Genomic DNA, 1153433 nt, shown 5'->3' with positions numbered 1-1153433 from the left:
CGCAATAACATTAATTAAAAATATTCACCTCATTACCTTCTAGCATTCTCTCACATTCTTAGGTTATCAGGAAGTTCTTGCCTGGGTAGAGGGCTGGCATGAAAAATATGTCATCTTATAAATAGGGATACAGGTGGACCCACTGCAACAATGAGATGTACAAGTCCTTATGTCAAAAAACGAAGTTTACAACTTTGGGGGGGGGGTGATGGAAAGGGAAGGAAAGGGAAGGGGAAACAATGGTAGAGGCAACAATGCTTGATAAGGAATGTACTCATTACCTTGCCCATGTAATTGTAACCCCTCTGTATGGTATTTTCACAATTAAAAAAATATGTCATCTTGAAACCTTGTTAAGATCATGATGTCTAAAGGTGCTTATTGATTAGGAAGGTGTCTCTCTTCTGGGCATCTCTAGTCACCACCCTTGATAATCTTCCTTGAGATACTTTTTTTTTTTTTTTGTGGGTCCAGTCGTGGGGCCTGAACTCTGGGCCTGGGCGCTGTCCCTCAGCTCTTCAGCTCAAGGCTAGCGCTCTACCACTTGAGCCACAGCGCCACTTCCGGCTTTTTTCTTTTTGCTTATGTGGTGCTGGGAATCGAACCCAGGGCCTCAGGCATGCAAGGCAAGCGCTCTACCACTGAGCCACCTTCCCAGCCCCTTCCTTGAGATTCTTTAATGGACATTACTTACTATTTTTACCCTTATTTTATCCAAAGAAAGAGTCTGCTAAGGAGAATTAGTTCTCATTTTTCTCTTTCAGGTAAGATGTGGTACACACAATATATCACAAATAGACCCTACAGCTGGATGTAGGGATACAGGTCTGTGATCCCTGCTACTCTAGTTCTGGAAGCAGAGACAAGAGAATCTCAGTCCAAGATCACTGACAACATTACAAAAAAACCCCCTATCTTAAGATAATCTAACAGATCAAGAATTGAGAGAGGCTCAAGTGGTCTGAGCTTGAAGCCTTGAGTTAGTCCCCAGCCCTCTTCAACCCAAATAACAACAATAACAAAGTCTTAACTAATTTAGGTCTTCTCTGTTCCCTTTCAGATAGGGGTGGGGAAACCTCTTCTTTGCCAAGGGCCATTTGGATATTTATCACCTTTGTAGGTCTTACAAAATTATTAATGCATGCAGACAGGTTGGGGGCAGCTGACAGAAATATGTCTGCCCTGTCATGTTCCAAATGATTCAAGTGGAATTACATGGCCTGTAGGCTAGATGTTCACTACTCTTGGAATTCTTTAGGGAACTTAGCTTTCAAAAACTATATTCAGAAAAATTAATAAATGTTGTCCAAGTGTCAAATAGCTCTTGGAGAGACAGTCCAAAAGGAAAGTGTTGGACTATACCCCACCCAATATTTCCATGTTGGCCCTGTCTCTTTGAATTGAGTTGAAGATTAGGATTCTGATAATAGGTACTTTTTAGATTACCTTTTCTTTTGTTTTGCAACTATCCTGGACTTGCTTTGAAAGCTCTGTACAACATAATTCATTTGTACAGCTCTTTTCTTGGGTTATTGTTCATGCCTGTAATCCTGCCAAAAAGCACATAGGCTTCAAATTAATATTTTCCTACGCATACTATTTTGTATGTGTTCTGTCTTTATTTTTGGTTCAGAGGTCACCAATTTTGTTTTCTCTTTGGTGTCCAATATTCTTGGACAATTTTCTCTAGCCTCGGAGAGACTCAGAGGGGAACACATATTGTATAAACCATTTTCCCCACATTTTCCCACTTATATTTTTTGAAAGGGAAAAAAATGAAAACCAAGAGAGGCATGAAAGTTTTCTTAGAATGTTCACAAACTCTTAAATCTATCATGGAAGAGAATGTTCCCTTTTGAATGAAATGACCAGTGTATTGCCCCAGATGCTCAAACAAGTTAAGGGACATTTTCTATGAACATCTACCTCTGTAGGTAGCATGTATAAGCTGATTTACTTGTTTCTTTTTTTAAACCTCTTATGTGGAACCTTTCAAATTTATATATATATATATATATATGTATATATATGTATATATATGTATATATATACATATATATATGTATATAAAGTTCTAGAAAAGGTCGTCTAAGACCATATGTCTACATTTCAGCAGATATTTACCACCTTATTTAGTGGAAGACAAAGATAATTTCTGTATCTGTAAGCTTTAACATCTGGGTATTATTTCCAAGGGCAGGTTTCAATTTGCCAAGCTGAGTGAGAACTTTGCATTGCAGTTCTCTCTCCTCCTTCCTCTCTGTGTAAATGCTGTGTCCCCCTCCCCTGCAAATGTTTGAAATAAGCTGAATAAACAGAGCACAGTGGGCAACCCAGGGAGTGTTCTAATCAGAAATATTTTCACTCATGGGGTAAGGCTTTATATAACCCACAAAGAGCTGTGATTTGAACCACCCATCGTAAGAAATAAAGCGCTGAAATGAGTTTTAGTCAGGTCTCCAAATTCATGTTTATTTGTTTGTTTTTAAACCTCTATTGCTCATGTAAGAGTTCATCACAAATTGTACCAAATGCATGTCTCTGTCTATTGGACAATACATTTCAAAGGTCAATTTGTGTTCTCAGTTAATCTTTTCAATGATTTTTTTTTTTTGGTCTGCTGTTTTTCAAGTATCAGAAGATAATATAAAACTGGAAATGCACTAAGGAGACAAATACAAAATGAAATCTGCTTCTGTGCATCATGAATTTCAATCTAGGTAGCTAACTTCAGCACAAGAGTGCAAATAACAGCCCAGAATCTTCTAAACAATAATTTGTGGTCTACAGAATCAACACAATGAGACACAGGCAAAAAGCTTATTGTACTTTCTGAAGACACGTTTTTCTATTAAATGTAACTTATAAGTGTTGGATAAAATAGAGTGTTACACATATGTACAGTTTAGAGTAAGAAGGTGAAAACTTGTATATTTATGAACCATTTTACAAAGCAGATTTTTAATACCTTTTCAGCTCATTAAGTGCCTTTCCCAAGCACTATACCTGCCTGCCTACTCAGAAACTATTATTTCTCTGGAAGGTGTAACCATTTCTTGTTTTTCTTCAAGGACTTAGGTGTTTCCAGAAGTAATTCTATAGCATAAAACATTTGGACTTTATGTAATTATGTCAGAGTTTGCTTGTATTATTCAATATATTTTTCAATATCCATCCAGGTTAATGTCACTTTCACTAATGAAAAATATTCTATTATATGATAAAAACTCTTCACGTTTGATTAACCATCTTCTTGTGAAGGGACATTTTAGGTTAATCTTGACATTTTCCTATTGCAAATGTTTTTATGAGAGATTCTGTATCCATGTCTTTTGATGGTTATAAATAAGTTACACACACATATAAATACACACACATATTCATAGCATATCTGCATTTTAAATTTTTCTTAGTGTAACTTGGTATTTAGATTTTATTTAATTTTAAATTTTATTTAATTTTTAATCAGAAAAATCAAATTTTGAATAAACACTTTGTGTGTGTGTGTGTGTGTGTGTGTGTGTGTTTTCTCTGAGCCTTGAACTCCTGTCTTTTTTCCATCCTTCAGCTTTTCCTTTTGACTAGAGCGCTACCACTTGAGCCATGTCTCCAGCCCAGCATTTTTCTGATTAATTGGAGATAAGAGTCTCACAAACTTCCCCTTGGGCTGACTTGGAATTATCTTCAGATCCCTGCCTCTTGAGTAGCTAGGATCACAGACTCAAACAAGCTACTGGTACCCAGCTTTCTGTTTTTGTTTGTTCATTTTCTTTCTCCCCACAACATGCTAAAGCAAAAGTCCCAACTTAAAAGTTGCAGCTCATATATGTTTATACTTGAAGCAGTTGTTAATAGCTTTGGTGTTTCTCCCTTTCCTTTCTGCTCTGAGCCCTGAGTTCAAGCAAGCTCCAGGATTCTGAGTTGCTTTGCTCAAGGCTAGCATTTTACCACTGGAGCAACAGCTCCACTTCCAGCTTTTCAGTGATTAATTAGAGATAAGAATCTTATGGACTTTTCTGCCTGAGTTAGCTTTGAACTACAACCCTCAGATCTCAGGTTCTAGAGTAGCTAGGGTTACAGGCTACTGGTGCCTGGCTTTCTCTAGTTCTTTCCTCAAATTAAAAAAAAATTATCTTTTTATTGTGGTAAACAAACATAGTATAAAATGTATCTCCTTAGCCATTTTAAAAGTCCTTATGTGACTCTCTTGTTTAACTTAACATAATGTGATCCTGGTTCAACATGTACTATAGCACAGGCCAAAACTTCCTCCTTAAAGCTAAATCAGACAGGTTTGCAATTTCTTTAGAATCTCATGGCTCAGTAGACACTTGGTACCCAGTGGCTGTGGTGAATGAACATTGCTGTTATGAAGGTAGATGTACAACTGTCTCTTTCAAACCCTGTTTCCAATTCTTTTTGGCATAAACCCAGAGATTGCTGGAAAATATCCTCTCAGGACTACTCCAGTTCTGTCCAGACTAAGTGGTTATGATGAGAGTTGCCACTTTATACCCTGTGCTTTTCTCTTGCTGTGTGGGGGCTGACAGCTGATTCAAGAGAAGTAGCTCAGATTTGTCCCCTAGGAGTTTCAGAGTGGATCTGGGGATGACAATCCAGTCCTCTGTAAGGTGGAAGTTGTGAGGTGTAGGAGTTATCAGTGATGATGGGTTTTCTAAACTGGAAATGATTGGATGGGGGTTTTACAATGTAACTTGCCCACTCATGAATAGAGTGCTTTTGGGTCTCCCTTCCATAATTCTCTTACATATCATCTACCCCTGTCACCAGATTTCCGATTTCTCACTTCCTTTATCACATAGGTACATTGAGTATTCTGTCTGTCCTATTCCTTTTTTAAAAAATTCAACTATTCCTCTTCCACTAGCCACCCCTTCGCGAACCTGTTTCAGCTTCATGATACTAATTTTATTAAATTTTCTATAAATTTTTCACAAGATTTACTCTTCAGAGGTTCACTCCTGCATATACTAGTCACCATGTATATGTCATGCATAATATATAATCACGTATAACTATGCACAAGATATAATCATAAATAATATGCACAAGACGTATAAGATACATATGTCACAGTATGTATTTATGAAAGGTTGTATTTTGAGTTTGAAATCTACATATGAGAGAAAGCATATGTGCTTTGTCTTTTTAAAAAATTTTATTGTCAAGGTGATGTACAGAGGTGTTACAGTTACATAAATAAGATAATAAGTACATTTCTTGTTGAACTTGTTACCCCCTCCCTCATTTTTCTCCTTCTTGCCCTACCCTCAACCCCCCGCCCCAAGTTGCACAGATCATTTCCAACATATTGTCTAGTGAGTATCGCTGTGGCATTGGTTCCCCCTTTGTCCTTTGTCTCACCATTTTGTTGCTCCCCTTCCCTTTCCTTTCTCTAATTCAGATAAATTATATACAATACCAGGGAACCAAAATCAAGTACAGTGACAACAGGGGATAAACCATAGGGGGAAAACACAAAAGAAACAAGAAATCACCGACCCAGTTCCCCCCTCAGTAGATGAATGGGTTAAGAAAATGTTTATATATATTATATATATATGAATTATGCTTCCAGCAGAAAGAATGACACTGCCCCCATTTGTTATGAAATGGAAAGACTTGGAAAAATCATATTAAGTGAAGTAAGCTGGACCCAAAGAAACATAGGCTCCGTGGTTCCCCTTATTTGCAAGGATTCGTATATGTCTAGGATAATCTTAGCAGAAGAGCAGAACAGCTCAATAGCTATGTACATATGACCATATAAGATGATGCTAAGTGAAATGAACTCCAACACATGGACATGGTTTTTTTTAATGTTGTATGGCTTTGTTTTTCTTTTCTTTTCTTTATTTTTATTGTGAAAATACTGTACAGAGGGGTTACAATTACATGGGCAAGATAATGAGTACATTTCTTATCAAGCATTGTTGCCTCCTCCTTTGTTTCCCCTTCTAGACCTGGCTTTCTTCACTCTGTATGATATTTTTAAGACCCATCTGTTTTCCTGCAAATGGCATAATTTTATTCTTTCTGATGACTTCATAAAATTCCACTGTGTATATGTGTGTGTAGTGTGTATGTATATAATATGCATATGTATATATGCATATAATATACATATATGTGTATGTTCATATACATTCACACACATTTAGAGCGAGACCAAGAAGTGGGGGAGAGAGAGAGAGAGAGAAGAGAGAGAGAGAATGAGTTCCTTTTAGGGCACCTGGGCTATTTCCATAACTTGTAGTGAGTTACCCCGTTGATTTCATCTGTATTTCCTTGATGATTCAGGAAGTTGACTAGGTTTTTACATGTTGTTTGGAAATTTGGATAAATCTCTTGTGAAGTAGCCTTAAAAAAATAACTTGGTAATTATGGACTTTTTTGGTTTCAATAAACATGAGTCTGCAGGTGCCTTGGTTATATCTTGTCATGCAGTTTTTTCAGATAAATGCCGAGGAGTGGTTATCACTATTCATAGGGTAGCGCTATGCTTTGATTTTTGAAGAATCTTCATGTTTAGTTTTATAGCAGTTCTATTAATTTCTCCTCTGACCAACAACATGAATGACTCATTTTTTTTGAAAAACAAGAGTACCCTAAGGTATGAGTATAACAGTGTCACTTTATTCATTTGCACTCTAAAATTTTTGTAATGAGAAAAGGTTGGGTGGAGTTAAGGAATAATAATAATAATTGTGAGAATCGTCTATAGTTTTGAAGTCAAATCTAAACATGCCTTAGCTGCCATGTGTGGGTATTGTGGACAATATACAATTTCTAGATTCTGTGAAGCAAGACCTGTGTTTTCCTCACTGCTTATTATAAGCCTAACAGATAACTCACCATTTTTTTTTCCTTCCAGAAAATAAATAACCAGGACCAACTATCTCCCTTTGTTTAGGGGAAAATCATGATGCTCATGGTATTTGTGACTGGTTTAGAGAATTAGGCACAGTTTTAAGTTGTTTTTGAGTTTTTATTGATGGATTTGAATACAGAGACATCTGTGTAATATAAAACCTCTAGTTATTATGTCTGCTGAGCCATGAGAGATTTGTTTGATGCCTTAAAGAAAATGACTGAAAAAATAAACCTCATGCAGAAGATGAAAAACTTAAACCTTTCTGAAGTAACTAAAAGGTAATCCTTTGTCTTAAAGAAAAATAAAATCAGAAAGAAAGGCTTAAAACTATCCTGACAAAGACAGTGGGGAAGGAATTTGAATTTCTCTAAGAAATGAGTTGTAGAAAACGCGGATCTACTCCAGGATCAGAAATGAGCTGGTGGGCTATCATCTGTTACTTTGGTTTTCAAATATTATACCTTTTTTTTTTTAAGTTGGTAACAAGGAGTGAAGTGATTTCCTATGGTGTGGCAGCATGGGTGTTGGGAAAGAACAATTGCTCCTTTGACGGACCTTGTTGGGTGTTTGCCTCCTGCAGATAGATTTTTTTCTATGTGCGAGAGCCATCTGCTTCATTAAACTTTCCAAGATCAGGAATTATCTACAGGGAGTTCCACAGCATCTTAAAATGGAGAACTGCACTGAGGTTTTAAGTGAATGCCAGAAAACCAGATGTGAACCAGGTTGTCAAGTTCTGTTTCCCCCTCCAGAGCCAAAGATTTCCAGCGAGGCTGAGCTGGTGCAAGTGTTGGGCAACCTTTGGGTCAGATCGATGTTGGAGCCAACGTTGATCTCTTGCGGTGCGTGTTCACCGAGCGCCTCTAGAAATCAGTCAGGGTAGCCGTGTTTATGGTTCTAAAAACAAACAAGCAAAAAACCACAGAAGGAATTAGAGGGAAGAAATTCTGGCCTTCCACTCTCCTTGTTCATGTTCTTCACTGAAAATATTACACAAACTAAACGCAGGGGAAGGCAGTAGATTTCTCCAGTGCCATTCCCTCATCCAGCAAACATTTATTTACATGTTGGAAAAGTTTGTATTTCTGATTACACCCTGCACATGGCCTGCTCATCTCAAGAAAAGTGGAGTGCAGGAAATCTTGTGCAACAGAAACTAAAAATGAAAATAGCTCTTTTCTGCATCCCCAAAGAGCTGATATTTGAATATCTAAATTTTAATTTGGGTGAAGGCTCTCAGGAGAGATTTAGAACACAAGGATAGAGCTGCCATTTCTAGAAAGAAGTGTGGAAAAGAGGCTAGTCACAAAAGCCCCATCGCCAAGGGCCTAGGACCATAAATAATGAAGTATATCAAAATGAACTCCAATTGGAAACAAGAGGTCCTTACTATGTCCTGTATGCAGTTATTTCTATTTTTTTCATTCTGTTTTAGTGTTCTGTACCCTGTGTCTTATATATAAGTTTATCTGATCTGTGGAAGAGAAAGGGAATCACAGAAACAGCAGGACAAAGGATGAACCAATTGGATAATGATACTTACTCACTAGACACTATGTTGGAAATGAACAACTTGGGAGGGGAAGGGGAGTAGGGAGAGGTAATCAGGAGAAAATGAGGGAGGGGATAATGTAACTATAACCGCTCTGTTCAGTATTTTTACAATAAAAATATATATGGAAAAAAGAAATGTATTCATTACCCTACTTATGTAACTATAACCCCCGTTTATCACTTTACAATAAATAGAGGAAAATAAGCAGAATAACCAGGGTGCGGGGAACAAGAAAGAGTAATGGGGGTGGAGTGGTTATGATCACAATACATTGTATGTGTGGGGGAATATCAGGGACTGTTTAATCCATGCCAATAGAAAAGTCAGATTTTAAAAAGTTTTGTTTGTAGAAGAACGATTTTTTCTTTAAAAAAAATCAAGTGTGTTGAGTTTATGAGTACAATCTATGTGAGTGTAAAGAAATAAACAGAAAAGGGGCTTGTGGTCAAGTGCTCCAGGGAAGACCATAGTTTCCATTTTTGTTTTGATAAATGCTCACTTCTTTCCTGGGCCTGGGACAGGGATTTCCCTGTGTCGATCAAACAAAGCAACACTCAGTGTTATGAAGGATTCAGAACTGCTATGGATTTATGCTTTCTGTTGTCCAAGGAAGGGTGTCTCATGCCATTTGCCCATTACTTCCAATGGGATTATAACTATTTCCAGTGAAATAGTATTGTCATCATCTCAATAAAAAAGAAGCAACAGGCTTAAAATGCCCCATAAATTGGGCATAATCCATTCCTCACCATCTTGTGTTTTATAAATTTTTTTAACATTTTAATTATTAATTAGCACATAGTATTTTATTTTAATACAATGATTGGATCAGGGAAATTAGCATATGCATCAGCTGAAATATTTACCATTTCTTTGTATAGGGAACATCCACATAATCTCAAATGCTTATGATGCACCATAATTTATTCTGAGCTATAGAGTGACAAAATTGATTCTTCCTATCCAACTGTATTCCTGTGTATATTAACCATTTTCAACCCATCCCCCTGGAATCTACACCTTTGCCAGCCTTTGTAATAACCACCACTGTGCCCTCTACTTCTAAGAGGAGAGCTCTTAGCTTCTTTCTTATTATGTCTCTGGGCTGACTTTTCATCTATATCATACTCATCTTCCTTGAAAACCTTGAGATTGAATTGCATAACATAGATTCTTTATTGCTAAGGGAATAAAGGCAATCATTCCTAGAGCTCAGCTTTTATGGATGAGGGTTTCCTTTGCTGCTTCTTTTTCTTCAACAGAAGTTTCGGACTCATGTTTATGAGCTCAGAAGATATAAATTGCCATGCCAATATTACCTCTGCTGTGGGATTCTCTCCAGCTGCTTTTGTGATCAGCTATCATATTTTAGCAAATATTATTGGATCAGATCAAATGGCTATCTGCAGCATTACTTAGTGGTAGTTGCAGAGCAAACATCCCTTGCAATAGCTTTAGTTATGTGTAGGCTCACTGGCATGTGAATCTGGCAAGCAGAAAGTTCCTCATGCAAGTTGTGTTGCTCTTTCTCCCAACTGTATTTCCATCTCACAAAGTAGCAACTGTCTTATCCTAGTTTTCCCTAGAAATCCTTGGGGTTTGGAAAGTGTAACACAGAAAAGCTATAGAGAGCTTTCTTATCAAATAAACCATGGTTTCAAAAAAATGCAATTCAATACCAATTAACATAAAGTTTCAGGTGAAGAATGAGACTATTGTTTAAAGAGCATTGTTTAAAAGCAAAATGTAGTCATTTCTTTACAAAAATATTGGCATTATAAGCCCTTTCAGGGACTCTCTGTATCCTCGAGTTTGCAAATCATGTGCACCACACTTTCTTTATATATATATATATATGCGTGATTTCTTAAACTGTCTTTGGGTCTTTGCAAGCTGGAGAAAAACTCCTTGGTTTTTTACCTGAGTTCTGCAGCTTCCACATTAGTATAAGTTTGTACCAATCTGATGCCATGGCTGATATAAGAAGAGAATCATGCAGATCTGAGCAGTGTGGTGACCACTTTGGACCCTTCAAAGGCTAAATAAAACCCAAGACTAAGTTGCTTTTGGCTTTTTGCTTTCTTTGTGTCTTTCTAATTCTGTCAAAAAATAGAGGGACTCAATAAATACTAGGAATAATTGACCTTTTTCCATTTGAAGAAGCAAACTTGTTCAGCAACTTTAAAACAAATCGAAGAAGAAGAAAAAATCCTGTCAAGTCCTCCCAATCCAGATGCAGTATAGTTAGGGTTCAATAAATGTGGACGTTAAGAACGTTTGAAGTAAGACCTCTGCTGATTAATCTTTCAGTTCATTAGTCCAACACACGCCTTATTCTCTATAGCCCTAAAAATAGTCTTAAATACCATCATGTCTGGAAAATTTCCCATCTGCCTCACCCACAATCATAGCTGGCAGAATGAATGTGTCACGTTTCTCCTATTACACTCCTCGTTCAGGGTAGAAGAGGGAATTGAGTAATATGGAGACAGCCAATATCATCTTCCTCCCTTCACCCATCTATTTACCTTCAGTAAACTCCACAAGTAAATGTTCAGGTCTCACTATGGATCTAGCTACTATGTTGTATTCTGAGAAAGCAATGGTGAACAAGATAGACTTGGATACTTTCTTGTACTAGAGCTTGCAGTCTGGAGGGAAAGAAAGGTAATACACTGCATGCAAGAAAGTGAATCAATGTGGGAATATGAGAAACCTGGGAAGTTGAGAGGGATAGGAAAAGAAGACCAAATGTTTACACAGCCAAATGCCTTTTTTTTTCCATTTGGCATTTTGCCACTGAACCCTAACTTAAACAAGGGTGGTTTGAAGAAAAGTACTGTCAAGAGAATTCTGCCTCATAGTTAGATGGACTTGTAGTTAGTAAGGTATAAAAACCTAACTCTAAAACCAAGCAAATACAATAAGCTGCATTAAATTGTATGTAGCTTGATTTACATAAAGTGTTTTAGAGACAAGGGGTGATACAGAGAAATAAAAGGTTGCTCAGTGCATGAAACTAAATGTAACTGAAGTGTACACATGTGTAAATAGAAAGAAATAGAGCTACGACATGCCCTTAAAGGTGATTAAGGTTTTTCCCCATAATAGATATGTAATTACTTAATTTTTTGAGTAAATGGAATCATGACCAGAAAGAATGTGAAATTAGAATAGCTTTATTTTTTTCTTTAATTGTGTGCACGAAAAGGGTATTTTTAACATTAGGCAGACGCTTTCAAATTATCTGAAGAAAAATCATGAAAAAAGTTGTTCTGGTCTCCTTTTGCCTACATATGAACAGTGTGATCTGCTGTTTACTAACATCTTTGAATCTCAGTTTGTCTTACAACAAGGTGAGACAAATCCTGCTTCACAGTTTTATTAAAGATATTCTGTGAAAAACTATATATGGAATTTTATACCCACAGCCTGGCATTTAATAGACATTCAATAAATATAAGCACTTTCATTCATTATGTATGATGGCACAAACTTGTGCATTATTCAGTATGTGAATTCTAGGAAGAATCTGAAAGGTTCACTTTCCGCTTGCATACCACAATGTCTTTTTCTAAAATGGATGCTACATGACTCTTGAAAGTTAACAGCTTATATCAATACCATTCAGAGATGTAAATCCCATAGACCAACGAAAATATAGTAACATAGTAATAGCAGTACATTAGAAAACAGGCACAGCTAAAATGGACTAAGAGCTCATTAATGTTTATAAAATACTACAACTATTATTATTATTCCCAGTTTATGGATGTGGATTCTGAAGCACAGAAAGCTTAGTCCAGTTGTCCCAAGGCCACAAACAGAGTTAAGTAGAAGATCCAGGGCTGAAAATATTTCTGTCTTACTCCAAAGCCCAACGCATTTCGTTGGGCTTTTCTCGCCTTATACCCACACTTAGATTTGTTCCTCCTCTACCTGTTTCCTTTCCCAAGAAGCTGAGAAGCTAAGAGCCTGTGAGTTCTTATGGATCAAGATTGGAATATCCAGAGCCTTGGGATTTCTTTTAATTATTATTTCTGATATTAAGTCTATTGTTATTAACACTTTAAATTTTTAAAACTTTCTTGTAACGGTGATGTACAGGGGGGTTATAGTTAGGTAACTAAGATAATGAGTACATTTCTAGTCGAACATTCTTACCCCTCCCTCATTTTCTATGACTCCCCCACCTGACTCCCCTCTCCCCGCAAGTTGTAAAGTTCATTTCCAATGTAGTGTCTTATGAGTATCGCTGTTGCATCCGTTTTTCCTTTGTCTCACTACTTTGTTGTTCCCCTTCCCTTCCGCAAATGAGATAAACATATATACAAGACAGGGTATCAAAATCAAAAACAGTGACAACAGAGGATAAACCAAAGGGGGGAAATACAAAGGAAAAAATAAATAACGTCACACAGTACATTAAAAAACAAAAACAAAACAAAATCCTCTTGTTTGCATATCTTGGAGTTCACTTCAATTAGCATCATCTTTATACCCTCATATGTACAGTTATTGAGCTAGTCCTTTGCTAGGACTACCCTAGACATATCCTAATTACTATTCATATATTATTAGACATGTATTAATGAGGGAAACCATGGAGCCTATGTTTCTTTGAATCTGGCTTACATCACTTAATATGATTGTTATCCAAGTCTTTCTATTTCCTTAGGAATGGGGCAAAGTCATTCTTTCTGATGGAAGCATAGAATTCCATTTTGTGTGTGTATGCATGTGTGTATAAAAATCACATTTTCTTGATCCATTCACCTACTGAGGGGAATCTGGGTTGGTTCCATATCTTAACTATGGTAAATAATACAATGAACATAGCTGTGCTGTTAGCTTTAGTGTGGCCTTGTTTATGATCATTTGGATAAATGCCCAGGAGTGAGATTTCTGGGTCATAGGGTAGCTCTATGTTTAGTCTTTTGGGGAACCTCCAGAGTGCTTTCCAGAGTGGTCAAACCAGTTTACATACCTACCAACAGTGTAGTAGCATTTCCTTGGTCAATTAACCCATAAAGATCAGTAGCTTTTCTGTATGTCAACAATGAGAAGAATGAGTCTGAAATCAGAAAAGCAACTCTTTTTGTAATAGTCACAAAAATAACTAGGAATTAACCAAAGAGGTGAAATACCTCTATGATGAAAACTTTAAAAACTTGAAAAAGGAAATTAAAGCAGATTTAAGGAAGTGGGGAAAACTCCCATGCTCCTGGAGAATTAAAAAGAGGCGTCTCTGGAGAGGAAATAAGAATAGCCAATAGACACATGAAGAAATGTTCCACAAAGAAAACCACATTGAGATTCCATCTCACCCAGTTAGAATGGTCATTATCAAGAAAACAACTAACAGTAGATGCCTAGGGGTTTCTTGCATTAAAGGACACCCAGCCAGCCTCCCAGACTCATATAGACCTCTTTTCAAAGTATACTCCTACACTGAACCTTGCATAGTGTTTTCCAGTTTCATCTATGTTGTTGCAAATAACAGGATTTCCTTCTTTGGGGAGAAATAGTATTTTGTTGTGTAGTGTACCATATTTATCCATTCATCCATTGTTAGTTATTTAGGTTGATTCCATAGCTTGGTTGTTACAAACAGTGCAGTAACACATCTCTTTAACACATTGATTTCATATTCTTCGGATTAAATGCCTATTAACAAGATTATTAGATTTTTATGATAGCTACACTTATAATTTTTTGGAAGAAGTTCCATGCTCTGTTTCGCAATAGCTTAATTGACATTCATTCCGAAAGAACTCAGTTCTCTTTCAAGAACTCTAAATCTATATACAAGATGCAGGGTACCGGAATCAAGTACAGTGAATACAGGGGTTATACCACGGGGGAAAAACATAGAAAAGAAACAAACAAAATCACATAGTACATTATAAACAAGTACGTTAAAAACAATAGCAAGCAAGAAAAAAACCACTTGTGTCCCTATCTTGGGGTTCATTTCACTTAACATCATCTTACATGGTCATATGTACAAAAAGCTTTTGACCTTTTCTGCTTGTCCTAGACATATACTAGTTTTTGCAAATAAGAGAAACCATGGGACCTGTGTTTCTTTGGGCCTGGCTTACTTCACTTAATATAATTTTCCCAAGTCTTTCCATTTCCTAATAAATTGGGTGATATCATTCTTTCTGATTGGGGCATAGAATTCCATTGTATATATAAACTACTTTTTCTTGATTCATTCATCTACTGAGGGGCATTTGGGTTGGTTCCATATCTTAGCTGCGGTAAATAATGCTTCAATAAACATAGTTATGCTGGTAGCTTTAGTATGGCCTTGGTTGTGATCTTGTATATATATTTTTCTAATTTGGGGAGGGGAAGGGAAATAACAAAATGCTGAAATAAGGATACAGGTTGACCCCTTGTAACAATGAGATGTACAAGACACTATGTTGAAAATGAACTTTACAACTTTGACAGGAGTGGGGGGAGGGGGAGAAGGGAGGAAAGGATGGTAAGGGAAAAACAAAGGAGGAGGTAACAATGCTGGATAGGAAATGTACTCGTTACCTTACTCATGTAACTGTAACCCCTCTGTACAGTATTTTTACAATAAAAAAATATCAAAATGGCCTAAGTAAAAAAAAAAAAAGAGCTCTAAGTCTAATCTTTCAGATCATTGTGAAGGCAATTTCCTGAAGGCAAGAGATACGGCAAATTTTATTTAGTTGTTAATTGATTTGTAACTTTTAAATATTTAGTCTTTGAGATAGGTGTAAGAGCTGTTTTAACATCCCCTTTGCTAAATTTGAAAGTTGCATTATTTAGATACTAGTATCTAGTGATTACTTTTTCCTTTGATTATGGGGTGACATTCTTCTGATGATCTACTGCATGCTGTGATTACTTACTATAGTAACTGCATTCTGTTATGCTTCTCTCCAACACCCGTCTTCTTTCCCATCTTGCTATACCATACAGGAAAGCACATTGAATTCAAGCCTCCAATTCTATCTCTCCTGCAAGGAGAGAAGGTAAACTTGAGGACAAGTTTATGAGCCTTAGCCGAGCTATGTGAACCTGTCCAAGTTTTTCAAGTTAGCTAGAGATTTGGGTCGAGTCTCTCCCCAGATATGAGAACGGTTGTTTTCTACTTTGTGGCAAATGTTCATTCTTCACGTCGTATTTGCAATCAGGAGATTGCCCTGCCATCCATCTGCCTTCTTTATCAAACCAGTAAAACCGTAAGTTTACTGATAGAAGGGGCTGAGTTTTAGACAAGTGACCCCCAAGATTCAGGGAATCCAGTGATGCTTTTTTCTTCTTCCCAGTGTTCATCCTCCACTATGTCCCATGACCCACCTTCTTTTGGTCATATATAGATGATGACAATTGTGTTTTTTGTCAATAGATTTGTATTGTTGATTATTTTAGTATGCCATTTTTATTCTTCGACATGAATACTGACCAATTTTAAATAATCATGTCAAATTTCCTTCCCTTCCCTTCCCTTCCCTTCCTTTCCTTTCTAGACACAGTCTGGCTATGTAATTGAGGCTGACTTTGAACTCTCCATTTAGTTCAGGCTGGGCAAACAAATACACCTCTGGCCTCCACCTCCTCAGTACTAGAATTGTAGGTACCTACCACTAGACTCAGCTTAAAAATTGAAGTAACATGAGAAAAAATAAGAAATAATAAAGTTTTGTTTTTGGAGGGTACACTATTTTTTTTCCAGAGTACTTATGTACAAAATGATAGCTCCATCTCCAATTAGATTATCCAGTTTAGATGTTCCAAGTATATGTTTTATCAATAGTGAATGAGTGAAAGTCACTGTCAATCTGTACATTATTTAAAGAAAATATAATTTTTAAAATAAAACAAGTATCTATTTGTGAATAGCAAGATTGTCACCTTTTTCCCATTTTGGCCTACAGCATACCATTTTCTCATTGGCACTTGATGTGAAATGACTCAGAGCCTGTCCATTTGCCTTACTATTTTAATCTATTAAAATATAGTAGCACATCTGTTTTCAGATTGTGTCACTTCTCTGATCAATTCTACCAGTTTTCTTTTAATTGGAGGAAATCGAAACAGTAAAAACAAAATATACTAAAAGCTAGTAATAGAGACTCAGTATATGTGGTTTGTGTTAATAAAATGCAGTCCAAAGAGGGTAGTAATAAAAATATTATTTTCCAGTTATACATGCTGCTTTTAAATCTCATAAACCAAGCTCATGTTTGAATAGGGGATGGCTGAGCACCTTTGAAAATTAAGAGTTTTTCATTTCAAAGGGAAGTTTTGAATGAGTACAATCCTTTATACCAAAATATATCAATATTGAATAATGAATGAAAGGGACTCAACTCTGGAGACACTGCTGCTGGCTTTAATGAGCCAGTGTATCAGAACATATGACTGCGCTGCACCCTGGTCTGGTCTGCAGGGGCCAAAGCCCCCCAGCATTTGCCTAAACAGGCAGGATTTGCAACTTTGGCTTGTGTGAGAGTCAGCTTGCTCTACTTCCTGTAACCAAGGTGATGATTCAAGACATTAACAAAGAGAGGCACTTAGGAAAAAATGAGCTGTTTTTCTTACTCATCCCATTTTCTTACGACTCTAAACTAGAGTTTATTAGTTAATGCGAGATTCTGCGCATAGCAATTTCTCTGTACTAATTCCTCTTAATCTTCAAAAGATTTTATGACGCTCTGCCAATCAAATACCTTGATTAGCAGAACATATATTACTCTGTTTTAGTGAATCCAGAAATAATTCAGAATCTAAGTACCTTTGAGTCATTACTGCTTTCATTTATATATTGAATTACACGTTACTTTTTCCAATGGTTGAGTTCTCAATGTGTTTTATAAATGTTTTATAAATATGGACAGAAATGTTCTTTAATCGTCAGTTAATTTATGTGAAATTAGTAATTGATTGCTAATTATTTCAAATAAGGCTCTTGTTTGCCAGATTACATGTTGTTAATTCCCAGTGTTCAGCCTGAAACCTGAGGAATGAATGAATAACTGTCAGAAATCAGATGGGAAATAAAACATAAATATATCCACTTAAATTAAAGAATGTGAGTCACACTCCTTTTTTGTTTTTCTTATTCTTTTTTTTTTATAAAATGGCAAACAAAAGCAAAGATAGCAGGGTGCAGCTGCTCATACCTGTAATCCTATCTTCTCAGAACGTGATATCTGAGAATGGAGAATTATTCACAAATTACTCAGTTGATTAAAAATATACCTCTAAGATCCATCCACAGTACTGTTCATAGCTTTATTTTTATTTTTCATTGTTCTTTAATAATTGATGCTGCTATGAGTTTTCTCATACAAGTCTCTACCTCACTCAGCAAAGATCATGTCAGGAAGTATTTTGGCAGGTACTTCTTGGTAGCAAGGCATATGAATTTTCAACTTTACAAGATTAGTTTCTCAAGAAGACTAACCAGTTTATATTCCCACCAACAATGTGAAAGAATTTACTAATCTTTACTAATATCCTGAGTTGCTTGTTGAATGGCTATAAAATTGGATCTGATTATAATGTTATATTGTATCACTATGGTTATAAATAGGTCTTGGCAATATTTTTTAAATTTTTAATTATTATGTCCCTTCTAAGAAATTTTATGTTAGATTCCATGCAAATAACATACTCAATTTAGAATTGTTCATTATTGATTTCTGAGAGTGTTCATGTTGATATTACTTCTTTGTTGCATGAATGTCTGTATTGCAAATGCTTTTCTCCATTTTTTTTCACTTACTGGTAGTTCTGTGTGTGTGTGTGTGTGTGTGTGTGTGTGTGTGTGTGTGTGTGTGTGTGTGTGTGTGTGTGTGTATGTTTTAGTATTGAGGTTTGAACTCATGACACTGTTCTTTTTCCCTTGTTAAATTTTCAGATTAAAGTCTCATATTGTTTTTGGTCCAGGCAAGCATGGCTCTTAATATTCAATCATAGCTATTTGGTTTAAAGTTGATTTTTAATAGACTCATGATCTAGTTGTACAAGAATAAATCTGGCATAGTGAGTTATAATGAATTTTTGGCAAAATGTGCAAGGTCTGATCTCAACTGGCTTCACATGGGATCAGCAAGTTGGCAGTAACAAGAGAATTAATGATTGGTAAGAGTACCATATAATTTTTAAATATCGTTCCTAATCTTTCCATTAGCTACAAATGCACTAAATGTTACTAGACTAGATTCAACTTTGTTTTAACATTTTACCTTTTCCTTTTAACTAATGTTTGTGTTTCTGTGAGCAAATAAACATTTTTTCTCACTTATGTTATCTAAATGCCAAATGAAAATGAACACATAATTAGCGTAAACACTTAGATCTTGGTAGGCTGTCTCAGTCGATAAATTCTAATTTCAAAAATTTATTGACCTTATAAAACAAGTGAGACAAAAGCATTTGGTTTGTCTATAATAATACCAGACTATTAATGAATGCCTTTGGAACTAATTTGATGTGGCCTCATTCAAATAAACTATGAGCATAGTTCCCAGAGCAAATACTTTTGGTAAAAGGCAAAACACTGGCAGGTGTTCTATGCCTGTAGATGATAGAAAGGGCAATGCTCTAGAAAGGAACTTGGCACTCTCTTGAATGTTTTGTTTGTAAACATAAAAGCACTCTTTAATGACAGGTTAGACAATGAGGAATTGTGGTTTTATAAGCAGACATGGAGCCAACCAACCCTCAGAGTTTTACTAATACTGTAACACTAGTTGGAAAAAAATCAAACCCTTAAAAGTTGGAGGAATTTCATGATACTGGGATGATAACTCAAGGCAAGACATGACTAATCCTCCAAGTTCAAATTTAAATTTAAAACTTTGTCTAGGACACGTTAATAGAACATGGGGGCTTTTCTATATTTCACTGTGTCTCTAGCTTGAATACTAATACATGTATTCAAGGTTGATAACTAAAAGGTTCTGTTGCCAAATTTCTGATTCAACGTATAATGGATGAGCCTGAAAACTTACATCTTCAAATAAATACTTTAGGGAGCTCTTTAAACACGATCAATGGGATTCACTGTGACATTTCCATACATATCACACATTGATCATGTTCATTCACCTTTATACCTTTGGCACTCTCCACCGGGCTCTTTTCTTAGTCCAGGGGAGTTTTTTTTTTTCTTTCTTTTTTGTGTGTCATTCTTGTGGCTTGAACCCAGGGTCTGGGTGCTGTCCCTGAGCTCTTTTGCTCAAGGCTAGTGCTCTACCACTTTGAGCCACAGTGCCGCTTCTGGTTTTCTGGTGGTTGGTTGTAGTCTCATGGACTTTCCTGAGCAGGCTGGCTTTGGACTGCAATCTTCAGATTTCCACCTTCTGAATAATTAGGACTACAGGCATGAGCTACCAGCAGCACCTGGTTCAGGGGAAAATTTTGAAGATAGACATGACCCCAGACAGTGCTGTAAATTTTAATGGATTCTTGTGCTAAGGGAACTGAGAGATAAAGGAGAATATGTCTCAGCATCATTATTCTGCCTCATTAAACAAAAATCTGATGTAGGACTTCTTAAGACAATCATATCTCTAAAAGAACATCTTAAAAATAAAGCAACAGCTGGGTGCTTCATACCCGTAATCCCAGCCACTCAGGAGGCTGAACTCGGAGGATCCTGGTTCAAAACAGGAAAGTACGTGAGACTTCTATCTCAAAGTAAGCAAAAAAAAAAAAAAAAAAAAAGCCAGCCAGAAGTGGAGCTGTGACTCAAGTTGTAGTGTTAGCCTTGAGCAAAAAAACTCAGTGAAAGCCTTGAGTTAAAGCTCTGGACATGCATGCACACACACACACACACACACACACACACACACACACACACACACACACACACACAATGTTAAAAAAAACAAAGCTATTCAAGTAAAAGAAGGGAACAAATTTCAAGCTAAAACCTCTTATTTGTAATAATTAAATAGTAAGTCTGTTCAAAAATTTGAGACACCCTAAACAATAAGATAATATAGTTCTTCTGTCCTTATCATCGAAATCAATGAAATTACAGTTATTAATACATTAATAATAATAAAATAGGAATGTCTTTGTCTTACAGGAAGCAGATGTGTTTTGCTTGTTTGCACAGAAGGGTATTAAGTATAAGGCAGCAATGTCTGCAGAGGCATTTTACCTTCTACCCTCTCTGCCCCCCACCCGTGGAAAATGAGGTGTTTGTGTGTGCCAGTGTGGGTATAGGAAGCATTCATTGGTTATATGTGCCCAGATATTTCTGGAATGTGAATATCCACATGTAAAGAGCTCTTCTTTGACCTGTAGTCTTACTCCCTCTGTAACTAGAGACAATTCCTCAGAAACAATCTACTCTTGTGTCATAGAATGTTCTAGCTATTAGGGTCTTTGCATCTGTGCTACCTTTTCCAGGCCTTCCAGCCAGATATTGGTGGTTTCCTGGATTATGCCAAATACATTCAAAAAGGGATACACTTTACTCTTGGCAGGTGTTAGAAAACATGGCCTCCTAGCCAGTCTTTGATCACAGGCAGATTTTAGGCACAGACGGGGCAAAATGGGACTGATTATGCTTTGAGGTTGTTTTTCTTTTGCTATTGAATTTAGTAGTATGAGAAGAATTCTAAAAAGTATTGTTCTTATCTGGGAAACCTGAATGCATTGTGGAACCACGACTAGTTTTATAGAGAGGAGTCATTTAGATGGTGTAATTTAATTAATTAATTTTTGTCAGTTGTGGGGCCTGACCTCTGGGCCTGGGCGCTGTCCCTTAGCTCTTCAGCTCAAGGCTAGCGCTCTACCACTTGAGCCATAGCACCACTTCCAGCTTTTTCTGCTTTTGTGGTGCTGAGGAATTGAACCCAGGGCCTCATGCATGTGAGGCAAGCACTCTACCACTGAGCCACCTTCCCAGCCCAGATGGTATAATTTAACGGTCAAAAACAAAATCTACATCTGAAAAGAATCTGTTCCCAAAATGCACAGTTTAGATTTGAAATTCCACCATTGGGTTCATGACTATGTATTTGAAAGTTTCACTTCTATATGGGCCTATTCCAAACTATACATAATGATTCAATGTGAGTATAATTACCAGTTAGTTCATTATTACATCAGAAAGATCAGGATTAATTGAGACCCCTGAGATTCTGGATTAGAAAGGTCACTGGAATGCAGATGTATAAAAACAGCAGAAGTTTAAAATGTGCATCATTGGGTAGTTTTGCCAATACCGTGCGAAGGAAATGAAGTTGTCCATTTTATCAGTGAGGTACTATCGTCTAATATTAGAGTAAGAGACATCTAGAAGCATAAAAATTCTTTAATGGTAATGAATAGTTTTAGTAAAATTCACAATGTTATAATGACATATTTAAAAGAAGTCATTGGACTTTATAATTAATAACTGAAGCATAGAGCATGCAGGATTTCAAAGGAAGTTGATGTGAATGGCACAATGGGTAGCCTGCACCAGTTCTGGATGATGATCTTGTTTGTGCATGGTTGGTAAGATCTATTCTGGGAGGAACTGCAAATCTGGAGTAGATCTCCTTCATAGCATACAGTAAGTGACATGTTAAAGGAACACTTTACGATTAGTTCCCATTTAATATATCAACATTTGTGTTATGGCTCCTGGAGGACCCAATGCCTAATATCCTGACAAAATTTGTGCCAAATGGAAATGTCAGTCCACCTGAAATGGGATTTTTGCTATTACCTCTTTGCTTCATAGAGCATGTCCAAAAAGCACAGTAAGAAGTAATTGTCATTGTACATAAAATAGGCCAAGCTGCCCCAAGATTTACCTGAATGGTCCTAACTAGAAAAAGACACTGTCCAAAGAAATGAGTGGTATTTAAACATCTCAACCGAATATCAGACAGGAAAATTACATTGGGAAATGGAAGGAAGGCATTTTCTTCTACTTGTTCCTTTTTTGCTTTCTTCATACGTGTGGATACACATTTTTTTTTGAAAAGGATTTTATTGTGGTAAGGCACAGTGTTTATGGCATTTTTAAAATTGTCTAGAAGATCTCTGCACAATCATCTCTCTAAAGTTATTTGTAGGCTAGTGTCCAGTTTTCCTGATGAAGCATTTTATAGTGCTTCTGTTATTGTTTGAACAGTTGCACTATTATTTCAGTTTTCATAGACATGCATTTTTAAAAAAGACTTGACTTTTTCTCTCAGGCAGTATTTGGCTCATGGGATAACTGGGACACATGTATGGTCATTTCTCATAATATACTTCCTGTCCTCACACTTGCCTAGCTTTCCTCGTTATCAACATTCTCCACCAGAGGGTTGCACTCATTATGATTCGTTGACCTACCATGCAAAGCCCAAAGTTTAAATCAGGGTTCACTGCTGGTGTGCTTTGGATGCTATAGTACTGCATAGAGTGAGTTCATTGTCTCCAGTTCACTGTCTTCTGCTTTTCATACCTCCTATATCCTCCAAACCCTTAGAAACTCTAACCCCTTTACTATCACTATGGTTTTGCATTTATCAGACTTGTTTATCTGCATTCATTTTTTGTAAGTGATTAATATTCCAAGTTTGAGTGTAGTATAAGTTATTGATGCACATATGTTAGGACATGCTTCTGTATTTTAGCAATTTGGAATAATCTATAAACATACCTATGAAAGTTTTTTCTTTGTGAGGTCCTATTTTTTTGATTTTTTTTATTGTAAAAATACAGTACAGAGGGGTTACAATTACATGGGCAAGGTAATGAATACATTTCTTATCAAGCATTGTTGCCTCCTCCTTTGTTTCCTCTTCCCATCCTTTCCCTTCATTTTTCAACATAATGACTTGTACATCTCATTGTTGCAATGGGTCCACCTGTATCCCTATTTAAACAATTTTTTTAAAATCCTTTCCCTCCACAAATTATACAAATATCAAATACAGTGAAAACAAAGGTTATACTGTGGGGGAGGGACATACAAAGATAATTTCTTAACAAAGAAACAATCACAAGAAAGAAAAATCATTTGAGTCCTTATCTTGGGGTTCATTTCGCCTAACATTAACTTATCTGATCATTGCTGCTTGTCTCAGACATATACTAGTTATTGCAAATAAGGGAAACCATGAGACCTATGTTTCTTTAGGCCTGGCTTACTTAATATAATTTTTTCCAAGTCTTTCCATTTCCTAACAAATGGGGCAATGCCATTCTTTCTGATGGAGGCATAGAATTCCATTGTGTATATATACCACATTTTTTTTATCCATTCATCTACTGAGGCTTCTGGGTTGGTTCCATATCTTAGTTATGGTAAATAATGCTGCAATAAACATAGTTGTGCTGGTAGCTTTAGTATGGTCTTGTTTGTGATCATTTGGGTGAATGCCCAAAAGTGGGATGCTGGTCATAGGGGAGCTCTATGTGGAGTCTTTTGAGGAACCTGTGAGGTCCTATTTTTTTATTTGAAAGTTTATATTGCTTGTTAATTTTTATTTTTTTGTAATTCTATTGTTATTATAAAGGTGTTGTACAGAAGGGTTACAGTTATGTAATGGACATTGCATTCTGGGTAAATTCTTTGGAGTGCAATTGTTTGATTGTATCAGATTCTGCGTGTAGTTTTCTAAGATATTGCATATGGCTTTCCAAAGCAGCTATGCTGTTTTCCGTGTTCATAAATAAGAGTTCCTGTTGCTTCACACTTTTGTCCATATTTGGAGTTGTCAAAAATTCTTTGGATTTTGGTCATTCTAATGGGTGTGTAGTGGTAAATACACAGAATTACTTTAACTTGCATTGGTGATAAATGATAAGGCATATCCTTGTCTTTTGTTTACTGGGCATCTGTTTATTTATTTTCATTGGTAAGGTGTTAACACAAAGTTCTTGTCCATTTTTATCATTTTCTTATTGCAGATTATTTTTTCATCAGCAGTACTGAGGTTTCAACACAAAGTTCTGTGCTTGCTAGGCAATTGCTTTACCACAGGAGCTATGCCTCTAGTTGACTTACTGATGAATTGCAAAAGTGCTTATTTTAAATATCAGTTCTTTGGTTTTTTGTTGGTGTTTGTTTGTTTTGTGTGCCTATTATAAGGCTTGAATGCAGGGGTAGGGTGCTATTCTTGAGCTTTTAAGATCAAGGCTAGTGCTAGTGGAGCCACAGCTCCACTTCTGGCTTTTTGATGCTTAATTGGAGATAAAAGACTTCCCTGTCCAGCTGGCTTCAAACCGTATCCTCCTTAGTAACTAGGATTACAGGCATGATCCACTGGTGCCTGGTTAAATAGCAGTTTTTAATCAGATATGTCTCTGGACATAATGGCTGATTTTCTCATTCTCTTGATAGTCATTGTCTTTCATGAAGTGGAAAGATTTTGATTTGAAAGATATCCAAATTACGCATTATTTCTGCCATGGATTATGCCCTTGGTAATTCAAGTTACAAAGCTGTTGCCATACAAAAAGCCATTCATATTTTCCTCTGCATTAACTCCCGTGAGTTCTGTGCTTGCATTTTATACTTAGGACTATAATTAATTTTGAGTTAATTATGAGGACGGGTGTCAAGTTTGTGCTTAGATTATTTTTTTATTCTACATGTAGCTGCGGGGTTGTCCCAGCACTAATTTTGAAAGGACTATTTTTCCAGCATTGTACTGCTTTTGCTTCTGTGACAAAAATTACTCAACCATATGTATGTGGATTTCCTCTCTGAGCTGTTTATTCTACTGCTTTGGTTTCTTTATCTATCCTTTGGACAATACCAAACTGGCTAAACTGTTGTTGATTTATAGTACATCTTAAAGTCAGGCAGTGTCAGAACTTCCTAGGTTTGTTCTCATCTAATATTGAGGTGGATATTCTGAATCTTTTGCTTCTCCATGTGAATTTTAGATCAATTGTGAAATATCAACCAAAAAATTCTTGCTATAATTTTGGTTGGGATTTGTTGAAGCTATAGGTCAAGTTGGATTGAACAATAGCTACACAATATTTATCTAGCTATGAACATGGATCCCAAAATATTAATATTTACTTTATTAAACTTTTATAGCATTCCTCATCATAGACTTTATACATTATTAGATTACATCTAAGTTTAATTTGGGGGCTGCTACTATACATGTGTGTTTAAATTCAAACTTATTCAATTACTGTTATATAAGAAAGCTATTGATTTGTAATGTATTATCTTTATATTCTGCAGCCTTACTGAAATTATTTATTCATTAGAACTGTTTTTGTTTAATTCTTTCACATTTTCTATATAAATAATCACATCATCACCAAACTAAACTAGTTTGATTTCTTTCTTACCAATTAACATACATATATTATTCATTTTCTTTATCATTTGGCTAGAATTTCAAATACGATGTTAAAAAGAAATAGTAAGAAAAGACATTTTTTATTTTGTTTCTGATTTTAGTAGTAAGATTTTGAGTTGTTACTAATGTGATTCAAGTGTAGGGATTTTTTAAAAATTGTATTGCTTATTCAGCTTAATTTTAATTTCTCTTCTTTAGTTCATTAGATTGTTTTTGTTTCTTTAGTTTTTCCACCAGTCTTTGCCTTTTTAGGTTTTAGAGTATGTATGCAGTATGTATTATTGACTTGAGATGTTCCCTACTTTTATTTAATGCTACAATTATTAAGCATTTTCAATATGTTCCACAAATTTTGATAAATAGTATCTTCAATTTAGCTTATATATTTTAAATTTTTCTTTAAACTTAGTATGACTAAAAACAAATACAAGCTTTTTTCTTTTCCCCTTTTTATTATTGCTAACATTTTTATTCATGAGCCTATCTTAGCTTGTACATAAAATATAAGCATACATAATCAAATATGTTATTTTTGTTTCAGTCTGATAGTGTCTTATAAAGTACCACAGGATGACTTTGGAGTCATGAAATCAATATTTACTGCTAAAACAAAAGTAGCAAAAGCTTCAGAGGGGTTAGGACTGGTTCATTCCTCCTACACATAAGCTCAGTTAAGGACAGAACTCTTTCATTTCAACGTGGTTCCTTTTCCCCTTCTTCCTACTCAAAGAATAAGGAGATTTTTCCCCCACCAGAGAGTTGCCTTGAGAATCTAGTTCAGCTCATGCAAGTAAAACTCAAAATAAGACAGGTCCCCTACCCATAACTTGTTCTTCCTGGAATTAAAAAAAAAATAGTTTTATTGTAAAGTTGATATGCAGAGGAGTAACAGTTACATCGATCAGGTAATGAGTACATTTATTTTTGAAAGTGTCAAATTCAATACCCATCAAAATCCCAACAACATTCTTACATGATATAGAGGAAGCAATCCAAAAATTCATATGCAATAATAGAGGACTTCGAATAGCAAAAACAATCCTTAGCGGGAAGGACATAGCTGGAGGAATATCAATTCCAAACTTCAAACCCTGTTACAAAGCCATTGTTATAAAAACAGCTTGGTACAAAGCCATTGTTATAAAAACAGCTTGGTACTGGCACATGAACTGGTCTGGGGACCCATGGAATAGAACAGAAGACTCAGAAATAAACCCACAGACCTATAGCCACGTAATATTTGATAAGGAAGCCAATAAACACAGGGTGGAAGAAAGACAGCCTCTTCAACAAATGATGCTGGCAGAATTGCTTATAAGCAAACAGAAGTTAGATCCTTACATATCACCCTGTATCAGAAACAATTCCAAATGGATCAAAGCCTTCGAGCTAAGACTAGATATTCTGAAAATATTACAGGAAGGGATAGAGGAAACACTAGGGCTCCTGGGCACAAGTTGGAACTTCCTAAGTAAAGTTCCAGAAACAACAAATCAAAGAAAGTCTAGATAAATGGGACTGTGTTAAACTGCAGAGTTTCTGCATGGCAAAGGACATTGCTCCCAGGTTCAGTAGAAAGCCCACACATTGAGAGAAGCTCTTTACTAGCTATGCATCAGACAGGGACCTCATATCTAAAATATATTTAGAGGCCAATTCACTACCACCAACCCCCCCCAAAGCCACAATTCCTGGGATTTTTTTTTGGTGGGGGGTCCTGTCATGGGGCCTGAACTCTGGGCCTGGGCACTGTCTCTCAACTCTTCAGCTCAAGGCGAGCACTCTACCACTTGAGCCACAGCGCCACTTCTGGCTTTTTTCTTTTTGCTTATGTGGTGTTGAGGAATCGAACCCAGGGCCTCAGGCATGCAAGGCAAGTGCTCTACCACTGAGCCACCTTCCCAGCCCAATTCCTGGGATTTTTAACTCTAAAAGAGGTTGCTAGTGCATTGAGCCTCTGGAATGTTCCTACTGAAATGCTGGTTTTCCTACCCCTTCCCCCATGGTTTTATCTTTCTCCTTGGATCTCTTCCTTATCTAAACCCTGAACTGTTCAATCCTGACTTCACATGGGTTCCTGGAACTATGGCTTTCTAGTCTTTCTGGAACAGGGGTGTTGTTGTAGCAAATAGAGACATGACAGTGAGAGGTATACATAGAAGAGAAAAGAAAGAGCTGTCACTCCATTAACGGATTCTATGGTCAGACTTGGGAAAGATTCTCCTGTCATCCTCAAGATCACTGTGAGTATCTATAGCTCTCAAGATCTCATTTTGAGCAATATCTTTATCTGTGTAAGTGGGAGAAAAACTTGTTAGATTTTTCATATTTCCCATGAAGTAAACCAACAAAATTCGTTTTAGATCTTTTCTTCTAGTGGCTCATCAGTTTGGGGGAGAGAATTGCTTCAAAGTGAATTCGAAACACAATCTTGCTTTGAGAAGTTTGACTCACAGCCAGCAGCAAATGGATGTTACAGATAAAAGAGATCACAATTCACAACATGGCAAGAAGTATGCAGTTACCTAGGCAATCTCTTCTGAGTCCATCTATCTGAGTTCATCCTTCTTGCAAATGCAATGGATTATGTGAAATATCAGCTGTAAGAATTGCAGTGCTGAAAACACACAACTAACACATTAATAACACTGAAATTGTTTTTGTTACACAAATGACATAAAATAAGTTGTCTCACCTATTTCCTCAAAGCAATTAGTGGATAAGCTCAAAAGCATTAGAATGGAGACATTCATTCCCTAAGGTTACGTTTGTAACCTCAAGTGGATGTGGCATCAAACCCAGAGGGGTTCGCACCTCTCTCATGGTTGCATAGTGAGAGGCAAGGCTGGTGTTGGATAAGAATGTAGGGTTCCAATGATTGGCAAGATTTCCCTCTTTTTATTTTTATTTTTTTTGGCTACAAACTCCGCAACTAGATCAGTGAGTCTTAGCCAGACAATGTTGCCTCCCAGATATCTTTGTAAATGACTAGGGATACATGTTGCCTCTTCACTGGATTGGAAGTGGCAACCAATATTTTGAATGTAGAAACTAGGAATGAGCTAAGCTTCATGCACTGCTCAGGACAGCCCCTCAGAGAATTCTTTAGCCCCAAATGTCAAATAATGTGGCAGGTGAGAAAGATAGTTGCTGAACTGTAGTGATTAACCTTATGCTATCTGTCCAAGCCAACAGAGTATAGAATGATCTCTATGTAAAGAAATGCAGATAATTTACAAAAGATTCACCAAAGGGTTTTATTTTAATGGGCGATTCTGAACTAACTTTCCAGTCACAATAAAAAGATATATATTAAAAGCAAATTCATCCACATAAAAGCTAACAATCTTGAATTAACAAAAAATGTAGGAAGTGAACATAATATTACTGTTATGTCTAATATTCTATAAGCTATGGAAGCAGTTTAATTGGCTTCTACTCAATATTAAGACTTTGTAACTATCAAGTGAAATGGGAATGGACAATATTCCCATGGATAAAACCAAAGCTCAAATATTTATCTCTGTCAAACAATGCTGAAGTTGGCACTCAAACTCGAAATTTCTTTCTCCAATGACAATGCTCATCTCTTTTTATATGATGTCCATATAATACGTAGAAATACTTGCATGTGGACATATGAATGTATAGAAAAGACATGTGTTATAGAACACATGCACTTCAAAACGACTTGCTTTTCAGATATGATGTAGATAAAACATTCTTTAATCTTCCATGATTCTTTCACAAGGAACCTGAAATGAAAAATAGCAATAATAGGTTACAAGATATCTCTAGCTTGAAGATTAATTTAAAAAGTCATGCCTTGTCTAAAGCCACTTTCTTAGGCCTGTGTTAAGATTAGGCAGAGAAGGCCATGGCTGAAGGCCATGGCTAAAACCCATGGAAGGCTCTAGATAAATGTCATAGTGGATGCCCTCAGCTAGTTTCTTAACTCATTTTTTAACATGGTTTTGCTGCTCCCTGCCTTTGATGCAGAATGATGTAAAAGGTAAAAGGACGTCACCATTATCTTTCACCTCCACAGCCACCAGGATCGCAAGAACTAAAGTGTTTATTCAAAAAAAATCCCTCTTCATCTGAGTTTCTACCATTGCCTTTTCTGAAAACTTTTTGCAAGAAATAGTATCTCTAACCACTTCAGTAACATGACTTTGGCTATGAACAGGGTATTTCTGATATAGTGTAGAATTTTACTATATGGGTGGAAAGAATCAAGGCAGTTATTTCTTTTGAGTTAAAAATATTTTATGTTTATCTTTGGTGGCACAAAAGATTGGCGAGTTAACAAGATGATATGCGAACACCATGAATCTTTAATCATCTTGAATCATACCCCCATTCCTTCCAACCTATGCCTTCCCTCAGTTTTCTAAATTCTGTAGAATTTTATGACTGCATTTCCCCCACCTCCTCTCTTTATTTGTTTATTTCTTCCTTTTTAAAGTATTGGTTATTTGAGACCTTTTAATTGGTGAATTTTAGCACAGGCATGTCTATAACACATAAATATTGGTTTCTATTCCAAGAACAAGATATAGATTTGTATTGGAATTCATTGCAGTGTTACTTCCTTGGTTTGTCTGTGGTTCAATTCTGAGTGCTTTTCTATAGTCTTTTCTTAGGAGCCTCCAAGGTAAAAAGGTTTATTTGCACTCGTTTTTTTTTTTGGTCATCAAAAGAAAAATCTGTCTGCACCGTGGCAAAACGGAAGAAGTTTTGTTTCCTTCTTTCACAGTCTCCTAAGCCTTTTTCCACCAAACATCTCATTTGAAGTCAATGTTTTTTTTTTCTTTGAATGTACCAATCCCTCCTGAAGAAGATGCACATGCCTGGCTTGTCTTAGGCACCCTGGGGCTCAGAGACAGGAATCTGGTTTGCTCTGCATTCAACCCCCATGGAAAGCTTTTCACCTCCTTTCTCACTTCATGTCTGTGTCTACTTTTAAGAGGGCTGACAGGAAGAGTCACTGCTATGGGGGTGAGGGCCACAGAGCAGCTGTACCTGGGGGACCCGTGGGTGACTATCACAGAGCAGGGAAAGACAAGGAAATAAACTGTGCGGAATATTGTCCAGAGGTGCTCCTGCCGAAGCCAGGCATTCTGCTGTCAGCATTTCAAGCATTTATGCCTAGTCCTAATTCATTCACTTAGCATTTTGTTCAACCAAACATACATTCCTAGTCCTATATTCCAGGGCAATTAACCATTGAGAATTCTCAGGACAAAGCATCCTTTGTATATGAGTATACCTGTGACCTGATTTCTCCAAAGTGCAGGAAAAGAACTATGTTCTGTGACTTTCAGTTCTTACAGAAAACTCCTGAATTGAACCCATCTAAGGATAGCCTGTTGGTCAAGCCCATGTGCGTACGTGTGCACACACAAATACACACACACACACACACACACACACACACACACACACACACAAGAAGGATCCCATAGATGCTTGTATAAATTGATGTACAGAATCATACAGGTGTGTCTGTAGGAGCTGTGGCAAAATGAGGTACAAAAGCTAAGTTTACACTGAAGCATAATACCTGATGTCTTTGCGTGGAAACATGCTATAAAGATTGGGCTAGAATCTGAGAAAAAGTGAAATAGTTGGGAGCTGGGAGCATAAAAAAAGAATGCATCTAAACATCCCAGAAGTGAGTTGAGTTGAATTTGATGCCCAGCAGTAACACTTCATGCAACTAATATTTTTGTGAGCTAAAGATAATACTTGTATCTCTGTAGCATTAGAGATATAAAGAAAGACTCTGATCCATAGTTTCCCAACATCCTACCATTCCCTACCTTCCCTATTTATTGGAGAAATAAAGTATCTTTTCCCTAGCAAAATATTTATCATAACATAACTATTACAGGTCAGAAAGGACTTCACATGGGAAAAGTAGCTGAGTAAACAAGTGGAGAAGAACTTAGGAAAGAGAATTACTTTTGGGTGTGTGTATGGAGGAGTTAATCAGATTGGGGCAACTTCGTGTTGGCCAGATCTGAGAGTCTGGATTGATGATTATAGCTTCAGATCCCCCCAACTGAGCCAGCTTTACGTTTATTAAATGTGGAATGTAAGGTGAGACAATAAAGCCCAGATTCAGCCCAGCAAGGCGCCCACAGGGGACAGATACACATGTAAGAAGCATCAGGAGAAGTCCATTTAGCAACAGGAAGCTAATTGCTTCATTTTTATTCCACAGCAAAATCTAAACCAGGTGGCTGGCAGGCAGCCCACACACATGAAGATATTTCTTAGAATTCCTCCATCGTGGGCTATGGTGGCTGTCAGATAATGTGGAAAGGCTAAAACAGCCATCTGGTGGCCAGATTGTTCAACTCAGTGGTCTGGACTCTGTCATGAGGTACTAGCTACATCATCTCCTGGTGGTCAACATATCTTCTATTTAAAAAAAAAAAAGACAGGCTCTACCAGGAATCAGGCAGATAAAGTGCATGATCTCCATAGTTCTTGTTAAGGTTGCTTCTCGGTTCTTTATGAACGTGGACCTCCTAAGGAGGTGACTCCTAGCAGCAGGATTCTCTGGAGAGGGTTTGTGTCAGTCCCCAGAGGGTCTAATCTGGGAGGTGTGTATTAGGGCTCTAACAATCTGCATTGCTAACAAATTTCCAGATGATGCTGTTGTTCTTGTCTGCTATCCTGGTTTTATTTTTGTTTGTTTTTGGTGGTTAATTGGAGATAACAGTCTCATGGACTTCACTTGCCAGGGCTGGCTTCAAATTGTGATCCTCTGATCTCAGCCTCCTGTGTAGGATTATAGGTGTGAGCCACTAACACCTTGCTAAGAAGGGACTTAATGTGTTAATTATAAACATGAACACCACATGATAATATATTTTTCTCTCATCATATTTGACTCAACATCCCTAATTTTTAATCACTGACAAAGTTACCCAGCAGGGTTACCTCTAGTAACCTTTTCATATAAAGTATTCCTAATCATTGTGTCTAGGTGATATACCTATTGTCACTCTCAGAGATACAGATAAACGAATGCTCTAATTTAGAAAATGACTCATTACTTGGTCAGAAAGTAAATTGACATCCAATGGGGGCTGACTAGATCTGCAGACTTGTTCCACAAAAAAAAAAAGTAAGAAAAGAAAATCAAATCTATTGTGTTTTCAGACTAGCAAGCAGGTAATAAGAAGCAAGATTTCTTTTTCTTTGCTTTTCTTTTTGGAGAACTACCCTGACCTCTACCTGGTACTCTGTTCAATGAATGTTTTCCAGAGATTACTGTGCTGGAAAAATGGAGCCAGGCTGGACTACAGAGATACAGAGAGGTTAAAGAGGTGATTTGCTGGCGATGTTGTTCACTAGTTTTTAAAATAAAAACAACAAAGACAGGCTCTACATGTATACTATAATAGGAGTTGGCAAGGTATAGCAAAAGAGAGAAAGATCATTATGAATTATGAATCTTGAAAAAAAGTGGAACATGTAATTTATCAGCACAGGCAAAATGGAGATATAATTATTTAGAAGCAGTGTTTTAGTGAATCCACGTTAACAGCTAAGATGGTTCCCACTTTCTCTCTTTCCTTTTGTCTTTCTTTGCTTTCCTTTTCATTAGCCACTGGATTTTTATTTGGCTCTAATATTTACAGTGTTCACAATTGTAGGGGAGAAAATGGCTCAGACACAGAGGCTATTATCAAGTAAGTCGGGTTGATGATGCCACACTATTGATTTTTTCTTTCTTGGTTGGTCATAGGGTATGAACTTCAGGCCCTGTCTGAGCTTTTAGCTCAAGGCTTGTGCTCTAGTGGTAACTTGGAGCCACAGCTCCCCTTCTGGTTTTGGGGTGCTTAATTAGAGAAAAGAGACTCAGGAATTTTCCTGCCCAGGCTGGTTTCAAACTGTGATGCTTAGATCTCAGCCTCCGGAGTAGCTGGTATTTCTGGCGTGAGCTACCAGTGACCAGGTGATGCCTCCATATTTAAGTTTACTTGTGTAGTCAACCCTCCATATTTGGAGATTCCACATCCCTGCATCCAAACCAGTCAGGATCAGAAACATTAAAAAAATTTCATCTATTCCAAATATGTAATGACATTTTTCTTATCATCATTCCCTATGTGATACAGTTATACCAGCTATTTCCATAGCACAGACATTGTATTAGATCTTATAGGTAATCTATAGGTGATTCAAAGTGCAGGAAAAAAATATATCCATTGTGAGCAAATCCTCTGTCATTTTATGTAAGAAACTTGAGTCTTGCATAAGACTCAAGATTTTTTTTTAATACTTGTAGTGGAGATGAATATCCTAGAGTCAATCTCTGAGGGATGGCTATAATAATTTATTTCCAGATCCTGAATATATTGTTATATTATGACAGATTCCTTTGAGGAATGACATCCTTGCCTCCCACTCTCCATCACAATTTCATTCACCCTGGATAACTCATTTCATCTTAGGTCCTCTTAGCAGCCTCTGTCCTTTGATTTGATTTGTGGCTGTTTCTTAGTAGGTTTAAATATGTACCAATTAGCCTGAATGGGGCTGAATAGTTAGCCCTCATATCAATTGGACATTCAGGATTAAAAAGTCTCTTACAGCTGTTGACGTATGTTCATATGGCCCAAAAGACAGGAAATACCGGATGCCTAGACATCAAACAGTACTTAAAGTGATGGGTAATGCTCAATTATATTGGGTCACTTAATGGTTTAACTTCTGGTCACCAGGTTAAATGATTTGCATTGTAGGCATGTGTGTTGGCATTTTTTTTTTGAGGAGTTGGGTTTTGCTTGCAGGCTCTTTACTAGTTCTTGCTCTATGCCCAAGTTAATGTGAACTTTGATTCTTCTACTTATGATTTCCCATACTGCTGGGATAATTGGAGCTTGCTACTATACTGAGCCATTGTTGAAATGAAATCTGACAGACTTTTTTGCCTGGGCTGGCCTTGAACCATAATCCTTTAATCCTTTCTTCCTAAATAACTAGGATTATAGATTGGAGGGCCATTTTAGTTTGTGGGACATTTTATTGATCTGGAAGTCCTGAAGAGTAGAGATTGTAACAGCGTGGGCAGGTTTTAATAGTCATACTGAGGACAGAAGGAATAGGCAAGTGAGTAGAATTTGTGAACTTCTTTTGGGTTCTCCTGCACTGACCAACAAAGATCTGCTCAATTGTAATAAACAAAAAAGTAGAAGTATAGTTGTAGCGAGGCGCTGCTGGCTCATGCCTGTACTCCTAGCTGCTCAGGAGGCTAAGATGTGACTGAGGATCATGGTTGGAAGCCAGCCTGGGAAGAAAAGTCCCCATAAGACTCTTATCTCCAATTAACCACTCAAGATCCAGAAGTGGCACTGTGGCTTAAAGTGGTAGAGTGCTAGCCTTGAGCAAAAGAGCTCAGGGACAGTGCTCAGGCCCTGAGCAAAATCCCTAGGACTACAAAAACAAAAGTATAGTTGTGATGAAAGTGAAATCTGAGGAGAATCAGCTCAACTGTCTGCTATCTGCTATCAAGTATGCCAAAATATATATTAACATCCATATTAGAGGGTTGTGAGGTCTAAGTAAGAGATGTCATGTATTTGGAACAATACATTCAATATTAGGCCTTTCTTTTCTTCCCTTCCTTTCTTCCTCTCTGTCGCTGTCTCTCTTTCTCTCTCTTTCCTCAAATATAAGTCACACACATGCAGGCATTTTTCTATCTTTAAGTGTCTACTGTTGTATGGTCCTCAGATCAACACCATTTGAAATCTTGTAAGAAATGCAAAGCCTTAAGCCTTACTCAGACCTACTGAGTCAGAAACATGGTGTGTGTGTGTGGAGAAATAGGTCCAGGAATCTGTGATTTCACAAGTCCTTTAGGTGATGCAAATACACACAGCAGGGTAGGGACCATTGCACTTGAGGGATATAATGAGACACCCTTAATAAAGAAGGGATACTTAGAGCACCGCTGATTACACTGTGCTTCCAGGACTTGGTAAATACAGTAGAGGCTGCCATCTATCAAATTGAATGGGATGGATGAGGTCCAGGGCCCCCAGAAAAGAAGGCTGGGGAAAGAGCAGGGCAGTATAACAGGATCCACTCTTGGTACAGCTTCCTTGAGGGAGTGTGAGCATTTGAGCAAGATAATCAGAGAGCAACGAAGACCTTTCATTCTATGGGTACGTAGGTAACCAGAGATCACACCTGTGGAAGCCAAAGTTAGTCCCAACTGGGTATGGGCAGGTTGTGGAATTCATTGACCAAAGGCTAGAGATGAAACCTCTTCAGACTTCCGGTTTAAAAAGTGTGTTTGGTGGTTCTGTGACAAGTCCCTCGCTGACAAGTTCACAGACATCTTGGAAAGATATTTTCTAGCTTGCTTTAGCGTTTCCTTTGAAAGGCCAGCAACAGGTCGTGGCCATGCTATTTGTCTGGTGGCAGCTGCCTGAGCCCCCTGGGATTGCTCACTTGCTCACAGACTGTATGAGAGCACTGGACTGGAACTCAGAAATGTGCTTGTGTGCAGCCGTCTCCAGTAGTCAAGGCTGATGCATGGCAGAATGCTGCTGGTCGAAACTTGAGGGGAGGAAATCAGTGAATAATACAACTGGGAAGACCTCGTTTGGCCTGACCTCCTGTGGAGAACTCAGGACAGAGAGAACAAGAAGGAAACCAAGCCCTGATGCTTTTTCTTCTCGATGACATATGGTATCATCTCGGGGCTTCTCTCCATGTCAGCAGAGAAGTGAGGATCAGATGGTCCATTAGCCACTCCCCCCTTCCCTACCCTCTGTCATCTGAGCTTTCCCAGTGTGATACTCAACAGCTTGAAAGTGTTAGAGACTCAACCCGCAAGTTTGGGCTTGAAATGAAGCCTCACAATTATGATTAGTGTGAAATCAAGTTAAACATCTGGGTGTCATTTTGTTACTGAAAAGAAATTAGAACCGAAAAATGACAATGATTTCACAAATATGTATTCAGCTCTTATTAGGGGAGTTCTCGAATGTGAAGTAGAAGAATCCGTGCAAACGGCTAATTGAACATCAAACTTTCAGGATCTCATCTCTAGGATTTCTAACTCCCTCTGTGAATAAAGAGAAATAGATGAGACTATGTATGTTCAAAGTACATGATATGCATGTATGGAAGTATTAGGGTGAAATTCCCCCTACTAGTTTTTGTGTATGTCCTGGGGCTTGAACTCTAGGCCTGAGCACTGTGGCTGAGCTCTTTTTGCTCAAGTCCAACACTCTACCCCTTGGGCTAGAACTCCATTTCTGGCTTTTTGGTAGTTTATTGAAGATAAGAGTCTCATGGACTTTTCTGTCCAGGTTGGCTTTGATCTTCAGATCTCAGTCTCCTGAGTAGGTAGGATTACAGGCATGAGCCACTGCCTAGACTAAACCCTCTACTATTTACAACATACTATGTGTCAAAAAAAAAACCACACTGAAGCTCAGACATCTATATTTTTAATCATTATCTGCAAATGATGCTAATGAAAGCGCTCTACAAAAGCATAGGATGAATGACAGTGTTTCAGGAAAAAGAAAAAGTGACTATTGCTGTTCTGTCCCTAAACAGCCAGTGTCATATCATAGAAACCCAGGCATTTATCACCAGATAATTCGGTCTTGTATTTTTTTAATGCTATCTGTCTGCTTCAAACTTCAAATCTGGGTCCTGAGCCCAGCCAAACCGCTCCTAACCAGAAACACATACCCACTTTCTATCCCCATTCAGATCTCAAGGAGACAGCTTACGCTTACCATATTGGAACAAGACTTCTACATTCTTCTAAACTCATTCTATATTCAATAGTACCTATGCCAAACAGGTCCCTCCAATCTTGAAATAAAAAGACCTTGAGGAATCTGAGTCATCTCTTTCTCTCTTATTCCTCATCCAATCTGTTCGGAGATCTTGTTACTTGTGTTTTTAAAGTCTATCTAGAATCTGTTCATCTCCATTCTTACAGCTATCATCATCTCTCTTGAACTATACCTAGTGGCCTCCTAATTGTTCTCCGTGAGTATGCTCCTCCTCAAATATATATTTAATGTAGCAGCCAGAGATGATCCTGTTCAAGTATCTGTTAGGTGATAGGACGCTTTGATTTGGATAGTTCTTGTATTGCCCCATTTTACTCAGCCCCTAACAGGCTACCACACACTGCCTCTCCAGCTCCATTTTGCCACTCCCCTCCCTGCTTGCTTTGTCACATTCCTATGAACCTCCTGGCTTCTCCTGCAATACCTTTATCATCTCTGTACTTACCCCTATGAAGTCAGCCACTTTTCCTGGAACACTCTCACCATATAGCTTACTCCCTCTCCTTCATCTTTTCGAGTCTTTGTATAAATGCTACCTTCTCAGCAACATCTTCTTGGCTGCCATATTTAATATTGTAAGGGATGATTACACATTCTACTCACTCTGGCATTTCTGAACCTCGTCTTCTCAAAGTCTGTGCTAGTTTTTTTTTCTTTTTTTCTTTTTTTTTTTTTTAACCAGGACTGGGGCTTGGACTCAGGGCATATATGCTGTCCCTGAGCTTTTTTTTTTTTTTTTACCCCCAAAAGCTAATGCCCAAGGCTACAGGCCATAGCTCCCATTCAGGATTTTAGTACTTAATTGGATATAAGAGTCTCATGGACTTTCCTGCCTGGCCTGGCTTTGAACCATGATCCTCAGATCTCAGCCTCCTGAGTAGCTAGGATTACAGGCATGAGTCACTGGCACCTGATTCCTCTATGCAATATTTAATAACATTTATCTCCTGCTAACATGCAACGAAACTTACCACTTTAGTATTTATATGATCTCTCTTTCCCAGATCATTGTCTGTTTTGTTCATTTACATATAAGAACTCAGAACAGCACCGGCCACATGTTGGAATTTTCGCTAGAGTTTGCTGAATGAAGGAATGTTTGACATATGGAAATTTGTAATATATTTTGAATGAGATAAAGTTGAGAAATATTATTTAATTTAAAGAGCTCATCCTCTCTTTTTTAAACTAATGACAAATATTTAGCTGAGAATAACAAATAACATGATCAAGACCAGTCATTGAATTGGAAATGGAGTAAAACATAGATCAAATTTCCCTGACTGACGCACATTCCCTTTCTCCTCTTTCCCTATCTATAAACAATATCTTAAGTACTATGGCTATTTAAAGGATACAAATGAAAGACTTAATTTCTCATTTGTTAGAGAAGATAGACATACAGAAAAAATATAGGTAGAAAATTTAACTATCCTACAAGCCATTTACAGAAAATGTATTAACAAGCACTATAGTCAAGAACAGAATATTAGCATATATTATCAGAAATATGCTGTCATAGGAAAGAGCCACTGTATGATGAGTTTCCATTTGTAGAAGGAAGCACTAATTACTGAAAATGTGAGTAGATCTTGTGGTCAGTTAAAATGTACTGGATAGGAATTTAACAAGCAGAGATGGAGAAGATTAGTATCTCAGAATGAGAAAGGAAATAGGCAGGAAAGTGAAAATCAGAAGCAGAACACATGGTATTTTCTAGAAACAAAAAGCATGAAGATATTAGAAAAGATTTATGGAGAAAGTTCCATTTGGGGCCAGACTTGAGGGAAATGCACACTACTAATGGAAACCAAGAGGATGAAGAATATACAGGCAAGGGAGTGACAGGTGAGTAGATACAGAAAGCGCCAATACCTTTCATGGTTCTTTCCAGGACTCAAAGCTCAGTGCACCTGGGGAATTAAATAAAAAAAGAGAGGGTTGGAAGGAGCGGTGTTGAAATCAGTCCCAGAAGTACCATATAGACTTTATCAGAAGGGAAAGGGATTGCCACAATGTGTTGCAAGCCAGGAAATTATATGTTCTCCTTTGCATTCTTGAAACTTCATGTGGCTGCAATGAATAACATGAGTAGAAGGCATCCAGACTAGAAGGAAAGAGATCTGTTTGGTAGCTGTTGCAATAATTGAGTCAGACATGGCTGGATGAAACTGAATTTCCCAAAAACTTGGGGATTGACAGGAGGAACTAGGTGGAGAAAAGGAGGAGTTCAAAGATGACCTTCAGGGTTCTAACTGATGCAAATGGGGTATGACAGTCTATGATGGACATGTGACCGGATAGAAAATGTGTTGCTTGGGTGAATATAGACAGGTGTAAGTGTATACATGTGTAGGTGTGATCAGTTAGGGAATTCTTTCTGTAGACTAGATTCCTAACATAATAGTAACAACTTCCATTGTTACACCACTGCAAACCTCTTTGTATATATATCCATGACCTCATATTGAACTTATAATCATTGTGATTTTTTTCCCATACAATCATAAGATGTACTTTGGTCATTTTTATTCCCTGCATTATCTTTCTTATAATATCTGTCTTTCATTGCTTTCTTCCCAAGTGCATCCTCTTGTTTGGGTGTCTAATGCCTTTCACTTTCCAAAATCTCCTAGAAATACATCTATAATTTGGTAGAACTAGAAAACCATTTATTATTCTCCCAGTGGCTCTTACCTTTTAAGGTTTAATTCTCAAAGTAAAGAAAAAAAACTGTAACTTGATGAAAGTGTTGCATTTTTCGGTATTTAGAAAATGCTGGTGGGCATGTGGGGAAAAGGAATGTAGAACACTGTGGGAGGAATGTAAGCTAGTGTAGCCACTATGAAAGGCATTTTATAGATATACCCTACCCCAAATAAACAGAGAATTATCTCATAATCCAGTGATACCACTGCTGGACATTTATCCAAATGATTACAAGTCAGGATACAGTAAAGACACATGCACACCCAGGTTCCTTGCTGCACTACTCACCATAGCCAAAATATAGAAGCAGTCTAGGTGCCCTACAATAGATAAATGAAAGAAAATGTGATATATGTGTGTGTGCATGTATATAGATATAAATATATATTATATATATATTTTACTCATCCATCAGGAAGAATAACATTATGTCATTTGTGGAAAATGGATGGACCTGGAATAAACAATGTAAGTGAAATAAGTCAGGCTCAAACACAAAAGGCACATCTTTTCTCTCATGTGTGGATGTTAGACCTAAATTATAAATATATATGCAAGCAGATGTGAGGTCATGTGTATATATACTAAGAGGTTTGCAATGGTGTAACTCCTTCAAAGAATGAACTCATAGTTGAATAAAACTAATACCAGGAAGCTGAGACATGTTTCACTGGGAAGGAGGAGCCCAATGGGAGGGACATAGATGAATGAAGAGAGGGAAGGTGGGTGGAAATAGTCAGCATATTATGTGAAAATGGAACCGGGAAGGGCTAGAACTTGAAGGGATGCATGCCTTTGGAAGAGATGGAGGAGAACAGTAGGAAAGGTGACATTGATCAAGATGTACTGTATTCATAACTCAACATGTTCATTGGGAACTTCTTTGTGAGCTACTTAAAGATAATTTAAAAAAACAATTTAATGGAGGAGTTGTAGAATAGTAGAAAACTCTTCACAATCTCTATTGTCTCTAATATAATCACTGCCCTTGGCTTGTACAAGATTAGGTTGCTCTGAATAAACATTTGAAATCTGTATATTTGTGCGGTGGGTCATATGATCTATGAAGTTCTTGAGGCTCATGGGGCAAAATAGAGTTATGAAGTGGTTGATACTGACTCAGATGTACAAAGCATGCACTATGTAAAAAGGAAATAATCAACAGAGTGGTTGAAAGAAATGAGAAAATTTGACTCAGAAAGAATAGGCACTACTATGGATAGAAACTGACTTCTAATGACCGAGGCTTGAGCCATATATGACTATATATGACTATAGAATAATACAATACATATTTACTCACTTAGAATGGGAGATTTAGGAAAACATACTGGAAAATATTTTAAAGCTCCAAATGAAAAAGAACCTATTAAGAAGCAAGGGAATGCCACATACTCTTTTCTTCACTTACATTGTAGCTTTGCAACACACAAATCCCAGCTTAACTTCTATGCTGTTTTCTCTTCTCTATAACATCTTTTTTGGTGTTGCCCTGTGTGCACTGTTTTGTTTGTTTGATTCCCATTTCCAACGTATGAATTTCATGAGAGTGTGTCTCATTTTTTTTCAGAAGGGAGTGGCTGAATTTATGTCAGCTACCATTTAACCCATCCATCAGTGTCTACCCAAAGCTAGGCCAGGAGTAAGTTTTTTCCTTTCTCTAACATGTGTGTGACATTACAAGTATCAAGATACAAATCCAATTCACACCTTTTGTATGTTCTTCCCTTTATGGTATACCTCCTGTTGTCACTGTATTTGATTTTGGTAACCTGGTATTATATATACGTTTATTTGAAAGAGGGAAGGGAAAGGGAATGACAGAATGGTGAGACAAAGAACCAATATACACAAGACAATATGTTAGAAATGATTGGGCGGCGGGTTCCCAAACTTGTGAATTCTACTTCTCTGTTCTAAGGTTCCAGTGAAAGTACCACTTGCTTACATACTCTTCTTAGGATTAAATAAGAGCATACTTGCCTATCAATATTGACCTGTAAAGCAAGATATAAATATTTAAGATATAAAATTTAAAAACAGCATAGTCCTTAACAATATGAATAATTGAAGCTCAGAGATTGTTTCTAAATTATACAATTTAATCACTCCTTTAAAAATCATATACTTTTCCTCTAAAGTTCTCATCATTCAGGACAGTCTTTTTTTCCCTCAAAGCTGGTCAAATTACTGCTGTATCATCCAATAAATAATAGGGCAAATGGCCAGGGGTACATCTATTTCTTTCACTTTCCCTCCTCCTACCCGTGATTATTTGTGGCATAGATAAATTCACAATGTGCTTTATGAGCTTCAGATGCAAGGTGTTAAAGGCAATTTAGTAACAACATGTTCTCTGGCATTGTTTTAAATCTTGAGGTGTGCAGCCACAAATTGCACAATGCAAAGCGCTTCTTACTTTACTACTTATGCCTGTAGTTATATGTCTTTTTTTAATTCTATGCAGATTTTCCCAACATATGTCTAAACAAAGGCCGCCCCCCCAAAGAAATTTTCTTTTAATTCTTCTCATCTAGGAGCTTCTTTTTTTTTCTTTAAAAATGCATTTTTTTCAAATTAAATAGGAACACAGACTTGCTTAAGAAGAGATAATTAGCATTGGAAGCAGTTTTTCTTCTTCTAGGTTTCTCTGTTGAAGTAGCAGGCATGCTAAATACCAAGACAGCATTAACCCCAAGAACATACTAGCTTTTTATTGGATACTTAGAGCTCCATGGTAACAATTATTTGCAGAATTCACAGATATACTTTTGGAATTAAAAGATGTCTATCTCATTGTAGGAAAAATAACCTGCATAGATGAAAGAATAGGGGAAGATAAAAACCAGATGTTCCCTCCCCTCCCCCCAGGAACAAATTAACTATAATGAAGCCTTTCCCATGGATATATTTAGGTCCTTTTGCTTTCTCTTTTATATATCTTTATTTTGCTTTTCCTTGTCATTTTGCTCATCTTCTTTCATATTGTAAAAGGGTAGGCTATGTCCTGCAGATGAGGGATTGCATGTATGGTTATGAGGTAGAGAATTCATTGCATTTCACCTCATAAAGTTGATTATGTCCTCAGGGCACGCATAAAAAGGAAATTTCCTTAATTTGTTTGCTTTGGGGTAAGAGTCTTGGATAAACTCTTTGTCTTAATTTTAATTAGCTTGATGACCAGATCATCTTCCTTCCTAATATTCTCCTTCTGTCTTTGTACCTGGAGCAAAAAGTTGTTTTCATAAACAGAAACAGGAATCTGGGTGTCGCCATCCACTGACATGATGCTCATGATCACAGAGATCACCATATCTCAGCACCCCTGGGAGGAATGATTATTTCAAGCATAGACAGAGGGGCTCTTTGCAATTATAGAGGATTCAAGGCGATGGGAAATGAGTATTACCATTGATTCCTCTCAGTCATAGGAGCAATGAAGTTTGTCAAAATAATTGACCAAATAATAGCTTAATTTTCACCTCTGATTGTGGTCCTAAAGTCTTTTTTTACCCCCATCTAACTATAAAACACACACACACATACCACATGTAGGGTCTGTTCATGAGATTATATATATTATATTTTATAGTATATATTTAACACATAAGGTCTATTCATGAGATTTTATTTTAATTTCTAAATGTCAAATCTAATGATTAAATTATTAATAAGCTATAATGAACAATATGCATCTAGTGTAAAGAAAAATGTGATCCCTTCGACTTGCTGGAGAGACCAACTAAATGAAACTTTCAGGGAGAATTCACTTGGGTAGCGCTTCATTTTCAGACCTTGAGATTTCATTATTAAAATATAGATTCCCAGTGTAGGAATGCTAGAAGCTATTAATTCTTGTCTGACTCAGAGAAAGCAAAATATTAAGTTATCCAGAAAATGGTAGTTTTATTTTGTTAGTAAACAGATGTTTACTGAACTAAGATATAATAGATGTACTCTGTCCTATTTCTCCTGTTAAATACAGTCAAATCCCTCTCTTTGCCTCATATAACCAAGACTAAGTGCTGGACAGGCCGGAAACCCAGAAGAAAAGGGGGAAAAGGTAGTCATGAATCTAATCTATCTCTTACAAAAATTAAGAAGGCAGCGATTGGGTAGGGAAAGGCTGGGGAAGAATATTGCAAGGGGTGACTTTGATCAAGATACCTTGTTTTATCTAAACTGCTTAGTTAAATGTCAACTCCTTTATACAGCTACTTAAAGATAACAATAACAGTTTTTAAAAGAAAAGAAAAGAAAAATATCAAGAAAAGCTCACTATTAGTTAGCCAAAGGACCTAGAAGGGGAGAAAGCATGCAAGACAGAAAACGTTTAAACAATGACAGTTTACTTTAGCCGAATATCATGGGGCACAAAACCACACACATAATAACCTGGCTGCCACTCATGTCAGCCACGGCGGAGATGAATGTTTAGACTTTCAGCCTTGCTGAGCTGTAATGAGGCTTCCTTCCTCTCTTTTGCCCATGGAAGACTAATTGGGAGTCAGAGCTTTCATCCCCCCCTAGAACACGCTTAGTGGGGAATCTAGACTTCCACTCTCACCTGGCAGTATTGAGACTGCGTCCTATACAAGAAGACTAGAGGTTTATACAATTCTCAGAATCTAAAAACATGAGGTGTCCAGGATGCTACGATGAAATTAAATACTATATAGAAGTTCCCCCTAAAAGTAAAAATAGCCCTTCTCTAACACATGTCTTCAAAGGGCAGTAAATCAATACAGAAAAAAAGACACCTGCATATTCATGTGTATTGAAGCTCTGTTCACAATTAGCAAACAGGAGGATCGGCCTACGAATCCAATAGCCCAGGAATAGCTAAAGAGCATGTGGTAAACATCTACCATGGAATGTTATTACTCAAGAATAATGAAAAATAAAATTATGTCACTTGCAGGAAAATGGGTGAAATAGAAGATATAATGTTAAATGAGATAATCCAACCTTAGAAAGCCAAATATTATGTATTCTCACTTATTTGTGGCGGGTAAACCTAAAATGACAACAACGATGACGATGAGTATGATAGTGATGATAGGAATGATGAAGAGATGGTCAAAAGACTGACTCACTGGGTGCTCTGGTGTCTTTCACCTGTAATCCTAGCTACTCAGGAGGCTTGAAAGCTGAGGATTGAGGTTCAAAGCCAGCCCAGGCAGAAAAGTCCCTGTGAAACTCTTATCTACACTTAAACCACTCAAGTGGTAGAGTGCTAGCCTTAGCCACGAAGATGGTAAGAGACAGTGTCCATGCCCTGAGTTCAAGCCCTATAACTGACAAAAAGAAGGAGACTGACTAGGAGATCATGAGGAAAAATAGGCCATGATGAGAGGTGCAGAAGATCAAAGGATATCACACACGAGACACACAGAGAAACACACTCACGAAGAATCACACATGAAATATCACAAGGAAATCCCCCCCATTACAAATACATGGGACTGGAATAATAGAAAAACTAAAAAAGGATATATACTATATTTTACAAAAATCGGAAGCTGCAAGATGGTGAAATCAGAAGCTTTCTCTATTGGATTCATGAGTAAGAAGTCTCAGTAACAAAGGAAAGATTTTTGACAAATGTAGCTTTAATTTTTCAAATCTCTTTTACTCATAACTTGACATCCTGTTTGCTCAGGCACAAGTAGAAATCCTTACAACCAGCTGAACACTGGTGGTTTATGGGTTTAACCCTAGTTTCTCAGGAAACTATGTCTTGGAGGATCACAGGTTAAGGCTAGTCTGGGTAGCAAAGTCCATGAATCTCTAACCAGCAAATAGCTAGCTAGAGGTTTGGCTAAAGTAATAGAGTACCAGTTGTGAGCAGGTAAGTCAAGTAAGAATGCAAAATCCAGAGCTCAAGCTCTAGCAACAGTTAAATAAACAAGAATAAGATAAAATTAGAGATGAGAAAGAGAATACCAATTTTAACAAATTCCAATGAAATTCAGTAAGCCGTAAAGGAATAGTGTGAGAACTTATATTCTAATAAACTAGAAAATCTAGGAGAAATGGATGAAGTACTAAACTCATATGACTTGTCTCACTTAACTCAAGAGGATATCAATCACTTAAGCAGAACTGGGAGCAATGAGATTGAAGCAATAAGAAAGTCTCCCAAATAAAGAAGCAAACAGGACTAAAAGGATTCACTGTCAAATTTGCAGCTGTGTTTTTTAAACCATGTAGACAAGCATATCAATGTTCATCACATTATTTCATAAAATAGGAAAGAAAGAAACTTTCATATTCATTCTATGAATGAATATCTTGAGGCCCAAAGTAGAGAAAGATACAGCAACACATAAAAAAAGTTATAGATCAATTTCCTTGTTTTACAAAGATGAAAAAATTCTCAGTAAAAAACTTTCAAACTGAATTCAGCGAACACGTTAAAAAGATGACAAATCTTAACCAACTTGGCTTCAGTCCTGGGAAACATGGCCCTACAAATAGGATCAAGGACAAAAATCATATGCTCATCTTAATAGATCCGGAAAAGCTGTTGATAAAGTTCAACATCCCTCCATGGTAAAAGCCTGGAAGGAACTAGTTGTAGAGAGAGTATTCTGCAGTCTAGTAAAGGCCAAATATGACAAACTATAGCCAACATTGAAAATGGGGAAAAATTGAAATGATTTCCTAACATCAGAAATGGTACACAAATGTCTGCTCTGTTTACTCTTATTCAATATAGTTCTGGTATTCCTAGCCAGAGCAATAAGAACGAAGGGATCCACTGAGATAAATAGAAGGGGGAAAATGGAAAGGAAGAAATCAAATTACTCTCATTTACCAATCATATGATCCTATACTTAAAGAATTATACAATTTCTTTTTGTGATTAAAATCAGAGCTAGTAAAGTATAGGAACATCCTCAAACTAATAAAAGGCTATCTTTGAAAAATACACATTATTAGCCCTATTAAATAGCATCATTGTCAGCAGTGGAAGACTAAAAACGTTTCCCCAAGATGAGAAAAAATACGAATATAAAATTCTACCACTTTACTCAACATTTGTTGGAGAGAGTAAGCAGAGCCATTAGCCAAGAAAATGAGATAAAAGACACCAGACCAGAAAGAAAACAATGGACTGTCTTTATTTACAAATGATACCTGGTAGATAGAAAATTCTAAGAAATAAATAAAAATATTAGAGCTAATGAATCTATTCACATGACTAAAGTACATTATGTGTATGTCTACGTATGCATGTAAATTGCTTAATGAGAGTCACTAGAAAGTATAAAATCAAGGAAGGAGAGAAGAGAGAGGATAAGAAATAACAATTAAGGGGATGAATTTAATCAAAGTGCATTTAATGCATGAAGCCCTTGGTACAATTGTATATGCTAATAAAGGCTCTTATGATTCTTTTTATTGTTGTTATAAAGGTGATGTACAGATAGGTTACAATTACGTGTTAGGTAAAGTGTACATTTCTTTATGAACAATGTCATCCCAGTTTTTCCTCCCAACCCCACCTCTAATAAAGTTAAAAAAATATATATCACAGCCTTTATTGCTTCATTCCCTCAAATATCCTTATGTACAACACAAACAACCCTAAATGTCTATAGGGTTGATAAGTAGTCATTACTTTTGAAATTTAGTTTTAAATAATAGTAGATTTATTGAAAGTTAGAAGTACACAATAGAAGAACAGTCCAACAGACCTTCTACCCCAATGGTGACATTTGTGTAATTATGGTAAAATATCAAAGTCAGCAAGTGACATTAATAAATATATGCTCAACACTCTGTGACACTTTACTAATACATAGATTTTAATAATTAGCCCAAACATTGGCCTACAAAGTTATTCCATATTACAGCATTATATAAAAAAATCTGCTGAAGTTGACACTTTACCAGAGTACAAACTTTGTTTCTTTCAATGCCTTTACTCTTTCCCACCTACTAGGTTTCAATAAAATTATTTAAAAAGTTGAATGAACCCCAAACAAATGGGATTTTAGCCAACACAAAAATGTCAACATATAGCATAGTTAAACTTCAGAAAACTGAAGGCAAAGAAAAATCTTAAAAGCAGTAAGAAGAAATAAGATCTTTTAAATGAACAATTCAGGTTGCATTAGGTTTGTCATCTGAATTCATGGAAGCCACACAGGGTACAACCTCTTATCAAATCTGAAAGAAAAGAATCATAACCTGTATCCTGTGCCCTGCAAAAAAATGGTCAGGAATGAAGTAAGAAATTGTAAGTCATAGGAAAAAGAAAAATAATTTTCACTGAGACCCATCTTTAAAATATGGACAATGGAAATTTCTGAAAGAAAAAAGATGGGTTGGAATATCACAAAAGAAAAAAGAATAATGGGAAGAGTCAAAGTATATATAAACTATTACCTTTGCTGAAAGGTTTCAAATATATTTGATTGCCTAAGCAAAATAATATAACTTTGCCCGATAGGGAAGAAATGTGTGTAAAGGAAATATTTAAGATGATACAATAATTAAAGCATTATGTGGGTTCCTTCTATCTTAAGAACTTTCCCTTCACCCATGATCCCTTCTTCTCAGAGTACATGTTCAAGTCTTGTCACATTTGTGTCTCTCTTTGGTGTTTTAGATATGAATTTGCAACCTTTAGGACTAAGCTATTAAAAGACCAGATAAACAATAAGCATGTATTTGCTAAATACAGTCTGTGAGAAAAATAGAGTAAACTTAAAGGAAGAGTTTTTGAGGGAACAAAGTAATTGTTGTATCATATATCAAAAAACTTTATTAGTGGACATTAATTGCACAAAAGGTTTCATGCGTTAAATGAACTTTGATCGAATTCACCTCCTTGATTACTATTTCTTACCTACCACTTCCATTCTCCCTTGATTTTATACTTTCTAGTGATTATCATTAAGCTATTTACTACATAGATAGATACACACATTCATATGTTATACTTTACTTATGTTCACCCTCTCCCCTGCCTTTTCTCCTTCCCCTTTCCCACACATATCTTTATGTACTCATGTCCTCCACCTCTAGTTCCCTTCCCTCTTTTTACCCATCCCCTTTTCTTCTTCCCTTCTCCTTTTCCATCTTCTTACTCCTTTTGTATTAGTTGCTGTTAAGCTTACTTTGCAGCAATTTTAATCTGTTAGTAGAGACTAAACTAGAAATATTTAATACAATAACCTTTCCCCAAACAGAAGCTAATTATAGTTAAATCTGACAGAAGGTGGAATCTCTTGCTGACAAAATGGGAAAACAAAAGCAATGATTAGGATAGTGTGAAGAGTTGACATGGAAAACAAATCCACTGATGAATAAGAAGTCCTTTCTTCACAAAAAGTTACTAAAAACTTTACTTTTTAGTCCCTTAGGAAACATAACTTTAAAGCTCATTACAGTCAATAAAGACCCACCTGTGCTGATGAATGGCAAATGCCTCCTTGAGTTCTGCATCTTTGAACAAAGTGGCAGATGGATACATGTGAGGGGAGCAAGTGGGTGGGAAGAGGAAAAAATAGAAAGTGTCATAGATTTGAGCTGCATGTCTTTTAATAAGTAGATAAAGCTAGTATGTAGAGGAGGAATTGAACATCATACCAGATTAAAGGGTTTGCTTCTCATCTCAGTGAATATATATGAGGTCCTGAATATTGTTCTGAATCTCAAAAGGCAAATTAAGGGTTTACAACCATCCTTTGGAATTAACTACAGTATTATGGTGTAGAAGCAATATATTTTGTAGTATGCCTTCCTCTAGCAGAATATAAGTATCTGCTTTCGGATTATGAGGCTAGAAAGTTAGGGCTTTTGGAATTTTCTAGGAACATAAGGAACAGGGACCAATTATCTCCATTCATTCTCGCTGTCCCTTTTCTACAATATTAGACTATTTTTTAAAATAATTCCAAATGAATTTTTAAAACAAGCGATGGATCCATGGCTTGGTTATCGTGGAGGAAAGGAAACGGGAGGTAGAAGGTACAATACGAGGCCTTTGTTATTTTATAACATAAGCATTGGAGGGTGGAGCGTTCTCCTAGGAACCAACTGCTTGCCTGACTCATTGCTGGTCTCTAGCATTCCTGGGGAGAATTGGGATGAAGGTGGCTGTGTGATAGGCCTTATGCAGGATTCCATCAGTAGCAGAAATATTTGCTTGAAATCTGCCTGCTGGGAACTGGTACCTTTGGCCCTCAAGGACTTAATGACATAATGCTGGATTAGGCCAAAACAGTGTATAAATGATTGTACTGTATTTGGGAAGTATAGAATTTATGCAAGTTGGTGTATCACTCTCATTCATAATTCCCTGAGCCATCACCACATCATACAGGTGATCAGAAATCAAGAAATGGGTGACTTTTCTCTAGTAACAACTAAAAAAAAATCCTGCCTTTCCCATAGAACACTCTAATACGTTTATTTTGCCTATCATGAAGTTTTGTCTTGCAGTTCTTACAAGGATATTGGGAAACCCAAAACTGATTGTGTAAGTAAATCAGGAAACAAGGCACAAGTGTTAAATATTCTTTTTATTATTTCAAGTGTGCATTAGTCATATATTTTTTTCAATTTGTTTTACAAATAATTGCCACACTCAGTGATGGTCTTTTCATTTCATGCAATGGGTAACAGATTTTGAGGTTCAATAATATTGTGTTTGGTCATTCTTCAATTAAAAACAACATATACGCAATGACTATATAAGGCAAAATAGGAATTTTAAGGCTATCAATAAGAGAAACTTCTCTCTTTTTCTGAAAGGAAAAACTAACACTATATTTTTACAAAAAAGCTGACTTGTTTAGATAGATAGCAAATAGGATATTTTACAAGTTTTTCTTTTGAAATAATTGTAGGCTTCCAGGAATTGAAGAGCTTTTCCAGTATTAAGCTATATAACACAATATCAAAACCACAGAGCTGAGTTGGTTCAGGCCTTATACATTGCTTAGATTTCACTACTGCTATATGCACGTGTGTGTGTGTGTGTGTGTGTGTGTGTGTGTGTGTGTGTGTGTGTGTGTGTCTTTGTGGCTCTCTGCAAGTCTGATATGTGTGTGCTGTGTAACTACTAGCACATTCCAACTTACTGACAGTTCTGTCACCATAATTCTCTTGTGATAAGGGTTTTGTTCATAAATTATATGTGCTTTGACATTATACAAATACAGAGAAATATGAAAACTGACCTAAATAAGAGAAAATAATTTCCCTAGAAAATTTCTATATATTGAACTGTCACATTGAAATGTTACTAGGAAAATGTATTCATATATTATTGTATATAGATTGGTAGATAAGTAGGTGGATAGGTAGGTAGGTAGGTAGGTAGGTAGATAGATAGATAGATAGATAGATAGATAGATAGATAGATAGATAGATAGATAGATAGGTAGAATAACAGTCTATATAACCCTACTGGCAGGTCAATTGAACAGCAGCAGTTCAATTAACTAAGTAAACATTACTGAAAAAAATCAATAATATAATGATTACATATTGAACAAATAATAAGAATCAAGTATATGTCTAGGATAATCTTACCAGACAAGCAGAAAAGGTCAAAAGCTATGTACATATGACCATATAAGATGATGCTAAGGGAAATGAACCCCAAGATAGGGACACAAGAGGTTTTATCTTTGTTGCTGTTGTTTTTAATGTACTGTGTGATTTTTTTTGTTTCTTTTGTATGTTCTTCCCCCTATGGTATAACCCCTGTTTTCACTGTATTTGATTCTAGTGTCCTGCATCTTGTATATACATTTTTCTAATCTGGGGAGGGGAAGGGAAATAACAAAATGTTGAAACAAGGATACAGGCTGACCCATTGTAACAATGAAGATATACAAAACACTATGGGGCGGGGAGGGGGGAGTTGGAGAGGTAGCTAGGGAAAGGATAGTAGGGGAAAACAAAGGTGGTAACAATACTCTATAGGAAATGTACTCATTACCTTACTCATGTAACTGTAACCCCTCTGTACAATTAAAAAAAAAACTTAAAAAAAAAGAATCAAAGCTATCAGACACAAAAACTTATTTGGGGCAAAAGGTCTTGAAGGATTTTCATGTTCCCTCTAACTTCCTTTTTTGATAGTACTGGGGATTGAATTCACAGCTGTGCACTTGCTAGACAGGTGCTCTATCACTTGGGCCACAGCTCCAGCCCTTTTTGCTCTATTTTTGAGATGGGGTCTCATTTTTTTTTGTCTGGGATGGCCTGCGCCATGATCCTCCTATTTACACTTTCTGCTGGAGTTAGAAGTGGAATGACAGATGCTGGTTACCACCACGCCATGCTATTGATTAAGACATGGGAGCTGGCCTCATGATGGTGTTGAACCATCATCCTCCAGATCTCTCCTTCCTGAATAGCTGGGAATACAGACATGATCTACCAGCACCCACTTTTGTATTTTACACATAAATTTAAGACATTAAGGAACCCTAAGAGACTTTCAAATCACTACCCTGGATAAAACCACATCATTCTCTCAGTGATGTTCTCAATCAGTAATTCAGTATCTCAGAGAAATTGCCAAACAGCTCTCCCTTTATTTTTTTCTTTTGGAAAGAGAATATTTTTTTCCCTTTTGCATGATGCTAATGTGTTTCACGCTATTCTCCATTTCAAAGAGAAACCTGACTTTTGCTATTTCTTTCTGTGGGGAAATTTTATAGGACACATAGCAGAGTCAAAGGCTTTGCTTCTTTGATGAGCAAGCCAGAACTCACTGAGGAGAAAATCCCAGGTGTCTCCTTGGTGGAGGGGAAGCTGTGAATGCTTTTGGAAGGTAGCTGGAGGAGGAAGAAAACCGGGGCGGGGGTGGGGGGGGTAGAGGGAGGGGGGAGGAGGGGGAAGGGGAGGTTTCTAGAAGTCAAGGGCATGGGGTTCTGGGACAGTGGAGACCTGAATATTAACTTGGCAGAATCTGTTTGGTGACAGGCCTACCAGGAAATGAATTTACCAACTCTCTAAATACATACAACTCTCTAAATTGCTATAGAGCAGGATTTGAGCTGGAAACAACAAAGGAGGGTTACCTCGACATGCCGTATGAACACATTTGTGCAATTGGTGGAAGTAAAAGAAATCAAAATTGAGCTTCCTGATGGATTTCTGTTAGGCATCTGATGCAGTCAACGTAAGAAAAATAGAGAAAAAATAGTTGCTGGCTTTTATTTTGTGTATAATTGTGGATAGAGATTAAGACATACACTTAGTATTCTAGGTGCTCCTCCTAAATTACTCTCCCCTCCCCTAGCCATGTAAGGCATAAATCTAGCAGAAATATGGTTGCCTTTGAATCTCCATACTGGAAGGTTGCCTGCATACAGTGGATACCCCTTAACGATTGGTCTGAAAGTCTGGGCACCTGGGCTGCAAAGACAGCCATTCATTATTGGCTTACCCTTTCTTTAGTGTGACTATATTGTTTTATAACTGGGTCAGACTTATATTCAAACTCTTGCTACAGAGAGTGATTAACAAATCATCAAAAGGGTTTTTTTTTTTCCTAGTCCTGGGGCTTGAACTTGGGGTCTGAATACTGTCCCTGAGCCTCTTTGTGCTCAAGGCTAATGCTCTACCACTTGAGTCACAGTGCCATTTCTGGCTTTTAGAGTCTCATGGACTTCATTGCCCAGGCTGGCTTTGAATGGCAGTCCTTACATCTTAGCCTCCTGAGTAGTCATTGGCACCTGGCTTCATCAAAAGTTTTTAGATGGATACAATCTCGGAATTCCATCACAGTAAAAGCCGAGCTTAGCTAAAAATCGAATTATATATTAAAATAAATCTCGTTATTTGGAAGATTGGACACTAATGTAATTTCTCATAACATAATTACTATGGTATACTCTTTCTACGAGAAGATGATATTCTGGTAGATATGGAGAAGGCCCTGTTTTCCTTCCTTCCTTCCTCCCTTCCTCCCTTCCTCCCTCCCTCCCTCCCTCCCTCCCTCCCTCCCTCCCTCCCTCTCTCTCTCTCTCTCTCTCTCTCTCTCTCTCTCTCTCTCTCTCTCTCTCTCTCTCTCTCTCTCTCTCTCTCTCTCTCTCTCTCTCTCTCTCTCTCTCTCTCTCTTTCTTGTTTTGGGTCCAGTCGTGGGGCCTGAACTCTGGGCCTGGGCGCTGTCCCTCAGCTCTTCAGCTCTACCACTTGAGCCACAGCGCCACTTCCAGCTTTTTTCTTTTTTCTTAGGTGGTGCTGAGGAATCAAACGCAGGGCGTCAGGCATGTAAGGCAAGCGCTCTACCACTGAGCCACCTTCCCAGCACCAAGGCCCTGCTTTTCATGGAGGCCATAATGTGGGGAGTTAAGAGCCATTTTCTATTCCTTCCCCACCTTTTTCCATTATCTCCATGGCATGTTTTTGTGCACAGAACATTCCATTCCCATTTGAAACTGAAGGTAAGTTTCATAAATACACAGGAAATGGGGGATGTCTCTGGGATCAATGTATTTGCAGTTTGTTCTTGTGCACTGGTCCTGGGGCTTGAGCTCAGGGCCTGGGTGCTGTCCCAGAGCTTCTTTAGCTCAAGGCTAGTGCTCTACCACTTAAGCCACAGATCCACTTCTGGATTTGTTGGGAGGAGGAGAGTAGGCATTTCATTGGAGATACAAGTCTCTGGACTTTCCTGCCCAGACTGGCTTTCAACAGAGATCCTCAGATCTCAGCCTCCTGAGTAGCTAGGACTACAGGTGTGAGCCACCTTGTCAGAGTTTGAGACCTACCTCTGACATTCTTGTGATATGTGACCAAATGCAAGTGATGTGACCTCCTGTTACTTTCTTCCTTTTCATACGGGGAGGAAGACTGTGTCTACATCAGGGCTGTGGTGAGGCTTCAATGAGTTCATAGAAATGGGCACTTTCAAATAGTGTCTAGCAGACAAAAATGCTCTTCAAGCATTAAGTCTTACCACTGTCTGTGTTTAATATTAATTATATACAGTATAGTCATTAAAGAGTGAAGAGCAGCTCCTAATTTGTAGTAAGTTCTGAGTATATGTTATTATTTATTACCATTTCACTGATGAGAACTGTCTCTTCCAACTAGAACTATGTTTAAAAATATAGTTTTCACCTGGGCAAAGTTACAGTTTCTTTTTAATCTTTTGTTATTGTAAAGGTGATCTACAGAGGGGATTAGAGTTACAGAAGTCAGATAATGAGTACATTTCTTTTTGAACAATGTTACCCCTTCCCTTCTTTTCTCCCAGTTTTTCCCTCCTGTCCCCTGTCCAAACGAGTTGTGTGGTTCATTTTTGACATAGTTTCTAGTGAGTACATTTCTTATCAAGCATTGTAGCCTCCTCCTTTGTTTCCCCTTCCCATCCTCCCCCTGCCCCCTCACCCTATCCTCCCTGCTCCCCCCCCCCTGCACCACAGTTGTAAAGTTCGTTTTCGACATAACGACTTGTACATCTCATTGTTGCAGTGGGTCCACCTGCATCCCTATTTAAACGATTTGTTTTTACCCTTCCCCTCCACAAATTATGTCTAGTGAGTATCACTGCGGCAGTTTTTCATCCTTTGTCCCACCATTTCTATGCTTCTCCACTACCCTCCCCAAAACAGAGAAACTTACAAACAAGACAAAAGGTACAGAAAACAAAAACAACAAAGAAAAAAAAACATGTCTTTCATTCCCATTTCTTGGAATTCATTTCAATAAATATTTTGAATGATCATATGCGTATAGCTATTGTGCCTTTGTGATCCTCTCCTAAGAACATCCCCTATGCTCTCGCTGTGTGAATATCTAGAGTCCTGTATAATTTGTCATGTCCAAATGTATTTTTTTTTTACCAATTAGTGTGTTTATTTGTAGACTTGTAGTCATAGTCTAGTTATGACAAATGAGGGAAACTGTGAAAACTATGTTTCTTTGGGTCTGGTTTATTTTGCTTAATATGATTTTTCCAAATCTTTCCATTTCCTTACAAATGGCACAATATCATTCTTTCTGATGGAGGAGTAGTATTCCATTGTGTATACAGGCCACATTTTCTTGATCCATTCGTCCACTGAGCAACATCTAGTTTACATATGGCTGCTCCTATATTCGGAGCAACGTGAACATATCCTTTTCAGACAAGACAGTTAAGTGAAGCCACTGCTAAGCAAGTTCAGTTCAGAATGTCATAAAGAGAATGTAGTCAAGAATCCAATGTAAACCAGGCACCAGTGGCCAAGCCTGTAATCCTAGCTACTCAGGAGGCTGAGATCAGAGAATCACAGTTCAAAGCCAGCCCAGGTAGAAAATTCCTTGTGATTAACCACCCAAAAATCAAAGTGGTGCTATAGCTTAAGTGGTAGAGCACTAGCCTTGAGCACAAAGAGGTTCAGGACAGTGCCTAGTCCCCAAATTCAAGGCCCACAGCTGACAAAAGAAAAACCTCCAATGTATATTTACAAAATTAAGAAGACTGAGGGGTGTGTAGGGGAGGGATGAGTGAGAATATTAACAGGGGTGACATTGATCAAGATTCACTGTATTCATGAAATGCTTTGTTAAAAAGCCAATACCTTAGTACAACTACTTAAAATAATACTCCTTTGAAAGAAAAATATAAACAACAACAAAAATTTGTCATAGAATAGCATTTGTTTGCTGAGTTCTGTGTGAAGTTAGGCAAAGAGAATCATTCCCTAAACTCGTGAAACAAGGGTGAAAATGTGCAGCAGCGGAACTTACTGGGCACTGATGAAAGTGAACTGTACAACTCGTGGGTGGAGACAGAAGGAGGGACTGGGAGCGAATGAGGGAACAGACCACATTATGAAAGGAAATGTACTCATTACCTGACTCACATAATTGTAATCCCTCTGTACATCACCTCTGTAATAACAATTAAGTAAAATTTTAAAGAAGTGACACTTCATTGTTACACAGAGAAATGCATAAGTTGATAACGTTGGGAGAAGCCACTATTTGTCATTCAATGGTGTCAATATATCCATTTCCTTCCCTCTTCCCTGAGGCAGGAAGGTACAGGCTTTATACAGAACTAAGGTACTTCCAGTGGGAAACATGGGACCCTGTTTTACTAATCTGCACATGGGTATATTCGGGGAATCCTCTGGGCATGAATGCTCTGACTTGCAAGATATAGAAAAAGGTGGAGAAATGGACAGGGAGAGAATTCACTGGACTGTCAACTTGAAGTTTTCTTAATGTATTAGTTCTTTTTAACAGTTCTCTTGTGATTAAAGCCATGCTTTGTCGGCATTTTATTCCCTCCTCATGAAATATCTAAGAATCTAAATCTTTTCCTCTAACAGAGACTTGAAATATACTTTATTTAAAACTTCTACCAATATCCACCAGCCTTCAAGTTTTATGTTACTATGCTTCTCTCATACATGATGTTGAAATGGTATTTGGTGATTTTCTTTTTCTTATTCTCCAAAGTTTTCATTTATGTATATCTCATTGGCATTTGGGTTTTCTGTGGTTGCTTTAATAAGCAGGTTGAACTACTTTTCCATTTGCTGTGAATAGTGTGTGTGTGTGTGTGTGTGTGTGTGTGTGTGTGTGTGTGTGTGTGTGTGTTGATGTAGCTATGCTCTGTATGTTTTTTCCTTCACTTTTAAATAAAGCCAGTTTTGTGATAACAACCAGAATCATAGTAAAACCTCTTTTATGAAGCAATGTAGGAAAGCAATTTTGTGACCATGAAGCCATACAGTGCATTGATTTGTGAAAAAAAGATGCTTTCAATTACATGTACTCTGAATCTATAAACTTTTCAGACCACAAGTCACAAGCAAATGCATGTATTACTAAAATAGATCTTTTTAAAGGGCTTTGTTAGTTTGAGGAGAAGGAAATTATCATGCAGTGAAATGACAGAGTCACTTCTCAACAAGCTAAAAAAGAAAACGCACAACACTTTGGCAAATTATACCTTCAATAAGCAACTATTATAACATACAGGATGTATCTCCCAGACTACTCCATCTGTTATCCAGGTATAACACTCTGTATCTTAATAACTGTAATGTTCCTATTAGGATGGATTTATGATGCCACCTTGCATCGTGCTGCATACTGAACACGCTATTGTTTGTCCCAATCACTTAAGCTGGTCAGAAGTGGAATTTGTACCCAGATTTGTCTGACCCCTCCAATCATGCTCTCTGCACTAATATCTTTTATTTTCTAGTGTACATTATTCTTTTCTTCCCCCCAAACAAGATTGATAGGAAGGTGAAACTCTTTTTGTTTCTCTGGATCACAAGATGTAGCTTCACATAAAGCATGTCCTTCTGGAGGGAAAAAAATGTGGTAGACAGAGAACTGAGTTTATAAAAGAAAACCTCATTCATTACAGTGCCACATCCTCAAGGCTCATGGTGGGAAAATTTCCTCAGGACTCTTTCTGAATTTAAGACAAGGTTGTAGATAAACCATGGTCTATAAAGATTGGTGTAATATGGTTTTTGAAATGTAAATTAAAACATCGAAACAACTATCCTCCATTATCTTTTGCAAGGAAAAGAAACAGCTTTTCAGTGGCAGGCAGAATACATGTGTGTGGTGGGATGAAATAATAGATTATTTTGTCCTCCAGAGACCTTCACTGGGTAGTAGATCAGCACTGCTATCCTGGGGTCAGAGACCCTGGTATAGTAACTATGAGCGGAGCTTGCTAGCATCATCAGCATGTCACTAGCTTATTGAGAAAGGAGGAGTATCTGGAACATCCCCAAGTATAAAGTCCAGACAGAAGGGGCCCAAACATAGCAGAACTGAAAGGTCTCATGATTTCTTGGGATGATTCAGAGCAGGGGCCAAGGTAATGGCTCACTCTAGTAAAACACAAGACTATACCTAAAGGGTTAGGAATTCCGGGGTTGTCTTGGCTCTGTTTTCCCCATGACTTGTTTGAATCTGGTGTCAAATCTGTTTTGTTTTGGTGACACAGATCAAGATACATCATACCTATTAGCTGCTTTGTCAAAGAAAATAAATACCTAAAATTAAGATAAGCAAGGGAAGAGATGGGTTGGGAGGGGTGGGTGAGAATGTGGAAAGGGGTGACATTGGTCAAGATGCACTGGATTCATAAACTGTGTCAGTGAATGGCAACTCCTTTGTACTTAAAGATAATGAAAATATTGAAAAAACCAGAGATAGACGGAAAATGTCTGAGGTCTAAGGTATCATCCTTAACCAAGCATTTCAGTGGATTGTTGGGCTTTGGAATGGGAACCTTCCCATACTCACACACCTCTCTCACACACTGTGACAGCCACACATCTCAATTCAACCTTTCTAACAGCACAGCAACTCTAGTTTATTAAGATCATGGTTCTTATTTTTAAGAGGTCGATATAAGGGTTTAGCTGTGGACTTGTACAGCCAGGAGGCATCATGGAATAAAGAGAATTCAAGCCAGAGGAGGGAAAAAAGAAACAGGAAAAACAGTAAATGAAATGCTTGGCTTTTAAGAGAAAAAAACTGGAGCGTTTTCTAATCTTTTAAAGACAAAGATATCAGTTTTAAGTCTATGTGTAAATATTTTACTTCTCCTTCTCTCCTTCTCCTTCTCCTCTCCTCTTTTCTCCTCCCTTCTCCTCTCCTTTCCAATTCACTCCACTTCTCCCCTCCCTTCTCCCCCCTCTCTCTTTTTGGGGGAGTCTTAACAACCTAAATCAGAAAGGAATAGGAGTCAAATATTCTTTCTCTCCAAAGTAATAAACCCTGAGTTGTATTCTCATTAAATCACTGAGAAATGCGCCACCACATTCAACGCAAAGTTCTTTGTAAACAAGGGAAATCTCAGAGGTTCCTCCACACTTTGAAACAATCATCTGCTCTGTGGAATTAATACAAAACTGACAGAAGACAGATGATACTAAGGATAAGAAAATATTTGATAGCTAGTTAGATAAATAGAATGCAATCACACACTGTATACCTATCATTTAAAAAGCCAAAGGATTCAAAGTATTTTGAAAGTATTTTGAAAGTGTTAAATGCTTAATTCCCAAACTAATGATTGAGACCAAATGATTTTGTCGGTGTTTGAAACTAAGCTCAAGTTGAACCAACTTACCAATATTGGGATGTCTAGTCAAGTCATGTATATATGCATCCTAAAACTCTAACCAGATCTCTTCTGCCCCAAAGAGTAAATAGTGAAATAAACTTTCTCCAGTTTGCAGGATGTGGTGATATGCAGTGTTGAAATGTCCCTAGGTCTTCTGGGCTTTCTTCCTTCTGTCTTAGTGATAACATAGGTTTCTATGGTGAGTTTTACTTCTGTCCAGCTGGATGCACTGAGCCTGAGGATGAGCTTTCTGCTCTGTTTGCCACTGAAACTGCAAAGCCAGGAGTTACAAGATGTGGATGGGTATCTCTGTCATTCTCTAGGGGTGATTCAATTGGGAAGAGTCTCCCCCAAAGTTATGTGTGGTCTATTCTTTCCTTTGGGACTGTAAATCTTATAAAGTTCTATGCAAAGGTCAAGAAGAAAAATGTATTTTTCTTCTAGTGTAAGAAGCCATAGCTTACCCCTCCCCTGCCATATTTAGATACAACACACACACACACACACACACACACACACACACACGCACGCACACGCACACACACACACAACACATTTTTCTCTAACGCCTTCTAGAAAAGAAGGGTTTTTGAAGACTATGGGTCTCTCCTTTGTCTTTCTTATTTTAGTGAGATTCTATTTTAACTAGCTTGAGTCTTTTCAATACCAACTGGGTCATAGAACGGTACTACCTCCTTTATCTTAGTACAGCTTGTATATTTCAGGAAAGGGGATGTACTTTCTTCGCACCTAAGGAATTGTCAGACCTCTATATAATTTGGTATAATGTATTATGTTATTGCCCAACTAAATGTAAACCATGATTTAATCCCAAATGTCACAGCAAGTATTAGAATGTCTACTGATCATCCCAAGATTCCAGTTATTCTCAAAAAACACACAGTGTGCTAATAATAATTTTGTATATATTTTTACTGCAAAATACTGTACAGAGGGGTTACATGAGTAAGGTAATGAGTACATTTCCTATCGAGCAGTGTTACCCCCCTTTTTTCCCCCCTACCATCCCTTCTCTCCCCACCTCCCCACCTCCTCCCTCCCCCTACCACCAATGTTGTAAAGTTCATTTTCAACATAGTGTCTTGTACATCTCATTGTTACAATGGGCCCACCTATATCCTTATTTCAGCATTTTTTAAATTTCCTCTCCCATCCCTAGATTAGAAAAATGTATATACAAGATTCAGGGCACCGGAATCAAATACAATGAAAACAGGGGTTATATCATGGGAGAAGAACATACAAAAGACACAAAATATCAGATGGTTCATTATAAGTACATTAGAAACAACAGCAAGAAAGGTAAAACCACTTGTGAACTTACCTTATTTTAAAGCATGTTGTGGGGAAGTACTTGAATATTTTAGTTAGTTTATGAGCTTCTGCCATCAGAGTCTTTTAAGGTTCCAAGAATGTCTTTGTAAGAGTTGCAGGAAGATATATTTTGAAAAATACATCAAAGATGAAAAGGCGACTAAGCTGCTATGTCTGGTTTGCTAATTGCTTTCAGTCCATTCACCTTTGTCTTTCCAGGGGAAAAATACACAAATATGTTCTGCTTTGAGCAGTGAGAAATACTTATCAGGATTCTAATTAATATGCTCAGCTTCAATTGCATTTAATTGTTTTTTCAAGATGAATAGAGATTGTGACTAAGAAATACATGTTTTGTGTGGTAACTTCCACACTCACTTTTAACTCTTTTGTGGTAGCCCGCATAATCTACTTGCACTTCTGTACAAAACAATTATACAAACAGACAATTTAAAATTTTAGTTTGCCAAGATGCTGCGATGCACATATCTTTAGGAAATTAAACATGTCGAACCACTGCACATACCTGTTTAATATGGATTGACTAAAACTATGTGGTCTTTCAATAAATTTATCCTTTCTTAAAAAGAAAAAAAGAAAAAGCAATGACTTCTCTCCTGGCCCTGAGACTGTGTGAGTTTTAAAGATGATCTTTGATGTTTTTCTTCCAGTTTTACTGTAAAACTGAAGTAATTGGACTTTAGCACAAATGATTACCTTGTGTTTCGGTGTCATTTCTGCTGAGCAGGAAGCAAATCCCTGCAGCTCTGGATTCTGCATTCCTTCTTGCTCCATCTGGGCTGTGTATCTGTCTCCATCCATCTCTCATGGTTCTAAATACACATCTAAAACATTCTGACTGCAGGCAAATGCTAATGAATAATAACAGTGCAAAGATTATTTACTGAACGAGTTGTATTTTGTTTTTATCTACCCAGTCCTGAGGCTTGAACTCAGGGCCTGAACTTTTTTTTTTTTTTTTGCTCAAAGCTAGTGCTTTACCACTTGAGCCACAACACCAAGTTGTCTCTGAGTAGTTTATTGCAGTTAAGAGTTTCATGGAGGACTTTCCTGCTCTAGGTGGCTTTGAACCACAATCCTTAGGCTTCAGCCTCCTGAGTAGTTAGAATTACAGGCCTGAGCTACCAGCATCCAGGAGGAGTTGAATTTTTTTAAGATGAAATTTGTGAAATGATAAAGGTAGACATTCTGCTGTCTATAATGTTAGAGACGCAGTTAGTTGGGAAGTTAGCTCTACTATAGTGAATGTCTTTGGTTGCTAATAAGTCCATTTCCTCCTAGGGATAGCTAAGAAGTATACTCATTGAAAAGCTTATCTGCTTAAAAGTTTTATTTTACTTAAAAGAGATTATATTTACCACGTTTGCTACAAGGATGGATTTTTTATTATGTTATTAAACCTCTGATGTATTATTTTTGCATAAACCACATCCATCATCTAGGATCTATAATTCCCAGTTTTATGTTTTTACAATAAAGACACATCATAATGATAACTGTAGTCAACTCTGAAGGAATCAACTTCTGGATGTTTCATTCCTCCTCTTCTACTTTCTTCATTTCATTCTTCCTCTTTTCTTCCTCCTTTTCCTTCTGTTTACAATAGTCCTGCCTATAGCATTTTATAGCATTTTATTTTATATATATTTAAATCTGGGAGTGGTGTCTTTTTCTTTCCAGAACATTTTATTTGGTTTTCACGGAAAATATAATTTCTGTTCTCATGTTGAATTGGGGTGTGTGTGTGTGTGTGTGTGTGTGTGTGTGTGTGTGCATGGATGTGTGTGTGTGTGTGCCAGTCCTGGTGCTTGAACTCAGGTCCTAGGTTTTTGAGCTTTTGTGGCTTCCACTTGAGCCACATTTCCACTTCTGGCTTTTTGTTCTTGTTGTTAATTGGAGACAAGAGTCTCATGACTTTCCTGCCCATGCTGGCTTCACACCACCGTCCTCAGATCTCAGCCTCCTGAGTAGTAGCATTCTAGGCATGAGCCACCAGTACCAGGCTCTTGTTTAGTTTTTGTACATTTTAGTGAAATCATGCAATTACAAAAAGCACCACTCATATAAGTTAGCTTAAGAAATACATCAGATCCCTGGAAAAATAGATAATTTCAGTGAGGCAAGCCAAACAGATATGGGTATCATTAGGGAATAGCTGATTAGTTATTCACATTCCAAATATAGGGAAAAGATCCTTTTTCATGACAGTTGGGTGGGGCTGGTTGAAAGGCTTCCTTCTTTCTGTTAAAGCTTTAGCTCAGCTACTCAAGATTCTAATGATGGAGTTCTACATGGCACTTTTCCAAATGTGCTCTTTTCTTCCACGTTTTCCATGGAGGTTTCTCCAGTAGTTCCAAGTTTCCTTAAACATTTCTAAATTGTAAGACAAAGCGAAGTGAGTATGTGCTGCCGCGAGTATCTTTGGTTTGAGTGGCCTATTTTTCTCAGACACACATTTGTTGTTTAACAATGCCCCAAATCATATGCACATCTAAGTATATGTTATGTATTTGTTAGAAAATTTTGCATAAATCATACATATATCTCACAAATCTATACTACCTAATGACGGATACAACATAGACAAAAGACAACTTGAATTGCAAGTTAGCCGTCTGTAGTTGATGGTTCAGACTAGCTTGAAAACAGTATTCTGAAGAGCATAGGGATTTTTAGATTTAGACATGAGATTATTTTGACACTTTTAAATGCCATGCTTATGTAATAACGATAATAATAATATATCATAATTATATCCAAATTTAAAGGCAATTTATGTCAAATGATTCTAACAACAGGAAACATTTAAGTAGGTTTTTCCTTCCTTTGATACTTTTTTCCTGATGAACTTATTTTGTCGGAGCTAGAGTCTGAACTCAGAGCTTTGAGGCAATCACTCTACAACTATGCCTTAAGCCCCAGGTTTTGCTGGCTAATTGGAGAGAGAGTCCATCAAACTTTTTTTCCTGAGCTTGGCTTTAACTTGTGATCTTCTAGTGCCTGCCTTGGTAAACATTGTACTCAAGTAATACACAGACCCCCAAAGTACATTATTTACAACGGAGTCTTTAGTGAACTTTCCCAAGCAACTATGTCCTCATTACTACCACCTGGATGGAGAAACAGCTCCTGTTTGACCTTCCAGCGGCCCTGCTCATTCTACCTTCCATTCTCTACAAAAATGCCTCTTGACTTAGAATAGTTTTGATGAGTTTTGGCTAATTTTGGACTATCATTAATGGAATTCTCCCATAGTTTGTCTTCTGTTGCTCAATATTGTTCTATCACCAACGCTTCACATGTAATAGTAATTTAGTCTTCCAAACAACTGTATAGAATTTCGTCATCTCAACAACTGTAATCCATTCCTTCTGCTGTGATGGAAAATATATAGTTCCCAGGTTGGTGCTTTTGCAGTGAGTGCTGCTATGTACATTCTAATAGTCTCTTATGAATTATCTACATGCATTTCTGTTGCTTATTTCTTCCACCAATGCATCACGATGATTTCACATCCCTGAGCTTGTCCACTTCAATTTCTGTCATCATAATTTTTGTCATTCTGTTGTGTTATATCAAAATTTATATATTTTAGACTTTGACAATAGAGGGGAATTTTATCACCCTCTTTTATTCCTTTTTCCTTCCCTAATTTTAATAGTTATAAAATTAATTTTAATATTATTGAAGGGAAAAAAGGAAGGAAGGGCAGTCAACTAGCCATCTCTTGGCCTGACCTGCCTTCTGGAAGGCCATGAGGGGATGTTTAGCCATTGGAAAGGTTGCCATTAGGTAAAGCAAGGGAGATAGGCAATCGTTTTTTTCCTAAGAAAGAGAGTAACTTTTCAAGACCCATTGCTCAGTGAATTTTATCCACATAGCAGGCCAATTTACATAAACCAAAATAGCCTTCTGCTTCTTTTCTTGATTAATAGTCATGTGCTTTGGAGATTCTTTTGCTTGAGTTACAGTGATAATTATTTCAACTTTCACATATGTGTAACAGTCAGCCCTGAGGGTCTCCTGAAAGGAATCCAATCATCACTAAAGACAAATTCTACATCTTGTCTCTTGTTTTGTGGGTACTGACTAATCCCGTCTCACTGACAGTCTAGTCGTAGTGATTAAGCTTTTCCTGAACTCCCAAGACATTTTCCTCCAATTCATTTAACACGATCCCTAAATTTCCCTTTGCATGTGAAAATGCTTACCATGACTTTGTTCTTCTATGTGTCAAAGGCAGTGACAAAAGAAACTGAAAACTACTTGGTTAGGAGAAGAAAACTTATGGGAGGTGTATAAAGATAATCTTCAAATACTTGATGATTATCATAAGGAAGTGAACATTTGCTAAGTAAGTGTGACGCCAGAATTTAAAATAAGCATACAAAGCAGGATTTCAACTTAATATCTAAGGATGGGTTTCCTAATGCTTAAAGCTGTTTAATAAAAAAAAAACTGTTCTGCTTATGAGATAAAAGTAGTTAATGCAGGAAGCTGTGTGTTTAGGCAGAGGGTGAGTGATAGCTTGTCAGATTTTCTAAAGTCAGACCTCTTAGCATCTACCTTATTCTGAGCTGCTGTGAATCAATACACTGCATCACACTGGCTTTGAGCTGCTATTTATTATCCAAAGCATCCTGATTTCAGAGAGGCTAAAAATGTGAAAATATGAGTGTATTAAAATTGATGAACTGGAAAAGCCTTCTAACCCTGGTGTCAGAATGCACGGATGACTTTCAACATACTCTTATTTTCACATTTTGCGAGGAGAGTTTTTGGATTAAACATGACTTTGTAATTTTTATCATTTTCTCTGCATTTGACCTTCCTGCTCACACTTTGCTTGGTCTACTTAGTCCCTGAGGTATGCCTGTGGGTTTGCACCACTGGAGAATAGCAAAAGAAATAGCAGGAAAGTGCATGAGCATGTAACCTAAGGTAAATGGATTTTGGAAAAAGTTTCTTCTATTATAGACTCAATACAAGTTGGGATCTGAGAGGTCCTGGGACTAATGGAGAGCTGTTTGTTTTTGATATTTTCTAGGGATTTTGTTTTGTTTTTGTTTATGTGAGACTGCGTCATCTTGCTCTCGAGGTCAGGCTGGCCTAGAACTTGTGATTCCTTTGCCACCTCCTAGAATGTAACTCCCAAGTGTTAGGAGGGAATTAAAAAAACTACTTAAAGTCCACATTCTATAATATTGTTAAGTTAATGTATTTATTTATGTATACCATACCGGGTCTTGATCTCAGAGCTTCTAACTATTACTTGGATTTTACCCTCACAGCTGATATTCTACCACTTGAGCCATACATCTAGTCTAGTTTTTTTTCCGGTTAACTGTAGATAATAGTCTAGCACACTTTTCTGCCTAGGATAAGTTGAACTGTAATTCCTCAGATCTCAGCTCTCTGAGTGGCTAGAATTACAGGTATGGGCCATCAACCAAAATGTTACTCTTTGGTTGGTATATACAAAAAAGTTGTACATTTACATTCCACTTATATAGCTATCTAATATTTGGTCTTCATCTTAGTTTATTAATCTGTATATTCTTTACTGTCTAGAAATAACAGGAGAAAGCTGTTTGTGTCATAATTTTCCTTTGCATCTTAATATTCGTTGACATTCCCTTTTTATGATAACAATAGCTCTTGCTTGAAAGCTAGACTACTCTGAAAGTGTCTCCTCACCCTGGTGTCAGAATGCACTGACGGCTTTCAACATATTCTTAATTTTGGCATTCACATTTTCTGCTAATTTCTTAACAAAAATAATAGGATTCCACTGTAATTTTCTAGCTTCTGGCTTTTAGGAACTTTGCAAAGACAAATGAACCTCAGAAGAGGAAAGCTTCCACTACTACTTGACTAGAGTCACGTTTGATATAGCTTCTTGTTCAGTTCCCAGACATTTCTGGGTACTTGTCAAGTGCAAAAGAAATGCAAAGATCATCTTCAAATAAGCTTTAAAGACAGTGCTCTATGATAGAGGTGATTGAAAGCTCATTTTTACTTTTAGTTTTTAGAGAAAACAGCTAAAAAATGGCATCTACAATCAGTATTCATCATTAAATTTTTCTCCAAGTGTATTTTTAAAAACCTTATAGCTGCTCTCAGTGCTTGTTGAGGTGCTGATATGATCTTTTATGAGAGCTATCCTGGCTAGCAGGGCCAGATTCCCCTTGACTAGCTGCTGTGGATGAACCAGGGGTTTGGGTTCTGAGAGACATGTGTTCTGGGATGGTCCCTCTTAGTTCCTCTTCAGGGGTGTTAGTAATTTATAAACTTGTGAAGTATCCAGGTTAGCACATGGGTTTTTCATATTGTCGGAAGCCGTATTGATTTGCCCCTTTTAAATGACTAAAAGAAAAAATAAGTAATTACAATGTCTTAAGTTGCTGACTTTTATTTTACCTCCCCATTGGTATTTAGTTCCCATACCTATGTACTCTGCAAATTATTCATGACCATGTTGTATTAGTTTCATAAGAAGGAGGAATTTGGAATGAATGAGTCTCCTTTTTCTGTTTTTTTTTTCTTCCTGTCTTCCTTTCCCTCCTGTTCTGGGATTTGAACTTGAGTTTTATAATATGCTAGGAATATGCACCATCATGTGTGCTATGTGCACAGCTGTTTTGTTTCCTTTAATCTTTTTTAAAGTTAGTAAAGCTTTAAATTGTTATTATAAAGGTGCTCTACAGGGGGGTTACAGTCACACAGTCAGGTAATGGTACATTTCTTTTTGGATAGTGTCTCCCCTTCCCTCACTCTCTCCCAAGTTTCCCTCCCATCCCCACATACAAGTTGTAGAGTTCACCTTCAATATAGCCTCTAATGAGTACCAATGCTGCATTTGTTCATCCTTTGTCCTTCCATTCCTGTGTACCCCCCTTTCCCCTCCCAAAGACAGATACATGAATAAGCAAGACAGAAGGAAAGAAAAACAAAACAACCACCAAGGGAAAAAAACTCATTTCCATATCCTGGAGTTTATTTTAATACGATTTTTAAAAGAAAAGGTCTTACTGCTAATTTAGTTCTGGCTTGCCTCAAACTTGTGACCTTCCTGAATAGCTGAGATCACAGATATGTATCACCATCCTTGGCTTAAAGGCTATAATTTCATGACATTTCTCTAATAATTTCAGCCCCATGAACCAAGCTACGGAATGAGAAAATGCAAAATGGAGTCCCTGGTCTTCTCAGTAAATGTCATTGGTCATGCCAACAGTGTTTACAGTCTCATTTGGTCTCATATGAACATGTAGTTTTTTGATATAAAAGGTCATAGAGAAAGGCAGACATAAGTCTTGTGAGTCCCTTTGCTTAAATGAAGAGGATTGATATGAATACAGCGCCACACACAGGAGAAGAGCCTTGGGATTTTAGAGCTGTGTATTCTATTCCTGTAAGCTAGCTCTTTCCCAAACCTTTGCTTCAGCACACTGACCCCTGACAACTCAGATTATGGTTTTGACCACTAGTGACATGACAGCAAATTTTTTCTGACAGCATTTCACACCCTCTTAACCTCTCTTCACCTTTCCCTCTGAAGAGGACCGAACAAAATTCAAATAGGAGGAAGAACATTTGATTTCAGAAAGGAGAAAGGCTGTCTTCAACAGGGAGGATGGAATTTGGCCTTCACTCCCTTTGATGGTAACTAGGGTCATGGTTTCAGTCTTCCTAAATCTGCAATGTTCCTCCCCATTTGCCCTCTCTCATCTGATCAAGACAGCTTTGCCCATGAGGACAGCTCAGCCTGATCAAATATCAGATACAACCCTCCCACCCCCTCATTTCCCATGAAGCAAATGCAAATACCTAAAAGGATGACAAAGTGGATGATATAGAATATAAACTGAACATCCATCCCAACCCCTGAGAGAGAAAATTACCAGATGTTTGGAGAGTTAATCTTCTCCCTCCGAACTGTCCTCAGCTCCACCATATTACAGGCCCTTGGGCAGTAATGATGAGGGAAGGAAAGAGCATATCCTGGCAAGGTTGGTTTGTTACATTGTCTTGGTGCTGGGGATTAATCCTAGAGCCTCACATATGCCAGCCAACTACTCTACCAGCGAGCTACATCCCTGTCCTCCAGGATCTTTCAAATATCCTGATTTCCAGGCCACAGTCAAGTCGATGAAATGAAACTCTATGGAATAGGAGCTTGTACCTCTTTAACTACTTGTACCAAGAAACTGCCATTTAACAAAGCAGTTTTTAAAATACAGAGTCTCTTGATCAATGTCACCCTTTTTAACATTCTTACCCATCCCTCCAACCTACGTCTACCCTCACTTTTCTGAATTTTGGAGATACACATTGAATTCTTGACTGAATTCTTCCCTCTTCTCTTTCAAGTATGTGTGTGTATGCATATATATATATATATATATATATACATACATACATATACACACAGAGAAATATATTTTCTCATTATATATTAGATGTTATTTGATTATATATTATTTAAAGATATCTGTTTATATATTCTCTCCTTCTGTGTGTGTATATAATGAGAAACCATTCGGGTAACTTTAGTGTACACTCAAGTCTGAGACGAAGTGGGCTCCGGTGGGGAACAGAAACTACCATGGCTTCTGCAAAGAGCTTCAGCTGGGCTGAAGAGCATCCCTCCCTCCCCAAACACACTTGAAGATCGGTGTTGCAAAGCAAAAGGAAGGAGTGGGGGACGGAGAGAAGAGGAAAGGGACGAGGCTGCCCGCTTCGCTTCCTTCCTGTCTTTGTCTAAGTCCGAGAGAGCCTCCATCCACCCACTGTGGCTGACCCCGACTTCCACCCGCGCCTCCGCGGCTCTCCAGGTCCAGGCGCGCCGGCAGCGCGAGTGACTGTGCGCGGTTACCCGGCGGTGCGTCCGTCGCCCCCGGGCGTGGGCCGTGCGCCCCCGGGGGTGGGGCGGGAGCGGAGGCAGTGGCAATCCGGGGCTCCCCGGGAAGCCGGCCGGAGCGCAGGTGGCGCTCTCAGCCCCAGCCCCGCCGTTCAGCCAATCGCGGGCGCAAGCGCAGCCTGCTGGCGGCGAGCGAGCGCCGGGGCTCCGGCAGGCACCGGGCAGGCGACGGCGAGCCGCGCACGGCTGCGGAGTGAGCCCCGGGCTGAAGAGCGCGTGGTGGGGTCGCTTCGAGGGGGTTCCCCACCCCTCCCCAGCCCACCCCGGGCCCGGCCCGGCCGCCTTAGCATGGGGAAGAAGTGGAGGGACGCTGCCGAGCTGGAGCGGGGCTGCGCCGAGCGCGAGGACGGCGCCGAGAGCCGCCGGCGCAGCCGGAGCGCCAGCCGGGGCAGGTTCGCCGAGTCGTGGAAAAGGTTAAGTTCCAAGCAGGGGTCCACCAAGCGCCCGGGGCTGCCCTCGCAGCAGACGCCGGTGAGTGTCGCGGCCGGCCCGGGGCGGACGCACGGGTCTCCCCGGCTCCCCCGCCGCGCGCGCGCCTCCAGCCCTGTCCATGGTGCTGAACTTGACGCCGTGGGCGCTGAGGCCGGGCGGGGAACTTGTAGAGCTGCTCCTAAAGGCCGAGCCAGGGGGGGGACAGCCACCTTCCCCTTTCTCCTTAGGCTGGGGAGAGTCTCTCCACGTCTCTGGTGTCTTTGGCAGAAAAGGACGGGGCGGGGGGGGGGAACAACATGTTGGAGAGGCGAGGGACGCACTTCGTTAGAGTTTAGAAAGAACAGAGGCTGTGCCTTGTGGCGATTGCTGTCGGCCCCCAGGATCTTTCTGGGACCCCCCTCCCCCGTCCCCACCCCGTGTTGGAAGATGCCTGGTATCCGCTGGGCGGTGAGGGCGGAATGGGAAGATGGTGCCGTTTTTTTGCCCCACCCCACCCCTCTCTTAACGCTTTCCGTCTCCCACCCGCACTGCTTTAATGGGGGTGGGTTCAATTGTTTGCAGAATGGCATTTGCATTCAGAGAAGAGCAAGAACCTCCCAGGTGCTTATAATCTACTACTTAACACAGACAGCGTTCAAAAAACAGCCCCCCCCCCCAATGTGTCAGTTCCTCTTCCACGTCTGATGAGTGCAATAAAATCACTCAAGTGACATTAATATAGGCGCCGTATGTGCAGGCAGAAGTGCAGTTGATTTTTCAAGAAAAAAACTTCACTGCATTTGCAATTTTAGTATTTAAATATTAAGTGTTTTTTTCTTTCATCTGAGAGGGATAGATCACTGTTCTAGACAGCAGTGATATAGGCCTCCTGTTGCTCATGGGGAACGAGAATGTAGCACTTGTAACTTCTGGAACATCATTAATTCGAGCTGTGTGTGTGTGTGTGTGTGCACGTGTGCGTGTGTGTGTGTGTGTGCGCTCTAGTGCACCCAGAAGAACGGATGCAGACATTGTATAGTGAAGAAACTATGAATTTCTAAAAGAAGAATGGTATATAAGTCTTACAGACCATAATAGCATGAATGCTGTCTTTACCCGGCTCTGTTTTTATGGGGTTCTTGATGAAGGATAAATAAAATGTCTCCTGGAAAGTATGATGTTTAAACATTACTTTGACAGAATACAACATAAACACTTAAAAATTGTAAGCATATTTAGTTTGCTCACTTACAAATTGTAGTAGTGAGGGAATGTTATTATATTGGAGAGTTTCTCACAAATATTTAATGTATTTCCTAGACAAGTTATTTTTATGTGGAAATAGGGGCATATAACACTGAAATACAACTAATTTTATTTGGGGTATAGAAATAGTATTTTTTGTAGAAATGCAGACTTGAGAGTATCTAAGTAAAAAGATTATTGATTTGCACATAGGCTTCTAAAATATAAAATCAATTACATTTGGCTTTTGTCAATTATGGAAACTAAGAATTAATTTTGCCTCCTTAAAAAAGTCCAAGCGTTATTCTAAGGAACTTCTTTCTGCTGCTACTTTGATTCTGTTCAACAGGTGTTCTAACTGTCTAGATCAAGAACATATAAAAATTTCCCTGAATTATGTTATAAGTTATACTTAATAGCTTGTAGGTTTGTTACCTAGAATAACAATTTGTGATCCAGAGGGCATAAGAGGATGCCATGGCAACCAGAAACATCTGGAAAAGTGACTGTTTCCTCCTGTTTCCCGACAGGTTTCCCAACACGATGCTTCAGTCTTTGTAGTACTTGTAAATTAAAACATTAGTAAGTCAGTTAAACACCCATTATAACAAAAGCCTGCTCATATTCTCACACACTACCACATATTTGATATTGAGTTGATTCTGGAAATCCAGAAGTCGTGGTTTTAATGATCTGATTGAAAAAAATAAACCAAAGATAAGGAGGATTTGTGGATCTTTGATCCGGGGTCTTTGGTTTTTAGATAAGGTTTGATTGCAAAGACTTCTGGTATTACTAGTGAGATGCCTAACTTACTTATACAAACAGGAGGAAGGTAGCAATAATCCTTATAGCAGAAATAGTTTTTACAAAGTTAGTATTATTCAGAATAGAAATTTCTCTCTCATTGAAGGTGAGTTGATATGGTCTTCAACTTTCACGGTGTTCTACATCAGAAAAAAAATTGCTTAGAAAGGTTAAAGCTGTTTAATGACCAATGCTAGTTTTCAATCATCCTTCTGAACCAATATGCTATTCTGTGATGTAGGTGTGGTTCTTATGCACTGCTTCTTATACTCAGACATGTGGCATCCATCCTGATAAGACCCATCTGAGGATTTTTACTGTTTTCTTAGAAAATGACACAAGTAAACAGAGAGGATGTGGTTAAGAAATATAGGGGTTTTCTCTTCCCCTTTTGAGGATATAAAATTCTATATAGTGGGTTTATAAAAGTAATTTTTGTGACTCACCTCTGTGTTTTAGGTACAGTCTTTGAAATCGCTTCCAGTTAAAGTTATTCTCTAGGAAAGATACAGCCCATATCTCTGCTCCCCCAATGGGACTGATTGCATTACTGTTTCATTTTCACTCATGATAAAACAGGCATGCTGCATGGAAAATGGATGCCATTTACTCCAACAAGGAGAGTTCTGCCACAGTCTTGGCTATGAAGAGGATTTTTTTTCCCTGTATGATTTGAGTTCGGGTGTTTCTGTCTGTGAAATGTAGGGCAGGTTTGTTGGACTTTACTTTTGCAATTAGCTTTCCTACCTACTTAGATCTGAAAACAAAGGAATTTCCATAGAGGATGGGTGACTCCAGGATTTTGCTGTCATTATTACTATCTCTTTTGCATAGGGAAAGTGGTTTCCACGTGTTCTTTATTCAATGTAGCAGGCCCACAGAAGGAGAATATGAGCTTTCCATGACCACAGCACTCCAGAATCTGCTTCTGTTCTGGCACCAGAAAGAAACAGTACTGTTCTTCGCAATGGCTGGTGGAAAGGGCAGCTGGCTGAGACTTTATACAGATATTAGATATAAAGGGCAGGTTTTCAAGTGGCCCTGCCTAGTGAACCCATCTTTGTTGATTAGAAAAGACTTTCCCTCCATTTTTGTAATTCAAGAAACTTTTCTCTTTTAGTCTTCATGATTTGGAATGCAAGTTTTATGAATGTATGTTGCTTTGGTAGTCAAATCATAAAATTCCGATATGGTAAAGTAAGAGTTAGTAATATTTCTTCCTTAGAAACTGTTTCTCTCTGAAATAGGGTCACACATTATTTTTCAGATCTGCAGATCTGCTTTTAAAAAGCAAACACATGAATTTTAGGTAAATTTGTCATGTTATCATACAAGTTGTGCATTTGAATTTTGGATATTAAGTTGCAGGACATTAGTATTTTAAATAATATTTTTGTTGAATTGGTTGATAGACGTGAAAGTAATTTAAGACTTCTTTGTGTTCATTCTGTAAGATCTAGACTTCATAGTTTTCTTTGAAGCAATGCATTTATTATTTCTGTTATTTATTTTGATCCAGCTGCACAGAAATGCCGAAATGTGATTCAGCAGGTGTTGTGTAGTGTTAACAAATATCAAATTCTCATCTCAGCATGTATGTATTTTTAATTTCAAAAGGTGATTTCCTGTAGTCCCACAACTCTTTAACGACTTGTTTTCAAATAGATGCAGATTTAATTCAGTCGCTGAGTAAGCTCTGTGTAAAAGGAAAAATAAACAGTTCTGAGGGAGTGACGTGACAGAGTAGTTGTAATTAGAGTTGTTTTTTAACCTCAAAGAGTATACTTGTTCCCATAATGCTATAATTACCCTTATCAGCAGGTGTCAACCACAGACTATCTCACCTTGTGCAGTCAAGTGGACAACTTAGAGCATATAAAAACAGCACCACGTATACAAAACCAGCAGTTTTCCATAGCAGGAAAGTCCATTTTAGCTGGGTACCTCCGCTTTCTCCACTCACGTTGGAGATGCTGTGTGTGCAGGAGAGAGTCCAGGAATAAGCCTGGCTCCATTTTTGATACCTGCTCCCACCTTTTTAGCCTAGTAGGTGTCTTAAAGTCCTTCTTCTCAAAGGGCTGATTCGTTAAGTTCTTAAAAGAAATAGGGAAAAGCAAAGTCAAGTGAAAGGCTAAAATCAGAAAACATTCATCTCAGCCAACTGCCCTTTGAGGGTTGTGTGGATGGTAGATCCATTGGTGGTTATGGTAGAAACAAATACAAAAGAATTCTCATTTCCCTTTTCAGTGGCTAATATGCTAGTGCAGTATCATTAAACCCTTAATAGTTTGTTCTTGTTGTACAAAAGGCTCTCTTGGTGAAACAGAAGAAATCTCCTGCAGTGCTAGTCCATTACTGAATAAACCATTTCTTGACAGGTTGATTTTTGTCTACTGCCTTTTACTCACTGAGTTGAAAAAAAAAATAGAAAGGGAACAATATTGTATGGCTTGGGAATATACTTGTCTTTTTTTGTTATTGTGATTTGTTTTGATGATAATGGTCCATTTGTTTAAGCATTTCTGAAATACTAATATAATAACTTAACATGTTTTTTTCTCATCATCATCATTGTACAAGAAAATGATTAAGAAACTAGCAATTCAAATCAGTTTGAGGGAGTGAAATAATCCTTGCAATGTGATGATTTTGTTTCCAGTTATCCCCAAATACATCAGAATGATTCTTTCTACTGTTATTTGTCTAAAAAAACAATTGAGTCATTAAAAATAGTTATAAATAGTAACCAAACATTATATTCAGTTGGTTAGACCAGCTGTGATGGTCTATGTGTTGGTTTACTTTTTGTTTATTTCATTTGCAAAGCCAAATGAAAGTTTGTAGAACAGAATGAAAGGATTATGGAGAAAGATGCTAACATTTGTGGACTACTGGAGAATGTTAGGTTCCAAGCGAGGCACTGGACAGCTTTTCTATAGAAGTAAGAGTTAAACACAAGAGAGGTGCAAAGCAACATGACACACAGTTCAGCTTTTATAAACAGAATGCATTGGAACAAAGATTAAAGTTAGCAATTACCACCCCCCCCATAAAGTAGGGTGGGGATGTTAGGCAGTTAGAATAAAAGCTTCTTAGACAAGGTCCCTGATTCTCAAAGAAGCAGCAAAAGTTGCTTGATTTGGGGCCATTTCATTGAAAGGATTTGGCAACTTGGAAATCGAGAAACAGCATATTTCTAAGAGTAATTATAACTGAATCAAAACTGTAGATACCTCCTGGAGATGTGACTCAAATGGAAGATTACCTGCCAAACAAGTCCAAGGTCCTGAATTCAAACTGCAGTTTTCCCCAAGAAGGTAGATGTCTAAATGCAGTGAATGGGAGGCAAAGGAGATGGGAAAGAGAATGTTAACAAAAGCCAAACTCCTGTGTAGCTCTTGTCATCTGGTGGCACTCTCTCAGCAGATGACAGGAGTAAAATGTTTATTTCCTGGCTTCCCAGGGTAGGATTTGCCATATTGCAGTTAGAATGTAAGCTCCCTGAAGACAAACATTGTGAATTTATTCACAGCTAGACCCAAACCCTTGAACAGAATCCACATGTGGTAAATACTCCATGCGATGAATACATTACTCATTGAAATAATCAGTAACACACATATCGATAAAAATACTTTTTAACAATCAATATAAGGTATATTTGAATTCTTGTCTATGCAGGGGTAAATAGAAGCAATTTTTTTTTTGCAACAGAGGAGAGAATTGAGCAGAGTGAATTTGCTGAAGGAAGAACTTAACAAAGAACAGCTGAAATAAAGTAGGGGAAAAGAATAGCAGTTATGGGGCTGGGAAGGTGGCTCAGTGGTAGAGCGCTTGCCTTGCATACCTGAGGCCCTGGGTTCGATTCCTCAGCACCACATAAGCAAAATGAAAAAAGCCGGAAGTGGCACTGTGGCTCAAGTGGTAGGGCTCTAGCCTTGAGCTGAAGAGCTGAGGGACAGCACCCAGGCCCAGAGTTCAGGCCCCACAACCGGACCAAAAAAAAAAAAAGAATAGCAGTTATGCTAGACAACAAACTTAAGTGGGATTTGTTTTATGGGAAGGTTGAAGACTTGTTTTTCCCTTTGATACATTCCAGCTTTAATATCTATGTCTTTATATGTTTGCCTGGTGGATATTAGACCTGAATTATCAATTCTTTTACAGGTTTTATTTAATAGGTAGTCAAGCATGCTAATGAGCTAATTCACAAGTTGTCATATAATAAAAGATGTGTCTTATGGAAACTTTGTTGATGCAAATTTTGTTTATAATTATCTATATCTTCCCCTGACTTCTCCAAATAATCAATGTGGGAAATTTCCTAAACTTTAATTAGGTGGGAACCATGTTGGATTTTCTGAAGATATTACAGTTCAGAGCTGATAATGCCAAGATAGGCTGCCAATTTTAGGAACTCAGTGTCATAAGATTGCATATTCATTAAAAAAAAGGCCTCTCTAGGGCTAGGGGGTGGTGGCTCATGCCTGTAATCCCAGCTACTCAGGAGGTTGAGATCTGAGTGGTTCAAAGCCATCCTGGGCAAGAATGCCTGTGAGACTCTTATCCCCAATTAGCTACCAAGAAGCTGGGAGTAGAGCTGTGGCTCAAGTGGTAGAGCTCTAGATTTGAGCAAAAAAGTCTCAGGGACAGCACTGAGACCCTGAGTTAAAGCCCCAAGACATTCCCGCCCCCACCTCCACATCCCCACACACAGAAAAAAATAAAAGCCTCTTTAGAACACCAGAATTTCAACCAAAAAGTAATGTACAAAAAGAAAACTATCCTTCTAGGACTTCAGTTGAACAGCATTCTCCGTTACATAAAAAACGCTCCCTATGGGGGCTGGGAAGATGGCTCAGTGGTAGAGTACTTGCCTTGCATACATGAGGCCCTGGGTTCAATTCCTCAGCACCACATACGCAGGAAAAACTGGAAGTGGCACTGTGGCTCAAGTGGTAGAGTGCTAGCCTTGAGCTGAAGAGCTGAGGGACGGCACCCAGGCCCACTACCAACAAAAAAATATAAATAAATAAAAATTTAAAAAAATGTTCCCTGTAGAGCTAGTTTGAATACAAGTCATTGCTAAATTAGCAGTTCTATTGAAAATTAGAATTTACTTTAGAAAACAGCATGATCAGTTTGGAATCAAGAAGACTGAGATAGGAATCTTGGTCTGTCAGTTATTATCTACATTGCCTTAAGCAAATTATAGTTTCCTGGAGCTTCTTACCAATTCTAGTAAGAGAGGTTACCCTCTCTTCCCTTTCTACTGAGTTTATGTTTCGCTGAAGTGTTGCATTTTTTATAAAGGAACTTTATGTTTTTCGTTACTTAAAATATGAATGTTCTATTCTCATTTATTATAAATACCCTCCACTATATATCTATATACTCATGTGTATCCTGACTCTGGTTTTAAATTCTTACATGATTTGTACTGTACTGTATATGTTCTGCAGTTTGCTTTTCCATTCAAAACTATGTATTTTGGTATGGACATGTTACAAGAAGATGTTGCACAATTTTCAGTATATGTTTAAATCATAAATAGTTTATTCCATTCTGCTAAATTCTTTTAAAAAATTAATGAGCTGATGAATTCTGCAACTACTAACCATATTCAATGGAAATCATTTTACTTGTCTTTTTGACTTTTAACTTGTAAATATTTTAGAAATTTGATTTACTGAGACTTTTGTTTCATATATATATATGTGTATGTACATATGTGTGTATATGTATGTATATATATGTATATATACACACACTTGAACTGACTTCCTGTCCTCATTCAGCCACTTGCTCAAATCCTTTTTATGGTTCCCCCATCATTTTTGTATCTAGATTTTGTATTATTTGGTATATCAACCATTTCAACACATTTTGATCTAGTTATTGAGAAGTTATGAACTTTTCAAGGAATCATTGAAATTGGAGTTTTTAGACCCCAGTCCTGGACTCCAAGAATTGCACATATTTAGATCTGGCTACCTGCCCGTTGTACCAAATAAAAAGACAGGAGGGAAAACAAGGGAGAGTTAGTCCATGACACTGGCATCCATGGGGAAAGGAAACTAAGCATTTCCATCAATCCTCAGCCACTTTTAGAGTATGTAGGTGAGTATAGGTTTAAATAGATAGAGAACAGGGGCAGAAGGAAGTATGCAGAGGTATTTAACATTTCTGCTCCAGGTATTGTTTTGTTGATAACTATTTCAGTTACTGGAGGGTTTTCTATAAAAGTTGTTAGCAGTCACTGAGGGGAGTGAAGAGACTGTTCCCTGGTTGGGTAGTCTGTGCCCAATGAGGCTTTATTGTTTCTTACAGGGTAGTTTCCAACCCTTGTTATAATAAACTTAGGGATCTTGATCAGTGGAGTCCTTCCCTGATTCCAAGATGATTGCAAAGGGACTTGCAGAGAGATTGGTTTAAAGCAAAGACAGAAAACAGTGGTAGGGATGCCAAAGTTTCCTCCTACTTTTAGCTTTAATGTATGAGCTCAAGTAAGTAAGAAGTACTTTTCAGAAAATCAGGATTTTTTAAATTGTAAAGATGATGTACAGAGGGGTTACAGTCATGTAAGTACATTTCTTTTTTTTAATTTAATTTAATTTTATTTGTGAACATACTGTACAGAGGAGTTACAATTACATGGGCAGGATAATGCGTACATTTCTTACCAAGCATTGCAGCCTCCTCCTTTGTTTACGCTTCACATCCCTTCCCAGCCTCCTCCCTCCCCCCCAATCCCAATCCTTCTCCTCCCCCCCCTTTCCCCCCCCCACCGACATTGTAAAGCTCGTTTTGGACATGACAACTTGTACTTCTCATTGTTGCAACAGGTCCACCTGTATCCTTAAACAACTGGTTTTTCCCCATCTCCTCCACAAGTTATACTGACATCAAATATAGTGAAAGCAGGGGTTATACTGTGGGGGAGGGACATACAAAGCAACAAAGAGATAATCTTATAAATGCATTAGAAACACATGCATGAAAGAAAAAAAACATTAAAATACATATCTAAGGGTTCATTTTCCTGACATCACATTATCTGACTTTTTCCGCTTGACTCATACATATACTAGATATTGCAAATAAGGGAAACCATGGGACCTATGTTTCTTTGGGCCTGGCTTACTTCACTTAATATAATTTTTTCCAAGTTTTTCCATTTCCTAACAAATGGGGAAATGTCATTCTTTCTGATGGAGGCATAGAATTCCATTGTGTATATATACCGCATTTTCTTGATCCATTCATCTACTGAGGGGCATCTGGGTTGGTTCCATATCTTAGCTATGGTAAATAATGCTGCAATAAACATAGTTGTGCTGGTAGCTTTAGTGTGGTCTTGTTTGTAAACATTTGGGTAAATGCCCAAAAGTGGGATTGCTGGGTCATAGGGGAGTTCTATGTGAAGTCTTTTGAGGAACCTCCATACTGCTTTCCAAAGTGGTTGAACAAGTTTACATTCCTTTCTTGTTCCACATCCCCTGCAGCATCTGTTGTTGTTAGAGTTCTTGATTTTTGCCATTCTAACTGGAGTGAGGTGATATCTCAATGTTGTTTTGATTTGCTTTTCTTTTATGGCTAGGGAGGTTGAGCATTTCTTCATGTGTCTATTGGTCATCCTTCTTTCTTCTTCAGAGAAGTTTCTCTTTAAGTCTTTAGCCCACTTATTTATTGGGCAGTTGTTTCTTTGAGGATTTGTTGTTGGGGGGTTTAATTTTTTGAGTTCCAAGTATATTTTAGATATGAGACCCTTGTCCGTTGTATGGATGAGTACATTTCTTATTGAACAGTTTCACCCCTCCCTCATTCTCTCCCAGCTTTTCCCCTCCTGACTTCCTCATTTCTGGTTATTAACATCAGTTAATTTCCAGTTATAAAATCAGTTATTAAGCACTTACTAAAATACTGCCTTGCTTTTTTATTTCCTACATTTTTATACTTAGATTTGCTCATCTGAGAGGATGGATATCACTTCCAGCTTGTTGTTGTTTCCTTTGATTTCAAGGGATCTTGAAATTAACAACTCAAACATAGATATTTAATGTAGAAAGAAGTAATTGGAAACTACACCCATAATAAGGTCAGGAAAGAATGGAACAGGGAAAGAGAATAAACTAGGAAAATTTAAAATTAAGTAATAAAAAGGAGATAGGGAAAAGGAACAAGATTAACATTCATGATTTCTGGATTGACTCAGTTCATTCATTCATTTGGCAACTCAGTCTTTCAGTGTCTCAGTTCATTTATCATAAATTGAGGGCAGAGAATGCTACCCACTCCCAGGTTGAAGTATAAGCATAAAGGGCAAGTGTATTGATGTGTACAGTAAGCTTTGCCTGGTCACAGTTACTCACTAAAGGGTAAGAGTTACCTAACTAATTCTTGGGGATTATCAGAAGCTTCACCAAAAAAAATTACTAGAAACAGTAATTGCTTTTCTGTGGGTGGGAAAATGTTGTTTATGGTTATTAATTCTTCAGAAATTATAATGTTGTTGGATATTGCCAAGGTGTAAAGTAACACTAATGATTTTATTGGGCTTCTGGTTTTGAAAGTGTTTTACAAAATAAAATGTTTGTCTTCTCCAAGAGGAGTGCTTTCCACATTCTTTTTCCTTCAAATGTCTATTCTTTTATATTTTTCCCTTGAATTCATCCATGAAAACCTTTAATGATGAATTCCCAGTGAGCTGATTCAGAGGATATTGAAAATTCAATGGCTTTTGGTTGGTTTAAGACAATTTAGTGTGGTCTTGTTTGTGAACATTTGGTAAATGCCCAAAAGTGGGATTGCTGGGTCATAGGGGAGCTCTATGTGGAGTCTTTTGAGGAACCTCCATACTAATTTCCAAAGTGGTTGAACAAGTTTTACACTCCCACCAACAACACAGTAAGGTTCCCTTCTGTCCACATCCCCTCCAGCATCTGTTGTTATTAGAGTTCTTGATTTTAGCCATTCTAACTGGAGTGAGGTTGTATCTCACTATAGCTAAGATATGGAACCAACCCAGATGCCCCTCAGTAGGTGAATGGATCAAGAAAATGTGGTATATATACACAATGGAATTGTATGACTCCATCAGAAAGAATGACATTGCCCCATGTGTTAGGAAATGGAAAGGTGTGGAAAAATTATATTAAGTGAAGTAAGCCAGGCCCAAAGAAACATAGGTCCCATGGTTTCCCTTATTTGCAATATCTAGTATATGTCTGAGTCAAGCAGAAAAGGTCAGATAAGTTGATGTTAGGGAAATGAACCCTAAGATATGTATTCAAATGGTTTGTCTTTCATGCGATTGTTTCTAACACATTTATAAGATTATTTCTTTGTTGCTTTGTATGTCCCTCCCCCACAGTATAACCCCTGCTTTCACTGTATTTGATGTCGGTATAATTTGTGGAGGGGAAGGGGAAAAACAAATCGTTTAAATAGGGATACAGGTGGACCCATTGCAACAATGAGACGTACAAGTTGTTATGTTGAAAACGAACTTTACAACTTTGGTGGGTAGGGTGAGGATTTTGTGAGGGGGCGGGTGGGGGAGGATGGGATGGGAAGGGGAAACAAAGGAGGAGGCTACAGTGCTTGATAAGAAATGTACTCATTATCTTGCAAATGTAATTGTAACCCCTCTGTACAGTATTTTCACACAAAAAAGGCAATCTAGAAGGTTGAATTCAAAAGTGACCAGGAGTTAACATGCATACATATGATACAGATTGCTCCACAGTCATCCTTAGTATTGCTCATTTCATTGATGGTTTTGTAACTACAATGTGAAATCAATACTACATTGAAATATAGCACACAGTTTGCTTTTGGTAATTTTTTTTGTTATTCTTTGTGCTTTGAGATAAATTGGAGTTATACAATTATTATCTTCATGATGGTCAGTGCCTTTAGGAAGGAATGATTCCCCAAATATTCTTACTTTGGAATACTTGAAACACATGAAAAGTAGACCCATCACTTAGCCTCAAACCAAACTCTTACTTTTCATTTTCCCTTCCTACCTTCACTCAATCTCAAAATATCTGAAAGATATATAATATATAATATTAATATATAAGATAAGTAATATATGTTATAATTATGTAATATATAAAATATAATTATATCTTATATGATATATCATTATGATATAGATGTATATAATTGTATAAAATGTATTTATAATATATGTATATAATATACTTATAATATATTATAGAATTATACTATATTACATTATAGATAATATTGATTGCCTTATTTGGGTTCTGGGATGAAATCCAGGGCTTTCTTTGCAAATATTAAGCAGGTGCTCTATTATACCACTGAGCCTTCCTGCAGCTTTCTAAGGGGTCCTTATTAAAACAAAATTGTAACATCTTGAGAAATTTCAATTTTTTCTTACTAGCCACGACTATGTTTTTTTGGTTATCATACAATTCTGTTTTATTATAATCTCATTTTGTTTGTTTGAATGAGAACTCAACTGTCATTAACTATACTTGCAATTATCCATTTTAGCCTCATAGGTTCCCCTCCTGCTCTCTTGCATGTTCTCCTGGTTGTTGTATATCCTAGGAACTGCTATCCTGACAGACAGCCTTCACCAATTTTAATTTGAATTATTTGCAAGAATCCTTTACAAGTTTTTTGGTTGCCTATCATTTTTTATATTAGTTACTACTGGCAATTATTGCTCAGACATGGAGTGAGCAAAGATTTTGCACAGGGCCAACTAGTAAATATTTTAGATTTCATATAACACTGAGCTCTTAAAATTACTCAATTCTATGGTTAGAGGCTTTCGACAGTATGGAAATAAATGTACCTGGCTGTCATTTGATAAAAGATTGTTGGCAAACACTGAAGTCTAGACTCTCTATTGAAATATTAGTTTTTTTTGATATTCAAAAAAAATTTAAAAATATAATGACTCAATTTCCAGCAAAAGAAAACCAGTAACAAACTGTCTGATTTTTTGGTAAGGTTTGCTGATTCTTGGTCTAAATCTATTTTATCAAGGCAGTGAAAGGGATGTTATAATATTATCTTCTGTTTTTTCAATTATTAACTAGAATAATTACTTTTACTTTTTTGTTTTTTCCCTGAGGTTCTAGGGATTTAAACTCATGGCCTCAGGCTTGCTAGATCAACATTTTACTGCAGAACCTCTATCCCTTCTTTCTGCACTGGTTATGTCTGAGATAGGGTCATATTTCCTGGCTGACATATTCCCACACTATGATTGCCGACCTTAGGTTTCCCATCATAAGCTGGGATAACAGGCATCTGCCACCACATCCTGCTTCTTCCCATTGACATGGAGCATTATGGACTTTTTTTTTGCTCAGGCTGGCCTAGAACCTTTGTCCTTCCAATTTCAGCCTCACATGCAGCTGTAATGAAAGGCATGTACCACCATGACTATAACTTCCCTCATTATCTGTGTGTTTCACTTTATAAATGAAGTTAAGATACATTCTTGAAAGAAGTGTTTTTTTTAAAACAATAATAGGATCTCTGTGGTCTCATTGATATCATACTATTGTCAGGCCTTAGATTTTAATTAGGTCATGGTATTCTGTTTAGCTGACAGAAAAATATTTGGCCTATTAATTGTGGAGTCCAGTTAAACTGTCATTAATGAATGGACTATGCAAAAGTATATTGTCAAACTATTTTTGTGCCAAAGTGTTTGGCATTGTCGTAGATTTCAATAGCTTTTCAAACTTTGTGACTTAATGCAACATTATTTTCTCACAGTTTGTGGCCCACAAGTCTGACATAGGTTTCATTGAACTAAAAAGCAAGATGTCAGCAAGGTCTTTTCCTTCCTGTAGTCTAGAACACTCGTTGACTTGCCTTGCCTAGCTTTTAAAATTCATTCACATCCCTGGGCTTGTGGCCCTCTTTGTTTTCAATCTTCCAAGGCAGGAAAGTTGCAATTTCTCTAATTCCTATTACATTGTTTTCTCTGACCCTTTCTTTCACATTTAAAACTGTTTGCAAATACCAGGTAGTATATTATCAGCCCAGGAATCTACCTTAATTCCATCTGAATCCTTAATTCCCCTTTGCCTGTAAAGAAACATCACAGCTGGGTGCTGATGGCTCACACCTGAAATCCTAGTTACTCAGGAGGCTGAGATCTAAGGATCTCAATTTGAAGCCCACATGGACAGGAAAGTCCATAAGACTCTTATCTTCAATTAATATAAGAGAACTGGAAGTGGTGGTGTGGCTCAAAGTGGTAGAGAACTAGTCTTGAGCAAAAGAGCTCAGGAACAATGCCCAGGCCCTGAGTTCAAGGCCCACAAACAACAAAAAGAAAGGAAAGAAAGAAAGGAAGGAAGGAAGGAAGAAAGAAAGAAAAGAAAGAAAAGAAAGAGGGAAAGAAAGGAAAGAAGGAAAGAAAGAAGGAAAGAAAGAAGGAAAGAAAGAAAGAAAGAAAGAAGGAAAGAAAGAAAGAAAGAAAGAAAGAAAGGAAGAAAGAAAGAAAGAAAGAAAGAAAGAAAGAAAGAAAGAAAGAAAGAAGAAAGAAAGAAAGGAAACATATTCACAAGTTCTAGGAAGTAGAACACAGACCTCTTTGAGAGTTTACTGTTGTATTAGAAGATTATGCTATTACTGTTTGGTTTGCTACCCTGTTACTATTACATTATGGAGATGGTAGTGAGAAATTTTCTGAAGTTGACTTTAATTCCATGGTCAATGCTCACCTCTTTAGAATGAGCAGACCAAAGAATAGAATAGATGAGGGCACATTCATTGTGCTCTTTATTTGCTGTTGGGTTTATAGTGTTAATGATGGAAATTACTTCCACTGCAACTGAGTAGATTAAGGTATAGAGTATAGGGTTTTGTTTTGACATATATCTCAATGAGCACACAGTTTTACAATGGAAATCCTTAAATGCTACAGGAGAGAGAACTGTGAAAAAGAGTTCTGGAAGACTTATTGTAGAGAGAGAAATGCATAAGATGTGATTTAATACAAACTATTTGACAGCAAATGTACATACATTATACATTATGACTATATTATTTATAAATGCACTCAACATATTATGTTATGCCTTTGTTAAAGATTTTGTTAAGACTGGGCAAATGAAGGGGAAATTTAGTTGATTGGACTCATTAAACAAAGGATATGCTTTTCAGGTTTTTTGTTGTTGTTTTTTGTCAGTCATGGGGCTTGAACTCTGGGCTTGGGTGCTGTCCCTGTGCTCTTCAGCTCAAGGCGAGCACTCTACCGTTTGAGCCACAGCGCCACTTGCGGTTTTCTAGTGATTTATTGGAGATAAGAGTCTCATGGACTTTCCTGCCCAGGCTGGCTTTGAACCGAGATCTTCAGATCTCAGCCTCCTGAGTAGCTAGGATTACAGGCGTGAGCCACCGGCGCCTGGCTGCTTTTCAGGTTTGTTCTATTAAATTTAAAATTCTACTTTTTCAGGGATATTCTTATTATTTTTGTATAGTGTAAATTTTTATTTTTGGTCATGGGGCTTGAACTCAGGGTCTGGGTACTATTCCTGAGCTTTTCTACTCAAGCCTACCATTTTGAGCCACAGCTCCATGTCTGGTTTTCTAGTGGTTAATTGGAGGTAAGAAACTCACAGACTTTCTTGCTGGGGCTGGTTTTGAAGGACCATCTTTAGATCTCAACCTCCTGAGTAGCTAGGATTACAGGTGTGAGCCACCAGTTCCCAGATTGCAAATACAATTTTATAAATTGGTAAATATTTTGACTTTTTCTTCTTAATAAATGAATTTGACGTGAAAATTTGAACCCAAACTTCTTTTTAAATGGAATTCTTACCAATTTTTCTTGTTATTTCCAGACATGTGATTTTTCCTAAAAATACTGTCTCTTTATAAAACATACTCTGTTCATAGCAATTGATAATTTCTACTATAAATCATCATGAAAAGGAAATAAGGAATGGTACAAAATTACCAATAAATGAGGACACAGCCCCAGACTTTTTAAAAAATGCTGGGCTTAAATCAAATGCGATGAGGAATGTTCCTTTCTTTGAAAACCATACTTTCATCTCAAGTATGGTTTTATGAAGAAGTCTAGGAAATTCTGACTTGAAAAAGCCATGTTAGTGGAAATAAAAATGAAGAAATATATACCCCAAAGGAAATGTTACATCTTTTAAAGAATAGAGGATAATAATGTTGCTAAATTGCGTGTGATTGTTTCAACTTTTTCACCTTGGACAATGAAGTTAAACTATAAAGTGACAGGAAAGCAGCAAGTACCATGGTTTTCTTAGAAAGTCTGTCATGGCAGACAGCATTTGTATCAGACATGGTTATGTCTCTCCAACAATTGTGCATCTGGGAATCATTTTGAGCTTGAAATCTTTGCAGTTGCTAAGAATTTGGGAAAAATAAGCATATGTATTTGTAAATACGTAGATGATTAAAAAACAAGCAACCTCTATACAGGTGGTTCCGTACGAAGGCCCAAAATACCCTGTAGTTGGTTACTAAGTGCCAGTGATATGAGGATCAGGATCTAGAGAAAACTAGAAATCAGATTCATAGCAGAGCCAAAGAACTAGGAATAAAACAGAAGACTTGGACCTTGCCCCAAGAAAGACATATCTCCCTTTATCATTCCTGATGAGGCATTTTGCTTGCTTAAAGTAATGTATTTATTAATATTACAACTCATAGAGATGATTAAGTATAAGGTAATTGGTGAGTAAACTCTATATACTATTTCTTAATCATCTTTGTGGTTGTCTGTATACCAACTTATGCAATAAAAGACCTTCCAGATTTACTGAGAGGAAGTAGCAGAACTGGACCCTATATTTGCTGTCACTTATTCCATTACCTAGGGTGGATACTAGTGTTAGAAAAGGGTCTATTCTTACTTATTTTGGCTTCAGATCACAAAGTCATCCCTCCCATAGTTCAAACTAAAAAGATAACCTTTGAAATGATTGTCTTTTGTTATGTATGGTGGTAGCCATTTTGTGGGATAAAAAAATATGAGCTCTTAAGCACTGAAAAATATTTGCTAGCCCAGCACTAAATGAAATTAGTTTTCCTTAAACGATAAGCAGCAACGACTCACATTTCCAGAGCCTATCAAGCAGTGGGGATTATTTGTGTTACAGATGCAGAAAGAGCTCATTGTTCAGAAGGTTCATCAAGTTATTGGATGTAACTATAGAATGCAGTGGTAACAGTAACTAAAACAAGAGCTTAATTCATGTTATTAAGGCAAAACTCTTCAAATGAATGAGACTATGAAAAATAAACATAGGAAGATACATTATCCTGCCCATGTAATTGTAACCCCTCTGTACAGTATGTTCACAAATAAAATAAAATAAATAAATAAATAAAAAAGTTAAAAAAAAAGCCATGGCTAGGTCTTCCTTTTGTCCCATTATTCATTAAATATAGCAGTGGGAGGAAAACCACTTTACAATAATACCATACCTTTCATAACTGGTGCCTTTGGGTTCCTGGATGGAGACAGACTACTGGCTGGTAGGATAATATCTTGGTCCTGTATTGATCTGAGCAGTGAGGTAATCTTGCAGCCTATTGTATTACTGCATAGTTTGTAAATCATACACATTGTAGAAGGCTGGGCATTATATCTTCTTCCTGGAGAGAATGTTTGATTGTCAAACATAACCTTATGGGTGCCTAGAATATAATCTAGTCCTTTGGTTTAAGATCAGTTTTAAGATAAAGATCACATTCTCCTTAACAGAATATTCCCCAAACATGCTCAGAACCTGGCATGCATGTGTGAAGAAAGTGACAGAGAACAGTGGGAAAAAAAAATGATCTAGACTGAGATGTTTCATATCCCGGATAGGAAAATCCAGGATCATTTTCAATGATCTCTTATGTAATATTGATATCATTTAGGGGTAGGTTTTATTTTGGATTCCTAAATTACAATTTAAGGAACCAAGTTTCAAAGAAGTGATTTCTAACTAAGATTGGCTGGGAAATGGTAGAGGTGTTATTCAAACTTAACCAGACTTTAATTGTTCTTCAATATTCTCCTCACTTGTGAGTTAGGGGTAATAGTATCAAGTCTATTTATTTCTTTGACCCCACAAAGTTGATTTGTTATTGAATGTGACTTAAAGATTCTTCTTTACTGGGGGCCAAGTTATAACAAAGACAATAACTTAACAATGACAATGCAAGTATACCAGTCTATGAACAAGCTTAGTTTCAGGAAAAAAAATAATTGATAGGAGATAAGGCATGTCAATTTATTATTGACCACACTTCATTAATATCATTGGATGAGAATGGAGCAACAAAATTGTACTTAGGCCAGGTGCCGGTGGCTCATGCCTGTAAGCCTAGCTACTCAGGAGACTGAGATCTGAGGACTGCGGTTCAAAGCCAGACTGGGCAGGAAAGCCTGTGAGACTCTTATCTCCAGTTAACCACCAGAAAACCAGAAATGACATTGTGGCTCAAGTGGTAGAGCACTCTCCTTGACCTGAAGAGCTCAGGAACAGCACCCAGGCCCAGAGTTCAAGCCCCATGACTGACAAAAAAAAGTACTTATGTGATCTTATATCTTTCTTCCTTTTATTTTTTTTGATATGCAGTAGTTTACACATCAAGTTTTTAAAAGAAATTTCTGGCTATTTCTTTAGCTGATGTCAAAACCACACCTAGAAAACTTTAAATCCATGAAGTAAAATTTAATATAAAGAACTCTTGTTAAATAGGGTTTAACAACGGTTAACCCTTGTTAAACCCTTGTGTTTGTATGCATGTATTGTGTATCTGATATCTACTATGAAAATCTGTGACAAATAAAAGAACATTTACTGGGACTTTATGAAAGTAACTACTTTCACATTTGGTTTGTCTTGAGGTTAAAATAAGCTAAACCAGGTGATAGGAAATAGTCATTGGTATCTGTGACAATGAGCCTTTCCTACCATGATACTCTACTCGTAATCACAAGAGAATATGAATTTGTGTCCCATGCTTCTAACTGACTAAGACAAGAAACTACATTGAGATCAGGAAAAGAGAGGAGCAAAGGATAGGTTGGGAGGGATGGGGAGAAAATGAAAGGGGTGATATAAATCAAGATGCACTGTACTTATAATCTGACATGTTGAATGGTGACACCCTTGTGCACCTTCTTAAACATAATAGTAATAATAATAATAATAATAGTAGAAAGACAAGGAAGAAAGATGTTCAACAACAATGGGTTAAAAAATAAGCTGGCAATTAAATGGGGGGAAAAAGTCAACTAATCAAAATGATCTCTTGCCGAAGCATTCTTGTTTCAGTTCTGGCTCTGTCTTCACATGAAGGATATTTCTACAGTTTTACAACCCTGTGACTTTTGCTGTAAATCGAAATTGTTTACCCCAAGTTGAACATATTTGATTCACGCTTCTTGGATTTCTGGGACACTGATGGTGGGGGTGTCACTTGTGACAAAGGTCTAGCAAAAGCAAAACCCTTTTTCTGATGAGAAAAGAGAAGAGCATTTGCTGTGTGTTGAGGATGGTCTGAAGCTATTTTATATTTGCAATGGTTTCATTATTTTATACATGCTACTTCATGTATAGCATGGCATGTCCAACAGTCTGAGTAAGTGTCATGTCCACTGTATTTTCATGAAGACACACTGACCTGGGGGCTATCGTGTGACTACAAATGCTACAGAGGAAAATGAAGCAAAGCAAGAAGTAGGGCATCTCTACTTAGCTGAAGGGACTCTCTGGTTCAGTTAGGCTAATGTCAGGCCGAAGTAAATGCTAACTTTCTCTTTTCTCATCAGAAAGAGGATTTTGCTTTTTCTAGACCTTTGTCACAAGTGACACCCCCACCATCAGTGTCCCAGAAATCCAAGAAGCATGAATCAAATCTGTTCAACTTGGGGGACACAATTTAGTATGGGGAAAACCAGCCACACTAACCAAGAGAAGAACAGTCTAGAGTAAAAGGCAAGTGCAAATGGCCAATGGCAGAAGAGTGCTTGGGGGTGTTTGAAAAAGCAAGAAGAGGTCCTAGGGGAGAAGAATGGGTTGTAAAGATTTGAATTCAGATTTCTTTGACTCTAAGACTGTCTTGAGTTTGAGGCTGTATAGCAACCAGAGAATGACACAGGGTAATAAAAGCCTGACTGGAAGTATTGTAGAAAAATAGAAAAAATAGGAACACAAATGTTTTATTGGAAGCAGGATAACATGGTTCAGGTGCTAGAATCCTGAAACCTGTGTATTTGCTGATTTAAACGGCAAAGAGCTAATTCAACAGAAAAGAAGTGACTCATGGATGTAATTACAGTCACACTGGTTGAAGACCAGTCTCTGAAACTTTCTGTAAGGCATATATGTATTGAATTATGTATTTTCATGTAACAACCCCCCTCATATGCAATTTACAGAGAAGGAAACCAAGGCAGAGAGATATTAAGTTACCTTCCCTGAGTTACGGAGTATAGGATATGGCAAAACTGTTTGCCAAACTATGTAACTGACCTTAAACACAGCAATTTTACTGGAGAAAGACTTCCAGATGTCCTAACTCTTTGAGCCACCTGGAGACTTGTTTAACAATTCAGACTCCTGAATGGACCATAATATACATGTGGATTTTAAAATTTTTGTGGCAGACTTGAAGAAACAAATTAAACACCCTTTTTCAATAAAATAAATGTCTAGGAGATTGAGAGTCTAATCCAAATTTGGATGTTGATACTTTAATGTCTGTCATCTTTCATGGTGGTTTACAGTGTGAGCAATTATCTGGAATCCTCTGGAAGGCTTATTAACTAGGTGCTGGGCATTGTTCTTTGGCATTTCTAAGTAAACAAACCCAGGGGTGGTCTGAAAGTTTGCATTTTTAACTAGCTCTTCCATGAGACTGGGCATTACAGGGATCCACTGCGGTAAGAAGTGAAGTGTCAGATTTGGGTGGCTGCTGGACAAATGAAGATCATTAAAAAGTGGTGGGGAAGATTTTGTGGGATGGGCTGGAATCATTGATCACAGAAGAACAAACCTTATACGAAGTCCCCATTATTTCTCATGATGGTTCATGTTTTTTAGTGAGCAATACTATAATGTCCAAAGCCTTTTAAAAAATTGATATCCCTGAACTTTCAAAATCTTGTTTCATGGGATTGGAAGAAAGTAGAGGTAGGAAGGGAATATTTAATTCAAGGATGAGATCAGATTTAATGACCAGACATATAACGGAGATACCCAGACATTTCTCAAGACAGAGGAAAGAGATAGCAAATTACCTCTAGGATTAGGGCTGGAATTTTTTTTCTTACTTAATTGCAAGGCAAGTGTGAATATGATGGCAGATCACTCCATGTATTTACATTTTAAAATTCTTCCAAGAAGGAAAATGCCACGTTAAATAGGAATAAAGTTTAGGAAGCTCTTCTTGACAAAAATCTGTTAAACAGCTACAAAATTTGTGGGACAGAGTACAAAATGAAAATGCAAGGCCCATGTTCAGAAATAATTAAGAATTTCAAGCTGTCAGCTGCAAAGCAGTAAACAAAGCCTGGAGACTGCCACCAAATCGCTCTCACGCCCAAGAAACCAGTCCTGAGTAAAATCAAAGGGGTTCAAAAGATGGACAGTTAGAGCTAGATTCGAATTCATCCCTGAGGTTCTGTATCGTGATCTGTCTACTTTGTCTCTCTGCTCCTTAGTTTCTTGACATGCACATTAAAGAGAATATATTCCTTGCCAACAAAATTTATAGAGAAGCAATGGTAAATAATGCCTGGTCACTCTAATAGCAATGTCTGACATGAAGATGCTAAAATACTTTAAAAAACAGTAAATTAAGGAGAATTATTAGGGCTGAAGAGATGATTGATTCCATAGGGCAAGAGTTACATGTTTCATATTCTTAGAAAACTGCTCAATTGATTAAGCAAATGCGTTTTTAAAGTGTATAAGGTGCTAGCCAGATGCTGGGTCACTGCTGATTTTGTGCAAATGCATCTAGTGAGAGTTTAGGCAGTAAGCAAGTAGATGAAAAGGTAAGTGTAATACCAGTGTAATACAAAGTGCCATGGAACCTAAACTACTGGTAGACTTTCTGAAGACTGAGATATTACAACCTTAGGATGGAGGAAACTCCATGCTCAATCTCATCAACACGTCATTCATTGAAGAAGCAAGAGAAGACCTGTAGGCTGCAACCAGGAGATGAGGTAGAGTGGTAGGGGATTATTTTGAGGAGTATAGGGTTAGATTATGTTGCCCTTTGTAAAAGTTCATTTCCAACCTGATTCCTGAGTGAAGAAATCCCCGAGGTCAAAATGAAAGGTCTAACTGGGCGCCGGTGACTCATGCCTATAAATGTAGCTTCTCAAATGTCTGAGATTTGAGAATTGTAGTTTGAAGCAGACAAACTTAAGAGATTCTTTTATCTTTAGTTAATCAGAAGGAAGCTAGAAGTGGAGGCATGGCTCAAGTAGTACAATGCCACACACACACACATACACACACACACACACACACACACACACACACACACACACACACACACACATTGATTTGTTCATTTTCAGCATGGTGGCCAGCAATTGAGTTTTAAATGAGGGAAAAAGGTGCAAGCAGTTTGATATTGCTAAAAAAGAAAAATCTCTCCAACTACTTTGTGATCAGTAGATAGAAGAGGGGTCAATAAAGGAACTAAGAAGTTACTGTGTGGGGGGAAAGATGAGATTGTAAGATGAGAAGTAATAGAATAGTTGCTCTAATGTTGTTTGGCTATGCAATTAGAATGTATGTGGGTACTAAGAGAAATGGATGAATGAAGAGGAGATTGCAAGTACCCCTTTCCTGGTATGTATTTTGTTGGGCTTTGACTTACTCTTTAAAAATTTTTTTTATTGTGAAAATACCGTACAGAGGGGTGACAATTACATGGGCAAGATAATGAGTACATTTCTTATCAAGCATTGTAGCCTCCTCCTTTGTTTCCCCTATCCCTTCCTCTCTACTCTCCCCTGCCCCCCCACCAAAGTTGTAAAGTTCATTTTTTGACATAACATCATCTCATTGTTGCAATGGGTCCACCGGTGACTTAGTCTTTTTAAAGAATTATAGTATACTGTTTGTGCTCTCCATCGAGCACTATTACATCTCAGTTAATTCATTTGCAAGAGGATAGGGTGAGACCGAAAGGGGAGAGGTAAAAGAATGAAGAGGAAGAGGGGAAATGTAGACAAGAATTGTGTATAGCACAGCATTGAGAAATGTAAGGGATGGGGTGGGCTGAAGAAGGTTTTTGTGACGATGTTGAAGTGGTGGCTCAGCTCAAGATGCACTGTACACCTAAACTGTTAAATGGCCAAAAAATTCAGTACAAGATTAAGATCAGTAAGGGAGGGGGAGGGTTGGGAGGTGTGGGTGAGGATGTTGAAAGGGGCAATATGAATCAAGATATACTATCTTCATAAACAGCTTCAGTGAATGGCAGCCGGTTTGTACAAGTACTGAAAGATAATGAAATATTTTGAATAAATGAATATTTTTTTAAAACAAAGAATATATCGCTGTTTCAGAGCCTATGAGTAGGTGGCGATATTTAGGGAAACTATGAAGACCTGGGGACAGTTGGACTTTGGAGGCAAGTTAAAAGCGTGAGGTTTTAAGATGGCGGAATCAAGTTGGTAAGTAGAATGTACATGACTGGAGGCCCCAGGAGATGTCAGAGGTAGGAAGCATCTGAGTGTCATCAGTATGTAGATGGTACAGAAGAGACTGATTTGGTTGACATTACATACAGAGATGCTTATTGGGTCTAGAAGAACAACTATTAGTCTGTTGGGTAGAGGAGCCAGCCATCTGAGGAAACAGTTATGACACAGATCAAGAAAGGAGGAACTTTCAGAAAAGGAAAACTGATCAAGAAAGTTGAATGTTGCTGAAATAAATCAAGAAAGAATATTATTTCGAAACTCACTCATTTCACAGTTTTTTGTTGTCGTGTATGTGTGTATGTGTATGTGTGTGTGTGTGTGTGTGTGTGTGTGTGTGTGTGTGTGTGTGTGTGTGTGTGTGTATGTGTCTGTGTTTCTTTATTATAATGGTAACAGGGCCTGAAATCAGATTGGAATAGACTGAAGAATGGCCGATGGGGGAAGAGGTAGAGACAGTGAGCACATTCAGTATTTTGTCAATACACCAGAGAACAGACAAATGAGCTGGACAATAGGAGGGCCTGGGTAGTTGGTAATTTTTTCTTTGATAAGCAATAGCAGGACACATTTGTGAGCTGAAATGATGACAGAGAAATGGAGAAAATATTGATGGAAATGAGAGGGGTGTCATAGGCCATGAGTCCTCTGTAAAATCAGAGCAACAAGCAAAATGTCTCACTGCAAAGGGGAGAGAACCCCAGTAAGCATGTCAGTCAGTAATATCTACAGCTAAGTACCTTCTGTCTGTATGGTTGTGTGTATTTAGATGATTTAACCTACTCCTTTGACTGTTTACCTTTGACTCACTAGAGGGAAAGAACATGTCAAATACATCTGCGTATCACTCTGGACATTCAGCAGCAGGCTGGATTGGTTACATGTGTGGTTAATAAGAATTCATTGAAACGTCATGAGAAAAAAAATAAGAATATGAACCCAGATTTCTTAAGAGAAGGCTATGTGACAGAAGGTAACAGCTGATAGTTTAACCAATGTGTGACTATAAATGCAAATAAAACTCAAGATTGCTGAATTGGGGTATAAGAAGTAAGGTCCTGGTCTTCACCCAAGGCTGGCTGAGTCTTGTCCATAGGGAGCCCTCTGATGGCAGAGTTGAAGGCAGGCTGTAAGAGGTCCTTGAGAACCTGGGAAACATGGGCTTTGAATGGGTTTCTAAGGATGGAACTTACACTGTTGGTAAACGGTTGGACAGTTCTGCTGTAGTTAGGAGCAGTCAAGAGCTATAAACTCAGCTGTCCTGATTTCCCTCAGCCACTGTTGATCAACTCATCCGTGATGAAGCTGAACCATAAGTGGATTTGGAAGAAAAACCAATGAAGGAAGTCGGTTAGTTTATACCAAGGCTTGGTATGATATATGAACAATTTAGCTTCATTAAGAAATGATTGATTCTCTGTGCTATTGATAAGGATCCATGTTACGAAATTAGGAAGAAATAAACTGTTAGAAATTCTCTTAAAGGGATTAGGCAAAACTGTTACTTATCTACTATGCTAGAATCCTGGACTGCCTTTTGAGATTTCTTTAAATTGTATGTACTGTTCTTTCGGCAGTATGAGGGATTGCACTCAGGGCCTTTTGCTTGCAAGGCTGATGCTCTCCCACTTAAGCCACGGCCCCGCCATTTTTACTTAAGTTGGTTCTCATAGAGCCTTACTTTTTTTTTGTTTTCCGTGGGTCATGGGGCCTGAACTCTGGGCCTGGGCGCTGTCCCTCAGCTCCTCAGCTCAAGGCTAGCTTTCTACCACTTGAGCCACAGTGCCACTTCTGGCTTTTTCTGCTTATGTGGTGCTGAGGAATCGAACCCAGGGCCTCATGCATGCAACACAAGCACTCTACCATTGAGCCACCTTCCCAGCCCATGGGTCTCACTTTTTTTAAACTGTTATTTATTTATGTATTTATTTACTTATTTGTGGGGTCTGGAGCACACCCTCCTGGGATGACAGTCATAAGCTGCCATGCACAGCTTTTGATTGAGATGAGAATCTTCTGAACTGTTTTGGCTGGCCTTCCACTGTGATGCTCCCAAACTCAGCCTCCTGGGTCACTAAGATTATATGCTTGAACCATTCGCCAGCCTTGTGTATACTTTTTAAGTTTCACAACCCGAACATGGCTAACATACATCGGTTTTTTATTTCTTAAAAATGTAGAAAATGGGGCTGGGAAGGTGGCTCAGTGGTAGAGCGCTTGCCTTGCATGCATGAGGCCCTGGGTTCAATTCCTCAGCATCACAAAAGTAGAAAAGGCCAGAAGTGGCACTGTGGCTCAAGTGGTAGAGTGCTAGCCTTGAGCTGAAGAGCTGAGGGATAGTGCCCAGGCCCAGAGTTCAGGCCCCACAACCGACAAAAACAACAACAAAAAAGTAGAAAATGTCATGTTCACAAAGCTGCAGTAATAGCAATAAAATATTAAAGGAAAAGAAATCTGCTCATGTAAAACAGGCTGTAGTTCTGGAAGACTGTTTTGTAGGATATGATGACAATAACTTATTCTCAGAAAATGCCAGCTTTCTCAGTTGCTTAGAAGGTGTGTTTGCTTCCCCTCCCTGCAGTTCAGATTCCAAAATAATCTCCAAAAGGATGGCTCTCAAAACAAAAAAAGATAAAAATTTTGATTTTTTTTCAGAGTAGTTTATTAAAAAAATTCCTGTTTGGGGGTTTTCTGGTCTTCCACGTATCTTCTTCTGGTTAGTATACATTTTTTCAGTCTAAAGCTATCTTCCAAAAACAAAAGTGAGTCTGCTACAAATTTTAAGAAGTGAATTTAATGTTAATGAAACCAAAGCCATTTGCTTAGGGCAGGAAATGGAGTTTCACTGCAGGATTTTTGCTTTGGGGAATAAGTAATGTTAGATTGAAATACAAGTGTTGGAGACTGGGCAAAAGTCTTAATTATCAGCTATACAAAAGGTTTTCATACAATACACTTTTCAGGTTCAGGGGCTGAGGTTTTAACAAAACAGTTTTTTGCTTCATGTCCATTGCATTTTAATGTGATAATATAAGTGTGTGGAACTTGCAAAGGTTACCTGTCTTACAGGTATGGGTAGTAGGCTGACGGAGACTTACAAATTCTTCTTTTTCTAATACATTTTTTCTTGTGAAAGTCCTGTATAGAGGGGTTACACTTACATGAGCAAGGTAATGAGTACACTTCTTATCAAGCATTGTTGCCTCCTCCTTTGTTTTCCCTTCCCATCCCTGCCCTCCCACCTCAACTACACTCGCTGCTCTCCCCTCCACCCCCCATTCTCCCCACCTAAATTGTAAAGTTCGTTTTTCTACATAATGTCTTGTACATCGCATTGTTGCAATGAGTCCACCTGTATCCCTATTTAAACATTTTGTTTTTTTTCTCTTCCCCTCCCCATATTATACCAACAACATCAAATACAGTGAAAACAGGGGTTATACCGTGGGAGAGGAGCATACAAAGCAACAAAAAACACATGGTACCTTATAAATATGTTAGAAACAATAGCAAGAAGGAAAAAACCACTTGTGTCCCTATTCTTTTTAAGTCTGCCTTGTGGGTTGTGATAACATAGTTATAACAAATGGTGAACATATAGTTGCCTCGAAGCTTCAGAGATCAAGTCAGGTGTGTATTTTAATTACTAGCTGAATAATTTTCAGTGGCAATATGACAGAGGTTCAGTCTAATGTGTCTTATTTGGTGTTCTTTTGAAACTTCAGTGATCCTGGAATTAAAAAAACCCCAAAATCTCTCATTTGTCAATATTTAAATGTACTCTATGAAATTCATCAAATAACATTATCGTCAAAGTATAAGGAGTCAGGGATTTTTTCAAACCATACTTAGTGAAACCCTAGGTTTTTGTTGTTGTTGCTTGCTTTTTGTGCAGGTGGTGGGGCTTGAGTTAAAATCTTGAGTTCTCCCTTAGGTTTTTCACCCAAGACTGATGCTCTACTACGTAAGCTGTACTTACAGTTGTTTTTTTTCTGGCTCATTGGAGCTAAGACTGTCCACAGACTTTTCTGCCTGAGCTGGCTTTGAATGTTAATCTTCAGATCTCAGCCTCTTAAGTATCTAGAGTTACAGGCATGGGTTTCCAGGGCTCAGCTGGAATTCCAAGTTTTGTTTTGCTTTTTAATTTATTGTAAAACTGCTGAACGGGGGAGGGGTGGTTATAGCTATATAAGTAAGGTAATAAATACATTTCTTTTTGAACAGTGTTGCTTTTCCCTCATTTTCACCTGCTTACCACTCCCCACTTCCTTCCACTGAAGTTGTAAAGTTCATTTCCAACATAATGTCTACCGAGTCTCATTGTTGCATTAGATCATCCTTTGACCTACTGTTTCTGTGATTCCCTTTCTCTCAGTTATTTCTATTCTTTTTTGTTTTCTGTTTTAGTTTTCTATGCCCTTTGTCTTTATATAACCTTAACTGATCCATGAAGGGGAAAGGAAATGCCAAGTTTTGATAAAATACCTCTGGAGATTCTGTGGGTCATGAGATGTTTGGTTAAAGGGATTGAATACAATTTGCTATAAGGCCTTCACTAAGCGGGGAATGAACACAGAGGTTGCAAAGGAAGAGACCCTTGAATGTTAGTGACTCACTCTTCTAGTCCTAGCTACTTAGTTGGCTGAGGATCGTGTTTGGAAGCCAGCCTGGGTAGGAAAGTTTGCAATACTTATCTTCAAATAATCACCCCAAAGCAGAAAATGCAACTATGGCTTAAGGGTTGAGTGACAGCCTTGAAGACAAAAAGTCTGGGGAGAGCACCCAGGCCCTGAATTCAAGCCCCAATACTGGCACATGTGGGCGGGCACGCATGAACACACCACACACACACACACACACACACACAATACTGGCACATGTGGGTGGGCACACATGAACACACCACACACACACACACACACACACACACACACACACACACACACACACACACACACACACACACACACACACACACCTGAATAATATGTTGCCTTTCATTGAATAAACCTCAGAAGCTTGAAAGTTTAGATTGTTGGCATTTGTGAATTTGTATCTGAACCAATGTAAGCACATACTTACAGGTCAGATATTTAATAAATCCTAGAAATCATTGGTCTCTTATATTATAAGAAGTATACTGTATTGAAATAATGTATACCAGAATGGTTTTTGTAATATATTTCATTTGTATTACAAAATACATGTAGCATGAAATTTACCATTTTAAGGGGTATTAAGTCCTGTGGTATTAAGTACATGCACAATACTGTGAGAGTATAACCTCTCTCTCTCTCTCTTCCTCTCTCTTCAAGTTACAATATCACAGCATTGAGAGTGTATTAGAGAGAGAGACTTGTAGCTCTGTTTATAAATGTTTATTACAAATGTTTTGTTTTCCTATCTTGCTATTACCAAGCTATACAAATTAAGAGAATTCAAGATTTATGGCTCAATAAAATTAAGTGACTAGGACCTGACTTTGTTTTCAACTTGCTCAGGAATAAATTATCTCAGAACTCTTATTCCTCAGGCAAAGACAAACCTAATGCTTTGCAAATTCACAAAGTAGCAAAAATGCTAATAGAAAATATGATATCTTCAACATATTTGCATAAATTTCTCATTCCGGAAGCATCTGACCTGCCATTGTTTTCTTGATCCCTTTTGGAAAAATCTTGCTGTTTATGCTCCAAGAGGATGTTGAAGAAAAACACATTACTCATACGCTACTACTGGGAGAGTTTTCATACTGCATTAAATCTTCTCAGGTGTTTTCTGCTTACAAGTTCTTAAGTAATCATAGAAAAATTTCCCTAGGAAGTAGATGCTATATTAGATTGGGGAAAACCAATAAGGCTTCCATGTTTTATATTTTACTCTGGAGTTTTAGTTTTCTTCATCCTTCACCTTGCATCCTCAAAGGTGTTTCCATATTTAACCTTCAAGTTCATATAATTGTTGAGAAAGAAAGAAAAGAGTTTAGCTGAGTGCCAGTAGGTAACATCTGTAAGTCTAGCTCGTGTGTGTGTGTGTGTGTGTGTGTGTGTGTGTGTGTGTGTGTGTGTGTGTGTGTGTGTGTGTTTGTGCTAGTCCTGGAGCTTAGAAACTCAAGGCCTAAGCACTGTCCCTGAGCTTTTTTGCTCAAGGCTAGCTCTATTCTACTTGAACCATAGCTCTGCTTCCAACTTTTCTGGTGCTTACTTAGAGATAAGAGTCTCACAAACTTTTCCTGCCCAAGTTGGCTTTGAAATGTAGTCTTTAGATTTCAGCCTCTTGAATATCTAGGATTGCAGCCATAAGCTGCTCATGCTTGACTAATTGCTCATTGCTTTCTGTCTTCTCTCCTGTTCTTTCTCTTTCTTTCAAAGATTTTCCTTTACTATAATATTGATTATAACTTTCTAAAATATACCCATGAGTATAAGGCCTTAGTTTTCTTAAAAACTTAAAGAATCAAGTTCAAAATTTTACTTTTATCAGGTGTTTTTTTTTAATGGAAAAGCATGATGAACAGGTGTGTCTCAAGGACAAATCATTTAAGAGGAAATAAACAGCTTTTGTGATGTTGGTAGCAATTAGGTCAAGATGAATGTGAACTTGATATTTGACTTTGAGAGTGATCATATCTCCTCCCATGTTATAAAATCATTTTTCTCAGAAATACTGTATTTATGTGGGGGGAGGTGGTACTGGGGTTTGAACTTAGGGCCTTGTGTCTGCTGGTAAGTGTTCTGCCTCTGACATTTGAGCCATGCATGCCTCCAACACCAGAAGTACAATATTTCTAATATATGAGTGTGAGAGAGAGAGAGAGAAAGAGAGAGAGAGGAAGAAAAGGAAGGAAGAAGGGAGACAGAAAGGAGAGAGAAAGAAAGAAAGAAAGAAAGAAAGAAAGAAAGAAAGAAAGAAAGAAAGAAAGAAAGAAAGAAAGAAAGAAAGAAAAGAAAGAAAGAAAGAAAAAGAAAGAAAGAAAGAGGAAGGAAGGAATAAAGGAAGGAAAAGAAAAGAAAGAGTTTAGCTGTGTGCCAGTAGACAACATCTGTAATCCTAGCTACTCAGGAGGCTGAGATCTGAGAATTACAATTCAAAGCCACCTCAGGAGCTAGGATTACAGGAGTGAGCCCTCAGCACCCAACAACACATTTCTTAAGAAAATTTCTCAGACTTACTGTCCATTATAATTGTAACTAAACCATTCATTGGAATTGTACCACATGATTATTTTTGAAGTGAATTTCCCCCAAACTTCAGGCAATAATATGTAAAAAAGCATTTTTTCTCAGATTAAAGATTTTTAATTAAAATAATCTTAACTTTTTCTTTTCTGGTTACTGTTTCACTCTGTGTTACAATTTGGGAAATAACTTCTTTTTCTTTTCTGATACTGTTTTCATTCTGTGTTGCATTTTTTTTTTTGGGGGGGGTCTAGTCGTGGGGCCTGAACTCTGGGCCTGGGCACTATCCCTCAGCTCTTCAGCTCAAGGCTAGCACTCTACCACTTGAGCCACAGCGCCACTTCCAGCTTTTTTCTTTTTGCTGATGTGGTGCTGAGGAATCGAACCCAGGGCCTCATGCATGCAAGGCAAGTGCTCTACCACTGAGCCACTTTCCCAGCCCCTCAGTGTTGCATTTTGGGAAAATCCTGGCACCATGGTTCTAGAATGACTTTAGTGATAGAATTCTCACTTAGGGCTGCTGTAGAAAATTTCCTTATTGAGGAGGTGAAGCATTTTGTAAGTTGGGATTAATAGGCTTTCGTCATTAATATTTCAATGGCCATACATAGCGGCTGAGCTTTACAATTTCATGAAAAGTCTTTTCGTAACTGATTATAGTTATGAAACATATTGGAGGTTTTATTTTCTTGGTGTGTATTTCAGTGTTACTCTGAGTACTTTTCTCTTTATGGTTCATGAAAAACAAAGACTTATTTTTATACAGTAATGCTATTAAACTATATTTGAATCTAAATGCTGTATCATTTTTCTATGGCTAATAAAACAAAGAACCATGAACTAGGTATGCAGAAGACAATAGAAGAATATATTCTTGTGCATTTCTGCAGTCCAGAACCCTGAAGTTAGAATCACAGGCTGAAATCTAGGTATCAGGAAGCATCAGCTTCCCAGAGAATATCTTGAGAGGCTGTATCTTGGGTTTCCCATTGTCTGGTGGACTGTCAGCATTCCTTTGCTCATAATCATGTATCACTATAGTCACAGTGGCCACTGCATTCTCTTCTACCTGGAGTTAGAGCTTTCTTTGCCTGTTTCTTACAAGAACACTGGAATTGCATTTGAGACCGACCCCAATATACAATATTAAGACAATATTTCCATCTCAAGATTATTATTTTAATCATGCCTTATACACTTTCTCCAAACTCCTACCCCCATGTACTATTTACAGGTAGGTTCCTTATTCAGGCTACTATAATGAGGCTTGCCTTTTCTAATTTCATTGTCTGTCACTCCAAAGCACATATACTCTTTCTTACACAGAGTGTTGTTATACTGTTTTATGGATATAAATATAGATATATCTATATATATAATTAAAAAAACTGAGTTTGCTATGCATATGTATACCACTGTATGTTGTCATTTACAGCAATAATAAGTCTTGAGCTTTCTTTACTTCACAAGTTAGTATTTTGTCTTTCCAGTAAGATTGGGCTTGGGTTCAAAATCTTTATATCCTATAACATGCAATCTGAGAAATTGCCTGAAGGTACCAATTTAAAATATATAGTCCTGTGACTAACCAGTATGTCCACTACATATTGTATCTTTTCACCGAGCAAATGTGATTTCCATATATAGATCATTGGACAATATAGGCCTTTTCACAGTATCTGTTCAAGAGAATCATGACATTTTATTATTTTTTAAGCTAGTTTAGTATATCTCACTTTCTGTATTTTCCCTTTGTAGAAGGAAATTAAGTAATCAATGAGTAAGCTATTAAGAGAGTGGCAATATCAAGACTGTTTTACAACGTCGAATTATGACAACCTATTATTGTTATGATGGACTGATTCTTGTAATAAGGCACTGATGTAGTAGAAACAAGATCCATCATATTAAAATTTCATCTCTATGGTCTCACTTAGTTGCTGGCTTCTGCCCTCAAATGGTATAATCTTTTTCATCTTAATAGTTTTTCTTGCAGACCCTGGAGCCTGGAGCCTGCTGCCTGGAGAGAGGTTTAAGTTTCCACATATGCTACAAAGAATGCCACTATGATAAATGCAATACAATGGTATATATTGAAATTTGGTTTGCCGTTATAGTTCGATCAGATTGTTCATTTTGGATTTGTGGATATTATAAAGAATCAGGTCATGCTTGGCAGGCATTTTGGATTAGTGCTAATAGCTGTGATAAGAGTCAGTCAGGGGTTAGAGACATGTGCTGCCAGCAGAGTATTCGATATTAGTGATTTATGAAGAACAGAAGTTTATTTTTCCTAGTCCTACAGGTTAGGAAGCCCAGGATTAAGACCTTGGTAGGTTGAGTCTCTGCTTCTTTACTTCTACAAGGCATCTTGAGAGCTGAAGGAGAAACACCATGCTCTTATTTGTCAGTGAAGGTGAACACACCACGCGGTCCTTTCTAACCAGAACCTCAGTCCATTCATAAAGATGGAGCCCTTATGATCTAAACTCCTCCCCAGAATTATACCTCCCAAAATTATTGCAGTGGGGATTTGGTTTCCAATGCACGAGTTCTGCAAGATACATCTCTCTTTTTTAAAAAGTTTTGTAAATGTGATGTTCAGAGGGGGTACAGTTACATAAGTCAGGTAATGAATACATTTCTTTTTGAACAGGTGCCCCCTTTTTCCTAGTTTTATCCCAGTTTTTTTCTCTCCTGGCTCCTCTCAAGTTGTATAGTTCATTTTCAATATAGTGTCTATTGAGTGTCATTGCTGAATTAGTTCATCCTTGGTCCCACCATTTCTGTCCTCCCTTTCTCCTCCCCAAATCGAGATACATTTACATACAAGACACAAAGTATAGAAATCAAGGACAGCAACAAAAGGGGGAAAATAGGGAAAATAAAACAGAAAAAGTAGCATAAAAGTAAAATAAAAATAGTGTTTCTATTTTTTGGAGTTCATTTTGATCAGCATCATTTTATATGACCATATTCACATAGCTATTGAGCCTTTGGGAGCCTCTCCTAAGAAGATCCTCTTAACTCTTCATTCATTGAATACAGAGGGAGTCAGTGTAGTAGAAGAGAGTTGTTAAGGATGGAGTTTGGTTAAATCAGCTTTATTTATATAAACAAGATAATAATAGAGACTGATAATGTTATAGGCTAAATTAATTGCAGTGTATAAAGTACTTTGGACTGACACTTATGACTAACAACTCAATAATTGAGTTGTTAAGTGTTTTTTTCAGATAGAAAATGTAAGATAGACACAAGACATGAAAGCCAAACAGGAGAAAATGGTTTGACGTATCTAAGCCACACTGTCCATCCAAATTAATAAATGAGTCATATTCAATGCATATACGCAATAACTTTTTTTCTTTGCTATAGAGTTTATTTGGACCATCAAAACTGGCCCTTAAGTGCCCATATTGATCTGAATCATTGCTCTAAATTTGCTTTGATACCTCTAAACTTCATAGTTCAAACCTTGATTTCTCCATCAATATCATAATTCCCACAAAGAATCAACACACCCAAGGAAATGCTCCTATGTCAATTTATTTTAATTTTTTTTTGTCTTTTCTTTTTTTGGTACTGGGGATCGAACCCAGGACGTTGCACTTGCTAGGCAAGTGCTTTGCCACTGAGCTACATCCCAGCCCAATTTATTTTAATTTTTAAAAATTATCTTGAAGTAGTTATACAAAGGAGTTGCCATTTAACAAATGAATACAAAATATCCTATGGCAGTTTAATCTGCTTTTATAGTTCATAAGGGTGACACAGATGACATAATTACAAAACAAGTGGCTGAACAAAGCAAAGAGATATTACCAGATCAATTTCCAGTAACTCAAAATCTTTGGAGAAATTTTGTTCACACCACTTTCACCCTGTGTAGGATTTCCATTTTCCCTATTGCTGAAAAGAATTTGTAAGACTCATTTGTAATGTGAGAGTGAGTGTACATGTCTGTCTGTCGTAGGTAAACAGACACAATTGGTCACCATGTTTAAGAGGTGAGTGCTAGCTGAGGAGTAAGGTTAGCGAAGATAATCTAAGTTAGGTGTAAGGCTTTCTTCTCACTGAAAAAGTTATTCTCCCCAGCATGTCTTCCTGTCTCCTTATTCATTCAGGATCATTTTGTATAACTTTTTACTGATATTTTTCTTTGCTATAGGTTATGTTTCCAAGGATACCATATTGTGGTTCTTTTAGCCTTGCTCTTCATTTATCTCGTTACTTATCCAACAATATTAATTAAACAGGTTTCAGAGCTAAGTTCTGTGTTTGGCACCAGTAATAAAGCTAAAAACAAAAGTCAGTTTGGGATCTTTTAATCCTTTCCATTTACCAATTTCTTACAGATTAAAAAGACCACTATAGTCAATGGTAGAAAGCTTTATATTTATTCTTCTTGTTTGATGTTCTTTGATATTTCTTCACTGAGATGTGAAGCAATGAAGAATATGTACATGAATGGCTTCTTTGCCTTTGGCATCTTGAAAAATATACTTTTGTCTTGAGTATGTGCTAGTTGTCATCTGCCAAATATTAATTACTGTTCTTTGAAGTAGGCTTGGTACAGAAAACAAAGACAAATACAAATAGAGTTGGTAATTTTACACAGCACTGTGAAAATAGAACCATCAAGAGGAGGCAAAATACACAGATGATGATGTTTTATTATAAAATGGTTATAATTGAGGCTGAGTATGTAAAAACACAAATACAATGTTCAAACAGGACTCTTTCAACTCATGTGAGAAAGGTAGACTAAGCTTATTTTTGTCTTATATTCCTAAAAGAAAAAAAATAACCATCACATTAATACGACATTAGAAGAAAGGGAAAGAAACTTGTAACGTTTCAGGGTGAGCTCTTGTTTACAGGTGAAGATAAACCTCGCAATTATCTATTAGTGTTGCAATACCTTAGGGAGAGGTGGGGGAGGATGTGGGCAGCTGGTTTGCATTTCTACCTGATCAAAACACAGTGTTTAATGAGCATTTGTGCCTTTTCCCAAGTTCCTGGAAAAATTATCTGTTTGGCTCTTTTTATATCCCATATATATGTGTAAGTATATATATACACGCATGTACACATATGTATATGTGTATATTTATGTGTATGTACATATATACACATATCTGTACATATAGGTATACACAGTTATGTGTATATATATGGATATCTGTATATGCATATATATCTATATATACATGCACAGGACATACAGTAACTGTGGAAGTGAAAATTTTGAGTTAGAATATAGTTGTATATGATAGTAGAATCTGTGAAGACAGATCATAGATAATTGCATACATTTACCAGTTGCACTTTTACTGAAGATTAACATGAGAAAAAATATACCAGGTGTAATGAGGATACAAGGGCAAGTAAGACAGAAGCTATGATTGTGGCACCCTTGTTTTAGACATGATGCTGTATGCTATTTATAGAACAATGTAGGAATACCAAAATGTGGTGATTATGTACAAGGCTCTGCAGGAGCTGGAGGAGTCATGGCCAATGTTTCAAGTTCAAAAAGAGGTGTACGAAGTATGGTGGGTATTTGGTTTTGATCCAATATGTTAAGCAAGATATGGCCATAGTAGGAGGAGAGAGTAGTTTATGCAGATGCACCAACGGATCTGGTTGGTAAAGAGCCAGGACATGAGCCATGAGCATAGAGAAGGATGAGTCTTGTGTGTTGTGTGAAGTTCAGATTTTGCTCTGCATGCAACAGTGACTGCTGGCAGTTGTAAGCAGATCGATTATAAAAGGTCTTAAGGTGTCACCAGCAAGTTTTGAGAATGAGACTGAGGGAGGGGAGCAATTTTGAAGGCAGGAGAAGCAGTCCAAGAGGATAATATTAGTCCAACCAAGAGAATACCAGGAGCTACTTGAAAGAAGACAGGAACAAGATGGAAGGGGAGAAACTGAAGAGGTTTTCCTTTGTTTCTTTTATTTCTTTGCTTTGGCAGTACTTGGGACTGAATTGCTGCTTTTGTGATTGCTAGGCAAACGCTCTGCCACTTAAGCCATACCCCTAGTCCTTTTAGCTCTTTGATTATTTATTTATTTTCAGCTAGTGTCTTTGTGGACCACCATATTTGGATTGGTTTTGAGGCAGGGTCTCTGGCTAACTTTTCCTGGGCTGGTGTTGAACTTTGATTCTGTTGTCCCTGCCTCCCAAGTTGAGATTGCAGGCTAGGATTATACAACCATGCCCTACTGTTAGAGTTGAAAGAGCTGATGTACTAAATGTAACCGGGGGCGGGGGACATAAAGATGAGTAGAGGAGGAAGGCAGAGCTTGGAAAGATTCCTAGTTACAGGTTGTTCTCAAGCAGAAATGTATTTGATTATTATTGATATCAACTGAATTTATTTCTTAACAACAATTTGTTAGTGCAATAAGCAGTTGGTGAACACCTCTTCCCTTATGAGTTGAATGCTTTTCTCCCTTTCCCTTTCACCCTAACCTCTTAAGTAGTCCCATGCTCTTTGTCTTTGACCTTGTTCTTACTGCTTTCACTGAACTGTTTTCAGACAATGGACAGTCTTGTACCAAAAACCTGCCAGGCACTACTTGGTTTAACTGGATCCTTGACAATATGACTCATGAGACAGAATTATAGTCTCAGTACAACGTACTTATACTACATCCACCTCCATGTATGTAAGTTTCTCTATCTTTCCCCATTTTGACTTTTCCAAATCCCAATTCAGGTCCCAGAAAGCCAGTCTTCTCCAAGATACCCCTGATATCTGTCTGGACTCCTAAGTGCCCAACACTAATTCTTTGTATGGTCTATTCTTAGGCACTTACCATTTTACTTATATACCCCACACAGTAACTGAGCTCCTTCTAAGAGCCATTCATTGCACTACACAATGGGGATAGGAAAGAGAATAAAACAAAATCTTCTTACATACTCAAAGACAATAGGTTGATTATTGAGCTGCTACTTTGTGTTAAACATGGAAACTGAGGACATAGACATCTTAGCATCCTCAAAATCACACTGGCTCATGCAATTCCTCATTGTTTTGTCTTTTTAAAAATATAATTTTATTGTTATTATTAAGGTATAGAACAGAGGGGTTACTATTTCATAAGTCAGGTAATGAGTACATTTCTTTTTTGGATAATGTTACTCTTTTTATGCAATTTTGTTGTGATTGTAAAGGTGAAGTCCAGAGGGGTTACCATTATCTAAGTTAGATAAAGAGTACATTTTCTTTTTGGACAGTGGTACCCTTTCTTTTGCTCTCTTCCAGCTTTTCCCTCCCATCCCCACCCACAAGTTGTAAAGTTAATTATTCAGCATGGAGTCCAGTGGGTATCACTGCTGCATTTGTTCACCCTTTGTCCCACCATTTCTGTGTCTCCTTTACCCTCCCAAAGACAGAAATGTGAACAAACAAGACAAAAGGAAAAGTAGACAAAAACAACAAAAAAAACTCTCTTGTTTCCATTTCCTGGAGTTCATTTCAATAAATACTATTTTAAATGACCACATGTACATAGCTATTGCACCTTTGTGATCCTCTCCTAAGAATATCCTCCCTTGGTCTCACTCTGGGTGAATGCCTAAAGGCCTGTATAATTTACCATGTCCCTGTGTATTTTTTTTTTTACCATCCAATGTGTTTATTTCTATGTGATTCCTCTTTTTAACTCATTCCACACATAAGCTGCTGAACTTTGTAATAGGTTTCATTAGTAAGACAAAATTGAACATTTCTGATGTTAAAATTCTGCTATTTTTCACTAGCTTATTTTACCTCTCTGTATGTTTTATATACTTTGTGGTTCCAGGAATTTGAAAGGAGAAACATACTTAATTGGCCATTAGAATATACCAAGTTGTTGACATCCTCTGAATTACTTTAATTTAAGTTTGATTTCGGCAGATCCTTAATTCTCCTGAGGGAGATGCATGTATTCTTGATCTTGCCTCCAATCTGTGGGATTTTCTGGTCTCTCGCTCTTTTGACCACTCTTTCCTACAGACTTTCTGTATGAGAACAGCTTCATCTGACTTTAGAAGTGGTGTGGAACCTGGGAGTCACATTTCCAAGGTTTGAATGCCTCCTTATGAACTATGTAACCTCATTTCCATTCTCTCTCTGTCTGTATGTTCACTCATCAAGTGGTATTAACAGTTTTCTTTTACAGTTGTGAGGAGGCATTTATATGAGATGGTTAGCCTAAGATACCTGACAAACATTCAAAAATATTCAAAATTATGTTCTTACTTATGTAAGCATGAAGTGCTGGTACATAGTTATTTCTGCAGCCACATTCTTCCATACTTTGGGTCATAAACAGTTCCCAGAAACAACTTTTTTTCTGTGTCTTACCTTTGTACATACTTGCCTAGATGAAAGGTGTAACCCTGGCAAAATCCTCAGCTACCTCTTTCCCTAGAAGAGTAACTGGAAGACTTTTCCTGTAGAAGGTGAGACAGTAAGGTTCTTGGCTTTGAGGAGCACATACTGTTATTACTCAATGCTGCCATTGTAACATGTAAAGCATTGTAGCATGAAAGCAGTCTTATAAAGAAATCACTGTTCTATGTTCCAATAAAACTTGTATTATAATAAACAAATGTCTCACTGGATATGACTCACAGGCTTAATTTACCCCCATTTTTTTCTAGAAAGTGTCTTTGAGGGTCTTAGTCTTGATGGGTCAGATTTAGGAAGGCCTTTAACTAAACTCCTCATTTACCTGTAATAGATTGCTCTGTATCTCAGGAAATGGTTTTTGTCTTTCAGGAGATGGAGAACTTTGAGAACAGAGATAATCTCGTCTTTTAATCTATAAATTTTCTCAGGGTAGAGAAGGTTTGTTAAAGTTTCTTGAGTGGATGGATGGATTTCATTAATGGAATAGTGTGCAGTAACTCTGCGATTCAATTGTTCTTTAGAAAAGATCTGGTTGAAACTGATAAGCTTAGTAGAAGGTTCAAACTGAGGCCAAATCAGCATGGATCACACACAGCCTCCCTTCCTTAACGGATAATTCAAAATAGACACATCTCATTGATTTAAAGTAATTATTTTCCCTTCCAAGGAGTATAGTGTGTAATGTTACTATTAAAGTGAAACGATTCAGTATAAACTATTTTTTATCGTCTTAGAGAAGGGCTGAAATAGTTAAACTCAGTTTTAAATCAAGTAGAGTGGGAAGAAATACTGATTAATTGCAAGCTTTAGAATTGCCTGCCAAGAGATGATTATATAAGAGAAATTCTATAGACCTTTGATAGAGCCACAACAAGACTTTGTGCATTTTTAACATAGCAGAGCAGCAAGCAAGCTTAAGATAAGGGTTAGCAAAGCTCAAAGAAGAATTGATCTGGGGCAAACCAGATGATACAGATTTAATTAAATTTAAGATATCTTTTCTCCAATTTTTCTTATTGTGCTTACTATACTTCCTAATGCTGATTACTAAAGCAGCAATGTTTTATGCCATCTTATTTTTTTGTACATTATATTGACTTCACCAATAAAAGTGCATATGATACATAAAATAGCTTTAGATTTCCTCTTCCCTCCCCTCCCTTCTCTCCCTCCCTCCCTCCCTCCCTCCCTCCCTCCCTCCCTCCCTTCCTTCCTTCTTTCCTTCTTTCCTTCCTTCCTTCCTTCCTTCCTTCCTTCCTTCCTTCCTTCCTTCCTTCCTTCCTTCCTTCCTTCCTTCCTTCCTTCCTTCCTCCCCCCCCTCTCTTCCTGGCATAAGGGACAAAGTACCAGGCTGATAGACTTGCAGGCTGATTCCAATTTGTAGTAATTAATGACAATTTGTTTTATTGATTTATTTTTATTTTTGATTGATCATGGGGCTAGAACTTAGGGACTGGACACTGTCCTTGAGCTCTTTTGCTCAAGACTAGCACTCTTCCATTTTGAGCCACACCACCACTTCCAGTTTTCTGGTAGTTAATTGGAGATAAGAATCTTGTGGACTTTCCTGCCCGGGCTGGCTTCGAACCACTATCCTTGGATCTCAGCTGCCTGAGTAGCTAGGATTACAGGTGTGAGCCATCAGTGCCTGGCTCTTGTTTAAATTTTTGCTTTCGTGTGTGTACATTATCTCAGTCTTGGTGACTGAGAATTGGCAGAAACTATTCTGACAGGAAGATCTTCCCTTACTGCTTGCCTACTGGTCATGTGACCTGCTTCACAGAGCTCTTTCCCTTGTAACTTTTAACAGCCATGTGAAAAGAGAATATTAACAGTTGAAATGTCCATTTTTGCCTCGAATGGAAGGCTGATCAGTTGGATAAATCATTCATATTGAAAGAATTCCTCAATTATTGAATAGTCCTTGGTCACATCTGAAGCTAGACTTATTTTGACATAGCCTTAGAAACCTCAAAAGATAATGTCTTTTGAAAGGGCAAAGTGCCCTTCAAGTCCCCACTGTTCAGTTCAGCCTCATAGTTCATTTTCCATTCTAGTTACTCTCTTTTCTAACTGCCATGCATATTAGTTTTCTTTAAACCACACTATAAGAAAGGCATCCTTTTTTTCTTCCTTCACATACAATGAATCCTTGCTAGCCAGCCCACCAATAAGCAAATGCTCCCGTTGGTCTTTTTTAGAGTTCTAATGTTTAGTCTCAATAATGTGTTTGCACAAACCTCGATTTTCACTCTTTTTTTAATGTTTGGGTATGCTCAGGACCTTATGCTTGGGATGAAGGGCTATAACTAAGTCCTGCCTTCAGTCCTGACTTTCTGTTGATTCTTTTTGAGATGGGCTATTGCTTCCTGCCTAGGCATGCATCTGAACTGGGATTAACTTCCTTTAGGTTGTGATAGTTCCAGGATAAGAGTGGTATGGCACCCATTCTAGTTTTCAGCTATGGAGATGGGGTCTTGACATCCTGGAAGCTTGATCCTTGGAGTCTCAGCCTCCTAAATAGCTTGGTTGATGCGTAGGAGCCACGGGGGCATTGCCAACACTTGAGTTTTGTTTTGAACTAAGTCTTCCAAAGGTTTGTTAATTTCATCCCTTTCCCACCTCAAGGTCTGAGGAAACAAAACCAAAACCAAAACCAAAACCAAAACAACAATGAAAAGCAACAGCCATGCCCCTCCTCCACTTGTACTTTCTGTGATTCCTCAGTTGGACACTGGCCAATCTTTAAGACCTGAGCTCTGGCTCCAAATATCCTCTGACTACCTCATCTGTTTCCGATTGACCCTTTGTTTATCCTTCTGTACCACCACTGGTTGTTTGAGATACAAAACACTCTAAATGTCTTGAAAGCTGAAGTTATAAGCCACATCACTGATTCTTTGTCTTACCAATGAAAATTGAAATGCCTTTCTAAAATTGTGTCTGTTATCTTTAGATAGTTGTACAAAGGAGTTAGCACTCAACAGTTTATGAACATAATGCATCTTGATCAATGTCAGCATAAAGTGTATTTTTATTTTTTGCCAGTCCTGGCGCTTGTACTCAGGGCCTAGGCACTGTCCCTAGCTTCTTTTTCTCAAGACTAGCACTCTACCACTTGAACCATAGCACCACTTCTGGCTTTTTCTGTTTATGTGGTACTGAGGAATCGAACCCAGGGCTTCATGCATGCTAGGCAAGCATTCTACCAGTAAGCCACATTCCCAGTCCATAAAACGAATTTTTGAAAAAGTATTTTTTCCCATTTTATTGAAGCTTCTGAATTCTGGACAATGATTAAAACAAGAACCAGCAAAATATTTTGCTACATACTAAAAAATAGGACCAAACCCTGTATTTTTTGGGGGCAAAATATTAACATTTAACACTAGATGATAATTTTTTTTACTAGCAAGAATAAAGTATGGCCAATGATGGTAAAAACAGTTTTTGAAGTTGAAAAGCTTAAAAAGTTAAAATTTGAAAAATTAAAGAGTAAAAATGCCTGAAATTATTCATCTTAAGAAATGTTAAGATTTCTCTTTGAACTTATGCTAGTGCTTTTCTACCTAGTTGAGGAGAGAACAGGATTCCATATTTTCAACAATAAAAAATAAATACAGACATAATGGGTAACAGACTGTATAAAACATCAATCTTATTTTGATGAGACAGCCAAAAAGTTATGCTAGCTCTAATATACATATGTGTATATAGTTATATTACATATATATGGTTTCTATATCATATATATAGATTATATATAGTATATATGCATATATACTATATATACTAAAGCATTTGAGTAATTATATATAATTACATATTAGATATGGTATCTATATCATATATAGTATATATATATATGTGGTATATATGTATATACTATGCAAGTATATATAGTATATATGGTATAGATACCATATCTAATATGTAATTACATACATAATTACTCAAATGCTTTAGAGAGGTTGTAACCATAATGTAAGCATCGTAAAATCCCCCAAACAATTTCATTTACACAATTCTATAACGGTCATTGATGTTCACAATGATAAGCAAGAAGCACTGTGCACTGTGTAAGACTTCGATTTAGTGCTACAGTGATGGTTGGAAGTGACTTTAATAGCTGCCCAATACAATTTTCAGAACTTCAGGCTGGGAAAGGTTAAATAACTTGGCCAGGACCACTCAGGCCTGAGATCAATGTAAACTAATGTACTGACCTCTAAGCTAGGATTTTATTTCAAACTTTTCTGATCACATCCAACAAATAGTAAAAATTACTAGAAAAATAAGAAAGTATAAGATGTAAAATTTTACCCTCATCTATTATTTCAGTCATCTAAAGGTAACTGGTTCCTACTTTACAGAGCAGGTTCTAAGACTCTTTTCTCTTTTTCTGTAAATATATATTTAATAGGTAATGTAACAATCATAACCACTGTGACCAGACATAAGGTACCGTATTGTTTTTTTTTTATCAGAACATCACATAAGTTTATTTCATATGTAGCAGCAAATGTTAAAATTGACAAGTTTAATTCTTAATTGCATCAAGTGAACTTAGCCATTTATTTTTTTGTTGCTTTGTTGCTGTAGTTTTTAATGTACTTATAATGCACTATGTTATTTTGTGTTTCTTTTTTTTAATTGTGAAAATACCATACAGAAGGGTTACAATTACATGGGCAAGATAATGAATACATTTCTTTTTTTTTATTTTTTATTTTTTAAAGTTCACTTGGCCTTTATTTGATACATTTTGATTTTAAAACATGAGAGTTTTTCACAAAGGGGTTTAAACGTGTACATTTAAGCATAGCACATTGGTGTTTCCATTTTGACCATCTGCCATGAAGAGTGAGAATGAAAATGAGTACATCAATGAATACATTTCTTATCAAGCATTGTTGCCTCCTCCTTTGTTTCCCTTTCCCATCCCTTCCCATCTCTCCCCCCCTTCCATTTGTACATCTCATTGTTGCAATGGGTCCACCTGTATCTCTATTTAAATGAGTTGTTTATTCCCTTCCCCTCCACTAAGGTTTTTAAAGTTATTCCCTCCAAAAACTGAAGGATCTTTTCTTCTCCACCACCACACACCATAGTTTCCCAACAGTTTTCTGCTTGGAGGATTTTCAGTTGGCGAGTAAAAACTGCTTTAGAGAGACTTCAGACCTCCTTTCCCTAAATGAAAACTAATCTGGACAAATTATATACTGCATAGACTTCTCTACAGATTCTTTTCTTTTCTTTCTTTCTTTTTTTTTTTTTTTTTTTTTGGGTCCTGTCATGGGGCCTGAACTCTGGGCCTGGGCGCTGTCCCTCAGCTCTTCAGCTCAAGGCTAGCGCTCTACCACTTGAGCCACAGCGCCACTTCCGGCTTTTTTCTTTTTGCTGATGTGGTGCTGAGGAATTGAACCCAGGGCCTCAGGCATGCAAGGCAAGCGCTCTACCACTGAGCCACCTTCCCAGGCCCAGATTCTTTTCTTTAGAACCCAAATGTGTCACCATTCCCTCTTGTGCTCCAAGCCTCTGGGAAGCAGGTGTTTGTCTATTCCCTCTTCTCTTCCCTGCTCACGTCCTAACTATTCCTGACCCGCACTGGGCATTGCGCCCAGCCACCTGTGCTCACCCTCCCGTTCATCTTCCAGGTAATTCTTGTTCATGGCTTTATTATATTTCATTTTATAATTACCCCAGGATTATCTAGGTGTTCTTTTAACTTTGGGCCTTTTTGTTGCTGTTCCATTTTGTTCCCCATAAATAATCTGCTTTTAAAATTACTATTTGGCTTTGGAAATATTATGTGTTGGTGATATTGGTGTTGAAACTTCAGTGCGCGTACTTCCCACACAGGTACTCTACCCCTGGAGCCATATGCTCTACTCCCCTCCCCTGTTTTGTTTAGTTATTTTTCAATTAGGGCCATAAGTGTTTTTTTCCCATCTCAGGACCATGCTTAGGCTTTGCTTGCTTACCTATAGACTCTTATTGTTGTTGTTTTGTTTTAGTTTTCATCAGTCATGGGGCTTGAAGTCAGGGCCTAGGCACTGTCCCTGGACTCTGTTGCTCATAGTGCTCTACCACTTTGAACCATAGCTCCACTTATTGGTGTTACTTGGAGATAAGCGTGTCACAGGGACTTTTCTGCCTGGGTTGGCTTCAAACTTCGATCCTCAGATCTCAGCCTCCTGAGTAGCTAGGATTATAGGCATGAGCCATCTGTACCTGGCTCCTACAGGTTCTTGAACAGAGAAAATTACAGATGAGATGAGAGATAGCAACTATGTCTTTTTTTGTTGAGATCTTGACAACTTTTTGTCTCAGCTAGCTTGGAACTGCAGTCCTCCAGATCTCCACCTCTTGAGTAGCTGTGATTACAGGCATGAGCCATCATGCCAGAACAAATAATGCCACTAAGCTTTTTGGACATAATTCTTCAGTAAATATTTCACTGGTTTCATTTTTAAAGCTGCATATTGCCAATTTAGAATTGTTGAAGCAAAGGGCAAGGCCAAAGTTACTCTCTCTAAAGTGGTTTATTTGTTGCAATAACCTTGTGAGAGAAATACTATACTATATGAAGTCTGTTTTTATACGAGTAGAAACTTTAGACGTTGTTCCCTGCCCATGGTAGTTGTTTAACATGCATAGAAGTAGGACTAGAACTGGGCTTAAAAAAAACCTACTACCCTCAAGGTTCCAATATAGCTTGAAGAAAATGAAACTGTTATTGTTTCTTGGTATTGGTCATCCTAATGAATCTCAGTGTTATTTTGGTTTGCATTTCCTTTATGACCAGCGATGTTGAGCATTTCTTCATGTGTCTATTGGCCAATTTTACTTCTTCTTCTGAGAAGACTCTGTTTAGCTCATTAGCTCATTTATTAATTAGGTTGTATACAAATGTATTAGCTGAAGTACAGTTCTCAAGGGAGAACTCAAATAGTATAATTCCTTAGAAAGGCAAAGTCAAAGTTCAACAAAATAAAAACCAGGAAACGGATATTTGACAGGGAGTCAAGTGGGGCTAAAGGGCGGAAACAGAAGGATGAAGAGGAAAATGGGGTGGGCAATGTAGCCAAATATTCAATGTCTAGCTGACAAATTTAAGCCAAGTAATGGAAGGGGTGGGTTGGGGAGGGATGAGTGAGAGTAATGGAAGGGGCGACATTGATCAAGACGCATTCTATTCATAAAGTGCGTTGTTACATGACAACTCCTTTGCACAACTAACTTAGATAATGATTTTTAAAAAGAGAGAAGTGAGATGAGATACACTTGAAATAGTAAGATAAAGGAAAAACTAAATTACACGAGACTACAGGACAAAATATGGATTTTATCAATAGTGCAAACCAGAGTTCATCAGATTGTCAGTGCATATATTAGTCCAGTTTTTTATTCCTTTACCAACATACCTGGAGCTGGGAAATGTATAAAGAAAAGAGATTTTACAGCTCAGTTCTGGAGAGTGAAAGTCCAAGTTCGGATGGCTCCGTCCATTTAGTCTCTGTTGAGGTCTCATGACAGACAGATAGCGAATCAGTGATTGCACCTGGTGAAAGAGAGCACATGGTAAGACAGGAAGTAAGTCGGGTTTAGGAGCCAAGCTTTCACTCTTTCTATAATACTTGCTCTTTGCCAGAACCAATCAGGGCCCCAAGAGAAATACTTGAATCCTTTCTGAGGAATCTGTCCCCTGTGATCTAATTCCCTTGCCTGAGATTCAGCTTTTCAAAGCCTTTCAGAGACACACTGTGGACCAAGCTACCAGCACCTGAGCCTTCCTGGCAAATAATCAAACAGAACTGTACCCATGCTAATCTGACACAGGCTAGGTGCAGCATGGGATTGTTAAGTAAATAGTTACATAGAAGTAATCTAAGCGGAATAAAGTTCCTGGGAAGGTGCACACTATGGTTGACATTGCAAACATATATTTAGCTGTCAAGGTGGCTTGTAGGAGTCTCTTCTATTCATCCAGCAAGATTCAGAGCTGCACTTCAAAGTGATTTCTTCCAGTCTGCATCTCGAATACAGAGTTAATGAGGGTTGAACAAATATACTCAATATTTAGGGATTATATATTGCCCATCTCCCTGACATATTAATTATTATTTACTTATTTCAAGTTTGTCTGTCTTAGGTGGTCATAGTATTAGAGCCAGTGTTTATTTTCCTTATGCCTTCTGCAAGGAAAGCCTGTGTGTATGTGTTGTTGAAGAGAGTTACTATTCTCTTTCCTGCTGAGATTTGCATTATTGTAGAATTAGTGAAACAAACATTTTTACTATAGTATTATGTATAGTATTTACAGATTGTAGTATATCAGGAATCATACTATGAGATATGGGTCAAAAGAAAATCTAATTTCATAAAGACATTCTATCCTTTAAGGAAAATTGAGAAGCAAAGTTTGAGAAGTGTGATTCCATTTAAAGATCTTTTAAAATAACTTACCTATTAGAATAGTATTAGGAAATACATGCTTTCTAAACAAAATCTATTATTCTTGGTTAATACTCTCCAGAGAAAGTTTATTGTGCTGGCTCTAAAGGAGTACAGTATTAACTTCAAAATGGTTCTTGTCTAAATGGAGATACATTTTGTTGTTGAACGGACTTGGTTTTATCCTGATTGCCAACTGTGCTATTTCTGTTTAAAAGTATTGTGTCCCACTGCATTAATGTTGCTAAATTAAATCTCTACATTTTCTTTTTATTTGTGACATGAGACTTTTTTTTCTCTGTTTATCCAATTAGGATACTTAGGTGTAAATATAAACATTAACTACGACACTGCCCAAAAAGCTTATGCATGTTTTCCTTTAACTTAGAGAAGGTTTAATTTTTCCCTGTAGTGGAATGTAATTACAAAGTTTGGCTTTAAGGCCCAAAGAAACATAGGTCCCATGGTTTCCCTTATTTTCAATTACTCGTATATGTCTGAGACAAGCAGAAACGGTCAGTAAGTTGATGTTAGGGGAAATGAACCCCAAGATAAGGACTCAAATGTTTTTTTCTTTCTTGCAATTGTTTCTAACATATTTATAAGATGATTTCTTTGTTGCTTTGTATGTCCCTCCCCCACAGTATAACCCCTGCTTTCACTGTATTTGATGTTGGAGGGGAAGGGAAAAAAACCCAAATTGTTTAAATAGGGATACAGGTGGACCCATTGCCACAATGAGATGTACAAGACATTATGTTGAAAAGTGAACTTTAAAACGTTGGCGGTGTGGGGCGGGGGGAGAAGAGAGTGGGGGGCAGGGAAGATGGGAAGGGATGGGAAGGGGAAACAAAGGAGGAGGCAACAATGCTTGATAAGAAATGTGCTCATTACCTTGCCCATGTAATTGTAACCCCTCTGTACGTTATTTTCATACACACAAAAAATGAATAACATGCTTGAAAAAAAGAAAAAAAAACAAAGTTTGGCTTTAGTTTTCTAGACTCGGTTCATGGGAACATTATTCTCACAAGGATGTAGTCTGGGATTGGAATTTCTCAAGATACGCCCCCTCCACCATATCTGCCAAATTTTTTTTCAAGGTGATTCTGTCATTTCTATTAATTTTTTCCTGGTGTTATTTATTTCTACTTCGGCTTTTCTACATGGTTTTCCTGAACAATGTCATCTCTTGATTTTTGTCTCCAGCCTTCCTGTTTCATTTTCCAAATTTAAATCCAATGCCTTCCCGGTTTTAGATTATTAACTTCTAAAACCCAGTTTCTGCCTATAATACTATGTCATTGGCCAAATCTGATTGGCACTGTTGAAGAAGGAAAGAGTACTTTTCCCTGTAGCCATAACCTTTTCAAAACGTTCTGTTTCTTCTCCATTCCTTCCTTTGTTTCCGCCTCTTCTCCCTCAGATCTCTTTACTTCCAACCTCCAGAAAATGCAATCCTTGGTTTCCACACATGATAAAATTTCACTGTCCTTTATAATTTTGGTAAGAACTACTAATAGATAAATTTCAGGTCAGTTTGGAATTGACATGAAAGTTTTGTAAAACACATGCCCCATGTAAGCATTTTTGATCATGATGATAAAGAATTAACTAAATGTTGACCTTAGTCAACATTTTAGAATCTAATCAAAACCTTGACGAACACTTTCCTTGAATTCTTTACAGCTAGAAAAGTCACAAAGGAAAATAGTTCATGATGTTTTATCCTTTAATTTGTGCCATTGTTTCTTGAACACAACACTCCTGCTCTTACACCAACTTAAAGTTTATTGCATAGATCATATGTGTTGCCCCCACCCCCCAATCATTCTGTTTAGGAAATTTAAAGCTCTTAGCATTTGCATCATTTTCCCACCCATACTATCTATTCTGATTCATTTGGATAGTCCATAGAATTTGCTAGATGACAGTACTGATCATTTTCTTAGAGGCTTTGGGATTTCAGAATTCGATTGAGGTAAAGCATTGACTGATAGATGATGATGTCATTTTTAAATAGGAAACCGAGAATTCAAAGGATAGAAATATAGACCAGGGACACTGAGGCATTTAGGAGAAAGCGATGTTGAGAAGGCAGAAGTCCTGCAGGAGAGGCAAAGTGGAAAGCATGCTGGTAAAGTGAGGCTCAGTGCTTCCTAGGAGAGGTGCTCTTGACTTGGTAGGAGCATGGCTCTTTCCTTTGAGGAGTTGCTCTGGTCATTGCAGGAAGGTTGGCATCTTCATCCTGTATTGTTGATGGACATAGTGCTCTCCAATTGCAATGGCAGTCACCACACAGCTCTGAAACACTTGTCCGGCCTGCCTGTGATTGTGGATGGCACTGCTGACAACATGTACTCTTTCTCGGAAGGTCCTGATTCTGGTCTTCCCAGGCAGAGTTCACAAAGCCAAATAGTAGAAGTGAGGAGGTATTTATCAACTGGGGTATGTAGGCATGTGTGCATGCATTTCATATTTATTTTTATGTGGTACTGGGGTCTGAACTCAGGGCCTCCTGCTTGCTACACAGTATTCTACTTGAGACACATCCTCAGCCCTTTTTTGCATTAGTTGATTTCAGTTAGTTTTTTGTTAATTTTACTCATTAATTTTGTTACTTTCAATTAGTTAGTTTTATTAGTTTTAATTTCATTAGTTAATTTCATTTTTTTTTAAATTTTAGCTAACCTCAGACTTTCATTCTCCTACCTATGTTCCTGGGTAGCTTGGCACACATCCCTACACCCAGTTTATTTATTAATATGGAATCTTATTAACATTGTGCTCATGAATCTTCCTATTACTGTGTCTTGAGCAGCTGGCTTTCTAGGTACCTGATCTAGTCTAACATTTCAAATAGTATGTTGGCCCATGTACTTTTAAAGGACAGGTTGGATTTTTCTCTTGAGATTGTGTCTTTGAGTCAACCAGGAAAAAATTTACTGAAGATTAGGGGGGTAGGACTCTGAATAGCCAGGTTTTTTTAAAAGCTGGGCTATATTAGGCAAACATTGATACGTCTATAGAAAAATCTAAAATTGGATCATGTTTGGCTTATAGAGACACTCATACAAGGAGAAGAATCTTTGTGATCAGTCTTAGAAGCCAATAATTATAAACACTTTTAACACTAAACAAATGTGTATCATTTATGAAAAAGTAGAGAAAATTAAATATTTGGAAAAAGGAACTAAAAATTATCTAAAAAACTAAGGACCCAAAGTAAGTTTCTAGAAGTGAATTCATACTATGTATACAATTATGTTGCCTGATTTTTTTCATTTCAAATTGTGATAGCTCTTTACATATAAGTTGAAAACTCAATGTACAATGCATTGGATCAATGTCATTCCATTTTGAGAGTCTACAGAGATCTAAAGATATCTTGTAGGAAAAAAGTCATAGCTGCCACATGCACAAAATGTGTGCTCTTTATTATAAGGCAGTGTCAAGACCACTTAGAGACTATTAAGGAATATGGGTCTTGAATTATGACTTACTATTTTCAGCATATTTTTTCCAGTATAGGAAAATTCTGGAGAAGAATGAATCCTAGTGCTGAAATGTCTGTCATCTTTTAGTTTCTGTGGAACTTAATGATGTGAGTATGGAGCCTGATATGTTCTATTGCCACCTGGTAGGGCTCTAAGGCCATCTTTAGAACTTGTTTACCCCAGGTCATTGTACCATAACCTTGTTACTGATGGAATTGGCCATGAAGTAGGAAGGGTGTGAAAAGTGTTACATTATTAACTTGAGCATAATATATTCAAGGTATGGAGAGAAGTCTTTGTGTAGATATTGTTGGCTTGGCTTATAATTGTAAAGTAGCCAAAGATTTTCTTTGGTAATTTCTTAGTTTGAGGTGTTTCCTTTTTTTTTTTTATTTGATGTTATACCTGAAGAAGTAAGTTTTACCACATTATGAGGTTACACTTATGAGCCTTACCTTGCCTCTCCTCTCCTCTCCTCTCCTCTTCTCTCCTCTTCCTTTCCTTTCCTTTTTTCTTTTTCCTTTCCTTTCCTTTTTTCTTTTTCCTTTCCTTTCCTTTCCTTTCCTTTCCTTTCCTTTCCTTTCCTTTCCTTTCCTTTCCTTTCCTTTCCTTTCCTTTCCTTTCCTTTCCTTTCCTTTCCTTTCCTTTCCTTTCCTTTCCTTTCCTTTCCTTTCCTTTCCTTTCCTTTCCTTTCCTTTCCTTTGCTTTCCTTCCCTTCTCTTCCCTTTCCTTCCCTTTCCTTCCCTTCCCTTCCCTTCCCTTTCCTCTTTCTGTCTCATCTTTCTATTCTTCTCAGCCTAGTCTAGGTACTGTTCTGAGACATGAAATAGAAATCCATGTTTTCTCAATACATGGAGCCTTTTACCTCATTTTAATCTGTGGAAGCACCTTAAAGAGGTATTATTTTTTCCTCAGCCTTTAATTCTGGGCATTAAATTGCAATAGAAACCTCAACTGATCTAAAAGTTAATTCCCTCGTCTCACTTTCTTGGCCTGAATCAGTCTTCCCTTTTCTTTATTTTTTTAAAATTACTCAAACTCTCAAAATGCATAACCACCAAGTGCTCATTGGTATGTTCATTATACTGACCAATGAGAACCTCAGTATTTAATTCTTCTGAGAAAGTAAATTTTATATTATTCATTTCTTCTTTGTAATTCATATTGTTTCATGACAATTATAACTGAGACTTATTCTTTCCTTTGTTCCAAATTCCTCTGAGATGCGTTTCTAAGACATTACTTGAATCACAATATACATGAACTTAAAACCACTTAATAGTTCCCATTTCCTAGAGAGTGAATTGCTCTCAGATGTGTAATTATTCAACTAAAATATTGTAAAAGCCATTCTACATGCTGTGAAAGGTTCAGATATGATTTAGACATGATCTCTCAAGAAACCCACAGTATCATGGGAAAATCAAGATGCACAAAGTTAACTACAATGCCAAATAAAAGGTGACACAAGTTCTTTCTGACTTTGAGAGGAGACAGAGATGGTATTCTCTCTCTCTCTCTCTCTCTCTCTCTCTCTCTCTGTGATTGAGAGAAACAGAGAGGCTTGTTAAAAGATCTTATTTTAAGTTCAGATATCAAAGAATAAGCAGAATTTAGATAATAGGAAAAATAAAGCAATAAGCTTTTTTAAAATAGAGAAATTAATCTGACCAAAGTTTAATATAAAGCCATAGCATAATTGGGAAACTTTAAGGTGCTCAGTTTAAACTGCCAGCCCCATGTTCCAGTCCTTCTAGACTATGGCCAACTAATTTTGTGGACTTCACTCTTTCTCTGTTCTTTGATTTCTCTTTCTCCGTGACTTACTTTCAATTTTCTGCTAGTGAACTCTTTAATTTTCACTCTAACCAAATTTCATGAATTTAGTCTGATGTCCTAATCTTCTAATTCACTTTTTTTTTCAGTCATGGGGGTTGAACTCAAGGCCTGGGTGCTGTCCTTGTTTTTTTCACTAAAGGCTAGTGCTGTACGACTTTGAGCCAATAGCATCACTTCAGTTTTTCTGGAGGTTAATTGGAGCTAAGAGTCTCATGGGCTTTTCTGCCACTGCTGGCTTCAAACCACAATCCCCAGATCTCAGCCTCCTGAGTAGCTAGGCTTAGAGGCGTGAGCCACTGGCACCCAGCTTAACAATTCATCTACATTAGAAGAATTTTCTCAGTCTGCAAAATGATAGCTTTACTAGTCATTATGATGAACTGTTTTTGTTCAAATTTGCTATGGTTTAACTGTCCCCACCAAAATTCATGTTGAAATTTAATACTCACTATGATGCATACAGAGGGTAGAAACATGACCTAGCTATGGTATGAGATTTTTGAATCTCAGCTTCTTGGATTATAGGCATGAGCCACGAGTGCCCAGCTCCTAATTCACTTCTGAAATGAGTTTTTTCCTTCATATGTCCAATATTTGTTTTTAAATTGAATTTTAATGCTTCAACTGGACATAAATTTATCTAGTTCGCTATAAACACTCTAATTTCTGCTGTTGAACTCTTTCCCACCCAAACCTTATCAGTGTCTGAGTTTTAAATATGCATATTGTCATTCAAATGTTGCTGCACTTTTATTTTTTTAATTTTATTTTATTGTAAAGATGCTGTACAGAGGGAATATAGTTACATGAGTAAGGAAATGAGTACATTTCTTGTCGAGAATTGTTACTCCCTCCCTTATTGTTCTCCCACTATCCCTTCATCCCTTTCCTCCCCCACCTCTTCACTCCTCCCCACCCCCACCCCGAAGTTGTAAAGTTCATTTCCAGTGGGTATTACATCTTGGGGGTATCGTTGTTGCAATGGGTCATCCTGTGTCCTTGTTTCAGCATTTTATTATTCCCTTTCCCCTCCCTGAATTGGACAAATGTATGTACAAGATGCAGGGTACCACTATCAAGTAGAATGATAACAGGAGATATACCATGGGGCGAAGAACATACAAATGAAACAAAACCATTTCATTGTACATTAAAAACAACAACAAAGAAGAACTGTTTGTGCCCATATCCCCAGGTTCATTTCCCTTAGCATTTTCTTTAATCTAGATGGTTCAGTTCTCTCTGGGCCATGGAAATGAGTTGTACCTGCAAATTCTTCCTTTTCTGATCATACTGTTCCATGGACTTCTGCTTACAAGAATGATTTACATTCAGCAGGGGTACAATACATATTAGGGTGAACTATAAGAGATGATTGCTGTTGTTTTGGTCTAAATGATTCAGTTATGAATAATTTCAAATGGCTTGATATAAGGGCCAAAGCTCATTTTTTAGATTTTCAAATCTATGAAATTTCCTGAGATGGATTTTTTTAATTCCATGATTCGTGGTTCATATACTTAGCATCCTTTATGTAGCAAATTTCAGTAATTTAATAAAGCTTGATCATTATATCTATAAATCAGAATTATAAAAAGCAATTTTAATCTGAGTGTCTGAACAAAAACATTAACTACAATTAAAATAAGAAAAGTAACTTATTTTGAGCAGAGGTAATATCTTAGGAGAATTGTTTCATATCTTTTCTCAATAACACAAAGAGAAGTAGATAGTTGAATATCATTGTGGTGTCAATTAGATGAACTAGAATTCTAGTTCTAGCCAACTTAGTTCATTTTTGTAGTTACAGTTTTCTCTTGTGGAAAGAAGAAATAATGACTATACCCTTCTCAAAGGTTTCCTGGGAGGATCAAATTAGATTTACACATGGAAAGAGTCCAAAGATGGTATCTAGTTAAGGCAGGTCTTATGATGAGAGAATTTGTCATCATTAAAGCTGTAGAGGATATGCTATTTATTTGATCCACCCATTAAATATCTCGGCCTCAGTGTCTTAACACTTTTACCTCTTCATTCTCTGGCTTCCTTTGTTCCAGCCAAATACAAGTCTCCTTTCATCTTTGCTTCAACTATGATTTATACACACTGCCTAGGACACATCTGTCAGTACCATGTACATCTTTCGCCTTTAGAGTGCTTACCAGAGAAGATGCGTCATGTAGTTTCATGTTTCATAACTCTCCTTTGCTAGATTTAAAACTCTTACACAGCCTTCATACTGACTTTGTCCTACGCTGACACATGGAACCAAGTCTAGTGTCTGATCTCTAGTATAGTGTGTAATGAGCGTTTGAGAATTAGTAACTGATTGGTGGGAGCTTTGATTATGGATTTCTAGACTGAGGCCTAAAGGTGGGGCACCAACCATCAGAGTAAAATAGAAATTGATTAAATTGTCTTCTAGATAATTTTCTTACCTATAAACTGTGGCCAAATAAGGTTAGTTATTTTATTCAGGGAGTTGGTAAAAAGGAATATCCTGTCTTTAACCTGGAGACATAGCTCTTCATTTAGGATTATCAGAACACAAAGATTTTCAAGGGACATTAAAGTGACCATCAGAGAACTTTGGAAATGCAGTGCTACCTTATGTATGTAACTGTAACCCCTCTGTACATCACCTTGACAATAAAATTAAATTAAAAAAAGAAATACACATATGCAGTTTGTAAGGGCTAAGTTGTAAGTTCAATTGTTGATTCAAATAAGGAAAACCACAGCTATAGCTACTGTACTGTCTGTTATTGATGTTCCTTTATTTAATAGTGTTTTAATTTGAATAACACACTTGACACACTAAATTTATTCCTTCTTTTCCCTCTTTTCTTTTTTTTTTAATTGTGAAAATACTGTACAGAGGGGTTACAATTACATGGGCAAGATAATGAGTACATTTCTTATCAAGCATTGCAGCCTCCTCCTTTGTTTACCCTTCACATCCCATCTTCCCCCCCCCCCACACACACACCCAATCCTCTTTCCCCTACCACCAAAGTTGTAAAGTTCGTTTTCGACATAACAACTTGTACATCTCATTGTTGCAATGGGTCCACCTGTATCCCTATTTAAATGATTTGTTTTTTCCCTTCCCCTCCACAAATTTTAACACCATCAAATACAGTGAAAGCAGGGGTTATACTGTGGGCGAGGGACATACAAAGTAACAAAGAAATCATCTTATAAATGTGTTAGAAACAATCACATGAAAGAAAAAAACATTTGAATACATATCTTAGGGTTCATTTCCCTAACATCAACTTATCTGACCTTTTCTGCTTGACTCAGACATATACTAGTTATTGCAAATAAGGGAAACCATCGGACCTGTGTTTCTTTGGGCCTGGCTTACTTCACTTAATATAATTTCCTCTTTTCTTTCTTTAACTAAATGGATTCCTAAGAGTTCTCTGTCCCTTGCGTTTTTCTATGAGCTAATGAGATTGATCGATTACTTTTGTTACTTGTGTCTATGTGTGTATCTATAGTGGGTATATGCATATGTATGTATGGGAATATGCAGTGATATATATATATATAAAGATATATGTATGCATGTATGTATTTTCTCAAAGTTTTATCAAAGCATTTTATTACGTTTTCTAGATGGCTTATATTCAAATTCTTATCACATAACATTTTGTTCTTTCCTCTCTCTCTCTCTTTTTCCCCTGACAAGAAGCTGTACTTTGCTGTGATTCTGACAGCAGGATCTGATACTTTTCAAGTGACCAAATCCAGTCAACATTAGACAAATCCCCAGATTTCTCATTTTTATTTCTCTGCAAGACAGTGTGCTGTTGATCCCAGGGCTCTGGACTTTAAATGTGCATTTGGGCAAATGGTTAGAGTAATCTCTCCTGGGGCCTTGAAGCCACTAAGGGGAAATTGAAGACAAAATGTTTTTTTATTGTCCCATTTTAAATGATTTTGCTCTGAAGTAGAAGTCTCTTGGTTCGTATTTATAATACCACTAAAGAATTTAGAGGACAGTCAAAATGTACTATAGACCCAAACATACATTAAGTATTCACGAGGCTGAAATAGGTAGACATGGTAGGAGCCTGGATTAATCTCTGCTTCCGTGTTGATGATTTGCCTTTCTCATCAGGGATTTTCCACACTGTCAGTGGCTTGCCCTTGAGCATCCCATACTATGAGGATGAGTTCCTTGCAGGCACTCCAAGGATTTAATCTCAGAAGTTATGAAGAAGGATTTCTTGTAAAAATTTTCTTTCCATATTTTCAATTTTCCTCATAGTCTGGGTTTAATTTTATTTTTCGGAGATGGAAAGGGCTTGAGTTTTGTAATTTCCTTAGGAAAAGAACAGATGCTATTTGACTTCTGTTTTTCTCTAAACTTTATGCATCAGCATGTGCCTCCATAAGAAACTGTTAAAATAAGAGAGAAAGAAAGATGGAAGGCAAGGTGTCTTGTTTCCCGGCTCCTCTATCAACTAACGGGTTATGCCTCTTTTTTCTTGTTGCTGCCAAGGTCTTCCTAACAGTGGTACAGAAATCCCACACTGACAAGTCTTTGATTACTGTGGTTTCTTTGAAGACACGAAAGCAACCCTTCAACTTCTGAGAAACACAGCTGTCCAATGAATATTATTTGGCAGTGGAAAAGCTTTTGGAGAATGTAGATGAATATACATCTGATGTAGAAATACATTTATTGTGTATGCTTGAGTAGGGGACAGAGAGAGAAAGAGAGAAGGGGACAGAGAGAGAAAGAGAGAGGGAGAGAGAAAAAGGGAGAGCAAGAGAAGGAGGGAAGAAGGGAGGGATGGTGGAAATATACACATATATAAGTATATGCATGTGCAATATACATGTTTATGTGTATATACATATATGTACACATATATACATGTACACATATATGTGCATGTGTATATAGTGTATATTTCCATGTATATAGTATATATTTCCATATATGTATTGCAGTATACATGTTTACGTGCATGCATATATGTATACATACATGTACATGTGTATATGGTGCATATTTCCATGTATATGTTCCTGAGTTAATGAGTTTTGAAAAATATACATTTTGATGCTAATATTGCTTATCTCTGGAGATGGTAGTTTGATTTTTGAGGTTATTTTTGCTACTAGAAAAAATTACAGTGAAAGTAACTACCAATGTAGATACCTTTTATTTAGGGCTTGCTATTAGGCATTGTGAAGATCTTCTTTGAATTACTCTACTTCTCATATTATTTAATATTACCCATATTTTAATAGGAAATAGGCAATGTTTAATTGAAATGATAAAGACTATTGATGTTTCAAAAGAGTTTTTCTTTTTTAAAATGATAGTAACTGAAGTAATCCAGACCAAAAGAAACATAGATTGCACTGTTTCCCTCATTTGTGGTGGCTGGAATGTGCCTGTAAATCTGCACATAAGCACACTGGATGCTAAAAAAATAATACAATGGGACATGATAAATTATACAGGTCTCTAAGCTATTGTAGACAGTGAGACTGAAGGAGGATATTCTTAGGAGAGAAACACAAAGATGCAATAGTTATGTGCATCTGATCATATAAAATAATATCCAAATGAACTCCAACAAATGGAAACAAGGGGTTTTCTTCTTCCCTTTGTTGCTGTTTTTGTTTTCCTTTTGTTTTGTTCGTTTATCTGTCTTTGGGAGGGCAAAGGGAGAGGTCACCGAAATGGTGGGACAGAGGGTGAAAAAATGCTGTGTGGTATTCACTAGACACTGTGTTGAAAATGACCTAAACAACTTGTGGGTGGGGATGGGGGTGAAAAACTGAGAGTGTGAAGTCTTTATCTGACATATAACTGTAACCCTTCTTTACCATAGCAATACAAATCCATTAGAACGTAAAAAAGATTATCTTTCAATAGTTGTACAAAGAAGATTCCAAAGGAATCTATTTATGTATTTATTTTTTTATTGTGAAAACACCATACAGAGGGGTTACAATTACATGGGCAAGATAATGAGTACATTTCTTATCAAGCATTGTAGCCTCCTCCTTTGTTTCCCCTTCCCATCCTTTCCCAACCCCCCTCCCCCAAACAAAGGAATCTTAACAAAGCAGTTCATGAATATAATCCATCTGGATCATGCCACACCTTCAACATTCTCACCCCCCCCCCTTTGACCCACTCCTTCCCTTACTTTTCTTAATGTTGTGGTATTTACAATGAATTCTTTTTTTTTTTTTATTGTCAGAATACCATACAGAGGAGTTACAATTACATAGGTGGACCCATTGCAACAAAGAGATGTACAAGTTGTTATGTCGAAAAATGAATTTTACAACTTTGGTGGGGGGTGGGGGGAGGATTGGGAAGGGATGGGAAGGGGAAACAGAGGAGGCAACAATGCTCGATAAGAAATGTACTCGTTATCTTACAATGAATTCTTGACTGCAGTCTTCCTCCTTTCCCCTTTCATTTATGTATCCCTCTCTCCTTGTTCCTACCCCTCCTCTTTCATGTAACTATTTCCTGGTGCTGATTTTGTTGGGCTTTGGGTTAGTCTTTCTAAAAGACTTGAGCTCTCTATTTGAGCTCTTGATAGAGCAATTGGACTTCAGTTAATTCATTTGTAACCACTTGCATACCACCCAATGTGTCTACTTAGAGATTTATAGGTATATTCTGTCTGACACATATAAGGAAAACCATGCAATCTTTATTTAAGTCTGGCTTACTTCACTTAATATAAAATTTTCCAAGTCTTTTTATTTACTTATGCATGGTACAATATCATTCTTCCTAGTAGTGGGTGAGTAAGTTTCATTGTGTATATACATCATACTTTCTCAATCCATTTGTCCACAGAGAGGCATCTGGGATGATTCCATATTCTGGGTATGGTTTATAGTACTGCAATGAACATGGTTGTGCGGGTGGCTTTACTGTAACCTGGTTTATGTTCTATTGGATGAAGAGAGTAAGATTTTCTTTATCTCACTGATTATCTGATTATCTCTTTTCCTAGAGATAGTTCACAGATAATTTTCAGTTGGCAAATTGAAAATTGAGTGGTGATAGCTGGTTCTAGGTAGCTATTAGGATGTAGAACTCAGAAACCATTGTTTGACAATCAGAATCTTTGATGGTCTGTGGTCTCAAACACAAAGGTGCCTGAAGCTGTTGAGGAAACTTCAAACCTGGATTACTTTGCATCCATGATGAGAAAAAATTGCCATCCTGTGTAATCTACATTTTAAACTACTTTTTTCCTTATCTACTCATAGGTCATTGATAACTTTGTACTGTTTTCCTCTCAAAAGAATTTGACCCACTTCATTCTATGATGGGAGATAACTTTAGAGTGCAAGAATCATCAGTACAGCAGGCAGTGTCTATGGAAAAAGCAGCACCCAAATGTATTTCTCAGTATCCTGACTCTCACCATATGCTGTCTACCACTGGAAGAAAATCTCATTCTCTGGCTAGGCAATGATATGTATTTGTATCTGTGTACATGTCTGTCAGCTACATGGTAAAGCAAGAATCAAAGTTACTTTTTTAAATAAAGCATTGTTATTTTCTTTAGAAATTTTGTAATGCATTCCTTGATTTGGGAATGTTAAGGTTATGACTATAAATTAATATTTTGAGGCTTTACCAATGGGTTGAGACATAGAACAAGAATGTAGTGATGAATGCAGTATTATATAGTAAGCAACATTCTATAGTGTCAATTTTGTGGGGGTTAATATTATTAATTAATGCAGGGAAACATGGGAATCAATTCCAGTTATATACATAACTCTAATATCCAATAAACACAAGTGTTAGTATTTTGATATTACATAGATACTACAAAGGCAACTTTTCTAAATTTATTCTAATTAATTTTACCTCAGCTTCTCTGAATGTGTTTCATTCCTGTGCTTTTTATTTTAAGGAAAACCCATGTGTTTCTGCCCCTTTTCTCAACAAGCCAGAAATCTTTTCATTCTTAATTCTATTCATCCTATTGCAAATTGCATGTATGACTAGTGACTATTTGTTACTGACTTCATGCACAGCTCCCCCAAGAATCACTGGAAAAGCACAGATAATTTGTGGGTGTGGTTATACTTGCTGGTGTATTGTAGTGTCTGGTCTGGGTATTTGTGTGTGTCATGATCCATGTGATTGGGAATATGGATGAATGAAGAATATCCATGTACAAGTTCAGGCTTGAGCTTTCAGACCTTCCTGAATTTGTGAGAAGTTGCAAACTCCAGATCTGATTGAACTCCTAACTTTGAAGTGTAAGCTTCTAATTCAACAATGTATTTAAAAAATTATATACATCAAATTTACCCCAGGATTTATTATTATGAGATGACTGCAAATAGATCATAATGACTGCCAAGTTTTATATAAATTGTAATTCTGTTAGTAGTTGTTAAAGAAGTGATAATTTCTGAGAAATAACTTTCTAGATTGTTATTTTGACTACAGTGAAGAGATATAGGTGGAAATTTTATTCTACTTCTTTGTAATCTATGAACTTTCTTTTTTCTTTTTGGTGTTGGTCCTGGGGCTTGAACTCAGGGCCTGGGCACCATTACTGAGCTTTTCTTTACTCAAGGCTAGTGCTCTCCCAGTTGAATCACAGCTCCACTTCTGGTTTTTATTTTTCCTGTGTGGTTAATTGGAAATAAAAGTCTCATGGACTTTTTTTTTGTCTGAGCTGACTTTGAACCACTGTCCTTAGATCTCAGCTTCCTGCATAGCAAGGATTACAAGTGTAATCTTATAAACAGTCGTTTAACCTAAATTTAGGGCTATATAGGTGCCACTCAATGCTCTGGAGCTTTTTTATTTTATCATTTCTCTGTCCATCCTTTTTCAATGGATGAGTTTGTTTTTCTTTCCCAAATGGGATGTACTATAACCATCCCCATTGAATTATCTCAGAAAATGTATTACTTTGTAATTTCTAGGTTGCATTCTGCCAGAAAGGATAAAATTCAAAATCTGTTGCTCTCACTATTTCTTCTTTTATTTGGAAGATTTTCATTAACAGTAGAATTAATGCCTTTTATGACTTGATTTTTAATGACATTAAAAGTCCTTTATTTTATGCTCTTATGCCTGCCTATAAACCATTTTGACTCTCACCTGAGATTCTGTAAAAATAAATTATCCCTATCATTGTGTTCCCTACACACAATTTGATGACTGAGATGAATTTTTACATTTAGGTTCCAGGTGTTTTCTTGTGTGTTCTTTCTGGCATTGCCCCATAATCCTAAGATTGTTGAAGACTAGGAAAATCAGAGCTGAAATTTCAATAGTATCTATGGGACCATCAAGAAATAGAAAGGCTAGTGACTGGAAGTTTCCATGACAACAACGGAATTTTCGGGCTAGAGAGATGTGTAGGTTACACTATCAAATGTGTCAGAGATTGGTCTCCATGACAACAGCAGTGTGAATGGGGAAATGTATACTCATGAGATTTTGTTTTAAAACCTATTGGGTTCATTTGTCCTTCCTTCCTTCTTTCCTTCCTTCCTTCCTTCCTTCCTTCCTTCCTTCCTTCCTTCCTTCCTTCCTTTTTCCTTCCTTCCTTCCTTCCTTCCTTCCTTCTTTCTTTCCTTCCTTTAAAAGTCCCTTTTCTATTATGTTTCCCTAAGAAATACATAGTTAAAATAGAAAATTCCATTTGTTCTGGTGTTTTAGAGAAATTGACATCCTTACATATTTGTATAACCCACAGAAGTAATGGGTTACAGATACTCCTTTGGCTGCATTTCTGAAATAGCATGAGAAATGCAAATTTTTTTCAGTATTTCCTTCAAAATTTCAATATTTATTTCAGGGAGCAAGGCCTCTAAATGCCAAAACAACTAAAAGGTTATTTAAACCTCCGAATGTTTCTGAACATATCAGAACTACTAAAATGCATAATATATTACGTTTATTTTGTTGCTTCAAAAGACAGATTTTAGTAAAATAGTCATGGATGAGAAGACTATTTAAAACAAATTCACACAAAAAATTCTTTGGTTCACTTTGTAACAGATTTTGGTGAATTCTCAATGTTGCTATGCTTTGAAGAACTTTCACTTAATTTATGAAAATGAATCTGCTTTTTAGTGTGCTATCTCCATAATTAAAGATGCATAGACTATGATAATAATGGGTTGACTTAATTATAGAAGTAGACACTGGCCTTTGCATACTGTGTGAACACATTTTGTTTTTGTTTCATAGGCAAGATGTCTATGAAATCAATTTTTCATGTTATCATTTTTTGAGACCTACTTGGTAAGACCTGTTTGTTTTTGTTACTTGGGGAAATGCACAGTACTTGGAACTGTGTTCAGAAAAAAGAAAAGGGTCAGCTCAGGGCTAGCATTAGCTAGGATAGTTGGAATTCCTTGCTTAGGTGGGACAAGAAAAAGAAGGCATGCCAAAAGGATGTGGAAAGAGTTACTCTGGGAGGGAGCCACCTGCTAGAAACTGCCACTCTGCTGAGTGATTCAGAAGCTAACTTGGAGCAGGCACAGAAGGAGAACTTGGTCTGCCACTTGGTCTGCTCTCTGAGTGTCTGTTTGGTGTTTCTAATAGTCTAAATCTAACTGAAGCCATAGGTCAAAAAACCAAATAGATGCAGTCCCTACAGGTTGATCTAAAAAGACACAGGAAGAGAAAGGGTGGAGACTGTATTTGAAAAAACAAACAAAAGGTGTATAATACTTTAGAAAAGAGACATCTTTCAAAGGATCAAGAACAAGACTATCACACAATATACATGTATACTTGCATATATATATTGCTGTGATTTAAAAATTGTTGTATGGTGTTAGAGAAATGATTCCTTTTATACTCCGTGAAGAAAACAAAACTGAATGCAACTAATGTAGAATATTGATGAAAGATTTTCATTTAAGTAATGAGCTTCACTTGTTACCTATAATCACTTACTTAACACCCACTTAGCATAGACAATAATATTCTGGTTTATGTCAAAGAAAGTGAGTAAAAAAACAGTATTTTTGGAAGTGTGGTTCAATGGTAAATGCTTGCCAAAAGAAAAGGAATACGAGAATCACAATAAAGATTGTTCTGCCTTTAGACAAGGTATTATATCAACCATCTCAGTGAGTAAGTAGGTAGTGTTTACAGCACTAGCATTATCAACTAAGGGTAAAGAAGACAATACTAAGCATTATACTGGCCTTTTTTTTTTTTTTGTCAGTCGTGGGGACTGAACTCTGGTTCTGTCCCTCAGCTCTTTAGCTCAAGGCTAGCGCCCTACCACTTGAGCCACAGCACCACTTCTGGCTTTTTTCTGCTTATGTGGTGCTGAGGAATTGAACCCAGGGACTCATGCATGTGAGGCAAACACTCTACCACTGAGCTACCTTCCCAGCCCTATACTGGCCTTTTATAACTGAAAATTTAATTAAGAAAACATCTCTATGCAAGAGATTAGTAGAAAAATAGTATGAAATCAAGTACAAAATGACTTCACTCATTAATTTTCAATAGCTGTTTATTTTTAATAGTTTTCTGTGAAACCTGTATAAGGCAAGAATTTCTTATTAGTTCATTCCTTTATAGCTTTATGTGTCTAGTTTTTCTGGTTTTTCTTTGGTTGGTTAATCTGAATTGTAAACAGTGGTATACTTAAGGTAAAAAGTCTTGAATTCATTCTAGTTTTTAAATTGTGTTATTCTGGCTTTAACTTTTAGTGACTCCATTTCTTTTTTTGTTAGACCTGAACTTAGAATGAAATGATGAATGGAAAACTTCTTCACATGTGCAGGAATACAACAAAATTGTGAATAAAGTGGATATTATCTTTTTATTCATCTTTTTTTGAGATTTAGAGAAGTAAATGTTTCAAAATTTTAATAAGCTAAAATTTCCATTTTATATATGAGTAAAATGGCACTTTGATGATTAAATTGTATCTACAAAGTCATATAGATAATGCCTGATGTGGATCTAAAGTCTAATATTAAAGCCATGTTCTTAACCAACCTACAGTTTTTATTATATTGTATTATGATTTACTCATTCATTTTTCTGGAACTGAGGCTTGAACTCAGGGCCTCATGTTCTTACTTGGCTTTTTTGCTCATGACTGGCACCCTGCCAGTTGAGCCCCAGCTCCACTTCTGGCTTTTTGCTGGTTAATTGGAGAAAAAAGTCACAAGGACGTTTTTTCTGGGCTAGCTTTGAACCATGATTCTCAGATCTCAGCTTCCAGAGTAGCTAGGATTACAGATGTGAGTCTCCAGTACCCACCTCAGTTTTAAATATCGATCCATCAATCATAAAACTGTGGTACATGTCACAATATATCATAATTGTTTTTCTTCTTTTCTGCAAGCCTGTCAGCACTGAGATCCCAACTAAGCCAGGAGGAGGTGCTTAAAAAATGTAATCACTCACTAGTTATGGAACCTAAGCCCTATTCTGAGCTCTAGAGACAAATAAGAAGGATGAGGAACTTGGAGAGAATTCCAATCCTAGAGAAAGCAGTATAGTACAATGCATTTACAGATTCTGAGGTAGAACCTGGGCACAGTGGCTCATGCCTATAATCCTAGCTACTTAAGAGGCTGAGCTCCAAGGATCACAGTTCAAAGTCAGCCCAGGCAGGAAAGTCTGATAAACTCTGACCTCCAAGTAATCACCAGAAAAGTGGAAGTGGCTCTGTGTCTCGAAGTGATAGAGCACTAACCTTGAGCAAAAGAGCTCGGGTACAGTGCCTAGGTCCCGAGTTCAAGCCCAAGCACCAACACCTGCCCCCCCCCCCCAAAAAAAAAACAAACCTCTGAGGTAGACAAGCTCATATCCACATAGCAAGTTTCATGTTCACTGGGAGGAATTAACTTCTCTGGATTTCACTTTCCTGTATTTGTAACTAGTAGCAGAAATACTGTTCTATTGTTGTAAGAATGACACATTGGGTTATTATTTTCCGATTAAAGGGAGTCCCATTTTCCTATGCAAAGGTACCCAGAAACACAATACTTAATTCTGAGTGTACTGAATTTCCTAAAAACCATTATGATCTTACTATACTGCATATCATTAGGAAAGGAGAATTTGGGAAGCATGAAAATTCAAAGAAAACTTTGGTATTGTGAATCTTAGAAAGTTATAGTAAGGAATCTAGCAGTTTTGTAGTTCTTTTTCCTCTTTTTGTTTCAGGGGTACTGGGGTTTGAAGTTATGGCTTTACATTTGCCAGCAAGTATGCCACCTCTCAGGAAATACCTCTAGCTCTGTTGTTGTCATTATTATGATTATTTTTATTGTTTTGGATGGAAACTTTTTTTTGGGGGGGGGACAATACTGGGGTCGACCTCAGACCCTCTTGCTTGTCAATTTAGCTGGGCACAGATACACCACACGTCTAGCCCCATCTCTCACTGGTTAATTTTATAAATAAGGTTTGGCATCCTGTGGAGCTACTGCCTATGCTTAGTCTTGTGTTGTCTCTGAGATTACAGGTTGTGGTCATTGTATCCAGTTTCCCTTCAATGGAGACAGAGTCTCCAAGACTTTTCTACGTGGGCTGACATGATCCTCCCAATGCCAGCTTCTGTGTAGTTTGGGATGACAGGTGCGTGTCGTAGTGCCCAGGGATGAGAAGGGCTGAGAAAGGGGTCTGGTGAAATTTTCTGTCAGGGCTGGGCTCAAACTGTGATTTCTCCCATTCTCAGCCTCTGATGTAGCTAGGATTATAGTTATAAACCCCAACATCCAGCATTATTTTGGTTTTAGCTCGGTGCCTTGCAATTGATAGGCAAGTGCACTACCCATGTGGGATATTATTGTAGCTCTATTAATATTGGTTTTGATGCTATTTGGGTTTTGATGTTAGGGTCTGTGTGCTAGACGGGTGTTCTACCACGTGAGCTATGCCCATGGGCCATAGTTTAGTAATTTTTTTAAAATGTAGAGGTACACAATATCATTAAACCTAAGTAAACACACTATGTTAAACTAATTTAATTGGTTAATATTTTATGAACAGGGATTCTTGCTGTTAAAATCTGTTTGAGAGAGAAAGCAAGGGAAGGAGAGACATTATCCAAAAAGAAATGCGCTCATTGTCTGACTTATATAACTACAACTTCTCTGTACATCACCTTTATAAGAACAATGAAAATCTATTCGAGCAAGAGTCTGCCACAGTGTATTTCATTTACTAATTCTTTACTCTTTCTGCCTCAGCTCTGCATATTGCAGTAGTAGTAGGGGAGAAATAAAACATGGGAAGTGGTTCTTTTCACATATAAAAGTTGGCCTTTTACACTTTAAAATTTGGTTAAAGTTTTATATGTTTCAACTGTTAGAAAAGCTTATCAGGGAAAATAACAATATTCTAAGCAGTGTTTCATGTGTGTTATCAAGTTGTATCCATTCATGTGTTTATTTAGAATAAATACTACATTGCACAGGATTTACTGAATCATCATTCTACATGGTTCGTTCTGAATTTTTTTCTCATAGGAAAATAACTTAGAGAACAATTTTGAGCATGAGTAACAAGTTCAGTATGGAATAGCAAAGAAGAATATTGAATAGACAGTCATGGAACCCAGAACTTCTTGTCTTCTGGCTGATTTCCATTAGTTACAATTATCTGTGATAGTTTGATATTGTGGACAGGTATGATCATCAATGCTAATTCTTTTCACTATACAATTATTGTCAGATACACAGCAGATAATAAAATACTATATCTAAGTGCATAATTTAAAATAGATGTTAACCTTGCAAGTGTTTTTGGTGAGAGAAGAGAATGCAGATAAATGCTACCTAGTTGCTTGACTGTCGAAGGATTGTAAAGCAATAAAAATGAATGTATGCTTTCACAATCCTAAGAAACCATTATCTTGGTCTATAAAAAACTGATATGATTTAAAGGACTGTCCCAATGCTCTTACATTAAGAAGGTCTTACCCGTGTAAGACCTTCTTGAACACTAAAAATCCATTCCATCAAGCATCATAAAGATATAATTAAGCTCTTATGTTTTCTTAAATTATTAATTTTCCACTTGATGTTTTACACTTGCCTGAAGTTGAAGTGGGATTATTGAATACTGTACAATGAGGAAATGATATACAGTCTTATTTTCAGTCAGGTTAGCTATAGTTACAAATTTCTATAATGTATTATATTGTACCTAAAATAGAAACAACTACTTAAAATTTTGTGGATTTTAATAGTTAATTTCAAACTCATAAACATAACTACTCTAATTTTATTGTTAGACTTTAAGGAAAATACAAATCTAAATGATGTCACTAACCATGTTTCAGTGATGATACACACTATAGGCTATTAAACAGTGTTGTTTAAGTATACCATAATGTACAGTGTTGTAATGTATCTAATATAAATAAATGCTGGACCTTCCAGCCTCCTCCCAGAGGAGAGTTTCTATTTGTTATGAATTTCTTTTTTGCTTCATATTTTTATTTGGTGAATTTAAGAAGATTCCAAATCTATTATTTGTTATGTTGTTCGGTGTACTTGTTATTCTTTGTCATTTATATAAGTTGAGTAGTTTATTTACTATCATCTGTCTAGTTATTCTGTTATGGGTCACAAAGACGTTTTAATGAACTTAAAGATATATTATTTATGATGAAAGTATGAGAGCAAACGCACCAGAACTGTAAGTCACCCAAACCACCACGTGCCAAGAATACGTATAAATGTAACAAAAGTATTATAAGTGATATAATATATTAAGCATTATCCTATATTGAATTGTTATTTGTTTTAAGAACTTCATAACCCAAGGCCATCTAATAACTGATTAACTTCAGTTTAGTCTAACCCTACAACTTGTCCATATTTGGAAGTCAAGTAAAATTTAGAGGAGACAAGGAAGGAGTTTGTGTTCAGTATACTGAGGTTATGAGGGACTTTGGTAAAATCAATAGAGATGGGACTTTACATTTTCTACTTTAGTTTCACTAAAGTTTATTGACTGCAAGAGGCAAAAAATAATGAAGGTTATACGGAATATTCCAGGAACAACCATGGCAATCATTGCTAAGTCATAATCTTGTATATCTACATAGCATAGCAAAGGATTGTTTAGCAGTTTTGAAAGGGATAGCGAACTATTGTTTAACAATTTTGAAAGGCACTAGAATTAATCCATTATTTTAACAAGTAAGAAAGTCTTATTAGAGTAATTAAAGGAAATCTAGAATTTTGAATCAAAATCAGATACCATTATATATTTTGACAGAAGGCACATAGAACCTATAATCATAATTAACTTCATTATTAAGCAGGAAAATTATTGTTTCCTTGTAACAGAGCCAAGTGGTGAGAATTTAAAAATAGATAAATCTGGGTATTCACATAACTACATGTGGCAAATTATATATTCTGAAAAGTTGATGTTTTCAAGGCAATACTATACCTAAAGGAGACAACATAGAATAAGGCACAGTTTTAAAGTTATCATGTGAATAAGTTCAACCCCTCATTTAAAACCGTGTGACTGCTGTTTATTTGTACTACAATACCAAATGAAATCTGTCATGCCCTTATTTTCTTTCCTCTGCTTGAAATTATATGAGCAACTTTTGGATACATAAGGCTTTGTGTGTGTGTGTGTGTGTGTGTGTGTGTGTGTGTGTGTGTGTGTGTGTGTGTGTGTGTCTTGGTCATGAGGCTTGACTTCATGGTCTGGGATGCTGTCCCTTAGCTTCTTTTGCTCAAAGCTAGCACTGTACAATTCGAGCCACAGCTCCACTTCTGGCTTTTGTGTTTGTGCTTTAGTGGAGATGAGAGTCCCACACACTTCCTGCTTGGCATGGCTTCTAGCCACAATCCTCAGATCTCAGCCTCCCAAGCAGCTAGGTAACAGGTGTGAGCCACTGGCACCTGGAGAGATCTACTAATAAATGTGTCCAGTGAACAAAACTTTGGCCTCACTTTAGCACCTGGATAGTGACCTAAGACCTCTTACACCATGACACTGTGCCCAAATGCTTTTCACTTGTGACTAGCGCTGTGATTTTCCTCTGAGGCGGGGTGGCAGGTTGGCTTCTTCCTGATGAAATGACTTTGGTCAGTGAGCAAGTCGACTTGTGCTTCTGAAGTCGCTTTAGCTTTTCAAATTTTCCTCATTCTAAGATCCTGGGAATTAGAAGATAAAAAGCACCTGTTCTCATCATCTTATTTCCTTTCGTAAGGGAACACCATATAAGCTTGCAAATATACTTTTTTAAAAAAGAACTTGATTTAGGTGAGGATATGATGATTGTTACGATTATACACAAGCACTGACTCACAAGCTAAAAAGACATAACCAGTGAATTTAGCTATTGAAATAATTCTTTTTCCTTCACAAAGCAAGAAAAAGAAAAGTGAAGAGAAGAAGAAAATTAATGAAATAACCTAGTTGGATTACGAAGGTCACAATGTGCTAGCCCTTCTCCCTGCTGATAAAATAGGATTCAGGGCTGGAGTGGCCTAGTGATAGAGTGCTTTCCTAGCATGCATGAAGCCCTGGGTTCGAGTCTTTAGTACCAATAAACAGAAAAAGCAGGAAGTGGTGCTGTGACTCAAGTAGTGGAGTGCTAGCCTTGTCAAAAGAAGCTCAGGGACAGCGCCCAGGCCCTGACTGAGTTCAAGCCCCAGGACTGGCAAAAAAAAAAAAGGATTTAACACGATGTTTTCTCAAAGGCTTTCCTTCTACTGAATAAGAAAAAGAAACTATTACAACAACAATGGAGTGGGTCACAATGTTGAATGAGAACTGTACCTTATTCATGTAAATGTAACCCCCATGTACAGCATCTTTCAAATAATCTTTTAAAGAACTTATTAAAAAAGAGCAAAGAATATTTCCCATTGTTTCCCAGGAAAAATCTATTGTTGGCAGAAGGATTTTCATGGATGTTTAGGCCTAGAATTTAGCTGGCTACTAGGGAATTCTGCCACTCAATTTGCCAGCAAAAGACTCAGAGTAGCCATAGCTCCCTAGAGCTAAAAGATAAACTCTGAAGCTGCAAAACAAGTAATCAGATGGTCCAGACAATCCCCTCCAATTGTCTCTCAATCAGAGGAAATCACACCATTGGGATCTTGGAACATTTTATGAAAGAAATAATTAATTTTAAGATCACTATGGCACATCTCAAATCATGATCTTTTCTTCATAAGTTTAGGTGCAACACAACTCTAGTTACTGATAACTCTTCAGAATGTTGTGTGCATGTGTGTGTACGTGCATTTATGTATGTGTGTGTGTGTGTGTGTGTGTGTGTGTGTGTGTGTGTGGTGTATTTTCTCCTAGCATGATACTAGGATAGCAAGTTGGAAGAACAACTATGTAAGACTTTTCAAGTAGGAGAAAACATGTATTGGAAGATGACAAACAAACAGACCAAACAAAACTACTCAACTATCCTAAAAGCCCCTGAACATTTGCTCAGGAGCTGTGGCAACACTAACTGCATATATTCCTAAAGGAAATACTTTCCCAGGGAAACTCTGCCTGTCACTTAGCAACAGGAGGAAACTGTTAATTCCTCAGGTTTGTTCTCTTTTGTCTATCAAGTGTTTTGCCTTTATTCTGTTCTTCTGTGGTTTTGGTAAGCTTGGATCTTGATTAGAACTTTGGGGATGAGAAAACAGGTTTGGAGACACTGGTTTGAAGTGGTGAAAATATAGAACACAGAGCTATTTTTCCACTCACAATAACTATTCATACTACACAGCATTGTGCCAAATCAAAAGAGAACAGACATGATGAAGATATTGACAATACTTCACCCCAGGCTAAGAGAATATTTTAAGAAGAATATTCATGAACAATCAAAATGAGATCTGAGCATACCGCGTTTGGAGAAGAGTCAAATAGCTGAGTAGCGTGGAATTCCAGCTTCTGTCCCAGATGCTGGGGGCAAGGCCTTTAATCCTCAGGAGAACTTGAGCAAGATTTTATTAGTTTTTCCTATAAAGTGGGAAATGGAGATTTGCCAGAGTTCACAATGCTGAAAATCACAGGTAAAAGGTAACTGTCAGTAGAATGTTTTGTGCACTTTTTTTCTGGTTAATTCTCTTCTGAGATTTGCTTTTCATCTGGGGTAAAGCTTTGTCAGTATCTCCATATTGTCCAAACTGTTGTTTTAAGGAGGGAAATTAGATTTTGAGATGGCATTAAATGCCCCCCTACCCCAGGATCATTTTGTTTTGTTTATTTTCTTTTGGAAGAAGCTCCAAACCAAAAAAAAAACCAACCACACAAAACTCTAAGAGATTTCTTATTAATTCTATTCATCACTCACAAGTTATTTCCTCTGTCTACTTGATATTTTAAGACAATCAATTAGAGGCTCATTTTCCCTATAAAGCTCTTCAATATTTTTTCATTTGTTATATTCTAATCTATAAGAAACCTACTCAAATTTGTTATGATCTTTGAAGTTTGTGAATTTACTGGTTTATCACTGACAGATTGTTTCGATTACAGAGTAACCAACATTAAAATTACTGAATTCATTCTGAGGACTCTCATATAATAATTTAAAAGATGAGTAAAATTCCTTTGTATATATATGTATATATATATCACATCATATATATATATATATATATCATTTTCTTGATCCATTTGTCCATTGAGGGCTATGGTGAATATGCAATGAACGTGGTTGTGCATGTGGCTTTACTGTATCCTGATTTCTAATCTCTTGGATAAATGTCCAGGAGTTGAATTGCTGGGTCATAGGGTAGTTCTGTGTTTAATTCTTTTTTATTGTGAAAATACCATACAGAGGGGTTACAATTACATGGGCAAAGAAATGTGTACATTTCTTATCAAGCATTGTTGCCTCCTCCTTTGTTTCCCCTTCCCATCCCTTCCCAGCCTCCCCACCTCACCCACTCCTCCCTCTTCCACCCCCAGCCAAAATTGTAGTTTGTTTTTCAACATAACGTCTTGTACATCTCATTGTTGCAATGGGTCCACCTGTACCCTATTTAAACAATTTGTTTTTTCCCTTCCGCCCACAAATTATACCAACCTCAAATTAATTTTTTGAGGAACCTCCATACTGCTTTCCAGAGTGGTTAAACAACTATATTGAGGTTCTCTTTTGGCCACATTCTCACCATCATCTGTTATTATTTGTTTTCTTGAAATGGTCATTAGAAAGAGTGATACTGTGCCATTTATAAAGAAATGGAAGGACCTGGAAAAATTATGCTAAGTGAAGCAAGTCAGGCCTGGAGAGAGACAAAGGATCCATGTTTCACCCTTGTATGTGAAAGTGAGGCTTAGCTTATAAACTTATACGTAAATATGTTGGGTGGTATTCGAGTGTATACAGATGTACTCACTGAAATATGATAGATCAAGGGGGAAGTCAAATAGTGTAATTCATTACAAAGGCCAAGTTCAACAAGTATCCAGGAAATGGATACTTGAAAGGCATTAGACAAATGAAGAGGGGGAGAATGCAGTCAAGAATTATATCCTTAAAAAATACACACACAGAAACATGAGACCCATCTAGTACACCACTGATTCATGCGGTCTGAGAATTTGCATGTCCAGTAAGTTCCCAGGTAATGTTTATGCAGATGCTTAGGGATCACACTTGGAACTAACTGACATAGATACAGAAGAAAGGAAGGAGAAAATATGTCATGAAATATAAATGGGCTTTTTAAAACTAAATATCATTAGAGTGGGCATGAAAGTACACAAAAAGGAAAACATGAAGCAATAAGTCATAGGACATGCTGTTTGGACTGAGGGTCATGGTAAGGGCTCAGAAACAATTAGATAAAACTGATACTAGATTGTTCTCCAGTTGTTCCAGTTGGAGATGTAAATCTGGCCTATATTCAAGCTTTTAAATTATCATGTAAAGACACAGACATGTATACACAAGTAACATGCCTGTGTGCTCTTAAGCTTACTTGAAAAATAAAGGTTGTGCCTTAAAAAAAAAGAATTATATCCTTGGGTAGATAGGGGAGAGATGGATGAGAATGTTTAAAGGGATGGCATTGGTCAAGATGCATTATATTTATAAACTGCTTTGTTAAATGGCAGCTCCTTTGTACAATGATTAAGTCAAACCCCAACAAAAGAAGAACTAGGAAGTGGATACTTAAAAGAGCGGAGGATAGAGCCAAGGGTACAGGAGCAGAAGAATGAAGGGGAGAAGAAGGAGAAGACAGGCAAGATTTCATAGTATATACCACAGAATTGAGACATAGAAGGTTTTCCCTTCTATGGTGAGTTGAAGCAGGGTGAAGATGTTGAACTGAAGACACAGATCAAGAGGCTTTCTGCAGCTAAACTGCTTTGTTCAGTGGCAAAAAGTTCAATACCTAACCTTAAATTAAGATACAGCAAGGGGTGGTTGGGGAGGAGTGGGTGAGAATGTTGAACAGAACGACACTGATCAAGATGCACTATGTTCTTAAACTGCTTGGTGAATGGCAACTCTTTTGTACAACTACATAAGATAATAAAAATATTCACAACAGGGCCTGGCACCCGTAGCTCACGCCTGTAATCCTAGCTACTCAGGAGGCTGAGATCTGAGGAGCGCAGTTCAAAACCAGCCTGGGAATGAAAGTCTGTGAGATTTTATCTCCAATAAACCATCAGAAAACCAGAAGTGGCGCTGTGGCTCAAGTGGTAGAGTGCTCGCCTTGAGCTGAAGAGCTGAGGGACAGTGTCCAGGCCCAGAGTTCAAGCCCCACAATCGACAAAAAAAAATAAAATGCAAAGCAAAATTGTAAATGGAAAAAAAGATAACAAAAATATTTAAAAAGTGTAAAGGAATTCTCTGAATGGCTAAACAAAAACAAAACCCTGTTCCTCACCATCTCTTGCCCCAGCAAATGACAGGAGAGTCTTCTGTTGGGGAGATTTTTAAAGACAGCAACTGAATGCATCTTCAATAGATGGAGGCAATTGTCCTGGGTCTCCAAATCAGGTCAGTTTATCACATCTTTCCGTGTAGATCATGTTTTCCCCTCTTTTCTCCCCACCCCACCTTGACCTCTTTACACCCGTGTATTGACACCCTGGCTCTCTACAGGGAGGCTGAGAGCTGGGCCTGCCTCCTCCCGGTCTCAGCTGATGCCCTTGCTGCGTTCCCTGCACCTGCTGCTTCGCTCCCTGGGTCATCAGCCCTTCCTCCACACACTCCAAATCCACTTCTCTTTTGTTCCAAGGCAACGGTCACAGGTGAAAGCCATGTAAATTCAGCTGCTTGAGGGATACTCTTGTACACAATACCATACCTTTCATTTGAAGATAGTGGCTCTCATGAGAGCAAAGAAAGGAACCCAAATGTTTACATTATCACCCTACTCTTGAGTGATTGCGAGGTGCTAAGCCGTTATCATTTCAGATTCTTTATAAATTTCTTAGAAGGACTAATCTTTAGAAATCCTTTTCAGCAGACTTCTCTATATTTGGTTCAAATTTCAGCCCAAGCAGCCCCCTCAGAAGGGTCTTTTTGTTTCACATTGTTCTCATCCCTTTCTATGCTCCCTATCATTTCATTTAGTTTCATTTTATTTATCACAGTGGCAGTGCATCAAATATTTATCAATATATGTGCATATTTTCTCTTGCATTGACTTAAATGGTAGTCCTCATGGGATCATAAACTCCATTTTATTTGCCACTGTATTCTCCATAATTAAATGATAGGTGCCACATACTTATTTGTCAATCAGAGTGTTCCCACAATCAAGGAAACAGATCTGAAGTTAAATGTGTTTGGCTTCAAATCCTCCCATCTCTGAGTAGATTGTGCTATACCTTTCCCACTCCCAGTACCAAAAGGAAACACTGAATTAAATAAAAGGCCTATGATATCACTCTTTGAACCATTTTGCTAAGTCTCGTGTTGTAGAATCCCTAAAATAATTTTCTATAGGTTTCAATCTATTCTGCAAGTGTAACTATTCCAGCTATGTTTCTGTGAGGGGCATTTTCATAATCTAAAATAAAATGAAGTCTTGAAGGACATGAAGTTAAAAGGAACATTACCAGGTGGTGAGAAAAATAATGTGAAGATCAATGTGATGCATGAGTTGGATCTTAGGAAATGTTTAAAATGTGGAGAAATAATTCTTGATCACGACCTTTATATGGGCCTAGATATTTCTTAGTAAGGAAAACATTTACTCCAAACATGCTATTATGTCATTTGATGTAAGAAATTAACTCATTATGAATCACCAGGTTGCTGATAGGTAGACTCTGTTCATTGATTGTCCAGACCAGAGTCAGAATGGCAGAGGGTAGAAGAAGGAAGGGGATTTCTTTACCTGTTAGAATTCCTTTAGCTAACTGAGAAATGAGTTGTGCTACTCTTTTTTTTTTTTGCTATGCTTTTTATTGCACAGAGGGGGTACAGTTACATGAGCAAGGTCATGAGTACATTTCCTGTTGAGCATTGTTGCCTCCTCCTTTGTTTCCCCCCTACCAAGTTGTGCTACTCTTAAGACCCTTGTTAACTTCTTTCCTTCTGCACTTTTTGTTCCTTTCTTTTGACTCTTGTTTGTCCTTTCTGACCTGGTGTCACACCAACTCAAAACCTTTATTTTTGTCTGAATACACTGCTAAAATGAACAGATTCTAGGAGAGACAAGACTGTTATTATTTTATCTCCTTTCTGAAAAAGAATAGAATCTTCTCTCCCAGAAGAATACTTATGAACATTTATGTGATTACTCAGTTAAAAGGGGGATGTGTTTTTTGTCTGTGTAAATCATTAGTAATTTACACTTAGTGCTTTGCTTAATTGTGGCTGTTTCTGTTGTCATGGGTCAGTAATTTTCCAGGAATGTTAGGAGATGTTTTATTTAATGAGACATAACCCTTTCATGCTGTTAAGCATAAATATTCCTTTACTGTCTTGTCTATGGACTCCTTACTAGTTCTGTCTCTTGGGGTTGAAGATTTAACGTTACTTTTTTGCCCCTGTTTAGCTCTGAACATCACATTAAACTCTTAAGAGGATTTATAATCCTTTAAGTCATTTGAAATAACCAGTTGGCTTTGGTGATAAGCAAACAAATTAGCCAACTTTGTTCTAATGACCCTTTTTCTCCCTGAGCCTGCTGAAGGCAGATGTGTAAGATAATCTTCCCAGCACACACATATTTTACCCTGACCAATTAGTGGTTGCAGTGTGCAGAAGACTATCTTACTTAATTAGGCATAGACAATGACTGTGTTTATTTCATGCTCACTGTGAAAGTTCAAGTGCCCTTGAATGGACCAAGATTCCATTTGCAGTATTGTTTTGTAACTGATACATCCTAATAGGAGTGAAATATTAAGGCCACCCCAGGAATAATGATGTTAGCTTTGTTTTGTTTTTGTAGATGGGTACTTAGCTCCTTCCTTCTTTTTGTTGTTGCTGTCATCATATTTTCTATGTGTTATTATTTTCTTTCCTGCTGTTTTGCTTTTTGATTTAAGCAGAGATGTCTCATCTTATGATGAGACAGCCCTACATTTTTTCCTACTCTTATTTGTCCTAGTGGGTAATAATTAACAGCTTTCAGAAACCAACTGAATGTGAATACCACATTTATCATATTATTTCATCATTTATTGTCTTAATGATGAACAATAAGTCTGTGCTAGGCTTGGGGACATAGTAGGATATAAGCCAGGATCAGATAGGCTGATGGAACTTACAGAGCAGTGAACTGATACGCTTTAATAAGCTCTTAAAGCTAGAAGGATGTATTATGGTAGCTTCAGGGATCTATGGGAGCCAGGCATCAGCCACTCTTGCCTAGGGGACAGGAAAAATTGTCAGAGGAGAGGCAATGACGGGTGACAATGAGTTAGCTTCAGAAAAGAATTTACGAACCAAATTTTGTATAGATGTCTAGGGACAAACAAGATACTCAAAAAACTCATTGAGTTGAACATGCAACAATAGATAAGTCAAACTGTATGGGATGATATTGCATGTAAATGGAATTCTGTTGGAATGATTAATTTCCTCTTTTTCACTGAAAGTGTGTTTAGATTTTGTATATATATCATAGTATGTATATATAATATATATACTTAAAATTATATATAATATGCCTAAATACTATCATTAGTTACTGATTCAGACTCTTAGTACCTGAATCCATCTATCGTGTTATACATTCACAGCCCCGTGAGCAAGTTAACCTGCTGAAAGACATTAGAATTGAGTAATGGGCTCCCTTATTTGCAACCTGACATCTGTACCTTTTTCAGCATATGACCCATACAAGCAATGGTTTTGGCAATTAGCAGTGATAGCAAATGATATCACCATTATGAATACAATGAATCTTACTTTTTTTTTTCATGGACGTAATCAGGGCAAACTTGAGTCAGTATGCTCTGTCTCTATGTAGTTTTTTGGATCACACATTTGGAGGTCAGTTTTATTCCTTTGTGTGAAAAAAATAATGAATTTGCTGGAACTAATAGTGTGTCTTTAATGATCTCTCACACTGATTGTGGCAAATAGAATTCTGCAACACAGGAAGTAGTGGCAGTCCCTGAACAGAGTGGGAATTTAGATCTCAGACTGGGTCCTGGATCTGCCACAGACCAGCTGGAAGAAGTGGTTTTCAAGCTTATATTTCCTCATCTCTATTATGGCAATAATAATAGTCAAACAGCAACCATTTGGGGGTCAGTTGAGATAATGTATCCTAATAAAAAACATAAAACATAGGGAATATAAAACAAATACTAATAACAGATGAAAACTAATGTCTCATTTAGCTTGGAAAAAATGTGCAACTCCAGGTCCCTCGGAAGGCTGACTACTTAATTCACTAGTATAGGCAGGACTTAAGACCACAAATTCACATGGTCATTAGAATGACCCTCAGTTGTAATAGTGATCTTTTGGATGGTAGCACAGAGGGCTGGCGCATGTCAAAATAGGAGCATCTTTGTTAATCTGAGATTTGTTTAGTGTTAAAACATCTGCGTTTTACAAAGTGAATTTTATTGTCTTTAAGTAGTTGTATTAAGGAGTTACCATTCAACAGGTCAGTTTGTGTGTACAGTGTATGACTTCTTGGTTGATGTCAGCCCTTTCTTCCTTCTCCCTCAGCCTGACAACCTAACTCTTCCCCTCAGTTTTCATAATTTCATAAGATATACTTTGAATATTACAGTATTTTCCACCTTTCTTTCCGGGGGTCTTATTTTTTTGAGCTGCCCAACTGATACGCCCTAAGGTGGTTAATAGTAAACTGGTTTTACAGGGAAGAAAAGTGAGTTGTTTTAAATATCGTAAACACATATGATCCCTCTAAGCTTTAGGTGCTTTTTGGTGTTTGTTGGTTGGTTTTGGTGATTAAAGTGAGAACTCAAACATGTTATAGAAAAGTTCTCTACCATTTGAAATATATTCTAATGCTTCTGCTTTAATTTTGTTTATTTTTTTTGTAAAATAATGTTATGTTATTGTTAAGGTGTTGTACAGAAGGGCTACCATTTCATAAGTCAGGCAATGGGTACATTTCTCTTTTTTGGACAGTGTTACCCCTTTCTTCACTTTCCCTAATTCCCCTCTCCCCATCCCTGCCCTCAAGTCATACAGATCGTTTTCTACATAATATAGACTGAATAGCATGATTGCATTTGTTCACCCTCCCTCCCTCCCTTTCTATGCCCCTCATTTTATTCCCCCTAGAAGAGAAAAAGACCCAAAGCAAAAACAAACACCAACTCTACCACCACCACCACCACCAATTACGAACCACAAAATCAAAAACAAACCATGTTTCCATTTCCTGGAGTTTGTTTCAATAAAAAGTACTTTGAATGTTCAGAGAAGTTACACCTTGTGTTCCTCCTCTAAGTATCCTCCTTTAGCTTGATGGTGTGTGAATGCCTAGAGTGCTGTACAAGTTATTGTGTCCAGTTATAATTAAGATCTAACAACCACATATCAGAGAAAGCATGTGGCACTTGTCTCTCTGAGCTTGGGTTACCTCATTTAGCGTTATTTTTGTTTTTAAGGAAAGGTCTCACTAACTTTGGCTGGCTGGCCTCAAATGCTACCCTATTGCCTGTTTTCCTGTTTCCTGAGTATTTAGGATTACAGATATGTCCTACCATATCTGGTTAATTTTATTTCCTAAAAGAACTTCCTATGGGAGGAAAGCAATGGGATAGAGTTTAACATATTCTTATTACTGAGTGACCCAGAGTATGTTTGAGTGTAAGGTATATAGGTACCTGCCAAATAAATGGTCGAATATAGTCAGAAACAACTTAGAAACACCAAAATATGTTGTTTTTTACACCAAAGGCTGTATTTTCAGATATCCTGTAAGAAACAGGCCAACAGATCAGATGTTTGAGTCCAAAAGTTAAAACAAAGCCATTTTGAATCTTCTTCCAGAGACCTCCTAGAGAGTCAACCTACTAAACCTCCACAGTATAAGCTGGTAAATGTGAGGATTAAGAGTATTATAAAATTGGGTCTCAAAGGTTCCAAGTTGTGAGGTCTTTGGAAGGATTAATCTGTAGAAAAAGCACAAAGAACTCTGAGCACAGGAAGTCATTGTAGGCATTTGTTTTGTGACGGGTGTCTAGACTGACGCTTGATTAGATGCCTTAGGCACAATCAAAAACCATTTTGGCAAATTTGCCGGAGACCAAGAAATACCACCGTGTGACCCTTTCCTTAGTCTGAGTCAGGAAAAGTAATGAAATTTGTTGCTTAACCCTTAACTCTCAGGACATCTTGAAATCCTAGAGGAAGCCTGGTCCTGGTGGCTCACACCTGTAATCCTAGCTACTCAGAAGCCTGAGATCTGAGGATTGCAGTTCAAAGCTGCCAGTCCAGACAAGCAAGTCTGTGACATTCTTATCTCCAATTAAGCAGACACACACACACACACACACACACACACACACACACACACACACACACACACACACTCACAAGCCAGAAGTGGAGGTGTGGCTCAAGTGGTAGCATACTAGCCTTGAGCACAGAGACAGTGCCCAGGCCCTGAGTTCAAGCCCTAAACCCAACCAAAAAATATAAAAGAATAAATCTTAGATGAAAACATGATCACAAGGAGAAATTTTAAAACATGGGTCTCATAAAAGCTATGGGAGGTTAACCATAATATTTATCACTAGCAACTAAACTGAGAAAATGTATGCCCTGGAGTTTAAGTTATTTGTGTTTTAAAGTAAAAGCAGTAGTGTTTAGTAACATGCATTTTAAGTAAGATATGGGTGAGTTAAATCAATTCAAGGCATTTATGTTTAAATTGTGTCTATCAAGACTTCAGTGACTTCTCAAAAATAATTTCTTTCCCAAATGACTTTCTCTGGCTTTTTAAACTTCTAGGACTTAAAAAAAATACCATCTTTTAGCAATTACACAAAAGGGTTTCAGTTCAGTGTGTCAGGTTTATTTATGTTGCGGATCCTTTTTGGAGGTAGTTGATTGTGAACTCATTCTCAAACTTACTAGGCAGATGCTCTGCCACTTGAGTCATACCTCCAGCCCTTTTGGCTTTATTGTTTTAGATAGAGCCTGGGGCTGGCTTTCAAGACCAATCTTCCTACCTCAGCATCTTGCATACCTGAGACTACAGGGGTATATCTTATTTATCCTTATGCAACAGCACTCATTTTCTAAAAGCTTGTTTAGAGATTATCTTTAATAAGTTTTTTTCTTGTGAAAATACTGTACAGAAGGGTTACAGTTACATGGGCAAGGTAATGAGTACATTTCTTATCAAGCATTGTTGCCTCCTCCTTTGTTTTTCCCCTATCATCCCTTCCCTCCCACCTCCACAACTACATCCCTCCTCGCCTAAATTATAAAGTTCGTTTTGCAACATAATTTCTTGTACATCTCATTGTTGCAATGGGTCCCCCTGTATCCCTACTTAAACATTTTGTTTTTTTTTCCCTTCCCCTCCCCAAATTATACCAACATCAAATACAGTGACAACAAGGGTTATACCATAAGTCAGTCATTCCTACATTGATGAGTTGGCAATACACGTGTAAACGAATCCTTTAAACTTGGCCTTGTTAAAACCTATCAATACATTATTGACACATAAAGACAAAAAGAGAGAAGTCAAACAGCAAGAAGCTTCTATTGAGGACAATTTCTTTCTTTCCCTGAAATTCATTTTGATCAATATTATTTTATATGATCAGACTCACAGAGGCACTGCACCTTTGGGTAACAATTTTTTGATATAACAGGGAAGCTTGGTATTGTGGTAGTTGGTAAACTTTCAGACTATTGTGCATAACATGAAGGTTGAACCTGAGCTTATTAAATCGATTGAAGACAAAACTATTGTTATCTGTTTTCTAGTCAGTATAAGTAGGTACTGTCAGGAAATGTTTTTTTTAATATAATAAAAATATTTTATGGGGACAGAAAAGTAAAGTGAGTAATATAGCCCATCTCAACAAAGTTGTTTGCAGCCTGGAGTTTCATCTTTCATATTGCTTTACAATTGCTTTTTACAATCAGTGTTCTTTCTAACAGACCCATGGGAAAAGCTATAGAATGGGATTGTGAGATGGCTTAGCTCTCTCTCTAAAGTGATTATGATAAAGAGAAAAGTAAGAAATATAAAGGTTGCATTTCTTTTTGTACGTTTTTTATTGTGAAAGTACTGTTCAGAGAGATTACAGTTACATGAGCAAGGTAATGAGTACATTTCCTATTGAGCATTGTTGCCTCCTCCTTTGTTTTTCCCCTACCCTCCCTACCCTCCCACCTCCACAATGACTAAGGTGGCATTTCTTTTGTGGGCGACAGAGTGTGAAGCCCTGGGGTCTGCTCAGAGCATCATGTTAGTGAGCTGAGGACATGATCAGCAGGGCCAAGGCCAGTTCGGTTTTGCAAGTGACGTGACTACAGACAGTGTTCTCAATGCCGGCAAAGTATCTGACACATGCATACTGTCGTGAATTGAGATGCTGGGCCAGAAAAATGAAGATGGATGCAGATTCAGGCCAAAATGAAGAAATCCTAGTACTGTCTTTGTATTCGATCAAGAGGATTTAGTACAATGTGCTGTGTTTGTTATTTAGGAAGAACAAACTACACAGGGCAAATTGATGATACAGCAGGAAGGAAGCTTACAATTTTAGAAAAAGGAGTCAGAAATAAATTGTAGCCAAGCATTGTGTTCAGTGTTGGGGAGTTATTTTCTCCCCTACTGGAGGCATATATAATTAGGGATGGTCCTGAGCCATTCTCCTGTTTTACTGATGGCAGCTTTGTCTTTTTTTTCTATTTTATTTTTCATGGATCTCATCAAGCTACCAAATTCACTGCTTGCCAAGAGCTGTCCTGAGAGAATTTTCATATTTCTATTTTCTCTAGTCATATTGTAGTCTCTGCTTTCTGACAGACCTCTCTTTGGGGCTGAGAGACAGAGAGTAAGAGAAAATCAGAGGGAGAGAAACAGATTCAGAGCTGACTATGTATAATGAAAAAAGAAAATGGTAGAAGTCTCTCTCTCTTATGCTCCTAGGTCACAAAGTTACCTTGCTCCTAATAATAATCACCAGCATTTGTTGAACTTCTTGTGTGCTGAGTCCCAACCTAAATCGTTCCCAGGGAGCCTCTCATTTCTCTTCTTCAGAAACCTAATGAAATGATTAGTCCTTGTTAGAGCTGTGGAAACTGAGGCTCCGGCAAGTGAAGTACCATACCAATAAAGGTAGGAAGGAACTGAGATTTGGATTTGAATTCCTTCTCCTGTCTACTTCTGTGTTTTGTCATCTCCTGGTATAAAGGCGTCAGCCTGTGGATCACTGGTTCAGTTAAAAGCACAGGCCATCTTCATGTAGCTTGTTCTTTTGGCTGAAAGCTATCACCTCTTTGGCTTGAATTCTCCCCCTTGTTATAGCCTGAAATGTCATGAGCAGTAATTTTCTTTAGAAATGAAAATGCAATGAAGTCGAATCAGCCACTAGCAAAATGATTGATTTTTCATAAACTGTTTTTTTCCCCTCTAAATGTAATAGTTTAGATTATTTGTACTGGAATATAAGTTTTAGTTGTCCACTTAATAGTCTTAAAACTTCTAGCTCATTTTATACTTTTAGGAGATATAGCGGTTATATAACCTCTGAAAATATAAAAGCTAGTATTTGTGTGTGTGTGTGTGTGTGTGTGTGTGTGTGTGTGTGTGTGTGTGTGTGTGTGTGTGTGTGTGTGTGTGTGTGTGTGTGTGTGTGTGTGTGTGTGGGCTTGAGCTCAGGGCCAGGGTGCTGTCCTTGAGCTTTTTTTATTCAAGGCTAGCATTCTACCACTATGAGCTATAGCTCCAGTTCTGGCTTTTTATTTTTTTGGTGATTAATTGGAGGTAAAAGTCTCACAAAAGTTTCTGCCAAGACTGGATTTGAACCACCAACCTCAGATCTCAGCTCCTAAGTAGCTAGGATTACAGGAGTGAGTTACAGGTGCGTGGCTCACCTCTAAAAATATAGAATAGCCTGTTTTGGCAAGGTAAAAACATCTGATTATCAGTGGCTTATCATAATAAAAGTTTCATTCTAACTCAGGCTCTCTCTGGGACCATTGTAGGTTGCTAGAACCCAAGCCATGGGATCTATTTCCCAAAGTGTCCATGAGTTTAAGGAAGGTTAGCAGCTCAAAGAACAAAGATGTCACTATGACTATGAATATAATAATCTGACATGCAAAGAATGTTTGATTAATAAACACCAAAGCATATTTATTGTCTCAGTGAGTTAAGACTTCTACTTATTTTTACAACATTATGCAAAAATTAAATAGAATTTTTATGTCTACAAGAACACAAGCCAAACCAAGTCCTTTAATGTAATCAGAGGAAGAATTTTGTAAATGATACAAGTAACTTCTTTGTGGTAACTGCGAGAGTCTATCTCAGAAATTAGTAGAAGACACTTTTATGCCAGAGCTATCTGGAAACTTTTGACATTAATACCAGAAATATCATCATCTGATCATTGTGACTATGTAAGTTGATGATTAAAAATGAGGCTGAATGGAAAAGTTGACAAGCTATGTCTCTGATGAACACTTACTCAGATATCTTTTGAAATAAAATTACTTTGTTTTAACTTTCTGCTGTTTAAAGATAAAATATATTTGGATAAACAAGCTTGAGAAAATACATGATGCTAAATAACTTTGAGTGTATAAGCAGACAGCATCAGAAACTTGTTTGGAGTGTTCACAGAGAACTTTGAATCACAAATTCCATGTGAATGATGGCTCTGAACTCCTAAATCAAAGTGACAGCAATGTCACAAAAATCTGGTGTCCTGTCCTAAAAAGTATGTGGGTAGCTGGTATGAGGGGAGGGTGATTCGTGTCCCATTGTGGGAAAACCATCATTAAGATGGTGGCATCTGAAAACAATCTTTATCTAGTGCCCTCTCGAGTTACAGGATAGGTTTTCTATTCTATGTGGTCTATTCAAGTTGAATATGCTGGGAGAATGAGGGAGAGTTGTGTGCATTAACATCTCAATTGTCAGCAAAAAGCAGAGAAATATTTCAGTAATTTAGATAGTAAAGTATAGAGAACCATAAAAAAGTAATATATAATAGATACCTATCAAGTATAATAAAGAACACTGTTCCCTATTGACAGATTATTATTTTGTTATCTTAAGTATTTGGTTTTGTTCTGTGTCTTTTAACGTATTTATTTTTATGTTATCTTTGTATGTCGGTGTGGGTGGGTGTGCACGTGTGTGTTCCTATGTGTGTGCCAGTCATGAGGCTTGAACTCAGGGCCTAAGCTTTGTCCTTGAGGTCATTTTGTTCATGATTAGCACTCTACCACTTGAACCATAACTCCACTTCTGGCTTTCTGGTGGTTAACTGGAGTTAAGAGTTTCTGGGAATTCCTGCTTGGAGTGGCTTCCCATCAATTGCGATCCTCAGATCTCAGCCTCCTGAGTAGCCAGGATTATAGGTGTCAGCTACAGGTGCCCAGCTTTCTTATCTTTATTTGTTCAACATATCAGTATATAATTACAATTGATCTTGATTAATATCACCCCTTTGATCTTTATCCAGTTCCAGTAGAGGCAGTAAATAAATGCCAGACAGTTCTGGATCAAGAGAAGTCCAGGTCCTGTCTTCACGATGTTTGCAGTAATGAATAGCATTTGGCACATGCTGAGATAGGCCAGTGATAGCCAGAACATTATAAGAACACGTGTGTAGGGTGGGGTGTATAGTAGTAGTGCCGAAGCTATAACTTGAAAGATTAATGTACTGTGAAAGGCATGGGTCAAGGAAGAAGATCATATCTAGCAGGGAAAGCACGTAGTAAGAATCTTGAGGCTGTTGTTACCTTCTGCAAAGCTTTCCAACTGGCTACTTAGGAATCAGAGGAGAGTTTGCTTTGATAGTTGAGGAATGGGACCTAGATAATAAAGTGGTGTGGCTCTCAAACCACAGGATTGTGGGCTGCAAAATGCTGATTGGATTAAGAATTGTGATTGTATTGTGATTCCAACTGCTGTAAAATTCACCCTGAATTTTACCCCAAATTTACTTTGGATTTTAAGTTGACTTGATTCTAGGATGCCTGTAGGGGAAAGCAAATAATTATGAGCTCCAACTGTAAGTTCTGATTCCTATATACTATAGAAGCATTGTTCCAGAAAGAAGACTTAAGTGTAATTTCATAGTAGGAATCAGATGGTTGTATTCAAGGATAGCCACACAGTCTCTGGAGATAGGTTTGCTCTCACTGGAGGATGCATACACTAAGCATCCAGACTACTGAAATTTTGGAAGTAGTATTGTGGAAGGAAGGATTTTGTGAAAACTAATTTCCTTGTCATTACCCACAATCATGCTGTTAGTACATCCATCAATGCTTGACAAAGAATACATGTAACAGAGTCAATTAAAACTGTGCATCATGGTTTTCCTTTTCATGGATTATACAAACTACTTGGGTAATTTATGGTTATAGCTTATGTAGCTTTCCCCCAATAAGAGATACCATAAATAGGAAGAGTTAAGAGAACAAATCAATTTGATAAATTCTCCAGCCTGTTGATAGAATAGATGGTTAGTAGAAGTAAAGTTTTAGCTTCCATGAAAGTTTATTTGTGAGGCTCACATTGTTGTTTTACAATGTGAGTGTGGTTAGAATATGCTAATAGACCACAGGGCCCCATGTTTCCCCCACTCTCCTGTAGCAGTGTGAGAAACACAAGAAGACTCCACAATATAGATAGCAGCAGATAGCAGCTAAGACCCCCTCCATACAATTCTGACATATATAATCATATATATAATATAATATAATACATAATCATATATATAATCATATGTTTAAATGGACTCTCAAAAGAATATTATTAACCTTAAATATAAGGTTGAATTTGTATTGTTTTGTTTATGGAAAATTTGTAAAGCCTATATATATATATATATATATATATATATATATATATATATATATTCTGTCAGTTGTGAGGACTTGGGTGTTGTCCCAGATTAGAACTCTACTACTTAAAGTCATAGCTCCACTTCCAGTTTTCTAGTGATTAATGAGAGATAAGACTCTTACATTGTATACACACACCCACACACACCCACACACCCACACCCACCCCCCCCCCCCCACACACACACATACACACACAAGACATTTTCTCCATTCATCCACTGAGGGGCATCTGGGTTATTTCCATATCTTAGCTATGGTGAATAATGCAACGATAAACATGGTTTTGCTGGTAACTTTGGTATGACCTTGTTTGTGATCGTTTGGGTAAATGCCCAAAAGTGGGATGGCTGGGTCATCGGGGAGCTCTATGTAGAGTCTTTGAGGAACCTCCATACTACTTTCCAAAGTGGTTGAACAAGTTTATACTCCCACCAACAATGCAGTAGGGTTCCCTTCTGTCCACATCCCCTCCAGCATCTGTTGTTGTTAGAGTTCTTGATTTTTGCCATTCTAATTGGAGTGAGGTGGAATCTCAATGTTGTTTTGATTTGCCTTTCTTTTATGGCTAGAGAAGTTGAGCATTTCTTCATGTGTCTATTGGCCATTCTTGTTTCCTCTTCAGAGAAATCTCTAAGCCTTTAGCCCACTTATTAATCAGGCAGTTGTTTCTTTGAGGATTTGTTGTTGGGGGATTTAAGTTTATTTAGGTTTAAGTATATTTTAGATATGAGACCCTTATCCATTGTATGGCTAGTGAAGATCTTCTCCCAATCCGTGGGCTTTCTATTGATCTTGCTGGAATTCTATGCTTCCATAAAAAAGAATGACATCACCCCATTTGTTAGGAAATGGAAAGACTTAGAAAAAATTATATTAAGTGAAGTAACACAGGCCCCCCCAAAATTGGTCCTATGGTTTCCCTTATTTGTAATAACTAGTACATGTCTAGGATAAGCAGAAAAGGTCAGAAGCTATGTACATATGACCATTTAAGATGATGTTAAATGAAATGAACCCCAAGAAAGGGTCCCAACTGTTTTTTTCTTTCTGCTATTGTTTTTTAACATACTTATATAATGCAATATATGATTCCTTTGTACGTTTTTCCCCCATGGTATAACCCCTATTTTCACTGTATCTGATTCCGGTGCCCTGCATCTTGTATATACATTTTTATAACTTGGGGAGGGGAAGGGATATAACAAAATGGTTAAATAAGGATACAGGTTGACCCATTATAACAATGAGATGTACAAGACACTATGTTGAAAATGAACTTCACAATTTCGGGGGCGGGGGCAGAGGGAGGAGTTGGGGAAGAGGGGAGGGAAGGGATGGTAGGGGAATAATAAAGGAAGTAGCAATCTTGATAGGATATGTACTTGTTACCTTACTCATATAACTGTAACCCCTCTATACAGTATTGTTACAATAAAAAAAATATATGGAAGAAAAAAAAAAGAATCTTACAGACTTCCCTGCTGGGGCTGGTTTCAAATAGTGATCCTCAGACTTTAGCCTCCTGAATAGCTAGGATTACAGGTGTGAGCCACCATTACCTGGATAATACCTTAGGATTTAAAACCGAAAGTTAGTCTCCATTAATATTGAGTATTACACTCAAGTTTCGGTAATGTAATTCTAATTTACTCATTTTCTGGACTATGGGTCATTCTGAATTTTAAACTACTGAAGATTGGCAAAGCCTGTAGAAATGTCCGTTCTAATTGTGTTCATGGTGGAGGGGGCCCCTATCTCCCTACCAAAGAACATTAATCTCACAAACCTTCAAAAAATACAAGGTTCTAGTATTGAAAACATAGTTTTATAACTTTTCAGAGTTAGAAATACTTGTATGAACTTCATTTGGTATTCATCAAAAATAATGTAATTTCAGAGCCATCTTAACACTGATATGTTTGTTTTTCTAAATTTACATTGCTTTCACCTCTAGCTTTTTTGTCATTGTTAACTTTATTATATGTGTACATATGCACATATATATATAACTATATTTTATTAATTTTTATTTTATCTTTAAGGAGTTATAATTGAATATGTCATTTTATGAATATAAAACACTTTTTAATCTGAAGCACTGTTTAGACTTGAAAGAAAATGCTTTCTAAAGTATTTATCCTCAATTATAACATATCTGTGGAGCTCAGAAATGTGGGGTTTTTATTTGTGTGTTGGCTAACCTATTATCCAACAACCTTATTTAGGAAATAGTACAAAAAAGAGTCAGTAGCCATTCCCAGAATAACTTATATTCTTATTATTCTGTCAGAAATAATGACTGATTTCAGGAAAGTTAACTATCAAAAATAACAACAAAATGGCTACCTAAACTGGAGAAATTTTGAATAAAAATGCTTTTTCTATTGAAAATAGAAAAGGTAATCCTTTTTTTCTGGGTTATTTAGAGGATGAGATAAGTTTTAATGTTTGTGAAATTAGATAACACGGAAAAACTACCTGAGAGAATGTGGGAACGATGCTATGAGATATATTCAATAGACAGAGAGAAGGTTAATAGAATATAGCAATGATTTGCAAATGAACAACGTTTGCAAACAGTTACATGAGTAAGGTAATGAGTACATTTCCTATAGAGCACTGTTACCCCTGCCTTTGTTTTTCCCCTACCATCCCTTCCCTCCCCATCTCCCCAACTCCTCCCCCCCAACCCAAGTTGTAAAGTTTGTTTTCAACGTAGTGTCTTGTACATCTCATTGTTACAGGGGGCAATGACAGTTTTTTTAAAATTACTTGTTTCTTGAAATCATGTGACACTTTCGCACAAACTGTGTTCTTTAAGGCTCACAAAGGTCAATCATTTCAACATTTTTCTCAATCATATGGGAACATGGTATTTCTTAGTAAAAATGCTTATTAGTCATCTCTATTTACTGAGAATATTTCAAACTTTGCAAGAAATAAGTGGTCAGGAACAATATTATCTTTAATGTAACCTGATAAAAGTTAAAATTTATTTAAAATTCTTTTAGTCTTATTAATTACTTTTAAGTTTATGATTCAGATGATGAACTTACAGTCTAGAAGGCAAAAAAATTAAGCAGTTTAATCCGAAATATGCATCTTGTGAATTTTAAGTTGTTTATCAAAGTATCCATAAGAAAGTTTAATTTTTTTTAAAAATGACATTTCCTTCTATAGTATAATAATAGCATGTTGCAGTAATGATAAATATATTAAATAGAATGAACATATCTAGGCAAAAATCTGTGGACAAAGAACTTTTCAGTATATTGGCGGAAAACAAATACTCTGGAAAGAAAATGAAGAGGCTTATGAGCATTAATGATGAAAAAGAGAAATTCCAACAGAGTTACGCAAGCATCGGATGCTAACTGAATGCATATGGTAAGTCAGACATTTCTTCGTCCTTCATGCTTTATTTTAGTGTCACTTCCTTCATCCAAAAGATGGATCCTTTCTAGTGCCTCTTAACTTTACTCAGCCTTCAATCCCTCCAAAGCACTTGAAACATAGTTCCTTAGAATTCTTCATTGTTATTGGCAGGAAGTTTACTGTGCCTGTATGTTTATCCAAAAGGCCAGGACAAATATTAATCTCTGTGGGATTGATTTCAGTGTGTTAGCTCTTTCCATGGTAGCTCACTGCTCTCTATTCTCTGGCAACTGCTAGGTTGCCATTTTAAAGCTCAGTTGCCAGGAAATCGATGGTTGTCTTTAACAAGCTAATAGTTTGATTATTTTGAATGACTTGACTGATAGTTGTTGGAGCAATTACTTGGACTATTTCCTTCTGAACAGAGAAGTCTTAGCAGACCCCATGATGCTTTCTCTGGCTATTTATTGTACAACCTGTCTGTTGCTTATTTGTAGCTTTTACACAGGTGCAGGTTTTCTGTGCAGTTTGCTTGTTACCATTGTCTTGGTTCTGTAGAAACACATAAGCAAAAATCTTATGCAGATTTAATAGGATAACTTTAATTGATTCAAGGCCTTTCTCTAGTGAATTGCTCTTAGTTTATTATGCCACAGAGCATAAGCTTTCACTTCTAAAAGAGCTCAAGTTATTTAATATTGATACCCCAAACTGTTTTTAAGTGTAATGGATTCTATTTGATATTAGACCTCATCTGACAATTTCTATTCACAACATTAGTTTCAACATTTGAAAAATACATACTAAATCTGTAGGAAAAAGTTCATTTTCTTTTTTAAAAAAGCTAACTTGATTATTCTTTCAAAAAAAACCTAGCTACATGAGGAAGATAATGAGTATATATCCTATCGATCATTGTTTCTTCTCCTTTGTTTTTCTCTACCATCCCTTCCCTCCCTTCTCCCTCCCCCCCAAGTTATATAGTTTGTTTTCAACATAGTGTCTTGTACATCTCATTGTTACAATGGGTCAGCCTGTGTCCTTATTTCAGCATTTTGTTATTTCCCTTCCCCTCCCCAAATTAGAAAAATATACAGTATTTTTACAATAAAAATATAAAAAACTCCATAAACACTTGCTGATTAAATTAATAAATGATTTTTTTAAAAACCTAGCTCACTGGTCTTAGAAGAACAGTGTTGAACTTATTTATGATTTCTTTTATACTATTTCAGATGGAAAAATGGTGAACTTAATTTGGGCAATTGCCTTTAGAAGTATCCCTATCAGTGAAGCAGAGATTCTTTTGCACCATCAAGTTAGAGAGTGTTCAGTATGAGTCATATAATAGGAAGATAACAAAGTCCTGTTCTAGTTTGCGTTTACTCAGTATATGAGAATTAAATGACGAGTACTTGGGTTCAGGGAGAGCTAGTCACCTGATGAAGTATTTTGTCTCTAACATTGGCTTTGTTTAAGTGGTCTTTGGATATTTTGAAATAAAATTTAATCTAAAACATTTGACATGCCAAGTTAGAGCTTTACAGCAATGTATAATAGTCAGCATTATTAAATAGCACATTACTAACCAGCAAATCTTACTAAGGATGGGGCCAGACCCTCTTGTCAGCAAACTGATACACTTTCAGTTCATGTACCTATAATTCATAAAATTGGTCATAGTTGCTAATATCCATAGTTTCTTTTAACTACCTGCAATCTTCCTTCTAACTTTCATTCCATAGTTTATTTCATACTCTATGACAGTTCAAATTTAATGGGCAACTAAATTTTGTAATGTGAGACAAAACTCTATTATAGGTAATCACCAATTATACATATTTCTGGAGTGGTATTTTCAAGAGATCTGTGCAAGTTAGAATAATAATGTAGTATAGTCTAAAAGATGGAGGAAAAAATAAAAAACATGGTAATTGTGTGTTAGTAGGCAATGCTTTGAAACTGTGTCATTCTTGTAGAACTATAAAGGAAATAATATTTAAGATAATAAAATAAAAGCCTATATAATCAGGTTTGGTAAGTGGATGAAAATGGCTGTGGTGGGATGGTGCAGGAAGAGGCCACTTGGGGAGAAAGATGGTTGTTGAGTCAAAAGTAAGATAGCGAAGAGAAAATACAATTTGAGACAGTAGATGGTAGTTTAGGGGTATGGGCAGGGATCGAAATGACTCTTTGGGATTTCATTCTCTTCGAAGTGATAGATGGATTGTTGAAAGCAGGCAAGACAGGATTAGCCATCATCTGTAATGGAGCCGATGATGTTATGGTAATTCTGTGGCACAAATTCACAGCAAGACTTTGCCTTAAAATATTTTAGTGTGACATATATCCCTGAATGCACTTCGAGATTAGCCTCTTTGCCTGAGCAGTTTGCAGCTCATGTATATTAACCAAAATATAGCCTTGCAAATGTGAAAAGGGGAAGGGAGGGAAATCATCCCTTGGGATTTCTCTCCTGCTCGCTTCTTGTCCTTCTGTAGTGAGCAAAATGTTAAGCAGGTTACATAGGAGAGCTGTGACTGATTCCCAGGCCCCTCTCGGGGAATTGCTCTGTTGGTTTATGTTTTCTTTGTCCATTTCCTGACTCACTGTCATGCTACATGCAACAGGATCGTCTTACCTTTCAATACGTTATCTCCTCTTGTATTTACATTTTATGACTGCGTGAGAAAATAATTTGTTGTTCTTTTTCATTTCGCATGTTTACCAGTGAACTCTCACTCTGGATCATTACCCCTGGCATCTCTTTCTCAGAGTACCAAGTAGGAAACTGGGAACTTTACCACCTACTTCACCTTTCAGATGTGTTATTATCCTCTCTGTTAGAGATGAAATGAAATTGGTTTTCATTTAAGAACCCGGTTTTCTTTCCTGTAAGAAAGAATTCTGGACCATAGGGAGTCAGCGTAGTAGACATCTAAAAGGAAGTAGACTTAGTATGGGCCAGCTGTTTAACACGGCCATGTAAAACAAAGTACTTTAGGAATTCTCTGAATTTTGACTCAAATTTTATTAGCATGGACACTCCACTATTTTTTAATTCTATTTTCAGCATTTATTTTGGGTTTGTTTTTTATTGCTATATTGAAAAGGGCAAATTGCCAACAGTATGTACAGTATGACCTTATATTTAAAAAGACAGATTCAGGGCTGGAAAGGTGGCTCAGTGGTAGTGATTGCCTTGTATGCATGAGGCCCTGCGTTCAATTCCTCGGCAACACATAAGCAGTAAAAGCCGGAAGTGGCGCTGTGGCTCAACTGGTAGAGCACTTGCCTTGAGCTGAAGAGCTGAGGGACAGCACCCAGGCCCAGAGTTCAGCTCCCACCACTGAGAAAAAAAAAAAAAAAAAGACGGATTCATCAGTCTCTATCGATAGATACAGACCAATCCATTTCACCTACACACAGTGTAAAGTACAGAAACACCAAAGTTATTTTGTATTTACAATACTTACGAATAAATGAACATATTCATGAATGATTCTTGTTTCTCCTCTTTATTTATTTAATTAATTTTGTTTTTGTAAAAGTGATGTACAGAGGGGCTACAGAAGTCAGGAAAAAGTGCATTTCTTTGTGAATAAAGTCATTCTTTCCCTTGCTTTCTCCCAGTTTTTCCCTCCCAACCCTCCCTCTCCCTTACCCAATCCTCTCCTCTCTCCCCCCCCCGCCTCCCCCCCCGCCACTCCCACAGGGGCTTTTTAAAAAATTCTTTAAGAAATCTGCTAGACTATATTACATGAAAGTTGTCCTCTTTGGATTCCAGCAAAGCTTTATTTGTGCTTTTCTGGCTTAGCATCTACTTTTCACTTATATCTCTTCTAAACCATTTGTTAAGTAGGACCTTTTATCATTATAGCTGTCTTTCAAAAATTATAAAGTTTTCTTTGATTTGGGAGGATGAGATTAGAAAGTCCAGGCCAATCTACAAAGAAAGTTCACAAAACAATCATTTTAACAGATAAGCTGTTCATGGTGGCTCTTGCCTGTGATCTCAGCTCCTGAGAGACTATAGGTAAAAGAATTGTAGTCTGAAGGTCTTCCTGAGAGAGGTAAAGCTAAAAAGGATGGAGAATGTTCAAGTGGTGGAGTACCTTTCTAGCAAATGTTAAGTTCTGAATTCAAACACTGGTGTCTAGCAAATGTGAGGCACAATATGATGATATTTAATAGCATAAAATATGATCTTGATATTTATTTATATATTATAATGATATATACATGATATTATTTATATATTTATATAATAATCATACCATTATGTGTTATATGTAAATATCTAAGCATCATACTCATATATGTGCATATAATGCTTAACGGTATGAAGCAAGGTCTTCATGGCATGAATGAAACTAGAATTAAATGTATGGTAATGAAACAGGTATGACTTTTTCATATATTTCTTGAGTCTACATTGTGCAACAGGTATATGTTCTCATTGACTGGTTTAAAGAATGTGACTTTATTCTAAGAAAAATGCTAATTTTAGTTAATTTGGCCTATTATTTAAGACTTTATTAGTGCAGAGATGTTTGTTGTTAACAAATATCAAAAATCATCGGTCTAGATCAGTTTTCCTATGAGTTAAATAGAAAGATTTTAACAAAAGAAAGCTCTAAGCCAAGTGTGGTGGCTCATGCTATAATACCAGTCACTTAGGCGTCAGAGGAGGAGGATCTAGATGTCTAGTCTAGCCCATCAAAACGTATCAATCCCTTGTTTCAAAGACAAAGTTAAAACTAAAGGACTAGGGGTGAAACTCAAGTGGTAGGCTTCTTGCTAGTATACACAAGGCCCTGGGGTCAATTCCAAAGAGAGCATGTATAAAAGAATAAATGAACCAATATATAGTCAGGAAAGGTGAATTAAAATAAAAGTTTGCTCTTCTATAATAGCTACAAATAAAATCTAAAGTTAAAGCTGCTATATACTACAAGATTATGAAGTATCTTACATACCTAAGATTTAAAGATGTATAGTAATTTTTGGAGTAATCACTATCATTAACCAGAAATCTTCTATTCCCTGACTCTGCTATTCTGTAGACACATTTTCATCAACACTGTGTTTGCACAAATATTTATATGCTACATTTGTCATGACTGATTTTTACAATTTTAGGAAATAAAATTTTACAATTTTAGGAAATAACATTTTACAATTTTAGTAAAAGTAGTTGGGTTCTTCCTATTATAATATAGTAGAATGTAGACTATATTAAAGAGTAATGGCAGTTCTATATGGTGCCTCTGGTAGGAAATCACATTTCATTTAGCTTTTTGACATTTTTTAAAAGATGTGAATCTACATTATAACCTAGATCAATAAGGAGTACATTTATTTTTGAGACAAAATTAATATGTGGCTATCTAGTTTGAACAGAAATGAAAATTTTCTTGTACTTTCAAACAAATTAAAAGTTCACAAGGTAACTTTTTTGAGATGAGTTCTTATCATAGAATATTTGTTTCCACAAGCACCCTTATAAATTTATCTGAAAAATTCCCTAATCTAGAAATATTTTATTGTATAATTAGCATACACTACGAATTATTTTAAGGGACCTTTTAGATGACTTCTTTGTATTCTATAAGGTCAGATTATAGCAAGTTATATAAACTGCTTTAGAGTTGTAACTTGTCCTGTTAGTTTTTGGCCTGGGCCCCAGGCTAGTCTTTTAGGAAGAAATAGAAACTTATCCAGGCTGCATTAATATATCCATTAAATCCTGTCATACCCTATTATAAGCTACAGGAAAGACTGTGACCCTGACTGTAGGAACTTAGAAGGCTCTACCTCTCATCATTTGTTGGAATTCTCTTCATTTATCTGGTATGCTTACATGTTACCCTGCTGTCATACACTCGGATTCCAATGTTATCGTCCAGTGCCACGCTCAGCAGTATGGGCTATCGTATGCATCCCTCCTGGCCGATTGTTCTCACAGACACTGCAATGGAAAGGATATCCTCAGCAATGCATTGTGTGCATCCTGGACAGCTACACAGTGTCTGTTAGGATAGGTGGACGATTGTTGAGATAGTTTATATCTTTTCCATGTCTCTCCACATTGCAACCTTTAGCCCCACACATTAACCGTCAAGACACCATCACCTTATTTTGGCTCTCTGAAAATGAGTCAAGATGGTAGTCTATGCTTTCTGTATTACACCATACTGAAAATGTATTCCTTTTTATTAGAAAAATAATGACAGTAATAAGTGCTAAATCTTTGGAGATATTATGATCATTAGAAACATAATAACTAGTAGGTGGCTGGCATTCAATAAATGATACTCATTATCCTTCATTTAGTCCAAACAATTAGTGTAAGATTCTGAATTTTAGCAATAACATTCATGGATGAATCTATATAATGATTATAAGGTTTTTCTCTCACTAAAAGAGTCCCCCCCTCAACACACAAAGGTTTTGTTAGTCTAATTGAGTTACTGTGTGTTCTTGAAAGTAATTAAACTGTATAACCTTTAAAAAATCTGCAATTTAGAGTTTTACTTGAAACTAGACTTCAGGTTCTGCTCTAATTAGTAAAGATGAGTAAACTGTTGCTGTGTGTGGTCTGACAGGCCCTGGGGTTGCCTGCATGGGGCTGTAGTAGGCCGGAGTCTCAGGAGGATGCTTTATGAATGCTATGTTTGGAATATTCTACAGCTGCTCCCAGACTGAGATTGCTAGTGGGTTGGCTTCTTCTATTGTCTTGCTAAATTTGGTCCCTTTTTTTCCTCTCACTTATTTTTTTTCTACTCTGCCAACTTACATCCCACAATTGCTTCAAATTATAACTCTGAATATGATGCTTTGAAGAGATTTTCTATATTTATTTTTACAATGGTTCACGAATATTTAAGTTGGCATTATTGGATTTTTCTGCACCTACAAGGTGCATGGCAATAGTTGTAGGAACTGTAAACATATTTTCCCACTTTGTTATAGGGAGAGGATATCCTGAAATCTGGGGACCATCCATATATCTCTTTTCCTTGGGATAAAGAATGTTGGAAGGGTTGTAGAAAAAGCCAGGCTAGAATCTGGAATCTTGGTTTGATGAAAGATTCTTTAGACATATGTACTTATGGTAATGGATTATGTTGATTACTCCCAGCAGTAGTTTTCAACCCATCTTTTAACTCTTTCCATCTTTATGCAAATTCATTCAGGTATCCAAATGATAAGCCATATCCAGTGAACTCCTTTCATTGAAGTGGCCTTTTGGAGACTTTTGCTTTATCAACAAGCCTTATTAGATGTGGCTCAAGTGTAAAGCACCTGCCTAGCAAATGTAAAGCCCTGAGTTCATTTCACAGTACTTCAAAAGACAGACCGAGAGACTGAGTGAGAGAGACAAAGAGAGAGAGAGAGAAAATACAATTAAAGAATCATCAGGTACTTGAAACAATTTTATTCTGATACCCACAAAATGCTTGTTAGTTGCATTAGATGCTGAATAAAATGGACAAAGAACGAATCACTTCTCTCCAGGTGCCAGTTTCAGAGGCAAAATAAACAAACGTGAAGTAAGAGTGAACAATGGAGCATGTGGATAATTCAGTAAAACTTCCTTGATGTTTGCGGCAGGGAGGATGGTGGCTGTTATTAATGCCTGTGCGCACATGCAAAGCTAGCAAGTGTCGGCTGTGTGCCCAATACAGACGCCCCACTTCTCCACCAGAAAGATCCCAAGAACCCAGCTGACGCTGAGACCACAGATAGTACAGAACACTATGCAGACTTTATTTTTCCTCAGACATACAAACCCCAGACAGTGTTTCTATGTTAGGCGTATCAGGGATTCACAACAATAACAGATAATAAAGTAGACCAGTCAGAACAATATGCTACAGTAAGAGTTATAGATGTGATATCTTACTTTCTCTCAGCATCTTTCTGCACTCTACCCACAATCGCTGACTGCAGCTCCCTGATACTGGAGAAGGGATGACTTATGTCACCATTTTTCTATGCTTGATCCCAGTTATTATCTCAATCGTGCTATTGCCCATCCACTTCTTTAGAAAAGAAAACAGAGGTTCAGAGACCCTATGTCAAGAAGAGCAGAGCTAGGTTTTGAATTGCGTAAATCCTCCCTGGATCATTACACTTTACTGGCCTTTAGCTTTATATCCATGTTTGATCATGGAAGGTATTCGTAGTTCAGACATGCCAATAGGAATGCACTGCTTTCTGTGACAGCGTCAAAGACTGGTTAAAATACAAACGAACCTGTAGTGCAGTGTAAGACACACTGAAAATAACAAGTTGGTTGAATGAAACTTTGTGTTTGGAAAGCAACGTTATAACTATTACTACTGATCAACATTTATTGTGAAAGATAATGTTGTTAGTTTACTGTGCCCATTAGAAAGGATGAAGAAATCTACCAAAGGACACTAAATGAATGGTTCTGTGCTCAGAACAGATCTGGAAATAAAACTCAGTCTGTAAGGCTCCATTCTATCAAGATGGGTTTTTTTTGGTTATTGTTTGTTTGTTATTGTTTTCAAAATTACTTTATCTGATTATATTTGTGAAGGGAAATTTAAAAATCCATAATAATGATCCATGTTTAACAAGGGAATGTTGGGTGAGAATTCTAACACTAATTACTATGGAGACCTGATTCATAGTTACGTTTTACTTTCTATGATATGTAAATGGAATTCAACTTCGACCTTTTAATTGGTCATTATATTCTGCTCAAATAATATTTCGTGGAGGAATTCAAACTTGTTTGTATGACACCTGGTGGCGGTTATGTATTTATAGTGAGAGGCAGCCTTTAGATCACTGGGGCCAGTTCATTCTTGTGTATGAGCTAATTAGCTGAAAACACACTCTACTACTGCTTGAAATTGCAGAGACCATACCACAGTGACACTATTACCTTCTGGTCAATATGCTGTGGCCTGAAGAGAGGGAAGGAGTCAGTGAGGAAAAGATCAGGAAGAAACATGGTGGCGTAGAAGGACTGCTTCGAGACAAACATGGGAAGGCTTTTTGCCTCAGAAACCTGATCTGCTATGTCTTTGGCTGATGCCATCCGTCGTCATTTTCGGTCTTTTTGATGTGCAGAAGGCAGTCCATCTCCACAGTCCAGCAATACTGCAGAGGAGCCTGTAGAGCCCCGAGGCAGCCAGCCAGCCAGCCTGTGTGCAAGGTTAGCAATTCCCCGGAGTTACTTCATGTTAAACGCCACACAAGGCAGACGCTCAGGAAGCGATCCCTCTTGCATCTTTTTTGGAAGCAGGCAAGGTGTAATAATTAATACATCACAACATTTTTTTGAAGCGATGACATTGGCTTTCAGGGAGACATGAGTAGGCACAGATTGCCTTGGGAGGCAAAGCCGATTTCTGAAGGAAGTTCAGAGGATATTGGAGAGACCAAAAGAAGGATTGAGGGAACTAAAGACAGGTGTGTGTCTTGTTCTAGATACACAGAGTTAAGAGAAAAAAAAACCAAGCTACGTCATTAAAACCCTTTGAAAGACTTGTGCATTTGCTGTATGAATTTTGGGGTTGAAACCCACCGCATACCTCGTATTCTGCTGCCTTTATCTTTTCCTAGTGCTTATCTTGTGTTTTCCATCTATTTACCTTGTGGATTTTCTTCAGTGGGTCATGTCCTACCTCTTCTCTGAAGGGAATATTGCCCCAGTATGTAACATGGCTAATTAATCAGCATAAAAGTTCTTAGACATACTCAGCAATAATTAGTAATTGGTACAGTTGCTTATTGTTCTCCACAGCATGCCTCTTTTCAATGATTTGCTGGTATTTATGTCTGAACAACATTCTAAATTGACATCAGATCTTTAACATTTTTTTTTTTTTTGCCAGTGTTAGGGCTTAAACTCTGAACCTGGGTGCTGAACTTCCTTTGGCTCAAGGAGAGCACTGTACCACTTGAGCCACAGTGTTGCTTCTGTCTTTTTTTGATCACCCTTTATTTCTTTTTTTTTAATTTTAAATTTATTGTCAAAGCGCTATACAGAGGGGTTATATAAGGAAGGAAGGAAGTATATTTCTTGTCTCATTTTTCTCCTTTTTGCCCTTCCCTTCAATTCCACCCCCCCCAAGTTGTACAGATCATTTCCAACCTATTGTGAGTATCGCTGTTGCATAGATTCCCCCTTTGTCCTTTGTCTCACCATTCTGTTATTCCCCTTCCCTTCCCTAGTTCAGCTAAACATAGGTTTCTCTTATTTGTAATAATTAGTATATATTTAGGATAATCGTAGCAGATGAGCAGAGTAGCTCTGTACATAGGACCATATAAGACAATGCTAAGCGAAATGAACTCCAAGACATGGACACAAGAGCTTTTTCTTTGTGGATGGTTGTTTTTAATGTACAATGTAATTTCTTTTTTTCTTTTGTGTTCCCCCCCCCCATGGTTTATCCCCTGTTGTCTCTGTATTTGCTTTTGGTACCCTGGCTATTATATATACTTCTTTTTGAGTAGTTTATTGGAGATAAGTATCTCATGGAGCTTCCTACCCAGGCTGGCTTCAAACTGCTCGGAGCTCAGCCTTCTGAGTAGCTAGGATTACAGGCATGAGCCACTGGCTTTCACGCCTTTTTAATAGAAGCTAAGACTTTAAGAGCCTCAAGACCAACAAGAAGGCAGATGCAATGGTCCCAGGAGGATGGTCCAAGGAAGAATCCACAGATTCTAATTAGCCTTATTGATTTTATTACTAGTCTCCAATTAACCAGCAAAAAGCTGGAAGTAGAGATGTGGTTCAAGTGGCAGAACAATAGCTTTGAGAAAAATGCGAAGGGACAGCACCCAGGCACTGCACAAGCACAAAAAGAAGTGTGTGTTTGGGGGGATGGTAAAGCCCTAACATAAAAATTATTACCAAATTCCCATTCCATTTTTTTTCTGGTTGTTGGGCTTGTACTCTGAGCCTGGGCGCTGTCCCTCAGCTCTTCAGCTCAAGGCTAGTGCTCTACCACTTGAGCCACAGCACCACTTGCAGCTTTTTCGGCTTATGTGGTGCCAAGGAATTGAACCCAGGGCCTCATGCATGCAAGGCAAGCGCTCTACCACTGAGCCACCTTCCCAGCCCACTCCCATTCCAACTTAATAATGTATGTTAGCGGTGGCAGGAAGACAAATGTTAGGGAGGGGAGGGAAAATATGCTCAGCATCTTTGAGAAAATACAAGAGAAATTGAAGTTTGTAGATAACGTTATCATCACTCTTTACCTGTCTGCCTAAAAGTTTATTCCTTTATCTAGCAACTTTATTTACCTATAAAGTGAATAACTGTTTTTTAAAAATATTTTCCTGTCTTCTCTTGCCTCTGAGTAGAAGTAGATTTTAAACTTTTGATCTATTTGACCATAGATGTAGTACATATTGTCTGAACCACAATTTCCTCACTGGTGAAATGCAGTAGCACTGTCTGCACTGATTTTCATGAGGGTTCAATAAGCATGACTGTACAAAAGGTCACACGTATGCCAGCTGCCTTCAGAGATAGCTGAAGTTTGAAGCCATGTTGGCACCTTTTCTTGCATATCACATTGGTTCAAAACATCACATAGTTTCTGTTACATTTGTCCTGTTTCACAGTACTGTGGAAGTCTGTTTCCAGGTTGTGTGCTAGACAAGGTTTGCTTTTTCGGTGTGAGAGAAAAAGATATTGAAAAACATGAATCAGTGACTCAAGTGACCTGTGATAATTTTAACACTTGGTTGTATTTATTCTCGAGTTACTGCTTTACAATTATTCTTTCCAGTAGTTATTTTTCTAATAATAATCATTTATCAATTTGTTATCAAAACAGCAGTCTTAGTGCACATATTAATGACACAGCAATGCCTATATCTAATTTATCTCTCTACAGATTGGTTAGAAACACATACCACATGAGCACATTCTGATCCCCACTTCCTAGAGGGAATGTATTCTATAAAAAAGAAAAAGCTCTCAATTTGGTACATGGAAATGAGCACTGGGAATAAAACCAAGAGCTTGATGATGCAAACAAAGTCTCCCTGAAGTTCCTTTGGTCAGAGAGTGTCCCTAGCATAAGCTCAAGATTTAATGAGAGCCTTCTGTAGTCAATTCCCTGATCTTCCAAAATCAGGAACTATAGTTTAGCCAGCCTTTCTGGGATATGAATAGAAAGCCAAGAGTGAGGTCTTTATCTTTCTCCTCTCTAGACTGTACATGTCCCTATATGCAGTATTTATCTTCATACTGGTTGTTTAAAATGTTTTAGAAACCACACTCAGCCTATATCAAGAATGAGCAGTGCGTGTATTTTAATAATAGTAGAGGTGTGCCTAATGTTTGAGCACACAGGAAATAATAGTTTCCAGGCAAGAATTTTTGCCTTGTGAATACCTAGACTTACTTCTCAATCTGTTAGTATCCATTTTAAATCACTAACATTAACCTAATTGATGCAGCATGCTACACAAAAACAGCAATTATTTTTTTTAGCTTTGGTTAAGTGTTAGAAGCACCTGACCCTGGGGCTGCAGGTAAAAATACAGAGTGTATATTGTGTGGATTTTGCTTCGCACAAATAGTAATTTAACTTGCTCACAGACAGATTAAATTTATGGGCTCACTTATCAATTATTCTTGCAAGAACTGTAGAAACGAAACTTTCCAAACTTAATTACTGTAATCTTAAAAGCCAATTTCTAAAAAAGCTTAGATATTCCTTCAAGGACTGCTTATGTAAACATGATCCGAAAAGACTTGATATGTGTGCTGAACAACCATGACAACCAACTAACTACCAGAGAAAGAGATGGCAGGGATATTATATAGGACATCTTAGAAAATTTCAGATAAAATTAGGTAAAACCTAAAAAAAAATCTCTCCCCACCATGTACTAGTACTATTTGTTTTTGAACTAACATTCTGTTTTCTTAAAGTTTCTCTTGCTTAATTGTACTGAATATGATATAACAAAGTCATTTATTAGTCCCTCAAACTATAAGGTAGCCTTTCATTTCCAATGATTATGTCCAGCTGACTCTAGTCTCTCCTTAGATGTGTTTTTATTCAAATTCTTAAGTCAATCAAATTTGGTGATGATTGATTTGAAGTCAAACCTCCCTGAGTGATCAATTTAGCAGTTTTAAGGAAGGTATAGACAACAGCCTTGTTTGATATAACCCTTCTTTTACCGAAAAAAAAATGCAGATAGCAACACTTTGTTAAGAGCAAATTGTGAAGAGTATGTGATGTTGTTGGGCGAAGTTGAAGTTTGGAAACATGAAAAAAGCTATCCTTGGGGAGAGTGGTACGGAACAAGTGGAAACATGTAGCAACTTAGATTCTTGTGGCTGGAAGTATTACCTTCTAAATTCAACCCAGTTGAAAGACTTTACCCCAATCATGCTGTAAGATATGAAGGCTGAATAAATGTCATTGTTGGAGACTGAACAGAGACAACATTGTTGAAATTACCAGAATGGGGAAACGGGTGAATTAGTGAACAGGGGAAAATGGAGCTGTTTGTGTTCCCAAATGTTGAAATATTTGATATATCTCCCCATTTTGACATTTACAATGTATCACCAATTTTATTGTAAAGGGCAAAAAGACTTAGAAATATTGCAACAGCGTGAGTGAAAGTGGCTGATATTTTGTGAGCAAACATTCTTTCTAGATGAAGGACTTGAGTTAATTGTTACCTGAAAAAACTACTTTTTTTTATCAAGACAGTATACTAAAGTTATGGTTTGCCTCTATGGAAAAACTAAACTCATTTTTTGGCTTTGCAAATGCTAATATCTGGGGAGAATTGCTTAGTTGTGTGATGCATCAATTTGAAAATGAAATTAAAAATTTAGAGATTAAGAAATAAAATAACCAGTCATTGTGATGTTTTTATTAAGTGGTGCACTGAACTTTTATTCAATATAGTTTTTTTTAATTATCTAGACTGACACAATGAGATATACATTGGAACAAGACATCTGACTCATGCTTGCTCCTAAAATGTTGTTCATGGGACTGAATCTGAAATTTTTCTCACGGCTCCTTCACTCTCTCAGAGCATGCTGGCATGATCTCTGGTTTAACCTGAGGCAGTATGAAGGGTTCATATGTCATTTCTGGGGTTATATATAAGCTTAGACTGCTAATTGCATATGAAGATGCTTAATGAATTCTCATTTAAGAGAATTTATCAAAATCTTAGGTAACAAATGTTCTTAACAATATCTTATGGCATCATCATTAGACTGAATAGACCATTTGAGTGATTTGTCCTAAGCCACTCAATTATATTAGACTACCATTGGATTACCTTAGCCAATCTAATGATGATGCCATTGATTTATCTATACAAAACTCAGTTATCATTTATCTAATAGCCCAGTGAAGTCTCTTTTGGTGTCTGTAGTCAAATGAATAGAAGATTATAGTGATCTAAAATCTTTAGAGAATTAAGTCCAGTACTGTACTTATGATGGGAATTCTTACTCATCATTTCCCCCCTCAAAAAGAAAATCAAAGCTGTCTATCCAACTAAAATGTTTGATAAAAGCTTCCAATAAATCAATCTATAGGCTACTTCAGCTAGAACTTTTTTTTTTTTTGGTCTGTCATGGGGCTTGAACTCTGGGTTTGGGTGCTGTCCCTGTGCTCTTCAGCTCAAGGCGAGTGCTCTACCACTTGAACCACAGTGCCACTTCTGATTTTCTAGTGGTTTATTGGAGATAAGGGTCTCATGGAATTTCCTGCCTGGGCTGGCTTTGAACTGCAGTCCTCAGATCTCAGCCTCCTGAGTAGCTAGGATTACAGGCGTGAGCCACTGCCGCCTGGCTTTCAGCTAGAAGTTTTTAATGACATTTAGCTCTCCTACCTATTTCCAACACGCAAAGCTTTTGTGTACCTATGAATCTTCTACTGTGGTAATATCCTTAGCTGCTGGCTTTCTTACATATACTTTCTGTCTTCTTTACTACATTGTAAGCATTTGTAGGATAGAAACCATTTCTAACTCTTTATATGCTGAAATTTATCACTGAATCAATATGCATATATATGCTGCTAAATTATTGCTTACTGGATGGTTAGGTTTTTTTCTCTTTAATTATCTCTTTGATAATCCCAGTTTGTTTACCCTAAGGAGCTCGTAGGTACTTTTTATACCCTTTATCTAGTCAGAGACATTTATGGGAGGTTCTTTTCATGGAAATTTTGTCATTAGTTCATCAATGAAACAGTTCCATAATACACTTTGCATCCTTTTTAAACAAAAATTGGACAGTTTTTAATCCTGTGTGTACTTCTGTCTCTCAAACCTCAGGACAATTTCTAGAAATAGGAAGTCACGTTTGTACAATAAAAGTTGACTTTTATGTAGTGTCATAATTTCATGTAATAGATTCCTCTCTTTGACTTGAAGTAAGCTTGAGGGAGGGAGACACGGAACCTTTTGCCTTAGAATGATCACTTTGTCTTCATGTATAAAATGAATCGGTGAGCAAAGACTGAAGGTATGGAGACCAATTTTGAAGTAGTTGCGTCATGAAAGCAAGAGAGGATGATTTTGTTCAAGGTCTAGTTTAATGGCTTTGCAAAAAGAAGAAAAATAGATTCAACATATATTCAAAAGGTAGTATTTTTTGGGGGGGGGAGTTCGGTCGTTTGGCCTGAACTCTGGTCCTGGGCGCTGTCCCTCAGCTCTTCAGCTCAAGGCTAGCGGTCTACCACTTGAGCCACGGCGCCACTTCCGGCTTTTTTCTTTTTGCTTATGTGGTGCTGAGGAATCGAACCCAGGGCCTCAAGCATGCAAGGCAAGCACTCTACCACTGAGCCACCTTCCCAGCCCTAAAAGGTAGTATTTTTTAAGTGATTGAATTCCAGATTTTCTTAAGCACAAGGACGAATATGTATTGAATGATCCTTCTGGCTACATTTCAGAGAATAAATAGAAGAAGCAGAAGAGTCTTGTTAAGGAGTCCTTACAGTTATCTGTGACTAGAATAAAAGCAAAAGAAATGGATGGATATAGAGTGGGTGAGAGAATAGTGTGTCCAGATAGTAGAGACAACAAGAAGTAATGAAGACTTTGGTATATAAGCAGTTGAGAAGAAACAGAGAAGAAAAGAGGGCTGTCTTAGTCTAGATAAATGTTAGTATTCACACAGTGAGTGAAGGAAGTTAAAGCTACAGAGATTGAGGAGTGACTAAACTGACTTCTACTGAAAAGTAGTAATAAAAATATGAGTGGTCTGTTGTATGGCTAGTGAAGACCTTCTCCCAATCTGCGGGCTTTCTATTGATCTTGCTAGCTATGTCCTTTGCCTTGCAGAAGCTCTGCAATTTTATGCAATTCCATCTAAAATATACCTGGAACTCAAAAAATTAAATCTCCCAACAACAAATCCTCAAAGAAACAACTGCCCAATAAATAAGTGGGCTAAAGACTTTAAGAGAAACTTCTCTGAAGAGGAAAGAAGGATGGCCAGTAGACACATGAAGATATGCTCAACCTCCCTAACCATAAAAGAAATGCAAATCAAAACAACACTGAGATACCACCTCACCCCAGTTAGAATGGTTATAATCAAGAACTCTAATTAAAACAGATGCTGGAGGGGATGTGGACAGAAGGGAACCTTACTGTGTTGTTGGTGGGAGTGTAAACTTATTCAACCACTTTGGAAAGTAGCATGGAGGTTCCTCAAAAGACTCCACATAGAGCTCCCCTATGACCCAGCAATCCCACTTTTGGGCATTTACCCAAATGATCACAAACAAGACCATACTAAAGCTACCAGCACAACTATGTTTATTGCAGCATTATTTACCATAGCTAAGACATGGAACCAACCCAGATGCCCCTCAGTAGATGAATGGATCAAGAAAATGTGGTATATATACACAATGGAATTCTATGCCTCCATCAGAAAGAATGACATTGCTCCATTTGTTAGGAAATAGATAGACTTGGAAAAATTATATTAAATGAAGTAAGCCAGGCCCAAAGAAACATAGGTCCCATGGTTTCCCTTATTTGCAATAACTAGTATATGTCTGAGACAAAGCAGAAAAGGTCAGATAAGTTGATGTTAGGTGAAATGAACCTCAAGATAAGTTTTAAAGGTTTTTTCTTTCCTGCGATTGTTTCTAACATATTTATAAGATGATGTCTTTGTTGCTTTGTATGTCCCTCCCCCACAGTATAACCCCGGCTTTCACTGTATTTGATGTTGGTATAATTTGTGGAAGGGAAGGGAAAAAACAAATTGTTTAAATAGGGATACATGTGGACCCATTGCAACAATGAGATGTACAAGTCGTTATGTTGAAAATTAACTTTACAACTTTGGCGTGGTGGCAGGGGTGGGGGGAGAGATGGGAGGAGGCAACAATGCTTGATAAGAAACGTACTCATTATCTTGCCCATGTAACCCCTCTGTTTGGTATTTTCACGATAAAACAATATATGAGTGGTCATGATCATGACTCTGATGAAAGGGTTTTCTGGATGTATCTCACTCACAAACTAATATTCCTATTTCCACACTCATTGATGTTAGACTAGTCCCTCCCTGTGAAGCAAAGAACTCAGTTACTCTCTTTAGACCACAGAATGTATGTTTGTGTTTTTCCTTATAATTAACATTGCTAATATGTTAGCAACATCAGAATTCCAGGAAGGGTAATTCTAAAATTAGTTTTATTCTCTCTTGCTGCTCTTTCTAATAGGCCTTTCATTTGTTAAGGAAAACAAATCATATCTTCCTAGATGGCTATACCCCAGAAGACACCCCTACCTCTTAATTAAATTCCTCGCCTTTTTATTTAGCACTTTTTTTTTATTAGAAATGATGTTGTTAACTACTTCCTGACCATCAGAACTAATTAGAGTTGAGTTCAGACCTTAAAATATAAGCTCTGAAATATCTAAAGTCTTTCCATATTTGACATTTCTAAAAATAATCTCTGCTTTGAGAGCATCTTAGACATCAAAAATAATGTCAGGAAAGTTTTTGTTCTTCCCTCTAAAGGTATTTTTCGTGTTTTATACAGGAATAGTCGTGACTACATTATCTTGTAAAGCATAATTAATTCTATGTGTCAACCTGACTGGGCTGAGAGGTAAGAGGTAGCCAGAGAGCAGGGTAAGACCTTATTTTCTGGATGTGCTCGAAAGCATTTCCAGAAGATTAGCACTGGAATAAGTAGCCTGAAGAAAGATGTTGTGGGTGGGTACCTGCATGAAAACAAACAGCAGAGGATGAGTGAATTTATTTTGGAATCTCCATGTTCATGTTCTCTTGACCCTGGGCCCTGATGCTTGCAGTTTGTATGCCTTTACATTTGATGTGGGATGTACCCCACTGATTCTATGGGTCTTTCAGTCTTCAAGTTTAGACTAGAACTATGCCAGTGGCTTTCCTGGACCACAGGTTATGGGACTTTTCAGTGTTCACAACCCATTTCAGCCAGTCCCTCACATCCCAACTCTTTCAATGTAGATACTGATATCCATCCGATTGCTTCCATTTTTCTGGAGATCCACTAATAAAGCATCTGTCCACGGAGGTAGCTGCAAATCCTGAATCATTAATTCCCCATTGTGGGGCCTAGTGCAGATTAAAAAAATAACATTAGGAATCTTATGAAACGAAGAGAAAGTAACTAAATAACTACTGATGTATACAGCAAAAGTTGAATCTCAAAAAAAAAATCTTTATTCTGAGCGAGAGACCAAAAAAAAGAGTATGTCCAACACAAATTCATTTATGTGAAGTTTTAGAAAATATTTACCTGTAGGATTAGTATTTTCTTGGTAGCTTGGAGCTCGGGATTGGGCCCAGGGAAAACTACCAAGGGACACAAGGGCAATTTTGATGTGAGTGAAAACATTGACTATCTTGAAAATAGTGATTATTTCAAATTCCAAAATGAATCACACTAAAAAACTTTATGAAAAAAATGTTCGAAGCATATGCTTTTTTATTTTTTTTAATTTAATTTAATTTTATTTGTGAACATACTGTACAGAGGAGTTACAATTACATGGGCAGGATAATGCGTACATTTTTTTTAGATCCAAGAAGAAAAGAAAATTTGAAAGTCCGTTTTAGTGTCCACATCTTGTGATTCTTTTATTCTAGTTATATGGGAACTCAAGGCAAAGACCAGAGCGTTTCTTCCTTTGTAGAACCTTATCTAATAAGAGAATATGCTTCTCCAAAATGTTCCTGCTTAGTAGTATGCATTATAGATATAATGAATGGAAAACAAAGTAATTTTCCATTAGATGTCTCCCAATTATAAAACCTTTTTGTCAATATACAATTCTGGAAATTCTGTCCAAATGTGGAATTTTAAAGAAAATTCTACTATAGTGACATACTGATGGCGCATGATTATACAGGATGTTAACCCTGTATTATATATATATATATATATATATATATATATATATATATATATATTCCCCATATTATAATATCTCTTATTTTAAAATCCCTGATATGGATGCCTTTTGATGACCTAAAATTCAATAGTGATAAAGTATGTCATCTAAGTCATCCCAAACTCTGCACTAATAGATACTAACTTTGTACTAATTGAAGCTCTGCAGAGCTTCCTATTTTTCCCAGTAGTTTTAAATGTTGTAGCCCATTGTCCTACCCACACGTTTCCTGAAATGTATGTAAAATATATTTTCATTTGTGTTTCAAACATTTGGTCACAGATGGGCTAAAATTTAATGAACACAGATAATGGTATTTTTTGGTAAATTCTGATTACTTTCTTATGAAAAACAGTATTTTTGTCAGATAAAAGAATGGAAATAATAGCAGTTAAAATATTAATAAAGTGACAAGAACTTTTGTTGCTCCATACTTTGAACAGTTTTCTCTCATGGGTTTCCATTTATCATCCCACAGTTTTTATTTAGCAAATCAATGTTTCATGCTGGCCAAAATATATATGATTCCTTTTCCACTAGAAGTAATTGCTTTCTCTCTTTCCCACACATTCATTTTGTGGAGCCTTTTATCTTAGCACTCACAATGTACACTACTATATGAATGTAATATAGTAGGTCAGAATTACATCCTACTGTGAGAGCACATTCTTCCCATCTTTCAGAAAAGATGCCAACATAGAATGACTGAGGCCAGAATATATCAACCGGACTATGGCATAGGTATATAACATCATTGAGAAGTTGCGGGGCATCGGTGGCTCACACCTGTAATCCTAGTTACTCAGGAAGCTGAGATCTGAGGATTGTACTTCAAAGCCAGCCTGGGCAGGAAAGTCCGTGAGACTCTTATCTCCAATGAACCACCAGAAAACCAGAAGTGGTGCTGTGGCTCAAGCAGTAGAGTGCTCACCTTGAGCTGAAGAGCTGAGGGACAGTGCCCAGGCCCAGAGTTCAAGCCCCATGACCGACTAAAAAAAAAAAGTTGAGAAGTCAATGTGTATAAATTACCTTAATAAAAAAGAAATTAAAATGGTTTTGGAGCTGGGCACTGGTGACTCAATGCCTGTAATCCTAACTACTCAGGACGCTCAGTCTGAGGACTGTGGTTCAAAGCCAGCCCAGGCAGGAAAGTCCATGAGATTCTTATCTCTAATTAACCCCCAGAAAACCAGAAGTGGTGTTGTGGCTCAAAGTGGTAGAGCACTAGACTTGAGTAAAAGAGCTCAGGGAAGCACCTACGCTCTGAGTTCTAGTCCCATCACCAATTAAAAAAATAAATAAAAATGGTGGTATTGGAGAGCTGTGAATAACATTACCCCTCTGAAAACATGGTAGATTGCTGGCCTATAGAGTTTTTATTTTCTTTTATGATGAAACTAATTCTTGAGGTTTGGGGTTAGGGTATCTTAAATACTTCACACCATTTTGGTGGTTTAAACAATGAAAATATATTATCTCAAAGTACTACAGGCCAGAAATCTGCTATAGATCTCATGCTGCTAAACTTAAGGCAGCATTGATGTTCCTTTTGAAGGTTCTAGGGATAAAGCCTTTTTTTTAACCTTTTAGATGCATCCTGCATTTCTTGGCTCCTTCATTCCTCCATCTTCAAATAGAGAGCAAGGCTGTGACCTCTCTGATGAGGTTGAGCCCTTGAACATTTCAGGATTATCAGCCAGTCTCAAAGTCCTTAACCTTTTCCATACTGCTGAGTCCCCTTTGCAAGTCAAGGTAACATTGTCACAGGCTCCAGGGATTAAGACTGGTCAGGCAGTGATGGCTCATACTTGTACTCCTAGCTACTCAGGAGGCTGAGATCTGAGGATTGAAGTTCAAAGTCAGTGTGAACAGAAACATCCCTGAAACTCATTTCCAACTAACCAGCAAAGAGCCAGAACTGGAAGTATGGTTCAAGTAACAGGGTACCAGTCTTGAGCAAAATCAAGGAAGAATTCAAGGGCTTGAATTTAGGTCCCAATATTAGCGCACACGCGCGCACACACACTCACACACACACACACACACACACACACACACACACACACACACACACTGGCATCTTTGGAAGATCATTATTCTACTATATGAGTAAGGTACTAGAGCAAGGATGGGGACTGAATAGCTAGACAGGTTTTGAGGAATATCTGTTGGCATGGTTTTCGACAGAAGGATCAATACATGAAAGAGAAAATTAGCAAAAAGAAAAGCATGCATTCTGATAACAGTTACCATTTGCCCCACTGCACACACAGTGATCCTCTCTGTTCATTCACTATTTAAATAAACTAATTACAGGAATGAGCCTGTTCTCTCATCTGCTTCTCAATCTGGGTAGCAGATGGAACTCCATCCTTTAGGTACTTGAAGTTCTGTAGCAAATATCTAAGTGAATTTGTTAGAAATTGTCAAGGTAAAAAGCTGAACAGATTTTAAATCTAGAGTTTCTCTTTAGGGTATATAAGGCAAGATAAAACAATGATTATATACCAAATTATAAAACAAATTTTGTCTCCTAAGAAAAGGTGCTTGAAGCTTAATTTTTTTTAAAAAAGTATTATGTACATGTATCAAAAAAGGGCAAGATTTAGTCCTATTTTTTTAATTGTCCAAAGTGAGGATTCTAAGCTTCAGAAAACATAATTTGTAAGGAAAAAGGTGGATTACAGTTAAAAATCCTTTCAAATAATACTGCATCTTATGTTCTTTGAGTTAATAAAGTGCTTTCCTTACCTCACAGAATCCTTTTAAACTGAATTTTCCTACTGAAATTGATTTTAATAAGTGAGCTTGAGAAACTTAATGGGCTTGCTAATTTAATTGATAGCTATAATGCAGCTGGATTTGATGAATTTAAAGTGATGGTTTGAAATTCAGAACTTGAGTTATAAAATCAGTCACAGTTGAGTGAAACAGATCCAGTCAGGGTAGAAAAGACTTTTTGTATGTCATGGAAATATTTTCAAAGTTAGCAGGTGCTAGTGGCTCATACCTGTAATCCTAGCTACTCAGTAGGCTGAGCTCTGAAGATCAGAGTTCAAAGCCAGCCCAGGCAAAAAGTCCCTGTGAGATTCTTACCTCCAATAAACTACTCAAAAAAGCCAGAAGTGGCACTTTGGCTCAAGTGGGAGAGCACTATCCTTGAGCACAAAGAGGCTTAGTGACAGCACTCAGAGCCCTGCATTCAAGCCCAGGACCAGCAAAAAAAATATCTCTCCCTCTCCCTCTCCCTCTCTCTCTCCTTCTCTCTCCCTCTTTCTGTCTCTGTCTCTGTCTCTCTCTCTCTCTCTCTCTCACATACATACACACACACACACACACACACACACACACACACACACACACACACACACACACACTCCCTCCACTCTTTTTTTCTCTCTTCTTCAATATTGTTGCTGTAGCTTATACCAGAGAACAAAATAAAACACCACACAGGCTGAGGCACTGAAAGGTAGGCAGAGTTGGAAAATATATTGTATAAAAATGATAAATACAGTCAGGGTGCGTGCGTGCGTGCGTGCGTGTGTGTGTGTGTGTGTGTGTGTGCGTGTGTGTGCGCGCGCTGTAACTGGAGCTTGAACTCTGAGCCTCACCTAGCGTTTTTGCTGTGTGTTAGTCACAATGCCACTTCCAGCCTTTTCCTTGCTCATTGGGGTAATAGTCTCATAGGCTATTCTGCCCAGGCTGTCTTCAAACTTTGATCCTCAGATCTTAGCTTCCTGAGAAGCTAGGATTACAGGTGTGAGCTCAGCGGTGTTATGCAATTTTTATTTGATAAAAATAATATGAGAATTCTGCTCATGATGCAATTATCACAATTACATGTGAATTATCTTTAAGGCTAATAGAGGATCAATTTGAAAAACTCCTGTAAGGCATATTACAAATGTAGTCATTGAGAATTACTGCTGTGAAGAAGTATTTACTGCAACATTATAATGCCTAATGGTAAGAAAATAATCCAACAAAATTTTTACTTCTAAGTTGACATCCTCAGCTTTTGATAGTGATGTTTATAAAAGCTTTATAGTGTTTTATAATGATCTTAATTTATGATGTACAGGTATAGTGATATGGAAAAACTTTAGAATAATGTTCTTAAGTGAATAGTTAAGAATATGATATTTTGTAATCATGAAAATTTCTAAAACATGGTAAACAAATTTAGTGAAATGCTAAGAGTATTTGCCTGGGGAATATTGATTTATTTCTGATTTTTATGCATCATCATATTCTTTCCAATATATTCAACTAGGAAAACAAAAACTTTTTTTAAACAGAAGAGTTTATGAGTATATTAAATTGGCCAAGGAGGGAACAAATAGCTTTCTAGACAGATGGAACTTACTTCTACTAGTTAAATCATTTTTATGATTTTTCTATTCAAAGCCACCAGAGATCAAGCAAAATGACTATAGACCAAAGCATCATGTTATATAAGCAAAAGGAAGCAATAACTAGAAATATTATGTTATAAAAATATCCTCCACTGTGATAAATCAAATGAAGAGGTATCTGGAGTTTTATAAGGCATATGTTTTAGATATTAAAATATGCCATGATTTGCTCAGGCCAAAATATGAAGTTAATGATATAATCTTGATATGAATCTGAGTAGATTCTCCATGCTTCCTTTTTATGATTCCTATAAGGTGATATCACATCTGTCTACAAAGCCCAAGCAGATCAGCTAGACATTTACAAACTAGCTATCTGATTTTGGTTAAATCAGTTGTGAAAGTACTAGATTTGAGTATCCCTATCAGTGAGCAATGCCTTTGATTATGTAAATGTATAAGGATAATTCTTTAAAATTTTTGGCATTGTGGTTTTCTTAAATAGATTTTTATGAGTTTTAGATTCACCGTAAAACTGAGAAGTAAATTGAGAGTTTCTATTGCTCCCATATTTCCTATCTCCCCAACCTTTCCAAATATCAGTGTCCTTCACTAGAAGCGGGTACCCTGGCTATAACTGATGAACCTACATTGACTACATGGTCTCTAGAATCCTATTTTCATTTAACACATTGTGAGTTTTGACACATAGAAAATGATATACCTATCATCATAGTCCTTTGCAGGATAGTGAACTTTCTCTCTACACATCTTCTGTCCTCTTCCTGCATTTTTCTTCTCCTTCCATCCCTTAACCATCAATGCTCTTTGATTCCTCAGTTTTTATTTCTTTCACAGTGTCCTGGGATTGGACTCTTGTAGTGTAAAGCCTTTTTCTATTGGTTACTCTTATTTAGTGCAGATTTAAGTTTCCTTTATGTCTTTTCATGGTTGAATGGCTCAGTTCTTTTTAGCACTGAATATGTGCTACAATGTATTGTCCATTCACCCACTGAAAAGGATGTTGTTTGACTCTGGATTTTGACAATTGTGAACAAAACAATTGTACAGACTTAAAAATCTGGACCTGAGTTTTCAATTCATTTGGGTATGTGCCAGTATGCGAATTGTCATTGCTGTTGCAAAACATCTGAGCACAAGGGAGGAAGGATTTATTTAAGCTCCTGGTTTTAGAGGTTTTGGGTCTTTATAGTAGGGAGAACATAATGTAGCAGAGCTATGCAACTTCTGGCAGCCAGGAAGAAAAGCAAACACAAAGGGACCAGGACAATTTAGGTTCTTTTAAACCATCCTCTAGGGACCAACTTTAAGCAGACTTCTCTTTCCCTCGTTGCCACCATCTCTCAAATTTTGAATCTTTCAATGGATTAAAGGATTGTAATGCCCATTCATCAATTTACAGTAGGATTGACATTTACTATAATAACTGGATCGGTGAACTATACAAGGCAGTTCCTTTGGATAAGGAGATATATTCTGGTGGCTAAATTACAAATGGGAAACTTATTTGGAAGGTATGGAATTAGACCAATGGAAATTGAATACTAACTTATTTCTTTCCAGCTAAGGGAGCTTGATAATTTAGACTTTGGACCTCCAGAGGTTACTCTCTATACAAGAACTAGAAATGTGGCTAAGATATTTGCTTGAAATTTTACCTTTCCGTTATTTTCTCTGGTATTAAATTGACTGTAACATTCCATTTCTATATCAATCTGTCATGAAATATTGGCTTCAGTTTCCAAGATTGTAGTTGATTTAAGATTTGTCATATGTTTTGCAATAGATACTTTGTACTGAGAGATACCTTCTACAAAAAGACTGATATGAACTTAAGTTACAATGAGTTGTAACTATTACGTGTTCATTTTTACCTCTTTTAATTTTAGAGAATGCAATACCTTTAAGATGGTCTTGTCGGGGCTGGAAAGATGGCTCAGTGGTAGAGCGCCTGCCTTGTATGCATGAGGCCCTGAGTTCAATTCCCCAGCACCACATAAGCAAAAAGAAAAAAAGCCGGAAGTGGCGCTGTTGCTCAACAAGTGATAGAGCACTAGCCTTGAGCTGAAGAGCTGAGGGACAGCCCCTCAGCCCAGAGTTCAAGCCTCACGACCAGACCCCCCCCCAAATAAAAGATTGTCTTGTAATTTTTTATTTTTCGGTCATGGGGCTTGAACTCTGGGCCTGGGCGCTGTCCCTCAGCTCTTCAGCTCAAGGCCAGCGCTCTACCACTTGAGCTACAGCGCCACTTCCGGTTTTCTGGTGATTATTGGAGATAGGAGTCTCACAGTCTTTCCTGCCCGGGCTGGCTTTGAACCGTGATCCTCAGATCTCAGCCTCCTGAGTAGCTAGGATTACAGGCGTGAGCAACCAGTGCCCGGCTTGTCTTGTAATTTTTAATGTCGCTGTTTCTTTCCCAATAACATGTTATAACTAAAAAACAACAGTATAATTTAAAATTTACTTTATTTTTATTTCTTTTTGCTAGTACTGGAGTTTCAACTGAGAGCCTTTCTTGTGTTTTCACCCTTGACTGGTTCTCTACCATCTGAGCTACATCTCCAGTTCAGGTCTTTTGCTAGTTAATCATAGTCCATATCTTTTAGATTTGTCTGCCCTGGCTGACTTTGGATCTTGTTTCTTGGATCTCAGCATCTTAAGTAACTAGGATTCACAGACATGAACACCCCACAGCCAGCTTAACTTATTTCTTTTATAAAAGATAAGCTGGTTTTCTAAATGTTTGTTTTTTAACATAAAGTTCTTTCCTAATTCACTTTGTTGGGTGAATGATGACAGAAATTTTCACTTGATTTTGAGTTCCACAAATATCTATTAGAAAGCAAAAAAAAGAAAAAAAGCAACTATCCTGCTGAGGGAACATTTTTTTCTACTGTCATTTTAGTCAACTCTACCATGATATTTTCATGGCATTCTGATGAAAATGAGCGTGTATGCATTTCAGTTATAAATTAACACATCAGCATGATGGTTGCAGGAATGATGTCATTTTAAAATGGAAACAATAAACTCAGCATTCAAGTTGTGTTCTTTCCCAGAAATGTTTACTAAGTACAGCGTTCTTCTTGTACTTACCATTTCAGCATTAAACAAAATGAAAACTTGAGAAAATCTAGTATTAGTAAATTCCACTTTGGTGTAGCACACTGCCTACTACTTCATTTGGGGGTGATATGTGGTTGGGTGGATGGAAGATCATTTGTATATGTCTACTAAATAATTAAAAGTACTTTTCAGCTCTGTCTATGTTAGGACATGTCCATTTTGCTCATGTATCTTTCTGGTATGATTATATCTTACATTGAACACATGGTCATGTATTTGCATTCATTAAAATAAGCATATATCTACAAGATATGCTCATATCATAAAACATTTGTAGTAACAATATCCATGAAACAAATGGAAACTTTTCCATGAAAACAACACATAAGGTAAAGGATAGTTGGCAAGTTGGTGTTTTGGGGAAAGGAAATAGGTAATCTAAAATACGACACTATTGAATGAACATTAAAAATTGGAGGTAATTTTTCAGTGGTGATAGTTTGATCTCCCCTATTGTGACTTGTTTCTTCAGTGGTTCCCAGGAGCCTTTGGAACATGTAAGAACAGCTTCAAATATTAACCCACCAAGGCTAGGATTCTACTTTCAACAGGCTGTTAAAGCCCCAATCACTCTTATGTCATGATATCCCTTCATGTCTGAATGAAATAGCCTCAGCTGAGGGAGGAAAATGATTGAGTATCAGAACAAGAGCTTAATTACACAGAATCGGTTCTATGATCCCAGGATCTCCTAAAGACTGGGCTTCAGTCATAAGCAAATACGCCCTTGCTTTTATTTCTTTTTATTGAACGTTTACTTCATGTTTCTGCTTCAGTGATTTCATGTTCAACTATGAGCTTCAATTACAGAGCACAGCAGTATTCCCCACCTTTACTTTGTTTGCTGAGGTGTAAAATAACTTTCGCTTGGAGTCAGAACAAGTCCTACCTAACCACCAACTGGTCTTGTAAATACAAGATGATTAGTTCCTTTAATTTAAGGGTGTTAAATACTACCTTTATTACCAGCATTTTAATGAAGTGATAACTGATCATTAAATAGTTATAATAACTAGATGCTGTCTGAATTGCTAAGAAGACCAGATAAATGGTAGTCGTCCACATTGTTATTTAAATTAGATGTATAAACACCCCTATTAGCCTGCCCCTCTGCTCCCCTGGATTCATGCTAAGAGCTGCTCAAACATACTTCTATATTTAAGCAGTGTCAAATGTACTCAAAGGAGACTCGGCTGTTTATTCAAGAGAGTAATATTTCTCAGTGATCAGAAGAATTTTTTTTGTAGACTATTAAACACAGTTGTAGTGTTTAGATGGGGCAGGAATATTAAAGTACATTAAGCTTGCAGAAAACTTAAACATTTAGTTACTAAAATATAAATAGAAGTCTCAGATACAACTGCAGGAAACCAGTAGGGTTTTATTCAGAGATAGGGAAAAGGTATTTATTAAATATTCATACAAAGTTATTAAGTCATTTAAAGTACAAATAGAAGGATGCTTTCTTGACGTGTATTCCAAAGTTAGCATATATTTCAAAGCAACCTGTAATTTTACCTAGGTAAAAACATTTATAAGCCAGGAACTAGCAGCTCATGCTTATAATCCAACTATTCAGGAGGCTGTGAATTGGAGGATCCTGATTCAAAGACAATCTGGGCAGTAAAGTCTGTAAGGTTACACCTCCAATTAACCAGCAAAATGACAGACGGAAAGCGTAGCCCACACGGTTAGGAAATGGAAAGACTTGGAGAAAATCTTATTAAGTAAAGTAAGCCAGACCCAAAGAAATAGAAGTCCCATAGTTTCCCTTTATTTGCAATAATTGGTATATGTCTAGGATAATCTTATCAGATAAGGAGAAAAGGTCAAAAGCTATTACCTGTGACCATATAAGATGATGCTAAGCAAAATGAACCCCAAGATAAGGACACAAAAGGTCCTTCTTTATTGTTTTTAATGTACTATATGATTTTTTTGTTTCCTTTGTATGTTCTTCCTGCTCTGGTATATTTCCTGTTGTCACTGTATTTGATTTTGGCACCCTGCTTCTTGTATATACATTTACCTTATTTGGGAAGGGGAAGGGGAATAACAAAATGCTGAAACAAGGACACAGGATGACCCATTGCAACAATGAGACCCCAAAGGCACTATGTTAGAAATGAGCTTTACAACTTTGTGGGTGAGAGAGGAATGGGAGAGTGGGGGGGGAGGGAGGTAACAATGTTTGATAAGAAGTGTACTCAGTACCTTACTCATGTAACTGTAACCCCTCTGTACACCATCTTTACAATAAAATACTTAAAAAAAATAAAACAAAGAGTCTCACAGGGACTTTTCTGCCTGGGCTAGCTTCAGACCACCAATCCCAGCCTCCTGAGTAGCCACTGGTTCCAGGCCAGAAACTTTTTAATTTGTTAATTCTTGCTGTTATTCCTGAGCAACCGCAGTCATATTCAAAAAAGTATAAGCTATGCCTAAATAGTGCTTTTACCCAAGAAAGGGCATGGACATTGACACGTAGTAGATAACTACTCAATAAACCTAGTCACAATACACATTGTACCGTCTCTTTAGAAAAGAGAGAATGTAGCGAGGTACCAGAGGCTCACACTTAGAGTCTTAGCTACTCCAAAGGCTGAGGATTAAAGTTCAGATCAGCCAGGGCAGTAAAGTTCTAAAGGCTCATCTCCAAAGTAATCAACATAAAAAAGCATGACTGGAAGTATGACTCAAATGGTAGAGTCTAGCCTAGTAAGTGCAAAGGCTCTTAGTTCAAACCCCCACACTACTACAAAGAGTAAAGTGAAAGATTTATACACTCTGAAGGGAAGACCAATGTCTATGACAGTCAGCATAGGATCACAAGAGTGCAATCACTTAGTGCCTAGGACCATATAAAATGAACTATATCAAAATGAACTCAAAGAATTGGAAACAAGAGGTTCTTACTATGTCCTGTATGCAGTTATTTCTATTTTTTCTTTCTGTTTTAGTGATCTGTACCCTGTGTCTTGTACATAAGCTTATCTGATCCGTGGAAGGGAAAGGGAATCACAGAAACAGCAGGACAAAGGATGAACTAATGTGCCAATGATATTCAATAGACACTGTGTTGGAAATAAACTATACCACTTGGGAGGGGGAGGTGAGTGGGGGAGAGTTAAGCAGGAGAAAAGGAGGGAGGGGGTAACAATGTCTAAAAGAAAAGTACTTATGTAACTGTAGTCCCTCTGGTCATCACTTTTACTATCAATGAAAAAGAAAAAAACAGAGTGGGACATATAGAAGGGGAAAGGAATAAAGTATGCAAATAGACTTAAGTAACAGTTTAGGAGAGTAATTTAGTTATGTGTATATTTTATTAATTGTTAGGTTTTAGATAAAACATATAAGTTTAAGTCAGGTGCTAGTGGGTCACATCTTAGCCATTGAAAAGTCTGAGATCTGAGGATCTCAGTATGAAGCCAGCCTGTGCAGGAAAGTCCATGAGACTCTTATCTCCACTTTACCACCAGAAAATCGGAGGTGGAGCTGTGGCTCAAAGTGGTCAAGCGCTAGTCTTGAACAGAAAAATGCAGGGACATCACCTGGATCCTGAGTTCAAGACCCACAGCCAACCAAAAAATTTCAACACATGAATTTAGAATTTTAATTAGAGAATAATGTTTATAATCCAAAAACAAATAAGCAATTAGAGAAAAATCAAAGCACGATTTACTAGGAAAGAAAGAGTGAGCATAGTAAAGAAGAAATACTAAATAAAAAGAAAATAATCCCAGCACGGATGCAGTTTTGCCAGTCAGCCACATCCACAAACCCACAAGTACTGCTGTACTAGTCTGCAGAAAACCGAACATGGGATGGCCAAGACCTCACAGGCGTGTTGCTGGCTTTGCATCCTACCTCAAAATGAAGGGAAAGTAAATGTGGGGAAAGCCTGGAAGGAAGTGATAGAGCACAAGTCTTGACTAGAAAAAGCCAAGCAAGCGCTGAGGCCCTGAGTTCAAGCCCAAGTGTAGCCACAACAAAGGGAGTAGGGAGGGGAGCCTGTATTTGAAATGAAATAGAAGTATACTGAAGCCTTATTGGTTCTATATTAAATTAAAGTAGTATATTTATAGGTACTCTATTTTTGAACAATGTTGGATTTATTAATGTATTAAAGAATAAACAGATATGTAGGGGAAATTTTTTTCTATATTGACCATGTCTATGAGTTATATAATACAATAGAGAAGAGAAAATGGAGCATAAAGTCATAATGGAGAAGCTGGTTGTACCGTTCATAAGCAGTTCTCTACAGATGCCAGATGCAAAGGGACACTTTGGAATAAGACACTTCGAGTCAGAGGCTTCAGGACTGGCAAGAACTTGTACATGTAAGAGGAGCTGGCTTATCATTTTACAGAAAGGTTTTCACATCTTCTAGGATTTCCTGTTCAATCCAGAATTTAGACTACCAGATTATGATCCGATCACAGTAACCTAAATGTTTCTTTTCCTATTTGCTAAGCTATAACCAACCAAATAAGCTTGTGGTGATAGTTACCAGGGAACAAAGCCACATCTCTTCTGCCTTTCTGCTTGAGAGACTGCGTGTAAAACACTACGTACATGCGTCATGGTCACAATTCATTTTTATCCATGGCAGTTTTCAAATTCTGCAAGAGGATTTAACTGTCAACTTGAATCACAGAATAGGAAAGTTTAGTATATGCAAGACACTTGTTTACTTATATATTTATTTATTGTCAGTAAAGGACTCTTTGGCTCAAGGCTAACACTCTATCACTTGAGCCACAGTGCCACTTCTGGTTTTCTAGTGGAGATAAGAGTCTCATGGACTTTCCTACCCGGGCTGGCTTTGAACTGTGTTCCTCAGATCTCAGCTTCCTGAGTAGCTAGGATTACAGGTGTGAGCCACCACTGACACCTGCTGCAAGAGACTTTTTGAAGATGGTCTTCTTGCAATCAGGATGACAAAGAAAAGCCTGGATTGTGAAAAGTCCTTATCATATAAAAAGAAAATAGAGGTAGAGGGAAAGAGAGAGGGAGAGGAAGAAGGAGAGAAAATGCTACCACTCCTAAAGTTCTCAACATCTTCTTACAGCCCCCCACCCCATCTCACACCCTCCGCAGGTGGAGTGACTCTCAACCCTGGCTGTGCATTAGCATTAATGTGGAGTGCTGAAGAAATAGCTTGACATCTGGGCCATGGCACAGACCCATTAAAATAGAATCTCTGTGGGTGGAACCCAAGCATCAGTATTTTTAAACCTCTCCAAGTGATAAAGATGTGCAATCGATGTTGAGAACCAATGCCTTAGTAAAATACCCACAGTTTAGAAGAGGCTGATTTAATAAACTAGGAGCAGCACACACAAGGCTTTGTAAGGTCCTGACAGGTAGATAGTGCCAGTAGTGATGCTGGCCATGTTATTTTTTGTTGTTGCTTGTTTGTGTTTTTTTTTTAATAAGGTCTTTAGTGGCTTTATTTCAAAACGAATGTTTTCCTTACCTATGGAATATGAAGGGAGAGTTTGTACTTGTGGAAAAAAATTTATACTTTTTGAAAGCCAGCCCCATGCACCTAAGTTTGACAGAGTTGTGGGTGAAATAATATTTCCTTTTCTACTTCACTGTAAGGAAATGTCAGCACTCTTCCCATCATGAAGACATTTAAGATTTGTAGGCTACGTAGATGACAAAATCTTTAGCCCCAGTGTGGTTGGCAATCTGACACTGCTATCTGTTTTCTTGTTGTGGTGTAAATAGTGACTCAGATTGCAGTGAAACCACTCATTTATTAAATAATGAGCATTAATGCAATCTCAGAAATACAGTGTGAGTCAACATTGTAAATGCAGTGACATACCTGTGAGGATCTTCTATGTAAAAGCTACACATGCTCACCATTGTGGCAGTTTATAATAGCTACTGTAAGGTACATTTATGGGAGGCCCTATGATCACTTGACCTCATCACATGATCCGAGAAGGATATAAAATAAAGAGGATGGTGATTTAGTTATAGTTATCTGGTCTCAGGAATAAGGCCCAGTTAGAGTTAAGGTTTATAGACAGATTTGAGTATTGGCTGAAGATATTTGATCATGAAGACTGACAGTATATCATCTCTTATAAGGCCCAAGTTGAGTTCTGTAGACCAACACGGATAAATTCATGAGGGGAGGGGGCGCAATGAACTCTGTAAGAACAAAGGATAAAGCAGCACTTGTCGGTAACCCTGGAGAAATCTTAACACTGTTGAATGTAAATGATGTAAAATAACTCTGTTTATGTGGAAACCACACCTGAGTCCTGTGAAGTTCTATGATCCAGAAAGGTTAACTAGATATGTCATATTTCCTACCATCAGATTGGATCTTGAGAATCTGAACATACACACACACACACACACACACACACACACACACACACACACACACACACACACACACAGATATACGTGTGCACACATGCACACAAACTCAGAGTTCTCTGGCAAAGAAAGGATGTTTTATCATTGGCTTCCAAACTCCAGCAAACATCGGGTCCCTTGGAGGGAGTAGGAAAGAAAGCAAATGGCTGAGCCCCAGCTCCAATTCTACTAGAAGAAGGAGACCTGAGAACATGCATTGCTTATACATTTCTAGGTGTCATTGGTGCTGCTGGGCACTGGTCTTGGATTTTTCATTCCAATTTTCCTGCTGACCTGGTTTTGTAGTCTTTGTCTCTGAGTCAGCAGGAAATGATGTTCCTCAGAGGAACTTCTTTTTATTTTTACTCTTTAAGTAGTTGTCCAAAGGAGTTTCAGTTCAGCCTGTCAGTGTATGCCTACAATGCATCTTGTCCTTTGAAGGGGACTTTTTCAAGTAAAATAAAATGCAAATACTGAATAATCGAGTATGCTTAGCCTCCCTTCTTATCTGTTGTTTTAGTTACTCGTAGGAAAGTTCAGCATTTGACAGTTTTATGAGTTTTCAACTGCATGTCATGCTGCGGAGAATTATTCTACCTCGTGTGATCTGGCTCCATCTTACCCAGGATATGAGTCATTCTTTCCTCCATTGTACCCCACCCTTCGTGCCCGGCTGGCCCATGAGTCACTTGGTGATCATCTCATCCTTAATCACTTTAATAATGGGCCCCGAATGGTAGGCCAGGCCGGGTACAATTTGAAACATAGATCCTTTAAGAGAAAGGTTAAAAACTCTCATTTTAATAACTTATACAGTGTCAAATGCATTGTTAGGATCTATAAGAAGAACAGATCTTCTCCCTCTGAAACTATGAAGAAGGAAAGAAATGAATGCTGTCTTTACTGTCACAATTAGATTGCAAATAGGTGCCCACCTTTTGCATGGCAAGTGCTTGGTTAAGTTGGAAAAAGAACTAAATGCATAACAGTGTCCGCTGGGAGTCCAGGAACATGTCTTCTGGGGGGAAGCAAAAGCTACTGTAGGTGTCAACCAGGCAGCCACTGACCTTTGGGTTTTACTAATTGGCCCTTTTAGGGGCCATCTGATTGTCTTATAGACAGAGTATCATTTGCTGCGTTTCATAATAGTCAGTGGATGCAAATTCTACTTTCCCAAATTACCTGTCATGTTGGCAGGGATGGGAGGGCCTTGTGAGGTACATACACAAGTGATTGGATGAGCTGGTGGAAAGGTGCCTGTCTGAGTTTTCCTATGTCTTCATGTATCGGTTGGTATTTTCTAAGATAGTTGGATCAATGAGAGGCATATCCTGGAAGTTGTTTATGATGTTTTTGTTATTCTCATGTGGGAGAGGGGGGTGTGGACCTAGTCATTGAACTCTACAGAGGTCAGAATTACTGACCTCTGTATATATTCATATATTCTGTTCATCCCATTCGTTTTTTTGCCTGCTTATTGTTTTCCAAAGGGGGAGACATTATGTGTATTTGTACATTGTGGAACAAATCTTCAAAAGAAACAGAGCGGTGTTTTTGAGCGTCTCAACTCTGGCTGAGGCCTTAGTCTCCTAGGTAACTTGGGGGGAGGGGCTGGCTGACCCTTGCCCTATCTTTCTCTCATTACACCTGCTGCTTACAAGGTCTAAACTGCTGGCGTTAGATTTTCATATCTCTCCTAGATTACTGGCCTGCGTAAGATCTACCTCTGGAGGATTTATTAGCCTGTAGAATGTTGTGCCTCGTCCCTCAAATTTATAGCTGAGTGAGTGTGGGTAGGGGGTCTAACATGTCCATCTTCAACAATTTCCCTGGACAAAGCTGATGCTACAGGTGCTGTGACCCGGCTTCCAGGCCCACCACCCTTTGTGATGCTCACGGGAAATGTGAATGACACTGCTGCTGGGGTCAGAGGTTGCTATCCTCAGAGCTCTGCTGTTTGCCTCTTTTTTAACCCCGGATTTCCTGCCAGGCTACAAACTAATGGTTAAATCTACCTCGAAGCTTTTCTTGCTGATGATAATCATTTGGGGAATTTATTCCTGCTTACATTGGAATTCATTTAATTGGCCGACAGTTTATTTTGGTATAAGCGAACTTACAACTTTTATCCTGAAGACTGTCGCTTGAGCCAACTTCGAACTGCATCAATCACCTGCAAAGAGTCCTAATCTTCAGTGCACTTTTCCATGCCGTTTTTTTTTTTAAATAATTTTACTTACAAGAACTTTAGTTTGGAGAAAAACAATAGAAGTAGCAGCAAGTAGCTTCAGATAATATGGGCAATTTTCTGCCATGCATGCTCTGCTATGACAAATTCTGTCACTTAGTGAGGCATGCCATTCCTGGAAAGGTTATTTTTACTAAGATGCCCAGCGATCAGCTTCCATCTCAGACATTCATAGACATTTTCAAATCTGGTTTCTCAGCCTTTCTTTGCTTCTGCGTAATTCCAAGTATATTTTGATTACAATTAAACTTTTTTAACAATCATATATGGCAAGCCACTGGTGACTCATACCTGTTATCCTTGTTCCTCAGGAGGCTGAGATCTGAGGAATGCAGTTCAAAGCTAGCAAGAAACAAGAAAGTTGGTGAAATGCTTATCTTTAATCAACCACGAAAAAGCTGAAAGTAGACCTGTGTATTGAGTGGTAAAGCAGCAGTCTTGAGCGAAAAGGCTAAGGGACAACAACCAGGCTTCATGTTCAAGTCCCAGTACTAGCATACACTAGAACACGCACACACACACACACACACACACACACACACACACACACACACATACACACACACAATCATATATGTACATTAGTTCTGAATTGTACCCAGTGCCTGCATCTGTCTCACTGGTGTCATAAAAGCATGCTTTTCAGAGTCATCTTATATACTTTGGGATAAATTACTTGATTTCTCATGACCACCATTTTCTTGTGTTTAAAATGTGTCACAGAGATATTTGAATGCATTAAGGACAACTAAATCTTCAGCTTGGTGACTGGTAAAAAATGCTCAGGGAGTGGGAACCTTTAGTGATGGTGTCTAAGAAGTTCTTGGACACTCAGAGAGAGGAGATCTCGGTCAAAATTAGAGATTCACTCCAGCCACAAACAGAAGTAGTCATCGGACATGACCATGTTCCATGCCCTCCTGGCTTCTCAGGATGTCCCCGTTACTCTTGACCTGTGTTCGGAAGTACTTCATTGTGCAAATACAATTACTAACCTAATTTTCAGTACACTCTATTTACGTGGGGGATAGATAGCTACGAGGTACTGCTTGAAATGTGGTCTTGGGAATCGTTCATTTAGGCTTCATTACGAATGGAACTTGACTTAATTAAAGGATGGTTTCCACAATCAAAGCTTAGTTGAACTTCTTTGAAGTGTGTAAATATTCATCTGATCCTCATATGTCTGATACCTTATTAGGAGGTGCTGATTCACAGAGTTCTCAACCTAGTGGAGGGCTAGGAACTCTGTATTCCATCAGGTGGGAAAACCATGTGTTCCAGTCTCCTGCAGCTTTTCAAAGCTGGAGCTAGTTGGGGAGTTGCAGTATTTGGGTGAAAAATAAAAACAAAATCACAGCCATTTGTAGCCAGATGTTGATGGCTCACACCTGTACTCCTAGCTACTCAGGAGGCTGGTATCTGAGGATCATGGTTTAAGACTAGCCCATGCAGAAAAGCTCTTAACTCTAATTAGTTACACACACACACATACACACACACACACACACACACACACACACACACACACACACACACACACACAAAATGTAAGCGGAGCTATGGCTTAAATGGTAGAATGGCAGCATTGAACAAAACAACTTAAAAAAAGCAGCATCTAGGCCTAAGTGGTAGAGAATTTTAATCATCCTTATCTTAGAGTGCTAAATGCTAAACATGGAAGCAATATAACCCTATAACACTCTATAATACTATACAACTATGTATGTAACTGCACAACTTAAGTACATTAAGTGCTATTTGTTTCAATTATGTGTGCAGTTTCTTTAAGCTAGGAATATTTTACTTCGGTACCCAGGATACATGTGTCACAAAAATGTTTCTTTTTTTCATTTTTTGTAATTCACAGAAGAAACAAATACTTTGAACAACCACTGCAATATTATAGGTGTAAAACATGGCTTCTTTTTCTTAAATGTGTCTGTTAATAACCAGTTTAAAATAGCATAAACGCAACTGTACTCTGTTTCTCTTGAGGTTTTGATAATCATTTTATTTTCTGTATTTTTGTATTTTAATAAGCTAGGGAAGCAAGCTAGGTAATTGGACTCAATTTTGCCTAACTCTCCACCTGACTTGAATTCTCTCCTGTGGGGGTTTTCTGGGTCCTTTCTCTTCCCCCTCAGGGGGCTTTTCTCTTCTCATTAAAGAGCTAAAAATATAAAGGCAGTGAATTGGCAAGAACGACTCAAAATGGTAACTGCTGGTATGAGAATAGCGCTCACCCTTTTACCATCCTCAAGATATCGTTGTTTCCTTACTCTATCTCTAGTTTTCTTCCTTGAGATTCTTTCTGGGTGTTTTTGCCTCTCCATTCTACCATTAACCAGAATCTTGAAAAAGTATTAGAACCTATTAAGATGTATGTTGTAGGTTGTCTATAGACAGAAATGGAACTGTGCTTTCTGTAATTAATCTCGACTTGGTCGTGAGCTACCGTTGTAGTAAGTGGGGCAAGGGGATGGCTTTATTTTATCTTTTCAAAGCAGTTCGTTCTTTTGGTTTGAACACTTGGAGCTTGACAATGAATCCAGAGACACTTTTGAGGGACATCTGGGAAGTTTGCACCCAACCACGAAGACGAGATGGGTGTGCAGAGTGTCCTCAGAGATCCTTCTGGATGGGGGGAGGGCAGAGGGAGGGTGAGAGAACTAGTTTAGCTAAGTTTCTAAGCCTTGATAAACACCTACAGGTGTCCCTGGAATATAGGAAGTTCTCAGGTGTCAGAGTTCAAGAACTTTTAGTTCAACTTCATGTTAGCCACTAGGGATTATCTATTCAAAGCTCTACATCATGAGTGGGGGAACACATCCTCTCGCTTTCACACTTCTCTCTTCAGGCAGGCTGGAGTGAGTTCATACTATTTCTTCTCAGGTTCTTGAGTCATGCCATCCTTTCTCAGTGACAGGTGCAGTGCTTCATTATTGATGCCTGACTTTTTCTTTTCCCGTCACTGTATGATAGAAATTATAAAGGGCTCACTATCCCTTCTCTGCCTTTCTTCCTTCTTTCCCTTTCTTTCTCCTTTCTTCCTTTCCCCTTTCTGTCCTTCTTCACCTCCTTTTCCTCTTCTTTAAAATGATTATTTACTTCATGGTTTTTTTATACAGGTGATGTACATTTTTTTAAATTGAAAATGTTTATTTCTAGCGGGACACCAGTGGCTCATACACCTGCAATCCTAGCTACTCAGAAGACTGAAATTCAGGATCATAGGGTAGAGCCAGCTGGGCCAGGAAAGTCCAGGAGACTCTTATCTCTAATTAATGATCAGACCTGGAAGTGGAACCGAGGTAAAATCGATAGTGAACTTTGAGTGAGAAAGCTAAGGAGTAGTTCAAGTTCCAGTATATTCTCTCTGTTTCTCTGTCTCTGTCTCTGTCTCTGTCTCTGTCTCTGTCTCTGTCTCTGTCTCTGTCTCTGTCTCTGTCTCTCTCTCTCTCTCTCTCTCTCTCTCTCTCTCTCTCACACACACACACACACACACACACACTCACACCATTCTTAGTGCATATTCTGTGGTTGAGATTAATCATCGCAGAGTCTTTCAACTTCTACCCACTCATTGGGTCAATGAGTGGGTAGAGGTTGAAAACCAATGCTTACAAACCAAAGCTTTGACTTTCTCACTGTTGTCTTTAACTGGTCCATTTTAAAAATAAAATGCAATTTTTTAATTTTTTATTTTTATTTTATGTATTTATTTTTTTGTCAGTTGTGGGGCTTGAACTCTGGGCCAGGGCACTGTCCCTCAGCTCTTCAGCTCAAGGCTAGTGCTCTACCACTTGAGCCACAGCACCACTTCCGGTTTTCTGGTGGTTAATTGGAGATAAGAGTCTTGCAGACTTTCTTGCCCAGGCTGGCTTTGAACCATGATCCTCAGATCTCAGCCTCCTGAGTAGCTAGGATTACAGGCATGAGCCACCAGCACCTGGCGTAATTTTATTTTTCTCTGCTGGATTCTCCTCATCTCCTTAATCAATGGACAGTTCAACATCAGAAATGTGCAGTAAGGGTGATCAGAAATTAGAAAAGTAAAATTCTGTCTGTCCCAGAATTCAGTTAGGTATCAGTATTGAGGATATTGTATATGCTGGTACTGTCTACATTACTTCATAGAATATTATGGTGGTTTGGGATGTGCAGATCAGCTTGTAGACCTCCATACTCAAATAGTCTATGGCCTTCTCAAGCTGATTTTAGAATAGTGGGTGATGAGGGAGTACAGAATATTTACCAAAATGTATTGGTAAATGTTTATGTCCCTGTGTATATGAAAGGTGTTTTCAGTGACCTTTTTCTAACTGTGAATAAATAAATGCAGATGCTATTTCAACTGTGTAGATGTTTTTTTCCAACTACAGATACATAGGAGGTAATTTAAAATCCACAGTGTAGGAGGTGATTTGTGACATTAAGTTGTACATGCCATTTGTTTCATATAGACATTTGAAATTCTATTATTCCCAAAGCTATGGCAATTACCTGTAATGGTTCAGAATAAAGAGGGGGCATAAACACCAGAGCGATTTCATTCAATGCAAAATTGGTAGGGAGAATAATTGATCATATTTTCTAAATATCAAGAAAACCCCTTGAGAGCAAATGCATATTTCTACAGAAATGTAATGCCAATTAATATTTATGAGTCCTCTTCTATATGGCAGGTACTACTCTGAAAGCTCCTATGCATATGACGTTTTATTTAGTTCTTACTAGGTAAGTAGTTCTTACAAGAAGAAAGCATGTGTTATAATGAAGCAACTGGAAAGTAGCCAAACCATAATTTAAAACTGGTCTCTCTCCTAATAACCTATTGGTAAATACAACAAATCATTTTTGGATAATCATTCTCTTAATCACATGGATACTTGGTGACATTTAAGTAGAGGGATATCCTTAAAGTATAGTTATCATAGAAAAAAATGAACTGTATAACCAAGAAAATGAGAATATAGTTGTGTGTGTGTGTGTGTGTGTGTGTGTGTGTGTGTGTGTGTGTGTGTGTGTGTGCATGCCAATCCTGGGGCTTCAACTCAGGGCCTGAGAACAGTCCCTAAGCTTTTTAGCTAAAGGCTGGTGCTCTACCACTTTAGACACAGCTCACTTGGCACTGATTTTTTTTTTTGCCTTTAAATTTTTTTTTACCTTATTGTAAGATGCTGTTCAGAGGGATTACAGTTACAAGAACAGGTCATGAGTACATTTCTTGTTGAGCATTGTTACCCCCTCCTTTATTTTTCTCCCTCCCCCACTCCTCTCTCACCACCCCCTGAAGTTGTAAAGTTCATTTTCAACATAGTGTCTTGTGAGTATCATTGTTGCAATGGGTCATTCTGTGTCCTTGTTTCAGCATTTTATTATTCCCCTTCCCCAAATTAGGTTAATGTATATACAAGAAGCAGGGTGCCAAAATCAAATACAGTGACAACAGGGGATATACCATAGGAGGAAGAACATACAAAAGAAACAAAGGGAAAAAAATCACATAGTACATTAAAAACAACAGCAACGAAGAAAGACCTTTTGTGTCCATATCTTGGGGTTCATTTCACTTAGCATCATCTTATAGGTACATACATATGTACCTAGCTTTTGAGCTTTGCCCACTGATTTTTGTGGTTAATTGGAAATTGGAAAATGGAGGCTCATGGACTTCCATGCCCAGGATGACTTGATCCATGATCCTCAGATTCAGCTTCCTGACTAGTTAGGATTACCAAGGGTGAGCCACTGGAGCCTGGCAGTAAGTAAATTAAACAAGGGAATACAGTATGTTGACACAGTCACTGGTTCTAAGGAGTTGGGATTACTAGTAATCAACAGAATCATCCATTTTCCTCCTGGGAATTGTCTTAGAACTAGAAAGATTTCCCTTCTAATGTTTGCCCTAACCTATAAAATGAAAAATTACGCCCAAGAAAAATATAAATAAGGCATGCCCTCTTGAATCTATCTTAATACTCAATTAAAATGTTTTGGAACATGTTTCATAAGACCAGTCTCCTGAGGGTAGGTGTTTCCTTTTCCTACATATCGTTTTACACTGGGAGATGACCCATACATAGGAGAGCCATAAATATATGCAAAGGAGAGATGGCATAAAGGTGGTACAAGGGAGCCTTACTTTACGAGCATGGGATCTAGCACATATTAGCTATTAAATATTCAAAATCACTAAATATTTATCACAATCAAAATACCATGTTGCTGTTCTTCACACTAAAGTGTATTTCCTTCCTTCCTTCCTTTCTCCCTTCCTTCCTTCCTTCCTTCCTTTCTCCCTTCCTTCCTCCCTCCATCTCTTCTTTCCTTCCTCCCTCCCTCCCTTCTTCCCTCCCTTCCTTCCTCCACTTTCTCTTTCTTTCTCTCTGTCCTAGGGCTTGAACTCAGGGTCTGGGTGGTATCCATAAAGGCTAGTATTCTACCACTTGAATCTCAATTCTACTTCCAGCTTGTTGGTTGTTAACTGGAGAGAGGAGTCTCACAGACTCTCTTATAGCTAGGATTACAGGTGTGAGCCACCAGTGCCCGGCTCAAGTGTATTCAAGGTGATACTGAAGAGCTGAGTGAAAGTCCAGTTTGGCGCTGACAACAGGAGTTAGTAACAAGTGTCCTCCTAAATGCTGAGTTCGGTATAGCTTGTAAAGTTTCATCATTGGTGTGAGGTTCTTCTTTAATTTTTCATGTCATAAAGATCAAATGACCTTCAAAATGAATCATCTAGGATTAATTACATACTTTGTACACAGCTAGCCGACTTTTCTGATTAATGAACTTGTCCGTATTATCAAGTCCGACCTTTGACTTAAGGATCCTAAATTGGGAAATGTGAGAAAGTTATTGTTTTAGAATTATACTTAAACTTTAACCTAGCATCATCTGTAAAACAAACATCAACCAAAGCCAACACTTACCATCTAGGCTGAAACTGTACTAAGAAGAGAGTGGATTAAATGCCAAAAGTTGTTAGGTATGTAACTGTACATTTTGATGAGAATTTTGACAAAGACACTAACAGATTTTACATATGTGAAGAAATGCACATCTTTTACAACCCAAATGGAGAGAAGACTACAATTAAATAATTTCCAGTTGGTGTCTCATACCTGTAATCCTAGTTACTCATGAAACTGAGATCTAAGGATCTTCATTCAAAGGCAGGCAGTAAGGTCCATGAAACTCTTATTTCCAACGAACTACCCAAAAGCCAGAAATGGTTCTGGGACTCAAAGTGGTAGAGCACTATCTTTGAGCACAAAAGCTCAGGGACAGTGCCCAGACCCTGAGTTCAAACCTAAGGACCAACACCAAAAAGAAAAAAAAGAAAAATCAAATAATTTCCAGGCCTACTAATAAGCAGGCATCTCAGCCTGGGCTTTTATGCTAGTGTCATTAAAACCAGCTCATCTCTTCCTGGTAGACTACCAGTTTTAAGGCTATACCACAGTTTTTATAAACTTAATATTTAAGCGACTGTTTCTTTGGTTGCCTTACAATGAATATTTTCCCATTATAGAGTTCCTTTTATCTTTAAGAACCGTGAAATGCAGAACAGCGTCTAGGATGGCCCATTCTTTATAGCTCCAAGCACAGAAAGATAACTTTCAATTAAAAAAAATTCGATTTCCTGTTTACATATGGTTGCATTACGTGGAGGCTGATGATGTAGTTCCGACCTCATTTTACTACTTTGCTGTGGAAGCCTCTGCTACCAAACCTTGCCTGTGTGAACATGCCTTTTCTTGTGGATAGTTATCCCAGTCACCCCCTCCTTTACCTTGCAACTTAATGCATTTATTTAAACTCAGAAAATTGTCGCATGCTTATCTAGACATCATTCCTTAACACTCATATTTAAAAATTGTTTTTTTTCATTCCTGTATTTATTAGTATGTGCTAGGTAATTTCAAAGAAAGGTTTACAAGCTTAGTTCCTCAACGGAAAATATCAAATAAGCAAAGTTTTTAGATGAGAAATGTTTACTGATATTTCTGAGAACCCAAAGGCAGATGTCAGACAACAGCTAATAGTTAGGAAATGAGATAGTTGGCTCTTTAGAAGAGATTCTCCATTTCCCTCTAGCCAGTCTCTCCTTTCCTCCCTCGCTCCTTTATGCCTTCTTTTTATGTTTTCTCACCCTTTCCCCCCAAAGTATTCTCTTCTTTTCTATTCCTTCTTTCTCTTTGTATCATTTGCTTTTGCATTTTAAACTTTCATTTGGATATAATTTTTAGATGCATTTAACGATATTACAAAGCGTTTCCACATATCATTGATATAATTCACATAGCATTGGTATCTTACATAATGATGGTACATACACCAGAACACTTACTTTTGTATCTTTTATCAACTCCAACCGTCTGTCTCATCACCTGCTACTCTGCATATGTAACAGAAAATACTGTGCTGATGATAATAATAAGATACATTTCACAAGGATAGAATAAAATAACTTCACCCTATTATCCTCCTGCTTTTACTCTCTACTTCTAGCCTTATTTGTATATTCTTGTGAGTGTGTGCACATGTGTTTGAACTCAGGACTTGGGCACTGTCCCTTAGCTTTTTTGCTCAAGGCTGGCTCTATACCATTTGAGCTACATTTCTATTCTGGCTATTAGTGGTTAATTGGAAATAAGAGTCCCATGCACTGTCCTGCTGGGGTTATCTAGGAACCTTGATCCTCAGATCTCAGCCTGCTGAATTGCTTGGATTAGAAGCATAAGCCACCAGCACCCAGCTCCTATTTATCTTTTGTAGAAGTAACTTTTTAAAAACAATTCTCCTCTTATGTAATAATCTCATTAAAGAGAATGTTTTCAGTCTTCCATCATAGATCTACTCCTGGAGTGCTGAAACCATTGCTAACATATTCCCTTTGCCTCTCGACTTGACCCTTCCATCCTTTCTCCAGCCAACTGCAGCATGATCTTTGCAGAATGGACATCTGATCTTCCCATGAGTCCTGATCAACTCAAGCTCTATGTATTGAACAGTGGGTTCGCGTGTGAGCGCTAGCATGAACACGCAGAGTCACAGGTGATCATTGGAAAGCTCTTTCCAATGTTTGGGAAATACAGACTAACACTTGCAGCTGTCAAACACCTTGTCCAACTTGGAGTAAGTCATTTTCAATATCAGATTGATCGTGTTCCTTTCAACAATGCCACCTTGTAATAACCTGGCTCTTCAGGGGTTATAGTGACATACACCAACTATTCTATGATAATCAAAGTGGGACATGAAAGAAGAGGGCCAATATCCAACCTGACTCCAAATCTGTGTGTGCCATGTCCAATTGCACACGTCCCTGTGACAAAGGTAGTCACCCTACTGAATGTGAAATACATTTTTGGAAATCTATGTGATTTATTGTTAGACATGTCTAAAAGTATTTCAGACAAAAAATACATGTTGAACTCTGTGGCTCTACCTCCTTTTTTAAAAAAAAACACTAAAATTCATTCAGTTTTTACTGAGGCCCAGAGTGCTTCAAAGAAAGATTTGTAATTCTGGGCTGTGGAATAAAGTTCAAATGCCGTGGCGAAGACTTGTGTGCAACATCTTCCGAAAATCAGTTCGCTTATCTTAAAATGCTGGAATTGTAATACTGATAGGAGTTCTCAGGAGAGTATGAATGTTACCATATAGTAGAATTCTTATTGTTAGATGTACCAGCCGTCAGCACAACATCCAAAAATGATGGATAACCAATACATTATAGTTGTGCGTAGGTGAGTACTGGACCTTGAACTCAAAGCCTCAAGATTTTGCTTAGCATTTTCCTTTCAAGTTTGGTGCTCTACCATTGAGCTACACTCCCTCTTCTGGATTTCTGCTCCTTAATTGGAGAGACCATTAAAAAAGAAATATACTCATTACTTATGTAACTGTATCCCCTCTGCATATCACCTTTACAATTAAAATAAAAGAGTCCTAAGGATTGATCTCAGGCTTCAAACCTCGATCTTCAGATCTCAGTCTTCTCAATAGCTAGGATTACAAGCATGCACCACCAACACCTGTCATGAGTTTTGTTCTGAAAATTAACATTATTTTAATCAAAATGCACAGGCACTAGAATCTGAGAGCTCTAATAATGTGAATGTTTGAATGAATAGTTTGAATGTGGGGCTTGAGATGTAACTCAAGATGTAACTCTGAAGAAATGTACTCATTATCTTGCCCATGTAATTGTAACCGCTCTGTACAGTATTTTCACAATTTAAAAAATGTAACTCTGTGGTAGAAGACTTTCCTTGAATATTCAAGGCTCTGGGTTCCATCCTTACACACACACACACACACACACGCACGCACGCACGCACGCACACGGAGGGGGGAGATTTCTGTGTTGGCTTGCTTAATGCTTTTCAGCTAAGTACAACGACAGCTCTTAGTGTAAAGACAGAACTCAAACTTGATCCTTGGGGGCTTGAACTCAGGGCCTGGCTGCTGTCATTGAGCCCCTCCACTCAAGGATATTGCTCTGCCACTTGACTCACAGCTTCCCTTCTAGGCTTTTGGTGGTTAATTGGAGATAAGAGTCTGGTAGCTTTCCTGCCCAGACTGGTTTAGAACTGTGAACCTCAGATCTCAGCCTCCTGAGTAGCTAGGATTACAGCTGTGAGCCACTGGCATGCAGCTTTTTAAAAAATTCTTTTCATTCTTTATTTTCTAGGCAAATATTTTCTGGTATTGCCTTTCTGGTATTATACTCCATTTCAAGAAATGGGTGGAATTAAATACAGAGTTTTTTTCTGGAAATGTAGAACAATATGTGCTGTAAGGAACTGCTTTTCATTCCTATGTTCCATTATTATTCTTTTTTTTTTTCTTAAGAGAAAGGGCTTTGGGGAGACACTCAGATTTCTTCTGTAGGTGAGCAGACATTTGCTTAGTGACGCAGGTTCTCCAAAGGAGGCCTGTTTTGCACTAGAAAGAGATTATAGAGGTGACATTAGAAGGTCTTTCCTGAGTTGCTACCTGCAGTTTGCTCTTGGACCCTGGCCAGACAGTAATGGGGCATCTGCTTGAATGCTGAAATTTTAGTATTGAGAGAAATAGAACTAGTATATATTGCTAAAAGAAATATATATATATATATATATATATATATATATATATATATATATTAGTAAAGTTCCATGTTGCTCAGATACTGTTTACTGAAGCAACTTAAAACCATGGTCTCTTATTTTCTTATGCATATAAGAAAAAAAACCATGAGCCAGAAAGTTGGGAAAGTCTTTTCTTGTTCTTCTTGCAACAAGAAACCCTGAGGAGCTGAATTTTGCCATAAGAAGAATTGATTCCACTGGTGCCGTTAATTCTGCTTCTTGATGGTATCCAAAGCAAGTAAGAAAGAGCACTAACAAATCTTAAAAAGTTTTAGAGCAAATAAAGATACAGTAGTAATTACATGTAAGTAATACATATATAATTATATATAATTTATAGTTATGTAATAATAATGCATAATAATATATAAAAGACTCAAGATTTCCTGCTGTAAGTATTATGTATGTTTAGGACAGATCGGTAGAGCATGCGTATAATCCAGCAGTAACATGCTGGAGACAGGAGGATCATCAACTCAAGGACAGCTTGAAATGCACAGTGCAATGCTGTCTCAAAAAGACAAAACAAAACAAAAGAATCACGTTGAGATTTAGTTGACTCATTTCTCTGGAAAGATCTTTGGTTTGGGTGATGTGGTTTCTTGTACTAAGGATGCTGCCACAGACTCTAGACTTGACAACCTCTAGATTCCAACTCTGAATATTTGAGACCACAAGAGGTCTGATCATTAGATCAGCTCTCTAAACCTGCTCAGTTGTTCTATTCATGTTGTTCACAAGAAGCGTCCAGTCACACTGCAGGCAGACTAAGGGATCTATGGCCTTCCTCTGTGAAGTCACCAAGAGCAATGAACACTAAGCCGGACTGCAGGGTTCAAGCTCTGTTTATTCTACTTGCTACCCACAAGGCCCTGTGGTAATTTTAAAAAATGGTGTTTAGTTTTCATCAACCCAATGAGCAGCCAACTTCTTGTGAGTGCTCAGATCAGGAACAGGTCTTTGCCCTTTGTAGCAATCATTGAACAACTATTATTAGTGCAGAGAGTACTTGGTGGCTCATCTGGAGATGCGGGGAAAAGGAATGGGAAGTTTCTCATCCCGTTTGTCCAGATGCTGTCCAAAGTCTCCTTTCCATAGGACTTCTCTTTATAAACAGGATTATCTCTAGCCATGTCTCCTCCATCTTCCTCATAGCCTTCAAAAGAGACCACCCCTCTTGAGGTATTTACAGTTAGCATCCCATAGCAAACCACTAAAGTCTCTTCCCTGATGACTGCAATAACCTTCTTACTTCCCCTTAGTGCTTTATCAGTAGCAACTGGAGTGCTAGTTTGAAACCACCATTTGCCTCAATTCTGGTGTATTAGAATGGAATCCAAATATTGAACTATGACCTCACAATCTCTCTCTTTTCCAACCCCATCTCCCTCATTTGCAGAGCTTTGATCAAGCAGGCCACATATGCAAAGCTTACTTTCTCCTTGGCCTTTAGCATGTGGTGTCCTCAGACCCAGATCATAATAGTTTTCCTTCCCAGGTCCTTGGAAGGATGCTGCCTTCTCCTTGTTCAGCTCGGCCTCAAATGTGACATACTTAGAAATACAATTCTCTATCATCTTTGATGATGCAGGCAAAAGCATTCCCCAATGTACTCTCAGAATATTTATTTTTCAACTATCTGATAATATTCCTTCCCCTATCTCCATTAGAATGGAAGCTGTAAGGGAATGGGGCACTGGTGAGTCTTGTTCATAGTCTTCTAGAATAGCATCTGTTTTTATTTCTATTTCAATCAGCACGGTATTTGATGGATGGCCAAATGTCTTATACAGAGCTAGATAGAACCTACCTTACCAACTTGTTTTGAAGGTTCAAATCCAAACTGTAGGTAAAGCAAATGAATTTGGAGCTTTGTCCAACAAAGATGTTTCTATCTGTGCTTCATACTTTCTGGAATTTCTATAACACTCCCACGGTCATTTTTCTCCTTCTTGTATTCAAATGCTTTATGAAAGACCTTGAAAACCTCCAGTGGGTAGAGAAGCAGAGTCAGGACAAGACCTCAGGGCCTGTCATGAGGATTTCTCTGTTTTATCCAACTTCAGTGGGAGGAAATAGCAAGCATTTAACTTTCAGGTAACTTCACATACATTGTTATACACTATAAGGATGACTTGTAAGCCCATTTTTAAAAGGAGGAAATCACACAGATTTTTAAACCTGTGAAATTAATTCAATATCCTATAATCATTTGCAATAAATTTTTACAGTTAATCATAGATATTCACATATATCTATATATCTTAGTAGACATATCCTCTTAGATTCCAATTGGCATGAGTTGTTATTCTATAGAATTACACTCTGTCCACTTCAGCTCATTGGTTGATTGATTGATTGATGTTGGGATTGAAACTCAGGACCGTGCATTTGCCAGGCAGACACTCTATCACCTGAACCATACCTCTAGCTCATTTTCTTAAATTTTTCTTTCCAAACTTTGGAAGTATTGGCCTCATTAGTTCTTCTGAATGAATGGCTTCCTATTCTATCCTGCAGAGTCCTAGATTATTTGCATAATGAATTAACAAGATACATATTGAGTCAATTTTATTACTGATAACAGTTGTGTGTAGATGACAATATTAAGAGATATAGCATATGCACAAAGGTGAGTGTGTGTGTGTGTGTGTGTGTGTGTGTGTGTGTGTGTGTGTGTGACAGCATGTGTGTTTAGTTACAAACATAGCAAGTAAAGGAACATCCAGATTATAAAAATAGAATATGACTGTGGGTTTGACTTTGGGGATGTTCCTCTAGAGGAGACAACATTCCAATTTAGTCATAATCATTCCTTTACTTCTTTGAAACTAATTAATTTATTATTGTTATAGAGGTGATGTACAGAGGGATTACAATTACATGAGTCAGAAAATGAGCATATGTCCTTTTATACAGTGTTTTCTCCCTCATTTTCTCCTAGTCCCAATTTGTTTGGTATTCTAATTTATGTTTCTGTGTTTTGTATCAGTACATTTCAGTCTGTTTCATGTAAATCATTATAATTCATATGTGTCCAAAAATTTCTTTTTAACATTACATTTTATGTTTGTGACATCCTGTTGATAGATCGTGGCTGACTTAGCCTTACCCTCCTCCAGCCTGGCACAGATTTCCATGGTGTGAGTACCTCAAAATTCAGTTCATCCTCATTTCTGGTGGATATTTTAACTCTATAAATTATTTTCCTCATTTCTACAAATGATATTGCAGTGGGCCATTTCTGTCTCTCTCTTCTCTCTCTTTTACATATTCTGGACACATTTATTTTGTTTGTCACTATTACAACTATTTTCCCCAGGCTTTAGGTTCTTCTTTTGTGGCTCCTCTAAACAAACAGAAGTTTTCAAATTGAATCTCATTGAATTTATGAATAACTTCTTTTTTAAAAATTTTCTATACATAAAATATTTTTACAGATCACAAAGACAATTTTCCTATATTTCCTCAAATGAATTTCATGAAAGTCTTAAAATGGACTTTCATATATATATATATATATATATATATATATATATATATATTACAAGGAAGAAATTGATTTCCTATTGTTTCTATGGGGATCTGTAGTTCTACATAATTTATGTAAATTCACATCTGCTCCCCATAGCTGCAATACAAAGTCGGCTGTAGGTAAAGTCTCCATAAATTGCTTGTTCTCTTCATTGCTTTTGGTGTATTTGTTAACCTGGGAGATGGTGGTTTTAAATCGTCTTAGCTTCTAAAAAGTCTTAATAACTTACAGGGCAATTCTTTTCATCATATTTTTAATCTTTTATTCCTCTGTGAGAATATTTCATATCATTCTTTTAAGTGTTTTGCAACAACCTATTGGGATTTTTACTGGAAGTGCATTAAATACATAGATGAATTTTAAAGAGGTTGAGTTCTTTACAGTATAGGGTATTTCTATCCACCAATACTTCTCTACCCTCCTCCCCCTCCATTTACTTATTTACTTCTCCTTTTGGGTCTTTCAGTATAATTCTGTAGTTTCTTACAAAGGATCTGTAATCTTAGATCCATTCTAGAGATCATCTTTGGAGATTCATAAAGGATACATTTTAACATTACATTCGCAATTTTTTTCTACCAAGAAGCAATGTACTTTGAATGTTTTTGCCAAGCAAATTCAGATGATTATGGAGATTTTACTACATTTGAAGTGTTAATACAGTAAATTACATTTTTAATTTCTAATGTTCCACCAACTTTACATGGTTTTTAGATAAACATAATGTGGTTATAATTATTTTCTTGGGGGGCATGACTAAGTTAGATTTGCTGTTTTAGTTGAAATATATATTTTTAAAAAGTCAATTAACTTCTGAATAATGTGACTCACTCCCCTACCCCTACCTATCTCTATCTCTTTCACTGTCAAATGTTAGATTTTTATCAAATGCTTTGGAGAATGATCTAACATATTGGTTCCTGAAAGGCTTCTAAAAACTTGCTTGAAAAATGTTGCTCTATGAAGTTTTCTTTGAAGAAGGTTTAAAACAACTGACTGGCTTGGAACATGTCACTAGAAACCCTCAAATTTTCTGTCCAAGTCAACATTAATATTCATGTATTTCTAACAGTTTGCCTTTTATCATATTTTGATACAATATATTCTGTTACTTAGAATATTGTTTTAAAATGTTATAGTTCATTCCTTATATTTTTGCCTTTCGTTAAAACAATTAGTACAGTTTTAGAGATGGCTCAACTCGTTTATTAAAACCAGATTCTGATTTTGTTCATCTTTTCTATCATATCTTTGCTTTCTGTTTTCTATGCTTCGTTCTCATCTGTTTCTGCTTTAATGATTACATTGTTTTCTTCTTGCCAACTTTTGAAATCCAACTCTCAAGTTGATTTCTTAGTCTATTTACTCGTGTGCGTGTGTGTGTGAGAGCGAGAAAGAGAGATGTGTGTATATGTGAGACAGAGACACAAAGAAATAGAAAACACACATTATACACATCTTCTTCTAAGTATACTTATGAGTTTTGACTTATTGTTTCTAGTTCTCATTCCTCATTTATAGCATTTATTATTTTTCCCCTTTTTAGTGAGATACCAGCTCTTGCTATATAACCCAGATGGGCCTCAAACTCACAATCCTCCTATCTCAGTCCTCCAAGTACTGGATTACCTCAGCACAACACTGAGCTCTGTAATTTCTACTATTTTCATTATTTTTTTTATTTTACCAAGAATACGCTACTTTATTCCTTTAATTTTGTTTTTTTTCTTTTTCTTCCTTGTCTTCCCTTCTCTCTCTGTCTTTTCTTCCATGTAAACACTTTCATGATGTGTCTCACTAAATCTGCCTAAATAAGAGGACTTAATCTATATGATATTGATTATCTGCAATATACTGACAGTTGCTTGATGTTCTGCATTGTGGTCGGTTCTCTAAATGTTTCAAGTGGACTTGAGAAGCATATGTATTATTCAGTGACTAATTTCAGGCATAATTTTCCTAATCATGTTGTTCAGACCCTTGCTCTTCTTTCCAATCCCTTATTGATTTTTTGGTAATGCCAACTACCCAATGCAATATATTACCACCTCCTCTCTGCTGGCAGACTTGTTGCTTTTTCTTTTTCTCCTCCTCCTCCTCCTGCTCCTGCTCCTGCTCCTGCTCCTCCTCCTCCTCTTTCTCCTCCTCCTCCTTTTTCTTGTATTTATTTGTCCATTGCATATTTTCAAAGTTATGTTATATGAGGCAAGAGTTTTAGAATGGTGGTTATTCTTTTAGTAGTAATGGAATTTGAACTCAGGGCCTCAGGCCTGTAGGTAGGTGCTATGGCACTTAAGGCACATCCCCTGCCCCCAGCTCTCTTTGCCTTACTTTATCTAAAAATAGGAGTAAGCCGGGTGCCCATGGCTCACACCTGTAATCCTAGTTACTCAGGAGGCTGAGATCTGAGGATTGGAGTTTAAACCCAGCCCAGATAGGAAAGTCTGTGAGACTCTTATCTCCAATAAACCGCTCAGAAAACCAGAAGGTTGCTGTGGCTCAAATGGTAGAGTGCTAGCCTGGAGCTGAAGAGCTGAGCGACAGTGCCCAGGCCCAGAGTCCCAGTGTTATGAATAACAAAAAATAAATAAAAATAAAAATGAAAAAATGGGCGTACATACTTATGGCTGTGTCGGCTTGAACTGCAATCTTCCTATTTAGGCATTCTGCGTAGCCTGCCTGACAGCCTCACACCTCCATGCCTGTCTTTTTAATGGATTGAAATGGGATAAAGTGAACATTTATCCCAGGCTTGCCTGGAATTATGGACCTCTTGACTTCTGCTTCCTGAGTAGGATTACACGCATGAGCCACCAAGATCAATTTGGAATTGTTATTATCTTTGGTCAATTCAACGATATTTTTAAGAAGTAGTGACATTTTTTAAATTGCTACTAAGAATTTTTACTGGTAAGGCTATGGTACCATCTTGTTTCAAGCACATTTGAATCTCTTTTACCATTGTTAAAGCACAAAAAGGAACAGCTTAATTCAAAAAGGTAGATCGGACACTTCAGCCTACTTTCTTTTTCTTATTTCTTTTTTGTTAAATAAGTTTTTTATTGTGAAAATACTGTACAGAGGGGTTACAATCACAGGAGCAAGGTAATGAGTACATTTCCTAGCAAGCATTGTTTATTTCTTTTCTGTCTGTTTTTCTTCTTTTCTGTACATAGTTGAACAAGAGGATTTCATTGTGAAATTTCCATATAACATGTAATGATACCCAATCAAACTCCCTCTCCCTCTCCTCCCCTACCCTTTATTAAAATAATTTCAACAGGTTTCATCCTTCTATTTTCTTACATGTACAAAAATATATTATTTACTTTTATCCTAATTTACTCATTTGGTTCACCTACCCCTACCCAGTGGTAGCCACCACTACCAGAACCTATTTCAATTTCTTCTCAACAGAAAAGACTTCCGTCTTCTCACAAAGGAAGTCTGGCCTCTGATTGGTTGCTGTGAATCTCCCGATTTTAAAGATCCTATCATGTTTGAAGATTTTAATATTTTTTAAGGTTTTACATTGATTATGATCACATAATATGATATGATGGATATGATGGATCTCATCGCCTTGGCATTGAGCTCCTGCAGGAGTTTAATACAAAATAATGACTACTACCCCTAACGTTTAGATGGTGGTATTTTGTTTTTCTATTAAATTTCTGTATCTTTCTAAATAGCACATATTTAGATTTTTAACTTCTTAGAATCAAATCTGGTGGTCTCTATTCCTGAAGAATCTAGTTCGTTTGCATTGATTATTGTGACTGGGTATAGGTCTTTATTTCTAACATTATTGGTGCTCCCTGTTTTCATTTTTCTTGCTTTTTCAGAATTTAAACCTCATTTTCTTTGCTATAACTTTAAGACTTATGCCTATTGTCCATTCTTTTATTTCATAGGCATTTTAATAACCCCATTTGGCTAGGCAAAATCAAATCCACATTTTATCTTTTCTTCCCAACAATACAGAGTTTTAAATTGATTTAACATAAATTACTTTCTTCCTGATGTGTATATTTTCCTGGATTTTAACTATATCTTGCTAAAACTCTATAAATGTGCACAATAGAGAGCCACACAATTATATTTTGTTATATATGCAAACTGTTTGCAGATTCTGTCATCATTTTAAAATATTATGTCGTCAGTAAGAGATAATTTTTGTGACAAAGGCTTTCCAGAATACTTTGGAGTCTCTAGACTTTTTAACCTCTCAGAATCTGATACTTTTTTCCACCTTCATTCTATTAGACATATTTTTTCTTATGCAATGCTAAGGTTTGAACTCAGAACCTTTTGCTTACCGGACAGGCATATTCTACAACTTGAACAAAGACCTCAACACTCGGACGTAAAACTTATGATTTGCTCTTTCTCTCAGGGTTTTGAAAATGTGATTCCAAATATAAATTTCAAATATTGCAGGCAAATCCCCATCGTGCCGTTTTTCTCTTTCATTTGTGCGGTGTTTGTTTTTAGGTGTGATTTTTTTCAGTTTATTTATTGTTATTTTAAAGGTGATTTACAGAGGGGTTACAGTTACATAAGTCAGAGAAAGGCTACGTTTCTTTTTGGACAGTGTCACCTCTTTCCTGACTCTCCCAGTGTTTCCCTCCTGTTCCCACTACAAGTTGTAGAGTTCATTTTCAACAGAATGTCTAGTGAGTACCACTGCTGCATTTGTTCACCCTTTGTCCCTCCATTTCTGTGCCTCCCCCTCTTAAGGACAGATAAACAAGACAAAGACAGATGAACAAGACAAAAGGAAATGAAAACAAAAAAACAGTAACAAAGAAATAAAAGCAACCTTGTTTCCATTTCCTGGAGTTCATTTTGATACATATTATTATATGGTCAGAGGCACATAGCTCTTGTGAGATATTTCTAAACCATTTTATGTACCTTATTTCCTTTGGGGAAATGTTTTAAGATATCTACTTTAGCCTGAAAAACTTTTTTTTGCACAGTGCATTTTGGACATCTGAGGTATCCTACCATCAGTTCTGAGAATTGTGAAGTTGTTTAACCTTACCAAAATTGCCTCTGTCCTGTTTTGTCTTTCCTGTCTTTTGTGAATTTTGAACGGACTTGTGCAACACCTTCTCATTCTGTTCTCAAGCCTTTTAGCTTCTCTTACATTTTGCCTCTTCTCCGTGCCAAATTTATGGACATTTTCCCTCAATTTTATCCTTCAGTGCACAATTTCTTCTTCACGTGTGACTGAATAACCAACCTGTTAAATGAAATTGTGGGGCTCTCCTGCCTTGCTGAACCCCTGCATACTGCCTGCATTATTGATAATTCCTTCGTCTTCAATTTACTTTGCATTTCTAAGTATCTGTACATGCTATCTATTTGTCAGCTTTGCAGGAAGGATCCCGTGGTTTTTATTTTCTGCTGAATTTTACTCTTCTTGTTTTGTGATTTCTTTTTCCTTTTTGTTTTCTTTCCAGTTTTAACATTTCCCCTGGAAAGGATTTGAATATGCTTTGTGGGAAAAAAAAGAGGTACTAACCACCCACTGCCTCTTCGAAGCAGAGTGCATATTAGGCTCACGGGAGGTTGCGTTATTTGTGTTTTCCCCACAGCACAAAGTGGGCTTGAGGCTAGAAAGTTCTCAGGGGAAGTTTTCCCTCATTCCCACCTACAGTCAGACCCTAAAGGATATAGATGTCTCCATGGCTCCCCCTGCAGGACATGTACCAAGACCAACCACTTGGGGAAACCCAGCTTGGTTATCTGTAGATGTGTGTAACTACACCATCTACAGAGCCCTAACCAATTTCATGTTTCACGCCCCTCCCTACTTTCCACTCACACAGCCTTCAAATCATTAGGCTCCAGGTCCCTGTGGTAGAACTGAGGCCCCAGAGTCGATTCTGGCTTCGGTGCTGCTCGGCTGACTGCGCTCATCCATTCTTGTCATTTCCTGTCCCCCAAAGATCGTTTTCATTTATTTGCCCAACAACTCAGCCGTGCACTGGTGTTTTGTGTTTTAAAAATTGATCATTAGTATTTCTCTTACACTTCTGAGTGGTGGTGGATAAAATTAATCTTCTACACTGTTGGAAACCAAATATGAATATATATATTTTTTTCCTGGAGAACTTTCTCTTATCTAGAATGAATCTTCTTTTTATTGTTGCTGTGAATTTCTCTGTGTGTAAATGCCGATACATGGACAGATGTGTATATACATACATATATGTACACATGTGTACGTGCATACACATGCATACAGGTGATGTAATAGTATATGTTAAACAGTGTCAGGAAATTTCAATTTTGTTGTATCAAGCCATTTTAGCTTTACACACAAGTAAATGGAATATTCTGTGTACCACTATATGAGAAAATTAGAAATGTTGCCATCCTAACAAGCCTTCTTTCATCTTCCAGTTCATTCTTTTATTTTTTGTCATAATTTAAATAAAATAGCGGTGATCTAAAGTGGCAAATAGTGGGACGGCTTCAACTTAAGGAAGCAGAACATGTTAAGAAATTCCAGGTCTGTTCAACAAAGAATAATCTACTTCAACAAACACCGAGGATGGGTGTGTAGTTCAAGTAAGAGTGCCTACCTGGGAAGCAGGAGATCGTTAGTTCAAATCCCAGTAATGCCAAAAAGTGAACACTTCAGATTGAATTGGTAAGAAACAGAGAGTTAAAACAGATGTTCTGTTTTCTAGGAAGTTTAAGGTTAGGACTTGGACCGTGTATATGGCAGGGTTGGTAAATTGGAAAACTGGAGGCGAATTCTCCAGAATTGCATGGTTATTGACATTGCATATACAAGATGCAGGATGCCAAAATCAAGACGGTGACAACAGGGGATATACCATAGGGGGAAGAACATACAAAAGCAATGAAAAGAAATCACATAGTATATTAAATACAACAAAAACAAAGAAAAACCGCTTGTGTCCATGTCTTAGAGTGCATTTTGCTTAGCATCATCTTATATGGTCATATGTACATAGCTATTGAGCTTTTCTGCTTATCTAATAAGATTATCCTAGACTTATACTAGTTATTGCAAATAAGGGAAATTGTGAGACCTATGTTTCTTTGGGTCTGGCTTACTTCATTTAATATGATTTTTTCCCAAGTCTTTCCATTTTCTAACATGGTGTCATTCTTTCTAATGGGAGCATAGAATTCATATATATATATATATATATATATATATGATATATATATATATATATCGCATGTTTTTGATCCATTCATCTACTGAGAGGCATCAGGGTTGGTTATATATCTTAGCTATGGTGAATAATGCTGCAATAAACATGGTTGTGCTGGTGGCTTTGGTATGGCCTTATTTGTGATCATTTGGGTAAATGCCCAAAAGTGGGATTGCTGGGTCATAAGGGAGCTCTATGTGGAGTCTTTTGAGGAATCTCCATACTACTTTCCAAAGTGGTTGAACAAGTTTTACATTCCCATCAACAATGCAGTAGGGTTCTCTTTTGGCCACATCCCCTCAAGCATCTGCTGTTATTAGAGTTCTTGATAATTGACATTATAACTGGGGTGAGGTGGAATCTCAATGTTGTTTTGATTTGCATTTCTTTTATGGCTAGGGAGGTTGAGCATTTTTTCATGTGTCTATTGGCCATTATTTCTTCTTCAGAGAAGTCTCTCTTTAAGTCTTTAGCCCACTTATTTATTGGGCTGTTGTTTCTTTGAGGATTTGTTGTTGGGGGATTTAATTTTTTGAGTTCCAGGTATATTTTAGATATGAGACCCTTGTCCATTGCCTGGCTAGTGAAGATCTTCTCCCAATCCATGGGCTTTCTATTGATCTTGCTAGCTATGTCTTTTGCCATGCAGAAGCTCTGCAGTTTCATGCAATCCCATTTGGCCAATCTTTCTTTGATTTGTTGTGTTTCTGGGTCTTTATTAAGAAAATTTCAGCCTGTGCCAAGGTGTCCAAGAGTTTTTTTTATTTCTTCCTGTAATGTTTTCAGGGTGTCTGCTTTTACTTTGAGGTCTTTGATCCATTTGGAGTTGATTCTGGTGCAGGGTAATATATAAGGATATAACCAATTTTACCAGCACCATTTGGTGAAGAGGCTGTCTCTCTTCCATTCTATTTCTTTGGCTCCCTTACCAAAGATTAGATGGCTATAAGTCTGTTGGTTCATTTCTGGGTTTTCAATTTTATTCCATTGGTCCTCAGGTCTGTTCTTGTGCCAGTATCAAGCTGTTTTGATTACTATGGCTTTGTAGTAGAGTTTGAAGTTTGATATTCCTCCAGCATTGTTCTTTCTACTAAGGATTGTTTTGGTTATTTGGGGTCTTTTATTGTTCCATCTGAATTTTTGGATTGCTTTTCCTATTTCATTGAAGAATGAAGTTGGGCTATTCATGAGTACTGCATTGAATCTATAGATAACCTTTGGCAGTATTGCCATTTTCACAATGTTAATCCTCCCAATCCAGGAACATGGAAGGTTTAGATTTTTTAAAATCCATATAGTTATCATATTGTCAGAGCTTGTGGGTATTGTTTTCTTACACACTGTATGACTAATATTGCTCTATAAGGCCTCAGAGGATGGGAATCTGAAAGTAGTTTGTTTTTAATATCCATTTTGCTAAATTTTTATATTCATTTTGCTAAAGTTTTGAGAATAATGCCATCTCTCATTCATTCATTCATTCCTGTAACAGGTTTTTTTTTAATTGATGATTTAATAAACAGATTATATCAAAAAAGAGTTTCTAGGCTCTGGGGCCTATATAAGTGTTCAGGAGATAGAGTACTAAGCCATCATGGGTTTGTATTAGCCTAAATGGGAGAAAATAGCCAAGGAGAATAAGCAGTGGCCAGGGAAAGCTTCTGAGAACAGTGACATTTGAACTTTAAAATTAAACATCTTTAAAATAAAGCATTTAAGGATATGAGAACAATTGAGAAGGGGAGAAGGTGATGTTTTTAAAACCAGGAAGAAGGCCCAGCACAGAAGGGTTAGAATGGCACTAGATAAATTCTGAAAAGCAGACAACATGAGCTTATTTAAATAAGATTCGATTGCAGTGTTCCAGGTTGGAATGGCATAGAATTCATGACGCTGACTTCCCGTTCATCTCCCCCTCTAGCGCTAGTTGCTCTTCCCTGAGTTTCAACTACTGATTCTAGTGAATAACTCTTTTGCTTTCCTGGGATTCCGTGCTCATCAAATTTCTTAAGGTATCGTTGACGAACGAAGCTAGTGCAATTAGTGATGTATCAAAGAATAAATGTGTCAATGGGTCTAAATTCTCTGGGTGGAGATGTTGCCTCTTGTTGGCAAGTAGATTCTGCAAGGAGAGCTCTGTGTATGAAGGGCAGATCACAGCAAGATTCTGGCGCCTTGCAACAAACAGATTGCAAATCGAAATAAATTACATGCCCTCCCTGGGCTTAGCTTAATTTGAATTACTGTTGTCTAATATGAGTTTCCCGAATTGTTAATCAGGAACTTTTCAAACACTTGATTGGGAAGCTATGAAACTATTCTTCCTGATTGAAAGATAGCTAACAAGATTGCGGGTGTCACCATACCTCAACTAGGGGTTCCCGGCGAGGGATTTCACATAGTTATGTGGAAGATTTTCAAAGTCTTTGATAAATAGGTAGGAGGTCCTTGGTCTTGTGGGTCCTAAATCTCCAGGAATAGATGGATCATTCCATAAAAGTCAGTTGGCTTTTTATCTTGGAAAAAAAAAATCAAGATTTGGAACAAACTGATAGACAACTACTGTTTTTTTTTTTTTTTTTTTTTTTTGGTTTGTTTGTTTGGTTGGTTGGTTTTTTTGCTATGGCATTATCCATCTCTGCTTTTGCAAAATGGACACATCATTTGGAAATTATAAAGCAAAAATGGCATAATTTGCATCAACAGAGTAAATGTGTGTGTGTGTGTATGTACATATAGGTAACAGTCTTCAGTGAGTTTTAATTTGGAGATCCAGTACAAAAATGCAGCAGAGAAGTTGGAGGAGAGTTAGCAGGAACAGGTTTGGTGAGAGAAAAGCTAGGTTTCTTGGTGCTTATCTCCAGCAAGGCAAAACTTGTATGATGTCTGAGCATTTGAGATGGCTGAGAGCAAACAGCTTAGGCATTATTTGACTTGGCCTAGACAACTCTAAGATGAAATAGCCCTTCATTGAACTTTGTTAAACAGGGACATAGGACAGGCCTTGCTTCATTTGGAGTTTGCCAAGTAAAAAGGATTGGCAAACTGTGAAACAGTACAAGATATTTTTTTCCCACATCAGTTTCTTGATGGCAGCAGTTCGAGCTTAATAGGCCGCTTTTCAACTCTGAGAGCTATTTTGTTTGCTCAGTGTTTCTTGACTTGTCTGGTTATAGAAGACCGCATAGCGAAAGCAGCAGGCCAATTTCCATCACCTTACCTAATGCAGCTAGTGCTCTCTCGTGGCCAATGGCAAGAATGCATGTAAAATGAAGTGTGAATCTCTGATCAGATTATTTCTAATGCTTAAGATATACCATGTGTTAGGTCCCAAGCCTAGATACTTAGTGGGTCATTTAAAAATATGTAATTTATACAATCTCACTTACTTAAAACATATAATTATGTAAACCATGACTAGTTTTCTTCCCTGAATCCTAACCCTTGTGAATCTGGGTAATCTGCCTCTAGCTTTTCCTCTGTAAATGTACTAGGTTTAAACAAAACTGAAATAATGATAAAGGTATTGTTGAAAAGGTTCAGAAATTTCATCTTCTAAATCTATGGTAATTCTTGTGGAAAAAATTCGAATATACACAATTAAAAGTAATACAAAATTCAGACTTAACCCTTACTTTGTCTTTCTCATTAGAATTGAATCTACTATTTAATATCACTTGCCCAAGTGAATATTCTTTTCTTAGCTGTATGCATTAATCAGTGTGTAGCACATTATCTTGTAAAGGTTGAAGATCTCCACAGTAAAAGGTAGTTAACACTAACCTGGAGGAGATAACTTTGGTGTGGACAGGCCAGGGCTGTTAGCAGATAGGGCTGCTGTTTCTACAGTTTGACTGGAGAAACAGCCACGAGAACCATTAGAAATATTCAAAATTACACCTAGGCCTTGCAGATCTGCACAAGAACAGCTGACCACGGCTTAAAGGTCCTATCAGCCACTAGTGTGGCTTGATTTGACTTCATCAGGTTAGTCACTGAGTTTCCTGCTGGCTGGGAGGAGGGCAGGGGTAGGCTTCAGTGTATCCCTCTACAACCCTGACGGGAAGGTAGAAGTTTCCCTGCTGATGAGCCTTGACCAAGAAACAGCATGCTGTTTGTTTGGACTTCAAATTCCTATGCAGATGGTGCCAGCAGATGTTTCCTGACAACAGATTTGTAAAAAATAATAATGATAATAATCTTTAAAATATCACAATTGCGCTTGAAGTTTCCAATGCAGATAGGCGCACCTCTTGTTTGGCACAACAAAGTCACACTCTCAACAGTGAGGGGCTGACGAGCCTCTGGGAGCTTTCCATCTGTAGGAACTTCACTACTGCAATCCAGTAAGTGGCTCTCTCCTGCTATTTCTATTACCTTAAACAGGAAGCTGGTATGCTAGCAGGCCTTAAAATAATAGCAAACGTGTACCTCTTCAGTTTATAAAGACGATGACTGCACATGAAAGTAGCAATAACAGTGACAAGAAAGACTGACCTATCTCCATTAGATTTCATTCAGCTATAAAATATTGATGGATATATATCATTTGCATGAAGGCACAGCAATAGAGAAAATGCTTTCACACCAAGATTCATGCAGGAAAATAAACAAAAGCAGTAAATTAAAATAGTGGTGGCTGGGTGCTGGTAATTCATGCCAATAATCCTAGCTACTGAGGAAGCTGACATCTGGAAGATCAAATTTCAAAGCCAGCCCAGGCCAAACAAAACAAAACAAAACAAATAAAACAACAACAACAAATAAAAACCAAAATGAGCTGGGCACTGATGGCTCACACCTGTAATCCTAGCTACTCAGGAGGCTGGGATCTGAGGATCATGGTTCAAAGCCAGCCCGGGCAAGAAAGTCCAGGAGACTCTTATCTCTAATTAACCACCAGAACACTGGAAGTGGTGCTGTAGCTCAAGTGGTAGAGGTCTCACCTTGAGCTGAAGAACTGAGGGACAGCGCCCAGGCCCAGAGTTCAAGTCCCACGGCTGACAAAAAAAATCACAACAGACTCCATCTCCAAATAACCAGCCAAATGCCTGGCTGGAGGTGTGGTTCAAGTGGTAGAGCACCAGCTAAGCAAACAAGTTAAGCAAGAGTATGAGACCCTGTATTCAAGCCCTGATACTAGCAAGCACACACTCCGCACCCCCTTCCCACACACAGATAATAGTAGATGGAAACAGATGTTTCCGTGAAATGTCAATCCAAGTTTGATTCCTTGGGTGTCTCTGGGAATCCATGGAGCATTGCTGACCGTCATTCGAGTTCTGTCACTGTGTAAGCGGAAGTGTACATCTTCGTTTGCGTTCCCTCGGCTTCCTCCAGGCTAATGTTGACATGCCAGCACAGGTCTTCCTTACCAGAGTTCATCCTGCCCCTTCGCGTCTGAGAACCTGCCTGCCTTGTCCAATGTGTTCACTGGCAAGTAGTCACTGAGAAGGTTCCCATGTCAGACCCCATGTCAGGTGCTGGGGTCAGAGTGGTGAAAGACACAGAGATAAACAGCATCCCCACCATCCATACCATCTCCCGTGATTCCCTCCCCACATGTGCTGAGCGGGCTATAGGGTGTGTTCTCCAGCATGCCAGGCAGGAGTTCCCAGCTCATTCCTCCTGTGATAACGTGGCTTTCCCAATTAACCCCTTCATCACAGCAGCCTCATCTTTCCCAGCATGGTATCTTTCTTTCATCACCCTAACCCATGTACCCGATAAAAAGAATCACAATTCTCATCATTTGAAAAAGGGTTGGGCTATTATTTTTGGTCCTTTAAATCTAGATTTCATCTCTCTCTCTCTCTCTCTCTGTCTGTCTCTCTATCTCTCTGTCTGTCTCTCTGTCTCTGTCTCTCTCTGTCTCTCTCTCTGTCTCTCTCTCTCTCTCTCTCTCTCTCCAAAAACTTTTACTCTTTTCAAAAGTGCTAGGTAGGAAAAAATGTTAAACCACCCACACCCTCTATTGCCTGAGAGGATCTCAGTAAGCTCAGACACACCTTGCAGTTCTGTTGTGTAACAAGCCATATTTGGAGATAAGTTTTTTACTGTATATTTTCTACTCAGTGGCTCTTCCCCCCCCACCCCCAAACTGTTGATAAGTTCACAGGAAGGGGTAGCCTTCTGCTGAGTCTGCATTTTGGGCTTAGTTGCTGGGCCAAGGGAAATATTTGTAGCCAGCGCCAATGTGTTGAAGAAATCAGGTCATTTCCTTTATGTGGTGTTCTTCAACAAGTTGGCTGGAAGAAAATAATAAGCAGAAACCACCTTTTTTTCACCCTAAAGAGGCTAAGTTTGTCTAGGAGAAAACTTGAGAAATAACTGAGCTTTTTGTCAACTTCATGACCAAAAAAAAAATTGTACCTTATCACTTTAACTTTATTTCTTTCTATTACAATTGCAAAGGATCAGTTTTCTCTGGAATCATTCACCAGTGGTAATTTGGGGCTTTGTGTCCCCTTACTGGCTTTTCTTTTGGGGTCTGACATTCTCACTAATAGTATGATTTCTACATATGTTGCAGAGTGATAGGTCATTGTTTGTCATTGTTATGAATGCTGTTAAGTGTGTAAGTGTGTTGACAAACACTTATAATCCTGCTACGCCAGAGTTAGAGATTGAGAGGTTCATGCTCTGAGGCCAGTCCAGGAAAACACATAAGACTCTATTTGAAAAATAACTAAGGCAAAAAGATCTGGGACATGGCTCAATTAGTAGAGCATTTGTAAACATGAGGCCCTGAATGGACATAGAGAGACAGAAAGACAGAGAGGAAGGAAGGAGGGAGGTAGGGAAGGAGGGGATTGGAAGGAAGGAGGGAGGGAGGGAAGGAGAGAGGGAGAGTGGGAGGGAGGGAGGGACGCAGTGAAGGAATAATGAAGTAAGCAAGCAAGCAAAGAAAGAAAGCAATCAAACACACTGGTCAAACTAAGTTGGGGACAAATCAATTTTATATGGTTCAGCCTTGAATAGTTTGAACCTTTTGTGGTAAAACTAAAGCTCTTGTACTTACCCCAAATATATAAGGTGCCATGTGTTCTTTTTCCTCTCAGGTCTAATAACCTCTAATAGAAGAATTATGTTTCTTTGAAAACCAGTACTTTATTCTTCTTTACATGTAGTATTAGACTCTGTTCTAGCAGGATCTGGTTTCATCTGGTTTGGCACTGCTGTTTTTTTTTGGTACGGCTTCTAACAAGAGTTTGTAGCTTTGCCTGATGCCTTTTAGACCCCTAAGGCCTCTTCAAAGCCTCCTGGACCCGTTGGGTCTGGCTGGGTGCTGCTTGTGGGATTGTTCACTGCGTTTGTGGGCTTCCGTGTGGTGTTGTTTCCAGTAGAAATTGCTACGGCCTACTTCATTTAAGGTTGCTGTACTTCCAAGGCCAAGGACCTAGCCAGTGGTCTCATGAAATACCCTGGTTCTTCATTTGATTCGAATTAACTGAGCAGGAATTTCCTATGGGCGGTGGGACAGATCAATTATTTCTACTAGCTACTGTTATCCAAAAGTGCAGCCTTTCCAATATCAGCACATGCTGAAATAATAGAACCCCAGAGCAAAGTGTGTTGGGCTGGCTTGTTTCGCTTACTTATACTCTATAGTTACATCTACCTTCTCTTCTTCTTTATTCTCATTCCGTTTTTTCCTTTCTATCATTTCATGTTTGCTGTTACTAGGCACTGAAATCAGGCTTCACACTCACTAGGTGGGTGCTCTACTCCTCCCAGTCCTTTTGCTTTTAGTGTGTTTCAGGCAGGGTCTCACAATCCCCCCAAACTCACATCAGACTGTGATCTTTCTCCCTCTTGCCTACAGAAGAGCTGAGATGACAGGTGTGAACCGTCATGCCCGATCTTCAGCCTTAAACTTTGAATCTCTCTCCCCTGTCTCCAGTCTGTTTTTCTGAAATCCCTATGTAGAGTATGATGCTTAGGTGTTTCATGTGAATGCTTACTATATGCTAATAAAGAATTCTTTCTGTTTCACTGTTTGCGGTTTTGTTGTTGTTGTTTTTATGCTGGTCCTGGGATCTGTGTCTGGACACTGTCCCTAAGCATTTTTTGTCCAAGGCTAGCACTCTACCACTTGAACTACAGCCTCCACTTTCAGCTTTTTGAGGTTAATTGGAGACAAGAATCTCATGGACTTTTCCTGTTTGGATTGGCTTTGAACCAAGATTCTCAGATCTCAGCTCTCTGAGTAGCTGGGATTACAGGCGTGAGCCATCAGCGCCTGGCTGTTTTACTTGTAATGATATTTAAATACAAAATAGATATTTGTTGAGAAATGACATTGTCTTTGTCATAACAGATGGGACTGCAGGCATTTTCTGTTTGGTTAGATTTTCTGTATTTTACCTGATCGTGGGAGCATAGTGCAGACTATTAAGCTGTTATAAATTTCAATATTTGTCACTTTTTCATATTACTGTTTTCTTTTTTCTTCTTCCTTTCTTTATGTCTTTCTTTCACTGTTGTAGGATTTGAACTCGGGGCCTTGGGTTTCATTATGAAACATTATTATGGACATAGGCATAAGCATTTGTAAGTAATAGTTGTCAAACTAAAGGAGACATATTCTGTTTTTTTGTTTTTTGTTTTTGGTCGATCATGGGGCTTGAACTCTGGGCCTGGGCACTGTCCCTCAGCTCTGCCACTTGAGCCATAGCACCACTTCCAACATATTCTGTATTATAACCAGGAACTGGGTACGAGAGACACAGGATGATTCAGGAGACATGTCTTGGGGAAGAATGCACAGGACATGACCGAGAGCCTGTGAGGCTGTCAAAGTGGAGATCAAGAGTAGAATGCGCAGAACATTTGTTAGAGAAAGGTCACTGGGATTTTACTCCACACACAAATGTCAAAAACGTAAAGAAATTAATCTTCTGTAGAGATTTGTTATCTGATCTGAGAATTTGTTCCAAACCATAATGGTTGAACACAACACGCTTCAACTGCACTTTAGTAAGCAGATCAGCAGTACACATTATAAAGTTTCCAGAAATACATAAAGCCTCTCTTTGGATGTCAGAAACCCGATGAGTGGATGTTATAAACTCAATGAGAGCCTTGATCACATTTTGAATGACAGCCCTATTGTTGTCCATGATCATGATCTTCTTGACTTATCACTTCATGTGATCAGCTTGGCCTACAAATGCCAAAACCATCTTCCTGTGCAAGACATGGAAGAGAAGACAGGAAAGCAGAATGTGTGTGAGATTATCTTTTCTTTCTCCTGTCTTTCCCATGTTTTCTGGTCAGTACCACAGTGCAGTCATGAGGACTTTCTGTATAGGTGGACCTCAATGTGGACCCAGAAAAGACTCAGAACACAGAACAAGTCATAGTCTGCATTCTCCAAAGTTTGTGCATGTCAAACGGTGGTCAGAATTAAGATTTCCATAATGTAAATGTGTACACACCTTCAGATCCTGGTTCCTGATTCTTCTAATGCTAATCACAGACCTGAGTTCTTTTAACATAGGCCCAATTTTGAATAAGTCATGTGATAGTAAGTATATGATCACATAAAATAAGATAAAATATGTAAGTAACGAATACAGTTCTTATTTATATTGCTCCTGTTACAAGTGATCTAATTTCATAGCCTCATACATGTTAACTGTCTTTTACTAGGTAGAAATGAGTTTAATCTTTTCATGATAGATGATAAGCTATGGAGTTGGTGTCATCTTAAGTACTTTCCAAATGAATAAATGCATTTGCGAGTGAATGAATTTACTAGTGAGCGAATATATAACTGTATGAGGGCAGTTGTAGATGGTATTTATCTAGGAAAAGAAGTTGGAATCTCTGGCTTATTTGGGCTTTGTGTAATATCTGGACAAATAGACTTGCATATTTTTGTACCCTTAATGGGTAAATTTTGGGTTGGGAAGGTGGCTCAGTGGTAGAGTGCTTGGTGGTATTAAGGAATAAACCTAAATCTAGACGTTAGAACAAGCAGCTGTTATAGGAGGGGCCCAGAGTACACAGACCTTACAGATGTTGGAATGTATTCTGAGTATGGTGGTGAAACTATTAGAATTCTTTACGTAAAACAGTGATGTTGAACTTCATGACCACATGTTGAACACATACACCATTCTGAGAGAACTAGATCCAACCTGTAGAATTACGACATGAATCGAACAAAGACTCTTGACTTTTACTCTTCAGGGTTAGATTCTGCAGAGACATAGAACTTCTGATATTCAACTATTTATTCTTTTGAGGGAGAGAATGAAAATGAACCAGTGACTGAAATATGGAGAGTGAACACTTCAGTCAGCCTTGGCCTCCTGTTCTATCAGCTAAAAGAAGTTTCCTGGAGAAGATTCATGGCAATCCAACTCCAAAGGGGAGTCTAGGCAAGAATGTCCCTGAAAGATACCTTAGGGTCAGCCTGGTGCTGGCAGCTCACGCCTGTAATCCTAGCTACTCAGGAGGCTGAGATCTGAGGATCATGGTTTGAAGCCAGTCCAGGCAGGAAAGTCCGTGAGACTCTTATCTCTAATTTAAAAGCCCTAAGTGAAGTGGAGCTGTAGCACAAGTGGTAGAGGGCTAGTCTTGAGCAATAAACATGCTCAGGGACAGTATCTAGGCCCCGAGTTCAAGCCCAGGAGCAGCAACCCCCCCAAAAAAAAGAAAAAAAAAGGTTGGAAGGGCTAACTTACATTGTTGCTCAAGCAATTGGATACTTTCCGTATTATGTATCAGAAAAGCATTTTTCATTCCAATTTCTCCACTTCTTTTTAATGCTGTTCAAAAATCAGGATTAAACACTGACAAACTAAATAATAATTCAGACATAAAAGAATAGCTCTTTGTTCTGTTGACTCTATCTCTGGCTCTCTCAGCGCACTAGCCATGGGTGAATATGACTTTTTATAAGGTGGTTTTAACCTCCAGAGAAAAGGCGGGATTTGATTTCAAATGAGATTATTCTGCTGTGTGCAGGTTCTGAGATACTGGATATAGATCACTGACTTGGAGCAGGAATGTGTTCATTTTCTCTCTTACATGGAGCATACTACGCCTCTGAAGATATTCCAATAGAACGTAGCAGATAAAATCGTAATTTCAGATCCCAGTGGTGTGTGAAGAAGAAACCTTTTCAGCAGGTCTAACAGTTGGAAGCAAGCTTTTCACTCTCACCTACTTACTTACATTTATTTCCTTTTACCTAAGATTAGGAATCGTTGTGCCTTACCCTCAAAAAATGTACCAGCTTTTCCCATCAGAATCAACTAACTTTTGAGTGACTTTGATTCAAAATAAGTTCAGAAAGACTTTTTTTGTGCAAATATTTGGAATCATTGGAGTGTATTTCTATTTCTATTTTAGTTTATTTTTATTTTTGTCAATTGTGGGGTTTGAATTCAGGGCCTTGAGCTTTTATGCTCAAGGTTAGTGCTGTACCACTTAGAGCCACAGCACCAGTTGCCTGGTTTTCTGAGTGGTTTTATTGTAGATGAGAGTCACACAGACTTTCCCGCCTGGGCTGGCTTCAAACCACGATCCTCAGATCCCAGCTTCCTGTGTAGCTGGGATTACATGTGTCAGTGACTGGCCCAGGCCAGTTTCCCTCCTTTGTATGTGTGGTTTACTTTGCTGGAAATATTCTGTAGCCTAACTTCTCCTAGAAAGCAATGCTTCCTTTTTCAAATTCAGTGTGTCCCTTTCCCCAGTAAGACATCTTTTGTGCTTGTGAACAAATCTACCAGCTCTTGCCACAAATTCATGAAAGGGCTTTCACGCTTCCTTCAGAACATTTCTTCCTAGCACTAAGTAATTCTTTTTGTTCAGGAAGAGTCCCTTTCACATCAGAGGCCCAATGTAAACTTCATTAGCTGACCCAATGGGGCAATAGATTGGGGCAAATCATTTAGAATAATCAGCATAAACAATTTCAGAATGTTCTAGTAAATTTGCTCCCATAGCTTTTGCTCATCAGAATCCTCTAGCCGCTTCAAAGAATAGGGAATGCATCAGGGGGCTGAGCTGAGGAGATCTGAAATGCATGGAGGTGGAAAGTGAGCCCTGTCTCTTCTCATGTAGCCTGGAGCAATGGCAACCATCGTCATAGAACTCTGTGGCTCATTTTATTTACGTGAAGATTATTGTCATCATTTGTCACCCCTTGGGAATATTGGCAAATGCAATACTCAAAAATACAACATTTGCTATGTCTCCTTGGATTATTTGACAGTCAAGAAAAATGCCTATCGCTATCTCTTGCCATTCTTTTTTTAAAAGATATGTATTTTTATTGTAAAGACTGTACAGGGGCTGGGAAAGTGGCTCAGTGGTAGAGCACTTGCCTTGCATGCTCGAGGCCCTGGGTTCGATTCCTCAGCACCGCATAAGAAAAAAGCCGGAAGTGGCGCTGTGGCTCAAGTGGTAGAGTGCTAGCCTTGAGCTGAAGAGCTGAGGGACAGCGCCCAGGCCCAGAGTTCAAGCCCCACAACTAACAAAAACAGGGAAGAGGTGAGCTCTGAGGTCCTACATCTTTTGTGGGGTGTGGCAGAGAAGAGAGGATGGATGGAGACTGATTGCTGCCTTCTGTGGCTGCAGCCAAGTGCTGCAATTCAGTGTGCTTAGGGAACCAATAACCATGTGTTTATCTACAGATCTCTTCATACATCCATTCCATAGCCATGTAGAGGAGATTCCTGTGAGTAGCCATTTGCTGGGTGTTGGAACCATAGTCATCACTGGTACAGAAAGAAGTCTTCTGGTCATGGTTCTTCTAATCTGAAAAGAAGGACAGGCATGATCATACAGATAAATTATTTGCTACAGTGTTACAAGGCACTGTGAAGTAATAGACAGAGTAGTCCATGTTAGGAAAAGCTGTCACAGTGAGGTGGGGTCAGTGTAACTGAGGACTTCGAAGTCCTTTTCTGAGGAGGTGACGCTAACGCTGAGCACTGAAGGACAGGACAAGGAGTATGCTTGTTTTGTGTTTTTTTTTTAAGGTTGAGTCATGTGGCATTAAAAATAACTTTTGTCATTTGGTGTGGTTTCTTTTTTCTGTGTATGTGTGAGAGAAAGAGATTTGGCATTTGAAGGATGAACATGGTATTCATTAATAGAAACAGAATAGCATTCTAAAGGAAATAAACTAGTTACAGATAGATAGTACGTGATTCCAAGCTGATGAGGTATCTAAAACCATTATAGAATCAGAGGGGAATGGTGATTACTAGAGCCTGGGTAGAGTAAGACGTAGGAAGTGATTAACAAAGTATACCAAGTATCAGCTACATGAGATAAATTAACTCCGAAAATGTCATATACACTTGTACTCTCACAAATTTATGAAAATAATACCAAGTATTCTTATCACACAAATCAAATATCAAAATAAAATCACACTCATTTTTTTTTTTGTTGTTGTTATATGCCTTGAACTCAGGGTCTGGGTGCTGTCCCTGAGCTCTTGCTCAAGGCTAGTGCTCTACCACTTCGAGCCACAGTGCCACATCCAGTTTTTTTGGTGGTGCATTGGAGATAGGAAAATCACAGACTTTCCTGCCCTGGCTGGTTTCAAACAGTAATCCTCAGATCTCAGCCTCCTGAAGCTAGGATTACAGGTGTGAGTCACCAATGCCCTGCATCCAATTATTTTTATTTATGCTTTTGTGCTTATTTGCTTATTAGTGGAATTAGTATAGAGGGAAAGGAACAGACAGGAAACAAACAAGGAACAAACAGGAAAAGATAGGGCTCTAGATGGAAGACTGAACGCTGAGTGTCCTTGAGAGATCCGCTTGCTCTCAGAAATGGGCCTAGACGTGACCATGAATATGGCCATAGTGAAGTTGAACTTCCTGATTATAGGCAGTGGAAATGAGAGGGGGTACCACCAGAAACCGTGCAGAAGAAGCTGGCTACACAAGGAATACAGGATCCCTGGGCCCTCAACAAAGCTTGGAGATACATGGGTGGCTTTGCAAACAATGAATTTGTTTGTTGGTGTATTATCTAAACTATTCAAGTGGCGATTTGCTGCATTCATGATAGCAGCAGGGGCTGGTCTCAGAATAACAACAAGCATTACTACAGACAGTGCATGGAAACATCTTGACTTCCTAACTCCCATGACAATCCTATTTCCTCTCTGTAGCCGCTTGTCTGTATGATTGCTCCTTAAATACTATACCCAAAAATCCCCAACATCCAAAAAAATCAAGGAAAAGCTAGGAAAGAATTACCAGAAATAATTACTAGAAGGACAAAGGCCTGAAAGAGGAAACAGAATAAAATGTAAGTAGACTGATGCACTTTATAGACCTGCAAATAACAACATCATCAATAATTAATAAATAATTTTGTCCTTTCCTGCCCATGTTTCAAGTTTCAGACTACTATCTTTTATCACTCTCTCGTGATACTAAGAAAAATGACTAGCTACCTCCGTGTGCACAGCCTTCGATTCTTTCTTTCTACATTTCAAATAAGTTACTCTCCAGCTCTCAGTGCTGGAATCCCACCACTTGCGAGAGCTGGATGAAAGGAAGTCAAAAGCCCAGACAGACATCAGCTCTCCGTTGACTTCACTGTAACATGAAAAGAGGTGAGCCAGGAGAGAGACGTTACTGTGTGAGATTCTGGCTGGGGCTCTAGTGAAGCAGAGAAAATAGCCACTGGTTAGGTCAAGTGACAAAGTAAGGGAAGAATGACAACCACAATAGTTATGTAATTCAGCCAACTGATGGATGTTAGGAAAATATTCACCTACAGAAGACATTGGTACCAAGGTGTTTTCCCATGATGCTCTAGGATTAAAATTGATATCTGGCCAGGATGTAATCCTAGCTACTAAGGAAGCTGAGACCTACAGATTTGTAGTTCAAAGCCAGCCCAGGTAGGAATGTCTCTGCAACTCTTATTCCAAATAATTAGCAAAACAAATAAAAAGCTAGAAGTGGAGTTGTGGCTCCAGTGGTAAAGACTGGCAGCCTTGAGTGAAAGAGTTGAAGGGAAGTGCCCAATCTCTGAGTTCCAGCACATGTACGCATGTGTGTACACACACACACACACACACACACACACACACACACACACACACACACTTATGATGGAAGAGTCAAAGATATTAAAAGAAGTGTGAGTGACATTTACAAAGAGATGACGAAGTGAGCTGATCTCAGATCAGGTGTCTTGAACTTTGACCTATGCAATACGATGACACAATAAAACATGAGCTAGTTATTTTAGCACACATGTTCACTTATAAGTCCTGAAATTGTCAGTTTCCCAAAAAGATTTTAAAATCAATCTTTCAGTCCACCTCTTGCTGAAATATCTCCTCTAACAAGGATGTGAGAGGTTAACAATTTGAATAAGCTACCTGAGAAATTTCCATTATTGTCAGGATGATAAGTCATATCACAAAATAATACTTTTTCTAGTTGAAAATGCATAATACATTTTGTAGGTAATAAATGAAAGTGATTTCATAAGCCTTTATAATATTTTTCTTTCTGTCATGAAAGTTCTAATTTATCTTTCCCTTTAATTCCTATTAGAATATTAACACTTCCACACTTGGGTTTCAGAAAAATCAAGTGGGCGTTTCATACCTATAAAAATATCTCTCTTTGAAATCATCGCAAATTAAATGCATTTCTTTGTTAAAATACTTTGTGGTATGACATTAAACATTATTTCTGTAGTTGTAATGAGAAATGATACACCCACATGCAACCAACACACTTCTAAGAATTTTGTGTTAAATTTGGCACTAAACAGATTTTCAAAATATGTCTTGTGATAGCAGTACTCTTCTGCTGCAAGATGAAGTGGGCTTTGTTGTTTGTTTATTTGGATGGTTGGTTATAATGTAGGAAGAAAGGAAAACAGAAAGGCTTCTGGGAAGGCAAGGTGATAGAGTTTTAACATACCTATCTTGATTCTTCCTTAGAACCTGTTCTAGGTGATGGGCGATATCACCTACTACTCTTAGCCTTGGTTTCTTTACTACAAGGCAGCTAATAGTAGTTTGCCATTATCTAGGCATTTTCTAAGTATCAAATGCCTGTGAGTAAGATTCATAGGAGAGAAGACTACATCTAGTGAAGCATCATTGGTTAAGTGAAGTGTATTATGTTCTTCTAAGTTAAGCAAAGTGTATGATTTTATTCTAAAAGTTTGGTTTGAGAATTTGTGCTTGGATCATTGAATACAATTGAAGTATTCACATTAATCTCAATGCGAGCCCTGTGAGTTTTATTGAGATACAATATAGTATATTTAAGCATGCTTCTTCTTCTTCTTCTTTTTTTGCTGGGGTCCTGGGGCTTGAACTCAGGGACTAGGCTTCAAGACTAGTCCCTTCTTCAAGACTAGTGTTCTACCAGTTGAGCCACAGTGCCACTTCCGGCATTTGCCAAGTAGCTTATTGCTATTATTACCTACTCTTCCATATCTTCTTGTGGCAAGTAACCCCCATTCACCGAGCTGGCAAGTGTCATGACTTCCTTATGCTGTGTCTACCTCCCACACTCTTTCCCTCAGGTTTTCTCACCTTACCCCCCCACCCCCACCTTCCATAGTCTTTAAGGACCCATCTCTCTTGCTTGCCTAACGTTTTCAGCCCTTATCATCTTCATTTGTACCATGATGGTCCTTCCCTAACTCATTTCCTTTCTAGTCCACCTGAAGCATTAATTTGGAAGGACACTTGATCTTTGAGTAACTCTTTTAGTCTGCTCATCTAATTACCTTTCTAGGCATTTCCCAGCTGGATTCACATGTTCTTCACTATGATAATTCCCCGTGTTTAGGAACTTATACGTGAATTTCCATGATTATGTACTATAAATCATCTTACAGTTTAGTGGCTGACTTACATTGGTTTTAGAAAAGCATGAAGACCAGTGTTCTATGAATACACTTTGTCCAATACCATTATCTCTTCAAACTCAAAATTTACACTAACTTATAAGTCAAAATCCAAATTATTTAACATACTAACTAGGATCTTTTCTCCTTCCCTTCCCGTCCTCTTCCCTCTCCTTCTCCCCCCTTCCCTTCCATTGCCTACCTGGTACACCTATTTTCATCCCTCAGAATGGTGTCTAAGTTTGTGAACTTCCTGTGACTGACCAAAACAAGACCATTTCTTTGCCTTCACCCTTGTTGTTTATCTCTCTTGTAGGTCTCCTCATGTTTTATTAAAACCATTTATATGTGCTCTGTCTCCTGATCCAACTGGGGGAATCCCCGATGGTCAGCAGCCTTCAGTTCTGTGTGCCTAGTACCTGCTGGTCCTGAGCAAGAAATTAGAAAAGGAATAGTACTCCAATGTTAGCAAGTAGACACAATGCTGTGCCAGGAAGTTAGGACTATAACAAAATCAAAGGAGCAAGACTATGTTTCCAAATACAGGGAGACATCAGCTATGAAAATGTGAGCAGTTGTAACAGGCTCTGAATTCCCACTCCATTGCTTACTAAGACAGTGGTCCTCAAATCCAATATTGGGCCTATGCAACTTTGAGGTTACTTGTTGCTTTCTCATTTTTCTGGTTTCCTGCTTCTCCATACCTGTAAATAAATGGCAAAACAGAAAGGTCTTCAGAGGGGCTGAAATCCCTCTTGAGTATTTCACTTCTTAAATTTTGGAAGGAGATCAAGGAAGAAATTCTCTCTCTCTCTCTCTCTCTCTCTCTCTCTCTCTCTCTCTCTCTCTCTCTCTCTCTCTCTCTCTCTCTCTCTCTCTCTCTTGAACCACTTATTCTTGGCTGGATGGAGATCACTCCTTTTTTCAAACAAGGTAATTGTGGTGACAGCTGTCTGTGAGAAGCAATGGCAGGACAGGGCTTGCTTCAGCAGATGAAAATTCAGGTAATTTATTCACAACCATCTTGTAGAAGTTTTACAATTAAAATGGGCATAGAGAGCTTGGATAGCATAAAGAAATACATGAGTGACAAAATAAAAGATCTGCAGAAGGTCACAATAGCCACACATTCCCAGGTTGGGAAGATGGGCTTTTATTTGTGCTTAAAAGCAGAGCCAGAGCCAGGACGTGTGAGTTAATGAGTAGAGTTCCTGACTGTCCCATAGCTCCCAGGCCAAACTCCAGGATCACTACGAAAAAAACAAAAAAAACCCTAACAGACAGAAATATTTTTGAATGTTGAAATGAATAATCAATGAGACAAAGTTATGAAGTGTAAGGCAAGTAAAAAAAAAGAATAACACAAGCCTATGATCCTATCTTTAACCTCTCAGGAGATGTTGAAAAATAAAATTTTTAATGAACTAGTTTAAAGATTATAGTACCCAAATTAAATACTGTTGTAAATATTTACTCCATCTTAATTTGTTTTGGAAAAATTTCCCTAGAATGATTTACTGAATTAGTAATTAAGTTTAAACCTATTTTCCTTTTATAAAGTGATGGTTGATATCCATTGTTGATATTTTCTATGATTCTGGCACTACAGTAAGTCAGCTTATAAAAGTTGTTCATGTGGGGGAGGAGAGAGGGAGAGAAGGGATGGTAGAAGAAAAACAAAGGAGGGGGTAACAATGCTCGAGAAGAAATGTACTCATTACCTCACCCATGTAACGGTAACCGCGCTATAGATCATTTTTACAATAAAATAAACTTTAATGGAGTCGACACTGTTAATGGCAAGGGGAGGTATCCAGTCTTAAATTATGGAATGACCAGCATTCACATTGTGTGATTTTACCGGAGTCTAAAGTAATTCATGGCCACCAGATGGCAGCGTGTGGGGAAAAAAATTCTCCTGAATTCTTTCTTCAGCCACTTGATGGCATCTCTCCATTGTTTTCCACCATCCTGAGCAGCTCATCTGGATTCCTTTTGTTTCCCTCTGCATTGCTTTCTGTCCTGCAGTTTACCGCATAGCTTTCCTCTCTCAATCTCCACCATGAGCAATGTTGCTTAAACAGAAGGCACTGGAAATTGTGCAAAGAGAAATGAACTGAATAGCTGACTTACATAACTGTAATCCCTCTGTATATCACCTTTACAATAAAAATTTAAGAAAGAGAGAAGGCACGGGAGACGTGAAAAGTTTTCATTCTAATTATTTAAAATATACTGTTTAGATCTTTAGAGGAAATGGAAAGCTTCGTGGGAAAATTTATGCTTTATGAGAAAATTATATATATATATGTATGTATATGTGTATGTATATAGGAAAATGTTTATTGTATGTGTGTATATATTTATGTGATGTTTATAAGATTTATAATAAACGCAGAATTATAATTCCACATAGGGGCCTTCAAGCTGTACTCTTTGTAGTAGAACTCAGAATGTTTATTCTTTGTTAATGACAACCTTCTAATAATTTTTGGAAAAAAGACCAAGGCAATAATACACAGCAACATCAAAGACTCCAATGTAATTTAGGTTTTGGATGTATAGTATTTTCTTTTGTCTTTTGTTTCTTTTTGTGTCAATTCTGGGGCTTGAACTCAGGGCCTAGACGCTGTCCCTGAGCTTTTGTGTGCAAGGCTAGCACTTTCCCACTTGTGTCACAGATCCATTTCCAGCTTCTTGATGGTTAATTGAAGATCAGAGTCTCACTCAGGCTGGATTTGAATTGAGATCCTCAGATCTCAGCCGGCTGAGCAGGTAGAATTACAGATGTGAGCCATAAGCGCCAGATGGACTTATAGTATTTGCAGGCAAATGAATGTTTTTGAGTATATACATTTTTCTTGAGACACTGTCCTATTTCTTGTTTACTTATATCTTCATAAACTTATTTTATCTGGCCACAATAGAATTTTTTATCAGCATTATATAGAACTAAAGTTTAAAAGACCTTCAAGAATAGTCTTTCATTGCACGTTAAAAATGTTCCCTACAACTTTTACTATTAACAGTCTGCCTATGAAATGGGTAACTTATGCAAGTGCTACTTTGAGGCCAAAGGATATAATGTCACATTAAACGCTATTTTATTTTCCCAATTCTAAAGTAAACCATAGATTCTTAAAGCTCATTAGACATGATCTTTGTTGAATTAAATTTATTTTCCTACCTGAAAAAATTTTTATCTGTGTATCTTTACGTGGCTTTTCTTTGACCATAAGGCTTTCTTTCCAGATTTCTGCTTCCAATATGTGTAAAAAGCTTACATTTATGATCTTGAGAGTTCTAAAATATTGACATCAAAGAGGTTAACAATCAGTGTAAAGCAGTAACTGTACTACATAACATTAATAACTCTTGCAGAGGACTCTGTTTAAAAAAATGCCTTGTTAGAGCACAAAATCAAATGGACAAGAAAGGAAAGTTCCACGATTCTACTCCTCCTGTGTGCTAGTCACCTTTCCATCACTATGACAGAATACTGAAGACAATTATTTTAAAAGAAAGAAGGGTTTAATTTGGCTCACATTTTCAGAGGCTCTAGTCTACAGCTGTTTATGTTTTCATCTTGGGCATGTAGTAGGTCAGAATACGATAGAGGGTCATGTGGTAGAGGGGGCTACTGACTTCATAGTGTGTAGGAAGCAAAGAGAGACAGACAGGCGCACACACACACACACACACACACACACACACACACACACACACACACACACACACACACACACAAAGAGACAGACTAGAATTCCAATATCCTCTTCAAAAGCACACATCCAATGACCTAACTTCTTACCACTAGGCCACACCTCCTACAGATGTCAATACTTCCCATTAGCGCCATAGTTTGAGGAACAAGTCTTCAATATAAGAGCCTTCACGGAACAATCTAGATTCACACTATAGCATTATGTCTGCTCTTCCCTTAATTCTGAACTGACGACCTGATACCACTGAGAAAACAAAGTTCAACTTAAACTTCATCAAGTTTTTCTCTGAATCTCCCCTTTCCCTCCCATTTTTGCAGATGAGACATTTCTTTCTCCCAAGGCTAATTTCCTACCCATTGCTTTTGATTCCCGACTCCTTGTTATCTCTGTTCTTTTCTGAGACTGCCAGACGAGTCACTATGGACTTATCTTTGACCCTTCCCTTGACCTCACATACAATAAGTTGCCAACTCCTACTGATTCTTTCTGCCAGGTAACATCTGCTCTCTTCCAAATGTCACTGCTATTTCTTTCTGAAGTAATTTTAGATTCTTGGACCTCCTCAGAAGAGTATATTCTTTAAATCTAGCTTTTCAACAGTCTGGTATTTGAAATAGAGTTTCTATTTTGCTATTTTTTACCTTTCTAAATATTCTGGGAGGTAACATTTTGGCAATCTACATTTGTTCTTCAGTACACTAGAATTACTGGGGGTATATCAAACTTGAAGAGGCTAAAATGGTAGTAACTAACTACCAAGTACAGAGAGAACCCTAATTAAAGTGTCTTACAACTAAACCTTCCTGATATTAGGGTAGATAAATTAGAACTGTGGGAATTTGCACAGGCCAATTTTGAGATGGGAAAATAAATCCCATTACTATTCATACCCTAAAAGTAGGTTGATATAATTGTAGGCAAATGTCAGTTCATTTTGTGAAACCAGTTATTTACGTAAATGGCAGTTAAACAGAACTGATTCAATGCAGGGTGCTGTTGCTTTCATTTTCCTTTGTTCCTCATTTAGTTAAACATCTCCATTCATATTATATTATTAGCCAAGACTTATAGCCTTGATTTCTAGACCCATGTATCCTAATATGTGGAGAGACATTTAGTTAATATAAATGGTCCATTAATTGTTTACAAATCCAATTGTTAATTGTTTCCAAATCCAAAATGTGATGCCCTGTTTGCAGACTTGATAAGAAAAAAAAATAAGAAAATAAGAAATAAAGAATGAGGGAGGGAAAGAGAGAGAGAAGAAGAAGGAGGGAGAGAAATATGGGAGAGAGGAAGGAGGTAGAGGTGGTAGAGGTACGTGGAGGAGGAGAAAGAGGAGGAGGAGGAGAATGAAGAGGATGTATGTAGTTAAGAGAACTGTAGAAAACATTTCAATCAATTACAGTGTTTTGACCTGATGCCAATAGTGACTGACTGAAGTTCACTGTTAAAATATATGTATACATAAGACAAATGGAAAAATTTTCTGATGAAATATACAGTAAAATTAGGAAAATACTGTTGATTTTACACTGCATTTTTAGCTTATTTTAGAATTAGAATCTTGCTTTATTACCAGAAAAAAATAAGAAAAAATAAGAATAATTAAATTAAATAATTAATTAAAAATAAGAAAAAAATATGTATAGTGTATACATATATATGTTTGACATATGTATATATTGCATATATTTCTAAAATATAAAAACCGGAAAAAATACTCTTAAAAATCTTTGGGAATAGCATATATTAAACATTTTTGATAATGTTAAAACATTCATTGAATTAATTTTCCACTCATTTCTAGATCATATGAAAAGTAATACAGTGTTAGGGAACCAAATAACCCAAATTACCTAGCAGTCTATTTTCCAAATTTCTATTTCAATCACATTAAGAAATGTTTAAGTTTTCAACTATCATTTAGAATTCCAATCATATTCCTATCTTCTCTTCTGTTTTGGGATTATGATTCACTGAGCAAATAAAAACCAGTCTTCAGTGCCTTGATCAAGCATCCCTAACCTCTTTTCTGCTGTACACATATTTTTTCTGCTCCTGACTCTGGTGGCTCAAGTGTGTATTCCTACCCACTCAGGAGACTGAGATGTGAGGATTGTGGTTCAAAGCCAGCCCAGACATAAAAGTCTGTGAGGCTCTTATCTCCAATTAGCCAGCACAAAGCTGAAAGTGCAGGTGCAGTTTAAGTGGTAGCACCAACTTTGAATGGAAAGGCAGAGTGCCTAGACTTGAGTTCAATCCCCAGTTAAGCCCCATCCTTCCAGCTACCCAAACTAAACATAGAACTCAATGTCAGCCATTTACTGGCTCCTTATCACGGGACAAGTGCTTGGTCCTTTAGCTGTCTCATACTTCTATCTAGTTCTTTCCATTTCCACCATCATGTCTCATTAAAGCCTAGTTCATTTGCCTACCTTCTCACTACTACTTTGTTCCTACAATTTCCCTCAGATATGTTCTTAAAACAATTAGAATTATGTTATGCCTTGCCTCAAGAACATCCATTCAGGGCATCGTGTGGTCTGAAGAATAACATTCAAGTGTCTTCACATTTCATTCATTGGTCTGGAACAAACCTACCTCTCCAAACTCTTTTTCTGGAATGTTCCTAGACTTCTGGATACCGTGGCTTGCTGATGGCTGTCATTCAATTTCCCCAATTGCCCTGCCTTTGAAACACGTTGTCCTAGCAACTTGAGAACAACTCTGTCCTCATTAACCCGAGTTCATCTCTCGAGATCCACTTTGAATGTCATCTGGGTTTTCACACACCTTTTCTAATCTAAGTAACATGTTCTGTTTGGGTTTTTTTGGGGGGGTGTCAGTGGCTTGAAGAGGACCACAGCTCTGCTTTCAGTTTTCAGATGATTAATTGAAGATGAGTCTCACAGATGTTCCTTCCCAGGTTGGTTTTGAACAGTGATCCTCAGATCTCAGTCTCCTGAATAGCTAGGATTGAGTCATGAGCTACCAACACTGGGCTGTGCTGTGTTCTATGGAATGACTTTTCTTATAGTACTGCCGGCTCTGTCACTTAACCTTGCTTTCCTCAGTGTCCACTGGCTTAATTGTATTTTCCCAGTAGATTTTATTCCCTGCCCTAAGCACTTAGCAAAGTGACTACACATTGCAGAAACTCAACAGCATTAGCTATTATTCAGCCGCATTTATGTTTATAATGAGATCTTGATAATTTCCTGACATTTGTAGAGAAATGTAAAGCACAGTGCACACGTGTTTAATTTCAACACACAGGTTGACTGTAAACATTCACACAGTGAGACCAAAGGAGGACATTCTTAGGAAGGGAGCACACAGGCTCATTAGCTATGTGCATCTGATCATGTAAAATGGAAATAAGAGGTTTTTGTTCTATTCCTTTTTATGGTTCCCCCACCCCTTGTGCTGTTTTGGACTTCTGTACTCTTTGTCTTGTATGTAAGTTTATCTGTTTTCCTGGGGGGCCGGGGAAGGAAAGCACAGAAATGGTGGGACACAGGGTGAACGAATGCAGCAGTGATACTCAGTAGACACTCTTTGGAAAATGAACTATACAGCTTGTGGAGGAGGAGGGTCAGGAGGGAAACTACTAGAAGAAAAGTAGAGAAGCAGTGATACAGTTCAAAAAGAAATGTACTCATTTCCTGACTTATTTAACCGTAACCCCTCTGTGCATCACCTTTACAAAAACAAAACACAAAACCAAAAATCAAACAGGATTTAGAAAGCTCTGTTCTGGCCTTCCTCGAGCCACACTTTTTTTTCCTTACAAGGTGAGGATTTCCAGATACAGAAAAGACATGCTTCTCTGTATCCTGGGAACTATTGTCCAATCTGTCCAATCGACCTTCCTCTGCCTCCTTCCTGGGGTAGACCACAGGTCCAGAGTATTGTCTTGGAATAGCTCTTTGGAGTGTGGTGGCTCAGCTTGCAAGCACCAGCGCCCATAGCCTCTCTGCATGCTGGGCCTCCATGGTGGCACACAGCCTACCATGAGCAGTGAGGGAGGCTACTGGGACAAAGATGACATTTCTCACGTCACGTCACGGTCACCCTGTATGAAATCTAAGGAATCCAAACCCCGAATTCAAACCTGATGGTACCTACGGGAATAGCATGTGTGTGTTATTAGCGTCTGAGTTCTGCTTCTGCAGATTCACTCAACCTAAGGTGGGTGAAAGGCTTTTAAAATTGCCTAACCTGAATATTTACTGTCTTTCTTTTGTTCATATTCCTCAAGGTGTTCACATGGTATATAATGTATAATGTAGTATATATAATATATACTATAGGAAGCATTGTGAGGAATCTAGAAATGATTTAGAAGATACAGGAGGGTGTGTGTTGGTTATGTTAATGAGCAAATATTGCACCACTTTTGGCAAGGATTTTGAGCATGCTTAGATCTTGTTATTTCAGGACATCCTGGAGCTGATTCCTCAGGAATACAGAGTGGTATATCTGGGAGTACAGGACTTACCAAATTTATAAACCTAGTTTGTCACTTTTCTATAGTTAGACTTTCTCTTCTCTCCCAAGCCCTGCCTATGTACTAGACTAAAAGACTGACAAAATTAACACTTCTCTCCTTGATAGATTAAGAGTACAGATTAATTGCGGTGATCATAACACATGTCCTGTTTTCTCTATTGGTAATCAATAGGCGGGCACTCAATAATTATCACACCATTTATTTGTTCAAACTGCGTTTATTAGGTACTTAGAAAGCATCCAGTGTGATGCTCAATTCTTGATCTCCTGAGAGTTTAATCTTAGAGACATAGGCAAATTATTGCCTACAAGCAATGCCAAAAACAAAACAAAGATGCAGGGATCTGCTACACCAACAGAGCAGAACAGTGCTTCAGGAACATCCCCCGCACAGGTGAGAGTCATTGAGCTCATCAACTTACTTTCAACAGGCTTCTATTGGCCCATGATTTTAGAGGCTTCAGCTACGATTGACTTTTGGGCCTGTGCCGAGTCAGCATATCCTCGTGGGAACACTTGGAGCACAAAACCACTCATCTTATGACCAGGGTGCAAAGAGAGGAAGAGGAAGAAATCACTGACACCCCACCACCCCCTTTGAAGACATGCCACCAGTGACTCAAGGCTCCCCACTAGACACCGCCCCTAAAGGGTTCAAAACCTCCCAGTAGTACCCCCTTTTCAAAACAAGCCTTTGACATAGGACCTGGGCTTTTATAGGATACAAGATCTAAACCACAGCAGTAAGAGTAGCTGGAAAGAATCTCCAATTGCAGGTTGGAACACGAGCATTCCAGATGGTGAGATTGTCAGGAGTAAGGGTGTTGGGGGCAAAAATGAGCTCCATAGCCCACGTACAGAGAGAGCATGGTGCTTCTCTAGTTTGGTATGAAATCAAGTAAGCCAGGGCAATACTACTTACATTTGTATTAACAAGGAGCTTATGTTGTTTTTCCCTGAGGGAAACTCCTTGATTGGTCCTTTAAGCTTTGTTATGGACAATGGATGATAAAGTGATGTAGGAATAGTGGATGATTAAAAACCAAGAGTCAAAGTAGGGACATTAGTAGAAGGCTTACACAGAAAGACTAGGCAAGAAGTGGCAAGAAAGATGTCAGAGCTCATACAGTAGCAGAGGTAGTCAGGTTGGGAAGTGACACAATTTTGTAGCAATAATCATAGTAGTCATAATAACAAATAGGCTTATTGATATATATCTCCAGATTCTGAATCAAGTCACAATCCAATAGGTAGCTTACATTGTATGTTTACAACAAAATCTAAGTTCCTTCCTTAGTATTTTGTTCAATTAATAAAAGTCAAGCTGGGTATCCCTGGCTCATACTTGTAATCCTAGCTACTCAGGAGGTAGAGATTGAGAAGATCACAGTTTGAGGCCAACCTGGAGGGAAAAAAAGTTCAGGAACTCCCGTCTCAACTGGGTGTGTTGGTGTGAGTCCCAGCTCTGGTGGGAATTATGAACAGGAAAGATTGTGGTCCATAGTGGTTCGGGCAAAAAGAAAGATCCTATCTGAAAAAATAACGAGAATAAAATAAATGGCTGATGACATGGCTGAAGAAAGTAGGGAGCTTGCTCACCAGGCGCACGGGTGAAAAACCCAGAAATGCCTCCTCCCCCAGATAGTTAAGCCTAAATAACTATGTTGTTTTCTCTTGTTTAATCCAATAATGATTGAGACTTTTCAGAGTGGTACTATGAGGTAATTCAGGGTGTTTTAGCTATGGAGAATGGCCATTTCCTCATTTTGCTGGCCATCCCACAGACTCAAGGCCTTGGTGTGAAGGTAGTGACCTAGTTAATGACTTAGGCTGGAGGAGTTTCAGTTCCATTGTGGATTCTTGACCGTATCACAGCCATGCATTGTACATAGCCTGCTGCCAGGGACTACTTTTATGTAACTTATCCACATCTGTTTGCTAAAAATAAAATTGTCTTAAAAATCTTTTTCCAATTCTGGTGCAGGGTGATATGTAAGGATCTAGCTTTAGTTTTCTATAAGTAGTTAACCAATTTTGCCAGCACCATTTACAGAAGAAGCTGTCTTTCTTCCATTCTATTTTTTTTAGCTCCCTTATCGAAGATTAGATGGCTATAGATCTGTAGGTTCATTTCTGGGTTTTCAATTCTATCCCATTGGTCCTGGGGTGTGTTCTTGTGCCAGTACCAAGCTGTTTTGATTACTATGGCTTTGTAGTAGAGTTTGAAATTTGGTATTGATATTCCTCCAGCACTATTCTTTCTGCTAAGGATCATTTTTGCTATTTAGGGTCTTTTATTGTTCCCTATGAATTTTTGGATTGCCTCTTCTATTTCCTTGAAGAATAAGGTTGGAATATTGATAGGTATCGCATTGAATTTGTAGATAGCTTTGGAAAGTATTGCCATTTTTCGTAATGTTGATTTTTCCAATCCAGGAGCATGGGAGTTTTTGCCACTTTCTAAGTTCTGTTTTGATTTCCTTTTTCAGGTTTTTAAAGTTTTCATCATAATGGTCCTTCACTTCTTTGGCTAAGTTAATTCCTAGGTATTTTATTTTTTGTGGGGCTATTACAAATGGAGTTGCTTGCCTGATTTCAGTCACACTTTTCTCATTGTTGGTATACAGAAAAGCCATTGATTTTTGAGGGTTAATTTTATATCCTGCTACTTTGCCAAAGTTTTGAATCACCTTGAGTAATTTGGGAGCGGAGTCCATGGGATTCTTTAAATACAAGATCATGTCATCTGCAAAGGGGGAAAGTTTTATTTCTTCTTTCCCTATTTGGATCCCCTTTATGTCTGCATCTTGTCTTATTGCTGTAGCTAGGCATTCTAATACTAGATTGAAGAGAAGTGGAGAGAGTGGGCATCCTTGTCTTGTTCCTGAGGTAAGAGGAAATGGCTTTAGTTTTTCACCATCGAGTATAATACTGGCTGTAGGTTTGTCATATACAGCCTTTATTGTATTGAGGAAGGTTTCATGGATTCCTAATTTTTCCAGAACCTTCATCATAAAGGGATGTTGGATCTTGTCAAATGCTTTTTCTGCATCTATTGAGATAACCATGTGGTTCTTATCCTTGCTCTTGTTGATGTGATCAATTATGTTAATTGATTTGCATATATTGAACCAGCTTTGCATCCCTGAACAGATGCTGGAGGGGATGTGGACAGAAGGGAACCTTATTGCATTGTTGGTGGGAGTGTAAACTTGTTCAACCACTTTGGAAAACAGTATGGAGGTTCCTCAAAAGACTCCACATAGAGCTCCCCTATGACCCAGCATCCCACTTTTGGGCATTTACCCAAATGATCACAAACAAGACCACACTAAAGCTACCAGCACAACTATACTTATTGCAGCATTATTTACCAAAGCTAAGATATGGAACCAACCCAGATGCCCCTCAGTAGATGAATGGATCAAGAAAATGTGGTGTATATACACAATGGAATTATATGCCTCCATCAGAAAGAATGACATTGCCCCATTTGTTAGGAAATGGAAAGACTTGAAAAAAATTATATTAAGTGAAGTAAGCCAGGCCTAAAGAAACAATAGGTCCCATGTTTTCCCTTATTTGCAATAACTAGTATATGTCTGAGTCAAGCAGAAAAGGTCAGATAAGTTGATGTTAGGGGAATGAACCCTAAGATAAATATTCAAACGTTTTTCTTTTCTTTCATGCAATTGTTTCTAACATATTTATAAGATGATTTCTATGTTGCTTTGTATGTTCCTCCCCCACAGTATAACCCATGCTTTCACTGTATTTGATGTTGGTGTACTTTGTGGAGGGTAAGGGAAAAAACAAATTGTTTAACTAGGGATACAGGTGGACCCATTGCAACAATGGGATGTACAAGTTGTTATGTCGAAAAACGAACTGTACAACTTTGGTGGGCAGTGGAGGGAGGATTGGGTGGGGGGAAGGGGAGAGTATGGGAAAGGATGGGAAGGGAAACAAAGAGGAGGCAACAATGCTTGATAAGAAATGTACTCATTATCTTGCCCCTGTAATTGTACCTCCTCTGTAAGGTATTCTCACAATAATAAAAAAAAGGATATAGCTGTAATAAACCAGGGGGTTTCCTAGAATGAATGAAAGAAAGAAAGAAAGAAAGAAAGAAAGAAAGAAAGAAAGAAAGAAAGAAAGAAAGAAAGAAAGAAAGAAAGTAATGTACTCATTACCTTGCTCATGTAACTGTAACCCCATTGTACAGTATTTTCACAATAAAAAAACTTAATTAAAAAAATCTTTTTCCAAGAGGAATGGCATGTGTGAGTAATCCTGAGTTTCTTGGCCCACTGTGCTTTGAACATCATTGCTACATGTCTAATGAAATTAACAACCCAAAAGGAGGAAGCCCTGTAAGTGAGATTTGTGCCTTACATATCTAAAAATCAATATTAGTCTGCATCAAGTCCAAATTAGTCTTTCCTAAAGCTTTGATTTTAAAGTGAAATCACATTACTCGGTGTTTCTATCATTTCTACATTTGTACAAAACGAGTTTAGATTTCACAGCATGGCCAATCAATAATAAGTGATAATATGTTCCATCATAGAATTATAATGTAGTGCATAAAATATTATTTATATACAGATTTTCATCGCACGTGATTTTTCATCTAGCCAACTGAAGTAGTTGACTAGATGCAGTTAAAATGTTGACTATAGTGAAAGCAAGTAGCAGAGGGACAGGATGTAAGGTTGTAATGACTTTGCTTTTCCTTGTTATTATATAAGTTTTAAATAGAAAGGTATGAAATCAGGTGATTTGAGGCTCAAAGTCTATCTGAAAGCTATTACACTTAAAGGAAGCAATGTATTACAAATATTAACTTAAAACCTTTCAAAGAAGGGATAATTGTGTGGTATTTCCCCCTCTATTTGCATTTCTCTGGGAAAGCGAAGTAATTCAGAGTATTTTAAGAGCTTTTTATGTCTTTGGAAAGACACAGAGCTAATGATCAAGTAAAAATATAAAGCATAAGCTACATCACAGGAAATTTCAGTAAAAATATGTGACATCTTATTAGGAGACAAAAGAATTCACTTAAATTTTATCATTGGCATGAGCTCAGATACTACTTTTCAGCAGAGTAAACCTAAAATAGGACTATAAACTATTTTATTTTGTTTTGATTTCCTAAAATATCGCTATTTTCTTATTTCCTCCTCCCAAATTCTATTATTTCCCTTACCATTACAATTCATTTTTTTCCAAAAAGTTTTCACAAAAATAACCCCAATTTTTTTTTTAAATTCCGATCTTTGTTCCACAGAGGAGAAGATACATTTGTTGTTGTATTCCACAGGCTGCCCTAATTAATTCCATTTTCTAAGTACAATAAAATTTAACCTAAGTTGGCAAAGCAGTCTTTGAGAATTCCAATGCATGAAGAACCTGTCATGCGGATATAAATTAATTTCAATAATCAACATACTTAAGAATAACAAATACTGTAATTATCAATTAATTAATAAGCAGCAGAAAGGCTCTTGATACATGGCTGAGGCTGAGAAATGCATAGTATGTTACTGACTCAAGGAATTGGAATAGTGTGCTGCATTTTCCACTTGCTTCTATTGAATCCCTGGTCTAACATGGTCATATACAGCTTTGGAATTCTGCAGCCTGTCATATTTGGTCTCCAGCTGTATTTCAGTTCAGCTGGTCCTAGGTCAGCCTCTTAGAACAAGGTTGGCAGATTTTCAAGCATGTTAGTCAAAAATGACTGTTGAGGTGTACTACGGAGGTTGTGTGGTATTTTAGGGAACACCAAAAAAATCACTTCTTAAGTACACCTGAATACTCTTGGCAACTTTCACAGGGTTTCATTAATTTATGCCTCCCACATAGCTATGTTATAGATCATCATGCTCAACTTATTGGTTGAGATAGAGTTTCTGCCCAGGCTGGCCTAGAATCACAATCTTCCCAATTTCTGCCTCCTATGTAGCTGTGATGATAGGCGCACACCATCAAGTCCAATGTTTACTGATTAAAGTTCTAGAGTTCGAAATGCATGGAAGTTTTAAGGCTCCATTAACAAGTAGATGGGCCTTAAAGGATAGAATTTTATCATATCAAATTTTATGTTGATGATATTTAATCATGGAAACTACAAAAATTTAACTACTAAGTTAAAAATTCATTTTTGGAGGAATAAGGATTTGAAAAATGAGACTTGGAAATATATTGGAGAAAGAAGAGTACACTTCATTTGAAGACTCCACAAAATAAAGCAGGAAGATACTATAACCTGGTTTGATTTTGACCTTCTGTCCTAACAATGTGTCGAGAACTTACATCATTGTGTGACAGTCGAATGAGGGAGAGAAAATGATTATTTCGCCTGAGTAGTGAAATGCTATGTAGAGAAGGAGAACAGACTAAACTCCCAGAAAGTCAGCCGTCAGCTCAGGCATTATTCATGGCCTTTTCAAGGTAGGATAAAAGTAGACTTAGGCTAAAATGAATTTCCTAATAAGTAAATTATGCAATTACTGCTTTTATTCTTCATAGAAATGCATTGAGATGCGTTTTGAAAATGGACAGACCTTGCTTTGCAGACCATGGTGATTTTCTGCTAATTCTTCCTTGCAATGTGCATTTAGCAATTTAGTAGGGATCGCCTACTCTCTATATGTGGAATCTCATGATAAAAAAGAAAATACATCAATTACTTTTTGATAATCTTTACTCCCTTTCTTGGGTATTCATGTGATAGTGAAAATTGTATCAAAAGTAATATACCAAAGTAAGTCCTGGCAGAAATACTTAGACTACTAAAAGTTGAGTTCATTCATCTTCCATGCTAATAAATAAAAGGATAAAATTTGTGTCTTGTTTTCTTTGTCTTATCCACCTAATTTTTTTAAAAATGTAATTTCCGAGGCAGTACATATGGATAAAGAAAGACTATTTAAAAAATCTCAAGCAGAAAATATTTCTAAAATATACAATCTAGGGAAATAATTCTTTTTTATTTTATTTTATTTTATTTTATTTGAGAACATACTGTACAGAGGGATTACAATTACATGGGCAGGATAATGCATACATTTCTTACCAAGCATTGCAGCCTCCTCCTTTGTTTACTCTTCACCTCCCTTCCCAGCCTCCCCCCTCTCCCCCACCCAATCATACCCCCTCCCCCCCCCCACCGACATTGTAAAGCTGGTTTTGACATGACATTTTGTACTTCTCATTGTTGCAACAGGTCCACCTGAATCCTTAAACGACTTGTTTGTCCCCATCTCCTCCACATGTTACACTGACATCAAATATAGTGAAAGCGGGGGTTACACTGTGGGGGAGGGACATACAAAGCAACAAAGAAATAATCTTATAAATGCGTTAGAGACACATGCATGAAAGAAACGAAAACATTAAAATACATATTTAAGGGTTCATTTTCCTAACATCACATTATCTGACCTTTTCCGCTTGACTCATACCTATACTAGATATTGCAAATAAGAGAAACCATGGGACCTATGTTTCTTTGGGCCTGGCTTACTTCACTTAATATAATTTTTTCCAAACCTTTCCATTTCCTAACAAATGGGGAAATGTCATTCTTTCTGATGGACGCATAGAATTCCATTGTGTATATATACCACACTTTCTTGATCCATTCATCTACTGAGGGGCATCTGGGTTGGTTCCATATCTTAGCTATGGTAAATAATGCTGCAATAAACATATATGTGCTGGTAGCTTTAGTGTGGTCTTGTTTGTAAACATTTGGGTAAATGCCCAAAAGTGGGATTGCTGGATCATAGGGGAGATCTATGTGAAGTCTTTTGAGGAACCTCCATACTGCTTTCCAAAGTGGTTGAACAAGTTTACATTCCCACCAACAATGAAGTAAGGTTCCTTTCTGTCCACATCCCCTCCAGCATCTGTTGTTGTTAGAGTTCTTGATTTTTGCTGTTCTAACTGGAGTGAGGTGATATCTCAATGTTGTTTTGATTTGCATTTCTTTTATGGCTAGGGATAAAATGTTCTTTTATGAACATTTCTTCATGTGTCTATTGGCAATCCTTCTTTCTTCTTCAGAGAAGTTTCTCTTTAAGTGTTTTGCCCACTTATTTATTGGGCAGTTGTTTCTTTGAGGATTTGTTGTTGGGTGGTTTAATTTTTTGAGTTCCAAGTATATTTTAGATATGAGACCCTTGTCCGTTGTATGGCTAGTAAAGATCTTCTCCCAATCGGTGGGCTTTCTATTGATCTTGCTAGCTATGTCATTTGCCCTGCAGAAGCTCTGCAACCTTATGCAATCCCATTTGTCCAACCTTTCTTTGATGTGTTGTGTTTCCGGGTCTCTATTCAGAAAATTTCGGCCTGAGCCAAGGAGACCTAGGGTTTCTCCTATTCCATCCTGTAATGTTTTCAGAGTGTCTGCTTTGAGTTCAAGGTCTTTGATCCATTTGGAGTTGATTCTGGTGCAGGGTGATATATAAGGATCTAGCTTTAGTTTTCTACATGTAGTTAACCAATTTTGCCAGCACCCATTTACTGAAGAGGCTGTCTTTCTTCCATTCTATTGTTTTAGCTCCCTTATCGAAGATTAGATGGCTATAGGTCTGTAGGTTCATTTCTGGGTTTTCAATTCTATTCCATTGGTCCTGAGGTCTGTTCTTATGCCAATACCAAGCTGTTTTGATTACTATGGCTTTATAGTAGAGTTTGAAATTTGGTATTGATATTCCTCCAGCAGTGTTCTTTCCATTGAGGAGCATTTTTGCTATTCGGGGTCTTTTATTGTTCCATATGAATTTTTGGATTGCCTCTTCTATTTCCTTGAAGAATGAGGGTGGAATTTTGATAGGTATCGCGTTCAATTTGTAGATAGCGTTGGGAAGTATTGCCATTTTCACGATGTTAATCTTGCCAATCCAGGAGCATGGGAGGTTTTGCCATTTTTTAAGTTCTGTGTTGATTTCCTTTTTCAAGATTTTAAAGTTTTCATCATAGAGGTCCTTCACTTCTTTAGTTAAGTTAATTCCTAGGTATTTTATTTTTTGTGGGGCTATTACAAATGGAGTTGCTTTCCTAATTTCAGCCACACTTTTCTCATTGTTGGCATACAGAAAAGCCATTGATTTTTGGGGGTTAATTTTATAACCTGCTACTTTGCCAAAGTTTTGAATCAGCTTGAGTAATTTGGGAGTGGAGTCTATGGGATTCTTTACATACAAGATCATGTCATCTGCAAAGAGGGAGAGTTTTATTTCTTCTTTCCCTATTTGGATCCCCTTTATGTCTGCATCTTGTCTTATTGCTGTAGCTAGGCATTCTAATACTAGATTGAAGAGAAGTGGAGAGAGTGGGCATCCTTGTCTTGTTCCTGAGTTAAGAGGAAATGGCTTTAGTTTTTCACCATTGAGTATAATGCTGGCTGTAGGTTTGTCATAAACAGCCTTTATTGTATTGAGGAAGGTTCCATGGATTCCTAATTTTTCCAAAACCTTCATCATAAAGGGGTGTTGGATCTTGTCGAATGCTTTTTCTGCATCTATTGAGATAACCATGTGGTTCTTATTCTTGCTCCTGTTGATGTGATGAATAATATTAATTGATTTGCGTATATTGAACCAGCTTTGCATCCCTGAAATGAATCCTGTTTGATCATGGTGTATGATTTTTTGGATGAATTGTTGAAGTCGATTGGCCAAAATTTTGTTGAGAAGTTTTGCATCAATGTTCATCAAAGAAATGGGTCTATAGTTCTCTTTCTTTGATGAGTCCCTGCCTGGTTTTGGGATGGGGGTTATGATGGCTTCATAGAATGTGTTCGGTAGTGAGCTTTCTCTTTCAATTTCATTGAAGAGTTGGAGGAGTATTGGTGTGAGCTCTGCTTTGAAGGCCTTGTAAAATTCCGCTGTAAAACCATCTGGTCCTGGACTTTTCTTAGCTGGGAGGTCTCTTATTGCTGTTTCTATTTCAATGCTTGATATGGGCCTGTTAAGCTGGTTTAACTCATCTTGGTTTAGTTTTGGCATGTCAATATTTGCTAGGAAAAGGTCCATTTCTGTCAAGTTCTCAAACTTATTAGCATAAAGTTTTGAGAAGTATTCCCTTATAATGTTCTGAATCTTGGTTGTTTCCGTGGTGGTGATGTTTCCATTCTCATATCTGAGTTTATTAATTTGGGTGTGTTCTCTCCTTTTTCTGATAAGGTTTGCTAAGGGTCTGTCAATTTTGTTAAGTTTTTTGAAGAACCAACTCTTTGTTTTGTTGATTCTTTCTATAGTTTTTTTGGATTCTAATTCATTTAATTCTGATTTAATTTTGATTATTTCTTTCCGTCTACTGGATTAGAGTTTATCTTGCTGCTCTTTTTCAAGGAGGTTTAGATGTGTCATTAAATTGTTAGTTTCCGATCTCTCCTATTTGTTGATGTAGGAGCTCAGAGCTATAAACTTGCCTCTGAGTACTGCCTTTGCTGTGTCCCAGAGGAGCTGGTAATTTGTGTGTTCATTTTTGTTGAATAGCATGAACATTTGAATTTCCTTTCTAATCTCTTCCATGACCCACTCATGATTCAGCAGTGTGTTGTTCAGCCTCCATGTGATACCGGACTTTATTTGGTGGCTTTTGGTGTTGAGTTCTATTTTTATTCCCTTGTGGTCAGAGAGAATGCAAGGTATAACTTCAATGTTTCTGAATTTAGACAAGTTTGCTTTGTGGCCTAAAATGTGGTCTATTTTAGAAAACGTTCCATGTGCTGCTGAGAAGAACGTGTATTCTGATGCTGCTGGGTGAAATGTTTGGTAAATGTCTGTTAAGTCTAGTTGATCTATGCAGCTGTTTAGATCTGCGGTTTCTCTGTTGAGTTTTTGCAGAGTTGATCTATCTAGTGGGGAGAGTGGTGTGTTAAAATCCCCAACAATTAATGTCTTTGGATCTATATGGGATTTGAGGGAAAGTAGTGTTTCTTTGATAAATTTGGGTGCTCCATTGTTTGGCGAATAGATATTTAGAATTGTAATATCCTCCTGAAGGAGAGATCCTTTAATTAGTATGTAGCGACCTTTATCTCTTCTCACGAATTTTAATTTGAAGTCTATTTTATCTGATACTAGGATTGCAACTCCCACCTGTTTATGAGGGCCGTTTGCTTGGTAGATTTTGTTCCAGCCTTTAACATTGAAAATGTGTTTGTTTTTACGGGCAAGATGTGACTCCTGCAGGCAGCAGATAGAAGGGTCTTGTTTTTTAATCCAACTAGACAGTCTATGTCGCTTAATTGGAGAGTTCAGTCCGTTAACGTTAAGAGATAGGACTGAGAGGTATTTGGGAGTTCCTGCCATGTTATCCGCCTTCTTGGGGGCTGTGAAAACTGGGTTCTTCCTAAGGTTCTTGGATTCTCAGTTTGGGTGCAGTTTCTTGGCCTTTGTTGCGGTCTTGTTGGTTTTCTATTTGTAGGACATCTTTAAGAATCTTTTGTAGGGCTGGTTTGGTGGAGATGTATTGCTTCAATTTTTCTTTGCTATGGAAGGTTTTTATTTGGCCTTCAGTTATGAAGGAGAGTTTAGCTGGATACAGTATTCTTGGTTGATAGTTGTTTGTTTTTAGGGCATGGCATATGTCATTCCAGGCTCTTCTTGCTTTGATTGTCTCTGCTGAGAAATCTGAGGTAATTCTAATTGGTTTTAGGGAAATAATTCTTGAAGTCATATTGAACATGTTCTGGTACTACTTCTGTACTATAATCTTCTCATATGGATAAAAGTAAAGAATGTGCAAGCATACTAAGAAGATTGAATAGGTCAGTGATAGGAATTGGAAAACTAGAAACCACAGTCTAATTATACTTATTCCTTATATAGTTCAGTACCAAGCTAGTTCAGCATCTGCCTGCTGTAATTTTAGCAGATTTATTTATTTAACAGATACTTCCATGGCAGACAGTAAATAGTTATATTTACATATTAGACACATATACACATATGTATGTGGGTGGATATATTATATATATATATATTTATAGAGAGAGAGAAAGAGATAGAGAGAGAGAGAGAGAGAGAGAGAGAGAGATTTTTAAAATCTGAGGTATACAAGTTAATTCATCTCTAAAGATTCTCTGGAGATTTAGAAAACAGATATTGTACTGAGGGGCATCTGGATTGGTCTCATATCTTAGCTGTGGTAAATAATGTTGCGATGAACATAGTTGTGCTGGTAGTTTTATTATGGCCTTGTTTGTGATCATTTGAGTAAATACCCAGATGTGGGATTACTGGGTCATGGGGGAGCTCTATGTGGAGTCTTTTAAGGAACCTCCATACTGCTTTCCAGAGTGGTTGAACAAGTTTACATTCCTACCAACAATGCAGTAGGATTTCCTTCTGTCCACATCCCCTCCAGCATCTATTGTTATTAGATGGATTAAGAAAATATGGTACACACACACACACACACACACACACACTGGAATCCTATGCTTCCATCAGAAAGAATTGACACTGCCCCATTTGTAAGGAAATTGAATGACTTGGGAAAAATTATATTAAGTGAAGTAAGCCAGACCCAAAGAAACATAGATCTCATGGTTGCCCTCATTTTCAATAATATATGTCTAGGATAGCAATATACATATGACCACATAAGACAATGCTAAGCAAAATGAACTCCAAGACATGGAAGCAAGAGGTTTCTCTTTCTTGTTTTTAATGTAATATGTGATTTCTTTTTTTTTTTTGGTGTTTTATCCCTTGTTGTAACTGTTTTTGATTTTGTTACCCTGGGTATTGTAGATACATTTATCTGAATTAGGGAAGAGAAAGGAAACAACAAAATGGTAAAACAAATGACAAAGGGAGAACCAATGCAATAACAATACCCCCAAGACAGTATGTTGAAAATGAACTGTACTACTTGCAGGGATGGTGGTGGGAAGGGAAAGTGGGAGAAAAATGAGGGAAGGGTAACAAATTGGACAAGAAATATACTCACTACCTTATGCATGTAACTTAACCCCTCTGTACATCGCCTTGACAATAAAATTTTTAAAAAAGAAAAAGAAAGCAGATATTATAGAAGTATAAATAGTAAAGCAATTCTTTGTAGTTTTAAGGGAAATAAGTCTATATACTTCTCTTAAAACAAACTTCCCCAGCTACTTTTTAAAACAATGTTTATTGTTGAGGTGATGTGCAGAGGGGTTACAGTTACTCAAGTCAGGTAGTGAGTACATTTCTTGTCTAACTTGTTACCCCTCCCTCATTTTCCTCCCACTCTCCCTCCCACCAGGGTGTACAGATCATTTCCAGCATATTGTCTTGTGAGTGTCGCTGTTAACATAGGTTCCCCCTTTGTCCTTTGTCTCACCATTTTGTTGTTACCCTTCCCTTCCTTAGTTCAGATCAACATATATACAATATCCAGGGTATCAAAATCAAATGCAGTGAAAAAAGGGGATATACCATAGGGGGAAACACAAAAGAAGAAATCACATAGTACATTGAGAACAACAACAAAGAAAAAGCTCTGTGTCCATGTCTTGGAGTTCATTTCACTTAGCATCATCTTACATGGTCATATGTACATTGCTATTGAGCTATTCTGCTCATCTGCTAAGATTATCTTAGATGTATACTAATGATTAAAAATAAGGGAGACCATGAAACCTATGTTTATTTGAGTCTGGCTTACTACACTCAGTATGATTTTTTCCAAATCCTTCCATTTCCTTACACATGGGGCGGTGTCATTCTTTCTGATGGAAGCATAGAATTCTGTTTTCTTCATCCATTCATCTACTGAGTTGGTTCCATATCTTAGCTATGGTAAATAATCCAGCTGCTTCTTTTTATTTCCTTTTGCAAACCTGGGGCCTTAGGTAGAGAATGGTAGGATGAGGAGAGGAGTAAATGATGGAAACTGTAGAAGAAAGAGTAGACTCATCACACCTCAGCTTATAGAAGAAAATGATGGTGACATCTGCGGAATTTAAATTATATACAGCAATCCACACATGGCAATGGTTGTGAATCAGGAGTGGAAATCAGGTTTTGTATGTCTCAGAGGTATTTTCAAACACAAAATATACAACAAATGTGGAATGGTCACAGATAATTTGTGGGTCTCCAGAAGTGGTTTGTATATATTGTTCCTATTATTAAATATCTGTTGATCACAAAGAGTGATGGAGCCTTTTATTATACTTTCCTCAGACTATAGGTCAAATTATTTTCAGGTCCATAATTAGCTTGTCTAACCCCAAAAGGAGGTTAGGAAGCATCTTGCAGACTTGATCCTAGAAGGATGCTATTCCCATGAATGAATTTTCTGTCTTCATGGACTAGTTTTTGGAAGATGGGCAGAAGTAGTGGGCCACAACATGGAGGCAAGTCAAGGAACTAGAATTTTTCAATATTGAGAATTTTAGGGAAGCACATTCAGATCTGTATGCCTTCATGTTTTACCATTTAACAATGCACATGTGGTACATGAACCTCAGTGTTTCATACCTAAAGAAAACAAACACTTACTGGCAATTTCCACTATAATTAAAGAAATTTACTAACATTAGATCATCAGGGCAACAAAACATAGCCTATGAGTGATCAGAAATGCAGAAAGACACAAATCATTAAACATAGCATCTTATTTCCTCTTTCTGTTCCATCTGCCAAGCAGACTGCCCAGTGTAGCCTAACTGATACAATGGTTGGTTCATTTACTCAACAAATAAATATATTGGTTTTGTAAATATACAGTGGCAAAGAAAGCCCCATGACAACAGATTTGTACGGTGTTATATGGGAAACAAATAATGGTGAAAATACAACAAATTGGGTTGAAGGCTTGGGCGATGGCTGGGGGGAGGGAGAGGAGCATCCTGATAGAACGGGTGGCCTCTCTGAAGAGAGCCAGTTTGAACAAAGTCCCACATAAATGAGGAAGCCTATGCAGCAGGAGAGTAGAACAACTCAAAGATAGCGGAACCCTGGGAGAGGTCTCCATGGCAACCAGCCTAGCATGTTGGTGTAGCAGATAGAAGGCTTTGGTGCAGACAAGAGCAGGTAGAATGGTGAGAAATGAAGAGGGAGCTTGTATCGGAGGTAGCATCACGTCAGAGGAGCCACTGTTGAAGATGAAGCATTTAAGTTAGTCTTTATCTTCTCAGAGCTCTTTTTTCCCCTGTCAAACCCATGATACATTTGCAGGAAGATATGAACTAGTTGTTTATTTGGTATTTGTTGAAAGGGTACATGGAATTCCTGTGTAGGAGAGTGGATCGTTACCTTTACAAGTCCAAGGACACAGGCCCTCTATTGTCAAGAAGGTACTTAAGAGGATATTAGGCACTGAGTTATTGCTTTCGGATTTTTATGTTGGAGTTCAAATGTTTAGAAATCCCAGAATATCTTTAAAGTGACAACTAAGTCAGTCATGTAGGTCCTAATACAGTGGGACTGGTGGTCTTATTAAAAAAGAAAAAAAGAAAAGGAGAATGGGACACAGATTTTGTGAAGACTCTGGGAGGAGGTACCACCAGCAAGGCAGGGAACCTCTAACCTTCAGAATTATGACCAAGACTATCCCATCTAGTATATTCATTACAGCAACCCAAGCAGACTAATTAATACACAGGGTGGTCAGTATCTTCTAGTGAAATAGCCAATACAATGGACTGCCCCATTTGTCCTTGTATCCTTGAATCCTTCTCCCTTTGGACATTGAATTAAGTTCATCTGTGTAATTAGTAGAAAATGAGAGCCAGGCACTGGTGGCTTGAGCCTGTAATCCTAGCTACTCAGGTGGCTGAGATCTGAGGATCATGGTTCAAAGCCAGCTCAGGTAGGAAAGTCTGTAGGACTCCTATCTCCAATGAACCACCAGAAAACTATAAGTGGCTCTGTGACTCAAAGTGATAGAAAGCTAGCTGTGAGTGAAAAAGCTCAGGGACAGTGCCCAGGCCCTGAGTTCAAGCTCCACGACTGATTAAAAAATAAAATAAAATGAGGAGAATGATCAAGGGCCGATCATAAGTGATTGATGAGGATGTGTTTCCTGCCCAGCTATCTCGTGATTTGCTCACCTCAGAAGAAATCCAGCTGCCCTGTTATAAGAACACTTACACAGCCCTACACAGAAGTCCACAAGTATCCCTACCAGCACTCAGTCTGGTGTATGAGTAACCTTTTTTTTAAATAAGTTTTTTATTGTGAAAATACTGTACAGAGGGGTTATAGTTACATGAACAAGTTAATGAGTACATATCTTATCAAGCATTGTTGCATCCTCCTTTGTTTTCCCCCTACCATCCCTTCCTTCCCACCTCCACAACTACACTTCCCCTCTCCCCCACCCCACCTAAATTGTAAAGTTTGTTTTTTGACATAGCATCTTGTACATCTCATTGTTGCAATTGGTCCACCTGTATTCCTATTTAAACAGTTTGTTTTTTCCCTTCCCTTCCACAAATTATACCAACATCAAATACAAGAAAATAGGGGTTATACTGTGGGGTAGGGATATACAAAGGAAAAAAAGTCATGTGGTATCTGAGTAACCTTAAGAAACTGCATTTCTGTAGATCCTTACTTTGACTCAACGCAGCCTCGGTACACCTGATGGTGTGTGTATCCCTAACTTACAGAGATCGTTAAATAATCACTGAATGCTCCAGCTGTAAACCACTCAGTCAGCGGAGAATTCGTTACGTGGCAACTGATTAGTAATATAGTAATTAAAGAGAAGAGGGCCTCAGCAATAGACTAAATTTCCTACAGCAAATCTCTGAAAGTAGGTCAACAGGATTGCGTTCAGTTTGAATTAGAGGGAAAGATTCTTGAGTCCCATTGCAGACAAATTGCCAAGCCTGGAATGACATAATTTTTTGACAAATATTTTTACTAGAGGGCCTTTGAAAATTGGACTTTTTGTAAACTATAACCACGTGGATGGGTGGAGTTGGAAGAGATGGGGGAGCATGATAAGAGTGGTAACATTTGATCAGGATGCATTGTGCTCCTCAGCCATCAAGTTGAAACCCTTTATATAACTACTTAAAGATAAACGATCAAGAAATACCTACAAGTTACTTAACTCTGATATATATCTACATATATCTATATATATATAGAGAGAGAGATATCCATATATCCTATATCCATATTAACTTCCTTGGTGAATTCAGTTTGGGAGATGGTAATTCTATCTGCAATTTTATGGAATTTGTACAGCTACTTTCCTAAAATTATCAAGGTTTTTCCCCATGGAACAGTAAATAAGATGATGGTGCCTGGTAGCCGCATAAAGGGTGATTTTTCACAGTAAAATAAGACTCCCTCCCTTAATATGCCTTTTCATTTTGTAAACTACCAAGAAGAGAACAATTGAAGATATCTGCATATAATTAAAACTGCTATTGCCCTGAAGATGACTATTTGGTACTGAAATTTCAATCATCAATTTGCAATCTGAAGATAAATGAGCTGTCGGTTGGCTATACGTGATGATGGCTTTTACAAAATGAAAATGAAACATGCCCTTTGATATAGCATGGATCTGTCATTCTTTTTAATTTTAAAGAATGGATACAGAGGAAGGTTGATAGATGGGTACTGGGTTGCAGGTAGAACCTAGTCAAAACCGGGGTGCAAAATAGGGAACCTAAAGATGCCGACAATGTACCGTACATTCCATAAAGCTAGATGAAAGGATTTTGTAAGTGATTTTTAATGAAGAATTTTTGCTGGGTACACAAGAGGGCTCATTGTTTTCTTCCCATAATGTATACCATGTACTCTCCCAATCTTACCCTCCCTATCACTCTCTTGTATTCCCTGCCCCTCCCTCTTAGCACTATTTTACAGGTGGTCTTGTTCTATTTCTATATTTACATATAAAGACCTTCAACCATATTCACCCTCACTCACTCTCTTTGTTCCTGAAGCTATATCTGCCCTGACCCAAGGGACCCTGTTTTATTTTCCTGGTATTATGGGAAAAAAGAGCAGACTTTGTAAGCTTTTTTCTACCATCAGGCAGTAATAACTGTTTGAGGAGAGATGTGTTTAGAACACTGTGCAGCGAATGTCTATACATGTGCCAAGACATTAAGTGCTATGACATTAATAGATATCATTTTCTTTTTTTAATTCAATTTTACTGTCAAGGTAATGTATGGAGGGGTTACAGATACATACATAAGGTAGTGAGGACATTTCTTGTCCAACATTGGTACCCCTCCCTTGTTTTTCTCCCATTTTCCTGCCCCCACCCCCTTCAAGTTGTACACTTAATTTGCAACATACTGTTTTGTGAGTATAGCATTTGTGAGTATAGCATTGGTTCGCCACTTGTCTTTTGATTCACATTTTGTTGTTGCATTTTATGTACCAGTCAAAGTTACCATCTTCATTTTCATTTCTCAAAATTTTTTATTATTTTAGAGGTGATATGCAGAGGTTACATTTCCATGAGTCAGGTAATAAATATATTTCCTTTCATACAGTGTCATCTCTTCCCTCCTTCTCTCCCCTTCCCTTCCTCCCATCAAAATATATATTTTGAAAAGGACACAAGAGATATTTATGATGAGTTCAATTGTCTTAGGTTGTTATAGGTAAGGATAGTGCATATTGTGGAATAGGAAGGCAGGACAATACATTGAAGATCCTGGATAGCCTTTCCCTGACTACCCGTGTATTTTCAATGTCATCCTCAGAGTCTGGAGCTTAGAAGCCGGTCACTGCTGGCTGGAAACTGTGGGCAGGTGGCAGTGTGGGTCTGTTCCTGAAAGGGAGGTGGTGTGTGCATTCCTGTACTGCAGCAGGGAGATCATGGGAGTTCCCGCCTCATAGCACAAATGTGGACCAGGAAAGGAGAAGGGATCAAGTTAAAGAACAGATACACTGAAGCTGATTTATACATGCACTTAGGTTGTGTGTCAGGAAGAAGGCAGTGAAAGGAAAACATCTCCACCTGTTCTTACGAATAGTAGAGGCTGGATGGTAGAACCACAGGAAGAGTGCCGTCCAGTCATTTTGGCTTCTGTTGAATGTTTGGTTCTATTAACTTATTAATAATACGATTGCAAATAATACTATTATTAACAGCATCTTAACTATCTGACATACTATTGTAGGATGTACATTATATTATATATAATGTACATTTTGGTATGTATATTAGAGTATTTTTTCCTTCATTCCTGGCATCTTTCCATCTTTCTCTCTCCTTCCATCTGCCATTCTATGGCAGATAGTTAACATGGCACAACAAGATACCTAGACTAATGTGTTAAAGGAACAAATGATGCTGATACAAATCTATTGCAAGATTGGAAATCTAGATTCCTCTACCTTCTTATATAATCTGCCCCATTGGTAACAATATCTGCTTAAATCCCGCTCCCTGAAGTTAGTCTCCATTTTTAACTTGAAAAGTTGGCACCTTATAGCTAGCCAGCATCTTTTAAATCTCCAAAGGAACATGAGGTCTTTAGAGCCTTTGGAGTTCAATTCCTTGGAGGGGCCAATAGGAATGTGGCACTTACGTAACCCAGAATTTTTAAGCCTGTTATTCAAGTATATAAAAATATGTATATTTGTTCCCTATCGGCACCGTAACAAATGATCACCAACAATGAGGCTCAAAAAGGCACAAATCTGTTTTATTACAACGGTGGAGGTTGGAAACACTTAAAATGATTCAGTAGACCTGCGTTGCTTTGAAGGTTCAGGGGAAAATTGCTACTTTCCCTTTTCAGGTTTAAGCAGCTATTTCTCCTTCGTTCCTTGCAAACAGTAGAGCACCTTCCCAACTTTCTCTCTCTCACTCTGTGCTCCCACAGGCTCATTGCTTTCTCTTACTCTGACCCTTCTGCTGCCCTCTTATAAGATCTCTCTGGATTACATTGAGCCACCTAGATAATCCAGGATAATCTCTCATCTCAAGAGTCTTAAATTAATCACCTCTGCAAAGTCTCTTTTGCCATGTAGGGTAGCATACACGTTTAGGGGTTAGGATGTGACCATCTATGGAGGCTGATGTTACATAGCCTGCACAACACGTCCGTCTCATGCATATTATACCTCAAGAAGCTGGTCGCATTCCACAAAAGACAACTACTATTTCTTTTGTCGTTGCTTGGAATTGTGGTTAGATCACACTATGTAAATTGTGCCTATAAAACCTACTTGGAATTTATAGTAATATTAATTGTTGTCCTGAATGTTTTCCTGTGATATGAACAATTTGAAATTTGTCTTTTCAATGTGAAGGAAACAATCCAGAAGCCAAGAGTATGAACTAGAGAGTTGGGGGTTGGGGGAACAGATGAATAACACTACAGCCCCTAATTCATGGAAGCTTGACTGTAGTCTTTGGCGGTCTTCAGTGCCTTTCCGAATTAGAATGTCACTGCTTGAGAATCTGTATAGACAAGTGCCCTAACATAATATAAAAGCTTGGGCACTCTGCATCAAATCCACTCGGTGAGTGTAGAAATTGGGGAGAAACGGTTCTGCTACAGAGCTAATTAAAATGACCTCAAAAATTGCCTCACTCTGCTGGGCATTTGTAGCTTACGCCTACAATCTTAGCAACTCAGGAGGCTGAGAGCTGAGGATCAAAATCTGAAGTCAACACAAGTAGGCCTCAAAATCCATAAACTCATATGTCCAATAAGCCACCCAAAAGCCACAAGTGGAGCTATGGCTCAAGTGGCAGAAAGCCAGCCTTGAGTGAAAAAGCTAACAGACAGTGCTCAGACCCTGATTTCGAGTCCAGTACGTGACACCATTTGTTTAAAAAATTACCTATCTCAGATATCAGAAAAAATGTAAATGGCTGATTCCTGGTCTGCAGCACTGATATGAACCTCATGTCCCCTCACCTGCTCTACATGCAACAAACTACCAAAGGTGACAAACCAACCAAGGCTCACCTCTGTGATTGACTCTCGCTGGGACTTTATTTCTTTAACTTTCAGACTCTGGTGGTGGTTATACCTGAAGCATCCTAGAGAGACTGAGATGTTTTCAGCCACTGAAAAAATTCACTGTTATCTTTTTAGTCATTCAGTCATTTGTTCCTTATCCATTTATTTGCAGTAGACTTCTCAGATTCCACTTCAATTAACATATTTAAGCACATTCAAAGGGCTTAGCACCTGGTATAGGTCCCTTAACCCCATATACAGGTAAATTAAACATAATTTTTGATTTCAAGACCTAATGACCCTTCAAAGTCATATACCAAATGTATGACTTATCCTAATCTAGACAGTAGGGGCACTGACACTAACTATGCTTTATTAAACCTCAAGCAAGCTGCTCATTACAGCTCTGAATGAATTCATCATGTATGGGTCATTTTCCTTCACTTGTCTTCCTTAGGTACATTTTCCTCTTGTACCTTATCAGGCCTTTATCCCCTGGTTTGCCTCTCATAGGCTGCAGGGTTACTTACAGCTTGGTGGTTACTCTGCCTGTGTTCAGAGAGTTGGTCTGGCTGAGGCTTGATCTCTACCCAAGGCTCCATCTTCACTCTTCATGACATCATGGTCATTTGTATAAATCTGATGCCAGCCATTAGCTGTCTGTCCATACAGAGTCCATGACTGGCAGATTCATACTAAAATTAGCCAAACACAGGCCCAATTTTGAGAACTTGCGATGTAAACAAACATAAAAATCTGTCAGTAATAACTTCTGTTTTTCTATGTATCTGATTCAATAAAGCATGAAATTAGTTATGTTAAAAATAAAAACAGCTGTAGGAACTCAGCGTAGTAGGTCACATTCTAAATTTCTTGCCTTAAAATACTGACTGGAAACACCTGGTCAAGAGGTCAAAGTTCCTTAATTCTAAACTGTGAAGCTGTTTCAAATTTATATTGATCAAGATATTCATAAACAGCTTTGTTAAAGGCAGCTCCTTTGTACAACTATTCCAGATACATTTTTCAGAAAGAGTCTCATGGACTCTTTGCCTGAGCAAGCTCTGAAATGGGATCTTCAGATCTCAGCCTCCTGAGGAGCAAGGATTTCAGGCCTGAGCCACTGGTGCCCACTGTAACTAAAGATCACAGCATGGCAGGAAATGTTCTTATTAAAAGGTGTGAACCAAACAGATTTAAGCATATATGTTGTAGATATGCATTTAGTGTCAGTATTCTTCACTAATTATATTCCTAAAACGTAGGGTTAACTATGAACTCTAATTAGTCTGACAATTCTCATGTGGTTACAGTTAGTAAGAGCGACTAAATTCTGAAATCAAGCCCAACCAGAATACAAGTTATTTTATAATCACAATGAAGTTAGGTTCGTTGAATCAATAATAAATGATTCCTCAGCACCACATAAGCAGAAAAAAGCCAGAAACGGCATTGTGGCTCACATGGTCTGGTGCTAGCTTTGAGCTGAAGAGCTAAGGGATAGCACCCAAGCCAGAGTTCAGCCCCCACAACCGACAAAAACAAAACAAAAACAAAACAAAAACAGACTTGGAGTTAGAGCTAGGGTGCATCTAGGACTAAAACTCATACTGTTTTGGCTAACCTCTGTGGCTTCCCATGAAGTATAAATTGAAATCTTAAAAAAGGTAGTAACTATGAAAATGTCACTTGGGATTAGATTTTCTCCCCAACTCAGCTATTAAGTAAGCTGGGTGCTGGTGACTCAAGCCTGTAATTCTAGCTACTCAGGAGGCCGAGATCTGAGGATCAAGGTTCAAATCTAGCCCAGGCAGAAAAGTCCTGTGAGACTCTGATTTCCAATGAACAAATCAGAAGCCAGAAGTGGAGCTGTGGTTCAAAATGGTAAAGTACTGGCCTTGAGCAAAAGAGCTCAAGGACAGAGCCCAGGTCCAGAGTTCAAGCCCCAAACCCCAAACAATAATAATAATAGTAACAATAATAATATAGTGTCTTTTCAAAATTAAAAAGCACTATTACCATTAATACAGTGAGCAAGAAAATAATGAGCTGAGTGCTGGTGGCTCACGCCTGAAATCCTGCTACACAAGAGGCTGAGATCTCAGGATCTCAGTTCAAAGCCAACCCAGGCAGGAAAGTCTGAGACTCTTTTCCCTAATTAAATCACAGAAAACACCAGAAGTGCTAGTGTGGCTCAAGTAGTAGAATGCTAGTTAATCTTGAATAAAAGAAGCTCAGAGATAGCACCCAGGCCTAGAGTTCAAGTCTCAGGACTAGCAAAAATTGAAAGGATGTAGTGATATCTTATTGACTAGTCTAGTATCCCAAAGGCAGAATTTTTGTATCTTATGGTCTAGGTCTTGCCTATGCAGGAAGCTGGCATCAAAATTGGGGTTAGTGGTTCTTTCTGGACTACATGTGGTTGACTCTTCAGAACCTAGTTATTAAGAAACACTACAGGAGAAGCCCTTTCTAAATAAGTTGCTTTATTATACAGTTTACAGTCATAACTGTGTATAGTAAACGATGAACAAGCAATAGGGAACCGATATCAGCCTCTTTTTCACTAGTGAACATTCTTAACCAGAACATGGTTTTGAACATATTTCAGTGTATTTAGTCTTGGTACCAAGTTTGTACTCAGGGCCTAAAACTTGCTAAGCAGGTACTCCACCCCTTAGGCCATGCCCCAAACCCTCTTTGGTTGGTTATTTTTCAAATATGGACTCATGTTGATGCCAAGGATACCTTGTATCTCTTTAACTCATATTATTGCTAGCTTTGCAGGTGTGAGCCAACACACCCAGTTGTCTTTTATCTTTTAGATGAGGTAGGTGTAGAAGTAGAATTCAGCTCATAAATTGGAGAGTATAATAATAATTTATAAATCCTAGTCATGCACTGGTGGCTTCACACCTGTAAACGTAGATTCTCAGCATGTGAGATCCACAGGATCAAATTTTCATCCTCTTGGAAGAAAAATCCAAGAGACCCCATGTGTAAAATAACCATAAAAGGCCACTCAAGTGGTAGAGCACCAGCTAAGCAAAAAAATAAATTTTGAGGTTAAGCCATGGTACCAGCAAAAATGAATGAGTGAATAAATGAATAAGGAAATAGATCCCATGAAACTCTTATCTCCAATTAACCACCAGAAAACTGGAAGTTTCACTGTGGCTCAAAGTGGTAGAAAACTAGCTTTGGGTGAAAAAGCTCAGGGACAGTGCCCAGCCCTGAGTTCAAGCCCTACAACTGACAAAAAAGAAAAGAGTATTAAGTCTCTCAAGTTGCCAGAAAATGACAGTTTCTTTTTTTCTATACTGGAGATAATTTTATTGGGTTTTGTACAGCAGCCGCTTTTTTTCTGTTATTGATCTAACTATTTTAAGAGCAATGAGATTAGCTGATCCTCTCTCATAAGAATGCTTTGTTTGTGCATTTAAATATCACAAAGTATCTCTGAGGCTTCTTATGTGTGTAAATGAAGAGCATTGGGAATGTGACTACAGTCAACACATGGATGGTTATATTTTGTGTCAAATCTGAAATGCTGTATGCATGTCTGAAAAATCTGGGAAGGTACATAAATAACAGCAGTTTAGTATAAAAATGTACATACACATTGTGCATACAAAAATAAACCCCACTTAGTCCTCAATCTTTATAAAAAGCTTGCTTAGTCTAATTATATCCTCTACAGAGAAATAGAACTAGAATCTTTTCTTCCTGGTAAATTTTCAGCATAATCACAATGTTAGCACGACACTTCCAGTCAGTATGTCTCTTTTCCTTTTTGATGTGGTCAAATAATTATTCTCTGTGTGAATGATATTATGCATGGTGTGAATAAATTTCACTGCTTGCCCAAAATTAATTGGTCATTCTTTTGTGCTTCTACATAATTTTGAATCAATTACATAGCATTTATTGGAACTCAAGCCTGGCTTTTCCAAGAGTGTAACCTTGGGCTTCCCTATATTTGTATCACTAAATACAGTCATGTGCACACAGCAGGCACTTAAAAAAATCTATGTCAGTGTATGTGGGCTCTATCAAGTACCAAAAAAGAATAGTCATATAAAGTCCAATTTCTGTAGTGGAAAATGAAAATTCACTCTTCATGATAATATTTGCCAAATTTTGTAGTCAATAGATCGCTTTAGGGTATAACTGGACATTAACATGGATTTGGAAGTGAGTTTTTGTTTGTTTGTTTCTTGTCAGTCATGGGGCTTGAACTCAGGGTCTCGGCACTATCCCTGAGTTTTTTTACTCAAGGCTAATGCCCTTCCTACTGAGATAACGTCACTTTGGGTTTTCTGGTGACTGACTGGAGGTAAGTGTCATGAGCCTGGATCCTCAGATCTGAGTCCCTTGAATTACTAGGATTACAGGTGTGAGCCATCAGTTCGCGGTGGAAGCTAGTTTCTGAGTTCAAATCCTGAAGCCCTGTTTACTAGCTATGTGAACTTCTAGTTATTCTTGTTTTTTTTTTTTTTCCTATCTCTTTTGTCTGAGACCAGGACTCAAACTTGGAATCTGGTCCTTTTGTTTTTACTCTTTAGGTTAGTTATTTAAGTAGTTACAAAAATGGATCTATCTAATTCATTATGTTGATTCTGTTATTCTAATTCAAGAAATAAATATATAGAGAACACGCAACAGGAAATGTGCTATATCACATTAATTCAAAACAATTATAACAGCATGTTGTCATATAATACATTGTATTTCAAGTGTTCTAAAAATGTCAGCTTCATTGGGCAAGTTAGATTTCCATTTAGACTTTTTAAACAATTGCTTTAAACCTGTAGATATGACTGTTTCCATTTACACTTAGCCCAGTATTTTATTAAATGATATTAATCAACCAATGCAGTTTTGTGGTGCACATTTGAAGCATGATGCTGTACTGACTGCCATAAACTCTGGCCTCACAAGGGAATAATTAAGGTAGCTAAACAAGAAATCCATGCCCAATCCTTTGCTTGAGCATAGAGAACAAACGTCCCTCTTCATTGTCCCTCCCTTTGATACAAATGTACTTTAGTACCTGCAAAAGTGTGAGAAGAGAGCTGCTACCCTTTAGACAAATGGAATATGAAGCTGATTTATGAGCTTTGATTTCTTTCTTTAAATTCAGGGCTTTGTGAGCACTTGGCTGGACTCTACTACTTCAGCCATGTCTCTGACCCAACTTTTGGCTGGCTAGTTAGAGATGGAGTCTCTTTTCTACCTGGGCTGGCTTGGAACAGCAATTATCCAGATCTCAACCTTATGACTAGGGAGGATTACAGGCATGAACCACTGGGGCCTGATGATGACCTTTGATTTTCTTATCCTCCCACAAACAACTAGGAAAATATGAGAGTAATAGAAGCGTAAAGATCTCTTAACTCAATTTTCTCTTTTTGGTAGGGACTTAGGAGAGCAATTCATTTTAATACGTGCACAGATCCGAAGGATGATTAGTATTCCTTTTGGTTAGCCACCTATTTACAGTTTAATTGTTTTAAGTAATTCTTTTCCTTTTAATAAACTCACATGAGCTCATAAACAACCTAGAATTCGTATAGGTCCATTTAGTTCAGAGCAAAATTCTGTCAGCAATTTCATACTTGGTTGCAGTTAAGGTGTAGTTTTCCCCTTACGCCATCAAACACTTAACTTTCACAATAGACATGCACTGAACAATTTTTTTTTTATTTTTTTCATAAAACTCCATTGGTTCCAGGCTATTAGCTACGCTTCTCTCTTCATTGATGGCCTGTCACTCTGTCTCTGCTGCTGAGATGACTCAGGCGAAAGTAATTCCCATGTGTACCTTTGAGGGTCTTCCTGCTATTCAGTGATTTCTTTTCCTCCCTCTGTTGGGCTTCAATGTGCCTGCTTATCCTGGCATTAAAGACCAAACACAGGCCATGGAACAGCCTTTAAAACAACAAGTAAACAAGTGCCATATACAGCTAAAAGTCCCAGCAAAGGAAAGCTTCAGTTCTTTCACAAAGTAGAACTGAGTCCCCTAGCTTTTATTAATTTTTTCCACACTTAAATGAATCTGTCTCCTAAATTTGCCAGTTCCTTACTAGTAATGTTTCTTTGGATTCCTAGGGAATGTAAAAAAAATTAATGCAGTCATTGGTAGTGATCCAAAAATGCATTTAGTTAAGATAAGTTCAAAGCAAATTGAATTAAATTTTTGGATGCTCCTGGAAGGAATCTCTGAAGTTATAAATTAAGAGGGAGCTTAGAGGGTTCTATAACCCAATGGGATCCCAAAACTTAAACTTAAGAGTAAGTGGATTACAAAACTCAGCCTGCAAGTATAATTGATTTCCAGTATTTACCTAATAAGGCTGGAAATACTGGTTACTATCTGACCCCTGCCCATGAAAAGTTGTCCCTTATCTTCAGTGATGGCTTATTTGCACACTGAAAATGATTATGCTTCAACATTCGTTCCCCATGCAATCAAATTTAACGTCTTGTTAAGATCTGTTAAGAAGTAAATTGGCTGAGCTGAGGTGGCTCATACCTATAGTCCTAGCTACTCAGGAGGCTGAGATCTGAGGATAGCAGTTCAAAGCCAGCCCTGGCAGAAAGTAACCAGTGAAACTCTTATCTCCAATTAGCCACTCAAAAACCAGAAGTGGAGCTATGGAGTTATAGAGCACCAGCCTTGAGCAAAAGAGCTCAGGGAGAGCACCCAGGTCCTGAGTTCAAGCCTCGCAAATGACAAAAAAAGAAGTAAATTATAAAATAAAGCTGTCTTTTAAAATGAATAATAAAATGCTGGTAATTACATGCATTGTATCTGTGGAAATAGAGCAAAATACTTCAACCTTCTTGGGAATTGACGAGTTATATCAAATTGTAAAACTGGCAAATACATATAATTTTTTGACCAGGCAGTATATCAATGAATATACATTTTCTAGTTTTATATTGGCTCATTTCTAAAAAGACAAATGTACAATGATATCATAATATCATTTAAGATATTATTATATTATTTTATTATTACATTCTTAAAAGCATTTAAGATATGAGCATTTAAGATACTATAAGTATTTCATATAATGATTAAAAAATCAAAACCCTTTCTATGCCCACTGATAGTGACCAACTTGTGCAAATTTTGTTGGAACAAGCACTCATTAAAAGTCATGAAATAGCTAGGCACCAGTGGCTCACACCTGTAAACCTAACTACTCTGGAGGCTGAGATCTCCAGAGAGCAGTTTGAAGCCACCTCAAGCAGGAAAGTCCTATGAGATTCTTATCTGTAGACCAACAAAAAGCCAGAGGTGAAGCAATGGTTCAAGCAGTAGGATGCTAGCCTTGAGAAAATGCTGAGGGTCAGCACTTAGGTTCAGAGTTCAAGCCCCAGAACTGAAGGCTCCACTCCCCCTACTTTTTTTTTGGTCATGTGGTTTGAACTTAGGGCCTGAGCCCTGTCCCTGAGCTCTTTAGCACTCTACCACTTGGAGCCACAGCATAACTTCTGGTTTCCTGATCATTAATTGGAAGTAAGAGTCTTCAGGACATTTCTGCCCCAGCTAGCTTCAAACCATGATCCTCAGATCTCAGCCTCCGAGTATCTAGGATTGCAAGCGTGAGCCACTGTTGCCTGGCAAAAGTCCCCCTCTTCAGAGAACCTTGCTACTTTCCTTTGAGACTTTTCTTTCACTTTCAAATGAAATTGCTCTGTCTGCTTAAAAACAACACAAGAACCTAAAACCTAAAACAAGAACCTAAAACAGTAATGTTCTGAGTTGCTAATCCTTTAACCAACTTGAGAACCATTACCCTTTGTCAAGCCTTTGTGCTGGGTATGATTGAGACATTTTCACTATTCTTACATACATTACAGTTTTAAGATGTTTTTGTTGGGAGAAGGTGGACCATTATTTGTTGCAAAGATACAGCAACAACATTACTATAGAATTATGACAGTAGTGAAGAGGCTCTGGCCACAAAATAATGGTAGGATTCACCTGGGAAAACATGGAGGAGAGGCAATTTCATTTGACCTGAGAGGATGAGCGTTCAGGTGCACAAGATGGAGAAGGAAATCTGAGACAGAGGACACAGTTACAGCAGAGGACTGAACTATGCATCTCTATGCAGGGCCGTGAAGTTATTATCTATGAAGAAGTTTTAATAGTGTTTTGTGTTCAATAGTTGGACTGTATTCTCGCAATCATAGGAAGCCATCTAAGATCTAAAAGGCAAGTGACGTGATATGATAAAAATTTGAGAACAATAAGCAGAGACGGGTTGAGTAATTTGATGCCTTCAGTGGTATCTAGAGTAGCTGGTAAGTTGCTGCTGCTCCTTTGCTCTGACAAATAATGCAGTTATTAATATTTGCATGCAATTTTGTATGGGTGTATGTTTTCATGACTACTGGGTAGATAAATATAAGTAGAGTTGTATGGTAAGAACCACTGAAAACATTCTCTTATTACTAACATTTTTGAGGGATGCCTGGACATGGTAATAAATTGAATATATTAAGGTCTGATTTAGATTTTGTTTCTCTAATCTCTGCTGTTTTGTAAACAAACACTTTTCCTGTCCTGTTAGCCTCTTAATTCTGGGACTCCTGGCAGCTTGTCTTGATGCTGTTTTTATAAAAGTTGAGTGGAAGAGGATTTTTTTCCCCTAATAAAGACTAAATCACAATTACTCATTTTCACATCTTTTTTTTAAAAAAATATGAGTTTTGAGATGGTGGTGAAGAAAGTATCTTAGACCCCAAGTAAAATGACCTTGCTTTGAAACTCAAAGGCAGAAAAGGAAGCATTTGAAGAAAAGATAAAATAGATTGCAATTGTAAGAAGCTTTAGGCTTAAGCTTTCAAAGTAAATATAAGTCTTCACTGAGCTCATCTATGGCAAACAGGTTCTGTGTTTGTTGTACCAGAAAAAAAAATAGATGGACGCTTCATGATTGTTTTTAGAAGTCAATGGATAGACTAATTTATTTAAACAAAATAGTTATAGATCAAGTAGATAATATGAAGTATGTATTGGCCTTTGGGTAAAACTTTTGAAAGTTATAGATCTTTGTAGGTTCTGCTGAAAGCATTGTGGCTCCTAGTGCTGTGGGGACCTGATCATTGTCATTTCTGTCATTTCTCTTCCCAAGAAAGATGAGGCAAAAGGACAAAGCCGAAGTATGACAATTGATGATGTTATTGGAAGGCTACAAAATAATTTTAAACAACTATTTTGGCCTCACTGCAATACATGGAAGCTAGGTTAAAATCAAATACCTATTTCAAAGATTGATTGATCAAGATGCATTTATTCATGAACTGCTTTGTTAAAGGGCAATTCTTTGTATAACTACTTAAAGATAAAAAATAAAGAAAGCAAACGTTTGAGCAAAATTCAGCTTGCTGGTATTTTTGTATATTTTACAAGTGAGCAATGGTATTGTTCATTTTTTAATGAGTGAAAAATGCAAATGAGAACAATTGTGACACATAAAAACTAACATTTCAATATAAGCACTCTTCCAGAAGTTATTTTTGAACAAGTTATGGGATATGTTTGTTGTGCTGGAAAAGAAAGGTGGAATTCAAATCACTGCTTAATATTTTGGATGTATTATGATATTCAAGAACCTATTCCAAAATATGAATAGTTAGAAAACTGTTCAGATATTTCCATAGAGTCAAAAATATATTTTTAGGCTAGGCACTGTGGTTCAAAGCTGGCCAGGGCACAAAAGTTCGAGAGACACTTATCTCCAATTAATCACCAAAAGGCTGAAAGTGGAGCTGTGGCTCAAGTGATAGAGCACCAACTTTGAGCAAACAACTTAAGGATAGTGCCCAGTCCTTCTGTCTAAGTCCAAGGGCCTGCACATATTTGTGTGTGCGTGTGTATGTATGTGTATGTTGTAATATATATAATTGTTTTATATATAATACAACTATATAGTACAACTATATAACTATTCATATAACTCTCTCTATATATATATTACACTACTTCTGCTGTATTTACTTTTGTACATGTAGACTGTACATATGACATTCTGGCATGCTCACAGGGATGGTTTCAAGTGAGATCATATGTGCAGAGTTTAAATTATTTTCTTGTTGATCCTGGTTTACATATTCAACGATACAAACTTGCTTTGGTGTATTGTATTTGATGAAATGTAAGTATATTATTTAGCTTTAGTTTCTTGGTTATTTTCATCTTTGCCATTTCCTTTATTCACCACCTCCCAAAATAAGTTGGAAATTTTGTTAGTATAGACTAACAACACTTCTTGTGAACTGTTATAAACACCTATGCATACTTGGAGACATGCATATATGCAAAAATGCATACATACTAATGCTGGTATAACTGTTCCTAGCATATTATAAAATCTCAATACCAACCTTGGTGCCTGTGTCTCATCCCTATGATCCTAGCTACTCAGGAGGCTGAGTTCTGAGAATCGTGATTCAAAGCTACTATTTAATTTTACTTTGTTATTCTCAGAAAACTCTCTTCTAGTACCACTAACCTAATGCCTACTCACATTTTTCTTTACCAGACTCAAACTTTATGAGTGTGTATGTGTGTGCACGCATGCTCTTGCATATGTGCATACACTAATCCTGGGGCTTGAACTCTGGGACTGGGCACGGTCCCTGAGTTTTTGTATTCAAGTCCATAACTCTATCTCTTGAGCTACAGCTCTGCTTCCATCTTTTTGGTGGTTAATTGGAGATAATAGTCTCACAGATTTTGTTGCCAGGCTGCCATTGAACAATGATCCTTAGATCTCAGCTTCTTGAGTAGTTAGGATTACAGGTGTGACCCATCAGTGGCTAGCCCAAAGTCTTTTTCTTTAAGGAGCTTTATTGAGGCATGCTGTTCTCAAACACACATATCTCCTAAGTGAGTTCAGCATTCTATTTGAGGAGCAATTTCAACCTATTCTCTATCCATAACAGACACCTTAAAGGCAATTTGAACCTTTTCTCTATCCCTAATAGACACCTTAAAGGCCCTGAGAAGTTACTTGAAATTATTTGACTCAGCATTTTCCCACAGAGGCTTTCTTTTCACATAACACTTGTCAATATTAACCTCAGGAAACAAGGAAGGCACACCATTCTTGATATCCTTTATCCTGATTTTATGAGGATATTTAAAGTAGAGACATGGCATTATACAGACCTTCAGTGTGAGAAACAAATGAAGCCAGCGCTGTTCAAGATAAAGTGTTTGGGGAGGATGCTTGAGTTCATCTTCTGTCTTCTCAGATAAACCCTCCGGCCCTCACCTCTTGGCATGCTGTAGAAGACATTGCAATTAAGAATCCAAATTTACAAAGTGAAAGTCAGATAACTTGAAAGATAAATGCTACATAAAAGATGTTATGGAGTAAATTTGATCTCCACAAAAAAATACAATGAAGTTGAAGTCCTAATCCCAAGGACCTAAAACTGTGATTTTCCTTGGAAATATATATATATATATATATATATATATATATATATATGTATGTATATATATGTATATAAATATATATATAAAATCAATGAAGTAAAGATAATGTCACACTGCAGGGTGATGAGTCCTCCAGCCAAGATTACTGGTATCCTTAACAAATAAGGTAGGTGTCTTGAACCTAGACACACATACAGAGAGAATGTCTGGTAACAATGAAGACATGGGTCACAGGGCTGCTACTACAAGCCAGCGAAAGTTGCCAGACACCTGTGGCTCACACCTGTAATCCTAGCTACTCAAGAGTCTGAGATCTGGAGGATTACAGTTTATAACCAACGCAGGGAAGGAAAATCTGTGAGATTCTGATCCCCAGTTAACCACCAAAAAACTGGAAGTGAAGCTGTGGCTTAAGTGATAGAGCACAAAAGCCAAAAGCTCAAGGAAAATGCCCAGGCCTAGAGTTTAGGCCTTAGGACTGGCACTAAAAGACAAAAAAAAAAAAAAAAAAAAAAAAAAAAAAGGCCAGAGATTACCAGCAAACCCATAGAAGCTGGGAGCTTGGAGAGGACTGAAATAAATTCTCTCTCACAACCCTTCAACAAAATTAGTCCTGCTCTTACAGCGCTGGCTTCAAAGATTGTGAGACAATAAACTATTATTTTAATGTTGCAGTATTCTCTGTAAACCAATACATAGGACATGTGACCCTTTTAATTGGTGTCACAGCTTTTAGTACAAGCCCTCACAGGAGAAGATATTATTTCCACTAGCAATTATCACAGAGTTATAGGGAACTATGGCAGATTGAAGGAAGGGTTTTTAAGTGTTCTACCTTTTAAAATAAAAGAGGAAAATAGGCATCCAGTCAATCTTCTAGGTACTTTTATAAGGAGATGATTATTACTTGAGATTCCTATTATATAAGGTTTTGGGAAATCATGACTAGTTTTTCCACTCTAGTTTTTCTTCCTTACACCATGAGTAGAAACAACATGCTTTAAAAAATTAGTGTGGTGATATTTCTTTGTATAAGTTTATCATAATCACACTTTTTATTAGGTGTGTGTGTGTGTGTGTGTGTGTGTGTGTGTGTGTGTGTGTGTGTGTGTGTGTGTGTGTGTGTGTGTTCAAGTCTTGGGATCTGTCCCAGAGATTGTTTTTGCTCAAAGGTAGCACTCTACCACCTGAGCCACAGCTCCATTTCTAGCTTTTCGGTGATTAATTGGACTCATACTCTCTCCTACCCAGGCTTGCCTCAGATAGCCCACTCAGTAGCTAGTTTCATAGGCGAGAGCCACCAGCACTGACTCTTACTATTACTCTTAGATGCAATCCTTTTGAAAAGAAAAGGTCTGTAACGAGTAAATTATTTCCCTTCAAATTTCATCATCTCAAGCTCCAGCCCCACAATGCGACAGTGCGGAGAGACTGGGTCTGTGAGCAGGTGATGAGCCTGCTAGTTATTCATGACATCCAGATTGCCACATCTCATTATGACACCCATGTAACAACTGTGTATCTAGAGTAGTCACAACCTGTTCTTGGGCAATTTGACAGGGAAGAGACCACCTTATAGAAGATCAGGGAGCCAACCAACACAGTAGGCTTTCCCCTTTGGAAGAGATGTGCTATGTGATGCCCTACAGAAAGGATATGGCAGACTTCTTCTGTAAGTGCAGCTTGGAAATACTGCTGGATTTCTGTCCCTCCTGGTGTGTGTGGCAGCTTCTTGGTTCTGCCATTATAATTCAAGAGCAGATGCAGACAAATGCCAAAGAATGCGCATGGCTGTGTTCTAATAAAACTTTATTGATGGAGTTGCTGGCCCTGCAATTGATAGTAGCCCCATACCTCTGCTAGCAGGTACCTTTTACCTCTGTCTCAAATTCATCAAGCTCACTGCTGGCGTCTAAGTTTCAAACATTTGGCAGATGTTATGGAGGAAGTAAGATGGACTCTAATACCTGAAACTATTTTATTTGAGATTAATTTGAAAAAGAAATCCTCTTCTGTTCTAATTGATTTGATATTGGTGTTAGTGATGAAGTCTTGGTCTCTCTCTCTCTCTCTCTTTCTCTCACACACACACACACACACGCACACACACACACACACACACAAACATTTATATAGAGGTTCTCTTTGTGGAATGCATTTTAACTCATAAAATCATTTTTGGAGTTAGTTTCCTCATCTGAGCATTAAGATTTAAGAAATGTCATTTTGCTTATAGAATGCAAATGCACATCTACTTCCAAATGTTTACACAGAAATTACAAGCTAATTCCTTAAAAAGCCCACAGTTTTGCAATTATAATGCAGAATAGAAATGTGGAATCAATTTGCTAATGATTCTTTCCCAATTAACATTAACCAAGCCTCAATCTGTTGTGATGATATATGAATAATTAAAAGGATGAAGTCATGTTTTATATTATATCTGGATAGCATAAGACTTCCTATTTGCTCATATTCTTCACTAGAGAATAGTTTCATTGCTATTTAAGTCTTGCAATTTCAACAAGTGGAGATATTTAAGAATTACTAGTCTTTCCAGTGTATGTCATAAAACTTTTATAATAATTTTTAAGTCATGGGGGGTCACATTTAGTTTATATGTCTTTGATCATCTTAGCTGTTCCCTTGGAAAAATGGACCTTCAAAAGGAAGAACTATGGTGTACAGATATCATAAAAATATTTAGAGATTACTTTGGTCATGAGGATAATAGCACGTACTTGCAATGATATGATTTATGAAATCAAAATTTTATTCTTCCAAGGCTGGCTCATATTGACACAAATAGGATACAATGTTTTGATTGACTTCAAACACCTAAGTACATTTAAGAATTTTTCCTTGGTAACTGATTTCATGGGTAATCAAATTGATTAACTCCAACCAAATGAGGTCAATGGAGAGCAATTAGTTTTCCCTCACTATCTGAGAAAGGTAGAACCTGTGCATGTTCAAATCTCTTCTATAAAATGACATCATATTTGCACGTGTGTCTTCCTGTGTACCCTTAGTCAGATCTAGATCACTTATATTATGTAATAAATGAGCAAATGCTATGCAAGTAGCGTTAGTGTATTATTTGATAGTAGAAGAAAGTTTACACATTTCCAGTACAATAGAAATTTTAATCCATAATTGAATTTGTGGATGGAGAACCCACAAAAATTGACTATATTTTTTCTTGTTTTTTTTTCTCTTAAACAGTCTTTTTACATATACTAGCCTGGCCTGGTACTTTCTATGTAGTCCAAGCTGACATTGAATTCAAGTCCCTTTTGCTTTTGCCTCTTGAGTTCTGGGAATTACAGGTATATGCCACATGCCAATTTTTAATTTATTCTTATAGCTCTGCTGAGTTCCAGCAATTCTTCAACTTCTATAAAAGTATTTTTCACTGGTTCTATTCCTGGATTTAGGGTAAAGGATTAAAGACCCAACATCACCTTCAATGTTACAAGAACATTACCCAAATTTTTGAAATTTCTGCTGAAGATTTTACTCAAAGATTGAAAATGATAACAAGTTGTGCTTTTTGCCTTTTCTTTCTTTTCTTCTTCTGTCTTTGGGGGTTACAGCTAGTGCCTTAGGAGGTAAGGGTAATGGGGACAGGGGTGAGGGTGAGAAAGGACACATAGTTACTTGCCTTGCTTTCAGAAGCATTTTACACTATTGCTCAGTGGTCAGTTCCAGCTAAGGTGAATGTCAATTATTGGGTATGCAGGCATGCCAGAAAGAAATTAATAGCGCTCGGTAATAGCAGTATTCTGATCACCCTATTTTGAGACAAAATACCTGGATAAAGTGAATGATCTTTTCATGATGCCTTCTTCTATCTTTCACCTCAAGGCTACAACAAAATTGGAATAATCCTTCTCTTCTTAATTTGTGAACTCTCTTCCTTGTCTGTATTCATATGATATGCAATCGTCTAGTGGAAATCCAAGAGAGGAAGGTTTGGGAGATGTTGAAACAATTCCTAGCAAAGAATGCACACACACACACATTTGTGATAATACTTTTTTTTAATTGTCTAGAAGAGCTACAGTTGCATAAATCAAGTCCTAAGTATATTTCTTGTCAAACTTGTTACCCCTTCCTTCATTTTTCTTCTACTTTCCCTCCCCCAATGCCCCCCAAATTACACAGATTATTTCCAACATATTGTCTTGTATCGCTGTTGCATTGGTTCCCTCTTGTCCATTCTATTGTTGCCCTTCCCTTCCCTAATTCAGATAAATGTATACACAATACCAGGGTACCAAAATCAAATACAGTGACAACAGGGGATGTACCAAAGGGGGAAGAACATAAAAAGAAACAAGAAATCACATAGTACATTAAATAAAAGCAACAACAAAGAAAAACTAATGTGTTCCTGGCTTGGCTTAGCATCATCTTCTATAGTCATATGTACATAGCTATTGAGCTATTCTGTTCATCTGCTAAGATTATCCTAGATGTATACTATTTATTACATTAAGGGAAACCATGGGACCTAAGTTTCTTTGGATGTGGCTTACTTCACCTAAAATGATTTTTTCCAAGTCTTTCCATTTCCTTACAAGTGGGGTGGTATCATTCTTTCTGATGGAACCATAGACTTTATATATATATATATATATATATATATATATATATATATATATATATATATCACTTTCTTGATGCATTCCTCAAAAGACTCCACATAGAGCTCCCCTATGACCCAGCAATCCTACTTCTGGGCATTTTCCCAAATGACCACAAACAAGGCCATACTAAAGCTACCAGCACAACTATGTTTATCACAACATTATTCACCATAGCTAAGATATGGAACCAGCCCCTCAGTACTAGGGCTTGAACTCAGGACCTTGTGCTACTGCTTGGCTTCTAGGATTGGTGCTTTTCCACTTGAGCCACCCTTTTACTTCTGGCTTTTTTTTGTCTGTCATGGGGCTTGAACTCTGGGCCTGGGCGCTGTCCCTCAGCTCTTCAGCTCAAGGCAAGCACTCTACCACTTGAGCTACAGCGCCACTTCCTACTTCTGGCTTTTTGCTGGTCAATTAGAGGTGGGAATTTCCGGGACTTCTCTGCCCCAGCTGGCTTCAAACCACAGATTTCAGCCTCCTGAGTAGCAGAATTAGAGGTGTGAACCATCTGTGCCCAGCAGTTCTGTATATTTTTGAAGCAAAGGGAAAACAGTGAAAAATATTGGGAAACTGATGAACATATAAAAACTGGAAATATATCAACTCTTTTCTCTTTCTATTGAATTTTATAAAGGGCAATAAAGGTCTATGTAAAAGCATTAACAAAAGACCAATCTGTTTTATATGATACTAAAAAGTATTTTAAAGTTCAGTCTCATTTTGAATAATATTTGATTCACAGAGTTTCTGTGATTACAATATCCATTACTGTAAAGAAAATTTATTAGGCCACACTATAAAGTGACAAATTTTTCCCTGGAGAAGAATTAGCCAAATGAGGTACAATAAAATACCTGAGACAAAATATATGCAGGACATCACACATTTATCTCTTCATCTCTTGTGACAAAAGCCAGAAGACGATGGACAATTTGACTTACTGGAGCTACTCTATCAAAGAATCCCAACACATACTTTAAATTTGGGTTACCATTTTAGTTATAATCAGTGACATTTAGATGGTCATATCTTTGATACTGTTAAATGAAAATTTTCAATATAGCCAGGAATGACAGTGAGAAATATCCTTAATGAAAATACTGAATACAATCATTTTGAACTGTTTTTTTTCTCATTTAAAGAATGAAAAGTATATAAGCAATATATTATTTATCTGAGAAATCAGGTCTATCTGTGTTAGTACCATGTTAGATATTCTTGTCTTTTTGAGTTAGCTGTATTAATTTGTAATATTTTCCAGGTACATCATGGTCTGAATATGTGTCCTTTATGTTTAGGAAATTGGGCTGATCATTACCACTTGTCAAGGTTCACTCTTGTATAAATATCAGCTTAGCAGAGAATGTGTGGCAATGCTTACGAATCATGAGAATACCCTTCATGTCTTCATACAGTTGGCACTAAACATGACTGAATATCACTTTACCTGTTCAATTTCTTTTTTATTATTAAGTTTTTTATTGTGAAAATACCATACAGAAGGGTTACAATTACATGAGCAAGGTAATGAATATATTTCTGATCAAGCATTGTTGCCTCCTCCTTTGTTTTTCCCCTACCATCCCTTCCCTCCCATCTCCACAACTACACTCCCCCCACTCCCCCCCCCCACCTAAATTGTAAAGTGCGTTTTTTGACATAGCGTCTTGTACATCTCATTGTTGCAATGGGTCCATCTGTAACCCTATTTAAACAATTTGTTTTTTTCCCTTCCACTCCCCAAATTAGACCAACATCAAATACAGTGAAAACAGGGGTTATACCGTTGGGGAGAGACATACAAAGCCACAAAAAATCATCTCATAAATATGTTAGAAACAATAGCAAGAAAGAAAAACCATTTGAGTCCTTCTCTTGGGGTTCATTTCACCTAACATCAGCTTATCTGACTGTTTCTGCTTGTCTCAGACATGTTAGAAATTCTTTTTTTTTCTTTTCTTTCTTTCTTTCTTTCTTTTTTTTGGTCTGGCCTGGGTGCTGTCCCTTACCTCTTCAGCTCAAGGCTAGCACTTTACCACTTGAGCCACAGCACCACTTCTGGCTTTTTCTGCTTTTGTGGTACTGAGGAATCTCAAACCCAGGGCCTCATGCATGCAAGGCAAGCACTGTACCACTGAGCCACCTTCCCAGCCCATGTTAGATATTCTTATAGTGTTGTTATCCTTCTCTTTTAAATCAGAAGCAGATATTTTTGTAGAAATGGGTTGCCAGAAAAAGTTTCCAGGTTCTCATTTCTAATCACAGTTTCCAGGCCTCTAGCATTGTGATAAATAGTTGTATTTAAAAGATGAAATCTTTATCTTATATTAGAAGCTCTTCTCCAGGATTCTTGCTTATGTTTGCACCCAACTCAACTGCAGTAATGAGGCCATCCAATGAGGATCATCTAAGATAGCCTTGGGTTTAGAAACCCGTTGTTGAAGGTACAGAAGCCTTTGATGCATTATAAATCATGTTCCTTCTGCAAGCACTTTTGCAAACTTACTTGTGTTCTCTATTTGATTAGCTGTTTCTTTACCCCAGCGATGTAATATATCCCTTATCTTGGAACTCCATTTCCCTTCGAAATTCTTAGAGTGTTTTTGGGAATAGATGCTGAGGCTTTATGTGTTTACTTCCTTCTCTAAAGGTGGCTCTTTCACACTTTTATTTGTACTAAAATCATGGCTTGCACACATAGTGATTTATGTCATTTCTCATGGAAAATATTTGTAGGCAGTTCACTTTACCCGTTCAGATGACAGTCCTGGGTAAAAAAAATTTATCAATTTATGTGAATGAATCACCTTTTTGGGAAGGGTGATATCTTTCTGACTACATAGCGTATAGTTCAAAATGTGTCAGCATATGTTTCCAGGAAAGTGCATAATTAGTATAGCTTCTATTTTGTCAGTGTTCTCAAACAACTCTTAATGTGTTTTAACACTTCATATACTATTGCATATGGTTTATTTTCTTAAGTATTGGGGCCACAGGCTGGGCATGGATGCCATTGTATCTTCTTTGCCCTTCCTTCCAGCTCTGTTCCTCTCACTGCTCTCCCCGCCATTAGGTATGAGAAGCATGCATGGAGACTTATAAAACTCCAGCAAGGTCAGAAGAGAACATGTTAAATATATTTAAGGTTGAATGAGTAGTTGTTTTTTTTCTAAGCATTGAACTCTCAAAGCTTTAGAACAGGCTTGCTTTCAAAGAAGCAACCGCTGATTCCCTTTCACACCCATATTTGTTAAATATGAGTTTATTAGCAATTCTGTTATTTATTGTGGCACCGAATTACAAGATTAAAAAGAAGGAAGGGATGGGGAAAAGGGAGAGGGGAGCAGAGACCAGAGCCAGTGAGTGGATGAAGCACTGTTCCCTGTCTAAAATATGCATGTATTAGCTTATTTAATCCTATAAAGGGAGTAAAATAGAATTCTATTTCTTGTTTTTAAAAATGTAAGTACTGGGGCTGACTAGCATCTAGTGCTTTTGCTTGGCTTTTTCTGACACCTTGAGTTGAGCCACAGCTCAACTTCCTATGTTACATTTTTTTCAGACAAGGAAATAGATATAGAGATATCAAGGACCATAACAAAGGTTACACAGCTCACCCACAGCCAAGCTGGGATTTCAATACAGATGATCGGTCTCCAGTGTAGTTCTTCCTTTGTAATACCATTATTCAATCTTGCCCACCCTTGGTTGGACCTTCAAAGTGTACCCTTGGCTCAAAAGAAAAGATTAAAATAGACGGGAATGCATCTCTTTTATGTGTTGGTATAACACAGCACAGTACATTGGGTCTCACTAGAGCTGACTAAGACAGGTCATGAAGGAAAAATGGACAATAATCATAATGGACATGCATGGTGAAAAAAGATCAGTGAGCCCAAGAGGAGGACATTTTGCCAATTTTCATCTAGGAGGGAATAAAGCACAGGAAAATTAGCAAGTGTACTCCAGGTGATACTGTAAGTGATGTATTAATAGAGCATCCCAAACAGACTTGTCTTGCTGAGAAATTCTTCTGTATTTCTCCTCCGAGTCACTCTTCCGTCAGTGTGAACCAGAGAAGCAGATCAGCTTGATATTGTACACTGGCCAAACCAGATGCTTCTCTGTGCCCGCAGGCCACTGATTTGCAGCTTGGCTTTAAATAATTGATAGTGTTTTCAAACAGTTAGTGCAGTGGGCCTACTATAGTATTACTTGCCAACTTGAGGGCTGAGATTTTCTTTCTTAAAGAAATGAATTATTCAGTATGTATAATTTTATTGTTTACCCCTCTTTCCTCCTATGCAGCATGCACTATTTTAAACTACGTGTATAGATTTGTTTTCGTGGAATTTTCTCAGTCCTGCTGTGAGAAAAGCCATTCCATTAAGTTTATTTCAATGAGAAGGGCATATGAACCTGGAAAGTCTAGCTTCTTAATCTGAGTGTTAGGAAGAGGAGAAATGGGAGCATGGTATAGGAGCTTATTAGATCCAAAGTGCACCGTGTACATGAATGGAAATGTCAAAGCAAAACCCCTTTACATGACTGATGTACAGTACACCAAATTCTTTTAAAAAGGGCCAAATCAATTATGTGTCATTAAAATATTACAACTGAAATGAAAGCATATTAACCGACTCATGTGTCATTCTGCATTGTCTATCTTGGTACACAAGCCCCCTCAACATTCAACATGAGATTTCTGTCTCAGCATTCCATATCTGAATGCTCAGAACAAACACTGAATCAAAGACAGGGTACATTAACATGAATAGATTGAGACCTCCCTCTAATTCTTTCAATGAAGTTTATGCCAGAGAACCATTAGCTTCATATTAACTAATACCTCCTATTAAAACCTTAGTAATTAAAGGTTCTTGTAAGGTATAATGGAAGACTCAACTATAATCACTTGGCTTTGTAGTAAACATGTCTTGTGGTATCACACAGGTGTATGTATGCAATGGTTCAAAGACCTGTTCATGTGTTAGCTTTCTTTGCAACTAAATAGAAGTCCTTCACATAGTGCTAAATGAGAGTAAAAAGAAAGGAAATGAAGCACTCACTTTCTAAATCTGAATATTTTACCAGACACTAAACTATTAGGGCATAAGGAAACAGGATTACTGATTGACTAGGGTGTAGAAGGATGGGAGGGAGTAGAGCAGCAAGTAAAGTAAGGAGGAGGGAAATAAATACAAAATACATGTAACCTAGTACTAACAGGAAGTATACACTGTCAAATCCATCCCAGATGTTCAGATAGTTCAGATACTAGATATGCATATGGAAATGGAGCAGAGGATGATGTGCAGAATAGAAAACTCCATTTGGAGCTGGGAATATGGACACTATTTTTGACTCTGTTGTTTCAGTGGTATATGAAATTAATGTATAAAAAGAGAAATGAAAGATTCCCAAGAACTTGGGAAATCTTAGAAGTATTCGACAAATAGAGAAATGAATGTGAACACTAGTGTGTTGAGTGTGTATGTGTCACCGTCTCTTTTTACCATGAGAATACTTGTTCTAAATGGCTTCTTCATAGAGCAACTGGATTATGATGTAGAATATACACTTTCACGAAATTCTACTGGCTGAGACAAAAATAAAGTTGGAAAGAGTGTAGCTGTGTAACAAGGATAAAAAAGCTATTGTTTAAAGGGCATTTTGAATCCTTCAATGAAACTGAGTGTGGGAAGAGTTTGGATAGGTGGGAGGGAGGGAGCTCATTGGAATTGTGAAAAGCAGACGGGCATCAGGATTAATTTTATCTAGAATCCAAGAAGGGATTAGTGAACCTTTAAAGTAACTCTTTAGAAGTATTTTCAAGGAAATCAAGAAGGTTTTAAATGGAGTAACATAGAGCAGGGAGAGAACAATGGTGGTGATTGCATGGGAAATTAAAGGGGAAAATGACCCGGCATTATAATAGTAACTCTGGGGCAGAGAGGAGATGGTGGGGAATGGAGTAGATTCAGGAGAATATCCCAATCTTTTTTGTTGAGAGGTGTTCTCATACCATAAAAAGCTTTCAAATAACTATTACTATTATTATTATCTCCTTAAAGATCATTTACAGCTAAAGTTGCAAATACACAAATAATTTTTCCTCACCATTTTTGGACACGATTGATGAAAAATGCATGTATGCAAGGTATACAACAGGTTGGCTGTCTGCATTGTGAAATCAATGCTAATTAATGTATCTGTCTAAAACTCCAAGAAGGAAACCAAGACAGACATTGATCCTGGCAATGATTTTTTTAATAAGATATGGAAAAAGCATAGGCAAGCAAAACTAAACAACAACAACAAAAGACCATATCAACATTGTAAGTTTCTGTTGCAATCAAAAATAAAATCTACAATCTGAAAAGTCAACTTAGAAAATGGAAGAACATCTTTGCAAACTGTATCTCCACTTAATGGATCAATATCAAACAAATGTGCCACACTACTCAATAGCAAACTAAGATAAATGACTCAATGGAAAACAGGCACAAAGTTGAAAATGACATTTTTCCAAAGAAAACATACTAAAGACCAACAGGTTTATGACTGGGTTATCACTACCAATAACTATCAGATGAAATAAACTCATCCTGGCAATGAAGTATCACCTTATCCCTGCTAGGATGAGTGTAATTAAAAAAGCAAGAGTTAAGTGAGTGAACATATGGGATGGATGAACTAGTGCTAGACAGATAGAACAGCATGGTTGCAAATACAATGGCATTACAAAGTAGTAGCTATCAGGAGATCATAAAGAACCCAGTAGAGGGGAAGTTGGAAGTGGAGGCAACAGGATTAAAATGCAAAGGCTGAGAATTTCAGAATGTAAGCCATCTTCTTTTTAGGACTAAGGGATTAGTACATTCAATAAGTCAATGATACAGACAGCAGCTTAAGGGTACATGCATATGTGTATGTGTGTTAGTACCTCTTTCAGAGAGATAACTGTGAGAGAGATCTCTCTGTCAGAGAGATAACTGTGTTTAAAACAACATGCATTCATGTAGATCAAAGTCGAATTCACATTCTTGTCTTGGTTGAATCATATGGCAGAAAGAAGAGGTTTTCATACAAACAGATCAATATCAATCATACCCTAAGAAACAGTTTGCCTTCAAGATACAATCAGATTTGAGAAAGCAATACATTAGGATTTGCCATTTCTCAAAGCAGCTCTCTTGGATTACACCTAGTTTATTATGCTGGAAAGAGATGGATTTTTTTTCCTACGTATCGGAAAAGGGGCATGTGTTTGTCTTACGGTTTCGTATCCAAACGTACCATAGAGGCTGCTGCAGGAAGGGCCTCAAACTCAGTGCCTGAGACAGGAAGCTGACCATACTGCTGGGCAAGCAGCTGGAAAGGCACTCGGGCAGTCCAGGAGCAAAGTGAATGGATGCTTTTGTATAGAACTCGGAGGCCTCCAGAGGTGAAGGATAAGAAAATTTTAGAAGTGAACGTGGTGAAGCACTATAGCTGACCTTTCTCCTCAAACCCTGGGTACCAGCGAGATGTTGCTATGGGCTGACTTTCAGAAGTCTCCTTATTTGCTGAAGTGATTTATGGGCAGGCTGTGATTGAAGACCAGTTCTGCTTACCAAGTATGTTCAAGAGTCAGAGGATGAGAATAGTTTCTTTTCTTCTTGAATTTGCACAGTCTAAATGCTGCGTGCCCAACCTGGGCTTCCTTATGCCTCATCTTATTTAATCTTCATTTAATTTTCAGTCAGAGGTATCAATTGATCTCCATTTTACAAAAGAAATAGCAAAGCAAAACTAAGAAGCGTAGGATAAGTTGTTCGTTGTCACAAAGCTAATGAACAACTATTCCGCCTCAGATGGTGTAGGGGGAGACAGGGTGGTTCTGAGGGCATAGTGATTATAATGGGACTGAAAGGTAGTGGTTGGAGGTCTACCTTAGGGCAGTCTAAGCTGCTCTTAGAACGGACCTCTCAGGGCTTCTCAAACTCTACAGCAACATGATGATCATAAATCCAACTTGACAGTATCAAAAAGTATCACCCAGTAGGTCAAATAAGAGAAAAATCTAAAATGGCTTGTATGCTAAAATTACATGACACAAACCTGTAGAGACAGGTACAGAGTCAGTGCAGAGCTAGAAACTCTCAACATGAAGCATTGCAATTGCATCTATATAGTATTTTCCTTTAAAATCGTCTGCTCATTCTGATCTTACTGGAAAATATTAGGAATTTTGATGGTGTTTGGTGTTGACAGATATGCAGGGAGCCCTCACATGGCTGGTGAAGTCTTTCAGGAGAGCAGATTTCACATTTTCATTCTGTGCCTTTCCTTGCAGAAATCTATTTTATATTTGGGCTTGTGTCTGAAGGAAATGTTACAAGGGAGTTTATTGGAGTTGTTTAGTAGGGAAAAAAAACTGGAAACAATCTAAATGTTCACCTAGAGAGGAATGTTAAATAAATTGTGAGGCACTTATTCAATTTCATACAACTTAACCTTGTAAAAACAAATAGATAAAATCTAGTTGTCCCTTCATCTGTCCCATATTTTGAAATGAGCAGAGAGGATATGTTCTGGGAGAAGAATGTTGAGCGCTAACATGCAGATTGGTATTTCTTTTGTGTTCTAAAAAGTATATGCCTGTATGATACCACATATTTAGAGAAGGTGTGAAAAACAGCAACAACAAAATTAGGAGTAGGGCTGGAAATGTGGCTTAATGGTAGGAGTGCCTGCCTGCATGAAACCCTGGGTTCGATTCCTTAGACCCACATAAACAGAAAAAGCCGGAACTGGTGCTGTGGCTCAAGTGCTAGCCTTGAGCAAAAAGAAGCTCAAGGACAGTGCCCAGGCCTTGAGTTCAAGCCCCAGGACTGGCAAAAAAATAGGAGCAACTAGCTTTGAGTGATAGGAGAAGGGATTTAAAATTTTGCTTAATATTCTGTTCTTATTTGAATATCTGTTTTGCAAAGAATGTCTTCTTCACAAAATTAAATTTGATTACAGAAAAACCCAATCACTTGATTTCATTACTGTTTATCCTTAAATTAATGTTTTCAAGTGTCATTAATCTCTCTTTCCCATCATAGTTTTACAAAAATTTTCTCTCCTCCTCCTCCTCCTCCTCCTCCTCCTCCCCCTCCCCCTCCCCCTCCCCCTCCCCCTCCCCCTCCCCCTCCCTCTCCCTCCTCCTCCTCCTCCTCCTCCTCCTCGGCGGTTATGGGGTTTGAACTTGGGGACTCATTCTTGGTAGTCAAGCACTCTACCACTTGAGCCACACTGCCAGTCCCCTGGGACCTTTCTAGGAACAAGTGGCTCAGTGCCCATATGCCTTCATTCCTCCTTATACCCCATGGACTATTGCTTAGCATATTGAGCATCTAGAAAATTCCATAGAATAAGAGGTGGGCAGATTTGATTGGCACCATGGATGAGGAATTTCCTAGGAATATGCGATAACTTCAAACTTCAATTCTGTGGGAGCAACCTGTGTAGAAACAAAAAAATTAATGCCAGCATGCCACTCTTTAATATAGATAGATCAATTACAAATCAACAGCTATTTGGACCCATGTTGATATCAAATTTTAACTTTATCTAATCTATGAAAACAAGTTCTGTAGTACTGCTATAAAAATACCAAAAGCGTTGTTTACTCTACTAGGGGAAAAAAAAATTATTAAAGATGTAGTGACCTCATTGTTGGTATGTAAACATGTAATTATAAATCCATATATATATATACATATGCATATATAAACATACATGTATATATTTGTATATATGTCTACAGGACAAAGCCTGGTACTTAATCATAAATTAATTTTAAGAAGAGTTTTTAGGTACTAGGGGAAAATATGTCTATGATATGCTGTTTAAAATCCCTTTACATTTTTCAGAATTATTTACAGATAAATTGATAGATAATAAGACAGACTTCTGCTAACTTATCTTCATATAGAAAGCATTACTCCAATACCAATGAATGTAAGAAAAATGTGAAGATTTTATAGACACTCAAATCTATTCCTGCCTTTAGGCACAAAATCTAACAACTTGCTCCCAATATACTTCTAATAATTTTATAAATATTGTGCTTCTAACATTCTGCTAATTAAAAATACACATTTTTATAAAATCCTAACAGATTTCATCTCTAATCTTGATCTGGGCTGGTCATATTTTGCCAAGATTCATTTTTGCATTTGCATTATCAGAGGAGATTCATCTTTCGATATTAATCAGTTTCTTTCATGGAGACTAATTCACAAATTAAATGCCCTTGGAGAGAAGGCTTTCCATAGACATAGAACTTTCTATTAAAAAGCATGTATTAGCAGTGGTACTTGCGAGATACAATGTTGAAAATGAACTATGCAACTTATGGGTGGGAATGGCAAGGAAAAACTGGGAGAGAACAGGGAAAGGGTGATACTGTTTTAAAATGAAGTATACTCTTAACCTGATTTATGTAACTGAAATCCCTTTGTACATCATTTCCATAATAAGAATAAAAATTTAAGAGCAGAGCACAACAATTGTGAAATAGGACGTGTTAGCTTTTTAATATTATTATTTGTATTTTTCTGATTTTATAGTTTTAATGTATTTGGTCAATCTCTAAAATGTCCTTTATGTTGCAAATAATCTAGGAAATATAATACATAATAAAGAATGACCTTCCCATGTATTCTGGGTTGAGTTATACCTCCCCTCCCCAAGGAGATATGCTGAACTTCTAACCCCCAGTACCTTAGACTGTACTTGAAATTAGGGTTCTTGTAAATGTATTTAGCCAAAATGAGATCACATTGGAGTAGGATGAATTCCTAGTTTATATAATTTGTGTTCTTGTAAGAAGATAGTCAGACACACAAGTAGAATACCATGTGCCATTTAGGGCAAAGATGACAGCTAGGTAACTGTTAGCTAAGAAGCACTAAAGATTACTAGCCAGACACCAAAGAGGAAGGAAGAAGCAGGAATCAGAGGAAGTAGAGCTCTTTGGAGAACACCTTCATTTTGAACTTTAAGCCTCTGGATCATAACCCAGTAAATGTATCTGCCATCCCGTTTGTGATCATTTGTTAAGGCAACCCTAGGAAGCTTATACTCAGTGAACATGATGTGTTGCCTTTCACCAACAGAACTCCATTCTCTGCAGGATTTCTAGATATTCCGAGTGATCATTGAACTCAATGTTCTTACCTTCCTTCTGTGGACCTTACCATCCTGATCTATATGGTATGCACAAAACACACAATCCCTAACCTGACGCAAAATAGACGCATAATAAAAATTATATACATGAAGACTCTTGTATCAACTCTCTTGAGGGGGGCAGGGCATTTGATTTGTTTATGGGAAGTTGTGTTTGTGTATAGTTCATTCTAATTTGTCTGTAAGACAAGCCAGGCCTGTGTCAATAATTAGGTTTCCTCTCCACTTCACCTAAAGCACCCAGGTGAAAAGCAAAACAAGCCAACATATTTTTTGTTTTGTTTTGTTATTGCATCTTTCTTGTTTTATTTTGCATTTTAGCAACTTGACATAAAAATACTGCAGAGGTATTTGTGGAATGTCTGCCAGTTAATGCCTTGACTTTAGATCAAGGGTTGGGCTTCTGCTTTGCAGCGGTTAGGATCAGGGATGATACAGGTAGAAGTGAAATGGTTGTGGTTATACCTTAGTCTTTATTTTTTATCTAGGATTGCTCTGAATTGATTTTTTTTAAACTAACATCTTCTCTTTCCTTTCATGCATCAATTGCACTCTGGATTTTTATTGCTTTAGAGTTTGTACTTTCCCCTACAGCAACTTTTCTGCCCTCAGGAGTTCTCTCCAGTTCACTTGAGAGCCTTGACTTTCAAAAAAACACTTGGTTCCTCTGAGCATGCACTTAGCTCACCTCTAAATGGACTTTCATGTCTGTTTGTTAACAGAAGACTCACAAATCTTAGTCTGTACATCCTAGCTCTGCGTGTGTGTGTGTATGACCTATTTTATATTCTTCCTTGTTTTACTTTTCTAACAGTGAAGCAAACCACCTCATCAATTATAAATTAAACCTAGATGCCATTTCTTCTTGACAAAACAATATATAGAATGATTTTGCTTGAGCCTATGTAGCTGTTTTCAAACTCCTGCTGGAGAGCAGGTCTTAAGGGATCAGAAAAGGAAGCAAATATAAGGAGATTGGATAGGGTTAACAAGACAGAAGAAAAGGCAATGACTGAGATTACTCCTGAGAACTTTTTACCTCATTCATAATGTTGCCCCAGGCTGGTTCTACGTGGAAATGCCACAGCTGGAAGATGATCTGTCTATTCTAGGCAGATGTAAAATTGGCCCAAATAGTTTCACTGCGGTGAACACTTGTGGAAGTAACTAAGACCTAGCTGATATCAACAGAGTCCTAGGCTACTTGCATTCTCATGGCTGTGGTAACCCTGAAGACAATTGGTGAGAAGGCAGGAGAGAGAAAAAATAATTTAAAAAGAAAAAAAAACAGGTCAGAAAAATGACAACATGGCTTGCATGTTTACACTCAATATGATAACCTTTCTTTGGGGAAACAGGTTAACACTAACTCCTTCTGAATAGAAGTCTAGATTTGAGGTTCTGAAAATGAGCACTGGGCTCAGTTGGTGTTCTTAGAGTTCCCAATATCCGGCATTAATAGCATTAATTATGCATTGATCCAGTTCCATAGGTCGTAACAGACCTATTCCTTCCTGATACCCATATGTCATGCCATCTTGAAGAGTAGCACCAGCAGCTATTGCTGGAGATTTATGCTAAAAACTGTCTGTTTATCCATCTGTCCTTTTAGATAGGACATCTCCTGACAAGGATACAAGACAGAATATGGCAGTGCTATAATTATCACTAGTTCTTTATTAGTCCCAAGAGACTCTGGAAAAATCGCTGTTGGATTTTCTATATGTTGTACAGTTGCAGGCTCATGTAAAGTCTGAACTGTTCATTGTGCTTTCTTCTTCTACTCCTTTTTCCCAAGGACCCCTATAGATTAAACCGATACAGAAATACTTGCTGAAGAATGTTAACAAAGAGACAATTCGGCCACTGCATTGATTCATGTTCTTCATGTGTTCAGAGAGCAGTTTCCCTAGCTGAAACACTATCATAGGAGCTCAAAGGGAAGATATTGCAAGCTGAGTGTACTTGGCTGTGAAAACAGTCTAAATAAATTATCTTCAGTATCAATGGTAGGATTCGCATAACATTTTTTTAAGCATGGGAAAGAATAGGTGGATATGTAACCAGAAATCTGTAATGCAGCTGAGTTTGGCTAGGACTGTTTACATGGTAGTTTTCATGAGGAGGAGCCAATAATTGTAATAAGACAGGAAATTAAAGAACAGAGGAGGAAATACATTTTCAAAGAGGCTGGATGGTTACAGGGAGAAATGCCTCCAGCATTTCCATAAAGAAGGATTTCCAAAAGAAAGATCTGATCCAAGTGAAAGTTTTTCCTTTCTATTTGTTGCTGTTCAGTATCCTCAGGGAGCCTAGCTGGAGGTGAGCAGGTGGTGATAAACCACAGTAAATGCCATTCCCTTGACCTTGAAGAATGTGTAAGATAAGCTAATGTAACAGGCCTCTTGTAAACTCTGTCTCACAAATGATGCCTTTTTAAATCTCATTTTTAAATGAAAATAGTTATTTAAATAAAACCTTTTTATTTTAGAATTTAACTCAGATAAATTAATTAATTACATTTTTCTCTGTAATGAACCCCTTGCTATTTACTACCTTTCCTAATATGCCCCACTTACTGCCAGATTATATAATATGCATATATATATCCATTCATGGATGCATTTTAACAATTTTCCAACAGTGCACATTTGTGGTAGCATAATTACATCCCAAAGTCAGTTTGTTTGAGCAGGCAGAAAAATGCTCAATAGAGATACAGGTGGACCCATTGCAACAATGAGACGTACAAGACATTATGTCAAAAAATGAACTTTACAACTTTTGTGCATGGGCAGGCGGGGGGGAGATGGGAAGGGATGGGAAGGGGAAACAAAGGAGGAGGCAACAATGCTTGATAAGAAATGCACTCATTACCTTGCCCATGTAATTGTAACCCCTCTCTACAGTATTTTCACAATAAAAGAGGGAAAAACTACATCCCATTTTATTATGTGTTTTATTATATTCAATTTGATCAAATAAGATTCAAAATTGAGTTAGGCATAGTGGCACACACCTGTAACACTAGCTCTTAAAGGCGTAAGGAAGAGGATGAATTCTGGGCCAAGCTAAGCTACACACTGTGAGGAGTAAAGTCAAGTGGTGGATGGGAAAGGAAAAGGGAGAGTGAAAGAGAATGAGCAAATGCAGTCAGAATATTCAGTCTGAATGTATGAAATGGAACAAGAAAAATCGAGAGGATGGATGGGGTTGGGAGAGATGGTGGAGGATAATGAAGGGTAGCACACTAATCAATATGCACTGTACTCACACACAGAAATCTTGAAACCTCCCTGTTTAGCTACTTAAAGCTAATAAAAATAGGTTCTAAATTCAAACAAAAGTTGTCTCAGAAAGCACACCCACCAAGACATTTATGCTTTCTTAAAAAATGAATTTTAGGCCATATTGGCTCTTTAATATTTTTGTAGCTACCGATCTTGTTAATAATAATTACTGTTTGGCTGCATGGGCCGTTTTAAGAACTTTAAAGCAACTCCCGCGCTCCTATTGCCATGAAACCCTAAAGAAAGACTATTGTTTAGGATGATGAGGTGGAATGTAATGAGTCTATGTGCATCTCTAGTAAAGATGGATTGGAACATTACACACACCTACACATTCACACACATATACACACACATATACACCATTGGTCCATGTCCTATTTAGTGCTGTGACTTGAACTAAAGAAACTGGTCTAGATTCCTAGTGCCTGATACATTTTTACTAAAGAAAAAAATTAATTATTAAACATAGTTCAGGTGTGTATGTGTATGTGGCTTATAACCAATAAGCAAGATATCTGAGTATGATGTGCAAAATGCAAAGAGATTGGGGTACAGATGCTTTGGAGACTTTGGTTCTGTTCTTAAGTGTGCCTAATCATGGCCCGGAGTTTGGAAAAACATGCCCAAGTCCAGGGCTCTCCTAATGATTCTGATCCATGCTTTATGGAGTCATCCAGGAATTAGTATTTTAGCAAATACATCAGGTTGTCATGTGCAGAAGGCTTAGGAAACTTGGGTGTTCTTGTATTAAAGTGCGTATTGCCTGGACATTGGAACATAGGTGCTCTCGATAACTAATTCCGTCAAAATGGTCCTGTGTGAGTAAAGATGGATGGATGGCAGATAAAGAACAATGGAAAATGATTTCTTTGTTGCAGAGACAATCATAAATGACATTTTTACATTTCAAAGAAATACCACCCTAGAAATGGAATCATTAAGCCTCAGAGAGAATTTTTAAAAAGAGTGATTTTGCACAGTCTTCCATCTATTATTTTATAATGAGATATTTTCTGAACACCATATAGTCTTAGGTTCTTCCGTTATTAGTTCAGCATGCATTTCCTCTTTAATGCTTTGTCTTCAGTAGAATAACTCGATCTAAGGGCTTGGATTATTATTGTGTTTATCATCTTGTGGTTTGAAGAAATGAACGATCTCTAATCAAAAGAAAATAAAGGTTCCCTATGCTACTATTCTTTTTTAAAACAAATATGTGGGTTAAAACAAAAGTTAGAGTTTAAAAAAATGTATCATTTTCCCTATATAGGACTCAACACTGTAGAGGGTAATGATAAGAGAAGCTCATTTTCTATACAACCATAAACAGAACTTGTGAAGTTGACATGCGACTGGAATAATTCCTTTGGTTTCAGGAAGGACACAGATATTCCTTGTTTTATGAGGTAGAGTGTCAAAAATTGTAGTGAAATTAATTCTAATGGAAATGAATCCAACTTCTGAAGATCTCAGTCCTCAAATAAGGGCAATCTTGTCAACCCCGTGTGACCAAATTATCATAAAGAAAATAAACACTCTAATGCTTTTATGGATATACACTTTTATTCTACCAATTTAATTCCCACAAGATTGAAAAGCCTAACTTTTAAATGATATCTTTTTATCCTGTAATTAGAAGACTTATTATGCTAGAATTTGGGGAGAAGGCAAGGAACATCTTTAAAAGAAACATATTGTCTTTTCATTCACACTGCTTGATCTTGTAATTTGGAGGTATTGACTGGAATCAGAAAGTCTCAAATTTTATTTTGCACAGGACAGAAATCCCTTATGATACATTCAGTTGTCCTTCTTTTGGCAAAAATATTAGCAATGGCTCTTGCAACAGAGGAAGTATGTGGCCTAACATATCTTCTGTATACTCACAGAATACATACACAGTATGGATTCAGCGGTGACAGTGATGTGCTACACCTCCTGATAGCCAGTAGAACACATTTTCAGACATTCATTTGACTTTGAATTGTCTTTATAGATGTCCATAAAGTATCATCATTTAACTTTCTCTCAAGCACAAAACTTAGAAAGTGTACTTTTCTTCCTAAAAAGGGGGTTTGTTCATGATACCCACCTTATGGAATTGTGTCTAATTTAAAATAAATTTCAGATGAACTAAATTGGGAAGATGAACTCAACATTGGGCAGTTTCTTCTCCTCTACCCACCCCTCTCCATCCTGGGGCTAGAACTCAGGGCCTGGATGCTGCCCTTGGGTTTTGTTCCTACTACTTTAGCCATACTTCCACTTCCAGCTCTTCTGGTGTTAGTCAGAGGTGAGAGTCTCATGGACTTTCCTGCCTTGTGCTGGCTTTCAATCGCAATCCTCATAGCTCAGCCTTCTAAGAAGTTAGGATTATAGGTGTGATCTGCCAGTGTCTGGTAAGAATGTCTCTTTTTAACAAACATAGGATAGAAGGGCCTTCTCTTTTATTATATGTGGAATCCTATAATATGCATTTGCAAGCAAGATGATTTTTATCATAGTAGTTCAACTTAGCAGAAATTTTTTTTCTAACAATGAACATTAGTGTCTCAAATACATAGATGCCTTGTGGTAGTTCCTACTGCTGTGGAGCTACTAAAGTGTATTTCCAGTTTTAGAAGACAGAGGTTTTTTGTTTTTGTTTGTTTGTTTGTTTGTTTATATTTATTTTTTGTCAATCATGGGGTTTGAACTCTGGGCCTGGGTGCTGTTCCTCAGCTCAAGGCTAATGCTCTACACTTGAGCCACAGCAGTTTTCTGGTGGTTTATTGGAGATAAGAGTCTCATGGACTTTCCTGCCCTGACTGGCTTTGAACCTTAATCCTCAGATCCCTGCCTCCTGAGTAGCTAGGATTACAGGTGTGAGCTACCAGCACCCGGCTAACAGAGTATTTCTTGAGTTCAAAATTTTACTTCACAGAACATTTATGAAAAAAAAAAACACCCAAATGAACAATTATCCAAAAGGAATAGGTGGATCATGTTTCATTGATTCTGTAAGTAAAAGTGTTTCTAGAGCACATTAAAAAAATGCCTAACCTAAGTAACATCCTCTTCATAAAAAATAAATATAGCTGACTTCATCACCATTTTATTTTGTCATTTCATAGTCTACTGTGTACATGTTGTAGGTGTCAATCTTTAAAAATAGACCGTTCCATTGTAACAAAGAGATGTACAAGACACTATGTTGAAAACAAACTTTACAACTTTGAGGAGTAGGGAGGGAGGTGTGGGGAGGAGGAGAGGGAAGGGATGGCAGGGGAAAAACAAAAGAGGGAGTAACAATGCTGGATAGGAAATGGACTCATTACCTTACTCATGTAACTGTAACCCCTCTGTACACTATTTTTACAATAAAAACGTATTGAAAATAGACTGGTTCAGATAATCTAACCTGCTTCGATTCACTGAAAAGTGTAAATATTCCATTTTGTTTTGACCTACGATGCATTCAGACTCAGTTCCTCAAAAGGCAAGGTAAGGCAGAGGAATGAACCAGAATTACAGGGAGACTCTTTTCATTTGAACCCTTGGGGTTATTGTAGACATGGCTCTTTTGCAAGAACAAGTATAGTATGGAGGCTTAGTGACTCGTGCTTCTTCAGGTGTATGAGTGGGGAGGGTTGAGGCCGTTTCCAGGTGCTTGTAACATCATCTACCTGTGCAAGTCTCAGACAGGCCGTTGATTCCTCAAAGGCAGGAGAAATGCCTGAAATATAAGAATCCAGGAAAATCAAGGTGTTCTGCATTTTTCAGAAAGCTCCTTTTTAATTCAGTTCATTCTCAGGCATGGAATTCTGACTTAATGAAAGCTTCAGGTGTCCTCTGCAATGTTAAACCTGTTCAAATAAAAGTTAATTTGGGGAAATCTGAGCTCCATGGTGGTTGCACTGTCCCCAGTGGAATAAAATAGGTTAATTACCTTGACTTCTTGGGAAAAACTCCTGTAGTGTAAGTAGAACATCCCTGCCAGGAGATGGAAGGAGGGAGGCATTTCCAGAGGCAGATTGGAATAAGAATGCAGAGCGCAAGATTCTGGAGTAGACACAGCTCTTACCACATTGGTGCCTTTGATTTACTTGGAAAAATATTCTTAGAAATGAGACAAATCCTATGAAATTGCCGTTTCCCCTTCAAGTGCATTATTCATCTCAAAATTTGACTGACAATACTCATTTTTCAAAATATAATTTCTTCTAACTACCATTGTCATAAACATCATATCCTGGTGGGGGAAATGGTCCTAAACATTTCCACAATGGAAAAATATATTGTATTTTTAAATAATTATTTTGCAACTATTGTATGTTAGTCATGGATTTGTTAAATCTTAAAAAAATCTGTAGTATGGATAATTTTAAATTTTTATTTGATGAGGACTTTATTGAGTAATAATAATGATTCATTCAAAGTTTAAAAAAATAAAAATGTAAAGAAAATTGAATTTCCTGATAGCTTTTGTTCTTTCTGGTACCACCCCCAAACTCGGAAATTTCATGCTTACCAGGCTTCTATCCTCATGGTTACTGTTCTACCACTTGAGTTTATACTTCCAGCCTGGCTTTTTGCTTGTTACTTGGGAATGGAATGTTCCGGATTTTATCTGGGGCTGGCTGCAAACATTGACTATTCAGGTCTCTGAGCCTCTTGAGTAGCTAGGATTACAGGCATGAGCTACTGGCACCTAGTTAATATTGTTTTGTTTTGTTTGCTACTATGGGCATTTTAACACTGCAGGATTTTACATTTTCTAAGCAAGTGTCATACTACTGAGCTGTATCTCCATCCCTCTGAGATTTAAATGAAAGCAACCATATGTTGTCTTTAAATTCTACTTGACTTGAAATTTCTTGGAAATGAATACATCTGAGGACTTTCAAACCAAAGCTATAAAATATTTATATTTTCATGGGTTTAAGATTATATCTCATCTTAATACAAAATATCTTTGTAGCTGGACACCAGTGGCTCATGCCTGTAATCTTGGGAGGTTGAGCTTTGAGGATCATGGTTCAAAGCCAGCCAGGCAGGAAAGTCCATGAGACTTACCTCCAATAAACCACCAGAAAACCAGAAGTGGCACAGTGGGTCAAGTGGTAGAGCACTAACCTTGAGCTGAAGAGCTGAGGGACAGCACCCAGGCCCAGAGTTCAAGCCCAAGATTGACTATATGTAGATATAACTTTGTATTAGAAAAAAGAAAAAATATTTTGCCTTTTCTTTAATTATCTTTGTTCTGATACAGAAAGAGAGTCTTTTTGTAGTTTAAGGGAGGTAAATGAAAATATCACAAGAATACATGTCTGACAATCTTGTATGCTATTCTCCAGGACTAAGACTTAGTTTGTCTTAGTATATCAGTAGATTTCCATTTCTTGGAGCTCATTTCAGTAAGCATCATTTCATATGATCATATGCACATAGCGTTGAGCCCTTGTGATCTTCTGCTAAGAATATTCTCCTTTGGTCCCACTGTGTGAAAGATTAGAGTCCTGTTTAATTTATCATGTGCTAGTGCAATGTTTTTGTCTTTTCCTCCCCATTGGGTTAACATGTAGATGTATAAGCACTTTCTAATTGTTCCAAATGGGGGAAACCATGCAACCTATGTTTCTTTGGGTCTGGCTTACTTTGCTTAATAAAAATTTTTCCAAGTCTTTCCATTTCCTTATGAATGGTACAATATCATTCTGATGGAAGGATAGAATTCCATTGTGTATATATACCACATTTTCTTGATCCATTCATCCACTGAGGAACATCTGGGTTAATTCCATATCTTGGCTATGGTAAACAAGGGCCTCATATCTAAAATATACTTAAAGCTTAAAAAATGAAATCCAAAAAATAGAAGTCCTCAAAGAAACAACAGCCCACTAAAACTTAATATGAGACTTCTCACAAGAAGAAGGAAGATTGACCAATTGGAACATGAAGAAATGTTCAACATGAAGAAATGTTCAACATCTATAGCCATAAAAGAAATGCAAATCAAAACATTGAGATTTCACCTCACCTAGTTGGAACAGCCATTATCTAGAAGTCACCTAGTTGGAATAGTCATTATCTAGAAGCCATTCTGGAACCTGCTTGTTCTTGGCTGACTCTCTACCATGTCTTTCCCCAATTCCAGATGTATTGCAGAGATTGCTGCTGCCTGGTGTATCCTTTGGTCCTGTTCATTTTCATCTGACATTTCCTGCCTCCCAGTCCCCTCTCTCTGTACATACCATATATTTCAATTCCCCATGTTTTCTTATCTTTATCCTATACCTTATTCCTTCATGAAGACCCTTAGTCTCCCAGTCTCTCATTCTTTTTTCTTCTCCTCCTTGACCTTGACTTTTTTCCTTACTCCCTTCTCCTCCTCTTCCTCTTCCTCCACCACCTCCTCTCTCCTCTTCCTCCTCCTCCTCCTCCTCCTCCTCTTCTCCTCCTCCTCCTCCTCCTCCTCCTCTTCCTCCTCCTCCTCCTCCTCCTCCTCCTCCTCCTCCTCCTTCTTTTTCTTCTTCTTCTTCCTTCTCCTCCTCCTCCTCCTCCTCCTCCTCTTCCTCCTCCTCCTCCTTTTTCTTCCTTCCTCTTCCTCTTCTTCTTCCTCTTCCTTTTCCTCTTCGTCCTCTCCTTCTCCTTCTTCTTGTGCTGGTCCTGGGGCTTGAACTCAGGGCCTGGGTGCTATTCTGTGCTTTTATTTTTCACCCCTCAAGGCTGGTACTCCACCATTTAAACCAGAGTTCCACTCTGGCTTTTTGGTGGTTAAGTGATGATAAGAATATCATTAACTCTCCTGCCCAAGCTGACTTCGAACCTCAATCCTCAGATCTTGGACCCCCGAGAAGCTAGGAATACAGGTTTGAACCACCAGGCCCAGATCTCTTCTACCTTTAAGCAAGATTGTGCTATCTGAAACCAAAACAACCAAATAACTTTTGGTTGACCACGCTGGCCCCTCTTGGTGCTGCATAGGTAACCTGTTCCTGCCGAACTCCAGGTGGGTTGGTCCGCATCTGACTACTCCATCTTTCCCTATGCCATGGGACTCTGTTTACATGTCAGGCTGAGTTCACCCTTCTACTCTGATTCTTCTCCATTTACTTGCTGACTTTGCTTTACCCTCTGATTCTAAACACGAGTATTTGTAAAGGGTGTCCTTGATGCTTTTCACTTAGCTTGGCACTCCTCCGTTTCAGTCATCTTTATTTTCACAGTGCTCCAAAATAGATCTCCCCACAGAGCTCTCCCCAAAATTACATCTTCATTTTCAAGAGCCTATTGGGCATTTCGGCTTAATTTTCCTATGAACATTTAACTGATCTAAAATAAATTCATGGTTCTCTAAAACTTTCCCCCTTTGACATTCCCTTCCCTGAATCATTTTGCATTTCCCAATTTGTTTTCACTTTGGAGAGAGGAACACGAGTATGAGTAGAGACAAATTCCTTTGGCTTAGTGCTGGAATAATCATATGCAGTGTCAACTATCAGTTGATGTTTTGAAACATTTTTTCTTCTTAGAAAGTCCACTGTATTGCGGATGATTTTCATGTCTATTTGGTTTCTCTGTGAATGAAATGAATGTGGAATGACAATTTACAATGCAAAGCAATCCTGGTTCATGCCAATTATTAGTTAATCAAATTCATTGCCTTTTTACAAGGAAAAGCTCACAAGTAAGAACAGTTATTTCAAGAAACAAATTAGTCTTTCTAGGTAATAAATCTGGAAATAAATTAAATGTTGGCTCAAGCAAGTCTACAACCATTTCAGCATCATTCTTACCTTAGATAAATGTAGTGCAAAAAAAAAAAAAGAATTTGTGGAGGTAAAGAGAAAAAACAAACTGTTTAAACAGGGATACAGGTGCACCCATTGCAACAATGAGATGTACAAATCATATGTTGAAAAAAGAACTTTACAACTTTGATGGGGGAGTTGGAGGTGGGGGGGAGTGGGGGTGAGATGGGAAGGGATGGGAAGGGGAAACAAAGGAGGAAGCAATAATGCTTGATAAGAAATGTACTCATTATCTTGCCCTTGTAATTGTAACCCCTCTGTACAGTATTTTCACAATTAAAAAAAAGAATGAAAGAAATGAAAAGAAAAAAAAACATAGGCCAGTTTTTTGTAAACGTTATTGGAAATAGAGAAGAATGCTGAGGTACATAACATGCACACAAACATATACACACATTTGTTTATTGTGGGAAAAAATGAAGCTAAGTAGAATCACACTTGAAACAATGATGTCTCAAAAGGGTCTGGCTATGTACAGGGTCACTCTGTACCTTGACTCACGGGATTAGCCCGCTAGATTTCTTCTCAACTCTGAGTCCTGACTTAAAAGACTTCATTGAGTCTCGCCTACTTCTGGCCATGTCTGTTCCCTGTCCCCCGCCTCCGATCCCTCGGCTTCATCTCTCGGTGCCTCGGCCAGCATCACTACATGGCCCCAACTCAGTCACTTCCTAAGAACAATACCTGAGCATCTTGTTCAACATTCTACCTCCAACTTCTCTCCCTAGATACCATTCTTCTTACTTTTCATAGAGTAACTCTCACTACTTTCCTTACCTACCAGGAGAGATTAGAAAGTACGTGGATGAATGTATGCACATTTGTAAATTTCAATTGCTTAGTTTATTTTGGCCAGGCTGCTGTTTGAGCTCGGGGCCTTGTTCTTGAGAAATCTTCCACTTCAGACATGTCTCCAATCCCGTTGACTCCACTTGCTTTTCAGATAAGCTCTTGACATTTTGCCTTCGAGAGCAGCCTACCTACCTCCATCTTCACTGTAACTACAGGTGTGGGCCACCATATCCGGTACCTTTTATTCAGATTTTTATATATTTTTCCTCCCTGCCCCATTTTCTAATGGGAAAATGCATATGTATACATGTATATATAATAAAATAAATATCTGCTTATCTAATTGAAACAAAATGAACACTTATAGTCATTGCTCTGCATAAAATTGGGGGGGGGCTCTTGATGCCCCGCTTCGTCTCTAGCCATAATCAAATTCTATAAATCATTATCTATATATGATATTCAGGCACAAACTCTCCCTTTCTAAAGATTCATTGTCCAATTTTCTCTGGCAGAAATTAAATTCTGAGAGCTCTCTTTCTAATTATGCTGAACAATCAGAGCACACTTTGCAAGCCGAAAGCCTAAAGGTTTTATCTGACCTACAAATATATACTATTTGGGAAGTGCACTCCTTTGACAAAAATCTTTCTTAGTCACCATGAAAACTGGAAGGTTACACAAAACATAAATAAGAGGAGAAAAAACTAAAATTTCACAACATGCAAAAATCAGTTGATGGTCAGTGTTAATGGCTTTAATCATCCAAGTAGCCATTCCCTGGTAGAACACAGTGCTCGCCATGCCCTATTGTCACCCTGTGTGGCTGTCACATATAAGGTGTCATTCAGTTCCTCTCTTTAATTGAATTTGCTTATTAGAGAGAAGCACTTTCTTGTATCCACAGCTTTGTTAATTATGGGAAAATGAAAAATTGCTATTCAGGCCGGGCGCTGGTGGCTCACGCCTGTAATCCTAGCTACTCAGGAGGCTGAGATCTGAGGATCGCGGTTCAAAGCCAGCCCGGGCAGGAGAGACCGTGAGACTCCTATCTCCAATAAACCACCAGAAAACCGGAAGTGGCGCTGTAGCTCAAGTGGTAGAGCGCTCGCCTTGAGCTGAAGAGCTGAGGGACAGCGTCCAGGCCCAGAGTTCAATCCCCACGACCGACAAAAAAAAAAAAAAAAAAAAAAAAAAAAAATTGCTATTCAGGACAGATCATTTTGAAGAAAAAGTAGAAAATAGCTTAGTTTTTGGTGTGAATGAAGCATATTCTTACACATGAAAATAAAGTCCACATTCATTTAAGCATCTTTATTTACATAATTTACTACCTTGTATGTGTGTGTGCATGCGCACGTGCATGTGCCTATAACGGGCCTTGAACTTGGAGTCTACGGTCCGGCTGTTAGCTTTTCTGCTCAAGGTTGACACCCTATCATTTGAACCACAATCCCACCTCTGGGAAGTTAATTGTTTGTTCACTTGGCTTTTGGGAAGTTAATTGTTCACTTGAATCTCATGGACTTCCCTGCCTGGACTGGCTTTGAACTGTGATCCTCAGCCTTCTGAGTAGCGAGAATTACAGGTGTGAGCTACCAGAACCCAGTACCTTCTAGTTCTTATAGGCACTAGTTTGTGATACTGGAAAAATAAGAAGAGAATATCAGCAGATATGGACAAGTATGTTGTTATTGAAACCATACCTATGTCTTAGTATGAAAGAACTCCTGGCAGAAGCACTGGAAAGAATGGCAAAGCTAAAGAATAGTGGATTATCTTGAGTGTGGTAATCTTGGGAGGCTGAGGAAGGAGGATCAGATCACAAATTTGAGACTACCTGGGCTACAGAACAACACCCATCCTCAAAAGGAAAATAATAATAATAATAGAAACATTGGTGATGTTGTTGGGGCAGTCTTGCAACTGTGTATATGCCTATGTCGCTGACACATCCTTTCCACACAAGTGCAATGTGAGGGCCGGATTCAGAGAGGACAGATGGCGTGGGATCTGTCCTAATTTATTCTCTAATGCTAAGACATACAAGAGTAAGAACTAGGCTGCCAAGGAAGGCAGCAGCTAAGTACCTTAGGCAAAGAGTCCTGGCAATAGGCATGCCACTTTGAGACAGAAGCAGCTCACAGCTTCAAAGGTATGCAAGCAGTGACACTAAATACAATATGAGAGGATGATGGGTAGAAGGGTTTTAACCTGGTTCGCTTTCCCCATTAAAGCAACCGTTTTGGCAAGTCATTTTTGTATTCTCTATGAGGTGATAATAATAGTTCTTCCTCTAAATGAGGTGTGTCATAAGACACTTATTTTCAGCTTCAGCAAAAACAATTATTTTAGCAGTTTATTTCTCAAAGTATTATTTAGCTGTTGGCAAAATAACTGTGTGCCTGATAAACACAATAGTTTTATTGTTTCTGTTCTCCCATATCCTGCCCTCTAATTACCCATTCCTAATTTTTTCTTTCCTTCCCTCTTTTTTCCTCTCTTCCTCTCTCTCTCTGTCTCCCTGTCTGCCTGTCTCTCTGCCCCTGTCCCTGTCCTTCTCCCTCTCCTTCTCTTTGGCTGATGCTGGATATGAACTCAAGGCCTGGGTATTGTCCTGAGCTATTTTGCTCAGGGTTAGTGTTCTATCACTTGAGCCACAGCCATGCTGGCACAGCTGGCTTTGAACTACGATCCTCAGATCTCAGCCCCATGAACATCCAAGATTACAGGTATAAGCCACCACTATCCAGCTTAATTTCTCAGTTTTTTTTCTGTAGATGATGAGTAGAATGCTGTTAGAAACTTTTAAGTTATACCATCATTATTCCACCTGTATAAGCAAGCCTCCCATAGACGAACAGAAATTTTTTTTAAGAAGCCTGGATATGTAGCTCTGCGGTAGAGCATGGAACTAGTATATGCAAAGGCCTGGATTCAGTCCCTAAACTGGAAAAACAAGAAAGAAAAGGAAAAAACTGTAAACTACTTGTATAGGAGATGAAATCATTACAGAGTTTTAATTGTAACCTTACCTATGAACTGATGGTCCTCAAAATTCTTGAAGGTGCTAATTGGGTACTAAATTAACTTCTGTATGGAATAGAAGACTGTCTAAATTAGAAATGTATAATCATGTGTTGTGGGAAAAAATAGTGGTTATTTCTTTGGGAGTTGGTATCTGTTTTCTTGGTTTTATGAGATTTATATGAGTATGTATTCCAATAATGTATTTGTCTATCCTTAAAATCTATTGAATAATTTGAGGATACAAGAAGAAAATAACAATTAATTTTAAGTAAAAGTTGACAGTGTCTTTGTATGTTACCTACTAGGCTTGGGAGAAATCACAGGAAAGTAATAAAACAAACCATTGAGATAATCTGGCTAAAACAAACACATCCTTGTTCAGAATGACCTGGATGTTGCACTACTGATTCTAAACCAACTATTACTCAACCCTAATTGTCATTTAAGTCATAATAACAGGTACATTGCACTTGATTCAAATTCTGAAATCTTGTTTGCTAGGAATTAACTATATTTATATGTATTCATTTAATATAAACATATATAAACCATATGTATATTCATATATGTATATATTTTCTGTTTACATATATGTATATATAGCTAAGACATGTTTGTGAATATATATGCTATATACATATATATTTATATAAACATATATATGAATGTAGAAAATGCATAGATAGGTAGACAGATAGATATAGGTATAGATATAGATATAGATGCATATGAACTGACTACATTTCAGAAACCATCTCTACTCATGTTTCCTCTGTATAACACACAATTTGTGTTAGAGAAAGTGCTCTATTTGGCAGTGTAGTTATGGAAGGGAGGGAAAGAAAACAGGTCAACACTAACTTGTAAATTTTCACAAGCTGCCAAACATTTTGCTTATTGAGTACACATTTCTGTAACCACTTCACACAGTTAAACAAATTGAGTGAACTTGTTGGTGAATTAGCTTTGAGAAAAATAGCTACAATGAAATGCTGGGCCAGTCAGCTTGGAGACACAATGAACATGTTTTAGATATTGACCTTGTGGTGTCTTGGCTCCCAGTTGATCAGTTTCTCCTTTGATGTCAGGAGCTACCCCCATCTTGCCCCCATCCTCTGTTGTTAAACTGGTTCCAAGAACAATGCTCCTTTTACCCCCTCTCCTCATCCTCTCTTTCTCCTTCTACTTCCTCCTACAGTATTTCTCCTGCCCTGGTTCAGCTGTGCATCTTTTCTCACCCAAATCCCTACGACTGCTCCAGACTCACCCAAATCCCTACGACTGCTCCAGACTTGTATATGCTTTCTGATCTCAACACCCTACAGCCTGTCTTTCACATAGTGACTTTGGAGGAAGTTTCTAAGGGAAGATTTTAATCATGCACCTTTGTGGGTTAAAGATGTCCCTAGATGTCCACTTCCTCTTTAAGCATGAATGGATACACACTGACCCCTGCTTGCCCCTCTAACACTTATGCTTTCAATTTGGAGCTTTTTCCCATTACTCTGATGACACCTTTCCTCCGTGCTTGGTGCAGATCCGAGCTCCTAAGTCTCTGCACTTGTTTGATAAGACCCATGGAAGCACTGTCTGTCATGGACATCCTCTTGGCATCCCAGCCAAATATAATGCTTCTGCTTCTCTTTTGTTTCTTAGTGCATCTTGTACCTGAACATTACTATCTTAGTGCTTAGCCACCTTTCCAAAATTATTTGTTCTTACATAAAAATCCAAAATCCTAGTGACTTTATCTCTGTAGACAAACCAGCCCCTAGGTTATCGATGAATGTTTCCATGAATGTATGATTTTTGTATAAGGTCAAGAAGTATAATATAATGATCATAGGTTATCAATGAATATGTAGATTTATAAATGATTTGTGTATAGGATAACTAAATATAATACAGTAAGAAAATTAACACATTAGCAGACTTTTCCTTACTTAATGCAAAGAATTCATAAAAAACTATTCCACTTACTTATTTCCTATTTTCAAATCTGTCTACATAGATCAAGAACAACCACCTTCTTGTTAATTACAATTTCAATTAAGGTTGTATAAATGTAGTATACACATTTTTCAGGTAAGTATATAATAGGATGGGTGGTAGAAAATTGTGGTCAGATGATTCGATGTAGAGTTTTTCCTCACCTTGTTCATTATCATCCCTTGTTGGTTGTTATGTCAGTCAATGATTATGGCACAGGACATGGGAGACTTCCAGGTTACCAGTAATTAGAAATCGTGCATTCCATTAACAGGTAATCTTTTTCTAATATCCAATGCATCAGCTTCCTTTTTGTGAGATTGTTTTTAACAGATTTTCTGACATCTGCAGAAACGCAGTAGTATGAATAAACTGTGAGAGTTTTTACTCACCTATGCATTAGGTTTTTACATTATTGAACATCAGCTCAGTGGAGTCCTGGAATATAGCATCTTTTTATATCACATCTAAACTGTTTTCCTACTCTCTCTAGAGTTGGAGTCATGACCGGTACCTCTGTTTACCTCTTTCCTAGCAGGGCACCAGATGCTCAGTAGATTCTTGGTAACTAGATCTTGAGTCCACTCATGAAGCCATTGTTCCTTTTACTCGTGTCATATTTAGAGGAGTTTTAACCCACCGATACCCCCACTATAATCTCTGGATGCTTGAGGTTATCTTCAAGGACAAGGCAGAGTAAGAAGCGTATCTCTGTAAGGTCATGGACTCATGAAATGTATGCCACTGGTCATTTCTCAGGTCATGGGCATACTGAGAGTTGACATTGGTCCTTTCTGAAGGAAAGGCACATAATCATACCCTCACAGACACTGGCGATTAGTGCAAGGGATGACAGATCCAGAAAGTAAACCTCTCTTTGACACTCTTAGGTACAGAGTTAGTTCTGGAGTCAGGTTTGGTCATCTCTTAGGGATGAATGTTGTGTTGGGAATCTAAAGGTTAAATCAGGCAAACAGGAGGTGGAAAAAGGCATTATGATAGCAACTGAACTGTTTCCTATAGAGACATTGAAATAGGAGGATATTTACCAAACCAAGACTGACACAACAGAAAGTAAAAGTTTTCATTTGTGTGATAGAAAATCTTGATATAAACTTTGCAAAAGCTGCAAGGGTAATATTGAGATTACAGAATAGCCCCTGTACTTTCTTAAATGGCACTGAGTAAGAAACTTCAATTTTCATCAGGCTCAATGAATATACATTAAGCCAGGAAGAGTGAAGCACCGTTCTCTATAAAGTATAAGATTTGCTTCTGTCTAGTGTTTTTTTTTTTTTTTCCACCAGCAACACAAAAGTAGAAAATGATGGCTAGTTCAACCTCATAAGCATATTTGGGAACATAATAAGTTTCAGACATTGTCTTGGATTCTAATACTATAAAGATACTTTAAAAGCCTGTACCTTCTTGGCAAGCTTTAGAAAGAGATAAATAGTTCTGTCAAATGTTGAAAAGGAGGCCCCGTTATGATGAGAAAGAAGAATGAGGATTCAATCCTGCCTAGTGAGATTTGAGAACACTTCAAGAGGTGATGGAACTTGAGCAGGATCTGAAACGAAGTTGAATTGTAAAACATAGAAGTGGCGAATGGAACTATTTAGACATGTATATGTTTTGTGCAAAACTGGGGCAGTGTAGTTCACTTGCTGGTAGAGCACTCGTTGGTGTGTGGTAGAGCACTTGCTTGTGTGTGTAAAGCCCAAGGCTTGATGCTTATTACTAAAAAAAAGTAATAAAATAACAACTGAAATAAAGTAAAATAAGAAGAAAATAAGCAAAAATAATGACACGGATGTGATAGTATAAGTAGTGTTCTTGTTTCTTTATTTAATTAATTAATTTATTTTTATTGTGAAAATACTGTACAAAAGGGATACAATTAAATGGGCACGATAATGAGTACATTTCTTATCAAGCATTGCAGCCTCCTCCTTTGTTTCCCCTTCCCATCCCTTCCCAGCCTCCCCCGCCCCTCCACCAATCCTCCCCCCCCCACAAAAGTTGTAAAGTTCATTTTCGACATGACAACTTGTACTTCTCATTGTTGCAATGGATCCACCTGTATCCTTATTTAAACGACTCGTTTTACCCCTTCCCCTCCACAAATTATACCGACATCAAATACAGTGAAAGCAGGGGTTATGCTGTGGGGGAGGGACATAAAAAGCAACAAAGAAATAATCTTATAAATGCGTTAGAAACAAATGCATGAAAGAAAAAAAACATTTAAATACATATTTTCCTAACATCACCTATCTGACTTTTTCTGCTTGACTCATACATATACTAGATATTGCAAATAAGGGAAACCATGGGACCTATGTTTCTTTGGGCTTGGCTTACTTCACTTAATATAACTTGTTTCTTGATCTGAGGCAGATCCAGTATAATGTGAAGCAAGGAATCATCATGTTTGCCTGTGTGTGTGTGTGTGTGTGTGTGTGTGTGTGTGTGTGTGTGTGTGTATGCTGGTACTGGAGATTGAACTCAGGGCCTGGGCACTGTCCCTTAGCTAAAGCTTTTTCACTCAAGGCTGGCTCTCTACCTCTTGATCACATCTCCACTTCTAGCTTTATGCTGGCCAATTGAAGATAAGAGTATCATAGACTTTCCTGCCCCAGCTGGCTTCAAACCATCATCCTCAGATTTCTGCCTCCTAATTAGCTAGGATTAATGAAAAATTCTCATGTGACATACCTTGCTCTGAGTTCCACATTCAGCAGTAGCTGAGCATGTATGTACAAGGGGTAAGGTGCAAATGATAAATCACAATCACAATAAAAATTATATGTGACTTTAGAAATTAGGTATGTGCTACAAAAATAAAAGAAAAAGGGCTGGAAAGGTGGAAAAATAAAATTTTTAAATGGGGATACAGGTTGGCCCATTGTAACAATGAGATGTACAAGACACTATGTTGAAAAATGAACTTTACAGTTTAGGCCGGAGTGGGGGGGAGTGGGGGGTGGGGGCAGTGTAGTTGTGGTGTGGGAGGGAAGGGATGGTAGGGAAAAAACAAAGGAGGAGGCAACAATGCTTGATAAGAAATGGACTCACTACCTTGCTCATGCAACTGTAACCCTTCTGTACAGTATTTTCACAATAAAAAAACTTACTTAAAAAAAAAGGATGAAGAGAGAAAAAACTAAAAAAAATACAGCAGATAAGGTGGGTTGTAAGAACCTGATAGGATACAAGGGACCATTTTGAAGTGGCCATGCACAATTTCTTTGGAAAGTAATGTCTGAGCAAAGGGAAAGCACCACTGAGGTATCTTAAAGGAGAATGTTCCAGAAAGTGAATTATAATGCCAAGCGGGATGTAGTGATTCAAGCCTGCAATCCTGGCTAATTGGGAGGTAGTGATATGCACCTGTTATCCCAGTTTATGCATAATGGCTGGGTGCAGTCATGTAGGCTTGTCATCTAACCTAGGGATGGTACAAATAGGAAGATCCTAGTGTACATTCACCTGGGCACAAAGCAAGATCAAGGGGTAGAGTGCCGACCTAGCAAGTGTGAGGCCCTGAGTTCAATTCCTACTATCCCCAATACAACACAACACAAAACAAGTTGCAATGCCTAGTTTAGGGAATGCCATGTGGTCCAGCGTAACTTGAATCTGGGGGAAAGAATAGAAAATACAAAAAGGTAAACTGGTATGCCAGGGGCCAGATGAGTACACAGAATCAGAGATAATTTTAAGGATTTTCTGGCTTTCCTGAACGCTCAATAGATTCACAGTTTTATCATCTCGTAGAAAATGTGAAGTAAGTGTTTTGCCATGGCTTTTCCTGGGAAGGGGTGTTATGATTCATCTATTAATATGCCAGCAGATGGGATCTACACAGTCTCTATAACATTTCAGATTTGTATTCAGTCTCATAAATCTCTGAGATGGAGATGACTTTAATAGACTTCAAAAATGTAAGGAAGCAATAATAATTCACGTTGTTAAATGTTCCCTTTTAAAGAAGCATACCCATATTACATTAGATACAACAAGAGTGAGTTATTATTATTATTATATTACTGGAGAGACTTTTTACCCCAAAGATGTTTAAAAGAAATATACTAGTAGGAAAGAAGGCAGTTGTAGAATGATTTTCTTAAAACCACAAGTCAAGGATGTTACAGGATATTTGGGGATTTTATAATTTTTAAAACATATGTATATTTTATTTGATCAAGCATGAAGTATATTTGAGTGCTATAGTATATTGACATTTGAGTTTTGTTTTCTAATTGCAATGGGGTGTACAGCAAGACCTCATATTTTTATAAGTTTATACCTATACTTGGTATATATAGAAACTAAAATTACATGTGGCTGCTTACAATCTATTATGCCCATACTATTCCAAACAAAAGGAAGTACAACCAATTGCAGATTCAATACACACATAAATACACATGTGTTTAATATATAATAATTGTATGTATCATGACAATGCAGTATATTATATGGCATCATATATATCACATATATTTATACATATATTCATATGTATTCATATTGGCTTAAAGAATTATGGCGCCTAAGTTGTTCTATCTTCTATCTACAAGTTGGAGGCACAGGAAAGCTGAGATCCAGAGAGATGGTAAGGTTGATCTTGGTCTAGGACTGATGGCCTGTGAAGGAGGAGGTCAAGCACATGAGAAGACCAGTGTCTCAATTCATGATGCCAAGCAGGGAAAAAAGCACATCTTCTTCCTCCTTTTGCTCTATGTAGGCTCTCAATGGATTGGATGGTCCCCATCTGCATTGCAAAGGATCATCTGCTTTCTCGTTGGACAGTTACAATCAGTTCATATTTCTATGACTTTTCATTATCTTTAAGTAGTTATATAAAGGAGTTGCCACTCGACAAAGCAGCTGATGATTATAATGCATCTTGATCAATGTCACCCCTTTGAGTATTTTCACGCATTCCTCCCAAACCACCCCTTCCCACATTTTTCTTTATATATATATATATATATATATATATATATATATATATATATATATAATATTATATAATATATATAAAGAGGAAATAGATTATATATAATCTCCTCTTTCTTTCTTTCTTCTTTCTTTCTTTCTTTCTTTCTTTCTTTCTTTCTTTCTTTCTTTCTTTCTTTCTCTTGTTCTTTCTTCCTTCCTTCCTTCCTTCCTTCCTCTCTCTCTCTCTCTCTCTCTCTCTCTCTCTCTCTCTCTCTTTCTCTTTCTTTCTTTCTTTCTTGTCAGTCGTGGGGATTGAACTCTGGGCCTGGGCACTGTCCCTCAGCTCTTCAGCTCCAGGCTAGCGCTCTACCACTTGAGCCACAGCGCCACTTGCAGGATATACATTAAATGCTTGACTGTATTCTCTCTCCTCTTCATTCATCTATCTCTCTCCCCTTGACCCCATTCCACCTCTTTCAAGGATCCATTTTTTTCTATGAATCTTCTTTTTTTTTTTTTAATTGTATTTTATTTTATTTGAGAACATACTGTACAGAGGGGTTACAATTACATGGGCAGGATAATGCATACATTTCTTACCAAGCATTGCAGCCTCCTCCTTTGTTTACCCTTCACTTCCCTTCCCCGCCTCCCCCCTCCCCCCATCCAATTTTACCCCCCTCCCCCCACCCAATTATACCCCCCTCCCCCCCACACCGAAATTGTAAAGCTGGTTTTGACATGACATTTTGTACTTCTCATTGTTGCAACAGGTCCACCTGAGTCCTTAAACGACTTGTTTGTCCCCATCTCCTCCACATGTTATACTGACATCAAATATAGTGAAAGCGGGGGTTACACTGTGGGGGAGGGACATACAAAGCAACAAAGAAATAATCTTATAAATACATTAGAAACACATGCATGAAAGAAACGAAAACGTTAAAATACATATTTAAGGGTTCATTTTCCTAACATCACATTATCCGGCCTTTTCCGCTTGACTCATACCTATACTAGATATTGCAAATGAGGGAAACCATGGGACCTATGCTTCTTTGGGCCTGGCTTACTTCACTTAATATAATTTTTTCCAAACCTTTCCATTTCCTAACAAATGGGGAAATGTCATTCTTTCTGATGGAGGCATAGAATTCCATTGTGTATATATACCACATTTTCTTGATCCATTCATCTACTGAGGGGCATCTGGGTTGGTTCCATATCTTAGCTATGGTAAATAATGCTGCAATAAACATAGTTGTGCTGGTAGCTTTAGTGTGGTCTTGTTTGTAAACATTTGGGTAAATGCCCAAAAGTGGGATTGCTGGATCATAGGGGAGATCTATGTGAAGTCTTTTGAGGAACCTCCATACTGCTTTCCAAAGTGGTTGAACAAGTTTACATTCCCACCAACAATGAAGTAAGGTTCCTTTCTGTCCACATCCCCTCCAGCATCTGTTGTTATTAGAGTTCTTGATTTTTGCTGTTCTAACTGGAGTGAGGTGATATCTCAATGTTGTTTTCATTTGCATTTCTTTTATGGCTAGGGATGTTGAACATTTCTTCATGTGTCTATTGGCCATCCTTCTTTCTTCTTCAGAGAAGCTTCTCTTTAAGTCTTTCGCCCACTTATTTATTGGGCAGTTGTTTCTTTGAGGATTTGTTGTTGGGTGGTTTAATTTTTTGAGTTCCAAGTATATTTTAGATATGAGACCCTTGTCCGTTGTATGGCTAGTAAAGATCTTCTCCCAATCGGTGGGCTTTCTATTGATCTTGCCAGCTATGTCATTTGCCCTGCAGAAGCTCTGCAATCTTATGCAATCCCATTTGTCCAACCTTTCTTTGATTTGTTGTGCTTCCGGGTCTCTATTCAGAAAATTTCGACCTGAGCCAAGGAGACCTAGGGTTTCTCCTATTCCATCCTGCAAAGTTTTCAGAGTGTCTGCTTTGAGTTCAAGGTCTTTGATCCATTTGGAGTTGATTCTGGTGCAGGGTGATATATAAGGATCTAGCTTTAGTTTTCTACATGTAGTTAACCAATTTTGCCAGCACCATTTACTGAAGAGGCTGTCTTTCTTCCATTCTATTGTTTTAGCTTCCTTATCGAAGATTAGATGGCTATAGGTCTGTAGGTTCATTTCTGGGTTTTCAATTCTATTCCATTGGTCCTGAGGTCTGTTCTTATGCCAATACCAAGCTGTTTTGATTACTATGGCTTTATAGTAGAGTTTGAAATTTGGTATTGATATTCCTCCGGCCGTGTTCTTTCCGTTGAGGAGCGTTTTTGCTATTCGGGGTCTTTTATTGTTCCATATGAATTTTTAGATTGCCTCCTCTATTTCCTTGAAGAATGAGGGTGGAATTTTGATAGGTATCGCGTTGAATTTGTAGATAGCCTTGGGAAGTATTGCCATTTTCACGATGTTAATCTTGCCAATCCAGGAGCATGGGAGGTTTTGCCATTTTTTAAGTTCTGTGTTGATTTCCTTTTTCAAGATTTTAAAGTTTTCATCATAGAGGTCCTTCACTTCTTTGGTTAAGTTAATTCCTAGGTATTTTATTTTTTGTGGGGCTATTACAAATGGAGTTGCTTTCCTAATTTCAGCCAGACTTTTCTCATTGTTGGCATATAGAAAAGCCATTGATTTTTGGGGGTTAATTTTATAACCTGCTACTTTGCCAAAGTTTTGAATCAGCTTGAGTAATTTGGGAGTGGAGTCTATGGGATTCTTTAAATACAAGATCATGTCATCTGCAAAGAGGGAAAGTTTTATTTCTTCTTTCCCTATTTGGATCCCCTTTATGTCTGCATCTTGCCTTATTGCTGTAGCTAGGCATTCTAATATTAGATTGAAGAGAAGTGGAGAGAGTGGGCATCCTTGTCTTGTTCCTGAGTTAAGAGGAAATGGCTTTAGTTTTTCACCATTGAGTATAATGCTGGCTGTAGGTTTGTCATATACAGCCTTTATTGTATTGAGGAATGTTCCATGGATTCCTAATTTTTCCAGAACCTTCATCATAAAGGGGTGTTGGATCTTGTCAAATGCTTTTTCTGCATCTATTGAGATAACCATGTGGTTCTTATTCTTGCTCTTGTTGATGTGATGAATAATATTAATTGATTTGCGTATATTGAACCAGCTTTGCATCCCTGAAATGAATCCTGTTTGATCATGGTGTATGATTTTTTGGATGAATTGTTGAAGTCGATTGGCCAAAATTTTGTTGAGAAGTTTTGCATCAATGTTCATCAAAGAAATGGGTCTATAGTTTTCTTTCTTTGATGAGTCCCTGCCTGGTTTTGGGATGAGGGTTATGATGGCTTCATAGAATGTGTTCGGTAGTGAGCTTTCTCTTTCAATTTCATTGAAGAGTTGGAGGAGTATTGGTGTGAGCTCTACTTTGAAGGCCTTGTAAAATTCCGCTGTAAAACCATCTGGTCCTGGACTTTTCTTAGCTGGGAGGTCTCTTATTGCTGTTTCTATTTCAATGCTTGATATGGGCCTGTTAAGCTGGTTTAACTCATCTCGGTTTAGTTTTGGCATGTCAATATTTGCTAGGAAAAGGTCCATTTCTGTCAAGTTCTCAAACTTATTAGCATAAAGTTTTGAGAAGTATTCCCTTATAATGTTCTGAATCTTGGTTGTTTCCGTGGTGATGTTTCCATTCTCATCTCTGAGTTTATTAATTTGGGTGTGTTCTCTCCTTTTTCTGATAAGGTTTGCTAAGGGTCTGTCAATTTTGTTAAGTTTTTCGAAGAACCAACTCTTTGTTTTGTTGATTCTTTCTATAGTTGTTTTGGATTCTAATTCATTTAATTCTGATTTAATTTTGATTATTTCTTTCCGTCTACTGGATTGGGGTTTATCTTGCTGCTCTTTTTCAAGGAGGTTTAGATGTGTCATTAAATTGTTAGTTTCCGATCTCTCCAATTTGTTGATGTAGGAGCTCAGAGCTATAAACTTTCCTCTGAGTACTGCCTTTGCTGTGTCCCAGAGGAGCTGGTAATTTGTGTGTTCATTTTTGTTGAATAGCATGAACATTTGAATTTCCTTTCTAATCTCTTCCATGACCCACTCATGATTCAGCAGTGTGTTGTTCAGCCTCCATGTGATACCGGACTTTCTTTGGTGGCTTTTGGTGTTGAGTTCTAATTTTATTCCCTTGTGGTCAGAGAGAATGCAAGGTATAACTTCAATGTTTCTGAATTTAGACAAGTTTGCTTTGTGGCCTAAAATGTGGTCTATTTTAGAAAACGTTCCATGTGCTGCTGAGAAGAACGTGTATTCTGATGCTGCTGGGTGAAATGTTCGGTAGGTGTCTGTTAAGTCTAGTTGATCTATGCAGCTGTTTAGATCTGCGGTTTCTCTGTTGAGTTTTTGCCGAGTTGATCTATCTAGTGGGGAGAGTGGTGTGTTAAAATCCCCAACGATTAATGTCTTTGGATCTATCTGGGATTTGAGGGAAAGTAGTGTTTCTTTGATAAATTTGGGTGCTCCATTGTTTGGTGAATAGATATTTAGAATTGTAATATCCTCGTGAAGGAGAGATCCTTTAATTAGTATGTAGCGACCTTCTTTATCTCTTCTCACGAATTTTAATTTGAAGTCTATTTTATCTGATATTAGGATTGCAACTCCCGCCTGTTTATGAGGGCCGTTTGCTTGGTAGATTTTGTTCCAGCCTTTAACCTTGAAAATATGTTTGTTTTTACGGGCAAGATGTGACTCCTGCAGGCAGCAGATAGAAGGGTCTTGTTTTTTAATCCAACTAGACAGTCTATGTCGCTTAATTGGAGAGTTCAGTCCGTTAACGTTAAGAGATAGGACAGAGAGGTATTTGGGAGTTCCTGCCATGTTATCCACCTTCTTGGGGGCTGTGAAAACTGGGTTCTTCCTAAGGTTCTTGGATTCTCAGTTTGTGTGCAGTTTCTTGGCCTTTGTTGCGTTCTTGTTGGTTTTCTATGTGTAGGACATCTTTAAGAATCTTTTGCAGGGCTGGTTTGGTGGAGATGTATTGTTTCAATTTTTCTTTGCTATGGAAGGTTTTTATTTGGCCTTCAGTTATGAAGGAGAGTTTAGCTGGGTACAGTATTCTTGGTTGATAGTTGTTTGTTTTTAGGGCATGGCATACGTCATTCCAGGCTCTTCTTGCTTTGATTGTCTCTGCTGAGAAATCTGAGGTAATTCTAATTGGTTTCCCTTTATAGGTGATTAACCTTTTCTCCTTGACAGCTTTAAGGATCTTTTCCTTGGTCTGGGTTGATCCTGTGTGGATTATAATGTGACGGTGGGATGTCCTATTCTGGTCTGGTCTATTTGGGGTTCTAAAAGCTTCTTGTATCTGAATAGGCCTATCTTTTTGTATGTTTGGGAAGTTCTCTGCTAGGATCCTGTTAAACAAATTTCCTAGACCATTAACTTCTGTTTCTAGGTGCTCCTCTACACCCATTATCCTTAGATTGGGCCTTCTGATGGTGTCCTCCAGGTGTTGGATAGACCTATCATATTTCTTGGACTTGTCTTGGATGGTTGTATGTTCTTTCTCTATAATATCTAGGCTGTCTTCAATCCCTGAGATTCGATCTTCTGCATGGTCTAACCTGCTGTCAAGACTCTCTACTTTGTTTTTTATCTCTTTTCCTTCTAATTGGTCAGCTTTGATGGCTTCAAGTTCTTTGTTGAAGCTCTGTTTTAGGTCTTGTATGAATTTCTTTACTTCCTTAATTTGGTGTTCAGTGTTTGTTCTCAAATCACTTAGTTGATTGGTTATGGTTTCTTTGGACTCCCATTCCTTCTGTTGGGTTCCATTCAGCATTCCCTTTGTGGTCTCCCTGACTTCCTTCAGCTCTTTGTTAGTGGATTCCATGAATGTCTTTAGTGATCTTTGTGTATTCTCTACCTGGTCTCTTAATTCGTGAATTACTCTTTGATTAGTTTCCTCCCTTCTGTGGGATTCCTGCAGTTCTCTTTGAGTGTTCTCTGCCTGCTCACGCCATTCCTCCCTTTCTCTTTGAGTATTCTCAAGTTGTTCACGCAAATCCTGTATCAGTTTCTGAGAAGCTTCCTCACGCTTATGATATTCCTGTATAAACTTCTGGGATGCCTCCTCTCTCTCCCTATCACGCTCATACAGAGTCCTTTGTACATTGTCAAACTTCTCATTTATCATGTTTGCTATTAGTGTTTGTAGAGCTATTTGGGAACTCTCCTCTGGATTATTCTTTATCTGTTCTAATCCCTGATTATCAAGGTTGGGAATTGAGATACCCGAATTTGCCATTTTTCTTGTGTTTTTCCGGCTTACTCGGCCCATTTGAGATAAAGATTGCACCAGTTTTGTGCTAGAACACTATCTTAAGGCAACCATCAACCAAAGTTTGCATTTGTACAGTCAATAGTCTACAGATACAATCTAGTTCAACAGATACATCTATTCAACATCAAACGACTATATGTTAAAGGACTTCGAACCGCAGAAAAGAATTTGGAAAACCAGAAATTATTAGGATTAGTGAGAGATGTGGGTAAAAAATAGGAATAGATTGGTGTGGGGAGGCACAGGGAGAGTTAACTATGTCCTACTCACAGTGCAGGAAATGGGTTGGGTAGGATGCAAGTAGAGAGAGAGAGAAAAAGAAGAGACGGAAAGGAGAATAAAGAGAGACCAGAAAAAGAATAGAAACGTAAAAATTAATGTTATTATAGAGGTTAAAAGACCGTCTATTTAGAGAGGAATGTGAATATGTTCAGAGAAGGGGAGGGACATAGAGGAGATGTGAAAAGCTTTAAGGGAGAAGAAAAGATCAGAAGTTCAGTAGAGCTAGATAAAAAACTAAAAGATAATTAAGAAAGAAAGAAAAAGAGAAAGAAGACAAGAAAAGAAAGGAAAACTCTCATTCACGTAATTCTGAAATAAAAATTATAAGATGAGAAAAAAAAAAGTTACTGGAAAACAATTATTTTTTCAGAAGAGGCAAAAATTAAAGATTAATAAAAGTTTTAGAAGGGAAAAAAATTTATATACATACATATATATATATATATATATATATATATGGTAACAAAAAACAAAAAACAAGCAAAAAAAGAAAACAAGAAGAAGAAGAAAAAAAAAAAGAAAAAAAAAAGAGTCTTTTGATTTTTTTTTTGGGGGGGGGAGGAGTGGGAAGAATCCTGTATCTCCCTTTTGCCTGCCACCAGTCTCTTGTTGGAGTCTCTGGTCAGCTTGAGGTCCTGTGGCTTGATTGGTTTCTTAAGTCGGTTGGTTGGAAGAGGCAGAAAAATGCTCTGCTTTACCCAAGATTTTGAGATCCCCCTCCCAGGTTAGTTTTCTGGGAGGGTGGTCTGCTTTGAGAGTCACAAAAGAGGGGGATGTGGTGATGAGGCTAGGTTCTGGGTGGAGTTAAGGCCTTTCAACAAACAGTAGCTTTTCCCTGGGGCTATTTTGTGATAAAGCTCACAGTGCCCAGCCTGGAGCCATTCTCAGGGTTTCTGTTTTTCAATTGATTGTGGTGGCTGCTAGAGGGAGGGGCAGCCTCTGGCTCTGGTTACCCAGTGAGGCTGGGCACTCTGATGGCTGGCGCCTGAGCTGGGTGACTTTTCCCTGGATGGAGCTGAGTCTGGCAGGTCACTTCGGCGTTAAGTTCTTGTGACCTGCTAAATGACTCATTTTATTCCAAGGCCTGAGCTGGAGCTAGCAGCAACTCCGAACTTTGTCGGTATCCAAGATGGAGATCACCGGTGCTGGGGGGGGGAGGGGTGGCCTTCCTTCCTCTGCTCCCTGAGGAGTGAGGATGTCGGGCTTGTACTCACGCCGAGTCTTGGATCCTGGGTCGTCTCTGGTGCCGAGTCTTGGATCCTGGGTCGTCTCTGGTCTGCAAGCTGCAGGGTGAAGATGTCCGCTCTTTGTTGGTTCTTGCTGTTGTTGAGTAGAATCCGCTCGCCCGCTGCGTCTGGCTCCTTCGTCCCGGACTCTGTGTGAGCGCTCAGGTATGGCCCCCGGCTGTGGTCTCTGCCGCTTGAGACCCTGCCGCAGCTGCCGCCGCCGCCGCCTTGGCGGCTGCTGGCGACCACTTGGGTGCTTCTTTTTGCCTTGGCTTCCCCTCTCTTGTCTAACTCTCTGTCCTGTGATGGCACACTTGGTGTGATTCTCTGGCTTAGGACTGTTCACTGGAACTCTAAAGCTGCTTTCTATGCGAGAGCTTGTTCAGATTCCAGCTTCTCCTCCGCCATCTTCCCGGAACCCCCCCTCTATGAATCTTCTTAACCCATTGTAATTGCTATTTCATTGAATTGTTATCTTTCCAAAGACTATACACATAGAGATCAGTATAAGGAATAAATTTTTTTTATTAGTGTGTAATACTCATACAAAAATATTTCACCATGGTATTTCTCACATGACAATATTGGAAAATTTTGGAAAAGGTTATCACCATAACCTTTTCTACTTATCTTTTTTCCTATTCCCTCATCTCCTGTTGTTTAATCACTTTCAATAGGTTGCATTATATCAGCTTCATATATTGATTCAATGTATTTTAATATTTACTCCCCCATCATTGTTTATTCCCTTTCTTCTTGGCCTCCAATGGTGCCCCAGTTACATTCTTATGATATAGATAAGTATATATATATATATATGCATGTATATGTATCTATATATACACATACACATATTTTAGGTCTATATTCCATATATGAGAGAAAACAAACATGCAACCAGTATCCTTCTGAATGCTGCTTTTGCTTAGCATGACATCCAGTTTCCTGTAAACAATATGTCATTCTTCTTTGTAGATCAATAATATTACACCGTCTATATGTTTATACCACAGTTTGTATCCATTCATCAGTATGAGGACACTTAGGCCAATTCCATAGCTTAGCTCTTTGAGCGGTGTTATAATGAACATTTGACTGTGAGTATCTATCTCTATTAAATCTTGATTTACATTCATTTGGATATATGCCCAAGAATGGTATCTCTGGTTCATATTGCAGTCATATTTTTATTTGTTTTTTAGAAGTATTTATATTGACTTCCATAGTGGCTGTGCTACATTACTAATAGGTTGATAGGCACTAGGTTTTTACCTTTCTTGGGTATGAAATTCTAAACTAAGTAATATATTATGGATTCAAAAGTCCTGGATTCATATTTTAGCTTTGCTTCTATGAATTGTATAGCTTTGGTCAAATTACAGCATCAACCTTTCATTCCCGGATCTTTGATATGAGAACCATCTTATCTGCTTTGCAGAGTTCTTGGGAAAATTAAATAAAGCCTTTAAAAAATCCACACCAGCCATTAATTTTTGTCAGTTGAAAATTTGTATGCTCAAAGAATGTTTCTATATTCAGAACTGATAGTCTAAGCTATGTCACAACTTTAAGACTGCATGTAATATGTCTTACTGTGTAATATTATCATTAGACGTTAAATAAGAAAAGTTCATTACAGTTTCTACTCAATAAATTATATTAACCTCATTTAACCCAATCAAGTTTTCTGCAGTGCCAAATACAGACTTTTTTTTGACAATCTGTCCTCTTAGTTTTTGCATAATTTAATTATGTCAGTTTCAACAATCTGTCTGTGAGCTCTTCAGCTTGCTGCTTCTTTTCCTAAACTACCTGATTCCTCCTACCTACCAAAGAATACCTAATTGTAGCATACCTTTAACCCATTGTTTTTGTTACTTAGTATCTATCTATAGTCAAATATCCTCATTAAGTTTTAGGCCTTCAACACTTTCTAGGTTTTATTTCTTTGTAACACTTCTAGGCAACATTGATATAGTCAGTGATTGAACTTTGACCAGAGCTTTGAGTCTCTAAATATATGACATATAGACAAATATGCATAGACATAGATGCTAAAGCATTTATACATATAGACTCATTTATAGTTGTATGATAAAAGATTCATTTATATACATAGAAATTTTATGTAGACTCATTTACATATATATATATATATATACACACACACATGTAGAAAATCAGGATGAGTTGAGAATTGAATTAATACCATCTTTACAGTTCCTATGATTCTTCAGATTAACACTGGTTTAATTTCATTCTCTCTTGTTCTAAAAGAGATGAGTTGGATAAACAATACTGACTAGATGACATTGGATATAAAAATATGAGACATTATCATCTTCTCAAATTGACAGAAAAGTAGCAGTTAGAACTTTCTGAAATAAAAGTAATACTTTACAAATATTTAAATGTAACTATCGACACATTTATGGTAATTTGCTTCTGTTTCTTTTTTTTTTTTAGTTGTGAGACTTTAGTATTTATTTAGTAAAACTATTCATTGCTTTCAGAACTGTGACATTTGTTAGTTCAGCAAACCAAAATGTTCTTCAACATTGTGTAGGTGTTCTGCTTTTTGTTGAGAAGGAACTGTTACTCGTTTTCTACCACTGTTTGGAAAATAAACATGGTGTTTAAGAAAGTCAAGGCATGTCAGTGTGGATGATGACAATCATGGAGCCTTCATGTATCTATGTGTAGGAAGGAGGCCAGCATGCAGCTGCTAACTATTTGATCATGTATGATGGATGGAAATTATTCTGGGTCTTTGATGCTCCTAGACACAGTTCCTATTGGAAGCTTCCTTGTCACAACCATGGTAGTTTTGTCTTGGAGTATGCTTGTTATGACATTACATCAAGTTCCCAAGCACTTTGGAACACGTTCACAGAGACACATTTTCCATCAGAGGGTAAAATTTCAAGAGGGTAAAATTTTTGTAAAGTACTGAATATTAAAAAATTAAAAATAAGTCTATGCCTATTAAGAATCCCAAAGAATATTACAGTAAATTTTCTTAAGTATAGTAATTAAGAATTTAGAGATACATACTTTTCTTATAATTTGCAAAACATTTAATAATTATATGGGATTATATTGGAAGCAATCTAATCACAGTAAGTTCTTCTGAATTAAAGCATTGAAAGTGAACTCTCAAACCAAACACATACAGATTTTATTTTTTTAAAGTAGATTAGATTTTGTTTCTTTGCACATTCCTTCCCCATGGTATAACCCCTGTTTTCACTGTATTTGATGTCGGTGCCCTGCATCTTTTCTAATTTGGGGAGGGGAAGGGAAAAAAACAAAATGCTTAAATAAGGATATAGGTTGATCCATTGCAACAATGAGATGCAGAAGCCACTATGTTGAAAAAGGAACTTTACAATTTAGGTGGGGGGGGGGGGGAGGGGAGGGAGTGTAGTTGTGGAGGTGGGAGGGAAAGGCTAGTAGGGGAAAAACAAAGGAGGAGGTAGCAATACTTGATAGCAAATGTACTCATTACCTTGCTCATGTAACTGTAACCCCTCTGTACAGTATTTTTACAATAAAAAATATAAAAAGAAATGAAAAAGTAAAAAATAAAGTAGATTTAGAAGACTACAATGTTCACTTAATCGTTAATAACTACACCTTGTATTTACTGGCTAGGTATTATGTAGCTGGTACAATGATATACTTGTACAGGCATTAGCTAACTGAATTATACACACTGGAATTTCTCAAGCTCTCATTAGATCTGTATTAACAAAGGCCTACCCATTAGAGACAATAACCCCAACATACAATCTGGTAACTAGAATTTAGAGTGACCATCTTCAACTCTTCATGTACATCAGAATCATCTGGAGAAATTATAAAACTAAACAAGGTATTGTCTGGACTGGTATTGGTACTAGTTTTGTTTTGTTTTTGTTTTTGTCAGTCATGGAGCTTGAACTCAAGGCCTGGGCACTGTCCCTGAGCTTTTTTGCTCAAGACTAGACTTCTCCACTTTGAGCCACAGTACTAGTTCCAGTTTCTGGAGGTTACTTGGAGATAAGAGTCTCACGGGGACTTTCCTGCCTGGGCTGGCTTTGAACTGCCGTCCTCAGATCTCAGCCTCTTAAGTAGCTAGGATTGCAGGTGTGAGTTCCTGTACTGTACAGTGCCCAATTGTACTAGTATTTAAAAACATATTGAAGCCAGGCACCGGTGGCTCACGCCTGTAATCCTAGCTACTTAGGAGGCTGAGATCTGAGGATCAAGGTTCAAAGCCAGCCAGGGCAGGAAAGTCTGTGAGACTCTTATCTCCAATTAACCCCCAGAAAACCAGAAGTGGAGTGCTTGCCTTGAGCTGAAGAGTTGAGGGACAGCGCTCAGGCCCAGAGCTCAAGCCTCACAACTGACAAAAAGAAGAAAAAAAATTGTATTGTATTGTAAAGGTGATATACAGAGAGGTTCCAGTTACATAAGTAAAGTAATGAGTATATTTCTTTTCTCACAGTGTTAGCCCCTCCCTCATTTTCTCCCGCTTTCCCTCCCTACCCCTCACCTTTATTCTGGAATGGATGCTAAAGTACAGCCAAAGTACAGATGCATTTTTAGAATAAACTGTGTCTTGTAGAACATTCAGAGAAATGCTCCAGGATTATTATTTGTTGTTGTTGTTGTTGTTTTAGTTTAACTTTTAATATGCTTGAACTAGTAAATAATGGTAATCAAAAGAAATTTAGATGTATTAAATTTTCAAGTGAAAGTGGAATCCCAAAGGGGCCAAACCTATGTTCATCCTTCCAAGAGGAGCTCTTCAGAAAATTCTTTATCCAATTGGCTTCAGTTTTAACAATGACCTTTAGATAGAGGATTTTCATTTAGCTTGCTCATTTTCTGTCTGTGACATCTTGACACTCACCCTTTCTCTTCACCGCTACCTAGCCCATCTCCATCTGTTCCATCAAGTTTCCTAGCTCCATTTTCTCCTATGTACCTAACTAAATGCCGCGAAAACATGACTCATTCTGTGCATCTCCCTTGCTGCTTGCTCCCTCTGCAGTCAAGACAGATTTCAGCTTCCTGATTTACATTGGTTAAACTGTTCATTGCTCGGAGGGGGTGATACTATGAAATCTCATTTTAACTTTTCTCCTTTAAAATGCCTTGTTTTCTTCAATTACTTGATTTTCACTTGTGTATTGCCAGTATCCTTGCACTTACAGGTAAGAAATAGGTAATCAGAGAGCTTTTTTCTGTTTGACTTTAGCAGGTTTGTTTCTCTACCAAAGGAATGCAGTTAACATGGTGATGTCCTCAATGGAAGCTGGTTGAATGAATGAAAGGCCAGCAGTTTTAGGGCAGTGTTTTAGTCAGTGCACCTGATTATAAAATGAGGAGGCTCTACTAACAAAGCCCCTGTGTTTGTTATGCAGATGATTGAAGGATACAGATGATTCTGGATACAGTAGTAAATTAATATTTGATAAATCCTTCATTCCCAAGCAGGGGCAATGGCTCTTACTGAAGAGACAATGCTATTTCTCATAAATATTAGGTATGTTTTCAAATAAAGCAGCAATATTAAAATTATTTTAGTATGTATAAGACTACTTTTTCAGAACATCCATCAACAAAAGTCCAAGATAATGTTTTTTTTTGCATGGATATGTATCATTAGCGATGCTGAATATATTTCTGTAGTTCATGCCATTTCAAGGGAACCTGGAGTCTTGAATATCATCTCAGTGTAATTCTTTTCTCTGATACCAATGCCTTGAAACCTTGGCATTTTGATATTTAAGTAACATAAATGTTGTTGGTGAAAATTCTTTTCGCAAAGATAGGGGGATTTGGACATTCAAAGTGATTAAAATATCTTATAAGACAGATTGTTGGCATTGATCTACTTTTTCAGAATGACATTTTCTTGAAATTATCAAAGCAAACTCCTAGAATAATATCAGAGAACGCTCACTGGAATGAAATTGGTTTCATGCTTCTGGAGGGAGAAGGAAATTTTCTTCCATTAGAGTGTACTGAAGGAGAGAGAGATCAGTTGGATTTTTAGTCCATCCAAATATATTTTGATCTGCTACCATTGCAGTTTGCTAGATTGCAAAAGAAGTCAAGGCATCTTTAAGTGGAAGAAATGATACTGATGACTCAATTCAATTACTTCATTTTACTTCTGAGGAAACAGACAGAAAGGCTACATCTAGACCTGTGATTTCCTCATTTATTTTGGTACAACCACAAGTTTTGTCTTCCTGGTTAATATTCTGAGTGGACAATATTCTGGTTGTTTATTCTTGAAGTATATTTGCTTCATACTTTTACAGCCTGCAAATAATTGTTTTAAAATATGCTGAGTGAATATGAGTATTACAAATGTAAAATGTCCCTGGGTAAGAGATCTAAAGCATCAGTAGTTATTTGAAGTGACAATTTGAGACTAGAGTCTTTCAACATGGTACCTAAAATAGAATTCCTTTTATTTAGATAAGACTCTGGGATCTGAAACTATAAAATTATTTTTATTTAAAATTTGACTTTGCAAGAAAATAAAAAAGGAAAACTTGACTTTACCGTGGCAGCTCCCTCTAGATTCATTATCACAGGACTGAAACGAACTAACTCCTGGCATATTTCTAATGATGACCTCACTCAGCGACTGCTGCGGGTATTTCAAATTGTAAAACAGGAAAGAAATTTGGAAGGGAATGGCTTACTTAGACTATAAAACACTGAGATTGGTTACTAAGTTAGAAGTGAAAATGAAGGTGCTAATTAAACTCTTGGGGCCACATTTTAGAGGTATACAACTCTATTTCCCCATTTGGAGATGTTGTCTTTAAAGAAAACATGGATTTCCAAGTCAGGTCATTAAGCATGCATATCCGACTCCATGACTTATGAACCAGAGGCCTAGAATACATGACAGGATTCCCCTGGCTTTCCATTGTCTTGGATGTAGGGTTTAAGAGTAAAATGACCAAGAGTATGGCCCAAGGCACCAACAGTAAAACTACAAACCCTTTAATATGTTTCTAAGAAAACTTGACTGAAAACTTTAAAGCAATGTGTTATGTGTTAATAACACACTCATTGAGCTTAGCCCCTAATTAACAAGAAAATGTAATTACAATCAGAAGTTGTCATGTGACAAACACTATCACTACTACCTGCACATGATGTATATTACCAAGATGATGGATGATAATATTTCTTTCCATGGTCCCTAGTACTATTAGAATCCACTTTGACAATGACAGACTCACATTTTGGGCAGGGAGGGCTCATGATATTATAAATGGTAGCCATTTGGCCACTATGCCAGTCAGGGCCTTCTTCTTAAGTTATCAAATTTAACATCATGTGAACTTAGCAACTTGCCAGCAATTTTACCCGGTAGACTTTCAGCAGAGCCATTGTTCTATCTTTTCTGACTACTAGATTCAGTGTCTGATGTAGAATAGGTCCTGGTTAAAGAGTCATAAGATTGTATCAACCAATAGAGAAGGTGATTCAGATAATAAGGATTGTATTATAGTTTGAGACTTATGGCAATAATTATATTTTCTATTCTTGTCTGAAGGAATAATGGTTTGTGAATGTAACTCTTTTCTTCTAACAAAATGATTCTTAAAATAAAAAAGAGTCAGAAGAGAATGAATACAGTCATGGAGAATTGATTGGAGATGCTGTTAACTGGTTGAAAACGAAACTCCTGACCTGATAGGAGAGATGAGCCACCAGAGATGGTTATATGCCTGTTTTGCTCTCCTGATCATTCTCAGCCTTCTAGAGCAGTAATGAAGCCAGGTAGAAGTGAGTATTTCCTGAGCAAGAGACTATAGCTACATATTACCTACTATAATTATGCTCTCTGCAATTCAGTTCATTTGAAAGTCATAAATGAAAATTAACATTCTCATATACGTACCTTATTTTCACTGACGATGTTAGGCAGAAAACAGAACTTTAACTACCCAGGCTGCATTTGCATTTCTACTGAAAATTTGTTTAATTTGCTTGAAGCTTTCAAATAATGATGGTATCCATGTAGACAATTAAGATAAGGAAAAGCATCAGGTCATTAAATCTTCAAAAAGAAAGGACCGGACAATCAGCTTCCAGTAGATTTCTTGAGGATGCAAAACATGTGTTTCCTATCGTGAGTTAGTTTTCAACAGTGGCCTTGACTTGAAAAATAGAACCCCAGTTACGGTGCAGTAAATCTCAGAATCATTTCTCTTGCAGTTTATAACAGAGCAGGTGGAAGGTGATAAAATCCTTATCAACAAAGAGCTCACAGTTTTGTATGTGATGAAGGACTCAGACCTCTGGTTATTTTTGTAGAATGTGTCCAGATTTCAGAAAAAATGTCATTATCATAAAATCAGCTGTGATATATAAATGGATATAAAAAACAAGCCACAGTTTATATATTTTCTGGAAAAGGAAGGTATGGTTTTGTAATGACCATTTTTCACCTGTTGATGACAGATAGATGAAATAAAAATGTTAGCGCCTCCACACAAAGGATAAGGAAGTGGTTTTTTTTTGCCAAAATGGAAACATGATATGTCCACGTTTATCTATCTTCCTTATTCACATGACTCAAGCAAGATGTGTACACCTAGATTCACCTCCTACTTTTTAGTTCCTGCTTACTATCCCTTTGCTTGAAGTTATCAAAAGCAGTTAATCCTTCTTCTATGGTTGCGAATATGTTTTGTTCTTAAAATTTTTGCTGATATAAATACAATGATGCAAAGAATTCTACTGAGCATGTGCCACAGAACTCATGGCAAGTGCATTGTAGAATATATCCTAGGAGCTTGGATCTATACATTTATTTTGTATCTCTGATAAAGATGGTCACATTGACCTTTATAAAAAGTTTTAGCAGTTTTTACTCCCACTAAGACATATAAAGACACATAGTGCTTAACATGTGCTTATCATTTTATATGAACTTTGTGTGGTACATGGACTTTTTCTTTGGGGTTGTAGTTCTTTTGTTGTTTTGATCAGATATTTTTCATATTGCAAAATCTGTCCTTGGTCATTGAATTTGCAAATATTTCCCTTGTTTACAACTTTTCATAGAAGGGGTATTTTGCTGAAAAGGAAATTTATATATTATGCCTATTCATTTTGTCCATCTGTTATTTAATTGTTTTTCTGAGCAAACAAATACATACCCCACATGTGTGCACACACATGCACATGCATGCACATACGTATTCTTATTTTTTCTAGTGTTTTAAGCTAGATTTATTTTGACATACGATAACGTCAAAAATTCTTGCTTTTTCTCGTCAGAAGGTTTTGCCTGTTTAATTCTTCTCCTGCCACTTTGACATGCCACTTCTAAAGTCCTGGATTTATGTTTATGCAACAGAACTACAATATTTTATCTGTAGTAGACTTTAATAAAACTACTTCTCACTGAACCTACCTCACCAGAATTCTCTTATAAAAATGTCTTACTTATGTGGCTGTTTTTCCATATGAGTTAAAGAAACATCTTTGGTATAGGCTTCTAAAACATGTTACAACTATATTTAATGTTTGCGTATCTGTTTTTCTCAAGTATTAGACATTTGTGGTCTTGGGAATTTTGTCGGCAGGATTCATCACTGTGGCTTTAGGCTTGCTTCTGGATGAGCTGTCTTTTGAGCATTTTTGTGAAAGTAGAAAAGAGATGGAAAACTGGGAGATAGCAGGGGAAGGGGATGGCATAGTCCAAAAAAATGCACTCTTTATCTGACTTATGCAACTGTAACCCCTCTGTACATCACCTTTATAAGAACAATAAGAGCAAGAGATGGAGAATGTTTTTGGGTTCTCCGGAAAATGAGATATTGGTAAGAAGGCACAACATTGCTAATAGCCCCTGAAGAGACTTTTGTGATATGAATGTTTATCTCAGCTGGTCTGAAATACTAGTTTTACACCTGACTTTGTCCAGAATCAGCATCATTTTTGTTTGTGAGATCTCAAATCAGCAAAATTGGCAGCAAATGAACTTACTTCTTCAGTCTGTGATGCGATTAGAGCACATAGAATGGGCTGAATTTCAAAATCCTATCGTAATCTGATTTTCATTCCAATGGAAGACTCTCCCAAAAGAATCACTAAAAACCCACAGATCTTGCAGGTTATATCAATTGTGTGCACAGGACTTAAGGAAGACTAGGTCAGAATTTCCTGAGGAAGCACAGTCGAATTGATTTCCACTAACCATCTTTGAATCAGTATACAATGTATTGTACTCATGTGCTTGGGAGAAGGGAGGGATATATTTTACTTAATTATTATAGATAAATAGTTGCATGGGCTGTGGTACATATGTAGTTTAGATTGTTCCCCTATAGAATTTCTGTTCTAAAAGTTCCCAGTATAACATGTAGCTGCATTGAAACAGGACAAATTATTCTATGCCTTTGTATATATTGTGGAACTGTATAATCACATCCAGGCTTTCTTGCTGCATCCTAAGGTCTAGATCTTAGTTCTTAAAGCTATTGGACATGTTTTCATCTTTTTTTGTAAGTTTTAACATGTATTGTGTAGATGAAGGGAAATACGATTCCACCTGTGTATTCCAACAATTAAAAATATGGGATGTAGGAAGTACTCTAAATTAACAGGAAATCTGTGATGTGTTTGACAGGTTCTGGCTTTAAGGATTTGTAGGCTTCCTAACATGAGTGCTGACCCTGTGTACGTCATTGGTAAATCAGACCTGTGACATGCCTTTCTCTCTACTATTTTCTCCCAAACTATTTATCCTCAATATGAGAAAAATTTAAATATATTATCATGTCAGGCTGTAGCTCATGCAATGTTTATAAACCTGAGATTTTGTAGACAAGAATTTGCATCAAATAACAGCCTTGAGCCTTACTAACTATATTAGATCAGCTCATAATCAGATCTATAAAACAAGAATGATATAAAAGATTCAAAGAGGGGTAAAATTGTAAAAATGAAGAACTCAGTGGAATGTTTGACACAGAATAATCATCAACAATGGTATGATATATCTTGTGCATCTATTCCTGTCATACTTGTTGTTTTCCATTGATTAAGAATTTCTTAAAGACAGGAAATAAGTTTGTTCAGTTTTTCTTCCTGAGCATTCGTGTTTCCCATGAGACAGCATTTTAACAAATGTTTGCTCAATGAGAAAATGTTAATAAATTACAAAAGGCTACTAGAGCTAAAACATTTGGGAAATAACATTGGTTGTTTTTATTATAATAAAATCTTTTTTTACATTGCCAAAGACATGGGTATTGCCTTACTTCCTACATGCAGCTATGGCTTCTAGAGCATATTTGTCAAGTATTGAGAGGGATTTATTGGTAAAGAAACAGATGTGATAGATTGTCCTCTGGGTAAAATGACTATTTCTACGAATATGGAGAAGGAGATGGTGTAGGACACAACTACTAATCTCCATTACTGTTTCTAAAGTCATGCTGGAGCATGACTGAACTGTAAGAGGAACCTGCAACCTAATCACAGATGATTTCGATGGAGAAGGAATGGTTTATTTTTCAACAATTGGGATAGAAAAAATATATTAGTTTTAAGAGAACAAACTCTGAGAGTTGTAACAAATTGCTCCTTGAGAATTCAAGTTTTTGTCTTGGACATCTAGTGGATTATTTATTATGCTGAGTACATAGCAAACTCTTGAAATATGGGTTTTCTTTTTCTTTTCTTTTTTTCTTTGATTGGCTGGGATTTGAAGTCAGGGTCTTCAAATGCCTCCAGATATGTGTTTCGCTGGCTTGTTTTGAGATAGGGTGTCTCTTCTTGCCCTGGGATGTGCTTGAACCTCGGTCCTACTACTTTAGGCTTTTCATTCATTGTTGTTGGAGTAATACCTTCCCTTTACTGAGATAAGGAGGTGAAAGCCTTGCAGGCTTTTCTGCCCAGTCTAGTCTGGAATGATGATCTTTCCTTTGCTGGGAGCCCGTGCAGCTTAGCATGCCACGAACATGCCACGACACCTAATATAGGTTGAAAAGAGGTCTTTCGAATGTTTCTACCCAGTCTGGCCTTGAACCATTCTCAGCCTCCAAAGTAGTTAGGTTTACAGGCATAAGCCATAGGTTCCTGGCTGGGTAGATGAAGAGACAGGCATGGAAGTATCTAGAAGATAAAATACAGCTTGGTAATACATACAAAAACATCTGACTTTATTTTGTTTGTGAGTGGAGAATTGATTTAGATCACAGATATAGGCTAAACAAGTAAATATGTAACTTAGCATCATTGTACGTAACTCTGCCTTCATTAGCTATCATAAAGAACCATGTTATTAGGCAAGGTATTTCCTAGTGCTTTAGAAATATTCATCAACCTTGATAAACTGAAAAATACAATTTTCAAAGAAGAGAAATTGTAATTCTTTTTTATTTGGGGGTCTGTCTTTCTCCTCTTTCATTGTAGTTGATGTGATTCCTGTGTTAACATCAATTGTAGATAACTATTGGAAAATTCTCAACTGAAACTTGCTTTCCTTGTTCTTGGATGTGCTGAATCAGTGCTTTTTCTCTGTGTACTAATTAGAAGTAGAATAGCTTTTTCACAGTAATAAACTTTTCCCTTTTTGAATACATTTATTGTAAAAATACTGTACAGAGGGGTTACAGTTACATGAGCAAGGTAATGAGTACATTTCTTATCAAGCATGGTTGCCTCCTCCTTTGTTTTCCCCCTACCATCCCTTCCCTCCCACCCCCATAACTACACTCCCCCCCATCCCCCACCCCGTCCGAAATTGAAACACAAGTGTTTTTTTCTTGCTTGCTATAATGTATTTATAAGGCACCATGTGTTTTTTTTTGTTTTTTTGTATGTTCCTCCCCCACGGTATAACCCCTGTTTTCATTGTGTTTGATGTGGAGGGGGGCCTGCATCTTGTATATACACTTCTCTAATTTGGGGAGGGGAAGGGAAAAAACAAAATGCTTAAATAGGGATACAGGTTAACCCATTGTAACAATGAGATGTACAAGATACTATGTTGATAAATTTTTTTAATTTTTATTTTTTATTGTGAAAATACTGTACAGAGGGGTTACAATTACATGGGCAAGATAGTGAGTTGTTCACCCTCTAGTTGACTCCTGACCACTGCTATGGAGTTTCATATTCCATCTGATGGTTATGGTAGCATCTTATTTCCTCATCCTTTTTTATTATTTCATGGCAGAATGAGAAGCATGTGACTTTTGAATCTTTACTCTTCCTCCATTATAATTGTGATGATAACCTTTCTAGTCCCCTCAAGAGGAGTATTCAAAACATTTCATAATTAGTGATTTGCTTTTGACTTTTTTATTGTATTGTGAGCTCACAAATATTTATGGACACCCATGATTTGATCTTCTTAAGAAAATGTACATACTTCTGGTGATAGATCTACTTGTAGCTCAAAAATATAAGCCCTGGTTGTCATGGACACGTGCACGCAGAACTCACCTCATCAATTTATTACAAAATTTACTCTTTATGTTTAGTATGCATTATAGTTTACCCAATACTACTCATTTCCTTAGGTTATTTTATTAAACACAATGGTGCTAATTTCATTTATTTATTTATTTTTCTCTTAAGAACACTTTATTGCCAAAGGACACAGTTTAAGCTGTGTCAAAATGACTGATCAGCAGTCTGCGTTGACTTTTGCAATCATCCTTCCTCCTGCTGATATGGCAAGTGAGGTTTATATATAACTCTGAGAATAATGCTCATTATAATGTATTAGACCAAACCACCAGGGAGTTCATAGAGAGCTAATTGACCCAGAAGGGGAAAAAAATAAAGTCTTAGCTCCCCTTACAAAAAGTCTCCAAGTCTCATGGTGTGCTGCCTATTTTATGGGTACAATAACAATTATTAAGAACAGACTAGAAGCTGAGAGTTACTGATCTTTAAGAAGGAAATGGATAGAGAATGAAATGGATGACTATGATCTAAAGCAGGTGTTCCATGAATAAAATGTGGCTAAAAGGAACTAGTAAGTTTTTTTTTGAGTAGGTCAACACTGGATAATATTAAACTGAAGTGATGTGATAGCATGTTAAAAGTAACTTCTTGAGAGAAAATAAATCTCATTGCTTGGTGCAAGGAACCAAATCTGAGGAATAAAAGTTTAAAACCCATGAACATCTTTTTTCTTTACCTATAAGGCTGGCCATAAACTAAGGCCTATATAATATGAGGAGATCATTTTCTTTAAAGATCTCAAAGGAAAAAATAGATTTTGGAACTTAGGAATATGAAAAAAAATAGTGCTGTTTGGAAAAAATACATACAGATGTGTATATGAATACATAAAAGATGTTATTTGGAATGTGTATATGTTTATACACACATATATTGATAACAGTATTTATATAACAACATACTATTATATAGCAACATATATTCATAATTTATAACCACATACACATACCCATATATATGGCATACAAACATGTGTGCCTGTTATAGAGATGACATATATGCATATACATATATTTGTTGAGTATCATGACATATAACATATATGACAATACATAAATATTGGATATATATGATATTTGGGATGCAATCTTTTGAATAGAATATAGGATGTCAGTTCCATCATTTGGAATATATTAAAAAGTAGCTCTGTCAACTAAAAGACTAGTGAAAGGCATTTGAAATGCTCCCAGTGGAAAAATACAAAAGTACTTTGAAGACTGCATACTGTTTGTATACAGTAACAAATCCTGACAAGCGCATGAAAGATGCCTTTTTACATAATCAGAAAGACAACTTCAGTATAAATTGCCAGACAATCTTCTTTTTATAAATAATCAGTGTTAAGTATATCTCAGGATATTACCTCTGTTAAAGCTTGTGCATTCAAACTTTTTTGGTTGAGGTTTTACAGCGTGGTGTTTTAATATGAAAGCCTAACTATTAAGTTTGGTATCAGGTTAAACCATTTACATAGATCTGCAAATGAAAATGGAAAGAGATGGTGGGAAAGAATCTTAGGCAGCACATGCTGAGACCTCAGGCATACAATGTAAGCTTGTCGGATCTGCTACTTGCCGAATAAATCTTCAAACATCATGGTTTACCCAGTCTTTTGGTGTTATCAATTTGACAGAAACATTAAAATGTCAACCTAAGTTTCTCCACTACTTTAGATGTCTAAATAGCCTGAGAAATCACAGGCAGGGATTGCTATTTTGCATAAACGCTGTAGTAACTTATGTGTGCTCTGTTTACTTTGGAAAATAAGAACCTTCTTGGTGCATTTTTGCAAAGAGAACCAACAGCACTGATCAAATGTGGATGAACTGCTATCCTAGAGATAGAAATAACTTGGAGTTTAGTGGGAAGACGGGCATATAATGTAATTACTACTGTATAGGTGAATGACAGAGCTTGGGAATCAATGGAGTTTGCTAGAGGCTGCATCACTTGAACTAATCTGGAGAACGATCAAGGGTCTCCAGATAGATTGGGAGAGGCATTACATGCTTCAGCCCATTTCAGAGTACTTAGGCTCAGTTTGTAAGTCCTCTTATTGCATCTATTTATTTGGGAAATTCCTGAGTGAAGTGTGCTTATGTGGCAGACGTGATGAGATGAATTAGAGAAGTATATTCTCACAGTAGCTCATAAATAATGATTGACAGGTATAGGCATACAAATTCCTCCACTGTCCCAGCCTCTGGATAGAATAATGTAGAGTCGGTTGTACAACATGTCCCAAAACATCGCAGTGTTACAAGCTCTGGGTGATATGCCAACCCATGTTTTAGGACTGGTTGGAAGGAAAGCAACCCAAGACAGATGGGTGGCATTGCAGGGAAACCTCACCGTTTGAAGAGGATTTTGCAGATGATCTACAAAGAGATGGTCCAGCACAAGAAAGACTGAAGCCTGGTCCAGAGTTTCAAACAGACAAGATGGAATAAGAATTCAACGTTCTTTACAATGTTTTTAAAAATTTCATATAGCAAAGGTAAAGACTAAAGCTGAGACAGCCATTTTGAGAAAACCCTTTCAATTTCATTATGAAGATGTGCAAATATTATATACTGGTGTTTTGGAGGATATTGTTTAGCTGCAGATCATGGAATTTTAGAAACAATCATAGCATATCAAGTAGAGACACTAAAATAGATATTCTTGCTGAAGAGGCAGCTTCATTTCATGGGAAATCAAAAGGTCATGCTGATATAATTGAGATTTGGCAACACAGAAACTAAAAGAACTATACACATGGTATGGGTAGTGAAGATGGTGGCCACTACTAAATGTAATAAAAATCTTTTGTGAGTAGTTGTAGTAGCAGTAATTATTTTATTTGAGTCCTCAGCAATCTGTTAAACAGTACCATATTTTGTTTCAGATTCAGAAAACCTAATGTTACACATGTAATTATATCAGCTTTAAAAACTCCAGAATGTATTTGGAAAACTCCCTTAAATTAACGAATGATATACAAAAAACAGTAATTGAGGTGTAAGAACTTTATAAAGGTCTATTTTGAAATCCTCACAAAAGAAAGGAATCAGTGTTTGGTGGGAGGACATAGCTATATTTGTGGCAAAATTAAAACCTAAATATGCGTGGCAAAATTAAGGACTAAATATACATGGTTTGTGGTCTATGAACATCAAACTCCAGCCCATCTAGAAGTTTCAGCAATTTATATGCTCACATGTTACAAATTATATATGAGAATATAAAAACTCTGCTTAATTAGATGCTACTTCCAAAAATCTCTGAAGCTGTGTACATTGTTTATAATATGAATTAAATTGTCATGTTTTCATATAGCTAGTTAACATATTGAAGTTACTTGATTCCTACTTTTTAAAAGTCTAGATTTTTCTTAGTTTTTGTGGAAACCTTTATGTGACAAAGTTAAATACATCTTGTTCAATTGTAGGCTTAAAAAAGCTAAAGCATGATTTACACATTTTTATACTTGAACAAGTACACAGCAAATAAGCTAGACATCAAGATTCTCATCTGACAATTTTTAAGCATGAAAATGAATTAAACTTTATTACAGTAGTGTCCAGCTGAAGGACAATCCTTTATGCTCCCATTTGCATTTTTCTTCTCTAAAATAGTAACTTTCATATTATTGTGATTTTTTACTATAGTATGTGTATGTAGCCCGTTAATTTGCTGTATTTTCTTGAATACCTGCGGCTTAACTGTTAGGCTTTAGTCTTGGTCATCTTTCTCACTTCCAGCTGTCTTCTCCACCTGGCATATTGCAGATACTTGAAGGAAAGAGGGAAACGCAGGGAGGGAAGGAGGAAGGGAGGGAGGGAGGAAAGAAGGAAGGAAAGAAAGAACGAAGGAAGGAAGGAAGGAGGGAAGGAGGGAAGGAAGGAAGGAACATATCAATTTAGTCAGTGAGGAAAGTTATATCTCTATTCACTTTAAAAATACCATGTGAGGGGTAGATAAATGAAGGAGGAAGAATGCCATGAAGAATTCATCATATATACCAAAACATTCAAAGTAAGGAAAGGAGTGGATTGAAGGAGGCTGAGAATTTTGAAGGGTAGACACTAATCAAGATGTGGTGTGTTCATCATCTGCTTTGTTAAATGGCACCTCCTTATACAATTACTTAACGATTAAGAAATGAAATATATTGTAGGTTGAGATGAAAATAATAAATCTGGATGTCATATTGAAGAGAGGAAGGTGATAGAAAAGATATAATTGAAAAAGATTAGGAGAACCTAGACAGAGAAGGAAGTGGCTGTTTTCAAACATAATCATATTTCCTTTAAAAGTGAAAAGCTATGGTGTGTGTAGGGATTTTACACACTGGAGAGAGGCATGAAGTCTCTGCCCCTTCATAGCTGTTTGGCTTTGAGGCAATTATTTTTGTTGCTGTTCTGTATTCTCTTCATCCATACTTTTCTTCAAAGAGCCATCTATATTGAAATATCTAGCTGTAAGTAGCACAAAATCTATTACTGCTTTAAAAAAGACATTTCTTTATCTCATATAACTAAAAGATCTTGAGGGTGGATGTTTTTAGTTTGGCTCACGATTGTGGAGGTCAGGCTGCTAGGCATGTCTGTCTTTCTCATGGCCTCTTTCTTGTGGTAACAAGATTGCTATAACATCACTTAGGACTATAGGACCGGGTCCCCTTAGGAAATGATACTGAGAGTGGTACTTAAATCGCACAGTCACAAAGGTGGTATGAGAGAGGAGGGGCAGGAGACAGGGACAGCGTAGCGAGAGCTGTAAGAGAGGTTGAGCCTTTATTGTTTTCAAACAGGGGAGATTCCCCCGCCCCCATTCCCACACCATTACCTTTACTGACCAGGAACAAACCTTGTTTTACTACCTCTCTGGTAGAAAGACAAGACAACAAAAGATGTTGAGATGGCAATGAGTAGCCAGCCCAAAGTATATTTCACTACTGCTATCACAATTGTTGATGTTTATCACCCTGTTTAATACAATGTTACTAAAAGCACTATTAATTTGGAAGGTGGTACTAAGATTTGAACTCAGGGTCATGTACTTAGCAAGCAGTACTTTTCTACCTCAGCCAAATCCCTGCTCCTTTTGCTTTCAATACTTTCCCATTAGACTCTCACCTTATTGCCTGTGCCAGCCTGGACTGTGCTTCTATCTATGTCCCAATGTAGCTGAAATGACCAGTGCATAGCACTATGTCTAACTTTTTAGTGATGGAGCTAAGGTATTAATGTTTGTTTGTTTGTTTGTTTGCCTTGATGGGGCTCCAACTATGTTCCTCATGATTTCTCCTTGTGAGGAGAGCATATTATAGGCATGAGTAACCATGCCCAGCTCAGCATTTATTACTTTTATTGTTATTGTTGTTATTATTATTATTTGTTGGTCATGGGGTTTGAACTCTGGGCCTGAGCGCTGTCCCTCAGCTCTTCAGCTCAAGGAAAGCACTCTACAGCTTGAGCTACAGCGCCACTTCTGGTTTTCTGGTGGTTTATTGGAGATAAGTTTCTTGGCCTTTCCTGTCTGGGCTGGCTTTGAACCCCAATCCTCAGATCTCAGCCTCCTGAGTAGCTAGGATTACAGGCATGAGCCACCAGCACCTGGCTATTACTTTTATTGTTACTTAACCTGATCTATAGTAAGCAAAAGAATCCTCATATAGCTTATAGTTTTTTATGGAAAAAATAGAACAGTTTGTAGCAACTAAACTTTGTTAACAAAATATTTAGAAACTCAGAAATTACTATGATTGCTAATACTTCAGGATTATCTGTATCCCAAACTCTATATTCACATTATCCACTAGGGTTTTGTGTAAATTACCAAATATGAGATGTTGTTTGTTCTTGGTTTTAGGTCTGAAATGTAAACAGTGGGTATTTAATATATACATATATATCAATTAAGATAAGTGGAAATTTTTGATTTAATTATTTTGAACATAGCCTCAAGAGATCCAGTTGTATTTTGCCTCATAGCTTCAGAAGTTATAAAATTTTCATAGCAGAAAACCTCTTGAGATAATACCTTGCCACTCAGCCATTTCAGTGTGGACTCTAGCTAGCGGGAAAATTCATCTAATATGCTCTTCCCATCAATTCAATCTTTGAGGATATTGCTTATTTCAGTTACAACATGTATTATGGTGAGACAGGGCAGCAATTTAGGAAGATAAAATAGCATGCATGTGGGGAATCAAGTAAGAATACCAATGAGACAAATAACAACAAAAAAGGAGCTTCCAGAGATGAGAGAAAAGGATAAGAGTAATAAAATCTACAACCCAGACCATTATGCTAGCAAATGAAGAGGACTCTTTCAATGTACTCACTTAACTCAGGATTGTATGTTTAAACATGTATTCTAATACAATTTACAGTTCCAGTAGCTTTCAGCTTTGAGTATTTTTCATGTTTAAAAGTAGAACAATTGCCTTAAAAAATCAATGTACTTACTAGACTAGCAAGCAGAGGTGTACATGATTAAAATGTTTGTCAACAACATGTCAAGGGTTTAAAAGGACCAATCAGGGACAGAGCAGCCTCTCAAGGATACTGCATACCATTTCTGCTTTAAGTAGTAGTTGAAATACTGAGTAAATGGTATTAACTGCAGATCAGTCATCAATTTTACTCTTATCATCTGGTATATATCATCAGCCTTTTGCTTAAAAAATACACCTGTATTAGCATACTAAGTATTTATTGTAAAGTTACCTATTTTAAGTTTGCAATTTCATGATTAAGCCCAATATTCTATCTATCTATCTATCTATCTATCTATCTATCTATCTATCTATCTATCTATCTATCTATCTATCTATCTATCTATCTATCTATCTATCTATCTATCTATCTATCTATCTACCTATCTACCTATCTACCTATCTACCTACCTACCTACCTACCTACCTACCTATCTATCTATCTATCTATCTATCTATCTATCTATCTATCTATCTATCTATCTATCTATCTATCTATCTATCTATCTATCTACCTACCTACCTACCTACCTACCTATCTATCTATCTATCTATCTATCTATCTGTCTGTCTGTCTGTCTGTCTGTCTGTCTGTCTGTCTGTCTGTCTGTCTGTCTGTCTGTCTGTCTGTCTGTCTGTCTGTCTATCTATCTATCTATCTATCTATCTATCTATCTACCTACCTACCTAGCTAGCTAGCTAGCTATTACCTATCATCTATATGTCTATTTGTGCTGGTCCTAGAGCTTGAATTCAGAGACTGGGAAGTGTCCTTGAACTTCTTTTTTTTTATTTTTTTGCTTAAGGCTAGTGTTCTAGCACTTGGAGCCACAGCTTCACTTCTGGCTATTTTGGTAGTTTATTGGAACTAACCATTGCTCAGATGTTCCTGCTTTGGCTGGCTTTACGCCACAGACTCCAGATTCAGCCTCCTGAGTAGTCTGGATTAAAGACCTGATCCACCAGTACCCAGCTAAGCCTGCTATTGTTAAGTGAACCAAACTGGCAAATAATACTATAAGTAGGAAGAAATGCTTCAAAAGTACTCATTTTCCACTAGAAACTCCCAGATAATAAAACAATCCTACAGAGAACAAAATTTCATTAAAACCCCAAAGCCATGAGAATTTTTTTTTAATTTCTATTTATGTTCTTGAACCTGAGCACTGTCAGTTTGTTTTTACTCAAGGGTGGTACTCTACCACTTGAGCCACACTTTCACTTCTAGCTTTTTGTTGCTTAATCGGAGACAAAAAGGTTTGTGAATATTTCTTCCCAGGCTGGTTTAAGCGTTATCAATCCTTAGATCTGTGCTTCTTGAGTAGCAAATGTTTCCCAATCATATAAGTTAAACTCTCTAAATACATTAAAATATTTCTAAAAAGTATCGTTGAAATGTGTTGTCTGAGCCGGAAGCTTCTTTTTGGACATTTTACAAAACGTTTGGGATCTTTCACATGTTGAGTCTTTGAGTGGCATATCACACTGATAGAACTGCAGAACTGCAGAACACTGCAGAACTGATGTGCATTTAAAGTTATGTTTTTACATTTGGCGAGGACAAATATGAGGAGACCGTCATTTTTCAAGGAAACAGATTAAGGTAATTGGAGTTGCTCAGCCAATTCGCCAGAGTTTAGGTTGGCACAATTGCCAAATACGTTGCCTGGAGTCCTACTAATGGATCCTCAAATCTCTGTTCTCAGAAGTTCCTCCATGTTCTTGGCTTGCTCAGACAAGCTTGTCCTAAGTGTCTACTTAAGTACTTACGTTAATCTGTTCATACTTACTGGACTATTTATTTATTGGATTTTTATTTGATGTTTTTTCTAGAAGTGAAGAAGTAAGACCAAATGTAAAATAGATTTTTGCCTTCGTATAAGGTCATGAAAATGGTGAGGATCTTTCTTTCTTTGAAATCATATCTTCTTTTGTCTCTTTTGAGTGACATAATAACTTTCTAAATTAGTTTTAAGGAAAACCTACAAATTAACAACTCCTTTTGTATGATTTAACAGCTAGTGGGAATAATATGTTGCCTTCGGTTCTAAAAGGAAAGTATACCTTTAGGTCTAGAGGTTAAGAAAGAAATTGGTTTTGATGACTGAAAACTGAAGAATTAATATTTGTTTTTGACAACTGACCAGATTTATGCTCCTTCCTGTAGTGTCATGTGCTATTTTTTCTTTTTTATACAGGCATTAAAGGCATTATTCTTTATTTTTTCTTTTCCTTATTTTTTTCTTCAATGATAGGGATAGAACTCAGGGTCTTCGTACTACTTGAAGAGCTCTACCACCCTCCAGCCCTAAGATTTGTAAAGACAATTCAGATACCATTGAATTCTCACACAGGAAATCCTTATAACTCACCTTCCCTCTCTCCAAGTTCATGCCCATTCCAAGTTACACTTTTGCCATTCAAAACTACTTTGTGGCTTCAGAATGTACCTGGTTCTTCTTCTTTTTTTTGCCTTTGCCACATTATAAATCCCTGTTACATAACTGAATTTACTAAATTCTTGTGCATCCAGAAGCATCTCAGAAATTCTGTATGCTTCTGACGTTTCCCTGCTTGGCCTCTCCGCATTCCTGTGCATCTCTCCAACTATACCCGGATTCAGGAACCCAACTGAGAAAAGCAACCAGGTTCATAATATCACTGGAAATAGATTTAGGAATCAGATTAGATGTGTTAGAACTCCTTATCAAGAATCTGGATGGGCACCAGTGGCTCATACCTGTAATCCAAGCTACTCAGGAGGCTGAGAGCTGAGGATGGTGGTTCAAAGCCAGCCTGGGCAGGAAAGTCCATGAAAGTCTTATCACCAATTAATTACCAGAAAACCAGAAGTGGTGCTGTAGTTCAATGTGGTTGGGTGATAGCCTTGAGCAAAAGACCTCAGGGACAGCACCCAGGCCTTGAGTTCAAGCCCCAGGACCAGTCAGGTCAAAGGATTTAGCCTTCTTGAGACACTAGCTAAGACTTTGTTTTCAGTTTCCCTAGAGGTTCACTGTCAGGCCCTGGCACTGTCTTTATGTTTATCTCGCATTTAGCATGCAATGTGAGCTTCCTATCTCCTCTAATTTGGTAGTCCAGGTATTTGGTGTTCTAGGTATTAACCTCTTCTTATCCTCAGCCTTTGGTATGGTGCTGGACAGACAACAGACACTCAAGAGCAGAATGGGCTAAAAGTCTAGTCTGACTGATCCAGTCAATGTGTGCAAATTTAATCGCATGTGAATGGTATCTTCAGCCAGGTGTCTGGTGGGTCACACTTATAACCCTAGCTACTCAGGAGGCTGAGATCTGAGGATCATTTGAAGACAGCCAGGCAGAAAAATCTCCAATCAATTCCTCAGAAAAGGCTGAAAGTGATGCTATGGCTCCAGTAGTCAAGCACTAGCCTTGAGCACAAAGAGGCTCAGGGACAGTGTCCTGGCCCTGAGTTCAAGTCCCAGGACTGGAATAAAATAAATAAATAAATAAAATCTTCATACATTTGCTAAAATGGTAAATTCATAGTCATCCTGCAAATGTGGTATCAAGTTCTATCCTAGAGATATATGTAATCCTCAAAGAATAATAATGTTTATTTGATATGCAGATAGTGGTAGAAGATGATTTTTTCACTGTATTGAGAAAATAAGAGATTATAATTTGCTGGTATGTTCCTTTTGCCTGAAGACAAGCATATGGTCAGATATATTGTACATTACTGTGTATAACTACTTAAGCATAATAATTTATAAAATAATTTTTTATTGTGAAAATACCATACTGAGGGGTTACAATTACATGGGCAAGATAATGAGTACATTTCTTATCAAGCATTGTTGCCTCCTCCTTTGTTTCCCCTTCCCATTCCTTCCCATCTCCCTCCCCACTTCTCCTCCCCTCCACCCCCTGCCAAAGTTGTAAAGTTCATTTTTCGACATAACAATTTGTACATCTCATTGTTGCAATGGGTCCACCTGTATCCCTATTTAAACGATGTTGGTATAATTTGTGGAGGGGAAGGGAAAAAAATCATATAAAACAAATTTTTATAACAATTTTCAACTTAGAGAAGAAAGCAGAAAATGAAATACATATGCATCATAACTACATGTATGCATCTACCACCAGCTTTAATAAACATTCATATTTGTAAACATTCATATTTGGGCACACTTAAAAAATAAAAGATGCCAGGCACCTGTTGTTCACCACAATTTTAGCTACTCAAGAGGCTGAGATCTAAGGAATCGTTTGAAGCCAGCCTAAGCAAGCAAATCAGTGAGATGCTTATTTCCAACTGACCACCAAAAAGCCAGAAGTAGAGCTGTGCCTCACGTGTTGAGTACTAGCCTGGAGCTAGAATGGCCCTGAATTCAAGCCTCAGGACAAGCACAAGATCAAGAAGAAGGAGAAAGGGATGGAGACGGAGAAGAAAGAAGGAAAAGAAGAAAAACAAAAACTCAACAGAGCATCATCTTTTACTCCATATTTTACCATCATTCCAAGTCTCAGAGGACTAAAGTGACCTGACAGAGATCACACCTTACTACTTATGATTACAACTTAGAAAGTTCACTAACCTTTCTTCTGTGGCATTCCGTCTCATATAATCATACCTTCATACCTAATTTACTTCTTATTCATCTCATTCCTCCCCCTCCCCCAAGTAAAAAGAATTGGGAGTAACAGGTGGCTGGATTTGTAAAATAATAATAATAATAATAAAATAAAAAGGATCAGGAAGCCGAAGGGTAACTGAGAATTTATAATACATGTATGGGCAAGATGCCAATTGAAAATGACACTACAAGTGTCCCTGCCTAAGATACAAATGAAGTTTGGCCCCAAGTGAATGCTTGAGAAGTCACTAACATAATTCAGACATACTGAAAAAAGATCATTATTGATAGTCCAGGATTGTTAGATTTATGTTGTGATGTTCCTATAAGGACATGTTTTCCTTTGTTGGATTTGTAGAATTCCTGTTTGTAGAATTCCTTTGTTGGCTTTCTTCTTTTTCTGTTAGCCTCTTACCAATCTTTCCTGTTGGGAGACGTTACTATTTGTCACAAACTGGTTTGGTGCCAGGTTGATAGTTCTCTCTTTTCTGGCTACCAGTCCATGATGCTTATCAAGGTATTGTCTTTGCTCTTCATTTTATTCAGCAACAGGCCAGAGGATAATACGAAAGCCACTCATTTCTTTTGCCAGTCTATATTGTGGCAGAGATGACTGTGAATGATTCAGGACTGAGTCTGAAACTAAACTGAAAGGAATTTCAAGGCATATGGAAAAGCCCTGAATAATGTTTAACAATATGATGCAGTGGCTTCATTTAGATGAGACTGTGGATTATATCGTTCAACAGAAGAAGAGCCTTGTATTCACAGTTGCTATTTAGGAAATCTCATAACATTATTTTGACAGGCCTCTAAGGATATGAACATGGGAGTGTATTTTTCCTCAAATATCAGTAAATATTAGTAAATATTCAAAATATATGAGCAAGATTAAGAGATATTAGACATGTAGCGATACACAGACTTTATATCTAGTAGAGAATATAAGAGTTAATGAAGGAGAAAATGTATTAACAGCAACAGACAATGCATAGAATAGCTATAAGAATATATTAAGGTGTGTTGTAAGCGTGGGTTGTGAAGGGAAGGTCTTTATCAGTGTCTATGATGAGAGCTACAAAGACAATGACCTGTAGATTGACTATATAAAGGCTTCAGTTGTGTGTGTGTGTGTGTGTGTGTGTGTGTGTGTGTGTGTGTGTGTGTGTGTGTGTGGTCTGTGAATCCTGGCGCTTGAACTTGAGGCCTAAATACAGTATCCGAGTTTTTCTGCTCAAAGGTAGCACTCTACCAGTTGTGCCATTGTTCCACTTCTGGCTTTTTGATAGTAATTTGGAGATAAATCTCATGAGCTTTCCTGCTTGGGCTCATTTCAAACTGTGATCCTTAGATCTCAGCCTCCTAAGTAGCTAGGATTATGGGCATAAGCCATCATCATTCAGCCACAGAATTTTTTAAAGAGCATAAAAATTTTAAGATATGTAGAAAACTGTAAAACTACTATCAACTCAAGGTGACAATAGAATAATGTCTTTACCATAAAAAAAGACATGGTTTAATAAGGAAAAATAAAGTATAATAGAAAGAAAAAACCATTCAGTAGAATTACAATATCCATAGGAAAAATGGACCTTTATAAGTTATCAAATAATTGTATATGTATTTTTTTCTGTGATCACTTCTCCAGAAATTAAATTATTTTTTCAATGATTTCCTAAAAGACATTTTACACACTGCTGAGGGGCATGTGAAGCAGTACATTTCTGGATAGCAATATGGAAATACCTACCGAGAATATAGAAAAATTGCCACTTACAGCAACATTTATAATATTAAAAATGAAAGTGGACTTCCACTGAGTAGCTACATCATAGAATCTTATAGAAACTTTAATATATTTTCTAATATTGAATTACAAAGATAGCAATTCATGACATCATATTACAAATGAATCCTAATTTCTAAAGTATGTGGTGAAATTTCCAAAAAAAATCCCATTATTAGTTATTGATGAGCAGTAGAATTGTAGGTTATGTGAGCTGGCTTTTCCCATAACTGCAGGAAGTCCTTGGGATTATATTGATTCATAGGTTTCAGTTGAGATTTCATGGAGGTTTTGGGGTCCTGTGGTGGCATCTAGTGTGGATTCCTAGCGGTACAAAGCTGCTCATGTGGTGTCCAGAGCAAAGTAGAGAAAAGAAGAGGGTCTGGAGTCCTGCTCTCCCCTTCCTGTGAGCCTTGAACTCAGGGCCTGGGTGCTCTCCCTGAGCTTTTTTGCTCAAGGCTAGTTCTCTACCACATTCATCCAGAACACCACTTCTGGGTTTCTGGTGGTTAATTGGATATTAAGAGTCTCGTGGAATTTCCTGCCCGCGCTGACTTTAAACTGCGATCCTCAGATCTCAGCCTCCTGAGAGAAGCTAGGATTCCACAAGAGCCATCAGTACCTGGCTGGAACAACCTTTTCAAAATGTAAGCTTCGGGGGGCTGGGAAGGTGGCTCAGTGGTAGAGCACTTGCCTTGCATGCATGAGGCCCTGGGTTCTGTTCCTCAGCACCACATAAACAAAAAGAAAAAAGCTGGAAGTCGTGCTGTGACTCAAGTGGTAGAGCGCCAGCCTTGAGCTGAAAAGCTGAGGGACAGCGCCCAGGCCCAGAGTTCAGGCCCCACGACCAGATCCAAAAATAAATAAATAAATAAAATAAAATAAAATGTAAGCTTAGGGTACATTCCTGATCTATGGTACAGCATGGCATTTTTTTATTGTTTTCACATACTTTTACTAACTTTCAATATTTTCTATTATTTTTGTAATTCAAATATATGTATATATACATATAGTATATGTATATATGTACATTTAATGTATACATAATACACATGCAATGCATATATAACATACATAGATTATATACATATATAATATGCATATGCATACATATATGTATACATCATATACATATGTAATGTATGTATATATGTGTGTATATGTATATGTATAATTATATACATATATATACCCTAAATTTAAGCCCCAAGACTAGCACAAAAATAAATAAAAATAAATAAAAAATAAAAATAGATATCAAAAAAACAAAAACAAAAACAAAAAAATCACTAGAAACTATTGCTTTGCTTTTACTGTCACTCTTGGTTCATTTTTTTTCTCCTGGACTTTCATAATTTTGAGATTAATCCAAGTTGCTACATATGCCAGTGTTTTTTTTACAAATGTTATATTTTAAAAGAATCCTTAGCATGTGTCTCACTCTAATAATTTGGCTTGAAGTGTAGAGGCCATGGAGGATTAAAAGTCAGAAAGAACCAGAGATATTGCCACTGGAGAATCAGGCCAAGTCAACTCTTTTGTGGTTCTTGGTTTGCTGCTGTCTAACATGAAGATGATAATGACCTCTTCCTCACCAACATCTCAGCATAATTCTGGGAACTGAATCAGATGGAATATGTTTGTTAAAACATGTTGTGTGGCATGAACATCTGTTTCTGTTTGTATGATTCTTCTGACTGTGGTGGGCGTTGCTGGTGTATAGGTTACTGTTCCGATTCCATCAAAAACAAGATGGTGAGACCAAGGACAAAGGGCGAATCAATGCAGCAGGGATGTTCACAAGACAACACGATGTGAATGAACTTTACAACCTGGAGAAGGATCCTTGGGAGAAGGGAAAGTGGGAGAAAAATGAGGGAAGAGGTAACGCTGCTTGACAAGAAATGTAACCAACTATACCCACTCCGTACATCACCCTTATAATAGATTTTTTTTTTAAAAAAAATGGTATTTGGGCATTGCCGGTGTGTATGTTACTGTTCCTATTTCATTAAAAAACAAACAAACAAGATTTACCTTTATATAAAATAGAGAATGTTCCTCGTATAAAGGTATATTCTAATTAAGTTCTTAATGACTTGTTATCATGGGAGATGTTTTAGAATGGGCTTCTTTAGCATCAGTATTTTCTCACTGAATTTCTGTTTTCCTTTTCATTACTGGGGATCAAATGTAAAGCATTTCACCTAGACAAGCACTTTGCCATTGAGCTACATACAGCTCCTCAGCCAATCAGATTCAATTTCTGACTTCAATGTTGTTTTTTTCAATTCCCGCTCCAATTATGTTTTCCAAATGTCTGTGCTTAGAGACTGCATTATAATTGCAAGCTGGAGTTTGAGAACTTTCTGCTCCTATTACATTTTTGATAGCTATCTTTAAAGCTTAAGATTGTAGAGTTAAGATGTGAGGAAGTTGAAAGCCCTGAAGACTCCTGATTTGATAACTGGTTTGGAAATAAACTCCAGACATCACGAGATTCTTCTAAATGACTTGACAGAATGGGCTGGGGCAGTCATGTCTGCTTCATTCTTCCTCATTTATTCATTCTGTAGTTAACAGAGTTTGAGTGTGTTTACACAATGGTTCAGATACTTTGCTCAGATCCTGGTTCTATCTGACAAGCCAAACAACGACAAGACACGTTCTAAGAAGGAAGCTGCAAATGCTTCACAGGAAGAGATGCAATGATTGCTGAGAGATGGCTAGAGAAATTAAAAACTATCTATACACTTAAGATGATGGCACTCACGCCTAATTCCAAAGCATGAAGAGATAATGTTGTAAATATCTAAAGGAAGGAACATTAAGAGCAGTAGAAGAAGCAGTAAACATAAATAGTTTATGACGCAAACCCAGAAGCTAAAGCAAATAAGTGTGGCTGGCATGCAGTGACCAGAGGGAAAGGTCTTAATTTAAGCTAGAGAAATGGGTAAAGCCAAATGAGTCAACAATATTAAAGACCAGGTTGAAGAGTATGGATTTTCCCTAACTCAGTGGGGTATTGTTAACTGGCTTTATTCACAGGAGTGATATATTTTTATCCTGGATATTTTCATACAATTGAGTTGATCATTCTTTTGTCTGATTCATAGCCAGCAGTTTAGTTGCAAAGAATTTAATTAAGGTACAAGGACAAACACACATATACCTGAACTACTTACTCATTACAAAATAATAATTACTCAAAGATTCTTTTTCTTGGGAAATGCTAGGGTGCTATGGAAGATTATAATTCTTTTCTATTACTTTTCCCCATTGGGAACCCTTCCAAGGACAAATGGGAGTCAACTGAATGAAGTCAACTGAATCCCCTGTATCAATTCAGAAACCATTTAGGCTCCTGTAGATGGTTCCAGTTGGATTTAGAAGGGCTAAAGTCAGGATCTGATTTATAAACCAATGTATAGGATGTCACAAATCAAATTCTGGGATATCTTCATTTTCTAATTTAATAGTTTCAAGTTTTGTTGAGTTTTGAAATTGCTTTCTCTCTAGATGTTTTGTGTATTGCATATGAAGGTCAATTAACTTGAATAATCATCACAATTGCATTTATTTATGATTGTACAAATACATTTGTTTTTTAGTTGCTGTGATAGACTTTAAGTTTCCTGTTCAAGTATATCTTTGTGTGATTCAACCTTCCATTGGATGTATTTCAGTAATAATAAGGAGATACCTCACCAGAATATCTGAAACTAATTCAATCACCTTAAAAATAAGTTTTAATTTTTTATGTACAATAAAACATTCAGTGTCAAAGGTTAATGTCATAATTCATGTCTCTGAAAATTATTGGGTGAATTTTATGTGATTCAACTGACTCATTTAGAAAATATAGGTGGGGATGAGTTTTGGATAGTAGTCAGAATTAAATGAGTTTATAGATAGGTGATAGATATTATTAATTGAGTCCTTTAGATACATTCATTTTCCATTATAAATGCTGTGATTCAGGGGAGGTGTTAAATATTGGCCATGACAAATGAGTGGACAATCCTTGTCTCACCAGAGAGATAGCCAGATGGAGCTAGAAGGTACTGAAAAGATATGAAGGTTGACAGTGAAGACAGCAGAGCTACTAGAAAAGCCTTCGCTCCTTCTGTGTTCTTCAGGATTCTGGTTAAGCATAGGCCCATCCTAGATCTTGTCTTCTTTGCAGATTTGTTTCTGAATATATTCTTTCCCCATTAGTAGCAGCATATTATAGCATGGATAAAAGAGCAGATTATAGAATCAGATTTTGTCATACTAGTCATGTGTCCTGCAGGTATCTTAACCTGTCTGGGATTATTTCTTTCTCTGAAATATTAGGTAGTAATGTTGCAAACTTCTTAGCTTTGTTGTGAGAACTAAATTAGCTATACACTTAGAAGGCCTAGTCCATTGTGTAACATATATTAAGTGCTCAGGAAAGTTATCAATAATCATTTTAGCACTAATCAAATTCAGATTCTGTTTAAAAGATGAATACTCATAAAAGTTATGGTAATTGCCCAATAACTTAACATGGGCTAAACCATTTCTCTGTGTCTTTAAAGTACATGCATTGCTTTATACCTCTTCATGAGAAAAAAAATGGAACTATCTCTCAAAACCTAAAATCATTTAATCCCTGCACTATGATTAATTAAAAAAAATTAAAGACTCTGATTTGTTTAAAAAAACATCCTAACATCAAACACAGTCTCAGCAATGATATGTTTTTTTTTTCTGGAAAAAATGACAAAAACATAAACCAAAAACAGATAGCAAGTACAATTTTCATTAGCTTTCTTCATTTAATTCTTCTATCAAGCAGAGTTGGTGCTTTAAAGGTTTTCCAGACCACAGTATGTCTTCATTTCCCAGGTGAGCAGACCTTAGGGTCCAATTCAGAGCTGGTCATCAATATCAGAAGCCAAGATGCACATCACAGTGTATCTACCAGTTAGCATCTTTGTTCTCATTGGCATGGATCAGAAGGTTTTGTGAATATACACATGGGGTTGTAGATGTGGGTTTTATTTCAGCATCCTTTGGTCAGCAAATCTGTCTTAAGCTTCACCATTAGCAATTCAATGCTCATCTCCTCCCCACCCACAACTCACACAATTTATTTAAAGCACTAATTGAAGAAATTCACTGCTTCATCTCCCCTCACCAAAGGTATTGATTTAAGACTTCTTTACCAACTTGGTCAGATTTATGACTCTCATAATTGAAATTTACCTAAGATGCGTTAATTGTGTGTGTGTGTGTGTGTGTGTGTGTGTGTGTGTGAGTGTGAGTGTGTGTGTGTCCGTCCATGTCAGCTCTCTGAGCTTAGAAAAAAAGAGAGGACATGTACAAAAATGAATAGTATTGCAGATATTAAGAGGCTATGAATATTAAGTGGTTAGAAATGAATATCTCAAATCTTATATTTTTAACAAGCCTCTATGGACTCATTAAAATTTTAAAATCATACCCCCCAAAAATCATCCCCTTTGTGAATGGAAGTAATAGGATTTCAAAGCCAGATGAGGATGTATTTTAGTTGTTGGTCTTTGAATATTTATTAAACGGTGGTGAGGGGGGGTGTAGGTTATTTTTGGTGAGACAGAAGCTGCTTATATTCTGTTCTGCTTTGCAAAGTGACACATCTTTGTGTATTAAAGTTTTGCACTTCAGTAATAGACTATCTGGCTTCTTCCACCTGCAGAAGAAAACATTAAACAAAGTCAGATGTGATTTTCTCCTCCAGTGTTCCCTGCAGAAGCCCCTTCCACAGGAAAAAGAAAAAGGACAAACATGATGGTTTTATTTATTGTTTAAAAATGTTCTTCCTTTTATTCCTCTTTAGAGTACACCATGTTTACTCATGGAAGTTTTCCATTTTAATCGATCCCACTAAACATCTTAGCATCCTGAGAGGTATTCGTTTGCTTTTGTTTTCTTAGAACAAGAGCTTTGGGATGGACAGCACATGTTATTTCAACTGGGATAATCACCAGTTACTAATATCTTTCAAGCTTTGTCACAATGGATCCTCTTCTCAGGCCTTTACATATGTTAGCTAATTTTCCCTTAATGCGGGCATCCTTATTATCTCCAATTTGCAGGGAAGAGATCATGTAGCTTTCACAAAGCTTCCTGTAAAATATCTGGGCTCTGATTCCAGGACATTAGGTGTGTGATCCATGCTCTTAAGCACTATGCTGACCTCTCAGTGGAGTCAGTGAAAGAGGCAACAGTTAAATAAAAAATAACAATTATATTTGAATGTGTTTCTCACCGTATCTGCACTGTGCTTGTTGCTCTTGTTCTTTCCAAACGTTTCAAGGTGGAAACTCATAGGTCCTGCTCCTGTAACTGTGTCACTGAGGCTTCAGGCTACTCTCGAGTTTGAATTTGTAGCTGATCTGAAAAGTATCAGATAGAGTCATCAGGCTCAAGAATGAGATTTCCTCTTAGTCCATCACCACCCACAACTGCCCCACTAACAAGCCCACTCCCTGCAAAAGGTGGGGGGAATCCAGGAACCAATGGTTCACACCTGTAATCCTAGCTAATCAGGTACCGAGAGCTGAGGATTGCTGTTGAAAGCCAGCCCAAGCAGGAAAGCCCATGAAACTCTTATCTCTAATTAACCATCAAAAAGCTGGAAGTGGAGCTATGGCTTAAAGTGGTAGAACTCCAGCCTTGAGTAAAATAGCTCAGGATCAGCACCCAGGCCCTGAATTTAAGTGCTACAACTAACAAAAAAAAATATCTTGAAGTGGAATTGAGCCTCAAGTGGTAAAGGGCTAGATTTGAGTAAAAGAAGTTCAGGGACAGCACACAGGCCCTGAGTTCAAGCCTCAGAACTGGTGCATAGGCATGTGGGCATGTACACACACACACACACACACACACACAGAGGAAATTATACAAAAGTTTGTAAGTTCAGGTCCATGTGAATGTGTACATGTATGCACATATGTGCACATGTGTGTGCTCACATATCTGCATGTGTTGTAAATATTCAGGTATTAATTAAAGACTGTTAAATAGACACTCATGAAAAGAAAAAATACCTTTTTTAATTGGTATCATTAAGGCTATAGAGAGAGGGGTTACAGTGACATAAGAGAAGTAAAAAGTACATTTCTTTTTAGATAATGTCACCCCGTTCCTCTCTCCCAAGAAAGAACTTTTGTTGAAGAAGATAAATTATTTGAGAATTTCCCCGCAAAGGCCATTGTAAGAAGTAATTCAAGGGATTTAATAAGATTAAGACATTATTGCATTTAAAGTACCCTTATAACATAAGTTAACACTGAATATATCTGTGAAGAATCTATAAACCTTTCACTCTGAAGAGGATCATCTGCTTTAAAACTTTACCATCATATGAAGAAGACTAGAGGTCTAAGAAAGTCATTCTGAAGAAGAGAAAAATGGAGTGGCGTGGTTATTTCACTTAATATAATTGGGAAACTGTTGTCTGCAACAAACTTGGCTTGCAAGTTATGGGGAAGCATATTTCACTTCAGCCTCAGGAAGAACTTTCTGTCAACTATGGCTGTCAACCATGGAGTGAACTGTCTCCAAACCTTGCCCACTCCCTGTCACCATGGGCATTGATGCAGAGAACGGACAAAAGTCAAAAAATCCAGAGAATGATTGTAGTATTGGAGGAGGAAAAATACAGCAGATAGATTTTTTTTTTGTCTTACAAGAAATAACTGCAGTTTAGGTCACTTAGCAATTGAGAAAATTATTTTAATATGTTTGATCTATTTCAGAATCAATTATCTATAAAAGATGTCAGAAGGGTAAAATGCCTTAAGTAGAGAAAAATATGTTCTTTAATCTATTTGAAGAACGTACATTTGAGAATAATTAAGAACAGTTTTATAGATTAATAAAACTACAAAGAGACTTAATGCTTTGGACAATATTATAGATGTATCAGAAAAGTCCTTAAAATATATAACTCTATTAAAATAGATAACTCTATTTGAGTGTAGTTTTTAAAAAGAAGAAATTTCTGGGTGCTGGTGGCTCACATCTGTAATCCTAGCCACTTAGGAGGCTGAGATATGATTGCTGTTTAAAGGTAGCCAGGACTGGAAAGTTTGTGATCTCCAATTAACCAGCACAAAGCCAGAAGTGGAGCTGTGGTTCAAGTAGTTGAGCAAGAAAAAAGATGCTCAAAGGCAGCTGAGGCCCTAAGTTCAAGTCCCAGGTCTGACACACCAAAAGAAAAAAGAGAAAGAAAATGGAACAGGAACAGCCTGGTTTTAAAACAAAGGTGATAAATTGTCACAAAGTTTACAACACAAATGATTTTCCTATAAAATAATCACTGAACTAGCAAACAGCAACAAACTTATTAACTTAGGTTAATCATAAAGGGATCAAGATGTTAACATTAAATCACAAAACATGGGACACTAACAAAAGGTTAACATTGGCTCGGTTTTTAGTATTTCCTTGAGTTCTTGACTTCCATCTACACCATGTAAACCACATTCTTATATTTTAGACTCTGAAAATGTATATTCAATTAACTTCCAGCTATCGAAGAATTATAATGTTATAAAAATAGCTGTAAAATTACATCAGGGTAGTGGTTTCTGTTTGTCAGCGTTGCTCGAAGGAAATACACTGTCAGGAGTCCTTTCAATCTGCAGTATAATCTGGCACTGCCCACTTCCTTAGGTTTTCATTAGCCAGCCCCTTTATATCTAAGAGATATTAGGAAGACTGAGATAAGTAGTATAATACTATATCTACTTGAGATGATTTTCCTAAAAAGAGGGAACACTCCAGAGGAAGCAATGTACAGACCTGATAGCTGCAGCTCATTGTCAGCAGAGATTCTAAGCACAACTCTTACCAAGATTCTTAAACTTGGTCTCATTTACACTAGAAATAAAAGGGGAAGATGATAAATGGGAAGGAAATCAGGGTTTGATGAAAGGTAAGTTTTGGAATATAGACCCACCCAATTTCTTGTTATTTGTACAAGAAATTAAACAATAATAGGATCATGTCAGAGTTTCCAGCCTGCAAGTACTTGTTCTGAAGATTTGTAACATCAGCATTCCTGACATTCATAAAACCAGCATTCTGGATTTGTGAGATACCATCTTCTGGGGCGGGGCTTTCTGTTCCCTGCTTTTTCTTCATTAGGCTTCTGTCTAAGACTGGGAAGGCCTCATTCCATGTGAAAAAATACCATTGCTTCAAAGAGAGCAGGAGGGTCCTGAAAACCCCACTTGAGATATTTCAAGAGCAAACAATTCTAACACAAATTACCCCAATGATGGCAGAAAAGTCTCACTCAGCTCAGACACTGTCATCTCGTTTGATCTTCATTTCTGTGGCTGTGCAGCCTCCAAGACCATTCCCTGGAGGATTTTGTGCGTCTCTCCTCTAATTACCATTAGAGAGGCTGTGAAGCCACCCACTTCCTCATTCCCCATAGTTCCTGACTATGTTCTGTAGCCAAAGTTATTCTTAAAAATTAAAGGGGCTAGAAGGATCAAAGGCTGTGTGGTTTCAGAAGGATGGAGCTCTGAACATTTTGGAACAGGAGGGATGGGGCTAGACCACTGTAGTTGTTCCTGCCTTTTCCTGGAGTTGAAGTTGCCCAACTGCAAAGAAGCACTTAAGGGCATTTAATAGCTTAGAAAGGCTGGAGTCTTAATGCCTCACTGGAGGGAAGTCCTGAGATCTGAAAAATAACACTGGTGGTGTCTGCTCTCCTCTTTACCCTATTTATTAAACTCATGATAATGCATAGGAAGCATTCAGAATTAATTTGTGTTGCTCACTACCTAGTACTGGAAGCACACAAACTGAGAATTCTTAAAGGAAAATCGCAGTGGATTCCTACCACACAATTCGCACATGCTGTCCCAAGGATGAATCGTGATAGAGAGGACTTAGAAGATGCCAGGTGCTGCCCTATGTACTTTGTTGGTGTTAGCTCATTTAGCCCTCACAAAACCTCTACATGTATGGTTTAATCTCTATTTTATCAATAAATGACTCTCAGACACAGAATAGATGAGTAAATTACCCAGGCCTGGGGCCAGAATTAGAATTTGAACTATGAAGTCTGAGTTTAGAATTCATTCCGGTTAAGTGTTACCTGAATATCATAATCATATTGACAATCTGAAAGACATTCTGAACATTTCTTCTTCACAAGGCTTTGTGTGTTTTGTGTGTGTGTGTGTGTGTGTGTGTGTGTGTGTGTGTGTGTGTGTGTGTTTAATCAGTGGTGGGCCTTGAACTCAGGGCCTGGGCACTGTTCTTGAGTTCTTTTTGCTCAAAGCTAGCACTCTTATCACTTTGAGTCACAGCATCACTTCTGGTTTTGGTTGGTTAATGTGGAGACATGAATCCCACAAGGACTTTTCTGTTCTGGCCAGCTTTGAATCACGATCCTCAGAGCTCACCTTCCTGAGTAGCTAGGGTTCCAGGTGAGCCACCAGTGGCTGGCTTCGAAAAAGTGTTTTAACTCAACTCACGTAAGGTTAAATGATGAGAAAGCTGAGGAGAGTGTCTTATTGATGTGGCCCTCTAACTAGTAGATGAAAGGAAAAATGTAACCCAGGCAGAAAGGAACCCAAAAGACCACGCAGACAGAAATCAAGAAGGAGAAAAGATTTACTGAGGAAAGGGAGAAAATGGCGCTGTCTGGCTCCTTGGAAGCTCCTTTTACATTGCCAGGGCCGGAAGTGGGCGGTGCCTCACCTACTGCGCAGGCGCTGCCATCAAGGGTGGAGATTAGGTCTGGGAGGTGGAGAAAAGGAAGAGGAGAAAGTCTTAAAACCTAGTAAACCAGTTGCAGCCCAGACTCTAGTTATAATAGTTATGTTAGACTTGGCACTCATTTCTCTGGGCTCCACTTGCTTAATCTGTGAAATAGGCATGTGACAGAAGTGTCCAGTTTGCAGGGTTGTCATTGACAGGAGATTTTAAGTACACAGCCTCATGTTTGACACATCATGTCTGGTGTTACTATTTTAAAACTGCCTTCATCTCTCTGTGGATGGTGATAACCAATGAATGGATTGTATAGTTTTGTGAAAGTCAGATTGCTTTAGCAGGAAATAAAGACATGGATTTTATGTTCAAGTATTGTGTGTGTGTATGTATGTATGTGTGTGTCTGTGTCTGTGTTCTACCAATGGACGAGCTTTTCTGCAGTGTTCGTTCTTCAATCTGTGACCTCAGGAGATTTGGAGGGAAATGGAGGTGTAGTACAAAGGGTCAGGTGTGACATTCTAGACAGGATCTACGTTGTCTCAGATTTTGAATTACAGCAGTGATGCACCTCTCCTCTAACTCCTCCCAGTTATGCACCATAGTCATGGAGTGGGATTGACCCATCTCTTACAGTTAATTGGAAATGGAAATTCTCTGTAGTCCTAGGAAGGGAGACAAAGTTCAAAGCACAAATTCTACAGCAGTGCTTCTAAGGATAGGAGACTTCTCCTGGTTCATCAGCTGATTCCACTGAGGTCTAGAGCTTGGATAGAATGGGTGTTTAAGGTGGAAGGTATCACATGGCTCACGCCTCTCCCTGACCCCCAACCTCTCTCACTCCCCTCCTCTAAGTGAAATTATCCAATTCCTATCTTCAAATGGAAAAGTTCTCCTCTATTCTCTCACCCCACAGGAGCTCTAAAGACTCTTCAAACCAATACAGCCAAATCTTTCTGAAAACCTCCAGGGAGAAAATGACTAGGGCGGGGTAAAGAATTGGGGAGCCTCTGTTCCAATGAACTCCATCTTTATAGACAGCATCTCACATGGTACCTTAAGGGTTACGTTTTTGTTGCAGAGAAAAGATACCAAGTGGCTTTCTAAGGGGAATATACCCCCATTTAGACATTGCCATCATCTCTAAAAGGTAAGCCACATTCTTCTGTGCATTCTCCTGCACAGCTTTCTACAAAGGAATAACTCACCACTCCCAAGGTGGTATGTGAGAGTTGGATTCTCTGCTGTCTACCTATCCATCATGTAGACATTCACATATCAAGCTGAGGATTGTTAGTAATAATAATGATATAAGAAGCAGAAGAACAGGACAGGGAAGCTCTCTGACTATGATCCCATTTTACAATCGCTCTTGATGTATTCTGTCACATAAATCATAAAGGGAAGCATTTCATCTTAGCATTCCCAAGCATGTCTTCTCTTGGTGTGTCCTAGCCCCTCCCCCTGTGCCAGTTTCCAGCCCCTCCAACATGCTTTGTGCAAGAAAAGTGCAAGTTCCCGTTCTGGCTTGATTGTGTGTGTGTGTGTGTGTGTGTGTGTGTGTGTGTGTGTGTATGTGTGTTCCCTTTCACACTCCTCCTCGCTCTCCCCCCCCCTCCCCCCACCAAGCAAAGCAAGCAAGGCAAATGGCCCGGTTTCCCTCCCAATGCCTGACCTGCGTTTGCGGGGAGGAGAGCGGGAGAGGGAGCGTGCATTCCGGAGCAGGCTGCTCTGACTCCGACCGCAGGCTGTTCTGTGCGGGCTGTGTCCCTCTCTTTCCAAACCCAGCATCCCCTCCCAGGAGCAGCAGGCAGTGTGGCTCCATTCAGCCACATTTGGTATGCATGAGCACGGCTGCGGGGAGCGGGGAGGTGGCTTTCTTAAAGGAGGTTCAGGGGCGCAGGCAAAGCCACTTCACTGGTCTCCCAAGTTCCAGGAAGCCTCAGCCCTGATGGAATTCGCAGGTGTGGAAATGGCCATGGGGTACCAGGGCCGCTGGGGGAGACCGATTGCTTCCTAGGCATCGCTCAGCTTGGCAGTTCTGCTTTTTTGTTTTTTGTTTGTTTTCCTTCCCCCCCTCCCCCGGTGGAATTTGGAAGGGGTCATGAATCAAACTGATGCTTCTCGACCCTTAAACTGGACCATCCGGAAGCTGTGCCACGCAGCCTTTCTCCCTTCAGTCAGACTTCTCAAGGTACTGTAACTTGCTGCTTTGAATGGCTCTTATGCTTTTCAGGTCTAAATACCTAACTTCGCACTCTGGGCTGGGACACGCGCGCGGTTCTGGGGAGTACAAATGCATTCAGTGTGGCTCTTTTGCCCAGGGCTGGAGAGAGCACCCCTCCTAAGCCTACCCCTCCCAGAAGATGGAGTAAGACACATGTGAGAATGAGAGAGAGAGAAAAAGAATGAGAGACAAGGATGGTCTCAGCGAGGAGGCTTACCTAAGTAAGCCTCTCCTCCCTGCTACCTTGCTTAACCATCCTCCAAATAGAATTAATTAACTTCTTTGGGGGAGGGGGTAGAGGGGATAATGGTCAAGGTTGGGAGAATACAGTCTTGGGTGGGTGTGATCTGTTCTACTCCCCAGTGTTTGGCTTCAGAGCTCACCCCCCCTTTGCTTTCTCTCTCTCTCTCTCTCTCTCTCTCCCTGGGGAAGCCCTTCGACCTACTTTCCCTTAAATGGAACCTGAGAGAACAAAGGATTCTCCTCATTATTTTAAAAGCTCAGTTGTAGAGTAGCCAGACAGGTAAAAGACAAAGAAAGAATCAACCTCCTTATCCAAGAGTGACTTTTTTGGGGGGTGGGGGGTAACCCCTAGGTGGGTTTGTTTTAATGGCATGATCATTTCTGCCTCTGGAGTGAAGTCAGTAGAGAGAAAGTGTTTTGACATATGTGGAAGGAAAGCTCTCTCCAGCTCCGAGTAACACAAAAGAGCTCTACCACACCTGAGTAGAATTGCCACCTTGTGTCCACAAAGCTCCTCTTTCTACCACCAAATATATTACAGATACCGAAAAAAGTCCAGACAACTCTGGGCTGATCCATCTTCCTCATCTGTCTGGCAGAGAGGGAAACACAGATACTACGGGAGAATGTAGAAAGGAAGCGTTCTTGTCTAGAAACGATGATAACTTTTCTCTCTAATTTGGGAAAAGTAGTCTGTCTCTGAATGTTTCATGTTTTTATGTCTAGTTAAAATTTTAAAAAGGCAAAGCAAAGTTCTCTGTTCTCATGTTCTATATGGTCTTTTCTTTAATTACCAATGGGTATTGAGTGCATTGGCTAACATAGATGGTTAATAGATTAATCTTTAATAAGCCACACTTGGACCATTGTTTTCTGAAGATGTATTCTGGTTGGTTAAGTTTGATGTGGATAATTCATTTCATATAACTAAGTGGCTCCTCACAGCAGATTGTTACCCATTGTTTGAGTTTTCCTGACCCTGTTAAACACAAAGTGGTATTAACTTTCACTAAGACTATCCCCAAGGACTGTCAGACCCAATCATATGGTTGTCATGGCAATGGCTGGCTTCCCAAAAGGTATATTTGGGAGGAGAAGCAGATTTGGTTGTGGGGAGAGAGAGAGAGAGAAAGCGTGGCTTCCTAGGATTATTCATGCTTTTACTGTATTAGAACAACATGTGTGATAGGGCATGAAAAAGAATGAAACCCAGCAATCAAGAAATGAACGAAAAATTTCCTCCAGGGTTATTAATGAATCAAGGTTGCGGGACAAAGAATATTTTGGCAAATTGAAGTAAGATTGAGAAGATGGACTCTAGTAATTCTCTATGTACAATGATGCATTTTTTCAGTTACAATCTCTCTTTGACTTTACTTAAACTAATTCTTTTGATGGTTCATAATAGGTATGTTAATGAATACTCAATGTACTACTTACTAACACACTATTTTTAATGCAATATATTTATTTATTTATTTATTAGTCAAGAAATGGTAGAGAAGTACATATTTGAAATGCATTCTTTATTCTTCGAAGAGTTTTGTCATCTATTTTACTGGAAAAAATATATATGGAGAGAAAGATATTGTCAGTACTATTCCAATGCTTAGATGGTCATGCAGTACGATTCTTCCATCCTCTCTTAACATTGTGCTCAGCAATTCATCTAATAAAGTGCATTAGTCAGTATTCTTTCAATGTTTTCAATATCTGAAAGACATGATTTATTTGCTAGAGAACTTTCTTTTTAAATGGCATGTGTATGTTTTAAAGGTAATGACCATTCTGTGAGACATCAAATAGTAAGTGCATTCCAAACTCTTACAAGGAAAATAAAGTACTAGCAAATTTTTTTTCAGCAATACTTAGGAAAAAATGGAAGCCGTTTTTGAATATAAGTAACTGTATTTTCCACACAAAATACAAATGCTGTGTATCTACACACACACACACACACACACACACACACTGCATTGTTACTGTCTTGTCTTTTCTTAGCTTATTGTCATACTGTCTTTATCTTTCAAATAAAATGAGAGTCCATGAGGAACAATTTGCATCTAGTGGTATCTTCCTGCCTTCATCTAAACATTAAATATTTAATAACAAATATTTTTACTATTATTTCTTTATTTTCTGCACCCCAAAATCTTCCCCTCTCAGACTAACACACGCCCTCACCCACATTACTGTTACCACCAAGTTACTTTGATGGATAGGTTCTCCAGAATCTATTGAAATTCTTAGCTAACAAAGCCAATTCTTCTATTCAACAGGTAATTTTTCTTCCTCTTCCAACTCTTCTGAGGTGATATGCCCTCTCTTGTGCTCTAACTTGTCAGTAAATGCAGTGTAGGGCATGATGGCCTGATAAGATTCTGCTGAATGAAGATCCCTCACCATTTCTGATAGATTGGGTTTAAGCCAATTTCCTTTCCCATCCTTTTCCTTGAAAATGCTTGCTTCTTTGATTACTTCCTCTGGTACCACATGAATAGTTAGAATTCGCCTCATGATCTAATTTTCTGTATTTTCCATTTCCTAATAGAAATAGGAGACGGAAGTATCAGTAGGGCAAGGCTAGCCTTTGAAACAGGAATTAAGCCCATTAAGTATTGGAATATACTTATCCTTCCTTCTGACAACATCTCATTTGTTGTTTGGTCAATCCCAGAGCAAATTCTGAACATGCCAAATAACTTTCATTTTGAATTTGGGGCTGGATTTGGAAACAACACTTGAAAATGCATTTCTGGACAGGCACATGGTACTGATGGCCAAAAGACAGAGTCTGTTTTCAAAGTGATAAATTTCAAGTGGGACCCTATCCAAGCCATTTCTTTTCTGTTGTCATCTGCTTCATTTTTATGTAGGGTTCATCTTACCATTAATTACAACAAAAAAAGAGTCAAGTTTGTTTCAGTGACAGAATGTTCTTAGCATATTTCATATTCATTATCAGGTCTGTCTCTGCCATTGTTTTATTTGGGAAATTTTATTTTAGTAACTTGGGTTGAATCTGAAGATTATTTTTAGGGCAGAGAGCTTTCTTAGTAGTGAAGACTTGGCAGTCTTTCTCAAGAGAAGGGCTTCTGGTAAATGGGTTACACTGGGGGAAAGGAAGCCTCTGTCTTTGGAATAGATTTTAGTTAGGCACATGTAAGTCAGTTTTTGACTGAAGAAAAGGCCGAATGATCAACATGATTTAAAAATGTTTAGGAGCTTAGTATTGAGTAATTATATGGCTTTGTCTACTTTAAGCAATATCAGAAACAGAATAAATTAATTATAATTCAGAAAGGTAGGCCTAAAATTTAGGGCCTAATTGCCTTGTATTCCTAGCCAGGTCTGTGATCTTGGATAAGTTACATAGTCTCTCTATAACTTTGAGTTCTGTTTAAAATAAAGAATTTAAATCATAATTTAGAGCCAATATTATTGCCTGTGGTGAATGATCCATGAGCTTGGAAAAGCAGTCTATCTCGTATGAAAGGAAAGAATATTCATTGTGTGTGTGTGTGTGTGTGTGTGTGTGTGTGTGTGTGTGTGTGTGTGTGCGCGTGTGCGTGTGTGCATGTCTGCATGTCTGCATGTGTGCATTCTGGTACTGTGGCTTGAATTCACCTTTTTCATTCTAAGTTTTTTCTACTTGAGCCCCACCTTCATTTCCAGCTTTTTTTTTTGTGGTTGATTGAAGGTATGACTCTCAGAGACTTTCCTGTCTAGCTTGGTTTCCAATCACAGTTCATTCTTTGATCTCAGCCTCCTGAGTAGCTAGGATTACAGGTGTGAGCTTCTGGCCCTTGGCAAGGATGCAATCCTAAGATAGAAAAATGCAATGGAAAGCCGGGTGCCGATGGCTCGCATCTGTAATCCTAGCTACTCAGAAGGCTGAGATCTGAAGATCACGGTTCAAAGCCAGCCCAGGAAGGAAAGTCTGTGAGACTCTTATCTCTAATAAACCACTAGAAAACTAGAAGTGGAGCTGTAGCTCAAGTGGTAGAGTGCTAGCCTTGAGCTGAAGAGCTGAGGGACAGTGCCCAGGCCCAGAGTTCAAGCCCCACAACTGTCAAAAAAGAAAGAAAGAAAAAAAGAAAGGAAGGAAGGAAGGAAGGAAGGAAGGAAGAAAGAAAGAAAGAAAGAAAGAATGAAAGAAAGAAAGACAGACAGAAAGACAGAAAGACAGACAGACAGAAAGAAAGAAAGATGCAATGAATAGAGTAAGCAGAAAGATTTAAACCACATTTAGTGGACCATGTCCACTAAATTAAGATAAATAACCTTTATTGTGAAACTTAGGTGTATAATTACCAGATGTAAGGATTATACAAGTGCTCTGACTATAGTGTCTATAATGCGTGCCGTGGTTTAATTGGAGGCTAAGAGGTTAGATCAGAGAGACCTGGACAATTTATAAGAACTTGGGGGCTAAGGCTAAAGAAATAAAAGTAAATTTATGGGCTTGTTACATTGATGAGTTGTGGTCAAGGAAGAGACCAGGATAACTTCTGAGTTTCTGTTTGTGTTATTGGTTGGAAAGAGAGACTTAAAGGTCCTGAGAAAGAAAGGAAGAGCCACTTTGTAGTTCCCCTCTGAAGAACAAGAAAGGCTATATTACTTTCTGACTCTAATGAAATAGATAAAAGTCAACAATATTCTTTTTAGCTTGAACTCAGGGTCTGGGCACTGTTCCTGAGATTCTTTTGCTCAAGGCTAGAGCTCTACCACTTGAGCCACAGTACCACTTCCCGTTTTCTGGTAGTTAATTGGATTTAAGAGTCTCAGACTTTCTTGTCCAGTCTGGCTTCAAACATTAATCTTCAGATCTCAGCCTCCTGAGTAGCTAGGCTTACAGATGTGAGCCACTGGTGCCTAGCTAACAATATGATTTGTTATCGCACTCATCTCATAAATTAGCAGGCGTCCTATTGAATATCTAATATCAGAATTCTTTGAAGTAGATAATATACATAATATACATTCAGTTGTATGTTTTTTCTTGAATATATTTTCATATTGTTTCCTTCTAAAACCACATGCAGTTTTACATAGAAAACTACTCTCCCACTGTTCTCTGGTTATACTTTTTTTTTTGGGGGGGGGATGTTTGCGGAGAATGGAAGTAAAGTTTAAAGTTCAGATTTTTGCTTTAATTTTCCTTCTTTCTATCTTTTATACCAAAGGATTGACATTACTTAATTGAGTAACTCAACAATAATAATCAAGTTAAGGCATTCCCAGTTCTGTATAAGCAGTAATATTTAATAACTATTCCATAGCATGTAGCCCTAAAGCACAGCAAGATTCTTATAAGCAGATGAACTTGTTCTGTCTTCTGTACTTGAAGCTATGCCTTGAGAAACAGACTTCTCTTTAGTGTTCTCAAGCTCCTTAGAAAGTTATGTGGAGATTTGTTCTAATTTGTCTTAAATGTATCACTCCCAGTGTCTCCAATTCCATCTAAAATTCAGTCTTTTAAGGCAATTGGAGTAATATTAACCAACCAGAAATTTTACTTAATGAGGACAAGAAACCTTTGGAACTCATAGAAGTGAACAGAGTTCATGTCTACATCCATAAAGGAAACATCACTTATAATGTACACATTGGCATGAGTGAGGTTAAGACATTTGTTATGGACCACTGTCACTAAGACCCTCAAAGATGGAAAGCAAGAGTGAATTGCTTTGAGAAACAAAGTATATTGCTAGCAATAATTTTTAAGACTGTAAACAGAGAAATGTCTCAGCATGCCAACTTCTGATTCCATTCAGAAAACAAATGCGGAAGAAGGAAAAAAGAAAAAAGAAAATGCACCCAAACTAAAACCCAGGAGAGAAAGGAAATTAGTGTGTTTCCCTGGGAGGCTTCTGTTGAAGCTACTGAAGAGTAAATCGTGTGACTTGCCTCTTTGTGAAAAGTTCCCAGGCAGCTAGAGTTCTGAGGCTATAAGCCATCTTCCTCTCTTTGGGAGTTCTGTCTCCTCTGTTGTGGAGACAAAAATGAAAATGTGTGGTTAATTGGGAATGAGGAAAGAAATGGTTGTGGTGTCCAAGTCTAAGGTCATCTTGATCAAGGATGCCAGAGGTCACAATAGTGTCACTGCCAAAGTCTGTCTCTTTTTTGTGCTCTGACTTCCTGCTTCTCCAATGTGGCTTCAAGTATTCTCCTTTCCTGTCTATTGGTGTAACTTCAACTGGCTCCAGATCTTCAGATCACTAAATCATATCCTTTGTCTCTTTCTGTTAGTTAACATGCAAGTGAGTTTTATTACTGTGACTGGCAAAATATTCAATAAATGTTTATTGAATGAACAGATGTATGAGCAAACAGGAGAAAAATATAGGATATCCTAAGCATGTTCAATAATTTGAAGGTCAATGACAAAAGCCAATATGCCAGCCCTACTCTTCTTGGCATTGATTCCAAAGGAAGCGATAGGCCCATCAATCTACATTTTAGCCAGCAGGAATCTGTATGTTACCCTGCTTTCCAAGTGAGCCTGTTCCCTGTAGCTCTTGTAAGAAAGACCCTCACATTGGCGAACTGTGGTAAATTTAACAGAGTTTGAGGGAAGCTTAATTTAATGGCCTCTCTTACCTTGGCATCTGGGCAGAACAGATTTTGTGTTAATCGACAGTGGGAGCAAAAGGTTTGAAGTAAACAGTTCACAGGTTTTAAAAATTTAATCATGAAAGATCATGTACAGAGAGAAGTAAATTGAGTTCAGCTGCCCTACTTTAGATCACAGATGATAGCACATCACAATCTGAAGCAGTATTTGTTTCTTATTCCCTTAATTTTCTGTTTATTTATATGATCATATCTTTCTTTGCTTTGATGAAAATTTTAAGCCATGTAATATAAAATTTTACATTTTTTCCATAATTTATATGAGATAGCATTGTGAACCACAGCCCCCAAAATAATGTCTATGGCCAAGGTTCTGGAACATTCTGAACATGTCCCTGTAAGAATATGCCCCTCTGTACTGGACTGCAGGGTCCCTTGGAACTTGCCCTCAGGTTGTTATGATATTCAATAACACCAAGTATGAAGTCACCAATTTACTTGTGGGCCAAGACTAAAGCAGCCATAACTAATATCTGCAGGGCCACAGTGCATGTGCCCACTTCCTACAAGGTCTGCCCAATAGTTTTCAAAGACTAACAGAAGATTCTAGACAGAGAAGGAAAAGAAGATACTGTCCAGAGTTTTGTTTAGGAAAGCATATCCATATTTGAAATTAATTACATACTTAGATGTGTGTGTGTGTGTGTGTGTGTGTGTGTGTGTGGTTCTGAGGCTTGAACTTAGTACCTGAGCTTATTTTGACTAAAGGTTAGTTCTCTACCATTTGAGTAAGCCACAGCTCTACTTCCTCATTTTTCTGTGACTAATTGGAGGTAAGAGTCTCAGGGAATTTCCTAGATCTTCAGATCTTCAGTAGCTAGGATTACAGGTTGAGACACCCATGCTCCACTGTACTTGGACATTTCTTTCTTTCTTTTTTTTTTTTTTTTAGCTATTTTAAAGTTTATTGCATAATTGCCTTGGTAAGCGGGACATTTCTTTTAAAAAGTGATGAGTTTCTCTACTTCATTTTTTTGATTAATGTACCTTGGACTGTTGTTTGTGGATAGCATTGATAAATTGTGTTTCTTCTTCCACAAATCAAGATTTTTCAAAATTAGTATGTAGGTAGAAAAGTAAAGAATAAGTGATAGAATAAATAGGATAGATAGATAGATAGAGGAAAGAAGGGAAGAGGAGTAAAGACAATCCTATTATTTATAAATCCATTAAAAGCAGCTTATTATATAGAGTTTCCTTTCATGAAGGTAGATTTATCCAACACAATGAGCCCTTGAAGAACTGTTTTTCAAAACTGTCAATTATAGAATTAATTTCTGGGAATTCTACCCAGGATTTCTAAGTTATGCCCCAGGGAAGATGTTTAGAATCTAAACTTGACCAGCAATTCGGATGAACCATATATATATGTATATACATATATATGTGTGTGTACATATATGTATATAAACATTTTAGAATATTACAAAGTATGTGACATTTTAGTAAAGAGATGTTTGCTCATTAAAATTATGCCTCTGGCATGACCACACCTCAGTATCTTCTTTTTATTTGTTATTAAGAATTGTACACCTACAGGTAAATAGAAAGCTCACAGATTGGGAAAAGATCTCCACTAGCCATAGAACAGATAAAGGCCTCTGTCTAACATATACTTAGAGCTCAAAAAGTTAAATCCCCCAAAAACAAATCCTCAAAGAAGCAACCTCCCCATTAACAAGTAGGCTAAAGACTTAAAAAGAGACTTCTCTGAAAAAGAAATAAGAATGGCCAATAGGCATGAAGAAATGCTCAACATCTCTGGCCATAGAAGAAAGGCAAATCAAAACAACATTGAGATTCTACCTTATTCCAGTTCAAATGGCCATTATCAAGACATCTAATAACAATGGATACTGGAGGGCATGTGGCCAAAAGGGAACATTACTACACAGTTGGTGGGAGTGTAAACTTGTTCAACCACTCTGGAAAGCAGTATGGAAGTTCCTCAAAAGATTAAACACAGAATTCCCTTATGAACCCAGCTCCTAGGCATTTACCCAAGTGACTACAAACAAGGCCATACTAAAGCTACCACCACAACCATGTTCATTGCAGCATTTTTTACCATAGCTAAGATATGGAATCAACCCAGATACCCTTCAGTAGATGAGTGAATCAAGAAGATGTGGCATATACACACAATGGAGTTCTACACTTCCATCAGAAAGAATGACATTGCCCCATTTATAAGGAAATAGAAAGACCAGGAAAAAAATCATACTAAGTGAAGCAAGCCAGATCCAAAGAAAAATAGGTTGCATGGTTTCTCTCCTTTGTAATAACTAGAATATGTGTATGATATTATTTTTCTTTTTACATTCCACACTAGCAGTTTAATGATATTTATTAAAAGAAGGTGCTCTATGTGGAGTCTTTTGAGGAACCTCCATATTACTTTCCAAAGTGGTTGAACAAGTTTACTATCCCACCAACAATGCAGTAAGATTCCCTTCTGGCCACAGGGGATCACAATAGCCCAATTGCTAAGTGCATAGGACCATATATAATGAAGCATATCAAAACAAATTGCAAGAATTGGAAGCAAGTTTCATTTTATATCTTGTATGCAGTTATTTCTATTTTTTTCTGTTTAGTTTTCTGTACCCTTTGTCTTGTATATAAGTTTATCTGATCTGTGGAAGGGAAAGGGAATCACAAAAACAGCAGGGCAAAGGATGAGCCAATGCAACAATGATACCCACTAGACATTATGTTGGAAATGAACTATACAATTTGGGAGTAAAGGCAAGAGGGAGGGGTAAGCAAGAGAAAGAGAGGGAGGGGTTAGCAGTGTTTAAAAAGAAATGTACTCATTATCTTACTTTGGTAACTATAACCCCCCTGTTCATCACCTTGATAAGAAAGTTATAAAAATAAATAACTAGGAAAAAAAGAATTGAGCACCTAATATCTCTCTGTAAGTTTTGTTTTGTTGTTTGTTGGTCCTGGGACTTGAACTCAGGCCCTGGGCACTGTCCCTGAGTCTCTTTGTGCTCAAGGCTAGTGCTCTACCATTTGAACTACAGCACCACTTCTAGCTTTTTATGAGTAGTTTATTGAAGACAGAGCCTCAAGAACTTTCTTGCTCAGGCTGGTTTCAAACTAAACCTCAGATCTCAGCTAGGATTATAGGTGTGAGCCATGGCACGTAGGTTTTTTTTTTTGTTTTTGATTTTCATGGCTCACAGTGTTTCTATATCTTTGAATTTCTCATGCTCACAGAGTCTACTCTGTAGTAGTCAATGATTGTTTCTTAAAGACTCATCTAGGAAACCTAATGTAGGGGCCAGAAATGTGCAGTCTATAAGTAATATCATGGGTAGGAAAAAATAAAAGCAAATCAGCTTCATTCCTGTAGTCTTAGGACACTACATACTTTCATGTATGAGAGAAATTTTGCAGCAGATAAAGAACACATTAGACTTCTGCCCTAATCATGTTGGCAATTGCTGAACTAAGCAATGCATTTTCTTCTTTTCCTCTTCCTCCCACTGGTTGGAATTACCCATTCATTAACTTATCTAAAGTGGAAAACAGGTGTATGCCTTTTTGCCTCTTTTTTTGCTTTCCTTACATAATCTGCCAATCAGTCCTTCCAGATTCCCTCATAAATATGACTCTGATCCACCCCCTCTGTCTATTCCGAGTTTCCCAGATTGGCCTCTCTTTTTCTTGGATCCAGAATACTACAGTTGCCTCTAGTCTTCTCTTCTTCAACTCAGTCTTTCTCACAGTCACCAAAATGGTCCATTTAAAATGCAAGTGAGATTAGACTGTGGCTCTATTTGACACTTACGTGGCTCGTCATTTTCTTCATAATGAAATTTAAGCCTCTTGACATGATATATAAGATCCCCAGGGACCTACCTGCTACCTCTCTGACTTGATACGTGTTTTTATTTTCCCTTGCTCAAATTGTTGAACTCCTTATAACTGGCTTTTTTTTGTACAAATGATTTCCATCCCTGAAAACTGAAGCACACTGTTTTCCTTGCTAATTACTGTCCATCTTTTACTACCCAACTCAGGTGAGTAGGACAAGTTCAGGCCAAGATTTCCTGAATCTCTAAAGCAAAGTTAGTCTCGCCTCTTCTGCATGCCCGTAAAAGTCACTGGCTATTTCCAAATTTGCAAGTTTTGGTATCATTGGCTCTCCCAATGTGAAGAACTTCTCCAAGGCAGAAGTCACATTTTATCCAGTTTGGTATGTATAGCATTTGGCAGAAAGATTAGCATGTGTTAGTTGTTTAATGAATACTTGAATAGGTAAATGTCAGAAGAAAGGAATAACTACTTCCTTGATTCAATGCTGTGAAAATGGAACTCAGAAGAACTAAATTGAATTGCTGGGTCTTGGTACAATACTTTTATATGATTGAAGAATTTCTTGAATTTGCGATTATTTACTTTATAAATTCCTCAAGTTAGAGGATTCATTAAATAATCGAGTCAGTAATTGGTATAGAACTTAGTAAAAATGATGCAAAATAAAATGCATATTCAGGAAAGAAACTCAGTACCACCAGATGCCTGCTTTAGTAACTATTTATTAAAATTTAGCAATTAAAATTATCTCACCTATTGATTATGTTGGAGAAAAGGCAATCTTTAATTTAGCGAGCTAATAGAATTTAATACATTTCTTTTAACAATAATGTTGGCTGGATTAAAGTGTGAAAGAGAGAAGAAAAACTATTCCTGGATTAAAGTGTGAAAGAGAGAAGAAAAACTATTCCAAGAAAAATTACACTGTTAAACCTTCTGGGGCCACTCTTGCCTCACCAATTAATTATGCCTTTGGCAAATGTCTAGAGAGATAACTAGGTAGACATGATCTAATTAAAGTATTTTGGTACTTCCATTCAAAAGTACATATGACTTAGTATTTGCTTTTTTTCTAATAACATAAGAATATTTTACTATATCTGATATCATAGACCAAAGTCAAATATATCTTAATATATCATGTTTCTATAAGAGAAATAGGACAGAAAGACTTCCTTGTGGAAGAGATCAAATTTGTTAGAAAATTATCTTACTAGCAATATATGTGGCTGGGGAAAAAGGTAAACGAAAATGTTGTTGATATAATCTCTACATCTATCATCTCCTTGCTTGACGAAGGTTATTGGGAGGGGAGCCTTCCATAGGCCATATTTGCTCTGTAGTGATAGTTCACACACACGTTCACACAATGATGATTTGGCCATTTATTATTTGGCAGTTTAGTATTTAGAGTTGTTGAATGATTTGAGCCATCGTATTGATGTTCCTTCAAACAGAGTTACTCAACATGCTGACAGGTTGAGATTTCCATCCTGTGCAATAAAAGTTCCTATCCATTAGTTAGAAAAAGCACCCTCCCTGTGACAACCAGAACTTTTTCAAGACATTGCAAAAATCTCCCTTCGAGGCGGAAAATTCACCTCAACTTGACAATGACTACTTTAAATATTTTCCCCTTGAAGGAAGATATTTTAATGAGTGGGTAGGTAATTGATTTTTCTGGATTCTCAAGAGATTCTTCTTTGTGATAGAAAGAGGATGCTTTAACTTTATATATTCCCTTTGCTTCTTTGCACAAGTCTGAAAATCAAGTTTTATTCACTAAATATATAGGTCGTTTTATTCACTAAATATACAAATACTAAGGAATTATTCTCTCATTTTTACTGTCAATCATCTCTTCTTACAAGAGCTGATTTACTGTGGCAAATTTGTCTGCACATAAATATTCCACATAGGTTCATTTATTAATTTAAAACACTATAATTTGTCAGTTTGATTTAATGGTTTCAAGTTAAATATTTAAATTTTAACTATTATTTTATTCTATAATGTCTACTTAGAATAGTTTAAGGAAAATGCACTATGAAGTTCTTTTCAATAAATAAGTAAAATCCATATTTCACTTCATCAATAGGAATTCTATGTATTACATTAAATTCATGTGACCAAAGAACAGTGTTTTGTGTAAGGAGGATATGGAGGATATATTACTTAATTTAAGGATGGGTATAGTTGGAGTCAATTTTTCATAAATTTCAGCATCATCTGGTGAACACAAAAACCGGATTTTAGCTGTAATTCTCTATTAATATTGCAGATAAATTACCAAGGGTAGATTTATCTTTCAGTGTCCCAGTTTTCTTATCTATAAAGCAAGAGTTTGGGGTAGATCAGGAACAATAATTGTTTTCTGCAAACATCCTGATCAAAATGTTTTAACCTTTGTGGATTATGCTATCCTGCAACTCCTCATCCAGTCTCTGTTGAAACATCTGCTGTAATATGTGTCTCTGTTGTTTTATAACAAAAACAACAATAGACAATAAAAAAAGCTTATTTATGGACACTGAAATTTGAATGTCTTGTAATTGTCATATGTCATAAAATACTATTTACATTCATTCTTATTTATTATTACTTATTATTTCCATTGGTGTTAATCGTTTTAAAATAGGAAAACTGTTTTGAGCAAAGCAATGCATGTATACATACAAAGGGCAGGTGGGAATCAGACTGTCACCACAGTTTGTCAACTATAAGGTGATGTCCCTTCCAGTTCTACCATCTTGAATTACAGAAGAGTGACAGAAAGCCATTGTATGTCACTGTCTCAAGGGAGCTTTGAGGGAACCATTTGATGATATCATATGCTCACTGAGGAGAAGCGTGTGGTGGGCTTGCTAGCTCATGGTTGACAGAATATCTATTCCCTCTTGTTAGAAATGAATGCATTCTCAGTTCTTACGATGCCATGATTCACAGACTCTATTGAAATGTCTGGGGACTAGAAGTGAAATGATATTAACAACATGACATTCCAAAACTCCTATCAGTTTGCAGGGTGCTTTGCCGTATATAACATGAGCTAAACTTCATGGCAGGCTTATGAACAAGTATACTTGTACAGTTACTCCCTTTTTAACTTGAAAAACATCATAGCCTAACTAGGTTACATTGTATTTTAGTGAGCTTTCCTGATTCCAAACTCAGAATTCTTTTCCTGAATTCTTCTGCCTCTTACATCTATCTCCTTTAATCTCTCCCTTCCTCTGTGACCCTACTCGATCATGAACTTGTACACTGATAATGGAAACAGATAGATTATTTTGCTACTTAACAATAAGAAAATTAGAAACATATTCTCAACATGAGCACTGGTAAATACAAAGCTTCTCTTAGTTATAATTTCTTAGTTATAAATTAAAATAAAAACAGCACATTATATAATTTCAAAACGATTACACACTTGGTGCTCGCATAGACTGTAGTCAGTATTGAATGTTTCAGTTCATATTCATAGAATTCTAGATGTCTGTTGGAGAATTTTAGACATGGAGATACGAGTTACTAACATGCAACTGTTTTTACTTTGTAGTTTCTGAAGGCTGAATTTCTTTCCGGAAAAACAAACAATATAGTATAGTGTAGTATAGTATAATATAGTATAGTATATTAAGAACTTTAGTTTAAGGAGTTTGCTTGTGAGATTTTTGGTGATGTGGTAAGTTTAAAATCTGATATGGGGGCTGGGAAGGTGGCTCAGTGGTAGAGCGCTTGCCTTGCATGCATGAGGCCCTGGGTTCGATTCCTCAGCACCACATAAGCAAAAAGAAAAAAGCCGGAAGTGGTGCTGTGGCTCAAGTGGTAGAGCGCTATCCTTGAGCTGAAGAGCTGAGGGACAGCGCCCAGGCCCAGAGTTCAGGCCCCATGACCAGACCTCCCACCCCAAAAAATCTGATATGGTAGGTCAGTAGTCTGGAGATTCAGGAGAGGAGCAATTCAAGTGTGCTCTAGAACCTGGAATTTGTTACTTTGGCCTGTTCTTGATTCAGAAAAAGCAGATGTTAATAGAGAAAATATGAAGACAGCTCATTGGAAAATTCCTTCCATTTTGTTGACAGCCTTCCAAATCTACATTATGAAACATGATTACTTTACATGAAAGTAATCTTAATCTACTAATACCCTCTAAGAGTGTTAGACAGATATCTGCACAAGTTGACACATTATTTTTTAGTCATTCTCTAGCTCATTGTTTACCAACTCATACTCCTGTAAATAAAACTTTTCTTCAGAAGTTAATCCCTATTCTAATCTCTATTGTAATCTTAATGATTAGAATGGGAGCAGAGTCAGACAGCACAGAAATTCAGACTTCTTTTTTGTGGCCCCCCAGTCTCCTTTTGCTGCTTTTCCTGGCTCTGTATATTCTACACATTTTTGTTTGTTTTTGGTGGACCATCTTCCTCTATTCCTCTGTATTCAGTTAAACACTTAATTCAGTACCCAGTTTCCCAGTTTGATGGGTCCTGAATTATATATTTTTTTAATTTTCTCACCAGTTTCTCTCCTTCTAACCTGAGGAATCTCATTTATCTAGGTTTGATCAGATGTCTACCTTTGTGTGTGTAGCTATGAAAATGGACAGAACATATCTATATTGACCTATTCTACCAGGTGATGTGGGCAGGGTCAGAGAGTCTTTTATCAAGGATGAAGGCATAGTGTTCCACTCACTCAATTAGCATGAATTCCCTATACACCATAGCTTCATAGTGTTGGAAGCCAGCCAACCTGAAAAGGTACTGCAGGTACTGTAAAGCAAAGATTTCCTCACTCTAAAACTGAAGATGTACCTTTTGCTAAGATGTAGCAAGAAGAAGTGGACTCAAGGTGTACTATCAAGAAACAATTTATGATATAGAGGCTTAGGTTGGAAAAAAAAGAGTAGGTACTCTCTTTCATTTGAAGAGTACATTGAAGTCCTGAAGAAACATTTTTAGACTCCTTGTCCAAGATGCCAAGAAGAGCTCATATGCCCTCTAAATACCTCCTTCTGATGGATGCCTCCTTACTTCCTGTTTTCAACCAGGGCTGAAAGGTCCTGAGGAACTTTGAATGAGCCTTGTCAATTCATCCACCTGATAGAAATTGCACCATTCCAAACATATCCCTGAAATAAATAGAAAGAAAAAACTAACACTGTGTGATGGAAGTGTGATAGTAAAGTGAGTATTTTTAAAAAGAATTGTATATCCTTCATTAACCATGCCTGGAAGAGTTCAGTATAGAAGAGAATTCGAATATTTTAATCAGAACATCCCTGATTTCGTTGACATTCTTTCAAAAGGCGAAAGTTCAGGCCAGCTTGTTGCAGCTGAAATGAATATTGTGTTTGCTTTTCGACATGTGGCAATTCACACATCCAAACTGATATATACAAAATTATCTTTCTCCCTGGCGCTCACTTAGTCTAACCATCCTTTAATTTGCTCTATAATAATCTATTCCTAGGTGTCACAAATTGTACTAGTAGGAGAAAAATTCAAAGATAAGTACTTACCCCTTGATCGGGGAAAAAAAAAGAAAACCAAACAGCAACAACAGCTAATAATAGCATTAGAGGGACAGACAAGGACATAAACTCAGATAAGGGGCACTAAGTACAGACAAGAAGATTAGGGAGGGTCTCCTAAAAATGGAAACTCCGGAACTGGCCCTGAAGGACACATCAGTGGGTTGATGGGCTAGAAAGAACATTGTGGATAAGCAGGGAGAAACAGCATTGCTAAAGCTACCTCAAGCATGGGGCCCTTGGGGGGCCACTCCCTGGAGGGCAGGCGCAGTACAAAGCAGAAGGGGGAGCTTGGTGGTGAGGAGCAGGAAGCTGGGGTGGGGAGGGGACACTTGGGAGATGAGTGGGGGGTGTATTTATTTAGATTGCTCTGGCTTGTTCTCACGTCGCAGGCTGCCTAGTTTAGGCTGCTCAAGTTGAAGCGCAAGGCTACCACCTCCTCACCCTCTGCCTCTCAGCTCTGTGGAGAGCGCCATTGCTCCCCAGCTGCGCAAATGCAGAGGCGAACCCAGATTCATTAGTCATTCCATGTGGGAACCAAACAGCAGCAGCGGGATGCTGTATTAAGAGAGTTACACTGGAGGAGGGAGTCTGCGTTTTTCTACTTTCCTTCTCTTTTTCTTTTTCTCTTTCTTCTCCGTGTGCCCCTTGGCATACTCATTTTCCATATCCAAACAACTTGGCAAACTGCCTTAATGTCATTCCACACATTTGAGAGAAATGTCCTTAGACCCAGAGTGATCATGGCCTTAGGGAAGGATAGAAAACAAGTGTTAATGGCAAGAAGATCTGCCCTGAACTCTGGACAGTCGTGAAGTGTTGGGCAGGGGACAGGACGGGCTCACTGGGGCACTTGTCAATAACAAGGAACGGCAGCTGCTGCCAGGGTAGGCGCCCTTCAGGTGTGCTTTCTTAACTCTGGATTCTGGGATCTTAGACCTTATTTGGCAGACTTTTAAAATAGCTACTCACATGTTGACCTCAGCCAGTTGGAAAACTCGTTCTCACAGAACGCTTAGCTTGATACAAGAGAAGACATTTCACTTGGCTCTAAGATTCCGTCTTCAGATTTGTTTTGGTCTTTTCTAAAGCCTTTTATTTTTAGTCAAAGAAAATGTAACTCTAATTACAATCAGGAGTTGAATACTATAATATAAAACATTCATAACATAATATGTATAATATAATCCAAAACTTTTGATAATACATCATATAGAGCAATTCAGAAAGTGATGCATTAGGATTAGGTGTCCTTTTTTGCTTTGTGACAGTACTGGGGTTTAAACATGGAGCTTAATTTTTGCTAGACTGACACTCTGCCACATGGTCCTCTCCTCCCCTTAGCTTTGTAGCTGGTTGTTTTGGTTTACTAGATGGAATCTAGTGAACTTGTTAATTTTTTTTGTTTAACCTCGGCTGACCTGGGATTGCTGTCCTCCAGATCTGAGATTCCTGGGTAAACAGAATTGTTAGCACCCCAGATGTCTGGCAGGAGTGCGTATTTTTCAAATGACCAAATGATCCACTTTATTTATTTACCATAAGCTTATATAAAACAGGATTTGAGGTAATAGTTTTATTTTTAACTGAAAAGCAACTTCTTTGATTAACTTAAAACTTGAAAGCTGGCGCTGGTGACTCACACCTGTAATCCTAGCTACTCAGAAGGCTCCTGTCTGATGATTGTGGTTGAAAACCAGCTTGAACAGGAAAGCCTGTGAGACTCTTATCTCTAATTAACTACCAAAAAAAGCCAGAAATGGAGCTGTGGCTCAAGTGGTATAGAATGCTAGCCTTGAGCAAAGTAGCTCTGGGACAGTTCCCTGACCTTGAGTTCAGGCCTTAGGACTGGTACAAAGCAAAACGAGAGAAAACAACAACAACAACAAAGGAACTTTTAAATAATTATGCTTAAATTGTGTTAAAATGCAATCCCAAAAAGGGAGTAAAATTGTACAGTCATTTTATATGTGTGTATTCCAGTCCTGGGGCTTGAACTCAGGCCCTGGGCACTAAAAGCTAGTGCTCTACCACTTGAGCAACAGCTCTTATTCTGGCTTTTTGGTTGTTAATTGGACAGAAGCTTTTCATGAACTTGTCTGTTGGGGTGGCTTTGAGCTGTGATCCTTAGATTTCATCCTCTTGAGTAGCTAGGATTGCAGGTGTGAGCCACAAGTACCTAGCTTCTATAGACATTTTTGTAGGATTGATTCCAGGACCCACCAAATGTGTACATGCTCAAGTGGTATTAATGTATAATCCATGAATAGCTTTGGGTATATTTTAAATTAGCCATAGGTTTTATGGAATACCTAACACAATCTAAATATCCTGTAAGCAATTGTTATATTATGTTGTTTAGAGAATAAGAGAAGTCTTTACATAGTCAATAGACACAATGTTTTCCCTCAATATTTAAAAAAATTGTACTTGTGTGAATCAGTAAATATTGATACCAGGTGTAGAGGACCAGGTATACTGGTTTGTTAAAAAAGAACAAAGCACATAGGCTTTGAATGAGAAATCAATTAACTCTAATAAATATTTCTGGGCACAATCAAACGGGGATGAAAGTGGTGTAATCTTTAAGTTATAGGAAGTTCCTTTCCCTTTTCTTATTGATAGCTTTGGGGTTTGAACTCAGAATCTTACACTTGATAGGCAAGAGATCTACAACTTGAACTACATTCCTAACACTTTTTGTTCTGTTTTTTTTTTTTTCTTCAGACAAGTCTTTGCTTTTCCCTGGTCTAATTCTCTACCACCATCCTCTGTTTCTTCTCACCATGTAATAGATTGATAACATGTGTACCACCATACTCATATTTTTATTCATTCAGATGAGGCTTCTGTACTTTTATGCCTAGGCTGGTCTTGAACTGTGATTCTCTCAAGCTCAGCTTCCCTAGTAGCTAGGATTATGGGCATGAGCCACCATCCTCAGAGGAAAGTTACTCCTAAAGGAACTTGATTGGGATTCGATTAATTTGTAAAGATTGCCATTTCAACAGGAATAGGAGGGAGAGCCTTTCCAGAAACACTAAGAGCAAAAGCACGCAGTCCACTGGGTGGCTTTACGTTGATTATTGTGACTGGGTAAAATAGTCTAGAGGGAAAAGCAGGTAGGAGCCAGGACTAGAAATGGGAAGTGCCTCAGTGCACTGATTAGTAGTGTGAATTTTGCATTTTAGGTACATCTCTCCAGGATATTTCTTATGGGAAAATACCTTTCACCAGTATTTATGGAAATCAATTATGAAGCAGTCTGAATTAGCAACTAAGACAATGATAAATAAAAGGTTGCCCCCCTGGATTTCAGAAATTTCTAGGGAAGTTAGATCAACCTAGAAGCAATGACATTTCAAGGACAAATAGTTCTCTTTCTTAGTGTGATACCAGTCAGATGCATAAAAGACAGCTCATGCTTTTTCTGTTTGTACATTTTTTTTCATTTGCCAGTCAGGTAAAAATGATTATGGTGTCCATCAAAATGAATGCTGTAATATTTCAGATTCTGCTTTGCTATCAAGGGAAAGCAGGGAATATATTTGAAAAAAAAATTCATGCTGGCCCTCCGTCTTCTCAGATTCGGTGTTCAAAACACCAATTCTTTTCCCATAAAAGGAGTTTGGGTTGAATTGCTTCTTCTGAATGACCCAAAGAGAAAGCTGTTGGGCTTTGCAGTTTGCCTTTTCCAGTTTTGTTATCAATAATACAAGAACAGGATGCTTCAATGCGGCTTTCTCACAGGGGAAATGCTGTCACAGGAGCCAATGACCTAAATTGTCTTTAAACATCAAACTTTCTAAAGTGAAGAGGACACTTCTGCCCTTTGAATATTAAACTAGTCACTAAACTGGGTCAGAAGGCCTACAAAGGGCTCTTTGACAGAGTTCTTTTCCTTGCCATTACTGATGACTTGGGTGTTCATTACCTTGAAGGAACTTACTATATTTCCCATGTAAGTTGACTCCAATGACTTGTGATTTTTTTTTTTACCTTTCACAACATATCTATGTGCCAATATTTAGAGTCCTTTACTGAGTTTGAAGCTAATTCCTTGGAAACTTCTTACACTCAATCTTACCTTTATACCCCACTTACTTCTATTCATGTCTCCAGTTATACATGCATATATAACATGGAATCTTCTAAGTTATTAGAAACAATCTCAATAATTACCTTGTACTATTTTATAACATTTCCCTACATGACTTTCTAAGGGAGGAAGAAGCGTGAGCACTAAAGAATACTCTAGCTGGGTACTCAGAATGGTCATTGGTGATTGATGGATGAAATATGTTGAGAACTGAAGAACAAAAAGAAAGAATCTATAACTATCCTAAGAACAGGGACTGTGTATTATCCATCTTATTCATGGCTCATTCCATACTTAATAGGAGATCATAGATACTTGTCTGCTTCCTCAATTGATGGTAGTAAATAGGAAGAGGCAGCTGTGGGTATACTATATCAAGGTGATAAGCAAGGGAAGAAAGAATACCTAGCAGGTGGACTTCAACTTGTTATTTCAAAAAAAGATACTTAGGATTTAAATACATGTGAAAAAGCAAGCAGACAAAAGGAGGTTTAAGGTGGAAAAGGGGTAAACAAATACAACAGCGATACTTACTAGACACTAGGTGGAAAATGAACTGCATAGCTTGTTGGGCGGGGCTGGGAGGAAAAGACTGGGAGAGAGCGGTGGAAGGGGAGACATGGTTCAAAAAGAATTGTACTCATTACATTAACTGATTCAGGTAACTAACCCCTCTGTGTGTGTATGTGTATATGTATATATATATATATTCATATGTATATATACACAGCACAATTTATTATCTGTGTTGTATATTGAGATTATAAGGTCTCTTTCACTCAAATAAAATAGCTAAAAGTTATTGAGTGTTTAGTCAAAGGAAAAATGGATTTTCTTGTAGAAGCGAAGCCTAATAATGAGCTAATTTGTTGTGTAAATTAATGGACACAAGTTATTGATACATCTTGTAAGAAGAATAGATACAGAAAGCTATGGAAAATTTTATGGGGGCAGGAAAAGGCATTTTTTCCTATACACCATAAGAAAATTGTCTACAGCCACTGCCTTTGACTGACTTATATCTGAGTCCTATGGCTGAATAATTTTAGTCATCATTTAATGCTGGTGCTATTTGTATTATGCAGATTGCAATCTCAATTGTAGAAATACTTTCATTCTTTGATTATCTAAGATTATTGTTAAAATTTAGGAAATGATTGCTATGTGGCATTAGTATGCTATATACTAATATTATTTAATATCATTCTTAACCAAAAATTTACAAGGTGAATAGAGAGTGATATTGTCCTTTTTAAATGAAAAGAATGAGACATTCTCATATTATTTAGATTCAAGGAACCATTAAAGAGCTAGAATTTCAACTTGAACTCTGTTTACCAGGTCCACCTCTTCCTCTTGGCAAAGGAATAAGGTTGGAGATGTGAACATCCTTTACTTCTGTCTATTAGCATCTTATCTCTTCCTATCTGTTGCTGTATGAATTATATACTCAAAGTAATGGCACTGACTTAGTGTCTGACTCGCCCTCAGTGACTAGTAAAATTAGCATTGCTCCGGATACTCAATAGAATATTTATTTGGTGAATGATTTGTTAATCAAGGTAGTTATGACAAAACTGAATATGAAATTTAGGGATCAAATTTTTTTAAAGAATTATTTTTTTAAATGTGATGAACTAGAAATATACCCCTTACAATGTGATCAATTAAGATCAAAGAAAAATTCTAAAAATAATATTCAATTTGTTGCAACGTAAAAATAGTGGAATAGACTATGACATACTGTTGGGCCCATAAAAGGGAGGTTGAATATCAGAGACATTGGGTTATATTGCATATGCTCAAATTTCACCTCTGTTAACTGTGGGTAAAGGAATCTTTTTACATTTCAGTTTTCTCATCTGTAAAGTGAATAATGATTATATCTCCTTTCTAGGATTAGTATTAAGATCAAATAACTTTGAATGAATGAAAAGGAGACAAGAGTCCTAAATAGAAGGAGGCCAAGATCTCAGAAGATGTTTGAGTTTCACATTCTGATCTGACATGTGAATACATGGATCAGTGGGCTTGCCCCAGACATTTTTGGAAGAAAGGTGAATTCACAATGGTGATTTCGCTCCTACTGTATGCTAGAAGCTGCATGGTGGGTTCCACTGAGTATACATGTTTAAATAATAAACCCCAGAGATGACAATATTAATAGGTAAGCTCTTGAAAGGGTACTTTAGGCAATGATGCCAAATAATTCATGCATTAAATTAGTGCCTCTGGACAAAAGGTTCCAAGGACCTACACTGCTCTTTTACCATGTAAGGACATAGTGAGAAGGTAACATCTATGAATTAGAATTCAGAGTTCACAAAACACGAAATCTACAGTCTTGACCTTGGATTTCCCAACATCCAGACTATGAGAAATAAGTTCCTGGTTTTTTTTTTAAAGCTATCCTATTATAATATTTTTGTAGCAGCCCAAATGGACTAAGACATTGGCTAACATAGCTTGGCTTCGATGTCATGGTGTGAGGACTAAGGAAATGGAAAATAGCACTTATTCCTTCATCCGGGCAGCCCAGCCTGGCACTGGCATCTGAACCAGACCATGCCAATAGCTCTGGGAGGGAAGGAAGTGGAGATGTCTGCAGGGCCATTAGTACCACTTCCTAAACAGTGGCCTGGGATGTAATAACACTTGTGTAATGTTAGCATAGATTTCTGGCCATTGAAATTTCCAAGGAAATGGCATGGTCTTTGTTGTGAAAAAAAAAAATTTCCAAGGGACTTTCTTTTGAAAACACTGAAAGATGACCACTTATCTTCTGGTTGAGGTTAAAAGTAGAGAATTATGCCATCATTATATTTATTCATTTTATAAGAATTTCACATGATTTTGGACAAGGAAAGAATGTTGCTGATAATCTAGTCCAGTTTAATTCTTTAGCTTGAGGCTTACTGTGATAGACTTTGTAACATCACCTATTAACAAGAATCTGATTAGCAAAGTTTGGGCATTAGAGGAGCATTCAACATTACATATGTCCATTGCTGACTACCAGTGTGTTCAATGAGAACCCACTGAACAACGCACAGAGCAATGACATTGAAAATGCCAGTATGAACATTGGGAATCCTGACTAGGTTTGTTTTCCCACGAGTATCTGTTCCTTTATAGTTCTTTCAAAGTCTGTGGCTAGTTGGCAACATAAAAATGAGCTTCTATAATGCCTACACAGGAAATGACTTAATGTTAAGGTGTTACTAGATGCCCACTGAGAATAGATTATTTCTATTGCTCATTTGTAGTTCTTACTGACTTTTCTGCTCATTATTTTTGAATCAGGGTTGTGTCAATAGAGGAAAAACATTAGGTATAACACATGAGTCTAGTAACGGGGCTGTAAGTAGATAGGTACGCATATTATATGTGCCCAGTTTTGATTACAGAACCATCATCATACTGTGACAGTCTCATGACAAGAAGATGTAGCAACAAAGCCATGCTGGTATTGGGTTGTTTATATCCTATCAGGATGTACTTGGAAATTCTGAATGGCTTGAGGGTTTGACTGTATCATACCCCTACTGGTCTCATTTAATCATCACTTGCCACATGTCTCCAACTTCGGGATATCTGTGATATTTGTCTGATAGTTATCTCTAAAGTTCCCCTTGGTCCCAATATGGTTTGGAATAAGCTGAAACTATTTCATCAATTGCCAATAGCTAGCAAAACCACTGAATGACTATTATGTTGCTTATGATATTGATAGCATCCCGTCCCTCTATGTTATATTATTAGGGATTTGGACTACCATTTCAGTTGCTTTTAGTTCTGAACATACAGAGGCATGTTAAATACCAGAGCATTTGTCTTCAACCAGCTCCATAGGGAATGTACTTGCTTCTAGGTGATAGCCAATCACGTCAAAGAAAACAAAGAATTTAGATTTGGACATGCTAGAAAGTTCTCAGTAGTTAGTTTCTAGTATAGAGAAGTTTAGAAAAATTCAGAAACTAATGTATGTATGTGTGTTTTAAATGCCTAAAAGTGAATATAGATGAATATACACAAACATGTAAATTATATTATCTATATCACATATACAATGTGTGCATATTTACATGTAATGTTGGCCAGTTTTGTGTGTGTATATGTATACTCTATATGTGTGTGTAAATGTATATTTATACTCTACATGTGTGTAATATATACAGACACACACACATACATACTCTTGGTAGAAGCATCATACTTAAAATATTCTTCTGAATTTGCATTCTAATCGCTTGTTATTTTCAGATGGAAGGGAATGCACTTATTTTTGAAACATCGATTTCATAGAAACTCAGATTTGATCTCCTTGAAGCAAGAAAGCTAATCTTGTAAAGCTATCTTGCTTGAATGAATAGCTGTATTTAATCCTTGACTGGATAAAACATGGTTGTCTCCAGAAAAGCAAAGCCCAAACCCACTGTGATTTTTTTACAGTTGATCTCTCTGATCACAGATAAGCACAATTCCATGAAATTTTCAAGTTTCTACTCCATATCTCTAACCGAGTAAGCACTGAAAAAAATCTTCCTAGCTATTAGAATACACAGAAATGGAAAATTCTCACATTGTCCTGAACTAGAAGAGTTAACTATATCCTCTCTTATTTAAATTTGTGGCTAAGATCTTATATGAAACAAACTAAGAGCTTCAGTGAAGAATTCTGCCTCCATCTCCCAACTTCATGGTTTTTGGGGTTTTTTTTTAGACAAACAGAGTATGGAAAATGGTTGATCACATACAACAGTCAGGGAGACTCCATTCTGTATCCATTTAGTAGGCAAATCTTTTGTTAGTGAAAACAAGAGAGGTTTTATCTCCATAAACCTTAACAGCCAAATGTAATCAGAAACTCATGAGTCTGAGAAGCAAAGACAGAACTAGTTATATGTCCTTTGAGCCCTACTCTTAGATAAAGGCCCAGGCATTTCCCTGGGCTTGGATTACAGTCCATTTGGCAGATAGTCATCTGTGGGGAAGACATGGTCCTTCTCTAAATACAGAGTAGTTGTTCTGGATAGAATGAATTTTAATATCTTCTTGGGGCTGTGTGTGCTTTCCAAACTGGAGAGCTTTGTGGCTGTTCTTTACCTGTTTCTTGTCATGAGTTCTGACTGTAAATGAGTGAACAAAGAGCCCATACAATCAATGAGCCCCTAAAATCCATGCTGTATTACTAACTGGAGTATTAAATATAGTTTTTCCCTTAATGACTGACCTAGAGACAAAGCTTGATTTTTAGTGTGTACCTACATAAGAATATCTCCTATCAGAGTAGTCATTACATGTCACACACTGTGCTGAATACCTTTCATGAAATCAATGCTTTGAATTCTTCATCAGACCTGTGAATTAAGATTTTTCTTTCTAGAACCTGCAAGACAACTGATCTTAGAGGGTTAGATGCTACACTGCTAATGAAGAGTGGAACTCATAGCCGAACCTGTTCTGTGTCCATTACCCCTATCTGATTTTCTACTAAATTTTTCTTGCAAAGCTTTTCAATCTCGCATGGAATTAGACAGAGAACAACACATGGAAGTAGAAAAGACTCGGAAGCAGCTAACCTAACAAAATAAGAATATGAAGGTCTAGAGGAAGATTCAGTTTTTCAATCCTAAGTATCTATCAGAAATAATTTTCATAAGAGAGGGGAGAAAACCTTGTCTATTCTGTTCATTCTTATGTCCTAAGCTTGTACTATGGCAATTGGCAGATGGAGACAACCAAATATTTTTAAACAAATGACTGTCTATATTTCTACTGTCTTTTAAATTGAGTAAAATAATATGAGATATGTAATAGGCCTTGCATGGTATCATGGTACACTGAGGAAATACGAAGATCCAGGCTAGCCAAGGCAAAAGCAGGAAATCCCTTCTGAAAAGTTGTAATAGAAGCAGAAAAGGCTAGGGACATATCTCAGTGGTATACCAGTTGCCCATCAAGCATAAAGGCTTAAATTCTATCCTTAGTACTGAAAGAAAAAGTTACATGATAATAAATACCAAAGAGTGAATTGTCAATTCAAATAAATGCTGTATTGGCTATAAAAATTCAGAAATTTAGATCACAGTCATAAGAAATCAACTATGTAATTCAAATACCTAATTTAATCTGTATTCATTAGTCTTAATTTAGTAGTGCAATAAATACTAAGAAGTAAATATCATTGATATCATTTGAAAAAAACCTTTCTGTTAAATGGAGTATGTTTTATAATTTATACTGTTTTAAGAAAGAAATCCAGAAAAAAGTTCTACTTGTTAAACTGAAGAAATCTTATGGCTACTAGGAAAACAAATTTGTAAGAAATTCCACTTTTCACAGTTACAATAAATCTATAGTCATTCATATATGTCAGAAAAATACACAATCAGTGTTTTTTTCCTTTCCTGTAGTTTATGAATGTTGTCTAGGTGACTTAATGCATGACTATAGATGACACTACTCATATTGTATTTTCTCTATGAGAATGGGCTTGCTTGGGATTGGGGTGCTCTGACTCCACAGCCATCAACGTCCCTGATTTTCCATGTACATAGATTATTTAGACCAATAAAACAGATATATGTTTGAAAAGAAGGAAGGAAAGAAAAGAGAAATAGAAGAAGAAAAAGGAGGAAGGGAAGAAAGGAAGGGAAGAGAGAAAAAGAAAGGAAGAAAGGAAAGGTGAGGATTGCTAAAACTGTCTAGGAATTTTTTTATATTTTTATGTTTTTTAACATTCATTGATTATCCATATCAGACTCTGCATAAGAATCTTGCAAATGAAAGACATGACCCCCAAATAGACTCACTACTAGAATGAAGAATACTAAATTGCTATGACTATATCATTATCTATAGACAAAGATTGATATAGTAACATGAAAAATATATATATATATATATAAATAATATGATCTGATGCTCAAGTACTTACCAACCAAGGTTATGATAGTTAAAGCTTGGGGCATCCAAACAAAATTCTTCATCATGCCATACACACACCCTTGCTTTTTACAGTAGAAAAAAATGCTTCCTTCCTATGGGCTCTGAAAACTAGGATGTACTTGGATTCCTTTCCAAGTTTTTGACCTTGATTGCCTTTAGCAGTTCTTGTAACTGGTGACTTCATTTATATCAACTATGGCTCTGTGTAAGCTGAAGAGGACAGCAAATTCTATCTCCAACAATTTAAAAGCACAGAAGAAATTTATTGGGTCCTATAACAGGAAACACCAGGATATCTGGCTGCAGGTAGACAATGTTTTGCTCGCTCTATCTTTTTGTAATTCTTCCTCTGGGTTGCATTCTTTGTGAGGCTGGATCTCCTCCTGTGACTCATGATGACTATAATCACCCTGGATTTATAGCATTGTGTAGCAGAAGCTGTGGTCTGGTTCTAGGCAGTTCTTGTTACAAGGTATAAGTGGGATGATACTTTTACCAGCTCAGAACCATGCTTTGTGCTTCAACTCTGAATGAGGGTCATGCTATAAGTACAATAGCAGCTGAAACTGAGAGCAGGGTGGGTTCTCAGAAGTTCGGGGTTCAATGACCAAAAGCGGGGTCAAGATGTAATGGTATATGCCTGTAATCCTACCCAGTTGAGAGGTATAATTAGGAGGATCACAGTCCAATGCTTGCCACAGTTAAAAAGTGCGTGATGCTATCTGAAAAAAAAACTAAAGCATTCAAGGCTGGGAGTGTGGAAAATGGAGTAGAGCACCTATCTAACAAGCACATGGTCCTGAGTTCAAAACCCATTAACACCAAAAAAACCACCAACAAAATTAATATATAGTTATAAGACACAGAGTGAGAGGATGTTTGGGGGAGCAGGAACAGCAGTTATCTATTATGGTTACCATAAGAGAAACCGACCTTTCTTATTAATATAAACCCTAACATTTTTGTAATACCACTCTTAGCATACTCAAAAATACAATGTTTTATCTTTAAGAGAATGGCAAGCATAGTATGCTCATGTTTAATGTTGTCAGCTGTTCCTCCTCAAGTCAGAGTCAAATATACAGTCAGCAGCTATTAAGCAAACATTAACTTGGATAAAATGACAGCACATTTTTATGAAACTCGTTTAGAAAACGGAAGGGGAGTTAGAAAATACCTCATGATAGATATGAATCAGGAATTTCCATGCTTAATTGGAGCTTTTAAAAGAATTATAGGCGATGGACCATGCAACTAATAGTATTTAACATTTATTAAGCATTCTCTCTATGCTTGTACCTGTCTAATGTTTTTAAGTACTGATTTAATGCTCTCCTGAAATAGAGAATCTAAAATGACTTAACTTTTCCTGTCAAACTCGTCCAAAACAGAAATATTCTGAAGCAAGAAAAGCATTTCTCTCACTGCTTATGTGCTAGCCACAACAACACAGGAAGAGCAGGATAAGGGTCTAAGACACATGCTTTGCAGGAGAGCTTGATACTCTGAGGACATGGGGTAGGCGAAGGCAGGATTGTGGTCGATCTAGAAATTGTTGGATGAGTAGACTCTTGTCAAGGAAAAGGGAAGAATGACTTTACCTGCTTGTGAGAACTTGCTTGTACCAATGGGATTATGTTTATTCTGCAGAAATTGGCAACGTGTTTCAGGGAGAAGGATTCCTGCTAAGGAAAGTCTTCTTAGCAATTGTCATTTAGCATCATGGCATTTCTTCTGCCCAGAATACATTTCCCCTCTCTTTTCCACCTAGCCTTGAAACTTTAAAGCGCCACTTAGTCCAAGACACTTCTTTGATTCCTTTGCCACTGTCTTTAAGCCAGGCATGTCATTTCCCTAACTCCAGGCCAAGGGCTCTGTGTGCCAAAGACACTCACAGTCTTGCTTCGTTATACAGAGCTGTCATCTCTGGCTCCAGCTGATGAGCTCCACTGTGAATATCCCAGACATGAGGGCCGCTCTGGTCGGCCTCCTGATGAGACTCAGCACTCCTGTCTCTGGGCACCTTCAACAAGACCCACTGTTAGCGTGATTAACTCTTATATTAAGTGGAAGGTCTATTATATGATTTTTCAAGATCCATGTCTCACTAAGATTTGATATTTATAACCCATTTATTACTATTTTGTAAGTTTTGACAATCATAGCTATTATTTTATGTATCTAACCAAAAAAAAAGCCCTAAATAAACCTCTGGCACTAAAGTATCAATCTAGAGAATAAAAAGCTTCAGATGATCTAAAGGAGGATACAGATGATATGAACGTAGATTCTATTATTGTCTTTTAGCTATCCCTGATTGTGTCACCTATACAAGTCAGAAGGACATAGGAATGCTGTTTGAAGGAAAATACGTGTTGTGTAGTAGACACATATGTTTTGTATGGTAGGTTTAAAGTGCATCAAGCACTTATGCAAAATATATTTCACTTTATGGTGACATAGAGATTATATATAGTTATAAGCACATTATATGCATGTATAACACAATGCATCTAAGGTACTAATGTGTAAATAATGCATATATGCAATTTACATACTTGGCTTGATATCTGAAGTAACATTTTACTTTAGAGAAGAGTTAATGCCAGGATTACTTCTGAGAGAAAATGAACTAGAGAAAGAGAGTCGATCAGTCTTTACCCCACAGATCTCTTACAGCTCTTTCCTGCTCCCTCTCTGCCTCTATGCTTATATACATTATTACCTCGGCTCCTTATCCAATGACAAATGAAAAGAGAAATGACTTCCAAAATCAGAGGAGCATAAAGAATTTTCTTGGAGAAGTAAATTGGGTGAAATAATTTTAGAGAAATTTAGATATAGAAATGACTTCATTTATATCCACATGTGGTTTACCCGGGAATAGTTGAGAATGAAAGAATTGGACTACAACCTTGAAACCCTATTGTTTATACCAAGAAATGTTAGTTGGCTTCTTGTTAGCATAAACAAGTTTGGCATATCTGAGTGCTGTCGTTTGTATTGAACCTAGAGACAGAGAAAAGTAATGTCGGTATGTTTCCAAACATTTTGGTAAACTAGTAGCTATAGATTTGTTTATGTAATAAATTATCACTAGATTATATCAGTCTTGAAAGATATTTTATGCTGTTCTTTTAAGCTATTTTTATTTAGGTGGTTGTACAAAGGAGGTGCCATATAACAAAGCAGTTTTTTAAAAATTTAATTTTATTGTCAAGGTGATGTACTGAGGGACTGCAGTTACACATACATAAGGTAGTGAGTATATTTGTTGTAGCACTTGTACCCTCCCTCATTTTTCTCCCACTTTCCCCTCCACTCCCACTCCCTAAGTTGTACAGTTCATTTCCAACACAGTGTCTTGTGAGTATCCCTCTGGCATTGGTTCCCCCTTTTTCCTTTGTCTCACCATTTTGTTGTTCCCCTTCCCTTCCATAATTCAGATAAATGTATATGCAATACCCAGGGTACCAAAATCAAATGCACTGACAACAAGAGATAAACCATAGGGGGGGAAAACACAAAGGAAAAAGAAATCACAGAGTACATTAAAAAGAACAACAACAAAGAAAAACCACTTGTTTCCATATCTTAGTGTTCATTTTGTCTATCATCATCTTACATAGCAATTGAGCTCATTTGTTAGGACTATCCTAGACATACAGTAATTATTACATTTTATATATATATATATATCACATTTTCTTGAGCCATTCATCTACTGAAGGGCATCTGGGTTGGTTCCATATCTAACCTATGGTAAATAATGCGACAATAAACATGTTTGTGCTGGTAGCTTTAGTATAGCTTTGTTTATGATCATTTGGATAAATACCCAGAAATGGGATTGCTGGGTCATAAGGGAGCTCTGTGTTTAGTCAACAAAACGGTTTATCAATACAATACATCCTGATCAGTGTTACCCCCATCCTTCGACATTTTAATTCCCCCTTAGATGCACCCTTTCCCTTATTTTTCTTAATTTTGTGGTATATACAATTCTTTTAAAATAAATTTTATTGTAAAAATAGTGTATGGAGGGGTTACAGTTACATGAGTAAGGTAATGAATACATTTCCTATCAAGCATTGTTACTTCCTCCTTTGTTTTTTCCCTACCATCCCTTCCCTCTCCACCTCCCCAACTCCTCCCTCCCTCCCCCCCCACAAGTTGTAAAGTTCGTTTTCAACATAGTGTCTTGACTACATTCTACCCCTTATCCGTTTCATTTATCTGCTCCTCTCCCCTTGTTCCCACTCCTCCTCTTGGATGTACCCATTTCCTGGTGTTGATTTTGCTGGTCTTGGACCTATTCTCAAAGATTATACTACTTGATCTCTTCATAAAGTCTAATATGGTACAGATAATTCATGTACAATCACTTGCATACTGCCCAATGTATTTACTTATAGAGTCATAGTATCTCTGTATCATAGTATATGTCTATGTATCATAGTATCTATTCTATCTACCACAAATGAGAGAAAACAGGCAACCTTTGTTCCCCTGGCTCTAGCTTACTTCACTTACTAGTATACTAAACTTGAGGATACATGAAACTGCTCAGTCTTCCATTTATTTCTGTGTGCTGTTCCCGCTGAGAATCTGTTTGAATGTCTTCCATTCTGAACCCCATTTTCTCTTGCCTGGTATGATGAAGTATTCTGTCCTCCTCTTTTTTTGTTATTATTTAAATTTCTTCTGATGTGTGTTCCTTGTCCCCAGTGCTTGTTTAAGTGTTCTCTGCAACCTGCCATGTGTGATGGTAGCTCATTGTTGAGAAGCTCAGGAAAGATCAGAGGGATAGCTACGTATGGTCGTATATACCTGTAATTTCAGCCCTTGTGAGGTTGAGGCAGGAGGATGGAGAATTTGAGGCAAGCCTTGGTGACAAGATGCAACTCTTGTGTCAAATAATGGCTTCATGAATTTTGGTATCTACCTAGCTCAGCATCAAGCACATTTGTGATACCAATAATATTTGACTGAAGAAGAAATCACAGCAGATGGACTGCCATTGATCTAATTTCTTCTTGTCAACATTTGCATCCAAAGCACATCATGTTCACATTTTTTTAGCTTTTCAAATATTTGAGTTTCTGATACTTATTTGCTTTGTATTCATACAGATTGTAATTTTCACAATACAATTATGCCATGTGCACACTCAAAAGTCTCCTTTGTTAGCTGTGTATTCTTAGTCTTTTTACTCAGTATAATTGGCCTAAATGTGTAATAGCCTATGCTTAAAATCTACTTTGAGGATGGAAAGAAGGAAATGAGCTAGCACTTGCTTGGACTTGCTCACTTGCTGATCCTTTCTCCCTCCCTCCCTTATTTCCTCCTCCACGGCTCCCATAATCACTTATTAATCCAAGTATACTTTGCATTATTAAAGAGCAAAACCAACCATGCAGTGAAGTGAAAATATATGAAGGAGCCACCAACAGCAATTTCACTGCTGAGTTCTACAAAAGAACCAAAAAAGACAAAAGAAAGAAAAAAAAGAAAGATTTTGCCCCTCTAGGAGTCCAAAGGAGACTAGGGAACAGAGGCATAAGTGGAAATAAGTTGGTTTTTAATAAAAGGCATACCAAGATATGTGCTCTCTCAATGTTGCGAGCAAAGAGAAATGACAGAACTGAAGGGAAAGCAATGCGTGGTGGAAAGAAAAGAGCCTTTCGCAGAAGCTGGTACCTGAATGAAATTTGAAGTACACTATGTAAGCAGTGCAAGTGTCAGGAGGAAAGAGAAGAAAAAAACCCATGAAGAAATCTTCGCTTGGGTTGTTGCTGGGTTGTTGTAGTGAGACTACATGTTATTCTTCGGCTCAGCTAGATGTGAAAATACTACTGGGGCTTACAACTGCAACAACCTACTTAGGATATTTAGTTTAAAAAGAGGGAAGGTGTATGTTGGTTCACAGTTTGGGAACTTTTGAGTCAAGATTAGTTGGTGTTGAGTCCATGATTGATTATTTTTGAGCCTGTAGTGAGGAATTACAAGATTGGAGTCTATGGCATTGCCAGAGCAAGCTGCTCACCTTGGAACAGGAAGCAGGGTGAATAAGAAGAGATCCACAATCCCCTAGTGTGCTCCCCCAGTAATGCAAAACCTCCTATCAGGGCCCACTTTCTAAAGATTTCCACCTTCTTCCAATAGCACAAAGCTAAGGACTGCACTTTACCACGTGGCTTTTGTAACATATTAAAGGTCCAAACTACCTTTCCCTGCAAATGAATTAACTTCATGTTTCTTAATAACTAAGTGATATTCCATGGTTTGTGTGTGTGTGTGTGTGTGTGTGACTGTGTGTGTGACTGTGTGTATGTGTGTGAGTGAGTGTGCATGTGTGTGAGTGTGCACTTATGATGTTTTCTTTATCCATTCATCTAAGTTGGAAACCTTGGATAGTTCTACAGTTTTTCAGTTGTGAACGGTGCTTCAGTAAACACAGATATGTTGCTATTTTTCTCATATATTGATTTACTTTCCTCTGGATATATGGCCAAAAGTACTATGGCCGAGTCATAAACACAGATTTATCATAATGGAGCCCACCAAACACTGGAAATGTGGAGAGAAGGAAGGAGAGAAATGGGAATATTTCAGAGAGGTTGAATTTGTTCCGAGTATACAATGTACATATATGGAAATAGCATAACACATCCTCCTTGCATTATAAATATATATTGTCAGGCTGGGAAGCTAGCTCAGTGGTAGAGCGCTTGCCTTGCATGCATGAGGCCCTGGGTTGGATTCCTCAGCACCACATAATCAAAAAGAAAAAAGCCAGAAGTGGTGCTGTGGCTCAAGAGGTAGAGTGCTTGCCTTGAGCTGAAGAGCTGAGGGACAGCGCCCAGGCCCAGAGTTCAGGCCCCATAACCGGACCCCCCCCCCAAAAAAAATATATATAGCCTCAAAAAGATGACCCAAGCCTCAATAGCCAGGAAGTAAGATTTGGATCAAAAGTACTTGGTGTGGAGTAGGATCTGGTCTCAATTTCCTAATCACTAGGAAGATATGAGAAAAAAACAAGTCCTGGTCTTCAAAAGTCTTCAAGATTAGAGACCGCAAGGTCAATAGATAGTGAGCAAGAACCTTGGTCAGTAAGCAAATAGAATGCTCAGACACGATGCTCTTCTAAAGCAATGTAAATTATCTCACATGTAAGGCAGGAAGCAATTATCTTCAGGGATCAAAAGGTGCATGAAATGGCATCTCACTTGCCTTGTCTAACACCTACCCTGCCTAGAATATAGTTAGCATCTCCTTTATGGTGTTTTCTCACACTTCCAATCCCTTTATAATGAGTCCTGTGGTGATTGGCTCTGTTCTTTTCTTGGGCAGAACCATTCTTTTCCTTTCATGGGAGAGGAAAGAATAAGCTGGTTTGAATGGGTAGGTCAAAACCAAGGGCTAGACAATTAGAAAGAAAGCTTTAAACCTGGAATTGTAGAGCACTTGCTTATCGGGTATGCAAGGCCCTAGGTTCAATCTCCAACATCGATCCTTACCTTCATCCATCCATCCATCCATCCATCCATCAAGGGGTCATTCTCCATTAGCATACAGCAACTACTTCCCCTGGCAGAATATGCATTCTCTGTTAGTTTGGTTTTAGTTATGAATAGGGAACAGGACACTCTCAGCTAAGTGGAGTGGAGCATCTAACTCTGAACAGTGGAGTCATGGCAGTGGTTCATTTTGGTAATCCAGATTTGTCTCTCATTCCTGAGGTTGTTGAGAAAAGGAAAAGAAGATGAGGGTGAATTTCTTCCTTTTTAAAACCAAGAAATAGGTGTCATTTGCTCATTGATTGCTATAGACTACAAGAAACTACATGCAATCACATATGTAAATATGCAGTACGTTAAAATAAGTGTACATTATAGATGACTATAAGACCAAGAGTAGCTATTCAGTTGCCTTAGCCAGCCTGTTTTCAAGATGGCCATGAGAATCAGAGAAGGTTCCCAGGAAGTTCCTAGCAGAGCATTGGTACATTGTAGACCCCCAGTGTCAAAGACTGCTCTTCCCTAATTCCAAAATGTCCTTCTTCCATAGAATGTTTGTGTGCCCCATAGACTGGGTCCCCACCAGTTAATGGCTCTTCAAGATTTCAATGCCAAGATCACTTTTGTAAAGTGTTTGAATGTGCTATGCCACACATTTTATTGATTTTTTAATATATTTTTATCACAACCTGAGTGTCTAACATATTTATAAGATATTTCTTTGTTGCTTTGTATGTCCCTCCCCCACAGTATAACCCCTATTTTCACTGTATTTGCTGTTTGTATAATTTGTGGAGGGGAAGGGAAAAACAAATCATTTAAATAGGGATACAGGTGGATCCATTGCAACAATGAGATGTACAAGATGTTATGTCGAAAATGAACTTTACAACTTTGGCGCGGGGGTGGGAGGGGGAGATGGGAGGGGATGGGAAGGAGAAACAAAGGAGGAGGCAACAATGCTTGATAAGAAATGCACTCATTACCTTGCCCATGTAATTGTAACCCCTCTGTACAGTATTTTCACAATGAAAAAGAAAGAAAGGAAAATAATAGTAATAAAATTCTAGACTTGCATGCTACACTGGCTACAAATAAATATCATTTTATATATATATATATATCTTCTAATTACTATAACAAATTAATGTATAAAACAATAATTTATATATATGTATACATTTTTTGTGTGAGCCACTGGCACCTGGCTAGCAATAATACTTTTAAAAAAATAAAGAATTCATATAGGTTGCTTACATCTATATTCTTAGCTATTCAAGAAGTTGAGACCTGAGGATTGTGGTTTAGAGCCAACCTGGACAGACAAATCCAAAAGACTCTTGTCTACAACTAATCAACCAAAAGCCAGAAGTGGATGCATGGCTCAGGTGATAGAGCAGACCAGCCAATAGTACAAAAGTCAAGAGCTGAGGGCCTGAGTTTAAGCCTCAGTAAACACATGCGTGCACGTACACACACACACACACACACACACACACACACACACACACACACACAAATTAATCAGACTATATTTATCCATTTTCTTTATATTTTCCTAACCACCTAAAATATCTCAGTCAGATGCAGTATAAATGATGATTAATACTGGATCAATACTAACATAGAGGCTGGTGGGTAAAAGGAGCACCAATGAAAACTGAATCAGCCAACTTAGACGTTACCAGCCCTGTGATCACGGACAAGACTGCAAATCATTCTGAATGTTGTTCCAGGTGCTAAACTATCCCACTGCACTGTAGTAAGCCTTCTGTGAAATGATGGACATGAGTCATGGCATGTATTTCCAGATTTGTGGCACAGTCTTAATAAATAGTGATTATCAGATGGATTATATCTTATGAAATCATTTCCGTCTTAACAATCCCTCAGCCACTTTAATCCTTATATAGTCTATGAGAGTCACTCTAAATTCAGACTCAGTCCATGGACTCTGTGAAATGCATTACTTGCCATGCTGTATCATGTAAATGAAGCCTGTTCCTTGGAACGCACACGTAGAGATATTTGAGGTTTTGCTATTTGGGGCAAACTAGAAATTTCCATACTAATCTACATGTGAATACTTTCAAAATTATCTTCGAAGACGTTATCTCTTCTGTTCTTGTTTCTTTAATTCATTCTTGCCATCCCAGTGTCTCATAACAGAGGTACAGTCGTGTGATCCTTCTGGCCTCTACCCCCAAAATACACTTCCAGGTAAGGAAGTGTATTTATCACTGATTTTGATTTGTTTTCCCTGGAACAGATAGTTCCTTCTTTAGAGCATGATTCCTTCTCTATAATCAGGAAGGGATTGAAGTTCTGAAAGGTTGAGCAATCTTGTGAAATATCCATCAACAATTACAGCAAGGCTGTGACGGATGGGCATCCTCTTATTTCTCAGTAGTTAATTCAATGAGAAGACATGCACAACAGTCAAGTTACAATATTCTATGATGTGTAGGAAAATAGGCATTATTAGAATGGTTTCCCAATCTTTTCTTTTACATCTGATATGTATGTATAGGATCTTAGGCATGTATATAATCTTATCAACTAGCAAGACACAGATAAACTCAAAAAGAACAAATGACCATTAGCCACCACCACAGAAAGTGCTTCTAATATGCTCTTGAGCTTTAAGATCTTGAGGAACAATTGACCAGATACAGTTTGACTACACAGTGTTCTTATTTAGTATTTCAAGACCTTGTTCAACTATATATATATACATACTTAGAACCAGGAAAATGCATTTTTTCTGCATTCTTTCCCATATGAACTTCTTGTCATATCAGTGTAGAGACATAAACTTTTACCAGTAAAAAAAAAACACAGATGAAAGATTGTGAGTAGCCAGATGTGGTTATCTGATTTGGATTCATCCTAAACTGTAACTCTGATGAGTCAGTGAATCTAAGGAAAGATACAGAATGTAAGACAGATGTTTGCACACACTTAGAATGGCTTACTACTGGGACAAAACACTAAGACTGGCTAATCAGAAAGAAAAGGTAATCATCTCAGAAACAACACAAAAAGCATGAAGTTAAATTAAATATCTTGTTTCAAAATGCTCCTCTGTGTGTGTGTGTGTGAGTGTGTATGTGTGAATATTTTAAAACAATGGCATACAGGCTGGGAAGGTGGCTCAGTGGTAGAGCACTTGCCTTGCATGCTTGAGGCCCTGGGTTCGATTCTTCAGCACCACATAAGAAAAAAGCCGGAAGAGGCGCTGTGGCTCAAGTGGTAGAGCACTAGCCTTGAGCTGAAGAGCTGAGGGACAGCGCCCAGGCCCAGAGTTCAGGCCCCACGACCGGACCCAAAACAAAAAACAAAAAAAAAAAAAACAATGGCATAAAGCATTTTCAGATGAAAAATTTTAAATCTATCAGACTGGATAAACTTTGGTTTGATAGTGTCAAGTATAACTGTATGAGCAGAAAGCTGAGGCAGGAGAGTGTGTCCTGGATTTACTGAGGCCAAGGATGGGAAAAGTCTGTAACCTACAACAAGCGTGGTATGACGATTCTGTCTTAGTTTCTCCTTTGGTCTAGCCTTGTCCAATACATGGTTGTCTCTAGTATATGAGTCCAGGGGGGAAGGGCTAGCATTTGCCATTTCAGTGGAAGGAACTACTTTCATGCTTACTACATACTTACATGATCAGCTGCAGAATCGGATGTCTATTATGGAATAAATAGGCAGGAACTCTTGTTTGAAAGGCAGGGAAGATAAGACATTACTCTCAACCAGTCATGGTCTGTTTTATTTGCGAATTGATGTTATGCGCCCTCAGATATGAGTTTCTCCACTAAGAAAATACAACTGGGTACTTGTGGGAAGGAATTGTTGAAGAAGACAAGAAAAAGGACCAAAAGATGGTGGGACAAGGGGGCTTGGGCTGCAGAGCTCTGACTTTTGTGTTACGATCCCATCAGCCCTCACTTCCAAAATACACATCCAAGAATAAAGTCATTAAGAATGCCAAGAAAGCAGATTACCTAACCCCAGCTCTGCTGGTGGCATGCAGTCCTGTAAAACTGGCCCAGTATGTCTGTACATTTCGTTAGGTCCTTGGGTGACAGCACAGAGCTGTATCCTTTCTGGCTCTCATTCAGATGAAAGCATCTTTGGACTTACCATGGTCTCCTTTCTATGATGTAGAAGATGAGAGGTTGCCTTTATGTCCTTGGGAGGATTCTTTCCCAAGGTTCCAGGAGGACTATTGGAGGAAATGTGAGCCATGTGGAAAAGCCATATTAGAATGTGTCGACCTTCTCCACTCATTCCAGTCCCAGAAGCCGGGGCTGGCACCACTTCAGAGTGAATGCACTGTCAAACATGATTGCCTCTCAAGCAAGCTGGAGAGGGAGCAGATGGATGCCACTTGCACCACGGAGCACTGCATTCCATGGGGAAGACTCCCATGTATTTTTAATAGGGAACTAACTTATTTACTCTCTAGCTTATCTCAGATCAGAATGTGCGAGCTGAATGGGACTTTAGAAATCACCCCTTCCCAAGAAGGCACTTTACCAAACAGAAAAACAAGTCCCTAGGAAGTGATTGGCTTACCAAATTTCACTCATTTCCAGAGACAGGGAGTTTTCATTGGGCCTAGATTTAGTTACAGCATGACTCTCCTTAGAAGATTGGCTCAAGTTTCTGGGACTAGAAACCAGCCTCAGAGAGTACTGCACATCGTTATGCTCACAGTCCTTTCTTCATTCCACACTTCAATTTGCCAGGGCGTATAGACCAAACAGATGTGCCTTTCTTTCTGCAGAGAGTGTGCTCTGTTTTCATTGTGTATGGCCTCTGGTGGTTTACCCAACTTCCAACAACTGATCCTGATGGATGTACTCAGATATTTCCTCCTCCTGGAGATGTGTGGCTTGTGCATACATCTCCAGCTGCATACTCTGGATTCTCATGGACTTTTCCGTTACTCAAGGCAGGTGTTACAGTTCAGTTTAGGTTCCATGCAGAAAAAGTGGTCCTGTTTCTGGGCAGGTGGCAGTGAGCTCATTGAAAAGGATTCTGAGTTTATATCTAGGCTCAGTGGAAGAGCAAGCCTGTGCCTTGACCATTGGCAGGATTTTTTCTGGGATGCCAGGGCAGAAAGGGTAATAATTGTGGAGCTTATTTACTTCCCACCAGCTTTGGATTTTGTCTGCATGTATTATGTGAAAAGTTGAAATAATATTGGAGAACAGATATGTATGTAAATACTTTCAGTTCATATGCTGAATTTTAAAATGAACTCCCCTGTTGGGCTTTGCTATGGAAGGACTGTGGCAATAGTATTTAAAGGAGCAAGAGAAATAAGGGAAAATACATTTGGTGATCCTGTTAACAATGCAGATGCTTATTAAAACAATGTCATTCTGTGCTGGATGCCAGTGGTTCATGTCTGTAATCCTAGCTAATCAGGAGGCTGAGTTCTGAGGATCATGGTTTGAAGCCAGCCCAGGCAGGAAAGTCCATGAGGCACTTATCTCCAATAAACTACTCAGGAAAATCCAGAAATGTTGTGGTGGTGGCTCAAAGGGTAGAGTACTAGCCTTGAGCAAGAGGCTCATGGACAGTGCCCAAGCCCTAAGTTCAAGCCCTAGGACCAACACACACACACACACACACACACACACAACACACACACTCACACACACACACACACACACACACACACACACACAAGATGTTTCATTCTGTACACTCATCTATACACTGAAGGGTAAATATTTCAAACTCATTTTTAATAATGATTTGCAAATATTTTAGCATTAATTGATAAACTAATATAGGCCATGGCAAAAAATTGAAGAATATAAAAAGCAATGCATGAAAACTAACCTAGCATCTCATCACCATAATTAATTTTAGATTCTGCTTCTTCAAAGCAATGCCTATTAAACATTCCCTTTGTGTTTTTGTGGAACATTCTGGAGCATTGTAGGCAAATCCAGGTGTCACAGGCGCACAGGTGACAAGCCGTATGTTCGAGGTGGTGATGTGTCTCTCAGGTATCTTTCATTTTAACCTGTAGAACTCAGGACAAACTGATACACGTGCTTTTCTGTGCATAGCCCGTGGGTAAATCCCAAACATCGGTTACATCTGTTTGTCATTCAGAGTACCTCTTCTCATGTAAACCTTGCCAAAAATGATTTTGATTACTAAAACATCACATGAAAGCATTTGTCACTCACCATGAAAACTGCACCTGAGGTTAAAGAAGATACAGGAAATGTGGCGAGAATTAAAAAAAATTAAGCAAAAAACCAAAAACAACCTCCCCACCCCCCACCACAGTTTCACATGAAGACTCCACAGGGGGAGTCAGAAGTAGAGGGGCAGGTCTGGGAGGCATCCCTCTTTGAAGAGGCTTCAGTAGTCACCTTGTCTCACCTACAGTCTTACCTGTTTGTTGTTTCAATTTCCTTCATTCATGGTAAAGGGCCAAAGGGAGAGGTTTTCCCAGTTGGATAGAAAGAGTCTGAGGGAAGAGTAGGAAATGATGTGAGCTTAGACAGGGTGTAGGCTCTCTTAGGGAGAAGGATGTGATCTGAGTAAGGCTGCTGCAAGTCAGGCAATGCTGCAACCAGCTGACCCTCAGCAAGTCTATGGAAGAAATGGAAGCTTGTGTGTGTGTGTGTGTGTGTGTGTGTGTGTGTGTGTGTGTGTGTGTGTGTGTGTGTGTGTGTGTGTGTGTGTGTGTGTGTCTTTTATTTTTGTCGGTCATGGGCTTGAACTCTGGGCCTGGGCACTGTCCCTCAACACTTCAGCTCAAGGCTAGTGCTTGACCACTTGAGCCACTGAGCCACTTCCAGTTTTCTGGTGGTTTATTGGAGATAAGAGTCTTACAGACTTTCCTGCCCATGCTGGCTTTGAACTGTGATCCTCAGATCTCAGCCTCCTGAGTAGCTAGGATTACAGGCGTGCGCCACCAGGGGCCGGGAATAGTGCTTGTTTTAAAGTAGTGTTTCCCAAACCTGGAACAATTCTCAAGTCATCCAAACACTTGGGAAATTCTGGGAGCCTAGCTTTAATCTAAGAAATTGATTCTAAAAATTGGAGGCAGAATCTGTATTTTCTTAGGAATCTGTAGTTTCCTTTTCTGGTAATGACTATGAGACTAGCTGAGAATGTCTCTGTACTATTCTACCATAGCTATGTATTATCCTGAATGCAGGTGCCATCTCTAGTAATCTTTATAATAACCCTTATAATAATCCCTACAATAACCCTTATAATAATCCTTGTAATAATGTCTTATGAAAAGCTTTATAATAACCATTATAATCATTGTAATAAGGTCTGCTTCAGTTGCATCCTTGATTGCCACGTGAGATGTGAAGAAAGTAGATCAGAAGGGTCTGAAGTCAGTTGCTAAGGAGGAGAGCTACAGGATGTCTGGTGTTGGAGCCCCTTGCTAGTGTTCAGGCTTGACACAAAAGCTAGCAATACCTTAAGAATCTGATGGTGAAATCACCAGAGGCCACATTCTATTCTCCTTTGAAATATAAATATGATAAGAATAGGAATACACAAATATGACACCAAGGAGTTGTCTCCCTAGTAACTGGCTTATTCCCATACCAAGTGCAATAGTAACATGGCAGAAAATGGCTGCACACGCTGCTTTTCTCATGTGCAGAAAATATTGTACAATATTTTCTCAAGAAATAGCTAATAACCATATATACTTTATCTGTTCTGATAGTTACTAAAATAGAATTAATTGCAAACTGTTGAATTGCATTGTGAACACTAATCATAATGCTTCTGGGTGCTGGTAATTAGATGGAGGATGAAAACGTATTGCAAACTGGACACCACTGGCTCAAGCCTATAATCCTAGCTACCCAGGAAGCTGAGATCTGAGGATTGTGGTTCAAAACCAGCCCTGGCAGGAAAGTTCATGAGACTCCACTTCCTCACAGAAATAGCTGGAAGTGGTGCTGTAGGACAAGTGGTAGAGTGCTAGCCTTGAGAAAAATGAGCTTAGGGATAGCACTAAGCCCAGGGTTCAAGGCTTAGGACCAGCAAAAAAAAAAAAAATCCACCCCCCCAAACAAAAAAAACCTAAAAACATACTGCAGCTCTGTTAGTTATTATCTAAAACCTCAACTGAGTAGAATCAAAAGCTGTATTCTTTACATAGATGAGAAGTAATCCAGCAATGCAAGTTTAAATTAGATCAGTTTTATATGACATAAGCATATTAATTTCTTACATTAGGATTTTTCTAGCTTTTTCACAGTTACCTAGGGAAATAAAATCAAGAAAATCATATGTGACATTTGTAAACGTTTCAGCATTCTCTATCACAAGATTTCTGTTTCTTTTATTGAATACTATTTAATGTGTATATTACAGAAGTCCTTACCAAACTTTAGCTGCCAGGTGGACAAGCAAGTCTATCTTGTATAATATTATAAATTGGAAGAAATATAATTTTTTCTAACCAAATTGGTCTATTGTTCACTGGTAATGTGTGAAGTGGAATGAGGAAGAATAATGTGACTAGCTTTGAAATCTTATTTACGAAAATATCAATGGGCACTTTGTAACATGAGTAGTCGTCGAAGCTACACATCTGGCCAAGAAAATTGAAGTAATTAGCCAGTGGCAGGGAGTAATCACTGATGGGATGTCTGCTTTCTCCAGCTCTCAGAACTGGAAAAATTAATGAAGGGTTGTGCGTGATGTGGTATGCTTCTCTGTGAGGAATAATCACAGATGTTTACTATGTAGGGAGAACCATGTCACATTCCTAATTCCCCTTTTCATCTTTGCTGCCAAGAAGGTCAAAAACACTGGGCTCAGCTAGGCACGGATGGCTCACGCCGCTAATCCTAGCTACTCTGGAGGCTGAAAACTGAGGATCATGGTTCAAAGCCAGCCCGGGCAGGAATGTCCGAGAGACTCTTATCTCCAATAAACTACTCAGAAAACGGGAAGTAGCGCTGTGGCTCAAGTGGTAGAGCGTTAGCCTTGAGCTGAAGAGCTGAAGGACAGCGCCCAGGCCCAGAGTTCAAGCCCCAAAACTGACAAAAAAAAAAAAAAAATTGGGTTCAAATCCAGAATACTACATGAAGCCTCTTGCCCCCTCCCTTCAGCCTCATTCTGTTGCTTGATTTGTCCCTTTTACTGTTCAATTCATTGTTATACTTTTCTAGTTTTGTGCAGTAGTTTTTTTTTTTAGTTCTATAAAAGAGTATAACTGTGCAGGCTCTGGACTGCATTAGGTGTGCATGTTGATTTTGTCGATCAAATGTTATATTCCTCTTGGATCCACAACTAAATCTAATTGTTCACTGCCCTTATCTGAAAATAGAGAATGAATGCTGCCTACCTGCTAGAGTTATTGTGAGGGTTAGATTAGTTTGTATAGACTAGGTGTTTTAAGAGGAGGTCTGGTAAAAGAAATAACTATTGAAGAAATGGAAGTATGGGCCTACATGCTCACAGGGAAATGCAACCAGGAAAATTGAACATAAAAGTATTGAACAGGGTGTCGGGGGCTGGAATCCTAGCTACCCAGGATGCTGAGATCTGGGGATCATGGTTTGAAGCCCGCCTGGGCAGGAAAGTCCATGAGTGAGACTCTTATCTCCAATACATTACTCACAAAAAGCTGGAAGTGGCTCTGTGGCTCAAGTGGCAGATGTTAGCCTTAAGAAAAAGAATCTCAGGGATAGTACCCAGGCCCTGAGTTCAAGCCCCAGGACCAATGTGTGTGTGTGTGTGTGTGTGTGTGTGTGTGTGTGTGTGTGTGTGTGTGTGTGTGTGTGTGTGTGTATGTGTGTGTGTGTGTGTGTGTGTGTGTGTGTGTGTGTGTGTGTGTGTATGTGGGGCTGCACATACAGAATAAAAAGACCCAGAAGTGTTGCTGTGACTGAAGTGGTAGAGTACTAGCCTTGAGCAAAAGGAACCTGGGGACAGTGCCCAGCCAGAATTTAAACCCCAGGACTGGGGTTTATATATATATATACACACACACACACACACACACACACACACACACACACACACACACACACACACACACACACACATACACATGTGACATAAATGGAATCAATGGGGGTGTTCCATATACTGCTAGAAAATAAGTCTAAAATAAAGAAATGAGTTGAGCATGTGTTTTCTAATTTTTGGCTCAATTAGCCCCTCTTTAAAAATATTTCTTACAGCTCTGAGACTTTGAATTCCACCACTTCATATCTATTCCAGCACCAGATAAGACAATACCATTGCCTACTCTTTCTTCTTACTCTTTATTCCTTGCTTTTCTGTCACTAAGCTGTCTGTGACCACTTATAAAGGAATAGAGGAGTAATAGATACCCTGGACATAGATTTCTACGTAAAGCAGATTCTATTCTAGACCCTCTATCTGGACAAGGATGCCACAGGCAGATGTGATGATCCTTAACACCATAAACTCAGGAGAGTTAACACCATATATATAGTTAGTAGTGACGGAGCTGGAGTCAAACCCAGATCTACGTGATGCAAAAGTCGATTGTCTTCCTATTTTTGTTTCTCCTGAAAAGTCTATAAGACCAAAAAATAGCTCTAACACATCCATTTGGTTTTGCTTAACTGGGAATCTGTAGATGTCGGGTCTAGGTTGCAGTTCTGTTGTCAGATCTTCTGTTCTCCCAGGTTTATCTTTTTTTATTCCATTATCATGATTGTAGTCCTCCTTCTATTCTTTATTCTTCATGACCCCATCCATTTTGATTACTCACACCTAAGCTAATTTCCTAGAACCCTTTCTTCCATCAAGCCATTTCTTATTACTTACGGTACAAACTATGCTCTTGTAATCACAAGACATAAAAACACAATGGCACAAACAAGAGAGAAGTTTATTTTTTCCCTTTTATTTGATAATAACCCAGGATTTGCCACCAGTTCTGTTATTCTTGAAATATGGCTTTTTATGTTGGTTTCTTCCTCAGGAATCGAGGAGGAGGGAGTCCAAGGCAAAGAGCTGGAGCAGAAAGGGTCTGTTATTGGTTTTATATCAACCTATTTATACCATGTCAGTCAGTGATCCCTGACTCATGACTTATAAACTAAAAACTAAAGCCATTCTAAAAAGAGAGTATTGACATCTCAATAATAATACTTAAATTTTGTTAATAGCACTCCATCCAGATATTTCCCCACTGGATTTGTAAGCTGATTTGGATGATGAGGATGTTGGCAAGCAGCAGGGTGAAATATACCTATTTTATGGTCAGCACTTACTAAGATTTTGACTAAGCAGAAGAATGATAACTTGGCATGTTACATTATTAGACTACTGGCTCTAAATCTACTTTCCACTGGAAATCTATTTTTTTAAATAAAAGCTGACCAAGTTCCAATGCCCTGGGTGCTGAGGTCCAACTTACCCATTTGGTTTTCTTTTCCTCTGGAGACTCACCCCATGGTGTTATATTCATTTTAGAACAGCCATCTTTTTACCCAGGAGTTATGCTCTTGGCATATACAACTGTCTATATATTACAAGCCCATCAGTTGAGGTGGAAAAGTGTTCACCACTCTCCAGAGTGGACAATGTTGCTGATATGATGAGAAAAATGTGGTTTCTGTTCATACTAACTGTGCAGTTAGTGATTGACAATTATACTATTAGAAAAACAATCACTGCCCTGAAAAATACTTTCAGCTGTTGAACATGTCTTTTTCTCTCCCTCTCCAAGCCTCATCACTAAAAGTTTTTTTTTTTTTAATGTAAATGTATTGCTACTTGGGTAGCTTTCCTTTGATAGTGACTATTCCATGTTTCAGTGTCATCCTTTCAAAATAACCCTGCTATGGGTTTGTGTTGTTTTGATTTTTTTAAAGACAATACATCTGATAAGAAATCTGGCCCAAGAGAATTGCAGAAACAAAGTTTACAGAAATCGGAGTGGATTTGTTCCACAGGCTTATGCAAAGCTAGAAGCAAATGTGTTTCTCTGCTCCTTCACAGTCTACACTACTTCAGTCAGCAGCAGAGAGCCAAAGAGCCCATTGCCTTGTAGTACCATGCATCATTCATGAGCTGACAGGGTAAACAAAGCGCATAACAATCCATGCAGAGCTCCTGCTACACAGACAACTTCACCAGCAGGGTACACCTTTCTCCTATCTTACATTCTGCTGATCTAAGATATTTCTTCCCTTCCCCCCTCCCCCCCTGCCACTTTTCAGAAACAAATCATACATTTTGATGATAATACTCCATCCAATTCATTCTCTTTGAATTTGCAAGCTGATTTGGGTGATGAGCATTTATGATGGTCAGTACTTATTAAAATCTAAAATAAGCAAAAGAATGATAAGTTGACATTAGTAGACTGGTAGCTTTAAATCTACTTTTCTCATAACCGATCAGTATTAGGGAAAGGGGCTGAAGGCCATATTGGGTTGTTTTTGTTTGTTTGTTTGTTTTGTTTTTTTATAAAATTTTGTTTCGGCATACAGGCCCTGCTGTTCCTGCTCAATCTGTCTCTCTTCAAAATGCTATATCACCTGTAATAATCCTGTTTGTTCATGTCTTTCTGTATGTACACATAAAATTAAAATACATATTCTTATTCCTTGGCCTTTCTTATATAAAAGGTAAAGCATGAAGTACTACATATACTGCCAAACTCTCCATTTTTCTCACATCTTAGAGAATTCTTGAGTACATAAGTAGCCTCCTTATTCTTGTATAGAATTACATGTATTTCTGCTAGGTGGATAGAGTAGAGCTTATTTAAGGAGTCTAAAGGCCATTATTTAATAAAAACAAAACCCTCAACTTCCCTGTAAAACAGGCATTACTATTCGGAACTTACAGGCAAAGCACAATTCTGGAGTTTCTCTAGTGTTTTCATGGTAGTCTGGAGTTTCTCTGGTGTTTTCATGGTAGTCTGGAGTGTCTCTAGTCTCTATCTCTCAAGGCTGGAGAGACTGCCTCACTTTATACCATGACAAAACACTTATCTGAATGATTAAATAATGAATATCCTTGGTAAAATCTCCTTTCCTATATGCTCATGCGTAAGCTCTAAAGTTCCACTACATGAGAACCAATGCAATGTGCTTGAAAATGCAGATTTCTAGGTTCTTCCCTCAACCATAGGTCTGAGGTAGGTGGCAGGAACTCTAATATCCTACATTTCCCAAATCCAACTATGAATTGTAACAATGACCAGATGATTACAAGGCACTGATCCGTTCCAGGCAAGTGCTGGTGGCTCACGCCTGTAATCCTAGCTACTCAGGAGGCTGAGCTTGGAGGATCCTGGCTTAAATCCAACGCAGGCAAGAAAGTCTGTGAGATTCTTAATTCCACCTAACCAGCAAAAAGCCAGAAGGTTCAGATGTTAGAATGCCAGCCAGGAGCAGAAAAAGTCAAAGAAGTGCACAAGGACCTAGTACAGCTACCTAAAGGGGGAGGGGCGGTGATCTCTGAGCCGCACTCTTAAGTCCCACAGCTGCAGACAATCTCTAGAGACAGGCGTCATTTATGTGAATGTCATGGTTGGTGGTCAGCAGTATTTCTGATCCCCTTGCTGTTGGATTCAGGGTGGTGCTCTGGGTCAAGCTTATTTTCGGGTGCACTTCACACCCTGCCTGGGAAAGGATGTCTTTGACTCCAGTGGATATAGCAAAGTGTGAGGCTGGCTGCCTCTTGTTCCTCTGGGATTGAGAAAGAGTACAATTATCTGTAGCAAATTAGCATATAAATAAGTGTTGCTGGAGTCCCAGATCTTGAGTGCATCAGGAGCTGAAAGTATGTGCAAGAGATTTAATTAGGAAACTCATCAAGATGGAAAATAGGGAAATCTACCATGAGGAAGACTTGTTCCCTAAACTTCCCTTTCACCTTTCTATCGATCACTTTGTTTCTATCCTAGTTAGGTCAGAAATCGTAAGAATAGAATACTTTCTGTGAAAATGAGCAGCTTTGAATGTTAGGGATTGAAGGACCATCAAAGATCCTATCTTAGAGGATTCTTCATCTATGGTCTTTACCCTTAGAAGGGCTTCCAGTTATCAGTAGAAGACCTGAAATTATGAAGAACATTTAACTGCTGAAGAATTTCCAGTGTCTAAATGGTTAGGAACCACCAACAGAGACCAATATCTTTATTTTACTGGTAGAACAGTGATCAAGTGACTTCCAAGGTTACATGATAATCAATAGCAGAACCAAGACATGGGCATATTAATTAATATCTGATAATTGATAGGACTTTAAAAATAATATGTGAAATAATCCTACCAAGATCCCTTCAAAATAAACTGTAACTTCCTTTCTAGAACCTGAAATCCTCAGAATAACCAATGATTACTGAGCATTTAATTTGTTAACTACTGTTCTAAGCACTTTATCTACTGATTCTTTTGGTTCTCATAATCATCCTATGAAGTATTATTATTCCTATTGTTATTTTATTATCAGCCTCATTTTAGGTTTGAGGAAACTGAAGTAGAAAGAATTTTAAAATCTAACAGTCTAGTCCAGAACCCTTGTTCTTTAATATTGTGCTATATCATTTCTGTCTCTAAATTAATAATTAACTTCAACTTAGGAGAATGACAAAGCATTTATATACTCATGTTTTCATGAAATGTAAGAGAATGAAATAATGATTCTTTTCTTGCTAACTTCTGTTCTTAAACCTGAGTCCTAAAATGAAGACACAGCATTGATATGATTTTCATGATTAAAAAAAAAAGTAGCTGGATATATTCTAAAATGTTAAGAACAGTTATCTCTGAGCCAGATAATAGTGGAATTTAATTTTTGCTTGGTGCTTTTCTGTTTTATAAATTGTCTATGAAGCATGCGTGTTAACTTGGTAGGCCAAAAAAATAAAATGCATACATGTGTGTATATATACATACATATGTATCTATGCATATATATGTATATATGCATATATATACATACATAATATATCATGTATTTATACATATATTTATCTATACATATACATACATATATAATATATCATGTATTACATATATATGTATCTATACATATATATATATACATAATATATCATGTATCTATACATATACATGTATAGATACATATATATACAAAATATTACATGCAGTACAAGAAACCTAAAAGGTGATTGCCTCAAGCCATTAAGAAGGTCCTTGAGCTCTGTCAACATTAAATGCCAGGTTTCAAGCTCCTAAGATCCATTCTTGTCTGTCTTCAGAATATGTTTGTATGAATGGAAATAACAAAAGTTGAAAGACCTGCTTTAATGCTCTCATGGTTGAAATATGGACCATAAATGAATGGATTAAAGAAGTAAAGTTAACTCAGGTATAAAGAGGGGACAAAGGATGGACATTATGGTCAGAATAGATGAGAAGAGGTAATAGATGTCAGAAGTGGCTGGTAGAAGAAGACTTTTCAAACAGGACCACACAGAAGAAGATGGTCTGGAGAATAAATTATGTTCAGCTATCATTTCAGCATCTTATAAAAAAAAGTTATTTGGTATTTAGTAGTCTGGTCAATGGTGTTTTGTCAGTATGTATCCTGATAACACAAAAGTCAGAGTCTTGCATGAGAGAGTAGGGTAACTGGCCCCCCCACTGCAGATAAGTTAAAAGCCTTTCTGTTCTGGGTGGTCACAAGACAGTAAGACACCTCACTTCCACCTGCCAAGACTCTATTTCCCCTATGTTTTAAGATTTATTATTTAAGTTTGGGACTCATGGATCTTGTTACAAATTCAAGTATGAAGTTAATGGCTACTTTCTTAGCAAGTCTTCCCAATAATGCTTCTCTTAGGATTTTATTTCTTGTTATAAAAACGGGACGTCATCTGTTTGTTGGGACACTTAGCATTTCTCAAAGTGTTCAAATATTCACAGGCAGTTTTTTTCCTGTTATTTTAATAATTGCTGTTACTAACAAAAGTCTTGATTAGTTATCTTTGTCATTTGGGGGATATAAAGTATGCTACTTTAGAGATAATCTTTAGAGATAAGGTGAAATCTTATACTATAATGTTGAAGCTGATCTTCTATAACTTTAAACAGATAGATAAAGATGTTTCTCAACTATGGGATGCTTTACTATCCCTTTTGAAGCAGAGAACTGTGGGTGGCTAGGTCCACCATTATGTTTCTCTTTATTCTCAAGATTCATTGAGAATAATCTACTGTGTAGACAATGCTTTTATCATGACAGGACCATCCCCGGCTGCTGTGCTGGTTTGATTTGGTGTCAGATTGGTTGGGATTTTTATCTCTTTTCTTTCTATCCCACTTCCATATGCTATTATTCGCTCTTTCTAACGTAGTTGTTTACTGAAATACCCAGCCTAACTCGTGTTTTGTTGCTTGGGTTTAGGATAGGCAAACACATACAGTTGAGGCTCTGTGTGAAGACTGGAATGTGTTCTGTGAATGAAATGGCTGGGTTTCAATGCATAGACATGTACTATAAATCCCTGGATCACTTGGATTCTTGTATTGCTTTAGATAATAGGTAATTACCAAATGTTTTAAGTAATATTTTTCCATGGGCATCAAGGCATTTTTTTTTGGTCAGTCATGGGGCCTGAACTCAGGGTCTGGGCAGTTGTTACTGAGCTCTTTTGCTCAAGGCTAGCATTCTACCGCTTTGAGCCATAGCACCATGTCTGATTTTCTGGTGGTCAACTGGAGATAAGAGTCTCAGCGACTTGCCTCCCTGGGCTGGCTTTGAATCCCTATCCTCAGATCTCAGCCTCTTGAGTAGCTAGGATTTACAGATGTGAGCAACCCACACCTGGCTTGGCATTTTTAATTTTTTAATTAATTCATTTAACTTAGTAATATACCCTTTAAGTGGCCTCCTTGTTTATATATGTAGGGTGCATGAGTTACAGAATTTTGTGATTAGGATTTGACCATATTAAATAGCTAGTCAGCAAATTAGCATCATCAGTATCTACATAGATGGTCTCTTGACTATCCCAGTGGACAGTGTTCTAAACCTAAATTTATTCCTTTATACATTCATCAAGTTGTTATTTATTATGCAATCATCTCAGTTTTGCAAGCATAATGATTTCAACAGTAAGAGTAAATGGGCTTTAGATCCCTTCATAATGCTGTCAGAACATCAACCCAGTTGGAGGCATTGTCATTCAGCAACGTAACATAAAAGTCATCTTTCCTTAACAATCCTACTTGAAAATGTTGTCTTTATTGCTTACCTTTGAGATTGTTAAGTGCTTCTTAGCTCTACAATAAAATGCAAATTTGGGGCATAGTCCATTATACAGAGATTTGGGGAGGATTTGGATAAACGTCATTCAGAAAAAAATCATCAAAGTGCCACCATACCAATAACTACACTAAAGTATGTAGTAAATAAACAACTATGGCTATACATTTGCCTATAATTTACCTTGTTTAAATTCCTTCTGGCATGCCTGAATTAATTAATTGCACTCTTTGAACAACATACTGAGCTGTGACTTACCTCTGGGATTTAAGACATAATCCCAGCCTGTAAAGCTGGATAAACTAAGAGGTGAACGATAAAAACAATAATGACACTAATCATTAGTTGTTATGAGGACTACAAATTAGAAGTTCAGTCCATTATTAGACTGTAGTATCTTTCATAGAAGCTTTAGGTCTTGAATTCCCTTTTTCACTTCTTCCTATGTATACCTTTCTTTCTTCTTCTCTATGTTTCCTGTTCTCCTTTGATCTTATTTCAATGCCTTTTAGTTCTGTGTCTTTTCCAAATCTGTTTCAGCGACTTACAGCTTTTCCATACCTTCTTTTCTGTAGATGTGTCTGGAAATATAACCTCAAAAACAAAAACCTCACATCCACCAATGTGGTGGACAAGAGGAATGCCAATTCTATTGGGGGCTGAAATTCTTTCATTTCCAGCTTTACTACACATTGGTTCTCTGTATACACCATCCTCTCCACTACCTGACCCTACTTGTAGCATCCTTAACTTGCATATGTGCTTGCTGTCTATTCCATCAAAAAATGTTATCCTGCTTTTGGCTATTGTATCCCTCTCATTCTCAAATTTCAGTTCAGATCGCTCTTTACAGTCCACTAAGGATTCTGTCTTTCCTGATCTATAAAATATCAATTTGCATATGTCATTTAATGACACCATCTGGTTGTCTCATTATTTTGCAACCAACTTAGGTCCAGACTTTGCCGCCTGCTGCAGATAGCACATGTCTTATGAAGTAGATACCACATAAATAATTATTGGCTTCATATAAATTCTAAGTGTACTCAACTAAGGTTCAGAGGCTTGGGACGCCTGTGCTTGGGTCCTCAGAGCTTTTAGATCTTTCCAATAGCAACTTGCAGAAGAAGATTGATCATTCTAATCTGCTTCAATCATGCAATCAGAATGGCTGGATCCCAGAGATGACAGACACAGTAGTGTCGCTTGGTTGTTGCTTTAGGAAGCAAGATTATTTGTGTTTCCTTGCCTGTTTTCTCTCCTGGGAATAGAAAAGTAAATATATTGAATTCGCGTTTACTAAGGGAAATAAGACTATGTAGTAAGCAAAATCAGCAGTTGAAAGCATGGCTATATTTGCTGTTGTAAAGTCCCCATATGTTTTGTGAAACGTAGGTGCTTTGTTCATGTGCTTATTTATTTTGTTGATAGTTTTTGCAACTAGCTATATGGAGTAAAAGGATGTGACTCATGTTTTCTTGGTCTTGAGTAACAAATTAAAACCATAAAAAGGGCATTGAGACGGTAACACTGGCTGGCTTAATGGAAAGACATAAAATGGAAATGCCCTGAAGAGGAACACCTTATTAGACTCATTGGTACATCCTGCATTTTAATAAAGGTCAGAAGGGTTACAACTATAGAGTATTACAAAATGAGCTTTCTGAACTCCTAAAGGGAACATAAGCATGTTCCTGGAAAATCTGGGGCAGTGGCACTGGGATTGCAGGTGGTCGTTTAATATTTATTATGATCCTTCGTTGGAAGTTGGTGCTGTCTTTAAATTTTCATCGCCCAGCTGTGGATTACTGCAGACATCTCTAGACCCTGGAGTAGTAAAGCAGCTGCAAAGGCTCCAAGGCCCCAGGAGAGGAGAGTGAAGCCACTTCCAGTCCTCTCTCCTCCGCCCTGTAGTCTAGAGGAAGCTTTGCCCTATTGTCACGATGACCTGGTTGATCAGCGGGGTCACAACCTTGAGTCAGGAGATCCTCAGACACCCTACCTCGGATTCAATAATTCACTTAGGAGGACTTACAGAACTGTCAAACTCATGCCTAAGGTTTCTTACAGAGGAAAAGATCTAAGCAAAAATAGATAAAAGGACATGAATGAAGTCTGAACGAAATTAGGGACCACGTACAAGCTTTCAAGAGGACCCACCCAGTAAAGTCTCACCAGATATCCTTCATCTCTGATAATGAATGGTGACAGTACACGTGAATGCCGTCTGCCAGAGAAGCACACTAAAAACTCAGCATCCAGAAACTTCACTGAAGATTGCTCACGTCCACACTTTCTGTCTGACTTGTGGCAGATTCCTAGAAAGCAAGAAGAGGTCCAGTACTACCTAGACTGGCTGCACAAACACTCTTGAGACATTCTTCTCTTCTAAAAATGGTGGGAACCTGCCAAGTCTATGGATTTCCCAATGCCGGACAAAAGGCTAACGTTGCAAATAGGATTTTTCAAGGATCATACTCTCCATGTTGACTTTTCTGCTTGCCACCCAAGCTCCAATAATGACTGTATCTGAAGACTTTGCCCTGTCATTTGTCTAATGTTTGTTCACTTAAAAAAGGTTACATATTCTCCATGGCCCCATATGAAATGCCATCTGTCTACTTCTGCACATCTTATGCTGTTACTGTCTTTTTTCATAAGTCAGGTAGCAGCCTTTAGTTAGTTCTTCCAGTGTTCTCCATGATTTCCCATTGAAGGACCATGTTGTAAACTCGTACTTGTGTTTAGCCAGTATGAACTTAATGGAAGAGTACTTTTTTGTTTTTTTACACTTTGAATGCTTTGACAAAGCCTTGCTTTGGCTCAGATGAATTTGTCATGGACTGCAGGCAGACAAGCAAATATATAAGTAGGGTGCATGTGGTGCTAAGCTCAAAGAATCAGGTCATTGATGATTGAGTTTGTGTTTTATTTTCATAAGTACACAGGGTGTTTTCACATAGGCTTGTTCCCCGTCCCAATGGCTGTGAGATGTAGGGAGTCAGATGGCCTTTGTTTGAAACCTTGAATTTCTACTTATTGAATTATAGTGGACCAAGATATTGAACTTCCGAGAACTTGATTTTTTCTCTCTGTAGCAGGCATGGGGAACATCTAGCCTGTGGATGTTAATAACACCCATACAACCATTTGGTACCTCACAGAACAGACACCTATATTTCTAGTATGCTTCTCATTGGACACCCATGGTTACATGCTTGTATGAACAATTTGGTATGTCACATGAGGATATTATAAGTCAAATGGCTTTTGACAGGAAAAAAGGGCTCTCTTCTTTTGCGAATGCTCAGGAAAATAGTGGCTGTGGTCTTGGAACTGTCAACCTGAGGAGATAGTTAAGTCTAGAACTTTATTTTTACAAAGTCAAGGAGTTCCTTTCCTAACTTCATAGCACAGTTCTGAACGGAAGGTGGTGTGAGGAATTCATAGCTCTAAAAGAAATCTGTGACTCCAGGCTAAAAAATTTAACAGCTTCATGTCGATCACTCATCTACTCACTGTATTTTCTGCCCTCAGTGCACAGGTCTGTTCTCTTGGGCAAACACAAAATGAAAGTCTGCTTCTTCCTCCGTGTTTCAGATCTACATCTGTCAAGTCACTTAGGCCTCCCTCCCCCAGAGTAAATACCTGTGACATCTTTAACTACTCCTCCCATACCAGTCTATAGACTGTGCATGTTTTTTCAAACTCTCCATTCTTGGCCACATTCTTATGTGCATACAAAGAATGATTTGTGAATTAGATAGCACCCCTAGCCAGTGCAGATTCAGAGAACTCTGCCAAGGTTATGAGCAGGCATCACTTACAGGCTGGACAAAGAAACATATCTGAAGAATCACCTGATTGTCTAGAGCTGGACATGTGCCTCATTTGGGCGTGGTCTGATGAGATGGTGTCTAATGATTGGCTGACAGCTACTGCTTGTGATTGACTGAAACCAGGCTATTATCCTCCTAGATTAGGTTTCTGTTTCTTTACATATTAAGTTAGGATACAGTTTGTCTCATGGGGGCTGGAGGTAAGATAGCAGTCTTAGGCCAAATTTATGTTACTTTTGCATGACTTTTGGTGTAATGTCTCCTAAAGGTTATTTACAAACCAATAGATGGCTTTTGAAATTTGAAAAACCTATCAGACATACAGATATTGCAGCAGAAATTCCAATGCCAAAGACAGACTGGAAGGGAAGATATTTTTGGAAACTAGAACAAGAGTCACCAGGTGGACCAGCTGTGCCCTACTCTCCGCTTCTGAAATCTGTCAAGAGGCCAATCTCTCTAAGAACTGTATCCACTTGATTATCCCTAAGGGCCAGCCCTCCCATGTCTATGCAGCTGTGCCGCTCCTGTCATTGGTTTGATTTCCAAATTCCCATATTAATACCAAGAGGGCAATGAGCCCTCTTAATACCAAGAATTCAATGAGCAGGAAAATGGAGCATGTCTTTTTGAATATAATATAAGCCTGCAGTACCCATCAATCAAAGCTCTAGATTTTACACCCACTGGTAGGTAGATGCACAACTTGCTTAAAACATAGATCTGATATTACTTGGGAGATCAGATAGATGTTGGGTGATGTCCGGGGTTCATTTTGTTGCTGAAATGGTAGCAATTCTCAGCAGACTGTTTGACAGAGTGAACATCCACACCATGGGTGACATGAAAGATTATGTATGCACTCTGTGTGTGATCATTTCTATCCACACTTCTATGGTTATTTATCTTAATGCATATTTGTGCCAAATGGATCATCTTGATTTTAATATATATTCAAGACATGTAAATATTGAATCAAACCTGTAGTTACATATTTTAAGATGATACAAAGATACTATTTGAGCCTATTTAAAAATAAATGTTAAGCAAATGATAGTACACCATAGAGATATAATATAAATTGAAACAGTGGTACAAGAATGACTAAGATTGAAAAAAACCATCACCAGTGGGGAAACGAAGGGCTGTAACATCATTTAGGTAAAACTGGTTCAAGTTTCAGTCCCACCATGGTATCTTCAAGATTATTTCTTTTTTTGTTTGCTTTATTGTTATTTTAAGGATGATATACATATAGGAATTACAATTACGTAAGTCAGGTAATGAGTACAGTTCATTTCATACAGTGTCCTCCTCTCCCTCCCTCTTTCTTATGTAAGCAAATGGTAAGAAATATAACCTATGTATGCCAACCTTTCAGACAGGTTTGAGGATTTCAGCTAATAGTACAAAGTACCAAGTACATTATGGGTACCCTCCCTGATAGAAATTGCTTTTAATATCTTCGGTCTGTTAGAAGAAAATAATACCCATACAAAAAGGATGAAAAATAAAAATAAGAAGAGAGATCTAGTGGCAACACTAAAGTCAGAAAATTATTTAAACTCATGAGATTGCATTAATGTAACTGGGGTTTATAATATATACAGAAGGTTTAGCCATAGACTATTTGGAGTACCTAATTATCTGACACTAACTTTATGTACAAAAGCAAAATGAGAAGACAATAATTAGGAGAAGCCCAGGCTAGACCCTTCCTATATAGAAATTGACTCAGCAACCTAAAAAGTATCAGGAACTTCTCTTTAAGTCTTTAGCCCACTTATTTATTGGGCAGTTGTTTCTTTGAGGATTTGTTGTTGGGAGATTTAATTTTTTGAGTTCCAGGTATTTTTTAGATACGAGACCCTTGTCCGTTGTATGGCTAGTGAAGATCTTCTCCCAATCTGTGGGCTTTCTATTGATCTTGCTAGCCATGTCCTTTGCCATGCAGAAGCTCTGCAATGTCACGCAATCCCATTTGTCCAACCTTTCTTTGATTTGTTGTGTTTCTGGGTCTCTATAGAGATGTACAAGTCATTATGTCAAAAAATGAACTTTACAACTTTTGGGGGGGTGGGGGGGTGAGATGGGAAGGGATAGGAAGGGGAAACAAAGGAGGAGGCAACAATGCCTGATAAGAAATGTACTCATTATCTTACCTATGTAATTGTAACCCCTCTGTACAGTATTTTCACAATAAAAAAAGAATTAAAAAAAGTGTCAGGAGCAATTCAATAAATGGTACAAAGAGCAAGACCGATAAACCTTGGACTCATCAGAGGAAAGGGAGAAAATGAGCCCTGGACCTCTTGGTTAAATGCAGAAGCACTGAAAAGGGTATGGAAATCCAATTTTCTGTTGGGTTTTACCTACAGATTTCTTGGTTGTCTGGAGAAAGTAACAAGATGAAAGACACGTGATAGACTGCATCTTTCATCCCCTCATCTATTTGTTGAAATCTAAAATAGAACAACTAGGCCTCATCACTAACCTCCTGCCCTTCCAAAGAATTGCTTTCTACTGCTTTGTTAATTTAACCAATGAATCTACTGCTAGGTGTGTGTGTGTGTGTGTGTGTGTGTGTGTGTGTGTGTGTGTGTGTGTGTGTGTGTGTGTGTGTGTGTGTGTGTGTGTGTGTGTGTGTGTGTGTGTGTGTGTGTGTGTGTGTCTGTTCTCCAGAGGCAAACCAGGTTCTAAAGCATGGACAGATCTAAGCATGCTGTGTGAATTAGTTTGCTATGGCTATCATACAAAGAACCACAGCCTGGGTGGGTTAAACCATGGAAATTTATTGCCTCACCATTCTGGAAGCTAGAATTATGAGATCAAGAAGTCAGCAGGTCTTCTCCTTATAAATGGTAATATTCTCCCTATATCTTTACAGTGCCTTTTCCCTATGCCGGTCCTGGCTCAAATTTTCCATTATAAGCATCTCAGCTATGCTGTATTAGGGCCTATCTGCCATAATCATTTAATTTTAGCTTAATTACTTCTAGAAGACCCTATGTCCAAAAATAGTTTATTAAAGTTGTCCAGAAGTTAAAGATTTGGCCTCCAGGGGCTACACCATTGGAAGGTGCCATAGACATTCAGGAGATTGTGCTTTATTCGTTAAGTACTTCCTCCAAGAGGATTTTGGGGACCACTGCCCTCATCTTTTCCCTTTTATTCCCTGGACATGAGCTGAGTAGTTTGCTCTCCAATTCTCTGACTGTCATAGCCATCCGACATCCCACCAGAGCTACCACACAGTGGGTCTACCCCGTCAGACTGAAATTCACAAACCATGAGCCCTCATAAGCCTTTTTTCCTCTATAAGGTAATTACCTCAGGCATTTCATAGCGATGGAAAGCTGACTGAGAAGCAATTATATTCTGTGGTATTGTGGTTAAGGCTTAAACATAAATCATGGTAGACATAACTCATCTTAACTGGGTCCTAACCACCTTGGGGAGGGAAAATTCCCAGTGACTGGTCCATGATCCTCAGCTTTATTTCCATGAAGTCTAATTATTCACATCTGTGCAGTATATGCTAAGTCTCATCGTCAATCACCTTGTCTGAAGCCTGAACATTAATAAACTTAGTTTTCCTTTGAACATATTATGAAAAGATTAAAGAGGTAGCATATTGTGTTTGGTATGTAACTTTCCATTCGCAATCAATCAGCTTTTATAGAACCAAATATTTCCTTCACTTTTACTAGCCCCCAATTTGCCTTCAACCATTTCATTTTAATATGCCTATAAGCTTGTTTTGAATAATATCCTGCCACTGGATTATTAAATGCCCTGGGACCTTGAAGGTCAACATCTCAGTTTTGACACGTATAAAACTAGAATAATAGTATTTTCCTGATAGGGAAGCGAAAGAGATAAACAGTTCTAATGCACTTTGTACAATACCTGGGAAGAAGCAGATACTCAATCCATCATAGGTAAAGCTAGAAGGGTTAAGTTGGAGTACAGAGTGTTTGGGAAAGTGAATGAAACTCTAGGTGTTGAATTGGGGAAGCAATCAAAGAAAGTGTGGTGCTTTGATCAATATTTTCTGTTCATAGAAGAACCTATGCTTTACTCTCAAATCATTCATCCCGAACAACACTCAATTGCAAACCAGGAAGAGCATATTAACCTTGAATTAGAGGATTCCCCCAAAACAAGTGCAATGTTACCTTTAAGGAAGTGGCATAAGATCTGAGTTCTGCTTACATCTCCATTTCCTTTAACCAAGTCAGCATGGGACTGGAGAGTTCATAGAGCAAGTCCTGAGAAGCAATAAGGAATATTGGCCTGACGTACATGGACTTGAGTTCTGAAAGCCAAAGCTGGCTTCCTTAGAAAAGTATTCTGATTGAATATAAAAGAGGATGTGTAATATTTTCCAGCCATTCACAAGCCCTGGTTATAAATGTATATGCTGAAATCTAGGAAAACACCTTTTCTCTTTTGAATCTGTTACTAATCCTGAATTCTCTATTTTTCTAGGCTGGTGTGAAATCTTCAAATACTTGTCATTTCTTCCTTTGCATTCCCTAGCTCAATGAGAGAAAGTTGGCTTATCATCTCAGACTGCCTTTTTGTGCTTTCAATAATCTACTGCACTAAACCTTCCAGGAACACTAGCCCACCCAATTTATTTTACTGTAATTTTTATTTATTTATTTATTTATATATTTTTGTCGGTCATGGGGCCTGAACTCTGGGCCTGGACACTTTCCCTGAGCTCTTCAGCTCAAAGCTAGCACACTACCACTTGAGCCACAGCGCCACTTCTGGCTTTTTCTGCTTATGTGATGCTGAGGAATCAAACCTAAGGCCTAATGCCTCTGAGGCAAAGCTCTACCACTGAGCCACCTTCCCAGCCCCTCCAATTTATTTTATAACTGATCTCTTTGACTTTATATTTCCTCTCTAACCAATTTCACTTGCCTAAGTGTCTTAAAATGAAAATCTGTTCACACTAGCACTTGAAATCACAATTACATAGTCATCCAGAAGGCTGCTTTTCAAGTGGTTGAAAAATGCTCTAAACTCTGGCCTTATCATAGCTAATGAATGCCTTACTTCCTCACTTGTTTCAAGTTTCCAAGTCTACTCTGATATCACTACATTAGACACTGAACATACCTGCCATTCATTGAGTGTTTCCAGGCTGCCTGTCCAATAAACTACTCAGAAAAACCAGAAGTGGAGCTCTGGATCAAGTGTTGGACCACTACCCTTGAGCACAAAGAGGCTCAGAGACAGCTCCTAGGCCCTGAATTTAAGCCCCAGGATCAGCAAAAACAAACACACAAAATGATATCATCTTCATTTTATAGGTCAGAAATCAATACCAAGGTAGTTAGCGGGTTTTCCCCAGACTCCAAGACCACCAGTGATCAAACTCGGTTTACCAGACTCTGAAGATATCTTTCTGCTCCACTTCCTGCTCCCAACCTACTAGGAAGTCATTTCTGTATATCTGAAGCATCTCCCACAGGACAATTGTCAGCTCCCTTGTTACTGACACTGAGATGCCAGTCATATATCTTTTATTACTCATGAGCTCTAAGCATAGTGTTAGCCACACAGCAGGTACTCCATAAATGTTTGATGGATGAATAGATAGAACAATATTTTCAGATAAGCCAGAAAATGAAAGTAGAAAATAAAGTGGCACCTAGTGATCCTGCACAGACTTACATAAACAAAAGCTGAGCTGAATTAAATTTCATTTCACTTCACAACTACCTCAGTAGTCGGTCTCCGGGGCAGAATAAACAGATTCTCTATGAGCTTTATGAGTTCATACTTATGAAAGAATATTGCTGATATTCGTCCTCCTACAAGGGGATTCGAATTTCATAGTAGGTGTCCTGCATGGTAACCGAAGATGTAGACGCCTCTATGTGGAAAACATCTCAAGCCAATCAACAGAATTGTAGCTTCTAAGGATTGTTCTGTGTTTAGCATTCACCTAACTGACCAGGCCTGTTAGGGTAAGCTTGAAGAAGCTGGAAAGTCACCCTTTTACCTCAATCTCTTCTACTAACCTTCATGCACCACTAAGGTTGAGGAATGCATACTTATGCCAGTGGAAGATGGCATAGCTAGTATGTGGCCAAGTCAACGTCACCTCCCACAATCTAGCTGAATTGAAAGTCTCAGTTCTGCCATTTCAAAGCCTCCTGCAGCCTTAACTTCTCTTTTTCTCTGTAGCTCTTGAGTTATTTGAAGTTCCTGCAATCTAGTGTTCAAAGACTCTCTACCTTGTTTTGTAGTAGCTGGCCAAGATTATGTATTCATGAATTTAGTTCTTCTAGCCCTTGGAGTACCTGCTAGAGAAAATCTCAGTCATTGTGTAAGAGGGTCTTGCTCACACATGCTAAGATGATGATGTCCAGAAACTGTGAGGAAAATGAACAAGCACCAGCGAGAGGCCCAATTCATGTGACTGAGAGGTACTCTAATTGGTAAATAGAAATTTTACAATTCAAATAGCTTCTTACTTAAAGAAGTCTGCCTAATGATTATTCCACGTTAAAGCATAATGTTTTTTGTTTTCAGTTGAATATTGAATAATTTACATAGTGAATCCTTTACTATAAAATAAGCTTTGTGTTAAATGATTTTGTTCCATTGCAGGCTAATATTAGTGAGCCAGTGATAGTTAAAGTAGACTAAAGTAGGTTGTGATGTTTAGTAGGGTAGGCATATTATTTTTGTCCTATGACATTTTCAACTTGTAATGAGTTTGTTGGGACAGCTCCATTGTAAGCTGAGAGACATCTATCGTTTCAAATTGTCAGCAGGATTCTCGAGTTGAAGAGCAACACATGCTTGTCCAAGTTAAGCAATGGAATTTTAAGGGGCATCTTTATGCTTTTCAAATCTGTTATTTCCTACTCAGATGTCAAACTGATACTCCTCACCTAGTTCAGCTTTTCTGGGTGACTTAAGGAAAGGATTGTGACTTTTTAGGGCCACATGCTCTTTGCATATTTAACTATCACTTCATTTCTGGAGCACTTTCTCTTCAAAAGGCACATGAAGCTGGAAGGATATAGAATATGTTCAAGCAGGTGATGAGAAGCAAGGTGAGCAGCTTTGTACAGGAGAGGATGAGGCTGAGGGTTATAGTGAGAGATATAACGTAAGCAGGCAGGTGAAATGCATGATGCTTAGACGTTTCCAGGTATTTGATCGCACAGTTCTGAACATCTATTTCAGGCTTGAGAGACAACATCCTCTTCTCTTCCTCTCGCTTCCTTCCTGTCTTTATTTTCTCCCTCCCTCCTTTCTTCCTTTCCTCCTCTTTCTTTCTCTTCCTTTCTTTTCTTTCTTTTTCTTCCTTCCTTCCTTCCTTCCTTCCTTCCTTCCTTCCTTCCTTCCTTCCTTCCTTCCTTCCTTCCTTCCTTTCTTTCCTTCCTTCTTTCTTTCCTTCTTTCTTTCTTCCTTTCTTCCTTTCCTCCTTTCTTCCTTTCCTCCTTTCTTCCTTTCCTCCTTTCTTCCTTTCTTCCTTTCTTTCTCCATCTTTTGGTTACAAGATTATTGTTTGCTAATTTTGAAAGTCCCTATGCAATATTGGTACTAAAAGTTATTGACATATATGATGCATTATTGTAAAAGTATTTTTGTTATTGTACTTTCTGTGATTGTAGAATAATATTTTATCTGCCTTGAGGATGTATTTCCGGTCGCCATTTTTAACCTGTATAAAGTGTCTTTAATTATTTCACATTGATTCCCTCCTTTGACTTATGAGAAGCTTGTTTCATCTGGTGAGAATGGGTGGACTTTGCTTCCATGCTAAAGAGCAAATAATGGTAACAGTCACGTAGCAAACTCTTAGACATCTAATGTATGGTTTGGGGTTTAACTCATGAGTAGAGCTGAAAGACAGCTCTTGGGATGATTTTTCTGTTAAGAATTATATTGTGAAGTATTTCTTTTTTAATATGAGTAGATAGAGCAAGAATCATTATAGCATTCACATCACCACTTCTATTCCCATTCTTTCTACAGATATTACTAATCAAGCATGCTACTCTTATAGACCCAAGTCAAAGGGTCAGAATACAGTCTCATCATAATTTAGGAAGCTAGTAATAGCTAATGAAAATATGTGCTAAATCCCAGCCCTGTAACTCATACTTGGTAGGTATTTAAGAGATAGCTTCTTCTCAGACTTCATTTGCCAAGCTCCAGAATCCAGTCAGAGACCAGTCTGCTTATAATCAGATTTCATAAACATTTGGTCTGAATTTGAAGTGCAGTTAATGTAGTCTCATTTATAAACTTCTATCTCTATTATAGCTTGATTTTAACTATATCTGAAGAAGCTATTTTAAGACCAGAATATAATTTTTTATCTGCTACTTTACTATTTAGATGATCCTGGCCAGGTTTCCTCACCTGGCCTTTTAGATTTCTCTAGCAGGAGATGTGGACAATAACATGCACACTGTTCTTGATGCTAAATCATGCCCTAAATTTGACTTTTCCCAGTAACATAAGCTCAGCCATCAAGGATAACCTCATGCTACTTTAACTCTTTCCTTTATACCCCTCCCAGAGTCCCTCTCACTCTCATCTGGTGAGTCTAATATCAGGAATACATTTGATGAGGAGATGCAGATGCAGTGAGCAGATGCCAGACATGAACACTAGTTGGGATAAAAATTAAACGATAATTAATTTTCTCCCATACTCCTAGGTGAGACAGAAATGAACAACACATGTGTTCCACAATAATTCTTGGCTACTGAAAAGAGAAATGTCTAATTGGACCTCAATTGTAATGTGAAATAAAAATGGTATAATCTCCTGTTTTTACTTTGACTCCATCTTTTGTACTATAAGGCTGAGGGAAGTAGAGTCTCTTGTGGGGTGAGGCAGCATGGTTTGGGGGAGACCACAGGCCTGGAATCACCATCTGTGGGTCCATGTTTCTACTCCTGGTCACCTGGTATCTTCGGGTGCTGAACTCCCTCTGAGATAATGACTCTTAGCTTCACTATCTTTAAAATAAGGAGAATTATTCTGCCCTCCTGGAAATGTAGAAATGAAATAGTCGGTGGGATTCAGTACATTCAGTAATGGACTTAGTCAACTGCAAACACTTAAAACACAATTGTTTTGTTCCTGGAAGAGATGCTTAAAAACAGGTTGAATAAATACAAACCTGTGAGGTCACAGCAGCTATCACCAGACTAATGGATTCTTCATAGTGTAATACTTTGTTCAAAGAAAATCTTATTAAGTAAAGTCAGTATTTAAAATAGATTTTAGCTGGACACTGGTGGCTCATGCCTGTAAGCCTAGCTACTCAGGAAGCTGTGATCTAAGGATGGCAGTTTGAAATCAGCCTGGGCAGAAAAGTCCCTATGAGAAGCACTTCTCCAATTAACCACTTAAAAATAGGAAGTAGAGCTGTGGCTCAAAGTTGGAGAGTGCTAGCCTTGAGGGGAAAAAAAACCCCTCAGGTACAGTGCCTAGGCCTTGAGTTCAAGCCCCACACTGGCAAAATGTACTTGTAATGTACTATGTGGATTTTTTTGTTTCTTTGTATGTTCCTCCCCCATGGTATAAACCATGTTTTTACTGTATTTGATTCCAGTGCCCTGTATCTTGTATGTACACTTTTCTAATTTGGGAAGGGGAAGGGAGAAAACAAAATGCTTAAATAGGAATACAGGTTGACCCATTGGCACAATGAGATGTCAAGATACTATGTTGAAAACAAACTCTACAACTTGTGGCGAGGAGGGAGGGAGGGAGATGTGGAGGGAAAGGATGGTAGGGAAAAAACAAAGGAGGACATAATAATGCTCGATAGGAAATGTACTCATTACTTTGCTCATGTAACTGTAACCCCTCTGTATACTGTTTTTACAATAAAATGTATTTAAAAATTAGGAAAAGAACATTTAAAATAGAACTACTATTTTCACAAATATTCAAATGTGTATTATTGACAATTATTATTGTCTGCTATCCAGCACTGTACTATAGACACAGCAGAAGAATACAACTAGCAATCCCTGAGGCACAAGGGAAAGAGAACCACAGAGAATGAGAACTGAGATCTTGAGACTTACGGGTCTATAATTGTTTGTGCTCCGCCTCTTGATAGCACCTCCTTTGATAAAGAACATTGAAGTTTAAGGACCAAATCACTTAACCATGATGAACAAGAGGGTAAAAATGAACAGGTTCACTCACCTCCAAGCACTTCTTTATCCGCCCATTCTTTCACGTCCATTCCCAAACCCAGGCAATACACATACCATGTTTCTGGCCAGGGCTTCCAATCTCCAATCCTCTAATCAACTCAGTTCCTTTTCTTTATGCACAATGATCAAATGATACTTCAGGATCTAAAATTCACTTTTCAGTTGTGGGTAATATCAGAGCAGTGTTAATACAGTCTATTTCGAAAAGCATATACACATGTACTATATGTAAATGTGTGTGTATATATAATACATTTTACATTTTAATATTGCACATACACAATTACACAAAAAGCAATTTTTGAGACATTTTTCTATATACTGAAAAATGAATACTTAACTCTCTTACTATGACTCTGAATAGTTTGGCTGCTATAGCCATGGTTGGGTGACAGATGGGAGCTTTGTATATTTTGGGAAACCAAGGCATGTCAGGATAAACCTTGGGTGACAGAGTCAGACTGGGGCTCATGACAATACAGATACGTGAGTGAGCTGGAGTCATGTATAATGCTTGCTGACTCTTGGGCAAAGATAACATAAAAAAATATGTTAGTAGAGCAAAGATGTACAAGAGAAGGTGAGAATCCTCAGCCTGTGCTAAGGAAGAACTCATTTGTCATAGTTTCTTGAAAGTGAAAGCTACTTCATAAGATAGCATTTAAGAATGTAGGTTTGAAGGGAATGAATAATTTCCATCTGCTCTCATCTCATAATGGGGGTGGCAGGCTGGAATGGAGCCACAGCTCAAGCTCCTGATGAAAAATCGTATGCCTCCTTTACATTAAGAATGAGTGATTTCCAGTATCTTGAGTCATTTACTACCTCTCAGAAATCTGTCCTGATAGTCCTCCAACATCAGCATCAAGGCCAGGCCATCTCAAAAAGCGGACCCTGCTTATCAGTTCTTTGAAATATTTAGGCTGGGGTGTGACTTGCTGTGATTGTTCCTCTTTTTTCCCAGTGCCAGTCTCAGATTCTAACACAACAGATTGAAATCACAGAAGTGATTGGAATGAGCAGGCTGAGGATCTACCCTCCAGCCAGAGAGATGAATGAAGTGTCTACAGAAGAAACAGAGTCAGTCAGAGAATCTCCTAATGTAGATGGTAAATGACAGCTGCAATATGATTGTCAAAAGCACATTCCACCCCAACATGCATGCGTGGGGTGAACAGGACAGTTCTATGAATTATGGGCGCCCAGCCACAGGGATGTGAAGACAGACAACTGGGCCCAGTGACTGAGCAGATTACATGAAAGGCATTTAGTTCTTTGACATAAATGAAGGAGGTAATTAAGTGCATAGCTCTTCTCAAAGCTGACAAGGTAGTTTTAGCGACTCTTATTTAGCAAATATATTGAACCTATTCTAAGGGTACTGATCTTGTTTGTATAGGAGATGGAAGGATGTCAGTCCATCCTGGCTAATTTGAACAAAAGGGACAGTAATTTACTAGATTAAATTTGTATAATAAAGTTGAGTCACGATATGATCAGAATAAAAATGACCAAAAATATCCATTCATTCAATGAATACCTACAAAGCACCTACACTATAGTAGGTATTCTATGAAATGTCAACAAATCTTTGGGGAATGAGGAACTTAAAGACTCTGCTGTTACTGTGCTTTTTTTTTTTTTTTTTTTGGTCTTATTTATGGGACACAGTTAAACTGGCATGTTCAAACAATGATTTTTTTTTCTGTTAACAATTGCATGCATATCAACTTGGCAGTTTCATTAGTGTATATCGATTGTGTCAGGTAATGGATGGGTTTGAAACATTTTAGCATATGCATATTAAAACTGGCCAAGAGATGGATATGATCAACTTACAGTTTCAGCGGTCTTAGTATAGGGCACATTTAGCTACTGCTAGCTTTTTTTGATCATAAGAGAAAAGGTTCTTACATATGTGAAACCAAGTTGTGCATTGTGCAAACACTTTGCTAGTGAAATACTAATAATTTATTTAGACCACAGCCTAAATTGTACAAGTTGTTAATAGCCTGTTTCAACCACAGAATTTCAGTTCCTGCATAAAAACAAACTATTGTTGGAATTCTTTTCAATACTATTGCTATCATGCCTAGAGCCTTTTCTAAATTATATTTATCATCTGTAAGTGTTTGTACAGAAGGGTTTCTATTTGCCATGTCATAGATACAGTGCATCTTGATCGATACCATGTGTTTCATCATTCTAACCCATCCCTTTCTCTTTTTTTCAAATTTTTTTATTGTGATTAAGTGGTTACATAATTTCCCAAATTTCACAGTATTGTGGGATAGTGATGCTCAGTTAAAGTCACAAACACATTCTAATTTTCCTGGAGCAAATTGTCTATCACGGTCTATAACATTTATGAGTTCTCTGAGCTTTGCAATACAGTTATTTCTTCCACATTGAATGGTATGAACATTTCTTTTGTTTTGCATAGCATCAGCTATTCCCTCTTTCCCACTTGTTCCCTCCCTCCCATCGCTGCGATTGAGTTGCTTAGTTTATTTTGGTCAATGTCCAGTGCAGCTGATGGGTCCCGCTGTTGTATGTTTTTCCCTGATTCCCTCTAGTTCTGTGTCGTCCTCCTGGTTCCCCTCCGGTGTACACATATATACCATACATGTGATCAGCAGCAGGGGGTGGTTTAGTAGTGATTCGACCAGATGAGTGGAAGTCCTTTGTTTCTTAAGTCCTGTTAATTTTGTCGTATCACCTAACAGTTTGGATTTAACATCCACTTATCAGGGAGACCATGTACCCTTTGTCTCTTTGCTCTTGGCTTACCTCGCTCAACATGATTTCTTCTAGCTCCATCCATTTCCCTGCAAATGCCATTATTTTGTCATTTCTAATGGCTGCATAATATTCCATTGTGTATAGATACCACAATTTTTGGATCCATTCATCTGTGGTGGGACATCTGGGTTGTTTCCATATTCTGGCTATTGTGAACAGTGCTGCGATGAACATGGAAGTGCATGTGTCCTTGTATATTGGTTCCTGTTGTTCAGGATAGATGCCTAGAAGTGGTATGACTGGGTCGTAAGGGAGGTCAATCTTTAGCTTTCTAAGGACCCTCCAGACTGCTTTCCAAAGTGGTTGTGGAAGTGTACATTCCCACCAGCAGTGTAATAGGGTTCCTCTTTCTCCACATCCCCTCCAGCATTTGCCATTCTGTGGGCCATTCTGACTGGGGTAAGGTGGTATCTCAGGGTTGTCTTTATTTGCATTTCCTTCACAACCAGGGATGGTGAACATTTCCTCATGTGTTTCTTTGCCATTTTTATCTCTTCTTCTGAGAAGTCCCTCTTTAGTTCCCTTGCCCATTTATTAATTGGTTTATTAAGTTTGGGAGGGATTAGTTTCTTGAGTTCCCTGTATATACTGGATATTAACCCCTTGTCTGATATATTGCTGGTAAATATTTTTTCCCAGTAAGTTGGTTGTCTTTCTAGCTTGGTTATGATAGCTGTAGCTGTGCAGAAGCTTTTTATTTTAAGGTAGTCCCATTTGTCGAGTCTCTCTCCAATTTGTTGTGACCCTGGGACTCTGTTCAGGAAGTTCCTTCCTGTGCCTATAAGTTCAAGTGTCTCTCCTACTCTGTCCTGCAGTAGTTCCAGAGATTCATGTTTAATGTTAAGGTCTTTAATCCATTTTGAGTTGATGTTGGTGCATGGTGATAGGCTGGGGTCCACTTTTAGTCTTCTGCATGTGGCCGCCCAGTTTTCCTAGCACCAGTGGTTGAAGAGGCTGTGTTTCTTCTATTGTATGTCTTTGGCTCCTTTGTCAAATATCAGCTGACTGTAGGCATGTGGATTTTTTTCTGGATCTTCTATTCTATTCCATTGGTCTTCAGGGCTGTTTTTGTGCCAGTACCATGCTGTCTTTGTTATTTAGCTCTGTAGTAGAGTTAGAAGTTCGGCATGGATATCCCTCCCATGTTGTCTTTATTCCCTAGAATTGTTTTGGCTATTCTAGGTCTTTTGTTGTTCCATATGAATTTTTTGGACTGTTTTCTGTATTTCAGAGATGTATGTCATTGGGATTTTAATAGGAATTGCATTGAATTTGTATATTAATTTTGGCAGTATTGCCATTTTCACTATATTAAGTCTGCCTATCGAAGAGCATTCACCCATCCCTTTCAATCGAGCCCCTGAGCTCAATTTCCCCAGTTTGATAAGATATGCATTCAATACTATGACTATATTCAATCTTCCTTTCTTTTTAAAAATTATTGCCATTAAGTAGTTATACAAAGAAGTTCCCATTCTACAAAACAGTATATGAATACAAAGTGTCTGATATCATTGTCACCCATTGCTTCTAAATCATCCTTCCTTTCTTAATTTGTCCTCTTTTCCTTGATCTTCCTCCTACACTTTTCAAGCACCAGTTTTCCTTTTGTTGAACTGGCTGTTCATTTTTTTGGGCATTACACCATGCAAATTCTCCCCTGGCTATACCATACTTTGGTCAATATATTTGCATACACTTGCACACAACCTCCTATGTGTTTATCTGTATATTTATAAATTAGATCTAGCTTCTAAAAATATGAAAGATAGCATGAAGGCTTTGTTTCTCTGGACCTGACTTAACCTATTTTTTTCAGATCTATCCATGTCTTTGCAAATAATCTAACATCATTCTTCCTAATGGATGAATACAATTCCATTGTATAGTTATACCGTATTTTCATGAAAGGTATGTCCATTGAAAGGCATCTGGAGCTGGGCACCAATAACTCAGGTGTGTACTCCTAGCTACTCAGGAGGCTGAGATCTGAGGAAGCTGAGACTCTTATGTCCAATTAACTACCAGAAAACTGGAAGTGGTGCTGTGGATCAAAGTGGTAGAGCACTAGCATTGAGTGAAAAAGCTCGGGATAGTGCATAGGTCCTGAGTTCAAGCTTCATGACTGGTGGAAAGAAAGAGGGGGGGAAAGAGAGAGAGAAAGAGAGAGAGAGAGTGAGAGAGAGAGAGAAAGAAAGAAAGAAAGAAAGAAAGGAAGGAAGGAAGGAAGGAAGGAAGGAAGGAAGGAAGAAAGAAAGAAAGAAAGAAAGAAAGAAAGAAAGAAAGAAAGAAAGAAAGAAAGAAAGAAAGAAAGAAAGAAAGGCTAGGATGAGTGGTGCAGCAATGAACTTGGTTGTTCAAGTGTCTTTACTGAATTTTGATTGGTAACTTTTTGATAAATGCTTGAGTGGTATTGTTGGATCACAGAATAGTTCTATGTTTAATGTTTTGAGGAATCTTCAAATTGCTTTCCAGATTACTTACATTCCCACCAACAGTGTATTAAGGTTCCTTTTACCCCATACTTATGCAAACATCTGTTGTTGTTTGTATTATTGATGATGGTCATCCTAACTGGGGGCTCAGTGTTGTTCTGCTTTTTGTTTCCTTCAGATCCAAAAATGTTAAGTATTTTTCATGTGTCTATTGATCATTTTTACATATTTTTCTGAGAAATCTCTGTTTAACTCATTTGCCCACTAATTAATTGGGCTGTTGATTCTTTGATTCTTAGTTTCTTGAGGTCTTTGTATATTCTGGTTATTAGGCCTTAGTGTGATGTATAGCCAGCAAAGATCTATTCTGTAGACTGTCCTTTTTGTTTCTTAACTATGTCCTCTGCCATGCAGACACTTCTTAGTTTGATGCAATCCCATTTGCTAATTATCTTTTCGATTAGAGAGAATGCCTAAAGTCTTAATTACAAATCCTAATTCTGAGATATCCAAGTAAAAATACTTTATGAGCATTTCAAAAAATTATTAAAATTTTGTTTTCTGATGATACTTTCAAAAGTTTAGTTTAGCTGATTAGTTGGAAAATGTTTGCAATTTCTTCTTACAAATAAGGTTTTTAATCTGTTCATTTGAATTTACTCCTCTAAGAATACTACATTGTTATCTTCTGCTCCTCTCTTGTTATTATTCTATGATTTACCTGTTACTAGTAAACTTGTAGGACTTGTCTATATATTGTAGATTACTTCAGTTTCAAAGATGCCTGAAAAGATAGAACCCAGTTACATGTGTTAGAAATATTGTTATAAAAAAATCAATCCTTTGTCTTGTAAAAATACGTTTTCAGTCTTTCTAATGTAAATTTTAATTTAACAAATATGTCCATCTTTTAGCTTGTAAGTTTGTAGTTAGTATTAAGAACATTATTGTATTCTATACTCATGCCCACTCGTGTTATATATATGCCTGTTTCTTACTTTGAAATCTTAATTTATTAAACTGAAATCTTACCCGGCACCAGTATCTCATGTGTGTAGTCCTAGCTACTTAGGAGACTGAGATCTGAGCCAACCAGGGCAGGAAAGTCTGTGAGACTTTGAGACGTTTATTGCCATTAGCTAGAAACCCTGGGATAGTGCTCAAAATCTGAGTTCAAGCCCCAGGACTGGTTCACACACAAAAGAAAAATCTGGCCAAAAGGTAAAAAGCCATACACAAATTAAAAAGTAAAAATGATACAAGTAGTTGGTAGGGTAGGAATGGGAGTCAGTATGAGGCTTCGGTTTTGTTAAGAAGAAGGTTCTGGAGCTGTATCTTATGTCAATGCACACAGGTTTCACATTGGTGCATTGTATACTTAGTTTTAATGAGAGGACTTTAAGCTATGGGCTTTCACAATAAAATGTATCTGTACTAATTTTAAGAAAATAGAAGACAACTGACATAAAAATTGAAAAATGGAAGATTGAACACTATAACAAATTTGTACCTACACATAATCAGAATCTAGTAAACTCCTACTAATCTATAATGTTATTTTACCAAATTGGTCAGAAAGATAGCCATATAACCTCCATTCTCTGGTTAATTGGAGGCCACCTCTAATTTAGTACAAAACAATTCTTTTAAATTGGTTTTATATATACATATAAGTACAACTTTCCCTTTTTATTATCTAAGGTTTCTGAGGAATTCACTTCTATAAAATATCTAAAAAAAACAAAACCAAATCCAAACAAACAAACAAAAAAAACGAACTACCTTTAATTTGCCTTCAAGGTATTATTAGAGCCAGTTCGAAAACTATTTTGGCATATTTGGGGTGACACTCTAGGACTTCTCTATGTGAACTTTGATGCTTATTATTTTAAAGAGTAAGTCTGAGCATTTCTTAAATAAATGCCATGGCATTTAGGGAAATAAAAGGCCCACACAAAGGAAATACCAAAAACCAGAGAGATGTTAACTTTTCCAATCCTCCCTAATCAGTCTTTATTCTGTTCCTCTACAAATGCTTATGAAATGCATGTATTGTTTTAGAAACACTTTGGTCATGACATATCCATCTAAATCATAGGGAGCTATGGTGTGTGTGTGTGTGTATGTGTGTGTGTGTGTGTGTGTGTGTGTGTCTGTGGTCGGTGTCTGTGTCTGTGTCTGTGTCTGTGTGTGTCTGTGTGTCTGTGTGTCTGTGTGTGTGTATTGTCACTTTCTTTGCCCCTCCTATCTTGAACTAATAAGAGTTTTCTTCTAGAGCCAGGTGCTAGTGGTTCACACATAATCCTAGCTACTGAGATGTGAGAATCTAGTATCAGAGCAGCCTGAGAAGCCAGAAGCCAGAAACTCATATCTCTAATTAACCTCCAAAAAGCCAGAAGTAAACAACTGGAAGGTACCTCTTCACAGAGTCTAGAGAGCTCTGTTTCTGGGAAAATAGGGCTACCCTTAGATCAAGGAGAAATTCTCTTGAGTGCAGATCCTAGCAAAGCTGTAATGTGGAATCTACTTGAGGAGAGCCACAGGGCTGCTGGCGACATGTGGCATCTCCTCAGTGGGCGCTTGAAGGAATCCTAGAAACACAGGAGTGGAAGAAACAGGAGGTAGAACATTTTGATCTACTAACACCTACACCACCTTCTCTGCCAAGTCACATGGACAACAAAGGCCTGGTGGTTGACCTAATTATATAGAATTTCTACTTGCAAGTTATACTGGTGTTTTAATACAGGGACAAATGTATTATTTTAAAGCCACAGAAGATTAACCAAGACAAACCCAAAGCCTGAACCTAAATTAATAAATTTAGGCAGTTATCAGTGGCTTACAACTGAAATCCTTACTAATCAGAAGGCTTTCAGCCCAGACAGGAAAATCCTGGAGACTCTTATCTCCGAACAACTACCAGAAAGCCAAAAGTGAAACTGTAGCTGAAGTGGTAGAGCACTAGCCTTGAGTGAAAATGTTAGTGTCCAGGCCCTGAGTTTAAGCCCCATTATTGGCACAAAGAAAAAAGAAAAGAAAAGAAAGAAGAGAAAGAAAGGAAGAAAGGGAGGAAGAAAGAAGGGAAGAAGAGGAGGAGAAGAGGTAGGGAAGGTGGGAGGGAGAGGAAGGAAGGAAGGAAGGAAGGAAGGAGAAAGAACAAAAGAGAAAGAAAGAAAGAAAGAACAAAAGAAAGAATGAAAGAGAAAGAAAGAAAAAGTGAAAGAGAAAGGAAGAAAGAAAGATTTCAGAAAAGGAAAGAAAGAAAAAATAACAAAAGAAAGAGAGAAAGGAAAGGAAGGAAGGAAGGGAGGGAGGGAAGGAGGGAGGAAGAGAGAGAGGAGGGAGGAAGGGAAAAGAGAGAAAAATGAAAGAAAGAAAGAAAAAAGAAAGAAAGAAAATTAAGACTAGTTGTGGCAGATCTGGAAAGAGTCAGCAAATAACTGACAATCTGTGAAATCTCTTGGGAGAAGGAATTGTGTGGCAGATAACAATATTTTGATACTTGAAAGAGAAGCATCATATTTATTTTTTTGCCACTTCATGGGCTTGCCTAATTAATTATTCAATTTCCAGGGAACTCAGAGTGAAAATTGACTTTAGGTAAATCATGTTTAAAAGCTCACAAAATATGAGGTTGCCAGCGTTACTCAGGTGGTGCTTCCCAGATGTGAATTTCCTGCAGTCTCGTCCGTGGTTAGAGTGTCTTGGTGTACACGTGTAAGAAATACTGTTGACTAGATCCTTCCTGTTAAGTCACATGGGAGCCCAAAAGAGGTGAAAAGAAGACAGTAAAAAATCCTGCTGCGTTTTTCAGATTTTTTTTAAATTATTTGGCTATAGAACTTCCAATTGGATGGGCTGACAGCTATTCATTTCCCTCAGAACTAACGTTAGGTAACAGTAAACTATATGAAGTGTTCTGTTAAATGTTCTTTCCTGAGTTCCTTAGCCTGTGCTTAAATTTTACAGTAGAAAATAAACCCACATTAGTTTCTTGATTCTACTCTTAAGAAAGCTCTAGTGTTTACTTCTTCAAGTAAAAACATTTCTTGCCTGCATCCTTCATGTCCCATCTGTCTCTCTCTTTATCTTGACATTGGCTGATTCTCTTCCAGAACCTATGAATCTCATAAGAATTTGTACAACTATTTACTATGTAACTATTTAAGCATCTATGATATAACATGTTCTAGGTGCTCTAGTAACAACAAAGAATTTAAGAGGTCAGCTGAGTATGTCTTTGATGAGTTTTTTAACTTAGCCAAGAAGAGAAGCCATTGGGCATGTGGTTATAATAATTCACCAATATGTCAGCTGCTATGACAGGAGAAAGCTGATGCCCAGATGGAGACCACCTAAGAGGATGATATAGAGGAAGATTGAGATGGCATTCCACTGGGTAAATGCATTGAAAAATAAGATCAGAACAGTCTTGATCATGAAATGCAGAGGCTCTACAATGGAGAATCCTGTGGCTCTACTAAAGTATAGTAGGGATTGGTGTCAGCTAATCCTCAAGAGGAAGTCTGGAGCTCTGTAACAGTCTTAAATGTCAAGCTGCTAATGAAGACATTATGAGGGAAGTAATGAAGGCAATTAGAGGCCCACTGAAATTTCTTCTTGACGATGTAATAAGAACAGTAAAATAATATATTATGATTGAAAGGCAATTACTAGAAAAATGCTATAGTGAAAGGTGATTAGAATTCGAACCTATGGGCAATTTCATGGAAATGTAAGGAATATAAACAGACTCAATGAGAGTTGTGAAGAAATGAACTAAACAACAAAAGAAAAAACAAAGGTGCGCCCATCTTCTGCATTTTCTTCTCTGACAGTCTGGTGAGATCAATATGAGCCAGCTGTGCTGAAGGGGTTGGGATTTGGTGGAATCCTTTTAGGAGGCTCAGGGATATAGGGATGGCATTTCTATAAAATTGGAAATAGGGCAGACTTGGAGATTAATAGAAGATTGGACCTAAACACACACACACACACACACACACACACACACACACACACACACACACACACACACACACACACACACAATTCTGGGCACTGGTAGCTCATGTCTGCAACCGTAGCTATTCAGGAGGCTAAGATCTGAACATAGTTCGAAGCCAGCTGGAGGCAGGGAAATCCATGAGGCTCTTCTCTCCTATTAACCTGCAAAAATCCAGAAGTGGAGCTGTGGCTCAAGTGACTGAGTGCTAGTCTTGAGCAAAGACAACACAGGGAACGTGCCAAGTCCCTGAGTTCAAGCCCCTGGACTGGCATAGAGAGGGTGGGGAAGGAGGAGAGGTGGGGAGAAGAAGAGGGAGGGGTAGAGGGTGAGGAAATGCTGAGGAAGGTAAAGATGGAGAGAGACAGAGAGAGGGAGGAAGAGGTGGAGGTGAAGAGGGGGAACTGAAGTATCATAAAAACCACTGGACTTAAGTAATAGGAAAGTCTCAAGTAGTGATGTGGCACCTTCAGAGAGGGGAAGGATCAGGTCTGAAGAAGGACTGCGAGGTCCGGGGTGTCAAACATCTGAGCAGCAAGCCTCTGATCTTTGAGATGGTGGCTCCAAGTGGTCAGAGGTGCTCAGACTGTATCCTTGGAAAGATTTTTTAAAAAGCCTGCGGATTTCTGGGTCAGTCCTTTCCTCTCACCCCAAACTTTATTATAGATTTGTAATAACACTAGAAAAATGTTTTTATAACAGATTCCTAGTTGATTCTGAGTAGCTAGCCCAAGGACCATCACGAGAGAATATTTCCATCAGAAGACAGAAGATCATAATACATGGTAGGGAAAATGAAAGGATAAGGATATTCATGTCGCAAACCAAGACAAATCTAAAGTATTTGCCCATGAAAGGCAGATGGCGAAGGCTGTGATTATGAAGAGCAACTGTCCCTTTGTTAGAACCCAGTACTCTGTTTCTGCTAGTTATTCAGTGACTCGATGATAAACTGAAGATACGCATGAGCTATTCACTTCTACTTGCTGTGGTAAGCAAGATTTATTATAAGACTATTTAAATATACCTTAGTCGAAGTCACATCTTCCAGGCTCCTATATCTCTTCTCCCCAGAAACCACCCCCAAATTCTATCAGTTATCCACAATATACCAACTGGACAACAATGTCCACCTCCCTGCACTGATTGCCAAAGTTGAAATGTACTAATATTTGATGCTCTCTGCTAGAAATTTAGCTACTACACAGTTGGGAGAGAATACATCAGACTTGGTTTTAGCCTAGAAAAATGCAGCAGTATGTGCATTCTTACATTTATGTGCTTAAGTGTTCCAAGATCTGTTTTGCAAAGATATCAAAATTCCAGTGCTACTCATAAAACTGCAAGCATTTGGCAGACGGAGTGTGTTTGCTGTCCTCCAAATGCAGTCAGGACCCTGTGTAATCCCAGGAAATAGGAATTATCGCAACTCTTGCAGTTTGGAAAAGTCATTTCAAAGTCTGTGTACTGGTTTTCTTCGTGATACTGATTTTATTACCTAGAATTTAACACAGCATGGTGCTTCCTGATGAACTGTTTATAGCTCTTGCATTTTTTTTCCCAACCGCCAGGTATGTAATGCTTATTTAAATTAAATTTGTCCTTTCTTATTGAAAACCTTTTAAGAATTCTGCTCTTTGAAAACTTGTCTCTTACCTGGGTAAGAAAAGGATGAGGAGTTACACAGTTATAATCAAGGGCTGTTAGAAGCCAGAAGCTTCTATTAATTAGAAGTCAGCTTTAGTATATCCAAAGATCATTTCGTTTACAGGTAAATATTAGCTTAGGTACAGGAATCTCGAGGAGTGAAACTCAAGAACATTTTTTAAGAAATATTGTAAGAAATACGGAGATGGTGTAGGCAGCTTAATGTATTCATGCCAATTATCAATTACACTTGTTCAACAATTTACTATGTACATAACATGTGAAGAATGCTGAAGTAAAAGACATCGAAGCGGACACTGTTGGCTCATGCCTTAGGAGGCTAAGATCTGAGGATCAAAGATTGAAGCCAACCTGGACATAAGCGTCTGTGAGATACTCCTCTCCCTCCAATTGACCACCAAATGCCAAAATTGGAGCTGTAGCTCAAGCAGTAGAGTGCTAGCTTTAAGCAAAAAAGCTCAGAGACAGAACTCAGGCCCTCTTCAAGCCCTAATACTGGTACACAGACACACATACACTTATCCCATTCTTGGCATAAATACTATTTAATTGGATGACAAGGCAGTCCTACATAAAGCCACCAGGAATGACCTGGTACACATCAGGTACACTTTGCCCAGTACATAAACATAAACAGTGACAAAGAGCAATGTAGTTTGCACAATAGAGGCTAAGATAATTAACTAATACAATACATCCCACACTTGTTTGACCCTTACCCCTTCATGTTGTTTTCAAATAACCACATCAACATTGTATGGCATATATTTTAGGAAACAGGCATGGAAAAGATACATTCAGACAGCTTGGACAGTCCCTTGCCTTTTTAACCTTTAGATTTCTTTGCTCGAAAAAATAGAAGACGTGTATCCCCTTGAAGATGGAAAGATTTAATCAGACATATGGGTATGTGTATATATGATTATCTAAAATAAATCTCACATGCAAGATGAGGTAATAAGGAAAGAGACTAGGGAAAGGGAGAGGAAAAACAATGTGACAATGCCCACTGGTAATCTCAGCATGCAGCCAGTCTCAAAAATAAATTTCCTTCCCCTCCCAAAATTAGAAAATGAATATACAAGATGCAGGGCACCAGAATCAAATACAGTGAAAACACGGGGTATACCATGGGAGAAGAACTTACAAAAGAAACAAAAAAAATCACATAGTACATTATAAGTACATTAAAACAACAGCAACAAAGATAAAATCTCTTGTGCCCCTATCTTGGGGTTCATTTTGCTTAGCATCCTCTTACATGGTCATATGTATGTAACTTTTGACCTTTTCTGCTGTCCTAGATATATAATAGTTATTGCAGATAAAGGAAACTATGGGACCTATAAAAGGATACAGGTTGACCCACTGTAACAATGAGATGTACAAGACACTATGTTGAAAATGAACTTTACAACTTTGGGGTGGTGGGGAGGGAGGAGTTGGGGAAGGGGGAGGGAAGGGTTGGTTGGGTAAAAACAAAGGAGGGTAAAAATGCTCTATAGGAAAGGTACTCATTACCTTACTCATGTAACTGTAACCCCTCTGTACAGTATCTTTACAATAAAATATATATTATATAAATTAATTAATTAAAAATATACAGAATTAAAGAATGTCTGGAACATGGCTGTAAAATCCTGTTGGTTATTAATCATTGCAAGTCCACTAGCTAAGCCTTTGACAATCCTGTCTTATTTCTGAGCTGGTCTTTTGATATTCATGCCTCAGTCACTCTTTGAATTTAGGGAGGTCATAATGATCTAAACACAATGATCTGAGATTGCTCAGAAGCCGTCAGTTAGAAGTAGGTGGAAGAAAACATATACGTGTGTGTATTAACGATAGGTCACTCTAATATACAGGAACTCTTATATATCGTAACTTTCCAATGAGCTATTTATAATCAAATCTAGCACCAAAAGCACAATAACAGAAAGAAACTATACATACCAGAAAGGTTTATTGTAATTTAAAGGGAAAATACTTTTTTCACCCATTTCTCGTTGATGACATAATTTGGTACTTTACAAATTCTGCAAAATACCATGAAGACTGTTTATATACTTTGTCCAAATTTCCTGATTTTCAACATTTTACCACTTTATTTTCTGCTTCTATACCTCCTTCAAACACACATACACAATATACATGCACACATACTTCTGTAATAGTTAAAAATAAGTTTCAGATATATCTCTGTTCTTATTTTTTCAATGTGTTGCCCCAAACCAAGAGGCATTCTCTTCTTTAAAAACAACAGTACAGACCATAGTGTAAAATTTAGGAAATCACTGTGAAGGAAATATCTAATTGGTTCTAACTTGTTCAGATTTTGCCAAAGTTTCCAAAATGCTGTTTATAAGGAAAGTCTTGTATGTACTTCAGTATTCCTTAATCTTCCATGATTGATGCTTTACAAGAACATCAGACACTTACTCTGGCCACTTTCTCAGTACTTCAGCTCATCTGATACCTGCTCATGTTGTATTCATTGTACACATTGTGTCCCAGACTCAGGAGCTTCCCAGGGCTTCGTATGCAGAGTCCTTTCCTTATTACTGCTTGTGTTTGTGCACATCACTAGCTTGTGGAGGTGTGGGACTCATTCAGGTCTCTTCTCTTTGTTTCCTGTGGTCATGATGCACATGCCTATAATCCAGGTTCTAGACCTTGTTTCTGTGTCTAGTGGTGCTTCTTTCTGATTCATGTAGAACCACGATGGTTGCTAACTGGTGATTTAAAAATAAAAATCCAGGGCTGGGAAGGTGGCTCAGTGGTAGAGCGCTTGCTTTGTATGCATGAGGCCCTGGGTTTGATTGCTCAGCACCACATAAGCAGAAATAGCCAGAAGTGGTGCTGTGGCTCAAGTGGTAGAGCACTAGCCTTGAACTGAAGAGCTGAGGGACAGCACCCATGCCCAGAGTTCAGACCCCACAACTGACCAAAATAAATAAATAAAAACACAATACAGTACAATAAAAATCCAAGTCAACTGCATTTTAAAATGTATGTATTAGACAATCACTACACTAGGTGAATTACTCTACAAAATGCCACCTTGAGAGGAAATAAAAAGATTGATAGATAGCATGAGAAAAGATTTCTAACATCCACGTATGACAGCCAAGGACAGGGGACAGCACAGCTTACAGGCATAGAGACAAGGAAGACAAGATCTGGGTGATTGACAGCTGTGTGTTCCAAAGCTTCTATGATGCGGAGAGCTTTGTTCATTGATGTGTACTTCGAAACATATTGAGGACTAGTGCATGCTTCAGGGTAAACTATTTATATAAGAAACTTTACCTTTAGCCACCAAGGTTTCATTTTGCTTAAAAACATAAATGACTTCACCTTTGCTCAAGCACCAGACTTGTTTGTAGAAGATTGAAAGCAGATTTGAAACCTATAGAGCTTGCAGAGAAAAGCTGTAGGGTTTCCTTTCTTCCAGTAAGGACTCTAATTCTCTTTTTCCCTAATTTGGAAATATGGCAAGGTGAGGATTTTCATATGACTTATGAAATGTATTGGACAAAGAAAATAAATTCATATTTTTTACTATTGCCCTTACAATCAAATTAACATTGTCATCTTACATCTCTATGGTAAAATATGACCATATTTCATGAATTTAAAAGTATAACATCTACTGAGCAATTATTATACTTTTTTTGCCAGTTGTGGGGCTTGAACTTGGGGCCTGTAGCTGTCCCTCAGCTCTTCAGCTCAAGGCTAGCACTCTGCCTCTTGAGCCATAGCACCACTTCCGGTTTTCTGAATGATTTATTGAAGAGTCTCATGGACTTTCCTGCCCAGGCTGGCTTTGAACCACAATCCTCAGAACTCAGCCTCCTGAGTAGCTACAGTTATGAGCCCCTAGTGTCTGGCAATTATTACACTCGATACAGCTTATAATACTAAATTCTCTCATCTTCCCTCCATCCCTCCATCTTTTCCCCTCCCTCCTTTTCTCTCTCTCTCTCATTTCCAGTGACATTACTTATTTTGTGGTTATTATTTTATATCTTTAAGTCAGTATATAATTATAGAAAAGATACAAGAAAAGTATTTTTAATTTTCCCCACTCTTTTAAAATAGATGTGCAAATCCCCTTTCTCTCTCCCCTTCCTCTCTTTCTCCCCCTTCTTTTCCCTCTTTCTCTTCTTCCTTCTCATTTCCAGTGCCTATGAGTGTTCTATGAATTCTGGAAGTTAGAATAGTCTTCAGCTGACATGATCCTGTATATAACCCAAGGGCTCATATTTATGGCCACATAGCATTTCTCAACTCAATATGTTCTCTTAAACACGTGCATATTTTTTTTTATCTCTGGCAATAGGTAGAGAATACAGATTTTTATCTTCCTGTAAATCCACTGCTTCTATTAAAGGGCATCTACTGATGTTCTTAATACTTTTTGGCACAAACATGTGGTACATTTTCCTGAAATTTTAAAAGTTTATAGCAAAACTTGCTCTTCCAAATGTACTCATTTAAAGTGTAGAAATTATATTGAAGTGAAATTACAAAATAAGCTCTGCAGGAAATATAAGGCTGAGGATTGGACTTTTGGCATTGAGGACTGGGTGAAATGACAGAACAGTTTGTCAGCTGCCCTGCTGTCATTTCTACATGAACTTCCCGATAGCCTCTCTTACTTGTTAGAAGTCTCTGAGCAGATTTCTGTTGTAGAATGTTACTGTTTTCCCCTCCCCCGCGTTGGAATGTTATTCCTCCTTTTCTGCGACAATGCTGTCTCATCTTCTAGGTGTCAGTGGAAATGTGACGCCCTTAGAAAACCTTTCTCCACCATGTTACTTATCGAACTGCTCCAAAGAGCCAAATACCCTAATACTTCACCTGGCTCGTACTATCTACTCATTAAATAATTGTCAAAGTAGGTAAGTGAGTGGGTAGAGGAAAGAGAAAATCAAAGAAGAAAGGGAAGTAGTTAAGGAGAGAAGAGATATCGAAAGGAATGGTGTAAGAGGGCAAGGAGAGATAAAAAGCAGGAAAGCTAGCTTCTTGGTTGTGTTAGTCGATAATTACATTGTAATGAAATTTTACTGGGTGTAAGGCCAGTAGAAATGAGTAGGGGAGGGGGGGGGGAGGGAGGGGAGGATGAGAAGGGATGGGAAGGGGAAACAAAGGAGGAGGCTACAATGCTTGATAAGAAATGTACTCATTATCTTGCCCATGTAATTGTAACCCCTCTGTACGGTATTTTCACAATAAAAAATAAAAATAAAAAAGAAATGAGTTCAAGTGTAAACGCCTGCATTCATCAAGTTCTATGGCACTGGATAAATTGTTTTCTCTCCGTGGATCTGTGTCCTTATCAGCAAAATTAAAGTTTCAACTCAAAGACAAGAGGCATCCCAGATCTCTTCAAATTCGATCATTCTTGTGATCTACAATTGTGAGTGGATAAGTGTTCCCAGATGCCTGCTACACACCTTTGCTTTCCAGCTCCTCCAAGTACCAGCATCGCCTGGCCTTGAACAATGCAAATCCGTTTGAAAGCACTTTATGTTCACTCCAGCCTGTTATCTCACTAAGCTGTCAAAGACCTTTGAAATTTCAGTAGGATCATTAACATCAATTCTTAACCCTCTGTTCTTCTGTAATCAGTCAGCACCCTGTTTTCAGAAGATGAGGATAAAAGCTTATAAAAGTCTTAGCAGTGCCATTTATTTGCAAGCCCTCAATGGTATTTTCTAGAGGACCAATGTTACAGGTTTCTCCTAATCAGATTCTCTCATGGCGCCAAGCTTTGTAGAACTGTAAGTGGACAGAAAGGAGGGATGGCCAAGTGACTTTAATTTTGCACTAGTAGGCTCTCATGCATTGCTGATTAGATTGCGCATGATACATTTCATTGAGAGGACAGCCTATTTCTTCATAACGGTGTACCGCAGGCTGTTAGCAAAGACATGAGGTGAACCACGGTTAGCTATGACACACGAGGACTGAAGTACACAAAAGGTACTCCATCGTTTAAGACCTTGACTTGTCAAATCTGTATGTAACTGTAACTGTATGTGAGTGTGTGTGTGTGTGTGTGTGTGTGTGTGTGTGTGTGTAGTTGTACAAAGGGGTTTCAACTCAACATGTCCGTTTATGAATACAATATATCTTGATCATTGTCACCTCTTCTGTCATTTTCCTCCCCCCCCCCCCGCTTTACCAATCTAACCATGTCCTCAAATTACCTATTTCCATTTTTACCTATGCATGTTGAGTATTATAACTGTATTTTCTCTCCATTCTTCTCTCTATCCAGCTGACCCTCCCCTTAAACTCGACCCCCTTGAGACATGTTTCAGCTTCCTGGTATTTATTTGGTCACATCCCCTGTTAATTATTCAAATGATTTACACCATGGGAATCTGCCCTGCTGTATAACATGCATTAGTCAGCTTGATGGATTCCACCAAATAAAATTAAGTCTAGTTGAAACATTGGATATGTGTTACATATTCATCAGGGTGATGGTTCTCTCGACATAAAACCTTATTTGGAGGTTTCAGGCATAACTACTAATTAGTTAAATGGAGTTAATTCTGAAAATTTCCTCCCTGTTACAAGTATGTAGTCATCATAAGAATTGATAAGATTGGACAGTCAAGATTTGGATAGTTTGCAATTCATAGCCTAGAAGGGAAAATAAATAAAATATGATTTGCCCACAGTTGTGTACATTTCCTCCAAGATGGTGTTCTACAATTGTGTGTTGCTATAAACCTTTGTTGTCGCTACTTTTATTGGTTGTGTCACACTGCCATTGTGACAACCATGTCTCCTATTTCTTCTGGTCTCCATCACAACTTCCTGTCATTAAAACAGTCAGTCGGAATTTGTCTTTAACGTGTGCATTCTTTTCCCTCATGCTTGGATACATTGTCAATTGGTTCTTCCTCCTCATTAAACCAAGTAGTGATACTCTCAAATTGCTAATGAGTTATCTAGATCCCTAGGTTATCATACCTTGTAACTTGTATCATGATGGTAGACAGATACTTTTCTTCACATCTATTCAAATCTAGTCTAATTTCTAAAATCCCTTCATCTGAGCAGGAAGCCCTAAGCTTCTGCTTCAGAGTTTCTCCTCATGTAACATAAATTAAGAGGGCTACTTCATACATTTGTTTGATAATATTGTGCCAACAAGTGGATAATGAAGCTCCTTTATGGCTAGCATTTAAGTCAATACCTAGCAAGATAGGGAAATAATTAAATAAACGGAGTCTGTAGGGGAAGCCAGAAGGCTGTATAAAAAATATACCCACAGTATGGCCTTGAATCTCTATGGTCTCCACGCAAAGCCATGCCAGTGAGCCTGAGGCAGAAGAACTTCCTTGAGAAAATGGAAGAGGTGTGATTTACAGAGCTATGTGACCTGGAGGGCCATGCTTCATGTATCCTAATTAAGTCGACCAGTCCTGGAAATTGCTTTCTGTCATCCGGGTAAGAAGCAATTACAGTTACACTTCAGGTTGCTGGTTCTTTTGAGGGACAAGGCATTGTATTTAGCTGACTCTTCTAATCAACGGAGGGTTAATAAATTAGCACCTGTACTTGTGGAAATATAATGCGGCAAAAGAGAAAGCCCTAAACTGCTTGGAAGATGGAGCCTAAAAGAAATCCAATCTGATAAGTCCCATTTCCAGATCATAAAGTTTGCATAGGTGAAAAATTTTATTTTGTTTCGTAATAAACCTGATACAAATTCTAAAACTGTGATACAACAACAAACAAATACCCCCCCACCACCAAAATCTGTGTCTATTTTTCAGCATGGTATACAGTAAATTCACTTAGATATAATTCTTTACATGGCATCCCCTACTGATCTCAAATAAAAATGGTTATATATTTTACAACTCTCACTAGGTAGGAAACTCATCAAGTCTAGTACCTATGAGGTTTTGTTCCATGTTTTGTTTTATTTTGCTTTGAAAGGTCCTAGTTTTAGACATTCTTCAATAACTGTTTCATGAAATATATTGTGTTTTTATATAATGTATGTGCAGCAAAACTCGTGACACCTACTGCCCATTCTTAAATTATGTGAAGTCTTCCAAAGTACCGTCTGGATTTGGGAAATGATGTTATCAGAAGATTTTCTGGAAGAATGAAACATTTTACTTCTCTTGGCCTTTGTCTTAATCTGTTCCCTGTTGTCATAACAGAATGCCTGATTTTTAAGGAAATAAGTATGTTTTGCTCATAGTTTGGGTGGCTGCAAGCTTAAGGGCACATTAAGAAATCTAAGAGCTGGTGGCTCATGCCTGTAATCCTAGCTACTCAGGAGGCTGAGATCTGAGGATCAAGGTTCAAAGCCAGCCTGAGCAGGAAAGTCCATGAGACTCATATCTCCAATAAACCACCAGAAAACCGGAAGTGGTGCTGTGGCTCAAGTGGTAGAGCGCTAGCCTTGAGCTGAAGAGCTGAAGGACAGCGCCCAGGCCCAGAGTTCAAGCCCCATGACTGACCGGAAAAAAAAAGATCTAAAAGAGTGTGAAATGTAAAGAGAAAAAGGGACAAGTGTCAGTAGGTAAAGGAGGCAAAGCAGAGGGTAGCCTTGGTTTATAACAACTCACTCTGCTAGAACACCTTTCCTCTCTCCTCACCTCCACTGGAAGGCCTCCTCACCAAACACTGGCTCAGCCACCACAAAAGAATAGTTAGGCTCCCCTCTTTGTAGACATGAACTCAATGGTAGGAAACACATAAAAACACGAACATCCACCACTGCTTCTATGATTTTGTGAATGGCAACTACTTCCTGACCTAGCTGAATGCTTACTAGATCTCACTATTCTGAGCAAGGCCAAGACACAGCTGTTGGCACAAGCAGAAAAGGCCCCTCAGGTGTACTCACTAGTGTGTGTTAAAGGACCTTGTTCTCGGTATCAGCTGAATACCTGTGTGGTTTCCCAACAGTTTGATGCTCTTTTCCTTTCGTTCCCATGTTCCCTTTCTGCCTCAAAGACGGCAAGCCCCAATCTGCTTACGATGGAGAAAAAAATTGTTAGGGGAATATCAGATGGGTGCCCAGAGAGTTAGATAGAAATAGGTTCTGATTATTTAACTCTGATTATAATCAATACTTGGCACTGAGTGAAAAGCTGAGAATTTTAATCAAGGCAAATGGAACTATGATTGATAAGTAGCTGGCTAAATGGAGTCTAGGTAATAGTAAAATATAATTCAAAAGGGAAAGTAGCATTTTATCCAAATATGTAATATGTAGTTGGCAGAAAAAAATGATTACTTTTTTGAAAATTCCCAAAATTCACTTAATGAGTATTTCCTAAGAATGCATAACAGTATGCATGTACAAACTAACAACAAAGGAAAGTATTCTGATACTCTGGACATGGTCTGTCACTAATCAACACGTATTTTCCCAAGTCTACCCAATTAAGTGTTAAAACCAATGATAACTTAGATGAATATTTATATGTGATGAAGTATTTAAATGGGAAATTGGTGACTAACCTTGTATGGATTTTTTTTTCCTCTGATAAAGAAGTGAAATACTTCATTACCTCAAAGCAGTTGGAGAAATACTGAGATTAATAGTAGAATCACCAATGAAAACTATAAGACAGATTAAAAACATACCTGTATATATGTCATCTCTCAATGTTGGGGTAAAACATATCTAAATGAATAAATACGTAAACATTCAAGGTTGGAGTCAGACTCAGGAAAGCGTTGCCTTAACTGAGCATCTAGATCTTTTTACTCAATGACTATCTTCTTATCCTGCCCCTTTCTTTGAATTCTTCTGAATTCAGACTATTTCATTGGTACAGTTAGCTAAATGATTGATTTCCAACCTGCCCTTATAAATATAACCTCATTCTAGTAAATGCAGGGAAGATGAATGTTTCCCCATATAGATCAATATGTAGGAAATGTTATATTTCAATGGTTTTCAAATTATAGCTCATGAAATATATCCATGGAGGACTTTGTCCATAGACCACAACTTTGATTCGGACATTGAGATTCTTACATATAAAAAGTGAATAATGAAAATGAACTTTGTAACTTCGGGGGGAGGGAGATGTGAAGGAGGTGGGGGAGGGAAAGGATAGTAACAATGCTTGACAAGAAATGTTCTCATTGCCTTGCTCATGGAACTGTAACCCTTCTGTACAGCAACCCTACAATATTTTTTTAAAGTGAATACCTCTCTCTTGACATCAATAATGGGAGATTCCATAATACTAGTAGCATTTAAATTAGCCAGATGATTTTAATATTACTAGAATGTTCTCAACGGTAAATGAAAAATCAGTAATAATGGGTCTGCTTTCTTTAACATCTACTTAATAGCCATGCCTAGTTTTCTCAATTCCACATTAAAGGCTGAGTATTTCTTTGTATTATATTCATTCTTAGAGCACCATGACAGAAGAGTTATCACTATCCTGAATCAATTAATGCTTAGGAAAGTTCAGAGACAGATATGAGGGAGGAGCAACATCCAAACCAAAGCAAGTCTGCCATATTTCTGTCCTATTATTACTATGGAAATCTAATTTTAAATCCTGAAAGGGCAGAGATTCAGTAGGGGTAGCCCATCTCTCTATGTCTAGCACCTCATAATTTGCTTGGTGTTCAATATATAGACGTGTGAGCTGAAAGATTAGCTGAAAGAAATAGTTTGTTTTCTTATTGGTTCTCTTGGTTTTTTAAATCTTGGAAATGAGATTTTTGGTAAATTTTCAACCATTTAATGAGCTTTTGAGACTCAGTGTAGTCGTAACATTTTAGTTCCTCACTGTGAAGCAATAAAGAGCAGCAGGAACCACGATGGAACTTAGGAAAGGCTGAACTATTAAAAGACGTTGAAATAAATCACCAAATCCCATGAGTGCAAGTAGCCAACACTGGAATCAAATACTTTTAATATTGACAAATAAACACTTTATACTAATGTATTTCTTTTCAAGTGTCTTTTGTCAATATCAGAAGAACAAATGCAATGATTAAAAAGCTCTGTGAGAAATGTGTTCCAAATTTAATCAGACCTCATAGCCCAGGTAAAGCTGACAAATACATCCAGTGTGTTGAATTCATGAACATGTCATTACAAAGTCATAAACTTATCCATTGAGTACAACTAATAATGAAGAACCATATTCTATTAAATTAATGATGTTCTCTGTGTGAAACATTTTACATTCTCAAAGTATTATTCAACCTCAGTAGTTGAGAAAAACTTGGGTGTCCTCTTAAAGACCTTTGAACTTAATTAAAATATAAAATCTGATAAAAAAACAAAATCCCTACAACTCATTTTTTCCATGGATGAAGGTGCCTTTACTGTATCTAAACACAAAATCATGCCAAGTTACTTTTAAATATTTCATTGAACAAACTTTAGAAAAGGCAATCAAAACTAAGACATTAAATATATCTACTAAATCGAAGATAGCAACAATGAACACTAATGTTTGATGTAGTCTCAGAGATCTGACTATATATGTGTGTGTGTGTGTGTGTGTGTGTGTGTGTGTGTGTGTGTGTGTGTGTGTGTATGTACATATATATATATATATATATGTGAGTCATAAAAAGGGTGTGGATCTGTCTTCTTGTTTTTACAGAAATTTTAGCTTGTTATTCAGGCATTGGGCTCCTGGAGCAAACCCTATTAGCTGTGTGTGTGTGTGTGTGTGTGTATATGTGTGTGTGTGTGTGTATGTGTGTGTGTATTAGTAAAATATGAGTAGCCCACCAAAGCAATGAAGTTGCCCTGATTCCATCTCAGTTTTCTTATAATCTATCTTCTCCTGAATTCTAGTCAAGTGCCTGAGATTGTTTCTTACCAATATCTATGATATAGGCATTGGGGTCTTTATTTATGTAAGTATCTGGAGTGACTAAACAAGGTCTTTTGCTGTCTCTTGTAATATACTTCAAGTACCTGGATTCATAAGTCTTTTTATAATATCCAAAGGAGTGCTCTCAACAGCAGAAGTACTGAAATATATATATTGCCTTTCTTCTTTTTACCCTGAAGAATAGCCATCTAACTTTTATTATGATACTTTTCTTTCTTATGATACCATCACTCAGTATTTGAATTTGCAATGAATAAATCTTCGATCTTTTATTGAGAAAATCTTTCCTAATTTTTGTGTCATTTTGTATTTTGGTCCTCTTTGAAACTACAGCTTTTTACTGTGTTTCTAAGTTTTTAGCCTTAGAAATTTGTGCAGACTTAGAATATACTAAATAATTCATTTTACTCAGTTGATTTCTACTGGAATGTTTTCTTTTATTCTCTTTTGGTATGAATACTTTGAACTTCTATGTAAGGAGTTCTTTGCCCCAAATCCTCAACTACCCAAAGGGACCAAGGATTGTATGCAGGAGATCTATGAATTTGGACAGGAAAAGATGCATCATTATATTCACAAATCTGTACTGAATTTTTTCATTTTTTTCAAATACAAATGTTAACAACAGACCGCTGTACTTTTAGCAAAATCTGTGCCTTTATCACTAATACAATTCACAAACATTTATTTATATATCACCCTGCAGTTTTATAGCTATCTTAAAATTTCATTTATACTCATCTCTGCATTGAAATTATTATCTCTGCACTGACAGTTATTAGACCTACTGCTAGATGTTGGTATTTAATGTATTAATAAAAACATGAATATTTTATTCCATCACCGATTTCTGGTTTTAATATTTAAACAACCATATTTCACTACAATTGGTTTTCTTTGTAAGCAGATAGTTTATTTTATGAATAAAATTGTGTTGAGGATAAGAACATCATCTATCAGTTTATTTTAGTTCCCTAAAGATGAAGATATATCCCCAACACCTAACTATAATATCAAAACTGTAAACTTAGAATTTTCTAAGTTCAAAACTATATGAACTTTAAGATCCAATTCAACATCGGTATTTTTATTTAAGACAGATTACAGATGCATACCTTAAGCCACACTGACTTTATCTGAGTTTCTTTAGTTGATAGTGGCTCTTTTTCTCACTCAGAAATAATTTATTTCATATGCATTTTTCTAGTATTTTCTTAAGCATGTGAGCATCTTTAAAAAATGGGATAATAACATACACCGTTTAATAATCTGTCACTTTAGTTCATAATATAACTCAAAGATCTTGCTAAGCAGGCATAATAGTTCACACCTGGAATCCCAGCTACATAGGGGGTGAGCACCCTAAATCCTAGCCAGCAAAGGAAAAAGTTCATGAGCTCTGTCTCAGAAACAAAATATGGAAAGGGAGAAGAGGAGGAAACAGCACTCAAATGGTATAGTATTTTTTCTAGTAAGCTAGTATTCCTAATTACAATGACTAGTGTCTAAAAAAGAGCAACAAAAACAGCTTCTCATTAAATATATTTTAGCTTCTCATTAAATATATTTTACACATTATCTTAATTTGATAGCTGTATCATACATGCCAATCTTTCTGGATGATTCCAAAAGTATCTCTTTTCTAGTTTTCACTATTTGTGTTTTACAAAGATGACTATCAAACTTGAAAGAACTAGAAGGAAAAATGACTTCAACATTAAGAAAATGGAGTGATTAAAAATTGATGGAAAAGTGTAAACAAGGATGATTCCAAATGATGTACAAGAGTAAATGTTTGTTCTTCCTATTTACTGATCATACTAATCTCATGTGTAGAATGAGTTGTCAGATTACCAGGAATTGTTTTCAAACGATCTAGCAAAATATTACAAATATTCCTTACAAGGAAAGATAATAAATTTGCAAAATTGTGAAACTACTGTACAGAGGGGTTACAGTTATATTAGCAAGGTAATGAATACATTTCTTATCAAGCATTGTTGCCTCCTCCTTTGTTTTTCCCCTACCATCCCTTCCCTCCCATCTCCACAACTACATTCCCCCCACCCACCCCACCCCTGCTCCGCCTAAATTGTAAAGTTCATTTTTCGACAGAGCAATGAGTCTACTAACTAAATTCTGAACCATGGAGCTTTTCTTTGCAAATTTTGTTTGAAAATTAAAAGCAAATGAGAGACTAGCCAGGCACTGGTAGCTTATCTTAATTACTCAAGAAGCTAAGATTCATTGGATCATGATTCAAAGCCAGCTCTGGACGAAAAGTTCAAAATAGCCAGAGAAAAAGTCAGGCTGGAGAAGACATGGTTCAAGTACCACCAAGCAAGCTAGCAAGCCAGCAAGCAAGCAAGCTAGCCAGCCAGCCAGCCAGCAAGCAAGCCAAGCAAGCATGAGGCCCTGAGTCCAATTCCTAGTACTGGAAGAAAAGATAAGAAAAGAAAGGGAGGGAGGAAGGAAGGAAGGAAGGAAGGAAGGAAGGAAGGAAGGAAGGAAGGAAGGAAGGAAGGAAGGAAGGAAGGAAGAGAGGGAGTGAGGGAGGAAGAGGGGAGAGGAGGAAGGAAGGAAGGAAGGAAAGAAGGAAGGGAGGGAGGGAGGGAGGGAGGGAAGGAGGGAGGAGGGAAGAAAGTAAAAAGGGAAAGGATAGAATAACTATTCACTTTAATAGCTGTGTGAAACTAGTTACTTTCAGTGCTAACATTTGTTGATGTGAACAGAAAGAGGAACATCAAACCTGGTATGGAGTGTCTGTGGCCCTCTGTGGGTCTTCATCAATGGAAAGTGTGGACAATGAGCCTGTATTCCTAAGGCCTAAGGGGTCTGAAAGGAGCAATGCTTTTTCTAGCAGTGTGTCCTTCAGTGCGTCAACAAGGGGCTCAGGATGATCTCGATTCTGTGCTCCTGTGTGCAGCTTTTGTTTCTAGGGTAACATACCGTGTATAGCATGCCAACAGCCATGGTGGCCAAGTCAATGCGTGTCTTTAATAGTGAAGACAGGTGCTGCTATGTTCTTTCTTTCTAGGAGAGACCATATTTTAAATGTATGTATATAATATGTATATAACACATACTATAGATATTATATATCATATAGGATATTGAATATTACATCACATACTTCTATATAGTCTTTATTCTCGGAGAGACCATATTTTATATATAATACATATCATATATGACATATAATGTACATTGTATATAATATCTATATATAGAGGAGATATATATATATATATATATATATATATATATATATATTCCATTAGAAAATGAGACCTGCATTCCTTTCCTTTGGATTGTATAGTCCTTGCTAGTAGAGCTTAGGTAGTGGCCACAGTAGCACCCTCACCGTTGTGATTGGGGGGGGCTGTGTTAAGGGGATGTTTGTTCAGCTACTTTCATACCCTTCTTGCCAGCTTAGAGCATGTTCATAGGGAATGTGGAGCCCACAGCATCTGTCTACATATTCAATGTTTCTCAGTCTTTAGCAGCAAACCTTGCCTAAGAAAGAATGTTCATACAGCCTGGCTAGACAATGACTGTGTTGCAGTTTGTCTCTGGAGAATGAATACGGTGTTATCTAAGGCAACATTGGTGCTTTGGCAAGGGATAAAGAAAGAAGGTGCTTGGTCCTGAGAGCATGGAGAAAATGCAAAATGGTTCTTTCACAAAACACAAGGAGATGTTGGCAATCAACAGCAAATGAAAGGGAGCCGATGTCAGAGAGGTATGGATGAACCTGTCTTCCTTTCCTAACAACACTGCGTGTGCCCATGTGTGTAGACAGCTACTTACACCCTGCTGTCTTTGCCTGTCTGAAAGGAGCTTCAGAAGTTAAAGATTCAGAGTCCAGCTCCCCCAGCCTCAGACAGTCAAAGCACCAAAATGCAATAAATGATAAGAGAAAAGTAGAGACTTCATGGCTTTTGTTGTCATACATGAAAAATGCCCTGCTTCTAGGTAATGCAGTTAGCTAAGGCTGACAGAATGCCAGGCACGCTTCTAAACTTTCTATTTAATTAACTTGTGTAGTTCTGTATGATTTGTGTGTGAAGGGGAAGCCAAGGCGCACAGAAGTTTCAACACCTCGCTCAGGGTCAAACCACTTTAGAAGCAACAGACTGGATGGTGGTGAACCTTTAAGGAGTCATTGTCAGAACTCACAGTTGGAACAAGTGAACCCTAAGGAAAGATTGCATGATCATCATATACGCTGTTCAAGAAGGCCCTGAGAGACCTTCTCTGGATTTTCATCCAAATTAGAGATATAAGCTTGTGAGCTCATCTTTGAAATCTCGCTTCACCTTACCCAGTATTCTTCCTGCAGGGGGCTTTCTTTTCTAAATGCTCACAATTGCTCAGGTCTTGCTATTCTGTGGCTCTGTCCTGACGTATATGCATACAGGTACATTCTTTCTCTGAGTTTTTCAGTGAAGTGTTTTTTTGTTTTGTTTTGTTGGAGCCAAATGTAAATTCACACACAGTTGTAAAAATGGGTAGAAAGGCCTATTACTCCTTAAGATAGTTTCTCCCTGAAGTTAGCATTTTGTAAAAGCAATAATAAATATGTCAATTCAATATGTATTGTATGTAATACATGTTAGTACAATATATATTCAGGTTACTCTGGTTTTACTTGTTCATGTGTGTGTGTGTGTGTGTGTGTGTGTGTGTTTAGTTCTATGTAGTTAGTGACAAACTGCTCATGTATCCACACCACAGTCATCTGCAGAAAAGTTCCATCTCTAGAAGCATGCTTTGTTGCTGTTGTTATAAGCATACCCTCTCTGGTGTGGATTGCTCTGAACTCTTAACAGATTGCTAAGAAACACTAATCTGTTTTGCTTTTCTAACAAGATGTAATCTCTTCACATTACCTTTTTATTCTCATTATTTTCCCCTAGAGATTTCCAACCTGTTGTATGTATCAAAAATCTGTTCCTTTTTGTTGTTGAATACTAGTCCGGAGTTGGTTTAAGCATTTACACATTGGAGTGATCAGTGTCATTTCCACTTTAGGGCAATTGGGAATAAAGTTATCATGCACATGGCTGAACTGAGTACTGTGCAATCAGGAACGTTCTTTTATCTAGGGAAAGCACTGAGGCATCTGCTAGATTATATGGCAGTATTACTTGTTTCAAGACTATTTTATTTGATGTTGGCATATCTATCTTTGCTCCATGTTTTCATGACAGATCTTTTCTATCTTTTAATTTTTTTTAGTTTTTATATTTATCGTGTATCTAATTATCTCAAATTGGGGGCAAGTTTTTTGGTTGTTTGGCCCTACTAGCAGAAGTTTTTGTTCATTTATGTTTTATATACTTATGTATGTTTTATCTAAGATATATAAACATTTATTTTCTGTTTGTCCTTTATCTTCTTCTCTTCTTCCCTACCTTCCCTTTAATCATCAGCTTAATTAAGGAGATGGCATAAGGAGAAATTAAAATAGAAGACAACTCTGTCTGTTTTGTTTTGTTTTGGTTGGTCATGGGCCTTGAACTCTGGGCCTGAGCGCTGTCCCTCAGCTCTTCAGCTCAAGGCGAGCACTCTACCACTTGAGCTACAGTGCCACTTCTGGTTTTCTAGTAGTTTATTGGAGATAAGAGTTTCACGGACTTTCCTGACCAGGCTGGCTTTGAACGGTGATCTTCAGATCTCAGCCTCCTGAGTAGCTAGGATGACAGGCGTGAGCCACTGGCGCCTAGAGGCAGCTCCGTTTTCTGTGTATAGGAAGCGTGAGAGCATTTGTACACATATATGACACAGGACAGGCCATATAGTGGCACAACGTCTGCTCAAATCGTTGAACGCCAGTCATGGCTTTATCATTTAATGTTGTACTATAAATATATCCCAAAGTGCTTTCATAATGAGATGCCACTTTATACCTATTTTGATGACTTTATATTTTTAAGTCAGATAAAAGTGATGCTGGGTGACTCTGTAGAGAAACTGCAAGTCTTGCACTTTATAAGTGAGAAAATAAAAGGCTGCAACCACTGTGGAAAGCAGAATGTCAATCCCTCAAAAAAATTAGTAGCATTTGCAAATGATCTGCCAATTCAACTCCTGGCTGTACATTCAGAAAAAGTGAGAAGAGAGAGAAGGGGGGGGGGCAGACAGACAGACAGACAGAGGCAGAGAGATTTGTAAGCTTTTATTCATAACAAAATAACTTATGATAGCCAAAAGATGCCAGTAGCCCAAATGCCCCCGAATGGATGGATGGACAAACACAATGTAGTATATATACACAAGGCTATATAATGTAGTCTTTAAAAGAATGGGAATTCTGACCAACATATACAGACCTAGAAGAAATTATGATAAGAGCAATAAACAAGACATAAAAAAGACAAACATTCTCCTCCTCCTCCTCCTCCTCTTCCTCCTCTTCTTCCTGTTTTTTTTTTCTTTGTTGTTGCTGTGTTTGTTTTATTTCTGTACCTTTTGTCTTATATGTAAGTTTATTTGATTTGGGCAGGGGGATGGGAAGAGGAAACAGCAACGGGACAAAGGGTGAACTAAGTCATTAGTGATACTAAACACTACAGTTGTAGTACAGTTCTAAGTGAACTGTACAATTTGTGGGGGAGGGGAGACTGAGGGGGAAAACTGGGAGGGGATGAGGGAGGGAGTGAACTGTTCAAATATAAATGTATTCAATATTTGACTTATATAACTGTAACCCCTCTGCATATCACCTTTACAATATTTTCTTAAGACAGTAGTAATGGTTGCTGGGAGTTGGTGGTAGACAAGGTAATGGGAATTTATCATTGTTGTGTTTGTGATTTTTGAATGGGGAAGATAAAAATGTCATAGAAATGGATATTGATGATATTACACAATCATATCAATTTCCTTCATGCTATAGACATAAACATTGTAAATTTGTGTGTTTGTGCATGTGTGTGTGTGTGTGTGTGTGTGTGTGTGTGTGTGTGTGTGTGGTAACAATTTTTTAACAGAATGCTAGTAAAATCCACTCCTGTTGGGTAAGAGTCTCTTCCACTCTTACGGTTTATTATTGTTAAGCTTAATCAAACTCTGTCTGGGGAGCTACCCAACACCTGCTCCTCGATGATCCATGAATATTCCATTCAAAACAAAAATCTGTTCTCAGTCTTTTGTGAATCCAATTAAACAACTATGGTTCACTGAATTTCTTTTTGCTTGGTCTATTTTTACAAGGAAAGGCTTTGGTCTAGCAACTGAAAGTTAAGAACAAGTGTGAGAGGCTTCAGATGATCACATTCAAAGTGTCACAATAAAAGAGATACTCTTTAAATGTGATCAAAAAGCAACTAATTTTCCTGTGTTCCCCTAGTTCTTCTTTAATTTTAAATGAACATCTTCACGCTATGATCTCTGTGTAGCAAGTGATAGGTCACTATAAAATGAGATCCACCTGTGTGGTCTCTGAGTTTCACAACTAGATACAGCTGGTTCTGTGGAATGTGGGAAATTATCTTGGTCTCTGGCTAGAGTCTTTATAGGTGTTTTCACTGTGTGGAATCCCATTCTCCACAATGCTACATTGCTCACAACTAAATAGGATAGGGTCGTTTATTCTGGGTCACTTCCAGTGGGATGCTAAGTTTGCAATGTTTATGAGAAATCATCAGAAATTATGCAACAGAGCAGTCAGCTGAAGAAGGCTTAACTTGCATGCAATATGAGTCTTAAAGGTACAGTAGGTGACAAATGAGTGAGGCAGTATTTAAAACAATAACTCACCACTGTTCAAGTATCACCTGCCAGGGAGAATGAGCATGTTGGATCACATGTCACCATAAAGAATGAGGTGGTCACATTCATTTGGAAGGAATTGTCCATAAACAAGGACATTGTAAAAAGGTTGACTTAGACAATCTCATTCATTTTTAAAGATTTGTACATGTATAAGGACATTACAAAAGGTAAAGAAAAGCAAGTGTTGGCAAAGTTAGAAACTTTCCTAAGATGCAAAGAGAAGGAAGATAAAAAGGAATGTGAAAAAGAAACAACAATGAAGAGTGTTCTTTTAAGACCTCTCATATAGACTAAGCCAACAGAAACTTGGTGAACCAGTGACTTGATTGAATTTATTACAGCTTTTACAACAGATTTACTTATTGTTCTGCATGTAGAGAAAGAAACATAGTAAGCATGGCAAACACACCAATATGTATAGCATAAAATAATATGACAGAGTTAAGACAAAAGGTATCAGTGTCACCAATAAGTGTAAGTGCATTAAGCATGAGGGAAAAATCAAATTTCAGATCAGCTCACAAAGCTAAACCCAACTCAGTACTATAACCAGGCTACACCTAAAAGATATTTGTAAAGGCTAAAATTTAAGAAAGTGAGGGCAGGCATGGTAGGACATGCTTGTAAAAATCCCAGCCTATGGGAGGCAGAGTGGAAGAATACAATTCTGAGGCCAGTCTGGGAAACAGAGGAAGGAAATTCAAAGGAAGGAATGAGGGAAGAAGGGAGGGAAGAAAGAAGGAAGAGCAAAACCATAGGAAATCAGAGATTGCCATCCTGATATTAGTCATCATAGAACTCAAGCAACACTCTACAGTACAAGCTCCTAGGAATTAATATCTACCATGTAGTAACCCAGTACACAAAGAAGAAATTAACAGTGGTACCAAGAGAAACAGAAACACTGATACAAGAATTTCATTTACCACTTTTAGTCTCAGACAGATCAAATGGACAAAATTATTACTGCAAAGCCAGAGGTGGAGGTTCACCCTTACAATCCTAGCCACTTGAAATTCTAAGATTAGGAGGATCCTAGTTCAAGGCTAGCCTAGGCAAAAAGTTTGCAAGAACTCCATTTCAATCCACAGGAAAGCTACTTGGAGTTTTATACTCCTGTTATCCTACTAGATGCAAAATGTAAATAGAAGGATGGAAGTCCAGGCTGGAGTGGGGAGAAAAAATAAGATCCTATTCACAAATAAACATTTAAGAAAAACTAAAGCAAAAAGGACTGAGGTCATGGCTCAAATTGTAGAGCGCCTTGCCTAGAAAATGTGAAGCCCTCAGTTCTAACTCATATAACCCCAAATCATCATCTTCATCCTCCTCCTCCTCATTATCTAAAAGTTATATGTGGCATTGTAAAGTAAATCTATTGTCTGTATATAAAAGTATATAAAAGTTTGTACCACATTAATATAGAACATGCACGGGATAGTCATACATCATGCATTAAGTCATGTCACTGTAAGGAATAAACTGGAAACAATATAAAGATGTATTAAATAATATTTTCTAAACATCAGTAAAACAAAAATTAGCAATTACCAAGTGCCCTGTCACTTAGAAATTTTCATTTAAAACTCCTGATTTAATCAGTCTTGAAATCAAATTAAAATTACAATCCATATATTCAGAATTTCTACCAAATAATGATGTAGAACATACTGCAGAGGCAGCTAAAGCAGTAAAGAAGAGTCTTAAATGGTTTTACCAAGAAAAATATTAAATTATAACAAAATTGAGTTTCAAGCCCCCAAATATGCCAAGAACAAAGAGAAAAATAAGCCAGAAGAAAGAATAGGGAGAAATTCATAACTATAGAAGTGGAATGAAAGAAGTAGAATGAGGAAATAAGTCCTTTAAAAGTCATTTAGTCCTCCTTAAAAATCATTAGACAAATCATTACCAAACGTTTAATAAGAGGAAAATGTATGTAATTAGCGAGAAAATTACAACTACATAGAGTAAGAAATGAAAATGGCTAAGAATCACAAACAAAGGATATTTAGAAAACATCAAAGCTACTTTGCACTACCCTATGTAAATAAAATTGAAAATGTAGCTGAAATGAATAATTTCCTAAAATAATATAATTTATTTAATTTGGTCTCAAGAGATAAAAAGCTTAGAATAGACCAACCTCCTAGAATGCAATTAGTTATCAAAGCACCACCACATGAAAGCCTTCCAGGTATTTTCATAAACAACTTCTACCAAAACTTCAAAGGCTTCATCATCCCAAATACACTTAAATTGTTTCATAACTACAGAAATTAAAAATATATTTTCATGAAAAAATATAGACTGTGTCCTAAAGCTTATAAAGATAGCACAAATGGATTACGTATGAAAATAAATGTAAAAAAATAAGCCAAATTAACTATTTTTAAAGTATTTTATAAACCAAGTATCAGTAGATTATTCGTGTAATCCTAGCTACTCAGGAAGCTAGGATCTAAGGATTGGGGTTCCAAGCTAGTTAGAACAGGAAAGCCAGCAAAACTCCAATAAACCACTCAAAAAAAAAAAAAGCTGGAATTGGAGTTGTGGCAAAAGTGGTAGATTGCTAGCCTTGAGCAAAAGAGTACAGGGGCAATTCAAGCCCTGAGGTCAAGCCCCAGGACCAAAACACATGGACACACACACACACACACACACACACACACACACACACACACACACACACACACACATTTTATGACCAAGGACAAATTATTTCAGCTGTTCAAGTATGATATGATAGCAGAAATTGATTAGCAAATTTATCATAGTAGTATATTTAAGAAAAACATCAATCATCTCCATAGCATAGATCACTTAGTAAAACTGAAGGTTTCTGATTTAAAACAAAATGAGTACACAGACCCTTCTTTAACATGACTCTCTTCTCTTGTGTCTATGTCTCTCAGAGGGCCCAGGCATCAGCCTCCCCAGGGATCAGGCTATACAAATCTAGTTAAAATACATATTCATTTATTCTTCATTCTATTTTTTTAATTTTAATTTTTATTGTGAAAATACTGTACAGAGGGGTTACAATTACATGGGCAAGATAATGAGTACATTTCTTATCAAGCATTGTAGCCTCCTCCTTTGTTTCCCCTTCCCATCCCTTCCCATCCTCCCCCCGCCCCCCATTCTCCTCCTCCCCCACCAAAGTTGTAAAGTTCATTTTTCCATATAATGACTTGTACATATCATTGTTGCAATGGGTCCACCTGTATCCCTATTTAAATGATTTGTTTTTTCCCTTCCCCTCCACAAATTATACCAACCTCAAATACAAAAAAAAAGCAGGGGTTAAAATGTTTTATTCTTCATTCTATAAGTCTAGAAATGTATCCAAGAAAACACCTTCACTAATGCAAAATTACATACATACAAAATTACTTAGTTGAAATAAAATACTGATGGGGCTGGGAAGGTGGCTCAGTGGTAGAGCGCTTGCCTTGCATGCATGAGGCCCTGGGTTCAATTCCTCAGCACCACATAAGCAGAAAAAGCCAGAAGTGACACTGTGGCTCAAGTGGTAGAGCGCTAGCCTTGAGCTTTAGAGCTGAGGGACAGCGCCCAGGCCCAGAGTTCATCCCCCATGACCGACAAAAAATAAAATAAATAAAATAAAATACTGAAAACAACCCAAAGTCCAGAGAGGAATATTTGCATGAGAATTTCACGCTGAAGTACAATGAGAAAACAACTCACATAGAAAGGAGGAAACTATTCTTGAACTGCTATGAAGTGATTTCCATGATGTACAGTTAGGTGAGAATAAAATCAGGTTCAAAAGCTGCAAGATAGTTAAAGTAAATCTAATCTTGAAACAAACAAAAAAAATAGACACATCAGTTTGTGGAAAACACTGTAAGATACCTGGTTCAAGCCTCCTCAAAAACAAGAAAATAAATTATAAGAAAAAGCGAAGTATAAAAGGTAATGGGACTCATCTACAGCACTAGGCATGGAAAACATTTGAAGACCGAATTCAATAAGTAATGTTTGAGTGCTCACTCAAAAGTGTTAGCAATAACAAATGTTACTGAAGAGTTCTGGAAAACCTGAATAAGAACTGATAAGACAAATGAAAAGAGGTAAGGGGAAGGAAAGCTGAAGTCATAAAATTCGGTGCATATTCTACAAAATTAAGACCATTGAGGGAAGGGTTGGGGTTGGGAGGAAGAAGGCTGAAAGGGTTGGCATTGATTAAGAACCATTGAACGTATGCATGACTTCTTTTCTGAATGGGAACTCCTTTGTACAGCTTCTTGAACATAACAAGATGCTTACTGTATGATTAGTTTAGCTATTTTGCAGACTTGAAATTATTCACGTAAAAGGATGGAGAGGAGGGCAAAAAGAGATGGCCAGGGTAAAAGATAATTTAATTTGTAGGTATGTCTTTTGCTTACTTTGTAATTCATCTAAATTTGCACTTTCATTTTAATAATGATAGCAATCATGTATTGATCAGCCTAATCAAATAAATGCCCACTGGTTGTTTATATTATATTTGTGGTATAACATTAAAAAGTAGAGTTACCAGAGAAATAGTGGGAGAAGAAAAGAGTCAGACAAGAAAAAAAAAGATCAATATAGTGAATGAAGTTTTAGTAGTGACCACATCAATATGGAGTAATTGTATTCTGTGTCCAAAGCTCCCATTCCAAAGAAATGTATTGTATTAAATGGTTTTCTGGAAATGGACAATCCATTTCAAGGTTCAAAACTAAAACCACTGCCTCTAATTTCAGTAGAGAGAATTATTGCTTGCAGCTGATGATGCTTGCAGCATCGAACAGTAGTAACCTAGTGAATGAAGTGCGGGAGTGCATCCATGAAGAATTGAAGAGAAAAGGGATCCTGAGGGTCTTATAGAGTTGACAGGGCTAATGGCTTGGCTGGAAGAGTATTCCAAACATATCGAACAGCATAACTAAGAAGCATATGTTGCATACTTGATATTAAAAGGAGGGCAATATGGCTGACGCACAGAATGGGGAAAGACAATTAGTAAGAAACAAGGCTAAAGAGGTAGGAAGTACATATTTCAGTAGTTTGCTCAGTGTAGTTCCTCCATCTTATTAGCAGGTCAACCACAAGGGGGCATCAAAGATCCAGTACCTGCTCTGTGGCATACCTGGTATCCTAAATTGATTTCTTTGATTCCCTCAAGGTTACACAAAACCGGTCTTGGGGAGCCCTAACTCTTTCTCATATGCCTGTGCCAACTAAGCAACCAAGGCAAAACTAAAATGACAAAAGTTCCCAGTTGGCACCACCACACAAAAGATACCACATGTATCCCATGCTCTCTTTTGGGACAGAAGGGTAATTAATAACAGTTGTCTTGACACAGGGTCAACAGTAGAAGCCTTCTTCAGCTACAGTGTTTCCCTGCCCTACCCCTCCCTGCGCCCTCACCCCACATACTTTGGATTCAACAACAGACAGGCTCATTTTCCCAAGGTGTTTTTAATAAAGGAGAGGTAAACAGGAAGGTATTTGTTTCTAGTTTTTTTATACTGCTAATGTTGTTGCAGTCTTACCCTCTCTCCCCCTTAATGGCCATTGTGTGGCTCCAAGACATTTAGAAGGAAGCCCAGGTTTCCTTTGCAAAGTGTATTTGGCTTATCAGAACTTTGTAACTTCCAAAGGTAGAACTAGGAGAGAATGGAAGTATTGGGTATGCCAAAAGGCTGAGAACTATCTTCTCAGACTCAGACACAGGGTCTCAATATGTCTACCCTATGCGTGGTGTTACAAAAGTTTGTGTTTTTCTCTTGTAAAAGTGATGTACAGCTAATGAGTACATTTTCTCTGAACAGCATCACCCCTGCCCTCATTTTCTCCCAGTTTTTTTTCCCTCCCAAGTTGTATAGTATATTTATTTCCAACATAGTGTCTAGTGAGTAGCACTGATGAATTGGTTTACTTACTCCCTGTCCCACAATTTCAATGTTTCCCCTCCACCGCCCTCTCCCAAATCAGACAAACTTCTATACAAGACAAAGGATACAGAGATCAAAAACTGTTCAAATGATCTAACTAAGAAGAACCTGAGGGAAAATACTGTGCATGTATGTTTGCCAATAGTCCTTTATATTTATTAGTTACCATGGGGCTTATAAACAGAATTAGAAGACACAATCACTACAGAATTAACTATAGATAGGCCTTCCCCTTGGGCTGGCTCATAAGCAGACACACAAACCACACCAGTGAGCCCAAACGGGACTCTTCAGCCTCATGACTGAAGACAGCTGAAACTAGTTTTGGATTACACAAGCCCTAATAATCCATCGCTCATCCATGAACTATCACTGAAGCCTATTTTATCTGATATTTCATCTATTAGGATGAAAGGTGTTGAGAACATTTAACAAGGCACACTGTCCTTTTGTAGTCTGCATTAATTTATCGAAACATTTCCAATCAGCAAAGGTATGTTGGTTGTTGTCTAGCTGGCTTAATGTTGACAGAAACAGAGTTTATCAGAACAATGGCTCTTCCTCCAGGAGGCAAGACTGATGGACTTGCAATCCCCAAGACAAGGATTGCAATTTTCTTTTGATTCTGTGAGGATTTTTATTTTATGCTTGCTAATGAAACATGTTTAAGGTGTGGCCATCTTACAAACTAAATAGCAGATGCACACTTTATCATTAGCTCCTCGTGTAGGGTCTTGGTTAGTCAAGTGAAAAGCAAGATCCTACTTCTGTAAATTTGCAAGAAGGCTGTTGTTTAAATTTAAAACTGGCTAGTTAGCTCTAAAGGTAGAAAAATCAGATTGTTGGCAATCAAAGGAAAGCAAATTTGTTAAAGCACATTAAAATATATTAAGTATATTAAAATATATTAAAATATAATCTAAAATATATTATACTAGATCCCAATGAGGTTAAAACATTTTCGTTCTGTCATATGTGTGTACTTTATTTTTTTTTCCATTTGACACTGTAAATTGGTGGTGATGTGGAGGCTGATTGTTTTCACACCTAAGAAACCTGGTAATGGATCTGAAGACTACTTTAGCAGTTTCTTTCCAAAAGTTAGCAGAACTCTGGAACAGCTTTAAAAAAAAAAAAGAAAAAGAAAAAAATAAAAAAAAAGAAAAACAGAAGGTGGAATTCAACCTCTGAATCTCAGTGTACAGCCAAACAGAATCCTCAGGCTCTGAATTGTAAACTTATTCCATTTGACTTGATTTTGGGGTCACATTGTGCCAAAACCAGCTTATGTGTCTTGAATTCCCAGCTTTGACTTGAAAAGCCAACTATTTACTTGTTCCCAGTGGGAATGAATTATGCTGAGAGATGGCTTCCTGTTTGTCCTGGGGGACTTCCTTCCCTTGAAAGAAGTCACAGTTTGGGTCGGCTCTCTCTCTGCAGGGGCCATTCTTGAGAGTTTTCTCAGGATAAGTGAGATCTGACACACACCAGTCTGTCCCAATCTATGAAACGAAAGCCTTGCCACTTGCCTTTCCTTTGGAGAGAGCTCTGACTTTGCATATGTCCTGATAGCTGAAGTCATTCCCCCTCGCAACATCCAGTCGAAAGCCAACCTCACATGCTTCTGAAGGTCATGTGAACCATCCCCTTGCACAGTTTAGATTCTCCACAGGAGGCCATCCCATAAAGCATTGTACTTTCTCCTGAGGTGAAAGTGGAAGAGGCTGAATAAAAAATAATAATAAATCCTGGATCCACATCTGAACCAGTCGCTGCATTTACCCATTCTGCTTTTAGGAAACAAAACCTTAACATGCCACCTTTCTGAAAATACCAGGCAATTAAAGTATTCCAGCTCTGTGATGTTACCTATGGTAGGCAAATAGTCCCAAGCAGGGTTATTATGGAGGAATAATTACACTGGAGTGACCACTCTTATTATTCCCTCATATTACCTACTGAACTTTTTACCCTTTTACAGCTGAAAAGAATGGATTCATCCTGGCTAATACCAGCCCTGCTTATTATTTCTGATTGCTTTCAAAAGGAAGGAAGGACTATGTTCTATGATGCTAAAGCTGGAGAGCGATGTTAAATTCTGAGATGAGCTGCTGGCTGCAGGAATTGGACTGAGAAAATGTGGCTATCCAAAGACTACCCTATTCACTCACCTGGAAAAATCAATTTGACTGAAAATGCACCGACACTCTACCTCTCCTGTGATGGGCGACATATCACCAGGTCACTGCCTTCATAACTCTTCCTTTCTATCCAGGCCGTGCCGGGGATGGTCAGATATTCTGAATCATCTTTGCCGACTTCTTTCATCCCAGTGCCCTGTCCTTCTCTGAAACACTCCTGGAATTGAAGGAAAATGGAAAAATAAATTATTTTGAAGTGCAATTGAAAGGAGCTAGAAGCTTAAAAGGGTAGCGATTGTCCAGCACAAAGAAGAGGCTATTCTAGAACATGCATGGTAAATGAGTCTGTTCTCCACCACTGTGCCTTCTCCAGAGGAGGGAAGCAATAAAAAAAAGTATGGGAGGAAGGCCCAGTGGGAGTGCATTGTGAGACCTGGGACAAGAGGGGAGAAAATGAAGACCACTAGAAGAGAAAGATAAACAGAGCTCTAGGACTCTAAATGGCAACAGTGAACTTCAGCCTTTCACAGAGTGAGTAATGTACCCTTGTAGAAATCAACACCCAGGACAGCAGAAGAAGATCTTGCTAGACAAAAACTAAAACAGGGTGATGGGGATTGTTAGGGCAGCAAAACTCTGCTACTGTCATAGCTGAAGCATCCTTTAGCATTGTCTAACCTATAGTATGTACAATACAAAAACAAGAATCATAATTAAACCATAGGCTTTGAGTGAAAATAGTATATAATTGGAGCTTCCACAAATCCTTTCCTGTGGTGTGGGGATAGCTAATGTGGGAAGCTGTGCATGTGGATGAACCAAAAAAAATCTCTTTCCTCTTAATTTTGGTTAAATATAAAATTGCTACTAAAAGAAAATATTAATTAAAAATAGTAATAGTAAAGGATCAGGTGCAGTGAAATGTATGCCTATAATTCCAGCTACTTGGGAGGCAGATATTTGTGAAGACTGAAATTTGGGGCCAGTATGCCACCCCCCAAAAAATTACTAGACCCCCATTTCAATCACTAAGCCAGGTATGGTGACATGCATCTCTAATTCCAGCTACTGGGAGACATAGGTGGAAGGATTCTGGTCCAAGAAAGGCCTGGGCAAAAAAAAAATGCAAGGGCCTATCCAAAAAGGAGCTGAGGGCCTGACTCAAATGGTAGAGAACCTGTCTAGCAAGTGCAAAGATTTTAAGTACCACCAAACTCCACTAAAAAATGTAGTGATAATGATACAAATAATATTCAGCAAGAGAGGATATATCATAAAAGGAAATAACATTCAAATACTATTGAAGCATAATATATGGAGCATGTACATAATAATAAAATGAAAACTAGAATTTTTAAGCAGCAATCATAACCCAGGAACAATAGGAACAGGCTTGAAACCATATGGAGAGGGTATTTCTTGTTACTGTGTAGGTTGTGGAGTAGGATGTGGGACATTCTATTGTGAACATTGGACAAACTTGTTAGCTGCTATTTAAATGGGTTTGTGAGAGGAACTCAAAAGTATGCACACTGCTGTCAAATCCAAGAAAGCAGGCACCAGAGCAGAAATCATGTAATAGTTCACCTAGGAAATGCAAAATATAAGTGAAGTCACTTATGGAAATCCCTAAGGAGTTATAACTAACGTGGGTATCTAGGAACTTTGTTTACTGAGGAATCTGTGCAATTAACTAACAGATGTAGGATATGAAGATTATCTGGCACAAGACACCAACTAGGTTTTCCTTAAAGCATGCCAGTCTCCTTTCTTAAAAAGCAGGAACAAGAATCTGAAAACTGGCCTTTGACTTACTAGATTTGTTTTTCTCCCAAATTGGAAGGAATGACCCCAGGAAAGAATATGGTAAAACTCAGATTTAAAGAGGTGGAAGGATATTAAGAAAAGAAAAATAGAAAAGAAAATCTGTGAGTAGAAAATATGTTACAAGGTGTAGAGAAGGTTGGTTTTTGTTTTTTTAAGGAATGCATTACTGACATCCTAAATCAACCAAGCATTCTATTATGGGAAAGCGGTGTTGTCTCTCTAGTCTTTCCAAAGTTGTGAACATCAAACAGTTCTCCACAGAGCATTAAAGAGAGTGCTGGAACATTAACTGACAGAGCAAGGCCTTCTACTGTTCACTAGAAGAGCAGCAGTCAGAAGCCCCTATTAAAAAGGTATCCATGTTTGGTTTGAAGTTTACTCCCATTTGTAAGAAAGAAGGGCAACTTCTGTTGATCTCCTTCACTGCCCCACACCCCACACATTTATTCATTCAGAGGACATCTGTGTGTGTGTGTGTGTGTGTGTGTGTGTGTGTGTGTGTGTGTGTGTGTGTGTGTGTTGGTCCTTATGCTTAAATTCAGAGCCTAGACACTGTCCCTGGGCTTTTTTACTCAAGGCAAGTATTCTACCATTTACGTCACACCTCTACTTCTGGCTTTTTGGTGGTTAATTGGAGATAAGAGTCGAATGGAGTTTCCTGGCAAGCTGGCTTTGAACCATAATCCTCGTATCTCAGTATTCTGAGTAGCTGGGATTACAGGCATAAACCATGGCTCCCAGCTCAGAGGACAATTTTAGTCCACATTTTGAGTTGCTTTCAAGGTCTTAACTATTAACGCTCAGTGAACAATTTAACAGGTAGTTAGCAATCCAGAAGAACATGATTTGAAGCTACTGTTCAAGTGAAAACACTAATACAAGGAAACTATTAAATCACAAAATATTCAGTACAGTAGAAATAGCGTAGTGAGCTGATCCAAAGTGAACGCAGTGCAACTTCACTTTGGATAAAGTATTAAGTAGCAAAGCGTGTGGGGTGTTAATTAGTAAGGGGGCAGCCTGTGGGGTGTTAATTAGTAAGGGGGCAGCCATATATTTAGCATTCTCCTCTGCCTAATCCTTCATAAACCAACAGATCTTCCTGGGTGGGTAGCTTATTTGGTTCGACTATTGGACTTTGCCAGTAGTGGACATGGATGGACCAAGTCTTTTGGGGACATTAAAGCATAGAGACACCTGTGGAACGCCTTTCTTCATCTGATTTTCATCATATCTTCATGACTGCCATTGTAACATCTGTAAATCTTTATCTTCTAGACAGATGAGTAAGGTGAATTTACATTGTAGATCAAGGTTCTGTGTGTGTGTGTGTGTGTGTGTGTGTGTGTGTGCGCGCGCACGCGCGCATTGGTCCTTAGGCTTGAACTCAGAGTCTGGGCACTGCTCAAGGCTGTTGTTTACCACTTGAATCACAGCTCTACTTTTGGCTTTGGGAAAAGGTTAAATGAAGATAAAAGTCTAACCAACTTTCCTTCCTGAGTTGGCTTTGAACTGTGATCCTCAGATCCCAGCCTCCTGAATAGCTAGGATAACCAAGGTTCTGAACTCTTAAAATACTGTGAAGAATTCTAGTTCTAAGAATATGTGCTCACTTTTTCTAGAGACAGGATGGGACTCAGTGACCATCTACATTTATAGGAGCCTGAAAGAGTTAAGAATGCCCTCTCATTAATTCAACAATGTAGCCCCCTCAAATGGATGAAACACTAGATTTTGTGATTATAGAAGTGAATAAGACACAGTGATTTCTCTTAATCAGATCTGTGTCCCCCCTGGGAAAAACAAGCCCAAACCAATTTCAGAAATGCATTCTGCATTACAGTAAGATGCGTAGGGCTAATGGATCTACAGAATGAGAGAGGGAAAAGTGACAGGATTAAAGTTTCTTCCTGAGATGGTGGTAATTAGGGGAACAAAGTTGGAACATGAACACAAGATAGTCAAAAGTTTAAGTCAACAGATAAGCAAAGATGCATGTGTATGAATCTGGATGCTTAGGGAAGAAGGCAATTTGATTGATGGGGATTTTTTTTGAGAAATTATTGTTCAAGAACCTGGTATGTGGAGTTTATCTGTCATCTTGTCCATACATCTGGAAAGAGTCTAAGAACCTCTGACATAGTTAATTAAAACAAATGGCTCTTGTTGGGGTGTTAAGACAAGCAATGCAGGCAACATCTCATCCTTTGTTAATAGATTCTGCCACAGCTTAACGGGAGAAAAAGGTTAAAAAAAATCCTACCAGGTATTTTTCCTAATTGTTACAAAAACGCTAGATGGGTAGGGATGACAAATGCCAAAACAAAAGATGACTGACAACTAAAAATGCATCCAAAATATTGCATTTGGAAACTGATATATTTTCCTTAGAAAATATAATCATCTGAACAGTAATCATCTATTCACACTTAAAAGAAAGAGAAGAGGTAATAACAAGAACCATTTCCTTATTCTTCCACGTTTTATCTGCAATGATCTGGAAAAAGAACTGCTTAAACTGCTGATTTAAATGTATTCGTGAATAAGCCCTAACTGATAAGGATAATTTAGAGAGAGTTAATAAAATTCTCTAACCTTAGGAAATGCTGGCTTAAAAAAAATAGTACCCCTGTCTTATACTAAAGAGATTCCTCAGCAAATTTTCAACCAAGTGTAAGGCAGAAAAATACTGATAAGATTATGAGGCGTGCGCGTGTGCACACACATACACACACACACACACACACACACACACACACATACACAAAGTGGAAAGAGGGAGAGAGAGAAACAGTGGGAATCATGGATATCTATATGTGGTGATTTCTGGAAGTCAGATTTGGTGGTTAGCAGTTACTGGGAGCATCTCCGTGGATCTGGCCAATTACCTGTCCAAAATACTAAATAAAGATAGAGAATACACTCTGCAGGAGACCCGGAAAGATGTTTCAGAGATGACTGTCCTGGACTGACTCCATGTTTTCTATTGATCAGCCGGGAGAAATGCATTGTTTTTCATTTCTTTGTTTCTCATTGGCAAAGTGGCTGGAGGTTTATTAGATAGGATTCACAGTGAAAGTCTACTCAGCAGGAATTTTGCTAATGCCTGTGTTTTAATGGCAGCTTGCGAAAAGGGCGGCATTTGATGTTTTGCTAGAAAACCCAGACTGTGGAGCAAGCTTTCCTGAGGATGTACGTGGACTGGCAAGAGGAAGGCGGAAATGATGAAGGCTTTCCCTGGGCTAGCATTTGAATAGGGACATATAAAAGCCTATATTTGTCTGCTAGAAAACACAAAGTAGGGCCAAATACAGGAAGCAGCATAGACTTCCTTTCAAAGTTTAAAAAATGAATTACCTTTAAAACTATTTTCGACAGTGGGTAATCCTAGTTACTCAGGAGGCTGTGATCTAAGGATCACAGTTTGAAGCCAGCCCACGCAGGAAAGTCCATGAATACTTGTCTCCAATTAACCAGAAGTAGAGCTATGGTTCCAATGGTGCTAACCTTGCACACACACACACACACATGCACATACACACAAACACACACACAAGCTCAGGGGCAGTTCCCAGCTCCTGAGTTCAAGCCCCAGGACTGGCACATACATGAAAAAATACTTTGAGATGCTTAGGAGAAATGTAGAAGTGTAATAAGGGCAAAATTATTCTCAAGGACAATGGCTTGGTGAAAAGTCATAGAAATTGCATACCCTGGGTGGAGTCTTTGTGGCAGAGCAACTAGGATACTAACTCTGCCAGAGGTGTTGCAGATACCTTGTCTTGAACATTTCTTATGTATTAGGCTTGTTGAGTTTATGGGCATTATTTGACTTAATTCTGCCTGGCTTTCATTTGATCAGTAAAGTTGAGGAAAGGTAGAAGCACGCTGTCTGCCAATAATGAGATGGCAGAATGTTAACGTAGGCCTGTTTGTTTGCATGGCCTCTCTCCCAGGGCCGTGGGTACTCATGGGGACAGTTATTAAATGATGGTTTTCTCTGTCTCTTCTTAGTGTGGGATGACAATCATAGTAGGCTCTTGAGTATGCATTTGGAGTCTATGATGGTTAAGCTCTTGCAATCTGTCCATACTGTCCCCAGAAAAGAGGAGCTTTGATCTGAAGGGACTAATCAACCCACGCAGGGGCCGAGCGGCATCTCCAACCCTCTGGAGCCCTTTCTCTTTCCTGCTTGAGCTCATCTCACCGAGGTCTTCCACCCTCCAGCTTCAAAGAACATCTCTGCTGCTATTCTCAGATCTGCGCTCCCTGTCCTGACCTTTGTTCAGAACTTCAGATTTGACATTTCCAATTGGCTATTTAATAAGTCTCCTCTATGTGGCATAGCTAAAACTGAACTCTCCATTTGCTCCCCTTCACCTGCCCCTCTTCCAATTATTCTCAGTCATTTTCATTTCATCTATCTAGAATCCCTCTCTGTCTTTTTTGCCATCGCCCACCATCAGTGCCTTAGGTTATTTCCTTGGTTTCCCCTCTAAGGTCCTGATCTCTTCTTACCATGACCATAAGACAAAATTGACAGCACCTCGTACTTGAACCCCTGTAATCATTCTGACCTGATGCTCATCTTCCATCCAAGGATTCTCTCTTTACATAACCATCAGCACCAGTCACACTGTCCTGTTTTAAACCCTCCCATGATATCTCACTACACTTGGGTAAAAAAAAAATAGTTCAGATTCTTTATCTCAATTTGTGGAGTCTTACAACATGGCCTTAGCTCTATCCTAGATTCCACATAAGCCAGCGCATAACTCTCTTAGCAATTCCTATGTGTTTCTGTTCCCTCTGCCTAGATTTATGGTCCTTCATCTCTTCCTATATCTTTAAGTCTCCATTCAATGTTACCTCCCCAAGGAAACCTTCCCTGAGACCAAAGGGATCCTGTCCTAATCTGCACAACTCTATGCACTAGCACTTTTTCATAACTGAGGTTGTGTATTTCTCATTCTGCTATTTGGTTATTTTCTTAGCTTTTTATTGACAGATTTATTCATGCATGCTAATGTCTACTATTCATCCATCCTCTAGAATTGCACTGTCAATATGGCATTCACTGCTAACATCTGCTGGTTGGAGGTAAATGACTTTAATTAAAATTTGATTTTCTCTGTCATACTAGGCACACGTCATATGCTCTGTACCAACCTTGCAGTGACTTGTGTGGAGCAATGTCGTGTAGACTCATGTCCTCATTGCGGAAAGTTCTGCTGCACAGCACTGCTGTATATTGTAAATTTTCTGAGAGCAGAGACAGGGTTTGTTTGCTGCTGAGCAGATGACAACATAGCAGATAGCAGAACAGCACATAGCACCTAGCAGAATCTCAGGAGTAATTACTGAAGGAATGATGAGCAGGTGGCATATAGAAAAGGGGTATAATTTTTCATGAGGAGATTGCACTTAGAAATATCCTGGAAAAGCAAACTGTCAACTTCTGTGTCTCTTCTGTCACACGCAGAATATCCCCAGGATTATAATCAACTTATCCTGAAAGACCAGACGTATTAAGCACTAATAATTGGAATGTAAAAAAAAAAAAACCTGCTTCACAAACAAACTAGGTAGGCTCAATACCTGTACTGTAAAGTGTCCAACAAAAGCTGCATTGAAGCCAACTTAAATGCACCTCTTTACCATTTTTAGACAATAGTTGAGCCCATCTGTTAACAGGTGTTATGTACAAAAAAGCACCCACAATGTGTTGAGTACCACTGAAGCAGAAATAGGTTAAGGGACTCTCAGACTCACAACCCCTTAAAGAAATGGACTTGTAAACACATCACTCAGGTGGCCTGTGTCTGTCTGGGCAGAGTGAAGAGGAAGGAGCAAAGAAAGCTTTGATCCTCACACATCTGGCAGACACGAAGTGCTGATAGGTTAGACGGAGTCTCCCAGGGAGGTGACCTCCAGCTGGGTCTCAGAGGACGGGCAGGCTGCCCAGAATTAAGTCAGGGAAAGACCTTCCCATCATAGAGGAATGAATGTTCCAGTGACATAGAGAGCCGAGGTGGCTCCATGTATCTGGATGCTGGAGACAGATGGAAGCAGATGGTGATATGGAACAATGATGAAAACACATGGGTGGTAAGAAAGCCAAGAAAAACACATAGACCATGGAGCTCTTCCATGAGCCATAAAGGACTTGGACACTAATTGTAGGCTTTCTTGGAGCCATTTGAAAAGTTTAAGGGACTAACATCTTGGGAACTATCTTAGAATGACCAGCAGGCATGTTCCCATAGGATACTCAGGAGCCCAGGACACGTATGGATCCCTTCTTAGGATTAACTTATTATAGAGAGGTTTTTCAAAAGGCACAAATCACATTGAAATACAGTTGCCAACATTGAAAAACAAATTGCGATACACTTTGAGCTTCTTTAGGAGCAAATTATTTAACAAGCTCTAGCTGCAGATCTAATGACTTTCATAATTTTGGATGGTGGTAAAAAACTAACATTTAGGGATATTTTCCAGGGAAACAGGGAAATGTCTGAGATTTTGTCTGATGACAAAGCTATAACTCATTCATATAATGTGAAAGTCTGTCTTCCTTTGTAATGTAAAAAATGATCCATTCATACCTAGATTAGCAGAAATAAAGACTAATCTTTCACCCAAGTTTATATACTAGTAAATTCCATCAGGGATGTAACTTAATAGCCCCTAGATTAGCAACATGAAGACAGAACTTCCCATGGGAAACAATGGGATTGACGTTATATTTGAAGATAGGGAGAGCAGAACTGTTTCTTCAGGTAAGAAACAGAAAAGGTATGGAATCAGCCCAGTTGCCTCTCAGTGAACAAATGGATCAAGAAAACACACACACACACACACACACACAAACACACACACACACACACACGGAATTTTACTCAACATTAGAAACACTGATTCTCTATTCTGTACCATTTGTAAAAAAAAATTAATTGGAAGTCAGACGTAGAGAAACACAGGATGCATGCTTCTCTTATATGTGGAAGATAAATTTAACTTATAAACTTAAATGTAAATACATTGGATGGTATGCAAGTGTATACACATGTATTTACTGGAAAAGACTAAGATTTTTTATTTTATTTTATTTTATTTTATTTGAGAACATACTGTACAGAGGGGCTACAATTACATGGGCAGGATAATGCATACATTTCTTACCAAGCATTGCAGCCTCCTCCTTTGTTTACCCTTCACCTCCCTTCCCCGCCTCCCCCCTCCCCCCACCCAATTATACCCCCCTCCCCCCACCCAATTATACCCCCCTCCCCCCCCCACACCAACATTGTAAAGCTGGTTTTGACATGACATTTTGTACTTCTCATTGTTGCAACAGGTCCAAAAGACTAAGATTCAAGGGAGAATACCAATAGTGTAATTCCCTAGAAAGCCAAAATCAAAGTTCAGCAAAATAAAACACCCAGGAAGTGTATACTCCAAAGGGTGGGATATGGTCACGGGAAATAAATGAATAGAAGAGGGGGAGAATGCAGTGGAGAATCCAATGTATATTATAAAAAATTAAGAAGACTGAGAGAATGTTTTGGTAAGGGAGAGATGGGTGAGAATGTTGAAAGGGATGACATTGGTCAAAATATACTAGATTCACAAACTGTTTTGTTTAATGGCAACTCCTTTGTGCAACTACTTAAAGATGATAATGAAATGGAAAAAAAGTTCAAGACATGCAAGCTTTTGAAACATCATAAGCCAAGAGTGAGATTGTTGCTCCAGTTTTGTTTTCAAATCCTGTTTTGAACACAATAGGAAGAAAACCACATAATTCTAGAATCATTTCGTTAGAGGCCACATCCTTTTTGTCCACAGTCTGTGCTTTTGTGGTTTCTTTCTTTCTTTTTGTTTTTGTAGGTTGTGGGGCCTAAACTCTGGGCCTGGGCGCTGTCCCTCAGCTCTTCAGCTCAAGGCTAGCATTCTACCACTTGAGCCACAGCGCCACTTCTGGCTTTTTTTTTCTTTTTGCTTATGTGGTGCTGAGGAATCAAATCCAGGGCCTCTTGCATGCAAGGCAAGCGCTCTACCACTGAACCACCTTCCCAGCCCTTGTCCTTTCTTTTTATAGCCACTTACAGGTGTGCACACCCATGGCATTAACCTCATGATCAGTGCTAGCAATGCTGGACAGAGAGGAGACAACCTTGTTCTCTTTCATTTCAACACAAACATTTCAACCACGGTATATTTGGAATCCATGGGCATGTTATAAAGGCACAAGAATTCAGGGAATCACCCCACAGGACCTCCTCATCTCCTAACTTGAACTGAAAGCTTCTATCTTGTTATAAACTCTTCAGCTGTGCTATCTGTTTTATGGTGCGTTATTGAGTTTTCTGGGCTGTAGGTAGAAGGTTTAAAACAGGCTTTCTCATTCATCATTTTTTATTGCCAATAGCAATGCTGAGGGAGTAGAAATGTTTGGAAAGGGAAATGTTTGGATTCAATTCTAGATTTAGGTGTTCTGTGGCTCTATGCTTCTGCATTTGCTTTTCCAAGCAGATAATGTGCTCTGACATGAGGGTCCTGGATCATCTGCTAATGCTGCAGTTTGCACACAGAAGATCTCTGTACTGTGAGAAATAATGTCACTCCTCTCAGAATAAAGTAGGTCTTAAATACACACCCTGAAAGCCAGTGTTCAGCCTCTGAACTTCTCCAGTTATTAGCTGTGCGATTTGGGACATGTTAGTTAAATATTATGTATTTCTTCATTGTACAAAAGGCACAAGGTAGGAAGTGATAGTACCTTTTTCTCAGGGAGATGTTCTGGCAGTTAAGCAAATCAGGACACAAAGTGTTCACACAGGATTTGCTTTGTAAGTGCTTTTTAAGTGTTAGGTTTTATTCTTTCTATCTACATGGAAAATGGATCCATCCTTTCTACAAAAAAGAAATTAAATACTTGCTTTAGATCTTAAAATGGGAAGCAGAGCATTCTGATTCTATTAGATCTGACTTCATTACGCCTAGAGATATGATTTATTTTTATTTGAAAGACACAAGATGGATGAATGTCCAAGTTCCTTGCCCAAACCTTCCAAACCAGTTGGGATTTAGTTTAAATGACATGAGATGAATTTTTTTTTTAAGTCATAAGGTTTTTAAAGAAAGTTTTGGTACAGATCAGATGGGCCTATCTCCTGTGCCATAAGAAGGGCTAAGGAAACGAAAAGTTGAAAATAATAATAAACAAGAAAACTCTTTGCCATTGAAAACCTCTTGGGATAGCTATTTGACCAAATTAAAAATCTTATTCAGTTGTTTGTTGCTTCTAGATTCATAGCTCAACAGGACTGTGGGCAAGATGTTGAGGCTGCTTCACTGTAGGGCATATAGCAAACTGAAAGAGATGGAATGAAAGAGATTTAGATTTATGTAGTTCTTGGTGATATGTCAGAAGAATGGAAATGCTGTTTTTCCATCTATTTGTCCCTTGGAAGATAAGAAATGTCACTTCTTGTTTGTGTTACAGCTCTAAGCTTAGATGTTTTGTGAAACAATCAAGAAGACCCTTTAAATTCTATTACATACGTAGTTTATAGCACCACACACTGAAAACCATACCTACTTCCAGTTTTCTAGCTCTGTAGGTTTGAAGTCCAGAAAGACTGGCTTCTGCTTGGAGTATCATTAAAAGTTCACATCAAGGGCTCATCCTGTTATATCCTCATCTGGAGGGAGCTCTCTCGGTGCCCTTTAGGAGTATTGCAGAATTCATTTCCTTTGGGTTGTAGGACCCAAAGCTGGCTGTCAGCTGGGGACTGATCTCAGTGACTGAAGGCCACTCTGATGTCCTTGTCATATGGGCCCAGGGGCAGTTCACGACACAGATGCTGTCTTCTTCCAGGCCTGCCCGAGTGCGTCCCTGACTTCCTCATGTGTATCTAGCAATTTAAAAAATTGCTTTCAAGAGCTTGTATGCGTAACTCAGTTTCACTAGAGTAAGAGCAGCTGAGACTTGAAGTACATGAGGAAAATTTCTTCACAAGACTACCTAGATTTGTGTTTAATTGACTAACCAATGGCTGGTAATCTGCCTATCAAATATTCATATGAAAAGTATAGACACTAGCATATTCAGGAATGGGTAGTAGAGAGGAGTAAAGTTCTTGATAATCTCTTCTAGACTAGTTGGTATTAGTACTTCACATTTGCATGTCTTTCTTTCAGTCACTTCACTGTGTGAAAATGCAGACCAAGGGACTATACTAACTAAATATCGTAGGTCACATGGCTAGAATAAGATTTCACAATTGAGGCTTCTGGATGACAAGGCCTGCAAACATTAGTTGCACACGGATCCATGGAGAGCTTATTAGACACACTGATTTCTAGGGGTTCCTCTGATTCAGTAATCACAGGAAGAGCCAAGAGATTGCTATTAAAGAAAGCAATATATCCCAAAGATGACAAAGAATCTACATGACTTAACATACCTGCTTACATTAGGAACTGATTTGTTGGCCAGGTGGTCGTGGCTCCTGTCTTTAATCCTAGCTACCCCTAGAGGCTGGCTTCTGAAGATTGAGGTTCAAAGTCAGCCTGGGTAGCAAAGTCTGAGAGTCTCTTACTTCCAATTAACCAGCAAAAACCAGAAGTGACACTGTGCCTGGAGTAGAAAAGGCTAAGGGTCAGTGGCCATTCCTGATTTCAAGCCCTAGAACTGGCACAAGGAAAAGAAGGAGCAGAAGGAGGAAGAGGAGGGAGTGGGAGGGAGGGAATAATAGATTAACACCAAAACATTTTAGAAGCACGTAAGTAAGGACAGAATATAAGGTACTTTTAAGATGTTTTTTTTATTTTTAAAAGGAACGATAACAACTTTACATGGAATATAGTGATTTGTACCTTTTTGTCTTGTCTTGCGTTTGAAATTTTTATTGTATATCTTACAAGTGTGAGCTACAGAACATAATGGGAGGGCGGGGGAAGATGCTATTAATCTTATTTAAGAATTATTGGCATTGTGTGCTGACAATGAACAACAGTCCTTATCCAGTATTTGCCAATATATTAGTTGGTTCCCTACTATTGTGATGAAGGTGTATATAATTCAAACTTTCCTTAGCTTATGGTTTGTTGGAAGACTGCGTAAGCCTTCCCTCCGGCTGGGGTCTCCTTGGTGACATTACAGCACTGGTGAGAGAATATGAAGGAAGGAGAGATCATACTGGCCCCAAGCCTTAAGGCCCTACCTGCTAGCATCTCCACAATGGACGCTGAGTTTCCAATACACGGACCCTTAAGGGATGAACACACACTGCACCCAAACCATAGCATCTGCGCTAGCCTATCTCATCTTCTAGGTGCCATGGGACTTAGATTCCATCATTATCTTCATATTATAGCCAGGAAACCTGATGCAGAGCATCTGTATAACCTGTTAGAGCTGCCCTTGCTGGGAAGGGATGGAGTCAGAATGAGAACTCGAGACCTTCTTAGGCAACCTAGTGATGCTGATAAAAAAAGATCTAAAAGGACTTCCCAGATCTCTGTTGCCACTGTCCCTTTTAAACTCTACTTGATCAGACCTGATCTGACATCCTTTCCAAGGTGATACATCTCCCCAAGGTGACAGTGTCTAGCACCTTTGTAAGTGTGGCAATAAAACCAGCCCTTGCTAATGGGTTAATCATGCACTCTCAGACATTATATTCATAATTTATTAGGAAACTTCCTAAAGGCAGTGGCCTAAATCCAAAGGGATTGCTCTAATGGTGCTTGCAACTCTTCCCCTTTTCAAGCTATTCTGTTATAAAACTGCTGCAGAAGTAAACAGATCTGTTTTCATATACTGCGAAATCAAAACGTATGAAGTCCTAGACAAAATGATGTTGTCTTCTTTCTCAGTGGGAGTGAGCAAGTCTATGGGAATGGAGGAGCAGAGAATTGGCACAATCTGTAGGTCTATCAAACCTCATACTGATGAGAGATCAACTACTTTGGTCTGAATCTAGAGCTTCCCAGACCAAGAAGACTCATTCTAATGTGTATGTGTATGAGGGTATGTGTTTTTGTACATGTGTGTACTGAAGTTGTGTTAGATTTCTTAGATATAATGATGTACTTCCCTATAGCCATCTAATCTTCGATAAGGGAGCTAAAAAAATAGAATGGAAGAAAGACAGTCTCTTCAGTAAATGGTGCTAGCAAAATTGGTTAATTACTTGTAGGAAACTAAAACTAGATCCTTATATATCACCGCACCAGAATCAACTCCAAATGGATCAAAGACCTCAGAGTCAAAGCAGACACCCTGAAAACATTATAGGAAGGAATAGGAGAAACTCTAGGGCTCCTTGGCACAGGCCAAAATTTTCTTAATAGAGACCCAGAAGCACAACAAATCAAAGAAAGGTTGGACAAATGGGATTGCATGAAATTGCAGAGCTTCTGCATGGCAAAGGACATAGCTAGCAAGATCAATAGAAAGCCCACGGATTGGGAGATCTTCACTAGCCATATAACGGACAAGGGTCTCATATCTAAAATATACCTGGAACTCAAAAAATTAAATCCCCCAAAAATAAATCTTCAAAGAAACAACTGCCCAATAAATAAATGGGCTAAAGACTTACAGAGAAACTTCTCTGAAGAAGAAAGAAGGATGGCCAATAGACAAATGAAGAAATGCTCAACCTCCCTAGCCATAAAAGAAATGCAAATCAAAACAACATTGAGATACCACCTCACCCCAGTTAGAATGGCTATAATCAAGAATTTGTGGACAGAAGGAAACCCTACTTCATTGTTGGTGGTAGTATAAACTTGTTCATCCACTTTGGAAAGTACTATAGAGGTTCCTCAAAAGACTCCACATAGAGCTCCCCTATGACCCAGCAACACCACTTCTGGGCATTTACCTGAATGTTTACAAACAAGACCATAATAAAGCTACCACCACAACTATGTTTGTTGCAGCATTATTTACCATAGCTAAGATATGGAACCAATCCAGATGCCCCTCAGTAGATGAATGGATCAAGAAAATGTGGTATATATACACAATGGAATTCTATGCCTCCATCAGAAAGAATGACATTGCCCCATTTGTTAGGAAATGGAAAGACTTGGAAAAAATTATATTAAGTGAAGTAAGCCAGGCCCAAAGAAACATAGGTCCCATGGTTTCCCTTATTTGCAATAACTAGAATATGTCTAACACAAGCAGAAATGGTCAGATATGATATTAGGTGAAATGAACCCCAAGATAAGGACTCAAATGGTTTTACTTTCTTGCTATTGTTTCTAACATATTTATAAGATGATTTTTTTGTTGTTTTGTATGTCCCTCCCCCATGTTATAACTCTGCTTTCACTGTATTTGATGCTGGTATAATTTGGGGAGGGAAGGGGAAAAAACAAATTGTTTAAATAGGGATACAGGTGGATCCATTGCAACAATGAGATGTACAAGATGTTATGTCGAAAAACCAACTCTACAACTTTGGCGTGGGGTAGGGGAAGAGATGGGAGGGTAGGGATGTAAGGGTAAACAAAGGAGGAGGCAACAATGCTTGATAAGAAATGCACTCATTACCTTGCTCATGTAATTGTAACCCCTCTGTACTGTATTTTCACAATAGAAAAAAACTTATTAAGAAAAAAAAAAGAGAAAAGAAAAAAATAGTAATGATGCACTTCCCAGGTCCTAAATCATAGGAGAATAGGCATTAAGATGGAGAAGAGTACATTATCTTGTGATTACCTCTGTGACAAAATGACATCTTATTTACAAAATCAGGCAAAGTACCCTAACATTGAATATTGAGTTAAAAATGTTCACCTGATTATTTTCTGTCTTGTTGTTGTTGTTGTTGTTGTTGTTGTATTGAGGATTGAATCTAGGACCTTTCACTTTGAAGTATTTAGAGACCACATCCATTTTTGCTTTCAGTTTGTTTTTCAGATAGGGTCTTGGTGCCTAGGCTAGACTCTTCCTCCTTTGGCTTCCCCAATAGCGGGGATTACAGATCGATACCACCATGCCAGATCTTCCTTTCCCTTTTAAGAGAGAAGTTCAAAGGAATATAGTTAAAGGGAGATTGTGTTAGCAAGGGCCAGGATGCTACTGATTAAGACATTGGAAGTAGAATGCAAAGGAGATAGGAGGAGATGAGATGGGTAAGTAGAAGGATGAGTAAATCCGACTGGGTTTGAAACTGGAGTCAAACCAGAACATAGAGCAGATGCCTTAGAACCCGGGAGCAGCCAACAGGAGCCAGCAGAGGGAGTCAAGGGAAAAGAGCACCTAAGCACAACTGGCATTTGATTAGCTCCCTTCTTGAAGCATACAAAGGAGAGATAAACCCACTTTAGAAACCAGTTCAGAAAAGCAAAAGGGGAATAAGAAAACTCTCCCGGCCAGTACCCTCCATCTCTCTCACACATCTAGTTCAGATCTCCATGCCGCCACTCCCTCTTGCTCTTTTAATCCTGTTGGCATGCAAATCATTCTTCCTGTCCTCCAAAGATGCACACAAATTCCAGCAGCCCCATAAAGCCTTTCCTGACTGAGCAAAAAGAAGCCAGGATGACCGTTTCTCCTATCTGCATACATTCCAAACTCTGTGGTGTGTGTGTGTGTGTGTGTGTGTGTGTGTGTGTGTGTGTGTGTGTGTGTGTGTGTGTGTGTGTGTGTGAATGTGTGTGTGAATTGTTTGCCTTCAAAACTGGAAAGCCTAAACTCTAACCTCCAGTGAAGTATTGAAGTCAAGAGGGGAGGGGCCCTAATCTGATAGGTCTGTGGCCTTGTAAAGAGGAAGGAAGAAGTTCTTTCCTTTCTTCTCCCCTCCTCTTCCTCTCCTCCTCCCCGTCTAACCATGTGAGGACACAGTATAGACGTGGCCTTCTGCAAGTTGGGGGAGAAAAAGCCCTCACCAGAATCCAAATGCTGCCAGAAACTTCACCTTGGACTTAGCCTCCAAAACAAGAAGAAAGGTGGGGTTTTTTTCTCTGTTGTTTAAGCTTCCGGGTTCATATTTAAATATGGCAGACTGAGCAGACTCTGTGGGTAGACATCATGCAGTGAGGAAGAGTGCTGGTTGAATGTAGGTCATCCATGTAGGGAGAAAACTCTCACATAGTAAAGACTGTCAATTTATCTGACTTCAGTTAAACCCAGAAGCATGATATTTATGGAAAGCAAATAGCTAACAAATACTGGTGAAAATCGACTCAATTAAGAATATGACAAACCTCTTAGTCCTTTCTTACTTTTATGTATACCATGGGCTCTCTTAAATTTCCTTTTTTGTTTCCCTGGAACCAGCAGCCCAGATAGAAAGAAAGTGAGGTTTGGGTTATTTAAAGTAAATTTAGGATTATTATTGGATAAATTGAAGAATTGAAAGGTGGTGCCAATCAGGCATGAATCTTTCCTATATGGTAGCAATGCCTCCTATTAAAGCTTAGCCTGCTGTATGAACTTGTAGAAGAGCATATTCTTTGAAAGGAAGAGAAGGGGTTAGCCAGGAAGACATCACAGGAAGGGCCATCTAGGCCAATCAACAGAGCAACAGCTCATGGAAGTGCATTAACCTGGAATGTACTGGCATGCTGAGGGCCAGCACACAGTGCGGTGAGTGACAGGCAAGGAGCTGTAGGTAGCTGTAGCTGTAGGAGAGTGAAAGAGCTTAAGAGAACCTTGACATCTGTTCTGACTGCAGTCTTCTGCAAGCATTTCAGAAGAGGAATGCATGGACCAACGTACATTTTCAACTGATTACTACCTACGAAGAATAGTGTCTAGGAGGCCAAGGGTAGAAGGAGGAGAGGACCTCAGAGGAGATTCCTGTCATCAAATGGGCAGAAGATGGTATTTTGATGCAGGGAACAAGTTCTAGATACCATTGGGAGGATTTCTAGACAGAGTGAATGTGTGATATATAAGACAGACAAAAGCATCAATGATCAGATAAAACTTTTTGGAAGGGTGGAATAATAGAGCAGCCCACAGCGCAGATGAAGAGGGCTGTAGAGGAAACAGGAAAGCCAAGAGTTCAGATAAAGCATGAGAGGGGAAGATGACTTGTCACAAAGGACACTGAGGTATAGATTATGTTTTATTACCATGTCTCATACACACACACACACACACACACACACACACACACACACACACACACACACACGTAGAGAATTAGAGAATTTCTGAGTTAGGAAACACAGGAAGTACTGGCACTCACAGGAAGTGTCCTATATGCCTTGTCTTTTGCATCTGGCTTCCATGTGGCTATTTTTGAGCTATAATCTTTTGTAATAAATCAGTATTAGCAAGGAAGGTCCTTTTCTAAGTTATTGATCCTGAGGAATGGGTTGTAGGAAGCTTCTACAACTTCTTCAAGGCATTAAAGCCAATACCATAGTTACTTTGTCCGTCAGAAATACAGCCTACTCAGAACTTGCACTGGTGTCTGAAGTGGAGGCAACTCTTGTGAGACTTTCTGCCTAACCTGTAGAGTCTGTGCTAAGTGTTGTAGTTAATGCCAGGATTAAGCTGAATAATAAGATGCCCATTTGGTGTCCACACTGTTGAAGAACTTGATTGGTATGTGAAGCACTCCACATAGCTAGTGCAAAAGAGTTCAGACTAATTCTTCCTGTCTCCCTCCCCACCCCAAAACACAGCAAAAAGACATCTTAGGGTCTTTGTATTCACAAGTGTTTCTTATATATTTTGTTGTTTATAATTTTATCCTATAAAAATAAATGCAGCTGGGTGCTAGTGGCTCAGGCTTGTAATCCTAGCTACTCAAGAGGCTGAGCTTTGAGGATCCTGGCTTGAAGTCAAACAGGCAGGGAAATCTGTGAGACTCTTATCTCCAGTTAACCACCAAAAAAAGCCCAGAAGTGGAGCTGTGGCTCAAGTGATAAAGCACTAGCCTTGAGCAAAAGAACTCGAGGACAAAGCTCAGGCCCTGATTTCACGCCCCATGATGGCACCAAAAAGAAAAAAAGACAGGAAAAAAGAATGTTACAGGGAAAGATTTTGTGGTGACTGACAAATGAGAGAAGTGATAACTAACGTTCAGAGACCCGCCGCTGTGCATCAGGGCTAGTGTTCTTCACTGTCTAGCAAGAACTCCAATTATTACTCTAACCACTTAGATACTCCAACCATGATTACACATGAAGCCTTCCCCACATGCCAACTTGTTCGCATAGGACCTCATTTAATCCTCATGATAACCTAGTGGGGCAGATCCTAGTTTCTGGCACAGTTTTATAGATGATGAAATTGAGATACTGAAAGGTTGCATGGCTAGCTCAAAGTTGCGCAGGTATCAGAACAAAGATCCAAAGAGTAAATATAAGCAGTCTAGGTGCTCAAATCCATCCTCTTAACCAGTGAGGTATAATGACTTTCTAAAAAAAATGCATAAGTACTTTTAAAGAAAGGAGTTTCTTCAGAAGGTGTTTATTAGTTTTATTGTTGTTGTTATTGTTGTTGTTGTTAACTCGTTGTACAAGGGAGTTACATTCTTCTTAATCAATGTCACCCGTCCTTCATTCTTCCCCATTTACCCTCCTGTCCCTACCCTCAAGTCACATAGTTCATTTTTCACATAATGTATATAGACTATGACATTTGCTCTCCCCAACCCCCAAAACTTGTTTCTTACCTTGTTGCTTACCTCCCAAAACTTGTTTCTACGTGTTCTTAATCATACTGTATTTAAGAAACTGTAGAGTGTCTGATTCCATAGGTCTGAAATGGGACTCAGCCACTTAGCTGAGCCTCACACCTTGAGAATACTTTTTTTTTCTGTACAGGTATGTACTGTCTGAGATGGGGTCTTGAATACCTTGCTTTTAGTACTTTGGACATTATGGCCCCAGGGATGCAGTGAGAATGTCCCTTTCCTCTGTATCTCCAGACCTCCTGTTAGGAGAAGCTGAGCTTCCCTGAACAAACCCTTAACTTCCTCAAGGTCTGGCTCTTGAGAAAACATGCAGTTCATCTTGCTTCTCACTGAGTCAAGCCTCATGCTGACTTACTCTGAACCAGAGATGAGAACACTTTCCCACTTCTCCTCTGACAATCCTGGGAATCTCAGCATTGCTGTGTCTTTCTATGCTGGAATGAGGCTCGTTGCACTGTAGAATTACCCTGAAAATGTGTTGGATAGAGTTAAATGAAATTACCCATGGATTCTTCTCAGGGTAGGGGTAGAGATTGGGGTTGCATCCCATCCTCTGAGGTAGGTCTGAGCAACTTGAGCCTCACATTATTGCTCTTGCTTATTTTGAGTAGTGCTGCTATGACTACCCACATTGGCATATTTTCAGATTGTGATTGAGAGGGGAGGGATGGGGCATGAACATGTGTCCTATGCATTCTGTTTGACACTTGGGGAAATTATCCGATGAAGATTTGCATAGCAACCATTCCAGGACTGTATTACTTATATGTTTATGGACAAGGACCTTGAGCTCAGAGAAGTTAGGTAAGAGTGCTCAGGGTTGCGCAACTAATAAATGTGAGACATGGAATTCAATTCTATCCAATTCACACAATTCTAGATTGTGTGACTCTAAAGTCATTATTTCTTTCATATCTTTTACAACATGTAGTCTCTTTACAACGACTTTAGTTTGATCATTTTTTTCTTTTTCTTCTTTTTATTTATTTATTTTTCCTAACCAGAGTGAGAAGGCAAGACACAACCATAAAGGGGATCCAAATAGGGAAAGAAGGAGTAAAGCTCTTCCTCTTTGTAGATGACACGATCCTGTATTTAAAGATCCTCATAGACTCCTCTTCCCAAGTTACTTGAGCTGATCCAAAACTTTGGTAAAATAGCAGGGTATAAAATTAACCCAAAAAAATCAGTAGCTTTTCTGTATGCCAACTATAAGAGCAAGGCTAAAATTAGAAAAGAAACACCTTTTGTAAGAGCCTCAAAAAATACTTAGAAGTTAACCAAACAGGTGAAGGACCTAACCTCTATGATGAAAACTTTAAACCTGAAAATGGACATTAAATCAGACTTAAGGAAGTAGAAAAACCTCCCATGCTCCTGGATTGGGAGGACTAACATTGTGAAAATGGGAATACTGTCCAAAGCTAGCTAAAACTTCAGTGCAATGCCCATCAATATCTCAACAACATTCTTTAATGAAATAGAAGAAGCAATCAAAAAGCTCATATGGAATAATAGAAGACCCAGAACAGCAAAAACAATCCTTAGCAGGAAAAAAAAACAGTGCTAGAGGAATATCAATACCAAACTTCAAACTCTGTTATAAAAACAGTTTGGTGCTGGCACATGAACAGGACTGAGGAATAGAATTGAAGACACAAAAATGATCCCACAGACCTATGTCCACCTTATCTTTGATAAGGAAGCCAAAGTCATCAGATGGATGAAAGATAGCCTCTTCAACAAATCATGCTGACAGAATTTGCCATACACCTGGAGAAAACTGAAGTTAGAGCCTTAGATATCACCTACACAAGAATCAACTCCAAATGAATCAAAGAGGTTGAGGTAAAAGCATATTCCCTGAAAATATTACAGGAAGGAATAGGGGATACACTAGGGCTCCTTGGCACAGGCTTTAACTTCCTAAATAAAGACCCAGAAACACAACAAAGCAAAGAAAGGCTGAAAACCAGATTTGCATTAAACTGCAGAGCTTCTGCATAGCAAAAGACATAGCTAGCAAGGTAAACAGAAAACCCACAGAATACAACAGACAAGGGCCTCATATCAAATATATACCTAGAGCTCATTAAATTAAGCCCCTCCTGCCCAAAAATCAAATCCTCAAAGAAACAACCACCCCATTAATAAGTGGATTAAACATATTTTTTTCTTTATTTGCAATGGGAAATAGTGCTTTGCCAGTGGTGTAGTGGTAAGTGTTTAATTATCAGGTGGATATGTGTTTGAGAGCCAGTTCAGAAGAGGGCCCAGAAATCATGATATGTAGTATTTTTCAATGACTGTGGTGTATATATTCTCACTACTGCTGAGTTAATGCCACTGACATGATGTAACAATGTGTGTGGAGTTGGGAAGATATGTTATTAATCAGCTCTGTGAGTGTTGTCATTTATTTCTTGTCTTAAAGATGCTGAAAGTTTGAGTTTAGTGAGAGTGACATAGATACCTAAAGTAGAAGCTCAGAAAAATTAAAGACCTTATGAAGTGTAGTCCTCAAAGTCACTACTTTCCTATACAATACCGTTCAGTGACAAGGTTCCAAGTTGCATATAAATAAAAAATCGAGATAGCTAGCTGAGCTTTGATACATTAGCATGGATTACTTTTGCTAGATACTGTTTTTACATGAATACATGAGTCATGAATATATGAGAACTCCCATTTGTGCTAACTCAGCCAACGTGGACAGCAAATGAAATGGTTCTGGCAATATGATCATGAAAACTGGGGGAAAAAAGAGGCCCTGTGAACATCAACCACCCATAACCTGCCACTAATATGCTAAGCATCTGTCATTTGAATTAAATTGTAGATCTTGATAAGAAATAAAGATGACTAGACTCCAGTTTGGCAGATATGTATTCCAGCCTTGCTTCTGGCTTATGCCACTTAAAAAAAACAACAAAAAACAACAACAAAAAAAAGATGGCACCAGTTGTGACTATTGAGAACATGAATCACAGTGCTTTAAAGCCAAAGGCATTACATAAATATCACCTATGAATATCAAGGTTTGATAGTATGCCTTTTACTTATATAGGGTTAGAGTCTAATGGGAGAATATGACAAGATAGAGATAATGTTTAACCTTAGTCTATACCTTACCTATCTCAGCTTTCCTGGAAAACAACAATATTGGTAGGTAAATATTGAGAGTCTCTTTGGCCCTTGAGATATACAGAAAAAGAAAAAAAAATCAGCACAGATTCAAGTCCAAAGACTTCTTCAGGAACTTAAAGATTCCTTCAGCACTGATGCTTTTTCTTTTCCTTCTTTTCTTTTTTGACATATATCAAGTTCATCTTCTTAAAGCATACAACTTAGTGAGTCTTAGTCTATCCCAAGTTATATATCTCGCAACACTAGCTCATTCCAGGACACCTTCTTTCTATCCCATAAAAGCTCCTATCACTTAGTAGTCCCCACCCATTTCCCCTCATTCAGGCCCTATCAAGCACTGGACTTCTTCTATCTCTCTAGATTCACCTATTCTGAGCATTGCACTTAAATGGAATCTTACTCTGTCTGGCATTTTGCATATGTCATCTTTCATTTGGCATACTGATTATAAGATGCATTGGTGTCTAGTATGCTTCATAACCTTATTTCTTTTAAGGGCTGAATAGTATTCCATTATGCAGATTACTACATCAATCCATAGACATTTTGACTGTTGCTGTTGAGACACAGTCATTTCCTGATAGCTTTCCATTTAGCTTTGGTCTTTTATAGTTTCCTTTAATGAGCACATTTGGAACACAAGATGATGCTACTCAAAACAACAATGTGACACTCAAAAACTAAAAGTCACTGTAGAGAGGAGAATAGCAGGGGAAAGCAGAGACCAAAATGATGCTCTGAAAATTGCCACTCTCCCCCACCAAATGAATAAATAAATAATCTGTCAGCTGTCCCTGCTCCCTTTTTGGAATATCTTTTTTTTTTATTTTTTATTATCATTAAGTGATTGTCCAGAGAAGTTCCCATTCTACAAAACAGTATATGAATGCAAAGTGTCTGATAACGTTGCCACTCATCACTCCTAACCCCACTTTCATTTTCTTCTTTTTTTTTTTATAATTGAGATTAGGTGATTACATAGATTTCTCATAGTTCACAGTATTGTGGAATAGTGATAGTTAAAGTCACAAACACATTTTAACCTTCACAAGGTAAATTGTCATTATCATGGTCTATAAAGTTTGTGAATTCTATGAGCTTTGACATTACAATTATTTCTTGAATGATAAAAAGGAGCACAGGATTTATCACAGTCTCAAGCAAACAATATTCATTGGACAGTATTCATTTTCTTCCCCTTTGTTGTGAAGCCAACACAATAGTCCTAGGATCCATGTTTAGTATTTGCTACACTAATGCTAAGGGCTACTTTCAAGCCATTAAAGTTATTGAATATAGGTTATAGGCTCTAAGTTCACGGCTTTATGAAGGATACAATATGTATACTTACAATGCACCAGCTTTTAAAGTCCGCTCAAATGCAGAGAAAGAGAGAGGGACTAGCAATGCAATGTAATATGCAATAAAAGGGAAAGGGTAAATTTTACACTCATCAAAATGAAAGCAAGGATCCACAATATGGATTCATGGCCTTGAGAAATTCCATAGAAGACAAGACCCTAGATCAGGGCTCTGCGGGAGTGATGAGGCTTACTGTTCTCATTGTAAAATAAGGATACAGTACCACTAGTTTGGTTTACATGGTGTTCACCTAAGTTCATATGAATCTGTTTTGCTCATACTGCATTGTAAGAACCACTAGACAGTGGGTTTCCCATAAGATAGCTTCCATTATGAATAAACTCATAACACCCTCCTACTGAGAGGTTCCCAATGCGTATTCACTGATGGTACCGACCAGATTTTCAATCTAGAAAGAATTTGTTGAATGTTGTCTAAGTCTGGTGAGGTTTCTAAATATTTTTGATCACAAAAATCCCTTTCTTCCAATTATTATCTATTACTCTCTGGTAGGTTCTAACAGACTTGGAGAAATGTTTTCACATAGATGAAGTCTGTTAGCTTCTTGCATAAAGTGTCTTGATGACTCACATAATTTTGAGCAACTATAGTGTCAGCTCACAAAGTAAATGTGGGATTTGTTTGGCTTAGAAAACTTTAGCTTTTACTACTGTGATCTTTTTAAAAACAAAAAGGAACAACACATTTAAAGTTTATGTCTTATCGTTCAAATGCAACCTACTCCAATGTAGGTCAAGATTTGACTTTCTCACAAAAGCTTTCTGACCTGCCCTCCCCACCTACCCACTGGGATTTCTCTGTTCTCTGATCTGTCTCAGTACTGACTGTCCCCAAGGAACTAGGGCTTTAGAGGCGTCTCCAAGGAACTGGAATTATGCAGAATTGAAATGTCCCACATTTGACAGACTTGAATAGAATTAGAGTGAAATTTGTGAGAAAACTCCCAATTTTCAAAGAAAAGATAAGATTTCCTGAAACTCCCATGCAAATCATAAAGACCCATTGGTTTTTTTGTTTTTTGTTTTGTGATTACATTTGGAGTTCACAATAAGAAAACCTTTGTTTATTCCAAACTCAAGTGTAGGTCTAGAAAACTCATCCACTTTCATTTAAATTTCACTTATGTCATTTTTAAAATGCAACAACTGAGAAATCTAATGAATTACCCCATTCTCAGTGTGACTTCTGGTTATTCTAAACTTCCAGAAATTCTAACTGTATTAAAATCTGTGAATTTGTATTCAAAATCATACTTTAAAAAAAGCAATGGTATGCAACATTCCTAATTAAAATTTAATGCATCATTTATTCCTGGACCCCCTTTTGTGAGGTTTTAAAGTCAAAGTATGATAGTATCCAGATGAAAATATAGTTGCTCTTATGAGAGAGCACTCTTGGGCTAATGCATCAGTGGATATGTTGTATTTGTGAAGATGCTACATTTTCTTTCAATGTGAATTTCAAATGCTGGAGGAGTGTGTGACAGACACGTTTGTCTGTCCTAGGAGAAATTCGATGCTATATTGTGGAGAACAAGGGAGTTGCAGCGCACTAACATCAGCAGCAACATGGTAGAAATGGAAAGCCATTCTGTAGCATACTTCTTTATTGTACTAACTCTAAAAAATGCAAATGAGATGTGATGCTCTTTACGTTACAGAAAGAGAATGACAATGAGGCAGAGAAATGCAGATGGATGGAGAATTTTCCTTGCATGTAATATGCTTCCTGTAAGAGAAAAGGTGTGAAGTTTTTTTTTTAATTCTCAGAACTTGTGAAATAGAACTAGACATCGAAGCAGAATCCTTGAAAAGCAAAGGATGACTTTTCTGACAGCCAGTGGTTGGTTATAATATCAATTACTCAACTATCAATTATGATTTATGGAACACATAGTACAGAATGGGAGGCTATCTGGGCCGGGTTATTGATCATCAAACTTGTGATTGATAATAAGTCACATCAGCCCAGAAATACAACTGGAAATCTGTCTGGAGTTTCTCAACCAGAGGGTGGCAGATTATTCCCAACCCATTGCACACACAGGCCCTGGGATTACTTCCTGTTCACTGACTGTTTACTGTGCAGATCTAGTTGTTTGGGAGGCCCAGAGAGGGGCCTCAGAATTTGGAACCATGAGGAAGACATAGCAACAAGAACAAGTTTCTGTCCTTTACCAAATGAGTAGCGTGCTTCTGTCACTTACCAAAATGTTCCACTGCTTTTAAAGACTTGATACTCTGTTTCCTCTCTGTGTGTTTACTCATTAATTAAAGCATTCATTTTTTTTAACTCTCCAAATCTTTTCCTTAGGCTGATTCTATGTGTTAGGCACTGGTATACATAAAAATGGAGAGTTTTTATTTCTGTTCTCCTAGATTGTATGGTCTAAGAAGTGAAATAGACAATAAGTCAGTAGAAAACCACCTCTAATCATAATTGGGATAATTGATAATAATAACAATTATGATATGACAGATTGCCAGGCAGAGTATATAACTTTAGAATGACTATTCTGTATGGACAGAAATTTTTCTGTTTCTTTCATTAAAACATTACAGTGATTTGTATCCACTGATTTTCAAAAGCTAAAACTGAGTTTATAAGTGTCTATAACTTAGAAAATTCCAGAGAAAAGATATTTCTCAAGGATAAAAATACATAAAAGCTATAAATTCTTCAATATCATGAATGAAGGTTATAGTGATACCTTTTAAGTTTCAGAACATCTTGCTTTAAAACATTTCTTTCTGACCCCAGAGTATACTTATAAAAAGTGCACCAAATGGCACTATCTAGCTCAGTGAATTATTCCTAAAGCAATTTTATGTAGCTGCCACTGGAGAAGGTAATGCTGATTGTCAGTCCTTCTTGGACTCTATTCTTCATCTTCACTCCTATCCAGAGTAACCATTCTTTTAGCAATTTTAGTGTTGCCCCTCCTTAAAAACAAACAAGTGCCCTTACACAAATGGAATTGTGTATTGTATGGTATGTACCAAGCTTCTTTCTCTGGGCAACTTTATTGTATGGTGAGGAAGTGATGCCTGTCTTGATCCTGTGACTATAGGGATTAAAAAAAATGTTGGAGTTGTGGTATGTAAAGTATTGTCTTCCCTCCATTTTGCCAGCAAAGATGAGTATATTATCCTTCTTGGTTTTATTTTCACAAGCAGTGTATTCACTCAGGGAAATGTTGGTGATGTGGATGGAATGTGGTAGGAAATATTTGGTAAACCTTACCTTGATGGTTACTGTGCTAACAAACACTGGTCTTAGAGCTACCACTTAGTTCTCTGATGGTTAGCTGTTCTCTCTCCATTCATCTCTAAGTGGGGCCAGTTGGCTAGTGCTCTGGAAGATTATATAAGTAACCTAAAAGGAATTTCAGAGATCAATAATTACAACTTACCCTCCATAAAGATCCCTTATATGCTGGACATTCTATTGATAACTCTTCATCTGTTATTCTCATCTTATCCCTCTTAGGTGAGTGAAGGATAATTCATATTGTCTCCATTATAAATATGAGTCGCTGAGGTCAGAGAGACTTAAGAGTTATTCAGACTCTTTGAGAGAGAGAGTTAGCATTTGAATCCAAGTGATTCATTAAGAGCCTGAATCTTAACTGCTGAGATATGACCCCCTGATCCTAAAATCCTACTATACAGGCAGACCGGAAATGTTTTCCTATAATCCTTTAGGGAAAAGTTATCATCTGTGGATACTGACTTGTCATAGGGAAGGTACTTGAAAAAATAATATGACCGTATGTATATTGTAGACTTCCTTCTGTCTTTGATGCGAAATGACCTCAAGTATCTGGCATGGACTTGAGCGTGGAGGCAATAAGCATCATAAATGCCTCATTAAAAGCCCTAAAATTTAAAGCCCAAACCCATAGTGTTATATCTGCACTAGAGCACATCATGGTTAATTTGGGAAAGTGTCGCTACAGTTTACAGTGCCACCTGTAGTTTGACCATTAACTTCCTATATTATCTTTATGATATTTTTATTCATTTCTTTTACTTTCCTCTATTGACCTGTAATCATTCTGCTATAGAGCTTTTTTATGATGCTACTTCAAAAAAAGGAGGGAGTCTGTTAAAAAAAATCCACTGACAATTTTAATGCTATAGATTGCTGGATAGGGGTTGCACTTGGATTTTTTATAATAACAAATACTACTGCAGTGTTACTTAATATATCTCAGCTTTTTTAAAAGAAGTCAGACCGATAAATACCTATTTACTGCTTTGCTTTTTGAAGGACAACATTAGGCTAGGGAGCTTGGAATAAAAAACAAAAAACAAAAAAAACATAAAACAATATGACTTGAGCTCCAAAGAAGTTAACACTTCTTTGAGGAAATGGATCAAAATGTAGCCACAGAAACTTATCAGTTCAAAATAATTGCAGATATGTTAATAGACTGCCTTTGAGTAAGAAGACTTCTAAGGTGATCCCAGATTAAAGCCTAGAAATGCCCAGGTCAAGCCAGAATCACTTCAGGATGAACATGAGCGGTAGAGATGGGCTTTGAAAAGAACCCTTTCTTTCACCAAGGGGTTAGGAAGAGGAGAAGAGACAGAGTGAAGAGTGTTAGTTCCCACTGCTGCTGTAACAAATAAACAAAAACTTGGTGGCTTCAGACAATCAAAATGTATTAAGCAACATGGTATAGATAGGAAGTTCCAATGTGTTTCCTTGGCTTCAGTCAGGCATTTGGTAGAGCTATATTTCTTCTGGAGTTCGAGGGGCAAATCTATTCTTTGCCTCTTTTAATCTTCCGAAGAGCATCTGCACGTTTTGGCTCAAGCCTCCATGTCCCATCTTCAAAGCACATCAATCCACCCTCTGCTTATGCTATCACATCTCCTCTCTGACATCAACACTCCTTCCCTTAGAAGGACCTTTGAGTTCATATTGGGTCCACCGACATCATCTCCTCCTCCCAAGGTTAAATTCATCAAGTCCTTCTGACATGCAAGATAACATATTTCTAGGTTCCAGGAATGGGCGTGGACATGTATGGTGAACATGATTGTGTCTGTTATATTCCATTGACACCATATTAAGGAGCACTTTAAGTAGTCAGCTTTTAAAGTTTATCCTGCATAGCATAAATCTCTTGAACACTGATCTGGGGAGAGACAAGAGCAAAGCACAGAGAACAAGTTAGATCAGTGGTAGGTAAGTGTGGAGAGGAGACCAATATAGGTTGTTGCATTTGTCTGGACAGTGTGCATGAAAAACTACTCATGTATCCATCTAGCTGTGTGCTTGTGAATATAGCCCCAGATGGTTCTAAGTAGATGCTTGCCTGATCGCAGGAAAGCAGCTGTGTGCAGAACCTAGGGCTCTTCTGCTTCCCAATATTTCTGCTAGGACCTGGGAAATGTGTAAGCCTTTTGTTTTCTGAGGTATCAATGTCATCCTTCAAAATGTGGGATATTCAGATAGTTGGGAGCTATCTACCTGGGAAATCTTCTAGGTGTCCCTAAGAGATTTCTTACCATAAGAAAAGTCTCTGGTGAGCCCTGTTTTCCAGAGAATGTTGTTATGGGTGGAAAGCTGGTCACGTGGGGACTCACGTGGGGACTAACGGCTTTTACAGCAGATCTGTGATTCCATGCATTGTCCTCTCTCTGTTGTACTGTCCAGAATTTGAACTGGGTTGTCACACTCAGTAGAGTTTTGATTCGGATGCTTACTTGACTGGAATTGAGTATAGTCATGGTTGCACATAGGTGTGAAATTAAAACTCACCAGAATTCCATGAGTTAGCAGATCTGCAATGGACCAAGAGATTTTGTTAGGGGATTTCTACTGTCTATCCAGCAAGAGCTGAAGTTGCCATTCTGACAAAACAAGGTCAGAGAGTTCAAGGAAGAATATGCTCAAGTGGTTATTAACTGGTTTGGAGGTCCTGTCTTAAATGCAGTTGCTTCCTTAGGGTAAAGCGATTAAGATGAGGTAGGATAACTCAGCCGTACTGCCTAGTAAGACTTGAGAACAGGGAATCTTCAGAACACAAGCCTGTGTGTTTATAGAAATGGTAGACAGTATTATAATATTAGCATTTGGATGTTGAATTCCAGCAGAATCAAAGAAAGATGGACATGGTGAAAGAAAACCACCCCCCACCCCCATTCAAGGCAATATGCTACAGCAGTTATTTTGGTCATATTTAACAGTTGTGATGTTAGTAGTAAAGAAAGATCCTCAGAAAGAAACCCAGAAGTCTCAGAAGGAAAACATAAATATTCAGTTGCGCTTTTAAAGACTTGCTATTTTCTTTCTTAATTGTGTTTACCTTTAAAACAACAACAAACAGAAGCCAACTCACTTGGCAGAGGGCTGCTTTTGTAGGAGAATGTATTCCTGGCTGCCAAACAAGCCTGCCTCTCTTCTTACTTGGTTCTTTCTTTTCTCTAAAAGAAAAACAAAAAGTCATGTTTTCCATTTCCCTCATGGAAGAAGTTCTCAGACTTCAGGATGTGGGAGACCCAAAAAAGACAAAAGGCTGTGTTTATCATCATCATCATCATCATCATCACCACCACCACCATCATCATTGTTACCTTATTGAACTAAGTCTTCAGTGTACATTAAGGCTCATGGTAAATGACTTTAGAAATTTGCCAGGTTGAGAGAGAGAGGAGGGGGCAATATAGACTAAATAATTACTGTACAATATAATGAGGCATTTGTGTTTACCAGTTAAAATAAAGGTTATTATTGTGATTAGTATTATCAAGAGAACCTTTAGTGGATTTATGTATGTTTGCTGCCTTTAAAAGAGATTCTTACCATGCAGAGCAAAACAACCAAGTTATACCCACAGCAACAGCATCCCTAATTTGAACCTGTTTCACCTGCTTGGGACATGGGGGAGAAAGAGGCTATATTGCCTTGGGAACACAGATTTCAAATAGTAACCATAATGGTAATTAGGAAGAGACACCATGGGGAAGGTGACTTATTACTCAGCTTTCTCTTACTGCCATAAAATGCTTTAGATAATCAATTTATGACGAAAAGTGTATTTTGGCTTATATTTTTGGAGGTTTTAGTCTGTAGATATTCCTTTTCAGCTTTTGATGGCAGACATGTTTGTCAAAGAATTCATGTCATCATGGCGAGGTAATGAGACAGAGAAAGAGACCAGGAGGTCAAAAATTTCTTTGAGATCATTCAACCCTATGATCTTGAACCTCCCATTAAGCATCACTGCTAAGGTTCCATGACCTCCCAATAGTGCCTAGCTGGGGATTAATCCTTCATAAGATTTAGTTGGGACAGGCCTTCTAGATCCAGACTGTATCAGTGATCCCTGCATACCCTGTGTTCTCCATTGTGTTTGACCTGCAAGTTGCAAGACTCTTGTGTATAGTTATCATGCATGCTGCAAGTTGTAAGACTCTTGTGAATAGTTATCATGCATGCTATTCTAATTTTCAGAGTGTGAAACTCTCTTTCCTCTCTATTCAGACACTATCTCAAGAGAAGTGGTTTGTCAGAAAAAGCCTGGATAACTAGGAAGGAAAAACAGGGAGAATCCTTGGTTTGAGGACACTGGGCCAGTGTTCAAATCACTGAGAGAATTTAGAGAAACAGAGAGGAGTTGGTATGCATTCATCAATGTGAGTCAAGCATTCCACTTAATAATTTAAACACCCAGTTAGTTTACAACCCTGGAAACATTAGGATTTGCAAGGTGATGCCTAGAGGTATTATTCTATAAGTACTACTGAATCCAGTATTTGAATTCTTCCCTTTGGACTCAGAAAAGTTCTCACCTTAATAATGAACACTGAGATTTGGAGATAATAATACATAGTTGGTGCTTAAGAAACTCATTGTGGGTTTATACATTGTGGGTTTCACAAGTCAACAAGTCATGGGTTCTGCTTTTTTTTCTTCTTTATTGTTCCAGTACTGGGGCTTGAACTCAGGGCCTAGGTACTGTCCCTTAGCTTTTTTTTTTATCCAAATGCTAGCACTCTACCACTCTACCAGCTCCACTGGCTTTGAACATTAATCATCAGTTCTCCTGAGTAGCTAGGATTACAGGCTTGAGCCTCTGGCACTTGCAGAGTTCTTACTTGACTTTGTCTATTGTGCACAAGTTTAGTTTAAAAGTTTCTGCTTTAGAAATAAAATGAGAAAATTTTAAATGCAAGGAGCAAGCTATTAAGATTTTCATACATTCAGATGGGATGTGCATATAAATGCAAACATGAACATTCACTCCTCTCTTAGCCAACAATTGGTTGATTTTTCATCTTGGCTTTAAGAGCTATCTACCACTACTCTGTTTTCTTTACTGACAGATTACCTATTTTTCCTCATTTTTCTTTTTTACTTAGGATTTACTATCATTAAGCAGAAATGCTGAATGAATAGAGGAATAGAAGCTACTGCTTTCTGAAAATTTGCATTTCTTTGGGTAGAAACTTATGTATTTATTTACATGATTTAGTTTTTTGAAAAGATTAATCCTTAGAAGTATCTGCATGCTATATTTACTCATATGATAAGTATGTCCCGTGGTCTGTTATTCCCAGCCTTGGGTGCCCTTCAAGTGGCATTGCCAAATGGTCCAATTACAGGTCCTGTAATGTAATAAGCCATTCACTAGATACTGGCCCTGGGACTAATTAGTACTGGCCACTGAAAGGTTGTCAGTGGTAATGATATTTTGTTATTTCATTACTATCCTACTTTTTCAGTCTACCAAGTGTGTTAGGTGCCAGTTACAAGTCATTCAGCTGCCCCAAGGAATCTGGCAATAATCACTGAGACTGTTATGTTCATTTGAAGACGGAGGATCAAATCATTGACAGAGATTTAAATTCTATTGGTCAGGAGAAGAAAAATAACAATTTAGAGTCCGTGGAGCTTATACTATAGGTAACTTTTCTAACCTCTAGAAACGTAGGTCCTGTGAGTTGCTATCTTATTTAGAGTCAGTAGGATACTTTCAATGGTCCAAAATATTGAATGCTATTCCTAAAGCTGCCTTTGATTTTTCTGTGTGACTTTCAGTCAATCACTTAGGCTTCTGGCCCTCAAATTTCTCACCCATTAAGTTGGGACAAATGATGCCATTCCACTAGATTTTTAAATTGCTGTAAAGGTAAAGTGAATGAATCTCATGTACATGAAGTTATATATGTTTTCATATGTAGATATATGTGAATATTAAAATATTACGAGCTAGAGATAGGATAACGCTGACCAATATTGTCGTTAATGCAATCACGTGGAGTTGAGAAGCAATCTAAACCTATGAAGGAGAAGTAGAAATAAAAATGGAAACAATCACCTGAGACAATGGAACTAACTAGTGTGGAAGAATAGATCTTAGTCTACCTAGAGTGGTCCCCACATGCATACCTCTAGATATTTAATATGTCTTAGCTATAGGCAGGGAAGTGTTCTATAGGTACACAAAGAATTGATACTTTCTTCATTTCAGTCTTACTAAAAACTTTAAGGGACAGGGGGAAAAATGATGATGAGGGCAATTAGAGGTTGATGGCACTGTTGAAAGAGCCATGGCAACAAGAACAGAGAAAAAGTATCCCCTGTTTCCAGGAACTCTGGAAGAGCAGAACACATACAGTCACTTTGCTGATGATCTCAGTTGCCTGCAAGGCTCAAGTAAGTGCCTCTCTCCTGCAGCCCCTGGGAAAGCCTTGAAGCTTCTGCCAGCAGATCCCCAGGCTGCTGCCAGACAATGAAGCTGCTCCTGCAAGCAATGTCATGGGCATAATTCATATTGGAACCTAGCTCTCCAGGGATTGCAGGAAGCAGCAGGAACAGGGCAGGTTCTCCTGCAGCCTGAGAGGTGATATATATATATATATATATTCTAAGCCATTTCCTTATTCATACTTGCATGGAAAGTATAAACCTGCATGGAAAGTTATCATCTACAGACTTCAGATGATGAATTGGGGGTTTGGAAAAGTCTGAAACTAGAATTTGTTTCTCTATCCTTATATGTTACCCTGTTACAAAATTAGCAGTTGGACTGTTAATCCAGTAAGAGCTTTCCAAAGTGGAAATTTAAAAAGCAACAAAAATGTTGTGCCTCAAAGATACAAGATAAGAGAGCAAGGGAAGGGATAGCAATCCAAAAAGAAACGCATTCTTTACCTGACTGATGTAACTGTAACCCCTCTTTACATCACCTTTATAATAACAATAAACATTTTAAAGTAATGGGCTGGGAAGGTGGCTCAGTGATAGAGCACTTGCCTTGCATGCATGAGGCCCTGGGTTCGATTCCTCAGCACCACATAAGCAAAAGAGGAAAAAAAAAAAAAAAACGGAAGTGGCGCTGTGGCTCAAGTGGTAGAGTGCTAGCCTTGAGCTGAAGAGCTGAGGGACAGCGCCCAGGCCCAGAGTTCAGGCCCCACGACCAGACCAAAAAAAAAAAAAAAATTTAAAGTAAGAATTTTAAAAGTATGAGATAAGGCCCCAATCCAGACGTTAATAATGTAAGGGAGATCTTAAAGGCATAGAGACTATGTGGAGGACTTTTAGTGGGAGATGAGCTAGAACTTCCTAAAATCCTTCTCACCTGCCTTTACATATGCAAGGTAATTGTGTCACAAAGTTCTATCAGAGTCAAGGCATTTCACCCAGGTGGAAATGCTCATGATGCTTTACTTAAGCCACTAGACAAGAGAACCAAGAGAGAAAGAGTCTGTCACTGTCCTGACCAGTAAAGAAAGAAGGAAGACGACTTTCCACATCTCTCTGCGTGGCTCTCCTTGCAATATGCCAGAGAGAAAGAGACCAGAGTAGAAGGGTCCTATTTCTTCCCCAAAGAAGCCCAGCCTACTCCCTATATTGCTTTTTAGGATGAGATTTCTGAAGAGAGATTGCTGTTACTCATCCCAAGATCTCTTGAAGTTTCTCTAGGCAAAACTCTATAATGGCATTACAAAAAATATTTCCATATGCTGTACTAGTGTGATCAGGTTCGCAAAGTGGGTATTGTCAAGAGGTACCGGGCCGTGGTGACTCCTTCACCCTGATTTAGTGCTCCGTTTTGCCTCTCTTGTTTAGGCCAGAGAAGTTCTACGTTAACCCCTTCCTTTGGGAACATTCTGAGTTGGAGATTTGAGTTATGTGTACGTAGATTCCTCTTGCAATCTGATGGCTGGTTTATGGCCTTGATTTTGGATTTTTAACCAACTTTTCATAATAATCTCATCCTGAATAATACCATTTGTGTGTTCTACAAAATAATTGCCCTTTACTTCCTTTTTAAAACTTCTTTTTAATTTTGATTTTGTGGTATTAAGACATAGCCTTGAATACAAGGCATGTGACAATTTCTAAACATCATATTCACAAGGGTATTGTATTTTTCTCCTGGTTTCTGCTGAGAATATGTGTACTTGTGATGTTGCATTTAAAAATATCTGACATTGTCAGGTATTTTTCTGGAACCTTAACAGATTTTTGTCTGTTTGTTTGAGACTAGAAGAAGCATCTTACCACAGTAATCCCTGAGTGCTTTACTCAGATCTAAGGTTCAATTGTAAAGAGTTTTTATGGGCAACATCCCCCAGTATCCCCCACACCTGCCGCAGTCATAAATCTTAATATCTGGTACATCATCCTCAGAGCCTTAAGAGGTCAAGTGACCCTAAAAATCAAAAGCACCTTGCAAGTGGTTGATTCCCTACATGGATTATTCTCAAAAAAAAATTCCCCTACTATGAGAGAAGGTAGGATCTGGAATATTCCGACAACTCTGTCCTTTACTTGTGACATAGAAATTCTGTTGATTATCGGTGGTGTATTTTAGTTCCTATTCCTTTGGCTACCTCTCAACTTTAGCTAATATGCTCTTTCAGCTACAAAAGGAAGCACATATTTTTCAGGCCATCTCTGTGTTATTTGGGTCAGTAGAGAAACTTTTATTATTTTTAGCATTTGGCATCATAGAAAAGAAAAAAAGGTTTGAATATTTTTCCGTTTTTCTGAAGAGCCACACTCAGTTTTGCTACTTCACTCCTTAAAATATTCCTTCAGTGTCTCTCCGTGATTTTCTGGATTCAGTCCAAAATCTGTCACCTGGTTTTATTAGACTTCCCAGCAACTAACTGCCTAGACTCATCTCCCAAATACACCCTGTAGGCTTTCTTTGCTAGAATTTCAGCAGACTCTTTTAATTTTCCAACACTCTCAGGCAAAGCTGCCAAACCCTGAAGGAATCTTCCAGAAGGATCTCTCCTCCACTTTCAGGAGATTCACCTTTAATCTCCTGACTTCCAAATTCTCATAATGACTTCCAACTTCTCATAATGACTTCCAATTTCTCAATGCCTAACAGAAAGGCTGATATATTAGAAGAGCTCAAAACAAGTCAGTATGTCCATAATGAACTACATAATTACCCATTTCCCAATTACTTGAGCTCAGTGTCAAGCGCCTCCTGTTTATATAATATAACCCATCACTAGAATTTTATTGTTCAGTTTCTATGGCACCTTGCTAGTAAGGGTATTTAGGATCATTACCAATCGCAGAGCTGTATTATGCATTTCACATTTTTTAAAAAGTATGCTAATACACCATTTAAGAATCCAACATAACTGCTCTCATAGGAGGAAGACTATCTCTAGGCTATTTGGTTCAGGCTATAAGGTGAATGACAACTTTTTTTTTGCCAATGACAAAGTGCTTTCACTAGTCACGGCTCATCAAATAATTGGTTTTTTGTTGAGAAGTAGTGTGATCTTTTTTTTTCTTTAATTTGTGTGTGTGTGTGTGTGTGTGTGTGTGTGTGTGTGTGTGACATTTTTTGTGAACTTGATACCTGACCCTTTGCTCATTTGCTATTACTCTACCGATGGAGCCATACCTCTATGATCTATCAAAGCAGAAACTTTGGGCTTACTGATTGCTAGGAGAATAACACTTTTCCAACCAGGCATGTGTTTTCTGGAAGTACTATCAAGATTTCTGCAATTAGGGCTTCTAGCACATTCTCACCTGTGTTTCCATGAACCAACTCTCTCTGCATTTTAGTCTGCCTCAGAACATCTATTTTGTGCAAAGAGTCAGCCTTGAGGTTCAGGATGAGCTTATCCAATTTCTTATCATTAACTCTAGACATATGCTGCTGCTCTGTTAGAATATTTGTGAGTTAACTCCTCTATCTCATAATTTGATTATTTATAAGATAATAGAATACTATCCATATGTATGCCTGAAATAACTGCCTTCGTCACATATTTTGCAGCTAGTTATTATGCTGAACTGAAAACTAATATATATTCATAAAGTCCATCATCATTATTTCTTGACATTTCTATCTACCTATTTAAGTACAATTATTTCTTAAAGTATCTACTGAGGCTGAATCCTGAGAAACTAAATCGGGAAATAGTTTTCCACAAGTCAAGTCAATTAAACCCAAATGTTTCTATCTATAAGAGATCAGGAAACCTTGAAGGCTGAATAATTGAAAAGCAAAATTTTAAAGACAGCTAAATAGATGTGCTATAAGAAGAGAGCTTTACGCAGGAAGGTTGAAGTTGGTCAAGACCTAATAGACCTTTTCAGGTTCTTAATTTAAGTGAATTTATAAGTCCTAGTGGCTTCTTTCTCTCCGTATTAGTTAATTCTATTTGTCCCAGAACCTATGGAGTTAAACTAAATTAAATGTGGAGTGCATTCTACTCTGCTCTAGTATCTTTCTCAATGAACCTTATTCTACAAAAGGAACATATTCTCCAAAGATTCCTGGTGATCCCTACACAATCCATGTCATTATTATTTATTTGTTTTCACTGCCTTGCTCTTTTCCTTCTATGGTAGTCAGGAAGAGGACTAGAAGTCACCTTTTTTTCCATGAAAATAATCATGGAGGTTAGTATATTCTGATGGATAAAGTAAAAATGTACTGTGGCCCTTTGAAAAATAGCATCATGAGCTTGGGCTAGTCTTTACTAAGAGCAGGGATCTCTGCACAGAAGTTTTTGAAGCTACCAGTCATGTCTTACTGTACGTTTAAATGCTGTACGGTGCCATTGCTTAGAACAAGTCATTTTGCTATGGTTTTCTAAATTTTTTTAAAAAGACAACTTTAGAAGATTTTGCTAGATAGCACAATACTGTATAAATGTTGCCACCTTCATTTGAAGCATGATCATGACTGTGTGGGCAGACTGTAGATCATTTTTTCCTCAAATCTTTGTAAACAAGGTATGAGCATCTCATCATTCATGCCAAAGAGAATTATATTAACATTCTTCCCAAATGCAGTGCCAAATAAGCACTGAGAGAGCTTCCAAGTTTCACAGGGATACCAACAGGGATCCGTTTGCCTTGTAGGTTGGGAAAGAAAAGCAAATTTGGCTTGTCCAGCGAGTAAAGCCCCGGTCTCAAGATGAGTGAGAGGAATTCTACCACTGGAATTGAAAACAATGTTGATGTCCTTCTAGAACTCTGTATCATTCATTCCAATGACTCCCTTGAAGACACATCTGATTCCATACATCCCTATCTATGCCTCAAGTCTAGCCTAATAGTCACCTTCTCCATAAAGCTGTTCAATTACATCACTCTGGGCAATCGTGTGTGTGTATGTGTGTGTGTGTGTGTGTGTGTGCAATCTGTTTATCTCAAATAAATTGTGAAATACTTAATAGGATAGAGTTCAACACCAGTGCTTGGCTTAGTGCTTAGAATACAGAATATTGGAAAGACTTAAAGGTGGCTAGCTATAAAATGTCCTTCCTGCATTACCTTTCATTTGTAGGTTTCTGAAATCACTTTTCTGGAAGTCGCTGGATATTAAGGAAGCATATTATATAACCATATTTTTAATAAAAGAGAATTCATTCTAGCATTTTATCTGATGATAAGGGGAATAGAGGCTAATTATATATGCAAAACACAAACCATATGTATATATAATGAAGAAAATTAAAAATATCCAGAGTTAGCCATCATCTAGGTTCTCTATCATTTTTATACAGAAGTATGTAATGGATGCGATTTGATAATTGCACAACTTACATTTTAGGTTTCACAATGACCAGCTTTCTTTGTCTATAGACTTAGATTGGAGTGACAGCCACTTAATATGAAAAAAAAAACCCTTCTACATCACATTCATTTCAAAACAAACCTCACTAACCCTGTTATTATCTTCATTCTATAGATAAGAAAAGCACAGAGAAGTTACATAACTTTTCCAATGTCACACAGCCAGTAAGTGGCTATATCCCAATCTATAATCCTATGCTTCAAAATGTTCAGAACCATCAATGGCACATTATTTGTCTTTAATCTCATCTTTTAATGGCTGCACATTTTTAAGCTGTGAGCATAAACCTTAGTTTACTTAACAAGAACTTGGCCATTTGACAGGTAGGCAGGTCCCAGGTTTTCAGTGTGGCCAACAATGCTGTGTTAAGTGGCTTTGTGTGGTCAATTTAGCATGATTACCCAGTTGTGTACGTACAACGAATCCTCATTTTCGATTTCTTCTCTCCCTTTCAGACACTACTCTTTCTCTACACAGGATTCTGGTCAGTTGTACACACTCGCCAACCCCATTTCTGCCTGGGCCTGAAACGTGTTTCCTTTAACTATCCCCATGGCTGCCTCTGTTCTTCCAAGTGTGAGCTGAAATCTCATCATCTCAGGAAGGCAAAAAGTAAAATATATATATATATATATATATATATATATATATATATATATATATATGTGACATGGATTACCCTAAAGTGGGTGTTTAAGTGGAAGATTAAGTGGGCTCAGTTATGTGCACCCTTATAATGCACAGGAAAGCAGGAGCAAGTTCAGTGCTTGATAAGTTTTATACGTGCACATGGTTTCTTTTCCCCGGCACAAAGCGTTGGAGGCGGTACAGGAATGTTGGGATAGCTGTGCATAGTGAAGGATGACTTCGATCCAAGGCTCTTACCACAAAGGCTCTGTGTGCTGTGGTACTTCCCATGTATATGCCCAACCTTCCTCCTTCCTTCACACACATCTGGCTTTTGAAAGCACCTAGCACTCACCACAGTATCAGTCCTGCATCTTCTAGAAGTAGGTCAGCTTCCCGTATTATCTTTTCTCCTTCCCCCTTCTCTAGACTGTCCTGTAGAGCTAAGAAAATTTCTTCTTTTAAACGTCCACGTTGAAGAGTAACAAAAGGAAAAGCAAAAAAAAATGTATTTTATGGAACGACAATCCCTACACATGCACACCTTGTGTTCTTTCTTGATGGAAAAGCTGAATTTCAAAAGGAAAAAAAAAATAAGTGGATACAATATTCAAATAGCGACTATCTTTGGTTTCAAAATTAGGGCTTATATTTCCTCTGTAATACTTTGGAAAGGTTGGTTATTAAAAAAGTAGAGCTATAAAGGCAGCACAGGCATTTTTAACATGGGAAAGTCTGAGTTCAAATCTGGATGCTATGTCACAGTATCGGATAGCTGAGCACTGGACAAGCAGGTTTTGTTTCATTTGCCATCAAGACAACACACAGTCAAACCACTGCGAGCTATCATTTTGCACTTCGAAGTCTGGCACCAACACCAAAACCAAATCAGTATTCTCACACACTGCTGATAGGAATATTTATTAACCACCATTTTCTGATTTGCACTATATTTCAAAAGTATGTTCATGCTCTGCAAGAAAGACATTCTACTTATACTCCACTTACCAAATAAAACATATGCACACGTTCACCAAAAAAGTGAGCTGAATATTTATAGCCTTATTATTTGTAACATGTAAAACCCAGGAACAGTTGAAATACATTACGTAGTATGGAATGGATATTCAAAACATTAACCATACCGCAGGGTGAATTAATGATTTTCATTTACACACAGCAACATAAATCAGTCTCCTAAAGTAAAATGTTGACAAGAATCTCTTCTTGTCACACAGGGAAAAGAATCAGCAGGATTATTTTGTGTTTGTTCATTGGGCCAATGTAAAATAAAATAAAGCTACTTATAATAGAATTGCTGTGTAACAGATACTGTCCTGTATTCCTTGGAGCTTAATTCTCGAGAAGAGATTGGCCACACACAGAAGATTCAAACTCTAGCAGATAATTTCACGTAGTAATTAATGTTATGAAGCAAGTGATAGGAAGTCATTGTTCAGGCAGATGCAGGAGGACCGTTCTGTCCTGAGAAATTCAGGCAGCGCCTCAGACCAAGTCCCTCCTTTTCAACAGTACTTCTCCACATTGGAGAGTTAAAACAACAACAACTAAAACAACCGTGCCCAGGCTCCATCCCCTGAGAGACATTTTAATTGACACATTTAAATTAAAAAATAAAAATAAAAAGTTGAACGTGGCCTGTAGTCTGCAGAAGGACAGCCCTTGTTTTTGCTGATGCTTTATGTTTACCATAAAACATGAGCAATCTTGCGTTGCTCTCTGATCGCTTGTGCAGTTTTAGAAGGCTTTCTGTGAGGGTAGAATACTCTCTCTGCAGGAGGGTAGTGTGCTTTCTGAACAAAAGAATCTATTGTTATGAAATGGGAAGAGAAACTCCTTAAATGTGAGTGAGCAAAATGTTTTCTGGTGAAGTGTAGAGATCATTTAAAAAAATTTAAATTCAAAGTATTGATCTCCTGCTGGCAATTTCAATCGTGAAATCCTAGGAAGGAATGAAATGCGAATTTTTAATATATGTGAATATATGATATATTATTGTATACATTATAGTATTTATATTGTTAGTATATTGTATTAATAGATAATATATAACATGATCATGTCATATATTAATATATATTTCTAAATCAAGTGTTTTTGTGGGTGTGAATTATCTGTCTGGAGGCTTTGAATTAGTGTCGGATTACATTGGAATCCACCCTTGGGTATTTGTCAAGAACTTTGTCAAGAACTGACAAAAGGAGGGTAGGTAGGTGAATACAGTCATAATACTCAGTAACTTGATAATACTAGGTAACTTGAATAAATGAGGGGATTTGAGAGAGATGGGGAGAGAAGGCTGGAAGGGGGGGACAATGTGCTCAGATTGACATGTTGAAACTCCTCGGTGTAATTTTTAAAAACCTGGTCATGAGGGGGAAACGTAGCCTTTACAGAAAGGATACTGAATAACTCTTCATTTGTGACTTCTTTATTAGAGGAAAAAAAAGATCAGAGAAAAGGAGAGTGACAGAAAAGAATTAAAAAAAAAAAAAGAAAACGAAGGATGTGGCAATGGAGAGGATATGAGTTCTGTAGTCTAAAGCTGTGGAGCAACTCAGAAGCCAGGGAACAGAATACGTGAACACAAGGTTCACTCAGGCCTCGCTCCCAGGCTGATTGTCACTTGAAGCTAGTGGCTTCCTTTGTGGGTCCTAGAAGAGAAATTGTTTCAACTGGTTGGTCACTAAGGATACCACTGCTCATTTCTTCTCTCCGACTTCCATTCATCCATCTCCTCCCTCTAAGGACTTCCTTCCTTGGATGGCCAGCTAGAGTGCAGGCCAGGCTGAATTTGGCTTCTGTTACTTGTTTACCTCCATGGCCTTTCCGTGGTAAAAATCCTTTTAAAATCATCACCATTGTAACTAATGCTTTTACAACATTGTATGAGGTATTTTGAAAGACTGAGGAATTCTTTGGTCTCGATGGGAAATCTAATTTGGAATTTCATTAACCAGAGAATGGCTATATTTGTGAGCATAGTTTAATAACTGTGACCAGGGTTTGTGGTCAGGAAGGATATTGGTTAGAAGTTAAAAGAATTTGCACATCCTCAATATGCTTCTAACTCAGTAAAGCAAAGCATGTTCCTCAGTCTCTTAATTGAATAAATGTGAGAAAGAGAATGGGGGGGGCGGTAAAAAGTGAGGGTACCCAGGGACAATATTTTATCTATGGCAAAACTGGACTGTCAGGTCAATGACAGTCAAAACATTCAGCTCCTATGTATAAGAGGTATGCATTCTATTGGAAAATTGGAGACTTTTGTTGGTGGTAATGGTGGTTGTGGGACCTGAACTCAGGGGCCTGGGCACTATCCCTGAGCTTTCTCACTCAAGGCTAGCATTCATTCCACTACTTTTGAGCTACAGTTATAACTTATGGTTTTCTGATGGTTCATCAGAGATAAGAATCTCACAAACTTTCTTACCTGCGTTGGCTTTGAAGCTCAATCCTCAAATCTCAGCCTCCTGAGTAGATCACAGGTGTAAGGCACCAGCACCCTACTTTGAGACAGTTTTTAATGAAGCTAAATCCACAGAAGGTTTAGATCTAGGAGGTTCTAGACATGAACAAAAATCCATCTGTAAGGAGAAATAGCCCTCAGTAACCTTTAGAAAAACTTTCATATCCATTAAACCTATGATAGCATGAGGTGGGTATTATTGTCCCTACTTAAAAAATGATATGAGGTGACATTGTCTCAAAAAAAGTACTCATTACCTAACTTCTATGATTGTAATCCTTTTGTACATCATTTTTGTAATAAAGGCCTTCAGACTTTTTTCCTTTTTCCAAGTAGCACATTTAGGGGGTGGAAACCACTTGCCTGTTTGAGGAGTCCAACCAAACAGGAATCATATCTATTATGCAAACAGTGCAATGGCCATGAATTTCAGGAACTACCTGAAAATCATGGGCATGAACTGTATCCAGGTGCTCATTTGGCACAATATAAGGCCCTAGGGTCCTTTGCAGTATAAATAGAAAGCTGACAGTTGTCCACCTTTAAAAAAAATGTTCCCTTGCCTTTCAACATCAGCTTATGTGTAAACAATACGTTGAACATGGGAACACCACCCATGTAGACACATTGATAATCCCTCAGATTCTCTCCCACACCAGTCATTTTCAACTCCTGTTCTTCCATTCTTTCAAGAGGTATCTTTCTGATAAGGGTCACCTAGATATTTGCAGCATCATTTGCAGGGCATACAAAATTATCAACACAGACAGACAGCTGCAGGCAGTTGATAAACAGCATGTGAGAAGCGTGCGTGTCTATCTGTCCCATTAAATACCAAATGATTTTATGGCTCTTCTATAGCCCACTGGCCAGAAGTTGCCTGCCTTTCATAATATAAAAATTGCTCCTCACTTATTTTCTTTTGCTATGAAAATTTTTATGTCCCTATTTTATAACGTAGACAGATATAATTGCAAAATTAGGTAAGGACTCTTTTCTACCATTAGAAAACAACTCAGGTGTGGTATGAAGCAGAAAGTAAAGAATTCAAGGCCAGCCTGAGCTAGTCAATGAGACTCAGTCTGAAGAAAAAAACATTAAAAGAAAAAAAAATGAACTCCTGGAAAAGCATATAACCTTACATATCATGATCTGAGAGAAGATTAAACAGGTATGCTCTCATGTGAACTTCTAAGTAACTCATTTTACATGTATTTTCTAATTTGTTACTCATACTTCAAAAAAGCTTGTTTTAAAAATTATTACTAATTTGACTTTTATTCACATTTCCTTTTCTTGTTTCAGTTGTCATGTGTCTAGAACATGGGACAGCTTGGCTCTTTTACTTAATGTATTGCATTGCTTTTTTTTTCCTTTGTAAAGAATTTATTCTTTGTAATAACCATAACATGGGCCTCTTCCTGGCAGCTGATGGACTCTTAGATGCCCCAGAGTTTGGGCCACCTCTCAGCAGCCTTTGCCCTATCTGGCCTGCAGTTAACCTTTCTTGTCACCCATTCTATCAAGACTGAGAGAATGCCATCCAGCTGCCTACTTCTCTGGGTATCAGTCTGGAGAAGAAAGGGACAGGGCGCTTATTGCCCAAGCCTGCAAGCTCTTGGTGATCCTGGACATCAGTAGCAAGACATGCTCTGGAGTGGAGCCCTCTAAGGGGTGAGGTACCCCAGCTGCTCCACATTGCACTGCTTCAGAACCTTCCTGTTTCTCCCTAAATCCAATCTTCATGGGGCCTGATGAGACTGAAGTGGTCTGTGGGCATCTTGCATGGAGTCGTGCCTTCCCCTGCAAGCAGCAGCAACAGCTCCTGCAGCTCCCTCCTCTTCTCCATCATCTCCTGGGACAGCCAGGAGATGATAGAGCTCATCCAGGACTTCCAACTGTTCTTTACAGAACACTATGGACTCTTCAATGGTGCTGATGTGCTCTGACAGCTGGCGGCATCGATGATGGAGGTCATCTACGTGACTCTGGAAGTCCACCTTGTCAGGCAACTTGTAGATGAAGCAGATTTTCAGCTGCTTCTTGGGTACCTGCATGTTCTGCTTCCTGGCCTCAGACAGGCCATGGCTCCATCTCTTGGGAAAGAGGGCCTGTTGCTCCAGCTCTATCTGGCACTGGGCTGCCAGGTTGACTAGGCATCCACAGAAGGCCTGCTGCCTCTGCAGCTGCTTGCTGAGTTTTACCTTATTTGATTCAGCAACTGATAGTGCTTTAAGGTAAAAATCCCTCACGGTTTGTGGGGTCTACATCCTTTGCAACAGTCATGTCAGGTAGAGTTGCCTCTTCATCCTTTTCTTCTTCGTTACCCACTCCTTCACCTTCCCTAGGCAAATCCGGGAAGCTCAGCTGGGCCTGCAGTTGCTCTGTTGTCTAGTTGCTTCCAGGAACTTCAGGATTTCCCGTAACTTTTGAGGCACCATTTGGTCCCCCCCCCAACTTGCTCTGCACCTGCTCCTGCTCCAGGTATTCCAGCATCTGGGTCTGCCTCAGCAGGTGCCGCTGCCGGGACTCCTTTTCTGAGCTCAGCTGCTGATTGGAGGCTATGCACTGATTACAGGTGGCTTTGAGCTCCTGCAGCTGTGCCAGGGACTGGTCATGCAGATCCTGAGCTGCTGGGCTCTTCATCTCAGCCACGTCTTCCCATCCTTCTAACTTCTCCTCTAACAGGTCTAGCTTCTCCTGCAGATGTTTCTTCACAGCTGCTGCTCTGGGTTCAGGATGCTGGTGAGCTTCTCCTTCTGACCACTCAGCCTGTGGAAAGCATCCTGCAGCTGGGCCCAGCTGATCATTCAGCTCTGTTTTCATCATTGCCCGTGCTCCACTAGTGCTTGTTAAAACTTGCGAATTCTGTTCTTCATGTTGACCCTATGTGTTCAGAGCACTTCCAGTTTCTCCTGCCATTCGGTATTCACTTCCTCCAGGTCATCATAACTTCTGTTCTTTTCCTGGAGCTGAAGCTTCACATTATTCAAGTCTTCGATGAGCTGTAGGTTCTTCTTTTCAGTCTTGTTCTGCGCTGTGGTGACTGCAGACGACATTTTCTCTAGCTCTGTGACATGCTACTGCAGAGCCTGCAGGTAGCTGACGAGACCTTCACAGTCGATTTCTCCTTCATTGGCTACCTGTTGCATGTGGGCCAAGGAAGACTGTAAATGGCCTTCTTCTGAAACCAACATCTGCATTAATAGCTTGTGGATTTCCAGCTGTTTGCAGTGCTTATTGCACCTGGGCTATCTTCTCATTTTCTTTCTTCTGTTGGTCCTGCAGGTCTTTCTTTTCCTGCTTCAGTTGTTTGATCTCACTGCAGAGCTGTTGGTTTCTTATTTTTCTGGAGTCCAGGGCAAGCACCAGGTGTTGGTTGTGACACTCCAGACCCTCAGTATTTTCTGGACCGGTGACATTCTGGACCCTGTGTCCAAAGGCAGGGGAGTCTCAGGGTCAGTGTGATCTTTGGACACTTTGGACCCTGTGTCCAAAGGCAGGGGAGGCTCAGGGTCAGTGTGATCTTTGTCTGGACCCTCACTTGAATGACAGTCCCAGTGGTGTTTGTCTTGGGGTTCCCTCCCTTTTTAGTTTTCTTCTTTTTCTTGAATTTTGCAGGCCCGTTGGGCAATTCTTCTACTGGTATTCTTGCAGTAGTTAGTTTCTTTCCTACAGTTACTTTTTTTCGTCTTGTTTGTTCAGACATCCCAGCGTTGGGACAAGAAAGATGGACAGGCCACATTCCCAGGCTCTCTGAAATCATCTCTAGTCTCACAATCACTAACAACTCTATTTCTTACTATATCGCCAAAGTCACCTCGAGTCTCTTGTTCACCACTCAGCCACCTCAACCTTCCTCAACTACCAGTAGTGGTGTAAGCCAACAGAGGGAATACCAGTGGTACTAGGCAGCATGGAATGTGGGAGCGGCCTCAATTCTTGTATCCCATTGGTCAGAGAGAAACATGAATGGGTGTGGCCAGAATCTTGTGATCCAGGAAGAGTGGGTGGAGTCATGGTTAGCCCCATCCCCATCTAACGCTGTCCAGTTTGGTTGGAAGCAAGAGTGGGGCCTGCTTTAGCTGAATAGGTGCCCAGTTTTACTTGTACCTTTCCTGGCTTTCCTCACACAACCGTGACCACCAGCGTTTCCCCCAGGCTTTCAATCGTCCTCCAGGAAGTGGCATCAAGAAACACAGCTATCTGCCCACATCCAGTATCTTCCTGTTGTCACGCCACACAGAAGTAGCTCGAGTGTTCTAACCCCATTGGCTGACACTTGTATTCGGATCAGGGAGTCACTGAGGTTCATAATGTTCTTGATATAACCTGCTCTTCCAGTCCCAGAGGGACTAGAGAGTTCAGGGACATCACAGGTCCACAACCCTTCTGCATGACTATGAGAATGTTTAGAAAACAGGAAGCCATCAAGTCGATTGAGAATCAGCCGAGAGATAGAAGGAAACATCAAGATTAAATGGAGGCAGAGTCATTAAACATGGAGAAAGGATCAGTGAGGAACGGGCACTTGGTGTGTTACTCAGCTATTCATCACTATTTCAAAACACCTGGCACAATCATCTGAGAGAGGAAGGGTGCATTTTGGCTTGCAGTCTCAGAGATCAGTCCATGTGTGGATGGCTCCATTGTTTGTAGGCTTTGGCCTCATGACAGAAAGATGCAGTAGACTAGAGCCACTTCATCTATGGTTGCCAGGAAACAGAGCTAAGGAGAAGCTGGGGATGAGGTATATCTTTTAAGGCATGTTTCCAGTGATATACTTCCTCAAGTAGGTCCAACTCCTAGTTTCCCATTATTTACCCCAAATACCATCATTATTATGAATCTCAAGGAATTAATCTACAGATTATGTCAGAGCCTGCAACATCAATCCCTTCTCAAAGATTAGATCCACAATCTGGGGACCAAGCCTTCAGGACATGGAGCTTTTGTGGGGAGACTCTTCATATCTAAATCATAGCACTTACTATTGGCAAATGTGCAAAGGGCTGGGTGATAATAACAACCAGAAAGAACTGGCAACAGTGAGTTGATGGTTTACTTAAGAGAGCAGACTGAGGAGTCAGTGAAGTGGGAAGGAATCTCACCTGAAGATGTGAAGAGAATATGAATCTGAATTCATTCTCTGGAATTTATCCAGACATCTCGTGTCTGAAGTAAGCTCAGCCCCAAACTCAAAACACAGAACAGAATGCAATGAACAAAGCCAGGCACTGGTGGCTCACACCTGTCATCCTAGCTACTCAGGAAGCTGAGATCTGAGGATCATGGCTCAAAGCCAGCCCAACAAGAAAGTCCATGAGACTCTTCTAATTAACTGTCCAAAAGCCAGAAATACAACTGTGGCTCAAGTGGTAGAGCAAAAAAGCCCAGGGAGAGTACTTAAGCCCTGAGTTCAAACTCTACCACCCAAACAAACAAACAACAAACACCGAACACTCCAGCTCTCTGCTCTAGCCCAGCTACCCAGCATTCCTGTACCATAACAGCAGCACAGCCCTAAGTCCGGCTCACATCCCAGCGGCAAACAGTGCTCCTACAACTTCTGTTTATTTGTCAGATAGAATACACTGGGGCACTGTGACAGGGTTCCTATCAGAAACTAGCAAATTAGAAGCCCTCATAGCCAGGTGCCGGTGGCTCATGCCTATAAAAATCCTAGCTACTCAGAAGTCTGAGATCTTTCCCGCCAGCCTGGGTGGGAAAGTCCGGAGACTCTTACCTCCAATTAACCACCAGTAAACAAAAACAAACCAAAACAACAAAAAACACAAGTGACACTGTGGCTCCAAGTGGTAGAGAGCTAGCCTTGAGCAAAAGAGCTCAGACCCTGACTTCAAGCCTCATGACTGACAAAAAAGAAACCCTCAGAAATCAACTAGTATATCAGAATGGATACTAGGATGGATCCATGTACACATGGATACAAAAGATGTGTTTTGTTTTGTTTTGTTTTGTTTTTTTTGTCGGTTGTGGGGCTTGAACTCTGGGCCTGGGCGCTGTCCCTCAGCTCTTCAGCTCAAGGCGAGCGCTCTACCACTTGAGCCACAGTGCCACTTCCGGTTTTCTGGTGGTTTATTGGAGGTAGGAGTCTCACGGTCTCTCCTGCCCGGGCTGGCTTTGAACCGAGATCCTCAGATCTCAGCCTCCTGAGTAGCTAGGATTACAGGCGTGAGCCACCAGCGCCCGACAAGATGTGTTCTTTAGAAGATATTCCCTTTCCAATCTCTTACTCCCTCACATACATTTCAAGTGTAGAGTATGAGAGTCAGTCTAAGCAGAGCATCAGTTATTTGCTATTGCACATTAGTGAATCATAAAGCATTGTGGGTTCCATTGATGCACCTCTTCTGGAAAGAGGTTTTCTGGGGTTACATTTTCAGTCATGGTAGCTTTTCTGGTGAGATTCCCTCATAAGAGTATCAATGAAGTATAATCCATTTGCCAATATTTAATTTCTTTTGAGTTAAGAATGATAATCCATTAAATATACACACATATATATGTACTATATATGTATATATGTTTATATATAACTACCCACAGGAATATTTGTATTTCACCTTCAACTTGGAACATTTTTGTCTATAATGTCTTGTAAAGATATATTAGCAAGAATAAAGTTGAATACTTGAAAAAGATCGCCATCGTTTCTGTTTCCACTGTAGCACTGGATTTTTTTCTTAATTTTGTTCTTGAAGTGGTTGTACGAAGGAGGTGCCATTCAACAAAGCAGTTTATGACTACAAGGCATCTTGGTCAACGCCATCCCTCCATCATTCTCCTCCAGCCCCTCTTCCTTCAATTTCCTTGGTTTTGTTGAATATGCATTTAGTTTTATGACTGTATGATTCAGACATGGAAACGTTTGTAATTAGAGTCATAAATCTCACTTATGGGTGATGTCATAAGTAAATCTCATTTTGATGAAAAAGTAGATACAAACTCTGCCCAAATTTTAGTTTGTTCCCAACTGTGAAAGGCAACGAGAAGACAAACCAGTAACTAGGTTGAACCCCAGGGTCCATAATTTTCTCTATGCTAAACTGCTTCTCTAGATACTAAAAAACATATTTTATTTAAAAATGTATTATATTGAAAAGATGGTCTCTCATCACCTCTTAATAAGTGGTCAAGCTGCTCTGAAATGTAAATAAAGTTCATTAATTCCTAGACAACTATTTCTAGGCCTACTCATTGCATTAATGTACAACAGTAGTTTGATATACTTATGTAGTAGGCTTCGTTTGCTTGTGGGAAAGGTAAAGGAAGTTCTGAAAGCAGAGAATGAAACTTGCTGGTCAGTTATGTGTCTTTCACATAGTGTGAGTTGCTAAGAGTCTGGAAGATAGTGGCAGATACGAGTGACAGCAGAGATGTTATTGAATTGCTCCTTTGATGCCAATACCTGAAGTCAGCCCAACTGTGTCGGAATGCATTTGATCCAAGTTTACTTCACCTACAGTGACAGCATTCCTGAACTCAGAAAATACTCAGTGGACTCCTAATAAAAGTCTATTAACTGAGTCAAGTTGGGGTACAAAAAGAAGCTGGTAAGAAAAAAAAGGCTTCCAGTGGACCTGAGGCATAGAGACTATAGCTTTCAATTTATCTGAACCCTACCATACATCCAGTATCCTGATGTCCAGCATTGGCCATTCACAGTTGTAATCCTGGTAGCTTCGGAGGCTAAGATCTGAGGATAGTTCAAAGCCAGCCCAGGAAGAAAAGTCTCTAGCAAAAAGCCAGAAGTTGAGTTGTGGGTTCAAATAGTAGAAAATCAGTACTCACTCTCACAACAGTCACACAGACACACATACATACACACACACACACACACACACACACACACACACACACACATACTCACATACACCCACATTTGGTGATCAAATCATCAGTAGTTCTCATACCACTTTCTCTCAACCTATTGATGGTTTTGGACAAAAGAATTATTAAAGTTTTTTTATTTCTATGAATGCAGCTTGAATTTCATTATCTGGTTCCAGCATGTTACTAATGAAATATTCTTGCCAGAGACAGAAGATAGAACCCTATCCTTAGCCAAGTGTTTTGCAGAAGATGGAAATAATCCTCCCATTTCAAGGCAGAGGTCATGTTGCAGGTCTTCAGAAAGCATATAATGAATGGAATTAAGTGAAGGTTTTTATCTAGTTAGTTTTAGCAATGCCTAAATGTTGCATGCAAATAAAGCCGTGCTATTGTTTGCAGTCAAGGATTGGTATCTCAACCATTTGTTTACTTGCACATTTATTTCATTTCCTGAAATTACAGTGCTTTTGTATCAGGCAAACAAGTTTGCAAAACTTGGAGGCTGAGGTCTGTAAATTAGAAAGTTACTTCTACAAAACAATCAACCCCCACAAAATCTGTCTTTGCTACATTTTGCTGCCAATGCTAATCACACACTGACAGAGGTCCTTGGCATTATCAGAAAGCATTTGAAGGAAGAAAACTATATAAAATCACAATTATTTACAGGCTTTTCTGTTCTGTCAGCAACTAGACCACAAATACCTCTTTGTCCTAAACCTCGAAGCTTTAATGAACAACAGACCAAATAAGGGGATGGATAATCACACTGAGTGATAACCAAGGTATTATATTGTAAAGAAGTTTTCACACCTAGGGGAAAAGCTTTCTCACCTCTTTTTTAAAAAGGCTTACAAATATAAACAAGACCCTATTAAAGATTCCATTGCAGACATATCCAGAAAATACATTTTGTGTGTGTGCCATTAGTAAGACTTTCAACTCAGCGCCTCATGCTGTCTCTTAGCTGTTTTGCTCAAAACTGACACTCTACTGCTTGAGCCATACCTCCACATCAGTCATTTTCCTGGTTAATTGAAGTTAAAAGTCTATCAAATTTGTTTGCCTGAGCTAGCTTAGATCTCAGCCTCCTGAGTAGCTAGAGTTAGAAGCATGAGTCATTGGCAGCTCGCCAGAACACATTTTTAAGTGCCTACTATTCTTGTCATCAGATTGGTTATTAACTACTTCTTAGTGCTCAGGGACACCGACACCTGTAACACATCAGGGAGTGAAGGAGCAAGGTGGAAACAAGAAGGTACTAGATGAAATCATGCATTTACAATGCATAAGAGAAACGCTACCTAAATGTTCAGGCTACCGATAATGGTGACCAGCTTCCATGAAATTAACATGTTAGATAGTTATGCAAGTCAGTGTTGCTACTTAAAACATCTCAGCATTTGTCTTTACTTCAGCGTTTATTGAATACCACGGTGTTCTAGCATCAGAGGAGGTGTTGATATGGTGCCTAAGGTGAATTGAGTTCTTTGCCTCTTAGGTACTGAAAAGCTAATGAGGATAGCAAAATGATGAACAAACTAATTATATCCACCCAGGAAGTATTACAATGTGGAGGTATGTTCAAAAGTTTCAGAGGAAAAATAGCTCCCAGGAGCACTGGGAAATATTTAAATATTTACAGAAAGGGATCATGACAGAGAGGGGGGGAGGGAGAGAGGGAAGGAGGGAGACAGAGAGAGAGAGAGAGAGAAAGAGAGAGAGAGAGAGAGAGAGAGAGAGAGAGAGAGAGAGAGAGAGAGAGAGAGAGAGAGAGAGAGAGAGAGAGAAGCAGTCAGTAGGTGTTCATGGGAGGAAGGGAGAGGAAATCCTGGTACAGTAGCAAAGCAGCCCTGGGATGTGATAAAAGCTGAGAATGAGAAGTAGCATGGGGTCTGACTATAAAGGGCTTTGTAAGAATTTATTCTTGATTCTGGTTAGAATGTGGTTTCCGAAGGCCATGTGTTGGAAACTTAACCTCCAGGGACCCATATTGAGATGTGGAGCCTTGAATAGGTGATTAGGTCCTAAGGGTTCTTCCATGATGAATGGATTTATGCTGATACTGAAGGAAGGGGTTTGGTATCACCAAATTAAGTTCGTGATAAAGGAATACTCTGACATTTTCTGTTTCTCCTGAAAGAGAACTTTGTGCCTTCTGCTGTACACAACACAGCAGATGTACACCCCTAGTTGTAGACTGTTCAACCACCAGAATGGTAAGAAATTTCTGTTCTCTATCCATCGCCTCAGGCATTGCTATAGTAACACAACATGGAAGAAGACATGTGTTACCGTGGAAAAAGCAATGGCCAATTCTCACTCCCAGAGTCCGAAGCACTGAAGAGTAGTATATATAGCACAATATATTAGAGACCCAGTAAGGGACTAGCATGGATGTTGGTTAGGGACTCAGGAGATCTACATCATCCTGACTCCTTTCAAGATCTTTGTCCCACTGTTCCTGTGCTTTTACATTTGATTTGTTTATCTCTGTTCCTCGTCGTTGTCCTCCTCCTCCTTCTTTCCCTTCTTTCCTTGTTCCTCTTTTATTTTACTTTATTTTTGGTCTTCCAGTGCTTTTCATTTTTTAATGTTTGAAATAAATTTATTTTCTTTTTTTCTGTCCGGCATAGAGCTTGAACTCTAGACCTGGTGCTATCCCTGAGCTCTTCAGCTCAAGGCTAGCACTCTACCAGTTGAGCCACAGCACCACTTCCAGCTTTTTCTTTGTATGTGGTGCTAAGGAATCTAACCTGGGGCTTCATGCATGCTAGGCAAGCACTCTACCACTAGGCCACATTCCCAGCCCTATTTTTAATAGTTACACAAAGGAGAGCTCAATTCGATATGTCGATGTAAGTATATAATGCGTCTTGATCAGAGTATCCTCATTCATCATTCTCTACAACCATTTCTCCAAGTTCCATCTATCACTTCAACTCCTTATTTCTTCTCTTGATAGTAACAGTCCTTTTGGAAAGAGGCTGAGTATTATGTGAACTCAGTGTGCCCTGTTTCATTGGTTTATTGCATTTTACTCCAGATCTTTATTATACATCCAGATGTCTCCATTATGAATCTGTAGGACATATGGAAGGAGGTAATGTAGCTCTTGTTGTTCATGATTGTGTTTCTATTGCCTAGAACAGTACCTAGAAAGTAGAAATACCCAATAACAACTTGAGAATGGCTGATAGACAAGCAGGAAGGATGGAATTAAAGAGTAGAGAGTATATTCATGCAACCCCTTCCTCACTCCCTTATCTTCCAGTATACCCTGTCCAAAAAGAGGACAGTGGATCCCGCAAGAAGGTTAGTCATCAGGTAATGATAAAGAAAAGCTAGAAAGATAAGTCATCTAAAGAAAACCCTAAAGCCCCCTGTTTTCAAAGACCTAATTCAGGAATCATCAAATAACAAATTCTTCGATATTTCCTTCCATATGATCTAGATCGGAAACATGTGTTCTCATTCATTATTCATAAGTTGTCTTGGTACTCCACACATACAGGCAATATCCTGTGCATTCCAGGAATGTTGATACACTTATAGAGCAGTCAAGAGAAAATCCGTTATCCTCCAGCATGTAGAAGAGGTCAAAGGTCATTTCTGTGTGATGTCCATAACCTCAAAGACCAAGTTTAGAAAGAGTTTTTTATATTATGTAGGATATTTCCTCATGTGTTTATTATTCTAGACATGCACACACTTGCACACATGCACATCCCACTCTCTCTCTCTCTCTCTCTCTCTCTCTCTCTCTCTCTCTCTCACACACACACACACACACACACACACATCTGTGTAGGCAAACTTGGAGATGAATTACAAAATGTTGACCATGAAGTTTTGTATCAACCCAAAAGCTGGGTGAAATATTAATATGTTTGTCATTTGGAGAAAATACCATCTTCCTCCAGAGAGCTCATTTTTCCTTTCCTTTTGAATGATTTTTTTCCTTTGCAGTAAAAGAATAATAGCACAGAAAATAAAAAGACTGAAATATGATCAATTCTGACTTTTACTTCTTTAAATGAATGTTTTCTTCAGACTTTATTTTATTGTTCTTTTACTTGGAGGCTGGTGGGTATACATCTTTGACTATAGCTCTATTTTTTTCTGGGTTCTCAGTCTAACCAATTTTGGCCACCTATAGTTCACACTTATGAAACCAGTCTTATTCTTAATCTTGGAGATTTTCCTTGAAATGCCTTTTAAGTGCACTGCTCTGAAGATTCCATAAATTTTGTATAGTTTACACTTTTTTTAACCAAAGCATTCAGAAAACAGGGTGTAGTGTTGTGGTTTCTCCAAATCCAGATTCTACTTTTTAAGTTTTTCTTAAAAATTATGGCTAATACATGCAAATAAGTGCATTACCATAAAGATCATTGCCATTGTATCTGAAACTCTACCACATACACATTTCTACAGCAAAAACATTGTTTACCTAAAGTAGCATTGCTTAGTGTTACTCTTAGATAACTCATAAAAACTATGACTTGTAAAAGAAAAAGAAAAACACATCACTTTTGGGGGGAAAAAAGTAAATATTTTGTTGCTCTAAGCAATCCAGAGTTTGGAGAATAGGAACTCCTCTATTTTAACTTGTCTGCCTTTTACATTCCTCAACAATTTCATTTCATAAATATGGATGTGTGCATGATAGCTTTCTCTCAGCTGCTCTGCATTTCCTGATCTCACTAGCCTTGTATCTCAACAAAAAGGTCTGGCACAATTTTGCCTTGCTTAAAATTTAAAATTAATAACATTCTTGCCTTTGCCAAAAGCAGTTAAGGTTACAGTGTTCAGTATTTAAGATAAACAAACTTAGAGCAGATTTTATTACAAGAAAATAGCCATTCAGTTGTATTCTGCTACATCTATTGTTCCTAGATAACGAGCATTTCACATCAAGGCACCTCCCAATCATCAACAAGATGATGTAGTGCTCAGATTTACTTTTTGTGGGCTCAAATATCAAAGTATTCTGCCTTAAATGTTAAAATTTAAATATGTAAAATAGAGCTTAGTAGTATACTTCCCCAGCATACACAAGGCTCTGGGCTGTCAACCCCCAACACTAAAATAAATAAGTTAGTGAGTAAAATGCTTTTTATATTGTTAATAATCAAGAATTAATTATAAGATAAATACAGAGGGAAAGAGTGACATTGTCCAAAAAGAAATATACTCATTACCCGACTTATGTACTCTGAATCCCTCTGTACATCATCTTTATAATAATAAAAATTCGGGGCTGGGAAGGTGGCTCAGTGGTAGAGTGCTTGTCTTGCATGCATGAGGCCCTGGGTTTGATTCCTCAGCACCACATAAGCAGAAAAAATAAAAAAAGCCGGAAATGGCACTGTGGCTCAAGTGGTAGAGCGCTAGCCTTGAGCTGAAGAGTGCAGGGACAGCACCCAGGCCCAGAGTTCAGTCCCCATGACCAGACCAAAAAAAAAAAACACAAAATAATTAAAATTCAACATTAAACAAAAGAAACATAATAGAAGTCAATGAAAGAAGCATAAAAATTGATGCAGACAGACAGTTTTTATGGCACTGTTAAATCCTAACAATTGCTCATATAGTGTCTTAAGTAATCTTCAATTTCTGCTGTCTGTTTTTTAATAGTCACCATTTTCTTCATGCCCTTTGGTGTAAGGCATTATGGTAGGAGCTTTTCCAGTTTGACTATATGTATAAGTAACCAGTTGCACTTATCACCCACCCTTGTCCCTCACTATGTTTGTGAATCTCTCCATTTCTCTCACCACCTCAAATGGGGAGATGTAAACAGTAAAGAACAAGAAGCGGTGGGGGTGGGGGGAAGGATGGTAAGAGGAAACAAAGGAGGAGACAACAATGCTTGATAAGAAATGAAGTCATTGCCTTGCCCATGTAATTGTAACCCCTCTGTACCATAGTTTCACAATTAAAAACAAAGCCAAAGACATTGCTTCTCAATGTCCCCTTTCTGCCGGTGGATTTATACTTCTCTCATTGTTCTCTGAACCTCGGTTGCTGCAAAGGAAATGGGAACAAAAATAGCTACCTCGTGAGAGTAGTTAGAAGCAACCATGCTATATTTATCTAGTGGCTGACACATAGATTCCCCAATTTCTTTCTTTCTGAGATGCTAGCTGAACAACTAGAATGTTGAGACGCAATTCTAATTCTGCACACAGAAGTAAGGACAGCTAAAATGACAGCAAGTGTCTTCAAAGAGTACATATGTGTATATATGAAAGTGTTCTAGTGAAATGCCTTTCTGTGAGAGGAGGCTACAATGCTTGATAAGAAATGTACTCATTATCTTGCCCATGTAATTGTAACCCCTCTGTACAGTATTTTCACAATAAAAAAATAAAAAATAAATGCCTTACTGTGTACCATTGAATATATATCATACAAAAACATAGATAATCAAGCAGAGAAAGAGAGAAATATATATATATATACATACATGCATGTGTATATGTGTGTATAAGAAAGAGAGGCAGAGAGAGAGAGAGAGAGAGAGAGAGAGAGAGAGAGAGAGAGAGAGAGAGAAACTGATCTAAATATAGTTAGCAACAGTGGGAAAGCCATCCTTCCTTGATCTTGTTAAAAAATATTTTTCCTGCTGGGCACTGGTGGCTTATGCCTGGAAATAATCTTAGCTACTCAGGAGGCTGAGATCTGAGGATCATAGTTCAAAGCCAATCCTGGCAGAAAAGTCCATGATCACCAATTAACTACTCAAAGGTGGGAAATGAAGCTGTATCTCCAAGTGGTACAGCTCAGGGACAGTACACAGGCTCTGAGTTCAAGCCCCAAGCCCAGCATTCAACAAAAAAGGGGGGGGAGATTTTTCCCATTACCAGTGTCAGTGGATATTATTAGACTCAAGTAGGACAAAGTAGAATCAATGACTGCAGGTAAAGCTTACAAGAACATGCAAATTGGGGAAAACAATAAAGGCATGAAGAAATAGGAGGAAGGATCACATGGTGGTTTTTCTTTCTGCAGGTTCAGTTACCTGTCGCCAACTATAGTCTGAAAACATTAAATAAGAAATTTCAGAACTAATCATAAATTTAGGTAATGTTTATTACTGTTTACTATTATAATTTTATATTATCAATCGTTTCCTGTTCTTGATTTACAAATTATACCTTGAAAGTGTTAAACATGTATGTATGTATGTATAAGGAGAAAAAGCATGGTAAATATAGGGATAGTACCATTTACGGGGACCTTGGAATTTACTCCTCTGGATAAGTGTGTGTGTGTGTGTGTGTGTGTGTGTGTGTGTGTGTGTGTGTGTGTGTGTGTGTGTGTGTGTGTGTGTAGGCTATTGTATTTAATAGATGAAGCTAAAGAGAGAGCAAATGGAGAAATGGAGAAAGGAAGGGAGAGACAGAGAACACAGGTTTAAAGATGGTTGACACTTAGCCACCAATTAAATAAACCAAGAAGCTCTTTTCTACCATTTGTGAGAATAGCTGGGAAAACCAAGGAAACACAAACTCCATTTTTTTTGGTCCTATATATGTGTGGAGTCTTTCCTGGATCCTGAGGAAGGACATGGTTAGGTAGCAGACTGGCAATCATACTAGTTCTCATCACACATCAAGAGTCCTGCTGAGCCACAGCAATAACCCAGGGCTTTTCATGGTGACAGCGTCATTGTAACAGGGACTCATCCAAAGTCCATGCAACAGGGGGCAGCTGCATGTCAAAGCCACTTCTCAGCTATCCAAGGGCAAGGAGTAGTCTCAGCAGGGTTTTCCATGGGGCTACGTGCTCTTGGCTCTTGTCCACCTGCTTCTACTCTCCCACATCTGTCTGGAGATCTCATCCCCTGGGGGGCACTGATTTCTACCTCATTCTACCCATGGCTCAGGTTTGCCATGATGCTTCCTTCGAATATGCCTGAAAATGTTTGACTTGAGAATGGCATGGGTGCTGTCACAAGAGTTTCAGTGTTCGGCTGTATTTTGTGCCTGCATTCTAGATTGAACTGTTAAGAGATACACACCATCATTTCCCATAATTAATCTCTCACTAGATTTCCCTTAGGATCAGGTTTTCATACCTCTCTGTCCCTGTGAACAGAGGCTCAAGATTACCTGTGTAAAAGCTAACTATGCCTAGAATAAGAATTTGGATATGAATTGGAAAGAGGGAGATTTTTTTAAAATAAGGAATAAGAGACTATGTTCAGGCAGGCCAAATGTCTCTAACAGAAAGACACACAGCCTGCCATCCTCCAAGTCTCTAAGTTCCATGCCTTTATTTAGACTCCACAGATGCAAAACCCCAAGATGCAAAAATCTCCTGTCCAAAGTCACATACCTAGTAAGTCACAGAGATAGCATCTGATCCCTGAGCTAGCTCTCTGGCTCCAAGCCCAATGCTCTTTCTAGTTTGCTTTACTGCCTTAAATATCCAGATGGCCCGCGATTAGTGAGAAATCATAGGATCTCTGAATTGAAGTCTGCAACATAGCCTCTACACTTTTAAGCAGTAAATGAATTGACTTAGAAATATGATATATCTTGATATAACTCTGCAAAGGTCTTAATTTTTTTAAAGAAATAGTTGCTTATAGGTAATGTTAGAAACTGTTTGTTGGTGAGGAGTGAGATAGCTTCATCAGAGCTGAAAGAAAGTAGCCTAAACCAGGAGAGCAATGCCTAATACTTTTCCCAAAAGGAGACACCCAAATTGGTTGTGCCTGCCTCTTAATTTTGCCATAAATTATCCAGCTGGCAGAGCCTATCGGAAGCTTTGACTTTGCCAGATCCCATATTTGTGTGTGTGTGTGTGTGTGTGTGTGTGTGTGTATAAAAAATAGGGCACCCCAGATTCTGTGCCCAGGCCTAAGGAAAATACTGAAAGACTAAAGAAAGAACTCATTCAGAAAGTCCTTTTAAATAGCAAAGATCAGCAAGCCAACCATCAGAAATTGCCAATCCAAGAATATACATACAACATTTTTATATTTTCTATTTTAATGTACTCTTCTAATTTGTCAAATTAAATTGGAAGGCTGGGATACCTTTAACTCTTTGCTACTGAAATTGAAATTCCTTTATCTTTTCTTATACTATTGATTTCCTGAAACTTTACCAGTTTCTCTGTGTGTGCCTGTGTGAAAGTTACTTAACATTCACCAACATCATTCATGAAAGATTCAGTTGTGTCTCACCCGTTGCTTAACATATTCCTATTTCATATTTCACCACGAGAATAGGAAAATCGATTTGAATTTCCATAAAAACATAAGGTGATCCATGATCTCAACTTCCATGAAAGAACTTTTCTAGCCCTTTTATCTTCGCATGGAAGGAAAACAAGATACAACAAATCCAGATACAAAGTGATGGTAAAATGAGAAGTATTTCAGTATGTGGGTAAGACAGTATAATAGTATCCAAGCTTCATAAATAAGAATGATCGCTTCGACTATAACAGTCATGGGGACATTTATATTTCCATGTATTTAAAAGGGAAATTCCTTAGATAGGATACCTTTTCCACATTAGCATTCTACCTTGAAGATGGAAATTTTCTGATTAAATCCAGTTCCAAGGAGAACTGACCATCTATGTGTCCTCTGACTGGAAAGTTTAGTTGTTATTTTGTTGTAGTATGGATATTTATCATCAGCAAGATGACTGGTAACTTTGGAAATTTTAGTTGTTAAAACATCTTCCTCAAGCATACTCGGGAATGAGACTGCTCACCTGTTCTGCATTGTTCAAGGAACAAACCAGCCAAGTCCATATATGGAGTATATGGAGAGCATTAGATATTGTAGCAGTATCTCGTGGACTGCAAAGAAATGATTCCATTCGTTAACTGCTATCATTGAAGACCAAAACTGGGATATGAGCGGAGTTAGAAACTGCCAGTTTCTTTGAAATAGGACTAAGTGAATGAAAGTTGTATGTGTGTATGTGCGCGTGTGTGTTTTAATGAGATGTTTTAAGTTATATACGATTCAATCTTTAATCTCCAACTGCCTTTTATCAAATACCAAACACTTCTTGGTTTGCTTATTTGTTTGATGAGTCTATCAGATAGACTTGTAAAATTGTAAAATGAAAAGATCCTAGGCTAACCTGGATGTTGGTGACTCATGCCTGTAATCCTAGCTGCTCAGGAGGCTCACATCTGAGGATTGAGAATCAAAGCCAGCTAGGGCAGAGCGGGAAAGTCCATGAGACTATTATCTACAAATAAACATTTTTTAAAAAGCCAGAAAGAGAGGGATGGTTTAAGTGGTAGAGTAGCAGCTTTGAGTAAATAAGCTAAAGGAGAAGCACCCAACTCAAGCACCTTCTCTCTCTCTCTCTCTCTCTCTCTCTCTCTCTCTCTCTCTCTCTCTCTCTCTCTCTCTCTCTCTCTCTCTCTCTGTCTCTCTCTCTCTCTCTTTCTCTCTCTCTCTCTCTCTCTCTCTCTTTCTCTCTCTCTCTCTCTCTCTCTCTCTCACACACACACACACATCGTTGTAGGATAGAATTTCTGAGTTATCTAAACATAGACCATTAGGGGAAAAATATGGATAATCTTGCAAATAAATATATTAGATTGGGAACCTGAAATGTTTTATAAATGCTGCTTTATCTCACTTTTGTGACTTTGGAAGACACCTCATTTTGAATGTCATGTAATCCCTCAGGCGCAGATTTATAATTAATTTTTTTATTTCTTAAATTACAGTTTCGGGAAGAGAAGTAATATAATTTATCTACCTGGCCGACTTAGCGATCATCAATCCCTTTACCAGAAGTCTTTGCAATGTATTTGGTCTTCTTGAAATCCAGATGACTTTTCTATCTAGATCAGTGACGACTGAAAGGTGGGCTGAGTTGAAAAGTAGTTCTTTTTTCTATTTGTTTGGTTTTGGTCTTTGGTGTTTCCAAGCAATCCTTTTGCTTCCTTAGCTATGAATGGAAAACAAGACTCCTTATTGAATCAGGGCTCTCACCTTCGCTGACAACATTCTAGAAGCACTGGAATAGCCTAATTTCTTCAGTGTCGTCAGTCTTTTTTCCTTGGTGGTGGTGGTGGGAGCAGTCTTTCATTTTAAGCTTAAATAGATGCATACTCACATTTAGGAAGTTCTTCTCCTGTACTGAGACAAAAGCCAAAAAAATGGAACAAAGAACATAGAACAATATAACATGATTCTTGACCCATTCAGGTTACACTATTTGAAGAAATAATAGTCTTTTTTGGTGTGTGTGGGGGGAGGGTGGCTTGAACTATGGGCCTGAGCGCTGTCCCGCAGCTCTTCAGCTACAGCCACAGCGCCACTTCTGGTTTTCTAGTGGTTTATTGGAGATAAGAGTCTCACAACCTTTCCTGCCTGGGCTGGCTTTGAACCATGATCCTCAGATCTCAGCCTCCCGAGTAGCTAGGATTATAGGCATGAGCCACCAGCACACGGCTAGAAATAATATTGTTTTATTTATCTTAAAGTAGTTGTGCCATTTAACAAAGTGGTTTACAAATATATCTTGATCGGTGTCATCCCTTTCAACATTCCTCTCCTACCCACCCCTTCCCTCACTCTTCATTTTGTAGGATACACTTTGGATTCTTGACCTAATTCTTCCCCTCTTCTCCTCTTCATTGGTCTACTCCTTTCCCCTTGATCCTACCACATCCCTTTTGACTACCTATTCCCAAGTGTTGTATTTTGCTGAACTTTGACCTTGTTTTTCTAAGGAATTATATTATTTGAGTTCTTCCTTGAATCCTTCCTTATTTCAGTGAGTACATCTGTATACCCTTCCATACCCGACAATCTGCTGACTTGTAAAGTTATAAGCTAAACTTGGCTTTCACATGTAAGGGAAAACATGCATCTTTTGTCTCCATTTCATGCAATTCTTTACAGGTCTTCCCATTTCTTTACAAATAGTACAAAATCATTCTTTGTAAAGGATGAGTACATTTCCCTTGTGTATCTGTACCACATCTTCTTGATCCATTTGTCCATTGAGGTGTATCTAGGCTGATTCCATACCTTGGCTCACGTGAATCATGCTGTAATGAACATATTTTTGCTATATTGAAGTAAGGAGGCTGAGACTAAGTACCTTCTCACAGCCATTCTGGTGTCTGGCTGGATGGAGAGGGCTTTCTACCCAGTGCTGAAATGCCTAGAGGTGAGGCCATTCATTGAATTGCAGAAGTCATGCTCTTTATAAGAAATTTGCTACAGAGGATGCTGGCCTTTGGCTTCTCTCTAAAGGGTTTCATTCACTTAATTCTGAGATGTCCTATATAGAAGGTTTGAGGTCTTTACCCCTAAATGGGAAGTTCTGTTGGTAACTGAGCAACTTCCTGATTTGGTCCACTTTTGCTAAGGCTTGGTCTCACCCCAAGCATATGCTTTTTGCCTTTAAAAGCTTTGTTCTGGGCTGTAGGTTTTTGAGCCTGCAGATGCTGGCCTCCCCAGTTAAGACTCACAATTCTACCTCTCAAAATGTGGCTTCTCTGTTTCTAGCCAACTGAGCTACCTTACAACAATATCCTGGTTTGTAATCTTTTGGGTCCAATTCTAATTGTGTTCAAGAGGACTTGGGAACTATACTGAATATATCTCCACTCAGGACAGCTGAGGGGAGGAACTTCTATATTCACATTAAATTAATTTGGAAAATGAGTTCCTACTGATACCCTAGCCATCAAACACCCATTTCATGATCTGTTGCAGTAGTACAAAATCTGTGTAATGTCTCATAGTCACTTATAACTACCCTGTTTAAGACTCTCCACATCCCACAGCTTCCAAAGCCTTTTCTTCTGTGTCTCCAGGAATAAAAACTCTACTTTAATACACCATTGCTGTAGAGTGGTGATTCATCATTCACTTGCCCCCGGTACTTTTTCAAACACATCATTTTCATCAATACTAAACAGACTGCTTTTATGTCTGAAGTATGCAGTCTCATTTTCAGATTTGATTTGGGGCCTGTGAGCAATTTCAATAATACCAATGTGCAAAGTCGACTTTGTTGAATATCCTTGAGCGATCCTGCTGAAATCAATCTCAAGTTAGTTTGCCTGGTAGCAGATTTAAACACTGGAAAAACAGCACCATCTACTGGAAGGGGTCAGGTAAGGAAACAGAAGTTTTAGTCAGGTAAGTACTGGAAAATCTAGATGCCAAATTCTTACCTGGGCTCAAGTGCATTTGTACACATCCGCATCCCATGCCATGTAAAGACAGTGGTGTTATTTCAATCAATAGTGAGGCAGTATAGTTCCATTCAAAGATCATTTTCTTCCTTCTTTTCCTCTTCCCTTGTCTTCCCTTCCATTCAACCTTCTTCCTCTTTCTTCACATCTATGTAACTTGAAGAAATAACATTTCTAAAATAAGATGGCCTTATTTGGACACTGAGGTGAGCTGGGAATAGTGAACTTACTACCTTGCGTTAGTCAACCGAGGGAAGTTATTAAAATGCTTTATACCCTGCAAATCATAATGGGGATGTAAGGTTACAAGCATTGATCATCGCATAGCTTTGACTCAGCAAGATCTGGTAGGAAGACAGCAGGCGGATGAGTACTTCAAATGCATTGCCAGAGTGATTCTTCATTGGGGAAGCAATCTGGCAATAAGAGAAAGAGCATTGAAAGCATTCATTTAGTTTGACTTAGTAGTTGTATTTCTAGGAACCCATCCAAAGAAAATCATTAGCGAAGTGGAAACAGATTTATGGTGAAGAACGTGCAGACTGGGAGGAACACTGGGAGGTGTAATTAATTCACATGACAGACAGTTGTGCAGCTTTAAATGTCATGGTGTGATTCTTCACAACATGAGGAAATATTCACAAGATAATTGTAAATGTAAAAATATAGAATGGGGGGAAAAAGGTTATAGCTGGAAGGGTTATAATTTGGGGAAGAAAGAAATCAAAGAAAGAAAAGAGCTATTGATTGACACGCTAAAAAATGTTTACAAAAGTTGTCTGTGTTAACACCATCAGAACTGTGGGCATTTGTGCTCTAGAATTATTTGCTGTGCATGTCTGGCTCTCCTGTACCTTGGGAAGAAGTTTAACAGCATCCCTGGCCTCTGTACTCTAGAACATGTTTTACCCTGATGTGACAACCTAAAACATTGCCAAATGTCCTGGAGTAGAAAACAGAATTAGTTATGACCACTCATCTAAGGAAAGTAGTAAAACCAAAAAATATAAAATAAAATAAAGAGAGAGAGAGGAAACTATTTCTGTGTTTTTCCATTACTAAGACATCTTGAAATCAATAGACAGGATCAATAATCTATTTGAGTATAGGAATCAAATAGATAATTCTGAAAGAAACTCACTAGTTCTCCAGGCTCTTAACGAAGGAAATAATTAGAAGAGATATTTGATATATAACAAAAGAGTAAAAGCAAAAACAATTCCTTACAACAAACACAAAGTCTCCTAGGTTACGTAACTGTGCACACATAGAACAAAGCGTTCGATAACACATCACCCTAAGGAACCTAAGCATCTTTCCCTTTGTACTAAAGACATGGCTTTCTACTGGTTTCTTGGCAAGAAATCACTGACTATGATGAAGAGTAATTTATTTTCTCCTTTGTACTTTCTACATTTTTCCATAATTTCCTATAAATAACATGAATTAATATATTACAGGAAAAAATGAACTGGATTAAAACATAAACATAAGAGCAGGCTAAGAAGCAGATGATATAGTCCTGGCTAGTGTTTTCCTAAGGTGGTCATTGTGGACTTTAACTTTTATGTTCCCTACCTCATCTTAAAATCAGGAAAATCCGGGCTGGGAAGGTGGCTCAGTGGTACAGTGCTTGCCTTATATGCACTAGGCCCTGGGTTCAATTCCTCAGCACTACATAAGCAGAAAAAGCTGGAAGTGGCTCTGTGGATCAAGTGGTAGAGCGCTAGCCTTGAGCTGAAGAGCTGAGGGACAGCGCCCAGGCCCAGAGTTCAGGCCCCACTACCAGCCAAAAAAAAAAAAAAAATCAGGAAAATCCTGCATAGTTTCCATAGTTAATGTGAACATGTGTTGAAAATCATAAAATGCTATTTTAGGTAACATCTTACTTTCTGCTTTGCTAGGCATTTTTTAATATTGTTAAAGAAATATATAAACAAAAACAGCTTATGAAATTTATGTATGTATGTATATATGTATGTATGCGTGTATGTATGTATGTCAGCTGTGGGGTTTGAACTTAGGGCCTGTGTGCTATTCCTGAGCTCTTTTGCTCAAGGCTAGTGCTCCACCACTTTGAGCCATAGCTACACTTCTGGTTTTGGAGTAGTTAATTGGAGAGAAGAGTCTCATGGGGACTTTTCTGCCTGGGCTGGCTTTGAAACATCATCCTCAGATCTCAGTCTTCTGAGTAGCTAGGATTATAGGCGTGAGCTACCCAGTGCCCAGCTTATGAGTTTTGTTTAATTGTTCTTAGATAGACACCATATATTTTTGTCATTGGCTCAATAGTCCATTCCATATCAGAAAGCCAGTCAGAAGACCAAAGGTTTTAACCCTTGGTGGCCATAATTTGTGATCAGTTGCATCATTTCAAGTGGATTCATAGCAGGGCATCTTTTTGTGGAATGTGTTTAGTCTCTTCTTGTTCTTCAGACCCCAAATATTACATTCTATATAACATGCTGGTGACTTGAAAAAATCTCCCTTTGAAAAATGACCACTTTGGAGACCCAAGCTAAATATGTGGAAAGAAAATGAGCCTGAGACCACTTAGCTGCACTACAATAACTAAAATCAAATAAAAATGAGCCAGCCATTTCCCTTTCCAATTTTTGAAATGAAATTCTCTCACCAGTGAAGTAGCAGTGTGTGTGTGAGGGTTTAGCCACAAGCTAAGTTAGGAGCCGTAATAAATTCCAGAAGCAATGATTTAGTAGGCAATTGGTAATCAAAGGAAAATGTTAGATATCAAACAACAGCAGAAAAAAATATATATGCAGAAGACCCACAGAAGAATAAAAATCTCAGGGCTACCTTATTGTTGTTCAAACTTTTTAAAAGTAGTTTAGTTGAGGTATAATGCCTGGGAAATTTACAGAGCTTTACAATTTGCATAGGAACTGAACTTCTTTCTGACGCCGAACCTATTTGATTATCCAGCAAATCTTAATGATAGAATACATAGAAACTGCTATGTGCTTGCAGGGAAATAGCATCACTCAAAATTGAATACCTCAAGCCAAGAAAGGGCCATCGAGGAAAAGGGGCTAACATATTCCTTTAACTAACATAAAGGAAACAACATCCAGGTCCCTGCCATGGTCTGGACATGTATGTTCATGTATGAGAAACTTAGATCCATAATTTCATATGTTAATGACATTTGAAGGTGGAACCTTTGGGCAATGAGTAGTGATTGATAGAGATAATCCTCACAACCTTCTGCAAGTCCTTGATCCTCCTCCTGTGGCTTCCCTGGTAACTCTCTTACTCTTGTCTATAAAATGAAGTGGCAAAGACTGCTATCCCATCCTTCACTAATGTTAAAGGACTACTAATGACTTTGCTTGGCCTGGTAATGCTTTTGCTGATGGTTTTTTCTATGCCTTCCTTGCATTATACGTGCACTGCAAAACTCTTATGAGCTTAGCCAGCCAGTTACATAAGATCAAGCTCCAAATGAATGAATTTACCCCTGGAGAGGAATCGCAGCCAGAGACGGGTAAGAGGGGGTGTCAGTCTGACCAACCTAAGACAGGGCCTTTAGCTTCGCTGTGAAGAAGTTCCTGATGATGATTTCGGGTAAGGCAGACAAGGTGATGACGGGTAAGGCAGACAAGGTGATGACGGGTAAGGCGATCCACCCAACCTAAGACAGGCGGGTTCGCTTCTTTAAACAGAGACGGCGGGGGGGGGGGGGGGGGGGTATGATGTTGGGAGCCATTGGGAGCTGACAGTAAAGCTCAAAGGTCATCTTGACCCCTGTGCTAGCTTAAAGGCACGTACAAGGAACTGGCTTACTTAAAAGACACCAGGTGCCCAGGAATTAATTGAACTGCTTCGGACATTTCTAACTGTGGTGGGACTGATGTTTATTACTGTGCTAGGTGGGGATGTGAGGTAACTGGGACGGGCTCTTGGATCATGCATACTGGCCCTCCCTATCCATGTCTGGTGAATCTCGACCCCCAGACTTGTCTCGAACCCCCTGCGTAGCCAATGCTATTCTTACCAATGCAATCCTGTTAAAACAACCTTTACAGAGGAGGAAAAAGGATAACTAACTGGGAGGTGGGTCTGCCATTAAAACAAAAAAAAGGGGTGGTGGGGAAATCTGTGGGGAACAGGCAGCAAAGATGGCGCTGAGAGGGAGTTGAGTTCACCTTACGTTCAGTGCGTAACCAGCCCGTGGAAGCTTTGGTGCATGATAAGGTGTGACCTTGACAGTGATTGGTTCCTCTTCCTCCCCTGCCATGCCACCCGCTCCTTTTGGCTTTAAAAAGGGCTGCTCTCTGTTAATAAATGAGTTTTCTTCCTGCTTAAAAAAAATGGTATCCTTCCCTTGGAAAGCTATGCAGGGTTCCTCTGAAAAGATGCCAATACTCATTCATGAGATCTAGGGTTGATTCCTAGGTGAACCTGGCAGTCACAGCTTTACAACACATTACCCCACACCACATTTACTATCTAACAGTCTCATGCTTTAGGAATCTAGGTAAATGGCCTTGCAGGCTTGTCTGACTCAGTATTTCTTAGAAGACTGTAGTCCAGTGTTGGCTGTGGCAGCCAGTGTATTTTATAGCTCTGTTGGGAAGTGATTCTCATCTAAGCCCATTTGTACAGTTTCTGGCAGTACTTGTTGTTTGTTTGTTGATGGCAGGGTTTCATACATGCTACTCAAGGACTGTGCTATATAAGCCACACTCCTGCCCTTTTTTCTTTAGTTTATTCAGTAGATAGGGTCTTCTGTGTGTTGGGGGGGACCAGCATCAATCTATGCATCCTGTATTGCTGGCATCATAGGCATAAACTAACATACTCTGTTTTTTGGTTAGAATTGGGTCTTGATACCATTTTTCTAGGTTGGTCTGGAACCACAGTCCTCTTGATGTCTATGCTCTGAAGAGCTGTGTAAGCCCCTATGAAGCTACTCTAGATTCTCTGCCATGTTTCCTCCATGTGGAAACTCCACACATCAAGTGGCTTTGTCAGTGTGAGCGAAAGAAAAGAACTAGGAGGAGGAGAAGGGATTGAGAGACAGACCGACAGACAGACAGACAGACAGACAGACAGACAGAATTGTAAATGCAGTAACTCCATAGCCTTTCCTTGAAGAAGCACAGATCAGACTCTAAGTAGGCCATCTAGAGACCCCCTTGAGTCTTATCAGTCTCCCCAAATAATCTGTAGGTGCTATGCCAGCAATTATTTCTAGTTCAGCCTTTGGGCCTTAGCAAAACTGAGGCAGCAAACACTCCATTTTAATATCCTGTTAGTCTTTAAATCCAGAGATGCATTAGAACAGAGGGGAAGATTATACAATTATGTTTAAATGTACTTGTGGACTGTTCAGAAACAAATGTACTCATTGCCTGACATGTAACTGTAACCCCTCTGTACATCACCTTTACAATAACAAATTTTAAATGTACTGTGGAAAACAGAAATTAAATGAGAACAATAGTGAAACTGGAAGGGAGAGAGTGGGAAGCCTGGATGTAGAAATACCATCATTTGGTTTTGACTTTTGAGGTAGTCTTGGGTTTACAGTATCACTATTAGAAAGTTTTGGGGTGTGAAATGTGCCAGTTTGAGAACTTGAACTGAGTCTATGCTCTTGGTTGGCTTTTTTTTTTCTCAAAGCTGGTACTCTACCACTTAAGCCACAGCCTTACTTAGAATGAGGTCACCTTTAGAAAGGGCACAGATAAGCCACGCTACACATTTACAAGTTGCTGGATTCGACTTTATTTTACGTCAGTCCATCTCATAGATTGGAAACCTGTGCATCCCAGTAATTACTTTTATATTTATTTGGAAAAGGATAGATCACAAAGGAGAAGGAAGAGCAGAAAACTTTCTGTGACAATGTAAGTGATCACAATCACAAGGGCAGTGATGTTTAAGTTAAATCTCACCAATGCATCTACTAAGATTGGTACCTTAACAATTGGAAAAAGAATGAGAGAGAAGCAAAATCTAAAACCCCTGCATTGTTCCTGACTCATAATTGATGCTCAGTATGTTTTCCTTTCCATCCTTCTCAGTTCAGGCTTGGAGAGTCAAGTCTATTCACTCAACCACTGATGAAGAGCACTGCCCACATTTGTGTTGGCTTCCCGTGGACTATTTCATTCACCTGGACAGAGTTTTTGAAACATGTGTTGATCTTAAGATAAGATACGCGAACATATTTGCCCATACACTCGGTACAATCACCCCAATCTCTCCTCCATCCCCTTTCCGAAACAACCCCCAGAAATTCCAATTTGTACTGCTTCTAGATGACCTCACCGAATTAAGTCTATGAAGCAGCTCCTCAGAACACATTAGAAAGGCTTTTAATTTTTAATAGGGTGACAAAATGATTTTCCCAATCTAATCTGTGATCCGTGAAAGTGTTGCTTTTTCTTTTTTTCTTATAATTTTAAACCTGAGAAACAGTTCAACCTTTAGCAAATGGTTTTAAACTCCCTACCTCTGGAGGGAAAAAAAACACTGAGTTATAAACTGCCAGAAACACTAAAAATCAATATAATGATTCTCAGAAAAGATTACACTAATCCTTTTTAAACATTTATTTGCCCTTTCTTCTCCTTTTCTCTTTTTATTTTTCCTTTGACTTTCTTTGGCCATGTTGGCCTCAAGGAGTGGCTTCAACCATCAGCCACTAATTGAGACATCCTGAGGGAATCACTTTGATCGTGGAGCTGAGTGAGAGGAAGGTGTTACCATATGGCCAGGAGAGAGGAGAGGAGAGAATGGACTGAAATGGTCCCACAGTTACAGAGGACAGAGGGAGGGCAGATAGGACATATATCCAAAGACCAGAATCAAAAGAACAAAGAGACCTTTAGCTAGAGAGTGGGTATAGGAGTCACTGGGGGAAATACTGACAACCAGATTTCTGATTCAATCATTGATAGGTTCATGCTGCTAATGATAACTAGTAGAGAAACAAATGAGGCAGAGTTTGATAGAATTTCAAGAGTTAGTGTTTAGAGATGTAAAGTTACAGATGATGGGGAGAATGGCGTTGATCAAGATGCACTGTGCACATAAATTCATATACTGAATTGAAACCCCTTCAAGTTAGTAATTTTTTTAAAAAATGAAGATGTCTTTGGAGCATTTAACTGGAATTACTGGTAGACAGTTGAATATGCAGACATAGAACTTTTAAAAGAGATCTAGGTTCCTGTTGGTGTCATCTACTTTAAAATGGTAATCAAGACATGGGTGAAGTTCCCCAGGAAGGAAGTATAGAAAGGCATGGATGAAACAGTCACTTAACTAAAAACTTCGAGAATCAATATTATTTAAAGAGGTCAAACAATGCAACACTGCAAAGGATCCTAAGACTAGCTGGAAATAGAACAATGACTAGTGAAGACAAATCCTTCCCACCATATGATGCGTAAGGTTATTTCTTCTAGGATGGAGCCCCTCAATGTGGTTTATTGCTCAATATTGTGCATTATATTCCATTCTTGCATAGCCCCCATCTGGGACATCCTCTAATAAGTGAAATAGTTTAAGTTACTGAATCAAGAGCTTTCCCACCATGTTGAACCACAGAGCACCTTTCAGTATTTCAGAAGATCGATTCCTGATCCAGCCTTGAGAAAGGAGCTGGTGGAATTGAAGGCAAGTTCTGAGAAACTCAACATCATCTTCAGTTACTGCAACAGAGTCAAGGACAAAGACAAGTTCTAGTTCAAAGCCTAATGTTGTATTTGATGGTTCCGTGCAATAGTGATGAACTTAGACAATTATAGTAATTACTTCATTGGACTTCTGGAAGGATAGAAAGAGTAACAGCACGTCAACCCCTTGAAGTGTCTAGCCTATAGTAAGTGTTCTGAACATCATCTGGTAATTTGCATATACATGTATATACATAGTGTCTAGCCTATAGTAAGTGTTCTGAACATCATCTGGTAATTTGCATATATATGTATCTATACAAAGATACATATATATATATATATATATATATATATATATATATATATATATATATATATATATTGGCAACAGCAGTTGTGAGTTATAGCAAACTAAAACAAACTGTTAGAGGCTAAAACCCCAAAACCAGTGATCATGTAATCATCCCAGGATTCAATTTCTATGATATGCCTTTCTATGTATTCTATATGTGTGTTGTTTGATTCTTTTAATTTTAAGAATTTTAAATATAACAAATAGAAACATACAAAAATGACCAGGTCTATAATTTAGTAAACTGACATGAAGTGAATACATCCATATACATGCCAGCTTTGCCCAGAGGTGCACTAAACATTCTATTCTTCTCACCTCCCGTTCACTGTCTGTACCCTGATCCCCAAAGATAACTCTATTTTGATCTCTAATTTTTTAATTTTTTTCAAACTTCAAACATTTATTTTGCTTCACATTAAATTTGGTGATACTCATCAATGCTTTTGCATTTTTTAATTTTTGGTTTTTCAACATTCTATTGTGTGAGCATGCCATTATTTCATCCACCTGTTCTGATACTGACGGACATTCATGTCGATTTTGATCATTTTAAAAGTAATAGCACCAATAGCCTTCACGGACATGTCATTTGGTGAACACATGTATGCCTTTCTATTGTTTACCTAGAAGTAGGATGGCTGGATTATAGGACATGCAAAAAGGAAAATTGGTGGGAAACTCCAACTACTTGTATCAGGTTATATTACAAATTGTAGCGATTTACACTCCAGCCAGCATTCCAGAATTTAGTCCCCATCTTCACCAACACCCCATAATGTCTTTTCATTCTTATCCATTAGGGGAGAGATGGGCTGGAGTTTCCCCATGGCTTAAACATTCATTTCCCTGATTACAATTGAGATAGTGTAGTGAGAGGTATGAGATTGTGTATCTTTGAACATTTTCAAAGGACTTCATTTGATCTTTTGTCAATATCTTAATTAGATTATGTACTGGACTCGATGTAGATGCTTTCTTCCTTCAACCTTTATACTATAAGTTCTCTAGGCTTTTGGATAGCTGTTAAATGAGCAGCCCTAGTGTTTATGGCTCTCGCCTCTTTTCCTAACAGATTTCCCGGAGCTCCAAGAGTAAGGCTTCCTATAGGTCTGGTGGCTGTGACTGAAGCCACAGTGACTCTGGTATCCAAGCTCAATGCCACCACATACTGGAGGACTTGGCCCCTCCCAGCACCTCCCTCCGAGTCCCTGTGGAAAGGCCAGGAACCCAAACTAGAACTGCACCTTAGTTTTGTTTTGTGACTGATTTGATCATGAGGGGTAGGTGCTAGAAAGAAACCACCCTACATATTCTTCCTCCTCCTCCCCTTCACCCTCTGCTGAAGTAGATGATTACATCCTGTCTAGAAACTCATCAGCAGCTGCACAAATTCATACTTCTAATGTGAATAAGTCATTTATTTGTTCGTTGCTTTTGCTATGGTTCATGCTATTGCATCCTACCTAAGAAATCTTTGCCTATCCCAAAGATGCCTGATGATCCTCTTGAAGCCTTCTTTCATATTTCCCCTTTATATTGTCATCTACCTGCTATGATTTGTTTCTGTGTGGATAATATATTCAAGTAACGTGACCCCATTTACACTTTACCTTCTGCTTTTAAGTGTCACTTGGTCTTATGGATGAGTATGGATGTCTATGGACACATCCCTTTCTAGACTCTACTTTTCTTCCATTGGTTTGTTCACCTATCCAGTCTTACTGAAGCTTTGTTTTACATGTGCTCGTATCCAAATTCCAGACTTATACTTCTTTAAATTTTCAAGCTCCAGCTATTTGGATTCCAGACATTTCCACTTAAATTGCATTGAATTTAGATCAATTTGAAGACACTTGACATTTCTCCAAGATCATTCTTCCATTTGTAAGTGTGGTGTAGCCCTCCTTTGGTTTAAACCTTTCTATATTGTTTAAATCATCTCTGGGGATTTTTCTCACAAGTACTTGCTCCCTTAAGAGATACTAACATCTTCAAAAGTTTGTAATTTTTCCAGTTCTTAGTCAGAAAATTGGCTTGAAAACAACTATTCTGCCATTGCCTGAAATGGAACTTCCTGTACTTTTCCATTTACATAATTCAATGTTAATTACATCGTGATCAATCTAAACCTGAAAATTCCTAGCACCTACCTGAGATCCTTGGCATACAAAATGAAATGGATGGTGGCTCACAAAATATCTAAATATTATTACAAAAATAGAAATTCAGCTAACGAGGAAGTGAATTTGTAGCTCAAAGCTCAAGCTAAGTGTGCAAAGTTCTGAGTTGCAGCCCAATACCAGCACCAAATGTTTTTTTTTTGCTAAAGTGTTAAGCTATGGAGGAAGAGGAGAATCATAATTGGTCATTGATTGTGCCCTAGTGTCATTTATTAGCAAACAAGAAATGAATTCCTTTTCAGAATCCAGGCCCTAGACATGTGAGAAGATTATATCTTTAAATTGATCTTCCCTTGGGCATATTTAGTAGCTGTAAAGATGATAAAACTTGATTAATCACATATCTCATTTCCAGGCAATAAAGTCAACTCATTTGCTTCGTTGCAGTACTGACGTAGTGTGGATTATGTTGGTGTATACTGGCCTCTCTAGAAGTCTAACCAGCTGCAATCTCAAACTTCAGAATATTCTCTTTTCTTTTGAGTGTGCCTTTATTGTGTTTTAGAACTTATTTACAGAATTAAGTAGTGGTACAAAGGAGCTGTCATTCACCAGAGCAGTTTATGAGTACAGCACATCTTGAGCAATGTCATCCTTTCAACCTTTTCTCCCACTCCTCCCAACACATCCCTTCCCTCACATTTCTTAATTTTAAGTTATGTGTTCATTTTTTTTGCCATTTAACAAAGCAGTTTATATAGACAGTGTGTCTTGATCAGTGTCATACCTTCAATATCTTCACCCCCCCAAACCCACTCTTTTCCTTATTTTTCTCAATTCTGTGGTTTATGTAGTGCATTCTTGCATGCCCTTCCTTCTTCTTCACCTCTCCCCTGCCACCCCCCTCTTGCAAGTACCCACTTCCTGGTACTTATTTTGTTGGGCTTTCACTTTGTCTTTCTAAAGAATTATACTAGTTGAGCTCTCCATAATGTCTATTATACTTCTGTTAACTCATCTGTAGCCCTTTGCTTACCGCCCAGTGTGTTTACTTACAGATTTATCAGTACCTTCTAGATTCTGTATATGAAGGAAACCATAAACCTGTTTTTCTCTGTGTCTGGCTTACCTTTTAAAAGAACATCATATAAGGAGAGAACATTAGAAGACAGGGATTTAGGAAGTACTTCCCTAGAATATCATCTACTTGTAGGCTTAGAAATTCAAGTGGAGAAAAATAGATGATTAATGATTGACAGGAGCTACATCTAACTCTCCTCGATGCTCTGGGGGTGGCTCTCCATGTTTATAGGCAACTCACTGGAGTACATAGCGAGTTGTGTTGTTGCTTACCTACTTCATTAAACCACACCACAGATGAAACAGATGTTGAGAGATTCAGGGATTGTTATGAAGAAAGCATCCTAAGCCCCATAAGGGAAATGTAAGTTTTAGAGTGTAAATGAATATTTTAGAAATGTTTGTTTCAGATATAGTTAATATCAAAAGAAACTATTCATTGAAAACAACAACAAAGACAAACCTCTTGTGTCCACATCTTGGGATTCATTTCACTTACATCATCTTACATGGTCATTTTTGTTGTTGTTTCCTTTCTTCCTCCTATGGTATATCCCCTGTTGTCACTGTATTTGATTTTGGTACTCTGAATCTTGTATATACGTTTATCTAATTTGGGGAGGGGAATAACAAAATACTGAAACAAGGACACAGGCTGACCCATTGCAACAATGATATCCACAAGACACTATGTTGGAAATGAACTTTACAACTTGGGGGGGGGGCAGAGGAGAGGGAAGAGTACGAGAAGTGGAGGAGGGAAGGGATAGTAGGAAAAAAACAAAGGAGGAGGTAACAATGTTTGACAAGAACTGTACTCATTATCTTACTCATGTAACTGTAACCCCTCTGTACAGCATCTTTACAATAAAATAAAATTTAAAAAAGAAACTTTTTAAAAAAGAAACTTCTCAGAGTGAGACCAAAGGAGGATATTCTTAGGAGAGGATCACATAGGCATAATAGCTCTGTGTATCTGACCATATAAAATGATATTTATTGAAATAAACAGCAGGAAGTGGAAATGAGATGTTTTGCTTTGTTTTAGTTTCCATTTCCTTTTGTCTTATTTGTTCCTTTATCTGTCTTTGGGAGTTTGTCAGGGGGGCACAGAAATGGTGGAGCTAAGGGTGAACAAAGGTAGCAGTAGTACTCACAAGATTCTGTGTTGAAAATGCACTCTACAACTTGTGGGTGGGGCCAGGAGGGAAAAACTGGGAGAGAGCAAGGGAAGGAGAGACACTGTTCAAAAAAATATACTCTTTGTTTGGCTTATTAAATTGTAACGCCTCTGTACCTCACCTCTACAAGAATAATTTTTTTAAGAGAAGTAATTGTTCAATGGAAAGACTGTCGGTTCAAATTTCTAAAATGTTTCCAAGGAAGTAAATTTTAATTCTTTAAGAAAATGTTCTTTGATTTGTTCTGTTTCTGGGTCTTAAATGAATGGATCAAGAAAATGTGGTATATATACACAATGGAATTCTATGTCTCCATTAGAAAGAATGACATTGCCCCATTTGTTAGGAAATGGAAAGTCTTGAAAAAAATTATATTAGGTGAAGTAAGCCAAGCCCAAAGGAACATAAGTCCCATGGTTTCCCTTATTTGCAATAACTAGTATATATCTGAGACAAGCAGAAAAGGTCAGATAAGATGATGTTAAGTGAAATGAACCCCAAGATATGGACAAAAGTGTTTTTTTCTTTCTTGCTATTGTTTCTAACGTATTTATAAAGTACCATGTGATTGTTTTTGTTGCTTTGTATGTCCCTCCCTCACGGTATAACCCCTGTTTTCACTGTATTTGATGTTGGTATAATTTGGGGAGCAGAAGGGAAAAAACAAATTGTTTAAATAGGGATACAGGTGGACCCATTGCAACAATGAGATGTACAAGACACTAGGTCAAAAAATGAACTTTACAATTTAGGCGGGGTGGGTAGGGTGGAGGGGAATGTAGTCGTGGAGATGGGAGGGCAGGGATGGTAAGGGAAACACAAAAGAGGAGGCAGCAATGCTTGATAAGAAATGTTCTCATTACCTTGCTCATGTAACTATAACCTCTCTGTGCAGTGTTTTCACAATAAAAACTTATTTACAAAAAGGATTCCTCAGCACCACATAAGCAAAAAGAAAAGGAGCTGAAAGTGATGCTGTGGCTCGGGTGGTAGAGCACTAGACTTGAGCTGAAGAGCTGAGGGACAACGCCCAGGCTCAGAGTTCAGGCCCCATGACCGGACCAAAAAAAAAAAAAAAAAAAGGAAACTGTTCTAAATATTCTTATCTTCTGACAATTAGCTCTTCCTTGAGGGCTCTGTTATCAATTAGCATAGTGATTATGAGGTCAAAGTCAAGTTGCTTATGAATGGTATGATATTTTTCCTGATGGAAACGTAAACCATATATATATATTTTTTACTCATTCATATATATGTATATATGTGCATATATAGGTATATATACATAAATATGTGTATGTATATGTATATATCCTATATGTGATATTACATATGTTATATGTTATATATCCTATATGTGTATATATATCACATTTTCTTGATTCATCTGGGCTATTTCCATATCTGTGTTGCAATGAACATGGTTTTTCTGGTGGCTTTGCTATAACTTTATTTGTGCTCAACTGGATAAATGTCCAAGACTAGGATTTCTGGGTTATAGGGTAGTTCTATGTTTAGTTTTTTGAGGAAACACCATACTGCTTTCCAGTGGTTGAACAGGCTCACATTCCGACCAATAATGTATTAGTGTTCTCTTTGGCCTGCATCCTCCTCAGCGTTTTTTGTTGTTTCTTTTTGTAATGGCCCTTGGAAGAGATTGAATGAAATGAAGTAAGTAAAACCCAGAGAAACCAAGATTGCATTGCATTGCATTGCATTGCATCCTTCATTTGTGGTAGTGAAAATGAGCCTATAAATCTATACATAAACACACTGGGTGGTGGTTACCAATGAATTAACTGAAGCACTGTAGACTTTATGGAGAGTCCAAGCAACATAATTTTTTACAAAGACAAATCAAAGCCTAACAAAATAAGCACTAGGAAATTGGTACTTGCATGAGAGGTGTTGGGAGAGGGATAGTATGCTGTCAAGAACTCATTGTATATACCACAAAATTAAGAAAACTAAGAGAAGGTGTGGGTCGAAGGTGGGTGAAGATGTAGAAGGGTGACACTGATCAAGACATATTCATAAACTGCTTTGTTAAGTGGCACCTCCTCTGTTTAAATAATTTTTTTAAAGAACAAAGAACTAAAAAGTCAAGGGGCTCGCCAACCATTAATATGTCTTGCCAACTAAACCAATACATAGGGGTCCCAGCATGCTCTGCTTTCTCATGTTACTTCCTACTTCCTGTCTGACTCTGAGGTCTTTCCTTTCTATCCTTTTGCTTCACACCCTTCTTCAAGCGATTTCTCGGTACATAGATCTTGGAGCCCTCATCCAAACACTTGTTGAAGTAAATAATAAAGGAACAGCTCAGAATAAGCACCTGAGTTGTGCTTTTTTGAAATAAGTAATGTCTCAAAAGTTAATACTAGAAATCAGTAACTTGTCAGAATTCTTTTTTCTTTTACCAGCAAAGTATTTAGTGAATAAATGTTAGTATGGTTTGAGGCTTGTTTTGAACTGTTAAATTTTCTAGGAATGTGATATAGTTTCATAATTTTATCAATTTCAAACAACAAATTTCTGACAATTTCAAATATTACACAGTTCCATAGTTCAGAGTAATCATTTTCTCTTCTCTATCTTGATTTTAGGCAATGAACTCTTAACTGATCAACATTTAAATATATTACTTCATTGTGTACTTCTTATATATGATAAACCCAGCTATATCCAACTCATAAAACCAAAATGATGACAAAATAAAGCCCTGGTGTTTAAAGTTTTATTGCTTCTATTTCTGGCTAGAGATCTCATTGTTGATTTATGCAGGGATATGTTATTCTCCTGAGTAATTATCTGTCAATTCTAACAAAAATTAAATAATTATGGGTAACATTTAACTAGAACCACTCTCTCAAGTTGTTTTTTGACATTTTACTTTTGCGTTTCCTTTTTAACTGAATTCAACAAAAGTGCATTTCTTCCAGTTCCTTTGTTCAGGAAAAAAATGTACTCTGATTCCTAATTGTAATTCCTTTGTTTTTACTGAACTCTCTCTTCTAAATACTGCGCCCCCCACTCCATGTCCTTTTGACACAATAAGGGAAGTTTCCCTTTCGGAGAGATAGGAAGTATGCCCATTTCCAGTTGAAGCAGTCTAGAATGTAAGGGTAGCTGCCAACACAGCATTACCATTCAGTGGTGCTAATCCCCACAACCAAACCTGTCAGTCATCTGTCTGGATGCTCATGTTTCACCTTTCATTTCAGCAACCAGAAAAATCCAGATCTTTATTTCAAGAGCATAGCTTGCTGTTGGACTAACTTTGTGCAGACCGCCCCCAGCACATTGTCTGTGCTTAGTGACCTGGGTGGGGGGGGGGGTAGGGGAAAGGCCCATTATATCAAAAAATGTTAATGTTTCAACACAGGAAAGGACAGACAGCGAGGTACAAACCAGCACAGGTCATCTTTCCTTTGTGCTGGATTTGGTTTCTGAATTCCTTCCTGAGCAAGAGTTCCGGCTGTAATTTTTCCCATGCCAGCTCAGTGGATAACATCTTTGCATCCTCTCTCTGTTCTGCCTGCTCTTTTACATTTACAGCAAAACACACAATGCCTTGTATTATGGTGTCGTAGGAACTAGGGACAGCCCTTTCTGTAAATTATAGATAGGAAGTAGGAAGCAGGATGCCACTATAGTGCTATCTGTGACATAATTCTTTGAGTTCTCTCCATGAGATCTGTGATTTAGTATAAGGCATATGCCCTTAAGTACAAGTCCTTGATCATTCATTCATAAAGGATGCATTAGCCACAAGGAGTTACAACTTTTCCATAAGGATCTTAGGCCCTTATTGTAATGCCCAGAGTAAAAAAATAATACCCTTAAAAGTAAGTCAGTGAATAAACATTCTGCAGTTTGCTTATCACTGCTTCTCTTAAAGAAAAGCAAATAGCAGGATCATTTATTCAAATTATAGGGAGAGGGAATCAGGAGACAAACCACCTAGCTTAACTCACACACAGACAAGAATTTATCTCTCATGCAAAATTCAAATTTGACATCTCTCCATTATTTTCTTCCAGATGAAGAGAAATCACCCTCAGAATAGCAAAATGATCTTAGCCAGTTTCCATTCAGTTCACAATGTCTATTCGGTATTCACAGGGTCAGACACAAAAGAATAAGGCATTGCAGACTTCCATTGCAATGAGGTCAAGGGAAACTACGGGGAACATGGAATGTGAGTTAATGACAGGGCATGCCTGAGCAGGGGCTAGGGCTGTGATTGACCTTGCAAGATTGTGCTGGTTTGCACCTAGGAGGTCTCTGGTTATAACCTTGCTCTGTGTCATCTGCTTATAGCTGCATTTGGTTCCAACTTAGCTAGGCCTGTTGGAGAGGAAGCAGGCGTAGTAAAGTAGAGCTACATGCAAATTATTGGGTATCTTGGACTAGATATTCAATATTGATCCTCATATTACATGTGACCTCATCCTCATCCACAAAGGATAAGAATACCAACACATGCTTGGAACTAGTGGCTCACACCTGTAATCCTAGCTACTCAGGAGGCTAAAATATTAGGACTGTGATTTAAAGCCAGCGGGCAGGAATGTCTGAGAGGCTTCCATGTATACTTAACTATCAATAAAGCTGGAAATGGAGGTGTGGCTCAAGTTGTAGAGCACCCGCTTTGAGTGAAAAAGGTAAGGGATAACAACTAGGCCCTGAGTTCAAGTCTTGCCACTTGCACCGAAAACAAAATGAACAAACAACAAACAACATCAGTGCACAAAGCTTGCCTTGGATAGCTACAAATGACTTTCTTGCAGCAGCAAACAGAATATGTGACATTTTCTAGCAGTGTTATGATGACCAACATCGTCACCTGGCTATTACCGTGGAAAACACTTTTATTTCCAGGCCCACTGCACCCTCTCTTCACAGGTTTTCCTCTGAGGTTCTTAACCAATTATTAATAACTTGGAAATTAATAAACTGGAGTCATTGATCAAGATGCATTGTATACATAATCTGGCTTATGGAAATTGTAACCTCTTTGTATGCATACTTCATAATAAAATTAAAAATAAATAAATTGGGAGCAAGCAAAATCTGCATGTCTACAATTGCCCTAACAAGTAGCCACAAAAATTGAATGCTTCATGTGCTTGAAATTTTCAAAATCTAATGATCAGCCAGAGCTGCTATGATGTTACATCTCTCCCAGTATAGACTACTAGTTGTTGTTGTTGTTGTTTTTAATTTTGAATACTTGTATCTATAACTTAGTTGGAAATTTATTTATTGACTTTACTTCTGAATATATTGACTTTACTTCTGAATATAAAACTCCTGAGTATAATCTTTCCATTGTATTTCAAATTTCGTATATAATGTTTCCCCATTGGGAATATACATTTGCCAACCAAAGTCTTATTTAACTTGGTTTATTAAAAAACACAATGTTCACTAGGATTGTCATCATCATCATCATCATCATCATCATCATCATCATCATCATCATCATCATCATCATGCAGAGTAAACCTTTGGGGTAGAAATGAGCTTCCAGAATAATGGAAAAGCACAGGCAAGAATCATTTATCTACAGTTTTCGTCACCCTCCAGCTCCATTATCAAGAGTAATTTTGATCCTGATTTGTGTGATCACAGCCACACCTAACAATCCCCTGGTCAACCTTTGTGAGTGTGTTCACCTATTTCCAGGTGATATGTGAGGTCCTCATACTGACTTTTCTTCCTTTTCTCATATTGCTTTCAGTTTAGGCTCATGGTGCATCCTGGAGCTTGGAAATTCATAAATAGCACCGAAAGGAGGGGGAGAATATGGAGGCCAACCAATCAGAGATTCGTGTTAAGGAATTTTAAGGACTTAATGAAAGAAAGTCACCCTCTACAGCTCACTGGGAAAATGATTACAGTTTGGGAAGCTCTTTAGAAACCTTTAAGGTCTGCCTTTCATAATGTTCGAGGCTCAGATGGAAATTCTGCCCTTTCTAAATATTGCGGCTACCGGCCTAGATGCAGAATTTTCTTCTGGACTGGCCTTCTAGTCCCATTTCAGTCCCATGAGCCTGAATTCAACCATAGGTGGAGCTGGGCAGTCATGATTTAGGGCAGAATCAGAAGTCCTACCCAACAGTCAGGTTATGTGTTTGGGGCCAGAATCAAAATCAGAACAACTTATGCATAAAGGGTGATCTCAGGGAGCCAGTTGCTTATAATGGGAAAGAGTAGAAGTTCTTATTAAAAGACCCTATGGATACTACTTTTTGTGGGTGTGGGTGTGGGGTGAGGGGAGGTATTATTTGCCTTGTTGGAACTATTCCTTAGCTCTTTCTGCTCACAGATGGCTTTTTGCTAGTTAATTGGAAATAAGAGTCACACAGACTTTTTGCCCAGGCTGGCTTTGAACCTCAATTTTCAGATACTCAGCCTCCTGAGTATCCAGGATTACAGATGTGAGTGACCAGCATTATGCCATTATGAATACTTCTTGATTTGATATTAAAACTCACAAAATATTCTTTTGAGGGTAATTATTGACTATCTTTTTATTTTAATAGTCTAGTTATATAATGCTCTGATCTATTTATGTTCTTAGGATATTATTTGTTCCTTGAACTCCAAATTTCATTACTATTTTTCTTTTTTTATTCCTTAATTTTTAGAATAAGAAGTCTTGAAAAGTATGACCCATACACATACCTTTATTTACTTGATTTTTCTAGATTTATTTCTTCACCTTTAATGATTTTGATCATATCCATATCATCAAAGTTATGATTTCCATATTTGGAACTTGATTTTTCTTTTTTAGAAACTTATTGTTAAGAATACTTAGTGCTGTAATCCTAGCTACTCAGGAGTCTGAGATCTAAGGATCACGGTTCAAAGCCAGTGTGGGCAGGAAAGCCCGTGAGACTCTTATCTCCAATAAACCACCAAAAAATCAGAAGTGGTACTGTGGCTCAACTGGTAGAGCATTCGCCTTGAGCTGAAGAGCTGAGGGACAGCACCCAGGCCCAGAGTTCAAGCCCCACCACCACCATCAACAAAACAACAACTTACAACACTGGGACACTGGGATTCTCTTGAGTATTTCTTGAGTATTTTCTTATTTCCAAGCAAGAAACCTTATAGTATATACAGCGTTGGTTTGTTCTTTACTTTTTCCAGATATACTCAAGTCCAGCATTATAGCTTAAAGTATCTAAAGAGTCACTTAGTGACTGATCAATCTATTCATTCCTTCTTCAAACATTACATACCTTCTCATTTTAAATATGATGCTAAGAACCATGTCCACACTGACAAAGCACAGAGTCTTCCGAACCCAAAGGACATCAGAATCCTGCATCTTTCTCTCTAGCAACATAGGTTTCAGTTTTTCTGAGCAAATCATATAGGCACTGGCCTCCGCTTCAGGAACCTTCTCTGAGAGCACTTTTTTTTTTTTTTTTGTATTTGAAGTTTCAGATTCCTTAAGCTATCCAATTAGGCAAAGTTTCTTTTTGACCTACATTCAGTCCCAGCAAGGGTTCAAACTTTAGAGACTTAATCAGTCCAAATTTTATCAGTAATCTTTCGGATCTTTGGGTGGTTTTCCAATTAGTTGAGGTTAAGGGAAAAACCAAGACGATTTTTCCAAAACCTCAATTTTTAAGCTTCTGAGCTGCTTAGTGAAAAACGTAGGAACCTGCAATACTCCAATAAAGCCTTACGGTGTGATACTCAGGCACTAGTGACTCATGCCAGTTAGCCTACCTACTCAGGAGGTTGACATTGGAGGATTGGGGTTTGAAACCCTCCCAGCCAGGAAAGTACATGAAACTGTCATTTCCAATTTTAAAAAAGCCAAAATGAGAGCTGTAGCGCAAGGGGTAGAGTGTCAGACTTGAGGTGGGGGAAAAGCCAAGCAAGAGCTTAAAGGCCCAGTGTTCAATTCAAGTCCCTCTCCAGAGAGGGGCTGCCTCCAAGAAGGCTAGGCAAGCTCTAGAAGTTGAAGCTAATACTTTATTTGGTATTGAGCTGTAACTATCTGTGGCCTAATGCTAACTGCAAGGGAAACATCGCCTTGCTATAATTTACCAGTCTGACCCTTCTTGAACTTCTTGGAATGTTATTAGGGCCTTTGAGCTGGTACATGGTAATAAAGATTTTCTGCTAGTTTATCAGCATCATTTAGAAACTGTTGTTTCTTTGTCTTTCAAGCCATTAGCATTCTGTGCCGCTCTGTCCACTAAAAGAAATCAGTTCCTCTCAACTGAGGACATACCTTGATCATTTTTCTAACAGCTTACCTCTAGAGAAGCAATTTGCTCTTCCAAACTCAGGCTGTGTACACGTGTATGTATGTGATGGAGGGCTGGTGTGGGGCTTTGAGTTCTGGTCCTGGACACTGTCCCTTAGCTTTTTTGTTCAAGGCTGGTGCTCTACTATTTGGTACATACCCCACTTCTCACATTTTGGTGATTAAATTGGATATAATAGGGTCATGGACTTTCCTGCTTGTACTGGCTTCAAATCACAGACTGCAGATCTCAGCCTCCTGAGTAGCTAGGATTACAGGCTTGCCCATCAGTGTCTATTGCTCAAGCTATATTTTTTTGTATAGCTCTCATAACTTTCCAGTATAGGTAAAGATCTCCAAATAGAGTTACCCGGAAATCAGGGTTCAGTTATACCTCAGATAGTCACTCTCTAGCAATTCACTTTCCTTACCTATTACAAAGTTTGTGGGGCTGGGAATGTGACTCAGTGGCAGAGTGCTTGCCTTGCATGCATGAGGCCCTGGGTTCGATTCCTCAGCACTACATAAGCAGAAAAAGCCAGAAGAAGGTGCTGTGGCTCAAATGGTAGAGCTAGCCTTGAGCTGAAGAGCTGAGGGACAGCGCCCAGGCCCAGAGTTCAGACCCCACTACCAGCAAAAAAAAAAAAAAAAGAAAGAAAGATTGTGTATAGACTGCTTAGCTTCCAAATATTATGGATATTCAGTAGTTCTTTATTTTTCCACATAGAAAACTGCATAACCTAGGGAAATTCCCTGTAATAAGGCATACATCACCCAGTTCAAGCATTAGTTCCTAAAATTCCATAATTGTCATTTGTTATAGGCAATCATTTCACTAAAATCTATCTAATTCAGTCCAATCATGATATGCAGTGAACACAATAGAGCTTTATTTAATGTGCTAAAGCATCTTGACTACACAATGAATATCACTCCTGATTAAACAGCTTGATTTTTTTTGCTGCTTTTGTTATTGAAAGTACTCTTTGCCTCTCTGTGTTGATTTGTACGATTGTGTATAACAATTCACACATATTTGCTTTGCAATTTTTAAAAAATTCTTTCGGCATCTGACTCTTCCTTTTCTGTCCATGTTTCATAAAAAGAAATTGAAAAGAGCGCAATTGTCTGTTTACTGTAATCAATACATACTCCCAATCTGCTTTCAAGGGTTTTAGACTTTCAACGTTAGTTAACCGGGTATGTGGAATCCAGTCACCATCTCCAGAGGGCCTTAAAGCTGTACTATTCTAGAAATGCACCACAGACAAGTCATGAATATTTTCAGAATGACTAGCTGTTCCCATGGTTTCCCTCATCCGCAATAATTAGTATACGTCTAGGATAATTTTTGTCAGATAAGCAGAAAAGATCAAAAGCTATGTACTTGTGACTGTATATGAAGATGCTAAGCAAAATGAACCCCGAGATATGGACACAAGAGGTCTTTCTTTGTTGTAGTTGTTTTTAATGTACTATGGGATTTTTTTTGTTTGTTTCCTTCTATGGTATAGCCCCTGTTGTCACTGTACTTGATTTTGGGAATAACAAAAGGCTGAAACAAGAACACAGGATAACCTGTTACAACAATGATATCCACAAAAGAGTATTTTGGAAATGAACTGTACAATTATGGGGGCGGGGGAGGGGAGTGAGGGAAGTAGGGAGGGGAGGGATAGTGGGAAAACAACAAAGGAGGGGGTAACAATTCTCAACCAGAAATGTGCTCATTATCTTACCCATGTAACTGTAACCCCTCTGTACAGCATCTTTACAATAAATTTAAAAAATTACTAGCTGTCCTGTTACAGTATGGACAGAGTGTTTTATACAACCATTAATAACAGCCTGCTCTCACAAGAGAAATAATTTCTGTTGCCCAAGCATTGGTGGCTCACACCTGTAATCCTAGCTACTAAGGAGGCTGAGATCTGAGGATCACAGTTCTAGGGCAGCCCGGGCACTAATATCCATAAGACTCTCATCTACAGTTAAGCCGCAGAAATCTGGAAGTAGAACTATTACTCAAGGTGGTAGAGCACTAGCCTTGAGAAAAAGAGCTCAAGGACAAAGCCCAAGTTGTGAGTTCAAGCCCCAGGACTAACAAAAATAATAATTTCTGTGTATTTTACTGCTTTTATTTCTCTTTTGAGGAAATGGCCTCCATGACATATTTCTGTTCAACCTATTCTCCTTATGCCTTTTATTCTCCCTGAAACCCAGGTTAGGGAACTTTCATTTGTTTTCTGCTTTTGCTTAATCAATTTTTTTTATTTAAAAAAAATTTTTTTGGGGGGGTCCGGTCGTGGGGCCTGAACTCTGGGCCTGGGTGCTGTCCCTCAGCTCTTCAGCTCAAGGCTAGCACTCTACCACTTGAGCCACAGTGCCACTTCCGGCTTTTTTCTTTTTGCTTATGTGGTGCTGAGGAATCGAACCCAGGGCCTCATGCATGCAAAGCAAGCACTCTACCACTGAGCCACCTTCCCAGGCCCTATTTTTAAATTTTTAAAGTTCTTTTTGTCACCCCTTTGCTTCAGTCTCTCACAGTTTTTCCCTCCCATTCCACCCACAAATTGTATAGTTTATTTCTCCACGTATCCAGTGACATACCATAAATGCATCTGCTTATCCTGTGTCCCTCCATTTCTGTGCCTCCTCTTACACTCCCAAAGACATACAGACAAACAAACGAAACAAAAAGAAAACAAAAACAGCAAAAAAGAAAAAAATACCCTCTTGTTTCCATTTCCTGGAGTCCATTTCAGGAAGTATTATTTTGTATGATCAGGATCACACAGGCATTAGGTCTTTCTGTTCCTCTCCTCTTTGGTCCCATTGTGTGTGAATACCTAGAAACCTGTATTTTAGATCCAGCATCCACATATGAGAGAAAGCATTGCCATTTGTCTCTCTGAGCTTGGCTTACCTCACTTAACATGATTGGTTTGAGGTCCATCCATTTCCCTGCAAATGACATAATATTATTCTTTCTAATGGCGATGAAAAATTCTGTTGTGGATAAGCACCACATTCATAAAAATATTTCTATTTTTTTATTTAGTTTCTTTGTGCTGGTACCGGAGCTTGAATGAAGGGCATTGAGATGTCCCTTAGTCTTTTCACTCACAGCTGATATTCTACCACTTGAAATATACCTCTGGTGCCAGCTTTTTCTGCTGGTTAATCAAAGATAAGAATCTCTTGTATCTGTCTGTTCAGATTGACTTCAGACCTTGATGGTAAGAGTCCAGCTACTTGAGTAGCTAGGATTACAGGTGTGTGCCGCTGACACCTGGCTCATTTTTGTTTTGATTAATTCATACAATTGTATAACTTACTACTTGTCCAGCATGTGCAATAATCAAATCAAGGTAATTAGTCTTTCCCTCACTTTAAAATTTTGTCTTTTGTTCGTGTAGAGAAACTTTGAACTCCTCTTTTGTAGTTCTTTGTAAGGTGAATACTAAATAGTTATGAAGCATGAGAATTTATTCCTCCCCTGTAATATATCTCTTTTAAATATTTCGGTTACCTGTTGTCTGATAATTTGACTAGAAAGGCTATTTTTCCCTCAGTGACAGCATGCCACAATCAGGTCTGGTTGATCATTATCGCTCATTCCTAAGTTAGTATATCTCACATACATTTGATCTCTCTAGTCAAATTTACTGTCTTGCCTAAGTGTATTCCTTATGGGATATGCTTTGTCATTTCTGGGTTATTTTGCATCTACTTGAGGTCTATCTTTTTTTGTAAGTTATGCAGCCTCTGATGTCCTTCTGTATCAATAAAATACATATGCAGTACCAGTTCATCTCCAAATATTTTGTTGTATGATTAACTCATTGACAACCGTGTTTGTCTAGATAGCAGATAATAGCATAATTTTTTTCTCTGCCCATAAACACTCAGGTTCTTCTGTCTTCCATTTAGCATGGAAACTGTCCCAGGTCACATGTAACTGATTGAATCTTTAGCATTAGATAACTCTAAAGTATCGTCCTTGAAGTTAGAGATTCCATCCAGATATGACTTCCCTGCGTTTATATCATATAGCTTAGATAAGTTATGATGTGCCTATAGACTTTGGTACACAGTAAAGTGTGAGCTATTTCGTAGATATTGATGACATTTGCCATGGAGCAAGTAGTCCTAATCACTAAGAGAAAAATATTAAACCATCTTAGGAAAGTTGTGCAAAAATAAAGGACAAAGTCCCGTGCAATTGAGATTCTGTAAAGAACACAGAATGCAATGTTGGGTGTCTCCAGAGTTCAACTTCTCCCCTCTGCTTGGATGGACATACAGAATTATGATACTACTAAACAATGAGATGGCACTTGGCATTCAGCAAGGCAAAGAAGGTGCTTTTAATGTGTAAGTCTCACTTGATGCCTGTACACTTGGAAGATATGTACACACTATCATCCTTCTTGAGAGAGAATGAAAAAACAGAGACTCTGCAAAGATAAAAGATCTCCATGAGTCCTGGCACAGTCAACCGTACAGCCGGCACTGCAAGGAGTGTTTTCTGACTGTAAAACTGGTGCCTTCTCTCCTCTCATATTTACTATCTTAGCAGCAGGGTCCAGCCCCACACCAGGTCCTGTTCTAATCAGTTTAACACTGAGCTGTAAGCTTCTTGAAGAGAGACAGATCACAGATGCTCAAGAAGCCCAAGTGAATTTCGCATTATATGGATACCACTTTTAGGTAGCAAACTGAAGTGCGGTAAAATGTTGGCCGCTCATGACCATTCTGTCTGTTATATTTTCTGTTCTTTACAGAAGCTCTTTGTATACACAGCCTTGTACTGTATCCCTGGGTTCCATGTTGCCTTAGTACCAAACTCCCAAGTGCTCACAAATAAGCCTGGTACTTGATTAGTGTCAGGTGTCACCTGTTGATACATTAATGAAGGAAAGGTGATGACAACAGCCTTGTTCTTAATCGAACAAGAACAACTCATAAGGAGCTGTTTCTTCATGAGATACAAATGTGTCCTAAGATAGATTCTTTTCCTACTGGCAGTGTCACTGGGAAGCCATACTGAAATTCTTTCTTTCCTCTCTCCCTTCCTCCCTTCTTCCTTCCCTTCTTCACTCTCTCCCTTTATCTCTCCTTTGCTTTTTCTCTTTTTTCTTTCTTTTACTTTTTCTTTCTTTCTCACTCTTTCTTTCTCTCTTATTTTCTCTTTCCTTTCTGTTTCTTTTCTTTTCCTTTCTGTTTCTTTCTTTTCTTTTGTGTCTATACTAGAGACTGAGTTCAGGGGCTTGGAACTGTGTCTTAGCTTTTTTATTTCAAAGCTCTCACTCTACCCCTTGAATCATTCTTTCACGTCTAGATTTGGGGTTCCACAATGGAGATAAGAATCTCTCAGACTTCCCTGCCTTAGATGGCTTTGAACTTAGATACTTAGATCTCTAACCTGCTGATGATCTAAGATTACAGAAATGAGCTGCTAGTACCAAGCAAACGTCTTTCTTTCTCTGTTTGTTCAGGTAATGTTATGTATATCATATCATAGTTCTATACCCACTGCTTTCGTGCAGAATACCATGCGTGGTAACTTCTTTGTAGTTAATCAAGAGGCAACTGTTGATACTGAAATTTGATAGGATGCCTGGCCAGGCAACTTTACATTCTGTCTCTCTCTATATATTCTCCTCCAATATTCCAAATATGATTCTCAAGTTCTTAAGTAATATTGCAAATTCCTAGATATCTGTGACCCAATTTGTCCTCTCCCACAATACTGTTTGCTTTATGTGGAGCTACCCCTTAATCATATTAAAACTTTGGCATTTGGCCAGTGAAGGAAATTTCTGCTTACCTCTTCATATTTTTCAGCTTCTTTTCAAGTAACTGAGAGGCTTAGAATATTTTGTGTAAGACTTCTTTCTTGTCTCGAGCCTTCTGTGGGAGAAAAGAGAAAGAATCCTTTGATGTAAATCTTTTTTGATGTAATCCTTTTCTAATATTAATCTTATTCACTCTGTGTCAGTCTTTAATTACTATTAGCTCTTTAATCTGGCCACGTGTGACTCAATTTGGTTCCACAAAAATGTGACTCTGATTTCATGAATTACAGTCTTTTTCCCCCTTCCCAGTAAGTAAGGTTGTATTTGATTTTTGATTTTTGAGTTTTGTTGTTGTTACCGCTGCTGTTAGTTTTCTTGTTTTTTCTAGAAAAATCCCTACTTTCATAGGACCATGAAGCATCCTTTCAGTCTCCAAATCCTTGTGATTTTCTGCAGTGTATGTAGAATATTTCTCATATGTGCTACTATCGCCGTGTGGACATTTATTTTGTACTCCTATTAAGGATATTATTGTAAGTCCTCTTTCACGCATAAGCTTTTATCCTTTATAAAAGAGAACTGCTTCTACATTAGCCATTTTATGTTCTCCATCCTCACAAAAAAAATCCCTGTGGTACAGGACTTTCTTTATATGGATGAGAAAACTTGATCTAAAAATATTAAACCAAATTGTACTAAGCTTATATAACAAACTCAGCTCTCCAAAACAAGCCCCAGACATGGTACATGTTATTTTACTAAGCAAGCAGTCCTACCAGGGCTATGCAGTTGTAGGGTGCCTATGAGAAATAACTTCATTAGAAAATGCATTATTGCTAACTCAGGCATCATTTACAAGTGAATATTATAGTAACGATCCAGTTCAGGATATTCTCCATTGAGGAAGTAAATTTTTATTGCCTTTTCTTTTTTTCCCCAATATGTTGTAGATAAATGGAACTTTGTGCTTATTTAAAATATCATCTCCTATAAAAAAAGTTAAAGTAAGTGGCATTTTGTGGGCATTTCTGGTCATATAGAAAGCAAGTGCCTTTCCTAGACCCACGAAAGTAAATAAAATCAGAATAGGAAGCCTGTAGTATTCATATTTTGTTCAAGTGATTTTTCTATTCTACCACATACTACTACAGTTAGAATAACAATAATCAATTTGTAGAGGGGGGCGGGGAGGTCAGTCCTGGGTTTGAACTAAGGGCCTGGGCACTGTCCTTGAGCTTTTTTAGCTCAAGACTAGTGCGAAACCACTTGAGCCCCAGCTCCACTCCCAGCTGTTTTGATTTTTAGGGGCTGGGGGAAGGCAGCTAATTGGAGATAAGAGTCTCACAGAGGGCTGAGAATGCGACTTAGTGGTAGAGTGCTTGCCTAGCCTGCATAAAGCCCTGGGTTCAATTCCCCAGTAGCATATAAACAGAAAAAGCCAGACAAAAGTGTCTCTAATGGTAAAGTGCTAGCCTTGAGCAAAAAGAAACTTGGAGACAGTGCCTAGGCCCTGAGTTCAAGCCCCAAGACTGGCAAAAAAAAAAGTCTTACAGTCATTTCACAGACTTTCCTGCTAGGGCTGCAAGATCTCAGCCTCCTAGATTACAGGTGTGAGCCATCAGTACCCAGCTATCATCATCAATTTTAACCTTTAAATCCCAGTATTCACTGAGAGTAGACATTTAGTTAGAAACTCTTGACTTACATACAGAAATGAATCTTCTTGTGACTGGTCTTAACCATCCATGAACATGAAGAGCATCTCATAAATGCCTTCATAATTCATGGATCTTTTCATTTTGTTTTGTGATGTGGGAGAGCCAAATAGGTAAACACAGAGTTTGAATCTAAAAAAAGGAAGAGTGCATTAATCGTGGCTAATTTCATCCCCCAAACCTGAAATGAACGTACTATACTAATAACTTTCAAGACAATTTCTTCAAGAATATGAAGTTACCTCGACTCAGCAAGAGTCAGCTAAAATAACCAAATGCCAGAAACTGGCTTTATATACAATCTCAAAATTCCTGATGTGGCTCTATTAATATAAAAGTGTTGATCTAAGGGAATAATCTTTTTTTCTAGATATTGTCACTGATTAATAGATGTCTGTCTCCTATTCTGACATTCTCTGAAAGTTATTAAATAGCATTAACTCCTTCCACTTTGGGGAGTGTTTAATACCCCTGTGGTTAACAAAGTACATTCTATAAGTTTAAGAACGATTCATGCTGCATATAATCCCTTAAGACATCAAGATACACAGTATAAGTGGTGTTACAAGTCATCCTGAAAATAAAAGCTCTCACATCATACTTACCATTCTTCCTTTTACAATAAAATTTTCACCTTTCCCCACCCCAAAAGCTCATAGTTATTATCAAGGTACCTACCTTATTCTGCATTTCTGAGAACAGGAGAAACATACATTTCGAACCCAAAATGTTTCTTGTAATGCAAGGAAACGTGGAATGTACTAAGAGCATGGAACTTGGAGAGGAAAGGCTCAAGGTCAGATCTGGCCTTCCTGGCACTACGTCCTGAGGTAAACAACACTAACTCTTGAGCTCTTTTTGTCTTCGATCTGGGGACCAAATTGTCTGCCTTCTTGAGCTATCAGCAGGATTAAATGTGATGGTGCTTGACCCAGTGGTTCATGATAGGTAAGAGTCACTTAATATAACAACCCAAGAGAGATAGTAATGGTTATCTTTAATAACCATTAACTCAAATAAGAAACCACTAATTTGGGCTGGGAATGTGGCTTAGTGGTAGAGTGCTTGCCTAGCATGCATGAAGCCCTGGGTTTGAGTCCTCAGTACCACATACACACAAAAAGGCAGAAGTGGAGCTGTGTCTCAAGTGGTAGAGCGCTAGCCTTGAGCTAGCTCAGGGACAGTGCTCAGATCCTGAGTTCAAGCTCCAGGACTGGCAAAAACAAAAACAAACAAACAAAAAAACCCACTAATTTATTAATAAACCAGTACTCTAACTCAATTTTTTTAGTCCACTTTGCTGTGTTCCTAGTTATTGTGCGTTAAGAGGTTTTGTTTTAAAAAGAATGTGCAAAGATAAAACCTCTAGTGTCCCTATCTTGGGGTTCATTTCGCTAAGCATCAGGTTATATGGTCATATGTACGTAGCTTTTGACCTCTTCTGCTTGTCCTAGACATACACTAGTCATCATGTTGAAAATGAACTTTACAATTTTGCAAGGTGGAGGGTGGGAGAGGGGAGGTAAGGGTTGGAGAGGTGGGGGAAAAATAAAGAAGAGTATAACAATGCTCAATAGGAAATGGACTCATTACCTTGCTCATGTAACTGTAACCCCTCTGTACAGTATCTTTACAATAAAAATATATATTAACCAAAAAGAATGTGCATAGTGTGATGTAGAATCATTTCATTTCCTTTTTACATTTCTATTAATATACCTTTGTTGTACAAGGGGTTTCAATGTGAAATTTTTTTTGTTAGTCCTGGGGCTTGAACGCAGGGCCTGGGCACTGTCCCCAAGCTTCTTTTGCTCAAGGCTAGTTTTCTATCACTTGAGCCACAGTGTGACTTCCAGCTTTTTCTGTGTATGTGGTACCAAGGAATCAAACCCAGGGCTTCATGCATGCTAGGCAAACACTCTAACACTAAGCCACATTCCCAGCCCTCAATGCGACATTTTTATACATGCAAAAAATGTACCTCAATCAACTTGACCCCTCCATGGCTCCTTTCTTCTCTCCTCTACTTCTTTATTTTAATAAAGGTTTACTCTTTTTAATAGTTCATTTTTAAATTTATTGTGTTTATGTGCTACCAAGGAATCAAACCCACGGCCTCATGCATGCTAGGCAAGCACTCTACCACTAAACCACAATCCTAGCCCTCCTATCTACTTAAAACAATTTCAATGATTTCATTGTTTTCTCTGTACATGCCTATAAACTATTTTAAGCATATTTGCCTTCATTCTTTCTTGAATTACTCTATTGTTGGTCATTCATTTCTTTTTACACAGTTTGATTATATAGCTTTTAAAGTCAAATTATACCACAAGTCCTTTACTTCAAAACAACCTCTTATCCTCACTCTGTATTTTTTATTCTTATTTACTTGTAGCTTTATTAGTATGTTTCTCTATAATTTAACATTGTTTATAAATAGCCTGTTTATAAGTCTATTTTTAAGTTTCTTGTAGCAGATTCCTGTAGTGTGAAAGGTAGGATTTAGCTGTTTTTCCCTCCGTCTCCAACAGATTGCCTCTTCCTTCTTACTCCCAATATAGACAGAGTAATATGCATTTTTATAACTATGAAAATGGTATTCACTATTGAACCAAATGAATACTGTCAGCACTCATTTCCCAAAGAGCACTGTAGGTTATTTGTGTTTGCATTAGTTGTTTTTATGTACACAGCTTCCCCCCATCCCCCACTCCCACACCCCTTCACCCCCCCCCCCATCCCTAGCCAGGTTTCTTTGAGCTTCCAAAAATTTTTGTAAGGCCTGCCTGGTTCCTGATTTCTCATTGGTTCTTTTTTTTTAATTAATAAGTTTGTTTTATTGTGAAAATACCTTACAGAGGGGTTACAGTTACAAGAGCAAGGTAATGAATACATTTCTTACCAAACATTGTTGCCTCCTCCTTTGTTTCCCCTTCCCATCCCTGCCCTCCCATCTCCCCCACTCTCTCGCCAAAGTTGTAAAGTTTGTTTGTTGATATAACGTCTTGTACATCTCATTGTTGCAGTGGGTCCATATGAATCCTTATTTAAACAATGTCTTTTCCCTTCCTCTCCCCAAATTATACCAGCATCAAATACATTGAAAACAGGCGTTATACCGTGGGGGAGGGATATACAAAGCAACAAAAAAAATCATCTTATAAATATGTTAGAAACAATAGCAAAAAGAAAAACCATTTCAGTCCTTATCTTGGAGTTCATTTCGCCCAACATCAATTTATCTGTTTCTGCTTGTCTCAGACATATACTAGTTATTGCAAATAAAGGAAACCATAGGACCTATGTTTCTTTGGGCCTGGCTTACTTCACTTAATATAATTTTTTCCAAGTCTTCCCATTTCCTAACAAATGGGGCAATGTCATTCTTTCTGATGGAGGCATAGAATTCCATTGTGTGTGTGTGTGTGTGTGTGTGTGTGTGTGTGTGTGTGTGTGTGTGTGTGTGTATGTGTGTGTGCATATAAATATATATATATATATATATATATATATATATCACATTTTCTTGATCCATTCATTTACTGAGGGGCATCTGGGCTGCTTCCAACCCTAGTTGTGCTGGTAGATTTAGTACGGTCTTGTTTGTGATCATTTGGGTAAATCTCATTGGTTCTTTACTCCAGCCTAGAATAGCTATGCCTGGGTCTCTGCAGAGATGCTGGGTTCATATGGCACTTTGAGTTTCCCTGCTTCTATGACTTCCTCTGCTTCTTTCTCGTACCTAGTTTCCTGGTCCTTAGATGTTATAGTTCTGCAAGTTCAGGAAACACACTTACTAGTAGCTTCCCAAGAAAAGCTGCATATGAGGTTATATTTTCAGGTATTTTAAGTCCTAAAATATACTGTTCTTACATAGGATTTCTTCATAATTTCATTGCTTTCTAGAGATCACTTTCTTTCCTTTATTTCTGTTTTTAACTTAGTATTCGTTAATAGTGCAAGTGGGTATAATATGGTAATTCCACTGATGACTAAATGTGTTTTGAGCAAGTTCACCCCTTGTGTTATATTCTCCGAAGCCTTCTTCCCTTTCTTCTCACTTTTTCGCAGTACCAGAGCATCAACTCAGGACCTTGCACTTCTAGGCAGGAGCTCTACCACTTGAGCTATGCCCCCAGCGTGTTTTGCCTTGATTATTTTTGAATAGTCTCTCTGTCTATGTTGGATTGAACTGAAATTCTCCCGATCTTAGCCTCCTAAGTGTATAGGTATAAAGCACCATGCTCATATATTCCCTTACTTTTTAGAAATATTCAGAGGGTTTAAACTCTCTTCATACATACATGGGTCTTCTTCAGCTCCAACTCTTCTCCCCTTTTTCTCTTCTCCCTCTTGCTAATCCCTCCCTCCCAACAGTACTTCTTTTATACTCAATTATTATTATTATTTACAGTTCTAGACTCAGATTCCACATATAAGCAAAATAATTTTTGGCTTTTTGAGCTTAGCTTATCTCACTCAATATTATGATTTCCCACCCCAGCCATTTTCCTGCAAACAATATAATTTCTTATGTAAGATATTTCCTTTGTCTCAGTCTTTGGAAATTCTAGGCTTCTATATTTTGGTGTAGGTCTGTCTTCTCTATTGCTTTGACAACTCCTTGACCCCTTCACTTTGTAAATTTATGTTCTGTATTTTTTACAAATCATTTTCTGCTTTGTCATATTTTGCAGGGCTGAAGTGGGGGTGGATCTAGAGTTTCATGCACACTAAGCAAACACTGAGCCACATCCCCTGCCTCTGTGTCAGTTTTCTATAATCTCTTGCACTATTGTCTGCTTGTTCTTTTTTTCTACAACCTTTCACTACTGATTCTCTAATAGGTGTGTCTATTTTACTCCCTTTTTCTCTTTGTTCTCCTTTCCAATATTTCTAGTATTGGTATCGTTCATAACTTCGATTCAACTTCTTGTTATGGTTTTTGTTGTTATTCCTGTCCTGTCTCTTAACTTTCTAGTTTTGTCTTCCTGGTTTTAAAATGTGCTTTGTCATCATGGGATTTTTTTTTCTCTTGCCAATGTTTTCCTTCCCCCTTAGAGACAACTGGTTATATTCTTTCTCCTGAATCTGTGCACTGTTTACTGTTGATTTTGGTAATTTCTTTTTTTCATAAGAGTCATATCTCATTTCTGCTGGCTCTTGGCTTTTACGACACTATTGAGTGAGGTGTTGATATGCAATTTGGAAATCTTTAGAGCTTTTGTGGAATTTGCTGGCTGGTGTTCTTTTCTTCTGCTACCTAATATTTTGTTGGGAAAGCCCCAAGTTAAAGTCATTAGGTTTTTTTACTCTTCAATATTTCCAAAGCAAAGCTCTCCAGTAGCTACATAAAGATGTGTGGAGGGGGAGGTAAGTGTGGTTAGGAGATGGTAAGGGAAGATATTCATCCCAAGGGGCCATGATCAGTGGTTGACAGCAGTCAATACCCTGAGGGGTCTCACCAGTGCACTTGAGAGCTTTACCCTCGTTTTCTTTCTAATGTCCCCATGATTTCTTTCAGCTGTGCCTCAAGACCTAGTCTAAGACTCAGCTACAAATGTAAAACCTCTTCTGGCCTTCTCTGTGGGTGGGAGAAGGGAAATTTTCTGACTGAGTGGAGCAGAGGAGAAAGTTAACTCCTTCTTTCAAAGATTTTTCACCTTGCGAACTAGATCGCCCTGACCTGACAGCTCCATCTATTCTCCAGCCTTGAAAGCTACTTGGTATTTCTGTTCCTCAGCCTGGGTCCAGTGGAATGAATTGACTTGCTTGTTTATGACCCTATTCTAGTCTCAGAGCTTTGATATTTCTCCTCTCAGCAACTTTACTTACCATCAGCCATTCCCTTTTAAGCTCCTCCCAAAACTTGTTGACATCTGTCATGTCGTCAGACCTTCCTTTCCATGTTCTTGTCTTTGAGGTTTCTATATGCTTATTATTCTTATTCTTTCTTTTCTTTTTTCTTTTTCTTTTCTTTTGTGGGACTTGAACTCTGGGCCTGGGTGCTGTCCTTGAGATCTTCAGTTCAAGGTAAGCGCTCTACCACTTGAGCCATAGAACCACTTCTGGTTTTCTGGTAGTGAATCGGAGATAAGAGTCTCCTTTCCGGCCTGGGCTGGCTTTGAACCATGATCCTCAGATCTTTGCCTCCTGAATAGCTAGGATTATAGGCATGAGCCACCCGTGACTGGCTTTGTTCTTATTCTTCAGTGGTAATTTAGGATAGTATTTGAGAGGAAAATAGAAATGTTCAATCTTCCCGGTTCCATTAGAAATGTTATTAAACACCAGATGGTAGGCTCCTGCCTGCGATTCCAGCTGCACAGCAGTCTGAGATCTGAGGGTCATGGTTTGAAACCAGCCAAGATAGGTAACTCCATGAGACTTGTATCTCTGATAAACTACTCAGAAAAAGCCAGAAGTGGAGCTGTGGCTCAGTAGAGTACTAGCTTTGAGCAAAAGGAAGCTCAGAGACAGCACCGAAGCTCGGAGTTCATGCCCCAGCACCAGCACAGAAAAACAAAACAAATGAAACACAAAAAAGAAGTGTGCCTGTCTCAGTCCACTTCCTATCGGTGAACCATCACCCATTAATTATCAGTTGTCCTTTTCCTCTTTTTCTTCTGTAGACATCTGTTAGTATCTCGGCTGAGCACAGTCTAGCAGGTGAATTTTCACTGCCTAAGGAAGAAAGGATGGCTCAGAACCTTTTTCTAATTACCACTGAAATTCTCGAAAATGGATTGCAATGTACTAATGTACATTGTACATTGTACAATGTACTAATGTACAAGAGAGCTAAGACAATAAGCGAACACTGAAAGCAAAACAGGTGCATGTCAGTAGCAAAATACACTCAAAAGTAAAATGAATCAAGAGTCAAAAATTCTTAGGAAACATAAAATATCTGGCAATTTCCAATTTTCTCTTCATTGCTGAAACATTTTAGACTTCAACAGACCCCAATCCTCCAAAAAAAACCCAAAAACAAAAAGAGCAAACCATACTACAGACTTCTAATGACCAAATTGATTAATTGAATATATTGCTCTAACTATACATATTTTCAGAGGCCTACTACTATGTGTTGGGGGGGGGGTCTTCATGGTGTATAGTAAAGATGGAAGCAAACCTTGTTCAGTCATATAAAATTTCATCATTACTCTGACTCTGGGGTAGCCAAATCCAGTTAATCTGCCTTCTTGGTTCTATGGAACACACCACAATCCATGCCACATGCAATTAAAGAATGGTTCAAATGGCAATCTGAAGAGCTTTGAAGATATCCGTGGGAAATAGGCTGCTGGGCTGTTCATTACTGTTGTAATAGATTAAAAGTGACATCAGTTTGAGAAAAAAAAATCACCTCATCATTCTGGTCCAGTTGGCCAATTAGGGCATTCACACTTCATACTGCAATTGCACAGTTATTGACATTGTTTTTCATCCATCTATTGCTAGTAGAGAAATACACAGAACTTTACAGGCTTTAACAATGTCTCTGCTTCTGCCCAAATTAAAATCTCTGGGCATATAAGAGGATGGGTTGATGTCCATGGTTACAAAGGAACAAGCAATTCTTTTGGGGTAGTATAAGAGTCAGTTGATATTTGGAAATTTAATCGCAGTACACAGACACCCAGATTCTCAGAAAATATAGATGTGTATTAACTTCCTCATAAATAACATCAATGAGAGGATTCAACATTACTACAGGGAGAAAAATTTCCCCACCTCCTACAGTATGATCTTTACATGTACTTCAATCATATTCTTCCTCCTCCAACCATTTTCCCTCTCCCATGTTTCATTGGTTCCCCTTCAATAATCCCACATTTATTTTCTCTAGCTCTAACTTCTGCATATGAGAAAAAAATTATTTGTCTTCCTTAGTCTACCTTATTCTATTCTCCCAGTTCCACCCATTTTCCTGTAAATTATATAATTTCACACTCTTGTGTGTGGGTGTACATGTACCACATTTTCTTTGTCCATTCATCTAGATGTAATAAAGTAGCATTAGTTAAAAAATGCACGCCTGTCCCTTGATTGATCCCATAGCTAGGCTATTGCAGACAGTCCTGAAATAAGCATTGTTGTGCAAGTGTCTGTTGTATGCCAACTTGCATTCCTTTGGATGTATCTTCAGCCTTGATACATATGGTAGAGACATATGGTAACTTTTATTTTTATTGAAGAAACTAATATTGCATTTACTTACACCCTTTGGAACAGTGCATAAGGGTTCCCTCACATATCCTCAGAAACATTTGTTGTTTGTTTTCTCGATAACTTCCATTGGACCAGTAGTAGGATGGAATCTCAATGTTGCTTGGATTTGCATCTCCTTTATGCCTAAGAATGTTGAAACGTTCTTTGTATTTATTTACTTGTGGTGCTTCTTTGGAGAACTGTCTATTCAATTCACTTGCCCATTAATTAATTGGATTATTTATTCTTTTTGTTTTTAATTTTCTGGATATTATATATTCTGGATCTTAATTCTGGATGCTAATTTGCCAAAAATGTCTGCTATTCCATGGGCTAGCTCTTCATTCTATTAATTCTTTCCTTTGATGTGCAGAAACTTTAATTTAATGCCACCCCATTTGTCAATCCTTTTATTTCCTGATCCATTGGAGCCCATTCAAAACGTCATTGACTTTAGCTTACCTTCAAGTATCTTCTATATATCTCTGACTGGTTCTAAAGTTTTAGGTTTACAGTAAGGTCTTTGATCCATTTTGATTTGATTCTTATACAGGGTAACAGATAGCGATCTAGTTCTAGTAACATACTGGTGGATATCCAGTTTTCTTAGCTCCATATTAGAGGTTCTCTAATATGTATCTTTGTCGCCTTCATTGAAAAACAAATGACTAAAGCTATATGGGCTTTTTTTCTGGGTCTTCTGTTTCAATGTTCTATATATGTATGGAACATGACCATGCTTTGTAGTATAATTTAAAGTCAGGAATTGTGACACATCCATCAGAAACATGTAATTGCTTGCAAAAAGTCTGTTTGTGTCATTCCAGATACCCAGGAATACTCTTTTATAATGGCTCAAAAAGAAGGCAATATTATCAAAATCATGACATAAAATTTCACTTATTAGATGTGTTTCAAAGGTATGCTTCACTAAGCTTTAAAAGTGGAGACAGAATTTTTACATTTATATTTTAGTATAAATTTACCACTAGGTTTGATTAGTACTTTAGATGCATAACAATATAATTAGGAATCTTTTTTTCCAGAAAACATTTGGCTGTTTAATGTATTTCCAGAATTTTAAAAAACAAAAACTTCAATTTTGTTAACAATGAGGTTAGAAAGATGGTGTGGAGAAATAGCACCATTTTTCACAGGGGATATTATTGAGGGACAGAAAAAATAGTTTGTATTGATAATTGTAAACCATACAGTATTACAGATTTAAATGTAGAAAAACAACCATGCTTCCAATGCATTCTTTGCCTTGGCTTCGTTTCCTACCAACTATAAATTATTAATGTTGACACTTCATAAATAAAAAGAGCCACGCCCAAAGTACCTCCATCATCACCAGTGATTATTCCTCAAAACCCCCCACGAGCCTCTCAAACTCCTCATCTGAATCTCTCTCCTCCCACCCCAGCTCAGGGTCACTAAAGTGGTAGAAATATGAGCTTTAAGCGTAGGGCTAAGATTGGAAGGTTAAGATGACTGTGTTTGTTACACAACATGAAATAAGGGCACAAAGCAATGAGGAGCGAAGTGAGACACATTAATTGCTTTAAATTACTGCAGTTATTGAGACAAAAATGGAGTCATTGAGAAAGCCCCCAAACTCCTTGGTCGCTCCCTTTGTGATCATTTCACCCATGATGCTAGTGCAGCACCAGACTTCCAAAGCTGACTTGAGGCCTAATTCGCATCTATTAAAGGAAAGAAAAGATGATAAAGTAGACTGGGCTCAATGAGATTGTTGGGAGGGTGGATGTTTAACATCAGGTTGACTGTGAATACTTTAGTCTCTTATCCTTACCAGTTTTAATTCTGTTTAAAGGCTCCATACACAATGCTAAAAATGCAAATGGTTAATATCCTGGTGTGTCAATGCTGGAAGTCTGCAACTTACACATTTAATTGTATTTTCAAGATGTTGGAGAGTCAGAACAAAACGATAAAAATACAGCCTGGGATGCTTTAAATACCACTCTTATGGGAGGGGCAACTGGGGTTTGAACTGAGGGCCTTGCATTTGGTCAGTGGGCACTCTGCCACTTGAGACATGCCCTCTGTTCTTTTTGCTCTTGGTGTGCTTTTTGTAATAGGATTTTTCTTTTTCATTGGACTACATTGTCAATAGTATTGAAGTTGAGACACTCTAGTTGAAAACCATTTCCTCTTTCTTTTTGGCTGATTGTGGGGCTTGAACTCAGGGCCTGGGCCTTATAGTGCTCTACCACTTGGAGCCACAGCTCCACTTCCAGGTGTTTGACTGGAGATAAGCCTCTCATGGAGTTTCCTGACCAGGCTGGCTTTGAACCACAATCCTCAGATCTCAGCCTCCTGAGTAATTAGGATTAGAGTTGTAAGTCACTGGCACCCAGCTTGAAGACCATTCTTAGTGCACTGTGAAGGACAGTCTATGGGAGTGGAGTACTAAGGGCACAGAAGCCTGTTGATAAAGCACTTCAACTGTTCATGTCAGATGTGAGGGGGACCAGAAGCTACAGTAATGGGTTTGGCCCTTGCAGGAAACCACCTTACACATAGGCTCTAAAGGAGAAGAAAAAAGAAGCTATGAGCAGTGGTGCTCACTGACTAGTTTCTGGAAGTATCTGTGGTCATTGTTTAGAAGTTCAGAGTCAAACCCAGAATCCATGAGCAAGGGAACATAATGTGTACTGATTCACAAACTCCTATGTTGATTTGTGACAGGGATACTGCCCAAAGACTTTGGTTCCTCAACTTGTTTTCTAGTTCATAATGACATCAAAAATGGACATCATTTAGCTTTAATCACATACATTAAAGGATACGTGGCCCTCAGTTCTGTGATGCAAGAACAAAAACTAAACATGGGTAGAGTGTTGCATGAACCAACGTATTACTCCCCCCTTGCTTGCTTATTCCTCTCTGTGTATATATTATATATTATGTATTATATTATCTCTCAGTAGTTATACAAAGGAGTTTGCATTCAACATGTCAGTTGATGGGAACTATACCTTTGGTATCTGGGAACTGTTTGAGGAGATTCACTTCTTTCCTATAATAAGAAACTCATTTGCTCCATGCTGCCTTGTGCACTTTGTCTCCCCCCAACCCCCTCTCCCCACCGTGCTGTGCTGGTGCCACTGCCAGTTCTGCCCTCTTCCTGCCTGGTCAGCACATTCTCAGATGAATAGTTAATTCAGTTCTGCATGCTTTCACCAGGTCACTGCATCCCAGCTGAGAAATGAGACATTTGCTTTGCAGGCTCGTGTATTCTATACTTTTCCACCAACAGGTGCCAACAGGTCACCAAAGCTTTTCATTGACTGGGAAGCAGAATTAGAAGCAATATTCATTTTCTTCTTGTTTAGTACTTTCCAAAATAGTTAAAAAAAAAAAAAAAAGAACCTCCGCTCAGTGACTTAGCATGACTTTTGTAAGAGAGAAAGGATAAAGAAAATAAATTCCAAAAATAAAAAAGACTATTTGGTCATTGTTCTTGAGAGGGGTGATTGTACACTGCGCTCTTAACACCACCAAGAAGGACTACACTGAAAGGAAAGAAGAGCTTCAGTAGAGATAACATGGGGAACACAGGTGGACCCATTGCAACAATGAGATATACAAGTCGTTATGTCGAAAACAAACTTTACAACTTTGGTGCTGGTCGGGGTCGGGGGGGAGCAGGGAGGTTTGGGTGGGGGGTGGGAGGAGGATGGGAAGGGATGGGAAGGGGAAACAAAGGAGGAGGCTACAATGCTTGATAAGAAATGTACTCATTATCTTGCCCATGTAATTGTAACCCCTCTGTACAGTATTTTCACAATAAAAAAAAAAGTAGAGATGACATGGATGACTTTGACATTAAATAAATATCCCTGTGGAGTGAGGGATCCCTAAAATGTTTTTTAAACACATAGCACTACTCAGACGCTGAAAATCAAATTCTTTTAGTTGAATCGTGCTTAGATGAGACACTGGAACATGGAAGATAAAAAGATGTTGAGAACTAACACTGCAACCCTTTCCAAGAACAAAATAACTGCTAGGATCCTCCTCCCATACACACTGGATGTTTCAGCCTATCTCTGTTCTTCCTACAAGTTCATTTCTAAGGGTGAAAATACTCTTTAAGTTAGAAGCAAGCTGACTCTGCCTGTATGCGTACAGGAGTGTGATTGGTTGGAGTACTGAGGCTTCTGTGTAGGAAGGATTAGCTGTAAGTACTTAGCTTGCTAGGTGCTAGTGCACAACCTTCAGGTTAGTTCTGAATGTCCATTTCTTTGATACTAGCAGCCAGTGGACCAAATGAAATGTTCACTTGAGACCTGGGCCTGCTAATGCTGCAGAAATATATATATATATATATATTTGGTATCTTTTGGCTCATATAAGTGTTCTCTTTTACTTGGTTTACTGATAAGAATCAAGTTGCTTACAATGAGAAGTGTAAGTCGTTATGTCAAAAACGAACTTTACAACTTTGGTGGGGGGGCGGGAAGGATTGGGTCAGGGGGGAGGATGGGAAGGGATGGGAAGGGGAAACAAAGGAGGAGGCTACAATGCTTGATAAGAAATGTACTCATTATCTTACCCATGTAATTGTAACCCCTCTGTACAGTATTTTCACAATAAAAAAAAACTAAAAAAAAATAATCAAGTTGCTTGAGAGGACACTAAGTCATGATGAGCCTAGGAATTAAGTAGAATTGGTTGGAGAAAGCATCTAGAATCAGGACTTTTCTCTGTCTCTCTGTCTCACAAATCCACTAATTTTTCTCCATTATGCACACCATTTCTGCTTCCAGCTACACAGTGCTATGGAGCATTTTGATGTTAACCTGTGTCCCCTGATTCATCTCTGCTAATGTACAATTCTTGTTTTCAATTTGTGCCTCTCTGTACCTGAAGACTTTGGTCCATTAGTACCTCATACTTCTTGGCTCAGTTTAAATTTCCAAGAAATGACATGTCATTGGTCAGCTTCTGGGTAGAAGCAGTCTAAAAGACCAAGGCAACAGTCTACTATAGTTTTGAATTGTGCACTACCATGGCTCCACTACCAATGCGGTATTGCTGCAAAATCTAGTCCTTATTCCTTCTCACTTCACACATTCTCAAGTCAGACAGTGAAAAGCACAACAGAGAAGCGACATAAACACCACCCCTTAAACGCTAGAAGGGATGGCTGAGAATATATTTCTGAAGCCAATCTTGCTCAGGTACTGAGAGTCTGTGTATATTAGATTGTAGACTAATCCCTAGGAATCAGGTAAGAGATTCAGTCTTCCACCTTCAGAGTTACTATAAATTTAGACAAGAGAATGGAAAATTTTTAAGAAGCAGTAGAAAAGTTTTGACCATGCTGGGCAGTTTAATCTACGTTACATATCTTATTATACCTTCAACTTTTCCCTAAGTCGTGCAGTTTACAGGTGATGGGTTTTGGCAACACTTGAAGGAGAAAAGAAAACCTCTCAAGGGCACATTCTAAAGGAAACTGCCCAAATGCAGAAATAGGCCAAGATCCCCATCACAATGTCCCCTTTTATCAGCCCACAGAGAAGACAGACTTATTCTACTAAGTCTTTGTTTGTTATTTGAGAGCAACAAATTAAACCTCACTAATCTACCTCACTGGATGGTACTTACCAAGCCTAAGAGGCTTCAATTATCAACAGCTTAATAAATGTCCTAATCTGCATTAAATGAAATCCTTTGTGAAAAAGAATCACATTGAAACAATGCTTAAGTCATGATCAGCCCTGCCTGGTACCTACAGCCTGCTGTGACTGAACCCCTGAATGCACCGTGTAATCAAATTCCACGGTACTTAAACCTCAGAAAATTCCTAATAGGTTTTTGTAGAAGGAAAGGAGAGGGTCAGATTAATTCATATGGTACTTATCTAATGCTCCCCCTCCACCAAAAAAATTGATGCTTAGATGTAAGTCAAGCAAGAATGTAATTTAAAATTGCTTGACTATAACCATCTATGATTATGAAAAGAAAACTTCAAAGAACGTGTTAATCTGTGGGCAAGTCGGTACCTTAAGCTGAGTCCTCATGTGACAATCTTAAAGGAATCCGGGTTGTCCTTGTGTTTTCCATTCCCAGCCATAGTCTCTAGTGAGGTTACCAGCTGGACACTATGTTTGCAAAGGAGAAATTGAGGCAAAGGAACAGTGACTTCAGGCATAGCCGGGAACTTGGGCTGTCAGCTTGTTCTTCTGTTCAGTTCTAAGTAGCCTAGGAAGAGAAAACAGAGGCACGAATTGAGCACCTTAGATGTATATACAAAATCTCTACATTACTTGTATTGATATATAACACAAAAGTTCAAAATGGCAGTAACAGTGTCATGAGGCATTTATCAGTTAGGTCATACATGTCAAAGAATGAGCAGAGCAGTGCAGACAAATACAACAAAAGCCAAAAGGTTCAGCTGATCAGAGCATTTCAGGATTTTGTCCTTGAGTTCAGGTAGTAAACTAACTTTAAAGACCCCCACACAACTATGCATCACATGCAAACAGCAACTAAAATCCACCTATTTAGCATTCTCTTGGCACAGTTTTATGTCCTAACCTACCATGTGCACAAGATGCTCCTTGAGTGAGAACAAAGATCATCACTGGAAAGAAAGCTAAGCCAGGTGCCAGGCTGGCTTAAGACTCACACCTGTAATCCTAGCTGCTCAGGAGATTGTGATCTGAGGACTTCAGTTCGAAGCCAGCCCCGCTGGGGAAGCACATAAGACTCCTCTCTCCATCTAACTACCAAAAAATTATGGAAGTGGAGCTATGGCTCAAGTGTTAGTGTACTAACTCTGAGAAAAAAAATAAAAGCTGCAGGACAGTGCTCAGGTTCTGAATTCAAACCCCAAAAATGGCACCCACCTCCCCCCCAAAAAAGCCATCTACTCAACTATTTTAAATAATTGTATGAGCTAAGACATGAAAAATTCGGAACCAAGTCAAAATGTAATGTGACTTAAATTTGCCAGAATCATAATTGATGAGCAATTATAGTATTTAACAAATGGCTGTATTTAAATGTCATTTTGATGTAATATATTTTTTAGAAAGGAATTTCTAGGGTTGGAGGCATGGCTCAAGAGGTAGAGCACCAGCCAGTCGGCGTAACTCTTAGAAGTGTTCAATGTCAACTTCAAATCCTGGACTCAGAAAAAAATACATATAAAAGGTAAAGGATTTCTATAACCTCAAAATAGCATTTGATAATTCAGATCCTAAATAAGATCTTTTTCCTAAGACCATGAAATACTAATTTGCAGGCTCAGATATTCAAGAATGATGTTATGACCCATTATCCTTCAGATATGCTAATAAGCTATTATTCCAGTAGGAGTGGTTGAAATGCATCACATTTTGTGCAGTGTTCTTTTTCAGTGTTTTCTACTTTATTACCTTTATTTTAAAATAGAAAAAAACACAAAACTTATTGTACTTATGCACAATTTTAACAACAGCAAAATAAAACCCTCAAACACACACAGAATACACATATATATGATTCAGTGTAATTACCCGTCCACTCACTGGCAATTCTTTGAGATTGGCAGTTACATTTTGCTGGTATTTTAAAGCTTGACAGTTCTATTTGTGCTGAACATGTCAGGGAAACAGAGGTACAAATTGTTCTTTTAACAAATATCCATCCACAGTTGAATGGACTATTTTCTTTGTACATTACAATATTATACAGCCTTTTAACCAATATTGATCGAGGTTTTGCCAGATAGCAGCACTCATATTTAAGAGAGAACAGCATGAAAAGAGAGCATATCTGCCCAGTATTCATCATCACCAAAAAAGTGTGAATGGGAAGAAGGAAGAAGAAAGTGCAGTGTAAGAGTAACAGGAAAGGAAATTAAGTTTTAGGATAAATCTTGGAAGATAGACAATGTGAATACAGATAACTAACTTGAAATCCTTTCTCTGAAGTAATGGAAATAGGGAAGGACCGGTAACAATACTTCCATTCACTTAATTGAGCAAAATGAAACCAAAAATCACTTAAGTGCCTCCTCCCTGCTACTAGCTCTGACTCTGTGCCAGGAAAGCTCAAATACACCTACTGCCTACCATCAATTCCCCACTGTGTGGAGGGCCTCTGGCATACGTCTCTTCTGCCCTGTGTCAATTAAGCTATTCTGCATTCTGCTGACTGGACGAATGCTGTTGAGTCAGCAATTCCGCTCTCTGCTACCTCAGTGTCCCTAGCTACAAAACAAGCATAATAGAAACACTTACTTTGCAGGTTTGTGGGGAGATTTAAATTCATTAAAATATGCTAATAATTAGACCACTGTCTAGCCTTATTCCAATAGAAATAAAACTGGTTATTGTTGTTGCTGGTATTGATGGTTATTGTTATTGTTACTGTCTCTGACTTCCCTCCAGAATCATGTTTTTCAACTTTAATGTAAACAAATCACCTGGAGACCTTACCAACAGGAAGGAAAAAGTTCAGTAGGGCTGAAGTGGGTCCTGAAAGTGTGCCTTTCTAACACGTTCCCAAATACTGCTGATTCTACAAGTCGATTCATGCATGCCTTGTGTCCGTGAACTGGTGCTGGTCCATGAACCAGTTAGGAATAGTGAGAGAATAAACATTTAGAAACGTCTAAAACAGTGGCCACTGCCTCAAAATTCCAAGTGCATGATCATTTAGGGCTGTTTTATGAAAGCCATTAAGAATGGATTAAAAATTTTGAAACAATGATCCTTTGCCACAAGATATTTCAGAAGCTTTGTTCTAGAACACAAAATAAACCTTAAAGCAGACACAACAACTTTGTGTATTCTTTTACCTCCTTGGGAACTACAAGCGTTATCTACGATTAGTATTCAGTAGATACTTATAATACATTAAGTAAAACAAATTTGTGAGCACACGTCTGACTGCCCATTTTCAAACTTTTGAGGTAACAACTCAAGCCCAAGTTCCAAGAAGCATTGACTTTAGTGAAGCATGTCCAGTTAGAAGCTCCAGATTAGGTTACATTTATATATTTTTCTTAATGATTTTTTTCTTAATGTATTAGAACTATAAGCAGAAGATAGTCTTTTCTCAACCTGGTTCTCTCCTGGGTGATATTACATTTTCACATTTGTAGAAATGCATGTCCAGTTTTATAATAGCTAATTCACACTGAGACCTGAGGCCAAGTTATAAGAGCCATGTGAATATGTATGTTAATATGAGTTTGACCTTCCTCATCTACTCTGTTAACTTGTTACTTAATAGGAATGAATGTTATGTGGGACATATAACATATCTAAGGGAAAAATAACTTCAAAAAAAAAGAATGTGTCCCTTGAGGAATCACTTAGTACAAACCTTCACAATTCACAATTAGTGATCCTTTCAGGAGACTACCACAGTCAGATAGTGTGTGTGTTATGCTTTTTCTTGTACAGTTTATTACTAACTAGCAATAATTTATCATTTACCAGGAAGAAGTGTTTTTGTGAATACCTAAGGTTTGGGTTTTTTACTATATTGATGAACTAGGATGCTTTGTTTCTGAATTCCCAGTCATTCACGACTTTATAAACTATCTTCCCAAATTGTTTTATATTTATTTCTGTGTGTCAAACAAGAATCTTATTCTAAATCATATTATTGAATAAAATAAATACGTAGGGAACTTTGTGTTCCCTGCAAGGAGGAGGTTCTGAAATGGCTACTTAGGAAATCTGATTTTTTGCAATATCAAGTTGCATGTGATTCTTTCACCTCCACTCTTCAGCCATAGGTCATGAAAACAAATTTCAAAATGTAGTATTCAAACTAAGTCTAACAACAAGACCTTATTTTCTGTCTTCTTATTCTGATGAGCTGTGAATCTGAAAGAAGGCTAGAGTGAGGAGAGGCAGTGAGGGGGTCATTCTGGTACAGAAAGTTTAGAAAAGTGAGATGGGTAGTAATAAGACTTATTAGGAATCTGGATTCTAGGAAGTGGCGCTGTGGCTCAAGTGGTAGAGTGCTCACCTTGAGCTGAAGAGCTGAGGGACAGCTCCTAGGCCCAGAGTTCAAGCCCCACAACCGACAAAAATAAAATAAGGAATCTGGATTCTAGTCTAGAAATAATAGGAAATCACTGAATGAATTTGGGGGATGGGAATGGAATGCCATAGTTACATCATCATTTTCATCTTCTCCAATAAAACTCTCCTATAAAATTCTTCAGTGATATATACCTGACATTTGAAAAGAATAAACCCAGAACTGTTTCAAAACTAACAATGAAACTTTATCACGATTTTTTTAAACTATGAGTTTGGATATATGACTATGTGTTAAGTAATAATACTTTACCAAGTTCTCAGTTAAACAAATGTATCACACTGATGTAAAATAACGACTACTAGATATTATAAATGGAAGCAGTATATATAAGAATAATCAGAATTTTTGTTCAAATTTTCTGTAAACCTAAAACTTCTTTAAAAGTCTTCATTAATTAGGTAGGGGTGAATAAGGAGATTGCTAATTACTGAGTGAAGAATAGATTGGGGAATTAATTAAGAAGACAACATTTTATTCATGTTAAAATTAGGATAGCTTCTTTCGGGAAAAATCTTGCTACCAGAAATATATGTTGGCATCAGATTTTCAGAGATTGAACTCTACATTGCGGTAATGGTGAGATGCTAGAAAACGAAGGAGGGAAGAAGTCCTACTACTATCCAGTGCAACACAAATTGAAGCAGAAGTCTGTATTTTTATGTTATTGACTTTTAGATTCGTGTTCATTTCTATTTGTGCCAAATTGAATGTTTTCATGCGATTCTAAAAACCAAACACAAAACAACTAAAGCTGCACTTCTGTCAAAAATAATATTTTTATAAAAAGGTAATTCAAGGATTCATCTCTCCTGGAACCTAAAAGCTCCCCAAGAAACTTTATATTAAGACACAATAGTAGGAATCATCTGTGACATGGAGCCAATGTTGAGCTTCTAATGGAAAACAGAGGCAGTGTTTTGGAGCCAAACCTAATAGCCTTGAATAACTTTAAAACTATCACATTAAAATAATATCAGCAGTGGCTGAGTCTATGTGAGCTGTTTGTTTTCTATCGAGCAACCTAGAAACTTGACACTGAAAGATAAGCATCATCCCAAAGTGCATTTATGTTGCCTTAACTTAATAGCTAAGTTTTTCATTTCCAAAGAGAATTAGGGGTATCATTATTACATTCATTATATTCATATGGCCAGACCTTCTGTTAATGCCAGTGAGATTAATTTGCTTTCCACTCTCTCAGTTACACTGTTCTTGATGGTTAGATCAAAAGAACAACAAACAAGCAAATAAACAAACAAGCCTTGCAAGTCATGGTCAATCTCTGTATATTCTGACCCACATGATAGCATCATAACGAGACTTGATTTATTACTGGGTAGGGGATGGGGGAAAGAACACCGTGTTCTGGTCTTAAAAGTTCTCTCAATGACAGAACAAGAAATACCAAGTTATCAATTAATCATAATAATATGTTTATAACACTTGAAGTTTTACAAACCAGAATTAGAATTTTACGTATGTGCCGAATTGCTCAACCAGGGGCATTCTTAAGAATGCTTACAGCCTGCTGAGAATTCTTTCAGGGATTATTTATTAATTCAAATCTCCTTATGTACTTTGTGCTCACTGGGCACAAAACCTTGTGCTCTGGGATGTTTTTATTTTCTTGGTTATGAAAAGAACAACATTCTGGGAATTTGTAAAGGATTTTTTTAAATAAAAAATAAAAACTTGTTTTCAACCCCTACTTTGTGTGCATTAATGAGGTATTGAAAGCAAGGCTGCAAGATTCTGAGTCCCAGAATCCTCTGCTCGAATTGCTGCAGCTGACCTTGAAGTTCAGCAAGATTATAAGTCAGGCACCTCCAAAATCATGCACTACTTATCAACAAGTCATAACACATCTTCAGACTCGAAATCAATCACCCTTCCACTAGCCTGCCTTAGTGCTAGTTTAAGTAGATAAACAAAATCCTATAGTAAATTTAAGTCTGTATTCTTGTGAGGATAATTGAGAGTATTCGTTGATTAAACCAGTACCTCAGAATACTTCAGGGAAATTAAGGATAATAATACAAGTTCACACTCACAGACACAGTGACAGAAAAAGTCTGAGCATAATAATTGTATTATGAAAACTCTACTACCAATAACACAGCAGTGATTTTTCTATTCTTACATTTTGTTTTGCTCAGACTCTAAGAGTTAAAACAAAATCCAAATCGGCCTCTGAATCTGGCATAGATTATCATATAGACTTAACATTTCTACCAAACATTTCTACCAAATCAATGACTACGCACATTTTTTGTTTTGCTTCTAACAAAATCAAAATGGTGCAGGAGTTATGAAAGGTAAACAGAATCAAGAACTTAAAAAGTGGCATGACAGTACTCAAATTCTGCCTTTACTTGACCGAAAACAGAGTCCCCACTGGGTTTTTCTGAACACAAAAAAACCCTGTCCATCATAGGAGTATGCTGACATTATCACAGAGGTAAGAAGATGTCAGACCTCAATATCATAGTATATTTTTAGCCATATTCATATCTTTTGTGTTCCCCCTTATCAGGGTAGATTTTATCCTATTGTTAATGTTTTTTACTGTAAAAATACTGTACAGAAGGGTTACAATTACATGGGCAAGATAATGAGTACATTTCTTATCAAGCATTGTAGCCTCCTCCTTTGTTTTCCCTTCCCATCCCATCTTTAAGCAAAATTGTAAAGTTTGTTTTCGACATAACGACTTGTACATCTCATTGTTGCAATGGGCCACCTGTATCCCTATTTAAATGATTTGTTTTTTCCCTTCCCCTCCACAAATTATAACAACATCAAATACAGTGAAAGCAGGGGTTATACCGTGGGGGAGGGATATACAAAGCAACGAAGAAATAATCTTATAAATGTGTTAGAAACAATCTGTTTTTAAAGAGGTATACCAGCTCTATTGGGACAGCACTATAGTCATTACATTTTCAGTCCATAATGGCAGTAAATCCCTAAGAGTATATAGGAGGCATGTAAGATTTTATGTATAGAAGCAGCTATTGAACTAATTGATAATCCTTGATGCTGCGCAGGATAGTCTTGAAATAGAGTCGTGCATCCTCATGTCAGTTTTTTTAGGCCTGATGAAGTATGTATGTTTTTCCAAAAGCTCTGAATGATTAAAATGCACTCACTCCACCACACCAAGAGAAAAGCATCATTCAGATCCTTAACATCATTTCAAGATGTGGTGGATACTGAGCTCTCTGTACCCTAACTAAGAAGCACAAGGATTTAGTTTGAGTAGGTACTGATGCATAATGCACCAGGAGCTACCTTTCCATTTGTCCAATAAAATTTTATAATGTCTTACATATTTATTGCAAAGGTTGCATGAAATGCTTTGTGCAAAACCATTCTGTGAACAATAAAATGCCTTATAAATATAATATGTTATTGTCACACAATGATTAATTGCTTCATAATGAACCAAATTTCCAAAGAAATATATTTTGAAGTTGAAATATATTTTAAAATTGCTTATGAAAATGACTAGAGAATGACACTTGTACATGAACATTCTGGGTAGCTTCAAGTGTAACTTTTACAACATGACCCTATTAAAAGATTAAAGATAAGCTTCACTTATAATTACAAAGTAAATTTATTAAATCTTTTCCCATTTGGGTGATAAAACATATAATCTAACTTTAGGATAGGGTATATACAATGTACATCTAGATGTTATGAAGTGTATTTTATTACAAATCATTTTCATTCAACAAAGTACATTTTATTACAAATAATTTTAATCAACAAAGATATTATCCCCCAAAGGTGAATTACTAATATTCCCCTAGAAGCAATGGCAGAAACACTAACAGACAGAAAGTCTTCCAGGAAAGGCTACAAAACTCTAGAAGTGCCATAGGAGACTTCAAATAGTATATAATTGCAAAGGAATGGAAGTGGATGGTTAAGCTGCATTATACTCACAACCTGACTTAGATAATTGAAACCTGTTTGTACAACTACTTGATAATTAAAAAATACACTTCCCTGGAGAACTGATATTCTGCAGGGGGGCAGGGAGGGGATGCAGACAAACAAGTCACACACATAAAAGTTTGGCATAAGAAGGTCATGTAAGAGTATATGAGGTAGGTGGAGGGAGTAAAGCAATAGAGGATATCCAGATGGGCATGATGGTTGTGAATATCAGATGCCGAGTTGACCAAGGTGGAAGGAAGAGCAGGAGCCAAGGCTCCTGCAAGAGACTTTTCCTGAAACGATGAGAGAAGAATGGACCACAAAAGGATGGATTCTACAACCATACCCTGCTACCCTCCATCACATTTTTCTGTATCAGAAGCTATCCAGGACACATCAGTTGCAGCACACATCCTGTTTCACTGGAGTGAAGACATGGTCACTAGCATCTGATGCTTGTGGTTGCTTTTGTTTCACTGTGACAGAGTATCATTACAGGGGAGAAATTGCTTCCAGAGACCCTAAAATATGTGCCATCTATCCCTTTGCAGAAAATGTGTTGTTATCAGATCTGTAAATCACAGAAAAATGCTTCGTACATTGTTTTATAAAAATGGAGCATATATTTTCCATACAAAAATTTAGATATTTTTTTTCCTGGCAGGAAATCTGACTGTTTTGCTTTTCAAAAAATTTGCATTGTGTACCAACAGAAGGGTCATTTTCCATTGTATGCAAGGGTACTTTTTCAATCATGGTGAATTGAGAGAATAAAACATCATGCTGTTACATGAAATAGAATGAAGAACAATCACAGTTAGCATTATGCCAGTGGTTCTTCTCTTGTGAGTGCTCAGAGTCTATCATCATTGAAGTGCTCCTCACAAAGGCTGATTCTGTGCCCTTCCAGCCAGTGTTGGTAGGTGATGCATAAAATTTTTGATATGTCACAGACAAAACGTGGCCTGTCGCTACAAGTCTCTTTGGAACCAATTAACTTCTTGAATCAGAGTCCTCAGGTCATCTGCTACCTCGTAGGAGAAACTGCTATGTTGCATACACTTGGGACTTCTCTTTATGCTTAGACAAATGTCCAGCACTCTGGTAGCAATGCAAGATGCCTCATATTCTATTTTCTATTAGTATTTCTCTTTGAAAAGAAACATACACAAAAGCAAACAAAATTTAAAAGGCCAGGTGCTGGAGGCGCACACTTGTAATCAGAAGGCTGAGATCTGAGAATTGAGGTTCAAAGCCAGCCTGTGCAGGAAAGTCTGTGAGAATCTTATCTCTAAAAAAAAAATAGCAAAAAAAAAAGCAAGAAGTGGAGCTGTGGTTCGAGTGGTAGAACACTAGCCTTGAGTGAAAAAAACTCAAGGACAGTGTCTAGGCCCTAAATTCAAAGCCCAAGGACCAGCACCAATTTAAGAAATAACCGGTCTGGAAGATAAACTAGAAGTGTTACCTACTATCACAGATGAAAACCTCCACAATTAAAAACTAAATAATGAACGAAAAAAAAAAGACTTTCAGGAAGGCTGAAGTAGCAACTAGTGAAGAAGTAAGTTGAAAAAGATAAATTTTGAAATCTATATCTGTTAGACTTGTTTACAACCACTCTATTCAATCTCACAACCACACAAAACTCAGTGAATTTCTTCCTGGATACCTGACCCTTGCCTTCTCTTCTTTCCTTCCTTCCCCCTTTCTCCCTTCCTACTTCCCTCCAGAAAACTCACCTTGCACACCACACTTTCCAAATCTTCCCCACTATGGAGCCTTCTCTCATTTCACAGAATTTCTCTTCCTAGTCACCTTCTAAGCTTCTCTTTTGAAATAATCTCCTGCTATCCTACAAATAAAACTTGACAATTGAAGATTTTAGTAGAGTATCCAAAGTGCAGTTTTCTGACTATGGATATACAGGGGAAACTTTTGAAAGCATGGGGAAATAAATGGAATTAAATAAAAACTAACCATAGATACCACCTTAAACTTTTCTTTTCTGTCATATTTTTTTTTGTCTGTTGTGGGGCTTGAATGCTGGGCCTGGGCATTGTCCCTGAGCTCTTCAGCTTAAGGCAAGTGCTCTACTACTTGAGCCACAACGCCACTTCTGTTTTTCTGGTGGTTCACTGGAGATAAGAGTCTCACAGACTTTCCTGCCCAGTCTGGCTTTGAACCACAATCCTCAGATCTCAGTCTCCCAAGTAGCTAGGATTACCAGTGTGAGCCACCGGCTCCCAGCTCTATTGTAATTGTAGTATGGCCTACTTTTTTCACATTGACAGCATGAAACTTCTATTTCTCTATATAACTGAGTAGTCTACTGAAGACTGAATAGAATCACCAAATGCTATCAGCTATTAGTTATTTAGTGTCCTGTTGATGAAGTTAATTTGTTTTTACTTTTTGTGTATTCTAGACAATGCCTCATTGACCATCTTTTACTATGAAACATAATTACTCAGGAAATCTTACTGATTTCCACATTTCTTAAACCTCTACTCACCTAGCCCCTCTCAGAGTCCCACAAACAGAAAATATTTGAAATAAGAGACCATCGTATGGAGCATTTACTCTGAAAATATCAGTTCTTTAAAAATAACAAAAATCAGGTCTAGTGAAGGGTTTAGAATGCAAAATCAAGATAACTTCATAGAGAACATTTGTGTTTTGTTCAAATAAACTGGTAAAAATACACATATTTTTAGAAAAATAAGTTCTCAGATCTGGAAGGCTCATTTCTCATTTATTTTTGTTGTGAATTAGAAATACAAGATATGAAAATTGGTTACAATTGTGTCACCAAAAAAGCTTCTTCTAAAGTGTAACAAACTAGATATTTATCTTTTGTTTCATTTTTTTTGTTTTTGTTTTTGCTGGTCCGAAGTTTGAACTCAGGGCTCGTTCCCTTAGCTTCTTTTGCTTAAGGCCTAGCCCTCTACCACTTGCACCATAGCCCATAGCGCTACTCCCAGCTTTTTCTTAGTAGTTTATTGGAGATAAGAGTCTCCTGGGGACTTTTCTACCTGGTCTGGCTTTGAACCACAATCCTCACATCTCAGCCTCCTGAGAAGCTAGGATTATAAGCGTGAGCTACCAGCACTCAGCTTTTTTCCTACTTAAAAAATGAGGTTAGACTTTTCACATCAAGCAAGTGTAAAATATACTAGTAAATGTCTCCTCTGTAAAGTATCAAATCCACAGTCAGTACACACACTAGCTTAATTTAGTCCAGAAGTGGAAAGTTAGGGTAGCCATGCTTTTTAAAGCTAAGTTACCAAGACCTGGAGAATGAAAAAGATACAAAACATCTTATATAAAAAAATATGAATGTTTGAAAGTAGCATCAAGTAAGTTCTACGTGTTTAAATTAGAACATGATGTCATATAAAAATTAAATCCGCTGACATAATCCAGAACAATGCATTCATTATCTTTGTGTGCTCAACTTTCTCATGGTTTTCTGGGAATGAGTTCTCAGGAGGGTTCTGAATGCACAGAACAAGAGCAATGTATGTCACAAAGCTGTACTGACTCCTGCAGGAAGACAAAGGGACTTTCTCCCTTATGAGCAAATGCTGAAGCTCAATCTGGTTTTCCATTTGAGTTTCACAGATCCTAAGTTTCCTTTAGTTGAAACTCACTAGCCAGGTTACTGTCCCTTGAAACATTAGAAAATGAGTGATCATAAAATGGGAGGGGGGAAGGAGAGTAGTAGGTCAATTCTGGAAAGAGTATAGAAGTAAGATAGTTGTAGGACCTAATTCTCAGTTTAGTGTCCACATGGCATGTGATAGTCCCTTTAACACAAGATGATCAAAAAAACTAAAAATCCAAACCCCACTCCTGCCATGAATCTACAGATATCACCTCTTAGCTTTAGCTTTGTCTTTGGAAAGAAAGATGTATTGTTCTTATTTTCACTTCTGTATGAATATACTCACATATTTATTATTATTGACCTTGTTTTATTAACTTTTTAAAAAATTGTATTAGTTGAATAAGTGGGTTTTATTGTGACCTCCCATACATCCCTACAATGGACCTGATCAAATTCACCACCTCTGTCATGCCCGCCCTCCCTCCCTTCTTAGGACAATTGAACAAGTTTCATGGTTTTGTTTTCATACATAAAATAAAGTACTTTGACCTTCTTCACCCTCCCCTACCCTCTTTTCCCCCCTTTCACAGGTGTTTACCCCTCAACACAACCTGTTTGCACATCCCTGCCCTTTTTTCTGCTTCTGAAAAGTGTTCCTGGATTGTTGAAGTTTGAACTCTTTCCAACAGAAAAAATTCCTAGTAACTTTTTCAATTCTGCTATTACTAGAATTCCTATTATCTTAAACAGAAAAACTTTGCTCTTGAATGATCTTTGGAAGAGTCTTTTCGGTCATAGTTTGAGTCACCCCAGAAAAACACACTGCATTGTCACCGTTTTCCATCCTTGTCCATATTCTCCAGGGGCCACCACTGGTTAATAAGGAACCAAGGAGCACAGATTTCTAATCAGGTTGTTGTATTGATCAGGGATGAACTGCAGGATGAGATGTATAACCAGACAAGTTTAATTTATTGCTATTCCAGTTTATAGAAGGTCTTTGTCAGACTCTTACTTTTATTCTACTTGGACTTCTGTTTGGGAACCAAAGTAGTCTTTGGAAACACTCTTGAGAGAGGGGTTGTTTTTTTGGGGGGAGGGGTTTTTTTTTTTTTTTTAACAGTTCTTCTTTAAAGCAGTGCTATCTTTCCATCCTTTTCCAGCTGGTGGAACAATGCTGCTTGTGTGCTCCAAAACCCTCAGAGAATTCAGACACTGTTTCTTCAAGAAAGATTTGCTTTCCAAAGTTGAAGTTTCAGAACTCAGAACACCTTATCACACTTTCACAAGCTTTCTCTCTGAAAATGGAAAAGAAAAAAAAAGTGGGGGGGAAAGGGGGTGGGGCGCGAGGGAGCCTGTTAGGACTTGTGCCAGTTAAATCCGATCTCCCCGGGGATTTGTTTTTCTTCTGGCGTCAGATTAGATGTTCAAATCAAGCAGTGTTTGAGGACTAGGAGGAGGGACGGTCCATGGGCTTCTGAGTCAGGCTAATCCCCACACACAGCAGCACATTCCAAGGGGCTAATCCGCCCCAAGTTCATGGCTTACTTGAAACATCTCTTGGGGGGAAGAGCCTAGCAAGGGACTTTTTTTTCCCAGTGGGCGGTCATAAGAGCATTATTAACAGGATGGCCAGGCCTGGCCACAGCAAAATGAAAGCAACAGGAGCTGCTCCGGGAAACAGCCTTTGCCACCAGCCAGAGTCAGTGCTCAGGTAAAAACTGATTTCAGCTCACTTTGCTTTTGATCAGTTTCTCAAATGTTGGAGCTGGGGACCTAGAGGAAAACCAAAGAAGTACCCTGAGAGATCTTGGGAGAAAACAAAAGGCAGACAAGGAACAAATGGAGTGGGGTCCTTTAGGTCTTTGGTATTTTGCTCCAATGAAAACAAGTGATCCACCTGAAACAGGAGTTTAGCACAGAGGAGTGGGTGAAATTTTCTTTGCATTTGTTTCTAGAAATTTAACGTGCTCTTTGATGATCTTGTGATGGCTGGTTCAGGTTGTAGTCTTTCTGTTAAGTGATTCTGAAAATAAAATAACAATAGCACTGTCTAAGACTTTCTCAAGAGATATTTAATATGTTGTCTATATTTGTATATGCCTAAGCTCTTCTCTCCTGGAGATGATATTGGGTCTATATAGCTCGTGGGGGAAGAAGGCTTAAATTAGTTTGAGACCCGATAATGGGGTCACAGCCTTTGTGGAAAAGAGTAAAACTTGTTGGGATGAAAAAACTTATGCTTTTTTTTTATTTCTTCTTATAGCAATATTTACAAGCTTTTCTTGGTTTCTATCAGTCTGATGTCTTATGGATTGTATATTTAATTTTCCAAAGTTAATATATGCTTAATTGTTTGTGGGCAATCATTAGTACTTGGTTCAAAATGTGGAAATAAAAATTTTTAATAAGGTATCTTTTTGTTATTAGCCTTTGAAAAACACTTGCCTGTTACATCTTACACATGACCGATAATGCAGAAAGACATAAAGAAAAAGAGCTCTCCACAAACTCAGTAATGGTTGTGTGACTATGCTACCTTAAAAAAAATACGCACAAGTCATTTTTCTGTGAGTAGGAACTACTTTTCCTAACAGGACAAGAGACCTCTGGAGCATATTTAAAAAGAAAAGATTTCAGGACACACTGTCCCTTGAAGTGTTATGCTAGAAAAGAACTCAAAGGTCAGCTAGAAACATGACATGTCAAAATTATTGCATGCTTTCTAGCAACGAGGACAATCAGTGTGTGCTAACTTCATTGGAGTTGGAGCAAAGTATAAAGTCTCACACAGAGGATTTGAAAGCCTTAGAACAAAAGAAAAGAGAATTAGTTTAGGGAACAAGTTAAACCATGATTGTACTTCAAAAATACCCTCTCCAAGAAAAACAATTTTAAGAATTTAATGTCTGTCCACACTAAAGACCTGGATAAAAGCATAATAAAGCAAATCCCACAATAGTGCATAACAAACTGTGCATGCTATTTTTTTTAGAATATGTTATGCATATATTATTTTAAGATGTGTTGTCTTTCTCAGAAACAAAAAGAATCCAAGTCAACTACAATGTATCTTTTACTTTATATTTCTTCTCTTCCTCCTACTTGTCTGTGCCTTAGCAAAGGAAACTATTAATCTACTACTAACGATAAATAGAAATTGATCCTCAGTCATTTTGCTAACAATGAGGTTGCCTTCTTACCTTTGAGAAAGTTACAATACTTTATACTCAAAGATTTAAAAATCCATTTGGCCATACATTTATAATGTATTTTTTAACACATGCCAACTTAGTGAAGTCATCAGGAACTTCCAAATTAAAACTGGAATCTAGGAATGGAAAAAGTAATGGTGTCCTTGAAAATTTTAATCCATTTGTTTCCAGTCCCACAAACCCTCAAATTGAAGGTCTGTGATTTTATTTCTTTGCTGAGACCATGACAATGACTATCCCTTCTTTTACCACTTTCCAACGTTCCTGGGTTTCTACCCTATGCATTACCTTAAATAGAGAGAAATGAACAAATACCAAAAGGTTCTTCATTCCAAATGCAGAAACTAGCAGGGGGGATTGCCAATAATATCTCATCTGAAGAAGCTGTGTAGCAGAGTGAACAAGAGTAGGAATCCAAGAATCGCACTGTTCAAGCTCAAATTCTGGCTTTAATACTCATTTACTACATCCCGGTCTCAATTTCTTCTTTGGAGGAATGGCTATAAGAGTAGCCAAGAACTCTCTCACTGAGTTCTTCTGAGGATCTGTGGAGATGGTATGCAGAGGACACAATACCCAATTAGGACCCAAAGGAACCTATTGGATCTCAGGTGTTTTAGCTGAATTATCTTGTTGGGATGATCACAAAGTTCTCCAGCCTGGCACTTGTGGCGCATCCCTGTAATCCTAGCTACTCAGGAGGCCAAGATCTGATGATGGAGGTTGGAAGCCAATCCAAGCAGGGAAGTCTGTGTAACGTTTATCTTCAACTAACTTTCGGGTGGGGGGGGAGAAATCTCTGGATGTGGTGCTGTAGCAAGTGATAGAGCACTAGCCTCGAGCATAAAAATAAATAGGGCTCAGGGACAGCACCCAGGCCTGAGTTTAAACCTCAGGACTGACACTCACACACACACACGCTCACACACACATACAGCTAAAGCACCCTAAGGAGCTGGCATGCTACAGAAGAGGCTCAGAGAAGTGAAGTAACTTTTCTTTCTACCTTTTGTAGTGGCCAGCCAGGTGCCCTGTGTTACCCAATATAAAGAAAGACTAACTAGGTTATTGCTACAAGAACTTCCTAGAACGTACACCTGAATCTCCATCCAAGCACTCAGTACTAAAATCAGACCAAGACCAGTCCCATTTCTAGATATAACAGGATGGTAACCAAAATATGGTAAGAACAACTATGTCATCTATTACCATGGTGCTCCTTCTAGAGATGGGAAAATCGGAGATCTGAGGATAAAAGAATTCATGTCAAATTCTCCATCTCCCAAAGCCCCACAGACACAACTTTTTCCCACTCCAGTCCTCATGTTCTACCAACAATACTGCTTTTCAAGGGAAATTGATCAGCACGCCCTGAAATTCACAGATGCTTTTGAAGGCTGGCCAGCAAAATTTAAAAAGATAGTAGTTTATCCTCTTTTCTCTGCTCCCTGAGGTGTAGGGGAAGTGGGTTTCAGATATCCAGGGAGGGACATTCTACCATCTTCCTGCCAAGAGATAGTATCAATGAAAGTATTCAGTGTCTAGGGACAATCCTGACCTATGAATACAGGCTTTTTACAAAGATAAAGCCTGGTTATCTCTGTTGCTAAGCTAACTTACGTGGCAAAAATGGAGCCACTATGGTTTTTGTTGTTGTTGATGTTTTGGTTTCTTGGCTCCATTTTGTCTACATTTTTGAGAAGGCTTTGACAATGGACTTTTTTTTTTTTTTGCTTTTCTAATTCCTACTTTTAAATTCTTTTTACTTTTTAATAAGTGTTTTTTATTGTGAAAAGACTGTACAGAGGGGTTACAATTACATGAGCAAGGTACTGAGTACATTTCTTATCAAGCATTGTTGCCTCCTCCTTTGTTTCCCCTTCCTATCCCTTCCCTCCCACCCCACCTCCGCCAAAGTTGTAAAGTTCGCTTTTTGACATAACGTCTGTACATCTCATTGTTGCAATGGGTCCACCTGTATCTCTATTTAAACAATTTGATTTTTCCCCTCCCTCCCCAAATTATACAAACATCAAATACAGTGACAACAGTGGTTATACCTTGGGGGAGGGACATACAAAACAACAAAGAAATCATCTTATAAATATGTTAGAAACAATAGCAAGAAAGAAAAACCATTTGAGTCCTTATCTTGGGGTTCATTTCACCTAACATCAACTTATCTGACTGTTTCTGCTTGTCTCAGACATATACTAGTTATTGCAAATAAGGGAAACCATGGGACCTATGTTTCTTTGGGCCTGGCTTATGACCCAGCAATCCCACTTTTGGGCATTTACCCAAATGATCACAAACAAGACCATTCTAAAGCTACCATCAAAACTATGTTCATGGCAGCATTATTTATCATAGCTAAAATAGATGTCCCTCAGTAGATGAATGGATCAAGAAAATGTGGTATATATACACAATGGAATTCTATGCCTCCATCAGAAAGAATGACATTGCCCCATTTGTTAGGAAATGGAAAGACTTGGAAAAAATTATATTAAGTGAAGTATGACAACAGACAATTTTGTGACCAGCTGGCAAACAAAACTGCTAGTGTTACCTTTGTAACAGGGGTCCACCTACACCTGCAGGTCTCTGAGGCCTTGTGTGTGTGCCTTTTTGTGTTGGCAATATACAAACATTCAGAAATCATATGAGCTACTTGTGATCATCACCCAAACATGATTAGGTTTTTGGTGGCCCTCTACCATACCCCTTGTTGACACTTGTAAACTGTTCACCATCCCAGTTATTTAGAAATGACTGCCATTGGTGCAACTCACTTTTGCCAACTTCAACAGTACCAGACTGAGTGAGTGAAGTCAAACCCAACTTCATACAGCCAATAATAAACCTTGGTGTACTAGGCCAAATCAAGACTAGGAACAGGCATCAAACGGGCTGGGAACTTTCACACCAGTGATTGAAACAAGCCAAATGAAACCACTCAGTTGGTTTTGTGTTAAGCATATGAATTAAGACCTGATATTAGATTAGAGAGATGATCACATGCTGTAACTTGCACCTTAAATGCCTAGCAAAGAAATATTCAGGGTAGCTTATTGGGTTTTCTGAAAGACTTCTCTATTATTTCCAGTGCTGGTAGCAAAGAAAAAGGTAGAGTGATGCTTTGGAATAAAGATCACTAGAATAATCTTTGTCCATTGGAAACTTAATCTCAGGGCCAGTATTTCTGGATGGACAGTCATGACTATACCCATTCTAAGAAGCTGTATCTGCTAAATGTGCGTAAATGGCATGATGCAAGAGAAAAAGACCCAAAGGAAGTGTTGCCTTATTTCCTTCTAAAGGCATTTCTATGAACTTTGGGACAAAGAGGAAGACATTCATCTTCCTTATGTTTTTGTTTCCTTTCTCTCCCTCTCTTCTTAAGCATTAGTAATTTACAAAAGCATGGTGATGGTTTGGGCTTTTGAATTATATAATTTCCTCCATCATTTTTCTTTTCCATCATTAAGGAAAATCTAATGGAAGCCACGAAAACTTCATTATTTAAATGCATTTGTGCTTACCACTGAATGTTTGTATAAGGTCAGAAGCAAATTCTGTCCCTCCAAATTCATTGTCCCTGTAATCTGTGTTTACTTCTTGTCTTCAACTATCATTATTATGGTCTGGGAATACAGACTATTCAGTGATAAGAGCACTTGCCTAGCATATGCGAGGTTGTGGGTTCAATTCTTAGCACTACAAACAAAAATCATCATGAATTTGTATGTTTCCACCAGTAATACTTTTAGCCTGGCTATTTCCTTTAATTCTCAATATTATTATAACAACAACCAAATTAGATTCCATGAGTATTGGTTTTTTTATTTATGTAATATAAATGTGTGAAACAATCATAATTTTTATCATATTCTACTCTATTATATGATTATGAAATTTTGCTTCCTACTCATATTCAAAGCTTATACTGACCTTTCTTTTATCTCTCTCTCTTTTCAGGCTCAGAAATCCTGGATAGAAAGAGCATTTTATAAAAGAGAATGTGTTCACATCATACCCAGCACCAAAGACCCCCATAGGTAATATTATTGTCTCTAATGTGTCAAATAATTATATATTACTATCTAATGTACTAGCAATTATAGGGAGAAACTGCAATGGCAGTTACTATCATTAGAAGAAAACCATGGTCAAATGAAACATCTTTAATTTTTCATTACTGCAGGACACATGTGAGGCATACATTTATATATTATATATGAATAGATATTAAATATTTTATATATTACATATAACGTAATATTTCATATTTGATGCCTACAGTTAACAATTAGCCCCAAAGCCTGTACATTCTTTCACTGCAGAAGCAGCTAATCACTGCATATAATAATGGGTCATATTATGGTTTTGACATTGTTCTGTTTCTTTCTTTCTTTCTTTCTTTCTTTCTTTCTTTCTTTCTTTCTTTCTTTCTTTCTGTCTGTCTGTCTTTCTGTCTTTCTTTCTTTCTTTCTTTCTTTCTTTCTTTCTTTCTTTCTTTCTTTCTTTCTTTCTTTCTTTCTTTCTTTCTTTCTTTCTTTCTTTCTGTCTTTCTTTCTTTCTTTTTTTGTCAGTTGTGGGGCCTGAACTCTGGGCCTAAGCGCTGTCCCTCAGCTCTTCAGCTCAAGGTTAGCGCTCTACCACTTGAGCCACAGCGCCACTTCTGGCTTTTTCTGTTTATGTGGTGCTGAGGAATCAAACCCAGGGCCTCATGCATGTAAGGCAAGCTCTACCACTGAGCCACCTTCCCAACCCTGACATTGTTTTCTTAAAATATTTTACCAAAATGCTTAGTTGCTTAGTTTATTGATGGTGGTTATGGTTTTTTGAGGGTCCAGGTACAGGGGTTTGAACTTACAACCTTGTGTTTACTAAGTAGATATACCACTATTGAGCCATATCACCAGCACTTTTTCTTTGTACTGGTCATTTTTAAAATCATATTTCACTTTATTCCTAAGCATGTACCTGGACTATAATCTGCTTGCTTTATGTTTCCTGTCATAGCTTGGATGACAGGTGTTTGCCCTCATGCCCAGATTCTTTCCATTGAGATAGAGTCTCACAAACTTTTCTGCCTGGGCTGGCCTAGAACCACAGTCCTCCAAGTTTTAGCCTTCTACTCAGCTGGGCTGACAGGCATGAACCACTGTGCCCAGCTATTGGTTCAGAGGGGTGTCACATGTATGGCTAGCTGACCTCAGACCATGATCATTTCCATCCTAGTCTCCTATGTAGCTAGGATTGTAGATGTGAACTACCAGCATCAGGCTCTATTAGTTTGTACCAGTATGCTCTATTACAGAGGAAAAAAAAAAGGTAGACTAGATTAAAGAAGCCTAGCAGATTACTGAAGACACTGCAGCACTTTAAATTCCTCTGCACATCTTCTTACATACTTTACTTTCCTTCCTGAAGATCAATACTATATAAAATGGGAATCATTGGGGATAACTTAGCCCATCTACATCAGGAAATAACTCTATGAGGGGAAATGTCATAAAGCAATTTAAAATATGGTTTAGACAATTATCCTGACCAGCTGTATGATCTTGGACAAATTATCTAACCTCCAAACCTACAATATTTCACCATTAAATAGATACTAAATTATTAGTGTTTTTAAAAAGATAGTTATATATCTACCATTACCAATATTTGTAATACTTGGTAGTAGTAATATATAAAGGAATTTTTATGGTAGAAGATGCAAACTTTAAGTTCTCAAATATATTCTGAATACTTTTTCATTTTTATTCCAAGATCGCATAAGCTTATGGATTTTTTTTTATTTTCAGAATTGGATAGTTGACAGCAAATGCCAATTGAGGAGAGACAAGTTAAGTTACGACTCACATATAAGTGAGATTTCCTCATTTAAATGTGCATATTAAAGTTCTTCCCTCAAAGTGTTCAATGTCCTTCAGGCAGCAGTTGATTGATGGAAAGAGTGAGAAATAGAAAAATCTAGACAACTTTTGTTCACAAGTATCCATTTTCCAACAATGCAGCTGAAAAAGCTGTGGAAGGAGGTCAAAGGGCCTTATTGTAGCTTACATAGCGAATGGAGAGTTGGAGGGAAGAAGTTCCTGAGTTCACTATTTATGAGATACAGCAGCCTGTGTCTGAGAAGTGACTAAAATGGGTGAAGACAGACTGTCGATTTCTACAGCTGATTACCTGGAGTGTGAGTTCCAGTAGTGTTCACACAAAGGGTTCACATTTTTCACCTCTTATGTTATAGGTGTTGCTGTGGGCGTCTAATAGGCCAACATGTCGGACTCACTCCCAGTATCTCTGTGCTTCAGAATGAGAAAAATGAAAGTCGCCTCTCCCGAAATGACACTCAGTCTGAGAAGTGGTCCATCAGCAAGCACACTCAGCTCAGCCCGACGGACGCTTTTGGAACCATTGAGTTCCAAGGAGGTGGCCATTCCAACAAAGCCATGGTAATCAGACAGCCCACCATTCATTCTCACATCCAGCAGGGTGGCCAAGAGCCTGCGACTTAGTGTCCAGGCCCATCCTCAACTATGCCACTAACTGGTGGGGTGACCTTGCCTTGTATGCCTAACCTCTTATTCTGTAATGAGCAGAAAGAAAGTCTTCCTTCTAGGACTTCTTAATGAGATCAGACATAGTAACTGTTATAATTAAGAGTATGACAAGTCCATTTTTATTAACAGCTATTAATTATACGTAGTAATGGGGTGTGGTGAGATATTTCCATACATACATTCACTATGCCCTGATCAAGTGCAACTCTCTTTACCTATTCCCTCATATACAGCCTTCCTGGCCTCTTATCCATCACCATGCCACACCCATCTTCTAGCTGCCACATCTAAGAGAGTCCATGCGGTACTGCATGTGTGTGTCTGGTTCATTTTCTATAGTTAATCTTTATTTATGATGCTATTTCCCATGTCTCATCCATTTAGATCTGTTTTTCCTAAATCTATTCTCCTTGCTTTAGTAAAAATAATGTTGCTCTTAGGTTTCTATTTGTCCTGTTCATGTCTACCATTTATCTTGATTCAAGGTGAAAATGATCATCACAGCCTATTTACTTTCTGATTCTGAGATAGCCTGCCATCCATACAGAATGCTATTGATCTGAGCAGCTGTTCCTAACAGAAGTTTGTATAGGAAGAGAATTTCTTTTATGGAGGCTTTAATATGTGTAATTATATATATATGTATGTATACACACACACAAATTTTACTTGTAGGAGTTTTTACTTCTACATTTCAGTAGAAATCATGGGCCACTCTCTATTTGGCTGACATATATTGAAAGCAATAAGGTATGGAAGATACTTCCAAACTTCTGGAAGTTGTATAACACAACACACTTGGTTCTGGTAGACAGAGCTAGGTGAGGGAAGAGCCGTAGGAGGTAACATTGCATAGGAACCCTAGAGCGTTCTGAGTTTGGACAGGAAATTCTGCTGAAAACCGCATCCTGAAAAACTCAAGGAAGACACCTCACACATGTTAGTCTAAAAATGTGTATTGGTGCCGCCTCTCTTCTCTTCTCTTTTCTCCTCCTCTCTTCTCTCCTCTCCTCTTCCCACTCCCCTAACACAGTAATTTCCTTACTAAGAATGGTGACTCACAATTTTTCCTTGGAAAATTAATTTTGAGCTAGATATTAAATTAAAACCTATATACCTATTCAATTTGAACTATATATTAGAAAGAACGGGATGCTACCATGTGTCACCTTCAGCATGGTGAAAAACAAAGAATAGGTTAGTGCGTCTTGTCCTATACAGAACTAAGGGAAATGGAGATGGTCAGATTTCCTACCCACTTAAGGGATGTTTTTGTATATATAAGGTCACTGAAGGTCCTTTGGGCAGCACAATCCCCACTCATAAGATGGGACTGAAATGCTACAAGTGTGGAAGTGGCTAATTGGATGATCATCATGACAGAACTTGAAATCCACCACCTTAGCAGGGTGGTGAATGGTGGTTTTAGCTGCTGTAGCCAGAGGGCATGTGGGAAGCCTCTGGCCATAATTTTCAATGCTAACCTTCACTGTCAAATATGGAATAACACTCCTAAGAGTGTCCTGTGAAGCCAGGTACTCGAGAGTCTAGGCTACCATAAGGTGCCATTGTCTCCACATGAATTGGTTTGCTTTTTGTGGCTTGCCTTCAGATAACCTGTAAATCACAGAAGACAAGCCATCTGTACTTTGGCCAGATGATCATTTTAACTGAAAATTGCTCTCAAGTACCTGCAATTCATAAAACCTATAGCCAATCACAAATGACTTCAGCCAGTTTTTACAAGTCCAGTCATCTTCCCCACCATTAAAAGTTTCTAAGAATAGATGATGAGTTCACTAGTGATGAGAATAGTTCTGAATCCAGGCAGACCAAGTTCATTCAAGAGTATCAAATAAATGTATGTGACCTGGCAAAAGTTACTTGATTTTTTTACCCTTGGTAATTCAACCTATTCAGTAGAATTCATTGTTGACACTCTCATTCAAAAGCACTAAATGTGATGACATGTATAAAACAGTGACATACACAGTGCTGGATACTACATAAATTTAAACTAATTTATATTGTGTTATTGTTACTCTAATCATCATAATTTGTGTTAGGCTCTGAAATAGAAAAAAACAGAATGGATATTCATAAAAGAAGAAATTCAAAAAAATCAAGGCTATTCATTTAGGTGTATAGGTATTGCTATATTAGCTTTGATCATTAATTTTTATATACTTTTGATCATTTATTTTTATACACTTCCATAGCCCAAAGATTGACCTTTGAGTCTGAAGCCACATTGCATTTTATTAATATCCTGGCTCTCTCATTTACCATCTGTGTAAATGTCCAGTTTACTTACCTTATGCCTCAGTTTCTTCATCTGTAAAAGGAGGGTAGTAATTCCTATGCTTCATAGGGCAGTCTGAAGAATTAAATAAGTTAGTATATATTAAGTGTTTAGAACAGTATATATTGGTGTTAAAATTATATAAACATTTGTTCTTGGTATTACCTCTACAAAGAGTGCTTTAATAACTCTAAGATAGGCAGTTACTCTCTGAGCAAAACTTTTCTTTGTGAAACTAATCAGAAAAATGAAAATTCATTTTTTTTCTTTCTTCTTCTATTTCTTTTTGTTAGTGGATGTTTAGCAAGTAGAAGGCCCAGCTAGCTATTCAACCAGACAAATGAATACTTTGTCCCCATTGAAAACTTCTCCATCTGCTATTCTGATTCCCATTTCTAGACAAAGAAACAGAGTTTTGCAGATGTCAGAAGTCTGATTTTATAAAGCAGGGTAAGTGGTTTAGTGCCAACTTGTGAACTTTTTTTGCCTCTTATCCTCCTGGGAAAACTGGCATGCAGTTTTTATAGAGGGAATCAGCATCCAAAAAAGAGCTCAGCATTCACCCAGGCAAGGCATATTTAGTTATTCTCACCTAATGTAACTTTGATCCCTTGCTCTGACAAGTCTTGGGGTTGAAATGATTTTTTCTTTGCTTGTTTGCCTGTCCTGGGGCTTGAACTTGAGGCCTGGGCCCTGTCCCTGAGCTTCTTTTGCTCAAGGCTAGCACTCTACCACTTGAGCCACCGTTGCCACTTTCAGCTTTTTCTGAGTAGCATTTATTGGCGATGAGTCTCACAGACTTTGCTGCACAGGTCTCCTGAGTAGCTAGGATTACAGACGTGAGCCACCAGTGCCTGGTTTCAAGTTCAAATGATTTTAACAAAGTATTTGAGAAATTCTATAGACAGACAGACTCCTATTAATTTCTTTAAAGTAAAATGTAACATAACTTTTGTCCTACAACCACCCCAAGATGAAACCCTGTGCCTGTCAAATGGACAGGGAACAGTACACATAGTATGCAGTAGATTATAGGAGTTTGGGTAGAGGATGCAATAGTTGAAAGAAGGCATGTGTTAATGAAATCATCCTGGGCAGGAATACTGGGCATCTGAACTGTAATGTGGGCAGGATAGCAACATGTCAGACCTTTAGCACTAAAGATACTCAAGGGATTGCATGCAATGTTTGTCCAATTTGGCAGCTTTGAGTAATTTAGGAGATCATCACCAATGACATTCAAGACTCCTAATGGTTTTGAAAGTTACTAAGGTTATTGGCAGTGCCCAGCTAGGCTTAAAAAAATACTAATTATCCCAATCTACATGAGGCAACTGGAGCCCCAAGATATTCAGTTATTTTCTCAGTGTCACAATTATTTAACAACAAACTTCTAGAACCCAACTTCCTAGGACCCAACTTCTCTTCTCATAAGTGCCTACAGCAGATAATAACCATTTGGAGGTGTGAGGAGGAAAACACAGGCAAGTCTCTGAAAGGTAGCTAATTCCTATTACATTTCTAGTTCTTTCAAAGAGGCCTTGAAATTTTTGGAGTAAAATCATCCAATCAGTTCTGCTTGGCGAGGTTCATTGAATCAAAAGCTGGGAGCCGAGAGAGGTCTTTGTACAATTACATCTTAGAAGGGGCTCAGTGACCCTCACCTGTAATCCTAGCTACTCAAGAGGCTGAGATCTGGGAATCGTGGTTCAAAGCCAGCCTGGGCAGACAAGTTCGCTTGAGACTCTTACTTCCAATTAACCACTCAAAAACTGGAAGTGACGCTGTATAGTAGTATAGTGCTACCCTTGAGCACAAAAAGACTCAAGGACAGCACCCAGGCCCTAAGTTCAAGCCCCACAACCAAAAACAACAACAAAAAGTTACATCTTAGGTTTATAGATCCATTTCCCAAGTACATTGTGGTGTTGGAGCCTCAGTTTCCATTCTTGGCAAGCCCCAGTGCACATTTCAGACAGAAGTCATGAACCTCAGGGAGTTTCAAGATACTAAAAGAAGAATTTTGAACTCTCTTCCAATACCAAGCTGCATCCTAGCAGATTCCAGCCCTAGCCCCCAAAGACAGTCCCTGTATTACCCCAGGACATGGCATTTCATTAGGACACCTCATGACCTTTCCTAAAATGTCAGAGAGAGCAGCAAGATGACTCTGTGAACAGATGTCATGTGGTTCCTCAAAGATGCTCCTTCATCTGGGTTACCATACATTTATTTAGAAGGAAGCATTGCTGAGCTTGAATACAGACTCTGTCTTATTTGCTTACCAATCATCTCTCCTAATTAATGCTGAGCTGACTTGTAGGCCCTGTACGAATAAACCTAATTAAGGACGTGTATTTAAACCTCTCAAGGAATCCACATAATTCTCTTCAGGTTTTCCCTAGCTATTTACTGCTTATTAGATCAGGTTGAGCCCCTTATTATAGTTTGCATATAATTTAGATAATTATCCTTAGGCCTCATTTTCACACTGAAAGCTCTCACTATTGGGTGTCACAGGGAAAGGCTTCCTCTAACCATTGTGGGTGGGGAGAGGACGCATAAAGGGAAGGAGGAGGTCAGCATCCACTGAGATGTAAAACTTGTCCATCTTTGCATTCTGCAAATTTGATCTGGAAATCATTGATTGGCATACACCAAATAGGAAATTAAATAAACCCTCCCTCACACACATTTTTTTTAAAGCCAATCACCAGATTGCTAACCGAGCAGTTTTATATGAGCATAGTACAGCTTCTGGGATGTGTTGTAATTATTCTACTGATTTTTTGAAAATTCTCCATTTTATAATCTCAAGACCACAAATTAGTAGTGTCTTTGGATATGAAATGGAGACTGAAACTAGGGTATGTCGCTTATCTTTCCAATCCTAATCGGATGAATTCAAGATGGAAAATCTAGCCTTCTTCCAAGAACCTATTCCTTTTCCTTAGCTCTAGAAAAAGAATGCTAAATAATTCTGGAAGAAATTTCATAGCCTTAACTCCTCTGACCTGCTCATATGCTTAGTGAAGTTTCATATTACTTTTGAATCTCTACCTCTGAGTTCTTAGCATCTCTAGAAGTAGCTCTTACCTACCACTGGGAAATTGCAAAAACAATATGGCAGGTTCACTTCCCAAGTCTTGTGGATCATCAAACTGAGAATTTAATAACAGTGAAGACAATTCCAAATATTTTCTTTCTAGGCAGATTTTATATCTGTTAAGCCATCATAAGCATTAAACCCTGGCTGCAAAACAAAAGGCTCTATGGATATAGAAAGCCGGTATCAGCAGAATTATCTCAGCAGTATGACATATTCTGTTTGGCCATAGCTTTAATTACAAATGCCCCCCTTCAATGTGGCTGCAAAGAATTAAAACAAAAATGAAATGATGTTTGTCATATTTCTCAACAGAAAACAGACTTGGCATATTTCCCACTAGAGACCTGAAAGAAAGACATTAACAACACTGTGAAAGTAGATTTAGCAATGTCATGTCCATTACTGAGGACAAAGACTACTTAATAAATACCAAGTGTTTATTTCTAAAAATTAATGATGTCTCTGTAGTGTAAGGACAGAACTTTTCAGTTCACGTTGCCAAGTGTGTAGCCAGATTTATTATTCCACAGCTCCTTTCCAGGTTCATGAAAACATTTTCATTACAACAGCTTGGACAAAGTTACATGGATAAAATTTCAGGCTCAAAGGGTGACTGACAAATTACCCGAGCCAAAGAGCTCCACAAAAGCTCAGATTCAGAATGCCAATGGTTTTTGTTTTTTATTTTCTAAAGGAATAGCCCCATCGGTTCCAAGTGCTCACAGCAGCCTATGCTCACTGTGAATGTAATGAACGGAGGGCAAAGGGCACTTTCTGCTGACGGTGACACCTCTGTGACCTGCAGTCACATTGATAAGTGAACAATAACATTCCTAGTGATGATTTTGTGGGGAATTGCAGGAACATCTCCTGCTCATGCTGTAGGCTGAATAAAACCTCCAGACTTACCAAAGCCCTCTGCTATTCAAATGAAAGTTGTGGGCTTTGAATTCAGGGCCTGGGTGCTGTCCTTAAGCTCTTTTTGTTCAAGGCTAGCACTCTACCATTTTGAGCCACAGCACCACTTCCAGTTTCCTGGTGGTTAATTTCAGATAAGAGTCTCAAGGGGAATGTTTTTGCCTAGGATGTCTTCGAAGCACAATCCTCAAATCTCAAACTGCTGAGTTACTAGGATTATAGGCATGAGACACAATCTGGTGGAAGACAAACTTTAGATGAATGATTTTTTGAATAATTTGTCAGTTACTATATATTTTTTATTTTATTTTATTTTTTTGGTGTCCGGTCGTGGGGCCTGAACTCTGGGCCTGGGTGCTGTCCCTCAGCTCTTCAGCTCAAGGCTAGCACTCTACCGCTTGAGCCACAGTACCACTTCTGGCTTTTCTGCTTATGTGGTGCTGAGGAATGGAACCCAGGGCCTCATGCATGCAAGGCAAGCACTCTACCACTGAGCCACCTTCCCAGCCCAGTTACTATATTTTTATATTTATTAAAGATTCATTCCTCCAGTATTTTTCCTGTTTTGTGTTCATGTAAAATATTAGGACTTTAAAAAAACTCTATTTGGGCCAATAGCAAATACCTGCCACATTATCTTCATGCTTTTACATGCTGTTATAACTAAATACCTAAGATTGCTTAATTTATTTCGCAGGATAGTTAATATACAGAATTTAATTCCCCCTCATTTGGGAAATCAAAGTGCATTTTTTTCTCAAAAACAACGCCACCTTCCATAGCACCTAAGCAAGCATCTTGCTGCCTAATAAATGTACTAATAGAAAAGATTAAAGATACATAATTCCTGGCATGGGTAAACTTATTTGAGCTCAGCTTCTCCATTAAGATGATAAATTGGGGAGTCTAAAAGCATGTAGTAAAGAGAGTATTAGGTAGCCCAGAACAAGTACTTTTATAAATACTTACACTAGTCACTCATACACATAATGCCTCCACTGGAGGAATGAAGGTTATTTTGAGAAGTACAATAGTTAAGGAGTGAAAGGCAACTTATTTGGGCCAGTTTACAGAAAACATAAATGTGAACTTGCAATACTGAATTTAGTCTTTGTTCAACTTCCTTTTTTTTTTTTTTTGCCATGCACTTTCCACAATTTAATTTTTGTAGTTTTTTTGGTGTGTGTGTGATGTGATCAGAGTCAATCCCCATTTAACAGAATTGATGCTGATGTTGGCCGAATGATTACATTATCCATAGCTGATGCTGAAAGGTGCTACTGCAAAGGTCAGAGAAACCTCTAAATGGGCGTGCCATGTCAGAGTAATTCCCAGGTGACCACATATAATAGACACGATCAGAAGTCTTCTTGTTATGTGGAAAAAATAATCTCTTAGCAATCAATGGGCTCACAAGTAGACAGGCAAAATAGCTTATCTTGATAGCCAAAATAACTTAAGATTTCAACTTGCATTGACCATTTAACATAAATTGATTAATTACCCTCTACCCAACCATGTATAAGCATGCAGCTGTTGATGATTTAGCACATGAGGTAACCGTTATAAACACCTAGGAAACTTACTGAATATTATGATACTATAATTATGCCATTATGTGTATGAGATATTTTATAAGCTAACATCTTTAATAATATGATTTAAAATTTGAAATTTTGCTGGGTGCTGGTGTCTCATGTCTCCTAGTTCTAGCTACTCAGGAGGCTAAGATCTGAGGATCATAGTCCAAAGCCATCCCAGGCAAGGAAGTCTGTGAGACTCTTATCTCCACTTACCCACCAAGATGGAAGCAGAGCTGGGAGTCAAGTGGTAGAGTTTTAGCTTTAGGCAAAAAAAAAGCTCAGGGACAGCACTCAGGCCTTTGAGTTCAAACTTGGGGAACAACGCGTGTGTGTGTGCGCGCACGCACACACACACACACACACACACTCTGACATCTTCAGATAACCTCAAAATATTTCATTCCTGGTTTTGATGACGCTTTTATCCCTGAAATAATTTACATGAGTTGCTAAATAGTAATGACTAAAAAGGAGAAAAAATAACAAATTGATTCATTTAAACTCTCTGTTCTTTTATTTTTTATTGTTATGATAAAGGGGATGTACAAAAGGGTTATAGTTATATAAGTCAGGTCAAGTATACATTTATTTTGGGACAATGCCATTTCTACCCTTGATTTCTCCCAGTTTTTCTCTCCTCTATTTTTTTATTCCTCAAGAGAAAAGCATATTAATCACAAATATTAGACAACATCAAAGGGCCAAGGCTGCTCATTATATGTCAGCTTTGCCGTGTTCTGGATAGTTAGGTGTAGCCCACAGTTAATCCTATGTTCTGAGTAATAAATAAGTTCTCACCAAAAGGCTTTAGGTTAGTGGTGACATGCTGAAGAGCTTGTCAATCGCATATTTAAAAAATTATTCATCCAATATTTTCCCCCTCTTCATTTTGATTTTCAGGTAAAATATTGTGGGTTATTTTCTTCCATTAGGACTGGTAGTAAATGCCGGACACATTGTCTTAGTGGGTTTTTAATTTTTGTTTGTGTTGCTTTTTACTTCTCTAACCAAATACTTAAGGCTGAGTATTTTTTAAATAAAAAAACACATTTGTTTCTCACAGTTCTGGAAGCTATGAAATCTAAGACGTGGAGGGTTACTGCTGGCAAGGGCCATCTTACTGCCTTAACCCACTGCAGAAGGTGACATGGATACATGTGTGCATACTTGTGTATCCCTATATGCACACATACACACAGATAGAGGGGAGGGGGGAAGAGGAAGGCGTACTCATCCTTCTATTAGGAATTCACTTTATAATAACAGCATGAATCCAATGAGGAAGGCAGAATCTTTCTGATCTAATCACTTTTTTAGCTTTATTAACTTGCATACATTTATCTTTTTTTAATTGAAAAGGTGATAAGCTGCCCCCCCATTACAGTTACATAAGTAAGGCAGTAATTACATTTGTTTTTAATCATTGTTACCCCATCCCTCCTTATCTCCCACTTACCCCTCCTTCTCCTTGGCCAAGATGTAATGTTCATATCCAACAATGTCAAGTGAGTATCAATGTTGCTGTGGTTCATCGGTGTTCTGCTGTTTCTGTGATTCCTTTCCCTTTCACATATTGCATTATCTATTATGCAAAACACGATGTACAAAAAATTAAGAGAAATGAAGAAAAAACAATAGAGAAAAAAAGACTGAACTATATATATATATATATATAGTGTCTAATGAAAACCTCTTGTTTCCGTAAGTTGTAGTTCATGTTCATATGCTTCATTATTATAGTCTTTTGCACTGAGAACTTGGTTTGTTGAGCTCATATTCATATCATATGAATATCATATTCATATTCTCGTTTTTACAAATTAGGGAAATCGTACGTCCTGCTTTTCTTTGGGTCTGGCTTACTTCACTTCATATAATTTTTTCCAAGTCTTTCCATTTCCTTATGAATGGAACAAAGTTATGCTTTCTGATGGAAACATAGAATCCCATTGTGTATATGTGCCACATTTTCTTGATCCATTCATCCATTGAGGGGCATCTGTGTTGGTTCCTAATCACTTCTTAAGAGCTCTACTTCTCAGTACTCTTGCAATGAAGACTTGGTTTTGTTTACTTGAACTATATTCAAACTATAGTACACACAGTTGGAATTTGGCCCGGAGAGGAGTCATCCTCATTGATGCTCATGTCCCCCAAGGAGCAGAAAGACATGCAGAACCTCAAACCCCACCCAGACTTATTGTATCAGAACCTGTGTTTAAGACAAGGTCACCAGATAAGTGATTCAAAGTTGAAAACAAAGCCCAGGCTAGAGCCTTCTGTGAGAACAGTATCTCTAAGACATCTGACTTCAACAATTGATGAACTATTGGATCACTAGCTCTGAGATCCTAGTCACGCCTCTTCTGTGGGTCTTTGTGTCCTTTCCTATGAACCTGGGCAGAATTGGCTGATCTCTATGGTTTCATGATTCCTACCTCCAAGTTTCTTTTATTCAAGTGTGACTGTTTCATAGTCAATGCTGAAAGGCATATGTGTGTGTGTGTGTGTGTGTGTGTGTGTGTGTGTGTGTGTGAGAGAGAGAGAGAGAGAGAGAGAGAGAGAGATCAGGTTCAACAACGTCTCTCCCGCAAAGGTTTTGCAAAATGGAAGATCAACTGATATATGAAAGTAAGCAGAAAACAAATACCCTAAGTGTGATTGAGAGTCACATTGCATTCACATGGGCTTGCATTTTCAGGAAAAGTCATTGTGAATGATGAAAAGCCTTTGAAAGGTGAGAATGATTTCTATCAGGGTAAGGTAGACGACTTTAATACCCATGACTTTGGGGAACAGCATTAGTGAAGTGCACAAAGAAGTGAAGGGAAAAAACCCACAAACTTCTCAATAAGGACAAATTAGAGATAATCCCTAACTGCAGCATGAGACGTTTTATATCCTGATGTTTTCAATTAAGACATAATATGATCACAAAAGGGACTGGCGAAAGAAGTCTGCCTGTTGGTGTCGATAGAGTAGCTCAGGGCCAGAGAAATCAGTAGGAGGCAATGGTGACAATCCAAACTGATATACTTAAAGGAGAGTGTGTAGCTCAAATGGCAGCTGAAGAACACAGAGAAAGGCCTGGTGGGAAAAACAATATTTTAAGGAATGGACGATAAGGTCTAGGAAACTAATTAGTTATAGGTAAAGGAAGAGAAGGACAGAGAAAGAAGTATTTATATTTTCAAAGTTCAGAAAAAAGGACTCTGGTGTCAGCCCTCATTGTGAATGCTACTCTCCCTTCCCTTTACTAGCAACATGAACTTCAATACTTCGTGGATCTTTTGGGCCCCATTGGTAAAATGTGGATGATATCAGTCTCTTTATTGTTGAAGTACATGAGATGGGACATGGAAGCAACACAGCATTTATGTGCCCTGAGCACACATAGTCATATGTTATGTTATGATCTTTTTGGTCAACAATGGGCCACACATATACAATTGTGATCCCCTAGGATAATGGAACTGATGAGGTAGTAGCATTATCAAAGTCTAAAGGTTGTAATAAGTCACAGTGCTCATGTTTGTGGTGGTATTGCTTTAGAAACAAACCTCCTGCACTGCCAGTCCTATAAATATGTAACATACTTTTGTTTATTGTAATGGGGCTTGAACTCAGGGCCTGAGCACTGTCCCCTGAGCTCTTTTGCTCAAGGCTAGCACTCTACCACTTAGAGCCACAGCTTCACTTCTGGTTTTGCAGTGGATAATTAGAGATAACATTCTCATGTCTTTCCTGCCCAGGCTGGCTTCAAACTGTGATCCTCAGATCTCAGCCTCCTGAGTAGCTAGGATTGCAGGCATGAGCTACTGATGCCTGGCTGCACATTAAAATTTGTACAGTACATAATACTGTAGTAAATGACTGTGTTACTGGTTTATGTATTTATTATAGAGTACTTTTAAATCATCATTTTACTGTGTACTCTTACTTATAAAAATGTTTACTGTCAAATATATGTGGCATACTGTGTGTGTGTTCATGCAATCTCAGATACTAAGTTTAAAAAAAAAGAGAATAGACCAATTATTGGTCCACAGTTAATCAAAACTTTCCTCACTCCTGCAACATATAGACCTAAGAATACCATAAGCTGGATTATTTCTATCTAATTTATATACTGTATTATCCAGCACTTTACAGAATAATCATACCTAATGCTAGACTGTTGGTTTGTTGTCTTGTTATGTTGAAGACACAGTTGGTGCTACCGTTGTGGAATAGGCCTTCTGTTTAATGACTGCTTCTTCAAAGTGATCCTTTTACCTCTTTTAGAGGACAGATATCCACCCCACCCCTAAACACTCTAGTGTTATCTGGGATGTGTCTGCGCTTAAGATTTATTGAGCTTCCTAGACATGAGAATTAGTATCCCTGAATATTTCTGAGCAACACTCCACCTTTCTCTCTTCAAATCTTGCCATCGCCTCATTATTTCTTTTTTTTTTTGCCTAACGTTCTGATTTTCTCTTCCTCCTCTTTACTTTTCTTTTATGGCTTCTATTCCTTTGTTTGTCACCATGCATTGGTTTATTTCCTGAAACGATTGTCAATGTGTCAGTTCTGTAATTTGTCCATTGGAATTTTCACATTTTAGGGTGTTTTCTTTAAAAATAAATTCTACTTTTTCAAATGGACATAGGCATATCTTTTTGCTCTTTGTTCCTTTCTCTCACCCACTCACCTGAATTCATTTTGATGTGTTAAATATGATTTTTGTATTCTGAGATCATTTCAACATTGTAGAGGAAGATCTTACTCTGTTCTATGTTATTTCCTCTGGTTCTCATTTATGGTGCTTTATTTCTTTGTGTGATTTGTGATTTTATTTATTTAATTTATTTTTATTTTATTTTATCTTATTTTTTTTGTTGGTCATGAGGCTTTAACTCAGGGCCTGGGAGTTTTACTTCACTCAAGACTAGCAGTTTACTACTTTGAACCACAGTGCCACTTCTGGTTTTCCAGTGGTTAATAGGAGGTAAGAGTCTCATGGACTTTCCTCCTCCAGCTGGCTTTGAACTGCAATCCCCAGAACTAAGCCCCCTGAGTGGCTGGGATTATAGGCATGAACCACCAGTGCTCAGCTTGATTTTCTTCTCTAATGTTTTACTTGGTTACTATGGCATGTTTATTTTCCCATGGGGCAATGGGATGTGTACTGACACGTCCCTCCCCCAGAAGACTGGCATTGTCTTCTGCCAGTTATCCACAGCCATTACTCAATCATACTGTGTACATGAATTCTCTGCTTGACACACCTCAAACCACATTGGCAGTGTCCAAGAGGAGTAAAACCTGTGTCAAAGGCATTCATGTCTTAAAATAATCATAAGGGAGTTGTTTCCCATTCTTTCAAAGGGATGGTTGAGGTAGGCAGGCTTTGTTGCCACTGTCTTTTGTGCAGTTGCGTATTGTTTTCTTCCTTGTGCTTCAAAGTGCAGTTCTTTCCAGAGCACCAGCTTCCTTCTATTGAACTCCCTCGTCAGCACAAGGCCATTAAATGAGATGTTCGAGGTCTGCAGGGTTTAAGGGTTCAAGCCAACCCTGCTTGGTATTACATGCTCTCGAGATTCCAGCTCTGTTTTATTTGGGAATTGAATATTCCTTCTTTCTATGTTATTTCAATAATGTGTTTCAGATGACCTTTGACTTTTTGGCTAATATCTAGTTGTGTGTGGCTAGAAACACAAAGATTTATGCAATTAACCTAAGACTTAAATGAGTATGCACATGATTCTATATATTGTATCTAAAGCATCTCACTGATACAGACTAGTAATTTTACTTCCTGTTGCATGTAGTAAAATCTTGATTTTTGCTGTAAACATGAATTTCCCAATTATACTGTAGGAATCATTGCCATGCTTCTTGTCACTTATCTTGAAAATATAACAGATCTGTGATGTGTTTGTAAGAGAATTAACTATAACTTGCTGTTATGATAGAATCTTTCATAACCTCTCAAAATAATAGAATCACAAAAACATGAAAACACAATTATACCTGCCTCTAGTTTACTTCCAAAGTTGGCTCCCATTCAGAGCATTAGAGACATATGAACCTTTCCATAAATTTCAGTAGTAGTAAAATAGTAATATAATGACTCTTGGGCAAAGAACTAATTCTAGGAGAATTGTGCTTAAATTACACTTTAGAAAATCAAATTGTTTTTTTTTTTAAGTTTAGTGAATGTCAAGCTTACAGATATTTCAAGGAAACCTTTACAAGTGTTTAATCTCCTTGTCTTCTATAACTTATCTGGTAAGGAAATGAGCGCCCCTTTCTAAACTATCTGATTTCACATGAGACATTTTACTCAACTAGGGACACACACACACACACACACACACACACACACACACACACACACACACACACACACACACACTGCAATCTGAAAAGAACACCAGCCTCCTGCAGCCTTGTCTGTCTCTCTAATTGAGAGCTTTTCTTTCCCTAGTATGTGCGAGTATCTTTTGATACGAAACCTGATCTCCTCCTACATCTGATGACTAAGGAATGGCAATTGGAGCTTCCCAAACTTCTCATCTCTGTGCATGGCGGCCTGCAAAACTTTGAACTCCAGCCAAAGCTCAAACAAGTCTTCGGAAAGGGACTCATCAAAGCAGCCATGACAACTGGAGCATGGATATTCACGGGGGGAGTGAACACAGGTAATTAGAGTGGGACAGAGAGGAAAGGCCCAGAACCCTGAGCATGTTGTGCCTAAAATCATTTTCTGGGGCCAGGGTTATTTATTCTCTCCCTCAATGCCTATGCGCACTTTCCTCTCTATCTTTCCTCTCACTGTATCTCTCTTCTGCTTTTCCCTAAATGATAACCACCCAGTTATTTCTCACAAGAAACAGATTGACTGTTTAACGGTTGATAGTGCAGAATTTGTAAACACAACTAATGGAATTTCACAGAATGTTTTCAGTTGCTCAAGTTGTATAACTATCCAATAATTTTTTAAAGAATAACTTCTGCTTTAAATTGGATGCTACGCCTCTGCTCTTTGAGAGATTTCCATTTTGGTGACAAATAGCTGTAATTTCTTTCTTTTTGTTTTTTGGAAATGCCATTTGTATGTGAGACATAAATTGTGGTGCAAAGTCTAGATTGTTATCTGCTTAGTGCTTTACCAGTGGATGACACACCTCACTCCAAACTACATATATATATATATATATATATATATATATATATATATATATATATACATATATACATATATATATTCCTATCTGCTGAATGAGTTTCTATATTGTGATACAGGTACACTGTCAAATTAGTTCTTACAAACCCACTTATAGTCAGTGCTTCTGTGTAAACAGAATACTGTGTAAACAGTATTATCATGCAACAGATAATGGATTGAATCCTTGAGAACGTTATAAGGATATTTCCCAGCCTAAGTCAAGTTGCTGTTAGAAGCACTCAAATAATAATTGTAGTAAGTTGATGCAAACTTGTCGCAAGGCTCAACGACTATCCAAGTACAGGGAGATACATTTGTAGTGGGACTTTCTGAACAAAACTCTGGAACACTGAGATTTAAATACCATGTTATCTCAATGTTGTTTATGGGTTTCGTTTATATGATGCTTGAATGAGATCCTTACCGCAAACCTTCCTACGTGTCTGGAATTTATGACCAACGTAAACATAGCTACACAGGCATGCTTCAACAGTAAACTTTGCAGACATTGCTGTGTGAAATTCAGACTCAGTCCCTAATCATGATCTTAGATTGAACTGCTTAGTGACCTCTTTAGTGATGATCCTATAGTAACCAGCTATCTACAAACTAAAGACTAGTCAGGTTTTACTAAATAAGAACCACTTTCCTGTAAGAATTTAGTCTTTTGCATTATGACACAAGGATACCAGCCTAAAGATTCTAAAGGTTCAAAAGAAATTCTAATCAGTTTTCTATTTTTAGGAGATTGGGACATTGTTTATTGTTTTTGTTCTTTCTCACAATGTATTCACTATCAGAAGAAGAATTTACACCTTAAGTACTATAAACCAAAGAGTTTTTCTGATCTGGCCCAAAATGTGAACTGTTCTAATGATGAATATTAAAACTACATAGGAGGTAATAGGAAAATTGGGGCCAACAAGAGCATACCAGGAACTTAAACTTCTTATCTAGGACTGATATTTTTATATTAATGTCCACTGATTTGCTTCATTTTTTTGTAGATTTGTTTTAGAAGTAGTCATATTTAAAAGTTAGCAAGTGAAAAATGACCTCTCCCAATACTGCCAGGGTAGCTCAATATGATTTAGTAGCCATTCACACTGTTTCATTTTGTATTGAAAATGAGACTTTCTATTTGAGCTTGTATTTCACAATTGAGTTATTGAAACATGTACATTCTCTCCCATCATTAAGTTGGCTGGTATGATTTGTTTTTAGTTAGTTCAGAGCAGTTTCTGAGCCCTTATTTAGGCTACACTATCTCTTGGAGCACAGAAAGTAGAGATACACATTGACCTGCCTTCAACTATTGGAAAATACATCCTTATATGTGATTATGAATCACTATAGGAAATATTATGTGATATATTGAGCTATTCAAGATACACGGCCTGCAATATATTCAAATGAATAAGAAATCAAGCCCAACTCAATGTTCTATAGAAGACGGCACTGAGTCTGAATTTATAAGTAATGGGTAGAATTTTGATAAGTAGAAACATTTTTAAGAAAATGTATCTTACAAGTCTTATATGGAAATCATCGATTGAGAGGGAGATTGTAGGTTAAAAAATTGTACCTGTGAATGGCTTGTGAAATGACAAGTTAGGTTTCCTACTATTTGTAAACCAAATTCCTTCACTTTTAAATATGAGGGAGAAGGGCATTATAATTGATGAGAGACAAGATGAGAATGGTGGAGGAATTGGAAGTATAGCTCAAGTGGTAGAGAGCCCGCTTTGAGCAAAAAAGCCAAGCAATAATGTAAGGTCCTGAGTTCAAGCACAAGTTTATACACACACCCTCTCTCACATACAATACACGTGGACATGCACACACAGAAATTGGAATTGTAGAATAGATGATTTATTTATGCATTTTAATGTTTTCAATATAAGAAGCAAACATTTTCTTTACAACTAGGCATTCCATATTATATGTTGTAAATAGATATATTGATTAAGATTAATAAAAATCTGAGCTAAGTAACTATTTGTATAACTAAACAGTGTGTATTACAAACTGTAGTACAGGTTTACTATCATATTGTATATTGTACTTTTTTCCCTCGGGACATAGTTATGATGTTGATTCTTGGTCACATTAACAAAGCACTATACTTTTAAGAGAAAGATTCCCTATGCTTTCCTTAAGAATTATATTTATTCTTTTTATAACTACTGAGCGCTTTTGACTTTTCCATGTGAATTAGGATGAAAACTGAATTGCTAGAGTACATATCAACTCTGACAAATATGTGGCATTATAGCCACCATTTCATATGTCTCTCCTGAAATGCGTCAAGTTGTATATTCAATTCATTTAACCATGGGAGAAGCGGGAGTCCCAACTTGCTATAGACCAATGGAAAAGGCATGACCATAATAAACAAGATGAATACTTCTCTCTCTGCTCTTAGGTGTTATTCGCCATGTTGGAGATGCCTTGAAGGACCACGCTTCTAAGTCTCGAGGGAAGATATGTACCATAGGTATTGCCCCCTGGGGAATTGTGGAAAACCAAGAGGACCTGATTGGAAGAGATGTAAGTCTTGGGGACTGTCCCTCCACATGACTTTTCCTACGGGGGCTCTCATGAGAGTAAAATTAGAAGGTAATTAGAATGTACCCGAGATAGTGTTCTTCCCTCCCCCCTTACCTCCCAAAGGGAAAATTGATCATTAGGAATTATTTCAACTGAGTTATTAGTTGTTTCTGAAAAAAATCTGTCTACATAGATCTAATGTCAATTCTAATCAAGAAAGGTTGAAAATAACACTTATCAAACCACCTTCTCTCTGCTTGAACCAAGTGATTTAGGCATAGTTCTGTCAAGGTTCATTTACACTGAGTAACAGTTGTGGAGATGAATGCAGGCTCCAGTTCACTGTTGCTTGAGTTCCTCTCGCATGTATCTCAGGAGAGCAGCAGGGGTTGGTGCTTTTCGCTGAAGCTGGTGGCTTCTCTGGGCAGCCTTTCTTTGGAGATGTTTGGCAAAGATATGGACACAGATGGATTCTTTACTTCCCACTTACTTCAAAATGTCAGCTTCTATTTCCTGTTCTGATGTCCAGGGCCACATACTGGCCAACCACACAACAATTTTGACAGAAATTTAGACCATTTGGTCACATTTCTTTTTCCTGAGTCACCGTCTTATTTCTTTTCCTTCTAGCAATCTTCTTGTTTTAAAAAAAAAAACAACAGGTTATTACTAACTTCCTTTAGAAGATTTTTCTCTCCTACCAGCCATTAAACTTTTCAAAAATCCGTCAGTATGAAGTTTAATACAGTGTGTGAACAGAACAGATTGCCATCTTTTATTCCATTCTTCTTTCTCTAATAATTTTAGCAATTGACTATCACTCCTCTCTACATCAGATCAATACGTCCTTTTCTGTACAATCAATTCAGCAAATATGCTAACTAGTTGCCTTTATTCAAGCATCATAAGGTTTGTCTGAGCAAAAACAGGAGGAAAGAAAAGAAGCTGAGAACCAAGTGTTTTAGACTTATTCTTGTATTGCAATTCACCACAATGCAACTATCGCATTTCAATCCAACACAGTATATTTTCAATGCAACACAAAACACTATATGATAAGATACCCAGTGAACAAATCAAGACAAGCTGTAAACAAATTTCTAAATCTGTGTGATAACCAGCATGAAATATGACTTCAAGGCCACCAAATTATCTGCAGAATGCAGGGGATATGGGATAAGAAAAGAGATACCAATTTTTATCAGTATAATAGTTTCTTAGCTAAAATTCACTGGCTGCTTTATCTATATCTTTACATGTCTCAAACATCAATTTGTATCTGGGACTTGTTTTTTTTTTTTTTATAAAATATATGTGGGTTAATACTTGCCTTAAATTCCAGGTTGGCTTATAACTGAATGTTGATATTAAACTAGAATTAAAGGTATCTCTTAAAGAATTAGGATACTCTAAAAAGATCTGAACACCTTAAGCATTTAATAGTATATTTTATTAACATAAGTTATTTCTAATATATTTATGATACAGAAGTCATTTTGAAGTGTTTATAGCTTCAAGATCTTTACCATAAACTTGAACTAGCATTCAGCTTGGGGTACTACTTTAGAGCTTTTACATCCAAGTAAATTGTGGCAAATGGCAACTGGTTATTTTTATTTTCAAGGTAGAATAACAAAATGCTAATATGATTATCATGTGATTATGGAAAATCAGTACTTCTATTATATTTACTTGCCTTGGCAAGTTGGAAAATCCAGTCCTATTTGTTTTTCTTCCAATTGCAACTTTTTCTCTGATTTTTCTCATGTTTCTTCTTCTCCCATTACTTTTTTCGCATTGTATGTCAATAGGGCCTAGAGAGGTTGGCTGGGGTCCCAATTAAAATGGTCTTGTTCCAAGCCCAGAGGGCATTAATCCCTACTCATTTGCTCAGTATAAGTATGCTTTAATCATCCCTGCTTCCAGGGGTCTAATAAAAGCAAACCGTAGCTCACAAAGAGCCAGGTCAGCTGGTAGAGAGATGAAAGTGAAAAGATTCCAAATGAAAGTTCCAGGATGGCTTAGCAGAGATAGCTAATACTCACCTCCTCCAGCACGAAAAGCCACAGTAACAGATGCGTAGGTGTATTTTGACTCTTATGACCCTGCAAGAACAACAGAATTCAGCAACACAGAAACTAGAACCTGTCAGATTCAGAAACCTGGAAGACTGCACAGAAGGAGAAATGAAATACCCCTGCATTTGCCATAGTAAATGGATTCATAGATGGTGTAAGAGACTCTCTCATGTGCAAGGATAAGATGGGGGAAAAAGAGAGTCATGTCAATCTCCACTAGTGCAGATGCTGGTAAATGAAGCTACTGGAAAGTTCCACAAGCCACACAGCTTTGCAGCCCACTTAAAAAAGTAATCTGAAATCTGCATATTTGGAAAAGAATTTCACATCATCATCCAGAGAACACCTAGGAAACCAGGAACTACCTTGAAAATTGAGTTGTCCAAGTTTGGACTTCTCCGAAGGCTAGAAAATGCCTGCACCTTCTCATCTCTGGGATTCCACAGAAATTCTACTGTACTGGTTGGTTAGGTTAGTCACCCTACTGGCCCAACTGGACCTAGAAAGATAACTATGACCTCTACCCATGGGCTTCCTGCAGGGGAGGGGTACTGTCATGGGGTGGGGGGGGGGTAATTGTCACCAAGAAGGGAACGGAGGGCATTTGTCATCTGTGACTAAGGGCATGGCTGGTCCCATAGGGATTCCTATCAGTGTGAGGCCTGAAGGTGGGTGTCCACATCGTTTGCACTATACCAGTACCACTTTTGGCTGCCCGTTATTAACAGAGAAGAGAAAGAACACCGGGTTCTATGGCTGTCTTTCCTTTGGTACATCCTACAGCTGGAGAAGCATGGAGAGGAGCCTCAGTTCCACCCGTGGCCAACCTACTAGCCCGCGAGAGCCAAAGACAGCTGCAAGAAATTTTGAGCATCTTCATTCCGGGATAGGTACCATTATCACTCAAGAGGAGAATCGCAGCCCTGCGCTGCCTGCCTATGCCGTTGTCACTAGTAGCTCACGTGCATGCCATCTGTGACATACACTACTGCTGCAGTTGTTACCACTGACTCATCTGGTGCAACATCTTGGCCAGAATCATTGACCAGTCAAAGACAAGTGCTTTGGGCCCCTCGTCATTCATGGGGTTCCCAGTAACAGAGCCCACATAAGAAGCGCCTAAAGAAATCTTCATCATCTAGTAGGGACACACTTCTTGTAGAAGCAGCCATAGTGTGATGACCCTCACATTCGACTGTCTACATCTCATTAGTCTGGACTGCTTCAGTGTCCTCACTCATGAAGAATGTCCTGCCAAAACAGGTCCTTGCCACAACCCCACCAATGTATACTCTGTGCTCAGAGTTAGTAATCACAGCCAAAGAAGCCACAGAGAGTGAAAACTACAGTGCCGAGCTAGAAAGAAAGCCAGTAATTCATAGTGACCATCCCCGATACATGCTTGTGAAAAAGACATTACAAATACCATGTCAGGAAAATGGAATAGATGCCTGTTCTAACAGATGTGCTTATGTTTATGAAGGAGAAGAAACAGAAAAGCAAAGCAATACGACACTTGTCAAAACAAAAAAATCTATCCATGGATTCAAAAAACTAGATACAGATGAATTGCCTAATAAAGGAAATCTTATCATAAAGTTCAATGAGATCCAAGAGAATACAGATACACAATGACATGAGATTAGGCAGGTAATATATCACATGAGTGAGAAAATTATCAGAGACTGATTTGAAAAGAAGTTTTGGAAATGAATAGCTCAATACGTCAAACAAAAAAAATTCATTGTTAGCCTCAAAAATCAACCTCAACAAGCAGAAGGCATATCTGGATGTGAAAATAGTCCTTTTGAAATAGTCCCATCAGCAACAACAAAAATAAGAAAAAAGACATTCTAAACTTTTGGGACACAATTATGTAAACAAGGATCCACATTTGCAGAATACTCAAAGGAGAAGAAAAATGTTAGTGACACAGAAAACTTACCCAGTGAAGAATACCAGAACTTTGTCAAGGCTTAGGAAACTATTTCTCCATATGTATGAGGCTTATTGGACCTCAGGCACACATGATCAGAAAGGAGCAGATTATATCTATTATGTGTTTTATCGTAAAATATCAACAAAGAAATGATAGGAAAAAAATCCTCAAATCTGCAATAGAATCCTATTTAGGGGTCTCTCAATTAGTCTAAGAGCTGATTTCTTAGCAGAAAACCTACAGGCTACAAGGGAATGAAATTATATATTCCATGTCCTGAAAAATAACTATCAGCCAACAGTACTACATTCAGCAGTGAGATACAGGACAAATAGTCCTTTCAAGACAAGCAAAACCTGGTGTAATTAATGATTACTAAGTTGGATTTACAAATGTGCTATGAAGCCCAATATTTAGAAATAAAAGATAAATGCCATTATGAAAGCAGGTAAAAGTATAAATCGCACTAGAAGAATAGATACATCAAAGAGTAACTGAAAAGACTCAAACATTTTCAGTACAATAAACCATTAAACTGCAAAGGTGAACAAGGAAAAGAGCACAAGAACAACTAGAAGAAAATCAGTAAAATTATAGAAGTATGTGCTTACCTTATCTATCAATAACTATGAATGTATGTGGGCTAAATTCTCCAAATAAAAGAGACATATTGGCTGAATGAATTATTAAAAAAACACAATCCCTAAAACATGTAGCTACAAGAAACTTCTATCACCAATAAAGATGCATAGAGACTGCAAGTAAAAGCATGGAAAATGATATTGCAAGAAAATAGAAATAGCTACACTTCCATCTGACAAAGTAGGCTTTCAGAGAAAACTGAAAGAAGAGACAAAAAGGTCTCTATGTATAGAACACAGAAAGTTCAATTCAAAAAGAAGACATAATGATTGTAAATTTATGTTTTTGATGCTAAGATACCCAGTTTTACAAAATAAAGACTAATAAACCTAATAGTGGGAGACTCCAATACCTTACTGTATCAATAGACCGAACATCCATACAAAAAACACTACAAAGATGTAGCAGAATTAAACTATACTACAGGAATTTTACAGAACAACATCCTGTTCAAGTGTAGATTGCACATTCTTTTCATCAATTCATGGAACGTCCTCTATGATCAATCATGTATTTAAAATACATAATGAATATTAACAAATTAAAGAAAAACTGAAACCATACCCAGTAACATTTATTATGAGAATGGAATAAAGCTAGAGGTCAAAAACAACAAAAAAGAAATTATGCAAATAATTGCAGGCTAATGGGCTGGGAAGGTGGCTCAGTGGTAGAATGCTTGCCTCGCATGCATGAGGCCCTGGGTTCGATTCCTCAGCACCACATAAACAGAAAAAGCTGGAAGTGGCACTGTGGCTCAAGTGGTAGAGAGCTAGCCTTGAGCTGAAGAGCTGAAGGACAGTGCCCAGACCCACAGTTCAAGCCCCACGACAGACACACACACATATATATATATATATAGTATATATATCGTATATATATATATATCATATATAATATATAACATTATATAATGTATAATATCATATATAATATATATTATATATAATATATATTACATATGATATTATATATCATATATAATATATATTATATATATTATAATCATATTATTTAGAAACAGGGATAGTTTGACTTCCTCCCTGTTTGGGGGTCATCATTTTCTTTGTTTCATCTAATTTTCCTGTCTAACAATTCCTAGTATTGAACTGAATGAAAGCAATGAGAGTGGACGCATTTGTCTCATTTCTGATTTAAGAAAGAATACTTTCAGGTTTTTCTTATGCAGCATAATCCTGGATTTGGGTTTATCATACAGCATCTTTACTATGTTGAAGAGCAATCTGTATAGACACAATCCATGTCTAACCACAGCTTTTATTATGAAGGGATGGTGAATGTTATCAAGTATTTCCTTTGCATATATTAAATGATCATAGTTCAAAAACCCTTCATTCTATATAGTTTAAAAACCCTTCTATATATATTATATACCGTATGTTATATATGATATATAATATATATATAATTGCAGACTAACAACAGAGTTTTGAACAATGTGTCATCAAAGAAAAAAGGGAAAAACAATATTAAGACGCAAGTTTATAGCAGTAAATGACTACATCAAAAAATTGAAATATTTCAAATAAACAGTCTAAAAACACACTTAATAATTCAGAAAAAATAATCCAAATGCAAAAAATGATAGAAGAAAATGAGTGACAATGATCACAGAAAAATGAATGAGACAGAGGCAAAAATGTAAAAGATCAATGAAGATGATATTTTTGAAAAGACAGGTAAAATTGGCAACCCTTTAGCTTGACTAATCAATAAAAAAGATAAAGGCCTAAATGACTGATACAAAGAGAGACATTACGATTGAAATATAAATGCTCACTAAAAACAGATTATTATGAAAAATAATATGCTAAGAACTTGGAGATCCTGTAAGAAACCAACTAATTTCTGTGTGCATGTTACCTACAAAACTTGAAGCATGAGTACATAAATAAGTAGAACAATAAAAGTAATGATACTAAATTGGTAATACAAAGGAAAGGAGGGAACTATTCCAAACTTATTCTGTTATGCATCACCCTGTTATCAAACATCAGACAAGAACACAGCACACAAAGAAAACTAGGAAGCAAGAATCATGAATATAGATGTGAAACTTCTCAATAGAATAGTACCAAATCAAACCCAACAGCACATCAAAGGATCACTTACAAAGAGTGAATTTGTTTCATCCGAAGGATACCAGGACAGTTTAATATACATACATTGGCAACTATAATGCATCTTATCAACAGAATGAAGGGTTTTTAAACTATGATCATCTTAATAGATGCAAAGGAAATACTTGATAACATTCACCACCTCTTCATTTTTAATAAAAGCTCTGGTTAGACATGGATTGTGTCTACACAGATTGCGCTTCAACATAGTAAAGATGCTGTATGATAAACCCAAATCCAGGATTATGCTGCATGCGAAAAACCTGAAAGTATTCTTTCTTAAATCAGAAATGAGACAAATGCGTCCACTTTCATTGCTTTCATTCAGATCAGTACTAGGAATTGTTAGACAGGAAAATTAGATAAAACAAAGAAAATGATGACCCCCAAACAGGGAGGAAGTCAAACTATCCCTGTTTCTAAATAATATGATTCTAAATGTTAAAAAAAATCCTTAAGACTCAACCAAATAAAGGTAAACAAAGTCAGAAGAGTGTCAAAATGTTTTACATACTAATAATGAGTTTGCTGGTAAAATTAATGGAAGAAATTTCAATCATAATGGTAACAAAAATATTGTAGGAATAAACTTATCCAAAAAAGTGAAAGACTTTGCCATAAGGTTACCAGAAATATATGTTAGAGACAAGACAGCCTTCATAATAAATGGTGCTTGTAAACTGGACAGGCAGAAGTCTGAAACTTGATCTCACCTTGTACAGAAATCAAGCTGGCAAACCTAAATCCTGAGAAGCACAGGAAAAGGTAAATAAACTTAAAAACAAATCTTACTAGGAAGAAGTTAGGGTTCCTGGGACGAAGAATCACATCCAAAACATTGTGGGTTATATTGCTTGACTTCTAATTTATATTCTTTTGTTTTTATGACTTCATCGTGGTTTGAATCTACTACGTCTTCCCTATTTGACCTCCAGAAGTTCTGTCTTCTGCACAGAAATAAAAACTTTAAAACAACAATAACAAAAGCAAAAGCTGAACTGTGGAATTATATCAAACTATAAAGCTCCTGAAAATCTCCTAGAAAGCACAGAAAAAAAAACCTAGAGTGAAGAGATTGCCTACAGAAGGGAAAAATATATATATATAAATATTTCTCTAATAGAGGGCTAACATCCAGGATATATAAAAACTAAAAAATAAAAATAAATAATCCAATTTAAATAATAATAATGATTAGTCTTATTTAATAATGATGATTACTATCCAATTAAAATGTTTAATAATCTGAATAGCCACTAGAGTAATGCAAATCAAAACTACAATGAGATATCACTTCACCTCAGAATAGTTACTATCAAAAGTAAAATGAAATAAAAAAGAAACAAATGCTAGCAAGGATATACAGAAAAATGAACTCTTTTATACGGTCTATGGGAATGAAATCAGTATAGCTGAATGCTGTGGAAGTTCCACAATGACCTAAAATTACAATATAGCATATAATTCAACTCTCCTATTTCTAGGTATGTATCCTAAGAAAATAAAACCAACAAACCAGAGTGAAACTTGCAAACCCATGCTTATTGTGATTCTACTCAAAATAGCTTAGTTATGGAGTCAGTGTAGATATCCATCAGTAGATAAATGAATAAGGAAAACACATATGTATACAGCCCTACACACAGAATAACATATTATCCAGCCATAAAGAAGAATGAAAGCCAAATGGATGGAACTAGAGAAAATTAGGTGAAATCGGCCACCCACAGATTAGTACATTTTCTCTCTCAGATGTGTAAACAGTTGAAAGATTAGTGATTGCCAGAGATTGAGAATGGTGTGGGGGGCTGGAAAAGAAAATTTGAAATAACAAGAGCAAGCTTTCAGAAGACTGAAAGGTCACTGTTAACAGTGTGCAGACTAGCCATATAATCTGGTATGAATACGAAATGCTCATTATTGTCTACGTCTCTTACATCACAAAAGTACGTTTAATTGCAGATGAGTTAGTAAACAGTAAATGTTGACTTAGAATGGCAAAAAAAAGAAAATTTGAATTTTATCAGTGCATGCTATAAACACCAATGGAAGTACCACATTGAGCCTTGCCTATGTATATAATTTAAAAGTACCAATTTAAAAAGTTTTAAAGATATATATTATCAAAACTAAGATAACATAAATTATCCTTTATAAAGAGAAAGTAAGGAGGAAGAGTATAGAATACACAATTAAAACAGTTTCATTCTATTTATTCAGCAAGTTATTCATCAAGATTAATTGAATATCAGGCACTGTAATACTTTCTTCTCATAATATTGGCGAATTGAACTTCACATACAATTTCTTAGGCTCTTAAGTAATAATAGAGTTTGCATTGTAAGTTTCAAGTTAGAATAAAAATACTATTCCTAGCCGGACAGCAGTGGCTTACGCCTGTAATCCTAGCTACTTAGGAGGCTGAGATCTGAGGATCACGATTCAAAGTCAGCCGGGGCAGAAAAGTCTGTGAGACTCATCTCCAATAAACCACTAGAAAACCAGAAATGGTGCTGAGGCTCAAGTGGTAGAGCGCTAGCCTTGAGCTGAAGAGCTGAGGGACAGCACCCAGGCCCAGAGTTCAAGCCCCACGACCGACAAAAAAAAAAAAAAATTACTATTCCTAGCATATGCCATTTATGGTGATTTATGTTTCACTATTCTAATGTGTTCACTAAAAAGTAAAATGAAACTGAGCCATTCCAGAGGCAGATGAAGGAGGATTTCAAATTTGAGGGATCCTCAGTGACATAGCAAAATTCTGTCTCAAAAAATTAGGAAAAGGAATGTAATTTTAAATTACCATAAAAAGGCTGAGTAATACAGATTGGTCATTGTTGGTCCACTCCCCAAACCCATCAAATTAGAAAATATGATAAACTGCTTATGTTTAGTAAATGTTGTACCCATCCAACTGTAATGCCTTTTAGCCTTCATCCTTCCATTGTATATAATCAACCTCATGAAATAACCTTTTTTGGTGGTGTTTTTGTTGATCATGGGGCTTGAACTCTGGGCCTGGGCGCTGTCCCTCAGCTCTTCAGCTCAAGGCTCCTGCACTACCACTTGAGCCACAACACGATTTCCAGTTTTCTGCTGGTCTATTGGAGATAAGAGCCTCATGGACTTTCCTGTCCCGGCTGGCTTTGAACTCCGATCCTCAGATCTCAGCCTCCAGTCCTTCATCTCTCAGTACGTGTGCCATCATTTGTAGTCCTGACTTCTTTCAGTTTTAGCCTGTCACTCTCTGGAACTTTTCTATTCCTTCTATTACTACAGCTTAGAGCTTCTGGTATTGGGACTCTTATCTTTCCTTGGCTCTTTTGGAACTCTCAAGCACCTCTATGCTGCCGTTGCTGGAGCCAGAAGTCCTAGGATCTTGTCTGCTGTATCTTCAGATAAAGACCACAAGTAGGCTTAAGCCCATTTGAGAGAAGACTTTATTAGGTCTGTTGTTCCAGTACCATTATGCCCTCATCCGTCTTGACTTCTAGATTGGATCTTGTATGTCTCATTCTCTAGAACTAGTCTGTGGCATTCTGTGGCGAAGTACGAAGTGGACAGATTTTCAAATCGTAGTATGTTTTGATCTACCACTTTAGACCTGAAAATGTGCCCTGTTTCAGTTATTGAGGTCAGTACCACCACAGTGATTCCGCCATAGTATTAGTACAATCCCATTTCTCTTATCATACTCTACCATCCTCCAATTCAACAAACTGAGCTCAAGGCTCCTTTCCATCCTTCCTTCCCAGCATCCTATCTCTGATTGTAATTCTCCCACACTGGTCTTCTTCTTCAGGTTTCGCAGCCTATCTTCACTGGTATAACCATATACCCTAGACCAAGTGGCTTAGAAACTGTAGAAATGTATTTCCTATCATTCTGTAATCTGGGTGGTTCTTTTTGACTATCCCCCAACATGGTGGTGGAGGTTAGGATTGCCTCTGGGGTCTCTTCAAAAGGGTCTTTACCTCAGTAATCGCCATATTTGAGGGAACTACCTTCATGACCAGATTACCCTCTAATTATCTGCCTCCTAACACTGTCAACGAGGAGGTTAGGACTTCAACATATGAGTTTGGAAAAACATAAATATTTAGTCTGTTGCATCAGTGCTATTGGGACACTATACGACTTCATCTCTAAGTGGACTACCAAACCATTTGATCTGTCATCACACAGTTTCGATGAACATAATTATAATGGTGGTAACCATGATTTACTAGATTCCTAATGTAATCCTGTGATTACATATCTTATAAGGTATGTATTAGATCCTTTTGAGAGTGGAATAAACTGAACATGGGTTTAGAGCCATTTTTCATTTGTTAAATGAGATAAAAGAAGTATTCAATGATAATATGAATTTTTAATTATTAGTTGTGATTTGGCAAATGTACCTATAAATTCTACATTCGGATATACTCAATGAATCACCAGAGACCCTCTCTTTGTCCCGGGAGAATAGGGGCACCTATTCCTGGAAAGATGATTAAGAAACTACCACCAAGGAAAAGTTGAGAAATCCAGTGCATAATTTTTGTGCAACACATTTTAAATTCAGATTCTTTGCTTTAGAAAACAACTTGACTAGAATAAACAATCTGAGTTCTTACCACTCTTCTTTTTTTAAGCAGACATATGCTAAATTAAAAACCCAATTACAATCACAAGAAAAAGTACTTTTCATTTTAACTTGTGGATAGACATTCCATTTGGCTAGATTTCCCAGCATATCATCTTCTATGGTTATTAAATTATCTTCCTATTCCTTGTTCTTATACTTTCTCAGAAATATAGATTTATCTCCCTGAGTTTTATAGCCTTCAAGAACTATGGTTAATTGGAAAGAGCTCTTATGATATCAACTTTGTAGTTCAAGCCAAGAAACATCAAGCTCAGTAACAATGGGATGGCTAATGTGTATGGAGATAGCAATTCTATATATTTCTCACTTATTTTTGAGTTGAGCCAAAAATGACCTCATAGACATAAGAAAACTTCTGAACAGTGCCCTTAGCGTGTTTGTTAGACGTTTATGACCAGCTAAGATCAAATGTTCTCTGGGAATGTGAGAGAAGAAAGTCAGAGGCAAGGAAACCTACCCAAAGGAGCCAATGCCTGCTGAGCCTGTCCTACACTCAGGTTATAAGCTAACTGCTGAGATAGCAGTTCTAGTCTTTCATGTGGGATATACAGTTTGGGTAAAAAGCAGTGAGAAGTTTGGATTCGAGCATGCTAATTTTGAAAATTGTTTTGAGATATCTAACTGAAAATCTGACAAGCTAGCCAGAATACAGTGTGGAAGTTTAATAGCAAGATCTGGCTACATTTGGCTCTGGAAGGCCTCTGACACACAGCAGTTAAAAGTCACTTTACCCTCCCCATGGCAGAATACATAGAGGGAGGAAAAAGCACCAGAGCCAAGATCTTGATGAGCTCTGAGATGTAATGGCTGATGAGAGAAAAAGTCTTTGGTTAGCCCAGAAAGGAGACTATAGAAATGTCTGAGATTTAAGAATAAAATGAACGGAAAGCAAAGGAAAAGTAGGCTTCTGAAAGACAGAGCGAAGGCAATGTTAAATATCTCTGAGACTGAGGGAAGTAAGGCCATTTTCCTTCTGACACACAGCATTGGGCAAAACTTCTTGAGAAGAGTGATGAAAATGCCCTTTACTATACTGAGCCTATCCATTATGATGTCTTAGCCCACCATATCTTCAACATGCTCAGATTACTCCTAGTTACCTGCAGTCAACCAGAATTATCTAATTTTCAAGCTATTCATAGTAAAGTACTGGAAAACCTGTGTCATTTATTTAACCTAGTCCACTCTACTTTGTTGGTGGCTTACTTTTCTAATCCTGTGGCTGCCTGGAAGTTATGGGTTGCAGCTAAAAGCCAGCATCATGAGAGAATATTATATCTCATAACATTTGTCCAGGGGAAGATTCAACCATTGAAACATTCTTTCTCCTGAGTTTGTAACACCTCTGCCACCACTGTAAGTAGGGATCGTGTGTTTGTCAGTAAGATGACAGTTGGTCTCCATTTACATGGGATGGCGGAGAAAACAATTTACATGTAAAAAAAAACCAGAAAATAAATAACTTGCTCAGAGTCACCCACTAACAAGAGGGTAAGAATAGGAGTCTGAATATTTGCCAAATAAAAGAGAGTGAGAAGCAGATCATAAGTCTGAGGAGCCTGGAAGAGGTGAGTTACCACTCACCCAGTCACCAAAAACCAGAATGGAGCAGAGTTAGGAAGGGAATGCAGAGAACTCAGGGGCAGGAGTAGAGAGAGTAGAGATAAAATTTTATCAGCCATTCAAGAACAGATGGAAAGGATACATTTTGAAGTCTCAAAAGAAATGATATAAACATACATTCCTTATATGTGATCTATTGATGGATTTAAAAAAAAAATATGCCAAAACTTAGCATCTTCCACAAACACGCATTGTCTCATGATTTGGGTAGGTGAGGAATTTAGGAATGATTTGCCTGGATGGTTCCAGCTGTGAGTCTCTCTTGAGGTTAACAGTCAAAATGAGAGTCGGGCAGCTTCAACTGAAGGACTAAATGGGACTGAGCTTGCCCTCTTCAAAGAAGACTGACTTGCAGGTTTTTGGCAGTTCTTAGCTATGTGGCCATCTTCTTAGGATTCCTTTATTGATTTCACAACATGGTGTCGGCTTCCACTTAAGTAAGTGATCGGACAGAGAAACCTTTTGCTGATCTAGATCTGGAAGGCACACACCATTCCTGCTTCATTCTCTCCAATAGAGGTGAGTCGGTGATTGCTAAAGAAAGTCCCTCCTTTGATGGAGTTACTTGAGATGAGACTGTTTGAGTGGGAAAAATAAGTAAAGGTAGTGGAGCCCCCTGAGAACACCTTTGAGGGACATGCTTTCAAAATACTTCAGAAAAAAATGTAATCAGTCAATGCGTCTACAACTTCTAGTGAGTCACATGGCTAAAGTAAGTAGCAGGGTGCTCTTTGGAAGTGAGTTTCCAGTGCTCCTAGCTCCTTGGATTTACTGCCAAGCTGAGAGGCAGAATGTGGGCTTCAGCATGACCTGCTTGATTCTCCCAGCCATGCTACCTTCAAGAGGAAACTGCCAGCTAGTGCCCCACTGGCTCAGTCCTCTCTGGTTATACTCTGTGGACATACTGAGACTTTCTTCTTTTCTTACTTATTTCTCTCAGTCCCCATGCTTCTCCGTTTCTGACCCAGAGTTTGCTCCCTACCTCTCAGCAGTATGCTCTCTTTCCTGGCAGAATCAGAATGCCTGATGCTAAGAAAATCCCAACGTTCCTTTTGTTTCTTCTCGGCCAAAGTACAACTCTGTTGTCCTTCCTGCTGGGGCCTTTCTAACCTGTTCCTACACGCAGTTCTAGATGATTCCACTGGAAATAATCTGATCAGTTGTTAGAAGGATTCCAAAGCCCAGATGAGAAACTGGCAAAAAAATGTTCGGCAGCAAAAACAACCCATAATATTCTCATAAATTCAAACTTAGATTGAGTCCTCTGTCTTCCCTCTTAATAAACCTGACTTGTGAAGGAACTTTGGGCTTCAGATCTACATGCTGTTAGTAAGATGTATTGGCCAAGGAATCTCATTTCTCTTAGCTCTACAATTCCCCTTACAATAAATGCTTTGTGCATACATATATATGAACCATATTACTCCATGGGAATTTGTCTTAAGAGTACCTGGTATGTAAGATATGGTTAATGAATGCTAACTTTCTTCTAGTCTAAATTAAAATCATGATGTTGCTGGGCACCAGTGGCTCATTCCTATAATCGTAGCTACTTAGGAGACTGAGATCTGAGGATCGTGGTTTGAAGCCAGCCAGGGCAGGAAAGTCTGTGAGACTCAAATCATCAATTAACCACTAGAAAACTGGAAATGGCATTGTGGCTCCAAGTGGTAGAGCACTAGCCTTGAATGAAAAAGTTCAAGGACAGTGCCCAGGCCCTGAGTTCAAGCCCTATAACTGACAAAAAAAAAACATGGTGTTATTAAGAGAAAAAGATAACTCCTTGGTTATATGTCCTTTAGCCTGCTTACTTGAGGTATATAGACACACAACTTACTAGCAAATGAGTCTGGGATTGTGGAAGACCTGGGATTGATACCACGAAAATCTAATTTAGTAAACTCAGTTTTGTTCAGGAAAGATTTCCCAGGTAACAAAACTTCTGTTGCATTGTAGAAATCACTGTGAAGAGGAAAAGACCCCTGGACATCAGAGAGTCACTTCATTTTTGTAGAGAACACTACATGAAAGGTCATTGCTCTACCTTCACTTGAAAAGGAAAACAAATTTGCTTTTTAAAATAGCATATCTCAGAGGAAGCCTTCAAAAATGATAGTTCTCTTCTGATTGAAAAACCATTACACAAAAAAAGTCTTTTAATATATTTTGAATATTTATCGGGGACATGACCTGTACTTACATGATTACATATCTCCTCTAATCAGCACAAAACTATCATATTTGTGTTTCCTTAAGAAATTTATAATGATTAAATGAATAAATAAACTTGGACACTTACCAAAGGTATAAGTACCAAGATAAACTAGAATCCAAGTATTCTGATTTCCTGCTAAATAGTCCTGGGTAAGATCCGGAATGAAAATAGCTAGAAGGACTCTAAAAGATACATTAGACCAGTTTATAAATGGCTGATTTGAGTCCATCCCAGGAACTCTAGTGCCAGAATGTAAATGATGATCGTTTTTTCTACAGTGTCTGAATCAACCTCTATGTGGCAATAGTGATGTCCCTATTAGTCTATTGTCTAATAGTCTATTGTATAATCCCCATTTCACTTTGTTTCAGAGTTGCAGTACACAAAAGCTTTGGAGCCAGAATCACGAATTCATCAGCCAGCATAATACTAAATAGTTTATGATGAATTAATGAGCGGAGAAGAACGTTGTCATTTATTCTTGAGGAATAAGAAATTACTTGGAAGTATTCTGGCTGATGGTGCCTACATTATAAGTGTAGATAGATTTGCCTTTTCTAAATATAGCTACCTTGTAGATCTAGATATGACTATATGTACCAATCCTGAATACTCTCTTATTATGTAGGTCTTTCAGAGACCCGTAGAGATTTCTTATCACAGATTCCTTATGTGACTATGACACAGAAAATATATGAGTGTTCATGTGTAGAACCTAAACCATCTTGTATTCTTAGCAAAGAAAGAGACCCATTACATGCTATGATTCTCACAGAGAATCATTTTTCTCACAGAATGCAGGCTGAGAAATATGCTGTAGTAACCCAATATTCCTACAAGCCACACACATGTTAGTTACTCTCAACCAACACATACTTTCTAGTTTCATAATCTCTTAACCACTCAAGTGGCTTCCTGACCTCCAAACCTTTTATCAGAGGACAATAATCATTTGTGTTCTGAAAAGACTTTTTTTTTCCTATTTGGAAAATGCGACAGAAAGAACAGCAAATTTTTGTGCACCTGCAAATTGTAACTCAAACAAAAATCAACTGGGGGCATATTTGTAACCAAGCAATATTAAGTGTATTTTGTAGGCAAGTTGGAGCAAAATGCATCTCTCTAAAGTACTGGAGAAGGTATTTCTAACGTTTAGGTTCATCAATAAATATCTCCAGGTCACCATTCTCTTAGATGCATGGAAAAATGTGACAAAGAAAACATGCTTTGCATAATTTTTCAACTGGATTATTTTACCTTCTTATACCTGTATAAGATAGACATCATTTATTTGTCTCATGTAATAGTCTAATCACTGGTTTACAATCAGAAACTGAGTTTATCCTTAGAAAGATAGAATAGAGCTACAAGAAAGATGATCATTTATAGGAAGCTTGCTAAGCGCCAGGCATATTTTTGCCAGACACTTTGCACATACAATCTCAACTAATCCCCACGAAGTAACTGGTTTTTACCATTTCCTTTTTACAAATTAATTAAAATGTTGAGTCTCCAATTCCCCCAGCCATGACGGAATTAGAACTCTAGCAGATTTTCATGATTCATATATCCTGGGTTTTCCCAGGTCTCAGCCTGTTTTCCTTCAATGAGGACTGAAAACCAAATTAGAACATTTGGCTTATTTTCAGATTTATAGCTCTGTTCTGCACATTGTCAAACTATAGCCACTTCTAGCTTGCCTATGCAAAAGATAGAAAGAAAAATGAATTAGTAGGTTGAAGAAATCAAAATTCTTGAATCCTGTAAATTTAACCCTGATACCATAGCTGATTCAGATAGACTCGTTTCCAGAGATCTGCCGAGCTATGTTCCACAAGGCAGAAAGACTGAAAAGTCAGCAGCCTAGAGCTGCTCTTTCCTCCAGTGATAGAGGAAAGAGACTTACTGGAAGGAAGAGGCGCACAGACTCATTTCCTTCTTTTATTCTCATTGTGGTGCCACCAATTTGGCTCAGAATCATTTTCCTTTCTTTATTCATTTGAAAATTTCACTTTCTCTGACAATCTTTAAGTAGATCCTCAGGAATTAAAAATGTGTGTGTGTGTGTGTGTGTGTGTGTGTGTGTGTGTGTGTGTGTGTGTGTGTGTGTGTGTGTGTGTGTGTGTGTGACTGAGGTTCACATTCACACAGTGTTTAACATCTAGAAAATTCATTCCTTGCCTCTCAGAGGACTGGTTTGGGTCTCTCCTCTCTTTCTGAAAGAGTTTTCAGGAGCTACTGCTAGAAAACAGAAAACAGTAACAAAGACATTTTCTTTTGTCCAGAAGCACAATACCAAGGTACTTTCAGAGTAGGAGAAAGTCTTTCTGCTGAGCCTCTTTCAACCAAGCATTAATATTTATTAACTTGTATTCCACTGTAGACCAAATGTTTTGTATAATCAAAATGAGTAGCAACAAAATGGGAAATTCAGCCACAAGCAACCTTCTCTTCCAGGGATGGAAAAGCTCAAGAAGGGCTTTGTGATTCCATATTTTGGAGGACTTCTACCCACTCACTCAGTTAAAGCATTTATTGATTGCTCTTTGATGAAATTACTAGAGACAATGACCAGAAAGTTATGAGCTTTCCTTATCAATAAAAGGCAATGGAAATGAAACTGTGAATTAACATTCTCTTAATGCTATATTTTTTAACTGGGCTTTTAATAATAGGACTAACAACTATTCAAAAGCTCAGGACTACATTTACCCCATGTTGAATTTAAATTAGCTCAATTTCCAAACCAGGAAAGAGAGGATATTTTTCTTGAGATTAGAACAAAAGAATGTCTGTTAGAAGTTTGCCTATTCATCCGTTCACTATTTGTGGAGGACATTTTATTTTTCAGGCACCTAGGATTGTGGAGGTTTAAATCAGCAACAGAGTATAAAAAATGAGTTACATAAAATCTCTACTATTGAAAATTGCCCTTACTAAATCACTTTGTAATTCCTTTAACAAACTCCTCAATCTTACTACAGCTTTGCATGGTGAATGATTACATGTGGAAAAGGAGCAAGAGCATCTCATTTTTATAAATAATGTGCACCCTGCACCAAGACTCTGAAATAAAACCTAGTGGTGTCTATTCTTGTCTTGTCACTTTCAGTGATTGAGCACAGCGATAGCTTTACTGACACCATGGATCTAGAAGCATGTTGAATGTTCCCTCCTCACAGTTTTAAGTTCCAGCCTAAATATTTTAGTGATAGATTGCCAACACATCATCTTATATTTCCATTGCAAACATAAGCAGTATGGGAAAAGGCCATACACAGAGATTTTGGAATCAGGTAAGTGTAGATGTGAGTTCTAGTTGTGTGTATGTAGTAAAATTATACCTAACTTGCTTTACCTATTTTGCAGCTTCTCATTTATAAAAATGAACATAAAGTCACTTGAAGGATTGTTATAAGAAATACAGATGATGAACACAAGACAACTAGCTCAGAGTTGATATATTGCTTTTCTTTTTATGCCAAAATATGAAAGATCACACTGAAATCGCTCCATGGTGGGTAGCATAATTCACCATGAAATTAAAAGAACAAGAAAAAGGTGGAATACAACAGAGGTGAACATTCTTTACCTGACTCATTTTTGTCTCCAGAGACAGTTTACAATAAAGTTATTTTACATTTCAATAAGGTGTCTAATAGTAATAGTATTGACTTTAAATAATAGATCTTCTGATTACTAAGAGGGATTGACAGGAAATACAGCATTCTTCTCATTCCCAAACTCTGCTCCCAACCCTATTCACAATCTTAATTGTTTTGCTCTGCCTATTAAAGCTTGGGCATGCTACAAGAGGCAAAGAAAAAAACAACAAATTAACTAAAGTTAAAAATCATTAGGGTTCATTAGCAAACAAAATATGGACTTCAAAAGTGAAGCAATCATTTTTCATGCCACTTTTTTTTTAATTGTATTTTATTTTATTTGAGAACATACTGTACAGAGGGGTTACAATTACATGGGCAGAATAATGCATACATTTCTTACCAAGCATTGCAGCCTCCTCCTTTGTTTACCCTTCACCTCCCTTCCCAGCCTCCCCCCTCCCCCCACCCAATTATACCCCCCTCCCCCCCCCCACACCGACATTGTAAAGCTGGTTTTGACATGACATTTTGTACTTCTCATTGTTGCAACAGGTCCACCTGAATCCTTAAACGACTTGTTTGTCCCCATCTCCTCCACATGTTATACTGACATCAAATATAGTGAAAGCGGGGGTTACACTGTGGGGGAGGGACATACAAAGCAACAAAGAAATAATCTTATAAATGCGTTAGAAACACATGCATGAAAGAAACGAAAACATTACAATACATATTTAAGGGTTCATTTTCCTAACATCACATTATCTGACCTTTTCTGCTTGACTCATACCTATACTAGATATTGCAAATAAGGGAAACCATGGGACCTATGTTTCTTTGGGCCTGGCTTACTTCACTTAATATAATTTTTTCCAAACCTTTCCATTTCCTAACAAATGGGGAAATGTCATTCTTTCTGATGGATCATGCCACTTTTTTTGGGTTCCATGAAAACACAGACTCATCTCTCCATAAATTTGCTATATTAAATATTTTTTCCACTCATGGTCTTGCTTTGAATGAAACTTTCTACCTTAAATCTTACTTTTTACCCAAATTAATTCTAGGAAGAGAATGCAGACTGTACCAGAGAATGATTTTTTTTTCCCTTTCCTATTCTCTTTAGTTCTCCTCTTCTCTCCTCTGACTTTTGCATCTTCCTTTTGATCCTTTCAGGTGGTCCGGCCATACCAGACCATGTCCAATCCCATGAGTAAGCTCACTGTTCTGAACAGTATGCATTCCCATTTCATTCTGGCTGACAATGGGACCACTGGAAAATATGGAGCAGAAGTGAAACTCCGGAGACAACTAGAAAAGCATATTTCACTTCAGAAGATAAACACAAGTAAGTAGGCCACTGTTCCCATTGTTATATCTTGTAGGAAGTATGCTGGAAATGATATTTAAAAACACAAACAAGCCACAAACCTGGAACAGGTTGTTAGCATGAGTTCTCCCTTCTCGAAGTCCAGTGGTTAGAAGTGCTGAAAGGAAGTCATCTAGGGCAAGACTGTTGGAAGAAATGACGACAGAATTATTGAGCCCAAACTCACTTATGACACACAAAAAACTCAACTCCATTCGGGATTGGGGAATGCAAATAAGCTTTCTTTCCAGACGTAGTCTACATCCTTTTCACAATACTCCAAGGAAGAAAGGCACCCGAGAGAAATTATTTTTATTTATTAAGTTTGTATTGTTGTTGTTGTTTAAAATAAAGAAGAATCCTGTTTTGGTCTTAGCACAGATATGGCTTGACAGAGGTATGTTAATGGTTCTGAACATTCTCTAAGCTAAAGCGTCATGGGAAACTGTCTGGCATCTGGTGGTCACACCTGGCACCCCTGACCATCTGCTACGGGCCTCTCTTCATGCTCCACGCTGGTGGGCTCTGCTATATATTCAATGAGGCCCGGAAACTAGGAGAAACTTAAACTCTTGTCTCTTCATTTTTGTATTATTCACTGTTGCTAGGTACCTATGTGTTTAAAGGTCTGTGTACATTTATGTATACCATATGATACATGTCTGATAGCCAAAGTAACATTTCTCATAAGTGGGTAGGGGCTCCATACTATATATTCTTGCTGTCTTTATTATGTTTCCCAGATAACAAAGTGAAAGTGTCTATCCTCACAAAATAAAATGCACAAAATAAAATGTCATGTTTTTTTACAAAGGAACACAGGAGATTTCCTACCTCAAGGTTTGTGATAATTATATAACCCATGAGGGAAATGTGAATCTAATCGATCAGATTTCCCAACCCCATAATTTCAAATTTTTTAAAAGAAGAGATTCTCTTTGACTAGATTACTTTTCAGATATCCAACATAACATAGCTCAATGTGTCCAAATCATTTTTCCCTACTCTGGTCTCTTTCTGCACATGTCCCACATGGGCCTGCCTCCCAGAATTGGGACGGGAGACTCCTCAGATCACTCTTCTCCTCATCCTTTTCTCTGGTTTCGACTGTTAACTACTGCTCCCTAAGTAGCCAAGTCTCCGCCTTCACTCTTTCCCAGTGAAAGATAGAATTGTGAGGTCTGGTTTAGGTTTGAAATAAAAACTGTATTCAAAGACACCCTTCCCAAACTATCTCTGCAAAGAACTTCAGAGGTAGTCCACAGTGAACATTTTCTGGAAGAAACAAACTAATAGGACTACAAACTGGGTCACAGGCCAGCACAGATCAAATGTAACAAAGCACTATTATCAATGAGTCGTAGATTTTTGCCAGAAATATTAAAACTGAGCTTATTACCACAGTGGATAGAAGAGGTAAATTCTGTGTAGTAGATCCACCCAGATTTTTTATATGTGATAATATTTTCTTTAATATCATCAACTTACAAATGAAAGCTTAGTGGACCGAGGTAAAAGATACAAGATATAAGAATGGGGAAGCAAGAAATAAATTTGGGGACAAAAATCAACATTCCTTGATAAGAAAATCGATCTAGACTGGCAAAGCATGGCATTGTGCCAAGCGATGGTGGCAGATGAGTGGTTAATCAGTACAGTGGCTCTAGTTGCATAAGTTGAACACCCACTTAAAAAATGATTCAAACTGAAGTAAAAACGCAGCTAGAACTGTGAATGTAGCCTTACAGACTGCCTAGAGGAAAAGGAGTCTTTTTCTAATCAGCCACCTTGTGTAATGTAACTAATGTGTTAGGTGGGTGCGTTTCTGCACAACTTGCAGAAATAATGAGTTCCTGGGTAACCTTAGGAAGGCAGCAGAGTGACATCCTGGCCTCCATGAGCGGTAGAGCCCAGCAGTGCAGAGTGTGAAGATCGAGTCATAGATATGATCAAAAATGCTGGGGCAGACTACCAAATGCTAATATCAGGGTAAACTGATCATTGGGGACACATCTCTTTTCTTTTGTAGAGATAAAAGACCCTCTTCTAACCATCAATTATCAAGGCAAGTAGTAGTACACAGATATATTAATACAGACCTAGTCTAGGATATAAAGTAGAAGAGAGACATAAAACCAGGATCAGGAGACTTACTTTGTTGTCTGTTTTTGAGCCATCGTAGGACCCACAATCTCCCATTCAGTGATTATAATCAAAGGGTAAAAGGAAGATTACAGAAGCTCAACAGAGAGCCCTCAAATCACAGAGGTTGTCATCCTGAAAGTACAGGGGAAGGAATCTGCTCGTGGGCCATAGTGAATGCTATTAACAATCATTTCTGTTTTGAGAGATTCTTCATGATGTCAAGGCTTATATCTGTTCTATCCCTAAACTTTAATTGTGGTAGGATAACTATCCTGCCATAGTCTGCCTGGTGGGATCAAGAACCTTCTCAGATGCAGTAAGTAACTCGGGCTGCGTTCAGTTAGCATCAAGAAAATGGCCCACAGTGATTTATAGAAGCCCCAAGAACAGAACCAAGAAGGTAGACAAAATAAATAAATAAGTAAATAAGTGGACCGAGTCATACCCCAAAGCATCATAAGACAGTCCTCAGTCAATATTTACAATAGTGAATCTACCTTAATATCTGAACATGCTTTTATCTCCCTTCCTATGATACTTCTCTGTAACATCTTCTTCTTTAAGTTCCGTCAATTTGAGATACAGTTTCATTTCCTAGCTTAAAATCGAAAATAGGTTTATAGCACTCAATTTTCCAAACATTAGACATTCTGACAACCTGTTACCGTTACCAGTGCTACCCTTAATGTGGTCCTGGGTATGCCCATATACCTCAACATCTTCAAGTGCCACATCACCCTCTCCCTGAGGAGTAACCTACCCCCAGTAGTCACTTGTATTCTCTGACCTAAATGACACATCTTCTGGAAAATATCTCCCTTGACTACAAAGTGAATCCTTCACATTAGACCCATAAGGCATTTCTCACCAACCTGCCAGTTGTAATAATGACCTTTCACAAATCCCAAGTGTCCTATACTTTTGCCAGCACCCTGACATCCAATATCTCATCCTGATCCCCTCCTCTACTCATTCCTACTATCAACAGTCAGAACAGAGGCATTGCAGGGGATTCCTGATGGGCTTTGTGTATAATAATATTTTTTAAAAATCCTTTTAGGCATAAGCATTTAAATTACCTGCTTTAGAATATTCTTCCATGCATAATTTTTTAGGCTCCAAACATAATACACAAGGAAGAAGGTCAGTAAATAATCATGAAACTCCTGTTATGGACAGATCATAGTTAAGTTGTGGAAGACTAGCAGTGAATGATTTATTGAGCCTAAGTCAAGGATAAATTGGGTAATGTGTAAATAAGCAAATAAGTGATGCCTGGCAGAAGACAGTGCTACTAAGGAAAATGAAGTCGAGGGTGGGCTATGTCTGTGTGAATGCAGACTAGGGGATCAGCTATGGCATGCAGGAGAAATGACTGAAATGAAGGGATTGTTGGGACAAGAACATTCCAGGGGGACAGAGAGCAGACAGAAAAGCTCAGGGCGTTCAGTGAACAACTGAAGGTTAGTAAATGGGTTTGAATCTGAACATTTACAGGACCTTTTTTTCATGCTTAAAATACCACTGTGGTTGTGAGTAGACTGAGGTCAAGGGCACAATTAAAAGCAAGGAGATGCTGGTAGAAGGCTATTGAAACAATTGAGAAAGATGAACATGATTCGAATAAAGATGGCAGCAGGAAAAGTGGTAGAATGTGGTTGGTTTTAAGATATGAAATACATCTGGGCTGCCATGGGAAGTAGCAACTAAATATCCTGAGGAGACCTTAAAATTCTAAGCAAACATTTTTATGAACATTACTGTACATTATCAAATATGCATGAAAACTAGAGCATTAACTATAACAGTCAGGCCATTACGTTAACTATCAAAATACATCTTACCTATGTCTGACATCTTAAAATGGTTCAAGAATACCCTATAACTATCAACCAGGTTGTACATTTATTAACCTGTGACCACATTTATTTCCTCCTCTGTTTTAATTCTGAAGGAAATCCAAGCAGCATATGATTTCACACAACAATATTACTATCAAAGTATTTTTAACTTGGTGTTGGCCACACATATCCTAAATTTTAAATGTACTCCCTGACTCAGTAGCCACAAAAAATACATACTGATCCAGGGATTTAGTTTAAATACACTGTTTCAAGGTCACCATAACCCAAGAAATATTGATCTGTTCTCCTGTAATACAATAGAGTAAATACTGACCAAATCAACCTATTATGTATTTTTATATAACTAAAAGAGCAGCATATGGGATTCTCAACATGCAAAAGTGATGAATGCTTATTATTATGCTGATTTTATATCATGCAGATATATTGAATTATCATAAACTATACCATAAAGATGTATAAATGTTGTCTCTGTACAATACATACTACTTCATGATAAAATATATCTTATAAAGTTAATCATCTTTCTACTCCCAAATTCTACTTTCAGCTAACCAAAAACAGTTTAAAACAAACATTTCAGCTCTTAACAAATGAAGGGTAGGCCTGGCACCTTTAATCCTAGCTACTCAGCAAGCTGAGATTTGAAGATCAGGAAAGACCTTAAGACTCTTATCCCCAACTAACCATTGGAAAACTGGAAGTGTCACTGTGGTTCAAAGTGGTAGAGTGCTTGCTAGGCTTGAGCAAAAAGAGCTCAGGGACAGCGCCCATGCCCAACAAGAACAACAGCAAAAAAAAAAGTAAAAGAAGAAGTTTAGAAAACTCTTCAGCAATTACAGTTTTCTTTCAAGCGTTCGGGGAAGAATGTATCTTTGGAGGAGAAAAGCAAGTCTTTGTCAGTGCTGTAAACTTTAGTGTCAGGTGGACTTGGGAATGAATTCACATCACCATAGCCCTATCATTTTAGTTGTTAGGTTTCTTTGAGTTAGTATGTTTCTTCTGTTTTTGTATCTGTGGTTCAGGGATGACAATCCCTTTGGTTTCTGAGTGGGTCGATATCCCAAAAAATTCTGTGCAAGGCAGTTCATATTAGTTCCATTTATACCTCAGGGGTACAAGGATTCTTGTCACCATAGATTATGTCTATATACCCTCACTGCTAGAAATACCAATCTGAAACTAAGAGCCTTTCACCTATAGCCTATTAACAGTCTAGGCTATTCATTACCATGAATAATCACCTCATTCTAATTTTTAAGTCATGTAACCTTTAGCTGCAAGAGTGTCCAAAGAGAAGCTGGAGGCTTAAAATTATGTGTTGGCGCATACCATCAAGCCTCTTCCAATATAATGTGTTAAAGAACAATTGATATATAATTTTCTGATCACTGCTGCAATAATCAGAAAACTATCATTTTTCCCTACATTGCTGAAAAGGCCATTGACACTCAGGTCTGTGTAAATAATATAATAGAGAAAATATAAGCTCTCATTGGGAACTCAAGCTATTTTAGTGTGGAAGAGTAGTTAATGATGGCAAGTTGGATTATGGAATATTCTACTTGTTCAGGTAGGAGAATTTGGGCTGACTGTGAATTAACCCAGAATATATACATATATATTAAAACCTTAGATTTGAGCCAACGTCAGATTTTCCTTCTTGTAATTTACCATTTAATTTTTTTTAAAAATCACAAATAAAAGCCAAGATTGAAGTTCTCTTAGGCTTTATTTGATTTAAATGCTGGCTGTTTGTATTGGAATGGTATTTTGGGTTTGGCAAGATGGAAATTGTATCTGGAATGCATGTCTGATAACTTTGTGAACATCAACCTTGGGAATAAAGGAAGTTTGATTATGAGGCTAAAATTCTCTATCTGCAGTTCTCTACTTGAACAAAAATTCTCTATCAGACTCAATCAAGTCCATGGGATCATGTCTCCCCTGGAAGACATTATGCATTTTTTGTGATATTACATGCTGCGAGTGTCTGAGTAGGTTGACTTCTATAATCAGTGCTTCTGCTACTTTTGAAGCTAGTTTGGAAGAGAATGTGATACTGTTCATTCTTTGTCCCGCCATAGCATCTGACATTTAAGTGTAGCCTTATTTGATGAGGCCACCTGGAGTACTTTTCTCTAAAGCAACAGATTAAAATGGTCCTGGCATTTTATTTCCAAGTAAACAAGGAAGAGAAGTGATTAGAGAATTCATAAAATACAATCTAATTTGGCATTTAAGAATATTGGTGTTTAGAACTCTCGGGGGGGGGGGATGTTTTATTATGCAGTTCCTAAAACAACATATCTACTGGTGTAAGATGATATGAGTATCCACACAAACTAGCAAAAATAATAGTAATAATAATATTTGCCAGTAGGATAAATATCATCTCTAAGAAACATGCTGGTATATAAGGTAAGTCAAAGCTGGTAACAATTCATTGGTTAAAATTAAATTGGACCTTAAATTGATAGGATTTTATAGGATAACACACATCAATTTAAATCATTTTGTGGCAGAAATGATTTTATAATCAGAAAATAAGTACTAATGATGCTGTCATTTTTACCCTGATTCCTTTACTCCCATTCTTGGTGATAACTCTGGAACGTGATTGTTTTCAACTAGGCTAAGAGGGCCTAATGTGGGAAGGGTAAGGTGCTAGTGGCACATGCCTGTAATTCTAGATATTCATGAGACTGAAATGTGAGGATCATGGTTCAAAACCAACCCCAGCAGGGAAGTGTTTGAAGCTCTTCCCTCTGATTAACCAGTAAAAAGCCAGAAATGAAGTGGTGGCTCAAGTGGTAGATTGCCAGCCTTGAGCAAATATGCTCAGGGACAGTGCCAGAGTTCAGAGTTCAAGCCCCAAGAGCAGCACAAAAAAATGGAAAGGGGACTTGGAGTTGTCACAGATTGACACTTATTAATGGTCTGGGAGAAGAAGGGGTGTTGGCATTCTGTAGCTTGTAGGACAACTTTATATGAAGAACTTCCTGACCCAACAGCACCCCGTCGGAAGTATTACTTGGTGTCTATGTTTAAAGATACACATAGAAGAAATATCACTAGAGAATAGTGGTAAAATTCAAATTATATAACAACTTCTGAAGATATTGGTACCTTATAACTGAAACAAAGCTGGATGTCTGCTCTGATACTTCCATTAGATCCTATTAACTAACTTCATTTGTGCTGCATCTTAAATCTATTCTGTCTTGAGTAAGGAGCAAAGACATTGTAGTAGAGCTCTTAGCACAGCTTAAAACAGTAAATGGGCTTGGATTGACCTTTCTGCCATCATGGCTGTAAGAAGACTGCTTTTCATTTGAAGAGACACACCATTCTGCTTAACAGGCAGAACTAACTGATGAAGTAAAGCATATGAGAATTTCAATTCTGAGGCACCCATTCTTACCATCACTGTTTTGGTGGGTTGTTTTTTTTTTTCTTTCATTATTTCTTGCCTAGCAACTCCAGAAATGTGCTCAAGGCTGGGAGTTTTCCTGTCATAGTCTTTGATGCTCAGAGAAATTCTAGAAACTACAGCAATTAGCTGAATAGGGAAAAGCAACATGGGCTCTAAAGTATAACAATAGGTAAAGCCATTCCTTATTTGATATTGCCCATGGAACATTGTAATAAATCAAGGCTAGTAAGTCAAGCTCAACACTAAATGTAAAGAGAATTGTACAACTCAAGAAGGAATGGAAGGAAGATAAAATACTAGGCAATAGGTACAAGCTCTGCCACATTTGTTCAACATAGCTTTCAAGACAGGTATTTCTCTTATCCCTCTCTATATACATATATATGTATAGATATATATAAAGAGTTGGCTAGAGCTGACTTATAAGAAAAAAATCACATCTGACATTCATAAATAAGACATACCTCTATGTTCGTGTTTATTCATTGAAGAATCTTGCCCATAAATAGTTCCTTTTTTTTTGGTCGGTCATGGGGCTTGAACTCTGGGCCTGGGCGCTGTCCTTCAGCTCTTCAGCTCAAGGCGAGCACTCTACCACTTGAGCTACAGCGCCACTTCCGGTTTTCTGGTGGTTTATTGGAGATAGGAGTCTCACGGTCTCTCCTGCCCGGGCTGGCTTTGAACCCGGATCCTCAGATCTCAGCCTCCTGAGTAGCTAGGATTACAGGCGTGAGCCACCAGCGCCCAGCTCCATAAATAGTTCCTATAATTCATCTTTCCCTTTCATTTCTCTCCTATGAACTTTTCAGTATTATATAATTGAGTTTATCCCCAGCTCTGGCAATAGGATTGAAACAAGCTGCCTAAAATGTTATCATTTTTAGATCATCATGGTACCATGGAGCTACAGTCTAACTCCAGTTTGGTTAACTAAGCTAAATGAACTCCTTTAGCCTCCAAATAATTGCTAATGTGCTATGAACAATGCATGTGCATTCTTAACTGGATCTTTCTCCACACATTTTGTGACACACCATTTGTATCATTTAAATCACAAAAATATTAAAAATCGGAGAGCAGATTCTCTGTCTATGACACTCCATGCTTGAAACGTCAAAGATGAGTCCTGGAAAATAATTCTCCTGTGACTTCCTCATGGCTGCAATTTTGTTTCAACAGTAGAATGGAGGTTGTTCAGCCCTGCAAATCCACAATAGAAATGAAAGGCTCTTGCACTATTTGAAAGTGGGAATAAAAGTAACCTATCCTGTGACTCAGTGGAGGAAATGTTTGAGGAGACTGGAGAAAAGATGAGCATGGAGGTAGGGGGTAATGACCTTCTTATACCAATTATCCAACGTGGCATCCAACAACTTAATATAAAGCCCCAATTGGTAACTAGTGATTTGACAAAAAGCAGCCGAGCCTGGAGGGCTCTTGAAGGCTTCTCGGGCCAATAAAACATATGATTCCATGTTTTTGCTAATAACAACTGTAGAATAATTAATTTCTAGAGTTTATTTCATAAGCAGTTCCTTGTGGCCTGTTGTTTTAGCATTTAAGGCAAACAGACCATTACTAATTCAGTCCTAGTTTTTTCTTTAGTTTCCATTTATCCAGTCACACTCAAATGGCAGATCTCAGTTAATGAACAAAGCCGAAGTGTATGTGTTGCCTTTCAGACTTAATGAAGTCACAAAAGAAGAACTATGAAACTAAAGTTTGCCTTTCCTCTATGTATACTTTATTTGTGCCGTCATTTTTTTCTCTGTGCCTCTGCCTTTGCATCTTTTTCTTTCATCATTTTATAAAACAAGTTCACTATTCATCCTCTAAAATGCTTGGGACTCAGAGTGTTTCAGATTTAGACTTTTGGGGGTATTAGATTTTCAGATTACAAATGATCAACCTGTACAAAAATCATACAGTTATGACTTTTCCATCCACACATATTTCTACAGAAATCCAATATTTAGAAATCTCATTATAAAATACAAAAATAAGTTCAGAAGATAAAAATTCACAAGGCAAAGATCTAATTTCCATAAGATGTGCAGTGTGCACAAATCAAAAAGAAAAATATGGAAAGCCCTACAAGAAAATGGGCAAAATATATCAATGGGAAGATGAGAAGGAAGAAAATTCAAAGATTCTATCTCATTCACATGCAATACAATTTTAAAGCAACCAAACTGGCATTTAGAATGTTTATTTAAATAAATATGTATGGAACTGTTTATTCATATATTTTGATGTGCAAATATGGCTAACTCTATTTGGCAAAACAATTTGGCTGATCTCCCCTATAGTTTTATGCTTAGGAGTTTATTCTGTGTATACCTACTGTAGAACTATTTACTGTAATAAAACAGAAATAAACACTTATCAATAAGCTGACTCTAAAATAATCTGAAATTATTGTAAGTAGTATGGATAATATAGTAATTCTGTTTGAGTACAAACAGGAAAATATCTAGAAGTATTTTCTTAAAGTTAAAAGCTTATTTTACAACCATACAACTGTTTGCTTAGTATAATCACATTTACTTTTCATCAGTTAGCTATTTATGTACTTATAAAATACCCCACAGGACATAAGTGAACAAATAGTATTTGCAGTGAGACTTGAGGTAGGGAGAGATAGCAGAATATGACTCTTTCATGTCATGATTTAAAATTTTCCTATTTATTTATTATTTATTTTTATTTCCTAGTTATTTATTTATTTTTGTGTTGGTCCCGGGGCTTGAACTTAGAGCCTGAGCATTGTTTCCAAGCTTTTTTGCTCATGGCTGGCACTCTAATACTTGAGCCACAGCTCCACTTCCAGCTTTTTGATGGTTAATGGGCTGGCTTTGAATGGTGATCCTCAGATCTCAGCTTCCTGAGTAGCTAAGATTACAGGCGTGAATCACCAGCTTCTGGCTCTTACATTTATTTTGGACAGTGAACAGAAAATTGCTTTTGGAAGAGAGAAAATGAGAATGAGAATAGGACATTTGTTTCCTTCCTTCCTCCTTCACATATGTGTGTATCATTTTTTGAACATTTCTTATGTTCATACAAAATGATAGTGTAAGACACAACAATGCCACTTTACTGGAACAAATTAGTAAACTGGTCATTTCACATAGTTGCCCACCTCCCCCATGTAGCCATAAAGTACTCATTAGCAAAAATCCTGACTGTACCACACTATTGTTTACTAGAGTATTTGTGTTTAATGTTATACATTCATTTTTTAAGTTTTGTCTTTCACCCATCTCTTACTGCTTCCTTCCCTGCCCAGACATTTAATATTATTGACCTGTGGGTAAAGAAACCAGCTGTGTTCACTACACCTGCTTCCCTCCCTACCTCAGTCATTGAGCAGTTTTTAACCCTAAGACAAAATAAGTCAACACATAGAAAATGTTTTCAGATTTGACATTAAAAGAATATGTATACAATTACGAGACCAGAGTAACCGATTCTGTGCTTAGATTAGATAGTGGCCTGAATCAGAAAACAATTCATCAATCCTCTGGAAAAAATAACCAAGCAGCTGATGAATAACCAAAGAATTTAAATTTATTCTTCATCCTTAACACCAATGTCATGTTATTATTAATGAGGAGGCTGAAAGTGCCCTGGGTGTGTGTTTCTACCAGGAGAACAATCTAGCAGGCCTACAACTATTTAGCTTTCTTTTTATCATGCTTCTGGGCACCCCAAATTCCATCTGCCTTCTCCCCATTATAGCATGACTCATTCGATATTGTCTATATGTTCATGGTAAAAAAGTATCTATAATATACTCTTCACCCCATTATACTTCGTTAAAGATTTTTATTAGCACATATTAGTTACACAAGGGAGTTTCATGGTAGTATTTCCCCAGTCAAGTGAACCCCTCCATCTCTATCCTACTATCCTACTACCTACCTTACTATCTCGTTAAGATGTTTCACATGCAGGCAAAGCATATCACATTTCTTCAGCTCTTCAAAACGTGGTAAAACCGAGAACCGAAACTATCTGTCATTTAGCATGAAGAGTGAGTACTTGGTTACAGAATTCCCCTTGACATCATTTCTTTTAGGCTCTTTTGTTAAAATGATTGGCTTGTGCACCTACAAAGACTTGAAGAACCTTGTCTTATAAATTTGAAAACAACACTTAGGGTTTGTTGATGGCTATTCTAAATGATTTACCAAAAATTAGCTGATTTAATTCCTACAAGCCTGAAGCATGTGCCAGTATTTTTCCCAGTGACCAGTAAGAAAACTGAGGACAGCAATAGGACCCTGGTCAAACTGCTACTAAGTGGCAGACCCATGAAATCTGGATGTATCTGAAGCCAGGCCTGTATTCTGTGCTCTGTACCTTCTCTGTATTCAAAGGGCTTCCTTATAGAGCAGTAAAGTGTTAAATGTCTTCTAATGATACAAAATACACTAAGAATTCACATAAAAGAAATTCTGAGTGGAATATTCATAGGAATTACCTAGCAAAGGGATTTCAAGTCAATTTGACAGGCAGAATGGGGTCAGTGGATTGTTAGCCGCACAGGTAAAAGCTTTCAGACGTCATAAATTTAATACTTTGTGTGTAATCTAAACTTCTTTGAATTTCGCTAATATTTTCCTTTAGCTTTTTTTGGCATAGCAAAACTTCAGCCACAATCATGCATAAGGAGCACACATGCACTAGAGTTCATTTGTCAGGAAATGGAACAGCAAAATAACAAGGGAAAATATATGGCTCATTGCTTCCTTTTTATGGTCAGATTGATATGCAGGAAGATATTATCTCAAAATACAGAATCATAAGTAGTACAATGTGTGTGATAGATGTGTATAGATCATCTAGCTTCATTAAGTGACAGACCCAAGAAGCCTGTGTGTGTAATTTATACCACTCGGGTCTATGTCATCTCTGTATTCAAAGAGCTGCATGGTAAAGTAGGTGGATTTTATTTATATCATCTCTTTCTGTAACTTTTACATGCAAATGGAGAAAGCCACTTCAAAAAAAGCTGGTGCTCCCCCTACACACACACCCAGACCATTTTCTCTACTGGGTCTTGAAGAGTAATTATGGAAATATTAAGACAGCTAGGGACATAATTAATACATATCTATTATCTAGGATTCCATTTTTAATTATGCCATGAATTTTTACTCTGCTTGATTGTCACTGAAGTGTTATTTAAAATTTTGATCATTTGATTTTGATAACCAGGGAAGAATAAACTGCAAATATCAGCATGCTATTTCCTCTGCAGAAAAATTGTAGCTGCACCTATTTTTTAACTTGATTCTATCTTCCGTGCTTGGGCTAAAATTTCTGGGAAAGTTTGTGTGGTAGTTTCTTTTAAAGCCTTGCTTATAGTATTTAGCAAATGGCCTAATTACCATACATAGTGGTAGACCAGTCAAGGGACTGTGTATGCACAAACTTAATTTGTGTTCTCAGAGGCATACTAATTAGGAACTTTCTGGGAAATGTACAGTAATTACTCTTGGTGTGTTATTTATGAACTCTGAAGAACCAACTTATATCCTCTGCTCCATGAGATACTGTTTTATGGTTTCCCCATAAAAGAAGCCAGCGTTGTCAGATTATAGCCCTGAGAAATGCCCAAATGATGTTCCTTAAAGACTGAACACCATACCTCTCACCAACCAGCCACCCCAGCCCAACTCCTACCTCCCAACAATGGCCACAAGTAGATGCTAGTCTTGTTTTGTTTTGTTTTTGGGTCCAGTCGTGGGGCCTGAACTCTTCAGCTCAAGACTAGCTCTCTACCACTTGAGCCACAGCGCCACTTCCGGCTTTTTTCTTTTTGCTTATGTGGTGCTGAAGAATTGAACCCAGGGCCTCATGCATGCAAGGCAAGTGCTCTACCACTGAGCCACCTTCCCAGCCCGAGGCTAGTCTAGAAGTCTCGGCTGATCTTATGAAGGAAGAATCTGAGGTCATCCTTGAAGACTGTATCTAGAGAATGAAGTGAAGACAGAAGCAGAATGTCCTGAGTATCTAGAGATTCTCCCTCAAGGGATTTGAAATAGGAATGTTGTCTGGGACCTTTAGCCAAAAGATAGCTTGACTAGCAAATTAGAAACCTAGAACATAGTATTTCACTGAATTTTTCTTCCACTTCAGGGTAGAGTAGCCAAATTAGAAAAGAAGGAAAAAAGAATTTATATACAATCAAAGTATCTGTCTGTTTAAGTAGCTAGCTAACTCATTATCTAATCTGTCCATCCATCCTTCCATTCACCATCTTCCATTCATCCATGCTTCTATCCATCCATCCATCTATCCATCCATCCATCCATCCATCCATCCATCCATCCATCCATCCATCCACATATCTGTCTGTCTACCTACCTATCCACCAATTCAAGTCTAACTATATATCTTGACCAGTAGTGAACAGAATATAGAGAATTTATCCAGTAAATGACATTGCTCATGTTTCATGAAACCTTGGCATTTCTTTGACTTCTTCTTTAAAGGAAAAAAATCAAGATTAGCCTCTGAAAGGTTAGTTTTCTAGGTCATATGAAGTTCATCACTTGAGAATATTTCTCCAGAATTCATAGAAATGGTTTTTAAGAGGAAAGTGGGATGGAGTCCAGTTCCTGTTCTGTCCTGTTCTAGAAAACATAGGACTCAAATTTTCAAAAACTGCAACTTAGGATTCCTTGGGATAGTTAAGTGGTAAGCATTGGTACAGGCATGGAACCTGAATTCATTTCAACCCTTTGGCCATCTGTAGTTATTCTAGGCTAAAATAGTATAGTGAAGAGTTCTTCATTCAGCAGAGAGAATGTTGATTTTTAATAAGATGTTTACATGTAGATTTAAGACATCTGATCTTTTGCATAGATCTGAATCTGACTAGGTTGCAGTCACACATAAAATTTATGAAGATTGAGTAGCCCATCTGATATAATAAATACATGTCTATCCATTGGGTTGTAGAAATTCAAAGATTTTATTTTTTGACAGGATGCCTGCCGTTTTTCTCTCTTGACTCCCGCTTGTTTTATTCATTTTGGGGTAGTTGCCAATTAGACACAATTGGTAAGTATAATTAATGGACAACTTAAATTTCCTGTTAAGCCACTGCCAAGTATATTAACCATAGAAGCCTTCATTTCCTCTTGCAAATTCCTAACACCACTATTCCCCTGTGATTGCTGTTCATCTCTATCTTTTCTGAGACACCCAACCACCTCAGACATTAATGACTCATTATTACTTGCCATTTGAAAGATTCCATATTGGACAGCTTGACAACACTACTAGACTACGACTAGGAGGAAATAACTATTCATTCACATCCAGGCATTATGCAAGATACGCAGTCTCTTTTGATATACCCCAAGGTGCCTCAAGGTAGAAATCATCTCTTTTTCTCTAGTTGATAAAGGGACAGCTCAAGAGGTTATGTCCCTGTCTTAAGACTCCAACTACAGAGAAAGATAGATGCCAATCTGGGCTGATGCGATTCAGATACTCTTAATCCTCTCATCCATTCATAGAAATGTTATCTCATTATTTTGATTATCTAGTTTGGGTGTCAGCATTTTTTTCAACAATTATGTGAATGCCAGCTCTCTATCAGATTATGGTTAAGTACTGGTTTATTTGAATGTGTCATCAAGAAAGACTTTGGGTAGAGGATGGTGGATAGAGGAAAGATGATGAAGAAGTAATATGAGGAGGAAATACAGGAGGTGATGGAGTTGGGGTGGGGGGTAGAATGGAAACAAACAGAGGAGCTCCTGATCGTGTATCCATGGCTACAGTCTTTCTTCATGTGACTCGTGGACTTCCCTTTGTCATCCTATGCCTGAGAATATATGAAGGAGGCTGGGAAGGCAAAGGGACGTTCAATTGTCATCACTGGCATCTTTTGATCATTGCACCATCATCAAATGCATTGGGATAATCATGACATGAACTTCTTCCATCACTGCGCCCATAATTGTCTCATGAAAGGAATAACAACTCCATATGTAGAAAAAACCTAGTAGAACTTCAAGGAGCTTGAAACATTGGAAAGGGTTAAGTATGTGCTCACAGACTAACATCCCGCATTTCAAACCACATAGTTATACTTCCTACAAGCAAATGATGTGAGCATCTTTTTGTCTTTGGTGGATGCTGTAGTCTGTACAGCCCTACCATCCTCTGAATCTTCTGCCTCAACCAACCCAGGAGAAGACCAAATACCAAATTATCAATACCCAAATCTAGATGGGTTGACTTCAGAGATGAAGAGTTGCCACTTTTAAGATGCTTCCAACAGACTGCTCAGACTTTTCTCTGCCTTTTAGGAGGGCTTCCCCTTATCTTTGAGTGAGGGACACAATATAGACTCAACTCTCCTTTGTCATTTGATGGCAAGGTGTCCGTTATGCTGCTCTATCTGTGAAGATTTGTGAATCTTAGTGAAACATGTTTCACGGTGTCTGCCTATCTTCTTTCCCTGACCCTTTTCCAACTCCAGTGAGGAGCCATCTCTTCTTCAGTAAGGAGACTGCTTTTTACAAATTAGACAGTTTGGTAAACAATGAATCTGAACAGGGCAACTGCTCACATTCTGATGACATCTTTTAGCCACTTTGACATGCAAGAAAGAACTATGGGATCTCCTAGCACATTAGGTTTAGGTTGCGAATGTTTGACTGGCATTTTAGTTTCATGATCAGCGACATATGCCATTGCTGGTCAGGTATAATAGATTGTTATCATAGTAGAGACCTTTGGAGTAACCCAATCTCTTCCTTGTTACATTGCTAAGTCTCTCAAGGGCTACATGGCTAGCTTCTTTTGCTATCATAAACCCTTGTGGACATCCTTCCCCATTCATTCTTTATTTCCTTTTAAAATACCATACCCATAAGCTACCTATCTGGCCACAACCTACATTCCCTCTAAATCTCAACTCAAAACTGTCCTTCCTCTCCTTCCTCCTGTGGTGCTCATAGTCCAACCTTCACCTCCTCCATATTTCTACACCATTCTATCTAAACCACTGTCTGCCCATTGCACAGTTTCTTTTGATAGAGTGATTATCTATCCATCTTCCTGTTCCATCGCTCATCACCTACAGATTGTGAGACCTTAAAGTGTAGACCCTGTGTCTTATCCATTTTCATCATCCTGTAGTTCCTAGTACATTCAAGTGAGAACTCAAGAAATTGTTTTTGTAGCTATCAATACTTCATGTTCCTGGCCCTATTTTCAGTTTGGGTTTTTAGGGGTTGGGCATCAGTGGCTTATGCCTGTAATCCTAGCTATTCAGAAGGCTGAGATCTGAGGATCACAGTTCAAAGCCAGCCTGAGCAGAAAAGTCTGTAAGATTCTTATCTCCAATTAGCCACCAGAAAACAGGAATTGGAGCTGTGGCTCAAAGTGGTAGAGCACTAGCCTGGAGCAAAAAGAGCTCAGAGATGGCACCATGAAATTAAGCCCCAGGACAGCACACACACACACACACACACACACACATGCACACACGCACACACACGCACACATACTAGAAGGGCTTAGCTATTAAAAGGTGGAAAATAAAGCCACATAAAATCACAAGATAGACTGAAGGAGGAAATAATAAATGGGAATGTGTACAGGCAAAGATCACTAGCAGTATCTGTAAGTCATGTTCATGAGTGCATTTACTCATAATTGGACAGTGTTCCTCTTAAATCACAATTCCTGTTAACTTATTTCCATGTTAACAAGTGAGAAAGTTAATAGTCTAAGAATACATTTTATGTAGCAGCCAGTAAGAACCACAATGGCTTCAGTATTGCCATTTACATGGTGTACATGACAATGACCCCACTTACTTGAAGTAAGAATTGCTCATGGCTCCTTTTCAGGCTAGAATAGCTAACCTTAGGAAGGTAGAAGATCAAATAGATGGAAAACTTGTGCTGACTAAGTACTTTTCTGCCATCATCATCAACAATATCACATATATTCCGAGAAAACAGCATATCTCATTCCTTAGGGGCCATGAAGAAAAAAAATGTTGATTGGTTGAGATTTTAATTTACTTATGATGATTAAGGCCAGAGGATTTATCTCAGCATGCTTCGAAGTCCTTACCAAGGATTTATAATAATTGGTCAATCCCTTCAAAGTATTATTTAAAGCACTTCAAGCCCTTGAAACAAATGTATGTACAAGTGAAGAGTATTAAAGAGTGACAAGAAATAGTGCTCTTGGGTGTAACTAATAAAGTTGTCATCATTTTCACAAAATAAAAACCTTTTAACCTCAAACACTGAGCTCAAGATCATTAAGCCCTGAGAAAAATGAAAGGTTGTCTATCCTCGTAATGGCCAAACAAGCAAACAGCTGATTCTTCTCTCTCTCTTGGCACCCATGGCTGAAATAAATAAGCAGTCCTTCTCCCTCACTGAACAGGCTGTCCCAGTTCTGCATCGGAGGGCAGATTTCAAAAGCTCTGCAGAGGGCTGCATGCCACAACCGGACAGTAAAACACTTAAGTCCTACAGACTCAGGCAGGGAGTCGAGGATTCTGAAGAGCTTTGGCATCTCTGGGTCTGCATGGGGTTCTGTGGCAGTGCCTGCTGGGAAGAGGCAAGGTGGGAAAGCATAATAGATACATCCTTGTAAACACAGGGAGGTGAGGATTGAAGACTCAGCTTTTCTGGTCATCAAACTAATCTGAGTTGAATCCTTCCTCATTAAGCAGTGTTTCTTCTACCCCGAGGGAGAACACAGGAAGTGCGCTCTGGCTCTGCCGCCTGTGAAAGTTTATCGTGAAATCCTGGGGGAGGTTGCAAAGCACACAACCATGGCACATGGCATTCCACATGAGAAGTCTGTGCAGAATTAGGACACTCACTTTACCAGGCTCAGATTCTATTGTGTCAACACGTATGAATAGGATTTGCTTTGTCCCATTGATTTGTTTGCCCTATTATTCAAGCAATGAGAGTTATTGTAGGAAGAGTGGCTTATTGCTCATAAATTCATGGATAAAATGTCACATAAAATATTTTCCTTATTTCAAGGAAATGTCATTCCTTCATGTAGGTTTGGTTTTATCTTGTGGTCGTTATTTTTGTGCTGTTTCTAGGGCTTGAACCCAGGGCCTAGGCGATATCTCTGAGCTTTTTTTTTTTCTCAAGGCTAGCACTCTGCCACTTGAGCCACAATTCCATTTCCGGCTTTGTGGTAGTTGATTGGAGGTAAGAGTCTTACCAGCTTTCCTGTCTGGTCTGGCTTTGAACTGCGATCCTCAGATCTCGGCAGGTGCTCTTCTGAAAGTGAAGCCAACAGGATCTTTGTTGTGACTGAATCAAGGGCCCCAGGGCTCAGCAGCCTCAGGTTAACATTTCATGGTGTAGTTCAGAGAAGACCAACTCAGACAAGGCGCCTGTGATATTTCCCACCATTGCTGGAATTTGCAGATAGAGAAGAGCACACAAAACTACAACATAGACCTTGTATGTTGGACATTATTTTCTTACTTTCTGTATTTATATATTATTATTTATATAATATACAACATATAACATCTATGTTGTATTTGATATATCTAATGGATAATATATTATTACATATTTATATAGCATATATAATATGTATTAGACCTAATAGTATGTAATAACATGTAATATATTATAATGTGTAATATTGTATTTATAATATATGATATGCAATATGCATAGCATATAATATATAAGAAATATATACTATTCTGAATGTATCTAATATATAATATATACCATTTGATATATATCATATATGATACATTTCACATATTATATGTAATACATATCACATAGCATAATATATATCATGTTGTGTATCATATATAATACTATAATATACCATAGAGTATATAATAATATATCATATATAGAATATAGGAAGGTGATATGTGTTATATATCATATATATTTATATGAAGACATGCATAACACACATAAATGCACAGCATATATATAACATAAAACAGATGATAGATTAGATAGATAGATAGGTAGATAGATAGGTAGATAGAGTGGATAAACAAATGCTAAGGAGAGAAATAAAGCAGAATGGGCATCAGATGTAGTGGAGAGAAAGGACTATAGTTTTAAACAATGGTCAGAAAGACAGGATGAGAAGAGACAAGGAGAGAACCAAGGGAGATATTAGAGGTCAGATCGATGATGAAGAAGCAACCAAGGAGATGTAGAGGAGACGCTGGTGAGAGGAAAGAGAAGGGGGGGCCACCAGTGGCCAGTGTGACTTGTTGGGTGAAGTAAGCGTGGGAACTGGGCTCTAGCCATCAGGAATGCTGTGAGTGCCCAGACTCAAACACTTTCTTCCTCCTTTCACCTGTCCCACCTTTCTTCCATCAAAGACACATGCTTTCCCTTCTGTCCTTCCCAAGACACTCACGAGCTTTGATTTTTAGAAAAGAGCTTATCTTCAGGCACCATCTGCTTCTCAATGCCTCTCCCAAGCCACACAAAATGAGCCACCAACAGCCCTCTGTGAAAATCAGAGAGGGAGAAACAAATATAAAATAAAATCTAGCTCATAATAGGACAAATTATTGTCCTAAGTATGTACTTAGTCAATTTTCAGTAGTTCAGTAAACTTGTGGTAAAATAAAGTAACAGCACATTTTGAATGGATGTGCCAGTCCGGGGGCATGAACTCAAAAACATTGTGTTCTCAGTTGGTTTGTTGTTTTGCTCTTGATTGCCATACTATCACTTGAGCCACACTTCAGTCTAGTTTGGGCTTTGTTTTGTTTGTTTGTTTTTGATGATTAATTGGAGATGGAGTCTCATAGACTTTCTGCCTGTTGGACTTGTTTGGAACCTCAATCCTCCAGATCTCAGCTTTCTGAGTACTTAGGGTTACAGGGGTAAACACTGTCGGCAGAAGCATATTTTTATAGCTTTCCCAATAGCAGGGTTGAGGGCACTGAATTCCAAGAGTGCTTCTCTTCTAATAATGGCTAACATATCAATCACGACAACCTATGTTTGTCCAAGCTTGGCTTACACAAGGAGTGGGGAACATTGGGCCCACAGACAATATAGAAAGTCCACAAAATCACTGGGTGAATGACAGGACACACTCATATGCCTTTCCTTGACTGCCGATGGCCCATCTGCCTGTACTGTTAATATTCCATGGCCTTCAAGTGGTATTATAAATATCCAAATGGCCCTTGGCAGAAAAAAAACGAGTTTCCTTACCCAATCTAGGATCCACTTGATCAGATTCTTATTCTTCCCCAAATATATTGAGGCTTTCTACACTAGCAGATGCTGCCACATGTGAATTATTTTAACCACATCGTTTAGGCTTAGGGGTGGGCAAACTATGATCCAGGAGGCAGGTCTAGCATACCATCTATTTTTGTTGTGTTGATGGCTGTAAATAAAGCTTTATTTTAACTTGGCCATGTTCATATTGAATATAGTGTCTTTGGATGTTTCATGCTCTAACTACAAAGTTGACTAATTGCAACAGAGCTCATCCTACAACATTGAAGGTATTGGCATAGATAGTTTTTACAGAAAAGGTTTGCTAATGTTTAGTTTCAGCCTTAAAATTTATTTCTCATGGGTATTTCAGTCATGTGGTGGAGAGTTTTGGCTGTGTCCTGCAAGAGGGCACATCTCAGATTTCACTTTTCTTGTTGAAACTAGCAAAAATCTCTTGTCCCTTCAGCCCTATGCAAACGCATTGATTGTCATGGTGGTTGGTGCCTAGACCAAGATCATTAGCATCACTTTACCTTTGAACTAAAAGTTCTCAGTTCTCCATCTTCTGATCTCAAGCCCCAAAAGTGAGGCCAGCAGTACGTGTTCTAATGTCCCTCCATGTAGTGATTCCGAAGAATGCTACAATTGAGAGTACTTTATCATCATGATCATGATCATCATGATCATCACCATCATTATCCTTAAGTAGTTGTACAAAAGGGTTTCAATGTCACCAATGTCACCTCTTTCATCATTTTCCCCCATCTCTCCCAACCTCACCCATTCTTTCAATTTCCCTAGTTTCATTTTCACACATGCACATTGATTGTCATGTCTGCATTCACCCCACGATTCCTCTCTCCATTTGCTTGCCCCTCCCATTCTCTTTGACCTCATTCTGCTCCCCTAATACATGTTCCAGCTTCCTGGTATTTATTTTGTTGAAACTGTGAATTATTTGTTTCAAAAGAATCACCCCATTGGAATCCATATACCGCATTTTACTTGACACGTTGTATAAGTATGCATATGGTCCTGCACGAGAATATCCCACCCTTTCAAGCTAGTTTGGATAAACTAGTTTGGACAAAAGAGGATTTTCACATTCAAATTATGACTTTTAAAAAAAGCAGCCCTTAAAGTGCTACTTCCTTATTGATAACCTTAGGATAGCCCAATATCTAGATAATGGCATTCACATTTATTATTACAGTTAAATTGATTTTGGGTGCCAGTGGGGGATGTTTTGCATAAACATAACAGAGTAGGATAATGAGGTTAAATAGTCTAATGGTTAAAGACCCAGAGTTCCCATTGCATACTCTGGATCATGACTATCTTCCTGTTTCTTATCTTCATACACTGGGTGTGTTTAAGTGGCACAATGTAAAGGAAGTATTTAACTCCAAGAGAGAAAAGGATCAGGGATTTATTGCTAGCACCATCAAAGATATGCTACAATCTGAGAACATTTTTCCAATTCTTATTTTTCCTTGAATAAAATTTGCACAGGTGCCGCTAGATGGTTGCTGTTTTCCTTTGCTTAATGATCTAATCCTTCTCTGTATCCAGAGAAAGGAATAGTTCCCACAGCAAACAGCTGTGTTGTAGATGGAGCCAGAAACCCAGGCCCAGAAAAGAGGAGGGAAACTGTGAACCAACACAGCCTCCTTTTTAAATAACTGAGATTGGCATGTTTTAAAAGCCGTTACAAATGAGTTGAGACCCTAGGCTGTAAGTGAGGTAGAGGAGCATTGCATATTGCTTCATTCCTGATTCAGTCATTCAGGTTGTATCTTTCCCATTAATCATGAATGACGAGCCTCTCACTTGCATGTCAGAATGGTTTGATAATTTATGTGATCTCCTTAGAGACAATGAAGTAAACTCCACTACAATAAGTCAGTCACTGAACTCAGAAATTATTCATCCATGACTTTCTTAATGTGCTGCTCTTGTTGTTTTCTTTTATAGAGCTTAAATTATATCAAGGAAAGAAAAGAAAAAAATGTTTTAAGAAAAGCCATATTTAAGTTTTAAAAATAAGTTCATGTACCCTAAAGCAGAATTGAGGCTCAGGTTTGTTAGATGCTGCAGAAAACATTCAGAAAACATGCCAGAAATAGTAAGGGAGTATTATTACAGAGTATCTCATCCAAGAGCTGGAGCCAAAAGCTGAGTTCACTTTACCACATTCATTCGTGTGTGTGATGCTGGTATTGGGGCTTGAACTCGGGGCCTGAGCACTGTCCTTTCATTTTTTTCACTCAAGGCTAGTACTGTACTATTTGAGTACTACTTGCTCTACTTCTGGCACATTTGAAGATAAGAATTTCATAGACTTTCCTACCTAGGAAAGTCCACAGGCTTCAAACTGTGATCTTCAAAACTCAGCCTCCCAAGTAGTTAGGAATACAGATATGAGACACTCACTCTTGCCAACAGTCAGATTGAGAGTTAGGAACCACACTCAGGCAGATGAAAATCAAAGAATCATTTTTATTGATGCTAACATGGCCAGAGATCATGGACAATGTGAATGTTAATTGGGTTCCTGCTCTTCTAAGCTCCGACATCCCATGAAAGGGAAAAGATGGAGTTTCTTATAGGCACCTTAACAAAGATCCATGATAGCACTGGACCTTGAAGGAAAAGGAAGAAAAAGCTCAATCCCTCTCCCTTACTGAGAAACTTTAAGTCATTAGCTCTCTCCAATCAAGAAACAGACAAAAGTGGGTGTAGTATGTAGGCTGAGATGATAATGTTTGCTGTCAAAGCTAGCCTGGGCCTAAAGTTTGAGGGACTCTATATCAACCAATTATAATACTAATAAAAACTGGTATATATCTATCACCTATCGGTTATGAAGAAAACACAAATAAGAGAAGTAAAGTCCAGGCTAACTCCAGCATAAATGTGAGAGCCTATTCAAAAAATAATGAAAGGGCTGGGAAGGTGGCTCAGTGGTAGAGTGTTTGCCTTGCATGCATGAGGCCCTGGGTTCGATTCCTCAGCACCACATAAGCAGAAAAAAACTGGAAGTGGAGCTATGGCTCAAGTGGTAGGGTGCTAGCCTTGAGCTGAAGAGCTGAGGGACAGTGCCCAGGCCCCGAGTTCAGGCTCTACAACTTGTCCCCCCCCCTAAAAAAAAATGACAGCACAAAGGGCTGGTATATGGCTCAAATGCAACAGTTCCTTGCCTAGCAAACATGAGCTCCTGAGTTCTAACCCCAGTACTTGGGGTGGGGGAGGGGGAGAGAGAACAGACAATAGTTACACTAATGTGTTGCTAAATTCTGTATTTAGAGAGAAGAAAAAGGAATTATCAGAGGCTAGCTGGCTGGTGTTAATGGAGCTTCCTCATGTGAAGACTTGAAACTAGTGGAAATTTTTCCTCAACATTGACACCCAAATTTCTCACTGAGGATTTGGTCAGACTGAACATGACAAGTTGCTTATGTTTGGAAAAGATGCCCAGATAATCTAATAAAAGTAACATTGCTTTTGCTGGCTCAGGTGAGAAATTAGGATCCTAATATGGCAAATCGAGGCCATTATGTTCGCTCAGTGAGAACAGGAGTTCGCTTCCATTCCAGTCGCACAGCTCCTATTCATTTCAACCAAAGGAAATAAGAGCTTCCTGGACATCCTTCCAGCAAAGGATGTAAACAATGACTTACATCTTTCTCCCCTGCAGCAGAGGCCTTTAGTCCCTCTAGCTATATGAGAAGTATAGAGTGGTTGAAATGAAACTAGCTATTCAGCCCCTAAAGAATGTAGGGTCTTCCAGATGTAATCCAGATGGGTAGGTCCTGGGTTGCTCTCTGACCAGTTTTTGTGTCTGCCCAGTAGTGAAGGCTGGTGAGAAGATGCCAGAGGACACCTAACGGTGTCCACCTCCACCCTCAGCCAAACATACCCATAATGTGGGAAAGAGTGCTAGGCAGTCCCTTTGTAACCATCAGAGTGCTCTCGCCCCCTGGGCTGTGCTAGTCTCCAGGTATGGATTGTAAAACTATGAATTTCATTGTGTTTTACTTCACAGGCATTTGCTTGAACGACCTTCTGAGCCTAAGGCATGATGGGAAACAGAATGCTAGCCTAGTGGGGAGTCTGACAGAGGAAACTTACAACTTAATGGGAAGAAAGTTTACATTAAAGCAAGGCAGATAGACTGATGGCCCAAAGGCATTTTATTTTCCAGTCATGTGGCCAGAACTCTGGGCCTGGGTGCCACAGCACCATGTGAGCTTTTTCTGCTGAGGAATCGAACCCAGGGCCTCATGCCTGCAAGGCAAGCGCTCTACCACTGAACCACCTTCCCAGCCCCCCAAAGTCATTTTTTAATGAACAATAGGACCAAAAAGGAATGAAAAATTAATACTGCCTTAGGGAGGTGGGCAAGACCTCGGGAACTATTCCTCTTGGGTTTGAATGCTGAGTCTCTGGAATAAATAATGTCCCTCTTTTGGGACCCAGGATCTGAATAATTTGAGAAATAAAAGTAGTACTGGGTAGAAGACACAATAGAATGCCCACTAATTATAGGTGACAAATAGGCATATGTGGCTTTCTTTAGTTCTATTGGCCATGCAGGCTTCCATTAACGTCCCAGAACTAGGCAGATTCCCACCATGAAATAGGGGCTAAGGATTCCCCTCATCTCCCCACACATCTTCAAAGCAAGGCTCCAGGGAAGCTGACAGATCCCAGGCTCCCTGGTAGGTAGATGCCAGAAGGAAAAGGTACCAGGCTGAGCTGACCAAAAGCCAATTCTTCACAAGTTTACCAAAGAGAATAAAAGGAAACAGAAAACTCCAGAACGTGCTGGAGAAAAACCTCCTCTCCTGGAGACAGATGTGGGGGAAATATAGGATCGATATTAGGATGGCTATGGAAAAGCCTAGTAATCCTACATGGAGGATCCTGGGAATCGTCTTCAGAGAGCAGGTTCAGGAAGGAGACAGAGCTTGGGGTGGAGGGGCTGGAATAGCACACAAAGGAAAGTTAGGTCTAGAACAAGGAGAACTTTGTACATTACACTGAAGGAGTATGCCTTTCTTCTTCCTTTCTTTTTAAATTAAAGTTTGGACTCAAGGGTCTTATACTTTCTGGGCAGATGACCTACCATAGGAACTAGGAGTCCAGATACATTTTTTGTTTTAGGTATTATGCAAATAGGGCCTTGAATTTTTGCCCAGTGCTTACCTTGGATTGTAATCCTCCTATTATTGTCTCCCGTGTAGCTGGAGTCACAGGTGTAAGCTACCCTGCCTGACCAGGATTTTGGTTTTGTTTTTTTTTTTCCTCTGAGCAATGGGAACCTATTAGGGTCTTTTCTTTTTTTACAGAAATAGTGTAAATCAGAATGTGTTTTCAGTAGTCCTCACAGTCACTGGCGTTTGGTACCCTGGATTTGGGGAGAAATTCAATCAGCTCCAAGCATCTTGGATGAATTGAGGAATATAAAACCTTTTTCAGATTTTCTATTACATTGTTAGTGAGCCTATGAGAGATCTGCATTTACTGGCTGGAGATTTAGTATCTCATTTTTCTGCCCTCTTTTTAAATCCAAAATGTTAATGGACATTTACGAGAGTAGAGCATCACACAATGTGCTGGAATTACAAATATAAATCTGCCTAACAGGGCAGACAGACGCCCAGCTACATAACTAGTGAAGTAGAACTTCCAAGGAGATGTGTTCAGGTACTATGAGAACTTACTATATCAGCAGTGACAAGTTTATGAAGCATATACATTGGCATGCATCACATCAGTAAAGTGGGTTAATTTTCCCAAATGGAATAAAAGGGAGGAGGATGTTGAAGTTTCATCTTTAATTTGGGAACAGTAAAGTAAGTGTTAGTTCATCCTCACAGAGAAGAGGCTTAAAAAGCCTTAAAGGCTTTAATATATGCAGCCAAGAAGTAATTTCAGCCTCCTTTAACAGATGCAAAGAAAAATAGTATAATGCGGGAAGAGCAAAAGACTAGGCATTAACAGCAATACCGCCGCCATTCCGATCATCTCCCTCCCTATCAACACTTCTCTGTCTCATGGGCTAGGTCCCACAGGGTTTTTGCAGTCCACAATTTCCCCCTGGTTGCTCTAATTGTGCCAAGAAACCAAGAAATTTGCATGAGCTGTGGACCTGGATCCTGGCACGTTTGTTAAGGGAGTGTGGGCAAAAATATTATAAAGTGGAATGAGTCAGAACTGCTCTGGTTACCTTGCATTGGAGAAGACAAAGGGCAGCCTTTTGATGTGGGTTTTTGAACAGAGCAGAGATGAAGACTATAGTTGTATTTGGAAGAGATTTTTCTGGTAGACTGAGATACATTACATTAAAGCATTCAGTTCTCAAACAATGGCTCCACAGAAAAATAATGCTGGCTCTTTCCTCTTATGAAAGTAATCCTTGCCTCAGAGCCCAGGAGATTGGATGCTCCTTTCTATTGAAATCATTCATGGGAATATTGCTTGGATGTTGACATGAGGAGAAGGAGATTTCAATCTGAGCTTTCTGGCCAAAAGGGAGTAACTGTTGCCCACGATTAGGTCAAAAGCTGATTTTGTTTGTAAGCAATCCCTATACTTGGAGTTGATGTGTGAGGTTTGTTATTTGGTATTTACATCTCTTTTCAACCCTATAACTCAAAAGACTTAAGCCATCTGAAGCCCTTGGAAGAAGACAATGAGCTGTGGTACCAAGGGTCATTCACCCCAAAGCAGAATCTTTTGGATCCAAGATAAAAGCATATATATGGCCTTCTTAGCACATTGCTGGTTTGAATGAAAAAAGTATTCAAACTTTAAAATGTCGTATTTCCAATTATATGTTTGTCAGAGCATTCTTTCTGTTTCAACACATACAGTGAATTCATTTTGCCTCCATTTTTATGCAGCATTTACACTTAGAGACAGATAGACATCTAACTTAATAAACAAGCATCTTTGTATTTGCTTTTGTTTAACCATGACGTTCTTTATTAAGTGCCAGGCTATGTTCTAAGTATTTTATACATTATAACTAATTTATTAGAATACACACAAAAAACATAAATTGTATACTTACTGTTTGTGCTGCATAGTGTGTACAGTATCAAAATATATTTTAGGTATTTCCACATAGATCAAGCTGAATTTGTGCATATCCAAGACAGGCTAATACATTATTATTGTGCATCTCTAGTTCCAGCTAATACATTATAAGTTTTGTGTCTAACCATGATGCTAGAGCTCCCTATAGCAGAACAGAAAATACTGAGAGCCAATGAAAGGAAAGGGATGTCAACAGGATCCAGAGATAGATAGAAACAGAGCTAGAGATCATGGCTCTGCACAGACAGCTCAGGGTCTAAGGAAAAGCCTCAGCCACAAAAGAGTAAAGTAGGCTGAGCCCTGGAGAGTATAAGGTAGCGATATGGAGCAGACTCCTTTCAGGAAAACCCATCCAGGTTAAGCAAGGCCCAAGCATGGGGGCACTTTGTCAGGAACGGGATGGATATTCATTCTAGTCTTGGAGGATGTGGAAGATGATGCTGCCCGCTGGCAGATAAAGCTATTCACAGATGAGGGATTGTCCTGCCTGCCTGCCCTGGCGATTAGACTGTGGGATGAACGAATCCAATCCAACCTGTTGTTAGCGTGAGGTTTCTAGGTGTGCCACACAGGTTCCCCTTTCAGTGTGAGAAACAGAACAGCTCCCTAAGACTGCATCATAACCACTTACACTCCAAACGGAAGCCTCCCTGATGCCAGGCACATACCCAACCCTCACAGGACTATGCCTTCTACAACCCACTTTCTAAAACTTCTGCAATTGCCCAGTGCTGATGGCTCATGCCTGTAATCCTGGCTGCTCAGGAGCTAAGATCTGAGGATCATGGTTCAAAACTAGCCCAGTGGTGGGAGGGAAGGGATGGGGGGGGGGACAAGGAGGAGGCAACAATGCTGGATAGGAAATGTACTCATTACCTAGCTCATGTAACTGTCACCCCTCTGTACAGCATTTTTACAATTAAAAATGTACAAAAAATAGCCCAATGAGGAAAGTTCAGGAGATTCTTATCTCCAAATTACCCAGAAAAAAATTTTTAAAAACACAGAAATTGAGCCATAGCTCAAGTGGTAGAGTGCTAGTCTAGAGCAAGAAAGCTCAAAGACAGCGCCCAGCCCTGAGTTCAAGCCCAGGACCATAATGACAACAACAACAACAACAATAACAACAACAGAGAGAGAGAGAGAGAGAGAGAGAGAGAGAGAGAGAGAGAGAGAGAGAGAGAGAAGGAAAACTCCACAATTCTGCTATCCCAAATTCTACTTATGGAGGAAAAAAGGAAGGAAGGAAGGAAGGAAGGGAGGGAAGGAGGGAGAGAAAGAGAGAAGGATGGAGGGAGAGAAAGAGAGGAAGGAAGGGAGGGAGGGAGGGAGGGAGGGAGAGGAAGAGAGGAAGGAAGGGAGGGAGGGAGAGAGGGAGGAAAGAAAGAAAGAAAGAAAGAAAGAAAGAAAGAAAGAAAGAAAGAAAGAAAGAAAGAAAGAAAGAAAGAAAGAAAGAAAGAAAGAAAGGAAGGAAGGAAGGAAGGAAGGAAGGAAGGAGGAAGAAAAGAGAGAGAGAAAGAGAGAGAGAGAGAGAGAGAGAGAGAGAGAGAGAGAGAGAGAAGGAAAACTCCACAATTCTGCTATCCCAAATTCTACTTATGGAGGAAAAAAAGGAAGGAAGGAAGGAAGGAAGGAAGGGAGGGAGGGAGGGAGAGAGGGAGAGAAAGAGAGAGGGATGGAGGGAGAGAAAGAGGGATGGAGGGAGAGAAAGAGAGGAAGGAAGGGAGGGAGAGAGGGAGAGGAAGAGAGAAAGGAAGGGAGGGAGGAAGGGAGGGAGGGAAGGAGAGAGGGAGGGAAAGAAAGAAAGAAAGAAAGAAAGAAAGAAAGAAAGAAAGAAAGAAAGAAAGAAAGAAAGGAAGGAAGGAAGGAAGGAAGGAAGGAAGGAAGGAAGAAGGAAGGAAGAAAAGAAAGAAAGAAAGAAAGAGAGAGGGGGGATGGAGGATGAGAAAGAGAGGGAGGAAGGGAGGAAGGGAAGAAGGAGGGAAGGGAGGGAGAGAGGGAGGGAGGGAGGGAGGGAGGGAACAATGGAAGCAAGTACAGTAAGTATAAAAAGTACAAATACTTTCTCCCTGCTGGATTTTCATGTATAGAAATGTGTCCGTGGAGATGAGAAGTGGAGTATTTGATAGCAATACCCAAGAGAAAGGAAGAAGTAATATAAGGAGAAAAGAACATGTCTTTAAAAAGGGCTGGCAAATAGAGCCACCCCACCCTACACCCAAACTTTCCTGCACACGCACCCCTCCCTCTCTCTATCTCTTGCATGCATCCATGTTTCTGCTTTGTCTTTTGGGTTATACGATCTCTTCTCTGTGAGGGGAGTGTGGATCAGATGACATAATGGGTATTTCCAGGGCACCCTCCAAGGTGACCTCCAAAATTTTCCTCCTAAAACCTCCCATCCACCTGTCCACCCATTCCCTGAATTCCGTTCTTCACCCTCTTATTGCTTGACTGCAAAGCCAATACCCAAAGGAAAGCCAACTGAGAGGCTCGGGCAGGACTCTTAGGAAAACACTGGTAGCCTAAGCTTGGGTGGAATGTATTGTAAACATGTGTGGAAATGTAAATCATGAAATCCTTTCCCCATATTCCTAATGTGATTCCTAATCACAGCAGCCTGTGATGAGGTAAAGCATGTGTTCACTAACGATCAAATCTCCATCGCTTCCTGGCGGTAAGAACACTCAAACTTTGCTCTTCTGGTTATTTTGGAATGAACAATAAAATACTGCTAACCACGAACGTTAAAAGAAACCACCTAGGGCACTGATAATGCACAACATGGATTCAGTAATCCAGCAGTATTGAAGACAGACTAAATGAGAGTTTGCTGTTTTAACTTGATAGATTTTACGTTTCGGTGTAATGGATAAGTAATGCCAGGCATCCTTAGTTTTCCTTTTTTTCAGTCTGAGAGAGGCAATCCCATTCATTTAAAACCTGAGTATCTTCGGTATCTTGGCAGCCCTGTGTCTCCAATCGAATCTGCCGAGATGTCACATGCCAAAATATAAAATATATGAGCATGTTCATTCCATTAGCTTGATAGTCACTTTAAAAATGGAAGGATTTTATACAGTAGAAAAACATCGAGTTAAATTTCCACGTGGGAATAGACTGATAAAGACAGGAAGAGACATTGATAAAGTTCACACTATTTTTGTCCTTACTTAGTCCCGAAATGGACTGGAAACATGTGTCTTGGGAAATGTCAACCTCAGGGCAAGACCCTAGCCACCTTTCAAGGAATTTCTTCCTTACCAAAATAAATAAATAAAGCGAAGCACTATATTACATTTCATTTTATTTTGACTGATTTGGTAAGATGGTTGGTAATTTGGTTGATATGGTAATTTATACTTTCAAATAATTTCCTGAGCATCAATTTATAATCAGACAAATAGACTGGACAAAAGTAGGCTGGGCACAGTAACTCCTGCCTGAAATCCCAGCTATCTTCAAAGCAGAGATGAGAAGGCTCACAGTTCAAGGTTTAACTACTTCTTCTCCATCTAAACAAAAATGACAGGAGTGGTGGTATGCACCTATAATCCAAGTTCAGCAGGAAGCATAAGTAAGAGGATCATGATCCAAGGTCAACTCCAGGCAAGAATATTAGATGTTACTACAAAAGAACCTACAACACAACTAAGATGGAGGTATGGTCCACATGATACGGCATGTGGCTAGCAACCACAAGGATATGAGTTCAAACCCTAGGACCTCCAAAACAAACCATAGTCACAATAGCACACAGGATTGGTTTGTATTGGGTTTGAACTTCTCCAGTTGGGTGTATCACCCAAGTTCACTAAGGTATAGTTTGCTTTATTAACCATTTCCCAATACCATCAAATACCTTGCCATTATAACTAAATTGTCTTAGATAAATAATGTATCCTACCTCCAAAAAAGAAAGCCATATCCAAAACATCTGCTTCCATAGAAAAGCAAAGTGAGGCTTTTCTTAAACAAGATGCATTTTTTATTTTTCATCCTCTCTACATATTTTGGGGGGCTCACCCTTCTCTTGAGCATTGTGAAGCTTTGTAATGTTCCTTATTGCAAAAATATAGGATATTAGACTGTTCTCTTTCTGTAAAACATTTCCACAATTGCATATTAATATCCATGTATTTGCCAATGAGAGTCTTCCTAAATGTAAAAAAGTACCTTAAACTTGTAAGTAAAGAGAGTAGATTTTATGTATTATGAGGTACAATTGGTCAATAGCTTCCTATAGTTTTCCTATATCCATCTCATACTTTTAAGACAATCTTAGGGATGTACTAACTAGTTAAAAATATGAAGTATCAAGATCTGAAACTAATTTCTTTTAAAAATACTGTCGAATTATAGCACTAGCCACTGTTTCTTCAGAAGGCCAAAGCTAATTCCTACCCAGAGGAGGCAAATAACTTATCTACTCTCTTCACATACGTTATTACAGTAGTTGCTTATGTCCTCCAAGTTTGGAGAATGTTCTGTATGAAAAAAGTGAGACATTTAAGGAGTTAATTTTTCATGACCCCATGATATAATATAAATACAAGAAAAGGTAACCACGTTTCCATTGGGAGAATCAGCCATCAAATCAAAGCACAGTAAGAGGAATTATAAGAAGGACATGTTCAAGGGATTGATAAAGGTTCACAACATCCATTATTCCTTTGTAAGACATAAACTTGTTATGTGTGCATGCAACTCCTAGGGCTTAGGCACTGTCCTTGAGCTTTTCTACTTAAGGCTGGTACTCTACCATGTGAGCCACTTCCCACTTTTTTGATGCTTAATTGGAGATAAGGGTCTTGTGGACTTTCCTGCCCAAGCGGATTTTGACCCTCAATCCTCGGATCTCAACCTCCTGAGTAGCTTAGATTACAGGCATGAGCTACTCACACTTGGCTCAACACACAAACTTAAAACATTAAGAATCCCAGGGCTTTAAATGGCAAACAGAAATATGTCTCACCAATGACAGGCATAGTCTTGAATTGGACAAGATCTTTGGGGAGTTCATGTCTCACACATACAGTGGGAACCCCTTTCAGAATGACTTATATCGTAACAACTAAGATCTGCAGCTTATAGTAAACAATCTTCTGTACCCCATTCCTAGATAAATATGAGCCATTTTCCCAATAACAAAGTGATGATCCTTTAGTCTCATAAGTACTTTAGATTATATCTGGTGATCTTGACATAAAACCAAAGTGTTAGTTTGAACAAAATCCTCAGTAATCCAAACACTTCTCTGCAGCACAGTAAATGTTTTCACAAGTACTGTACTGATCATAGATTAGGTTAGGAGAAAGAGATAAAGGTTTAGGAAAAAAAGAAAGAAAGCGTTTGAATTTTAAGACATTCTTCTGTTTCTGTTATCTCTCTTGCTCTTGACAGCCCAACCCAAGCTTTGTTTGACCACTTCAGACACTCTGCTTTGGGAGCACTGGTTGCATTACACTGCATGCAGAATCAGATATGACCAGAACATCTAAAAAGTTATGCAAAAGATTAGGATTCAATATGTAACTGGAAAGCCCGAGGCCAATATGGAACCCTGTGGAATAAATCTATTACCCAAGTTCCCTTGTTTGTAGGCTCTGATGCTTCCAGTAGAGTCTGGCAGGAATTGTGTCTCTGCTTTCTTAAAGCAAACTTACATTTTACTCCAAACTAAATTCTATGGACATCTCTACTGTAAATCTTTGGCTATAGATAAAAATGGAAAAAAAATGATTTCAATCAACTAAGGAATCAACCTAACCCCCTTTCCACCAAAATCCAAACATAATTTAATGAAAAAGCTTTCTGAAAACACCAAATAAATAATGGTTCCCTAATTGCTTATATGTATATGTCTGTGGGGTGTATGTGTATGTGTGTGTGTGTGTGTGTGTGTGTGTGTGCGTGTGTGTGTGTGTGTGTGTGTGTATGTGTGTGTGTGTATCCCACTTTTCATTTTTATTGTAAATCTAAATAGCTCCTTTGGGGTATAATAGGTAAATGGTCAGTACGTTAGCTAAGCAAGATTCTTAAGGATCTTCAAGGGAACTCTTCTCTCCTCCCTCTGGTATTTGGCTTTGAACTCAAGGTCTGCATTTGCTCAGCTACTACTTATTACTTGAGCCATGCATTTAGTGTGCATTTTTTGCTGCTTATTTTTGGAGTTGGCATCTCAAGGACTTTTCTAGCATGATTCCTCTAGATCTTAGCCTGTTGAGTAGCTAGGATTATAGACATGAACCACTGCAAGAGCTCAGCACATATTAATTTTTTTTGGTTGGTCGTGGGGCTGGAACTCTGGGCTTGGGTGCTGTCCCTGCGCTCTTCAGCTTAAAGGGAGCGCTCTACCACTTGAGCCACAGCACCACTTCTGGCTTTCAAGTGGTTTGTTGGAGGAAAAAAAAGAGTCTCACGGACTTTCCTGCCCAGGCTGGCTTTGAACTATGATCCTCAGATCTCAGTCTCCTGAGTAGCCAGGATTACAGGCGTGAGCCACTGGCATCTGGCATATTATTATTTTTGATGTGTATACAATACATAGCAACAATCCTTGTAAATCCATTTGGTCTCTGCATACAGGAGGTTCCCAAAAATATTTTTGTGTACTGTTTTAAGTGTTTTCCAATGTTAGTTCTTTACTGTAAGATTATATCCTAGAGATTCCAATTTATAAATTTTTCTGGAGATTTATGTACATATATATATATATATACATATATATACATATATATATATATATGCTATGTCCAAAATGTAGTTTAGGAAAGAAAATGTGGAAAAGGTAAAGGAAAAGAAGGAAGAGAGATTATATATGATATCATATATTGCATGCCTTGGAAAACTTAGCCAGTCAATATCTCTGAGCAGAAATAATGTAATAGATTTCCCCTAGACATAGAATTTTATTTGAAAATCCATTCTAGAACCTGTCTCTGTGAGCTTCAAAAACTAATACAAACTGACATTTGGATGTGTTTAAATTAGGGTGGGATTTTCTGAGGTCCCTTATCAGCATATTCATGGATTTGCTTCAAGGACTCATGAACCCCTCAAAATCGCATATAAATATCTTTATGTCAGTTCATTTACTTTTTATTTATGTCAGTGCATTTACTTTTCTAGAGAAAGTATCACCAAAACTCATCAGGCACAAATACAACATGAAAATAAATCAATGTTTATTATTCTCAAACAATAAGACTATGGAAACCGATCATTTGAACTTACTCATCCTCTCAAAGGGAGAGATGAGTTCTAGCCATCACATCTATTATAGTCTTAGACCTCACAACTCTGGAACGTTCTAAAAGGTCCATTCTAGCATTTCTCCCTCCATGATAACCCTGAGTGCATCCCACTTTGTATTTATGAGTTGGAATGACAGTCTCACTAACAAAATACAGGCTTGAGAGTCAGAATTTGGCAAGTCAAGGATCTCTTCAGTGATCCTAGGATGTCTATGTCTTTTGATATCAGGACAAGAGTGGGAATATCATGTGTTTTTATATAAAGTCTGCAACATAGGAGAATGTTCCTAAGCAAAGGAGGAGGAGAGATGAAAGCATAGTACTTGAAGAAATACCTTATAAAATGACTTTGAATATTGGGGGAAAGGCTTTCTATACTAGAATATAAATCTATCTAGGGATTTTAGATATTTTAGAACAGCAAATTCTTATCTAAAAGAATTGTACTCTATTAACATTTCAACTTAGCTTTTAATCTTCAAAGAGCCTTTCTACAGGAACTTATTTTAAGGTCTCAGTCAGCAATAGTGGGAAAGTGCTTCCCAAACACCTTGCTAAAGCCTTAGTTGAGAGTTAGTTCGGGCTCCTGGGTCAAAGCAGAGAGAGTTTTGCCTCTATTTTCCTTCTCTCTCCTTGGATTTGAAGGAATAATTGTTGAAATTTCCTCATCTACAACAAACTAGTGAGATCCAGTCTACTTTTTTCTCTCAATTCCTTCTGTAGAGCACAAAGAATCTCAGTATCCTACATGATCAATAATAGTTTTCCTTAAATTTTTAAATATTAGAATTAAATCAGCATCCATTTTTATCTAACTGACATGCTGGACTGTTTCATTAAGATAAAAATCAAGACATGAACACCCACCTTTTCTGACATAGAAACAAACAAGACTGAAGTATTTAGAAATGAAATAGGTCACCTAAGTCAACAAAAGTTCTTGCTAAGAGAGCACAAAACCAAACCCAAAACTATTGGGAAACAGTTGCTTGATATAAGGTAAAATAAAAACCATAGCAAAATGGATAGAATGACCAATGATTTCTTTTTGTTTGCATTCACTTTTGTAAGTTCATATTTATAAAACCGAATTTCAATGTTCTATGTTTTTCACAATGACTGTTACATATACTCTATAAAACAATTTCATTGTGATGGTACGTTCAGTTTCTCTAATTATTCTGAGAAAGTGTGGTAAGCAAATACAGTGAGCTAACAAACAATAGGGAATCATACAATGAAACAATGATACTTGAATTAATCTCTGTCTCATGGCTATCATGGCTACTTGTTTTTAATACTTCTATTTAATATGTTAGGTTGAACCATGCAAATAATGCTGATAATAGGGGGATTTTGTATCAGAAAACTGCAATGCCTGCTTGAAATAAATAGCTTAAATGCTTTCTTTCAACTACATTCAGTTCTTCATGCTGAGCACCACCAGGCCCTGGTTACCACACTCGGTAGGGTGCGCCATCAACTGGGACCTTTATGTGGTTAAGAATTAATCATGGGCTGATCCCTACAGAAAGAATACACAGAACTCTAACTCAGCCAACAGTTGACTGGACAAGCCTCCCATTAATTTTGATCATCTTTAATTTTTTAAAAATAGCTATTTTTGGCAATTTCTTACCACAGTGACACGTAAGAAAGTGACATTTTTAAAAATTCTTTTTCCATAGAAGAAATCAAACCAGTAGATAGATGAGAGTCTTTCTTCTTTCTTTCTTTCTTTTTTTTTTTTTGTCAGTCATGGGGCTTGAACTCTGGGCCTGGGTGCTGTCCCTCAGCTCTTCAGCTCAAGGCTAGCACTCTACCACTTGAGCCACAGTGCCACTTCTGGCTTTTTTTTGTTTTTGTTTATGTGGTGCTGAGGAATCAAACCCAGGGCCTTGTGCATGCAAGGCAAGCACTCTACCTCTGAGCCACCTTCCCAGCCCCAAGCCTTTCTTAAAATTACATTTAGCTTCCAATCTCTTGGCTGCTGGCCAGTGACTCTCTGGTGACCTACTCATTTCTCTACCCACTGTTAAGTAGCATCATGGCTGCCTCAGCTAATTCCATCTCCTGAGCATTGTGGGGAGAGGGTAAAAAAAAAGACTTGATGGGGTGGAAGAGTCCTGCTAATGAGTTTTCTGTGAATTTCGCTCAGTATTTTATCCCTTTATATGTTGTTACCTCCCCACCCCCACCCCTGACCCTCATGCTCAGTAATTTTAGTTTGTGCTTTTTTGTTTGTTTGTTTCTCTTTTTGTTTCTTTGGTTTGCTGGCTTTGTGTTCTTTTCTCTTTGTTTGTTTGTTTTTTTTTCCTTTTGTTTTCCTTTTTCAATGCAGGGATCGGCCAAGGTGTCCCGGTGGTGGCGCTCATCGTGGAGGGAGGACCCAACGTCATCTCCATTGTTCTGGAGTACCTGCGCGACACCCCTCCAGTACCAGTTGTTGTGTGTGATGGCAGTGGACGGGCCTCTGACATCCTGGCATTTGGACATAAATATTCGGAAGAAGGCGGGTAGGTAACTTAGCAGAGCCTCTGATGGAGTCCTGCATGTGTCCAGACGTGTGTCCAGACGTGTGTCCAATAGGGTGAGACCATTGCATCCTCCACACTTCAACCAAGACCTTGTGCCAGAAGCAACTCCATCACTAGTTCTGGTGTCCAGGTGTTTACTGTGAGACCTGGTGGGAAAGAACAGGGGAAAAGATCTTCACTACGGCAGGTAGTGGAATGTAGTGCCAGGAGTCGACCACACAGCTAATAAAGAAGATGGGGTAGGAAGAAGATCATAGGCTGTGGCCTCTTACACTGCTTTTTCTTCTCTCTTTTCCTCTAATGAATACAGGAAAGCAGGAATTGGATTATCACACATAAAACAGAGCTGATCTGAACCAAATAGCCTACATAGGCTGGACTCTTGAGAAGGGCTGGATGGGGAAGGGAGGGAGGAGGGGGCAGCGTCACCCAGCTGCTAGAAAGCATAGAGTGGATGGAAGGAACAGACCTGGAAGTTAAAATCTCTGCACTGATTAGCACTCTGGTTCTGTGTCAACTCCTCTTCACCCCCACCCCATGAGCCTTCCCTTGGTCTTCCAGCCCTCTAGGGCAACAATAAGATGCTTTTCAATGCCCCTTCTAATGTGAGCCTCCCCATCCTGCAGAACACAGTGAGCTCCTAACACAATTACACATCCTAGAACAAAGATGCATGTCCCCAAATGTGAATGAGCTTATGGGGGGGGCGGGGAATGGATTGGAGATGTCATTCAGTGGTAGAGCATGCGTACAACCCGAGGTTCGATTGAAGGAGCAGGAAGGGCCTGGGGAAAGCCATTAAAAATTTAAATATAGAACTTCATCCAATGAGCTTTCCTAACTTATGAAATTAGTGGGAGAACAAAGCTTCACTGTATATGAAGGGGTTTTTTTTTCATGCCTTTTGTAAATATATAGTAAGTGTCCATTGGTAGTCTTTCACTCTACTAATCACTGAGATGTAAAGAACAATACTTTATAAGTCTAGTAGGGAGATGGAATTGTATTAATAAACATGGCAGATGTACTTACTATTGACTGCAGGAAATTCCCTCTTGCAACTCCTTCTTCCCAGTACCCTTCCTTTTTCTGAGGGTAAGAGGATTGGGGTGTGGACTGAGAGCCTTCTACTTGTGAGACCAGCATACTACTACCTGAACAATATCTCCAGGCCTGCCATTTTCCTGGTTATTTTAAAGATGAAATCTGGCAAACTTTTCCACCCAGACTGGCCTCCTACTGCAATCCTCAAGATCTCAGCCTCTTGAGTAGGTAGGATTACAGAAATGAGCCACCAGTGCCTGACTCCTAGTCTTTCTTAAACAGATAAGCTAAATACCATCTCTTCTCTCCTTACACTCTGCCTCTTATTGCCCGTCAGCCCTCCCATGATGAATTAAAACAGAGGGATGACCTGGTTAGAACAGGAGCCTATGAATGAGAATTTAGGCACGCCCAAAGGCCTGGTGTTCCCATGCTTCTGCAATAACATTGCAGACCTTGATGATTTCTGCCCTAAAGTTTTGACAGAAAAACAACCACCAAAAGGCTACTGCTGGAAATGGTGGGGCACAATTGTAATCCCAGCACCAGGAGGCTGAGGGAGGAGGATCTAGAATTTGAGGCCAGCTGAGGCTATCATGATGGGAAGGTTGTTAAATTACTGTTATGATTTTTATTGACAATCACTTTTTATCATTTTATAGCTGGGTTCTGGAAAGGAAACCATTTGCCAGAGGTCTACATTAAACTACCAACAGAGTTAACCATCTTTAATTTTTTTTTCAAGAGTAAGCTCGAATTTTTACAGTTGTAAAAATTATTTTTTTAAATTTTATTTTATTGTTAACATGTTGTACGGAGGGGTTACAGTTAGACAAGTAAATTCTTTTATTGCATTTCTACATGTTTGCATTCAGAATGCAGTTTCCTCTTGATAAAGCTCAAGAAAGTATAAGAAATGCTGTTCCCCTGAGCTTTATCTACATGTCTAGATTTCTAGCTCTCCAGGTTTTCCTTTTCTAAGTTTCTAGGGCTACACTGATGACAGCCAGGACCTGATACCTATGATTCATCACTGCCTTGCACTGTGTACCTTAAAAATGCTTTAAAAAATCTTCCATCAGGGTACGCTTGGCATTTTTGTTTTAATACAGAAGATACATTTTTGAGCAAGGAGATATGACACTCAGAGAAGCTAAGTGCTCCTTCTGAGGCCACGCAGCTCACCGTCCCTGAATTGGGTTCCTTCTGGTAAATTAGAAAATGCCCCTAAAATAGGTTTTATGACATGTGCCTTAGAGTCTTCCAGAAAGTACTTCAAGGACACTTCAAGGACATCTAAGTTGCTCTCAGTTTCCTTTAAGCATTATCAGTTTTAATTTTTTATTATTCCATACATTCCAAAAGGATGAAACCATTTATTCCTCATTGTAAACCAATGTCCAACCTGATGCTTTCTAGATCAAGTGGACTCTTTCCTTCCTCCAGCCAAACTGTTCCACCCCCATCCCAAAATTAACACCCAACATGACCAATGCCCTTTCAACATCACTTGGGCAGTTGTAGTTGCAGTTAAGGCCAAAATATGCAAAATTACAATTGATGGGGCATCTACATAAACATATATGTCGTGGCTATTATCCAGAGATATCAGGCCATCATAGAACTAGGGTGGAGATCAAGAAGTGCTTTTTTGACTGTTTTTAATTAATGCTTTAAAATTAAGAATGGTTTGCTATTCTTAATGGAAGCCTAAGCAGACTTCTGTGCACACAGTCACACACCCAGGCACCACATATATGGAGTCATGACAGAAATGTGTTTAGGGAAGCACTGATAAATTTATCATGTTGAAGTCAAGGCAGAATCTTTCTGGGTGCCATCGGAATAACTGCCAGAACCAATCAAGTTTAGTTAATGTGATAAGAAATTGTCTAGCCACACATACATAGCCAGTTTAAAAAATCATTTCCAAGGACCATTATTTTTACAGTAATGTGCTTTCTTTATGCTAAAAATAAAATTAATTCACCTTCACGATATTCACCAGGAAGGATTTATTCTTTGACTTCTAGAAAAATTAGGCATATTTCACTACAAGTAAGTGTGAAAGTATAACTATGTTCATAGAAACAAACCTATATAATGTAACACTGTCCATATAAAATTCGCTATCAGAAACATGCACAACCTATTTATGAATGTTTTATTTCAAGACTGAATCTGTATCCTTTCAGTGAGTTTGATCATTTAAACATGATTACAAAGCTAATTTCACTTAAAGCTTCTTGTTTTACAATACAGGTCTAAGAACTACAAATACATAAATCAGCTATATTGCTTTTTGGTTTGTAATTGTAAAAGGCAGGCAATTTTCACACCTTACATTTTTAGATTTAGAGATCTTTCTATTTTGTCCTTGAATTCCTTTCCAAGAATATAAATTTGAAAGACAATCACTTGGGAAGCATATTATAATTGGCAAAACTGATTAGCTTTTGTGCATGAGATTACTTGAGGTAGAAAAAATGACAGACTTTATCTATCACAATATAAATAGGTCTAGATAAAGGAAAGGACAATTACAGTTAAATTCTTTCTTGCATGCATGATGCTAAGGACCAAAATAAATTCTTTTTTTATCTTCCTCCTCCCCCCCTCTCTGATCTGTGGTATATACCACCTTAAAGAAATAGGAAAACACCATTTTCTTCCTTATTGTAATGGAATTTCTGCTTCTCATCTGTCATAGTTTAGAATGTGTCAGTAATTACTTTCCTTGACTGAGATTCTTGTTGTGGGATGGTATCAAGTTTTAGTTCTTAATCACAAATAACTAACCACGACAGACAGATCGATTGTACTCAAGTATCATTAGATTTGATAACCTCAGCAGCATGAACACCACTGCCCTGAGTTTGGTACATCTTTCAGGCTATGACAGCGGAGATTTCTTTGTCAACCTCAAGTCTCAGGTTGCAGAAATGTGGTCGAGCCCCTCATTTATCAATCAGTGAGCGAGTACCTCATCAACGACAAATGTCAGTCTTTTAAAAGCATCTGAAAGCCTGTGTGTGCTGAGACAATGCTCCTCATTCATCAAAATTTTATTACCAATGCTTCCATTCCAAAAATAATCCAGATTTACCTATTTTTTATACATACTGAATAAGAAGCAGAACCAGCTGGTAACAGAACCCATGAGTTGGTTAGTCATCTGTTTATAAATTTTAGAAAGTTATCAGTGAAGCAAATGCCAAGAAATAGTCTTAGGTTCTGGTGGAATTGGTATTAGATATTGTGAAAAATATTCAAGCGATGATTGACTCTCAGGAGCAGGAGAATATGTATTGTAAATAAAAACCTGACTTCTCTGCTTATAGGGAACTTAATAAAAAGTCCTCAATCAGTCCTTTTATCAGCTGAGGCAAAGAGATGAGTGGAATGAGAGATGAGCAAAGAAAAGATGAGAAATGACAAAAGAAAAGCAAATTGCATATTTCCAGTTACATAACTATGTATTACTAACAAGGGTGTGGGAAGTGTCAGTTTCTCTTCAGTGCACATCAAGATGATCAAAGACAGGAAAAGTTACTGGGAAAGTAGACATTTGAGAAACCCGTCATTCTGTACATCATTCTGTGCAAGGATCACAAATATTTTCCCATATTGCTCCAGAAATTTCCAGTAGAATTGAAGGATGTCAAAGACCTATCATTTGTCCCTAGAAGATCTTCAGAAAGAAGTAATTGGATTTGATGGTTTGTGCTCTAGCAAGGTTTAGGCATAATTGGAATGTCAAGTGAAGAAGAAAAAAGCAGATTATCAAGCATGCTGACTTCCAAGTGTCCAGTTTAGTTTGGTTAATTTCATCTTAACCTGTCTCTTTTCTAAAATATTCTGTAAGAAATACCAAAATTTGATTCTTTTTTGGTAACTCTTTTAGAAGGAAAAGAAATCTAGGAAACATACAAAGTATATCTATGGTCCTACTCACAAAATTGTTATTTTTGTAAACTTGTTTTCAAGTTAATATTGACAGATGGCCTCCCATGTGCATAGAATGGCTAGAAAGTGAACAGGACAGGACCCTTGCCATGTATTAATGGAAATTCAAGCTCAGATACAAAAGCACTAGCTGGTCACATGAGTTCCGACAAAGCCAGAGAGTTCCAAGAACACAGAGGAGGGGCTTGGGACACAGGTTGGCAGGTGTAAGACCCCGATTTCAAAGTCCAGTGTCACAGTCACACAGGCATATGCACACATAAAATCACACACACATACACACACACACACACACACACACACACACACACACACACACACACACACACACACGTTCAAAGAACCCCAAATATAAAACAAGAATCCTTTCAGTGAAACGTAGTGTGTTAATTATCTACAAAATGACAATATAACCATTCAAGTTCTTCTATTCCCTTTTCCATCAAAATCTGGATCTCAGGGTCAACGAGGTAGCAAAATAAAAACTGACCCTGTCTTGTGTCATTCACCACAAAGAAAAAGATTCAAAGTGAGTAAGATTGAAGGAAATTGGTGATACAGATAAGAACTTTAAGCAAGTATGGTGGCATTCTGTGTATGTACATGCTATTAGATTGAATTTACATTCTTTAAGTTCATTGTGGTAAAATTAGTTTACTCCAATAAAATTAACTTCATCATATATAGTTAACCTAACTAGATAATTAGCAATCTCATATACAATGAAACACATATAAATGTCTAAAACTTTATACACAGTCCTTCATGCATATGTATGTTCAAAATTTATCAAAAGGCAAAGCTAGGACTGGTGATTTACTTTCCAAACCAATGGATCACAATATCTTTGGCTGCTTGTGTACACTATGGAAAACAGTGCATCTTTCATGAAAAGACATGTACAAAATCCCATCCGATCTAATAACATATAATTTAACTTTAGTTGCTGAATTCTAAGAAGATAAAGACCCAAGTTTGAGTAGAGAAAGTTCCACAGAATATTAGTTCAATTTTTTGCCTCTGTAGAATATCTAAATAGATAGCTATATAGATAAGACACATGTGTCATATTGTTCAAACTTCACAAAGCTAAAGTTGCTGCAATTATTTAGGGAGATGTAATATAGCATAAATACCTTTGCTTTACAGTTCACTATATAATCTCCTCATATCCCAGCAACACAGGGAAAAATGAAGCAGTGGTTTGTGAGGAGAGGGAAACCAAACTAGAGTTTAGGGAAGAAAGTACAGAAGGGGAAGGTCATATCGATCTAAATTAGCCAATCTGTTTCTCTACAATAGTTAAATTTGCTTTAGAATTGCTGGATTCACAGTGTATGGAGAAAGAATATCTTTGAATGTGAAAACATCGGAAAAAAATAGCTGGATAATCCACTATTATTAAAAATCCTTTGTAAGAAACCATTGCCTATATTTTTAGTCAATCAATACCTGATAAAGGTTTAAAAGGTATCCATTCACTACATTTCTCTGAGATTTGCTTAGCTTACCCTTTCCTGTTTAACAGAAAACATTCAGTATAGGCATGTGCCAATCAAACCACAGCTGTTTCTCAGTACCTGAGAAACACCTGGAGAATTGTACAACATCCAGGCTCATTTATGTGTATATGATTTTGATAGGCCACGAGTGGACCAAAGAAATTAGTTGAAAACAAAACACAGTGTGATTCCAATGAGAGTAATCCATGGGCTCTGTTTTAAGAACATTTTAAGTTTTATAAATATTAAATTTCTTTATTTCCTTGGTGTTTCCAAAAGTAGCTTTCTTGGTCTCTTTGCCTCTGTGCAATTTTCCTCACAAGTGATTTTCCTGGTAACCACAGACACTTTGTATCCTCTGCCGCACTGGCTCTTGGGAATTAAATCAATTTGTAAAATGTATTTAATATCAATTTCCTCATTTCTTTCTCCCAGCTGTGCCTGGTTCAAACATCTGTCTACCATGGAAAATCTTCCAAAAAACACAAACCGTACCATTAAAAACACTTATATTTGGCAAGATTAGCAAATTTAAGTTCTTACTATATTATTTAGGTGGATTTCTTAAGAATATTTGGTTCATGTGTTTCCTTCTTTCTTTTGCAACTGTTTACTAACTAGTGAAAAATAGGAACAATCTAAAATGTGGATGGGGGGGGAATGAGGAAAAGCAAAGGCATTTAAAAATGAAATGGTACTAGTCAATTATAAAACATGATTCTTTTGGTTGCTTGAAACAGTTACTAGGGCTGATAGCAGAATTTCAACACTGAAAATGTCAGCCACTTCGTCATAGCAACTGTCATCGATGACCATTAGAGTCTCAACTTTTCATATGCTTGACTGTTATTTTTTTAAGCCTCTGGATTTTTTCCTCAAGTAAAATTACCATCAAAATATGGCTTCATTCTATTGAAACCAGGGTAGAGGGCCTAAACCTATAGTTTTCAAACTTCAAATTACCCAGAGAACTTTTTTTGGTACGTGTGCTACATCTGAGACTTGAACTCAAGGCCTGAGCACTGTTCCTGAGCTCCTTTTGCTCAAGGCTAGTGCTCTATTACTTGAGCCATAGCACCACTTCGGGCTCTTTTGGTGGTAAATTGGAAAATAGAGTCTCATGAACTTTCCTGCCCCAGTTGGCTTTGAACCATGATCCTCATCTCAACTTCCTGAGTTGCTAGAATTACAAGCATGAGCTGCTAGCACCCGCCTCCCAGAGAACTTTGAAGCAACAGTTAGAAAATGTTGCTCAACCTCCCAGTGATCATAATGAATAACAATATAGTCTATGAAAATTGCTAATAGATAGGTATCTTTGCCACACAAAATAAGTATGTGGTTAATTTATGTTTATATGTTTATTATTTTGATCTAGCCACTTCACTATATATATACATATATGTACATATACATAGATCCAATTATTTCATGCAACCCAAATACATACAATTTGGTCCACTCAATATAAATTTAAAAATAAGAAGGGGAACATAAGAGCACAGATTGTTGCCTCCACCACCAAATTTTCTGATTCAGTGGTTGCCTAGTACTGGGTAATTTGCATATCAAAAGAATATTAGGAGAGGGTTACTGTGGGTCTAGAAGCCTTATCTTGAGAATGGCTTTCTGGGAACCTCCTTCTCCCAGACAAACACAGCAATGCAGGAGCTGTGGAGTTCCTTCTCAGAATTCCAGTGGCTTCTGTGTAAAAGGTCAACAGTCACTGTGTTAGGAGGATATCCAGTGCAAAGCAATAATCCTCTCATAAGCAGAAACCCCTGGAGGTATTGAGAGTAAGCAGTAAAAAATTCCTATCAAGCCGGGCGCAGGTAGTTCATGCTTGTTAGCCTAACTACTGAGGAGGCTGAGATCTGAGGATCCCAGTTCAAAGCCAGCCTAGGCAGGAAAGTCTATGAGACTCTTATCTCTAATAAACCACCAGAAAACTGGAAATGGCACTGTGGCTCAAGTAGTAGAGTGCATGTCTTGAGCTGAAAAGCTCAGGAACAGCGCCCAGGCCCAGAGTTCAAGCCTCATGACCGACCAAAAAAAAAAAAAACTATTCCTATCAAGCCACAGAAACTACAGCATCTTAAAGACAGACCTAAATCTTGGAGTCCATTAAAGCTGTGATTTTAGTTTTCATGACTTGATACTATTTGTTATTAAGATTTTTACTGTGTCTGGCACAGGAATCACAAGGCACGGTTATCTTGAGTGCCAACTCACAGCATTGGATGGTGGAAAGTGCTGTGTATGATTGAGGCCACCTCTGGATGGAAACCACATCTGGGCTCAGGGGAAGCGGTGGAGTCACAAAGAGGGATTCACAGAATCAACCAAGGCAAAGAAAGGAAGTCAAAGTTAATATGCTCTGCATGTCTACCTCTGCGTGAAAATGAGTCCAAATCTTAGATACTCCTCTATCTGTAAAACTGCCAGGCAACAATGAAATAGGGAAACACTCAAGATAAAAGCAACAGTTGGCTTTTAATCCCTACTGTAAAACACATCCAGTACAGAAATTACCTGGCAATGTAAGATTTTCCACACATGCATAGTACACAGGAGATGAAGGTCAAGAAGCTTTGACTCTAGGATACCATTTAGATCTGCTGAGAGATGAGTGAACACGAAAATGGCCAATGAATAATCTATATAAAATAATATTATTAAACAAATTGCAGAATACGTAGCAGAATTAAGGAGCTACACACCAGCTAAAAGGAATCACTTGACAAACTACTACTACTCTTCCCTTTTTCCATAATTCTGACCTTCCCTCCCAACACCACACTTCCTTAAAGCATTGGGATGATTGTGCCAGGACTACAGAGGCTAGATCGGGACTCTAATATATTTAAAGCTCACAAATTCTGTGAATTAACTATGATTATTATCCCCTGAGGATCCTGAGGGCAGAAAAGTTATGTCATTTGCTAAACAGTGCATAGCTGGAAAGTGCTTTTCCCAGGCAGATTGGGGCTGGCTCTTGGTGTCTGTGCCATACTGCCTTCTAGGAAGCTGAGACACAGTAAATGCCCTAACTGCACGGGGGTGATTTTGCTGGCCCCCGAGTCAAGTTATTGCAGACAACAGAGAAGACAGCATCCAGCTTCCAGCTTTCCCCCATGTGCTGGTGAACGTCTTTGAATACATGCCCAACCAACCTTGAAAGCACAGCCAGCAAGGAAATGTCTGTATTTTGCCTGCCCACCAATTCCACACATCTCAGTTCGAGCTCTGATTCTGTCTTTCCTACCAGGCCTAAAACAATAAAAAGAAAGAAAGAAAAAAAAATTGCCTGTCCTTGTCTGGCTATGGGCAATTCTCACTGATGGGATTTTACTTGGCATGAACTCAAACGATGTGCTTGACTTCAGATTTTGGCAGAAAAATCTGCCTGACCATGTGGCAGTCCCTGTATTCCTTGGCAACGTTTTACATTCTACTCTTGGGCACATTTTTCACCTAAAGCAAAGAAAAGAGAATCTGCATAGCCAGCACTGCTTAGGATTTTGCTCTTTAAATGTCTTGCCAGTCCCATCCCTGAGTAGAGTATTTGGTTGCCTTGGCAACCACAACATCAGCACTATCCAATAGACTCTTCTGTGAGGATAGAATCCACAACTGTGCTTTCCCACCATGGACCCTGAGCATTTGAGCTATGGTTGCAAATTGAATTTTATTTCATTGTAATTAAATTTAAATGTCTTCATATGGATAGTGCCTAATCTCATTGGAAAGCCCAACTCTTCTGTTTTTAAAATTGGTTTCCACCACACTGGGAACACTCGAGTGCCTGATAGACCTCCCATATTTTATTTGGCATTGCTGCTTTTGCATGGTAACAGCGTTTTTGTCATCCAACATTGTATATACAGTTATTTGACAAATACTGTTTTAACCAAAAAATGAAAATCCCTGCCTTTGCGGGGCTTATACTCTAGCAAAGTTACACAGATCATAAATAAAAATATAAGCTGGGCATTGGTGGTTCGTGCCTATAATCCTAACTGCTCAAGAAGGCTGCTGAAACCCAAAGATCACAGTTTTAAGCCAACCTGGGCAGAAAAGGCTGTGAGACTCTTATCTCTAATGAACCACCAAGAAGCCAGAAATGGACTTGTGGCTCAAGTGGTAGAGTGCCAGTCTTGAATGCCAAAGCTAAGGGACAGAGTCCAGGCACTGAGTTCAAGTCATAGTATTGGTGTGTGTGCCTGTACACACACACACACACACACACACACACACACACACACACACACACACATTTTAGAACATAACATGCTTCAGGAAAGGATAGAGTTCAGAGTAAGGGAATCAACAAGAAGGATCATGAAAATGCCTTTTGTCTTCAGTACCTTGCTCAGCAAGCACTTAGTGAAAATGAGAAGACATAAGTAATGCATAAGTAATACTGTCCATGCAGCACAAAAGTTGACTGGGTGGTTAGATTTTTTAGATTAACCTGATTTGTGAAGTACCTTCTAGAAAATGTATAGCACAAAGTTTGTCTTAAAATACTAAGTACCTTGCTTACCACTAACAACCCCATCACATTGCCAGCCTATGTTTCCTTTGGAACATTTATTCCTGCTTTCTGTTTCACCATAACTGTCAGGAGTTTAGAATAAGTGATGGGGCAGTGTTAGGGAAGTAGAAAAGAAAGTCAGCAAAGATAGCTTGGCACTAGTGACTCCTCCTGTAATAATGTAGTGTCTGCCTACCATCTTTAAACATATCCCTTGGAACTCACACTTTAAGAGAAGGCAACTTCCCAACAATGAGAAGTACAAGTTGTCATGTCCAAAACTAGCTTTACAACGTCGGGGCGGGGGGGTGGGGGAAGGAGAAGGATTGGGATTGGGGGGAGGGGGGAGGCTGGGAAGGGATGTGAAGGGTAAACCAAGGAGGAGGCTGCAATGCTTGGTAAGAAATGTACGCATTATCCTGCCCACGTAATTGTAACTCCTCTGTACAGTATGTTCACAAATAAAATAAAATTAAATTAAAAAAAAAGAGAAGGCAACTTCCATGTAGGTTTGCCTACAATCAATCATCGGGAGAGAAGCAGTACCACCCAATACATAGCATTTCCAATTATTCCAACTCAGGTACTGAACTTAGCATTAAAGAAACGTCTTGTGCCCTGGCCGACCCACAAAAATAACACAATAAGTAAATGTCGTTGTATACTCTATGCTTGAAAATGTGTTATCTATTAATGAATTCTACATGACGTACAACTCTGTGAGTTCCTTGATTCTATAACTGAATATAATTCATCTCTCAATTCCTCCATAGCTTGATGTCTAGCACATCATAGATATCAGGATGATTTGTTAAGTGATTTACTAAATAAGTAAATATGTAGATATCTGTATGGGGTGGTTTCAAAACTCCATTGTAATTAAGTTTCTCTAATTGTATTTCCATTTCTTTCCTTTCTTTTGGAAATAAAGTTTTGTATTTTTTTATTTATTCACGGATTTATTCAGGATCTCGTGCATGCCAGGCAAGCACTCTACCATTAAGCCACATTCCCAGCTGTCCATTTCTTAAATGAAAGAAAGACTACATGGTTTCTAATTTATTTTTGTCAGTCCTGGGGCTTAAACGGAGGGCCTGACCACTGTCCCTAAACTTTTTGCTCAAGGCTAGCACTCTACCACTTGAGCCACAGCACCACTTCTGGCTTTTTCTGTGTATGTGGTGCTGAGAAATCAAACCCAGGGTTTCATGCATGCTAGGCAAGCACTCTACCACTAAGCCACATTCCCAGCCCTTCTAACCTATTTTTAAGTGGAATAGTCATTTCTCTTTTGCTAAGTGACTACACCTTCACATATGAGAGCCCATGACTCCCAGGAAAGAGCCCTGCATTGTATACAAAAGCCCCAAACTCAGATCATGCCAAAGAAAGAAAGAAAGAAAGAAAGAAAGAAAGAAAGAAAGAAAGAAAGAAAGAAAGAAAGAAAGAAAGAAAGAAAGAAAGAAAGAAAGAAAGAAAGAAAGAAGGAAGGAAGGAAAGAAGGAAAGAAGGAAAGAAGGAAAGAAGGAAGGAAGGAAGGAAGGAAAGAAAGAAGGAAGGAAAGAAGGAAGGAAGGAAAGAAAGAAGGAAGGAAAGAAAGAAGGAAGGAAAGAGGCAGGAGTGACTCTCTTCTGAAAAGCCTCATAGCCTCTGAATAACAGTAATGGCTGTATAGGACTTGTTATGTACCAAGCATTTTTCTAAGTTCTTCACAAAGATGAACTTGTTTAAACTTCCCAAGACTATTAAGTACTATCATTTCTATGACCTAAGTGTGGGGGGAAAAAGACAACATAAAGATTAGTTCATTGGAATGAGATCTCACAGCCAGCTAAGTTCAGCTGAGGGGGGGGGGGGTGAGAGGTAAGGTGTGGGAGAAGTGGGAAGGGATGGGAAGGGGAAACAAAGGAGGAGACAACAATGCTTGATAAGAAATGCACTCATTACCTTGCTCATGTAATTGTCCCTCAGTATGGTATTTTCACAATTAAAAAAGAAAAGGACATATAACTGCCAGGCACCGGTAGCTACTCAGGAGGCTGAGATCTGAGGATCGCAATTCAAAGCCAGCCTGGAAAGTCCGTGAGACTCTTTTCTCCAACTAACCACCAGAAAATCAGAAGTGGCACTGTGGCTGAAAGTGGTAGACCACTAGTCTTGAGCTGAAAAACCCAGGGACAACACCCAGGCCCAGAGTTCGAGTCCCACTACCAACAACAACAACAACACAAAAAGACATATAACTTTCTGTGTCCTTTATATTACACTAGCAATTTGCTTTGGTTTTAAACAAATAATAAAACTTCCTTTTTCTTTAAAGAATTAGAGATTCTGTGAGAAATGATGTCTTTTCAGTATCAGATTATGGTGTTAACAGGATTTTTTATTCATATAAGTTTTCTCATATTATGTGTGGAGAGAGCATCTATGGGGTCTTTTCAAGGGATCCTTTCCTTAAGATTCCTTAATTAATCTAAGAATAGCTCTTAGAGTCTTATTGAATTCAAAATGCAATTTCTAATTTTCAGTTCTAGAAACAATAAAAAAAGAAATTTGATATTTCAGATAATTAAATTTATTCTGAGAATAGTATTTCTACACGTGGGCTGCTTTGCCTTCATTTAAATAGAATATTAATTGCAAAGTGTGGGGAGTTTTGTTGGTTTTTCTGAGCTCTCAATACACATTGACTGAATTTAAATTACTCTGTAACTCATCTAAAAGCTCCACATCATAGACACAGCATTTAAATGGAGACAGAAATGCCATAGACAGAGGTTCTGTTCACTTAAATTATTATATTTCCCATCACAAAACCCTCTAATTGGAGGTGAACCAAAAGTAACACTGATACATGTGGAGTCATGAATTAGCCGTTTCCATAAATATGATCACTTAAGTCGAAGACCCAGTCCTAAAACTGAAATTTCACATAAAACTATGACTATGTTTCACTGTCAATAATTTTTTCAATCACTATTCTAGTGCCATAAAAAGAAATCTAACATGGATGTATCTCTAAGTTTGTTTGATAAATATCAGTCACATTCTTTAAATTGCTCCTATGTTATAAAGGGGGAAAAACACAGGAAAGAACTACTAACATAGGAATTTAAGGAAAGTCTTGTTCCCAAAATCCGAAGGGATCTGACTGCAAAATAAGAGTCTTTAGGGGAAGATAGAGACAAAACAGAGACATCCAGTACCATATAGAAAAAAAATGGGGTGAGGGTCAGGGATTCAGAATAAACAGAATCTTCACGCTACTAAATGTTCGTAATTACTATCCTCATTTGCAAGATTCTCATTATTTTCCTTGATTTTTTTTTCATTTTCTTCAGGTAGTCTCTCAAAAAAGGATAGATAGAGATATACACATAAACACACACATATTCATACACACACATATATGTGCAAACATATGAAGGAATAGCATTTGCCTACATCAGATTGAGTTAATGTTATACTTGCAATGCAGACAGTTAAGAAATTGAAAGATACCCTAAGAGAATACATAGGATGGGGACAAATCTGAAGTCAATAGACTGATCTCAGACACTGAGGTCATCAAGTTATGTGACATAGCACAAATCACTTAGCCTCCTTCACTCCATTTCCTCCTGTGCAAAATGGAATTCATACATGTTTGACTTAAGGATTATCAAGAGATTATCCCCAGAGTCCACTGTGTATAGAAAATTGTGTCATACTATGGACACATGAAGTATTCTTAAAGTATTATTAAATTTCTGTTAAAGACATGAGATTTAATTTCTATTATTTGGTTGTTAAGAGGGAGACCTGCAAACATTGGGGAACACTTAAAGGTAGAACAGCACTAGAAATCATTCCCTCTTGACTCAGCTAGTATGGAAAGGACCTGACATAGGAGTGAATAGCAGTGCTTAGTGATAATAATGCAATGCTTTCAATAGACCAAATCACTTTTGTTTCACCTAAAAACCATTTCTGTTCCATCAGCGAGAGGTATCCACTCTGAAAACACCAATCTACTTCTCCCATTCTGTGCTTCTTGCTGCCAAATGATTTAGCCAAAGTCACAACTTTTGTCACTGTTGAAACTTGAAAGTGTAGGACTCTTCCAGCTCTCCTAAACCAGTGAAAGCCACAACTAGGTACACTGCACATGATTTCTTGATTTTTTTGAAGTGGCAGATTGGATGCAGTGACACACCAATCTCTCAAACAGTTAATGACCTCGGGGAATTCAGATTTCATTACAGATGGTTGGCAATGGAAAACAAATTTTGAGTTGTTATAAAAATTAAACACCTGCAGATGAATGATTAGACCTATCAAGTGGCTAATCAGCAGAGGCCCTTCTGTTGTTAGTCATGTACAACATTTATGCACACTTGATATTGCAGACCTCTCTAGACTCTCCCACGTGGGCTGCCTGTCAAGTAGACATATGCCTGGATATGAGTGCTCAGATCTTGACTCTCAAGAAAATTAACTGGCAACACAAATTTGACAGGGTCATGCTCCTGCTTAAATCATTCATTGGCTTTTTATTTCTTTGGAGACATAACCCCAAATCCTACGGGGAGTGGTAGCTTATTCCTGTAATTCCAGCACTTGGGAGGCTGAAGCAAGAGGTTTAAATGTTCAAGGCCAATGTAGGCTATATGGCAAGACCTTGTGGAAGGAAGGAAGAGCAGAAACAATGGATAGAAAAAGGGAGGAAAAAAAGAGAAAGAAATAAAAGAAAATCTCCAATACAATCTCCGAAGTCCCCCATGATCCTGGCTTTGATCAGCCTCTCTGTAAAACCATCTTGCTTCTATTTGCTCTCCTTGTTAGTCTCTTGTCCAACTTAACCTCAGCAAAATGTGTGGCATTAATGAAGAGAACAAATGTGGCCTGGGTCTGGATCCCATAATCTCCCTTAAAACCACATCACCAGTGACTTTTACTACATCCTCTAGCACCAAGCAAGGGGCCAAATCTTTACCATGGGAGCCTATGAGAGACACTCGGGATCTGAACTATAGCATGTCTAGCTTTACCCCTACTGACTTTCTTTTTATCTTCTCCAAATTAGGTCTCTTTATGACATTTTGTCTCTCCTTACCCTGGCCATAACGCTATCTCCATGCTAATGTTCATTCACTCTTCAGGGCTTGGATAGAAGAGCACTTCCTCAGCGGTCCCTGGACCCCCTACATTAGCTATCACAAGCTTTCCTGTTTCTCTACCACCCAGAGTTAGAGTTGAACTCCCATACATGTTCTTCCATCCAATGCCACTTAACCCATTGATGTATCCACAGTGCCTGGCACTACATGGACCAGTCATGTATGCAAATGTTCATTGGCATTGGTTAAAGGAAGGAATACATGGCCACAGCCAAGCTCAGGGCTCATCCAAAATAAATGTGATGATCTTGAGAGATTTGGTATCCGTTTTTAATCAACCTTATCAAAGCTACTCTCTTTTTTTCTAAATGTATCATTGATACAGATCTTGCCAGGGGACGAGGACAGGAGATGTAATCCAGACCTCCATCCAGATTAGTGAACTTCATGATCCTTGGTATAGTCCTGTCATGGGGAATGCCATTCTTTCAAAAGTGGCATTCATGGGGCTGGGAATGGGGCTCCATGGTAGAGTGCTCACCTAGCATGCATAAATCCCTGGGTTTGATTTCTAGTACCACATAAACAGAAAAAAAAAAAAGTGGCACTGTGGCTCAAGTGGTAGAGTGCTAGCTTTGAGCAAAAGAAGCTCAGGGACCTGAGTTCAAAGCCACAGGACTGGCCCCCCAAAAAAGTGGCATGCATAAGATCCAACTTGGTGCATTCGGTAAACCCCAGGCTTCAAATCTCCCACCTTGTTTTCCTTGAACCAAGAAAATTTGTCTTGATTTCATGTTGAAGGAAAGGTTCCACAACTGTCTGCTTTAGTAGCCAATGAGCAGGAAGAGCAGTTGTATGAGCACTTAGAGCAAAAAGAGGCAGCTTGATGAAGATCTAGGTTCTGGTTCTGACTCTGCCATTCATTTGCTCTATTTGACCCTTAGAGCTAAAACATCCTGCCTGTGAAATTACAGAAATCTATTTGGATTCCTTGTAGCACCAAATAATTTACCATTTTATCTAGGAGTTGCTGCTACTTCAGCAATGGAGACAATGGATATGTTATAAAATATTAGGCTAATTATGGTCATTTTGCCAGGGTCCTTGAGAGCAATTTTATCCTCCTGAGTTTGGACAGTCTCTGTTAATAAAGTGTTCTCATTTCCTGCCATTTGGTGACTAATGAGAGAGCCTCTTCTCACCAGATTGGTAAGAGGAGTTAAAATGAGCTGCTATTGATCCATAGTCAAGACAACATAATTGTGCATTGACATTTCCTATGGATCAGACTTTACTGTAACAGTAAAACCTCAACATAAATAATGAGGTCTACCTACCCTGCATTTTAGAATAATCTTAAAACTCCTACTTTCTGTTTAGTAATGTTGAGACATAACCTTTCTTTAGAGATGACATGGTAATTTATAGAGAAATGATATAGTATCCTATGAAGGTAAAGATTAATTCAAGGCTTTTTGTGTGTGTTTTCTTTGGTGCTGGCCTTGAGGCTTAAATTCAGGGCCTGTGCACTGTCCCTGAGCTCCTTTTGCTCAAGGCTAGTACTCTACTATTTGAGCCACAGCTCCACTTCCAACTTTTCTGTGGTTAATGAGATGAGAGTTCCCAGACTTTTCCTACCTGGTCTGGCTTCAAACTGTGATCCTCATATCTCAGCCTTCTAACTAGCTATGATAATAATCATGAGCTACCAGCACCTAGCAAGGCATTTTTTATTTCAGAATTTTAGGAAGAAAGTGTTAAACACAGGTGATATAGAAAAAAAAGAGAAAATAGTAATGGCAACAAATAAAACCTAGATCAATGCTCCTACTGTTCTCAGGTTCTGAGACATTTAAATGGATTCATTTTCAACAACACATCTCTTTAAATTATCTCAGTCGAAGTAACTATTATGAGAAAAATACAAAAAGAACAATGTCCTATTTCAAACAAATCCTCAAATGTTTTCTGTGTCCATACTATTTCTCTTCCACAGTAGAGTGCTTGAGGTTAATAATGCTCGTTCATAGTTCAAGATAACTAGAAGGGATTTTTGCATGTATCACAGCAAAGAAATAACAAACAAGTATCTGAGCAGTTGGATTCACTGAATACTTGGATTACACAATGTATCATGACTCGAAACATCATCACAATGTACTTCACAACTGTGTATAGTGATGTGTCAATACAAGTTAAACCAAAAATAATGTCCTGCCTTGACCTGTTTGACATTGTGACATTGGTTTTCATTGCAGGCTTATCAATGAGTCATTGAGAGACCAGTTATTAGTGACTATACAGAAGACCTTCACGTACACTCGAACGCAAGCGCAACATCTGTTCATCATCCTCATGGAGTGCATGAAGAAGAAAGAACTGGTATGTAAGTCCCCATCGGTGGCAGCTCCCCTACACATTCCCTAAAGCTTTCTTCAGTTGCATCTTATTTTCTCTTCTGGCCAAGCATTTAAAACCACCCTCAAGCTTCATTGGCTCCATTAGTTTATTCCCCAGAATAGTAGTTTTTTGTTTTCCTGTCTTGACTCTAATGAAGTATTTGCAGCAGGGTATTAACATCATTCCCTTTGGAGCCCATCCAAGTGCTTCTGATTTCCCCAACTAAATGAACTGAAGAGGAAACAAATAGGTTCCCTCTTGGCAATTGCTTCAATAAATCTTTGGTTTGAACTTTTGCCCTGCTTATGAATAATGAATCACATGTATGCTTTGTATCAAGTATCTTCAGTAACACAACATGGGGCTCTATACTAATCTATACAGATGGAAAAATCAAGACATGGACCCCCAAAGTACTGGAAACATCCCTATAGTTTCTGAAGTATCCACCAGTAGCTGTGAAAAACCTTTCCTCCATCAGAGCGAAACGTCTTAGAAATGTGCTGTAATAAGGGAACTCTGTTGGGTCAACAGAAATAATGTTTAGTTGGCACTTGATCGGTGCCAGCCAGAGTGCTAAGTCCTTCTGTTATCACATGCATCTTTTCAATTGTCCCGAAGAGAGGCACAATTATTAGCCTCATCTTACATATGAGAAAATGCAGACTCACTTGCATAGTAAATAAGGATTTGGACTCTAGCTTAGCCCCATGATGGCTAATTTCTCTGAGGAATATTTTTATTCAGAAATTGTCTCACTGAAGCCAATATGGTGAATCAACCACTCTGGATGAATTCCCATCAGGCCTCAGCAAGCAGAGATTATTCTCCTAGGTCAGCTGAGCTCAGCTGGTGAGAGAGTTGCCAAACATTTAGATAAAGAATTGATTAGAGGGCTGGGAAGGTGGCTCAGTGGTAGAGAGCTTGCCTTGCATGCCTGAGGCCCTGGGTTCAATTCCTCAGCACCACATAAGCAAAAAGAAAAAAAAGCTGGAAGTGGCACTGTGGCTCAAGTGGTAGAGTGCTAGCCTTGAGCTGAAGAGCTGAGGGACAGCGCCCAGGCCCAAAGTTCAGACCCCACGACTGGACCCCAAAAAAAAAAAAAAAGAATTGATTAGATTAAGCAAGACTGTCTCCAGAGAACACACACCTAGTCTTTGTGAGCCTTCCAGAAGCTTCCAGTTGGGATAGAGAGGAGCTGAGAAAAAAAGGGACACTGCTAATCCTTGAGCATCTATAGACCCATGAACGCAACTTGACTACCATACATACAGGCAAAGCAAGCAGTTAATAATAAATGATCATACTTCCCAATAAACGATGTGACACTTGGTACCAAGTGATATTTGGTACCCTCCCTTCTCAAACGTGGTTAGGTCTCAGCCTATTGAGTTTTCTTCATCTAAGAAAGTATCTAAAACTTGAGCTTCCATAAGCCATAGGAGGGATTTTTTTTTCTCCCAAGTCTGGTGATTTGCTGAAGGTGAGGCTCCCGCTATGATACCTTACTGGAACTGCACATTTCAGTAGCCTTGCTCATTTCCTGGAAATGCACTTCTAATACAATCCTAGGAACCAGTTGGAGGTCACAAAACCAAATGAGGCTGAATGAACATCTCCAGGCATTTCATGGGATGGTTCTCAGGATTCTGCCTGGTGAGAGTCATGTGGCTTCATCACGGCCCCTGCTGATAAAAGTCAGCTGCACTTCAGTGCGAGTTAAGAAATATGAACTACTGTATTCCTAGCTACAGGCTAAGGAAACACATTCTGAATAAGCAGCAAGTGATAGTCTCTGGATAGAAATGTTAGAGATTTTTAAGTCATGATTATAATGAAAACACTTGCATTTCTGAGGGGCATTCTGAGATGCATTACAAATAAGGTGGACTCCAGGTACCATCTTCTCCTTTTACAATCGCATCACCTCACTTAGAGCAGAGGAGACCGCCTGGCCTGAAAAGCCATTAGGTCTGTCTTGCAAAAGAATATCTGCTCAGTGAGCTGCAGAGCCCACAGCTAGGACAAGAAGCACTGAGCAGGAATTGCTCTTTGTTTGTAACCATTAGGATTTCTTTGATTTTCTGTAGAAATATGGGCAATCTATCCATTTCCAGATTGGGCTAAAGGACTTTTTTTATGACTGGAATTGACATCTTTTTTCCCCCTTCAGCATGCAATTCATGCACATAGTGAAGCTCTTGTGTAGTAAATGCCTATTTGCTTTGAGAAACACAGCATGGGAGACGTATTTTGATGGGTCCTGTGGGGTGCCCTGTGTGATGGCTGATCATGACATCAACACCCAAGGGTGCTGCTGTACTTTCTACTTACTTCGTGTAGGTATTTAGGTCTTGAAGAAGTTCATTTCTCTGCTTAATCAAAACCAGTTGTCTTTTGTTTTTTCTCAAGGCTGATGCTTTATTAACACTTGAGCCATACCTTCACTTCTGGGTTTGGGGTTGGTTAATTTGAGATAAAGCTCTCACAGACTTCTTTTTGCCAGGCTGGCTTCAAACTGAAACCCAAAGATCTCAGACTCCTGAAGAGCTAGGATCGTAGATGTAAGCTACCAGCACCTGGCAAGAACTGTTGTCTTCAGAGAAAACACTATATTCCTTTGAAACCAACCTATGACCTAATTCCATCAATGTCTTTGCATGGAATAATAAAAACTGCCCACAACAGCATATTGATTTGGGGGACATATAAGAATACCACAATCAGAAAAAGAGGTTCAACTGACCACACGCTCCTTGAGACAACTTTATGTATAGAAACCACAGAGCTTCTTCCTTCCAGAAGGTAGTGCCTGCTCCTTTGTTTAGCTGCTGCCTCCCAGAGTCTCTGCTCTCAGAATCCCTTCAGAGCCTCTGCTATTAGTACTTCAAACCCACCAGCCCCATATGAGGACAACAAGCTGATGTTTTAATGAAGACTGATAGAACTCATTGTTGTATATACCTTGGTGCTTATGGCCCTCAAGAAATCATGGTGGCAAATAGCAGTGACCCAGACCCTTGTTCATGACCTTCCCGGTCTATGCTGATAAATGATACCCCCATTGTCTTTCGGTGCTAGTTTTGTAGTTTTCAGTTTTCTCATTGCTGTGGCCAAACACTTGACAGAAGCAGTTTAGAGGAGGAAAGAGTTCATTTTACCCACAGTCTCAGAGGATTCAATCTATGGTCTCCTGGACTCATGTGCTTGGGAAAAACATGGTAGCAGAAACCTATGGGAGAGGAGATTGTTCCCCTCATGGCAGATAGGAAGCAGAGAAGGGGAGAGGAAGAGAGACAGAGAGACAGACAGAGAGAGACAGAGACAGAGACGACAGAGAGACAGAGCAAGCAAGTACTAGGTATAATCTTCATGTGGCAAACCCACAGTGAGCTACTTTCTCCAGCTAGGCCTTACTTTCTGAAGTTTCACCATCTCCCAAACAGTGCCACCACCTGGGGACCAGGTGTTCAGCACATGTACATCTGGGGGACATTTCCAATTAAAACAATGGTTTACCTTTCCATCATTTCTCACCCATGCCTGGGCACCTTTTCTGTATTGTGAGTTGATGCCACTTCTAATCCAAAGCTTTCCAATCTGTTCCTCCCTCCAAAGCCTTACCTGCACGTGTCCCACCACTTCATTAATGCTGAACCTGAACTTGGATGCCAAGCTTCTGCACAACTCAGTATCCTGAGGTCAAACACCTGAGCGACCTGTGTGGCAGCATATGTAAAAGTGTAGTTTTCATTTTCTTGTACTTGAGGATCCGTGTTTCTATTCTTCCTCACCTGGATTCTCGCGCATCTGCATTGCTCTGCTCCGGGGGCCTGCTTCTCAGTACCACCCTCAAAGCTGAGTCCTTTGGTTCTAATCCACTTAAGGTTCCAATAATGCTGGGACATTCTTGTGTTCATCTTTAATTAATAGTCATCCTTGTTCCTTGCAATCCCTTTTATATTTTTTCAAGTTTTAAGCTGCACCTTCTCCTTATTACTTTTATATACTTTGGTTTTACTTTTTTTTTGTTTACTTTGGAATTATCTTAAGTAGTTGTACAAAGGGATTTCAATTCAAAACATCAGTTTGTGAGTACAATGCATCTTGATCAATGTCATCCTGTCATCTTCCCCATGTCTCCCAACCCCATCTATCCTTTCAATCTTATATATTTTAAATGATAATCTTTTGCTAGTTAGCTTCTTCCAGTGTGAGGGGATATTTATGCACCATATTTGCAGTTTCCTTTGATAAGCAGAAATGTGCAAATCTAATGTAAATTCACTGGCAGTTTTGTTTTGCTCCTTAGACTCTAATATCCAAAAGGTATATTTCTATATTTCCTTCTAAAACTGGATCAAGATTCGCCTTTCATATGATATCGACAACCCAGTTAGAACTGACTTTTCATATAAGGTATTAAGTCAAAATCCATATGGGTAACTAACTGACTGCATCATTTACTAAATGGTCTATCTCTATGAAACTTTTGGTTTCTTGATAATATAAACGTATTAGCTCTGATGTCTAGGAGGGCAAGTTATCCTCCTGTCATACTTCAGGATCAGCAGCTACAATAGCCCTCTGTTCATATATTAATCTTAAAGTTAACTTGTTAAATTGTGCGTGCACTTACACACATATACACACACATAAACATACGCACACACACGTTATTAGAATGTGAACTGAAAATACATTGAGTTTAAAGATTCAACCTCCTCGTATTCAACAAATGACCTATCCTTGAAAACAATAAAGGGGCTTGGAGCCAGTGGTTCACATCTGTAATTCTAGCTACTCAGCAAAGCCCTAGTAATGACACCAATAAAAGAAAAATGGGAGAGAAAGAAGAGAGGGGGAAAAAGAGCCATAATTTGAGCTTCCTTGTAGGTAGGATGGTATCCTTCTGTCTGATATTACAGGAAGCAATGTCTTCCTCCTGACATTCTCCAGACACATCCTAGGTCACGCTCTGATCTTGACATAGAAAGAATGCATTTTCTGGACAGTATTCCTCTTCACTACTTCTATATTGGGTTTTGCCTTTATCTCCTTCTTCCTGAAGGAGTTATTTCCTTCAAGTTGTTTCCTTTCCTCTTTTCCTTTCTTCTCTCATTGCTGTTATTCATAAGTGCAAACATTACCTTGGGAAGCACAGTTTTCAGTTCTTTTTTATTTATGACATTTTTATAGATTTAAAAATCTAGTACCATGGAAAATTATAGCAATTCTTCTTCAACTCCTGTGAAATTTCCCTTTTACATATTTTGTGATTATGTTACTAGGCTCATAAACTTTTAAAACTGGTTATATTTCCTAGTGAGTTATTTTCTTTTTTATTGTTGTTCTTGTTTGGTAAGTTATTTTCTGTTACAATTCACTGACTTATTTGTTCCTACAATGCTTCTGTATTTTTCTTTATTTCTAACTTTTCTATGCCTTATGCCTTAGATGATTTAATAGTATTTAGCTTTATTTTTAATATCATATTAGAGGCTTTAGTTTTAAATGGTAAGTTTACCTATTTACGTGTATCCAGTCATGTTTATATTAAATAACCTTTTCACATTTTATTCACTCAGTCATACAGTTCCATTTACTGATTCTCTCTTCAGCACTTCACTATTGGACCCTTTTTGCTTGGTAATATCGTATACCTCTTTGGAAATTATTCCTAAAACTCTATCTCTGGCCCTAACCTTTTTCTCTAAGTATCCAAAATCATGATTGCAACTTGCAATTGAATGTCTTACTTGGTTTCTCAGCCATTCCTTCAAGTTTTATCTGTCCAGAAACAAACAAAATCAATCTCTCTAGTACCCTCAAATTCCTCCCAACCCCACTCCTCCATGATATTCTGCCTACTTCTTGTTTCATTTCCTCAGTCCTGAAAGTGTTGGCTCTTTCCTTCCCCTTACCACACAGCCACTCAAACCAATATTGTCAAGTTATTTTGATTTTCTTTTGGCGGTATCTATCATATCTGCCTCCTCTATTTTGACTCCTGTTATTACTCTTCTTGATTGTGTTCATTGGAACCTCGTGATTCTTTTTCTACCTGCTCTCAGGAAGAAAAAAATAAAAACTTCCAAGCTTTCTTTACACTAATCATTTGGGAGCTGAGTTCTGATTTTGTCATTCACTTGCTTAACTATCTTTAAGGATTTTTCTTACTGTGAATGCCTGAACTATTTAATGTAGTTTTTTGATACCTTCTACAGTCTGAATGTCATTCCCATACTGTTTCCTTACCTACTCAGGTCTTCCAAATTCCTACACTATTCTTGATCTAAAACTTTACTCTCTTCTCCTGCCATTTGTACATGCATAACCTGTATGCAACTGTAATCATCCAGCTGCAAAATCTCATAATCACTCGCTGTGATTGTCAACAGAAAGGTACATGGAATATTTTGCACTTGCCTAGTAGCCTATGTCTAGGCTGTTCCTTGGGGGAAGTTATTACTCATCATTGCTCACATAGGGTCTCTGACACAATTCATTTTATGTGTAACCTCTGCCAGGTTCAGTGGTTACAGATTAAATAGTACTTATTTTAAATGAGATGTCTGGCAGTGCTGAGAAGAAAAAAGTAGAAATTTAATAATTGCCTGTTGAGCTTACACCTGAACTAAATGGATTTAGGTCTTTGTACTTCTCTTATAAAACCTTTTCTCTTTTCCTTTACTTTCTCTTTTTTAATGTTGGTGGTGGGGCTTGAACTCAGGATTTAGGAGCTGTCCCTGAGCAATTTTGCTCGACTAGTGCTCTACCACTTTGAGCCATAGCTCCACTTCCAGTTTTCTGATGGTTAATTGGAAATAAGAGTCTCACAAACTTTCCTGCCCAGACTGGCTTTGAACCACAATCTTCAAATCTCAACCTCCTGAGTAGCTAGGATTATAGGCGTGAACTACCAGTACCCAGCTTCCAATTAAATCTTTATGTGACAGGTTTCCCCCAAAAGGTAAGATAAGAAATCTACATAATATCTTAGAAGACAAAAACTTAAAACAACAGTTTTTAACTCAACATTGCTTTCTCCAATGTGTCTTACTAGTATACTTGCTAGGAAATACAGGGGGACATATCTGGATTTGATCCTTCTTATGTCCAAATCTAGGGCACTTTGTAATTTTTAGCCAATTACCTCAAAAATAGCTAAATTGTTACCATGTTGTAACTCTACTCATAGTTTCCAAAATAAGGTAGTCAGCCAATGATTTGCTTTGGGTTTATGTTGTAGATAGAATACTTATTGACATACTTGTGGCCTGAAGGAGAAAAAGACAGGAATAGCTTCGAGTAATAACTTATGATCAAATTAATTTCTTTTTTAAAAATGTTTATTGTAAAAGTGATGTGCAGAAGGGCTACAGTTACATAAATCAGGTACTGAGTGCATTTCTTTTCAAACAATGGGACCCCCTCCCTCATTTTCTCCCAGGTTTTTCCTTCATGACTCCACCCCCCCCGCCAAGTTGTAGAGTTCATTTCCAACAGTGTCTAGTGAGTACCACTGTGAATTAGTTCCCCCTTTCTCCCACCATTTCTGTGCTTCCCCTCTCCTTCAAATTAATTTCATACTGTCATCTTCTGACGACTTCTTGGGTGCCCCATGGTCTTTACAGTATGGTCATGTAGTCTTCTTACGTAATTCCCTATCACTTGTTCTCATGTGCAATGCAGGTTCCGAAATCTGGAAGCAAGCATCACAGCAGTAGTACTAAGCATGCTTTCTCCAATCCATCAACTTGAGAGGTAGAAGAATGAAAATTACTTTTTCCTTAAGACCCAGCAGGTAAAGGCTTGCCAGGACCACAGTATTAGTCTTTGGGGGACTGCAAGTTCTATCAACAGAAATTTATTTCCGTGAGTTTGGGGGACTGGAAAGGCCAACCTGACAATGTCAGCTGACTCAGAACCTAGGAAAGGCCTTCCTGCTGTCTTCCACACGTGGAAGTTTGTCATCACAAGATCCTTTTGTTCTCTGTTCTATGTACCCCAATCTCATTCCTGGGAATCCAGCCTTCACATTCCCACCACTTCCGCTCGCTAACCTCCTACCACCCTCATCTTCATGATTTAGATTCAACACTTGGATTTGAGGAGATGAAAATATTCAGATCATCGCAGTTGCCTGAATACCTACTGGGCAACACGGAGAGGAGGTACTTTGGGAGACATCTGAGGATGCGGTGTCTGTCTTTATTTAGAACAGAATGGATACCCAACCAGAGAAGCTAAAGTCATGAGCTTCATCACTGCTCTGCGCTGGCAGCTGGTTCTGTAGAACTGTATTCACATGGCCTTCTCTCTTGTGTAGCTATCTGACAGCAAGGAAATGCCAAGGACATAGAAAATGTGCTAACAGAATAGGAAGCAAAGACATTATTAGATCGTCACCTTTTGCATTCGTTTTAGTTAACTATTTTGCAGGCAGTATTTTACACTGTCAACCTTAAACTGATTTTTCCCATGGATTCCATTTAGACTCACTTTTTGAAACCTCTTTGATACTTCTTACAGTTCACTTTCTCCTTCCAGCATTTCCTCTTCTACTCCACGCTTTAAACAGACGTTTAAAAGTCAATTCTTTTTTCTTATGTTTTTTTATCTTTAAGTAGCTGTACAAGGACTTGCCATTTAACACAGCAGTTAACGAACACAGCTCACCCATCTCTCCCCTCGCCTTCTTAATTTTGCAGGATATACATTTTTGGGGGTTTTGTTTTGTTTTGTTTTGTCAGTTGTAGGGCTTGAACTTGGCTTGGGCGCTGTCCCTGCACTCTTCAGCTCAAAGCGAGCACTCTACCTCTTGAGCCACGGCGCCACTTCCAGTTTTCCAGTGGTTTATTGGAGATAAGAGTCTCACAGACTTTGCTGCCCGGGCTGGCTTTGAACCGTGATCCTCCGATCTCAGCCTCCTGAGTAGCTAGGATGACAGGCATGAGCCACCAACGCCCGGCACGTTGGGTTTTTTGACAGCTTTCTCTTCCTCTTTTCTTGTCCACCTTTTCCCTTTGACCCCCGCCCCTTTGAGTACCCACTCCCTGATGTTTTGCTTTTCTGAACTTTCACTTTGCGTTTAGATGGTTAATTCTTAATTCTTTGTCCTTTTATTTGCTATTATGACTGTTTCCCCAAATACAAAATATCTAACTTTGTCTAACTTTATCTAGCTTTCCTTCAAGCTCTTGCCCTCAGCACATTCATCCTTTCTTGCCTAAGTTATTTGAAGTCTGTGTATTTCCTTGTGCCCTGTTAGTTAGATATTCTCGTACCAATCCATCTTATGTATTTCATGGCTGACAAACCTTTCTGCAAAAAGGCAGGTAGTATTGAAGGTTTTCATGGACCCTTCATGCCAACCAACTCATCGTCTTGGATTGTTTTTTTATTTTCTAATTCTTTGGTTTTATCCAAGCTTATAATATCTCTTTATCCATACCTATTTACCAGTTATATTTTATATCCAGACATACCCACACATGAAAATGCTCACACATAAACATGTACACACACAGCTAATGCATTAACTCCTTTATTTATAATTCTCATGGTGTTTATAATTTAATCTTTGTTATTGATGTGTATTTCTCTTTTCATGTAAGCTATGAAGAATCAAATCTGCATCAGATTCATTATTTAATGACTTTTCATACACTCACCCATGTCTAATTGTGCTTAGTACAGCATCATTATATGTAGCAGATACAAAATAATTCTGTTTAATGGATGAATGAGTCAATTAATAAAGTCAGATGGATATACATTAATATAGATGATATATATATAGTAGCCATAAATTTCATTAAAACCTCTACTTGCAGCAGCATAGCTCCTAAGGGAGTTATATAGATTTAGTTTATGGACTTCGATTTGATTCAGGCCGATCTACTTAATTCTGTAGACCTGTGGGAAGCTATGCAATCTAATAATTGTGAGGATCCAGCTTTAAAAGCAGACAAACTTGGACTTTGACTGTGAGTTCATAATTACAATAACTTAATGTTCATTAATTCCCAATCCTCAGTTTTAAAAAGATGAAAATAATACCGCGGAATCTGGGATATTCGAGGCTCCCTTCTTGTAGCTCTAAACTGTGCTTTGATATTGTGTGTGTGTGTGTGTGTGTGTGTGTGTGTGTGTGTGTGTGTGTGTGTGTGTGTGTGTTAGTTGGTTGGTTCTTGGGCCTCAGTACTGTCCTTGAGCTTTTGTGCTCAAGGACATTACCACTTCCAAATTTTTGGTGGTAAATTGAAGATCAGAATCTCATGGACATCCTTGCCTGGGCCAGCTTCAAACCATGATCCACAGATCTCAGCCATCTGAGTAGCTAGGATTACAAGAATGAGCACTTGGCTGCTTTGATTTCTTTTAACGCTAATAAGACAAATATCAATATACCAAAAATGTGAAACTGGCATAAATGTTTCATATGTCCTGTGTCCCCCACTAAATGCAAGGCTCAAAAGTAGCCAGATATTCCATAGCTTTCCGTTTTCTGCAGAAGGGTGCTGGGTTCTAGAGATAAGGAATCTGTTTCTCCTGCATATAAGAGAAAACAGCAGTTGTCTGTGGCTTGCAGATGAATTATGGAGGGCCTAGACTCCACTACAAACCAATGTAGGGAGATTTATTATTTCTGTGACAGTGAATTGGAAGCCTCTGCTGACATCCAAGTGTAACTTGCTTACTACATTTAGGAAAATAGGAACATCTCTATACCCTTCCATAGATTCATGAAAACCAAGCAAGCATGCTTCTGAATGAAGAGTTTTCATCTCCTTTTTCAGATAGGTATCCTATATCTGTGAAACAAACACAAAGTGCAAGAAATTTCTACCTGAGAAAAGTAGATAGCAGACTCTTAATATCATGATCAGAAGATGCTTAATGTTGCCTAACAGGCTGAAGTCTCAGCACCAAGCAGGAGCTACTCCTGAAAATTGTCAGTACTACTCTGTCCTAGATTACTGGGAGAGTTAAACATCTCAGCAAAATGTGTCTAGCTTCCAAGCAGCACTGACCATTACAACTATTAATGATCATTGTTAGTCACTATTACAATTATTCTACAAGGAGAGATTAAGGCAGATATCTCCTTCTTCCTTTGTCTTTTCCCCGCTCCTTATTTTTTTTGGGGGGGGGTGGAGGGAGTCTGGTCGTGGGGCCTGAACTCTGGGCCTGGGTGCTGTCCCTCAGCTCTTCACCTCAAGGCTAGGATTCTACCACTTGAGCCACAGCGCCACTTCTGGCTTTTTTTTTTCTTTTTGCTTATGTGGAGCTGAGGAATTGAACCCAGGGCCTCATGCGTGCAAGGCAAGCGCTCTACCACTGAGCCACTCCTTGTTCTTTGACCCAGTGACCTGTCCCTGTCAATCCATCTTCGGCACTGAATACCAGTAATCAACAAAAGACAGGAACAAGCCAATGCCATCTTTAAAGAATCACAACAATGGAATGACAAAGCCTTGAACGGCCATAGCTAGAGATCTGATCATGATTCACCATAATCACGATGTAACTGACAATGAGATGTGATTGCCTCTATTCATCCTAGAACAGCCAGAATTATAATAATAGTATTACACCATAACTATTACATGTCAGCTGACCTCAGCCAGTTCCATAACAAATTTCCATGATATAGCTGTACAAAAACAGCTTGAAAAAAATATAACATTAATTATTTGACAGTCTTACCTATATAAATTAATATAACAACTAGATCTAACTCATTTAGTAACTCTCAGATACTTTGGGGAGTTGCTCTTTGAAATGTCCCCAAATTAGTTCAATGTCAAAAGATTTAATTCAGAACTTGATGTCAGGAAGTTTGTCAAAACAGAGGCATAAGACTCTTGATCAAAACAGAATCACAGGTCACCGTGAAATAATTATCATTCATTTAAACAAACTGACAACTACAATAACAATCAAAAGACTTCAAAGGCAAATACAAAAAGCCATATAGTCATAGGAAAAGTTCTTGCTCTCCAGTAAAAAGACTCAGTGATCAAAGGACTGGGTAATGCTCTATTTCTGATTAAAAGCGTCAAATCTCCCAGAAAGCCTTGCTGTTTAAACATAGCAACCTAGCACATACAGTGACCAGCACTAATATAAGGGAAATAGGTTGTGGGTCTAAACTCAGAGACAAATGCCTGGATGGTATATTAAAGGAAGCAGAAAAAGCTGAGAAATCCATCTGCAAAGCAATGCTTCAAAATTTCTATCTCTAGTTACTATCTTGAGTCATCTGCAGAAGATATAGACCTGGGCTGTCAAACATGTCTGAACCCTACTCCAGTATGAGCAAATTAAACTTCACATATGGTTGTCAAGGAAACAAAAATTACAACATTTACTACAGAGGGTACAGAAGGAACATGGCCTGCTAATGTTTACCAACATACACTGGCTTACTCATACATTTGTGGAGCTTCTTAGACTTCCTAAAGATTAAAATAGCACTGTTTAAGGTAAAAGGATGGTGCAGGCCTGGAAATTCATCTGCCTCTTTCACATCCTTACATTTGCCATGTGATACACAGTCTCGAGTGAGTTACACGGACACATCTCACATCGCTTCATTTTGTCCTCCAGAAAAATGGCATCATACTACCCAAATTGTAACCTTAACTACAAGCACTAAAGGAATTAATAGATGTAGAGAATATCAGCAGTCAGTGACTCATTTATTAGGACGAAAAATGTTTTTATAGTTTTTTATATTTAACAAAACTCGTTTGCAGATTCTATGTGCAAATCTACCTTACTGTGGTCAATATTAGTGTTTCTGTTTTACGGATGGAAACCAAGATTCAAAGACAAGTCCATTGTCATTTAGTTCGCTAAGGGTAACTTTGGACTTGAACCAGGAGCATCGTTGTATAAGTCTTGAATTCTTTCCTCCATATGACACTTTAATGCCATTGTAAATGTCAGGTATCAATAAGGTAAATTGACTTTAAGAAGGCCACTTTCTCTTTCATTCCTGAAACAACCTGGACAAATTTAGTTTTGATTTTTGCCTTATTGTATTTTGTGTTGTGACAGAGTCTTGCTATTCAGCACAAGGCAGCCTATAACTTGCTATGTGGTCCAAATAGGCTTGACATTAATGGTCCACCTGCATCAGCCTTCTGAGTACACATCTTCAGAATGACTTAGGTCTTCAGATTCCTAGAAATAAAAGATTTCCCCATTACTTTCCTGGAATGCCTTCTGCCGCATATACAAGGCTAATGTTTCTATGAGGAAATGTAGACAGTGCACAGATCATCCTATATTCTCACCAAATACCCACTGAAACATAAAAAGAATTTGAAAGGAATGTCATTGCTTTCCAAGGTAATTCCTTTCCAAGCTAATACCACCTTTTACCTTACAATGGTTTATAATGTATTATAACACACAATACTCCACAGTTTGTATCTTCGAGCTGCTCAATGCTGGGGCAAGAATTAATTCTGTATTTTAGCTAAGCACAACAACAGATGTAAACAGCAAGTACTCACTTGATTCTACCTCACTATCCATGCGGGCCTCGGTTTCTCTCCTAACCAGTGAAAATGCATAGGGTTTTGATGCCATAGTCATCAAAAAAATTCAACACATTAGGGGCAATGGGAAAAGGTAATAAGTTCTCTCTTTCACTAAGAAAAAGCAAAAATAATATAATAAACAATACACACAAACATTATTGAATTGTTTTCCCAGTAAGAACTGATTTACTGAATAATATAATAGACAGAATATAATAAACAAAACATTATATACCAAACAACTAGAGGTCTTTATTACAATTCTAGGCAAGTCTTCCTTGAGATTATAGTGACTTGGGGTTATACATCTTTACTCTGATTTTTGTTTATCTTATCATACACACTAAATAATCCATCTCTGCACAATCTCCACATCATCAACCTCTCTGCTCCAACTCACACATGATTGCTCACCAACTGACTCTTTTCAAAGGGAAACGCACAGCCCTTCCCTCCTGTGTGGACAGGAAACCATACTGTTCTCACTGTTTTTGAGAGTGAGGATTTCCTACCACTGTTTGCATTGATCCCTTCAGGTACAATGGGCAAATCATTTTTATTTGCAGTTATGGTCCATTTTCTTGTAAATGAAACAACTGTCATAAACAACTGTCATAAACAACTGTCATAAAGTTTTAATGGGAAATCTACTTGAAGAAAAAGATCTAATTGGAGAACTAATATATAGGTATGGCCAAAGGTGAAGATCTTACAAGAATGACTGGGTTGGAGCAGTCATTTTCCAAAATAAGGTTTTGTTCCATAGCCTGACAGCAAATCCTCTACAATGAGGCTCTAGTCTTTATTTCTAGCCATGACTTGTCTCTTGTACACAAGTTGTCTAACTTAATTTAATTTTCTAAAAAGCCAACAACATCCTATATCTATGATTGTGTTCTGAATTCACCATAGCAAAAGCATCCTTCCTCAATAATATTCCATCTCTTTATACCACCCAGGCCCAGTAGAAAGGCAAACTCTTCCTTAGTCTTCTCCCAGAAAGCTATAGCAAAAGGTAATTACTCTCAAGGCTTGAGTGTGATAACTAAGGAAAGGTATTGGTCAAGACTCATGGTTCCACTGAGATATATCTATATCTATATCTATATATGTAGAAAGTTGAATCAGGATGATTAAGATATAAGTGTGAAATGACCACAACTAATAAAGTTCCTATGTCAGTCATTTCACAGACTTGGTCATCAAACAATCTCTTAAGGGACTAGATTAGAGACATAGCAACTGCAGAAAATGTCTTGCAGTCATTCTAATCAGATTTATTTTCTTTCACCAGTTTGAAGTAATAGGCTATAAAGAATTCAAATAGGGCAGGGAACATGGCTGAGCTGTAGAGTGTGTGTCTATTATTTATGGGGCATGGGTTCCATCCCCAGGAATGCATACAAACACAAAAATAATGAAACAAATAAATGTCAGATCTTAAGAAGTCATTATCCCTCTGTCCTCTGGCCCCTATTTCCTCCCATCTTGGGAATGCTGGTCACAGCAGGTAACGTTTATCTAGTCCTGTATGTTGTCTTATGGAATCCTTACAGTGATCCCTCCATAGCAGAGTAACTGGTCTCTTGTTTGCCTGACACAGTGTAGCTCATACTGGTGGCCCTGAATGATTATTAATGGCAACGTGATCATTAATAGCAGCTCTTCCACTTCCAAAAGCATCCTGACTTGGATGACAGGGCCGCTCTGGACTGCTCTCTATTGTAAGGATGAGAATGTGCTCTCTCAGGCTCTCTTACATTATTAGGGTACAAAGTGTACTGCTAAATGCCATGCAACTGAATGGGAAATTTAAAAGCAGATATCTCCGTGATTCCTAAAAGTCCTGGCACAATAAGAGTAAAGAAGAAGAAACAGCCATGAGGCAAGAATGTCAGAGGGGAGTCCCATCTTCATATTTTATCCTGCTAGATCCTCACTGGATTCCCCAGGTATAAAGGAGCAGATTCCCCAGCATTTTTGTTCATATCATACAGAAGACACACAAGTCTTTGAATCCTTGTTCAAATATTAAATGACTGGGTGTCACAAGCACCAGGAATTGCTAGGGAGTCCTGTAAACCCACTGAAAATATATGTGACATTTTGGATTATTTGCATCTCATGGGAAGAATGCACATGCATCTTGTCAGGTTCCTCAAGGAATCAAAACTTCCAAAGAGTTAAGAACCGTTGCATTAAGCATCTCCCCGTGGTGGTGTCCACAAAGGATCATGGAAGCTGTAAATGTCTGTACACTCTCACAGCCTTCTGTGATCCTTTCACGTGGATGGATCCCCACACTTCCCCTTAGTTTTTGTAGAGGTAGGTAAGCTCTTCCAAACAAAATAGTCAACCATGATTTTAGGAAGCTATCAGCTTATCTATGGGCTAGGATCCAATGATCAATTTATAGATCAATCTAAATCCTCATAAAACAAGATAAATAATTTTGCAAAAGTTTCATTTGCTGGGGTGGTGGGGAACCCTGGTAGCAAAAAAAAAAAAAAGCTAGAAATGTAATAGGAAAGATGAAAGTAATTGATAGCTGCTTCCATGCATGAGACTGATCTTAGAGATACCCCCCCAAAAAGTAATAGACAACTGTATTTTTAGTATGTGCTTCCTCTTCTGTAGCCACGTTCCCAGTAAGATCCCCCCACCATTTCCCTCTGATACCCTAAGATTGCTTTCTCCTCTCCCTGCCCCACCTTCACTCACCCACCCACCCCTTTAACAATTGTATTTCCTTTCTGCAAAGAAACTTCCCTTGGGTACCTGGAGGCCAGCGGAATTACTGAGCTTATGCTTGTGTGCACAGGATTAAGAGCATTCTGACCTTTGTAACAGATGGGAACTTTCCAAGGGTTGCTGTCATGTGACAAGATGAAGCAGGGATGCAGGGAGGAGAAGTCAGGTAGTGATGGCCATGACACATAAATTGGTTTCTTAGGCAGCTCATATTCAAATCCTCCCTAAGCTCTACTTCCCAAGCATCTTTGTCAGGTGGTGAGAAATGACTGCTGAACATGAAACTCTGAGCCGCCCTTTATCTGTTTGAAATTTGTCTTCATTCTCCAACTCTTTCCCAGGAACACTTCACTGGATTAAAGGCTGCAGGACCAAAGTTTGAAAATCATTGCTAGCAAGCAGATCATTCCCGGCTTATTGTCTTTTTTTCCCCACATAGCCAGTTTCACAAAAGGTGCTCAAACTTTCATTAGTGTAGCATAAATTTCGCTACGCGTTTGACTAGTAGTGTTTTGAGGGAGTAGAGGGTTCTGAGAGTAAATAGCAAAGAGATCCACAGGCCATTTGCAGGTAAATGAGGTATCTACAGCTCTCTTCCATATGAAGTCATATATATAAATAAATACCACCTACCACTGGAACATACTTCCTTGTATATCACTGTTTATGCTACTTCTTATTAGACATGATTTGCAGAATCTATTCATCAGATCACAGGGCTGCAGCCAGAACCATTTGCCCTGATGTACACCACATGTTGCCCAATATATCATTCTCTTCATGTGTCATCTGCCTTCACCAAACTCAAACCTTAGTCTGAGAAAAGTACTGTAGTGCTGTAGACAGAATACACATACACTTCCAGAGACAGCTATTGCTCTCATTCTCTCTTGATCATTTAATCTGGGTTTTTTTCTGCTTCCCATAGGTATCCTCTGCATAGAAGGGAATGGACAGGTTTTTCCCTCCTTTCATCTTATCGTGTGGCTCTTTCTCTGTGCATTTTCTTCACTTTACTACCCTGTTCCACCACTGGTTCTTGGCATGTGTCTGTCAGCGATGGTATCCATTGCTCCCGGCTCTCTCTGGAGTGGACTTCCCACGTTCACTTCTGTTCTGATGAGATCACCTTGAATATCACTTACTCTTGTTCCTGGGGGCACAGCATTATCCGGTGACAGCACCTATTTGTAGCCATCTGCTTCTATTTTGTCATTTAATTCTTTAAAACAGACATACATGGAGGTTTGGCACACTATGAAATTATAGACCTGTCGTTCTCAACTTTGGCTGTTGGTCACAATCATCTGGGGAGCCTACAAGCTTCTATCCCTACCTGGACCCAATCCAAGAGAGTTTGACATCACTGGCCTGGGGTAGGTTCTGAATGAGAAAGATAGTACAAGCTCTCTATCTTATGTAAAGAAATTATAGTCTACCCATCATTACCATTTATAGTCTCTAAATCCCACCATGTCTTTGGGCCTGGACTGGGTCCGCCATCATTTGCAACAAGAAGATGTACTTCAGTTCATTTGGGGGAAAAACATTAAACAAAAGTTCACCTACAAAAAAAATCCTTGATTTTTCTGAGGGTACCATCAAGTGAAGCCTCATTGCACATTGAGAGCCAGGCTGGTTGGAATGGAGCAGAGGGACAATGCAACTAAATGAAATTACCTGCCTAAATTTCCCATGTTGTGTCCATCCATGTCTGTCTCCAAGGCCTTGGCTGTGACTTATAGTAAGTGGTGAGAATGGCTGTTTAGGTCTTACCAGCATATTGTGGGCTCTCTGAACACTCACTCCTAAGAGAAGTGATTTCTAGTAAGAGCCAAAAAAAAATAATAATAATACAGGGAGGAGTCACCATCTGGTGGAGGGAGTATAAGAGGAGGGGAGAAGATAATGCTTTTGAAATTTTAGCTTTCCCACAATTCTAAGAAATATAGAATGTTGGTTTCATTATTGTATTTAAAAAAAAAAGAATTTCAGACAGGCACCATTGAGTCCTATCTATAATCCTATCTAATCTCGAGGTAGAGATCTTAGAATTGAGATTCAGAGGTTCAGGCAGATAAGTCTACAAGACTCTTTTTTTCCAATTAAGCAGCAAAAAAATCTGTAACTGGAGGTGTGGTTCAAATGGTACAGCACCAGACTTGAGGGAAAAAGCCATGTGGGAATGTGATACTGAGTCCAAGCCTCAAGTAATAGTACCAAAAAAAAAAGTTTGGAGAACGTAATAGGTTTAAAGTCACTCAGCTAGTAAGTAGCACAATTTACCTTCTGCCTGCCACTCCAGTCTGTTGCTCCTTGGATGGTGTTTGGCAGTAGTTTTACAGATGAAACCAAGAGCGAACAACTCGATCTGAGTGAAATCAAATTCTGATACTTTCTGCCAGCCTGGGTCCAGATGAGAGGCGGGCAACACAAAGGAGACAACAGATGCTCCCTCTGGCTTCCAGGTTCAAGCTGGACTTGTCCTGACAGCAGATGAGCTTCGAAGGGGATCCAGGGCAGTTTGATCTGGTCAAGGAAGAAATAGAAATACTACCAGGAGGTAGTATTGGTACAGCATAAATAGGAGAACCTTTCCTATGACTAGATCTTTCTCAATCTTCATTCTTAATTTGAACTTTATCTCTTCCAAGAAGCCTTCTTTGATTACCCTGAATAAAAGAGGTCCACCAGGTGCTGGTGGCTCACACCTGTAATCCTCGCTACTCAGGAGGTGGAGGTGCTGAGGATCGAGGTTCAAAGCCAGCCCAGGCAGGAAAGCGCCTGTGAGATTCTTATCTCCAAACAACTGCCAAAAATGGCTGTGGCTCAAAGTGGTAGAGCACTAAGCCTTGAGCAGAAAAGCTCAGGATAGTACCCAGACACTGAGTTCAAACCCCATAACTGACTAAATAAATAAATAAATAGATAAATAGATAAATAAAGTCCCCCTCTCATTCTCTTATTTTCCCCCCAAGGATACTTTGGATACTTTGCACCTCTTTCATTGATGTTTGCATATGTTGTCTTTATGTACCATTTGTCTATAGCAAGGCATACCTGTCTTGCCCATGACATCATTAAATGTTTGCTGAATAAATCAGTAAATGCTCAAGTCCACTATATGTTATGTTTGCTATCCCATCCCCTTTGTATAACTATTATCAGTGGAGAAATCTTTCAGAGCCTATGCTAGGCATCTTGAAGTTACTTCATTCAGATTCAAAATATAACCACAATAAGCTGTACCTGTTCTACCTATCTATTTTTACAGATTAAGAAAGAAGGGACTGATAATTTAGGTTTCTTGCCTAAATGGACACTATAAAAAACAGCCAAAACCTAAGCACAGATATGTTTTATTCCAAAGCTCCTATTATTTTTGTACTGCTCTTTTAACTTTGTGACACAAACAGATAGAGAGAGGACAGATAGACACAGAGGGAACAGAGGGACAGATATAGTCCATAGGAGGAGTGGGTAATCTTTCTAAAGAATGGAATAGCAATGTTCCTCATTACCCTCCATTTCTGTCCTTTCAGTTATTTATTTCTTTTCCTCATGCCTTCATTTGATAGTGTCACAAAATGCACTGTCATTAGCTTGAAACACAGAGAAGTAAGCCATTGAAGACAGAAGCTTCTGGAAACATTTCAGCAAGAAAGTCACCTTGAGTAGCTAGCTTCTTTCCAGTCTCCACAGAAATCTTCTCTCCTTACTGGATTTTCAGTGTCTCGCTGAAGCAGGTGTAGCTTGCTCTATATATCCAGCCCCGCATCACAGAATAATAAAATACCCTGGCCTGGCTAAGTGCTCTGGGGAAAGCGTACCATGCCTAGAAAACACATCCCCAGCCGCCTACACTCTGGCCTCACAACCAAACACTTGCAGATGGACCCTGGTGGCTTACACCTATTATCCTAGCTACTTAGGACCCTGAGATCTGAGGATCAGGGAAAGTATGTGTATGTCTATTTCCAATTAGCCACCAGAAAACTGGAAATGGAACTGTGGCTCAATGTGGTAGAGCACTAGCCTTGAGCAAAACCAGCTCAGAAACAGTTCCCAGGCCTTTAGTGTAAGCCCTATGACACACACACACACACACACACACACACACAAAACAACTTGCAAGTTCCATTATGAAGAAGACTAAAGGCAGAATGATGGAACAGACTCCAGTCCTGTCACAGAAGAATAAAAGATCGAGGTGGCTAGGACTTGTCTAAGTGTCAATGTTCTAGCTCTGGCCAAGACAAAAAAAAATGTATTTGACAATCCAATTTCTAACCAGACCTCAACCATCAGCTGCCATCTGCAATCCTGATTCTCTTTGTCTTCCTCAGAAGCTTTCCATCCCCACTGAAACTGACTTAGCTCCTTGTGTGGGTTGGTTCTGTCCATCTACCATCTACCATCTAGCTGTGCTTGGCAGTTATCTCATCCCTCAGAGTCTAAGCTAGAGGGCTCAGAAAAGAGGAATTTCCCAAGCCACCTTGTAACAGGCCTGTAGCACGCAGATGCCCAGTGGGCAAGCTCACAGAAGGGTGGGAAGCAGCAGAAATGCCAGGCACAGCACACAGCACATGCAACACATCCAAATGTGTCTCTTTCTGAAAGCCAAGAAAGATCACTCATGACAAATTATTCAACATTGAGCAGAAGTCCAGCATGTGCTCGGGAAGTACTCGTGGCATCTGTGTCGTAGAGCTCAGAGCAGAACATTCATTCTCGTTCCACTTACAGTTCCCCCACCCGAGTCACACGTGGCAAAGCAAAGCTTCTGCCCGAAGTCCTCTACTATGCAACCTACTTTGGCAATCCTTCATCCACAAACATTTATAGTGTGCGTTCTACCTGCCCGGTACTAACCCAGAGGCTGCAGATACTACAGTACTTGTCCTCATTCCACCTATACTCTAGTAGGGGAGAGATATCTACAGATAGCTGCAAAGAAAAACTTAAGAAGTAGCAAGAGTACATAGAGATTAAACGGAGAAGGATAGCAGAATGAGAAGATAAGTGGTGGATAATAGGTAGATAGATAAATATGTACCTACAGATAGATAGATAGATAGATAGATAGATAGATAGATAGATAGATAGATAGATAGATAGATAGATAGATAGATAGTGTAGAATAGGATTGAATGGGGTGTGATACACTTCCAAAAGAGAAGTTTTGTTCACTGCTCTCCTCCAGCACCTAGGAAAGTAAAGGAGCAGATGACAAGCAAAGACCTGGAGACAAGGATGCTCTAGGAAAAGGGAAATAGGTTTAAGATCTTGAGTCAGAAGTGTGCCTAGTGTCTGTGGTATTTTTTTTTGGTTGGTCGTGGGGCCTGAACTCTGGGCCTGGGCACTGTCCCTCAGCTCTTCAGCTCAAGGCTAGTGCTCTACCACTTCAGCCACAGTGCCACTTCTGGCTTTTTCTGCATATGTGGTGCTGAAGAATCGAACTAAGGGCCTCATGCATGCAAGGCAAGCGCTCTACCACTGAGCCACCTTCCCAGCCCATGTGTCTGTGGTTTTTTAAGAAGACTGATAGACCTGGGGGAAAAAAATTAGCAAAGGATGCATTGATAAATATTTTATTGGAAAAATACCTAGGCAAGAATGTATTGGGTCTAAAAAAAATATGACAGAGGTTTGGGCTTCATTCTTGTTGGTTCGTTTTGTGCTAGTACTGGAGCTAGACCAAGTCTGTCCCTGGGTATTCTACCACTTGAGCTACAGGTCCACTTTGTATGGTCAATTGGAGATAAGAGTCTCATGGGCTTTTCTGCCAAAGTTGGCTTTGAATCACCATTCCTGAGTTGCCAGCTCTTTGCTTGATTTTGTTTGTTGATTCTTTGGTGTGTCTTTCAGGCAAGGTCTCCTTTGTCATCTAGGCAGACCTTGAAGGTATTATGTAGCCCAGGCTGGTCTAGACGTAGACTTTTCCTACCTTAGCCTCCAAAGCTCTCAGATTACCGTTATGCACCATCATACCAAGCATGAAACTTTATCTTTGGTGTAATGGGAATCCACTGGGTGGTTTTGAGCAGAGTAGTCATGTGATCTACTTTAGGTTTTCAAAGAATCATTCTGGCGCCTGCCAAACACTGAAGCCAGGAGATCATTTAGGAGTTTACAAAGAAATTCAGGCAAAATGTGATGAGAGACAGCACATGTGGTTGAATGGGGGATAGAGTTTGAATGTGGAGCAGAGGACGGGTCTGGAGGGCTGGATGAGAAGGGGTGGAGGGCAGGAAACAAGAGTGAACAATTACTAGTTTCTGACCTGACAATTCAAATCATTCAGTTGCCATCAGTGAAGATGGATATAGACAGAGGATGATTTTGAAGGAAATGAGGCAAGAGTTTGTTTGGAACATGGTAAGTTTAAGAACCCCATGTGGCATGTAATGGTCAGAAAAAGAAGCGGCTAGATTATATGAACGTGGACTTCAGGAAGCAATGAGAAGGGGAGGTTAGACTTTGAAAGCAATTAGCATATATGCTGCATTTATACCACAAAACAGAAGAGTCCAGAGGGGAAGGCCAGCAGACGGAGAAGGGAACTGAGGCTGAGCCGTGGGGTACTTTGACATTCAAAGTCAGAGGAGAAGGAAGACCCAAAAGAGAGATGAGACCAAAGAAGCAGCCAGAGAGACAGAAAAAGAACCACAAAATCATGACTTCCTGGAACAAGTAAGGGGGGGGTGTCTAACACTGAAACACCCCGTACTATACATGTCAAACACCTGCCTCATACTTAAGACAGAGCTTGCAGGGGACCTGGATGGAAACCTGTCATGGTATTGGAGGGAAAAAACTCAAGACAACCTGAACTCAGCACATGCACAAGAGAAGAAGGGTAGTGAGAGTGGAGATCCAGTGAGAAGACAAAATACTTTTCAGTGCCCAGAGTCTGGGCCTTTGTGTTCAAAGCTAGAGTTCTACCACTTGAGCCACAGCTCTACTTCTGGCTTCAGCCACCAGACCTTTCAGATATTTCAAAGAAATATCTAATAAAGAGAAGCTCTCATCCATGATCTTAACTATTTGTCCTAGCTCATACTGGAAGTTGCAGGACTCAGATGAACCTAAGATAGTCAAAATTATCAAAGCAGAGAGAAGAGGGGTGTGGTAGTCATGAATGGGTAGAGGGGAGTCGCTAAGTTGTGAATCACTAGGCATAAACTTTGTTATATAGGATAAATAAGGCCTAGAGATCTGCTGTGCAACATTGTATCCATAGTGAACCACACCGTACACACTACAGTAGATCTCATGTTCAGTCAGCCTACCACAGCTTTAAAATAAACAACAGAGGTTTCAGTAATCAATTTCTTCTGAAGAGAAATTATATCAAATAATTTTGGTCACAGGTCCATTTAGGAGTCAGATATTACCAATAATAATAGTAATGCTAAAAATTATATTTGTTGAATCTCTTTGAGGAACTAGGCAATCATATATATAAATTTATATATTATATAATTATATACTATTATATATAACATACTATATGTAACATATTATATATAATATGCATTAATTTATATTATATATTGTTATATAATATATAACATATCTTATGTTATAGATTAAGTTATTAATTATAGATTATGTTATATATTACATATAACATTTTATATATAATATAGCATATATTATATGTTATATAATTATATAGGATATAATTATATATTACAAATATATTTCTATAATATATATAATACAGTATATAGTTATATAAAACAAAATATTTATGTTTACATGTGTATAATATTTATGTCTGTATATTTATATATAATTTATGTAATGTATATTGTAATTATATAATTTAAATATTCATTCTCTCCTCCCTCCTCCTTTTGTTCTCTCCTCCTTCTATCCCTCCCCTCTCCTCTTTTTTCACTGTTTCCCTCTCCTCTCTCCTCATTATCCCCTCTTATTTAAATCTGAAATGACCTTAAGTAGACATTATAGTCATCTTTCCTTTCTAAGCTTAAAGAAGTTAAAAATTTGCCCAGAGAACACAGAGAATTAAAGAGCAGAATCAAAATTTGAATCCAGTTTTATTTGAAAGAAAGCCTGTCTATGTTGTTTCCACTTATTTCTTCTGTAGCTCTCCAGTCAGAAATCTTCCCTTCAAATGACCAGATTATACAGAATGCCTCTAAATGCTTGTAGGATCCATCCAGGATTATTTGTCTTGAATGCTGTGGTTCATTTTCCTAGGAAGAGTTTCTTTTCTTATTTTGAATTAATTTCACATTCCTCAGTGACTAATCATGAAGATAGCTTTGATGAAGTTCATTTTTTTCCACTGAGACCTAATATATGCTGATGAAAATATGCTAATCATAGAAAATTTTAATTACTACAAATATATAAATATGCTTGTTATAGAAAACTTGCAAACTGCAAATATATAAAAGGAAAAAGATGCCCCACAATCTCAAAAGCAAGGCTATACATATCCTGCTAAGGTATTATATATCTGTAAATTCTTTTTTTTTTTTTTTGGTTCATAATGGGGCTTGAACTCTGGGCCTGGGCACTGTCCCTCAGCTCTTCAGCTCAAGGCCAGCACTCTACCACTTGAGCCACAGCGCCACTTCCAGTTTTCTAGTGGTTTATTGGAGATAAGACTCTGCCTGGGCTGGCTTTGAACTGCAATCCTTAGATCTCAGTCTCCTGAGTAGCTAGGATTATAGGCATGAGCCACCAGTACCCAGTTATATATGTAAATTATTATGCTGATTTAGTTTTGTTTTTCTTTCAAATACAGTTTGATAGATTGCTATACAGTGAGAATTTTCATGTAGCCAGAAAATATATGCATGCTATTCAACAAATTATTGTTATTGTTAGATCATTCATTAATTCATAGAAAGATATCTCTCCACTGAAAACATTCAGTGCCATTTTAAACTACAGGAAAGACCCAGGGATGCTTAGGGTTCTGGGTTCGATCCCAAGGACCACAAATAATAAAAATTCAATGACAAAATTAAATTAAAAATGGGAAGAGAGTATCAATAGCACAGCCTCTACAACCATAGTTTAACTGGTTCTAAGAATGTCCAAGTCAATAACTATCATCTACTCATGTATTTTACCAGAGCCCAGAAACTTGTTCTGCAAGAGATTTGCTTTTGCGGATATAAACCTTAGGGGTAAGCTTGGCATCAATATCATAATCCTATTAAAAAATACTTGAAAAACTGCAAGTTGCTTGGCATTCTGGCCCTCATCTGCCTAACAGGGCCTTCTCCTAAGCATTAGCCTGGCATGGGAATACGGTTATGAAGATCTGAAAAATCGCCTAATATGAGGGCATTTAAATAGAGGTTACTGTTACACATTAGAATGCAAAAAAAGGACCCCTGTGACCTGTCCTTCCCACTCCTAAATTTCATGTAATACAATTAGTTTTCATTCATTTAATGTCCACACACTTTGCTGGGTGATTTTCTGAGTTGGCAAATGACTTGGTCTCCTGCGTCCTAGAGAAGCTTTGCTCCCTGAATGCACAATGAAGGAACCACAGGATTAAAAGCTGATTGCATGACAAAAAGAAAGATGAAGACCCAACCTGTACTTGACATCTGTGATGAATGCCTTTCCCTGATGATTTGCCAGCCCCACCTCCATTGAAATTTGCATCCTCTATTAATGTAGCTATAGTGCTGGCCCCAGTAAAGACCCCAGTGAAGTCTCCTGTTTCCTGGGCCTAATACACCCCGAAAGATTGCTTCTGTACCAGTTGTTAACGATCAAAACAGTGACTGATTACTGAAGAGGTGTTGGATCACTGCATAGTGTATTTTATTACATGTAACAAAATCTCTGTCAAGAACAATGTTAGAAAGCAACTGGAACCACCAGGGAGTCCCCATTCCCTCTTTCTCTCTCGTGGAAGGTTCCCTTTTTTGTCTGTATTTTTCTATTGAACTGTCAATCAGTATTGAATTTAGCAATCAGTATTGGTAGCCTGTCCATATCCCATTGGAGGGGCTGGCTTTGTAACTGCACTGTGGGTATCTAGGAAAACTGCATGTACTTAACTGCTCTAACTCACCTGTGTTTAAATGTGTTGTTTCTTATTTTAAAATGATTTCGCTATGCATGTGAAAGCAAGTGATATGTATAGTTATTGGATTTGAGGAAAGGCAAAATACTGAGACTATAAGGATAAAATGTCTTTTGGAGAAGAGGACATACTAGCTCATTGCCTAATTTTAAGCAGTTTACAGCCCCCATGACTGGCATTTACTCTGCATAAGAAGGTATTTTAGAAAGAGAGCAATGATTTTGGAGGAATGAAGGATTTACAGTAGCAGTGGTTAAAACAACTGGTGCTCAGCCTGTCCAAACATTCCCCTAGATTTATAACCTAAAATTACCATACTCGAATGGGCCTCCAGGGAACTCAACTTACCAATTGACAAGATGCTCTGCTCCCTGTTAAAAGCCAGGCTGAGTCTCTTTTCTCTGGATCCCAAATACTGGAAACTAGACCAAGATTTTTACATCCCTCAGGAAATTACCTGCAAATCATTTCATCCTTCTAGCAATGCAAATAAAAGTATAGAATGTCTGTGTCTTTGCATGGAGCAGGACAAAACAGAACTACTTCCATTTGCTACTATGGGTTTTTCTTAACACAGCAGGATAAATTTTGCTCTGTATTAAATGTTCTTCTGACCCACTAATCTAGGATATGAATCATTTCACCAAAAGGCAAAGGGCAGGCAGCAAGGCATAACCAACAGGGAGCAACTGTAAGGATCAGCCAGATTCAGTCTCAGCCCTCAGTTACTGATGAGGAGACAAGGACCTTAATAACAGTAATAATGGCCACGTTACTTACTGAACACTCACATCTGCCAAGTTGCTTGATATTCCAGGGTCTTTTCTGACCTCTTTCTCTCTCTCTTCCTCTCTCTCTCTCTCTTTCTCTCTTTCTCTCCCTCTTTCTCTCTCTCTCTGTCTCTCTCTCTATGTGTGTGTGTGTATATATATTTAGTTTTACATTTACATATTTATTATTATATTTATACTATATTATTACATTAATTTAATTAATTAAATTTAAATCACATTTTAAATTTTAATTAATTTTTAAATGTAATTTAAGTTTTAATTTATATTATAGCATTATATATTTACATATTTATTTATATATATAATCACCTTTCTCACAAGAACTAATGAGGACATTATTAGTAGTATCCTCATTTATAAAATAAATATTACAATGACCAGAGAGACAGTAACTGGCCTACTAATTAATAGTTATATTACCTATGTCATTTGTATTATAGCAAAATTATGTTATACAGTGATAACGTAATAAAGAGAATAGTAACAATAAAGATGTAACTTAGGTTTTGATAAGTTATATATTATATAGCTGTATGGATACAGGTTTTTCTTGAGACAAGCACTCACTACATTGCCCAAACTAACCTTAAATTCACAATTCTCCTGTCTCAACCATTCAAATGCTGAGAATACATGTGAATTACCTTGCCCAGCAATGATACATTACATGAGGGTAAAACTACTAATAATACAGAGCAATTGTAGAAAAAAAAATAAATTTATAACATGTTTTCAGATATAATATAGTATTTACTTTTTATTTTTATGAAAATCAATTTTCCTATCAGGTTATATGCACTGACAAAAAGTGTTGCAAATAAGCCTATTATATGTTAGAAAGGAAAACCGGAAAAATAAAATGTCCTAGCCCACAAAACAAAGGTTTCCTCTTTTCATAAGATGTTGCACTGAAACACCAACTTGCTCTCAAAGCAGGCATTAAGAAAATACCTATGGCATCATAAAGTAGGTTGGTAAATAGATAAGCTATTCGACAGGATTGTGAAGATTCCTAGTATCACCAAAAACCTGGTAAATGCCTGAGGTAATGAATATGCCAGTTTAGCTGATCTGATAGTCACATGTTGTGTGCATGTAGAAAACCATCACATTCTATAAATATGTTCAATTACATGTGTCCATTAATTTATAAGTTTGATAAAGGGAAACTTACATAACTTACATCATGGTAACTGCTAAGTTAATTAGGCTTTTCCTTTAAATGGCTTGTGACCTCTTTCTGCCTTTACCACATTGGCCCAGACAGCTTCTTGGTATCTTAGTGCATTCAGTGAAGCAGTACATGAAAAGCAGTGGAAACCTCTAACGATTGGGCCTAGACGGGCAGCTGGAAATGATGACTTGGACTCCTTGAAATTTGTCCTGCCCGGCCCAGTTGTGGACTGCCTGCCACGTCTGGAAATTCTTGGAAGGAACTGAACTCACCCAACAAACAGCACAAAAGCAAGCTAGAATAAAACACAAGCACCAAAGACTCCAGGCAAAGGAATTGCCATCGGTGCTGAGACCTGGGAGCGCTACAGAAGGAAACACCAGCATGGTGGGACTGGCTCCAGGCGAAGGGCAAGAGGGTTGGACACGCAGCCACACAGCTTCTTAGGCTCCTCCTTCTTCTCGTTTGCCTTTTTCTGCTTCTGCTGCGTGATCTCCGGGTCCTTCTGCTTGCAGGCAGCAGCAGAAAGCCCAGCATCTCCGCGCCGCTTTGCCTTAACCCTGCCTGTGGCTCTCCCTTTTCATATTCTTCTGGCTTGGTGCTTATGTCTTAGTGGCCCTGCTAAGAAGAGACTTGTGCAATAGTGCTGGTTAATGATAGGACTTACCATTCTCGTGATCTTTTGGAAAAGGTCTCCAAGTCACCCAATTTTTTTTTTATTTTAATGTTATTGTCAAGGTGATGTACAGAGAGGTTGCAGTTAAAGAAGGTAGTGAGTACATTTTTTTGTCGAACTTGTTACCCTCTCCCTCATTTTTCTCCCCCTTTCCCGCCCTCCCCACCCCTCAAATTGTATAGATCATTTCCAACATAGTGTCTTGTGAGTATCACTGTTGAATTGGTTTCTGCTTTGTCATTTGTCTCGCCATTTTTTGTTCCCCCTCCCTTTCCTAATTCAGAAAAACATATATACAATAGCCAGGGTACCATAAATCAAATGCAGTGACAACAGGGGATAAACCATAAGGGGAAAAACACAAAAGAGAAAAGAAATCACATTTGTCCATTTGATCCCATTTGTCCAACCTTTCTTTGATTTGTTGTGATTCTAGGTCTTTATTAAGAAAATTTCGACTTGTGCCAAGGAGCCTTCGTTTCTCTTATTTCTTCCTGTAATGTTTTCAAGGTGCCTGCTTTTATCTACAGGTCTTTGATCCATTTAGAGTTCATTCTGGTGCAGGGTGATATATAAGAATCTGACTTTTGTTTTCTACAGGTGTTTAACCAGTTTTGCCAGCACCATTTACTAGAAGAGGCTGTCTTTTTTCCATCCTATTTTTTTGTCTCCCTTATCAAAGATTAGGTGGCCATAGGTCTGTGGATTCCTTTCTGGGTCTTCAGTTCTATTCCATTGGTTCTCAGGTCTGTTCTTGGGCCAATACCAAGCTGTTTTGAGTACTATGGTATTTTAAGAGAGTTTGGGGATTGGTATTGATATTCCTCCAGCACTATTCTTTCTGCTAAGGATTGTTTTCTATTTGAGGTCTTTTATTGTTCCATATGAATTTTTGGATTGCTTCTTCTATTTCACTAAAGAATGAGGTTGGGAAATTGAATATTGCATTGAATTTATAGATAGCCTTTGTCAGTATTGCCATTTTCATGATGTTAATCTTCCTAATCCAGGAGCATAAAGTCTTTCCACTTCCTTAATTCTGCTTTAATTTCCTTTTTCAGGCTTTTGAAGTTTTCATCATCAAGGTCCTTCACTTCTTTGGTTAATTCCTAGGTATTTTATTTGGGGAGGGAGATTTTACAAAAGGAGTTGGTTTCCTGATTTCAGCCTCACTCTTCTCATTATTGGAATATAGAAAAGCCATTGATTTTTAAGAGTTAATTTTATACCCTGCTACTTTACCAAAATTTCTAATCAGCTCAAGTAACTTGGGAGTGGGGTCTATGGGTTTTTTAAATACAAGATCATGTCTTTTAAATACAGGATCATGTCATCTGCAAAGAGGGAGAGTTTTACTTCATCTTTCCCTGGTTGTATCCCCTCTATGTTTGCATCTTGTCTTATTGCTCTAGCTAGGCATTCTATTACTGTGTTGAAGAGAAGTGGAGAGAGCGGACATCATCTTGTTCCTGAATTTAGAGGAAATGGCTTTAGCTTTTTGCCATTAAATATACTGCTAGCTATAGGTTTGTCATACACAGCTTTTATTCCTAGTTTCCTAGGTTCCTAGATTCCTAGTTTCTCCAGAGCTTTCATCATAAAATGGTGTTGGATCTTGTCAAATGCCTTTTCTGCATCTATTGAGGTGATCATGTGGTTCTTGTCCTTTCTTCTGCTGATGTGTTGAATTACATTAATTGGCTTGCATATATTCAACTGGAAAGAAGACTGATCATAGAAATATAATTTTTTTGTTTTTTTAACTGTCAAGGTGATATATAGAGGGGTTACAGTTACATAAGTAAGGTAATGAGTACATTCCTTGTTACCCCTTCCCCCATATTTCTCCTACTTTCCCTCCCTCCCACCCCACCAAATTGCACAGATCATTTCCAACATATTGTCTTGTGTATATCACTGTTGCATTGTTTCCCCCTTGTCCTTTGTCTCACCATTCTGTTGTTCCCCTTCCCTTCCCTAGTTCAGATAAACATATAATTATTGAAGTTAATTGGCCAGAATTTTGTTGAGTTTTGCAACAGTGTTCATCAAAGAAATGTGTCTATAGTTCTCTTTTCTTTACCAAAGTAAAGAACTTCTAATGGTGTCATTCTTTTAAGTAGATTCTACTCTCTTACAATTTTTCCCATTTCTTTTTTTTTTTTTGAAATATTTCTTTATTGCGATCGACTACATAAATTTCACAATGCTGTGGCATAGTTATATTTAGCTAAAGTCACAAACACCTTTTTAATCTTCACAACGATAGTCATCATTATCTTAATCTACTTAGCTTATGAACTCTATGGCCTTCAACAATAAAACTACTTCTTACAAATCAGGTGATAGGTGCATTTCTTTCCTTTTGCTTAGTATCAGCCGTTCCCTCTTTCTCTTTCATTCCCTCCCTCCCATCACCACCCCTGAGTTGCTTAGTTCACTTCTATCAGTTCACTTCCATCAATATCCAGTGCCAAGGCTGTACCCCTCTGGTGTATTTTTACACCAGCTTTCCACTCATTCTGTGCTCTGCTCCCACGTTCCCTCAGATGCGTACATGTATACACCATCTATGAGGTAAAGAATGTCTATCTGAAGAATACCTATCTGAACATGATAGGACAAATTAAGAAGAGGTCCTTTGTTTCCTTATCTTTGGAGTTCCTTTCAGTATGCATACTATTTTATGTACAAATAAAGAGGTGCTTGAGCATTACAATTTGGTGTTTTTCTCCTGAAACTATCCTGTTCTGGTCTCACTGTGTATGGGTAACTGGAGTCCTGTTTATTTGGTCATATCTCATTTCATTTTAAATCCATTGTCTTGTGATGTTTCCCATTTCTGATGAGTAAATAAATATACAACTTGGATGTTTTTCAAAAAAATTAGAACTGATACAAACCTACTAATTTTCTTATCATTTAGAAATTTAGAGACCTTGTGAGTAGTGCAGAATTATATAGTTTTCCCACTGCTAAATTTAGTTTCATTTAGCTACTAATATAGTCTGTCATTCCTTCATTTAAATAGCTCTCTAAAAACTGTAGTTGTTCTTTTAGATGATAAAAAGCATTCTACTGAGCTGGGCCCTGGTGGCTCATAATCCAAGCTACTCAGGAGGCTGAGATCTGAGGACTGTGGCTTGAAGCCAGTCCAGACAGAAAAGTCTGTGAGATTCCAATCAATCATCAAAAAAAACAAAAGTGGAGCCCTGGTTCAAGTGGTAGAGTGCTTAAAGGAGAGACAGAGCTTGAGCCTTGAATTTAAGCCCCAGGATGGGCACATGCACACACACACACACACACACACACACACACACACACACACACACACAACTAACAATGTTCCACTGATTAAGTTTTTGAGACTTTGACATAATGATGCCTAGCATTAGTTACTATTGAATGAAAATGAAAAATTGCCATATCCTTAAAGATTATAGAATAATGTTGATAAAATTTCTGTCCATTTCTACTCTCAACTATCTGTGTGTGTGTGTGTGTGTGTGTGTGTGTGAGAGAGAGAGAGAGAGAGAGAGAGAGAGAGAGAGAGAGAGAGAGAGAGAGAAAGAGAGAGAGATGAAGGGCACAGATGATCCTGAGTCAGACATATTATATATGTATATGTGTATAGTTATATGTATATTCATTATGTGTATGAAAAGTGTATAATATATGTACATTGTCTCAGCCTAGGTCACTTGAAAGAGATAGTCTAAGATAGACTAAGATAGATAGATAGATAGATAGATAGATAGATAGATAGATAGATAGATAGATAGATAGATAGATAGATAGATAGATAGTACTTTAAAGGTTCTTTTTTTAACAATTTTGCAAGAAAGAAATGGAGTAGATGAAAACATGACCAAAAGAAATTCAGGATCCTGGCTGGGAAGGTGGCTCAGTGATAGAGCGCTTGCCTTGCATGCATGAGGCCCTGGGTTCAATTCCTCAGCACCACATAAGCAGAAAAAAAAGCTGTAAGTGGTGCTGTGGCTCAAGTGGTAGAGTGCTAGCCTTGAGCTGAAGAGCTGAGGGACAACGCCCAGACCCAGAGTTCAGGCCCACAACTGGATCCCCCCCAAAAAAGAAAGAAATTCAGGGTCTGTCTATAGATCCTCAGCCATAAATACTTCTCAGATCTTTCCAGGCACATATTTGTACATAACTTTCAATCAGGGGGATGTTTTGCTGCCAAGAACAGATAAAGAAGAGAGGAGCTGACCAGAAATGAATACGAAGTAACACAGATTCAAAAACAGGTGCTGGAAGAAAATAATTACATTCTACTCTCTGTAACTTTCTTCAATTAAGCACAGTACATTTATAATTGCTAGTTAAAAAGTACATCTTTTCATGCCATTGTGCCATGCCAATTTTTTTTTTTATAATTCAACTTTCTTTAGCAGCTTGCTTTAGCTAATGCTAGAACTCCTGGTATGCACCTAGGGGAATTCTCTACTAAAGAAACAAAATTTTGAGGAGCTGATGAACAACAATAGAATACATTTTAATACTTTGTGAGCCAAGTGATTCTCTTGCCAAAACAAAGGAGAAGCAATTCAAGACTATATAGTAACCCAAGCCCTTTCTCCATAACCAAGGCTCTTTGACCCACCTAACCATTGAGGGTGTTCCAGAAAAATCAAAGATGACAAGGAAATGAGACCAAAAAGAATAGTCAACAGGCATTTTTGTGTCCCTTTACCATCTAATGAATGCCATATTCTTCCATTGTCAGGTCAGAAAATGCAGTTTCATAGGAAGACTTCATTTTCCCACTCTCTTTCTTTTAAATGTGCCGAGCTGGTCTACAGAGGAAAATGACTAGAGCTGTGTTTTGTGTCCCTTTGTATTTCCATTCTTGTCAGTGGACAAAGGACACTGCTTGCTTCTTATTCTTCTTCGAAAAAAGACTATGACAAAGCCAAATTGAAATAAGAAACTGCAAAAGGGAAGAGACAAAAATGACAGTGTCTCTAGGCTCAGCATTGTGTAAATAAACAAGGGACTTTCTCTGCCCGCCAAGGGACTAAAGCTGGTCACACAGGAACAAGGACAGGAAAGGAAGCCCTGGCAGGCATGCAAACTTAAGGACTGGGAGGTCGTGGGTAGATGTGATTTCCAGTAAATGGCCTTTGTGAGTTTCAACTTTATTTGCTCTTTTCTATTTGCTTTTGTTGAAGACAATAATATCGCTGACATATAATCTTATGGCTCTGTTTACAAATGCTTTCGATTGTATGAACTCAAATGAACAAAATTCAGGCTTATCTTGTGTCAAAATATAAACTCTACAGTGTCCTAGCATGTCCTCCAAATGTGGAGAGTTTTCTGTCTTTACTATCTCTCTGATTAGGAGTTATTTTACTACCGTTCTTGTAACCATGTGGGGACAATCCTGATCAAATACAAATATCTGTTTTTGCTTATGATTAACTAGGAAGGCTGTAAGCAAAGTGAGTCCTAGTCTTATTGGGTTTTGACTGTCCCTAGACTGTAGCATTGGGGCTGCTTCAGTCTTTACCAATGAAACTGCAGATACAGGAGAAAACTTGCCCAATCTCTGGATGGGAAATTACCCAGACTTAGACATCAGACTTAGACAGCCCTGCCTGAACCCCATCAGAACCATTCAGTTTCAGATACATCTTCCATATGGAAAATACAAGGAAGATTTTGACAGGGAATGGAGGATGCATCCCACAAACATTCACTGAGCACCACTGGAGTTATGTCAAGCATCCTACTTGGTAATGGAGGTCTAAAGAAGGAAAGACTTCCTTGTTCTTCTAGGCTATTAAAGAAGGCAGACAAACAGAACAGGCCTTTAAGTTAGGCTGTCTAGTCTCTCATGCAATTCCTTGTATTTCCTAACTACATAACCTTCCACATGCCATACACCTTCTCTGGCCTTGAGATAATCAACTGTGAAACCGGATTAAGAGACGTTGTAGATATTTGTGAGATTTGCTGAAGTTAGGATTCAGAAGTGCTTGCTTGTGCGGTGTTGGATCCACTGCAAATCAACAATAATCAATCAGTAGTCATTCTGCCATCAAGCCGTCAGCATCATTCATGCTGGGATAGAGAACTATGTTTTTCACATAGTTCTGAGGACGCAGTGAGCTAGGCACTGAAATGGGTTTCTACGCGGTGATGCTTGATCTTTGCCTTGAGGATCAGGAGTTGATAGCCAGGCAATGCTTCAGAGATGAGGCTGATCAGTAGGGAAAAGAGACGTAGTCAATGCCTATGGTAGAAGAGAGTAAGATGTAAAGGGAGAGGAAGAGGGAAAGAGAAGGGGAAGGGAAGGGGGAAGCAGTGAGGGAGAGGGAGAGGAGCAGCAGAAAGGAGAGAGGGAGGGAAAGAAGACAAGGAGGGGAAAAGGAAGAGTCATAAAGGGAGAAGGAAAAGGAAAAAGAGAGATCCTCCAATTTGTCCAGGAAGCTGGCCTTGACACAACTCAAGACCCTATCTCAAAATAACCAGAACAAGCCTGGCACTGGTAGCTCACACCTATAATCCCAACTACTCAAGAGACTGAGATCTAAGGATTGAGGTTTGAAGCCAGCAAGATAAGAAAGGTCCAAGAGTCTCATCTCTAATTAACCACAAAAAGTTGGAAGTATAGCTGTGGCTCAAGTGGTTGAACACTACTAACTTAACTAGCTTTGAGCAAAACAAAGCTAAGGAATAGCATTCAGGCCGTGAGTTCAAGTCCCAAGACCAGCACGCGCGCGCGCACACACACACACACACACACACACACACACACACACACCAATTAGCAGAGCAAAATAGGGTTAACTGCATGGCCCAAGTGGTAGATTGTCTGCCTAGCAAGTGCTAAACACTGAGTTCAAATCCCAAGACCACCAAAAGAAAAGAAAAGAAGAGAAAAGCAATCTCAAATAAAACTTTGCCATAATCCTAATACAAAGAATTAGCCCTAATTCACACAGGAAAAAAAAAAAGAAAAAGAAAACAAAGTTCAACAAGGGTAGCCTAAAGTGGCACATCTAGTAACTGATATGGTCCCCTTCTGAGTCTGTCTAATTCAAAAGTTCATGTTCTGAATATGTTCTGTACCCTGGAAGCTGGAGCTTAGAACATGTCTGGGTGTCAGGAGGAGCAATGGGGACTACTCTTCTATGAGACTGGCCAAGTCCATGCCAGTGTTGACAGTCAGAAGCTCTGAGCCTTGTGCAGTAGTACTTGTGGAGTAGCAAAGCCAAGCTGGAGAGTCAGACTTTAATGAATGGGGGAAGGATTATCATGTGCCATAGAACTAACTTCATAGGCATTAGAGGTGGACGTATCATAGTCTCAGTGTCAACGTGTTGGTTTTGTGTGACAGAGGAGAAAGATTCTGGCACCATCCTGCAGTACTGGCAAAGCAAAACATTTAAAAAATGGTAATATGCCCAAAGCTAATAAACAGATTACATAAGATAGCAAATGGAAATGAGTTTTTAATGTGGCCACCCACTCATCGAAATCAAGATTCCTTTCATATACCATTATTAAGGAATAAACATATTAGATAGGAGTCCAGATGTATTAAACACTCTAATGCTGAAACACTCTAATGCTGATTTTTTTCTACCATTCTGAGCATAAAGAAAGAAAATCTGTGGCTACAAAAGCTCAGAAGAGTGTCCCCAAAATTACTTGCTAATATTTTTTTTTCTGATGTTAAAAGCCAAGATTCTGAAACAATAGATCTTTTCAACAAGGAATATCTGCTATCCTCGATTAAACCTGCCCTGCCAGTAATACAGAGAAAACCTAGGAACTTGAAGGCAGCCACACCAGCTTTTCTTCCTAAGCATTTCATCTGAATCTTTTCTTCCTAAGCATTTCATCTGAATCTCCATAGTTGAATCTCTCACAGCTTCTGTTATTGAATGTTATTTATGCATATCTTCTTGATTGATTGAAAAGGCAAAGTACAGACAGCTTGCCTGGAAGAATGCAAGTCTCTTGCCCTTAGGAAGCTTGTATGCTGGACCCTCTAGATATTTGGCTTATGTTCCTTATAATTGGGCAGAAGGGAAGGAGGAAAACAAATGTATTTGTTCCTAATGAGGAGACCCAAATTGTTGTTCCCTTGTCCTCAAGGATATCTGTCACTGGCTCTGTCTCAGGCTTCCCCAGCCAAGTTCTGAAAAGTAAGCTTGGCCCCGTAACAGGTAAAATGACTTCATGGTGACTGGGCAGGTTCCTAGAGAGGGAAACTGGAAGCATCTGGTCTACCAATCTTGGAAATGATCAATAAAGTTATCACCAAGAGAACTAGACTAGCTTCAGTAGGCCAGTGATAAAACTCTCCAGCACTTCATGACACTTTTCTGACCTCTCTCCTGCAGTAGTAGTTTTTCAAAGTGCTTGGATTATACCTGTATGTGGTGTCCTTCTAAATATGGCAGGGAAGATGTCGTTCTATTCTGTGAGGACTTAAAAAAATAAGAGGAAGAAGGAAAGTATCAAAGAATAAAAGCAAAAGAATTTACAACCAAGTAAGAAGCCCATATGGTGTTGGCCTAGAAGTACCATCTGTGGTCCTGGTTATTACTCTTTAGGGATATATTTTTTTTAATGTATGGAGTAAAGCTCATGATTCTAGCAATGTTCTTCCCAATACAGCAATTGTTACCTTGGGTCAAACTGAATTTTCACCCATCTGGTTGATTCACAAATGGTAGGTGACAAATACTCTTGATTCTATAGCCAAGACCATGAGACATATAAAAAGAATCTCTGGAAATGTTACCACGAGAGCTGTGGCATCTGTTGTATTGGCATCCAGTGAGCTATATTATTCAGTTATATAATCAATGAAAGAGAGGACAGCAATTGTCAGGACAAGCACTGAGAACAGGAGACCACAGATGACAGGTTGCCGTCAAATTTCACCCCTCTAGAAAGTCCCAGTGCAATTTTACTAAAGAATTTAAGCATGAAAGAGTTTTACTTCTCTTTTGGCCCTCATTATAAAATCAGCTGGGCAACTTTGTCATATCCTTTCTACAAGTCACCCTATGACCACAGAGTTCCCTTCTGATAATAAAGGACAGACTCAGGAAGCCTTAATTGAGTTGCTGGCCCATATTTTAACTTTTCATTACTGTGTTATGATCTGTATGTGTTTATAAAGGTTTACTGGGAGGTTTACATTCACACAGTGGCCCCAAGGCCCATGCACCATTCACAGGGTTACAGGAAAGTAGAATTAGAAGGGAATGATGAGGGCAATCTGTTTTCTAAGGCCACTTCTCTAAGAAAGAAGAGGTTTAACATTCAGAAGGACAAAAGTCACAGGTGGCCCCTAGACCTACACATATACATAAATACACACAGGCATGTGAACACATAGGCGCATGAATGCATAGATAGAAAGAGCATGTTTACAGTTGTGGGACAATGAGATGTGAGGAGAGGGAGAGAACATTACAGCATAAATAACAGAGCTATATTACATCTGTGGATGAAGACAGCAAGATGAAACTCACTGAAGGCTGCTGAAAAGCAGTGGGTGAGAAGGATAGGGAAAGCAAGAATGAATGAAGGAGGGGAGTAAAAATGATGAAAATACCGAGCATGCGTGGAGGAAACGCCACAGCAAAACCCCTTTGAAAATTAGCATCTCTATATCTACATATTATTTAAGTGGACAAGGATGTAAAACAGGTCCTGTCCAGGATGGAGTGCTAATGAGAGCGGAGAGAGCAAATAAAGAGGGTGAATGGGGTGCTAAATAAGACCAGAATGAATACATTATGGGTGAAAAATAGAACAACGTAGTTGCTGAGATTTGTTTAAGAATGGGAGGAAGAAGTGGCACTGTGGCTCAAAGTGGTGGAGGGATAGTATTGAGTGAAAAAGCTCAGGGACAGCATCCAAGCCCTGAGTTCAAGCTCCATGACGGACACAAAAAAAGGATTGGAGGAATGAGGAAAGTGATTGGCTGATTCTGATCAAGCCACGTTGCATGGATATATGGACATGTCAGCATGAAGCTCCCTTGTACAACTAATGTATTCAGACAAGGGCAAGAGCTAAATCTGCTCACAGCTCCTCAGCTGGGAAGTGTAAAGACCGCTTTCTCAACAGCGGTTGTACTCTAGCTTTGCCATTTCAGAGCCCTTGGTTCTCCTCAGAGCTTTTGTTAATGGGGTAGGAGTGCTATCACAACAAATCCAGTTCAAGGACAACACAAGAATCCTTTCACTTCAGCTCTCTTCCATGTGCAAAAAGACTCATTTCTAACTATGGAGTATTTGTGATAAAAGCTCAAACTTCAAGGAATTTAGCCCATGTACTACCTGCTACCTACAGACCAGGGTTCATGCACGAAAATGTCCATCACATCTTTATTCGCATCAGACATTTAGAAGCATTTATAAGTGTCCAGTGATGGAGATAATGATTGGTGGACTGTATAACACATTTATTAGATAAAAATAATCTAAGATTTTTAAATTTTGGGGGGGGGGTCCAGTCATGGGGCCTAAACTCTGGGCCTGGGCGCTATCCCTCAGCTCTTCAGCTCAAGGCTAGTGCTCTACCACTTGAGCCACAGCGCTATTTCTGGCTTTTTTTCTTTTTGCTTATGTGGTGCTGAGGAATCGAACCCAGGGCCTCGAGCGTGCAAGGCAAGCACTCTACCACTGAGCCACCTTCCCAGCCCAAATTTTTATTTTTAAGGAGCTTGCAATAATACAAAATACAAAAAAAAATAGTGCTAATGGGGGAAAAAAGTGAGAATGCAAAGTAGCATTTCACAATATGATTCCCCTCTTTCTCTGCATAAAAGGAAGAAAGGGAGGACAGAGGGGAGGAGGGAGAGGGCCCTGCATGAAATGCATCAAAATATAGTCTGTAATTGACTTTGATTATGAGTGGAGATGTTGCAAATTATCTTCCATTTACTTTTTTTCTAATTTTTTTTTGGTAAGGAAGTGAGACAGTGTTTGTTGCTTTATAGCCCAGGATGGCCTTGATCTCATGATCCTCCTAGCTCCACTCCCTGTGTTCTGGGGTTACAATCCTGCAGTGCCATCCCTCATTTTCTATAATTCTTAATGGAAACATGTGTTGCCTTTATAATAAGAAAAAATAGATCAGGCTTTGTGACACACCCCTATAGTCCCAGCACAGAGGAGGCTAAGGTAAGAGGATCTCAAGTTCCAGGCCAGCCTGGACTATGGAGCAAGGTTAAGGTCAGTCGAGACTGCATAGCAAGACTCTGTCTCAAAGAAACAAAACAGCAACAACAAAATTGGGCCACTGGCCTGAATTGCATTTCTTGAGGGGAGAAACTAAATCGAGTTGCTCTGGAACTATAACAAAATTAAATGAAAAGAAAAAGAAAAGGAATTTAGGTTTGGAGTCAAAGACAAAACCCCTACCATTCTCTGACGCACTTCATTAGTTACATTATTCATCCATAGGGCTCCCTTGGGAGGTGGTGAAAATATGCTTCATTCCAGAGCGCGAGGTATCTCTAAACATGACGTGAATCGCTCATCTAATGTGCACATTCCTGAGTGAAAACTTGATGAGATTCATTTCACTCGATTTCTCTAGGTCTATCATCACTCTACTCACCCATTCAACACAGAACGGTGAGACTCATCCAAAAGTACAAGGAGGCCGCCCTACCTCCCTGTCGCATATCTACAAGTCCAACCAACCACAGATTGAAAATACATTTGTTTTTCTAAAATGTATCCAGGTGCCTCACTAGCAGGCAAAGCTCAAGGACAGGAAAGCTCAAGGACAGTGTTCAGGTCCTAAGTTCAAGCCCCAGGACCGGCAAAAAAAAAAAAAAAAAAAAAAAGAAAGGAAGGAAGAAAGAAAAAAGTGCATCTATACTGAAACTCTACACTTTTTTGCATCATTATTTTTTAAATGGTATCATATAGCAGCTATTTACACACCTTTGCATTTTATTAGGTGTTATGATCATTTAGAGAGGAATTGATATATATGAAAGGATGGAGGTGTGGTATTTGCACCTACTACAGCATTATATGGGAAGGATTTGACCCTCTTCTTTGACCCACTCCAGGAAGTCCTGCAAGCAACCCTCCAGAGAGCTAATTCTCCATTAATTCTGAAAGATGAAAGTAGTTTATATGGAAGTTGTGGCAAATAATTGAATTTATTGATATTAATTTTTAATACAATTTTTGAATACTTATTTCTTACCAGTTGTGCTTAAATGGCAAGTGTGTTTAAACTCCCTTTTCTTCTTTCATATAAGTCTATGTGTTCATTGCTCACAGTTAATACCTCTGGTAAGAGTACAACTTTAGGAGGGGAAAACTGGGAGAGAGTGAGGGAAGGGGTCACATTGCCCAAAGGGAAATGTACTCTTTACCTGACTTACGTAACTGAAACCCCTTGGTACATCACCTTTATAATAACAATAAAAAAAATTTAAGTACAACTTCAAGAATTTTACCAACCCAGCATAGTTCAATTTTTTGCTCAAAAACTGTTTCAGGTGCAGAGTGTTTTATTAATCGAGTTTTATTGTTCTCTCCCCCACAACCAAATCACCTTTGGTTATGCCAGAGAGAAAACTGAAATGAGTATGTATCATCTGCTTTTATTACCAATGTTCATTACCTTGGATTACCAATGGGTATTCCTTCTGGATTCCTGTTGGCCGCCAACCACCCTGGGGGCACAGGAACAGTACTAGGGTTAAACTCAGAAACCCCCACGTGCTAGGCTTGTGCTCTACCATCTGAGCCATGCCTCTTGCCTTTTACGCCTGGTTACCTTGGAGGAAAGGTCTAACATTGTGCTCAGGCCAGCCTAGGCTGTGATCTTCTTTATTTGTGCTTCCCCACAGCGCAGGAGATGACAAATTCGAGCTGCCATTCTCAATTACTGTGTCTCTCCCACAGTTGGAATAACAGCTGTGTGCTACTACTCCCAGCCATTTGTGGAGATGAAGCATTTTGTTGTTGTTTTTCCTGGACTGGCTTCAGATCTTGATTTTTCCCACCTTGCCTCCCAGGTAGCTAGGATTACAGGCTTCTGCCACTGTACCCAGCTTCCCTATCTTGATGACCTTCACATTTTCTATTAGTCACTCAATTATTTCTCTAGTTGTTTCAAATATCATCAGGGAAATATTATTGAAAATGGGTGTTTTTATTGTTTTGTTGGGGGGGGAGGGGTTGTATATGTGGCCAGTACTGGAGTTTAAATTCTCTCAGCTTTATCACTCAAGGTTGGAGCTTTACCACTTGAGCCACACATCAGCTTTTTTTCTGGTTACTTGGAGATAAAAGCCTCTCAGATTTGTCTTCTCTGGGCTAGCTTCATACTATGATCCTCAGATCTTGGCCTCCTGAGTAGCTATGTCTGGTATGTCCCCACACACACTCCCTGTGTTGGTTTTTAAAAACCCTTTCATTGTTAATGACTGGATTACTTACTGAGTTTAATTCTCTCCCCCTCTCCTTGCTCTTGTCCTTAGGTAACCCCTCTCTAGCTTTTATTAACAAATAACAGGAAGCCAGGATATGTTTCAGAAACATTTCTTTTATGGAAGCTTTACATAGAGTCTTTTTAGTGTCCTTAAATCTGCTGGTTAACTTTAATACAGGTAAATTCCTGGTTGATTACAAGAACTTTCCTTGTCATTTTCCTACGGTTCAGTTACAGTATTTCTCTTGAGTTCTCAGGCATGTTACAAACCAGTTGTCAAATGCTGAAGTTATATCTAAAAAATCTAACACAGCATGAAATGATTGTAGGATGTTCCTTTCTATTTCTGACAGATTGAGCCAAATTGTCCTGCAATTTATAGATATTGTTTTCAGTCTAATATCATGGTTATCTTCATTTTCAAAGGCTCTACTCAATTTCTGTGTCTATATTCTCAGATTCATTGCTTACTGTGACATAAATATAAATCATGAATTAAGCTAATTGATTCTTTGAAAGTAAGTTTAATTCCCCCGATATATTTCTCCATATCATTTTCTGGTTCAACTCTGAGACCTGCTAGGACTTAGGAATGGAAAATGCATCATTAATTCAACCGCATAGGCTCTGCTTTTTTTATTTCTGTACTATATATGTGTGTGTGTGTCTCAGAACATGAACAAAACTATCTCTAAACACAGTCAGTCACTCCCCCAAGTCATTTCCATGTGTGTTTCAGTTTTTACACTACATTCTCACTTCAGATCTTTTCTACATAGAACCAAAGATTCAATTTCTTATTGACACATATCTCTGAAAAACAGATGTGGTCGTTTATGCCTGGAATACCAGCTCTAAGGAGGCTGAGGCAGGAGGATCATGATTTCAAGGCCACCCTTGGCTACAAAGCCAACTTAGGGATACAGTATGGCTTTGGGGGCAGATCCTGCCTCAGAGAGAGGGAAAGGGGAAAACAGGGGAGGAGGGAGGGAGGAAAACTATCTCTAGAATATCACATGTATAATACATCTCAGTACATCCTGCTACAAAGCTTTCCTTTATGACTGTTTAATCCCTAAACAGTAATGCAGTATCTACTAGACTCTTGAGTTCAAACTGGTTCTTTACATTGATAATAAACTCTTGGTCTATCTATCCATTTAGCTATGTTATTTTTGCGTGGAACATCCTACTTTTAAACTTTTCTGTTTTCTTCAAGCCAGTCTCTTAAATACAACTATTTGGCAATAGTATAAATAGGAAGAGTTGAAAACGGTGTTGTAGAAAGTCTTAGACAATAAAAGAAGGGAAAAGCAGAGGTTTCACCTGAGTCATGCAGAAAGGCTTCAGAAAATGACCTTTGTTCAGTAAAATCTTCGTAGTTAGTTCACCAAGCACAGGAGAAAGGCAAGAAGAAGGCACTGAATAGGCAAAGGCAGAGTTGGCTATAAACCAGGTCAAGGACTGTGGAAAGAACAGGATTCCCCACCTAACAGGGACATCAGGTGTGGGGGACAGGTCGTGGCAGTGTTGGTGAAAATAACAGCAAGAAGCATAGCAGTAAGGGTGCAGTAGGTAAGAGACACGACTAAAGAATGATCTAGGAAAAAATAAAAAGAATGATCTAGGAGTGTAAGATCAGTAGTCCTTCCGTTCTCTACCAAGAATGTCTAGTTTATGCCATTGGAAGTAGAAGCCACTAAAAATTAGTCAACAAGATTGTACAAACAGCGACATGGGGAGAAGAATATGGAGTAGGAAAGACAGGACCAGAATCAAAAAGACCAGTAATAAACTATTGCTAAAGCTGAGATGCACCAGGCTGAACAAACTATTACAGTAAGAAGTCAACAGGACACAGAAGTCATGTTGAAGGACACTCTAACAGTCTGACAATATATACATCACTTACATCACTAGCTCTCTCTAGAATGGAGGCTCTGTAAAGCCAACAATCTCTTGTCCGTTTGGTTCACTGCTCCATTCTCAATGTTCTAAGAGTGCCCAGCACAGAAAAAGATTGATAATAAATGAGCTCCATGAGTCAACTGCATGCAGCGGTTGAGTGTGACAAGCATGATGTCTAGTTTTCTGACTTCTCAAGGGATGCAAAATGAGATTGTAAGCCGAGAAGCTTGTGGGCCAGTAGGTTGCAAGGATAGAAAACAAGGGAATGACACCATTTTGAAAAAAATTATACTTCCTTTTACCATACGTATCATACTTTCAAGTCAGTAATTTAAGGCATTTGCCTCACACAAGAGCTGAGAAGATAAAATTTTTAACTGAATTTGGGGTGAACATATTTTTTTCTAGAAACCCATTATTTGCTTTTTGGGATTTACAAGACTCATTTCATCTCTGGGTGTCCTATATTTGCTAAGGTAACCAACCTATGAAAGAAGTCTATGAGTTTTTTTAGCATGGGTTTAAAAAATACTACATTTGTGATAAATAATAATTGGACTTTTCACTTAACATAGCACCTAGGCCAAGAGATTCTCTCTGTATGGGTTTTATTCTACAGATATACTCACTCACCTCGGTGCACACAGGATGCTCATTGTGTTACAATTGAGAAATGATCCAGAATGATCCAGAAAGTGGTGCATACTTACTCCATGCAATAAATGACACATTAGGCAGCCAACAAATAATAGTGTCCTCTCTGTGTGGTTTGAGATCAGTGGTCTCCAAGTTAAAGCGTCAGGTGAGAAGAAAAATACAGAATACAGTGTGAAAATTGACATCACTTGTGTGAGAGGGAGAAGAGCACATTATGTTATATAGAATGTCTCTAGAACTGTTGCTATGCTTGGCCTTAATGGACAGAAGTGATGTGCTTACTGTTCACCACACATCTTTTTATGCTGCTGGAATTCTGGGATTCTTTTCAGCCATGTATGTATTTTACCTGATCAAATCTATTTCTTCAAGGCAAGACAATGATGAGAATGTCAAAAAAAAGCAATAAAGCATAAAATACAGCAGAAGAAATATGACTTGAATGTAAGTCTATTAAAGGCAGCTGGATTCTTTTCTGTAATTAAGAAAGAGATGTTCGCCAATGTACTGTTGATCAAGACAAATACCAGGACGTGAAATACATGTTTGGGTGCCAGGCAAAATGAGGGGATGAGCAGAAATGGAGGAGAGCAAATGCAGTCATTATATTCGATGTATATTATGTAAAACAATGAACTATGTAACTTAAAGGTAGGGACAGGAGGGAGTAAATGTGGGAAAACAAGGAAAGGGATGACATTAACCAGGAAGCATTGTATCCATACCTGACTTAAGGAATTGAATCACTTTGCACAGCTACTTAATAATCATCACTTTCAAAAAGAAAGAGATGTTCTGGTTTCAGACCAAAAAAAAAATCTAATCTTGTTATTTATATACCTAAAGCAAAAATGATAGGAAGAAGTCAACTTAATACTCTAGGAAACAAGTATCTAAAGGTAGAAGAAATGATGAAATTTTTTGAAATTAGCACTAATTAATTGTTCAAATTAATAGATTTTATTGTGATTTTTCCATGCATGCATATATTATATTTATCATTCCCCTCCCTTGTATTCCCTAACAACCCTTTTTTCAGGCCACCTTTTGGCTTTAATCTCCACCTACGAGAGCAAGGATGTGATACTTGTCTTTATCTGGCTTATTTTACTTACATGATGACATCTAGTTCGATCCACTTTCCTTGCAAACAACAGGATTTTATTCTTCTTACAGCTGACCACACTCCCTTGAATACTAAAACATAAACCATATTTTCCTTGTCCCTTCACCTCTTGATGGGCATGTAGGCTGCTTCTTAGTTTGACTCCAGCTGTGACCTTTGATCATTCTATCTGAAATTTTTGAGGAATCTCCATTCTGTTTTCCATAGTGGCTATATTAATCTATTTCCCACTGATGGTGCATTAGGGTTTTTTTCTCAACATCATCAGTAACATTTGTGAAGGAAAAAAATACCTATAAATTTAAAAACAATAATACTGATTGATCAAAGCAAAATTTGATGTTCTAAAATCATCATGATATGTAAGCTAGTAAAAAAAAATCAGGAGACATTTTTAAAATTCTACACTTCTAGATACAGAGCAGATTTTAAAAATCATACGTGTAATTCTATATATAACTGTGTACCAATAAATGTGAGAATCTGGACGAAATGTTTGATTCTAAGAATTTCATCGGATACTGAGTTTCTTAATTCTTGTAAACTATGAGCTCTGAAGTTAGTTAGTGGTTTTCTTCAGCTTGCTTCCAGCTAAGTCCATAACCAGCTCTGGTAGAGAGAGTTAAAGATTGACCCAAACACTACTTCTGCGTTGGGGCTCTTTCTCCAGTGGCCCTCGAATTTTCCTTTTAATTCTGGCATATATTCCTAAATCCACAGCAGAGAATGGCTGCTCCTCGTTTCCCAAGAGGAGTCTTCAGGGCTTTCAGTAATCACTCAGGGCAATATCCAGATGGTACCTAGGCCATCTGCAGTGATACAGAAGCAGGCTTCAGTGTGGATCTTATTGACTTGGGATATACCTCCACCTGACAATTTTCCAAGAGGTCACAGCTGTGACTCATAACCCAAACAGTGTATGGATGGAATTTGTTCAGCTCTTAAAATATTTATTTAGCTCATGGTTTCCACTGTCAATTGTCTCCATTGCTCTGAGAAACAGAACATCATGGTAGAGGAAACAAACTTACCTCATGGCAGCTAGGAAGGAAGTAGAAGCCTGAGAGCAAAACATAATAGTGCCCCCAGTTGGAGACCAAAGCCTTCAACACCTGAGCTTGAGGGCGACATTTTATACTCAACCAAACATTTCTGTGTGGTGTGTAGCTCTGCCTCACGCTAATCCAAACTGACTTCCAAGCATAAACAGGTACATTAGAGTCAAGTACTCTGTTACCTTCTTCCCTCTCTTCATTTCTCCTCCATAGTGAAGCCAGACAAAAAAGATAATTGGATTTTAACCACAGCTGGTTCTAAGACATTGTGTGAACTTAAATTGCTCTGTCTCAAACTAATAACTACTAGGCAGCTGATAGTCTACCTATATATGACGCTATGTGTCTAGCACTGTATGTCTGTTCTACATGTCTATGTCACTATATCATTAGAAACAATACTTAGAATTATATATCCTATATAATTGGAGATGGGCAAGCATTATTTTTATTAAGGTTAACAGACAGATAATTGAGAATAACAGTACATGAATGCAAGTATTCAAAAAAACACCTTTTAACCCTCTTACAATAGCTTCCTCTTCTTGGAAACAAAAATCTTCATCTTTGTTAAGTATTAACTGGGACCTTTTCTCTGTCATTAGTTGTCACTATCCCAGAAGTTGCAAGATATGCCCAAGGTTACATGATTATAGTATAGTACAGTATAGTATAGTATAGTATAGTATAGTATAGTATAGTATAGTATAGTATAGTATAATATAATATAATATAGTATAGTATAGCATAGCATAGGATAGACAAAAGATGATTGTACCCTAATCTGACATATGTAGCTGAAACTCCTTTGTACAACTTAAAGATAATTAAAAATTAAACATATGAACTCCTTTCCATGTGAAGGTTCACTTCTTCCTTAAAGCATAAACTTAGGAACAAGTTCTCTGCTGCAAGGCAATATGGATTCCATGATACTTCCCATGTGCTCATTAAACATCGCTCCCCAGACACATAAGCTTGGTGGCCCTTAGTGACCAATAGTCAGTGCACAAAAATAACATTTCTTATGACTTTCTTTTTATGTTAGCAAATGTTGAGGTTATAAGGGGATTTCTTTAGTGTCATAAAAGTGGAGATTATTCCCAGTAGTTCACAGCAGCATCTGTTGTTAGTGACAATACCTTCTCTACAACGAGTCCCCAGCTCCCTCTCCCTGTTTGTCTTGTCAACAGTCAGGTCTCCCATAAGCATTCATGCTTCATGAGTCTCTCTTCTGTCTCCACCAGTGATATTCTTCCCCCAAGAATTCTTTTCTCCCCTCCATTACCAAAAGAAAAATGGTTATTGTGTTGTTTGCTTTCTACTTCTTACTACCCAGAAGCTATTGGAGGTCATTGAGATGACTGGGAAGGGTCAAAGACATCCCCATTTTGACAACTTGGGGTACCTATGGCTAAGGAATAAGTGTGTCAACAGACCATTGACAACAGAATTTACTAGCTATTTTTTTTCATCTTTGGATTTGAACTCGGGGCCTGGGTTCAGTCCCTGAGCTTTTTATGCTCAAGGCCAGCACTCTACCACTTTGAGCCACAGTGTCCTTCTAGTTTTCTGGTGGTTCATTAGAGATAAGAGTTTCACAGACCTTCCTGCCCAGGCTTACTTTGAGTCACTAGCTATTTTCTCAACCTATGATTTACAGTAGGACTTACACATTTTTTGTAAACCCCACAAGTCTTGACTTTAAAACTGCAAGAGGATATTTGCTTTAGGCTCCAGTGTTTCACCATTGTAATGATAATTCATGTAATATATGTAAGGTAGAGGTTGTCTCTATTCTAAAGTTACTGGCACAGTTCTATCTCATTGAACCCTTGCTGTGCAGGCATGCCCTGTGGTTATGAATCTACTGTATAGATATTCAAATAATCTCTGTTCAGATGTGGTATCATTGATTTAATAACGCCTGAAGGGAAACACATCATTAATGGTCGCCTTGTTAAATTGCAGATTACAGTATTTCGGATGGGATCAGAAGGACATCAGGACATTGACTTAGCTATCCTGACAGCTTTACTCAAAGGTAAAACAGTTTCTTTGTCCATAGAGCACAAAATTAACGTGAATGAATTCAAACAGAAACCTTATGTTGCCTACTAGTGAATAAAATCCCAAATGATACCCTGATATACCTGATTATTGATAATATGGGACTTCCCTTGTAAGGCACTGTAACTGCTATTAAATGATTCTAGAATAGACTAATGATAGCATAATTAAGTGCATGATGTTTAAATTCATTTCACATCCATTGAATCATAAAAATTTATACAGAAAAGTGTTGACATAGCATGTAACATATCAAGTTACCTGAGGTTATTTAATAATACTTATCTGCCTCAAAAACCATTTGGTACAGCATTTATGTATATTAGAGGAGTGTGTGTGTATGTGTGTGTGCACGCATTAAAAATTGAAAATCAAGCCAGGTGCTGGCAGCTCATGCCTACAATCCTAGCTACTCAGGAGGTTAATATCCAGAAGATTGTGGTTCAAAGCCAGCCCAGGCAGAAAAATCTACAAGACCTTATTTCTAATTAACAAGCTAAAAGTTGAGCTAGGGGCATGACACAAGTGGTAGGAGCCATAGGGTGAACTCAGAGTGGCAGTGTGAAACCTTGAGTTCAAGCTGGTACCAATACACACACACACACACACACACACACACACACACACACACACACATGCACACACACATACACACACATTTATACACACATATACACAAACATATACACACACATACACATACACACACACATACACACACATATATACACACACATACACACACATATACACACATACACACACATACACACACATACACACACATACACATATACACATGCACATACATACATACACATATATACACACACATACACACACATATATATACACACACATACACACATACACACATACACACATACACATATACACACATACACACACATATACACACATATATACACACATATACACATACACACATATACACACACATACACACATACACACACATACACACATATGTACACACATACACACATACACACATAGATACACATATATACACACACATACACATACATACATACATAAACACACAGGTGTGTATATGTAAATGTGTATTATATATGAATTAAAAATAGCCCTTGTTCAGTTCTAAAATTTAAACTGAAAATATAAAGCAGAACAAAACCACAAATATTGACGATGTAGTTCTCATGCATTCTCCTGTTGCCCTATAGTTATCTTGCTGCAGCATTTATCACATGGCTGTTATTACTCCGTTATACTCTCCATAGATTGTAATCCTTCTGAGAACAAAGACTATGTCTCATTCGTTACATACCCTTGGTGCCTTGCAAAATTCCCAAGTCATGGCATAGTCAACTTTTGTTGACTAAATGGAGGAATGAATGACTGGGTTTCTTGGTGATTCAGTAATATTCAACATACCAAAGTCAATACTCAGAAAAACTATTTCACTTTAGTCCCCAATCTACTTATCTCTTTGTCTATGGTTTATAGTTTTTGAGAACATATCAAGGTGGTAGCGAGTATGCTATATTCTTTAGAACTACTGTAAATGTTCATTACTGCAACAATTATATGATACAGGAGCAGTTTTTAATTCACATTTTACAGATGAAGTAAGTAAAGCTACAAGAGGTATACCAACTTCACTTGCTAAAAGTTGTGCTGTGAATAATCCTGTCCTTAAGACCAAGTATATGTAATTCCTCATATAGCACATGTGATGTTAGACAATAATGGTTGTCAGTTGTATCTTCTTACCTCCGAAAAGTGTGTACACAGTCACTAAAATCCTATTCGCATTTCCAGAGATTCACTATCCCATAAAACAAATCATGTATTCCAGGCAGAACACTCTTGCTTTAAAATACTTATTTCAGTATACTTCACCTTTAAACACTGGGCAGGAGAATTAAGGGACCATGCATGGAATGAATAACAATTTAAAAACAAAACTCCAGACATCATTCTTCCTTTGTTAGAAACAACATAGAAACTTAAGGCAAGTAACTCTCTAATATTGTCTATTCTCCTATAAAATAAGAAAAAATTAATATCTATAACATTTATTGAAGACTTGCTTTGTGTCAAACACTTTTAAGTTCACTCAGTGAATAGATTCACTTATTCTTTACAATAGCTCAACTATCAGTGTAATGTAAACCCTAATGTCATTCCTTATAGATAAGGAAACTGAGGAACCGAGCAAGTTGGAAATTTGCTCAGATTAGCTGACTGATAAGTCAGATCCCATTTGTATGTTGGCATATGTAATACACCATCACATACTATGTCCAATAAGTGAACCATGAACAAGGTGTACCACAAATGAACAAAAGAGCAGTGAGGATCTTCTCAGAAAAGTTCTTTCTTTCTCTTTCACCAATTTGTGAGACTTTTAAGTTGTGTCTCACCTTTGATCAGTCCTAGAATTCATCAATAGCTGTTTTCCAACTTGTGTAAGTATGACACTTCATAAAAATACGTCTTCGGTCATTACGACATAGGTATGCAAAGGCGCATATAGAAAAGTGAAATTAAAACTGAAATAATATTTACATGGACAATAGGCCATCAAATTAAGGTTTTCTATTCTAATCTACTTCACTGTCTAGAATGCTGACTGTGTCCCACCAAATTGATTTCATGACCCACTAATGGGTCATAACATAGTGAAGAAACACTGCCGTCGATGAGGAGAGGAACTTACAATTGCTCCATGAAATTAAGATTTCTAATCACTCTCATATAAACATAATTTATGAGCAGTTGGTGGTAATGGGAATTTATGCCATTAAAAGATAATAGAGTGTCAAGTCCATTGTGCAAAGGCTTTTAAAATGCGCTCACTATTGAGCCAGTTGACTTATGGAGGGTATCAGGGAATAATACTTTTATTACCTCATTTGAGAGACCAAGGACCCATAAATTCCGATCAGTTCCAAATTCTTAAGTTTGTTAGACTCTTTCCAGGTAACGTGATCTAACACTTAATTTGTACAGTCAAATTTAATCTTCAGTTGCCTGATACACAGAGAATATTTGTAAAGCCGAATTTTTATTCTGGAAAGTCTGAAAATGTACCGAAAAAACTAGAAGTTAGATGGGAAATCAAAACAGCTGTGAAACTAACCCAGCTGTGAAACTAACCACTGGTCCATAAATCCAGAGGTACAAAAAAAATATGGCTGGAAAGTCGGGTGGCTGTGGGAAATATATACTTATGGTTTTCCTTTCTCTGAACTGCTGGATTTAATATTCCATATATAACACATTAGAGGCTACTGTTTTTTACGATACAGCCTAGTCTGTGTTCACACATGGAGAGCGAGAAAGAATTGCACAGCAATGCAAAAGGCCGAGAGTTTCTTCCAGTGGTGACATGGGGTACTTTTGAGATTGTGACATCACATTTGTCCTTTGCACTAAAGGAACTACTCCTGACAGTGGTATCTAAGTGGAGATGTACCCCCTACACCCATACATACACACACACACACACACACACACACACACACACACACACACACACACACACACGGAGACCCAAAATAGAGTATGTCCAAGTATTCTTCAGCCAACCAACCAATAGTTTTAGCATGAATATGCCAACAAACTGAATACTCATAGAATTTTTTAAATCATTCATGTCATGTGTGTATGGGTGTGGGTGTACACACGCATGTACCAGCCCTGGGACTTGAACTCAGGGCCTGGGTACTATCCCTACACTTTTTCTGCTCAAGGCTAGTGCTCTACTACTTGAGCCACAGCTTCACTTTCAGCTTTTTTTGGTAGTTTTGTGAAGATAAGAGTCTCACAGACACAAAATAGCCCCAGGGAAAAGCTACTGTTTGTTGAAAGGCCTCAACCCTACCCAGAACCTAGCCTCATAACCACATCCCCCTCTTTTGTGACTCTCAAAGCAGACCACCCTCCCAGAAAACTAACCTGGGAGGGGGATCTCAAAATCTTGGGTAAAGCAGAGCATTTTTCTGCCTCTTCCAACCAACCGACTTAAGAAACCAATCAAGCCACAGGACCTCAAGCTGACCAGAGACTACAACAAGAGACTGGTCGCAGACAAAAGGGAGATACAGGATTCCTCCCACTCCTCCCCCCCCCCCAAAAAAAAAAATCAAAAGACTTTTTTTTCTTTTTTTTTTTTTCTTTTTCTTCTTTTCTTTTTTTTGCTTGTTTTTTGTTTTTTGTTACCTTATATATATATATATATATAATTTTTTCCCTTCTAAAACTTTTATTAATCTTTAATTTTTGCCTCTTCTGAAAAAATAATTGTTTTCCAGTAATTTTTTTTTCTCATCTTATAATTTTTATTTTAGGAATACGTGAATGAGAGTTTTCCTTTCTTTTCTTGTCTTCTTTCTCTTTTTCTTTCATTCTTAATTATCTTTTTGTTTTTTATCTAGCTCTACTGAACTTCTGATCTTTTCTTCTCCCTTTCCCATCCTTAAAGCTTTCCACATCTCCTCTATGTCCCTCCCCTTCTCTGAACATATTCACATTCCTCTCTAAATAGACGGTCTTTTAACCTCTATAATAACATTAATTTTTACGTTTCTATTCTTTTTCTGGTCTCTATTTATTCCCCTTTCCGTCTCTTCTTTTTCTCTCTCTCTCTACTTGCATCCTACCCAACCCATTTCCTGCACTGTGATTAGGACATAGTTAACTCTCCCTGTGCCTCCCCACACCAATCTATTCCTATTTTTTACCCACATCTCTCCCTAATCCTAATAATTTCTGGTTTTCCAAATTCTTTTCTGCGGTTCGAAGTCCTTTAACATATAGTCATTTGATGTTGAATAGATGTATCTGTTGAACTAGATTGTATCTGTAGACTATTGACTGTACAAATGCAAACTTTGGTTGATGGTTGCCTTAAGATAGTGTTCTAGCACAAAACTGGTGCAATCTGTATCTCAAATGGGCCGAGTAAGCCGAAAAAACACAAGAAAAATGGCAAATTCGGGTATCTCAATTCCCAACCTTGATAATCAGGGATTAGAACAGATAAAGAATAATCCAGAGGAGAGTTCCCAAATAGCTCTACAAACACTAATAGCAAACATGATAAATGAGAAGTTTGACAATGTACAAAGGACTCTGTATGAGCGTGATAGGGAGAGAGAGGAGGCATCCCAGAAGTTTATACAGGAACATCATAAGCGTGAGGAAGCTTCTCAAAAACTGATACAGGATTTGCGTGAACAACTTGAGAATACTCAAAGAGAAAGGGAGGAATGGCGTGAGCAGGCAGAGAACACTCAAAGAGAACTGCAGGAATCCCACAGAAGGGAGGAAACTAATCAAAGAGTAATTCACGAATTAAGAGACCAGGTAGAGAATACACAAAGATCACTAAAGACATTCATGGAATCCATTAACAAAGAGCTGAAGGAAGTCAGGGAGACCACAAAGGGAAGGCTGAATGGAACCCAACAGAAGGAATGGGAGTCCAAAGAAACCATAACCAATCAACTAAGTGATTTGAGAACAAACACTGAACACCAAATTAAGGAAGTAAAGAAATTCATACAAGAAATAAAACAGAGCTTCAACAAAGAACTTGAAGCCATCAAAGCTGACCAATTAGAAGGAAAAGAGATAAAAAACAAAGTAGAGAGTCTTGACAGCAGGTTAGACCATGCAGAAGATCGAATCTCAGGGATTGAAGACAGCCTAGATATTATAGAGAAAGAACATACAACCATCCAAGACAAGTCCAAGAAATATGATAGGTCTATCCAACACCTGGAAGACACCATCAGAAGGCCCAATCTAAGGATAATGGGTGTAGAGGAGCACCTAGAAACAGAAGTTAATGGTCTAGGAAATTTGTTTAACAGGATCCTAGCAGAGAACTTCCCAAACATACAAAAAGATAGGCCTATTCAGATACAAGAAGCTTTTAGAACCCCAAATAGACCAGACCAGAATAGGACATCCCACCGTCACATTATAATCCACACAGGATCAACCCAGACCAAGGAAAAGATCCTTAAAGCTGTCAAGGAGAAAAGGTTAATCACCTATAAAGGGAAACCAATTAGAATTACCTCAGATTTCTCACCAGAGACAATCAAAGCAAGAAGAGCCTGGAATGATGTATGCCATGCCCTAAAAACAAACAACTATCAACCAAGAATACTGTACCCAGCTAAACTCTCCTTCATAACTGAAGGCCAAATAAAAAACTTCCATAGCAAAGAAAAATTGAAACAATACATCTCCACCAAACCAGCCCTGCAAAAGATTCTTAAAGATGTCCTACACATAGAAAACCAACAAGAACGCAACAAAGGCCAAGAAACTGCACCCAAACTGAGAATCCAAGAACCTTAGGAAGAACCCAGTTTTCACAGCCCCCAAGAAGGTGGATAACATGGCAGGAACTCCCAAATACCTCTCAGTCCTATCTCTTAATGTTAACGGACTGAACTCTCCAATTAAGCGACATAGACTGTCTAGTTGGATTAAAAAACAAGACCCTTCTATCTGCTGCCTGCAGGAGTCACATCTTGCCCGTAAAAACAAACATATTTTCAAGGTTAAAGGCTGGAACAAAATCTACCAAGCAAACGGCCCTCATAAACAGGCGGGAGTTGCAATCCTAATATCAGATAAAATAGACTTCAAATTAAAATTCGTGAGAAGAGATAAAGAAGGTCGCTACATACTAATTAAAGGATCTCTCCTTCAGGAGGATATTACAATTCTAAATATCTATTCGCCAAACAATGGAGCACCCAAATTTATCAAAGAAACACTACTTTCCCTCAAATCCCAGATAGATCCAAAGACATTAATCGTTGGGGATTTTAACACACCACTCTCCCCACTAGATAGATCAACTCGGCAAAAACTCAACAGAGAAACCGCAGATCTAAACAGCTGCATAGATCAACTAGACTTAACAGACATTTACCGAACATTTCACCCAGCAGCATCAGAATACACGTTCTTCTCAGCAGCACATGGGACGTTTTCTAAAATAGACCACATTTTAGGCCACAAAGCAAACTTGTCTAAATTCAGAAACATTGAAGTTATACCTTGCATTCTCTCTGACCACAAGGGAATAAAATTAGAACTCAACACCAAAAGCCACCAAAGAAAGTCCGGTATCACATGGAGGCTGAACAACACACTGCTGAATCATGAGTGGGTCATGGAAGAGATTAGAAAGGAAATTCAAATGTTCATGCTATTCAACAAAAATGAACACACAAATTACCAGCTCCTCTGGGACACAGCAAAGGCAGTACTCAGAGGCAAGTTTATAGCTCTGAGCTCCTACATCAACAAATTGGAGAGATCGGAAACTAATAATTTAATGACACATCTAAACCTCCTTGAAAAAGAGCAGCAAGATAAACCCCAATCCAGTAGACGGAAAGAAATAATCAAAATTAAATCAGAATTAAATGAATTAGAATCCAAAAAAACTATAGAAAGAATCAACAAAACAAAGAGTTGGTTCTTCGAAAAACTTAACAAAATTGACAGACCCTTAGCAAACCTTATCAGAAAAAGGAGAGAACACACCCAAATTAATAAACTCAGAGATGAGAATGGAAACATCACCACGGAAACAACCAAGATTCAGAACATTATAAGGGAATACTTCTCAAAACTTTATGCTAATAAGTTTGAGAACTTGACAGAAATGGACCTTTTCCTAGCAAATATTGACATGCCAAAACTAAACCAAGATGAGTTAAACCAGCTTAACAGGCCCATATCAAGCATCGAAATAGAAACAGCAATAAGAGACCTCCCAGCTAAGAAAAGTCCAGGACCAGATGGTTTTACAGCGGAATTTTACAAGGCCTTCAAAGCAGAGCTCACACCAATACTCCTCCAACTCTTCAATGAAATTGAAAGAGAAAGCTCACTACCGAACACATTCTATGAAGCCATCATAACCCTCATCCCAAAACCAGGCAGGGACTCATCAAAGAAAGAGAACTATAGACCCATTTCTTTGATGAACATTGATGCAAAACTTCTCAACAAAATTTTGGCCAATCGACTTCAACAATTCATCCAAAAAATCATACACCATGATCAAACAGGATTCATTTCAGGGATGCAAAGCTGGTTCAATATACGCAAATCAATTAATATTATTCATCACATCAACAGGAGCAAGAATAAGAACCACATGGTTATCTCAATAGATGCAGAAAAAGCATTTGACAAGATCCAACACCCCTTTATGATGAAGGTTCTGGAAAAATTAGGAATCCATGGAACATTCCTCAATATAATAAAGGCTGTATATGACAAACCTACAGCCAGCATTATACTCAATGGTGAAAAACTAAAGCCATTTCCTCTTAACTCAGGAACAAGACAAGGATGCCCACTCTCTCCACTTCTCTTCAATCTAGTATTAGAATGCCTAGCTACAGCAATAAGACAAGATGCAGACATAAAGGGGATCCAAATAGGGAAAGAAGAAATAAAACTCTCCCTCTTTGCAGATGACATGATCTTGTATTTAAAGAATCCCATAGACTCCACTCCCAAATTACTCAAGCTGATTCAAAACTTTGGCAAAGTAGCAGGTTATAAAATTAACCCCCAAAAATCAATGGCTTTTCTATATGCCAACAATGAGAAAAGTGTGGCTGAAATTAGGAAAGCAACTCCATTTGTAATAGCCCCACAAAAAATAAAATACCTAGGAATTAACTTAACCAAAGAAGTGAAGGACCTCTATGATGAAAACTTTAAAATCTTGAAAAAGGAAATCAACACAGAACTTAAAAAATGGCAAAACCTCCCATGCTCCTGGATTGGCAAGATTAACATCGTGAAAATGGCAATACTTCCCAAGGCTATCTACAAATTCAACGCGATACCTATCAAAATTCCACCCTCATTCTTCAAGGAAATAGAGGAGGCAATCCAAAAATTCATATGGAACAATAAAAGACCCCGAATAGCAAAAACGCTCCTCAACGGAAAGAACACTGCTGGAGGAATATCAATACCAAATTTCAAATTCTACTATAAAGCCATAGTAATCAAAACAACTTGGTATTGGCATAAGAACAGACCTCAGGACCAATGGAATAGAATTGAAAACCCAGAAATGAACCTACAGACCTATAGCCACCTAATCTTCGATAAGGAAGCTAAAACAATAGAATGGAAGAAAGACAGCCTCTTCAGTAAATGGTGCTGGCAAAATTGGTTAACTACATGTAGAAAACTAAAGCTAGATCCTTATATATCACCCTGCACCAGAATCAACTCCAAATGGATCAAAGACCTTGAACTCAAAGCAGACACTCTGAAAACATTACAGGATGGAATAGGAGAAACCCTAGGTCTCCTTGGCTCAGGTCGAAATTTTCTGAATAGAGACCCGGAAGCACAACAAATCAAAGAAAGGTTGGACAAATGGGATTGCATAAGATTGCAGAGCTTCTGCAGGGCAAATGACATAGCTGGCAAGATCAATAGAAAACCCACCGATTGGGAGAAGATCTTTACTAGCCATACAACGGACAAGGGTCTCATATCTAAAATATACTTGGAACTCAAAAAATTAAACCACCCAACAACAAATCCTCAAAGAAACAACTGCCCAATAAATAAGTGGGCGAAAGACTTAAAGAGAAGCTTCTCTGAAGAAGAAAGAAGGATGGCCAATAGACACATGAAGAAATGTTCAACATCCCTAGCCATAAAAGAAATGCAAATCAAAACAACATTGAGATATCACCTCACTCCAGTTAGAACAGCAAAAATCAAGAACTCCAATAACAACAGATGCTGGAGGGGATGTGGACAGAAAGGAACCCTACTTCATTGTTGGTGGGAATGTAAACTTGTTCAACCACTTTGGAAAGCAGTATGGAGGTTCCTCAAAAGACTTCACATAGATCTCCCCTATGATCCAGCAATCCCACTTTTGGGCATTTACCCAAATGTTTACAAACAAGACCACACTAAAGCTACCAGCACAACTATGTTTATTGCAGCATTATTTACCATAGCTAAGATATGGAACCAACCCAGATGCCCCTCAGTAGATGAATGGATCAAGAAAATGTGGTATATATACACAATGGAATTCTATGCCTCCATCAGAAAGAATGACATTTCCCCATTTGTTAGGAAATGGAAAGGTTTGGAAAAAATTATATTAAGTGAAGTAAGCCAGGCCCAAAGAAGCATAGGTCCCATGGTTTCCCTTATTTGCAATATCTAGTATAGGTATGAGTCAAGCGGAAAAGGTCAGATAATGTGATGCTAGGAAAATGAACCCTTAAATATGTATTTTAATGTTTTCGTTTCTTTCATGCATGTATTTCTAATGCATTTATAAGATTATTTCTTTGTTGCTTTGTATGTCCCTCCCCCACAGTGTAACCCCCGTTTTCACTATATTTGATGTCAGTATAACATGTGGAGTAGATGGGGACAAACAAGTCGTTTAAGGATTCAGGTGGACCTGTTGCAACAATGAGAAGTACAAAATGTCATGTCAAAACCAGCTTTACAATGCCGGTGTGGGGGGGGGGGGGAGGGGGGTATAATTGGGTGGGGGGAGGGGGGTAAAATTGGGTGGGGGGAGGGGGGAGGCGGGGAAGGGAAGTGAAGGGTAAACAAAGGAGGAGGCTGCAATGCTTGGTAAGAAATGTATGCATTATCCTGCCCATGTAATTGTAGCCCCTTTGTACAGTATGTTCTCAAATAAAATAAAATACAATTTAAAAAAAAAAAAAAAAAAAAGAGTCTCACAGACTCCTTCCCAGGCTGGCTTCAAGCTGTGATCCTCAGATCTCAGCCTCCTGAGTAGCTAGGGTTACAGAAGTGAGCCACCAGCACCCAGCTAAAATCATTCATTGTTTACCCGAAATTCCTTCTTAACCAGGAGTCCTGCATTTTGATGTACTGAATCAGGCTACCCTATTTAGATAAACTCTGAAGCCATAACCACATCTGAACTTCCGGCACCTTTAAGAGGTCATACCGAAACAACAACTCAAAAATCAAAAGTCTATAAAGGCAGAAATGGAGGGACAAAAAATAGACAAATGCAGCAGTGGTACTCACTAGACACGATGTTGAAAATGGCCCATACAACTTGTGGGGGGGGGGGGTGAGGAGGAGGAAGAAAATGGCAAGAAAGGGAGAGAAGGAGTGACATTGTCCAAAAAGAAATGTACAGGTTACCTGACTTATGTAACTATAACCCCGCTGTATATCCACTGTATAATAACAATAAAAAGATTTTTTTAATCTAGAAAGGTCCCCTCCACCTTCTACCTTCCTCCTCTTCTCAGCTGGGCCTGCCTCAATCTCCTCCCAGGGCAGAGTTCTACTAGGGAGCACCCCAAAACTGCCTCAGTAAACAAGTGTTTGTTCTTCACCCTGCCCTTAGAAGCCTTGTCTTGTTCCATTCACTCAGCAGCATAAAACCTCTTGCTCCAGGCTCCACAAAGCCATAACACAGTGCTCACAGCAAAGAATCTCTGGATCCTGTGAATAAAATGTCCCCACTTTTCCAACAATTTTTATAGACCATGAATTCGATAAGCAAAGGTCAACCTCTATGAGCAGACATTGCCACTCATCCATATTCTTAAAAGTGTAATATTTGTCAATTGCTGATTTCCATAATGGAGAAAGGCTTTTCTTTTTTCCTTTGAGTGCAACCTCTATTGGTTAAAAACAAAACAAAACAAAAAGTTCATCTTAGGCTAGGGAGAAAATAACCTTTCTTTCTTCTCATTTTTTTTTCTTGGAAAACATTTTGAAAAGGCCAAAGGGAAAAGGGAGTTAAAATATTTTTTAAATCTATGATGTTTCTCCTCAAAATTGTCAAGGTCATAAAAACCAAGGGAAGGGAAGTCTAAAGGATTGTCAGAGCCTAGAGGAACCTAAGGAGACGGATCACATCATATAAGTGTTTCCCTGGAACTGGGTTTTAAAAAAATGAGATGAGGATACAGGTTATAAAACTGCAAAAAAAATTGAAGTGTAAACTGTAGTCCATTTTCATAAGGGAAAATTTAAAAAAATTCATTGTCACCCAATACAGATCTATACATGAGACATGTTGGAATCAAAGATCCCCACAATCCCTTTGTGTTTAAAACAATGATAATTTGTGGAATGAATGGTAAAAGTCAAGGGCTCATGTATTCACAGGACCATGATAGATGCATAGTATTTAGGGAGCTGAGGCTGTTAGTCCGTGGTAGAGTGTTTGCCTAGAATGCCCAAGGCCCTGGGTTCAAATCCCCTCACTGCCTTCACACCAAGAAAAAAGAAGAAGAAAGAAAGAGTACAATGATTAAGGCTGTGTGTGGTGTTGCACACCTGTAATTCTAACAAAAGTCCTGAAAACAGAAGCCTTCCTAGGCTACATAGCAAGACTCAGAATAAACAAACAAAAATCCATCCCTATAAATCACATAGATTGAATAATAGTTGATCACTGGTGACACAAGAAATGACCACATATATCCTGTGGAATGTAAGCAGAAAAAATAATCCAAAAATCACCTTATGTAAAATCAGATTTCTCTATCTTATCACAATTACTTCAGAGATAATATCTACTTTCTATTATTTTGTGTTATTTTATGTTTCTCTTCCTCAGACAAAATTAATTCTATCAATAGGCAATTCATCACCTGCAGATATGTAGAAGACAGACTTCTACTTAACATATGCATCTGTAAATTAGTCCCAAATGAAAAAGAAAGCTTGAAACAAAATGTAAATTACAAAAAGAACAACCATCTTCCATAAGACTTTGGAAAAACTTCAAGAAAGCAAACTGCCAACCTGACTAGATAGCACAAAGCAATGAAACCATAGATTCTGACCCATCTTTCCGTAAAATTACATCTTTAAGAAATATAAACATGAATTTGAAATGGAGGCGGATAAAAATTTTTAAGGTACATTTTTTTTCAGTACCAGTTCCAGAGCTTGAATTTAGGGCCCAGGTGCTGTCCCTGAGTTTCTTTGCTCTAGGCTAGCACTCTGCTATTTGAACCACAGCTCCACTTCTGGCTTTTGGGTGGTTAATAGGAGATGAGGCTCACAGGTAGTTTCCCTGCCTGGGCTGGCTTCAAACCACGATCCTCAGATCTCAGTAGCGAGGCTTATAGTCATGAGTCACCAGTGCCCTACTTGAAAAGTGACATGTTTGGGGGCTAGGAAGGTGGCTCAGTGGTAGAGTACTTGCCTTGCATGCATGAGGCCCTGGGTTCAATTCCTCAGCACCACATAAGCAAAAAGAAAAAAGCTGGAAGTGGCGCTGTGGCTCAAGTGGTAGAGCGTTAGCCTTGAGCTGAAGAGCTGAGGGACAGCGCCCAGGCCCAGAGTTCAGGCTCCACAACTGGACCCCCCCCCAAAAAAAAGGAAGAAAAGAAAAGAAAAGTAACATGTTTTAATGTTTGGACTTTTGTTTCTGAATTCACAAGCACAAAATCTACTGGAAAAAAAGCAGAAGTGATATCACAAAATAGCATTGACATCAATCAGCAATTAATCTCACTACCTAATTCATCTTATTTTTTATAATAATTCCCATCAAACCCCTGTAAAACTGTCTGGATATATGTTCAAAAGTAGTCATGTCCAATAGCCCTGAGCATCTGTGCATTATAAGCACCTAGCTTAACCTGGAGTATTTACTGAAAAGCTACCTTGCAGAAACTCGTGTATTTTATGTGTGGGTTTGGTGGAAATGTGATGAGTTTTATGACTGTTTGTACAGGCAAATATTATAGCTCTGCACTGAAAATAAGAATTCGTCCTAAACAGAGCGGATTGCTCAGTAGTACTTAGAGCCCAAGCACTGACCTTTCAAAAACAATGCCTACTATTATACCTTATCTCCTCACACCAAAGCAACCCTGAAGCCTCAATCCCCATTCTCCCTTTGCTAACCCCAATACATTTTCAGACTAAGAAACAGAACAAAGATACTCAAGACCATTTGGGAATTCAGTAGCAGAACCAAAGCTTACATCCAAGTTTCTTCACCTTCTGCCCAGTTTTCTTATATTATGTGTATGATGTTTTGTGTGTTGGGGACACAGGTGAAGATGTCCCCAGCTTTCCAGTGCCACAGAGATCTTTGCCTTGGTAGATGCCAGATGACCCTAGGGGCACACACAATATTTCAATGAGACAAATCGGATGCCCATAACTTCACTTAGTGAAGACAACTATCAACTGCAATCTGACACTTGCTTTCTTCTTTGAATTTTAGGTAATTGGTGAATCATTGCTGCAATTGAGAATTACGAGTTTAAACTAACTCAAGAAAAGTATTCCATAACCAGAAAGCCTAAAGCTTAAGCTGAGTTCAGTTTAATGGGCTCAACTGGCATCATCGGGGTCTCCTCCTCATCCCCTAGACATTATTCTGTACTCTCGCTAGGCAAAGCAGCCATGAAAAGTTTACAGGTTCACACATAACTGGGTAAGAAAAGCCCTGTTACAGAAAAAGTGGTTATTCCTACTAATTACAACAGAAAGTGCCCAGGAAAGACTGGGATTTCCTTGCCTTCAATCAGTGCCCATTTTTAATCCATCACTAGGGCAAAAGAGTTCAGAGAATCTCTATCATCCTGTAATAAGGGATGGGGTCAGTTATAGGTGATCTACAAAAACAAAGGTTCTGTAGCACTGGATCTATGTTCAAAATGCATCAGAATCAGAATCCGTAACCCTCCCAAATATGAATAAAGTAACAAATCAGACAAAAGGAAAAGAAAACAAAAGCAGCAACAACAGCAACTAAAAACAATTTCATTGCCTTTTCTTGTAGTTCACCTTGCAAAATATTATTTTATATGATCATATGCACATAACTATTGAGCCTTTGTCATCGGCACCTATGCATAGCCTTCCTTGGCTGTAATGTGTGTCTAGAGATGTATAAATAGGTGGATCAGGGGCTGGGAAGGTGGCTCAGTGGTAGAGTTCTTGCCTTGCATGCATGAGGCCCTGGATTCCATGCCTCAGCACCATATAAGCAGAAAAAACCAGAAGTGGCACTGTGGATCAAGTGGTAGAGCGCTAGCCTTGAGCTGAAGAGCTGAGGGACAGCGCCCAGACCCAGAGTTCAGGCCCATGACCGACAAAAAAATGAAATTAAAATTTAAAAAATTGGATCAAAGAATGAACAAAGACAACAGTGGCACTCACTAGATACTATGTGGAAAATGAACTGTGCATCTTGTGGGTCGGGATGGAAGGGAAAAACTGGGAGAGAACCATAACCCTAACGTATGTGTATATATAAATGTAATGGTCAAATTTTCAAAAAAAATCATAAAATTTCTATTCAAAAGGAAGGACCCATAAATTTGAGAATAATAATTTAAGGGAAAAAAAGCCAGAAACCTTCTGGCATACACATGACGATCAAAAGAGAACATAAATATTAGTTTAATCAAAAAAATGGCTGAGCATCTTAAACTAAGATTAATTTTATGACAAGTTTATTTTTCTACAAATCCAAACATCTCAGAGCAATAACAAGGGCAAAGGTAGAAAGCAATTTCAGATGTTCATGTCTGTCTCCAACAAGTGAATGCAATAAAATCTTAATCTCTTAAATCCTTTTCATTTATAGAATGCTTTATGATGCACAAAGCATTTTTCACAAAAGTTTTATCATTGAATCTTCACAACTCTGAGAACTAGTTACCTGATAAGCTCTCTCTAAATCAGCACTTTCTAGAGGATAAAAGTGAGCAGGTTAAAGCATTCTTCCAGAATAATGCTAGAATATTCTAGAATAAACCAACAATGTTTAGGCCAATGGGCAGGAATGTTGATGTTAGCTACAAACTCCACCTTCCAGATTGAGAAGTTTCCAGCAGAAAAAGCTAATATCTTTTCACCTATGTACCCCAGCAAATATTTTTAATATTATTACTATTACTATTATAATTATTATCCAAGCTCAGAAAGACAGGTATTGCATGTGTTTACTTTTTGTTTTAAATTTGCATGCTAGCGCTTGGGCTTAAACTCGGGGCCTTACCTTCTTGCTTGGCGCTTTTTGCTCAAGGCTGGCACTCTATCACTTGAACCACTTCTGGGTTTGGGGTGATGAATTGGAGATAAGAGTCTCATGGAATTTTCTGACCAGGCAGCTGGTCAAATCTCAGCCTCTGAGTAGCTAGTCTTGGAGGCGTGAGCTACCAGCACCACGCTGGTCTTTCTTTTATGCCGAATCTCAACCTAAAAACAATAATAATTATTTTACATGATTATGAAAAAGAAGATTTTGTTGGGTGAGGGGGAGCTAGCAGATAGGAGGAGGGGAAAAAGAAAAACAACAACAACAACAACAAAAAATACTTAGTGTCTTGCATAAGCTGTAGACTTTTTTAGAAACATAACCAAGGCTAGAAGAAGAGACCTTTCATGATAGCTCAATAATACAAATGGCTTCTAACGGAGCCACAAGCATCCCCTCCACTGACATCCCTTCCTCCCTCACACTAGTAACTTGCCCTGTGTCTTTCACCCTGGATGTACCAGTATCACACCAGGAAGAGGCTCCCAATTCTACCACACCCTCTCTCATTGTTTGCTTGTCACTCAGGCTTCCCTTTAAGAATGCCACCCAACCCTCCTTTCAAACAGAGTAGGTCTCCCTTGTTCCTTGATGTTTTAAGCTTCTGCTCTGGAAGATCAACTCCCCCTCGCCTCTCCCGGCCCCAAGTAGCTTAATGAGGTGCTTTTGCAAACAAATTCCTTTCTAAGTAGATTTTGAGTATTAATTCATAGGAGAGAGAGAGAGAGAGAGAGAGAGAGAGAGAGAGAGAGAGAGAGAGAGAGAGAGAGAGAGAGAGAGAGAGAGAGAAATTTTCACAGGGGCAGGAAGGCAGGGGTTGGGCTAATCCCTCCAGAGATGAAAGCACATGAAAGCACAGCACTTTCTGCTCTAGGCCACAACCAGTGATGGAAGTCTCTGTGCTTTCAAGGATCATGAACACCATGCAGGTGTTCAATGTTCTAACTCTAGTCAGAAGAAGACCTCTCAGTAGGGTTTTGAAGTGGAGTGGAGCCATAAAGATCTGGGAAGCTGAAAGGCCTTCACTTGGTGTTTCCAAGCAGAACTGGAATTCAGGTCAGCAGACCCAGAGGCCCATTATCCTCTCCCTACAGCATGCGGCCCGTTCTGATGATGGATGTGGTCATCCCTGCCCCTTGTTCCACAGACTCCTTGGAGACTGGTACATGGCCACAAAGTGGAAGAGCTCAGAGAGTACTTAGGGATCTGCACGTTCAGCTCATTGCGAACCCAGCATTTCTGAGCTGCAATCAGCTGGTGTGGAATTCTCATTGCTGACTGCCCAGCAGGGCTATGGGATTGGGCTTTTGTCTCGACTTGCTTGAGAGCAATGAATCAGCATCATTCATTAATCAATCATTGCCATTTCTAAATCACTCAATTATGCTGATTGGTGGCAACGGCACAATTCTGAAATAAGTACCTTACATTAATTTAAAAAACAATGGCCCTAACAATAGTAAAGCTACGGTATAGCAAATCTAGCTGGGCACTGATCATGCCTGTAATCCTAATTATTCAGGAGGCTGAAATCTGAGGGGTGTAGTTCAAAGCCAGCCCCTAACAGAAAAGCCCTTGAGACACTTCTCTCCAATTAATGAGCAAAAACAAAAACAAAAACAAAAAAACAGACGTGAAGCTGTGGCTCAAGTGGTAGAGTACTAGCCTTGAGCAAAATAGAGCTTAGGGAGCCGAGCACTGTTAGCTCAGTTTATAATCCTAGCTACTCAGAGGCTAAGATCTGAGGATCCTGGGTCAAAGCCAGCTGGTACAAGAAAATTCGTGAGATTCTTATCTCCAATTAATCACCAGTAAATAGGAAATGGAGCTGTGGCTCAAAGTGGAAGAGCACTAGCTTTGAGCAAAAAAAGCTTAGGGACAGCACCCGTGCCCTGAGTTCAAGCCCCAAGATCAACAGAAAAATAAAAAATAAAAAGCTCAGAGACACAGACAGTGCTCAGGCCCTAAGTTCAAGCCATGTGACTGGTACCGAGAAAGAAAATAAAAGCAAATCCAGAATTGTGTTTATGAATACTTACTAATCCTCATAGTACCACACTGGGGCAGCTACTATCACAATACCAACCTTCTTAAAGTTGAGAGAATGGAGATACTGAGAAACGAGGTTCTTAACCAAGATCACCGGTAGGCTGAGGCTAGAATATTTGCTCTGCATTCTAAGGACTGGATGTTAAAAACTACCCTCACTTTTTTACATGTTTTGGACAATTGTTTACGCCTAAACATTTCTTATTACATTCTTATTACATCTGTAGGCCAGATAAATATGGCCTACAGAGCATAAGAATCTAGAAGGCTTCTCCTTTGAATCCCTTTAGAACAAGTCCTTTATTTAAAAGCTTTGGGACAGAAGCAACATTGTATGTTCACTACACTGATTTCTCTTCTTGCATACCAAAAGCTCGGTCTCTTTGGCACAGGACTGGGAGTCATGAGAACAATGATCAGAACCATTTGTACCATGGATGAGAAGCAAAGGAAAGAAGGAAAAGCAGCAAGAAAAAAAAAGTCTGGAATACTAAGTTGATACAAGTTAGCTTATATTTCGAAATGCCCCCAAAGGCCCACAAATTTAGACACCCAGGAACTCAAACAGGGAAACTAAAAGAGGCATACAGAAAATTTGTTAAATATTTAAGAAGCAACTAGAATCTAGAATTCATTTCTTCTTTCATACTCTTCAAAGCCTTCTTCAAGCCAGAAGAAAAGATGTATTTCTCTGACGAAGAAGCCGCAGTAGATACTTTAGTATAGGAGGAACTAAGACCTAAGCTACAGCTCTGAAAAGGAGTTGGGTAGGAAAACTAAATAAATTAATAAATGTTGGATGCCAGATCACTCTTCTCTTTCCTCTCTTTCAGTCTCAGCATGCAGCAGCTGATTCTTTATTCTTTTTTGTTCTGCTCACACATCTTTTTTTTTCCTTTTTCTCTTCTTTTAAAATTGTTATTATAGAGTTGATATACAGAGGGATTGCGGTGATATGAGTCTGGTTATGAGTAATGAGTACAATCTTTTTAGACCATGTCTCCTCGCCTGTCACTCTCTCCCAGTCTTTCGCTCCAATCCCTACCCAAAGATATCCAGTTCATTTTCCACATAGTGTTTAGTGGGTGCCACTGTTGTATTTGTGTATCTTTGTTCCACCTTAATTTATGTGTCTGTCCTTATCCTCCCAAACACAAATTAACAAACAAGACAAAAGGGAAAGGGAAAAAAAAGCAACAATGGCAACTAGCGAATGTCTCTTGTCTCCTTTTCTTGGAGTTCATTTCATAGAACATTATTTATATGACCATCTGCACATAGCTACTGAGCCTCCCCACCACTCATGCATAGCCTCCTTTGGCCTGTATATGTTAATGACTAGGTTCATCATTTCCCTCATTTGTGGTAACTAGAATGCACCTGTAAGTCTACAAATAAATGCAACAAGTGACTAATATATATATATATATATATATATATATATATATGTATGTATGTATGTATATGAATGCATATATATGCACACACTGAGACGTGATAAATTATATAGGACACTAGTCATCAACATACTTATTATTCTTTAAGGAAAAGATAGATAGATAGATAGTTAGATAGATAGATAGATAGATAGATAGATAGATAGATAGATAGATAGATAGATAGATAGATAGATAGATAGATAGATCGGCAGGCAGGCAGGCAGACAGACAGGCAGGCAGGCAGGCAGGCAGGCAGACAGACAGACAGACAGACAGACAGACAGACAGACAGACAGACAGACAGACAGTCAGACAGACAGACAGACAGACAGACAGACAGACAGACAGACAGACAGATAGATAGATAGATAGATAGATAGATGGATGCTACAGAGAGACAAAGAGGGCATTTCAAAGAGAAAAATAGACCAACAGCCAACATGCTGTAGATTTCTGAACAGTACAGAAAGTTATCAAGCAATATGGCAATGGCTTAAAAATGCTGAAGAAATTTTACATATATTCTAGACTCCTACATTTAGTCTATCAGCCTTTCTGCCTTGTAGGCAGAAAAAGAATATTTGACATGAAGCATCAAAAGATAGGGTTATGAGAGTAATTTCTTTGAAAATTCCCAGAGGATGTTCTCTGCCAAAATGCAAGGTATTTTAAAACAAACAGAAAGCATGGAGTGCAAGAAGAGAAACTGCAAACGGGAGAGTAGAGAAATGTGGGAAAACCCCTGGATGACAAGGAAGGAAGGAAGGACTAACATCACGGGCAATTCTGTCCCTGACTTAGCTAGCAGGTCTTGCTAAGGCTTCAGCCTGGGAATGAAGCGACGTCCCTTTGCTACATTGTCTGCTGCCTCCAGCCCAGGCTCCATATAGGATCATAAGAGTGAGAATCCTGAGATATCACCCCTTGCTCGGCATCTTTGAGACCAGCTCCCAGCCACAAGAGTGCAGTGGTGACCTCTGGGAAAAGAAGACTAACCTAGGAAGGCTTGTGATTTTAATGAACCTCAGAGGGACAGATGATTCAGCTCTCTGCACAAATAATTGTAGTAAAAACAAAGTGTGTATGGCCCTTGGATTGCCTGGTACTCAAAGAAAGAAAGAAAAAGGGACAACCAAGGGTAGGAAATAATCAATGCACTAATTTTAAAAAATGTCTCAGTGCTCTACAGCTCTAGTTTCTGCAGAATCTAGCTGAAAAAGTAACAATGTAGAAGATGTAGATATCTTCCTTTCCCCACTCTATAAATGATTCCTTTTTGTCATATCACAAAGAAGCAGCCCAATAGAATAGTTTTCTTTTTCCTTTTAAACTGTCAGTCTTACATTAATTATATATTTCTCAACTTTGCATATTGTGTGTAAAACAGGAACACTTTTATACAGCTCTTTGTTAGCAAATAGGAGGCTCATGAAGTGTTTGAGTACAGAAAGGGGAGGAGAAAGAACACATCTATATAGGCAGGCTGGCAAAGAGCAGGAAATGGTAGGGTCTATGGTAAGGTAGTGATATTATGCCTTTGGTCCTCTCTGTGTACCTATGGTGTTAGGACAGAAGGAAATCATGTTTACATTTACTGGAGAAACTCTGGGCAAAAGGCCACCAGGGAGGTAGAGGTTCATATTTGAATCCCTGACTTGGTAAGGATTTTATATAGCTTTGGCCCATAAAACATCGGAACACCCAAGGTCTGAAATGGCTTCTTTAAAATGAGGAGACCTTGCACAGAAAAAGCAGACCCAATACATAAAAAGAGAATCAAGCTTAGTTACCGCCTCCCGTCATCCTCCATAGGCCCAGAAGCCAGGAATTACAGGAGCCAGGGAGAATACAAACCAGCGCTCTCAGGACACAGCAGAGAAGAAGGTTACAGTCTCCCATGATCCTTTATCAGCCCTGAATGATCAGGCCAGGTGATAGGCCACAGAACTGCCACAGCTCCATCAGAAGCTTGCCAGGGGTGCCACCAGGAGCAACAAAGCCGTGTTCTACTTCACCAGAAACTCTGAAGAAAAGTCCCAGAGACACCTTCCTAGCTGGGGTGGTTAGAGCTCAAACTGAGAATTCCTATTATCCATGGCCTGGGGGCCATGAAACATAAATTCACACCCAGTCCATTCAAATGATATTCCTAGAAAGCAATCCAATTCTGGGCTTCTTATCTTCTTTTTTTGTGGTTGTTTTTGTCAAATAGTTCAAATAGTTGTGCAAAGGGGTTTTGATTTAACACGTCTGTTTAGGGGAACAGCGTATCTTTATCAGTGTCGAGCTTTCTGCTTCCATTTTCAAATAGGTACCTTGAATATTAGGGCTGTAAGTTCCCACCATTCCTTTCTCCATTTGTCTACCACCCCTTAAGCCACATCTCTTTCAGGAAAGACATGCGTTAGCTTTCTAGTATTAATTTTGTTCGAGTGTCTGTTAATTGTTTAAGGAGTTTATGCCATTGATATCCACCCCTGCATATATCATACTTTACAGTCATCTGGCCCTGTATTTGTTTTTATATATGTCTCTATTTTAGTTCTAACATCTACATATGAAAGGAAACATGCACTTTTTGTCTATCTGAGTTTGACTAACTTCACTCAGAATGATTTTTTCCACGTTCATCCATTTCCCTGCAAATGACATCACATTATTCTTCCTGACAGATGAACCAAAAAAAAAAATCCATTGTATTTCTTCCACATTTTCTTGATCCATTCATCTGTTGAAGGTCATCTGAGCTATTTCCATAACTTGGCTAGTATAAATAGTGCAATCACATTCTTAGACTCCAAGCACAGCATCTGTATCAAAATTCAAGCTCTTGCATATATACCTTGTGTATATCTTAACCCTTACCAGCTTCAGCTTGAAGGTTTCTGAAGAGTAAACAAACAAACAACTCACTAGAAGATAGCATTTGATTGACAGCACAACCTCTGTCAGAGATCCACTCCCCATAACCACTGACAATTCTAACATGTATATCTCTGAAGAATTTAGAACCTGTCCTTAATTCTGAGATTCACTAAATAGTAAGCATCATTACATGAAAATTCACTGACAATTAATTCATAATGACCGTGGCGGAAACTCTACTAGCGGACGAATAACTGTTCTATATCCAGGAGTGGTACACCTGGGAATGGTTTTGTTCACCTGCTAAATATGTTCAGTTATTTTTTTGGGGGGGTGTCTGGTCGTGGGGCCTGAACTCTGGGCCTGAGCACTGTCCCTCAGCTCTTCAGCTCAAGGCTAGTGCTCTACCACTTGAGTCACAGCGCCACTTCCGGCTTTTATCTTATGTGTTGCTGAGGAATCGAACCCAGGGCCTCAAGCATGCAAGGCAAGTGCTCTACCACTGAGCTACCTTCCCAGCCCTGTTCAGTTATTACTAACCTGGTAACATTTATTGTTAAGAATGTGCAAGACAAGCCAGGTGCCAGTGGCTCATGCCTGTAATCCTAGCTACTCAAGAAGCTAATCAGAGGATTGTGGTTGGACGCAAGCTTGGGCAGGAATGTCCATTAAGTACCAAAAAAGGCTGAAAGTGAAGCTGTATGTAGCCTTAAGCAAAAAATGTTCAAGGACAGTGCTCAGGCAGTGAGTTCTAGCCACAGGATTGGTTTTTAAAGAAAAGGACAGAAGGAGGGAAGGAAGGAAGGAAGGAAGGAAGGAAGGAAGGAAGGAAGGAAGGAAGGAAGGAAGGAAGGAAGGAAGGAGGGAGGGAAGGAGGGAGGGAGGGAGGGAAGGAGGGAGGAGAAGAAAGAAAAGAAAGAAAGAAAGAAAGAAAGAAAGAAAGAAAGAAAGAAAGAAAGAAAGAAAGAAAGAAAAGAAAGAAAAGAAAGAATATAAGAATAAAGCCGGAAGTGGCACTGTGGCTCAAGTGGTAGAGCACTAGCCTTGAGCTGAAGAGCTGAGGGACAGTGCCCAGGCCCAGAGTTCAGGCCCCACAACCGGACCTCCCCCCCCAAAAAAAAAAGAGAATATAAGAATAAGAATCAAAATATTTACATTATTCTTTAATAATCATCTTTTCTAATTGATAACTCAATTGAATCTGAAAGGCTGTCTTTTCAGACAGATAGTATTGATTTTATATATGACTTTTTGAAACAAAGTCCTGGGGAGGTTAAGTAACTTCCCCAGGTCCACACAGATAACATGTAAGTTTAGTGCTCTCTGTCTTTGACCTCAAGAAGTTGTTACAGCCCATATGTATAATTGCTGCTCCCCTGCCCTCCCAGACCACCACCACCAGGCATGGATGGGAATTGAGCCAGACAGCTTCCACCTGGCTGGAAGGTACTTCACATTTCCCAAGAGGCCAGGACATGCATCCTGGATCTCAGAACTAGAGATGGCAGTCTCCATTCCTGGAGCACCTACTATGTACAAGGCATCATGTTATGTGCTGCGTTCAACATAGATGTCTAAGACAGTCTTGAACTATTCTAGAATACAGATCAGAAAGGGTGAACGAAATACTGCAAAGGCTTGAAGGAAAGGGACTCAGACTCAGGGGAAATGATTGTGGAAGTAATATTTGAAATGCCTTGCTGTGGTTCACAATGCCTTTACAATCTACGCTTATTGCAACTAAGAAATAGCCCGGAGAATTACTAAATGAGTAATATGCTAATTGTTTTCCCTGAGCAATTTGAAATTGAGGATACACATTTCAAAAATGTGATTAAGCCAGGTACCAGTGGCTCATGCCTCTAATCCTAGCTAGCTACTCAGGAAACTGAAACCTAAGGACCTTGGTTCAAAGCCAGCCTGCACAAGAAAGTCCCTGAGATTCTAATCTCCAACTAACCACAGAAAAGCCCGAAGCAGAGCTGTGGTTCAAGCAGTGGTAACACTAGCCTTGACCAAAAGGAGCTCAGGAGCAGTTGTCAATGCACAGTCCTGGAGTTCAACCTCCAGGACAGGCAAAAAAAAAAAAAAATACACACACACACACAGATTAATCCTAAAAATCAGAAATTTCAAATAAAAATGTATAACAAAGTCCACACAGGCATACATCATGTTTTCCGAGCACTACCTTCCAAAGTATTTCCAAACTATTGTGTTTGGTATCCATCATATTTTATATGCATATATACAAATTCCTAATTAAGAAAAGAATGATAAACACTTTGATAAAGGATGATGCTTTTTGTAAATGTCATCTATATTACTAGTTAGAAAGTCATTGTTTTTATACCTGATTGTCTAAAATGGAGAACCATATTTATGATCATCAGGGAGGAATGAAATTGAGATGAAATGATGGGAATGAGTGGGTAAATTTAAAATAAATTGGTAGGAATCAATTTATAAGCAGTATTTGCTATTCCAAAGGAAATGAATGCTGAATCCATTTGAGCCATTTCAGAATCTGTGAGAGTACAAGAACTCTACCCAAAAGAGAAACTCACTAATAGAAACTAAATGATTAAGGATCTGTAGATGATAGATAGATAGATAGATAGATAGATAGATAGATAGATAGATAGATAGAGTATATATTATTTTTTCTCTCTCTTGAGTATAGAGAATTCCATTTAGCTCCATTTCCCCAGGGCCTAAAATAGAAGCTGTCAGAGACTTAGAATTCAGTCAAAATTTATGAATAAATAAGGCCAACTAGGAATCCATGTCTCTTCCCTAAAATCAGCATCTATTTCCTGTCCCAACTCCAGAAGCAACAAAATGAAAATGCCAAGAATTTTAGCGATGAAACCAGGTATGATGGTGCATGACCATAATCTCATTACTTGGGAGACTGAGGCTGGAAAATTTTGAGTTTTAAGGCCAGTCTGTTATATCAAAAAAAATTAAGAAGAAAGAAAAGAAGGTATGCAGGCAGGAAGGGAGGGAGGGAATGAAAGAGGGATAGCGGAAGAGAGAGGATGAATACTCCACACTGTTTGGGTTTGAATTTCATCCTGGTATTTCCTGGCTGCTTCAACTTGGGCACTTTTTGGTGCCACAGTTTCCTCATCCGCAAAATGGGTATAATATAATAGCACCTTCTATGTTGTTGTGAGAATTCAGTAAATGAAAACTTAGAAATGGTGCCAGGTACAAGCTGGGCATGAAAGAAATACCGTTATTATTGTCTTTCTTAATTACTAAAGGTAAACCAAGAAAGACAAGCTCATCTTCCTGCAAATGGCTTCTCACACTCAGCCATCTGTCTTATTTGCTTCTTATAAGCCAAACACCAATTTCTTCAGCTGAAGTTAATTCGGTTTTTCCTGATTCCATTCAAATTTCTCATAGGATTCACCTGAAGTCATTTTTTAACGAAAAGGTGAGAGTTATCATTCAGGGCAAGATAACAGAGTAAAGAATAAATTATCCACAGGACTCATCTACCTTGCTGAGTGTGTTTCCAGCCATTAATTTGGGGTTTCTCAGTGTAGCAGTCACCTTCCTAAGGAAAGCCCCTGGGAATAGGCAGCATCGCTACTCTGGGTAAAAGAAGGTGTATCCTAGCAACCCAAGTCATGTAACCATGCCTTTCAGCTAGGCCCCTCCCAGCTGAGTGATCTGCATGTAGGTATGGTGTCTGAGGTCTTTTTGCTTTCTTTCTTTTTGTTATTTGTGGGGCTTGAACTTGGGGCCTGGGCACTGTCTCTGTGCTAGCACTCAAGGCTAGCACTCTACCACTTTGAGTCATAGCACCACTTCCAGTTTTTTTTTAAGTAGTTCATTGGAGATAAGAATCTCACAGGGACTTTTATGCCCTGACTGGCTTTGAATTGTGGTGCTCAGATCTCAGCCTTCTGAGTAGCTAAGATGACACGTGTGAGCCACCAGAGCCCAGAGACCTCAGTTTAGACCCTGCTTCTTCAGTTAACCCACACTGTTCTGAGTTTGTGCTGTGACACATAAAGTGGGAGGAGGGGCAAAGGTGCTCATAATACAATGAGGTCATACTTGGAAAATGCCCAGCACGTAATTGGCCCTCACAATATGGCGGTAAATATGTCTCCTTTTACCTTTCCTTAAGGGTGAGAGATATTGAATATGATTCCTCGGTGACTATGTCTTCATCTCCTTCATCAATCCCTTTTATTGCTGTTCTTCACATTCTGCCAACCTTATAAAACCACATCTAAATGACTAACCTCAACATTTACCTCCAACCCCGCTCCCTCTCTGTCCTCCTTTCCTAATTGCCTTCTGAAAATACTTCCTGGGGGTGGGGTACACAAGACACCTCAAAAATCAATCAAATTAATTTTCTCAAAAAATGAAATAAAAACAAATGGTAGTTCCTCCAAAAGCCAGTTCCTCCCTGATTTCCTCATCTCTGCTAAGAAGATGAGGAAATCTGGATAACCTTCCGGTTATCCAGAACCAAATCCTCCATCAAATCCTCCCTCCCTGTATCCAAAGGAACTTATTAATTCTGAGCAGCTCTTTCTCCCGCCACAGAATCTACCATATCTGTCTTTTCTTGACGGGTCCGGTACCATTGGACTTTGGGGACTTTTTATTTGATGGATTGCAGCGGTCTCGTAAGGGATCTTCTCGCTTCGACCTGGGCACTTCCCTATCAAGCCTCCATATTTCAATTACCGGAATATTACCCATGCAAAGTGACTGACCAAGACATTCTTCTACCTACACAACTCTCCGCACTTTCCAGTATAGACAGGACAATGCATTTTCCTCTTCTGTTATTGGAAAGCTTCAGAAGCTAACAAAGAAAGGTATCGGGAGAGCAAACAACAAACTCCCTTTTTTTGGGGGGGGTGCAAGTAGGAAATGATGTGGGGCAAGATTTCTATGCAGGGGCTCTGTGGGAGGAAGAGGCAAAGGCGAACGAAAACTCAGCCAGGGCAGCCCTCCAAAGCACCAATACAAATCACCACTCCTGAGTACCAAGAATGAGTACCTGAAATGCACCATTCTCTCCTTTCACCAGAGCAGCGTGTGCTGGAACAAGGGCCAACTGGAAAGTAGCAGGAGGTCCCGCTAGACCCTACCTTGGGGCATAGAAAGAGAGGAGGTGGGTTGAGAACAGGATTATGCAGATACGTTAGGCTTACAGGAGGGAGTTTCATTTTGTCTTAGCTTAGAAGAAAGCCTTCCAGTTGTGAATAATCACTAGCTTAGAATGCCACCCTGGGCCTATTATTACCCAACTCATTAAATGATAAATAATAAAAAAAGGATTATCATAGACTGCATACAGAGGCTTTAAGGAACATAACAAAAGAGTAAAATAGAGTGTATTAAACCAAAGAAAAATACTCTTTGCTCCACCATTTCTGAGGAACAGAGGGTATGGAGGGTGGAGTTTATTTGTGGAGGACAGCATCTAAGACCCCCAGTGGATACCTGAAATCCCACACTTCGCTCCTCCTCTACCGTCATAGCGCTGATAAAGCCTTATCTGAAAATTAGACACAATAGACCTGGGCTCTGCTGACCACTTCCTCTTTGTTGAACATCTCTGCCATAGCTTGGGGTAGAAGCTTCATTCTTCTGTGTGTGTGTCTATCTGTCTCTGTCTCTTTCTGTGTGTCTCTGGCTCTCTCTCTCTCTCTCTCTCTCTCTCTCTCTCTCTCTCTCTCTCTCTCTCTCTCTCTCTCTCTCTCTCTCTCTCTCTCTCTCTCTCTCTCTCTCTCTCTCTCTCTCTCTCTCTCTCTCTCCCCCCCAGTCCCTTTCTGCTTACTCTCAAACCTTTCAGGTACTGATAATATTCCATTATTCAGCCTTTGTCCTCCTCTTTCACGTTCATGGACATGTTTTCCCAGCCTCCATTTCCAGCCTGACTCTTCTACTGTTCCACACATCATTACCCAAGGAATAGACCATGGGTCCCTCCAGCTCCCGGTAGCCAAGAATGACATGCTTGCTTGTATCTTGTCCTGCCTCTCTCAGTGGGTCATTGAATGTCCAGATCCCAAACTGGAAACTTGAGGGATGACTTTGATTTCTCTCTCCCTTGATCCCCTAATCAATATCTGTCACTCTTGTCAAAGTTGTGCTCCAGATCTCCCTCCCCTGCGCCCAGCCATTCCTGCACGTCTTCATCATTCCCTTCCCCAGACCAACTTGACTATCTCCTCCCTTTCCTCCAGTCCAGTAGCTCTTTTATCCTCAGCACTGTGACAAAGTCAGTTTTCTAAGACACAAATCAGACTGCCCTGTTCTTCAGGCAGTAGTCTGAAGTCGCCACCTATCTTCAGGATAAAAGGGAAATTTGTGTGATCATTTACAAGACCTCCTCTGTTCTCTCTGTTCCTACGCCCAGACAGACAGACCCAGTGTCTTGCCGTGAATCTCCCAAATATTCATTGGCATTTCACTTCCACAGTCTGCCAACACTGTTCCCTTTGAAAGGATTCCTTTCTTTACTCCTTTTCTCCAAGAAATTACTTCTTCAAAACCTTATTCATGCCAGGCACTGGTGGCTCAAGCCTGTAGTTCTAACTACTAAGGAGGCTGAGATCTGAATATAGGGGTTCAGAGCTAGCCAGGGCTGAAAAGTCTTCATGAGACTCTGACTGACCTCCAATTAACCACTGAAAATACAGCAGTGGTGCTGTGGCTCAAAGTGGTAGAGCACTAGCCTTGAGTGAAGGAGCTCAGGGACATCTCCCAGGCCCTGAGTTCAAGTCCCAAGAGACACCTTATTCATGTTCTCTGAGATGATTCCTGATCTACTACATTAAGACAAAAATAACAAAACCATATTTTCTGTCTGATATTTACCTGTGTTTATTCTTATGTTAGAGCCTGCACATTTGGTCTTTCTGTTTCCTGGGCTATTCCCTGCCCCCCCCCACTCCCACCCCTCACCCCGCCAAGTATTCATGTTAGGAGGTTTTGTTGTTTGTTTGGGGGTTTTTTTCTTCGCTGGTCCTTGAACTCAGGGCTGGGTGCTCTCTCTGAGCTTCTTTTGCTCAAGGCTAGTGCTCTACCACTTGTGCAACCTCACCACATCAGGCTTTTTTGGAGATAAGAGTGTCACTGACTTTCCTGCCCAGGCTGGCTTCAAACTGCGATCCTCAGATCTAAGTCTCCTGAGTAGCTGGGATTACAAGTGTGAGCCACTTGGCACCTGGCTCTTCATGTTAGTTTTAACTCTGTTTTAGTTCTCAGTTCAAATTTTCCTATCAGGCAGATACTAACCTTGTTGATATCATCACTATCCTGATATGGGTACTTAGAAGTACCTTCTTCCCCAAAGGAGCTAAGTCCTCATATGCATCCTAGATGAGAGACCAACTTAAGAAGCAAGATCCACATTGAATCCAGATCCCTTTAAAAACCTCAGAGTTTTCAACTGTCTGTCTCCCTATGCAGGTCAACCACATACTCCAAAGCTTTGAGTCAACACATACTCCAAAGCTCTGAGTCAACCCTATACTTCAAAGAACGTTGAGCCTGTCCAAAGACTCCGTTTTCAGCCCCTGTTTGAGGGGGCGGCCTGGCCAGTGGGTTGATGCTAATATCATCATGAGAATACACAAGACTGGGTGGGCCTGCGGTGCTGCTTCCTCGCTTTCTCTTTAATAGGCACAGGTCCCACATGCCTGGGGAGAACCACTGCACATTCGTGGAAGCTCACGACCTGAAAATGCATGGTTCGTTGGTTTATTTGCTGGTTTTCTGAGCTCTGACCCACCGTAAATTGAATGTAAGCTATGTAAAGAGGTTGCCAACTGCTATCTGGGTTAAAATCAGACACACACTGCCCAGGCAGTTTATAGGAAGCCCCCCCTCTATCTCTCTTTCTACCTAGCTATACTATATACATGCATATATACAGGTATATACATATATAATGCATACATAGTATGTATGTGTATGTATATACATATGTGTGTATGTATACCTGTTGAGCAGGTACATGAAGTACTGTATGCCTTAATGTATTAAATTAGAGAAGGGGAGTTCTCTCTCTCTCTAGGCTATAAGCTTCCAAGGAAAAGGACTCTGTCTTACTTAGCTTGGTTCTCATGCCAATTGAATATGTATTAGATGTGAAGGTATCAATACCTTTGAATACATAAGTAGATGAATGAATGAACAATTCAGTGCATGAGCAAATCAATGAGCAGATGTTATCTACACCAGAGATTTTTCATCTTGCCTTACCATTAGAATCATCTGGATATTTTTTTAATTATTAAAAAAATCTTTATTAAACAGAAGGGTTACAGTTAGATAAGTCAAGCAAAGAGTACATATCCTTTTGTACAATTTTTAAATACTGGATGGCTTTTAAACACTGCAATGCCAAGAGCTAATGAGTTCAGAATCTCCGAGGATCTATAGATCACAGGCACAAGTCTACTAAAGCTCTCTAGGAGAGAGGACAAGGTGACCCAATGCAAGGCTCCCCCAAGATCCAGACAGTTCTGAAGTAATACAGCCACTGTGCTAGCCTAGACCTGAATAGTTAATGCTAAGCTCATCCAAAACTGTCACCTAGGACCAGTCTGGAGTGATGTATTTTCAATATTTGAAAAGCCATTGGCTTCATGTTTCTGCTTGACACTTACCTAATTACATTCAGGCTTGTCGTTCACCTTGACCTCCATCACTGCTTCCTGCACTGGTTCTCATTCAAATCTGTGCTGCTGCAATGGACTTGTGTAGCAGATGAGTTCGTGACATACAAATGGCAGAGGGGATGGATTAAACCATTGCATCAGCAACAAGCAGCAGACCTGCTGAAGAGCCAAAGCAGAGCTCTCATCACCCATTATGGGAGTGTAAATGAGTGTAGATGCTATGGAAAATGGTATGGAGGTCCCTCACAAAGCTAGAAATAAATCTACCGTTCAACCCAGCAATCTCACTCCTAGACAGCAATCGAAAGGCCATGAAATGAGTATGTCAAAGAACCTGTTTGCTGCCACAGTAATCAAGATATAGGATTAGGCTAGGTATGCATCCATAGATAGAAGAATGCATGAAGAAAATGTGGTCTACACAATGCAATACTGTTGGGCAAATAAAATGAGCGAAATCATATCACCTTCACAAACATGGAGGGATCTGGAGACAGGCACAAAAGGATAAATACTACATGTTCTTACTTCTGTATGGAAGCTACTCTGTGGATCATGTGAACATATAGAGTAGTAGATACTTGGGAAAGATGAGGAGAAAGGAGGAGAGAAGGTGTGACCAATGGATACAAGGGTAGAGTTGGATAGGAGGAATGATCTCTAATGTTCAGAGTAGGATAACTATGGTTGACAACAACTGTCTATTTCCAAACAGCTAATAGTGAGGATTTTAATGCTTTCCAACTCCCTTAAAATAGTATGTGTAAGGCAAAGGATCTGCAAGCTACCCTGATCTGATTACACCCTGTGTGAATATGTAAGTGTCACTCCATGCCTCATCAGCACACAAATCAATGTACAATGTATATGTGTCGATTTAAATTAAAATAAGTTTTAAGAAGGAAAACGATCCAGGTGCCAGTGGCTCAGATCTGTAACCCTAGCTACTCGGGAGGTTGAGATCCGAGGATCATGGTTCAATCTGGGCAGGAAAGCCCATGAGACTCTTATCTCCAATTAACCCCCAAAATGCTAAAAGTAGAGCTGTGATTCTAGCTAGCCTTCAGAACAAAAAAAAATCTTAAGGACCACACCCAGGTCCTCAGTTCAAGCCCCAGGATCAGCACATTTTAAAAATTAAAAAAGAATAGGAAAACTAAGCAGGCATAGGTAAGGATAAAGCACCGGCTTTGCTAATAGAATCCCAATGAACCCTCATGTATTTTTCTCTCTCCAAATTGAGGACAACACATGCTGACACATTCCTATTTATCGCTTGCTTATGCCAGTGACTCTGATAGGAGTTTGCAGTTTCTGTTGTTTTCTTGGGTGATGGATAGTCTCCTTGATGGAAAATTCCTTAGGTAAACAAGTTTCTATTCATCATGGAAACACTGATCAATTTGCTGCACGTCTGTGGTCTCTACTAAGCCTATGAATGTGTGGACAGAAAAATCGAGAACATTCTTCTACCCATGAGGGGAAGATGGCCGCACAGCTCCTCCGGATCTTGACACTCAGAATGTGGTCCTAAACCAGTGACATCAGCGTCACCACGTATCTGCTAGAAATGCAGAAACTCACACTTTACTCTCGCGCTCTAGAACTCTGGAGGAGGCTCCCGAGTTCCAATGCTACAAAATAAACGAATCAACTTTAAAAAAGCAGACTAACCAGAGGTGTGCCCCAAAAATCTACATTCTAGACAGTTCTCTGGATGAGAGTTACGCCTGCTCCTCTAAGCAAATATTTGGCCTAAATTCTCACTGTCCCCATTACAGAATCACCAGGTAGAGGGAAAGCCTGGCAGACTAATTTAGCACAACCATTGGAAAGGAACTCCCAACAATATGACTTCATTGGTGCCGGGTGACCAGCCCCAACCCATTGGGATGTGGTGACATGATCTCCACAGCTTGGGTGTTGTTAGTATGATTATGAGTTCAGCGGGCAGCAGCCCTGACCTCTTTATTGCTTAGGCCTCTACCGTGAGCTGCCCACACAAAGGTTAGCCTTTCATGCTTCACACATATCACAGGAAGCAGTGATGGGAGAAAGGGCCACCACCCTGGCTCTGAATCTCACCTGCGACAGGATGAATGCTCATTCTGCATCTCTCTCTCTCTCTCTTCATAGCGATTTCATCTTTCACTATTTACCCCAGCCTGGCCCCGGGTATCTTCGTCTGCCCCATGTGCATAGTAATCAGACTCAATGCCTGGAGTTATTTGGGAACCCATACATGAGAACATGTAGAAGTATCTAATAGCCCAAACACTTCAGATGCTTCCAATAGGTGATAGACGGGCAGTGCTGGACGCCCCCTACTGGTGGGACATTCAGTTAGCATGAGTTGTAAAAACCCCGCTTACATACTATAATCCATGTGTATGATCTCACCACCTCTCAGGCAAGCAGAAGAGGGTAATCCTTACACCAATGACAAAGAAGTGGTTCAGAGACATCCAATGTCACCTTCGCACACGGAGGCTTGGTTGTCCCTGGTTCACTCTAACCTTCCTACTGCTTCTATTCACAGACACACAGAAGCTCGCACTTATGGACAGACCCAAAGAACTCCCTGACATAATAGAAATGTCTTACCTGATCACGGTTCAAGGCCAGCCTGGGAAAAAGTTAGCCATCTTTATCTTCAAAACCATCCAGTCCTGGTGGTCACTCACTTTTAATCCCAGGAACTAGGGAGGCAGAGAAGGGAGGATGATTTTCTGAGGCCAGCCCTGGACAACAATGCAAGAGTCCATCCGAGAAACAAACCATGAGCAAAAAGATTGGGGAGGCAGCTTCCCGTGGTAGAGGTCATGGCAAGTGATCATGGGGCCCAAGGATGATCCTTAGTACCCCCAAAAGAAAAGAAAGAAAAAGCCCTGCCCCAGTTGAAATCCAATGGCTTCCAACAGCAGGTGGCCACCGAACATTGACCGGCCACTAATGTGACTGACCAAACATTAACATTTTTTCATTTAATTCATTTAAATTTAAATAGTCACCTGTGTGTGTGTACGCGTGTGTGCATGTACACGCACACACAGCACTGGAGAATAAACTGGAATTGTGTTTCAATGGTTTCTACCTTCAGATCAGAGTAGATCTAAGCTCCTGTGAGCTTTTCCCAACCAGGTGTGTTGCTTTGGTTTGGTTTGGTTGTTTGCTTCCTTTTCCCCGTGCTGGGGATGGAATCTAGTTTGTACACCTTGCTGCACAGTGTGGTTTTCGGGAAGAAGAGTCAATGGCAGTGTGATGAGGTGGAGGTGGGGGTCTTCGTGGTATGATTATTGATCATTGTTTTCTCTCTCTCTCGTTCTTCCCTCCCACCTGTCTGTGCAGGAGCCAATGCCTCAGCCCCAGACCAACTGAGCTTAGCGTTAGCCTGGAACAGAGTGGACATCGCCCGCAGCCAAATCTTTATTTATGGGCAACAGTGGCCGGTAAAGTATATGTCATCACTCCTGAAAAGCCCACTTGCTTGGGCCAGGGTATTTGTGTAAGGAATCTTTAAGAGTAGCTCAGGAAACTACTTGACTGCCATATTTTAACTTAGGATAAAGAAAAAAGACAAAACAGCAGCCAAAAAAAAAAAAAATTAATCCAGCATTGTCTCTTATTTGGGGAAATGCTGCCCCCTGGTGGTGTTCTAACTCCATACACCACCAGTCACCCGTGTTCATTTCTTGAGTGACCATCCAAGGATGGCAAACTTCCTAGTGCAAAGGGTATCCTTCTTAAGCCTTCTAAAAACACACATAGAGTTGTGGTGGGTTAAAAATTAAGGAACGGGTGGGATTCGTTTGTTTCTGACTACCTCTGAGGAGGGCAAAGGGAAGACATTGCTGTTTCCACAGGGTGGTGCCCAGGTTGGTATGTAGCTGGGTCACACTTTAGGATGCAGAATTAGCAGGCCTCCCCATGTGGGTACCATCTGGTCCTCATGGCTGCACACAGATCCTCCCTATTTCCAAAGGACAACATGAGAGAAGCAGAGATTTATATAACTGTTCTTGGTTTGTTTCCCTCAACTGACACTACCAAAAATAAACACTTGGGAGAGTGGCCATTGGATGGTCTACGCACACATCCCCAGGAGGCAACGCAGCAAGCCTGGAATTGAGCTCTGTGCCCGGCTGATATCACACCAGTCATGGCCAGTTCTTTCTTAACCCTTCCCTCCCTGCCCCCATCCCAAGAGCTTGTCCTCTTCTATTGCCAGTAGATTGCTAGGGTGGAAATCCTCCTCAAGGAATCCAAGTCTTTGGGAACCTTTGGTGAAAGGAATTACATGAAAATGCTGGCCAGTGCAAACTGAGAGTAGTTCGTCTTTCTTTGCCTGTTTTTTTTTTTCCTCCAGACATCCACAGTCTACTCATGTTGTTCCAACCAACATGGGGTGCTCTGTTCTAGTCACCCAGGGGGTCTTATTAGAGCCCGAGACTTGGAAGTGCCCACTCCAGCACTTCACTGCCCACCCGTGCAGAAGTTTGGACAGAGTGTTGCAAGGGTGAAATCCTGGTAACCAGTGGCAACTGTTCAGGACCAAGAAGAAAGGGAGGCAGAGAAGAAACTGAACTTTGAAAGCCTGGGCTGCTATTTCTAAAGACAGGAGAGGAGCTCCAAAACCAGAGCTTTTATGACCAGTCTCTCTGGCCTATCCTTAGCTGTATGGAATGATTTTATCCTGATGACAGAACACTGGTGAATGAGCCATTGGGGTGGATGCTAAGGAACCATACTTGTAGTCAACTCAGTGACTTGATTTGCAGGTGGGGTCCCTGGAGCAAGCCATGCTGGATGCCCTAGTTTTGGATAGAGTGGATTTTGTGAAATTACTCATAGAGAATGGAGTAAGCATGCACCGTTTTCTCACCATCTCCAGACTAGAGGAATTGTACAATACGGTAGGGCCAAGATAAGGCGCTTTTTGTGTTCCTCTTGTTTTGTTTTTGGTTTTGGTTTTCACCTTCTCCTGCTTCCCCATCTGCCTGTGATTCTCTTCCCCTCTCCCCCCTCAGTGCATGGAGATCATTCTTCACAAGTACTCCCTTAGATCTACGTAGACAACCAAGTCACCAAACTCCCGCCTGTTTTAACTGCTCAGTTGTCAAGATCAAAAGCAATTGCCTGATCACCTAAGGGGATGATTCTCAGATTGCTTTTTACACAAAGCCAAAAGCCTCTGAACAATCAGAACGTTTTTATTCTGCAAACCCAGAGGGTGAGGCATTTACAGAGAATGACCGATTCAACACCAACCTCCAGGAAGCCATTTGAGTACTCTGTGCTACCCTTCCACTATGCTCAGAACCATCAGGTTTATCCTTTTCCCAAGCTAATGAGATAAAACGTGAACTATGACTTGTTTAGAACTACCCCACGAGTTTTTCTTCTTTGTTTTCTTTACAGCTGATACCCACTAAGAACTCAAGTGTAAAGAGCCATATACTTTGTGGCCATTTTACAGTTGAGAAAACTGAGTTGTCCTACCTAGTCTACTTGAGCTGCTACAACACTGTGCCTGAGGCTGGGTAATTTATAAAGAACAGACAAAGATTCCTCATTGTTCTGAAGGCTGGAAGGTCCAGGTCAATGCACCAGCAGATCCACTGTCTACTGAGAGCCCAGGCCTCTATCCAAGATGGCACCTCACTGTTGTGTCCTCTGAGTGGAACAAATGCTGGCAGAAGTGGCCCACAGGCAAATAGGAAGCCTCTTCTGTATTAGCCCTATTCCATTTGCAAGATGGAAATCCCTGTGACCCAATCACATGGCAATGGCCGCACCATTCAACACCTGTATTAAGTTCAGTATTACTTTCACAGAGGCACAGTATTACTCACACAGAGGCTGAGAGATGACTTCTCCAAGGTCTCAACACTCCTAGCGGGGGAGAAAAAGCCAGTACAGAATCTAAACTCTATCTGACCCAGCGTCTGTCTGTCCCATTAGGCAAAGCACAGTTAGGGACAGGGATGATTGCCCTGGGCTCCACCAATAGCAGGTGCTGAATGGCGCCCCCCAGCTGCCTTGCCTTTCCACTGCAGGGAGATGTGAGCTGCAGGGCTTCTAGCTACTGTTTCCTCTGCCAGTTGGGCATGCTGAGACTTACAGTATGAAAGAACTAAGTCAGAGTTGAACAGCTTACCAAGAAGAGCATTCAGGGAGCAGAGAGAGGTTCCATGGGCTGACAAGAAAAGAAAGAAGTGAGGATATTCTCAACGGAGAGAGGCCAGTAGATCTCAGCACAGCATCAGGTCCGTGGTGGGTACTGGGATAGGACATGAAGAACTCTGGGATAGTGACTGGTCCCCGCCAAATAATGATGATCCTCCCATTTGTTGAGGGCTACAAACTATTCTGATATCTGTGTACGTGTTGGGTTGTTTACCTCACTAACCACCCTACCCAAGGAAGTGGTTGTATCTCCACATTAGATACGGTAAAACTGAGTCACAGCTTAAGTTCTGGTTCAGAGGAGGTGGGCAGCAGAATCTGCACAGCACCCTCTGTTGACTGACCCTTCTGATGCGTGAGCGTGTCACGCGAATGGCAGGTGGTCAGGCTCCAAACTCACCTACCTGTGCACCAACGCATTAGCCGAAGGTTTTGCCATCCTGGTTGGAGATCTGCCTGTCAGCGTGTCAGGTTCAGCGAATAAAAATACAGAACAGCCCAGCTGAACCTGAGTTTCATAGAAACAGGGAGGGATTGTTTAGTGTGAGTACAGCCCACCCCCCTTCATCCACGGGGAGTTGGGTCCAGGAGTCTCTGCAGATAGCAAAATCCTCGGATGTTCTTGCATAAAATGGCGTAGTGCCCTACTCAGATCTACCTGTGCACTTCAATTCTCATGTCCTAGACTACTTCTAGTACCTAATAAAAGGTCATTGTGTATCAATGGTTGTTATACTGTATTTAGGGAATCAGGAGGAGAAAAAAAAGCCTGTACATATTCAATAGAGTAACTTTGGGAAGGAGTTCTTTTAAATACAATTTTATGGTTATTATGAGAGTATTGTACAGAGGGTTACCATTTCATCAGTCAGGTAATGATTATATTTCCTTTTTTTTTTTTGACAATGCCACACTGCTTCCTTTGCTCCCCTCTCCAGGTTTTTTTTTGGGGGGTGGGGGATTTTTAAGACTGAATTCCACTATGTAGTCTGTGCTGGCCTTACCCTTTGATCCTCCTGCCTCAGCCTCCCAAGTGCTGGGATAATTTGGCATGCCAGCACCATACCCAGACTACAACTTTTCCCTACATATTTCCAGTTCACAGTTGGTGCCATCTGCAGACATCTTGTATGAAGATAGAGGGCCAAACATAGATTCCAAATGTTACGTGAAACATATTTATGTTAAATCTATTCATTGTTTATCTGAAATGCAGGTCTCATGATTTTACTTTAGAAAGACAACCCAACAGCAACTGATTTTACTTTATTCTCACTTCAAGCACACGTGTGTGCACACGCACGTGCACACACACACACACACACACACACAGGCACACACATCCTTTTTACAACTCCCTCTTTTCCCCAAAACAGACCATTGCTTTTACTTTGAGCCAAGTTTCAGCAAACTATTATCCAAAGTCCAAGTCCTGTTTGCTTCCTGCTTCTTCATAGCCTATGAGATAAGAAGGGCTTTTTTAAATTTTTAACATCTTTACTGGTTGAAACAATTTTAAAAATGAAGGTATTCTATGAAATTCTAAAATTCTATGATAATCCCAGCACTTGGGAGGCTAAGGTAGGAGAATTGAAAGATCAAGTCTGACCTGGGTTACTGAGGGAGTTCCTATCTCAAAAGTGAGATAAATAGATAGATAGATGATAGATAGATAGATAGATAGATAGATAGATAGATAGATAGATACATACATACATACATACATACATACATATATATACATACATTGATGGATAGACAATAGATGGATTGATAGATAGATAAGTAATTCAGACAGACTGATTAAATTTGATGTTCTCTATCCATAAGTAAAGTCTTTTTGAAATAGTCAAGCTTTGTTAACATAAAATTGTCACTATTTCTTTCCCTTTTTTTGCCTTGAACTCAGGGCCTGGGCGCTGTCCCTTAGCCTCTCTGTGCTCAAGGCTTGTGCTCTACCACTTGAGCAACAGCTCCATTTCTGGCTTTTTCTGAATTGTTTATTTGAGATAAGAGTCTCACAAGCTGGGAATGTGGCTCAGTGGTAGAGTGCTTGCCTAGCAGGCATGAAGCCCTGGGTTCAATCCCTCAGTTACACATAAACAGAAAAAGCCAGAAGTGGTGCTGTGGCTCAAGAGGTAGAGCACTAGCCTTAAGCAAAAGAAGCTCAGAGACACTGCCCAGGCCTTGAGTTCAAGGTCCAGAACTGGCAGGCAGGAAAAAATTAAAACCACCTCACAGACTTTCCTGCCCAGGCTGGCTTCAAACCCCGATCCTCAGATCTCAGCCTCCTGAGTAGCTTGGATTACAGGCATGAGCCACCAGCATCTAGCTGGCTATTTCATTTTTAACAGTACAACACCAGTTAAATAGATTTGGATTAAACCTGTTTAGCCCACCACGTCTAAAATAATTTACTGTCTGTCTTTTTAAAGAAGTTGGCTAACCCCTTTTGTGAGATCATTTCTTATTCATTAGGGAAAAAACTAAGAAGCCTCAATGATAATGTGCCAAAGCATTTTTTCCGGTGGGTCAATTGTGTCCCCTCCGTTTTCCTGAATGCAAATTGAGCTGCTTCAATGTTGGGCCCAGCTCTCCACAGAGCTGAGAACCTCCCTACAATCTGCGAACCTAGAACCTCCAACACTGTCAGGAGGAAAAACCATCCCAAGTCTGTATTCGTTTAGAAAATGCAGGTACAACTGAGCAACTAGAACAAGGTCCATTGTGACAACCTACCCGTTCCCGCAACCAGCCAGACCTTTCCTTCCAGATCCTTCCTCCCTTGCCAGTAGGAGCCTCTGACTAGCAAAACTGTTTGATTCTTCTTTATTGTTTTCAGAGACATGGGCCCTCAAATACATTGTACCACTTGGTCAGGGATGTCAAAAAGGTAAGAACCCTCTGGACCACAGGTCAGAGGCCCTGTCCTGAGGCTGCCTGTGATTAGACAGTGTCTCTGCCTTGCATGAGCTGCTACACCCCTCATTGCTGAACAACGTGTGCACCTCTGTCTTGTAACTCTGCTACCTCTGCTTCTGACGTAGCTGGGCTTATCTTCAGCCGCCATGGTTTTAGCTGCTTTGGTTGGACATAATGCTTTGGAATAGTGGAGCACAAGGCTCCCCTCTCCTCTCCCTGTGCCATGTGGATTTATGCCATCCCCTCGGTTCGCCATACTGTTTGGGAGCTACTTTCTACCGTGTGTCCTAGACCATAAGAGCTAGCTCCTGAGATGACATCACTTCCGGAATGGTACAAAGTATAGGAAGAAAACTCCACAAGTCCCAGAGAAGCAGAGACAAGAAAACAACGTGGCATTCCATTCTTCTAACCCTTTCATTTTTATTCCCCAGAAGAGATTTTCACATGCATCATCGTTCTTTGGTTTTTAGAAAAGCTAAATTATACACATGTGGTAGATGAGGAGGCTGAGGACTGTATTTGATGCTTAGTGGTGAGCTAGCATTAGAGCTCAGAACACTTCATTAATGATAAAAAAAAAAAGTAGTAAAGTAGAAGCTGTGATTTACTGATAATCAGGTGCATAGCATTGACTGACGTAAGCTTCCTATGAGCCTTAACACATTCCATCTTTACAAAACGTGTGTGTGTGTGTGTGTGTGTGTGTGTGTGTGTGTGTGTGTGTGACAGTCATGGGACTTGAACTTAGGAGCATTTCTCCTTAAGCCTAGCAGGCTAGCACTCTACCACTTGAGCCACAGCTCCATGTCCAGCTATTTTTGGTGATTAATTAAGGGTAAGAGTCTCATGGACATTCTTGTCTGGGCTGGCTTTGAACCATGATTCTCAGATCTGTCTCCTGAGTAGCTAGGCTTATAGGTGTGAGCTACCATTATCCAACTTAAAAAACTATATTTGAAGTAGAAGTTATTACTTGATTACCATTAATTACTATTCCCATTTAAACAATGAGTAGGAAGGTAATGAGTGAGTGAATGAATGAATGAATGAATGAATGAATAAAAAGGTGATGTTTAATCCCAGCCAAGTGTTCTTTGGCCCCTTAGGCAGTCTGCTTTAGGGCAGCTTGGTTCCTGAACCCTTAACTCTAAAAAACAAAATAGATAGGAACCCCCCCCAATATACACACATACATACATTACACCTACCACTGCCAACACTTTATACCAATTAGTCATCCAAGTCTACAGGACATATGTAAAGAAATCTGCAAAACAAGGTCCAAAATAAAGTATAATTCCTTCATCTCATTGGAAGTCATTGGCTCAAGGTCTTGAGAAGCTGACACGCAACATTTTAATTATTTTTCCTTCAAAGCTCCTGTGGTTCTTTTTAATGTACCTCTTTTTGGTTGCTAGATGGATCTTTGATAATCATGAGACAAGGTTTAAAAACCAAAATCCAAAAACCAAAGTCTTTCCCTTTTTTTGGCTCTTTGCACACTTTCCTATGTGAATGAGAGAAGTGGAGAACATTTTTTTCAAAGTAAGCAAGAAAAGCAAATGCTCTGCAAGCTATATATTCACCCCAAGGGCCACTTCCCCAAGCTCCAGCTTTCTTTGATCTGCCTCAGTCCAACCACAGTAGTTACTCTGTCCTCAGCACACACATACCTTCATGCCTTACACCTCCAGTTAATTGATCCTGCCCTCAAATTGCCTGGAAACTAAACCCAGAAGATGAAGGGTACACAACCCCCCGTAAGTTCTTTGTCAAGCTATTTGCCGCTTGTGTTTTCTAAAATAATAAAATGAGCCTTCTAAAATGAACACCATGAGTCAGGCATCAGTGGCTGGCTCATACCTGTAATCTTAGCCCCTCAGGAGTGGAGCTCTGAAGTGCTGTTCAAAGCCAGGCCTGGAAAACAAATCATAGAGACTCTTATCGCCAACTAACCATCAAAAAGCCAGTAGTGAAGCTGAGACTCAAGTGCAAGAGTTAGCCTTGAGCACAAAAATCTCAGGGACAGTGTGGAGACCCTGAGTTCAAGCCCTAGGACGAATAATAATGATAATGATTAATAATAATGATGATAATAATAATAATAATAAACATGGAGTTATCACCTCACCTTAGATGTGTTGTTGTCTAGTTGATGGTGAGGACTCGTGAGGAGATAATTTAATGCCTTCGGCCCTCAGCCCTGTCTATCCACCACCCCAAGCCCTCTATCAAGGCCTTTGTGACTTCCACCACCCATCCTCCCAGCTCTAAGGTCCGGCCTGGCTTTCAAGTGTTGGGTTTTTGTTGTTGTTGTTGTGTTTTTTGCAATTAGATTTTACTGAGTTTAAATGCTCAAAATCCCTCCCATTAGCTCCTCTTCCCCCATAGGACGCTGCTTTGCTGAAATCCCTGGAGCAGCCCCGCGCATTGGCTCCCCTCCCTTGTGTTATTAGAAGGCATGTACCATACTGTAGGCAGCTTCTTTTTCCTCTTTAAAAAGCTTCTTGGCTAAAAATATCCCTCCAAAAAAAAATACAGACTAACAAGAAAGAACAGGGGGATGAGAACTAGAGAGGAAAGAGCATGGGCTCCAGCAGACTTTTCTTCTTTTAAGTTTGACCCAAATATTGGAGCAAGAAGATAATTATATAAGCATTCATTGGCCTACTAGTTAAGTAGCTAGAAAAATGATTGGAAAAAAAAATCACCCAGCTGGCCCACCAAAAGTTGTTGGGTTCTTTTTTTAATCCTTTTATAGCTGAGCAAAGAGATTGCCAATGAAATGAGGAGAAGCAACCTCTCCCTCCCCCCCCCACCCTTGGGAGAAGTAGAGGCAGGAAATGCCCATTCATTACTTCTGTGCAGAGAGTGAGCGTTGAGTTATAGGATGAAACAAAGGGATAGACCTGGATGAAAGGAGCGGAAAACAAGGCTCTTTATTTTTGTGTTTCTTAAAGCAAATAAGCTGGGTGCCATTGGCTCATGCCTATAATCCTAGCTACTCAGGAGGCTGAGATCTAAGGATCACAGTTCAAAGCCAGCCCAGGCAGGAAAGCCCATGAGACTCTTACCTCCAATAAAACACCAGAAAACCAGAAGTGGCGCTGTGGCTCAATTGGTAGAGCACTAGCCTTGAGCTGAAGAGCTGAAGGACAGCGCCCAGGCCCAGGGTTCAAGCCCCACGATTGACAAAAAAAAGTGAATGAGAGCCAAGCAGTGGTGGCACACTCACCTGTGATGCTACCTACTCCAGATGCTGAGATCTGAGGATCACGGTTCAAAGTCAACCTGGAAATAAAGTCCATGAGGCTCTTACCTCCAATCAACTAGGACGTGGAGCTGTGGCTTGAGTATAGAGCACCAGCTTTGCTAGAAAAAGCCAAATGAGACCCTGAAGCCTTGAGTTCAAGCCCTGTACTGGCACCAAAGGGGAAAAACGTGAATGAGAAAGAAACTAACACCAATGAGCAACTTTATTGTGTAGTTCTAGAGGACTTCCACCCATTTAATCCACTAAGGAAGCCAGAGGTTTTGCAAACTAGGCTTAAAAGGCTAAGCAAACCTTAAGAACTTTAAGCAATATTTGAACTAGGGGATAGATAGATAGATAGATAGATAGATAGATAGATAGATAGATAGATAGATAGATATAGATATAGATATAGATTCATACTTAGTCTGTGAAAAAACTTATTTATAAGCTTAGTCTGTGAAAAACTTAATTTGTAACCTGAACACTAAATGAGAAACACAGCTAGAAACATATTTCTAGACCTTAAACATCATATTTAACCATATGTCTGTACAACTAATGTACATCACCCCTACAAATCCAGGGAACCCCTTTAGGAATGATGAGCTCATTGTCCATGAAACAACACACCATCTGCACATCCAACTATTGTGTAAACCAACAGCACTGAACTTGGAGAATCACTCAAGCCAACGTCAAGATCCAAATTATTTATATCAAGAGAGCAGTCTAAGAGCAATGGAGTCAAGAATTGCCATTCAATAATCAGTCAGTAATTTCAGTAGATATAGCCCAATCCAGTTCCACAAACTGTTCCATGCATAAATCCATTGATTGTTAGTGACGCTCTTGTACTAGACCGAATGGCCCAAGTCCTGTCTGCTTTTCTGTAGACTATAACCTGCCATTTGTAGTAGCTGTCTGCTCAATGTGTGCCTCTCTATGTTTTAAAGTAGTAGTTTCTCTTTCTTTTCTAAATCAAATGTTCTAATACTTTAGTTTGCCTCCACTATCTATCTCTCCCCCACCAACCAAGGGCGGTGTTGGAATACTCTAGAGAGGTGGTAGTGAAATTATGATCATTTAAAGTGATCAAAACCGAAGCGGCATCTTGGAGAATGCAAGAGAAAAACAGAAATGATAGACGCAGAGACAGGAGGGGTAGGAGAGAGAGAGAGAAAAAGAGATGGAGAGAGAGAGAGAGAGAGAGAGAGAGAGAGAGAGAGAGAGAGAGAGAGAGAGAGAGAGAGAGAGAGAAATAGCTAGCACTTCCGATAAAAAAAATTACATTTTGATAAACCCACCTGCTAAATGCATGCAATTTTGCAAAAAAAAATCTATTTTTTAAAGATTGATTACTGTGTTTTCGGCCTTGCTAATCTACCAGACATGGAAAAATGTTCTTTGTTCCTCCTGAGATTCCACCAAATTAAGGCCTATGGGTGATTGCTCATAACAAATGAATCCACCTTCCCTTATTATGGAGACTGTCCCCAGACGGTCTTTCCTCCCTTTCTCTGGGAAAACCTAAAATCTTGTAGTCATTTTCCATGTTTCGCCAGTCAGGAGGGAACAACTTTATTTTAAAAACTTGTTTCACATTTTAAAGGGGAAAAAAAACCACAAAGCCCCTAAACAGTTGAGATCTGACAGGGATATCCTGAGCTGACATCTAGAAGGCAGTCCGTTCTGAAGAGCAGATGTGACATCTGAAGTTGGCCAGTTCTTTGGTTAAGATATCTCTAAGCGTAGCGTGAAGATGAAGCATAGCCTGGGAACAGGAGATCTCATGTTCAAGTTGCCACAGCACATCTTCCTGTAGACCTGAGCCTCTCGGTCAAAGTCTCTGAGTCATACGACCTGCCACATAGTGTTAAGTCATGTAAGGAGACATTGTCCAGTTTATAAGGGTTTATTAATTACCAAAGTGATGGCTAAAGGGTGGGAAAGGGTACTAGGAATAGTGGAGAGAGTGTTACTCAGTCTCAGTTTTGTGACATCCCATTAGAAGAAGCCCCAAGTTAAGGAAGACTCCTCCAGAAGTTCTACACATTACCTGTTGGTGTGTGAGTTACTGTTCAATGAACACGGCCCCATCCCTGATGATACCTTTCCAGTCTCTTGCCTCCCAGCCCCCACCCAGTTCCACTCACCAAACTCCAGCTAGAAGCTAAATCAACCCATAGAAACTCAAGACAGCAGATCTTGCCCAAATGACCAGGCCGCACAGAAATTAAAAGCAGTTCCCAGGAGCTGATGGTCCAACTGCACTTTTCAACACAGATGAAGCCGTAGAAGTAACAAGATCCAAGTCACTTATTTTCAGAGCAAAAACTGAGGTACAGAAAAAGGGAGATCTATTCAGAATCAATGGAAGAGGCCACAGCCCAGCCCCTGTACTATTTGCGCTAGGGAGCTGTGTCTCTGTATACGTATGCATGATTTTCCTCTAGCTAGCAATGGCCATCCTAGAAGAAGCCATACAAATGCTTCCTCTGTGGCATCTCGGACCACAGAGAGTCAAAGACACCAGCTCATCTCTCCATCCTGAGCAGGTCCTGACATTGCCTTAGAATCTCCCCAGAACAGCCTTATCCCAAGATACCTACATTGTACCCAATTCATTTTATAAAATCTATTTCTGTCCCCACACCCGACCCCCCCCCCAAAAAAAGCATCCACTCTTCCTGGTAAGAAATATGCTGATTTCCCTTAACACCTCTGGAAACAGATGGAATCACCTTGGAAGGCAGAGTTCAAATTGGTAAACTTTCCCTCTTCTGATACCATTTCAGAAAGAACATCTGGTTTTCTCCTTGTCTTCTGGTCCTACCAAATCCTGGATTCACCTTCTTAGACTGGTGAAACAGAGCAGGCTGTTCAATACTAGTGTGAACATTGCCCTCTTGTGGTCACACACAATGTAAATTACTTTTTTTGACCTTGAAAGCCTTAAAGGGTCATTCAATTTTCTCTAGCTTCAGATCTGACCACCTATATCAATCATTCTGAAATATTCAACCTTTATAAGGAAAGAGTCCTTTAGCTCCCTTAAAAGTGTATATTACTATCAGACCTTGATGAATACAATCATTTGGTTAAATAAAATGTTTTCTTTGCCCCTTAAATTTTTATTTGAATTTTACTACTACTACTACTATCACCTACTCAATCAACATAAATATTTCCATTCAGTATTAGTGCTTGGGAAATATCAGTATCTTGTACTTAGAATTCAAATGGAATGTCATGGCTGATTTTCTCAAAACCAACTACCCGGCTAGCAAACTCACTATTCCCTACGTTTTACATTTAGGAACATATTACAAGATCAGAAGCAGGCACAAGTTCATAGACTTGCATCAATTGCTTTTTCATAGCATCACAATGAGTCATTTGGGGACATTTTTCATATCTGGCATTGGAGCATTAAAAACCATAGATGCCATGGGGCTCAGTCACCTCTTACTGGGAAGCGGCCCTGATTTACTGGATTATATGAAGGACAGACAAAAGCCCAGGCTGGATCACCACAAGCCCACATTCTTTACCTTGCCCATCTCGCAATGCCAGGGAAAATAACAAAGCTGAGGTGGGTGAGTATCCTGTGAAGTCATCCTTGCTCGAGCCAAGTATGTATGCGATGACTAGCCCAGGCATGACCCTTGCGCTAGACTTTTCTACTCTTGAATAGCATAGCTGGGTCTACAGGCACCCTGACATGACAGACTGCCCCCAAAGAGTGAAGAGAAGCAGTTTCTGGGGAAAGGCCTTCCAGCTCAGTTCAGTGTTTATAGAAAGGGCACTGACTGAAAAGTTAACTGTCTTAAACCTTTTCTGTGCCCCCTTTCAAATGCCTTTTGTCATAACTTTTTATAACCAAGTCAGGCAATGGGTCTTTGTCAATAGCCTGAGGACAGTTTCGCTTGCTGACTTGATCGGGTTGATGAAACCATCTCCAAACAAAAGAGATTCTGAAATTCTGATGGGGTTTTGATGGACCAAAGTGGTAGATGGGAGACATTCTATGTCTCATGTGTGAGATCCATCACACGGTCCCATTTTTCCCAGCCTCACATTAGATCCCCAAGCCTGACTTCTGCCCCAGTATGGAAGCCTCAGACCCCAGTGGGAGGCAGTGGGAGCTAATTCATTCGAGGGGTAGTAATTAAGTCTACGGAGCAGTCATGGAATCTCAGACATATGAGACAGGCCATCATGCAGCTACACAGCATCGCCACTGAGCTACACTTACAGGAGTCTAATGTTTCAAATCAAATTTCCAGTGAACCAGAACCAGGTATGACTAAGACACTGTGGCTAGTTCATTCTGTTCCTGAAAACATAATACCAACATGCCCCCAAACCCACAATGCTTTCCAACCACTGCAATTAACTTCAATTTTACTGGATTACATTCTCCACAGAGAAACAGTCTACACATGCCTACCTTCTCCCAGGCTCTATCTGAGGCATGAGAAATGCAAGGATTTTGAAGAGGAAGGATACCCTAAAACTATAGATTCAATTATAGGATACATGGTTCACCTTGAGCCCCAAATGTTCTAATGAGCACAGTTATCCCTAGGAAGGCTGAACGAGGATGATTACCTTCAGCTCAGCAAAAGAATGAAATGAGTCTATTAGAGATGAGGGATACTTGTTTCACACTCTGAATGACTCCATGTGCGGTGTCATGCCACTGGATGCTTATTCAATAAAGAAGCATTTTACAGTCTTCAGTGAGTATCACAACCACCAAGAAATGCGCTTAAAGCCCAATGAACTAGGCAGAAAATGAGCCAGTCCTCTGTACCCTTACCAAACTTCCCAGATTATCCTAATCCCCCAAGTTGATTTAAAACAAAAAAGAAAGAAAGAAAGAAACCCACAATAGATTAAGATCCTCTTCTGTGAAGCAGCAGAAATGGTACACCGCCACCTGTGTGGGTCATTCCACAAAGAAAAAGGAAAACAAGATCCTCCTGACTTTCTAGAATCTCCAGATGCAGTGACTAGCCAGGGCCGTGGCTGCCCGTGCATGTACAGAACGCTTTCCCAATGGAGAAGCTAATCCAGATGGTGACAGTTGGGTCATGTTGCTTCTTGCCATTACTGCACTTCCAGAAGTGCCTCGACCTCTCGCAATACCAGCTCAATCCCAGAGCCAGAGCTAATAAGCAGAAACTGACCTGCTGTTTGCATCTGCACAGGGAAAGCCAGGAGAAGCTAGACCATGCTCCAGGCCCAGGTTTGATCCTTGATGCCTAGATAGATAGATAGATAGATAGATAGATAGATAGATAGATAGATAGATAGATAGATGACACACCATAACTCTAGGTCTGTTTGAAGGAAAAGGGAAAGTTCTTTTGTATCCTAGGAAAATGCTCCATTGACCACATGTCTTCTTCTATCCCTGCCTGCCTCCCTTTAAGCACAAGAGAGATTCATTATACAAGTCCATCATGACAGTATGATGAGGTTCTCTTTTCTGAAAAACATGCTGATTCCTGGGGTTGGGGATTAAAGAAGATCCAAGTGGAAAGTTTCTCAGCTCTGGTAATGGCACTGAACTTCAGGGAGGAGTCTTCCTTTAGTTAGTGGGAGGAAACTGAATGACCTACAAGAGGGTGGTATCAAGCCTAGGCCAGAGAGAGGGCGGGACTTAGAAACATCCGGGGACTTTGTGGCTGGGAATGGTAGCCTGTGCCATGTTGGGCCTTGTGTTTCTGCTACACTGGTTTTTTTTCTCCTCAGCTGAAGACCTGAATAAATATTTTGATTTTCTGTTATTGCCGACGGTTACTTCATCTTCTTATTTAACTTATTCTTCTTTCCAAGCGAGAATATCCAGGTTTCGGTTGGATCTATTTTAAGGTGAATTCATTAACCAGCATAATAATACATTCATGTTTCTTTTTTTTTTTTCATCATATTTTTTTACTCTAAAATAGTTACAGAACACACACTGGAGCCTGTAGTAAACCACTCTGTCTTTTGGATGTTTGTTTGTTCCATTCTTCCCCAACAGGGAAACCTGCCCCCAGACTACAGAATCAGCTTGATTGACATAGGCCTGGTGATCGAGTACCTGATGGGTGGGGCTTACCGCTGCAACTACACTCGCAAGCGCTTCAGGACCCTCTACCATAATCTCTTTGGCCCCAAGAGGGTGAGACTCCTCATGTATTATTGGGCTTCTCCTGGGAGGACTAGGGTGTGAGACATTGGGGAATATGGCTTCTTTATCTGGGAAGAGGAGACTACTTGAGAAAGAGGAAATTTCCCCTTTTTTTTCCTTCATCCAAACCACTAAAATAATAATAATAAAATAATTAAAATTAAATTCGGCAACAAATACGGTCAAGTGCTTTCTTCGAAGGATTTGAATCATTCCACAACTATGTGCCCCATGTCCAAGCCTAAGTAACTGCAATCTGTCGACCAAGCATTCCCTCAAATAAAAGTGATATTCCATGAAAAACCAAGTGGCCATAATTCAATCCCCGAAATGGCATAATTCCCTCTGCCCCAGTGATCAGAAGGTACTTATGAAATAGGAGGTAGAGATACAACGTGATTAGTAAGAATATCCTGAAAGAATGCCCTGTTTTGGGGGTTGTTGGGGTTTTGAGGGAGTATTTTTGTTTGTTTGGGGTTTTTTAAATTTTTTTGTTGTTGTTTGGTTTGGTTGGGATTTGGGAGGTAGGTTTTTTTGTTGTTGTTGCTGCTGCTGCTGTTTTGTTTTTGCTGGTCCTGGGGCTTGAACTCTGGGCCTAGACACTGTCTCTAGTCTTTTGTGCTCAAGGCTAGCGTTCTACCACTTGAGTCACAGCTCCACTTCTGGCTTTTTGTGGTTCATTGGAGAAAAGAGTCCCATGGACATTTCCTGCCTGGGCTGGCTTCAAACTGCAGTCCTCAAATCACAGCCTCCTGAGTAGCTAGGGTTACAGGCATAAGCCACTGGTGCATGGCCTTGTTTGTTTTTTTGTGTTCTCTGCAAATGCCTCTTAGTGAGACTTAATGAAGTAGTAAAGTTGAGCCTTCCTCTACTCGGGCTGAGGCACCCAACTCCCCAGGGCTCTGAACCACCAAATTACTGTGAACATAATAATGAGATCTGTTACACCATACTATCCTTAGTACTACGAATGTGAACTTTACTCACTCTCCAAAGTGTCTCTCAGGGAACTTCAGGGATTCATGGATGACCTACTGAGAACTGCTGTCCTTGCTGCTGGTGGGCATGATTTCTTTTTTCTTTTCTTTCTCTTCTCTCTTAAAAAAAAACATTTTAACACTATTTTTATGTTTTTCAGTTTCCTTTTTTATATCTTGTTGACTTTTATTTTTAACAAAGTTGTGTGTGTGTATGTGTGTGTGTGTGAAAATATTTTTTTTAGAACAAGTAGAGACATTTGGAAACACCAAAAGGTGTAACTGTGAGGGAAAGAAATCCACAGAGCTTTAGGAGGGTGCCTATTTTAAAAGCTGAAGCAGAAAGGATAACAGGCGAGGTCATAAAATTTTGAGAAACTAGTGGGGTGCTGGTGGCTCACACCTGTAATTCCTAGCTACTCAGGAGGCTGAGACCTGAGAATCATGGTTCAAAGCCAACCCAGACAGGAAAGTCCATGAGACTCTTACCTCCAGTTAACCACCAGAAAACCAGAAGTGGAGCTGTGGCTTAAAGTGACAGCTCAAGCGCAAAAGCTCAGAGACAATGCCCAGGCCCTGAGTTCAAGCCCACAACCACCACCAACAACAACAACAACAACAAAATGTGAGGAACTATACTTGCTGTAACCTTATTATTTAAGATGTCATCTAATCACTGTATAAAACTTAGAAGCACAGAATTCGTGCTCCTGAGCCCTTAGATGGAATTCTTTGTCTCCCTTGCTAAACAGAAATGGAACTCTGTAAGTTACTGAGTTGCTTTATATATTGTGCCTATATATTATAGGTTCCCAGCACGGCCAGTGCCACTGGTTGGTGTCTAACATTTCCTGTGCCACTGGGCACTTTGAGCCACCCTCTGCACCTGCCCTCTGGCCACTCCCCCTTGGCCAATAGGAAGCATCTAAACATACATTCTGAACAGTACTCCAAGTTTCCAGAGTGGTTTGTCAGAAATATCTCATTGGGTCTGTTTGTATGTTTTTTTTTGCTTATCAGTCTTAGTGTGCTCAAGCTGCTATAACCACAGACTATAAGCAACACGAATCTACTCAGCTCCCAAGGGCCCCTGTGATAAGGAAACTAATCTCAATCTTTCCTCTTGGCCCAATAACTTCCTAATGCCAATACTAATACCATTGCTCAGGAGTAAAGAGTTCCCTGTGTGACTGTAAGGAGGGGAACAATCAGACCACAGCATTTATTCAAACACTGGATATAATGGAGCTCTCTGCCAAGCTTGATGATTATTAGGTGGTAAAAGAAATCTTAGTCCACAAAATAAACATTATAAACCTTCAGGCTCCCCCTTTGGGCAATCCCATTATATTTCTCCATTTTCTTAAAGTAATATGGCTTACCAAAAATCACAGAAATCCTGATGATTCTCAAAATTTCTATAATAGGTTCCTCTTGTGGGTATTTTAGTCAGTGAACTAAAATTAGTGCTACATGGTACAATGGAGTTCTTATATTACTTCTTTACAATATCTTAGAGTTCTTTTCTTACTTTGATGAAAGAAAGATCTAACTTTATTCACATTTTTTTAACAGCCTAAAGCCTTGAAACTGCTGGGAATGGAAGTAAGTGTTTGCTCAAAGTATTAGTGTCAATTATTCACTTTATTGCACATTTAAAAATAGAAGCCAGAAAAAAAAAAACAAAAACAATGAAGCCAGGCACAGTGGCTCTTGCCTGTAATCCTAGCTACTTTCGGGAGGCTGAGATCAGGGAAATCCTGGTTTGAGGCCAGACGAGGTAAAAATCTTCACAAGACCCCACTCAACCAATAAAACCTAGGAGGGTGGCATGGGCCCAACATCTAAGCCATGCCGGAAACGTAAATAGAAGGAAGGCAGTCAGGTTGGCTCAGGCATAGCTACACGGTCCTATTTAAAAAAGAAAAATAACATGAAGCAAAAAGGATCAAGGTGTATGTTTCAAGTGGTAGAACTTCTGGTGCATTAAGAACAAGGCCCTGAGTTCAAACTCCAGTACTCCCCCCCCCAAGAAATGACTTCATTTCCATTGGAAGGCTTATTATATGATTCTACTATAAAAGAATAAATAAAGCTTTTTCCAAGGGTCATCAGTCGCTTTGACATTTCCATCAGGAAGCTCTGCTAGCATTGCCAACATACTAAAATAAATAAGTCCTATTTGAAATATGAACTTGAAAACCAAGCATAGAAATTCCAGTAGGCCAAATCTACTCATGGGTGTTTACAGTGACGGTGGATTCAAAGGCTAGACCTACTTCACTGCCAGGTATGTACAGACTCGAGACAGATTACATTTCAAATGGCAATTGTCATACATGCAAACATAAAATAGAGAATATTCTTGGACCCTTCGGCAAAAGGGTAGCACTGTCCATCAGCAACCCTACCTACAAGGAGTTAAAAGATAGACAAAGATAAGAGATAGATGAAAGATAAAAGATAGACAAAGTAAACACAGAAAAGCCCCAAATAGCATTATATATAATATATTATGTATGTGTATATATACATATATCTACATATATCTACACATATATAATATATAATATACATATATATGTATTCTTTTTGAGACAGGGTCTTGCTTGATAGTCCAGGCTGGCCTCAAACTCACCAACCTCTTGTATCTGTCCCCATCTTTCAGTGCTGGGATTACATGTAGTCACTACACCTGGCTTAAAAACTATGAATACTTTTTAACTAAAGTATACACTGACATGTGCCCGTAGGATTATGTGTGTGCATCTGCCTTATTTTAAAAGTAGCCGTAGCTGCGCTTGTGAGTTCTTGGAGAATAGCAGCGGCTCTGGTTTATTTCAGTGTTGCTCCAAGAAGTGAACCAGTGGAAGAAATGCAATACATAGGAATTCACTGATGTGATTTCGTTTGCAACTCAGCCTGGGTGTGTTTCTCTGAACCTGCAGGATGATATTCCCTTGAGACGAGGCCGAAAGACCACCAAGAAACGTGAAGAGGAGGTGGACATCGATTTGGATGACCCAGAGATCAACCACTTCCCTTTCCCTTTCCACGAGCTGATGGTGTGGGCTGTCCTCATGAAGAGGCAGAAGATGGCCCTGTTCTTCTGGCAGCATGGTGAGGAGGCCATGGCCAAGGCCCTGGTGGCCTGCAAACTCTGCAAAGCCATGGCTCACGAGGCCTCGGAGAACGACATGGTAGATGACATTTCCCAGGAGCTGAACCACAACTCCAGGTTGGCTAACCCCAGGAAATGGGCTGATCATGCTGGGGGTGGGGGAATGGGAGAGGCCACAAAAGTTTAAGGGGACGCAGTACCACCCCAACAGTGCACCCAGACTCTGGGCGTGGTTAACCATGATGGTGCACAGTGCTATGTTAGACATGTACCCTGAGAGCAAGTACCTATGGTCATGCACTTTGTTCGATGAGGCTCTGAGAATTTAAGTAACTTGAGGGAGCATATGTGCTCATGGATTAGGCTGCCTGGATCATCCGTATGCCTCGAATTTGGAGTCAGGAATCCAGAGATGATGCCTTGTTTGACTCCCATCCGCAGTTCCCTCGACATAGGATCTGACACACAGTGGACGTGGGATGGATGGATTTATGAGTATAGAGTAGACCTCAGATGAAACAACCACACACACAGTAACTATCTTTTGTAGTTGGTCAGTGTCATGGAAGTCTCTGCATTGGTCTGAGGCCTCCTGTACATATTCTCTCTTTCAGAGACTTTGGCCAGCTGGCTGTGGAACTCTTGGACCAGTCCTATAAGCAGGATGAGCAGTTGGCCATGAAACTACTGACGTATGAGTTGAAGAACTGGAGCAATGCCACGTGCCTGCAGCTGGCTGTGGCTGCCAAGCACCGTGACTTCATTGCACACACGTGCAGTCAGATGTTACTCACCGACATGTGGATGGGCCGACTCCGCATGCGCAAGAACTCAGGCCTCAAGGTCAGCCTGCCCAAGAAGGCCCTGTGACAGTCTAAGGGTGGATTAGAGTTTCACATACAAATCTGCAGGGGCATGAGGGGCTCTTTAATCTCAGGAAGATGATGCTTAGTCACAGGTGTTCATCATGACCTTTTTTTGTAGTATTTCTATTTTTTTTTAATTGTATTTTATTTTATTTGAGAACATACTGTACAGGGGGGCTACAATTACATGGGCAGGATAATGCATACATTTCTTACCAAGCATTGCAGCCTCCTCCTTTGTTTACCCTTCACTTCCCTTCCCGGCCTCCCCCCTCCCCCCACCCAATTTTACCTCCCTCCCCCCACCCAATTATACCCCCCTCCCCCCCCCCACACCGACATTGTAAAGCTGGTTTTGACATGACATTTTGTACTTCTCATTGTTGCAACAGGTCCACCTGAATCCTTAAACGACTTGTTTGTCCCCATCTCCTCCACATGTTATACTGACATCAAATATAGTGAAAGCGGGGGTTACACTGTGGGGGAGGGACATACAAAGCAACAAAGAAATAATCTTATAAATGCGTTAGAAACACATGCATGAAAGAAACGAAAACATTAAAATACATATTTAAGGGTTCATTTTCCTAACATCACATTATCTGACCTTTTCCGCTTGACTCATACCTATACTAGATATTGCAAATAAGGGAAACCATGGGACCTATGCTTCTTTGGGCCTGGCTTACTTCACTTAATATAATTTTTTCCAAACCTTTCCATTTCCTAACAAATGGGGAAATGTCATTCTTTCTGATGGAGGCATAGAATTCCATTGTGTATATATACCACATTTTCTTGATCCATTCATCTACTGAGGGGCATCTGGGTTGGTTCCATATCTTAGCTATGGTAAATAATGCTGCAATAAACATAGTTGTGCTGGTAGCTTTAGTGTGGTCTTGTTTGTAAACATTTGGGTAAATGCCCAAAAGTGGGGTTGCTGGATCATAGGGGAGATCTATGTGAAGTCTTCTGAGGAACCTCCATACTGCTTTCCAAAGTGGTTGAAGCGGCTCGGACATTACCCCATCCCAAATCTCTAACAATAGTGTTTACTATTAAGATCACTTCAAAGGGTCCAAAAATGAAGGTCATATATATGTGCCATAGGTCCTTGTGCCAATTGCCTGAGGATTCTCACTCAGGCCACAGTTCACCATGGAGGGACCTGACCTCTGGCTGTCGTAGACATGCATTAAGACCTTGGCTCTGATCAGATGATGTGGTGGAAGGAAACGTTAAACTTTCTCATAAAGTCAAACAGGTGGATTTGTATGTCAAGACTTGGCTACATAATCCCAGTCTAGTCTCTTTCTCTTCTCACGGTGTAGGGAAATCAAAGCCCACATTTGCCCTTGATCCATAGCCTCAGCTTTCAGTCTTCTCTCTTAACACATTTTCCAGTTTGCAATGTGATGGTGCACCTGTAATACTCCTGTTGTTTATCAGATGTCCAAACTTACTCTTTCTATGCGTCTGTAACTTTTGCCACAGCTGTATTGAACACGCCCTCTTCTCCTCCATCCTCCCCCGGGCTTTTCCCAGTCCTCAGTCACAGAAGTGTTCCATAAAGTGGGTCATGGACAACATTCCACCCACACACTGGTAGTAACTGCCAATCCTGGCTTCAAGCAGGGAGCCAAGACAGCCTTTAGATCCCAGAACAGGGTGTCATGTCCCCAGAAGCTGCCAGCACGTCATCTGAGCCTCCTTAGACCTGCCAGAATTCAGGGTCATTGCTGTCCCTTGGCCCTGACTGCTCTAGGGTCCCCATGAGCATTTTGAGTCCTGTCTTGCGACTTGAGCATCATATGTCCTCTTCCCCCCTACCCCCCAAAAAACATGTTTGTACTTCCTTATATTCATTTTGATAAATAGTATACTGGTTGCTACACCTTTGGATTCCTCCCCTGAGTCTACCATCCTTTGGTCAGTTTGTTTGTCTGTGCATATTTGAATTTTAGATCTAGTTTCCACATATGAAAGCAAGCAAGCCCCATTAGTATTTCTGAGCCTGAATTACTTCACTTTTGCGCATCATTTGTGTGTGTGTGTGTGTGTGTGTGTGTGTGTGTGTGTGTGTGTGTGTGTGTGTGTGTGTGTGTGTGTGTGTGTGTGCTGGTCCTGGGGCTTGAACTCAGGGCCTGAGCTGAGCTATCCCTGAATTTTTTGCTCAGGGTTAGCATGCTACCATTTGAGCCATAGCTCCACTTCCAGGTTTCATGGTAGTTCACTGGAGATCAGTCTCATCAACGTTCCTTCCAGGGTTGGCTTCAAACCACAATCCTCTGGTCTCAGACTCCTGAGTAGCTAGGATTACAGGCATGCGCACCACCAGCACCTGGCTCTTCTGTACCATTTTTTATTGATCCTTCAATATCCTTCTGAGCCCCTTGCCTGGGTGCAGTGTTTCCAGGGAGGCTCATCTTCACCAGGAACATGTGAGGACAGAGAGAAGTAGGAGTCAAGGGAACACAAGTCAGACATTGCTCTTCCCACTCAGAAACACACCTGTTCCCTGACAATGGAGAAGATTGCTGGTTCTCCTCACGTACAGATGCTCAGATGCACATGTGTTCATAGTGGAGGGAAATGTTGTACTGCCTCTCCTGGGATTTCTGCGCAAGGATGAATGCAGAGCTGGTCGGGGGAGAGGTTCTGTGGTGCCATCTCAGATGTTGTCCAAATGCTCTACAATAAAGGATATGCTTTCCTACGTGTATTCTTCCGGGGTTAGTTTTGAACAACTGACAACAATTCTTTACTTGTGTTTTAAAATGACCTTTAAACAGCTGCATAAAGGCATTTCAGTTCCACTTAGCAGTTGATGAGGACAGCGCATCTTGATCCATGCCGCCCTTTCCATCCTTCTCCCCCATCTCCAACCCCACCATCCTCTCACATTACCTGGTTCCACTTTTACCTAGAACAACTTTAATTCGCAGAGATAATCGGGCACCAGGTCAGCTATACTGGACACACTAGCAAACACACTAACCAGTGGACCTACGTATGACCCGATTTTTATAAAGCCAAGTGCTATTGAAGGGCTAAATGGTAATGGTGAATCTTTCCCATTTTGGTTTTGAATAACATCTTCTTCCCCCTTCCCTCCCTTAGTTTCTCTCATACAAATGGGTGTTAGAAGAATACGGTGTATTTGAGTGAAATAAGTATTTGTCTGACAGGCCAAAGTAACCCTCTTCACATAAATGTGTTTATGCAGATACCCAGGTCCCCACCCAGGGTGTACAACACCTGCGTATACCCACATACATGCACACCCAGGGTGTACAACACCTGCGTACACCCACATACATGCACACCCAGGGTGTACAACACCTGCGTACACCCACATACATGCACACATAGACACCAGAGACCCTCTGATTCTAAGCAACCATCCTAATCTTTATCCTTTAAATGTGATTATTATTATTATCATTATTATTACTTTAGGTAATTCTGGGAATTCTACTTCCTCCTTCAATTCTCAGCTTGGAGTTCAAGAACAAAGATGACATGCCTTATATGACTCAGGCCCAAGAGATCCACCTCCAGGAGAAGGAACCCGAAGAACCAGAGAAGCCCGCCAAGGAAAAAGAAGAAGAAGACATGGAGCTGACAGTAAGCAAAGACTGTTCCGTTGTTTTCCCTGGGCAGACTTCCTAACTCACTCTTCCTGTTGACAGGGCTTAGTAAGTCTTGAGGTCAGACCGCTGTCGGAACAGTTTCCCAGCGGGTTTAATCATGTGGGTTCTTGTACCTTCTGGGAGAAGCGTGTCAGCAGAGAACGGTCCTGTGTACGCACACACACACACACACACACACACACACACACACACACACACACACACACACGTACAAAACAAAATGGGCCCAATTATCTGTGAAACCCTTCAGCTAGTCAGTGGTACAGACAAGCCAATGGAATCCAAAACAATGGCTCCTAAATTTTCCAGGCAGGCCAACTAGCTGATAGCGCAGCCTTCGCACAAGAGAAGGAAAAGGGGATCCGCGATCTGGGAAAAGCAGTCGGCTTTTCTGCCCTGGAACTGTTTTGCTGGTCAGAAGCTCTGCTTGCATCTGTCTTCGGGGTCAGGCTCACAAAAACAGGGCACTAATTGAATTTTTGAGGTCTGTGTGGGAAGCTTTTATTAGCTTTTCCTGGGGTAATTATAGAACATGGGTGCTTTGTTCTGCAGAAGGAAGGGGACAGCTGCTCGTCGATGGGACAGCTTCCCACAATCCCCAGCCTAAGCAGCGTGACTGCCGCTGGCTGATGTCCAAAGGCTAAATATATCCCGTACGACCAAAGGGACAAACAAGCCTTCCTATCTTGGGAGATATCAAGCGGCAGCTTCCTAAGGACTGTCTGCTGCGCCTTGCCCTCTCCACCGCCCTGGTCAGTGGCCACAGTAGTAATGTCCCAGAAGGAACTGGGAGAGGAGAAAATGATAATTGGTTTTTGCTCAGGTGACAAAGGCCTTTGCCTTGATTCGCCTGGTGAGACCAACCTGGGAATTATTCTTCCTCCAGGTACAAAATAATGCCTTTCTAGCTGGCCATCCCTACAGGTTGATTTACAGACACAACCCCTGAGCCAAGGGGGGAAAGGCCAACTTTTGTTTCAGTTTCTGATCTTTATAGAAATCTGTTACAGGCCCCTGATCACTTCTCTGTTAACATCAGGAACTTCCTTTCCTAAAGATTTTTATCATCATTGTGGCCTCTGAACCCCTTCTTAGAGGAGAAAGAATATTTTAAGTATGGGTAGAAACGTAGGTTCCAATAATACTGAATCTTTTTTGAGTATTGCAGCACAAGAGTAGAGGGTGAGCTCTGGAGTCAGCAATTCTCTGCCAATTTCCCGATCACTGCCTGACCCTGAGCACGATTTCATACCCTCTAGAGTAGAATAATAATTTTGTCTGCCTCACCAGTGATTGTGCTCTTTTTGTTGTTATTATTTGTGTGTGTACGTGTGTGTGTGTGTGTGTGTGTGTGTGTGTGTGTGTGTGTGAGTGAGTGTTAGTACTAGGGCTTGAACTCAGGGCCTAGGTGCTGACCCTTAGCTTTTCTGCTCAAGACTAGTGCTCTACCACTTGAGCCACAGCTCTGTTCCACTTCTGACTTGTTGGTGATTCATTGGACATATGAGTCACATGGCTGTCCTGCCCAAGCTGGCTTCAAACTTTGATCTTCAGATCTCAGCCTCCTGAGAAGCTAGGATTATAGGCATGAGCCACCAGTGTCCAACAGTTGGTTGGGCTTTAAAGTGCACATGTAAACCACCGAGACCAGAATGGTCACACACTGATAAATATTCACTAATAATTTTTAGACTTGCTCATAGAACCCTCATACTGGATACAAGAGGAAGGCAGTATTATTATCAGCATTTAACACACAAGGAAGTTGGAACTGAGAGATTAAACTGTCCAGTTTTACTCAGATTATTGACGAAGCTGAGAGTAGGCATACAGATTTCCATTGGCAATTCTGTTAGCCAATAGTTAATGGACTGAGAGAATGTCTTCTCATCATGCATGGAAATGTGCAGCAAGTTTGGCTTATGACCTAGTCTTTTAAAAAAAAAATCCAAATGATTCTCAATCCTCTTAGGTCAAGTATGGCATGGTCTTAACATTTGGACATACATCCTAGGAAGGCAGCCAGGAGCTGAATCTGAGTTCTCCATGGTTCTCCAGAGCTCTGTAGTTCTGACCTTTCAAGAAACCACAAGAAAAGATCTCTCTCTAGTCCAAGAGCCAAGGTTCTTGTCAAAGAATGGAGCTGGCCTTGTTCACTGAGAACTTAAGTAGGGACAGGACAATGACAGAATGGCCTGAACTTATTCTATCCAGGCAGAGACTACAAAAAGGAGAGGAAGGAAGAGACTTGTGGACTGAGGCTCAGGGTAGGACAGTGAATGTCTTGAAAGAAGAGCTTGCTGACCCTGGAGAATTCTATCCTTGCCTGGGCTCTAGTTGGTAGCTAACCCAGACAGAATTGGTGAGAGCAGTTTGTTGACACCTCGTTCCCTTCATAGGATTGATACTTGATCTGATCCTCTCTTGGAATCGGACATCCTTTGGCCCTTCCAAAAATATCAGCCTCCACTTGCTTCATCTCTATAGCCCCGAGAAGCTTAGCTTACCTCAAAGGATCTTTCTCCACTCTGACATCTGTGTCAAAGGTTTTCAAGTCCAGACTGTGACATTCAATTTCTGCTGTAAGTCATGTCAGAAGGAATATTTGACAATGGGGAAAAGAAATCAACAAATTCAGCAAATTTGGTTACTAAGGCTAGACTTAATATAATACAAAAGAGCTTTACTAAAAGCCCAGGAAAGATGGGCATTTTATAATGCATCTACTTCAGAATGGAGGTGAATAATAAAGAAAACACAAGCTTTAATGATGTATTCACATTTTGTCCATATGACCAAGTAAGTGCAAGGTTCCACTGTGCACTTTATCGAATAAAGTCCCAACATGCTTAGCACCTCAGAGCAGCTTACCGCTCTGCTATCGGCTTATAGCCACTGTCCCAAGAGGTTACCCCAAGATGTGACCCTGAAGATGCTTAAAAATTTCCAATCTGAGCCAGGCACCAGTGGCCTACACCTGTAATCCTAGCTAATCAGGAAGCTGAGATCTAAGGATGGTGGTTCTAAGCCAGCCTGGACAGGAAAAGCCACCAGAAGTGGTGCTGTGGTTCAAAGTGCTAGAGCGTTAGCCTTGAGCGGACAAAGCTCAGGGACAGCGCCCAAGACCCGAGTTCAAGCTCCATAACTCAAAGACAAAAACAACAAATATCTCCCACCTAACTTTCCAGTTATCTCATTCTATCTCCAAATGGATCACCTAGCAAGCATAGGAATAGAACAATTATCTTATATAAATGTGTAAATTCTAAAAGGAAAAGTATAATGTATCTTGAGGTCAGTGATTCAAGATTATAGAATCCTATTTGGGCCTATTACACTATGTCTTCATGAAAATTGGCTCTGCTTAGTGATAAATAAATGAGTTTAGATAAGCCTGAGAGTATAATCTGATCTATTCTTGAACTGAAGGTAATTTTCTAGCCAGTGTCTCCAGAGAAATACAAGCTGCTTTTTCAAAAAATAAAAACACTTAATGATGAAAGATAAGTCATTTGTGATTGTCAGATATTTGAATGAAGTTGTTCAAATCACTTCACTTCCTATCTGAAGTGGTCGTTATATGAGGCAATGATTGAAGTCATTGGAAGTAATATTTGTATATTTTGGATAGGATGGCTTGAAAATGGAATCATGTACTATTGCTGATCTCTGTCCTCAGCTTTAGTACAAACTTAAATTAATTAGATCCATCAGCTCAAGCATTCTATCCCCAATCCTTGTCAGCCCTAATAAGCTACAATTTCTTACCCTGTTTTTCACATTTAATAAAAATCTCATTTTTCATCATTGTGGAACTAACCTGATCTTGGCACAATACCAAAGAATCAGTAGCCAAGTCCATTATCAATAATAGCAACGTCTTTTGTCTTTGGTGGAAGATCCTACCTAGGTTATTGAAGCGGGTCTGAGATTACTTTGAAGATGAGTTAAGTGAGAAGCTATTAAGTGATTTGCAAACAAACTCTATGGCAGAAGCTCTTATTAGTTCTGTTTTACTGATAAAGAAAGTCTCAGACATGTTAAAACAACTTTCCCAAGGAGTCACCTATTCCCCTTTGGATGGACTAGCCTGGAATTCTTCATCATTAGAATCTTCAGCCATCTCTGGGGTATTCTGTCACTTGCTGTCCCAATAAATGTGTCTGCCTGGGTTCTTTATCTATTCTTTTCTTTGCAATATTAAATTATTATTCTAGATGTCACAGAGATGTTGTGGAGAAGGGCATAAGTCCATTCTTTTGTTCATTTTTGTTTTGTTTCTTGAGATAGAGTTCTCCCTAGGTAGCTCAGACTGGCTCGGAATTTATGGTTCAACCTCTCAAGTGCTGATATTATAGGCATACACTACCATGCCTGGCAGTAGTTGCATCCTTAAGAAGATCTCCAGCACCTTGGAGACAAGGACCTTGGCAGGTTAAGCCTGTCAACTGGTCTTAGGTCCTATGAACTCTTGGGGTCCATGAGCAGCCTTTCTTCGTCTGTAAAATGGGCACAGAGTCCTGATTCCATGGTATTGGTTCTCTCCCATTATAGGCAATGTTGGGACGAAACAGTGGGGAATCATCCAGGAAGAAAGATGAAGAAGAAGTTCAGAGCCGGCACCGGTTAATCCCCCTGGGCAGAAAAATCTATGAATTCTACAACGCACCCATCGTCAAGTTCTGGTTCTATACTGTAAGCATCTTTCTTCTCCTCTTTCCTAAGTGACAGCCATAGGGGCCAGCAGCTACTGCGCATGCACCTGTGGGGGTTTCTCTGCAATCTATGTATCGCAGGGGCAGGAATCAAGGCCCCATGACCTTGCTTTCCCGACAGCTTTACAAGATTATCTCTGGACTTTGTTAGGCAGCTCCCACGGGCTACCTTTCTCCTCTTTAGAGAAAACGAAAGCCATGGTACATGTGAGAATGAATAGAAATAGACATGAGAGGAGTATGAATGTAGTCTAGCAGGAAAACAGATGTCCGTCTACAACATGCTTCCCTGTTCTGGACAGGTCAGATGCATAGTTTAACTGTGACTCTGGGCTTGGGCCAGGATTACGCAGAGTGTAGAAGTCGCACCAGCACAAAACAGCAGCGTACGTGTGCAATTCCTCCCAACCTGATAGTTCCATCAGACACATTTTTCTTACTCAGACACATGGAATAACATTCAACTCCAAGCAATAGCTCCTCACAGCACCCTATAATCCTGGCAAGAACTTTGCACCCTACAAACACTTCCTGCCTACAAACCCAGGGGCTGAATTGGCCTTTGATGTGGGAGAAAGGGCTGGACTGCTGGCTTTCCATTTCTCCCTTGCAATGACTCTTTACCTTTAAGGTAAACCCTGGTCCAGGACATGTCTGATTCTCTCCAACCAGTGAAGCTGGATCAGATGAAGGCTAGTACAATTAGCAATCATTGGAATCAGTGACAGGACAACCTAGTTCTGACCCCAAGATGATTTAGGTGACTATAGGAGGTACTTTTTGGTATGGTTAACGCTGAGCACTGGCTTGAATTCAGGGCTTCACAATCCAGCACTATTGATATTTTAGGCAGGTAAATTTTTTTTGGTAGGGTGTTTAGCAGATGCCTATAGTACTCACCAGCCTCTAAGGATGACAATCAGCACATCTCCAGATGTTACCACTAATTCCCTGGTGGGAGAAAATTGCCACCAATTGAAAACAATTTAAAGGAGGAGCTCTTTTTTTTTCTTTAAAAGATAGTCTTCAGGGGCTGGGAAGGTGGCTCAGTGGTAGAGCGCTTGCCTTGCATGCATGAGGCTCTGAGTTCGATTCCTCAGCACCACATAAGCAAAAAGAAAAAAGCCAGAAGTAGCGCTGTGGCTCAAGTGGCAGAGTGCTAGCCTTGAGCTGAAGAACTGAGGGACAGCACCCAGGCACAGAGTTCAGGCCCCACGACCGGACCCCCCCCCAAAAAAGATAGTCTTCAAAAAGATCACTAAAATGTAAAATTTACATTTAGTTTCATTGAAAGTAAAATTTTCAAATGTATTAATGTTATTTTTTTGAAGTCGGCAAAACTCATGGCTAGTTCTGCATGTTCTTCAGCTCTACATCACTTTTATCCTGTAGAAAACAGCACAATGATAGAAAGTAAGGGGTCTTCAGAGAGACAGAAAGGCGGGAAGGCCATTCATATGACTTGTGCCATTTTGTCCAGCCTCTCCTTAAGATGGTACAATGTCAGTAGTTGCTCTGAAGGGTCTCACGAATATTCACTATGCAAAGTGTAATGGCGTTGTAACTATGTAACTATGCTTATTCCTCAATCACATTGCCTAAATATAGGTAATCGGTGTTGTATGTTATCTATCCTTCACAAAGATAATAGTGTCATTTATTGAGCACCTACAGTGTTTGAGGTTCTTTCTCCTTCTTCTTGCTCCTCTTCCTCCTCCTTCTCCCCCTACTCCTCCCCATCTTCTTTTCCCTCCTCCCCTTCTTCCTCTTCCTCCTGCTCTTCCTCTCCTCTTCCTCTTCTTCTTCCTCTTCTTTTCCTTCTCCTCCTCTTCCTCTTTCTCTTCCTCCTCTCCTCCTCTTTGTTCTTCCTTTCTTCCCCTTCTTTTACTTTCTGCTTCTGATGTTGTGTTTGTTTGTAACAGGATCTCACTATTGTAGCCCGGCCTAACCTCAAACTTGCAATCCTCCTGTCTCAGGCTCCTGAGAGCTGGTATAATAGTTGTACACTACCATACCTAGTTCCAGAGGCTTTCTAAATGTCGTGTGTATTATCATTTTTTCATCCATATCTGTTCTTCCCCTTACATTATGCTGCCTACCCCTAGGTCAGAATTTGGCAAAGAATGATCTGCAGTCCAAATCCATGCCGGCTGTTGTGGTCTGCAAGCTCACAATCCTTTTTGATGTTTTTATTTACTTTTCAGTGCTGACACTAGAACCCAAGGCTGGGCCGCATGCTAGGTAACTACTCTACCGCTGAACTATATTCCCAGCATCTATCTTTCACATTCCAAAATAAATAGGTCCAAAGCACTATTGTGTGAGACCTAAAATGTATGTGGAATTCAAATTCCAGGGTTTATAAATAAAAACCTATTGGAACATAGACAAACTCACTCTACCCATAGCCTGGCTGCTCTGGTGCTAATGATCAAGTTGGCTACTGGCCTGAAATGGCTTACAGGCTAACCCTCTGGAGCTTTGCAGAAGAAAATGAAAAAAAAAAAAGTCCCTACAGGTAACTGTGCCAAGGATCTGATATGAACAGAGTCCTCTCCCTCGGTAACTGTGCCAGGGATCTGATATGAACAGAGTCCTCTCCCAAGGTAACCGTGCCAAGGATCTGATATGAACAGAATCCTCTCCTTCACTCCTTCCAAACCATCTGTTTTTCTTTCTCAATCCATGTTCAGTATTACAGCAACTTAGTTCCTTGATTCGGTTGGTGCACATTTACCCACCTACAGTTGTCATCCACAAGGACTTTGTCAGCAGACTGCCCAGACCATTGCTTCTCAGCCTTGGTTCCACAATAGAATCACCTGGAGCAGTGGGAATGATCGTGTCTTTGTTTGCCCATTGTTCTCACTGCATAGCCTAGGCTGGCCTTGTGCAACAATCCTGCTACCTTGGCCTCATATCTGCTGAGATTCCAAGCACCCATCACCACATCTAGCCTCTGAAACACTGTAAGAAACACAAACAAAATCGGGACACCTGGACTGCATGCCCAGGGGCTTTGAGGTCACTGGACTGACAGAGCCTGGGCATCAGGATCTTTCAGAACACCCCTGCGTGATTTTCATAAGCATCTAGGCTTAGAACCATTGCCCCAGGCCAGAAATTAGAGTTCTAAAACCCCCTGGGGGGGGGAGTTGTGTTAGGGTTACATGTGGAGACTTCTGTGATAGGGGAGAGGGCTGTAGAGAGAGAATAAGAGAATAGCAGGGGGTAAGGTGGGGAAGGAGAGAAGCCACCAGGAAGAGATGGGATTTCAAGGCAGAATATGGGAACATACTGGAGAGTTTTTCACTGCCTTTATAGTTTGCTAAACAGCACTCATGGGGGCTGCAGAGAATTGCCAGTGTGATATGATGGGAAACGAAAGCGTGTGAGCCAAACGACATTTTGAACTAATTTTTAAAGCAGTAACCCACCTGACTGTAAGAATACCTTCCCAAGAGGTTGTTTGGATTTGTTAATGATACTGAAGAGGAAGAGGGAAGGGAACTTCTAGGCATGGATTAACCAGACTGTCCTGGGGTGGGGGTGAAGCAGTTGCAACTTTCAAGAGAAGAGAGATGGATGGGGATGTAACTCAGCGGTAGAGCACTTGCCTAGCATGTATGAGGCCTTGGGCTCAATTCCCAAACACAAAGAAAAAGTGGAGAGAAGTGGAAGAATTAAGTACCGTAGTTTTGTCTGCAAGGATGCTGTCAATGTCATACAGCATCCAAGATAGCCTTCGACTGATATTAAAAATCTAACTAGACGCTGTGAGCGTATGCCTGTAATCCTAGCTACTCAGGAGGCTGAGATCTGAGGCTCTGGGAGTGGATCTGTGGCTTGAATGGTAGAATGCTAGCCTTGAGTGCAAAAGCTCAGGGACAGAACCCTGAGATCAAGCCCCAGGACCAAAAATAAAAACAGAAAAAAATATATAAATAAAACGTGGAGAGAGGGAGGTGCTGTAAAGCAGCATCAATGCAGTTCCCTCTGTACCTGACAGCCCAGCCGAAGCTTCTTCGGCCCTTCCACGCCTCCACAGCCCCGCCTGTCAGCAGTTCTCCAGAATGCTCAAGCTCTCTGTCCTATTACCCACGTGGTGTCCTGTGCTTTGCCACATGGCCCGGGAAGCATACAGGAGACTGTATTCCTGCTCTGCATTCCTGCCTAAGGCCCCCGAGGGCAGTTTGAGTGCCTTGCTCAACTTGAGGCGCTGCCTGGCCCAGAGGACTCTGCGTGAGTTTTCTCGTGCAAGAGCCCCCCCCCCCCCCCCCCCCGCCAGTGCTCCACCTCACTCATCTTCCAGTGACAGGTGCCAAATCCGATCCCTGAGGAGCTTTTCCCATCATTCCACACTGCAGCCAGTCTCATCAGGATTCAACCCCCAGGTGCTACAGCTCATGAAGATTCAAGCCCACACTAGGCCACCGCAGGCCACAGAGAGCCAAGCCTTTCTTTTCATTGTTTCATCCCCTCTTTCTCTTCCTCTCCCTCTCTCTCCCTCCCTCTCTCTTTCTCTCTTTCCCTCTCTCTTTCTCTCTTCCTCCCTCTCTTTATGTCTCTCTCCCTCTCCTTCTTTCCTTCCCTCTCTCCTTCCCTCTCTCTCTCCCTCTTTCTCTCTCCCTCCCCTTCTCCCTCTCTCCCTCCCTCTCTCTCTCTCCTTCTCTCCCTCCCTCTCTCTCTCCCTCTCTCCGTCCCTCTCTCTCTCTCCCTCTCTCCCTCCCTCTCTCTCTCCCTCCTTTCTCCTTTTCTCTCTCCCTCTTTTCCTCCCTCTCTCTCTCCCTCTCCCTCCCTCCCTCCCCCCTCTCTCTCTCTCTTTCTTTCTTTCTCTCTCTCCCTTCCTCCCCCACCCCCTTTTGTTTCAAAGAAGCAAAAATCAAAAACCAGTACTCCAACTTGGTTAGGGCAGTCTGGTCTTACAATGAAAACTAGGTAAAAACCTTCCCCCAGAGCACCAAGAAGCTAAGGATTTTTATGGTAGGAGAAGAAAAAATGAGGTAGGAGAGCAGTGAAGAATTGAAGTGGAACCTTAAGATAAAATCTGGACTGTTTTCATGTCTGATCAATCTATACGTGTTAGCTATGTCTCCCTGTCCTCCTCACAGACATTTAATCTGCTTGATATTCAGATAAAAATCTATGGTATGGCCTCAGCCGGTCGGCTCAGGTCGAAGCCTGCACACCAGAAGCTCTGAGCTTGCCTTTTTTTTTTAAGCCAGGAGACACAAAAATCTGGGCAATTGCAAAACAAAATCAGGAACGATGGTACACAAGGAACAAAGTACTGACCGATGAGACTCTCCACATAGGCCCCAGAGACAATTGTAAGGGTCAAAAGGGAAAATTGCATGTTAAATTATCTCAAATATGATGGGGTTTTTCCCCTATTTGAACTTGGATGGTTTAAAGCTTTGGGTATAAATTCCCTGTCCCCTCTATTGACCTTGTTCTGTCGTGCTGTGTGCTGGCCCTGCCTGAGGCCAGGCATTCCCCCGGCCTCTGCAACCTGAGTTCCATATTGTATTTCTTTACAGCTGGCCTATATCGGATACCTGATGCTCTTCAACTATATCGTGTTAGTGAAAATGGAGCGCTGGCCTTCCACTCAGGAATGGATCGTCATTTCCTATATTTTCACCCTGGGAATCGAAAAAATGAGAGAGGTAAATGCTTCCTAAAAGAACATGTAGAAGGAAGAGGGTAGGTTGTTGTTTTTGTGGATGGGGATGCTTGGGATCCAAATTAAGCCAGAATCAACTTTCCCTAACTCTGCTAAGCATTGTGTCTTTCCTGTTAGACAGACCCAGAGAGGCTTCGCAGGTGAGTTACACTATTTTCTACTCACGTAGCTTTTGCCCCAAGACATCCTCTACTTGTCTTCCACATCATTTACACCTCTCTTTACTCGTCCCAATAAACATGACGTTTTAAATGTTTGCTATTTTTAACTCCCATTTCAACCCTTAATTCGGAGTCTCTTTGGACACAGTCCACCAAGACCAGTATCATTTCTCCAAATTGGGTTTTAGCAGCTCCAGGGCAAGGGCTCTGCTGTCATTTCTCAATTGAATTTATTTTCTGGTTGATTCCTTCTCCACATTAACCATGTACCTGCTAGGCACCGGTCATTCCACCAGCGCCAAGGATCACCAAAACAAAAGCAAAAGCAAAACGCTGATCCTTCAGGGTGAGGTTGTGGAAGTCCCTCGTTTAGTCCTTCATCTTTCTGACCTAAAAGGAGGCATCCTCATGACAGTCTAATATGATTTGTCTGAAATCAAAGCTATCCTTTAAGACAATAGAAAAGGCTACATACTGCGTTGCTCTAGCTATATAGCATTCAGGAAAAGGCAAAAAGTATGGAGATGGCAAAAAAGATGCATGATTACCAGATCTCAATCAGGGGTTGAGATGAATATAGGGAGATCACAGGGGGTGTTTGGGACATGAAAACATTCTATATGATACAACGCCGCAGATACATTTGTCTAAACCCATAGGAAGTTCAACACCAAGAGTGAGAGCCAAGGAAAGCTAGAAATTCTGATGGAAGAAGTTGATAATCAGGTGATGCCGGTGTCGAAGGACAGAGGGGACTATGGGAAATCTCTTTAGTAACTTCCTCTCAATTTTGTTGCGATTCTAAAATGGCTCTAGAAAAATAATAAAATAGTTCATTTAAAAGAGAGAGAGAGAGAAAGAAAGCTGATCCTATCTGTGCTCTTCAGATGACAAGAGCTTCCAAAGTGAGTGGGATTAAACGAGGATCCACAAGAGGGCTCTGTTAGCTTGCTCCACACCTGCCACCAACTCAGCTCACCAGAGGAAGGAGTCAGGGAAGGCAGACTTGGGAAGCCGTGCTGACTTCTCTCCATCTTCCCTGCAACTGCAATGAGCAGAAAAGGCCATTTTTGCTTGTGTGTTTGCTTGTTTGTTTTGAGAAAAGGCTCCAGGCACGTCCACTGCCGCGCTAAGAGCTGGAGAACAAGGAAAAGGAAAATTCCCACAAACCCGCTTCATCACGGAGACGAAAGGGTCAAGGGTCCCTGCCTTCTTGAAAACTGCCTCTCTAGAATGTTCCACAGAGAACTATAGGCAAAAAGATCTTCCCAAAGGCTGGGATATCTGTGAGATGCAGTCGCATAGGAATCATTGAAAACAGCAAAAATCTGACAAAAACTCTTCTCTCCATTCAGGTCGCTTTCTTTGGGGTTTCTTGAACCTGGAGCTCTCTTCACAAACATGTTTCCCATCCTCAGAACTTAGGAATATACTAGTCTACTTTTTTTCCTTTCTTATTGTTTAGGGAATAGTATACAGAGTCTTGCACATACTAAGTGAGCACACACACACACACACACACACACACACACACACACACACACACAACCCTATTCTTATTTTATGAAGGACTGGATTAAATGACACACGAACAAAAGTGCTGGAATGGATTTGGATATTCCCACCCGTTGTCCACCCCCAAGGTCTTCCCATTCACAGCGCTTTCGGCTTCTTTGCCAGAGCTGTGGATTTTCCTGTCTGTCCACTACCAAACAGTCATAAATGTGCTTGGGTCTTTGTGTTGCTGCCTGAGCCCCGAGCCCACTCCTCCTGGAGGCCTCTCCTGGTGCAGGGCAGCGCCAGCTGGCACACTCCCCTAGACACATATTCCTTCCCCATGATAAGCAGAAGAGGGAAAGACTGGAGCCCAGAGATTGGAGGCTCTCCAGGGACTAGGCTGGAAGAAGACAGGGAGCAGCCTGTACTCCACGGACTGTTCTAGCAGAGGCTGCCAAGCAGGCAGGCCGCCAGGAACCTCCAGGCCTGGCTATCCATTTCTTCCGAAGTGGTGTGTGTGTGTGTGTCATGAGTGGGAAGACAGGACTTGTGAGGCCCAGGGTCAGGAAGAGGTCAGCTGAAACATCCTGGCTTCTGAGGAAGCTGGGGGGGAGAGTGTCACCCACCTTTGTGCCTGACCCTTCTCTCCATGAACTTGTCCCTCTCTCTCTCTCTCTCTCCCCGTGTCCCTGATCTGAACTCGGTCAGAAGACTGAGAGTGATGGATGCCAAAGGCTCCCGTCTTCCTGCCCCTTCCCAGTGCACACAACGCCCTCAGATGCAAACTCCTGGAACCGTGGAAAAAGTGTGCACACTGCCGTGCCTTCCCTGCGTACACAAGGATGGTTTTGTGGGGGATTTTTACACACTGCCCTCCCATTCCATCGCCATCTACTTCTTTGCCTATCATCACCAGAGCCATCCATGGTAATCTCTTCATAGCAGCTCTCACAGCACTGTTTACCAGGCCTGAGGAGACATGATCTCATCCGGGTTTTTCTCCCCCACTGCTCTGTGAGGTCAACAGGGTGGCTGTAAAGCAACTCCACTGTACAGATACGGGAACACGGATTCGGAGGATTCGTGGTTTTTGCGTCTTCCAGTTAGAAAGGAGGGCTCGTTCTGACCCCTGCTGGGTGTCTGAGATTCACGGCTCTTTACCGTCCCCAGGATGCTTTGCAGGATCAAAGGATATTGAAGGCAGGTACCAACGGACTGCTCAAGAGGTGAAGGAGTAGAGTGAAGGATGCCTGCCCTTTTACTCCACTGCCCCCCAGCTGCTCTCCTTTCCTCTTTTCCTTGACTATTGAGACCTCACCCCCCAAAAAGTTTTCCATATTTAAAATTTATACTGTAAACCTCTATGGCTAGCAGTTTTAACACAGTCGGAGCAAAGGTTTTGAAAACCATTGTCATCCTTGGAGAAAGAGGGCTTCTCCCACATAGACAGACATTGATTGATTGATTGATTGATTGATTGATTGATTGATTGATTGATTGATTGATTGCCTAGTTAAGACAGAGCCAGAGGCTAAGAGACCATCAGATACCATTCACTATGGGGATAGGGTAAGACAGTGGTTCTCAGACTAGTCACCAGCAGGGCCTATCACTTGCCAGAAAAGCAGATCTTCAGTCCCATCCTAGGACTGCTAAAGGTGGAGTGCAGGGCCCAGCCACCTGAGCTTTCGCCTGTGATTTTGATATACAATGATGATTAAAAACCTCTGTGTTAGGTCTTAGGGAGGAGAAACTATGGAAGATAGAGAGTGGTGCTACCTAGTAGCTCTTGGTATCTTGTTCCACCTTAGAATCCCCCAAACTCCCGTTTTCAGTATTTGAGATCAGCAGGAAGCTGTAGAGTCGACATAAAGATTCAAAGAACTAGCTGCTCATAGCCCTGGTTGCCTCCCTTGGAGAGGTCTTGAGTGCGAGGAGGATGGGTCATAGCTTGAAGACATGGGATCTCAGGATAATCATTAAAGATCTGTGATCTGTGAAAGTGTCCCAGCTGAACAGGGCCAATAAGTGGGTCTCCTGGCCTCTCACACCTTGGGGCAGACTATATGGTGCAGGATGGGTGTCACTTCTGATAGTGGCATCTGAACCAGAGTAGAGAGGGAGAGAGAAATGGAGGGATGTGAGGGGAGGCCACAATGCAGATGATAACTTTTCCTCTGTATGCAGAAGAAGCTCAGAAAGCTTAAGTATGCTCGTATTTTAATTTACCTTAGTTGCTGTGCAGATGTACATTTCCTCATGTGGGATAGCCCTGGTAGGTTTAAGATAAACAAAGAACTCTACTTTGGCCAGGTGTGGTAATGCACACATGTAATCCCAGCTAGCTACTCAGGAGGCTGAGGTAGAAAGAGGGAGAGCCTGGGACCAATCTGGGCAAGACCCTGGCTCAAAATTTAAAAAGAAGAACAAAATTAAAGTGCTGGAGATGTAGCTTCATGGTAAAGCTTTTATATAGCATGCATGAGGTCCTAGATCAATTGTCCAGTACCATGAAGTAAAATAGAACAGAATAAAATGAAGAATTCCACCCAACAGATAAGCTTGAAGCAGAAAGTAGAGCTGGCAAAAAGGAGTTGAAGTAAGAGAAAAATGGAATCCTCCTACAGGCACGGCCTGAGTAACCAAATATGGTAGAGTTGTTTACTAGAATGGAGGAGGGTTCGGGGAGAAGATCCGCAGTGTATTGCATCTAAACAATGGTACAGCAAAACCCAATGCACGTCAGAAGTCCAGTCATCTCAGAGAGTTGATTTGGTTGTGTCCCCATAGCACGCAAGCATCCAAGTAGATGCAACTTCTGCTGTAGGCCAACAGGGGCTGAAAATGTAGGTAAGAAAGCCCCGCTCACCACCCTGTCTCCTTCCTGCCTTGTAGATTCTGATGTCAGAGCCGGGCAAGCTGCTGCAGAAAGTGAAAGTGTGGCTGCAGGAATACTGGAATGTCACCGACCTAATCGCCATCCTTTTGTTCTCCGTGGGAATGATCCTGCGGCTTCAAGACCAGCCCTTCAGGAGTGATGGCCGCGTCATCTATTGTGTGAACATCATTTATTGGTACATCCGCTTACTAGACATCTTTGGCGTGAACAAGTATCTAGGCCCTTACGTAATGATGATTGGGAAAATGGTGAGTGAAATCCTTTGATTCCATGCTGTAAGTTCTTGGGGAGGAGTGGTGATAATGGGAAGAGGAATAGAATGCATTTGGACCTGCTGACTACCTCTATGCACCAAAATTTGCATTTGCAAACTGAAAAAATATGTAAAGATCATCTCTTTTGTGCTAGGCCCTGGCCTAGGTCTTCAGTACATATAGATGTTCTTTCCATGAGATTGAAAAGGAAGGAAGGAAAGAAGGAAGGAAGGAAGGAAGGAAGGAAGGAAGGAAGGAAGGAAGGAAGGAAGGAAGGAAGGAAGGAAGGAAGGAAGGAAGGAAGGAAGGAAGGAAAAGAAAGAGGGAGGGAGGGAGGCAGAGAATCCAGATATGTCTAAAATACAAAAAATAAAAAAGCACATGAGCAGGTCATGTAGAGCACATCTATAATCGCAGCTCTTTGGCAGCTCAGGCAGTTAGCAGGATTCTATCTCAAAGACAAATTTTAAAAGAAATGAGTAGGAGGACCGGGGCAGAACTCAAATGGTATAATGAGGCCCTGGGTTCAATTCCCAGTATCACCAAAAATAAAAAGAAGCATGAGTCAGGAAAGAATTCCCATGGAGTTTACATTTGAGGGAGGGACGGAAGGAGGGAGTATAGAGGAGGAGTGAGGGAAGAAGGAAGGAAGGGGTATGGAGGAGGGAGGGAGGGAAGAAGGAAGAAAGGCAGGAGGGAAGGAAGGAAAGAAGGAAGGAGAGAAAAAAGAAAGAAAGAAAGAAAGAAAGAAAGAGAGGGAGGGAGGGAGGGGCATGGAGGAGGGAGGGAGGGAGAGAAGAAGGGAAGTAAGGAAGGAAGGAGAGAAAGAGAGAAAGATAAAGAACAGGAAGGAAGGAAGGAAGGGCTGGGAAGGTGGCTCAGTGGTAGAGCGCTTGCCTTGAATACATGAGGCCCTGGGTTCAATTCCTCAGCACCACATAAGCAGAAAAGGCTGGAAGTGGCGCTATGGCTCAAGTGGTAGAGCACTAGCCTTGAGCAGAAGAGCAGAGGGACAGTGCCCAGGCCCAGAGTTTAGGCCCCATGACTGGCAAAAAGAAAAAGAAAAAGAAAGGAAGGAAAGAAGGAAGGAAGGAAGGAAGGGGTATGGAGGAGGGAGGGAGGGAAGAAGGAAGAAAGGAAGGAGGGAAGGAAGAAAAGAAGGAAGGAGAGAAAGAGAAAAAGAAAGGAAAGAAGAAAAGAAGGAGGGGAGAAAGAGAAAAGAAAGAAAGAGAGGGGAGGGGATATGGAGAAGGGAGGGAGGAAGGAAGGAAAGAAAGAGGGAGGGAAGGAAAGAAGGAGAGAAAGAAAGAAAGAAGGGAGGGAGGGAGGGAGGAAGGAAGGAAGGAAGGAAGGAAGGGAAAGAAGAGAGAGAGAAAGAAAGAAAGAAAAGTGAGGGGGAGAGAGAGGGAGGAAGCAAAGAAGAAAGGCGAGGAGGAGAAGAAAGAAGAGAGAGAGAGAGAGAGAGAGAGAGAGAGAGAGAGAGAGAGAGAGAGGAGAGAGAGAGAGAGAGAGAGAGAGAGGCCAGGCACCAGTGACTCCCGCCTATAATCCTATCTACTCAGGAGGCTGAGATTAAAGCCAGCCCAGGCAGGAAAGTCCAGGAGACTCTTATTTCCAATTAATCACCAGAAAAGCAGAAGTAGCACTGTGGTTCGAAGTGTGTAGAGTGCTAGCCTTGAATGAAAGAGCTCAAGGACAGTGCCCAGGCCCTGATTTCAAGCCCCATAACCGACAAAAAGAAAAGAAAAGAAAATCCCAAGTGACAAGTTCTATGAGTCTGCACAAACAGGTGAGTGCTGATTCTGGTCGTCATGGACCCCAGGGCCGCACCCAGCCTTGTTCAGTGTAAACCCCAGCAGGACAGCTGGAGCTTGTGAGTGGAGGAATAAGGGTGATCTCTCCTCAGACTCACCACGGAAAGAACCCGAGCCTGAAGCCAGATATTGGCACTTTTGCCAGTTCATCTACTGCCCTAACTTTCTCAAATACTTCACCTTTATGAGACATGCTAAGCATATTCCACCTAACCTGGGAAGATGCCTCTTAATAACAATCTATTTTTTAATAGTGTTCATTTACCTCCTAAGAGCTGTTGAAACCAACAAGTGCTATCAGAGGCTCGTTCTCAGTATCACTCAAGTTTTACTAATACATCATTGCAAACTCAAGATTTCTTAAACATCGCTGTGTATAACTTCACTGAAATGAATCTTAAGTGACCAAAACTCTTCCCACAAAACTCACTGGCAAAGTCATGCAAAGAGAAGAAAAACTTGAGGGCTGGGAAGGTGGCTCAGTGGTAGAGCGCTTGCCTTGCATGCATGAGGCCCTGGGTTTGATTCCTCAGCACCACATAAGCAAAAAGAAAAAAGCCGGAAGTGGTGCTGTGGCTCAAGTGGTAGAGCGCTAGCCTTGAGCTGAAGAGCTGAGGGACAGCGCCCAGGCCCAGAGTTCAGGCCCCACGATTGGACCCCCCCCAAAAAAAAGAGAAGAAAAACTTGAATCCAGACTGAATTGGATAGGAGGCCTTGAGTGATTTACTAAACCTCTTAGAGACTTAGTTTATTCATGTCTAAAGTGGTAATTAGTAATAAATGAGTATCATGTGATTATGATGGTTGTAACACACATGTTAAATTTCCAACAATGGCTGGCTCATAGTTGACTGATTATATCTTTTATCATTGTTTATATGACATATAAAGTACAATGAAAATACAAATAGTAACTGAACATGGTTATTCTGCAATATATCTAGGACCTTTGTGTATATAAGCTTAGTGTTTGTCATATTGGCATTGTTTAGGACGAATTGTCACCAGACTTATTCTGGAGAGGAAAAACTTGAATTCCCAAGCCTCAGTTAGCCAAAACTGAGCCCCAGATCAATTGAATATTTTTTAAATAGGACAAATGTATTACTCTATTAGCTTATTGTATCTTAAGAATTTGAGATTGTGGTGGAAATTCCTATGTCTAAGAGGGACGCTGGTGGCTCACACCTGTAATCCTAGCTACTCAGAAAGCTGAGATCTAAGGATCATGGTTCAAAGCCAGCCTGGGCAGGAAAGGACAGGAGACTCTTAACTCTAATTAACCACCAGAAAACCGGAAGTGGTGCTGTGGCTCAAGTAGTAAGTAGAGTGCTAGCCTTGAGCTGAAGAGCTGAAGGACAGTGCCCAGGCCCTGAGTCAATGAAAACAAAGAACATTGAAATGGTTCGAAAATCAGACCAATTTTTTTTAACCTTGATACTCTGGATAGTTTGGACTGCTTTGTTGTTTTTGTTTTTGTCTTTGATTGTTTTGATTTCATTTTTTTTGGAAACAGGGTCTCACTATATATCCTAGACTAGCCTCCTTGAACTCAAAAATCTTCCTGCCTCTCCTCCCAGTGTTGGGATTATAGAAATGTAACAGCTGGTTTTGCCTGGGTAATTCCTTGTTGTATGATACCACTCCTTGCATCACAAGCTGTTTAGCAGTGCCCTCAGCCTCTGTTCACTAGATGCCCGTAGTATATAGAAACACACACACACACACACACACACACACACACACACACACACAGAATTATAACAATAAAAAATAGATCTCTACACCTGACGGAATATCCCAGGGTTACAAATGTGACCTCTATAAAGGATTATTAAATTGGAGAGATTATTTTTTTTCTGATGGTTATCTTACTTTTTCTCTATATTTTCTTTATATTTCTTGCCTTCTTTTAGCAAATAAAATCTACAAAGACCTAAGCAAACCAAATCTATGTTTTAAAAGTCTAAAGTGGCATACTTGAAATAAACTAATATTGCACAAATGCAGCAAGCTCCTTTAAAAATCTATGCCTATTATTTTGACGATGACATAATTATGCCCAGTTTTGACTAGAATAACGCCTGACTGAGGAGTGAACAAGAGCAATGTACTGCATTTTCTCTACCTTTTAACTTGTGAGTGACTTCATTTATCAGTCAAGAATAAGTAGGAAATGAGGGTACTCAAGGACTTGTCCCTCATGAGGCTTTCAAGATAATTAGTTCAAAAAGTGAGTCATTGATCCAGAAGGTAGAAAAAAATAATGCCTGTAGAATTTATCAGTCAGCCAGATGGAATGCCAGGCTGGAAGCTTAACAAAATCTTTCCAGATGTGTTTATTCAGAAAACCTTCAATAGGAGCAGGTCCCCTTCCAATAGTAAACATCAGGTAACCTGCTAATAACCTGAGGGCTAGAGACAGACAGCGGACAACACTGCTAGATAGAAGATTGCCAGGCGTTCATTAAAACCAGTTCACTATGTCTTTGTATTTTAGAAGAAACCAGTGCTCCAAGTGTCTAACCACATAGAAAACCTGTTTCCAGTGTGAGGTCAGTTGATCTGCAGGCCCCAAATCCCTTGCAATCCCCACACTATTCTTTCATATTCCACCTCTCAGGGGAAATTGCTAAGCGTACTACAGGGTGACAGTGGTGCTCGCCTATAATCCTCGCTACTCAGACGGCTGAGATGTGAGGATTGAAGTTTGAAGCCAGTGCTGGCACGCAAGTCTGTGAAATTCTCATCTCTAATTTAAAAGCCAGAAGTGGAACTGGTAGAACACTAGCCTTGAGAATAAATTAAAAAAAAAAAAAAAAAACCTAGCTCAAAGACAGCGTCCAAGGCCTAAGTTCAAGCCCCAGGACAGACATCAATAAAATAAACAAGAAGATTAAGCAACTCATCCCAGGTCTTTATGTCCATTCCCTTCCCTCCCCTTCCCTTCCCTTCCCTTCCCTTCTTCCCTCCTTCCTTCCTTCCTTCCTTCCTTCCTTCCTTCCTTCCTTCCTTCCTTCCTTCCTTCCTTCCTTCCTTTCTTTTTCTTTCTTTCTTTCCTCATGCTTTCCTTTCTTTCTTTTCTTTCCTTCTTTCCTTCTTCTTTCTTTATTAGTTATAATGCTTGAATTCAGGGCCTACTCATCGCCCCTGAGCTCTTTTACTCAAAACTAGTGCTCTACCACTTGAGCTACAACTCCACTTCTGGTTTCTGATTGGTTGATTGGAGATAAAAGTCTCTTAGGGACTTTTCTACTGACTTTAAACTGCAATCCTCAGATCTCAGCCTTCTGAGTAGCTACGATTAAAGGTATGAGCCACCAGTGCCCAGCTTGCTTTTTAGTTAACAATGAATAAAAACACCTTAATTTTCATACATCCTTTTTTTTTGTATGTGTATATAGTCCCTTCACTTTTTTTTGTATGTGTGTATAGTCCCTTCACTTTTTTTGAGGGGGTTGTAGATTTTATTTCCATGTAGCTATTTTTACCAGCAGAGAAAAAAAAACCCAAAATCTAGGTTGGGGTGATATCTGAGAGGAGAGCATGCACCCTATTACTCCTACAGTGTGTACTCTCTTCTGTGGAACACACTGGAAGATACTTCTAAGAAGAGGACCAGATCCAACTGTTGAACTAACTGGATGTTTTAGCTTTGAAAACAAAAGAAGCCAGCCCCTGAATCATGCTCAGATTTGGGTATTCATATGAAAGTGAAGATTCAAACGTCGATGTGGCTAAGCATTTGAAGCGTGTGTTTCATCTCTTTGATTATTTTGAACCTGTGGATAGATATCAGAATCAACCCGAATGAAAACACTCCTGAGAAATTAACTGAGTAGACTTTCTGTATTTATTGGCTGCCTTTTCTTGAGTCACGTTGGCTCCTAAATCTCATGAACACATACTTTCCTCTCCCACCCATCTTTTAGTCAGTGGAAACAGGCATAGCATGAAGGCCCATGTGTGCTCTTTCATTGAAGAAACTACTTATAAGTAAGTGCTGAGAAGCTATTGCAAAATAGAACAGGGAAAGAGAACTGACCCATGTTTCCTGTAAGACAGTTTCAACACAACCAGCTTGCCTGTTGAAGAGAGGCTTCTGTGACCACTAAACTGAAGGAATAATATATTTATGACAATAAGCCACAAGAAGTTTGGACAGATTCCTATTTAGTTTCAAATTCACACAACACTTAGGCAATGTATTTTAAAGTTGCTTTGAAGCCAGGCTCTGGTGGCTCACACCTATAATCCTAGCTACTCAGGAAGCTGAGATCTGAGGATCACAGTTTGGCTCCAGCCTGTCCAGAAAAGTCTGTGAGATTCATATCTCCAATAAACTGCTCCAGAAAGGCCCAAAAGGCCAGAAGTGGTGCTGTGGCCAAGTGGGTAGAGCACTATCCTTGAGCAAAAGAAGCTCAGGGACAGTAACCAGGCCCTGAGTTCAAGCCCCAGGACAGGCAAAATAAATGAGTAAATAAATAAATATATAAAGTTGTTTTGCAAGTTGGTTAATTGATCTAAAATCGATTGAGATATCCATGTCTTGGAGAATTCCAGGAAGGTTATAATATCCAAATTTGGTAACTCTACTCTCTCAAAGCAAACTCTTCATTCTAATCTGGAGGATGGGTATGTAAACAGTCCTAGAGTGTGTGCTTAGCATACATTAGGTTTGGGGGTCAATCCCTAGTACAAAAACAATTTTTAATGACATCATTTGTAGACTTCAACATCATTGATAAAATTAGCATTCGTCTTTTTTTTAGATGTGCATATCATTTTGTTAATATCTTTTCGGGAAGATAAGATACCCGAGTGGAGTGCTCAGCCTCAGGCATGCTGAATTACAAAGAAGGAAACACTATGTTAGCAAAAAGGAAAGAGATCCTTTGTCTTCCGGTTTCAGTCTGGAAACAATTAGTGGAACCAACACTTGTGAGACTAAGGCAGGAAGATCAAGAATTCAGTGCCACCCTGATAGTTCACAACCAACCCAGGTTAAATTGTGAGATCCTGTATCAAAGTACAAAAAAAAAGTGGGGGTGAGGGTGGGGTGAGGGGTTCTGTAATGCATCATACACCTTACACCTACCACAATTATCAGAGGTACCGTGAGTAACGTAGCCAGCCCAAATCAATGATTATTACAACCTCCTCTATTGAGGTGGTATGAAGAAAGCATTTGCCATGTGAGGAACAGATCCCAAATAATAGTGAAACAGATGAGAAGTAGTGGAAGGAATAACCAGAAAGAAAGAGTGCTTGGGGATGCAGGCAAAAGGACTTTTTAAATATTCCAAGGAGAAAAATCCATCATTTCAACAGCAGAAACAGGTGTAGCTCCTTAGTCCACATGACTCCAAGAAACTTTCCTCCATCACTAACAGGAAACCCTGCAGAAGAAGTATAAGAAAAAAAGAAGAAAAAAAAACTCTGAGAGCCTGGTATGTGTAGAATAGCATGCATTGGGATGAGGCCATCAGAATAAGAATACGATGGAGATTTGATTCGTCCTAGATTTATTTATTCAAAAAATATTTTTCTTGAGCTTTCTAATTCTTTGTTAGCCTTTTGCAACTGAGAAAGGGAAGGTACTACATTGCACTAGTTCTTAAAATAGTTCAACTATCCCAATTCCAATTTTGCTAGGAAGAAAAAGACTCAAAGAGGATACCTGGCCTCTCCTAAAAGCAGAAAGAAAAGCTTGTGCTGACACAAGCCTCCATGTTACATGACTCCTATGCATAGACTTGAATAAGTCCCACAGAAATCCATGAAAAAGGAAGGGCCCTAGATGGGCACTGGTAGCTCACATATGTAATCCTAGCAACTCCAGAGGCTGACATCTGAGGATCGTGGTTCAAAGCCAGCCCAGGGAAGGAAAATCCCTGAGATTCCTATCTCCAGTTAACCCTCAGAAAACCAGTGGTAGAGCACTAGCCTTGAGCAATAGAGCCCAGAGACAGGGCATCAGGCCCCAAGTTCAAGCCCATGACCAACAACAATGGGGGGAAGAGAAGAAAAAGAAAGGGCTCTATTTATTGCATGATAAGATTCCGATAAGATTCTGGAGACATAGACCAACTTTCTTCTTATCTAGACATAACTCCCTATCAAGACATTTCTTAGCAGGAGCCTAGAAAGTGAATCAAAGATGGCCTCCAGAGAAACTGAATCACGTGGGTTTTCTTTTGTGTCTCCTTCTGCTTCTCCACCTTCCAGATGATAGACATGATGTACTTTGTCATCATCATGCTGGTGGTGCTGATGAGCTTCGGGGTCGCCAGACAAGCTATCCTCTTTCCCAATGAGGAACCATCATGGAAATTGGCCAAGAATATCTTCTACATGCCCTACTGGATGATTTATGGGGAAGTGTTTGCAGACCAGATAGACCGTAAGCAAGTTTATGATTCTCATACACCAAAGTCAGGTATTTAACTTCAATTGAGTCACTTCTTTTCCAAGTTCATTTGTTTGTTCTCAATAAATGGCTCAAGATAGAGGACCGATCCCTAGCTTGCTATCTTGGTGGAAACAAACAATTGCAGAAGGTGAATATAAACTTTTAACAAAGCATTTTTCAAGGTGTATCATCAGGTATGACCTTTTAGTGACACCAATTCTCTTCATCAAATATGCCAAATTTGATCCAAAAATGAATCCCTTTAAAAGACCTAAATTTTTCTGTGATTCATTTAAAAGCTAAAGACCGGGTGTCAGATATTTCATAATATATCAGGGATATATTATGTCGTACAAGTCCCCATTCCTACCCCAGCCCTCAGTCTTAGCCTTTGAAAATCAATTCCTTGAGTTGGACCTCGGAACAAATAAACAATTCACTGTTTTGCCGTGCGAATTCAAGAGTCAGGGCAGACATCTGCATGTTTTCCTCGCACTAGAAATTATTCCAACTCCCCTTGCCACTGTCTGAAATTATGTGCTACTGAGACTCACAGGAAGCTAGAAGTCATTGCCGAGAAGTATGGAAAAATGCCTTAGGTCATAGACTGACTTGCTTTCTGTCAATGCCAGGATTAAAAAACAATAATTAAGTATATCATGAACTGATTCAGTGTGGAGACCGAGCAAGCAGCCAGCTTCCAGTGTTTCAAGTCCTATTAAGTGCTGATTCTCGGTAATAAACACTCCTTCTAGAGGGAGTTTGAAGATAGTGTTCACCTCGGAGTCTGTTCTAGGATTTTATTTGGACCAAATGTCAGGGCCTACCAGGCATTGGGAAATTATTTGGGAAGAAAGAATCAGGAAAGAAATATTTCCATGCAGAGGAGTCGAATCCCTGGAGCAACTCTTTCTTATCCTTCACCCCTCCAGAGGAATTGAATTCCAACATTGTTAAATTCCCATTTTTTCAAGCTTTTCTTGCTTGCTTGCTTGCCGACCAGCCAGCTATCTGAGCTGTGGACTCTGAATATGAACAAAGGATACATAACTAGGTAGTAAAGCTGATGAAGAGCAGGAGTTAGTATCTCCCGCCCCATACCTATCCCAGGTAGGATTGAGACCCAGCGTTTATGGACTAAGCAGCAAAAGAGACTTTGTGCAGGCCTGAGTGTTCTGCTAACAGAATATAACAACCGTCACCTTCCTTCCTCCACAAAGAATTTTTTTTAACAAATACCCTTTCCTTCTCAAAATCTGAGGCAAGCAAGACTTTTTGGGACAACTAATTCGAACAAATATTTGTTCCATGAGACTTAGCAAACTCACCGAGAAAGAATTTTAACTCTGTCCCTTTGCTGTAATGCCTTGGCTGAAATGTACAGCTTTCACTATGACACTTTCCTGGGGACAGAGGAAAAAAAATTTTTTTTAATTCTCCTTTCAAATAGTCCCACAAGCAAAAACAAAAAAAAACTTTCAAAGGCCCACCTATGATCATTGTCCTCAGAGACTGTGTTGTTTTCCCCCTGCAAATTGCTTTTCTACTTAGTTACATTATTTTACCTCTTCTACTTCTCCTTGCTTCCCCAAAATGAGATGAAGCCCCCGTGGTTTTGTGTGTGTGTGTGTTTCTATTTTAATGGGTTTTTTTTTTGTTTTGGTTTTTTTTTTACAATGTAAGATGGGAGAAGGGAGTTATAGATATATCTTATAAATGGGATTCTGTCTGTCCCTCTACAAGTGGCCATTTATTGATGTTGTACTATGAACCCAGCCTAGTGCAACAAACACCACCATCTTGGCTGAACAAGAGGAGTTATTATTGCTATTTTCAAAGAAGGGCTGATTGTAGTTTAGAACTTGAAAAAAAAAACCCATCCCTGGAGATGGAAGAGCAGTGTCTTGTGTGAATGAAGTATGGAAATAGATTTCCCACCCTGTGGATTACATCTGAGGTGCTGTACGTGTGTATGAATAAATTTCTACCGCCCCTCCCAACCCTCAACTCCCAATACCTGTAACTGACCCAGCTTTGAATGGATATAATCTTGGTGACACCCTTTCCCCAACCTCTTACCTTCCTTGGCGACATTCTAAGATTGGCTGCAACAGTAGCCATCGTTCTAAGCTAAATCAGCCAGTTGTCTGTCTAGAGTGCTAAAGAGCAGTCGTCCTTTCTCAAGTGGTTCTCTAAGTCTACCCCTCTCCCTCCAAATCTGTCATGATATCTGGCCAAAGTCACCCAGCATCCCTGTTCCTTGACATGATTGGATATCTGTACTATGGTGCCGAGTGGGCCCAATGAAGATGGGGATGTCTCATCTGGTGATTCAAACCTTTCCAGGAACACAAGAACCAAGCCATTTGAGAAAGGTACACAATCATTTATGCCTCCCTACAGTGTCGTGCTTCTCCTCTGTGCCACGTGCAGGTTGGCTTGTGAAGCATGTGATCAGGCTGATCGGATCTCATATCCACCAGGACCCATGGCCCTGCCCAGGGTCTGACAGTCTCATCCTGTGGATGTGCCCTGTGTGGCTTTCTCCAAGCGCTGCTCATTCAAACACTTGCTCAGCTCAGAGCGCCTCATTCTTAACGTGGTGCACGTGCTCCATAGCTAACTCTTCTTTTTCTTTTTTTTTTTTAACTTCAAAATTGCTGGATCCATTTCATGTGTGGGGAAATGAGCCCTTTCTTAGTTGGGGTGGCTATCTGGAGGGGTGTTAACGGGAACTGTGGGGTGAGTGATTAACACCAATTCTACACCTCAGCTTTAATGCCCTCACTTCTGGGAGGCAGTGTTACCTAACTCTATTTTTTTCTTTTGTATACATGTTACCCTTTTTTGTCTGTTTGCCTGGCACTTGCCCTATACACTGATACTACCAGTGAATCCCAAAGTCTCCAGAATGACACTTGCATGATTACCTTTCAAATGGGCTTAAAAACTAAAATTTAAAAAAAAAAAAGATGGAGTCACTTAAAATCACATCTAAGCTATGTTGCTAGACGCAGATGGTCAACTTTACCCTGAAAACCAGCCCTAACCATGATTTGCTTCATAGAAATGGAGCTGTTTATTCAGTTGGCTAATACTTGGGTCCAAATTGTCTCTGCTTATATGTACTTCTTCTGTATACTGCTAGCTCTTTAAAACCCAACTAAGATCTACCATAAAGGACTCAGACTCCAGGTGGTCATAAATTATGACATACTTTAGGGTGGTATCATTAGGGTCACCCATGTTGCATGGCTTCTGAGAGCCATGCAGGTCAGGATTTTACTGGGTATGAAAGAGGAAAGGTCAGTTCAGTTCCACTAGATACAGTATCCACTAGATACAAAATTCTTTTGCAGCAGTAGCCACAGAAAAGCCAGAGCAAGGCTGGGAAGGTGGCTCAGTGGTAGAGCACTTGCCTTGCATGCATGAGGCCCTGGGTTCGATTCCTCAGCACCACATAAGCAGGAAAAAAAGCCGGAAGTGGCGCTGTGGCTCAAGTGGTAGAGTGCTAACCTTGAGCTGAAGAGCTGAGGGATAGCGCCCAGGCCCAGAGTTCAGGCCCCACGACCGGACCCAAAATAAATAAAAGCCAGAGCAAAGTTAAGACTGAATGGACTCTTACCAGCTTAGGAATCTAGCTCTACAGTTTAGTGGGTGAGGTTCTTGGCAGTTCACCTTTGTTTGCAGGGGAAAACAATAGGATGTCTTTGGCTTTTCCAGCCTTTGAGTGAATGAGACTTCTTCTTATTTACAAAGCATCCTTGTGCTGTCTGCTGGATATCCAGATTCCCCAGGCTGTACCAAGACCGAGGGAAAATGAATCATGCTATTGAATGCATTAAATGAGAGTCTAAATTTAGTTCTTCTTTCTGCCGCTCTGAGTATTTTTATAAGTTTATATAGTACTGTGAAAGCAGAATGTCCAAAACTTACTTTCCTCCATGACAACTTAATATTATCTACCTATTTTCACTCACTGCAAATTAGCTTTATCCAATTCTACTTAATGCATGGGTCAATCTTTTCTTGCTGCCTCGGGCTTTTCTGCTCGAAATTAATAGACATGCTGGGGTTGTAGGGGTTTTATTTTGTTTAGGTGTTGATTGATTTAGTACAAAGCTCTGCTACTTAAAAAAAAATCTATTGCTCTAGTATCCATGTTATCTCTGTGACAGACTACAAACAAGAATCGTGTGTGTGCATGCGAAGCTGAAAAGAAAATACTCTTCTATATTACTTTTCTGCCTCATCTTAATTGCTCCTCACTTCAGGTATGGAAATTAGGACAGCTTATGAAGCCCGTTGCTGAAATACATCTCTGTATGGGGGAAAGCAGAGAGCATCAGGAGCAGGGAGGGTGGAGATTTTTATGCATCTCAGCTGTTAAACTCCAGTTCTCAAAACTCAGGGCTGGGTATCTATCTGTTTAGTATTCCAGACTGACCACCAATGCATTCAGAGCACACTCATGCCAACAGCTATAGCGTAATGAGTGCTGCCTGACCAGAGAACTATTCTGGAAAAGAAAAACTTGCGCCAGTGCCAACTTTGGGAGAAAGGGGAAATTGTTTATTTGGGATTTGTTTTCACAAATTGCTGAGGAAGCAAGCCACCATCATGGGCCATCATCCCCATTTTCTCTCCCAGAAAGTCAGCTCACATTATAGAAATACCCATCCGACTTGTTTATTAATGAAAACCGAGGCTTGATGGATTTAGAAATAACAGAGCTGTCTGCAGCAGGCCTCGGCGATGAGTCAGGACATCAGCTGTGGCTGCAATCAATCGGAGTCCATTACCATCTTCACTTACCATTTGCTTACAGGTTGGGCTCCATGTTAATTCATTTATTCTTCATGTGATAGGTATTCCCTTTATTCCTGCCATGACCTAGGAATGGAGGCATAAGATATTCATGACAGAGATACTAGCTTCAAGAACTTTATAATCCAAGAGAGGCAAACTGGCATTGACAATCCATGAGTAGAGATGGAGCCCAGAGAAGAACATAGTCCACATTGGGCTGGAAGTAGCGGCGCAAGAGTCCTTCAAAAGGAAAGGAAGGTTAATTTGAACCCCAAAATATGAGCAGATGTTTGTTAGACATATGGAAACAGAGAGTGTGAAGAAAAAAAAAGAATGCCATTCCAAAACTGAGACTTCAAATGGAAAGTTCCCAGAAGTGGAACCACAAATTGCTTAGTAGGGCTGACTGTAGATTAAGAGGCAAAAGGAGGACACAGGGCAAATCAGTCTGAAGAGAGATGAGCAAGCATCGATCACAGAGGACTCTGCTCCACACTCAGTGTGCTACCATGATTAAATCTATGGGTTTGGTTTTGTTGTACCAGTCCTGGAGCTTGAATTCAGGGCCCGGGCACTGTCCCAGGTTAAGGTTAGTGTTCAATCACTTGAGCCAAAGCTCCACTTATGGATTTTTGGTGGTTAATTGTCAATAAGTGTAATGGGGACTTTCCTGCCTAGGCCAGCTTAAAAACACAGTTCTCAGATCTCAGCCTCCTGAGTAGCAAGGATTACAAGAGTGAGCCACTGTTCACCCAGCTTCAAAAACATTTCTTAATTGAAACTAACAAGCAGAAACTGCAGAGGGGTTGGGATGGGAAGTGAGAAATGAGAGGATATTGCTGATACACCCGAAACTGGAATGGAGAAGATAGCATGAAGCTTGAGGAAGGAACTGTATGAGATCAGATGGTGAAGAGGGAGTTGGGGGGGAAAGAACCCGGATTTAAATGGAGGAGATGAAGACCAGTCTGAGGTCTCTGGCTAAGTCTAAAGGGCAATGTCATTTACATCAACAGAGAGCATGGGAGAGGAAGATTTATGATGGAGAGTGGGGTGTTTGTTCCCTTGAGGTTGGAGTGAATTTGAGGTTCATTAGAGGAATTCCAAGAAAGTCACAAAGACTGTTTTATAACTAGAACTCTGAATCTTGGCAAAAGAACTGGACTATAGATGAAGAGATTATAACTATAAGTACCAGTGAATGGCATGATGAATAAGCTTTCCTGGGAGTACAAAGCAAAAGAGAAGAAAACACCAGAGTACAACACAGAGAATGAAGTCGTCAACATGTTGAATGCAAGAGAAAACTCCCATTAGGTAACTATTTAGAAGAGAACATCGAATTAGACCTTTAGGAAGTCACTGGGATTTATTTACCCCAAGAGATGCTACAGGAAAAAAAATGTATATGTGTGTATATTCAAAGAGATTTTTGAATTTTTTATCATAAAAAGCCCCCCCCAAAGCAGTTGATTTTTTTGTTATTGCTGTTTCTCAGAGAAATCATTTACTTAAGAAGGAAACATAAGAGGCTGAGGGAAAAGAGGAAAAAGATTCTGCCATACATGGCAGATTGGTTTTTATAAAAGGATTTCATTTTAGAAAACTATTTCGTTCTATAAAACATGGCTAGAGCTGGGGATGTGGCTCAGTGGTAGAGCAAATTTCTAGAACGTGTGAAGCTCTGGGTTCAATCCTAAACAGAAAGAAAAGAGGGAGGGAGGGAGAAAGGGAAGAAGGGAGGGAGGGAGGGAGGGAGGGAGGGAGGGAGGGAGGTAAAAGGAAGGAGGGAAGGAAGGAAGGGAGGAAAGAAGGAAGGAAGGAAGGGAGGGAAGGAGGAAGGGAGGGAGGAAGGGAGGGAAGAGAAAAAAGAAGAAAAGAAAGAGAAAGGAGAGAAGGAGAGGGAGGGAGGTGGGAGGGAGGAAGAAGGAGGAAGGAAGGAAGGAAGGAAGGAAGGAAGGAAGGAAGGAAGGAAGGAAGGAAGGAAGGAAGGAAGGAAGGAAGGAAGGGAGGGAGGGAGGGAGGGAGGGAGAGAGGGAGGGAGGGAGAGAGGGAGGGAGGGAGGGAGGGAAGGAGGGAGGGAGGGAGAAGAGAGAGAAGAGGAAGAGAGAAGGAGAAAAAGAAGGAAGAAAGCACAGAGGGAGGAAAGGACAGACATGCGTGATTCAAAATGGCACATAATTTCATAGCACATATGGTAAAAATAGACCCTTGATACTACTATGGCAGGTAAAGCAGTTCTCTTCCTACCTTCCCTCCCACCCCTTTTTACCAATATTGTCTAATTTACCAATATTTTGTACCTACCCTCCAGTTTCTGTGTGCCTTAATCTTGGGGTTCACTGATGATCATCAATTGCTTGGATCCTGGGAAGCTCTTTGCCACTTAGCCTTAAAAGGCTGGGAGTCTTAGGTGTCCTAGGGCATTTTATTCTCTTTCCTGCCTTTTGGGATGACAGAGAAATAAAAGCCCACTTTCTTCATTTCAATTTTTTTTGGGGTCCGGTCGTGGGGCCTGAACTTCGGGCCTGGGCGCTGTCCCTCAGCTCTCCAGCTCAAGGTTAGCACTCTACCACTTGAACCACATCATCACTTCCGGCTTTTTTCTTTTTGCTTATGTGGTGCTGAGGAATCGAACCCAGGACCTCATGCATGCAAGGCAAGCGCTCTACCACTGAGCCACCTTCCCAGCCCCTAAAAGCCCACTTTCTATCTAGTTTCTCTTGGGCACTTGTCTTTGACAAGTCACTTGCATTTAAATCTTTGCATAAAGTGCCTTCTGGAAAACAAAAACAAACAAAAAACTAAAATAAACACCCAGGCTCCAAGTCTCTTCAGATAAAATCTGACACACACATTTGCACTGGAGGTTCCTCATAAGACATGATAGGAAATCATGGGAGTCCTAGATTCTATCTAAAGCTGATGAATGGTCTACTCATCTGTCCCTCACATTATGTGTTTTATTCTTATTTTTCCATTGGAATAGCAAATCCCCCATTACTGGTGACTCTATAAATAGATTTATTTAGTTCACAGTTCTGTAGATTTAAAAGCATGGAAATAGCATATACTCCATCATATGGCTCATGATGGGGAAAGAATGTACAGAAGAGATAACCTGACAAGACAAGAAACAAGAGTCTAAGGAGGGGCTGAGCTCACTCTTGATAATAGCCCTCTTTCAAGAGGACTATTTCATTCAGAGACATCAGCATTCATCCCTTCTTGGGATGCCCGCATGATCTAATTGTTATACAGGAATTCAATCACGACATAAAAGAAGTCGTATTTTGAGAGGTTAAATTGGAAGTCTTTCTTAGAAAGGCAGTGACTGTGAGCAGACACATGTCCCCCAAAACACTTGCAGCCTTGAATGCACTTAATACTGTTATGAAACTGAACCATGAGGGTAGTAAAGAAAGAGCAGAAAAACAATCTCAACAAACCAGATCAACTCTAATGGAGACTTGAAAAGGGACACCTTGGTGACCTGAGAAGAAGCATGGCACTCATTTAGGTAGACCTAAATAGGGCCATGGTCAAGGGGCAGGTCACAGAATTAGCATTTCCCTAACTATTCACATTTTTCTCCAGATGATACTACCCGGTGCTTTTTCTTCCCAGGAAAAGTGGGTCTTTTTTCTAGTAGACCGAAGAGAGGATGATGTCAGTTGTTGAGTTCCTGTGTATAGGTGGAAACCACGATGCTTATACAGTTGCTATGGTTCCCAGACCAGAAATACAGAAGCTGCCAGAAGACTAATCTGTTCATTATAATTCTGCTTCTTTGTATTTTGATACCCATTTCCCTAAACTGGGGAAGGGAGGGAATCACCACCTATTTACTTTCTGTTGGGGGGAGACTGAGATGGAGGTGGGGAAGGAGCTCGAGATTTCAAAGAGTCTCACGTGTTCATGGTACAGGTCTAGCAGGTCCAGTAACCTATTGTCCAAGTCATCCCTCCCCTCCCTGCCCCCGACTCTAGAGATTCAGACATGCTCCACCCACCTCTCTCCCCTCCCCCCTTTCTTCCTACTTCCTGTCTGCCATGAGATGAGCAGCCTCTGCCACATGTCTCTGCCTCCATGATATTCGGTCAAAATGAATCTTTCCTTAAGTTGTTCTCTTTGATATTTTGGTCACAGCTCTGCAACAGTAACTAATGCAGTTAAGGAAAATATGAAACCATAGCTCCAGGACAGAATTGGCATGTCCCTGACTCTTCAAAGTTTTCTCCAGATGATACTGCCTGGTACTTTTACTTCCCAGGAAAAGTGTTCAGGAGAGAATGATGTCAGTTGTGGTTGAGTTCATGTGTATAGGTGGAAATCATGATGCTTAGACAGTTGCTATGGCTCCCAGATCACAAATACAGAGGCTGCCAGCAAACAAATCTGTTAATTATAATTTTACTTATTTGTATTTTGATACCCAGGTCCCTAAATTTGGGGGAGGGATGGGGAGGAATCACCACTTCTTTACTTTCTGTGGAGGCAGATTGAGGTAGGGCAAGAAGCATTGTTAAGTCAGCTTCCATACAGTTTACTACTGAAATGCCAGTGGGACACTTCAGGTCTCATGGAGTTGCAAGGTGTTTTGACAGTCCCCAGTTCTAGATACTTTTTCCTCTAGTGTGGGACCCTGCTACCTACCACAGAACTGGGAGGACCACATAGCCTTAGCCCACAGGGCTTAGCTTACAGGGTGTTACTTGCTCTGGTGTTAAGTCACACACACATATGCAGAGCCCCACATTGCTCTCTGCTTTTCTAGCCTGTTTCTAACAGTTATTTTAATCTACTCCCCCAAATCTTCCTTCCGCTTGTCCCTTATACAAACACTTGAAGGTCCCAGAGAACTCATATGAAAGCATCCAGAGATGCTCATAGACTCTTTCTGAGTTCTATCTGATAACTTTCCTTTTTCTGGAATGATGTGTACAAAGCCAGTACCTGTTTTTATAAAAAAAAAAAAAATCACAGAATATGGGAGCTGAAAGCTGGTGGCTCTCACTTGTAATTTTAGCTACTCAGGAGGCTGAGATCTGAGGGTTGTGATTCAAAGCCAGCCAGGGAAGGAAAGTCCAGGAGACTCTTATCTCCAATTAACTACCAGAAAACTGCAAGTGGTAGTATGGCTCAACGTGGTAGATTGCTAGCCTTGAGTAAAAGAGCTCAGGAACAGTGCCCAGCTCCTGAATTCAAGACCCACAATGAACAAAAACAAATAAGCAAAAAAAAAAAAAACCCACACAATATATAAAATGTGACTTCGTATCAACAGAGGATTGATACCAGGACATCAGTGGGACCCTGTGGATACCAACATCCATAAATGTTCATTTCTTATGCAAAATGGAGTAGTACCTCACATAATTTATACACATCTTCTTGTATACTTTTCATCCTCTCTAGATCACTGATATACATTGTAATGTAAACACTATGTTAATAGCTACTGTATTGCTTAGGGAATAAAATGGTAAGAAAAAAGATCTGTAGGGCTGGGAAGGTGGCTCAGTGGTAGAGCGCTTGCCTTGCATGCATGAGGCCCTGGGTTCAATTCCTCAGTACCACATAAGCAGAGACGTGGCTCTGTGGCTTAAGTGGTAGAGCACTAGCCTTGAGCTGAAGAGCTGAGGGATAGCGCCCAGGCCCAGAGTTCAGGCCCCATGACTGACCAAAAACAATTTTAAAAAATTAAAAAATAAAAAGGATCTGTACTTGTTTAGCACAGTGTTTCTCATGCATTTTCCACTTGTGGTTGGTTGAATCTGCTAGTTCAGAGTCCCCAGAAATAGAAACACAACTCTCAAAATATGATCCTACAACTTTCATATAATAAAACAGGATGCACAAGATTAAAAAGAAAACCTGTAGGTTTCAGGCATACTAATATGGTCTCCAAGTTTCAGAGATGAATCTATGTAAATAGTATCTGGTATCCACTACCATCATCTCAAAGTATGAATATAGGCTCTTATTAGACCCCAGAACAGTAGCAGTTGCAGCAAGATCTTCTAGAATAATACTGCGTGGTAGAATCTTTTCTAGAACTAGTCTTATTCTGTGTTAGCCAGTACCCATGATAGCCAGTACCATGCCTATCACACATATTTATAGAGTTATTCAAGTGTGGCCAGTGTGAATAAGGATCTGTGTCACTTTTTTTAAAAAAATAACTAAAATTTTAATTAAATGAAATTTGAATTTAAACAGCTGTATGTCACTAATGGGTACCATATTTGATAGCTGAATTCTAGAATATTCAGTTGCCAGCTCTGTGGGAACAGGACCACATCGATCTTCTTCACTACTATGTCCTCAGCATGTTAACTGTGGTGCAAAAGAGTTGCTCAGAAAACATTCAGTGCATGAATTACACTCGTTGAAGCAAGTCAGAAAAAGGGCAATGTTGTGATCTGTTGCAAACAATCAAGTAAAAATATTTTGGTCGTTATATATATGGAATTAAAAAAGGCAAAGTGCCTGAAACAGAAACGAAGATGATGAAAGAGAATTACATTCATTATGAAGGAATTTTAAATCGGGGATAAATTAAAGGTTGTGATCACACACACACACACACACACACACACACACACACACACAGAGGAGGTGCTGAAGTGAGTGGAATAAAGTGAAATCCAAGGGGAATCCTAGAGTTTATGACATCCTGAAATGGAGCTGAATTTGCACTTTAATTTGTGTTTATGTAAATTTGTCTAATTTGAAGTTTAGCTGGAATTAGAAGGTTTGATTAAATAACCTATCATGCTAGTTGGTATATGCACAGAGATTAATTAGTGGACACCTCTAAGAAGGGGAGGAAATAAAAGAGGAAGAAAGGAAGGAGGAGGATGAGAAGGGAGGGAGAAAAGAAAGAAGGGAGGGGAAAGAGGAAGGAGAAAGGGAAGCAGAGAGAGGGAGAGAAGGGAGGAAGGAGAGAAAGGAGGAAGAGGGAGAGAGAGTGGGGGAAAACCTAGGCTGTGAGGGCGGCAGAGAGCCAGCCATGAGACTGGATGAAGCATGCTGAGTGCCCCGCCTGTTCAGAACTGCACAACACAGGAGGTGGTTGCCATTCATCCCGTAACCATGGCCTTTCCAAAGCCTCCGTGTTCTGACCAAACACAGTGAGACAGATGGTTGATTTCTACTGAAAGCAGAGCCAAGTACACCCTCTTCTGAATAACCTGGCAAGATTGTTAACTGATTGGTATTAACAACCACCAACAAATACACTGATCTGCACACGGGTTAACCATTAGCAGTTCAGTCCCAGCAGGACTCACACATTAAGTGCTTTTCTTCAAATGTGACAGAGTTCAGATATGTCTGCAACCTCAATATGTAGGGAGAAAGAAGATGCCTGAGATCTTTTGCGATCTTGCAAATAGCTTCCTGTAGCTGTTTCAGACCACATCTGCCATGTGGCATCTGACTGAACTGTTTGGCATTTGGCCATTTAGAATCTAGAATATCAAGCCTAAGGTTCAAGATGGGTTCTCACTTGGAAAAAAAGACTCCAGTAGCTTCAGGTCAAATACAGAATTTCACACCTTCATCTTGGTGACATCTTCAATTTAAGTAGAAGACACGCTCAGATGAGTGTAGCACAGAGGGGCTATTTCTTGATTCTGGCTGTTTATTAGTATATGAGATTTTCATTTTATGCTGGACAAACATGTTTTATGAACTCTGTAACCAGTCTAATGCATGTAAGAAGACATGAAACATGCCACTCCCACTAGTTTAAATGGCTTCATCCATTCAGTGGTATTCTCTGATTGCTTCCATGTCTCTAAGCTTTGAGGAAAGTTCAACAGGGAAGACTGATACACAAAGGGAGCATTATAAATTGGTGTGATTGTTCTATGTTTCCACAAGGGTGATATTTAAGGACTTAGAGGAAAAGGAGCATATCAATAAGGGACCACAGAAAAGCAGGGATAACAAAATACTGTCAGGTAACTTCACCTAGAAGTACCAGCTTAGCTGCACTATAAAGAGTATTATGGATAGCCAGCTCACCTCTGTCATCCTAGCCATTCAGGAGGCTGAGATCTGAGGACTGCAGTTCAAAGCCAGCCAGGAAAATCCATGTGACACTTATCTCCAATTAATCAGCAGAAAATCAGAAGTGGTGCTGTGTCTCAAAGTGGTAGAATGTTAGCCTTGAGCAAAAGAACTCAGAGACAGTACCCAGGCCCTTCCCGTGTGTAAGCCCCACAACCAACAACAACAACAAATAAGAGTATTGGTAAGATCATGAGAAGGCATTCTAAAGAGAGGAACTGTCAGGTCAAAACCTAAAGAGAGAGATAACAAAGCCTCCCAGTGAGGCCTGGTATAGGTAGATAGTACTGGAGGATGTGGAGATGTAAGTTGTCCTCTCTGGAGCCATTAAGACCTAACATACAGGTTATTTCTATATCCAAGGTGTTCCCAAGCATTCTGCTCTTACCTTTGAATACTTAACAAGGCACCTATTGTTTTCTCTGGTTTCTTGTGTATATCACCCACTAGACTATATGCATTGAGGGGTGGAGGGGTTTGGGGCCACCGTCTGTGACCCCCTTTCACACTATTATTTGGGTGAATGAATGGAGAAGCTGTTAGAAAGGCAGATTGCTAGGAAGACCTTCCCAGGCCAAGCTAAGGAACTCTCTGGTCTTTTCATAATCCACCTTTCGTGGTGCCTTTTTCTCTGTGAAGTCTTTCTAGTTTAATAGAATTCAGACATGTGACTGAGGGGAGGTGACATTGCAATTGGAAAATATGTAATCACCAGGCCCATTTCAGGCACACCAGATAGACCATGCAAAAAGTCTTATGTGACAAAATACTCCCTAAAAAAAAATCAAAAGGTCAGGGGGGAGGGGGGGAGAGTAAGTAGCTTCTCTTTTGAGAGTCAAAAACATTCCCTGCGTAGGGCTGGGAAGGTGGCTCAGTGGTAGAGCGCTTGCCTTGCATGCCTGAGGCCCTGGGTTCGATTCCTCAGCACCATATAAGCAAAAAGAAAAAAGCCGGAAGTGGCGCTGTGGCTCAAGTGGTAGAGCGCTAGCCTTGAGCTGAAGAGCTGAGGGACAGTGCCCAGACCCAGAGTTCAGGCCCCACGACCGGACCCAAAAAAAAAAAAAAAAAAAAAAACATTCCCTGCGTAGATTAAATCTGCTGCCTCTTCTCCCCCTCTGTGGGAAATTAGTTGAATCTCTCATCTTAACCCTCCAAATAGCTGAAGTCAGCATTCCGAAAAGGAGTGGGGGGAAAGGGGGGTCTGTCTCATCAGACGCTTGGCCTGGGCAAGGGGACTTTGAACAGGAAGAAGCTGCAGGAGTCTGCCGCGCTCTCTGCAGTGCTAGAAGGCAGCGGGGAAGGAAAGCTTCAGCAAGAGATTTGGTGGCAAAACCACTTTGCCTGCGTTGCAATTTTGCTCAGGGCCCCGGTAGATGCCCTGCTTGTTCCAAATAACCGTTTTCAATACCACCTGCAGTAAACTGGATTTCTGAATTCACATATTAGGATGGCTTGACGTTCTAAAAGCTCTCCCCCCACCACCCCCTGTGCCATCTGCCAGACAGCTCCCAGCTTTTTCTGTCCATGCAGAGCTTCACCCTCCTGCTCCATCTCTCACCTGGGGACAATGAAGAGAGATGTGAAGGAGAGGAGGAAGAGAGAGCAAAGGAGCCAAGACAGCCCTTTGCCAACCTCTCACCTTTTCATTGTTATTAGTTCATCTTTTGCCTGCTTACAGCCACATTAAAAACATCTATTCTGGGCTGGGAAGGTGGCTCAGTGGTAGAGCACTTGCCTTGCATACTCGAGGCCCTGGGTTCGATTCCTCAGCACCACATAACAAAAAAGCCGGAAGTGGCACTGTGGCTCAAATGGTAGAGCGCTAACCTTGAGCTGAAGAGCTGAGGGACAGCGCCCAGGCCCAGAGTTCAGGCCCACGACCGGACCCAAAAAAAAAAAAAAAACATCTATTCTCCAGGAAACTCAAAGACCAAAAAGGTACCAGAACAGTCAAGACTAGCTGGAATACAGTCAATAGCAGCTTTATTAGGACTATGTTATTGTAAGTGACTTAGCATGCAAAAGACCCTATTCGGTTCCCAAAGGACTGAATGAGGCTATTAAGTTATCACCATCATCGTTATCATCATCCTCATCCTCATCACCATCACTATCACCACCATATCCCACTTCACTGGCTTTCAACCTCAACAAGGGACTACTGTTTCTCCCACCACCACTCCCCAACTCACCCCCAACCTATCAGTAGGATCTCTATCCCTGCCTCAAAGGATTTTCAGTGGTCACACCTTAGACCGTGGCGCTAGTCTCTAAAGGTGCTGCTTCAAATTCTGTGAGGCCCAGGGCAGCCTCTGTAAGCAAACAAGTGTCCAGCCCCACATGTCGGCAGTGCTGAGAAAACTCCGCCTGCCAGAACGCCAAACTCAGCTCCTAGCTGTTGCTTCTTGAAGAAAAAGGACACAATTGCCGGTGTGGCAGCCAGCACCTGTAATCCTAGTACTCTGGAGTCTGAGAGGGGAGGATTATGAATTCAAGGCCAGCCTGGACTACAGAGCTGGACTCCTGTCTCAAAAAAAAAATGGGAAGGAAATTGTGGGTGGGAATGGGAGGGAAAAATTGGGAGAGAACCAGGGAAGGGGGACATTGTCCAAAAAGAAATGTGCTCATTACCTGATTTATGTAACTGTAAACTCTTATAATAACAAACTTTTAAAAAGAAATAGAAACAAAGCAAAGGAAGGAAGGAAGGAGGGAAGGAGGGAAGGAAGGAAGGAAGGAAGGAAGGAAGGAAGGAAGGAAGGAAGGAAGGAAGGAAGGAAGGAAGGAAGGGAGGGAAGGAGGGAGGGAAGGAGGGAGGCAGGGAGGGAGGGAGGAAAGGGAGGGAGGGAGGGAGGGAGGAAAGGGAGGGAAGGGAAAAGAAAGAAAACAATGCAATTGCCCTAACATCTGGAAAGTTCTAAAAAGCAAATCTAAAAAGATCTCAAGTCCTGAAAACTGAAGGAGGCCTAGGGTACCACAGATCTTATTTGCTATCCCTTCTTGCTCTGCTCACTCTTAGCTCAGATCAAAGACCAAGCCAGGAGTTCACACATGATGTATGAATGACCAACATATGTCCAACCACTTTTAGTAAACTTCACTAGGTCTTGTCTCCTGTTTGGGGGGTGCCAGTTTGGGATAGACTAAGTACAACTATTGTTCCACGGAGAATCCAGAGACTTGAACCCATGCTTCACAATCCACAAGTTGACCTGGGATAAAGTCGAGCAAAGATTTCCTCTCTGTGAATGTGTACCCGAGAGACATCGGATGGAAAAGCAATGTATCCTGCATTCACAGAGAAGGTAGGTAGGAGGATCTCAGGAGTCCAGGTGGACTTGTCCAGTTGAATCAATAGAGTTCATCCCTGGGGACGAAGCAAGAAGGAGAATTATATTCTCTGTCATCGGACACAATTGTTTCATTACTAGCTACCTCAATGCCACTCACCAAAGTCACAAGTCACTGAGCTTTTGCTAGAGCTAGTGGCTCTCTTCAGAATCCCAGTCCTTGAAGCAAAGGAATGAAGGCTGTCACATGCCCTTTTTAATATGCTGAACAAGGGCTTCAGACGTAAAATATGCCACTGTGAACTGAGCAGTTCCAGTACTGCACAGGAAAGCCAGCTGCTGACAAGTACTTCAAAGTCATTCACGCCACCTGAGGAACATAATATTCACCTACTGCAAAAACTATGTGTGGTTCACGCAGTTCTATTATATAACAGGTAATTGAATATACAAGGTGGAGGGCGCCTCTATCAAACAGGTCATGCACTGAAAGACTGGATTCTTTTCAGCGGATTTAAGATTATGAACTCTATCAGAAGTCTGCATGGGATAACCAAGTATCAAAATGCCACTGTGTTTTAGTGAAATGTACAGCAATTGTACTTAAGCAGATTGTACAAAATATCAGGTGGCCTGAGTTTTCCCTTAACCATTGTGTTTAAAGGCAGTACAGTGGGTTTCTGGAGCTGCTTCTAGCATGACTAAGGAAAGGGAAGTCGATCGCATTTGTTAGGCTTCTATGTCAGTGGCTGGCAGCAGGTATATCCTGCAGCTTTTAGTCCTGATATATTGTAGATATGCTTTTTTAAAAAAGCAGAAGTAAAAATATATATATATCATTTGTCAAAGGCACATAATTAGGAAATAGCTGAGGCTGACCTGAAATCTGGGCCTAAAAATCCACTAAGTCTGTGCTCCTAATTTCTAAGGCCACTTCATCCCATTCCAAAGCCTTTTCCTTCCTTCCTTCCTTCCTTCCTTCCTTCCTTCCTTCCTTCCTTCCTTCCTTCCTTCTTTCCTTCCTCCCTTCCTTCCTTCCTTCCTTTCTTTTTTTGTGTGGAAGGGGGCTATCTAATTCTAATTCTAATTTTTATTGTTGTTATAAAGGTGGTATATAGATAGGTTACCATATCATAAGTCAGGTGATGAGTAGTGGGTTTTTTTTTTTGACAATGTCACCCCTTCCTTCATTCCCAGAGCCCTTTTCTTTCTCCCGCCCTTCATGGCAGTGGCTGGGTCACAGTGTGTATTTGTTTACTCATCAATCATTTTTCCCAGTGTCCTACTCAATGTTGGGGAGAAGGTGGGAACAAGAGAGGCCTTGGCATTGCCTTTGGGGAACTTGACAAGGGTGGTGGTGGGGGAGATGTACAGTAAATAACCAAATAGACATGATACCTTAGGGAGTGATGAAGAAAAGAAATCTATTCAGTAGGATAAGGAGTCACTATAGTGAGGAGTCAAACATACATTTTCATATAGGGTGAATGGCAAAGGGCCTTGGAAGAGGAGAAGCATTGACTTAAAATGTAAAAAGAACATTCCAGAACTCAAAAAGGAATATTCTTTACAGCAGTCCAGGGGAGAGTCAGAATTTAAAATAAACCATGTGGTAGGAGCCAAAAGTCAATGAATGGCTTACACCTGTAATCCTAGCTACACAGGAGGCTGAGAGCTGAGGATTGTAGTTCCAAGCCACCCGGGTAGGAAAGTCTAGGAAACTCTTACCTCCAATAAATCTCTAGGGTCAGAAAAAAATGCCATAGTTGAAGATAGAAAGACTGTCAAGGTAGGGTCATGGAGAGATTTGCACCTTCAAGTATGTGGCTTGATATCAGAGACTGGATATGAGAGTGGGAAAAGCAACTCAATAACCAATTGGAAAATAGGATACTGTCATAGTGCTTGTGATTGGCCAGGAGGGTGGAGAATCCCAGAAGCCAATGACTTCCACAATCAGAAAGACAGCTGCCTCCCATGTAGGGGCTATGCCAGGCCTGCAGAAGGGTTGCTGTGGCCCTGGGACAGTCTCAGAAGCACTCATCATGGATGAATTAGAAAACTCTTGTAGGAAAAGTACATTGTACCTCCAAGAGGAGATTCACTTTACAAGGATGCAAAGTAACATCCATCATGAAGCCTGTTTAACATCCTGACAATGCCAATGAGAATACAGCATTTGTAAAGGAGACGAGGCTCACAGAGGGATCAGTAAATTACAACAGGAGAGAGACAAGTAGAAAGTGTAGCCCAGAGGTGCCAGCAAGACTACACCAGATATAACACACTCAGGGAAGAAAACACTACAGAAATGTCTTCTTTTGGAAAGCATCCTTAGTCCCACTAAGTGATAAACGGTTTGTGTTGTGTCACAGAAGCAGCCCAGGACAGAATCATGAGCTTCTCTGAATACTAGCGCTGCCCCTCCATTAACTTTGTGACCTTAGGCAAATTAATCAGACTCACTCTTCTTCACTGTTCTTAAAAGACTAGAGACAGTCTTTTAAGATACCAAGGTTTGCCTTGGTATGCCTCCATTGCAGGAACACAGCTAAGAAGAGCTTTCCTTCCTGAATGAACATGACACATAAATATAGGAGTCATAACCTTTGTTTTGAAGCTAAGATCTGATTGGACATCGAGGTGTGACGTATTCAAAGAAAACCATTCATAAATAGTCTTTTCTTTCTTTCTTTTTTTTTTTTTTGGTACTGGGGATCGAACCCAGGACGTTGCACTTGCTAGGCAAGCGCTTTGCCACTGAGCTACATCCCAGCCCATAAATAAATTGCTAATGTTCCAAAATGAGAGAAAATGATACCTATGACCAAAGTTTAGCAACAAAATGACACAAAAGGCACAACAACCTCAAGGTCTCTGCAGAGCTGGGACATTATTGGCATTAACAGTGGATGGATGAACTGGAGGTACTGATAGGGTTCAATCCTATAAAGCCAAAGTTTGCAAAGCTTCCAGTTCCTTCGATTTCTTCCAGCAAGAAAGTCAGCTCCAGAACAAGGCAGGAACCTTGAATCATTCAAACAGCAAGGTGGCTTTCTTCCTCTGTATTCCTTTAAAAGCAAGCTCATGAAAACAACTATGTCAAAACAAGCAGTTTCAAGTAGCCTTTCTCTTTCTTTCTCTTTGCTCTGTCTGCCTCTCTGCCCCTCTCTCTCTACCCTTTCCCCATCACATCCCCCTCTCCTCCCTCTCTTCAAAAGAGAGCCAACATATTAGAGCATTACTCATTATGAAACACCAAAACCATGTTTTTCCCATGTGTCCGCCTTCCAGCCAGGCTTAAAGTCATTTTGGGCAGCTAAAGCCATTCTTTATCCATTCATGGATCCAGTAAACATTTGGAACCTACCCTGTTCCAAGCACCATGCTGAGTGTTGGAGGCTTACTAACAGTAAACTAAACCAATGAAGCTGCTGCCTCCTCTCCAGCTCATAGCCTAGCCGAAGTGTCAGCTTTCAAGCCCAGAATCACACAAATATGTGCTTAATCATAAGCTCTGGGAAGTAAGTGTGTGATCAAGAAACAGAGTGCTATGAAAACATCTAACAAGGAGACATATTTGGGGGCTTTCTGAGGAAGTGATTTTAAGCCAAGCTATGCAGAATAAGTAAAAGCTTTCCAGAGCAGTCTGAGCTAAAGTCCTGAGGCACAAAGGAGGGTAACTCGTGCCAGTAATTGAGAGAAGACCAGCAACATGGAAGCATAAAGTGAAATAGAGAAAAAGGTATAAATTAAGCTGGAGCCTCAACAAAGGTTAAGTTGTGCAGACCTTTTAGCCCAGAAGGACTTAAATTTTCTCCACTTTCAATGCAATGCCTATGAAGAATTTTGTATAGGAATTGAGTTGGTGATGGTGGTAGTGGTGGTAGGGTGTGTATGTGCATGCATATGGTTCTGTGTGTGCACAAGTGACATGAATTGCATGATATGATCTCTACTTCGGAATCTGTGGTAGGGTTCTCAGTAGGTTATTTTGTTTGTTTGTCATGTAGGGAGAAGTGACAGAGTTTCACTATATAATTCAAGCTGGCCTTGAATCTCTAATACTCCCCTCAGCCTTCAAGATCTAGGATTGCAAGCATGTACCACTACCCCTCATCCAAGTAATATATCTGAGGACTCAACAACTGTCTGATTCAGTAGATTAAGGAAAGATAAACACAAATTGTACTTTCAGTTTGTCCTTAGGTGCTGGCTACATGAACTTGAGCCCAGATGCTAGTTGTGAGAGCAAGACCCTTGATAGGACTTTCCTATCTTGATTCAGGCAGCATGACTCAAGTCCTATTATGGAATTTTTTTAAAGTTTATGTATTCATATATTAGATAAATTCAATAAACAGTAAGAGGTGATATAATAGGCAAATACAAGTACTATAAGTATTTTCTCATTTTTATTTTTTTTATTTATTTATTTTTTTGGTCCGGTCGTGGGGCCTGAACTCTAGGCCTGGGCGCTATCCCTCAGCTCTTCAGCTCAAGGCTAGTGCTCTACCACTTGAGCCACAGCACCACTTCTGGCTTTTTTCTTTTTGCTTATGTGGTGCTGAGGAATCGAACCCAGGGCCTCAGGCATGCAAGGCAAGCGCTCTACCACTGAGCCATCTTCCCAGCTCCAAGGATTTTATAATTTTTAAAGGGTAAATAAATTTTTACTCATTAAGAAAAAAATACTGGCTAGATGCTGATGGCTCACACTTGTATTCCTAGCTACCCAGGAAGCTGAGATGTGAGGATCACAGTTTGAGGCCACCCACGCAGGAAAGTCTATGAAACTCTTATCTCCAATTAACCACCAGTAGAATTGTTGCTCAAAATAGTAGAGCACTAGCCTTGAGGGAAAAGCCCAGGCCAAGCTGGGTGCTGGTAGCTCACACCTGTAATTTAACTACTCAGGAGGTTGAGATCTGAGGATCATGGTTCAAAGCCAGCCCAGGCAGGAAAATCCATGAGACTCTTATCTCCAATTAACTACCAGAAAACCGAAAGTGGTACTGTGGCTCAAGTGGTAGAATGCTTGCCTTGAGCTGAAAAGCTCAAAGATAGTACCCAGGTCCAGAGTTCAAGCTCCACAACCAACAAAAAGAAAGAAAGAAAGAAAGAAAGAAAGAAAGAAAGAAAGAAAGAAAGAAAGAAAGAAAGAAAGAAAGAAAGAAAGAAAGAAAGAAAGAAAGAAAGAAAGAAAGAAAGAAAGAGTAAGAAAGAGGAAGGAAGGAGAAAGAAAAGAGAAAGAAAGGAGAGAGAAAAAGAGAGAAAGAAAGAAGGAGAGAGAAAAAGAAAGAAAGAGAATGAGAGAGAAAGAAGGGAGGGAGGGAGGAAGGAAGGAAGGAAGGAAGGAAGGAAGGAAGGAAGGAAGGAAGGAAGGAAGGAAGAAGAAAGAAAAAGAGAGAAAGAAAGGAGAGAGAAAAAGAGAGAAAGAAAGAAGGAGAGAGAAAAAGAGAGAAAGAGAATGAGAGAGAGAAAGAAGGGAGGGAGGGAGGAAGGAAAGAAGGAAGGAAAAAGCCCAAGCCCTGAGTTCAACCCCCATGACTGACAAAAAAGTTAAAGAATAAAACACTACGAATTTCCCAAAATATAGCAAAATAAGGCACAATGTTTAATAAGGCAAAATTTACATAGAATATTAGTTAATATGAGATGCCCAGGTTTCGATGTCTTAGAGGGGATAGAGAGAACTCAAGGTAGTTTAAAATTTCTTTTTAGAGAATTTACCATTATAAGGTAATATTTACATTTGATACAATTCATTATATCTTTTCCAGAATATTATGGAAATTTTATCTTAGGAATTTGTGATATGTTTTTGCTTGCTCTTCCTTATTGAGGGGTACCATTGTTGCAGATCCATAGCTTCACAATATCCCAGCAGATCTACTCTCAAAAAACTCCTGTGGTTCACATCTGCCTCATCAATAACTTGCCTAAGATGCACAGGACAGAGTGGGACTTTAAACCTTGGCAGCTGACTCAATGGGCTTGGGCCATGAGCCTCCACGTTCACAGTAATGGTCTCTCACAAGCATGACCATCGTGTATCAATGGCTTGCCAAGTAGCAAGTGCTGTTATATCACTAACAATCCTTCCGTCTTCACAACCGCACTCTTGCGGTAGCACTGATTAGCACCCATTTGATAGTTGAAGAAACAGGCTCAGCGAGCTTAAATGCCCTGTCATAGGGCATTAATGACAGACCTGAGATTTGAGCCCATAGCAGCTGGCCGCAGAGCCAGGGTTTTATACTTTCTCTCTTATGTATTTGTGGGTCGGCATTTGGATTGAGACCAGCCTTCACTTGTGGATAGAATCGGGAGAGGAAAGGCTTTTTCTGTCATACTTCCTAGCAGTTGCTAAGCATCTTCCATTTTTGGTGGAATTCACAGAAAGGAGGCATATTTTCTGGCCAGCTCAAAAACAAAAAAAAACTGATATTGTTATTTTAGTAGAATAGAAAATTGAACTCATAAACCCTGCAAATATAAGCAAGTAAGTGCAAGAGAGAAAATAAAATGAAAAGAACCAGACTGTGAACAAATCAGAAAATAGACTATAAAAGGTACTTCAAGGTTCATATCTTGGAGATACTTGGAATTGAATAGCTTCTCCCTTGTCTCAAATGATTTACTGATCAGCTAGTGGACATTGGTACTTGGGTCTGCTTTCCTTAGTAAGCAAGGGGTCATGTCATATGGACCCAATATTCAATCCATTTAATTAACACTCACATTCTCTCCGAGAAGAAAAAAAAAATAGCTGAATCTTTCTCTCTAGCAAATAAAAAATTAAAAAAAAAACCTCTGAGGCCTGACACCACTGGCTCATGTCTGTAAGCCTAGCTATTCAAGAAGCTGAGATCTGAGGATTGCAGTGTAAAGCCATGTCCATAAGACTCTTATCTCCAATTAACTACAAAAAAAAGCTGGAATTGATAAAGCAACTATCTTTGATCCAAAACGGTTCATGATCAACGCCTAAGCCCTGACTTGAAGCCCCAGGACTGGCATCAAGAAAAAAAAAAAAAAAAAGGCCAAGCTAGGCCCTCAGTTTAAGCCCCAATATGATTGAGTCAGAAATTCTAAACCATTTTCCTTGCTAAATTTTGGCATTTTATCTTAATGGTCATCCTCTTAACCTCAAAAAACTTTGGGGAAATGCTTGGTTATTGTGCCCATCTAATGAAATAATGTATGGGTGATTTAAGCACCTGACCTGGAACTTTGTGTGGTATCTTCTAGGCTGATATAACCAGAATTGCTTGTTAGTTGAATATAAATAGTGGCTGTACCGGGTTTAGAGTCTATTTTATCTAACTTATATCCCTACCCCTGAAACAATTATAGAGAAAAGCTGAGCCACCTGCCTTGTATGTGTACAAATGACCACACCCAACCGTAGCCCTCACTGGGTCACAGAATTAACATACTCATGGCACTGGAATGGTTTAATGTCACCCTAAGTATGACTGTATCATCCGTGGGACTCTGATAACGTACATGTGGCTCTTCCTCTAACCTGTTAGCTAACTAGCAGTCAAGCTGAACTTGACCTTTTAACTTCTCTTTAGCTCTCTTTCTCCCTCTTTCTTTTTGCTTTCACTGTCTCTTGTATCTCCTATAAGTGCATATGTATGTATGTGTGCAGATGTATGTATGTATGTGTGATGTATCATTAAGAATGCAATACAGAGCCTGAACTGTCACAATCTTCCTCTTACTAACCAGTTGCACAAGATGTAGAATGAGAGACAGAAGATTCTTTTATAAACTCCCCAAGTTCACACTCCATGAGCACTGGTCTATCAGAGCCCAGTGTACAACTTTTGTTTTACAATTAGGTGAGGGATATAAGTAGAGAAAGACCAGCTTGTTTCTTTTCTGTGTAGGACCTAGAAACAAGCCAATTTTTATGCTGCTGTGGTTTGGTTTTAGGCTTTTTCCCCCCACAGGTCTATTCAGATGAATTGGGCCAAAGGAAATGCTGTTCACACACCATTTTTGAGTGAAGCTGTGTGAAACGTTAGCTTATTAAAAATGTGATAGCCATGTTTTTAAAGAACAAATGTAGGTCAGCTTTCGCTTGTCACCACTCTAGAGTATTGCTCAGTGGTGAAATGAAGCTGTCTTATTTCCAAATACTCCCCACAATCATCACCTGCATTGCTAAAAGGATACTGAGCTGAAGAGAAAACTACTTTCCTGCAAACTATCTCTTTGACTTGATTATTCTAATTAAAACCTTTCTGTTAGCCAGAGGCCAGTGGCTCACACTTGTACTTCTAGCTACTCAGGAGACTGACATCTGAAGATTGCAGTGTAAGAAAGTCTATGAAACTCTTATCTCTGACTAACCACCAAAAAGCCAAAATGTAACTATGGCTTAAGTGGTAGAGCACCAGTCTTGAGCAAAAAAGCTAAGGGACAGTTCCCAGGTCCTGAATTCCAGCCCTTGCATTGGCATTAAAAATTTTTTAAATGATAAGGTAATAAAATAAGATATGAATAATAAAAAACCTTCTTGGTTTTATGAAGAAGGGAAATGGTCGTTGAAATCTAGACCTTCTCCTATGTTTTATCATGGGTATGCTCATGGTGGAGGGAAATTACCTGGAAAAGTTTTCCCGATTCCCAGCTGGCTAAAGCTAGAGCTGGTTCTGACTGTCTCCTGGTTTATTCCCCGTCACAGCAGGTGCAGTGATTGAATAGTATGTGCTGAGCCTCAGTCACCAGGATGAGTAGCTGCAGCGACAAAAGCTGAGCCAGTGCCCTGATACCATCAATAAGAACCTTGTTCCTCGTTCGTTCGCTTGCTCTCCCAAGACTCATTCTGGGGAGGTTTGGCCTATCTATAAAAGTAATTTGTGCTCTAATCAGATCAAAAATCAGCTTTCCCTCAGTGGAGCTCTGCATGGCTGATAAAGGCAAGAGAGCTGGAGAAAGAGGGTAGAGTGCTGAGAAGTCTCCGCACCCTCTCTTTGGTTTGTTTGAGTTTGGGGATTGTTTTGTTTTCTTCTCTTTTGTTATTTGAGTGAAGGTTTTGCAACACAGGCCCTGAAACTCACATCCTCCTGTCTTAGCCTCCCCCGTACTGAGATTACGGGTATTTACCATGGCACTCAGCCATCACCTGTAAGTGGACATGCAAAGGAATCTTAGAGTCACTGATGCAGACCGCAGGACACCTGCAGGGCAGCGGCCTCCAAAGGTGATCCATATTTCTTTTTAAGGACCTTGCAGACTGCTGGAGGAAATAAAAGCAAGGGGGGCTAAGGCTTGCTTGTTTGACAAGGAGTCATGAAGCAGACGCCGGAATGGATGGATGTGAATTGCCTTCTATAATAAACCCAACAAAGGACCATACTACATGATGTGTTTACCCCACCAGAACCTACCTGGATCCTCAGAAGCCTTCCGAAGGGCCCATCTGGTGTGCTCCTCCCTCATCCTTGAGCTCTTCCCTCTTCTCCATCTTGGCTTCAGACACATACTACCAAGCTTCCACCTCTAGGCCTTTGCTCTGCTACTCAGAGCATGAACCAACTCCCTCCCGTTTGGCCAACTCTTACCCATAAGATGGCAGTCTGCTTTCACCCTCCTTCTCAATGCAGCCTCTTACCACCTGCACATGAAAAGAGACAGAGGTCTTGGATGCTTGTTCACTGATCGTAGGAGCTCCATAAATACTTGTTGGATGAACAAGGGAGCTTGGGCATGTATCACCATCATTAACAGCATTATTTCCATGATCATAATATTGGGGTACGTGTTGGTATTGGGGTTTAAACTCAGGGCCTTAAGCTTTTGCTTAGTTTTTTTTTTTTCATTCAAGGCTGGTATTCTACTACTTGAGCCACAGATCCTAAACTTTTGACTTTTTTCTGGCTTTTAATTGGAGATGAGAGTTTCACAGACTTTCTTGCCTAGGCTGGCTTCGAACTGAAATCCTCAGATCTCAGCCTCCTGAGTAGCTAGGCTTACTGGCTTGCGCCACCAGTGCCTAGCCTATTATTTCTATTGTATCAGGCTCAAACCCGTGGATGGAAAGTGATCCAAAGATACACTGAACACAAAATGTGACATCTAATGCTCAAATGGAACCTCTCCAAGACAGTGTCTGTACCTAGGGACTTCAAGGAATGAGTTAGTAAGGTGGATCAAATGAGAATAACAACCAAAATAGGGAATATCGGATATGATTGTTTTAATTAATCAAACTTTGATAAATAGTAAGAGGCCTTCCCCATCCTTCCCCTCTCCCTTTTTCACTCCTGTCCATTTGATGGGCATTTGAGTTGTTTATCATCATCATCATCATCATCATCATCATCATCATCATCATCATCATCACTACTATTTGGCGGTTGTGGGGCTTTGAACTCAGGGCCTGTCTCTGAGCTCTTTCACTCAAGGCTAGTGCTCTACCACCTTAAGCCACAGCATCACTTCTGGTTTCTGGTGGTTAATTGGAAATAAGAGTCTCCTGGACTTCCTGCCTAGGCTGGCTTTGAATTGCGATCCTCAGATCTCAGCCTCCTGAGTAGCTAGGATTGCAGGCAGGCATCACCAATGCCCAGCTTGAGTTTATTATTTTTAATGGATATATCTATCAGGATGAAAAGTGTTTCTTTTCTTCTAAGTGACATGAATCAATGTCTTTTAGTCCACTGTCCACTGTCCACTGTACCAGGGCCTACTGCCATCAACTTACATTATGACAGTCCTGGTACCGCTGGACTTCCATGCACAGTGTAGTGGTGCTGGACACAGGCATCGTGCCCACTTAGGTTCTGAGCAGAACGTGGGTGGCATGCCATCTGGATTCTTTGTCCTGAGAGGATCAGCAATGGGAGGGTGAAAAGCTCACGTGGTAAGGTAAACAGAGGAAGGCGGGGAGAACAGAACTAGGGACGTGGGAGGCAGAAGAGGGATTGAAGGACACCGAAAGGGAATCACACCAGCAGATCAGAGCTGGGAGTACCAATGGATTTCGTGCATTGTCACTTGCCAGGGAATCTGTAAATAATGTCAGCGGGAAGTTGTGTTTGTTTACAGATGCATCCTTGAACCTGAGGGGCTCTATTGATTGCATCTGTGAATGTCATATTACCCCTTGGGCACCATCCAGGGAGAGTCCATGGGAACCACAGATCATTTCTGTAGAGTTGGTATAACCTGTGTCCCGTGTGGTGCATCCAGGCGGAGATATTCAATCTGGCTCATTGCACAGATACCTCCAGGCCCAGGCAGCCCTGACAATACTGCTTTGTTCATTAGGAAACAGTCCTTCTCTTTACTGGAACTTGACACAGGACCTTGCACCTGCTAGGCATATTGTCTGCCACTTGACCCACAACCCCAGTCGCTTTGCTTTTAGTTTGTTTTTCAGATAGCATCTCATACTTTTGCCCCAGCCAGCCTCAGACTGCAATGCTATCTCCAACTCCCATGTAGCCAAAATTATAAGCACATCACCATCCTGCAGACATTTTTCAAGTTGGCCTCCAAACACAATCCTCCTGTCTCTGCCTCCTGAAGGACAAGCCCTTTGGATGCAATTACCTCCTCAAATATCCTAAAGAACACAGATATGCTAAAGATCTATAGATGGCAGATAAAACATGCAACCCCATTCCTGCAAACAACAAACACGTTCCTTTCTGAGCTGCATGGGAGCTGAGTTAGTGGGCCTCCTCCGGAGCAGCCCTCTGCAGTCATGGGACTGTGATGTGGGCCTCTTCCTTCCCCCAGCAGCTCTGCATGGAATCATTGCAACTTGATCGTTGTCATGGGCACGCCACTGTCAAGAATGATTATGGAGGTAACAGCTGCACAAAAATCTCCATGAGTTCAGAAGGAATGCGTAATGATGCTGATGAGGTGTAGTCAAATGGAAAGTTAAATACTGTGTGTGTGTGTGTGTGTGTGTGTGTGTGTGTGTGTGTGTGTGTGTGTGTGTGTGCACCTGCCTACCTGCCAGTACTGAGGCTTGAACTCAGGTCCCTCAACCTTTTTGCTCAAGGCTGGTGCTATAAAACTTGAGCCCTCCCTCCACTTCTGGCTTTTTGCTAGCTAATTGTAGGTAAGAATGTCATGGACAGGGATCCACAGATCTCAGCCTCCTGAGTAGCTAGGATTACAGGTATGAGCCTTTCATTCCTTCCCAAGCCATCTAGGAGTCCCTCTCCCATCACAGCAGCCCTGTCCCAATTCTAGAGTCCCAGCAAGCTGGATTTTGACTTCTGGCTAACCAGCAGCTTTCTAAAGTGCTAATGATACAACTAGAGAAAAACATTGAGAGCAAGAAAGCAAAAGGTAGACTATGAGTCTTATATATACCTTGTGGTATGTACAATGAATTCTTGACTGCATTCTCCTCTCCTTTCCCTCCTTTCCCCCTCCCCTGGGCCCCACCACTACCCCTATTTCCTGGTGTTGATATTGTTGGACTTTGAACTAGCCTTTTTACAAGAGTATACTATTTGAGCTCTCCCTAGAGTCTATTATACTTGTTAATTCATTTGTAACTGCTTGCATACTAAGTGTGTTCACTTATAGAGTGATGGGCACATTCTAGCTACCACCAATGAGGGAAACCTTGAACCTGTGTTTCTCTGGGTCTGAATTACTTCACTTACTATAATTTATTCCAGGTCTTTCCATTCCCTTACAAATGATACAATATCATTTTTTCCTAATAGATGAGTAAAATCCAATCATGTATCTATACCACATTTTCTTGATCCATCTGCCCATTGAAGGCATGTGGGGTGATTCCATATATCTTGGCATTGGTGAATAGTGCTGCAATGAATGTGGTTGTCCTTGATAGCATTACTGTAATTTTGTTTAGGTTCCATGGGATAAATGACTCAAAGTGGCATTGCTGGGTCCTAGGTGAGCTCTATGTTTAGTTTTTTGAGGAACCTACATACTGCTTTCCAGAATGGTGGAAAAAGCCTCCCTTCCACCAACAGTATATTCAAATTCCCTTTTGGCCACATCCTCACCAACATGTTTGTTTTCTTGATGATATCCACTCTAACTGGGGTAAGGTAATATCTCAGTATTGTTGACCAGAGATGAGCATTTTTTCATGTGAAACTAGATCCTCATGCAACACCTTGCACCAGCATCAATTAAAAATGGGTCAAAGACCTTAATGTAAGACTGGAAACCATGAAACTTTTACAGGAAGGGTTGGGGCAGCACTGCGGTTCCGAGACGTGTAAGTGATCTTGTAAGTAAACTTTATAAGCAAAAATCAAACAAATCAAAGAAAAACCTGATAAACAGGATTACATCAAACTTAAAAGTTTCTGCTTGACAAAGGACATAGCTAACAAGCTAAACAGAAAGCTCACGGAATGAGAGACCATTTTTACCAGCTATACAGCAGATAAGGGCCTAATATCCAAAATATACTTAGAGCTAAAAAAATTAAATCTTCAAAAATTAAACCCTCAAGAAACAACAACCCCATTAATAAGTGGGCTGATGACTTCAACAGAGACTTCTCAGAAGAAGAGGTCAAAATGGCCAATAGAAAGTATTTTTTTATTGACTAACATGCTCTGTTTCTATCAGGCCTTCATTTAACTGAAGTCTTTATTCCTCAAATTAATTTCTAAATACAAATAGTCTTAGCCTTCCTTTACCTAATCCTTCTTTTTTAGATAATGCTGGGATCTGCTCCAATAATCTGACTTGAATTGGCAGTGAAGGTAAATGAAATTGGGAAAGGGCTTTCTCATCCTAAAGGATATGGTATTGCTTCCAGCTGAGGATGGTCAGGGAAGTTGAAGGCAAACCACCACAAACTCCATGGCTTACAGCCATAGGCATTTTATTAAGCTCACAAGATTGGAGTTTGGTTAGATGGTCTTCTGGTCTTTGTTAAGCATGTCACATGCTAGCTAGACAACTAATGTCAGCTGACCCAGAGCAGCTGCTACTCAGATAACAGAGCATCTGGGAGCAGATACTTCAGCTGGGTAGTAGAGGGTCTTCTTGTCAGGGTGAATGTCTAAGTGGAAGAGTAGAAACAGAGACATTCAAAGGTTTTCTCCAGGGTCTGATACCTCATTGACCAAAGTAACCAACATGGCCAAGCTCAGAGTCCAGGGGCAAGAGAGTAGATCATACCTGATCTGTCAGGGAAGTTCTGAAATCACATGGCAGAGAAGCTTAGATACCCACAGAGGGGAGTAATGGGAATTGTTCATGCAATTAATTTTCTTTATTATGGGAGTCAACTCATTAACATGTACATCATACTCTTATGCATATGTATCTTTCCCCAGCAAGATTTGTACAAAATCTTGCTGATATGAATTCCTGAAACAAAATGATAGACTATCACAGCTGGATTTTTCAAACTCTCTAAAAAAATGCCTAGCAAATAATATCTCTAGGGAAAGCTAGATATATACAATAGGAAGATGCCTCTCAATGGACAAATAGATCAAGAAAATGTGTATATACACAATGGAATTCTACTCTTCCATCAGAAAGAAGGACATTGTACTATTTGTAAGGAAATGGAAAGACTTGGAAAAATTATAATAAGTGAAGTAAGCCAGGCCCAAAGAAACATAGGTTGCATGATTTCCCTCAGTTGTGGTAACTAGAATGTACCTATAAATCCACAAGTAAACACACTGAATGGTAAAAGACAAAAGAATAAATACACTTACACTAGGACCTGATAAATTATGCAAGTCTGTAGACATTCACACAGTGAGACCAAAGGAGGATGGTCTTAGGAGAAGATCCAAAAGGCTCAATAGCTATATGCATATGATCATATCAAATAATACTTTTCAAAATGAACTCCAAGAAATAGAAATGAAAGAGGTTTTTTTTTTCCTTTGTTGCTGTTTTTGTTTTCTTTACCGTTTGTCTGTCTTTGGGAGAGTAAGTGGGAAGGGCACAGAATGGGACAAAGAGTGAACAAATGCAGCAGTGATACTCATGGACAGTATGTTGAAAATGATCTATACAATTAGTGGGTGAGGATGGAAAGGGAAAACTTGGAGAAAGCAAGAGAAGAGGGGACATTGTTTAAAAAGAAATGTACTCATTACCTGATTATGTAACTACAATTCCCTCCTCCCCACCGTACATCACCTTTATAATAAGCTAAGATGTTTCTGAAGGCTCTATCACTGATGCCAGGTTGGGAATCATTTAAGACTTGTTCTTCATCTTAGAATCAAGAAGTAATGGAATCTTAGAAACAGATGAAGTTTGAAGGTCATCTAATTTAGTATTTCTCAATAGCTAATCCATTCCTTAGCCCCTTCACTATGCTGTAACTCCATTCTATTCTCTGAAGTTTTTTAAATTGCTTCAGTTTTCAAAGCTCAATTTATTAAAATATGTGTATAGATACATATAATAATATATATATATGGCCATACTTTAAAGCTCAGTCTGATTTAACAAAAAGAGACAATAATCCTAAAATAAACAGACTGAAAACAGTACATTGTTAAGAAATTCTTGCCAAATTCTTGAGGCCTCGGTCTGCCCAGACTTTACCAAAAAGGGAGGCTCGGAACTGCGAAGAAGTGTGAAGGAAACATTCTCCTCAAATGACAGTCTTGAGAGGGAGTCAGAAAGAAGAGGAGGGTTGTTACTTTCTTACTTGCTGTTTCAACTTGGACTAAAATCATGGGGACTCTCTGAGCAGTGGGCATACCACCCTGTGAGGAAAACCCATATTCCATGCTCCAACTCCTTCCACTCACTAAGAGAAGACCAAAGGCCTCCTGATATTTTCCAGTAGCTGTTTTTGTGCACGTCATTCCTGATCAGCATAGTGGGAGGGAAAATTGGTAAGCCACAGAGTAAATCGGAAGATCTGACCAGGCACTGGTAGGAACTTAGGCCTGGAATCCTAACTATTCAAAAGGCTAAGGTCTGAGGATCAAAGTTTGTAGCCAGCCTTGACAGGAAAGTCCCTGAGATTCTTATCTCCAGTTAACCAGTAAAAAGCCAGAAGTAGGGCTATGGTTCAAGTAGTAGCGCACCAATCCTGAGCAAAAAAAAAAAAAAAAAAAGCTAAGGGACAGTGCTGAGGCTCTGAGTTCAAGTCCCAGGACTGGCACACACATTAAAAAAGAAAAAGGAAAGAAAAAGTCGGGGGAGGAAGGTGGTGAATTGCTTTTGACTAAGAATTCAGTCTTACCTGGCTTTCAGTTACCACTGATCTTTCTGACCTCCAGTATGAGCAGACACAGGGAGCCACATACTGACCCTTAGATAAGGAAATTTCTGGAAATATGTAGCCATACAAAAGAAGACCTCTCCTAGTATCTCACCAAGGAGACTATTGTGTTAGGAGAAGGCCAAAGAGCAGAGTTATCTAAATCGAATTCACGTTGAATGTAAGCTACCAGGGCTGTGCTAATCCTGTTTTAAAATCCTCCATGGAAAACCATATGGATTTTCAAAAGAGGGAGAAATCCTCTTTGCCTTCTTACCTTTCCAAGATGGATTGTTTTTAGTTGAAAATCCTTTCTTTAAAAAAATAAAGTAGGATACATGTAGCCAAATACTCACCTACGCCCTTCATTCCATTGTTGGTGGTTCGCAGTAAGCTTTCCCCCAAAGCAAGAGACAGTCTTCTAGAAATACTCTTCATCTTTCTTTTAAGGATATCATCAATTGAATCAAACATTGGCCTCAGTGCTTAATTTCACTTCTTTTTGGGAAGCGAGAGGGTTGCACATTAGGTAAATATTTAATATTTATTTCTTTGAATATTATATAATGATATTATATAAAGCACCAACTATTTTAACTTGGAGGACATTGGGACCTGATAGCTGTTATACCAACCTAATTTTTTTCCACAACCTCTTTACAGTATTCCATAGACCTGTTACTTCATCTGAATAACTCAAGCCCCATTACTTGTGTCAGTTGAACAACACAAAATGAAGCATCTACCAAACTTTGACTGTATGTGTCCATAACTGAGAGGTTTCTTAGAACCTAGTGTTCTTAGATTGTTGTGGTTGTTCAGGCTTGTGTGACCATCCAGACTCTTTTTTTCCTATTATTCTCCGAGATATTGAGAAAGCCAAAACTGAACATCAATTCTTTCTCTGTAAAATGAGGATACTAATATCTAGCATGTCAAAACATTGCAATAGTTACATGTAACGTTTGGGGCCTTGCATTTAAGCATGCAAGAGGCGGTCACTAATGTTCAGACATGTTTCAGGAGCAGAGAGGAAATCAACAACCCCCATTTTTATCTCATTTGCATTGGCATGTTTAGTGCCAAATTCTACTGACACACACACAAAAAAAGGAACTCAGTAGTTTAGGGTAAATTTTGGCATTATCTCTTGTTGGCCAGGTGATTTGGGTAAGCTACTGCACCCCTGAGCACGTGTTTCGTCTGTTGTAAAACGAAGTCAATGCATATCTCACTGAGACTATGGGTAGCCTAAATCCAATGGAAATGTAAAGTGCCTAGCGTGGAGGATGGTACGTGGTGCAGTTTCCACTGATGATTGCTCCCAAATCTCCACCATCTTTCATGTTTGAAGATACTAAATACAAGAAGAAGTAGGATTCACACATTCTGAGGATGCATACATTTTTATTAAGTTTTTATTGTGAAAATACTCTTCAGAGGGTTTACAGTTACATGAGCAAAGTAATGAGTACATTTCTTACCAAGCATTGTTGCCTCCTCCTTTGTTTTTCCCCTACCATCGCTTCCCTCCCATCTCCACAACTACATCCCCCCCCCACCTAAATTGTAAAGTTCATTTTTCAACCTACTGTCTTGTACATCTCATTGTTACAATGGGTCAACCTGTATCCCTATTTAAGCATTTTGTTTTTCCCTTCCCCTCCCCAAATTAGACCAACATCAAATACAGTAACAACAGGGGTTATACCATGGGGAAGGAACATACAAAGCAACAAAAAAAATTACATGGTACATTATAAATACATTAGCAACAATAGCAAGAAAGAAAAAAAAACACTTGTCTCTCTATCTTGGGGTTCATTTCACTTAACATCATCTTATCTGGTCATATGTACATAGCTTTTGACCTTTTCTACTTGTCCCAGACATATACTAGTTATTGCAAATAAGGGAAAACATGGGACCTATGTTTTTAAAGTTCCCTTTCTAAATAGGCAATGGGTTTGGCTTAGGATGGGTGTATGAAAAGCCCACTGCACCTCCTTATTAGAAATATCAGCATTTAGGATAAGCCAATTGTCAGATTCTGACCCTATTTGTTTTCTGAGCAACTCTGAGATGATAGAGGTCAGGCATTCATCAGGCGCTTTAGACTTGAGAGGGAGCCTGAATAGGGACAGATGATCTCACACACACACACACACACACACACACACACACACACACACACACATACACACACACACACACACACACACACGTCTCACATTCCTCTTTTAAATAGGCTGAGAAACAGTCCTTGTCTCGAATCAATTGTGATTGCTTGGTTGGTTTGTACTTTCAGAAGGTTTGATTGCTGTTTGTTTCTAGGGAAGGATTCCACGGTTACATCTTGCATCAAAGGGAAACAAAGAATTAACTAGCAATCTCTTCCATGGATACAGGATGGGGGTATTGTAGCTGGTTTGTTGTGGAGGTTTTACACAACCACACTCTAAGGGAGATTTTCTCTGGACTTACATAAGCGTGTTGCTTTCACTTTGGCAATGACAAAAAAATCCACAACTATTTTTCCTTCTGTCAGTTTTTGCTGTCACAAAAGCCATCCCATACTGGTAGGTTGAAGTGGTACTTGATAAAGATCTTAGGGTAAATAGGGAAACAGACACTGGCCTAAAGAAGTGCAGCAGGTACAACTTACAGAGCTGTCTGGCATTGCAGACTAGGTATGTGCAGTGTGTGATATTCTGCCTGCGGCCATTTAGCAGCTATTTTTTAAATCTCCTATGCAACACACAGTGTCACAGTGTTCTAGAGCGTTTTAGTATTTGTGAGCAACAGAGACAAAATCCTACCCCTTGGGAGTCTGTGGGCTAGTGAGGATGCTGCTGACCCTTGTTTTAAGTTAGGGTATTGGGGGTATTGGGAGTCATTTTGCTTTCCTTTTTTGTGTTTGATTTTGTTTGCAATGCTGGGATTGAACCCAGGATCTTGTGCTGCTAAGAAAGCCCTAACATTTGAGATCTCTCTCTCTCTCTCTCTCTCTCTCTCTCTCTCTCTCTCTCTCTCTCTCTCTCTCTCTCTCTCTCTCTCTCTCTCTCTTACTCTCACTCTCTCTCTCTTACTCTCACTCTCTCTCTCTCCCTCTCTCTCTCTCTCTCTCTCTCTCTCTCTCTCTCTCTCTCTCTCTCTCTCTCTCTCTCTCACACACACACACACACACACACACACACACACACACAGCCTCTTTAGTCACAATAATTTCTAAAGAAAATTCCAGCCACTAGAAGGCTATGTTCCCAATCTTCCACAAAGTGTGCAGAAAAGGAGGGCTTGGTTCCATCATCCACATACTCTTGGCCAGATTGCATAGCCTGTCAGTGTGCTCCAGAGCCAATTGTTTATTTCTACCTCGGAATGCACAATTAGCAGCGATGGCACTCCCAGCTCCCTCCCTGGGATGTGTCAAAGTGACCCACATAAATACACCACCACGGGGAATTCCAGTCTCCAAAGGCTCCGTCCTTCAAATCTGGCTATAACCACACAGAGATCTCCTTCCCTCTTGTGCCTCTACCCTACCCTAAGGATCCTTGACTTAGCTGACACAGGTTCTCTTTCTAAAGCAAGCTGTCTTCACTTAGGAGGAAGATGGCTGTATATAGGTACTTGTCCAGAGTTGAGGCATTCTCTATTCTTATATGTACCCTCCCGAACTTGTAATAGATCTAGTCTGTGTTGTGAGTTTCTGAGTCCAAGACCCCAACTAGATGAAAATTGAGCTTCAAGAAAGATGTGGCTGTGCAACTTGTAATCCCACTACTCAGAAATCTGAGACAGAGGGTCTCAAGTTCAAGGTCAGCCTGGGCTACATAGTGAGACCTTACCAGAAGAAAGAAGAAAGAAAGAGGAGGAGAAAAAGGAGGAGGAAAAGGGAGGAGGGAGAGGAGGAAGAGGGAGAAGAGAAGGAGGAGGAGGGAAGAAAGAAAGGAAGAAAGAAGAAAAGAAAGAACGAAAGGAAGGAAGGAAGGAAGGAAGGAAGGAAGGAAGGAAGGAAGGAAGGAAGGAAAGAAGGAAGGAAGGGAGCAAGGGAGGGAGGGTGGGAGGGAAGGAGGAAGGGAGGGAAGAAAGGAAGGAAGAAAGGAAAGAAAGAAAGGAAGGAAGGAAGGAAGGAAGGAAGAAAGAAAGAAAGAAAGAAAGAAAGAAAGAAAGAAAGAAAGAAAGAAAGAAAGAAAGAAAGAAAGAAAGAAAAGAAAGTCATACGTGACTGCACTGATGGACACCAGCCAAGAAGGAGTTGATAAAGTTAGTGGTGACTGCATTGACTTTTTCAGGAAGACTAGGAGAAAAATCCCTCAAGTGACAAATCCCAAAAGTAGGAAAGGACATGCTGTCTCAGATGCATCTGCCTGAGCAGGTCTTGGTAACTAGTTGGCACCATATGTCTGATCAATCCAGATAACTGATCCTTCATGCTGAAATCTACTGCACATCAGGGCTGGGAGACATCCAGTTCGATTTCATCAGTGGTAGTCAGTTTGAATCATGGCACTTCTGAATGCAGACAAATATCTACAACTAGGACATCATTAGGAGCCATTACAGGACACTATTCAACAATTTAACTGCTGCATATGATATCCATGGTTTCTTTGCTGACATTACAAATGAGCACCGTCTCTGCATAATCCATCATTATTATCATTATCACTGTCACAAAGATCATCTAATTCGCTTATGCTGCATTTCTTGCTATAGAATCTAGATAATATTCTTCAGGCTGTCTCTACTACCAGAATTGTGTGGTAGTCGCCCACAAGAACTCAGACCACCGTGTAGTAATGCAGCGCTCCGTTCCTTCTCTGTATCCTCTACAGAACTGAGAGCTCCTTAACAAGAATTGCATCCTCGATTTTCCATGTGCTTGGGACCTATTATATGGTGTCCAATACATGTGTGTAGAGAGTAAGTGTTAGAAGTAGTTATTGCAAAATAGAGAAGCAGAACAACCTGAAAAGACCGAAGTCCACTAATTACAAAAATAACAGTACTAATGATCATGTAAGCTTACATGGATTGAGTGGTCCAGGCTAGATAGGGAGCCTTGGGCTTTGGATGTCTTACGCCCTGGAATCATCTGAACATTCCCTACCCCCTAGGGGATGTACTATGACTTCATAGGTGAGGAAGATGAGGGTTGTGGAGTAAGCTAACATCAAGTCACGTGATGATGGTAGGCTTAGAGTTTTAACCCAAGTCCTGATTGTAGATGCAGGTTGTAGTCACTAAATGAATGCTACTTACTGAAAGATAAAGTGGAAACTAGAATAACAATCAACAGGACATCCCCAGAGCCAATCACATCAAATGAAATGTCACATAAAGACATTAGGCTCATCTAAATTTTAACTAGCTGAGGAATCCAAGAGAAGAACCCAAGAGAATTAGCTATGTCCACAATGTGGTTTCAAAACCGTGGAAACTGTACCTGCTTTTCTCCCCGACTCCCCTTCCCACTGGGAGGTAGAAAGAGTCTTTATGGATTCTTACAAAACATGGGGTCAGAAAGAGCAGCACAGGTGAGTTCTGCATCCCCCAAGCTGGCTTCACCTCTCTCACAATGGATTTAAGCAGCGGAGCCCAGGATTGCATTTGTCAACACTGTGTGAGCCTGGTGAAGGACCCCAGGCATTCACTTCCCCATAGAGATCTGAGCAGGAGGAGAGGAAAAGGCAGAACACAGTAGCAACCATCTCAGCAGGTGACTGGGGCCAGAGGAAAGGGGTGCAGCAGGAACTCACTGAACACAAGCTTCACAAGGCTTGTGGGCAAGTACACACCAGAGATCCTCAGATGCAGTCAAACCTGCTGGCTAAGCCAAGGATAGGGCTTCTGTAAAGGCCCAGGGAGAGAGTCAGCAATCCCCCAGAACAGGGAAGCTCATCAATGAACCCGTGGAGTGTGAGAAGTGTATCTGTTGAATGGATTCTTTTATTCACTTATTAATCGTGTACGGGTATATATGGATACACTCTGTGTATCCGAAAGATGGAAAATCCTAGGAGGAATTCCCTCTGGGAATCTCTTCTAAGATACAGGTTCATAGAATGCCAACAGGAGTGCAACATGAGCAGATGTGCAGGGTTCAGGAGGAAATGGCCTGCTCTGCCTTGGCTGGAAGAGGTAGAAAGTGGGTCAAGGTGGGCTTCAGAAGCAAGTTGGACACTAAGAAATGAATGGGAATTACCCAGGGGAAGCACAGGAGCGGGACCAAGCTGTCCAGGGGCAGCCACAGAAACACTTGGCTCCTAATCAATGAATAATAGGCAATGTGACATTTCATTTGAGATTTGCAAGAAACGCAGCCCAAGTTGCACCCAGAAGGAAAGATGCAAAGTGGTAAAAGAATGGCCGTGATCCAGTCACCTTCAGAGTCTGGACTTTATTCTAGCCAGTGCAGCCAGTCACTAGATTTTTCCTTCCAAGGGAAGAAATGACAAGATTCTCTTACAGAGTCTTCCTGGGTAATTAGTAAGCCCAAGTGCCAATAACAAAAGACCCCAGCTCCTTGTGAACACCTCATTCCCACGTCTGATCTTCTTGCATGCAGAACCAAAGGAATCATTTTGGCCATGTTGTGCTGGCCAGCAAAACAAGGTCTTGTGGCCTTGATGTGGTTAAAACCCTCATAGACTGAGCAGCTATATTGGGATCTTCATAAGATGTCGAGAACTGTGTACCTTTTCCTGCTCAGTGGGCTCAGCTTGGGAATTAGCTGGGAAGTTTCAAAAGAAACGCCAGTACCCGGGGGCCTCTCGGGGGGATTCTGCTTCTAACTATTAGAGACAGAGCTGCACAGGCTTTGTTTGTAAGCTTCCAAGGGACCCCTGGGCAGCTAGGATGGAGGGTCCCTGCATAGAGAACAGCCCAGCAATCAGAATGCTATCGAATGCAGTCCATCTCTTTTGCCAGGATTCTGAGTCCCTTTGCAAACTCAGCATCCTGTGGCCACTACAGAGCCCTCGGCCCTCCTGCCACTGCCCTCGGCCTAAGTCTTTTTCACAGATACCAAAAAGCTCTATTGGAAGGCCAGCTTGTAAGACAGCTGGAGCGTAAGGGTCATCACACCTACTCCAGCACCTGAGGGCACCATCCCCCTCAGGAACCACACTATGTAGGAGTAGACAGCTTTACCAAAGTCCTCCCCCCCACCCTTGCAGAGGGAGGGGTCCTGCATTTACCTGGAAACTCCACAAAGGCCTCATTCGAACAGTACTTACACTCACCCAGTCCCATATAGCACCTTCCTCTTCACCTCCACATCCCCACCCCCAATTTGCCCCTGTAGTCACTGCCTTTAGGTTTTGTTCCCTGTACCCTGAAAAAAGCACCTTTGGGGGGGGAGGGGGCAACCGTAAAGGATGCTAGAAACAAAGCAGGTAGCTGTGAGTTCTGTGGTTCCTGGACCTATCGCCCATCCCTCCCCTTCCTTCCTGATGAAATCTGCTCCATCAGGAGCAAGAGTACTGAGTGACAAGCACTACTGCCCCTGCCTGTTCCTCCCACAGTCAGACAGCAAATCGTTAGCCTCAAACCCTTCAGCCGCTTCTCACAGCCATTAGCATGTGCCCTGGTGTTAATTCCCGATCGATCCATAGCCTGCCTGTGCTGTCATAGCACATTTTCGAAAGGAACCTCATCTGGGGGAGCCCAAGACGGCTCTCAGCAAGTGTTCTCGGGACATCAAATGCCCCTTGCCATTTTTAAGGGGACAAAGCAGATAGCTGCAGCCACCACTTCCAGCCAGATGACAGGTTGAGGACACAGGTCAACCTGCCTCCCCTCTGGAGTGGGGGCTCTCTGTACAATTCACCAAGCTCTCATTTGTCACCTTGGCATTTTGGAATTTGGTGTTTGTTGTTGTTGCTGCTGCTGTTTGGTTGTTTTTGTTTTTGTTTTTGTTTTCAAATTGGAGATGGCTGCATTTTTCTTCCATCCCAAGCCCTCATTCGAACCAGTCTTGTTGTTTGTTAGTCAAGTAGCCACGATTCTCATTCCTGCCCTGTATTGCTTCCTCCAGCTCCCTGCGGACAGAATGAGACCCGAGAAGACGGCAAGATCATCCAGCTGCCGCCCTGCAAGACAGGGGCATGGATCGTGCCAGCCATCATGGCCTGCTACCTCTTAGTGGCTAACATCCTACTGGTCAACCTCCTTATCGCTGTCTTTAAGTGAGCCTCGCCTGCTTCCAGGGATGCGGGCAGTTGGGGGAGTCCAGTGGAGGGAACCCATGCTTCGGACAGGAGTGCATGTAGTCACTTACCTCTCTCTGGCTTATTTCAGCAACACATTTTTTGAGGTGAAGTCGATATCCAACCAAGTGTGGAAATTTCAGCGGTATCAGCTCATCATGACCTTCCACGAGAGGCCGGTCCTGCCTCCACCGCTGATCATCTTCAGTCACATGACCATGATATTCCAGCACCTGTGCTGCCGATGGAGGAAACACGAGAGTGACCCAGATGAAAGGGACTATGGCCTAAGTAAGCTGCAAGTGACACCCCTCTCCCCCTCCCCTTACAGTCAGAAATCAGCGCTTTCCTGTAGGCAAGCTTGCGGAATCACGGGTCCACCGCCACCCTTGCTTTCTGCAGACTTCACACAGGCTCTGACAACCTAGAGGGGACATGGGGCGTGGGACAGGGGCTGGAAGGAAGCCAGTTGCTGAAAGAAGCTGAGCATTATTAGCCTCACATCCTTCCTGGTGACATAAAGAGCAGTCACCAGCCGGGCACCAGTGGCTCATGCCTGTCATCCTAGCGAATCAGGAGGCTGAGATCTAAGGATCGAGGTTCACAGCCAGCCAGAACAGGAAAGTATATGAGACTCTTCAATTAATCACCAAAAGAAAAGGAAGGGGCTGGGAAGGTGGCTCAGTGGTAGAGCGCTTGCCTTGCATGCCTGAGGCCCTGGGTTCGATTCCTCAGCACCACATAAGAAAAAAGCCGGAAGTGGCGCTGTGGCTCAAGTGGTAGAGCGCTAGCCTTGAGCTGAAGAGCTGAGGGACAGCGCCCAGGCCCAGAGTTCAGGCCCCACGACCGGACCAAAAAAAAAAAAAAAGAAAAGAAAAGAAAGGAAAAGAAAACAAGAAAGTGGAGCTAGGGCTCATGTGGTAGAGTACCAGCATAGAGCACAAAAGCTGAGGGATAGTGTCCAGGCCTTGAGTTCAAGCCCCAGTTCCAGCACAAAAAAAAAATTAAAAAAAAAATCACCAGAGGATTTTTTTTTACACTTTTCCAGTTCCTAAGCTTCTTCCCTTTCAGAGATCCCATCACCCAAATCCATCAATCATGTTGACACAGCCCACTGCGGGTCATCTTTAGGCACTGCGGCATGAGTGGAGTTTCAGTGATTGTCTGATTTTTCCATGTCCATTGTGATCGTTTCTCTCAAGTCTTAAAACATTTTCCTCAGCCTCAGGGGCTGTGATTGTTTTTGTACTCATAAAGAAACCAGTCTTGCTTTACTATTTTTCAGAGGAGAAAACTGAAGACTTTCTCCCCACCCACCTTCTAGCTCAGTATTTCTAAGAGGAAGTTTCAAAGCCATTGGGGTAGAACGGGCCCCTCACCGTGTGAGACGGTTCCACTCATGGCAGGAGATGTGCCATATCCACCTCCACACACTAAGCACCAGTTGCTCCTGCAGATTTCTAAACACTTCTTAGGCACCAACGCTCATTAGGAACCACTGGGGATCCAGCCCTACACTGACAAGCTACTGTGGTTATCCGAATGTGTTGAGTCGCCTCCTACATTAAGTCTATGAACAAGAGCCTGGATTTGTAGCCCAGGAGTCTACTTCCCCCTATGGGATGCCAAGATATCTAAGGCATAAAACCAAAGCCCCTTAATCAATTGTTTCTCTGAGCCTGAAGTTCCCAGCGATCTCCCTGAATGGCCATGGCCAATCTCTCTCTACACATTCACATCAGAGTCGGAAAGCACTCAAAATTCCAAAATTTCAGATGGTAATCTGAAATACAAAATTAGGCACACGGAAAGCTGGAGGGAGATGGGTGGGGGCGGGATTTCCTGTGGCCTATGCGTTAAGCCCTGACTTCTCGGCCAGCAGAGGTAGAACCCAGACTATCCAACGGAAGCAGAAAGAGAGCTCTGTAATGAATGACATCATGCTGAATTGTTAACTCAGGGGCCAGAACCATTTACAATGAAGCTTGCTTATTCAGACAGCTTAGGAAGAAGGAGCGTTCAGGGCCCACTTCACAGGTGGGAATGGGACATAGTGTACTTCTTACTATCACCCACGTCGCATTAAAAGTATTTCCAGGTCTCCAGACACATGGCAAGGAGGGGCCAAGTGTCAGATTTCCCAGAGAAAGATTTTCCGATCTGTGACTGGGCGGGAACTGGTGAAGCACAAGGAGGAGGGGGGGCTTTGAATTGGTATTTATACATCAGAGAAAAGGGAGCTTGTCACCATCTGGGACTTGTGCATGAAGGAGTACTTCAGAGAAAAGGACGATCGGTTCAACTTGTCCTACTAATTAAAACATCCCAGGACATTGCCAAGTCCTGGCAGAGCCTCAGTAAACAAGTCCTTTGAAGTGTAAGATTAAAATTGCATTGTAAAATGTGACACATTGATGGGTCTTTTAAATTTGTAGATAGATAGATAGATAGATAGATAGATAGATAGATAGATAGATAGATAGATAGATAGATAGATAGATAGATAGATTTTAATGTCAATACTCAGGCTCTAACTCAGTGTCTACTGGTGCTCTACCACTTGAGCTACAGCTCTACTTCTGGCTTTTTGGTAATTAATTCAAGATAAGAGTCTCATGGGCTTTTCTACTCCAGGTTGGCCTTAAAACACCATACTTGGATTTCAGCTTCCTCTAAGTACCTAGGATTATAGGCATGCACCGTTGGCACCCACTAAAATATTTTTTAAAGAACTTTACATATAACCAAAGAAGTAAAATGGAGCATTTGCTTAAGATGCCATCAGATAAAGGCTTCAGCATACTGTTTTGGATCTCTGCTGCTCTACTAGATCAAGGGCAGAAAGGAGATTGTTCTCTTTGGTCTTTGGGGGGGGAAGGGGTCTGTACATTCTCTCATTTCCTCTCTCCTCTCTCTCCTTTTTCTTCTCTCCCCTCTCTCCTCCCTTTCTTCTCTCCTCTCTCCCCTCTCTCCTCCCTTTCTTCTTTCCTCTCTTTATTCTCTCCTCTCTCCCCTCTCCTGTCTCTCTCCTCTCTCCTTTCACCTCTGTCTGTCTTCTCTTCTCCTCTTCTCCTCTGTCTTCTCTCTCTTCTCTCTCTCCTCTCCTTCTCTCTCCTTTCTCTCTGCTCTCTCCCCTCTCCTCTCTCTTCTTTCTTTCCTTCTTCCCCTCCCCGCTCTCCCCCCTCTATCTCCTCTTTTATTCCTCTCCCTGAAGCCAAAGGCTTTATGTAACTTCCTGACTCAGTGTCAGGCATGCTCTACTGATAAGGATTTTCCTCACTTCAAGAACCTGCCATATTTGAAAAAAGTGATTTGACTTCTGGCAACTTCTGGCATTTTCTTTACCCTCATCCGCTTTCAGAGTTGTATCTATACCATGCTTCCAGCAAGTTAAGATACTGATACCATGATACCACAGAACTAGTGAAAGCAATCTCAGAAAACAAAAGAGCTAGCAAGGGGCTAAAATTCAGAGCTCCAGACATTTGAGACAATCCCCACACCATCTCAGGAGCGCAGGAAAGAACTTACTGATTCATGGTTTATCCGAAGCCACTCTCCTAACTTAATCCCAATTTATAAACCAGGTAAAAGGCTCACATTTCCACTGGGATCCTGGTACCGCTGTATCCAGAGTGAATACATTTACTTTCACTTAACAGAAAACCAGAATAACAACAGCAAAGAAATAAGGCTTCCTTTTCCTTACATAACAAAAATCACGGAGATGATATATAGGCCAGAAATCAACAATAGGCTGTTGCAGCCAGAGATCCAGAGTTCTAATTTTAGATTCAGCTATTTCTATTGTGCTATCTTCTTTTATAGCCACAAAAATAATCATTACATGTCCAGTCATCACATTTATGTTCAAGATAGGGAAAAGATTTGACTTATGGAATCGTAACCTCTTTGTATACCTATTTAATAATAATTTTGTTAAGATCGGGAATAGAAGGGCAGGTGAGCTGGATGTGGTTGCACAAGCCTGTAATCCCAGCAGTTGGGAGGCTGAAGCAAGAAGATTGAGCAGATCAAAGGCCAGCCTGGACTAGAGAGGGTAAAAGAAAAGAAGGTTTAACAAAAACAGAGAGAAGCAACCACAATCTCCATTTTATCAGGAAGGCAAAACTCTCTTCCCCTTTTGTTTCTTGTCCCAAAGTGGGCTTTGCTGCTTCCATACTGCAAAAGGATTGTCTGTCAATCAACAAGGTCTGTGCACCACACCTGCTAGCCTGTTTGAGCCTTTAAGGCATGTTCTTTCGCTAAAGCTTTTCTTCTCTGATGTGTGATTCTAACCAGCTCCCGTGATATGCTTTGTACTGAGCTGAACTTGAAAGAAAGGAAACTGTGAGAGGAATTGCCTCATTGAGTATTAGATCTATTTGAGACTTAATCAAGACTCCAAGGCCCTTTGCTTAGCTTCATTATGAATGTCACAGGTGAGTTGCAATCACCTCCAGCCTCATAATTCACCTTTCCCCCCCCCCACAGAACTCTTCATCACCGACGATGAACTCAAAAAAGTACACGATTTTGAAGAACAGTGTATAGAAGAATATTTCAGAGAAAAGGATGATCGCTTTAACTCATCCAACGATGAGAGGATTCGAGTGACATCAGAAAGGTTTGTTCTATGGCACATGCCTCTCACAGATATGGTTTTCTGCAACCATCGTTACCAGTTACAGTCCCCACACTCCCCGCCCCCCCCCCCCCGCCGGAAAAGGACACCTTTAGGCTAATTTTTTTTTATTGTCCAAGAGATTATGGATCTTCTGAGAGGACAGACTTATTAGCCAGCATATCTAAAGATCAGAAATTCCCCAAAACTTCTCCAGAAGGCTGTAGCAGTTGCTCTCCTTGATGGAAGGGGTTGGCAAATTGAAAACAGGGTTGACTTTAGACTTGAAAGAGGATCTGCCTCAGTCACAAAGTGAGAGGCCAAGCCTGTCTCGGGGTTCGCCAATAGGTTTGGGCTTCGTTGAGAGCACTGAGCATCTTCTCAGCAGCAAACGTCTTAGAAATCCATGAGAATAATCATCAAGGGTTTGGGGTTTCCCCCAAAAAAAATTTATTTTGTTTTTCCCTCTTCCTGAACAATGTAAAAACAAAGAAATACAAGCAAATTTTTCTACTCAGTGGTTATATTGACCAAATAGTTCTAAGAGTCAGTAGGGCTTTAAGAAAAATCTCCTAACTTGAGGAGGGGGTGGGAAGGGAGGGAGAGCCCTTTTAATGTAATAAGCCTGTGATAGCCAAATGCTCTTACATTTTTTTTCTCACTTTTCATGTTTGTCTTTTTCTTTTTCTTTTTTTTTTTTTTTTTTGCCAGTCCTGGGGCTTGAACTCAGGGCCTGAGCACTGTCTCTGAGCTTCCTTTTGCTCAAGGCTAGCGCTCTACCATTTGAGTCACAGTACCACTTCTGCTTTTTCTGTGTATGTGGTACTGAGGAATCAAACCCAGGGCTTCATGCATGTTAGGCAAGCACTCTACCACTAAGCCACATTCCCAGCCCACTTTTCATGTTTTCTGTAGACTAATAAAAACTTTATTCCAGGCTACTGCATTTGAAACCCAGCACTTGGGGACTGCTGTTTGAAAGAATACTCAAGAGTCACAAAGCATTGGTATAGCTTTGCATTTTAATCATTTACAACATAAATATGCCAGAAGCAATTTAAAAATAGTGTAGAAAAATATAACCGCTTGATTACTAGAGCCAATATGACTCAGGCTTTTAAGAATGGAAACAGTCATCTCTAGTTTTCATGAGATACCATTTTGTTTGCTTATCTACTTCAGATAGTCTCTACAAACTCTTCAGAAATCACATAAATGGTAGTATATACTTTTTGGTCCCTAGCTCTTTATTTCATTAAAGAATGAAGTCCAGGTAAGTAGATATATTTCCATATGGATCCATAGATACCAAGCCAATATTAATACAGTTGACAGCCATGCACAGATTTACACACATCTGTCACCACAAAATAGAGCGTTTTATGATGATAGGAGGTGGAGTAATTTTCTGGCAAACAAAAGAAGGAGCTGCAAATCTGAAAATGTCTCTCTCGTTCTGAGGCTTGTTTATTAATAGACATATAGCCAGGTGGTTCCCAGTAAATTGTGCCACATGGACCCATTACCATTGCTCAGATATATTTCCACAAACATATGTCTTATGGGCCTTTGAAGTGCTCTTTGGGAGTAAAGAACGGTAGGAAGGAGTGTTAAGCCACCAGGAAGGCTCTGACTCTAAGAAACTGCAGTGAAGAGGGGCAGACACCAGCACGTGTAGATATATTGCAACCATGTCAGCAGTTCCTTCAGAGAAAGCCAAGAAAGACCTGTGATACCCGCACCGGGGCCTCGCTCCATGTCTGTAAATCCTTCCAGACCACTTTGTCTCTGAGGCCGTGTTCCACTCTGGGTGGTTTCAGAACCGCGTGCTCAAACAGAGTGCTTGAGGTGAGCCAGGGTGATTCCTACAGCCTATGACAGAGTGCACGCTCCCCACCCTTCTCTGTATCCTGGGAATTATCCTCACCCTCCAGAATAATGGGACTTAATCTGCATGACCTCACTACCAACCCAAACACCTAAGCCCAGGCCTCATGCTATTTTGGTGGCCTCTGCCTGTTTGTTTTGGTTTGTTTTGGTTTTTGGTTAGTTTGCTTTTTTTTACTTTGGTCATTGTTGGGTGTTTTACATTTATATCCCCCCAAATAATCTTTTTTTGGGGGGGGGGTGGTCCGGTCGTGGGGCCTGAACTCTGGGCCTGGGAGCTGTCCCTCAGCTCTTCAGCTCAAGGCTAGTGCTCTACCCCTTGAACCACAGTGCCACTTCTGGCGTTTTTCTTTTTGTTTTTGTGGTGCTGAGGAATCGAACCCAGGGCCTCAGGCATGCAAGGCAAGCGCTCTATCACTAAGCCACCTTCCCAGCCCCCAAATAATCTTTTACTACCGAAATTGCAACCAATAAAGCAGAAATAGCATGGGGCATACCAACTCAGAGATGAGGGAGATATAAAGCCCATTTCACATGTCCTTCCTGAGCGGTATGGCAAGTGGCATAATTTATCCTGTGCATTCTCGAAAAGGGTAGGGAAGGAAGGGCGAAGAATACTAAGGGACGGAGAAAGGGACATGTGTCAGTGTGTACATAATACGCAAAACTCTGGATAGAGCCATAGATTGAATTTACCCATGTACAAATCCATATAGAATATAGAATACTGCATCACTCCCTGTACGTTAGACAACCTTAAAACAGAGATTTGACATCAGGAACGCTAAAAGTTTCTCCCAGCTTGCCAGCACATATCATCTCCATCTTTCCAGAGCCCTAATATGATCACGTCTTGAGTTATTCTGAAGTGAGTCACTCCAAGTGTGGAAAGATGAGAGAAGAAAGCTAAATAAAGTGTTCTTCCCACTGAAAGTCTTTATTTTGCATAATGCTTTTTTTTTATTCCCATAGTCACGATAAGTTTCTATCTCTTTAGGCATCCTAATTGATCCACTGTATCTCCTAAGTCATTTGGTAAAAATCAGTTCTGAGTGGCCACCATCAAAGCACTTGGTGACTCCTCAGGCCTATTTACAGCTAGCATGCATAACTATTTACACTGAACTTTTCAAGAAAATGTTTGAAAGATTAAGGGAAGCAGTCCCTTACTGAACAAACATCATGTTGACTCCTGACCTATTATTCTTTATAGTTCCTACAAGTTAAATCCATGACCTAAATGACAGTTAGGTGCTAGTTAAATATACCCAAATGGAAAACACCAATCATGATTGCTTTTGGCAAGATTTGCATTCCACTCCACCTCTAAGCCATAGGAATGTTAAGTGTTATCCTGGATGAGTTCCTCAGGCTGGTAATTATGTTGCCCACTTGTAATTCCAGCACCCAGGAAGCTGAAGCAGAAGGACTCAGGATCAAGGCCAACCTAGACCATGCATAGTGAGTTAGAAGCCAAGCTGAGCACAAAACAATACATAAATACTAAATTCTAAACTCAAAACAGTGGCAACAAAAATGAATAGATTATATTAGGCTTTTCTCCTCTTCCCATTCCCTCAAACCATGCTACTATACTCTTAGCGCTCCTATCAGACTCCTCCTAGCTGTCCCTGCAGACTTTTTCCTGTTGAACCCCTCAAACCACACCCTGTCTTGCATCATCTAATGTGTCTCATGTCCAAGTCTTACCTGCTAGTTTTCCCTATGATCCTGGATCCTACGCTTGAGGCAGGCGGGGTGTGGGGAAAGAGGCTGTGGAAAGGAGATCACAGACACACATGTGTACTAGAGAAACACCTTCATCTCTGTAGAATATTAACCTTGTCTACACTGGCTTCCAGAAAGAACTAAAAAAGGAACAAAACTGGTCTTTTTTGGTTTTTTTGGTACTCTTCTGGCACTGACCCAGTGTCTAGGCTATGCTATCACCAGAGAGATTAAAAACCACTCAAGTCAGTCAGATACGGTCATACGCCTGTAATTCAGGCAACTCTGGAGGCTGGGTCAAGAGCATCACTTGAGTCAGAGAGTTGAAGACCAGCCTGAGCAAGGCAACTTACCTCTTTCTCAAAATAAAAATAAAATCACTAGGTCTGGTCATCTCAGAAGTCATTTCTTGCACACACACACACACACACACACACACACACAGATCTCTCTTCCCCATCCCCTCTGTCTGCCCACGCCCCTCACTTTTTCCTTGGCCAACAGATCTAGGATGGCTCTCGAAACACAGAGCTCCCAGAGGTCTGAGCACACCTTAGATGCGCTCTGCTCTTATAGAGGCCAACTTGAGTGACTCTCGTTTCCCCCTCACACAGGGTGGAGAACATGTCCATGCGGCTGGAGGAAGTCAACGAGCGCGAACACTCCATGAAGGCTTCGCTCCAGACCGTGGACATCCGGCTGGCGCAGCTTGAGGACCTCATCGGGCGTATGGCCACAGCCCTGGAGCGCCTGACGGGTCTGGAGCGAGCGGAGTCCAACAAAATCCGCTCGAGGACCTCCTCAGACTGCACCGATGCGGCCTACATCGTCCGCCAGAGCAGCTTCAACAGCCAGGAGGGAAACACCTTCAAGCTCCAAGAAAGTATAGACCCTGCAGGTGAGGAGACCATATCCCCAACTTCTCCAACTTTAATGCCCCGTATGCGAAGCCATTCTTTCTATTCAGTCAATATGAAAGACAAAGGTGGTCTAGACAAGTTGGAAAGTATCTTTAAAGAAAGGTCCCTGAGCCTACATCGGGCCACTAGTTCCCATTCAGTAGCAAAAGAATCTAAAACTCCTACAGCCCCTGCAAACACCTTGGCCATTGTTCCAGATTCCAGAAGACCATCGTCGTGCATAGACATCTACGTGTCTGCCATGGACGAGCTCCACTGTGACACAGACCCTCTGGACAGTTCCATGAACATCCTCGGGCTGGGTGAGCCGAGCTTTTCCGTTCCAGCACCTTCCACAGCCCCTTCAAGCAGTGCTTATGCCACCCTGGCACCCACAGACAGACCACCGAGCCGGAGCATCGATTTCGAAGACATCACCTCCATAGACACTAGATCTTTCTCTTCAGATTACACCCACCTTCCAGAATGCCAAAACCCCTGGGACTCGGAGCCCCCAACAGGTCCCACCATTGAGCGCTCCAAGAGTAGCCGCTACTTGGCCACCACGCCCTTTCTTCTAGAAGAGGCCCCCATGGTGAAGTCTCACAGCTTTATGTTTTCCCCTTCAAGGAGTTATTATGCCAGCTTTGGGGTGCCCATGAAGACAGCAGAATACACAAGCATTACGGACTGTATCGACACCCGGTGCGTCCATGCCCCGCAAGCGATCGCCGACAGGGCCACCTTCTCCGGAGGAGGTCTGGGAGACAAAGTGGAGGACTTAACATGCTGTCATCCCGAGCGAGAAGCAGAACTGAGTCACCCTAGCTCTGACAGTGAAGAGCAGGAGGCTCGAGGCCGAAGGGCTGCCCTGGCTGTGGCCTCCCAGGAGGGTGACATTTCCGACAGAACCCTGGCCAACAACATCACAGTTCCCAAGATAGAGCGAGCCAACAGCTACTCAGCAGAGGAGCCAAGCGCGCCATATGCACACACCAGGAAGAGCTTCTCCATCAGTGACAAGCTCGACAGGCAACGGAACACAGCAAGCCTACGAAATCCCTTCCAGAGGAGTAAGTCCTCAAAGCCCGAGATCCGAGGGGACAGCCTGTCCATGAAGAGACTGTCCAGAACATCAGCTTTCCACAGCTTCGAAAGCAAGCACAACTAAATCTTCTTACTGTGTGTTGCAGGAGGCTCAAGAAGCTAGCCCGAAAATTCTTCCCCAAATGTCACCTCTCGCCCCCCCCCAAGACCTTCACCCCCACCCACCCACCCATCCTGCTTGAATCATTTCACTTTATTCTTAACTGAACAAAACAAAGCAATGCATTGGGGAGATGTTCCCACCAAGGTGACTTCTGGGCCTCAGACCCAGTGCCAAACACAAGGGGAGTTAAAGCATGTTCACACCTGTTGGGTAGGGAGGGGAAGATAGGGGAGTAGCAAAGGTAGAGGTGAAGGTGTATTGCCAGTTACTACAGAAAAACCATGAGCTCCAGGGGGTTCAAACACTCACCATGCCAGGAGGCATCTTATGATTATGATGATTTTTTTTTTCTTTTACTCATTATCAAGAGTTGAGAATACAGGGCTGAATTGCAAAATAAAATAAAATAGCCAGCATACAAAATGAGATATTCTAAACTTCAATTCTGTTTTCTTTTCGCATTGGCTCCATCACTGGTGACTGATGAAGAGCATCCTTTTTATTCAGTATAAACCGGCAGCAAAGCAGTTCTACCTAACGCCTCACATGCTTCTCAGGCCAACACTTCTGTAATTGGTCATTATAAAGAAAAAAACAAGGTAACAGTCAAAGTTCACCTGTCTCTCCTCTATTCACTTCTGGTGCCACAACTGTTTGATCTTTTTCTTTTTTTTTTTTGTGAAAAAAATAAGGGAACAGAAATGCCTTTTTTTTTTTTTTTTTTTTGGTCTTGCAATCAAAATGAATGAAGTGTTGATGTGAAAAAACAAAGTCATGTGATTTATTCTAGACAACTCCAGTAGAGTCAAGCAAGCTCAGGATGAATGTAATTAAATAATTTTATATTTTTAAATTTATTTTCTATCTCACCCGTCCACAGTGAATTCCCTCATGCATAGATAATATTGAACTTAAAATGCTAAGTGGGTAAAATGAACCTAAAACTGCCATGTGAGATAGTGTCATATTCTCACCATTCATTATGTGTGTGATGCTGCTCTCTGACCTTCACCATTTGCATGATTCCACCGTGTCCTCAGCACCTTCAATGAGTAACTGCCAATTGCTCGTCACATGTCATTTTGTATATGACACATGGTTGAGTGTGGATATTTTCATACCTAGAGTTTTGCCATCTAAGCTGAGCGCAGCATAAATTTAAATTGGAGTTTTTCAAGGGCTGGTATCTTTTCTATGGAAATGTTCCAAAGCACTTTTTAAGGAAGTTTCAAAACCATAAATAACCTTAGAAATGACTTGGAGTTTGGTATCAACCCAAAGCCATCCGTGGCAGGCATACCATGAATATTTTTTCTTATGTACAGAGCTATTAAAAAAGAGATACACTAGATCAAAATAGAAAGCAAATAAAGCATATAAAGAGTTCTATAGTATATGCTGCTTACATTCATGTACATTTACACAGAGACACATGTTTATATGTAGTATATAAACAGACATAGAGAGCTTTCTTAAGAGGCTTGGACTTTTTTACCACCTGGAGGTATTTTTAATATCCACTGAAAAAGTTGATTATATCTATTAGACCAACTATTGCAATTACGATTTTTTTTAATCTGTCACCTTAACTTCTCCTTCTACCAAATGAGTTGCTTAAATGATTTCACCACCCGCCTGTGTCTGGCCCCTTTTTGTCTGAAGGAACTCAAGTGTAATGACACCCATGGTATGCTGGTTCTTCCTACACAAAACTATTACCCACTTACAATCGAAATACACATGCCATTCTAAACCAGTTAGCATTATAGATTTAAATTAGAATAAACACATCTTAGCCAGGAGCTGGTGGTTCATGCCTATAATCCTAGCTACTCAGGAGGCTGAGATCTGAGGATCGTGGTTCGAAGCCAGCCCAGGCAGAAAAGTCCATGAGACTCTTATCTCCAATGAACTACTTAGAAGAAGCCAGAAGTGGCACTGTGGCTCAAGTGGTAGAGTGCTAGCCTTGAGAATAAAGACACCCAAGGACAGTGCCAAGGCCCTGAGTTCAAACCCCAGGACCAGCAAAAAAGGGAAAAAGAAAAAGTAGAAGAGAAAAAAGTGAAAGGGGGGGGGGGGGAATCTTGATCACAAACTCTTTAGGTTCTCATTTTTGGGTCATTGAAATTTTTAAAGGAATAAAAGACTTCTTTAAGAAAAATGATTTCATGTTTCCAGTCTAAGGTACTACCTGGCTCTTTAGTTGTAGTTGTAGACGCCAAGTAATGTCTCATTTTGTAAAAATCAATAAAATGGATTGAAAAACCTCTAGCTTTTAAATTATTTTTTAAGGAACAACCTTTTCAATATAGGAAGAATGATAAGATCATGTAAAGATTCCTTCTTTGCTCCTTGGTATTTACATGAGTTAGTAACACCCAAGCCCTTCATTTACAATTGCTCAAGAAATAGCTCCACTTTACTGACCCCACATTGATGATTCTCCTCTCGATAGACACATGATCAATCTGAGAATAAATCATCTTTCAACTTCCTTGAGGCATGAGTCCGTGTGAGGATCTGATGAAAACTCTGCACATATACATGACATTGTAGTATAACTGTAAAGGGTTCGTGATCCTCTCATTCCATATTGATTGACAATAAGGGAATCATCTTCAGCCGTAATCAGTATGGTTGTAGCAGGTACCTTACATCATCAGACCATTTCTCTGTGATTCTCAGGAAGGCCACGTCTCAGCACCAGATTTGAACCAAGGTCAGGCTATTTTTGTTCTTTAGTCTAGATGTGGTTAGTCCAATGCCCTTTGGTCCTAAAGTTTGGATGAATTGTAAGTAGGGAGGTCAACTCAAAGCCAAAGGCTTCCTAAGAGTGTCTATAGAGGAACCCAAGAAGGAGCTAGAAACCATTATTCTTTAGCCATAGAGCAGGACATCAAGCAGCTCTAGGGACGTGTTGGAACAGACTGCAAAGGAGGGAAAGGAAGAGAAAAGAACCCCACCTAGGAAACTGATCTTGTGGCTACCTGGCTCAGTGATTGTGCATGACAATTAAATGATCACACATTGGATGCCGTGTGTGAAATACACAAGCCAAATTAAAATGACATTAGACACAAACTGTGTGACTCTCACAAGCCATCTCTTCCCTGTGCACATGTGTGGATGTTCTTTTTCAACCCCATCTCCCCTCCCCTGCCATTTCTGGGTTCTCTGCACACCATCGTGACATTGATTCTGTGGCCTTGTACAGTCAGCTCATGCTGAGCTCCTGTGTTCCTCGAGGTTCCCCAATCGAGGGGACGTTCATGACCCGCCTCTGTGAATTAAGCAGTTTAGAGCAGCAAGCTATCGAGGACCATAAATATAGAGCTCGAGAAGTAAGAGCTTCAGTCTAATCATCTGCTTTCGGAGGTGCCAATTTTTATATACTAATATATGTAATGATTTGTTCCAAGTTGCTTGTTCCTTTGAGTCAAAAAAGAAAAAGGAAATTAAGGATGTGTTAGGAGAACGACCATAGCAGTTTCCTGATTAACCCATAGACTTTATAGTTAGAGACACCCCAACCCCCTCTTGACGGCTTTGGATGGAGAGCTGTAATGCTAGAGTACAATTGTCATGGCTAATTTGTGTACTTCTGCAAGCCAAACTGTGTATCAACAGCACTTTATGGACTGGAATTTTTTAATCTATGCTTATAGGATCAGGCTATTGTTCAGCACTTTGAAAGCCCCTCCCCTTTTACATATATATGTCTATATATATGTAAGAATAATGCAGTGGGAGAAATGTATTCTTAAAAACACAAAATGTGTTTCTTCTGAATGTTGCAAATGTATTCTAAAACATGGTTCCTATAGATATTATGGTAGATAACTGGATAGTACTTGTTTTCCTCTTTCAGAGGCCGTTCAATCTAGTCACCTTGAATGTTTGGGCTGTTTGATTTCCTTAAAGATAATAACTATTATCCAGTCATCCATCATGCTATATCTGTAGACTATACTATACAGTATGTTGGGCAATGCTGTATTATAGAACACATGTAAACATATATGTAACCTTGTGTTTAACCCAGCAATAGTTGTAGCATGTGATCGTATTAATGAACGTTACAGGATGGCTTTATAATCATTTCTAAATCTGTAACATTCAATAAAGAAGCACATGTTGCAAGAATTCATTATGTTCTCAATTCCATGTTATTTAGCATCCTCGTGAAGGGGGCATTTTTGTTCCTGATTGGCTTTCTGTTTTTTGACCATTTCTTCAGACCACTGTAAAATATTTCTGTGAGCCTCTGTATGTCCTTTCAAAGTCCTGCCAGCTCTGATAGGCACATTGTGGTTGTGTGAAAGATGAACTGGCATGTTATGCCAAAGACTGTATGACAGACGAACTTAAAAGTCACATTTTTAAACTCCAGTTGAATTAGCTGTTTGTTTACAACTGCTGCCCCAATGTGGAAGCAGTGTACAGTATCTTATAAATATGTTCATTCAGTAACACTCTGCTGTTTCTTGATAAAGTGATGCTAGTGTGTAGGTGGTTATATACTTGGCCTAGATATTGCATTATATAATTCACTATCCTTTACCAATAACAATGTGACTGAAATGAAGTGGTCTCTCTCCAAACCCAGTCTTAATTTTGTGTTCACAAAATTGCATGAACTGCCTTCTGCATTTCTTTTCTGACTTTTCTGAAGCACTTAACTTTTTGCTATTGCCTGCTGTGATGTTTAAACCGGTAAGGAACTCATTCAAATTGTTGAGCTTCTTACACTGGAGATAATGTTCCGTTTTTAAAAATTAAAAACAGATAACCAAGGGGATTTTTTCCCATCTTTTTTTAAAGCTCTGAACAAATAGTGTGAAATATAGCATCCATACACAAGCTGCATAGCTTCGGGACTCAGGCAGAGCAAGCCAGTGGGACTTTGAATTCCCAAGACCTAGGTGTTAGGGCCTCTGTGATACAAGAAAGACACATTTATGATTCTTTGGGGCTGCTGGGTGCAAAGTTGCTAAACCTCAGATGCAAATGAACAGTCTCTTTGAGATGGGGCAGACCACCAGAAGTGAGTGGCCTCGAAATACACCATGTAATCTCTCTCCCCATCTTATAGCTTTCTTACCTTGTTGGTAAGCCTGGCCTAGAGAGGGGAGGTAATGATTGGGTATCTGATGGAGTACCCGATGTCTCCGAAGAACGTTTTCTTTAAAATTACCCACCCCATTCTTAGAAGCCATTCAACATCTGGAAAGAAGCAGCTAGTGCCTTTCGAGCCTTGTAAATGACCCAAACAAATGGGGGTAACTTTTTTCTTCAGCCTGCTTTGACCTAAGCTTTCTTTTCCTTTGACAAATTGCCATTCTGTGTCAGATTGAACTCAATCCAAGAAGATACTGGTTCTGGTTTCAATGAAACAGGATTGTTTCCTTGCTAACATGAAATTTATTTCAGAGGATATTGGTGTTGCTTTTGCTCTGATGATTTCCTTGCACTTAGCACTAGTAATAACACAGTGCGACAATTTCTATATGTTGTCCAAGAGCAGGCTTATGTGGCCCCATGATCCGCATGCCAATAAACAAAACCACTGAGGTTAATATTTTTTTTTCTTAACATTCTAGAATAAATGGCCACCCAGAGCATGCAGCCCAGCGCATATTTTTGCACAGTGTTTGGGTGCTGGAATGTGAAAAAGACATGCATCTTTCTAGAGTCTATAGGTTTTATGTGGAGCATTTGCCAGCCATGACCCTAGCCTTCTTTAGGAGAGACACCTTGCTCAGGACTATCAAATGTCGAGGGGAGTTCAGCTTCCTCAGGCCTGAGGGACGTAGCCTTCTTCATCCCCTTCACTTCTTTTCCTGGTCCAACACAAGCTCCTTTTTTTGTGAGATCTACAGACCCTCACTTCCATTACCTCAATACCCATGGACCCAGACAACTTAGAGGAAATAGCAAATACTCGGGGGAATAAAAAGCCACACATTCAGACTGTAACCCAGGCTGAGCCTTCACTTTAACTTAGCTTTCTTCTAACTCCACTCCATGCTTCCGACTTGGCTGGCGTTTGCTGCTGGCTCATCTAATCCTTTGCCTAGCTGAATTGCACAAGAGTCCCTCACCTCTCCACCAGCTTCGCACACATCAGACCCAGTCTATGCAATCTCAATCTAGGGACCTGATTTAGGACACCATGATGGGAATGGGCCTGGTGGAAGACAACAGAAGCAGGATGCGGAGGGCATGAGAAAATATGCATCCCGCTACAAAGACCTTCAAATCCAGGTCTTCAAACCCTGTGCTAGCTGCAAATGTACATCTGCTGGTAGAATTCCCATAGACAATCGTTTAGAGCCTCCACTTCAGAGCAACAGATGAGTGTCTGGATTCTGACAGTGAACATTTGATGTGTGAAATCAAATACACTGAGAACTAAGAGCTGGGAAAAGGACTTCACCCATTTGGGATTACTCTGGTTCTGCTGAATGATACATGCATGTATATACTTGTTAGCCACCTCATTCTGGACCCAAACATAGGATTGTTGTGAGACTCAGAGGAAGGTACGGTAGCATTGTATGAAGACTTACCTACTTCTTGTCACCAAACCATCTGACCTGAGTTTATATTGCTGCTACTGTTATATAAAACAGCCCAAGCAGTATACTATACTCATAGCCATTTCATAAGATAACACATAAACTCTCTTGTTTGTCTAACCATAGTTTATAATGAGGGGAAATATCTCAGCTACCATTTTTTAATGAATTCCTATAAATATAATTTTGAATTTGGGTGTGCTAACTATATATAGATCTTTTCTTTCTTTGCATATGGATAGACAGCAGTTTGCATATCTCTTGACACTATGAATATATATGTATATACATATATGTGTATATATATATTTCTTAGAGGAAGTGTCCTTTTTTAAAAGTCTATTACTGGAATCACAATGCACTTTGAGCTTGTTTGTTTAGATATATAATTTGAAGCAGAAGTTGGTAGATACCATGGGAAATTTTTTTTCTGAAATTTCTGTAACCAATGTTTTGCAATAAAAAAATCTCAGTAGTTTAAAATATGACTTGGCCTTGTGCACTTATTTGTCTTCATATGATCTTCACCATCCTAAGATGTCCACCCTGTTAAGAATTTTGGAACTTCCTAGAAATGATTGCGTAGGGCCCCATAAAATTATTTATTTTAGCTGGGCACCGGTGGCTCACACCTGTAATCTTAGTTACTCAGGAGGCTGAGATCTGAAGATCAGGGTTTGAAGCCAGCCTGGGCAGAAAAGTCCCCATAAGACTCTTATCTCCAATTAACCCTTCAAAAACCGGAATTGGTACTGTGGCTCGAGTGTAGAATGCCTTGAGCACAAAGAGAGTCAGAGACAGCACCCAGGCCCTGAGTTTAAGCCCCACAACTGACATAAGGGGGAAAAAAAGTATTGATTTTTGGTCAATCAGACATTACCAACTATTTGCCTATGAATCAAATCTAATTAGCAGAAAATGGGCATGGTGGCCTAGAACAATGTGTTCATCCTTTCAAATATTTAAAAAGTAATTGATTTCTTACATCAATTGTAAACTTATGACATCTCTTGAAATATCGGAAGATTTAATCATCTGAAGTGTGGTTTTCCTTTGGAAGGAAGATACATTCCCCAAACATTTCACAGTCCCTACCACTTCTTACTGTCTCTTGCCTCTGCTTTCCCTCTCTCAGGGACTGCAAGGTCCTATTTACACTGAAACCTGAGTGCCTCTTCCCCAATACCCCCATACTGAAAGATATAAAGAGGTAGCAGCAGCTCTAGAATTTGTAAGTAGGAAAGACTCAGACTATCAACTTTTTGGATGAAAGAGAGATGGGACATAGTGAGACTCTGTGTCCAAAACAAACAGAAACAAGCAAACAAAACCTGTAGGCATGTTTCACAATTCTGCCTCCTATATTATTTGGAATTGAAGTATTTATAGGGATAGGGCTCATTGCTGATTCTTCCTAGTTAGAGCTACAACCAGGGTTGTAAAAGCAGTCCAATGAAAAGGACAATGAAAACATCTCTAGTCTGTACTCTGTGATGGTGGTGGTAGTGTGTGAGTGTGTGTGTGTGTGTGTGTGTGTGTGTGTGTGTGTGTGTGTGTGTGTGTGTGTGTGTGTGTGTGTGTGTGATCTTGGGGCTTGAATGGGATCTGGGCATTGTCCCTGAGTTTGTTTTTTCTCAAAGCTAGTATTCTACCACTTGAGGCACAGCTCCACTTCTGGTTTTTTGGTGATTAATTGATGATAAGAGTTTCTTGGATTTTCCTGCCTGGGATGGCTTCAATCCACAATTCTGAGATCTCACTCTCCTGAGAATTACAGGTATGAGCCACCAGTAACTAGCTAATTATTTCTTTTTTACCCTACCTGATCAGTGGTTATTTATTTAGCCTTTGCCTACATAGTCTGTACATTACTTTCTTACCATTTAAATCATTTCCTCAAGCTATTGTCCTTCAACATATTATTGAAATAAACTCACGGTCATCCCAAACAGTCATCACTTGACTCATAACCTTTTGCTCCAATATTCTCTGTGTCCAGTATTAAAAAGTCATATTGTAGTAAGTGTATTAATTTTCCATGTCTTCCTTGAAAAGCCCTATAAACAAGGTGATTAAACAACAGAAATGTATTATTATTATCTCACAATTCTGGGGCCTAAAAGTCCAAGTTTAAACCATGTACTGGTGGCTCACACTGTAATCCTAGCTACTCAGGAGGCTGAGATTTGAGGACTGTGGCTTGAAGCCAGGCTGTGAGACTTATCTCCAATTAACCAATCTTCTCCCCCCCCCCAAAAAAAATCCAGAAGTAAAGCTATGGCCCAAGTGGTCAAGTGCTAGCCTTGAACAAAAGAGCTCAGGGACAGTGCCTAGGTCCTGAGTTCAAGCCCCACAACTGACCAAAAAACAAAAAGAAGAAGAAAGAAAAAAACAAAGGAAGATATTCAAGTTAAGGAGTCAGTAAGGTTCCTTCACTCTGAGGGAGAACTCATTCCATGATCTTGTTTTGCTTGTCATGTTTTCTGGTAGTTTTTGCCTTTCTTCCACGTGTAGAGACATCGCTTTGAGCTCTGCCCTCATGTCCATATGATATTCTGCAGATACACTGTCTCAAAATTTCTCTTTTGATGAAGACACAAATCAGATTAGATTTGGGGACCACCCACTCTAGTCTGAACTCACCATCACTAATTACATCTCCAATGACCATATTACCAAATAAGATGGCCTCATCTGAGGTACATAAGCTAGGATTTTGACAGATGCATTGGAAAAGGGACAAAATCAACCCATAACACTGAATCAATTTGTCAGGTAGATTTAAGGTATAGAAATAAAATTCAAGGTCAATTGGAAATACTATATTGCTGAGCAAGGCAAAAAAAGACAAATAACTGTACCACACTGTAGAGTCATTAAAATAGTATCTCTTCATATAATCACCTAAAAAGATATTACTGGTAACTTTTAAGTCTTTTTAGAGGGAAACATGAAGCCATGTTTATGATGTAATCCCAATTTTTGTAAAACCCCTGCCAGACATATAGATATGGATGTAATACATAGGAATAGTAAAAGAAACAAAATTGGAGACCAGGTGCTAATGTATGCAATCCTAGCTACTCAGGAGGCTGAGATCTGAGGATAGTGGTTCAAAGCCAGCCTGGGAAGACAACTCTGAAAGACTCTTATCTCCAACTAACCAACAAGAAGACAGAAATGGAGATATAGCTCAAATGGTAGGGTACCAACCTTGAACAACAAAGTTAAGTGACAGCAGAAGGCCCTGAGTTTAAGCCCAAGCACTGGTGCGTGTGTGTGTGCACATGCGCGCGCACACACACACACACACACACACACACACACACACACACACACACACACACACACACACACACAATGCAAAAATTGGAAGGATATTTCAAAAAGTAGCAAAAAGTATATGATACAACTTTGTTTTTTCAAAAAGTCAAATACTGTGTAATAGTAACCTAAAGTGTCCTGAGAGAAGATGTCATGAGACATCAGCCAGAAGGGTGATCTTTCCTTCTGTTGAGAAACCTCTTGCAAACATCATCTCAAGACTCTTGAGCCTTAAGACGGCAAGCTGTCTCTTCCAACCAAGGGAGAAGTTCAATTTTTTTAAGACATAAAATTAGTAGGAACAGTTTAACTGCTAATGTCATGAAATTATAATTTTAGGCACAAATATAATCAATGCCTTTTGAGCAGCTACTTTGTTCCAGTAGAAGAACTGAATTTTTTTATTAAAAAGGCAAGACAGTCATGACTAAAAAGATAATTATATGTTTTCCTTATTTAATTAGAGCTGTTGAAAAAATGGGAATGAGCAACCTAAGTTTAGCTCATCAACATTAAAACCATTCAAGTAGAAGCAAAATGGCCCCACGGAGACAGCGTATGTGTGATTACCCACATGGGGGTAGGAAAACAGACTACATAATCTACTCGGAGATACTGTGTAGAACAGGATTAGAAATTCTCAGAATTAAAAGATAAGAATTAACATTCGTAGCCTGGCAGGGCCTAAAAGAATAGGAAGAACTAAACAAAACAGGACAGAGTCAAGTAACTCCAAGGCTAGACTCCTAGGTAAAACAAAAGTTCAGCCATGAAATAAGTGAGACAAATACCTGGAGAAAGGTAGGAAACTAGCCTGACCAGGGCAGAGGACTCACCCTGGAGAGCCATTAGAAAGTATAATTATCCCTCAAATTCACCTAATCTTTTGAACACTTGAATGACATTGGCAATATTGTACTACTGTTCTCTTGCTCTTGATGGAGAAGGGGTTCATCTGTTGCTTGGTTTTGTTTTGTTTGTTGACATGCCCTTGCTATGTAGCTGAGGCCCAAACTCAAAATCCTGTCTTAGCCTCCTGACTGCTAGAATTACATAAATGTAACAATATATACAGCAGTATTCATAATTTCATACAAGTTGAACTTTATTTCCATGATAAGAAGAAAGTGACTTAAGAAAATGAGAAGCCCGGGCTGGGAAGGTGGCTCAGTGGTAGAGCGCTTGTCTTGCATGCATGAGGCCCTGGGTTCGATTCTCAGCACCACATAAGCAGAAGAAAAAAAAAGCCAGAAGTGGAGCTGTGGCTCAAGTGGTAGAGTGCTAGCCTTGAGCTGAAGAGCTGAGGGATAGCACGCCCAGGCCCAGAGTTCAGGCCCCATGACCAGACCAACCCCCAAAAATGTGGACCCCCAAAAACACTGTCATGTAAAAGGGGGAAGTACAGTGAAACTGATTGTCAGGTTCCTGATGATAAAAAAAATGAATATAACTCACAATTCAGCTCAAGTCAAAATATTTTTCTTGATTCACTGTTATAGCTTGGATATGAAGTATTCCCCCATCCTCCTAAAGGCTCATGTATTGAAAACTTGGTCCCTAGCTGCTGGTCATGCTGTTTTAGGAGATTCTAGAAACTTTAGGAAGTGGTGCCTAATTGCAAGAGGCAGATGACTAGGGCATATTGTTGAAGAGTGTACTTGTCCCTGCCCCCTTGCTCCCTACCCTTCCTGTCCACCATGAGGTGAAGAACCTCTGCCACACACTCCAGCTCCATGATATTCTGTCTCATTACAGGCTCAGACACCGAGTCAAATAATCTTTGACTGAATCCTATAAAAGCATAAGTCAAAATATATCCTTCCACCTGAGCACTGGTAGCTCATGCCTGTAATCCTAGCTACTCAGGAGGCTGAGATCTGAGGATTATGGTGTGAAGTCAGCCCGGACAGGAAAGTCCATGAGACTCCTATCTCCAATTCACCACCAGAAAACCAGAAGTGGAGTTGTGGCCCAAAGAGGTCGAGTTCAGGCCTTGAGCAAAAGAGCTCAAGGACAGTACCTAGGCCCTGAGTTCAAGCCTCGTGACCAACAACAACAAGAAGAAAAAGATATTTCCACCCTTACGTTGCTCGTCTTGGGTATTTTGTCACAACACTGCAAAACTAACATACTAGACATGGTGCTACATATCTGTAATCCCAGCCCTTGATAGAAGGACATAAGAGGATAGAGAGTTCGGACCAACTGAGCTATGTAGAAAGACCTTGTCTTAAAACAATACATTTTTTGCTGGCTTCCCACTATTTAAAGAATACTAAATACTAGTACATTCTATCTGAAACACAACTTTTCCAGTTTCCTGGTGAGTAAATAGTTGTTCTGCATAAGGGACTATTTTTCCGTGTATGCTCAGCAGAGTCTCCCTTGAAATTTTTCTCACTGGCATTTTACCATGGGGAACAGTTCTGCCTTTTGGCTACTGCTCTAACTTTGGCTACATGTTTGGTGAAAGTGGTGTTGACCCAAAAGTGCCAATCAGAGTTTTGCCCTTGAGAATTTGGGCTGGAGATAAAAGAGGGGCAATTGCCGAATAATGAAATCACGATTCACAGCACAGGCATTGTCAGCAATTGTGTTCCTACACATTGGCTGAGGTGCAGAGGAAGTCAGTCTGCCAAGAAAGAGGAAGAATATAGACTTGAAGATAGGAGCAGATGCAGGACATATAAAGATTCTAGATTCTTCCAGAAACATAGCTATAGTCCCACCGTTAGGTGCTCTCTAAAGATACATCAGGACTCTTAAAATAAATCCCCCCTGTGACAAATTGAATAATTGTTCCCCAAAGATGTCCACATCCCAATGTCCCAAACTTGTGCATATTATCTTACCTGGCACAAAGGACTTTGCAGATGAGATTAAGTCAAGGATCTTAAGACAAGGAGATTACCTAGGTGGGTCTGATGGAATCACTTACATACTCCTAAGAGAGAGGCAAAAGGGCCAGAGTAAGAGAGCATACTAATTGACAACAGAAGCAGAGACTGGAGCAAGGAACTTTAACTTGGAAGATGGGAACACAGGATCCTCTGGAAGCTAGAAAAGATAAGAACCTGTTCCCTCTCCTCAAGTCCCCAGAGAAATGCAGCGCTCATGACATATTGATTTTAGTTCCTTCACACTCACTTTTGGTTTCTGACTTCCACAAATGCAGAACTGTTTGTGTCATTTTAACCTGTATGTCTCAGTGATTTATTATGGCAGCAAAAAGAACTCTTCCCATCTTCTTCTCATTCCCAAGTTTTAAAGAGAAAGAAAGTAATGCCAGCCAGGAACTGGTGGCTTCCGCCTGTCATCCTACCTACTCAGGAGGCTGAGATCTGAGGATCACGATTCAAAGCCAGCCTGGGCAGGAAAGTCCGTGAGACTCTGATCTCCAATAAACTACTCAGAAAAAGGCAAAAGTTGTGCTGTGGTTCAAGTGGTAGAACGCTAGCCTTGAGCACATAAAAGCTCAGGGACAGAGCCCAGGCCCCAAGTTCAAGCCCCAGGATTGGCAGAAAAGGAAAAGAAAAGAGAAAAGAAAGGAAAAGAAAAGAAAAGAAATCCAGTTATTGGTGGCTCATGCCTATAATTGTGGCTACTCAGGAGGCTGAAGCCAACCCTGGCAGAAAAGTCTGTGAGACTTTCATCTCCAATTAACAAAGAAAAAGCTTGAAATGGAGGTGTGGTTCAAATGAAGCCTTGAGTTTAAGCTCCAGTACCAGCACACACACACACACACACACACACACACGCGCGCACACACACACACACACACACCACACCACACACACACAAATCAAGTTGGTACTTTGTATTATTACAGCCACAAGAATCTAAATACCAAAATGACACATACTGTAAGATACTCTGCCAGGTTTGGGGCAGGAGAGCACCATTGCCTCATTTAGTTTAACTAAAGAAAGACACTATGGTTTGGGGACATGCTGAAAGGATGCAAGATTAGAAGTTAACACAAGGCAATATACTTATCAAACTATAAGTCAACCATATCTCCCTCTATGAACCTATTTTCTAACTCATGTTTGAAACCTGGCATCTATCCTCCATCATAACAATTGTCACCTTACATGATACTGATATTTGTCCCACCCACCCCCAGCCAGATGGTGAGTCTTGGCATATCCCTAGTTACTAACTCAGTACCTGTTCATGGAATCGATTTAAAAAAGCAAATGCAGGGCTGGGAAGGTGGCTCAGTGGTAGAGCGCTTGCCTTGCATGCATGAGGCTCTGGGTTCGATTCCTCAGCACCACATAAGCAAAAAGAAAAAAAGCCGGAAGTGGCGCTGTGGCTCAAATGGTAGAGTGCTAGCCTTGAGCTGAAGAGCTGAGGGACAGCGCCCAGGCCCAGAGTTCAGGCCCACAACTGGACCCAAAAAAAAAAACAAAAAAAAAAAAAAAAAAAAAAAAGCAAATGCAGACAGTTCCTGGCCTTAGCAAATTCCCCACCTCATAGAAATCTGTTAAATACACATACAAATCAGACTTCAAAGCACCAGAAATAAACTTTATAGACAAAATCCCCTAGAGTAAAGGGTGTACTTTCAATGTACATTCAACTTAGCAATAACTAGAGAGCAGAGTTGAGGAAAAGTTCAGAAAGACCTCTCAGAAGAGATGGTATATGAACTTAAAGATCCCATAATGAATTTGCACTCATTCTTGAAGAATGAGTATAGCTTCTTAAGATAGAAAAGAGGTCCAAGGGGCAGTACTCAATACAAAATAGTATAACATAATTAAGAAAAGTCAAACTGGCATGAAAATAACACTAGAGTACTGGAAAATAAATGACAGACTCACTGTGGCTGCAGCATGTACCAATATGTCCTCGATGGAAAGAGGTAAGTTCAGTAAATTTGAACTAGGTGAAAACTAAAGATGAACTAAGAAAACAAATGATGGACAGGGCTAAAATGGAGACAGATAGACTAGATGGGAGAGGTAAAAGGGCCATAAAACTGGTCAAATAGAGAACCCACACTTAGATAGAAACTACAGAGTAAGAGTAGATACAAGTCAAAAAAAAAAGGGAAAACTTCAAGATGACTTCAAGGTCTTGTGCCTCAATTGCAGATTCAACAAATATTTGGATGGGAGCACCATTACATATGGCAATTGTGGTTCAATAAATATCTTTCATATGGATGTGTGAACACATATATGACCTATGAAACAAATGAGTGATACATTGAATGAATGAATGGCAGTTCTTGGTTCAAAGAGTAACAAGCAGACACAAAATTGAAGGCAGAGCTACATAGACCTTTAATCTGAAGTTGGATTGGAGCTGAAAAGCATTTAAGGGGCCAGAGCCAAAAATGCTTACCTACCAACATATTCCACCATCATCCCCAGTGGAATTCTGTCTGCGTATGCCCACAGTGAACTTCCAATTTAGTAGCAGTAAATATATGTATAAAATCCAACAGATGTCCCTCACAGAGACTTGGGGAAGATGGTGCAGTATCAATAGCAAATCAGTTTAGGATCCTAAAACATACTTCACCTCAAGAGAATGACAAGGAAAATATAAGCTGATAGAAAGTCACAAGAATGAAGAAGAACATATGCTTAGTACACACAAGAACAGAAAACTGTAAAGTGGCCTCCCCACAAGCCCCAACCAGCACCCCCAGAGCATGGCCATGCGATCATGCTGTCCAGCACAGAAAGCAACACAGCTGAAGATCCAGAGTTGCAGAACAGAAATGTGAGAGTGCCGTATCCAGACACAGAAAACTTTCACCACAACACTGCCAGTCAGCTAAAAACCAACACCAGGAACCATAAGTACTCCAGTAGGGACCCTTCCCACAGAAGACCATCATAGGTGGTGACCCAGAGTACTTGGCCTGGACTATCTTCCTCCTGCCTGAGAAGGGATGCCATACTAGAAGAGGAGAAAGAGGCTGGAGCCCTTTCTCCCACCCCTTACCTGCAGAAGATAACCAAGACACAACACCATCCCCACTCACCCAGCCAGAGAACTACAAGGTCCAGCAGCCACTGGGCATAATTTAGGCCCAGACCTACTTTCCACCAGTGGAAAGTAACTGACCTGCGAAAAGTCAGCCAGTACAATCTCCCAATACTACCCTGTGATAATCCACCCTCTCCAGTGCTCAAACACAGTGGGGACACTAGAGCATGACTCCTGCCCAGTGGGAAGTAAACACCAGACATCCTGGTCCTGCCCTGCAGGAATCCACCTACCCCAGGCCCAGATTCCAGCTGGGTTGCTACACTGCTGTGCCCTATATTGTGGGAAACTGTCACCAGGCCTAAACCCAGGCCAAGATATCAGATCACTCTATCTCACCACATGTGACCTCACCACAGAGCCCTAGCATCTGGCCAACACCCATTCCACTGTTTACACCACCCTATGTGAGAAGTAGCCAAACCCAAAGTCAGACAGAGATCCATCCAGTGACTCATACGCCACTAACACTGAACATAATTCATAATCTGAATGACTCCTACAGTCCCTGAACCCAAATATGCAAATCACAACAAAAGATTACAAAATTCATGAGCAATAAGGACAACACGCAAATCTCAAAAAGACAACAACAATCCAAGGAAGGATTCTAATGAGAACAAAGAAGAGATGGAGAACAAAAAGACAATTGAAGCAATGATGAATTCGATGGTGAATTAAAAGAGCACATCCAAAAACAAATAGAAGAATATAAGGAGGAAGTGACCAAGAATGTACAAGATGCCCAAGAAAACATGGAGAGGAAGATAGAAATGCTGCACACCTTATTAAAAGACAACATTAACATCCTGAGAATTGACATCAACAAAGAACTTAGAAGCATGAAAGGATCTATCCCCCTACTGCAAAGCACAGTTGAAAGGATAGGTAATAGATAAGTGAAGTAGAAAATAAGGCATCAGGAGCTGAGGATAAATCAGACGAATCGGAACAAAAAATAAGTCAAAGGCATAGGAAAAAACACTCAGATCACATAAAAGGGAAGTTCAAGAATTTGCAGGTACTGCCAAAAGATCAAACCTATAGATAAAGAAGAATTCAGAACTAAAGGCATAGAAAACCTATTTAACATAAAAACAGAAAACTTCCTCAATCTGAAGAGGGAGAATCTTGCCCCTCTGGTAGAGGCATACAGAACTACTAGTAGACAGGATTCAAGAAGAAATATATCTAGACACATCGTAGTGAAAACTCTGGACTTACAAAACAAGGAATTCTAAATGCAACAAAATCAAAGTAACTATATTACAATGGAAAGATCAAAATTATTAAAGATTTCTCCACACAAACTCTGACTGCAGGGAGAGCCTAGGGTGGTATAATTCAAGCGATGAACAGTAATTGCCCATCCAAACTGATGTACCCAGCAAAGCTAATATTCACAATTCACAACAAAACTAAAACTAAAACAAAAATTAAAGGATTTTATGAATACTAACCAGCACTACAAAAGATACTAAATGGAAACATACAATCTGAAGAAAACGATCAAAGTCAAAGAAACACAACATTAAGCAAAAATCATTAGAAAACTAGTTTCATAAATACAGGAGGAGGAAAGAAACAAACTACAGGAAAACAAGAAAATGACCGAAAACACGACATATTTCTCAATAGTAACGTTACACTTTAACAGACTCAAACCCCCAACCAAAAGACATAGAACAGCAGATTGGATTAAAAAAAAAATGATCCAACCATTTGTTGCCTCCAAGAAACCCATCACAGTCAAAAATAAACACAAATTCCAAGACAAGTGAGGGGAAGGAAAACAATCTTTCATGTAAATGCATCTTGAAAGAAAGCAGGAATAGCTATGTTGGTATCTGATTTTTAAAGACTTTTCATTAAATTCAGAAAAGAAAGGTAATACATATGAGTAAAGGGAATGATCCATGAAGAGGAAATCAATGGTTAATATTTATGTACCAAGGAATGGCACTTATATACATTAAACAAATACTCTTGGGCTTACAGAACATGATAGGCCCCAATACAATAATAGTGGGAGACTTTAACACCCCCCACATCACCGAAGAACGGGTCAACCAAACAAAAAAAAAAAAAAGCAAAGCAGCCTCTAAATCAAATGACACTATAACCCAAGTGGACTTAATAAACATCTATAGAGTACTTTAACAACTACCCAACTCACATTCTTCTCCATGGCCAATGGAACATTCTTCAAAATGGATCATATCATAGGACACAAAATGAGCCTAAGCAACTACAAGAGGACCAAGGTAAGTCCTTGCATCCTATCTGATCAGAGTGGAATTAAACCAGTTCTCAACAATAAAACATACTGTACAAAACACTCAAGCACATGGAGACTGAACAGTACACTACTAGTTGTCACCAAATGGGTCACCAAATAAATAAAGGAGGAACTTAGAAAGTTCTTACAATTCAATGACAATGAAAATATATCACATTGGAACCTCTGTGATACAGTAGAAGCTGTGCTGAGAAAATTCATACTCTAACTCTACACATATGGAAAACAAAAACAGTTCAAATAACCTCACGATGAAACTAAATCAGCTAGAAAAACAGGAACAAACCAAGCCCAAAACTACTAGACTGAGAGAGATAGCAAATGTTAGGGCAGAAATGAAATATAGACGAAGTACATTAAGTCAATAAAACAAAAAGCTAGTTCTTTAAGAAAAAAAATTAACAGAGCATTAGCTAGCTTGATGAAGAAGAGAAGGGATTCAAATAAACGAAATTAGAGATGCCAAAGGAAACGTTACCAAAAAACTCCAAGCAGTCCAAATCATTATGAAGGACTACTTCCAAAACCTATCCTTGAATAAAATGGAACAGCTAGTAAAAATAAATTCCTAAAGACATACAAATTGCCTAAGCTGAACCAAGAAGATCTAAACCAATTAAACAGGCCATGACATGCAATGAAATTAAGGAAGGAATCAGAAATTCCCCAACAAGGGAAAGCCCAGGTCTGATGCATTCACGGACGGATTCACATCATACAGAATGGTGAAAAACTAAGCCTATTCCTCTAAAACCAGGAACGCAGCAAGGAAGTCTCCTCTATCCACTCCTACTCAAGATTGTTTTGGAATTCCTAGCCAGAGCAACAGGGAAGAAAAGGATATAAAAGCGATTCGTGTGGGGAAAGAAGACAAATTATCCCTATTTGTATATGACATGATCTTATACCTAAAAGACCAAAAGCCTCCATCTCCATGCTCCTAGAATTGATCAACCACCATGACAAAGTAGCAGGATACAAATTTAACCCACAAATATCAGTAGCTTTTCTATATCCTAACAATGTACAAACAGAAAGGAAAATCAGGAAAACAACTCCATTTGCAATAGCATCAAACAAAAATACTTGGAATAAAATATCTTTACAGCAAAAACTGTAAATATTTGAAGAAAGAAATCAGAGAGAATCAGGAAACGGAAATACCTTCCATGTTTATGGATAGGTAGAATTAATATTGTGAAGATGACCATATTTCCAAAAACAATATTCAGAGTCAATACAATCACCATCAAAATCTTAATGACGTTCTTTACTGAGATAGAGAAAACAATCCAAAAATTCATATGGAACAACAAAAGACCTCCAACAGCCAAAGCAATTCTAAGAAAAAAAAAAATGCAGGTGATATTACAATCCCAGACCTCAAGCTCTACTACAAAACTATAACAGAAACTGCCTACTATGGGTACAAAAACAGACCTGAAGATCAACGAAACAGATTAGAAGACCCAGAAACAAAACTATATACTTACAGGCAGTTGATATTTGATAAGGGAGCCAAAGATTCACAGTGGACAAAAGATAGCCTTTTCAATAATTGGTGTTGGGAAAAACTGGGCGAAAACTAAAAGTGGATCTCTGTCACCATGCACTCATATCAACTCAAAGTGGATCAAAGACCTCAATGTCAGACCTGAACCTTGAAATTACTGTAAGAGAAAGTAGGAGAAATGCTAGAACTCATGGGTATAGGTAAAAACTTATTGAAAAGGGTCCCAAGGGCATAGCAGATAGGTGAGAGACTATATCAACATATAAAGCTTCTGCACAGTTAAGGCATAGTTACTAAACCAGAAGGACAGCCAACAGACTTGGAGAAACTCTTTACCTGCAATATATCAGACAGAGGCCTAATATCCAAAATATACAAGGAGTTCAAGAAACTAAGCCCTCCCAAAGCTAATAAATCGGCACTAAATGGGCAACAGGGCAGAGCTAAAAAAAAAATCCCAGAAGAGGTAAGAATGGCAAAGAAACACAAGGAGAAATGTTCATCATCCCTGGCCCTTAAGGAAAGTAAATCAAAACAACCCTGTGATACCATCTCACACAAGATAGAATGGGCAACAATGTGAATTTGAACAACAACAAGTGTTGGTGGGGATGTGGGGACAAAGGAATCCTATTGCACTGTTGGTAGGAATGTAAATTGGCACAGCCACTCAGGACAGAAGTCTGAAGGCTCCTCAAAAAACTAAACATAGACCTTCTCTACAATCTAGCCACATCACGCCGAGGCATCTACCCAGAACACCACAAGCCAGGATACCATAAAGACATTTGCACATACATGTGCATTGCCTCATGATTCACAATAGCCAAGATGTGGAAACAGACCAGATGCCTTACAGCAGGAGAATGGATCCAAAAACATGTGGTAGCCACACACAATGGAATTTTACATGGACATTAGAAAGAATAATCTTGTGCCTTTTTCAGGAAAATGGATGGAGGGAATCATGTTAAGTGAGTTAAGCCAAGCTCAGAGATACAAATAGCACATATTTTCTCTGATATTGAACCATTAGATCTAAAATACACTGGGATATGATACATTATACAGGACTCTAGACATTCAAACACCATGAGACCAAAAGAGGATACTCTTCGGGAAGAAACACAAACACAATGCCTATGTGCTTCTTTAAATTTATATAAAATTATGTATATCCAAACGAACTCCAAGAATGGAAAACAAGAGTTTTGTGGTGGCTGTTGTAGATTCTGTTTTCTTTTCTTTCTATATGGCTTATTAGTGTGTCTACCTTTGAGAAGGCGGCAGGGTACACAGAACTCAAGGGAAAAAGGGTGAAAACGCACAACACTGGTGCTCACTGGACACTGTGTCAAAAATAAACTATATAACTCTCTAGTGGAGACAGGTGGAAAGGAGAGAATGAGGGAACAGAAGACACTGTACAAAAGGAAATGTACTCATTCCCGACTTATGTAACTGCAAACCCTCTGTACATTACATTGATAATAACAATAAAGTAATTTTTTTAATGTGTCCAAAGAGCTGACTTGATGGTGGGAAGAATCTAGCAAGAATGCTCTGTGAGAACTGGCTTAGTCAACAAGTGCTTACAAGCAAGCATCAGCAAGACACATGAATAAGAGAGACTGAAAGAAAATAGCAAGCTTCCCAACCCAGAGTCAGTCACTCACCACTGGAAGAAGGCAGACTCCTTCCATTCAATACCCAGATGCCTGAAGCTTTTCCAACACTATTTCTATACCATGGTCCTTGCTTGTAATCCCTCCCCCTTCCTACCATCCCTACCCCTGGCCCTCTCCATTTTAATTTAAAGACTCTGTTGTGTCTTGTCCTATTTGTTAAACACCACGATGCTTCATTAAATAGAGTGCTTTCTCTGTTCCAGAAAGAAAACTGAGCCATCTCTTTCTTTTCATTTCTACCAAGAGACCATTTCTTCCTTGTTTTGATACAGAAGTGATAGAGGATGAAGCAAAGAACAGGTAAAGAGGTGAGTACGTTGACATCCATATTCTACACTGACATTTTTTTCCCTCCAATTTTGAAAATAGCCCAGGTGATGGAACCTGATTGATCTCCCCCATGCCAGCAGCTCCTGGGGCCTACAGAGCTGCTGTTCACCTCGGGTCTCTTCATGGGGATTTTAACTAGACTCGTCTTTGCTATTTGGGGCTTCTGTCTGCTGGTGAAATCTCCCTTATGACTCAGTTTCATTCAACCAATTTTCCAGGGCCATTAGCTCAGGCTGCAACGGCAGAAAACCAGGTCAGTTCTATAATTCTACACAGACATTCCAGAAATTTTAACGATTGCTCTGGTCCCCTGTCTGCTCCTCAGTTTCTCTGTTCAGGGGGGGCTGGCTGGTTAGGCTAGATCAATGTCTCTTGAATTGCTTCAAACCATAACCACCTATCAGGATTGACCTAGAGCTAGGAAACTTTGGGGAGAGGATTAATCCACAGTTAGGGAAGGCCCCGGGAACCACAAGTTAAGAGTCATTTGCCCCGCCAGCTCTACTGCCCTAGGTCTCCACATACCACCTGCCAAAGTGGAAAATACACCACGCAGTCACTGTGGAGGTGTGGCAGAAAAGAGCAGCTGTCAGCTGTCTGAGCCACCCTGGCTGCTCTGCTCTATAAGCAGAAGGCACAGGCCTGTCCCCCACAGCAGCTGCTGCACAAATGCAATGGAGGCAAGAAAGATTCGGAGCTGAGCACGTCCCGTTGCTCCCGATGCAGAAAACAGGGGCAGGCTGTGACTCCTTCATATCTCCTGAGAGTCCCAGTAGCTCCCAATGAGGACCTCCACGTGCAAATGAAGTCCATCACCCCCGGTTTGCCTGAAGATCAGCCTTCAGCCTCCACCTCCTCCGATAGCAAGGCTACCCATGTTCAAGCCAGTGGACCTTCCTCTCGTGAGTCTGTGGGATGGATGCTTAGCTCTTGGTCACAGTCAATATCCTAAGTGAATAGGGTACATTTCTATTTGTTGAACCATGAGCTCTGCTCCACACATACATGGCACCACATCTCTTAGTTTTTAGAGAATCTTCCAATCTTCATCTCTGGTTGCTGGACACCAACTCACTCCTCTGTAGTCTTCTATGTTGCTTCTCTCAGTTTATGATAAAATTCTCAAACACCTGTAATTGTAGCTACTCAGGAGGCTGAGATCTGAGGATCATGGTTCAAAGCCAGCCAGGAAAGCCTGAGAGACTCTCATCTCCAATTAACCACCAGAAAACCAGAAGTGGTACTGTGGCTCAAAGTGGGAAAGCACTAGCCTTGAGCTGAAAAGCTCAGGGACAGTGCCCAGGCCCAGAGTGCAAGCCCCACTACCAACAAAAAGTAAATAAATAAAAGTATCAAACACACATAAGCATTAAAACAACAATAAAACATAGCTGGCTGCTGCTGATTCACACCTGTAATCCTAGTCACTCAGAAAGCTGAGATCTGAGGATCACGGTTCAAAGCCAGCCCAGGCAGGAAAGTCTATGAGGCTCTTGTCCCCAGTTAACCACCTAAAAGCTGAAAGTGGGCCTGTGGCTCAGGTGGTAGAGCGATATCCTTTTGGGAAAAAGAAAGAAAGAAAGAAAGAAAGAAAGAAAGAAAGAAAGAAAGAAAGAAAGAAAGAAAGAAAGAAAGAAAGAAAGAAAGAAAGAAAGAAAGAAAGAAAGAAAGAAAGAAAGAAAGAAAGAAAGAAAGAAAGAAAGAAAGAAAGAAAGAAAGAAAGAAAGAAAGAAAGAAAGAAAGAAAGAAAGAAAGAAAGAAAGAAGAGAAAGAAAGAAAGAAAGAAAGAAAAAAAAGAAAGAGAAAGAAAGAAAGAAAGAAAGAAAGAAAGAAAGAAAGAAAGAAAGAAAGAAAGAAAGAAAGAACGAAAGAAAGAAAGAAAGAAAGAAAGAACGAAAGGAAGGAAGGAAGGAAAGAAGGAAGGAAAGAAGGCAGGAAAGAAAGAAGGAAGGAAGGAAGGAGAGAGAGAGAGAGAAAGAAAAGAAAGAAAGAAAGAAAGAAAGAAAGAAAGAAAGAAAGGAAGGAAGGAAGGAAGGAAGGAAGGAAGAAAGAAAGAAAGGAAGGAAGGAAGGAAGGAAGGAAAGAAGGAAGAAAGAAAGAAAGAAAGAAAGAAAGAAAGAAAGAAAGAAAGAAAGAAAGAAAGAAGGGAGGGAGGGAGTGAAGGAGGGAGGAAGGGAAGGAGGGAGGGAGGGAAGGAAGGAAGGAAGGAAAGAAAGAAAGAAAGAAAGAAAGAAAGAAAGAAAGAAAGAAAGAAAGAAAGAAAGAAAGAAAGAAAGAAAGAAAAAGAAAGAAAGAAAGAAAGAAAGAAAGAAAGAAAGAAAGAAAGAAAGAAAGAAAGAACGAAAGGAAGGAAGGAAGGAAAGAAGGAAGGAAAGAAGGCAGGAAAGAAAGAAGGAAGGAAGGAAGGAGAGAGAGAGAGAGAAAGAAAAGAAAGAAAGAAAGAAAGAAAGAAAGAAAGAAAGAAAGAAAGAAAGAAAGAAAGAAAGAAGAAAGAAAGGAAGGAAGGAAGGAAGGAAGGAAGAAAGAAAGAAAGGAAGGAAGGAAGGAAGGAAGGAAGGAAGGAAGGAAGGAAGGAAAGAAGGAAGAAAGAAAGAAAGAAAGAAAGAAAGAAAGAAAGAAAGAAGGGAGGGAGGGAGTGAAGGAGGGAGGAAGGGAAGGAGGGAGGGAGGGAAGGAAGGAAGGAAGGAAAGAAAGAAAGAAAAAAAGAAAGAAAGAAAGAAAGAAAGAAAGAAAGAAAGAAAGAAAGAAAGAAAGAAAGAAAGAAAGACAGAAAGAAAGAGGCCCAGCAATAAAGTCCAGGCCCTGAATTCAAGCTCCAGGGCTAGCACCAAACAAAACAAAACAAGAAAAAAAACAACAAGCTAAAAAGTAGGAAACAAACCCAAACCCCCACACACCCTCTATCTAATCCACAGTGATTAAAATTTTGTTCTGTTCACTTTCTTTCTGTGTATGTGCATTTCCTTCTGAAAATAAACTATACTCACCAAATCACTTCAGTTCTATCCATCATCAATCTTCTAAGAACAACAGCATTCTATGACTACAATCTTTAAGTCTCAAGATGGTCTATGATCCGGTCCACAACCAAATTCTACAACTGTTCCCAAATTTACTTTTGCAGCTATGTTTATTTTCTAAGCCATCCCATTTGATGGACCTAGCTCTTCAGGCCTTTAGACCAGAGCAACTGCACATGCACTGTTTACATGACACTGGCTTTTTAAAAGAGCTCAAGAAACTGTCTTGTTGACTGAATTTGTGTGGTTGATGCTCCTCTGTTCCCTGAATGCCTTAGAACCCATTAGAGTATGTTCTGAAGCCTTTATGAGACTCACTGGGAAAGAATCATGTACAAATGCCTTGCATGCATTTGCATCCTGCCAGGAAGTGCACAGTAGTGAGGCTTCCTTTGATCAGTGGCAATGGTGGATCCCATCAGGTCCTTACAATGTAAAAGATGTGTGTGTGTGTGTGTGTGTGTGTGTGTGTGTGTGTGTGTGTGTGTGTGTCAGACCTGCAGCTTGAACTCAGGGCCTAGGTACTGGTCCCTACACTTTTTTTCTTCTTCAGGCATATTTCTCTACCACTTGAGCCATGGCTCCACTTTGGCTTTTTGGGTAGTTAATTATCTCACAGATTTTTCTGCCCTGGTTAACTTCGAACTGCAATCCTCTAATCTCAGCCTCCTTGAGTATACAGGATGACAGGCGTGGGCCACAGGTGCTCAGTTTAACAACACATTTAACATGTCTAATTCATAACAAAACAGCCCGGTAAACCATAGACCACTTGATGATACCACTTCCCCACCTTAATGGTCTCATAGCCCCTCACACAGCCTCCACTAAATCAATGACCACAGATGTGTCTCCTCTCTTCTGGAGTTCTTCGGGCCAAAAGATCAGTCTTACCCTCACCTTCAGGTGAGCCGAGAATTAGGTCAGATCTGTTCAGCACCGCCATCGCTCCTGTTGTGGCAGTGTTGCTGTTAAAGACCACACAGTGCTCTGTCTTGGTCCACGTCGGGATGCTGTCACTTTTCCCTGAATAGCCTGCTGTGAGGCTCACGAGCCTGTGGCAAGTGGAGCCGAGCGTGGCCAGCCCTGGTCTTCCCCATTCAGTCCCTGGGTCACACACAAACACTCATCTCACCTCAGGAAGTGTGATGCACAATTGTTCTGTGAATCAAAACAACTGTATCAGTCGTCTCACAAACTCGAGAACCGACACCATTGTTTTCCCAAAGCCCCATGCTTTGAGGCAAGAATCCTTTTCTCCAAATAAAGGTGGTTCTTTGGACTCCGTTTCCCCAAGCTTTCTTCTCCTGGCTTGGGGTTTTTCTGTTTCATTTTTGCTGTAGTTTGCGTTGGGTGGGTGGTTCGTTTGGTTTTTGAGACCAAATCTTATTATGTCTGTCAAGCTGATCTTGAACTTGTGATCTTCTTCCCTCTGCCTCCTGAGTGCTGGGAGCCACTAGCTTCTTTTTTAAATAAACTTATTCTTCTTGCCTTTTGGAATATATTTTAGATGTCTGAGGGAGAAAAAAAATAACCAAGCTACTATGATATAGAACACATACAAGAAAATGCACACAACTAAAGCTCTAGCTGATCAATGCAATGAGTTCTAGCATCTAAGAAGATTGAACTCCGGCTGCCTAGATAACTATCCACATCTGCCGACAATAAAACATGATTGTGACTCATAAGCACTGGCATTCTAGTCAATGTTTAACACCCAGAGAGGATCTGGTGATTTCTATGAAGTAAACATTCCAGGGTAGCTGACTCCAAACTACCAAGATTTGAATTTACCACCACAGCAGACAACGGTGTTTACCATAACACTACATATCCTTTCTTCTTGACCTCTCGTCTTAAAACCTAAAGCTTAACAAGTCTGATTTTCTATAGGTAGGTTGACTAATACTAAGATTTTTCTTTCTTTTTTTTTTTTTGTTCCCATCCTTGGATCTTGAACTCACGCTGCTGCTGAGCCTCCTTGAGCTCAAGGCTACACTTGAGCTACAGCGCCACCTGCAGCTTTTTCTGAGAGGTTTATTGGAGATGAGAGTCTCATGGACTTTCCTGCCTGGGCTGACTTCAAACCATCCTGAGTAGCTGGGATTACAGGCATAAACTACTGGCACCAGAGTTCTTTTATTCTCAAAAGTATGTGCATGAATGTTAGCACTGTTGCTGAGAGAAACTATAGTGTGATAATTTTCACGGGCATAAAGAATATCCATGTATAATTTCCCCACAGTTTAGATTGTTTCCAGTTTGAGCTATTTAAAACAATAATAAAAATTCTATTGAGAGCCTACTTCCGATTGAAATTTTGGTTAATATAGTATGTGTTTTTTCGACTTTAGTGGATTATACAAACTTGCAAAATACCAAATTATCTTCCTTCCCACTGTGGTCCTTCCCACTGTGGATGACATTTTGTTCCACTCCATGTTGTCAGTAGTTATTTTAGTCTATTTAACAGCCTTTGAAGAGAATCATAATGATGTTTCATTGTATTTTAAAGTTTATTTTTCTGATTACTAATTAGCATATTGTCTATTGTTTTGGACACTTGAATTTCCTCTAGCTTTCAATTGCCTATGTCTCTTTTGCATTGGTTTCTAGGAAGTATTGTCACATAACTTGGAAGTAAGCTCTTTGCTAGTTACATGAATTGTCAGTATCTTCATCCTCTCAGTAACTTGACTTTTTAAATTATGAGACTTTTATGAATGTATCTTCTTAACTTTCTTATCATGATTAGTGGTTTTTGTGCTTTTTCAAAAGAAAAAAACCTACTCCCAATGGGAACTGTAGAATTCAGATTCGAAGCTGTAAATTGCTATTTGAAATTGGATAAAAGGTGATCTGTTTTATATCACACATACCTTGCTTTTTCTCCCTCCTCCACTTCCTCCCATCCCTGCCAATCCTGGGGCTTGAACTTTGGGCCTGGGCCATGTCCCTGAGCTCTTTTTTGCTCAAGGCTAGTGCTCTACTACTTGATTCACAGCACCACTTCTGGTTTTGTGGGGGGTTTTTTGTGTTTTTTTGGAGTTTTTCTTGGGGTGAGTGTTTATACTTTTGTTTTTTGTGGGGTTTTTTTTTGGTAGTTTAGTGGAGATAAGACTCTCTGGACTTTTCTACTCAGGCTAGCCTCTAATCACAATCCTCAGATGTCAGCCTCCTGAGTAGTTAGGATTACAGGTGTGAGCCACTGGTGCTTGGCTCAGGTGAATCTTTCTAAGGAAAGGCAGATTCAATGATATAAGGACCTGTGCCTTTCTAAGACTGTCTTCTAAGGTATCTGTAGCCCCTTTGCAGAAATTTTGCCTTCAATGATCCAAAGTTATTTGAGAAAAACTCTCTGATGGACCCTCTAGTATCTCTGTCATGTGATATGGTATCTGTAGTTGAGCTTATGCTGACATAATCTGTATATGTTCATCTTCTTTGATAGTTATCAATATACTGCCTTCTTCTGGGTTCTTTGTGCAGCTTATGACTACATATGTTGTCAGTCAACTAATTAGTTAACTTCTCCCCAAACTTAGTAATTTTTCAGTCACACTAAAGGATGAAATTTCAAAGAATATGCTATGTTAAGCTTTACTTTCAGGCAAATCTATGAGGTAAATAGCTCTGGTTAAACTTGGCCTAGTTTAACCTGAATTTATCTGCACAGATAGCATTATTATCATCAAAGCTACCTTTTATTAGGTATCTCTAATTGCAAGAAGCTTTACATACATTAGTCCTAATCTTCAAAACAGCTCTACAAGGATGATTCTATTATCTCCAACTGGATGAGCAGACTAAGGCTCAGCATAATATAAACTATGTCCAAGGTCACTTATCTAGTAAAAAAAAAAAAAAATGGCACCCAAGTCAAGCCTAGATCTCTTGAGGTACAACACCTCTGTTTTTCCCAGTATTCTGCCTCTCCACATTTATGCAAAGTTGGAGTTTGGATTCCTGTAACTCTTTGGTCTCTGGGCTGCTGAATAGTCACTCTTAGCAGGATTTATTTTAGTGTAACAAAGTTAAAAGTCAGGAGAAATGGAAGAGAGAGAGAAATATCTAATGTTCCCTGGTGAAAGAAATTGGAGTTAAAGACTTAAAATGTCAGTTTCTATCTGAGGATTTAATCCTTTTTGAGATGTCATCCTAATCCTTAGACAATCCTCAGACCCACCTCCAAACCCAGGTAACTGTCAGGACTTCCTTTTGCCAGACTTGCTTGTCATTCTTTACCCATCTTAGATATTTACCATTCTAAAGGATGACAGATTTTATATAGCCCCTCCTATATTTGAAAGAAGGCAGATTTAGACAGTCCCAGCTAAAGTTCCTAATCTTGAAATTTAACTTTAAAAAGAAGTTGGAAGGAGCGATTAGTCACCTTATGTCCCAGTATTAACTTGAGTCTAATCCTTTTGATAATTGTTATCCTTATCTAGCTAGCTAGCTTTATTCTTCTCTTCACAAGGGGAACTCATTTAATGGAACAAACCTAGGAATTCCAATCTTTCAGAAGGTGTATCATATTCATTTAGGCAAAGTAATGTTTAATTGCCATCATGCTTATTTTCTCCAAACATTTTTCTGCCAAGTAAACCGACAAACGCCACTTTTCTGGCTCTTTTTGGTAGTAATTTTTAAAGCTAGTAAGATAGATATGAGAGGGAGAATCTGGGACCAGAACTGTCCATTTCCTGAGCTTGCTGTTACTCTTGCTGGAAAAGCTTAAATGTTTCCCCTTTCTACCTCACAGAAGAATGACCACAACATCCCATTACTTACTGTGTTGACACCAAGCAATCCATCTCATGCAACTCACCTGTTGGAAAGCAATGGCTCCACTAAGCAAGCCAAGAGATGATAAATGGGTAACTAAGCCTTGCCTGGCTGTGGTTCATTCATCATGTCTCCCAGGAAGCGGCCCAGGGGAGCAGGTGTGAGTGAGGATGTATTCCATGTGGCAGCCTGGAAAGAACAGGCCCCCAAAATGGCTTCTTTGGACCTATCTAGCTCACACTGCAGAACCACAAATCCTTTATCTATCCAGAGGTTCTGGAACCTCACCCCTACAAGGTAGTACTGCCTTACCCCGAGAGCTACCCTAAAAGGCAGATTTTTTTTTTTTACATATGTTTTCATTGTCTATTTGCCCCTTTGAAAAAGAGAAGGCAAGCAGCACTTACTGAATACTGGGTGCCAGCTGGCTGGCTTGATGTATGGTTCCTCACTAATATGACTCAGGATACTGGGGTGCCACTTAGAAATGAGGTCACTAACTCGAGAGGAGAGGAAAGCAGCAAGACAAAATGTTACTTCTGCAAAAGGACATGCTACTTACAGGAAACCAAGTATTCATGAAGGCTGGGAGGGTAGTTTATCTGGGTTTTATCTTTCATGGTTACTGCCCTTCCTTCCACAATTAACCAGAATTTAGGTTCACAATCTTGTGAGGATGTCTAGTTTGAAAGAAGTTAAGCATTTATCCAAGGGCTAGGAATGTGGCTTAGTGGTAGAGTGCTTGCCTAGCATGCATAAAGCCCTGGGTTTGATTCCTTGGTACCATGTAAACAGAAAAAGATGGAAGTGGCATTGTGGTTCAAGTGGTAGAGTACTAGTTTTGAGAAAAAGAAGCTCAGGGAGAGTTCCCAGTCCCTAGGTTCAAGCTCCAGGACTGGCAAAAAAAAAAAAAATTATCCAAGCCAGATCACAATAGCCCACATCTGTAATTCTAGCTGATCAGGAGACCGAGATCTGAAGATCACCATTCAAAGCCAGCTTAGGCCGAAGAGTCCATGAGACTCATCTCCAATTAACTACCAATAAAGCCAAAAGTGGAGCTAGCCCTGAGTTCAAGCCCCAGAACCAACACCAAGGAAATTAATAATAATAAATTTATCCAAGCAATCGTGACACCTGGCCAAAGTAGGAACTTGTTAGTAAAACTAGATACGTGTCTTAACTAAAATGACTTCTTCAACTAAAACGAGCACCCCCTCAGAGTGGTGGTACAGCAGTACCACCAAGCAACCACTTTCTCAGAAAAGATTCTCACTCCATAGCCCTCTGCAATGGGCATTTTGTCCCCCTTTTCTTGTGTGTGTGTGTGTGTGTGTGTGTGTGTGTGTGTGTGTGTGTTGGTGATGGTGGTGGTGGTGGTGGTGGTGGTCATGGGCTTAAACTCAGAACTAGGCTCTATCCCTGAGCTCTTTTGCTCAAGGCTAGTGATCTACCACTTTGAGCTACAGCACCACTTCTGGTTTTTCTGGTGGTTCATTGGAGATAAGAGTCTCACAGACTTTCCTGCCTGGGCAGGCTTTGAACTGCTATGTCCAGATCTCCATTTCCTGAGTAGCTAGGATGACAGGTGTGAGCCACCAGCACCCCTTTCGCAGAGGGATTATACCTCTTGCTCAATGATACACAAAATGGGTGGCAGACTTGAGAAGTAATACCAGGTCTATGGCTAGCAAGTCACAACAGTTCAATCTCTTTGAAAATAGTTGCTACATTTTCCTTTGAAAGCATGTGTCTACAGGTTAGGAATCAAACTGCATTTTAGACTCCTAGGGGTTTTGAGGTGGAAAGAGCATTATCAGATCATCTGCGTCCAGTGGTTCTTTACCTTTCTTTACTCACAGTGACTTCTCTCCCTCCAGCCACTCTATGATAGTGGTAGACCACTTTAAAAAGGACATCAAGGCTGTGCTCGCACCAGTGGTTCAATCTGCAATCCTAGCTACTCGGAAAGCTAAGATCCTAGGATCGTGATTCAGTGTCAGCCCAGGAAGATAAATCTAGCAGAAAGCCAAAAATGAAGAATAAAGTGTGGCTCAAGTAGTAGAGCACCAGTTTGGGGTAAAAAAAAAAAAAAAAAGCCATGCAAGAGCCAAAGTCTCTGAATTCCAGCCCTTGTAACATATACACTCACACATACACACACACACACACACACACATTAAAACTCGAGTATCAAATAACTGGCACTAGTGGCTCATACTTATAATCTTAGCTACATAGGAGGCTGAGATCTGAAGATCACAGTTCAAAGTCAGCCCAGGGAGGAAAGTCTAGGAGACTCTTATCTCCAATTAATCACCAGAAAACTGGAAGTGGTGCTGTGGCTTAAAATGGTAGAGCGCTAGCCTTGAACCAAAAGAACTCAGGAACAGTGCCCAGTTCAAGCCCCACAAATAACAAAAAAAATTCAAATATGGGCCAGGTGTAGTGGTACACAGCTATAATCTCATCAGTCATCACTCAAGAGGCTGAAGAAGATGGTTGTGAATTTGAGGCTAGCCCAAACCACATACAAACTACATACATAGTGAGACCCTATCTCATAAAGAAAAGAAAACAAAGAAAAAAATCAGACATATGACTGGGAATATCATTCAGTGGTAGACACTTGCCTAGCATGGGTCCTAGAAGCTCCTAGAAGGCAAGAAAAAAATGTGAAGGTATAACAAGGCATGGTGGAATATATCTGTATTCTCAGGACTCAAAAGGCTGAGGCGGGAGGATGATTTGAGTCCAGAAATTCAAGACCAACCTGGAAAACACAGTGAGGCTAGGCCTCAAAATCAAACAAATTCACCTGGCGCCGGTGGCTCACTCCTGTAATCCTAGCTATTCAGGAGGCTGAGATCTGAGGATCACGGGTCAAAGCCAGCCCAGGAAGGAAAGTCTGTGAGACTCTGATCTCCAATAAACCACCAGAGAACCAGAAGTGGTGCTGTGGTTCAAGAGGCAAAGCCTTGAGCTGAACTGTGCAGGGACAGCATCCATGCCCAGAGTTCAAGCCCCACGGCTGACCAAAAAATAAATAAATAAATTCAATTAATAAAATAAGTCAAATAATGCAAACTTCGCTAATCTTACATATTGTTTTATCTTCAGCTACATCTATCACTATAGTTATCCATTATTTGTCACCACGTGAGTTGGAAGATTCTAAAGTAGTTCTTGTTTCACAGCCAAGCCAAGCTTAGCCAAGGGGAGCCATTTGCCTAGATCACGACATTGCTAAGCAATTTTGCTCAAATGTCTCCTTTCTTGTCATGTCTTGGCTTCCGCCTTTACACCATAATATTCACTTGCCAGTTCTGGAAAACAGAGCCATTCTCCCAGGGTCTCAGCCTCTCCTGATGCCTCCCATGCACCCCAAAATCTCAGCCTCTCCTGATGCCTCCCATCCACCCCAAAATCTTCCAGCTACCCTTTCATTTCCTAAGGCTACCTTCTCCTCAGTCTGAGCCCATCTCCCTCCGCTCCCCTGAGGGCCTCTTACCATCTGCTCTCTCCATGATAAAGGGCAGAATAGCGCTGCTGCAGAGAAGTGGTCCCCACATAACTTAGCCTCAGGATTCTTTACAGTCTCCCAAATCATCAAGAACTCCAAAGCAAACAACCATTTAGTGAGAATAGCATGGTGTGGTGTGTTTGCAAACCTCGTGAGTGTTTGGCGTAATGGCAGGCAGCTGGGTTCTTATCCCTACTTCTCATTCTAGGCTTGTGTTATTATCACATGCCTCTCAGCCTCTGGAACTCTCCCCCGTGCTCGTGTTCCTAAGAGAGTGAGAGCAAACAGGATTATGCTGAGCGTACTTCTGACTTCACAGAACCTTAGAAAGGTCTCCCTTAACTCCTCCCCACAAGGTATCCCGTGATCTTACCTTTTAAACCACTGCAATTCCTGGGGACCACTCATAAAATGAAACCCCATGACTACATACATAAGAAAGAGCTTGAAACCTACTCTGAATGCTTTAAGGCTTCTCCTAAAGACCTCAGTTTTAAGATATGTAGCATGAACACTGCCAGGATACAAAGAAATGATCTCTGATGGAACATGTGGCAGGTGAAGGGCGGAGATCAGAAGGAAACTGCACAATCTTTGGGCATGGGTAGAGATCCCTTGGGCCTTCTTTCCCAGAACTCCTTGGAACTCATTATGGAAACTTTATGGAAAACTTCCAGCTGTATGCACGGTTCTGCCGGCCCAGTATCTACTTGCAGCCTTATCTGCTGTATCTGAGTTTCTATCCTCACTGACTCAGTGGAGAATCCTCTGCCTATGGCATTGAACGGGGCTCCCAGGAGAGGCCGCCCTGCAGACAGGAGGCCTCTGGTTGAATGTCCTATTTGAACCTACCGTTGAGACTCTTTTTCTCCTTCTCCTTACAGAGACCAGCTAGGGAATGCCCACTCTCCCAGCCCCACCCCTGCAGTCGGCATGGAAGAGCCTCATAGCAATCTATTTCTGAGCTAGATAATGAGCAAGAATTCTTAATTAGATTTAGTTTCTTGGGGAATTATTGCTGTAGATGTTATAAATAATAGAGTGCAGTCTGCATGCCGAATGGTTAAAATTAATTTTGATTATCCAGTATACTCTGCTTTACGCACTCAGCCATTTTGTATGACTATGTAGGGCCCAAAACAAGCACTAGGGCCACAGTCCTGCTACCAAGGCAGCTAAGTTTCAAGGGACTTCTGATGGTCATTTCAAATCCATCGTAAGTTCAACCCTAATGCAAGCAAAACAGAGGTCTGAAGAAGGACGGTGGGCTCTAAGCAGCCCTAACACGCAAGTCCTCTGAGATTCAATTTGAGCACAGTTGTGAACCCGCATCTGGAATACTGTTCAGGGAGAGGAAAGGCTATTATCAGCAAGAAATGCCATTCTCTTCCACCCAATTAGGCATAATCTACCTGAGAGTCAAGGCTTAGGTGAGTAGCACAAATAAGCAAGTGACCCGTGTTAGGCAGACTGAAGTGAGCAACAGTACACTCCCTTAACCTGTAGGGGGAGCACTTGCGGCCTCTGTCCCAGGCTAAAAGGGTGAACTTGTGGTGGCCCTAAACCTGGAGGGAGTTTTTGTTGTTGTTGTTGTTGTTTCTGGGGCTTGAACTCAGGGCCTGGGCGCTATCCCTGAGCTTTTGAGCTCAAGTATAATGCTCTACCACTTTGGGCCATAGCTCCATTTCCCGCTTTACTTTTTGTAATTAATTGGATATGAATCTCATGGACTTTCCTACCTGGGCTGGCTTTGAACCATGATCCTCAGATCTCAGCTTACTGAGATGCTGGGATTACAGGTGTGAGCCACTGGCGCCCAGCAAATCTGGAGTTTTAAATGGGAAAGCTCCCAATATTTAAATGTTTAAATTTGTTCAGTAATGTGTATATATAATGTATACATGTATTTACTTATTTATATGCACAACAATAAAACTTCAAAAAAATCTGAAATAAAAAAATATATATGTTTGCTGGGTACCAGTGGCTCACAACTGTAATCCTAGCTACTCAGGAAGCTGAGATCTGAGGATCATGGTTCAAAACCAGCCTTGGCAGGAAAGTCCATGAGAGTCTTATCTCCAATTAACCACCAGAAAACAGGGAGTGGCGCTGTGGCTCAAGAGGTAGAGTGTTCACCTTGAACTGAAGAGCTGAGAGACAGTGCCCAAGCCCAGAGTTCAAGCCCCATGACGGACAAAAAAAAAATCTTCCAATTTATGTCCAGTAGCCCCCAATCTCAAAATACAAGGCAATTTCAACCCATAATATTGTAGTTCCTACATTATATTTTGGCACTATATTTCCTAGACGTTTTGTTATTATTCCTGTTGTTTACCTTCCATTGTGATGAAAATTTGCACTTTACACATTACAGGAACTCTCACAGATATTTTGCAGTCTCAGGATCATGGGTAGCATACTTTCGACAGATCAGGCATGTTTATGCAAGAATGTTCTTCCTTCTGGAAGGTTGCAGAGATCAAATAAATATACCCTTGGGGTTTTCTCTTACTAGGGTCTACCAGTGCTGCCTTCCTCCCATTCCTCCAAGGAGCAAGGTGCCTTGCAAGCTCAAGGCTTACCTGTTGGTATTTCTCCACAAGGACAAGTCAGAGTGGAAATCGAGAGAGAAGATCAGTCCTGAGGGAAAACCAAAAGGCAATGCATGACAGAAGCAGAGAAACAGAGAGAACACGATTTAGAAATAAGCAAACACCATGGATCCCCAAAGCACTACTCTTCACTCCCATTACCATGAGTTCAGAACATCTTTGGTGCGAATTCATCCTTTTCATAGCTGAAGACTCCCACAATCGATTTATATAATCAGAACCAATCCATAATATTATTTTGTAGGTTTAAATTTCACATCAATTTGTTGTATACCATTTCCATATACCCGATTTTATGTTTTAAACTATATCATAATTTAATATAAATATATAAATATCAAAATATAATCTGTATATATGCACGTACATTTTTTTTCTTTCTGGTCCTGGGGCTTGAACTCTGAGCCTGGCACTGTCCCTGAGCTCTTTTTGCTCAAAGCAAGTACTCTGCCCACTTGAGCCACAGTGCCCCTTCCAGCTTTTTCTGTGATTAACTGGAGATAATGAGGTTCACAGACTTTCCTGCCCAGGCTGGCTTTGAAATGGTATCTCCTCAGTTCTCAGCCTCTTGAGTAGCTAGGATTACAAGCATGAGCCACTAGCACCAGCTATTTTTTAAATCTACATTACTATGTAGTAAAATCATTTCAATTGTTGTATAATGTTCAGATATGTAAATGTGCCAGAACTTGATTTATTCATTTTCTGTATAATGAAAACTTAGTTGGCTTTTTCTTGCAGTTTATACTACTATGACAATGCCAGCTTTTAACATTAAGAGTTTCTCTAGTGAGAGAATTGCTGGGTTGTAGCGAATACACTTTTATCCTTTCTGTATTTTACCAAATTCCCTTCAAAGTGATTGCTCAATGAACGTTCCTATTAATAATGTATGAGATATTGGTATATACTTCTAAAAGGGTTTAGGTTTTCCCTTTATGGTCCTAAAGCATTAAGATCTGTATAGTCCATGAACACAGTTGAAAACATACACATTTAGGAATGAAGGATATCTCTATATATATACTACTAAGGAATGATCTTAAAATAGATTGCCAAACACAAAAAACAAAAAGGAAGCTTGGTGTGGTAATACACACCTATAACCCCAGCACTCAAGGTGGGAAGATCAAGAGTTGAATGGCAGCCTTAGCTACATAGTGAAGCTAAGGCAGGTAGGAGGGGGGGTGGAACACAGGGTATATTTATTATAGTGCATCTAAGAAAAAGAAGGATAGAAGCAGACAGACATTTATTTTTTTATTCATCATTTTTACTTTTTTATCATTGTGGTGTTGGAGATCAAACCAAGGGCCTCTCACATGCCAGGCAAGAACCACATGATTAAGCTTATATAAGCCCATCCCCTATATTTTTCAAAGGGAATAGTAAAACACTTAGGGAAGAATATAGAAGAAAAAGATACAAGGGCACCAGGAAAGAGCTAGTCTTCTTTCAATGTCTTGTTTTAGCCATTTAATTATGGAAATACATTTTACATGCTTATAAAAACAACCCTAAAGTCAGAACCAAAACAAAGCAAATAAACCTAACATGCGTCCAGTTGGTGGCAGAACCACAGAAATGAACAATTCTATATTACTTTAGCTAGAGTACTGATCATTGTTATTTTGGTGTGTGCATGTGGTAGAATAAAGCAATCTGTAATTAGTAGTCTTGCTTTGAGTTCACAGCATATTTTATCTTTAGAAAGCACATTGCTATACCAGGCACATGTGGCTCATACCTGTCAGCTACTCAGAAAGCTGAGATGTGAAGATGTTGGCAGAAAAGTCCATGAGACTCTTTTAATTTTTTTTTTTTTTTTTTGTCAGTCGTGGGGCTTGAACTCTGGGCCTGGTCGCTGTCCCTCAGCTCTTCAGCTCAAGGCAAGCGCTCTACCACTTGAGCTACAGCGCCACTTCCGGTTTTCTGTTGGTTTATTGGAGATAGGAGTCTCACGGTCTCTCCTGCCCTGGCTGGCTTTGAACCTCGATCCTCAGATCTCAGCCTCCTGAGTAGCTAGGATTACAGGCGTGAGCCACCAGCGCCCGGCTCATGAGACTCTTATCACTAATTAATCACCAAAAAGCTGGAAGTAGAACTATGGCTAAAATGATAGAGTGCTAGCCTTGAACCAAAAAAAGGCTCAGGGACAGTCTCCAGGTTCTTAATTCAGGCCTCCGGACCTGCACAAAAATAAAATAAAATAAAATCATACATACATACATACCTAGCTGAGCATGGTGGCTCCCACCTGTTGTCCCCGAAGGAGGAACTGAGTTGTAGGCCAATCTGAGCTCCATAGCAAGAATGTCTTTCCTAAGTTCAAATCCCATTATAACCAAAATAAAGCAAAAAACAATCTTCAAGACTTTGTCTCAAAACAAAACAAAAGCAAGTAAAATGTGGGGTTTGGGGACTGTAAAGGAATGGTTAACATGAATGCTTAACATCTATAAGGTCTTAGGTTTGATCTCCAATACTGAAGAAAAAAAAGGAGGACAATAAAACACTAAATAAAATTTTCTACCTCTGTCCACTTAAACACCTAGAAACAATGACAAACTTAGTCCTAATGAGCTCTTTCAGACCCTTGATTGTGGCATCTAAATATTTCCAACACAAGGAAGTGAGTCTCCTTGGAGAGATGAACATAGAATATTCTATCAACAAGTGAAGAAAGTAGCAGAGCTCACTGGGATCACATTGGAGGACTAGGAACCAACCTACTGATCTGCAAATGGAATCATTTAGCCATCAATAAAGATAAAAACTGCAGCAGGTTGAGAAATATAAGATGCATGTATCTATATGTTTATAGCGATCTTTTGTAACACGATCACTGTGCTGTCTTGTTTTCTTTTGTTTTTGAAGAATAATAGGGAACCAAATGTGTCTATCAGAAAGGAATAAATCAGAAAAAAAAATCAACTATCCATTTTTATTTCCCACAGGACCCACATGTCAAGGCAGCCAAATAGTTTATGTTGAGTAAGTTTCTCTTCACTGATACATTCCAGCCAATAAAGCAAGGCAAACAGAGAATGCTATCATGTTGCAATTCTAATGAGTGGATGATGTACCTAGACAATGAGTATCATTGGCTGCTTCCAACCCTATGAAAAAGACACATAGCACAGTGCCAAAGTCTCAGCCAATATCTGACTTAACTTCTAGGTATAACTATCAGTTTATATGTGGCAAAAGAGACAGAGAAACATTTTTTATGGTACCAAGGAAGATGCAGATAAAGCACTGTCGCTTACCAGGTCACTCTTGGATTGACATCACTGCCAACAACTAAACATTCTAAATGATTCTGAGCAGCACATTCATTTTTAGTGACGCTGACCCATCCAATAGTTTAGATCATTTCACCACTTCTTCTTTCTTAAAATAAACAACTCTAACTCAATATCTCAATAATATCTATCCCTTCATAAAAGGGTCCAACCTATTTATAAGGAGGAACAAAATCCATCCCCTTCTGATGTTAAGTACTTTCCACCAGAGTTCTATTGATGCCTTCCTGGACTTTGAATAACCCTGGGAACTTGCATTTTGTGAGGACCAAAGAGAGGATTAAGAAAAAGGATATTTGCCTGGTGCTGGTAGCTCATGCCTTGTGATCCTAGCCACTCAGGGGGCTAAGATCTGAGGATCATAGTTCGAAGCCAACCCAGGCAGAAAAAGTCCAGGAGACTCTTATCTCCTATCAATTACTCAGAAAAAGTTGGAAGCAGCACTGTGGCTAGAGTGCTGGTCTTGAGCACAAAGAGGCTCAGGAACAGCTCCCAGGCCCTATATTCAGAGGCTCAGGAACAGCGCCCAGGCCCTATATTCAAGGCCCTGGAATAGAAGTGGCGGGGAGGGGAGGAAAGGAAGAGGGAGAGGGAGAGGGAGAGGGAGAGGGAGAGGGAGAGGGAGAGGGAGAGGGAGAGGGAGAGGGAGAGGGAGAGGGAGAGGGAGAGGGAGAGGAGGAATGGAGAGAGGAAGGGAGGGAGGGAGGAAGGAAGGAAGGAAGGAAGGAAGGAAGGAAGGAAGGAAGGAAGGAAGGAAGGAAGGAAGGAAGGAAGGAAGGAAAGAAGGAAGGAAGGATATTCTTAGGAGAGGAACACAAAGGCACTATTCCTGTGTCTCTGTTCATACAAAGTCGTATTTATCAAAATGAACTCCAGGAAATGGAAACCAGATTTTTGTTCTTGGTTGCTGTTTCCATTTACTTTTATTTTTGTCTTGTTTGTTCATGTCTCTGTCTTTGGGAGGGTAAAGAAGGGCCACAGAAATGGAAGGACAAAGGGTAAACAAATGGCAGCAGTGGTACTCACTGACACTATGTTGAAAATGAACTATAAAACTTGGGATGGAGGGAAAAACTGGGAAGATGTAAATGAAGGGTTGACATTGTCCAACCTAGCTTATGTAACTGTAGCTCCTCTGTAGACTAGCTTTATAATAACAATTTAAAATTTTTTAAAGGAAAAGAACTTTTCAGTTGAGCATAGTGGTGCATGCCTATAATCTCAGCCCTGAGGTCTGTCTCATGAGAATCATAAATTCCAGGCCAGTCTGAGCTGCAAAAAAAATCAGTGAGATGTTTATTTTTATCATTTCCATATGCTGTACATTATTCAGAGCACTAGAAAATATAAATTTGAGAGCTTTATATTTAAATGGAAGCTTAAAGACAAATTCCAGGAACTTACCATTCAAAGTCTGTGACTTTTCAATCAGAAAGTTTTGTTGTTGCTTTTTTTTTTTAATATCTTGTTCATATAGCATGAAAAAGGATGAAACAGATTCTTAAAAGAAGGTCTAAAAAAGGCAGATCAGTTCCTCTGCTTCTCATAATGTCTCAATCTTTTCCAGATTTAGTGAGCAGGAGTCAAAAATACGAAAACTCCTGGGAAATTCTCAGTAAAAGCATTTATTTTTGCTCAGCATAATTTAGTTCCATTTGTGGCTTCCTCATGCAAGAGTCAGGATTCCTTCCACTTAAAAGAAGGAAAGATACAAGACCTGACTATCAATCAATGGTCCAATACATTCCTTTATCATTTGGCCATTTTCTAACATTCAGATGAAATGAAGAAATGAGCTCAATGTGGCTCAAATGGTAGAGCACTAGCCTTGAGCTGAAGAGCTGAGGGACAGCGCCTAGGCCCAGAGTTCAGGCCCCACGACTGGACCCAAAAAAAAAAAAGAAAGAAATGAGCTCAAAAAGAATCTGATCATAGTCTTAAGTAACAAAAATAATCCTGAGATGAAAGAATTTTAAACTGTGATCTTATATATGGATGGAGATGAGGAAAATCTATTATGTAACATCAAAAGGAAAAGAATGTATGATAAACATTGATGTTACCATATATTCCAAGGCAGAGAATCCAAGGCAAGACTTTGGAGAATGTAATGACTGTTTATTTTTTTTGGCAGTTCTGGTGTTTGAACTCAGGACCTCATGCTTGCTAGACACACAGTCTACCACAAGCCACAGCTCTAGCACTAGATGAGAGGGGGTGTCTCAGACTTTTCTGCACAGGCTGGCTTTGAACCTCAATCATTTGAACCTCAGCTCTCTGAATAGTTAGGATTACAGGCAAGATCCACCAACACTTGGCTACTAATGATTACTTCAGAGCTGAATTCTGCCTGAGCCACTCTCTAAAACCATTCCCTCTCCTCACTCCCCAACCCCACAAAAAAAGCAGTCTGCACCTTGGCTTGTATTAAGATCTTGAACCTAGAGTAATATTTACAGCTACTAACTGTGTGTGCACAGAAATGTCAGCTCAGAAGCACATTTAGCGCAGTATAGTTAAAGCGGATTTTTTAGAAGCTATAATATTTGCTCTAGGTGTTTTGTATATTCTATTTTTAATATCCATTAGTAATGGCTGATTTAAAATTAGTACCATCCAAACTGGGATGAATCTTTAGAATGAGTGTTATCCCCAAATGACCTACCTGCTACTTTTTAAATTGCCCAGAACGATGCTATAGACAAGACCCATCACGCACAGGGATCTTGAGTTTCTAATGCAGTACACAGCTGCAGAACTTGAACATTTTTGACTTTAAGGGAATTTTCTCAAAAAGAATTGTGCAGGCCTGGAATGGCGTATATCTCGCCATGAGGATAAGTGTCTGAGGCACTGTGTTGAAAGCTGGACTCAAGGAGTGAAAATGCAATTGAGGCTGCAAGGACCTTAGAGTATGGGATGATCAGAAGAGGTGGGGACAGGAAGAGACAAGTCAACCCATGTGCCTTACGGTCTGCCTGCCCTGCTCAGGCTCAGCATTCTGTCTGGAGGCAAAGGATTCAGATCAATTACTAAACCTTCCCGTCAGCCAGGCTGGGGCAATCACACTAGAAAACAAAATGGAGCACCTGCCTGGGCCCTGGAGACTCTCAGCGCTGCTCACCAGGCTGAGATCCCGAGGATCAAACTTTAAAACCAACCTGGGTAGAAGAGTCAAGACTCCGATGGTTCATACCTGTCATCCTAGCTACTCTTGTAGGCTGAGATCTGAAGATCACGGTTCAAAACCAACCCCGGGCAGGAAAGTCCTAGCGACTCTTATCTCCAGTAAACACTAGAAAACCAGAAGTGGCGCTGTGGCTCAAGTGGTAGAGCACTCGCCTTGAGCTGAAGAGTGCAGGGACAGTGCCCAAGCCCAGAGTTCAAGCCCTATGACCGACAAAAAAAAAATAAAAGTACATATAAGAGAGGAATGCAAGCCGGGTACCAGTGGCTCACACCAGTAATCCTAGCTACTCAGGGGGCTGAGATCTGAAGATCACGGTTCAAAGCCAGCCTGGGCAGGAAAGTCCCTGTGAGAGTCTTATCTCCAATAAATTACTCAAAAAAGCTGGAAGTGGGGCTGGGAAGGTGGCTCAGTGGTAGAGCGCTTGCCTAGCCTGCATGAGGCCCTGGGTTCGATTCCTCAGCACCACATAAACAGAAAAAGCCAGAAGTGGTGCTGTGGCTCAAGTGGTAGAGCCCTAGTCTTGAACACAAAGCGGCTCAGGGATAGCACTCAAGCTCTGAGTTCAAGCTCCAGGATCAGCAAAAAAGAAAGCAAAAAGAGAGAACATTGAAAACATAGCTCAAGTGACAGAGTACTTGCCTACCAAGTACAAAGGCCTTGAGTTCAACTCCCAATATTAACCACACACACACACACACACACACACACACACACACACACACACACACACAAACACACACACACAATAAACTTAAAACAATACACATGCCCAATAAACTTAGAACTAATGGAAAAGGGCAAAATCTCACACAAGATAGAAATATTGGATCTGATCTTCTCAGCAACCAAGGGAAAAAAATAAAACAACACAGCTTCATGAATCTCATTTTTAGAAAGGAAAAACAATGTTTACTCAAGAATTCTAATAAAAATATATTTTCTTCATTATTCCAAAGATAGCCAATATCTTTCCATTGAGGTCTTCATTTACACTGGCAAACGTGGTGCTATCTGACAGTGTTTCTTCAGAAAACCCTAAATACAAGAGTCATGTGACCCAGAAGGAACATACCTCTGATTGTAGCAGCATGATTCCAAATTCAAGGGTCAGTACAGAACATGTAACCAAGCCAGGCACAGGTGGCTCGCGCCTATAATCCTCCTCAAGAGACTATGATCTGAGGATCTCAATTCAAAGCCAGCCTGGGTAGCAAAGTGTGTGAGACTCTTATCTCCAATTTCCCATCAGAAATGTCAGAAGTGGATCTATGGCTCAAAGTGGTATAGCACTAACCTTGAGCACAAAAACCCGGTGATAGTGCCCAAGCCCTGAATTCAAGTTCCAAGACGCACATGTGCACACACACACACATAACCAAGAATCCAAAATTGGTTCAAATCCCATGTTCACTGTCAGTTGTGTCAGTTGCTTGTGTGACAATAGGGAAATACTTTAATTCTCTCTCAGTTCTCTCAGCTATAAAAAGCAATCATTGTTTCTACTTTGGAGAATTGAAATAAGGAACAACCTATCTGGCAAACACTTTATCTGGCAAGGTACTAATGATATGTTTAGTGTGTGTGTGTGTGTGTGTGTGTGTGTGTGTGTGTGTGTGTGTGTGTGTGTGTGTGTGTGTGTGTGTGTGTTTACATTACTAGGGTTTGAATTCAGGGCTTAGCACTTGCTAAGCAGGTGCTGTACCACTAAACCACATCTCCAGTTCTTTTTGTGCTGGTTATTTTTCTGATAGGGTCTCCTTTCCTATCTGGGTATGTGTCTGGTCTACAATACACCTATCTTAAGCTTCCTAGCTGGATGACAGTTGCCCACCACCGCCCCCAGCCTCTCCCATTGAGATGGAGTCTTATGAACTTTTCTACCAGAGCTGGCTTCAAAGCCTGACCCTTCTATTCTCAGCCCCACCCACAAGTAGCTAGGTTAACTATTATTTACCCTGGTGTTTTACAGTTATTGCATCCTTATCCAATATATTGCCTCTTAGAGATAAAAAATGTACCTCAGGGCTGGGGTACAGTTCAGTTCAATGGTAGAGTGCATGTTTAATATATGCACAGAGAGAGAGAGAGAGAGAGAGAGAGAGAGAGAGAGAGAGAGAGAGAGAGAGAGTTAATGTGTACAATGGCTATCTTACATAGAAATTATAGGAGGCTATTGTTTTAATCTAAGCTCCAGCACTAGACCTCCACAGACAAGGCTAAAAATCAAAATAGATTTACTCACACTAAAATTGCATATCACTAAGCTGTTTATCTGACCTTCTGAGAAACAGGATTAAAAAGCTGACCACCAAATGTCCCAAATAGGACAATCTCAGCCAGTGACAATGAAGTTCCCTCTATTTTAATCCCTACATAAAAGAAGTAATCAAAGAATCTGATGCTAACTAATCAGTTACTTCCCTATTGTTCAGCCTCTGAGTCCCACCTCTAAAACAAAGTAGCTTTGAAAAGACCCATCCACTTGTGTGTGTGTGTGTGTGTGTGTGTGTGTGTGTGTGTGTGTGTGTGTGTCTATGTGTCTGTGTCTGTGTCTGTGTCTGTCTGTCTGTCTGTCTTCTTTCTTTAGTCCTTTTCTGTCTGTAAAACCAACCACTGCTCTGGTCCTGATTTGATTTTACAGAATGAAGTGTTCAGAATTTAAAATTCAGCCAATTAAGCAGAATAGAATGGTGCACACCTGCAGTCCTAGAAGCTGGGAGGTTTGAGGTAAAAGGATTATGCATTTAGACCAGCCTCAGCTACTATATGTGAAGGTTTTGCTGTCTGTTCCTTTTGTCTTGCTTGTAAGTTTATCTGATTTGGGGAGGGTAAGGGAAAGCCCAGAAATGTGGGACAAAGGGGAACAAATTCAGCAGTGGCATTCACCAGACTCTATGTTGAAAATGAGCTCTACAACTTGGAGGGGTGGAGGGTCAGAAGGAAAAAAACTGGGAGAAAATGAGGGAGAGAGTAACACTGTTTTTAAAAAAAAAAAAAATGTACTTTTACCTGACTTGTGGAACTGTAACCCCTCTGTTCATCACCTTCACAATAAAAAAAAAAAAGAAGAAAAAAACAGAAAAAAATGAAAATCATTGTAATGTTGTCCTTTGACAGCTGCTTTACCTAGTTCAGGCTAATAGCTATCATTAAATATTATAAGCATTATAAAATTAGATATTATATATTGGGTAGAAATCTTATTAAATATAGCTGGGCCCCAGTGGCGCATACCTGTAATCCTAGTTACTAAGGAGGCTGAGATCTGAGGATTGACATGAGAGTCCAGGAGACTTTTATCTCCAATAAACTTCTCAGAAAAAGCAGGAAATGGCACTGGGCTCAAGTGGTAGAGCACTAGCCCTGACAAAAGAAGTTCAGGGACAGTGCCCAAGCCCTGAGTCCAAGCCCCAGGATCAAACAAACCAAGATAAAACTACATAAGAATTATTATAAACTACTCAAACTTTTAATCAGCAGGAATGTATTTCTCATAGTTCAGTGTCTGCAGAGGCCAGTTCATAGATGGCTACTATTTGCTCACATGATGAAGGGATAAATGAGTTCTGGGAATCTCCCATACAAGAATCTTAATCATGAGGACACCGCCCTCACCCCTCAATCACCCCTCAAAGACTCCACTTCCTATTGTCACCTGGTCCTCTAGGATTTCAATATGAATTTCTGGGGAGGACACAAAAATCTCCTCCATAGTATTGGCATACTGGAGACCTGAGGAGTCCTAAAAATAAAATGCTCTGATTTCATTGCATTTCCAGACTTCTTCAACTACTGACCTCATTTTCTATTTGCATGACCCATCTTTGGGAACCATTAACCTAATAGCTTTCTCATTTAGAAGTCATTTTGCCCCCTATCCTCAGAGACAAATGACATGCACTGGGTTCTCATACCCGAGGTCTACACAAGGGAGGAGATGGTAGTGTCGGTGAATTATAGAAGGCAGAATGCTGCTCAACATCTCACACTGCACAAGGCACCCCCACAACAGTGACAGAGATCGGAGCTAAAAGCCAATAATGTCAAGGTTAAGAAAACTGAATTGATCTCTTCTTAAACACATTTAACTTTCCAGGGGTGAGGATAGCGCATTGCCTCATATATGCAAGGTCCTATATTTGATCTCTAGCATCCTAAAAATAGGCATTTTTTTCCAACTCAGTGGGTTAATAACCTCAGAGATGTATTATCTTTGATGAGCCATGATATCTCCTTTTTAGTAGTACTGGGTTCAAATTCAAGGACTTGTGTTTGCGCTCTACCATTTGAGCCACATTCCCCCAGCCACTTTGCTGTCATTATTTTTCAAATAGAGTCTTGTATTTCCCCCCTGTGCCAGCCTGGACACAGTCCTATGTACACTTCCTATGTGACTATGTACACTTCCTATGTAACTGAGATGACAGGTGCATACCACAACATATTGGTCTTGGGAACTCTTTGCTCCTACTTCTTGGAACCTCAATCCTCCCAATGTTACTCTCCCAAGTTGAAATTACAGATCTAAATCACTCTGCGCAGCGCTGCCATAGCATTTCCTCTTTCTAACCCCATTTGGCATGGGCCTATTTTCTGTACCTATAATGCTCCAGACTTCATGAATAATCCACTGAACTCTTCTGCAGCAGCAAAGTTTCACTGTGGTCCTCTAAAGCTTCAGTGGAATGAACTGCCAAAAGAGGAGGAAAGACACAGACATTAACATACACAGAAGAGAAATCTCAGCACAAGAGTGCAAGCCTGGTGAAAAGGGCCAGATGGTTGAGCCTTAAATAACTTCCCAAGCCCTGGAGAGAAATAGAGGCTGGGATAGGCCAGGCTTGTGTGTCCTAGAAGGGGGTGACAAGCTATGGACAGAGGAGAGGAAGAGACCTTTAGTCTCCTCTTTCTGGTTGGTTATTCTTTCCTGATTAATAAGACTTCATGACAACGGCATTCTGTCCAGGAAGGACGCTCAGGAGGAAGTCTCTCCTTGAACTTTGGGGAGAACGGGGTGAGGAGACAGGGCCAAGGGAGAGGCAGGAGGCAGACAGACACCCTGAGCTTCTTCCTTTAGTTCAGTCTCCATTCTTTGAGGTTGGTGTACTGTTTTCTGAGCTCCAACACCAACTTGGACTAAATCTTTTGTGAGCTTTGTGTATTTTAGACCAGAGTCTACAGCACATTGTATGGCTCTAACACTCCCTCTTCTCTCACGATGCCCCCTACCCCATGAACCTTCTCCAGGCACAGCCCTTCCTTCATACAGGACAATAGCCAAGGTCAGATCAAGCTTTCAGACACAGGAGCCCTGGCAATGAGCAGAGTGCTACTTATGGCATGCCAAAGAGCTAGAACATGCCAACTTCTATCATAATTTACATAGTGCCTGTATGGAGTACATATAAATACCAACTAAGATGTCCCTCAAATGTACCTTTTATTAGCCAGGCATGGTGACATTCACCTGTAATCTCAACATTTGGAAAATTGAGGTAGGAGGATTTTGTGTTATAGGCAAGACACAAGGAAGGAAGGAAGCAAGGAAGGAAGGAAGGGAGGGAGGGAGGGAGGATGGAAGGAAAGAAGAGAGGGAGGGAAGGAAGGAAGAGGGAGGGAGGGAGGGAGGACGGGAGGAAGGAAGGAAGGGAGGGAGGGAGGGAGGGAGGGAGGATGGAAGGAAAGAAGAGAGGGAGGGAAGGAGGGAAGAGGGAGGGAGGGAGGAAGGAAGGAAGGAAGGAAGGAAGGAAGGAAGGAAGGAAGGAAGGAAGGAAGGGAGGGAGGGAGGGAGGGAGCAAGCGAGGGAGGGAGCAAGTGAGGGAGGGAGGATGGAAGGAAAGAAGAGAGGGAGGGAAGGAGGGAAGAGGGAGGGAGGGAGGGAGGGAGGGAGGAAGGAAGGAAGGAAGGAAGGAAGGAAGGAAGGAAGGAAGGAAGGAAGGAAGGAAGGAAGGAAGGAAGAGAGGGAGGGAGGGAGGGAGGGAGGGAGGATGGAAGGAAAGAAGAGAGGGAGGGAAGGAGGGAAGAGGGAGGGAGGAAGGAAGGAAGGGAGGGAGGGAGCGACGGAGGGAGGGACGGAGGGAGGGAGGGAGGGAGGGACGGAGGGAAGGACGGAGGGAGGGAGAAACAAACCTTTCATTACTTTTTGCAACTAACGCTACCTTCCCTTTCAGTTCTCATTCTGCTCAGTGACATGAATGCAGCCTCCGAGGTTCAGGATTCTGTAGAATCCCATTTCTTCAGGGCTTCCATGATATTGTGGGAAGGAGCTCTGTGGTCTTTAGGGTTGCTTTTGTGCTTCCTGCCATATTTACCTATAGACTTCAGGTCTTTAGTTTCCCAGTGCTTCCTCTCTACCATGTCAGGTCCCCTCTGCCCTCCATTTCCCAGTCTCACCTGGGTCTCCTCCCCTCCTCACCCACATCTCTCCCAGAGACATGCAGGGAACAGGAGTTGGTATTTTTCCTCTCTGCACCAATTTTCCTTCTAGGACAACTCTTCCCGGCTTGTATATTCATTGCTCAGCCTTGAGTCCCCTTAGGAGCCAAGCTTTTGAAGCTCCAAATTCAGCTCTTGAACTTGGAAAGGTTTTCCTTGTGATTGTTGTGTTTGTTCAAATTACTGTCTCTGCCAGCAATTCCAAGTCCGTTTCAACTCTGAGCTTTCCCTCTACATTTTTTTTCTTTTTTTAAATGTTTTTTTTATTGTGAAAATACCGTACAGAGGGGTTACAGCTACATGAGCATTTCTTATTAAACATTGTTGTCTCCTCCTTTGTTTTTCCCCTACCATCCTTGCCCTCCCATCTCCACAACTACACTTCCCCCCACTCCCCGACCCCCACCAAAGTTGTAAAATTCATTTTTCAACATAGCATCTTGTACATCTCATTGTTGCAATGGGTTCACCTGTATCCCTATTTAAACAATTTGGTTTTTTTTTTCCCCTTCCCCTCCACAAATTATACCAGCATCAAATACAGTGAAAGCAGGGGTTATACCGTAGGGGAGGGACATACAAAGCAACAAAAAAAATCACCTTATAAATACATTAGAAACATTAGCAAGAAAGAAAAAACCACTTATCTTGGGGTTCATTTCGCCTAACATCAACTTATCTGACCTTTTCTGCTTGTCTCAGACAAATACTAGTTATTGCAAATAAGGGAAACCATGGGCCCATGTTTCTTTGGGCCTGGCTTACTTCACTTAATATAATTTTTTCCAAGTCTTTCCATTTCCTATCAAATGGGGCAATGCCATTCTTTTTGATGGAGGCATAGAATTCCATTGTGTATGTATACCACATTTTCTTGATCCATTCATCTACTGTCCTTCTACATTTTTTATAGAGGGAAAAGGTAGATCAATGGGGTGTTGGTACACCTGCAATCTCAGCTACTTAGGAAGGAACTAGGAGGATCTTGTATACTAGGTCAACCCTGACAATTATTGGTCCAGGTCTCAAAACAAAACAAAGCCCTGGTGGCACATGCCTGTAATCCTAGCTATTCAGGAGGCTGAGATCTGAGGACCATGGTTCGAAGCCAGCCCACCTAGGACAGTCCATGAGATTCTTATCTCCAGTTAAACACCAGAAAACTGGAAGTGGCATCATGGTTCAAAATGGTAGAGTGCTAGTCTTGAGCAGAAAAGCTCAAGGACAATGCCCAACCTTGAGTTCAAGTCCCACAAGTGATTTAAAAAAAAACACAGGATTGGGCTGTGGCTCAAGTGGTAAAGCCCAAGGCTCAATCTGTGTGTGTGTGTGTGTGTGTGTGTGTGTGTGTACTACACACACACACACACACACACACACACACACATATATTAAGGCCTTATCCTGAAAAGAGCTAGGAGTAGATAGAAATAAGGCAGAAAGACCACAAGTCAGTTCTTTGCCACATTAGTGTCCCATCCATGACTTCTCCAATCTCCACAAGCTCTAACATTTTACCCAGAGGTAGGCCCGGGAAACACAAACGGATTTCTCTTTTTAATCTCACTGTCCACATTCAATCGATTGAAAGTGGCTGCCTGGGGTCAGGTTGAAAAAACTTTCCGAGGCCTCTTCAGGGCTAAGTGGTCCAAGATGTATCTGTTACCTCTGCCAAGGAGGGAAGGAGAAGTAGAGGCCAACAGGGCCACCGCTGACTTCCGGTTATTGCACACCTGGGGATTCATCTAGAACCTTCTTTTTCTAGATCACTTGAGTACATATATCAAAGGGTCCAAAGGAAACTTCCAGCACAAAGGATGCAACGAGGTAGGGTCAGCTTGGGGCCAACACTCCAAGGGTCCCGCTGTGGGGCTGGCATGAGGAGATCCACAGCACACCATCCTTTCCTTCTTCTAGCCTTCCCTCAGGGAGGGGCAGTGGAGTGGAAGCGTTGGGGAGGTTTGTCCAGACTCCCTGCAGAAGGCACTCTCTACAGGAAGTTTGGCTGCACAAACTAGTCCTTTGTTCCATGTGTGTGTGCACGCGTGGGGGGAGGGTTTGGGTGTGGGTGGGTGTGGGTGTGGGGGGGTTGGGGGTGGTCTGTGTGTCTGGGTGTCTGTGTGTGTTTGAGCATGTGCATGCACATGCCTTATTGAGGATGGACCCCAGAACATCATGCAATCTAGGCATGTAAGCACTCTGCCACTGAGCTATACCTCTAGCTCGACCCCATTACTAGTTCTTTGGTTTCTCTTTTTTTTTCTTTTTCTTTCTTTCTTTCCTTCCTTCTTTCTTTCTTTCTCTCTCTCTTTCTCTTTCTTTCTTCCTTTCTTTCTTTCTTCCTTTCTTTCTTTCTTCCTTTCTTTCTTTCTTTCATAGCAGGGCTTGAACTCAGGGTCTGGGCACTATCCCTGAGCTCTTTTTGCTCAAGGCTGCTTTGAACCTGCTCAGGCTGGCTTTGAATCAGGATCCTCAGATCTCAGCCTCCTGATTAACTAGGATTACAGGTATGAACCACCAATACCCAGCTCTTTGTTTTATTTTTTAAAAACAGGGTTTTGTGTTGTTGTTGTTGTTGTTTTTTGGTGTGGGGGAAGGAAGGAAGGACTAAGGTTTGAACTCAAGATCTCATACATACTAGGCAGCAATCTATTGTTTGAGCCATGTCCCCAGTCCCCTCCACTAGTGGTTTTTAAGTAGAGGAATGGCAGGTGAAGAGAAGACTTTTCTTTTTAAAGCATTTATTATGGTGGTAGGGATTGAACTCCGACCATTGAGAAGGGTACACAAGCTAGCATCTCCAGCCCCAAGAAAGGACTTTTAACAAAATGACTGCAGCAGCTGCAGATAGAATGAATTAGAAGGGAAGGCTCAGGGGCCAGGACGCATCCTAGAAGGCCCAGGTGAGTAAGTGTTCCTGAATGGGACCGAGGGCAGAGATAACATGGGGAGATCAGGCTCTCCTCACCTGTATCCAGCCAGATGACAGGCCTTCACAAAGACAGTGATCCTTCCGACCCCCTGTGCTCAGCCTCTGTTTCCACTCCCACAAAGCCAGAATGCCTCAAAGAGAAGGCTGCCAGCCTGGCCTTATTTAGGAAGGTCTACCAAGGGCTCCCAAAAGGAGGCATGTCCCCTTCCCACGTGGCTCACGGAAACTTCAAGTGCTAGGGTAGCTATGGGCCACTGTGAGAAAGGTCGAGCTTCTGAGGACGTGGCACTAGCCCCAGGCCTCTGGGCATTTCTCCAGAACTTGGAACAATTCCTCCAAGGCACAAGGCAGCCCCTCCCACCGAAAGAAACTAAACCAGAAACAGAAAAACAAGGCAAGCCCAGCGCCACACAGCACAGAGATGGCCAACCCAGATGCACCCTGGCCTGGCTGCCTTTCACCTGTCCTGGTAGGCCCTGAGCCCTGAGGAAGCTGTGTCTCCTGGTGAAGAACACAGAAATAATGGAGCCACTCAGCAAAAGGTTGAACCCTCCTTCTTCTCACCCAAGGTTTAAGGTCCCTAAATCCATCCCCTTCCCTCCCCCCGATACTGATTTGCTTTTTTATTTTTATTCCATCCCCTTTTCCCAAGGCACTTTGCTTTTATCCCATCCCTATATTCCACCCAAACAAGCTAACAACAGAACGTACTTGGATCAACTGAAATAACTCCTAGCAGACGATCCACAGCCACCTCTTGCCAATTGCCAATCACAGCAAAAGCTAGTCAGACATCCCTAGGAGATGTATTCCTAACTTCTCATGCAACGATCAGAAAGCATTGCCTTCTGCTAGCCTCCCTGATGCTTTGTTGGTTTTCCTCACCCAGGAGACATGGACTGGGGGTGGGCAGGTGAGTTTGCAGATATCAATCTTCTGGGGATTAACTCTGTTCCAGACAGAACTGGACATAAACATGCCAGGGGTGACCAGCCTTAGTAGGCAATAGACATACATCCAAGGCTGCAGAGACCCAGGGAAAGAGAGTAAGGGGTACCAGACAGGTTGAAAGGAGATAATGGGAAAAGTTTCAGAGAGTAGGGGGAGGGGAGAGAGAGAGGGGAAAAAGAGAGAGCCTTCCACATAGTATGGATGTACAAAAGACTCCAACCAAAACTAAGCAAGGACATTTGGGATCATTTGGCTTGCAGGCCAACCCAAAGGTTACAAAGAATCTGTGTTGGGTGTGGCAAAAAGAGCAAGCCATAAAGTTAAACTGGAGCTAGTTTGTGGAAGGCCTTGAATGCCGGGGCCAGAGTTTGGAATTGATTGCACTCAGATACATAAGAAGCCTTTACTGTAGCTCACACTTGTAATCCTAGCTACTCAGGAGGCTGAGGTCTAAGGATGTGGTTCCAAGCCAGCCTGGGCAGGAAAGGCTGTGAGAGTCTTATCTCCAATAAACCACCAGAAAACTAGAAATGGAGCTGTGGCTCTAAGTGGCACAGCTCTAGACTTGAGCAAAATAGCTGAAGGACAGCACACAGGTCCTGAGTTCAAGCCCCACAATGGATTTTAAAAAAAGATAGATAGATAGATAGATAGATAGATAGATAGATAGATAGATAGATAGATAGATAGATAGATAGATAGATAGATAGATAGATAGATAGATAGATAGATAGATAGAGATAGACAGACAGACAGACAGATAGAGATAGACAGACAGACAGATAGATAGAGATAGATAGACAGACAGACAGACAGATAGATGAGAAGCATTATCAAAATAATGTATAAGTAAGAAAAATGTCAAATCCAGCCCTTCTTGTTATGGCACAAAAAGTCCATGCCTGGAAACAATAGCAGCTAAAGGACTTGCAAAGAACACAAGACAAAGATAGACCCTGATGCCAGTCCTTTAGCCCTTTAAACTGCAGTTCTGCTGTCATCCAATCTCCATGAACTAAGCTACTGGAGCACTGAGAAGGGAGAGATGGAGAAGCCGGGAAAAACTAGCCCGAGACTCTGAGCATCAGAATCAAACCTCGTCTTCCTCTTCATCTCTCCCACCCCCAGATAACTTCTGCTTCAGCAGGACATTCTCACCAAGGTGGAGAAGGGACCACAAGAGATTCTACCATGAAGACTTGGATTTGAAAGAAAGAGAGGCTGACCACCCCAACCCTTGCTTAGGCAGCTGATGCTGAGTTCCTTGTGAGCCAAGAACAAAAAGAAATCCAAAGCAAGGGGAGAGGGCTGCAGGGCATTGGGCACTGCCACCATTACAAAACACTGTGAAAAATTACCCATGGATCATGAGGACACTTCAAGCAGTAGCTGAGTTTAAAGACACACATACACCCCCCCAAAAAATATATATATATTATGTGATTCAATTTGTATGAAAGATCCAAATCCATATGGAAAGAAAGCAAATTAATGGTTGCGAGAGTAGAAAGAGAGGGAGGATCAAGTGTCCACTCCATGGGTACAGTTTCTTTGGGGGTGATGAAAATGTTCAAACACTAGAGAGTGTTGATGCCACTGAATTGTATACTTTAAATTTAGTGTACTGATCAATTTCATGTTAAATATACTTTACCATAATCATTTTCTGAAGAAGGAGCAGGAGGGGGGAGGAAGGAGGAGGAGGAGGAGGAGGAGGAGGAGGAGCAAAAGCTGGGTTTCAGTCATCTTGTTACTTGTCACCCAAGAGTGGTCTACAAGGAGTAGAGGTCCATGGAGTGGACTTCAGTGATGTGAGAGTTGGGACAAGAGAGTCATTAGATGTGTCAATGCTCCCTTGCTGGAGAATGACAACCCCAGGACCTCCGAAGTCACATGCAGGAGCTGAGGGTGGGCGGTGGAGGGGGGGAAGGGGGGGTCATCAGCTCATCGGCACTGTTTTCAAATATTTCCAGAGCTCCCCCTTCCGGGAACAGGACAATATTGTTCTCCCTGACAATCTCTTTGGTGTGGGTGAAGCCATTTGGCTACTTCTAGCCAATGAAATAGAAAGGCCCTCTCCAATATTTAAGTCCTACAGCAAGGCCTAAAAGCACTTGCTCCCTCTGCTACAGAATCTGCCCCATGAATCTGAGTCCTTGAGAGATGCATGAGCAGAGCTTGTGCTGACCTGGGGTGGACACACAGGAGGCCTGTGTTGCTCTACGTTTTCTAGACTTGGTGGTAGCATCACATACCCCACCCATCCCAGTCCAGTAGCAACTTGGCTGGATCTCCGCGTTGGCTGGGGATGTTAGTGATCAAGAAAAGCAAAACGACTTTAGCAGTAGTGAGGATCTATAGATGTGGCCTTTCCCCTTCTATTTTTCTGTTCCTCCCAGCACACCAGAAATACCTGGTAAATTCAGCAGGCTGGAAAAGATAAACTGTACCCTCCTCCTTGTATTCCCCTTCATGAGCAGAGATGAAGAGATGGCGTTAACTCAAGACAAGAGATTATATTTTTAACCCCACAGATGCATATTTTAATAAGTTAGAATATGTAGAAAGCCAACTGTCCTTGGGATAGGAAAGAGAAGAAGTTCACAGACCTTGATCAAAGTGATTGGCCCTATGACTCATACAACCCCACTGAGAAATAGATGAAATCCTCACTTAGGGGTAATTTGAGGAAGTTTCACAGGGTAGGATTCTCTTTTTCAACTGTATCTTCTCTGTCTTTTCTTTATTTGGTACTGAGGGTCAAAACCAGGATGTTGCACTAGGCAAACGCTTTGCATGGAGCTACAGCCTAGCATGAGCGTAGGGTTCTTTACAAATGTACGGCAGGTTGAAGAAAGCCACAGGGATAGCAGCAAATGGGAGCAGTATTCTGCACTGCCCAAAAGTGGAAAGGTGCGGTAGCTAGATCACAAGACCTGAGTCTCTAAGACAAGAACACAACCATTCAAACCAATTGTTATACACACATGCTCATGTACCTGGTCTCTAGCTGGAGGACTGCTCCCTAGCTATTTTGGAAGGTTTTCGAAACTTTAGGAGAAGGAGGTCACTGGAAGAAGGCTTTTGAAGATGATACCTGGTCCCTGGTCCCTTCTCCTTCCACTCTCTGCTTCCCGCATGCCACAAGTAAATGAATAGACTCCTTTTCTATATGCTCCAACCTCTATGATGCTGGGCCAGCTCATCACAGTCACAGAAACATGGTAGGGGGAAACAAAGGAGGAGGCAACAATGCTCAATAGGAAATGTACTCATTCCCTTGCTCATGTAACTGTAACCCCTCTGTACAGCATTTTTACAATATAAAAATACCAAAGAAAGAAAGAAACAAACAAACAAACATGGGGCTGAGTAACCATGGACTGAAGTCTTAGAAACCATGAGCTGAACTAAGTTTGAGTTATTTCTCTTATGTATTGTGGTCACAACTAATGCAAAAGTAACTAATACACCAACTTTGGGCCCATCTAGTTAGGCAATTCCCAATGTCATCTTTCCCAGTCCTGTGGTTTCCAACCAGTGCTCTGATTGGCTGAGCCCTTTGTTGCAGCTGTAAAAAATCTGGCTTTGGGGGTTCACAACATGGTAAAGAAATATGGAGAGTTTATCAACAGGAAAAAATGAAGATGAGTCAGAGCCTACCTCTAGGAAGTTAAGATGGCTCCAAAAATTGGTTCCAGATCTTTTAGGAAGATTTTTTTTATAGTTACTATTCCAAATGGGAACATGCAGGGGAGGAGAGTGAAGGGGAGGGGAGAGGAGGGGAAGGGAAGGGAGGGAAGGGGAGGCTATTTGCCAAGCCTCGTTCCCTAGAGGATGCTTTGCCCAGAGGTAGAAAGACAGGTTTATTTCTGGCTTTATGCATGCTCACAGCAACCCTGGCCAAATTTGTTCTAGTTGTTAATGGTGCATTCACTCTTCATATCTTGCCTGAATCTTGCACCATAGTCAGAGGATAAATGAGAGAAATTCAGAAAGATAATAGGACTAGCGACAACAATAACAACAGTTGTTGAGCCCTTCACATTAAAAAACAAAAAAAAAAAAGCACTTGCTTTCCTATGCTGAATCTCACTCAAGCCCCAGAGCCACACCTGGTTCAAGCTTTTCTTCCTTATATAATAACTGTGGAGCTGAGTGAAACCCAAAGGGCTAGGACTGAAATCCCCAATCCTCTACTCTTTACCGAATACAAAGTGTAAAATAAAACAAAGTAAAAGCCTACACATTCAGGTACTGAGTTAAGCAGCCAGCACCAATTCACCTGTCTCCTGGGTAACAGAGCAGTAATTCTTCCTCTTGGGACCAGCTGCCAATCTCAGTTGACATCCATCAGCCCAGGGAAGGTTATACAACTCAGGCATGCCCATTCTGAATACTGCCATAGTGACTAATCCAAGAATGAGCATATGACCCAGCCAGAAGCAACAAGGGACAAGGAGACATGTGCAGAAGGAAAGGACAGGAAGAGCCCCACGTTTTTTTTTTTCCTTTGGTCTTGAACATGGAAAAGGTATATCTAGGGTTGGTGGCTGCCATCTTGCTCCCATAGGTAATGAGGCAATGAAGCCAATAATAGTGGTAGAGAAGCTATAAGTGACTCATAGCAGGATCCTAGTGACGTTATTTGAACCTCTGGATGGGGTAACATGTCTGTGCTTTTTGTTTGCTTGAGTCTATTCATATTCTCCCCATCCCTAATCTTGTTCAGGAGCCTCAGCATGCAAAGTACGCACTGTACCTCTGAGCTATACCCCAGCCAGTGCTTATGTAAGTTTGTTTTGTTTTGTCTTGTCTTGTTTTGTTTTTGTTTATTAAATTTAGGCAGCTTGGGTTGCATCTTTGTCACTTACAGCTAAACCATCTTGGTTAGTTCAGGTAATTTCTTCCTCCTCTGTCTCATTAGCCATGTGCTGATGAAGGCAACACCATTTATGGCACTGGGGACTGGCAGAAGGGCCAGTCTCCAGAGAAAGAGCCACAGGAATCCCATCAGTGCCGTAGAATCACCAGCTCTACTCAGCAGCCTGGAAAAGTTAGAAAAGGCCCCTCTACCCAGATGTCTACCATTGAGTACCCTGTCCTGCTGAGCCTTGTGAGGCCATTGTGCAATATAATGAAAAACATCCTATACTTAGTAGAAGTGGAACTGTGTTCTTATTTTGTTGTACATCTACAGCTGATTACAGCCTGATGATGAAAAGAAGGATCCTGAGCCAGCCACTAGTGGCTCATGTCTGGAATCCATGCTTATAATACTAACCTCTCAGGAGACTATGATCTGAGGATTACAGTTCAAAACCAAGGGAGGAAAGTCCATGAGACTCTCAGCTCCAATTAACCAGTAAAAAGCCAGGATCCGTGGCTCAAACAGTAAAACACCAGCTTTCAGAAAAAGAAAAAATATGCCAAGAGACAGCACCCAGGCCCTGTGTTCAAACCCCAGTCCAGGCACAGGAAGAAAAAGGAAAGGAAAGGAGATGGAAATGGGAAGGAAACAAAAGGAAAGGGGAAAGAGGAAAAGGGGAAGGGAAAAGGGGAAAGGGGAAAGGAGAAGGGGGAAGGGAAGGGAAGGGAAGGGAAGGGAAGGGAAGGGAAGGGAAGGGAAGGGAAGGGAAGGGAAGGGAAGGGAAGGGAAGGGAAGGGAAGGGAAGGGAAAGGAAGGGAAGGGAAGGGAAGGGAAAGGAATGGGCATCTGATAGCAATGATATTCTTTTGCCCTATGCATGAGACACAAGTTTATCCTGGAGCTCAAAGTGGGACCAGCTTCTTTGAGTCACCATGAGAAGGGACAGAGCCCCAAATTGCAGTTCTGTGAAGAAAAAAGAAATAAGGGGTAGAAATTGGGTAAGATCAAGAACGACAGAGCCACTATTTGAGCATGTGGCCCTGGGCATAGTCTCCTGATTCTTTGGGCCTTTGTTCTGGGCTGGCAAATTGAAGAGGACAGAACTAAAGGCATCAACATATTCCCTTCCTACTCTAACATGTTATGACTCTATTGGCTTCCAGCACAAAACAGGAAGACCAAGCAGATCATGTGACAAGAACGGAAAATTGGTGACGGTGGCGATTGCTCATGCTCATTCATTCCATGCTTGCTCACTTTGGGAAAGAGATCTTGATGGGACCCAGATGTGTCCTACTTTAAGAAAACCCAAAAACAAAACAAAACAAAAAAGAAAAGATCTACCAAAACACATAAACTTAGGCAGGGTGACACACCAGGTTAGGATTTACTGCAGTTCTCTTTTCTGTTTTCTATTTACTTCTAGATCCTAAGATGCAATGGTGTCATTAAATCTGAAGAAACTGCTCTTGAATGCTTCTGGGGTTTCTCTTTTTGTTTTGTTTGAGGAATTTGTTCCCCACACTGGAGAGGGCATCACAAGCTGTCTTGTGTAATGAGGAGGGAAGAGGAACTAAGGATTCTTTCCAAGAAAAATGTAGAAAAACAACCTTCCTGTGCGGCAGTGTGCACATAAATCAGTTTTACATCCTGCATGTTTTAATAGCTTCTCTTATCACTTCTGGACCTTATTAAAGACACTTGTATCCAAACAATGGCTTTTCTCCATTTCCTCTGATATTTGTCCTTCTTCTTTGGCATACTCCACAGTGATGAGCGTGAGGAAGCAGCGGAGCAACTATATCCACTGGTTCTACAGCCAGAATGTCATCCCCAAACCTACCAGCTTCTAAGAGCATCTGCACAAAGCAGCCTTACTCCAGTCTGGCGTTCAGCACTTCCTTCTTCCAGGAGAGTTGTCAGACTCCCTTCAGAGGTCCTACCACCTTCCACCTGCATCTCAACCTTGATGTCATTTGCTGCACAGGGGCAAAGCCACCAAGCGTTAGGAACTCTGCCAACATTCCAAATTCCTCCACGACATTGCTCCCCCTCTTCTAGCTCCAACCAGTCCCACGGTCTCCAACCCCGCCCACCAGAAGAGTTCAAAGGATTTTCCAGGCCCCAAAAATACATCGTGGAGTAGATCAGGGTCCTTTAAGCCCAGCATGTTTTCCCCAGACTCCCTGTCTACCTGGCCTTTTCACTCCTGGAGGCTTAGGAAACACCAAAAGAATACACTGACTTGGTCTCCAGTCCTCTCAGGAACTCTTCTTTGTTTAGCAGAGTGGCCCTGGAGGAGAAAGTCAATACATAAAACAGTGAGAGTAAAAGTAAGACATAGGCATGGGAAAGGTTTATTAAAGTAAAACAGCTTGATTGGAATACGCGTCATCTCCATACAGGCTTGGAAATCACAAAATGGCGGCCCATGGATCTACTGCGCAAATGCGCTCCTTGGCATTCAATCTCCTCACAACTGAGAAACTGCACGGGATTCCTAATGTCTGACCTCTCCCCCCCCCATCAAACACACGGAAAGATTAATTTGTCAACAACCAACCAACCAGAGTTAGGTCCACAGTTCCCGTGAGAGTGGACGCTTGACAGCTCCTTGCTGTGTATTGGGCACCTGTCTCCTCCAGCACTGATCTGCTTGCCTACACACAGGTGGCCATCTCGCCACCGCCCGTCATCTTATTCAGTTTATACAATTGCCTAGAGCAGGTGAGATGTATGTGCTAACTTCCTCCGTACCAATCAAAACAACAAGCAAAAGACTCCCACAAGTCATAATGAAGCCATTTCGGGGTTGTGGGTTGGGGAGGTAGCTCCCTGGTAGAGAATGAGTCTAGCATGACAAAGCCTGTGTTCAATTCTAATCACTGAAAAGAGGAGGAAGAGAAAGAAGAGGAGGAGGTGGAGGGGACGGAGAAGGAAGAGAAAGAGGAAGAAAGAGAAGCAGTAGGAAGAGAAGGAAGAGATAGAAAGAGGTTTAAAATTCACTGTTCCGTGGCATATAGAAAGTCAGGGCTAAGTAATGATGACTTTTTTTTTTTAATCTATGTTTTCTTTTTAGGTGTGTTGTGGTGGTGGTTGTTGCATTATTTTCTGATCAGCTCATACAACTACAGCACATTATCAGTTCTTGGGGAGATTTTTAGTTTCTGGTGCGAGGCTATATACTTTAGAATTGCTTATGTAAGCCCCAAGTGTCAAGGAAGCTTACTCCTGGGTTGATTCTATTGTGTCCCCAAGGCTGTACACTGCCCCTAATGTGCCCTGAAATTACTAACTTCTCAAGCTTGATGGAGGCCAGGAAAAAGGGAGGCAAGCTCACCATTTTCCCACTCCTGACTAGAAGAATAAAGTTCTTGCCAGATCTTTGAAGTCTAATGATTCCTGGGACATATGCAGAAGGGAAGGTGTTATTCTTTCTCAAAAAGGATCCTGAGCTTTATTTATGGAACTAGTGGAAATGGAAACTCTTATTCCTAACAACTTTGAATTAAATAATGCTCTTGCTCTCTTTTAAGATAGCTCTCTTTTTTTTTTCGAACTTTTCTGAGAAAAGGTCACACTGTGTAGTCCAGGTTGGCTTCAAACTCAAGATTCTCAGTCTCCCCCCTGCTGAGCTTACAGGTATGTGAGGTCTCCACTTTTAGCTATAAAAAGGCCTGTTACCTGTTCACCTCCTGCATATCAGTCTTACTTCTGAACGGACCTCTGTAATCAAGGTTGTCAGAAAGTGACTAAAATTATTTTCTCAGGATGAAGACTTATTTAAAGAAGGCAAAATGCCCCTCAGGCAGAAGCAGCACTTAAGCAACAGGGACACCTTCCACTGGAGAAGTTCCAACCCTGGTCTCAGCCAAGGGAGAATCCACAAGTGGCCTTAACTGAGACTAAATACAGGCACAACGAGTCATCTCAGGCAGCCTCGGGACATTTAAGGTGAGACAGTCACTTAATCCAAGGCATCACCTGTTCTGTTAAAAGTATCTAAAAATGTTTTCCAGCCTCAACTTTGGGGACTCACAATATTCCAAGAATCCAAGGCTAAATATTGGAGGAAAAGAAAAAATATTCCTACTACTCACTTAGAAATGTTTGATTAGTCCTTCCGCCGGGGCTGAAGATGAATACTATATTGTGTTCCAAGATTCCTACACGTGATTGTTCTGTTCGGTCATTTCTTAAATGAAGTGTGGAGATCACGTCTCCAATTGGGAACCAAAAGGTTGTTGTTGTTTTCTGTTGGATTAGATCTCAAAGTAACTTCAAGGCTTCAAAAGCACTGTGTGTGTCTGTCTGTCTGTCTGTCTGTGTATATCTGTGTGTCTGTGTCTGTGTGTCTGTGTCTATGTCTGTGTTCTGGTGCTGGGACTTAAACTCAGGTCCATAATTCACTAAGCTTTTTCACTCAAGGCTGTTGTTCTAGCCCTTGAATCACACTTCCACTTCCAGCTTTTTCTTGTTAATTGGACATAAGAGTCTCTCAGCTTTGTCTTCATGGGTTGGCTTCGAAGTGTGATCCTTGGATCTCAGCCTCCTGAGTAGCTGGGATTACAGGTGTGAGTCACTGGTACCCACTTATTAAGTTCGTGTATGGAATGAACAGAAAGTTTTAGTCTGTAGGTTCTAGCTGGTACTTATTAAATGTCAACTGATTGATAGAGTGATTCATTTATAAGAATTAATCAGAGAACAGAGGAAGGGCGCACTCAGCAGCCACCACCCACATGCTGGCATCATTAAATGGAAGATGATAGTCAGTTTCCTTTCCTTGTCACCTACTCAACACCTCAAGCAAAACACAGCTTCTAAGTCCACTGTAAGCCTACGAGCACATTACCGTAAATCCTGCTCAGCACAGAGTCCCACCTCCTCTCAAGCAAGGCTGCAAAGAAAACTACTTGGGGAGTGTAAACTAGTACCACCACTCTGGACAGCATTCTGGAAGTTCCCCCCAAAACTACACATAGACTTTCCCTATGACCCAGCTGTACCACCCCTGGGCATCCATTGAGGATATCACAAGCCAGAATACCATAAAGACACTTGCACACCCACGTTCCTTGCTGCACTATTCACAACATCCAAGATACAGAAACAGCCCAGACACCCTACAATAGATAAGTGTCCAAAAACTGTGGCACCTAGACACAATAGCATTAGAAAGAACAATATTATGTCATTTGCAGGGAAATAGGTGGACCTAGAACAAATCATGTTAAATGAAGTAGGCCAATATCAGAGACAAACAGCATTTGTTTTCTCTCATATGCAGAAGCTAGATCTAAAATACACCAGCACATAATAAATGTATACAGGACTCTGGACATTCACCCACATGGAGACCAAAGGAGGATACTCTCAGGGGAGGAACACAAAGGTGCGATGTCTATGTACCTCTGATCATCATATCAACTAATATTTACCAAAATGAACTCCAGGAAATGGAAACAAGAAGTTTTTCTAAAAAGAGGAGGAGGAGGAGAGGGAGGAAGAGGAGGAGGAGGAGGAGGAGGAGGAGGAAGGAGGAGGAGGAGGAGGAGGAGGAGGAGGAGGAGGAGGAGGGGGAAGAGGACGAGGAGGAGGAGGCGGAGGAGGAGGAGGAGGAGGAGGAAGAAGAGAAGGATAAGAACTCAGGCAAGGCACTAAGGACAGGATACAAAGCAAACAACAACAAGAAAAGTCAGTGCTCACTGTGACCTGGGAAACCATTTGACTGTCTTTAATCTTGACCCTGAAGCTAACCTGTGCTAGAAAAGGAAATCCACAGCGGGCGCCGGTGGCTTATGCCTGCAATCCTAGCTGCTCAGCAGGCTGAGATATGAGGATCGTGGTTCAAAGCCAGCTCTGGCAGGAAAGTCAGTGAAACTCTCATCTCCAACTAACCACCAGAAAACCAGAAGTGGCTCTGTAGCTCAAGTGGTAGAGCGCACGCCTTGAGCTGAAGAGCTGAGGGACAGCGCCCAGGCCCAGAGTTCAGGCCCCAGACCAGACCCAACAAAAAAAAAAGAAAAAAAGAAAAAAAGAAAAAAAGAAAAAAAGAAATCCGTCTAGGCCAGTTAGGTTCTGCAGAACTACTTCAAGACAGGTGTCAGAACCATTATTGACTTGCAATTAAGCATGGAGCATGAAAGTTGTCATCAACAGGCCAAACACTTTGCATTCTGGGTTAAAGAAGCTCAACTGAAACTGACCTAACCCAAAGGGATGGAACTGGCTTTAAGCTACCGTATTGGCTGGATCTGAAGTATTCAAAAGATGCTGTGAAGTTGTTTATCTCCACCCCTCAACTCTCCGAGTTGGCTCCATTCAATCGGGCCCTCTCTAAGCGGTGATAACGGTACTCACAGGCTCATGGCCTACCTATTTAGCAACCCCAGATAGTTCTAGCAAGAAAGAACCAGGGACTGACTCCCATGGGACCAACTGCATTAAGATCCCCTCTCTCATCCAATACTCACTAGCCTGGCCTCTAGCACAAGTCCTCTTCTCTCTCCTGGACTTCTCACTCCTGGTCCACTTACACTTACCTCAGGGGAGAGGTACCCAAAAAAAAAAACTGGGTGGGAGGGGAGGGTTGGGTTGGGAATGTGACTCAGGGGTAGAATACTTGCCTAGCATGTGCAAGGCCCTGGGTTTGATCCCCACCCCCACCCCCACCCCCACCCCCTCAGTGGGAAAGTAAATAAATAAGTGAAATATTTCCTGGCAGGTGAATGGACACTGAGTATCAAAAACAACAGCTCTGCGGGACACTGTGCTGGTGGGGTCTGGGCATCCTGGAGTTATGACATTTGTTTTTACCCTCCTCTTCATCGCTGAATTGATTTCCAATGTCTGGAATTTAACCAGCAATTTGAACAATCATTTTTTTTTTAATGAATGAATGAATCCAGCTGAAGGCATAAAACATGACATGACCACTTAAATATTCTCCATTGTTTGGTGATATTCTTTTTTAATTTTTTTGGTCGGTTGTGAGGCTTGAACTCTGGGCCTGGGCGCTGTCCCTCAGCTCTTCAGCTCAAGGTGAGCGCTCTACCACTTGAGCTACAGCACCACTTCCAGTTTTCTAGTGGTTTATTGGAGATAGGAGTCTCACAGTCTTTCCTGCCCGGGCTGGCTTTGAACCACGATCCTCAGATCTCAGCCTCCTGAGTGGCTAGGATTACAGGCATGAGACCAGCGCCCAGCTTGTTTGGTGATATTCTTAAACGAAAAATATATAATGCAAAGGTGTGGAAAGACAGAAGAGAATCTGGGGAAGCTCTAAGAAAGAATGGATAGAGAAGATGCACAGCACAGCGCTAGGATCAGAGAGGCACCACCCATCCAGGGGTGGAAAGAAAAGCTGCCAGCCTGAGCTTCTTGTAGAGACGTGGGCAGGGTGGGGCAATTGTGATCTGGGATGGCTGCCAAGCTAGAACTTTCCCCTGTGGGTCCTAGCGGGACATTGGGTCTTGGAGAGGAAAAGGAGGAATTCTGTGTGGGGCAGGATGAGTGAACAGTGCCAGCAAAAACCAGAGAGTGAAGATGATGCCAGGGCTGACTTGGAGAGTGAAGCCTGGGGTGGGAGGACCCGCAGGGTGGCTGGAGGGTTGGGGTAAAGGTGGAAGCCCAGAGTTCAGGCCGGGTGATGAATTCCTAAGTGACCAGAGTCACAGACCAACCCCAGAAGCCCATCCACCCTCTCACTATCCCCGCCCACTGGGCTTCCGGGCTCCTATTGGTTTATCTGCCTTCACTTTTTGTTTGTGTTGGCTTTGCGTTTTGTCTCTCTGTTTGCTTGTTTGTTTTTGGCGTCTATCACTGAATACATCCTCAGCCCTAACATTATTTGAGACAAAGTCTCCTGGTGTAAGCCAAGGATTGCCTCCAGCCTCAATTTCCCAAATGCTGGGATTAAAGGTCTGTTCTACCACACCCAACCGGTCTCCACTTCCCAAAATTGTATCCTGTACTTGATGCTCGTAAACTGAAGAACGCTCCGCTGAGAACAGCTGTACAGAGGACAGAGAACTGGAGCAAGCTTTGCTAAGAAACACATAGAATACCCGGATATGATCAGCTGTGCAGGACTCCAGTGGGACCAAGAAGGATACTCTAAGGGGAGGGAAGAACACAAAGGCGCCATGCCTATGTGCCTCTGATCATAGAAGATAATAGTCATCGAAATAAACTCCAGGAAATGGAAACAAGAGGGTTTTTTTCTTTGTTGCTATTTTTTCCTTTTCTTTCTGTCTTCTTGCTTTATGTGTCTTTTGGAGAGTAAGGGTGTACACAGACATGGAGGGATAAAGGGTACTCACTAGACACTATGTTGAAAAGGAAGTATATGCCTTGTGGGTGGGGATGGGAAGGAAAAACTAGGAGAGAGGAGGGAAGGGTGTGACATTGCGCCACCAGAAATCTACTTGTTACCTGACTTATGTAACTGAGACCCCTCTGTACCTTACCTTTATAATAATAACTGTTTCAAGTTTTTACGTTTAAAAAAAGAGAGAGAGCCAGGTGCCAGTGGCTCACACCTGTAATCCTAGCTACTCAGGAGGCTGAGATCTGAGCATGGTGTTTGAAGCCAGCCAGAGCGGGAAAGTCAGTGAGCTTATCTCCAATTAACCACCAGAAAACTGGAAGTGGCCCTGTGGATCAAATTGGTAGAGAGCTAACCTTGAGCAAAAGAGCTCAGGGATAGCACCCAAGCCCCAAGTTCAAATCCCAAAATTATTTTAAAAAAATAAAATGAGTCAAACTGAGCACCTCTCAACTGCTCCTCAACTGACCCAGGAGCTACCTCAGCTCCACTCTCTACTGAGAGATTCCCACCACTAGAGGGAGAGTGGAATGTCAGAAGCCATCATCCTTTAACTTAACCACTGTCTGGCAAAATGTAGCTTTGAAACACTTGCAGCTGCAGTACCAACTTAATGAAGCCAACTAGCAGTTTCTTTTTTTTTTTTAACGAATAAAATAGAAGAGAAAAATACTAATTTGGAAGATACCAAGCAGTTATTGTTCCAGAAACCCCGTTGATTTTGTCCTACAAGTATGTCTGCATAGATATCCTGGGTCTTTAGAGAAAATGCATTTCTCACTGTGGTTCATGTCCAACTCTGAGAAAAGTTTAAGAAGCACACCTTCAAGGATGTGGGAGGAAGAAAGCCTCCATCGACAGATACCAACAAGTCTCAGGCCTGCACAGCTCATTGTTCTGTGCTAAAGAGTTAGAGGATTCAACTTAAGTAAGTCACCCAACCTGATAAGAGTCATTTAATTTCTCAGCTTCTCTTTCTCTGGGATTCATTATATACAGCCACCTCTCAAGGTCAAACGTGGGCTTCCTTTCCCAGGTCTATAAATGGCATGCTCGGCTCTCTTCTCAAGAGACAGCGTAGTGTTTACCACGATTACCCCCAAGGCTTTTTCTCTCTGTGACTAAATCCTGAACTGCTCTAGCTCTTCATATTTCCAAATAGCAAGAACATTCTCCCTGTGAATATCACATGGTCTAAAACTCAGCCCATCATCTCTTGACAAAAGGAGAGGCTAAGCTAGGCACTGGTGGCTCACACCTGTAATCCTAGCTACTCAGGAGGCTGAGACCTGAGGATTGAGGTTCAAAGCTAGCCTAGGCAGGAAAGTCCTGGAGACTCTTTTATTTTGGGGGGTGGGGGGCGTCCGGTTATGGGGCCTGAACTCTGTGCCTGGGCACTGTCCCTCAGCTCTTCAGCTCAAGGCTAGTGCTCTACCACTTGAGCCACAGTGCCACTTCTGGCTTTTTTCTTTTTTGCTTATGTGGTGCTGAGGAATCAAACTCAGGGCCTCATGCATTGCAAGGCAAATGCTCTACCACTGAGCCACCTTCCCAGCCCCAAGTCCTTGAGACGCTTATCCCCAATTAGGCGGCAGAAGAAGAAGAAGAAGAAGAAGAAGAAGAAGAAGAAGAAGAAGAAGAAGAAGAAGAAGAAGAGGAGGAGGAGGAGGAGGAGGAGGAGGAGGAGGAGGAGGAGGAGGAGGAGGAGGAGGAGGAGGAGGAGGAGGAGGAGGAGGAGGAGGAGGAGGAGGAGGAGGAGGAGGAGGAGGAGGGAGGGGGAGGAGGAGGAGGAGGAGGAGGAGGAGGGAGGGGGAGGGGGAGAGGGAGAAGGAGAAGTAGTAGTGGTGGAGGAGGCAGAGAAGGAGGTGGGGAGGAAAAGAAGAACTCCACCGTCCACTGTATAGATAGATAGATAGATAGATAGATAGATAGATAGATAGATAGATAGATAGATAGATATAGATATAGACAATAATTTCTTTGAATGCAGTGAACATGTATTCCTCATCTCCCAAGATCCTAGTCATTAACTTAAACATGGAAAGCATTCAATGACAATTTTAAAATGAATATGCTTTTAGTTCAAATGAAATAATTTATTATTATAAAAAATAATAAATAGGGGTGCTGGGAAGGTGGCTCAGTGGAAGAGTGCTTGCCTCACATGCATGAGGCCCTGGGTTTGGTTCCTCAGCACCATATAAACAGAAAAAGTTGGAAGTGGCACTGTGGCTTAAGTGGTAGAGCACTAGCCTTGAGCTGAAGAGCTCAGGGACAGAGTCCAGGCCCTGAGTTCAAGCCCCACAACTGACAAATAATAGTAATAATAGTAATAAAATAATAATAATAAATAGTGCCAAATGTGATGACTCATACCTATAATCCCAGCTACTAGATCACTGTCTCAAAAAAGTAGACCATCTTGGGAGGTAAACAGCTATAATCTAAGCTACTCATGTGATGGAAGCGGGAGAATTTCATTTCCCGGACAGCTGTAGCAAAAGTGTGAGACCCTATCCATAAAGCAAACTAAAGCCAAAAGGGATAGAAGCATGGCTCCTGGAAGCTCATGGTTTATGGATCAAGCACTCTACTGCTTTCCTAAGCAAGCTAGAGACCCTGAGCTCAAATCCCCAAAAAGTTCATCATCATCATCATCATCATCATCATCATCATCACCATCATCATCATCATCATCATCATCATCATCACCATCACCTAGGTGTAACAGTATACCTAAGTGTGTGGTAGCCCCAGCTACTTATGAGGTTGAAATAGGAGGATTGCTTGAGCCCAGAAGCTCAAGGTCACCCTGATCAGTATAGTAAGGCCTCATCTCTTAGAATCAAAAGAATGATGGTATTGTACCATTTGTCAATACACGGAAAGACTTGGAAAAAATATGTTAAGTGAAGTAAGTTCAGGCCCAGAGAAAGCAAAGGATGCAAGCTTTCCCTTATATGTAGAAGCTAGATTGGGCTCATAAACTTATAAGTAAGTATATTGGGTGGTATACAGATATATACAAATGTATTATCTGAAAAATGATGGGTTCAAGGGTGATCTCAAATTTCGAAATTCCTTAGAAAGGTAAACAACATTCAGTAAAATAAAGCCGGGAAGCAGGTGCTCAAAAGGGGTGGGGTAGAACCAAGGGAAAAAAAGATAGACAAATGAAGAGAAGATGGGGGAAATGCAAAACTCCAATAGAGCCGGGATCCGGTGGCTCACACCTGAGTAGCTAGTAGTCCTAGATACTCAGGAGGATGAGATCTGAGGATCACGGTTCCAAGCCAGCCTGGGCAGGAAAGTCCGTAAGACTCTTATCTCCAACAAACCACCAGAAAACCAGAAATGGTGCTGTGGCTCAAGTGGTAGAGCGCTAGCCTTGAGCTGAAGAGCTGAGGGACAGCGCCCAGGCCCAGAGTTCAAGCCCCACAACTGACAAAAAATAATAATAGTGGAGGGGGGGTGGGGGGGATAGGAGAGAGATGGGAAGGGATGGAAAAAAATAGAAAAGTAAAGAAAATTAATAATAATAATAATAATAATAATAATAATCCTATATATATATATATCCTACAAAATTTAAAAAGAGTGAGGGAAGGAATAGGTAGAGGAGGGCTGGGTTAGAATATTGAAAGGGGTGACACTGATCAAGATATAGAGTATTCATAAATTGTTTTCTTAAATGGCAACTCCTCTGTACAACATCTAAAAGATCATAAGAAAAAACAATTCTAAAAATTAAAAAAAAAAGAATGATGATTTAGAAAACCAGTATAATGTAGCCAGTCCCACACTCTGGCCATCTACACAGCCTTCTAACCCTTTGGTACCCTCAAGGTGAGACAAGATGAAGACAGTTTTAAAGAGAAGTTTCAAGCCACCTGACCACGCATTAAAAGCCTCTCTGCCTGGTCATTTGTATGGAGGTGAACTGAACAACCCCAAGTCCCTGTTATCAATTCTCTCCAGGCCTAACAGCAAATTGGGGAACACGATTTATAAAAGTAAGATAACCTGAAAAACCAAGAAGTCACAGGCTTCGGCTGCCTATCTTTCTTTCCTTTATAGGAAAACAGCTTTTATTGTTGTTGTTTCTCTGATGCCTAAGGAGGAGGAAAAAAAAGAAATTGAAGAGAGACAGTGACAGACTTGTTAATTCCAGAGCCCGTGCCAAGTCCTGTCTTAAAGGAAGGACATCACAGGCGTTTTGTTCTTCCAAGAAGTGTAATGCTTAGATTTCTTTCTTTCTTTCTCTTTCTTTCTTTCTTTCTTCCCATTTCCAGCAGCAAAAAGCACATGGCCTGAGCCCAAATCGCAGGCAACACCACGATTTCCACCATTCAAGGGTTATCTTCCCTGTCTTTTTCCTTTGTGTCTGTGTGTTTCCTCAAACAAAGTGGACTGGAAAAGTTCAAGCTCAGTTCACAGAAGGGAACATTCTGTACTCGGCAAAACAGGCAGGGCTGCTCTGTGTAAAACAAGATCAACAGGCTGATCTCAGCTGCAACCCAACAACAGCAGCAGCAGCAGCAGCAGCCCCGGCCAACCCCGGGGGCCTGGCTTGGAATCCCTGGGCTGTCAGAGGCTCTCTGTGCAGTGGGCTGCGAAGGTGGTCACAAGTCCCGGATGACCTTCCTCCACTCCTAGTCAGTGGCTAATACTTCTCCCCAGAGAGATCGAGGAAGGTGTGTGGCTCTGTCTCTGTCTCTGTGTCTGTCTGTCTGTCTGTCTGTCTGTCTGTCTGTCTGTCTGTCTGTCTGTCTGTCTGTCTGTCTGTCTGTCTGTCTCTCTCTCTCTCTCTCTCTCTCTCTCTTAATTACAGCTGAAGCATTTCCAAGGAAACAGTCCCCTGCACGTGCACTTTGGCTTGGCATTGTCTGGTGCTGTACAATCTGTTTGGATGTTACTGTAATCAGATGACAGCAGTAATACTAAATTCACTGCCACTGCCCAGACTTGGGCTAAGAAGGGGAAGGGGAAAGAGGCAGGGAGGGAGAAGATCCCATGTTAGAGTCAAGTTCATTGTTGTCCCCACCCCATATACCACCCCCACCCCCACCTTCACCTCCTAGCTTTTCTATCTCCCAGATCCAAAGCTCTGTCATGCTCCTGGTGGCATTTGCGTGCAATTCAATACACACTGAATGCTTATTTGGTTCCAGGGCCTGTCCATAAAAGAATAAAATAACACCTGTCCATAAAATAATAAAATCATACCTGAAGCAAGGTTTTCCTAGCAAAATTTAAAACCTGCCATTGAAACCAGAAGACTGAAGACAGACAGATAGATAGAAAGAGGCAAGCAGTGTGGTCTGTAGAGAGCTGGGAAGACCAATGGCCATTTCTACACCCAGGTGGACGTTTTGACGTAGGGCATTGCAGATGGTTGGAACGGAGCTGCCTCTCCCAGCGCTCCCTCTGGGTTCAAGTCAAGTCTTTCTGCAAAAGGAAGAAATCATTTTAAAAAATAAAATAATAAAGCTACAAACAACTGCTCAGCAGGGGAGTGGGCTGGGCCTCAGGCCTCTTTTAGTTTTAATTAAGTCATTAGTGATTTGTTTCTGTTTGTGAGAGGACCTCTTGATGCAATCCTGGTGCCAATGCTCCATCTTCGCATTTCAGTCTCCCAAGTCTGGGACTGCAGGTAGGAGCTACCATGCCTGGCTATCTCCAGCTCCCTTTAAAGGTAACCCCATCCTGCTCTATGGTAGGATGTGGAGAGTAAGAGGTGTGAGGCATCGTGTGGAGAAAGACGAACCAAGATGCTTGACCTTAGACCCTGTTTGACAGGACGTGACCGTGACATTAGACAAGTTCCAAGACTTCGTGTCCATCCGTCCCTGGGCTCAGCCCTGTGAAGTAGGAAGAGAATACCCGTTCGTAGAACTATTGCCTAATATGAAATTTAAGGAAATAATAGGTGCTTTTGCTTGGCATAGAATGGGTTATTTCATCAATCGTAACCATTGTAATTTTTAACATAGGTACCGGGGTCAGAGAAAGCTTTTAACAGGTTGTCAATACAGAACCTCCACCCGCCTGTGCTCTACAGGATTGTTCCGTCAACCCGTGTTTCCACTGCTTATTTACTTAGTGAAAATCTATTGGACAGCTGCACGTGGCCTGGAGTTTTGTGCCTGGCCCGAGGCCCCAGGGCAGCAAAGCCTCGTCCCCAGGAAGCTGCCTCACCTTTCTCCTGTGGGTGGTCAGGAGCAAGGGATGGATGATCAGAAGCAATTGCCTGATTGAAGACAGCGCTCTTCCAGAATGTAAACAACTCCTCCTCACTTCAGGACCAGAACTCTTGCCAGGGCTTGGGAAAACAAGTTACACAAGCACCTTTAGAGGAGCCGAGCATGCCACAGTACAGCTCTGCTACACACCAGGGCAGGAGGTGATGGGTGGCCCTGAGGACTAAGTCCTCAAGTGACCAAAGACCGGGCCAGAAGTGCAGTCAAGCACCAGGCTCTGAGCCACCACCACAAGATAAGTTCACAACTTCCCTCCTGCCATCTTTGCCATGATCCCATCATTCAAGAGGCAAACCAATCACAGGCCAGAAGACCTAAGGCTCAGGCCAAGTTGGATTTCCTTGGAACTGCTCAGTGAAATATTCTGAGTTCTTTCTTCCCTATGGAGATCGCCTCTCTTCACTCTCTGGCTCTACCACTGAGAGACGGTCTCAGAAACAGCATGCCCCGTCTGGAGTCCTCTACCAAAGACTCATGCCAAGTCCAGCCAGTCACACGTGAATTCAGAAGGCCAGAGCCAACATAGGGGAGGAAATCTGAAGGATCAAGACACATAAATCCAAGGACTAGGCAAGGAACTGAGATCCCAGAGGGAGTAAATGAAGGGAAGGAGTTCCTGGAGAATTAAACTAGATTTCGCACCAACCCACACACATCTGGTGGGAAAAGAGACTTGAGGGAGTGATGTTTGCTGATCATTCATTATGTGCCAAGTGCTTTAAATATATTCTTTTATTTAATCCCCACAATAATCCTGGGTGGTAGGTAGATGAAGAAACTAAAACTCAAAAGATCTTAAATAACTTGCCGAAGGTCCTTGGCTAAGGACATGATAACACTTGCACTTGAACCCGGATCCATTCTGCTTAAAAGCTCAGGTTTCTTTCATTACAATATTCTTCCCCCTTATATGCAAGAATCTCATTAAGCCTTCCTGGAACCATCTTACACTTTTATTTCAGTTACTTAGTAACTAAAATCTCAGAGTGTTTTTGTTTCTGTTTTTGTGTTTTGGCAGTACTGGGGTTTGAACTTGGGACCACATATTTGCTAAGAAGGCTTTCTACCACCTGAGCCATGCCCCCACCGAAGCCCTTAAATTCTCATACCAAATTCCACTCTCTAGTCTTCTATATCTTTCTCTATCTCAGTATATGTCATCAATCATCAATGGTTATTGAACATCCATGAGGAGCTAAGCTCTGTTCCATAGGGCCCAGAAAGAGTAGTTGAGCATAACACTGCCTTCAAGGCAATTCTAGTCTGTCTAGATAGCATATCTTGTATAGCAGAAACAAATAAACCTCTGAATCTTAATGAATTCACACAACCGAAGTTATTTTCTATCTTCACCCCATGCCCGTCATGATCACCCGAATCCTCACCCATACAAGAACCTAGGCTAATTTGAAACCTACCACAAGTCTGACAAGGAGGAAAACCTGAAAAATTCAGTGATATCTCTAATAATGACAGTCCCAGAGCCTTGTACCCCAAATTCCACACAACAATGCAAGACCAAATAATTCAGTATTCTCAGAGATAGTCAAGCCTTTTATCTAAGAACTCAACAGAGAAGGAATCTCTCGCTTAGGATGGAGAAGTCATGAAGCAAAAGATTTTTTGCTAAGCATTAAAGAGTGGGAAGAACTTAGATGTGCCTATAAGAAAAGAAAAGAATCAGTTGCATCCACTTTAGCTCTTAATAAGGTGTCCATCATCAGACATGGATTGTTCCAGGCCTGAAAGAACAATCTGGGTGAACAAGCCTGAAGGTAAAAGTATGTACCATGGGCTTGAACCAAGCAGAGTGCTAGAATCAGGGGGAAACGGCAGCTCTCCAAGAGCATGGAAGATTTTTAATCAGGAGAATACTATGGATATAGTGGTACTTTGTGGATTATAATCAGTGGTGATTGTCTGTCTTTTATTCCTTCTTCTATGCCTCCAATATTTTAAATCCTTTACACACAAGATGCAAAGATAGATGAGGTTCGATTCGGCCCTTAACTTGCTCCAGTCTTCAGCAGGAGAATAAATGTGTTGCTTATTTATAATATCCTTGCCTTCCAAAAGAGATTGATATCAAAGAGATACTTTGATGAGCAGAATTTAGAACTTCAAGGAAACAAGATGATGACGAAAAGATCTGAGGGTTGAGCGGGATAAATTGATAAATAGGCTTGGCATGGTGCTAAGGAATCTAGAGATGGAGAAGGCTGAAGCCAGCCAGCACAGCTGGAAGAAAGAAGAGAATGGAGGGTTGGAAGAAGTGGAGAGATCAGGCAGCTGGAAGAGGAAGGAAAGGCTCTTGGAGTGGATGGAGATTGTGGCTGGGAATTTATATGAAATTTGGCTGTGTGGTGTTGAGTGTAAACCCTCCACTGATCTCCCTTGTGAGCATTTCAGTAAACTCTACATTTCTGTGATGCTTTGGGAGAACCCAAGTGGGCAAATAGGTGGCAATGAAGTATTGACTATGGCCTCCAAGTGGATTCGAGAGCCCAGTCATGGTTTGTTAAACAGATCTGTGCAATCAGATTTGTATAAGATTAAATGGCTCATTCTAAGAGCAAAAGAGTTAGCCAAGGAAGTGTTTATAAAGGAGAGGAAAAGGGCCTGGGACATGGCTCAGTGGTAGAGTGTGGGCCTAGCAAGCACAAGTATGAGTCCTTAAGTTCAAACACAATATGGGAAAAAAAACCAAAAAGTTCTCTAAAAGATGAAATATGATCCTGACACCGGGTATTCAAAAACTAGAAAATAACCCCATTCTACTTGGATTCCTACAACACATTCCAGTCCCAGGTTCCAAGAACCACACTTGCAAAGATACCAAGAGCGGATCAGCCTGGTTTAACTGCACAATCTGAGCAAACATCATTAGACAAGAGCATGAGGATAAAATCAGGAGGGGCATATTCAATCATCTAATTCAACCATCAGGTTTTACGAACAGAAGAAGCCTATATTTACCTGCAGATTATTTACTCAGCATTTTACTGACCCTCATTTACTTCCTAGCTTTTACATTACACACATACACACACACACCAACAAACAAACAAACAAACAAACTTGGTTGTGATTTGGCTAAAAATCTGGTGAATTCATTGATTTCCTATTAGCTTACTGATAGGAAAAGTGGTAGATCTCAAAATGACATTTTCTAAGGCTATGCTGACCAATATTTACCTTGCTGCTAAGTACCACCTCTCTGTGTGCCAAGATCCTACAAATCTTGAGCCCAGCAAGTACAAGATTGCCTGAGACAGCAACAAAGAGAAGCAGAAAGCTTGTGACTATTAAAAACATACTTCTTAACTTACAGGCAACTGTCAACTCGGCAATTTTACCTCTACTGAGCAGAACCCAAGGTATCCTGAGTGTGGAGAACAAGTATGTGTGCTTGTGTAGATTTCAACTGTCCACCTGGGAAATCACCCAATCAGCATTTATTTCAATAATCTCATACACATTCATGGCTCCCTTCTCTCCACAAATGCAGGGTGTACATTTCATATAGCCAGACAATTACCATGGCAAGAATAAAAGGAAATAGATACTTATCAGCCTCCCAGGGAGAAAGCAGAACTTTTGTTGCACTTTTGTTGAAGAGGAGCAAGATCCAAGAATGTGTATTCCATTCAGAATATGAGTGAGTTGAAATCACATTGTACTTCATAAAAACATAATTCATTTTTCTCCTAAAAATTTCATTGGAGGGGGGAGGGAAAGTGGGAGAAAAAGGAGGGAGGGGGTGACAAGTTTGACAAGAAATGTACTCTCTACCTTACGTATATAACTGTAAACCCTCCATACATCACCTTGACAATAAAATTAAATTTTTAAAAAATGCATTAGGATTCGGTTCACCTTTCTCCTGTTTCTAGATTTAAGTCTACCATCAACACTGAATTTTGGTCTCCTCAAGAAATACTGTCACCTCAACCTGGGTATTGCTTTTCCTAAAATACCTGGAAGAACCGTAGCAGTGGCCGAGAGACCTCACGTCACTCGCCGGGGTCATACATTATGCCCAGAAAGGCTGAAAAGTACCCAGGAGGAAAGTAAGCACCTATAAGGAAATTGATGGTATTCTAAAGGTGGTACTTTAAGACATTCTTTCAGCCAATAAACATTGACTGAGCAATTACTATGCTCTAGAAACTACGCCAGGGTGCTGGAGATAAGGCTAAGAGCAAAAAGAGGGGGGGAAAAAAAGGCATGGATTTTGACATCCTAGAGCCAGCCATCTGAAAAGGGAGATGGTTGTCAGTCACACAGACCATTACCAATTGATCATAGTGACAAAGGGTGACAAAGATGACTTTGAGAACACAAGTGCAACACTTGACCCTGACTTGATGAAGAGGTCAGAGAAGCACTGCTTAAGAAAGTGAAATTCAAGTGTCCAAGAATTCAAGTGTGTGTGTGTGTGTGTGTGTGTGTGTGTGTGTGTGTGTGTGTGTGTGTGTGTGTGCGCGCGCGCGCACAAGTATGCACATTTCTGAAGTGAGAACTCAGGGGAAGGTGACTTATCCAACAATCTGGAAATGGGACTGGGAAGAGAAAGGGGTCAAGCAAAGTGAAGAATCAAGCAAAGCCCCATAGAATGAAGAGCCGGAAGCGTGTGTTTCCCTGGACCCTTTAGTGATGAGTGAAGTCTCAAGAATTCTGCTGTCCAGGCTGAGATGCAGCACGGTCCTAAGTAGCTCAAGGAATGTTCTTGACCAAGAGGCCTAGAGCTGGTGGCCAGATACACAGCACAAGGTAAAGACAACAGACAGGCAGATAGGAGCCAGGACGTAAGGTAATGCTGGCGGGTTAAGGTACAAAGGGTTCTATGAATCAGCATACAGAAGGAGTTAGCACAGCACCCTACACAGTAAGTATGCAATAGATAAGACTTTCATGGTTGTTTTTACTTATTTTGGCACATCAGCATGACCTGGGACAGGGTCCACTCTGCCCACTTATCTCTGCCTACTCGATCCTTCAGGAAACCCTTCTCTCCACCACTCCCTTCCATGTCTCTGGAGACAAACACCCATATAAATAGAGCAATATATATTTTTATTTCCCAGGATTGTCACATCTTGCTGAACTCGAACAGAACTGAGCAAATAGCTCTGTCATCCTCTGTAATATAGTCGATCATTCACCAGAGCTGCATCTCTCCCTGTTCCCCTAGCTGCTGGGGCTCAGAAACCCATGTGATCCCTACTAACCTGATGTCATTCTTAGGCCTTTATTTCCTGGGAAAGTGAATAGGATTCTTTAGGCCAGAGGGTGACTCCTCCATCTTTTGATCTCACTAAGCCATTGAACAATCATCTGCTATTTGAAAAATATCAGCATTCTAATGAAAAAGAAATTAATATATAGATATTCAAAAGATGAATCTCGGACTGGGAAGGTGGCTCAGTGGTAGAGTGCTTCCCTTGCATGCATGAGGCCCTGGGTTCGATTCCTCAGCACTAAATAAGCAGAAAAAGCTGGAAGTGGCACTGTGGCCCAAGTGGTAGAGCACTAGTCTTGAGCTGAAGAGCTGAGGGACAGCACCCAGGCCCAGAGTTCAGGCCCCAGGACCAACCAAAAAATCAATCAATCAATCAATCTCAAAAATATCAAAGAAAAAAATTTAGACTCAAAAGTAGACATAAGGTATCATTCCATATATTGAAACTTCTAGAAAAGGGTAAAATTAATTCATGGTAAAGAAAACAGGGATAGAAGTAGGGGCAACTTGCTGGTTTCCAATGGCTCATCTATAATCCTAGCTATTCAGGAGACTGAAATCTGAGGATCGCAGTTGGAAGCCAGCCCAGGCAGGAAAAGGCTATGAGACTCTTTTTTCTTGGGGGTCCAGTCATGGGGCCTGAACTCTGGGCCTGGGCGCTGTCCCTCAGCTCTTCAGCTCAAGGCAAGCGCTCTACCATTTGAGCCACAGTGCCACTTGCGGCTTTTTTCTTATGTGGTGCTGAGGAATCGAACCCAGGGCCTCGAGCATGCAAGGCAAGTGCTCTACTGCTGAGCTACCTTCCCAGCCCCAAGGCTATGAGACTCTTATCTCCAATAAACTACTCACAAAAAGCCAGAAGTGGTGCTGTGGTTCAAGTGGTAGAACACCAACCTTGAGCAGAGAATGTCTCAGGAACAGCACCCTGGCCAAATTCAAGGCCCAGGCCCAGCATTAAAAAAAAAGAAAGAAAGAAAGAAAAGAAAAGAATTAGGGAAGGAAGGAAGGAAGGAAGGAAGGAAGGAAGGAAGGAAGGAAGGAGAGAAAGAAAGAAAGAAAGAAAGAAAGAAAGAAAGAAAGAAAGAAAGAAAGAAAGAAAGAAAGAAAGAAAGAAAGAAGAAAGAAAGAAAGAAAGAAAGAAAGAAAGAAAGAAAGAAAGAAAGAAAGAAAGAAAGAAAGAAAGAAAGGAAGGAAGGAAGGAAGGAAGGAAGGAAGGAAGGAAGGAAGGAAGAATAAGAAGGCTTAAAGGAACTTTTGAAAATTGAATATGACTGTGTCTCAGTTTTGAAAGCAGTTATATTGCATTAACATTTGTAAATATATGCTTAGAGAGAGTATATTTTATTGCATGTAAGTTATACTTCAATAAAGTGATTTTAAAATAAATAGGCATTCCATTGCCTGACCAAGAGATCAAAAGTAAATCCCAAACTAACAGCAAGAAACTCCAGCTAGCCAGACACACTGAAGCCTTTGTATCATTCCCCATCCCCACCTCCTATTTTTCCTTTTGGCAAGATGTTTGTCTTTATTATTTGAACTAATGGAGGGAAACCATGACAAGGAGGATCTAGAAAGAGAATAAATAATCCACAAGTCATTTACATCTAGTGGCGCTGGAATGTGTTTTGGTGCCTCTGAAATATGAATCGAGTCAAATTAACATCCAAAAATACAATTCAAGTCAAATAATCAAGTTTCCCCCCAGAAAGAGCTAGCTTTTTGAAAGCTCCTCTTTTCTTGCCTGACCCCATTTGTCCCTTCCCCTCCTTCCAGCCAAATTTTCCCCATCTCAAACCTTCTGTCCAGCAGCCTACACACCCAGTGTCTGCCTGCCTTCCTTCAGCATTAACTTGCAATGAAAACAGGAGCACCGCTACTTAAACCATTGCAACAAAGAAAAAGGGGGAAAAAGAAAAGCTTGGAAGTGCTCTTACGAATGAACTCGCAAATAATTGAGAACAGATTCTGCAAAACTCGAGCTCTTCTATTTAACATATAGCTTAGCTGCACAGGCTCTGGGAAGTCTTTCTGGGTACTCAGCACCCTAACCCCAAGTCCTGTACTTGTGAGGTTAGATTCACCCCCACCTCCTGTCCCTAACACTCTGTACTTTGTTCGTCATGGTATTTACCACGTGAAAGGCAGATGCCTGTTTACTAATCTGTGTCCTGGACCAGACTGAGAGCTCTTTGAGAACCAGGGCCTCTGAGGTCACCATTGCATCCCCAGCTGCTAGCACAGTGACAGGCTCGTAGTAGGTGCTTAGTAAAGAGCTGTTGGGTTGTTATTGTTCTGGACACCAAACAGCAGAGTTTATTTAAGGTTCTGAACATCAAACTGCACAAACAGGAAAACTCTGGTGCTTCCAAGGGGAACTCCACCCAAACAGAGCTCCAGCAGGAAATTCCAAAAAGTCAGTATCTAGCACAGAAATCACTGTTGCAAGTATTTCAAGGCAAACTTGCCTGTGCTGATCTCAGAGATGCTGTGAAATCATCAAGAAATTTCAGGGCTTTAGGAGTCATCCCAGCAGTGCGCTAGGGCTCAACTTTGGGTTTCTAGTTACTCAGGACGATGAGACTTGGAAGGTCAAGATTCAAGGGAAGGTCAGGCAGGAAAAAAAAAATCGGTGAAATCTCATCTTCAACTGAACCAGCAAAAACAAAAAACAAAAACAGGGCTGGATGGATGTGTGGCTTAAATGGTAGAAGTCCAGCCAAGCAAATAGAGCAAGTTCTAGGCCCTGAGTTCAACACCACCCATAAGAATTCTCCTCCAGAGCAGGTGACAGTGTCCAAATGAGAAGAGAGGAAAATGTGGAGCATGTTCCCTCTTGTCACTAGACCCTGTGGCAGTTAACGCAGTTCTGAAGTTGGCATCAGTGAGGATAAAGCCTGGCCACTTGGATTCCCAGTGTCCCAGTGAACTACGATCCTAATGCTACCTCAGACAGTGCTTGCTAAGTCCCCTCTGTACATTCTCCAGAGCGATACACAGTTTAGCTGCCTACCTGAATCAGCAATAACTACCATGACATAGGCATGGGACCTTAAACAGAACAAGAAGAGAGGAACAAGGAGGAGAAATCTGAGTTACAATCATCTATAACTGCTCAGCGCTCACATACTGTTCAATATTCTAAGATATGAATCACCCCAATTGTTTCTTTCCTACAGTGGCCTTCTGGGGGTTCACCTTTGGCCCACTTGCTCCGTGCTGAGTGATGAGAGAGCAGAGAGAGAGAGAGTTTAAGTTCACTGGCATTGCCACATTGTCAACACGAGGATTAGGAAATAAACAACCGGCTAAAACAAGCATTTGAAAGTGTCTGTGTGTGGCTTTCCATGGATTCCCTTTGGTGTTGAAGTATAAAGCACAGACATTTGCTAATTGATTGCTAAAATGCATAGTTAAGAAGTGACTTGTAACCAGGCACTTGTGGCTCACACCTGTCATCCTAGCTACTCAGGAGGCTGAGATCTGAGATTGCTGTTCAAAGCTAGCCTAGGCAGGAAAGTCTGTGAGACTCGTATCTGCAATAAGCTACTCAAAAAAACAAAACAAAAACAAAAAAATGGAAGTGGTGCTGTGACTCAAGTGGTAGAGCACTAGCCTTGAGCACAAGAAGCTCAGGGTAGTGCCCAGGCCCTGAGTTCAAGACACAGGCCCAACCAAAAAAATAAAATAAAATAAATAAATAAATTATATATATATATATATATATATATATATATATAGAGAGAGAGAGAGAGAGAGAGAGAGAGAGAGAGAGAGAGAGACTTGTGTGGGAGCTGGGCATGATGGAATATATTTGTAATCCCAACGTTCAGAGGAAGAAGTGAGTGAGAGAATCATGAGTTCCAGAATACACAGTGAGACACTCTCTCTCTCTCTCTCTCTCTCTCTCTCTCTCTCTCTCTCTCTCTCTCACACACACACACACACACACACACACACACACACACACACACACAGTACCACAAAATAATAATAAAAATCCAGATACCAGTGATTAATGCAGTAGTCCTAGCAACTTGGGACTCTAATATCTGGATTCTTACCTCCAATTAACCAACAAAATAAAACTGGAAGTAGAGGTGTGGCTCCAATGGTAGAGTGACCACATCCTTGAGTAACAAAGCTAAGCAAGAGCTCAAGTCCTGAGTTCAAGCACAAATAATAATAACAACAACAACAAGGAAGCAGAAGCAACAGAAGCAGGAGAGGAGGAGGAATAAAAGCAAAAGGGGGAGGAAGAAGAAGAACTTAAAAGTCCATTCAAAGAAATGGAGAGGGGAAAAACAGAGTGAAAGAAAAGATAACATTGTCTAAAAAGAAATGTACTCATTTCCTGACCTATAAAACAGTAACCCCTCTACACACCACCTTTACTTACAGCAACAATAAAAGAAAAGAAGTGATGTGATGAAGGCAACAGAAATATCTTGTCACTTATTCTGAATTAAACCAGTCATTCACAAAATAAAAAAAGAGTTTCAAAGTCTACTTTAACTTTAGAACTTGAATCTTGGTCATATCCTTACCTTTGTAAATTACACACAATGATTCCTGTCCTTGGAGACTGGCCATGAGCACTGAGTAGATTTGATTATTGATAATAATAGTACTAAGAACTCTTACTCTGTGTCTCAGAAGCTAATACATGTTACTGAAGGACTAAGCTAACTCCATTCTAACTCGAGTTTGAGTCTAACATTACCAAGGACTTAGAAGACATATGCCCTCTCCTTCCAGAATGTCCATCCAAAGTCGGGCCACAGTGTCACATGTCTGTTATCCTAACTCATCAGGAGACTGAAATCCAAGTTCATAGCCAACTTAGAGAGGGAAGTTTGCAAGACTTCATCTCCAAAAGAATCCGTAAAATGCTGGACTGGAGGCATGACTAAAATGGTAGAACACCACACATGAGCAAGCAATCTGTAAGAGCATGAGACCCTGAGTTCAAATCCCAGTTTAAATTAAAAAAAAGAAAAGAAAAAGAAAAAGAAAGTCCACCTGTGGTGAGCACACATTTGTAATTCCAGCATGCAGGAGGCAAATACAAAAGGAGCTCTAGTTAGAGGTCAGCCTAAGCTACGTAGCAAGACCCTGCCTGGAAAACGGAAACATAACAAACTGCCCATCCACCACGGTTTCCTTGGCGCCTCCCACCTTAGGAATGTTCCTTCCAGCCTGACAACACCAAAGGCTATGACTGCGCTCATGTTCCCACCAGGTGTGGACTACGAAGGGCCTCTTCTACAAGGCAAGCTTGGCAAACTGCTGGGTTCCATTAGACCAAGCCATTTGACTGGTTTGGGAGGAAGTGAAGCGTTCACATGAATAGGAACTGGGAGAAAAGAAAAGAAAACACAGAGGGCCAAAGTAAATATTTAGGAAACACGATTTAAGGACCTCTAATCAGATCTTCCTAGCATGGAGTTGTGGTGAGCACAACAGCTTCTCCAAACATGCACAATTCTAACAGTGCATTGTAAATAATACAACGGTGCCAACAGAGCTGATAAATACTTATTTATCATGCTTCCCCGGGGATAGGCAAGTTAAGAGGTAAGAAAATCAAATCAAATGTAAGTCATATAGGGGTGGGGCCCACTCTCCAGAGGGAGCTTGGTCAATGTTAAGACTTAAGAGACACAGTTCTAGTTTATAACGATTCTGGTTGTACTTGACCTTTCACCTGTCTGATAGGTGTTTCTCCCAATCCTGCAGATGACATCTTATGCCAGAGACATTAGGACACTGGGAAGGGTGATTGGCTAGTCCACTCTTGCTCCCTTCCCAGTCACTACCCAACAGTGCCAAGCCCATCCGCATGCTCAAAATTGATGTTGGCGCAGGCCTGTAATCCTAGCTACTCAGGAGGCTGAGATCTGAGGATCAAACGGTTCAAAGCCAGCCCAGGAAGGAAAGTCCATGAGACTCTTATCTCCAATAAGCCACTCAGAAAACCGGAAGTGGTGCTGTGGCTCAAGTGGTAGAGTGCTACCTTGAGCTGAAGAGCTGAGAGACAGTGCCCAGGCCCAGAGTTCAAGCCCCACGACAGACAAATAAAAAAGTTTATGTTGTGAATTTGGCTCAGGGCAGACTTCTGCTCAGAGGAACTTCTACACCTTTGCTTAATGCACAGGGAAAGAAGAGGGTACTTCCATACATGGAATGGGGTACACAGCCTGCTTTCTTATGCAATCTTCCCAAGTATATGAAGTCTACTTTGGAAGAAAGGGTTCAAGGTAAAGGAATAACATGAGAATAGATAACATACACCAACAGTCTCTTTCTCCAGCATTTTCTCAGGCCTTATGAAAAATGGGGGTGGTTAACTATAGGCCGGGCAAGAAGAGGCTGATAGAAAGTCAGATGAAAATATAGGGACTGGAACTGGGAAGGTGGCTCAGTGGTAGAGTGCTTGCCTAGCCTGCATGAAGCTCTGGGTTCCATTCTTCAGCACCACATAAACAGAAAAAGCCAGAAGTAGCACTGTGGCTCAAGTGGTAGAGTGCTAGCCTTGAGCAAAAGAAGCTCAGGGACAGTGTCCAGGCCCAGAGTTGAAGCCCTAGGACTGGCCAAAAAAAAAAGTGGGGACTTAGTTGTTGGTGGCCTGTAATGCTAGCTATTCAAGAGGCTGATATCTGAGGATCTTGGTTCAAAGCCAGCCCAAACAAGAAAGTTCATGAGATTCGTTTCTCCAATTAACTACCAAAAATTGAGAAGTGGAGCTCAGGGTTAAAGGGCTAGAGCACTAGCCTTAAGCACAAATACCAAGGGACAGCACAAGGCCCTGAGTTCAAGATTCAGCACTGGCACACACACACACACAAAATGTAGGGTCTTCAGGAGAGAGAATTAGATGACATGGGAAAGGCATGAATAAGAGTTATTGCAGGGAAAAATCCTTTACAAAGGAACTTGGAGATGATACAAAGTTTTATGTTATATTGTTATACATTCATACTTACTTCATTATAGAATATCATTCTATAGAATAACATATTTTTCCTTAGAATAATCCATTCCTATTATATCATCATGCTACTTATATTAACTTTATGATATTACATGACAGTACTGTCACGAGTCAGCCTTCTTCAAAAGGCAATGAGCTCAAAACCACCAATAGTAAAGTTAACTGATCAGAAAGGAAAAGGTCACAATGGGAACACTGAATTAGAAAGCAGAACAAAAACTGTAACCACAAAGAAGTAAATAAAGAAGCTAAAACTTTGACAAAAGCAAATATAGGAAATAGTCTTCTTTTCACAGGGCTCCTAAAACCCTAGGAATGTCCTGAGTATCTGGAATATCTTCTGAGTTTGTTTTTACTACGCCAGACTTTATGCCCAGGAGGTGGCCTGGGGTGACTAAAAGACCCTAGTTTCCAACAGAAGACTCCTTCCCTGTGTCTTGTCTTCACCTGGACACCTGGCTGTTCATCCTTAGTTAGATCCTTTGCCACAAATTAATGTCTATACATTGTTTCCCTGAGTTCTGTAAACCCTACTTGCAAATTGGTCAAGCCCAAGGAAGGATAATGAGAACTTCAATTTCATGTTAGCTGGTCAGAAGTAGAGGCCAGGCCTATTGCTTAGAACTGGAATTGGAAGTGGAGGCAACCTCATAAGATGGAGACTTTAACTCTGGATCTACCGCACTGCTATCTCCAGGTAAATAGTATCAGGACTGAACTGAATTACAGGCTGCACAGCTAGACTGTGCAGGAGAATTGTGTGATGTGTGGGAAGACCCACACATAGCAAATCACAGAAGTTTGTTTTATGAGGAGTGAGTAGAGATGACCATTTTTTTCTTCATAGGGAAATTAAATGAGGTGACATTAGGGCACACTTTGGGGGTCTTATAGTTGTCTTTCCCTCATATTCACGCGTGCATTCCATCAATAAACATCTCCATTGGGTATCAACAAAGTAGGAAGTTCGGTGTTTATAAACACCCCATCTTATCCCACACTAATGGGTTTCATAAGAATCCAAGAGTCAAGCTAAATATGGTGGCACATACCTGTAATCCCAGCACTAGGAAAGCTGAAGGAGAAGGCTCAGGGGTGGATCTGTGGTCAGCGCTGGCTATATAGCAAAAGTTCACACATATAGACACACAAAAAACAATCTGAGTTCAGATTCTGCTGGGCATCTGTCATACACCACATGTTCAGTGTTCACTGCATACTGAGACCTTCCAGCTTCAACCAGATGAATGCAACAGTGGAAAGTCCTGAAGAGAAAGGACCTGTGAGCATCTGGTTGCCTTACCTGAAGGAAAGATTCCTTCTATCATGAAGTGCCTGGGATGGTGTATAGTTAGGTAAAACAAAAATCAATGACGGATTCGATCAACTAAAATTACCTGCCTCTCATGAAAGATCACTCAAATTCTGAAGAAGGGTTAGTGGTAGATAAAACCAACCTAACATAACAATAATAATGATAAATAACCTGAAATGACCTAAAAAAAAGGGGGGGGGGAAATGGGTGAGAATCTGCCCCACCACCACCTTTATGGGCATGCCTGCTGACCCTCAACAGCTCCTAGAGAGATGGGTCTGTACATTTTTAGACACCATAGAAAGAGTTCTTTCTGCCTGGCCTGCTTCTGAGCATTGTACATTTTGATAAAAATTTAAAACAACGCAGCAGGCAAAAGAATAAAGGCTCTCCCTCTTTTCGTCTCAATATAACTATATATAAAGGGCAGACAGCCAAAAAGTTCACATCCAGAGACTCAGGTGCTATTTGTAGCTCCCTAATGAACAAAACTTTTCAGTAATTCACTCGTCCATGTATTGTGTTATCTCAAGAACCTGAGGCTAGGCACATAGTAGGCATTCAAAAAGAGCTTATTGGATGGATGGAGAGATGGATGGATGGATGGATGGATGGATGGATGGATGGATGGATAAAATTTCCAAGATCAGTCCACAGTCTGTCCAACTTCCCACAAGCCTAAAGTGACATCAAGACTGTCCACAGCAATACTGTCCATACTACACCAGGGACTAGCGGCAGACATTTCCTTACATGCTGACCCCCAAGAAGAATAAATTGAATAAAGAAGCTAAATGGACTCATTAAAAATACTATTCAAGTCATGTACTGGTGGCTCATGCCAGTAATCATAGATACACGGGATACGGAGATCTAGGGATTGCAGTTTAGAGCCAGAATGAGCAGAGACTCTTATCTGCATTTAATTAGCAAAAAGCCAGAAGTGGAGATGTGGTCCAAGGGATACAGCATCAACCTTAAATGAAATAATTCAAGCAGGAATACAAGGTGCTGAGTTCAAGCCTGGGTACCAGCAAAAAAAAAAAAAAAAAAAAAAAAGGGTTGAACCAAAACAACAACAACAAAGACAGAGATAAGAAACATAACCCAAGACCCACTTACAGCTAAGCAATTAACTTCAGTTGAATCACAAACAATAAGCTTTTATTATGTGCCAAGGGCTGAGGGTAGTGAGTAGAACCAGACATGGTGTTCCTATTCTTCCAGATCACTTTCTCTGGTCCCCTAATCTCTGGTCTCCGCACCCCCCCATGCCGCCATCTTGTTACTAACCAACTTCCCAGCCCACTTCATTTACCTGTCTAGGTTTATTAGAGAGTCCCCAGTCCACCATGATGCTAACTTCCTTCAAGTATCTATCTCCCTGGCCCTGTCTCTCCTGTCACCCACACGTGACCGTCTTCCCCTGTGAGTGAAACCAGAACTCCACTTCCTAAGCTCTCACCCAGCAGTGTAGGCAAAGTCTCATCATTGTACCACTGGAGGCCATTTATAACACATGAGCTGATCCCAGCTTCTTCCAAGTTTTCACCTAAGTCAGTAGCAACTAGCTGCTCAGACACTCAAACCAGAAATCCTGTTGCATTCCCCTCTCTCGTTCCCGCTCCATGTCCAAACTGTTACAATGGCTATCGATGCCATTCCTGACATGAAGCCAGAGTCTCTTTTCTCTCCAGCTCCTCCCCACAGTACTTCTCACCCAAACCCATGAAATGGTCTCTGACTTGCTCCTCGTTCGATTCTGGTCTTCTAGTTTGTTCACCCAAAGAACTTAAGGAGAATCGTTGACTCCTAGCCTAACACACAACTGCCCCCAACCACGTTGGGCCTCACTCACCTCACTAACAACCGACGTTCTCTGCAAGTTTGCCTCTGATTATGAAGTTACTTTGCTGACTTGCCTGCCCCGCCAGCTGTCCTCATCCTCTGTCAGATCTCCAGTGGAAGCTGAAAGGCAGAGTATGTAAAATCTCAAGTAAGATAACAGTTCTTGCACTTCTCAAGGGGGATGACTTGAGGGGCATGTTATAGACTAGCCCATGAGCTTCCCAGAGGGATTAGGCCCCAGTCTGTCCCAGTGAAACCTGGAACAATTCATCCTTTACTGCTTTGCATCAATTCTCCATGTCTCTCTCTTTCTATTTCTTTCCTTCTTTCTTTCTTTCTTTCTTTCTTTCTTTCTTTCTTTCTTTCTTTCTTTCTTTCTTTCTTTCTTCCTTCCTTCCTTCCTTTCTTCCTTCCTTTCTTCCTTTCTTTCTGTCTGTCTGTTTGCTTTTCTTTCTGTCTGTCTGCCTTTCTTTGTTTCTTTCCTCCTTCCTTCCTTTCTTTATTTCTTTTTCTTTTGGTGCCAATCCTGGGTCTTGAATTCCAGGCACTGTCCCTGAGCCTTTTTTTTCCCCTCAAGTCTAGTGCTTTTCCACTTGAGCCACTGTGCCACTTCCAGTGTGGTAGTTAACTGGAGATGAGTCTCATGGACTTTCCTGCCCCAGCTGGCTTTGAACTCAGATCTCAGCCTTCTGCATAGCAAGGATTATAGGCCTAAGCCACCGGCACCTGGCTCATTCTCCACTTCCTTATTGAAACTTCCTTATATGGCCTCCGTGTACGGAAGCTACAAGTTTGACTTCGTCACCTTGTTGGAAATCAGATTCATGTGATGTGTCTTGTGCACCTATGTCCTGACCCTGACAGGCCATTGTCTTGAGAATGAGAAACAATTTTCCCTACAAAGTCCAGCACGATGCCCATGCATCACTCCTGTTGTCACTTCCAACCCACTGCCCCTTTCTCACCCCTTGTCTCCTTTCCATTCGTCGAGCATTCTAAGCACTTTACTACCTTGGAACACTCTTTTCTTTTCTTTTGAGACAGAGACATAGTGGCTCAGGCTGGCACCGAACTCATTTCATAACCCAACCTAACTTCAAATTTTTCATCCTGATAACTCAGCTTCGCAAGTGCCCCACCTCAGGACTTTGCACACTATTCTCTTATTCTGGAACATTCTTACCCAATTCCTCATCTGCATGCCTAATCTTCTTCTTTCGGGTTGCAGCTCCAATCGCCTTCCTCAGAGAGACCTCCTAACGTTTTTTGTTGTACCTCCTTCCATGACACTTAACACAACCCGTGGCCCTGTTTGTTTGTGTCTGCTTTTCTCATTCTGTCTCTCCAGCTGACTGGAAGCCCTAAGAGAACAGCAATCTTGCTTTCTTAACCAGGACATCAATGCCTTTCTTATTTATTTTTAAAGATTGAACAAACACAGAGTCCTTGCCCTCAAGGAGCTCAGAGGACAGTGGAAAAAATCTTGCCCTGCACACGATGTTAGAGGTCAGATAGCTGTGAGCAAAAGGCACTCCTGGAGCCCAGGGAAGGGGCACAGAGCCCACAGTGGTGGACAAAAGAAATAGACCTCATGTTGCTAACCACAGCCTCCAAGTTGCCTGAGACACAAACAGTAAACGAATTCTTCTTGCTCTGTTCTATGTCCTCAGTGCTGGGCAGAGTGGACACAGCACGGGCTATCTGTGGAATGGATGAATGAATGAATGGGTTTTTCCCTCTCGTCAAAACCAAAAGGATTGACTACAAATCTGGGTTGAAAATAGTCAAAGTAGTTAAAAGTGTACTAAAATTCAAAATCATTAAAATACCAAGTCATAGGAGATGTTACAGGAAACCATAGACTATCCATTTAACTGGAAAAAAAAAAAACATAGCCATTCACAGAGTACCAGTGAAGAATTTGTAATAAGATAGAAGCTCATACTATTGATCAGGAGGAGAAATGGGAAGGAGTAGAGTAATACATGTATACTACAAGTACTGCTATGTCAGACACAAAACAGCATCCATAAAATGAGGATCTAGGATAGGAAGGGGAATAATTAGGAAGAATGATGGAAGGAGTGACATCAATATGCATTGTACTCACAACCTGACTTACGGAATTATAACTTCTTTGGACAACTACTTAACAATAAAAATATTTTTAAAGGGCCTGGGAATCAACAAACATATTCAGATGATTTCCTTTTCATCCTCATTTTACTGCAAATTCTAAGCATCTGTAATAAATAACAATCTTTTTATACTTAAACATTGATTTCCTCCTCTTCCTCCTCCTCCTCTTCATCTTCCTCCTCCTCCTCCTCCTCCTCCTCCTCCTCCTCCTCCTCCTCCTCCTCCTCCTCCTCCTCCTCCTCCTCTTCCTCCTCTTCCTCTTCCTCCTCCTCCTCCTCCTCCTTCTTCAACCTCAATCCTCACATCTCAGCCTCTTGAGTAGCCAGGATTATAGGCATGAGCCACCAGCACCTGGCTGGTTTAAATCTGATGAGAAATCAAAACAAAATACCAATTAGTATTTAAATACCAATACTTGCTTTAGAGTAATAAAAGGATAGAAAAAATAGGTATGTTAAGACTCATTAGTCCCTCTGTCCTCAATAAATTCTATGTCTACAATTGGCTTACATGTTTATTTACTTCTCCTTAGCAGGCTTCATCATATCTTTAGAAATGGAGGCACACATTCTGATACATAAACCATGAATGGCTCTAAGGCCTTGTTTTGTTTTGGTCGGTCATGGGGCTTGAACTCCAGGCCTGGGTGCTGTCCTTCAGCTCTTCAGCTCAAGACTAACACTCTACCACTTGAGCCACAGTGCCACTTCTGGTTTTCTGAGTAGTTTATTGGAGATAAGAATCTCACAGCCTTTCCTGCTTGGGCTGTCTTTGAACCATGATCCTCAGATCTTAGCCTCCTGAGCAGCTAGGATTACAGGCGCAAGCCACCAGCTCCCAGCTTCTCAGGCCTTGTTTTTAAAAAATGAAGAGGTCAGTCTTTAAAAGATGGTTGCATTGGGGAGTCTTCAAGATGTACTTCTTTGTATGCAAAGACATAATCCCATCCCTTACAATGTAGATTGGATTGAGGTAAGTCAGCATGCTGATTTACCCAGGCTTCAGAGAGCTCCAAAGATGTGGGACAAGATGTGCTAACAGAAAGAAAGTCCTTGGAAAGGGATGTTGGGGGGTGGGGTTCGGGGGGGGGGGGGAGGTATGAGTTGATCACCCTGGCTGGATTTATTGACTCCCTTTTAAAACAAGGAGAGATGGGTCATCACTTTCAATGCTTGCCTAAAAGGACTGGAGCTTCTATATGTTGCTCCCATTTGGTTTTCTCTCTCTCTGGGTGAAGTCCAGGGTCATAGCACGAGGTGGCCTGAGGGAAAGTCCCATGTGAGCGACCTGGGAAGCATATTTGAGGCCACATGAATGAAATTAGAACAGGAGTCTTCCCAGTTACCCTTCTCAACTGCAGTCCTGGGCAATAGTTTTATTGCAGACTTGTGAAATACCCAGACCAGAGCTATTCTACTTAGCCATGCCCAGATCCTCAGAAATGGTTAGGTAGTACATGTTTCTGGTTCTCAGACACTAAATTTTAGGGTTATTTGTTACACAGCATAGATAACTAATATAGTTGTATCAGTATTCATTATAGCTAATTTGAAGGCTAAAGATTGAAATTATTTTTTGAGCTTGTGATATTAGGTCTGTAAAATGAGCTTTGCCGTATAGGTCATAATCACAGTCCCTACTCATGTTTCTACAAGTGCTCTAAACATAGACTTCTGCTTTCTCACAGGCCCCCACCCAACTTACAAATATTTTCTGTATGGGCTAGGAAGGCGGCTCAGTGGTAGAGTGCTTGCCTTGCATGCATGAGGCCCTGGGTTTGATTCCTCAGCACCACATAAGCAGAAAAAGGCCGGAAGTGGTGCTATGGCTCAAGTGGTAGGGCATTAGCCTTGAGCTGAAGAGCTGAGGGACAGTGCCCAGGCCCAGAGTTCAAGCCCCACAACCAGCAAATATATATATATATATATATATATATATATTCTCTGTGTCAATAAGTACTCTCTTCCTTTTCTGGCTCTCTCCAGCCCTGATGTGGGACCAACTCTGATGATTATGATGAGCAGTCCTATCAATCAATCACAATGTTTCAGAATCATATAATCAAAGAATAGGGATTAGAGAGAGAGACCAATGAGGTTTCTCTGATTGTAACTATAACAAAGGTAAAATTGTAAGCACAACCTGAGGAGAAAACCTCAATACCAATTCCATTCCCTTCCCTGCCAAGATGTAAGCACCAACTGAGATTTCTTTTTCATTTTTACCTTTGCAAACAGAAATCATCAATACAGAAAAGTAGAGAAGTATATTGAATCCATCACTCCTGTATCCATCATCATCTTCATCAATAACCATCAAACACTTCAGAACATTCTATTTCTTCTCTCACTTCTCTGCCTGCTATATATTTAATCCCCATCTTGGCCCACTGGGTCATTCAAATTTCATACACCGTCTCACCTATAAATGCCTCATCTGCATACGTAGATCTAAAGGACAATTTTTTTTTACAAAAACAAAGCCAGAGCTAAGTTCCAGGCCAATCTATATAGAGTGACCTAATCTCCCAAACAAGTCACAATATAAACAACCAAAAGCAATAGATAGATAGATAGATAGATACAGAGAGACAGACAGACAGACAGACTGACAGACAGATATAAAACCACAATATCCTTATGCTTAAACTTTTGAAATCATACTATTTCTTAATGGCATCAAATATCAAGCCGATATTCATATTTCCCTAATTGTCTCATTTTACAGTGGTTTGTTCAAATCGGGATCCAAACAAGGTCTCTACTTGCATGTGATGATTATAGCTTTTAAATCCATCTTAATTATGGCCCCTTCCTCAATCTGCCCCACTCTCCAGGTTACATGTTGAGACAATCTTCCCAAGTTTGGTGAGTACACTATTTTCTCATTGCTACTAGTAACATCTGCTAAACAAAGTACTGAACCCTGATTTTATTTTATTCATTTTACTTATTGAAATAATGAACAGATATTGTTACATATACCTCCAATCCCAGCACACAGGAAGCAGAGGCAGAAGCATTTTGAGTTTGAGGACAATCTGAGCTACATAAGGTGACCCTATCTCAAAAAGCTTAAATAATAAAATAATGCTGTTTTGCTTGTTTTCATCCAAGGGCTTGCTATATAGCTAGGTTGGCCTTGAACTTGAAATTTTCCTGCCTCAGCCTCCCAAGTGGGCTGGATTTGTTTTATTTTGTCATCCTAGGGATTGAACTCAAGATCTCATGTACACTAAGCAAGTGCTCTACCACTGAGCCACATCTCCAACCCTGAACCCTTATCTTTAAAGAGCTTTAAGAGGTATGTTTGGTCTTCTACCTACCATTGAGAAGTATTATTTATTAAAGAAAGAGAATCTGGACATACTTTGTATTGAAAATGATAGAAATCCATTTCACCTGACAGTTGATATAACACTTTTTTTTTTAACTATACTATTGAGGTACATGTCATGAAAGTCAAAGATTGTGTTCTGTGGATGCTGCCTTTGCCATAGCTTTTAAATAATAAACGTGAGACCAAAAAAAAAAAATGTGTTTCAACAGCAATACACATTCTGATGCTGCTGACCCTTCTCCTAGGACTCCTTTGGGTTACTTAACTTTTATAGTCTTTGCTCTATAAACTGAGCTAAAACAGTATCACAGCCCGCTGTCTCACTGAGACCTCTTACCAAGCTTCTCCTAAGCTAAGCCTCTGCGGAGAGTTGGTGTGAAGTGTAAACACAGGGGATCACTGGTACCTGTGAATTTACCTGGGTCCTTGGGATGCTGTTAATCTGCACAGCTCCGACTGCTGCTAATTCTCCTCCAGCCTGCCTCTTCCCTTAGGGCCCAGGAGGAAGCCAATTCTCAGCATCTGTTCACTCTTCAGAACGGGTTCCCTGGGCTCACAGCTCACCCCTTGCACCTAACACTTGAGCAGGCAAGTTCTGTCCAGTAAACTCAGACGTGTGAGCCTCATTCTTGTTTTCTCCTATGGTGTGCCTGCCTGGAATTTATTTGTTCATCCTTCAAACAGGCAAGAGTTCAAAGCAGTCCTCTTTTTATATATATATATAACTTGACTCAATTAATGAGGGATTCTAAGCCAATCTGGAAAACTTGGTTGCCAGAAAGTCCCTGGAACAACAATTGGAATAAACCAATAAAATTAAAAAAAAAAACCTACAACAGAGCAATTTGTGAAAATGTCAAGTGTAGCACACCCTCGGTGACCCTCGTAACCCTCGAAGTGAACTTGGAGATGTCAGGCCAGGTCCTTTTCCAGGATGGTAGATGTAGGCAGCTCTTCTACTCTTAGTGTTCCCACTTTTCCAAGTCTTCACCACACCTGGCTCCATGGATCACCTACACAACCTCTTCTACGTGGCCCTGTGTACTTAGTCAGACAGGTGGGTTAGCTGGTCTTTCATGAGCAGATCCTTTTTCTGTGTAACTCTCTTCTCCTGGGAGTAGAAGAAGCATGTGTAACACAGGTGGATGGAGCCAGTGAGATGACCATGTGCTTAAAAAGAAAAACAACAATAACAACAGCTGTTTTGAGAAAAGGGATGAACAGAGATGCCCAGAACCTCCATCCTTCAATGTGAAGATGCCCTGGCTTAACAGTTTTCACTTTCTTCTCTCTCTCCTCTCTTGCTTCCCTTTAAATGGTTGGAGGAATGAGAGTTTATCATTGTTTAAACAAAAGCAAATTCTTCTCTTAAGATGGATGGGCTTTCTGGAAACTCATGGCTGTATATGCAGAAAGTTACAGAGGTGATTAATTGATCAACAACCACAGCTGAACTTATATAGACATGATTAAAGCAAGAGAGAGCCCAGATCGTAACTGTATTACTACTGTATGGGTGGAACCAGTGATTGTTTTAGGATACTTAAACTCAACTTAATTAGGAAGCTAGGGTAGGGGTCGGGGTGGGGGACAGAAATTAGGGGAGAAAACAACCAAAAGCCAAAATTGGAAAAGAGAAGAAATAAAAGAGTATTTGCTTGTTATTTCATAGTGCCTTGCAAATCATTTTTTAAAAAATACTTCTATAGGATAATAGTTCCCCTGGGAATAAAATGTCACAAAGGAGATTTCCAGGGGTGATAGAAACATACCCTATTTTGGAATGGTTGTGTGGATGCTTGCCTTATGATCAATCAGTGAACTATAAATTCTATTATGCACATTTTTCCCACTGGGTATGCAATTTGCTGCAATGTTGTATGCACATATAATATATATGACAAGTATATGTACATATGTATGTGTATTTCCCCATGGTTAACAGCTATTCCCTAACTAATACACAGTTCCTTTAAAAAAAAAACTTGCCAGTTACCTTTACATACTCCTTATGGAGAATTCTAAAAATTCACTCATTATTTTAAGTTTTCCCCAGTCTCTTTACTTCTGAGTCTGTTGTTGTTGTTGAAATCAGGGCCTGGGTGCTGTCTCTGAGCCTCTTTGGGTTCAAGGTTAGCACTCTACCACTTGAGCCCACAGGACCACTTCCAGCTTTTTCTGAGTAGTTCGCTGGGGATAAGAGTCTCACAGACTTTCCTGGCTTGGAGCCGTGATCCTCAGATCTCAGCCTCCTGAGTAGCTAGGATGACAGGCATCAGCCACTGGCTCCCAGCTTCTGAGTTATTGTCACATGACTTAATAAAACAGATAGGTGGATCTCACCCAAGCCCAACTGAGTGTAGGTGGGAAAGGGGAGCCTGGAACTTACCAGAATGAGAAAACCAAGAATGACCTTTCCTTTCTTGGTACCACACACTGCCTGACACCGCACAACTACCAGATCTATGGTAATGACCAGGCTCTGCTGTGGTCCCCTAACATATGGTTCCGTTTTATTCTTGCCCTTGTCCTCTTTTCTGCTTCCAGGAAAAGATGTCTAAGCCATGAATGTGACTCTTCAATGGGAGCCTCCTTTAATTCCTTCCCCCGTTCACTCCTACGCCATCTAGCCCAGCTACTGCGCACCATCTAGAACCTTCTGTCTCCTCCAGGACATCTGTGTATCCTCCACAGCCCCACCTTTCTCTCTGCCTCTCAAATACGCCAGTCACTGCTGCACCCTCTTGCCTCTGCTAATTTTGTCTCTTGGAAGATCTGTCCACCACTCCCATCTCCAAAGTCATGTTCAAATGTCAATCTAAGCCCACAGCAAATGCCACTTCAGCTGCCTTCGTTCCTACACTAGCTTCTGTAGATAGATGAGTCTATCTGTATAGAGGAAGAACTTGCCTACCAGCCCAACAGGAAATGGCTCCATCTGTTTGAGTTCCATGGGTTTTGACTGGGCTCAATTACTATTTCCTCCTTTGACCGGGCTGTTGTGCTGCTTCTGTGTTTTCTTGGAGGGAGCATCTCAGGATCTAGCTCAGACCGACTTTGAACTCACTCGGTAGCCCAAGCTGGCCTAGAACTTGATCCTCTCCTGCCTCAACTTCCCAAGGGCAAGGATGGCAGTGTGTTCCGCTCCATCGGGCCCTCATTTGACCCGGACTCCAGTGAAAAATAAATAAATAAAGACTCCTAGTAAAAATTCACTGCTCTGCTCCCGGCCATGGGCCCTCGCTACTTACATTGTTCTCTTTGGTTCTTTTCCAGCGATGGTGATCGCTTACTTCTTGTCTGGCCACAGAAGTGATGCTGCAGATCCTCTTTCCTTGCTAAGTCTCTTCTCTCTGGCCAGCCTTGGGCCTCAGTAGCCAGCTCTGATGCCAGCAACTATAACTACTACAGGCTTCTCCTGCCAACAAGCAGCCATGACCCACGAGCAAGGTGAGCCTGGTAACTGGAAAACATACCGTGTCTGCCAGTTGCTGGAGCCTTCTTTGGTCACCTTCTGAAATGGCAGGCAGCAGATAGAATTACTCTCACCCTGAGCAGCGATGTCTGGTTGGACACTTAACCCCCTCTGAGCTACACTGACTTGCCTCTTCCTTCCAACCCTTTCGCCGTGCGGATTTCCAGCCCCTTTCTTGGCAAGAGGCCTTCTTGGAGGGTGCATTTCTATCCTGACATGACAGACCTATCGTCTGGGGATGATCAGAGTTGTAAGGCTCAGGTGCTGAGCACACTTGGGCACAGACTGAAGGCAGCTCAAGAAGGCCTGTGGCTGGCAACAGATTCCAAAGGACAAGCACTGAACCCACGGAAAACAGTACAAAACAATAAGTATAGACGGCTTAACAACGATAGCATGTTAACGCCAAAAAAGCTACGTGCTAAACCTGTTCAAAGAGCCTCGAAGCAACTTCGAGATCAACAAGTCTACATCCTCATTCTAAAGATGAGGAAACTGAGGCTCAAGTGGGGGAAAGCGCTGGCCCAGATCACCAAGCCTGGCTCCACTCAAGCTCTCTCCAACTTTCCTATCTAAGCACTAGACTTCACAGGCCAAAACAAAGTCCAGGGTACAAAATACCACCATCCAGCCCATCTCCCATCTGCTCCATTGCTCTGAAGGGGTTTTATCCCTGACTTTGTTGCCTGTTAGTTTACACTGGACCTCTGTAGATAAGATCCACCATTGTAGATAAGATCCTGGTAACGGAGCATTTTGGAATGGCTCTACCTAAGTTGTGGTTTCTAAACCTGCATAGGACCACCCATGCACAAATTGTTTTCTTTTCTTTTCCTTTCTTTTCTTTTCTTTCCTTTTCTTGGTTATGGGGCCTGAACTCTGGGCCTGGGCACTTTCCCTCAGCTCTTCAGCTCAAGGCTAGCGCTCTACCACTTCAGCAACAGCAACACTTCCGGCTTTTTTTTCTGCTTATGTGATGCTGAGGAATCGAACCCAGGGCCTCATGCATGCAAGGCAAGTACTCTACCACTGAGCCACCTTCCCAGCCCCTTTTCTTCTTCTTCTTCTTTTTTTTTTTTTTTTTGAGGCAAGATTTTACTGTATGGTCTAGCCTGTCCTCAAACTTGTCGTGTAATCCAAAGCTGGCTCTGAACTCACTCTCCTCCTCCCTCAACTTCCCTTTGGGTTAGAGGAGTGCATAACCACTCCAAGCTTTTAAAATTCCTGGCTCTATTATAGTAGGTTAAGGACGAGGACGTAGACTATTTTTGTTGTTGTTGTTTTGTTGGGTTTTTGTTGTTTGTGGGGTTTTGGTTTGTTTGTGCTGGTCCTAGGGTTTGAACTCAGGGTCTGGATGCTGTTTCTTAGCTTTTTCACTCAAGGCTGGTACTCTACCACTTAAGCCACAGCTCCACTTCTGGTTTTCTGATGGTTAATTGGAGATAAGAGTTTCACAGACTTTCCTGCCTGGGCTGGCTTTGAACCCTGATCCTCTAATCTGAGTAGCTAGGATTATAGGTGTGAGATACCAGTTCTCACTCTCTCTCTATTTTTTTAACTCCCCTACTAATTCCCCTTTAAGACAAAATTAGACCACCTGTCCTTTCCTGACCTAGAGATTCCATGATTCTATATAATATGAACTCCCTTATCTGTGGCTCAATGATTACTCATCATTTCTAATTTTAAAAATAAAATAAAAAATAAAATAAAAAGGGCTGGGAAGGTGGCTCAGTGGTAGAGTGCTTGCCTTGCATGCCTGAGGCCCTGGGTTCAATTCCTCAGCACCACATAAGAAAAAAGAAAAAAGCCTGGGCTGGGAAGGTGGCTCAGTGGTAGAGTGCTTGCCTTGCATGCATGAGGCCCTGGGTTCGATTCCTCAGCACCACATAAGCAAAAAGAAAAAAGCCGGAAGTGGCGCTATGGCTCAAGTGTTAGAGAGCTATGCTTGAGCTGAAGAGCTGAGGGATAGCGCCCAGGCCCAGAGTTCAAGCCCCACGACCAACAAAAAAAAAGAAAAAAGAAAAGTCTGTGAGACTCTTACCTGCTTGTGGCTAAAGCCACAAGTACAGCTGTGGCTCTTGTACTAGAGCACTGGCCTGGAACACAAAAGCCCAATGATCCTGTCTAGGCCTCATGTTCAAACTCCAGAACACTGTCTAGGCCCTGTATTCAAGCTCCAGAATCAGCACACATCCATACACACACACACACACACACACACACACACACACACATTTTTTTTGTTGTTTAGACATAAAGTAAGAAAATAGGCATTGAGAGAGAACGTGAAGGTGGCTCAGTCACCAAAAGTCTGCATCTGTACCTCCTTCAGCAGTGGAGTCCAGGAGTTCTCACTCAAAGTCCAGGAGAAGATGCTGTCCTGGAGAATAAATAGCAACTTGACCGTGGCCTGCAATGTGAAGAGTCAGTTAATGTGTCCATGTGCCGTCTCTCCATCCACGACCTGGCAGAGATCATCGGAGGTGATGCTTGCCCCATCGCACGCAGCAGAGGTACTATAAGACACTGAGAGGACAAAAAGCCTGCTGGGAAGTGAGAAGTACCCGCTGAAATAACACTGCCAAGACATCCCCCCTTCTGTATAACGTTCCCATTTAAATCCACCACGGTTGTATGAAATCTGAGCACCCTGACACCTTAAACCCCTGTTCATATAACTTGGGCTGGAAGGGTGGTCTCCCCCTCCCCAGTGGGGCTACTTCAATGTATAATTTATTGAACTTTGCCTAATGGCAAGACATGATTTTTTTTAAGGTCATTAGATTCTCTTTGTCTCCAGCTAATCCAAAATCCCAGTACAGACTTTGCACTCATGAGGATGCCCTGGTGGGAAGAGACACAAACCCTTGACACAGCAAACACTGAGAACGGAGGGACAGAAGCTGAAGAGCATTCAATAATGTCCCTGGTGAACACCGGCCCCTTAGAGAACCTCTGTTTTATCTCTTCCTAGACTCTCTTGTTCCAGTTCCAACTCATCTTATGAGTTAATGAAAGCCAGTCCTTAGAAATGAATGCCTTAGACAGGGTTGAAATTCCAGGGCTGGGAAGGTGGCTCAGTGGTAGAGCGCTTGCCTTGCATGCATGAGGCCTTGGGTTCGATTCCTCAGCACCACATAAGCAAAAAGAAAAAAGCCGGAAGTCCCTCAGCTCTTCAGCTCAAGGCTAGCACTCTACCGCTTGAGCCACAGCGCCACTTCCGGCTTTTTTTTCTGCTTATGTGGTGCTGAGGAATTGAACCCAACGCCTCATGCATACAAGGCAAGCGCTCTACCACTGAGCCACCTTCCCAGCCCTACCCTTTTTATTGTTAAAAAACAAAACAAAATGCTAATCACAGCCAGGTATACACTTACAAACCCAGAACTTGGGAGGCTAAGCCAGGAAGACCTAGACTATACAAAGAGACTCCATCTCAAAAAAAAAAGTCAACCTACAAAAAAATAACATAAGGAATGTGAATGTGGCTTAGTGGTAGAGCGCTTGCTTAGCATGCATGAAGCCCTGGGTTCTATTCCTCAGTACCACATACACAGAAAAAGCCAGAAGTGGTACTATGGCTCAAGTGGTAGAGTGCTAGCCTTGAGCAAAAAAAAGAGCTCAGGGACAGTGCTCAGGCCCTGAGTTCAAGCCCCAGGACTGGCAAAACAAACAAAAATAACATAAACCAATGTTTTTACCATGCAGATTTAACATGTGCAAATATGATATTATGTTGTATCTTCATGATTAATTTTTGGTCTTATGTAGAACGTTCCCTGATCCTGTTCTCTGAGAAGTAACTGCAATGTGTCTATTTTTAGATGAATATTTATTTATTTTTAAATTAATTTACTTTATTGTTATCATAAAGGTGATGCACCTTTTTATATTCTTAGCATTTACCACGTATTCCTAAAAATATTACAACTATTTGGAGGATTTTAGAATTTGATTAAAAGATAGAACATAATCCTGAAACTTGTTTTGTTTGTTTGTTTGCTTGCTTGCTTGCTTTATGTGCCAGTGCTGGGGCTGAATTCAGAGCCTGGGTACTGTGTCCCTCAGCTTTTTTTGCTGCTGGCCTGTGCACTATCACTTGAGCCACAGCTCCACTTCCAGCTTGTGGGTGGTTAATGGGATTAAGGGTCCACAGACTTTCCTGGCTGGGCCAGCTTTCAACTGCAGTCCTCAGATCTTAGTGTCCTGAGTAGCTAGGATGACAGGTGGGAGCCATAAGCACCCAGCAAAATTTGCTTTCTTTAAAAACATGTATTTAAATATTCTTTTTTTCCTTTGAGATGTATCCATAATTTTATATGTAAGTGCAATTTATTTAACTGTTCAGACGTTAAGCAAATTTAAAACCATTAAGTGGAGTGAGGAAGGGGTGACACTGGCCAAAGAAATATACTCTTTACCTGACTCATGTAACTGTACATCACCTTTATAATAACAATTAAAAAGTTAAATTAAGCTGGGCTCCAGTGGCTCACGTTTGTTATCCTAAATACTTAGGAGGCTCAGATCTAAGAATCGCAGTTCAAAGTCAGCCCAGGCAGAAAAAGTCCCCAAAGACTCTTATCTGCAATTAACCACTCAAACACCAGAAGTGGTACTATGGCACAAGTGGTAGAGTACTAGCCTTGAACACAAAGAGCCCCATACCCTGAGTTCAAGCCCCACAACCAAAATAACTAATTAATTAATATAATTAATCTAAAAAAATTTTTTTAATCACTGATTGAAAATCAGGACCACTATTTGGTCTTCTCTTTTGTAAATATCCCTCACTTTATTTATTCCTTCTTATTTTGACAGAATTTTAGCTTTCATTTTTTCTGTTATAATACTGTAATGAAATCTTTGTCAGAGTTTCTGCAGGGCATATGCCTGGTGATAGGACCCATATATCTTCCACTGAGAGTACCAAATTGCTTCTGAACTGGCTCCCAGTCTATGTTACCAATTCTATGTGGGAGGTTCCTTGTTTGCCACACTCTCACTAATGGTAACTCTTAGTTTTCACTCAGCTGATGAGTGTAAGATAACATCTCTTCTTTTATTTAAGTTTGCATTTCTGTGATTAGTGTTACAACTAGCACCTCTCCCTGTCTTTTCCTCTTCGCTCAGCCTTTCAGGTCATTTTCTTGTTTGAAGTCTTCTTTTTTCTTTCTTGGTAGTAGGTTGTTTCTCAAGTCTTGACAGAATTTCTTAGTATATTCTGGATGCCACACCTTTGCTAATTATGTACAGTGCAAAGTATTCTTCTAAAATGCATTTTGTATTTTTAATTCTGCTTTTGATATTTATCATCTAAGAGTCTTTCTCTGTCTGTCTGCCTGTCTGCCTGTCTGCCTGTCTGCCTGTCTGTCTGTCTGTCTGTCTGTCTGTCTGTCTGTCTGTCTCTCTCTCTCTGTCTCTCTCTCTCTCTCTCTCTCTCTCTCATTCAATATACTCAAATATATGAGATTTTCACTTAAGGTGGCAATTTGTTTGTTTTTGAACAGCAACTCTTCCCTATCCTGAGAGATGCCCTCCTATCAATTAATTTTAGAATGTTTCTTTTCATATTTAGATCTTTAATTATTCTACAGTGCATTGGTGTGTATGACAGGGTGTAGGCATATAAATTAATTTTTGTTCATATGGATATCCAATTACCACAGCCATGTTTATGAAAGAGTCCATTATTTCCCTTATTGATTGGTAATACCCCTTTGATTCTATGTCATAATTTTGTGTTTTGGGGGTGTCTTTATGGACTCTATTTTTTTTTTTTTTTTTTGTCGGTTGTGGGGCTTGAACTCTGGGCCTGGGCGCTGTCCCTTAGCTCTTCAGCTCAAGGCGAGCGCTCTACCACTTGAGCTACTGCGCCACTTCCGGTTTTCTGGTGGTTTTATTGGAGATAGGAGTCTCACGGTCTCTCCTGCCCAGGCTGGCTTTGAACCGCGATCCTCAGATCTCAGCCTCCTGAGTAGCTAGGATTACAGGCGTGAGCCACCAGCGCCCGGCTGGACTCTATTTTTTAATTAGACTTTTTACTTCATTAATCAAACAGCATAGTATCTGATTAAATAGCTGCATAATAAGTCTTGATATCTACAAAGAAATCCTCTGTCTTACCCCCTCATTTCTTCTCTATTTTTTTTTCTAAAACTCATTTAGTTTCTTCTTGGCTTCTTCATTTCCAAACGAATTTGTGTATCTGCTTATGAATTTCTACAAAATGTTAGTAGTAGGTTGATCAGAAATCCAGAATCACTATGAGCAGTACAGAAGAGGGAGTTTATTTTTAAAAAAATTTTATTGTGCTTGTAAAAGTTATGTACAGAGGGGTTACAGTTACATAAGTCACCCCGTTCCTCAAACTGTCCCAGCTTTTCCCTCCCAAGCCCACCCCCAAGAATAAGGGATTTATTATAGGGTTTGAGATGTCTACAGTTGTGAGAGGTAGTCAAGCATTTATATAAGGCTGCTGGTTTTGTGTCTGGTGTCAGATCTGAAGTCTGCAGAGAAAGTCTTTCCCTGTCTGGTTTCAGACAAGAAAAGAAGATGAATGATAGAGAGCAAGAGCAATTAGGAGCCCATAAGGACAAGCCTGTGTCCATCTCCTCCTGTCTTTAACCTTGACAATGCTACACGCCAAGGTTAAGGATAAACCTGTACCTTTTACCACCAAGCAGCCCCACAGCTTATCCAACTGCTATTGCATGGATTGCAATGTGACTGGCCTGTATTATGCTGCACTTTGGACCCTAAAGAGTAGCTACTAACCACTTCTACCTTCAATCTTCATGTAGAATTTTCTTATGACCAGCTAACAAAAAGAAGTCTGTATAATCAAGTCCCTGCTTAGCTAAATCGATGCTGTGCAAAGGTATCTCAAAACAATGCTTTGTTGATAGTTTATAGATAGAGATTCATTTCATTTAATGAACACCTTTAAAATATTGAATTGGCTGGGAATGTAACAGCAGTAGAGAGCTTGCCTAGCATGCATGAAGCATTCATTAGTAATACATAAAAAGCCAGAAATGGCACTATGGCCCAAATGGTAGAGTGCTAACTTTGAGCAAAAGAAGCTCAGGGACAGTGCCTAGACCCTGAGTTCAAGTTCCAGTACTGGCCAATGTGTGTGTGTGTGTGTGTGTGTGTGTAGACTCATTCTGTCTATGAAATTTTATTTATGTCTTCACTTATTGAGATCTTCATTCATTTTCCTTGAAATACTTTTATAAATTTCTCCCTAATATTTTTGCACCTATATTGAAACTTAAGTACTTTATAATTTTTTGTCTGATATTTTGATGTAATCATTTAAAATTACATATGCTAATTATTAATGATTGATAGCAAAATATTTGATTTCTCTAAGTCTTCCAAAAAGCTTAGCTTCAGCATTCTGACCTATTGTTATTAGCTCTATTTGTGTGCTTAGATACTTCTACTTAGACTATTGTGATCTGCAGTGTTTAAAACTTTGCCTCTGGGCTGGGAAGGTGGCTCAGTGGTAGAGTGTTTGCCTTGCATGCATGAGGCCCTGGGTTTGATTCCTCAGTACCACATAAGCAGAAAACGCTGGAAGTGGCACTGTAGCTCAAGTGCTAAAGTGCTAGCCTTGAGCTGAAGAGCTTTGGGACAGTGCCTAGGCCCCAGAGTTCAGGCCCCATGACTGGCAAAAATAAAAAACAAACAAACAAACAAACAAACAAAAATAAAACTTTGTCTCTTCCCTCCCAAGCCTATACCTTTAGTTACTTTTTCTTGTCTTATTGCATTAGCTAGAACTTTTCTTGACTTATTTCTCACATTAGTAGAAAAGCTCCTAGAATTTTACCATTAGTAATATGCTTGTTACAAATTCTTAGACATTATATATTAAAGCATTCCTAATTGGCCTTTAACCATGAATACATTTTAAAGTCTAACAAATATATTCTCTCATTTAATTAGAATAATTACATGCTCATCCTTCTTGATTCTGATTGTGGGTTGTCAGTCATAATCTCTGGTGACAGCCATTCACATTTGTCTGTTGCATTCTCTGTGACCTAAGGCACTAGACCAAAGAACTCATATTTAATGATACAATGGCAAAAGCAATGATATGTTATTTCTGACATTATATTCTATTGGTTTTTCTTGATTTATGAAATGAATTCACTTCATGTCTTTTACTATCCTACTGGTAGTTGTTGCAAAAAGAATTATCTTTCTTAAGATTTAAACTTGTCTAGAAAATTACCTGTGAATAGCATCATTAAAGTTATAGTTTTTTTTTTTTTTTTTTTTTTTTGGGTCCGGTCGTGGGGCCTGAACTCTAGGCCTGGGCGCTGTCCCTCAGCTCTTCAGCTCAAGGCTAGCACTCTACCACTTGAGCCACAGCGCCTCTTCCGGCTTTTTTATTTTTTCTGCTTATGTGGTGCTGAGGAATCGAACCCAGGGCCTCATGCATGCAAGGCAAGCGCTCTACCACTGAGCCATCTTCCCAGCCCTAAAGTTATAGTTTTTAAATTGCCAGGTGATTGGGGTTTGAAGTTGAGCCTTTGCACTAGGCAGGTGCTCTACCACTTGAGTCATGACCTCAACCAGACAGGTTATAATCCATTTACCCCAGCCTTCCTAGTGTTGAGATTACAGGTATGGACCACCATACTCAGCTCTCCTATTCATTGTAAATTCACTGTTAGAGTTTGACTTGTATAGGAATTTGTGTTACTTTCTTTCTCTCTCCTTTCTGCTTCTAATCTTGCCATCTTGCAATCACCAGTTCATAGCCCAGATCTGAGGACTCATAACTGACAACTGGGATTTATTAATCCCAGGACAGATGTCCTAGAATAATCTTCTGCTGCTGCTGTGGGTGGCTTGGTTTGGGTCCTAGCTAAGCGGGTTTATGTGCTTCCCTCCCTCCTTGGCTACCTTACCTCTACCACCTAAGCAGGGACTGTTTTCTTCTTCGGCTTCTTAAAGGCATGGAATGTGGTGAGCCAGGACTACCTGCTTTTCAACAATGCATCTCTTGGCATTCCCTGGACACTTTTAGACCCCATTTTGGGCCAGCCACTGGTTCCAGTTTCTTTTTTTCTTTTTCTGTTTTTTTTTCCAGGCAGTGTCTTACTATTTCAGCTCAGGCTGGTGTTCAATTCTTGAACTTTTTTTTTTTCTGCCAGTCCTGAGGCTTGAACTTGGGGCCTGAGCACCATCCCTAAGCTGCTTTTTGCTAACATTCTACCACTTGAGCTACAGCACCATTTTTTTTAATGTGGTGCTGAGGAATCAAACCCAGAGCTTTGTGCCTGTTAGGCAAGCGCTCTACCACTAAGCCACGTTCCCAGCCCTGGTGTTCAATTTTTAATCCTCCTCCCTCAGCCTCCAGAGCCCTGGGATTACAGCCCGTGCCATCCCACGTGGCAAAGAACTTAATTTCTTAACTGTTTCTGTTTGAGCACGAAACCCACAAGAGCCCAGAGGACAGCTTTGTCAACGCTCCTCATCTCTCTCCTCCATGTCTGATTGGCCAATACTTATCTTTTTTTAGGATAGCTATGTTTATTTCTTTCTTTTCATTTTATATTTTGCCTACCATTAGTATCATTAAAGTAAGTAATGAATGCAGAAGTCTGGAATACAATCTTGCCAGAAGTCCATGTTAGTTTTATATCATGCCTCAAGACACAAACTTGTCTATTTACATGGAAACAATACTCATGCAAGGGGCAAGAATGTGCCAGACATTAATTCAAAGCCTGCACTTTGTAGCACAGTAACCTTCGATCTAGGTCCACATGTTCCCCTTAAGTAGAGGACAGTTTTCTCAATATTGCCTCTAATTGCATGCCTGACCAAAAGATTGGGGCAGTGGCTAGCTACTATCACAGATTGACCCCTCGCGACACGGGGCTTAACGATCTCTTTGTCCTTTTGAATCACTTGTCCTGTGGTTTCCAGTCAAAGAAAAGTAGACAGAACTGTTGTTCAGTAAACACGTGTTCAAAATGTTCAAAACAAACTTTTAAAGATCAATTGACCCTTGAACTCACCGGGAATACGCATTCCAAATGATGAGTGTGTGGCCACGTGGTGAGAGGCGAGGAGAGGCTAGTTGTAAAGCCACCAAGCAAGTGCTGTGCACCTTCTTCTTGGACAAAACCGTTGATCTGGGATGCGACCAATTGTTTCTATACCAAAATAAATATTAAGCTAGGTACCAGTGACCCATGCTTGTTATCTTAGCTACTCAGAAGGCTGAAATCTGAGGATCAAGGTTTGAAGCCAGCTGGGACAGGAAAGCTCCTGAGACTCTTATCTCCAATTAACTACCAAGCAAAAAGGTAAAAGCGTAGTTGTGGCTCAAGTGGTAAAGCCTTGAGCAAAAGAAGCTCGGGGACAGTGCCCAGGCCCCAATACTCGCAAAAATATATGAGTGTGTGTTTGTGTATAATATATATTATTTAATTAGAGAGTATGTAATATTCTATATAGTTTTATAATTATTTATATAATTTATAAGTTTATAATATAGCATATAACATATTATGTAATATTGTAGGAAGACCCCCCTACTCAGGCGGGCAAGCCCACCTAGTCTCCCGGAGTGACAGAGCCCACCGCAACAAAGTTGTTAACAAAGAAGCAACTTTATTGAGAAGGTTCCTACACTGCACAGGCTGGGGAGCTGATACTGGGATCCTGAGTGGCCCCCATTCTTCGGTTTGTAAAGGAAAAATCCAGGAGGTCGAGCCTGGTCACGCACAGGTGACCAATGGGATTGTACAGTCATACCAGACTACACATACAGGTGGCCAATGAGGTTACAGTTTGTCTGTCATGGCTGTTTAAACCAGCTTATCACCTTGTTTTAAAATGACACACAAATTTAGTAACCTTTTGGTGGGCAAAAGGCGGAGTTTACCATAAGCATGTGCAAAAGGCAGGGTTTACCATAAGAAGTGGTGTAGCCAATTGGAGCCAGATTACAACCTATCTGTTTTATGCGTCAGCCTTTAACTCAACAATCAAGGGTGGGTTAGGTTGTTCAGGGGAGGGGACCAGATGCATTTTTTTCATTCCGGGAACTAGGGCAGTAGAGTCTAAAATCCCTAAAACAAAGGCAAAGCTCAAAATGGAATCGTACCAGCTGGGGCCCCATCTCAGGGTCGGCTTCAATATAGCACAAAATTGTATATAACATATTACACATTTTATATATATTATGTTTTATATATTATATATTAGAGAGAGAGGAAACACTAATCCTGACTTCTGACAATAAGACACAGGTCTTCAAAAAACTAGGAAAAAATAATTGTTTTCCTTTAAGTCAAACTGTTAGGATCTTAGAAGTTCACATTTCTGAATTGTAAAGCTACTTTGGGTAGCTGAGCACAGGCGGCTCAGGAGTCTGAAATCTGAGAATCATGATTCAAAGCCGGCTCAGGCACAAAAGTCCATGAGATTCTTACATTCTGTTAGTCAGCAAGAAGCTGGAAGGAAATGTCCAAAAGGTAATATACTCTGCTTGAGGTATGTAACTGTAACCCCTCTGTGTTTAGCATTTTCAAATTGAAAGAAAGAAAGAAAGAAAGAAAGAAAGAAAGAAAGAAAGAAAGAAAGAAAGAAAGAAAGAAAGAAAGAAAGAAAGAAAGAAAGAAAGAAAGAAAGAAAGAAGCAGCTAGAAGTAGAGATGTGTAGCTCAAGTGGTAGAGCACCAACCTTAAGCCAAGAAAACAAGCAATAGTGGGCAAGGCCCTGAGTTCAAGTTCACATGCACACACAAAGATATTTTAGTGAGAAAGAAGAGGTCATGATGAATGAATAAGGTAAAAGGTGGTGTGAAAAAGTCCATTACTCACCATTCACTTTGTTTCTGCCTTTCTACTGCATAATCAAAGAGGCTGTTACCATAAAACCTGTAAGTTTACCCTTCTTCCATCAGACAAAAAACATGCAGGGCTGGGAAGTTGGCTCAGTGGTAGAGTGCTTGTCTTGCATGCATGAAGCCCTGGGTTCGATTCCTCAGCACCACATAAGCAGATGACGCTGTGGCTCAAGTGGTAGAGCGCTAGCCTTGAGCTGAAGAGCTGAAGGACAGCGCCCAGGCCCAGAGTTCAGGCCCACGACCAACAAAAAAGAAAAAAAGAAAAACATGCGAAGCACTATGTACACCCCATCATTCCCAAAAGTATACCAACAAACAATTCTTCTGGACCTTTCCTTTTTTTTTTTTTTCACTCTTACACTGTTGCAAGTCTTTATAATCCTCCCATGACCACCATAGTCCCCAATCTTTAAGTAAGCAGCCTGTGCCTTGCCTGGTAAACCAACAGTCTCTGGAACTAAGTCGGTTCCAAGCTCAGCATAGTGCTGAGCTTGCACACTTGCAATCCCATCTCTTCAGAGACTGAGACAGAAAGATCATGAAGTCAAGGGCAGCCTTGGACACAGAATGACAGGGGAGAAAAGAAAGACAGGGATATAGCTCAGGGGTTGAATGCTTGCCTAACATGCATTAGGTTCTAGCAACTTCAATCCCAAACACCACACATACACACACACACACACACACACACACACAGAGTCCTCAAAATCCATGATGTACAATCATTGGAATTATTCTACGATGCAGGCCAGAGAGGACTCAAATGAGCTAGTCCCCTCACCGCACCCAGCATGCACTGAATGAGCACTAGAATGTACCCAGGTTCCAGTTTGTGTACTTAGCTACTCTTTGAATCCCAGCTCCTCCACCATTACATGACTGCCAGGCCCCAGGTTTCTTGCATCAGCATGGGCTTCTTTCTGCCAGCAGAGGACTCCGCCACATATTTCCGCCTATTTGTCTTTCTTTTGTATTTTCTTTTACACAGTGGAAATGTTCCACCATATTGGCCCTTGAAAAAATGTGCCACCTTCCTGTTGACAACTCAGGAATTAAAATGAAGAAGGTGATACTCTAAACTGAACCCATTCTAGAAACACACAAACACACACACACACACACACACACACACACACACAAGGGAAAGAAACCAAGAAAGCCTTGTCTTTATGGAGAGACATGGAACAGGATCCTAGGATATACTGGAAAGGACAGTGACCTCTCAGCTCCTCTCAGTGAAAACGAGAAAGAAAGAAGGAAAAAGTAACTACAAGAAACCATTGATTGGGGAAGGAAGGGATAGTGGAAGAACAACAATGGAGTGGTAACAATATTCAACAAGAAATGTACCTTACTCATGTAACTGTCACCCTCCGTACAGCACCTTTACAATAAAATAAAATATAAAAAATTAATGTGTTATGTATAAATTAACTTCTGATTTGCTATTACGTAAGTCATTTCATTATTCAGCTGGTATATATTTTTTCTTTCCTTTCCTTTTCATAGTTGCTGGTTCTTGTTTGTTTATTTTGAGACAAAGTTTCACTATGATACAGCTAAGGCTGGCCTCAGATCATGATCCTCCTACCTCAAACTCTCAACTGATGAGATTATAGGCATCTATCACCACATCCAGCTTAATGTATTTTTTTTTTTGTCGGTTGTGGGGCCTGAGCGCTGTCCCTGAGCTCTTCACCTCAAGGCTAGTGCTCTACCACTTGAGCCACAGCGCCACTTCCAGCTTTTTCTGCTTATGTGGTGCTGAGGAATCGAACCCAGGGCCTCATGCACGCAAGACAAGCGCTCTACCACTGAGCCACCTTCCCAGCCCCTTAATGTATTTTTCTATCTGTGAGTATCATTGGCTATCTTTGGGGTGGGATGCAGCACAGTGTTACCTATGAAAAGAATAGAGTTGTTTTTATTTCCATACAACGGCTTTTGATTTAATAGCAGAATTTTAAAAGTATTGAAGTCATTTAATAGGGTCTTGGGCTACTATGTTCAGAGGACATGAATTATACACAAATCCTGCCTAGAGCTCATAATCTAATCTAATCTCATTTTTAAATTGAGTAAACAGATAACTTGAAAATTAATGAGACAAATATGCTCTACTGAAGACACAGGGGAAATGCTTCATGTAAAAGGAGGATGAAGTTTAGGTAAGCACATAAATTCCATGTAAGGGGAAATGAACCTCTCTGTCAGGAAAACAAAAGCATTTACCTACAAGTTAACTGAGTTGCTAACCTATAATGAAGTAATATAAGGTGAGGAAAGAATGGCTAGAAATTTATCCAACTGTCTACTAGACACTTGATTGTCCACAGAGATCCCAGATTCAACTTATCTGCAGTACAGTCCCCTATCCTTGCCTTTAAAAATTTTGTTTTTCACAGTTATCCAAAGAAGAAATCTACTGCCAAGAGCTGATGGCTCATGTCTGTAATCCTAGCTAATCAGGAGGCTGAGATCTGAGGATCTCGGTTCAAAGCCAGCCCTGGCAGCAAAGTCTGTGAGACTCTCATCTTCAGTGAACCACCAGAAAACCAGAAGTGGCATTGTGGCTCAGTGGTAGAGCGCTAGCCTTGAGCTGAAGAGCTGAGGGACAGCGCCCAGGCCCAGAATTCAGGCCCTACGACCGGACCAAAAAAAAATAAGATAAAATAAAATAAAATAGAAATCTTAGGTATCCTTTCATGCCACTATGCAGCCCAGGTTAGCCTGGAACTCATGACCCTTCTGCTTCAGCCTCTAATTGCTAAGATTATAAGTATGGGCCACCAAGTCAAGCTAATGTCTCCTGAACAGAAGACCTGAATGGCTTGCTATTTCTCTTAGATAAAAGGCATTGTATTCAGAGTCCTTTGAGATCTGGCCTGTGCCCACCTTTCTTGCCCCCCCCCCATCTCCACTTCTTCAGCTCCTTACAAGCAAATCAATCTCTGGAACCTGCTACTTGCTGCTCCCTCTCCCTGGATGTCCAACTTCCACCCATTTCCACCCTTCTTTAAGTACCTGCTTAAGTAACTTCCTTAAGTAACTATTTGCCTTTCCTTTTTTTTGCTCCTTCAGTTCTTCCAGCAACAACCACCATTTGTTTCCTTGTATATTTTCGTTGTTATTATAAAGGTGATGTTCAAAAGAGAACAGCCATTTCTGAAATGAAGTCCTCTGTCTAAGAAATTAGCATTGCTTCTATTGTCCTGAAGATGTATTGGCTGACACAATAATGAAATCCTCAAGTTAGCTTTTCCCATAGACTCCGTGATTGGACTGTGAAAGATTTCTACTAAGGCTATCCTTAGCATGGTAGCATGGGAAGAGATATAGACAAAAATGTCGTCTACTACAACTTTGTCTGACATAGCAGAACACTGGGAGCAATCTAATTCCCACATATCCCACAATTCCTCTCTTATAAGACACAAATGACAAATAACAATAGAATGGAATGCAACATGACATTCAGAAGGAGAAATGTATTATATGACTGAAATGAGTTTTTTTAAGTCAATACATGGAAAGGACATCACAAAAAAAAGAAAGCTGCTGGAGGTATGGCTCAAATGGTAGAGCACTTGCCTAGCAAGTGTAAGGTCCCGAGTTCAAACCCCAGTACTGAAAAATAAATAAATGATAAATAGATAGACAGGCAGATGATAGAGATAATAAAGGCCAGGGAGGCATAGGACCATTTCTGCAGATACAGAGAAAGCACTTGTCACATTCATGATACTCTCTGTAAATAAAGAATAGAAGAATGTGTTTTCCATCTGATAAGGGGTATCCACAAAAAGATCTACAGCTAGCATCATACTTAGTGTTTATTGTTTCCTAGGCAACCCCACATACTGAAGTGTAGTTCAAATTGGCTTAAACTTTGTGGAAAGCAATTTTACCTGTTTGATCACTGATAAAATTGAGAGCAAGGCAAAAAGGCCCACGTTCCCTACTTCTAGTCAACATTTTACAGGAGTCCTTAGCAAATTCAACATGGTGAGAGTAATTCTCTACACTATTTTTGGCAATTCCCAAAGACACATAGTACCATAGAATTTCTTTTTTTTTTTTTCCTGGTTGTGGGTCCTGAACTCTGGGCCTGGGCACTGTCCCTCAGCTCTTCAGCTCAAGGCTAGCGCTCTACCACTTGAGCCACAGCGCCACTTCCGGCTTTTTTCTTTTTGCTTATGTGGTGCTGAGGAATCAAACCCAGGGTCTCAGGCATGCAAGGCAAGCCCTCTACCACTGAGCCACCTTCCCATCCCATAGAATTTCTTAAACAAATCAGTTATATAAGAATTCTAGGGGCTGGGAAGGTAGCTCAGTGGTAGAGCGCTTGCCTTGCATGCCTGAGGCCCTTGGTTCGATTCCTCAGCACCACATAAGCAAAAAGAAAAAAGCCGGAAGTGGCGCTGTGGCTCAAGTGGTAGAGTGCTAGCCTTGAGCTGAAGAGCTGAGGGACAGGGCCCAGGCCCAGAGTTCAGGCTCCACGACCAGACCCCCCCCCCCAAAAAAAAAAAGAATTCTAGGGGCTGGGAAGGTAGCTCAGTGGTAGAGTGCTTGCCTTGCATGCATGAGGCCCTGGGTTCAATTCCTCAACACCACATAAGCAAAAAGAAAAAAGCCGGAAGTGCTGCTATGGCTCAAGTGGTAGAGCGCTAGCTTTGAGCTGAAGAGCTGAGGGACAGCGCCCAGGCCCAGAGTTCAGGCCTCACGATTGGGCCCCCCCCCCAAAAAAAAGAATTGTACTATTTGCAACCTTCATGGAATCTATTACACTTCACTTACTTCATTTGAAACCCCTTGCTTCCTACCTAGTGGGCTTACTTTAACACTATCATCTCCAATTAACCAACAAAGAGAAAAATAAAGCTATGGTTCAAGTGGTAGAGTACTATCCTTGAGCAAAATCCTCAAGCCCCAGGATTGGTACACACACACACACACACACACACACACACACACACACACACACACACACACACACACACACACACACACACACACACACACACACACACACACATGCGGGAGTTATATGCAAATACCATATCGTTTTATATAAGCACTTAAGCATCTTCAGATTTTGGTATCCAGGAAGGGTTCTGGAATCAGTACTCCAAAAATGCCAGCATATATATATATATATATATATATATATATATATATATATATATATATATAGAGAGAGAGAGAGAGAGAGAGAGAGAGAGAGAGAGAGAGAGAGAGAGAGAGAGACTACTACATCACTACATATACTGTTCCTTAGATACCTAGAACTTGTCCAGTGTATCAGCAAAAGCTTGTATCCTTTGACCCATGTTCACCCTTTTTCCTACCCAGGACCTTCTCTTCCGGCCACTTGTTTCCATTTCCAGAGGCCCAGAGTAAGTATTTTGTTGGTTTAATCTTTTATCCAGAGTTTATAGTAGTTATATATGAGAGGTTTCCTATATATAATGACTTACTCAGCCACACCAGATGTAGACTGGCAAATATTTCTAGCTCTCTACCTTCTGGGCACAGAGGAGAGTCGTGCTTTCTCTTTTCCTTAAGGATGAGATGTCAGCATATGAGATTTAAGTGGGACTTACAAATACAGTGTTCCAAATGGTGGCTGTTCTATCAATCTGGGCCCTGAATTGACAGACTCTTCAGCCAGTCCTTGGTTAAATGCACTGTGAGCAACGAAGAGATCATTGTTATCTCAAGCAACTGAGACTTAGGGATCATTTGCTATTATTGTTTAACCTCACCTAACCCATCTAGACTGCATTTTATTCATGCTTGTATCCGTTCCCTTAGCTGTTGAGACCACACACTACAAGTTAGTGGGTTAAAATTAAACAAATAGTTGGGTGCCTGTGGCTCATACCACATGTAATCCTAGCCCCTCAGGAGGCTGAGATCTGAGGATCATGGTTCAAAGCCAGCCCAGGCAGGAAAGTCCTCCAGACTCTTATCTCCAATTAACCATCAGGAAACCAGAAGTGGAGCTGTGACTCAAAGTGGTCGGATGTGACTGACCAAAAAAAAAAAAAAAAAAATCACACAAATGTATTAGCTTACAGTTTTGGAAGGCTGAAGTGTCTGTAGAACTGCATTTCTTTGGAGGTTCTTGGGAAGAACATGCACCTGACTTTTAGGCTTCTAAAAACTGCCATATTCTGACACAGAGACATCTTTGCTCCAGCCTCCAGCCTCTGTCTTATTAAGATCTTTGTGATTATATCCAGCCTGCTCTGATAATGTAAGATAATTACCTCATCTCAAGATCCTTCACATAGTCACATCTGAAATGTGCCTTTTACTATGGAAGGCAATATATGCAAAGCTTGGAAACTGAGATGTGGACATCCTAGGAAAGTTATTTTCAGCCTACCACAAGATTTTTCAACAATATCAAACACACTGAAATATAGCAGGAACATGATCAAGTGCATTAATTAAATAAATCTTTACTATTCATCTTAGCATCACACGGGAGCTTGTTAAAATATAGACTCTGGCCCCTTTTTAACCTACTGAATCAAAACCTGCATTTTAATAAAATTTCCCAGTTCATTCTCACGTAAAACATCAGAAGTACTGAGTTAAGTAATCTAATCTAACCATAATAGCTAACAGACTTCGAGCACTATAACAGATGCTTTGCTTACCTCTCTACCTCACACGTTCTGATCCACCGCTCATTCTATTACACTCAATACTTATACGGAGGGCAAGCTTCACCCAGAGTCTTTCCAGGACATACTTTTTGCTCCCAGGCATTCTTCAAAGCTGCAGAGTCAGGAATCTAGGAGGGGGCAAAGAAGAAGAGTTCGTAGTCCTAAAACAACCCTTCACCAATGAAAATCTAGTTCCTGATGATATAACCCTCTTCTTGTTTTTTTCCTTTGTGCTGGTCCTGGGGCTTGAACTAAGGGTTGGGTACTATCCCTGAACTTTTTGCTCAAAGTTAGAGTAGTCACACTTGAGCCATAGCTCCACTTCAGGCTTTTTTAGTGATTCTTTGGAGAATCACTAAAGTCTGTGAGACTTTCCTGCCCAGGCTGGCTTCTAACTGTGATCCTCAAATCACAGCCTCCTGAGTAGCTAGGGTCAGAAGCATGAGCCTACAGCCAGCTCAGATGGACAGTTCTAAGAGGTATTTCTACAGCAGAGCTTTCAAATAATACCCCCAAATATTGGCTTTTCTTCCTTCTTTGTGTCTCTCTTCCTGCTACCTGAAGTCACCTCCCAAATAAACTACTTTCCCCCAAGTCCACGCTCCAGCTATTTCAGTCCATGACATCAACATGATGTTATGAAAAACCATGGCACTGTCCCTTCAATACTAGGCCTTCAACTCCGAGTTTTATGTCACTGATATCATTTTATACCCACAGCAGCCTTGTGAATTAGGTAACATTTTACTGCTTTCAGGTGAAATTTTTTTAAAAGGCTATATAATCTGTCCATTTCGAAGAACTAACGCATGAACCAGAACCAGAATACTAGCTTGACACTCCCCCCCTGCCCTCCCCCCCTCCTCCTCCCCTCCCCACCCTGCATAACACCATGGCTTCCATCTGTATGGAAGTTTTACATTACAAGGAATAAATCCATTCATTCTTTCTCCTTTTGACTGTCAGGGGCTTGCTGGCTAGCTGGAGACACGCAGGCTAACTAGAGACATGCAACAGAAAATCCAAGAAATGTGGAAGACTAGGTTTCAGCATGTAAAGTCCATCTCTAATGACCATCTGAAAAGAGAAAGTGAATAAAGCAGAGTGGCGTGAACCTGCAGGGTGGCCTACATGCATCAGTTCCCCATCCAGCACCCAGCTTACCCTCCTTCCTTCCTAACAAATCCCACCTGTCAACCTTCTGCATATGACTGAATCCAAGGAAACACACCCCCTTGAGATTCCCACTGGTTGCAACAATCAAACCACTCTGCTAATCCTGACTTTAAAAACACAAACTTTCCTTACACATTCTTTATCCCCTATAAAGAATGGAGTCCCTATAACTCTGAGCCAATCTTCTCCAATTATCTGTTGGCTTCTGTTATTGGTCCCCAGATGTGACTTACAGTAGCCCCACAGGGGGGAAGGAAAGAAGCCTTGCTCTATGCTGTGATAAATGTGAGTGAGTAGAGTACTGGTCGCCTCCAGCATCATTTTCCACAGGGAAAACCTAGGCCAAGGATGAAACTGAGGCTAAGACGTGCAGGAAAAAGACAGAAAGCATGGATGAAATTGTTGCTGATAACAGCAGGGGTTGAAGATAAAAGGCTGTTTGGGGAAGGTGCAGAGAGAGAGCCAGGCTGGGATCTTGGAGAAATGGCTTCAAGGGAAAAGGAAGAGCCTCTGAGCATGCTTTCAAGACCGGAGCACATTGGTTAGTTTCCCAGTGTGCAAGGCGCTGTCTGAAGTGCAAAGAGGAGGGGACTCAGAAGAAATGAGGACCAGAAGTCCCTCAGAAAGATGGCATGTGCACGTGTCCCCCACTGGACAAACTTCACAGTTAGTCCAGACGAGAAAGTCCCTATGGAGTTCTGTGGAGAGAAGGGCTGTGACCTGATCTGCTTGTTTGGGATTTTTGTTTGTTTGTTTTGATTTTTTTTTGGTACATAATTTTGGGGCTTAGTTAAATGCAGGGAGCATGCTCTTCCTTAGTTTTCCACTGGAGCCACACATCCACTTCCAGTTTTCTGTTTTTGTTTTCGAAACAAAACAAATCTCATCAACTTCCCTGCTTAGGCTGGCTTCAAACTGTGATCCTCAGATCTTAGACTCCTGAGTAGTGAGGATTATAGGCGTGAGCCACTGGCACCCAGTCTGACAGGCATTTTAAGAAGAGACTCTAGCATTGCATTTGAGAACAGAGGCCAAGGCAAAGATGGAGTCAGGGAGGTCAGCTGAGGCTCTGCAGCAATTATGACGAAGGACTCAGAGGTGACAGTAGGAAAGGTTATGGGAAGGACCAGGTTCTGGAAATATTTGAAAAATACAAAATTAAAGAAGAAGATGAAGGAGCTGGGTATCAGTGACTCACACCTATAATACTAACTAAATACGAATTTGAGATCTGTGGAACACATTTCAAAGCCAGCCTGGACAGGAAAGTCTACCTATCTCTCTCCAGTTAACCACCAAAAAGCTGGAAGTAGAGCTGTAACTCAAGTGGTAGAGAGGTATCAAAGGAAGGAAATAAGGAAGGAAGGAAGGAAGGAAGGAAGGAAGGAAGGAAGGAAGGAAGGAAGGAAGGAAGGAAGGAAGGAAGGAAGGAAGGGAGGGAGGGAGGGAGGGAGGGAGGGAGGGAGGATGGCAGGGGGAGGGAGGGGAGAGAGAGAAAGGGGGAGGATAATTCATCCATTTTTTTTGGCCTGAGCAACTAGAAGCATAGGAATGTCATTAGCTAAGACAGGGAGAGCTATGAGGACCATTTAGGGCCAGATTCGGAGAGATAATGAATAGATAGTTGATTTGTTTCTGTGGAACTCAAGAGAGAGTTCTGGACTGAAAAATATAGAAGTGGCACATGAAATTCCCAATGGGCAAGTAAAATGCAGATGCTGGAAGACAGAATTCTGGGATACTGCAGCCTCAAGAGAACTAGAGGAACTGAGGGTTCGCCTTGGTAAAGCAGAATGGTAAACCCACGGGACAGGATAGGTAGTGGGCTCAGTAGAGAGGCAGGTACGAAGGGGGAAGGATGGGTAGGGAGATGAAATGTTTGTCAGCTTGCTTTTATTTTCACAGTGAACTAAGCAGCAAGTTCCTCAGCTCAGCATGAGGAAGGCGAGGGTATGTGATGTTTGAGTATTTAAGATGCAATTCAGTTATTTCAGAGTGTGGGAAAGTAAACTCACTAGGGACTGTAGAAGGTGGTATTGAGAGCCCACAGGAGATTTAGGAGCATACATTTAGAGGGGCAATAGTTAATACTGTTGCTTTAGTTCCTGTGCTAAGCTGGATACAACCAGGGGGTCCCAGGACCCAGCAAAGTGAAGCCGTGTAAGTATATAGAATGATAGACCGTGAAATCTAAGCCTGGGAGGAGGATGGTCAAAGGGGAAAGACAGATGAATGGTGAAAAGGAGTTTAGAGGTAAAAATAGAGTCAAATACTTGTTCCAATGTGGTTAGCTGAGCAAACAACCTGGCCAAGAAAGAAGTGTTGGTCAAGGAAAGTGGGGTGTTAGAAGTGAAAAGTTCAGAAGTAAAGCTGTTATTTGGTTTGCAAAGGTGTAGAGCACTCACATGGCAGTAGGGTAGAGGAAAAATGGCTGTCATTCAGGTGTGAGGGTTTCTGGTTGGCCCTTGATCTCATCAAGTGGATGTAGGGGTGAGACTCTGAGTTTATATAATTGTTGAACCAATGAGGGATGAGAGAGGGATAAAGAGAGGTAATAGAAGAGCCTGCAGATGGGCTGGGAAGGTGGCTCAGTGGTAGAGTGCTAGCCTTACATGCATGAGGCCCTGGGTTCGATTCCTCAGCACCACATAAGCAGAAAAAGCCAGAAGTGGTGCTATGGCTCAAGTGTTAGACTGCTAGCCTTGAGCTGAAGAGCTGAGGGGCAGCGCCCACGCCCAGAGTTCAGGCCCCACGACCACCACCACCAACAAAAACAGCCTGCAGATGACAGCCATTAAAAGGGTCTGTCTGATGGCAGGTTCTTCAAAGCAGTTGAAGGGGAAGGGGGGGGCAGCGCCTTTTCTATTTGGGGAAATAGAGCATCTGTTGAGTCTTCTCAATTCTACTCTGGTGCATCTCACTAGGCTTTCTTCCGTGTTTTTTGTTGTTTGTTTTGGGGGGGGGTATTTGTTTGTTTATTTTGAGCCAGAATCTCACTATGTATCCCAGGCTGGCCTCAAATTCAAGACCTCTGACCTCAGCCTCCTTCCTTTCTCTTTTGGCAGCTGAGGCGGCCCAGAGTAAGGATTTATTCAGGGTGGTAGAATCAGAAGAAGAAGAAGGAGGAAAAAAACAAAACAAAACAGGGAACAGTCAGATCTTTTTATTTCCTCTTCTCTGCTTCCCAAATACCAATGCTGTGTTTTGGAATATTTAAAAGAACACTTAAAATGCCCTTGTTTGTTTCTGCCTCTGTGCACCAGGAGGGCTGGCCGAGGACAAAGAGCTGGTAACCATAGCAGTGGAGCCTGGAGCCCAGGGTGGTGGTGAAGAGGTGTTTATTTATTTATTTTTAGGAGGGGGGACTTCAGGCAGGCAACACCAGGGCTGGATTCCTCTTGGCCTCCTTGGGTGTCCTTTGTTCATCCAGCTTCCTCTAGAGAGAGGAGGAGGAGGAGGAATGGTTCCTGTTGGGAAGCCAGGGCTGGCTGGGCTCCCTAAGAAAAGGGTGTGTCTCTGGGAGCAGGTTTGGGTGGCCCGTCTGCACAGCCTTGCTCTATCGTGCAGATGGGGCAGCCTGGTAGGCATGGACAGTCTGTGATGGCAAAGCAAGCTGCCAGTCTCCTGCATGCAGAGTTCTCACGCGCTGTCCAACTGTCTCAGCACCTCTCTTTGGACAGGTGGCCACTCATAGGGGTGGCCCAGAATCCTGGCCAAAAAAAAAAGTCAGCCTGGCAGCCCCCCTACACCCATCAGAAGGTATCTGGTGGAAGGGGCGGGGAAGAGGCACGCGGGGAGGGAGGGAGGGATGGCTGTCCCCTGAGCCTTTCTCTCCAGGGTCCCCTGTGGTCACCAGCGCAGGCGAACCCAGGGCACAGCTTGGGTCCAAGGAAGTCCCATGACCGAGGTGGTTTGGTTTGGGTTGTTTTGTTGTTGCTGTTAGATTTTTCCAGCTGCTCCATTCGGCCCCCCCCCCGGGGGGTGGATAAGGAGGAGGAGGAGGAGGAAGAGAAGAAACAGAAGACCACAGAAAGAGCCAGTTCTCGCCGGCGTTCAGAGAGCGCCAGCCGCCTCCGGGCCCCGGGTGGGTGTGGGTGGCTGTCAGGGTGGCCGCGAGCCCGGGAGGGGGAGGCAGCAAGTGCACACTTTGGGGGGCTGTCATGCGCTCACCTTGGCTCTTCTCCGACCCCTGCCAGCCCACGCCCGGCACTGGGGCCGGGGAGGTGGGAGGGGAGGTGGGAGGGAGGAGACGGCTCACCAGGCGCCCACCCCCGAAGAACCCACTCGCAGGTTCGGCCGTGGGTGAATCAGAACTGTCTCCGTCGCCTGTCACCTGCTGTCGCGCGCTCTCTCCACCCCCACCCCAGAGGGCAGATCTGGGAGTCAGGAAGCCAGATTGGGGGGGGGGGAATGAGAGGTGGGGGGGACAGGGGGTGTCTAACTCCCTCCCTCTCTGTCCAGTCCGCCCCCCCCTTCTCCAGGGAGGACATCAGGAGGGGAGGGCTGGGGAGAGGGGTCACCCTGGAAGGGGGAAGGGCGTGACGGGCTGGCAGTGCCGGGGCGGGCGCGGGCGGGGGCTGCGGGAGTGGCTGGCTGCCCGCGCGGGGTGAAGCGAGGTAACCGCGCGAGGCGGCGAGGGAGGAGGGAGGCGGCGGCGGGGGCCGCGGGCCGGGGTGTCTGGCGCTCGTTGGACAAAGAGATGATGAAACGTGAGCGCTATATTTACCAAGGGGGTGGAGACGGGGCGGTAGGTGGGGACGGGGGGGGGGGGTCTAAAGGACACGGTGTTCCACCCCAAGCACAGGAAACGCAGCCTTTCCCGGGAGGGCCAGGTGTAAACGCGCACGGGGCCTCGGAGGGCCTTGGGGCCGCGATCGATCCTGGGCACCAGAGCTGGGGGGGGGGGGCGGTCCGGTTGGATGGTTGATTGAACTAAAGGCAGAGCGGATCCAAAGGTGGAAGGCACGCGCGGGGGGGGGGCGCGCAGTGACCGGAATGTCGTCTAACCCTGTGACCCCCCCCCCGCCCCCGATCCCGGCGGCATCGCGGGAGAGACGTGCCAGCCAAGAAGGAAGGGCACGATTCCTGCAAAGTCATCTCCAACCTCCGCCCGCCGGCCGGGCCGGGCCCGGTCCGCCCCGCCCCGCCTCGCCCCTGCGCCGCGCGGGGACCGCAGCGCCGCGCGCGCGCGCGCGTGGGGCTCAGAGTTGGGGTGCGGTGCGATCTATGTTTAGAAACTGATGTCATCTCGACACCCTACTCCGCAGTGTTCCCGGGGGAGGCCGCAGGGCAGGTTTTCCTCTCCCTCTCGGGCGCTGGGGGTACGGGGGGCTGGGGATCTCTCCAGCACGCCGCACACCCATCTTACCCGGAAGACCGGGGGAGAGTTATGAAACAGGGGGTGTGGGGGTACGCTCACGTGGAGGGCGCGAGGCCCCAAGCCAGGTGCCCCAGCCCCCCCCCCCCGCCCATGGCCACCCCCTCTCCCGCCCAGGTAGCCAAGGGGGGCGCACGGCAAGGTTAGCTCCCGTGGGCCAGGGTGCCCGGAGCTCCACGCACGAGTTTGGGGCGGGTTCCTCATCCTCCTCTCCCCCTCCCCCAATCTAGGGCAGTTTGTTCAACTGCAGTGAAGGGAGCTCGGTGTTCCAGCAGGGAAGGGATTTCTGAGAACTGGGGCTGTCCTCAGATGAACTCGCCTCCTCCTCCTCCTCCTCCTCCTCCACCGGCGGCGGCGGCCTGCGGAAGACTTTGTTAAAAGGGCGATGCCAGGCGGAGGCGCGCGGCCCGCCAGTGGCTGAGCCGCCTGTCAATCTGCGGTTTCCCCGCCCCCTCCCTTCCCGCCCCGCCCCCCGAGGGAGCCCGGGGCCCGCCCCGAGCGCGCGGGTTGATTCACCCAGGCCCACGTCCAGGGGCTGCGCGCAGCTGCGCCGCGGGACTGGAGAGGCGGGGAGGACGCGGAGGGGGCGGGAGACTGCGAGCTAAACTTGTCCCCCCCCCGCGCCCCGCCCTGCATATGCATGAACGGGTGGCCTTTCTGCTTTCCAAAGGACAGAGAGGACTGGAGTTTTTGCGCGAGGCTTCGAAGTGGAGCAAAAGTAAAAGCAGGGCCTTGTGCAAGTCTGGGTGCCTCCGTGCCCCTCCCCCCAGACCCCCCCAGCCCGCCCCGCAGCCCGCCCCGCAGCCCCCGCCTAAGGACCGATTCCGCTGTGGCTGACTTGTGTTGCCAGACCGTCCCACGGAGCCACGGATGGAAGTCGGCTTCCTTCAGCCCTGCCTCGCCCACCCCGCCTCCCCCCTCCCCAAGCTCTCCATTCGTTCAGGGATCTGTGGGTCCCGAGTGCCTAGGTAGGGGTCGCCGAAGCTGAAGGGGGCCGGGCTCTGGAAGGGAGAGGTCTGCCACGTGGTTCCCTGCCCCCAGCGGGCCATCTGTCCCTTCCCGCCTGGAGGCCGGCCGCGCTGCCCAGCCCCGGTCCACCCCCCTGGGCGACACACGGTGGGATGGGCGGCGCGGGGGCCAGAATCGACGGAACCCGCACCTACAAGGCGCCTGGAGACGGTAGCCTGAACTTGTCCGCGCCTGGATCTGGGTCGATCTGTGCTGGCAATCTGTGTTTCAAACGGACTGACCAGGCTATCAGTTTCCCCAGGCAAAGATGGGAGGAGGACTCCAGAACGGGCGTCCAGGGTGGGGACCAGGAACCTGCACCATTTGGGCCAGCATATGCCTTACTAGTGGCTACTGGGGTGGAAAAAAAAAGAGTAGACTCTTTCCATCTCCAGGCCAATTCTGAAAACAACAACAACAACAACAAACAGCTTAAGAAGGGGTTGGGAGGGGGAACCTTGAAATGGAAGGAAGGTTGGATTTTGAGCAAATGTCTATTTATAGCTGCTTTCCGGTTAAATATTTGAGTTCAGGCGCTATGACCTTCCCTCCCATGAAGAGCATTAGGAAGGTACTATTTGAAGAACCCAAGTGCCAGTTTTTCCCCTGGGATTTTTTTTTTTTTTGGTTGGGAGTTTCATAGGGACTAGGCAGGTGTATTAATCTAATCCTATCAGCTCACAGATAAAGACATTGCTCAGGTGAACTGAGGTCACTCAGTGCTCAACTCGTCCAGAGGCCCAGGAGGCCAACATCGACTGGAAGACTAGCTCACTTTCTAAACACTGCCTCTTTCTAGAGGCAATAATGGTAACTGTTTTAGGATACACAGAAAACAAGTTTGTGCCGCTGGCAACTAGCCCACAAGACATTGTTTTGAAAAGCTGGATCTTGTAGCCAGGGCTTGGGCAGAATCTAGTGAGGAAAACACAAACTAGAAACACACAGTCCTTTGCATTTGCTTGCTCTTCACTGCTGCTTTGTGTAGAGTTGAAATGTATATTTATAAAGACTAACTTGGGGAAAGCAGACTTGTTCTATTTATGTAGCGTAACCTATAGTTTACTGGCAAATTACTGGTTTTCATTAAGCATGATTCGTATTAATTCAGGACATTTTGCCAAAATTTAATTGAGACAAGCGCACACTGACAAACCAGCACAAACATTTTAATCATTCAACTATTATCGTAGTTTCAGCACAGCAAGAAAAATTTGTTATTGAAAATACGAAGAAAAAAAACTTGCAGTGTAGGAGTTATTACTTGTTATGTTATGTGCTATTTTAATATATATTTTATAAGTATGTGCCAGGGCTTTATTTTTTGTGCCTCATACTCTCTCTGCTTGCTTGCTTACTGTTGATCTCACTACCCCTAACCACATATCCAGTCCATATATATATATAAACATGGAAATCTCATGGGTCACCAATGAGCTTTGTTTTTCTGTATTCTCCCATGCTTCCCTCATTACTTGGCACATAAATATAGAGGAATGACTGGTTGGAGAAGGTGAGTGCTCTACAGTTTGAGAATTGCTGAGTTTAAAAAGATGTACTAAATCAAATCAAGCAGCAATGATATTGTAAGTGTGAAAGAGAATTTCACAAGGGTGAAATTAATCTGTTTTCCTTTTACCTTATTTCATAATGAAATGAGTGAGTCTAGCCAGGTGTTGGTGGCTCACAACAGTAATCAGAGGCTGAGATCTGAGGATGGAAGCTCAAAGCCAGTAGAGGCTGGAATTCTTATCTCTAATTAATCCCTCAAAAACTAGAAGTGCAGCTGAGGCTCATCCAGGTGGAGCTCTAGCCTTGAGTAAAATAGCTCTGGGACCCCACCTAGACCCCATGACTGATAGAAGGAAGGAAGGAAGGCATCTTAAGAGTTCAGTGAAATTAAAGAGAAAAAGAAGAAAGCAAAGAAGGAGAAAGGGAAAGGTTTACTTTGTTCCCCAAACCCAGCTTATTGTATTCAAATTCCTGTATTAGCATCTTTAACAAAAGATAAGAGCATTCTCCCTTTCTGCAACAAAGCTGATGTGAACCCTGAGGATATTTATAGCCATCCAGGCCAAGGCCTTAGGCTCAGGCTAGGCCAAGTCGTCTTTTTCACTAGTGTAATTCCAGTCAAAATCTAAGTGTGGGAAGCTCTAAGGTCCACATTCATAGGGACCCTGAAGAAATCCATCTGGCATGTGTGCTCAACTTGAGACAAGCAAAGGCGCCAACTTCCAAGGGATTATGTGCGCCGAAAAGAAAGACTTTGTCCCAGAAAATTCATAAAGTAGGCAAATTCTTCAGGGCTTCAGTGAATTTCCCTCCTTCCCTCCCTCTTTTCCTCCTTCCCTTCCATCTTTCCTTCCTTTTCTGAGACAAGATCTCAGTGATTATCTCAGGCTGGACTCAAACTAGCTATTCCTGCTTCAGCCCCCAAAGTGTTGAGATTACAGGTGTGTGCTGCCATACCTTGCTCCAATGAATTGTTTTCTAAAATTTAGGATACTTGAACGCACAAAAGCTCCAAGATGGCTTTCCTTTTACATACTAGGATACACTTACTGCCCAGGATATTATAAGGGTGCCCACCAGGTTCCTGGTCTCTGGCTTGGCATAGAGAGTAAGTCCTTCACAAAAAGGTAGAATAGTGTGGGAGGGAAGGGATGGAAGGGGAAAAACAAAGGAGGAGGCAACAATGCTCAATAGGAAATGTACTCATTACCTTGCTCATGTAACTTTAACCCTTCTGTACAATATTTTTACAATAAAAATATACAAAAAAGACCCAGACCTGCACAAAAAGAAAAAAAGGTACAATATCTTCCCTCTACCACTTTAAAGGTCAGAACCACCTATAGCTTCACTCTTAACAAGGGTTAAGAGCAAATGAGGATACCATAGGAAGGTACTTCTCACATGAAGAAAAGTGATTGTATTGATTGTGTTGATTATATGCCACCTGCTAGGGACACTGGCCCTAAATTCTTGTCTCAGCTATCAAAATAGAAAACAACCTATCTGAGGAAGAAGCAAACTGAGTTAATCAGACTCTAAGACTTCTACTAATCGTTGATCAAGTAAAGCACAGTATTCAAAGTCTAAGAACCTCCTGCTGGCTCCAGTTCTCAGAAATCTGTTTGGCAGAGTTAATATTTCACAAAGCTGTGGGGGCTTAGTTATAAAGCACAAAAGATTTGGAGACTTATAGTTTTTATTGAGTCTCATAGACTTTCTTGCCTGGCTGACTTCAAACCACAATCCTCAGCTCTCAGCCTCCTATTTCTTTTAAGGTATAGAAGGGAGATTTTTTTTCCTTCAGAGTGGCTTAAAATAGCTTCAAAAATAGGCTTAGAAATTTCAGAGGTATGGCAAAATTCAAAGGTGGAAAAGGACCACTGTATCAAAGAGTCATGCTAAATTGGGAGCTGATGGCTCATGCCTGTAATCCTAGCTACTCAGGTGTCTGAGATCTGAGGATTGGGGTTCAAAGACTGCCAGGGCAAGAAGGTCTGTTAGACTCTTATTTCCAATTAACCACCTAAAAACTGGAAGTGGAGCTATGGCGCAAGGTGGTAGAGTGCTAGCCTTGAGCAAAAAAGTTCAGGGACAGAGTCCAGGCCCTGAGTTTAAGCTCCAGGACTGACAAAAAAAAAAAAGTCTAAGCTAAAGATAGGCGACGACCGTGGCTCACACCTGTAATCCTAGCTACTCAGGAGGCTGAGATCTGAGCCTTTGAGCAAGAGAAGCTCAGGGACAGTGCCCAGGCCCAGAGTTCAACCCTCAGGACCAGAAAAATTAATTAATTAAAAAAGAACTTTTATTAGCTCTAAATTTTTTTTTGATGAATGGCTCATAATTAATACACTGTTTGTTTTTCTTCCTGGTCCTGGGGCTTGAACTCAGAGCTTGGGCACCGTCCCTAAACTACTTTTGCTCAAGGCTGGTGCTCTACTACTTGAGAGCCCTAGGGCTACTTCCGACTTTTTCTTTGTAGTTTATTGGAGATAAGAGTCACCCAGACTTTCCTGCGTAATAGATTGTTGTTGTTTAAGAATTTCCAAACATTTCCCAAGTCATGGTGCATCCAATAACTTTTTCAGATGATGCCTTCTCGTTTTACGTTTATCCTTGGATTTGCCCTGACCTATTGAGGTGTCCGAAGAAAGTGACAGATCCACACTCTACTTCTTCAGCACCTTGTCCGCCCCTCGGTTTTATTCCCAGCCACACTCAAAACAGACAAAGCTGCGTGTCCGTCCGGTTTCCACTACGAGCTCTGCGCGTTTACAAGTGCGGAGCGCTGGCTTTTGGAACGCCTTTCTGATTGGCGGAGCCCAGGCCAGTGACGTCAACCAACTTACTTTTGATTGGGAGGCTGGTTGCTGGGACTGTAGCGTTTGCAGGAAGTCACTTAACTGTTTGCGGGCTGGAAAGTCGGAGCTGAGTTGTCTGGGGTTTTTTTTTGAATAATTACGATCATTTCTTAATCACAGGAACAAGTGCAACTGACTGACTAGGGGAGGTGGATCCCAAAGCTCCGCAAGGTGGAATTGGAACCCCCTTTGGACCAGGAGCCCCCACCCCCACAGCCCAGCCTCCCGGGCGGTTACCCTTTTAAATGTCAGCGCTCGGGGCTGTCGGGGTAGCACGAGGCGGCGGGACGGAGGAGTCGGATTGGCGCGCACGCCTCGGCTCCGGACGCCCCCCTCTCCACCTAAAAGGCCCTGCTGCTGGCGAGGCGGGGTGGGAGAGGGAGGGAAAGTAAACAGAGGTGAATCACCCTCCCCGCTGGCCAATCGGAGGGGGTTTGGACTGTGACGTGATGGGATCCTGCGAAACTGTTCCCGAGCCGGAGAATGCCGGAACGGCGCGGACGGGCCGGAGCGCGGGGGCTCAGAAGCCGTCGGTGGAGCGGAGGAAAAGTGTCTCCGAGAACCGGCGCTCGGCCGGGCCCTGACTCACCACCCCGCCAGGGGTTCGCCTGAACGCCCCGGAGTTTGCGGGCTGGCCGGACCGCCGCCGATCGAGGGCGTGCGCGCGTTCTCCCTGCGCCCCGAGGGCGGGGGGCGGGCGGGGAGGCGTTGTCAGTGGAATAAACTTGCGACCGCCACGTGTGGCAGCGTTCCAGAGGGGAACCGGCTTGCCGAGGCCGGCGCGCCCGTCGGGGAGGGCGGAGGGGGATCGCGCCCGGCGCGGGGCAGGGCCGGGCAGGGCGGCGGCGGCGGCGCGAGCGGAGGAGCCCCGGGGCCCGTGGATGCTGCGTGCGGAGGCGCTGCCGGTTACGTAAAGATGAGGGGCTGAGGTCGCCTCGGCGCTCCTGCGAGTCGGAAGCGCCCGCGCCCCCGCCCCCTTGGCCGCACCGCGCCGCGCCGCGCCGCGCCGCTGCTTAGTCGTCCGAGGCCAGGGGCCGGGGCGAGCCGGAGCTCCGCAGCCGCCGTCAACTTTGGCCGCGCCGGGGCCGCCCGTCGCCCGCACCATGTCCGCGGCCGCCTATATGGACTTCGTGGCCGCCCAGTGTCTGGTGTCCATCTCGAACCGCGCTGCGGTACCGGAGCACGGGGGCGTTCCGGATCCCGAGCGCCTGCGACTCCCCGCCGAGCGCGAGGGGACCAAGGAGCACGGCGACCCGGGGGACACCTGGAAGGATTACTGCACGCTGGTCACCATCGCCAAGAGCTTACTGGACCTGAACAAGTACCGGCCCATCCAGACCCCCTCGGTGTGCAGCGACAGTCTGGAGAGTCCCGACGACGACCTGGGCTCCGACAGCGACGTGACCACCGAATCTGGGTCGAGTCCTTCCCACAGCCCCGAGGAGAGACAGGATTCTGGCAGCGCGCCCAGCCCGCTCTCCCTCCTCCACCCCGGCGTGGCCGCGAAGGGGAAACACGCCTCCGAGAAGAGGCACAAGTGCCCCTACAGTGGCTGTGGGAAAGTCTATGGAAAATCCTCCCATCTCAAAGCCCATTACAGAGTGCATACAGGTTAGCCGCGCGCGCCCCGACCCCGGCCCTGACCCGGGCCGGCCAGCGCCCCGGGGGCGCACGGGACCCCCACCCCAGCCCTGACCCGGGCCGGCCAGCGCCCCAGGGGCGCACGGGACCCCCCACCCCAGCCCTGACCCGGGCCGGCCAGCGCCCCAGGGGCGCACGGGACTCCCCCACCCCAGCCCTGATCCGGGCCGGCCAGCGCCCCAGGGGCGCACGGGACCCCCCCCCCCCGGGCCGGGTGGTGGGCCGAGCTGCTGTTGAATTCTTGGAACTCGCTCCTTCATGGATTCCCTACCCCCTCCTGGGGGCAAACTCTGCCCTGCTAGGCCGTGCGGTGCGGTGCGGTGCGGTGTGTGTGCGTGGCTCGGCGGGGAGCCGGGCCCCGCCCCGCTCCTGGGCCTGCCCCGCCCCTCCCCCGCGTGGGACTCCGCCGCACCCCGTGGGGCTGCTGCCCTTCCCCTCTCCCCCCCACCTCCACCTGGGAAGAGAAAGCTTAAGACGGGGAGGGATCGGATGGCGGGTCTTTGTTGTTACGGTTATTATTATTGTTGTTGTTGTTGTTGTTTTCCTCCCTGGCGGTGGGGGTGGTTCGCTTCTACCCCTAAGCTGGGAGGGCTGCGTGGTTTCCTTGTGACTTAGGTGGCGCGGGCGACCTCTAGGTGGATGGTTCGGGTGGAGGTGTGGTCTCAGCCAGAGGTCAAGGCTCCAGAATGGAGTGAGGTGCGGCCTGCTGGCACCTGAGTGGATGGACAGACAGACACCAGCTGGGCAGGACAGGCTGGGAGGGGGGGGGTCAGGGAGTTGAGTCTGCCCACTTGGTGGTTTCTAGTAAACATGAACGGGAATCATTGGCATCCATCCGCTTGTGGACACGTCTGACGGTGTCCACGAAGGATCCCTGGGGCTGGGCCTGGTTTTCTGATGACACAGGATGTGTTCTCCCCGTGTCCTGTGACACGAAGCTCTTGATGGATTGATTTACTATTATTGTCGTGTGTGTTGATGTAATGGGTAGGTGTTTTGGAAAAGTGACCCGGAGTGGGGGGGGGGGGGCTTTCATTTCAAAATTCTTTTCTGTGGAGGATTTTCCATCTTGTTTTGCTTTGCTTTTTCAAAGAAAGGCTATGTCGCTGCCCCCCTACTCCCACCCCCTCCACACACACCCTCTTCCTTTGGAAGAGATTCGTGTGGAGGTGGCTGCTGGCACCGAAATAAATCTGAATTTCCTCCGTGATTAATGCCAAATCAGGTTCCCTGGGGGATCAGCCTTGTGGTTGTCACTTAAAACAGTAACTTGGAAAGTTTGTGTCTGTGAGGTTGATGAGAGGCAGGTGCCCACTTTGGGTGACTTTTAGGGTGGCTGTGGGGGGGGTGAAGCAGGAGTGTGTATTCATGGAGGGTGTTACTCACCAACAGCTGTTGGGCGGGCCTGGCTGTGTCAGCCATGTTCCCAGAGTTCAGTTGCTCCTGTCCACCCCGCACTGCCACCTTGAGCAAAGGCATTTTCTCCTTCAGGGAGCTGCCCAGTGGTGCAGCTGTGAAGGGCTGCAGAGGCTTGAGGAGCTCCAGAGCCTGTCTGACTCAGGAACAGGAGGGTTTCCAGCATTCTGGGGCCATGCAGCTGAGTGCTTTGCTCAGTCATTTATAGAAATGGCTGCTTCTGAGTGCATGCTTGCGTGCTGCCCGTTAATTCTCCAAAAGGCAAGTTGGCTTAGCTGTTCCAGGAGACCCTTTTGCACAGTCCATGACGGAAAAAAAGAAGCAAAAGAAATGTTCGTCCGGTTTTAAAGGCTACAGTCATTTGTTGTTGTTGAAACTAGTGAGATGGTGAGGGAAGAGGTCTTACACAGACGTTTGGGGGAAAGCAGGGGAGGGGTGGGAAGGGAGTGGCTCTATCATCCCAGGAAATGGTTGGGCAAAATCTTTAGCTTCTCTAGATACTGGCAGAAGCCAAATAAGAGACGAGCCTGTTTCGTACCTCTGAAGTTCCAGTTAACTTCAAGTTAGATCTCGGTGGTTTTTTGTTTTTGTTTCTGCTGGTTCCAGAGGGTAGACACAAAGCTAGCATTCTGGAATTACCTGCTTCCTGTAAAGATCCCAAGAGCCAAGGTGCTTGCCACATCCCCAGATTCCCTGCTACTCACCAGTTCCCTGGAGAGTCTCTGCTCCCTAGTTTCCTTAGAGAGCCTTCCATGAACCAGCAGCTTTAGAAGTTGAATCATTCGGACACATTTTCCTTTCATCCAGGGCAGCCCTTTCCATACTGTCCTGTGAGAAAAGACACAGTGGAGGCTGACTGAGCTGCCTTCTCTTAGTGCTAAGAGCCTAAGCAAGGGACTTGGATTGAGAGGCTGCAAACTGGAGGCCTGCTGCTGAATTTGCGTTGCAGATTTGTTGGCTGTGGCCCACATAGGGTTTATAAAAATTTCATTGCTTACCAACATCGAAAAATCAGGATCTGAGCACAAGTCCAGATTTCTGGCTTCTGCAGATTGTCTTTTTAGGGTGAAAGTGAGCAATTTGTGCTGGGGGGGGGGGGCAAGGTCTCACTGTGCAGCCAGGGCGGCTTTGAGTGTGAGATCCTCCGACAGATGTATGTCCTTCCTATTTTAATCGTTTACGTGATCTCTGCTGGCATTTAGGTTTGCAGTCTCTACTTGGAGCCCCGGCTTGTTAACATACAATACAAGGATACTAGTCTAAGCTTACCAGTTATTGTGCAAAAACCTCAAGTGGTAGCTCATTTCTCCTTTTGCTATTTGAATATTTTCCTGCGATGCTTAGACTTGCTGGCTGAAGGGACTCGTACGATCTCCCCCCTCGGGAGCTGCCATCCGCTACTTGGAAATTAATTGTACAACCATTCCTGGCCAACTCTAACTCAGGTTGTCCTAAGCCTATTGCATTCCACACCCCTAGCTTTGGAGTTAACTATTGGATTAAGAAGAGTCTAGTGTCATCAGCTATGCGATGAGAACTGTCTCTCAGGACTGGGGATGTAATTCATTGCATGCCCAAGGCTCTGGGTTCATTCTCCAGCACCAGAACCAATACCAAGTGGGGGCCCAGATCCAAGTCTTGCTCCCTAGGCCTCAGCAGCCCAGGAAAAGCATTTCCCAGTCCTTGTCACTTTCTCCTCTCAGCCTGAGTGGAAGGGAAGTACTAAGGTAGTCCCGAAGGAAGTCTGCTTTGCCCATTTCCTTTCCCATGGCTCCCCAGGGGGATGTGGAATGGTATTTCACACCTGGCATGCTTCCTTAAATTGGATTCATGACTAAGCTTAAAGGGGGTTTACCCAGGTAACTGTTTCTCTACCTTCCCCCCCCATATTCTCAACCCCAAGGAGACAAGACAATTTTATAACTGCCCAACCCATCTCCCATCAAATTTTAATACCACCACAACATTATCGAGCTATTTATAGACCTGCCCCTTTATAAGGCCACAAATCATTATAATAGGTAAGATTGTTTACACTCACCAAAGAGTAAATTTTACCCCCTTGGGGATGATGTCACCCCACCCATACCCAGTAGGACTGTCTACGCTCACTTTCAAGAGTCCTGTTAAAGAGCAATGACAGCTCAGCTTTAGGGATATGTTCCTAAGCTTGCACAAGTTTTGCTTTTGAGTTTCAAACAAGAGAGGAAGACTCGGTTGAATCCAGGGAAAGATGGCCTTACAGCTCTACAGCTAAAATCTCCCCTAGGGAAGGAAGACCATGGCAGCTCTTGTGGTAGGACCATTACCTGTTCTTATTACCTGTTCTTCCTCATTTCCTCTGTGTGTGTGTGTGTGTGTGTATACACTAAGGCTTAAAGTCATGGCTTCACACTCTCACTTGGCTTTGTCAAGTTAGGCACAGAAGTTAGGCCATACCCACTTAAGCTACACACCTACTTCTGGCTTTTTGCTGGCCAGTTACAGGCTCACAAGAGGATCACAAACATTTTTTGCCTTGATTGGCTCATGATCTTTAGATCTCAGTTTCCTGCATAGCTAGAATTTACAGGCATGAGCCACCAGCGCCCAGCTTTCCCCCCTCATTTCTTTCTTGTCTGCAGCTAATCTGCTCTAGCACTGCCTAAGTAGTTGCCTTGGCTTCTGCAAGACTGGCTGCATGTGTGCTTCTCAGCAGAAAGTGCAACTGGAGTAAAATTATAGTGCACACAGGTCATTTCCTTGACTTTCCTCCCAGAGGCGTGGATGGTGAAGAGGGAAAGGAGGGTGGGAGTGGAAACGCTGGGGAGGGAAAGAAGGCTCCAGATAAACAACACCCTCTGAATGGGGCTATCCCATTACTGTCAGATGCAAAGATAGAACCTAAGGGAGTGGAATCCTTGGATTTGGGGTCAGATTTGCATTCCTGTCTCAATTGCTGACGTCTATCCCAAGAACCAGTCATTCCGCATAGTCTGTGGGAAATTCCCAAGTTGAAATTCCCAGGGGAAAACATCACATGACATATTGGGAAAGCGGCTGATGATGGTCTTCCCTAATAAGTTCATTGAGAGAAGTGGTGGATGATTTCCCAGAACTTACTCTTCCAGGAGCCCCTCTAACCACAGTGATCTGATTAGAACCTGCTTTCTAGCCCAGCAGTTCAATTTCTGAATGCCTTGTGGTCATTAGCATTCTTGATTAGAGAAAAAAAAAGTAAAACACACATTTCTGCTGTTCTTGTTAGTCTTGATTTCCAAATCTTCTGGATATCTCTTTCTCTCTCTCCCTCCCTTCTTCCCTCCCTCCCTCCCTCCCTCCCTCCCTCCCTCCCTCCCTCCCTCCCTCCCCTCCCTCCCTCCTCTCTCTCTCTCTCTCTCTCTCTCTCTCTCTCTCTCTCTCTCTCTCTCTCTCTCTCTCTCTCTCTCTCTCTCTCTCATCTGTTCTCAAGCTTGGGCAAAGAGCTTGCATCATGCAATGCTTCTACAGCTAGAAACCTCCCACACACCTCACCTCCCACCCTTCCCTAATGTTTCTCTAGCAAATCCAGCGCCCACTGAACAGAGTAAATTAATGCCTAGTAATTGGTACAAAGGCACTTTCTGTTTCTATGCAACACACACACACACAAATGAGAGACAAAAAGAAGGGGGAAAAGAAAGCAGAAAAAGCCATAGATGGTTAAAAAGGGAGCTATCCTCAATCAGTGGTCCTGGAGCCCCCTGGTTGGTCCCACATTTTGGTTGAAAGTCCATAGGTATAAACACTTGGTGACAGCAATTGTCAGTATCGAAAGGATGGAACTTGGAGGTTGGAGGTGACCTTGAGAGGTCATCTCATCCATCATTTTGTCTGTTTTTTTTTTTTTTTTTTTAAAGAGCATGTGCTCATCCTCTTAGAGAGATTGAGGATACATTCGTTTAAACATTTAGGGATCTTGGGAAGGGTTGGGAACAGACTTCCGGGACTTGAGAGCCACCAGTCTGCTATGACTAGAGTATGACTCTGGGCCTGTCCTGTCATCTTTCAGAGCCTCTTTCCTCAGCAGCATACCAGGGCCTACGGACCCGGAAGGAGTTCTCAAGTAGAGGATGCTGAAGCCTTTCACTTCCGGCATGTTTCAGTTAGTGCATGCTCAGGAGCTCTTCCTTCATTGTGGATTCTTTTCCTATGACCTCCTGATGATTTTAATCTGTGGTTTCCTTTTTTTTTTCTTTTCTTTCTTTCTTCTTAACCTGAGCTTAAAAGAGCTGCTTCATGGAATTAACCAAGCGAAAGGGGGCAGAGGTCGAGTTGTTTAGCCATGGCTTTTGCCTTTGGTTACCAGAACAACACACTGAATCTCCCTTCCTGGACTCCGACGAAAACTTTGATACCTTTCTTGGTGCATTAAGGCCAAGAGTAAACATGTCCTGGCCTCAAGCAGTCCCCTCAGCAAATAATGGGTCTAACATCATTATTCATGAATACAAGATCCCTGGGAAGAAAATAAGCATCCGTTTGTGTGAGGCCTTCCAAGGCATTGATTTGCATTTGTGCCCAGAGCCACTTTGTGCCAGTGGGTGTGTCTGCAGGGTGCCCTTTTCTTTGTAGTTTACCACCAACTTTGCTAGACTCTGAAATCCTTAGATGGGAATTGAGAATCTGGACCTGAACTCTCAAGGTTCTAGAGCTACCAGAAGCAGTTCATCACCAGTTAAGATCAGAGTTGTTGGCTCTTTGCATTAATTAATAAATTTATATACCATAGTGCTAGGGATGGAACTGGGTCTCAAACATTCTTACCATCAAACCATTCATCCCCAGCCTCTAATTCTTTGTTTTTATTTTTAAATAAAACTGAGAGGGTCAGGTGCTGGTGACTCATGTTAGAAATCCTAGCTACTCTGGAGGCTGAGATCTGAGGATCGCAGTTTGAAGCCATCCTGGCAGACAAGAACTTGACAAGTCTTATCTCTAATAAACTAAGAAAAAGCCAGAGGCGGTGCTGTGGCTCATGTGGTACTAGCCTTGAGCAAAACAGAAGATCTGGGACAGTGCCCAGGCCCCGGGTTCAAGCCCCTAAGCAAATGAAAGTAAAATTGAGAATGATCATAAACTTAAACAGGAGAATGGAATTAATTCCTGACTGAACAGAGCGAGTCTTTTGAAAAAGTGAAGACATTAGAATAGTTTAAAAAAGGGAAGGAGAGCTCGAGCAGACAAAATTAATGACCAGCCTCAGCGATTTGTGGTGGATGAAGTGTAACCATTATTCTTGGAATTGAACCCCCATCTTCGTGGAAGTGAATGCCCCGTGAGGACTTGAACCCAAACGGGAGCCACTAGTCAGATGTATCTCAAAGGCCTGCTTGGAGGTGGTGGTGGTAGACATTTTCATTCTAGAAGGAATCTTGCAGCTCTTCCTTGCTCAGAGAAATGGGATGGAGACTTCAGTGTGTCTGTCTTCCGGGGATCCGGCCCTGCTAGGACAATGGTCAAAGGAGAGTAGGGTTTGAGCTGCTTTTACTGACCCCAAGAGACCAGTCCACCTTAGCAGACTCGAATGTGAGTAGCCTTCACCTTCAGTAGAGAGGTCAAGAGGCCAGCTCTCAGCTTCCCTAGCTGTAGGTGGGTTTGAATCCTGCTTTCCTCTCTCAGAACGAAGCAACGCTTTTCTCCGAGTCTCTGTTTTCTCGTCTCTGAAATGGAGTTCAGTAATAACATGTTCATGACTTGTGAGGCTTATTCACATGAGATATTGGAAGACTTTAGCTACTGGCCCCAACTGTTGAGCATTGTTACAATTAAAAACAATCTGCATAATGTGGCCCACAAGCCCTTGAGATTCCTGGAAGTTATGCTTAGAATTCCAGATGCATCCAGAAGCATCTCATTCTCTTAAATCTTATGGATAGACTGTTGTGTATGCTAAATGCTAAGGGACACTGGATTTTGTGAGTAATAGTAATATCAGTAGCATCTAACGTGAATTCTGTGTTAAAGGTCCAAGCTAAATGGTTTGCATAAGTGTCATATTAGAACTCAACAATCCTGGGCTGGGATGTAGATCAGTGGCAAAGTGCTTGCCTAACGAGTGCAATGTCCTCGGTTCGATCCCCAGTACCAGAAAAGAAAAGACAACTAGTTAATTAATTAATTAAACCCCAGCAATCTTGTGTGAGAGAAAGGTATTGTTATTCTTGTTTCTTAGGAGGAGGTACCTTAGTGAACCTTGTCCAAGCGTCCACTGGCAGCCTCTGAGCATGTTTCTATGTACTTAAAGTTGTGCACAAATAGTTGTTGCCCTGGACCCCAGGATTTCTGCTAAGGAGACCAATGTTTTTCATGGCTCCCTTGGATTTAGCCCCAAAGCGGCCCATTTTCAGCTGTCTACTCAGTGTTTTCCTCAGTCTTGTATGAAGTTGTTTTCATGAACCTTGAATAGGGAAGTCAGCAGAATCTTGGACTCTGACCATACTTATCTGTGTAGTCACTTAGAAGTTGCTTCCATCCAAGTGGAACCCGGTTTTGAAGCCATTGCTCTATTAGGACTCTTGGTTGCAAGCAATAGAATTCAAACTTGAATGGGCTCAAGAAAAATTAGAGCTTTATGAGTTCAAGACACAGACATGTGTGTGAAAGCTGCAGCTTCAGGTATCACTGGATACAGGTGTTCAGGGTCTCTATGGCTTGACCTTGCTGCCTTTTACTCAGGCCCCATCTATAGGCAAGCTTTCTGAAGGACGCTAGGATGGCTTCAAACTGGCTAGATATATCCCGCCAGTTTGGTAAGCCCCATAGAAAGATAGTGTGCCAAGCCCAATGCTTCTAGCAAAAGTGCCAGGCTTCAAGCCCTATGAATGAGCTCAAAGTGGGGCCCCTTACCCTCCTGAAATCAACTATTGTGGTATGGCTGGGTCAAATGCAACCACTTGGGGCTGGAGGCATAGGATCACCAGCTAGAATTTCATAGAGAAAGAAGGGCTGCAAAAGGAAATTTAAGGTGTGCTATTTATTACCTAGAAGTAGAGATAAATGCCAGACAGGCAAATCTAACACCTATGCCCTCAGCAGTCCAGTTCGACTCACAAGCCAGGTATTCCAAAGAGCAACTTGACAAAATAGGTGACAAAATGGAATGACAACTCTCTCTCCAGTCTCCGGGGTTTAATTGAAACACCGGGCCATAAGTGAATGGACAGAAGGGTCTTGGCAGCGTCCTAGACCCACACCTACAGACCTCCAGAGAAGGCACCACCAAGTCCAAGAGCTAAAGGCCTCCTGTGGGAACAAATTTGAACTCTAGACTGTTCATTGTGATGCTCAGAAATGAATCATGTTTATGCAAGCCTTTATTACCCTATGTGCTGATAGATAAAGGGGCAAATTGTACAAAGATGAGCTGTTTCTATAGTGGTTCCTGCAGTGTATTCTGTGTGCACAATTCTCAACAAAAGCACCCTAATAAATATAGAAGGCCCAAAGTACAGCTTCAAAGTAACTTTCACAACACCTAAAAGTGACTTAAATCCCTGGGCTACCATAATGCTACTGAAGTTTTGTATTAGTATGGGTTTTACTGAAAATAAGTACAGTCGAGTCAGGTGTAACGATGCATGCTTGTAATCCCAGCACTATAGAAGGGTGAGGCAGGAGGATCTTGAGTTTGAAGGTAGCTTGGGTCAAAGACAAAGAAGCCCTTCCAAAATGAGCCAACCAACAAAAACAGAACGACGAGCAAATAGCTCCTCTTTCTACTTGCAAGCCATACCTGTGACCAGCCACCAAATGCTACTCTGGTGAGCCAAAGCCTTTGCCCAAGACTTCCCAGCAGGAGTTGGGCAAGGGCAAGGCTGGTCCCCGAACCTGAATCTTCCCAGTATCCCAGTATGGGGGTGGGGGCGGATGGCCCTGAATTTCAGAGGGGGCCATTCCTCTGGGACCTCTGGGAAAGTGCCCAGGGAGGTTCCTTCATGACCACTGAGAGCTCAGACCTGCACTTGTGGTCTTTGGTGATTAAACACTAAACCACGAGAAGCAATGGTCTTACTCCACTCAGGAACAGAGAGGTTAAAACTGTTTCACCACAGCCCCTGCAGCCATGTGTGGGATTTATGGCGGTGGCAGCCATACCCCAGTACCAGCGATGGGTGGATCCCAGAGGGGAAGATGGGAAAGCCGTGCTAGGAAAGCGTCACTCAGCCTTGCTTGAGTCCTCATGTAGGATACAACTGGTAGATGAGAGTAGGCATCTGATCATCAGGCTCTGTAGTCTTTCCATTTCTTCTGTTGGGAAAGAACTTGATCTTGGCAGTTCAAGGCTTCTCAGTCACTTCTCGATTAGATGTCACTCGCTTTAGGGGTAAACGTTCACAAAATCAGAGTTATCATCCCGATGCAGGCCCCTTTGCCTCTCTTTCTCTGGGGAAGATCTCTTACTCGGTGGGCAGAGAGCTTACCTATTGTGCTGCGACCATACTAGGGCTGTCCAAGTGGCATTGTCATCCTTCTCCCTTGGTGATGGCCAGTGGCTGCCGTGCATCTGCTTCTGTCCCCACTCCACATGCTGACTTTTTTCTCTGCTGGAGAGGGCTTCTGCATGAGGCTCCACATGTTAGAACCCAGACACTGCAGCACAGTCTTTCTGCAGTGGTGTTCTCCCAACAGGACCATGTAGCTCTTCTCCTTTCTCTGCATTTGGAAGGGAAGAAATCTTCCAGGCATGCATGGATGCACGATCCCCTCCTGTTGGCAGCTACCCCACTTGAGGGGGCCTTCCTAAGTGGGGGGGTTATTTAGGCTCTAGGTGTGATATGGAAGAGACAATAGTAGCCTTTCCTGGGCATTTTCCCAAGCCTGTCTCTACAGCACTGGGCATTGAAGAGACCTTAACGTCTTCTTTATTTGGACAAAGCCATTGTACACTGCAAAGTGCAAAGTGCACGTCTGACCCAGAGACCATCATACCTCAGCCACAAAGAATATGTGTCCACTTTGTTGTTGTTTTTCTTTTTGGTAGCTAGTTGGAGATGGACTTTCCTGCCTGGACTGGCTTCAAGGATCTGGCGATCCTCAGATCTCTGTCTCCTGAGTAGCTAGGATTACAGGCATGAGCCCTCAGCACCTGACTATGTGCTCTTGAGATCTACAGCTTCAGTATCAAAGGAGAACTTGTTAGAAATGCAGACTGAGCAAATCACTTGCCTCATGCATCGGCTTCTTCTGAAACACAAGTCTAGAACTCAGTGGCCCTAAAAATCACCCCCAAATCCAGTGGTAAAAAGAACCTGTATCCTTGAAGTCATTTAGTCATGAAGTGCTTATATCTGGTTCAATGTTCAGTGCTTAGAGGATTATTCATTATTTATCTTTCCCCGAAATGCAGCGGCGGAACTACGCTGGCTTGGGAACCAGCTAATCTGGGTCTGATCTTTTGGGGGTTCAGGGACTCCCTGTATGTTTGTAGGGGCCTCTGGAAAATGGATAAGGTGACATTCAACCCTACGTTCTGACATAAACATTTTTTTTTAAACCAAAGTATAGCAAGAGGCAGCTCCATCTTGTGTTTAAAAAATGCCCACTTAGGACCCACATTTCACCCTACACTGCTTCTAGCCGAGACAGAAGCCACGTCAGGCTAAGAATCCGAGTCTGCCCTCTTTGATTGGCAGTCAACCAGGAGGACAGCAGCTTGCTGTCAGAGACTCCATTGAGGCTGAAGAGGCACAAGCGATGTGTAGCCAGGTTTGCTGCTTCCACAGTGAAGGTCGTGAGTGAGGAAGTGCCGTACAGATGTTAGACAGATGTTACCTGCACCCATTTCCTGTTTCAGGCCCTGCCATGAGGAACAAGCTGCTTCCTTTTTCACAGATACATACAGGGACCAGGCAGGGCAGGGTGAAAAAACAACCCTCTCATCCACATTCTGTAGTGGCTCAGCGGAATCAACAAATAAAACAGTAAAGGAACCCGAATCACGGGATTCAGGGAAGGCTGGGAGCCATTGCGAATGGAATGGCATTCAGGATTATTTTTTCAGTGCCAACAAGCTGTATGCGTCGGAAATTTACAGATGTACTGGTATTTCCCGTGAACAGGAGGCTTTTGATTTCTTTGTCTTTCTTTTTTTTTTTTTTTTTTTTCTCTCGTGGTACTGAGGATCAAATCCAGGTCTTGCACATACCAGGCAAGTTCTTAACCCCACTGAGCTTCATACCCTGCTTTTAGTTTGTTTTGAATCCGGGGTTTCTCCAAATGATTTACGCAGAGAACGTGGGACTCTGTAGCCAAGGATGGTTGAGGATGATGGAGAATCGCATAAAAACAACTGTTCAAGTTGTGCATCTCCAAGTCCATGTTGCTGTTCTGTGGGAGAGGGAGGCCAGATGGTTCTGAGCAGCAGGGTTCTTGAGGCATGGAGTCTGGGCTTGCCTGTGTAGGTTGTATGCCCCACCAAGGCATGCTTTGTTGGAATTGGATCTTTGTATTTCTTTACCACTTTATCACTCTTGCCTGAGTAACCTTGTCACTACTGTTTGTAAATCTAGCCAGGGAAGGAAGGAAGAAGGGAAGAAGGGAGGGAGGGAAAGATGGGAGGGAAGAAGGAGAAAAAAAGAAGGGAATGAGGAAAATAAGCTTGGTTCTGTCAGCTTTAAGGCCATGTTCATATAGAAAAAGTGGGGAAAGAAGCAGAGGAATGAGAAAACAGATGCATGTTCAGAAAATTTCTTACGATTTGCTTGAATAGGAAACAGTGACTCTTAGTTCTTGGCTCCTGGACACCTGCAGTGTCCCAATTGTCTTAATAATTTCTCAGTGAAAGGCAAGTCAACATCGATCAAGATGCATTGTATTCATAAACTGTGCCATTGAATGCCAAGTGCTGTGTACAACTACTTAAAGATAATAAAAATATCTTCTTGAAAGGTAAATCATGCATCCCCTGCCCTCACCAGAGGACATTATTTATGTGTTTGTCTTGAGGTAGGATATCACTATGTAGCCAAGTTGCTCTTAAACTCATATTTTTTTTTAACATACTAATTTTTAAAATTATTATTATTATTTTTGCCAGTCCTGGGGCTTGAACTCAGGGCCTGGGCTACTGTCCCTGAGCTTCTTTTACTCAAGGCTAGCACTCTACCACCCCTTCAGCTCAAGGCTAGCGCTCTACCACTTGAGCCATAGCACCACTTCTGGGTTTTTTCTTTTTGCTTATGTGGTGCTGAGGAATCGAACCCAGGGCCTCAGGCATGCAAGGCAAGCGCTCTACCACTAAGCCACCTTCCCAGCCCCTTAAAATTAATTTTTAAAGAACTTTTTCTTATCAAAGCAATTTGCACTTTTTTTTTTTTTTTTTTTGGCAGTCGTGGGGCCTGAACTTGGCCTGGGCGGCTCTTCAGCTCAAAGCTAGCACTCTACCATTTGAGCCACAGCGCCACTTCTGGCTTTTTCTGCTTATGTGGTGCTGAGGAATAGAACCCAGGGCCTCATGCATACAAGGCAAGCGCTCTACCACTGAGCCACCTTTCCAGTCCCTTTTCTCATTTTTTTAATACTCAATTTTGTGTGTGTGTGTGCCTATGGCTTAAACTTAGGACCTCAAGGCTGGTTCTCTACCACTTGAGCCATACCCCCTACTTTGGACTTTTTTCCTGGCTAAGTGGAGATAAGAATCTCAGGGACTTTCCTTCCATGGCTTGCATCGAACCATGATCCTCAGATCTCAGCCTCCTGAGTAGCAAGGATTGCAGGTGTGAGCCACCGGTACCTAGGTTTGTACTCACAAAAAAGAAAAACTTAGAAAATATTGGGGGAAGATGACAGAAAGTAGAAAGCTATTCTTTATCTCCTCACAGACAAAAGTTCATTATTCATATTTTGTATATAGTGTTCTAGGATTTTTCTCTCCACAGACGCACACACTTGGTTACCGCAGACTACACCCTGACATTCTCACTTAGCAGGAGATAGATACCTCATACCTTTTCATTCCATTGGCTGTCTGGTGCCATATTGACAGGTACTTACTCTTCCACCATATGGATCTACTATGCTGTGTGAAACCAGCTGCTTATTCTTGCGCATTTCAGTTGTGACAAAGTTCTAATCTTATAAGCAATGTTGGTGCCCGTGTCTTTCTCTGTCCTTATCTAATTATTACCGAATTAACTATTACTGAAAATTACCCCCAGAAGAATATTCTCAGATGGCTCTGGAGTCAGCTGAGTGCCACTCCTCCACATAGCTCCATCAGTGGGAATAAGGCCAAACTAGGCTATTTTCACCAGCCCCACAGACTGTTTTACCTGTGTCTTAATTGGTGAATATTGAGTACTTGTGAGCTTGAGTATATTTTTATATTTCTCTCTGTGTGTCTCTCTGTGTAGGTCTGTCTGTCTGTCTCTTTTGTTATGCAGTACTAGGGCTTGAACTCAAGGCATTGGGTTCTGATTGGACTTTTTATTTTTTACCCACAGCTGGTACTCTACCATTGGAGCTATGCCTGAGTTATGACTTCTTTTCTATTTTCTTTCTTTTTTGCTGATTATTTGAAGATAGTCTCTTGGCTTTGTCTGCCCGACTGGCTTTGAACTGTATATCTCATAGACTTTTCCTGCCTACGCTGTCTTTGAACCATAATTCTGAGACCTCAGCTTCCTGAGTAGCTAGGATTACAGGTGTGAGTCCCCAGCCCCCATTATGATTTTATTTATTTTACATTTATATTTATTGCCCTTTTGAAATTAAGTGAAAATCTGTAAGGTAGAGGTCCAAATTGAACCTTTATTTATTTTTTAACCTAGTACCTCTTGTTATCTACAGTTAAACAGTTTCTGCTTCACTGATTTGAAATACTCTCATTACTATCTACTAAATCTCTATAGATTTTTTTTTTGCTTTATTTTCAGCTCTGCTTGGCTTCACCAATTTGTCTTCCCCTGTGCTAGTATCTCAGTATCTTAATTATTACAGCTTTAATAATACATTTTAATAACTAATATTACAAGTGCTCACTTATTATTTGTTCTTTCACAGAAGTTTCTTGACAAGTTTGGCATATTCTTCCAGGTGAACTTCAGAAGTAATTTCGTGAAGCTTAAGAAAAAGAGATTCTTATAGTTAGTGTATGTTCACTTCATACATGAGTGGGCACAGATGTTCCTTATTTGCACCACAGAGTCTTACACGTAACAGCATGGGAAATCTTCCATTCGTGTGTGTGTGTGTGTGTGTGTGTGTGTGTGTGTGTGTGTGTGTGTGTGTGTGTGTGTGTGTGTGTGTGTGTGTGCTGGTCCTGGGGCTTAACCTCAGTGCCTGGGCACTGTCCCTGAGCTGTTTTTGCTCAAGGCTGACTCTCTACCACTTAAGCTACAGCTCTGGCTCTTGGTGGTTAATTGGAACTAGGAGTCTCATGGACTTGCCGTCTAGGCTGGCTTCAAACCACCGTCCTCAGATCTCGACTTCCTGAGTATCTAGGATTATAGATGTGAGACAGTCAGGCAGGGGCTCTTCTTCCTTTTCATATCAAGATTGTTATGGTTTCTTCTTGCCAGTCCTAAATATTCAGTATTTGGATTATACTAACTGGTTGTGAGTAACTTTTAAAAATAACCCTAACCATTCGGGGATATATTTACACCTATGAATATACTTTTGTTTTTGGTGAGTCCTGGGGCTTGGAACTCAGGGCTGGGCACTGTCCTTGAGCTTTTTTGCTCAAGGCTAGCGCTCTACCACTTTGAAGCACAACGCTAAGTCTGGTTCTCTGATGGTTAAGTGGAGATCAGCGTCTCAGGGACTTTCCTGCCCAGGTTGGCTTCAAACCTGTGATCCTCTGATCTCAGCCTTCTAAGTAGCTAGGATGACAGGTATGAGCCACTGTCGCACATCTTAACTATTAGTTTATAGGAGATTTTTGAGCTAAATATGTTGTATTTCCAAAGTAGCAGATTATTCTAGATGTGAATAATTCTTATTTCACAACTTCCTTCTTCCTATCAGTTACTTCTTTACCTAATTCATTCACTATTCATTTCCTAACAATGTTAATGTTAATGATAGGAATGGGTATGCATGCTCTGATCTAGACTTTAGTAGGAATATTAACTAAAGGTTCTACTACCTCGCAATCAGGCCATCATCTGTGCATCAACGTTTTAACAACACGAAGGGGCTTTGATGAACATTTAAGATCTGAACCATAACATCTACTTATTTATCAGTAAGGAGGAAGCTCCTTCTAGACGCATAGAGCTCTCTGCAGGCCAGCAGACCTGCTCTACCTCTCTCTCTCTTATCACTCTAGGCCCAAGAGAATTTTGAGGCCTGGTCTATCTCTACAGAGAAAGCCGTTTACACATTTTGTGCAGAGTTCAGTAGATGGAGTTTATTTTATCCTCTGAACAGAGTCTGTCAGCATGAGGTGCTTAGCTTGTTGCTGGAAGGGGCGGGGAGTGGTGTATAAATAATGAGAACTCTGAGAAACTTGTGCTGTTAACAGCTCTGCTCCAGTAAGGCAGAGTTTATTGTGTCATTGCCTCTGGGTGTGTTTTCCTGTGAAGGCCAGAAATAAAGCATTGGCACAAGCTTATTTTTTTTCTCCTCCTAGGAGGATGGTAACGCTCATTAATACTGAAGATAAGTGGAAGGAATCTCTTAAGTGGTGCCATGTGCTATGTTTGGTATGAAAAGGACTGACTAACTCCCCTTTGGACCTTTGCACTGAGTGGAAGAGGGAAAGGAACTGATTTGGTTTTCCCCCAGTCCTTGGAGTGAAGGTCAAATCACAAACTCATGGGCTTCTCTCATTCTCCTCCGTACATCATCTCTGTTCCGTTCAGCCTTCTCTCTACATGATTTCCCCATTCCATACTTTCTTAGTTGCAATCACACGTCCTCTCTCTCTCCCTCCCACCCTCTCTCTCTTTCTCTCCCTCTCTTCTCTTTTCATTTCTTTTTCTTCCTTCCCGATCTCCCCCGCCCCGCCCCACCTCTCTCATTTCTTGAGACAGGGTCATGCTATATGGCTAGAACTGGACTCGAACCAGGAATTCTCCTCCTTCAGCTTCCTAAGCTCATGCGGCAGCACTCTACGGTGGAGCAACATCCTCAGTGGTTTCATTTTCTTGCTGATACTTTATTATTGTTTCTCGTTAATTACCACGAGCAAAGAGACGTGTGTGTGTGTGTGTGTGTGTGTGTGTGTGTGTGTGTGTGTGTGTGTGTGTGTGTGTGTGTGTGTGTGTGTGTGTGTGTGTGTGTGTGTGTGTGTGTTGGTCTTGGGGCTTGAACTCAGGGCCTGGACACTATCACTGAGTTTTTTTGCTCAAGGCTAGTGCACTTTGAACTGCAGCTCCATTTCTGGCTTTTAGTTAATTGGAGATAAAGAGCTTCATGGACTTTCCTCCCTGGGCTGAGTTTGAACCACAGTCCTCAGATTTCAGCCTCCTAAAGCAGCTAGGATTACAGGTGTGTATCAACAGCACCCATCTGGAAGAGTTGCTTAAAGGGGAGCAAATGATAGGTTCCCAAGCAGAATCCAGCCTGCGTGTACACAAACACCACTGGCTGTGACCGTGCTTTTTAATTGCAAAGTGGGAAAGCCCTCATCACCTGACCATGGATTCCACCATGACCTGTGGTCTGTACACCTCGCATTTTACACATTTTATTATGTGTCTGGCTTCTGGAGACATTTGAATTTACAAACTCTCTGTACAACCTAACATAGACATTCAAATCTTCTGGTTAAGATCAGCAGTCAGCCAACCTTCTTTGTGGGTCAGACATTCTCAGTCCATCGTTGCTCAGTGTTGTTGTGGAGGAGAAAGGGCAGCTGCGGACAGTACATGAACTCCAGTGAGTTGTTTCCAATACAGTTTTATATATGATCATGAAGCTCTGTTTTTGTATGTGTGATCCAGTCCTGGTGCTTGAACTCAGGGCCTGGGTGCTTCTCCTAAGCATTGTTAATCAAGACTAGAAATCTACCACTTGAGCTTTACTTCCAACTTTTGGGAAGTTCTTTGGAGATAAGAGTCTCATGAACTTTCCTGTCCAAGATGACCTCAAATCTCGATCCTCCATGTCAGCTAGCTACCAACATGCCCTGATCATGAAGCTTTGCATTCAACTTTCTCATGTCATGAGCTATTATACTTTTTTATGTTTTTTTTTTTCAACCATTTGTTCTTGGCTCATGGTAGGCAAATGGACTGTAGTTTGCTAACCCCTGGTTTAGACAACTTGTGGCCAAAAGTGCCTAATGCTTTTTTCAGAGGATTCCAGAGGAATCAAAATGATCCTTGGGCTTTTACACTAGCAACTCATTTCCAAGCAGATCTTTGTTACAGGCTTAGAAACTGTTAGCTTGAGTTATTCAAGCTAAGTGAGTCTAACAAAGGCTGTTCTTGGCTCTTGATTTTCTCCGTGGGTGTCCCTCCTTTCTCTCTGAATCGTTTCAGGGATGAGGATGCCAGATTAATGACAGCCTCTGGATTAGAAGCAAGGACAAAGATCACAGAGTGGTGATGAGCCATACACTAGGTTGGAAATGAATTGTATAGGAATAAGTCCTGATGATACTATTGACTTTTTTTCCTACTGTACTGTGGTTTGACCTCTGACCTCAAGTTTATTTGGCAGGCCACGCCCACTTCCATTGGAGCCCCCCCTAACCATCTTGTTGTCATTATTTTTCAGACTAGGTCTTGGGCTTTTGTCCAGATCAGCTTTGGTCTGCCATCATCTTAACTACATGCACTCATTAGAAGTCACGTTCCTAACACAGAGGGACTATCTAGTCCTTTATAATTCTAGTCTATAGCAGAATGCTTCTCCCCTACAGATCTCCTCAGATAAATCAATTCCTTCTTCTTATAACTCAGTTGAAAGACACAAATGCATGGACTAAACTATAGGACCATACCTCCAACAAAACACTTCTGACAGTTTTGGGCTCCTAAGAAGCATTGGGAAAAATACTGAGTTCTGCCTTTTGGGGGGCAGGTATGGGAGAAGGGTAGTTTTGGTGAGGCAGGTGTCCCTTTCTAGCTAAGACAGGTCTTTCAAATGCTGGGATTATAGGAATGTGGCACCATGCCTAGCCTTTGTACCATTTTTTTTGCCTTCATGTTACAAAGCAGTAGAAGAGGAATCTAAGAAGGAGAATTTCTTTTCTTCTTTGGGACTTATTATATGAGTTCTATGCCCTCACTTTATCTTTTCTTACTATATTTAAAATATAGCATGTTTAGAACATCCCTCCCCTCTCCCCCGTAGATGCTTCTGTGGAGTTAGAAAGGTCTTTGGTGCAATCCAATTCTAGAATAGCCCAGAAGTCTTCTCCAGGAATTTATTTATTTGTTGCCAGTCCTGGGGCTTGAACTCAAGGCCTGGGTACTGTCCCTGAGCTGCTTTTGCTCAAGGCTAGCACTCTACCAATTGAGCCACAGTGCCACTTCTGGCCTTTTCTGTTTATTTGGTACTGAGGAATTGAACCCAGTACTTCATGCATGCTAAGCAAGCACTGTACCACTCAGCCAAATTCCCAGCCCCTTCCCCAGGAATTTAGCACATCTAAGAAGGTTTGGATTGACATGACAGACCTGTAGTACAAAAAGATAAAGTATATCAGTGTATGCACATACACAACACATGCTTGTACATACATGCACACATATACACACACATACATGCATTCACAGACACCATTCTGTACCAGTAGAGAATTTGACTGCAAATCAAAAATACTCAGGACAAGACTAGCTGTACATACGTTTCTCCTTGCCATTTCTAAACACTACAGTGTAGCAAATATTTAAATAGCACTTACCTTCTATTAGGTATACTCTATTAGATATACTTACCTTCTGCTAGGTATATAAGATCATTTAAAGTGTATAAGATGTACTTGGGCTACGTGTCAATATGCTAAACTAGTTTCCATGAAGGACTTGAGCATCCTTGGGTTTTGGTACTCATGTAACAGGAAGTCCTGGAGCCTGTCCCCAGCAGGTTCCGTGGGGTGACTGGACGTAAGCTTGGACAGTTAGAAACACTGCAGCATGACGAAGACAAAAATCATCTGTGACATTTCCCTTGCCTCAAGAAGCTCAGCCTTATTGGGGTCATGACAGGTTGCTCAAAGTCCTGTCAGTGGGTACGGCAATGTTTATCCAATACAAGTTGCGGAAGTATAGTTTTCAGCTTCGTGGCTTTGTTGGACTTTTTTTTTTTTTTTTTTAAAGCAAGAGCATCGCTGTTGCTTTCTTTCTAATCCCCCAGGAACATCTTCTGTGCATCACTACCTCTAGCTTCCATCCACCTTGAGGAGTTCCCAACATTTGTTGGTTTGCTTTTCAGGCCAGGGTTGAGTGAGGGTTTAGACTTCAGCTTGTATGTAGAGAATGTTTTACCGTATTAACAATGACTGCCTAGGTTGTTTGAGCCTTAGGCCCATGTTTTGCTTGCTCATGGAGTAGACAATCACAAAGCGGCTCGAATGGTTGATTTGATTTTACTGTTCTCTCATGAGCACAGGTGAAGACAGTAAGGGGGTTGAAGAAAAGAGAAAATTACCCCATGACTTAGATGTCTCCTGCTGGACAGCTCCCAGACTCTGCAGCTTCTTGCTGGCAGATTCCAGGAAGGCTGGAGCAGGAGTGAATATATATATTCATTCCTCACATCTTCCAAAGGCGTGTTTGGAGAGTTCTGGGGAAACGGGAGCCTGTGTGCCCAATGTCTACAAGCAGCTGCTTTTAGTTGTGCTTGCAAAGGTGTGAAGAGTAGGCAGGCAGTTCCAGAGCGGGGTGTAGACAGACACAAGAGAGCAATTAAGGTTCTTATCTGAACTGGCTTGTTCCGGTTTTTTTGGGTTTTGTGGGGGGGTTTTTTGTGTGTTGTTTTTTGCTTGTATATGTGCTTTCCATAGTAAGGCACAGGTCCTGGCCTTGTCTTTACCTTGGTCAGGACTGGGACCCTTCATGCTGGCCTCAGCATATCTTGCAGGGAGAGTTTAGCCACATGCGAAATGAGCACAACAGGATCTTCCTTGTAGCCCGGGTTGGCCTTGAATTCTATTTCTGTTTCAGCCTCCAGAGTGCCCGGCTTGCCAACGTGCATCACCATGGTTCTGCTTTCTCGTTGTGTGATCCCGAGCAAGTCAATCTGACCATCCAAGTCTCCATTTTCTCATGCGTAAAATATAGGTCATTCTCTCCAGAGTATCCTGTGAGAATGCAGAGAGATAATGCACGGAAAGCTCTTAGTGCTCTCTGTGGCTAATTTTTTTTTTTTCATAATGCTATTTCTTTTGTGGGAAGGAGTATGGAATAGATTGGGATTGTTTCGTCTACAAAACAGAAGATTGGAAGAAGACATGATCGCTGTCTTTGAGTATTTAAAGGGATAGGATGAGGAAGAGGGAATCCATACTTTTCATGCTATGACACGAATGGCTTAGAATATGGTCCCCTGCAGGAAGGCAGATTTCACATCAGTAAAGCGAGGCAGCAACGATGCTTGGGCACAGCCCAGCTCCCTCACCAGGTGCAGTGCTTCCTGACACTGCATCTCTTACAGACAGATCGCCAGCTCTGGAAATCTCAAAGAGAAATGCCTGTTCCAAGGGGGAGGTTGGTTGGACCAATGGCCTCTGTTGTCTTCACTTCTAAGACGCCAGGCACTTTAACAAAGGACTCAGCCTTTGGACTCCTGAGTAAATCCTGAGACCCGCATCTATAGAATAAAATCCGAAAATAATCATCATAATTCCCATTAGCTGTAAGCTGCCACGCTTACTTACTTAGAGAAATGGCTCTTGACCATTTCCTCCTTGTATGAAGTTTGCTAGGCTGTTGTAACAAAGAGCCATAGACTGATGGCTTACACAGTAGAAATGTGTGACTTCCTGCTGGAACTTCAAGGTCAAGTTGTCAGCTGAGTTGCTTCAGCCTGAAGCCTCTCTCCCTATAGGTGGCTCCTTTCTCCCTGTCTTCAAAGGAACTTACCCAACTGCCTATCAGTGTGTCTTAGGACACAGCCATTGGCTGAAGGCCTTCCCCAATGATGTCATTTAACCTTTATTACCTTGTTCAAGATCTGTTCCTCAGGACATTTATCCCAAGACCCCTTACACACCAAAATCCTTAGATGCAAAGTCCTGTATATAGCATGCAAGTTATCTGGATAAAAGGGATGTACTTTTAGTCATCTTTCACTTGCTTATTAGACCTGACAATGTCAATGCTATATTAATAGTCATTATCCTGTCAATATGGAAAATAATGACCAGACGTTATTCAGCGTTACGTTCTGCACAGAGACATTTCTTCATTTCTTGCTGGGGGCGTAGCTTAGTCATAGTCCCTCTGAAATTTAAAAAAAAAAAAAAAAAGGAAAAAAATTAAATATTTTAATTTATTTATTTTTGGGTCAATGCTGAGACTTAAACTCAGGGCCCGGGATGCTGTCCCTCCACTTTTTCACTTAAAGATGGTGCTCTCCCACTTGAGCCACAGCTCTACTTTCTGGCCTTTTTTTTTTTTGGAGGGGGGGGGGGTTTATTGAAGAGTCCTCATGGACTTTCCTGGCCCAGAGCTGGCTTTGAACCACCATCTTGAGATCTCCACCTCTAAATTAGTTTGGATTACCGGAGTGCGCTTCTGGTGTCCAGCTTTTCTGTCTGTCTTGTCTCCTTTTAAAGATTCTCAGGGACATTTTTCCTTGCAGCCACTGGTTGAACCAAGAGATAACAGAACCCACGGCGCATTCCGAGGCGGTGCTGGGGAGATTCGAACTTCCAGCCAGGGGAAGGGGTGCTGGGGATAGTACGCACGTTTGGCACGCTCGGCTGTGTCCTGACGCTGTCCTGTCTCCCTCGCCCTCCCTGTAGGTGAGCGACCCTTTCCCTGCACGTGGCCAGACTGCCTTAAAAAGTTCTCGCGTTCCGATGAGCTGACCCGCCACTACCGGACCCACACCGGGGAGAAGCAGTTCCGCTGCCCGCTGTGCGAAAAGCGCTTCATGCGCAGTGACCACCTCACCAAGCATGCCCGGCGGCACACCGAGTTCCACCCCAGCATGATCAAGCGGTCGAAAAAGGCCCTGGCCAGCCCTTTGTGAGGTGCTACCCGCCGCCAGCCAGGGAGGGATTGGACCCCAGAAGGACAAAACGACACCCAGGAAACGAGATGGACACCATGGACACCCAGCCCCAGCAGAGGCGTGCCCACCCACAGTGGACATTTTCTGCCCTCTGGTCAATGATTTCTGATTTTTTCTTCTCCTCCAACCTTCCCCCCACCCCCACCCCACTGCATTGTCTGGTTTTAAAGAAGCACATGGTAACCTGAGATCAAAGTCCACACAAGTGCTCCCCACTGCGGACAGCAGCCCCGAACCCCAGCTTTGACTGTGGGAAGGTGGGCAAATGCTTTGGGGGAGGGGGTGTAATGTGTTTTTTTTCTCCCCCCACTTCCTTTGTTTTCTTTTTGGGGTGGAGGGGGGTGGGGGGGAAAAGAACAAGGCCAAGACTGGGGTAGAATGTTTGGAGAGATTCACACTGGTGTACATAGGTCCGGCTGGGTGAGTTGATCTGTGGCAGTCACAGACATTCTGGACCCTTTCTGCTTGCTGTCTCTCAGAATTGTTTTCTTCCTTTTTAATGTAATGATGAGTGTGCTTCCGTTTGTTTTTAGCAAAAAACCACTCTCTTGAATCACGTTAACTTTTTGAGATTAAAACACACACACACACACACAAAACCAACAAAAAAATAATATCCATGAGAACAACAACTCCATAGCACAGCTGTCTTTATGCAAGCAAGAGCACACCTCTTTCCAGCATGGTCTGTCATCTAAAGACTTGAAAAACAAACCAAGTTACTTCCAGTCAATGGGTAAGCAGAGTCTGATTTTGTACTAATCAAGGCAAACCTGCAAAGGGTTAGGCTAAGAACGGAACTCACACACCTTGCTTTGTATGAATTTTGAACATAATCTGCACTTTTCTTTTCTAATGCAGAGGATACATTCAGTTAAATACATGTGTTAAGGCTAGAAGCAGAAGTTCTGTTTTGGCATCATGGTCTAATCTGCTTCTTGTACATGTTTCTCTAAGAAACCATGGCATTGATGTGAGGACAGAATACACACCACACAAGCTGAAGGAAGAGGGTGGGTAGCGTTTTTCAAAATACAAAGTACACTTTTAACTCTATGAACTCGTCTGGTTATCATCATCTTCTACCACAATACCACTAAGAGAGAGAGAGAGAGAACTTCCAACCCTGTCCGGTGTTAACTGAATGGGTGCAGAACACTGACCAGGCTTGGAAACACCTGGTTCTTTTTTCGTTTTGTTGTTTTTGTTGTTGTTGTTGTTATTATTGTTTGGAGTGAGGAGGAGTGCTAGTCTGTTTCCTTCTCATCTTCCTATAAAACTTCCACAGTCAGGTACAAGAGTTATAATCCAAGGAAAGGGAGCTGAAATATGAAAAAAAAAAAAAAAAAAAAAAAAAAAACTTTTTTTTTAAAGGTGCCCCTAGAAGCAAAGGGAAAATACCACAGTGATTTCAGAGGCGACGGCAAAGTGACTGTAGGCAAATGAAATCACACCCCCATCAAATAACCTCGCCACTGCAGGGTGCATCTAGGTGTCCACAGAGGCCTGAACCACTACATTCATCCATACTACGCCATTTACCAAGAACTTCATTTTGGCCTTGACATGCCAGAAAAACCAACTTGAGTGTTCACAGTTTGAAACAATACTTACAGCAAATAAAAGAGAAAGAAGAAAAAGAAAGAAAGGAAAAAACAACCTCAAATACAGGGAGTCAGCAGTGATCATGGGGAAAATGTTTACATTTTTTTTTTCTTCTTCAGAAATAACACTTTCTGGTGATCCAAACAGGGAGCTAATGGTGCATTCTAGTAGACCCATGTGCTCACAAATACGTTATGTAATTGCAAGATGCTCCCTGTCCATGAGCTCCATTCTTTCATCCAACGCATGCTTCACCTAGAACCAGGGGCTCCTATAGGGGCAAGTCACAGCTGACTCCGACTTCCAATACAACAGCCATCGCTAGCACGGTGTTTTCCTTTTTCTTTTCTTTTTCTCTTTCTTTTTGTTTAATCGATGTAGTTCTATTAGTAGTTCTAACAAGAGAACTCCTTTTAACATGAGGATCTGGGAGCAGTCCATGGGCTTAAAAAAAAAAACAAAAAAGAAAAAAAAAAAGGAAAGTGTTTTCTCACGAGAAAACATGTCAGGAAAAATAAAGAACACTTTCTACCTCTGTTTCAGATTTTTGAAACGCTTATTTTAAACCAAATTTTAATTTCTGTGTCCAAAATAAGTTTTAAGGACATCTGTTCTTCCATACGAAATAGGTTAGGCTGCCTATTTCTGAGCTCACGGAAAGGCTGTGCTTCGGATACTCTGCATGCTGCCTTTTTCCGGAAGTGAGGAGTTTGGGGTTGCCTAGCAACTTGCTAACTTGTAAAAAAAAAAAAAAAAACAAGAAAAAGAAAAAAACAAAAAATAAAAACCAACCCAACAACTTCAGCTTTCCCCTCACAGAAAGAAAGGAAGAAAAACAAAGTCAAGTCAGTGAAAGACAATCGTTACTGTTTCAGGAGTAAATCTATCTGTGGCTTTTGTCAAGCACTTAAACAGCAACTTGTTTTAAGAGAAAAAAAAATGCACAATTTACTTCCCAAAAGAGTTGCTACTTGCCTTTTCCAGCTGTTGACAGACATTTGATATTCTCTTATATGTTAGAGTAACGTAATGTATCAACTCAAGGCTTTTTATTCTTTGTGATAAATCCTGTTTTACAATATCACAAAACAGGAACCAGCATTCTAATTAGATTTACTATGTCTCAATATGGTTCAAGTAGAACTACTAGAGTTCGTTGAACACTAAAACTATGAAACGATTACTTTTTATATTAAAAAGACCATGGATTTAACTTACGAAAAATCCAAATGCAGGATAGTAATTTTTGTTTACTTTTTTAACCAAACTGAATTTTTGAAAGACTATCGCAGGTGTTTAAAAAAAAAAAAGAGAGAAAAGCTGTTTTATCTAATACTGTAAGTAGTTGCCATTTATGGGGAAAAAATGTAATAGTTTTAGAGTTAAGATATCTCCTCTCCTTGGTTTAAGAAGAAGAAAGCCCTTCCCCACTGTGGAATTCGCCCTGGCTTTTTACGCTCCACACCATGCTTCTTTTGAGAATTATCTTAGGTAGCTGTAATGACAGAAATCAATTAGTTTGTCAGTTTGCAAATAGGCTTAGTACAGTACTCATCACTCTGGGTAGACTGAGATGCTCTTTCACAACCGATAAATGGTCTGTAACACTGTAAGATACCAATCTTTACAACTCTTTAATCAGTTTTATTTTTGTACAGTATATTAGTGACCTAAGTTATTTTGCTGTCCTGTTTTTGTAAATCAAATGAAATTATAAGAGGATCTGACAGTAGGTATTTTGTACATATGTATATATGTTGTCCAAATAAAAATAATAAATGATAAAGACTGAATTGCTGCAGCAGTTGCGTGTTTTAAAGGGGGCAGACTTTTAGGATGGGGGCAGAGGTAGTTTTCGCCTGTACCTTTCAACACACTCCATATTTGTATCAACTCATGACTACTTTTTCCAAACTTGAGTTTGGAAGGGTGGAATGGATCCCATTGGGAGTCGCTGTATTATAAGGTCTGGATGTGTGACTGAAGGGAAATCACTGTATTATGGCTAGAAGAGAATTATTTGTGGGTTTGCCAGGACTGGGACTTGAACTCAGGACCTGGGTGATGTCCCTGAACATTTTTGCTCAAGGATAGTGCTACCACTTGAGCCACAACTCTCCTTCTGACTTTTTGGAAGTTTATTAGAGATTAAGAGTCTCATCGAAACTTCAATCCTCAAGTCTCAGCCTTCTAAGTAGCTAGGATTTACAGGTGTGAACCTCCAGTGCCCAAGTGTTTCTAGTGATGTAAGTTTATTTGGAACCTATGGACTCCAAACAAGGGTAACCATTTTCACCTCCTTGTTTCTTATGCTCAAACACAGAAAAAGTATTCTTCTTCCTACTACAAAGGCAATGCTGGCAATAGGGACAGCCGGATCCCTTGGGTAAAGCCCTGTACAAAGATCTTTTTTTATTCTTTCTTTCTCCTTTCTTTTCCTTTGGTAATTGGTATATGGGTAGAGACTCTTAGCAACTTGGCCAGATTTGGCTGCATAGGTTTACTCTGAGCTTAAACCGTTGGAAGGCAAATCTGGTATAGTATCCATGCTGGTATACTTTTTCTCTAAAAGTAAAAAAAAAAAAAATCTGTGTTGATTGCAACTAACACTAAACAAGCAACACAAGCAAAATACAAGCACAAGCCAGAAAAAGCCACAGCCATTTAAGTACAAGTAGTCCCTTCGTATGTCTGAATGATGATAATCCACACGAATTTGCTTATTTTAAGACGTAAATTGCTGCTCTTGGATTGTGTCAGGAGAGCAAAGAGCATGCAGTTTTTCTTCTGAAGCCAGCTCTAAACAATCACATTTTCACAGCAGTACAGCAGGCTTGTTTAATCCTAGAAAGAGCCTGGGGGTCTTACATCTCTTTTGCATTTTTCCTCGCTGTGAACCCCAGTCCCCCAAGTTGCAGCCTTTCCCCATTTTCCAGAAGCAGCCCTATCTACCTCACCTTACCCCCTGCATTTCTGGTCTGTTGGTCTCTTTCCCCAAACATGCTCACAGACTTTTATGCCCTGGTTTAGATTGCACTCTTTTACTTTTTTGCATTAATTAAATATACATTTGACAGACCGGAAGAGTTCTAAAATAGACAGGGGTCTCCCCTGAGAGGAAGTGCTAAATTGTTTATAGTTCCTTCAAGCATTTAAATTTTTTTCTAGTATGTATTCAGTAATTTCATTATGTCATGTGTATGCTGTCCAAGATTCTAACCACTGTCCCCATTTTGAAAGGAGCAAGGGTAATGCATTTTAAATTGACTGATTTCTCCATCTTTGTGAGTTCCAATCAGTACTGATGTACAATCTATTGTCATTTAAGTACCTCTGACAGTGTCTGAGCATGTTTTTCCCCCCCGTAGATATTATATAGTAACGTTTTAACAGCTTACAACAACGCTCTGCATTTCTGTATTGGGCTTAGATAATCAGGTTTTGGTTTTCATTTTGATATCTCAAAAAGATCATTTTTGGTCACCACCATCTATTGAAATTCTAATTGGTCTCCAAGGATTTTACCTAAACAAAAATCCAATGTTCACTAGGCATTTCAGTGATGTTAATTTTTACTATTGAAATTGATCATTGGTATTTGTTTCTCTTTAGGATCATATGAAGCGAAGCGATGCCTCAGTATTTAAAGATTTTCTTTCTTTCTTTCCTTTCTTTCTTTCTTTCTTTCTTTCTTTCTTTCTTTCTTTCTTTCTTTCTTTCTTTCTTTCTTCCTTTTTTTTTGGGGGGGTCCAGTTGTGGGGCCTGAACTCTGGGCCTGGGCGCTGTCCCTCAGCTCTTCAGCTCAAGGCTAGCCCTCTACCACTTGAGCCACGGTGCCACTTCCGGCTTTTTCTTCTGCTTATGTGGTGCTGAGGAATCGAACTCAGAGCCTCATGCATGCAAGGCAAGCACTCTACCACTGAGCCACCCTTCCAGCCCATATTTTCTTTTTTAAACTGTCCTCTGGCATCAGTGTCTGAAATTTTGTGTACACACACACACACACACACACACACACACACACACACACACACACACATCTGAGAATAAGATACAGTCTCAACCTTACTTTTGTTTTGTTGTGTGCCAGTCCGGGGGCTTGAACTCAGGGCCTAGGCACTGTCCCTAAGCTTTTTCTTTTGCTCAAAGCTATCACTCTACCACTTGAGCCACAGTGTCACTTCTGGCTTTTTCTGTTTATGTGGTACTTAGGAATTGAACCCAGGGCTTCATGTATACTAGGCAAGGAATTTACCACTAAGCCACATTCTCAGCTAGAGTTCCTAATTTTCTGCAGACAAGGAGATGGAGGTAAGGAAAGAAGGGAGTAGTTAGAGATTGACTAAATTGTAACTTTTAAATTTTAATAAATTATACATTTTACATTTTGTTATATAACTAAAATATAATATTACTTATACATTTATATATTTATATTATATTTACGCTATATAGTATATTTATATTTTTTATATATATTTTATAAATAAATTATAAATTATAAAACTTTTAGGGAAAACTTTACACTCACAAGAAATGAAGAACAAAGGTCAAAGGATTCTATGCATTTACTTAGATGATGGACACTGATATTAAATATGGAAGGTTGATTCAGCCTTTTCCTTATTTTTAACTGGCATTTATATATGTTATATAATATATATAATACATATTTATGTAATATAGCATGTGTAATATGGTATATAATATATCAATATGTATTACATTTTGGTTAAATTTAAGTTATATATAACAAATATACATAAATGTGTATATATATATATCATCGAACATGATGCTTTAAAATATGTATACTTTGTAGAATAGCAAACATTCGCTCAATTAGGTGGTGAGAGTTGGAAACTGCAATAAAGAAGAAGAGAGCGCCACACAGAAGGAAGAACTCAGACTTGGAACCACAGTGAGCCCTGAAGCCATTTGTTTTGAAATGTTGGGTTAAGCTGTGCTGGAATCCAAGCCTTACCTGGTCACTTCTCAGTTAGAACTGTAATGAGCTTCATCTAGTTTAACTTAATCAAGAATTCTGCCACTGCTACAATGCTGGTGAGAAAATACTGTAATAGTCACACAGCAGCAAAATGATCACTTCACATTTTTATATTTTATAAGCCAGATATGGCCAGGTGTGGTGGTACACACTTTTAATCCCAGCACTTAGTTCAGGATTTTTTTTTCTTTCTTTTCTTGCCATTTGGGGCTTGAACTCTGGGCCTGGGCGCTGTCCCTCAGCTCTTCAGCTCATGGCTAGCGCTCTATCACTTGAGCCACAGCACCACTTCCGGTTTTTCCTGCTTATGTGGTGCTGAGGAATCAAACCCAGGGCCTCATGTATGCAAGGCAAGCACTCTACCACTGAGCCACCTTCCCAGCCCCCTAACTCCAGCACTTAGGAGGTAGGGTGGAAAAATCTCCAATGAGAGGCCAGCCTGGGCTAGCTAGCTAGATACTGTCTCACAAAATCAAAACCAAACAGTATTGAAATGGGTTTTCTGACCAGTTTCCCAGAATGCAACGTGGGACGGAGGACTTCGAAGGTGGTTTTAATGCACTGAAGATCTCTCCTCTTTGGCTCCTCAATGTAGTTAACTTAGTTACGCTCATTCTGCTGCTTAAGCAGTATTTCCATTGTTTAATTCACATACTGATAACATCTGTTCACTCCAGAGCAATTTCCAAATTAAAAAAAATTTTTTTTGGTAATCACTTTGTTCTTTAAGTTACTTACACATTTCTTCAGAGAAATGATCTGTGAACCTTTGTAGATTCTGCTATTTTCCTCATTCATTTAGGCAGCCTTTAATATCTTCAAAAAGAAAACCCCGAAAAAGGCTAGTGAAACAGAGGCAATGCATTTAATAAGACAATCAATTTTATGGCATTTTCCTGGGGTTGGGGGTGGGGGAAGCCCAAACCCTTTTTTGAACATCAGATTCAAAAGCATTGTCTAGATTACTTCTCATTCATTTTCTCTAGAGAAGAGGCTGGATAGGACCTAAATATGTACCACAGAGGCTGTTGAATTATGACAAATTTAGACAATGAAATAAAACTGCAATGGGAAAGAATGAGGGAGAAGATATGAGTGACAGGAAACAGGTTGTTGAATCAACTACTTTCGAAGCACATTCTGAATGCAAGATCCTGTCATAGCAGAGAAGGACAGACAGGAGGAACACAGTGCAGACCCGGCTGCTGATTCTATTTCTATTGGTGAAGCTTTTAAAGAGTATATTTTTATTTTTTTAATTTAATTTTATTGTCAAGGTGATGTACAGAGGGGTTACAGTTACATAGTAAGATAGAGTGTTACCCCCTCATTTTTAGAGTTTTGTTTTGTTTTGTTTTGTTTTTTTGTCGGTCATGGGGCTTGAACTCTGGGCCTGGGCGCTGTCCCTCAGCTCTTCAGCTCAAGGCTAGTGCTCTACCACTTTAGCTACAGCGCCACTTCCTAGAGTATTTTTAAAATAAAGAAAAGTGCACGTATATAAGTATGATAAAGCATAATTTAAAATGTCTACCATTCCACCCATGTTTGCTTTGGAAATTTCTGGAAGTCTACCTGTAATAGTGATTTAAAAAAAATGATTGTCTCTGAGAAAGGGAAGGCATTAGAGACAAGAGGGAAATTTCCTTCTTGGCCTTTTGTGTAGTGTTTGTATATTTTATCTCCATACATATTTTCTAGTGAAAATGCATTAGTTTTGAAACAAGCAAAATAAGCAGTATTTATCACCTGTATGCTAAATTAGAAGAGCATTGTTTGTCAAGGAATAAAAATCATTGCTGGCTGAGAAGCTGCAAAACTATGCATGGAAATAGTCATTTCCTACTGAATCTGTTGGATTCTGCACAGCATATAACTAGTTTTCCACAGGACTTGTACTAGAGAAAGAGGTAACCCAAACCAGATAGGTATCAAGAAAGGGGGACTGTCATAATATTACTACTATTAAAGAAATCCAAATACAAACAGGATGGTTTGTGAGAAGTTTTAAGTCTATACTAAGAAAACATTTTTTTTTTCTGTTTGGTTGATTGTGGGGCTTGAACTCTGTGCCTGGGCACTATCCCTGAGCTTTTTAGGCTCCAGGCTAGTGCTCTACAACTTCGAGTCACAGCACCACCTCCAGTGTTCTGGTGGTTAATTGGAGGTAAGAGTCTCACACAGTTTCCTGTCTGGGCTGGCTTTGAACCTCCATCCTCTCAGATCTCATCCTCCTGAGTATCTAGGATTTCAGCCATGAGCCACCGGCACCTAGCAACAAAAGAAATTTTTAAATGAGCAAGATGCTGATAAGTTTATGAAAACCCTAGTGGTAAGAAAAGAAGTGTAGAGGGTGAATAGTACTGAAATACCTGGCATCTTTCCATGAAGATGGCAGAATGAAAGCTGTTGCATAGTAGTGGGACCGGGAGAGAGAGAGAGGTGAAGGCACGTGTGAAATGGCATGGTGAAAACCCTTGGAGCCATGAACATACACTCCTGACAAATGGATGACAGGGATTTAAGGCCGGCCCTGTGTGGGGTGTGGGTACTAGATGGGGTGAGAGGGTGAATGGAGAGTGTGAAAATGGCCAAAATACTTTATATGCTTGTGTGGAAATGGAACAGAGAAGTTCTTTGAGCTGGGTGTGGGAAGGGGGGAGCGGAGCAGAGGAGGAATGGCAGAGGGGTGAGCGATCAAGTGATACATGTATGTAACTATGCGCATGCCCACATGAAACCTTCTGAACTAAAAAGGTGTGTGTGTTGGGGAAGGGGCAGGGCGGGCTGGGGAACACAAGCAAAGCTGCGAGGCTGGTCATGCAGTTTCTGGGCAATCGCATCTTGGTGGTTGTGAACTGTCTGCTTGAACCATGTCCATTCCGAGATACGCACAACACACACATACACACACACACACACACTCACACTCACAAATATGCCCAGAAGGTATGAACAGTTTGTTATTCAGATAAGAAGTCAGAGCTAGGGAGAGCGGACAGGCCTCCCAGGTTTGTCTAGAATGGCTTGAGAACATAAGGAAAAGAGACATGCGATTTAATGATTTAGATGTTTTTAATTGTTCTTGGAGGCATGCTTGTAAATTGATCTAGCCTATATAGGATAGATTTATGTCTCCACATTACAATACAAAAAACAAAGCCAGGTGCTAATGGCTCATGCCTGTAATCTTCACTTCTTAGGAAACTGAGATCTGAGGACCACAGCTAAAAGCCAGTCTGGTCAGGAAGGGACGTGTGAGACTCTTGTTTCCAACTACCTACTACAAACCTGCAGAAAGGGAGCTGTGGCTCAAGTGGCAGAGTGCTAGCCTTGAGCAAAAAATGGCTCAAGGACAGTGCTCAGGCCCTGAGTTCAAGCCCCAGGGCCAGGACCAAAACAAAAACCAAAAAAAGCAAAAAAAAAAACCCCTATTAATAACTGAATAAAGGGCTCTGTGTGTTCATTTGCATCAGATTCTGCAAATTATATAACTGGTTCTCACAGGCATATCTGAGTTCAGGTACCAACTTGTTCATAGATGCTGACCATGTATTTTGTAACTTCATGGTTGTGAACACTGGACTTGGAGATAGAAAAAGAAATTAACTACTAACACACACACATACACACACACACACACACACACACACACACACACACACACACCCCTCACGTGGCCCTGGTATCTCAGATTCTTCAGAAGTTCCATCATCTTTAGTTCAGAACACGCTTTCTGAACATATATTACTCACATTTGAGGGAGGGGGAAACATAGGAAGATTAGTGATTTGCACACACAAGCCCTGAAAGGCAACACTGTGAATTATGTGAAGTGATTGCAAACATCTTTGGAACATGAATATAAATAATCCCCTAAGGGAACTTCCAGAAAAACAAGACATCCTTTTATAAGCCATTCTTTTTTCCTCCTGTAAAGCTACTAATATGGGCAGAGAAAATCAGAAACTGGATTTTTTTGGAAATCACAAAATCAGTACATAGTGATGGTCTCCCAGAAACAGATGAAGAATATGTGCTACACACGAGCTGGTCTGAAAGAGGAAGCGGAAGTTCATCCGTCCGCTGCCCAGCACAGGTGTGGTATTGTTTAAAGAGATTCAGAAGGATGCTACTGAAAACGCTTGCTCTGAAGTGGGACAGACCAACGGTAGGGCTGTGAACATGGCGTGAAATATCTGCCCTCAAAGGGGTAGTGAAATGGAAGGAGGGCATTCAAAAACTTGAAGTGAAAGTCGCCCCTCTCTTGACTCTGTAAATATCTACAAGAGAATCAGCCTGAGCCTCGGCAGCACCCAAATCCCAGCCCCGCTTCTATGTCTGTGTTCAGTGTGTCTGGGTACCAGGGTGGAAGTAGAGTGTTGAGGAGAATTCATAATGTTTGGGGTCAAAATGGTATTAAATAGAGTTCATCTCATTCAATTCAAACCTGAATTTCATGCAAGGAAATCAACTTATTCAGGAACTAGGCAGGAAGATTGAAAAAGTACAATAAAAAAAATACAAAGAGAGTCAGAAGGAAATAAGTCACAGAATCAAAAGTATTTTAAAGAGAAATACTACTGAAGAATACTTCAGACAGGAAAGGGAGAGGGGGAGGGAGAATGAGTATCCTGGGGCTTGAAATCAGGACTGGCACTCTACCACTTGAGTCACAGATTCACTTCTGTTTTGTTGGGGTTTTTTTGGTGTTTTTGTTTGTTTGTTTTTCCCTCAGTCCTAGAACTTGAACTCAGGGCCTGGGCACTGTCCCTGAGCTGCTTTTGCTCAAGGCTAAGCACTCTACCACCTCAGCCACAGCACCACATCCAGCTTTTTCTGCTTGTGTGGTATTGAGGAGTTGAATCCAGAGCTTCGTGTATGCTAGGAAAGCACTCTATACTACTAAGCCACATTCCCAGCTTTGTGTGTGTGTTTGTGTGTGTGTGTGTGGTTAGTTGGAGGTAAGAGTCTCAAGGACCCTTTTCTGCCCCGGTTGACTTTGAATTGCGACCCTTAGATCTCAGCTTCATGAATAGCTAGGATTACAAGCATGAGCCACTGGTGCCCAGCTGTTAGACACACCCTCTTAAAGTTAAAAATCAGGGGTTGGAGACATGGTCCAGGTGATAAAGTGCAAATCAAAGGCAAAAGCATCCAATTGCCAGTTCAAGTCCCAGTCTCAGAAAAAAAATCAAAATAAAAGACTAAAGGGGATTAAAAAAAAAAGTGAATAACATGGATAAAACTTAAGCCAACAGCAGGAAAACTACAGAAACAAGAACCATATTAGAAATACCATAATATAGAATGAGCACCAAGCATCTGTGCCATGGTTTAGAAAGATCAAGTGTGACTAAAGGGGATATCTTTTTTTTTTTTTTTGGTCAGTTGTGAGGCTTGAACTCTAGGCCTGGGCGCTGACCCTGAGCTCTTCGGCTCAAGGCTAGCGCTCTGCCGCTTGAGCCACAGCGCCACTTCCAGCCTTTTGTTTATGTGGTGCTGAGGAATCGAACCCAGGGCTTCATGCATACGAGGAACCCTACCACTGAGCCACCTTCCCAGACCCAGGGGGAAATCGTATATAGAGTGGGAAAGAAAAAGGAAGTTATTAAATGACAAATACTGACTATAGAAGACAGGAGCTAATATATTAGTTGGTGTTTCTGAAGAAAAGCTGAAATGATAAAAGAAAATGAAAATCAAAAATAACTCACCAAAATATCTCTAAATTTAAGGACTAAAAAGGTTTAGCAGCTCAAGCAAACAAACAAACAAAAATACTAGAGAGGTAAAGACTTTATAAAGTTACTAATAAAGAATCTTAGTGGGCCGGGTGCTGGTGGCTCACACCTGTAATCCTAGCTACTCAGGAGGCTGAGATCTGAGGATCGTGGTTCAAAGCCAGCCCAGGCAGAAAAGTTAGTGAGACTCTTATTTCCAATTAACCACCAGAATACCAGAAGTGGAACTGTGACTCAAAGTGGTAAAGCACTAGCCTTGAACTGAAGAGCTCAGGGACAGTGCCCAGACCCAGAGTTCAAGCTCCACGACCGACCGAAAAAGAACAAAAAAGCATCTTAATGGTAATTCAGGCTAATAAATATGCCTACAAGTGGAAAATGAAGTAAACAAGTCTTCCTGTGATTTTCTATATCAGCTGTAAAGAAAAAACATCATAAAACAGACCTACAATGTGAAGGTAAAAAACATGCAACATCAAAAATCTGTATCTGCTATGGTAATATTATCATATAAAAACAAACAAAAAGAGCCAGGTTCTGTTGTCTCATGCCTGTAATCCTAGCTGCTTTGGAGGATCATGGTTCAAAGCCAGCTCAGGCAGGAAAGTCTGTGAGACTCATATCTCCAACTAACCACCAGAAAACTAGAAGTAGAGCTGTGGCTCAAGTGGTAGAGTGCTAGCCTTGAGCAAAAGCAGCTTAGGGACAGCACCTAGGTCCTGAGTTCAAGCCCCATGACTGAAAAAAATAAGTTGCATAATGTAGTAGTACTAGTAGTAATGTCAATATATAAAAAGCTAAACCATGGGGCTGGGAAGGTGGCTCAGTGGTAGAGTGCTTGCCTTACACACATGAGGCCCTGGGTTCGATTCCTCAGCACCACATAAGCAGACAAAAAAGCCAGAAGTGATGCTGTGGCTCAGGTGGTAGAGCGCTAGCCTTGAGCTGAAGAGCTGAGGGACAGTGCTCAGGCCCAGGGTTCAAGCCCCACAACCGACAAAAAATAAAATAAAATAAAAGGCTAAACCAATGAATGGATAAAGAAAATATGGTATACTCTCTCCCCCTCTCTCTCTTTCTGTAGTATTACTCAGCTATAAAGAAAAATGAAATGGTCATAGAAAAATGAAATGGTCATATGCAGGAAAATAGATGAAACCGGGGGTAATGATGTTCCTGGAGATAAGCCAAGCTCAAAACAGCAAATATGGCTCAGGCCTGTAATCCTAGCTACTTAGGAGACTGAGCTGTAAAGAATGGCTGTGTGAGTCTAGCTTGGCAGAAAAGTCCACTAGATTCCACTTTCATAATAACCAGCGAGCGAGGGACAGAGTGACATTGTCCAAAAGAAACTCATTACCTGCCTTACGTAACATCACCTTTATAATGACAATTAACAAAAAGAAACCACAACTACGATTGTGGAAAATCTAGAAACTGGTCATAGAAAATACATCAACCCCGAAAGGATGGACAGGGTTTTGCTGTGCTTCATCTGACTTGCTACTCGGATCTTCCTGGCTCTGCCTCCTGAGTAAGGGATCACAGGCATGCCCCAACATACCTGACAACAATGTATGCCTCATTTTATTTTATTTGGCTATTTTAAACAAGGTTCTGATACTTCGCCAAGGCTCACTTTGAACTCCCGCTCCTTCATCCAAAGAGCTGATATTATAGGTATGTGTTACCACGCCCGGCTAACGATGTGTTTTAATAAGAATGCCAAGTGTCTCTGGTCTCGGTGATAATTCAACATATCACAAAGCAGATCTCATAAAGGCAAAACAATAAATAATAACAATACAACAATAAATACAAAATTACAATAATAAATAATGAAACAAGTAAAAACTCTCAAGCCCTCATGTTAGGATTATCCTGGCATGAAAAGTCTCTTATTTTTTATGCCTTTATTTTTTCCCTCGTCTAAGTTTTTATTTCCTGCAGTCCTGGGGCTTGAGCTCTGGACCTGCGCTGTCTCTGAGCTGCTTTTGATCAGAGTGCTACTGTGCCACTTGAGCCACGTCACTTCTGGGTTTTTTTTGAGTAGTTTATTGGAGAGAAGAGTCTCATGAAATTTCCGGCCTGGGCTGGCTTCAAACTGGTATCCTCAGATCTCAGCTTCCTGAGTAGCTAGGATTATAGAAATGAGCCTACCAGCCCCCAGCTCCTCATCAAAGTTTTAAATTTTGCAACTAGTATTTATCAGATTAACAATTTTTCATAGCGTTGGTGAGTTATAATTACAGACAACAAAGTACTCTATTGAAGGCATATGATTTGGCAAGTTTTGACATATTCATACATCCTTAACAACCAACAAGGCTAAAAATAATTAATATACACATTAGCTCTCAAAATTCCTTGTGGACTTTTAAAAATTGCTCCTTCCCATTCTTTTTCACACTCTCTTGTCGTCTACCTAAGCAATCACTTTGCATTTCCTATTTTTTTATATAAGTAAAATGAAAGCACATTATTTTGTGTGATAGTTTCCATGTTCCCACCAGTTTGCCTAGCAATGCATCTATGGATACATTTGCCTTGTCTCTAAGCTAGAGTTATTACAAAGAAAGCTTGTAGGAGCCTTCATGTAACATCCTATAAAAATGACTTATTTCTCTAACAAATTATCTTGACCATCTTTGTATCCCTACAGTAGTAGATATTAAGTTCAGGGCCTTTACACACCAGCCACACTTTAAGGCCTTTTGTTTTAGTTTGTTTTTCAGATGAGGGTTTCCAGCTATCTTTGCCTGGGCTGGCCTTGAACAAGGCTCCTATTCTTTTACCTCCACCCACTGAATATAGTATCTTGACCATTTTCTTGAAAATAAGCTGTTCAGAGATAATGTTTACCGGAAGCTGCTAGTTCAAGTCCTTCAACTTCATTTTCTCTTTCAAAGTTTTCTGAGTTATTATCTCGATCTTCTGGATTTCCATATAAATTTTAGGATCATTTTGTTAAACACTTTAAAAATGCTGACTCAAGCTGGGTGCCAGTGGCTCACGCCTGTAATCCTAGCCACTCAGGAGGCTGAGATCTGAGGATCACGGTTCAAAGCCAGCTCATGCAGGAAAGTCCACGAGAGTCTTATCTCCAATTAACCACCAGAAAACCGGAAGTGGTGCTGTAGCTCAAGTGGTAGAGTGTTCACCTTGAGCTGAAGAGTTGAGGGGCAGCGCCCAGGCCCTGAGTTCAAGCTCCACAACTGACCAAAAAAAAAAAAAAAAAAAAAAAAGCTCAGATTTTGATTGAGATTCTTCTACTGAATACAGATATCTATTTGCAAGAACTGAGCTCTCAACAGTAGTTCCTCAAATGTGAGCAGGGCAGAGCCTTCCATTTACTCAGGGACAAGTACCACAGTCAATTCTTTGCTGATTGACATTACATCCTAAAACTTTTCTAAACTCATTTCTTGGTTCCTGTAAGTTTTGTATAGATTTCATCAGATTTCTACATATAGGATCATGCCATTGGCAAATAAGTACAGTACACTGAAGAGGAAACAATTATTTCTTCCTTTTCCCATATGGATGCTTCCTCCTTCTCCTCTTGCTTTAATTGTACTCTCAGATCTCTTCAATGATGTATCTTTATTTCTGTAAGGGGAAAAATTACTCAACTTTTCACTCTCAAGTATGATGCTGGCTGTAGCATTTCGTGAATGTGTAAGTGGACGTGAATGCCTATGCGTTAGCTTTTTTGTTTCACTGTGCTACAGGGGCCATCAGGGTGTCATGCATGCTAAGCAAGGCCCCTAGGTTTTTGTTTGTTTTCAAAGTATCTCCAGGGTTCACATGACTAAGTCAGTAAATAATGATAATAATAAAATCCACTGAGCATTAATTTGAGAGAGAGAAGAATGTTTCTGTTGATTTTGAGGCTGGGTGGGCACTGGTTTCTCATGTCTGTAGTCCTAGATACCCATGGTTAGAAGCCAGCCTAAGTAGGTCATTTCTAGCCAACCACCTAAAAGCCAGAAGTAGAGGTGTGACTTAAGTGGTAGCCTTGAGCAACAAAAAGCTCAGGGACAGTGCCCAGGTTCTGAGTTCAGGCCTCAGTCCCAGCATATACGTACATCAATGACAGTTTTAATATACAACTAATGTACATTATTAAAAAATTTCTAACAAAAAGAGCTAGAAAAGCATTTTGTCTTTTACAGCAATAACAATAACACCCAAAGTGATATACATACATAGAAACGTTCTTGACAAGAATTTAAGGGTTATAGGCAACGTGACTAACTGGAGATACATATTGAGAGGAGCCAATACTATGTAAGTAACATTTCTTTGAGACATAAATTAATAATTCCAAACAGAATCTCGATAGGGTTGTGTTTGAAATAGTAAAATGCTTTTAATGTTCACCTGGAAAAAAGGAATCTGAAAAAAGTAAATAATGAGAATTCTGAGAAAGGAGCAAGATTAACTACTTCTATATGGTCAAAATATGTACTATGAAACAATCGTAATTAAAATAATAGGCTGATAGACCAAAATCACCCATAGAGATGGACTTTCAAACCAGTGGAGGAAAGATACTGAACATATGACAGGTACTAATCTAGCTCTTCAGAGGAGCAGTGTGCAGGGCTGGCAGGGTGGAGTGGATTGAAAAAGCGCAAGTCCTACTTCATTCTCACATCAAAATCAATTCTAGACAAATACTTAAATGTAAAAACAAACTAAACTCACTTAAGGACACATAAGTAAATTATTCATATTACCTGAAAGTGGGAAAAGCTTTTCTGAAAATGACATACATTAGATGAAAGCATATAAAGATAACAATTTAAAAAACAAAAACAAAAACCCAGCTGGGTGCCGGTGGCTCATGTCTGTAATCTTAGCTACTCAGGAGGCTGAGATCTGAGAATCTTGGTTCAAAGCCAGCTCAGCAAGGTAAGTCCATGAGACTCTTATCTCCAATTAAGTACCAAAAAAGCTAGAAGCAGAGCAGTGGTTCAAGTGGCAGTGTATTAGCCTTGACAAAAAGAAGCTCAGGATAGCACCCATGGTCTGAGTTCAAACTCCAGGACCAGCACACACATACATACACACACACACACACACACACACACACACACACACACACACACACACACACACACACACACACACACACACACACACACACACACACACACACACACACACACCCCAAATACACCAACAAAAAAAATCACATAAAGCCAAAAAATAGGGGAAGACTAGACCTATGTCTGGTTCACACTTGTAATCCTGTTAGGGAGGCTGAGATTGAGCAGATCAAGGTTCAAGGCCAGCACAGGCAAAATGTTCATGGGACCCCACCACCATCAATAAAACGCTTAGTGCAGTAGTACACACATGCCATCTCAGCTATGCAGGCTGGGTAAATAGGAGGACTGAAGTCCAGTCTGGCTGGGTACTTTAGTTACAAAATGAAATTGAAATAATAAGGCCTAGGGATGTGGCTTCAGTGTGTCTAGCAAACCTGAAGCCCTAAGTTCAAATCTCAGAACTACCATCTCAGCAATGATATTATGGGAAATAGTTAAAACTTCTATTACATGGATAGTGATATATACCACACACACACACACACACACACACACACACACACACACACACACACACACACCTCCTTCCCTGGCTTCTTTAGTGTCATGCTTAAGTGACATCATATATATTCACTAAAAATCAAGATGACAAAGCCCCTCCTAGACAATAATGAGCACAAAATATAAGCAGGCCATTCAAAGAAATTTAAATGACCGAGAAACACAAATATAGGCTCAACTAGTATAACAAAAAATTCAAATTGTCAAAAAGATAAACTAGCTGTCCCTTAGTCTCTGTCCCTTGAGTATCGGTGGATGTTCCTTTACATAGAATGGTGGAGTATTTGCTTATCGCCTGTATACATCCTGTCCACACTTAATCATCTCAAGGTTGCTTTTACTTTTGTCCCTTAAATATTCTGTCCATTGCTTAAATTCTGAGGGAGAACTCATGGTTATGGAGTTACTATTCTCATTTGATTATTTTGGTCTTTCCTTCTTTCTGTTCATTCTCATTCATTGTCAGAGCTATACACATTTTAAAAAAGAGTTGTAATACCCAATACATGGAAGCAATTTGCATAAAGGCTGCATTACTATAAGAGAATAATCAAGTGTCATAGCAAAGGCACTTATTTCTCTTCTACTAAATACTGCTAATGTGAATGTTCCAGAGCCATCTGGACAACTTTGTAGAGACCTTGCTATGATTGCAGGACTCTGTGATTCTTTCCTTTGTTTTTCCCTTGCTCCTCCTTTCAGAGCCTGATGCTGTGTCAAGCAATCCAGGGGTAGGCTAGCACCTCCTCCAAGGATTTTTGAGCTTTGGGCTCCAGGATCCCAATGAGCCCTTCCACATGATGCTATCTTGCCTCCAATTGATGAAGCCTCATTGTGACTTTCCAGGCTGGTGTAAAGTATGTCACAAGAGACAAGTCATTTCTTGTATGAACAAGGTTGTACCATCCATGGGTTCCTGGCTTCTTTTCTCTACCGGCACTATATTGAAGGTAGGGATGGGGGTCATTATGTCTTAAAGAGCTTAAGACGAGGTAGCTTGATGGCAAGCTAAAAAAAAAGACTTTTTTCCTGTTTCTCCATCAACAGTACAAGGCTACTGTACACAATATATGAATATGCACATAGTGCAGCATATAAACAATTTTTTTTTTTTTTTGTCGGTTGTGGGGCTTGAACTCTGGGCCTGGGCGCTGTCCCTCAGCTCTTCAGCTCAAGGCAAGTGCTCTACTGCTTGAGCCACAGCACCACTTCCGGTTTTCTAATGGTTTATTGGAGATAAGAGTCTCACAGACTTTCCTGCCTGGGCTGGCTTTGAACCAAGATCCTCAGATCTCAGCCTCCTGAGTAGCTAGGATTACAGGCGTGAGCCACCAGTGCCCGGCTAAACAAATTATTATAATACCTAGTTTATAACACAACTTACATCTAGGTTGATCAGTACTGGCCTTATTCAGAGAAAAGATTTCTTTTCATGACTTGTAACTGAAAGGTGGTTTAAACTACTTGAAAGATTCTCCTAAGTCTAAATGAGATCACTGAGAATATAAACTAAGACTTGACGTAATATTAAGAAGAGGGAACTTATCATTCCATCCTCACATTTCTCTTTCCTTACACTGGACTTACTTTGTTTTAACCCATTTCTTAGATTAGGCAGGAATGACTACATTTCTCTCAGTAATCACTTTTCACTCTGAAGGGACTGAATGCCAAGTGAGTGAGCACCTTCCTGACAGATGGTGGTGTTGGAGAACATTTTCTAGGTGTTTTTCTTTTCTTTTTTTTTGGGGGGGGGGGGTCCAGTCGTGGGGCCTGAACTCTGGGCCTGGGCGCTGTCCCTCAGCTCTTCAGCTCAAGGCTAGTGCTCTACCACTTGAGCCACAGCACCACTTCCGTTTTTTTTTTTCTTTTTGCTTATGTGGTGCTGGGGAATCGAACCCAGGGCCTCAGGCATGCAAGACAAGCGCTCTACCACTGAGCCACCTTCCCAGCCCCGATCACCCATTTTTGTAACCAAAGCAAGCCGGGGCCCTCAGCGCCCCCTAGTCCCAGCACAGCTCATAGTGAAGCCAAGCGATGTGACCCAGGCTTTCTCTTCAGGATCAAACGATTCTGGTTTTAAGAATCTAAAGTTCCCAGCCAATTATTTTGGAGCAATGAGGAAATCCAGTTGTGTCACTTACCAATGGGGAATATTCTTTTTGTGTTCTGGTTGTTTTTTCTGGTACAGAGGCTTAAACTCAGGCCTTGGGCTCTACCATTTGAGCTACACCTCCACTTCCCAAATCATCTTCCCAACTACCCTTGTGAGCAGGAGCAGAATGCTTTTTTAAGGGGGTGGGGGAAGGTAAAGGGAAGCATTACTGAGGCTTGCACTCACAGTATCACTTGTTTTCCTACACAAGCCTGGTGCTCTACCCTTGAGACCCTTTTGGGTCCACGTCCAAGGGGATACACTCTTGGGAAAAGGATTGTTGGTGATTCCACAGTGAACAAGAGCTACAATGCGACTAGGTGATAGACTCTTACAGGACCACCATCATACATGGAGCCTGTTGTTGACCAAAATGGTGTTGTGGTCAGGCAAGGTAGTCATGTCTCTAATACCAGGACTGAGTCTGAAGCAGGACTACAAATTTGAGGCCAGACTCTACCTCCAAAAGGAAAAAAAAAAGAGGGTGAGGAGGGGAAGCCATGGTGTGATAAATGGCTGCAATTGCATTTTGATACTTAGATGCTAGTTTCCCTAATTTACATTTAAGTTTTGTGAAGTTAATAAAGTATATGAAAATACTTTTCTGTATTGTCCAAGACACACTGAAAGCTACAAGGATCCATTTCCTTATGAAGAACTGACAATACTGATGAATAAAACAGAAAAAAATCTTTGTGTTGACTTACGATTCAGACCTGGATGCATGAAATATAGTATTATAATTATAGAAGATTTAAAATAGGGAGAGAAGCATATATAAGTACCTATTATGACGTTTGGGTCCCAAAAGGCTGGTGATCTGTGTATTAGAGACAATCAAGTGAAAGTGATAAAGTATGCTTCAATCAAGATACATTTTTTAAAAGTACTATATAAAAATATGTAATTATAAATTACAATTTCTTATATAGTACTTTTAAAAAATGCATTGGCTACTGGATGTTTTTAGTATATTTAGTATTTAGCAAAAATATTTACACTTGCCTTCTAAGTTTTGTTTTTTTAAATGGTTTAAACCACTTTTCAAGAATGTTTATTGCATTTATACTGTTTCATCGCAGAAAGGCAAAGAACTACTTTTTTTTTGGGGTCCGGTTGTGGGGCCTGAACTCTGGGCCTGGGCGCTGTCCCTCAGCCCTTCAGCTCAAGGCTAGCACTCTACCACTTGAGCCACAGCACCACTTCCGGCTTTTTTCTTTTTGCTTATGTAGTGCTGAGGAATCGAACCCAGGGCCTCAGGTATGCAAGGAAAGCGCTCTACCACTGAGCCACTTTCCCAGCCCAAAGAACTACATTTTTATGTTTGTGAACATTAACAGACTGATTAAAGCTGTACAATAAATGCTGATCACCCTAGACATTTGGTTTTAAAGCAAATCTGAAAACAGTGACTTTTAAGAGGGTTTAAAGTATAATTAAAATTTATTAAAAAACCATACTCGAAGAATATGAAAATATGTATTTATTACCAACAAAGTTGCATTTTCAACAGTTTTTAATCAGTTACACACATGTACACACATAATAGCAGGATGAAATTACATTTTTTTACATACTAAAAAGGTACACACTTCAAAAAAAAGCAGGCATGTGTATGTCCAAGATAATCAAAAAAGCAGCAAGAAATTTTTCTTCTTATTTTGAACATGGTAAACCTTTTAACAGAGACTCTCTTTAGGCAAATCACTGAAGAGTCAGTAATCAAAATGCTTAAGGTTTTAAATATTTTATTCATCAAATCAGTCTTTTACTTCAACTCTAAAAATTTAAATGTAATTAAAAATTCAAATTTGCTGAAAATATATGACATTATGCTGTGCTTGACGTACTATTCTTTAATATCTAAAATGATACACAATTTATCCTTTACCACCTCAAATTCAATGTAAAATGAAATATTAATTTTGTCTAATAGACAACTATAAATGTTTACAAAACAAGGTATGGGATAAGTATTGGCATATGTAAATTAAAATATAATTGGGCATTTCATTTTCAAATATGTATACTCTTCAATTTTCCTTTTCACACTGATGTTCATTTTGAAAAAAAAAAAAAGATGACTGGTAGCAATTCAGACAATGAACATGCTATACCAAGCACATAATAGTGAAGACATTACAGCTGAAAATAAGTAGCAACAGAGGGCTTGGTAGCATCCATTCACTATGTCACCAAGTATTTCAATGTTTAGATGACTTGCTCAGACTGGTAAAAATGTTATTTTAAAATACTTTCATATTTCATGCATTAGATTTAGTTTAAGAGGGAAGGGCTCTTAAAATCTTTTGTAAGGAAAAATACCTTTAAAAGAGATGTCTAAGCAAGAGGACATAAACTCACACATAGTTGATTGCTTTTTGTAAGAATATAAATTTTGATGGCTATTTAATAATACAAAACCTGAAGTAAATTCAATTTTTCAATTTATTTAGGCTAGCAAGTAAATGAAAAGAAAAACTAATTTTTTTGTCATTATCAGCACAGATCCAGTCTGATCCATTACTTAACGGCATATCTTGTACTAATCTATTTCTTACAAAGTCTGATTTTTAAATGTAGAGAATTTGGCACTATTAATTAGCATAACTTGGGATAAATGATTTTCTTTCAAGATTGAAGAAAACAAACTAGAGTTTTAAGATAATGGGTAGGATCAACACTGTAAGGAAGGACCTACAAATTTAAATTAAAAAACATTATGATTTTAAACAAATCAATGCTTTTCCCTCACTCTTTTCATAGCACTGAGAAGTTTCAAATACAAATAGTAAAAACCAGTATATGAAATCTTAAGAAAAATCTCTAAAAATAATTATAAAAATGCTTTTAGAAATTTAAAATGTAAAATACAATTGACTTGAAAGTAAACAAAACAAACTAAGACTCCCTCCCCCCCTACCTCGGACACACACTTTACAAAGTTATTTTTTAAAAACCTATCACCTGATTTGACTGTCAATCTTATAGCTGCGATTCTGCATTGATCTAATAGCCTTTCAAAGTCCTGCACCATTTTTGAAGCTTAGTGCTTTTTTTCCCCCTATGAATTACCATCAAATTATAACATCAAATTATAACATCAAATTCCATAAAACTTCTTTTAAAGGCCCATACAAGTCTACTTCCTATAAAGATAAGGTAACGTTTTTAAATAGGAAGTGAATAGGATAAATTCCTACCTTTACATCAGATGTTGCCATATGTATTTCTTTAAATTAAATATAACACTGGGAGAAAAATCAGTATTTAAGTTCTGGAGGCATCTTTATGCTCTACATGTAATTAAATTTATTTGCAATTAAAGTTCAGGGCTATTATGTCAAACAAACACCCTGTGATTTGATAATCCCTGTTCCATCCTATCTTTAATTTACAATAGTAAATACCTTTAAACATGGGAACCAAATGACTCAGAGCACTAATGATTCATTCAACCAAAACTGAAGACTTATCTTTTTACTACTAGATAATGTTCCAGAAAGCGAGTCATTGTGATCTCCACTTCATCAATCTATTTGTAGTTAAAAGCAGGCTTCCAAAAATAACCAATCTTTCTGTTTTAATAAATCTGCTAACTTTTATTCAATTGAGCCACACAGACAGTTAAAAGAAAAATTCCAAAGGTTCCTTTCTCCACTTTCATTGAGAAGGTTGAGTGAATGTGATACGGCGTCTCCGCCTTTGGAAGGCCTTTAAATTCCACCTGTTTGGTTCCAGCATATGAGGACCATTGTAGACAAACAACACTGTCATTTTTTCAGAGTAAGGAAGATTCTGCAGGAGCTGTGAGCATGGAAGCAGACAGATGGTCATATAATACTATATACTGAAAATCACAGTTTTCTAACTTCACATGTGTACAAATATTTTATTAATGAAACTCTTATGAAGCTTGGGAGCTCTGTTATCATGACCTGAATCAGTACAGCTAAAGCCTGGCCTAATAACTCCTAGAATAACGGACATGCCTGGAAATCTTTTTTATTCACATGAGTAGGTGGTGCTGGGATATTTTATTCATGTGTTATTAGGTGGTGTGGGATACTTATGATTTCCTCTGTGTCAGAGAAGAGTAAAGTAGCTGGCAATCTGTGCAGGACCAGGGACGGGACAGGACTGGTAAAAGGGAGAGGGCTACAGCTCTAGGACTTGCATTCTTCAGTCATATGCAGTGCCACAAAAGGGACTTGAGAAGAGGAACAAGTGCTAAAAGCAGGGAGGAAATCTTGGCCCTATAATGTAATATGCCTTCTACTTTTCTTCCTTGGATAATGAGGTTTCTGATGAAGTATGTCACTAGAATTTGTCCTTATATAAATGTTTCTATATTTATAATCATTTTAACTCCTTTTTTTTTGGGGGGGGCGGTCCTGGTTATGGGGCCTGAACTCTGGGCCTGGGCGCTGTCCCTTAGCTCTTCAGCTCAAGGCTAGCGTTCTACCACTTGAGCCACAGCACCACTTCCGGCTTTTTTCTTTTTGCTTATGTGGTGTTGAGGAATCGAACCCAGGGCCTCAGGCATGCAAGGCAAGCGCTCTACCACTGAGCCACTTTCCCAGCCCTCATTTTAACTTCTTGTTTAGGAGTGTGTACATATTGAGAAAACATCTGCCCTGCATTAAGCCACAGGGGATTTTCAGAGGATATGACAAACACTTTACTTATTACCTACCTTTGGTGTAATAAAGAAGTACTGAGATGTGTTTTCTTTACAGGCCGTGTTTACAACCATTTCAAACACTCTCCGTTCATTGATTGGGTCCATACCCTAAACCACGACAATAGTAATGATTATATTTATGTCTATTACAAGATACAGTAAGATCTACACAAAGAATAGTCACTGTACCTGATTGATTTCATCAACTACTCTGAATGGACACCTATTAAGCTCCTGAAGTGCCATCAAGTATAACATGGTGGAAACACTTCTTTCGCCTCCACTTTGATGATGAGGAGTCAATTCATGCAGTTGAGTACTACTTCGAAATTTGACTCTGATTCGAATTCCGTATTTATCATAGTCTTCCTATAAAACATTTAAGAAGATAAAAATTTTTACTGGTAATTTTATTTGGCTATTTGAAAACAGACTGATTTAATCAACCACAAGAATAAAGAAATCAAATAAAGTATTAAGCAAACAATTGCCATTTAAAGATTCCAAGAGCCTCCAAGGATCTAGTTAGACAAGAAAAATTTTTTCCTGTTCTGGAAAGGTACCATGAATTCAATTTTTGTTTTGGCTTTTTGTTTTTTTTTTTTGGATTGAATTTAGGGCTATACTCTTGCTAGGCAAGCATTCTACTACTTAAGCTAAACCCCAAGTCATTTAGTTTGTGGTTTTTTTTTCCGGAGATAAGAATCTTAATAATTTTGCCCAGGGCACTACAGGTGAAGATATTTAAAACATAATATGGAGTGTGTCATGACATTTTTCTACTAGTGAAGACACTACAGAGGGATAAAAGTTCTTCCTACTTCTGCTGGCCACTGGTGGCTTACTCCTGTAATCCTAGTTACTCAGGAGGCTGAGATCTAAGGATGACAGTTAGAAGCCAGCCTGGGCAGGAAAGACTGTGAGACTATTACCTCCAATTAATCACCCAAAAGCCAGAAGTGAAGCCATGGATCAAGTTGTAGAGTGCTAGTGTTGAGCACAAAAAACTCTCAGGAACAGTGCCCAGGCCCTAAATTTAAGCCCCAGAACCATCACAAGGAAAAAAAAAAAGAAAAAGAAAAAGAAAAAGAGCTCACCCTACTTCTGTAGGTCACTTAGAAAAAAAAATATTAGGTAAGAATTACATGTATACATAAAGTGTTTATACTATGCCAGAAATACACATATAAAAAGCCTAGCACAAAGGGGTGCTCAAAATTTTTTTTTTTTTGTGGGCTGGGAAGGTGGCTCAGTGGTAAAGCACTTGCCTTGCATGCCTGAGGCGCTGGGTTCGATTCCTCAGCACCACATAAGCAAAAAGAAAAAAGCCAGAAGTGGCACTGTGGCTCAAGTGGTAGAGCGCTAGCCTTGAGCTGAAGAGCTAAGGGACAGCGCCCAGGCCCAGAGTTCAGGCCCCACAACCAGACACCCCCCCAAAAAAAAACTTTTTTTTTTTTTGCAATGAATATGCTGAGTGTTCTATACATTCTGCATAAAGTCTGCTTAAATTTATTGTTTTTAATTTAATTCATGTTGTCATTTCTAGGTTTCTTAGGTTCTGATTTACTTTTAAAATGAGATACAAAACACTAGTTAAAATAACTAGGGGATGGTGTAATGGCTCAAATGGTAGAGATCCTACTTAGAAAGCAAAAGGACTTCAGCTAAAATCCCAATACCACTAGGTATTTAATAGTTTTTAATAGTTTTAAGGTATAAGACAGTGCCTGACCAAGAGATAGAATGCAAGGAACATAAGCAACTAAAATCAATTCTTAAATTCTTTAAAAAAATGCATTCATTTTTAAGAACAGGTGTACTTACTTTTAATATTGTATTTTATTTAATGTAGTACACATTCAAGGTATCACTTGACATAAATCACAATGTAAATATTGTTGCAATATTTTGTATTCTTTTTTCATGTCAGAGCTGTGAAATGTGATATGTATTATAGTCTTAAGAGCACCTTTTATATGCTCAACATAAACATTTTTGTTTGTGGATAGTAGTGACTGAACTGGGCAGAAGAGGCCAAAGATGAACAGAAATAATTCCTTCTAGCTGTAAATGTAAGGATTCTGGTAGGCTATCTTCTAAATACCACTGTTACTGTTTGCTCCTTTCCCCACATACACCAAAATAAATAAATTAGTAATAGTTTTAATTCTCAAGGTTTACTTTTTAACTGACTGCATTTCTTCCATTGACGTCTTGGCTATATCCGCCTTCATTACTAGTTTTGTTTTGGGCTCTACAACCCATTGCTTTTTCCTTTCTATCATATATACTTCTAACATGGAAGGCTCTGGAGCCCAGAAGAGAAAGGGAGCAAAGGTACTGATAATGGTAAAAATGTCCATTCTTTGGAAGCCTAATGGTAGATAGAAGAAATTCAGGGAAAAGGTTGGGAGGTATAAGCAATGCAGTATTACTGCACACAGAAAAACTATCAAAAACAAATAGCACATGACAAAGAAACACAACAAAAACATGCATGAAGACTTAAATGCTGGAATTCTTCCTCCTCCTTCCTACTCCCCTCCTCTTCTTTTCTTTGGTGCTGATCCCAGGGCTTAAATTCAGGGACTGGGTGCTGTTCCTGAGCTTTTGTGCTCAAGACCAATGCTGTACCATGTGAGCTACAGTTCTACTTCCAGCATTTTGGTGGTTAATTGGAGAGAAGACTCAGACTTTCCTGCGCTGCATGGTTTCAATTGTGATCCTCAGATTTCGGCCTCCTGAGTTGTCAGGAGTACAGGTGTGAGCCAGGCAAAGATAGGATTTCAGTTCAAGTTCAGTAGACTTCACTGTGCTTGCTCAATCATATTTATGTCTCTATGTTCAAGCTGCTACTAAAGATATTAGTTACTTTCAGTCTGATGTCGTCTCAGGAATCAAATTTACTGGTGAGCTTAGGCTCTGGGGTCGGGTGTGGAGATTGATTCTTTGTCATGTGAAAATTATATGAACTTCTGTTAGCTTTAGTTTCAATTTGCTTATGAAACTGGATAAAAGTACCTGTGTTATAGGACAGCTATGGTACAAAGGAAGCATGTTAGTAATTAAATATTGTTACTAAAATAACCTGAACAAGCCTAAACACTGAAAAACAACTACTGTGGTAGGACCTAATATCTTAGACCTAGAACTTAAAAATGAATTGGCATTTCATATTTACACTCCACACTAGCTTAGATGAAGGGGTTATCAGGCAAGATAACCTCAGAAGAGTAAAAAGTGTCACTTTGCTTTACATTTATGTTTGTAACATAATATAAAATACTCTTTATAATCTCCCAGGTCCTCATGCATGCTAAACACACATTCTACTACTGAGCTAAACTTCTGGACACATTATTATTTTCTTTTCGGTACTAAGCATTCAATTCAGACCACCACACTTGCACTCTGCCACTTGTTCCGGTCCTTTTCCTTTTGAGATAGGGTTCACCTCAAACTTACAATCCTCTTGCCCCCTGTTATTGAGATTACAGGCATGTGCCACACCTGAACAAGTAATTCAGTCTTTTATTTATTTTTTTGAGTGAGACTTGGATTTTGAACTCAGCTTTGAGTTTGCTCAGTTTACTTGCTCAGCTAGCACTATATCACTTGAGCCACATCTCTAGTCAAGTCTTTTGATAATTATTTTTGGAAATAGAGTCTAGTAGAAAACTTTTCTGCTTGGAATGGTTCTGAACCTTGATCCTCTGCATCTCAGCCTCCAAACTAGAAATGATTACGGACATGAGACATCAATGCCTAGCTTAAATTCTTAACTCTTGAATTCCAAATTCCAATTTTACCTCATTTTCTGTATGGAGATCAACTTCACCAGCACACTGCATGGAACTAAAAAAGTTGCTGAATTTTTCATTAATTTTTTCTACTAGCTCCTTTAAGGGATTAAGCCATCTTTCTTTTACCTGTAAGTAAACAAAATATTAAATGCAACTTCTGAAGTATTATTTTATTTTTGCCAGTCCTAGGGCTTGAACTCAGGGCCTGGGCTCTTTCCCTGAGCATCTCTGTGCTCAAGGCTAGCCCTCTATCACTTAAGCCACAGAGCCACTTGCGGCTTTTTCTGTTTATGTGGTACTAAGGAATCGAACCCAGGGCTGCATGCATGCTAGGCAAGCACTCTACCACTAAGGTACATTCCCAGCCAAAGAAGTATTATTACATTTTAATATGTAACATTAGATAAAACAACTTTTCTATCAGTAAGTAACAAACTGTTCATAAGAACCCACTTTTTCTTTTAGGAACACTTCATTCCACTTTGTATTATTTTACATGTTCCTATTATTAACGATAAGCATAGGATAAAAAGAAAAGATAAAAAATTAACATTACCTGTGAAATGCTTTCCCTATATGTATCTAGTTCAGCTCTTTTTTTCTTTAGTTCCTCAGTTAACTGCTCTATTTCTTTTTCTCTTTTTGCATATTCTTCAACCACCTGGCAGGAAGAAAATTTCTTTAAGATAAATCTATCAAAGGACAAACATATACAATTTTTCATTAACTAAAAATGTCATGTCAACTGTGTTATGTTGTTTGTCTGCAATTAATTTGTTCTTATTACCTACTAAAACTGTCATTTTTAATCCTTGAAGAAATAGACATTGATGCATTTTAAGTTAATCCAACTATTCTTTTTATAAAGAAAAGGCACAGAACACTGTGTTCCTTAGGAAGAATCTATTTAAAATTCTAATAGATTCAGAATCTGGCATTTAAAGCACATTGTTCCTGCTGTCTAGCTTATTATTACCAAGAGCTCTAGTACAGAGTGGGAGGCAAGTACTGCCTGAAACTCTGTGTGTGTGTGTGTGTGTGGTGTGTGTGTGTGTGTGTGTAAGATGGCAGTGGTAGTAGCTGCAGAATGGCAATAGAGGAAGATACTTAAGACACATACTGTAGGATTTAGTCCTGTGAAGCAGGAAGCTCTTGATCTTTCTTCTGTTAACAGAGCATCGATTTCATCCAAGGTGTTTGGAAGATCTTGGAAGGCCTAAGGAAAAAATAAAGTATCATTAGAGGTAATATAATGAAAATATATTCAATTAATTAAAAAAAAAACTGCTGAGTCAGTCCACTGTCTCATCAATAGCATATTCACACACACAACAAGAGTACAAGAGAATCATAAAACAGGGTCTGTGCCTTCAAAAAAGCTTACACTTGAAAAGAGAATGTAATCACTGGGTAATACCTTAAGAGGAATAATATTTTAAGGCAAGGTATTGATGTTGGGTATTACAATAAGCAGTAGATATCATATAGGCTAAGGAATTTAGAGAAAGAAAGTGTCAGTTCATGCTACAGGAGAATCGAGAAGAATTCCGAGGCCTAGGATTCATCTCTTGGCCTTAAAGCAAATGGTTAAGGAAATGCAGGAGAGGGGACAGAAGCTTGGAGAAAAGAATGAGCAGCGCATACCATGGGGAGTGAGGAGTTGTGTCCATTTGGAATGGTGGGCACTTGCTGAATTGGTAGAATGGGTCCAGAGTATGTGGGGCATTGAAAGAGAGCAAGAAGTTAGAACTTTACACTACACTTCTCAAGAACCACAAAAGCACGTTAAGAATCCAATTACTTTGACAGCAGACTTTCATCATACGACTATCTTTTGAATCTATGCTACCGAGATAAATAAGAACACTTGCCTATGGAGGAAAAGACGATATAGTGTATTGCCTAGTACAATATTCAAACTCTAAATACTAACAAGCAGAAATGTATTGTGAAAATTAAAAACACTGACACATAATATTAACCTAATGTCTTAAATGTTGACCTAGAATATAATCCAACTTTCATTTAGATAGTACATTTGCAGAAGCCTAGTCCCACTGAAATCTGAACTTACATTTGATAAAGCTCAAACCAGATGTATTAACTTGATTTTAAAAGAAATCTTAAATTTGAGATAGTGAAGCAATCTTTTTACCCATTTTCTCTACACCACCTAATGCCAACCTATTTCTCCTTCAGTCTTCTCCCATCTCAGTAAATAATATCACTATTGGTTGAGGTGAATTAGGAGTTCTCTCTAAATTCTTAGATAACCTGCTGTCAGTACCTGCTGCTGGACCACCCACCTTTCCCCACCTTCCCGAAGTGTGATTACCAATTTCACGCCATGGTAATTCTTTGTGGGGAGGGCCTGGACCAAAGTAGTAACCCTCTAAATGATCTTTTTGCTTCTACTCTTATCAACTTAACTTAGTACTATCACTCTTGTGTTTTAAACTTCTCCCAATGGATTCCATCTCAAAAAGAATATAACCCAGAGCTAGGGATATAGCTCAGTGTAGAGCACTTATATAGCTTGTGTGAGCCCTGGGACTGATTCCCAACATTGAAACAAAACAAAACAAAGCAAAGCAAAACAAACAAACCAAACAACCTAAAAACCTACAACCCAAACTTCTAGTATACTCTAAAATACCTAACTTGGCTTTTACCTTCTGCTTGGCCTAGTTTTTTACCCCATGGAGATCCCTTCTATTCTGACCTATAACAAATATGCTTCCAACTCAGGGGCTTTGTGTAAACTATTTTCTCTGACTAGAATACTTTTCCCTCAACTTCACTTGATCTATTTATTCAGGATTTATCTAAAATATTATCTTTCAAAACTGCCATCTTTAAAAAAATATATAGTTTTTATTGTAAAGATACTGTACAGAGCTTCCTATCCTTGACATTTAGCTTGATTTATTTATTTTTGTCAGACATAGGGCTAGAACTCTGGGCCTGGGCACTGACCCTCAGCTTTTCAGTTCAAGGTGAATGCTGTACCACTTGAGCCACAGTTCCACTTCTGGTTTTCTGGTGGTTAATTGGAGAGAAGAATCTCATGGACTTTCCTGCCTGGGCTGGTTTTAAACCATGATCCTCAGATCTCAGCCTCCTGAGTAGCTGTAATTACCGGCTTGAACCACCAGCACCCAGCAGCTTGCTTTATTTTCCTTCTTAACATCTGCTTGCTTTTTAGTTTTTGTCTGCTCTATCATCCATACTAGAATACAAGTTTCAATTGAGAAGGAAGTATGGCTGTCTTATTCAGTGCTTGTTTTATAGCAGTTAATCTATAACTTTGTCTCTCTCTCACTTGTCCCCACCCCCCCAGTACTGAGGTTTGAACTTAGGGTTCTGAAATTGCTAAGCAAATGCTCTACCACTTGAGACATACTTTCAGCTCTAAATTAATGAATATATTATCTTTGATTTTGTCTCTTATAAAAACAGCATAACACAACAAAAACAAATGAAGTTATCTTTAAAACAAAAAAATCAGTATAGATATTGTACTAATGTTTATTTAATTTAATTAAATTTATTTATTTATTTATTTGGGTTGGGTCGTGGGGCCTGAACTCTGGGCCTGGGCGCTGTCCCTCAACTCTTCAGCTCAAGGCTAGCCCTCTACCCCTAGAGCCATAGTGCCACTTCCGGCTTATTTCTTTTTGCTTATGTGGTGCTGAGGAATCAAACCCAGGGCCTCATGCATGCAAGGCAAGCGCTCTACCACTGAGCCACCTTCCCAGCCCCTACTAATGTTTATTTTAGAAAAATACAATTATTTTAGAGATGTAATACCTATGGAAACAAGCTGTTCAATAAGTTTTACTAATTTCTATTGAATTTCTTTCTATCTACCCAGTGAAACCCATCCTCTAAGGTTTCTGATATCATAAAATAAAACCTTTGAAGATCTGATCATTGTTATGCAAGTTATTCTCTTTTCCAATTCAGCTTATATTTTATCTATTTTATTTTTTTGGGTGGGGGGTCTGGTCGTGGGGCCTGAACTCTGGACCAAGGTGCTGTCCCTCAGCTCTTCAGCTCAAGGCTAGCACTCTACCACTTGAGCCACAGCGCCACTTCTGGCTTTTTTTCTTATGTGGTGCTGAGGAATCGAACCCAGGGCATCGAGCATGCAAGGCAAGTGCTCTACCACTGAGCCACCTTCCCAGCAGCTTATATTTTTAGTAGACATTTCATCATTTATTAGATGAACTTCAAACTAAGAATAAAAAAAGTTATTATTTTAAAAGTCATTTTCTCTAACTTTATGTTGACATGACCGTGTATAAGTATATAGGGAAGTTATCCCTCCCACTTGTCAGATAAACCTAGGGGTACATAATTAATGGTAGAATGTGGACTGAAGGATAGCATCTCCTAGGTTTACTTCCTAATATGTCAACCTATAAAATATAATGAAAACAAGGAAAGGCTCTTTCTTCCTTTCCTTACTGATATATTTAACCATAAACACACCAATTTCTGGGAAAACATTTTCATTTTGCTTTTGCTTTTTCTAAATATCACTCCTATTTACTGTTTCTTCCATACCAACTACTGGTGTCCTTGAAAAATATACCCCAGGTTTCCACAATAAACTCTCAATAGTACCTCTTCCTTTTAAAAAGTGATCTTTGGGGGGGGGGGGGCGGGGAGGGTGTGATTCTAAAGTTGATTCCTATGTTTTAAGATTTACTTACTATTACCAGTAAAACTGGTAACATTTGAGTATAGAAGATCTGTTAAGCCAAATTATTTTATACATATATTCAGCTAAAAATAGGAGACTATTTTTTAATGACGCATACAACGGCCAAGGATATTTTAAGCTCAAAACAATGTTTTATGGCAATGGTAGCACTGTATACTTTTTATACTTACTGTCTGATATTCTTGAGGAACAATCTGCTCTGCACGCAGGTTACATACTTGCCTCGCTCGCTTCATAAGTTCTTTGCATTTCTGTAATAATCTTAGTCTGTTTTCATCCAACTCAACAAACTGTTGCTATTAGAGAAAAAACAAATACTCTAAAAATTTGAATGTTACAGTTAAATAAGAGGCCAGTTTTATTAAATTAGCATATATGAAATAAATTTCTGAATTTTTATTCTGATGGCAATTGTATCACTTGAGCCATATCTCAAATCAAAACTGCCTTTAATCATAAAGGTTAAGTTTCAAATTAAACTTTAAAATACATCAGCATATTAATAACTGGCCATTTCTCTAATATACAAGAACTCTAAAATGTAACTGTTTTTCTGAAAGTTTAATGACTACATGTAAATATACTCTAATGAACTTTGAAATTCACTTTATGTAAGGTTCAAGTAAGAAAAGTCAACAAACATAAACCTTTAAATGTGTTTGACAGTTTTTGCCATTTATTTATTTATTTATTTATTTATTTATTTAGGGTCCCGTCATGGGTCCTGAACTCTGGGCCTGGGCGCTGTCCCTCAGCTCTTCAGCTCAAGGTTAGTGTTCTACCACTTGAGCCACAGAGCCACTTCTGGCTTTTTTCTTTTTGCTTATGTGGTGTTGAGGAATCAAACTCAGGGCCTCATGCATGCAAGGCAAGTGCTCTACCACTGAGCTACCTTCCCAGCCCGTCTTTTATGTAGTTACCAGTTATTTATCAAGTAATTACTGAGAAGTAGAAATGTATACATGGAGAAATTACTATCCTCACAAGAAATAGGTACTATTTATTCAGTGCTAATGTCCTTGAGTAGGTGCTTTACTCTCAAAATTATCCCTATTATACATACTAAAAAGAAAAAAAGATGGGAAGGAATTATGACAACTTGTTCAAGCTCACATATAAGAGAGCACCAGGATTCATAGCAACATCTGCTTAGAGGACACACAATGTTCATAATAGAGAAGTAAGTGCTGCTCAGTGCAACAGTCTAGACAGAATACGAAACTGGAGAAAGGGATGGAGAAAGTGCAGAATTGTCACAGAAGCTGTGACAACCGAACAGCTTTAAAGAGAAGAATTACTGAAAAAGCAGTAGCAGAAGGCATTCCAGAGACTGGTGATTATGAATGTAAAGCAGTGGAAGTTCCAAAGATGTAATAGTAATTGAATATGATTGAAGATGAGAAATATGTAAAGGTATACAAGATTAGAATGGACAAAGTACATAAGGGTCAAACTCACCCTACAGGATGCCTTTACAGGCCAATCATTATTATACCCCAAGTGTTAATTCAATCCTGAAAACGATCTTGAGAAATACGTTCTCTCTCTCCTTTTTTTAGATACAGCAAAGAGACATTAAGAAACTGGCTCAAGGTTGTAAAACTATAGGTGAGCAGGTTTCTAGGAAAGAAAGCAGGGCTATCTTGCTCTTTCCATTAAATTTCAAACTAGACTGCACATAACACCCATGGTGAAAGGAGTTTGCTGCCCTAGCCATACCCTAGATCTATCAGATTAATATCTCTGGAAATAAGACTTGTATCTTTGTTATTTATTAACAAAGTCTCTCACTGATTTTTATGCACACAAGTTTAACAGCGAATGAACTAAACCAAGCCAATCATTAGAGAAGTAAAAAGACATATACTGGACAGAACTGAAAAAAATACAAGTAACCCTTTATACATTAGTTATTTAGTCCTAAGGTTTCCTTAAATACATTCCTCAATCACTACAACCTGGGAGAATGTTAAAGACTTTCAAGTCACCTGTTTTAAGGGCACTCTACTCAAGCAAATGTAAAATAAGGGACAGCTGGATAGAAACTAAGCACTTCTAATGAGTTCTATTCCTGATTCTATTCCTTTCAACATTAGTTAGGCTGGGCACAGTGATTCAACCCTGTTATTTCAATTACTTGGGAAGTGGAGATTAAGAGGATCACAGTTGAAGCTAGCCCAGGCAAAAAAATTAGTAAAACATTATCTTAACCAAAAAGCTGAGTATGGTGATGATATGTGCCTTTGATCCCAGTTTTTCAGGAGGTTTAAAGAGGAGGATCTTTCACTGAGGCTGGGTCTGGGTAAAAACAAGAACCTATCTGAAAAACCGTTAAAAGCGGAAAAAAAAAAAGAGATGGGGACATGGCTCAAGACTACAGTTACTGTATAAAGCCTGGGCTCAAACTTTACTACTGCCAAAAACAAAAAAAAAGAAAATAAAAGGAAATAAAAATTAATATCAGAGTCAATTTTTTGAAGTTCTGGACTTAGAAGGATAAAAGCCTTACATAAAATTTCCTTCTGTTTGATGTCTTATAAAATCTAAGAAAAGATTATTTCCAGATATCCATGTTTGGGACTTACCTCTTCACATAGCAGATCCACTTTAAACCACAATCCTTACTGAACTTTTCTTTGTGGGATGAGGGGGTGCCAGAAATAAAAGAATATACTATTATATCATGCTATAAAATAAAGGCAATGAAAAGATTCTCTTTACATTTCTGCTTTGAGGCTTGCCTTCAACAGTGATTATAGAATAGAAATACTGCATCTGTTTAAGGCATGAGCAAATACTAAAATTTACAGAATGTTCTCTACACTAACATCTCAGAAAGGATTGCATTCATATATGAAAAGAAATGAATATTAGCTGGGTACCAATGGCTTATGCCTGGAATCCTAACTACTTAGGAGACTGAGATCTGAAGATCAAGGTTCAAAGTCAGCCCAGGCAGGAAAGTGTCTGAGACTCATGTCTCAAATTAACTACCACAAAGCTCATAGTGGCTCAAATGTAGAGTTCTAGCCTTAACTAGCACTGGTACAAAAAACAAAAACTAGGACTTGTTACCCCCCACTAGAGAAAAGAAATATTTAATTTCTTTTTCTATCCCTCTCTCCCTCCTTTTTTTTTTCTTTGGTACCAGTCCTGGAGCTTGAACTCAGGGCCATCTCAGGGCCTGGGTACTGTCCCTGAGCTTTGGTGCTCGAGGCTAACACTCTACACTTGAGCCACATCTCTACTTCTGCATTTTTGGTGTTTGGTTGGTGATAAGAGCCTTACAAGCCAGGTGCTGTGGCTCATACCTGTAACCTAGCTACTCAAGAGGCTGAGATCTGAGGATCGTGGTTCGAAGCCCATGAGACTCTTATCTCCAATTAACCACCAAAAAACCAGAAGTGGCACAGTGGTTCAAAGCAGTAAACCACTAGCCTTGAGGGAAAAAGTTCAGGGAGAGTACCCACGCCCTTAGTTCAAATGCCCCGTGACCGACAAAAATGAAAAAAAAAATAAAAGGGCCTTACAGACTCTCATGGGTGGGCTGGATTTGAACCCAATTCTCAGGTCTCAGCCTTCTAAGTAGTTGGAATTACAGGTGTGAGCAACTGGCACCAGGCTCTCCAAAATGCTTTTTAAGTAAAGTTCCACTGGAAACACTTTGACATTTAAGTAAGGAAGGCCCTCTTGTGGAAGAAAGAAGAAATTCATACAATTTTTTAGAATAGTTAATAAACTGTTAAATTGAATTGTTAATAAATACTTAAGAATAAAACAAAACTGGGTGCAGTACTGTGTGCCTATCATTCTAAACTAAGATTGGGGGGACTGTGGTTCCAACTCAGCCTTGGCTGACTTGTAGTTCTCAAGACTACATCACAATGGAGGGAAACCAGATATGGTGGCACACATCTATAGCCCCAGCGCTAATCGGGAGGCCTGGGAACCTTGAAATCGAGGTCAGTCTGGGCTATATAGCATGTTGGAAACCAACCTGGACTATATAATGAGAATTGTCTCAAAAACAAACAGAATAAAACAAAACTATCAATGCAAAATCATTAGCCCAGTGTAAACATGAACAATGATTTCAACATACTAAAGAAAATGCTTACTTTAGCATGTGGGAGGCACTGGGTTCAATCCCTAGCACTGGAAGAAAAAACAAATAGCGACAAAACATTATAAACAAAAAAGAAACAAAAATAGAACTTTTAAATTAGTATGAGAAGTATAAAACAATTCTGAGAGAATGCAAGATAAAATCAGAGGTAGTAGTAACATTAGTATGAAGGAAATTGTTATTTATGTATAAGCTATAGATTTCTAAGTAGAAGAAGACTAAAAATAAGAGCTTGTAGGTATTAAAACTTAAGAGTAAAAGTCAGACTGGGCAGTAGCCATGGAATGAGAAAAAGGTGAATTATGAATGTGTAATGGCTGAACTGGAGAAAGGGAATGGAAAGAAACAGTAGCAAGAGAATCATGATGGGAAAAGTAATACTTCTCTAATTCCTTTAAATTAAGCAACAAACTAAGAAATTATGATTTAAAATATGACCGTAATACATGCATAATGAATTTCTTTGGCTAACTGTGCTTTCTTGATAGCAAAGTTTCTATAGCAGTTGTACCTTTAAGATGGTTGTGATACACTTAGCTTACTTACACAAAGATGGCAAGAATTAATAAGAATGAATAGGGAAAAGCAGCTAATCAGTGATTATGTCTCTGGTATAGTATGGCTATATTAAAAAAAAAAAAGAGTAATACAAAGAGACTAAAAACCTCACAAGAAACTTTCCTACTCCCCAGAAACATAGCAGTTAGTGTTACTCAAAACAGTAATATTTCCACTACTACTGAGCACACAGATCATTAAATAACATCTTGTAAATATTTATCTAATCTCAGTACATCCATCTTAAGTAGGGCTGTTTAGAAAAGTAGTTATGTTCAGACTAGGTTAAATTTTACAAGAGTGCTTACTCCAAAGCAATTACTACGATTTCACAATACTTCTATAAATAAGACACAAACTTCTGTCTTAAGTTCTCATTAGCAATGATTTCACAAACTTCAAGTGCCAAGATTAAATTCTGTATTTTGATTGAGTTTAAATCTCCATACTATGTCTGCATCTTCATAAAATCTCTTCCATGTACTAGACAACAACATTCAGATTCTTACCAATGAAGTAACTTTAATTTGTGTGCTAAAATTATTGACCAACAGTGCGTAGATGATTGGACAAATGGCAAATGACCTTCCCACATGTTCATGACCTAAATGTCTCCCTCCTAACTCTTGTCAGGGTATAATCTTTTGTTTCTTTTTACTGATCCATTCTATAAACTGAAGATGAGTACTGTTATTCCTACTGCCTTCTTTTAGTTTAGTTTTTGTTTATTTAAGGGGAAGAATGCTTTCCTGTCCTATGCCTTAAGCTTTTGCTAAAGTGAACTAATCAATTCTAGCATATCAACTCTAACTTTTGGCTGTTTGGCTAGGTTGGTTGTGTCTATATCCTCTTACTATCTGCTAGTAAAATTCTCTATCCTCTCCTTGTCCCACCCCCACTTCACTATAGCCATAATCTATTTTAGGAAGCAGAAGGTTTTAAAAAATTTAGCTGTACAGTTCAGTGTCTATTTCCTAAAATGTATCTTCTAAGAAAGCCTCCCACAGGGTGGGAGGAACATACTAACTTTTATGTAACAGATGTCAAGCAAATCATATACATACCACTGCCAGACTATGGTAGACTTTTGGGGAATGAATCTGGAAGGGTACAAGGGGCTTTGAATATAGCAAAAGGTTTAAAAATCTACAACAAAATATGTCTAAGTATTAATTTGTTAAATGGGTAGTAAGCACATGGATTCACTATTATTCCACATATTCTAGAGTATGTTTTAAAATTTCATACTGAAGAAATACTTCAATAACAATTTATTAAAAAAGAACCTAACATAGCATTTTTCTTTAAAAAATTCACTAACTTTGGGTACACAACTGATGAACCATAAAACTGTACATATTTAGTGTCTAACTTAATGAGTTCAGACAAATATATTTGAGGTCATCCCAATGCATTCAATAATAAATACATCAACACCCTTAAAACCTTTGCGGCCCTCTGTAAACCATCCCCCTATAGTCTTATGATCAGCACTGACTTGTACTTCTGTCACTATGCATTCTGCATAAATCAAATAGGGTATAATCTTTTTTACTGGAAGGTGCTTATTAGTTCCTTTTGCTCAGTAGAACAGGACTCAGTAGTTCATTTATTTTGTTGGAGAGTAATCTTCAACATGTATGTATACCACCGTTTGTTTAACAATTCAACTGCTGCAGAGTATCTTTATATCTAAATAGTTTTTCTCATGCTGAAAATCCTACTAACATTTATCACCTACTTCAGAATAACCTGCCAAATATTATTACCGTATGGTTACTGAAAAACATTATACAACTTTTGTGTTTATAGCTGAATTATTCTGTTTTAAGTTACTTGGAATATTTGTTTTTCTCCCTGAGGCTACACTGTTAAAACAATGCCAGAGAACTGGATACTGGTGGCTCACACATGTAAAACTAGCTTATGAGAGGCTGAGATCTGAGGATAGTAGTTTGAAGACAGCCTGGGTAAGCAAGTCTATGAGATTCTTTTCTAAAACTAACCATTCAAAAACTGGAAATGAAGCTGTGACTCAAGTGGTAGAGTGACAACCAAGAGTGAAAGAACTAAGGGACAGTGTCCAGACCCTGGGTTCTAGTTCCAGCACCAGCACACCTCCTTCCCCTAATAAAAATCACGCCAAGTCCCCCCAAACTTAGAAGCAAATGTTTCATTTTGCTTTTGCTAAGTTTAAGAAAAATTAATTTTATTTTGCTACATCAATACAAAGTAGGAAAAAGGATTTGTTTAAATAAGTTTGACCTTATCTTCTCCTATTACCATAAATAATTTTTAAAAAGGCTCTAACTTATCACTTTTTTTTAGTGAGCATATAGGAACAGTCACACTGTACACGATCCTCGTGTGTGTGTGTGTGTGTGTGTGTGTGTGTGTGTGTGTGTGTGTGTGTGTGTGTGTGTGTGTGTGTGTGTGTGTGTGTGTGTGTGTGTGTGTGTGTGTGTGTGTGTGTGTGTGTGTGTGTGTGTGTGTGTGTGTGTGTGTGTGTTAGTGCTCTACCACTTCAGTCACAGTTCCACCTTTGGCTTTTTGTTGGTTAATTGGGGATAAGAGTCTCATTGACTTTTTTTGCCCAGTCTGGTTTCAAACTGCAGATTTTAGATCTCAGCCTCCTGAATAACAACATTACATGGGTAAACCATGGGTGCCTGGAGTCTGTCCTTTTTAGTTCACTTAACGATATATCTGACATATGTTTTCCAGATTATAAGTCCATCATTATAAACATATAGTTCAATGGCTGTGTAGCCATCCCCATGGCCCAAAGTTACTTTCCCATCAACCAAAAAGATGACTGTATCTAATATCCTTCAATTTAAAACTTCATTTCTTTTAGATATACCTTTTATATTCTGCAAATTGTTAGAACTTACTTCAAGATAGCCTTGATTTTGAAACAGACACAGCAGATCCATTTACATTTAATATGTTTCATCTTTGATATGGGCTTTTTTTTTTCTTTTAAAGATGGGGTCTTACAATGCAAAGCTGATCTCAGATTCCTGAGCTCAAGTGATTCTCCTACCTATGCTTTCTTCCAGTTGCACAAGTATGTACTACCATGTCCAGCTTTGCTTTTGACCTGCCTGTTTCAGGCCAGTGATTTTTGTCCTCTATTAAGTAAAAAAATTTAATCTTACGTGATCTGCTTTACTATCGCCTCCCTGCCCACTTCCCTTCTCTTTGCATATAATTTTGGTATTTAGGAAGATTATCTTCTTATAAATACTTATATAATATCCCTGTTTGAAATAAGTTTTTTTGTGGGGATAGAGAATGTCTATTGACTCCTTACTATAAGTACCAAAATTCTGTCCTAAACACCCCATTGATTAATATTCCTGATAATAACTGTGGAATAATAACAATTAGCAAATAATTTCATTTTACTGAAACTTCCTCCTTTCTGCCATTTTCAGAGAATTGTGCTTAAGCTTACATGGTTTGACTTAGGACTACACAGTACATGTTTTATTATTGTTTCTTTTAATGTTATAAAGCTATAGTTCTCTTCAGTAAGAGGAATTTCCATTGGCTTGAGATATGCCAGCATTATCAGACCTTGCCCGAGTCTGGAGAGTCACCTTATATAAGTTATATAAGTTGCTTTCAGATAGAACTGCTGACCTGACTTCCTATGCCCTGTGGGACTATTTCCTTCTAAAACGGAGTACTTGGTGGCAACTTACTTTTCCATTTTCTGGGCTTTCTCTCAGTAGTATCACATGAGTTTTGATGTTGCCTCTAATTTAACTTCTCTAGTTGTATTCACAAGCTCACAGATATTGATTAGCCTTTGTGACTGATTCGTATTTAAAAAAATCCCTTGAGTATGGGTGCTGGTGGCTCATGCCTGTAATCCTATCTATTCAGAAGGCTGAAAATTCCTGTTTGAAGCCAGCCTGGGAAGGAAAATCTTGAGACCCTTATGCACAGTTAACTATCCAAAAGTCAGAAGTACAAATGTGGTTCAAGTGAAGACAGACAACACATACGCACATACGTACGCACGCTTCAAAACTGATTGATAAGAATCTTTGTTATACAAGAATTCCTTGGATTACACCTGAGTTTATGCTTAGGATATAACTCAGATGGCAGTGGCCAATGTAAGAAAGATAAGTGTAGAGAGACATGATATCAGCAGTTTCCCAAACTCAGACAGGAGGGATGGAGACTGAGTTCAGCAACATGGACAGTGATGTAATCAACCATGACCACATAATAGCTCAATAGAACACCACAGCTTCTTCATGAAAGAACACAGAATTATTATTATTTTTTTTTTACACCAACAGGGATATAGCTTAAAGCTTAGTTTTGCTATTGTCTATATTGTCTGTGAGTTTGTTGATGCTATATTATCCTAAGTACTATTTTGGGGAGAGGATTTTGGAGCTTGAAAAACTATATCACTATCACTTCCATATTGTGGCCAGATATTCTTTGGGCTTTAAATTAATGTGCTTTATCACATTTCTTCACTTCTACATAGTACAAGTATTTAGCATTTCACCGGCAGATATTAAAAGAAGAGTAAATTGTCAAGATTACACAGCCACTCAAATGTTCCAAATATTGCTTCCTCATAAGCAGGATGCATTAAATTTGTTAACTTATATCGCATACAAATGCATATGTCCAGTGATAATACATGGTTTTTCAAACTGATCAGACACTGAACTTTGAAATATCTTACCTCTGTGACACGTAGTTTTGAAGATGCAGCTACATAATCTGACTCTAATTTGTTCTTCTCAGAAATCATTGTCGTATTCTGAAGGATTAAATCTACCTTTTGCATATGCAAAGAAGTACAAATCTAGGAAGAAAAATCCCCCCAAAACTTAGTTCATATGTTATCTGTGCTTAAAACCATAAAAAAGCCAGTTTTCTCAAAATAAAATTGTAATTCACAAAAAGTGGCTTTTCTACTGTAATACTTCGCTTAAACAATTTTTTTTTTTTGGGTCCGGTCGTGGGGCCTGAACTCTGGGCCTAGGTGCTGTCCCTCAGCTCTTCAGCTCAAGGCTAGCGCTCTACCACTTGAGCCATAGCACCACTTCCGGCTTTTTTCTTTTTGCTTATGTGGTGCTAAGGAATTGAACCCAGGGCCTCAGGCATGCAAGGCAAGTGCTCTACCACTGAGCCACCTTCCCAGCCCCATCTTAAACAATTTTTAAAGAGAATCTTTTAGAAAGTGTGTTCCTGTGTATTTATAGTAGTCATCTGGAATAATATATAATTTAATGAGTTAACCTATTTATTACCTATAAAAAAAATGCCAAGTAACCAAAAAAGCTGAAACTGATGATAAAATCTTTTATATACAATTAGAAGAGAAAATACTTAAAGACCATCTCTCTCTTAAAGCCCTCTAAAAGCTATCTCAACTATCAGATACTTTTTTTTGCATCCTGGGACTTGAACACAGGGTCTGGGCACTGTCCTAAACTTTTTTGATCAAGCATGGCACTACTTTAGCCACAGTTCTACTTCCAGGTTTTTTGTTGCTGTTGTTTTCTTTTTTTTTGGTGGTTAAATGGAGGTAGAGTTTCACAGACTTTCCTGCTTGAGCTGATTTGAAACCACAATGCTCAGAATCTCAGCCTCCTGAATAGCTAGGATATAGGCATGAGCCTAGCACCCAGCTCTATCAGCTACTTTAAAAAATGTATCTAAAATTAAGAAAAATACCTTACCTTTACTAGGTTTGTTAATTCAGTAACAAGTTTTGCTTTCTGAACATTTAACTCTTTGATTTTGGTACTTGTTTTTCGTTCCTCTTCTTCCAGGTTGCAAGAGTCCTGTTCCATCAGTTTTATGCTGTATGACACACATAAGGATAGAGAAAGGGGTTAAACCCAAAAATTGAACCCAAAGCCCTAATTCTCCTGCAGTTTTCTAGATTTAGCAATGCTGTTCAAAAGTGTAAAGTTTTAACTAAACACCTTCCCAGCCCCTAGACTACTGATATAAACACTTATTAGCAATGAAGAGATTAAACAGCATTTCCCAGGCTGAGGCAAGAAGATCCTAAGTTTAAGGACAGCGTAGGCTACACAGTGAGACCCTGCCTCAAACAAACAAAAGAAGCAATGCAACTTTGGACAAGTTATTCTTCCGAGCTTCCGTTTCTTCGTAAATCAGCTGCAGATCATCATAGTACTTCCCTCATACAGCTGTAGAGATACTTTTATTTTTATTTTTTATTTTTTTTTTGTGGTCTGGTCGTGGTGCGTGGTCGCTGTCCCTCAGCTCTTCAGCTCAAGGCTAGCACTCTACCACTTGAGCCACAGCACTACTTCCAGCTTTTTTATTTTCTGCTTATGTGGTGCTGAGGAATGGAACCTAGGGCCTCATGCATGCAAGGCAAGCGCTCTACCACTGAGCCACCTTCCCAGCCCGAGATGCTTTTAAAAAGGTAATACACACAACAAACTTAGGATAGTATCCAGCCCTAACTAACTTATTAATAATAATTTAACTATCAATGTAACTAGGAATTACTGATAATCTCTTTCTTTGGGCTTAAAGCAGGAAGAGTTGATTGACAGATAAAACAGAATAAAAAGGTAAGTTAATAATCCTATGTTCTCTTTTAAAAAGATGAAGACACCTAAGGATCAAAAAATTTAAGTGTATCACCTAAGATGAGCTACTTTAAGGATAAGAAAATTTCATGTTCTGTGCATTATACCATATTATCTCTATAGAGAAAGGAAGAGGCATGAAAGCAATAATAAAGAGGAATGAAGAAATTCAGTGATAATCTAGAGTGATACAAGAAGATTCTGAATGTTATTCTAAATGGGAGAAGTGTTTAATTTCATGCAGTAATGGTAGGACGGACAAAGACTTGAGAAGATAATATCCTGCAATCCTACTCTGGATGAATGGAAAGGAGGCTAGTTAGTAAAACCACTCATTAGGTCACCATGGAAACTGTCCAAAATGAATATAACAGGAATAAAATAGTAGACTAAGGATAGTTATATAAAATCATTTTATTGAAAAAGATTAACATTATTTTATGACAGTTCATTATTTTTAAAAAATTATTTTTAAGGTTACTTAAGGTATCTTAGCTCTAAGTACTCTATCACTGAGGCCACACTGCCAGTCCTTTTTGTTTAGTGTTTTTCAAATAGGGTCTACATTTTGTAAGAGCTGGCCTCAGACCAACATCTTTCTTCATTTGTTTTCTGAATATCTTGGATTATAGGCACATGCACCAACCCAACAAAGTTCCCTTTTAGACATGCACCAACCCAACAAAGTTCCCTTTTAGACAGTGAGTCTCAAGTCACACAGTACAGGTAAATTGAGGCTTTAAGACTTTTTTTTTGTTTTGAAACGGTCTTAGTTCAAGCTTGCCTTAAACGTGAGGTCCTCCTGTCTCAGCCTCAGCAAGGTGTACCAACCAACCCAAATGCAGCTTAAAAAAAATCTAGGCATACAGACTATATATATTTTATTTTAAGCAACAAAATTACATTAATCAAGAAAATTAAATTACTAATTTAAAAACAAGCTAATAGAAAATGAGGCTTTTTTAAAAAGATGAAAATGAAGGGGGAATTTTCTTTCCACACTTCAAATATAATTCAATTTATGAATTTGTTTACTCTTGTGGTAGTGGAGCTTGAACTCAAGGTCTCAAGCTCTTGCTTTAGCTCTTTCGATTCAAGGATGGCACTCTGAGGCATATTTCCACTTCCGTAACTTATGAATTGTTTAGGAACACATAATATATTAGGCCAAAGTAAATATATCTAATTCAAGACAGTGAGTTATCATTTATTATTAGATTTTGATTATATAGCAAATCTCTACTTTCTTTCTCTGGGTAAGAGCTTGTAAGAACAACAAAGAACAAGAGCAAAAAGTTTAGGTTCTCCTGGGGGCCTCTGGGAAAAGCTTTACTTGGGAGCCATCTTCCTTTCCTCTAGTAGATACTGTCCTATCAGACATATTCAAATTTCTACAAATCACAGAAATTCAAAGCTAAGAGTTATAATCAGTTCTGAGACTGGCTATTGGGCTTTCCCAGTAGGTGACTAGCTTTTTCTTTTGGAAAAAGACTTTTCACATGGAACCACTGTGGCAAAGATGCCAATCTTAACAAGGAAGAATGAAACTGAATGAGTGAGATAAACCCAGCTATTCTGTAAGAATCAAAGTTACTTCCTATCTCCCTATTACTACTCTGGCACATCTGGTAAGAAAATGGACTATTTTGTCAATGTTTCTGTCAATACCTTTCCTCCCTCTCTTTCACCACTTTGAACTCAACTGACATATAAATATGGCTAATGGTTTCGTGGAGATTCCTAAAATTACTTGAAGGGAAATGCAAGGTCAAATCTATTTTCTTAATAGTAACAGGACATCCTTGCCCTCTTCACTGTTGACATTTGCACTGAAGTTGTGCGAGTGGAAGCAAGCTTTCGAATGAAACAAGGTAATAGCAACAAAAAGGAGGTAGTAGTCATTAAGTTCATCATCCCTTGCACTCAAATTCTCAAAAATGCCAGATTTGCCTAGGAATATTCTTGATGAAAAGAAACTAGATTTTTATAAAATCTCAAATTTTGGCCAGATATTTTCTAACACTGTGTGATGAGAAAGGATGTACACTGTACTTACTGACCATTTCTGTTCTATACAAGCATACTAATTATTACAAGGAAAAGCACTTCATGTTATTTTTAACTTCGGAGCTAGACTAGATACTTAAAATAAATAGAGAATGCCAGTTTTACTTGAAAGAAAGATAAGCTGATTACTTCATACTTGTTTGGTAATTTTCCTTTCCTAAAAAGAATAAAATCACTTATCATTTCAAATAACTGGTTTATCATTTGTTGCCAAATGATAAAAGTAAAGCTTTCAAATTAAAATTAAAATTTTAGGAAATTTGCTAAGACCATGAGCTTGATAGCTTCCCAATTTTTAATAACTTACTATGGGATATTACTGTGGTCTTTTCTTTGGTATTATATAATAAAATAAGTCAACATTTAAAATAACACTGGTGAAAAATGTTTCGAATGAGCAATATATTTACAGAACAAAAATCACTCTTGAGGGCTGGGAAGGTGGCTCAGTGGTAGAGCATTTGCCTTGCATGCATGAGGCCCTGGGTTCAATTCCTCAGCACCACATAAGCAGAAAGAAAAAAGCCGGAAGTGGCGCTGTGGCTCAAGTGGTAGAGCACTAGCCTTGAGCTGAAGAGCTAAGGGACAGTGTCCAGGCCCAGTGTCAGGCCCCACAACTGCTCCCCCCCCCAAAAAAAAATCACTCTTGAGTAAAGAGTCATTTAAAATATAGCATAAAGTTCACTGTCTTGAAATATGATTTCATATCCCATACTGCAATTAAAATTTAACCACCTACTCTTGGTAAATTTTGATATGGCATTAAAGTATATCCACAATTATTTGAAAAGTGCATTAAAATATTCCTGCATTTCATTTTTATTTCTAGCAAAATATCTCAATAGATTGAATACAAAAGGAGATTGAAAAAACTTATTGACTTTAAAGGTATTTGCAAAAACATTCAATAATGTTACTCTCCTCACTAAATATACTTTATTTAGAAAAATGTTTTATGTTAACATATGAATTTATTTTTAAATGAATTAATAATTTAAATACTCAGTTTTTATTTTCTAATGTAATGAATATCACCTCTACAGGGAACTTACTAATTTTTAAATTATGTACAAAAAACCAAAATAATTCAGTCTCACTGTTCCTTACTCTATCAAACTGTATTTGAACAAAAAAAAATTAAAACTTTAGATATTACATGTAGACAGGCACTTGGGAAGCAGACAGGAGAATCATAAGTTTGAGGTTAGATAAAACTACACAGTGAGACTCTGTATCAAAAAGTACAACTATGTAATGAATAAATAATCCCCCCCGCCTACACACATATACTTCAAAAATTATAACAAAATGTGCTTGTGGGAAATATGCTGTCTTTAAAGGGTTTAATGAGCAAGCCATGCAATATTTTGTGATTCCTCTACCATGAAAAAAAGGCTGAAAGATACCTTTCTAGCTTGGAACTAAGTTTTTGTTCCAGTTGCCTCTTCTTGGTTTTTCTGTCAAGAAGTTCCTTCTTCTTTTGTCTAAGTTCATTGTCTTTGTGTTCTAGATGTTTGTTTGTATCACGCAAAGCAATCAATCCTGAGTCCACTGCTTGCAATTTTCTATTAATTTCCTATGAGATAAGAAAAATTGTTAACATTTTTTTTTGGGGGGGGTCCAGTCATGGGGCCTGAACTCTGGGCCTGGGCGCTGTCCATCAGCTCTTCAGCTCAAGGCTAGCGCTCTACCACTTGAGCCATAGCGCCACTTCTGGCTTTTTTGTCTTTGCTTATGTGGTGCTGAGGAATTGAACCCAGTGCCTCAAGCATGCAAGGCAAGCGCTCTACCACTGAGCCACCTTCCCAGCCCTGTTAACAATTTTTTAAAAATTCTAGAGACTCATTTTTCAGAAATCCGTTTCACATTTTTTTTTTTCCAGTCCTGGGGCTTGAACTCAGGGCCGGGGAACTGTCCCTGAGCTTCTTTTTGTTCAAGGCTAACACTCTACCACTGGAGTCACATCATCACTTCTGGCTTTTTCTGTTTATCTGGTACTGAGGAATCGAACCCAGGCCTGGGATTTGTGCATGGTAGGCAAGCACTCTACCACTAGGCCACACTCCCAGTCCTCATTTCATATTCTTTTCTAATAATCAAATGGACTAACCTTTAGTTGTTCTTCCAAGTGTCTTCTTTGCTCTAGATCTACAGTAACTGTGAGGAACTGGGCAACTTTAAGGGATGTGTTACTAGAAATAACTTTGTTTGAATAAAAAGACGTTTTCACCACATACTTTTCTTCTGCTGTGTAAATTTGTCTTAAACGAGTTTCTTTTATTACCTATAATATAAAACAAGAATCTGTAAACATCTAAAAAAATCTAATAAAACATGTTTTAAGGAACAAAAAAATTAAAAACACAAACCAAGAAAATTATGGGAATATCAAAATGCACTAAATGTACTTTTTACTCTCTCCTTCTTTTGATTATATTATTCAAATATGTATAACACATACTTACTTTTTCCCAATCTCTAAAGGAACATCCAATACTATTGTGCCTTGGTTAAAAGAGATAAATTAGCTTCCTAAATTCTGAATAATTTAGAATAAAGGTTATGACTAGATATTTATCTATTCAAATTTCATGAAAATTAGTTTTAACAGGGATTTGAACTACCAGAGAAACTAAGAAAGATCATTTCCTGCAAAAAGGACATTTCAAGCCAATGAGGCCAACAATTTAACCAAAGGGGAGAACTGTAGAGATTAATGGGGAAATAATTCTATAAATAGACTTACTCACTATTGGAGAAGCTAAAATGTTAAAATAATAAAATATACACTAAGTAATATATATTTAGAAGCTGTGGATATAGATCAACAGTATGATGCTTGTCTAACATGTGTGAGGGCTGAGTTTAATCCCCAGCATGACAAAAACCAAACCAAAATCCTCCTTTTGGGTGCTATGGGCCACACTTCTATTAATGAGATTTTTTCAAATGTATTCTTATTCAAAGAAAGAAGCAATTATTATCAATATCTGTACATGAAATAGAGGACTTAAGGATATAAAGAGAATAAACTTCTTCCACAAAAATTTACATATTCTGAAAGATGGCTAGCTAACATAATCCCAAGGATTTACCAAATTCTGGAATACTTCATAATGTATCTTTAATATATGCACAAACGACTGAAAAAAATTTCAGCATAATTTAAGTTTTTTTTCTACAACACAGCTCTAAGCTGGGTATTGTGACAATCAGATAATAATATTCAATGTGCTTAAGAATTTTAGAAGTCATTATGTGGACTAGAAATATAGTTCAATAGTAGAATGCTTGTCTGAGTAGCATGCACAGGCCCTATGTTCAATCCCTAGGACCTTGGGGATAGGTAGAAGAGGAGTGCTAGAAAAAATTTATCACTTAGGTAACATCAAAGAATTAAGGTAAATGAAAATTACCTGAACAGAAGTATAGGGGATGAGAAGAATTAATTTTAGTTTCAATGTAAATTATATGAGTTGAATATTATCTCTCTATAAAACATAGTATTAAAGTTCTCTAGGTGACTCAAAATGTTAAAAGTACATAAAATAATAAAAACAATTCCACTTGGAAGCATTATTGAAATAAAAAGATTTTCCAAGTATAGCAATCGCCCCTTTCTGCAACAAAGTAAAGATATGAAAGGCAGCCAGGGGCCAGTAGCTTACACCTGTAATCCTGGCTACTCAGGAGGCTGAGATCTGAGGATCATAGCTTGAAGCCAGCCTAGGCAGGAAAGTCCATGAGACTCTTATCTCCAATAAGCACAGACAAAGCCAGAGTGGAGCTGTGGATCCAAGTGATAGAGCACTAGCCTTGAATGAAATAGCTCAGGGATAGCACCCAGGCCCAGAGTTCAAATCCCGGGACTGACAAAAGGAAAAAAAAAAAAAGAATGAAAGCCTTATCAAGCATTCTGTTGTCTTTCTGAATCAATAAAGAATTCTTACTACTCTTATTTATTTTTAAAATTAGCTCTAACTATTCCTGAAGACATCAAACAAATTAGTTTGGTCTATAAATGGTGTTGTCTAGTTTCTAAACCTCACTGAATTAAGATATGAGAGAATTACATCAATATGGAGAGTTCTATTTTTGGGTTATTCCAATGATCAACTACTTTATGATTTAATGTTTATCTCAAAGACAGGCATTTTGTTTTAAGTAACTCATTTTTGAAAAATGAATTGGAAAACTCCTCACTTCTATCCTGTTAGTGAAGAACAGAGCCAAAACGAGTGATCATAGAAATACTGGGACACTGATTAGAAAATTGTATCAAAGGGGTGACACTGAGAGAGAGGAATTGTATTCATAAAATGCTTTGCTGAATGGCAACCCCTTTGTACAACTACCTAAAGATAATTAAAAAAAGAAAATAAATTGTATTATAAATAATAGTTAAGTTCTCATGATCTATATGAAGTATTAATATGGCAACTTGTTGTTATAAAAAAATCTGTTGAGAAAGACATATTCTCTATTTCTGCTCATAATAAAACCACACATGGTTTGGTGACATAAAATTACTTTTAAGAAGAAAATTTCAAACATCTTTAGAAGAAGGTAGAAACTAAGAATTTCTAAGGCTATATACTAGTATAGAAAAAAGTGAGATGTGTTCATTTAAATATTGAAATAATCTTAAAGCTTTAAGAATATTTACTAAAACAATTCTATACTCTAGCCCACCTTTCTAAAGTATAATTTGTTTGAAATATAATCTAGAATAAAAGAATGGTAACAACTAAAATATGAATGAACACAGGTTTATCAAACAAGGCAGAATCAGGTCAGAATACCTAGATAATTCTTTGCAAGTTTTAACTTTATTCAATTACTCTAAATTTATGCTTAAACTAATAAATTCTGTATCACTTTTTTCATAAAGTAGTCAACACAACTACCATAGTTTATAAAACCAACAATACTTATTTAAAACTTCTAGTACTTTTTGTTTTACTTTAAACAAGTAATTTTAACAAAACTGTGATTCTGGTAATGCATCTGTACTTTCTCACCCGCTCAATTCTTTCTCTGGTCCTTTCAGTCCCGACAGGAACTTCATGAATATGATACTGACAACAAAGATAACTCATTACAGGGTCAGGTGCATCAAATAATTCTCGTAAGTAAGAGAAAAATCCATATTGTCTGAAAAAAGAAAAGGAAAAGATACTGATGATTTTTTGTTCTTAAGAAAGCGTTTAAAAAAAATCTGTTGAAGTAGCAAATAAGCAATAAGTAGAATATAAATTGTTCTGACAATGGTAAATGAAAGTTTGATTTTTTTACACTTTAAAATGACTTCATGAGTATGTTTACTTCCTTGTTAAAGAAGTTTAAGCTTTCTATCATAAACTATTAAGTTATTCTTCCTATTGTTTTTTTTTTTTTTTTTTTTTTGGTCGGTCGTGGGGCTTGAACTCTGGGCCTGGGCACTGTCCCTCAGCTCTTCAGCTCAAGGCGAGCGCTCTACCACTTGAGCTACAGCGCCACTTCCGGTTTTCTGGTGGTTTATTGGAGATAGGAGTCTCACGGTCTCTCCTGCCCCGGCTGGCTTTGAACCTCGATCCTCAGATCTCAGCCTGAGTAGCTAGGATTACAGGCGTGAGCCACCAGCGCCCGGATCTTCCTATTGTTTTTATATTAAGAATACCTACTTATACTTGGGGCTTTTTACTTAGTTTCCAACTAAGTTTTATATTCAGTTCCAAAAATTATTCTTGCATTATAAAGTGACTGATCACTTTACTTTATCAATAATCAACTCTTATCTCTATAAAGAATATTTTAGTATCTTTTATTAGATAGTTCAATATTGTTCTTCTGACTAAAATGTAATCTATATGGTATAGGATGTCACATTTCCTAGTTTAGCTATCCTAAAAAAGAGAAACAGCTTATAACAAATATATGACAAAAAGATGATTATTTTAAAATTAATTTTTATAATATCGTCAAGACTTACCTTAGTTCATTCAGAGATCTGGAAGGTGCTTTGTCTGCATATGAAATCCTGGGAGCCATAACAGCATTTACTCTTAATTTTTTATTGTCACGAACCTGAGTGTATGGGAAAGCCAAGATTATTTTCATTATTATACACTTGCAATAAAAGTAATTTGTAAAGTTGCCATTTTGCTACCATCATTCATGGGATAAGAAATTTGAATACTTGATATTTGATTAGGAGGAAATTTTACTGTGATGTTATTGTAGCAGTTATATACTATTACAAAGAGACAATTTCTCCCCTCCCTCCCCCCTCTTTTGTTTGGAAATGATCTTGCTAGATAATTCAGCCTAGCTATAAACTTGTGATCCTCCACACATGGCAAGAGTCCCTTTTTTATTTTTAAGAGGTAAGTGTTGAAATTTGAGATTTACTTCAAAATAATACAAAAGGGAAAAGAATATTTTCATTAAGAGCAGATTTTCTTGTATTGGGCTAACTCGTCTAAAAATGATTATAAGCTCTGGGCAAAAACTTTTAACTATCACGAGAAGGCACTAGAGAAATAGAAGCTGGAGTATAACTGACATCTAGAAGCAAGAGGACAGCATGAGAAATAGAAGCTGGAGGGTAACTGACATCTAGAAGCAAGAGGACAGCATGAGAAATAGAAGCTGGAGGGTAACTGACATCTAGAAGCAGAGGACAGCATCAGGTGAGATTTGTGTTTATGTGGCTTACGGTGTGAGGGAATTTCCCAATTTGCAGTATGGGAACAGAAATGGAATTCAGGTAGAAAGCTGCACAGGATGTTATTTGTGGCAACAATAATGGCTATACTGATGATAAATTCTTAGAAGGTGTTACAAAGTGAAAAGCCTCAAAAATTTGTATATAAATTTGTTTCATTTTTCTAATTTGGGGAGGGGAAGGGAAATAACAAAATGCTAAAATAAGGATACAGGTGGACCCATTGTAGCAATGAGATATACAAGACACTATGTTGAAAAAGAACTTTATAACTTGAGGGGGGGTGGGGGGGTGGGAGAAGGGAAGGGATGGAATGGTAGCGGAAAAACAAAGGAGGGGTTAACAGTCCTCGGCAGGAAAGGTATTCATTATCTTACTCATGTAACTGTAACCTCTGTACAGTATCTTTACAAAAAAAATATATATTAATAAAAATTATGTTTAAATTCTTAAGTGATCTATAAACTATAAAGGTATTGACAAATTCGAGGTGGAAATATGTGAAAACAGAAAGCTGAAAAACACTGAATGGAAACTTCAGTTGGTAACCAATATACAGGATACAGATTGAGTCCAGCTGAGTTAACTGTCTGCTTGTCTCTTTAAAGTAAGTGAATATGTCGACAATTATCTACAATTTCATGTACAATGAAAAGAATTACTATGTATAAGAAAAAAATGATATTATACATAGTTAAGAGAAACTAACTTCATATGAACTCAGAGGCTGGAATTAGAAAATAACAACTTTAAAGCAGCTATTACATACATGCAAGAAAACTATCATCATGATGAACAGATGACAAATTTTAGCAGATTAAAATAAAATTAAATTGAAATCTAGAACTGAATTATGCAGTGCCTTAAATAAAATATTCACTGACAGGCTTAGTGGTGAAAGATTAAACATTAAATAGACAATATTTTGAAATACTTTATTTGAAATACTTTACATATTCAAATACTTTATTTTGAAATACTTTATTTATTATATTGAAATACTTTATCTAGATAAACTAGATAAACTAGATAAACTAGAAAAACTGCTTGAATGCAAATATACTGCCAAATTTGTAACATGATAATGCAAAGACACTCAAGACCTGGACATTCTCACTGATAAGTTCTATAATACAGCATGGAAGCAATAATGCCAAAACTCAACAAAAGGTAGAAGAAACACCCTTTCCAGTTATGATACAATGTAAGGTATTTGGTACAGGATATGCTGGCCATTTCCAAACAGAAATTATCTAATTACATATTGCTGCGCATGCTTCAATGTTCTTACAGACAGATAAAAAGACCTACGAATGAGAAGTCTTTGCTATATGTCAGACAATGGCCAGATAACCATAAAACACAGAGCTCTAAATCCTCAAAGAACCAACAACTCAATTAATAAATGGGCAAATGAGCTAAACAGACTTAGAAGTAAAAATAGGCAATAAATACATGAAGAATTTTTCCACACGTCTGGTCATAAATGAAATGCAATTCAAAACAACATTAAGATTCCATCTTATCCCAGTTAGAATACAAACAACAGATGCTGTTTGTGGGAACAGATCCAGATGTGGGGAAAAGGAACTCTAATGAACTACTGGTGGAAATGTAATGTAAACTTGCTCAGTCAGTCTGGGAAGCAGTTTGGAAATTCACCAAAAACAAAACTTCTATGATTTAGCAATACCACTCTTGGGCATTTATCCAAAAGAATATACAAATCAGAATACAATAAAGCCACTTGCACAACCATGTTCACTGCTGCACTATTCATACTAGCCAAGGTACAGAAAGAGCCCAAATGCCCTTCAACGGAAAAAATAACTCAAGAAAATGTGGTATACATACACAATGGAATTTTACTCATCCATTAGTAAGAATCATGTAACACATCTGCAAAGAAATGGATAGACCTGTAAAAAAATTATTTTAAGTGAAGTCAGGTCCAAAAAGATAAAGGATATTTGTTGTCTCTCAGATATAAAAGCTAGATCCAATTTATATATATACAAATACACACACCTGAGGTTCTAAGTAAATGTACACAAATGTATTAACCGAAGTACAGTATTTAAAGGCAAGAATTCAAATGGTGTAATTTCTTAGAAGAACTTAACTGTGTATCAGGAAACTGGAATTCAAAAGGGAAGAAGTCAAAAGGTAGAGGGGTAGATGAATGAAGAGGGGAAGGAAATGGGGAAAATCCAGTCATAATATTTAATGCATATCCAATGAAACTAGGAAAATTGAGTGGAAGAGTCGGTTTGGTTAGAATGACCAAGAGGTGACCTTGTACTTATAAACTGATTTGTTGAATGGTAAACTGTTTGTAAAACTACTTAAAGATAATAAAAACAAAACTTAAAATTAGTGCTAAAATTAAGTGCCATATGAACCAATGTGTATGTTGGTTAGTACTTGCCTCTCTGAGGAAAATCTCCATATCCTCTTGACTTTCAAAAACAAAGGCTCTCAAGTCATTAGACGGAATGTGATTTTCAACATATTTGGCGTTTTTATTATCTTTCATATTGATCTAAAACAACAAAGAATTAAAAATAAGTTGATTTCATAAAGTCCACTAATTGTAAGAATGCTACATTGTTCTTATATTTATTTACTAAGTTTAATACCTAAGAAAGACGAAAAGAGAATGACATGGTACTGAGGGGTCATTTCCAGACATCCTGCAAAGATCTGCGGTGCATTTTTTTGAAAAAAAAAAAAAAGTCTAGCAAAAGTAGTCACTTGGCTAAGTTTTAAATCTATGTATCTACATCTAAAATATTATTAAGTAATATGGTTTTTCATTTTTTTATGGCATAGCCAAACGTATCATTTTACATTTCAGATGAAAATGATCTTATTACATCATGGCCATGCTTTGTTAAAGTATTTGCCGAATATAATTTCATCTATTCTTGATCACAATTATCAATGAGTCACCCAATACTTTGTTTCATCTTCAAAATCCTTACAAATCATCCCTTCTCCCCTTAGGTTCTGGTATCAAGGACTGAACTCAGTGTCTTATACTCTGCTTGTTGCTCAATGGTTGGCACTTTACCCTTCAGATAAATCTCCAGCTAGTTAATTGGCAATATACTACTTGAACTTTTCTGCCCAGGATTGCTTCAAACTGTGATCTTCAGGTCTCAGCCTAATGAGTAGTTGAGATTACAGGTGTGAGCCCACTAGCATCCAACAAAATGCCCCCCCTTTGTAAAGAGCAGATAATTTTCTTTCTTTTTTTGGGTCTGGTCATGGGGCTTGAACTCTGGACCTGGGCACTGTCCCTCAGGTCTTCTGCTCAAGGCTAGTGCTCTACCACTTGAGCCATAGGCACCACTTCCAGCTTTTTTATTTTCTGCTTATGTGGTGCTGAGGAATCGAACCCAGGGCTTCATGCATGCAAGGCAAGCACTCTACCACTGAACCACCTTCCCAGCCCCAGAAAATTTTGACTTATATCAACATTTTTTTTTTTTTGGGTCCGGTCATGGGGCCTGAACTCTGGGCCTGGGCGCTGTCCCTCAGCTCTTCAGTTCAAGGCTAGCGCTCTACCACTTGAGCCACAGCACCACTTCCGGCTTTTTCCCCCCTGCTTATGTGGTGCTGAGGAATTGAACCCAGGGCCTAAAGCATGCAAGGCAAGCACTCTACCACTGAGCTACCTTCCCAGACCTCAACATTTTTATTTAAAGTAGTTTTCTACCTTTTCAGCAAGTTTTGATCTAATATTTTCTATAATCTAAGAACCAGTCAAGCATTCTAATATTTTATGCATGATTTTTATACTAAACTATCAGTGTCATGTTTCTTTCTAGAAAAAAGTTCACAGGTTTGTGACAATCATTAGCTTCAATAATCAACACTTATTTTAAAAGCTCATATATGGATTCTTTTTTTTTTTTTTTTTTTTTGGGTCTGCTTGTGGGGCCTGAACTCTGGGCCTGGGCACTGTCCCTCAGCTCTTCAGCTCAAGGTTAGTGCTCTACCACTTGAGCCACAGCGCCACTTCCGGCTTTTTTTCTTTTTGCTTATGTGGTGCTGAGGAATCAAACCCAGGGCCTCAGGCATGCAAGGCAAGCGCTCTACCACTGAGCCACCTTCCCAGCCCTCATATATGGATTCTTATGTCAAGACATCATTAAGTTCAATAATGAAAAACCAAGTGTTAACAGGACTAAGAATTCTTCTTCTTTTTTTTTTTTGGTCGGTTGTGGGGTCTGAACTTGGGTCTGGGCGCTGTCCCTCAGCTCTTCAGCTCAAGGCTAGCGCTCTACTACTTGAGCCTCAGCCCCACTTCCGTCTTTTTCTGTTTATGTGGTGCTGAGGAATCAAACCCAGGGCCTCATGCATGCAAGGCAAGCATTCTACCACTGAGCCACCTTCCCAGCCCAGGACTAAGAATTCTTAAACCAACAAAAATCTACAATGATCATAGTGGTAAAACTACCTAGATGAATGAAGTATCTCACCGTAAGCATTATGGGCTCACAGACTCTTTGTCTAAATTTATCTCTATTATTTCTCAGCCACAGAACAGCATCATATGTATCCCGGAATCTCTGTCTCAGTTTATCTTCCTTTTGATGCATAAGATTATCAAAACGTGTAATATGGCCATCCACATCTAGAATCAAAACAAAACATTATTTCTTCAAAAATGTCTATCAGTGAGACAATCTATTAAAATAGTATAGAAGAATGTCCTGGATCAGAGGTTTATAAACACCATGCAGCAAGTAGTTAGTAAAAGAAAAAGTCTGGCCTGGATAAATCATTCCAACTCCTAACACCTGAGATAAAAGATCTTCAAGTTATCAGAAAAATACAACAGATCACCAATGAAAAGAATGAGAAAAACACTAGCTTTCCTATCAGAAGATAATGGCAATAGGCTTTCAATATTCTTGAGGAAAAATTATTTTCAACCTAGCACAGTATATAAAATCAAGGGCTGGGAAGGTGGCTCAGTGGTAGAGCGCTTGTCTTGCATGCATGAGGCCCTGGGTTCAATTCCTCAGCACCACATAAGCAGAAAAAAAAAGTCGCTGTGGCTCAAGTGGTAGAGTGGTAGCCTTGAGCTGAAGAGCTGAGGGACAGCACCCAAGCCGAGTTCAGGCCCATGACTGGACCCCCCCCCAAAAAAAAATTAAAATTAAATAAAATTAAGAGAAGTATATAATGAATTAAAAATACTCTCAGTGATATAAAGACATTCAAATTGATCCCTGTCTCTTCTTAGGTCTTCTGAATAGGTGTAAAAGAGGAAGATAACATGGAATTCAGAAATAGGTAGATTTATTCAATGGAGGTGTGAGAAAATCTCAGATGACAACTATGCTAGTAGGCCTAGAGAGCAAGCCAGAAGGAAGGTAAAAGGCCAAGAATTCAAGAGAAAGTGTAGTAATTGTTTGTTTTCCACCAAAAAAAAAAAAGCCAATTCAAATGGTGGGGCTAATAGTGGTCTAATCAACTCATAGAAGACAAAAATTAATTATGATTCTCAGTAAAATACAGATGCTTTCAGCCTTGAAAACATAAAAACTAGTATCTTAGCTTACAAAATGCATAAGTACTGGCAATTTTTTTTTTTTTGGGTCCGGTCATGGGGCCTGAACTCTGGGCCTGGGCGCTGTCCCTCAGCTCTTCAGCTCAAGGCTAGCGCTCTACCACTTGAGCCACAGCGCCACTTCCGGCTTTTTTCTTTTTGCTTATGTGGTGCTGAGGAATCGAACCTAGCGCCTCAGGCATGCAAGGCAAGCGCTCTACCACTGAGCCACCTTCCCAACCCCAGTACTGGCAATTGTTAAATGGCACTCTCCAAAGGAGGATACTCTTAGGAGAAGAGCAAAACATCTATGTGCATCTGATCACATAAAATAGTACTTTTCAAAATGAACTCCAGGAAAAGGAAACAAGAGTTTTTTTTTTTTTTTGGTCTTGTTCATTTATCTGTCTTCGTGAGGCACAGAAATGGAGAAACAAAAAGTGAACTTTTCTCTACTGGTACTCACTATGTGGAAAATGAACTATACAACTTATGGGTGGGGATGGGAGGGCAAATCTGAGAGAGAACAAGAGGAAGGGTGACAGTGTCCAAAAAGAAATGTACTCTTTACCTGACTTATATAACTGCAATACTTTTGTACATCATCTTTATAATAATAAAAACATTAAATAAAAAGGCACTCTTGGGCTGGAAATGTGGCTTAGTAGTAGAGTGCTTGCCTAGCATGCATGAAGCACTGGGTTTGATTCCTCAGTACCATATAAACAGAAATGACTGGAAGTGACACTGTGGCTTAAGTGGTACAGTGCTAGCCTTGAGCAAACGAAGCTCAGGGACAGTCTCTAGGCCCTGAGTTCAAGCCCCAGGACTGGCAAAACAACAACAACAAAAAATAACAACAACAAAAGACCCTCTGGGCTGGGAAGGTGGCTCAGTGGTAGAGCGCTTGCCTTGCATGCCTGAGACCCTGGGTTCGATTCCTTAGCACCACATAAGCAAAAAGAAAAAAGCCAGAAGTGGCGCTGTGGCTCAAGTGGTAAAGCACTAGCCTTGAGCTGAAGAGCTGAGGGACAGCGCCCAGGCCCAGAGTTCAGGCCCCACGACCGGACCCCTCCCCCCACACAACCCCCTGCAAAAAAAAAAAAAAAAGAAAAGAAAAGAGGATAACTTATTAAAAACCAAAAAAACCCCTCTTTCTGTCTCTCTCTGTTATAGATGTAATATGCTACATTAATGTAATAGTTTGAGGAATTATAATGAGAATGGGTATTTATTGAAAAGATAAAATGTTAAGATCTAAAACTACTTACATCAAGGAGCAAAACTACAGCACTTGAAGGCTAAGAGGAGGAACTTAAAATTTGATCTGAGTAGTGCTGAGCATTTTTAGTGAATTAATTGGACATAAGTTAGTGGCAAATCAGCACAACTGACAAAGTAAGACACAAAGTAAACACAGATGAATATCAGGAAGAAGCCATTAATAGAGATAGCTTTATTTTATAAACATGTCTTCACTGTAAGAAAACTTACTCTGTTTCTCCTTCTCTAGAGTCTCTCTCTCTCTTCGTTTATCAATAATCTCGCCTTCACATAATCCCTTTTCATCCTGAATTCGTCTCAAATCATTTGTAATGGCATCAATTTGAGGCTGAAGATTCTCACAATTTTCAGCAGTCTTTAATTCATTTTGCAAATCCTCTATCATTTTTCTGGCATTGCTTATTCTCCTCTGTAGATCATGCTCTGCATTTTGTTTTACTATTAACTCCTGTTGAAGATCTTCAATCTAATTAAAAAAAAAAAACAAAAACCAGGAAGGAGATTGAGATTACGTGTCTTTTGTAGTAATATTGTTTTTAAAATGCAAGAGACTGGGGATGTTGCTCTGTGGAAGAGCACTGCCTAACATGCACAAAGCCTGGGAAATATCACAACTACAACAACCAAACAAGTCAAAGATAAGAAAGAGAAAAAGAAAAGAATAGAGCGTGGCTATTTCACTGATTAAAATATATTCTGTTATAATTAGACTAGAGGATTACTAATCTTAATTTTGTTGTTTTATTTATATTAGTGAACACATAATTTCAAACAATAGCAGTTAGTAATATAGTTAACATTTATTAAATATTTCCTGAATAAATAAGGTATAAAGCCAAATGGATTTCTAAATATGTAGAAATATCACATACAACCAAAGTTAAAACAAATAACATGGGGGCTGGGAAGGTGGCTCAGTGATAGAGTGCTTGCCTTGCATGCATGATGCCTTGGGTTTGACTCCTCAGCACCACATAAGCAGAAAAAGCTGGAAGTGGCTCTGTGGCACAAATAGAGTGCCAGCCTTGAGCTGAAGAGCTGAGGGACAGTGCCCAGGCCCAGAGTTCAGGCCCCATGACTGACAAACAAATAAACAAAACATTAAAAAAAAAACAAATAACATGGTATGTGTTTCAATGAATAGCAGAGTATGAAAAACAAAAATAATTATGTCTAATTAAACTTTTCTTTCAAAAAATTATTTTCTATCAATACTTGAAGCTTATATGTTGAGATATGAATATATGAATCATCAATCTTTACATGTACCCAGAAACAGGTGGCTCACATCCATAATGATAGCTATGTGGAAGGGTAATGGTTCAAAGCTAATTTGGGCAAAAAATTTGTAACATCTCATCTTACCCTATAGCAGTACTCAGTGGAGACAATGCCTGTCCTCTCAGCCACTCAGGTGGCTGAGATCAGAAGGTTCGAGTAATACCCAACCTAAAAAACATTTTCCAGCTACTTAGGTGGCTGAGATCTGAGGATCAAGGGTCAAGGCCAGCCTGGGCAGGAAAGTCTGTGAGACTCTTATCTTCAGTTAACAACCAGAAAACCAGAAGTGGTGCTATGGCTCAAGTGGTTGAGTGCTAACCTTGAGCAAAAGAGCAGCACCCAGGCCCCATGTTCAAGCACCATGGCTGATCAGGAAAAAAAAAAAAAATTCCAGATCCCATCTCAACAGACAGAGGGGAAGACTCTTGGAAGTAGCACTATGGTTCAAGTGGTAGAGTGTTCGCCTTAAGCTGAAGGGCACAGAGACAGCGCCCAGGCCCAGAGTTCAAGCACCAAGACCGACCAATAAAAAAGAAGGGAAGACTCTAAAAAAGGGTCCTATGTCAAGTGGTAGAGTACTAGCCTAGCAAACACAAAGTCCTGAGTTCAAATTCCATAGCCACCCCCTCAAATTTAAACTTTTTGTCTTATAATCAATAAATTAGTTGCCATCTGATGTCAGTGGAGGTTTTTAAAAAATCAAAACCAGTTACCCATAATAGGATTAAGATTTGCTTTAACACCACATACATGTATACCTATATGCAAAATTTATTTTTATTGGCTGGGAAGGTGGCTCAGTGGTAATGCATGCATGAGGCCCTGGATTCAATTCCTCAGTACCACATAAGCAGAAAAAGTGGTGCTGTGGTTCAAGTGGTAGAGCGTTAGCCTTGAGCTGAAGAGCTGAGGGACAGCACCCAGGCCCAGAGTTCAGGCCCCATGACCAACAAAATAAATAAATAAATAAATAAATAAATATTTTTAAAAAATATTTTAAAATTTTGCATTAAAATAAATGAAGGTAACACATTAACCTGTTCATCAGCTTGCTTTATTTCTAAGTAAAATTTACTCCCTCCTCTTCCTCATTATAAAGGTTATATTATTTTAAAACTATGGAAAAGACAGACTTAAAACAAAAATTACTTAAATGTCCTAAAACTTTTACACGTTAATGCTTATCTGTATCTACTAACAGAACATACTTGGTAAACAAGTCTAAAAGTATACTAACCCTTTCACCCAAGTAGTTTCTTGCTAACCTTTCCTAGGTTCTTACAAAACAAAAATTTAAAACTGGAATTATGTCTTGTTACACAAACATATATTTTATCCTATTCTTTATTGGAATTTATAGTAGTATAAAATTTCCTTTTTAAAAATTCATCTCTAGCACTATCAAGATAATAAACATATATCAAAATTCTCCTATAACAAACACATAGAAAAATAATTTGAAAAAATTAAGATGTGTATCTTTCACTTAAAAATTAACAATGATCAATGTCCCTGAAAGCAGAAATACACAAGTCACAGTTCTCAACAGTTCTCAGGAAGCCCACAAGTCCAAGCCATTCAGGAGAACAAATGAGCATGTCACTGACACAAAGAAAAAAGAAATCTCTAATAAATACATTAAAAAGTCCATAGAAAGGGGGCAAGATATTTTGCATTCTTTTTTTGTTGTTGTTGGTCATAGGGCTTGAACTCTGGGCCTGAGTGCTGTCTCTCAGTTCTTCAGCTCAAGGCTAGCGCTCTACCACTTAGGCTACAGTGCCATTTTCGTTTTCTGGTGGTTTATTGGAGATAAGAATTTCACAGACATTTCTGCATGGTGTGGCTTTGAACCGAGATCCTCAGATCTCAGCCTCCTGAGTAGCTAGGATGACAGATGTGAGCCACCGGCGCCCACCTAGATATTTTGCATTCTTAAGCACAGTAACGACCACTAAGCTAAGGGAAATCAATGCCAAAGTATATGTACTGAAAGAGTATAACTGACTTCCACGCTTTTTTTTTAAATTTTTTAAAATTTTTTTTCTAACTTTTCTCAACTCTAATTCCATGAGCCCTTCTCATCCCAAGAAACTACCATTAAAAATTATGTTAGTCTCACCATGACTACTACCTATGTTTAACAGCTTGACAACAGTTAAGTTTAAATTTTATATATGTCCCATCTTTGGAAGCACACTATTGCCATGCTGCTCTATATTTTCAATTTCTCTGAATGACTTTCTGACTCCAATTGAAACCTGGCTATTTCTGGAAGACATTTTCCCTAGAGCCCTAACAAGAAGTGATTTGCCATACTTGACTATTTTAGGACTCAGGGCTAAAGTACTCTCATCATTGTCTTGTTTAACTAAGCCCACTCTAGTTCCTTTGAAGATTATGGGATCCTATTTTGCCACCCATTCATTATCCTTGTTGTTCACTCTATTCATATGCTGGTAATTTGGGCAACTTGATTCACTATCTTCAACTACCCAAAAGAAAAGTGTACTCCTATACAAAAAGCTACACGAGAAAAACTCACAGCAGCTTTCCTAATAATAACTCTAAATCAGAAAAACCTAAAAGTCCATTAAGGGCAGCTTACAAATGTATCCTAGCTACACAGGAGGCTGAGATCTGGAGGACAGCAATTTGAAGCTGGCATAGGCAGAAAACCTGACTAGACTCCAGCTCCAAAAATGAGCAAAAAGCAGGGCTGAAGGAGTGGCTAAAGTGGTAGAGTACCAACCATGTAAACTTAAACAAACCTAGCAAGGAAGAAGTCCTTAGTTCAAGCCCCAATACTTGAAAGTTAACCAACTGTAATTCTAAGTATATGGAACACCCCCCCCTTCCACCAATCTTAATAAAAATGAAAGTATACCAATATCAAAATTTGTGGGCACAGCTTGAAAATTATACTATTAAAAATGTACATAAGAATAAAACTCAAATCAATAATTAAATTCTACCTCAAGAACTTTGGAAAAAGAAAATAAAACCACATCAAACAAAAGAAAGAAAACAATAAAATCACAAAAAGCTCAATGAAACGGAATAAAACCACATCAAACAAAAGAAAGAAAACAATAAAATCACAAAAAGCTCAATGAAACGGAGAGCGGCAAAACAGAAAAGTTTTGAAACTGAGAAAACTGAAACTGGTAAAAACAATGAAACAAAGAGCTAGCTTCATGAAAAAAATATTAATACAATTTAACAAATCTCTAACAAAAATGACAAAAGAGGAAGAGGTAAAGAAACAACTTTCTAATGGGATGGAACAGTGATATGTTATTATAGGGGTTATACTTACTGATAAATAAAATAATTGATACACAAGCTGGTGGGGTTGCTCAAGCCTGTCCTAGCTACTTAGGAGGCAGAAATCAGGGATTATTCCAGGCTAGTGTTTTGTTTTGTTGGTTTTTTTTAGCTGGCAATGGGGCTTTAATGTAGGGACCATTATTTGTAACCTCAAGTAAAATAGAAAATGGAAAAATATACACCAAACTTGAGCTACAGCTCTATCTCTGGCTTTTTGCTCGCTAATTGAAGATAACAGTATCACAGAATTTTCTGAATTAGCTTTGATTTGGGAACTCAGATCTCAGTCTCCCGAGTAGCTAAGTTTCCAGACATGAGTGACTGAGGCTCCATCTCAGTCAATGATTGTTGTGTGAGTCTTTCATCCTCAGAGACACAGGGAAGCACAAGTAGGAAGATCACAGCCTAGGCCAGCCTGGACATAAAGACCCAATCCCAAAGTTACCAAAGCAAAAAGAGGCTGTAGGTGTAGTCCAAGTGGTAGAGTACCTCTCTTGCAAGGATAAAACCCTGTGTTCAATTTTAATATCCCCCAAATAATAACAACAAAAAACTGTACATACTACATAAACCTGACTACTTGAACAAAATGACCCTGACAACTTCCTTCCTACATTAAGATCAAGGTCTCATGTTTTCTAAGCAGGCACTCTATTCATTCACATCTCAAGTCAAAATGAATACATTTTGTACAAAACACAAACTACCACAAGTTAGCTAGTTTGAAATACTTTATTTGAATAATCATAAAGAAAGCTACTAAGAAAGCTAAACTTGTGATTTAAAAATTTTCCCAAAAGAAATTCTAGGCCTGGTTTCACTTTAAGAATTATACAAAATGTTTGAAGAAGAAATTAATACCAATCCCATACAATCTCTTCCAGAAGATAACGAAGAGGCACTATTTTCCAATTCACTTTATGAAATCAATTATTATCCTAATCCTAAAAGCACATGTAAGGAAATGGAGCCATGGGCTTAAGTGGTAGAGTGCTAGCCTTGGGCAGAAAAGTTCAAGGACAGCACCTAGGGCCTAAGTTCAAGCCCCAGAACATACACAAAACCAGCACACACACAAAGCAAACACAGTACAAAAAGGAAACTACGGAAGAATATCCCTCATAGAGACACAAAAAACCTCTAATAAAATGTTAGCAAATAGAATTTACTTGCATGATGAAAAGAATCACACATTTATATACTTCAACCAAGTAGACTTTATTTCAGGGAGGTAAGGTTGATACTAAAAATAGATCAATCAATATAATCCATCCTATCAATAGGCTAAAGAAAAAAAACTACATAGTCATTCAATAGAGGTAAAGAACATTTGATAAATGTGAACACTCATTTATAATAATTCTCAGAAACATTAATATGGAACTTCCTGAATAAAAAGCATCTGTAAAATACCCAACACTAACATATTTAGTGATGCTTTGCCTAATGAATGCTTTCTCCTAAGATCTAGAACAAGTGTAGGATTGTCTGTATTTACCATTCTTATTCTGTTATAATACTGGAAGTTCTGGCCAGTTCAGTAAGGCAAGAAAAGGAAACCAAACACATACAGATCAGAAAGGAAAAAACATGTCTACCCTTATTTGTATATAACACGTAGAAAACCTCACAGAATCTATGGAGGGGGCAATTTTTACTGTCAAAGGTTTAAATGTAACACAACAACGAAGGATTTATAGGCTGCAAACTACAAATAGTGTTGAAAGAAATCAAAATCTAAATAAATGGAGACATACCGTGTTGATAGATTGGAAGACTCAACATAGTAAAAATTTCAATTCTCCCCAAAGGTTTAATGCAATTCCTATTAAAATCCCAGCAACATCTTTCTGTAGACATAGAAAACATTTGGATTTCATCAGGAATGGTGAAATAGGAACTCTTAAAATCCTTTCCTCCTTAAAAACAACAAACCATGACAAAAATGGCCAAAATTGACTCTTTATAATTGATTGTTTGCAGGAATCATGGACATGTTCACTGAAGAAAAATGGCTGAGTCCTAATAAAAACAGAAAGCGTAATTGCTTTCTGAACATCTCTTATTCCCAAAGTCCTCTTTCCCATTTCTGTGGTAGCCTTGAAAAGAAAGAACTTACAACCACAGTGAAAACTAGCAGCTTAGCAACAACTGGAAAAATATGAACAATAGATTCTTTAGGAGCTTCATTTTTGTAAGGCTTGGTCAGCCCTTTACTTGTAGGGCCTATGTTAAGAGAACTGAACTAAATTGAACTGTAGGACAACTACTTAAGGTTAGAGAATCAGAGCTGTATGAAGAAATAACTACAAATCATATCCATGACTTCCAGTGAGGCAACAGAACTATGTAAGAACAATATTTTATATTATTGATATTATGGTGATGTTAATCTGCACTATATTGGTATAAATTAATATTGAATTAGAGGTAAGAGGTATGGTTCAAGCAGTAGAAAGCCAGAGACATGGAGTTCAAATCCAGTACCAAAAAAAAGAAAAGACAATAAAGAATCAAACAAATGTGGATACTAGTAAGAGGGAGTTGGGCTAATGGAGGTAAAAGAGAGTAAGAGTTTGGGATATTGTAAAAATAGATTAGCAGCACATAATGGAACCTCTTGGAATTATATTACAAAGAGGGGAGAGATGTTAGGCAAAGTGATGGGGGCACTGATGGAATACTTCCCAAACATGTGGAACTGTCACAATTAACTCATCCCATGTACGCCTTGTGTCTGCTAATAACAAAATAAGTAAAGAGAAAACGTAGCATTTTTTTAAGAGACACAAGAGCAGCATGTGCCAGACCTTAATTAAGTTAAACTCCAGTGCCACAAAAAGGGGGAAAATTCTAAAACATTTAGCAAAGTGTGGTGATGTCTACCTTTAAGGCAAACACAGGAGGCTAAAGCAGTAAGATCAAGAATTTGAGATCATCACAGTGAGAATTTGTCTCAAAATAAAGATAAATTAAAAAAATTTAAATCCAGAAAATATATATTAACATGAAGGAAATAATAAAGAATACATCTTAGCAAGATGGTACATATAAAAGCTACATTATCATCAACGAGAGTAATTGTAAATGCATTAAATACTCTAGTTTAAGGTACAATCCTAGCTTTGAGCAAAAAAAAACTCTGGGACATAACCCAGGCACTGAGCTCAAACCCCAGGACGGGCAACCCCCCCAAACAACAACAACAACAAAAAAACTCCCCAACATTTTCCAACTATCTAATGTTTACTAGACACATTTTAAATTTAGTCACAGAAGTTTAAAACACAAGTCAAAATACATAGTCAAAACAGAACTTTTCTTCTTCTAGTAATCCTTTTACAGTAAAAGGCATTACTCTCAATCAACTGTAAAACCAAAAAGCTAGTTATCATTGTGTGTGTGGGGGGGGGGGGAGGTGGGTGGGTGTATGTGTGTGTATGTGTGGCTGTTGGTCCTAGGACTTGAACTCAGAATCTGGATGCTGTCCCTAAGCACTTTTTTATTCAAGGCTAGTGTTCAACAATTTGAGCCACAGCTCTACTTGCAGCTCTTCTTGTTTGGTGGTTCACTGGAGATAAAGTCTTATAGACATTACTGTGATCCTCATCTCAGCCACCTGAGTAGCTAGTATTACAAGTGTGAACTACCAGTGCCTGATCCTCAGCAGGATCCTCAGCCCAGGTAGGAAGGTCTGTGAAACCACCAGAAAACCGGAAGTGGCACTGTGGCCCAAGCGGTAGAGTGCTCGCCTTGAGCTGAAGAATGCAGGGACAATGCCCAAGCTGACTTCAAGCCCCAAAGCTGACCAAAAAAAAAAAAAAAAAGAATAAATACATGCCAGGCACCAGTGACTCATGCGTGTAATCCTTGCTACTCAGGAAGCTGAGATCTAAGGAACTCGGTTCAAAGCCAGCCCAGGCAGGAAAGTCCATGAGACTCTTAACTCTAAATACTAGAAGACTGAAAGTTGCACTGTGGTTCAAATGGTAGAGCATTAGCCTTGAGCAAAAAAGCCAAGGGACAGCACACAGGCCCTGAGTTCAAGCCCCAGACCTATAAAAAACAAAAACAAAAACAAAAACCAGAATACAATACTGTTCCTCCCCAGATTAGAAACTTTCAAAGTTTTTTCATGGTTTCTCAGTACATTTAAAATCAAATTCAAATTTCTTTTATTTTTTCCATTATACTGATTTACCTACTGATCTATCCCTACTTCTCAGAGGTTACTTCTTAGGAGCAATACTGACCCAATAAGACACCGAGGCAAGACTATGTAAATGCTGACAAAAAACAATTTTTAACTTAAAATTCTGTATCTGGTTATATTAACGTTACAAAGTGGAGATGAGATCTTTACAGACACACCAAGATTTAAAAAATCTACCACTATAGATCTTCTATTACATCTACAAGAGATATAATCTAACAAAGAAAAAAATAAAAGAATCCCCTACACCTCTTTAAAAGAAATTAAGCAACCTGATCAAATAAACCACTAAAACATATGCACAAAGTTTACATAAATAACATTTTAAGTAATAACTTAAACTACTTTAGGTATTAATATAGAAGAGGAAATACAAATATGCTAGAGATTTTTGTCTTAATCAAATAAAGCATAAAATACAAACTTCTAATTTTCATTAAATCTGTCATTTATAATTGTTAGAATTAGGTCTGGGAATGTGGCTTAACAGTAGAGTGTTTGCTTCACATGCATGAAGCCCTGGGTTTGATTCCTCAGTACCACATATGCAGAAAAGGCTAGAACTGGTTTTGTTGCTAGCCTTGAGCAAAAGAAGCTCAGGGATAGTGCTCAGGCCCAGAGTTCAAGTCCCAGGGCTGGCCCAAGGGGAAAAAAAAATTAAACTTATAAGCAATAGTAAGAATAGACCCACAATATATAACACTAAAGATGGAATAAGAAAGCTTAGATGAACAACAGAAAGCAGAAAAGAGATTAAAAGAAATCAAACAAAAATTGTTGGTAGAAAATGTGTTTATTTTACTATCAGAATGTCAGTTTTTGTTTTGAAAATTCAAAATAAAAGCCAGATAACAGACAAAGCAAAGAAAATTTCTACGTAGAAACACAAAACAAAGCTTTGGGTGAAGCACAGTGATAGATGCCTGCAATCCCAGTTACTTGGGAAACTGTACCAGAAAGGATCTTAAGTTGAGGCCAGACCTGTAAGTTAGGGGCTGAGGTATAAACTCAGTGATAAAATGCTTGCCTAGAATGTGAAAAGCTCCTTAGTACTATAAAACAAACAAAACCAATAAAGCTGTTGGGTCTAATGGCTCATGCCTATAATGCTAACTACTAGGGAAGGTAAAGTTAGGAGGACTGTGGTTTGAAGCCAGCCACGGTTTATTAGACTACATTGTAAACAAGTTGAGTGCTGTGATAGACATTTTTCATTCCAGCTATTTGGGAAACATAAACAGGAGGATCATGCCTAAGCTAGTCTGAACACAAAGCAAGGCACTATTAAATAAATAAATAAATAAATAAATAAATAAATGAAAAATGGGTTGGAACGTGACTGAGGTAATAGAGCACCTAAGTCCAAAGCTTCAGTATAGCCAAAGCAAATAAAGCAGGACCTCCCCCAATTTTTGAAATCTAGGTAGCAAAACCTAATATACTTACAAGGAAACCCAAAATAGTCCACACTTATACGAGATCTTGACAGTTGGTTAAACAAGAAAAAAGTAAAGCACCTGAGAAATAGTAAATCTGTTCTACCATCTATCTATCTAGCTATCTTTGTGTGTATATATGTGTATGTATAATCTCTAAACCCAAAGACAGAAGCTTCTTTTCAAATATATGTACAAAAGCCAAATATTCAATAAAACTCCTAGATGTCTCAAAAAAAAAAATCCCAAAGCCATAAAAGCTACATTTATTGATTATAAAGTAGTAAATTCAAACTTCTATATGTGAGGTTAAACCAAAAGACAGCTTAAAATTCTGTATCTAAACTTTAGAGGCAGAGCTCTGAGGTAAAATATATGCCTAACATGATGAGATTCCAGGTTCTCCAGCACTCTAAAAGATGTTTCTTTGTATTGTTATAGCAATACAATTTTACCTATAGAAATTTAAAAACCAAGAATTTCTCTAAATAACCATAACTGAATGAAACCAATATTAAAAAAACCTTATCAGCACAGGTGAGAGATAGCCATGTGAGTAACTCTGAGACATTTTCCCCAATTATCTTCTGCACAACTACTAGGAAATCTCAAGTTTCCCATACAGAGTAAAATAAAAAACAGAGAATGAAGAGGACCCAGGACAGTTCTTAAATAATCATCTGATCTGTTGTCCTGAACAGAAAACAAAAGCTAGAAAGAATTAAGGTAATAAAACTTCAGCAAAAAGTCTTACATTTTTATCTTTCTTTTCAATAAGTTCTTGCTTTTGTTTGCATTTTTGTGATGTCTCCTTAATGTTTGTTGCCTGTAAGATTGAATCAGAGGGAAAAGTTAGTTAATAAAACTGTGAGTTAAACTTACAATACTGTGCTTTTTCACCTTTTATTTCAAAACAAATTCATAAATATCACCAAAAATACTAATAGTATTGAAAATCTACAAAATTTTATTCTCACTGATACTGAAAACAGCTGAAATAGCCAGTCATGGTATCTATAATCCTAATTACGTGGGAGGCAGATAAGTGGAGGGCCATGATTTGAGGCCAGTCTAAGCATAAAATACTACATTCAACAAAAGGTCAGGCTTGGGCAGCTTATGCCTGTCATCCCAGCTACATGGGAGAGAACAAACAGGAAGATCACTATCTAGGCTATCTACAAAATCTGATTTCAGAAATAACCTGCTGGCACAAGTGGTTCTTGCCTGTAATTCTAGCTACTCAGCAGGCTGAGATCTGAGGATCTCAGTTTGAAGCTAGCCCACTTAATAAGACTATCACCAATTAATCATCAAAAATGTGGAGGTGTGGCTCAAGAGGTAGAGAACAAAAAAGCTCAGGAACAGTGCCTCAGGACTAGCACCAAACAAAACAAACAGAAAAACTATACAGCCAGGCACTGGTAGTTCAAGTCTGTAATTCTAGCTACTAAGGATGCTAAGACCTGGAGGATCTCATTACAAACCCAGTCCAGGCAGGAGAGCACAAAAGAGTCCATCTTCAATAGGCTGGAGGAATGGCTCAAGTGGTAGAGCACTAGTCAAACAAGTCAAGTTCAACTCGCAGTACAAGAAAAAAACAAAACCAAAATATATATATATATAGTAGTACAAAAATGGCTGGAAGAGTAGCTCAAGAGGAGTAGAGAACCTACCTGCCTCTAATACTAGCAAAAAAAAAAGCATACATACATACATACATATACATATATATACATACATACATTATATATATATATATGTATCTATCTATCTATCTATCTATCTATCTATCTATCTATCTATCTATCTATATATATATATATAATAGATATTCTTCAAAAAGCTAAAGTACCCCAAACTATGTAGATTCCTTTCTTTCTTTTTTTTTGGTCAGTCATGGGGCTTGAACTCTAGGCTTGGGTGCTGTCCTCCCTCAGCTCTTCAGCTCAAGGGGAGTGCTCTATCACTTGAGCCACAGCACCACTTTTGGTTTTTCTGGTGGTTTAGTGGATATAAGAGTCTCAAGGACTTTCCTGCCTACACTGGCTTTGAACCATGATTCTCAGATGTCAGCCTCCTGAGTAGCTAGGATTACAGGTGTGAGCCCACCGGCGCCTAGCTACTATGTGGGATTTCTAATGAACAAATTAAATTCATAGATATTTAACTAGTAACTAGATTTATCTAGGTAACAATATCTATTAATCCCTTCTTGCTCTAAAACATAAAATGATCAATAGTAATTTTCTTTTAGAATCAAGTCCAACCAAATCCTAAAATCCTATTTACTGTCTTAGATTTGATGGAAACTCTTTTCACCTACTTTAACTAGTATAGAATCTTAAGGTATAGTGGAGTTTTTCTGACATAGTAATGGCAAAGTCAAAACTCGTCACTCTTTTCCTCTGTTACAAACTTTACATTCCTAAAAATGGCCTTTTTTGCTCAGTAAGCATGTTCAATATTTGTAGTTAAGAAAAGTATCTGGCATTATAGCTCAAAAAAAAAAAATCAATCTTCTGATTTATAGGCTCCCTCAAAAGGAAAAGCACAATCTTATCTTTAGATAAGTAAGTTCCAAGAAACTAGGGTTTACTTTTCCAAACAGAAGTTAAACTTAGTGTTTAACTCTGTATACTGAATGATCCTTTACTAAACTGGTAGTCTTAAAATTAGTAACAAAAACTCTAAGGATATACGTGCATATGAGGATAAAACTGACGAATTTATGCTAAAGGTTCTTCCAAGTAGAGGTCAGTCTCTTGACTTCTTTGTATCTATTTGTCTCCAAAATCTCACATAAAATTTGGATCAATTTATATTATATTACACAGTAGCTCGCCGTTTACCCAGGATATTACTTTCTGTGGTTTTAACCTCAGTTCAAAAACAATAAATAGGGGACAGGGAATTTAGCACTTGCCTCACAAGTGCAAGACCCTTCTGTCCTTACTGCTGCAAAAACCCTAAGCAAAAACAAAACCAAGTAAACATAAAATTCTATGATCAAACAATGTATAAGTAAGTTTTAAATGTGTACTGTTCTGATAACAATATTAAATATCCAGCTGTCCTGTTCTGTCCTGACATTATTCCTATGGCCAGCATATCCACGTTGTATATGCTACCCTACCCACTAACTGAGCAATCATCTCACTTACCAGATTGACAGATGATCTGACAGGTATTGTAGTGCTCTGTTCCAAAAACTCGTATTATTTTATTATTATTAATGACTCCAAAAAGTTAAGAGTAGTCATACTAGCAATTCTGATATGGCAAAGAAATATGAAAAACTGCTGGTCCTAAGTACTTCACATAAGGAATATTCAAACTTTGATTCAGTGCTATCTACAGTTTCAGATATCTACTAGGGAATATATTACCCTCAAACAAGAAGAGACTACTTATATTCTGCAAGCAGGAACTTAAACCACTCTGAAACAATCTGTGACCACAAAATCCCTCCTGAAGATTGAAAATCACAACCATAAACAATATTAAATTATACTTTAAAAAATCAGGAATGACTTGATTATTTAAGAAACAATCCAAAAAGATGTATAATTATAAAACAGAATACTACATTCACAAAAGAACTCTATTTTTCTAATAATACCATTATGTACCATTTCATTTTTCTGTTTTCTTAGAATTTCTATAAAGTAGAAGTATTTCAAGAGTAACAAGTTCTCAAAAACACTATAGTACTACAAGTTAAAGAACTGAGGGAATAAAAGACATAAAATAAATCCTACAATGTATTTTGAAAGTCAAATATTCTTTGTGCTAGCTAAAATCTCAGTAATCCAAAATTGAACAAGAGTACCTTTCCTTTGATTAGAGCCTCCATATTATGACGTTCCCTTTCGATTTCTTGAATTCGATTTGTGATAGGAATCTGCCCTTCTTTAAGTTTTCTGACTTCTTCCTTCACTTGATCACGGGCTAGTTTTACTCCTTCATATTCCTGACGAACATTTTCATATTCCTTGAAATAGAAGGAAATGCACTAAATCCTTAGATTAACATGTATGTAAAATCAATATACAAGCACTAAAAAGAGATTTCTTGACATTCTATCTCACTCAATGGCTGGGTGCACCAGTGTATGACTATCATCCATAGCAACATAAGCAAATACAAATAGGAAGATCCTAGCCCAGGCCAGACAAGCACCAATGATTACAACTCATAATTCTAGCTACTCAGGAGGCTAAGATCTAGAGGATCATTGTTCAAAGACAGCATAGGCAGAAAAATCTGAGAAACCTGGCCTCCAAAATCAACCAGCAAAAAGCCTGTCTAGATATATGATTTAAGTAGTAGAGATCTATGAAAATAAGCAAGCCAGGTAAACCCAAGGCCCTTAGTCATTCTAACTTGCTAGTTCAAACTAGCAAGAAGAAACAAGAAAAAAGAAAAGAACTAAGGCATAAGGGGATCAGAGGTATGGCTTAAGTTATAGAGCCACCTGCCTTGCAAATATGAAGCCTGGAATTCAAACCCAGTACCACCAAAGAAGAAAAAAAACAACAACAAAGAAATAGCATACAGTAAGAGTGAACATATTTAAAGGAAAGAGAACACAGAGTACATTTAAAAAGTAAAAATTAAAAAGACTGAAATCAATCTTTAAAAAGACCTGAAAACTTCAAAATGTAAAATTGAGATACTTCAAATATAACCTTGGAGACGGAAGGCATTCAATGTTTTCCCCAGACTGTAGTCTTAGGTAGTAAAATATAAGACACAATAAATAGAAAGAACGCAATATAGTCAGGAAACAGATGAAACAGACTAGAGTTAAGATGCTTCAGCTATATTTGTAGCTAACTTTAATATAAGCAGCATATTTTTAGTAAATTCTTAAGTGACCTGACTCAGCACATGCAAGAGATCTAATTTTTGTAAATGTATAAACATTTTTAGGTCATTAATATTGAAAGAAAAGAGCAAAAGAATTTCTTGTTTAGTTAGAAAAATTTAGGAGAATTAAGAACACTGAACTCTTGCACAAACTAGCATTCATGTGTATAATGAGTAAATAAATTTTATTTTAACAAAGTGTAAAAGAAGCAACTAATGAGAACAGTAACTAGTACCTTCTTAGTAAGTATTCTGCTAAGGATTCACATATTTTTTGCCTCTAATAACTAAAACTTACCACCCATGGTCTTTTTGCCTCAAGCATCTCAATTAAATCTAAATGTCGCTTACGTTCATAGAACCTTTCCACATCTTGTTTGTATCTTTCGTTTCTCTGAACCATTTTCTCTAGGTATTCAGTTTTCTCTTTGCATGAGGTCTAAAACAAATTTGTTGAACAATTAGTTTAACTGAAAAAGACAACAGATTGAATCTTCTCTAAAAATAAAACAAAACTAACAGAATTCTACATTATGTAAAAATAACATTCATGTGCAAGTTCTGACTGAGGTTCTAAAATTAATAAGCCAGGTAGCTGTATGGAAACTGTCACATCTCTAAGCCTGGACTCTTGCCTTAAAGATAAGAGATACCTGCTTCATCCAATTCAGAGGTAGAAGCAATCTGCTTAACACAGGTGTGTTTTCCTTGAATGAAATCCTTGGGGTACGAAGTGTTTTTGATTTTGGAATTTGTCAGATTTTTGGAATATGTGCAAGTTACCAACTGAATATCTGTAATATGAAAAATACAAAATGCTCTAAATCTGAACCTTTTCAAGTACCTATGTGGCATTCAAAAATAATTCAGATTTGGAGCATTTCAGACTTTTATTAGGAGTGCCCAAACTAAGCTATAATAATATGAGAACTAGTTGTTATGAAAACCTTGATTTTTTTAAGCATCAAAATGACATGACAGAACTAAAATTTACCCTTTCATTGAGAATTGAAAAGTACTCTGGTGTACACCAGAACCTAGTAGAATTGTTTGTTTTCTTTAGAGGATAGCAGATAATTTAGGCAAATGTTTCAGATGCAAGTATTAGACTGATATAGAAAAAGGTAAGAGAATAAAAGGAGGCTCTCAGAGAATAAAATGATTATATAAAGCTCAAAACAACTTTAGTTGCTTACTCTAAGTTAGTACATAAAATCAGTATTTTATTGCAATGAAACTTATTACTAAATATAGACAATTATACTTTAAGAGAAAGCTTTTAATTTTTTTTACTATGAAAGTATACTGATTTATTTTAGATGCAGATATGCAATTAGTTACATTGAATAAAATAGCTCTATAAATGATATGCAAAAAGGGCATTTTAATTTATACATTTGTTAAAGATGAAAATAAAAACACGGCAACTAGACAAATAATTCTTTTATAATGTCTACCTTCATGTAACTGAAAAAACACACTAAAAGAATGGCTCAACAGAAGTGATAAATATTACCTAACTTTTAATGGTTACTATAAATGTTTAAGTCTGACAGAATGACAAAGTAATAATGCCTGTGACAAAAAAATACTGCAACTGGTTCCTTTATAGCTTAGTAACAAAGGAAAAACTGTCCTTAGTGTCGTACTGCTGAAATAGTCAAGTTTTTCAAACTTAAGATTATCACCTGCTGAAGTCAGCAGCACACACACACACACAAATTTCACAGATTTGAACTCAAAGTTAAAACTATTCTCACTCTTCCACATGTTGAGACACAAACATCAATAAGAGACAACAAAAAGGAGTTTCTTATTTGTAAATACCTCCAGTTGTTTTTCCTTCTCCCTGAAGTTTTTGAGTTCACAGTGATACCTGTGCATTTCTGGAGGACCAATTGACTTCTCAGTAGCTTCAAGGAGTTCAATTTTGCTGAGTTTAGCAAATTCTCCAACTTTGTCCTAGAGCATAAAATTTATATATTACATATTAGCAATGATTACAGTTTTTAAACCACATCTTTAAAATGTATTGCAATAGTTAAGATCAATCTTATTTTTTAAAAAATTCCAAAATGTGAATCTTTATTTCTCTTTTATCCATTAGTCTTTAACAGACAAATCTAGCATTGACTATACTTTTGAAAACCTTTAGAAATAACCTACATTAATATTTCCAGGTAGAAGTGTTTATATATGTACAACAAAAAATATATAGTATAACAAGGTACAGGCCTAAAATCCTAGCTACTGAGGAGGCTGAGGTCTAAGAATTGGGATCAAAGGCAGCCCAGGCAAAAGCTGAGAAACATCTTCAATTAACCAACAAAAAGCCAGAAGTAGAAGTGTGGCTCAAGTGGTAGAGCACCAACCATGATTGAAAATGCCGAACCAGAGTGTGAGGCCCCGAGCTTAGGCCCCAGTATCAGGAAAAAAAGAAAGAGGTATTCAAAACATATTTAAAAGGTATCTACTATAATACTTGACATACATTTTCAGGATTTTTACAGTTTTAACAAAAAATATTGAAACATAAGATTTCTGAAGGTCTATGCATTTTTGAAGGTATATACCAAGTGTGAATTTTGGTATGTATTTTATATAAACTGCACTGAATAAAATGCTGCATTCTGACAATTTAAACTGACAAACTGACAACTTTAAGGTTCTACAAGTGACACATCTACATTTATCTATGCTTAACTGAAGTATCAAAGTTACTGTACATAAAATTAATAGAGCTTTCATTTAAAAACAGTCTCAATTTTAGGACTTTGAATCAACTGCAATTAATAATACTGTAAGTGATAAATAAGATACTGCCTTGTACAAAGAATTTTTTTTTTTTTTTGTCGGCCGTGGGGCTTGTACTCTGGGCCTGGGCGCTGTCCCTCAGCTCTTCAGCTCAAGGCGAGCGCTCTACCACTTGAGCTACAGAGCCACTTCCAGTTTTCTGGTGGTTTATTGGAGATAGGAGTCTCATGGTCTCTACTGCCCGGGCTGGCTTTGAACCGCGATCCTCAGATCTCAGCCTCCTGAGTAGCTAGGATTACAGGCGTGAGCCACCAGCGCCCGGCTTATGTACAAAGAATTTTAAGTACCAATGGTACTGGTGTTCCATCTAAACGGTAACTAGCAGAACATTCCTTGAAAAGAATCTAAATTTTTATGTGGTACAAATGAGAAAATTATACCAAAATTTCCAGCTTCTTAAAAAATTTCTCATACCTGAGGTAGAAACTGGCAAAGGTTGCCCACTTGAATATTTAAGGCTGCAACTTGCTCTTCTACTACTTTCTGAGTTGTAGATCTTTTGTTGATAAACCAAAAGGACTGATTTTTTGTCACATCAATCTCTCGGGTGATTATAAGATTTCCAGAAGTCCTGAACCTAAAGAATAATTTTTAAATCTTCATATCAAAACATATACATTCATTGAGAAATAAAATTTCTAACATATTCTTGCACCAAAATTATTGTGCATCATGATTTTTATTTCTTCTGATATTTCCGGCCCCTCCCAAGAAGAAAACCTTGGACATTAGTAAAACCATAAGTGACTACATGACAGTTACTATTTGCAACATTCACAATTGTTTAAATTGTTAAAAAATTAAAATACCAATACTGATTCCCAAACACTGTCAGAGGACTTACATACTAGTTATTTATCCTTTAAGAATTATGCTATTCCTCAATCACATGCATTGACTGTAATTCAAAATGGGCTGGTATACATGTTAAGAGTTAAACCTTACAGTTTTCCCTAGGTGGAAAATGTATGAATGAGTATTAACTCTTGCAAAAGCGTTTCCCAAAATCAAATCTAGTTTGTCCATACAGGTGGCCAGTGATTCATTTATCACCATGTACTCCACTCTAATTCAGAGGGAATTACATTACATGGCTACAAAGGAATATTAAGCAATATAGAATCTGAAAGAAGAGTATTTACTTATTTCTTGCTTTTAGAAGTACTACTGCTCCACACCTCTCATCTATTCATCCATCTTCTTCACTGGAATTCAGCAGCATGTGGTAAAGAGATAAATTATTGGCATCTAATGGCTAAATAACAATAACTTGTAAATGTTGTATATATAGATTATATTGTAACTAGAATACTTCAAACAGTAAGAAGTTTTGAACTTTCATTTCCAGTAGAATGATTAACGGAAGTACCCTTATTGATTATCCTTCTGTATAGAATTAAAACAGTAAAGTATGTTCATAAATACATTTACTACTTAGCCATGAAAATAATGAATTCTAGCCCAAATCCTAGTGCAGCTGAGGGCTCAGAAAAGAAAAACAAAATTGACTTGCATCTTGAAGGCATCTGTTTAGTGAAGTGATCTTGGGATTTATTTTCATGATCTTCTAGCAGACAGTCTGCTAACAAAGCTCACTGAACTACCCAATGTGGACAATGTAATAGAAAACCACCATCAAAAAACTATCCCTTCAATATAAGGGTATACTCGATATACTTTGTGCCACCTCTTAGGACAGTAATGCAAAACTGCCTGTCTCAAATTACAACTTTAAATTGTGAGACAAATGCCTCCCCTAAGAGTTACTAATCACAAGTCAGCCTCAAAGATTCAAAAATCTTCAAGCTGAGAATTCAACATAATATGATCCTGGATTCTAAGTACATAAAATGCTCAGGCAAAAGCTGATTAAAAAGTTCTTTCTATAGCAATTTACCTATCTTTAAAGAATTAACACAGATACAGTTTAAACAGAAAAGGAGCAAGTTCACTGGAAACAAAAAGAATCAAGAACTAGTAAAAATATGAGAAAATCATGAAGATGAACAAATACAATGTCGAAAATATTAAAGAAACATGGATGACTGAGTAAAAAACAGTATACAATATACCTAATAAGAGGTCTAAAAGGATGGAAGACAAGGAATAGAGTTATTATAAAAGCTCACTACAAACACCAAACTTAAACAATTTCAAAGAATGGTAATAATAAATGAATAAAATATAGGTATAAATATATTGTATAATAGTATAGCAAATTAAAAATCAATACTAAAACTAAAATAGGAATTTCACTACATTAGAATGAGAAATACTGCTAATTAAAAACTCAAAAAGAGGGCTGGGAAGGTGGCTCAGTGGTAGAGCACTTGCCTTGCATGCCAGAGGCCCTGGGTTAGATTCCTCAACACCACATAAGCAAAAAGAAAAAAAGCCGGAAGTGGCGCTGTGGCTCAAGTGGTAGAGCGCTAGCCTTGAGCTGAAGAGCTGAGGGACAGTACCCAGGCCCAGAGTTCAGGCCTCAGGACCAGACCCAAAAATAAAACAATGAACAAAGCTAGCCCAAGATTATCTTAGGCAATCACTTTGAAAAAAATGAACTGTAATTCATATGTAATCACATTTGAAAGTACACAATTCAACACGTTTTTTAATTTTAGTAAAATATACATGAGCTACTCTTTTAACTATTTTCAGCTACAGGTTTAAACAATGGTTTTTAGTATATTCACAAAATTGTGCAGCCATGACCACTGTCTAATGCTAGACTATTGTCATTATGCTCTAAAACGGAATTCATGCCAGGCATCAGTGGCTCATGCTTGTATTCCTTGCTACTCAGGAAACAGATCTGGGAATCATGGTTTGAAGCCAGCCCAAACAGAAAAGTCTTTTCAGTCTGGTCACCAATAAACTGCTCAGAAAAAGCCAGAAGTGGCACTGTGGCTCAAGTGGTAGAGTGCTAGCCTTGAGCACAAAGAAGCTCAGGGATAGGACCTAAGCCCTGAGTTCAAGCAACAAGACCAGCCCCCCCCCCAAAAAAAAATGCCTTTAGTGGCTTATTCATATGATAGCATGTAACAATATTTTTTTTATTATTTTTATTTTTTATTGTGAAAATACTGTACAGAGGGGTTACAATAATGAGTACATTTCTTATCAAGCATTGTAGCCTCCTAATTTGTTTCCCCTTCCCATCCCTTCCCATCCTTCCACCCCACCCCCAACCAAAGTTGTAAAGTTCGTTTTTCCACATAATGACTTGTACATCTCATTGTTGCAATGGATCCATCTGTATCCCTATTTAAACGATTTGTTTTTTCCCTTTTCACAAATTATACCAACCTCAAATACAGTGAAAGCAGGGGTTATACCATGGGGGAGGGACATACAAAACAACAAAGAAATAATCTTATAAATGTGTTAGAAACAATCACCTGAAAGAAAAAAAAACATCTGAATACATATCTTATCTAACCTTTTCTGCTTGACTCAGACATATACTAGTTATTGCAAATAAGGGAAGCATGTAACAATATTTTATTACTTTTTATGGTTGAATAAAAGGTTCCTGTTTGGATACAGCACTTTGGATGGCCACCAGTAATTGATATGTTGATTATAATAGGGATTGTACTAGGCAAAGTTAAAGCTGCAAGCATGACTCTAGAGGCAAAGCACTTGCCCTGTGAATATGCCTTGCAAAGAGTATATACAAGGTCCTGAATTCAAACCTCAGTACTATTAAAAATAAATAAATAAAAGGAAAAAGATTAGGGAAAACTAATTTTGTATAAAGGAGCAAACATCCTCTAATCAGTGGTGTAGTTGCAGGTATATGGTTTCAAAGAGACTAACACTGAAGAAAAACTACATATGCTCAGGATACAGAGTTCAGTATTGTATTGCGGATGCTTGAAAATTTTCACTTTATCAATTAAATGTGCCCAATTTGGCTTGGGAGGATTACAAGGTTTGCTTTGCTTCTCAGGCACTATTTGCTTTTTAAGGGCGGGGAAACACTAAACAGATCACAATGAAATAAACACAACTAACAATAACAAAGGACTGACCAAAACTTTGCAGCAAATAACCTGCATAATGCCCCCATGGCACTTTAAATTACATTAAATTTTAGTTTTAAAAATTTTATTACTACCAGCCACTGATGGGTCATGTCTTGTAATCCCAGCTACTCAGGAGGCTAAGATCTGGGGATAGCGATCCAAAGCCAACCTGGGCAGGAGGGCTTGAAGACTTACTTCTAATTAACCATCAGAAAACCAGAAGTGAAGCTGTGGCTCAAGTGGTAGAGTGCTAACCTTGAGCACAAAACCTCAGGGGCAGCACTAGGTCCTGAGTTCAAACCCCAAGACTAGCACACACACAAAAAAAATACTATTACTATTAATAATTTTGGCGTCATTTGGTCAAAGCCATGTGTAACGAATCTACAAATGGTATGGGCTATTACTGTGCTTTCACATTACTGAACTTTATTTTTTAAATTTCTCTAACCTGGAAGAAACAAATCATTATATTTATTTTTTCAATAAAAAGTAATACATTATATGTTGTACTTATGGACCACTAATTTTAATTGTGTAAAACTTCTTTGTTCATTTTTTCTATTGGGTTATATGTAATTTTTACTGACTTGACAATTAATATAAGGACACAATTAATAAACATCAGTTTTAAGAAGAGGAATTAAACCCCTGAGTATAAAATTTTAAGTCTTATGTAATTACTGGGCTCTGGTACCTTCAGTAAAACCATTCCCAAGGTTTTAAAAATATTCAACATTAGTTATATTGTTTTCAAAACATGGTAATTTTCAAATGGCATTCTATGTGACAAGAATTTAAATAAAGCTACAGTTATTATTTTTCAAAAAACTGGCAAGTCAATTGTCCCAAATCTAGTAATTGTGTGTGTGTGTGTGTGTTACACTAAGAAATATAGATGCAAACTGGGATTATAGGCATCCCAAGCCTATAATCCCAACTCCTCGGGAGGCAGAAACTGAAGGATTGCAGTATGAGGTCAACCACGACAAAAAAATATTTGAGCTCTCTATCAACTAATGGGCTGCTCATGGTGGTATATTTCATTCTAGCTAGACATGCAAACAGGAAGACTGCATTCCAGTCCAGCACAGGCAAAAAACAAGACCCTTTCTCAAAAACAACCAGAACAAAAAGGGCAAGAGAGGTATAGCTGAAGCAGGAAAGTAATAGCCTAGCAAGCATAAGTCCTAAATTCAAATTCCAGAACTAAAATAATAAAGAGAGACAGCCTTTTTTTGCCTCTATTCCAGTATACAACTCCTAATCCCCCAAATTCCCTCTATGATGAAAATCTTTTGTTCCAATTAGGCAATTCTCAGTGAGTCTCCTGACTGGGGGCTGGTCACCAAAGGTCAAATTCTGCTTAGAAGCATGGACCTTTCATTATCACTCCCATGCTCTCTAGGAAAGGAAGCTAGGTTAGAGATTCAGAAAATCATGCCCACATAATGAAAGTTCCAAGAAACCCTCCTGAACTACAAAGCATACAGAGCTTCTGGCTGTAAGCATATTTATGTCCTGGGTGTACCACAATGACATGAGAACAAAAGCTCCCAGGCTCAAGCTCTTCCAGACCAGACATTTTTTGATTGGATGCTCTTATTTATCCTCTACAGATAGCATCCTTTATATTAAACCGATAGTCATAAGTAAACTATTTCTCTGAGTTCTATGAGGTGTCCTAGCAAATAATTGAACCTAAAGAAGTGGACCTCGGAACTTCAATTTGTAGACAGTTGGTAAAAAGTGCAAGTCAAATGTGGCCCTCTGAGGGTCTTGTTGGATTAAGCCCTTAAGTTATAGGTTCTGCACTAACATGTTTGAATTAAGCTGAATTAGCTATAAATATGAACAATTACATCATCTGAAGCAAAATCAAGGGAACTTAAAAATCATCATCAGCCAGACTAAGAAATACAAATATTGTATGTTGTCTCATATGTATGAAGTAGAAATATAAAATGAAGGACTGTTTAGAAGTGGGAACTAGCAGAAAGGAAAAAAGAGGTTGAGTATGAAACTTTGTAAGCATGTATGAAAATAATGAAGCCTGTTAAAATTGTTTTAAGGGAAAAGAAAAAATAAATGGGATGAACTTGATGAAAGTACTTCATATGCATTTATGGAACTATCACAATTAAATGCCTTTGTATAAGTAAACTAACATACAAGATTTAAAAAGATTAAACAAAATGAAGTGTGGAGTATATGGGGTAAAATAACCCACACATCTAGTGTTCTATGCTGCTGGGCCAGTGGTGAAGCCCTGTCATGCCAACTACTCAGGAGATGGAGACCTAGAGGATTGTAGTTCCAAGCCAGCCTGCACAAAAAGTTAGTAAGACATCATTTCAACTAAAATGCTATGCATAGGAATACATAACTATGGGGTTTCAGGTACACAGAAGACATAGGTGGGAGGATAACCAACTGAGTCAGGACTTGGTAAAAAATAAATTAAAAAAAAAGAGATCTTACCTGAAAAATAACTAAAACTAAAAAAGTGTGGAACATTAATCAAACCTCTGTATTTGTCACAAACACTATGACTGCCTCAAAAAATATGTTTTAAAAGAGAGAGAGAGAGAAGTGCTTTCCCCTGCACTGAATGTGTAGGTAATAAAACAATTAGGTTTTTCTTATCTCTTATAAACTCCACATGGGAACAGCTACCCCCATGATAAATGATCATATACCTTTAGATCTCTTTCTAGTTTCTCCATTCTTCAGCACCTAGAGCATTTTACAACAATCACATTATAGTTAAGTTTAATGACTGGTAATGTAGTGCCAGTGAGGAAGTCCGCCAAGGCATGGCTGAAGTTGACAAAGGAGTTTTCTTAGCTGCTCTGCAGCCCTGTCCTGGGCTACCTCAGAACTAGGAGTAGCTACAACCTCCAAGGGAGCAAGTTTTGTTTTGTTTTTTCCTTTTTCCTCCTTCCCCCTGGACCTCTCGACTCTCCGCAGGCCTGTCACCTCTCCACGGGCCTCTCCGCAGGCCCGGGTCTCCTGGGGCCTCTCTTCCACCCCGGGGTGCGGGGAGCAGGCAGGGTTCCCGGGCCTCTCCGCAGGCCCGGGTCTCCTGGGGCCTCTCTTCCACCCCGGGGTGTGGGGAGCAGGCAGGGTTCCCGGGCCTCTCCGCAGGCCCGGGTCTCCTGGGGCCTCTCTTCCACCCCGGGGTGTGGGGAGCAGGCAGGGTTCCCAGGCCTCTCCTCCACCCCGGGGTGAGGGGAGCAGGCAGGGTTCCCGGGCCTCTCCGCAGGCCCAGGTCTCCTGAGGCCTCTCCTCCACCCCGGGGTGCGGGGAGCAGGCAGGGTTCCCGGGCCTCTCCGCAGGCCCGGGTCTCCTGGGGCCTCTCTTCCACCCCGGGGTGTGGGGAGCAGGCAGGGTTCCCAGGCCTCTCCTCCATCCCGGGGTGCGGGGCGCAGGCAGGGTTCCCGGGCCTCTCCGCAGGCCAGGGTCTCCCCTTGGTCTCCCCTCAGGCCGCCCCGGCCTTCCCTGGCCTCTCTGCCGGCCTGGGTCTCCCCTCCGGCCAGGCCTGAGGAGGCCGGAGCACTGCTCCACTCCGAGGGAGCCTCGCGGCCTCTCCTCTACCTAATCCCTCCCCGGAACTCCCCCCCCAGCGGCCGGGCCCGCGTGACAGTGACGTGGCAGTGACGTCAGCGTGGCGGTGACGTCAGTGTCCTCACAGTCACATCAAAGGCTTATTCACACTATGCTTTCTCAAACTCTTGAGTTCTAAAGATGATCTTTACAATCACTTTAGAAACTTATCTGCTGGGACTGTCACTGGAATTGTACTAACGATATTCAATAATTTGGGAAGAACTGACATATTAACTATTAATTTCTTGTTTCTAATAGTGACTTTTTATTCAGGTGGTTTTTGTTTTTTTTTTTTTTTTTTTTTTTTGTCTTTTCTTTTTTGGTACTGGGGATCGAACCCAGGACGTTGCACTTGCTAAGCAAGCGCTTTGCCACTGAGCTACATCCCAGCCCTCAGGTGGTTTTTGTATCCTTAGTAAAACTCTATCATATTTTAATAAGCTGAGCATTTGTGGAATGCCTATTACTGACTAACTTTCATCTCTAATAAAAACTTTATCCTGTGTTATTAAAGAAATAAAAAGCTCCTGGGAACAATCTCTCGCCGTGTGGAGGCTGTGTCTTCTCCTAATTGTCGTGAAGAGTATCTATTTTTTACTCTACTAGTTTCTAACCTGTTCTCACTCGGTCACTTGTGTTCAGTCAAGACTAAGTAGAAGCAAGAAAAAGCTCCCAAAGAGACATTGTCATAGTGCCCAGCAGCACAAGAGATCGAGGCAATCATTTGTCACTTTACCCATCACTCTCTATGTCTCTTCTCCTAAACATTTCTCTGAGCTTTTTATTTGAACTTTTGTTTGGTATATCCCCCAGATTTGCAAGCTTCCTGCTAACAGGATAAACATTTCCATGATTTAGAAGCTACTATGTGGTAGACTGCTGTCCTTTGGGTGTAGGTTCTAAGCATGGTGGGTGGTTAAGTTACTGGGCAGGAGTTTCCTTGGAAGGGAATGAAGTGGTCTCATGGAACCCAGTTCATTCCCAATAGAGTGAGAGCTGCTGTTAAGGTATAAGCCCATTCCCCAGATTGCTCTCTGGCTTCCTGTCTCACAGTACCATGTGACCTTCCCACATGCTCTCCTGACACAATGACTGCTGTTACATGACCTTGCTAAGGAGGCTATCGGTCAAACAAAAGCCTATGCTCTTGAACCTGCAAAACTATAAACAGAAAATTTTCCAAGTTTTTCAGTAATTACTATCTTCTCATAGCCTATGAATTGATAGGGCTATCATATGATAGCCCTATCAAACATTCACAATTTTCCATAAGTATTCCGAAACACTAAAAATCATCTAAACAATATGCAAAAAGACTAAAACAATATACATTAAAATGTCCAACTTACTGATATTTTATAAGTATCAATCCTGATCTGACAGAAGCTACCAGGGATAGTTAATAAAGAAGAGGTATGGTAGCACATGCCTATCGTCAAAGCATTCAAGAGGCTGAGGCAGGAGGATCATGATTTCCAGGTTAGCAGGGCTTACATAAATGAAACTGTCTTAAACACCCAGAAATTGTATGGTCAACTGAAAATATTTAGGCTTAATGAAAAAGGATATCATGATGAACTATTGTTATGCCAAGGTCGCAGGACCCCCACCAAGAAGACCACCAAAAGTCAGACTCTACAGCTGTTTTATTTAAACGGACTGCAGCTTGGGCCTTGTCCTACACTCCGACACAGCGGAGCCCAGGAGGAGAGTACCGAGCTAAGGATTTGCAGGTCTTATAAGGGCACACAACCAGGTGGTTTAGCTCTGCTCTGAAACAAGCAACAAATGGTCACTGCCTCAAATACTCTAACCTTTCACTATCAATATCATAAAGTCGGCGACAGAAGTGTCTGTGTTTGTCACAGACAAGATTCACTAAACTGTCAACAGTGGTTAGGCCTAAAAGTAGAATTATTTTAAGTAGGCTTTCATTTTCAACTTTATCTGCTTTTGTCTCCGTATGTTAAGGTAACATGTATTTGGCTTCTTACCTAATGCTTTCTAAAGTGCTAAGAACTGAACCCAGGGCCTCTAGGCTGCTAGGCAAACACTCTGCCACTGAACTTCACCCCAGTCCAAGTATTATTTTCAAAATGAGTTAAAAAAAACCAACCAATATTTAAATCTGTGAAAAATTCTGCACACCCCCTTAATCAACATTTAGCTAGAGGTATATTTCTATTTCGTTATTTCCATAAACTTAGAATCTCCTTGAGAATTTTTCCAAAATAAAACTCTTATAGTTTGAATTTGAAAAGATACATAAAGTCATGTTTGGATAAAATATTCTTTAAGTATTATTTTTAGTATCTATCCCATAACTGTATTCTAAAGTCACCAGGAAAACATAAAATAAGCTAAAAAATTATGCAGAAAAGGTGGTTCCAGAACTTTTAGCACTTACAATTCAATTTCAACCATGCCTTTGGAACATCCTCTCTTCACAAAAAATCCAACCTAAGGCACAAAAAAAAGAAAACATGAACTGTGTGATAACATCTCCAGATTAACAATCAGAGATTTACCAGTATTGTTTGGCAAGTCAGGATTTAAATAGTAACTACATGAATACCCATTCTTATTACTTTCTAGAAGTATCCTTCCCAGACCTTAATTCCTCCATCTTTACTCCCACAAATAAGAACAGTAATTTGTTCAAATTTGTAATAGTTAAAATTATGGACCACCTATGGTCAAGGCAGCTAAGACTTAATGAGAATAAGCTCTACTGCCTATTTACTTACCAAAAAACCCCCATGGGAACAAACTCTTACTACTACTGAATATTTGTAAAGAATTGCATACATTAAATATTAACAAATATAATAGTACATATCCCATATAAAGTAGGATGTAATTGTCATTGACTTTTTAAAAGAAGCAATAATTATAATTTGCATAATAAAATAGACTATATGATTATGAGCTTAAGCATGGTTCCAAATGACTGAGTTTAAGCATGGAAACAGACCCTGGGCCTGCAAACAAACTGGATCTTACACTGGGCTGTAATTAAATTAAAAATATGGCAAATTTTAGGAAATACATCTTGCAAATAATGCTCTTTTTAATACTAGGAATGTTAGTTAGTAAAAAAGTTATAATCATAACAGCTAACATTTACCAACCATTCCCTACTTATGCTACTGTACTAAGTAAGCAATTTACCTATTTCTCATTAAATTCTAACTAGAAACCGTGAAGTACATCCTGGACTCAATATATACACCATGAAATAAAGGCTCAGAAAAATAAAAACAAAAACAAAAAATAAAAAAACTGTTCAGGTAAAATACTATGTACATGTATCCCACATGTATCCCTTTAGTCTATAGTGTCAGTTCTGAGGAATGTGTGTGCGAGTGATTGGAAGAATGAGAAACTGACTTCTATCACTATTATCGTGCTGATACATAAATGCAACGTCTTTGTTTACAATGAATTAGGTTGTGACACTGCTTGGTACACATGTTAAATTAAAATTTCCCCCTGATAGAATGTTTCCTTAATATAAACTGTCCTTCTTTGTTTCTCTTAATTTCAATTTGAAGTGTTTTATCAGAAATAAGTAGTTACTCCTGCAGTTTTGGGGTCCATTTAATTCGAAGACCCCTTTTATCCTTTCACCTCAAGTCTATACCTTTCATTGAAAATGAGATATATTTCTTGTACAAAATGAATCCCTGGCTCTTGTTTATTAATCCATTTTGCTATTTTATGTCAGGGAGAATTCAAACTATTAACATTTATTGTTAATATTCAAAGATATATGCTATTTCCTGTCATTTTGTTGTTTTTATACTGATTCTTTCCTATTCCTTCTGTTAATTTACTCCTCTTGAGTTTATTCTATTTTCAGTTTTCTTCTTCTGTGGATAGGATTCCTTTTACAGTGCTATTTTAAGCCATGAATTCCTTTAGCTTTGTAGTTATTACAGAGTTTTTGTCCTAAATTGTGAAGGATAGTTTTACTGGGTACACTAATCTAGGTTTACAATTGTTAGTTTTCAGGGTTTGGACTATGTCTTTCCAGTCATCCTTTTCATTTAGTTTGTCTTCAGAAAATTTCTGTTATTCAGATGGCCTTGCCATTGTAGTAGCTTTTAATACTTTCTCTGTTCTGTGTACTTAACTATAATATATTTAGGAGTATTCTCCAATTTTGTCTAATAAACAGACCTGCAGATCTTCTACTTGGGAAGCCTCTCTTTCTCAAAGTTGGAATTTCCTGCTAGTATTTACTGATAGGTTAATGATGAATTTTCTTTGAATTTTCTCTTCTATCCTATAATTGGTAGTTTTGGCCTTTTGCTGGTGTTCTAAGTTCCATTTGTATTTTCTTATGTGTTTTTTTTTTTTAAGGTTGTTGACTGACTGATCTAATTGCTCTGCTTTACCTTCAAGCCCTGATATACAGTGTCTTCAACTTGTTCTATTAGATAGGCTTTTAACTGAGTTTTTCCCTTTGGGTTATTGAGCTCTTCAGTTCCATAATTTCAATTTTACTTGTTTTCAGGATTTCTAAAATCATTAAATATTCCTTTTATAATGTGCATTGTTTCTCCATTTCATTTACTTGTCTGACTTTTCTACAGTTATTAGTTCATCTGTTGACTTTTGAGGGAGGCATAATGCCTTGTTCAGTCATAAATTTAGTGATTCCTATTTTTTCCCCCACTGGAATTTACTCATCTGGAGCCATGTTTTTGGTAAAGATTTCAATCTCTTGTTCTTTTAGTTGACTTCTCAGATATCACTTAAGACTGGGTAGTAGATGGGGTGAGTATCTTTTCCTGTACTAGACTGAAGGGTTGTAACCTAGGAATCAATTAATCAATTTCAGTGCTGTAGATCCTGTGCAGACCTCTTCTCTGCTCAGGGTGAGGGAGCTTTGCTGCTAAAGCTATGGGCCCTGATAAACCAGAATATTGTGACTGTGGACATTCCTATGAAGGCCAGTCACTACTACTACTCCAATACCTTTAGATGAATCTTGTAATGGTATCTTCAGCTCCCATTTCCCACTGGGAGAGCCAGGGATGGGATCAGAACTCATCAATGTTTTTCTTCTGCTGGGTTTGCTTCTCTGCAGTTTTCTGCCTCATCACCACCTCCTTTGTGGTTTCTGCCTCCTTTACCACCTCTCTTTCTGTCTTCAGAATCTAGTCTCTTCTGTGTTACCAGATTCTTCTAATTATCAGTGAGTGAAAGCAGCAGGTGCTTCTAATAATCTTGCCCTGCTCTCCAAGATGTCGTTTCTTCATAGCAAAATAAACAGTGAGAGGTTTATAAAAAATTGGTAATAGTGCAATTCATTCCACTGTACAGCTCTTGGAATACATCCAACACACTATTACAGAGAAAAGAATAGAACTTATGTTCTGACAATTAAAGAATATTAAGCCAATATTCATAAAATTTGAGCTCGTCTTTGGACCACTCTGATTTCCTAATATTTGAAATGAAAATCTGAAGTCTAGATAGACTATTGTCCAAGGTCACAGGCTTATTAATATCTATCCTTTCTATTTCATAAATGCCTCCAATACAGCATTTTTTTTGTAAAAAACATTTTGAATATGTTTATTTACAATTTTAAGAGATGTTTCTTTTAATCTTGTAACTATAATAATTTTAAGTTATTCTCATTTCAAGTATTAAAAATACATTTTCAGTGACAATTCAATCTCTACTTTCTTCTCAAATGTTCCCATGTGAAATATAGTACACTGCCCAAGAACATACACAAACTTTTTGTCATGTTTAGAAGATACATCAGATATAGTGGCTTACAACTTAATCGGTTATTTGGGAGGTAGAAACTGGAGGATTAAAGTTCAAGGGCAACCTGGACAAAAAGTTAGAAAACCTTCACTGCAATGAATAAACTCAATGAGCTCTTATAAAATGAGTTTATCTTTTGCCCATTTTTCTTCTAAGTTTTTATTATAACCTGAAATTGACTTATTGGATTGGATTCAATTAAATTTTATTTTTTCCATCAAATAACCATTGGTCTTAGTAATATATTTAGCCGTCTTTTCTCCACTGACCTACAATGTTAGTTCTGTCACAAATTAAGTTTATACTAATCACAGCACTGTGTCTAGGTTCTTTGTTCTTTATCCTCCGTTCTTTATTTATATAGCAATACCACAATGGCTTAATTAATATTAATGCACAGTCCTATTTTTTCTTTTTGTTGTCAGCACAGAACCTCTGAGTCCCAAATGCTAGGATTAAAGGGAATCTGCCTTCATGCCCATTTTTCATATTAAGTCTTGATATCTGATAAGGCAATTGTCCTACTTTATTCTAATTTTTAAAGAGTTATTTGAGTTATCTATGGCCCTTTGAATGTAATATAAGTTTTCGGATCACTTTTTTTTTAGTAGTATCTTTGAATAGTTATACAAAGGGGTTCCAATTTAAAATGCTCAAACTATCTTTTAATTTATTATAGACATTATTATAGACATTATTATAGACATTACTGGAATTCTGAATGAACTAATTTGATGACAATGATGTATAATATCTCTCCATCAAAATTCAATAGCTTTAAATAAATTTTGCAATTTTTGCATGTAGTAATATGTCATCTGGTAATTTGTTTTCTATGCAACCTGTACATTTATTGCTATTATAAACAACAAACCCAAACAATCTATGGATTCTTTTGGATTTATAAGCAGACATCCATGTAATCTGTAAATAATAATTTTGTTTCTTTCCATGGATATCATGTCTTCTGCCATTCCACCTAGATCTTCTCCAAATACAATGTTAACAGTAGTAATTCTGGGTAACTTCAGCTTTTATATGTTTTCATAGATGTATTTTATTAAGATTTAAAAGTTCCCTTCTATCCCTTATTTGTTAAGAAATAGCATATATTATTATGGAATTTAATTAAATGCTTTTCTATAACTACTGATGATCACACAACTCTCCTTAATAACATATTATTCCTACTGTTCAATTTTTCATTCCTTGAATAAATTCAATTTAACCATAACTCATTCATTCATTCACTCATTTTTGTAGCTTTTCGATATAGGATCTGGTTATATAAACCAGGTGGGCCTCAAGCTGACCAAGTTGGTCTCAAACTTGTGATCTGACTGCTTCAACCTCCTGAATGCTGCTAGGATTACAAGTGTGTTCCACCACATCTGGCTATATTATGCATTTTACATAAGGTTAAGTATTCCTTACTTCAAATGATTGAGACTACAAGTGTTTTAGGATTCTGTTTTCAGATTTTTGAAGTATTTGCATGTAAAAAGAGTTATCCTGGAGCGGGCTGCCAGTGGCTCACGCCTGTAATACTAACTACTCAGGAAGCTGAGATCTGAGGATCGCAGTTCAAAGCCAGCCTGGGCAGGAAAGGACAGGAAAGACTGTGAGACTCTTATCACAAATTAACCACCTGAAAACTGGAAGTGGCCCTGTTGCTAAAGTGGTAGAGCACTTGCCTTGAGCTACAGAGCTCAGGGACAGCGCCCAGGCCCAGAGTTCAAGCCCAGAAGTTATGCTGGGAACAAGATTCAATTCTAAACCTAAAACCCATGTATGTTACATTCATATATTATACATGTTGTCTGAAAAATTTGAACATATTTTCAACAATTCTGTGCATTAAAGAACACTTCACAGTGTAGAATTTCAGCTTTGGCATTATGTCCGCACTCAAAGATTAGGGGTTATGGAAACACCATGTGTATTTGCAAAGATTCTTTAGTGAAGATCTTAAACTTTTCTCATTTTCTTATTCTACCTATTGTAGGAAGATATTACTACTGCATTTTATATTCTGAAATTCACTACAATGAGTATCATCTGTGGATATCCTTCATTTCTCATGCCTGGGATGTATTGGGCTTTTTGTTTCTGAGGATTCAAGTTTTTCAAGATTTCTGGAAAATTTCTAGTCATTCTTCCTTTAAATACTGCCTATTCATTAGTCATTATCTCCCTTTGTAACTGTAATTAGACTTTTCCACTACTTAATATCTTAATATTGATTTTACATTTTTCTCTCTATATTGTATATAGGAAATTTTTTTCAAGCATTTTGGTATATAAATTTTCACATGTGTCTTGGTTAATGTGTCTTTGGTATACAGATTTTCAAATGTGTTTTGGTGCTTTCTCAAGTAGTACATTTTTCATTTCTCTACACTCTGTCTCACCCTTTTTTTGTTCTGGGGAGGGGGCTGTACTGGGGCTTCAATTTAGGGCTTAGTGCTTCCTAAGCAAAATACCACTGAGTCACACTTCCAGCTTTTTTCTGCACTATTTTGAGATAAGAATCTCACTTTTTGTTTGATCCACAACTGGATCTCAATCCTATTTTATGATTCCTTCAGTAGCTGGGATGACAGGCATGTCATCTCTATTGATTGAACTAAGGGGTCTCACAAACTTTTTGCCTGAAAGGGCCTTGATCTACAATCAGCCTTCCAAGTAGCTAAGATTATACCTGAATTCATTTATATGACACACTCTTGCTACACAGCCCATTTAGACTGGAACTATGTAATTCAGCTTAGCCTTAAGCTAGTGACCCTCCAATCTCAACTTCTGGAGTGCTAGGTTTACTGGCAGATATCCTCATGCCTAGCTCCTTTTTCAAATTTACCAATCTTTTTGTCATTTTTCCTTTGTTATACCTTCTTTTATTTCTTTAAATTAATTTACCTATACAAACTTGTAGATCTGCTTGTGCAGTATGTTGGTTTGGATAATTCTTATTTTAAATGATTTACTTTCACCATATTTTATGGGTGAGTTTTTTAGAACTTTTGGGTTAAAACTTTTTGGAGAACTAGTAGAGAGATATTACTAAGACAGCTTGCAATTAAAATTATAATTTATAACATTTGTGTCTGTTGATTTTTTTTGTTTGATTTGTAAGACAGAGTTTCGTTATATAATCCAGACTGGCCTGGAACTCACTATTAAAATCAGGCTGGCCTCAAACTCAAGATCCTCCTGCTTCTGCCCCCTGAGTGGTAAGATTATAGCACTTACCATAATGCCATTCATAGTTCATACTCTTTAGTTTAAAAAGGTAATATGAAGTCTGTTCCCATGTTGGCAAGGCTGTGGTTATAAATCCTTCAGAAGACATCTTCCCCCCCAACTATCTAATGATGAACAAACTATACCCACTTTCCAATTCCGTGATATTAATTTTCTTCTCTACACAACTGCCTTGCTTCCAGGAGTTATCTTCTAACCCCTTACCACCAGTGATGATGGCTAGGTTTTCAGGCAGATAGAAACCTCTAGAGTGGTAGGTTTACAGGAAGATACCATCACAAACTCCCATGAACCACTGAAAACAATTCAAAAGCTGAGCTTTAAAGCAAATGCCTAGCACTTCAGTCTTTGGATTCACAGTATTTTGTTGCTGTACTTTTTATACTTCATTTTCCAAAACCTCCAGTGATGTATTTAAAAATAACACTACAGCTAGGCATCTAAGTGGCTCACAAGTATGATCCTAGCTACTTGGGAGACTGAAACGGGGGATCTCATTTTGAGGACAGTTAAGGCAGAAAAGTTTGAGAGACCTTCTCAACCCATAATTGAGGCAGTAGCATATGCCTGTAATCCCAAACTATGGCAAGAAGTTCAGAATGGAAGACCAAGGTTCCAAACTAGTCCAGATACAGAAGTCGGGCTGGGAAGTTGGCTCAGTGGTAGAGTGCTTGCCTTGCATGCCTGAGGCCCTGGGTTCGATTCCTCAGCACCACATAATCAAAAAGAAAAAAGCCGGAAGTGGTGCTGTGGCTCAAGTGGTAGAGCACTAGCCTTGAGCTGAAGAGCTGAGGGACAGCGCTCAGGCCCAGAGTTCAGGCCCCACGACCGGACCCAAAAAACAAAACAAAACAAAAAAACAGATACAGAAGTTAAAAAACTCCAGGAAAAATATCCAGGAAAGCTGGATTCAGTGACAAACACCTTTGATCCTAGCAAGGACAGGAAACCTAAAGTAGGCAAATTGTAGTTCAGGTACATGCCCAGCAGGAAAATGAGACCCTATCTCAAAAACAAGCAGTATGGGCTGGGAAGGTGGCTCAGTGGTAGAGCGCTTGCCTTGCATGCATGAGGCGCTGGGTTCGATTCTTCAGTACCACATAAGCAAAAAAGAAAAAAGCCGGAAGTGGTGCTGTAGCTCAAGTGGTAGAGCACTAGCCTTGAGCTGAAGAGCTGAGGGATAGCACCCATGCCCTGAGTTCAGGCCCCATGACCGGACTCAAAACAACAACAACAACAACAACAAAAAAAACAAGCAGTAAAAATCAGGACGGGAGGCATTGGCAGAGTGGTACAGCAAGCCTAACAAGTGCCAAACTCTGAATTCAAACCCCAGTAACATAAAAAAAAAAAAAAAAAAAAAACCATGGCATGATATCTAGCATTTCAGGCAGTAGGTACTTATAAAATTCTCTAGATATATGGTACAAAATACAGAAAGGAAAATCTCCTGCTAGCCTGTCTGCCATCCAAATTTATTTCTTACATTTAAACACTACACATTTGCTATATCTAAAGAATTAAAATGTAGGCTGGGAGCTGTGGCTCATACCTGTAATCCTAGCTACTCAGGAAGCTGAGATCTGAGGATCGAGGTTCCAAGCCAGCCCGGGCAAGAAACTCAGTAAGACTCTTATCTCCAATAAACTACTCAAAAAAAGCCAAGTGGCACTGTAGCTCAAGTGGTACTCACTTTGAGCAAAAGAAGTAGAAATATTTATTTATTTCTAAAAGCAATTACTGGCTTTGAATTTTCTTAAGAGGTAATTATATCAACTTACCTTATCTGCGCGTCCCATGAAAGCAGGTTTGCCTGCTAACCCAAGACAAATGGCACATACAATGCTTGACTTTCCTGTTCCATTAGCTCCAATAATCATATTCAAGTGGGGTCCAGGAGATACTTCACAGACATCATATGTTCTGAATTATAAAGAGGTGAAATTATTAGGCAATTATTAGACAGATGCTTTAAGTATAAGAGGAGAAAAATATTTTCTTGGGCTGGAGGTATGGCTCAGCAGCAGAACATCTACCTAGCAACTGGGAAGCCCTGAGTTCATGCGCCACTACCACCAACAAATAAATAAGCAGATAACTCAATATTTATTTAAAATATTTTCTCACAAAAGCAATTCTTGCTTTATTATCATCATCTACAACATTCCTGAAATTTACCTAAAAACAAGCTAACCATACAAATTTAACTTTACAGGTTATTTTTTGTGGGCAGTTAAGAGGTACTTATACATGCTAAGCAACCACTTTACCACGAAGCTATATCCTTACACTGTAAGTTTTCAAAAACTACCCATGTAGAGGAGAAATCTCTCAACTGAAGAAATGAAAAAAGGTGATTATGTATATACAAGTCAGTATGCGCAATTTCAAAACACAGTCCGTGCAGAGCCTGGGGAGTGGGATAATGGCACAGTGCTCGTTGCATAGCAAGTTTGAGGCCCTGACGTCCTATCTCAGCACGGCCAAAAAATAAAACTGTCACAAGAAAGCAGAGTTTGACATAATTTATCCATTGGAAATAATTACAAGGAACCGGAGGCGTGGCTTTTAAGTGATGAGAGTGCTGGCCTTGGCAAAAAAGCCAAGCAACAGCCATAAGGGCTTGAGTTCCAACCCAGTGCTGATGCACACACACATCTGTACACACATAAATAAAAAAGAGCACAATACATGGCAGACTATATCACGCTATTGTACAAATAAATTAAAGCAACTTTTTTATACGTGAGACCATGGCACATTCTTTGATTTTTTTCTCCAATTTGGCATATTTTAATATTAGAAGCAATCCCTCCAAACTATTATTTAAATAGAAAACTGAAGGCATGTTTTGACTCCATGTTTTCACTTATCATTAAAAAATCATTTCCTTTAACATGGTGCAAGATTCACCAATGGATATGTTAGTCTATGTTAAAATCATCTGTAGCCCCCTGAGAAAAAGCAAGAATACGTAATCATCAAGCACATTTGTAATATTCCTCCCACCATATAGCTACATGGTGTCAAGCATTTTATCTGCCCACATAGCATCTAATCTTTATCAGTTGCTTGGGGCACATATGACAAAACATGAGTCAAAAAAAAAAAATCAGGTTTTCTTCTGATTTGTCTTTGAGTATTCTGAATGGGACCCACAAATACTTCCCAAGCATAAATGCCTAGCTTGCTAATCTCCTAAGTATATAACTTAACAAATGTTTTTCAATTTAACACTTAAAACATTAATGAGTTTGAAAAGCCAGGTGGTAATAAAAATTAGTGTAAGTGGCAAAGAATTCTCTTGCTGGCTTCCTAGCTCCACCAATCTACACAGAATCAATGCTTTGTTCTGTTAGTTTGTTTGTTTTTGCTGGTCGTGGAACCTGAACTCTGGGCCTGGGCGCTGTCCCTCAGCTCTTCAGCTCAAGGCCAGCGCCCTACCACTTGAGCCACAGCACCACTTCTGGCCTTTTCTGCTTTGGTGGTGCTAAGGAATCAAACCCAGGGCCTCATGCATGCAAGGCAAACACTCTACCACTGAGCCACCTTCCCAGCCCCAGCAGGTAGGTTTTAATAAAAACATTACTGTTAAATTAGAACTAGTTCAGGACCTTCAGATATTTAGCAAATTCTTTGACACGAAACTTCACATTAAGTCTCTTTAATATTTAGCTTTCATGCTGTGAGATTTCTGGTCAAATGCCAAATTAACTGGTACTCAATAAAAACAACAGGGAAACTGGGGCTCAGGGGCTCATGACTACAATCTCATAGTTACTCAGGGGCTGATATCTGAGGATTGCAGTTTGAAGCAAGCCTAGGTAGGAAAGTCTGTGAGACTCTTATCACCAATTAACAACCAAATAGCCAGAAGTAGACCTGTATCTCAAGTGGTAGAACACTGGCCATGAGCAAAAAATCCTCAGGGACAGCACCCAGTCCTTGGGTTCAAGCCCTAGGACCATCACAAAAACAAACAAAAAACAGGAAAAAGCATGAGAATTATTGGTCTATAAAATTATAAATTACTGGCCTATAAAATTACAAGTCTATAAACAGACTTGTGAAAAGCAAAACAAAGCCTCTGCATTTTTAAAATTTATTCTTCATACTGTGTTTATTGAAAACCCACTTTTGGTAGGTTTCCTTTCTCTGAGCTACCCCTGAAAAAGCTATTTTCAAAGGTTCATTCTCTTCTCCCTCTATACAGTTTGTAAGTTATCTTATAGATGACCTCAGGCTACAGCTTTCTGAATATAATCCCAGATGACTTACATGTGCAATACTTCTTCAATAACTATTTAGACATCACATAAAAGGTAAACTTCATATATTCAAAACTAAATCCATCATACTTGCCATTTAAAATCACCCTAGTAGTGATGAAGTAGTATATAGAATTATTCATTTCTTTGCTTAAATAAGAAATCTGGGCATTAGTTTTTCATCACCTTTGCTCCTTCCATCTCTTTTGCCACTAACCACATCTGCCCCCACTATTATGAAAATCTAGTATCACATGTTCAAAAAAAAAACTAAATGCAATTTAGCTCTAGACACCTCTTCTTCCATTTTCTATTTTTCCTATTCTCTGCTCACACCTCTGAATTTAACTGTATTTCTTCAGTTTCTTGATTAGCTTATGTTTCTTTTAGCCTGCAAATAAATATTCCTCCACTCCCAGCTCCATTCACCTTGTTCCATTCTTAGAAACCCTTTTCTGCTCTCTCCAAGCTCAAGTTGAGGAAAAGCCTTCCTCTCCTCTATTTCTTTGCTAATTTTCTAAGTCCATCTCTCTCCCTAGATCCCTCCAAAAACTCAAAGTTCTCACTCAGCAGGCACTTTCCAGTTCCCTTTTCTTTCTCCCCTTTTATAGCTTTATCTCCTTACTCTTCACTCATTCTTCCTGCAAAGTTTTCTTTTCCATTGTTTTGTCAAAAGATTAAAGGTTTTCTAAATTCAGCAGGCTCCTTTCAGTGATTTCAATGTAGCAAACAATATTTTTTTTTGTCGGTTGTGGGGCTTGAACTCTGAGCCTGGGCTCGTCCCTCAGCTCTTCAGCTCAAGGCAAGCGCTCTACCACTTGTACCACAGCACCACTTCCGTTTTTTTCTGGTGGTTTATTGGAGATAACAGTCTCACGGACTTTCCTGCCAGGGCTGGCTTTGAACTGTGATCCTCAGATCTCAGCCTCCAGAGTAGCTAGGATTACAGGCGTGAGCCACCTGTGCCTGGCACAAATATTATTTAAGTATTCTTTTCCTTAGCTTCTCTAATAGTCTCCCATGGTTCTCATCTTACAGTCCCTTCTCAAGTTCTTCTTCGCTTACCCTTACTACAGTAAGGCCTTCTATTCTTCCAACTTGCAGTTCCTGTGGGGCAAACTCAACCATTTCTGCACCTTCAACAATCATCTATATGTATGTATATATAATATATACATACATACACAGCCAAAATCTGATTAGTTCATGCCTATAGAACATCTATCTTAGAGATCTCAAAGAACACTTCTACTTCAAGCCACAGAATCTCAATGACATTTATTACTTATTCTTCCCAAATGGATTTCTCTTTTGAATAGCACCTGGCCAGTTACCCAAGGTGAGACTTGGGGAAGATGTCACACTCCATCTTTTCCCTTAAACTGTATAATTACTCTGTAGCTATTGGCTCCTAATTTCAAACTCTATTTTTCCCCCACTGTATTTTGAATCTTACTCCCTTGAGTCTTTCTTTTAAATCATCTTCAACACTACTTCCAGGCTAACATAAACCACACATTCTGACTCTACAGGATGAAGTTATTTCTCAACATAGCAAACACAGAGCAACTCAATGGTTGCTGCCTCTGTCCACCTATCCACTCACATCCTAAGTTCAGGTCATACGGAACTACATGACAATTTCTAAATATTCCAAACTTCCAGGCCGCTTCTGTCTACAGTGCTTTTCCCTTCCTTACTAAGTCCTCTTCCTAGTTGTGGATGAAATTAACCACTTCTTTCGGTATGGCCCACGGGGAACTCTGATAAATATATAGTTATATCATTATGTTATATCGTCATATTAATATATCACTTGACTACATTCAGGTTTTCTGATCTGGATTCAAACAGCAAGGTGGTTATTGGTTAGCTATGTAAATGGGGAGGGGGGGTTTGAATGAACCGCTGTCTGCTTATCTCATAAATGGAGATAAGATCGAGTGAGGAAGAAATGGAGTAATGCACAAGTAAAACATCTCGTTCTGTACTTGGCAACTGATAAGATGCCTGAAAAAAAATATATATATATCAGTAGTAGTGCTATTAGAATTCAACTTTGATACAAACTTACTTTAACAGACCTTGAAGGAAAAAAAAAAAGGTTTTCTGGCGCTAGAGAGCTACTATGACACTTAGATTCTACAATGACAACTGGTTCCACAGAAGGAGAGAAGGGGCCTGGGGGGGGCGGGGGGGAAGGCTGGCTTTGTGGGGTTCCGGGGTCTCTCGGGAGGGGTAAGGTTTCACTCGGTGGCGCCGCCCCGCAGCCATCACCACTGTCTCCAACTGTCCACCTGCCCTGTCTCCAACTGTCCCACCTGTCTCAGGGCCCTACTTGGGGACTCCGCTGGACCTGACCCCGACACACTCTCTCCGTCGGGCACAGGGCGGCCTTCGAAACGGTTTGGCCGAACCGAGTTTGGGGTAAGTCGAGTCACACAAGCTCCACCGACGGCAACCAACGTGCTCCAGCTGCCCAGGCCTCGGCGGAGGTGCCCGAGCCCCACGCCCACCCCCGTCGGGCGCCCCGCGCGTCTCCCCCGCCCCGCAGCCCGGAGCGGCCCGGGCACCACTCACAGGAAGTTCTCCATGGCGATGCGGACGATGGAGCCCTCCACGAAAGACCCGGATGACGGCAGCAGCGACAACGGCGGGGTCGAGTTCTTCCTCTTGCTCGGGATCTCCGAAGAAAGGTCTGTCGAGAGCGGCCTCTTGGAAGCCAGGGGGCTGGGGGCTGTCGTCTTCCGGCTGGGAGTCGCCATCCTGGCTTCCTCTACGTCCCGCAGCGGCTTCCGTTCCTGGAGACTGGCGGGCCCCCAGGAGCCTCCGCGCCGTACTCCCGCGCGAACTGGCTGACGCACCGGACGGCTCTCGGGAGCTGGCGCGTGCGCAGTCCCTCCCGTGACGTCAGAGGCGCGGCGCGTCCTTCCTCCCCGCCCCTGCCCGCGGCGCGGAGCTCAGGCTTGGGGGCGGGGGCGTGGCCTGGGGTCGGGGGCGCGGCCTGGGGTCGGCGGCTCGGCCTGGGGCCGGGGGCGTGGCCTGGGGTCGGCGGCTCGGCCTGGGGTCGGGGGCGTGGCCTGGGGCCGGGGGCGTGGCCTGGGGCCGGGGGCGTGGCCTGGGGCCGGGGGCGTGGCCTGGGGCCGGGGGCTCGGCCTGGGAAGGGAGACGCTTGTTTGTGGCGGGTTAGGAGAACGTGTTAGCTGCCTGGAGCGGTCGGGAATCCACTTGATGCTTCCCGGGCCCCGGGCGCGCGTGCAGGATGGCGCCTGCCCTGCCTGGTGCCTCTTCCGGTCCCTGTTGTCCCCCAGTGCCTACCCGAGAGCCCCGGGGCCGCCCCAGCCTTCAGTTCTTCTAGGCTTTTCTTCCCTCTTTCCTTGCCAGAGAAAGGGGGGGGGGGAAATCTTAAAACACGTTTTAGAATTAGGAAAATGAAAAACCTCGCTCAGTGGATTATCTTCCCCATTCCCTGGATTAACTCCCCCACCCCCCTCCCACCCCATCCCATCCCATCCCCAGGCTCTCCCGGGCCAGAGGGCGAAGAGCCGGGTTGCACGGGGCCTGCGCGTGTCAGTCACTCATTTTGCTGCGTGTCTTCACCGTGCAAGAGAAGAAGAGTCTTTGCAGAAAGAGCCCCGCCGCCGAGGTTGCCTTTCTCTCTTGATTCCTGTCCTGGGAAACAGGAAAAGAACCGGTAAACACACGGTCGAGACAATTTCAGGTTGTAAGGGGTACGCTGAAGAAAACAAGATAGGATGACTGTGCTGGAGAGGATGCTTGAGCTAAACGCTGAAGAACAAGATCCACGCGTGTGATATCTCAGGCACCATTTCAGACAAAGGGAACCGCAGACCCGAAGTCAAGGAAAGGGAAAGAACGTGGAGTGTTCACAGATGAGCAAAGGACCAAGTAGCTGCCCAGAGAGCACAAGGTTGCTGAGCAGAGCCTTCTCCATCACGGCAGAATCTGAATTTTATTTTTAAATCACTGAGAGATGAGGGTGACTGTAGCTCTGTGGTAGAGTACTTGCCTGTTATATACAAGGCTCTGGGTTCAGTAAGAGAGGGAACTTATTTTAATTTTTTTTTTGAGCAGTACCAGTCCTAGGACTTGAACTCAGGGCCTGGGCGCTATCCCTGATCAGTTTTTGCTTATGGCTTTTTTTTTTTAGATTAGAGTTTCATGGATCTATGCATATGTGTGTGTGTGCATGCACACGTGTTGTGTGTACATGTGTACACATATAGGTTAGATCAACAAAAGACTTATTTCCTATACATTGAAACCTTTAATAAAATTCACCACAGTTTAAGTGAGGAATCTACAAACTGCAAAAATAGGTTTGCAATGCTAAAGACAAATAGAGGCATGGTATAGTTAATATTGGAGAATTCCTAAGAATCTGTTTAAAAAATAGGCGTTATCTCATTATCTCAACATGAAAAGAAGCAAAGTTTAATGTGCTTGTAATAAATGCTTAGGAAACTAGGAATAAATCAGGTTGCTAAATGGATTAACGCAATCTAGCAAAAACCTAGAGCACACATTGTCATTAATGGAGAAACTTTTAACTTATTCTCATTAAGATCAAAGGAAAGAGGCCATAATCCCTACAATTGAAATCCTTGGTAATGCGCTAAGATGAGAAGAAAAATCATTACAAAACTTAAAGATTCTGTGCAGGGTTTTCCTGTGCTTGCAATTCAGTATTGTTTGTTTATCCCTCTTCAACCTTTTGCATACAGGGAAGGCTAATTTCTGCTGCCCACAAGATCTAGGCTTACTTGTCTTGACTTTGAACAGCCACTGGGAAGCAGTGACCAGAGACTGGAGCAAGGTTTGTTTGGGCAGTGTTGGAATCTCTCCACTTAGGGCCATGACCCCATCACATAGCCTTATTCCCATGTCTGCGTCTATTGCTGGGTTTGAGAACAGCTCCACAACCCTTCAGGCCTACCTACAGGCTGCATCTAATACCTTGGATGTAAATAAAGGGCCAGGTGTGATTGTACACAACTGTTAGCTAAGAGACAAAAAATAGAAGAATCTCCTATTTGTTCAAGGTCTGCCAGACAAAAGTACATCTTATCTGAAAATCAAACTAAAAGAAAAAGGCTAGAGGAACAGCAAGCCTAAGGCCCAAAGTTCAATTCCCAATTCCTAATTCCCAAATTCAATCTCCAGTACCAACAAAAACCAAAGCAAAACAAAAGATACAAAGAAAGGAGGAAATATTCAGGTCACTAGGTGTCCTATTTAAAGCCTTGATCTCAGGGTCTTAAGGCAGAGATTGAAGGTCCCCACTCTCCTCCAGTACTGTCTTTTGATTTTAACTTGCTAATTCCTTAGATGTTTGAACAGATGATTATTAATGCATTCTTTGTTAGATGTTTGTTTTTATTTTATTTATATGTTTGTTACCTTTTCCTTTCCCTGGCCAGAAACGTTCTACCCTCTAAAGGTTTAATAATTGAGTCTATGGAATAAACTATGGTAGACAGGTTATTAGGAGAAAAATCATTTTAATTATGTGCATGCACATAGGAGTCCCAAAATATGAGACTCCAAGAAGGGCCAGCGGATTGATGTTTATATAGACAAGACTCTTCTATACAAAAAGGAATAGAGATTTGTGACATACTTAGAAAAGAAATGGAGGAAACATTGGTGAGTAAAAGTGTTATGCATAGAAAAAGTCTTTTAGGGGCTGGGAAGGTGGCTCAGTGGTAGAGCGCTTGCCTTGCATGCCTGAGGCCCTGGGTTCGATTCCTCAGCACAACATAAGCAAAAAGAAAAAAAAGCCGGAAGTGGCGCTGTGGCTCAAGTGGTAGAGCACTAGTCTTGAGCTGAAGAGCTGAGGGACAGTGCCCAGGCCCAGAATTCAGGCCCCACGACTGGACCAAAAAAAAAAAAAAAAAGAAAAAGTCTTTTAGATAATACAAATTGTCTTGGATAGCAGCCTTCAGAAGAACAAGTGAAAGTCTAGGAAAAAGTCTGTCTGAATGTGGTCTCATTTAAATTTAAATTTAGTTCATTTTAAAGTATCTCATAATTTCTTAGTGATGCTTCTAAGTGTGGATTGAGTTTTACTTATATGACTCCAAATCTCTTGGCATTTGCTTATAATCATGAATGTGTTTAACCAATAACAAATTCTGAAAGAGTATCAAATGTTTCCCCTTTTGAATATTACCTCCCTTCATTCATTCTTTCTGAAGTTCTTACTTCAATGTATTGGATATTTTCTATCTCTTTATCCCTCTGTACTGTAGTTGGTTTATTACTTTATTTTCCAGTTCACCCAGTTCTCTTCTGTTAGATATAGTCAATTGGTTTCCACTGAATTTTAAAATTAGTTTTATTTATTTTTTGGGGTGGCGGCAGGAGGGGGAACGGGAGGGGGAGGAGGTAAGCACAGCACTAAGGCTTGAACTCAGGGCCTGGGAACTATCCCTTAGCTTTCTCCCTCAGTTCTGGAGTTCCACCATTTGGCTTGTACCTCCGTTTCTGGCTTTTTTTGTGGTTAACTCATGACAACAATTTTAGATACTTTCCCGCCTTGGCCAGTTTCAAACTGAAATCCTCAGACCTGAGCCTCCTGAGTAGCTAGTGCCACTGGCACTGAACTTGAACATTCTACTTTGTCTAGTTATGTTTCTGTTTTGTGTTCTGAATTTTCAATTTTAGTGAATCAATTTTTATATGCAGTTCTATGTTTTTCCCTTTAAAAATATACCTGCTTTTAATTAGAGTATTGGCTTTTATATGTTTTGGTGATTTTCTTTTCTTCTAATAACTTGGAAATATTTGTTTTAAATTATCTTTCAAAAAATTCTCTTTTTGGGGGGGGCTGGGAAGGTGGCTCAGTGGTAGAGTGCTTGCCTTGCATGCATGAGGTCCTGGGTTTGATTCCCCAGCACCCCATAAGCAAAAAGAAAAAAAGCCGAAAGTGGCGCTGTGGCTCAAGTGGTAGAGTGCTAGCCTTGAGCTGAAGAGCTGAGGGACAGCGCCCAGGCCCAGAGTTCAGGCCCCACAACCGGACCCAAATATTAAAAAAAAAAAATTCTCTTTTTTGACACGTTGGCCATTCCAGTCTATTGTTTGTTGGCAACCAGTTCTTGCTCCGTGTGGATTGCTGACTAAACTGTGGTTGTGGGACGCTGTGGGAAACACTGTCTTTTCTATCAGAATTGGTTGCTTTCAGTTTCTGCTTTGTGCTGGTGGCTTGGCTGTTGTTGATTATTCTGTTTAAGATGGTATCAGCACATTTTGAAATGAAAAAAGGAACTGGTTTGGGATAAGAAAGGATTTTTGAAGCATAAAGTTTTGTCTTCCCTTGTTTTCCCAAGATGGAATTAAGATACCTCCAAAGACACACCTCAGACTGTTAAGTAGCTGAGGGTATATGTTTAGATTACTTGTTTACGATTAACCTTATTTCAAAGTCTTTTAATGGTCACTCTCCAGAAATACATCTAATCTTAGTTAAACTAGCCAATCCTGAGCAGATTGTGAACCCGAGCTTTACCCATCCTAGCAGAAGGGAGGCCTGCTGTGTTAGGGATATATAGAAGAGCAGCCTGCCTGCTGTATGTGCCTGCTTATCAGATTTCTTTTTTTTGCTGATGGCACACTCTTCTGCAGAAGTAACTTTTGTCTTTCTGAGACACTTCTTTGTTTTTGTGCCTATTGTTTTGACTCTGGTGGTTCTTGAAGAGTATATTTATATCAATGATAAGTCCATTTTTGTTTTTCTGAGTCTCTCTTTAGAACACTTTTATACGTAGCAGCTGAGGCAGAATGCATGGCCCTTTAAGGAAAGTATGCAATTTTTAACAGGTCTCCTAACAGGATGACTAGCTAGGGGTGTATTTCCATGTTCAATTTAAAGCCTAGGATGCTTAGCAGCACAAAGTGTGCTTAGCATGTTCGATGTACTCAATTCAGTCTCTAGCACCAAAAAACCATCCACACACACACACACACACACACACACACACACACACACACACACACACACACACACACACACACACACACACACACACACACACACACACACATTGAGTTTATAGATTCTTAGGCCAGAAATCTAGGATTTTGTGCCCCAAGCTTGCATTATCAGTTAGGAATATTCAAGGAGGAACCCCTACAGCCCACATGGAGAAAAGTAAGCAGCTATTTCCTTGTACTAGAGACAGCACAATCTTTTTCCCCCCTGATTTATCATCTGGTGAAACATAGCTCTTCAAGAGCCTTGGAGGGAGGTCTCAGTTCCATCTTCTTTGTGTTTTCTGATCCCTTATATGCCCTCAGATTACCAAGGTTGGCAACCCCAGTTCCATGTAGCTATTGTGCCAGTTCATGTTCTTAATCTCTGCTTTTCAGTTCTGTTTTGGTGTTACAAGCTTGGCTGGAAATTGCATTTTCTTTCTTACTAATAAGGCTATTCATTTACAATCATGTTTATTGTATTTCACATAACATTTTAAATTTGTTACTGTATGGGTGCTCGTATACTTAGGGGAGTATAGAGGTTTCGGATTATACATTCTGTCATATGGGTACTTTCACATCCTTGGTATATATTTCTTCCCAGATCTTTAATGCGTGCGTGCATGTGTGTGTGTGATGAATGTGTGTGTGCCACTCTTGGGGTTTGAACTCAGGCTCTGGGCACTGGTTCTTAACACACTCTCTCTCTCTCTCTCTCTCTCTCTCTCTCTCTCTCTCTCTCTCTCTCTCTCTCTCTCTCTCTCTCTCTCTCTCTCACTTTCTCTCTTAGCTTTTCTTTAATGTTAGTTTTATTGCCAAGGTGATATCCAGAATGGCCCTTAATGTTTAACTTTTTTTGCTCAGGGCTGGCACTCTGCTACTTAAGCCACAGCTCCACTTCTAGTGTTTTGTTGGTTAATTAGAGATAAGTTTCATGGATTTTCCTGACCAGGCAGGTCTTGAACTGCAGGTCTCAAATTTCAGCTTCCTCAGTATCTAGGATTACAGTATGAGCCATTCACACCAAGCTCTGTGTGTGTGTGTGTGTGTGTGTGTGTGTGTGTGTGTGTGTGTGTGTGTGTGTGTGTGTGTGTGTGTGTGTGTGTGTGTGTGTGTGTAGCTTGAAGTCAGCGCACGAGTGCTGTCCCTGATCATTTTTGTTCAAGGCTAGCACTTTATCACTTGAGCCACAGCTCCACTTCCAGCTTCTTTTTGGTGGTTAATTGAAGATAAGAATAGCAAGGACTTTCCTGCCTCTTCTGTCTTTAAATGGTGATCCTCAGATCTCAGCCTCCTAAGTAGCTAGGATTATAGGTGTGAGCCACCAGAGCCCACCTGAACCAGCAATCTGCTCGAATGGTTTCAGTAGGTATACCTTGGGAAGTCTTCCTCAGCTTTTTTTTTTTTTTTGCCATCTGCTCCATTTCTTCTTCACCTGTCTTTTCCATATTTCAATTAGTGTATATTTACTGCATAAAATACAAGGTTTCACCTTGACATTTTCATATATGTATACAATGTACTACCTTTATGACTCATTTTTCCCTCACCTTCTCTTTTACCCTTCCCCATCTTGTAGCCTTCCCTCAAAGAATCTTCCTTTTCCTTCATGTCTTTAAAAAAGTTTAGCTTCTGTCTTGTTGTGTTTTCTTGTTGGTCTTGGAGCTTGAAATCTGGACCTGGGTGCTGTCCCTGAGCTCTTCAGCTCAAGGCTAGTGCTCTACCACTTGAGCCACAACACCACTTCTGGTTTTCTGGTGGTTAATTGGAGATAAGAGTCTCACAGACTTTGCTGCTTGGACTGGCTTTCAACTGCAATCCTTAGATCTCAGCCTCCTGAGTCGCTAGGATTACAGGCATGAGTCACCAGCATCCAGCTTCTTGTTATATTTTCAAGCAATTTTTATGTGACATTTAGTCCAGGGTTGAATATCCAGCTGTTCATTGTGCAGCTTGATGGTTTATGGAATGTAGAGGATGTGATTTATCTGGGGAGAAAAAAATGACCCAACAAATATATAAAAAGGACCAATAAAATTATAATGGACCAAAGAGAGCCTTTTATATTCCTGTGGCTTTTGGAATCAATGTATATGTTTATATTGAACTAAATGTTTTACCAGAAGCATATTCGGCAGTGAGGAAATGAAAGTGAGTGACTATTCTAGAAAAGTAGCAACAAAAAGGTTGATTTCGCATTTTGCCAGGAGTGTGGTTACAGTTCAGAACTATAAAATGTGACTGCTATAGAAAGAACAAAGGGGAAGACATTGCCTAGCCAATCAATGGTTACAATCTCTTACACAGGGACTAATAAAGAAAACAGTGGTAAAAGACAAGATCAGACAGTAGTTTTATCCTTAAGATGGCACTATAAACTCACAATTCCTTTGTAGCAAAAATACATAAAAATAGCTGAGATTTATCAAAAATTTCAGGGCACTGTATAATATAAACTAGAATGCCTTTTTATTTTGGAAAAATTCTAAGTTCTTGTGCTTATTATTATTATTATTATTATTTACCATCAAGCAGTCTCTTTACTTCTGCATGTGGAAAAACAAAATCTCAGTTCAGATGTTCAAAGGTGATTCAAGGAGATATAGTATGACAAAGCCTGAAAAGAATAATATCCATACAGTCTATGCAACAAAAGCAGTGAATGCAATGATTGGCATTAAAATGATTTTATATTATCTTATCTGAACATACTATTTAAAATCAGAGGTAGAATATACTATTTAAAATCTATATACTATTTAAAATATACTATTTAAAAATCTGTATACTATTTAAAAAGTCACAGGATTTGTCCAGAATTCCAGAATATTTGTTAGAACTTCTACCAGACTCTATTTTACTGTCTCAGACGGTTACCTATGAGCTAGTATTTCTAATATATAAAGTATTTGTTAAAATAAGAAGCTATCAAAAGATGTTAGTTTTTACAGACTCTGAATTAAGAAAATGCTGTCATCTATTCAGTTTCCGTATAGCATTGACCCAATTTGATTTTTTTTAGTTGTTTTGTTGATAACACTGGGGTGTGCACTCAGGGTACCCCACTTTTTAGGCAGGTACCTAAAATAGTTCCTAAAACAATCTTTATTTTTTCAGATAAAATCTCAATTGTTTTTGCTTACAGGCTAGTCTTAACTACCTCCTCCCTGGGAGGATAGGTACATGCCACACCTCCAGGTTTTTTAGTAAAACTGGGTGTTGCTAACTTTTGTGTCCAGGCTGGCCTTGAACCATAATCCTCCCAATATCTGCCTGCTGAGTATCTTGTGCTTATTATTATTAAGGCACAGAAGGTATAAATGATCACTTACTCTCCATCACATAGCTTGTAAGTGGTAACCATTTAAATAGAGGCAGTGTGAATTCAGAAATGGTGTATTTATGCTGTATACTGTATTGTATCTTCCTTTCCTTCCTTCCTTCTTTCCTTTGTGTGTGAGCCTCTTACATATATATATATATATATATATATATATATATATGTAGAGAGAGAGAGAGAGTGTGCTTAGACTGCTCTTGAACTCATTATATAGTCCAGACTAGTCACAAAATTGAGATCCTCCTGCCTCAACCTTCCCAAGTGCTATATCTGGCTTTTTTTCTCATCCATGTTAGAATCCTCAACTGTGAGAATTCATTCTTGCCCACTTCTGGCTAAATTGTATGATGAAACATGTCCCCTACAGTGGGATGAAAAATCAATGAGCTCAGGACTTATCTTTCTCCACTGAGTAGGAGGAGAAAATGTCTGTGGAACACTACATAAGGCAGGAAGGGTGTGTATGTGTATGTGCGTGTGTGTATGTGTATGTATGTGTATATGTATGTGTGTATGTGCATGTATGTGTGTATGTATATGTGTATGTGGTGCATGTGTGTATGTGTATGTGTGTGTATATGTGTATGTATATGTGTATGGGTATGTATATGTGTATCTCTGTATGTGTATATATGTATGTATGTGTATGTATGTTTGTGGGGGTGTCTCTGCTCTTTTACTGCCTTCCTCAGACTAGCTAGAAGGTTTCTCATTTTCCCAATGCTCCTCCTACACCCCCTCATAGATCCTCAAGCCTAGGACCAGATTGTACTATGAATTGTGTTAGTGGTTAATATCTTTGATTTCTTCATTAACCTGTGATCATCTTTGTAACCTCCATGCTTGATAAAATACCAGGAACATAGATTTCTTAAGAAAGCTTTGTTGTGCCATGTCTATTTCCATCTTAAGGCAAACCCTGCATCAGATACCATCTTTAGTATCTTTGCCTCAGACAATACTGTTCTCATTATTTTCTCCTCTCCTTTCTATACATAATCTCCAACTCAGATGGTAAAGTACAGAAGGAAGGCAATCTGTGAGAAAGCAGTTTTCATCTGAAGCGCTTGGGTGTTTATATGTGGCTAGGAGTTGGGATGTGTGCACACACTGGGATTACGATGGTTAAGAAATACCTATTAACTAGCATGCTTTCCTCTCAAGCATTTCCACACCAGAAACAAACTATACTGTGTGTATCATCCAGCTACATTTTCATCCAGAGCTAATAGATGCTAACGGCCACCCGCAAAAGGAAGCAAAGCATCGAACTATGAGCTCCTTCAGCAGGGATACAAATGAGCTCAGGTGAATTCATCAGCTCACGTGCCTCCTCTCTTCTATGAACATCAGGTTGTTTCTTGGCAGTAGCTGGTGATAAGTATGAGTATGCCTTTCTGCTCTAAGTCAGTCAATGCTCAGCACTCTAATCCACACCTCCCCTGTGAATTGCCAAGTCATTTTCCTAGTTCAGCAATTTTGATCCTCAATAAATCCTTCTGGAAGAAGGAAACTTGGCACTTTTTGGGTAGATTGTAAATCCATATTGGAGACAGAGTTGGGAAGAGAGCCTGCGTGTGTGTGTGTGTGTGTGTGTGTGTGTGTGTGTGTGTGTGTGTGTGTGTGTGCGTGTGTGTGTGTGTGCGCACGTGCTGGTACTAAGGTCTGGTAAGGAGCCTGAACACCCTCCTTTAGTTTTTTGCTCTAGGATGGCTCTTCACCATTTGAGCAACACCTCCATTTGTAGCCTTTTGTCTGCCTGGGATGACTTTGTGCTAAGATCTTTAGATTTTAATCTCCTAAGTAGCTAGTATCAGAGGTGTGAGACACCAGCACAGTTTGGGGAAAATGTGAGCTTGTTTATGTGAAATGAAACACCATTTTTAAAAAAAAATCAAAGTTTGAACTCAGGCTTTTGCACTTGTTTGGAATGATGATCTACCACAGCCACACTTCCAGGCGTTTTTGCTCTGACTGATTTTGACAGAGACTATTTGTCCCCCTGAGGCCAGCTTAGATTAGAATCCTCCTTTTGTGCTTCTTTCTATAGATGGAATAACAAGCAAGTCCCACCACATCAGCTTCTCCTTTCAGGTGGAATCTTGTAAACTTTTTTTCTAGATCTGTCTGGAATTTCCTGAGCTCAGCCTCTTACATAGCTGGCATGACAGTTTGAGCCACCATGCCCAGCTAAAAACACTTTCCAAAAATTATGTATTCAATATATAAAGTGCCTATGTCTCTAATAAAAAAGTCCTAACCCATTTCATTGTGGAATAGTGGAGATTCAAATGAGAAACTACAATTATATAATTAAGATATTCTGGTCAGGTGCCAGTGGCTCAAGTCTGCAATCTTAGCTGCTCAGGAGTCTTAAGACTTGAGAACTGCAGTTCAAAGCCAGACCAGGCAAAAAATCCATAAGATGCTTACCTCCAAATAAACTACCAAAAGAAGCTGGAAGTGGAGCTGTGGCTCAAGTGGTAGAGCACCAACCTTGAGCAAAAAGATTTCAGGGACAGTGCCCAGCCCCTGAGTTCAAGCCCCACCAGGATCAGCACACACATGCACACACACACACATACACACACACACACACACACACACACACACACACACACAGATATTCTGATAAAAGCAAGTTATAAAGAAATGAGTAATTGCTAGTGAAAAAGGTTTTCAAATTATTTTTTATTAAGTCATTTTATATTTTCACACAAACACACACATACACATGCACACCATTCTCTAAAGGAGTAAATAAAAAGCAGTAGTTTAGCATATTTGGTTGTATTCATACTACTCAAAACTTTACCCAAACAAGTATTATAAGGATCAATCAAAAGATTTATAAAAATTGTTGGATATGTGAGCATCAACATTTTTCAAGCCTGCTTTATAAAATAAGAGTGCAATTTCAATTCATGTGCTTGGTGATTTTCAAAGGTAGTTCAAAGGGAGAAAAAAGGTAGCATTTTCTTGTACCACAACATTAATTAATGCTGACTTACTCTGGGACTTTATAAAAGCTCCTTTGTGATCATATATGGTATAAATATTAAAAATTAATCCTCTTTCTATGAATAAAACATAGAGAATAATATTTGATTTTTTTCCAGAATCACTTGTTACCATGAAATACTGCATTCATTCTGAAGATATTCCCGGCACCTCACATTATTTATTTTACAAATACTTATGATATTTGAAATTTAAGAGGAAACCCACAAGATCTATTCTTTTTCTGTACATTCATTGAATGCAGATTTAAGAGCACTCATTCTGACTGTGCCCTTTATTTGTATTTTTAATGGCTACCACATAGCACATTTGTATTTTAACTGCTACCAAAATTAAGATGAATAATCTAGGCAAGACAAGTAGCCTGTACTTCGAGAAACAGTTGTCAAATGCAAGAAATAAAAGCCCTGAGTCAGAATTTTTTGCAAAAGAAATGAAAAGGGGTGCTTTAAAGTCATTTCATAACTTATGAAATGGTTAAGACTGTCCAGTATTCCTTTGCTTGGTTTTCATTGTGACTGAAGAGAGGTACAGCTTCTGTCTAATTAATCCAACTCAGATCATCGCTTAATATTCAATTTCATTTAAATCTTCAGAATATCCTGATGACTGTTGAGGTGTATCTTCCATTTCTGTTAGAAAAGACAATTAGACAATCATGGTTTTGTTTAATTTTATTGTAGAAAAAGACTTAATTTTCATTATAATTTGAGTCTATATTATATATTATAAAATCTTTTTTTTTTTTTTTTAGTTGAGAGAGGTTTTCACAATATAGTCCAGGCTGGCCTCAAATGTACTAAACAGGCTTTGAACTGGTTATTCTCCTGCCTCAGCCTCGTAAGCCCTGGGAATACAGATATGTACCACATTCCCAGATCTGCTACATATAATCAAACATATATAATTGGAAAAAATTACCTGCACAAGGTCCTGGCTGAAATTTAATATCATCAATGGCAATATCACTTCTTATTGAAACTCCTCGGATGGCTTCAAAAATTATCTGAAAAGTAATAAAGCTTAAATTAAAAAATACAGTCACTCTAATAAAGCAATTCAGGCTTTGCTAGTCTAAAGCTTAGATAGTTCTTTGGGACTCCCTTTAAGAAAAAGGGTACGGGGTGGGGAGTCCGGGGGGCGCAGGAAGTGTAGTTGTGAAGATGGGAGGGAAGGGATGGTAGGGGAAAAACAAAGGAGGAGGCAACAATGCTTGATAAGAAATGTACTCATTACCTTGTTGATGCAATTGTAACTCCTCTGTACAGTATTTTCACAATAAAAAACTTATTTTAAAAAAGGAAAAGGGTACAAAATTACAAATGTAAATGCAAACGTTAAAGATAATATTTATTGGAAATTTAAGGAAATTTCCAATAAATTCTACAGCATTGGAATTTCAGGTCCTTTTGTTTTTTTCTTTTTTGATATCTCTTTAAGTAATTCCTCAGAAATTCTTACCTAAAAAAGAATTTCTAGTGGTGGCCTGGTTTTCCCTCTGCACTTAAACTCTGTTTTTCCAGCATTTCCCAGTGTCTACAGGGCAAGCCGGAGAGACCTCAGGCTCCAATTTCTTTAAGCTCCCTATAGATCGACCATTAATACTGGGTGGAAAATGTTAATATGCCTGATAATACTTCTGAATGAACAGAAAAGCACAATAATTAAATTTACCAAAATAATGACTCATTTATCATGTTAAATACCCTAACATCAAAAGCACAGCCCCAAGAGATGAGGAAATCAGTTTCATGCTTTACAGTATGAGAAAACAATAACTGAGCAAATATTCTTATTTTAGGAAAAACAGATTCCCAGCTCCAGGGCTCTTCTAATAGTAGTTAATAAAATGTTGAATCCTCCCGAAGGTTTGTGAGTAATAAAAATTGTCCAGAGGATGTATTTGCCCCATTCATTGCTTGAGCAAATGACTTTCTTACTGGACTGGCTTATGATTTAAATTAAATAAAAAAGAAAGCCCTTAAACCAATTTCATGTAAGCCTCTCAGAATTAAAAATATAAATGGACTAATTTAATAAGTTTAGGAAGTTATCTGGAAATTAATGACTCAAAGAAACTTTGTTGACATGGCTTAATAAAAATTCTAAAGACATAAACTAAGATGGCTATGTCTCGGTGTCAACTTGTCTAGGGTAAGAGCTCCCCAGGTGGCTGGCTAAACGTGATTTCTGAGTGTGTGAGGCTTTTCCTGAGAGAGATTTGCATTTGAATCAGTATATTAAGTACGGAATATGTGTGGGGACATCTAATCTGTTGGAGCCCAGTTAGAATGAAGAGGCAAAGACAAAGTAAATTCACTCCTCCTTCTGGAATTGGGATGCGCATCTTCTCCTCTTGGACATCAGAATTCTAAGCTCTGGGGCTTTCAGACTTACCCCAGTGACCTCCTCCAGGTTTTTTGGCCTTTGGTCTCAGACTAAAAATTAGGCCCTTATTTCTTCAGTTTTCAAGCCTAAAAACATAGACTAAATGTGCTATTGACTTTCCTGCTTCTCCACATTGTGGACAGCCTGTCATAGAAATTGTCAGCCTCTGTAATTGGGTGGACCAATTCCTATAACAAATTCCTTCTTATCCGTCTATCCATTCAACCCATTCATTCATCTAGCCATCCATCCAAAGTTCTCATTCTCTGTGATTCATCACAGCCATAAATATGAATCCAAATAAATGTCATGGAAATGTCCTAACACATCTAGATAGAAGAACATGTAAGTACAGCTAGCAAACATTTGGTTTTCTGAACAACAACAAAAATCTGTTGTTTTCCTTTTTTACTTCAGTGCATAATGAAGTAGACAAAATCTGATGGAATTCAAGACCATCTATGATTTGACCAAACACTTGAGTTTAATCAACCTTCTCCTTTGAATTTCTTTAATATTTTAGTGATGTAGTTTCCTTATTTTACTTACAGATATGTAGTACCATTTCTTCTCTTTTTACATGGACAAGAAGCATTTAGCTTATCTTCATACTTTACAACTAACCATATCTATCCTGTGGCAGCTGATGAGCAAGTGCTTAGAATGAATGCAATTCATTCTATATTTACAGGGTACTATGGGATAGTCTGAACTTTCAAGAGAGACACAGGACTATTCAAAGCATATACTCTACTTTTACTTTATCTTCCATTATATTGCATTGAGTACGTTAAAGATGTATTCAAGAAGATTCTAGAGAAAGTTGAAAGCAAACAAAATAGCAGATTTAGCATTTGACTTCATCTGTTCCTTCCAGAACAATCTTATTTTTAATGCTCAGAGCACATATACCTTGCACTACTAGATCAAGGTAACTTGAAAGTGTTAATACTAGATTGACACATGTATGCCTGTGTGTGTTACTACATAAACACACACACGCACACGCACACACACACTGATGTCTGAAATCAGGATCTTTGCTGTGCAACTGCTCTATTGCTAGGCCATTCCTCGTTTGCACTGGTTATTTTGAGACAGTTTCTTGCTTTTTGTGTAAGTATGTACTTTTCTGGTGGTTAACTGGAGATAAGAGTCTTGCTGGATTTCCTGTCTAGGCTAGCTTTGACCTGCAATCCTCAGATCTCAGCCTCCTGAATAGCTAGAATTACAAGCGTGAGCCACAATGCCCAGCTAAATATTATTTTTTGAAATAATATAATAAGTCTTTGGTAGATATTTAGGAGATAAATATAAAATGTTTGGTTCTAGCTACTTAATAAATGGAACTGGTAACTTTGGTGCTAGGAAAATATTATCAACAAATAACCTATCCATGACCAAAAAGTTTGCAGATTTTGGTCTGAGCTAACTGCCCCACACATAAAAATTCCAATGTAAGGTAGAATAAATAGCAATAGGAGAGCTGTAAGTATTTCATTGAGCCAAAAATTTGCTCCTTTCAATTCTACATAAAAATCTAAGAAACCAAAGGGGAAAACACCTGAAAGCCGAAGGGAAAGAGTAATCAGGAAACCCAAAGGTTTTTATCAGTGAGTCAGATTCTGTTTAGCACCTTAATAAATCCCTCAAGAAGAATATGATTAAAATCTCCCTATTTGATGAATTTCTTCCTCAAGAATAATCTGACAACCAAAATGTCTTCAGGAGGCCACCACATATTTTCCTCATAGATATTTGCCCCAAACCATCTACACCTGCCCACCTTCACTGATGATGTACATACTTCCCAAGCTCCACCTCTCCTGTGAACTTCCACCTCAGGTCTACTGGCATACCTACTGGCAAATGTACATCTATTTGATTTTCTAATAGACATGAAAGACAGCATATATTTGATGTTGAAGACATCTATTAATTGCCCTACTGTTCAAAAGGTCCTTACTCCTCCAAAACTACTCTTGTCTAGTGCTCCTCATGTCCATAATGAATATGTCAATTCATGGTGGCAGTTTCTTGGGCCCAAAACTTTAGGGTCACCTTGATTCTTCTCCTTATTTCAAACTAGACAGTCTATACCTAGGAATTCTGTGAGCTGCTGATAACAACTCCCAGCCACTATCTTGTCCACATTATTATTCCTTTTAGCAGGTTCAATAGCCCTTAAGTCTCCTTTTAGAGGGAGTGGTCATTTAAAAACATTAATCAGATCATAATACTTTGAAGCTATGCAATGTCTTATTATTTGGGGAATAAATTTCATACTCTTTACCATGCCTGCTAAAGTCTTTTATGACTGTGTTTTGCTTTATCACCTGGTTGGCTCAACCTTTTCTTCTTCCTTAAATTAATAGTATTTTAAATGTATACCCTAAACAGGGTAAAATGTGATATTTGATGTTTGGTGTATGTATACAATGCAAAATGAATAAATAAAATGATTAAGATATCCATTGCCTTGTTTATCATTTTTGTAGTGAGACATTTGAGATTCATTCTTAGTTATTTTATTTTTGGTGCCACTCCTGGGGCTTGAATTGGCATGGGCTCTATCCTTGACCTTTGTTGCTCAAGGCTAGCAAGCTACCACTTGAGCTACCTTTTCTGGTGCTTACTTGAAGATGACAGTCTCAAGAACTTTCCTGCCTGTGCTGGCTTTGAACTGTGAGCCTCATATCTCAGCCTCCTGAGTAACTAGGATTACAGGAGTGAGTCACAGGCTTCTGATTTCTCTTAATTTTGAAATATGTTAAACATTATTATTGACTATAATCATCCTATTGTTTAATAGATCTCAAAACTTATTCTATTTACCTGAAACCTTGTAGCCTTTGACCAACAACTCCACATTCCTTCCCTTCTCTGAACCTCCAGCCTTTACCTTCATTCTACTCTCTTTCTATGATTTCAACTTGATTTATTCATCTTGTAACATTATATATTTTTGGCTTACATTTTAATCTCTCCTCTAGAATGTGCATTTAGGAAAGTGAAGAATTTTAGGTCATGTTTATTGCAGAATCATTAGATTTATCATAACAAGAGGTCAAGAAGTTTATTAAAATGAGATATTTTTGCCTTAAGCTCCAAGATCTCAGTCTAGATAATTGCTGTAGCTGTTTGTAATACTGATTCTTCCATGAGATCAGAAAACTATGGGAAAGAATGTTTTTTGTCTGTTTGTTTTTGCTAGTCATGGGGCTTGAACTCTGGGCCTGGGCACTCTCCCTGGGCTCCTTTTGCTCACGGCTAGTGCTCTACCACTTGAACCACAGCACCACTTCTGGCTTTTTCTGTGATTAATTGGAAATAAGAGACTCAAGGAGTTTCCTTCAGGCTGGCTTCAAACTGCGATCTTCAGATCTCAGCCTCCTGAGTAGCTAGGATTACAGGTGTGAGCCACCAGCACTGGGCATAAGGAATGGAATTTTTATGTCCCCTACTTATAATTCGGGACATTAGATTTTCACATGTAACTTCAATTGACCTCCACTCTAACCCGTGCTGTTAGCATGGCGGCAGTTATTTCCTCCTTTTGAAAATATTTAGACAATCTTAGACAGGATCACCAAGTGCTCATAACACCAAGGGAATGAGGACATTGTAGAACTTGTGTGGAAGGAGGCAGTGTAGAAGAGTGACTTATAAACTTCACAATTAGGTAGTCTGGGTATGACTTCTTATTCAACCACCACTTAACTAGGTAAACATGCACTTTTCCCCCTTTGTAGGATAGAGTTGTAAGATTAACTGAAAGAACCTATCTATGCACAGCTCTTCATGTTATACGTAGCTGGCACACAGAAGATGGCTAATCTTATATGCATGAATGTGTGCGCATTTTATTTGATATTAGGATGCTTTGGGCCAGTGAGCTCAGCCTTATCCTCTGTAGCCATTTGGAATTCTTGGGGGGACCCACTAAGTCCAGAGAAGAAGAATCATGTCTATTTCATGCTAAGCCAAGGGGACCAAGTCTATTTCTCTTTCTGGCTGTGAGCTGAATATCTCAAGGGTGGTTCCATACCCCTTGAACCCAAACACCCTAGAATGCCACCCTCAGTCCTCTATAAAGTTCAATCAGGCAAACTTACAAGTGTAAGTTACCTTGTAAGTGTCGTATGCTTCAGTCCTTTTGCCTGACTCCCAGAGCTTAGATGCTAAGAAGTTCCCTGTTCCTCAGAATTCAAATTTTAGAGCACCTGCCCCAGCATCACTTAAAAGTTTTAAAAAGCGATTATGTCTGGCTCAGAGTGTAGCTTTACCAGCACAGCCCTTACCTGACTTTAATCCCCAGAACTGACTAAATTTAAATGCTGGAAACCCTGTCCACAGAGTAGTCGATTCATTGAGTCTAGTACAGAGAACCTCTGTCTCTAATATGCATCAGAGTCAGCTAGGAGGGCTTTCTCGAACCAGTTTCTGGAGCCTCAGAAATTCCTCCCTTGATTTTTCCAACTCATTTCTGAGGTGGGACCTGAGCATCTGTATCTCAGATGATTTTGGATTTCAGGTATTGTTGATGCTATGGATACATAGACTACACTTTGAAAATCATTTGATGAGAGCAGATGTATATATGCTGTGATAGCCTAGTAAAACAGAGCCATCATCTCTGAATGATGACTAATTACTTTTTTTAATTTTTATTATTTTATTTTATTTGTGAACATACTGTACAGAGGGGTTACAATTACATGGGCAGGATAATGCATACATTTCTTACCAAGCATTGCAGCCTCCTCTGTTTATCCTTCACATCCCTTCCCTCCCCCAGTCCCAATCCTTCTCCCCGCCCCCCATGACCAATTACTTTTGCAGAAGAGCAGTACTGGTATTTGAACTCACAGTTTCATGCTTACTAAGTAAGTGCTCAGCCACCTAAGCCACATCACCAGCCCGCATTTACAGCATAAAGTTCCTAAGAAATCCACATTCCTTCTGTAATGGCCATTATATCAAAATTATTCATGGTACTATCTTGTTTATTTGTGCCAGTGGTAGAGCTTGAACTCAGGGCCTGGGCACTGTCCTTGAGCTTCTTTTGCTCACTCTACCATTTGAGCCATTGTAACTCCCCTTTCAACTTTTTGGTAGTAAATAGAGATAACAGTCTCACAGACTTTTCTGTCCAGGCTGGCCTCAAACTGGGATCCTCAAATCTCAGGCTCCTGAGTAGCTAGGATCACAGACATGAGCCACCAGTGCCCCGCTTTTTTTTAAAACTATATTTCTAGACAGTTTATCCATACTGAGCTAAGGGGCCCTTTCTGGTTAATGCACATCTTCCCTCTGTTACTTGTTCTTTAACGATGCTGCATCTTGGAGGACACTGCATCTCAGTCACCTGAGCTGCAATTGCTTTTTGGTTGTGAGGTGGCACAAAATAAAGCACTCATTTTGCATATATCTTCCTGAAAAGAACTGAACTTACCTGGGCAACCAGTGGCTCAAACTAGGGTGTGTTGGTTTAGGATGTTTCCTAATTAGAAGGAAGGATGAGGAGGAAGCTGGGCTTTTAGTTGGAGGTCATGCTCCACAATTCTACAGACTAACTCCAAGAACAATAGTGAGTCTTCCCTGAGCTTCCTGGAGTTTTGGCTTAGGTTAGGCGGGTGGAGCCAGTGGCAACTGCTGCTCTGTGGGCTGGAGTGGCTGCTCTGTCCCACCTCCAGAAATGATGGAAATCACCTAGGACAGAAATTTCCTAGTAGCACATGACAGGACACCAAGGGTGACCCAGAACTTGGGATCAAGAACTCATTTTCTTTCACAGAGATGTAACAAAACCCAACTTACCCTGGACCATAAACACACCTAAATAGAGGCTTAAAATGAATGCCCTGAAAGCTGGGCTATATAACCCTAGCTACTCAGGAGGCTGAGACCTGATCACATTCAGAGCCAACCTGAGGAGGTAAGTCCATGAGACATTTATCTCCAATTAGCCACCAAAAGCCAGAATGGCTCAAGTGGTAGAGTTCCAATCTTGAGTGAAAAAGCAAAGGAACAGCACCCAGAGCCTGAGTTCCAGACCCAGTACTGGAGAAAGAAAGAGAGGGGGGGGGAGGGAGGAACGGAGGGAGGAAGGAAGGAAGGAAGGAAGGAAAGAAGGAAGGAAGGAAGGAAGAAAGGAAGGAAGGAAGGAAGGAAGGAAGGAAGGAAGGAAGGAAAAAGCGGGAGAAAGCAGGCCCTCATAAGGATATGCATATGAGAAATGATGGGTAAGAGATCCAGCTGCAACAACTAATTAGGCAATACTATATTTAGAAGAAAGGGAGGCTTCAATTTGAGGATTTGCAGGACAGAAGGAAATACACTTAACATTCCTAGCATACCAAGACAAAAATAGATACACTTTCATCACTGAATTACTCAGAAATCACTTTATGCATACACATTCAAAGCTTTCTCTCCCAGTTTAACTTCCCATTCACTGCTTAGATTAATTCACTGTAGAGGCTAATTATGTTTACTCTTAAACTAATCCCGCCTTTATCTCTGACCCTGGAAAGGGACCACATATTCTCTTTGATAACAAGAAAATGAAGATTATCAGAAGTGGGTAGAGGAATGCCACCCCTCCCCTTCATCTTCTTTTCTGCCTACCTGGTGTTGCCTTGTACAGCTGTATTCAACCAGAGCTCGTAGCCAGGAAATGCTCTGCTCCCCTCTTCTCCTCCATAATAGAGATGTGTCGCTCTCTTTTTCCTTTTTCAAATACACACTCAGCAGGCCGGTCCCAGCTCCGTACATGTGGTAGAAGAAAATCAAGCAGTGTTTTCCGGGGACCCCTCGCAGAGGCCTGGATGAGAGCTGGGCCTTTTGTCCATACACCATATGAGAAGCTTCAATGTACATGTAGTAACCTTGAGAGGAACGCAAAGCGGGTACATTTAAAAAGGTCACGAGTCACACTGGCTTCTGTCATAGTTTTCCTGAAAACGTGGGTGACTTGGCAGTGGTTCTGAGAAAGGGTTCTCAGGTATGATCCAAGGAAAATAGAAATGCTACAAGAATGGAAACCAAAAAATGATGTTTAATGATTTAATCATTCAGTTGAATAGGCAGGAGGAAATGAACGCGCCGTATTGTGTCACTGATGTGGTGGTTATCACATCCAAACCTAGCTCACTAATTCATGAGCAATATTGTGGAACGTCTGTCTGTTTGTGTCCCCTGAATTCATGTGTAAAAATGCCAACTTCCAAACATTATTAGGAGAAGGGGGAGAGGGGAGATGTTCATGAGGGTAGTGCCCCCATCCATAGGATTAGTATCCTTATAAATAGGCTTCCAGAAGCTCCTTCATCTCCTCTGTTATGGGAGGTAGCCTGAGACAAGGACCACCCATGAGAAAGAGAGTCCCCCTCACATGAAATCTGCTGGTATCTAGAGCTTGGATTTCCTAGCCTCCTATGAGAAATACGTTGCTGTTATTTACAATCTGCACAACCTATGATGTTTTGTTAGGGTAGCACAAACAAACTAGGACACAGCCTCACGCTAAAATCTGTTCCAACCCTCGTTGTTGCTCAAGCTCCAAATGATAGTCACACACCCCACTCTCCTTTGCCAAACGATCTGAAGTTCCTGGTGGTTCTACGTTTAAAAACACAACCAAAATCCAGTCAGTTCCTCCTTGCCCTGGTCCTAGACACTCTAATTCCCCACTTGGCCTAACACGACAGCTTCCTGGTATTCTGTTTGTTCTTCCGTTTGAACTGTAGCTACCACGTTGGGTTGGGATTAGGCTATAGGGAGTGTCCTGCTATCCTCTGTGTAATTAGTAGTACAGTGAACGGAAACAATCACTTAATACATGTTTACTTGAAACATAGTTGCTCCAGAAATAATTTGTAAGGTATCAAGCAAACTATTTGATGAGAGAAAGTAATTTTGTCACCTAGCTTTGGAGCTCTCGAAAGGCTCTGGTGAGCCTGAGCTAGCAGATCTGGGCTATAGTTGAAGCTCTAAAAGTAGTGGTGGGGTGGGGGTGGGGGCATCTCCTCCACAAGGTGCTATCCCTCAGGAACCAGAAAGTAGACTATTAGGGCCTGAAACAGGTCTTTTCAGGATGAGGAGGAAGCAATGCATCTGTCATAAGTGACAGGTGATGTGAGAAGTATCTTCTGTTTAGTGATGATGGCGATGTACTCCTAATGATAACAAGTCCTGGGTCATTCTGAGGTCCCAGAATCCAAAAGAACTTTCAATCACCCGAGGATCATTGGATAGAACTCTTCCCTTCATGGATACAATGCACTAATTCATTTAGCCTTGAAAGGGAAAAGCATTACTCTATGCCACGCTCTTGCAGGCAGGAGCCACACAGCTTTCTCCATCTATCTCTGTGCTTTGGACCACACACAGCTTCCATAGCCTCCTGCAGCCTACTGTTCTTTCAGCTCATGCATCTCTGAGTCTCAGGTGTCAGGGCGAAGCTATTAGCTAAGGTTTCTGCTTCCAGAGATCTTTGTGTTTAGTATAACATATGAAAGGAAATCTACACTGCTTGACCTATAATTGTGCTGCTTTTGGAAGAGAGGGGTCACATTCAGGAGAATGGGAATGCTTTTCTGGGGACACTGATATCATTCTACTTTTCCCTCCCTCCCTCCCTCCCTCTCTCCCTCCCTCCCTCCCTTCCTTCCTTCCTTTTCTTCTTTCCTTCTGTTCTCTCATTCTTTTTCTTTTTTCCTTCCTTCCCTCTCCTGCCTCCCTTCTTTCTTTCTTTCTTTCTTTCTTTCTTTCTTTCTTTCTTTCTTTCTTTCTTTCTTTCTTTCTTTCTTTCTTTCTTTCTTGCTTGCTTGCTTGCTTGCTTGCTTGCTTGCTTGCTTTCCTTCCTTCCTTCCTTCCTTCCTTCCTTCCTTCCTTCCTTCCTTCCTTCCTTCCTTCCTTCCTTCCTTTCTTTCTTTCTCTGTGTCTCTCTGTTTCTCTTCCTCCCTCCCTCCCCCCCTCCCCCCTGCTCTTTCTCTTTCTTCTTGAAGTACTGAGGATTGAACTCTGGGCCTGGCACTTGCTAGACAAGCATCTACCACTTAAGCTACACCTTCAGCCCCTTCTGATCATTTTCAAGATAGGGTCTCAATTGATGCCCAATTTGTGATACTCCTGCTTGTGGTTTCTCATTTCACTAGGGCCAATAGGTGGGTGACACATGCCTAGTGTTGGTTGAGATAGAGTCTTCTTGAACTTTTAGGCCCAGAATGGCCCTGATCTCTACCCCAAGTAGCTAAGATTTACAGGCTTAAGCCACCACTCCCAACTACTGATCTATCTACTTTTCTTCAACATTCTTGGCTTTGCAATTATTTTTGGGATACAGTATATTTTAAGGATATGTATATAAGGTAACACTAATTTGGATCAATCTAGACCCATATGTATTGTCAAAAATGATTTTACCAAAAAAAGCAGCAGTATTTTCCCTTCTGATACATGAACCCATGATTTTTCTTTACTAGTCTTTTTGACTTGCACAGGATACTTCATTTCTCTAATGAAGACCAGAGCTTCGTGGAGGGCTAGTCTGTCTTATGTGTGTTTGGAAAGCAGGAAAAGCCCCACGTTGACCATTTTTTGCCACATGACAGCTTTAAGCACTGTCTGTCTCAGCAAATAAAAGCTCTGGGTGGGAGCCAAAAAGCTGCTGCTTTGACTCTGCAGAGCAGCTCTGGTGTTCTTGCTCATGGAGGATTCCAGTCTGTGGAAGGGATTATTAACTGGAGAAAACAAATTACTTTCTCTCTGTGGGTCATTGTTTAACATTCAAGATGGGGGTCCTAGCAGATACACTGGGAGATCAGAGGCCCATCTGTTCTTTGCACAGCAACTGTGATGTGTAGACTCATAGACATACGCCGTGTCCATAATCCTGAGCTGTGAAGCAGCTGTTCCTCCAGCTCATGTCCCTCGCACGCAGCTGCAGTGGGCCCCAGTGGCCTGTATAAGAGGCCATGAGGTTCAAATAGCTAGCTGCTCTCACTAGGCAGGAAGAGAAACCTCCATTAGCCATGAAAAAAGCACATTGCCACAACTGCAAAAGATGTCTCCCTAAAATCACTCATTCCTGCTTTGAAAAACTCTTCCTAATTATTTATGCACTTACTTATTTTTGCAGTACTGAGGTTTGAACTCTGGGCTTCATGCTTTTTCTGCAGAAGCTGTACTGCTGAGCCATGCCTCCAGCCATTTGGAAACATTTAATTGATTTTTAAAGCTTATCATAAATGCAGTTTAGTGGATACAGAGTTAAAGAAGATGAACAACTTCTGTAGCTTCATATTGGTGATGGTCAGACAACAATGTGCATGTACTCATCACCACTGAGCTATCGATATGCTTAAAAATGTTTCAAATGGTAAATTTAGTTGAGTGCCTTTAATAAGCCTAGCTACTCAGGAGGCTGAGATCTGAGGATCATAGTTTGAAGCAGCCTGGGCAGGAAAGTCTATGAGACTCTTTTATCCAATCAAACACACACACACATACACACATACACACACACACACACACACACACACACACACACACACACACACACACACAACACACACACACACAAGCCCAAACACCAAAGTAGAACTGTCTTAAGTGGTAGAGTGCCAGCCGGTCTTGAGGATAGCACTAAGATCCTGAGTTCAAGTCCTAGTACCAACACATACATCATCACACACAAATATACATTTTATATAATATACATTTTATCACATTTATTTAAAAAGCTTGTCATGGAAACCTTCTCAGTGTAAGTAAGAAGAATCTGAAAGTATCAATATCTAGAAGGACAAGAATAGTTACGGGAAGACTAAAGGACAGTGGAGATCTCGATAAACTGAAGCAAATTCCTCAGAGGTCTGGAGACTAGTGGGGTAACATGGTTGCATGCCAGGTGCCATGCATCCCAACTCCCGAAAGATAAAACCTCGAAGCAGAGTATAGATAAATCAGCTGTATGGCACAGGAAACACATTGTTTTAAATTTCTTTTGTCTAACAGCATAATTCATAAAAATTTCATTCTTTGATAGTTTAATGTATTATTGATATTTCACACAAGAAGGGAGTACTCTTGCAAAAGAAGGATTTTCCTACCTTGTTTTAGTAGTCTATTGTAAGATAACATAATTCCTGGAAACAAGGAAGATTTCTTTTTATTTTTTTGTCAGGCATGGGGCTTGAACTCAGGGCATAGGTACTGTCCCAGAGCTCTTTTGCTCAAGGCTACCACTCTGCCACTGAGCCATAGCACCAGTTCCAGTTACCTCATGGTTACTTGGAGACAAGAGTCTCAAGGAATTTCCTACCTGGGCTGGCATTGAACCCACAATCTTCAGATCTCAGTTTCCTGAGTAGCTAGGATTACAGGTGTGAGCCACCAGTGCCCAGCGGAAGATTTCTTGAATCAGTAAATAGTGCCCCTTAAAGAAAGCAATTGTGCCTCTTTCTTTTTTCTTTTCTTTTTTTTTTTTTTGGGGGGGGGTCTGGTCGTGGGGCCTGAACTCTGGGCCTGGGCGCTGTCCCTCAGCTCTTCAGCTCAAGGCTAGCGCTCTACCACTTGAGCCACATGGTGCCTCTTTTTTGGTAATTGCTAAGGAAATGTTTCAGAGCTGCTTTTCTGGGAAGTACTAGAGTCAATGAAGGAGGACTGGATGACAGACTATTCATGAGAAGCTAGGAATGGAGACATTTGAGAACAATTTTTTCCCCTTGGACTGAATAGGTATTTTGCTGATTTACTTATTCCATTGTTAGTTGGCCACAAACATCCCTATAAACTCCAAATCAATTAAAACAAATGTTTACCAAGAACTCTGACATCTGGGTCTCATATAATGTCAATAAAAGTGCAATGTCCAATAAAATGCTGGGATATTTGTTAAGACTTGTCTCTCTTGTCTTTGAAGATAAGTAGCTTGTGTGTCAGGAAACTTTCTGGTTTGTCAGGAGAGAGCTAAACAAGGAGTTCATGGCAGGAAATGAATACACAAATCCTACAGGACAAATTCGGAAAACTCCTGGATGCAACTCCCTCTCCATTGGTCACAAATGCTTTATTCTATTAATAGGAATTAAATGGTGGGTCTATAATAGTTTTGAAGGGAGAGGGATAACTTTTTCTTATTTTAGTAGAACAACTTGTTCTGTATTTCCCAAGCTTCAGTTACACAAATACTGTATTCATAGTTTTGTCTACTTCATTTAATACTTATGTTTAATATTTCTCTTCTAATAGTTAATATTTTATTGCTAAAATATATTTACTCAAGAAGGAACTTTAGATTAATATCAAAGCAGAAGACTGGCCACAAATAGTTGTGATGTGCTACTTACATGCTTTTCTTATTCATGCATAGTACTGTCAAATTTAAAATAAGTCATACTTTTATCACTTGAACTACCTTGTGAATGTAACACAATTCAGGAAATATTGACTCCATCTTTCTATTAAATCTTTTGGTTTCTACTAAGTAATTTTTTTTTACCAGTAGTCCTAGGGGCTGATTTTCTATTTTATTGAAACACAAATGACATAAAACAATGAGTCTGGGCAAGTAGGAAAAAGATAAACATCAAATTTTATAAAGGATGCACTAATTATAAAAATAAGAACATGACTCATTTCAGTGAAGTTGATGTCAAATCTTTTCACAGAATTAATCCTCACAGCAATACTAAGAGATTAGCAGGGCACTAATGGTTTTGCATATGAAGAAACTGAGGCTCAGAGAGTTTATGTAATGCTACGCCAGGATTCTGTGAGGACAAGGGACAGAGGCAGATCACTGTTTATTGGTTCATCTCTCCATTAGATGATATCATGTGACACACTCAGATTTGGCAAGGTTTTTCTGCACTACCCCACAATAAGTCATAAACTATATCTCCTCTGGAATTACTACATATGGCAACATATTAATTCTGATGCACACGATAATAGCATACTCATAGTACTGCCTTTCTGAGCATCTACATTAAATGTATAGTGACTGACCATATAAATGCAGTTGTCTATAAAAAGCAGATTTGTATGTCTCTCACCCCTTTTTTTTCTCCCCACATATGTGTTCTTCTAAGGATAAATGGTTAGACTTCAAGGATGCAAAGGGAAAAGGCAAGGTGCAAGTCTACAAGTATATCCTTTTAAACTCGCAGAATGCACGAATCCTATATTCACTAAGGCAAGGTACTGTGCAGACTTAGAGTTTGAATCTAGCATTTTCCTACTATATAGAATGAAAGGGTTGCCATTGTTATATTCTAGCTTTATTTTGTTGCCTCTCTTTGAAAAGGAGACAAAGAAAAGTTAGGTCCAAATATAATAAATAGCAACGTGTCAATTAATGATTTCCTTTCTTGGGGGGATATAATTCTGTTGTTGCTTAGTCTGTATACTTAATCACAAACAATGGTATTGTTACTACCTTGGGATCCCAAAAGATAATCATAAACTTCTCTTGAATGGATTCAAGCAATATTTAAAATATATTTGCAGCTTTCGTCAATCTATAATATCCTCTGTACCCCCAGCATTCTAAAAATCTATGAATTATTGTCTGTTTATTGAAGAAATTAAATTTTTCCTTATTTCAAAATGTCTTCCCTATTGAAAAGGAAATTTCAATGACATTCATCGAGGCAGCATTAATTATATTTGGCTCAGTGGTAGAGCATTTGCTGAGCACACACAGGGCCCTTGACTGGATTCTGGAAAGCAAAAAGGAAAGCAAAACAAAACAAAGACATAATAAAGAATCCCCTTAGGTGAGTTAAACCAGAATCTCTCCTCCTGATGTTTCCTTAGTAATTTTCTGTGCACTGACTTCCACACGGTCCCTTGGCTTTATTTGTATATGGCTTTGAAAAAAATATCTTTAAGTAGTTCTACAAAGGGGCTTCATTCCACATGTTCGTTTTTGAGCACAATGCACCTTGATCAATGTCACCTCTCCCCATCCTTCTCCCCCATCTCTCTTGGTTTGAAATTCCCACTGTCCTGTGCTATATTCAAAGTTGAAGGAGAGAAATTACTCTCCCTTCCACTGCAAAATGACATTGCATTGGTCCTAGTACCTGTCCTAACAGACTTGAATAAAGTGTGCTTTGCTATGATGTGAAATGTATTGTTGAATTTTTTTCTTCAATACAATTGTCTCCAATATTTATTACTCAAGATGGAGAGTTATAAAAAGAAAGACTTAATGACATAGTCTGTCAGGCAGTCTAAAGCCAAAGGCTGTATAATTACTTTTTTGTTCTCTTCCTCCTCCTCCTCCTCCCCCCTCCTCTTCCTCCTCCTCTTCCTTCTCCTCCTCCTCTTCCTCCTTCTCCTTCTTCTCCTTCTCCTTCTCTTTCTCATTCTTCTTCTCCCTCCTCCTCCTCCTCCTCCTCCTCCTCCTTCTTCTTCCTCCTCTTCTTCTTCCTCTTCTTCTTCCTCTTCTTCTTCCTCTTCTTCTTCTCCTCCT

The 1153433-nt window shown here is 39.3% G+C and overlaps 4 protein-coding genes across 26 annotated transcripts in view; 2 read left to right on the top strand and 2 right to left on the bottom strand.

The window, feature by feature from the left end:
- Positions 1 to 361654: 361654 nt before the first annotated feature.
- On the top strand, positions 361655 to 879057 carry Trpm3 (transient receptor potential cation channel subfamily M member 3). Of its 20 annotated transcripts, none has more exons than XM_070035735.1 (28): positions 361655 to 361971; positions 593332 to 593411; positions 595616 to 595820; positions 610313 to 610526; positions 613479 to 613603; positions 633677 to 633848; positions 648315 to 648389; positions 671267 to 671441; positions 689869 to 689992; positions 739224 to 739296; positions 773792 to 773892; positions 775222 to 775356; positions 779472 to 779522; positions 788655 to 788690; positions 788845 to 788985; positions 791547 to 791576; positions 792920 to 793209; positions 793707 to 793935; positions 797424 to 797591; positions 802172 to 802312; positions 807873 to 808001; positions 812572 to 812823; positions 820872 to 821082; positions 861500 to 861650; positions 861763 to 861962; positions 866166 to 866298; positions 870525 to 870808; positions 872509 to 879057. In XM_070035735.1, exons 1-28 carry the CDS (start codon positions 361882 to 361884, stop codon positions 872529 to 872531), a joined length of 4038 nt encoding a protein of 1345 aa, XP_069891836.1. In that variant the 5' UTR covers positions 361655 to 361881; the 3' UTR covers positions 872532 to 879057. The 20 variants fall into 20 exon arrangements, with proteins under 20 accessions (XP_069891836.1, XP_069891832.1, XP_069891820.1 ...); XM_070035731.1 differs by having other exon boundaries at positions 871028 to 879057; XM_070035719.1 differs by having other exon boundaries at positions 820872 to 821046; positions 870525 to 879057.
- Positions 879058 to 998864: 119807 nt separating this feature from the next.
- Positions 998865 to 1026439, top strand: Klf9 (KLF transcription factor 9). Its single transcript, XM_070035716.1, has 2 exons — positions 998865 to 1000442; positions 1022770 to 1026439. The coding sequence occupies exons 1-2, from the start codon at positions 999935 to 999937 to the stop codon at positions 1022997 to 1022999; spliced, it is 738 nt and encodes a 245-aa protein (XP_069891817.1). The 5' UTR covers positions 998865 to 999934; the 3' UTR covers positions 1023000 to 1026439.
- Positions 1026440 to 1044636: 18197 nt separating this feature from the next.
- On the bottom strand, positions 1044637 to 1125022 carry Smc5 (structural maintenance of chromosomes 5). 3 transcript variants are annotated; one of them, XM_070035713.1, is made up of 25 exons: positions 1124782 to 1125022; positions 1119715 to 1119856; positions 1111290 to 1111342; positions 1101660 to 1101822; positions 1100259 to 1100393; positions 1098730 to 1098870; positions 1097392 to 1097553; positions 1094314 to 1094385; positions 1083513 to 1083768; positions 1080943 to 1081097; positions 1078884 to 1078997; positions 1075721 to 1075815; positions 1074771 to 1074903; positions 1071860 to 1072033; positions 1071156 to 1071325; positions 1066792 to 1066915; positions 1065789 to 1065911; positions 1056555 to 1056680; positions 1053300 to 1053344; positions 1052776 to 1052871; positions 1052212 to 1052316; positions 1051662 to 1051781; positions 1048042 to 1048221; positions 1047865 to 1047960; positions 1044637 to 1046975 (listed from the first exon to the last, which is right to left on the bottom strand). In XM_070035713.1, exons 1-25 carry the CDS (start codon positions 1124964 to 1124966, stop codon positions 1046832 to 1046834), a joined length of 3309 nt encoding a protein of 1102 aa, XP_069891814.1. In that variant the 5' UTR covers positions 1124967 to 1125022; the 3' UTR covers positions 1044637 to 1046831. The 3 variants fall into 3 exon arrangements, with proteins under 3 accessions (XP_069891814.1, XP_069891816.1, XP_069891815.1); XM_070035715.1 differs by lacking the exon at positions 1124782 to 1125022 and adding an exon at positions 1124523 to 1124544; XM_070035714.1 differs by lacking the exon at positions 1053300 to 1053344.
- Positions 1125023 to 1136222: 11200 nt separating this feature from the next.
- The window catches only part of Mamdc2 (MAM domain containing 2), a 143459-nt gene continuing 126248 nt past the window's right edge, over positions 1136223 to 1153433 (bottom strand). The window contains exons 12-14 of one of the 2 annotated variants that reach the window (XM_070035711.1): positions 1145576 to 1145835; positions 1137479 to 1137563; positions 1136223 to 1137189 (exon numbers count right to left, since the gene is read on the bottom strand). In XM_070035711.1, coding sequence (XP_069891812.1) covers positions 1137125 to 1137189; positions 1137479 to 1137563; positions 1145576 to 1145835 — 410 coding nt within the window. In that variant the 3' untranslated portion in view covers positions 1136223 to 1137124. Of the gene's footprint in view, positions 1137190 to 1137478; positions 1137564 to 1145575; positions 1145836 to 1153433 lie in introns of those variants that run through there. The other variant, XM_070035712.1, reaches the window with a different exon arrangement.

Source organism: Dipodomys merriami, unplaced genomic scaffold, assembly GCF_024711535.1.
Source record: "Dipodomys merriami isolate MVZ:Mamm:240054 unplaced genomic scaffold, mDipMer1.0.p SCAF_26, whole genome shotgun sequence".
Lineage (NCBI taxonomy): Eukaryota > Metazoa > Chordata > Mammalia > Rodentia > Heteromyidae > Dipodomys > Dipodomys merriami.
The sequence above is the reverse complement of the archived record's forward strand: the minus strand, read 5'-3'. Positions and strand labels throughout refer to the sequence as shown.

What these genes read in the sequence shown, in the direction of transcription:
- Trpm3 (XM_070035717.1), top strand. Translation starts at nt 361,882, where the DNA reads ATGAATCAAACTGATGCTTCTCGACCCTTAAACTGGACCATCCGGAAG. An exon ending in CTTCAGTCAGACTTCTCAAG is followed by an intron (nt 361,972 to 593,331) that starts GTACTGTAACTT and finishes CTCTCTTTTCAG; the next exon opens with GCTCAGAAATCCTGGATAGA. An exon ending in GCAAGAACTCAGGCCTCAAG is followed by an intron (nt 793,936 to 797,423) that starts GTCAGCCTGCCC and finishes TTATTACTTTAG; the next exon opens with GTAATTCTGGGAATTCTACT.
- Klf9 (XM_070035716.1), top strand. Translation starts at nt 999,935, where the DNA reads ATGTCCGCGGCCGCCTATATGGACTTCGTGGCCGCCCAGTGTCTGGTG. An exon ending in CCATTACAGAGTGCATACAG is followed by an intron (nt 1,000,443 to 1,022,769) that starts GTTAGCCGCGCG and finishes CCCTCCCTGTAG; the next exon opens with GTGAGCGACCCTTTCCCTGC.
- Smc5 (XM_070035713.1), bottom strand. Translation starts at nt 1,124,966, where the DNA reads ATGGCGACTCCCAGCCGGAAGACGACAGCCCCCAGCCCCCTGGCTTCC. An exon ending in TTCCTCAAGAATATCAGACA is followed by an intron (nt 1,053,345 to 1,056,554) that starts GTAAGTATAAAA and finishes CTACCAATTCAG; the next exon opens with CAAGTGCCCACCATTCCAAA. An exon ending in ACAACTCCTCACTCCCCATG is followed by an intron (nt 1,052,872 to 1,053,299) that starts GTATGCGCTGCT and finishes TTTTTTCCTTAG; the next exon opens with GCCTTCCAAGATCTTCCAAA.